Source organism: Bufo bufo, chromosome 8 (genome assembly GCF_905171765.1).
Source record: "Bufo bufo chromosome 8, aBufBuf1.1, whole genome shotgun sequence".
Lineage (NCBI taxonomy): Eukaryota > Metazoa > Chordata > Amphibia > Anura > Bufonidae > Bufo > Bufo bufo.
The window spans coordinates 91841379-92892316 of record NC_053396.1 but is presented as its reverse complement, the minus strand read 5'-3'; the positions used below and the strand labels follow the sequence as shown (position 1 = coordinate 92892316).

Here is a 1050938-nt window from a genome sequence, read left to right as displayed (position 1 = left end):
ACTAATAAAGGGACGGCCACTGTGGAGGTCACTGTTAAGGGGTCGGGATGCTGTGGAGGTTACTGTTAAAGGGGCGGGCTGCTGTGGATGTCACTGTTAAGGGGGAGGGGTGCTTTGAAAGTGACTGTTAAAGGGGCGGGAGCTGTGGAGGTCTCTGTTAAGGGTGCAAGTAACGGTGGTTGTCACAGTTAAGGGGACGATCTGCCATGGAGGTCAGTGTTAAGAGGCAGGGTGCTGTAGAGGTCACTGTTAAGGGGGTGTGGTGTTGTTAAGGTCACATTTTAAGGGAATGGAGCTCTGTGGACATCACTGTTAAGGGGGCGGGTTATTGTGGAAATCACTGTTAATGAGACGGATACTGTGGAGGTCACTAACAAAGGGGCGGCCGCTATGGAGGTCACTGTTAAAGGGGAGGGCGCTGTGAATGTTACTGATAAGGGGGCAGACTGCTGTGGATGTCACTGTTAAAGGGGTGTGGTACTGTAGATGTCACTGTTATAGTGGATACTGTCGATATCTTTTAACGCACAAACATTATATGAAATAGATCAAATATACCTGAGCGAAGCCAGGTCCTTCTGCTAATTATATATAATAATAATAATAACACAGAGCGTCCATTATACAGAGGGTGTGACATTGTATATTATAATGATACCGAGTAGGCAATTATATATAGTAATAATATATATATAGTAATAATACAAAGGGGGCCGGGCACTATATATACTAATAATACAGAGGGCATTATACATATGGGCACTAGGGGGGGGGGTCTTTAATCTAGTGGCACTAAAAGGAGTATTATAATACAGGGTACACTACAGAGGGTCATTATAACTACATGGGGCACTGTAGCGGGTCTTTATAAATACTTTGACCACTATAGGAGGCATTATACCTACTGCAGATACAATAGGGGACTTTATTACTACTGTGGGCTTTTATAGTGGTACCTTATAGAGGGGCCTTATTACTGCTGGGGGCACTATAGAAGGCCTTATTTCTACTAGGGGCCCTATGGGGGCATTATTATAGAGCACATATTAATGGGGTTGCTATTGGAGGTACTATAGGCCAGTGTTTCTCAACTCCCCTCATGGCCCACCTACCGCTCATGATTTGAGGATATCCCACAAAATGAATACCTGTGGTTACTCCTGATGCATGGACACTAATTATATTATCTGCTCAATACTAAGGAAATCCTGAAAACATGACCGGCAGATGGACCCTGAGGACCGGAGATTAGGAACACTGCTGTAGGGAATGCTATTACCATTGAGGACAGTTTGAGAGCATGTTATTATAGGGGACTATTTTGGCTCTACCACAGTATTGGGGGTAGCAGCAGGAAGGCAATGTTGAGGTACCAGGAGGGGAGGATGATAGTAAAGTGAGGAATCTAAAAATAAAATATGTGAAGCTCTGCAGAGACGAGACGCAGATGAAAGAAGGTATCATGATGGTCTTATCTCCGAATGAAGACGTTGAGAAAAGAGTCTCCATCACAGGATGTAAATTTAGCGAAAAAATTGCAGTACTGCGGGGGCGCTAAGATATAACCACACTTTATTTTAGTATAAAACTACACATAAACAAAGTGATTGGGTCTTGGGTTAACAACGTGTTTCATCGACGCTCTGTCGGCCTCTTCAGGCTGACCCACAGGAGTGGCACGCATCAGAATTTAAACAGAAAAACAGGAAATTACATCATTAGATTGACAGGTTCAGTCCACAGATACATTTAGTAGCATAGATAATTAAAAAGCTAAATGAAACATTGTGCAAATATATTATATACAGGCAAATAACTGATAGTATATGAATAAGGGCAGCAATATATTTTTAGGTGACAAATTATAGTTAAATAATAAATAATTCAATTAAATAAATAAATTAAAAAATCAAGATAGCTGACATAAAATCAGTATTTATAATTGAAAACTCTGTTAAAATAATTATTTATTCTTCTATAGTGAATATTTATTCATCTATAATAAGTGCTTGTGGTAGGAAGCCTGAATACTACTTATTTAGTATGTTCTATAACTTCATTGAGACCTTCAGGTACCAGGGTCTGCAGGCGAAATAGTATTCTTTATTTGCTAATTGTTGGAATCTATTTTTAGTGTTTGGAGGAATCCAGTCGATCATGGTGAGACTTAGAACAGATATATCGCGATTGTGCTGTGTATCAATATGTCTAGATACACTATGGTGTTGCTTTCCGTTACTTATATTGCTTCTATGATTTTTTTATCTGGTTCTCAGACACTGATTTGTTTGTCCTACATATTGCTGGTTACAGGGACACTCCAAAAGATAGATAACAAAAGATGATCCGCAGTCCAAGTATGTTTTATTTTTAAATTTTCCCCTGTGATAGATGAAGTAAAATCTGATTGTCCAGGGGTGATGTTCCTGCAGCATCGGTAATTTCCGATGGAATCCTGAGGATTTATGGGCATGTTTATTTTGTTTTAATTTATTTAAGGTTATGTTTCTTCTGTATGTGCTATTTGATTTTTTTGGTAATATTTTTTTCAGAATGGGGTCATTTAGTAGAATGTTCCAGTTTTTTATAAAGATATTTTTTATTTTGTAATGAGCAGTGTTATAGGTGGTAATAAAATTATTTTTGAATTGATATTCATTTTTATTTTTGTTTTTATTGATTATTCTTTTACTCCCTTTTTTTTTTACAGTCATTTTGAGTCAGGAGACACTTTTTTTATACTGTGGATAAAATTTTTGATGGGTATTTTTTTTCTTTACATCTTTTTGTAGGATTTTGTCTTGTTTGGTGAAATCTTCGGTTGTGATACAATTTTTCCTTATCTGGCGGTATTGTCCGTATGTGATATTTTTCAGACATTTGTGGTAATGGCTGCTTTGGAAGTGTAAAAAACTGTTTGTGTCAATTTTAATAAAAGTGTGTTCTGGATCCAATTGTGTTATTGTCAGACCAAAATAGTGCGATGTCTAGGAAAACAATTTCATCTCTAGAAAAATGTGGGCAAAAACGGATGCCCCAGGAGTTGCTGTTCAGTTCTTCTACAAAGTCAAGGGAATCTTTTTGTGTGCCTTTCCAAATGATGAACAAATCATCTATGTACCCTTTATAATACACAATGAACAGAAAAAAAAGTCGGGAACTATTCAATGTGTTGTTCGAACTGGCCCATAAAGAGATTGGCATAAGTTGGTGCCACTCACGTGCCCATAGCACAGCCCCTTATCTGTTGGTATAGAGCAGGGATGGCCAACCTGCGGCTCTCCAGCTGTTGCAAAACTACAACTCCAGCATGCCCAGTCTGCCTACAGCTATCAGGCTACAGCAGGGCATGGGGGGAGTTGTAGTTTTATAACAGCCACTGGTTGGCCAGCCCTGGTATAGAGTGTCATTGAATGAAAAAACTTTATTGCAAAGAATTAATTCAATTCCTTTGAGAAGGAAGTGAATCTGTTCAATGTTGAGTCTGTTGTGACTGATTAGAGCTTCTTCTACTCCTTTTAGTCCTAATTGGTGTGAGATTTTAGAATATAGCGAGGTGATGTCAGTCATCAACAGCCACAGAAAACAAAATGAGCACCTACAAATATTCAATCTATCCAACCACCTCCTAAATAACAGTGAAATAAAATTATTAGGTCGGGGCTTATCTTTTTGTCCGAGCACCGCTCGTAGTGCTTTCACATTGTTTTTGGATTTAAATTCCTACATCAGAAAGCTTATATTAAATCGACATTTTGAAATAAAAAAGAGAGACAACTCCTTAAATAGTTCTTCCAAAGATAACTCCTCAACTAGTAATTACCAAAGTACCACACAGGTATGTGGTGCGTATTCTCCTCTATATTTCGTAGTGATGTACAGTATGTAATGTCCATCCAAAATCTGTTTCACGGTAGGGTTGGGTGGAGTGTGGATTGAGAATTTGGCCCACACTACTGCAGCCTGGCCCAGACTTTAGGTCACACTGTGTGTGTTCTGAATTCTGGGGCCTCACACCCATCTGCTACATTATCTGTACTCAGAGAGTTATAACTGTGTTAACTCTGATGTTACATAGGACTGCAAGTGACATCTACTACATAATCTGTACTCAGAGAAGTATCACTGTGTTATCTGTGATGTTACATAGGACTGCAAGTGACATCTGCTACATTATCTGTAAAAAGGGGTGTGTCCACAGGTTGGGAGCGCAATACTTGGCTTGCCACGGGTGCTGGCAATCCACGCTATGCCACTGCGGCCAGATGCCGGTGGTAATGCACAGCCAGCATCTGCAGCATATAGAGCAGGATAAGCTCATGACCCTGCTCCATACACCTCTTGCACCCCACTGACGTACTATTACATCAAGGAGGCACAAAGGGGTTGAAATCAAGCTGCCAGATCTTAAGAATCACTCCAGATACAAAAATGTAAGACTCAGAATAATACCAGAATTTGTGTATTGATGATCAGTTACATGAGTTCCTCATTGATTTGTTCACATCACTATTACAACAGTACCCAGAAATTTCCTGATTGACAGGGTTCGCAGAATCCCAAACCTAAATTCCCTTACTCATCTAATCCCTTTCCTGTAGGTTTACAGCTTTGAAGATGATCTGTTAAAATCTACAAAAAAGCTAAAAAAGACATCCCAAACTGCTTTAAACAAATTTCTGTTTTTAATGATCTGTCTCCAGCAACTCTAGCTTGTCACAGAGCATTCTCTAAATTTACACAAATACTCAGAAGCACAGCACCGCATAGAAATTGCGCTTTCCTATCAAGCGTACTGTATTTAAAAATAGAACTTCTCATGTTTTATTTTCTCCCAAAGATGCAGCTTCTCTAAACAAATGGTCTCTAGATCTACCACAAGAGGGAGCCAACGTTTCACGAAAAATGAAGCCTTCTACCATTGCTCAATAATGGACTATGGGGGGGTTTACCAAATCGACTCCAAGGTCGACCTTATAACAGAATGGAGTGGAGGTACAATACAGCAGAGCAGAGACCTTTCTACAGTCCTCTTTTTCATACAAGCAATTGGATCTGTCTGTGTAATGTCCACTTTTCTTTACAACATTCCAACAGAGTTGTCATTATCTCACTCGTAAAGAATAAATATAGTTCAGCTCTCCACTCCTCAGACAGGTATTCCTTGAGTGCAGAGAAAAACTTCAGAGGCAGGAAGAAAAGTGGAAAACAATATTCAGTACAGCAATGGAAATCCTGAATAGACTTCTCTATTCAATCGGATAAAACATCCAGCATGGCGGTACAGACTGTTTCAGACCAAACGGTACTTAGTCATTATCTCACTTGCTATTTGTTACTGTTTGACTACTTCAGTCAGGTTAACTTTGTTTCAGTTGTTTACACCCCATGACCTTATGCTACTTGCATGCGGCTAGGCAGGGTCACTTAGGTCCTTTTCAGACGAGCGACTGTCATGCTGCGGACTCCCAGCACAGCACCTGGCTTGAACTTCCAGCACTGCTGGGGTCGCATAGCATTATATTGATTTATGATGCTATGTAACCCTTAGAGTTATGTCAGTGTTATCCAATACATTCCAGAACTGTATGGGTTACATAGCATCATAAGTCTATATAATGCTATGCAGCCCTGTCAGTTCTGGAAGTTCAGGCCAGGTGCTGCGCTGTGAGTCCGCAGCGTGACACTCGTTCGTCAGAAAAGGACCTAAGTGACCCTGCCTAGCCGCATGCAAGTAGCATAAGGTCATGGGGTGTAAACAACTGAAACAAAGTTAACCTGACTGAAGTAGTCAAACAGTAACAAATAGCAAGTGAGATAATGACTAAGTACCGTTTGGTCTGAAACATGTACCGCCATGCTGGATGTTTTATCCGATTGAATAGAGAAGTCTATTCAGGATTTCCATTGCTGTACTGAATATTGTTTTCCACTTTTCTTCCTGCCTCTGAAGTTTTTCTCTGCACTCAAGGAATACCTGTCTGAGGAGTGGAGAGCTGAACTATATTTATTCTTTACGAGTGAGATAATGACAACTCTGTTGGAATGTTGTAAAGAAAAGTGGACATTACACAGACAGATCCAATTGCTTGTATGAAAAAGAGGACTGTAGAAAGGTCTCTGCTCTGCTGTATTGTACCTCCACTCCATTCTGTTATAAGGTCGACCTTGGAGTCGATTTGGTAAACCCCCCCATAGTCCATTATTGAGCAATGGTAGAAGGCTTCATTTTTCGTGAAACGTTGGCTCCCTCTTGTGGTAGATCTAGAGACCATTTGTTTAGAGAAGCTGCATCTTTGGGAGAAAATAAAACATGAGAAGTTCTATTTTTAAATACAGTACGCTTGATAGGAAAGCGCAATTTCTATGCGGTGCTGTGCTTCTGAGTATTTGTGTAAATTTAGAGAATGCTCTGTGACAAGCTAGAGTTGCTGGAGACAGATCATTAAAAACAGAAATTTGTTTAAAGCAGTTTGGGATGTCTTTTTTAGCTTTTTTGTAGATTTTAACAGATCATCTTCAAAGCTGTAAACCTACAGGAAAGGGATTAGATGAGTAAGGGAATTTAGGTTTGGGATTCTCCGAACCCTGTCAATCAGGAAATTTCTGGGTACTGTTGTAATAGTGATGTGAACAAATCAATGAGGAACTCATGTAACTGATCATCAATACACAAATTCTGGTATTATTCTGAGTCTTACATTTTTGTATCTGGAGTGATTCTTAAGATCTGGCAGCTTGATTTCAACCCCTTTGTGCCTCCTTGATGTAATAGTACGTCAGTGGGGTGCAAGAGGTGTATGGAGCAGGGTCATGAGCTTATCCTGCTCTATATGCTGCAGATGCTGGCTGTGCATTACCACCGGCATCTGGCCGCAGTGGCATAGCGTGGATTGCCAGCACCCGTGGCAAGCCAAGTATTGCGCTCCCAACCTGTGGACACACCCCTTTTTACAGATAATGTAGCAGATGTCACTTGCAGTCCTATGTAACATCACAGATAACACAGTGATACTTCTCTGAGTACAGATTATGTAGTAGATGTCACTTGCAGTCCTATGTAACATCAGAGTTAACACAGTTATAACTCTCTGAGTACAGATAATGTAGCAGATGGGTGTGAGGCCCCAGAATTCAGAACACACACAGTGTGACCTAAAGTCTGGGGCCAGGCTGCAGTAGTGTGGGCCAAATTCTCAATCCACACTCCACCCAACCCTACCGTGAAACAGATATTTGGATGGACATTACATACTGTACATCACTACGAAATATAGAGGAGAATACCGCACCACATACCTGTGGTGGTACTTTGGTAATTACTAGTTGAGGAGTTATCTTTGGAAGAACTATTTAAGGAGTTGTCTCTCTTTTTTATTTCAAAATGTCGATTTAATATAAGCTTTCTGATGTAGGAATTTAAATCCAAAAACAATGTGAAAGCACTACGAGCGGTGCTCGGACAAAAAGATAAGCCCCGACCTAATAATTTTATTTCACTGTTATTTAGGAGGTGGTTGGATAGATTGAATATTTGTAGGTGCTCATTTTGTTTTTCTGTGGCTGTTGATGACTGACATCACCTCGCTATATTCTAAAATCTCACACCAATTAGGACTAAAAGGAGTAGAAGAAGCTCTAATCAGTCACAACAGACTCAACATTGAACAGATTCACTTCCTTCTCAAAGGAATTGAATTAATTCTTTGCAATAAAGTTTTTTCATTCAATGACACTCTATACCAGGGCTGGCCAACCAGTGGCTGTTATAAAACTACAACTCCCCCCATGCCCTGCTGTAGCCTGATAGCTGTAGGCAGACTGGGCATGCTGGAGTTGTAGTTTTGCAACAGCTGGAGAGCCGCAGGTTGGCCATCCCTGCTCTATACCAACAGATAAGGGGCTGTGCTATGGGCACGTGAGTGGCACCAACTTATGCCAATCTCTTTATGGGCCAGTTCGAACAACACATTGAATAGTTCCCGACTTTTTTTTCTGTTCATTGTGTATTATAAAGGGTACATAGATGATTTGTTCATCATTTGGAAAGGCACACAAAAAGATTCCCTTGACTTTGTAGAAGAACTGAACAGCAACTCCTGGGGCATCCGTTTTTGCCCACATTTTTCTAGAGATGAAATTGTTTTCCTAGACATCGCACTATTTTGGTCTGACAATAACACAATTGGATCCAGAACACACTTTTAATAAATTGACACAAACAGTTTTTTACACTTCCAAAGCAGCCATTACCACAAATGTCTGAAAAATATCACATACGGACAATACCGCCAGATAAGGAAAAATTGTATCACAACCGAAGATTTCACCAAACAAGACAAAATCCTACAAAAAGATGTAAAGAAAAAAAATACCCATCAAAAATTTTATCCACAGTATATAAAAAAGTGTCTCCTGACTCAAAATGACTGTAAAAAAAAAAGGGAGTAAAAGAATAATCAATAAAAACAAAAATAAAAATGAATATCAATTCAAAAATAATTTTATTACCACCTATAACACTGCTCATTACAAAATAAAAAATATCTTTATAAAAAACTGGAACATTCTACTAAATGACCCCATTCTGAAAAAAATATTACCAAAAAAATCAAATAGCACATACAGAAGAAACATAACCTTAAATAAATTAAAACAAAATAAACATGCCCATAAATCCTCAGGATTCCATCGGAAATTACCGATGCTGCAGGAACATCACCCCTGGACAATCAGATTTTACTTCATCTATCACAGGGGAAAATTTAAAAATAAAACATACTTGGACTGCGGATCATCTTTTGTTATCTATCTTTTGGAGTGTCCCTGTAACCAGCAATATGTAGGACAAACAAATCAGTGTCTGAGAACCAGATAAAAAAATCATAGAAGCAATATAAGTAACGGAAAGCAACACCATAGTGTATCTAGACATATTGATACACAGCACAATCGCGATATATCTGTTCTAAGTCTCACCATGATCGACTGGATTCCTCCAAACACTAAAAATAGATTCCAACAATTAGCAAATAAAGAATACTATTTCGCCTGCAGACCCTGGTACCTGAAGGTCTCAATGAAGTTATAGAACATACTAAATAAGTAGTATTCAGGCTTCCTACCACAAGCACTTATTATAGATGAATAAATATTCACTATAGAAGAATAAATAATTATTTTAACAGAGTTTTCAATTATAAATACTGATTTTATGTCAGCTATCTTGATTTTTTAATTTATTTATTTAATTGAATTATTTATTATTTAACTATAATTTGTCACCTAAAAATATATTGCTGCCCTTATTCATATACTATCAGTTATTTGCCTGTATATAATATATTTGCACAATGTTTCATTTAGCTTTTTAATTATCTATGCTACTAAATGTATCTGTGGACTGAACCTGTCAATCTAATGATGTAATTTCCTGTTTTTCTGTTTAAATTCTGATGCGTGCCACTCCTGTGGGTCAGCCTGAAGAGGCCGACAGAGCGTCGATGAAACACGTTGTTAACCCAAGACCCAATCACTTTGTTTATGTGTAGTTTTATACTAAAATAAAGTGTGGTTATATCTTAGCGCCCCCGCAGTACTGCAATTTTTTCGCTAAATTTACATCCTGTGATGGAGACTCTTTTCTCAACGTCTTCATTCGGAGATAAGACCATCATGATACCTTCTTTCATCTGCGTCTCGTCTCTGCAGAGCTTCACATATTTTATTTTTAGATTCCTCACTTTACTATCATCCTCCCCTCCTGGTACCTCAACATTGCCTTCCTGCTGCTACCCCCAATACTGTGGTAGAGCCAAAATAGTCCCCTATAATAACATGCTCTCAAACTGTCCTCAATGGTAATAGCATTCCCTACAGCAGTGTTCCTAATCTCCGGTCCTCAGGGTCCATCTGCCGGTCATGTTTTCAGGATTTCCTTAGTATTGAGCAGATAATATAATTAGTGTCCATGCATCAGGAGTAACCACAGGTATTCATTTTGTGGGATATCCTCAAATCATGAGCGGTAGGTGGGCCATGAGGGCTGGAGTTGAGAAACACTGGCCTATAGTACCTCCAATAGCAACCCCATTAATATGTGCTCTATAATAATGCCCCCATAGGGCCCCTAGTAGAAATAAGGCCTTCTATAGTGCCCCCAGCAGTAATAAGGCCCCTCTATAAGGTACCACTATAAAAGCCCACAGTAGTAATAAAGTCCCCTATTGTATCTGCAGTAGGTATAATGCCTCCTATAGTGGTCAAAGTATTTATAAAGACCCGCTACAGTGCCCCATGTAGTTATAATGACCCTCTGTAGTGTACCCTGTATTATAATACTCCTTTTAGTGCCACTAGATTAAAGACCCCCCCCCCCTAGTGCCCATATGTATAATGCCCTCTGTATTATTAGTATATATAGTGCCCGGCCCCCTTTGTATTATTACTATATATATATTATTACTATATATAATTGCCTACTCGGTATCATTATAATATACAATGTCACACCCTCTGTATAATGGACGCTCTGTGTTATTATTATTATTATTATATATAATTAGCAGAAGGACCTGGCTTCGCTCAGGTATATTTGATCTATTTCATATAATGTTTGTGCGTTAAAAGATATCGACAGTATCCACTATAACAGTGACATCTACAGTACCACACCCCTTTAACAGTGACATCCACAGCAGTCTGCCCCCTTATCAGTAACATTCACAGCGCCCTCCCCTTTAACAGTGACCTCCATAGCGGCCGCCCCTTTGTTAGTGACCTCCACAGTATCCGTCTCATTAACAGTGATTTCCACAATAACCCGCCCCCTTAACAGTGATGTCCACAGAGCTCCATTCCCTTAAAATGTGACCTTAACAACACCACACCCCCTTAACAGTGACCTCTACAGCACCCTGCCTCTTAACACTGACCTCCATGGCAGATCGTCCCCTTAACTGTGACAACCACCGTTACTTGCACCCTTAACAGAGACCTCCACAGCTCCCGCCCCTTTAACAGTCACTTTCAAAGCATCCCTCCCCCTTAACAGTGACATCCACAGCAGCCCGCCCCTTTAACAGTAACCTCCACAGCATCCCGACCCCTTAACAGTGACCTCCACAGTGGCCGTCCCTTTATTAGTGACCTCCACAGTACCCCATCTCTTTAACAGTGATTTCCACAACACCCGTCCCCTTAACAGTGGCCTCTACAGCAATCTGCCCCTTAACACTGACTTCCATACCGGACCGTCCCCTTAACTGTGACCTCCACAGCAGCCTTCCCCTAGGGTGGTCAGAGGTTCGGTTTTAGGCCAGACAGTCCGGCTTTCAGACTCCCTTTCCTTCGTCTGGCGCAGGGATGGACACAGGGATGTCCTTTTGAACAGCTTACTCTCAGACAGCATCACTGTGCTGTCTGAGCATGAGCTGCAGGGAGAAAGTCACTCTCCCTCCCACCCCTGCAGCTGATAGAAGTTGATTTTTACCTTCATTTTTTCAATCCCCATCGGCTGCAGAGTGGGGGGAACGTGGTCAAACCAGGTCGGGGCGTGACTCAGCAAGGCCTGGGGCGTGTTTTAAGCGTGGCCTGAATGGCCACCCTACCTGCCCCCTTAACTGTGACCTCCACAGCACTCCGCTCCCTTAACAGTGTCATCCATAGCGCCTTGCCCCTTTAAATCTGACCTACAGCAGTGAAGAAAAATGGCTGCATTGTTATGGAAACCTGGTGTAAAACTGTGTGCATGTGGAGACTAAGGGCCTGCGAGCTTCTATTGGCTGATAAAGGTCATGTCACCAGGCTTATATTGGCTAATGCATTTTTTGGGAATATCTCAGGAGAGCTAGAGAGCTGAGACCCGGTCTAAAACAGTTCACAAGACCCCGTCCCCTTAACAGTGGCCTCTACACCTGATGTACCTGTGTGCCAAATTTCGTGATTGTAAATGCGACGGTGCGGATTCCTTTAGCGGACATACACACATACATACACTCCGCTTTATATATTAGATATATTATTATACAGTCCTGATCAAAAGTTTAAGACCACTTGAAAAATGGCAAAAAATCATATTTTACATTGTTGGATCTTAACAAGGTTCCAAGTAGAGCTTCAACATGCAACAAGAAGAAATGAGAGTGAGACAAAACATTTTTTGAGCATTCAATTAATTGAAAATAACGATTAAACTGAAACAGGCTGTTTTTCAGCTGATCCAAATTTTAGGACCACATGCCTTTAACCCCTTAAGGACACAGCCTTTTTACACCTTAGGACCAGGCCATTTTTTGAAAATCTGACCAGAGTCCCTTTAAGTGCTGATAACTTTAAAACGCTTTGACTTATCCAGGCCGTTCTGAGATTGTTTTTTCGTCACATATTGTACTTCATGACACTGGTAAAATGGAGTCAAAAAAATAATTTTTTTTGCACCAAAAAATACCTAATTTAACAAAAATTTGGAAAAATTTGCAAATTTCAAAGTTTCAGTTTCTCTACTTCTGTAATACATAGTAATACCCCCAAAAATTGTGATGACTTTACATTCCCCATATGTCTACTTCATGTTTGAATTGTTTTGGGAATGATATTTTTTTTTTGGGGGATGTTATAAGGCTTAGAAGTTTAGAAGCAAATCTTGAAATTTTTCAGAAATTTACAAAAACTCAATTTTTAGGGACCAGTTCAGGTCTCAAGGTTCTTTGCGAGGCTTACATTATAGAAACCACCCAAAAATGACCCCATCTAAGAAACTACACCCCTCAAGGTATTCAAAACTGATTTTGCATACGTTGTTAACCCTTTAGGTGTTGCACAAGAGTTATTGGCAAATGGGGATGAATTTTGAGAATTTCATTTTTTTGTCTAATTTTTCATTTTAACCCATTTTTTCCACTAACAAACCAAGGGTTAACAGCCAAACAAGACTGTATCTTTATTGCCCTGACTCTGCCATTTACAGAAACACCCAATATGTGGCCGTAAACTACTGTACGGCCACACAGCGGGGCGTAGAGGGAAAGGTGCGCCGTATGGTTTTTGGAAGGCTGATTTTTATGGACTGGTTTATTTACACCATGTCCCATTTGAAGCCCCCTGATGCACCCCTAGAGGAGAAACTCCCTAAAAGTGACCCCATCTAAGAAACTACACCCCTCAAGGTATTCAAAACTGATTTTACATACATCGTTAACCCTTTAGGTGTTGCACAAGAGTTATTGGCAAATGGCGATGAAATTTGAGAATTTCATTTTTTTGCCTAATTTTCCATTTTAACCCATTTTTTCCACTAACAAAGCAAGGGTTAACAGCCAAACAAGACTGTATCTTTATTACCCTGACTCTGCTGTTTACATAAACACCCCATATGTGGCCGTAAACTACTGTACGGGCACACAGCAGGGCGTAGAGTGAAAGGTGCGCCGTTTGGTTTTTGGAGGGCTGATTTTGCTGGACTGTTTTTTTGGCACCATGTCCCATTTGAAGCCCCCTGATGCACCCCTAGATTATAAACTCCATAAAAGTGACCCCATCTAAGAAACTACACCCCTCAAGGTATTCAAAACTGATTTTACAAACTTTGTTAACCCTTTAGGTGTTGCACAAGATTTAATGGAAAATAGAGATACAAAATTTCACATTTTTGGCAGATTTTCCATTTTAATATTTTTTTTCCAGTTACAAAGCAAGGGTTAACAGCCAAACAAAACTCATTATTTATGGCCCTAATTCTGTAGTTTACAGAAACACCCCATATGTGGTCGTAAACAGCTGTATGGGCACACGGCAGGGCGCAGAAGGAAAGGAACACCATATGGTTTTTGGAAGGCAGGTTTTGCTGTCCCATTTGAAGCCCCCCTGATGCACCCCTAGAGTAGAAACTCCAAAAAAGTGACCCCATTTTAGAAACTACGGGATAGGGTGGCAGTTTTGTTGGTACTAGTTTAGGGTACATATGATTTTTGGTTGCTCTATATTACACTTTTTGTGCGGCAAGGTAACAAGAAATAGCTGTTTTGGCACCGTTTTTTTTTTGTTATTTACAACATTCATCTGACAGGTTAGATCATGTGGTAATTTTATAGAGCAGGTTGTCACGGACGCGGCGATACCTAATATGTATACTATTTTTTTTATTTATGTAAGTTTTACACAATGATTTCATTTTTAAAACCAAAAAAATGTTTTAGTGTCTCCATAGTCTAAGAGCCATAGTTTTTTCAGTTTTTGGGCGATTATCTTGGGTAGGGTATGATTTTTGCGGGATGAGATGACGGTTTGATTGTTACAATTTTGGCGTACATGCGACTTTTTTGATCACTTTTATTACCTTTTTTGGGAAGTAAGGTGGGCAAAATTTCAATTTCATCATAGTTTTTTATTTTTTATTTTTATGGTGTTCACCGTTCGGGTAAAGTAACATGACCGTTTTATAGATCAGGTCGTTACGGACGCGGCGATACCAAACATGTGTAGGGAATTTTATTTTTTTCATTTTTTATCAGTGATAAATGTGTTTTTTGATTTTTACTTTTTTTTAACTTTTATTCACATTTTTTTGACCCAGACCCACTTGGTTCTTGAAGATCCAGTGGGTCTGATGTCTGTATAATACAGTACAGAACAATATATATTGTACTGCACTGTATTTTACTTACACTGAACAGATCTATGCCTTTCAGCACAGATCTGTTCAGCACCATGGACAGCAGGACGCCTGAGAGGCGTCCTGTTGCCATGGGAACCTTCCCCGTCTGCTCAGAACTTCGCAGACGGGGAAGGGTAAGGAGGGGATCTCTCGGGGGGCTGTCTGGGGGCTCTCTCCCCCTCCATCGGGGGGCTGCAAAGGCACAGCAGCCCCCCGATGGGAGAGGGAGGGAGCTCCCTGCGCTGTTAACCTTTTCCATACAGCGGTCCGTACGGACCGCTGTATGGAAAGGGTTAAACGGCTGACATCGCATCGCAGATGTCAGCCGTTTATACCAGGGTGCCAGCAATGTGCTGGCACCCTGGTATACCCACTGAACACCAATGAATTTTCAAGGGGAGGCGGGCGGGGGATCGCGATCCCGCCTGCCGCACCGCCCGCCTCCCGCACCGCCCACACCGCCCGCAACCCTCCCCCTGCACCTCCCGCCACCATAAAAATCATTCGGGGGTGCAGGGGGGGGTGAATAAAACTTTTTTTTAGGCATATAAAGTTTCTGATCCCTGCGGTCAGGGACCGCGGGGACCAGAAACTGCAGAAATCGCAGCAAACCGCAGGTCTGAATTGACCTGCGGTTTGCCGCGATCGCCGACATGGGGGGGTCACGGGACCCCCCCGCGCATTTAGCCTAGGTGCCTGCTCAATGATTTGAGCAGGCACCGGGTTCCGATCACTGCCAGCCGCACGGCAGTGATCGAAAATACACAGGGCGTACATGTACGCCCTGTGTCCTTAAGTACCAGGGCACAAGGGCGTATCTGTACGCCCTATGTCCTTAAGAGGTTAAAAGGCCAAATCTGTGCAAAGATGTGGATTCATTGTCATTTTCTGTCAGGTAGTCACACGTTGTGATGGCAAAGGCAAAAAAACTCTCCCTTTTTGAATGTGGTCGGGTTGTTGAACTGCATTAGCAGGGTCTCTCACAGCGCGCCATCGCTGCTGAGGTGGGACGCAGTAAGACAGTCATTTGGAATTTCTTAAATGATCCTGAGCGTTATGGAACAAAAAAGTCAAGTGGAAGACCCCAAAAAATTTCATCAGCACTGAGCCGGAGGATCCAATTGGCTGTCCGTCAAGACACTGGACAATCCTCGACCCAAATTAAGGCCCTTACTGGTGCTGACTGCAGCCCCATAACCATCAGATGGCATCTGAGACTGAAGGGCTTCAAAAACAAAAAACGTCTTCAAAGACCTCGTCTCCTTGAACGCCACAGAACTGCTCGTTTGGACTTTGCAAGAGAACACCAAACATGGGACATTCAAAGGTGAAAGAAAGTTTTATTCTCTGATGATAAAAAATGTAACCTTGATGGTCCTGATGGTTTCCAACGTTACTGGCATGACAAGCAGATCCCACCTGAGATGTTTTCTACGCGCCACAGTGGAGTGGCGCCATAATGGTCTGGGGTGCTTTTTCCTTCAGTGGAACAATGGAGCTTCAGGAAGTGCAGGGGAGTCAAACGACCGCTGGCTATGTCCAGATGTTGCAGAGAGCATTCCTCATGACTGAGGGCCCTCGTATGTGTGGTAACGACTGGGTTTTTCAACAGGACAACGCTACAGTACACAATGCCCGCAGGACAAGGGACTTCTTCCAGGAGAATAACATCACTCTTTTGGCCCATCCTGCGTGTTCCCCTGATCTAAATCCAATTGAGAACCTTTGGGGATGGATGGCAAGGGAAGTTTACAAAAATGGACAACAGTTCCAGACAGTTGATGTCCTTCATGCGGCCGTCTTCACCACTTGGAGAAATGTTCCCACTCACCTCATGGAAACGCTTGCATCAAGCATGCCGAAACGAATTTTTGAAGTGATAAACAATAACGGCGGAGCTACTCATTACTGAGTTCATGTTTGGAAGTTGGATTTCTGTTTTGGGGGGTTTAGTTTTTTTTTGGAGGTGTAGTCCTAAACTTTTGATCAGCTGAAAAACAGCCTGTTTCAGTTTATTCGTTGTTTTCATTAAATTGAATGCTCAAAAAATGTTTTGTCTCACTCCCATTTCTTCTTGTTGCATGTTGAAGCTCTACTTGGAACCTTGTTAAGATCCAGCCATGCTAAATATGATTTTTTGCCATTTTTCAAGTGGTCTTAAACTTTTGATCAGGACTGTATATTAGCTAGCCCCCTCTGTATTATTATTATAAATAATAGTCCCATCTGTATAATTATAATACATAATGGCCCCTCTTTATTATCAGTATATATATAATGGTCCCCCTTTGCATTATATGGCTCTTTTCACACTTGCATTGTTGTTTTCCGGTATTAAGATCCGGCAGAGGCTCTCAGTACTGAGAAAAAGAAAGGTTATGTTATGTCCCCCTACATTCTCAATGGAAAGAGATCCGTACAGGATGCATCAGGATGTCTTCTGTTCCAGCAGCATTGCGTTATGTGGCTGGACACAAAACTGCTGCAAGCTGCGGTTTTGTGTCCGGTCATAAAAACGATAAAAAACGGATCTGGCACTGAAAACAATGTAAGTCAATGGTGACAGATCCGTGTTTTTAGGAGCCTAAAAAAATTGATCTGTCACCCATTGACTTTTAATGTATGTTCTGTACATTTTTATTTTTACACAACCGCATCCTGATGTTCAAAATCAAAATGAATACGTTTAATTGCGGTATTGAGATCCTCTGCTGGATCTCAATACCGTAATTACAAATGCAAGTGTGAAAGTAGATTTTGTATATATAATAGCCCCCCCCTGTATAATTATAATATATAATGGCCCCTCTGTACAATTATAATACATAATGACCATTCTGTAGTATTATTATTATTATTATTAATAATAAATATAATGGCCCCTCTGTATTATTATTATATATAATGGCCCCCTTTCTTTCTATATATAATTGCCTCCTTTGTATCCTTTCTCTTCTATTGTATTGATAATGCCCCCCACCTCCATAGTGTTGCCAGTATGGCCTGCCTTAGGGTATTTACTCGGCCTGCCTTAGGGTACTTACATCACTTTGCCCTGCGCAGGAGGGCAAAGTGATGTAATTGCAATCTGCTGCACTGTTCTACTGCCTCATAGGCTGGCAGAACGGCTCCCGTGGCCCTCATTGAAATGCCTGCTGCCCGGCGTTCCCTGCAATTTTGCACCCCCACCCCTACACGATACACCACTGCCAGGCCGTATTAACTAGGATAGGAGATAATGCTCTCATTTAACTACTTGGATGCTGCAGTCAATCGCCAAAGGCTGTCATAGCAATCAATTGAAACCCCTGCTGTGAAATCATGGGGCTCTTTTCAGTTGCTATGACAGCCTATGGCCTTGTGAAGGCTCCCAGTTTTTTTTCTAAAATGACTGCTGCAAGTGTTACACAGGGAAAGTAAGAAGCCCGGGAACACAAGTTACTGTGAGCTGAGCGTAGGGATAGACGTGGCAAGCACTCATACACTAGGGATAGCGTTGCTGAAAATAGTTTAAAAAAGAACATTGGAGAGGGAGAGTGCAAGGAGATCATAGGGAGAGTTTTTTTTAAACTGTACGGAGAGCATAGGGAGACAGCAGGGGGAGACTGCAGGTTGAGTGTAATCGCCATGTGCATCTTGTTCAAATGCTACGACATTCATAGATATTCTGTTATTTTACAGATAGACTTACTGTACCTTATTATTAAAGGGCAGTCTAATATCTTGCCGTGTGCATCTTGAACTGCTACCACATTCATAGTTAACCTGTTACTCTATAGATAGACTTAAAGGGGTTCTGCACTTTGTTTAAACCGATGATCTATCCTCTGGATAGATCATCAGCATCTGATCGGCGGGGGTCCGACACCCGGGCACCCCGCCGATCAGCTGTTTGAGAAGGCAGCGGCGCTCCAGCAGCGCCGCAGCCTTCTCACTGTTTACTGCCGGCCCACTGACATCACGACTAGTATCAACTAGCGTGGGCGTGGCTAAGCTCCATTCAAGTGAACAGAGCTTAGCCCCGCCCACACTAGCTGATACTAGTCATGACGTCAGTGGGCCAGCGGTAAACAGTGAGACGGCCGCGGCGTTGCTGGAGCGCAGCTGCCTTCTCAAACAGCTGATTGGCGGGGGTCCCGGGTGTCAGACCCCCGACGATCAGATGCTGATGATCTATCCAATATTGCCACAATATTAAAGGGCGGTCTAATATACAGTCAGGTCCATAAATATTGGGACATCGACCCAATTGTAACATTTTTGGCTCTATACACCACCACAATGGATTTGAAATGAAACGAACAAGATGTGCTTTAACTGCAGCTTTAATTTGAGGGTATTTACATCCAAATCAGGTGAACAGTGTAGGAATTACAACAGTTTGCATATGTGCATTTGTTAAGGAACCAAAAGTAATGGGACATAATAATAATCATAAATCAAACTTTCACTTTTTAATACTTGGTTGCAAATCCTTTGCAGTCAATTACAGCCTGAAGTCTGGAACGCATAGACATCACCAGACGCTGGGTTTCATCCCTGGTGATGCTCTGCCAGGCCTCTACTGCAACTGTCTTCAGTTCCTGCTTGTTCTTGGGGCATTTTCCCTTCAGTTTTGTCTTCAGCAAGTGAAATGCATGCTCAATCGGATTCAGGTCAGGCGATTGACTTGGCTATTGCATAACATTCCACTTCTTTCCCTTAAAAAACTCTTTGGTTGCTTTTGCAGTATGCTTTGGGTCATTGTCCATCTACACTGTGACGCGCCGTCCAATGAGTTCTGAAGCATTTAGCTGAATATGAGCAGATAATATTGCCTGAAACACTTCAGAATTCATCCTGCTGCTTTTGTCAGCAGTCACATCATCAATAAATACAAAAGAACCAGTTCCATTGGCAGCCATACATGCCCATGCTATGACACTACCACCACCATGCTTCACTGATGAGGTGGTATGCTTAGGATCATGAGAAGTTCCTATCCTTCTCCATACTCTTCTCTTCCCATCACTCTGGTACAAGTTGATCTTGGTCTCATCTGTCCATAGGATGTTGTTCCAGAACTGTGAAGGTTTTTTTAGATGTCGTTTGGCAAACTCTAATCTGGCCTTCCTGTTTTTGAGGCTCACCAATGGTTTACATCTTGTGGTGAACCCTCTGTATTCACTCTGGTGAAGTCTTCTCTTGATTGTTGACTTTGACACACATACACCTACCTCCTGGAGAGTGTTCTTGATCTGGCCAACTGTTTTGAAGGGTGTTATCTTTACCAGGGAAAGAATTCTTCGGTCATCCACCACAGTTGTTTTCCGAGGTCTACCGGGTTTTTTGGTGTTGCTGAGCTCACCGGTGCATTCCTTCTTTTTAAGAATGTTCCAAACAGTTGTTTTGGCCATGCCTAATGTTTTTGCTATCTCTCTGATGGTTTTTTATTAATTTTTTCAGCCTAATGATGGCTTGCTGTCACGGCTGTAAGTGAGCAACTAGAGCAGAAAATAGAGCCACTGACCGGACCCAAACTAGGGAGGATAAAGGGTGACCCCTGTAAGACCCTCAAAGCTTTCCCTATGCTGCTAAGCACATATCCGGATCCTAATGGTGGAACGAGGCATGCCCGCGTACCTAAGACTGATGACCACAGTAACCCCTACAATAGTGGAAGGGGCACGGCCACCGGTGCCCTGCTCAGTATATGGAGGGAACCGTGGTCGCCTCGGATCCGGTCAGAAAACAAACAGATACACTACAATGTCTGCACACTTAGCTGAAGGTGCTGCGGCAGCAGAGAAGACGGATCCAAAGACAGGTGGCAATATCCGGAGTACTTGCTGCAGCAGAACAAAGGTCCAGTGAAAAGATAGCATACAAGTGAAGATACTCAAGCAAGAGCTACAACTCAAATGAGAAATATAATCCACACTCTAAAAAAGGAGGAGGAGTGATTTAAAGGCAGAGAAATCAAACATAGGAGGAACAGCTGGAAGGAAGGAAACAGAAAGTAATGACCTCATCCCAGGGGCGGAGAAACAGAGCAGTGAGAACTCCTCCAAGCTCTGGTAGTGACATCATCACAGGGGTGGAGAAACAGAGCTGTGAGAACGTCTCAAAGCTCTGGTAGTGACAGTACCCCCCCCTCTACGGGTGGACTCCGGACACCCAGGACCCACCTTCTCAGGATGAGCCCTATGAAATGCCCTGATGAGGCGAGTGGCTTTAATGTCCGACACCGGAACCCACATCCTCTCCTCAGGACCATAACCCCTCCAATGAACGAGGTACTGAAGAGAACCGCGGACAATGCGAGAGTCCACAATTCTGGAAACCTCAAACTCCAGATTGCCATCAACCAAAATCGGATGAGGAGGCAAAGAGGAGGGTACCGTGGGCTGGACATATGGTTTTAAGAGAGAGCTGTGAAATACATTATGTATCTTCCAAACTCGTGGAAGATTAAGACGGAAGGCAACAGGATTGATGACTGACAAGATTTTATAAGGCCCAATAAACTTGGGACCCAATTTCCAGGAGGGAACCTTCAGTTTAATATTTCTTGTAGACAACCACACCAGATCACCCACATTCAGGTCCGGACCAGGCACACGTCTCTTATCAGCCACACGCTTATACTTCTCACTCATCTTCCTAAGATTACTCTGAATCTTTTGCCAAATGGTAGACAAAGACAAGGAAAATCTCTCCTCCTCAGTTAAACCAGAAGGAGCCCCTCCCGAGAATGTCCCAAACTGCGGATGGAACCCATATGCACCAAAGAATGGTGACTTATCAGAAGATTCCTGACGACGGTTGTTCAGAGCAAACTCAGCAAGAGGGAGAAATGAACACCAATCCTCCTGATTCTCTGCCACAAAACAGCGCAAATATGTCTCCAGATTCTGATTGAGGCGCTCAGTCTGACCATTCGACTGCGGGTGAAAAGCAGAAGAGAAGGACAACCGAACCCCCAGGCGAGAACAGAAAGCCTTCCAGAATCTGGACACAAACTGCGTGCCTCTATCGGAAACAATATCAGAGGGAATGCCATGCAACTTAACAATATGGTCGACAAAAGTTTGCGCCAACGTTTTAGCATTGGGTAAACCAGGGAAAGGTACGAAATGAGCCATCTTGCTAAAACGGTCCACCACCACCAGGATCACCGACTTCCCTGAGGAACGAGGAAGATCCGTGATAAAGTCCATGGACAGGTGTGTCCAAGGACGGGAAAGTATGGGTAACAGGAGAAGGGAACCTGAAGGCCGTGAACGAGGGACCTTAGCGCGAGCGCACGTCTCACAAGCAGCCACAAAACCCTCCACCGACTTACGAAGAGCCGGCCACCAAAATCTCCGAGCAATGAGATCTACCGTGGCTCTACTCCCGGGGTGACCAGCAAGAACAGTATCATGATGCTCCTTGAAGAGTTTGTGACGTAGCTCAGGAGACACAAATAACTTCCCAGAAGGACAACGGGCAGGTGCCTCAGTCTGGGCAGCCTGGACCTCAGCCTCCAAATCAGAATATAGAGCAGAAACAACTACCCCCTCCGCCAAAATGGGACCCGGGTCCTCGGAGTTTCCTCCTCCCGGAAAACAGCGAGAGAGAGCATCAGCCTTCACATTTTTGATCCCAGGGCGGAATGTAACGACAAAATTGAATCTGGAGAAGAACAGAGACCATCTGGCCTGTCTCGGATTCATACGCCTGGCCGACTCCAAGTATGCCAGATTCTTATGGTCGGTAAAAACGGTGATAGGGTGCCTGGCCCCCTCCAACCAATGGCGCCATTCCTCGAAAGCCAACTTGATGGCCAACAACTCCCTATCTCCCACATCATAGTTTTTCTCTGCCAGGGAGAGTTTTTTTGAGAAAAAGGCACATGGTCGCCATTTGGCAGGAGAAGGGCCCTGGGACAAAACCGCACCCACACCCACCTCGGAAGCATCCACCTCAACAATAAAAGGTAAGGAAACATCGGGATGCACCAAGACGGGAGCAGACGCAAAACTCTCTTTAATCTTAGAAAAAGCTGCAAGCGCCTCCTCCGACCAAGAGGAAAAATCCGCCCCCTTTTTTGTCATGTCAGTGAGGGGTTTGACAACAGAGGAATAATTCAAAATGAACTTTCTGTAATAGTTCGCAAAACCCAGAGAGCGCATCAATGCCTTCTGATTCTCGGGAAGCTCCCACTCAAGTACAGCACGGACCTTCTCCGGATCCATGCGAAAACCAGAAGCAGAGAGGAGAAAACCCAGAAATTGAATCTCTGATACCATAAAAACACATTTCTCCAGCTTGGCGTACAATTTATTTTCCCGCAGAATCTGCAGAACCTGAAAAAGATGATCCTGATGGGTCTGAACATCAGGGGAAAAAATCAAAATATCATCAAGATACACCAATACAAATATCCCCATTAAATGGTAGAAAATACTGTTAACAAAATGCTGAAAGACGGCCGGAGCATTCATCAGGCCGAAAGGCATAACGAGATTCTCGAAATGCCCGTTAGGGGTATTAAAGGCCGTTTTCCATTCATCCCCCTCTCTGACCCTGACCAGGTTGTACGCGCCTCTCAAATCCAATTTGGAAAAAACCTTGGCCCCAACAATTTGGTTGAAGAGGTCCGGGATCAGAGGAAGGGGATAGGGATCGCGAATCGTGATACGGTTCAGCTCCCTAAAATCTAGGCAAGGTCTCAGAGAGCCATCTTTTTTTTTAACAAAAAAAAAAACAGCGGCAACAGGTGATTTTGAGGGACGAATATGCCCCTTATCGGGACTCTCGGAGATATAGGTTCGCATTGCGATTCTTTCCGGTTGTGAGAGATTGTAGAGGCGTGCTTTTGGCAGCTTGGCGCCGGGAATGAGGTTAATGGGACAGTCAAACTCCCGGTGAGGAGGTAGCTCCTGAACACCGCTCTCGGAAAACACGTCCGAGAAATCAGAGAGAAATGATGGCACAGTTTTAGTAGACACCTCTGCAAAAGTCGCTGTGAGACAATTCTCTCTACAAAAGTCACTCCACTCATTTATTTGCCTTCCTTGCCAATCAATAGTGGGGTTATGTCTAGTGAGCCAGGGTAACCCCAAAACTAGAGGAGAAGGCAATCCGTTAAGGACAAAACAAGATATATCCTCCACATGAGTGTCACCCACAGCCAACCGGATATTGTGAACAATGCCCTTCAGAGATCTCTGTGAGAGTGGAGCAGAGTCAATAGCAAAAACAGGTATATCCTTTTCTAATGTACAAACCTGAAAACCATGCATGGCTACAAATTGAGTGTCAATAAGATTGACAGCCGCTCCACTATCGACAAAAATCTCACAAGAAATGACTTTGCTCTCTATCGCCACCCTGGCAGACAGGAGAAAACGGGAACTGCAAGTCAGAGGAAAAGCATCAATTCCTACATCAACTTTGCCCAAAGTAGCAGATGAAGCAGAGTTTGATGATTTACCTTTTGAGGTTTTTCTCTTATTATCACTCTTAGTACAGTTCAAGAATCTCCTAGACGGACAAACATTTGCCAAATGACCTATGCCCCCACAACAAAAACACACCATACTCTGAGGACTAAATCCTCTTTTATCAGGGGCAAGTCGACCTAGCTGCATGGGCTCCTCCTCAGAGGGGACCGAGACAGGATGAGGCCCTTGCACACTGAATGAGTCCGCACCACTGCCCCTAGACTGACAATGGCTGGACAGAGAGGTCACGTTTCTTTCTCTTAGACGCCTGTCAAGGCGTACCGCCAATGACATGGCAGACTCTAAGGACGTTGGTCTCTCATGGAAAGCAAACGCATCTTTCAATCTCTCTGAGAGACCATGACAGAACTGACTCCGGAGTGCAGCATCATTCCAACCTGAATCAGCTGCCCATCTCCGAAATTCAGAACAATAAAACTCTGCAGACAGTTTGTTCTGGCATAAAAAACGTAAGTTAGATTCGGCCAGTGCAACACGATCCGGGTCATCATATATCTGCCCCAGGGCCACAAAAAATCTTTCCACGGATCGAAGGGAGGGATCCCCTGATGGCAGCGAAAATGCCCAAGTCTGAGCATTACCCCTGAGCAGGGAGATGGCAATCCTCACCCTCTGCTCTTCATTACCAGAGGAATGGGGACACAAGCAAAAATGGAGTTTGCATGCCTCTCTGAAGCGAACAAAATTCTCACTGCCCCCGGAGAACGTTTCCGGAAGTGAGACCTTTGGCTCGCAACAGACTCCATGGGCCGGAGCAGAGCCCAATGCTTGAAGCTGAGTCATAGATTGACAGAGATCCGCTACCTCCAAAGAAAGACCCTGCATGCGGTCAACCAGGCCAGAAAGCGGATCCATGTCAAAAGAGACGGTTTTGGTGGATTATAATGTCACGGCTGTAAGTGAGCAACTAGAGCATACACAGAAAATAGAGCCACTGACTGGACCCAAACTAGGGAGGATAAAGGGTGACCCCTGTCAGACCCTCAAAGCTTTCCCTATGCTGCTAAGCACATACCCGGATCCTAATGGTGGAACGAGGCATGCCCGCGTACCTAAGACTGATGACCACAGTAACCCCTACAATAGTGGAAGGGGCACGGCCACCGGTGCCCTGCTCAGTATATGGAGGGAACCGTGGTCGCCTCGGATCCGGTCAGAAAACAAACAGATACACTACAATGCAATAAATAGATAAGATGTCGCACTAGGATCACCTAAATGACACCAGGTGCTCCTGTATATTGAGACCACTCACTCAATATAAGGGAACAAGATTATATAAAGATAAACAGGGCACTCAAGGAAAGCTGTGACCATATATTGAAACAATGATGGGCTTTATTAATGATATAATCGATAAAACAATTATGAATAATATAATCGATAAAACAATTAAAATGCAGTAGAATAAATTGCAGGTAAGAAATAATCGACAGATGGAAATATTCGACAGATAAAAAATATTCGACCGATAAAAATATATTCGACAGATAAAAAGATAAGAATATATTCGGTTGACCAACTAGAATTCGATAGTCCAATATATTTATCTTTGATCCAGAAATTGTGAATATCCAAAAGACTTAATATCGATAAATCTATTCGATTTGATTTGTGCTGAAAGATTGTTCAATTTGTCGCGGCGGCGTCCCGCCTAAGCAACGTAGGTAGCGGTGACTCGCTACTAAATAGCTTACAAGCAAATATAGTCCATTACCTTTATATCGACCAAATGTTCGTCCGAAGTAATCACAAAGCCTTCAAATGTACTCACTCCCAGGATATGCCTTTGGATGTTTGTAGCAATATTCAGTCAGGAGATTAAAGCCGGCTCTTTGTTTGGTTGTGGTCGTTGTTAATAAGGTAAGTCCTTCAGTACAAAGATGGGGTGTAGCACCAGACGCGTTTCGGGGTTCAACCCCTTCTTCAGTGGTATGCTTCACCCCATACAAAACCCCTCTTTTATACTGAATGTTCCATGCTTAAACTGAACTCAATTGGATCGTCATATCCTGCTTGTCAATTCACTCAGGTGTTCTTCATTAAATCACAATCACAGAGTAAAATGTCTTAGAGGAAAACCAAAAAGTGATTTTGCTGTCTTTTGCAATTCATCATATTTCTGCAATTTCATCTGATTGTATATTACAAACTCCTGCATTCATTACTGCAAAAAACGCATCTAGGCACCCTGCGTTTTTGGTGCGGTATCTATGCGTTTTTTGCGTTTTCACTTAAACAAAGGCGCAAATTGCCCATCTTAACACACTAACAATAATTAAAACAATAAGAATAATAAGAAATACCACTAAAAGTCTTGGTTACGACTTTAAGGGGGAATTATGTGACAGATTGATTATCCAACCAAAGTGACTAGCAGTGAATGAGTTAAAATGCACAAATATGGTAAAACTGCAATTTAAATGAATGTTGATAAAAATGTGGATAAAACTGTGTATATCAGGCTTTAATCTCCTGACTGAATATTGCTACAAACATCCAAAGGCATATCCTGGGAGTGAGTACATTTGAAGGCTCTTGTGATTACTTCGGACGAACATTTGGTCGATATAAAGGTAATGGACTATATTTGCTTGTAAGCTATTTAGTAGCGAGTCACCGCTACCTACGTTGCTTAGGCGGGACGCCGCCGCGACAAATTGAACAATCTTTCAGCACAAATCAAATCGAATAGATTTATCGATATTAAGTCTTTTGGATATTCACAATTTCTGGATCAAAGATAAATATATTGGACTATCGAATTCTAGTTGGTCAACCGAATATATTCTTATCTTTTTATCTGTCGAATATATTTTTATCGGTCGAATATTTTTTATCTGTCGAATATTTCCATCTGTCGATTATTTCTTACCTGCAATTTATTCTACTGCATTTTAATTGTTTTATCGATTATATTATTCATAATTGTTTTATCGATTATATCATTAATAAAGCCCATCATTGTTTCAATATATGGTCACAGCTTTCCTTGAGTGCCCTGTTTATCTTTAGATACACTACAATGTCTGCACACTTAGCTGAAGGTGCTGCGGCAGCAGAGAAGACGGATCCAAAGACAGGTGGCAATATCCGGAGTACTTGCTGCAGCAGAACAAAGGTCCAGTGAAAAGATAGCATACAAGTGAAGATACTCAAGCAAGAGCTACAACTCAAATGAGAAATATAATCCACACTCTACAAAAGGAGGAGAAGTGATTTAAAGGCAGAGAAATCAAACATAGGAGGAACAGCTGGAAGGAAGGAAACAGAAAGTAATGACCTCATCCCAGGGGCGGAGAAACAGAGCAGTGAGAACTCCTCCAAGCTCTGGTAGTGACATCATCACAGGGGTGGAGAAACAGAGCTGTGAGAACATCTCAAAGCTCTGGTAGTGACACTTGCTTCACTAATGGTGACAGCTCTTTGGATCTCATCTTGAGAGTTGACGGCAACAGATTCCAAATGCAAATAGCACACTTGAAATGAACTCTGGACCTTTTATCTGCTCATTGTAATTGGGATAATGAGGGAATAACACACCTTGCCATGGAACAGCTGAGAAGCCAATTGTCCCATTACTTTTGGTTCCTTAACAAGTGGGAGGTACATATGTGGGAGGTACATCCGTTCACCTGATTTGGATGTAAATACCCTCAAATTAAAGCTGACAGTCTGCAGTTAAAGCACATCTTGCTAGTTTCATTTCAAATCCATTGTGGTGGTGTATAGAGACAAAAATGTTAGAATTGTGTCGATGTCCCAATATTTATGGACCTGACTGTATCTCCGCGTGCATCTTGTTCAACTGTTGCCACATTCATAGTTAATCCATTACATTACTGATATAGTTACTGAACACTATGGCCAACAGACAGTTGCCTGGACCCTCCAAAGGAATGGGCAGTGGCAGGGGCGTACATAGAAATCACTGGGCCCCATAGCATGAATCTAAATTGGGCCCCCATACCACATTTATAGCATGTCCCAATACCCATTCCTGGCCTCTCCATTTGCTCCATGAACTGTGCTTGCTGCTGTGTGTGTTAAATTGTGTGCCATCAGGGCCAGACTGTGATTATAAAACAGCCCTGGCACATAAAAGAGATATAACAGATGAAAGGTGTACAGGTATATGGTATATACAGCGGTGTATTGACATGTGAGGTACGAGGTATAAATTACAGCTTGTGTACATATCAGTCCACTGCTGTATATAGTATATATCTGTAACCACTGCATCTACAGGGTGGGCCATTTATATGGATACACCTTAATAAAATGGGAATAGTTGGTGATATTAACTTCCTGTTTGTGGCACATTAGTATATGTGAGGGGGGAAACTTTTCAAGATGGGTGGTGACCATGGCGGCCATTTTGAAGTCAGCCATTTTGAATCCAACTTTTGTTTTTTCAATAGGAAGAGGGTCATGTGACAAAATCAAACTTATTGGGAATTTCACAAGAAAAACAATGGTGTGCTTGGTTTTAACGTAACTTTATTCTTTCATGAGTTATTTACAAGTTTCTGACCACTTATAAAATGTGTTCAATGTGCTGCCCATTGTGTTGGATTGTCAATGCAACCCTCTTCTCCCACTCTTTACACACTGATAGCAACACCGCAGGAGAAATGCTAGCACAGGCTTCCAGTATCCATAGTTTCAGGTGCTGCACATCTCGTATCTTCACAGCATAGACAATTGCCTTCAGATGACCCCAAAGATAAAAGTCTAAGGGGGTCAGATCGGGAGACCTTGGGGGCCATTCAACTGGCCCACGACGACCAATCCACTTTCCAGGAAACTGTTCATCTAGGAATGCTCGGACCTGACACCCATAATGTGGTGGTGCACCATCTTGCTGAAAAAACTCAGGGAACGTGCCAGCTTCAGTGCATAAAGAGGGAAACACATCATCATGTAGCAATTTCGCATATCCAGTGGCCTTGAGGTTTCCATTGATGAAGAATGGCCCCACTATCTTTGTACCCCATATACCACACCATACCATCAATTTTTTTGTTCCAACAATCTTGGAGGGATCTATCCAATGTGGGTTAGTGTCAGACCAATAGCGGTGGTTTTGTTTGTTAACTTCACCATTCACATAAAAGTTTGCCTCATCACTGAACAAAATCTTCTGCGTAAACTGAGGGTCCTGTTCCAATTTTTGTTTTGCCCATTCTGCAAATTCAGTGCGCCGATCTGGGTCATCCTCGTTGAGATGCTGCAGTAGCTGAAATTTGTAAGGGTGCCATTTGTGAGTAGCTAATATCCGCTGAAGGGATGTTCGACTAATGCCACTATCCAGTGACATGCGGCGAGTGCTACGCTGTGGGCTCTTGCTGAATGAAGCTAGGACAGCCACTGATGTTTCTTCCTTAGAGACAGATTTCATGCGTCCACATTTTGGCAAATCCAACACTGAACCAATTTCACGAAACTTAGCAAGCAGTTTGCTAAGTGTAGTATGGGAGATGGGTGGTCTCGTAGGGTGTCTTGCATTGAAATCTGCTGCAATGACCCGGTTACTGCGTTCACCAGACATCAACACAATTTCTATCTGCTCCTCACGTGTTAACCTCGGCGACATGTCAATGGCTGTAAACAAAGAGAAACTTGTAATTAACTCATGAAAGAATAAAGTTACATTAAAACCAAGCACACCATTGTTTTTCGTGTGAAATTCCCAATAAGTTTGATGTGTCACATGACCCTCTTCCTATTGAAAAAACTAAAGTTGGATTCAACTTTATAAAAGAATATATATAAAAGAAAATTCGGCGACACCAGTAAACTGGCTCAGGTGCAACGTCCAAGGGAATATATACCAGAAATAGGACAGCACACCAAGACGTGAAAAAACGGTGTCTCTATTCACCCATGTGAAGCAGTAGCGACGTTTCAGCTCACAACTGAGCCTTTCTCAAGCAAAGAAATACAAGCTTGTGCCTACCTTAAATAGCACTCAGATAATCAGGTGACCAATGAACATACAGATCAAAAACATGTGACCATTTACCATGTGAAGACCATTTACCTAATTGAGTCATGTGAACAATTACATATGCAAGATATCCTGACATTTGATACATAAAATTGCACATATTTGTGTTACATCCAAACACTTTACATTAAATGGTGCATTTATCAAAGTGCGTATATACATAAACACAGTGAATTTAATCGATGTGAAATTAATAAATAGTATATAAATCATTAAAATCATCCACCACGGAGACTGGGAGAAAAAAGCGTTTGACTATGTCCGACAATATCGCGCGTCCATGTGAATACTGGCCAAAAATAGCATTTTTTACTAATACTGCATGTACCACATAGTGTCAAAGACAAACCTCTAACGCAAATATGCGCACGCAGCTCAGCTCCACTACATCGCCAGTAACCCGGCTCCGTTGTATTCCTATGTGAGAGCCAGCGCATGTGCATAATGCGGCATTGACTTAGAAGTGTCATCTTTGTTTCTGGAAGGGCACCAATATTACCAATGTGTCAACCTAACTATCCGGGCCAATCGGAGAAGGATCCATCCTCCCGGATCGATCAACCCCTCGAAAGTTGTGGTCAGGTAAGGGGGACACCCCACGTTAATGTGGTGTACCCCGAATCATCTCACCATTACGGTCCATAGATAGTATAATGGGGATCTCCCATATATATCGCTTAGTAGCAGAGATTGATTTGACACAAAGTGGATACAGTAACGCAGGAAAATCCATCCAGTTAATTCTATACGCATGGAGCACCGCGAACTGTCACATATGTTCAAACTTCTATATTCGCCATCTTCGCATCAGTCTACATGGTGTCTAAAAAGGAAAAGAGAAAAGAGAGAATTACTCATATGCTTGTAAATCTATATTCCACCTATACTACAGGGATTGTATTTGAAAGCATCAATCATGGAATATCAGGCAAGCAGCTATCTAAACACATCCAGGGTTATATTCAACATTTAATCCTTTAGGTTTTATGCTGTCTAGCGTGTACACTCACCTAAAGAATTCTTAGGAACACCATACTAATACGGTGTTGGACCCCCTTTTGCCTTCAGAACTGCCTTAATTCTACGTGGCATTGATTCAACAAGGTGCTGATAGCATTCTTTAGAAATGTTGGCCCATATTGATAGGATAGCATCTTGCAGTTGATGGAGATTTGAGGGATGCACATCCAGGGCACGAAACTCCCGTTCCACCACATCCCAAAGATGCTCTATTGGGTTGAGATCTGGTGACTGTGGGGGCCATTTTAGTACAGTGAACTCATTGTCATGTTCAAGAAACCAATTTGAAATGATTCGAGCTTTGTGACATGGTGCATTATCCTGCTGGAAGTAGCCATCAGAGGATGGATACATGTTCTCATTCTGTTTATGCCAAATTCAGACTCTACCATTTGAATGTCTTAACAGAAATCGAGACTCATCAGAACAGGCAACATTTTTCCAGTCTTCAACAGTCCAATTTTGGTGAGCTCGTGCAAATTGTAGCCTCTTTTTCCTATTTGTAGTGGAGATGAGTGGTACCCGGTGGGGTCTTCTGCTGTTGTAGCCCATCCGCCTCAAGGTTGTGCGTGTTGTGGCTTCACAAATGCTTTGCTGCATACCTCGGTTGTAACGAGTGGTTATTTCAGTCAACGTTGCTCTTCTATCAGCTTGAATCAGTCGGCCCATTCTCCTCTGACCTCTAGCATCCACAAGGCATTTTTGCCCACAGGACTGCCGCATACTGGATGTTTTTCCATTTTCACACCATTCTTTGTAAACCCTAGAAATGGTTGTGCGTGAAAATCCCAGTAACTGAGCAGATTGTGAAATACTCAGACTGGCCCATCAGGCACCAACAACCATGCCACGCTCAAAATTGCTTAAATCACCTTTCTTTCCCATTCTGACATTCAGTTTGGAGTTCAGGAGATTGTCTTGACCAGGACTACACCCCTAAATGCATTGAAGCAACTGCCATGTGATTGGTTGACTAGATAATTGCATTAATGAGAAATAGAACAGGTGTTCCTAATAATTCTTTAGGTGAGTGTATATCCACCACATTTCTTTATTTTTCAATATTTTGAGTCTGTTACCCCCTCTCCTGGGGGGAGGTACATGATCTACAATCCAGCATTTTAATTCACGTTCCACATGGTTATGTTCAGTAAAATGCTTCGGCACCGGTAAATCACGTCGTTTCTGACGTATTGAGAATTCCACCCATCAACTAACTAGACAATTCACACATACAAGTAATAACAGCCCACCCTACCTGACTATTTACTGTCCCTACGGGGTACGACGAGGGTTAATGGTGGCCTCACAGGGGTGTAAACCAACCACAAACACAAAGGGTTAACAATGGGGATAATATCAGAACTGTACAGCAATGCAAGGGTAAATACCCTGCAAGTGTACAGTGAGGGGGGGGGGTGTGGCAGGGTTTGAGCAGGGGTTACCACCAGGATACAATAAGGCAAGGGTTTGGGGGATCAGGGTGTCCAGTAACACGGCAAGGGTAAGGGGTTACAGGACCAGGGGTGATATGTGAGGGGTAGGTAGGGGCTACACAGGTATACTTAGGCCTTATCCAGGTGGTCATCATGAAGCTGCTCTCTCCCCTGCGTCTCTGAATCTAGTCTGGTTGCAAGAGCAGGCACCTCTGTCCGGTTTGGGGTTTTATAGCCCAAAAGCAACCCCCTCCTCCTTCCTCAGGCATGTGACATCATAGTGTGCCTTAGTCCCCCCTCCTAGTCCCAAAAATGCTGGGAGTAATGGGCATGGCCATGGGGCAGAGGTGTGGAAAACAGGTTATGATGTCTCTGGTTAGAAGGCCCTCTCACGAACGGTGCCAGAGAGTCTGATTGTAAGGGGCCTGAACAAAAGGGGACTAGATGCTAATCAGCTGTTATCCTACAGGCTATCAGCACAAGTTTTTCTCTAAACAACTCTGTTGATAACAGTTGGAATTGCATATATGCATATATATATCCACAGATGCTTGGGGCACATCTATAAACACATACAAAACCGGGGGTATGAATGGGCAGCAATAAGCCCACATACATACTGTCATGCTGACATAAGTGTATATACATAGACACGTGTGCAAATACATACACACATATCTATATATACACACACCCTCGCATATATCTGGGGCATCACATACAGGGGACATGCATATGTCCCCACTTGCCATACAGGGCCAATATATACACGGTCATACAGGAAATATATACTAACTATAAGGGGACACATATAAGGGGGCACATATATATACTAATATAAGGGGGATTATAAGGGGGCACAGCTTCCAGGGACCACATATTTCCCACAAGCGCCACCATGAGCCCCTGGGGATCACCATGGGCAGACGTGCGCAGATGCTGGGCACATCTGCGCACATCACCCCATGATGCGGTGGTTAATGTATGCATATATATACCATACATGCCCGCACGTGTTTGCAGGCATGCATGGATATATATGCATACGTCTCAACCCTTCCTCAACACACGTCAAATGAAAATTAATGGGGTATGTTCTTCCAGTGGCAGGATGTATAAAGCTGCGTCCTTTGCCAATATATTTGCAGTTTACGCAGCTCAGACACGGAAAACTGCCCAAACCATGTTTTGTAAATTTCATTTGATGTGTTCTCTGTTTAAGGCCACAATCTGCTCGTACCAATTGGTCCTTCAGACTGCTAGCTCTCCGGTATGATAACAGGGGAGGCAGTCTGAATTCTTGAATGTCACTGAATGTGTTCCCCAATATGCTCCAATGTCGTTTAATGATCCTACCAATAGCAGCACTTTCCTCCGTATGTATATAGATAAAAGGTATCCGACGTGGGGGATTATCAATATTCTTACCCGCTAGGGTTTCTGCTCTGTCCATGTTATAAGCCCTCTGTTTATGTTTGTACAGCAACTTTGGCGGATAGCCCCTGTCCTCAAATTTCTTTGACATTTTATCAAGGGCCTCCGTCAAATTGCTGTCCTCTGAAGTTATCCTTCGTACCCGCAAAAATTGTGAGTACGGTAGATGTCTAACCATATTTCTCGGATGATTACTATCATACCGTAATATGGTGTTTTTGTCAGTGGGCTTAGTGTATAATTCTGTATGGAATTTGTCCCCAGAAAAAGTGACCGTGGTATCAAGGAACTGTACCTCCGTATGTGAAGAGACCAGTGTGAATTGGAGATCACTATTTTTACTATTCAAGTAAATGTGAAAATCAATCAATTTGTTTTCAGTGCCAGTCCAGATGAGGAAGACGTCATCGATATAACGCCACCACCGCAGAACATGTCTGAAGTGGTGTGAAACATAGATGACGTCTTCCTCATCTGATAGCGAATGTCGAAGTTTGAACATATGTGACAGTTTGCGTATATAATTAACTGGATGGATTTTCCTGCGTTACTGTATCCACTTTGTGTCAAATCAATCTCTGCTACTAAGCGATATATATGGGAGATCCCCATTATACTATCTATGTACCGTAATGGTGAGATGATTCGGGGTACACCACATTCACGTGGGGTGTCCCCCTTACCTGACCACAACTTTGGAGGGGTTGATCGATCCGGAAGGATGGATCCTTCTCCGATTGGCCCGGATAGTTAGGTTGACACATTGGTAATATTGGTGCCCTTCCAGAAACAAAGATGACACTTCTAAGTCAATGCCGCATTATGCGCATGCGCTGGCTCTCACATAGGAATACAACGGAGCCGGGTAACTGGCGATGTAGTGGAGCTGAGCTACGTGCGCATATTTGCGTTAGAGGTTTGTCTTTGACACTATGTGGTACATGCAGTATTAGTTAAAAATGCTATTTTTGGCCAGTATTCACATAGATGCGCAATATTGTCGGACATAGTCAAACGCTTTTTTCTCCCAGTCTCCGTGGTGGATGATTTTAATGATTTATATACTATTTATTAATTTCACATCGATTAAATTCACTGTGTTTATGTATATACGCACTTTGATAAATGCACCATTAAATGTAAAGTGTTTGGATGTAACACAAATATGTGCAATTTTATGTATCAAATGTCAGGATATCTTGCATATGTAATTGTTCACATGACTCAATTAGGTAAATGGTCTTCACATGGTAAATGGTCACATGTTTTTGATCTGTATGTTCATTGGTCACCTGATTATCTGAGTGCTATTTAAGGTAGGCACAAGCTTGTATTTCTTTGCTTGAGAAAGGCTCAGTTGTGAGCTGAAACGTCGCTACTGCTTCACATGGGTGAATAAAGACACCGTTTTTTCAAGTCTTGGAGTGCTGTCCTATTTCTGGTATATATATATATATATATATATATAAACGGAAAATGCAAATGTGATCGCACACTACATCCAGCACTCTGCCCTCCATGCTGGATGAGACATTGGTGTACATTTTGGCCAAAGTGTATTTAAGCCACTCACCGCGTCAAGGTCGTCTCATTTGAGTGGTCCCTAACTCTTGTTCCTACCTGTTTATGGGCCATGACAGCCACATAAAGTCCAGGGAATGCAGGTCAGCATGCAAGCCAAGTACACTCTGCTTTTAACCCCGTCCGGTGCCATTACAGCTTTCATCGGATCCAGGGATGCAAGTACCAACATGCATGCTGAACCCACCATATACTTCTCCTGGAGCCAAATGGCTAATGGTAGGTTCTTTATAAGCAGACTCAGTTTTATACTGACTTTAAAACCAGCCTCCAGGACAGATTGACTGGTCAGGTGTGCTTGACTCAAAGGAGATCGCCACGCCTCCAATATATGTTACAAAGAAAAAATGTGGGGGGGTTGAGCCCGCACAACCTGCCTGTAGGTGCAGATCACTATGGCGAAATACATATACAAACGGAAAATGCAAATGTGATCGCACACTACATCCAGCACTCTGCCCTCCATGCTGGATGAGACATTGGTGTACATTTTGGCCAAAGCGTATTTAAGCCACTCACCGCGTCAAGGTCGTCTCATTTGAGTGGTCCCTAACTCTTGTTCCTACCTGTTTATGGGCCATGACAGCCACATAAAGTCCAGGGAATGCAGGTCAGCATGCATATAAAAATACACTGAACAAAAATATAAACCCAACACTTTCGGTTTTGCTCCCATTTTGCCTGAGCTGAACTCAAAGATCTGAAACATTTTCTACATACACAAGACCCATTACTCTCAAATATTTTTTACAAATCTGTCTAAATCTGTGTTAGTGAGCACTTCTCCTTTGCCGAGATAATCCATGCCACCTCACATGTGTGGCATATCAAGGTGCTGATTAGACAGCATGAATATTGCACAGGTGTGCCTTAGACTGCCAAAAATAAAATTGCCCCCCTCAAATCTGCACAGTTTTGCCTTACTGGGGGGTCAGAAAATCAGTCAGTATCTGGTGTGGTCACCATTTGCCTCACGCAGTGCAACACATCTCCGTCGCATAGAGTTTATCAGGTTGTTGATTGTGGCCTGTGGACTGTTGGCCCACTCCTCTTCAATAGCTGTGCGAAGTTGCAGAATATTGGCAGGAACTGGAACTCACTGTTGTATACGCTGATCCAGAGCATCCCAAACATGCTCAATCGGTGACATGTCCGGTGAGTATGCTGGCCATGCAAGAACTTGGATGTTTTCAGCTTCCAGGAATTGTGTACAGATCCTTGCCATATGGGGCCATGCATTATCATGCTGCAACAAGAGGTGATGTTCGTGGATGAATGGCACAACAATGGGCCTCAGGATCTCATGGCATCTCTGTGCCGTCAATAAAATGCACCTGTGTTCGTTGTCCATAATATACGCCTGCCCATACCTTAACCCCACCGCCATCATGGGCCACTCAATCCACAATGTTGACGTCAGCAAACCGCTCACCCACACGACGCCACACACGCTGTCTGCCATCTGCCCTGAACAGTGAAAAACAGGACTCATCCGTGAACAGAACGCCTCTCCAAGGTGCCATACGCCATTGAATGTGAGCATTTGCCAACTCAAGTCAGTTACGAAGACTGTTTCCTGAGGCGATGTGAGGTAATTCAACAACTTTATTCAGACACAAACAATATAACAAAGGTTATAAACTGTCATATCTATATAGCCTACAGGTGGCAGTAAACATGTTAACATGTATAACTCCTAACAAAGACAAACTGCAGTCAGGTCCAGACCCCGTTGAGGACGACGAGCATGCAGATGAGCTTCCCTAAGACGGTTTCTGACAGTTTGTGCAGAAATTCTTTGGTTATGCAAACCGATTTTTGCTGCAGCTGTCCGGGCGGCTGGTCTCAGACAATCATGGAGGTGAACATGCTGGATGTGGAGGTCCTGGGCTGGTGTGGTTACACATGGTCTGCGGTTGCGAGGCCGGTTGGATGTACTGCCAAATTCTCTGAAACACCTTTGGAGACGGCTTATGGTAGAGAAATGAACATTCATTGCACGGGCAACAGCTCTGGTAGACATTCCTGCAGTCAGCATGCCAATTGCACGCTCCTTCAAACGTTGTGACATCTATGGCATTGTGCTGTGTGATCAAACTGCATATTTCAGAGTGGCCTTTTATTGTGGGAAGTCTAAGGCACACCTGTGCAATATTCATGCTGTCTAATCAGCACCTTGATATACCATACCTGTGAGGTGGGATGGATTATCTCGGCAAAGGAGAAGTGCTCACGAACACAGATTTAGACAGATTTGTGAACAATATTTGGGAGTAATGGGTCTTTTGTGTATGTAGAAAATGTTTCAGATCTTTGAGTTCAGCTCATGCAAAATGGGAGCAAAACAGAAAGGGTTGCATTTATATTTTTGTTTAGAGTGTGTGTAATATATATACACTGCTCAAAAAAATAAAGGGAACACAAAAATAACACATCCTAGATCTGAATTAATTAAATATTCTTCTGAAATACTTTGTTCTTTACATAGTTGAATGTGCTGACAACAAAATCACACAAAAATTAAAAAATGGAAATCAAATTTTTCAACCCATGGAGTTCTGGATTTGGAGTCACCCTCAAAATTAAAGTGGAAAAACACACTACAGGCTGATCCAACTTTGATGTAATGTCCTTAAAACAAGTCAAAATGAGGCTCAGTAGTGTGTGTGGCCTCCACGTGCCTGTATGACCTCCCTACAACGCCTGTGCATGCTCCTGATGAGGTGGCGGACGGTCTCCTGAGGGATCTCTTCCCAGACCTGGACTAAAGCATCTGCCAACTCCTGGACAGTCTGTGGTGCAACGTGACGTTGGTGGATAGAGCGAGACATGATGTCCCAGATGTGCTCAATTGGATTCAGGTCTGGGGAACGGGCGGGCCAGTCCATAGCATCAATGCCTTCGTCTTGCAGGAACTGCTGACACACTTCAGCCACATGAGGTCTAGCATTGTCTTGCATTAGGAGGAACCCAGGGCCAACCGCACCAGCATATGGTCTCACAAGGGGTCTGAGGATCTCATCTCGGTACCTAATGGCAGTCAGGCTACCTCTGGCGAGCACATGGAGGGCTGTGCGGCCCTCCAAAGAAATGCCACCCCACACCATTACTGACCCAATGCCAAACCGGTCATGCTGGAGGATGTTGCAGGCAGCAGAACGTTCTCCACGGCGTCTCAAAACTCTGTCACGTCTGTCACATGTGCTCAGTGTGAACCTGCTTTCATCTGTGAAGAGCACAGGGCGCCAGTGGCGAATTTCCCAATATTGGTGTTCTCTGGAAAATGCCAAACGTCCTGCATGGTGTGGGGCTGTAAGCACAACCCCCACCTGTGGACGTCGGACCCTCATATCACCCTCATGGAGTCTGTTTCTGACCGTTTGAGCAGACACATGCACATTTGTGGCCTACTGGAGGTCATTTTGCAGGGCTCTAGCAGTGCTCCTCCTGTTCCTCCTTGCACAAAGGCGGAGGTAGCGGTCCTGCTGCTGGGTTGTTGCCCTCCTACGGCCTCCTCCACGTCTCCTGATGTACTGGCCTGTCTCCTGGTAGCGCCTCCATGCTCTGGACACTACGCTGACAGACACAGCAAACCTTCTTGCCACAGCTCGCATTGATGTGCCATCCTGGATAAGCTGCACTACCTGAGCCACTTGTGTGGGTTGTAGACTCCGTCTCATGCTACCACTAGAGTGAAAGCACCGCCAGCATTCAAAAGTGACCAAAACATCAGCCAGGAAGCATAGGAACTGAGAAGTGATCTGTGGTCACCACCTGCAGAACCACTCCTTTATTAGGGGTGTCTTGCTAATTGCCTATAATTTCCACCTGTTGTCTATCCCATTTGCACAACAGCATGTGAAATTGATTGTCACTCAGTGTTGCTTCCTAAGTGGACAGTTTGATTTCACAGAAGTGTGATTGACTTGGAGTTACATTGTGTTGTTTAAGTGTTCCCTTTATTTTTTTGAGCAGTGTATATATATATATATATATACACATATATATATACACACACACATTGCATATCAGTACACTGCTGTATATACTATATATCTGTGCTGTACACACTGCATCTATTATACCTCACATATCTGTCACGGTTCCATCTGTGACAGGGACTAGAAGATCGAGGAGACTGGCTGCACGTGATTGACAGCCTCTTTGGTTTCACCTTTGTGTGTTGTTGCTGGGGATGACCACACTTCTCATCTCAAGTGTAGCTTAAGTGGTCATGCCTTCTCCTCTATTTAGCCTGGCCTCACCCATCAGGCTCTGCGGTTGATAGCTCCTTGTTTGTGGAAGTCCTGGTGTTGGTTCTCTCTGAGTTCCTGCTCGTCCGCATACTTCTGGAAGCTAAGTGCATCTTCTTTGTTGTTTTCTTTTTTTCTTTTTATTCTTTATTTATAAGATTCAAGAATAAGACAAAGCTTGTAACATGTTAAATCACATATCACAAAAAAGCATAGCCGAAACCCGTCCGGCATACAGACATGAGTAGCATATTGATAATCTGACAATAGAGTCTGAGTATACAAAGCATATGAAAACCATGATATAGACTGAGCAAAACAAAACAAAACAAAAAAAAAAAAAAAAAAAGGACATGACCGACATAAAGATGAGTTATTCTCTAATAAAGACCGATCACTCAATATTCTTATCAAGAAACTTGACAAGATTAATAATACTGACAAGGGGGAGAGACAAAAACACAGAGGGGAGGGAGACAAATCCAGTTAGTGAGGGTTTGATAGGAGGGTTAAGCGCAATGGACACTTCAGGTAAGCAAGGATTGATACTCTGTTGAATCTTGGAAGGTGAACTATGGGGTCCACGTCGTGACAAAAGTTTTGTTATTGCACTTCAAGGATGCCGTTAGTTCCTCCATTCTCCGGATCTCTTCCACTTTTTGAATCCACAATTTAGTGGATGGCGGGACCAAGGATTTCCACTTCATCGGAATGCAAGACCTAGCCGCAATTACCATATGACGCAAACAGGAGCGTCGGAGTAAGCTCATGGGCAAATCCGAGTGAAGCAATAAGAAAAAACCTGGCGAATTTGGAATAGTGAAAGGGAAGATGGACGATAAAGCCCTATGAATTGAGTCCCAAAAATGCCTAATTTTGTCACATTGCCAGAAAATATGGAGAAGCGAACCCTGAGACGATTCACATCGCCAGCACAGAGGGGACGCTGTCGGAAACATTCTTTTGGAGACGGGTCGGAACATAGTACCACCTAGACAATATTTTGTAACTAGCCTCCTGATACTTACTGGCAATGGACGATTTATGAGCTAATTGGAATATTTTAAGCCATTGGTCGGAGGAGATATCCATTCGCAGATCCTGAGTCCACTTGTTTACGTAAGGAGGGCAGAAATCTTTGTCGGGTGTTACCAGACATTTATATAACTCTGAGAGAGAATGGCAATATACACCTGAGCCTATGCACATTTTTTCAAAGGGAGTGAGGGCTCTATCCAAATCCGGGGAAGACGGAATGGAGGAGAGGAAGTGATGCAGTTGCCTGGTTCTCCAAGGACCGAGAGTACAAGGCTCAGACTGCTCCAGTAATTCAGCGTGAGTAAGCCAGCGTCCAGCCGTTCTGAAGAAATGTGCACGACACCTCCCATTCCTTCTCCACTGCACAAATGGACCTCCCGAAATACTCGCCGGGAAGTCCGGGTGTCCCAAAATTGGGAACATTGGTGATGGTGTAGGTGAGATTGTAGGAATATATTGATATTTGCCAAATTGGAGTAGAGTAGGGCCTATGATAGGGTGTGAGGAGATTGCAGTCGGAGTCTTCCTATCAACCCACGGTAGTAAAGCCAACGGGGTACGGGAAGAGAGTTGCTCAATAGAAATCTATTGTTTAAAAGAGACGTGACGGCACCAGTCTAACACACGTTGAAACATGGAGGCAGCATGATATTTCCTTAAGTCCGGTATCCGCAGACCCCCCCTATCCTTCGGGACATGTAGCAAGGATCTAGAAATTCTTGGATGTTTACCCGCCCAAATAAACTTGAAAAGGTCACGATGAGCAGAATTGAAAAAACTAGCTGGTATGTGGATAGGGAGGGTTTGGAATAAGTATAACAGGCGTGGGAGGACATTCATTTTGAATATAGCGCACCTGCCAAACCAAGTATATAGGCCTTTGGACCATCTCTTAAGATCCACCCTGATCCGGCTCAATAGTGGAATGTAATTTCTAGAGAACACTTCTTTCAAATCCTTGGAGATCAACGTACCCAAGTATTTGATGGCATCTTTCGTCCATTTGAAAGGTAAGGAGCCCGCCAGTTCCGCCTCTAGGGAGTTTGGAATGGATATATTAAGAGCCTCGGATTTTTGTAGGTTAATTTTCAGATTGGACAAGGTATGGAACTTCTGAAATTCCTCAATAAGGTTGGGAAAAGTGATCCTGGGATTTGTAATCGCAAACATCAGATCATCTGCGTAGGCTGCTATTTTAAATTCCTGACTACCCACTACCAGGCCAGAGATGTCGGGGTTTTTCCTAATTGATCTCAGAAGAGGCTCTAAAGTGAGGATAAAAATTAAGGGTGATAGGGGGCACCCTTGGCGAGTGCCATTCCTTATTTCAAAGGGAGGCGAGAGCACTCCATTCACCTTTGTGGATGCCGAGGGGGAGGAGTAGAGAGAGCGTATCCAAGATAACAGGGGACCCTCGATACCCACATGGCTAAGTACTGCATATAACCAGGGCCAACCCACCCTGTCAAACGCCATTTCGGCATCAGTAAATAGGAGACAGAGGGGGGAGCGTTGTAATTTGGCATGATGAATCAAGTTCAATACTTTCGTGGTATTGTCTCTCGCCTCCCTTGAAGGGACAAATCCGACCTGATCCGTATGGATGAGATCAGATAGGAAAGGGGACAAGCGTGTAGCCAAAATTTTAGCGAATAGCTTAATGTCCACATTAAGCAGAGAAATAGGGCGGTAACTAGCGCAGGCGGTCGGGTCCTTACCTTCCTTGTGGATCACTGTAATGTGAGCATGCAACATATCCCTAGGGAGGGGAGTACCTGAGCTCACACTATTCAGGGCATTAGTAAGAGGTCTTGGAAAGTATGTGGATAGCTCACCACCCTCCTCAATACGGTAGGGGTGCTCTAGCCGAGGGACTGCTCACTCAGTCAGTCCAAGGAATGTGCAAAAACTGGAAAAAAACGGCTGGCACTCACTATGTGGTTGCACATCAAACAATCATTTATTAATAATAAACCGCTAGTTCAATAATCGAATAAAAGCAGAAATACATACACTTGAACATTAAAACATCATTGTTAAAAGAACCCCTAAAAAATAAATAGTAAAATTCAATATATACTGCACTGATAGGGTAACGCAATGCACCCAATTAGGGTCTCTTGGAAAAGTGAGATAGTCCTGTACCTGTTTGACAATGAGAATCCAATTCAATCAAACAGGGAACCTGTCTCTTTAAATAAGACAAATGTAGCCAAGTCCACAAGCTGTGTTAGTTGCTGCTGGGGGATAAAATCTCCCTCTTTATAATTATCTTCAGCAGTTCTTGCACTGTTGGATATTAGGACTTTCAACAATAAGATATGCCACAGATTCACAGGGAAGTTTTAGCTCACCCACATGAACGGATCTCCGGCCGTCTAATTCAGCCGCTTGTTCCACTGCTCGCTCTCACGCTCCCCGCTCTCTGGCGTGTCCCACGTGATGTACCAGAGATATCGCGGGATTTGGGGATTTCAGTCCGGTAATCTTGGTCCGATATTCTTATGAGAGCTGCAGGTCAGATGAAGAAATGGAGCGAGGGCGGCCAATTTAGGGATAAAGGTAGCCCCATCGATTAAAACTAGAAAGATAGTGACATCGAATACCGGGAGACTAACTAATTTGAAAGGCTTTTACAAATGTGGACATTGTATTTGTTGTAAAACTACAAAAATTCCAAGGAATACCAAGAGGGTATCTTCCACACAAAATTCTTTTGTGTGGGAGATTGAACAATTTCTTACATGCAACTCTGTGAGCTTTATCTATTTAGCACAATGTCCGTGCCTAAGGCAATACATTGGACGGACCAAAAGGACCTTGAGAGTGAGGATATCGGAACACATTTCCAATATTAAGAAGGGTTACGAAAAACACTCACTCTCAAGGCACTTTAAAGAGGCTCATGGACAAGACCCTTCAGGTTTGTCCTTCGTGGCTCTAGAAAAAATTGATAGACACTGGAGAGGTGGAAACCATATCGAGCGGATGTCGAGGGCAGAGTCCAAGCAAATCTATAATTTTGGAAGCCTGATGCCAGCAGGTTTAAACGCCGAACTGGAAATTTTTGGCTTCTTATAGATTAGGCGGTGTGCCTCTCAGTCAATTGGGGATCACATGTTTGGCCGTTTACCGGCGTTGTGATCCCCTCTTGCCGATAGGCACGCCGCCAAATACACCATTCTCCATCTTAAATATTATCATTGGAAGATGGATAAGAATATAAGATGTAGAGGATGAGGCCCTTGGTTATATAGAAGTTTCTATGAATTATTGTATACTACTAACTTTCATCTAGCTCCTATTTATTTATAAATTATTGATCACCTGAATTGTATTTTAGAATGTCTTGTATATTAGAATTTTTTAACATATTGTTCAATATTTTTGATAATCTATATCTGTTTATAACCATGTTTTGACATATTAACACTAAGTAAGCGGTTGCGGTCTTGATGCCATAAAAAACGCACATGCGTTTTTCAAAACCGCACCAAAAACGCATCAAAAAAATCGCATTATAAGAAAAAGTGATTCCAGCCCAGATTTTGAGGACTGCACATGACGGTATAAAAGGAGGGGATTCAACACCAGGGGTATAGCTACTGAGGAAGAGGATTGAAGTCCTCGAAACGCGTTTAGCGTTATATCCCTGCCAACAACCAAGCTTCTGGATATGATGGATGTAATTTGAATTATTTCTTATAAAGTGGAGCGCTCCATTTCTTCATCTGACCTGCAGCTCTCATAAGAATATCGGACCAAGATTACCGGACTGAAATCCCCAAATCCCGCGATATCTCTGGTACATCACGTGGGACACGCCAGAGAGCGGGGAGCGTGAGAGCGAGCAGTGGAACAAGCGGCTGAATTAGACGGCCGGAGATCTGTTCATGTGGGTGAGCTAAAACTTCCCTGTGAATCTGTGGCATATCTTATTGTTGAAAGTCCTAATATCCAACAGTGCAAGAACTGCTGAAGATAATTATAAAGAGGGAGATTTTATCCCCCAGCAGCAACTAACACAGCTTGTGGACTTGGCTACATTTGTCTTATTTAAAGAGACAGGTTCCCTGTTTGATTGAATTGGATTCTCATTGTCAAACAGGTACAGGACTATCTCACTTTTCCAAGAGACCCTAATTGGGTGCATTGCGTTACCCTATCAGTGCAGTATATATTGAATTTTACTATTTATTTTTTAGGGGTTCTTTTAACAATGATGTTTTAATGTTCAAGTGTATGTATTTCTGCTTTTATTCGATTATTGAACTAGCGGTTTATTATTAATAAATGATTGTTTGATGTGCAACCACATAGTGAGTGCCAGCCGTTTTTTTCCAGTTTTTGCACATTAGTAAGAGGTGTCTGAAGAAGGGGGAGGAATCTCTTATAGTATGAGGCCGGAAGTCCATCCGGACCCGGAGCCTTACTAGGCTGCATTGACTTTAGGGCTACACCTATCTCTTCAGTAGTAATCGGGCTACTCAAACCTTCAAGGGCCTCACTCGGTAGTTTAGGTAACCCTGAAGCAGACAGGTAAGTACTCATGACTGAATCCAAGGAAGAGCTAGCTTGGGTAGACTGTGGGAGATTATAAAGATTTTGATAGAAGTGGGCAAAAGCCTCTGTTATGGAGTTAGGGTTACTCAGGGCGTGACCTCGTGGAGGAGTGATACGGGGAATGTAATTCCTAGATCTCTGTTCTCTCAATGATCTGGCCAGCAATCTACCACATTTATTACCATACTCAAAGAAATGCCTCCTACCCTTGGATAAAAGAAAGTTCGTACGGGTGTCTAACTTATCCTTAAGTTTACATCTGGCTAGTAGAAGAGCTGAACGCGCTGATAGCGCATGGGAGCGTTTATGCAACTGTTCCAATTCCGAAATTTCCTTTAAGATTTGGGAAATTTCCATTGCCCTTTCCTTCTTACGCCGGGCACCATGTCTAATGAACTCCCCCCTTATCACACACTTGTGGGCGGCCCACACCGTCAGAGGAGAGGTATTATTAACCTGGTTTTCCTCGAAATAACGGGAGAGAGCCAGGTCAATGTCTTGTGAGATTACCAAATCCTGCAATAACGACTCGTTAAGGCGCCATTGCCACGATCTAGCCGTAGGAAGAGGGGATTTCAAGGAGACATGCAGCATGGCGTGGTCAGAGAAAGTGATGGGGTCAATTGAGGAAGAAGCTATTAGCGGAACAGCCGAGTGTCTAATCAGAAAATAATCCAATCTAGAGTACACATCTCTAGGGGCCGAATAAAATGTATAATCCCTAGTTTCTGGATTAACTGTTCGCCAAACATCCATCAACTGATGAGAATGGAGAAGGTTTTTAATACGGCGGATATAGGAGTAGGCCAAGGGAGAGGAACCCTTAGAAACATTCACAAGTGGATCCAGTGCTACATTCAGATCTCCTCTGACCAATAGAGTGCCTTCCGCAAAAACATCTAATTTAGATAGAATTCCAGTCAAGGCTCTCAATTGTTTTGTGTTAGGAAGGTATATGTTAGCCAAAGTATACATCTGGCCACCTAATTTACCTTTGACAAACAAAAACCTACCGGTATCATCCGAGCTCGAATCTAGGAGTTCCGATGGGGTAGATCTAGCAATAAGGATACTCACACCTCTAGATTTGGATAGGTCGTAACAGCTGTGATAAGCATCTGGGTATCTGGGAGAGCTGAATTTCGGCAAAGAGTCTTTGCAAAAGTGGGTCTCTTGGATGAAGGCAACCTGTACCTTCCTACACCATAGGAGCCGGAGAATGGAGGAACGTTTCTCAGGCGTATTCAGTCCATTGGCATTGATGCACGCAAAGGTGGTCTCAGACATATTCTGGATCTGTAGAAAACACAAAAAATAAAATAAAGGAGAAAACAATCGGGGGGGGGGGAAGAGGGGGAGGGAAACAAGAGGTTGGACAAACAACACTAATAGATTAGATCAACAGATACAAAAATGCCAGAAAAAGAAAGGCGAAAAATCAGAACTGGCTAGTCCAGTTCAGACACAACTAATATGAACCAAACAGTGGAAGATGGTATCCACTATGCGACTCTTGAGAAGCCCAAAAAAATATGAGCGAGCCAAGACTCGCGGACCTAGTAGGGGTTAAGCAGAGCAGACTGTGAGACTACCCTTTCCCCAGGCCCAGAATTCTTCTTCCATTTACAACTTTTTGTTCAAAAACAGCAAAATAAAGAAATCGGACGAAGACACAGGAAGACAGTGAGAAAAAAAACAACGAAAGATCACTACCAATGAACCCGCCCAATTGCTGAGTGGGCTAAAACTACCCCCTGTCTTCCGTGTCCGCTCCCCAATTAGAATGGTACCAAGAACCGTAGGGCTCATAATAGGGGTAAGACTCCACCCCTAACAATCAGGAACAATACGTTGAGACAGATAGTCTCCTATCCTGGAGAGTGTGGGACCTGAGGTCGAATTCTTTGGGAACCACTATTCAGGTGTGGCAAGGGACCAGTTGTAGGAGTCGAGAACACCGGAACATCAAGCCAGTCCGGTAGAGCAATAGGTGGGCTGTCCAGAAACTGGCTAAGCTCACCCGCCTGGTCTGGGGAATGTAGAGCAAAAGTGTAACCATTTTTACGTATTATCAGGTGAAACGGATGACCCCAGCGGTACGTGGCTCCAGAGTTGGTGACAACTTGCAGAAGTGGTTTCAAAGTGCGCTTCATGAACAAACTCCTTCTTGACACATCAGGTAAGATTTCGATCCGTGCGCCGTAGAAGGAGACTGGACCCTGTCTCCAGGCTCTCTGTATGAGTTCCTCCTTTTCCCTGAAGAAGTGAACTCTGCATAGAACATCATGTGGAGCAGAATTTTCTAAATGTCTGGGGCCCAAGACCCTGTGCACTCTATCCAGCTCTATTTCAGATTCCTCAGGCCTGTCAAAGAGAGAGTTGAATATAGCGGTCACTGCTTTCCTTAGATCTGTGGCCTTGATGTCTTCAGGGATCCCTCGGATCTTGATATTATTTCGTCGGCCCCTGTTCTCCTGGTCATCTAACTGCAACAATAGGTGCCTGTTTAAAGCCTGTTGAGAGGCGACAGACGATTCTACAGCAGTAAGGCGGGCATCTAGCTCGGCCGAGATTTGGTTCTGCGAGGTCACTTTGGTAGAAATAGCCGTTAGGTCAGCTTTGACTTCAGCTATAGCCTGGCCATGTTTGGCTTCTACTCTCTGTAAGATCACCTCCAGATCTGCTTTAGTTGGGAGCATGCTGAGGAGAGACCAGATGTCCTTCAGTTTAGGGCGTTTTGCTCTTCTGCCTTGAGATGAGGAGGCAGATGATGGAGCGTCAGAGAAATCTGAGGCCTCTGAAGGGTGAAAAATAGCAGGAGTGGAGGGAAGGTCCATAGACAGAGCCTGTGATGGCTGTACATCCCTTATTACGGCCTGCGCACCATTTTGGGCCCATTGATTAGGTGAATGTGGTTGGGATTCCCGTAAGGATTTGCGTCCCCCTGGCTGTGTGGTAAGGGGTTCAGGGTGTTCAGGGCGACAAGGCGATCGAGACGGGGCCTGCAGGCCATCGGCGACTGGTGTAGGTGCCGTGTTACAGCGCGTCTCACTCACCGGAGTAAGCCTGGAAGTCGCGCCAGAGTTCATAGGCCCAGGATCGAGCGCAGAAGCTTGCAGAGGTGCCGGGGCCTGCTGCTGTGAAGCATTCTTAGGAGAGTCCCGTGAACCATCCGTAATAGCCGTAGTGAGGGCAGCCACCATCCCTGGCGGACCCTCAGCCGCCATCTTGGACCATGAGGCCGCCTGTACATAGGACTTCTTGCCCGGTAAGTGTGTGGGACCCGAGTTGGCTGCTGCTATTTCTGGCCAGTCCGATGATAAGGAGAGCGGTGGTGAGGAGACCGCTCTCGACTGGAAGGAACAGTCACTCACTTGATCTGCAGCCGGAGCCTGCAGCGCCGTGACATCCTCCACTGGCGCCATTTTTGAGGGTTCCGGAACGGGAGCCGGCGTGGCAGAGAAAAACCTCGCGATGTGGGGTTCTGAAGTTAAATAAGTGGACCCACGGCGGCCCGAACGTCTGACCATCCTGTTCAAGTCAGTGTCGTTCAAATTGCTGCTTTTAATCACATATAGAAGGGCCTGGGATCCGGGAGCTCTGAAATGTGCGTCTTCACGGCTGCATGCTCAGGCCACGCCCCCTTCTTTGTTGTTTTCCCCTACCTCCTGATATTAGGCCTGAGGGGGTCTCTTATGCCTTCATCTGGGGAGGAATAAGCCATCTGTGTCCTGACACTATCTGCAGGGTCCTGTTAGGGTGAGATTGGGCTTAGATTCCTGCATATGAACATTCCTACCATCAAGGTCTGTTCATACTGATAACAGTCAGGGCTTGGCATAGGGACTCTCTAGGTGTGACCAGTTCCCGTTCCCTTGGTTCCAGGCCTAATAACTTTTCCCTTTTCTTCTGTGTTCAGTGTGGAGTGTATTTACCACATTGCTCCGTTACAATATCAGTACACTGCTGTATATACTATATATCTGTACATATTGCATGTATAATACTGTGTCATATATTGTGTGTTTATATAGAGAGAGAGAGAGCAGTGTACTGATATGAGACATAAAAGGTATAATAGATGCAGTGTGTACAGAAACATGTGGTCAGTTATACATTATGGTCACTGTGTGTCAGGTACATGAGGTAGTGGTGATTGTATTACATATCTGTGAGCAATGAGTAAAAACAGGGCATGGGAGGGAAATGAAGAGAAAGGGGGAGGACCTCCTCCTACCGCTCCATTCCTGTCTCAGTGGATCAATGCAAAGCACATTGTGCACTTCTAATCCTTGGTTTTAGGGGATGAAGGACCTGTGATGATATCATCACAGGTCCTGGCAGATGCACCTTTCAAACCTGGGAACTACACCATTCTTGGTGCAGTTCCTTTGCTAGATCATGCAGGACCTGTGATGCTGAAGATGATGCAATCACAGGCCCTGGCAGATGCGCTGTTCTAACCTGGGAACTACACTATTCTCTCTGCAGTTCTCTTGCTAGATGTACAAGACCTGTGATGACAACATCAGAGGTCTTTTAACTTTCTCCACTGACGATAGGAATTTTAGACAGAAGATGGACAGGAGCCAGTATTGAAGGTAATTAGGGGGCAGGGCCTATCCTCCCCAGAGGTCCCATAGCAGTTACATGATCTGCCTGTATGGGAGGTACACCACTGAGCAGTAGCAAAAATTTTGCTATAGCCAGCACAAAAATTGTGAAAAATCTAATCTCATAGTCGCACAGTTTGATGCTTCCGCGCCTGGGTTAGTTCCCGAGTCAGCTAATAGGGAGAGATGTACAGTGGTTAGCATGGTAAATAATCAGTGGATAAGATTACCCTAGCCTGGTGCAAAAATGCCTATGTTAACTTATCCTGTCAGGTTCTAGACTAAAGTAGGGGGAAGGTAGCGTGGCTGTAGTTGGAGCACCCGATCTGAGAGTGGTGACCCCCAGCCAACTGGAACCTCGGGCCTATGCTTTCTGACTCTCTCCTATACTGCATATATGGCAAAAAAAGGGAGAGGCGCTCATAGGGCAATAGCTTCTTAGTCAATTGGTTAGAGGAAAAATGGTTATACTCACCTTTTGGTGTTGTGCAAATGTAGACACAACACTAGTGTAGGCGTATTATTGGACAATGGTCGGTACTGCCGGTATCACTTATGGAGTTGCCAGTCCTCTGGAGGAATGATGAGAGACAATGGATGGTGTGGAGAAAATGGGGTCCACAGTTTTCGATACCTCTTGGCGCAATAACACGACCTCAAATGGTTGGAGAAAATTCCTTTTATTTAGATATAGGTTACCTATATCTAATTAAATGGAATTATCTCCAATCATTTAAGGTCGTGTTATTGCGCCAGGAGGTATCAAAAACGGTGGACCCCATTTTCTCCACACCCTTCATTGTGATAAGATTGGTGAGAGTGTGCCTGCCTACGGCTGCTATTAACACGCATAACTCACTAACTTTTTGCTGCATAACCTTACCCTATGTGGGTCAGCATATTGGAATAGGTTACATGGCCCGTTGCGTGCCATAGATAGCATATCAGCCAACACGGAAACACTGATGTATCTCGCAGATATGGCGACTTAACAACACCGCTAATATTGCTGGACGGATTATTGGCTGAAGCACTGTTTGGGTCCCCGATCCAACTGTGTGTGAGGTGCCGCGAGCTGCGGGGGTCTCCCCTATCCCATCGCCCGCTCTTCATATACACACTGACCCTCTGGACTGAGCGCAGAAATCAGTGGGGGAACGTACGGCATGCAGCGGACATATATAACCCAATTAACACACTAACCTATTGGATTTTGTTGAAATACATACAAACTGTATCGTCACTGTTGGCGATGTGGTGGTGACCACCATAACTATTGCCATCTTACAAACTGCTTGTATTGGATACATGAGTGAATACCTGCCCCCATACACTGTTGAAATCTATATATAAGAACACCTGTCCTCATATATTGTTTTATTCTCAACATATTGCTTTGCAGGATTGGGTGCAGGAGTGAGGGCGGTGGGATGGTGGTCTTTATGTTTTATGTGTCCGCAGAACCTCGTGTTGAACAGAATTATTAATCGAGAGGCAGTATATCTTGGGGATATCTCGTGGCCCCCACTAATTTTGGGACTTTGAGATATCGTCAGATGTTAGGACAAGAGAGTAGCTAACAATATGCCGCCGAAATATAGCAGGAAATCTGTGGGTACTGGATCTCCCAAAGCTCTGGCCGGAAGTAGCCCACAGGCTAGAATGGAAAAATATCTGAAATCACCAATATCAAAGCCTAGAGGAGGGAAAAAAAAACAGAGTCAGCAGAGGGTTCAGTAGACCCGCCACCGCAGGCGGAGCAGCCAACCCACAAGTATATATAGACAGCAAGCTGGTCAATATATTGGGGGTAGTCCAGACCACAAATCAATCAGTGACAGATATCTCTATCACTGTGAAGACGCTACAGACGGATATGGGGGGTGGGGTTTGGGGCGGGTGGGTGTGGTGGGGGTGGGACGGGCTGGGTCCGGGCACGGCCGCGGTTGTCGCCAAGGGGCAGTGGACGACTCTCCTATAACTACAAAACGTAATGAATGATAAAGTTCTAACTTGGAATGTATGAGGGCTTGGGGACAGAACAAAACGGATTATAGTCTTTGACTTGATCTCTCGACATCTCCCCGCAATAGTAGCATTACTGGAAACACATGCATCACCAGAGAACCCTGATTACCTAACAAAGAAATGGGCGGGGCATCAGTTCCACTCCAGCTTCTCGTCATACTCCCGTGGGGTTGGTGTATATAACCACAAAAATGTCGATTATGTTCCTTTGGAACATCGGATTGACACAGAAGGGAGATTAGTCTTTCTTTATGGCCGATGGAACGGCCGAAATTGTATTTTGGCCTTTTTGTATATCCCCCCCCCCCATTCGCCATGACAGTCTTGAACCAACTGGCCACGTTCGTATATAGCAGAGAGCGGTGTCCGGTTTTAGTATCTGGGGACTTTAATTGTGTGCTAGACCCCGAATTGGACAGAATATCTATGGTGCAAAACACAACCAGGGAAAACACTCATTATTCCGAGGGTTCTGTGAAGAAACAGGGCTAATGGACCTCTGGCGGGCGTTGTACGGTAATAGACATGTGTTTTCATGTTTTAGCAAGACATACAACGCCATGTCCAGAATTGATATTGCCCTGGCAAATAGTGAGATGATTGCCCTAACTCTGAAAATGAAATGAGATCCACGGAATCTCAGATCACTCACCGACCCTACTAGCCATTAAGATAGGGGGACAGCATGCCATTGTTAGACCCTTTAGATTGAATGTACATTGGCTAACTATTGTACAGGACCAAGATAGGATAAACAAGGAACTAGCCCACTTTTGGAGAGCAAACATCGGATCAACGCACATCCACTTTGTGTGGGACGCGATGAGGTGAAGGCATATCTCCGTGGGCTATACTATGGCATAATTAAAGTAAAAAGAGCAGAGTTCTCTAAAGAGGAAAAAAGTCTGGAAGACAATGTAAAATACTTAGAAGGGATGATTAGAACAAACAATGACGCGAATATGCGGATCAAGCTTAAAACAGCTAAGGATAACTATACAAACTATATGACGAAAAAGGCACAGAACAAATTGTTCTTTCAAGGATACGACCACTTTTGCGAGGCTACGACCACTTTTGCGAGGCGGGAACGCCAGGTAAACTTTTAGTTTCTATATTATCTAATCAAAGGGCCCCCCAAAAGATTAGACAAATCCAATCATGTAATAGCCGTAAGTTGGACAAAGCAGCGGAAATTGACGGGGAATTTGTAAAATACTTTAACAACCTATATTGCTCTGAGTCAGATGACAAAGAGGCACTCATAGAAGACTTCTTGCAGCAAACCAGGATCCCAGCACTTGCGGAATCGGACTCGGCACTCCTGAATTCCCCAATTCTTTTGGGGGAATTGCAGGAGGTCGTGTCCGGAATTCAAGGGTCTCCAGTCCCCGGGTCGGATGGCCTTCCGTTTGGCATATACAAGTGCCACGCGGGGGTCCTCCTGCCTGGGTTACTGCAGGTACTAAATGAATCTTGTACCATAGGGAAATTTCCCCTGTCATTAATGGAGGCAATTATCACATTGATTTTAAAGAAAGGGAAGGATGGGAATAAAGTAGAGGCCTACTGACCCATATCATTGCTTAACTCAGACTACAAGATAGTTGCCAAAGTCCTCGCAAACAGACTAAAAAAGGTAATAAAGGGGCTATTACATACAGATCAGACGGGGTTTATTCCTGGGCGACAGATCCAGACAAATATACGTAGGACCTTCCTGAATATACAGACAGGAGGGGGGGGAGGACCGCTCCATCCTGTCTTTGGACGCCGCCAAGGCCTTCGACAGGGTGGAGTGGTCCTTTCTATGGCAGACCATGTATAAGATGAACTTGGGGAAAAGTTTTATTGAATGGGTCAGAATGTTATACAATGGTCCAATGGCTAGAGTTAACATCAACGGGGTGATCTCCCCCTGCCATTTGTCTGCAGCGTGGTACTCGGCAGGGCTGTCCACTCTCTCCATTACTTTTTGCAATTTTCATGGAACCCCTTGCCTGTAGGATCAGAGCCGATGAGGGAATTGTGGGATTCAGAGGAGGGGGGGCGGGGGATAAGATCAGTTTATATGCGGACGATGTACTGCTTTATTTAAATGACGGGTGGAAAAATGTTCCGCGTGTTATGCAAACAATAGACTAGTTCGGCCGGGTGGCCGGGTATGAGATAAACTGGTCCAAATCTGTCCTCTTTCCTCTGAATCGCACACCCCCACAAACTGAGCTAGAGGCAGGGTGGATAAAAAATCAATGATTTTAAAAATAAAAAAAAATCAGATTTTTGGGATTTAAATCAGATTTTTTGGATTTAAATCAGATTTTTTTTTATATAAAATGCTTTTTGAGGAAAATATATTACCATCCAAAAGGTTATTCCATCATGAAATAAAGATTAGTTTTTTTAATTATGTAGAATAAGGCTGTACGTAGACTCCCATATTGTTGAATGGATTAGGCAGTGGCTGAGGGACAGACAACAGAGGGTTGTATAATAACGAGGGTTGTATAATAACGAGACCGGAACTCTTTAATTTCTTTGCAGAGTAGAAAACTTCTTTATTAGTCACCCATACGTGACGCGCATTTCGGCACAAATGTGTGCCTTTATCATACAACAGGTGATAGGTGCTACTATCACCTGTTGTATGATAAAGGCACACATTTGTGCCGAAACGCGCGTCACGTATGACGAATAAAGAAGTTTTCTACTCTGCAAAGAAATTACGGAGTGCCGGTCTCGTTATTATATATCTGTGGGGATCCGACCTATTGACCGTGCACCCGGACTTTAAAGTAAGCACAGTGCCGTCCATTTCTTTTGATTCAACAGAGGGTTGTAGTCAATAGAGTATATTCAGACCATGGTCTTGTTACCAGTGGGGTACCTCAGGGATCTGTTCTGGGACCCATATTGTTTAATATATATTGCAGAAGGCCTCGATGGTAAGGTGTGTCTTTTTTTTTGATGACACAAAGATTTGTAACAGGGTTGATGTTCCTGGAGGGATACACCAAATGGAAAAGGATTTAGGAAAACTAGAGGAATGGTCAAAAATCTGGCAACTAAAATTTAATGTTGATAAGTGCAAGATAATGCACCTGGGGCGTAAAAACCCAAGAGCAGAATATAAAATCAGTTATACAGTCCTAACCTCAGTATCTGAGGAAAGGGATTTAGGGGTCATTATTTCAGAAGACTTAAAGGTAGGCAGAAAATGTCATAGAGCAGCAGGAAATGCTAGGGTGTATAGGGAGAGGCATTACCAGTAGAAAGAGGGAGGTGCTCATGCCGCTCTACAGAGCACTAGTGAGACCTCATTTGGAGTATTGTGCGCAGTACTGGAGACCATATCTCCAGAAGGATATTGATCCTTTGGAGAGAGTTCAGAGAAGAGCTACTAAACTGGTACATGGATTGCAGGATAAAACTTACCAGGAAAGATTAAAGGACCTTAACATGTATAGCTTGGAAGAAAGACGAGACAGAGGGGATATGATAGAAACTTTTAAATACATAAAGGGAATCAACAAGGTAAAAGAGGAGAGAATATTTAAAAGAAGAAAAACTGCTACAAGAGGACATAGTTTTAAATTAGAGGGGCAAAGGTTTAAAAGTAATATCAGGAAGTATTACTTTACTGAGAGAGTAGTGGATGCATGGAATAGCCTTCCTGCAGAAGTGGTAGCTGCAAATACAGTGAAGGAGTTTAAGCATGCATGGGATAGGCATAAGGCCATCCTTCATATAAGATAGGGCCACAGTATTCAGTATATTGGGCAGACTAGATGGGCTGAATGGTTCTTCTTTGCCGACACATTCTGTTTCTATATGTGTCATTTTTTTGGTAAATAAATTCCATTAATCCATTCACAATGTCATGCTCTTCCAGAGGTTTTTGTAAGATTATTGGGCAGTTTCTTTGCCTACAAGATATTATCACAGATGCTTGGTTTACTTTTGCAGTTCTCAAAACTGAATTTGACTCAGCAGAGATCACATGCCTCTTCTTCACAGCAAAAATGTTATAACATGAACAGAGTTGAGAAAAATACCTTAATCCTAACTTCTACAAACCTATGAATGCAGAATCAACCTAATCAACCTAATATGAAAAGTTGTTTAAATCTACTTGCATATTATAAGTTATACCAGCAAGAATTAGTCTTTATGTAGAAAACTATGATTTAACCACCTCAGCCCCCATAGCTTAAAGGGAGTCTGTCACCACATTTGAGCCTATTAGACAGATCCAATAGCGTTAATAGTGCCACCCAGAAGTTTAAAACGGTACCTTTGTTGCATATACCGGAGTCTTGTTTGAGCCAAAAATGAACTTTGTAGGTTCTGTAAATGCGCCGTCTCAAGTGCCCAGGGCGGCGTCTCAATCTTCCGAGCCCAAGACCGGACCTCCCCAACGGCTCATAACCCCGCCCTCCTTGTGCCTCTGCCCGCCCGTTTACACTCCTCCTCTCTCCTTTTCCACTGCGCCGCAGGAGAGAGGAGGAGCGTAAACGGGCGGGCAGAGGCACAAGGAGGGCGGGGTTATGAGCCGTTGGGGAGGTCCGGTCTTGGGCTCGGAAGATTGAGACGCCGCCCTGGGCACTTGAGACGGCGCATTTACAGAACCTACAAAGTTCATTTTTGGCTCAAACAAGACTCCGGTATATGCAACAAAGGTACCGTTTTAAACTTCTGGGTGGCACTATTAACGCTATTGGATCTGTCTAATAGGCTCAAATGTGGTGACAGACTCCCTTTAAACACCCTTAATGACCAGGCCACTTTTTACACTTCTGACCTACACTACTTTCACCGTTTATTGCTCGGTCATGCAACTTACCACCCAAATGAATTTTACCTCCTTTTCTTCTCACTAATAGAGCTTTCATTTGGTGGTATTTCATTGCTGCTGACATTTTTACTTTTTTTGTTATTTATCGAAATCTAACGATTTTTTTGCAAAAAAATGTAATTTTTCACTTTTAGGTGTAAAATTTTGCAAAAAAAACGACATCCATATATACATTTTTCTCTAAATTTATTGTTCTACATGTCTTTGATAAAAAAAAAATGTTCGGGTAAAAAAAAAAAATGCTTTGGGTAAAAGTTATAGCGTTTACAAACTATGGTACAAAAATGTGAATTTCCGCTTTTTGAAGAGGCTCTGACTTTCTGAGCACCTGTCATGTTTCCTGAGGTTCTACAATGCCCAGACAGTACAAACACCCCACAAATGACCCCATTTCGGAAAGTAGACACCCTAAGGTATTCGCTGATGGGCATAGTGAGTTCATAGAACTTTTTATTTTTTGTCACAAGCTAGTGGAAAATGATGATTTTTTCTTTTTTTTTTCTTACAAAGTCTCATATTCCACTAACTTGTGACAAAAAATAAAAACTTCTATGAACTCACTATGCCCATCAGCGAATACCTTGGGGTGTCTTCTTTCCAAAATGGGGTCACTTGTGGGGTAGTTATACTGCCCTGGCATTCTAGGGGCCCAAATGTGTGGTAAGGAGTTTGAAATCACAATCTGTAAAAAATGGCCGGTGAAATCCGAAAGGTGCTCTTTGGAATATGGGCCCCTTTGCCCACCTAGGCTGCAAAAAAGTGTCACACATGTGGTATCTCCGTACTCAGGAGAAGTTGGGGAATGTGTTTTGGGGTGTCATTTTACATATACCCATGCTGGGTGAGATAAATATCTTGGCAAAAGACAACTTTTCCCATTTTTTTATACAAAGTTGGCATTTGACCATTCTGTCAGAATGCACATCAGTGCTGCAGCTAGTCGATCGGTTGGTCCACCTGGAAGGTAAAAAAAACAAAACAAAAAAGAAAAAACCAGGCCGCCACGCAATAAATTTATTAACTTTTGAACAGAACATATAAACTTTTTTTTTAACTTTTTTAACTGAACGTTAACTTTTTTACTTACCGGTAATTTATTTTTTGTTTCGTTTTTTTTACCTTTATAGAACAAACCTCTCCTTCCCCATGGGACAATGTGCAAAGCGCAAATCGCCCAAAGATGTGGCGAAGTACGTTATGCACTTTATCCCAGGTGAAAGGAGAGGTTTGCAGCAGCTGTGAGTAAAAGGGCCCTAATAGCCCTGTGTGCCTGTCCTGTGAGATGCAATCCCTATGCTAAGTGTACCCGTGTGTGGTACTTCCGGAAACACTCTCCAAAGCATAGGGCAGGGTGGTCAGGACAGTCAGGACAGAAATAGCGGGTGTCACGCCTTATTCCACTCCTGCTACAGACACGACATCTTTTTCGGGGTGACGGTTGGGTTGAGGTACCAGGAACGACACTGGGGAAATGTCGCTCGTGTAGACGGCTAACTACACTGGTGGTTGGGGCCACGGAACCTTCTGGATACAGGAGGTTCTCGATGATCTCTTCCTGGAATTTGAGGAAGGATCGTGTTCTCCCAGCCTTACTGTAGAAAACAAAACTATTGTACAGAGCCAATTGAATCAAATATACAGACACCTTCTTATACCAGCGTCTGGTTCTGCGGGAAACTAAATACGGAGACAACATCTGGTCATTGAAGTCCACCCCTCCCATGAGCAAATTATAGTCGTGGACTGAGAGGGGCTTTTCAATGACACGGGTTGCTCGCTCAATTTGTATTGTCGTGTCTGCGTGAATGGAGGAGAGCATGTAAACGTCACGCTTGTCTCTCCATTTCACCGCGAGCAGTTCTTCGTTACACAAGGCAGCCCTCTCCCCCCTTGCAAGACGGGTGGTAACGAGCCGTTGGGGGAAGCCCACGCGACTAGTTCGCGCGGTGCCACAGACGCAAATCCGTTCTAGAAACAAATGCCTAAAGAGGGCCACACTTGTGTAGAAATTGTCCACATAAAGATGGTACCCCTTGCCAAATAAGGGTGACACCAAGTCCCAGACTGTCTTCCCACTGCTCCCCAGGTAGTCAGGGCAACCGACCGGCTCCAGGGTCTGATCTTTTCCCTCATAGATCCGGAATTTGTGGGTATAGCCTGTGGCCCTTTCACAGAGCTTATACAATTTGACCCCATACCGGGCACGCTTGCTTGGGATGTATTGTTTGAAGCCAAGGCGCCCGGTAAAATGTATTAGGGACTCGTCTACGCAGATGTTTTGTTCTAGGGTATACAAATCTGCAAATTTCTGGTTGAAGTGGTCTATGAGGGGCCGAATTTTGTGGAGCCGGTCAAAAGCTGGGTGGCCTCTGGGACGGGAGGTGGTGTTGTCGCTAAAATGCAGGAAACGGAGGATGGCCTCAAATCGTGCCCTGGACATAGCAGCAGAGAACATGGGCATGTGATGAATCGGGTTCGTGGACCAATATGACCGCAATTCATGCTTTTTAGTTAGACCCATGTTGAGGAGAAGGCCCAAAAAAAATTTTAATTCGGAAACTTGGACTGGTTTCCACCGGAAAAGCTGGGCATAAAAGCTTCCCGGGTTGGCGGATATAAATTGTGTGGCATACCGGTTTGTCTCTGCCACGACTAAGTCCAAGAGCTCCGCAGTCAAGAACAGCTCAAAAAATCCCAGGGCCGAACCGATTTGAGCCGTCTCAACCCGAACTCCAGACTGGGCGGTGAAAGGGGGAACTAATGGTGCGGCTGAAGTTGGTGACTGCCAATCAGGGTTTGCCAGCACCTCAGGGATTCTAGGGGCTCTATGGGCCTGTCTGTGCGGTGGCTGCGACGGGGTAACTACTGCACGTGCCACCGTACCAGCTTCAACTGCCCTTTTGGTGCTCGCCACGTCACCATGTTGTACGGCAGTGCTGGTACTAGGTCCAGGGAGGGCTGCACTGCTGGTGTATGCCTCACCACGTGATCCGACAGCGCCAGCCCCACTCTGCTGCTCTTGAAGCGCATCCTGCGCAACCTGTGGTCTAGCGACACGGGGCCGGGTACGCCTGGTTCTATGAGGGACCTCCACCTCCTCGTCCGAACTTTGGGTTAGAGAGCCACTGCTTTCTACAGGTTCATATTCTGACCCGCTAGATTCGTCAGATGAGGGTTCCCATTCCTCATCCGACTGGGTCAGAATCCTGTAGGCCTCTTCAGAAGAATACCCCCTGTTTGACATTTGGACTACTAAATTTAGGGGTATTCCCTGAGACTACCCAAGAAAAAAAGCAAGCCTGTCTTACAAAGGGGAGGCTAGCGAAGTACCGGAGGCCGCTGTGGTTGATAAAAAATATCAAAACTGATTTTTTTATTGCCGCAGTGCTTGTAAAGTGAATGTGCAGTGATCAAAAAAATATATTTTTTGTCACTGCGGTGGGGCGGGCGTGGATGAACGCACGTGTGGGCGACCGATCAGGCCTGATCGGGCAAACACTGCGTTTTGGGTGGAGGGTGAGCTAAGGTGACACTAATACAATTATAGATCTGACCGTGATCAGTTTTGATCACTTACAGATACTATAAAAGTACAAATGCTGATTAGCGATACGCTAATCAGCGAATCAGTGACGGCGGTGCGGTGGGCTGGGCGCTAACTCACGCTAAACTACCTAACCAAGGGGCCTAAACTATCCCTAAAACCTAACAGTCAATACTAGTGAAAAAAAAAGTGTCAGTTTACACTGATCACTTTTTGTCTTTCACTAAGTGATTGACAGGGGGCGATCAAGGGGTTAATTTGGATGATGGGGGTGATGGAAGGTGATCTGGGGCTAAGGGTAGTGTTTGCTGGGTACTCACAGTGATGTCTGCTCCTCTGCTGGAACCAACCGACGAAAAGGACCAGCAGAGGAGCAGACAAGCCATTTAACACATCATATTTACTAATATGATGTGTTATGTGGCTTCTGATTTGTTTTTTTGAAAATCGCCAGCCTGCCAGCCAATGATCGTGGCTGGCAGGCTGGTGACGAACTTGTCCTCTAACTTTTGCCGGCCCGCGATGCGCATGCGCGGGCCGGCTTTGAGCGAAATCTCGCGTCTCGCGAGATGACGCGTATATGCATGACTGTGCGCAGCGCTGCCGCCTCCGGAACGCGATCCTGCGTTAGGCGGTCCGGAGGCGGTTAAAGGGGTTGTCCGGGTTCAGAGCTGAACCCGGACATCCCTCCATTTTCACCCATGCTCACCCATGCTCCGATGCTCTCCTTTGCCCTGCGCTAAATTGCGCAGGGCAAAGGCACTTTTAGGAGTTCCGGTGACGTACCAGGGCTCTCCATGGGGCTGACAGGAACCCTGGTGACGTCACCGGCACTGATGGGCGGGATTTAGCTCTGCCCTAGCCAGTAAAACGGCTAGGGCAGAGCTAAAGCCTGCCCCTCAGAGCCGGTGACGTCACCGAACACACTGCCGGGCGGAAGTTACCGCCCGGCAATGTGTTATTGTAAACAAAAGAACCCGTGCCCTGCGCGATTTAGCACAGGGCACGGGAGTGCATCGGAGCATGAGATGCTCCGATGCTAGGTTCAGGGATGCTGCCGGGGTGAAAATAAGGGTATGTCTGGGTTCAGCTCTGAACCCGGACAACCCCTTTAAGGGAACAGGCACTCAAATTTAAGGAAGACATACAGTTTCAGAAAAAAGAGGAACAACTGCAGAGCACCCTAGAAAGATTCCAATACTCCATTAGGGATCGCAAACATCAACAGGGACTCTGTGGAATTTAAAGAGAATCGTGCCTATTCTTTTCTAAACAAATCCCAACCAAAAGAGTCCTATACGTATATCTCATCAGAGGCAGAAGGATCCGATAATGATACATTAAAAGGGAAAGGAAGGGGTAGCGGACAGAAACAAAAAGGAAGAAGTAGAGCTGGTTAGAACAGATTTGACCAGAGCACTACTAAAAGGATGGGGGGGGGGGGGGGGGGGGGCTCACAAAAACTATTGCCCTCAAACTCATCCTCTTTTTTTAAATCCCAACCTCCGATACCAATCCCCTATAATTAAGAAACAAACTTCAGGGAGAACAAGACAACTAATGATCTCTGAAAAGAATAATCTGCAGTGAATCTCTCATCATATAATCTGAATGAATCAGAGATCAGTCTACAAGAGAAGGGTTTATAATTTGTGCCAACAGTGGGATATGATCCATTTGAATGGGTTAAAGATATCTCAATGTTTACACTGAAACTACTCTGGAATAAATTTTTCCACCAACAAATCACTGCCTGTCTTGACCGGCGTACGCAAAGGGAGGGAAATGGGAAGGCCCTGTCCAAGGGAGAGGGAAAGGTGGTGACCCCTGACTCACCTTGAGGCTGGCACCTGACTGCCCTGACGTCCCTAGACGGGTTCCTCACCCGTACGCCGATCACGTGCCTAAACCCTGGCTTTCCCTAAGATGAGCCCTACGTAGTGAACGGGGCAGTGGGAACACTAGTCCGCACCACTGACACTAAAAGGAAAACACCAAGGAGAGGACAGACAACACAGACAAAACATAAAATCCCAGGTGGACGACAACAGCAGACCACCAAGTCCCAACAGGGATCCGGAGGGTAACGTTCTGGAACAACAACCAGGGAACACAGCTACACAGCTCCAGTGGGTCAGTATAGAAGTCCAGGCAGGAAGCTCTATATCTGGCAACCAGAGAAGTGGGAGAGGGGAATATAAGGAGGTTGGGATTGCTGGACAAGAAACAGCTGAGGAGAAGGAGCTACGGATCCCTGAGTGAGCCAAAAAGGGTTGCAAGGCAAACCCAGAAAGCTACCATTAAGAATCAGCCCTATCTTTATACATAGAGCGCGCAGCCACTCGCTGCGACTTTCTGACCCCGGGTATAACGTAGTCAGGCGTGGCTCTTGACACCCTCGTGACACTGCCACATTTTACTCTCTACTAAAAATACATAAAGGCCTAGATCCACTCAAGGGACGACCTATAGTCTCAGGAGTGGGCAGCCTAGGGCAGACTGTAAGAATTTATATAGACAAAATCATATGATCATTTGTGGAGGCACTACCATCGTACATACGAGACACAGCAGATCTACTGCTGTGACTGGATGGCATATATTTGGATGACACAATACTTCTTGCATCAATTGATGTTGAAGCATTATATAGCTCTATCCATCATCACCTAGGTCTTAAGGCAGTGGAAAGCTTTTCTGCACACAACCAATTTGTATTCGATCTTCTGCAATTGATTCTAACAAAGAACTTCTTTCTCTTTAACGGCCTCTACAACCACCAGCTCAGGGGCACCGCGATGGGTTGCCCTTGTGCACTGTCGTATGCAAATTTGCTCCTAGGCTGGTGGGAGGCCAATGTTATCTGGTCTGAGAACTTGAAAATATCAGCCTCTGGCTGAGGTTCATTGATGACATTTTTATACTGTGGAAGGGTACACAAGAAATAAACAAACACTTGGGTATTTTACTTGAGGATCCTGACCTGCAAGGAATAATAGGCCCGCATCCCCAAATTACATATAAAAAAGGCCACAGTTTAAGAGAAAGATTAATCCACAGCCACTTACAACCCACAACACAACCGAACACCTGGTTGTCACGACGTCCAACAGGGATGTTTCGGTGTTGAAACTGTGTGGCATTTGACCAAGTGATGGTCTCCAAGAAATGTAGGTGTGCACACACAGGTGAGGAGCTTGAAATACATGATTTCATAAACTGTCAAACAAGTAAAATGATATATGTGGCGAAGTGTAATTGCCCCCTCGACTATGTAGGGAAGACTAAAAAGAAATTTCGGCGAAGTATGAAAGACCGGTATAATTATATATTAAACAAAAAAGATACATCAGTGGCGAGACATAATAATCAGGTACACAAGGGTGATCCTCTGGCCAGCAGATTCCTGGAGATTCAACATATACCCATGAGTCAATGAGGTAGTGACTGGGACAATAAAATCCTAAGGGCCGAAACAAAATGGATCTTCAAAATGAAAAGCATTACTCTTCATGGCCTGAATGAATATATGTTGTTTAAACCCTTTTTGTGAGGGCCTGGCGTAACTCCCACTCCTTATGAGTCAGAATGCTGTTTAGAGACGGTGGCCTCCAACATTAAGGAGTGATGAAAACTATAGAGCTCATTGTGATTGAACAAATAGGGAGATAATGCATTTTCTCCTTTGTCTCTATGTAATCCCTATACCTCGTTTGTATCAGATATACTAATTATTGGCCAAATACTAGTCATTGATCCCTCAGGAATGGTATCTGAGGTATATCATTTATAAGATGCCCCTGTGAGATCGATATCTGGAACTAGGTTCCGGTATCACCTTTTTATATCAGTAGTAGAGATGAGCGAATTTCATATTTTGAAATTCGTTCACGCTTCGTTTAATGGTAAAAGGTGAATTGCGTTATTGATTCCGTTACCACGGACCATAATGCAATTCTATGACAGAATGCCTTTGGAGGCATTCCGTTATTCATTCCGTCATAATAGAAGTCTATGGGCTGCATAACGGACCCGTCCCGTTTCCGTTAAGCATCAAACTGTGCTGGGGACTCTTGACCCTCTTGGCACTTTGCAACTTGATTTTTCACATTTTGTTTACCACATACAGTTGCAAGAAAAAGTATGTGAACCCTTTGGAATGATATGGATTTCTGCACAAATTGGTCATAAAATATTTTCTGATCTTCATCTAAGTCACAACAATAGACACTCACAGTCTGCTTAAACTAATAACACACAAAGAATTAAATGTTACCATGTTTTTATTGAACACACCATGTAAACATTCACAGTGCAGGTGGAAAAAGTATGTGAACCCCTAGCCTAATGACATCTCCAAGAGCTAATTGGAATGAGGTGTCAGCCAACTGGAGTCCAATCAATAAGATGAAATTGGAGGTGTTGGTTACAGCTGCCCTGCCCTATAAAAAACACACACCAGTTCTGGGTTTGCTTTTCACAAGAAGCATTGCCTGATGTAGATGATGCCTCGCACAAAAGAGCTCTCAGAAGACCTACGATTAAGAATTGTTGACTTGCATAAAGCTGGAAAGGGTTATAAAAGTATCTCCAAAAGCCTTGCTGTTCATCAGTCCACGGTAAGACAAATTGTCTATAAATGGAGAAAGTTCAGCACTGCGGCTACTCTCCCTAGGAGTGGCCGTCCTGTAAAGATGACTGCAAGAGCACATCGCAGACTGCTCAATAAGGTGAAGAAGAATCCTAGAGTGTCAGCTAAAGACTTACAAAAGTCTCTGGCATATGCTGACATCCCTGCTAGCGAATCTACGATATGTAAAACACTAAACAAGAATGGATTTCATGGGAGGATACCACAGAGGAAGCCACTGCTGTCCAAAAAAAACATTACTGCACGTTTACAGTTTGCACAAGAGCACCTAGATGTTCCACAGCAGTACTGGCAAAATATTCTGTGGACAGATGAAACCAAAGTGGAGTTGTTTGGAAGAAACACACAACACTATGTGTGGAGAAAAAGAGGCACAGCACACCAACATCAAAACCTCATCCCAACTGTGAATTATGATGGTGGGGGCATCACGGCTTGGGGCTGCTTTGCTGCGTCAGGGCCTGTTACGGATTGCTATCATCGAAGGAAAATGAATTCCCAAGTTTATCAAGGCATTTTGCAGGAGAACTTAAGGCCATCTGTCCACCAGCCGAAGCTCAACAGAAGATGGCTGTTGCAACAGTAAATCAACAACAGAATGGCTTAAACAGAAGAAAATACACCTTCTGGAGTGGCCCAGTCAGAGTCCTGACCTCATCCCGATTGAGATGCTGTAGCATGACCACAAGAAAGCGATTCACACCAGACATCCCAAGAATATTGCTGAACTAAAACAGCTTTGTAAAGAGGAATGGTCAAGAATTACTCCTGACCATTGTGCATGTCTGATCTGCAACTACAGGAAACGTTTGGTTGAAGTTATTGCGGCTAAAGGAGGTTCGGCCAGTTATTAAATCCAAGGGTTCACATACTTTTTCCACCTGCACTGTGAATGTTTACATGGTGTGTTCAATAAAGACATGGTAACATTTAATTCTTTGTGTGTTATTAGTTTAAGCAGACTGTGATTGTCTATTGTTGTGATTTAGATGAAGATCAGATCACATTTTATGATCAATTTGTGCAGAAATCCATATAATTCCAAAAGGATTCACATACTTTTTCTTTCAACTGTATATACCTTTTTAGATATGAATTATAAATAAAAGTTATGTTTTACTAACTAAGAGATCCCAGTTGAAAACATACAGTATTCTATCTCTCTGGGCATATTGCTGTGGGATATAACTACATAGACCACACACATACATGCACATGTAGCCAGCACAAGTAGCAGCAGCAGAAGGGGGGTGGTAGCAGCCGCAGCAACAGGCAAGAGCTGCCATTGTCGTCCAGCATCGACTTCAATGTCGTCTTTTGCTCCTCCTCCACTTGTTTCTACAGCAATCGATCACCGAGGTGATTGCAAAAAGACAACAGTATGTGTGCACTCCTCCAACAGCGCAGAAGCTGAACATGCACCTGGCCAAGTTGCTGGTACTACAGTCCCTCCCTTTCCATGTAGTTGACTATGGAAGTAGTATGTAGTAGAATATGGAAATATATACAGTACAGACCAAAAATTTGGACACACCTTCTCATTCAAAGAGTTTTCTTTATTTTCATGACTATGAAAATTGTAGATTCACACTGAAGGCATCACAACTATGAATTAACACATGTGGAATTATATACATAACAAACAAGTGTGAAACAACTGAAAATATGTCATATTCTAGGTTCTTCAAAGTAGCCACCTTTTGCTTTGATTACTGCTTTGCACACTCTTGGCATTCTCTTGATGAGCTTCAAGAGGTAGTCCCCTGAAATGGTTTTCACTTCACAGGTGTGCCCTGTCAGGTTTAATAAGTGGGATTTCTTGCCTTATAAATGGTGTTGGGACCATCAGTGGCGTTGAGGAGAAGTCAGGTGGATACACAGCTGATAGTCCTACTGAATAGACTGTTAGAATTTGTATTATGGCAAGAAAAAAGCAGCTAAGTAAAGAAAAACGAGTGGCCATCCTTACTTTAAGAAATGAAGGTCAGTCAGTCAGCCGGAAAAATTGGGAAAACTTTGAAAGTAAGGGCTATTTGACCATAAAGGAGAGTGATGGGGTGCTGCGCTAGATGACCTGGCCTCCACAGTCACCGGACCTGAACCCAATCAAGATGGTTTGGGGTGAGCTGGACCACAGAGTGAAGGCAAAAGGGCCAACAAGTGCTAAGCATCTCTGGGAACTCCTTCAAGACTGTTGGAAGACCATTTCAGGGGACTACCTCTTGAAGCTCATCAAGAGAATGCCAAGAGTGTGCAAAGCAGTAATCAAAGCAAAAGGTGGCTACTTTGAAGAACCTAGAATATGACATATTTTCAGTTGTTTCACACTTGTTTGCTATGTATATAATTCCACATGTGTTAATTCATAGTTTTGATGCCTTCATAGTCATGAAAATAAAGAAAACTCTTTGAATGAGAAGGTGTGTCCAAACTTTTGGTCTGTACTGTATATTTTTTTCTTATGCACCCCTTAGGGGGGCCAGGTCTTAATGATGATTATCAACATCTTTTGCTGGCTTTCCTTCTTCAGAATCATCCTTTGCAGTCTCCATGTCTGAGAAAAGTCAGCAAGATTTAGAGAGAGGAGGAGCTGGATATTCTTGATGACATTACCATTGATATTAAATGATGTGGAAAAGGAGGAAAGGTAGATGGCACAAGGGTATTTCACCTGTAGGGCAGGAGAGCAAGTGGCGTTGGAGAAGTGCGTTTGCAACTAGGCGAGGGGGAGGAAGATAGTGCTTTTCTTCTTCTGTCACTCAGGGAATGCCCCATAACCATTTTTCTCTCCTCTTTATCGGTTTGTTGGCTCCAACTGCCAGTCACCTCCTGCACCTCTTCAAATGTAGTTTCAGGATGCAAGGGCGAGAGGCAAGTAACTTTAAAGGGGTTGTCCGTGTCCAGAGCTTAAACCCAGACATAACCTCATCTTCACTCAGTTAGCATGTATGAGGGGAGCATCAGAGCATTTCTTGCTCAGCTGATCTCTCTTGTCCTGCGCTGCATTGCACAGGCCAAGGTCTGTTTTGTTTACTTACTATTCTAGGCAGAGGCTTCTGTCTAGCAGTGATCCCCATGACCTGGTAGGAGAAAGTCTCTGCCTAGCATACCCATGTGAAGCTGGTACGTTCCCGCTAGTTAAGAAAAAAAACCTTGCCCTCCATGATGCAGTGCAAGGCAAGGGGGAGTATTGGAGCAAGAAATGCTCCGATGCTCCACTCAAACATGCAAATTAAGTGAACGGGAGCTTATGTCCGGGTTTAGCTCTGAACCCGAACAACTTCTTTAACCACCTCAGCCCCCAGTGCTTAAACACCCTGAAAGACCAGGCCACTTTTTACACTTCTGACCTACACTACTTTCACCGTTTATTGCTCGGTCATGCAACTTACCACCCAAATGAATTTTACCTCCTTTTCTTCTCACTAATAGAGCTTTCATTTGGTGGTATTTCTTTGCTGCTGACATTTTTACTTTTTTTGTTATTAATCGAAATTTAACGATTTTTTTTGCAAAAAAATGACATTTTTCACTTTCAGGTGTAAAATTTTGCAAAAAAAACGACATCCATATAGAAATTTTGCTCTAAATTTATAGTTCTACATGTCTTTGATAAAAAAAAAATGTTTGGGTAAAAAAAAAATGGTTTGGGTAAAAGTTATAGCGTTTACAAACTATGGTACAAAAATGTGAATTTCCGCTTTTTGAAGCAGCTCTGACTTTCTGAGCACCTGTCATGTTTCCTGAGGTTCTACAATGCCCAGACAGTAAAAACACCCCACAAATGACCCCATTTCTGAAAGTAGACACCCTAAGGTATTCACTGATGGGCATAGTGAGTTCATAGAACTTTTTATTTTTTGTCACAAGTTAGCGGTAAATGATGATTTTTTTTTTTTTTTCTTACAAAGTCTCATATTCCACTAACTTGTGACAAAAAATAAAAAGTTCTATGAACTCACTATGCCCATCAGCGAATACCTTGGGGTCTCTTCTTTCCAAAATGGGGTCACTTGTGGGGTAGTTATACTGCCCTGGCATTCTAGGGGCCCAAATGTGTGGTAAGGAGTTTGAAATCAAATTCTGTAAAAATTGACCTGTGAAATCCGAAAGGTGCTCTTTGGAATATGGGCCCCTTTGCCCACCTAGGCTGCAAAAAAGTGTCACACATCTGGTATCTCCGTACTCAGGAGAAGGTGGGGAATGTGTTTTGGGGTGTCATTTTACATATACCCATGCTGGGTGAGATAAATATCTTGGTCAAATGCCAACTTTGTATAAAAAAATGGGAAAAGTTGTCTTTTGCCAAGATATTTCTCTCACCCAGCATGGGTATATATAAAATGACACCCCAAAACACATTCCCCACCTTCTCCTGAGTACGGAGATACCAGATGTGTGACACTTTTTTGCAGCCTAGGTGGGCAAAGGGGCCCATATTCCAAAGAGCACCTTTCGGATTTCACAGGTCAATTTTTACAGAATTTGATTTCAAACTCCTTACCACACATTTGGGCCCCTAGAATGCCAGGGCAGTATAACTACCCCACAAGTGACCCCATTTTGGAAAGAAGAGACCCCAAGGTATTCGCTGATGGGCATAGTGAGTTCATGGAAGTTTTTATTTTTTGTCACAAGTTAGTGGAATATGAGACTTTGTATGAAAAAAAAAAAAAATCATCATTTTCCACTAACTTGTGACTAAAAATTAAAAATTCTAGGAACTTGCCATGCCCCTCACGGAATACCTTGGGGTGTCTTCTTTCCAAAATGGGGTCACTTGTGGGGTAGTTATACTGCCCTGGCATTTTACAGGGGCCCTAATGTGTGGTAAGTAGGTAAATGACCTGTGAAATCCGAAAGGTGCTCTTTGGAATGAGGGCCCCTTTGCCCACCTAGGCTGCAAAAAAGTGTCACACATCTGGTATCTCCGTACTCAGGAGAAGGTGGGGAATGTGTTTTGGGGTGTCATTTTACATATACCCATGCTGGGTGAGAGAAATATCTTGGCAAAGACAACTTTTCCCATTTTTTTTATACAAAGTTTGCATTTGACCAAGATATTTATCTCACCCAGCATGGGTATATGTAAAAAGACACCCCAAAACACATTCCTCAACTTCTCCTGAGTACGGAGATACCAGATGTGTGACACTTTTTTGCAGCCTAGGTGGGCAAAGGGGCCCAAATTCCTTTTAGCAGGGCATTTTTAGACATTTGGATACCAGACTTCTTCTCACGCTTTGGGGCCCCTAAAATGCCAGGGCAGTATAAATACCCCACATGTGACCCCATTTTGGAAAGAAGACACCCCAAGGTATTCAATGAGGGGCATGGCGAGTTCATTGAAAAAAAAAAATTTTGGCACAAGTTAGCGGAAATAGATTTTTTTGATTTTGTTCTCACAAAGTCTCCCTTTCCGCTAACTTGGGACAAAAATTTCAATCTTTCATGGACTCAATATGCCCCTCAGCGAATACCTTGGGGTGTCTTCTTTCCAAAATGGTGTTATTTGTGGGGTGTTTGTACTGCCCTGGCATTTGAGGGTCTCCGCAATCATTACATGTATGCCCAGCATTAGGAGTTTCTGCTATTCTCCTTATATTGAGCATACGGGTAATGAGATTTTTTTTTTCCGTTCAGCCTCTGGGCTGAAAGAAAAAAATGAACGGCACAGATTTCTTCATTCGCATCGATCAATGTGGATGAAAAAATCTCTGCCAAAAAAAGAAAAAGGAGGGGAAAGGCGTCTGCCAGGACATAGGAGCTCCGCCCAACATCCATACCCACTTCAGCTCGTATGCCCTGGCAAACCAGATTTCTCCATTCACATCAATCGATGTGGATGAATAAATCATTGCCGGGATTTTTTTTTTTATATATACAAAGTGTTTGCCAAAGTATATGAACACCGCCACCTCCTCAGCTCATATGCCTTGGCAAACATATCTTTTACTGCAGAGGAGAAATCTCGTCTTGCAGCGCCGCATACACCGACTTGCGTGTAATCTGACAGCAGCGCAATGCTTCTGTCCGAATGCACATCAGTGCTGCAGCTGGTCGATCGGATGGTCCACCTGGAAGGTAAAAAAAACAAAACAAAAAAGAAAAAACCAGGCCGCAAAGCAATAACTTTATTAACTTTAGAACAGAACATATTAACTTTTTTAAACTTTTTTAACTTTTTTACTTACCGGTAATTTTTTTTTTGTTTTGTTTTTTTTACCTTTATAGAACAAACCTCTCCTTCCCCATGGGACAATGTGCAAAGCGCAAATCGCCCAAAGATGTGGCGAAGTACGTTATGCACTTTATCCCAGGTGAAAGGAGAGGTTTGCAGCAGCTGTGAGAGAAAGGGCCCTAATAGCCCTGTGTGCCTGTCCTGGTGAGATGTGATCCCTATGCTAGGTGTACCTGTGTGTGGTACTTCCGGAAACACTCTCCTAAGCATAGGGCAGGGTGGTCCGGACAGTCAGGACAGAAATAGCGGGTGTCACGCCTTATTCCACTCCTGCTACAGACACGACATTTTTTTCGGGGTGGCGGTTGGGTTGAGGTACCAGCAACGACACTGGGGAAATGTCGCTCGTGTAGACGGCTAACTACACTGGTGGATGGGGCCACGGAACCTCCTGGGTAAAGGAGGTTCTCGATGATCTCTTCCTGGAATTTGAGGAAGGATCGTGTTCTCCCAGCCTTACTGTAGAGAACAAAACTATTGTAGAGCGCCAATTGAATTAAATATACAGACACCTTCTTATACCAGCGTCTGGTTCTGCGGGAAACTAAATAGGGAGCCAACATCTGGTCATTGAAGTCCACCCCTCCCATGAGCGCATTATAGTCGTGGACTGAGAGGGGCTTTTCAATGACACGGGTTGCCCTTTGAATTTGTATTGTCGTGTCTGCGTGAATGGAGGAGAGCATGTAAACGTCACGCTTGTCTCTCCATTTCACCGCGAGCAGTTCTTCGTTACACAAGGCAGCCCTCTCCCCCCTTGCAAGACGGGTGGTTACAAGCCGTTGGGGGAAGCCCACGCGACTAGTTCGCGCGGTGCCACAGGCGCAAATCCGTTCTAGAAACAAATGCCTAAAGAGGGCCACACTTGTGTAAAAATTGTCCACATAAAGATGGTACCCCTTGCCGAATAAGGGTGACACCAAGTCCCAGACTGTCTTCCCACTGCTCCCCAGGTAGTCAAGGCAACCGACCGGCTCCAGGGTCTGATCTTTTCCCTCATAGATCCGAAATTTGTGGGTATAGCCTGTGGCCCTTTCACAGAGCTTATACAATTTGACCCCATACCGGGCACGCTTGCTTGGGATGTACTGTTTGAAGCCAAGGCGCCCGGTAAAATGTATTAGGGACTCGTCTACGCAGATGTTTTGCTCAGGGGTATACAAATCTGCAAATTTCTGGTTGAAATGGTCTATGAGGGGCCGAATTTTGTGGAGCCGGTCAAAAGCTGGGTGGCCTCTGGGACGGGAGGTGGTGTTGTCGCTAAAGTGCAGGAAACGCAGGATGGCCTCAAATCGTGTCCTGGACATAGCAGCAGAGAACATGGGCATGTGATGAATTGGGTGCGTTGACCAATATGACCGCAATTCATGCTTTTTTGTCAGGCCCATGTTGAGGAGAAGGCCCAGAAAAATTTTAAGTTCGGAAACTTGGACTGGTTTCCACCGGAAAGGCTGGGCATAAAAGCTTCCCGGGTTTGCGGTTATAAATTGTGTGGCATATTGGTTGGTCTCTGCCACGACTAAGTCCAAGAGCTCCGCAGTCAAGAACAGCTCAAAAAATCCCAGGGCCGTACTGATCTGAGCCGTCTCAACCCGAACTCCAGACTGGGCGGTGAAAGGGGGAACTACTGGTGCGGCTGAAGTTGGTGACTGCCAATCAGGGTTTGCCAGCACCTCAGGGATTCTAGGGGCTCTACGGGCCTGTCTGTGCAGTGGCTGCGACGGGGTAACTAGTGCACGTGCCACCGTACCAGCTTCAACTGCCCTTCTGGTGCTCGCTACTTCACCATGTTGTACGGCAGTGCTGGTACTAGGTCCAGGAAGGGCTGCGCTGCTGGTGTATGCCTCACCACGTGATCCGGCAGCGACAGCCCCACTCTGCTGCTCTTGAAGCGGATCCTGCATAACCTGTGGTCTAGCGACACGGGGCCGGGTACGCCTGGTGCTGCCAGGGACCTCAACCTCCTCGTCCGAACTTTGGGTCAGAGAGCCACTGCTTTCTACAGGTTCATATTCTGACCCGCTAGATTCATCAGATGAGGGTTCCCACTCCTCATCCGACTGGGTCAGAATCCTGTAGGCCTCTTCAGAAGAATACCCCCTGTTTGACATTTGGACTACTAAATTTAGGGGTATTCCCTGAGACTACCCAAGAAAAAAAGCAAGCCTGTCTTACAAAGGGGAGGCTAGCGAAGTACCGGAGGCCGCTGCGGTTGATAAAAAATATCAAAACTGATTTTTTTATCGCCGCAGAGCGTGTAAAGTGAATGTGCAGTGATCAAAAAAAAAAATTTTTTTTGTCACTGCGGTGGGGCGGGCGTGGGTGAACGCACGTGTGGGCGACCGATCAGGCCTGATCGGGCAAACACTGCGTTTTGGGTGGAGGGCGAACTAAAGTGACACTAATACTATTATAGATCTGACCGTGATCAGTTTTGATCACTTACAGATACTATAAAAGTACAAATGCTGATTAGCGATACGCTAAACAGCGAATAAAAGTGACTGCGGTGCGGTGGGGTGGGCGCTAACTGACGCTAACTACCTAACCAAGGGGCCTAAACTATCCCTAAAACCTAACAGCCAATACTAGTGAAAAAAAAAAGTGTCAGTTTACACTGATCACTTTTTGTCTTTCACTAAGTGATTGACAGGGGGCGATCAAGGGGTTAATTTGGATGATGGGGGTGATGGATGGTGATCAGGGGCTAAGGGCAGTGTTTGGTGTGTACTCACAGTGATGTCTGCTTCTCTGCTGGATCCAACCGACGAAAAGGACCAGCAGAGAAGCAGAGAAGCCATATAACAGATCATATTTACTAATATGATCTGTTATCTGGCTTGTGATTCGATTTTTTAAAAATCAGCAACCTGCCAGCGACGATCATTGGCTGGCAGGTTGCTGATGAAATACTCCTCTAACTTTTGCCGGCCCGCGATGCGCATGCGCGGGCCGGCTGTGACCGAAATCTCGCGTCTCGCGAGAGGACGCGCCGGCGCGTCCAGGAGGAATGAATCAACCACCTCCAGGACGCGTCTGTGCGTACAGCGGTCCGGAGGTGGTTAATTATTAGGTAAAATGTATATTGTGGTCAGCTATTGGCCCCTTTATGTAATTCTCATACAAAAGGGGCATTTTCAGGAGATTGCAGGCCACAACAGCAATAATTGGCATATTGTGCATGCCATGCACCTAACCTGCCAAATCCCATACCAGCAACATCCCCTGTTTGACTAACATATTAAATGGTAGCTACTACACTGCTCAAAAAAATAAAGGGAACACTTAAACAACACAATGTAACTCCAAGTCAATCACACTTCTGTGAAATCAAACTGTCCACTTAGGAAGCAACACTGAGTGACAATCAATTTCACATGCTGTTGTGCAAATGGGATAGACAACAGGTGGAAATTATAGGCAATTAGCAAGACACCCCCAATAAAGGAGTGGTTCTGCAGGCGGTGACCACAGACCACTTCTCAGTTCCTATGCTTCCTGGCTGATGTTTTGGTCACTTTTGAATGTTGGCGGTGCTTTCACTCTAGTGGTAGCATGAGACGGAGTCTATAACCCACACAAGTGGCTCAGGTAGTGCAGCTTATCCAGGATGGCACATCAATGCGAGCTGTGGCAAGAAGGTTTGCTGTGTCTGTCAGCGTAGTGTCCAGAGCATGGAGGCGCTACCAGGAGACAGGCCAGTACATCAGGAGACGTGGAGGAGGCCGTAGGAGGGCAACAACCCAGCAGCAGGACCGCTACCTCCGCCTTTGTGCAAGGAGGAACAGGAGGAGCACTGCCAGAGCCCTGCAAAATGACCTTCAGCAGGCCACAAATGTGCATGTGTCTGCTCAAACGGTCAGAAACAGACTCCATGAGGGCCCGACGTCCACAGGTGGGGGTTGTGCTTACAGCCCAACACCGTGCAGGACGTTTGGCATTTGCCAGAGAACACCAAGATTGGCAAATTCGCCACTGGTGCCCTGTGCTCTTCACAGATGAAAGCAGGTTCACACTGAGCACATGTGACAGATGTGACAGAGTCTGGAGACGCCGTGGAGAACGTTCTGCTGCCTGCAACATCCTCCAGCATGACCGGTTTGGCATTAGGTCAGTAATGGTGTAGGGTGGCATTTCTTTGGAGGGCCGCACAGCCCTCCATGTGCTCGCCAGAGTAGCCTGACTGCCATTAGGTACCGAGATGAGATCCTCAGACCCCTTGTGAGACCATATGCTGGTGCGGTTGGCCCTGGGTTCCTCCTAATGCAAGACAATGCTAGACCTCATGTGGCTGGAGTGTGTCAGCAGTTCCTGCAAGACGAAGGCATTGATGCTATGGACTGGCCCGCCCGTTCCCCAGACCTGAATCCAATTGAGCACATCTGGGACATCATGTCTCACTCTATCCACCAACGTCACGTTGCACCACAGACTGTCCAGGAGTTGGCTGATGCTTTAGTCCAGGTCTGAGAGGAGATCCCTCAGGAGACCGTCCGCCACCTCATCAGGAGCATGCACAGGCATTGTAGGGAGGTCATACAGGCATGTGGAGAGGGAGGGACGGGGGGGGGGGGGGGGGGAGACACACACACACACACACACGCCTCATTTTGACTTGTTTTAAGGACATTACATCAAAGTTAGATCAGCCTGTAGTGTGTTTTTTTCCACTTTAATTTTGAGTGTGACTCCAAATCCAGACCTCCATGGGTTAAAAAATTTGATTTCCTTTTTTTATTTTTGTGTGATTTTGTTGTCAGCACAGAAGAATATTTAATTAATTCAGATCTAGGATGTGTTATTTTTGTGCTCCCTTTATTTTTTTGAGCAGTGTAGTTTTCAGGCTTCTGTCCCTTAGGTCTCATGCACACGACCGTTGTTTTGGTCCGCATCCGAGCCAGTTTTTGCATCTTGGATGCGGACCCATTCACTACAATGGGGCTGCAAAAGATGCAGACAGCACTCCGTGTGCTGTCCGCATCCGTTGCTCCGTTCCGTGGCCCGCAAAAAAAACAAAAACCTGTCCTATTCTTGTCCGTTTTGCGGACAAGAATAGGCAGTTAAATCAATGGCTGTCCACAACGATCCGCAAATTGCAGAACGCACACAGACGCCATCTGTGTTTTGCGGATCCACAATTTGCAGACCCCAAAACACACAACGGTCGTGTGCATGAGACCTTAGGCAATAATCCAGTAGCCATGTTTGATCCATCCACCATGTTTGGCCCATCTGGTATTAACGAATACATGTTTAAAGCAAAATATCCAGTTTATCATATGTATTTGTAAAGTTTTCGATTTTACACTTGAAATATGGAAATCATTAAGAGCACCATTCAATTTACCATGCATGTTATTGGAAAATGGGAAATAAAAATTCTGCCAATGTTTTGACATAACATCCTTATTCTGCGGCTAAATACGAATACGGCAATACAAAAAAAAAAAAAAAATGAAAAAAAAAATCAAAATTTTCTTTGCATCACCATTTTCTGACAGCGATAACTTTTTTTATATTTTGGTCTATAGACCTATGTTGGGGGGGGGGGGAAAATAAATTTAAAAAAAAAAAAAATCGCAAAAAAACTTGAACAAGGCAATATCTAATATGTCTTTCTTATTTTTTATATATTTATATTTAAAACTGGGAAAGGGGTGATTTAAACTTTTTTTTTTTTTTTTTACTTTTACAGTGACAACTTTTAACCCCCTTAGGGGGCTAGGACCTGGGATCTTTCGATCCCTTGTCCTATTCTCCCTAATAGAGATCTATTAGGATCAATAGCATTGTCGGGCTCGTTGCTGTGCTGTGACTTGCAGCAGGGAGGTTACCATGGCAGCCATGAGATGCTTCAAAAGCGGTTTCACTGCGGGAGCTACAATTGAAAGGCAAAGAGAAGTGCATCCTTCGGCCTCAGGGTACTTTCACACTAGCGTTAGAGGAATCCGGCAGGCAGTTCCTTTTGCCGGATCCGGAAATCCGTGTGCAAACAGATACCATTTGTTTCCGGATCCGTCTAACAAATGCATCAAAATACCAGATCCATCTCTCCGGTGTCATCTTGAAAAATGGATCCGGTGTTTATACTTTTCACATTTTTAAAGGTCTGCGCATGCGCAGACCGGAAAGCCGGATGCAGTTTTCCGGAACACTTTGTACCGGATCTGGCATTAATACATTTCAGTGGAAATTAATGCCGGATTTGGCAATTATGGCTGGAGAAAATACTTCAGCATGCTGCAGTATTTTCTCCGGCCAAATACCGTAAAAGTGACTGAACTGAAGACATCCTGATGCATACTGAACGGATTGCTTTCCATTCAGAATGCATTGGGATAAACCTAATAGGACGGAACTCAATACCGGAAAAATTTAACGCTAGTGTGAAAGTACCCTAACCTCACAGAAGCCGCACTCTGTTAATCTGAGGGGTTAAATGACGGGGTTCGGCGAGATTGCCATCCCCGTCATTGCAGCCGGGTGCCCACTGTATGATACAGATGGCACCTGCTGCGTATGAAGCGGGCTCAATGCAGCAGCCCGTTCAATACAGCAGGCGCGGGCTGCTGTATATACCACGATGTACAGGTATACCTGATTTATAGCGATTTATGATGAATTAATTAATAACGAATCAAATTTCTTGACTAAGTTTGACTAATCAGCCCAATGAAATTTTTCAAAACTTTGCTTAACTCTATTCCTATGCTTACATCTGATCAAAGAATTTCTTCCCGCCCCTATACAGGAGGGCAAATATTACAAAATACTGCATCAACATCTTGTCCACTCACTCCTTTCATTATATAATGCCATATATAGAGACAGTTTGTATGTCCCTGAGTCCCACATTGCTCCAATCACTACCTACAGATTCTCAACTAGGTTTTTGTTCATAACAGGCACTCCATCAGATTTATTAGATTGGCTGTAGTGGCTATTGGGTTGCATGGCTAAAGATAACCCCCAAAATATGCTTCTCAGTTTAGTCGCCAAGAAAGTGGAGCAATTTGGCTCTTTTTATTTTTATCCCCAGTTAGGGCGTCCTATAGTAAAAAAAAAAATATTATTATTATTATCATCATATATATTTATGGGTGCTTTCTATTATGTAAGCTCCACAAAGTCACTTCACAATGGAATTGGTCCTTCAAAAAGTTGGTTTTGGAAATGCTCTTGAAAACGTTAAAAATTCAAAGGCTTCTAGCGTAGTAAAAAATACAAATACAATACAAAAGACATTTACAAAATGATGCATGTTGTGTATATTTACTATTTTATGCGACATCACGGTCTTAAAGCATAGAAATTCAACTAAAGAAAATTCAATTTTTTTCCGTAAATTTGGGATTTTTCTGCAAATAAAAAAGGTAAAACATATCGAACCAAATTTTCCACCAACATTAAATATGATGCGTCATAAAAAAATATATCTCAGAATCACTTAGATAAATAAAAGCATTAAAAGGTACCAAAAAGTGACAGATTTGCAAAACTAGGCTGTGAGGAATGTGAGAACTGGCTATGTCTGGAAAGAGTTAAAGCATTCAATATGTGGTAAAAATTACTAAATTATATATGAGGGCTTCTCTTTCCGTGGGATGCGCTCCAGTTTTATTTAGTACCATTTTGGGATACGTACAGATTTTTTATCACTCTTTAGTCAAGTTTTTTTTGCAACGGGAACGAGCCTCCCTAGCGTCACCCACAATGCTCGGGAGGCTCGTTCCCGTCGTGGCCTGCTATTGGCTGCCCCCGGCTCCATATGTTTTAATCTGCGCAACAGGAAGATGCAGCGATCAGGAGCGACGCGGGTGACGGGGAGTGAGGCAAGTATAACCTGTATGTGGTGCCCGGGCATTTTGGGGGGCATTATAGGGGTTGGATAACCCCTTTAACACAGCAAACCATGTTGTGCAGACCTTAAAGGCGGGTTTACACTGGCCGATGTAGCGGCCGATTGTCGTGAAGGAAGTGTTCCTTCCTGGCAGTCGGCTTCTCACTCAGTGAAGGAGACCACTGCATTTACATTCAGCGATCTCCTTCACAGTATGAGAACGAGGGATCGCTATTGTGATCCCTCATTCTCATAAAGAATCATTGTTTCTGGATTTCAGATCGCTGTTTAGGCACACGATCTGCTGCTCAGAAACGATGATTGATGTGCCTGCATGAACGACAGGATCACCTGATTAACAAGCATTTTTCTCGTTCATCGGGTGATAGGCAGCACATTTAGTTACAGTCAAGTCCATAAATATTGGGACCGACAATTCTAAATTTTTTGGCTCTATACACCACCACAATGGATTTAAAATGAAACGAAAATGATGTGCTTTAACTGTAGTCTGTCAGCTTTAATTTGAGTGTATTTACATCCAAATCAGGTGAACGGTGTAGGAATTGCTTCCCACTTGTTAAGGGACCAAAAGTAATGGGACTATTGGCTTCTCAGCTGTGTGTTATTCCCTCATTATCCCAATTACAACTAACAGATAAAAGGTCCAGAGTTCATTTCAAGTGTGCTATTTGCATTTGGAATCTGTTACTGTCAACTCTCAAGATGAGATCCAAAGAGCTGTCACTATCAGTGAAGCAAGCCATCATTAGGCTGAAAAAACTCAACAAACCCATCAGAGAGATGGCAAAAACATTAGGCGTGGCCAAAACAACTGTTTGGAACATTCTTAAAAAGAAGGAACGCACTGGTGAGCTCAGCGACACCAAAAGACCCAGAAGACCACGGAAAACAACTGTGGTGGATGACTAAAGAATTCTTTCCCTGGTGAAGAAAACATCCTTCACAACAACAGTTGGCCAGATCAAGAACACTCTCCAGGAGGTAGGTGTATGTGTGTCAAAGTCAACAATCAAGAGAAAATGGTACGAAACAGACTGTCGACGTGGCTCACTTAACTAGTGTAGTGGATGAGGTGCTGCTGTCCAACTGGTTCACCCAAACCAGGATAAATAGGGTTTGAAAGACAAAAAGAGCTTGATGGACAGGCACTCAAACAACTGGATATTAAAACCACTGGGCTGTGGACAGACCCGGATATGGTTAGATGTACAATAAGCACCTTTATTTGGTATAACTCATATAATGTAGATTAAAAAAAAAGAGATGAAAAAATTGGTATAAAAGATATAATGTATAAAAAAAAAAAAAAAAAAGGGACACTCTTTTGACCCAACTACATCACTTTATCCCCATTTACAGAGCATCACCAGGGATGAAAACCAGCGTCTGGTGAGGTCTATGCGTTGCAGACTTAAAGGGGTATTCTCATCTTTAAGATCATATCTCATATGATCCAACTGATTCCCTCCGTCATTTTTCTAATTTAATGTCATTAAAAAAAACTCACCTATGTTCTAATTATTCTGTTTATGTTAGTGCCACAGTTGTAGCCTGTATCCAATGGATACGGCCCGCTCCTCTGCCGCATCTCTGGGCCGCGGCTGCGCAGAGAGGACCTTTGTTTCACCCAGGTGGCCGGTCTGTTGCTCGGGAGCGAGCACGACGGCTGCCACGCATGCGCATTAGAACATTCACGCCGCATCAGCTAGGAAGAGGATCGGAGCTGCCGGGACAACAGACGTGATGGCAGAGCAAAGAAACAAGTAAGTGCCTGCTGCCATATGCTCTCAGACCGCTGGGCTCGAGGGCGGGGCTTGTTGCGGGGGCGGGGCTTGTTGCAGGCGGGGGTATTGAAGGTGTATTGGAGGCACTGGGGGTTGCTGATGGAGGCATATTGGGGGCTGCTGGAGGCACTGGGGGGCTGCTGGAGGCATATGGAGGCTGACTGAGGCAATGCGACTGAACCGCTTGATACACTGCACTACTACATAGTCTATTCCCCTCCCCCACCAGCAATGTGGCTGTCTAGCTACATACATTGCCCTGCTGTATATAGTAGACAGAAACAGAAATATACCCCAATAACTAAAGTAAAGCACTACATCGACATACACAGCTCTGCTGTGTGAAAATGCTGCAGTTAGGGTACTTTCACACTTGCAGCACGCCGGATCCTGTCGTGCGCTATTTCGCCGTGCTCGCCGGACGCCGCTCCGTCCCCATTGACTATAATGGGGAAGGGGTCAGAGCTCCGGCGCTGCACGGCGAAAGCAGCCGGACTAGAAAGTCGGGCATGCAGTACTTTTAGTCCGGCGGCCTTTCACCGCACACTGCCGTGCAGCGCCGGAGCTCTGACCCCATCCCCATTATAGTCAATGGGGACGGAGCGGCGTCCGGCGGGCACGGTGAAATAGCGCACAACGGATCCGACAGGATAAACAGCCTGTGGGATCCGGCGTGCTGCAAGTGTGAAAGTACCCTAATGTGTATGCTGATGTAGCAGCTTACTATACTAGTATAAGTGGGTAGGTTTCAATCTATGACATACAGCAGGGCAGTAGAACTATATGTACAAAGCCATATTGCTGGCTGGGAGAGGGGAATAGACAGATGTAGCAGAGCTGAAACCTTTGCTTGTGGGGGAGGACAGTGACCTTTTACTGTGTAAGAAAAGGAGGATTGAACAGCAGATGCTGCTTCACATAGACAGCAGGCTGCCAGAGTGATGAGTGATACATTCCTCATGAACGAGCACGCAAGGACTGAGCTCTGAGTGATGTCATAAGGAGGCGTGGCTGGCCTTCACTTGAACTGCCTAAGCCCGCCCAGCCTGAGAAGCTTGGAAAGCAGGAAGTGAAATGCAGAGCTGCTGCAGGGGAGGCTCAAATAGCAAGATGAGAATACCCCTTTAAGGCTGTAATTGACTGCAAAGGATTTTCAACCAAGTATTAAAAAAGTGAAAGTTTGATTTAGGATTATTATTTTGTCCAATAAATTTTGGTTCCTTAACAAGTGGGAGGCACATATGCAAACTGTTGTAATTCCTACACCGTTCACCTGATTTGGATGTAAATACCCTCAAATTAAAGCTGACCATCTGCAGTTAAAACACATCTTGTTTGTTTCATTTCAAATCCATTGTGGTGGTGTATAGAGCCAAAAATGTTAGAATTGTGTCGATGTCCCAATATTTATGGACCCGACTGTAGTTCCCAATATTCTGGACCATTGTTTTGTCTAAATTCACCATTAGCGAGTTATTGCACATTTAACCTGTTGGGGACACAGGGTGTAGGGACCGCTGTATGGAAGAGGTTAACAGGGAGGGAGCTCCCTCCCTCCCCCATCGGGGGCTGCTGTGCCTTTTCAGCCCCCGATGAGAGGAGGGCCCCCCCCCTCTCCCCATCACCCGCTGCTCTGTTGTGGCAGCGACGCCTTCACAGGCTTCCTGCTGTCCATGGTGCTGATCAGACTTCTGCTAAAGGCAGAAGTCTGATCAGACTTTGTAAAGTGAAAATACAGTACACTATATAGTGTACTGTACTGTACTATACAGACAGCAGACCCACTGGATCTTCAAGAACCAAGTGGGTCTGGGTAAAAAAAAAAAATGAAAAAAAAACCCACAAAAACCATTTATTGCTGATTAAAAATATTAAATTCCCTACACGTTTGATATCACCGCGTCCGTAACGACCTGATCTATAAAACGGTCATGTTACTTCCCCCGCATGGTGAACGCCATAAAAAGTAAAAACTGATGAAATTTAAATTTTGCCCACCTTACTTCCCAATAAAGGTAATAAAAGTTATCAAAAAAAAAAAAAAGTCGTATGTACGCCAAAATAGTACCAATCAAGCCATCACCTCATCCCGCAAAAAAAATTAGCCCCTACATGAGACAATTGCCCAAAAAATAAAAAAAAAACTGTCTCAGACTAAAACATGATTTTTTTTGATTCAAAAATGCTTTATGTTAAACGTAAAAAAAAATTATAAAAAAAGTAGACATATTAGGCATCGCCGTGTCCGTAAGAACCTGCTCTATAAAAATACCACATGACCTAAACACCGAGGTGAACAAACACCCCACAAATGACCCCATTTCGGAAAGTAGACACCCTAAGGTATTCGCTGATGGGCATAGTGAGTTCATAGAACTTTTTATTTTTTGTCACAAGTTAGCGGAAAATGATGATTTTTTTTTTTTTTTCTTACAAAGTCTCATATTCCACTAACTTGTGACAAAAAATAAAAACTTCCATGAACTCACTATGCCCATCACGAAATACCTGGGGGTGTCTTCTTTCCAAAATGGGGTCACTTGTGGGGTAGTTATACTGCCCTGGCATTCTAGGGGCCCAAATGTGTGGTAAGGAGTTTGAAATCAAATTCTGTAAAAAATGCCCTGTGAAATCCGAAAGGTGCTCTTTGGAATGTGGGCCCCTTTGCCCACCTAGGCTGCAAAAAAGTGTCACACATGTGGTATCTCCGTACTCAGGAGAAGTTGGGGAATGTGTTTTGGGGTGTCATTTTACATATACCCATGCTGGGTGAGAGAAATAGCTTGGCAAAAGACAACTTTGTATAAAAAAAAATGGGAAAAGTTGTCTTTTGCCAAGATATTTCTCTCACCCAGCATGGGTATATGTAAAATGACACCCCAAAACACATTTCCCAACTTCTCCTGAATACGGAGATACCAGATGTGTGACACTTTTTTGCAGCTTAGGTGGGCAAAGGGGCCCACATTCCAAAGAGCACCTTTCGGATTTCACAGGTCATTTTTTACAGAATTTGATTTCAAACTCCTTACCACACATTTGGGCCCCTAGAATGCCAGGGCAGTATAACTACCCCACAAGTGACCCCATTTTGGAAAGAAGACACCCCCAGGTATTTCGTGATGGGCATAGTGAGTTCATGGAAGTTTTTATTTTTTGTCACAAGTTAGTGGAATATGAGACTTTGTAAGGAAAAAAATAAAAAAAATAAAAAAATCATTTTCCGCTAACTTGTGACAAAAAATATAAAATTCTAGGAACTCGCCATGCCCCTCACGGAATACCTTGGGGTGTCTTCTTTCCAAAATGGGGTCACTTGTGGGGTAGTTATACTGCCCTGGCATTTTCCAGGGGCCCTAATGTGTGGTAAGTAGGTAAATGACCTGTGAAATCCGAAAGGTGCTCTTTGGAATGTGGGCCCCTTTGCCCACCTAGGCTGCAAAAAAGTGACACACATGTGGTATCGCCGTATTCAGGAGAAGTTGGGCAATGTGTTTTGGTGTGTCTTTTTACATATACTCATGCTGGGTGAGAGAAATATCTCGGCAAAAAACAACTTTTCCCTTTTTTTATACAAAGTTGGCATTTGACCAAGATATTTATCTCACCCAGCATGGGTATATGTAAAATGACACTCCAAAACACATTGCCCAACTTCTCCTGAGTACGGCGATACCAGATGTGTGACACTTTTTTGCAGCCTAGATGCGCAAAGGGGCCCACATTCCTTTTATGAGGGCATTTTTAGACATTTGGATCCCAGACTTCTTCTCACGCTTTAGGGCCCCTAGAATGCCAGGGCAGTATAAATACCCCACATGTGACCCCATTTTGGAAAGAAGACACCCCAAGGTATTCAATGAGGGGCATGGCGAGTTCATAGAATTTTTTTTTTTTTGGCACAAGTTAGCGGAAATTGATTTTATTTATTTTTTTTCTCACAAAGTCTCCCTTTCCGCTAACTTGGGACAAAAATTTCAATCTTTCATGGACTCAATATGCGCCTCACGGAATACCTTGGGGTGTCTTCTTTCCGAAATGGGGTCACATGTGGGGTATTTATACTGCCCTGGCATTCTAGGGGCCCTAAAGCGTGAGAAGAAGTCTGGAATATAAATCTCAAAAAAAATTTACGCATTTGGATTCCGTGAGGGGTATGGTGAGTTCATGTGAGATTTTATTTTTTGACACAAGTTAGTGGAATATGAGACTGTGTAAGAAAAAAAAAAAATTAATTTCCGCTAACTTGGGCCAAAAAAATGTCTGAATGGAGCCTTACAGGGGGGTGATCAATGACAGGGGGGTGATCAGGGAGTCTATATGGGGTGATCACCCCCCTGTCATTGATCACCCCCCTATAAGGCTCCATTCAGATGTCCGTATGTGTTTTGCGGATCCGATCCATGTATCCGTAAAAATCATACGGACATCTGAATGCAGCCTGACAGGGGGGGGTGATCAATGACAGGGGGGGTGATCAGGGAGTCTATATGGGGTGATCACCCCCCCTGGAAGGCTCCAGGGAGACGCCTGTATGCGTTTTGCGGATCCGATCCATCTATCAGTGGATCCGTAAAAATCATGCGGACATCTGAATAGAGCTTTACAGGGGGGTGATCAATGAGAGGGGGGTAATCAATGACAGGAGGGTGATCAGGGAGTCTATATGGGGTGATCACCACAGTCATTGATCACGCCCCTGTAAGGCTCCATTCAGACGTCCGTATGCGTTTTGCGGATCCGATCCATCCATCAGTGGATCCGTAAAAATCATGCGGACGTCTGAATAGAGCTTTACAGGGGGGTAATCAATGACAGGGGGGTAATCAATGACAGGGGGGTGATCAGGGAGTCTATATGGGGTGATCAAGGGTGAATAAGGGGTTAATAAGTGACAGGGGGGGGGGGGGGGGGGGGAGTGTAGTGTAGTGGTGCTTGGTGCAACATATTACTGAGCTACCTGTGTCGATCCAAACAAAGGGGACCAGGTAGCAGGTATATTAGACGCTGTTATCAAAACAGCGTCTAATATACCTGTTAGGGGTTAAAAAAAAATCACATCTCCAGCCTGCCAGCGAACGATCGCCGCTGGCAGGCTGGAAAACCACTCCATTAGCTTCCGATCCTGTGAACGCGCGCGCCTGTGTGCGCGCGTTCACAGGAAATCTCGTGTCTCGCGAGAGGACGCGCCGGCGCGTCCACTCGGAATGAATCAACCACCTCCAGGACGCGTCTGTGCGTACAGCGGTCCGGAGGTGGTTAAAAGTGGGTTTTTCAAAATTTAAGAAAAATTTCAAGATTTGCTTTTAAACTTCTAAGCCTTGTAATGTCCCCAAAAAAATAAAATATATCATTCCCAAAATGATCCAAACATGAAGTAGACATATGGGGAATGTAAAGTAATAACTATTTTTGTAGGCATTACTACGTATTCTAGAAGTAGAGAAATTGAAACTTGGAAATTTTTAAAATTTTGGGTCAATTTGGTATTTTTTTAAAAATATATAAAAAAAAAATTTTACTCTATTTTACCAGTGTCATGAAGTACAATATGTGACTAAAAAACAATCTCAGAATGGCTTGCATAAGTCAAAGAGTTTTAAAGTTAAGTGACACTGGTCAGATTTGCAAAAAATGGCCTGGTCCTTAAGGTGAAAATGAGCCAGGTCCCTAAGGGGTTAAATGGGACTTATCGGGTTGATCATTGGGAACAAATGTTAGGAAAGAGCATTCATACTAATTGGCCCATGTAAAGGTGTCACCAGTCACTCAATGAACAAGCAAACGCTTAGGCCCCTCTCACACGGGCGAGTTTTCCGAGGTGAACGCATTGCACACGCACTGAATCCGGACCCATTCATTTCTATGGGGCTGTGCACATGAGTGGTGATTTTCACGCATCACTTGTGCATTGTGTGAAAATCGCAGCATGCTCTATATTGTGCGTTTTCCACGAAACGCAGGCCCCATAGAAGTTAATGGGGCTGCGTTAAAATCGCAAGCAAGTGCGGATGCGGTGTGATTTTCACACATGGTTGCTAAGATGACAGTCTATTCACTGTATTATTTTCCCTTATAACATGGTTATAAGGGAAAATAATAGCATTCTTTAATACAGAATGCTTAGTAGAAGGTCAATTGAGGGTTAAAAAATAAAAATTAACTCGCCTCCTCCTCTTGATCACATAGTTGGCGATCTCTTCTTACTTCTTTAATCATGAGCTGCCGGCTAAAGGACCTGTGGTGATGTCACATCACATGGTCCATCACCGTGGTGATGGACCATGTGATGAGCGAGCTCAGTGACGTCACCACGGGTCATTTGACAGGTCCTGAAAAAAGAACAGGAGACCGGCAACTACGCGATCAATTGCAGGAGGCAGTTTCAATTATTTATTTATAACCCTTAATTGACCTTCTACTATGCATTCTGTATTAAATAATGCTATTATTTTCCCTTATAACCATGTTATAAGGGAAAATAATTACATCTACACAACACCAAGCCCAAACCTGAACTTCAGTGAAGAAGTTCGGGTCTGGGTACCACATTCAGTTTTCTATCACGCGCGTGCAAAATGCATTGCACCCGCGTGATAAAAACTGAACGGAACACAATCGCAGTCAAAACTGACTGCAATTGCGTACCTACTCGCACGGGTTTGCCGCAATGCACCCGGGACGCATCCGGACACGCTCGTCTGCAAGGGGCCTTATTCATCAGGTGAATTCAGTTTGTTGACACATACATCATTGTTTATGCGCAGGTGATTGTGCTGAATATACAGTGTTTTGATGCATGGAAACAATGAATCTGTATGGGAACGAGTGACTGAGGTAGCCATCGAATACCCAAACAGGGGAACTGATAAGCTGCAGCTCTCTCCTGCTCTGAAGAGAAGGGTTACTGATAACTACCTGGTCAGTCAGTGCGTGTAAATGCGTCTTTCGTGTAAATTCAAACTCTACAGCTTTGTTGCAGAATTTTCTGTGGCTGTCACAATCATCTGAATGCAATTCACAGAAATCCATGCGCTTATTGCAGAAACAGTCCCAAATATCTGAGTATGTCACGTGTGAACATATTCAAAGTATCAAAGAGATCAGTCAGTCCACAACTTTTCTCCTCAATTCTGGAAGACAATTTACATAATCAGAGCTAGTTTCAAAAGAAAGCAACTGTGATGGAGACAGCTGGACTTCAGGTAGAAAGCAATGGTCTACTGTAATGGTTGTAGTACATACTAATGTGCAACCCAATTCTCTTTAATCAGATATAGTAGAAGCCAATTTTAAACGACCCGACACTACTGGGACAGCATAGTTCTTTTCGTATTAAATGGTCAGCAATTGAAAAAGATGTCCTCCATGTACTGCTGCGTGATGCTCTTATAGGTGCATTGCAGCTAAGGGAGAATACCTCCCCAATACAGGATGGACCATGCCACTATTTTATTTCCACCTGTAAAGGAATACATATACAGTAAGACCCCATGCATCTTTATTCAACACACAACTGTACCAGATGTAGGTAAAAGGACTGTCCTTGCAAATTCACAAATTAAACTGGTCCTGGTGCCCTGCAGTTGACAAGTACATTATCCCAAAAACACCTCAATTCTTTTTTTTATATATTCTGAGCCCCGGTATTAATTCATAGGCAAATTACTTTAAAACAGCCCAAGGGGCGGTTCCACCATTGCTAATGGTGCCCAGGCACTCTCAAATGAACGTAGCCAACTCCTCCTCAGCACTGAATCCTTCCAGTGGTCTCTAAGTCATCAAGCCACTAGTTGAATCCTTGTCAGGTGCAAAGCTCAGCTCAATGCACTACTTGCGCAAGATTTCAACCAGCCCTGAAATCGGCCCAACTAATTTACTTGATTTTGCATCTAGAGGGAGGAGTGGGGGGTCAAATCAGTGCTGAGGGGAGCAGCAGGTCCTCATTCAGGGGCTGGGCTTCATTTAATTGGGAGTGCCTGGGCATTGTTAACGACCGGACCACCCGATGGGCTCTTAAAATAATTTGCATATGAATTAATAGAAGTTTTACAAGGGAGCAAGAAATCAAAAATCAGATAAAAGTTTTGTTTGGAATACTCTAGAGTTTTATTTTTGAATTTGCAGTGACAGACTCCCCTTAAAAACACATTTGTATTTTCTGCTGCATTAACCTCAAACTAAGGCCACTTTCACACCATTTTTATATTAGTATTTGTAGGCCAAACAGCGTGACACCTATAGAAAAAGTACAATGAAAAGATATGCATTTTTTTTTCTGTTTTGGACCCTTTCCCAGTTTAAGTTTACTGACAAAATACTGATGCAAAATGGTGACCATGCGAGAGTGGCCTTAGAAAAAGTGTTGCCGCAAACTAATGTGACAGTAATATGAGAATGATTCACATAAAAAAAAAAAAATTGGGAGTCAAAATTCATTGCAACTTCGTTTATTAAAAAATATATGTGCCTCCTGGGTTTATCAGCATCTCTTAAAACAATCAGATTCCATATCATTTTCTGCTTTGCTGTAAATTACATTAGGGAGGGGAGAGGCAGGGACAAAGATATATATATATATATTTATATAAAAGGCTGTATCACACATTGGTACCAGCCACCCCACTTGCCATTTAAAATCCCATTATACAAATAGTACCATGACATACCTTCTTCACAACCCATTCATGCTGTTGGATAACAAGCAGGTGGCAATATTTAAATAAACGTGGATTAAAACAGGAAAGGAAAAGCTTTGCAAATCTCCAATTCAGCAGCTGGGGAGCATCCCATATCAGACATTTTGCTTGCTTCCCCCACCTCAAAGCTTCATCTTCCGTTGTCCTTTACCCACCATGATTAACCCAACATCATCATTCATTAACAAATAATATATAGCCCTAGGAGTGAATGACCCCAAACTTCAACCACTGGATAGTGCAGGACAAACCAGAAAGGCCAGCTGGTTTACAGCGCACCAGTACCTCCAACAAAGGAGGACAAAGGAGAAGTCAGTGCTGTTCGAGTCCTGCAGTGTCTGTTCCAAGTCAGCAGAAGAGACCGCGCTCTCCATCACATGGAAAAGGGACCCTGAGCGTTTAATTTTCACACTGAGCTTAAGAAATTTTTGGCTCACCACTTCAGAGTTTAAGCAGCTCATCACGTACAGCAATGTTCACACCAAATATGTAACTAGGGACAGCACAATTTTTAGTGTTAAAAAAACAAAAAAAAACACAAACCTAAATATCCTTTCTCGTCAACGGACATGTAATTTTCAAATAAAGGTCAAGAAAACTTGCTGAATACCCTGACACTGAGCCTTAACATGCAAGTAACACTGTACCCACAGAAACAATACCGCAAAACCTAGTGATGTGCTGCCTGCAGCAAACCTACAAGCAACTGTCTTACTCCCAAAACTGACTGATGTCTACTGCACAGGGCTTTAACCAAACCCCAAATAATTTGATTTAACTTTTTTTTTTTTTAAAGGAAAGCAGTCACGATAAAAATGCAGTTCAATGTGGCATGTTCTTTATAGAGCAGGAAGAGCTGAGCAGATTGATGTATAAATACGTTTCACTGAATCTTTTCCCACAAAACTATATATTTAAACCTGTGCCATTTTTATGCGATGGAGTCATTTGGGTGGTGCCACTAAGAAATTGACAGCTGACTCTGCACGACTAAACATACAGAGCAGGTCACCAGTCACAGAGGAGGACCACCCGCATGACTCCTTAGCATAAAAAGATCAGGTTTGAATGAATAAATTACAAGTTACATGGAATCTTTTCCCACAAAACTATATATAAACTTGCTCAGCTCCTCCCGCTCTATAGCATGCTGCCTGCAGATTGCACTGCAGTTTCATGGAGACATGTTCGCTTTTAGTGCAGCAAAGCTGGCATGATGGGAAACAGGAGAATCTGTAAATTAAGAAGTGTAGATTTCTCAGCAACAGTTGAAGTAAACCCCATCTGCACCCTTCTTTTCCAGGCTCACAAGTATTCAGATTTATTTCCATTGGCCAAATTGTGATTTAGAATAACAAATGAACCTATTGTGATGTAAATGTAAAAAAGTGGACTTAATACCCGTCAATTTAAAAATGGAAGTTACCATGAAAAAAAGTTAGTTAGCCCTCCTGCACACAAACGTGCATTTTGCAGGCCGCAATGCACGAACACCGACCATTCACTTTAATGGGTCCGCGATCCGCCTGTTCCACAAAAACATAAGACATGTTCTGTCTTTTTGCAGAACGGAAGTACGGGACGAAACCCCACGGAAGCACTCAGTAGTGCTTTTGTGGGTTTCAGTTCCGTGCTTCCATTCCGTATCTCCGGATTTGCAGACACATTGAAGTGAAAGGGTCCACATCAGTGATGCGGAAAGCCCCCTGAATGGTGCCCGAGTATTGCTGATCCGCAAATGCGGTCTGCAATACGGCAACGGGCTGCACACGTTCATGTGCAGGAGGCCTCACACAGTGACAACAGCCTTAAAAGGGGGTTCTGCACTTTGTTTAAACTAATCTATCCTCTGGATAGATCAGCTTCTGATCGACGGGGATCCGACACCCGGGACCCCCTCCCCCCGATCAGCTGTTTGAGAAGGCAGCGGCACTCCAGGAGCACTGCGGCCTTCTCACTGTTTACCGCTGGCCCAGTGACGTCACGACTAGTATCAACTTGCCTGGGCGGGGCTAAGCTCCATTCAAGTGAACGGAGCTTAGCCCCGCCCAGGCCAGTTGATACTAGTCGTGACGTCACTGGGCCAGCGGTAAACAGTGAGAAGGCCGCGCCGCTGCATTCTTAAACAGCTGATCAGCGGGGGTTCCTGGTGTTAGACCCCTGCCGATCAGAAGCTGATGATCTATCCAGAGGATAGATCAGTTTAAACAAAGTGCAGAACCCCTTTAATAAAAAATAAATAAAATATAAAAAAAACACACCACACATTCTCATGCAAACTCAGACTCCTTTCTCACATTCCCTTCTCCACAACTGGCTAATTTTGAGCACAGATAAGCAACAAAAGTCCTGGAACAGAGTCACAAACATTGGCCCTCAGATTCATCAATAGGTCAGCAAGGAGGAAGCGATTCCATGCACACCTTAGTAATAACACGTGCAAAACCCCAGGGGTGAACTCCCAAAAATCTACAGCTCTCCAATCTTAAAACAAACGTAGAGCCATATTGAGGACCTGTACACAAAGGCCTATGGCACAACACTGCACCAAGAAAGGCTGCAGACAGGAGACACTAGTCATGATAAAGTACCATCTGCTCATAGCTTGTCAGAGAAGTTTCTTCTACAATAGTACAATCACTTCCTTTTAGATGCTTTCATTTGGCTCATGTCAGTTAAATCATATGTTATGTCGCGTTATGGATGAAAGACTACTTGATTTTGATTATAAAACTCATCTTAATGCGCACTGTCAGTCTTCTATGAGGTGAGAGTAACAAGAATGTGCATTAGGAGAAACTTGCAATCTGGACAAGCTGCAAAAAGGCAGCTATAGCCTGCGCTGAACTCCTGTATATTTGGTGCTGGCTGGATCAACCACATATAGATGTACCAGTACCTTTTACCCAGACCTATGACTTGCAGCCATGGTGAGTAGGCCATATAGTACCGTAACAGAGCCTAAAGCTCTGTCCATCACAGAAAAAGAGAACTTTAAAAAAATCATTACAAACAATAGAATAGCAGGGACAAATATCCCATCACAGCCAAAATATATATAATATATATATATAATCATATATAAATTATATATACACACACACACACACACACACAGTATATATATATGTATATAAATATGCCTTCTTCCAATCCAGCAGGGATGGGGGCTTTTAGGAAAAGGGTGGGTGATATGGAGACGGGAGGACATGGCCTCTTAAGATCTTTTCCCTTTTTTTTGCATTTTATAGCCTAAGTGTTTAAGTCTGTTCTTGTCCCAGTCAAGTAAGGACAGGATTTCCTTGCTGACCACATAAAAAACCCCAAAGGGTCAATGAAGCTACACCCAGGTTGCAGATTCCAAAAACCAGTGGAGTCCAATGGGCTCTGAGGGGACATTTTTCTGTGTTTGATGGCAGACGCACATTGAACCCCACTCCATTTCTCTGGGGGTATGGGTAGCGGAGAGTTGTAGACAGATAACAGCAGTTCAGTTGAATATTTAGAGTTTTTCAGGAGATGGCACCCAAATGTGATGTCCAGAATGATCCTCAATTATCTGCTTGATCTTGTTATAAATGTCTTCCAATGACTCACCCTGTACAATGGCTGCAAAGGAGAGATTAAAATAAAGAGTTTAACAATAAAAGTAGACACTGCAGAACCACAGATTGCATTTGAATGCATCCCCCCCCCCCATGGACCTCTTTACTACATTAGGTTTTAAAGTACCAGTGTTATAACATAGTGGTGGCTTGAATAAGGTCAATAAAGGGTTTGTCAAAATAATTCAAAATCTTGAACAAGCCCCCGAAAGATGTACAATAAAAAAAGAAATGCTGCACTTAAATCCTTCTCAGGCACTGTTCTGTGTCGCCGGTCCAACCCTCCTGCTGCTGCTCGTTTGTATACTACAGTGTTGACGTGCAGGTATACAGCATGTGACCACTACGGTCAATCACTATCTTCAGTGACGCTGATTGAGAAGAGCATAAAAATTTCTTGCCCTGATTGCATGCCCTTAGAAAATTCAATCAGAACCCCCATGGACCAGAAGTGTGACACCCATTATGTGGCACATAACCATAACTGCTGAGTGCTGAAGTGCACATGATGGCTGGGAAGTCACACTCCTGTTCCACAGATGACGAGACCCCCAGTGCTACAAACAAAGCACCTATAATTAGGTAAGTGTCTTTCCTAGTCAAACTGTACACAATGAAGCGCCAGCTTTGATTGACAATAGCTATACATGCCAAATACATGAACAGAAGATTTCTAGCCGATAAGTGGATTTTCTCACACCCATGACAGCACCAGGAAAGCTACCACCTGAAGGAATAAAACTGGAAAAAACTCCACACAAAAAAAATAAAAAAATAAATATAAAACAAAACAACACAATCAAGAAAAAGTTGGATAAAAAAAAAAAGACTGCTGTCAGTTGTGAAAAAATAAAAAATAAAATATTACTAGTAATTGTAACTTTTCTTCCCCCAGTAGTAACAGTACGATTACAGGGATACCAAATACATAATTTTTTTTATGTTTTATGACTTTTGTGCAATAAACCCCCTTTTTTCTATCTTTAAAAGAAGAAAATCTTTTCGCATCACCACATCCCAAGACCCATAGATTTTTTCTTTTTTTTTTTCTTCTTTCTGTGGAGTTGTGAGGGCTTGATTTTTGGGGGATGACTTGAAGTTTTCATTGGTATCATTTTGGAATAAATTACGCTTTTTGACTGCTCATTCTTACGTTTTTTCGGTGGCAACAAAGAATAAAGTTAGCAATTCTGGCTTTTTTGTTTTACGTTCACCGTAGGGGATAATTTACATATAATATTTATGTAGCGCATGTTGTTACGGACGCGGCAATACCAGACATATGGGGGACATTTTCTTTTTGCAATTTTTTTTAATTGCAAAAATGGAACCCTTAAAATTTAGTGAAAGTGGCTCTTTTACAGTAATGTTTTTCAAAGATGTGCCTTTATTACCACTAAACAAAAAATTGGAGGAAGTTTGCCAAGCTTCATTGCACCAGAATGTAAAGAACATTGAGTAAAACAAATGTTGACACTTTACACCTACCTTCACAGGTGTAATGATCATATACCAATTTTTGCAACAATAGGGTGGCCTAAAGGTGACCCTGCTCCTTACACAGCTATCAGTTAAAAGCTATTCCTCTTTACCAGCCTCATGCACACTCAAGAACAAAGGATTAGGCACAATAAAATTCAACATGAGCAATTATTTTCCATGATATTTGCAGTTGGGGGACAGTTGGGATACCCCATATACAGTGGATGCTCAGCTGATCCTACTTAAATCAATTGATTCAGATGTCATTCATCTAATATGTAAGTACACATTACGAAAGAGAAATGCATTTAACATTACCTGTGAAAAACTCCCCAAACTCTTGCTCCAGTTTGGTAGCTTTATCAAACATTTTGTGAGCTTGTTCGAATGTCTGCCTCCGATTCATTTCCCTAATAAAAAACGGAACAAGTGAAACTGTGGCATTGACTTTGCTTTTTATAAAATGCGAAAGTTATAAAACCAGAACCAAAACTTCTAGAAAAGAGAAGCTCATCCAAACCTATATAAGTGAACAATTTGACCTGTTCCTGTACCTGAAATATACACTACTCACAAAAAGTTAGGCTTTCGGGTGAAATTTCTGGAGTTATGAGCCTCTACATGGCGACTCAGCTAATCATAGGTTTTCAAGGGGATTCAGATCTAGAGAAAGTGCAGGCTACTCAATTTGATGTGTCTTTATTCTAAAAAAGATTCTTGTTTTGGTTTATATTCTTAAACCATGTTCCAAGGCCTGTTTAACCCCTTCTGGCTCAAAGATGTATTACATCACTTAAAGCAGAGGATTAAAGAGCATTGGTCAGCATGATCAACCCTATTAAACGGGGGGAGAAAGAAAGAAAGAAAGAAAGACATCGGGGTGTGCGGTTCTCCTGAGGCGACTTCCCTATTAATGGGTATGTGATGGACTAAGGTAACATTTTATATGAGGGGTGTTTTCTGTGGATTTTCTACATATACTGTGATGCACTAACACTTATTTTCTACATACTGATTATTTATCCATTTTTGGATAAGGGATGTTTATCACTCCCTATATCCTATCCCCTTATATATGATAGTTGTATCAATATATTTCCCTCAGGTGTATACTGCACTTTAAAAAAAATAAAAATAATTACTTAATAACATATACTTAATAAAAACCATTATTAATTTAAGGCCTGTCTAGACTCCGCTTTCTTTGTGTAGGCGTTTCTGTTCCATGTTGAGTGGGCTTTTTGAGGGGGGGGGGGGGGGGTTGATGTGGCCCCATCATTGGTGTTGGGCCCTTATTAATGCAATTGTGAGTAACCGGTGTTTAATTAATCACTGCACTCAGACAGGTTTGGGGTTTATTTACTTTTATAGGCTGTTCCTTTAAAAAAAAAAAAAAAAAAAAAAAAAAAAAAAAGTTACATTTCCAGCTTAAAACAAGATTTGTATCTTTCCATTTTTGGTTATTTTAGGAGGATGTGTACATGTAACTTTAGACCTAAGTGGTATGAACTGTACACATGCTAAAATGTTAACTTTAAACGGTGTGGCACATACAGCTTTCTGCTTGTCACACTTTTACCCACTAATAACATTTATGCACTACTTATTAAAAACTACATCTTGACACAAAATTGCATGAATGTGTCTATAGTGCTGAATGGCATTTTGACAAGGTGCTGGGTGTCTACTTTTAGAGAGAGATGAGAGAGAAAGCAATAAGTGGTCACTTACATGAGTGCTTCTACCGATTTTGGTTTGATAAAAATAGCAATGGGAAAGAGTTGTGCTTGTTGTAGTCGTTTGATAGCATTCCCAGATACATCAAGAATGCAGTGCTTTCCCTGTGAACGACAGTACATTACAGCTTAAAGGGGTTATCCCATGACTAATGTAAAAGTGAAAATCAGACATCATATAGTAAATGACAATCTCTAACAAACCTAGAACCAGCCCTGTCCCTCACATGGATCCAGAGATCTCCCCATTCATTGCTCTGCTAGATTTAAGTCAAGCTGACAGCTCAGGGGGAGTGTCTTTTCTGCTGCAGCTAAAGGAAGGGGGGGGGGGGGGGGGGGGACGGCGCGTGTCTCAGCTCTCCCTATCCCAGCTCAGGAGGCGTGTCTCAGCTCAGGAGGCGTGTCTCAGCTCTCCCTATCCCAGCTCAGGAGGCGTGTCTCAGCTCTCCCTATCCCAGCTCAGGAGGCGTGTCTCAGCTCTCCCTATCCCAGCTCAGGAGGCGTGTCTCAGCTCTCCCTATCCCAGCTCAGGAGGCGTGTCTCAGCTCTCCCTATCCCAGCTCAGGAGGCGTGTCTCAGCTCTCCCTATCCCAGCTCAGGAGGCGTGTCTCAGCTCTCCCTATCCCAGCTCAGGAGGCGTGTCTCAGCTCTCCCTATCCCAGCTCAGGAGGCGTGTCTCAGCTCTCCCTATCCCAGCTCAGGAGGCGTGTCTCAGCTCTCCCTATCCCAGCTCAGGAGGCGTGTCTCAGCTCTCCCTATCCCAGCTCAGGAGGTAGTTGAAAGATGAGCATGTGAGGCTTTCTCCGTGAGTGGATCAAAGAAAGGGGAGAAAAAAAACTGTATTGAATAACTCAGTGGCTATGTGAAATGTTTAAAATCAGATCCAGGGGCTGATTTGAAAACTGTAGAATATTTTTCGTGGGAAAACCCCTTTAACCTCTTAAGGACATAGGGTGTACCTGTGTATTTCCGATCACCGCCAGAGCAGGCACTCTGGGACAATGCGGGGGGGGGGGGGGGGGGGGGGGGGGGGGGGGAAATTGGGGGGGCATTGCTGCGATCGCAATGCCCTGCGGTTTGCTGCGTTTCCGGGTTATTCGGGTCTCTGGGGACCAGATAGCCCGGAACAGGATGGTGATCGGTGGTGTGATAATACACCACCAATCACCATCCTGGGATCCTGAGAGGCGATTGTGACATTACCTCTCAGGATCGCTTCCGATTGACTGCAGGGCGGGCGTTTTAAATTATTGCAGCGCTCCTCTCCTCTCCTCCTTTCTCTGTGTCCAGGAGCGAGGAGGCTGCATCGATCTCCAGACCCAGCACCCCCTTCTGACCCTCCACAGTGCCATCTGGCACTAAAAGGTATTTAGGGAAAGGTTAGACTAAGCATGGATATTAAGGGAAAGTTTAGTGTGGGGGGGGTATGGAGTTAACTGTTACATCACCCTAATTTTTTTTCTGTGTACGCCGACTGTGGCCTGCACTCTTAGCACATCGCACACCCGACCACTGATCAGCCAGTTTGAATTTTATTTTTTTCAAATTTTGGGGCCTTTTTTTTTTTCTGTTCGTTTTAGGGATAAGTATGTGAACACCCATGCCCCCCCACACACGCACACTAAATAAAGATTTCCACACATGCACACACACACTCCCCTATGGCCCGCCGGATGTTCTGAGCCGAGGAGGCATACGCCCAGCTTGCCTCAGAGTCCCAGTGAGGACGAGGATGACCCCACTTTCCTTTTGTCATCTGCGTCCTCCTCATCATCTAGCGATGATGAGCCCCCGCCAGGCGAAGCAAGGGGACCGCCATGCCAGGGACTCTGTGGCATAGACTAGTACGAGCAGCTCTGGGGCTCGTACTAGTTTTCCGGCCCACCAGAGACCCCTACCGGTAAACTTGCATGGTGTACCCCAGAGCATTTTGAGCCTGCGATTCCTGATTTTGTTGGCCAAGCAGGAATCCAGATTCCCACAGTGGGCTTCACGGAATAGGACTATTTTAGTCTTTTTTTCAGTCACCACTTTGTGAATCTGATGGTGGAGCAAACGAACGTGTTCGCCCAACAGTTCATTGCTCAACACCCGGGTTCCTTTTTGGCTAGGGCCGGTGGCTTGACTCCGGTCAGTGCAGCCGAGATGAGGACGTTTTGGGGCCTCGTGCTGCACATGGGCCTAGTCAAAAAAAACAGTGTCAAGCATTACTGGAGTGGGGACGTACTGTACCAGAGCCCACTTTACAGTACGGCCATGACACATACCCGGTTTGAGACCATCTGGAAATGCCTGCAGATAATGCAGCAAGTCCCCCAGAATGTCCCCCCCCCCCCACTCTGGGTGTTAGCAGGAAACTTGTGTGGGACCTTATGCACCCACTGCTAGATAAAGGTTACTACCTGTACGTGGATAACTTATACTAGTATCCCCTTGTTCCAGTCCCTTGCCGCCAGATCCACGTCTGATTGTAGGACTGTGCAGAAAAATCAACGCGGCCTCCCTACCCACCCCCTCCAGGTACCTATCCCCAGGGATGAGACCCGTGCCCTTACCAGTGGAAACCTGTTGCTGGTCAGATATAAGGACAAGAGGGATGTCCTTGTACTGTCCACAATTCACGGTAACGGCATCACCACCGTTCCTGTGCGAGGTACCGCGGCAACGGTCCTCAAGCCCGATTGTAACGTCGACTACAATCGGTATATGGGAGGAGTTAATCTGTCTGATCAAGTCCTCAAGCCATATAATGCCATGCACGAAACCCGGGCATGATACAAAAAAAAAATGCAGTCTACTTGGTACAGGTTGCCTTGTACCACTCTTTTGTGCTGTCCCGGAGCGCTGGCAACACAGGGACATTCCTTCAGTTCTATGAGGCAGTCCTCAAGGCCCTGATCTTTTCTGACCGGGAAAGAGCAGGCCGGAGTACCTCGGGAACTGTAGGCGCCCGGATCGTCCCTGGCCAACACTTTTCAGGTGTGGTCCCCCATACTGGAAAGAAGGGACGGTCCCAAAAAAAGTGCAGAGTGTGTCGCAGGACGGGGATACGGAAGGACACCACCACTCAGTGTGACACGTGCCCCAATCATCCGGGCCTCTGCATTGACTGTTGCTTCAGGGAGTACCACACTTCCATGGAGTACTAAATTTATATTCCCCTTCCCCAATTTTAATTCCATTTAGCCACTGACAAACGAAAAATAAAATACAAAAAGTAGATAGTCAGGTCCATAAATATTGGGACATCGACACAATTCTAACATTTTTGGCTCTATACACCACCACAATGGATTTGAAACAAACAAGATGTGCTTTAACTGCAGACTGTCATCTTTAATTTGAGGGTATTTACATCCAAATCAGGGGAACGGTGTAGGAATTACAACAGTTTGCACATGTGCCTCCCACTTGTTAACCACTTAAGGACCACAGGTTTATACCCCCCTAGTGACCAGGCCCTTTTTTACAAATCGGCACTTCACAACTTTAACGGTTTATTGCTCGGTCATGCAACTTGGCACCCAAAATGAATTTTTCCTCCTTTTCTTCTTACAAATACAGCTTTCTTTTGGTGGTATTTGATTGCTGCTGAGATTTTTCGTTTTTCTGATATTAAAGTGTGAGAAGTAGTTTGGAATTCAAATGCGTAAAAATGCCCTGTGAAATCCTAAAGGTACTCATTGGAATTTGGGCCCCTTTGCGCACCTAGGCTGCAAAAAAGTGCAGAAGGAAAAGAAACGCTGTTTGGTCACCACATCCCATTTGAAGACCCCCTAATGCACCCGTAGAGTAGAAACTCCAAAAAATGACCCTATCTAAGAAACTACACCCCTCAAGGTATTTCAAAACTGATTTTACAAACTTTATTAACCCTTTAGGTGTTCATCAACAGATTATGGCAAATGGAGATGAAATTTCAGAATTTCTATTTTTGGTAACATTGCCTCACAAAAATGTAATATTAAAGAGGACTTGAATAAACTATGTGAACTGAGTATGCTGCCATGTAGAGCGGCGCCCGGGGATCTCACTGCACCTATTATCCCCGGGCGCCGCTCCATTCTCCAGTTTATAGGCTCCGGTATCTTCGCTCTGTATGTTATAGTAGGCGGGTCTTCCCTTGTTCTGTGGGCGTCTCCTTCTCCTAGGCTGCAGCGCTGGCCAATCGCAGCGCACAGCTCACAGCCTGGGAGGTTTTTTTCTCCCAGGCTGTGAGCTGCGATTGGCCAGCGCTGCAGCCTAGGAGAAGGAGACGCCCACAGAACAAGGGAAGACCCGCCTACTATAACTTAAGGAGCAAAGGTACCGGAGCCTATAAACGGGAGAACGGAGCGGCGCCCGGGGATAATAGTAAGTGGAGTGAGATCCCCGGGCGCCGCTCTATATGGCAGCATACTCAGTTCACATAGTTTATACAAGTGAAAGGTCCTCTTTAAGCAACCAAAAATCATATGTACCCTAAAAACAGTCCCAACAAAACTGCCACCTTATCCCGTAGTTTACAAAATGGGGTCACTTTTATGGAGTTTCTACTCTAGGGATGCATCAGGGGGGCTTCAAATGGGACATGGTGTAAATAAACTAGTCCAGTAAAATCTGCCTTTCAAAAACCACACGGCGCACCTTTCCCTCTACGCCCTACTGTGAGCCCGTACAGTAGTTTAGGGCCACATATGGGGTGTTTCTGCAAACTACAGAATCAGGGCAATAAATATAGACTTTTGTTTGGCTGTTAACCCTTGCTTTGTTACTGGAAAAAATTTATTAAAATGGAAAATTTGCCCAAAAAAAATATTAATAAAAAAAAATAAAAATTCTGAAATTTTATCTCCATTTGCCATCAACTCTTGTGGAACACCTAAAGGGTTAACAACGTTTGTAAAATCAGTTTTTGATACCTTGAGGGGTGTAGTTTCTAGAATGGGGTCATTTTTTGGTGGTTTCTATTATGTAAGCCTCACAAAGTGACTTCAGACCTGAACTGGTCCTTAAAAAGTGGGTTTTTGAAAATTTCAGAAAAATTTCAAGATTTGCTTCTAAATTTCTAAGCCTTGTAACGTCCCCAAAAAATAAAATGACATTCCCAAAATGAATCAAACATGAAGTAGACATATGGGGAATGTAAAGTAATAACTATTTTTGGAGGTATTACTATGTATTATAGAAGTAGAGAAATTGAAACTTGGAAATTTTTCAAAAGGTTTTGAAAATGTGGTATTTTTTTTATAAATAAAAATGAATTTTTTTGACTCCATTTTACCAGTGTCATGAAGTAAAATATGTGACGAAAAAAATCTTAGAATGGCCTGGATAAGTAAAAGAGTTTTAAAGTTATTCACACATAAAGTGACACTGGTCAGATTTGCAAGAAATGGCCTGGTCCTTAAGGTGAACTATGGCCGTGTCCTTAATGGGTTAACTTCACGGAAAAGATAAATGACAGATTAATCAACACTTACCCTTTCAGCCACTGCCCGTACAGACTGAATACTAGTCCCATAAAGGTTGTCATTAAACTGTCCGGCTTCTATAAATTTGTTGTCCTGAATGTCTTTTTCCATCTGCTCCCGAGAAGAAACAAAATGATAGTCTTGCCCATCAATTTCAGCCTCCCTTCGAGGTCGTGTTGTGTCTGCAGTGAGTAATTGATAAGCATTAGTAGGTCAGGAAGTTGCCTAAAAGGGTTCTGCACTTTGTTTAAACTGATGATCTATCCTCTGGATAGATCAGCATCAGATCGTCGGGGGTCCGACATCCGGGACCCCCGCCGATCAGCTGTTTGAGAAGGCAGCGACGCTCCAGCAGCGCCGTGGCATTCTCACTGTTTACCGCAGGCCCAGTGACGTCATGACTAGTATCAGTGGCCTGGGCGCGGCCAAGCTCCATTCCCTTGAATGGAACTTAGCCCTGCCCAGTTGATACAAGTCGTGACGTCACTCGGCCAGCGCTAAACAGTGAGAAGGCCGCGGCGCTGATTGAGCGCCCCTGACTTCTCAAACAGCTGATCGGCGGGGGTTCAGGATTTCGGACCCCCGCCGATCAGAAGCTGATGATCTATCCAGAGGATAGATCATCAGTTTAAACAAAGTGCAGAACCCCTTTAACAAAATCATAGTGGCTTTAAACAGACACACACTTACGTGGGACACAAGAACCAAACTTGTGAGGAAATTCAGAAATCAGGTCATCATTAATTCTATCCTTCAGTGGACCCAATATAATGACTGGTCTGGCGTAATGGACTAGGAACAAAATTACACCGCATTAGCAAATTTTCCAGAATACAGATCTAAATAAAAGACCACCAGTCGGAAACCCTTTCTCCACAGTATGCAGGCTGTCCAAGAATAGTATTTCGCTGTACAAATACCAAGAACTGCAAAGATTTTAACTACCTATGACAGTCACATTAAAAATGTAAAAACCTTTCTAAATATATGTCATTTTTATTGTAGATTTCAAAATGATGTCTAAAATAAATGTAGCTGGAGCACAAGTCAGGTGACAAGTGCATTTTAACTCCTCAGTGGCAGAACTTATTTTTGTCAGAAAACATATCAAAAGTCTTTTTTTATTGGTGGGGCTCTGAGTGCAGAGACCCTCATCATTAGTTTTGATGTTTCGTAGACCAATCACAATGAAGTGCTCTCTCCTCGCCACACATAATGGAATCAAGGCCAGCCCACAGACTTTCTATTGAGCCAGCGCTCTGCAGAAAGGAGTATGCAATATACGAGCACTTCTATTTCCTTGATCTAGCAATCGTGGGTGGTGTCACCGCACTCAGACCTCTGCCGATAAAAACGTTTGATAAGGGATTGTGACAAAGTTTTGGAAAATTTAGCAATCCTATAAGGACTAGTAACATTCTTTCCCTTGTGCGCCAGTCATTCTTTTCAGTGCAGCTGCAGGACAATTTTATAGGAAACATTTTGGGGTACATATGTATTATTTTACACTACTAGCACAATAAGGATGATAATATCCTTAATAATAATATGCCTCAGTATCATTGTTCCAGATCTGCCAGGCGGTGACTTGGTCCAGTCCAACTATAGACTCAATGTTTTGGCCAACAGGGGCTTGTCCTTCGGACGAAAAGTCTTGTCTGCAGCAGCCCCTCTCTAGTCTTGTTCTTTTGTTAATCCTCCTGCTTAGTGCCGTTGGGGAGGTGTATGGAAAAGATGATAATTACTCTTACCGGTAATTGGATTTTCCGTATAGCCTCTACAACGGCACTAAGCAGGAGGTTACCCCGCCTCCTAGGGACAGGAAACAATGCGGAGAACAAAGATTTAAAAAAGCCTCCTCCCTTTTACCTTCTCTAGTAAATTTTAAATTTGGGAGCAAACAAATACATGAACGAAATTTAAATGAGAAAAGACAGACAAGATAATTTGGGTGGGAAATCCCAGTGTCGTTGTGGAGGCTATACGGAAAATACAATTACCAGTAAGAGTAATTATCATCTTTTCCATACACCTCCCCAACGGCACTAAGCAGGAGGATTAACAAAAAGAACAAGACTAGAGGGGCTGCTGCAGACAAGACTTTTCGTCCGAAGGACAAGCCCCTGTTGGCCAAAACATTGAGTCTATAGTTGGACTGGACCAAGTCACCGCCTGGCAGATCTGGAACAATGATACTGAGGCATTTTCTGCCCATGAAGTTGACATTGCTCTAGTTGAATGTACTTTCAAACATGAAGGTAGAGAGAGCCCTTATCCTTTTTATACCATAGAAATTGTCCTTTTTATCCTGCGTATTGGACTAGAAGACGATCAGACTTCCTCAGATTTTTAGTGGCCTCCAGATAAGCCAGGACATATCCCTGGACATCCAGGTGGTAAAACTTCTTTTCGGCAGCCGATTTAGCCTTAGGGCAAAAGGTGGGCAATTATATTTCTTGCTGGCAGTGAAATTTTGAGAATGCCTTTGGTAAGAAAGAGGGCTCATGTTTCAGTATTATCCTATCATCCAGAATATTGAGATAAGAGGTCTACAGGACAATGCTTGTATTTCCCCTATTCTTTTAGCCAAGGTGATGGCTATTAGAAAAGTGTTTTTTTTTATGGATAAGAGCCTGAGAGTGATTTCATCAAGAGGTTCAAAACGAGGATCCATAAGGGCTGAGAGGACTAAGTTGAGATTCCAAGGAGGGATCGTAGACATGATAGTAGGATGCAATCTACAAGACCCTTTAAAAAAAAAAACTTTAGAGATTTTTGATTTGATAGACCGTTCAAATTCTAGGCAGTAAGATTCAAATGGTTGATCGTTGGGTGCAGGGCCGGACCCTGAAAGAGAAGGTCTGGGATCTGAGGAAGGATGCAGAAATCCCCTTTTGAGAGATTTAGAAGCAGGGGAAACCACAATCTCTTTGGCCAATATGGGGCTATTAGAATCACATGAAAGCCCTCTTCGGCTACCTTCATCAGGACCCTTGGTATCAGTTGGATTGGAGGGAAGGCATATAGAAGTACCACTGGCCAGGGACCCGAAAATGCATCCACTCTTGTTGGATTGTCTTTGAACGAGAGGGAATAAAATATATCTGTCTGCTTGTTTTTCTTGGAAGCAAAGAGATCTAGGCTTGGAGGACCCCATCTCCTGCAAATTTCCACAAAGATAGACTTGTTGCGACTCCACTCTCCTGGATTCAGTTTTTCTCTGCTCAAAAAATGCGCTAATGTTTTCTTCTCCTTTTAGATGGACTGCAGAAATTGATCTTATGTGTATCTCTGCCCAGGAGAAGATGTGGAACGCAATCTGCCAGAGGTTTTTGCTCTTTGTGCCCCCTTGCATGTTTAGATATGCTACTGTGGTCCTGTTGTCTGACAGGATTTTGACATTTTGCGAGTGGATGGTTGGGGAAAGCGCTTTCAGTGCCAGAAGCACTGCTAGCAACTCTTGAATTTGAGGATAGAGGGAGGAGATCTGGATCCCAGACTCTGTAGTAGCTGATTGTTGCAGTGGGCTCCCCAACCAGAAGCGCTTGCGTCTGTTGTGATGATAACTTGGTCTGGTGACCGCCATGGTACCCACTGGTTCAGATTCTGTGGGTTTAAACCACTACCATAGAGAGTTCTTTACTCGAGAGGGAAGAGTCACTGTCTTGTCTAGTGAAAAAGCACTTCGTTTCCAGGACCTCAGGAGGAAGTTTTGAAGAATCCTTCCGTGGAATTGAGCCCATTTGACTGCTGGTATCGTCGAAGTCATCAACCCTAGAATTTCCATGATTTTTCAAAAGTATACCTTCCTGAGCAGATGAAATGATGAGATTCTTGCTATCATCCTTTTGTTGCGGAATGAAGGACGTCATCTGATGGGAGCCCAACTGAATTCCCAGAAAGATTTTTCTCCTGCTCGAGGTCTACATCTAGCTTCCAGCCCAGCGACTGGAGGGTGCTCAGCACTACCTGTAGGTGTTCTCGTAGTAGAACCTCGGATGACACCGAGATGAGAAAATCGTCCAGGTACAGAATAAATATATCTCTTTTTGATGAAAGACGCTTGAGATTTATGCCACTAACTTGGTAAAAATCCTCGGGGCTAACGAGAGAGCGAAGGGTAAAACCTGGAACTGCAGATGGACAAGTTGGTTTTCCAAAAAGATTGCGAACGAAGAGACTTTTGGCGATTGGGGTAAATGGGCACATGATAGTATGCATCTGACAGATCTAGGGTTACCATGTAGCAATCCTGGGTCAGCAAGTTGGTCAATTTTACTGCCATAATCTTGAACTTCTTGTATTAGATGAATTTGTTGAGATGTCTCAGAGTGATAATAGCTCGGAAGGAGCCATTCATTTTTTCTCCAGGAACACCGGGGAATCTGATTTCTTCCCAGGCTGTGATGAACCCTTTTAACCTTCCCCCCACAGGATTTCTGTTTCATAAACTGGACTGCTTTGAGGATTTATCTTGGTTAAAGAGGAACCCCCTACCTCTAGAGGACTGCCAAGAGCCTGAACTATCTCATTTCCTTTGATCCATCCTGCCCCTTTTCTGACTACAAAAGGAACGTTGCTGCTGAAAGAACTTGGTTTCAGAAGGGAATCCTTTTTTCGGTCGGAAGCTTTTTCCAAAATGTCATCCAATACAGAACCAAAGAGTCTGTCTCCTTCACAAGGGATACCATAAAGTCTGCTCTTGGAAGTGGTATCTACCGACCAGGATCTTAACCAGACAGACCTTCTGTTGGTATTTGAAAGAGCCGCAGATCTAGTGGACAACTTGACTAGGTCCGTGGAAACGTCAACCAAAAATTTTGAGGCTTGTTTCAATACCAGCAGGGAAGATTAGATCTTCTCTAGGGGTGCCTGAAACCAAATGTTCCTTCAACTGGGCTGTATGTATGTGGCTGCTATACTAGGTCTCAACAACAAGGTATTTGTGTCCCAAGATCTCTTAAGAACAGAGTCACTTTTTATCCATTGCATCTCTTAATAATCCTATGTCCTCAAAAGGGAAGGATGACTTTTTGGATATCCTGGCTATGGGAGCATCCACTCTCGGGGTTTTGCCATAGTGATCCGAGTCGACCTCCTTAAAGGGATACTTCCTTTTAAATACTTCAGAAGTTCCTGATCTATTTTCTGGGTCTCTCCATTCATCAGAGATGAGCTTTTTGAGGTCATCATGGACTGGGAATACTCGTTTTCTTCCTATCTCCTAGCCCTTTAAACATTTGATCTTGAATTCTTTGGGCTTCATTTGATTCTTCCAGGTTCATGGTGGCTCTAATGGCTTTTAGGAGCGAATCTGTCTCCTCGATGGAACATAGGGGTCTGCCCGCTTCATCTTCATTAGAGGTGGAATCAGAATCTGAAGAATAATTTTCTTCATCAAAATCTAAATCCAAATCCATATGAGATTCCGGATTTGATCTGGATGTAGAGGGTTTTTGTGGTATAGCGGCCATCTTAGATTCAATGGCCGAGCTGACCTCTTCTTTATACAGAGTTTTCAGGCTATCCATTAGAGAAGGGGCCTCTTCTGACATGATTTTTTCTATACACTTTTGACAGTGTTTTTTTTTTTACTGTGACCTGCTGTCTTTTGCAGATAGTGCACGTCTTCCTTAATGTAGATTCCCCACTTTTCCCGGCATCTCTGCCCTTCAAATGTAAAAATGACCCCTTACTATGGAGTAATGATTTAATGTGGGGAACCTCCACCAGAAAAAAGCAACATCCCAAGTGTATAAATATAAAAATTTCTCCCCACAGGAGGCTTACCGGGCTGAGGGCCTTAGGAATGTCGGAAGAATTTTCAGGAGGCAGCGACATGCTTTTCTCAAGGTGCAGGATGCGATCGTACTGCGCACGCCATCCCGATTCCATGTCGGCATTTTTTAAGCTAACTTCCAGGTCACGTGGTACACGGCCGCACGCCATGCCAGCACACTCTCTCCCAGTTGTGAACACCTCTCGCGGGACTTCGGCCCTCTGAGACCCCCGTGCCGCCAGCAAGTCTTCTAGTAAAGCTCCACAGGAGCACAATAGCCCGGGGCTGCCTGCAGCGCAGGGCTTATGCCAAACCAAGCGGAGGGAGCGGTATCTCGTCCCAGATCCCGCTACTCTGCTTCAGACCTCCTGAAGATCAGGGAATACCTACCAAAGGCTGAGCGATAGCCTTCAGCAGGAGGGAACCCCTGCTAGTTCTCCACTTCGTCCCGAGGGACAGGAAACAACTGGAGAAGGTAAAGGGGAGGAGGCTTTTAAATCTTTGTTCTCCACGTTGTTAGTGCCGTTGGGGAGGTGTACGGAAAAAACACGTTCTTTTACAAAATAATTTGCTTAGTGTCACCACAGTCCAAAACCCATAATATTTTAATTGTCTACACTGAGTAACTGTGTAAGGGATTGTTTTTTGCAGGATGATTAGTAGTCTTCATTGGTAACATTTTTTGACTGCCATTTATTCTGTATTTGGCAGATAAGATAAATAGGAAACAGCAATTCTGTTACTGTGTCTTCGTTTTTTTCTAATGTTTTCAGTGACTCATAAATAACATTAAAGTGTAACTGTCATTTGAACAAAAAAAAATGTAAGGGGCTGTCACCAATAACTTTTGTAGTATACTTTATTAGGATATCCTGTAGTTTTATGAAAAAAGCTGCCTCTAAAGCGCCCCCTTAGCAACACTGATGAGTGCTGCCTAGGAGAATCAGCCTTTAACACTCTACTGACCGCTCCAGTGCTCTGACTGTATGCGTTTGAGGTATTACATTCTTCTTTCAGAATGGGTAGCAATTAGGGGGAGACATTCTTTACTTATAGCACTCAATGTCCTATCAGAATGGTTTTCATTTGCCCATTTTGTTTCATTATGAAGCTCAAAGATTAAAAAAGTGATTATTTGCCTTATTGGGAACAGCAGTATGGAACATGTTGAGAGATATATATATATATATATATATATATATAATAAAAAAAAGCCGCCGTAAAGCACATTTACTTACTTTCTTGTCTAGTCACTGGCTCATATGAAAGAATAGTGTCTTCTTGTCCCTCTGTAGAGCAAAGTAAACCATTCTCATTAGGGAAAAAATGGATGAAAGTGACAAAAAACTACCATGCATATGATTTACAGTGACTTACTGGAGCTGCTCTCGCTGTCACTGGTATTTGATGTCACAGCTTCTGTAAAGTAAAAGAAAACTGTTAATAAGAGATAGAGAACCAAACAAGTCACAAGGAAAGCAATAAACAGACAATACAGGGAAGGGCTGGGTAACAGAAAACGCACTAAGAACACCAAGCTCTACAAAGCAGCTCTACCTAGATATCTACACCATCTATGCTAGTGCATCTAACAATTATTGGTGGTGGAAGCTGTCCAAATTACATATTCAATCTGGGATAGCATGCAGAGCTTATGAAGCTTAATGTTAACTATAAATGTTACTTTCTTTAATGGTTTAAGCCTTTTAAACATTACGGACACCACATCACCAATTGGCACAAACTGATGAAATCCAGTTCAGAACAATTTCCTAATGTTCAAGCTAAAGCTTTGTTCACATCTATGTTGAAGCCTTCGCCGCAGATTCCATAAAAAATGCTGGGCAAAATAAGTACGTAATAGCACAAATAGTGCAAGAGATTGACTTTTTATTCCAAATACAAAACCACTTTTAAACATGAGACTAGTGAGGTGGTAACTGTCCCGTACAATAAATGGCAGGGGAACAGAGTGGATATCTACATACCTGTCTACCTCGAAGCACTCATCTATGCTGCAACAGATCCTTTTATGCATAATACATACCACAAAGTATCCTGTGCCCCCTTCCCAGACCTAACAGGACATGCCCCAAAGCAGACAACCCAACTAACAGCAGCTTTCTCACACTGAGGAACTTACTCAGACTCTTTGATCCATAATAATCGTCACTTAAGCCAGGGAAGTCCTGATATTACAGACAAGAAAGAAGAGAAAGACAGAGACAGTGAGAGACAGCCAGCTAGAGACAGCGTTAGGAAAAGCTACCCAAAAGAAAAAAGTATTACACGTCGCCTTCTCCTTAGGTGACAAATATGGAAAAGTAAAAGGAAACTTGTCCAAAAGGAGGAAGATGCAACTGACCCCATTAATATATCCGCATTAGAAAGTGCCACAGATTACTGAAAAAAAAAAAAAAGGAGTACAACAAAGGAGAGGTGAAAGAAAAGATCAGGAACGTCAAAAACCCACTGGCTCCTTTTAGAAAATGAATTAAATAAAAAGTTTGGAGCAATAATACATCTATATGGTTACAGAAAGGTGTGTATTAATCATCTTATACATGGCATAAATATAGCATTCTAATCCATGTATATGGCACCTGTGTAATATCTCACATCTCAATATATCAAAAGGCAGCTCTTCTGATCAGCATATATAGAAAAAATACCGCAGGCAGCACATACTAGAGATAACAAGAGTCCATAAAAGGGTATAGCTACCAAACATCAGCACAAAATGGTAACAAAACCATATTCTCTGACAAGTGGTAATCCACAACACAATACACCTCCATAATAAACTTGCAGATACTGGCACAGTACTCAGAGACATGTGCCCATCACCATGAAAGCAGAATGCTTGCACAGAACACAATGTGTGCCACAATAAACCAAATGGCCCCTACTCCTGTCCCATGTCATCATTAGAAAGCATTAATGGGGTCACCTAGGACTATAAATGTATGGCTTATCTTCATGAGATCATTGGGGGGGGGGGGGGGGGGTCAACCCTCCGCACCCCTTGCTGATCAGCTGTTTGAGAAGGCCCTTCATAGTTCACTAGGCACAGCTCAGTGCCATTCACTGGAATGTACTGAGCTGTAATAACAGGCACAACTAAAAGTAAAACATGCTTAGACAGTCCTGGGGAACTTTGTTAGGCCTAGAGATCTTGGAGAGGCAGGGACAGGACAAGGTGAGCCCCCCTTCCTTTCCTTTGTCCGCCACACTATCGCCACTGATTGAAGTGTCTAGAGGTTAAACAGCCAGTAGCAGATTTCTCTCAGCCTTCTGGTGCTGGAGTAACAGCCATGCTTCAGTGAGTAATCAAATGAGCACAGAAGCTGTACCCATGTAATCCCCATCACGTACATGTAAGTTGGGAGGTAAGAAAGTCACCCTTACCACATCGTACATATGCATGATAATGCGGGATGGGGTCAAAGAGGTTGGCTAGTTTCTATTACTAGCTACACATGTACACAGCTAGTAATAAGAGTTATTAAACTATCAGCACGGATGTCTGAGAGGACTAGTTCATGTTTACACATAGGTCTCCTGACCCGCGTGCTGGGAACATGGCCACTGATGGATGGTTCTGTCTATCAGCAGCCTCCATTCACTTATGTTGGGGATAGTTTAATAATGCTCATTACTACATGCATGCCCATGCAGCTAGTAAGGAGATTTGCAGGAGAGGCTTCTAGGGCTGTACAGTTGCCTAAGCAAACAGATCTCCCATCCTTCCACAGATCACAGGATAACTGGAGGTACTAAAGGAACTGGTCATCAAATCAGAGCGTGAGCAGCACCTATTGTGCCATACCAAACTATCACATAAAGAGACAAAGGAAACAGTGTCTGGCGGGCGTTAACCTGCATGAACAGTAGAATGACTTTTAAAATGCATTATATTACACGAGACATTATTATACTGTGCAGCATATCCCATCATTGCCACACGTAAATACATAGAAGGATATTGTTGGAAATTTTCAAATTATTGAAAACGCAGGAAAGTTTTAAAATCAACTTGGTCTGCCCTATCAGATTTTGTTTGTTCTTCATGGGCTCCTACATGCACTGATGAATCTCACCTAAACTTGGCCCCTATACTCTTCATGATCCAACTTCAAATACTGGGGGAGTTGTCAAGTCAAGGGTTCTAATAAAGTAATAGTTTTTTGATGCATTACTGTGGAGGCACTGCCTGTCATCCCAAAGCAACCAATCACAGCACAGATTTATTTTAACACATCACTACTTCGGGTACATTCATACGATGGATTTTAAAAATCTGCGTACAAAATTCAGCACAGATCTGTGCACGTTTTTACGTGCAGTTTTTGATGGGGGTTGTTTGATGCTTCCCATTCATTTCAATGGAGATTCAACATGGATTCCAGCCCAAGATCGGGCATGCTGCTTCTTTTTTCCCCCACATGAAAAAAATACTGATACTTCCCATTGAAATGAATGGGAGGCTGTTTTGAGGAGTTTTTGGGAGATGGCTTTGAGGTGTGTGAACTGGACCTTACAATGTTTACCAACCTGTGGCTCTCCAACTGTTGCAGAACTACAATTCCTATTATGCCCTAATGGCTGGAGTCTGTTGAGGTATGATGAGAGTTGGACATTTGTAACAGGGGAGAGCCACAGGTTGAATGAACATGGGTCTACAGAATTCTACGCAGTGCAGTATCTTACCTCTTAACATTTGAAAAGGCTAAGAGACAATAGTAGTGGCACACCCATATTGCCCCCATAAGTACTCCCCTGTACTATTAAAATAAATGAATACTCCACCTGGGGTCCTTTCCCCAATGACTGGAGAACATCCTGCACTCCTTAGTGACACATTGTGTAGAAGGAGCATAGAGGCCAATCTGCACCCCTCCTACACAGCCCAGCAAGCATGATGTGCCACCGCATCGCACTTGAGGCTGGGGAGAGCACAGGCCGTGAATGGTGACGCAGGGACCTTTACTATTGCATTTAACCATATCCGCTTCTCAGGATGCAGAAACCGTTGAAATCGGGACATACCTCAGCTGTTCCAGGACCGTTGGGAGGTTTACTGTAGTAAAATGAATGATGAGCTGTGATTGGTTTCTATGGGCAACAAACCGTTTATCTTTTAGACTGCACATGCAGGAAGATGAGAGGCAGACTGAAATGCAGGGGAGATGTAAAACCCAACAGACTATGCACAAGGGCACCCCCAAAACATGTGTATTTACCAGGGGAAGGGAAGCGGGTGGAGGAAAATGCACTTATCGACTAGAGCAGGGATGGCCAACCTGCGGCTCTCCAGCATGCTCAGACTGCCTATGGCTATCAGCCTACAGCAGGGCATGGTGGGAATTGTAGTTTTACAACACCCGGAGAGCTGCAGGTTGGCCATCCTTATCCTATGGGGACAAAAGGATCAGGCAAAAATATTCATTTCGTTCAATCCTTCTCTCTCCCGACATTGTCAGTGAGAGTTGGAAGCTCCCCATACACAAACCCGTAGAGGACCTCCACCGTACATGTACGGCACTGGTGGACGTGACTTAAAGGGGTTGTCCGGGTTAAAACGGCTAGGGCAGAGCTAAAACCCGCCCATCAGAGCCGGTGACGTCACCGAACACACTGCAGTGTGTTATTGAAAACAAAAAAAAGAGCCCGTGCCCTGCACGATTTAGCGCAGGGCAAGGGAGCGCATCGGAGCATGAGATGCTCCGATGCTAGCCTCAGGGGGGCTGCCTGGGTGAAAAAAAGGGTATGTCCGGGTTCAGCTCTGAACCCGGACAACCCCTTTAAGGACCAGTGCTGTACGTGTACGGCGGGATGATCGGGCGGGTGGAGGAGCTGTGCCCGCCCGATCAGCGGCACGGACCCGGCAGTCACTGACAGCTAGGCCCCTGCTGCTTACGCTAGCATCGGTGAAAACACTGATGCCAGCATATTAACCCCTTTTACACCGCGGTCAAAGCTGACCGCGGCATGCAGAGGGTTTGCGGAGGGTACGGGTGCCCTCGGCATCTCCATTGGGTCTCTGCGCTGCAGTGACGGGTACCCGATGGCAGAGAAGGCATCGGGGCATGCCTTCCACAGAAGCCTATGAGATCCAGCCCTTTAGGCTGGGTCTTACAGGTAGGCTGTTAGTATACAAGCTGACAGTCAATGCATTACAATACAGGATGTATTGTAATGCATTACAAAGGCAAACAGACATATTGGGTATTGGTATCCGTAACGACCGGCTCTATAAAAATATCACATTATCCACCCCCTCACCTGAACGTCGTAGAAAAAATAAAATCTGTGCTAAAACCACAATTTTTTGTCACATTACATCACAAAAAGTGTAATACCAAGCGATCAAAAAGTCATACACATCCCAATATAGTACCAAACAGTCATCTCATCCCGCAAAAAATGAGACCCTACCTAAGACAATCACCCAAAAAATAAAACTATGGCTCTCAGAATATGGAGACACTAAAACATGATTTTTTTTTTGTTTAAAAAAAATGCTTTTATTGTGTAAAACTTAAATAAAAAAAAAGTATACATATTAGGTATCGCCACGTCCGTAACAACCTGCTGTATAAAAAGATCACATGAAATCACCTGTTAACACCGTAAAAAAAAAATAAAAAAATAAAAACCATGTCAAAAAAGCCATTATGTAAAACTGAAAAACAAAAAAAGTTGTCATATTTGGTATTGTCGTGTCTAACAACCTGCTCTATAAAAATAGCACATGATCTAACTTGTCAGATGAACATTGTAAAAAACTGATTTTTGTTACCTTGCCTCACAAAAATTGTAATACAGAGCAACTAAAAATCATATGTAACCTAAAACAGTACCAACAAAACTGCCACATTATCCTGTAGTTTCCAAAATGGGATCACTTTTTTGAGGTTTCTACTCTAGGGGTGCATCAGGGGGTCTTCAAATGTGATATGGCAACTTAAAATTGTCCCAGTGAAATCTGCCCTCCAAAAACCATATGGCGCACTCCTTTCCTTCTACGCCCTGCCATGTGCCTGTACAGCAGTTCACAATCACAAATGGGGTATTTCTGTAAACTACAGAATCAGGGCAATAAATACTGCCTTTTTTTTTGGCTGTTAACCCTTCCTTTGTTACTGAAAAATATATAATAATAAAAAAATAATAATAATGAATCAAAATGGAAAATCTGCCTAAAAAGGGAAATTTTTTAATTTAATCTCCATTTTTCTTTAATTTTTGTGGAACACCTAAAAAGGGTTAACAAAGTTTACAAAATCTGTTTTGAATACCTTGAGGGATGTGGTTTCTAAAATGGGGCCATTTATGGGTGGTTTCTTTTATGCAAGCCCCACAAAGTGGCTTCAGACCTGAACTGGTCCTTAAAGTGGGTTTTGAAAATTCTGAAAAATTTCAAGATTTGCTTCTAAACTTCTAAGCCTTCTAACGTCCCTAAAAAAATATAATGGCATTGACAAAATGATCCAAACATGAAGTAGACATATAGGGAATGTAAAGTAATAACTATTACATGAGGAATCACTATCTGTTTTAAAAGCAGAGAAATTGAGATTTGGAAAGTTGTGAATTTCTTAAGTTTTTAGGTAAATTTGGGATAGATAAAAAAAAAATAATAATATTGACTGAAATTTACGAGAAAATTTACGAGAAAATAATCTCAAAATGGCTTGATATATAAAAGCGTTTCAAAGTGATTACCACATAAAGTGAAACGTCTCACACAATTTCCAAAAAACGGCCTGGTCCTTAAGGTGAAATATGGCAGGGTCCTGAAAGGGTTAAGCTGTTGGCAGAAACTGACAATAACAGCAGGTTCAGCCAACATACACAATACATGTTTCCTTTACCTATCTAATTGGTCCAAAGACAACAATAAGTATTTCTAGGAAAGAATGGCTTTAGAAAATATTTATATAGATAGATGTACATCCAGGGAACGTGAGGTACATACGCTAGTAATGTTCATTTCAGCACGGTATACTGCGCACAAACACATACCACTGTATGCAGAATTACAATAGTGGGAAGTAGATTCCCAGGTAAACTGCATAACTGCAAAGTATATGATCCACTACAAATCATGTATTAACCTGAATACACCTATATTAGTTGCGCCGCCAACTGCAACTTTTCCCCGCTCATGCCAGGACTAAAAAAAGTTGGCAAGGCACGGGCGTGGAAGGGGACGTGCCTGTAGCCCTGTCTCATCATTTTATACACCTAGTTTAGGTGTAGAAAATGGTCTAAAATGTAAGACAGCTAGGAAGTTGGTTTACATTTCGAAGTGGCACTGGATGCACCGAAATTATCTAGAGGCCGACACCTCCACATAAAGTCAGTGTTCCACGGCCAGTACAGGGGCTTTATTAAAGGGTTTCTGTCACCCCACAAAACTCTTTTTTTTTTGGATAGTTAGATTCCTCATAGCGCGATATAGGAGAATATAATAGTCTTACTTACTTTCATGCGGCCGATTCTTTATAAAACGAAGTTTTATAATATGTAAATGAGGGCTCTACCAGCAAGTAGGGAGTCTACTTGCTGGTAGCCGCAGCAGAAAACCGCCCCCTCGCCGTGTTGATTGACAGGGCCAGCCGTGATCTCCTCCTCCGGCCGGCCCTGTCAGTAATTCAAAAATCGCGCGCCTCTGGTCATTCGGCGCAGGCGCTCTGAGATGAGGAGGCTCGTCTCCTCAGCACTCCCTCAGTGCGCCTGCGCCGATGACATCACCGAAAGAGAAGACGTCACTGCAGCAGAGCTGTGTTTGCCAGGAGCGAGTCCCTCTAAAAGTGATAGTGTCTGTCTTCTATGGCCCTGGTCCTTCCCTTCCTGCCTGCAAGCTGCACATTGATCTCTAAAAGCAGGCATTAGGGCAAGAAGAAATATACATTACTGTATGATGGCCACAAGACTATTATACTGAGGGGGGGGGGGGGGGGCTTCAAAAATTGTTGTCCTGACTCCTTACAGTATATAACGTCTCCTTGTGGCTGCCCCCCATACAGTATATAACGTCTCCTTGTGGCTGCCCCCCATACAGTATATAACGTCTCCTTGTGGCTGCCCCCCATACAGTATATAACGTCTCCTTGTGGCTGCCCCCCATACAGTATATAACGTCTCCTTGTGGCTGCCCCCCATACAGTATATAACGTCTCCTTGTGGCTGCCCTCCATACAGTATATAACGTCTCCTTGTGGCTGCCCCCCATACAGTATATAACGTCTCCTTGTGGCTGCCCTCCATACAGTATAACGTCTCCTTGTGTCTGCCCCCCCCCCCCATACAGTATAAATTCTCCTTGTGGCTGCCCCCATACAGTATAACGTCTCCTTGGAATGCTATAGTTCTGTTTTTGGGCCTTTTGGTTGGTCAGTGGTCAGAAAATACATGTGTGTGTATTTTATTGTTAAAATTAGTATCGGTAATTGGTATCGGTGAGTACTTAAATAAAAGTATCGGTACTCGTACTCAGTCTTAAAAAAATGGTATCGGGACATCCCTACTGACAAGTAGAGTAGAGAGAGGAGGATGAGGCAGCTCTTTACCTCAGTGTTGTGAAGTAACTTGTCCTGCTGTGGGATTAGGACAGGTTTTGTGTACTAATAGGATGGCGGCCATTTTATTTCTCCTAATGATTGCTCCCTAGACAAAAGGAGTCATTATAACTAATGAAAGGTATTTGGGAATATATTTATCATAAAGTAATTTAAGTATTTTCACTTTCTTAATTCCCAGAGAACCCCTTTAAGAGCGGCATCTAAAATGCTGATCTTAATGAATGACCCCTATTATATCCAGTTAATCTGTACTTTTAAAGCATACAAATAAAAGTGATGCATTAAATGACAATCACAATTAGTTTAGTAAGCCAATAGGATATTATTTTTGCCTGGGCAGCAAATTGCTAAAATTACAAAAATTATATTTACCCCCAACCTCCATGATTGATATAGACAAGCCCGCACATACATTCCACCCCCCCCCCCCCCCCAAAAAAAAGGGGGGGGGGGGGGTTCGCAGTTTGAGTACAAAATCCAGGATACAATATCATGCCCTTTCAAAATTTGTGAACTACAAATGAACGTACTGTTATTCACTTTTCACCTCTACAGCTCACCATTCAGTAGAAGATCCTGTAACAACTTTACTTACCTGCTTCCCGGCGCCAGCTCCCTGCTCCTTCACTGGGCTCCCTGGATGATATGTGATTTGACATCGCCACAGCGAATCACTGGCTGTGGCGTAGACTGGATCCCTTTACGCCATGTGACAATTTGTCATGACATATGGGGAACCAGTCACCACTGTGGCCAGTAATTGACTGCAGCAATATGAAATCAGATGTGGACATCCTCGATGCCTCGGAGCCCAGTAGAGCATCGCAGGAACGAGGAGCCAGCGGTGGGAAGCAAGTCAGTCATCTTTCCTTCACAGGTCCAGCCAGTTAGGTGGAAGGGGAACCCCCCCCCCCCCCCCATTGTTTGATAACCCCTTTAAGTTACCACCATTAAAATGAGTAATAACATTGGAAAAACTGTCACCAGATAAGACATGCTGTAGATCTGAAACCTACCCATCTCCAATTTTACAATAAGTATAATCCACCTCTGTCAAGGAGACAACATTATGACTCAAATTCGTAGCGGGCGCATGCGATGCCCGCTCCTGGCAGGCAGGGCATCGCAATACCTACTGCACAAATTTGACCGCGCAGCCACAGTGGAAAAGGACAGAGGAGGGGAGTAAACGGGCGGGAAGAGGCACACGGAGGGCGGGGTTATGAGCCGTTGAGGAGGTGCTGCCTGGGGCTCGGAGGATTGAGACGCCGCCCTGGGCACTTGAGAGGGCGCATTTACATAATCGTAAAAGTTCATTTTCGGCTAAAAGAAAACTCAGTTACATACAACAAAGGTACCGTTTTTAAGTTCTGGGTGGCACATAACGCTATTTGATCAGTCTAATATGCCCAAATGTGGTGACAGACTCCCTTTAAAAGAATTTAAAAACCTGTGTACTCAACTTTTTAAGCAAGGTCACTTTCACACAGTGTTTGGTCACTAATTCCCATCAGTAATTATGAGCAAAACCAGGTTTGGGTCAAATACACAGAACAGATGCAAATTTTTCCTTTATACCTCATCTCTGTGTGGCCTCCACTCCTGGTTTTGGCTCACAATCACTGATGGAAATCACTGACTGTGTGAGAGGGACCTAAAGCCAATAAAAACTAACCAGAAACTGACATCATTCGTTAAGGGCCAACACCCTCTAAAACATGTGCTCATTAAGCTTAAGGTGCATTTAGATGGGCCGAGGAGCAGATAGTCAGGAAGGAAGCGTTTCTTCCCGACACTTGGCTGCTTGTTAAATGGAGGTAAAGCACTACATGTACATGCAGCGATCACCTCCACAGTATGAGAATAAGGGGTCGTTGCTGCCATTGTTTATCCTCATACAGCTGCATTGTATGATAATGTAGTTGCCTGCACTAACGACTATTTCACCCGGTGAACGAGCGTTTCACTGGTTCATCTGGTGTTCTACAGTAACTTTAGACAGGCAGATTGTCAGGAACGAGTATTAATAGAAACATTCATTGCCAATAATCTGCCCGATTATCTGGGCGCCTAAATCTAGCTTTAGCTGCTGTATACTATGGTGCCATTTGGTCAGGGTCATAAGTATGCCATTGAACTGCGTATAGCTAATACGTTCTCCATAGAGACAATAATTTTGTCATCACGGACAACCACTTTCAAATGGGAGCCAGCGATCAGCTAAATGTCCAGCATCTTAATCCCAGAAAACAGCCGATTTTGCTTTGGTAAAGCTTGGCCTTCCAGACATTTCACCTGTGGGGTAAAATGTAGTATTCTATATCAGAGATTCAGATGAACGGCCTTCTATGTCACACAGACATTATGGGGGAGATTTGTCAAGACTGGCACTTTCTGCGCCGGTCTTAATATCTCCTGTGCTGCCAGAGGATGCACCTAAAAAGATGCTGCCATAGATTTGTCTATATTTGCACCAGAAAACTGGTAAAAATAAAGATACATTTGTTTTGGCTGCTGGCCATGTCCATCCCCTTTCAGAAAAGTGGCAGGGGCGGAGTAAAAACGGGACTTGCGACAATATTTTGTCGCAGTGGCATCTAAAAAGTTGCAAACACAAAGGGGCACATTTATTAAGACCAGCGTTTTAGACACCTGTTTTAATAACCCCTATACCTGGTGTTTGAACCGCCGGTGTTATTAAGATGCAACGGCCTCTACATAACTTTGGCGGATTCCTCACCACTTCAAAATGTAAGACAGCTTCCGAGCTGTCTTAAATTTAGACCATTTTCTACGCCTGAAACATGAGCAGGGAGAAGTCGCAGATTGCGGCGCAGAGGACCTTTGCATCACAATCTGCGCCATAAATGCACCTAATTTAGGCGTATTTGTTTGATAAATGACCCCCAAAGTTTGTTATTTATTTTTTTTATTTTTTTAAACACCAGAAATCAGGCACAAGAAGATGATAAATCTCCCCCTTTAAGTCCACCAGAGTAGGAGCAGTCGCTGCACAGCATCTCTCCACCATAGTTTAGAGTGGGGTCTTAAATGAGGCCCCCCCCCCCCCCCTCTGTATGTCTATATGCCCAGATGTATGTTATATAAGCACAATGAAGCTGGATGGAGAAGATAGTTTGTGCACTTCTATTCATGCAAGCTCTACTAGTAATCTGAAAGCACTTCAGTAACATGGGTCAATGATTCGCCCTCTTCTCTTACTTACGTGAGTTGCTGGCCTCTTGAACAAGGCTCTTGTAAAAAGGAAACTTGCGGGACAGTCGGAAACTCTTTTTGCGCTTGGATTTGATGGACTGTCAGATGGGGTGATGACACGGACAAAGGGTAACAGGAATGAAAATGTCCACAGAATGCAGGAGCAGAAAAGAACAAAAGAAACAAACAAAAAACAAAAACAAAATCAAGACAAAAAATAAAAAATAAAATGGGTTCACAAGTCATGCACAAAAAGATAAAATTATAATGGAATAGTGTGATGATCTGGGAGGCAATGGTTATCATGAAGATTCGGACAGGAATCTAAAAAAACCTCAAAAAGGAGTTTTCCCACATTTACGGCACTTTGTTAAGATATTGATAGGACAGAGGAGTGTCCACTTCTGTTGCAAAAGATAACTGCTGTAGATCCTCTTTGGTGGTAAAAAAATAAGAGACACATACTGGTAGTTTTAAACTCTTCTCTCTGCCCCTTATAGAAAGGAGGGGACATAGGAAATGGGAGAATAGGACTGTTATTAACAATGGTGCACATTTACTAATGTGAGTGCACCTAGATTTTGTCATAAAAAGCACCAAAATGTGGTCCACTTTGGCATATCTAGGCCTAAATAAGTTATCTACGGCTAGCTTGACATGCGTGTCTTTACGAAAAAGCGTGGCCTAATATGTGCCACATTTATAGTTGCTATAAATAAAAGTGTCATCCAGCCTGAACCCTGTGATAAATGTGGTGCGTCCCATCTTGCTGGATTTACAGAAGCAGCATAGCTGGCTGTGCTATGCGCACAGCTCTCATTCACTACAGTGGAAGTTACAGTAACAGCGGCGCACCGACCCACTCCCACCGTTTCTGAAAGCTCGGCCACCTAGCACCTGTGTTTAGTTTCATCTCGCCGTGGAAACAGCGGGATGAGACAAACCCATTAAGTTTACGACAGATACATGTTTCGCAAATCTGCCCACTATGTGTAGTCTAACTATGGAGACACATAGGGCCACATGGCAGCTGTACAGGGGATACTTGGATTTAAGAATATTCTTAAATTTACATCTGCTAATATAGACATATTCTTTACGGTTAATAATGGAGAGATAATGAATGTGCTAAAGCATCCATACTTACTCTATTTGCTTCCATACCAGAACGTCCATGAAACTTGACAGTTTTCAGCCGTGCCCTCTCTTTTTTCTCAACCCTGCAAAAATAAAAAAATAAAATAAAAGTGGATATTTCTTAAAGCCATTCCTCAGCGAGTGTGTTTTACTATTCTGCATGGACACGTATGTACCATGTACCAACTGAACACAACTAAAACACCAGGAGAACAAACACTGGGTCAATTAGAAGATTCCTCTCACCTTTTTTTGCTGGGGATAACCCCTATTTGTTCACTTTCTCCATGTGGTGTGACAAGTCTAGCCTGCCACCATTCGTCATCAGAGGCATTGATAACATGTAATATATCCCCATAAGAGAAACTCAGCCCCTGGCTTGGTAAGCAGCTATCCCGAGATCGATCATAGTCAAAGAGAGCCCTGTTAAGAGACAAGTTAATGACAATCAGGTATCTAAACAATCCTGACAGATCAGAAATGAAGGAACAGAAGATGGCAGCATAACACAATTAGAGGGCAACATGGGAATGCGTTCCTGGAAATGACTCAAATGTTATATGCACAGCCAGTTGCATCTATTAGTGTCAATGGTATTAGCTCTTCCCCTGTCATGATGCGGAGAGGGATGAGACAGGGCTGTCCCCTGTCTCCTCTCCTCTTCGCTCTTTTTATTGAACCATTGGCTTCCAGGATTCGCTTAGATAACTGTATAGATGGTTTTGGGGTGGCGGGAGTGAGCGATAAAATAAGCTTAAATGCCGATGACGTGATTCTGTTCCTGGATCAGGGATGGAAAATTCTTTCGCATGTCATAGAGGTAATAGAAGAATATGGCAAACTATCAGGTTATAGAATTAATTGGTCAAAGTCATCGCTCCTCCCGCTGAACCGCAAAGCCTTAGATGAGGGGAGGCGAGTTCGTGTTTTGGCCCCTAGTGATACCTTAGATTATCTGGGGGTTAAGATTGGGGTCCCTATAAATAGGTTTTATGATCTTAATCTGGCCCCGGTTCTGAATAAAGTCAGACAAAATCAGCGCTTGGCGGAAATTGATATTGGCACAAACGGACCGAATAGCTTTGATTAAAATGATTATCCTACCGATAGTTTTGTTTCCGTTGTGTGCCTCCCCCATCTGGATCGATGATATCTTTTTTCATAGGTTGGAGACTATGATTAACGATCTAATTTGGGGAAGGAAGAGGGTGCGTATAAAGCAGAGATATCTATGGTTGTCGGAGGCAGATGGTGGGCTGTCATTACCTTTTTTCCAAGGTTATTATTTATGTGCACAGATTCAGCGCTGTTGTTATTCAAAAGAGCTTACTTTCACGATATTTGACAAAAGTTTTTGATAAACCAGTTGATAATATTTTTGCATGTTTGGAGACTGGGTTTATGGGAATGAGGAGGTCCTTGTTGGTCCCGTGCTCACTGCAGAGGGTTTGGAACAGACTGAAGAAGATCCTTAAATCTTCCGGTCCGTTTGTTTTTACCCCTCTGTGGGAGAACAGGGAGCTAGAGGAGTTCTTCAAAATTACAGATTTTGGTTATTGGTCACGTAATGGTATTAATAGGGTGTCTGACCTTTTCTATATGGGTCGCTTTAAATCACTTTTGGAATTTGGTTTTACCGATAGCTCACCATTAGCTTTATTTATGTATGCACGTTTGAAACATATTTGAAACCTCTAGGAATAGGGGTCTTATTTTTCTACGAGAGAATTTATTTTTTGATTTTTGTGATGCCCAGAAGTATGAAAAGGTGAAGTTATCTAGACTCTATGCGAAACTCCGAATGGCACTGGCAACTAACGCCTTTCAAAAGTACAGATAAGTGGGAGCAAGAGCTGAATTGCCCCCCACTACAGTGGTCTACCATTTATAGGAACGTGAGGAAGGCGACAGTTTCCAGTGCGCATAGGCTAATTCAATTTAAGATACTCCATAGACTGTATTATACGCCGAAAACACAGGGAAAATTTCCCCAAAATAAAGATCGTGATTGCTGCTGCTCTAAATGTGGATATGTTAATGCCAACTATGTCCATGTGCTTTGGAGCTGCAGCAAAATAAGAAGTTATTGGGATGAGGTCTTCACTACCCTGCAAAAGGAGAGTTCAATGAACTACAACCCGGGAATTTTGATAGTGATCTTTGGAGATTATGGGTCAGAAGTGGAAGTCCCGCCCCAGGTTAGACGGATTTGGATGCGGGGATTGATGGTTGCTAAGGCTATATTGATAAAGTATTGGGGCTCTGTCTCCCCGCCCTCAGCAAGGGAGTGGAGTTCATACCTCCAAAAAATTAGGGTATATGAGGACATTGAAAGGAAACGGAGAGATGCACGCAGAGCTGTATAGCTATAATAAATACTGATACTATTCCATATAATAATGAATGGAGTGGACGGCAGCCAATGGGGGGGGGGGGGGGTTGATATAGCTATTATTATATATTATCTTGTGGGTGTCCTTAAGATGCTGTGTAGAGTTTTTCTTGTAAGGATGTCTATGATTGTCATGCTGGGCACACCGCTGAGATTGATATTGTTTTATGTATTAATATTTTGATTTGGAAAATAAAATATATATTTATATTAAAAAAAAAAAGAGGGCAACATGACAACAAATGTACAATAAACTATTTCAACGGAGGACAATAGTTTTTCATTTTCTGCCTGTGCCATACTTAAAGGGGTTCTGTACCTTTTGATTACTGCTGATCTATCCTCTGGATAAGTTCACCATGCGGGAAAAGTAACGTGATCCTTTTATAGATCAGGTCATTACGGACACGGCGATACCAAACATGTGCAGCGGAATGGTTGAACATTTTTAATAAAGACCAAATATAAAAAAAATATATAAAAAATTTTTTACCTAAAAAAGGGAAAACAAATCATAGAAAAATGCCCCCAAAAGGTATACTTAGCTTTTAATTTATAGCAGTCTGAAAAGTGTGTTCCCATCACAACGTTATACTGTATCAGCAGACTATGCCATAACAGTGTCAGTGGGGGGGGACAATGAATTAGCATGTAGAGCAGGAGTGCCGCTGTGCAGGGAATGAGCTTAGGAGACCACCGTCCCTTCGTTCTTATGACAGCCAGAGTTGCAGTGGACCTTCAATGATCATGCTATGACATATCCCTTTGTGGTACAGCATAACATTAGTAGGTTTGAGTACCACTTTAGGTTGGTTTCACGATAAGCGGCTTTAGAAAAATCTCTTTGCAGCACTTATATATCATTTTCTAGATACGCTGCAGCCAGATATTATATTCCACTGAATGTGAGAAAAGCTATGTTTGGTGAAGTGATGGTATGAAATCAGGAGCGGTGTCCACACCATAACCTGTGGGAGTCAGCTATAACTGCAGCCAATCACTGGTTTCAGCGGGCACGTGCCATTCATCACTCAGGTGATCCCTGCAGTGGTCACATTCCATTCATCGCTCATGTGGTCAGACAGAAGGAAACTTCCTCCCTCTCTCAAACATCATTTACAGCAATATCCAAAGGGTTGAAGTGTACACGATCATGCTAGAAGGTCCTCTATTGCAGCCAAGCGCCTGTTGTGATCTCAAGGGAATATTTGGCAATGCCAACAAGATTGCAAAGACTGATCAGTGATGGAGATGGAACTAGCACCCACTCATAACTGATAGAAACCCATGAGGGATATGAGGGATTAGAATGGTGCCACAGAGAAATACACCCCACAAAAAAAATCTTATTCAGCTACATCAACAGAAAAATAAAAATAAAGTCACAGCTGTAAGAAAAAAAACTTTTATCAGACCGCAGGGGACGAGAGTGACATTTGGGAAGTCCCTTCGTCAATTACAAACAATAAAAAAATATTAATCTTTTACAGTGATGAACAGAGCCGTTACTAGGGAAATATAACGATCCAGAAATAATATGAGAATTATTGCTTCCTTTTATAAGGAGGTTTACTCTTCAAAGGTGTCTCACTCAGAATATGATCTTAAATCTTAGGCTACTTTCACATGTAAAAACGGTTCCGTTACAATAATATAACCGCATGCATCAGTCATGAACGGATCCGGTTGTATTATGTCTTCTATAGCCATTACGGATCCATCATGAACACCATTGAAAGTCAATGGGGGACAGATCTGTTTTTTTATTGCATCAGAGAGAATGGATCCGTTCCCACTGACTTACATTGTGTTTGGCTCAGTTCCGTCAAGCGGACAGTTTGGTGTCAGCCTCTAGAGTGGAATGGAGACGAAACGGAGCCAAACTGATGCATTCTGAGCGGTTCCTTATCCATTCAGAATGCATTAGGGCAAAACTGATCCGTTTTGGACAGCTTGTGAGAGCCCTGAACGGATCTCACAAACGGAAAGCCAAAACGCGAGTGTGAAAGTAGCCACAACTGGACACATTAGTAGTTCCTAGATTATTTGAGGACTAGAATAATATACTAGATGCCCTGTCTGTAGGAATGAATTTTGAGAAGCCATTAAAACAAGCTCCAGGGAGGAAATCTAATTGGTCTGGATGGATTATCGGGACTTGATTCTGGATTTATTTATCCTTGTGGAGTGCTCAAGTGCGAGGGAGCCTTCCAAAACCTAAGGCGAATGCTTTCATTATAGTGATGCCAAAAAACAAAGATCGGATTCTCCATGAGCCAATACCGTCCTACAGCTTTCTTAAATGTTGATATGAAGTTACTGACCAAAGTTCTGGCTAATCGTCTTGCTTCAGTCAATTGCGAATCGAGGAAAACAATTCCTAATAATCTTGAGTATTCTCTATCACACTATGCTGTGTCTTGCCCTGGTGCTGGAGGGCTTCTGCTGCTTGATGCAAAAGAGCTTTCAATACTGGATAGTGGGAGTTCCTATGGGGATACGGGAAAGATTTGGACGTGGGCGGGTGGAACAATTCTTGGATAAAATTACAGTATAGAAATCCTAAGGCACAGGTGGGTGTAAATAAAGCTAGCTCATTTTGTCAGGAGGTACTCATCAGGAACGCCCCTGTCCCAGTTTTTATTTGCATTAAATATTGAAGCTTTATGGGTTGTCCCTATATTACAGACTTTTGCTTTTCAGAGGGGAGGAAAGCGCTCATCGTACACGGTTGACATGCTGCTGCATCTCAGTCAAGTTTCTGACGTGGCGCATGTCATCTGTGTTTACCAGCAATCTGGAGTATATTAACCTATCAAAATAAACTGGTCAAAAGTCTATACTCTTCCTTTTAAAGGGAACCTGTCATCAATTTTAGGGCTCATGGACATGACCAATATTGGCCCCGGGAAACATGGACCTTGTGTCTGCCGGATCTCCTGGGCCAATAGTGGCTCCCCTGGACTGAGAAGACTGTATCATAGCGTTTTATGATGGTCAGTTCATATCTGATCGCTGATCTCTTGTACTGAGCTCAAGGGGGTGCCCCTATTAGGCCCCTTTCACACAGGCGAGTATTCCGCGCGGATGCGATGCGCGAGTTGAACGCATTGCACCCGCACTGAATCCCGACCAATTCATTTCTATGGGGCTGTTCACATGAGCGGTGACTTTCTTGCATCACTTATGCGTTGCGTGAAAATCGCAGCATGCTCCTCTTCGTTACGTGAAAAACGCACACAGGCCCCATAGAAATGAATGGGGTTGCGTGAAAATCGCAAGCATCCGCAAGCAAGTGCGGATGCGGTGCGATTTTCACGCACAGTTGCTAGGAGACGATCGGTATGGAGACCCGATCATTATTATTTTCCCTTATAACATGGTTATAAGGGAAAATAATAGCATTCTGAATACAGAATGCAAAGTAAAACAGCGCTGGAGGGGTTCAAAAAAATTTTCAACTCACCTTAGTCCACTTGATCGTCTGTCTCCTTTGCTGAACAGCCCAGCTTCTCGTCTGTCTCCTTTGCTGAACAGGACCTGTGGTGACGTCACTCCAGTCATCACATGGTCCATCACATGATCTTTTACCATGGTGATGGATCATGTGATGACCAGACGGAATGACGTCACCACAGGTCCTGTTCCTGTAATGAATGCTCACCACAGGTCCTGTTCAACAAAGGAGACAGACAAGAAGCCGGGCAGCGCGATCAAGTGGACTAAGGTGAGTTAAATTATTTTTTATTTATTTTTTAACCCCTCCAGCGCTATTTTACTATGCATTCTGTATTCAGAATGCTATTATTTTCCCTTATAACCATGTTATAAGGGAAAATAATACAATCTACAGAACACCGATCCCAAGCCCGAACTTCTGTGAAGTTCAGGTTTGGGTACCAAACATGCACGATTTTTCTCACGCGAGTGCAAAACGCATTACAATGTTTTGCACTCACGCGGAAAAATCGCACGTGTTCCCGCAACGCTCCCGCACATTTTCCCGCAACGCCCGTGTGAAAGGGGCCTTATTGCTTCTACGCAATTCCTCAGAAGTGATTTGTTGGAGGAAAAAGCTTTCTGAATTTACTCTTAGGCCCCGACGGATTAGGTACGGATGCGTTCAGTGAAACTGTCACTATTTTGCAAGCAAGTTCAGTCAGTCTTGTCTACGATTGCGTTCAGTTTTTTCCGCGCGGGTGCAATGTGTTTTGATCCGTTTTTCACGCACGTGATAAAAAAACTGAAGGTTTACAAACAACATCTCTTAGCAACCATCAGTGAAAAACGCATCGCACCCGCACTTGATTGCGGATGCAATGCATTTTTCACGCAGCCCCATTCACTTCTATAGGGCCAGGGCTTCGTGAAAAAACGCAGAATATAGAACATGCTGCGATTTTCACGCAAACGCAGAACTGATGCGTGAAAAACAGCGCTCATGTACACAGACCCATTGAAATTAATGTGTCAGGGTTCAGTGCGGGTGCTATGCGTTCACGTCACGCATTGCACCCGCGCGGAAAACTCACTCGTGTGAAAAGGGCCTTAGGCTCCTTTCACACGAGCGAGTTTTCCGCGCGGGTGCAATGCGTGAGGTGAACGCATAGCACCCGCACTGAATTCTGACCCATTCATTTCAATGGGTCTGTGTACATGAGCGTTTTATTTTCACACATCAGTTCTGCGTTTGCATGAAAAATCGCAGCATGTTCTATATTCTGTATTTTTCACGCAGCCCAGGCCCCATAGAAGTGACTGGGGCTTCAGTGAAAAACTCATTGCATCTGGAAGAAAGTGCGGGTGCAATGCGTTTTTTACTGATGGTTGCTAAGAGATGCACACAGCAGCAGGGAGCTGAACATGGCAGCCAGGGTTTTAATAGTGTCCTGGCTGCCATGGTAACGATAAAATACCCAGCAGTGTAATCTGCCACCAATGAAGGGGATGGGACCCTGTGGCCACCATATAACAATGAAGGGGGGGGGGGGGGGGGCGACGACTTGTGGCAAGTGATAATGGGGGGGGCTGGGGAGCACTGCGCCACCAATGAATGTAATTAAAAAGAGGCCCTTTCGTGAGTCCAAAGAATATGAACTTAGTAGCAGGCTGCATAGAGCGGCGCCCAGGGATCTAAGTGCACTTACTATTATTCCTGGGCGCCGCTCCGTTCGTCCGCTGTGGCCCCCAGTATTTTCAGCATTTAGAGGAAGGAGGAGAAGACGCCAGTGTCTCTCCTTCTCCCTGACAGCAGCACTGTCCAATCAGAGAGCAGAGCTCAGAGCCAGGGAGTTTTTTTTCTCCCTGGCTCTGAGCTCTGCGCTGTGATTGGACAGCACTGCTGTCAGGGAGAAGGAGAGACACTGGCGTCTTCTCCTCCTTCCTCTAAATGCTGAAAATCTCGCGAGACACGCGGGCCGCGAGATTTACACTGGGAGCAGACCGCAAGATTTACACCGGCAGTAAGTACCGGCCCCTGGACAGCCCCCCCCTCCCTGGCCAAGTATGAAGTAGGAGGGGAGGGGGGGGGGGGGGGGGAACAAAAAAATAAAAATAAACAACCTGATAAATATAAAAAAATAAAAATAAATGCCCAGTTGATGGGAGTCTGACTCCCTGTATTTAATGCAGAGTCACCCTCTTGCAGATGTGTGTATATAATGTAGAGTGTGTGCCTTATATACACATACACTCTGCATTATAGCTGCATTTCCCACCCTAGTCTTACTCGAGTCAATCATTTTTCCCATTTTTTTGGGGTAAAATTAGGGGCCTCGGCTTATATTCGGGTAGGCTTATACTAGAGTATATACGGTATAACATTTTGTGAATTGGGACATTTAAACATTTTTTTTTTTTAATTCCAATTTAAATTTAGTAGGAGACGGAGTCGGTTCATTTTTAGCCGACTCCAGGTACCCAAAATTGCCTCCGACTCCACAGCCCTTTATACTTAATTTCTTGGGAGGTGAGCGATTACATTGACGATGTTTTTTTATATATGTATTGCCATATTCTAAGACCATAATTCATAGCAGCTGCGAGAGGGCTTGTTTTTTGCAGAATAGGGGAGATTTTACTGGCATCCTTTTGGCAATTTTTATTTTTTTGTTGGTATAATACAATGCAATAGTTATCTTTTACACTGACAATATTAGACCCTGCCTCTGGAAGGGCCTAATAGGCTGTTAGCCATCCAGTTGCCATGGCCACAAATTGGGACTTTGCAATCATGTGGCAGTGGGCCAAATGGGGTACAGAGGTAGTACCCTCACTCTGTAAACCACTTAGATGTCACGACTGACCGTGGCATCAAAGAGGTTAACAGCTGCAATCGAACGTTACAGACGACACTGCCGCTAATGGTTAATAACGTGTTCGCTGCCATGCCATACATAAAAAAATAATAAGTTTTAAAAATGGGTTTCAAAAAAAAAAAAAAATATATATATATATATAATTTCCTCTTTAACAGCCAATTACATACATGTATGTCACAGGTCGCAAGGGAACATCAGAGACTGTTCCATACACAGTGTGTGCTGGTTGTGTTATACAGCCAACTCTGCAGTGCCTGGAGATCAGAGGCTACTGATGCTGGGAGTTTAACCCCTCACATACCAATTCAAGATGCTAGACTGAGGTCTTATTTTTTTTTAAGAAGTAGTAAAACATAAAAACTATGTTTTACTATGTTGCCGTAATTGTACTGAGCCACAGAATAAAGTGAACATGTCATTTTTACCACACTGTGAAATTAGCTTGGGCCTTGAAGGGTTAAAGTGCATATGTCGGAATGTTAACCACTTGCCCCCTTCCTGACCAGGCCTAATTTTGCAAAACTGACATCTCACTTTATGTGGTAATAACTTTGGAACACTTACTTATCCAAGTCATTCTGAGATTGTTTTCTCGTGACACATTGTACTTCATGATAGTCATAAATTTGAGTCAAAATATTTCACCTTCATTTATGAAAAAATGCCAAATTTACAAAAAAAAAATTGAAAAATTCTTAATTTTCTAAATTTCTATTTCTCTGCTGTTAAAACAGAAAGTGATACCTCATAAAATATTTTATTACTTAACATTCCCCATATGTCTACTTTATGTTGGCATCATTTTGGAAATGTAATTTTATTTTTTTAGGACGTTAGAAGGCTTAGAAGTTTAGAAGCAATTCTTAAAATTTTTAAGAAAATTGCCAAAACCCACTTTTTAAGGACCAGTTCAGGTCTGAAGTCACTTTGTGGATACCCCCATAAATGACCCCATTGTAGAAACTACACCCCTCAAGTTACTTAAAACAGATTTTACAAACTTGGTTAACCCTTTAGGCGTTCCACAAGAATTAAAGGAAAATGGAGATCAAATTTTTAAATTTCACTTTTTTGGCAGATTTTCCATTTTAATCCAATTTTTTCTTTAACACATCAATGGTTAACAGCCAAACAAAACTAAATATTTATTACCCAGATTCTGCGGTTTACAGAAACACCCCACATGTGGTCATAAACTGCTGTATGGGCACACGGCACGGCGTAGAAGACAAGGAACTCCACATGGTTTTTAGATGCCATGTCCCATTTGAAGCCCCCCTGATGCACCCTTAGGCCTCTTTCACACGGGCGTTGCGGGAAAATGTGCGGGTGCGTTGCGGGAACACCAGCGATTTTTCCGCGCGAGTGCAAAACATTGTAATGCGTTTTGCACTCGCGTGAGAAAAATCGCACATGTTCGGTACCCAAACCCGAACTTCTTCACAGAAGTTCGGGCTTGGGTTAGGTGTTGTGTAGATGTTATTATTTTCCCTTATAACATGGTTATAAGGGAAAATAATAGCATTCTGAATACAGAATGCATAGTAGGTGATCAATTGAGGGTTAAAAAAAAATAAAATTAACTCACCTTCTCCTCTTGTTCGCGTAGTTCCTTCCCGGTCGCTTCTTCTTTGATGAGTGGTGGACTAAAGGACCTTTGGTGACGTCAGATCACATGCTCCAATCACATGGTACATCACCACGGTGATGGACCATGTGATCAGACGTCACCAAAGGTCCTTTAGCCCACAACTCATCATTAAAGAAGAAGAGACCGGGAAGGAACTACGCGAACAAGAGGAGAAGGTGAGTTAATTTTTTTATTTTTTTTTAACCCTCAATTGATCACCTACTAAGCATTAGGTATTCAGAATGCTATTATTTTCCCTTATAACCATGTTATAAGGGAAAATAATACAGTGAATAGACTGTCACCTAGCAACCATGCGTGAAAAATCGCACCGCATCCGCACTTGCATGCGGATGCTTGCGATTTTCACGCAACCCCATTCACTTCTATGGGGTCTGCTTGGCGTGAAAAATGCAGAATATAGAGCATGCTGCGATTTTCACGCAACGCATAAGTGATGCGTGAAAATCAGCGCTCATGTAAACAGCCCCATAGAAATGAATGGGTCGGTATTCAATGTGGGGGCAATGCGTTCACCTCACGCATCGCATCCGCGCGGAATACTCGCCCGTGTGAAAGGGGCCTTACAGTAGAAACTCCCAAGAAGTGATCCCATTTTGGAAACTAGGGGATAAGGTGCCAGTTTAATTGCTACAATTTTTGTGTACATATGATTTTTTGATCATTCATTATAACACTTTATGGGGCAAGGTGACCAAAAAAATTGGTTGTTTTAGCACAGTTTCTATTTATTTATTTTTACAGCGTTCACCTGAGGGGTTCAGTCAAGTGACATTTTTATAGAGCAGATTGTTACGGACGTGGCGATACCTAATATGTATACTTTTTCTTTTTTATTAAAGTTTTACACAATAGCATTTTTGAAACCAAAAAAAATGATGTTTTAGTGTCTCCATGTTCTAAGAGCTATAGTTTTTTTATTTTTTGAGAGATCTTATGTAGGGGCTCATTTTCTGCGGGATGAGGTGATGGTTTTATGGGTACCATTTTGTGGGACATAAGCGTTTTTGATCACTTGGTGTTGCACTTTTTGTGATGTAAGGTGACAAAAATTGCTTGTTTTGACAGTTTTTTTTTTTATGGTGTTCACCCGAGGGGTTAGGTCATGTGGTATTTTTATAGAGCTGGTTTTTACGGACGCGGCAATACCAAATATGTCTATTTTATTTTTTCTATTTTTAACTTTTTATTTTATTCCTTACTTGGGGAATTTTTTTTTTTTACATGTGAAACTTTTTTTTAATTTTATTTTTTCAACCATTTAATTTTTTTTTACACTTTTCGTCCCCCATAAGGTCATACAAGACCTCTGGGGGACATTTACTTCACTTTTTCTTTTTTTTTTTCACTGTTGATTTCTCCTGTAACTGGGGCTGACATAGTAGCCCCAGTTACAGGAGAAATACACCCCCCAGAGAGGCTGTACAGCATAATACTGCGCTGTACAGCCTCACAGCAGGGCTGATCGAGGTCTGTGAAAGACCTCACACAGCTCCTGCACTCTCCGGTCACGGTGGTCACATGACCGCCGGGCCGGAACAGGAAGCGCATAGCGCTTCCTGCTCTGCATACACAGCGCTCGGTGAGCGCTGTGTATGCAGCGATCTAGAAGGCAGGGACACCTGGGCACTGTCCCTGCGTTGCCCTGCTGTCACTTACAGCGGGCAACCCGATCAGCAGCGTGCAGCTGCAGTTTCTGAACGGACATTCTGGAACGTCCATTCAGAAATAGAGATCCACCTCCCGGACGTTTATATCCTATGGGCGGACGGGAGGTGGTTAAAGCCCATGAAAGCATAGTGTCGCAAACTTGCTTGAGGTGCATTAAAAAATATATATATATATATAAAGTCTTAGACCCCTTTCACACAAGCGAGTTTTCAGCGCAGGCCTGGCCCCATAGAAGTGAATGGGGCTGCGTGAAAAATGCATTGCATCCACAAGCAAGTGCGGGTGCGATGCGTTTTTCACTGATGGTTGCTAAGAGATGTTGTTTGTAAACCTTCAGTTTATCACGCGCGTGAAAAACACATGAAAACGCATTGCACCCGCGTGGAGAAAATTGAACGCAATCGCAGACATAACTGACTGAACTTGCTTGCAAGATGGTGAAAGTTCACTGAACGCACGCTGAACGCATCCGGACCTAATCCGTCACGCTCGTGTGAAAGAGGCCTTATTCTTCATGTACATGAGGGCTTCAATGCACACCGGCTTCTCCACTTTCCTGTACTTGCTACACCCCTTGGTGCACTGAAGCTCTCATTTCCATAAAAAAAAAAAAAAAGCTTTGTTTGGAACACCATAACAGCGTTTCAGACAGGTGTCACTTTAATCAGAAGTATCAAATCTACCTGCCAGCATGCCTGGTTTAATAGGGTTGATCCTGCAGACAATTTCTCTTTAAAGGGGTTGTCCCCTCTCCTTTTCAAGGAGCACTAAGAGGGCAGATAACTGTTCATATTGATAGTACAGGCAAGCAGCACTGAAGACAACATCCTGCTGCTTGCCCAAGCCTGCATGTTCCCAATGCTGCTAAGGGTACTTTCACACTTGCGTTAAACTTTTCCGGTATTGAGTTCCGTCCTAGGGGCTCAATACCGGAAAAAAACAATTCAGTTTTGTCCTAATGCATTCAGAATGGAAAGCAATTCGTTCAGTATGCATCAGGATATCTTCAGTTCAGTCACTTTTACGGCATTTGGCCAGAGAAAATACCGCAGTATGCTGCGGTATTTTCTCCGGCCAAAATTCCGGAACACTTGCTGGAATGCCGGATTCTGCATTATTTTCCATTGCAATGTATTAATGCCGGATACGGTATCAGTTCGGATCCAGTTTTCCGGACTGCGCAGACCTTTAAAGACGTGGAAAAAAAAAATACTGCACAGCATTTACCCAAAACGTCCCCATTTGACAGACCTGTGTTCCGGATCCTGCAATATTTAGTCTACCTCTCACCTACCTTTTAACCACTTAACGCCCAGCACCGTTTATGTACGGCGGGCTGATCTGGCGGGTGCAGGAGCTGAGCCCGTTCGATCCGCGGCAAGGGACCGGCAGTCACTGATAGCCGGACCCCTGCTGTATGAGCAGGCATCAGTGAAATCACCGATGGCGGCGCATTAACCCCTGCACGGCCGGGGTCAGAGCTGAACGCAGCATGTACGATGTCTGTGCAGGGAGGAAGCAGCCATCGGGTCACCGCGCTGCTGTGGCGGGGACCCGATGGCAGGGAAGGCAACCCAATGCCTTCCTTTAGGCACCGTCGCTGCCTTCCGGGAGAGCCAATGTATCACAATACAAAACTATTGTGATGCATTGTAAATAAGTAAATTTGTCTTTTTTTTTTATAAATAAATCTATTTTTGGACTCAATTTTACCACTGTCATGGTGTACAATATGTGACGAGAAAACAAGCTCAGAATGGCCTGGATAAGTAAAAGCGTTTTAAAGTTATCACCACATAAAGTGACAAATGTCAGATTTGCTAAAAATGGCCTGAGCAGAAAGGTGAAAAATGGCTTGGTCCTGAAAGGGTTAAATATATGACTAATGACAAAACAGACACATAAAATGTATGCGTACCTGACATAAAGTGATCTTTTTTCACTGGTACGAAGGGACCCGGATCCAGAGCTCATACTGCTGTTCATCATTTGTTCTCTCAAGTCATGGATCTTGGACTCGAATCGACTATACTCTATGGAGGAAAAAACACAGAAAGCAGCTGAAATGGGTAGAATCATTCAGAAACAGGCTGTATAATAGCTATAGAGTACAAGGAGACCAACTCCTGCCCAGCAAATGCAAGATCGTGAAGGGGACATTTCACAGAGCAGCAGGGCCCCTCCATTAGTTTATGTCACTGTCATCTGGGATTCATTCCTGAACAGTGAAGGTAACAATACAGAAGCGGCTGCCCTATATATAACATGCACACATCCACAGCCCTGCTACAGCGGACCGGCCAAAGCTTTTTACAGCATGGAATTGACATCATCTCCCTGCAGACCACAGGCAGACGGTAGGGGGATAAAATAGCATGGACGCCATATAGTGATAGTGGACAGTTACACAGCCCACCTGCTCTGTAGCAATGTAAAGACATCCTCTTAGGTGTAACACCGCCTCACATAAAGGCGGAGGAGGTCACCATCCCACCGCACTACACAGATACTGTATGCAGAGCGGCACCAACAAATACCACCATACAACACACACATACCACAGTGAGGCCCAATACCCCGCAACAGTACCACATACCACAGTGAGGCCCAATACCCCGCAACAGTACCGCATACCACAGTGAGGCCCAATACCCCGCAACAGTACCACATACCACAGTGAGGCCCAATACCCCGCAACAGTACCGCATACCACAGTGAGGCCCAATACCCCGCAACAGTACCACATACCACAGTGAGGCCCAATACCCCGCAACAGTACCGCATACCACAGTGAGGCCCAATACCCCGCAACAGTACCGCATACCACAGTGAGGCCCAATACCCCGCAACAGTACCACATACCACAGTGAGGCCCAATACCCCGCAACAGTACCGCATACCACAGTGAGGCCCAATACCCCGCAACAGTACCACATACCACAGTGAGGCCCAATACCCCGCAACAGTACCGCATACCACAGTGAGGCCCAATACCCCGCAACAGTACCGCATACCACAGTGAGGCCCAATACCCCGCACACAGTACCAACAGTTTTTTTTAAACAAACTCCCTGGAGCTTGAGCACAATAATTAACTGAATTCTTCCGATCACGCTATCAACATGTAGTTTTAGCCGATGAATGGCGAAAGTTTTCCAGCACGACGGATCGCATTTTTGGCAGACAAGAGTCTGCCGTCTGTGATTCCGAACGCTCGTTCACTCTAGATTTCCAAACAACAGTCAGCCGGAATGGCCAAAATCTGCCAATCTGGCCGCCTTTACTTTTCTGTGTATGGCTGGCCAGTGGTGGAGGGTTCTGGACCCCTGCCAATCAGATACTGGTGGTCTATCCTCAGGATGGGCCATCAATATAAAACTACCAGAAAACCCCTTTAAAAAGAGGACCTGTCACCACAAAATGCAGTGCCATCTGACAGCAGCAGGATATAGAGCAGGAAGAGCTGAGCAGATTAAATTGTTTTGTGGGAAAAGATTCAGCAAAATTAAATCTGTAATTTATACATTTAAATTCCTGCTCATTTGGGGCTTTGAAGTCAGAGGCGATGCTACAAGTTTCACTGAACCTTCTAATCAGTTTCCGGTATCCGGATCCTACTGGCCCTTCCGGTATAAATGCCAGCCGGACAAAAAATGCTGCATGCAGCAGGATCTGTCAAGCGGAAAAACCCAGGATTTATGCCAGAGAAGGGTCTGGATCCCATTATAGTCAATAGGGATCTGGCGGTACACACACGGCGACGTCCGGTAGCGGATGAGGCACCGGAATTCAGATGTAACTGAACCCTTCCCATTAATCTACAGATGACATTGTATTTCGTGGTGACAGGTTCCCTTTAAAGCGAACCTTTCACCAGGATTTCACCTAAAACTATTACCAGTACCTTCTAGATTATGCTCATTCTGTTTAAATGCATTCTTGTCCCGCTTTCCTGGGATGTATATTGATGAAAAAAAACGACTTATAAAGTCCTTGTCTCCAGCTCCTGCAGTCACGGTGGAAGTCAAGGGGGTAGCCCTTCCCTCACTCCGGGCTGTACCTCCCCTGCCCTAACCCCTCCTCTAACTAGTGTAACTGACACCCGGCTCAGTCGCCGGGACCGCGCTTGTACTGGCGGCGCATGCACCGTTGGTCTCAGTAGCAGCGCGATCCCGTCTATCGCGCGGACTGAAGCGCGATCCTGTAAGTGAATTGCGCATGCGCCGTCCGTCCCCGATGCCTCCCTGTCTTCTGTTCTTCAGGCGCGATCCTGTAAGTGAATTGCGCATGTGCCGTCCGTCCTCCATGCCTCCCTGTCTTCTATTCAGGCGCGCGCTTGTACGGGACCGCGCTTGTACTGGCGGCGCTGCTACTGAGACCAACGGTGCATGCGCCGCCAGTACAAGCGCGGTCCCGGCGACTGAGCCGGGTGTCAGTTACACTAGTTAGAGGAGGGGTTAGGGCAGGGGAGGTACAGCCCGGAGTGAGGGAAGGGCTACCCCCTTGACTTCCACCGTGACTGCAGGAGCTGGAGACAAGGACTTTATAAGTCGTTTTTTTCATCAATATACATCCCAGGAAAGCGGGACAAGAATGCATTTAAACAGAATGAGCATAATCTATAAGGTACTGGTAATAGTTTATTAGGTGAAATCCTGGTGAAAGGTTCGCTTTAAAGGGTTGTTCTGGTTAGAAAAGGCTCAGCGAGGGTACTTTCACACTTGTGTCAGGCAGTTCCGTCACCGGCAGTACAGACGCAAACTGATGGCATTCAAATGCATTGAAATACCGGATCTGTCTCTCCGGTGTTATCTGGGAAAACACATCCGGTATTTATTTATTTTTTTCACAGATTTAAAGGTCTGCGCATCCGGAAAAACTGATCCGTTAAAGGGTTTCTATCACTTTGTTTCACCTATTTAGCTTTCAGACACTAGCGATCCGCTAGTGTCTGCTTTATCTAACCATCCTAATATAAGAGCTTATTGTCCTGCCGTTTAGCTAAAAAAATAACTTATATAGATATGCAAATGAGCCTCTAGGTGCTATGGGGGCGTGATTAGCACCTAGAGGCTCCGTCTACCTTAACAAACTGCCGCCGCCCAGCGCGTCCCTCCAGCCCGCCCATCTCCAGCTGAAGCGATCCTCTCCGTGCGCGTCTCTGTTCTGCGCATGCGCAGTGAATGTCTGATCGCTTCCCTGCTCAGACATCTCCACTGCGCCTGTTCCTCGGAGCACTATGACGTCATCGGCGCAGGCGCAGTGGAGATGTCTGAGCAGGGAAGCGATCAGACATTCACTGCGCATGCGCCGAATACGAGGAGCATCGCATTCCGGAGGAGATGGGCGGGCTGGAGGGACGCGCTGGGCGGCGGCAGTTTGTTAAGGTAGACGGAGCCTCTAGGTGCTAATCACGCCCCCATAGCACCTAGAGGCTCATTTGCATATCTATATAAGTTATTTTTTTAGCTAAACGACAGGAAAATAAGCTCTTATATTAGGATGGTTAGATAAAGCAGACACTAGCGGATCGCTAGTGTCTGAAAGCTAAATAGGTGAAACGAAGTGATAGAAACCCTTTAATGCAGCAATTTTAATGCCAGATCCGGCATTAATACATTTCAATGTAAATTAATGCTGTATCCGGCATTCTGGCAAGTGATCAGGATTTTTGGACGGAGAGAAAACTGCATGCTGCGGTATTTTCTCCGGCCAAAAACCGTACAGTGACTGAACTGATGCATCCTGAACAGATTGTTTTCCATTCAGAATGCATTAGGATAAAACTGATCACTTCTTTTCTAGGACGGAACGCAATACCGGAAAAGAAAAACGCGAGTGTGAAAGTTCCCTAATTGTTGGGGTCTGAGCATTGGGAGCCCCATGGATCCTGCAGAATTATGGATTCCACTGAATTACAATAGCGCTAGTGCACATACACCACCGCTAAGACCTCAGACTGAAGCCCAGTTTAAGACGATTTTCTGTAGAGATCCTTAAATCCACATCGACCTGCCATCAACACAAGACAAACGACAACGTTTTGCTCCCTTCACATTGGGGTTTTCCATGATGACAGCTGCCAGTCCGATGTACACCACAGAGCGCTTCCTGCTGGTGTCAGGTGCACTGCTCTTGCCAATGTTCACACCTGTGTTCGTTTCCGTCACGTCTCAGCAAGTGTAAAAAGTGGCCATAACTGCAGTGTGAACAGAGCCCAATCATGCCTCCTGATAACGCGGGTGGTGTGAGTAAGGTAAGGAGCCGCTCAGTACAGAAGCGGCGCCTGCTCGGACCGAGGAGCTCTCGCACCCTCCCAGGGTACTTACCTGCACACGTCTCGCTGTCAGCACGGCCACCGCCCTCGCACAGACCTCACTAGAAGGACACGGGGTGACGGGCTCCACCGCCGTTTGAACGTAGAAAGAACCGACCTGCACAATACCCCATCCTCTTCCGGTACAGGCAAACAACCAACCAGCTAGCTCCAAAACCAGCCAACCCCGCGCCGCCAATCGGAAGATAACAGCCTGTTGCGGGCCAATCAGAGCGCCACATTTTCCCGCCCACTTTATATACTGGTTCCTGAGGCACAGAGCGCAGTCCCTCACCGGCAGGCGGCTCGGGCGTGTGGTTTTACATAATGAACTACAGTACGGGTTTCCATAGTAACAGGAACATTGTTAGGCTGGGTACATGGTCAGGTATTTTCTGAGGATCAGAAAGTGACAGTAGGTATAAAAGACGGATACTGCCGCACTTGTAGCCATTGCGTGTTCACACTTCAGTTATTTGATAAGCGATTGTGAGCCCAATCCAGCTGTGGGTCAAAACACAGGACAGGAGCAGATCTTCCCATTATACCGTCTCTCTGAGTAGCCTTCACAATAACTGAAGTGTGAAATCAGCCTAAGCCATTTGGGTTTCACATAAACCACCCAGTGTCAGTGAGTCAGGCTGGTCTCTGGCCCGTATTATAATAGTTGTTGGCTTCCTTTGTTTTAACGGGAAAACACCACTTTTGCCGCGCTGGTCTTTCCACCAAATTTACTGGGCTGCCAAACTGAAGGTCCAGACAGCCTCTGGCAGCAGTGTGAACACTGCCCTATTCTCATTTGGAATGTACTTACACACAGACCTACCTGCAACCTGTGGGTACTGTAAGTAGACCTAACGCTCATGCACCTGATTGTATTTTTTTTTTTTTTGTGGAACCTTTAACTTCAGTGGGGTTGCAAAAAATGGAAATGACTGTGATTTCCGTGTCGGCATCTCTATTCCACAAAAACATGTCCTATTGTCTGCATTACGGACAAGGATAGGACGGCTCTATTATGGGTCGGCTGTTCCGCACACGGTTGGCGTCTGTTTTGCAGACCGCAATACAACGGCCATCTGCATGAGCCCTAAGGCTGGGTTCACAAGTGACTGATTAGCTGCCATTTTTTTTTTTGCACCATTTCTGCTTCTAATCTGCAGAAGAAAAACACGCAGCAAACGGTCAGTTGACATGGAGTTTTTTTGTGCTGATTTTGGAGTGTTTCTGCCTCAAAATCAGCTCCAAAAACGCCTCAAAACAGCCTCCCATTCATTCCATTGGGAAGACGTGTAAAAAAGAAGCAGCATGCCCTATCTTGGGGCAGAATCTCCAATTGAAATGAATAGGAAGCAGAAAAAACAGCTCCATGAAAGTCCATGCGGTTTTTGTGTTTTCCGCACGTTTTTGGCACCGATCTGCTTTAAAAACCTCAAGTTGAAAATTCAGCTTTGTATTGAAGTGAACACTTTTTTTTGTGCTGAAAAAAGACGTATTCTTCACAGATTTTTTTTTTTTTTTTTTAGTGACTAAACCTTTGTAACAAATTTTAATATGATGTCCCTAATGCCCTGTACCCATGTGCTATGCCAGGATTAGCGGAGTGTGCTCCTGCTTCTGCCTGCTCCATTAAGCTAAGAGAACTGCATGTCAGCGCTTAGTGGAGCAGACAGAAGCAGGAGCCCCCTCCGCTCAGCTATTCCTGGCATAGTAGATGGGTACAGGGCACTCATGTGTTATGCCAGGATCCTCCGGGGGGCAGGAGCAGCAATGTGCGCTCCTGCTCATGCAGCCCCATTCATAAACTTTACAGCCCGTACTCCGCTGAGCTGTCAGCACTGTAGGAGAACTGAGTTTTAGGCGTGCTTTGGGGGGGGAAAGTGTAATAATTATACAAATTGGATTAATAAAGTATATTAGAAAAACTTTTATTAGGGACATCATATTAAAATTTGTTACAAAGGTTTAGTTACTCTTTAAGGGCTCTTTCACACCTGCGTTCTTGTCTTCCGGCATAGAGTTCCGTCGTCGGGGCTCTATGCCGGAAGAATCCTGATCAGGATTATCCTAATGCATTCTGAATGGAGAGAAATCCGTTCAGGATGCATCAGGATGTCTTCAGTTCCGGAACGGAACGTTTTTTAGCCAGAGAAAATACCGCAGCATGCTGCGCTTTTTGCTCCGGCCAAAAATCCAGAACACTTGCCGCAAGGCCGGATCCGGAATTAATGCCCATTGGAAGGCATTGATCCGGATCCGGCCTTAAGCTAAACGTCGTTTCGGCGCATTGCCGGATCCGACATTTAGCTTTTTCTGAATGGTTACCATGGCTGCCGGGACGCTAAAGTCCTGGCAGCCATGGTAAGTGTAGTGGGGAGCAGTGTACTTACCGTCCGTGCGGCTCCCCGGGCGCTCCAGAGTGACGTCAGGGCGCCCCAAGCGCATGGGTCACGTGATTGCATGGATCACGTCATCCATGCGCATGGGGCGCTCTGACGTCACTCTGGTAGCGCCCGGGGAGCCGCACGGACGGTAAGTATACCGCTCCCCACTACTACTATGGCAACCAGGACTTTAATAGCATCCTGGCTGCCATAGTAACACTGAAAGCATTTGGAAGACGGTTCCGTCTTCAAATGCTTTCAGTACACTTGCGTTTTTCCGGATCCCAACAACGCAAGTGTGAAAGAGGCCTTAGCTTGTATTTTAAAACTGAACTGGCCCAAAAAGTTCTTCCACACGCTGGATTTTGTAGAAAAGCTGCAGATTAGACGCAGTGTCAGTCTATGTATCGGAAAGAGTGAAATCCGAAGTATAAATATACGCGCTGCAGATTTACAATCCGGACCACAGGTCAGTTTCTGCCAGGGGCGGATTGGCCATAGACCTTACATGGGAAAGTTCCCGGTGGGCCGATGCCCATGGGGCCACCCAAGTCCTCCTCTCTGCTGCTGGCCGGGTACATACTGAGCTCTCTAAGGTATGTCTAAGGGCTCATGCACACAAATGTATTTTCTTTCCGCTTCTGTTCAGTTTTTTTTGCGGACCGTAAGCGGAACTATTCACTTCAATGGGTCCGCAAAAACAGAAGGTACTCCGTGTGCATTCTGTTTCCGTTCCGCAAAAAAATATTGCATGTCCTATTATTGTCCGCAAATCACGGTCCAAGGCCCTATTCAAGTCAATGGGTCCGCAAAAAATACGTAACGCATCCGTATTTTGCGGCTCTATACTGTAGAAATGCTATGCCCAGGCCATATTGTGTTTGGTGATTAATAAGTTACTGTTTCCCATCCGCAAAAAACAGATTGCATACAGAAACCATACAGATATGTTTTGTGGAATAATGGAACGGAAGAGGACTTAAATCAAAGAAATAAAACAACGTGAAAATCGGACCGCAAAACAACGGTCGTGTGCATGAGCCCTTAAGGGACAACTGTAGAAGGACAGAAAATGTCATCTATTGATTTTGGGGCAGAGGGATAGCTTTTGGGACCGTGTATTGTGCTTTTCTGCGGTATATGGTTTTGCTGGGATGGTATATTGCGCTATGGTATTGTTGACGCCGCCTACAACATGGGGCCACTTTAAGTTCCCAGTCTGCCCATGGTTTCTGCCACATGTGACTGAGAATTGCTGAAAGCTCATTCACTTTGCTGGTACTGTACGGCGCAGCAGATTTGCCGCACGAAAATCCACTTCAGCAAATCTGCAGCTAATCAGTCATGTGTGAACCCAGCCTAAACTTATAGGGCTGAAACAGTATTTCTTTTATAAAATAAAAAACCCACCCATTCAGCTGTCCTGAAGAAGCACTTATTTGTTGTGTAACTGCAGCAGTGACATGCTCGTCATATCACACTGGCTGCAGGGGGCACACGTGACATATGGACACCTCACCGAGGGGCCTGGGCACAGTCTGGCATCACTCGCATTGTAAGATATCCAGGAGGCAGCAACCCCTGCACTTAAAAATCTCCATATTGTAAGGGTTCGGCCAAGAGTTTTTAGGGCCCAGAATCCTGCAGATGACCGCTAAATAGCATAAAACCCCCCTACTCGTTAGCAATTATCTGGCGGTGTAAATAGCGTAGTAAAACGCTCATTCATCAGGTAAAAGATCATTCATGTGGTCACAAAAGTTATCATTTACCGGCAGCAGATCGCGCTGTATAATCACGCTCTGCTGCCTGCAAACAACGAGTCAGTATCGGGACGAGTGATGGCTCCTCCCCATACTGTGGAGGGGATTGATGTATGTAAATGCTGCAGGCTCCTCCACCAGCGAACAGGCAGTCTTGCGGGATTGCGCTTGGCACACGCACTGTACAGAGGTGGAGCGTCTGGCGATCTTCTGTTTCAGGCATCATGCTACAAGAAAGCCCCCTTTTCACATTACAGAAAGTGATGGCATACTGCTACCATAAGTCATCAATTTCTGGTCTTATGATTGAATCCTGAAAAGCAAGGGGCCCCTGTGCTGGTTTGATGCTGCAGCCCCTCCTAACGTTTGCCAGTACAGTGGTGAACTGCAGCCAGCCCTTTTGAATAGAGCAGTGCTGCAGTTTCCTGCACAGCCGCTGTTCACCGCCAGGTATTATACCGCATATGAACTGTGGAAAGAGTAAATGCTTTTGCACCATTATCATTAAATGGTTATTCCCATCTGGGCATTTATAGCATGCCACAGGTGTGGGTTCCACCTTTGGAGGATGGAGCTCTCTTCCTATAGTGTGTATTTGAATTAAACGGAATAAATGGCAGGGGGACGACATGAGGCCATGAATATCAGGGCTCCTGAGCTCATGCACTGCCTGATTCCAGCACTTGGCTCACACTGGAGCTGATTAAGGGTGATTTTTTAGGTTGTTTTTTTTTTTTACACAAATAGCAACCATGTATGGTCCATTCTTCCCAACACACTCATCCACTTGAATGAGTGAAAAACAAGATGCTGAGATTTTCTCTGCACGGACGGATGGTCGGAGCAGAAAAGCACCCATGTGAATACATCCACTGGGGGAGACTTATAAAACTGGTGTAAAGAAAAACTGGTTTAGTTGCCAATAACAACAACCATCAGCTTTAATTTTCCAAAGGAGCTCTGAAAAATGAAAGTTGGAATCTGATTCCAGTTTTGATCAATCTCCAGCACTGACTACAGCGGGTCCGTGTTCAGTCTTGGTGCTGTCCATTCTACAGACAGCACCCGGACAGAAACATCTGCTGTCTGAAAGAGCATACGAAAACAACTAGGTCAACACAATTAAGTGACCCAGAATCCTAGTCACCAGTTCACGCTGCCCTGACAGGGTGATATGAAACTGGTTCCCATTATGATTCAAAGGAGAGGAGCACAAAACGGAATCTTTTCCCAAGTGAAGAAGCTCCTAGATACTGCGGTAACCCCACCGCTGCAGTCATAAGCAATGCCTGGTCAGGATGATCTGAGCTGCAGCGCTACAGAAAAAGGGGTTTGTGCCAGTGAGTACTCCTTTTATTATTTTAATACAGTCCCTGCCCATTTTTTTTCACTTGGGCAACCCCTTTAAGGAATTGGGGTGGATGTTGTAGACCACAATAACTTCCCAGCATGCCGAGAGCATAATTAAGAAAGCGAATCAGACAGTCAGAGGCAACAATAAGGCTACGTCTACACGACGACATTTTGTTGCACTAATGTCGCGCAACAATTTTTATAATGATAGTCTATGGTGTCGCACTGCAACATACTGAGACGCAACAGTCGCAGAAAATCCATTCGAGATGGATTTTTCTGCGACTGTTGCGTCGCAGTATGTTGCAGTGCGATACCATAGACTGCCATTATAAAAAATTGTTGCGCGACATTAGTGCAACAAAATGTTGCAGTGTAGTTGTGCCCTATCTGTCGCGCGACTTATTGTCGTCGTGTAAACGTAGCCTGAATCTACTCCAGTGGCATTGTATGCCAGTTCTCAATTATCCCTTATGGAAATGTATGAATAGACTGACAACTATGGGGGTCATTTATCAAACTGGTGTAAAGTAGAACTGGCTTAGTTGCCCATAGCAACCAATCCGATTCCACTTTTCATTTTGGACAGCTCCTTTGGAAAATTAAATGATGAATCTGATTGGTTGCTATGGGCAACTAAGCCAGTTCTACTTTACACCAGTTTGATAAATGATCTCTTATGTGTTGCCACACCCTGGATCAATGAGACATGTCCATACACACTATGACAGTGACCAGTCAGTGCTGACAGTGACAGACTCTGCATGACACTATTGACACAAGGAATTGTTATCGCCCAGTTCTCAATTTCAGCATACATATCCAGGAGGAATAACAAAGAAATGACAAAACAAATGTTAACAAAAATATCCTCCATAATTTTGGACTCTGGGTTGCTATTTTAAAATATTTTTAACCACTTCCAGACTGGGCCATATACCCCTTTCCTGACTAGGCCTAATTTAGTAAATCCGACGTGTCACTTTATGTGGTAATAACTTTGGAACACTTACTTATCCAAGCCATTCAGAGATTGTTTTCTTGTGACACATTGTACTTCATACTCAAATTTACCATTTAATATGTTTTACCTTTTATTTATAAAAAAAAATCCAAAAGTTAATGATTTTTTTATTTTTATTCGCTGTTTTCTAAATTTGAATCTCTCTGCTTTTAAAACAGAAAGTCATACCTCATAAAATATTTATCACTTAACATTCCCCATATGTCTACTTTATATTGGCATCATTTTGTAAATGTCATTTTATTTTTTTAAGACGTTAGAAGGCTTAGAATTTTAGAAGCAATTCTTAAAATTTTTAAGAAAATTTCCAAAACCCACTTTTTAAGGACCAGTTCAGGTCTGAAGTCACTTTGTGGGGCTTACATAGTGGAAACCCCCATAAATGACCCCATTGTAGAAACTACACCCCGCAAGTTACTCAAAACTGATTTTACAAACTTTGAAAATGGAGATGAAATTTCAAAATTTCACTTTTTTGGCAGATTTTCCATTTTAATCCATTTTTTTTCTTTAACACATTAAGGGTTAACAGCCAAACAAAACTTAATATTTATTACCCTGATTCTGCGGTTTACATAAACACCCCACATGTGGTCATAAACTGATGTAAGGGGACATGGCAGGGCGCAAAAGAAAAGGAGCGCTATATGGTTTTTGGAAGGCAGATTTTGCTGAACTGATTTTTAGATGCCATGTCCCATTTGAAGCCCCCTGATGCACCCTTACAGTAGAAACTCCCAAAAATGTACCCCATTTTGGAAACTAGGGGATAATGTGCCAGTTTTATTGGTACTATTTTGGGGTACATATGTTTTTTAATTGCTATATATTAGGTTTTTTGTGAGGCAAGGTAACCAAAAAATGGCTGTTTTGGCACTGTTTTTATTTTTTACAACATTCATCTGACAGGTTAGATCATGTGCTATTTTTATAGAGCAGGTTTTTACGGACGCAATGATATCAAATATGTCAACTTTGTTTGTTTCAGTTTTACATAATAAAGCATTTTTGAAAAAAATTATGTTTTTGTGTCTCCATTTTTTAAACGCCATATTTTTTTAATTTTTCTGCCAATCATCTTGTGCAGGAAGAGTTGATGTTTTTATTGGTACCATTTATGGGTACAAATGATTTTTTGATCATTCATTATTACACTTTATGGGGCAAGGTGACCAAAAAATTTGTTGTTTTTAGCACAGTTTTTATTTATTTATTTTTACAGTGTTCACATGAGGGGTTAAGTCATGTGACATTTTTATAGAGCAGATCGTTACAGACGAAGCAATACCTAATTTGTATACTTTTTCTTATTTATTTAAGTTTTACACAATAATAACATTTTTGAAACCCCAAAAAATTATGTTTTAGTGTCTCCATAGTCTGAGAGCCGTAGCTTTCTTATTTTTTGACCGATTGTCTTAGGTCTCATTTTTTTGTGGGATGAGGTGACAGTTTGATTGGTACTATTTTGGGGGGCATACACCTTTTTGATCGCTTGGTGTTGCACTTTATGTGATGTTAGGTGACAAAAATTGCTTTTCTGGCACTTTTTATTTTTATTACGGTGTTCATGTGAGGGGTTAGGTCATGTGATTTTTATAGAGCTGGTTGTTACGGATGCGGCGATACCTAATATGTATACTTTTAATTTATTTATTTCACTTTAACACAATAATAGCATTTTTTAAACAAAAAATTATGTTTTAATGTCTCCCTGTTCTGAGATCTATAGTTATTTTTTATTTTTTTTTTGTTTTTTGCGATTTTCTTATGTAGAGGTCCATTTTTTGCGGGATGAGGTAACGGTTTTATTGGTACAATTTTGTGGGAAATACGTCTTTTTGATTACTTGGTGTTGCACTTTTTGTGATGTAAGGTGACAAAAATTGGCTTTTTTGACACAGTTTCTATTAATATTTTTATGGTTTTTATTGGACAGGGTGGATCATGTGATATATTTATAAAGCCGGCCGTCACGGACGCGGCAAAACCAAATACAGTATGTCTATTTTATTTATTTTTTCTATTTTTAACATTTTTTTTATTACTTATTGGGGAATTTTTTTTTTTTTTTTACATGTGAAACCTTTTTTATGAAACACTTTATTTTTATTTTTTTTATTTTACACTTTGCTTCCTCCATCCAGTCATACAAGACCTCTTAACGTCACTTTTTTTTTTTTTTCACTATTCACTACTATGTCAGCCCCAGTGACAGGGGAAATACACCCCCCAGAGAGGCTGTACAGCATTATACAGCACTGTACAGCCTCAGTGCAGGGCTGATCGAGGTCTGTGGAAGACCCAACAGCTCCTGCACTCTCCCGGCCCCGGCAGTCACATGACCACCGGGCCGGGACGCTCCCTGATCTGTGTATACAGCGAGCTAGAAGGCAGGGATACCTGGGAACTGCCCCTGTCTTCCCTCTGGGGTGGCCTGCTGTCACTGACAGCTGGCCCCCCCGCTCGGTAGCTGCACGATTAGCGTGCAGCTGCCATCTCTGAATGGATGTTTTAGAACGTCCATTTAGAGATAAACAACCGCCCATAGGATGTTTTTATCCTATAGACGGTCGGGAAGTGGTTAAAGAAGCAGAAGTGTTTACCGAATAAATTCACCGAAGTCTCGCGTGACTTCGGCTGAAACGAATTTTGCCTCCACGGAGCATGTTTGAACAAATTGACTTCAGATCTATGATCCAAAACACTGATTAAAATCAATAGTAAAAACCTTTTCACCTTAAAAGATATTTTATCATGGAAAACAACAGTAAAATCAAAACTACACAATTTATATTGCTGCAACTGTAAGGCCTCATACTATGATTTAAAGGGGTTGTCCACTCCTTCACTATCTGATAGGCAGGGGTCCTACACCCCACACTCCCACTGATCAGCCGTTCTGCAGTAGTACAGTGGATGGAGCTGATTACTGCTCCCATTTATCTCAAAGCCGATACGCCAACACTTGTGAAGGAGTGGACAATACCATTAACATTTCATTTAGGCCTCATGTCCACGGCCGTGTTCCACGGCGGAGAGCGGTCCGTGGTAACCCGGCCGGGATTCCTGCTGACAGCAGGAGCGCACGGCGTCATTGGTTGCTATGACGCCGTGCGCTTCATGCCGCCAGTGCTGTACAGTGATACACTGGTATAGATCATACGAGTGTATCACTGTACAGCAGCGGCGACATGAAGCGCACGGCCGTGTGCATGAGGCCTAATCCTGCATGGTGAATGTCAGAATTGCTGTCTTTATTCATCCCCCTTCGCCAAAGAAGGAAATAAGTTAAAATGGTACCAATAAAAACAAGGATTGTAAAACTTGAAATGAATTTATGGCTCTCAGAATGTGGCACAAAAACAAAAGATTTCACTTATTTATCTATTTATTAAGCAATGACGTTTTGCCACGGACATTCTGGAGGCCAGGATACCGAGCCTAGCAGGTCAACCTGTGGCACGGGAGCTTCTGGTAAACATTTCTACTGCCTAGTGTCTCTCTTTGGCCTCTTGCACACGACAGTATAGCTTTTTCAGTATTTTGCGGTTCGCAAAAAACACGAATGACGCCCGTGTGCATTCTGTTTTTTGCGGAACGGAACAGCTGGCCCCTGATAGAACAGTACTATCCTTGTCAGTTATGGGGCTCTCTGGATACAAGCAGTGTACAAGGTGATGGAAAAATGAATCCAGCCAGCAAAGGAGATAATATGTACAATCACAGCACATTAGTAAGGGGCTTGTATTAACTTTCTCTACATGATAAATGCCATGTGCTGAAGTGAGACAATCCCTTTAAAGTGGGTAAAGAAAGGTATCACTTTTTTTTTTATGACATTGTTCAAAGTTTTAAAGGACTATTCACACAAGCATAAAACTCCTCCATGGTTTGTCTGTTAATAGTGGACAGTTTTACATCTCCGTGGATTCAGCTGGTGTCCATGTGCACTCTGTTTTTTGCAGACCCATGGACTTGAATGGGCGAGTCAAGAACTAGACCAAAGAAGAGCATGCTGCATTTTTCTCAGCAAAGACTGATGATCTGTGCGGAAATCAGAAATGGGCATTAACCCACTGGAGGAGATTTATCAAAACTGGTGCAAATTAAAACTAGCTTAGTTGCCAATAGCAACCAATCAGATTACACCTTTCATTTTTCAGAAGTCCTTTGGAAAATGAAGGGATCAATCTGCATCGATTGTATATTACAAGTGCGAGATCTATGGCTGTAGTCAAGTGTTGTTTTGGGTCAATTTTCACAAAACCTTGATTTTGTCAAAAAACACTACTTTCTATTAGCTGCAGCAGAGAGTGGCTACACAGAGCATCTCACTCTGGAGTATGCAGAATGGTAGATTTGCTGCCAGGTATCACAGATTACAGAAGACACCCTGGGATTGGTTTAATGCCAGAAGACCCGTCAAACAATAAGGGATTTTCAAAGCAGACAAACCCTTTCAATAGGCTTGCAGCTGTGCCAGTTGTAGAAGAGCAAGATGAGTGTTTAGCCTTTGGATGTAAACGACAAATGTTTTCAGTCACAAACTGCAAATAGATTGTGAAAACCTAAAGTAAATCTTGTAAAAAGGTTTTTGAACCACATAAAATTTTCATTATTAAAGGGACTATCCAATCCCTATAATGACCCCCAGAATGCCCGGGCCCCTCCTTACCAGCAACCGTGTCCCTCCGAATCCCTGCATGGCCACATAGCAGGCTGAGACAGTGATATCAGCCTTCCTAGCATCGCGGGTGACGCCAGGGATCCGGAGGACGCGGGTAAGTATGCTCTACAGGAGGGGCCCAGGAATTCTCAGTGGGTCATTATAGGGATTGGAAAAAACCCTTTAAAGATATGTACAATAAATGTATGACCGGTGAAAAAGAAAATAAAGCAGCACTGGATCCTATGTATAACACAATACCAAAACTCCAGGCAGCAGTCCATGTATGATCCTTCACTGTGCCCAGCTAAAGGCTCGTACACAGAGTGCTGCCTGGAGTTTTGGTTTCGTATGACTGGTGGAGCTCTGACTCCTGACATCCCAATGATCATACATTCTAAATAGATTCTAAAAATGCAGAAATGTATCCAAATGTGTCAGAATGCTTACTAGTTGATGCCACCTTAACTTAGAAATATAGTATATATTTTTCATTATTTTGGCCATCTCTGGGCAGAACAGTTGTTTCCATGCTACCAAGGCATGTTGTGGGCATGATCACCAAATTGTGCAGGGATATAGTTCCCATGAATCCTCTCCCCTCACACAGACATTGTCTCACATTACAGCTGCCTGCATGTCCCTCTTTTACAAGTGTAAGCTAGTAATGTAATTACTCACCATCTGTTCTGCTGTTCATTTGCCGACCAAAGGTCCCTTTACATGAGTAGATCGTTGTTTAAAAAATGTGAAACCGAGTGAAAGTGATCAATTATCAAGCGTTGAATGATCGAACGATGAGCGATAATTGTTTACCCGGACACTTTTGTGGTTGCTGATGTAGACCCCTAAATCACAGTTCTAGAATTCCACAAGTGTAAACGGGTATCATTCACAGATGCCTGTGGAACTATCTGTTACATGATCACATGTTTTTACACAATATTCTGCGCATCTGAAGGGTTGTCGTTTTAACATTAACTACAAGAATAATGACACTACATCATCTACTGTCCAGCAAGTGAAAGATTTCCCAGAGACATGGAAAGAGGAGAGCCAGATAAAGGGAATGTGATGTGAGATGTCCCGTACTTCTGGGAGGGGGAAGAGTATACAGACGTCGCACAAGCAAGAGATAAATACCAGGGGCCTGGTTGTACCTGTTATAAATGGGGTTTCTCCACTGCCCATAGCATTAATGAAAAGCTACTGCTGGTACAAAAAATAGTAACAGGCACACTATAAATTACGTGCGTGTATGATAATAAAAAACTGTTTCTGTTGCTTTTATAATAACTAATAATTAGAAGGATGTGTCCTTAGTCATAATTCAGCCAGGTCTCAGTAACCAAAATCATAAACTAGACTGCACGTCACGGGACCAGTGACACCCACAATACTTTTGGGAGGAGGAAGCAGCTCCCTGTGATGACGCATCACAGCTTTCTGAAAAACTACTAAACTTCAGGAATCATGTGACCACTCCTTCTTTTAGGCAATTAAGGCATCTTTAATGAAAATAAATTACTAAATGCTTTACTTTTATATTGAAGAGATGAGAAAACCAGCGCTCCATAGTGAAAACAGGTAAACTCAGCGCAGTGTAATATGTGATATATAAACGGAAAATGCAAATGTGATCGCACACTACATCCAGCACTCTGCCCTCCATGCTGGATGAGACATTGGTGTACATTTTGGCCAAAGCGTATTAAGCCACTCACCGCGTCAAGGTCGTCTCACTTGAGTGGTCCCTAACTCTTGTTCCTACCTGTGAGACGACCTTGACGCGGTGAGTGGCTTAATACGCTTTGGCCAAAATGTACACCAATGTCTCATCCAGCATGGAGGGCAGAGTGCTGGATGTAGTGTGCGATCACATTTGCATTTTCCGTTTGTATATGTATTTCGCCATAGTGGTCTGCACCTACAGGCAGGTGGTGCGGACTCAACCCCCCACATTTTTTCCTAATATGTGATATATGCTCACCAAATCGTGGATAAGATAAAGCCAAATGATGGGGATGAGAGCGATCCACTCAGCGTCCCACATGTAGAAAAGATGGATAGTGGCTGCTCCCAATCTGTGGTCCCGATGTACAGTAACCACAGGGCAAATATCAGAGTTAAAAAACTGAGTATATATTCAGATTTTCACCAATGCTTTCTCAGACACATCGAAACACGACATGCATCCTTTTAATGTTCTTTTATTATTTTTTTTTAGCAAATCTAAATATTCTTTGATGGACTGGCGGCGCCCTGTACTGTGTTTTAATAAATCGAGATATTCTTTGATGGACTGGCAGGGGCCCTGTACTTCTATATTATAAGCGCAATGGTCAGATTTCTGGTGCTTCCAGGAGCCCCTTTACTAGCTTTATCATTAATTACTTAATAGTTCTGTGCAATGATAAAAGCAGAGGTTACGTGAAATTACAAGTGGTCATAAACCAGTTCAGGAGAGTAGAATAGTGGGTCCTCAGAATAATTTCCACATGGGAGGTTCATTGGGCCTTAGACCACAGACCAGCACTGTGGGACATTGTCGAATTTATACATTCATGCAATCTGTATGGCCCAGTATGCACAGATATCAAGTCCAAGCCTGGATACAGGCAGCGTGTTTTACATCAGGAAATGAGGAAACATAATTGGATAGCAATGACAAATATTATTGTAATATCAGTGGTGTACTGAAAAAATCATGACTCAGCCTCATGTCGGAGCCAGCAATTATATGCTTCTATTCACCTTAAACAAAAAGAATTCCCATAAGCTAAGCACCAGTAGTAATTTTAGGTGTGTTGGCTAAATGGCTCATAGGATTTGCCAATATGCTATTAGTAAGGTAGCTGTTTAGAGCTAGTATATTATGCTTTGAACAATTTAAACCTCTGAACCATATGCCTCATGCACACACCCGTATCCATTTTGCAGTCAGCAGACCATGGATCCACAAAATACGGATGCCATCTGTGTGCCATCCGCGTTTTTTGAAGACCCTCAGACCTCAATGGGTCCGTGGACTACATTTTGCGGACCAGAATCAGACCAGTGTTCTATAATTTTCGGAACGGACAGTACACGGATGACATGTACTGAATTTCCCACAAATCTATATGTGTATCTGCTCAGCTTCTTCTGCTCTTTTACATATTGGCTGCACATCGCACTGCATCTTCGTGGTGACAGGGTCACTTTATCACATCAGGCTTACATTTATATACTGATAGATAATGCTACCCTACATACTGCATGCAAATACACAATAAATTAGTAAAGAGTAGACCTTATTTGCTTCTACTTTCTATCTTAAAGCCCTTCTACATAATTTTCTAGTAGATCCAAATATAATTTTAACAATAACTTTTTATAAGTGAAGTCTCCAGAATTGAACACAGTATTTCAAATGAGATCTTACTACAAAGTGGAATCAGAACTTTTCTCCTTTTATTAGAAATACCTGTAATTATATACCCAAGAATCCTACACTCTCTCTACAGCCTTGGAGCACTGCCAGCAAAATTCTCTGGTGGTAGCATCCCAATGTCTCTCTCTTTAGTACCTATGGCTAAAGCTGTACCACCAAGACAATATTTAGTCAAGGGATTTTGCCAAATCCAGAAATATCTACCCTATTACTACCCTATTAAGACAGGCAACCAAACCATATGTCATGTATGAAGAAAATAAACTGGAAGGGACCAAACATTAACCACTACACACTAATATCTTTCTACCTTGAAACTAGCTGAATTACCACTGAACCTAGTTTATACAGTACAATTAGAATTAGGTAAGCTATGTCTGTAGGCACTGCTGTAATCTAGAATTCCAGCCAGTCAAAGAACATTTTACATAATTTGCCCTTAAAAAAAGTCCAGTAAGTTGTTTGTCAATCAATATTTTTTGGGGGCGCCACTGGCCTGTAGTTGCCTGCTTCTAAATGGGTTTTCTGGGACCTATGGACCATCCTTAGAAGATGCTATCAAATTTTCGGTTGGTGAGGGCTGACTTTGGGGACTTCTCTGTATCGGTGGCTGTGTCTAGTACAGTGCCTTAGTCCTGTTGAAATTAATTGAACAGATGGAGCCGAGCTAAACTTGATGGTTAATGAAAAAAGTAACGGTTAACTAGCTCTTTCAATGGCTTTTGTCACAAAATGGCACGAGATAACACAGTGACGTGTTATCAGAATTATCAGAGTCCATTTATGCTCGGCTACATCTGTAGTGCCTTTGTGAATAATAAAGGGGACAGTTTATTCTACTGCTCAATGGGAGTCAGACCTCCAGGATCATTTACTGATGGCCTATATGTTAATGGGGTTGTCCAAGATTGCTGTGCTGCTGTTTTGGAAGACAGAATCCATGGGTCTTCTATTCTAGACAACTCCTTTAAGTCCTGAAAACTATTGTAAGTAGTCTTCACTCTTTTCTTGTCAAAGGAGATTGGTTAAAACAATCACAGATCTCTAATTCTAATGCTCTTTTTTACACATGATAATTTTACATGCAATTATAGGGAATGAACCATACATGCCTGCTGATGCTTTGGTGACTCTAGATAACCTGGGGCTGATCGCACGTCTCCGTGACAGCGACGATCCATTCGGATGTCTGCCCTATCAACTTTCGATGTTATTTTCAGCCCAAACTATGTAGACCATGGGTAACTGGGGAATCATGGTTGGATTCCAGAGAGGGAGCCTGAGAAACAGCTACGGCTACTACATCCAAGCAAGGCAACATGCGTGCAAATTACCCATTAGGTATAATTAGGTAAGGGCCTGCAGGTGAGCTGACCCTGTAAAAGATTGTAGGTGAAGGCCTGCTGGTGACCCTCAAAAACATTTGGAGCAAGGGCCTGCTGATCAGACCATCTAAAACATTATAGGCGAGGGCCTGCTGCCACTTTGGTGACTCTAGATAAAATTATATGCGAGGGCCTGCAGGTGAGCTGACCCTGTAAAAGATTTTAGGTGCGGGCCTGCAGGTGAGCTGACCCTGTAAAAGATTTTAGGTGCGGGTCTGCTGGTGACCTGACCCTGTAAAAGATTGTAGGTGAAGGCCTGCTGGTGAGCTGACACTGTAAAAGATTTTAGGTGCGGGCCTGCTGGTGAGCTGTCCCTCTAAAACATTATATGCAAGGGCCTTCAGATGAGCTGACCCTGTAAAAGATTTGAGGTGCGGGCCTGCTGGTGAGCTGACCCTGTAAAATATTTTAGGTGCGGGCCTGCTGGTGAGCTGACCCTCTAAAACATTATATGCGAGGGCCTGTTGGTGAGCTAACCTTGCAAAGGACATATATGCGAGGGCATTATATGCAACGAATAAGCATGTGTTGATATGATGGAAGAGGAGAAGGAGGATGATAAAAGGAAGATTCAACCATATACCTTTGTTTGTGGTGGAAGGGGTGCATGGGAATGCAGTGTATTCAGTACATTATAAACAACACATTTAAAGTGCCTTTATGTTCATCAGCTTTCCTCTGGTGGACTCGAGAAGTGATGGTCTGTCCAGGCCTTGTTCATTTTTATAAGAGTCAACCTTAAAGCATTTTCAGTTGACAGGCGATACGCTTATCTGTTATAATGCCACTAGCAGCATTAAATACCCGCTCAGACAAAACGCTGGCGGCAGGGCAGGCCAGCACCTCCAAGTAGTAGAGCGCCAGTTCGTGCCATGTGTCCAGCTTGGACACCCAGTAGTTGTAAGGCACTAAGGGATCATTGAGGACGCAGACACGGTCTGCTATGTACTCCTTCACCATCTTCCAAAATGTTTCCCTCCTTGTGACACTAGGCCACGCATCAGGGTGAGGGTGCTTGCGGAGTGTCATGAAACTGTCCCAGGCCTTGGAGAGTGTTGCCCTGCCTCTGTTGGAACTGCTGTGTGTTCCCCTTGTCTCCCCTCCTCGGTTGGCCAACGATCTACGGACTCTGTCGCCAGCGTTGTCAGATGAAAATTGTTGGAGCAATTTTTCAAGAAGGATCTTCTGGTATTGCACCGTTTTGCTTGTCCTCTCCACCAGAGAAATGAGAGATGAGAAGTTCTCTTTGTAGCGGGGATCGAGAAGGGTGAACAACCAGTAATCCGTGTTGTCTAAAATGTGTATAACGCGCGGGTCGCGGGAAAGGCAGCCTAACATGAATAATAATGTGTGCCAGAGTACCAACAGGCGAGACTTTGCTGTCGTCATCAGGAGGATCACTCTAAATCTCCTCATCCTCTTCTGCCCACCGACGCTGAACAGATGGAATTAAACTTCCATGGGTACTACCCTCTGTAGCGGATTTAACCGTCTCCTACTCCTCATCGTCCAATTCGCGCTGAGAAGACGAACTGAGAGTGGTCTGTCTATCACCCTGTGTAATGTCTTCCCCCATTTCCACCTCTTCCACATGCAAAACGTCGCCCTTAATTGCAAGCAGCGAGTGTTTGAGAAGACAGAAGTGGGATGGTTACGCTGATAATAGCATTCTCGCCGCTCACCATCTGTGTTGATTCCTCAAAGTTTCTTAAAACCTCACAGAGGTCAGACATCCATGCCCACTCCTCACTTGTGAATAGCGGAAGCTGACTGGAAAGGCGACGACCATGTTGCAGCTGGTATTCCACTACTGCCCTCTGCTGCTCACAAAGCCCGGCCAACATGTGGAATGTAGAGTTCCAGCGCGTGCTGATGTCGCACAACAGCCGGTGAGCTGGCAATTTCAAGCACTGCTGTAGCATTGACAGACCGGCTGAAGCTGTCGATGACTTGCGGAAATGTGCACACACGTGGCGCACCTTCACCAGTAGCTCAGGAAAATTGGGGTAGGTTTTGATAAACCGTTGAACCACAAGGTTGAAAACATGGGCTAGGCATGGGGTGTGTCTGAGCTTGCCGAGCTCCAAAGCCGCCACCAAGTTACGGCCATTACACCACGCAACAACAAAAAACTTTTCGTCTGCTAGTGGGCAAAAACCATTTGTCCTATACTAAATCAAGTATGCGGATTACAAATCCGAAGTCAGAATTGTGGTAACACGTCACAAAATTTTGCTATGCATAAGTATGCCTAAATGAATTAAGCACTTGGATAGCATTGAATAATTTTGAACAGAATGAGTTTAACTCCAACAATTACCTGACCTACATCAAAGTTTGCGTAGTAAACAGTGTATGAAAATGTAATGGAATAACAAAATTTCAAAAAGTCTCATTTTTCGATTTAAAAGTCTTACTTGAGCAAGGCCCAGTACTGTTAAATGTGCTTCAGGCATCTGCTTTTGTGTTTGTGAATGGTCATATTTTCTCGTTGCAAAAACCAGCAGTAGTCCCCCATCATGTTGGGATTCCAGCGGCCTTGATAACTGTTCTCCATTGTAGAAATATCTTTATGGAACAGCTCTCCATGTTCGTCACTTACGTGTCCCAAATTGGGTGGAAAAAGTCAAGATGGGCATGTAAGAAATGCACTTTCAATGACATTCTGCAGCCAAGTTGTTCATATGCTGTAAGCATGTTGTCTACTAATTCAGCATAGTTTGCAGCTCGTCTGTCCCCAAGGAAGTTCTGCACTACTAGCACAAATGCATCCCAAGCTGCAAGACGCACTCGCTTTGTCAGATTCTTGCACTGATCATAAGTAGTGTATTTGCCACATATGTAGCAGAAATTGTCTGGATCATTAACACATTTGCGTTTATCCATCTTAAGTTTCAAAACTGATAGCACTATAACAGATCACTTTATCAAAATCTGACCAGCTTGACTTATATACTTACTGCTGACATCAGTCTGAGTGCGTCCGAACAGGTATGGACATGTCCATTGGAATATCTCCAATATAATGCATTAATATTATAACTGAATAGGCTTTGCATGTATAACTTAACCCCTTTAATCCTTAACCCTTAAGGACCTATATGTACGGAGGAAGTCCAGTCCCCAAACATGGCGCCCGCTCGCACGTGCAGGGGGCTCCATAGCCGCCAGGTTTCTGCTATTTTAAATAGCAGAGACCCGTGGCACATGTATGGGATCAGCCATAAGGCTGATCGCATACATTTTCCCTTTCAGATGTCGTGGTCAAATGTGACCACGGCATCTGTGCAGTCCAGAAGCAGAAGTCACGCACTTCCGCTCTGCTAACAGCGTTCCCCGGCTGAGATCGGGGAACCTGTTACATTGATCTAATAGGCTGAAGTCTCAAGCAGGCTTTGGTGCCTATTAGATGACTATACCAATACAGGCCACCAGGTGGCAGCATTGTATTGGTATAGTGCAAATTAAAGGGAACCTGTCACCAGTTTTATGGTGTCCTAACTAAGGGCAACATAAATAAGTGACTGATTCTCTTAGCAAAATGCTGGGTCACTTTCTTTAATTGACCCAGTCAATCTGCCAACATCTTGTATTGAAAAGCTCCAGCTGATAATGATGAGTCATGAATATTTATGAGCTCCTGACTCTCCCCGCCTACCTGCTGCTGATTGACAGTTTTTTTTCCATATGAATCAGCAGCAGGTGGGCAGGGGAGTGGCTATATATCTGAATTTAAAAAACGCTGGACTCACTGACATCCCGCAGGACTCAAATCAGCTCATTAGTATGCGGCATGTGGCATCTTTGTGTGTATATTATGAGGTAACCATCTGTCACACCAGTAAGTGAATACATCTAAGGTACTTTTTAGTAGTTAATGATTGTATATAATTAGTTAGATTATAATCAAATATCCACATGACAGGTTCCATTTAAAGGGTTTCTGTCACCCTGCAAAACTATTTTTTTTTTTTTTGGATAGTTAGATTGCTCATAGTGCGATATAGCAGAATATAATGCTCTTACTTACTTTCATGCGGCCGATTCTTTATAAAACAAACTTTTATAATATGTAAATGAGGGCTCTACCAGCAAGTAGGGCGTCTACTTGCTGGTAGCTGCTGCAGAAATCCGCCCCCTCGCCGTGTTGATTGACAGGGCCAGCCGTGATCTCCTCCTCCGGCCGGCCCTGTCAGTAATTCAAAAATCGCGCGCCTCGCGTCATTCGGCGCAGGCGCTCTGAGATGAGGAGGCTCGTATCCTCAGCACTCCCTCAGTGCGCCTGCGCCGATGACATCACCGAAAGAGAAGACGTCATCGGCGTCAAAATATGAGTTTTGCAGGGTGACAGAAACCCTTTAAGTGTTCAATGGTGTCTATATAGACATCAATGAACACAATAAGCAATCTAATGATTGCCAGTTATTGTCACCCAAGGTAACTTAAAAAAAAGTTAAAAAAAAGTTCTAGCAAATATAAAAAAATATAAAAAAAAAAAAATTCAAACACCCCCATTCCATAAAATAAAAATACTTAAAGGGAGTCTGTCACCACTATATGACCATATACAGCACTTACATGGCGCTGTAGCACACCTATACATGATTCTAATGGTACCTTTGTTATATTCTTTAGACATCCAGAAGCAGGAAAAACAACGTTTATTTCATATGCAAATGAGCACTCGCAAGTGCCCAGGGGCGGCGTTCAGTGTGTAGGTGCCCAGGCTGCTCTGCCTTTTTAACCGTTACTCCTCCCCCAGCCTCTTCCTTTGCCCACTCTCCTATTCCCTCGTATCATCCCTAGGTCCGGCCGAGATCCCGCGCCTGCGCACTGCTTCGCCGGGCCGGGGCATGCACACTGCAATGCCCATTTTGGGTACGGCATCAATTCAACTAGTGCGCATGCGCCAGCTGGCGAAGCAGTGCACAGGCGCGGGATCTCTGGTTCAGTAGGCTGACACTCATGAGGAACACTGCTGACTTGACAGTTGTCCAGAAGATAGTTATTGATACTCTTCACAAGGCTAAAGAAGCTGGCTGTTCACAGAGTGCTGTATCCAAGCATATTAATGGTAAATTGAATGGAAGGAAAAAGTGTGGTATAAAAAGTTTCAAAAGCAACAGGGATAACAGCAGTCTTGAAAGGACTGTCAAGAAAAAGCTACTATTAAAGCAACCTGGGCTTCCATAACACCTCAGCAGTGCCACAGGCTGATCGCCTCCATGCCATGCCGCATTGATGCAGTAATTCATGCAAAAGGAGCCCCGACCAAGTACTCAGTGCATATACTGTACACAATTTTCAGTAGGCCAACATTTCTGTCTTAAAATAATTTTTTTAATTGGTCTTATATAATAGTCTAATTTTCTGAGATACTGACCTTTGGATTTTCATTAGCTGTAAGCCATAATAATCAGCATTAAAAGAAATAAACACTTGAAATAGATCACCCTGTGTGTAATAAATCTATATAATATATGAGTTTCACTTTCTTAACTGAATTACTGAAATAAATTAACTTTTAGATGATATTCTACTTTATTGAGATGCATCTGTATAGAACTGAAAGATGACTTTAAAATGAAGTACTGTAGTAATAACCTTGTCTTATGAAACATAACAGGGTACAGGAAGGAAGAACATAAAGTATATAAAAAAGGCACACTGTAGTAACAAAGGTCACAGCAATCAGATTATTGCCAGTGACAGCAACTCCTAGAGCGAACATGTTCCAGTATGTAGAATGTTTTCACACTGAAGCAAAGCAACCAGAAATCAATATCGTGAGCAAGTTACATAAGACAAAAGTAAAATGTATGCATCTGAGTACAGCACTGGGACTTGCACATCCCTCTAACACCATGCACAGTAAGGCTAAATTCACATAATATGTGTGCAGTGAGGTTAACCGCCTCACGTCCGCCCATAGGATATAAACGTCCTATGGGTGGACGTCTATTTCTGACAGCACGTTTTAGAACGTCCTGTCAGAAATAGCAGCTGCACGCTAATCGTGCAGCTGCTGATCGGGTTGCCCGCTGTCAGTGACAGCAGGGCAACCCTAAGACAAGGCAGGGACAGTGCCCAGGTGTCCCTGCCTTCACGATCGCTGCAGACACAGCGCTCACCGAGCGCTGTGTCTGCAGAGCAGGAAGCGCTGTGCGCTTCCTGTTCCGGCCCGGCGGTCATGTGACCACCGGGACCGGAGAGTGCAGGAGCTGTGTGAGGTCTCTCAGAGACCTCGATCAGCCCTGCTGTGAGGCTGTACAGCGCTAGATTGCTGCTGTACAGCCTCTATAGGGGTGCATTTGTCCTGTAACTGGGGCTACTATCTCAGCCCCAGTTACAGGAGAAATCAACTGTGAAAAAAAAAAGAAAAAGTGAAGCAAATGTCCCCCAGAGGTCTTGTATGACCTTATGGGGGACGAAAAGTGTAAAAAAAAATAAAAAAAAATAAAGGGTTGAAAAAATAAAATAAAATAAAGTTTCACATGTAAAAAAAAAAAAAAGTTCCCAAGTTAGGAATAAAAAAAAAAAAATTAAAATAGAAAAAATAAAGTAAAATAGACATATTTAGTATTGCCGCATCCGTAAAAACCAGCTCTATAAAAATATCACATAACCTAACCCCTCAGATGAACACCGTAAAAAATAAATAAAAAAAACTGTGTCAAAACAAGCAATTTTTGTCACCTTGCATCACAAAAGGTGCAACACCAAGTGATCAAAAACGCGTATGTCCCACAAAATAATACCAATAAAACCGTCACCTCATCCCGCAAAAAATGAGCCCCTACATAAGAAAATCTCTCAAAAAATAAAAAAACTATAGCTCTTAGAACATGGAGACACTAAAACATAATTTTTTGGGTTTCAAAAATGCTATTATTGTGTTAAAGTGAAACAAATAAAAAAAAGTATACATATTAGGTATTGCCGCGTCCGTAAAAACCAGCTCTATAAAAATATCACATGACCTAACCCCTCGGGTGAACACCGTAAAAAAAAAAAAAAAAAAACTGTGTCAAAACAAGCAATTTTTGGCACCTTGCATCACAAAAGGTGCAACACCAAGTGATCAAAAACGCGTATGTCCCACAAAATGGTACCAATAAAACCGTCACCTCATCCCGCAAAAAATGAGCCCCTACATAAGAGAATCTCTCAAAAAATAAAAAAACTATAGCTCTCAGAACATGGACACATTAAAACATAATTTTTTGGTTTCAAAAATGCTATTATTGTGTAAAACTTTAATAAATGAGAAAAAGTATACATATTAGGTATCGCCACGTCCGTAACAATCTGCTCTATAAAAATGTCACTTGACTGAACCCCTAAGGTGAACGCTGTAAAAATAAATAAATAGAAACTGTGCTAAAACCACCAAATTTTTGGTCACCTTGCCCCATAAAGTGTTATATTGAATGATCAAAAAATCATATGTACCCAAAAATAGTACTAATAAAACTGGCACCTTATCCCCTAGTTTCCAAAATGGGGTCACTTCTTGGGAGTTTCTACTGTAAGGGTGCATCAGGGGGCTTCAAATGGGACATGGCATCTAAAAACCATGTGGAGTTCCTTTCCTTCTGCGCCCTGCCGTGTGCCCATACAGCAGTTTACGACCACATGTGGGGTGTTTCTGTAAACCGCAGAATCTGGGTAATAAATATTGAGTTTTGTTTGGCTGTTAACCATCGATGTGTTAGAGAAAAAAATTGATTAAAATGGAAAATCTGCCAAAAAAGTGAAATTTAAAAATTTGATCTCCATTTTCCTTTAATTCTTGTGGAACGCCTAAAGGGTTAACAAAGTTTGTAAAATCGGTTTTGAATACCTTGAGGGGTGTAGTTTCTACAATGGGGTCATTTATGGGGGTATCCACTATGTAGGCCCCACAAAGTGACTTCAGACCTGAACTGGTCCTTATAAAGTGGGTTTTGGCAATTTTCTTAAAAATTTGAAGAATTGCTTCTAAACTTCTAAGCCTTCTAACGTCCTAAAAAAATAAAATGACATTTCCAAAATGATGCCAACATAAAGTAGACATATGGGGAATGTTAAATAATAAATATTTTATGAGGTATCACTTTCTGTTTTAAAAGCAGAGAAATTGAAATTTAGAAAATTGCGATTTTTTTAAATTTTTGGGTAAATTTGGGATTTTTTCATAAATAAAGGTGAAATATTTTGACTCAAATTTATGACTATCATGAAGTACAATGTGTCACGAGAAAACAATCTCTGAATGACTTGGATAAATAAAGGCGTTCCAAAGTTATTACCACATAAAGTGAGATATGTCCGTTTTGCAAAATTTGGCCTGGTCAGGAAGGGGGCAAAGGGCCCAGATGGGAAGTGGTTAAGGTACTGTATGTGTTTGGAGCAGAGAAGATCGAGGGTTCACACCCAACAAGGGAGTCTCCCTATTATTCCTGCTAGAACTTTGACTGAATTGCCAACAATCTACAATAGGTCCATCAGGGTGTTACCATTTGGGGTGTTTCCAAGGGGGCACACAGATCTCATAGGGCCCCACAGCAAAACTTAGTATGGGTCCCCTCTGTTCCACCCAGTTTCCCAGTACATGTGTCAAACACTCCCAGACAACCCAGAATGCAAAGCATAACTGCGCAGATTTCTAATTAATTTACTATTAAGTACTATTAAGTGGAAGAAATTTTCAATAAAAGAAAAAATTGTATTACAAAGTTGCCCTCCACCTCACCCACTGTATCCGACTTCTGTCAGAAAAGTAGAACAGGTGCTTTATAGATACACCAGAAAACTGACATAAATACATTGATAAATCTGTTGCTTCCCTTCATACAGTGCATTATAAAACTGGCTGCTTGCGGCCGCTATTAGGGGGACCTCAGTGCATAGGAATTGAAAGTTACCATTGACTTGAATGCAAATTTTAATTCTCTTTGCACCAAATTTCCCCTAGTGAGGGCTAATTGAAAATGCAGTAACCCTATATCAGGAACATGAGAAGCAGTTGAGCACAGTCCCCACTCCCCTGGGCCCCATAAGTAATTGCAAGGTCTTTACCCATAGTAGGTACACCACTGGTTGTGTCCCTGCACAGTGACACTATGCAACCAGTGCTGCTGCCAGTGTTAGACTATGCAGGGACACAGCACTGAGCGAAGAGATATAAGAAATGATGACAAAGATTATTTAATGGGGAACGCAAGTAGTTACTATTTCAAACATGTCAGGAGAGGTGACAGCTCCTATTTAAGGGCTTAAAGTATAACTGTCATTTTTTTTTTTTTTTTAGAGTATTGGATTGTGGTGATTAATATCTCCTTGGTGGCCCTATTTCAACTTTTCCCTGTCTACTCAATTACCCCTTAATTCCACAGTTTTGTTCCCTGTACTGCCTACTTTTACCTGTGCTTAAAATCAGGTTGCTAGGCATGGTCCGTCTATGTCAGGGATGGCCAACCTGAGGCTCTCCAGCTGTTGCAAAACTACAAATCCCAGCATGCCCAGACTGCCTACAGTTATCAGCCTACAGCAAAGCATGGTGGGAGTTGTAGTTTTACAACAGCTGGAGAGCCACAGGTTGGCCAGCCCTGGTCTATGTGTTGAAGGAGGAGCACGCAGCCTGCAAGGTCAGATTACAGACAGCCAGGGACTGTAAGTAAATGATTAAAGCCAGGTCCTCCCCAGCAGCTGATAACAGTGCCTGGGCTGTGTGCACTTCTCCCTGTCCCTGCACTTGGCAGACGCTCCCTCACTCAGCAGAGCTGGAGGATGAAGAGTGGAAGCAGCGCAGACCAGGGAAGGGAGATCTGCCATCTGCTCAGTGTATAAATGAAAGCAACATGTGGTAAGAGGACCCCTTTGTGCTGCAGGAGATTAACCCTTTAGGGGGGAGGGCTCTGGTTACTGACACTTTTGGGGGGCTATTGTTACTGGCTAGTGAGGGCAGGCGGGATTAGCCTCAGGGTGAGGGAAGTGGCGGCCATCTTAACTGAATAGTGAGATTGCAGTTTTATGCAGACTGGTTGCTAAGGGCTGAATCTTATTAAATATGGGGTAAGTCAGTCTAATAGTAACTGATTCTGGAATATCATGTTATTAGTAACTACATATATGAAAATTGAAATTAGGGTCTAAGTGTGACAGTTATCCTTTAAACAGTGCTTTCCCATACAGTGAGTTTCAATTATTTTATCCAGCCATTTCTGAGTTATTTTGATCCAACAGATGTTAGATTTCCAATGGTTTTAAACAGCAAAAGCTGTAAATATATATATATATATATATATATATATATATATATGTGTGTACACTGCCTGTCCGGAAAAAAAAAGTCGCTACCTGGATTTAACTAAGCAAATAGTTCTGAGCCTCCTATTGGATAATTACAGCATGGGCGATTATCTTTCAGCTGGCAACAAGTTATTTAACCCCAACTGGTGCAATGAGTTGCTTCTCATTTCTTAAACAACAATGTCAAAAGACACATCTCGTGGACATAGAAAAGATGTTAGTCTGTTTGAGAAGGGTCAAATCATTGGCATGCATCAAGCAGAAAAAACATCTAAGGAGATTGCAGAAACTACTAAAATTGGGTTAAGAACTGTCCAATGCATTATTAAAAACTGGAAGGATAGTGGGGACCCATCGTATTCAAGGAAGAAATGTGGCGGGGAAAAAATCCTGAATGATCGTGATCGGCGATCACTTAAACGTTTGGTGAAATCAAATCGAAGAAAAACAACAGTAGAACTCAGGGCTATGTTTAATAGTGAAAGTAAGAGAATTTCCACACGCACAATGCGAAGGGAACTCAAAGGATTGGGACTGAACAGCTGTGTAGCCGAAGAGAAAACCACTAATCAGTGAGGCAAACCAGAAAAAAGGCTTCAATTTGCTAGGGAGCACAACGATTGGACTCTGAAGCAATGGAAGAAGGTCATGTGGTCTAATGAGTCCAGATTTACCTTGTTCCAGAGTGATGGGCGCATCAGGGTAAGAAGAGAGGTAGATGAAGTGATGCCCCCATCATGCCTAGTGCCTACTGTACAAGCCTGTGGGGGCAGTGCTATGATCTGGGGTTGCTGCAGTTGGTCAGGTCAAGGTTCAGCAACAGTATGTGCTCCAAGAATGAGGTCAGCTGACTACCGGAACATACTGAATGACCAGGTTCTTCCATCAATGGATTTGTTCTTCCTCGAAGACACGGGCATATTCCAAGATGACAATGCCAGGATTCATCGGGCTCAAATTGTGAAAGAGTGGTTCAGGGAGCATGAGACATCATTTTAACACATGGATTGACCACCACAGAGTCCAGACCTTAACCCCATTGAGAATCTTTTATTTTTTTGGGTGAAAACTTTGGGACAGGCAGTGTATATATTTTTATATATATATATATATATATATATATATATATATATATATATATATATATAAATCCGGAAAAACGAGCGGCACTCCAGTAGATGAAAAATAAGTGAACCTTTATTCACCACCTGGCCCGATGAATCCTGGCATTGTCAACTTGGAATATGCCCGTAAAACAAGTCCTTACATATAACAGTCAGGAATAGCTGATAACTAGCAACTAATACAGGTATTTTACCAGAGAAGTGGTCTTGATTGGTTGGATCTGAGTCTGAGGCATTGTATGTTGAGTCTGGTTTCAACTTACGATTGGTCAGAAAAGAAAAAAATATGTTGAAAATATTGTATCCTGAGGCCATTGTATCTTGAGGGATCACTGTACACTCTGTTATTAGTTCTTTCTGCTCATCTACTTCATAACACTGTCATATGGGGGAAATGAATGAAAACTGCCTTGAGCAAAAACTTTTTTTTGCCCATGGTAACCAATGCCAAAGCAGCTTTCATTTTTCACGAGCACTATAAGAAGTGAAGGCTACACTGTGGCGAGTTGCTATAGGCAAAAAAAGACAATTTTCAGGACATATTTCACAAATCTTCCCCCATGACATTGCAGCACTATAGTTGAATTTCAACTACTTAGCAGCTTGCATGGGTTTTTTCACACAATTTGCTTTTCTCACCATGTCTTTATTATTGAAAATCTCATGAAGGCTGCATATACATTCTATGCCAGGGATCAGCAACCCCCGGCACTCCAGCTGTTCTGAAACTACAACTCCCAGAATCCTCCTTTCACTTTTATGGGAGTCACAATAACAGCCAAGTAAGTGTGCATGTTGGGAGTTGTAGCTTCACAACAGCTGGAGTGCCGTAGCTTCACTGCAGCGGACGTCACGTCTGTGCTACTGAATGTGCGCTAGCCTAAAGCTGGCAATACACATACGGCTACGTGCAGGAGCTGATTATTTATAGTCAAGGATGGGCTTGTATCATGTCTGGTGAAATAAGTAGAGGCTTTTTTTGATCTCACAAGACATCAAATTGTTTCTAAAGGTAAAGGCTGTGTACACCTTCAGAGGCAATTTTTTTTATGATTGCAATTTACTCATTTTGGGCTAAAAATCTTTTATTCAATTGGTCTTTATTAAAAATGTTGAGCTATTCTTTCACAAAGAGTTAACTGTTTGTCTAGCTGTGTGTCAGAGAGCAAAGATAATGATTTTAGCTCAAAATGGGTACAATCTAATCTTTAAAAACATTGCCCCAAAGGTGTATATAGCCTTTAAAGAGGACCTTTCATTACTCCTGACATGCCTATTTTAATAGCTTCATGCATTCCCCACGTACTAACAATTCTGGAACATCTATTCTTATTGTGCCATTCCTTTATTATTTGCACTAGAAGTTATGGGATGAATTGCTATTGGCCTTCAGTAAGGGTACAGAGGGGAGGTAACCAGTTTGGGGGGGGGGGGGGTGCACAGACTGACAATAGATTCAGTCTGTGCAGGCACCCCCCCCCCCCCCCTTCCCACCGCAACTGGTTACCTCCCCTCTGCACCCTTACTGAAGGCTAATAGCAATTCAATCATAACTTCTAGTAGAAATAATAAAGGAATGGCACAACATAGAGCCATAAGAATAGATGCTCCAGAATTGTTATTACATGGGGAATGGATGAAGCTATTAAAACAGGAATGTGAGGAGCAGTGAAATGTCCTCTTTAAGCTAAGGAAAAAAACTTTCAAATCTTCTACTCAATTAATTTCTTTACAGCAATAAGAACAATACAACAGTCAATCACCACACATCTTGAGATTTCTCTTGTAATTATTCATCAGGCTGCCCTTCTATCCCCCACAGTGTATATTTTTTGTGCATGGTATGTACTTGGCAGCAGCCCAATGATGTTCAGGCCTTTTCTTAGCAATAAGCTCCACGGGGTAGATTTGGCATTTCTGAGGCCCTGTCTGAGGGCCCATGTCACACTGCTAAGCTCTGCTTCATCACACCGCTAATCTTTGCCCTGCTGCACTACTAATCGCCCCCACTGGCGCACAAAGCCTTTCTCTGAGCTTAGCAGTGCAGCCTGAGCACCTCTGCTGCTGCTGCTCTACAGCTGGGAGGGGCCCAACTCGCCTACTGGGCCCCTGTCAGATCAACTGGCTGCACAGGTAGGATGTCCACCGTTGGTTTAGTTATTAAAAATTTTTTTCAGCTGGGCAATATACCGGTGTTAACGATATACCGCGGTATTAAGAAACGACGATATGGCGATATCCTGCCGCCTGTGCACATTGCCTGCCAGTTCTCACTGCAACCGCCCCCTCCTCGTTCCTACTTTACCTGGACTCCACCCATCGACCCGAGAGCTGGCACTCATAGGCCACGCTACAGCCACCCTGAAGGCCCAAACTTTAGCAGCCAACGAGAGAGGAGAAAAGACAACAGCATCCTCACAGGCCAGCTGCTAGCCAGGCCTGTACCATTGTCCACAGCGGGGAAAAACACATGCGGACTAGGGTAATGAATAAACATGTCTCCTAGGTAATACCATGTCCTATCCTATCTTACCATCTAATGGCAGGCTCATCGGTTTTGCAGCAGTCCCTGCATAAGGCAGTGCCAGCTCTAGCGTTGAGAAACAGCACCCAAAACAAAAATATACCACTTTACCATTTACTGCCCCCCATATACACATGAACGCCCGACCCCTCCCCAAATACAGTGTACAGCACCCGGCCACCCCTGTATACAGTGTACTTTGTATAGTGCACATAGATGGGGATGTACTAGACCCAAGGGGAATATACAGGTCATGAGTCCCACCTGTATAAGCCCCATACAGTATAATGTCTCCTTGTGGCCCCCATACAGTGTAACATCTCCTTGTGGCCCCCATACAGTGTAACATCTCCTTGTGGCCCCCATACAGTGTAACATCTCCTTGTGGCCCCCATACAGTAGAATTTCTCCTTGTGGCTGTCCCACATACAGTATATCGTCTCCTTGTGTCTCCCATACAGTATAACGTCTCTTTTTGGCCCCCATACAGTATAATGTCTCCTTGTGGCCCCTATACAGTATAATGTCTCCTTGTGGCTGCCCCCCATACAGTGTAACGTCTCCTTGTGGCTGCCCCCATACAGTATAATGTCTCCTTGTGTCTGCCCCCATACAGTATAATGTCTCCTTGTGTCTGCCGCCATACAGTATAATGTCTCCTTGTGTCTGCCCCCATACAGTATAATGTCTCCTTGTGTCTGCCCCCATACAGTATAATGTCTCCTTGTGTCTGCCCCCATACAGTATAATGTCTCCTTGTGTCTGCCCCCATACAGTATAATGTCTCCTTGTGTCTGCCCCCATACAGTATAATGTCTCCTTGTGTCTGCCCCCATACAGTATAATGTCTCCTTGTGTCTGCCCCCATACAGTATAATGTCTCCTTGTGTCTGCCCCCATACAGTATAATGTCTCCTTGTGTCTGCCCCCATACAGTATAATGTCTCCTTGTGTCTGCCCCATACAGTATAATGTCTCCTTGTGTCTGCCCCCATACAGTATAATGTCTCCTTGTGTCTGCCCCCCATACAGTATAATGTCTCCTTGTGGCTGCCCCCATACAGTATAATGTCTCCTTGTGGCTGCCCCCCATACAGTATAATGTCTCCTTGTGTCTGCCCCCATACAGTATAATGTCTCCTTGTGTCTGCCCCCATACAGTATAATGTCTCCTTGTGTCTGCCCCATACAGTATAATGTCTCCTTGTGTCTGCCCCCATACAGTATAATGTCTCCTTGTGTCTGCCCCCCATACAGTATGTCTCCTTGTGTCTGCCCCCATACAGTATAATGTCTCCTTGTGTTTATTTCTTTTAAACAGGTATTTATCGCGATATATATCGTTATCGCAATAAATTTCTTAATATCGTTATCGTCTGAATATTTTTGATATCGCCCAACCCTAGTCACATGTGGCCACTCGAGGGGCATGATCTCTGGGATCTCAAATATCTGCTTGGTTTGTATGGCGGTAAAGTCCACCTCCGGGGCCCTACAGTATGTGGTTGGTAGCACTACAGAAAGTTTGGTAGCTGAGGACCCAGCCCCTGTGCTGCGGTGTGGATATCAACTAATATTTTTTATATTAATAAACACCACAATAAATGGAGTGCAAAAACACCTTAACAAATAAAAATAAATTTTTATTGAATACAATGTTAAAAAAGTGATAATCATAGCATCATATTATAGTAGGGAAAAACAACCGCACACCAACTGTGAAGAAAATATCCAGCCCAGTTCAGGTGAAGTATAGTTGACTTTATTCCAGCGTCTAAAAACCGTACAGCAAGTATATATCTACATGTTTCAGACCTCTCAAATATATGGGTCCTTCCTCATGACAAGCACACCAACTGTAAACTACCACGAAGCATCAATATAAAGAAAGGAGAAAGGCAGTTCATGACATTAATGATGACCCTGAACAAAGCTGGCCCGCAGCTGAAATGCTGGATGCATTCTGCAATCCTTTATATGCTGAGGGCTCACCTAGGATCGTTCTTATGAATAACAAAAAACATGCCTAACTACATATGTATGAAATGCTGACATCTGGTAAACATACCTAATTATGACTGGGGGGTGTGGAGGTGGTAGCGCTCCTCGACCCGCGTTTTCGCGTATTATAGCTTCCTCAGGAGGAGTGGTTGAATAGGGGGAAGTCATCACTTAAAAAAGGAAGCCATACCAATAGCGAGTCCGGACTGACATCATGTGATATGTATTACAATGCGTCATCACGAATGCGGCGCATGACCAATCATAGGCCCCCACGTCATCTTGCTTCCGCCCTCACCCTGAGGCCGACGCCATAGAGGGCCATCAATGCGTGGAAGCCCAGATTGCCGTCGCTCACATCCAATCCAAATAGAAGAAGGGCGGAAGCAGACGGATGGACAGAGCGGCCATGCGCACTGACGACCTGTGCAACGGAGAGCAGGGACCTATCTATAAAGATCAATTTCATATCCGCATACAAGACTACACTATTGCCATTTACTCACAAGAATACTAATAATACATAGAAAAAAGTGAATTAAACATACTGATGATGTATTATAATATATGAGTTTCATTTCGGACTACATTTTGGACAATTCATAGATCCTAAAAAGTGCAAAGTGCTATCCCTAATTAATTAAAGGGAACCCACATATAATAATATATAATACATTTTTAAAGCAAACAAAATAAAGTGCAAAGTGCTGTCTCTAATTTTTGGAACAAGAACCAACATGTCATTATATGATAATATTTTTTATATGTCAGTTTTAAAAGGGCTCCTTGTCAAGGTACTTTTTTACTCTCAGAAACATTATGACACATACGAAAGTTATGAATGACAGAAAATCACTGCATTAGTTGTAATTAGCTGGAAGATGTATCATAAGGAAAACTGTAGCTATATATTGCTACATGTATGCACGTGCTCTGTCTTTGTATAGCACACACAGTGTGGCACATTATTGCTTCCTAGTATTCAGACAGGGTAAACTAGCAGACAGCTAGAAGACATGCCAAATTCACAGTGGGCCACGCGGTGTAATTGATTTGACTCATCTTGCTAAAAGTCAGACACTCTTCTCTACTTTATAGCATAATTTTGCACCAAAAAATGGCACACTCCACTGATAATTGTATTTTATATATCCACCAAGCCACACTCCTCTTCTAGATACTTCACAAATGTGTGAGGCGCAAAACACACAAATCTGTTTGTTCTGTTCCAGTATCTTGCATTGTGTATTGGTATGCTCCTCTCTTCCACCCTCCCTGTTTTCAGCCTTCTAGTTGGTTTAGCCTAGCCACTCCCTGTTTTCCCAGTGATGCCTTGCGCATAGTGTGCTCAGCTTTCTGAGTAGCAGCATCCATCTTCTGAGTTAGGACTTATTGTTGACATAATTCTTTTACCATCTGGATTACCCTGCAACATCTTGTAATACAATCTCCGGATTAAAAGGCTACTTGATTAACGCCTGGGTGTCTGATGCGTAAGCTGTAAGTGGAGAAAGTCAAATTCAACAAGTCACTCCCGTGCGCATAGAGGTTGCTCTACACAGGTGCGTGATTGTTTATAACTGACTTTTGAAACGCCATACTGTTAATAAATGTTCCATACATGATTTCTGGTTCAATAGGAATAGTAAATCTGCCCCAGTATGTATCAAACAAGCTATTAGTAGTGTTAATCGCAAATATTCTAATCGTGAATTTTTATCGCGAATATCGGCACTTCGAAAATTCGCGAAGATGTAGAATATAGTGCTATATCTTTGTAATTGCAAATATTCTAGATTTTGTTTCATCAGTCCCCACTGCTTACTGCTTGTGGGCCAATGAGAAGGCTGCAATATCTTTGTCTGAGCTTAGCAACATCCCTAGCAACCAATAGGAAAGTTGCCTACCCCTTAGGCTTATTGCACACGAATGTGTGAGCTCCATGGCCATATTGCGGACCACATTTGCAGATCCGCAATACACGAGCACCATTCCATGTGCATTCCGCATCACGGATGCAGACTCATTCACTTCAATGGGTCCACAAATCGGGAGATGCGGAATGGTGCAGAACGGAACCCGATGGAAGCACTACGGAGTGCTTCAGTGGGGTTTCGTCCCGTACTTCCGTTCCGCAAAAAGATAGAACATGTCCTATCTTTTTGCAGAACGGCCAGATCGCAGACCCATTAAAGTGAATGGGTCTGCAATCCGCTGCGGCTCCCCTACGGTGGCTGTTCGTGCATTTGTGTGCAAGAGGCCTTACTATATAAGAACCTCCCCAGCAGCCATTTTCTACAGTTTTTTAAAGTTCTGAGAGAGACAGCATTGTCATTGCTGTGCTCTGTGCTTTCCACACTACATTAGATAGATAGTTAGATAGCTTATATATAATACAGATAGTGGGAGATAGACAATGTAGGTTAGATAGTGATATAATGTAGCTGATAGGTTCTAGTGCAGAGTGTTAGGTAGTGTGATAGGAATTACTGTACTTTTCTCCAGTCTCAGGAAACTTCTAGCAGCTTGAAAAATGTAGCAAAAGTGAGCCACGCCTGTATTGCGCGCGCAATACGCGCATATTACATTGCCAATTTTCGCAATCAAGAGAATAATGACTGGAGATCACGAATTCTAGAATTTGCGCATTTATGGCGAATATTAGGCCAAAAATTTGTGAAATATCGCGAAAATTGATATTGCCTATGCTGCTCATCACTAGCTATTAGCACTTTTCATGCTATAACTGCATTTCTAGTGCCCAAGTTGATTCTGGAGAACATATCTATATGTACATTCATGCTCCTTTACCCACTATGGCAGCCTACAATTTGACTTATTGCCATCTACTTCAAAGGCAAATTTGGTGCCAGCAGACATGATGTCATTGATGCCTACTAGAGATGAGCGAATCAAAGTTGACGAAGTGGAATTCTATACGAATTTCAGGAAAAATTTGATTTGCACCGAATCCGAAAGTCCTCACGCTTCGTGGTAACGAGTCAGATTTTTTTCTAAAATGGCTGCTGCACGTGTTTGGACATAGAGCAAGGAACTCTGGGGACAAGGGATCACCCACAATGCCATGCATGCAGCCAATCAGCAGCCAGACAGCCCTGTGATGCCACAGCCCTATAAATAGCCTCAGCCATCTTGGACTCAGACATTTTCCAGTGTAGGGAGAGACGTCAGCAGGCGCTAGGGACCGTGGTAGAAAAGACTTTAAAACTTTTATTTTGCCGTATAGAAGTTCGGGGAAAGGATAAGGAGGAATCATTCCACAGTATTGAAGCAGAACAGGGTTCAGTAGGAGAGTTTACAGCCTGGTTAATAGGAACAATCCTATTACACCTTGCTACACAGACTACAGATCAAAATTGCCATTATACAGCTCTGTAATTCCAGCAAACTGTTCTTGTTATTGGGGTGCAAGTGCTGTTTGATACAGCCAGTAACAGGGTTTATTACAAGGAAATATTTCTATGTCTTATTTGCCCTTGTGCAGTGCAGTTATATGTTCTAAAGCATTTGTTGGCTTGTATTAGTTGAATAAAAGGGCTTATTAGCCGTTGTGTGGTGAAGTGAGAAAATTACACCCCTTTTTGGCGTGTATTAGTGGCAAAAAAATATATATTATTTGCCGTTCAGCGGTGCAGTTATATGTTCTAAAGCCCTTTTAGGCGTGTATTAGTGGCAAAAATATATATATTATTTGCTGTTCAGCGGTGCAGTTAAATGTTCTAAAGCCCTTTTTGGAGTGTATTAATGGCAAAAAAATATATATTATTTGCCTTCAGCAGTGCAGTTATATGTTCTAAAGCCCTTTTTGGCGTGTATTAGTGGCACAAAAAAAAGTATTTGCCGTTGTATGGTAAAGTGAGAAAATTACAGCCCTTTTTGGCATTTGGTAGTGGCAAAATATATATATATTTGCCGTTCAGTGGTGGAGTTATATGTTCTAAAGCCCTTTTTTGCGTGCATTAGTGGCACCAAAAAAATATTTGCCATTGTGTGGTGAAGTGAGAAAATTACAGCCCTTTTTGGCGTGTGTTAGTGGCAAAAAAATATATATTTGCCGTTCAGCTGTGCAGTTATATGTTCTAAAGCCTTTTGTGGTGTGTATAAGTGGAAAAAAATAAGGGCCAATTTGCCATTCAGTGGTGCAGCTAAATGTTCTAAAGCCTTTTTTGGCATGCATTAGTGGGGGGGGGGAGGCTTATTAGACGTTGTGTGGTGAAGTGAGAAAATTACAGACTTTTTTGGGGTGTGTTAATTTCCTTTTTATTTATTTATTTGATCTAACAGTATATCAGACAGAGATGTGCCACTCCCTGCACAGGGAAGTGGCAGAGTCCTAAATGTTTCTGGCGCAGGCACAGGTCGCAGCAGAGTAAGGGGGCGTGGCAGCAGGAGTCGCAGCGAGAGGCATGAGCTCCCGGTGTCATCTAGTGGTCGTGTCTTGACCAGCAGTCGGTGGGCTTGTCAGACACAACCCTTAGTTGGCATGGCCCGGGAGCAGGCCCTGTGCCCTTACCTGTCCTCAATCTGGCTCTGTCCTTTTCTGTTTCCTCGGCCAGAGAAGTATTATATGCTGTTGGCTCAACTCCAATATACAGCGAGAACGAGCTACTAGAGGACAGTCAGCAGCTACTGGCCAGCCAAGATGTGGAGGAGACATCCGCCGCTTCCTCCGGTAAGTAGTGCAAGTAGTGATGAGGAGAGTGGCGTGGGAGCTGGTGTTGCTAGCGGTCAGGCTCCTGAGCAAGAGACCGTTGAGGAGGACATCAGTGACGTGCAGACAGTACTCGATAATGATGATGTAGCTGATCGCACTTAGGAGCCGGGTGAATTATGGGCTTCCTCATCATCGGGAGAAGAGGGTGGCAGCTTGCCCATGATGCAGCGGCGGAGCCAGGAAGTTGCTAGCGTGGCCGGGAGTCAGCAGGGTGGCAGCAGTGGGAGGTCGGGAGCCAAACGTGCCCAGGGTAGACCACCCGCTTTGAAGGAGCCTACCTGTCCGGAAAGTAGTGGTGCAGGGGTTCACGGAAGCAGCGGCAGTAGCAGTCAGTCGGTGCAGAGTGTTGGGGGTAAAATCAATTACTCGGCGGTGTGGCAGTTTTTTGTTAAGCCGCTGGAGGAGGTGAACATGACCATTTGTAGAATCTGTGGGCAGAAGGTGAAGCGTGGCCAGGGTGCCAATGTTGGCACCACAGCCCTGCGTCAACATATGCAGCGTCACCATAAAGTGGCCTGGGAGAAAACGTGGCTCTGATGTAGTGGTCCAGTCTGCCGTAGCACCCGATTTCAAGCAGTCAAGGCTTCACCACCTCAGCCGAAGGTAGCTGTCTGTCCTTCCCATTATTTGCTTGTCCTGATGCTAATGCTACTCCTCCGACTCCTCGTCAGTCATTCTGTCAGCAATCAATCACCGAAGCGATTGCCAAGAGACAACAGTATGCATGCAGTCATCCAACGGCGCAGAAGCTGAATGTGCTCCTGGCCAAGTTGCTGCAGTCCCTCCCTTTCCAAGTGGTGGACTCTGCACCTTTCACAGAACTGATGGCTTGTGCCGAGCCGAGGTGGAGAGTCCCAAGCCGTCATTTCTTTGCCAAAAAGGCAGTACCAGCCCTGTACACATATGTAGAACAGAAAGTAGGCCAGTCCTTGAGCCTGTCGGTGTGTCTACCAAAGTGCACGGCAGCGCCGACTTGTGGAGATGTAACTACGGTTAGGGAAAATACATGTCTTTTATGGCCCACTGGGTGAATGTGGTTCCTGCACAGCCACACCAGCAACTTGGCCAGGTGACACAGCTTCTGCCTCCACCTTCTCACGCCGTTGGTCCTGCGACAATGTCTGCCTTTGCCTCCTCATCCTCCACCGTGTCCTCAGCCTCCACTGCAGGAACAATTCACAGTGCCCCTACAGCATACCACATGTGCAGGGCACGGCAGTGTCATGCTGTTCTGCACCTCGTTTGCCTGGGCGAACTGAGTCACACAGGGGAGGAACTGCTCTGTGTCCTTTATCAAGAAATGAAATCCTGGCTTTCTTTGCGACAACTCAAAATAGGAACCATGGTGACCGACAACGGGAAGAACATGGTGTCGGCGCTGCATCAAGGAGGGCTGAGACATGCGCACTGCATGGCACACGTGTTCAACCTGGTTGTCAAGCGGTTCCTAAAGTCTTCCACCCATCTTCAAGACATTCTAAAAATGGCAAGGAAACTTTGCATGCACTTCAGCCACTCGTACACCACAAAGCACACCCTCCTTGAACTGCAGCGCAGAACGGCATCCCCCAACATAGGCTGATATGCGACATTTCCACCCGTTGGAATTCCACCCTCCATAAATGATTTCTTGATGATCCAAGCGGACAGGAGTACTCCCCTGTGTAACTTCGGTGTCAGCCAGTGGCAGCTCATGCGCGACACCTGCCGTTTGCTCAGGCCCATTAAGGAGGCCACGTTATTTGCCAATCGCCAGGACTACAGGATGAACAATGTCATTTCACTGCTTCATGTCCTGGAACAGATGCTGGTAAATCTGGCTGGTCAGGGGACTGGAGATGTGGTGCCTATATCTCACGGCCACATGAGCCCTGTGGGGGCTGTACAGGAGGAGGAGGACATTGGAGCATAAGCAATGTGTAGCGAAATGGGTGGTTTTTCTACACAGGTGACAGGAGACAAGGAGCAGGAGCAGCCAGACGAGGCAGAGGACCCAGACACACCGTGGCAGTATGCAGTGGAGATGGAGGCAGGGAGTCCCTCCGAGTCACTTGCACAAATGGCCGATGCATGCTCACCTGCTTGCGTAGTGACAACTGAATTGTCACCATTCGGCAGAGAAATGACTTCTGGCTCTCCATCTTGTTGGACCCTCGCTACTGGTCCAAAATGGGGGCCTTTTTTACACCCGCTGAGAGGGAGGACAAACTGAACTACTATAGAGACTATCTGCGCCATCGTCCATCCTCTCGCAGGTTTGAACAGGGGGGTCCCTCTGCACTCACATTCCAATGCCATGGCTGCCGGGGAGGGGTGGGGTGGCAGGAGCAGTTCCAGCTCCATCAGCAACTTGAGTCTAGAGTCGCTGATTACTGAGCAGCTTTCTTTACCCGCCAAGTGAAGAAACTACTACCCAGCAGCAGCAGCTAGACCTGGAGCAGGACCTGAACTAGCAGGTGGTGGCATACTTGGACAGCACCCTGCCACCCCACATTGAAGATATGCTGGACTACTGGGCAGCCAAACTGGATTTGTTCCTGCAACTGGCAGAGTTTGCTTTGGAAAAGCTGTCCAGCCAGCCAGTATTGTGGCATAAGAGAGGGTATTTGGTGCAGCGGGGGCCATAGGTACCCCAAGAAGAACTTGCCTGTCCACCCAAATTGTAGAGAGACTGACCTTTGTCAAGATTAATCAGGCGTGGATCAGCCAGGATTTCCACCCACCAATGCCTGATGCATCAGACTAGATCATCTATGGTGCCACACCAACACTTTGACAACAGAGACGGGTTTCTTCTGGCTATCTGCCTCAGCTACTATTCTGATGCTGCCACCCGCCTGATGCCACACATCTGATGCCAAGTGCTCCTTCTTTCACCCACCATCTTCAGTTGGTACTGGTATTGCCACCCACCTCGCCACTATGTCACCTTGCCACTCTGTGGTCTCCTGATGCTGCTGCCACCTCCACACTATGTCACATTGCAACTCTGTGGTCTCTTTATGATGCTGCTGCTGACACCTCCACACTCTGTTATTGTGCCACTCTGTGGCCTCCTGATGATGATGCTGCCACCTCTACACTGTCATTGTGCCACCCTGTGGCCTCCTCCTGATGCTGCTGCTGCCACCTCCACACTCTGTCATTGTGCCACTCTGTTGTCTCCTCATTCTGCTTCCACCTCACCACTATGTCATAGGGCCACTCTGTGGACTACTCATGCTGTTAAAAATCCTCCCGACCTCATGGCTGGGCCACTATTTTGCCTTTCGGCCTGGCTGACATCATTTATTTGACCCTTCTTCTGATCTGTCAGAAGGAAGGAAAAATGAGACGCACAACGGATCCTGTCTATGTAACAGCTGTAAGGCTGCATGACATGGTCCCTATTTTTCATCAGAATTGGCTTATGATTTGGTAGCCACAAGCAGGAGTGGGTACAAAACACAGAAGACATGCAAATATCCCATTCACGTGTCATCTCTGTTTTGGATCCACTCCTGATTTTTTTTGGCTTTAGCAATACTGATGGATTACTGACCCCAAATGCTGATCGAGTGAAGGCGTATGCTCCACAGACAGGATCCATTTTTTGGGGGGTTATTGTTCTGACGCATCAGAGGAAGGGAAAAATAATCAGTGACGTCAACACAAATTTACTACCGACACCCTCTCCACTCTGTGAGGGGGGCTCTACTTGTATAAGCGTTTAATAGAACAGGTTCTGTTGACATCTATGTGGAATCCGCTGCCGACGGTGTAAAAGGAGTGCACTTCTTCTTGACGCTAACATTGACCTGTAAGGCTGAGTTCACACTTGAGTTATTTGGTCAGTTTTGGCCCTGTAACTGCCCAAATAAGTGAAGTGTGCAGTGATTCTAAGAGCGACGCCTGTCATCTGCATGTCATACTGACTCACAGTATTGTTTCACTACCACAGCAGACTCCCTATGTGTGTTACTGCAAGGCACAGTGTTCTACACCACTATACACTCTCTCTGCAGCCAGGAAATAGACGTTTTTTAACACAATTCTCCACGAATAAATTCTGATCAAACCAAATTTTTTTGAAAAATTCGGCGAACCGGCTGAATCGAATATTTGATAATTCTTCTATCTTCATTCAGCAGGACCTGCGCTGACGTCACCGCGCTCACCGCGTGACCGAAGGTCCTTTTCCAGCCAGGTCCTGCAAGAAGAAGAAGAAGAGCCCGGCTGCGCGATCAAGTGGATTAGGTGAGTTACATTTTTAACCCCTTTTACTTAGTATTCTGAATTAAAGAATGCTATTATTTTCCATTATAACCATGTTATAATGGAAAATAATAAAGTAAATGGGGTCCCGGGTATCTCATCCCTCATCTCCTTAGCAAACATGCGTGAAAATCGCATTGCATCCGCACTTGCTTGCGGATGCTTGCGATTTTCACACATCCCCATTCATTTCTATGGGGCTTGTGTTGCGTGAAAAACGCAGAATATAGAACATGCTGCGATTTTCACACAACGCACAAGTGATTCGTAAAAATCACCGCTCATCTGAATATCCCCATTGAAGTGAATGGGTCCGGATTCAGTGCGGGTGCATCCACGCGGAATTCTCGCCCGTGTGAAAGGGGCCTAAAGGGACCTTAAGATTGCTGCGTTAGTAGGAAGTTGTATGCCCTTGAACTGGGAACAGGAAGGAAAGGTGAAAGGAGACTCCTCCCATATACCCCGCTTTTTTCTTTGTCTTTTCTTTTTCTGTTGTTTTAGCTATTTCTATGTTATGTTATAAATACAACTATATAAAAAAAAATCCTTGTGACATTTAAGAAAAAAATTCACACTGGCCTCTAAGCCCAATAATAGGCTGGCAATTCCTGTTCTGTAATAATCACCTTTCAGCAGTCATCTCTTTATCATCACAGGATTACAATGACACATAACACCTCGGTACACATAATACAGGATCCACCATTCCCTATACATGATGATCAAAACTTATACACTCACCTAAAGAATTATTAGGAACACCATACTAATATGGTGTTGGACCCCCTTTTGCCTTCAGAACTGCCTTAAATCTACGTGGCATTGATTCAACAAGGTCTTGATAGCATTCTTTAGAAATGTTGGCCCATATTGATAGGATAGCATCTTGCAGTTGATGGAGATTTGAGGGATGCACATCCAGGGCACGAAGCTCCCGTTCCACCACATCCCAAAGATGCTCTATTGGGTTGAGATCTGGTGACTGTGGGGGCCATTTTAGTACAGTAAACTTATTGTCTTGTTCAAGAAACCAATTTGAAATGATTCGAGCTTTGTGACAAGGTGTATTATCCTGCTGGAAGTAGCCATCAGAGGCTGAATACATGTTCTCATTCTGTTTACGCCAAATTCGGACTCTACCATTTGAATGTCTCAACAGAAATCGAGACTCATCAGACCAGGCAACATTTTTCCAGTCTTCAACAGTCCAATTTTGGGGAGCTCGTGCAAATTGTAGCCTCTTTTTCTTATTTGTAGTGGAGATGAGTGGTACCCGGTGGGGTCTTCTGCTGTTGTAGCCCATCCGCCTCAAGGTTGTGCGTGTTGTGGCTTCACAAATGCTTTGCTGCATACCTCGGTTGTAACGAGTGGTTATTTCAGTCAACGTTCCTCTTCTATCAGCTTGAATCAGTCGGCCCATTCTCCTCTGACCTCTAACATCCACAAGGCATTTTTGCCCACAGGACTGCCGCATACTGGATGTTTTTCCCTTTTCACACCATTCTTTGTAAACCCTAGAAATGGTTGTGTGTGAAAATCCCAGTAACTGAGCAGATTCTGAAATACTCAGACCGGCCCGTCTGGCACCAACAACCATGCCACGCTCAAAATTACTTAAATCACCTTTCTTTCCCATTCTGACATTCAGTTTGGAGTTCAGGAGATTGTCTTGACCAGGACCACACCCCTAAATGCATTGAAGCAACTGCCATGTGATTGCTTGACTAGATAATTGCATTAATGAGAAATAGAACAGGTGTTCCTAATAATTCTTTAGGTGAGTGTATATTAAGTATGCGCCGTATGATAATGTTCTCTGGTGTGCTTGCACGCTAGAGAAGGAATCAAGCATGAAGGAAACGAAAAAGCATGAAAGCCACTGCCCTCTTGACTATAAGATCCTCATTTGCATACAACCTGTGGCAGAATAAAAGTTGTTTTACACCAATCATGCCCATCGGATGACTCGGACAAGCACATCATTAGAAACCATATGACATCAGCTGTAAGGTACTGTGAGCAGTTTAGGGCCCATTTTGATGCTAACAGGTTTCCTTTAACATCAATTTTTTAAAAATTATTATTCCTGATTTCTACTGTAACTGCGGCTGACATATCAGCTCCAGTTACAGTGGGAATATATCCCAGAGAAGTTGTACAAGGCTGTACAAGCTCACTGCAGAGCTGATCTGGATCTGCCAAGACCCGACAGCTTGTACAGATTTCCAGTGTCTGGCAATTACATGACCGCTGGGAACAAAGCGGCATACAAGCAGTTTATGGGAGGAAACCCACCAACATAATAGAGTTAAAGCTGTTTTATATGGAAGTATGGGCTAAACTTCCCCCACTGTTTAATGTTAGGACCGTCAGGCACTTATGCATCTGGCCAACGTTTGGAGGTGCCCTCCTGAACTGTGGCGAGGGCGGCAGTATTTTGTGTTGCTCTGTGGTATTTGCTTCTCCATAGAGCTCATGCTCACGAACGTATTTTCTTTCCTTTTCCGTTCCCCTTTTGTTTTTTGCGGACTGTATGCAGAACCATTCACTTCAATGGGTCTGCAAAAACAACGGAAGGTACTCAGTGTGCATTCCGTTTCCGTATTTACGTTCTGCAAAAAAGTAGCGCATGTCCTATTATTCAAAGAAGAAAAGGTTCCAGCACTACAATACAGTTGCGTTGAGTCTTTCTCTTTATGTCACGTAACAACACACCATGTGGGAACAGATCCTTACATCATGCAGTAGTTAAAGCGTTTCGGACAACTGTCCTTAGTCATAACCCAGACTGGTATGAAAAATGGGGAATATAAGGTCTTATTCTACCCCACCCCCGTCATCAGGCAGGAAGTGTCCTCTTACTGTCCGCAAATCACGGTCCGAGGCCCCATTCAAGTCAATGGGTCTGCAAAAAATACGGAACGCACACGCAACACATTGGTATGTCATCTGTATTTTGCGGATCCATACTGTAGAAATGCTATGCCCAGCCCATATTGCTCATGTATTTGGTGATTAATAAGTTACTGTTTCCGTTTCCGATCCGCAAAAACGGATTGCATACGGAAACCATACGGATATGTTTTGTGGAATAACAAAATGGAAGAGGATTTAAATCAGAGATAAAAAAAAACTCAGATACGGAACAACGGATCCGTGAAAAACGGACCGCAAAACAACAACGGTCGTGTGCATGAGCCCTTAGGCAGTATTGTGAGCTGCACTATGCTATTTGGATCTTCTATGGTGGTATTTTGTGCTACACTACAGTATTGCAGGCCCTACCTACTTCTGTTGTCTCTGCCCTCATGTATTGGCCCTTCTTACTTGTGATGTCCCATCTTCTGTCAATTTGGACCCACCTACAACATAGGGCCACTTATAGATTTTTTTCCAGGGCCACTTTAAGTTCCCAGTCCGTTCATGTCAGGAAGGAAGCGTTTCTTCCAGACAATTGCCTGCTCGTTAGTGGAGGTGAAGCGCTGCATTTACATACAGCGATCTCCACAGTATAGGGATGATAGATAGCTACTGCTATCCTTCGTCCACATACAGTTTCAATGACTGAGGTGTCCGGGTGAAAGATCAGTTTTCAAACGAGTGGTTTGCTTGTTCATTAGGTGATATGCGGCACCAGTGATGGCCAGTTCGCAGTGTTCGCCAGCGAACACATGCGGGCTGCCATCTTGACTAACAAGTCCGGCGATGCACAGGTAAGCCCTTACCTGTGCCTGTGTCAGGAGCCGGTCTGAAACAAATGCGGTCACCGGGAGCAGGCAGTTCTGAGAACAGCCCGATGAAGGCCCCCGGCGGCTGTTCTCGGAACTGCCTGCTCCCGCCGACCGCATTTGATTTCAGACCGGCTCGCGGCACAGGCACAGGTAAGGGCTTACCTGTGCATCGCTGGACAGGTGAGTCAAGATGGCAGCCCGCATGTGTTCGCTGGTGAACACTGCGAACTGGCCATCACTGTGCGACCCCTTTACATGGGCAATTATTTGGAACGAGCATTCATTCCTGATTAATGGCCCAAGTATTGTAATCTCGCCTTAAGTGTAAAAGCATTCTTAGCTGATATTTTTTCATGTTTATTGCTTTAAGACACTTGGGTTTATCTCCCACTGAAATAAAGGACTGGGCAAGATGAAATCCAACATGCCAGATCCAAACCTTCCACCAAACATCTACTGTCTGGGGAAAAAGTGGAAGCACCCAATTTACTTCTGATTGTAGTGCAATACTGCCAAAATTGGTGGGCAGGGTCACCACTAAAATACCATAGTATCGCCCAGGCTCCATACCCCTAGGCCCTTATACAATAGTGGGTCCCAAAGATCCAGGAGAAAAAAAACATTGGGCTTTCTTTTGAATCAATCACTTGCCACTATAGTCTTGTTCTTTGATTCAAAACCTGTTAAACTTCATCGATGACAAAGGGGTGTAGCCTCACAAATAATTTCCTCTAGTGGGCCCAAGGAACCCCAGTCCGACACTGTTGAAGGGTTTTTCTTACTGTGATCTTATTTGTATATGTAGTTTTAAAAAGTAGATATAATATATGTACTGTATAAGCTGACCATAAAAAGATAGAGGAGCTTTGTAGTTCATTTGTAAATTAGGGTCCTTATCCATGTGTAACGATGATCAGACAGGTTATCAGGAACAAAGCAGACATTCCCGATAACTGCCTGAGCGTCAGCAGAGGTGAGGGCTACATTCACACGCAGCAATCACCTCTGCTATATTGGGACATACATTCCTGGGAAGCAGTTTGCCTTTTAGATAGCTCAATCTGCTGCACAGGAAAGATGATTTTTGGTGTCAGCAGAATGACACAATCACTCAATGAACTAGCGGCTGCTTATTCATTGGGTCAATGCTGGCAGCTTTTACACAGGCCAATTATTGAGAACGAGCCTTTATACAAACACTTATTCCCGATAATCTGCCTGATCTTATCCTTTTAAGGACATCTTCAGTTATGACCCATTCTGGATATCTTATAGAAGCCCTTTTAAAGAACTAACTTCTCAGAACAGTGGAGGTTTTTGTTCAAGATTCTTTTTAAACACTGGCAGACAGCAGGGCTGAGGTGTAAATACATAAAAAAAATAAACTCTTACTTATCATTTTCTGCCCCTACTGCACCCCTCCTTCGATCCCCATGATCACATGCTTTTCATTGTTCACCGGACTGCTGCAGCCAATGACTGGCCTCAGCAGTCACATGTGGATCATGTGGCTTTCATGCAGACGTGACTGCTGGGGCAAGTTTTTGGCTGCAGCAGTCACGTGAATGATGAACAGCAAATGACCGCTGCAGGCACAGCAAGGATTGGAGAGGCAGGGACCTGAGCAGCAGAGCGGAAGAGCTGGGATATTTTAAAAGGTGATCAAGGATTTTTCCTTTACTTTATACTGCCCCCTACTAAATCTTGGAAAACACTTTCCAGAACCAGAAGAGTAATGGCTGCCTTAAATAAAATAAAAAATGGTTTCTTGACATTATGCACAACTGCTATAATAGGATTGTAGGGTTTTTATGGATGAAGTGATAATTTAAGACTTCATTCAGGCATCTCTTTTTGGTTCATTCAGACTTGTGACTGAACCCTGTAAGGCTACTTTCACACCTGCGTTTAGGTCGGATCCGTCTAGTATGTGCCCATACTTTTTTTTTTGTTAATGATAGTGCAAACGGATCCGTTTTGACTTTACATTGAAAGTCAATGGGAGACGGATCCGTTTGAAAATTGAGCCATATTGTGTCAACTTCAAACGGATCCGTCCCCATTGACTTAGGCTACTTTCACACCTGCGTTTAGGTCGGATCCGTCTGGTATGTGGCCAGACGGATCCGCACCTATAATGCAAACGCTTAGATCTGTTCAGAACGGATCCGTTTGCATTAACATGAACAAAAAATAAATAAAAAAAATAAAACATTTTTATTTTTTTATTTTTTTGTTCATGATAATGCAAACTGATCCGTTTTGACTTTACATTGAAAGTCAATGGGAGACGGATCCATTTGAAAATTGAGCCATAGGCTACTTTCACACTAGCGTTCGGGTGTCCGCTCGTGCGCACCGTTTGAAGGGGCTCACGAGCGGCCCCAAACGCATCCGTCTGGCCCCAATGCATTCTCAGTGGAGGCGGATCCACTGAGAATGCATCCGCCTGCCAGCGCTCAGCCTCCGCTCCGCTCAGTGAGCGGACACCTGAACGCTGCTTGCAGCGTTCGGGTGTCCGCCTGGCCGTGCGGAGGCGAGCGGATCCGTCCAGACTTACAATGTAAGTCAATGGGGACGGATCCGCTTGAAGATGACACTATATGGCTCAATCTTCAAGCGGATCCGTTCCCCATTGACTTTCAATGTAAAGTCTGAACGGATCCGCTCAGACAACTTTCACACTTAGAAAATTTTCTAAGTTTTAATGCAGACGCATCCGTTCTGAACGGATGCGAACGTCTGCATTATCGGAGCGGATCCGTCTGATGAAACATCAGACGGATCCGCTCCGAACGCTAGTGTGAAAGTAGCCATACTGTGTCAACTTCAAACGGATCCGTCCCCATTGACTTACATTGTAAGTCTGGACGGATCCGTTTGCCTCCGCACGGCCAGGCGGACACCTGAACGCTGCAAGCTGCGTTCAGGTATCCGCCTGCTGAGCGGAGCGGAGGACAAATTGTGCCAGACTGATGCATTCTGAGCGGATCCACATCCACTCAGAATGCATTAGGGCTGGACGGATCCGTTCGGGGCCGCTTGTGAGCCCCTTCAAACGGAACTCACAAGCGGAGCCCCGAACGCTAGTGTGAAAGTAGCCTACATTGTAAGTCTGGACGGATCCGTTTGCCTCCGCACGGCCAGGCGGACACCTGAACGCTGCAAGCTGCATTCAGGTGTCCGCCTGCTGAGCGGAGCGGAGGACAAACGGAGCCAGACTGATGCATTCGTGGCCGTTCGGGGCCACTTGTGAGAGCCTTCAAACGGAGCTCACAAGCGGAGCCCCGAACGCTAGTGTGAAAGTAGCCTAAGGTGTAATAGGACCTTAAGTTACTTGCTGCCTCCAGTTCTTTCTTTTATCTCTTCCATTAATACCTTTTTCTCCAGCCTCCATGAACACTGATTTAGCTGAGATTTGGATGTTCTGTTACCTTCTAAATGAATTGTCCGTGTGGCTTTAATGCCCTTTTACACAATTTTAAATCTGCAGCTTGTTAATTTTGGTTGAGGATTTCACAGTTACAATGCACAGTATGAAATTTGTGGCAAACCTGCAACATTTCTGCGATCAGTTTCAAAATAAATTGAGCAGCATTTGGTGCAGCTTTTGCTGCTGCATAACTCCAGCAGATACACAACAGATCCACCACGTGTGGTCATACGCTAAGGGAATATGAAGGGAGTGTCCCTTTATAATAATCTGTTATTAGCCTGTGGTGAGCTCTTGACTCAGCACAACCATTTATTACGATTCTTGTTCATCTTAATGGGCACCATATAGTATTTTCCCTGTGGCTTTACACACCGAAAATAAGTGATCACTGAAAGTTTCGCCTGAAGTCACTGGGGAAAGTGTGAGGGAATTTATCATGAGGGTAAAATTTGAAGTCAGTTTTGCTTGAGTCTGTGTTGCTTTGTGCCAAATTTATCACACGTTGTTTGTTATATTTGGAGCATCTTTAAACCTAAACACTTTTGTCTAGAAATGTTACTCCAGTCTTCTACACCACCCTCTACTAGAGTAACTGTGGGACATTTTTTGTGACTTTAAAAAAAAAAAAGACCTAGTGATCAGTCTGGACTGACACTAATTAACATAGCTAACCACACCCACTTTCCCACTCACTTTTTAAAACTGGAGTGAGTGAACAGTCGCATAAGCGCTTTTTTTCAACCTTTTGAGGGCAGAATTCTGGATAGCAGGGTGTGATAAATTCCCCTCACTGTGTTCAAATAATCACTGGCTTCCATGGGGAACAACAAATTATAATTCATATTACAGAAGACAGTATTAATTGCATTGATTTTATTTCTGTCCAAGTGACATTTTTATTGTTTTATGTGAAAACTCTGATCAATTTAAGAGAAAAAAAAACTTAAAGGTTTTTTTTCCCCTCAGGATAGGTCATCAATATTTGATCGGCGGGGCCCCGACACCCTGCATCCCGCTGATCAGCTGATTGATGAGGAGGTGACACTTCATGTGAGCGGCGCTTCCTGGTCTTTACGCTACGCGTCGTCTCCTGTGAAGCGGCAGCGTAGTGTAATTACAAGCACTCGCACGAGTACATCTCATTACACTGCACTTCCGATCACCATGGAGCACCACCTCCTCTTCAAACAGCTGATCGGCGGGGCTGCCGGATGTCCCCGCCAATCAGATATGGATGACCTATACTGAGGTCATCAATATAAATCGCTACACAACCCCTTCAACCCCTCTTAGTTATCTAACATTAAAGGAGATGTCCATTTAGGATAATCTCTTTTTTGTTACAAGGGTTCCCCTGAAAATAAGCTGATCACACATTGTACCTGCTGGTACCCTTAACCATCAGGTAGTATTTGCACAGGAACTATCAGAAAGAGTACAATTTACGCCACCACAGGGGAAATAAGGAATTCCCACATGCCCATCGATATCAATTGGTTGTCAGGTTAATTTATGGATGTGCAGATTTTCCAGAAAAAGATACATTATTGCTTACTGTGCAAGCTAAGCCATAGAGGTCCTAAATAAGTACCCCTCGACTATGTATCAGAATACTCGTAAAGGGGTTTTCTAGTTTGTGCCATTATCCTTTAAAATAATCATTTATGAAAGTAGCTGTCATTTTGTAATGTATGGCTCCTATCTTCCATTTTGGGCGGTGGTCACATGACCATGTCCATGCAGTTCTCTCTCATTTCCTGTGATGTTATGTCCATAGGCGTGTGAAAGCAGGAATAGGGGACAGTGATAGGGGAATGTCTATGTAAATAATGTCTAAGAAAGGAGAAGTGCATCATGGGTTTGGTTGGATAAAGTAACAGGAGGTCTTACATGCAGAATGGAAACCGACCTGGAGGATTAGTTTACATTTTGAAAACCGATCAGGAGAGTACAAATCGAAATAAAGCATGGGGAAGAGGTACATGAGGGTAAGCAACTACATGAGCATATCTGTTAAAAACCATAGTCTTTTTGGAAAACCCTTTAAAGGCTATTTGCATATTTTCTAAATCAGACAACCCTTTGATGTATAAACGCCTTAATTTGCAATGGTAATCCTTTACACATAGAGCCTTTGATAAGGTATCTGACTAAAATAGAATATGGAAAATCCATCTTACCTTCCGGTCGGTATTGTGCTACGATTGTTACTGTTTGCCCTGCCCGTTTTAATGCTGCAGCAGCTTGCTCGTGTGTTGCACTGCGTAGATTCACTCCATTAACCTGTAAAAGATACACATACCCCATACTAAGACAGAGAATAAAAGCCCAAAAAATAGAATACAGCTTTTTGGATTTAGTAAGGTAATTAGCCAGTAAGCATCATACACATCATTAACAGAACTATAAAGTGTGTATGTGCTCAGCATATCTTTTTGATATATACTGCTAACATCTTTTATCACAGGATCTAATACATTGCTGTAAAATTAATTATCAATCTCACCGAAAGGATGCGATCCCCACGACGCAGCTCTCCACTAAGGTCTGCTGGTCCTCCAGCCAGAATAAATGATACAAAAATTCCTTCTCCATCTTCTCCACCAACAATGTTAAAGCCAAGTCCTGTAGAACCTTTATGTAGAATGATCTTGCGTGGTTCCCTAGAGACACGACGAAAAGACATGTCCAGTACTCCGAGTCCAGCAAAAAGGTAAATGCCAGTGAGAGGATGAGAAATTACAGAATAACATGTAAAAAAAAATACTATAAAGAATGTAAAGAAGTTGGAGAGAAAAACATCTGTCTGGACCTTCTGAAAAAGTATCTGACATGAAGAGGAATACAATATTGAATGGAAATAAATGATGACACGTCAGAAAGATGTTGTAGTCTGTCCTGTATCAATGGCTACATGAGATGGAAGCTGAATATAGTAGGTGCTGCAAAACCGGTCTGACAAGTGCTATCAAAGGAAATCACTGTCTAATGAAACCTCCTGACAAGTTTCAGGGCAGGAACAACTATGGATTGCAACACAACTCAAATCATTTTAAAACTTATCTGTTCCCCCAAAAAAACAATAGTTCTTATGGTCACTCTTAGGGCTCGTTCACGCGACCGTTGGTGTCCCGTGCCCGTGCTGTAAACCGCAAATTGCGGTCCGCAATGCACGGTCACCTTCTGTGGGGCAGGCGCATGGGGATCGCAGACCCATTCACTTGAATGGGTCCGCGATCCCTCCGTTCTGCAAAAAGATAGAGCATGTTCTATCTATTTGGGGTGCGGTGGCACGGAACGCCAGAAAGCACTGCGTAGTGCTTCCGTAGTGTTCCGTTCCGCATCTCTGGATTTGCGGATCCATTGAAATGAATGCGGAATGACAACGGAACGGTGCCCGTGTATTGCGGATCCACAAATGCGGTCCGCAATACGGGAACGGGACACCAACGGTCGTGTGAACGAGCCCTTATAGTGTACATACTTTCTTTTCTGAAAAGAATAATTCAGATTTTGCCCAACTTCTCCTTCCTACCTCTCTTTGTTTGTCCTGTGTGCCAGTATTTGTCGCTTGGAGGGTGCAGAGCTTGGTGGTCTTCGATAAGACATAGATGAAGAGACATTGACAGTAAACATGAGGGCAGCTCCCAGACCACACTGCCACCTCTTCTCCCTCAGATGAATACACACCACTGGTTTGTCACTGACCTACTACTCCCATCGATCTAAGCCCTCTCTGCTGCTTGTCCTACAGATCTCTCATCTTGCAGGCAGCTGTAAGCTCTCTCTAGCTGTGCTGTCTGCTTCTCACTGACACATTCCTTCTCACAATACAAGTAGGGTGTTGCTAACACCTCTTTTCTGTTTCGTTGATTTAACCTTTTCCTGGGTGTTTCTAAATATGCAATGAACTGAAGAGATTTAAGGTTTGTGTTCCTATGTATAGGACTGTGACAAAGTGAAACCAAGGAATGTTTTCTGAGAGGTTCTGTTGGGGGCAGAGATCTCTTTACCATATAACTCATTACAAACTTTTAGTTACAGGGTTCAGTAGGATAGTTCACATTCCCATCATTCCAGGTAAGGTGACTGTCATCTAGTCAAGGCTAACAGGGGTGATGTCATCTTGTCACATGTCACTGTTTTACAATGGGGCGGAATGATAGCTGAGTAATTTCTAGCTCTTATTCTGCACCACCCTAACTCTTTTCCCTCCTCTATGTGATCTCTCTTCTTACACACAATTCTTTCTTCAGAATTCCTTTCCTTCCTATCCATGCTCACTGCCTTGCTCATCTTCTCGGTCTGGTGCCACCAGTGTAATGATGCTGCTTCTTCACAGGCTAAGGCCTGCTTCCTGCCGGCAAAGTTTCTCTCTGCCCATGAGGGGGGCGCGCTCTGTCTGACTCTTAAGCCCCTTTCACAATGCATGAAGTTAACGCATAGCACCCGCACTGAATCCTGACCAATTCATTTCAATGGGTCTGTGCACATAAGCATTTTTTTCACGCATCATTTCTGCGTTTCGTGAGAATCGCAGCATGTTCTATATTCTGCGCAGCTATAGAAGTGAATGGGGCTTCAGTGAAAAACGCATTGCATCCGTATACAAAGGGTGAAATCTGCAGCTAAAACTGCAAACATAATTGACATGCTATTAAATTTTCGCACTGAAAAAATCTGCAAAATGTACATGAGATTGGTGTAATTTCATATACTTTGCTGGTACTGTAATACGCTGTGGTTTTTCCACATGGGAATCTGTGTAGAAAAAATGCACATATTCTGCAACGTGTGCAGGTGGCCTTAGAGGGCACCCTAATCTTCCCCAGCCTATGCCTTTTTTCCCTGGGATACTTTAGGCACCTTCCCATGTGAGACGAGGCCTGAGCAATAGATTCTAGTTCACTATTTTCCCACTAAGGCGTGCTAGTTGTTTGTTTGCCTGTTCTGTGTACCGACTTCTGCCTGCCCTGATCATGGCCTGAACTCTGTTCTGCCCTGAGCTGCACACCCTGATCATTGCCTGAACTCTGTTCTGCCCTGAGCTGCACACCCTGATCATTGCCTGAACTCTGTTCTGCCCTGAGCTGCACACCCTGATCATGGCCTGAACTCTGTTCTGCCCTGAGCTGCACACCCTGATCTTGGACTGTTCAATGGATTGCATGTTCTTCCTGCCCTAACCTCGGCCTGTCCCTGTCTAGAAATATGCCTGATCCCTTGTGCTCCACACTGTTGTCTCTTTACCCCTGTGGGTCAGCAGTCACTTGAACAGAGACTACTCCAAGAGCATGGTGGTTCCCCTGCAGTAGAGTCCAGAACCCTATACAGGGGTTAAAGGGTGAAGACCAGGGGTGCACTTAGATAATGCCTTTAGGAGTATCCCCAAGTCAAATCTGTTCAAGTTACACAGTGGATCCAAATCCACTCCGTTATAATAATATTATGTGGATGATATGATATTTTGTAGATTCCTATTTAATAATACATTTCCATAGCTAAAAATTATCTATCAGGGCCTGACAAAATTTTCACAGCTTCTCAGTTATTAGTCACTTGTTCTAAATGATGTGACTAGTTAATAGCTTGTAAGCATGAAACTGTAGGAATCGTCGGTCTCTGCTTTTACTTTGTAAAATATGTTGGGAAACCTCTTAAAGGGGTTTTCTGTGACTTACTTATTGATGACCTATCTTTATATTATCATTAGTCATCAATATCAAAACAGCAGGGGTGTGATCAGCTGTTTTCACACGCTCCAGTGCCAGAACTACAAAGCTCCATCCACTGTATAGTGGCCTATTTGCCTGGTTACTGCATCACTGTTCACATTCACTTGAAAAATATCTAGTATATAAAAAAAAAAACGCATTATAAACCCTAGAAACTGTCAACAAGGTTTCAGCTGGCATTGAGCCCCAATTTACATACATGTAATTTACATCCATCTGCACAATGGACTGCACATGGACCCACAGAATGGTGCTATTTACACTTCAGGGCATGCACCAGTGACGGTTGTGTCTAAAGGGCCCTTTACACAGAGCATAGATCAGGAGGCCCATAGTGGCAGTTGCCAGGTCCATGTCCTACAAGAACATACGGACATCACTTCACCTTAAAAATCCATGTGTGCTGCTGTAAAACAGAATATTTTATGATTACAGACATCTGAATCAGGTCTGACAGTGGTCTATAGATCATCTGTGGATTACCCCATCAAGATTTGTCCCATCTCCCCTTCCCACCTCCTCTCCTGTTCCTTTCCTGCCTCTTCAGTTGGCAGAACTCTCCAGTTTGATGGAAAATACAGACAGGTGGTGCTTTGCTGACTTCACTGTGCCGCTTTCGTGATCACACTTGCTCCTATTGAGGAGCTTCAGGGTTACTGTGGATACCTTGGAGCTCGCACATTGAAAGCAATAGAGGGGTGGAGTGGTGGCTGACGTGCATGTGCAAGTTCGCATGCTCCTGCAATTGTGGCCCCCAAAAGGAAAAGAGGATGGATACTCCACTGCGCAAGCCTGGCAACTGCTGATCAAGCACAGCAGTGGCCATAACCCCATAACAATAAAGAATCGTGGAGGAGAGAATGAAATATTTCAAAAGAAGTGACTAAAATTGAATGTATGAACTGAATAAAAGGGCTTTAGCCAGATTGGAATGTCCCTTTAAGTTTCTTTAAGATTCAGGAGGTAACTGATTATTATCCTGTGAGTTAGTCAGATATTCAACTCCCAGCATTCATCTCGGAAACTAGAGGTTTGCAAAACAGGTTTCAACTGGAACTGGTCATAATATCTGCACAGTACACTTAAGTCTCGTAATGAAACCTTCCACTTTTCTTCATTTAGGCAGATCATCTGATCTACCGTAATTACATATTACAGTTATAAAGAGGCTCCAGTGCTCAGATAACATAGAGGCAGGGGCGTAGCTATAGGGGGTGCAGAGGTAGCAGTCGCTACCAGGCCCAGGATCCTGAGGGGGCCCAAAGACCCTTGTGCCCCATTAGAAGACACCGGTATAATAGAAAGTGCAAGCTGGTCAAGTTACACCTCTGGCTGGAGGGATGGGGTTTGGTCAAGAATGTGGCATGGGGGAGGGGGTGCCATTTCAATTTTTTCCCCTCAGGCTGCAGGAAGGCTATGTGCTTCCCTGACCCTCACCACAAAGCACTGAGGGAAGGGGGGCCCAAACTGAACTTATGCACCAGGGCCCATGAGCCTTTAGCTACGCCCCTGCATAGAGGAGTACATGCATAAAAAGATTTTGACAAATGTGCCACATTGACATAACTGTGGCCCATGTGTATAGTAATACAGTGTTAGTACTATACTGTATATTGTCGTATGTCTGCAGAAAAGATGATATAAAGGGCAGCAATGATATGCAAAGCTATCATGACAGATGTATTTGAAAAGTTTGTTAATACCTTGCCTGTAAGAGTAAAATAACTTCATACACTTGTTTGCCATGACATATATTGACTCTGTAGAGTGTAAAACTTCAACCCATAGAGACCAGCCTTTGGGACTTTTGTCTATACTCCCCTGTTTCCCGCTGCTCTGTTCTGGAGATCTTCTTGCAGCAAATGACTGGCCTCAGGAGGTGACATGTCCCCAAGCGGCACATCACTGCTGGGCCACATGCTGCTCGAGTACACATCAATGCTGAGGCCAATCATTGGCTGCAGTGGTACACGTGACCCTGTCCATTACAGGCTGGGCACCAGCAGATCACTGAACAGAGCTGGGGAGCAGGAACAAAGCAGTGAAGAGCAGGTGAATATGGTTTTATTCAATAGGTACAACACGCTGCTGGGGACAGTTCAAAGAGTCCCCAAGACTAAGCAACCCATTTAAAATAATATTTTTTCTAATGTAAAACAGGTTGACAGGTGCAATAGGTTTTTAGATGACAGTTTTCTGTACTATTCTTTTTCTATGGGATGATACACATGGCTGAGCAATTTTACACAACACAGAATTATAAACTTTCTCTATAAAAAAAGAAAAGCAATGGGCCACCTCTACAAAGCATCCTAGAAGTTTTAGCTGCAGATGCAAAACCTGACTGTACCCAAAATGTAAAGTATTTTACCACTGTCAGTCATGGTACTCGTCAGTATTGTGTCCTTCTCTGTGGCTTAGAATATGGTAGCATAGCTTATGTGATCAAAATCCAGTAAGATCACAAATAATCTCATTACCTGGGAAGAAGCATTATTTAACCACCTCAGCCCCCAGTGCTTAAACACCCTGAAAGACCAGGCCACTTTTTACACTTCTGACCTACACTACTTTCACCGTTTATTGCTCGGTCATGCAACTTACCACCCAAATGAATTTTACCTCCTTTTCTTCTCACTAATAGAGCTTTCATTTGGTGGTATTTCATTGCTGCTGACATTTTTACTTTTTTTGTTATTAATCGAAATGTAACGATTTTTTTGCAAAAAAATGACATTTTTCACTTTCAGTTGTAAAATTTTGCAAAAAAAACGAGATCCATATAGAAATTTTGCTCTAAATTTATAGTTCTACATGTCTTTGATAAAAAAAAAATGTTTGGGTAAAAAAAAAATGGTTTGGGTAAAAGTTATAGCGTTTACAAACTATGGTACAAAAATGTAAATTTCCGCTTTTTGAAGCAGCTCTGACTTTCTGAGCACCTGTCATGTTTCCTGAAGTTCTACAATGGCCAGACAGTACAAACACCCCACAAATGACCCCATTTCGGAAAGTACACACCCTAAGGTATTCGCTGATGGGCATAGTGAGTTCATAGAACTTTTTATTTTTTGTCACAAGTTAGCGGAAAATGATGATTTTTTTTTATTTATTTTTTCTTACAAAGTCTCATATTCCACTAACTTGTGACAAAAAATAAAAACTTCTATGAACTCACTATGCCCATCACGAAATACCTTGGGGTCTCTTCTTTCCAAAATGGGGTCACTTGTGGGGTAGTTATACTGCCCTGGCATTTTAGGGGCCCAAATGTGTGGTAAGGAGTTTGAAATTAAATTCTGTAAAAAATGACCTGTGAAATCCGAAAGGTGCTCTTTGGAATATGGGCCCCTTTGCCCACCTAGGCTGCAAAAAAGTGTCACACATCTGGTATCTCCGTACTCAGGAGAAGGTGGGGAATGTGTTTTGGGGTGTCTTTTTACATATACCCATGCTGGGTGAGATAAATATCTTGATCAAATGCCAACTTTGTATAAAAAAATGGGAAAAGTTGTCTTTTGCCAAGATATTTCTCTCACCCAGCATGGGTATATGTAAAATGACACGCCAAAACACATTCCCCACCTTCTCCTGAGTACGGCAATACCAGATGTGTGACACTTTTTTGCAGCCTAGGTGGGCAAAGGGGCCCATATTCCAAAGAGCACCTTTCGGATTTCACAGGTCATTTTTTACAGAATTTGATTTCAAACTCCTTACCACACATTTGGGCCCCTAGAATGCCAGGGCAGTATAACTACCCCACAAGTGACCCCATTTTGGAAAGAAGACACCCCAAGGTATTCCGTGAGGGGCATGGCAAGTTCCTAGAATTTTTAATTTTTTGTCACAAGTTAGTGGAAAATGATGATTTTTTTATTTTTTTTTTCATACAAAGTCTCATATTCCACTAACTTGTGACAAAAAATAAAAACTTCCATGAACTCACTATGCCCATCAGCGAATACCTTGGGGTCTCTTCTTTCCAAAATGGGGTCACTTGTGGGGTAGTTATACTGCCCTGGCATTCTAGGGGCCCAAATGTGTGGTAAGGAGTTTGAAATCAAATTCTGTAAAAAATGACCTGTGAAATCCGAAAGGTGCTCTTTGGAATATGGGCCCCTTTGCCCACCTAGGCTGCAAAAAAGTGTCACACATCTGGTATCTCCGTACTCAGGAGAAGGTGGGGAATGTGTTTTGGGGTGTCATTTTACATATACCCATGCTGGGTGAGATAAATATCTTGGTCAAATGCCAACTTTGTATAAAAAAATGGGAAAAGTTGTCTTTTGCCAAGATATTTCTCTCACCCAGCATGGGTATATGTAAAATGACACCCCAAAACACATTGCCCAACTTCTCCTGAGTACGGAGATACCACATGTGTGACACTTTTTTGCAGCCTAGGTGGGCAAAGGGGCCCATATTCCAAAGAGCACCTTTCGGATTTCACAGGTCATTTTTTACAGAATTTGATTTCAAACTCCTTACCACACATTTGGGCCCCTAGAATGCCAGGGCAGTATAACTACCCCACAAGTGACCCCATTTTGGAAAGAAGAGACCCCAAGGTATTCGCTGATGGGCATAGTGAGTTCATGGAAGTTTTTATTTTTTGTCACAAGTTAGTGTAATATGAGACTTTGTATGAAAAAAAAAAAAAAAATCAGCATTTTCCACTAACTTGTGACAAAAAATAAAAAATTCTAGGAACTCGCCATGCCCCTCACGGAATACCTTGGGGTGTCTTCTTTCCAAAATGGGGTCACTTGTGGGGTAGTTATACTGCCCTGGCATTTTCCAGGGGCCCTAATGTGTGGTAAGTAGGTAAATGACCTGTGAAATCCTAAAGGTGCTCTTTGGAATGTGGGCCCCTTTGCCCACCTAGGCTGCAAAAAAGTGTCACACATGTGGTATCGCCGTATTCAGGAGAAGTTGGGGAATGTGTTTTGGGGTGTCATTTTACATATACCCTTGCTGGGTGAGAGAAATATCTTGGCAAAAGACAACTTTTCCCATTTTTTTATACAAAGTTGGCATTTGACCAAGATATTTCTCTCACCCAGCATGGGTATATGTAAAATGACACCCCAAAACACATTCCCCACCTTCTCCTGAGTACGGCGATACCAGATGTGTGACACTTTTTTGCAGCCTAGATGCGCAAAGGGGCCCAAATTCCTTTTAGGAGGGCATTTTTAGATATTTGGATACCAGACTTCTTCTCACGCTTTGGGGCCCCTAGAATGCCAGGGCAGTATAAATACCCCACATGTGACCCCATTTTGGAAAGAAGACACCCCAAGGTATTCAATGAGGGGCATGGCGAGTTCATAGAATTTTTTTTTTTTTGGCACAAGTTAGCGGAAATTGATATTTTTAATTTTTTTTCTCACAAAGTCTCCCGTTCCGCTAACTTGGGACAAAAATTTCAATCTTTCATGGACTCAATATGCCCCTCACGGAATACCTGGGGGTGTCTTCTTTCCGAAATGGGGTCACATGTGGGGTATTTATACTGCCCTGGCATTCTAGGGGCCCTAAAGCGTGAGAAGAAGTCTGGAATATAAATGTCTAAAAAATTTTACGCATTTGGTTTCCGTGAGGGGTATGGTGAGTTCATGTGAGATTTTATTTTTTGACACAAGTTAGTGGAATATGAGACTTTGTAAGAAAAAAATAAAAAAATTCCGCTAACTTGGGCCAAAAAAATGTCTGAATGGAGCCTTACAGAGGGGTGATCAATGACAGGGGGGTGATCAATGACAGGGTGGTGATCAATGACAGGGGGGTGATCAATGACAGGGGGGTGATCAGGGAGTCTATATGGGGTGATAACCACAGTCATTGATCACGCCCGTGTAAGGCTTCATTCAGACGTCCGTATGCGTTTTGCGGATCCGATCCATCTATCAGTGGATCCGTAAAAATCATGCGGACGTCTGAATGGAGCTTTACAGGGGGGTAATCAATGACAGGGGGGTGATCAGGGAGTCTATATGGGGTGATCACCACAGTCATTGATCACGCCCCTGTAAGGCTTCATTCAGACGTCCGTATGCGTTTTGCGGATCCGATCCATCTATCAGTGCATCCGTAAAAATCATGCGGACATCTGAATGGAGCTTTACAGGGGGGTAATCAATGACAGGGGGGTGATCAGGGAGTCTATATGGGGTGATCACCACAGTCATTGATCACGCCCCTGTAAGGCTTCATTCAGACGTCCGGATGCGTTTTGCGGATCCGATCCATCTATCAGTGGATCCGTAAAAATCATGCGGACGTCTGAATGGAGCTTTACAGGGGGGTAATCAATGACAGGGGGGTAATCAATGACAGGGGGGTGATCAGGGAGTCTATATGGGGTGATCACCACAGTCATTGATCACGCCCCTGTAAGGCTTCATTCAGACGTCCGGATGCGTTTTGCGGATCCGATCCATCTATCAGTGCATCCGTAAAAATCATGCGGACATCTGAATGGAGCTTTACAGGGGGTTGATCAATGACAGGGGGGTGATCACCACAGTCATTGATCATGCCCCTGTAAGGCTTCATTCAGACGTCCGGATGCGTTTTGCGGATCGGATCCATCTATCAGTGCATCCGTAAAAATCATGCGGACATCTGAATGGCGCTTTACAGGGGGGTGATCAGGGAGTCTTTATGGGGTGATCACCACAGTCATTGATCATGCCCCTGTAAGGCTTCATTCAGACGTCCGGATGCGTTTTGCGGATCCGATCCATCTATCAGTGCATCCGTAAAAATCATGCGGACATCTGAATGGAGCTTTACAGGGGGGTAATCAATGACAGGGGGGTGATCACCACAGTCATTGATCATGCCCCTGTAAGGCTTCATTCAGACGTCCGGATGCGTTTTGCGGATCGGATCCATCTATCAGTGCATCCGTAAAAATCATGCGGACATCTGAATGGAGCTTTACAGGGGGGTGATCAGGGAGTCTATATGGGGTGATCACCACAGTCATTGATCATGCCCCTGTAAGGCTTCATTCAGACGTCCGGATGCGTTTTGCGGATCGGATCCATCTATCAGTGCATCCGTAAAAATCATGCGGACATCTGAATGGAGCTTTACAGGGGGGTGATCAGGGAGTCTATATGGGGTGATCACCACAGTCATTGATCATGCCCCTGTAAGGCTTCATTCAGACGTCCGGATGCGTTTTGCGGATCCGATCCATCTATCAGTGGATCCGTAAAAATCATGCGGACGTCTGAATGGAGCTTTACAGGGGGGTAATCAATGACAGGGGGGTAATCAATGACAGGGGGGTGATCAGGGAGTCTATATGGGGTGATCACCACAGTCATTGATCACGCCCCTGTAAGGCTTCATTCAGACGTCCGGATGCGTTTTGCGGATCCGATCCATCTATCAGTGGATCCGTAAAAATCATGCGGACATCTGAATGGAGCTTTACAGGGGGGTGATCAATGACAGGGGGGTAATCAATGACAGGGGGGTGATCAGGGAGTCTATATGGGGTGATCAGGGGTGATCAGGGGCTAATAAGGGGTTAATAAGTGACGGGGGGGGGGGGGTGTAGTGTAGTGTAGTGGTGCTTGGTGCTACTTTACTGAGCTACCTGTGTCCTCTGGTGGTCGATCCAAACAAAGGGGACCACCAGAGGACCAGGTAGCAGGTATATTAGACGCTGTTATCAAAACAGCGTCTAATATACCTGTTAGGGGTTAAAAAAAACACATCTCCAGCCTGCCAGCGAACGATCGCCGCTGGCAGGCTGGAGATCAACTCTCTTACCTTCTGTTCCTGTGAGCGCGCGCGCCTGTGTGCGCGCGTTCACAGGAAATCTCGGCCATCGCGAGATGACGCGTATATGCGTGACTGTGCGCAGCGCTGCCACCTCCGGAACGCGATCCTGCGTTAGGCGGTCCGGAGGTGGTTTTTAAAGGGGTTTTCTGAGATTGTATTAAGTTGGCCAGTGGGAGGAAATGACATAATGAAAAATGACAGGCCATCTACCCTCGTGACCACTGCAGCTAATCACTGGGCTTAACACTGTACAGCATGATATCTGTATCATGATATTCTTTTACTGGAATATATATATATATATATAGTACATCCAACAGCAAAACGACCAAATGGAGGAGCAACAGAGAATCCATTCAATGCTATCGCAGCATAAACTGGCAGTAAGGCTATGACTTCTGATGAGACTTGTTTTTAATTGCTACTAGGGAGGATTATCTCTGTCATACATGGTCAGCTGAGCTGAGGCCACATTCATGTAGACAGTTGCTTTGCTTCAGGTGCAGATGCCACAAAGTAGGAACATAGAAATGATTAAAATCAGGACCTTTGTACTTGGAAGCTATAACTATGTCAAATGTGAGATAACCTACAAATATCTGACATCACGTAATGTTATTAGAACAAAAAGAGAGCCACTAACAAACCAATGATGTATTTCTTTTATTTCTGACCATTTCACTATACTTAAAAAATAAAAAGATATCGGTATCGTTAGAATAAGAAAGCCTTATCTGATCTGTAAGAAAGAAGACAAGTTGTGGCAGACCAAAAACTACGGGAAAAGAATCTGAAATGTGCAATTGGGCCAATCATTGAAGAATGAAACTGCCCATAAACATTATATTAGATACCTAATGTGTATGAGTAAAGTCAGTCAACCAACTTCTCCTGAAGATAAGTATAATTAGTCTACTGTACAACATGATTACAGGGAAGTCTGAGGACGGCTGTCAGTCAAACATTTGGCGACCAAGGTAAAGTAGCAGAATTGTGAAGACTAGTACAGTATATAAATGAATAGACAGAACAACATGAGATATATCAGAATAAAGAAACAGATAGTAAAGTCACGCACATAGTCATTTTCAGCCGAAGGTCTTTCATTCAAAAAATGATCATTCGTAGAATGAAAGATCTTTCTTTGAAAGAACGTTCCTAGAAAGATCTTTCATCCATCGCCCGGGTTCATTGAACATGTATGAGCAATATGGACTAAAATGTCTATGTGACTGTGAATCGAACGTTCAGCAGATGTTTGTTTGTTCAACCATCAACCAAATTCTATCTAATGTGTATGGCCGCCTTTACTCAATTTCTCTTATAGATTGAAAGTGAAATAAAAAAAAAACTTAAAAGAAATGTACATAAAGTGCCTGCATGTAAACCTCTATAGATATTATGGGATGAAACATAAGTGCATACAAATAAGATCTTCATACACAGTTGCACTTACGGCCTATTTTATCTGTTAGTTAGTTAGTTACTATGCCAATTACCTCTGTATCCATGAAGCTGAGTGGTAGTGGGAGACCATACCCATAGACCTTGCTGGCAGTCAATGTAGGAGCACCCTCCAGACATATAAATCCCACAGCAAGCAATGATTTACATCAATAATTCTTGGGCACGTGAGGTTTATTAATCTGATCTTCCCCTCCCACTTACAGCTATTCCACTGATGATGATAATTCTAGGTATATTCATCAATGTACGTGCTGAAGTGACTCAGTGTCAGGGATGTATCAGCAACGTTATGTGTTGTATAATAATACCTTTGCATTTTATTATCTGTGTTTGCAGCAAGGCCAACCCTCTTGGCCTCTGACTGTTTTGCCCTTTGTAAGCTCTTTCCTGGTTGTCACCTAAAGCGCTACAAACATAATACTGAGCCTGTACTTTCTTATAAAGAACAAGTCACCTATGAAATGATAACCACTTTAAAATGGCAAATATATTGCCAAAATCCACAGGATTTGGAGGCTACCGGCATGTCATACTGTTTGAAATATCAGATCATTATGAGGAGTTTTCGCACATGAAAAGCAAGATATTGGCCCATTACTGCCCCCATGTGCCTGACAAGGCTCATACATGTATGCAGTGTGTGCCTACAATTTCAGAAGTGTCTGAATAATTAAAGCTACTTTCACACCAGCGTTTTTTGCGGATCTGTCACGCTTCCATTACAATAATACAACCGCATGCATCCATCATGAACGGATCCGTTTGTATTATCTGTACATCATAGCCAAGACGGATCCGTCATGAACTCCATTGACAGTCAATTGGGGACGGATCTGTTTTCTATTGTGCCAGATTGTGTCACAGAAAACAGATCCGTCCCCATTGACTTACGTTGTGTGCCAGGACGGATCCGTTTAGCTCAATTTCATCAAGCGGACAGCAAAACGCTGCAAGCAGCGTTTTGGTGTCCGCCTCCACGGCGCAATGGTGACTGAATGGAGGCAAACTGATGCATTCTGAGCGGATCTTTTTCCATTCAGAATGCATTAGGGCAAAACTGATCCGTTTTGGACCGCTTGTGATAGCCCTGAACGGATCTCATAAACGGAAAGACAAAACGCTAGTGTGAAAGTAGCCTGTGTACAATTATGCAATTTTGTATTATATTTCATTTTTTATTCTTTCTTCTATCTTTCAATATTTTAATATTATACTTAAAGCGAACCTGTCACCATGATTTTGCGCATAGAGCTGGGGACATGGGCTGCTAGATGGCCACTAGCACATCTGCAGTACCCAGTCCCCACAGCTCTCTGCGCTTTTATTGTGTTAAAAAAACGTTTTGAGTGATATGCAAATTACCTGATATGAGTCCTGTAGCCGGAGATGAGTCAAGCGTCAAGGAGCCCAGCACCGCCCCGCGTCCTCCGAATCTCCTCCTTGACGGCTGACGTCACAGAGCTGGAGTGCCGAAATCTCGCGATGCGCGAGCTAGCGCATGCGTAGTTCATTCCCTGTGCTGATGCCAGCACAGGGAATGAACATGATGCCGACACTGCGCATGCGCTAGCTCGCGCATCGCGAGATTTCGCCGCTCCAGCTCTGTGACGTCAGCCGGCAAGGAGGAGATTCGGAGGACGCGGGGCGGTGCTGGGCTCCTTGACGCTTGACTCATCTCCGGCTACAGGACTCATATCAGGTAATTTGCATATCACTCAAAACGGTTTTTTAACACAATAAAAGCGCAGAGAGCTATGGGACCTGGGTATTGCGGATGTGCTAGTGGCCATCTAGCAGCCCATGTCCCCAGCTCTATGCGCAAAATCATGGTGACAGGTTCGCTTTAAGTAGAATCCCTGTAGCAAGCACTGTTAAAGGGTCTCAGTGTTTAACACATATACATGCAATTCCCAGCAGGGAGAAAAGACTATTAGTCAGGTATCTTATCATGTGTTGGTGCTTTAACTAGCTCTACTATGTCTGGAAACTGTACATTTACTATAGCTACTTTCACACTTGCGTTTGGGGTTCCGCTTGTGAGATCCGTTTGAGGGCTCTCACAAGCGGCCCCAAACGGATCCGTTCATCCCCAATGCATTCTGGATGGATAAGGATCCGTTCAGAATGCATCAGTATGGCTCCGTTCCGCCTCCATTCCACTCAGGAGGCGGACACCCGAACGCAGCTTGCAGCGTTTTGGTGTCTGCCTGGCCGTGCGGAGCCTAACGGATCCATCCTGACTTACAATGCAAGTCAATGGGGACGAATCCGTTTGACGTTGACACAATATGGTGCAATTGCAAACGGATCCGTCCCCCATTGACTTTCAATGTAAAGTCAGGAGTCCCTATTAATATACCATCGGATCAGAGTTTTCTCCAATCCTATGGTATATTTTAACTTGAAGTGTCCCCATCACCATGGGAACGCCTCTATGTTAGAATATACCATCGGATTTGAGTTAGATCGTGAAAACTCAAATCCGACAGTATATTCCAACACAGAGGCATTCCCATAGTGATGGGGACACTTCAAGTCAGAATATACTAAGAACTGTGTACATAACTGCCCCCTGCTGCCTGGCAGCACCCGATCTCTTACAGGGGGCTGTGATCCGCACAATTAACCCCTCAGGTGCCGCACCTGAGGGGTTAATTGTGCGTATCATAGCCCCCTCTAAGAGATCAGCTGCCGCCAGGCAGCAGGGGCCAGACCCCCCTCCCTCCCCAGTTTAAAATTCATTGGTGGCCAGTGCGGCCTCCCTCCCTCCCCAGTATTAAATTCATTGGTGGCCAGTGCGGCCCCCCTCCCTCCCCAGTATTAAATTCATTGGTGGCCAGTGCGGCCCCCCTCCCTCCCTCCACAGTATTAAATTCATTGGTGGCCAGTGCGGCCCCCCTCCCTCCCCTGTATTAAATTCATTGGTGGCCAGTGCGGCCTCCCCTCTCCCCCCCTAATTAAAACCCCCCCCCCCCCCATCATTGGTGGCAGCGGAGAGTTCCGATCGGAGCCCCAGTTAATCGATGGGGCTCCGATTGATTACCATGGCAGCCAAGACGCTACTGCAGTCCTGGCTGCCATGGTTACTTAGCAATTTTAGAAGCATTATACTTACCTGCGCTGTCTGTGACCGGCCGGGCACTCGCACTCCTCCTACTGGTAAGTGAAAGGTCTGTGCGGCGCATTGCTTATAGCACAGACCTTTCACTTACCAGTAGGAGGAGCGCCCGGCCGGTCACAGACAGCGCAGGTAAGTATAATGCTTCTAAAATTGCTAAGTAACCATGGCAGCCAGGACTGCAGTAGCGTCTTGGCTGCCATGGTAACCGATCGGAGCCCCAGCGATTAAACTGGGGCTCCGATCGGAACTCTCCGCTGCCACCAATGATGGGGAGGGGGTGATTTTAATTAGGGGGGGGAGAGGGGAGGCCGGACTGGCCACCAATGAATTTAATACAGGGGAGGGAGGGGGGGCCGCACTGGCCACCAATAAATTTAATACTGTGGAGGGAGGGAGGGGGGGCCGCACTGGCCACCAATGAATTTAATACTGGGGAGGGAGGGAAGCCGCACTGGACACCAATGAATTTAATACTGGGGAGGGAGGGGGGCCGCACTGGCCACTAATGAATTTAAAACTGGGGAGGGAGGGGGGTCTGGACCCTGCTGCCTGGCGGCAGCTGATCTCTTAGAGGGGGCTATGATACGCACAATTAACCCCTCAGGTGCGGCACCTGAGGGGTTAATTGTGCGGATCACAGCCCCCTGTAAGAGATCGGGTGCTGCCAGGCAGTAGGGGACAATTATGTACACAGTTCTTAGTATATTCTAACTTAAAGCGTCCCCATCACCATGGGAACGCCTCTGTGTTAGAATATACTGTCGGATCTGAGTTTTCACGATGTGAAAACTCAGATCTGAGAAAAAGCTGTTTAGGCAGACAGATCCGTTCTGAACGGATACAAGCGTTTGCATTATAGGTGCGGATCGGTCTGTGCAGATACCAGATGGATCCGCACCGAACACAAGTGTGAAAGTAGCCGTCACTGAGGGTGTGGGCACTGAAAAGTGTGCACAAACAAGACTGGTTCCTGATCCTTTCGAAGAGTTTTCTGAAAAGTGCGGGCAACAAGCTTTCATGTTAAATGTTGGCAAGAGTTACTATATGAAATGAATGCTTCCTATGTGGTCATTTTGCAATTATTTGAGCAGGATGATGGGGATGGTAAAAAGAAGGGGTTTCATGTAATGTGTAATGTGAAACTTTATTTAACTAGAAAACATATTCTAGTGAGAATCCTATTTGAAGTGGGAGGTACCTGTACCAGGCATCATTTACACGAATGTCAGCCGTCTGGGTCTGTGCTGCAGACCACAATGCACCGGCCATGTGAATCCTGTATTGAGGCAAGGACCCATTGACTTGAATGGGTCCGCGATCTGCAATATATAGCAAAAGATAGGACATGTCCTGTCATTTGCGGTGCGGAGGCACCGACTCAAAAGCCCACGGAATCGCTTTAGAGTGCTTCTGATCTGTGCCTCCACTCCATATCTTACGCATTGCAGACCCATTCAAGTCAATGTCGCTCATGGAGGACTTACGATTGTGTGAATGGGCCCTTAGGCTGCAATTTGCAAGTGAACTTTCCTGAAATCCCAGACCAATAGAACATACCTTGTGCACTGTGTACCAATGAATTACTGCATACCACTGGTGAAATACTGCCAAATACTGGATTTCTTTTGCAGATCTCTTGCCATATGCTATGATCAGCATCTGCTCTTCACTTTCAATGAATCTATACTATCACTCGTCGGTACCAAGTGTATAAGTAGTTGTAAACAATAAACTTACCCGGCTAGAAACTCTGCAGACTCCATGATCTGCTGTTTCCTTCTCGTCTATGTCAGCCTGAAGTGGGAGGTGGAAACTAATGAATTTTTTGCCTTCTGTCACTATTTGAACGCTCCTGTTGTAACTTGTCAACAACGTTACTGAGTTTAGCGTTACCCTACTTAGAAAGCTGTCTGATTTCTTTAGGTTCCTTCCTGGCAATGTAATTACAATCTGATGAATGTATGAGAACATTTATTAATATCCTTTTCTACTTCATAAATGACGACAAACTGAAATGTAATCAGACTGTTCTTCAGAATTCAGGGATAGTCTGAACAGTAATGTCATATTGAATTCCTTGGTCACACCTAAGCCTCACCTGGTAAAGTCTTCTTCTCCCAGCATATGCCGAGGAACAGGAGAGTATCTTGAGGGGGTGACTTGAGGGGGTTGATAAGGAGATTTACTCTCCACGCTGCTCAGGTATCCTCCCAGAGTGGAGTTATGGCTTATGTGATTATCAACAGTGAAAGCTGTAAATTCAAAAGACAGATAAGAGATGTAAAATAAGAAGTTCCAGTAGTAAATGTAAAAATTTTCAAAATACAGTTAAGATAAACAACCTACATTAACATGCGGAAGAGAAATGTTTGTTAAATTTAGATGAATAATAAAAGTATCATTGTAATCAAGCAGTATGTTATGAAAGAGGTAATACGTCTGAATGTAACGGGTAACAAGGTGATTAACATGGTTTCTTAATTAAATGTTTTTTGGGGGAGGAATAATTACTTTTTATCTAATGCCCACAGCCTGTCTCCCTGTAAACAGAAGATTCAAACTTCTCTGCCCCATGCTACTCTGATCCTCAGTGTCCATGTTCCAGGGTTTACATCTGGCGCTGTAAGAGCAGGGTCACATACTCCTCTGCAGGCAATTACTGGCTTCAGCGGGGAAGTGAAGCAAGTGATTGGCTGCAGTGGAGCATTTGACCATGTCCATACAGCATCGGATGTAAACATTACAGAGCCTGGAACAAGGACACATCGGACGCAGCGCAGAAGAATGAAGCGGCGGGGGCAGGGGCGTACATAGAAATCATTGGGCCCCATAGCAAAAATTTAAATTGGGCCACCATGCCCGTTCCTAGTCCCTCCCACTATGCGCCCTGGCTCCTCTCACTACCCTCCCTAACTTCTCTCCTGCCCCACCTCGTGCAGCAGTATTTTGTTCTACAAAATGGCAGTACTCATGCCGGAACCCAACAGACCCATTATAGTGAATGGGATCTGGTAGGTTCTGGTGGTGTTCAGCATATTTTGACAAGAATCTGGGGCATTACATGATGTAATACCACCCAACTTTCCTGCTGTCCAGCATGGCACATGCGCAGAGACATGAGAAAAGTTTGAGGAAGTAAGTTCCCCCTTCCCCCATCCCCTGTGTCATGCAGGACAGCTGGGAGACACTGACATTACTTGCTATCCTGCATAACACATGTGCAGAGACATGAGTCTCTGGGAAAGCTGAGTGACCCCCTCCCCCCTGCCTTTCCATGTTCTTATTATCTGCATTTATGCCTTGCAGGATAGCAGGAAAATCTGAGTGACATTGCATGATGTAATAGCACCCAGCTTTTCTGCTGTCCTGCATGGCACATGTGGAGAGACATGAGAAAGCTGAGTAACTCAACTCCCACCTACCCTCACATCTTCTCCTGCCTCTGCACTTGTGCCATGCAGGACATCAGGAAAGCTGAGTCACATTACATAATGTAGTGACAACCAGCTTTCCTCCTGTTCTGAATGGCATATGTGCAGAGGAATAGCCTGGGAAAGCTGAGTAACCCCCCCTCCACACATACACCTCTGCACTGTCCTCACCTACAAGTCGTCACTTACTTCATTACTGGCGGGGTTGTGGCAATCCAGAGGAATCAGTTCTGGTGGAGCTAGCGGCGCAGGCGGTAGGCGGGGCTAGCAGGCAGGAGGAGGGGCTAGGAGGCAGGACTAGCAGACGGGAGACAGTTAGGAAGATAGACGGGGGTGTGGACTCTCCTCCACTGCGGGCCCCCCTTCCTCATGGGCCCCATAGCAGCTGCATGGTCTGCCTATATGGTAGGTATGCCACTGGGCGGGGGGCAGGTAAGTATGAATTATCTGCTTAGGGAGGTAGGCTGTGGGCATTAGATAAAATGTAATTATTCCCGAAAAAAACTATTTAAGAAGAATGAGATCATGGAATAATCCACAGAAGCGGAGCCAGACATTTTTCTTAAAATGTTTTCATTGAGATTTGTCAGGTAACAGTCCATTAAAGAAGCCAGCAGGCATTTTATTGCACAGTGTCTTGCAGAAGAAGGGAAATCAAGGGTAGCAGCATTTATTATTAGAGATGAATTAATTAATTTGTACAATAATCAAATTTGTTAAAACTTTCCCAAAAACGTTAGTATTCTGCGAATCCAAAACCTTTGGGATTTGTCCCACAAGAATAGTTTAATATAGCATCTGCCATATTACAGACCAGAAGATGAAGCAAAAATGAAGGAGGATCACATGACCTTGGGCAGGGCTCCAGGCTGGCGGGCTTGCCCAAAATACCCTGCAGTCACCCTCAGCCAATGATGAGTGACTATAGGTGTGATGTGGCGAGGACTCAGCGGACATACTTCAAATATCCTAACCAGGAAATAAATGTATTTTCTGGGTTAAACACAGGAGGCCTAGGATGTGTGGCAGAAAACAGCCAGTTCAGTTTCAGTGAGTATTGGCTAAATTACATTAGAAGATTTAGCAGATAATTGTCAGGAAGGGGGCCTGCTCGTTAGCGGTGGAGACCGCTGCTATAACATGCAGCCATCTCCTCCAAGGTATGGGAAGGAGGGATCGCTAATGCTATCACTGGTCCCCATTCTGGCAGCAGATCATGAAAGGGGCTGTGCCAGTAATTGGCATTTGCCCCTCATGGTGTCATTGAGACCTATATTAGGTTTTCTTGGTGGATTTGTCTCTCTACCCCCTATGCCTCCTTCTTTCCCCCCTTTTCCCGCCATTTCTTTCTCCTCAGGTGAATCAAAGGTCAGCCGGCAGCTAAAGGTGATTGGCAAGAAATGGTTGCTGATCAGTTGCTGGGCAAAGGGCTATTTTTAGCTGAATTAATGGATTGGTCAAAGGCAAGTTTCGGCGGGAAGAGAAGGTGTATTTATGGAGGACACTCACCACTGGGAGCTCTGTCAGCGGCGGGAAAGTGAAGAAGGAAGATCGTGTCCCACCCGCCCTCCCAATGTTTTAGTCGCGGTCTTTGAAAAGGGGGGAGTTAAAGGGGGGGGGGGTTAGTCGCTCAGCCTTACTGGGTGGACTCTTGATGAGTAGTGCACTAATAGACTTGAGTTAATATTGGTGGGAATTTCAATGGCTTAATAATTTATGGAATGTTGTTATTTATGGTTACCCACCTTTCCCCCCCAAGTTAATAAAGACCGCGGCCATTTTTATCCACAATGGTAGTCTTGTGTATTTATTATAATGATAAGGTTAAAATGTCAGCACCATGATTAGACAGAACGATCTGCCACCACCAAACGATTTTTAAGCATGGATGAGTGTTTTTACTTTTAGGACTTTATTACACAGCCAGGTCATCGCTGATGAGCATTCCTACGAATACTCTTTAGCAATGATTTGGCCAACCATCGTCAGGTCTAATATAGCCCTATGTTTCACAGTGAGATCACAATAAGTAGTTAGATCAATTAATTGATAGATTTTAGAGATAGGAGTCAGTGTGCTATTGTGTTACTTAGGTAAGCTCAGGGAAGCTGGCGGCCATTTTTGTCAATGGTGCAGCAGTTAAAGCTATACAATCAAATCTGTTATCTAGTCTCCATCAACATCATTCCCAGTCCCAAGTCTTTAATGTAATAGCTGTGGTTGTGTTTCACAGCGAGAAGACAAGACAGTTAGATCAATTAATTTCTATTTTGGAGATAAAAGTCAGTTAGATAGAAGTCAGTTAGTTTTTGCTGTAAGTGAAGAGGATACATTTAGATATACAGTAAAAAAAAAAAGTATACAAACGTATGCAATTTTGAGATTATGCTCTTTTAACTTATATTTGACGGATGTGCATACGTTTCATTACGCTTGTGTGCAAAAAATGTATATGTTTTTGTGAAACCTTAGTTTTTTTAAATAAAGATTTGAAATATATCAAGTATATAAGGAAAAATAGGCAGCACTCATAGAAACATAGAAACATAGAATATGTCGGCAGATAAGAACCATTTGGCCCATCCAGTCTGCCCAATATACTAAATACTATGGATAGCCCCTGGCCCTATCTTATATGAAGGATGGCCTTATGCCTATCCCATGCATGCTTAAACTCCTCCACTGTATTTGCAGCTACCACTTCTGCAGGAAGGCTATTCCATGCATCCACTACTCTCTCAGTAAAGTAATACTTCCTGATATTACTTTTAAACCTTTGCCCCTCTAATTTAAAACTATGTCCTCTTGTAGCAGTTTTTCTTCTTTTAAATATTCTCTCCTCTTTTACCTTGTTGATTCCCTTTATGTATTTAAAAGTTTCTATCATATCCCTTCTGTCTCTTCTTTCTTCCAAACTATACATGTTAAGGTCCTTTAATCTTTCCTGGTAAGTTTTATCCTGCAATCCATGTACCAGTTTAGTAGCTCTTCTCTGAACTCTCTCCAAAGTATCAATATCCTTCTGGAGATATGGTCTCCAGTACTGAGCACAATACTCCAAATGAGGTCTCACTAGTGCTCTGTAGAGCGGCATGAGCACCTCCCTCTTTCTACTGGTAATGCCTCTCCCTATACACCCAAGCATTCTGCTAGCATTTCCTGCTGCTCTATGACATTGTCTGCCTACCTTTAAGTCTTCTGAAATAATGACCCCTAAATCCCTTTCCTCAGATACTGAGGTTAGGACTGTATCACTGATTTTATATTCTGCTCTTGGGTTTTTACACCCCAGGTGCATTATCTTGCACTTATCAACATTAAATTTTAGTTGCCAGATTTTTGACCATTCCTCTAGTTTTCCTAAATCCTTTTCCATTTGGTGTATCCCTCCAGGAACATCAACCCGGTTACAAATCTTTGTGTCATCAGCAAAAAGACACACCTTACCATCGAGGCCTTCTGCAATTTTGCTGATAAAGATATTAAACAATATGGGTCCCAGAACAGATCCCTGAGGTACCCCACTGGTAACAAGACCTTGGTCTGAATATATTCCATTGACTACAACCCTCTGTTGTCTGTCCCTCAGCCACTGCCTAATCCATTCAACAATATGGGAGTCCAAGCCCAAAGACTGCACTTTATTGATAAGCTTTCTATGTGGGACAGTATCAAAAGCCTTACTAAAGTCTAGATAAGCGATGTCTACTGCACCTCCTCCATCTATTATTTTAGTCACCCAATCGAAAAAATCAATAAGATTAGTTTGACATGATCTCCCTGAAGTAAACCCATGCTGTTTTTCATCCTTCAATCCATGGGATTTTAGATGTTCCACAATCCTCTCCTTAAGTATGGTGCACAATCCAAAAGATAAAGTTATTAAATCTTGTAAACTGAGATGAAGAAAAAATAGGCAGCACTCACCAATGGTTCATTTGCTTCTTTATTTAAAGCAGACAAGTGCTTCATGCGGCAAGGTAGCAGTTAGCCAGATTCACATACCAGTGGCACTGGTATGTGAATCTGGCTAACTGCTACCTTGCCGCATGAAGCACTTGTCTGCTTGAAATAAAGAAGCAAATGAACCATTGGTGAGTGCTGCCTATTTTTTCTTCATCTTAGTTTGCAAGATTTAATAACTTTATCTTTTGGATTGTGCACCACCTTGTTGATTTTTGTTTGGAGGTATCGAGAGGCTTGTGCAGGCACGCACCAGTGTGAACACGTATCAGCAGTGCCACCTGTGATTCTTTTGCTGTTGATATCAAGTATATAAGTATCTGGATAAAAACAGATACCTTTAAAGGGGTTGTCCGGGTTCAGCTCTGTACCTCCATTTTCACCCAGGCAGCCCCCCTTACATGAACTGCTCCGATGCTCTCCTTTGCCCTGCGCTAAATCGCGCAGGGCAAATCGCGTCAGGAGTTCCGGTGACGCACCGGGGCTCTCCATGGGGCTGCCAGGAAGCCCGGTGACGTCACCGGCACTGATGGGCGGGCTTTAGCTCTGCCCTAGCCAGTAAAACGGCTAGGGCAGCGCTAAAGCCCGCCCATCAGAGCCGGTGACGTCACCGAACACACTGCCGGGGGAAGCTTCTGCCCGGCAGTGTTTTATTGTAAACAAAAGAGCTCGTGCCCTGTGCGATCTAGCGCAGGGCAAGGGAGAAAATCGGAGCATGAGATGCTCCGATGCTAGCATCAGGGGGGCTGCCTGGGTGAAAATATGGGTATGTCCGGGTTCAGCTCTGAACCCGGACAACCCCTTTAATGAATGAAACGTATTATCTCCCATTCAATGCAATGTAAAAAAATATTATATTGCAATTATAGAGGACCATTTAAGAAAAAAATTATAAATTTATTCAATACTGTTCATTCAGGTACGCCCCAGCTAGATATATTATTTAGCATCACAGTTATATAGGAATATATACAGTACAGACCAAAAGTTTGGACACACCTTCTCATTCAAAGAGTTTTCTTTATTTTCATGACTATGAAGGCATCAAAACTATGAATTAACACATGTGGAATTATATACATAACAAACAAGTGTGAAACAACTGAAAATATGTCATATTCTAGGTTCTTCAAAGTAGCCACCTTTTGCTTTGAATACTGCTTTGCACACTCTTTGAATTCTCTTGATGAGCTTCAAGAGGTAGTCCCCTGAAATGGTCTTCCAACAGTCTTGAAGGAGTTCCCAGACATGCTTAGCACTTGTTGGCCCTTTTGCCTTCACTCTGCGGTCCAGCTCACCCCAAACCATCTCGATTGGGTTTAGGTCCGGTGACTGTGGAGGCCAGGTCATCTGGCGCAGCACCCCATCACTCTCCTTCATGGTCAAATAGCCCTTACTTTCAAAGTTTTCCCAATTTTTCGGCTGACTGACTGACCTTCATTTCTTAAAGTAATGATGGCCACTCGTTTTTCTTTACTTAGCTGCTTTTTTCTTGCCATAATACAAATTCTAACAGTCTATTCAGTAGGACTATCAGCTGTGTATCCACCTGACTTCTCCTCAACGCAACTGATGGTCCCAACCCCATTTATAAGGCTTGAAGCTCATCAAGAGAATGCCAAGAGTGTGCAAAGCAGTAATCAAAGCAAAAGGTGGCTACTTTGAAGAACCTAGAATATGACATTTTCAGTTGTTTCACACTTGTTTGTTATGTATATAATTCATAGTTTTGATGCCTTCAGTGTGAATCTACAATTTTCATAGTCATAGTCATGAAAATAAAGAAAACTCTTTGAATGAGAAGGTGTGTCCAAACTTTTGGTCTGTACTGTAGGAATAATAAAAAATTGTCTGTTAATTAAATTCAGTTCATTAGAGTGTGCTCCAGCCAGAGGTATTGTTCTGCATCAGTTATATTAACACCCATCTGGACCTTCATTGCAAACTGTTAGGCCTCTTTCACACGGGCGTTGCGGGAAAAGGTGTGGGTGCGTTGCGGGAACATGCGCGATTTTTCCACACAAGTGCAAAACATTGTAATGCGTTTTGCACACGCGTGAGAAAAATCGGCATGTTTGCTTAGTGAAATAGGGCTGGAGGGGTTAAAAAAAAAATAATAATAATTTAACTCACCTTAATCCACTTGATCGCGCAGCCGGCATCTCTTCTGTCTTCTTCTTTGCTGTGCACAGGAATAGGACCTTTGATGACGCCACTGTGCTCATCACATGGTCCAATCACATGGTTCATCACCATGGTGAGGGACCATGTGATTGGATCATGTGATGTGACGTCACCACAGGTCCTTAGCCGGCAGCTCAACATTACAGAAGAAGACAGAGATCCGCAACTACGTGATCAAGTGGACTCGGTGAGTTAATATATATTTTTTTTTAACCTCTCCATCACTATTTTACTTTGCATTCTGTATTCAGAATGCTATTATTTTCCCTTATAACCATGTTATAAGGGAAAATAATACAGATCGGGTCTCCAGCCCGATCGTCACCTAGCAACCATGCGTGAAAATCGCACCGCATCCGCACTTGCTTGCGGATGCTTGCAAGTGTCACACGGCCCCATTCACTTCTATGGAGCCTGCAATGCGTGAAAAACGCAGAATATAGAGCTTTCTGTGATTTTTACGCAACGCACAAGTGATGCGTGAAAATCACAGCTCATGTGCACAGCCCCATAGAAATGAATGGGTCAGGATTCAGTGCGGGTGCCATGCGCTCAACTCACGCATGGCACCCGCGCGGAAAACTCGCCCGTGTGAAAGGCGCCTTAGGAATTTATTCATTACTTGCAGCTGGGAAAATTAAGGAATGGCGCACGATAGAGTTATAACAATAGATGTTCTACAAATGTTATTACATGGGGAATGCAAGTAGGAGAAATTGCAGCTCCTGTCCGGCACAGTTATATTGCAATTATAGTGGACTCTGTCCATGTGACCATTTAATAAAAGTGTTAGCGTTAATTAAATATATTCAGTTCATCAGAGTGTGCCAGTCTTTAGCACATTCCTCCTACTTCTCTTCCTTTACAGTTAATTTGAGGCCCAATAGAAAGATTTCTTTTCTGTCATCACTGCCTTCACTGACCCCTCCTGGTGGGGCACCTTCTAACAAGAGACAGCACCCGAGACAGCTAAAGAAGATATTCAAGAAAGTGTTTCTCCTGATGAGTTGTGTGAGAACAGTCAGCATTTGAACTGTGATGAGGAGGAGGTGGATCACGCAGAGGTGGAGGACATGATGGAGGTGGAGGACACAACGACTGAAATGCAGTGGCGGTGGTAGGGACTTTGATAGCCATGGTAGTAGTGACACTTGGGGTAAATATAGAGATAAGAATCATGAGGTGGTGGTTAAGGAGCCTATGACATATCACAGACTAAGAATAGTGGCGGGGTGATGATGATGATGATGATTGTGTGTTGGAAAGGATCTAGGAACCGAATCAGGGTGAGGAATGATGACCTCAGAGGAGGTGGTGGTGTCGGAGATAAAGAGCAAAGCCAATGTACGACCAAAACATAAAATAAAAAAAAGCCAGGTTTGACGAATTACCAGGATATGCTCTGTACCCGCACTGAGCCTGATGCCTGCTGGCCACAAGTCTTCCAGAAGGCCCCTTTCTGCTCCCTGCTGTGTCACCGCTCCACCTCCTCTGTCAGTGCGACCAAGGAGCAGAAGCAACAGCAGCAGCCAATACAGTTTGCTGAACATGATGGTACCGTTTTTTATAACCGCTGAGTCAACCTGACCCACATCAGCTAACAGATATGCAATGCCTGAACGACAAGCTTTAGTTGTACCTGTACTGTGTCAGCAGACTGGACTAGGGGCAGGAACTGTCCCAGTCTGCCATTGGTGTACCGTGTTGTCCACCCTCTATTGTACTGTCAAAGAGAGTATTCAGCAGGGAACACGGTCACACCGTAGCAGACAAAACTGTCTTCTACAAGTGTGGAAAATATTACATTTGTGAAAATGAATAAGTCATGGATCTGGGAGGATTTACCTCCAGCTGATACCACTGAATAGATCTGTCATTGCTGAATATGGGGACCGGCTATTTATCACTGACTAATGATGTCACTGCCGCTGTCTGCCTGTCCATTATGTTCCATACTGTACTGTTGATGTCACTACTACTACACCCCTGCACATCTTGTACATTGTCCATTTTGCTCCATACTGCACTGGTGCCGCTCCCTCTATACAGCAGCACATCTCCTGCTTTGTCTATCATGTACGATACTGTATTGCTGCAACCTCTACTACAGGGATGCCCAACCTGCGATTGTCTTAGGTAGGGTATCATTTTTGCGGGATGCGATGACGGATTGATTGGTACTGTTTTGGGATGCATATGACTTTTTGATCGCTTGCTATTACACTTTTTGTGATGTAAAGTGACAAAAAATTGCTTTTTTTACACCGTTTTTATTTTTAAAAAATTACGGTGTTCACCTAAGGCTGGGTTCACACGGGCGTGACGGATTGGCTCAGGATGTGTTCAGGGTGCGTTCAGTGAAACTCGCACTATTTTGCAAGCAAGTTCAGTCAGTTTTGTCTGCGATTGTGTTTAGTTGTTCAGTTTTTTCCGCGCGGGTGCAATGCGTTTTGATGCGTTTTTCACGCGCGTGATAAAAAACTGAAGGTTTACAAACAACATCTCTTAGCAACCATCAGTGAAAAACGCATCGCACCCGCACTTGCTTGCGGATGCAATGCGTTTTTCACGCAGCCCCATTCACTTCTATGGGGCCTGTCCTGCGTTACAAACGCAGAATATAGAGCATGCTGCGATTTTAAAGCATTGCAGAAGTGATGCGTGAAAAAAAACGCTCATGTACACAGCCCCATAGAAATGAATGGTGCCGGATTCAGTGCGGGTGCAATACGTTCACCTACCGCATTGCACCCGCGCGGAAATCTCGCCCGTGTGAACTCAGCCTAAGGGTTAGGTCATGTGGTATTTTTATAGAGCAGGTTTTTACAGATGCGGCAATACCTAATATGTATACTTTTTTATATATATTTAAGTTTTACACAATAACAGCATTTTTTAAACCAAAAAAATCATGTTTTAGTGTCTCCATAGTCTGAGAGCCATAGTTTTTTGTTTTTTTGAACGATTGTCTTAGTTAGGGTATAATTTTTTTGCAGGATGAGGTGACGGTTAGATTGGTACTATTTTGGGGGGCATACGCCTTTTTGATAGCTTGGTGTTGCACTTTTAGTGATGTAAGGTGACCAAAAATTTTTTTGTAGCACAGTTTTTATTACATTTTTTTGACCGTGTTCATTTGAGGGGTTAGGTCATGTGATATTTTTATAGAGCCAGTCGATACAGACGCGGCGTTACCTAATTTGTCTACTTTTCTTTTTTTCCCTATTTTTTTTAATTTTTTTTCCCTTTATTTGGGGAAAATAAAATTCTGTATTGTGATGCATTGGCTGTAAGTGTATTACAGACTGCAATACACCTACAGCCTGTTTGCCTGTGAGATCCAGGGGGCTGGATCTCACAGGCTCTCCCGGAAGGCAGCCACGATGCCTAAGGAAAGCATCGGGCTGCCTTTCCTGCCATCGGGTCTCCGTCACAGCAGCACGGGGACCCGATGGAAGCTCCGATACTCGCAAGGACATTGCGTGTGCCGCGGTCAGCGCTGACCGCGGCACATCATGATTTAATGCACCGGCATCTGTGATTTCACCAATGCGGGCGCATGCAGCAGGGGTCCGGCTATCAGTCACTGCCGGACCCCTGCCGCGGATCGGGCGGGCGCATCTCCTGCACCGCCCGATCACAGCACCGTACACTGGTCCTTAAGTCACGTACATCTGCGCCGTACATGTACGGCGTGGGTCCTCTACGGGTTAAACAGGCTGCTGGTTTACTACCCACTACCATCCATTAACCCAAAGCTATACAGTATATGTATAGCTATACAATATACGTTGTCATTACTAACGCTGTCTTATAGTCCTAAGAGATCTCAGAGTACCATGTATGACTTTTTAGGGCAGTTGGGACACTTTTGATTCGGGCAGAATTTATTCTGCCACTCAAATTGATCTAATCAGAACCAAAACGAATAAATATTTCAGGAAATTTGCTCGTCTTTATTGTCTTCAGGCATTTGTGCGGGGTGTAAAAAGCAAAAAAGAACAACATAATTAAAAACAATTCAGTAAAAAAGAGTTATCCTTGCTAACTTACTGAGTTTTGCAACTTCTCAGAAAGGTCAACCAGCTTACTCACAAAATATAGCCTTGTGGTGGACCAGCGTATCATGTGTATGACTGTGCAGGGAAAAACAAAATAATGGTCCACATACAGTACAAGAGTGTATAAGAGGAGAGAAAAAATATTTTCAGGAGTATAAGAATCCCACGGACACCAAAAAAACTTCAAAGGTTGAAACATAAAAGAAGCGGGTCCCCCAGGATCACTTGTTCTTGAAACCAGATTATCAGCTACAAGCAATCTTTAATAATAATATCTGCTCTACTTTTTTGTGGAAGTAAGGAAATAAAGCTTTCCCATGTTTCGAAGAAAGATGCAACCATGAGCATGTTTTTACTTTATGCCTATGCAGTACCCCAGAATAGGGTACTTGAAAACTGTTCTTGTTATTCAATGTTATTTAATATGTTAATGCCATGTAATAAATCATTTGGGGTTAACGATCCTGTCTGAGCCCCTGCAGGACGTTAGAGGAGGGTCTTAAGTCTGCCCCTAGCTCTGTCCAAGTCTAGAGTTAGCAGAGGAAGTGAGTGGTTGTTATATGTGCTCACTCCCATGAGTACAAGGCCAGAGAATCACTGCCTCTGAGAGATCTACAGAGATAAAGCGATCTCTACTGCTCAGTATTCCAGGAGGAAAGAGAAAAAAAGAATTAGATGGTCGAGCATCTCCATGGCCCATTCATTTTCTATAGGGACGGAATGGATGCGGACAGCACACAGTGTGCTGTCCACATCCGCATTTGCGGAGCGCGGCCCCGATCTTCGGGTCCGCAGCTCCGCAAAAGATAAAACATGTCCTATTCTTATCCGCAGCTGCGGACAAGAATAGGCATTTCTATAGGGGTGCCGGGCGTGAATGGAGTGAATGGAGCCTAAGGCTGATAAAGACTTTACTGCAGTTAGAAAGACATTGTTAATACACTCACATTTGGACAGGGTCTGGCCCACTGTGTCTTAATCCTGTAACCCTCAGCTGGGAATTACAGCTACTACTGAAAGAATAATATTATCAGCCTTAGATTCTGCAGAGAGAACTTTTGTAGAGAGCTTATAGCCATACATTGCCATCTGGGAAGAATTGCCCCATGAATTGTTTTGATACCGTTGGATGTACTACAACTTCCTTTCTGTAATTAAAGACAGACTTATCTATTTTCTACAACCGGCCTGGTTACTGACTCCAGCACCATACACTGGCCAATGTACTCTACATCTCCTGGCTGGCACTTGCACCAAACATACATAAGACATAAAAAGTTGTATGCACACTGTAAATGGTAGTAATAAAAACTACAGTTCGTCCCTAAAAGACAAGCTCTGCATTCAGCGATGCACAGGAAATTAGATTTTTTTTCAAAGATTTTTATGTTTTAAAGAGGACCTTTCATCAGTTTTGACATAGTCTAATTATGGTATTACCTTGTAGGGCGGCCCCCACTGATGCCTGATGTTTTTTTTTCAAACCACTGTGGTTCCCCCGATGATTTGACGCGAGATTCCTTCTCCCTGGCTGTAAGCGTTCCGCTCTGATTGGATCACGCTCACAGCCAGGGAGAAGGAGACGCCCACAGCAGAAGACTGCATTTCCTCCCGGTTGCGAGTTTAAAGCTCATTATAATACAGTGCGCCAAATCATCGGGGGGCCACAACGGGCGAACGGGGGGGGGGGGTTTAAAAAAAATACACCCATGGCATCAGTGGGGGCCGCCCTACAAGGTGATTAAACTATGTCAAAACTGATGAAAGGTCCTCTTTAAAGGGAACCTGTCACCGGGATTTTGTGTATAGAGCTGAGGACATGGGATGCTCCCAATAACTGTCAGATCATCAGTGGAGATAAGGGCTGCATTTACATGCAGCAATCACCTCCGCTGTATGGGGACAGGCGATCAATAAAGTGATCGTTTGTCCAATGGAAAATCATTATTCCAGCGCGGCACATAGTTGTTTAGACAGCACAAAATTCTGCGCAGGAACAATGATTTTCGGGCCAATTTTAGTTTTTACTGAGCAGCAATCACCACATCTGTGTCCCCAAAGAAGATCATTGTTCCAGCGCAGCAGATCATTGTTTAGATGGCACAATCTGCTGCATAGGAACATTGATTTTTGGTGCCAGCAAAACAACACGATCACCCGATGTACAAGCCTACACCTTTTATACTGACAGATTATCAGGAATAAGCATTTATAACGACGCTCATCCCCGATAGTTTGCCTGACAATCGGTCTATGTAAATGGGATTAAAGGGGTTTTCCGGGATTTTAATATTGATGACCTATCCTCAGAATAGGTCATCAAAATCAGATCGGCGGGGGTCTGACCCGTGGCACCCCTGCCGATCAGCTGTTTGAAGAGAAGGCAGTGCTTATACAAGTGCTTCCTTCTCTGCTCTGTTTACCTGCTCACTGCAGCAACTACAGTGGTGAGCAGATGTAATTACAAATATGGCGTCCCCATTCACTTCCATGGGGGCTCTGTAGTATTTACTTGGGCAGAGCCATCCCACAGAAGTGAATGGGGGCGCCATACTTGTAATTACACCTGCTTACCACTGCAATTGCCGCAGTGAGCAGGTAAACAGAGCAGAGAAGGCAGCACTTGTATGAGCGCTGCCTTTTCTTCAAACAGCTGATCGGCAGGAGTGCCACGGGTCAGACCCCCACTGATCTGATATTGATTACCTATCCTGAGGATACGTCATCAATAGCAAAAACCAGACAACCCCTTAAAGAGTGGCAAAATTGCTGAGGTTTGCAGGACTAAATTACCTAATCTGGGAGCAGAATGCCTTGGACCATGGGGCATGTCCATGAACGATGGTATAAACTAGACTATAAGTTTTATTAATTTCAATTTTATTGCCCTTGAATGGATTAAAATATGAGCTATGATATATAGTATTTTGTGGTCTCATTTCTAAATAAACAATGTAGGGCAACTACAGCACTTTTATTCTCTGGTCCAGTGTAGTGAGAATCATTGAAGAAGTAAGGCCTCTTTCACACGGGCGTGGCGGGAAAAAGTCTGGGTGTGTTGCGGAAACATGCGCGATTTTTGTAATGCGTTTTGCACACGCGTGAGAAAAATCGTGCATGTTTGGTACCCAAACCCGAACTTCGTCACAGAAGTTCGGGCTTGGGATCAGTGTTCTGTAGATTGTATTATTTTCCCTTATAACATGGTTATAAGGGAAAATAATAGCATTCTGAATACAGAATGCATAGCAAAATAGCGCTGGAGGGGTTAAAAATAAAAAATATTAAAATTAAACTCACCTTAGTCCACTTGATCGCGCAGCCCGGCTTCTTTTCTGTCTCCTTCTTTGCTGATTGCAGGAAAAGGACCTGTGGTGACGTCACTCCGGTCATCACATGGTCCATCACATGATCCATCACCATGGTAAAAGATCATGTGATGACTGGAGTGACGTCACCACAGGTCCTTTTCCTGCACACAGCTAAGATGAAGACAGAAGAGAAGCCGGGCTGCGCGAGCAAGTTAAATTATTTTTATTTATTTTTTAACCCCTCCAGCGCTATTGTACTATGCATTCTGTATTCAGAATGCTATTATTTTCCCTTATAGCCATGTTATAAGGGAAAATAATAATGATCGGGTCTCCATCCCGATCGTCACCTAGCAACCATGTGTGAAAATCGCACCGCATCCGCACTTGCTTGCGGATGCTTGCGATTTTCACGCAGCCCCATTCACTTCTATGGGGCCTGCGTTGCGTGAAAAACGCACAAAATAGAGCTTGCTGCGATTTTCACGCAACGCACAAGTGATGCGTGAAAATCACCGCTCATGTGCACAGCCCCATAGAAATTAATGGGTCATGATTCAGTGCGGGTGCAATGCGTTCAACTCACGCATCGCATTCGCGCGGAATACTCGCCCATGTGAAAGGGGCCTAAGTGTTGTCTGTGATAAGGTGTAGCCAAGGGTTGTACACTAACGAGCAAAGGGGTAACAATGTTTGGAACTTTTGACTTTCAGGCTCCATATCTCACCATCCACTATCAGCTTCGAACATGAGACTACCATCATTTTGTAGACAATCATCTTGGCTACCGCATAAATAAATTGGACTTGCAACTATTTACCATATGATTAGTTATTCAGATTCTTGTCATGTAACTGCATTGTTACTGTTTTGCTCCTAAAATTCAAAATTTTTATTATATTGTTAGTATTTTCTAAATCCACCTTTGGCTTTCAACACTGCCTGAATCCTTCTGGCTTGGTAACAATGCCAAGAATCTGCATACGTAATCATAAGCTAAATAGTTTCAAGTCCAATTTGTATGAGATAGCCAAGATGATTGTCTATAAATTGATGGTAGTCTTGCATTCGAAGCTGTAGTGAATGGTGAGATATGGAGCCTGAAAGTCAAAAGTTCAAAACATTGTTACCTTTTTGATTGTCAGTGTATAAAAAAAATAGTAATATATTGTATTCGGGTTGTCACAGCAAATGTTATTGGGGTGTTTTCTAAGGGTGGTCAGGCATTTGTATTGTAGTTCTGGATAAACTGGACCATAGTTTATAGCAGGAACCAGAGCTTGGGTCCTATAACATGAAGAAAATATAGTGTTCCTTTAACATCTAAACCTGGTCAACACAAACTTAATATCAGGCCAATACACTTCTTTTCATCCAGAAAAAGCAATAATTTGGTCCTTTTAAATCACAAATCTGTAGATAGTTGGAGTGAATTGTGAGTCTGGTATGTGTATACTCTATTTATGCTTAAAGAGGACTTTTCACCTCTTCTATTTTAGAAAATATTTGAATCCCTAACTTATTTTTTACTTCTTGGAACAAGCCACAGCTAACAAAACATATGCACAAGGGACTAAGGAACCAAGGGATGAGTGTACTAAACTAGTACTAATGCACTACTAGTGCGCTAAACAATATTATGTCAATGCTATACTCACTGCTAGCGTAGTCAGGGGGAGCATAAATCTCATTGAGATGAACAGGGCCAGGCTTAGCTACTTTGAGATAAACCATGTCAGAGGTGTTCTTCAGTGCAGCCACAGCTTCCTCGTGTCTGACATCCTGCAGGTTGGTGTTATTTACCTGGGAGCAAGCACAATATAACATTGATGAAAAGAAGCCAAATCTGTGCCCCCTTGGGTTAAGTCTAAGTAGCTTTTTACTTACAGCTAAAAGCCTGTCACCAATCTGCAGTCTTCCATCCTTCTGGGCAGTTCCGCCTTCAATGATCTTTGTGATATAGATACTATTGTCCCCTGGAATGTGCTGGTTACCAATGCCCCCAGCAATACTGAACCCCAGCCCTGTGGACAAATCAGATGATGTTACAGTCAGTTTCCGATGGATATCACAACTATTTTCTTCAATAATCTGTCTACATCATGAACTAACAATTGAAATGCTGGTGACTTGCTGTTAATTTACCTACATAATAACAAAAGTAACACACATTTACATAAATTCCATAAGTTAAAGGGCATCTGTCAGCAGATTTGTACCTATGAAACTGTCTGGCCTGTGACTTACTAGGATGGAAGATTAGTTTGGTCACCTTTACCACCACCCTCCCATTTTCCCATTAACAAACACACAGAGACTTCATTTTGGGTGTAAAGGCAGTAGCGACCAATTTATTAACATATTAGCCATAATAACATTATCTTTACACAACTTGCATGTAACTGAATAATGCCAAAACATTCTAACTTCATAACCCCCTAATGATGAGGAATCCTAGAAGCAAACCCAATTATTTTGATCCTCCAGTTGTAATTTCACCTTACCCTTGACCGCACTCACCGACCCAAGGGCATCAAACACCAACATCATGCCCCTGCAGGCCTTCTAGCCCTAACAGGATTCCCCATCCTTCAACTCACCAAACCTCCTAAGATGCATGCCCCAAAGAGTCATGCAACTATTCCAAATAGTTTTGCCTCCCAGGATCCCCTTTTTACCTGCCTCAAATGAACATCGGTGAAACCTTACCTATGTTCGTCCTGCCACACCCAAACTGCTGTCTCCAACCCTTCTTGCAACCCCAGCGCCCACAGGTCCATCTCAACCTCGTTCAGATGAACTTCATCTGCCCGTAAAAACTGAGTAGACGCCTCTTCCAATTCCCTATGGTGCACAACAAACCCCCCTTGCTGTCGCACAAATCGCCCTACCTCCTTGTTCAACTTCGCCCTAGCTTTGTTGATGCGATGTACTAATCTGGCAAACCTCTATGTCCGACGAGCTACCACCTCAGACCAAACTACCAACAAGCCCGGAAACTCCGCCCATAGACCCAACAAATCCAATTTAATATCCCTTATTACATCCCTCGAGCGACACCCCCCCAAGTCATTCCCACCAACATGAAGCACGAAAATGTCTGGGAGTCTATCTAAGGCCACATAAAAACTAAACTCCTGCAGAACCCTACCCCACAAAGGCCCCGCAAACCTATCCAACGAACTTGTAACACCTCATTCGGAAAACTCAACTGTCTTCCGTTCCGCCGAACATCTGCTCGCAAGGCCCCCCAATACACATAAGAATGCCCAAATATTGAGGCCAAACACGATAAGGATCCTGCAACAAAAACAAAGAAAGAACACATCATACATAAAACTACTATAGCCTAAACCCCAGAAAACACAATCCGACTCCAACAGCACCCCCGAAAGCAGATGAGGGTGAACATAAGAACGGAAACATGCCGACTCCCAGCAGCCAATCCGCTTAATTGCTGTATCACCTAAACCCCACCTGGCTGCCTCTGTAGCCGCCCCAATCCTAAAAGAATGAGAAGCAAACTCCCCGGCCGGTAAACCTGCAACTGTGAAGCACTTCCGGAAGACAGCTACAAACTGAAAACGGGAGAGAGCTGTACCATCCTGATGCACTAACAAAAGTTCCTACCCCACCGGGCGATAGTGCAGAAATTCTTCCACACACCGAACCGGACACACCGCACAGCAAAGGACGGAAATTAATTCACACCCCTTTCCCTACTGGGTCTGTCTTTGACCTTCTCAACAAGCACTGTAATCCATCAGCCCCCACACACATCCCCCCGCAGTAGACCCCCTACCCGCTTACAACTACTAGACACCAACTCTGAAACCCGAAATGCACCCAAAAACGCCAAAGAAAAAGCCGCCCGAAACAAACAAGCCTCATACTTTGACGTACAAACTACCTCCACCATCTTACACAAAGTCTGTAACACCAAAAAAGCGACAGGCGGCCGAGTGTCCCTAGCGGGTGCACCCCGCCTGTAGCCCTTAAATGCCTGACGCACCAAAAAGCTTTTGATACATCCACTAACCCCCGTAATTGCAACCAAAAACCAACCACTGCGACCTTCTTGGACATCGCTGAAAACGATGCACCACTCTCAAAAGACAACCCTAGCAAATAAACCAATAACGTCATAAAAACTTCAGCAGAAGCGCATCCCCCCCACCTGATCTATCAGCTTTTCCAACTGAGACCAAACTAATGCGAAAGCTGCCCACGTACCGCTACTGCCAGATCGCCGTATCAAGGACACTGACACCTCAAGGCCACTCTCCAGAGCCACTGGGGACAAGGCAACCCTTTCTTGTCCACTCCCGGCACCAATTGACGAAAACGATCCCACTGGAAACGAGAAAGAGAATCAGCCACTGAATTATCGATCCCAGGCACATGTACCGCTACAAAACATGAATTCAATTCTAACCCCTGAAGAACCAGGTGGCGCAACAAGCGCAACACTGGCAATGAACTAGCTGTTTGCGAATTTATGGCTTGTACCACCCCTAAATTGTTACAACAGAACCGCACCCGTTTGTTACGTAAAAAATTCCCCCACAACTCAGTAGCCAATACAATCGGAATTAACTCCAAGAACGCCAAATTGGTTAGGAAACCTACCGTCCGCCACGCCTCTGGCCAAGGGCCCGCACACCACTGCCCCTGAAAAAAGGATCTGTAACCACAAGTCCCAGAAGCATCTGTATAAAGCTCCAAATCAAAACTTGACACCGGCGCCTCCATCCAAACTGAACGCCCATTAAACTCAACCAAAAAACGATCCCACACCACAAGGTCCTCCCGTACTTCCGCTGTCACTCTCACATAATGAAACTGTGCTGTCACCCCTGCCGTGGCCAACTCCAGCCTCCTGCAAAACACTCGACCCATCGGCAAAATACGACAAGCAAAGTTTAACTTCCCCAAGACTGACAACCCTCCGAAGCTCACCCTTCTTAGCCTGCCGCAACGAAACCACCTCTGCATGCAAATCTGACACCTTGTCCTCTGGTAACCGGCATTCCATCATCACAGTATAGATAACTATCCCTAAAAACTTTACCGACATGGAATGTCTCAAAAAGGGAACAATAGATTGCACATCCCATAGGCAGAAAACAGTCCACATAAAATTGCCCCTCCCAACAAAAGCCCAACAGATGAAAACTATCTGGGTGAATCGGCAACAAACGGAACGCAGCTTCAATATCTGTTTTTGCTAAAACAACTCACCGCCGCATCAAATGATGTGTACGAAACCGAACATAACTCTCGCTCAATCCCATCGTTAACCGAACTCCCAGCAGATTATGAGAGGTGATGGATAATCCGAAACTTGTTTGGCTCCTTTTTAGAAACCAAACCAAGGGGAGACACCCGCAATTCCTTTTCTATCTTTTGCCTCACAACCTCCGGCCTGGTCAATGCTGAAACCAAATTCCTCACCACCTCAGAACCAACCGATTCACATGGAATCTGAAAACCTTCCGTAAAACCCGAGCGCAACAGTTCAGCCCATTCTTTATTTGGATATTTGCTCAAGGCCTCTTTCACACGGGCGTCGCGTGTGAGGGCCGGATAGGATGCGGGTGCGTCACGGGAAAATGTGTGATTTTTCTGCGCAAGTGCAAAGCGTTTTAATGCGTTTAGCACGTGCGTGAGAAAAGTCGGCATGTTTGGTACCCAGACCCGAACCCGGACTTCTTCACAGAAGTTCGGGTTTGGGATCGGTGTTGTGTAAATTTTATTATTTTCCCTTATAACATGGTTAAAAGTAAATTAGGGATGGAGGGGTTAAAAAAATAAAATAAAATTTAACTCATCTCATCCACTTGTTCATGCAGCCCGGCTTGTCTTCTTTCTTCTTAGAAAAGGACCTTTGGTGACGTCACTGCGCTCATCACATGATTAATCACATGGTCCGTCACCATGGTGATGGACCATGTGATGAGAGCAGTGACGTCACCAAAGGTCCTTTTCTCCCAGGTCCTCAAAGAAGAAGAAAGAAGACAAGCCGGGCTGCGCAAACAAGTGGATGAGGTGAGTTGAATTTTTTATTTTTAACCCCTCCATCCCTAATTTACTTAGCATTCTGTATTAAGAATCCTATTATTTTCCCTTATAACCATGTTATAAGGGAAAATAATAATGATTGGGTCCCCATCCCGATCGTTACCTAGCAACCATGCGTGAAAATCGCACCGCATACGCACTTGCTTGCGGATGCTTGCGATTTTCACGCAGCCCCATTCACTTCTATGGGGCCTGCGTTGCGTAAAAAACGCACAATATAGAGCATGCTGAGATTTTCATGCAATGCACAAGTGATGCGTGAAAATCACCGCTCATGTGCACAGCCCCATAGAAATGAATGGGTCCGGATTCAGTGCGGGTGCAATGCGTTCACCTCACGCATTACACCCGCGCGGAAAACTCGCCCGTGTGAAAGGGGCCTAAGAATAGCAACATCACGTCCACCCTCACCGATATCATTCTTCTTCTGCGAAGCCTCAAATCCTTTTCCCCTACCTTGCTTAAAACAAGGGGACAAACTGTTAGCGCCTCCACATCCGGAGCATTCATGTTTGAATCAGCAATCAGAAAGGAACTTGCAGTACCCTTCGTTATATATTGCCAGCAACACCCTTACCTACCCCCTGCTGACGAATCCGAGGCTGAGGCTCCCCCGGCCCCCCCACGAAAGGGCTGCGTCCCTGCCTTCGGTGACGCCATCAAACGCATCCAAAGACTAATGTCTTTTGTGATCCCATCTAATACTGGGCCGCACCGCCTTCCTCTGACAAAACTGTTCATCATACTTGAGCCAAGCTATTCCCCCATACATCCTGTAAGCCTCACCAATGGTGTCCATATAACAAAACAGCGCCGCGCAATGTTCTGGAAACTTCTCTCCCGCTACACTGGCCAGGATTGCAAAAGCCTGAAGCCAATTCATGAATGTACGCGGTATCAAGCGGTACCGCCGCTTTTCCTCTTCCTCCTTCTTGCTCTCATCCGTTTTTACTCTATCTATATTAAACTTCTCCAGAGGAAGCAACGAAAAAATCTCAACATATTCGTCCTTCTAAATTTTCTCCCTGACCTCCTGCTTCAAATGGGCCCCCAGGGGCCCCTCAAAGCACAACATACACTTCCCCTCTCGCTGCGTCTGTCAACCTTACATCCTCAACCACCAGACTTTTTCCGCTACTTCCTGCCACCCCACCGGAAGACCCCACCACCTCAGCCCTGTCTAATGCAAGCCCCGGCCTGCCAACTGCTGAACCCTGATTCTCTACCGATCAAACCGTCGCCGGAGAAACACCATCACCAGACCCCAAGCATGTCACCAGCGCCAACAACCCCGCCACCAACTCCTGCGCTAACCCCCCAGCACTCTCAACAACAGCTACATCTTTACCACTCCCCGCTAACCCCCCCCAAACATCCCCATGCCGTATCCTTGACATCCACTCACCAGGCCATGCCTGAGAGGACCCGGCTGCTATAACTTGTGGTAAAGATCCATCCTGGCTCACAGACGTAGCGGGATCCGCAGAAGCAGGACAGGTGCTTGGCATCACAATTAATAACAGGTCAGTACTGCTTTCTTGTGAAGTTGCGGTGCACCTGTCAGTGAGTTAGCGTCCAAGTAAACAATGTAGCGAAAAGACCGGCACTTCGCATAGATTTCAATCAATCTGTGAATTTATTGGTCACATCATATTATATCATAGTGACGCGTTTCAGCACCAATGTGCTTTCATCAGACTATGCCATCAGACTATACTATGGCATAGTCTGATGAAAGCACATTGGTGCTGAAACGCGTCACTGACATAATATGTGACCAATAAATTCACTGATTGATTGAAATCTATGCGAAGTGCCGGTCTTTTCGCTACATTACTTAGGTGCTTAGCGTCGTCATGTCGTCCAACCTCTCCTGGGCTTCCCATGCTTCCTGACTCCACTCTCCCTCCTCGATGGACCTGACTGCTGGAGACCCCCTTCACCCCCACCGTGATCCTGAAGGAGCAGGGCCAGCAGCAGCATCCGCAGAAGCGTCAAACCCTCCATCCTCCGACCACAGATCACCAGCGCCCTGATAGCAGACCTGGTGTATAGCTGCCCCATCTATCCGGTCCTGTGCGCTCCTCTCTGCAGCCTGACATCTGATGGCTCCCTTTCAACTCTAGCAGTGCTACTAGCAAAACATAATTTTTCTCAGAAATGTTGTTCCCATATCAACATGGGACCAACACAGATGCTGTCAGCTGCCAAAGCGCACATGCAACAGGTCAGTCAGTTTTATAGGTACAAATCTGCTGACAGATGCCCTTTAACAAAATACTGCAAGTAGTAATTGTGATATATAAGTACTTTGTACTACTGAGACATCCAATATCCATCAATATGCTGAATCATGGTATATAATGCTATATTGTTAACAGGGCTGTTTCCAGGTAATTTGGTACCATGGTCAACTGTATTTGCAGCTATGCAGGTTCAGCTACTGAGTTTTGGATCTTTAGGTCCGTGATATTATAACATCCCTTAGTAGAGTATTTATCATGCACAAAGTGTATGAATTTTCATTCTGTGATTGATTAACCCCTGACCTTTAGGTCCTTTGAGTAGATTAACCTCCACAATAGTCTCTGGAGGACTTTGCCTGCGTCGGACCAGCAATCTCACTACAGGACCAGCCTCTTTCAGAGCCTCCACCGCTTTGCTGTGCACCACTTCAGTTACATCTACATCATTGACTCGCAAGACACAGTCAGTCACCCTGTAGCAAAAGCAAAGGAAATAGGTTGTATGGTACAGAGAGAGAATAATCACTATAAAGACAGCATTTCTAATAAAAATAACATTAATAACTCAAGTCATCACACAGTTTCAGGGCTCATGCGCACAAACGTATTTTTTGTCCATGTCCGTTCGATTATTATTTTTTGTAGCCCGTATGCGGAACCATTTATTTCAATGGGGCCGCAAAAAAACATAAACTACTCTGTGTGCATTCCGTATCTATTTGTCCGCAAGTCCATTCCGCAAAAAAATAGAACATGTCCTGTTCTTGTCCATTTTGCAGACACGGACAGGCATTGTTACAATGGATCTGCAAAAAAACAGATGTAACACGGACGTTACACGGATGTCATCCATTTTTTTGCAGATCCATGTTATGCGGACCACATAATACAAAGGTCGTGTGCATGAGCCCTTATGCAGATAAACCATCTGTAGGATACTGCGGTGTAGAAGACATATACTTACAGTACTGTCCACACAGGACAAATATGCTACCGATTGTATGTGGCAAATCCACAATGTTTTACAGTAACAGAAAAGTAGATGAGAGTGACACAAATCTCATCCACACACTGTAAAAAATCCACAGCTTGTCAATTTATGTTGTGGATTTCACCCTTTGGGATGCAGAGTAAAATCCAAATCCAATGCAAAATCCACAACTAAGCTGCACGTGACACATGCAGTTTTTGCCACATATTTGTTGCAGATTTTGCAGCGGAAACACAGCAAAATCAGTAGTGGAAATGTTCCGTGTGGCCAAACCCTGATGAGATGGGAATAACCACAAGTGATAACCACAGGAATCTCTCACATTAGCCTCCCATCCATCGATGCAGCTCCTCCAGGGATGATCTTTGTGATGAATATTCCAGGATCATCGGGAACGTGCGGATTATCAATTCCACCAGCAATGCTGAACCCCAATCCTGAGTTTCCCTGAAAAATGAATGAATAGTAATAAGAATGAAGCACCATTTAAGAGGCCTAATGAGAATTGTTTGTGTTGTCTGGGTTAGGGGGTAGTCAGGGAGGAATGAAAAGTCTTCAACTTACCCTCTCCAATACAATCTCTTCATATTTATATAAAGCATCGCTGCCATTTACCTGCAAAGAAAACCATCTCATGTAAGATAATAGTAAAACTGGCAGATGCAGTGTTATACATACATTTCTTCAGAACCTTTTGCTTTTTTCACATTTGGTTATCCACAGGATAAGATATAGGGGGTCATTTATTATACTGAAATACGCCTAAGGCCTCATGCACGCGGCCGAGAGCGGTCCGTGGTAACCCGGCCGGGATTCCTTCTGACAGCAGGAGCGCACGGCGTCATTGGTTGCTATGACGCCGTGCGCTTCATGCCGCCACTGCTGTACAGTGATACACTGGTATAGATCATACGAGTGTATCACTGTACAGCAGCGGCGACATGAAGCGCACGGCGTCATAGCAACCAATGACGCCGTGCGCTCCTGCTGTCAGAAGGAATCCCAGCCGGGTTACCACGGACCGCTCTCGGCCGCGGAACACGGCCGTGTGCATGAGGCCTAAATCAGGTGTGCCAGGTCTAAAATTGGGGGCGTGGCCGAGGAAGGGGATGGACCGGCAGGTCCGTCTCATTCATCATTTTCTACACCTGTTTTGGGCGTAAAAATGGTCATATCTTTGGCGGATCCTCTGTCAGCTATGAGGCCTTATTAAGTCCAGCATCTAAAACACTGGTCTTAATAAATGTACCCCATGTGTCTTATGAGCAGAGGACTGACCGCTGGAGCCCATGTTCCCATTTGAATGGAGTGGCAGGCATGCATGCGTGTCCACTCTCCATTCAATACTCCGGGACTCCCGGAGATACCGTATTTTCCGGCGTATAAGATGACTTTCTAACACTAGAAATTATTTTCAAAAGTCGGGGGTCATCTTATACGCCGGGTATACTCAGATCCGATGGTATATCCGATGGGGGTTAGAATATACCATTGGATCTGAGTTTTCACGATCTCAGTGAGATTGTGAAAACTCAAATCTGATAGTATATTCTAATCCCTAGGCGTTCCCATGGTGACGGGGACGCTTGCCTGGGGGTTAGAATATACAGGGCCACGCCTCTCACAGGAGTACATTTATAAACTGTAATCCATAACTTTAACTTTAATCATCGCTCATCTGTTTACTAGGATACCTTACTCTTAGCTCCGGTAACAGCAGGCAGTGCGGGCGGCGCTCACTCACTGATGTCTCGTGCCTGCTCCTCCTACTAGGGGGTGCAGGCGCGTGACGTCAGTGAGTGAGCGCCGCCCGCACTGCCTGCTGTTACCGGAGCTGAGAGTAAAGTATCCTAGTAAAGAGATGAGCGATGATTAAAGTTAAAGTTACGGATTACATTTTTTATAAATGTAGTCCGGTGAGTGTCGGGGAGGGGGATCTGTGGATGGCACTGTTTAGGGGAGGGGGATCTGTGGATGGCACTGTTTGGAGGGGATCTGTGGATGGCATTGTTTGGGGGGGGATCTGAGGATGGCATTGTTTAGGGGGGGTATCTGTGGATGGCACTGTTTAGGGGAGGGGGATCTGTGGCTGGCACAGTTTAGGGAAGGGGGATCTGTGGATGGCACTGTTATGGGGTGGATCTGTGGATGACACATATAGCATAAGATGCTATATAGTGTCATCCATAGATCCCCCCCATAGCAGTGTCATCCACAGATCCTCCCCCCCATAACAGTGCCATCCACAGATCCCCCTCCCCATAACAGTGCCATCCACAGATCCCCCTCCCCATAACAATGCCATCCACAGATCCCAGTCAGTTCCCTGGACTGGAGAATATCGTCTTGAAGACAGGGAGGGCTGGGCATTCAAGGGTAGTCTTATACGGCGAGTATAGCACAAAACCTTTATTTTAAATGGAAAAGTTGGGGGTCATCTTATACGCCCGGTCGTCTTATACGCCGGAAAATATGGTAGCTAAGAACTTGTACGCCGCTATTTCCAGCAGCCCCCTAGAGTTGAATGGACAGTGGACACGCATGGGTGTCTGCCACTCCACTCAAACAGGGAACTTGGGCCCCATTCTAGTAATAGGGGATACGTTGTGCAGGAGGGCATTCTTTATGGCTGGAGGAAAGGTTTCACCTTCAACAAAAATGGAAGTTCTCTACTGTAAAAGCAGGATAGTTGATTTATTGAACAATTTCAAGAGGCGCATGGATGCCTTTCTTGAAAGTAATAATATGACAAGCTGTATGTACTAAATTCTGGGACATTGATCCAGAGATTTGTTCTGATTCCCATATTTGGAGTTCGGAAGGAATTTTTCCTCTAATTTGAGATAATTGGCATCTGCCTCACGGTGCTTTCACACATAGGTTTTTGCTCTTTTTTCGGCACTTTTGTGTTTTTAAGTGGCATTTTTTTGCATCTGCTGTTTTTGATGCATTTTTTTTTGCTTTACAAACGTCAGCTCCAGATGTTAGCTGAAGGCCTATGGGAAATATTAAATGTAGGACACTGAAGTGTTTTTGGTTTTTGCTACTTGCATCGTCATTTAACACACTGCAAAAAACAACAACTGAAAAACAAGGCAGAAAATGCAGGTGGCAAAGAAATCCAGTTATTCTGGTGAGTTCAATCTTTAAGGACCCTCATGGTTTGTTTTTTTAGCGTGGATCAACATACCAGGACTAAAGATTGGATTTAATGAACTTGTGTCTTTTTTCAACCTTATCGACTATGTAACATTATGTCTCTGTGACTATTAGGAGTATAAACTAATATTCATCACTACATAGGTTTCAGTTAGTCTTAGCAAATAAAAATATACAGAAAATGTAGGATTTTGATTTGATTTTGAAGAGACGACACTGCATATGCATTGTTAATCGCATTTCTGGCCGTTATAGGTGTCTTAGGCCCCTTTTACACGAGCTAGTTTTTCGCGTGGTTGCACTATGAGACGTGAACGCATAGCACTCGCACTGAATCCTGACCAATTCATTTAATGGGTCTGTGTACATGAGCTTTTTTGTCTTCATGCATCAGTTCTGCGTTGCGTGAAAAACGCAGCATGTTCTATATTCTGTATTATTCACACAGCCCTGGCCCCATAGAAGTGAATGGAGCTTCAGTGAAAAATGCATTGCATTCGAAAGCAAGTGCGGGTGCGATGCGTTTTTCACTGATGGTTACTAAGAGATGTTGTTTGTAAACCTTCAGTTTTTTTATCATGCGCGTGAAAAACACATGAAAACGCATTGCACTCACGCGGAGAAAATTGAACAACTGAATGCAATCGCAGACAAAACTGACTGAATTAGCTTGCAAGATGGTGCGAGTTTCACTGAATGCATCCGGACCTAATCAGTCAAACTCGTGTGAAAGAGGCCTCATTCTGACTGAGATGTGACAAAGGAGTTCTGAATAATCTATTATTTAACTTTTTCATATTTTAATTTGCATCACTTGTGCTGAGGTAGAGTTTTAGCTAATGCCATCAGAGATATTCTTTATAATAAAGCTTTCTTTCCCAGTCCCAGCTTTGTTTAGTGTTATATCAAGCTATCTCATACATATAACAGACCAGCAGATGGCGCTAAGAAGCTGACTACAGAATTGCAGACTGCAGTAACACCGCTAGGCTGTGTTTAGGTCAATAAAAATCTAAGCGTATATGCACACGGCAGCGTAGTTTATGCAGATTTTCTTGTGGGCTTCACTGCGTTTCTGAAGCAGATTAGCACCAAAATTGGAATGTCGTGGATTTTAAGGGTGCCTGCACACGACTCGGATTACGTGAGTTTTTTCTACATGGATTTTCATGCGGAAAAAACGCAGTGTAGTACAGTACCAGCAAAGTGTATGAGATTAGACAAATCTCATGGACACGTTGCTTTTTTTCTTAGGTGTGGAAATTGACCTGCTGTGCGGATTTTGAAATCTGCAGCATAGTTTTTCTTGCGTCGATTTCACCTTTTTCAATAGATGGGTGAGAGCTACATAAAATCCGCACCAATAATCACATAAAAACCGCACAAAAAACATGCCAAAAGTGTGCTAAATAGTGTGGATCTATGTGCATTTTTTGCGCCCTTTTGGTGCAGATTTCTTGCGTATTTTCTGCAAGGAAATCTCTACCTTAAGGCTACGTCTACACGACGACATTTGTCGCGCAACAATAAGATAGGGCACAACTACACTGCAACATTTGTAGTGCAACATTTTGTTGCACTAATGTAGCGCGACAATTATTATAATGGCAGTCTATAGTGTCGCGCTGCAACATGCAACATGCTGCGACTGCGACGCAACAGTCGCAGAAAAGTCCATCTCGAATGGATTTTCTGTGACTGTTGCGTCGCAGTCGCAGCATGTTGCATGTTGCAGTGCGACACCATAGACTGCCATTATATAAATTGTCACGTGACATTAGTGTAAGAAAAATGTTGCGCTACAAATGTCGTCGTGTAGACGTAGCCTAAGGCCTCTTGCACATGAACGTAAACGGGCACCGGCCCGTGTGCACTCCGCATCACAGATGCCGACCCATTCACTTAAATGGATCCGTAATTATGGAGATGCGGAACGGAAGCACGGATCGGAACCCCACAGAAGCACTACGGAGTGCTTCCGTGGTGTTTCTGTCCGTGCCTCCGCACTGCAACACTATTCAAGTTGAATGGGTCTCGATCCGTCCCGGCCGCCACACGGACGTTGCCCATGCATTGGGGACTGCAAATTGCGGTCCCCAATGCACGGAACGGATGCACAACATTTGTGTGAAAGAGGCCTAACACGAATTTGCCCCAAATCTCACCCTATACATTGCAAAGATTGAAATCTGCACTGAAAATCCGCACAAACAATTGACAAAACTGTGGATTTCAAAATCTGTACTGTAGGTTGATTTTCGCATGTAAAAAATTCTGCACTGTGGACATGAGATTTTCAAAATAGCTGGTACTGTTTGATGCTGTAGATTTTCCACACAATACGCCCTGTGTGCATGTGGCCTAAAGTAAGCAAAAGTGAGCAAAGGAATGAAATAAAAAGAATATGGACAACAGCTGCATAGAAAAGAACGGTTTTCCTTGTTGTCACTGTTCTACTGTTTGTAAAGTATGGAGATGGAGTAGTAACGCACAAGACATTTTTTTTAGGTAGTGTCCTAGATCTGCCTTCTGTCTTTTTACCTTATTTTCAAACTTGCTATAAAGTAAAGATGCAATGAGGCTTACGGTATATGCGATAGCAGTGAGCAATACATACTGTTCTGCCTTATCTCTTCTATCACTTCAGATAGGCATCTTTTGCCACATCTTTTCTTAAAGGGGTTGTCTCATCTCACTGTTACTAAGGCGAGACGGGAGTGAGCCCTGACTACCAGGTGCCAGGAACAAGTGAAGCAAGCCGGCGCTCCGCTGTTTCAGTAGTTCGCATTGCGGAGCATGGGAGCTATGGAAACCGTGTAGCACAGAAAGCTATGCTATTTCCGAGAAGAGAGAAGTGCAAGTTTTTCATTTTTACCTTCTTCTATGATCCACTTTTTTTTAAATCAAATCGTTTTTATTGATCAATTATAATAAACTTATCTGAAGGTGCATTGTCCCTTCAATAATCAGACTGATTACAGAAAAATGAGCTATCAGAAGACAACATCATCCAATGACAGAGTGACCCATCAAGATACAGTGTACACAGTCAAGAGCAAATAATATATAGTGCAGACATATATCATAAGTCCAAACCCCCCCACCCCCGATCCCACCCCTCCCAGACCCCTCCCCCCACTGTAAACAAGAGAGCAAACACCTCTACCCTATCTTTTATCACAATATGAGTATGCGACAACCATTCATTCCACAATTTCTCAAATTTCTGAGGACAGTCTCTCTTCACAAACACACTTCTCTCCATAGTCAACATGTCATGCACTTTCCGCACAAATTCGCCAACTGTCGGTGGACTCCCCTGGATCCAACGCTGAGCCACTAACTTCCTGGCCACGTATAGCAGTCTCCCCACTGCCACCTTGACGAGCTCATTCCCACCAATCTCTGATACATAGCCCAACACACAGACCTTGGGGTCCTTTTGCAACCCAATCGCCAAGTTGTTATTAATCAGGTTCAGCACCTCATCCCAGTATCTACCTATCACTGGACAAGACCAAAGCATATGTAACAGGTCCGCTCCCTCCTCCGAACACTTCGGACACTTGTCATCAGACCTAACACCAACCATCCGCAAAAATACAGGCGTTTTGTATACTCTGTGAATGATAAAGAGTTGTGACAATTTACCCTGCTCACTTAAGGACACTTTAGGAACTGCCTCTAATATATCCACCCACTGATCTTTGGAAATGGCTCCTAAATCGCCCTCCCATTTCATCATCCGTGTCAGCGGGAACCCAGCTAAAAACTTGTCTAGTAATAGAGTATACACCTGCGATATAAATCCTCTCTTTCCCCCTTTCGGCAGAATGAGCTTATGTACCACATCCATCTTGGCTATAACACATCCTTTCCTCACCGTGACATCATAGGCATGCCTTAGCTGCAGATATTGATAGAACCAAACCTTGGGAACATTAAATTCTTGCTGCAGTCCCTGGAATGATTTAAACACGTTGTCATCCAACAGTTGACCTATCCTCCATACCTCATGAGATTCCCAACTCCGAAGTCCTGACAGAGACATAAACTCTGGCAATAAACTATTGTTCCATATTGGGGAAAGCTCTCCAACTCCTTCCACACCTCTAAGCTGTTTAACTTTCGCCCATACCCAGGGCCAGCGCTTCCATAGAGGCAATTGCCCCCGGGCCCCCGAGTCCTTAGGGGCCCCCCCGCGCCGGCCCGCAACTAACTTTAGGCAGACAGGACAGTCAGTGTCACACGGAGATGAGCGCTTCCATTGTGGAAGCGCTCATCTCCAGTCATCTGTATCGCCGTCCTCATGACAGCGATACAGATGGCTGTGCGGCAGAGGAGGGAGAGGTGTGTCCCTTTCCCTTCCTCTGATAGGCTGCAGGCACTAGGCCGGCAGCCTATCAGAGGCCGGTGCAGGCGGCGCGATGACGTCATCGCGCCGCCTGAGCCCTGAGCCGTACAGCGTGGGACACACGCCGGAAGAGGCCTGCATCGCATCGCTGCCAAGGAGGTAAGTATAAGTGTTTTTTTCTTTTTCTTCTGTTCAATACTGGTGGCTACTGGCAAATGATGGGGGGCTCTATGGCTATTGGCACATGATAGGGGGGCCCTAAGGCTACTGGCACATGATGGGGGGGCCCTAAGGCTACTGGCACATGATAGGGGGGGCCCTAAGGCTACTGGCACATGATAGGGGGGGCCCTAAGGCTACTGGCACATGATAGGGGGGCCCTAAGGCTACTGGCACATGATAGGGGGGCCCTAAGGCTACTGGCACATGATAGGGGGGCCCTAAGGCTATTGGCACATGATAGGGGGGCCCTAAGGCTACTGGCACATATGATAGGGGGGCCCTAAGGCTACTGGCACATGATAGGGGGGCCCTATGGCTACTGGCACATGATAGGGGGGCCCTATGGCTACTGGCACATGATAGGGGGGGGCTATGGCTACTGGCACATGTTAGGGGGGCCTATGGCTACTGGCACATGATAGGGGGGCCCTATGGCTACTGGCACATGATGGGGGGGGGCCCTATGGCTACTGGCACATGATAGGGGGGGCCCTATGCCTACTGGCACATGATATAGGGGGACTCTGGCTACTAGCACATGATGGGGGGGTCCTCTGGCTACTGGCACATGATGTAGGGGGGCCATGGCTACTGGCACATAATGTAGGGGGGCTCTGGCTACTGGCACATGATATAGGGGGGGCTCTGGCTACTGGCACATGATTGGGGGGCATCTATGAGGGCACATTTTACTGGCACATTATTTGGGGACATCTATGGGGGCACTTCTTACTGGCACATTATTAGTGGCACTATAGGGGCATCTACTGAGGCCACAAAGAACGGTTATTTTATATGGGGGCTCTGTATAGGGGCATTTTATACTGGGACACATTGTGGTGGGTACTATGGGGAAGGGTGGGGGAGCACTATGGGGTCATCTACAGGGGCACTGAGAAGGGGTATTTTATGCTTACAAATTATGGAGGACACTGAGGGCATCTACTGGGGCACTATATATCGGGCATTTTATACTGGTACATTATGGGGGGCACTAGGGGGGAGAGGAGCACTATGGGGGCATTTACTGGGGTCACTATATAGGGGTATTTTATACTGGCACATTATGGAGGCACTATGGGGACATTAGCTCAACTGGGGGCATTACAAGGGGGTATTTTTTGCACTGTCACATTATAAGGAGAATTATTTCTACTGGGGGGGCATTATGGTGGGCTTTATTACTCCCCCATGGTATGACCCCCCTAGTAGCAGCACCAGCCTCTCTCTGCTCTGCTATCCCTCTGCCCCTTCTCCAAATCCTTATTATGAAATCTTTCTCATTAGGATAAAGCACAACATCAGCTCCCCCGAGCCCCCGGCCAAAGTGTTGAAGTGGTGTCCGAGATCCCCAAGGGCCAAGCCAAGTAACTGTAAGTTTTCATATGAAATATGTTTATGTTATACACATATAGCCTACACTGTGCCCCAAAATATACAGTTTCTTCTGTAAAAGTCATCAAGTGTCATGGGGGGCCCCTTATTGTTTTTCGCCCCAGGGCCCCATTTCACCTAGAACCGGCCCTGCCCATACCTTCTTCATAAGCTCAATAAGCAGGGCCTTCTCCCTCCCCACATGCATGCCCGCCCCCTCCAGTATACACATAAGGTCCCGACTGCCCAACCAGTGCTGCAATATCCTACCTGTTATATCCGGAAGCTGACAATCCATCCAGCCCTTAAAGTGCTGGCACTGAGAGGCCAAAAAATAAATCCATGCATTGGGAACAGCCAAGCCTCCTTCTGTCTTAGGGTACTGCAACGTTTCCAACTTAATCCTTGCTCGACCACATTTCCAAATAAGGTCCCTGAACATAGAATGTATCCTCCGAAACCTATCCAAGGGTATCCATACAGGGGCATTGTTGAGTACATAAAGTAGCTGAGGCATCATTACCATCTTCAAGAGATTCACTCTACCCACTACAGACAGAAAGAGCCTACACCAAGTCCTCTTAAGTCTAAAGGTAGCTAGTAAAGGAGTCAAATTCAACTCTTCAAAATCCGACAATCTAGGTGTTATATACAGTCCCAAATATTAAAATTTATCCACCCAGGGTATGATATTGTCTGCCGGCCCGACCGACATAGCCTGGCCATCCACCGGCATCAGAGCAGACTTTTGCCAATTAATAGTAAGTCCAGAGTATTTCCTGAACCGATCAATTAGAGGCATGGCCGCAGCCAGGGATGCCCCAGTATCGCCCAGGAACAGCAAAGTGTCGCCTGCGTACATAGCCACTTTGTTCTGCAACATGCCGTACCTGAACCCCACAATATGAGGCGACAGGCGTACTAAAGCCGCTAATGGCTCAATAGCTAAGGCAAATTGCAAAGGCGACAGTGGACATCCCTGCCTGGTGCCCCTTGCCAGAGTAAAACTATCCGACAGCCCCCCGTTAGCTCTAATGCGTGCCTTAGGGTTCCAGTATAACACCTGTACCCATTGGATAAAACGTGTGCTGAAGCCCATGGCCCGCAGAATCCCCCACAGATAACTCCACTCTACACTATCAAACGCCTTAGCGGCGTCAAGCGTTAGCAAGGCCCTGTCTCCACAATTATCTGCTGGAAGATTCAAACTGGCGTACAATCTACGGATATTTATAGCAGTTGACTTCCCAGGCATGAAGCCTGTCTGATCCGGATCAGACAGGCTTCATGGTCAGAATCACCCTAGACAACCTGTTCGCCAACACCTTTGCTAGGAGCTTCACATCCGCTGTTAAAAGCGAGATCGGTCTATATGAGTCTGGCAATTTAGGATCTTTTCCAGCCTTTGGTATGACTACAATTATAGCCTCCTGCATAGAGTGCGGTAGCGAACCCATCTCTAGTGAATGTTCGAGCACCTTAAGCAATTCCGGAAGTAAAACCCCCTGCAACTTTTTATATACTTCCACCGGCAGACCATCGGCCCCCGGAGCCTTACCATTCGCCATGTCCCCAAGCGCTGCCTCCAATTCCTCAAGTGAGAGCAGCTCTTCCAATCTCTCCCTATCCTCATCGGACAACACCGATAACTGCGCCTCCGCCAAAAAGGCAGCCAAAGCTTCCTCAGAGCTGGATACAGTGGATGCGTACAAGGACACATAGAAATCTTTGAGTATATCTAGTATTCCCTTTGTGTCCTGCCTAATAGCCCCAGTCTCATCTCTCAGTTCCTGTATACATGAGGATCCCCGTTGAGCCTGAGAAACAACTGACAGTAGATGACCTACCCTTTCAACCTCCTCAAAAGACTGTTGTTTATAGAAACTACACTTACGCTCTACTGCTTGCATTAGATGACACCTCAACTGCTCCTGAGCTACTGCCAGAGCTTCACTGTTAACTAAGGAAGGGGATCTACCAAAAACCCGTTCAGCTTCCACCACCTGTACGTGCGCTTTCACATCCGCCTCTCTAGACTTGGATTTATGCTTACTAATCTCTTTTATCAATACACCCCTTAAGAAATCTTTCATAGCATCCCAGATTCCGTGTATTGAAGCCGTCCCCTCGTTAATAGCAAAGTATTCCCTAACCGCCAGAGAAACCTCGGACAGATCTCCCAGTATATTTAACCAATGCGGGTTACATTTCCACAACCTCGGTCCCTGCCTGAGCGCCCCCAGACACAAGTCCACCTGCAACAAGGAATGGTCAGACAGCGACCGAGGATGGTAGGTGACATCCTGAATCAATGGCAACATAACGTCATTGACAAGAGCCAGATCTATGCGTGATAATGAATGGTGCGTAGTAGATCTACACGAATATTCGTGCCTATCAGGGTTGCGTACTCTCCACACATCAAGCAAACCAGTTTCAGTCATAATATTCTTTAGAGCTACGCTCCCTGGTGATCCACCTGACCCCACCACCCGACATCTATCCAGGGAATCGTCTGGTGTGCAATTAAAGTCCCCTACTAGTAGCCATGGTAATCCAGGGAAGTCCACCACAAAGGTCATAATTGACCGCACCAAAGGAGAAGCAAACAGTGAAGGCACATACACCGTCACCAACACCACCTGAATCCCATCAATCTTAAACACAATACATACAAACCTTCCCTCAGCATCCACACACTGCTGGACATGTTCATACCTAATACTCTTATGCACTAACACACATACTCCCCTGGAATGTGAGGAAAAGATAGCATGGCCCACCCAAGTTTTGCTTAGCCACTGTACAGTATCACTAGTCAAATGCGTTTCCTGCAGGCAACAAATGGCAGGTTGAAAACGCCTCAAGTAGTGAAAAATATAATGTTGTTTCCGTACATCAGCCATACCTCTCACATTCCAGCTCAGAACTTTAATCACCTGTGTCATGGTAAAACACTGTTACATAACCGCATCGCACCCCCCATTCAATCCACAGCCATTCAGAGTTCACGCCTACCGACCCACACCCAACTATCCCCCTGCTACCCCCCCTTCCCACCCCCCCCCCTAACCAGGTTACCAAAAAGGAAACACATATTCCCTACATCCCATACTGTGAACCCATAAACGGGGCAATCCCATAGCAACTTGCCGGCCAATGAACAGTAAACATCACTGAACATAGAAACACACTCCCTCCAAGAGAGATTCCTTTCCACTACAGGGAAACACATTGTAACCCCCGAACCACCCACTCCCACCTCAGAATCTACCATGTGGTAGCATTATAGAGTATACATCTTAACTGGTGTAACATAACATGGCATTCAAGGGCAAACATAGATATAGGCTAAACCAAATTGCATATCTGCCGCCTTCAAGTGTCCAGGGCCCCATATCTCAGTTGCCGTTCGTGGACGTCCAGCCACTGCGCCGCTTCATCTGGATCCTCGAAAAATCGAGTGGATCCCAATGCCACCACTCGCAATTTGGCAGGAAACAGCATGGCATATGGAACCTGTAGCCCTCTGAGCCTCCTTTTAACATCCATAAAACGACTCCTCCTCCGTTGCACCTCGTTCGAGTAATCCGGGAAGATGGAGACTTTAACCCCATTCAGGACCATCTCTTCATTATCTCTGGACTGATGAAGAATAGTGTCCCGATCTTTGAAGTGCAAAATCTTCGCAAGTATAAGTGGTGGAGGTCTGCCTGGTGGAAGCGGCCGCATGGGCACTCTGTGCGCCCGCTCCACCGCATATAAGGAAGACATGCCTTTATCATGAAATAACTGGTACAACCATTTCTCCGTAAATTCTGTGGCATTTGCTCCCTCCGTCTTCTCCGGCACTCCCACAATGCGCAAATTATTCCTACGAGATCTGTTTTCTAGATCATCCGTTTTGGCATACAGGGCAGCTATGTCCTTCGTAGTCGTCTTAGACGCCATTGGCAAAAGCAGCACACCATCCTCCAGCGATGACACCCTTTTCTCAAGTTCAGAGGTGCGCTCCGAAATTTTATGCAGATCGTGCCTGATTATGGAAACATCAGATCGCAAACTGCCGACCTGTACTGGGAGTACCTTGAGGGTGCTGTTACAGCTCGCCACAGCCGCCATGATATCTTTCAGAGTGGACTCCTCTGTAGACGCAGCCCAAAGGCCCTCCGTACCCTTTCCAGGGCTTGCAGGAGCAGACACAGGCTGACTAGCCGTTACCGGGCCGTCACCATCGATGGAACCATCCTCCTGGTCAGAGGAGGTAAGTATATCAGTCCCCTTGTCTTTAGACCAGTCGCCCACTCCGCTGTCCACACGAGCAAACTTGCTGAGCCTGGCTGCCGTGCTCTGACTCACCACCTCCTGCAGCGCCATCGCCTCTCCACCATCAGCACCATGTTGGCCAGCCTCCGCTCTGTCTTGCCTCGCAGTTTTACTCGCCTTCTTCGGCATTGTCATGCACCCCAAGTCGGCACAGCAGCTTCCAGACACTATTCCTACACCAGGTAAGTTCGTATGGCGAACCAAGGTTGCGCTACCCAGAGATTTAAACAGGATATCGGCAGGAGCAGTGAACAGCGCGTCTTACTCCATGCGGTAGCAGGCCACGCCCCCCACTCCTAGCTTTTTAAATAAACTGCACCAAAAACTGAATGTCTGATTCCATACTTTCCTAGAGACAACATGGTACAACATTCAAAACGGCTAAATATTAAACCGCCACACAACCACTGCCAATATTCAAGCATAAAAAGGGTATAAAATCTGATTCACTAATAAAACAGCCAAAACAGTGCCAAAAGCTTGAACCAGCTTAGTGAAAAATTGCCACAGAAAAAAAGTGCCCTTGTTTTTCAAAGCAAAGCTTTAGACTACAGCCTTTAGTTTGCATTTGTGCAGAACCACATTATGTGCAAAGGTTATATTTATTAAGCCCCCAACACCAGAACAGTGGCACCAAAAAAATGATTCTTTTTGTACAAACAATTGTAACTTTTTTCTTTTTACACTTACCAATTTTCAATGAACTGTGTTTGTGTGTGAGCATGTCCTAAGTGGCTGTTGGATTCACCTAAGACCTCATACTCACAGCCGTTACCCAGCCGTGGCCGTATTGCGGGTCTGCAATATGTGGGCACCGGCCATGTGCTCCTTGCATCACGGATCCGGACCCATTCACTTGAAAGGGTCTGGAATCCGGAGCTGCTGTGCGGAATGGAGGCACAGAACCCCACGGAAGCACTACAGAGTGCTTCCATGGTGTTTCTGTTCGTGCCTCCGTACCACAAAAAAACAGAACGACCGTATGCATGAGGTCTAAGGAATCTGGCATAATATGTATCAGAAATGTATGCCAGCTCCTATATGACATAGATTTTTAATTCTAGTGCACGGACCTCCATTGTAGGAAATTCATTATTAATCTTCCCCTTTGGGTCCAAGAGAAATTAACAAAAGTTTGACCACAGCAATGGACTGGACTGGTCCACCAGAAAACAGTGAATTCCATTGGCGGGACCCTGAACCTACAACATGCCTTCCTCAGTCTCCATGACTCCCCCCGGGCCCCAGGTGGCAGGCAGAACTATCTGCCATCACAGGTGGTTGTCCAACATCTCCTCCTTTTAGCCCTACCTAAACTCACCTATAACTTTGCTGCCAGTGTGAACAGGTCATGCTGTGTAGCATTTAAAGAGAACCTTTCATCTGGCAAAAAATTCTGAACTAAGTGTCATGATCTGAACAGCGGCGCCCAGGGATCTCACTGCACTTACTATTATCCCTGGGCGCCGCTCCGTTCTCCCGCCATATCCTCCGGTATTTTCGGTCACTGGGTTATAGTAGGCGGAGACTTAGGGGACTTGGTTATAGTAGGAGGAGACTGCCCTTGTTCTCCTGGGCTCCTGTGAGCTCTGCGTTGCGATTTGTCAGCGCTACAGCCTAGGAGAAGGAGACACCCAGGAGAACAAGGGCAATCTCCTCCTACTATAACCAAGTGATCGAACATACCGGAGGGCATAGCAGGAGAACGGAGCGGCGCCCTGGGATAATAGTAAATGCAGTGAGATCCCTGGGCGCCGCTGTATATATCATAATACTTAGTTCACAATTTTTTGCCAGATGAAAGGTCCTCTTTAATTTTGTGTCCACCCACTGACCCCAGGTCATGTAGATGAGACAGTGTAGTGACAGGGAGAATCTAACTAACTGTGAGCCTGCAGAGAGACCAAGCAGCGCAGTGCCCCCACTCTTACAGCCATACAGTACAAACAATCTCTGCCACAATGAGGTTTCTAGGGGCTGTCAGAGTCCATACCACAGCATCGGAAGGGGGCATGGCTTAGCTGTGGCATGGGTCTATCAGTATTGGTGGTTGTGACTGGATGTCAACAGGTGATGTCTCTCTTAACACAAGTTAAAAGTCTGTTAAAGGTGACAAGTCGATAATGTGACAGCGTGTAAATAGTTTAGCTCAGATTTTTTATGAGTAGGGTGTGTATGTAATGTGGCAGATGTTTTAGTGGTGCATGTGAGGTTTGTGTCTAGTGTATGAGCGGCATATGCCATATGTGTCTTATGTGTGAGTGGCATGTGCAGTACATGTACTGTGTGTGAATGGCAAGGGTGCGACATGTGTTCTTTGTGAGAGTGGTGCATGTGCGGTGAGTGTAGCTTTGTATGTGATATTGGTGGATGTGTGAGATGGGAAACAGCTATCATAGTTGAACATTTTTTATGTGAATTAAATTAAATGTTCTGGACTGACGTTATGCTGTTTGGCCACAAGATGTCGTTGTTTCCCAAGCACAGCTACTGACTGGATATACATATTTCCATATTCATGAGAGCTGGAGTTGCCAGGCTGAAGGAGAAAGAGGAAGTCGCCATTTTGAGAGGACACATAGACACAGAGAGGAATGAATTCAGTCACATCCAAGCATGGGATCAACATTTTGCCACCACAGCTACAGTCAAGTTAAGCTGATCGCTGTTCAGGACCCGGATTCTGCCCCAGGGACAGAGGACTTCTGCCAGGAGTGCTGATGAGAGTTAAGGAACAAAATACTTGCTCTGCGGTACCGCATGTTTGTTGAATAGACTGCTTGTTCGGTTCAGAGTCATCAGCGGAGTCATAGCAGACCCGGATCGGTAAGATCGTGCACGCACCTCATTGCAATATTGGCTCCTAGAGACTAGACCAGGCCTGTAGTTAGCTAGTTAGGGCCTCTGTTTTGTGTCAGGCCAAAAAGTGTTTCTACGGTTCACAAAAGGACTCCATAATAAAAAGAGACATTGCACAGTTGAGAACTGATAGACATCTCACCGACTCAAGCCAGCTCAGCGTGTTGCGCAGGAGTAATACATAGGCATGTGCCATAGGGCTAGTTACGGGAGGGGGAATATTGTAGTTTATTAGAAGATTGTGAACTTTCGTGTTGCACAACAGGCCAGCCCGTATCATACACCCACCTAATCGTTCGTGTCATTTCTAGGTTAATAACAGGTACAGTGTGGCCGATTTATTTGTGCCCGCCAGTAGGCAAACTGTGCAATTCTTTCTGGTAGCCATTGTTGGGCGCCGTGCTGTGCAACACGAGGGTCTCAGCCTGCGGGCTGAGTGTATGTAAATCCGTTTTGTTTTTCCAGAAGTTGGGGTTTGCGTTCAGTTTCATATTGCAGTAAAAAGCCTGTTTTGCAAAAGCTGGTGTCAGAGTTGCTTTTCTCTTTCGTGACTTCGCTGTATCCTGGGGAGCCCACCCCGGTACACGGCTTACAGATGCAGCTGTCTCGCTTGGCCTATTGGGATCCTGTTAGGCTACCTGCACATATTGCTGATTAAGTGCAGTCTTTCCATGTAGATTTAAGCCTCATTCACACATCAGTGTTTTGGTCAGTGATTTTGATAATTGATCGTGAGCCAAAACCAGGATTGGAGCCTTAACAGACATAAGGTATAAGGCAGGGGTGGCCAACCTTACAGACACAAAGAGCTAGAAAAAAAAAATCGTATGACTGCCAAGAGCCACAAGCTATCCGTTTACACAAATATGCGTGCACACAACAGTATTACTGCAATTGAGTTATCAAACATTTAAAAGTACATTTAAACCACCTTTCCTACCTGTAGTATAGACAGCTTTAGTGAGAATTCTGGCAATCTTTGTTTTTCACAATGTGTTTCAAGATTTCTCAGATGACATCCTCATGCTCAGATGACCGCTCTATGTTCAGATGACCGCCCATGCTCAGATGACCGCCTTATGCTCAGATGACCGCCCATGCTCAGATGACACCCCATGCACAGATGACACCCCATGCACAGAGGACACCCATATGCACAGATGACACCTTTATGCACAGATGACACCCTTATGCACAGATGACCGCCCATGCTCAGATGACACCCTTATGCACAGATGACCGCCCATGCTCAGATGACCGCCCATGCTCAGATGACCGCCCATGCTCAGATGACCGCCCATGCTCAGATGACCGCCTTATGCTCAGATGACCGCCCCATGCTCAGATGACGCCCCATGCTCAGATGACGCCCCATGCTCAGATGACCGCCTTATTATCAGATGATGCCCCATGCTCAGATGACACCCCATGCTCAGATGACGCCCCATGCTCAGATGACGCCCCATGCTCAGATGATCGCCTTATTATCAGATGACGCCCCATGCTCAGATGACCGCCTTATTATCAGATGACCGCCCCATGCTCAGATGACCGCCTTATTATCAGATGATCGCCTTATTATCAGATGACCGCCTTATTATCAGATGACCGCCCCATGCTCAGATGACCGCCTTATTATCAGATGACCGCCTTATTATCAGATGACCGCCCCATGCTCAGATGACCGCCTTATTATCAGATGACCGCCTTATTATCAGATGACCGCCTTATTATCAGATGACCGCCCCATGCTCAGATGACTGCCTTATTATCAGATGACCGCCTTATTATCAGATGACCGCCTTATTATCAGATGACCGCCCCATGCTCAGATGACACCCCATGCTCAGATGCTCAGAGGTGATTTGACATAGGGGAGATGTGAGCATGGGGTGTCTGATTTTTAGTGTCTTATGTGAGCACTGGGAGGCTTATTTTGTGGGTCTGATGAGGATTTGGGGGTCTTATCTGAGCTCATACTGCCCCCATGTCAGATAAGACCCCCAGATCAGTACTTTAATAAAATAAAACTGTGTAGGAGGCTTATCCTACCTCTGCTGCCGCTGCTCTGAAGACTGTGGCGACCTCTCCACAGTGACCTGACAAGCACAGCGTCAGGTCAGAGCGCGGGCCTGCTTGTATTAAGGGTGGGGTGCACTGCGCCACCAATGACAACCTTTAATACAGATACCGGAGGCGGGTGCCGGCAGAATCACATAGCCGACACCTGGCCTCTATGCTGCGTTCTCCGGCACTTAACCCCTCAGGTGCGGGCTATATGATTCTCCAGCCAGAACCCGCCTCCTCTATTTGAATAAATGAGAGAGTTAACATCATTGGTGGCAGTGGAAACAGCCCCTCCCCTCCTCTTCCCCTCTGCATTCTCATTGGTGGCAGCAGCAGCACAGGGAGGAGGAGGGGACTGCTTTCTTCTTCCTTCTCCCCTGTGCTGCTAATATTTTGAAAACCTGCGACATCCCTGGCCCGCTCCCCTGCGACTGCGAGCCGCATATGTAGAGGAGACCGCGCTCCTCTGAGAGCCGCAAGTGAAGGTCCGAGGAGCCGCATGCGACTCGCGAGCCACGGGTTGGCCACCCCTGGTATAAGGGAAAGATCTGTTCCTGTTCTGTGTTTAGAGCCGGACCTGGTTTTGGCTCAAAATCACTGATGGAAATCACTGACTGAACACTGACATGTGAATGAGGCATTAAAACTGCAGCTTAAGGCTACATTCACATGAACATATTTTGTTTCTGTGTCCATTCCGTTTTTTTTTACGGATTTGATAAGAACCCATTCATTTGAATGGGTCCGCAAAAAATGCGGACAGCACACCATGTGCTATCCGCATCCATATGTCTGTTCCGTAGCCCCGCAAAAAAAAATAAAACATGTCCTATTCTAGTCGTTCTGTGGACAAGGATAGGGATTGTTAAGATGGATCTGCAAAAAAAACGGATGGCATACAGATGTCATCCATTTTTTTGCGGACCTGCAATTTGCAGACCGAAAAACACATACGATGATGTGAAAGTAGCCTAATACAGTACCAGAAAAGTGAATGAGATTTGCCAAATCTCATTTACACTTTATTCATTTTTTAAGTGCAGAAATTGACCTGACGTGTGGATTTTAAAAGCTGCAGACTGTCAATTGCTAGGGCAATTCCGCACCTTATATATAGAGGTTTTCCCCAGAGGTTTCAATCGGGTTGTTAACATGAACAGAAAATCCATTCCAAAATCTGCACATAAAAACGACACAAAAAAGCGGATCAAAAATTCTAGATTTATATGCGTTTTTTTTTATGCTGTGTGGTGCAGATTTCATGTGGATTTTCTGCATACAAATCCGCAGCCTACTACAGATAGCCTTAGGCCTCATGCACACAAACGTATATTCTTTACATGTCCATTCCTTTTTTTTTTTTTTTTGCAGACTGTATACGGAACCATTCATTTCAATTCTGTTTCCGAATGTCCGTATTTCTGTTCCGCAAAAAATGGAACATGTCATAATATTGCCCACATTACAGACAAGGATAACACTGTTCTTTCAGGGGCCAGCTGTTGTATTCCGCAAAATACGGAATGCACACGGACATCATCCATATTTTTTTCGGATCCATTTTTTGTGGACCGCAAAATACATACGGTCGTGTGCTTGAGGCCTTAGGCTGGGTTCAGACCTGAGCGTTTTACAGCGCGTTCAAACGCGCTGTAAAACGCTCAACACATAAAAACCAATGCTTCCCTATGGCCCTGGTTCTCACTTGAGCGTTTTACAGCGCGTTTGAACGCGCTGAAAAACGCCCTACGCTCAAAAAAGTTCTTGAGCTTCTTTGGGGCGTTTTGTCGCGCGTTTGCGGCCATAGGACACTGCTGTCAATCACACAAACGCACGTAATACGTGCGTTGACTATGGACAAAGACGCGCACAAAAACGCGCGACAAAAACGCGCGTTAAACGCGCATATCAAATACGCTCAAGTGTGAACCCAGCCTTAGACTTAGCATTTGGAATGTGAGTGATCAGTGAAAAAGGTGTGTGAGTTGTTTTTGTGTCTGAGTGACACGTTAGCAGCATATATGCTACATATGTGTGGCATGTGACCTAGGGTCTGTGTGTCACCATATGTGTGACAGGACTTGTGTCCAATGCGTGAGAGGGGTGTGTACGGTATGTGTATGTGTGTAAGTGGCGCCAAAGGTCTCTAAAAACTGCCTCTAAATGGGTTTGGTATAAAATACTTAGATTCAGCATCAGATATACAGTTGCAAGAAAAAGTATGTGAACCCTTCGGAATGATATGTATTTCTGCACAAATTGGACACAAAATGTGATCTGATCTTCATCTAAGTCACAACAATAGACAATCACAGTCTGTTTAAACTAATAACACACAAAGAATTAAATGTTACCATGTTTTTATTGAACACACCATGTAAACATTCACAGTGCAGGTGGAAAAAGTATGTGAACCCCTAGACTAATGACATCTCCAAGAGCTAATTGGAGTGAGGTGTCAGCCAACTGGAGTCCAATCAATGAGATGAGATTGGAGGTATTGGTTACAGCTGCCCTGCCCTATAAAAAACACACACCAGTTCTGGGTTTGCTTTTCACAAGAAGCATTGCCTGATGTGAATGATGCCTCGCACAAAAGAGCTCTCAGAAGACCTACGATTGTTGACTTGCATAAAGCTGGAAAGGGTTATAAAAGTATCTCCAAAAGCCTTGCTGTTAATCAGTCCACGGTAAGACAAATTGTCTATAAATGGAGAAAGTTCAGCACTGCTGCTACTCTCCCTAAGAGTGACAGTCCTGTAAAGATGACTGCAAGAGCACAGCAAAGACTGCTCAATGAGGTGAAGAAGAATCCTAGAGTGTCAGCTAAAGACTTACAAAAGTCTCTGGCATATGCTAACATCCATGTTAGCGAATCTACGATACATAAAACACTAAACAAGAATGGATTTCATGGGAGGATACCACAGAGGAAGCCACTGCTGTCCAAAAAAAACATTGCTGCACGTTTACAGTTTGCACAAGAGCACCTGGATGTTCCACAGCAGTACTGGCAAAATATTCTGTGGACAGATGAAACCAAAGTTGAGTTGTTTGGAAGAAACACACAACACTATGTGTGGAGAAAAAGAGGCACAGCACACCAACATCAAAACCTCATCCCAACTGTGAAGTATGGTGGTGGGGGCATCATGGTTTGGGGCTGCTTTGCTGCGTCAGGGCCTGGACGGATTGCTATCATCAAAGGAAAAATGAATTCCCAAGTTTATCAAGACATTTTGCAGGAGAACTTAAAGAGGACCTTTCACCAGAATAAAACATCTAAACTAACTATACAGCCATGTAGAGCGGCGCCCAGGAATCCCCCTGCACTTACTGTTATACCTGGGCGCCGCTCCGTTCTCCCGGTATAGCCTCCGGTATCTTCATAGTTAGGCTCCACCCAGGGGAACCTGACGGCGTCTCATTCTCCCATGCTGTAGCGCTGGCCAATCGCAGCGCTCAGCTCATAGCCTGAGAGAAAAAATAAACTCTCAGGCTATGAGCTGAGCGCTGCAATTGGTCAGCGCTACAGCATAGGAGAAAGAGACACCGTCAGGTTCCCCTGGGTGGAGCCTAACTATGAAGATACCGGAGGCTATACCGGGAGAACGGAGCGGCGCCCAGGGATAACAGTAAGTGCAGGGGGATCCCTGGGCGCCGCTCTACATGGCTGTATAGTTAGTTTAGATGTTTTATTCTGGTGAAAGGTCCTCTTTAAGGCTATCTGTCCAGCAGCTGAAGCTCAACAGAAGATGGGTGTTGCAACAGGACAACGACCCAAAGCATAGAAGTAAATCAACAACAGAATGGCTTAAACAGAAAAAAATACGCCTTCTGGAGTGGCCCAGTCAGAGTCCTGACCTCAACCCAATTGAGATGCTGTGGCATGACCTCAAGAAAGCGATTCACACCAGACATCCCAAGAATATTGCTGAACTGAAACAGTTCTTTAAAGAGGAATGGTCAAGAATTACTCCTGACTGTTGTGCACGTCTGATCTGCAACTACAGGAAACGTTTGGTTGAAGTTATTGCTGCCAAAGGAGGTTCAGCCAGTTATTAAATCCAAGGGTTCACATACTTTTTCCACCTGCACTGTGAATGTTTACATGGGGTGCTCAATAAAAACATGGTAACATTTTATTCTTTGTGTGTTATTAGTTTAAGCAGACTGTGATTGTCTATTGTTGTGACTTAGATGAAGATCAGATCACATTTTATGACCCATTTGTGCAGAAATCCATATCATTCCAAAGGGTTCACATACTTTGTCTTGCAACTGTAATTACTTTCCATGTGCTTAATGATCTGTGTGAGCTCCACAGAACTGCCACCTACACACTGTGTGGGACTGAAGTTCTTTTGGCCCACCAGAGGAATTTATATTCAGGGCCCACCTTCTATGTACACAGAACTCGTACATATTAATTTTTAAATAATCTATATCATTGCACATGCAGCACTCATCATCAAGAAGAGGCACAAACACAGGGTTTGCAACTATGTTAGGCCAGAAAAGTGACACGGAGGAATGATAAAGATCATACCAGTGTATTACTGTACTGCGGCGGTAGCAGGAAGCGCACGGTGTCATAGCAACCAATGACGCCGTGCGCTCCTGCACTCAGAAGAAATCCAGGCCGGTATCACACGGACCGTGTTCCATGGACGTGTGAATCCAGCCTTAGGTGTATCCTCCTGCAATCCATGCGCCTAACCAGAAATCTACAACAGCTCAGAGCTGCCGCAGATTTCTGGCTTCATGTACACCAGAAAACTGGCGTAAATAAAGAAAAATTTGTCGCTGTGGCTGGCCACACTTCTTCCCCACCCTTGCCACACCTGTTTTAGAAAAGTGGCAAGGACGCGAAAAAGGGGAGATGCGACTTTTTAAAGCCACTTTCCAGGGAGTAAAGGGAATGATAAATCTCCCCCTCAGTGTTTACATCTCCCTACTTGCTAGAAACCATTTCTTCTTGTCTAGACCTGCACCAGGCGTATCACAGAGGCTCAGGCTGAATGCTGGTGCAACTTTATACCAACTATTGGTTGCATTATTTTGAGACAGAATTTTACACCAGAATTGTTGAGCACTTCAGGTGCAGAACGTTGCATATTAGGCCACCACACCAGCTTCCTGTGAAGCCACAGCCCATTGCCATTAATCTTCACCCCCTTGTGTGTACCGAAAGGGGCTCATGTACATAAGGGTAAATTCGGCCAAGCCTGCCAACTTCAATGATTTTAGCAATCGACTATCTTATGCGTATGTGTCATGGGTGATAAGCTGCTGAAAGAGGGTTTGGCAGCAGCTTCTTCCACTCCACATGGAGAACACTTGCACACACAGATGAGCCAAGCCTGCATGTGTTTAGGGGGATCAGAAAACACACTTAGGGCTCATGCCCGGCCGTGCCCGTATTGCGGCCTTCAAACAGCCGCAATACATGGGCACCGGCCGTGTGCACCCCGCATCACGATGCAAACCCATTCACTTGAATGGGTCCTCATTCCAGGAGGTCAGTGTGGAATGGAGGTACAGAACCCTACAGAAGCACTACGCAGTGCTACCGTGGGGTTCCTCTCCATGCCTCCGCACCGCAAAAAAACTTGTTCTATTTTTTGCGGTGCGGACGGATCACAGAACCATTCAAATTGAATGGGTCTGGATCCGTCGTGGCAGCAGCACGGATGGTGCCCGTGCATTGGGGACCATAAATTGTGGTCCCCAATGCACGGAACGGCCGAACAACGGCCGTGTGAATCAGCCCTTATTAAATGGATTTACTCACACTACGGGAATGGATGGGAGTTTCTCTCTCTCTCTCTGTTGCTCTGGCTTTCAGGATTGGGAGAACTTGTGATCTTGGAAAAGAATGGTGTATGGTCATTGATAAGTTAAATCTCCTGTTGTTTCAATGGTATTAATTACAGATGAGCGAATCGAAGTTGACGAAGTGGAATTCGATCCAAATTTCAGGAAAAATTTGATTAGCACCGAATTCGAATTTCGTGGTAACGAATCGCATTTTTTCCTAAAATGGCTGCTGCATGTATTAGGAGCAAAGAACTCTGGGAACGAGGGATCACCCACAATGCCATGCATGCAGCCAATCAGCAGCCAGCCCCTGTGATGTCACAGCCCTATAAATAGCCTCAGCCATTTTGGATTCTGCCATTTTCCAGTGTGCTTAGTGCAGGGGGAGATGTCATCATGCGCTAGAGACAGTGCTAGGAAAGACTTCATTGTGCTGAAAAAACTATTTACAAGTTCAGGGAAAAATTAGTTAAGGTGTAGGGAAAGAATAGGGAGGCATTATCTATGCTATAAAAGAAGAACATTGGGGATTCAAATTGCTTTTAGGTTGTTTGCACTATATGATACATCACTAATTCCAGAAAACCTTGCTTGTGATTGGGGTGCAAGTACTGTGATACAGCCATTTCCGGGGTATATAAATAGGAAACATACATACGTCCTATTAGCCTTTCTGCGTTGATTTTACATTGTTTTACTTTTTTGGAGGGGTTTATTATTAGGAAAATAAAAGGGAAAAATATATGTCATAATTGCTGATCAGCGGTGAAGTTACATAGTACTACAGCCATTTACGGGGTGTATTAACCCCTTCAACCCCGGGCCTGTTTTCACCTTCCTGCCCAGGCCATTTTTTGAAAATCTGACATGTGTGACTTTATGTGGTAATAACCTTAAAACGCTTTTACTTATGCAGGCCATTCTGAGATTGTTTTCTCGTCACATATCGTATTTCATGACACTGGTGAAATGGAGTCAAAAAAATTCTTTTTTAATTTATAAAAAAATACCAAATTTACCAAAAATTTGGAAAAATGAGCAAATTTCCAAATTTCAATTTCTCTACTTTTATAATAGATAATAATACCTCCAAAAATAGTAATTACTTTACATTCCCAATATGTCTACTTCATGTTTGGATCATTTTGAAAATGACATTTTATATTTTTGGGACGTTAGAAGGCTTATAAGTTTAGAAGCAAATCTTAAAATTTTTAACAATATTTTCAAAACCCAAATTTTTCAGGATCAGTTCTGTTATGAAGTCATTATCTGGGGCTTACATATTAGAAACCACCCATAAATCACCCCATTTTAGAAACTACACCCCTCAAGGTATTCAAAACTGATTTTACAAACTTTGTTAAAGGGCTTCTACCACTTCGTTTCACATAATTAGCTGTCAGACACTAGCGATCCGCTAGTGTCTGCTCTGCCAAACCATCCTAATGTAATTGCTTTTGGGGCAGCCGTTTCGCTAAAAAAAGAACTTTTATTAATATGCTAATGAGCCTCTAGGTGCTATGGGGGCGTCATTAGCACCTAGAGGCTCGGTCTACCTTCACAAACTGCCGCCGCCCAGCGCGTCCCTCCAGCCCGCCCATCTCCTCCTGAATGCGATCCTCCCTGTGAGCGTATGTATTCGGCGCATGCGCAGTGAATGTCTGACCGCTTCCCTGCTCAGACATCTCCACTGCGCCTGTTCCTCGGAGCACTATGACGTCATCGCGCAGGCGCAGTGGAGATGTCTGAGCAGGGAAGCGGTCAGACATTCACTGCGCATGCGCCGAATACATACGCTCACAGGGAGGATCGCATTCAGGAGGAGATGGGCGGGCTGGAGAGACGCGCTGGGCGGCGGCAGTTTGTGAAGGTAGACCGAGCCTCTAGGTGCTAATGACGCCCCCATAGCACCTAGAGGCTCATTAGCATATTAATAAAAGTTCTTTTTTTTTTGCGAAACGGCTGCCCCAAAAGCAATTATATTAGGATGGTTTGGCAGAGCAGACACTAGCAGATCACTAGTGTCTGACAGCTAATTATGTGAAACGAAGTGGTAGAAACCCTTTAACCCTTTAGGTGTTCCACAAGAGTGAATGGCAAATGGAGATGAAATTTCAGAATTTCACTTTTTTGGCAGATTTTTCATTTTAATCCATTTGTTCCAGTAGCAAAGCAAGGTTTAACAGCCAAACAAAACTCAAAATGTATTACCCTGAATCTGGGGTTTACAGAAGTTAAAATGGCAGACTTGACATGTGTGCTCAAAAACTGATGTATGTGCGCACAGCAGGCTTCATAGTGGAAGTAGCGCCATAGGGCTTTTGGAGGACAGATTTTGCAGGATTGGCTTTTGGAAACTATGTCGCATATAAAGACACCCTGAGGTACCCCTACAGTGGAAATCCCCAAAAAGTAACCCCATTCCAGAAACTACACCCCTCAAGGAATATTTCAATGTGTGTAGTGAGCACTTAGACCCATCGGGCGTTTCACAGAATTAGGAAACGCTTGGCTGTGAAAATAAAAAATGACAATTTTTTCCAGAAAAAGTAGCTTTACACCCACATTTTTCCACTTTAACAAGGGGTAGCAGGACAAAATGCACCCCACATTTTGTTCCCCATTTCCCCCCGAATACGCCAACACCCAATATGTGCTCAAAAAAGATGTATGGGTGCATGGCAGGGTTTTAGAGTCAAACAGCTAAATATGGATTTTGCTGACCTGAATTGGCAGACATGGATTTTAGCTGCCATGTCACATTTAAAAAATTTCCAGAGGTCCCCAGAAATGAAAAATCCCCAAAAAGTGACCCCATTTCGGAAATAGCACCGGATGACGATGATGATGAAGGAGTTGAGGAGTAGAGGAATGTGGCATCCTCTTCTCCCTCACTTGCAGACTCTGTTTCAGAGGCAAGGATGGCGTATGCCTCTTCAGCGGAGTACATTCTCTGGGATGAATTGGCAATTTTTATTTTTATTGATGTATGTAAAGTGAAAAGTGTCAGGGGAGTGTATGTAGTTATTTTACATGTGAGGGGACTTGTAATGAATTAATTAAAATAAAATTTATGATCTAGAAAAAAAAGAAAGAAAGAAAAGAGAAAAAGATAAGTGAAAGAATTAGATAAAAATGTTGAAAAAAAGGCCAAAAAAATAAATAATATATATATATATATATAAAAAAGGCATTAAACCTGAGCAGACGCGCCAATTGCAGCGCTGGGAAGGGACACCTGTGGTCTTCACTAGCCAGCCAATCACAGTGATCCGGGCTGCAGGGGGGGGGGGGGGCATAAAAACTACTATTCTCCTTCATCTAAGATGACTGACTGCCGATTAGTGCAGTCAGCTTACTCCGGTCATCGCGCGATTCGCCGCTGTGACCGGAGTTATCCATGACGTACTATTACGTTACAATGCGGTAAGTCACCGACTTTCATGACGTACTAGTACGTCATGTGTCGGGAAGGCGTTAATAGGATAGATATGTATGTTCTATTAGCTGTCCTGCGTTGATTGTACAGTCGTGGCCAAAAGTTTAGAGAATTACATAAATATTGGAAATTGGAAAAGTTGCTGCTTAAAGGGGTTATCCCACTTCGCCTTTTTATACTTACCTGCTGCCACCGCGCCGTTCACTTCCTGGATTCTGGCTGGGGGCGGGCTTCATCTTGATTGAAGTCTTCTTCCGGCCGGGCCGCGCGCTGGACTGAACGTGCACGCTACCGCGCATGCGCCATGTGACTTATTTCTGGCCAGTATAGTACAGAGCCGGCGCGTTCGCAGCTCTGTACTATTCTGGCCGGGAAGAAGTCACCGTCGCGCATGCGCGGCAGCGTGCGTGTTCAGGACAGCGAGCGGCCCGGCCGGGAGAAAAGAAGGAGTCTTCTGAGCAAGCGCGACAATCGGGATTCTGGAGAAGAGCGGTGGCCGTAACCAGGGGAGACACAACAATAAGGTAAGTGGAGATGAATTTTATCCTAAATGGTGGGAATTTGTTAATCAAGTATATTTACAAAAATGATCACTGTCAAATCATTAACTGATTTAACAGTGATCATTATGATGGGATAACCCCTTTAAGTTTTTATAATAGCAATTTGCATATACTCCAGAATGTTATGAAGACTGATCAGATGAATTGCATAGTCCTTCTTTGCCAAGAAAATTAACTTAATCCCAAAAAAAACTTTCCACTGCATTTCATTGCTGTCATTAAAGGACCTGCTGAGATCATTTCAGTAATCATCTTGTTAACTCAGGTGAGAATGTTGACGAGCACAAGGCTGGAGATCATTATGTCAGGCTGATTGGGTTAAAATGGCAGACTTGACATGTTAAAAGGAGGGTGATGCTTGAAATCATTGCTCTTCCATTGTTAACCATGGTGACCTGCAAAGAAACGCGTGCAGCCATCATTGCGTTGCATAAAAATGGCTTCACTGGCAAGGATATTGTGGCTACTAAGATTGCACCTCAATCAACAATTTATAGGATCATCAAGAACTTCAAGGAAAGAGGTACAATTCTTGTTAAGAAGGCTTCAGGGCGTCCAAGAAAGTCCAGTAAGCGCCAGGATCGTCTCCTAAAGAGGATTCAGCTGCGGGATCGGAGTGCCACCAGTGAAGAGCTTGCTCAGGAATGGCAGCAAGCAGGTGTGAGCGCATCTGCACGCACAGTGAGGCGAAGACTTTTGGAAGATGGCCTGGTGTCAAGAAGGGCAGCAAAGAAGCCACTTCTCTCCAAAAAAAACATCAGGGACAGATTGATCTTCTGCAGAAAGTATGGTGAATGGACTGCTGAGGACTGGGGCAAAGTCATATTCTCCGATGAAGCCTCTTTCCGATTGTTTGGGGCATCTGGAAAAAGGCTTGTCCGGAGAAGAAAAGGTGAGTGCTACCATCAGTCCTGTGTCATGCCAACAGTAAAGCATCCTGAGACCATTCATGTGTGGGGTTGCTTCTCATCCAAGGGAGTGGGCTCACTCACAATTTTGCCCAAAAACACAGCCATGAATAAAGAATGGTACCAAAACACCCTCCAACAGCAACTTCTTCCAACAATCCAACAACAGTTTGGTGAAGAACAATGCATTTTCCAGCACGATGGAGCACCGTGCCATAAGGCAAAAGTGACAACTAAGTGGCTCGGGGACCAAAACGTTGACATTTTGGGTCCATGGCCTGGAAACTCCCCAGATCTTAATCCCATTGAGAACTTGTGGTCAATCCTCAAGAGGCGGGTGGACAAACAAAAACCCACTAATTCTGACAAACTCCAAGAAGTGATTATGAAAGAATGGGTTGCTATCAGTCAGGAATTGGCCCAGAAGTTGATTGAGAGCATGCCCAGTCGAATTGCAGAGGTCCTGAAAAAGAAGGGCAAATACTGACTCTTTGCATAAATGTCATGTAATTGTCGATAAAAGCCTTTGAAACGTATGAAGTGCGTGTAATTATATTTCACTACATCACAGAAACAACTGAAACAAAGATCTCAAAGCAGTTTAGCAGCAAACTTTGTGAAAACTATTATTTGTGTCATTCTCAAAACTTTTGGCCACGACTATACATTGTTTAACTTTTTTTGGGGGGGGTGTAATAATAGAAAAAATATACAGTACAGACCAAAAGTTTGGACACACCTTTTCATTCAAAGAGTTTTCTTTATTTTCATGACTATGAAGGCATCAAAACTATGAATTAACACATGTGGAATTATATACATAACAAACAAGTGTGAAACAACTGAAAATATGTCATATTATAGGTTCTTCAAAGTAGCCACCTTTTGCTTTGATTACTGCTTTGCACACTCTTGGCATTCTCTTGATGAGCTTCAAGAGGTAGTCCCCTGAAATGGTCTTCCAACAGTCTTGAAGGAGTTCCCAGAGATGCTTAGCACTTGTTGGCCCTTTTGCCTTCACTCTGTGGTCCAGCTCACCCCAAACCATCTCGATTGGGTTCAGGTCCGGTGACTGTGGAGGCCAGGTCATCTGGCGCAGCACCCTATCACTCTCCTTCATGGTCAAATAGCCCTTACTTTTAAAGTTTTCCCAATTTTTCGGCTGACTGACTGACCTTCATTTCTTAAAGCAATGATGGCCACTCGTTTTTCTTTACTTAGCTGCTTTTTTCTTGCCATAATACAAATTCTAACAGTCTATTCAGTAGGACTATCAGCTGTGTATCCACCTGACTTCTCCTCAACGCAACTGATGGTCCCAACCCCATTTATAAGGCAAGAAATCCCACTTATTAAACCTGACAGGGCACACCTGTGAAGTGAAAACCATTTCAGGGGACTACCTCTTGAAGCTCATTAAGAGAATGCCAAGAGTGTGCAAAGCAGTAATCAAAGCAAAAGGTGGCTACTTTGAAGAACCTAGAATATGACATGTTTTCAGTTGTTTCACACTTGTTTGTTATGTATATAATTCCACATGTGTTAATTCATAGTTTTGATGCCTTCAGTGTGAATCTACAATTTTCATAGTCATGAAAATAAAGAAAACTCTTTGAATGAGAAGGTGTGTCCAAACTTTTGGTCTGTACTGTATGTCATAAGTGCCATTCAGCGGTGAAGTTACATTGTACTACAGCCTCTTTTGGGGGGTTTTATTTTAATTTTAATTTAAATCTCTTATTATACAGTATGTCAGACAGACAGGTGACAGGCCCTTTAAAGGGAACGGACAGTGGCCAAAATGTTTCTGTTGCAGGCAGCAGAAGGGAAGGGGGGGTGGCAACAGGAGTCGCAGCGAGATGCCTGGGCTCCCGGTGTCATCTAGCGGTCGTGTCTTGACCAGCAACCCAGCAATGCTTGAATGATTGACTTCGTCTTCGAGTTCGTCGCAAGTGACATCGGACAACCACCAACCAAGAGTTGGTGGATTCCTCTGACACGACACTTAGTTGGCATGGCCCGGGAGCAGGCCCTGTGCCCCCACCTGTCCTGAACCTTCCTCTTTCATTTTCAGTTCCTTCAGCGCAAGAAGTATTATATGCCGTAGGTTTGCTTTACTTTTTAGGGAGGACGAGCTACTAGAGGATAGTCAGCAGCTACTGCCCAGCCAAGATCTGAAGGAGACATCCGCCGCTTCCTCCGGTAGGTGGGCTAGTAGTGATGAGGAGAGTCGCGTGGGAGCAGGTTTTGTGAGCGGTCAGACTCCTGGCCCTGAGACCATTGAGGGGAATATCAGTGACGTGCAGACAGTAGCGGATAATGATGATGATGATGTAGCCGATCGCACTTGAGAGCCGGGTGAAGAAGGGGCTTCACCATCAGGAGAAGAGGGTGGCAGCTTGCGCATGAGGTGGTGGCTGAGCCAGCAGGGTGGCAGTGTGGCTGTGAGTCAGCAGGGTGGCAGCAGTGGGAGGTCGGGAGCCAAACGTGCCCGCTTCACAGGAACCTACCGGCCCGGAAAGTAGCGGTGCAGGAGTTCACGGAGGCAATGGTAGTAGGCAGTCAGCGCGGAGTGTTGGTGGGAAAATGTCTTGCTCGGCGGTGTGGCAATTTTTTGTTAGGCCGCCGGAGGAGGTGGACATGGCCATTTGCCAGATTTGTGGGCAGAAGGTGAAGCATGGCCAGGGTGCCAGTGTTGGCACCACTGCCCTGCGTCAACACATGCAGTGTCACCATAAAGTGGCCTGGGAGAACCGTGGCTCCGATGAGGTGTTCCAGCCTGCCGCAGCGACCACTGCATCACCCAGTGGTACGCACCCAATTTCATGCAGTCAAGGCTCCGCCACCTCAGCCGAAGGGAGCTCTCTGTCCTTCCCATCATCTGCTGGTCCTGATGCTCCTGCTCCTCCTCCTCCTACTCCTCATCAGTCATTCTGTCAGCAATTAATTACTAAAGCGATTGCCAAGAGACAACAGTATATGTGCACTCATCCAACGGCGCAGAAACTAAACATGCTCCTGGCCAAGTTGCTTGTGCTGCAGTCCCTCCCTTTACAAGTGGTGGACTCTGCACCTTTCAGAGAACTGATAGCTTGTGCCGCGCCGAGGTGGAGAGTCCCAAGCCATCATTTCTTTGCCAAAAAGGTAGTACCAGTCCTGCACACATATGTAGAACAGAAGGTGGGCCAGTCCTTGAGCCTGTCGGTGTCTGCCAAAGTGCACAGAAGAGCCGACGTGTGTAACTGTAACTACGGTCAAGGACAATATATGTCCTTTACGGCCCACTGGGTAAATGTGGTTCCTGCCCAGCCACACCAGCAACTTGGCCAGGTGACGCTGCTTCCGCCTCCACGTTCTCACACTGTTGGTCCTGCGACAATGTCCACCTCTGCTCCTCATCCTCCACCGTGTCCTTAGCCTCCACTGCAGGGAAAATTCACAGTGCCCCACCAGCATACCACATGTGCAGGGCACGGCGGTGTAAAGCTGTTCTGCACCTAGTTTGCCTGGGCGAACTGAGTCACAGAGGGAAGGAACTTCTCTGTGTCCTTTATCAAGAAACTGAATCCTGGCTTTCTCCTCGACAACTCAAAATCGGAACCATGGTGATTGACAACAGGAAGAACATGGTGTCGGCGCTGCGTCAAGGAGGGCTGAGCACGTGTTCAATCTGGTTGTAAAGCGGTTCCTGAAGTCTTCTGCCCATCTGCAAGACATCCTGAAAATGGCCAGGAAACTTTGCATGCACTTCAGCCACTTGTATACCGCAAAGCACACCCTCCTTGAGCTGCAGCTGCAGAACAGCATCCCCCAACATAGGCCACTATGCGACGTTTCCACCCGTTGGAATTCCACCCTCCATATGTTGGACCGTCTATATGAACAGTGAAAGGCCAAAAACGATTTCTTGATGATACAGGCGGACAGATGTACTCCCTTGTGCAAGTTCGATGTTAGCCAGTGGCAGCTCATGCGTGACACCTGCCGTTTGCTGGGGCCCTTTGAGGAGGCCACTTTATTTGTCATTCGCCAGAACTATGGGATGAACAACGTCATTCCACTGATTCATGTCCTGAAACAGATGCTGCTAAATCTGGCTGGCCAGGGGACAGGAGACGTGGCGACTACATCTCACGGCCACATGAGCCCTGTGGGGGCTGAACTAGAGAAGGAGGCGGAAGACACTGGAGCACAAGCAATGTGTAGCGAAATGGGTGGTTTTTCTAAACAGGTGACAGTGGAGGAGGAGCAGGAGCAGCCAGAGGAACTACAGGGCAATGAGGAAGACGAGACAGAGGACCCAAACACACCATGGTAGTATGCAGTGGAGATGGAGGCAGGGAGTCCCTCTGAGTCACTTGCGCAAATGGCCAGATGCATGCTCACTTGCTTGCATAGTGACAGCTGAATTGTCACCATTCACCAGAGGGATGACTACTGGCTCTCCACCATGTTAGACCCTCGCTACCAGTCCAAAATGGGGGCCTTTTTCACACCCGCTGAGAGGGAGGACAAACTGAACTACTATCGAGGCATCCTATGTAGTCAGTTGGCTGCTGCCTATGTGCACCATCACCCATCCTCACGCAGGTCTGATGGGCCCTCTGCACATTCCACTGCCATGGCTGCTGGGGGGGGGGGGGGGGGCAGGAGCAGTATCAGCTCCATCAGCAGCAACTTTAGTCTAGAGTCGCTGATGAGCAGTTTTCTTCACTCACCTACTGAAGTAACTACTTCCCAGCAGCAGGTAGACATAGAGCAGAACCTGAACCAGCAGGTTGTGGCATTCTTGGAATGCACCCTGCCACCCCACACCGAAGATCTCCTGGACTACTGGGCAGCCAAACTCGATTTGTGGCCGCAACTGGCCGAGTTTGCCCTGGACAAGCTTTTCTGCCCAGCCAGAAGTGTGGCATCAGAGCGGGTGTTTAGTGTGGCAGGGGCCATAGCTACCCCAAGGAGAATTCACCTGTCCACCCAAAATGAGAAACTGACCTTTGTGAAAATGACCTTTGTGAAAATGAATCAAGCTTGGATCAGCCAGGATTTTCATACACCAATGCCTGATCCATCAGACTAGATCATCCATGGTGCCACACCAACACTTTAACAAAATAGACTTGTTTCTTCTTGCTACCTGCTGCCAGGTGCTCCTACTGTCAGCCACCATCTTTAGCTGGTACTGGTATTGCCCCCCACCTACCCACTCTGTCACTGGGCCACTATGTGGTCTCCTTATGCTGCTGCCACCTCACCACTCTGTGGTCTCCTCATGCTGCTGCCACCTCAACACTATGTATCTGGGTCACTCTGTGGTCTCCTCATGCTGCTGCCACCTCACCACTCTGTTGTCTCCTCATGCTGCTGCCACCTCAACACTATGTCTCTGCGCTACTCTGTGGTCTCCTCATGCTGCTGCCACATAACCACTATGTCACTGGGCCACTCTGTGGTCTCCTCATGCTGCTGCCACTTCACCTCTCTGTGGTCTCCTCATGCTGCTGCCACCTCACCACTATGTCACTGGGCCACTCTGTGGTTTCCTCATGCTGCTGCCACTTCACCACTCTGTAGTCTCCTCATGATGCTGCAACATCACCACTATGTCATTGGGCCACTCTGTGGACTTCTCATGCTGTTCCCACCCTCCCCACTTCATGTCTGGGCCACTATTTTACCTTTTTGGCCTGGTTGACATCATCATTTATTTGACCCTTCTGATCTGTCTGTAGGAAGGAAAAATTTGACACACAATGGATCCTGTCTATGTAGCAGCTGTAAGGCCGGTATGGTCCCATCAGAATTGGCTTATGATTGTGTAGCCAAAAGAAGGAGTGGGTACAAAACACAGAAGACATGCAAATATTCTATTCACGTGTCATCTCTGTTTTGGATCCACTCCTGTTTTTTTTCTTTTTGGCTTTAGCAATACTGATGGATTACTGACAAAATGCTGACCTAGTGAATGTGGATGCTCAACAGACAGGACCTGTTTTTTGGGGGTTATTGTTCTGACAGATCAGAGGATGGGCAAAATAATCACCCCCCCCCCCTACTTGTTTATGCGTTTAATAGAACAGGTTCTGTAGACATCTATGTGGAATCAGCTGACGACGGTGTAAAAGGAGTGTGCTTCTTCTTGACGCTAACATAGACCTATAAGTCTGAGTTCACACTTGAGTTATTTGGTCAGTTTTGGCCCTGTGACTGCCCAAATAAGTGAAGTGATTCTAAGAGCGACGCTTTTCATCTGCATGTCATACTGACTCACAGTATTGTTTCACTACCACAGCAGACTCCCTATGTGTGTTACTGCAAGGCACAGTGTTCTACACCACTATACAGGCTCTCTGCAGCCAGGAAATAGCAGGTTTTTTTTATGCGATTCGCCACAAATAAATTTGGATTGAATTGAATCGTTTCGGAAAATTTAGCAAACCGACCAAATCAAATTTTTTTGAAATTTGCTCATCTCTAGTATTAATAGTTCTCTCACTGGTGGAAGACAATGACCCCCAATCTCCTCATAGATTGTAAGCTCTTGCGAGCAGGGCCCTCATTCCTCTTGTTTTAATTGTTGACTTGTTTGTTGCTATGTTATTTATGACTCTGTTTGTACATGAACCCCAGATTGTAAAGTGCTGCAGAATATGTTGGCGCTGTATAAATAAAGATTATTATTACGTCTTTAAAGATGTTTATGTGTTTCTGGCCACACAACTTGATGGATTTTTACATTACTATTACTTGAGAGAACGCATGATCATTAAGTAGGAAATCAATAAAGAATATGATATAATAAGTGAAGCACTATGCACATTGATTAATTCTATTTTTAGAGACTGAGTTTTGTATATTATGGGATACAGGCATTTTGTGGGTAAGCTTTGCTCTTCCTGGAGTAAAGAAATTAGACCAATGTAATAGATAATGTATTGAACATTGGAGGCGTTTTTAAACATCAGTTGCACAATTATTATTTTTTTATAATTTTTCTATGTTGTTTAAAGGGGTTGGCCACTTTCTGGATACTGTTGACCAATGTGCTTGTAAGATGACTATATGGCACTTACTGATAAGGACTTTGTTGAAATTCTGCACCATTTTCTATACATCGTACGGTATGCCCCCTTGTCAAGTCTTTTGTGCTTTCCACCCAGAGATTTTGTCCATAAAATGAATGCTGATGGAGGGTCATCTGACCAGACAAATCACCTCCATGTGATGTCTCCTCTATTCAAGTACACTGCACCTGCCAACTGCACTTGCACTATTGCAAGTTTGAATGAATGAGGCTGAGTGATGTCTGGTCACCTCCATCAGTATCCACAGCAGATTCGCATAGCAGCATAGCAGATTTGCCTAACAAGACAGCATGGCTTATGTAATATAGCAAACTGCACAGGATATCAACAGGATATTAATTAGTAAGTGCCAGATCATCTTACCTACACATTGGTCACAAATAGCCCGAAAGTGGCCAAACCCTTTAATTATTTCATTATGAGTATAAAAGTCTTTTACTGTTAGTGGAACTTGCGCCCTAGAAGAAGCCGATCTTAGGCAAAACCTAGAGGGTTGGATGAGACACCATATGACTTGAAATGATTGAATATAAGCAGTTTTATATTGCTCATCTGTGAATCTGAATAAACCACATTATTGAACTTTCTGTGTTTAAAGATTTATTGAACTATATATATAGATAACATTTAGAAAGCAAGGTAGAGGGATGAGTGCCATGGAAGCTAGCCCTTATCTGACACACCCCAACAAGTTTGCAAGGTTGGCAGATGAGGGGGATGTCAGTTTAGGGAGAGCACTGCCAGTCAGGGGAATGTCAGCTCCAGTAAGCAGGGCACCAGGAGAGCAGGGCAGGCCAGACAGGTGCTGGTAGTGGGAGACTCAATTATTAGGGGTACAGATAGGGCGATCTATCACAAAGACCGGGATCATTGAATGGTGTGTTCCGTTCCTGGCGCTCGAGTTCGATACATCGTGGATCGAGATTATTGGGAGGGGCTGGTGAAGATCCGTCAGTCATGGTCCATATTGGAACCAATGACAAAGTCATAGGTAGGTGGAGCATCCTTAAAAATTATTTTAGGAATTTAGGCCACAAGCTAAGGGCAAGGACCTCAAAGGTAGTATTTTCCGAAATACTAGCTGTACCATGAGCCACACAAGAAAGGCAGTGGGAGATTAGGGAGGTTAACAAGTGGCTCAAGAACTGGTGTAGGAAGGAGGGGTTTGGGTTCCTGGAGAACTGGGCTGACGTCTTGGTCCGCTACAGGCTCTATCGTAGGGATGGGCTGCACCTCAAGGGAGTGTTTAAACTAGGGACTGGGGGGGAGGGTAATTACGTTATAGGATGGGAAGATAGTGCAGATAGAGACTGGGGGCAAGGTAGGTGGTCTGGGGGAGGAATGGAAGGAGGGACTAGAACAGTTCGGAAGGAAAGGTGTAGAGTAAAAATATACATAAACCTCTTAATTGTATGTATACTAATGCCAGAAGCCTGACTAATAAAACTGGTGAACTGGAATTAGTGATGTATGAAGAGGACTATGACATAGTGGGAATACCTGAGACACGGCTGGATGATAGCTATTAGGGATGAGCGAATTTCATATTCTGAAATTCGTTTTTGGTTTGTGTTGTGGTATTTACTGAATTGCATTATGGATTCTGTTACTCCAGACCATAACGCAATTCCATGACGGAATGCCTTTAGAGGCATTCTGTTATTCATTCCGTCATAATAGAAGTCTATGGCCTGCATAACGGATCCATCCGGTTTCTGTTATGCTGGAGTCCTCTCCAGCATAACAGAAACCGGACGGATCTGTTATGCAGGCCATAGACTTCTATTATGGCGGAATGCCTCTAAAGGCATTCTGTTATGCATTCCGTTATGGAATTGCGTTATGGTCCATGGTAACGGAATCTATAACGCAATTCAGTAAATACCACAACACGAACCAAAAATGAATTTCAAAATATGAAATTCGCTCATCCCTAATGGTTATGAATGGGCAGTTAACGTACAGGGTTACAGTCTGTTTAGAAAGGATTGTCAAAACCGGAGAGGGGGAGGTTTTTGCCTTTATGTAAAGTCCTGTCTAAAGCCCACACTCCAGGAAGATATAAGTGAGGGACATGAGCATGTGGAGTCACTGTGGGTAGAAATACTTGGAGGCAAAAACAATAATAAATTACTAATAGGAGTTTATTATAAGCCACCTAATATACCAGAGTCCACAGAAAATCTACTACTAAACGAGATAGATGAGATGGCAAATCATGAGGTCATTATTATGGGCGACTTCAACTACCCAGATATAGAAAGATAAACTGAAACCTGTACATCTCATAAAGGAAACAGGTTCTTGGCAATAACCAAAGACAATTACCTTTCCCAACTGGTTCAGAACCCGACTAGAGGGATGGCCATAGTGGACTTAGTATTAACCAATAGACCTGACAGAACAGATGTCGATAAAATAATAACCTTCTAATTATCATTCAAAGAGTGTTTCTTCAGGGAGGAACAAAAATACCAAACTTCAAAAAAGCTAAATTTTGCCAACTAAGAGAGGCCATAGGTCTAACTAACTGGGACAAAGTCCTCAAAAATAAAAATACAGCCACAAAATGGGATATTTTTAAAAGCAACCTAAAATCTAATTGTGAGAGGTACATACCTTATGGGAATAAAAGGGTAAGGAACCAAAAAAAACAATGTGGATAAATAGAATAGTAAGGAAAGCAATAAATGAAAAAAAGAAAGCACTTAAATCACTAAAACAGGAGGGCGACGAGGAAGCATTGGAAAACTATAAGGAAAAAAATAGAATATGTAAAAGACAAATAAAAGCAGCCAACTAGAGACAGAGAGATTCATTGCCAAAGAGAGTAAAACTAACTCTAAAATGTTCTTCAATTATATAAATAATAAAAAGTATAAATCTGAAGGTGTCAGCTCTTTACAGAGTGATGAGGGGGGAGTCGCAGAGAGCAACGAGGAGAAAGCAAAGCTGTTAAATATTTTTTTCTCAATTGTATTCACTGAGGAAAATGAACTGGCAGATGAAAAACAGAATGCTAAATTTAATTCCCCATTAAAAGTGCCCTGACTGACCCAGGAAGAAGTACAGCGGCGTCTTAAAAAGATTAAAATAGACAAATTGCCGGACCAAGATGGCAGACACACCCGTATCCTAAGAGAATTAAGCAATGTCATAGCCAGCGGACCTATATTATTTAAGGACTCTATTTTGACAGGGAGTGTTTAACAGGATTGGTGCATAGCAAATGTGGTCCGGAAACTGTAGGCCAGTAAGTTTAACATCTGTCATGGGTAAACTGTTTGAATGTTTTCTAAGAGATGCTATCTTGGAGTACCTCAATGAAAATAAGCAAATAACGCCATATCAGCATGGCTTAATGAGAAATCGGTCATGTCAAACTATTTTAAATCAGTCTCTATGAGGAGGTAAGTTCTAGACTTAACCGCGGCGAATCAGTGGTTCTCATATATCTGGACTTCTCCAAAGCATTTGACACTGTACAACATAAAAGGTTAGTATATAAAATGAGAATGGTTGAGAATGAGAAAAGGACTGTGACTGTGGCTGTAATGAGGGGACATCCTCTGAGTCCAGAGGAAAGAAGGTTTGTACACAAACATAGAAGAGGATTCTTTACGGTAAGAGCAGTGAGACTATGGAACTCTCTGCCTGAGGAGGTAGTGACGGTGAGTTCACTAAAAGAGTTCAAGAGGGGCCTGGATGTATTTCTGGAGTGTAATAATATTACAGGTTATAGCTACTAGAGAGGGGTTGTTGATCCAGGGAGTTATTCTGATTGCCTCACTGGAGTCAGGAAGGAATTTTTTTCCCCTAAAGTGAGGAAAATTGGCTTCTACCTCACAGTTTTTTTTTGCCTTCCTCTGGATCAACTTGTAGGATAACAGGCTGAACTGGATGGAGATGTTACTATGTAACTATATTGCACTGTAGAGACACTGAAGTTATATTCTTCCTGACCAATGGTGAGGGGGGTGGTCATGGTGTAAAAATAAAAAAAGGATTCTGTTCAGAGCATTCTGGGTCTAGCACCAAGCTCCTGTCTCTGCTGCTTCCAGTCTCTGCTGGATCAGAAGTATAGATACTATCATATCATTGATGCCAGCCAGTCAGTGGCTTCAGCATTGATTTGCTCAGAAATGGCACATGACCAATGTCACCGATGAGGCCATTGACTAGTCGGCAAAGGTTACATGCATGTGGATGGCACACTTCCAGTCTATTAGAAACTGGAAGCGATGACAGGAGCTCACCACTGGACCCGGATCACTCTGAACAGGTGAGTCTTTTTATTTTTTATTTTTTTTTAACTTTACAGCATGCCTATCGCATGACCATTGGTTTCCAGTTTTGGAGAATCCCTTTAAATTGTGCATTAAGAATCTTGATTAAAAGCTATTTCTGTGTTGAGAGTAGTTGAACTTTTTTTCACTACTAGTGGATACTGATGCCAGTTGAGCACAATAAGTACTGTGAAAGGGAGTCTCTCAACAACAAAATGAGTTTAAAAGTAAGCATACCGCCATGTAGGTTAGGTTCTCTAATCCTGTTAGCTCTACATTCACCCATCAGCTATTTAAAGGGTAGTGCCAGCTTTAGGCTCATTTGCCTCAGTATATACCGTATTTTTCGCCCTATAAGATGCACTTCCCCCCCAAAAAAGTGTGGGGGGGGGGATGGCAGTGCGTCTTATGGGGCGAATGCTGCAGTTTACACTGATACACCGCCGACCGCATGCTGCACAGTGCTGGAGGGTGTATCAGCGGGGAGGGAGGAGGGGCTGGGGGCCGCCATCTGGTTTAGGAATGGCAGCGGGCCCGATGCAGTCACTGTATTCTATTGCACCGGGCCCCGCTCACTGTAGTAATCCTATCTAAGTGTAGGCATTGTTTAACAATATAATTAATCTTCATTCCAGCAGTCTGTACTACCGTACTTACTAACTTCCGTAGCAGGCAGGAGGCCGGGTGGCTGTAACGTATCTCACTACGCCACACTGTTGCGTAACTCCCACTTTATGAATGAAGCAGGCGGTGCTGGCGCGTGACGTAGTGAGTTACCCTACATCCTTCTGCCCTCCCGCCTGCTACGGAAGTTAGTAAGTACGGTAGTACAGGCTGCTGGAATAGTGAGCGGGGCCCGATGCAATAGAATACAGTGACTGCACCGGGCCTCTCTGCCATTACAAAACTAGATGCCAGCCCCCAACCCCTGTATTGGGGGTCATTCACACTACACAGGGTCACTGTTATGGGGGGGATCTGTGGATGCTATTTATGTGTCATCCACAGATCCCCCTCCATAGCAGTGTCATGCCATCCACAGATGCCCCCATAACAGTGCCATCCACAGATCCCCCCATAACAGTGCCATCCACAGATCCCCCTCATAGCAGTGTCATTCCATCCACAGATGCCCCCATAACAGTGCCATCCACAGATCCCCATAACAGTGTCAGCCACAGACCCCCATAACAGTGCGTCAGTCACAGATCCCCCATAATAGTGTCATCAACAGACCACCATTAGTTCAAAACCCACCAAAAGCACACCTTTTGGTTCAAAATATTTTTTTTCTTATTTTTCTCCTCAAAAACCTAGGTGCGTCTTATGGGCCGGTGCGTCTTATAGGGCGAAAAATACGGGTATATAGTAAATAACTGATAAACTGACATTCATCATTTTTCTCACTGGGAGGTGGGAGAAATCAGCATCGTGAACCATTTATGAGAAAGGAGGTGTTCCTTGGACTACTTGAGATGAGACACTGTAAATTGGAGTTACGTACCACAGCTGTTCCCTAAAGGAGCTGAGATAAAGAGGCCAAAGAGCAAGATCTGAAGAAAATAAATAACTGGCAATCATCTCCTGTAAAGACTCCTACAGGGACAATTGCTTTAAATTGTAACTGTTGTTTAATTTTTTGTTAATATAATGTAGGGACAGGGATGTTAAACATTTTTGTAATATACTTTGTTAGAGAAAGATGTATCTTTGTACTAGAAGACAGGGTATAAAGAGTCTTTTTAGCAATGCTCTAGCCAAATGTTACTAAGAAGAGACTTTCTTCAGTATTTTACTGAACGGTGAAGTGGGTTAGGAGCTAACTACACAGGGACTATGCCAAGAGGAAGCAACCTGGTGGCTCCCCTGCAGCGAAGTCCAGATTCTTGTAAGGGGATTAAAGGTTGAAAACCAGGGAACTGCAAGGATAACAACCTTAGATCAAACTGGTTTGTCGACGTAGTGGTTCCACACCCACTAGCTGTGAAAATGTTGAAGACTGACTCTCCAGGTTAAAAAAATCTTTCCTTAATAAACTATATTACAAAAATGTTTAACATCTCTGCCCCTACACCATATTAAAAATAAACTGAAACGACTGTTATACTCAAGTCTGATTTTAACTTCTAGTGTACATGTTAGAACATTGCACTTAATGCAATGCAAAGCCAAGTATCATAATGGCACTTATGAGTCTAAGCATAGCATAATATACACCGGGTTAACAAAGAAACATGTCTCCCAAGAGACTTGTGGGATCAATCTGGTTAACAGTCAATCACATCTAGTACCGTAATGTACCTGAAGGACGGTAACTCTATTTTTAATTTGCACAGCCTGAATGTCCAGATCCCAGAAAGTTGACTTTTATAGAATAGAAACCCAGACCCAGAGGACACGTAACATCTACTTATAACAGGTTTCTCATTAACACAGACCAGATCTCATTAGATGATATCAGTAAACGAGTACAAACTAATTAACCATACAGTACTCTGTATTCCTAATTTCTAAAGCACACTGCCAGAGAATGTTCAGGGTGTCTCTCTAAGAAAGACCTCCAGAACACTTCCTGGATTTATGCTTTAAAAATGAGAAATAGGACATTTATTAAAACCAACATTTTATACTCCAGTCTTAGGCTAGGTCTACACGACAACATTTGTCGCGTGACATTTTGTTGCACTAATGTTGCGCAACAATTTTTATAATGGCAGTCTATGGTGTCACACTGCAACATGCAACATGCTGCAACGCAACAGTCGCAGAGAAATCCGTCTCGAATGGATTTTCTGCGACTGTTGCGTCGCAGTCGCATCATGTTGCAGTGCGACACCATAAACTGCCATTATAAAAATTGTTGCGCAACATTAGTGCAACAAAATGTTGCGCGACAAATGTTGTCGTGTAGACCTAGCTTAAGGCTTGGGCTACACTGCGACTTTTTGTAGCGAGACAGATTGATTTTAACTATTGAATGACAGCTGCAGTCCACAAAATTGCATTCAACTGAATGCATTTATTTGGACTGCAGCTGTAGTTTAATAGTTAAAATCTATTAGAGGCGTTACAAAAAGTGCAGTGTAGCCCAGGCCTTAATCTGTTCCGCACCTGAGTCATGCGCACGCCTCTTAATAACTGTGGTACATCTCAGGCCATCCATGCACCAAAACTGAAATCTTCTCTGATGTAAATTAAAATAAATTGCTGGGTCAGCTAGGCCCTGTGCAGACCCACGCAAATGCTCCCTTTTTTGAAAAAGTGGCGAGCACAGAGTAGAACCCCCTAAAAGTCAGAAAACTGGCATAGGGGTTTAATGAATGTGCCTCACTGAATACTGGCTCAATGTAGGAGCAAATAGTTATCTCTAAATGATGTCATCATGAAATAGCACTCCCCAGCAAACTTGTAACTGTATTTACCATACATTAAGATAAGGCTCACAAATAAATATGATTGCTGAAATCATATTATATTCCTCTCGATGGACAAAGATTAAAAAACACTTATCATTTTAATTTAATAAATTAATCTCCCAAGATATCTCCTGTTTAATCAGTACCCTCAACAATAAGGTCCAGCACTCTAGCAACATTGTTAATGATATGGAATAGAGATTTTTTTTAACTTTATAACAGTAGAATGCTGGACCTTATTCTTCATTCATCATGCACCCTTACTCAAAGCTATATGTAAACCACATTAAAAACAAGTTAAAGGTCTGTCACCACCTTTTTCTATTATAAACTGCTCCTGGTGCCTGTGGTGCACATGCGCTGCAAGGTTTGATGAAGCCACAGAAGGGAACACACAGTGCAGGCGCAGACAGGTAATATATGTCTTGTCAAGATTTTAAGAGCTAGTGTCACGGTCCCTCCCATGACAGAGATGAGAAGATCGGAGACACTGGCGGCACATGAGGGTATCTGACAGTCTCTGTGTTTTTTCCTTTCAGTGTTGTGTTTGGTAATGACCACACCTCTTGTCAGGTGCAGCTTGCAGTCATTACTGAGGCCCTATTTAGTTCTGACTCACACTGCTTACCATGCAGGTGATATTTTCTGCTGTAGTTGGTTGAGCTGGTGTGTTGTTCCTTTGGATCTCCTGCTCTTCCATTCTGCTTTAAGCTAAGTGAATTTTGTCTTGCATTTTGTTGTTCGCTTGTGTTTGTTGTTGTCTAAGCCTCAGGGAGATGCTGGTTCCTTCATCTGGGAAGGAACCCGTAGTCTCATTCCCTGCCACCATTCCTAGGGCCTTCCAGGGTCTTCAGGGCCTAGGTTCCGGTGTATGAGTATTTCCACCTTCAGGGTCTACTCATACTGGCAGGAGTCAGGGAGAGGTCTAGGGATTCCTAGTAGGTCACCATCCCTCTCCCTTAGCTTTGAGGCCTAAACTTTGGTCTATTCCTTCTGTGTGTCAATTGGTGTTATCCCCTCCCCATTACTCGTGACAGCTAGGTTTCTGTCATCTCCTGTAGAAGAGGACATAATCCCTACTGGGCCCCCTCTTGCCCTGGGCCCCAAAGCAGTCGTATGGTCTGCCGCTATGATAGTTACGCCCCTGCCCAAGGATACTGCTTCTTAGGCTCTTTTCAGCTAAATTGTATATCAGAATAATGATCTTTTTCAGGAGAAACAAAGAATGATATATCAACAAATAGGTATGTCTTAGACACTTTAAATTTGATCTAAAGGGAACAAGGAGCAGTTTATAATGGAAAAAAGTAGTGACAGACACCCTTTAAAATACATACCAGCCAACGAAGGAGGATTATTGTCACATGTTTGTGTATATCCAAGCAGAGAATGTTTATTCATCATGCAGGTAATGTGCTTTCTAATTCACAGTGTGAGAAATAAAAAAGTGGTTAACAGTGGTTAACAGGTCCATTACCTTCTACTATTAAGGATTCTGGCTGTGACTTGTCCAACAAGTGGACCATGCACCTTCTCTGTATGCTGGATGATCAACGGTCTAAATAGAACACCGGGAGAGCTGTTCTTTTTCATTTCTACAGTTGTATCCTGTTTAATCTTGTAATACACTGTAACGGGGGTCAAAGATCCCTGTCTTTGCTACAGAGCTCTGATTCCATAGCTATTCCTCCATGTAGTGATATGACAACTGTATCTATTATACTGATATATAGGGAGAGCAAACTGCTTGGACAGATTCATAGAGTTCAAATACATATAGTTATCGCCAGATGGAGAATCAGAGAGCAAGAGACATTGTCACTATCTGTAACAATTTAGTACCAAATTAGACAGTAAGAGACAGATGGTTTTTTACGTGTGAATAATAGCTAGGAAGACATCTGAAAGGGAAGGGTTCACTGCATTGCAGTACTTCCAACACTCTCAGAACACAGTTCCAAAAATGTATAGTGCAAATCTTCCCCAGATGGTTTTGTATGAATCTGAACAAGGATGGGAGTTAAAGTACTCTTTACTTTCTATCTTCCCAGTCTCTTTCCGCAGAAGCTATGGCTGTAGTACACTACTGTGGTGCACAGGTTTTAAGATACAACTGTTCAGGTAATGTCCAAGTGTGAAGGGTATCTTAGTAGTATTCCCCTCATTTCATTAAAGTCTGTTAGCTTTAGACAGCAAAATACCTTACTGATTGTCTCCTATACTTGGCCATGCGGTTTCTGTAACCTTCTTATCCTTTCTCTCTTTTCTTCTTGAGTACTGTAGAAATGGTGAGATCTTTCAGTAGAGAAGGTGATTCTCTGTAGCTTCCTGTGTATAATCCTGTGAGGAATGGAGCACATTGAGTTGCTCCGTCTCTCAGCTAACTATCTAGACTGAGCAAGGAGTGGATCCCCTGCATATGTACAAGGAGGGCCACACAACAGGCAGCAAATGTTTCCTTTCAAATAGACACTGGGAGACCAGCCATTTGTGCAACCCATTTTTTTTTAGCACAGTCAAACTACACTGCCTGTCCAAAAACAAAGTCGCCACCTAGATTTAACTAAGCAAATAGTTCTGAGCCTCCTATTGGATAATTACTGCATGGGCGATTATCTTTCAGCTGGCAACAAGTTATTTAACCCCAACTGGTGCAATGAGTTGCTTCTCATTTCTTAAACAACCATGTCGAAAGACACATCTCGTGGTCGTAGAAAAGATGTTAGTCTGTTTGAGAAGGGTCAAATCATTGGCATGCATCAAGCAGAGAAAACATCTAAGGAGATTGCAGAAACTACTAAAATTGGGTTAAGAACTGTCCAACGCATTATTAAAAACTGGAAGGATAGTGGGGACCCATCGTATTCGAGGAAGAAATGTGGCAGGAAAAAAATCCTGAATGATCGTGATCGGCGATCACCTAAACGTTTGGTGAAATCAAATAAAAAAAAAAACAACAATATTAGAACTCCGAGCTATGTTTAACCCCTTCACGACTGCAATCAGTCTATATACCCCGTGCAGCTACCACGTGTATAGACGTCATTGCAGTTCTTTAATCCAAGCGCTGCAAAGCGCTTGGATTAAAGCTTCTGCCCCTGTCCTGCTGCTGTCACGGACAGCATACAGTCTAGTAATGCCGGCAAGGGACCAATCAGAGTGGTCCCTTGCCGGCAAACGATCTGATTGGTTAGTCTGTGCAGACTAACCAATCGGATCGCGGCAGTGTTAAAATGCCGGTTTCAGGCTCTGATCTGCGCTCTGCAGATCAGAGCTTGAAATCGGGTAGTGTCCTGAAGCCCCCAATCTGTGCCCCCTTCTTGTGTGCCTCCAACCCCCCACCACCACGTGAGCCCTGCCTCTGCCATCAGTCCCCGCCCCCCCATCCATGTATCCTGCCCCTGATGCGGTCCGCCCCCTCCCCGCCCAATACATTCATCCTGCCCCGATCTGTAATTTCTGAATGCTGATTTCTGAATGCTGGCCGTATCCCCCCTTTTCCAGCGCTGCCCCCTGCCACCGATGCGGTCCCCCTGCTGTGTGTGATGGCGGCGGCTCCATTCCTGAGCCGCCGCAATCAGCAGCGAGTGTCAGCTCTATGCTGACACTCTGCTGTAATCCCATAGATGCCGCGGCAGCTCCCTCTCTCAACCATCGGGGCTGCAGCGCCCGATGGTTGCCATGGCACCCGGACGCTTTGCAAAGGCGTCCGGTTGCCATGGCAAAGGCGTCTGGTGCTGCCACCTACAGGACATCTGGAGAGCATTGCAAAGTACAGTACAACCATCAGCCCCACTGGATCTTCAAGATCCAAGAGGGAACTGATAAAAAAAAATTGTAAATAATAAAAGTAAAAATAAATAAATAAATAAAGATGTAAATAATAAAAAAAAAATGCCTTTTCCTATAAAAAAAATTAAAAAAACAAAACAAAAACCACACATATTAGGTATCACCGCGTCCGTAACTACCATCTCTGTAAATATATCACATGAACAACCCCGTCCAATAAACACCATAAAAACTTAAAAATAAAAACTGTATAAAAAAAAGCCATTTTTGTCACCTTACATCACAAAAAGTGCAACACCAGGCGATCAAAAAGGCGTATATAACCCAAAATAGTACCAATCAAACCGTTACCCCATCCCGCAAAAAATGAGCCCATATTTAAGACAATCACCCAAAAAATAAAAAAAGCTATGGCTCTCTATGGAGACACTAAAACATAATTTTTTTGGTTTCAGAAATGCTATTATTGTGTAAAACTTAAATAAATAAGAAAAAGTATACATATTGGGTATTGCCACATCCGTAACGATCTGCTCTATAAAACTGTCACATGACCTAACCCCTTAGATGAACGCTGTAAAAAAAAAAAAATATGTTCCAAAACAGCCAATTTTTTGCTCACCTTGCCCCATTAAGTGTAATAATAAATGATCAAAAAATCATATGTACCCAAAATTGGTACCAATAAAAACCTCAACTCTTTCTGCAAAAAACAAGCCCCTGCACAAGACGATCGGTAGAAAAATAAAAAACATATGGCGTTCAGAAAATAGACACACAAAAACATAATTTCTTTTTCAAAAATGCCTTATTATGTAAAACTGAAACAAACAAACAAAAAAAGTAGACATATTTGATATCACTGTGTCCGTAACAACCTGCTCTATAAAAATAGCACATGATTTACCATGTCGGATGAATCTTGTAAAAAATTTAAGATGACAAAACAGCAATTTTTTTGTTACCTTGCCTCACAAAAAACTTAATATAGAGCAATTAAAAATCATATGTACCCCAAAATAGTACCAATAAAACTGTCACCTTATCCCCTTAGTTTCCAAAATAGGGTCACTTTTTGGGAGTTTCTACTGTAGGGGTGCATCAGGGGGGCTTTAAATGGGACATGGTGTCTAAAAACCAGTCCAGCAAAATCTGCCTTTCAAAAACCATGTGGAGTTCTTTTCCTTCTGTGTCCTGCCGTGCGCCCTTACATCAGTTTATGACCACATGTGGGGTGTTTCTGTAAACCGCAGAATCAGAGTAATAAATATTGAGTTTTGTTTGGCTGTTAACCCTCAATGTGTTAAAGAAAAAAAAAGTAATAAAATGGAAAATCTACCAAAAAAGTCAAATTTAGAAATTTCATCTCCATTTTCCTTTAATTCTTGTGGAACACCTAAAGGGTTAACAAAGTTTGTAAAATCAGTTTTGAGTAACTTGAGGGGTGTAGTTTCTACAATGGGGTCATTTATGGGGGTTTCCACTATGTAAGCCCCACAAAGTGACTTCAGACCTGAACTGGTCCTTAAAAAGTGGGTTTTGGAAATTGTCTTAAAAATTTTAAGAATTGCTTCTAAATTTCTAAGCCTTCTAACGTCCTAAAAAAATAAAATAACATTTCCAAAATGATGCCAACATAAAGTGTACATATGGGGAATGTTAAGTAATAAATATTTTATGAGGTATGACTTTCTGTTTTAGAAGCAGAGAAATTGAAATTTTGAAAATTGCAATTTTTTTTAAACTTTTTGGTAAATTTGGGATTTTTTCATAAATAAAGGTGATATATATTGACTCAAATTTATGACTGTCATGAAGTACAATGTGTCACGAGAAAACAATCTTAGAATGGCTTGGATAAGTAAAAGCGTTCCAAAGCTATTACCACATAAAGTGACGCATGTCAGATTTGTAAATTTTGACCTGGACACTGGAGCATCAATGACCTTTGGTCATGAAAGGGTTAATAGTAAAAGTAAGAGCATTTCCACACGCACAATGCGAAGGGAACTCAAGGGATTGGGACTGAACAGTTATGTAGCCGTAAGAAAACCACTAATCAGTGAGGCAAACCAGAAAAAAAAGCTTCAATTTGCTAGGGAGCATAAAGATTGGACTCTGGAGCAATGGAAGAAGGTCATGTGGTCTGATGAGTCCAGATTTACCCTGTTCCAGAGTGATGGGCGCATCAGGGTAAGAAGAGAGGCAGATGAAGTGATGCACCCATCATGCCTAGTGCCTAAGTCTGTGGGGGCAGTGCTATGATCTGGGGTTGCTGCAGTTGGTCAGGTCTAGGTTCAGCAACAGTATGTGCTCCAAGAATAAGGTCAGCTGACTACCTGAACATACTGAATGACCAGGTTATTCCATCAATGGATTTTTTCTTCCCTGATGGCACGGGCATATTCCAAGATGACAATGCCAGGATTCATCGGGCTCAAATTGTGAAATAGTGGTTCAGGAAGCATGAGACATCATTTTCACACATGGATTGGCCACCACAGAGTCCAGACCTTAACCCCATTGAGAATCTTTGGGATGTGCTGGAGAAGGCTTTGCGCAGCGGTCAGACTCTACCATCATCAATGCAAGATCTTGGTGAAAAATGTATGCAACTCTGGATGGAAATAAATCTTGTCACATTGCAGAAGCTTATCGAAACAATGCCACAGCGAATGCGTGCCGTAATCAAAGCTAAAGGCGGTCCAACGAAATATTAGAGTGTGTGACCTTTTTTTTTTTTTGGTACTTTTTTTATGGGACAGGCAGTGTATTATGGCATCAATCATCTTCATCAGGATGATTTGTATGCAGAGACTATTGCTAATGCTCTGTTCACACTTCCTTCAGATTGCAGTTGCTTTTTGATAGCATGAATAGCAAAACCTGCTGTACTAGACTGTAAATAAATATGAAAACATGACAGGCCAACTAGAACTTAATAGGATCCTTTAGGACCCATTATGATCTCATAGAGCTGCAGTCTGGTCTCCTTTTCAGTTTAAAGGCTGTGTGATTACATTAATATGTTCATTGGGCTCTCCCCTCATGTCCCAGTTAGGCCCCTTTCACACGGGCGAGATTTCCGCGCGGGTGCAATGCGTGAGGTGAACGCATTGCACCCGCACTGAATCTGGATCCATTCATTTCTATGGGGCTGTGCACATGAGCGGTGATTTTCACGCATCACTTGTGTGTTGCGGGAAAATCGCAGCATGCTCCTCTTTGTGGGTTTTTCACGTAACGCATGCCCCATAGAAATGAATGGGGTTGCGTGAAAATCGCAAGCATCCGCAAGCAAGTGCGGATGCTGTGCGATTTTCACGCACAGTTGCTAGGTGATGATCGGGATGGGGACCCGATCATTATTATTTTCCCTTATAACATGGTTATAAGGGAAAATAATAGCATTCTGAATACAGAATGCATAGTAAAATAGGGCTGGAGGGGTTAAAAAAAAAAAAATAATAATTTAACTCACCTTAATCCACTTGTTCACGCAGCCGGCATCTCTTCTGTCTTGTTCTGTGAGGAATAGGACCTTTGGTGACGTCACTACGTTCATCACATGGTCAGTCACATGATCCATCACCATGGTTCATGGTGATGGATCATGTGACTGACCATGTGATGAGCGTAGTGACATCATCAAAGGTCCTATTCCTCACAGAACAAGACAGAAGAGATGCCGGCTGCGCGAACAAGTGGATTAAGGTGAGTTAAATTATTATTATTATTTTTTTAACCCCTCCAGCCCTATTGTACTATGCATTCTGTATTCAGAATGCTATTATTTTCCCTTATAACCATGTTATAAGGGAAAATAATAAAATCTACACAACCTTGAACCCAAACCTGAACTTCAGTGAAGAAGTTCGGGTCTGGGTACCAGAGTCAGTTTTTTATCACGCGCGTGCAAAACGCATTGCACACGCGCGATAAAAACTGAGCAACGGAACGCAATCGCAGTCAAAACTGACTGCAATTGCGTACCTACTCGCGCGGGTTTGCCGCAATGCATCGGGACGCATCCGGATCTAATCCGGACACGCTCGTCTGCAAGGGGCCTTAGGCTACATTCACATGACAGGGAATAAAAGGCCATAAAAGTTGACACAATGTTCGGTTTTCATGACCATTTTTAAACCATTATTGTATCCATTCTCTGGCTGTCTGTTTTAAATAGCCGTTAAAAACGGACTAATTCAATTGGCTTATTTTTTTTTTTAATCCCAACCCTGCAGTGCCCTCCATATACATAATGTCCCCCATAGTGCCCCCAGTAAGATTACTACCACCATTAGTGGCCGTCAGTATGATTAAAATTTAAATACTCACTTTATCTAATTGAAAGCACGGGGAGGAAATAATCTGCTCTCCCACCGTGATTTTAACCCATCACATTATTTTAACCCATTAAAGGAGCAGTTTTAATGGACATTAGACAGGTGCACTCCTTAAAAAAAGGTCTAGTTGATTTCAATGGGGTACGTCTGACCGTGAAAATGGCCAAAAATAGGAAATTTCCTATTTTTGGACAGCAGCTATTCACTGGCTATTAAAAAAGCGGCCATGTGAATAGCTCCACTGACTTCTATTGATTCTAAAAATGGCTGTGTGACAAACAATAACGGCTGTTCCTGTGAATGTAGCCTTAGGCCTCATGCACACGCCCGTTGCCCAGTCGTATTGTGGCCCGCATACAGCGGGTCCGCAATACATGGGAACCGGCCATGTGCACTCTGCATCACGGATGCGGACCCATTCACTTGAACGGAAGCACGGATCGGAAGCCCACGGAAGCACTACGGCAGCGGTCCCCAACCGCCGGGCCGCGGCCCAGGATCGGGCCCTGGAAGATTGTTTACAGGGCCGCAGCGATCAGGGCAGTCTTTAACGTGGTACTAATGAAGCGCTTCCATTATGGAAGCGCTTCATTAGTACAGGAGGACCAGGAAGCGGTGAAGGATCTGTACTTACCGCTTCATGGTCCTCGGCTCGGCTATCTGGGGGCTGGCATAAGGGCTGATGGCTCACATATGGCTGATGGCTCACATAAGGGGCTAATAGCTCACATAAGGGGCTGATGGCTCACATAGGGGGCTGATGGCTGACATGGGGGCTGATCGATGGCTGGGGTTGGGGGGTTGATCTGAGGCATTGGGGGTCTGATCTGAGGTCTGATTAACATTGTGGGTCTGATTGCTGGTCTGACCTGAGGTGTAATGAAAAATATTTTTTCTTATTGTTGTACTCTAAAACCTAGGTGCATCTTATAGGGAGTGAAAAATACGGTACAGTGCAGCAGAGACCATTGAAGCAGAGACCAGTGCAGCAGAGACCAGTGCAGCAGAGACCAGTGCAGCAGAGACCCTAGTCAGTTTATATAGTCATTATATAGTATTATATATTTTAATATGCACCTTGTGTTTTGCTATGCGCGTGAATCAGTCAGCCCCGCCCACCCCCTAAGCCCCGCCTACCCCTCCACACCAGGTCTACATCACACTCCCATTTAGAAAAGGATTCCAGAGGGGAAGCAAACCAGGCTGGTGTAGTGAGCTGCATTTATATTAATATAAGCAGATATATAACGCGAGTTTGACCGCGACGCGTGGTTGATTAAGTGTGTGACTTAAGATTAAGTGACTTTAGATTCAGGGTCTTCAGTGGGGGACTGCAATTGGCCTGTATCTTATTACTACATTGTATTGTATTTTTTGCTTTTGTGGTGTAATCCCCATTTAGTATGTGTTGCACAATTGACAACGCAGTCCAGTGCACATCTTGCATGATGTATGCAGTCCTGGAACAGCCGTTCGAGGGTGTATATCTTTGTTCAAGATGTGAGCAAATTACCCGTTTGGAATCGCTAATCGAGACTCTAAATGGGCAAGTTGCAACACTGAGAGGCATTGACAATTTGCAAAAAAGTTTGCTTCTCACCGAGCAAGCACTCTTTGGGGTAGATGAGGGGGAGGGTGACAGAGAGGAGGCTGAGGAAAGTGAGGTAGCTAGCTGGGTAACATTTAGAAAGCGGGGTAGAGGGAAGAGTGCCAGGGAGGCTAGCCCTGATCTGACACACCCCAACAAGTTTGCACGTTTGGCAGATGAGGGGGATATCAGTCCAGGGGTGGCACTGCCGCAGCCGGACACTTCCTCTGCCAGTCAGGGGAATGTCAGCTCCGGTAAGCAGGGAACCAGGAGAGCAGGGCAGGCCAGACAGGTGCTAGTAGTGGGAGACTCAATTATTAGGGGAACAGATAGGGAAATCTGTCACAAAGACCGTGATCGCCGAACAGTGTGCTGTCTTCCTGGCGCTAGAGTTCGACATATCGCGGATCGGGTTGACAGATTACTGGGAGGGGCTGGAGAAGATCCAGCGGTCATGGTCCATATCGGAACCAATGACAAAGTTAGGGGTAGGTGGAGAGTCCTTAAAAATGATTTCAGGGATTTAGGTCAAAAGCTTAGGGCAAGGACCTCAAAGGTAGCATTTTCCGAAATACTACCGGTACCACGGGCCACACAAGAAAGGCAGCGGGAGATTAGGGAAATTAACAAGTGGCTCAAGAACTGGTGTAGGATGGAGGGGTTTGGCTTCCTGGAGAACTGGGCTGACTTCTCTGTCGGCTACAGGCTCTATCGTAGGGACGGGCTGCACCTCAATGGGGAAGGGGCAGCTGTGTTGGGGAAGAAGATGGCTAGAAGGTTGGAGGAGTGTTTAAACTAGGGACTGGGGGGGAGGATAATTACACTATAGAAGGGGAAGATAGTGCAGATAGAGACCGGGGGCAAGGTAGTGAGACTGGGGGAGGAATGGAAGGAGGGACTAGAACAGTTCAGAAGGAAAGGTGTAGGGTAAAAAATATACATAAACCTCTCAAATGTATGTATACTAATGCCAGAAGCCTGACTAATAAAACTGGTGAACTGGAATTAGTGATGTGTGAGGAGGACTATGACATAGTGGGAATAACTGAGACATGGCTGGATGATAGCTATGACTGGGCAGTTAATGTACAAGGTTACAGTCTGTTCAGAAAGGATCGTCAAAACCGGAGAGGTGGAGGGGTCTGCCTTTATGTAAAGTCTTGTCTAAAGCCTACACTCCGTGAAGATATAAGTGAGGGACATGAACATGTGGAGTCACTATGGATAGAGATACATGGAGCTAAAAACAACAATAAATTACTAATAGGAGTTTACTATAAACCACCTAATATACCAGAGTCCACAGAAAATCTACTACTAAACGAGATAGACAAGGCGGCAAATCATAATGAGGTGGTTATTATTGGGGACTTCAACTACCCAGATATAGACTGGGAAACTGAAACTTGTATAACTCATAAAGGAAACAGATTCTTGGCAATAACCAAAGACAATTATCTCTCGCAACTGGTTCAGGACCCGACTAGAGGGACGGCCATACTGGATTTAGTATTAACCAATAGACCTGACAGAACAACAGACGTGCAGGTTGGGGGACACCTGGGAAATAGTGACCATAAAGTAATAACCTTCCAATTATCATTCAAAAGAGCGTTTCTACAGGGAGGAACAAAAATACCAAACTTCAAAAAAGCTAAATTTAGCCAACTAAGAAAGGCCATAGGCCTAACTAACTGGGACAAAGTCCTCAAAAATAAAAATACAGCCAAAAAATGGGATATCTTTAAAAACATCCTAAAATCTCATTGTGAGAGGTACATACCATATGGGAATAAAAGGTTAAGGAACAAAAAGAAACCAATGTGGATAAACAGAACTGTAAAGAAAGCAATTAATGACAAAAAGAAAGCATATAAAACACTAAAACAGGAGGGTAGCACGGAAGCACTGAAAAACTATAAGGAAAAAAACAGAACATGTAAAAAACAAATAAAAGCGGCCAAACTAGAGACCGAGAGATTAATTGCCAAAGAGAGTAAAACTAACCCTAAAATGTTCTTCAATTATATAAATGTTAAAAAGTATAAATCTGAAGGTGTCGGCCCTTCAAAGAGTAATGAGGGGGGAGTCGCAGAGAGCGACGAGGAGAAAGCAAAGCTGTTAAATATTTTTTTCTCCAATGTATTCACTGAGGAAAATAAACTGTCAGATGAAATGCTGAATGTTGAAATAAATTCGCCATTAAAAGTGTCCTGTCTGACACAGGAAGAAGTACAACAGCGACTTAAAAATATCAAAATAGACAAATCGCCAGGACCGGATGGCATACACCCCCGTATCCTAAGGGAATTCAGTAATGTCATAGCCAGACCCTTATTTCTGATATTTGCGGACTCTGTACTGACAGGGAATGTCCCACAGGATTGGCGCATGGCAAATGTGGTGCCAATATTCAAAAAGGGTCCAAAAACAGAGCCTGGAAACTATAGGCCGGTAAGTTTAACATCTGTTGTGGGTAAACTGTTTGAAGGTTTTCTGAGAGATGCTATGTTAGAGCATCTTAACGGAAATAAGCAAATAACGCCATATCAGCATGGCTTCGTGAGGGATCGGTCATGTCAAACTAATTTAATCAGTTTCTATGAGGAGGTAAGTTCTAGACTTGACAGCGGCGAATCAATGGATGTCGTGTATCTGGACTTCTCCAAAGCATTTGACACTGTACCGCATAAAAGGTTAGTATATAAAATGAGAATGCTCGGACTCGGAGAAAACGTCTGTAAGTGGGTAAGTAACTGGCTCAATGATAGAAAACAGAGGGTGGTTATTAACGGTACATACTCAGATTGGGTCACTGTCACTAGTGGGGTACCTCAGGGGTCAGTATTGGGCCCTATTCTCTTCAATATATTTATTAATGATCTTGTAGAAGGCTTGCATAGTAAAATATCAATTTTCGCAGATGACACTAAACTGTGTAAAGTAATTAACACTGAAGAGGACAGTATACTACTACAGAGGGATCTGGATAGATTGGAGGCTTGGGCAGATAAGTGGCAGATGAGGTTTAACACTGACAAATGTAAGGTTATGCACATAGGAAGGAATAATGCAAGTCACCCATACATACTAAATGGTAAAACACTCGGTAACACTAACATGTAAAAGGATCTAGGAATTTTAATAAACAGCAAACTAAGCTGCAAAAACCAGTGTCAGGCAGCTGCTGCCAAGGCCAATAAGATAATGGGTTGCATCAAAAGGGGCATAGATGCCCGTGATCAGAACATATTCCTACTACTTTACAAATCACTGGTCAGACCACACATGGAGTACTGTGTACAGTTCTGGGCTCCTGTGAACAAGGCAGACATAGCAGAGCTGGAGAGGGTCCAGAGGAGGGCAACTAAAGTAATAACTGGAATGGGGCAACTACAGTACCCTGAAAGATTATCAAAATTAGGGTTATTCACGTTAGAAAAAAGACGACTGAGGGGAGATCTAATTACTATGTATAAATATATCAGGGGGCAGTACAGAGATCTATCCCATCATCTATTTATCCCCAGGACTGTGACTGTGACGAGGGGACATCCTCTGCGTTTAGAGGAAAGAAGGTTTGTACACAAACATAGAAAAGGGATCTTTACGGTAAGAGCAGTGAGACTATGGAACTCTCTGCCTGAAGAGGTGGTGATGGTGAGTGCAATAAAGGAATTCAAGAGGGGCCTGGATGTATTTCTGGAGTGTAATAATATTACAGGCTATAGCTACTAAAGAGGGGTCGTTGATCCAGGGAGTTATTCTGATTGCCTGATTGGAGTCGGGAAGGAATTTTTTATTCCCCTAAAGTGAGGAAAATTGGCTTCTACCTCACAGGGTTTTTTTTTGCCTTCCTCTGGATCAACTTGTAGGATGACAGGCCGAACTGGATGGACAAATGTCTTTTTTCGGCCTTATGTACTATGTTACTATGTTACTATGATAGTGTAAAAACACAGTTTATGCAAAACATGTTGTGCAAATGGTGTTTAGAAAGTCCAAAACCCATGGTGTGCAACTTATTTTTTTACACTAGAAAGGCTTAGGGGCAATGAAAAATTACCCCCATCATCTCCTAATATTAGGAAATTGACAGCTATCTTCTGCAGCATTAGGATAATAGGTTTATAGACTTCTGTCTATTTTTCAACTGTTACAGGATTTTTTCTAAACCCACAAATCAGTTCTATTATTTACCTATGACATTTTCCTATGCATTTTCACCAAAATTAGAAGGAGATCCTAAACAAAAAGAAGCTCCCAATTTTTTAATCCCTGAATACAAATTCCCATACATGTACATCGCTGAGCGCTGGTATTTAATGCCCATAGGGATGGTGCAGGCTCTGGAGTTGAATCCGCACCATCCGCAGCGGGAGTCGGCTGTTATACATAGCCAGGCTATCTCTGTTATACATAGCCAGCTAGCTCTGATCTCGGATGTTTAACCCCTTAGATGCTGTGGTCAATAGCGACCAAGTAATTTACAAAGGGATCAGATTCCCTCTGTACACTATCGACATGACCGCTGGGTCCTGATGGTAGCCACGACAACGGTCTCCTGGGTTGCCATGTCCAGAAGCCAAATAATAGATAAACTGTCAGTGTAAGGCCTCTTTCACATGGGCGTCGCGTGTGAGGGCTGGATAGGATGCAGGTGCGTCGCGGGAAAATGCGCGATTTTTTTTGCGCGAGTGCAAAGCGTTTTGCACGTGCATGAGAAAAATCAGCATGTTTGGTACACAGACCCAAACCCGGACTTCTTCACAGAAGTTCGGGTTTGGGTTAGGTGTTCTGTAGATTCTATTATTTTCCCTTATCACGCAGCCCCATTCACTTCTATTGGGCCTGCGTTGCGTGAAAAACGCACAATATAGAGCATGCTGAGATTTTCACGCAACGCACAAGTGATGCGTGAAAATCACTGCTCATGTGAACAGCCCCATAGAAATGAGAGGGTCCGGATTCAGTGCAGGTGCAATGCATTCACCTCATGCATTGCACCCGCGCGGAAAACTCGCGTGAAAGAGGCCTAATACTGAAAGGGAAATACATTACTATACAGAAGTTTACAGAAGAATATTTTACCAGAGATCAGATAAATGGAAGTTTAAGTCCCCTAGTGGAACTTTAAAAAATGTGCATATATATATATATATTCCTCCTTATTATTGGTAAAAGAAAAGGAAAGAAACTACACCTAATTGGTATCACCACATCCAACCTGATCTATAAAAAGATCTGTAAAAAAAATTACAGAATAGCTGCATTTGGTCATTTCACTTCCCAAACAATTATATAAAAAAATATCAAAAAGTCATATGTACCTTAAGATGGTACCAATAAATAAAAAAGTCCTTGCACAACTGCCTCAATGGATTAACATTCACTTAAAGGGATTTTCCCGCGAAAAATATTCTAGTTTTCACACCAGCACCTGGATATGAGTACTTTTGTAATTGCATGTAGTCAAAAATGTAGTACAGCCACCGAGTTTTTCAATAAAATGTATCTATATAGTGCCACCTGCTGTTTGCTCTTTGGAGCTGAGCTGCGCCTAGGCCATGTGACTGATGGTCGTGATGTCACTGACTAGTGTAAGCAGCGAAAAGGTGTGACACTCACAGGAGCCTTCTCAAACAGCTGACCAGTGGGGGTCCCGGGTGTCAGACCCACACCGATCAGATACTGATGACCCAGCCACAGTTTCAAACAGTTGAATAACTAATTTAAGGCCAAAACTGGCTTGGACCTTAAAGGGTTAAACCAAAACATGGAATAGTTCTGCCAATAATACACTCTGTGAACAAAGATTTGCCAAGTTATAGATTCATTGATTAATTTTTACGAATAATGTCGATGACATACACACAAACCTTTTACATATATATATATGTCTGTATATAGAGTGCAGCAACAATGACAAACAAGTGTTTAACTTTTAATGGGACAATCCTGAGTATTGACACTGCCCCACAAAGTCATAATTGAATGACTGTGCCATTTTCATTGCACTTAATAATACAGTTGGGAAATTGGGAAATGGGACCTCCTTGATCTCAATGTTAGTGGGGGCCCCATTTTTCTTTGTGCAAATGTCACTATTATTATGGTTTCTCTGATTTTGATTGATGAATTTGATATTGATGTCCTTCAATCTTCAAGATAGGTCATCAATATGTAATTGGATCGACTCCCGGCACCCCTGTCGATCAGCTGTTTGTAGAGGCTGCTAACACTGCGGCCTCCTCCCAGGCCTAGGAGTAGCTTAGTCCCATTCAAGAGAAAGGGCCTGAGCTGCAATACCAAGCAAATCCGCTATACAAGGTATGGTACTGTGCTTGGTAAGTCATCCCATGACCTCAACAAACAGCTGATCGGTGGGGGTGACAGGAATCGTACCCCTCAGGTCTGATAATGATGACCTATCCTGAGGATAGGCCACCAATATCAAAGTCTCGGACAACAACTTTAACAATAAGTTTACCTTCATGTTAGCTAGCATCTGGATGAAATAAGAATTAGCTTGTATGATATGATATTCTGATTTCACTCACCGAAGAACCTGGGTCCAGACAGTCTGTGTTCACCAGCATAGGTGCGGCACCAGCCTGTTGACAAAAAAAAACTGGATGTTGGACACATGCCACAAAATATAATGCAATACAGAGGAGATATCAATGACAAAGGTACGCAACGTTATTCCTGATCCTAAAAGACAGCCTGCATGTCATCCCCTGAAGACGCCGAGGGATGCAGGAACTAAGATTTTAGTTCAGGGATATAAGGCAGGGACCCCACAGTGGGAAATTCGATTTAGATAGTGTCAGACATAAAGACTCTTGCAGGCTTGGAGACTCGAGGGGTGGTCCATATCCCGCCCTGTGGAGTCCAATGTGAATACACACTATATAACAAATATTAGACAGTTCCCAAACCCTGATCTCCCTGAGGAATATTAAGTAGCGAGTTCCCAAGTAGTATATGTATTTTTTAAAGAGTGATTAATAAATACAAAAATTTTATGATTACTAGTCAGAGAGGTTGCAAAAGTTACGCTAAGGTCCGAGTGACCATTTAACCCTTCTGTATAATATATATAGCGTCGCAACCTCCTGAGGGATCCTTTTGTTTGTTATTAAAAATGGTTATCCATAATCTCCAGCTCTCCCCGACCATCTGCTGCTGATTGGCAGTTCTCTCCTAGAGAGAAAGGGAGAAAACTAGGTAGAAGTCTGTCAGTCATCAGCAGGTGGCAGGAGAGCAGGAATTCATGAATAACCAGGACTCTTCTCAGGTGGCCGGGACTCTTTTCCAGGCCCAGTCTGCAATGATTATAAAGCTGGTTCTCGGCAACCACTTGCTTTTAACTGATGTGTGACACACCGATGAAATCAGCATTTCTGTCACTACTTTATACTGCCCTCAGTACGGTCAGCATAAAGTTGATGACAAGTTCCCTTTAAGATCATAGTACCCATACAGAATTTCAGAAGTAGCACTGTGGTTGTGACTTTTATGCAACTTTAAACCAGTAGCCTTAGGCTACTTTCACACTAGCGTTCAGAGCGGATCCGTCTGTATTATAGTTTAGAAAAAATTCTAAGTCTGAAAGTAGTTCAGACGGATCCGTCCAGACTTTACATTGAAAGTCAATGGGGGACGGATCCGTTTAAAAATTGAGCTATATTGTGTCAACTTCAAACGGATCCGTCCCCATTGACTTACATTGTAATTCTGGACGAATCTGTTTGCCTCCGCACGGCCAGGCGGACACCCGAACGCTGCAAGCAGCGTTCGGGTGTCCGCCTGCTGAGCGGAGCGGAGGCTGAACGCTGCCAGACTGATGCATTCTAAGCGGATCCGCGTCCACTCAGAATGCATTAGGGCTGGACGGATCCGTTCGGGGCCGCTTGTGAGACCCTTCAAACGAAGCTCACAAGCGGAGCCCCAACGCTAGTGTGAAAGTAGCCTAAGGTTAACACTGTGCAATTTTGTAGCCAAAAAAAGAAGTGGTTACAAGGAGGGGATGTATTAAACTGTGCTGTCTGAGCCTAGTCTTAAAGTTGAATATAGTGGGGTCAGTTCTGTATTTTTACAAAAACAGGCTACGTGTATATGTGTGGAGGATAAAACACTATGCTTACTTTACTAATAATTTTACTCCCAATCTTAAAAGGCCTTTCCAAAAAGTCAAAAGTTAAAAAGGTGACTAATAAGCGTCATACACACGTTTCCTCTGTTTCTATGGAGATGCTCAGAGTAGTAGGGACTTGACTATATAGCACACAGTGACTACATAGCCTAGTGATACTTCACCAATCAATATAACTACAGAACCTATTTCAGGTTGTGTATTATTAACTTTGAAGGGCATATTTTGGTCCCATGTTTATATGTGCCCACATTGCTGAGAAAAATTTAGTTTTAATATACAGAGGATATAAAAAGTCTACACACCCCTGTTAAAATCTCAGGTTTCTGTGCTGTAAAAAAAAGTGAGACAAAGATAAATCATTTCAGAACTTTTTCCACCTTTGTACCACTCAATTAAAAAAAAAAACCTGAAATCTGTTAGGCAAAAAAAATAAAAATAATGTGGTTGCATAAGTGTGCAGACCCTCTTATAACTGGGGATGTAGCTGTGTTCAGAATTAAGTAATCACATTCAAAATCATGTTAAATAGGAGTCAGCATACACCTGCCATCATTTAAAGTGCCTCTGATTAACCCCAAATAAAGTTCAGCTGCTCTAGTTGGTCTTTCCTGAAATTTTCTTAGTCGCATCCCACAGCAAAAGCCAAGGTCCACAGAGAGCTTCCAAATCATCAGAGGGATCTCATTGTTAAAAGGTATCAGTCAGGAGAAGAGTACAAAAGAATTTCCAAGGCATTAGATATACCATGGAACACAGTGAAGACAGTCATCATCAAGTGAAGAAAATATGGCACAACAGTGACATTACCAAGAACTGGACGTCCCTCCAAAATTGATGAAAAGACAAGAAGAAAACTGGTCTAGGAGGCTACCAAGAGGCCTACAGCAACATTAAAGGAGCTGCAGGAATATCTGGCAAGTACTGGCTGTGTGGTACATGTGACAACAATCTCCCGTATTCTTCATATGTCTGGGCTATGGGGTAGAGTGGCAAGACGAAAGCCTTTTCTTACGAAGAAAAACATCCAAGCCAGGCTACATTTTGCAAAGATACATCTGAAGTCTCCCAAAAGCATGTGGGAAAAGGTGTTATGGTCTGATGAAACCAAGGTTGAACTTTTTGGCCATAATTCCAAAAGATATGTTTGGCGCAAAAACAACACTGCACATCACCAAAAGAACACCATACCCACAGTGAAGCATGGTGGTTGCAGCGTCATGATTTGGGGCTGTTTTTCTTCAGCTGGAACTGGGGCCTTAGTTAAGCTAGAGGGAATTATGAACAGTTCCAAATACCAGTCAATATTGGCACAAAACCTTCAGGCTTCTGCTAGAAAGCTGAACATGAAGAGGAGCTTCATCTTTCAGCATGACAACGACCCAAAGCATACATCCAAATCAACAAAGGAATGGCTTCACCAAAAGAAGATTAAAGTTTTGGAATGGGCCAGCCAGAGCCCAGACCTAAATCCGATTGAAAATCTGTGGGGTGATCTGAAGAGGGCTGTGCCCAGGAGATGCCCTCGCAATCTGACCGATTTGGAGTATTTTTGCACAGAAGAGTGGGCAAATCTTGCAAAGTCAAAATGTGCCATGCTGATAGACTCATACCCAAAAAGACTGAGTGCTGTAATAAAATCAAAAGGTGCTTCAACAAAGTATTAGTTTAAGGGTGTGCAAATGCAACCACATTATTTTATTTTTATATTTTTTCTTCCCTCTACCTAAAAGATTTGTTTGTTTTTCAATTGAGTTGTACAGTTTATAGGTCACATTAAAGGTGGAAAAAGTTCTGAAATCTTTGTCTCATTTTTTTACATCACAGAAACATGACATTTTAACAGGGGTGTGTAGACTTTTTATATACACTGTATGTAAATAAGCCTCTAGGTGCAACAGGGGTGTGTAGTCTTTTTATATCCACTGGGGTGTTGCTATTACACCTAGAGGCTTGGCTCTCTCTCTCTCTGCAACTGCCGCGCCCTCTCCACTTTGACTGACAGGGCCAGGCAGTGAAAATGTCCTTACACCATACCGATCAATTATAGTGCAGAGGGTGCTGTAGCTGCAGAAAGAGTTGAGACTTTAGACTGTTTTAGGGAACAGAGTCAGGACATCACAGGTAGTGTAATATTACATAATGATAGGACTTTGAGGCTACATGTACATGAAGCGTATTTGTATGCAGAAAATCTGCATGAAATCCGCATTAAAGGGCTTATGCGCACAAACATTTTTTTTTTCTGTGTCCATTCTGGGGTTTTTTGCAGCCTGAATGCAGAAACATTCACTTCAATAGGGCTGCAAAAAAAACTGAAATGACTCAGTGTGCATTCATAGTTAATACGGTTGAAAAAAGACATAAGTCCATCAAGTTCAACCAAGGGATGGGTGGGGACGCGAATCCCAGAAGGAAATGAGACTCAGCTTTCTACACATTTTCATAAGCATTAAAAGGGTTGTCTCATCATGGACAATGAGGGCATATCGCTAGGATATGTCCCCATTGTCTTATAGGTGCGGGTCCCACCGCTGGGACCTGCACCTATATTGAGAATGGGGCCCCGCAAGTGAAGGAAGGCACACTGCACATGTGCAGCCCCCCATCATTAATTTTTTATGGGGCTGGTAAAAATAGCCGAGCGCTGGCTCGGCTATTTCCGTCAGCCCTATAGAAATGAATGGGATCGGGGGCCGCGCATGCGTGGTACGCTCCCGCTCACTTCTATGGGGAGCCGGCTTGGTGGTGGCCGGACCGGAGTCCTCCACCAGCCACCACCTTGCGGGACTCCGTTCTCGATCCTAGCGATATGCCCCCATTGTGCATGATGAGACAACCCCTTTAATGTCATTTACTTTTAAGAATTCATCTAAACCCTTTTTAAAACTGTGACCACATCCTGAGGAAGTCTATTCCACAGATTCACAGTTCTTACAGTAAAGAAGTTTTGACGCTTCTGGAGACTGAAATTTTTTTTCTCCAGTCGGAGGCAGTGCCCTTTGTCTTTTGAGCACATTTTACATGGAACAGTTTTTCTCTATATTTCTTGCATGGCCCATTTATATATTTGTATAGGTTAATCATGTCCCCCCTTAGACGTCTCTTCTCAAGACTAAATAAATTCAATTCTTTTAATCTTTCTTCATAACTAAGACCCTCCATGCCCCTTATCAGCTTAGTCGCTCTCCTCTGTACTTTTTCCAGCTGTAGTGAGTCCTTTCTATGGACTGGTGCCCAGAACTGAACTGCATATTCCAGATGAGGCTGCACCAACGCTTTGTAAAGTGGTAGTATTACATCCCTGCCCCGAGAGTCCATGCCAATATCCTGGTGGCCTTAGAAGCAGCTGATTGACATTGTATGCTGTTATTGAATCTACCATCTAAAAGGACACCCAAATCCTTCTGTATAAGTGACTCTCGCAGTGTTACATCCCCTAGGACATATGAAGCACTGAGATTATTACTACCAAGATGCAGAACTTTACATTCATCCACATTGAACCTCATTTGCCAAGTTGATGCCCAATCACTCAGAGTGTTCAAGTCAGCTTGTATTTTATGGACATCTTCCATAGACTGCACAGTACTACACAGCTGAGTGTCATCCGCAAAAATAGAAATGGTGCTATTAAATAATAGAGGACCCAGCACTGAACCTTGGGGTACACCACTTATGTCACACACCATGTCCGTATGTCTGCATGTCCTATTATTGTCCGCATTACGGACAAGGATATAACTGTTCTATTAGGGGCTGGCCATTCCGTTCTACAAAATGCGGAATGCACACAGCTGGTATCCATGTTTTGCAAATCCGCAATTTGTGGATCGTAAAACACCCCGCGGTCGTGTGCATGAGCCCTAAATATGCACTATTTATTGTGGGTTTGCTGCATTTTTTTCTGCAGTTTTTATGTGGTTTTTGTTGTGGATTTTCTATTTGTGTAACAACCCCATTGAAGTCTATGAGGAAAACCATGACTCTTCATAAGGTGTGGAATCACAAATGACATGCTGTGGATTTTAAAATCTGCACGTCAGGTCAATTTCCACACGTAAAAAATAAGCAAAGTGTATATGATATTTGGCAAATTCACTTTGCTGGTGCTGTATTAGGTTCTACACGAAAATCCACTCAGAAAAACCTCCCGTAATTCCACATTGTGTGCAGTTACACTAATTGTCAACTAGAACAAACTAAAACAGCAAAAAGCCCCCTAACTCCAATCAAAGACCACTCCAAACTTTTACTAATTAAAAGAAACAAACACTGGGGATAGCAACCAAAGAAGTGAATCAAAACTAAACAAAAAGGAAAAATGCAAAAGGAGGGATTAAAAAGGAAAGATTAAAGTGGCCAAAGTAAAACCTTGACTAGAACTCAGTGGGTCCCTGAATTTATCACATCATGCGAATGAAGGATATGTAATAAATGTAATGATACTGCGCTCTGGGACTCTAAATATATTGAAATTAATGCAGGGGTGTCGTAGGTTAATACAATCCAGCACATGAATATACACTATTGTACAAGTCTCTATCTGGCTTTGCCAGTGTACCTGCAGTGTAGACTCCTGTTTGTATGCTGATCCTCCTGCTTGTGCTCTGATATTTGGTGCGATGGTTCGTCTTCATGAAGTCAGGGATTGCCGATTAAATGATTATTACTCGCCGAATCATCGATGCTGAAGTCCGGGGAATAAGGCAGTCCAGGTATCGTGTAGGTCAGCGTGCAGCTTCACGCCCCGGCCGGTGACGCGATGCTAAAGCCGGTAGAGGTTGGACAAATTTTTTAGCGCTCACTAGGAGCAATGAGTGACGTCACTACCGCGGTCATCAATGACCACAGGTGCCAGGTATCTCTTCTCCAACGTGTTTCGAACAGACGTCTGTTCGAAACGCGTTGGTGAAGAGATACCTGGCACCTGTGGTCATTGATGACCGCGGTAGTGACGTCACTCATTGCTCCTAGTGAGCGCTAAAAAATTTGTCTAACCTCTACCGGCTTTAGCATCGCGTCACCGGCCGGGGCGTGAAGCTGCACGCTGACCTACACGATACCTGGACTGCCTTATTCCCCGGACTTCAGCATCGATGATTCGGCGAGTAATAATCCTTTAATCGGCAATCCCTGACTTCAGGAAGACGAACCATTGCACCAAATATCAGAGCACAAGCAGGAGGATCAGCATACAAACAGGAGTCTACACTGCAGGTACACTGGCAAAGCCAGATAGAGACTTGAACAATAGTGTATATTCATGTGCTGGATTGTATTAACCTACGACACCCCTGCATTAATTTAAATATATTTAGAGTCCCAGAGCGCAGTATCATTACATTTATTACAGTGCTTTCTTCTATGCGGAAGACTTTGCGGTTCTGCTGCGATACCGCTGCCACCACTTAGTGCATCCATGGAGCGCCTTTGAAGCGTTTTTTGAATGAAGGATATGGTAGCTGTGGAATCGTTTTTTTGTGGGACAACCCCTTTAACTAAAACAGGGGTGAAGTTGATAAAAAAAAGAGGCGAAAGGAGATTAGCAATAAGGTGAGAGACAGTAGTTACCTAACCTTAGCTAGGTGGACCTGTTGATCCAGGGATCCCTGCAAGTCTTTCCAGTGGAATTAGGTTTTAACAAAGGCAATGGATGTGCCATTGAGAGATAAGTTAAGGTTCACCATATGCTTTAAACCAACCCAGGCAAGATTTGCACAAGCATATGACACAACCTAATTCCAAACAATGGGTTAAAGTCAATTGTTTGACCATATAAGGCAATTTTATCAATTTCCTGTAATGCGTAAGAATTGTGGTAAAATTTGCAGTATCTGAATGTATCTAAATTGTAATGAACATGGAAGAGTGGAGCACTGATGCAGCATTTCAATTTATGCTGCAGATTTAAACTGTGGATTGTACCCTTTGCAATATGAAATCTGCGGCATATTGGCTGCAGATCAATTGCAAAATCCTCATAGGATGTCCCATGTGGATCTACCCTAAAGGGAGGCTCCTGTTTTATATGGATTAGACCTCAGGCAAAACAGTGTGCAGGAGGTTGTATGGTGTAAGACATAGTATGGAGGCACAGGGACTATGCTTGCAGCAGTTTGGTTCTTTGCTGGCACATTATGTTGGAGGTATTGCCCTTCAGAAGAATGGTGTATGGGGAGAATACCCTCTTAATACAACATGCCATGTCATAATTAGTTTATTTTATTTTTAATGGCAACATTTTGGGGCACATGTAACGTAGTGAAAAAGTTTATCAAATTTTTTTTTTGGGGGGGGGGGGTGGCAGTTCTGCAGTTTATTTGCTTCATTCTTTCTAATCCACAGTATGAAGATGAGGGATTACTATTGCGATCGCTCATTCTCATAGAGCCGCATCGTTTCTGGGCAGCTGATCGCTGTTTACACAGCACGATCTGTTGCACGATCAGCACGAACGACAGGATCACCCGGCAGCACCTTTACACTGGAAATTTTGTTGGGAACGAGCGTTCACAGGAATGTTCGTTCCTGATAATCTGCCCAATTATTGCAAGGTGTAAATCCACCTTTAGGCCTTATTCAATGTGTTTGGTCAGTGATTTCCATTAGTGATTGTGAGCCAAACCAGGGGCAGGTCTAAACAAAGAACAGGTGCAAGTCTTTCCATGTCTTTTCCATTACCTTATCTTTATGTAGCCTCCATTCCTGATGGAAATCACTGGCCGAACACTGACATGTAAATAAGGCCTTAGTCACAATAAAACTAAATTGAGCATTTCATTTTGTGTTGCTATATTCTGAAAGATATAGGATTTTCATTTTTCCACTGACTGAGCTTGTTTATTTCAGAATATTAGGCTACTTTCACACTCGTGTTTTGGCTTTCCGTTTGTGAGATCCAATGTTGAAGCGGGCCAGCTAGGACCTGTCCTAGGTTGCTAGTTTAGCTTATATGTGTATACAGCTAGACCTGCCAATAGCCTTAATACAGTTCCTATGTTTATGTGTTAAAGACAAAAGCAGAGTTATTTACTGTGATATCATGTTTTGGATGTCATATAACTGTTATATTTTGTGTTCACAGAAGCAGAAAAAGATAATATGCCTTTAAGATTCATTTTGTAATGTAAGGTAAGCTCAGTGACACAGCAGAAACAACAGAAAGCATAGTGTTAATCTGTTGTTGCTGAGCAATAGTCTAGACCAATCAAAGTCAGCTTCTCACACAGCAAGAGTGTTCACCAATCACAGCCAGCCTCACACACAGCTTGTGTGGGTGAATTCCCCTAGCAGGAGCTGCTGGAATCATTACTCACCAGAGAGAGGAGCTGAACAGACACACAGTTCCAGTCAGAGTCCAGTTTTATGGGAACAAGAGGCCAAAATAGGTATTTAGAACAGTTATATAATGTTTCTTAGTGTTGATCACGAATATTCGAATTTCGAATTTTTATCGCTAATATAGGTACTTCGAAAATTCGCGAATATTTCAAATATAGTGATATATATTCGGAATTTTGAATATTCGATTTTTTTTTTAATCAGTACGCATGATCCCTCTCTGCTTCTAGCTTGTGGGCCAATGAGAAGGCTACAGTATATTTGACTTTAGGAGTATTGTTGTTTGCGAATTTTCGTAATGCAAATTTTTCAACTATTAGACAAAGAAGATTATAGCACTATATTAGCTAAATTGCTCTATATTATTTTTTTTTCGAATATTCGCTATATTGCTATATATTCTTGTTTTAGAATATTACGAATATTCGAAAAAACAAAGTTATAGCAATATAGCGAATATTCGAAAAAAACGAATATAGAGCAATTTAGCTAATATAGTGCTATAATCTTCTTTTTTAATAGTTGTAATTTTTTTCCAATCTGAACTTCAGATGAGAAAAAAATTACAACTATTAGACAAAGAAGATTATAGCACTATATTAGCTAAATTGCTCTATATTCGTTTTTTTTTTTGAATATTCGCTATATTGCTATATATTCTTGTTTTAGAACATTACGAATATTCAAAAAAACGAAGTTATATCAATATAGCGAATATTCAAAAAAAAAAAGAATATAGAGCAATTTAGCTAAAATAGTGCTATAATCTTTTTTTTTAATAGTTGTAATTTTTTTAGACTTACAACTATTAGACAAAGATGATTATAGCACTATATTAGCTAAATTGCTCTATATTCATATTTTTTTCGAATATTCACTATATTGCTATATATTCTTGTTTTAGAATATTACAAATATTCGAAAAAACAAAGTTATAGCAATATAGCGAATATTCAAAAAAAAAAAAAAACTAATATAGAGCAATTTAGCTATTATAGTGCTATAATTTTCTTTGTCTAATAGTTGTAAGTTGAAAAATTAGCAATAAAAATTTGCATATTACACGATTACCTTGCCGATTTTTCGAGTAAAAAAATCGTTGAATATAGCGAATATTCGAATTTGCGAATATTCGACGAATATTCTGCAAAATATTCGCAAAATATCGCGAATTCGAATATGACCCCTGCCGCTCATCACTAATGTTTATATTGTTAATATTGTGATTAGAACTGTATACTGAACCAGTTATATATGTGTTTACTTACAGTTCCACCAAATACAAATTACAAGCTACAAATGGGAAGCATACAAACCAGATTCCATACAAATACAAACTGCGAACTGCTCATACCAGATCATAAGCAATTGCATACTGCAAACTGCAAACCAAGTTGAGCAAGCAGAACTATTAGTTAGACCTCAGATATACCTCTCAGCGAGATCTTAAAGTGCTTAAATAACTTAAAGTGACAGTACAGATACTCAAGAGAGAAATATATCCACCATTTTATGTTGAATGACAAGATTGAACAGTTGAACTACCATCTTAATCATACCACCATTTTGTGATATCTTTTCAACACGTGTTATGTACATGGACTATCTGCTGCGGAGACGGCAGTGTTATATGAAGAAAAGTTGAAGTTAATAAAGAAGTTATTTCAAGCATTTGGTGTGCTCTTTAAACCTACTGTTTCCATAGAACGGCGCTAGAGGAATTACAGAGTAATAGACAGTCTGGTTAGACTAAAAGTCAGAGATACCAAAATTCTTCTAATGCCACAGCGCAAAAGGCACTTCATAGTGCTGCGCCTGCCACAGTGGAACTATTGCCCTCAGAGGGCAAAGCGGTAGTACTCCTCAACTTGCACAGTAAAGAGAGCATTAGAGCAGCAGACCACCAGTATATCCCGCCACACAGCAACTGTTCCCTGAGTGAGCAAGCAAAGACATCTCAGCGGAGCTACCATAAAGGCCATAGAACATAAGCATTAGTCAAACTGTAGACGACTCCTAAAGTGGCAGAACGGCAAAGGCAAAATAGTCAGAGAAAGAGCGCCAACCCTACTGCGATCTCTAAAGAGAGAAAGAGACACATGGTGGGAGGCCAAAGTCCAGAGCTAGAGTGCCTGCACCGCTAGCCAGCTAGCTACCCGCCACTAGGCTCAAAGCCTGCAGCAGCGTATCCAAGCCAGCGCATCGCAAGTCAGCACAAAGCATCGCAAGTCTGCACAGAGCATGGCAAGTCATCACAGAGCATCCCATCATATCAAGAAAAAACACGTCTCCCTTAAGATTGACATTTGTTCCTGCTCTTCAGAATAAGGTCAGAGCTTTCCTTTTATTACTTAACATTGCATATAGGCTTTGGCATAAAGAGACATTTTTTGTGTTCAGAAATAAGAGACTTTAAATAAAAATAAAGAACAGTCTGTAGTATACGAACTCTAAAGCATTTAAAGTGAAAGTCATTTATTGCCTGTATTTATCACTGTTGTATTTAAAGTGACAGTCTTTTATTTCTGCATTTGTCAGTATTGCATTTAAAGTGAAAGGACTGTTAATATTCATATTGATTGTAGTATTGCATTTAATGTAAAATGTCTGAAACTAGTATTACCATGTCACTGTTAGAGGATACAAAGATAGATAGAGTAGAGGGGGAAGAGCAAGGGAACCTGTCTGAGGTAGAAGAGTCTGACGCAGCATTAGTCATGCCTCAAGCAAATGTAGCCCAAGCAGATGAACTAAGATGCGTTCATCACTTGCCAGAAAACCGACCCCAAAGATGCTGGAAAATTTGGAGCAAGAAGCAGCACTGAAAGGAAAAAAGTTTGCCAGAATGTATGATAAATGGAAATGATACATTAAAGACATTCGTAAAAAGCTAAAGCAAGAAAGTATAAAAGGGAACTTGAGTGATATGGTAGAGACGGTAGAAGAATCTGAATCAGAGCTTATGGCAGCATATGTCAACCTGCGGTCATTTACGACACCTTCCCAGGATATTGTAAGGAACATGGACACATGTACTGCGGTCACTAAAGATTTGGTAAAGCTCATGAGAGAACTATCATCTGCAGAAAACTATGATGAAGTTAAAGCAAGAAATAGAATGAATGAGCTAGGTGCCCAAGAATTGGTATCAGAAAACTCATGGCCACTAGCTAAAATGAAGGGGTGAATCTCCCAGACATAATTTGTCTTGTTTTATTAAGATATATTATTTATTGGATCCGTAAATCTAGCCATCATTCTGATTATGACCTAGAGGAGGTTATTTGTTCCCTCTGCGACCCGTGTACACTACTTCATACTATATTGAGATTCCATACTTTTTTGCCGCCTGGAAGACTCTGCAGTGACTCCTCCATGTGTCCTAGATGGTCTCTAAGTATCTCCCACTATGCTGAATTTGACCAGTGACAGACCAACAAACTCTTCCAAGAGTGAAGTGATAAGGGGATTCTTACAGTTCAACACATGTTGCCTAATTTAGACCCTAGGTGGTTAAGCTGCCATTCAGATCACTGAACCAATGTTAGGTCATTTTGTAGCAGTGGAAATGTTTTTTTTTTGTATCAAGTTACTTTTAATGGCAAGGAATGACTTTGAAATTAACTGCAATTCATCAGATTACTCTTCATAACAATCTAGAGTTAATGCAAATTGCCACCATATAAGTAGAGATGTCCCGAATAGTTCGCCGGCAAATAGTTCCCGGCGAACATAGCTTGTTCGCGTTCGCCGGGTCAATGACATCAGTGAGGGCGAGGAACGGGAAATGAGTAGCTCGGCATCCAACCTTGTACAAATGGGGTCTTTCATGCTGTCATGTCTGTTGAGGGACCCTCGTATAAAAAGGATGAAGGAGAACGACCTGTACTGGGTGGCCATGCTACTAGACCGCCGGTATAAGCAGAAAGTGGCGGAAATGTTAACAAATTACCGAAAGTCAGAAAGGATGCAGCAGTTCAAAACAAAACTAAAAAATATGCTTTACACAGCTTATAAGGGGGATGTCACAGCACAACGGGAATCTAACAGGGGAAGAGGTGAAAGTAATCCTCCTCCTACCACGACCACGGCGGCAAGGACAGTACGCTTTACAGATGTGTTGTTGATGGAGGACATGCAGAGCTTTTTTAGTCCTACACATCGCCACAGTCCTTCGGGATCCAGCCTTAGAGAACGACTCGACCGACAGGTAGCAGACTACCTTGCCTTAACTGCAGATATCGACACTCTGAGGAGCGATGAACCCCTTGACTACTGGGTGTGCAGGCTTGACCTGTGGCCTGAGCTATCCCAGTTTTCAATAGAACTTCTGGCCTGCCCCGCTTCAAGTGTCCTGTCAGAAAGGACCTTCAGTGCAGCAGGAGGCATTGTCACTGACAAAAGAAGTCGCCTCGGTCAAAAAAGTGTTGATTACCTCACCTTCATTAAGATGAATGAGGCATGGGTCCCGAAGGGATACGTTTGACTAACAAAAGGCCTGATGACATGCCTTGGCCTCAAAATGGTCCCCACGCTGCTGTATTTAATGTCTGCATACCGGATGACTTTCGTGAATTCTCCGCCACCAACTAGGGTTCAAACCGCAATATTTTAGTCACCTTTCTGCCTTGAAAACATCAATTTTTCCGGCCGCTGCTACAACAGCGGCTGCAACAATAACATTATTTTTCAGGCATGTGTACATGCTTAATTTTTCTGGCCTCTGGTGCTGCACTGTGGCTGCAAAAACAAAAAAAAAAGGCACATACAAGTGTCAATTCCCCTTCGTGATCGTTACCTTGTTGTGGTGAAGGGGCTTGCGTATCACAATGAAGCGATCATCACCTCTATGAGTGTGTTGGCAATGTTGCCACACCCCAGATGATAAGGCCGTTGCTTCATTATGATCAGACCAAAAGCGATCGGCTGGATAATTTTTCATAGAAAAAACATACATTTTTTTATTTTATTTTTTAAGTTGTATGGGTGGGTTTTTAATACATAAAATAAAAAAATCATAATAAAGTCTCTTAATAGTTTATTAGAAATAATGCAGACAATTTAAAAAATCCCCATCAATTCCAATACAAAGCAAGCACATAGCTCAGAACTAAATTATTGCAGGATGTCGTAATGGTTCGTTAATTCGACAATGGTTAATAAATTTGACACACGTCCCTGGATAGGGAACGTAACAGGGATTAAACTGATAGGAATAGTACTAGTTAAGACACCACTCATATAGGGTGTAACAGCACATTGCTCCGTGCACGCGCAGTGCCCCAACTTGGGAGTAAGCGGACCGACCAAGCTGCTTTTTCCATCTCCCGGTTCCTAAAATCAATTCAGTTTGGTGTATCAGAGTTTGGTCTGTCACTGTGAAGGCAGTCGAAGGTACCCGGCCTAAATTTTTTTTCACAAAAGGCAATCCCTGATATGGGACATAACAGGGATTAAACTGGTGAGAATAGTACTACAGAAAATACCACTCATATCGGGTGTGACAGTAAATTGCACGGCGCAGACGCAGTGACCGTGGTGTGGATTCAAACAAAGGGAAGGGAGCCAACGTTTTTTTAACCATCTCCCCGTTCAAAAAATCAATTTAATAAATGGACCCCAGATTGGGGACATAACAGGGATTAAACTGATGAGAATAGTACTACAGAAAATACCACTCATATCGGGTGTGACAGTAAATTGCACGGCGCAGACGCAGTGACCGTGGATTCAAACAAAGGTGAGGGAGCCAGCGTTTTTTTAACCATCTCCCCGTTCGAAAAATCTATTTAATAAATGGACCCCAGATTGGGGACGTAACAGTGATTAAACTGATGAGAATAGTACTACAGAAAATACCCCTCATATCGGGTGTGACAGTAAATTGCATGGCGCAGACGCAGTGACCGTGGATTCAAACAAAGGGGAGGGAGCCAGCGTTTTTTTAACCATCTCCCCGTTCGAAAAATCCATTTAATAAATGGATCCCAGATTGGGGACCATACAGGGATTAAACTGATGAGAATAGTACTACAGAAAATACCACTCACGGGTATGACAATAAATTGCACGGCGCACACGCAGTGACCGTGGCGTGGATTCAAACAAAGGGGAGGGAGCCAGCGTTTTTTTAACCATCTCCCCGTTCGAAAAATCAATTTAATAAATGGACCCCAGATTGGGGACGTAACAGGGATTAAACTGATGAGAAGAGAGAACTATAGAAAATACCAACTCATATCGGGTGTGACAGTAAATTGCACGGCGCAGACGCAGTGACCGTGGCGTGGATTCAAACAAAGGGGAGGGAGCCAGCGTTTTTTTAACCATTTCCCCGTTCGAAAAATCAATTTAATAAATGGATCCCAGATTGGGGACCATACAGGGATTAAACTGATGAGAATAGTACTACAGAAAATACCACTCACGGGTGTGACAGTAAATTGCACGGTGCAGACGCAGTGACCGTGGAGTGGATTCAAACAAAGGGGAGGGAACCAGCGTTTTTTTAACCATCTCCCCGTTCGAAAAATCAATAAAAAAAATGGACCCCAGATTGGGGACATAACAGGGATTAAACTGATGAGAAGAGAGAACTACAGAAAATACCACTCATATCGGGTGTGACAGTAAATTGCACGGCGCAGACGCAGTGACCGTGGCGTGGATTCAAACAAAGGGGAGGGAGCCAGCGTTTTTTTAACCATCTCCCCGTTCAAAAAATCAATTAAATTCACCTTTCGAGGACCCTTGGTGTTGTACGTGGCTGGGTGGAGGAAGAAACCTTTAATGACATCAACGGGACATGGCTAGCTTGGGATCCAACCTTGTGCAAATGGGAAGTTTGTGGTTGGGCAAATGGACTGTTTGCGGTTGTTTGCAGTGCATTAAAAGGGGAGTTTGGTCTGTCAATGTCTGTGAAGCGGGCGTAACCCTTACACTACCTGATCGATACAACATCATACCTGATCGTATACACACACTGGATGTTTTAAACCACGTTGTTCAAAAAAAAATTGGATTGTTAGGTGATTTATGCCCTTTATGGATTAAAATCCAACTCTGCGTCAACTATGTAATTTTCCATGGGAGTTTTGCCATGGATCCCGCTCCGGCATGCCACAGTCCAGGTGTCCCCTTGAAACAACTTTGAAACAACACCATCACTACTGTGGCTAGAAAGAGTCCCTGTGGGTTTTAAAATTCGCCTGCCTATTGAAGTCTATGGCGGTTCGCCCGTTCGCGAACATTTGCAGAAATTCGCGTTCGCCGTTCGCGAATGGAAAATTTTATGTTCGCGACATCTCTACATATAAGGTGAAGCAGCAACTTTGTGGAAACCAAAATTTATGTTGGTCTCAAAGCTTTTGTCTTTGACAGTATATATTTTTTAGACATTTGAACTTTTTTGTTACATGTACACTGAGGGACTGACTATGTATGAGTAAATAAATCTAACAGGATTCCTATTAGGCCCTACCTCTGAGGTAGTGTCGACAAACAGAGTCTCCTTCCTCTCTCTAACCACTTAAGCCCCTTTTCCCCTGCATTTAACTGAATCGTCTTTTCACAACTCTACCCTGTTTTTTGTTTGCCACTAGGCCAGGGATGGCCAACCTGAGGCGTTTTTTTGATACTTGATCTGAGGAGGTTCAAATGAGCCAAGTCGGTACTATGAAGTCATATGAACAAATTGCTGACTAGTGATTGATCTAAGAGAACTTTCATTACACTGATAGTGGTTATAGGTGAGGAAAGTGGAAAACAAACTACCTGGTACCAAAACACAGTAGAGTAGAGTAGGGTAGATTTAGTATGAATCGGACAAAATATAATAATTGCACACCAAATTGAATGCCATATGATGGTGTCACTCTCTAGAAGCATTTAGGTAACATAAATATAGTGCAAATAAGCACAGAATGGAATGGGTTATGAAAGATGCATATGGAGGCTAAATGTATTTATTTATGTCTGGAGGCTATCAACACAATCTCCATACTAACACTAAGGCCCCTTTCACACGAGCGAGTATTCCGCGCGGATGCGATGCGGGAGGTGAACGCATTGCATCCGCACTGAATACCGACCTATTCATTTCTATGGGGCTGTTCACATGAGCGGTGATTTTCACGCACCACTTATGCGTTGCGTGAAAATCGCAGCATGTTCTATATTCTGCGTTTTTCACGCAACGCAGGCCCCATAGAAGTGAATGGGGTTGCTTGAAAATCGCAAGCATCCGCAAGCAAGTGCGGATGCGGTGCGATTTTTACGCACGGTTGCTAGGAGATGATCGTGATTCACCATGGTAAAAGATCATGTGACGTACCATGTGATGACCGGAGTGACGTCATCACAGGTCCTTGAACTATAATTAATGCTCACCACAGGTCCTTCAACAAAGGAGACACAAGGAGATGCCGGGCTACGCGAGCAAGTGGATTAAGGTGAGTTAAATTATTATTATTATTTTTTTAACCCCTCCAGTGCTATTTTACTTTGCATTCTGTATTCAGAATGCTATTATTTTCCCTTATAACCATGGTTTAAGGGAAAATAATACAATCCACAGAACACCGATCCCAAGCCCGAACTTCTGTGAAGAAGTTCTGGTTTGGGTTCCAAACACGCACGATTTTTCTCACGCGAGTGCAAAAAGCATTACAATGTTTTGCACTCGTGCGGAAAAATCGCGGGTGTTCCCGCAACGCACCCGCACATTTTTCCGCAACGCCCGTGTGAAAGAGGCCTAACAAACTAAACACCAACAGAATTCCTCAGCATCAGGGCCAGTCTTAAAGGCATTTTCTGGGATTACTATGGTTTTTAGCAGATATTCCTATGTAATTACTTACTTCATGTTTATCTTCCCTGTGCTTTTTTTTTTCCAATTTGGACTCTCCTGACTGATTTCACCATGTAAACAAGTCTCCCTGGTTTGTTTCCATCCTGTATGTTTCTAGCTCTTCCAGATATCTAATCAAACCCATGATGCACTTCTTTCTCTGCCACAGCTCCAGCACTGCCCTAACGATGTCAAACTAGGTTATAGCTCTCTTGCAAGCTATCCCTGCTGGTCTGAATAAAATGTGCTGTTTATATCTGCACCTCCCCATGCCTCTGAGATACCATAGTGATGCCTACACAGATTCCTGAATCTGTTAATGATCTGTCAGAGCAATCTTGAATCGCTTTGCCTGTTTACTGAGAGAACTATGCAGCCAACAGCTGCTTTGTCCTTTCTATCTCCTCCTCTCATATATGAGGAGGAAACAAGAAGCTGGGAAAGCTTATGCAGCTGTCATAAATATTAAGTCAGAATTTCCCATCTTCCCTGGATAATCTGATTTTGCTGGCTACCAGGACTGACATCTGCTTTTAAGAGTGACTACATGAGTCAGATCGCACCCAGTAGTTTCTCATCTGATGATTATATTTCCGAGACCCTCGCACTCTGTCATGCCAACAGCCTCTGCAAACCCCATGCAGGTTTGAGGCCATCCAAATCTGAAAAGCTTGTCCTGTCTGGCTTAGTTTGGAAGGTGAGCCTTCCCTATGCAAGAGTTATACCCCGTTAAAACCAAGAATAGCCTTCTTAGTGCAATAATCTGACCAGAAACCTCTTTCGATATTTATATATTCCTCAATTCTGGGTTTGCTGGGGACTTTGTTGACCAATCCTTGGTCAAACTGCTTTGCCTGAAGCTATCTGTTTTTCTCATAAATTAATTTGTACTGTAAAAAAACATTTCCCAAACTCGGGTTCAGTTCCAAGTGGTAATGTTGTGTTGCTAAATAAAGATTGATATATTTTATACATATTGGATGTGTGGTTTTTTATATAGTCGTCCTTCCTGTAGTCATATTGTATAGACTGTAGGGACTACTGGTTGGCACTCTATTACATTTCAAGTGTGCCTTCTGGTTAAAATGTTTGACTCATTAGGGTGCCAACCAGAAGGAATGGTCAAGCTAAATATGTTATCAATCAATAGGTTCACTATCTGTCTGCCTCCTACTCTCTGTGACACTAAGGCGATTATCCATCCATCTTGTAGTTGTGTCATTTTTTATTTTGGCCAGATGTATTAATTCCAAGCTTATGCTGAAAGCTAATAAATACACTATATATAGACATTTCTTTGTCTACCAGCTGTATTCATTTTTCAAAGCATTGGCCTGTCCCAATGGGGATGGGTTAATCACAGTTTACCTGTGCCTGCCCTGAACCTTTGGGATTAGAAGCGACACATTGCCTCCTGGAGGACTGTGGTAAGTAATAAAGCCGACTAAGAAGGTAGAAATGTCCTGTGCCTAGAGGATTTTACTGTAAAGTAGTTTTCCTGTGGGAAGTGTTATAGAAAGGGCACAAACAGAAAACCTATGAAAAACATATTTAGCTTCCACATTAGTCAAGTTTTGGAGATGTCTTACTACAAGGAGTTCTGATCAAGGAAAAACTGATTGTCCTAGACAATGAAGGCAAAAAAAAAAATATTACTATTAAACCTAAGGTCTCAGGATGCTTGCTATATTAAATCTCTATTCTGTTAAATCCATTTAATGTTATGTGTATGTCTAGGTTCTGTACTGAGATGGTGCCTTGTGCATTTTTTCTTTGTGCCAGCCTAAATGCGCTTACCGCCACAACCATGTATACCCTTTAATGCCTGCATGCTAACTGAACAGTTCTCTGTACAACTGACCATACGGTAAATTGAATCCATCAATGAATACACATCAATCAGGTCCTACATCCCCCACCCTAGTCTTGGTTCTTGCCTCAGGCTCTTGTATAAACTACAGTTTTCTGCTTCACTTAGTCAATCTCCCATGACTAGACAATCAATATTCAGATATTGAGCTCTGCTCTGGGTGTGGAGTCCCTAGGGTAGGCTTCCCATAAAACAAAGAACCTTCATTATATGACCTCATGCCCGACCCAATGTTATTATTATGATTAATGAATTACTCTGCAGCCACTTGGAAAGTACCATAAAATCCTTAACTATAACAAAATGAAAGCAAAACAGCAAATTACAAATATATGGCAACACATTTCTATCGGTAATTCGGTAATATTTGAAGGGACAAATAGTGTATCCTGCACCTCTATTCTGCCTGTTAAAATGCCCTATCAAAGGGATCCGTTGGGTGCCACTGGTGTCTGTCATAGGACAGATCCAGCACTCCCAACCTGCTTAAACATGCCCATAGCCACATGGTCCTTTCAGTCAGCTAGTTTACACAAGGTCATAGATCAACAGAGGAAGAGAGGCCATATATATATACTGCATTCATCACAGTAAGTATGAATCCCATTCCAAGCCCATTATGGTTATCTGATACTGGAGGAGATACCCTTCGTAACTAGCAAGGGAAATACTGCAACTAAATAATGTAAATTCTAAAAGCTAATGCAGACGAAACACACTTTGTTTTACATATCTGGCCCGCTTTTGAATGGTTGTCCCAACTAGATAATCCCTTCCAGGATTAAAGTGCTGAGAGATCATCTAATCAGACTTGCAGGTCAATCTGACAATCAGATGTCATTGCCTAAAGAAGATGTGTGTGGCATAATACATGGTTGTGCTAAATTCACCAGCTGCTAAGAGGGAAGTCATAAATGGTTGACCCCTCTTTATGACATTTATATGCCCAAAAAGATATACAAACAGGAGAACGCTTTGATGGAGTAACTTATTTACCATAAAAGAGTGGCGCAACAAAGCATTAAGAGAGGCCTTCAATGAAAACCAAGCCAATGAATGAAATAATTCCCAAAAGATGGGTCTTACTGATCTGTGAAACAAATGCAATATGTCCTAGAAACAGCAATTATTTATGCTGCATAGTGTGAATGGGAGATAAAAGGCCACAACATGACCTTGCATGAAGAGGACACTGTCTTAATAGTCTGTTCTAACTTGGACAATGTGACTGGACACTATAGTCACTAATTATGGCACGTATCATATTTGTCCAATGATATGCGTGCACCTCTTAATAATTGTGGCGCATTGTACTCCAGTGCGCTTCAGCTAAAGACTGGAGTATAAAATGGCAGTCTTAATAGATCTCCAGCAGTGTTTTATCTCTGTGTGGTTTCTGTATGGGCAGAGTTTCCATTCATGAGTCTGTGGCAGCTGCAGTGACAAACCCCATGAAGGTCACATACTTCTCTCAGAGATATGCCTACCTCATGTTTTGTGCTTGATTTTAAAAGCATCCATTTTTTATAAATAAAATCTTTTTATCAATTACGTAAAGATAAAAATGCCCCGTCCATCTATTTCTATCAATTTTTTTAATTTGCACTTTTTTATCATATAAAAAACGTATGCTGTTTAACAAGGTTGACAACACAGGGGCCTATATATAAAAACCAAGGTTTAAATGCTGTTTAATCCAATAACCCTATAATACAGAACTGATGGGCGTGTTCTAATTTAGATGATAATTTAGTGGCGTAGCTATAGGGGAAGCGGGTGCTTTGGGGCCCGACCTCAGAAGGGGCCCACCCAGGATTAGGACCAAAAGATTTTATTGCCAGGGCCCACTCAACAGTATTATACACTGACTTTATATACCGTAACAGTACAGTCAGGTCCATAAATATTGGGACATCGACACAATTCTAACATTTTTGGCTCTATAACCACCACAATGGATTTGAAATAAAACGAACAAGATGTGCTTTAACTGCAGACTGTCAGCTTTAATTTGCAAACATTTGCAAACATATGCAAACTGTTGTAATTCCTACACCGTTCACCTGATTTGGATGTAATTACCCTTAAATTAAAGCTGACAGTCTGCAGTTAAAGCACATCTTCTTTGTTTCATTTCAAATCCATTGTGGTGGTGTATAGAGCCAAAAATTTTACAATTGTGTCGGTGTCCCAATATTTATGGACCTGACTGTATATACAGTGACATGACATGCAGTATGTATGTGTAGGAAATGGATGAAGCTGTTGCCGTGACTGGTCTGAGAGAGAGCGATCTTAACTAGTGAAAGGAGTGGGGGTTGCATGGTAGTAGGGGGTTGCGTGCAAAGAAGTTACTGGGGGCGTTTAAAATTTGCTGTTGGGCCCGGTCATTTTCTAGTTGCGATAATCCTTATAGTAGATACATTAAAATAATCTGTTTCTTTATAAGAGTCAATTCATACGCGGCAGATTAGTTGCCAATGTTCCATTCATGCGACTGGGCCTTGCAGAAATCCTTACACTGGCTTCAGAAACAACCTGATACAGATGTAAAGAATGGAGTTTTCAGTTGCAGAAATTTCTGCAACAAATCTGCCAGAAATAAATTCACCCTAAGGCCTTATGCACACAACCGTATGTTTTTTATGGCCTTCAAACCGCGGATCTACAAAATACGGATAGCGCCTGTGTGCATGCCGCATTTTTCACGGGCCAAATAGTAGAAATACAATATTCTTGTCTGCAAAACGGACAAGAACAGGGAGTGTTCTATAATTTGTCGGACGGACATGGATGCAGACCACATAAATTACATCCGTTTTTTGTGGACCCAACTCTGTTAAACCATATAATTAGTCTTTATTAGTGATGAGCGGGAGGTGCCATATTCGATTTCGCGATATTTCGCGAATATTCAATTGAATATTCGTCGAAATCAAATATTCGTTATTATTCCATTTATCGCGGATAATATGCGATTTAATTAATCGCATATTGCGATTGTTCTTTTGACAGTATAAGGCAACGTTCGACTAATTGACTATGGCTAGGCTAATATGTGTATTTTACGAATATTCTTAATATTGCTCTAACTTCGTCTTTTAGAATATTCGTAATATTCTAAAAGACGAAGTTAGAGCAATATTACGAATATTCTAAAAGACGAAGTTAGAGCAATAATATTCCACTTTGGCATACTGCTCCCCGACAAGCGTCCCCGTAACCATGGGAACGCCTGTGGGTTAGAATATACCATCGGATTTGAGCTTTTACGATCTCAGGGAAAACTCAGATCCGATGGTATTTTCTAACCCACCGGCGTTCCCATGGTGACGGGGACGCTTGTCGGGGAGGTATATGCTGAAGTTGATTAAATAACGATTTTGTCATGCGGTCGGGCACACGTATTAACCATTACGATTTTTCTGTTGTAATATTCGTGAACTCGAATATTATAACCGAGATTATTGGTTTAGATTAGAATAGGACGAATATTCTAAAATCGAATATACAGCAATATATTCTTTATTTTGAATATTCGTCATATTTGGTCCATCTGAAAACGTGATTCCTTCCAGCTTCAATTCAGTTGCTTGTGAGCCAATGGCTCATTGACCCACAAGCAAGAAGCAGGGAGGAATCATATATTTTCAGATGGAAAAAAAAAACGAATATTCGATTTCGCGAATATATAGAACTATATTCGAAATATTCGCAAAATCTCGAAGTTGCAATATTCGAGATAAAATTTTGTTATTCGAATATTCGCGTTCAACACTAGTCTTTATACCCATAAAATGAGCGCTCAGAGTTTAACCACACTTACTGTCTTCTATACATAGATAGCTAAAGGGAATACAACTAACCTTTTCACCTTCCCCTCAAGAATACCACCATGAGCATTATGGACAGAAGCACAGAGACTGGTTCATGCAGCTTTATTGATAAAATGTCTGCTTATTACAACAGATATCATGTACACAACTTTGTATGTATACCTGTTTTTGTTCATCTACTTTGACCTTTTGGTTTTTCACTTTTCAATAAAACAAGTAAAAAAAAGAGCAGGTTCTTCGCACATCTATCAGAAACTGCTTATACAGTAACTCCATGACAAGAAATGTTTATTGAAATAGGTCCACTGGAAAGTAGCAGATACTACATTGAGAAATGTCTTCTCATGTGGCAGAGGACCAATGCCCAGGTGAGACTGCAATTTCATTGCCTCTGAAACCTTATTGCCATGTACGAGTTGTTTTCTATCCATGTAAAAAGGTCTATGTTTCATCCATGACGTGCATGAAAAAAAAGGAAGGTGGCCTATTTTAGTCCATTGCACTTCCCAGAGCTGCTCCTAGCAATCGTCCGGGAAAAACGGACCAAACATTGATGGCACCAGTGAGCTGTCTGTGGTTTTCACACACTCATACACTTGAATGGGAGTGTTTGGTTTGGAAAACAGGTCAAAATAGTCCATGTTTTTGTCTTTTTCTCTGAACCACAGACTACTGAAAAAAACGGACATGTTGAATACACCTAATAAATTAAACTGTACATGTGCTGTCTGTGTAGAACACAGACAGCGTACATTCATGATTCACTGACCTGTGAATAAGACCTTATAGCCATGCCATTGAGACATCGGCTATGGATCAATATGACATCATTATAGCCTACAGGGTCAGTGGTGTAACACACCATCTTGTGGCTCCATAACAAAAGTTTGAATGGCATTACACTTGGCACCAACAATCTCCATCAGCAAGTGCATCTAGCAAATTATAAGATTATAATGATGTATGACTAAAAAGGGCTGTGCAGCAAGGGCAAAATTATGGAAAAGGGCTCACTTTGTGTGGGCCCTAAAACAATGGATATTCATTTCACCAATCCTGCACCACTCCTGTTATGACACTTACCAGGTCCCTGCTGGTCTTTGATTCCTGGTCCTGTCTTGGCACACATGAAATGCCCTCCTTGCCAATCACTGGTTGAGGTGAGTCACTGTTGCAGCCAGTAATAGGTGGAGAAGGCATCTACTGGCTTTTCCTGTGCTCCTGAGCAATGGCCGCAATATTGTCACATTGGTGGTATAGATAATGATAATCTATCACACAACATAAGCCCCTGTGATAAATTTGGCACGTAGTCTGCCTGCCTAAGCTGCCTAAATTTAAGGCAGTAATAATCAATCTTCCTGTCACAGGGCGCTGGCGGCGTGATTCTCCTCTGCTGCGCTGCCGGCGCCCTGGGATGACACGGCGGCAGACATGCTCGCCGTGTATTTCTGTAGCGCCGATCGGGGAGCCGCTCAGCGTCTTGGTTGCCGGGGTAACAGGGGGCGGAGCACGCCCGGCAGCACGCTTCCTCTCTGTGCGGCCGGCTTCCCCCGTTCCCATAGTTACCCTCAAGGAGGCTGAGCGCCGAGCTGGGCACTCGGCTACAGACAGGGGGGAGGTCATGTGGCGCTCGCCACGTCACATGACCTCTGCTCTTCACTATATAAACAGGCAACCTGCTAGCCACAGGTTGCCTGTGATTAATTGTCCAAGACTATTTGTTACTGTGAACCCTGTGCGATTTGGATTTTGACCTGTTCCTGTTTTTGACCCGTTACTGCTTTCTCCTTTGTTCCAGACGTGACCTCTTTTGGCTTGACCTTCGGCTTGTGATCTGACCTGTTCGTTCCTGTGGTACTTATTTGCTCTCCTGGTATTTGACCCTGACTTCTCCTGACTATTCGCTCCTTTCTCCTTTTGTACTTCGTCGCTCTCTTGGTTTTGACTCAGTCCGTTCACTATCTGTTGTTTGTCTTGTCTGTCCTCCCAGCACGTATTCTAAGCTAGGGACTGCCATCCAGTTGTCCCCTGTCATCAGGACTTGCGAGAAAAGTAGGCAGGGCCAGGGGTGAGGGTGGAGCGCAGTGGTCACTATCCTTCCCCCTGTGTGTGCGTGTATGTGACCGTGAGTATTGTGTTCTTTTGAAGAATATTTTGTACTGTTCATGTGCAATACAAAGCCTGGCCATGTCAAGCAACCAAGGGAAGGAGAGGCTTCAATAGAACAGCATTGGAGTCTGCCCTCTGTGCACTTAGGAGTTCAGATATTGAATAGAGATGAGTAAATTTCTTGAAATTAATTTAGGGTCCAATTCTAATCAATCGGTTGAAAGATTTGATTTAGGTACAAATAAATTTGACCTACTCCAATTGGCCTGAACATTTGTATACATTTTTTTCTCTTGTCTCTATTTAAAATTTTTCAAAATTTCTCTCTCTCTCCCCTGACAGTAGTGTCAGAGTGACAAAAGAAGGCTCCAAAAATTGTCACTTACTCGGGCAAATGCCTGCTTGTGGTTATACAAATGCAGCAGTATCAGACAAATGTATTAATATTAATTGAATGAACTCTGCAACAGGTTTTTGGGGAAAAACTACCACAATATACCCTGCTGGTGACGCAGTTTGCAACAGGTTTTTGGGCACGAAAATGTGCAATTGCACAGTAACCAGCACTTTGATGCTTAAAACATCATCAGCCAGTAGATTTAGTTGTTTTTTTATATATTAATTGGTCTGCTAGATGGCTCCTGCACATGAAAAAGAGTGCTGTCTCTTTAAAAAATGAAGTGCAATACAACAGCTGAAGCCTCATAGTACACAGAATAAACTAACTCACCCACCCTATCCTATCCCTTGTGCTAAAACCTGTCTTTCTATCAAGTAATTCAATCTATCTAACTAAACACTAACACTGCCCCTGTAAGACCCTAAATTGGCTGTCTTGTATGTCTGTGTCTGTGACAGACACGTCCTATCATATCAGTGACCGAGAATGGGGTCTCTGCTTGAGACCTTAAATACAATCTAATAAACAAGTCAATATCGTCCCTGTTGATTGGCCTACCTGTGATGGATAAACTCCGGCACTTCAGCTGTGGTAAAACTACGACTCCCAAGATGTACACTTGCTTGGCTGTTCCCAGAACCCCTTAAAAATGAATGGAGCATGCTGGAAGCCGTAGTTTTACCACAGCTGGAGTGCTGGAGGTTAGCCATCACTGGTAGGCTATGTGTTCTTCCATCTTCATCTTTCCTGCCCTATTTCCCTCAATAGTATACTCTGATATGTAAAATGGAGGGCCTATTTTGTGCAATTCATCTGAATCCAATCACCAAAACTTTGGCTTCATTTGGAAGTAGAGTCTTTGGGAAATTGGTAACAAATTTGATTTGTTTAGAATTGAATTGATTCACTCATCTCAAATACTGACTGAAAATACTTTTTTCTTCAGAATGCTGCAATGAAGCATTATATATGGGTTTCACATAGTGTGTGGCACCTGTATATGGTGAAAACTCTTTGAATGAAAAGGTGTGTCCAAACTTTTGGTCTGTACTGTATATATATATATATATATATATATATATATATATATAGCAAAGAAAGTTCGCAGCACTCCTTGAAAGATAAAATGTGCTCTTTTATTCACACATATCAAGTGACAACGTTTCGGTTCTCTCACAGAACTTTCTCAAGTCAGATATATATATATATATACAGTACAGACCAAAAGTTTGGACACACCTTCTCATTCAAGGAGTTTTCTTTGAACTATGAATTAACACATGTGGAATTATATACATAACAAACAAGTGTGAAACAACTGAAAATATGTCATATTCTAGGTTCTTCAAAGTAGCCACCTTTTGCTTTGATTACTGCTTTGCACACTCTTGGCATTCTCTTGATGAGCTTCAAGAGGTAGTCCCCTGAAATGGTCTTCCAACAGTCTTGAAGGAGTTCCCAGAGATGCTTAGCACTTGTTGGCCCTATTGCATTCACTCTGTGGTCCAGCTCACCCCAAACCATCTCGATTGGGTTCAGGTCCGGTGACTGTGGAGGCCAGGTCATCTGGCTCAGCACCCCATCACTCTCCTTCATGGTCAAATAGCCCTTACTTTCAAAGTTTTGCCAATTTTTCGGCTGACTGACTGACCTTCATTTCTTAAAGTAATGATGGCCACTCATTTTTCTTTACTTAGCTGCTTTTTTCTTGCCATAATACAAATTCTAACAGTCTATTCAGTAGGACTATCAGCTGTGTATCCACCTGACTTCTCCTCAACGCAACTGATGGTCCCAACCCCATTTATAAGGCAAGAAATCCCACTTATTAAACCTGACAGGGCACACCTGTGAAGTGAAAACCATTTTAGGGGACTACCTCTTGAAGCTCATCAAGAGAATGCCAAGAGTGTGCAAAGCAGTAATCAAAGCAAAAGGTGGCTACTTTGAAGAACCTAGAATATGACATATTTTCAGTTGTTTCACACTTGTTTGTTATGTATATAATTCCACATGTGTTAATTCATAGTTTTGATGCCTTCAGTGTGAATCTACAATTTTCATAGTCATGAAAATAAAGAAAACTCTTTGAATGAGAAGGTGTGTCCAAACTTTTGGTCTGTACTGTATATACTGAGCTTGGTTCTGGTGCTGTATTTAGTTACCATGCTTTTTTTTTGTATTGCATGTATGTACTGAACTTTGGTGCCAAATATATGTGCGGAGCTTGGTTCTGGTTCTGTATCTATGTAATGAGCTTGGGATTACACCATATCAATGTTACTACTGTATTTTAAACAATAGACTGTCCCATATGACATAATGGGGAGATGGAGGATGAGAGGTTCCAAATTAATAATTTTCCTACAGTTGTTCGGTGTTTTACATCGCTCTGATTTCTATAACACATTGTGACAGTATATCTTTAAAGGGAATAAGAAAAAACTGGACATTTCACACTAAATAGTAAATGGTGTGTAATGTGCATAAAATGTTGATCTATGGGGCTGTTTTGTAATACACAACATGTACGACTTTTTATTCATTTTGCAGAAGCAAAACATCCATTTAAGTCAGAATATTGTTAAAAATAAGGATGAAAGCTGTACTACATCCGAATGTAATCAGTATCGCATCTGTATTCTAAAGGGCCTGTCTGTGTTCTCTCTAGAAGACAGCCCATTAGTATTACTGAATCATAATGCCAGCTAATGCCAAACTGATGCTATCTGACCCATATTCTGTATGCTCACACATATGCTTGTGTGAAATATGGCACCTGTGATATATCATTTTGTAGAAAAAATCTCCTTTTTTCTTCTAATGGCACATAGACGAGGATGGAATTGCAGCGGATTTTGCTTCTCGATTTGCAGGCAGAAAATATGCAGCACAATACAGTTGCAGCATAGTGTATGTGATTTAAAGAAATTCACATGCTGCAGAATTTAATGGACCAGCAATGAGAATTTTTACATCCACAGCATGTCAATTTCTGATCCAGAAAGAAGATTTGTTGCAGATTCTCTCCATTGACTTTAATGTGAAAGTTTGAAATCAAATCCTAGCACTGCGAATCTAAATCTACAGGTGCGGAAAATTGTCTATGTATTGTCTATGTGTTGTCTAGTATTATGTCATATGCATCTTCTCCCACTCCCAGGGTATGGCTTCCGGTCTCAGCTTACTGGATCCTTCTAATGATGTGCTGTGTCTATATGTGACCACTGCAACCAATCACAGGCTTCAGCAATTATAAGTGCTATACCATCATTAGAGCCGGGGAACCCGTGAAGACATGGGATTTTTTTCTGAATTATCTTCAGCAAATCCTACCCATCTGAACTTAAAAAGCAGTTCTAGGAAATCTATGGAAAACCAGATTGTGGTACCAGGATTGCAATTTTTACATACATTGTCATGCTACTTAAAAAAAAAATATATTTCTTGGCAATATTTCTATAGAAATCTACATCTATAGTTTTCAGACAGGGTTTTCTTAGAATGTGTCTTCTCCTGAAAACCTGCACATGTGAACATACCCTTTGAGCTTATGCACACAGTTCTGTACAACCTTTGAGTTGCAGAGAGCCATAATAAAGCATACACCACATGTCTATGGTGCCAAACTGTACCTTCAAATACTATGATTTATTTTCTGAACTCTCTGTTATAGAGGTATTCCCTAATAGAAGTATGGAGGCACCATATACAGGTGAAACTCGAAAAATTATAATATCGTGCAAAAGTTCATTTATTTCAGTAATGCAACTTTAAAATTAGAAAATTGTGAAAAGGTTCAATATTCTAGGCTCAAAGTGTCACCCTCTAGTCAGCTAATTAATCCACACCCCCCTGAGCAAAGGGGACCTCAAAATTGTGACTTTGGGGTTTCATAAGCTGTAAGCCATAATCATCCAAATTCTACCAAATAATCTCGCTTTGCATGTAATGAGTCTATCTCATATGTTAGTTTCACCTTTTAAGTTGCATTACTGAAATAAATGAACTTTGTACGATATTCTAATTTTTCGAGTTTCACCTGTAGCAGTACATGCTGAAAGCTGTCCATACACATGTCAATTTCATCAAGTTCTATAACCATCTACTCTGTAGGAGCCTGCCAACTCCCCCCCAACATCTCATGGTGAGGGAGGTAAGGATTGGACAGGTTGGATTCAATTGCCCGATCCTGTTGTTAGTGGGGAGATAAGCCGCTACCACCTTCAATGTTAAAAATACAAAACATACTATCAGAGGGTACCGTAAGGGCTCATGCACGCAACCATATTTCATTTTTAAACTGATAGCACACTGACACACGGATACAATTCCATGAGCTCATACACACGCTCATATCCCAGAATCTCACTGCAGGTCCTATCCTTGTCCATTTCTGCAGACAAGAATAGCTCTTTCTGTTCATGGAAATGGGAACAAAATGGAATGCATATGGAAGCTATCAGTTTTTCAAGGATCTGTTTTTTGAGGATCGATACGGCTGTTTGCCTAATGCCTAATAGACTTTATTCAGTGAAGTTAAAGATTGCAAGTTTTGTATGTTAATTAGTGCGCCTCAAAGGCTTGTGCCATAAGGGTATATTCCCACTGCCCATTTTCCACATGGATTTTTAAGCATAATATGCATAGGAAAACTGTATTTAATGTGCCTCATTTTTTTATTGGAATCTGTGCCATAGTTTATACAGGGTGGATTTTTCCATTTGTGGATTTGAGGAAAAAAATTCACATTTGCATGTGGATTATTTCCGTGGTTTCCACCAGGAAAACACAGTGGGTGGCCACGTGCAGGTTAGCCCCATTGAATTAGGGTAAATCCATTTGCGGATCCGCAGCATGTACAAATGTAAATCTGCAGCAGAAATCCGAGGGTCATAGTTCACAGTTTAGTTGCCTTTGGGGAGATTAGCTCCAACATATGGCATACAATAGATCAGGCCATGATTCTCCAAGAATCTATGACAAAAGGGCACACAATGTTTTATGGGTGCCATGTTACAGATCCATGCTAAACAAATCTATAATATGGCCCTTAGTTGTTACTGATTATCATTTTAGTTCCCCCATACAGCTACAACATAGCACATGCCAATACTGGAGTAGGATAAATTATTTTAAATTAAGTGCTACCAAAATGTGCCAAGTATGGGCAGCACGGTGGCTCAGTGGTTAGCATTGGTGCCTAGCAGCGCTGGGGTCCTAGGTTCGAATCCGTGTTTGCGTGGGTTTCCTCCGGATACACTCCAAAGACATACTGATAGGGACCTTAGATTGTGAGCCCCATTGGGGACAGTTGGATGCTAATGTCTGTAAAGCGCTGCGGAATTTAGTAGCGCTATATAAGTGCATAAAATAAATACATATCATCCAAAAAAAAGTGCAGAAGGATGTTGTCCATCGTAAACCCTTGCCAAACCTAATCCACCTCCCAATACCAGAAGACACTGCAAAGATTAGGGTTTAGGGACAGCCCATCCTGCTTGTTGTTACAGCAGCATCCACAAGAATCCATAGTCGTAAGTTTGGCTCCTGAATGTGGAGCCATGGATACAGGGGGTGGGGAACCTGATGGCTCCCAAGGTCTCTACTTCAAAGACCCCCAGGGATGACACCAATAGAGGCACTGCACCCTGAAGGATTCTGTGGCAGACAAACATGGAAAATTAAAGCACAGAGACATAAAAAGTACTGTTGTGCTGCTACACAGTTAAAATCTATATGATATTCTATATTTGGTTATATGCTCACATCTAGTGGCCGTTTCTTTTGTTTGTGATATCTGTCATTCATTTCTTTGCTCCACCCCTTCTTCTGTGTACCTCACTTCCTGTTTCTTCATACTGCTCCAGACATTTGCACAGGTACACATGTATTCTCATGTAAGCTTACAAAAGCATCAACTTTTGACCGCACAATACCGGAATCCATCTGTTCTGCTGTACTGTTATCTGGCTTACAGAATAAAGCAACTTACACTGATAAACTCAGTGTTGGGGAGTTCAAGCTATCTGATAAGGATTGTCCGCAGTGATTATATCTGCCCATACAGGCCAGGCATAGAGGTCTCACTAGGGATAAATCGCTATTACAACAATCGGCATCAGAATAACTGTGATCAGGAGCCTCATCCTAATAGCTGGCGCATGTAAAAATTCCTCATATAAGCCAGTCAAAATGTGCTCAAATACTATGAGAGAAAATGAAGTGCTGGTGCAAGTGCAGCATCTATTTAAGTAGGTTTCATATGCTCACCTGGTCACTACCTACTGCCACTTTGCATCCCAGGCTTTCAAACTAACTAATCAGATGGCTCAGGTCGCTTACAAGTAGTCAATGGGCCAAATGGCATACACCCACTAACAATGGCACTAGGGGCACAGTAAAAATATACATATCATAACAGTATAGCTCATGTTTTCCTATACCATACATCCAGTGGCGTACATAGAGAAGTAAGGGCCCCATGGCAAGGAACAAACCCAGCCCCACCATGGGACAGAAGGGTTTCTGCCTAAACCCTTTTCAATGACTCTTGGGCCATTTTTCCACTGCTTTATTTTCTAAAAGTTGTTCCTTTGGAGGGTAGAGCCTGACCAAGTTCACCTCCAGTAGAAGAGGAGATAATCCTAACTAAGAATGGGCCCCCTTTTGCCCTGGGTCCCATAGCAGTCGCCTGGTCTGCCGCCATGGTAGTTACACCCCTGCGTACATCACGCCTCATGCTAAACTAACCTTCAGTAGTGGTGAGGATTGGAGGTTTGGAAGAAACAAGGTGGAATCACAGGCCTGAAGCTTTATAGAGAGACTGCACCTGAGACATACAGTATATCACCCTACTTAAAATATAGAACAATACAAGTCCTACATGAACTGATGCCCAGAAAGTAGACACATTTTAGGGCATTAGTAAGGGTGCATGGGCCACCTGTGGGACAACAGACTGTAGGCAACATCCAAGGAAACTAAAAGTGGAAGGCCTATCATGTCATTAAGTCCATTTCTATCAAATCTTTATGATAAAAATCGCATTGACATCACAAATTGCTTAAGCATTTCGATCCAGACTTGCTTGTTAAGTTATTTTTTTTATGCCAACGTGTTTTTTAACCTAAAGATTTGGATTTTAATGACAGTGCTGGACCTTCCACATTTAGTTTCCTTCATTTTTTTAACTGGTGGGTTATTACTGAAGCCAACAAGGTGCTGTGACCTTAGGCATCTACCATAGACAAATGTATTGCTCATACTGTACGCTTCATTTTTTACTTTCACTCAATACATGACTAATAACTCATTCACTCGCACATGCTCAGTGTATGCCATCATATCATATACAGCTGCATACAACTCCCATAGGCTCCAATGTTTAAAAAAAACTGCATACGGCACAGTATGTTTCTTTTTTTGTGTGGTTGCCACCTGTACAGGAGCACATGTAAGCACAGCAGACTACACTTTCCTTTATTATAAAGATAAGGTATACTGACTAGTTCCACAGACGCCATAAGGACACAGGGGTCTGGGTATAAAGCCGAATGCACACGGCCGTGAGCGGTCCGTGGTATCCCGGCCTGGATTCCTGCTGACAGCAGGAGCGCACGGCGTCATTGGTTGCTATGACGCCGTGTGCTTCATGCCGCCGCTGCACTACAGTAATACACTGGTATGATCTATACGAGTGTATTACTGTAGTGCAGCGGTGACATGAAGCGCACGGCGTCATAGCAACCAATGACGCCGTGCGCTCCTGCTCTCAGCAGGAATCCAGGCCGGGATACCACGGACCGCTCACGGCCGTGTGCATTCGGCTTAAGTCTGATGTAAGCACTGCAAGCTTTTTCAATTGTAAAGGAAAAACTAAATGTGAACAAAGCCTAAATTATGTTTTATGATATTTGAAAGCCTATAGACACCTTTTCAGCTATATAATATGCATGAAAGTAGTGCCTGAGCCCCTTTGGCACCTCAGATACACCAAATGTTGTGATGAGCCCTCTTAACGTACAAATCTACATATACTGTAGCCTTCCTAGTTTCCAGGTCATGAAGCTTTTTCACTGTAAGGCTCCATTCACACGTCCGCAAAATGGGTCCGCATCCGTTCCGCAATTTTGCGGAACGGGTGCGGACCCATTCATTCTCTATGGGGACGCAATGGATGCGGACAGCACACAGTGTGCTGTCCACATCCGCATTTGCGGAGCGCGGCCCCGATCTTTAGGTCCGCAACTCCGCAAAAAGATAGAGCATGTCCTATTCTTGTCCGCAGCTTGCGGACAAGAATAGGCATTTCTATGGGGGTGCCGGGCTGGTGTGTTGCGGACCTGCAATTTGCAGGTCCGCAACACACCACGGACGTGTGAATGCAGCCTTAGGCTGAGTTCACACGGGCGAGTATTCCGCGCGGATGCCATGCGTGAGTTGAACGCATGGCACCCGCACTGAATACTGACCCATTCATTTCTATGGGGCTGTTCACATGAGCAGTGATTTTCACGAATCACTTGTGCATTGCGTGAAAATCGCAGCATGCTCTATATTCTGCGTTTTTTACGCAACGCAGGCCCCATAGAAGTGAATGGGGTTGCGTGAAAATCGCAAGCATCTGCAAGCAAGTGCGGATGCGGTGTGATTTTCACGCATGGTTGCTAGGAGACGATCGGGATGGTGACCCGATCATTATTATTTTCCCTTATAACATGGTTATAAGGGAAAATAATAGCATTCTAAATACAGAATGCATACTAAAATAGCACTGGAGGGGTTAAAAAATAAATAAATAATAATTTAACTCACCTTAATCCACTTGATCGCGGAGCCGGCATCTCCTTCTGTCTTCATCTTAGCTGTGTGGAGCAACAGGACCTGTGGTGATGTCACTCCGGTCATCACATGGTCCATCACATGATCCATCACCATGGTAAAAGATCATGTGATGGATCATGTGATGACCGGAGTGACGTCACCACAGGTCCTGTTCCTCCACACAGCTAAGATGAAGACAGAAGAGATGCCGGCTCCGCGATCAAGTGGATTAAGGTGAGTTAAATTATTATTTTTATTTTTTTTAACCCCTCCAGCACCATTTTTCTATGCATTCTGTATTCAGAATGCTATTATTTTCCCTTATAACCACGTTATAAGGGAAAATAATACAATCTACAGAACACCGATCCCAAGCCCAAACTTCTGTGAAGAAGTTCGGGTTTGGGTACCAAACATGCCGATTTTTCTCACGCGAGTGCAAAACGGATTACAATGTTTTGCACTCGCACTGAAAAATCGCGCGTGTTCCCGCACGCACCCGCACATTTTCCCGCAACGCCCGTGTGAACTCAGCCTAAGACACTGAGGGTGGAGGGCGCCTAGTTGTGCAGATCTGTACCCACTCATTTCTTTTTTATTAAGACATCTCCTAGATTTCTTTCAATTAAAGGGTCTGTTTAGTGAGAACATAGTTCAAAAGTAATATCCATGCATCTCTTAGTAGATGGACATAGTCCCTGTGCTAATCTTTTTACAGGTCTGATATTATTTGCAGGAGTTATGTTACCCAGTACAAAGGAGGAGGATAGGGATGTCATAAAAAAGAGGTAAATGCTATATAAACTCTACAGCTACAGATGGAGGCGCTAGCTGAATAATAAGCTCATATTGTCCATCATTTTCACTGGTGAAGTCCAATGCCCTGGTGATAACCATTCCACAGGTAGTAGTATAAAAGTATAATACAGCAGTCATTATCTGATACTAGAAAACTATTGATTTTAGAGATTACCCTCTAATAGTGCATCCATAAGACAGGACCTAATAGAGACAAACACAGTATATCTGAGAAAAACAGACCTTTCATATACTTCCTTTATACACTGTTACAAACATTGAGGAGATTTATCAAACTGGTGTACAGTAGAACTGGCTTAGTTGCCCATAAGAACCAATCAGATTCCACCTTTCATTTTCCAAAGGAGCTATGAAAAATGAAAGGTGGAATCTGACTGGTTGCTATGGGCAACTAAGCCAGTTCTACTGTACACCAGTTTGATACATCTCCCCCATTATTTATATTTTAGATGAAACTGTACTTGTAACTTAAAACGCAGTGTCTCTAAAAGAGAGTCTAGCAGCAGTTTTGACCATGCAAAACTGCTGACAGCATTAGGTGCAAGCTGGGGAAAGCAGTACAAATATGTGGAGCTTTTATTATCAGGAGTAGTAGGAATCTGAACTTTTACTCTCTCAAGTTCTGCTCCTTCAGGTGCTCAGAAGAAGAAGAGCTTTCTGAGCTCTACAATGAGCGGCTGTCACTCGGGGCACAGGAGGCTGAGAGCACTTCACGGTGAAGCCCTGCCTCCAGATCCTGCCAGAATACTGACTCGTATTCTTACTACTGACAAAAGGCACATTTGTGTTTCTCTCCATGACTCCTACCTAGCTCTGTACAGTCAAAAGTGCTGACAGACTCCCTTTAGGCCCCTTTCACACAAGCGAGTTTTCCGTGCGGAAAGTGAACGCATCGCACCCGCACTGAATCCTGACCCATTCCTTTCAATGTGTCAGTGTATATGAGCGTTTTTTTCATGCATCAGTTCTGCATTGCTGCATGTTCTATATTCTGCGTTTTTCACACTGCCCTGGCCCCATACCAGTGATTGGGGCTCAGTGAAAAACGCATTGCATCCGATTGTAATGGGTTTTTCACTGATGGTTGCTAGGAGATGTTTGTAAACCTTCATTTTTTTTCACGTGCGTGAAAAAACATCAAAGCTGACTGCACCCGCATGGAAAAAACTGAAACACTGAACGCAAATGCAGACAAAACTGACTGATCTTGCTTGTGAAATGGTGCGAGTTTCACTGAACGCATCCGTATCATTTGTGTGAAAGAGGCCTTAACCACTTACCGTCACACTAACGCCGAAAGGCGTCATCTCTGCGGCGCTCCCAGGTCACACTAACGCCGATTGGCGTCATCTCGCGTGAGCCGAGATTTCCTGTGAACGCGCGCACACAGGCGCGCGCGCTCACAGGAACGGAAGGTAAGAGAGTGGATCTCCAGCCTGCCAGCGGCGATCGTTCGCTGGCAGGCTGGAGATGTGATTTTTTTAACCCCTAACAGGTATATTAGACGCTGTTTTGATAACAGCGTCTAATATACCTGCTACCTGGTCCTCTGGTGGTCCCCTTTTTTTGGATCGACCACCAGAGGACACAGGTAGCTCAGTAATATGTTGCACCAAGCACCACTACACTACACCCCCTACCAAGCTCCATTCAGACGTCCGCATGATTTTTACGGATCCACTGATAGATGGATCGGATCCGCAAAACGCATACGGACGTCTGAATGGAGCCTTACAGGGGCGTGATCAATGACTGTGGTGATCACCCCATATAGACTCCCTGATCACCCCCCTGTCATTGATCACCCCCCTGTAAAGCTCCATTCAGATGTCCGCATGATTTTTACGGATCCACTGATAGATGGATCGGATCTGCAAAACGCATACAGACGTCTGAATGGAGCCTTACAGGGGCATGATCAATGACTGTGGTGATCACCCCATATAGACTCCCTGATCACCCCCCTGTCATTGATTACCCCCCTGTCATTGATCACCCCCCTGTAAAGCTCCATTCAGACGTCCGCATGATTTTTACGGATCCACTGATAGATGGATCGGATCCGCAAAACACATACGGACGTCTGAATGGAGCCTTACAGGGGCGTGATCAATGACTGTGGTGATCACCCCATATAGACTCCCTGATCACCCCCCTGTCATTGATCACCCCCCTGTAAAGCTCCATTCAGATGTCCGCATGATTTTTACGGATCCACTGATAGATGGATCGGATCCGCAAAACGCATACGGACGTCTGAATGGAGCCTTACAGGGGCGTGATCAATGACTGTGGTGATCACCCCATATAGACTCCCTGATCACCCCCCTGTCATTGATTACCCCCCTGTCATTGATCACCCCCCTGTAAAGCTCCATTCAGGCGTCCGCATGATTTTTACGGATCCACTGATAGATGGATCGGATCCGCAAAACACACACAGGCGTCTCCCTGGAGCCTTCCACGGGGGGTGATCACCCCATATAGACTCCCTGATCACCCCCCTGTCATTGATCACCCCCCCTGTCATTGATCACCCCCCCTGTCAGGCTGCATTCAGATGTCCGTATGATTTTTACGGATCCACGGATACATGGATCGGATCCGCAAAACACATACGGACATCTGAATGGAGCCTTATAGGGGGGGTGATCAATGACAGGGGGTAGATCACCCAATATAGACTCCCTGATCACCCCCCTGTCATTGATCACCCCCCTGTCATTGATCACCCCCCTGTCATTGATCACCCCTCTGTAAGGCTCCATTCAGACATTTTTTTGGCCCAAGTTAGCGGAAATTATTATTTTTTTCTTACAAAGTCTCATATTCCACTAACTTGTGTAAAAAAATTAAATCTCACATGAACTCACCATACCCCTCACGGAATCCAAATGCGTAAAAATTTTTAGACATTTATATTCCAGACTTCTTCTCACGCTTTAGGGCCCCTAGAATGCCAGGGCAGTATAAATACCCCACATGTGACCCCATTTCGGAAAGAAGACACCCCCAGGTATTCCGTGAGGGCCATATTGAGTCCATGAAAGATTGAAATTTTTGTCCCAAGTTAGCGGAAAGGGAGACTTTGTGAGAAAAAAATAAATAAAATCAATTTCCGCTAACTTGTGCCAAAAAAAAAAAATTTCTATGAACTCGCCATGCCCCTCATTGAATACCTTGGGGTGTCTTCTTTCCAAAATGGGGTCACATGTGGGGTGTTTATACTGCCCTGGCATTTTAGGGGCCCTAAAGCGTGAGAAGAAGTCTGGGATCCAAATGTCTAAAAATGCCCTCATAAAAGGAATGTGGGCCCCTTTGCGCATCTAGGCTGCAAAAAAGTGTCACACATCTGGTATCGCCGTACTCAGGAGAAGTTGGGCAATGTGTTTTGGGGTGTCATTTTACATATACCCATGCTGGGTGAGATAAATATCTTGGTCAAATGCCAACTTTGTATAAAAAAATGGGAAAAGTTGTCTTTTGCCGAGATATTTCTCTCACCCAGCATAAGTATATGTAAAAAGACACCGCAAAACACATTGCCCAACTTCTCCTGAATACGGCGATACCACATGTGTGACACTTTTTTGCAGCCTAGGTGGGCAAAGGGGCCCACATTCCAAAGAGCACCTTTAGGATTTCACAGGTCATTTACCTACTTACCACACATTAGGGCCCCTGGAAAATGCCAGGGCAGTATAACTACCCCACAAGTGACCCCATTTTGGAAAGAAGACACCCCAAGGTATTCCGTGAGGGGCATGGCGAGTTCCTAGAATTTTATATTTTTTGTCACAAGTTAGCGGAAAATGATGATTTATTTTTTATTTATTTTTTTCCTTACAAAGTCTCATATTCCACTAACTTGTGACAAAAAATAAAAACTTCCATGAACTCACTATGCCCATCACGAAATACCTTGGGGTGTCTTCTTTCCAAAATGGGGTCACTTGTGGGGTAGTTATACTGCCCTGGCATTTTAGGGGCTGAATGCGTGAGAAGTGGTTTGAAATCAAAATCTGTAAAAAATGGCCGGTGAAATCCGAAAGGTGCTCTTTGGAATGTGGGCCCCTTTGCGCACCTAGGCTGCAAAAAAGTGTCACACATGTGGTATCTCCGTACTCAGGAGAAGTTGGGGAATGTGTTTTGGGGTATCATTTTACATATACCCATGCTGGGTGAGAAAAATATCTTGGCATAAGACAACTTTTCACATTTTTTTATACAAAGTTGGCATTTGACCAAGATATTTATCTCACCCAGCATGGGTATATGTAAAATGACACCCCAAAACACATTCCCCAACTTCTCCTGAGTACGGTGATACCACATGTGTGGCACTTTTTTGCAGCCTAGGTGGGCAAAGGGGCCCACATTCCAAAGAGCACCTTTCGGATTTCACCGGTCATTTTTTACACATTTTGATTTCAAACTACTTACCACACATTTGGGCCCCTAGAATGCCAGGGCAGTATAACTACCCCACAAGTGACCCCATTTTGGAAAGAAGACACCCCAAGCAAGGTATTCGCTGATGGGCATAGTGAGTTCATAGAAGTTTTTATTTTTTGTCACAAGTTAGTGGAATATGAGACTTTGTAAGAAAAAAAAAATCAAAAAAAAAAAATCATCATTTTTCACTAACTTGTGACAAAAAATTAAAAGTTCTATGAACTCACTATGCCCATCAGCGAATACCTTAGGGTGTCTACTTTCCGAAATGGGGTCATTTGTGGGGTGTTTGTACTGTCTGAGCATTGTAGAACCTCAGGAAACATGACAGGTGCTCAGAAAGTCAGAGCTGCTTCAAAAAGCGGAAATTCACATTTTTGTACCATAGTTTGTAAACGCTATAACTTTTACCCAAACCATTTTTTTTTTACCCAAACATTTTTTTTTTATCAAAGACATGTAGAACAATAAATTTAGAGCAAAATTTATATATGGATGTCGTTTTTTTTGCAAAATTTTACAACTGAAAGTGAAAAATGTCATTTTTTTGCAAAAAAATCGTTAAATTTCGATTAATAACAAAAAAAGTAAAAATGTCAGCAGCAATGAAATACCACCAAATGAAAGCTCTATTACTGAGAAGAAAAGGAGGTAAAATTCATTTGGGTGGTAAGTTGCATGACCGAGCAATAAACCGCTAAAGTTGTGGAGTGCCGATTTGTAAAAAAGGGCCTGGTCTTTAGGGGGGTATAAACCTGTGGTCCTTAAGTGGTTAAAGGGAATGTATTACCTCTAATTTTTATTTACTAGTGCCAGAGACTGAAAAAATATATTTTATTCTTTCTATGTTTTTTTTTTTCTTATTGTAGATTTTTCCTATTTTCTACATAATTATAGTAGTAGACATCTTGCCTGAGCGGCTGCTCTGGTGAAGGAGATGTCTCTTGGAGACCACCTCTGGGGCATATGGGCACCATAGAGAAGGGTACCCTGCTAGAAACCAGAACGCTCTGCACTAGTGGCTCTTCTTCTGCTGTACTCTAGCCACCCTTGGATGGCCTTTCACCTGAATAGCTGCTATGCTATACTACAGTTCCCCTGCAGAGTCTGAACATAGGAAATGTCTGGCTGGCTGTGAGACTTCTCAGGCAAAATCTGCCATTCGCCGGTGGTAAGAACCCCCTTTTAACAGCAATTCAGAATTTGCTTTTGGGACAGTGTTTAAGGCATGCTTCATTACCTATGCAGAGGTCACTGTGCAGGGAGGGAGGGGAAACGAGCTGTGTCCATCACCTTTTGTGAATGATGTGATCCTGTGTTATCTATACAGAGATGTTTTCTGTCATTGTAATCCTGCCTGTGTTGATAATGAAGTGACTGCTGAAAAGTGATCTCTGTAGAACAGGATGTATCAGCTTATTAATGAGGTTTAGTGTCCAGTGTGAAAACTGCAGTATTTAAAAAAAATTGATAATGACCTTGAGAATAATATAAAAAAATAAAAATAGTGACACTGATATCGTATGGGGGGGGATTCCTAAATCCTACAAAGATTTTCCTTTAAATAGGCCATTATTTATTGGATTTTATTGATTTGCACATCACATCCAACATAAAATGCCTCCTCATCCCTGTGGGTCCTTTAACCTTCAGTGCTTAGAACTTAGTGCTTTAGCAATGGAACCGCAGAGGTGAGGATGCCAGCGCTTACAATGTCTTTTAAAAAACAAAGACTTTTTAAAATCAGGAATTAAAATATTTGGTTATCTAACTCCTGCTATCGCCCACAGTAATGGCCCAGATGTTCATCTGTCTGGTCTGGTGCCTGTATTTATTTTGTCATTATGTTGCTTGACTTATTTAGGGGGTCTGGTCTGAGGTATAATTCTATAAAGGGTCTACTCTCGGGTCGTTATTAGTTTAGGGGTCTAGTTTGATTTAATTTAAGAATCTGATCTTGGGTTTGATGGCTCTGCCGTCCTCACGACAATTTACTACCAACTGAGTTGATTGTCCATGTGGATCTCTGTGATTTTATCATAACTCTATGTTTCCTGGGAGCAGCACATCACAGCAGAGGAGCAGCACATCACAGCAGAGGAGCAGCACATCACAGCAGAGGAGCAGCACATCACAGCAGAGGAGCAGCACATCACAGCAGAGGAGCAGCACATCACAGCAGAGGAGCAGCACATCACAGCAGAGCAGCAGCACATCACAGCAGAGCAGCAGCACATCACAGCAGAGCAGCAGCACATCACAGCAGAGCAGCAGCACATCACAGCAGAGGAGCAGCACATCACAGCAGAGGAGCAGCACATCACAGCAGAGGAGCAGCACATCACAGCAGAGGAGCAGCACATCACAGCAGAGCAGCAGCACATCACAGCAGAGGAGCAGCACATCACAGCAGAGGAGCAGCACATCACAGCAGAGCAGCAGCACATCACAGCAGAGGAGCAGCACATCACAGCAGAGCAGCAGCACATCACAGCAGAGGAGCAGCACATCACAGCAGAGGAGCAGCACATCACAGCAGAGGAGCAGCACATCACAGCAGAGGAGCAGCACATCACAGCAGAGGAGCAGCACATCACAGCAGAGGAGCAGCACATTACAGCAGAGGAGCAGCACATCACAGCAGAGGAGCAGCACATCACAGCAGAGGAGCAGCACATCACAGCAGAGCAGCAGCACATCACAGCAGAGCAGCAGCACATCACAGCAGAGCAGCAGCACATCACAGCAGAGCAGCAGCACATCACAGCAGAGGAGCAGCACATCACAGCAGAGGAGCAGCACATCACAGCAGAGGAGCAGCACATCACAGCAGAGCAGCAGCACATCACAGCAGAGGAGCAGCACATCACAGCAGAGGAGCAGCACATCACAGCAGAGCAGCAGCACATCACAGCAGAGGAGCAGCACATCACAGCAGAGGAGCAGCACATCACAGCAGAGGAGCAGCACATCACAGCAGAGGAGCAGCACATCACAGCAGAGCAGCAGCACATCACAGCAGAGGATCAGCACATCACAGCAGAGGAGCAGCACATCACAGCAGAGGATCAGCACATCACAGCAGAGCAGCAGCACATCACAGCAGAGGAGCAGCACATCACAGCAGAGCAGCAGCACATCACAGCAGAGCATGACGAGGAGATGAGCATGACAGGGCTGACTGCAGTACAGAGACAGAGAACCTGACAATAGTGAAAAATGGATGGCTTAGCACTGTGTGCCCAAGCAGCCTTTTCAGTCTCCACATCTTACTAGAAGTAGAAGAAGGTAGACCTATTGACCAGGATTTAAATAATATGTCATTTATATGGCATTTCCTCTAAATCCTAATTCTACTGAATACTTGAAAGCTCAGATTTGACCCCACCAGTGTCCAGACTGTACTCCCATGAAGCTACAATATAAGGGCCCATTCACATGACTGTATTTGTGGTTGCATCCTATCTGTCTTCATTTCCATGGGTCTGCAAAAAATGTCCATATGTCCGTTTCGTAGTCCCGCAAAAAATGTCCTATACTTGTCTGGGTTGTGGACAAAAATAGCTATTTTTACAATGGGTCTGCAAAAAAAAAACACACACGGATGCAACACGGATATCACACAGATATTATCCATATTTTTTGCAGATCCGTATATTGCAGACCGGAAAATACATACGGTGGTGTGAATGGAGCCTAAGCATCTTTTAGTTGTCCCAGTATCTATCTGTCAGCAGTGATTGACTCACACAATAATAGTTTGGACACTTTAAGGACTCTATAATAGGTTTTATGAGCATGCAGAGCAGTATTCACTGGTGAACATGCTGTTTTATTCACAGGGGCAGCTGAAATAGTGTTACAGAGTGCAGACAATGTATCATATCTCAGCTTCCAAAGGCCTTGTTAAAAGGACATAGAAGCAGTGATATTAAAAGGGTCTTCCAGGATTTAGAACAGGTCATCAATATCAGATCGATGGGGTTCTGACACCCAGCACCCCCACTGATAAGCTCTTTCAGGCATCCGCCATTAACTATACAGTAGACTGAAGGCTTTGTCCTGCACTGGCGAACTGCAGCTCAGCTCCCATTCACTTGCACTACGCAGTGGTTGGAGCCTTCTCCATCCACTGTATAGCCTCCGATGCCTGTCCAAAACAGCTGACTGTGTCAGACGGGGTGCACCACCAATGAGGCCAGGTGAGGCGACCGCCTCAGGCAGCACCAGGTAGCGGCAAGAGGGGGGCAGCAGAGCCATGGGCAACGTTTCAGTTTTCGCCTCAGGCAGCGAAAAGGCTAGGTGCACCCCTGGTGTCAGACCCCACTGATATTGTTGACTTATCCTGACAATAAGTCCTCAATATCTAAGTCCCAGGACCCTTTAACGCTAGATTCCCACTTATTTTCAGTTGTTGAGTGGAGTTAGGTTTTAAACAAGATTGCGTTGTAATATTTCGCTTCCATCGATACAGTAGGTCCTTTTCAGATAGGTGAAATTCAGCTGCGTTTTAGGGTCTTTGTTACTACTGAAATTAGATCACCATGGGGCTGTTTGGCGTCCAAGTTTAGTAGAGTGAAGCCAACATGGACCCAAATAGAGTCATTTCATAAGAGTGTATTTAGATTATCATTGTGTCCACAATAAGGACCATACAAATACACAACCATTACAGCATAATGTACTGTACATAATGTACTGTACAGCCAACAGTAAAACGGTCAATATCTTATCGGTTGAACTTGCTTACAAAATTACAAGGAATGCTTTATTGTTGGTTAAGAAAGTTAAAGGGATTCTGTCAGCAGGTTTCACCCCTGTCAGCTAAACATATGCTGATGTTCAGGGCCTCATCAGGATTCCTAATGTGGGCTTCTAAATGTGATCCGTAGCCTTATTTTGCTAAAAAACAGGTTTTACTAACCTGTCACTCAAAGAAATAAGGTGCCCAAGGGGATGTCAGGGGATGTCAAGGGATGCAAGGTGCCCGCCGCACCCACCGCCGTTCGTGCCAAGCGCCGCCTTTCCAGACTTCTGCACCACCTCCTAATCCTCTGTGCCGCCTCTCGCTCTCCCTCCATCCCCCCTCCTCCTGCTATAAGATCTTGCGCGTGCGCACAGGGCTCTGCCTGATGCGCCCCTGCGGACTTCTCGATTTGGCTTCTTGAAGTGAAGTGCGCATGCGCCGGCACTTCGCTCAACCCAGGTATGACCTGCACTCTGGCGCCAGCCTCTCAGAGCCCTGTGCGCACGCGCGATATCTTACAGCAGGAGGAGGGGGGAGGGAGGGAGAACGAGAGGCGGCACAGAGGATTAGGAGGCGGCGCAGAAGTCTGGAAAGGCGGCGCTGGGCACGAACGGCGGTGGGTGCGGCCGGCACCTTGCATCCCTTGACATCCCCTGACATCCCCTTGGGCACCTTATTTCTTTGAGTGACAGGTTAGTAAAACCTGTTTTTTTAGCAAAATAAGGCTACGGATCACATTTAGAAGCCCACATTAGGCCCTGAACATCAGCATATGTTTAGCTGACAGGGGTGAAACCTGCTGACAGAATCCCTTTAAGGTGATCATACACCTTCAACAGCTTTCAGCCAACACCCCCCCCCACATTCCCCCTCCACCCAGTGCACATAACAGGGAGAGGGGAGTAAGCTGCTGACAGACACCTCTGACTTCTGCTTGTCTCTGATGAGAACAAACATTTCCAGAAATCATCGTTTGGAGGAATCAGGGGGCCTCCATACACATAAGGCTAGTTTCACTTCTGCCGCATGAATTCTGGCAGAGAACAGCCTGCCGGATACAAATGTTACATTAAGTATAATGGGGTCCAGAGGAGATCTGGCCACATTCCGCCAAAAATGCGGAAAGTCGGGCAGACACAAACCGCAGCATGCTGCATGGTCTGCAGGATCTACGTGCTGGAGATGTGACACGAGCCGAAGACAGTCGGCAATGACACTGCTTATACTTCAGAGGGTTTCTCCTTTGGTGGGGGGAATTACCTCCTCAGCCCTCAGTGATACCTACGGAGCCCACTTTGTGCTCAGACATCTCCCGACTTGTCTTCTAATCTTCATCTAATATTTCTCCAGAGGAAGAGGAAATGGGTGGTCTAGCACAGCCTCCTAGATGACGTCCATATTATACCCATTTTGCTTATAGGGCAGGGGGCAGATATATCCCTCTTTTTCCTTTACCAGACACACTGATATACGTGTATCAGCACTTACGCCATCTATCCACTTTTAGCGCAGGAGAGACAAATGGAGCATGCCGAGAACGAATGGTAAAGAGCTCCACTCCCAGGGCATAAAAGGGGAAAATGGTCCAACTCACCCCAAAATGTGTAATGTCCAAAAGTGGAAAAAGATCCAGCAGCACTCCTTAGATGAAAAAAATCCACTTGTAGTTTTCTTTATCAATCCATTACCAGATGCTGATAGATTTACCGTTTTTTTATATTCTAGGAGTGCTGCTGGATCTTTTTTCACTTTTAGAAATGGAGCATGCAGGACACCTCCATCGGTACTCCCGGGGGGTATCTCGCTCCATCCTGTCCTTAGATGCTTCCAAGGCTTTTGACAGGGTGGAGTGGAGATTCCTCTGGAAGGTCTTGGGTAAGATGGGGTTTGGAGACAGGTTTATAGATATGATCACAGACTGTGTATACAGATCACCTTTGGCGAGATTGAACATTAATGGGAGCTTGACAACGACTTTTGCTTTGAACAGAAGTACTCGCCAAGGCTGTCCTCTCTGCCCAGGGCTATTTGATATTTATATTGAGCCCCTAGCCCTCACTGTTAGGCAGGATTTTAAGATTGAAGGGTTTGGAGCGATGGGGGTGGACGACCGCATTTCTCTATGCGCGGATGATGTCTTATTTTTTATAGATTACACCAATACAACACTTCCAAGACTCCTTTGGAAAGGGCTCAGGCCTAGATATAAACTGGTAAAAAACTACCCTTATGCCAGTGGATACCTCTGTACTCTCTACTGAAGAAACCTTGAGCATGTCGAAGGTTTCGGATTCTTTTCAATATTTGGGTATGAGTATATCCCCTTAGATCGAAGATTATTTACAGCCTAATTTGATTCCATTATTAAAGGGGTTCTGCAGTTTGTTTAAACTGATGATCTATCCTCTGGATAGATTATCAGCATCGGATCGGCGGGGCCCAGGCCAGTTGATACTAGTCATGACCTCACTGGGCCAGCGGTAAACAGTGAGAAGGCCGCAGCGCTGCTATAGCGCCCCTGCCTTCCCAAACAGCTGATCGGCGGGGGGCCCGGGTGTCAGACCCCCGCCAATCAGATACTGATGATCTATCCAGAGGATAGATCATCACTTTAAACAAAGTGCAGAACCCCTTTAACTAAACTGAGGTCAAACATTTGGATATGGCTCAGACTTCCTATATCCCGAGCTGACAGAGTGTCCTTGGTCAAGATGGTGATTTTGCCCCAGCTCCTTTATATCCATAGGAATTCACCTGTATGGATAGAGGATACGTTTTTTAAGCTTATTGAGAGAATTATTAATGACTTGTTGTAGGGAAGAAAGTGGGTAAAGCTTAAAGGGAATCTGTCATCTGCTTTTAGCATTTTAAGCTGTCACCATCGCTATGTTCACTAAAGTACCTTATTTCCAGCAGTCTTCTTTGTACTTTATTTCGTTTTGTCCTTTTGATATAAAAGCGCTTTTTATGATATGCTAATGAGGCTCCAAGGTGCCCAGAGGGGCATTTTTTTTCCTCTCCGGTGCCCAGTGATGCCCCCCTGCAGTGCCCAAGAACACCTCCTGATCCTCAAAAAACCTCCCACAGCCCGGCAAACGGTTCCGCCCTCTCCCCACGTCATTGTCTACCTTCTAGAAATGCCCCCTCCTTCTTCCTGTCTGCGGCCAGAAAACTCATCAACCTCCTCAGGGCAACAGCGCTCAGGTTACATCACTGGGCTCGGCGCATGCCCAGTGAGACTTTTGAGGCTGTTGCCCTGAGGAGGCTGATGATCGTGCATGCCGCAGGCAGTACTGAGCCTGCGCGAGTTTTCTGGCCGCAGACAGGAAGAAGGACGGGGCATTTCTAGAAGGTAGACGATGACGTGGGGAGAGGGCGGAACCGTTTGCCAGGGCTGTGGGAGGTTATTTGAGGATCAGGAGGCGTTCTTGGGCACTGCAGGGGGGCGTCACTGGGCACCGGAGAGGAAAAAATCGCCCCTCTGGGCACCTTGGACCCTCATTAACATATCATAAAAAGGGCTTTTATATCAAAAGGACAAAACGAAATAAAGTAAAAAGAAGACTGCTGGAAATAAGGTACTTTAGTGAACATAGCGATGGTGACAGCTTAAAATGGTAAAAGCAGGTGACAGATTCCCTTTAAACTGGAATATTTATATAGGTCGTTGGATCAGGGGGGATCTAATAGCCGGGCAATTATGGCTATTTCATGATTGGGAGAAAAGTGGATTGTGCACTACTCTGGTGAGGAGATCTCCATATAATAACATAGTCACATTATTGGAATCGGGGCAATTGAGTAACATGTGTCCACGGTGTGACTCTTTTGGGGCTGATCATCTACATATGCTCTGGTCATGTCCAGAAGTAAAAGAATACTAGATTGCGATTAATAACTCTGTTACTAAAAGTTGAGACTCCCGATTCCATTTATGGTTGAATGTTGTGAATATGCACAAAGAAAAGACTAAGAACTTCTGTTCGAAACGCGTCAAGGTTGCTACACTTGTGGGTGGATGTCCTTTCTATTTTGTCTACTGCCTGAATAAAAGACGAAGATTTTAGCTACCAAAAATCGGGAGTGCTGGAACTTCATTTGCTTTCATATTATGGTTGAATGTTGTCTACTGAGTGATTCTTCTAAGGTAAATCGCCATAAATATAAAAAGATTCTTTTGAATAGAATATTCTTCTTGGCGAGACTCTTGATCACTCGAGTCTGGTTCTCAGGAAATGTTCCAAATTTGAACACTTGTATAAACCTGGTTAGTAGGGTTAAAAACTATGAGAGTGTCCTATATAGGAGAGAAATACTCAGGATATGGGAGGCCTGGAGGTTTTAATCTTCCTTGTCCCCAATTGTAGGTCGCTACTTCCCGTGACTTTTCTTTTCTTATTCTTTTTTTTAGCCTTTCTTTCCTTATTGCTACTTGTGTTGGGCTGATGGAGGGCTTTGAGACGCATCGCAAGGCTAGGGTGGGCTGGGAAATGGGTGGTTATGGGGAAAAATAATAATAATTTTATATTGTAATTTTGTATGAAAATGTAAATTGTTGTATATGTCTTATTTCAATAAAGATAATAAAAATAAAAAAAATAAATGGAGCATGCAGTGATTTTCTGTCCGGTGCAACTGGACATCCAGCATCACTGTATGAACGATCCCATAATAAACTATGGGGTCCTTTCTAGCTGCGGTTTCCCTCTGGTGTCACGGATATAGGTGACGGGGCCCTAACATCTGTGCAGTCAGGGGCAATGAAGGGGCGGCACATGTGGTGGTTGATGTGACTGCCATGCTGGCCAACCGGTGTGCAGAGCCGAGTAGCACTGAGGGGGGCGCATGTGGGGCCATTTCTTCTCTACAGACTGTGTATCAAGGACAAGAATGGCTTCTACGCTGCTGTACTGGCTGGACATGAACGCTACGTATCTGCCACTTACTTCCCATGTACAGGTGTACTCACTTCCAGTGTAAGTCCGGAGTGTAATTGTGGGAATAGCCGCGCTCTAAATCCACCATTTGGAGCTGCAATATTTGTGGGTCGTGATAAAGCAGTAGAATTGCCTTCAAACGTATGCAAACCCCACATGCATCATCGTGCTATTGTGAATTGTGCCGAATGACTAACTCACCTCTACTACACATAAGTGTAAAGTGTGGTCCTGGCGTGATGAGCCTAGGCATGACACAGAAACCAGTGGCGGGACACAGAGACGACGCAAGGAACCTGTACAGACTCTACACCATGGCGGTGTCAATGAATAAGGCCTCATGCACACGACCGTTGTGTGCACCCGTGGCCGTTGTGCCGTTTTCCGTTTTTTTTCGCGGACCCATTGACTTTCAATGGGTCCGTGGAAAAATCGGAAAATGCACCGTTTTGCAGCCGCATCCGTGATCCGTGTTTCCTGGCCGTGAAAAAAATATGACCTGTCCTATTTTTTTCACGGCCAACGGTTCACGGACCCATTCAAGTCAATGGGTCCGTGAAAGAACACGGATGCACACAAGATTGGCATCCGTGTCCGTGATCCGTGGCCGTAGTTTAGTTTTTATACAGACGGATCCGAAGATCCGTCTGCATAAAAGCTTTTTCAAAGCTGAGTTTTCACTTCGTGAAAACTCAGAACCGACAGTATATTCTAACACAGAAGCGTTCCCATGGTGATGGGGACGCTTCTAGTTAGAATACACTACAAACTGTGTACAAGACTGCCCCCTGCTGCCTGGCAGCACCCGATCTCTTACAGGGGGCCTTCATCAGCACAATTAACCCCTTCAGGTGCGGCACCTGAAAGGGTTAATTGTACTATCATATCCCCCTGTAAGAGATCAGGGCTGCCAGGCAGCAGGGGGCAGACCCTCCCCCCCCCTCCCCAGTTTGAATATCATTGGTGGCCAGTGCGGCCCCCCCCCCCTCCCTCTATTGTAATAATTCGTTGGTGGCACAGTGTGCGGCCCCCCCCCCCCTCCCTCTATTGTAATAATTCGTTGGTGGCACAGTGTGCGCCCCCCCCCCCTTCCTCCCTCTATTGTAATAAATCGTTGGTGGCACAGTGTGCGCCCCCCATTGCCCCCCCCCTCTATAGCATTAACAACGTTGGTGGCCAGTGTGCAGCCTCCCATCTCCCCCCCCCCTCCCCCCCATCATCATTGGTGGCAGCGGAGTTCCGATCGGAGTCCCAGTTTATTCGCTGGGGCTCCGATCGGTAACCATGGCAACCAGGACGCTACTACAGTCCTCGTTGCCATGGTTACTTAGCAATAGTACAATAGTAGAAGATTAATACTTACCTGCTGCTGCGATGTTCGTGTCCGGCCGGGAGCTCCACCTACTGGTAAGTGACAGTGACAGGTCTGTGCGGCGCATTGCTAAATGAACCGTCACTTACCAGTAGGAGGAGCTCCCGGCCGGACACGAACATCACAGCTCCCAGGTAAGTATGAATCTTGTACTATTGCTAGTAACCCGCTGCCACCAATGATCGGGGGGGGGGGGGGGGGGGCGCAAGATGGGTGGCCGCACACTGGCCACCAATGTTGAAAATGCTATAGAGGGAGGGGGGCCAATGATTGCCACCAACGATTTATTACAATAGAGGGAGGAAGGGGGGGGGGGGGGGGCGCACACTGTGCCACCAACGAATTATTACAATAGAGGGAGGAAGGGGGGGGGAGGCGGGGGGGGGGGGCACACTGTGCCACCAACGAATTATTACAATAGAGGGAGGAAGGGGGGGGCGCACACTGTGCCACCAACGATTTATTACAATGGAGGAAGGGGGGGGGGGGGGCCGCACTGGCCACCAATGATATTCAAACTGGGGAGGGGGGGGGGGGGTCTGCCCCCTGCTGCCTGGCAGCCCTGATCTCTTACAGGGGGATATGATAGTACAATTAACCCCTTCAGGTGCGGCACCTGAGGGGTTAATTGTGCTGATCACGGCCCCCTGTAAGAGATCGGATGCTGCTAGGCAGCAGGGGGCAGTCATGTACACAGTTTGTAGTATATTCTAACTAGAAGCGTCCCCATCACCATGGGAACGCCTCTGTGTTAGAATATACTGTCGGAAATGAGGTTTCACGATCTAACTCATATCCGACAGTATATTCTAACATAGAGGCGTTCCCATGGTGATGGGGACGCTTCAAGTTAAAATATACCATCGGATTGGAGAAAACTCCGATCTGATGGTATAAAAGGGACTCCGGACTTTACATTGAAAGTCAATGGGGACGGATCCGTTTGAAATGGCACCATATTGTGTCAACGTCAAACGGATCCGTCCCCATTGACTTGCATTGTAATTCAGGACGGATCCGTTTGGCTCCGCACGGCCAGGCGGACACCAAAATGACTTTTTTTTCATGTCCGTGGATCCGCCAAAAATCAAGGAAGACCCACGGACGAAAAAACGGTCACGGATCACGGACCTACGGACCCTGTTTTTGCGGACCGTGAAAAAAAACGTTCGTGTGCATGAGGCCTAAGAGTGAGGGGAACGGCGAGGAAGACGGAGAGAAGGAAAGAGGAAGCGAGGGAGTGCGGGAGCCATAGTGGAGGGTGGGAGTGTGCACATTCTGGTACATGGTGATCTGTGCAGGAGGAGGAGGTTTCCATGGTAACTGAAATCCTACTCCTTCCTCCCTCCCCAAGATAATTAACTCTTATACTGCCAGTAACCTGCCTCAGGGGAGTCACCAGCTGTCAGGCATCTTACAAGCACACTGGGCCATTACACATATGCACATAGTGGGAGTATATACGTGTGTATATATATACAGTATGTAGAATAAATATATAAATCTTATTTCTAATATATATCTATATACACACACACTGTATATAGTATATATTTATTTACACATTTCTTCTATTCTTCAGTTTCCCAATCCCTGTTACAGTAACAGATAGGAATTTCTTCAGCGCTGTGCTGCTACTTTGTATGCCATAAAACCACATAAAATCCGGAGCCATCACAGGACTGATCTACCAGCAATGTATAGACAACGGCAGAGATCTAGGCATTTCCGTGTGCACTCTCCTCCATACACATGCTTGCATCCACAATGTTACCACTAATACCTTATACTTAGCCAAATCTATGTCGGGATTATAAAGAAAAGAATCAGCAAATGCTGCATATATGTGATAAAGGAGATAGAGACGTAGAGACCCCCATACAGTTCTCTTTTCTCCCATTAGTATTTCTTCCATACAGCCTCCATTTTATAGCAATCAGATTACTCCGTCCATTTTCTGAACAGTCTGTGACTGTAATGCAGGAAAACATAAACTCCCCCAACCTTGGCCGTCTGAATGAAGGAATATATATAGATAGATAGTTATACACATTGAATTTATATTGTGAAGGTATAAGGTTCAGATAAAAATTTACCGCGATATAGACCTGATTTTTTCTATTGGGAGCTTCAGTAGCAATAAAGAATATTAAAGGAGGTCAAAGAAACAAAGCCCTTAGAGGACACAGGATGAGGCGCAGATGGGATGGGGGGTGGTCACTCTGCCTGCATGAGACAAACTACCTGAAGTGAAGGGGAGCACCTGTTGAGGAGTAGTCCTCCTGGTGGTTAATGCAGTCTGGCACATTGGCCATATTACTGTATGTGTGTGTATGGGGGTGGGGGTCTTAGAAGAGGAGCTGCTTCACCTTGAGAACATCTTCATTCAACATTTCTCACTGTGAAGCAAGTTGGATATCTCAGAGACGACAAATTATTCCCAATCTTCTGTTCAGTACCTCACATACTAAGCTAATTCACTGTGGAAATTGGACATCTAGTGAGATACATTGCACACAAGAGACATAACATGCAAAGAACATATGCAACAGACATACAGTACCATAACACGCAAACAACACATACAACAGGCATACCATAACACGCAAACAACACATACAACAGGCATACCATAACATACAAACAACACATACAACAGGCATACCATGACATACAAACAACACATACAACAGACAAACCATAACATACAAACAACACATACAACAGGCATACCATGACATACAAACAACACATACAACAGGCATACCATAACATACAAACAACACATACAACAGACAAACCATAACATACAAACAACACATACAACAGGCATACCATGACATACAAACAACACATACAACAGGCATACCATGACATACAAACAACACATACAACAGGCATACCATAACATACAAACAACACATACAACAGGCATACCATGACATACAAACAACACATACAACAGGCATACCATAACATACAAAGAACACATACAACAGACAAACCATAACATACAAATGACACATACAACAGACGTACCATAAAATACAAATGACACATACAACAGACGTACCATAAAATACAAACAACTCATACAACAGACAGACATACCATAATGTACAAACGACACATACAACAGACATACTATAAAATACAAACGACACATACAACATACATACCATGACATACAAACCACACATACAGCACAGCCTTAGTAATCCCAATCGGTCTCCATACTGACCCCACCATATTACAGTGATATTTCGGAATATTCTCGCCCTTCCACCTGCACAGTAGACTGTTCTAAGCCCTGAGGAAAGGCATATGTGCACCCACCCACACAATGTACACACTCAGGTAAGTGAGGAATACACATACAGATATATGGAGGCCATTTTGCAAGAGATATCCATTCTAGGATTACATAACTGATATATATGTGCCCTGTATATGATAACACCAGCCCCATGCCTCCCTCCACCCACACACAGTAGCCATCCATGTTCTATAAAGTGACATGGCAGCCTAGTGTGCCAGCATAGGGGCAGCTTGTATCTAAGGATATATGACATGCAGGCATCGTTCTCTATGGACTGATCCCCGGAGCAGTGTGAACACTGACATAACATATGGTTCTCCATGCGGCACCTACCTGCCCCGTGTCACAGGCCCTCCCCGGCGGCGGGGTGCCGTCACTCACCTGTTCATACCAGTCGCGGTTGGTGCACGTACACTCCGGCCACCAGTTGGGACTGTTGCCATTCATTTTTGGGGTGGCACTTTTGGGGGGCCCTTTCAAGGTTGGGGTGAGGTTTTCACGTGCGGCTGGGACGAGCTTGGCTTTCCCACGAGCCGTGGGGGTGACGGCGGGCTGTGACGGGAGGGTCTGAGAGCTGTAGCCCCCATAGCCGCCCCCGTACTGCTCGTGCTGCCACTCTCCATAGGTCGGGGGCTCCATCCTGCGCAGGGCAGACATGCGGGATGCCTCGTAACACTCAGGGCACTTGCAGCAGTGATGATGCTTGTGCATCATAAGACCCGACTCCTAAATGAAGAGGCGCAATCACAGATCAGCCCAGCACCGAATCTGTCCACCCCCGAGTAAGGCGGTATGAAGATGGCCGCAGGCGACGAGCACAATATATCCCAGGGAGGAAAGCGAAGCAGCCTGGACTGGACACACGATGCCCGAAATACATCAACACATTTGCAAAATGGAAAATGTAAAGGCAGATGGCATATGTGCCCAGTGAGCGGACGGGGCAAGAGCAGAAGACGGTGAGACAGACATCCAATGAATGCAATCAATCGGCCCTTGTCAGCGGTAAAAATACAGGTTTCCTGAGCATAGACGGGGCAGGTCTCCCCTCCTCCTCCCGCTGGATGTGGGGGCTCTGCTATGAGGAGGGGGTTAAATAAAATGCAGCCTCCGAGACCCGTCCGTCAAGATGGCGTCGTCCTTCGTTGCCTTTTTTCCGAGGGGGAGACGGGCCCAGTGTCAGGTGTGGGTGCCTGCGGCCGGGTGCTGGGTGCTCCTGGACGCTGTGCAGAGGAGGCTGTACTGCTGGTCCCTGATGGAGCTGCTGCTTCTCTGCCTCTGGATGCAGCATCTCCTGGCTGCAGCCAATCAGCAACCAGCAGCAGCATCAGCACCACCGGCTGTAACCCCCTCAGTGCCAGCGGAAGGCCTGCAGTGCATAGAGCTGGGCTGCAGAGCGGAGGCTGCCCCGGGAGCTGCAGTGTTAATCAGAGACCGGGATCTGCAGCTGACGGCTTCTTAGGGGGGAGGGTGACACTGGCAAAGGGGGAGGACCACCGACATTTTATTCAAGGATCCAAAATCAGAGCAGAGAAGAAACACCCACTGGCTGACAAGTGCTACAGCCCCAGCACAGGGCCCTCCACACATAGCAGCAGTGAGGCTGACAGCCTCCATCACATCAGCATCACCACACAGCGCTATCACTGATGAATATACTAGGATCTAAGGAATATTAACCCCTTGAGGAGCAGGACAATTTTTGTTTCTGCATTTTGTATCTTTGTAGGGTGAAATTGAAAAAACACAAAATTCACAAGGTCCCAAGCTGTCATAGCAACTGATCACAGCGCTGCAATTGTGCTGCGGGGGCTTTGATTTGCATCTGAAGGCTTAAAGGACCGAGATCGCATCATCGCCGATCGTGGTCACTGCCAGTGGGTGTCAGCTGTATTATGCAGCATGTATGGAGCGAACTCAGCGCGTCAGCCCACTCCATACTACAGCCAGTTTGGACAAAATGCCGGAGCACCATTTTCTGACATGTGTCAGTTTATGTGGTAATAACTTTGGAACACTTTTACCTATTCAGAGACAGTTTTCTATTGACACATTGTACTTCATGTTAGTGGTGAATTTGAGTCAATATGTTTTACCTTTATGTATAAACAAACTCAAAATTTGCAGAAAATTTGGAAAAATTCGCTATTTTCAAAATTAAGACAGATAGTGATACTTCATAAAATAGTTATTACTTTACATTGCCCATATGTCTACTTTATGTTTGCATCGTTTTGTAAATGTCCTTTTATTTTTTTCAGGAAAATAGAAGGCTTAGGCTACTTTCACACTAGCGGCAGGACGGATCCGACAGGCTGTTCACCCTGTCGGATCCGTCCTGCCGCTATTTCGCTGTGCTGCCGGACTGCCGCTCCGTCCCCATTGACTATAATGGGGATGGGGCGGAGCTCCGGCGTAGCACGGCGAGAGGCCGCCGGACCAGAAGTACTGCATGTCCGACTTTTTAGTTCGGCGGCCTCTCACTGCGCACTGCCGTGCTGCGCCAGAGCTCCGCCCCCGTCCCCATTATAGTCAATGGGGATGGAGCGGCAGTTTGGCACAGCACGGCGAAATAGCGGCAGGATAGATACGACAGGGTGAACAGCCTGTCGGATCCGTCCTGCTGCTAGTGTGAAAGTACCCTTAGAAGTTTACAAGCAAATTAAAAAAAATTTAAGAAAATTGCCAAAACCCACTTTTTAAGGACCAGTTCAGTTATGGAGTCACTTTGTGGGGCTTAGGCTACATGCACACGACCGTATGTGTTTTGCGGTCCGCAAATTGTGGATCCGCAAAAAAAAACGGATGACATCCGTAAGCCATCCTTTTTTTTTTTGCGGATCCATTGTAACAATGCCTAAAACAGACAAGAATAGGATATGTTCTATTTTTTTGCGGGGCTACGGAACGGACATACTGATGCACACGGTGTGCTGTCCGCATTTTTTGCAGACCCATTGAAATGAATGGGTCCGCATCCTATCCGCAAAAAAAACGGAACGGAAACAAACAACGTTCGTGTACATGAGGCCTTACATAGTAGAAACCATCCCTAAATGACCCCATTTTAGAAACTACACCCCTCAAGGTATTTAAAACTGCTTTTACAAACTTTGTGCACCCTTTAGGTATTCCAAAAGAATTAAAGCAAAATGGAGGAAAAATTAAAAAAAATGTTTTGTGCAGATTTTCCATTTTAATCAATTTGTCCTGTTACACAGCAAGGGTTACCAGCCAAACAAACCTTAATATTTATTACCCTGATTCTGCAGTTTACAGAAACACCCCATATGGGGTTGTAGCCTGCTGTATTGACACACGGCAGGGCACAGAAGGAAAGGAGCGCCATATTGTTAGCAGAGGGCATATTTTGCTGGAATGGTTTTCAGGTGCCATGTTGTCACGACGGACGTGCACTCAGAATAAACGATAACACACCAACCAGGCTCTGGACGAGAGACAGGGGAAGGGTCACCTCCTAGTTTATCCCTGACCTCTTTCCCTGCGCTTCTCAGCCCACAGGCAGACCTTGAAGGTAGGTGTGCTGTGTCCTCCAGCCTGGACTGACAAAACTCTGAACTCCCTGAGATGGTGAAGTGGGAGGATAGGAGCAGCCTGCTCGCACAGAACCTGGATGGGCTAGATGACACAAACAACCAAGCTAGAAATGCCACTTATCTCTGAGAGCAGGAACTGACAGCCAACCTTCCCTCCAAACTTCCCAGACCAGAATGATCAGTATCATCCGCTCAGAGCACTTAGCTGGAGGCCATTTAAACTAATGACTCCACCCAGTGCACCTGATGCGAGGCGGATCCAGCACGGCATCAAAACAAATACTAAACTCGTGCTGCTATCCTGGCCGACCTCCGCACATCGTCAGAGTGGGGCATGACACATGTCACATTTTTAGAGACCCTGAGGTATCCCTAGAAAGAAAGCCCCAAAAATTGACCCCATTTTGGAAACTACATCCCTCAAGGAATAAATCTAGCGTTGAAGTGAATGCTTTAACCCAACAAGCGTTTCATAGAATTTAGAAAAACATGGCTGTGAAAATGAAAAAATAACTTTTATTTCTAATATAATGTTGCTTTAGCCCTAATTTTTTTTATTTTTACAAGGGCTAACAGGAGAAAATGCACCCCACAATTTGTTATGTTGTTTTTGCTGAATACGGCAACACCACATATGTGGTCATAAACCAATGTTTGGGGACACGGCAGCATTCAGAAGGGTAGGAGCGGCATCTAGATTTTCTAACATGGAATTTGCTGAAATTGTTTTTAGGGGCTATAACATTTAATTTTTTTTACCAATTTAGCTTTTTGAGGGACGGGCTGTAGTTTTTATTGGTATCATTTTAGGGTATATAGGTCTTTTTAATCACTTTTTATAACATTTTTTTGTGGAGGTGAATTGGGTAAAAATGGCACGGATCAACTTGCAGGATAACAGGCCGGACTGGATGGACGGATGTTTTTTTTCGGCCTTATAAACTATGTTACTATGTATGCAGTGCTTCTCAATTATTTTCTGTCATGCCCCCCCTAGGAAGAAGAAAACATTTCGCGCCCCCCGCGCGACTGTAAATAGTATCATTTGTCTATAAAATTGTTATAAGTACACCTCTGCATAACACTGTATCCTTATTAACGTATAAGAGAATAAAAAAAGAAAGAAATGTGGATCGGACACACACTTATGGGGGGATCTGTGGATGACAGACACTTATGGGGGATCTGTGGATGACAGACACTTATGGTGGGATCTGTGGATGATGGACACTTATGGGGGGATCTGTGGCTGGCACTGTTACAGGGGGATCTGTGGCTGGCACTGTTATATATGTGCCATCCACAGACCCCCCACCCCATAACAGTGCCATCCACAGTGACCCCCAGCCCATAACAGTGCCATCCACAGACCCCCACCCCTTAACTGTGCCATCCACAGATTCCGTGTGCCCGCCGCCGCCGTTTAAAGTTATTAAACATGCCCCCCTCACTCCTAATAGTACCGTATATCCGAATTTCTTCTGTATAATGCCGGCAGGCAGGCCGGGCAGCCGGCGCGTCCCTCAGTGACGTCACTTGTCTGCGCCGCCTGCTTCATTCATAAAGCAGGCGGCGCAGGCACGTGACATCACTGAGGGACGCGCCGGCCGCCCGGCCTGCCTGCTGGCATTATACAGAAGAAATTTGGATATACGGTACTATTAGGAGTGAGGGGGGCATGTTTAATAACTTTTAATTCAATAATACATTTTATATTAGTATACCGGAGGGAGCGGTGGGGCGGGGCTATAGTACAGTGACCGCACCGCCCCACCGCTATTGCCGGCCCCCAGCTCCTCCTCCCAGTCCCTCCCCCGGCCCCCGCTCCGTACATCGCGTCCAGCGCCTGCGCCGGCCTCTGATCAGACGGGAGATGAGCGCTTCCACAATGGAAGCGCTCATCTCCCTGCCGCATATTACACTGCGAGCTGTCGGCCGCCCGGCGCCCCTGTTGCTATGGCGCCCTGTGCGGCCGCACAGCCCGCACACCCCAAATGCCGGCCATGAACGAGCCCCCCTTTACGGAGCCTGGTGCGCCCCCTGGGGGGCGTGCCCCACTATTTGAGAAGCACTGCTATGTATGTAACATTATTATGGCGGTGGACATCTTGCCTGAGCTGTCCTTAGCATTTAGAAAGCATTAAGAAAATTGTTTTACAGCAGCCCCATGGGCCATATATGGAAGAGTTTTCTAGGCACGCTCTGTGATCTGTGCAGAGGTCATTGTACAAGGAAAGAATAGATAAGTTCTGACAATCACTTATTGTGAATGGTGGATCCTGTTATCTAAACACAGAGGTGATATCATTACAAGCAGGATTAGAATAATATATAACTGCAATAAAGTAATTTGTACAAACCAAGAAGTGCGCCAATTATAAGACATAGCGGCCAGTGCAAAAACTGGTTTTAGTTTAAATATAAAAAGTGACAGAAAATTAAAAATAACATCATCAAAATTATTTAAAAATATGTTAAACGTAAAAAGGTAAATTTAAACTGCAGGTCATTTTCTGATGACCCATTCCCTTTAACGAAAGAGTAACTGATGTGTATTGTAACAGAGTCTATCTGTATGTAACAGCTCCAGCCCTGTAACACACAATAGACTCACATGCTATCCTGTCGCTATTGCTAAAACCTTTGTATCAAGTAATAAAATCTAATCTAAAGAGTATATCTTCCTAATCCCTAACGCTGTCCATATAAGACCCTAAGGCCTCTTTCAGACGGGCGTTGCGGGAAAAGGTGCGGGTGCGTTGCGGGAACATGCGCGATTTCCGCGCGAGTGCAAAACATTGTAATTGCGTTTTGCACGCGCGTGAGAAAAATCGCGCATGTTTGGTACTCAAACCCGAACTTCTTCACAGAAGTTTGGGCTTGGGATCGGTGTTCTGTACATTGTATTATTTTCCCTTATAACATAGTTATAAGGGAAAATAATAGCATTCTGAATACAGAATGCATAGTAAAATAGCGCTGGAGGGGTTAAAAAAAATAAAAAAATAATTTAACTCACCTTAGTCCACTTGATCGCGCAGCTGGCATCTCTTCTGTCTCCTTTCTTTGCTGATTGCAGGAACAGGACCTGTGGTGACGTCACTCCGGTCATCACATGGTCCATCACATGATCCATCACCATGGTAAAAGATCATGTGATGGATCATGTGATGAAGGGAGTGACGTCACCACAGGTCCTTTTCCTGCACACAGCAAAGAAAGAAGACAGAAGCGATGCCAGCTGCGCGATCAAGTGGATTAAGGTGAGTTAAATTTTTTTAAATAATTTTTTTAACCCCTCCAGTGCTATATTACTATGCATTCTGTATTCAGAATGCTATTATTTTCCCTTATAACCATGTTATAAGGGAAAATAATAATGATCGGGTCTCCATCCCGATCGTCTCCTAGCAACCGTGCGTGAAAATCGCACCGCATCCGCACTTGCTTGCGGATGCTTGCGATTTTCACGCAACCCCATTCATTTCTATGGGCCCTGCGTTACGTGAAAAACGCACAAAATAGAGCATGCTGCGATTTTCACGCAACGCACAAGTGATGCGTGAAAATCACGGCTCATGTGAACAGCCCCATAGAAATGAATGGGTCGGGATTCAGTGCGGGTGCAATGCGTTCAACTCACGCATCGCATCCGCGCGGAATACTCGCCCGTGTGAAAGGGGCCTAAGGCCTCTTTCACACTACCGTTTTTTTTTCCGTTTTGCGGGCCTTTTTTGCGTTACGTATACGGTCCATATACGGAACCATTAATTTCAATGGGTCCGCTAAAAAAACGGAATGTACTCCGCATGCATTCCATTTCCGTGTTTCCGTATCTCCGTTCCGTGCAAAGATAGAACGTGTCCTATATTTGGCCGCAAATCACGTTCCGTGGCTCGATTAAAGTCAATGGGTCCGCAAAAAAAACAAATGCATACGGAAATGCATCCGTATGTCTTCCGTATTTGTTCTGTTTTTTGCGGAACCATCTATTGAAAATGTTATGCCCAGCCCAATTTGTTCTATGTAATTACTGTATACTGTATATGCCATTCGAAAAAACGGAATGGAAAAAACGGAACCGAAACGGAAACACAACGGAAAGAAAAAATGGAACAACGGATCCGTGAAAAACAGACCGCAAAACACTGAAATAGCCATACGGTAGTGTGAAAGAGGCCTAAACTGGCTGTTTTTTTTTTTTTCCATATGGACAAAATAATTTCAAGTACAGAAATTCAACGGTAGGTCAAAGAATACAGCATTAGATAATACCTTCATGCTTCCCATTTTTATCGTATATTTTTCCATCATCATTTTTCATTTTATTTTATTTTTTCAAACCAAAAGAAAACAAAAAATATATAAAAATTAAAAAAAAGAATAACTTTAACTGCTCCCCCCCTCCACCCCCGAACCTTGTCATTTGGTGAGAAGACATTCACTCTACACTGTCAGGTATGTGAGGGGAACAGTATAGATGTTAACAAATTACATTTACATTTCCATTACACCCCGAAAATAGGTATAAGTTACTAGACTTCCAATTTACCTAATTTCCCCCCTATACAAGCCTTTAAATACCTTGTGGTATGGGCGAAAGGCGACATTAGTTCCTTAAAGGGAACCTGTCACCAGTTTTATGGTGTCCTAACTAAGGGCAACATAAATAAGTGACTGATTCTCTTAGCACAATGCTGGGTCACTTTCTTTAATTGACCCAGTCAATCTGCCAACATCTTGTATTGAAAAGCTCCAGCTGATAATGATGAGTCATGAATATTTATGAGCTCCTGACTCTCCCCGCCCACCTGCTGCTGAATGACAGTTTGTTTCCATATGAATCAGCAGCAGGTGGGTAGGGGAGTGGCTATAGCTCTGAATTAAATATACGCTGGACTCAATTACATCACGCTGGACTCAAATCAGCTCATTAGCATGCGGCATGTGGCATCTTTGTGTGTATATTATGAGGTAACCATCTGTCACACCAGTAAGTGAATACATCTAAGGCACTATTTAGTAGTTAATGATTGTATATAATTAGTTAGATTATAATCAAATAGCCACATGACAGGTTCCCTTTAATTTCTTCTGTCGACAAAGAAGCTTCAATGAACCTTCTCCATTTTTTAATAAAAGAGCGAATAGATTGTTCTTTATGTCTCTCCATTTCCAGCCTTTCCAAGTAGAGCACCTGCTTCATGATCCCTAACACCTCTTCCCAAGAGGGGGGTTCTTTTTCCAGCCAGTGTCTCAAGATCGCCTTCTTGATGGACATAAGTAATATATGCACTCCCTTTTCGGGTACCCCAGACTCCTCAGAGTTGGACTGGTTTTTCGGTATATAGTGAAAGATACATTGTTTGAAATCTCTTTTTATTTTTAGACAGAGGTCATAGTTAAATGCACAATTACAATGTTGAGTGCGTCACATCGTAAAAAATCAAGGTAAATATCTTCGAAGGCATAGCCTAACAATACAGGCTAGGATGAATAATCACTCATCTAGGACCAAGGGGCCCAACAGGTGAATGACCTTACAGAGTTGGCATAAAGTACAGAAATAAAAATAAAAAATAAAAAAATAAAAAGGATAAACAATCAACCAAAACTGACAGCCCTAGTATTGTGTCATCCTAATTTATTAGCTACAATCCGTTCAGGAATAACAATTAGAACATAGCGACTCACGTCCTCTGGATCGTTGAGTGGACGATCCATAGCCAATGTACCCCTAAGTAGGAACATGGGGGGGGGGGGGGAGGTCTAGGAGATCCCAAGAAAGATATCTTCCGACGCATATCTCTAAGGCCTCTTTCACACTTGCGTTGTCCGGATCCGGCGTGTACTCCACTTGCCGGAATTACACTCCGGATCCGGAAAAACGCAAGTGTACTGAAAGCATTTGAAGACGGAACCGTCTTCCAAATGCTTTCAGTGTTACTATGGCACCCAGGACGCTATTAAAGTCCTGGTTGCCATAGTAGGAGCGGGGAGCGGGGGAGCGGTATACTTACAGTCCGTGCGGCTCCCGGGGCGCTCCAGAATGACGTCAGAGCGCCCCATGCGCATGGATGACGTGATCCATGCGATCACGTGATCCATGCGCTTGGGGCGCCCTGACGTCACTCTGGAGCGCCCGGGGAGCCGCACGGACGGTAAGTACACTGCTCCCCCGCTCCCCACTACACTTACCATGGCTGTCAGGACTTTAGCGTCCCGGCAGCCATGGTAACCACTCTGAAAAAGCTAAATGTCGGCTCCGGCAATGCGCCGAAACGACGTTTAGCTTAAGGCCGGATCCGGATCAATGCCTTCCAATGGGCATTAATTCCGGATCCGGCCTTGCGGCAAGTGTTCCGGATTTTTGGCCGGAGCAAAAAGCGCAGCATGCTGCGGTATTTTCTCCGGCCAACAAACGTTCCGTACCGGAACTGAAGACATCCTGATGCATCCTGAACGGATTACTCTCCATTCAGAATGCATTAGGATAATCCTGATCAGGATTCTTCCGGCATAGAGCCCCGACGACGGAACTCTATGCCGGAAGACAATAACGCAGGTGTGAAAGAGCCCTAACTAGTTCCTGAGTGCAGAGGATCAAGGAGGTTTGCCCTGTATTTCAGCCAGGGTGCCAGAGCAGCAGGTAGCGGTTTCTACTGTGGTATGTCCAGCCTATCAGTTCCTCCTCTTGACACATCTGGTGAACCCTGTCGTGCCACATATCCAGGGTCGGTGGATCAACTGATCTCCATTTCAGGGGAATTAGAAGTTTTGCAGCCATAAGTAAGTGGGTGGTTAAATTTTTCTTCCCTGGACGAAAATTTGGAGTGGGCAGCTACATTAGAACTAATTAGGCTGTGAGTCTCAGGGTCGTGGCACAGATCTTGTTTATAGTGTGCTCTACCCCTTCCCAAAATTGGCGAATGGCCGAACAGAACCACCAGATGTGAGAGATGGACTCAGTGGCGGCATTACATCTCCAACAAAGGTCTGTGGGGAGTAGATTTATTTTATAAAGGTACTCTGGGGTTCTATACCATCTAAACGCCACCTTTACAGAGTTTTCTTGTATTTTTATACATTTGAAGAAACCGTGTGAACACTTTTGGATCCATTTTTTGCTATTGTCATCTAGCTTGAGGTGTAGTTCTCTCTCCCAATCAGCTACCCATGGTGGCAAATTGGAGTCTCTTGCACAGAGAATTTGCCTATATATGTGGGTGGTACACTTGTGGGGCAGATTTGGCAGTAAAATGAAATTTTCTAACCACATCGGGTCTGGCAATGGAACAAACTTAGAGGACTTAAACTGTCTGCAGACGTTTTCAAAGTCATTCCCTTTAATGAAGTTCTTCCCAGGGTCTGGTCTTCCAGAAAGGGCAGCGTAGAAGTCGGCAGGGGCCTGTAGCTTTGTCAAGTCACCTAGTCTGTGTCAGGTCATTGAGAGCCAAATTTCAGACGGAATCTTAACTTGTGCGTACAGGTTTACCAGAGTGAACACATGGAGTTTGCCACACTGCCTTTCAGAAATAGATAACGTCCATCATGGTCAGCCAATTTAGATGTCAAAGTGAAGGGTATATTCTGCCCCAGACCTATGGAAACCCCTCTGGCTGTTGAGGAATAAGAGGCGTGATGCCACACAGGGAAATGTTTGCTCACTACCCTAGGTATGTGCAAGTGTCTAAAGTGGGTCTCCTGCAGTAGCACTAAGTCGGCACTCTCCTTCCTGAGCAGGTGGTAAATTTGGCTTCTTTTATTGCAGGGTATTCATGCCATTCACATTGAACGACACAATCTTTAAGTCAGACATGACGATAGTGTGGGGATCTGAACGGATGAGCTGGGAAAGTAGTCAGAGGATGACACAGGGTAACAAATATAAAACAGAGTTAAAACATTGCAATAGATAGGATTCTTGAAGTAAATACTAAAATTGTAAGATTTACCTAAGAGGTCTCAGACCTCAGGGAAATTAGTGTGGAAGTGCCGGAATACCAGGTCTCACACACTAAGCCCATTACAAAGAATGCAGATAGCAGACATAGTTAAACTATACAGAGTGAAGGCACAAATCATGGAATAGGCGCTCCACCTCGCCACCTTTGGACGACCGCCCGATGCTCCAACCTAGCCCGGGTTGGCCAATTTTTATGAACTACCTTCAGAACGGTCGGGCAACAAGATATATGTGGGGGGGGGGGGGGGGGAGATAGGGGTGGAGGGGGGGGGTTTTTGGTAAGAACAGGAGTGGAGATCAGGATAACAGTAGAGGAGAGAAGAAGGAAACAGGCAGGGGCTATGTAGAACCTGAGTCCTGCAAGAGGAAGATGCGGCAGCGGTCTCAATGGCGGCTGTCGTCAGAGTCCCACATCAAAGTGCGCTTCCAAGGCCTCTGGAGATAACGATTCAAGGGACCCTCTTCTTCGGGGATCTCTTTTTCTGCACCAAGCGCCAACTCTCCGGCTGCGGCAGGCTTGGGAGGTCCAGTATCGGGTTGAAGGGGAGCCAAGACTGAATGTCCAGAGCATCTGTTTCCAAGGCCTCCCAAACAGGCGGTAAGTCCTCCGGGAGTCTCACAGTGAACTGCTTCCCCCCCCGATTACGGTGCTGAAGCCGAAAGGGAACAGGTAGCTTTTTGTCCCTCAGCATCGAGGTTAACGGACGGAGGTTCCTGCGCTTGGCCAGCGTACTCGCCGCTAGATCTTGAAACAGGAGCACCTTGTGCCCATCTAGAGTGACATCACCCTTCTCTCTAGCCGCTTTCAGGACGGCAGCAGTGTCCAAAAAGTTCATTAAGGCACACACCACGTCTCTGGGTGGATCTCCCGCAGCGGGTTTAGGCCTGAGAGCTCTATGGGCCCTCTCGATGACAATGGCGGCGGCCTGGTCTTCCACCAGAAGGGCAAAAAGACGGCGTACTGTGTCCGGCAGGTCTTCAACCGGCACCGTCTCAGGTATTCCCCGCAGGCAAACAGTTTTCTTCCGCCCTCTATTCTCCTGGTCTTCCAGGTGCACATAGGCTGCATTAATCATTTTAGACATAGCGGCCAGGTGATTTTGTACTCCGGCTTCATGCTGAACTAGGAGATCGTGGCTTTCTTCCAGGTGTTCAACCCGGTGACCTAGTTGCTGGAACTCGGCTTTAATGTCAGAAAGTTCTTTCATAACCGGGGTAAGGGCCTGGGCTAGCGATTGTTGCAGGAAGCTTCGGGTGAGAGGGAGGGAGTCTGTCTCACCTCTATTGTAAGCTTCAGCGTCTGAGCTGTCGGCATCTGAATCAGTGTCTTCCCGTCCAGAGTTAGTTCGCGCCTCGCACGCAATCTTGCCGCTCTCAGGGTGCGAGGAGGATCTTCTGTTAAGGAATTTATTCAGGTCCCCCTGTGTCTTTTTTGTCTTCAGGGTGTTCCCTGTCGCACCATCTCTGTCTCCCCCATCGTGGGTTCTCCATCGTGGGTTCTCTGTCTGCTGAATAAAGCTGATAAAGCTGGGCTAGCGGTGAGGAGCTCTGGTGGAGACGACCTACACCATGGCTTGCTCGCTCCGCCCCCGTGAAAGATACATTGGACCGGCTTAAGTAACACCTCTACATCCCAAACCTCCTTAATATACCTCACACCCTCCGACCACAGCTGTTTTAGCCTCGGGCAATCCCAAATACTGTGTAGGAGACCTGCTTTAGAGAGTTCACATTTTGGACAATGACGCAGATAATGAGCAGGCGCATCTCTGAAAGAGAGGTCAAAAGCGTAAGTCGCTCTGTGCATTAACCGCAGTTGCGTTTCTCTCCACTGTTCATTGGATATCGCTTTCCTCACAAATTCATAACCCTCTCTCTTTTTTTTGGCCAAGACAAGAGAGTCAATCTCTCTCCCCCACTTCGTAAAGGCAGTGGCCACCACACTGATATTCTTTGTATTCAGAATTTTGCGATACAGCTCTGATAGAGGGAGCATAGAGTTGTTCCACCCCATCAATGCCCGAACCACGCCAATCTATCTGTTTCCCCCAAGCCCTCTGACTGTGCTCTACAGTAGGACCGTAACTGCTGATACAGAAGATAGTGGGCGGAGGTCAAACCAAATTTATTTTGAAGATCAACCCATTCCATTAATTTCTGCTGTGAGGTATCTAAAATATCTTTAAGTTTGTGAATGCCCTTCTGCCTCCATTCCTTGTACATTTCTGCCTCCATTCCTTGTACATTTTTTTTTGCCTCCCCTGTGAAAAGGCCGGCAATGTCCACAGCGGCATAAAGGGAGTAAGGTACATAGGGAGTCTATAGAGTTTACGTATAGCCTTCCATGACATAATAGTGTCCCAGAGCAGGACGGACTGTTTGATATGCGGGGGTAAGTCCTTTAGCCGAGTGTTTAACAAACCTTTTAGATCCCCAGGTGCAGCGAGCTTCTGTTCTATATTACCTGCCGTGAAATATGAAGTCCCCCACAACTAATCCCGGGCATGTGGGAATAGCACCGCGAGATTATAGTTGCGAATACTTGGAAGTTGTAAACCTCATTCCCACTAGCATGGTTAGTTTTTCATAGGCTATGCGTGGCCTTTTTTACCCCACAGAAAGGTGTTAAATGCTGACTGCAATTTCATGAAGTCAATGTGCCTCAGCAGCAGGGGGGTGGTTTGCAAGGGGTATAACAGGCGTGAGAAACTGGACATTTTCAATAGCTGAGCCCTACCATGTAAGGAGAGGGGAAAATCCTTCCATCTTTCCAATTCTCTAATTATTTTCTGGATCAAGGGAGGATAATTTAAAGGGTTTCTACCACCAGATTTTGAGATTTTTCGCTGACTGACACTAGCGATCTGCTAGTGTCTACACTACCTAACAGTGCTCTTGTATCACCTTTCTCTGCTGCCGTTAAGCTTAAAAACATACTTTTATTGATATGCAAATGAGCCTCTAGGTGCTATCGGGGCGTCTTTTCAGCACCTAGAGGCTCCGTCTACTCACTATTTCTGCCGCCCACCGCGTCCCTTCAGCCCGCCCCGCTCCTTTTGATTGACAGCCAACCTCGCTCCATCTTGAATCCCAGCACCTGCGCCGTGCGCTTCTGTATTCGGCGCAGGCGCAGTGACTGTCGAACCGCAGTGAAGATGCCGGCGCAGGGAGCGTATCAAGAAAAGTATGTTTTTAAGCTTAACGGCAGCAGACAAAGGTGATACAAGAGCACTGTTAGGTAGTGCAGACACTAGCAGATCGCTAGTGTCAGTTAGCGAAAAATCTGGTGGTAGAAACCCTTTAAGGAATAAAGGGTGGCTGGAGATCGCCCCAGTTTCACCCCCAGGTAAGTTATATAATCGCGTCTCACTTCGACTCCACAATGTCCCTCCGGACATGGCTCCCCCGAGTGCAGAAAAAGAATCTGGCTTTTGGAGACATTTATTTTGTAACCCGTTACCGAGCCATATTACAGTAGGGTATCGAGAAGTTGCTTGAGATGTTTATCTGGGGATTGCAGGAAGATTAACAAATCGTCCGCAAAGCAAGCTAATTTAATGACCCTTCCCCCCACCTGGATTCCTTCATATATATCGGACTGCACCAAAGCCGAGCTAGAGGTTCCAGGGCCAGATTGAATAAGAGAGGGGACAGAGGACACCCTTGCCTCGTCCCCTTCTTTAACCTTATCTTTGAAGATAAGAAACCCAGGGCATACACTTGGGCTTGAGGATCTTCGTATATGGCTCTCAGGTAATTTCGAAAATCCTTTGTAAAACCCATGGCATCCAAGACCTCGCCCAACCAGGCCCAGTTCACATTATCAAAGGCCTTTTCGAAACATCTAATGCCAGGAGGGCTGGATTGCCATGGGTTTTAATCCTCTGACTGTCTTGTGCTAGCAAAACTCGCCTAATATTAGTAACAGCGGAGCGCCCCTTCATAAAACCAACCTGATGATCCCCTATTACAGTTGGGAGTGTCTCCGCCAGTCGATTAGCAAGAATTTTGGATAGTATTTTGATATCCTGGTTTATGAGAGAAATGGGCCTAAAAGAACCAGGTTGAGATAAGTCTTTACCCTGCTTCGGAATGACCTTGATATAAGCCATTTTCCCTGAAGGGGGTAGACTTCCACCCTGCAACACTGAATTGAATAGAGCTATCAATACTGTTCTAGCTTCTTCTGGTAACATCTTATAAAACTCTGCAGGGTATCCATCGGGCCCCGGCGCTTTCCCATTTGAAAGGCCTGTGACAGTGGCATTAAACTCTGCTAAGGATATCTCCTAATTTAAATGAGCTAGAGATTCTGCTGAGATAGTTGGCAGGCTAATCCTTTCTAGGAGTTCTCTACCCCTATTCACATCATATGGGTCTTCGGAATAAAGGGACCAAAAATAATCCCCCAAAATTTCCACAATCTCCTTTGGGTGAGTGTGGAGATTCCCTGAGGTGTCCTTCAGGGGGTGTAAGTGGGGTTGGCTCGCATAAGGTTTAGCTAGTTTCGACACTGCTTACCCGACTTGTTCCCAAACCGGAAAAAGTCTGCTTTCCTATGTTCCCCGTACCACCTCGTCCTACTCTCCAAATAGAAGTCAAAAGTGTGTTTCGCCGTCACCCACAGCACCTTATTGGCTTCATTCGGGACTTGAACAAAAGCGGTATAGGCCTCCCTCAAGTCTTGTAAGGCCTCTGCATATTTCCTTTGCGCCTCCTTTTTTTCCCCTGACGTGTGCGAGATAATCCTACCCCTAAGCACTGCCTTGGCCCTATCCCAGAACAGCTGCGGATCTGTTTTATGGGGTTGGTTGTCTTGCAAGAATTCCCACCACCATCCCTTTAATCTATTTGCAAAATCTTCATCTGACAAAAGATGGGACGGCAATCGCCATATAAAATCTGAACCTTTCGGGGAACCATCCCTCAATTCCAAGATCACGGGGGCGTGATCCAAGATTACTAGATCAGAGATTTCCACTTCCTGGACTGTGGTTGCCACCTCTGGTGCGACGAGAAAATAGTCCAATCGCGACCAGGAGAGCTGGGCGTGGGAATAATGAGAAAATTCCCTCCCCTCGGGGTGATAATACCTCCACGCATCTACCAAACCTGTTGTCTGCAAAAAAGGGAATAATGTGTGGGCTCCCTTAGGGTTTAAATGCTGTTTCTTCACCCAATGTCTCCTATCTTCCCTTTCGTCATACACCCTGTTGAAATCCCCTCCCACAATTAACTGTCTAGTTTACGCAAAAAAAACTATTGGGCTGTATTGGGGGAGTATATATTATAGATGGTCAATTGACCTAATGGAGAGGTCAAAATCACTTTTGCCATTCTACCCTCTGCATCAACCTCTGTAGATTTGACCTCCCATGTCAAACGTTTATGTAAGAGAATGAGTACCCCTGCTTTTCTATCTTGTGAAGGGGAGCCCACCACCTGTCCCACCCACAGCTTCCGCATTCTCCAAAAATCCTGTTCCTCAAGGTGCGTCTCTTGGAGAAGCGCTATATCAATTTAAAGTTTCTTGAGATGTCGTAATTCCATGTGGCTATCCGCATGTTTGTGATACAATAATCGCGTTTAATAGCGACAGCACCCCGAGGAACAGAATCCTCCACAGCTGACCCCACAGAGTGAAAACAGACATTTGAAAGGACAATGACAAGATTCCAAAAATCCCCCCAAAAACCCCCACTCTGTTCCTTGGCTCCGAGGGGGAGAGGAAGCGTGTCCGACAGTCCCAGAAGATGAATTGGAAGGTCTGCGCCATCTCGCCGTCCTCTCTCGTCCTCTGCCCGTGAAAGATCCCTCTGCGATGAGCTTTTCCGAGAAGGTGAGTGGTCCTCCTCCATGATCCCAGCTTCCCGGGCTTCCTTTGTAGTTTGATAAGTTTCAATGGAACCGTCTTGTCGAAAAATCCACAGAGTGGCTGGGTAAAGGAGTGCGAATTTTGTTTTCTGTGCGACCAAAGAAGAACAAATGGCAGAGAAAGCTCTCCTGCGCCTCGTCACCTCTGCAGAATAGTCGCTAAATAGTAGAAGCTTATAGTTCCGCACATTCAGAGGGCGTTTGCTTTTTCTATATCCGCAAAGTAATTTAAATATTTACCAATGACCGATCTAGGTCTGCAAAAATTCTGATCTTCCTCCGGAGGTCTCCATGGACCCAGCCTGTGAGCTCTTTCCACTGTAAAGGTACCCTGGAGTCCCAGGGCTTGAGGGATGTCTGTCTCACATAGCTTAACCAAATGCTGCGAGGGAACTGATTCAGGAATCCCTATGATTCGCAAATTGCTCTTCCTGGAGCGGTTTTCCAGGTCGTCGACCTTTTCCTTAAGGGCTTGACTTATTTGAAGTGCCTCACTGGTTTGGGAGCAGGACTTCTCCAACTCATCTTCCGCCTTTGAAAGCCTTTGCTGTAGTTCTGCCATTTGCCCCTCATGGTTTTGAATGTCACTATAAATTTCCTGCAATGCTGCTGCTACTGTGGCCCCCAAGGTGGCTTTAATATCAGGGGCCAGCAACTTGGCCACTTCTATGGCCATGGTTTTACATGAAAATTCTGGCTTTGGGGGCATCTCCCTGTCCTCCCCATTGAGAGCCTGCTCTGCCTGTGAGCGCTGGGGCGGATGCAACGCTAACCTGGTAAGCCTGCTGCCTCTCTCACTTGCAGCCACCATCTTGCTCCTCTGCTCCTTGTCTGCATGCTGGGGTAGTTCCGGGGATTGCTGCTGGGAGCCGCTCTTTTGGACACACCTGTCCATGAAGAAGACACCGGACTTGCGTTGGGTGTTGTGAGGGGGTAAAAGGCCCCGTAATGTCGCGGCTTCCCGGAGTATCGGGCGGTGGGTAGCGGAGCTCTTTACTCTCCTGCCCGCATCCGCGCGCGCCGGACCTGGAAGTCAAACTGGCTGTTTTATGTGTCTAATTGCTGTGTCAGACACATCCTATCACATCAGTAATTCAGCTCAGAATGGCATCTCTGCTTGGACCTTACATAGAGCCTAATAGACAAGTCAATATTGTCCCTCCTAATTGGCTGTGAGGCTGACTGTGAGGCATTATGGGCGAACCTGTCTAGGTGTGTCCTGCCCAGGGCCATGTGTTCTTCATACTCCCTGCCCTGTTCCCTTCACTAGTGTACTGGATTTGATATGTAAAATGGCAGGAGCAATTCTGGGTGATTCGCCCAAATCGAATCACCAGACCTTTTGCTTTGTTTGGAAGTAGAACATTTGAGGAATCTGGTACGAGTTTGATTTTGTTTTTAGAATCAATTCCCTCACCTCTAGTTGGAACAGTAAAAACAATGGGGGTCATATATTATAATGAAATACACCTAAATTAGGCGCATTTCAGGCGCTATCTGCAACTTCTCCCCGCTCACTCCATGTCTAAAATTGTTTGTGTGGGGGCGGAGCTAAGCAAGGCATGTGAGCAGACGCACGGCTGCTGAGCTCCTCTGCATTATCAGCCAATTCATCCTGAAAGCGGGCAAATATAGCGCTCCAACAGCTCTCAACTCACCTCTGGGCCACTAAAGACCTCTCCGGTGCACAGCAGGGCCGAAAAATCGCGGTCATGAAGCTGAAAAAAGACATCAAAAGTGGGAGAGAGAAATCCAAGATGGCGGAGCGGCAACTCCAGGCCGGCAGGGCCACATGGTGGAGGTGCAGAGAGACACAGCGGCGAGGCTGGAAAAGTATGCCAGTACGCCGATGGCACAAAATACCAGAGTTATGAATAAAAGGCAAGCGCAACTGCCAGAGGAACCGCTGGCAGACGATGATGCTGAGAGAGATGAAGCTGCAGGGGCGCACATTACTAAATCTAACAGATACAGTGCCCTGCAGGCAGAAGATGATGACATTGAAACAGGGGAGCAGGACTCTGACGAACCAACCCTGAAGGATGTTATGCATGCTATATCAAAGTGCGGCAAATCACTGAATACCCTCACTGTACAAGTGGAAGCTATAAAAGAGGATGTAACTATAGTTCGTCACAACCTGAAAAAACTTGGCAGAACGCACCTCAGCTTTGGAAGAACGGATGGGAGCAGTTGAAGATGCCATACCACCCATGAAAAGAGATGCTAAAGAATACGCGCGGCGTCTAGACGTTATTGCGGCTAGACAAGATGACCTAGAGAATCGGTCACGCTGTAACAATGGTTGGTAGGAGTGCCTGAAAAAACCGAAGGGGCTAATCCTACCGACTTTTTTGAGACCTGGTTAAAAGAAAAATTTGGGGAGGTGGCGCTGACACCACTATTTGCAGTTGAAAGAGCCCATAGGGTTCCGACTCGCCCATTACCTCCAGGCACACCCCCAAGACCAGTATTAATGAAAATACTACATTACAAAGACCGGGACATTCTCCTGAGAAAAGCCAGAGAAATGCCAGATCATACCATTAACGGACAGAAGGTGGCGCTTTTTCCAGATTTCTCCCAGGAAGTGCAAAAAAGAAGAGCAAAATTCCTGGACATTAAACGTCGCCTTAGGGCGCTAAATATATCCTACTCTATGATTTATCCAGCCAAGCTGAGAATAGTCGCACTGGGAAATACAACATTCCATGAGGATCCAAAGGAGGCGCTGAGATGGCTGGATCGACATGAACGGCAGCTGGCGGAAAGCAAGAGCTGAAGTCATCCGAGATGATAAAAAACATGCTCATGTGTTGACATAATCTCTGCAAACCGTATGGCGACATGAGTGTATGTGAGCAAGATTGGAGGGTATGAATGCTAAGTTGCTGCATAACAGTTGTTAAAGGTTATAATGTGCACTAGAGAGTTCAGCAGGTATCAGCAGCTCGCCATGATTACTATGTGAAAAGATGCAGAGGGAGAAAGTAGACCTTTAAAGTATTGGGAGGTTTTCTACCACATAAGTAAATTAAGTGTTGATAAGTTTTAGGGTTAACCGACCCAGTTACATTATCTTGTGCTATCAAAGGTTAATTGCTGATCAGTGCTAGACCTCAGCAACGGGTCTTGTTTTATCCCACAGGCCAGTCAAACGGTGTTGTAGTGGGGGCTTGTTGAGGAGGTTGAAGCACTAAAATTGTCTTTTTGAGGCAAAATTGTTAAAGGGAAAGTTATAAGTTATGTGTTCAGATACTGCAGCCATGGTAGTTCAGACTAGCTACGATAGAGCTATGATTGTATACTATGCACCAGAGAAATGTCTTTATACGTCTCCTATTTATATGGGGTCCTACACGGTAAACATGTATAAAATGTATAGATATGGCAGGAACAATTAATTTTTTTAGTTGGAATGTCAGAGGGGTAAAGTATAACAATAAGAGGAAGGTAATATTGGATGGCATGAGGCAATGCCACCCCATAATATGTTGCTTACAGGAAACACATTTGTCAAAGGAGCAGACCTCGCTGCTTAGTCCTCGTTGGGCGGGGACTGTTTCCATGCTACTTATTCCACATATGCGAGAGGAGTGAGCGTCCTCATCCACAGGAATATACTATTCGAATGCCTATCTCAAAAAATAGATGCAGAAGGGAGATTTATATGTTTACATAGTACCATATTCAATACACAGTGCGTTATAATAGGTATATATGTGCCACCACCGTACTCCCCTAATGTGCTTAGAACTGTCCTGGGTTTTGTAACGGATCTACCAGAGGTCCCAGTTTTATTATTGGGAGATTCCAATACTGTAATTCATGCTGATATGGACAGAATGAGTGTGAGTTCACAATCCACTGGGGGAGGAGTTACTCCATTTGGTAAATTAATCCATGAGGTCTCCCTGCTGGATTACTGGAGGATGAAACATCCACAAACAAAACAGTACTCACGCTACTCTACAACTTATGGCTCTCTGTCAAGGATAGATATGATACTAGGTAATGAGAGCATGGGGCACTTTGTCCAAAAGGTGGAGTATCTACCACGCAGGATCTCGGATCATTCTCCAGTAATGGCAACGGCTGACTTTCTATCTTTCCAACAAAAGGGCAATAGGATATGGAAATTCAACCCATACTGGTTGCATATACTTCCGGACATTGGTGGAATTGGGGAGAAATTAAAGGAATTTTTCATACTTAATAATCCATCAGCCTCCAAATTGATAGTATGGGATACAATGAAAGCTTTCTTGAGAGGGTTATTGATAGCTGACATAAATAAATAAAAAAATGAATCTAAATTTAACATACATAAATTAATAGCAGAGGTAGAAGCAACAGAAGCAGAGTACATTGTCTCTCCGGATGTGACAATGGAAAAGAGATGGCGGGAGGCATAGCAAAAACTGAATGACAATCTATTACTAACTGCACAAAATTAAAGTTTTTTTCAGAAACAATCCTACTATGAAGAAGGAGAAAAGGCAGGCAGGCTGTTAGCGATAATCTCTAAAGCCCAACAACAAACATACATAGCGGCCCTTAGAGATAGGCAGGGGAACATACACACATCACCAGAGCATATACTCAGAATCATGCACTCATTTTACTCTTCTCTATATGAGGTCAAGATGTGTGCATCAGATGAGAATGTGCAGGGGTTCCTACACCCACTACATTTGAATACCCTCTCAGAAGAACAAAGGAGCATGCTTGATGGGCCTATAACAAAAAAAGAAATGGAATTAGCTCTAAGTGATATGTCCAATAATAAAGCCCCAGGCAAAGATGGGAAGTAATATATAAATCTTATGCTTCAACACTTTTGCCTGGAGGTGTGTGAGGAAGCTAGAGATTCAGGCAGATTACCGCCATCCATGAATGAAGCCATATTATATTGCTACCAAAACCAGGTAAAGACATTTTAGAAGCCGACTCTTATAGACCTATATCTCTACTTCCAGTAGACGTGAAGATATTGTCAAAAGTTCTGACGAATCACCTAAATACGGTAATTACGTCTCTCATACATACTGATCAAGCTGGCTTTATGCCAAATATGTCCACAGCTGTGAATATTAGGCTCCTGTATTTAAATATGCAAGCGGGCCAGGTCCACACCTCGAATGCGGCGGTCGCATCTCTTGATGCGGCCAAAGCATTTGACAGTGTGGAATGGCGGTATCTGTGTACTCCAGAAAATGGGCTTTGGCCCTGAGTTCATAAAGTGGATACAATTATTATATGCTAGTCTCAGAGCGTCAGTGAGAGTGAATGGTAATCTATCAGACCCATTCCACATTTATAGGGGGACTAGACAAGGGTGCCCTTTGTCACCATTATTATTTGCGGTGGCAATAGAGCCACTAGCTGAAGCCCTTAGAACCGAGGGCCTAGTAAAAGGCTATCAATATGGAAATCTTGCTGAAAAAAGTCGCACTGTATGCGGACGACTTACTGTTATTTTTGGAGGATTGGGAGATATCCCTTCCGGAAGCCATTAAGGTTATAAATGATTTTGGCCAACTATCTGGATTAACCATAAATTGGTCAAAATCCGTCATAATGCTCTTGTCTAAAAAGAGAATTTGACTCCGCTAGTGGCACCAGAACTCAAAGTCGTTACATCTTTTAAATACTTGGGGGTGAAAATATCTACTGATACTCGAGATTATGGAGATCTAAATTTGGTACCTTTACTTGAGAAGTTCAGAAGTAAAATGCAAGCGTGGGCTAAGTTACCTCTTACGCTGATTGGTAGAGCCAACCTTATTAAAATGATTCTCATGCCCCAGTTGTGTTACGCTGAGCGCTCCGGGTCCCCTGCTGGCCTCGGAGCGCTCACAGCGTATGCCCCCAGGCAGCACTCCAGCGTCTCGGCGTGTGCGTCCTCGCTCTCTAGGGCGCGCGCGCGACGGGACTCTTAGATTCAAAGGACCAGTGCACCAGTGATTGGTGCCTGGTCCAAAGGGGTTATTAAGGGTTAAGGTTGTGAGAGGCAGTGCTGACTTAATTAGGCTGCACCTGTGCACTGCCCATTTATACCTTCTCCTCCCACAGCCTTCTGCCAGATCTTTGTGCCTTGTGCCTCAGAGAAAGCATTCCCTACGATGTTAGTTTGCCTTACCTGTTGCCGTACCCGTTGCTACCGTCCACTCGCCTTTGAACCTTTGCCGCCTGCCCTGACCACTGCTACGTCCGACTACGCTCTTACCTTCTCCCTGTGTACCACGCCTTATCAGCTGCCAGAGAGGTCGAGTTGTTACTAGGGGACACGACCTGGTAGTTACCGCCGCGGCAAATCCATGCCGCCTTGCGGCGGGCTCTGGTGAAGACCAGTAACTGCTTAGAACCGGTCCTCTAGTACAACCCGCGCCATCGCCTCTCTGGTTCAGAGGATTCACCACCTGTCCTGCCGGTTCGTGACAAGTTGTTGTATCTTATTCACAATGCACCAACATGGATCCCACTCCGATTCTTCTACAAGGTTAATGCAATCTTTAGAGATCTTATATGGAAGCGAGGTGTCCCACGCATAAAATTAAGTACACTACAGAGACCTAAAACACATGGGGGATTAGCTATACCAGACCCATGGGTATATTATGTCGCGGCCCAACTGCAACATATCAGGGGTTGGGGAGATAGTGAAAACCTAAACAAGACGGGGAGGATTGTGAAACACCTTATAGGAAAACAATGTCTGCTATCAGCCTTAGAGGATGGTACTTTCTATAATAGAGGTATGCAATACCAGATATTAGGAGTGATACACAAAATATGGTGAAAAGCCAGGTCTATGGCTAAAATAACTGGATATACAACATATACACCAATATGGCCAAACTATATGTATAAAGAAATAGGTAAAGTGTCAGAAACGAAGATGTGGGAGCGGTACGGTCTTAATAGGATGGCTCATTTATTATCTAATAATACCCTAAAAGAATTTGCACAACTACAACAGGAATTTAATATACCACATAAATCCTTTTATCTTTACTAACAGCACCAGACATGCAATACAATCGCAAGAAAAACAAGAAAGTATTGTTCGGGCACCAAAACATAGTATTATAGACCTCACCACAAAACACAGGGGAGCACAAATGGGGTGATATCTCTCCACTACAAGACCCTGATGGAAATGCAACATAAAAATAGGCCATTAGGATTGTATGGGAAATGGAGGTCTGACATTGGGGATCTGACTGAGGATTTATTGGATGAAGTAATGAAGAACTTTCAAACAATAGCAGTGAGCGAAGCACAACGGGTATCACAATTGTACTTGATGCACAGGGTATACAGAACCCCGGTTCTGTTAAAAAAGATGGGATACAGAACAGATGACTGCTGCCCAAGATGTAATCGGCATAACGCAGACCTAATCCATCTAATGTGGAGATACTGGATAGATATTGTGAAATTTATAAATACTGTGTTCCAAACAAATATAGATGTTACACCACTAACATGTGTTTTAGGATGTGTTAAAGTACAGCCTGGAATGGCAAAGAAAAAGAGGGTGGGTAAAAGGGGTTGTTATTGTAATAATATAATGTTTTTTACAAAACTTTAATAAAAAATATCTGATGGTGGTGGGGAAGGGGACAGGCCAACAGGCCCATCTCATTCATTATTTTCTACGCTTTTTTAGGCATAGAAAATGGTCTAACTGTAAGACAGCTTGGAAGCAGTCTTACATTTAGAACTGCGCTAGATGCACAGAAGATGTGTCACGGCTGTATGTGAGCAACAATAGTATACACAGTAAAAGAGCTACTGACCGGACCCAAACTAGGGAGGATAAAGGGTGACCCCTGTCAGACCCTCAAAGCTCTCCCTATTCTGCTAAAGCACATGCCCGGATCCAAATGGCGGAACGAGGCATGCCGACGTGCCTAAGACTGATGACCACTGTAACCCCTACAATAGTGGAAGGGGCACGGCCACCGGTGCCCTACTCAGTATATGGAGGGAACCGTGGCCACCTCAGATCCAGTCAGAAAATAATCAGGTACACAACAATGTCTGTACACTTAGCTGAAGGTGTTGCAGCCGCAGAGAAGACGGATCCAAGGACAGCTGGCAATATCCGGAGTGCTTGCTGCAGCAGAACACAGGTCCAGTGAACTGATAGCTACAAGTGAAGATACTAAAGCAAGAGCTACAACTGAAATGAGAACTATAATCCACGCCCTACAATAGGAGGAGGGGTGATATAAAGAGAGGGAAATCAAACGCATGAGGAACAGCTGGGAGGAAGGAAACCAAAAGTAAACAGAGCAGTGAGAACTCCTCCCGGCTCTAGTAGTGACATCATCACAGGGGTGGAGAAACAGAGCTGTGAGAACGTCCCAAAGCTCTGGTAGTGACAGTACCCCCCCTCTACGGGTGGACTCCGGACACCCAGGACCCACCTTCTCAGGATGAGCCCTATGAAATGCCCTGATGAGGCGAGTGGCTTTAATGTCCGACACCGGAACCCACATCCTCTCCTCAGGACCATAACCCTTCCAATGAACGAGGTACTGAAGAGAACCGCGGACAATGCGAGAGTCCACAATTCTGGAAACCTCAAACTCCAGATTGCCATCAACCAAAATCGGAGGAGGAGGCAAAGAGGAGGGTACCGTGGGCTGGACATATGGTTTTAAGAGAGAGCTGTGAAATACATTATGTATCTTCCAAACCCGTGGAAGATCAAGACGGAAGGCAACAGGATTGATGACTGACAAGATTTTATAAGGCCCAATAAACTTGGGACCCAATTTCCAGGAGGGAACCTTCAGTTTTATATTTCTTGTAGACAACCACACCAGATCACCCACATTCAGGTCCGGACCAGGCACACGTCTCTTATCAGCCACACGCCTATACCTCTCACTCATCTTTTTAAGATTACTCTGAATCTTTTGCCAAATGGTAGACAAAGACGAGGAAAATCTCTCCTTCTCAGGTAAACCAGAAAGAGCCCCTCCCGAGAATGTCCCAAACTGCGGATGGAACCCATATGCACCAAAGAATGGTGACTTATCAGAAGATTCCTGACGACGGTTGTTCAGAGCAAACTCAGCAAGAGGGAGAAATGAACACCAATCCTCCTGATTCTCTGCCACAAAACAGCGCAAATATGTCTCCAGATTCTGATTGAGGCGCTCAGTCTAACCATTCGACTGCGGGTGAAAAGCAGAAGAGAAGGACAGCCGAACCCCCAGGCGAGAACAGAAAGCCTTCCAGAACCTGTACACAAACTGCGTGCCTCTATCGGAAACAATATCAGAGGGAATGCCGTGCAATTTAAGAATATGGTCGACAAAAGCTTGCGCCAACGTTTTAGCATTGGGTAAACCAGGGAAAGGTACGAAATGAGCCATCTTGCTAAAACGGTCCACCACCACCAGGATCACCGACTTCCCCGAGGAACGAGGAAGATCCGTGATAAAGTCCATGGACAGGTGTGTCCAAGGACGGGAAGGTATGGGTAACGGGAGAAGGGAACCTGAAGGCCGTGAACGAGGGACCTTAGCGCGAGCGCACGTCTCACAAGCAGCCACAAAAACCCTCCACCGACTTACGAAGAGCCGGCCACCAAAATCTCCGAGCAATGAGATCTACCGTGGCTCTACTCCCGGGGTGACCAGCAAGAACCGTATCATGATGCTCCTTAAAGAGTTTGTGACGTAGCTCAGGAGGCACGAACAACTTCCCAGAAGGACAACGGGCAGGTGCCTCAGTCTGGGCAGCCTGGACCTCGGCCTCCAAATCGGAATATAGAGCAGAAACAACTACCCCCTCCGCCAAAATGGGACCCGGGTCCTCGGAGTTTCCTCCTCCCGGAAAACAGCGAGAGAGAGCATCAGCCTTCACATTTTTTATCCCAGGTCGGAATGTAACAACAAAATTGAATCTGGAGAAGAACAGAGACCATCTGGCCTGTCTCGGATTCATACGCCTGGCCGACTCCAAGTATGCCAGATTCTTATGGTCGGTAAAAACGGTGATAGGGTGCCTGGCCCCCTCCAACCAATGGCGCCATTCCTCGAAAGCCAACTTGATGGCCAACAACTCCCTATCTCCCACATCATAGTTTCTCTCTGCCGGGGAGAGTTTTTTAGAGAAAAAGGCACAGGGTCGCCATTTGGCAGGAGAAGGGCCCTGGGACAAAACCGCACCCACACCCACCTCGGAAGCATCCACCTCAACAATAAAAGGTAAGGAAACATCGGGATGCACCAAGACGGGAGCAGACGCAAAACTCTCTTTAATCTTAGAAAAGGCTGCAAGCGCCTCCTCCGACCAAGAGGAAAAATCCGCCCCCTTTTTTGTCATGTCAGTAAGGGGTTTGACAACAGAGGAATAATTCAAAATGAACTTTCTGTAATAGTTCGCAAAACCCAGAAAGCGCATCAATGCCTTCTGATTCTCAGGAAGCTCCCACTCAAGTACAGCACGGACCTTCTCCGGATCGATGCGAAAACCAGAAGCAGAGAGGAGAAAACCCAGAAATTGAATCTCCGATACCATAAAAAGACATTTCTCCAGCTTGGCGTACAATTTATTTTCCCGCAGAATCTGCAGAACCTGAAAAAGATGATCCTGATGGGTCTGAACATCAGGGGAAAAAATCAAAATATCATCAAGATACACCAATACAAATTTCCCCATTAAATGGTAGAAAATACTATTAACAAAATGCTGAAAGACGGCCGGAGCATTTATCAGGCCGAAAGGCATAACGAGATTCTCGAAATGCCCGTTAGGGGTATTAAAGGCCGTTTTCCATTCATCCCCCTCTCTGACCCTGACCAGGTTGTACGCGCCTCTCAAATCCAATTTGGAAAACACCTTGGCCCCAACAATTTGGTTGAAGAGGTCCGGGATCAGAGGAAGGGGATAGGGATCGCGAATCGTGATACGGTTCAGATCCCTAAAATCTAGGCAAGGTCTCAGAGAGCCATCTTTTTTTTTAACAAAAAAAAAACCCGCGGCCACAGGTGACTTTGAGGGACGAATATGCCCCTTCTCGAGACTCTCGGAGATATAAGTTCGCATTGCGATTCTTTCCGGTTGTGAGAGATTGTAGAGGCGTGCTTTTGGCAGCTTGGCGCCGGGAATGAGGTTAATGGGACAGTCAAACTCCCGGTGAGGAGGTAGCTCCTGAACACCGCTCTCGGAAAACACGTCCGAGAAATCAGAGAGAAATGATGGCACAGCAGACAGGAGAAAACGGGAACTGCAGGTCAGAGTAGACACCTCTGCAAAAGTCGCTGTGAGACAATTCTCTCTACAAAAGTCACTCCACTCATTTATTTGCCTTCCTTGCCAATCAATAGTGGGGTTATGTCTAGTGAGCCAGGGTAACCCCAAAACTAGAGGAGAAGGCAATCCGTTAAGGACAAAACAAGATATATCCTCCACATGAGTGTCACCTACAGCTAGCCGGATATTGTGAACAATGCCCTTCAGAGATCTCTGTGAGAGTGGAGCAGAGTCAATAGCAAAAACAGGTATATCCTTTTCTAATGTGCAAACCTGAAAACCATGCATGGCTACAAATTGAGTGTCAATAAGATTGACGACCGCTCCACTATCGACAAAAATCTCACAAGAAATGACTTTGCTCTCTAGCGCCACCCTGGCAGACAGGAGAAAACGGGAACTGCAGGTCAGAGGAAAAGCATCAATTCCTACATCAACTTTGCCCAAAGTAGCAGATGAAGCAGAATTTGATGATTTACCTTTTGAGGTTTTTCTCTTATTATCGCTCTTAGTACAGTTCAAGAATCTCCTAGAGGGACAAACATTTGCCAAATGACCTATGCCCCCACAACAAAAACACACCATACTCTGAGGACTAAATCCTCTTTTATCAGGGGCAAGTCGACCTAGCTGCATGGGCTCCTCCTCAGAGGGGAGCAAGACAGGATGAGGCCCCTGCACACTGAATGAGTCCGCACCACTGCCCCTAGACTGACAATGGCTGGACAGAGAGGTCTCGTTTCTTTCTCTTAGACGCCTGTCAAGGCGTACCGCCAATGACATGGCAGACTCTAAGGACGTTGGTCTCTCATGGAAAGCAAACGCATCTTTCAATCTCTCTGAGAGACCATGACAGAACTGACTCCGGAGTGCAGCATCATTCCAACCCGAATCAGCTGCCCATCTCCGAAATTCAGAACAATAAAGCTCCGCAGACAGTTTGTTCTGGCATAAAACACGTAAGTTAGATTCGGCCAGAGCAACACAATCCGGGTCATCATAAATCTGCCCCAGGGCCACAAAAAATCTTTCCACGGATCGAAGGGAGGGATCCCCTGATGGCAGCGAAAAAGCCCAAGTCTGAGCATTACCCCTGAGCAGGGAGATGACAATCCTCACCCTCTGCTCCTCCTTACCAGAGGAGTGGGGACACAAGCAAAAATGGAGTTTGCATGCCTCTCTGAAGCGAACAAAATTCTCACTGCCCCCGGAGAACGTTTCCGGAAGTGAGACCTTTGGCTCGCAACAGACTCCATGAGCCGGAGCAGAGCCCAATGCTTGAAGCTGAGTCATAGATTGACGGAGATCCGCTACTTCCAAAGAAAGACCCTGCATGCGGTCAACCAGGCCAGAAAGCGGATCCATGTAAAAAAAGGACGGTTTTGGTGGATTATAATGTCACGGCTGTATGTGAGCAACAATAGTATACACAGTAAAAGAGCTACTGACCGGACCCAAACTAGGGAGGATAAAGGGTGACCCCTGTCAGACCCTCAAAGCTCTCCCTATTCTGCTAAAGCACATGCCCGGATCCAAATGGCGGAACGAGGCATGCCCACGTGCCTAAGACTGATGACCACTGTAACCCCTACAATAGTGGAAGGGGCACGGCCACCGGTGCCCTACTCAGTATATGGAGGGAACCGTGGCCACCTCAGATCCAGTCAGAAAATAATCAGGTACACAACAATGTCTGTACACTTAGCTGAAGGTGTTGCAGCTGTAGAGAAGACGGATCCAAGGACAGCTGGCAATATCCGGAGTGCTTGCTGCAGCAGAACACAGGTCCAGTGAACTGATAGCTACAAGTGAAGATACTAAAGCAAGAGCTACAACTGAAATGAGAACTATAATCCACGCCCTACAATAGGAGGAGGGGTGATATAAAGAGAGGGAAATCAAACGCATGAGGAACAGCTGGGAGGAAGGAAACCAAAAGTAAACAGAGCAGTGAGAACTCCTCCCAGCTCTAGTAGTGACATCATCACAGGGGTGGAGAAACAGAGCTGTGAGAACGTCCCAAAGCTCTGGTAGTGACAAGATGCTTCAAAACTTCATCAGATTCACCGCCAATCCAGGGCTTTATTAAGACCAGGGTCTAAAATGGCGGTCTTAATAAATGTGCCCCAATGACTAGTAAAGATCTGGGCAACTTTGATAAGCTTTAATTTGTGATGGTTTGATGTCTAGGTCTGGGCATCTCCAAAACAGCAAGTTGTGTGGGGGGTTCCTAGTTTGCAGTGGGGGGTTCCTAGTATGCAATGGGTGGTACCTACCAAAAGTGGTCCAAGGAAGAATAACCTGTGAACTGGCAATAGGGTCAAGGGCGCCCAAGGCTGACTAATGCGTGTGGGAAGAGAAGGCTAGCCCATCTGATCTCATTCCACAGAAGAGTTACTGTTGCAGAAACTTTATGAAACGTCACTGCTGGCTATGACAGAAAAGCGTCAGAACACACAGTGCATTGCGGTTTGCAACGCATGGGGCTGTGTAGGTTCAGACTGGTCAAATTGCTCACCCCTGTCCAAAAGCACCTACAGTGGGTACACGAGCATAAGAACTGGATCATGGAGCAATGGAAGAAGATGGCCTGGTCTGATGAATAACATTTTCTTTTATATTATGTAGACAGCAGGCTGCAATATGTGATGAAGGAAAGCTGGCAGAGGCATTGTAATGCTCTGGGCAATGTCCTGCTGGGGAACTTTGGGTCCTCTTATTCGTTTATAGCAATTGCCTAATATACTTTTATTTGACATGTTTCACCTACCTAAACATTGTACAGACCCAGTACACCCCTTCATTCTATCAGCAGGATAATGCACCCTACATCAGTGCAAAAAAATGCTACAAAATGGTTTGAGGAACACAACACATCGTTCAAGGTGTTGACTTCCCCCAATCTCAGTCCGACCATCTGTGAAATGTGCTGGAAGTACAAATGTGTTTGTGTACTTTTCACTATTATGGTTCTTATGGAGTTAGCATATTTTTTTTACTTGAACTGACCCAATTGTTTTGCTAAAATATGTATTAAACAGCTCCGGTCCGGTGCAAGTACTGGAGTCCACTCAGTGCACAGCATGTGTCGGAGAATCCTCGTGGTCATGAGTGCCGCCTCTCCCCACCCTCCTGCCACTGATTGCAATAGGTAGAAAGATGTCAGTCGACTGCAGGGGCATAATGACTTGGTCGATACAAGTAAGTGACCCAGTGTTTTCTCAGGGTATCTGTTACCAGTTTATGCAGCACTCAGATATGGCACTAGAAAACTAGTGACAGATTCCCCTTAGTATTCCCCACTATACATATTAGCTCCTCAATTCAAGGAGATGGAGCTACTGATCAATGTATATCACATAGGATACTTGTCAGCTATCTGCACCACGGGCATCTAGACAATATACCAGCTAGTCAAATGCAGTTCAGGTGTTAAAGGGGTTATCCAACCCCTGTAATGTCCCCCAAAATGCCCCTCACACAGGTTATATTTACCTCTTTCCCCGTACCCGCGTCTCTTCTGATGCCCGCACAGCCACCACTGCAGCTCCCCATAACGCTGACTAAAACATCTGGCGACCCAACGGGGAGGGGGATTTCAGTCAATAGCAGGCCGCGACCGGAACAAGCCTGCCGAGCATCGCGGATGACGCTAAGGAGGCTCATTCCTGTCACGACCTGCTATTGGCTGCCCATCCCACTTCCCCTTGGCCGGATGTTTTGGTCCACACAACAGGGAGATGCAGCAGCGGTCATGCAGGCAGGCATAAGAAGCTACGCCGGTGCAGAGGAGCGAGATAAGTATAATATCACGGTCGGCGTGACTATCACATACGTGACGCAGAGGGAGGAAACAAGGAAGGCCCTGCCCAAGTGAGAGGGAAGGTGGTGACCCCTGACTCACCTAGCGGCTGGCACCTGGCTGCCCTGACGTCCCTAGACGGGTTCCTCACCCGTACGCCGATCACGTGCCTAAAGCCCTGGCTTTCCCTAAGCTGAGCCCTAGATAGTGAACAGGGCGGTGGGAACACTAGTCCGCACCACTAGCTCTAAAGGAAAACACCAAGGGAAGGACAGACAATACAAACTCAACATATAATCCCAGGTGGGCGACAACAGGAGACAACAAGAAGCCCAACAGGGATCCGAAGGGTAGCACTTTGGAACGACAACCAGGATTCACAACTCCAGTGGGTCAGTATAGATGTCCAGGCAGGAAGCTCTATAACTGGCAACTAGAGAAGTGTGAGGGGAGAATATAAGGAGGTTGGGAGTGGCAGACAAGAAACAGCTGAGGAGGAGAAGCTACGGATCCCTGATTGAGACAAAAAGGATAGAAAGGCAAACACAGAAAACAATCACTAAGAAACAACGTGATCTTTAGATATAGAGCGCGCAGCCACCCGCTGCGACCTCCTGACCCCGGGTATAACTGAGTCAGACGTGGCTCTTGATACCCTCGTGACAGTACCCCCCCTTTCACGAGGGGCCTCCGGACACTCAGGAACAGGTCTCTCCGGATGAGAGGTATGGAAAGCCTGAATTAACCTGTTGGCGTTTACCTCTGACGCTGGAACCCACATTCTTTCCTCGGGACCGTAACCCCTCCAATGCACCAGATACTGAAGAGAGCTGCGGACCCGACGAGAATCAACAATTCTGGCTATTTGAAACTCCAGATTACCATCCACAATAACAGGAGGAGGTGGCAGTGGTGATGGTTCTAGAGGTGGAAAATACTTCTTGAGTAACGATTTATGGAAGACGTTATGGATCTTAAAAGTCTGAGGTAGCTCCAGGCGAAAAGCCACAGGGTTAATAACGGCTACTATTTTATAAGGACCAATGAACCTAGGGCCCAGTTTCCAAGAGGGAACCTTCAACTTAATATTCCTAGTAGACAACCACACATAGTCATTCACTCCTAGGTCCGGACCTGGCGACCGTTTCTTATCGGCCATGCATTTATATTTACCACTCATCTTTTTCAAGTTAACTTGCACCTTCTGCCATACCGATGAAAGAGATGAAGAAAACCTTTCCTCTTCGGGAACCCCAGAAGACCCCCCCTCTTTGAAAGTACAAAATTGGGGATGAAAACCGTATGCACCAAGGAATGGTGACTTGCCAGTGGACTCCTGATAATGATTATTTATGGCAAACTCAGCTAACGGTAAATATGATGACCACAACTCTTGATTTTCAGACACAAAACACCTTAAATATGTTTCTAGGTTTTGGTTGGTACGCTCAGTCTGTCCATTCGACTGAGGATGGAAAGCTGAGGAAAAGGACAAGTGTACCCCCAAACGGGAACAAAAAGCTTTCCAAAACTTAGAAATAAACTGGGTTCCCCGATCCGAAACCACATCGGAAGGGACCCCGTGAAGCTTCACGATTTCACTGATAAACACCTGAGCAAGAGTTTTAGCATTAGGAAGTGCGGGTAGCGCAATAAAGTGTACCATTTTGCTAAACCTGTCTACTACTACCAAAATAACTGTTTTACCCGCAGACAACGGTAAGTCAGTGATGAAATCCATTGACAGATGTGTCCATGGCCTATTAGGGATAAAAAGTGGCAATAAAGACCCTGCTGGACGTGTATGAGAGACTTTCGCGCGTGCACAAGTAGAGCAAGTAGACACGAAATCTATTACATCCTGACGCAACCTTGGCCACCAAAACGACGAGATAATAGCTCCAAGGTTGCTTTACTACCCGGGTGCCCAGCAAGTGCCGAATTATGATGTTCTTTTAATAATTCAAGACGCAGGTTTAACGGTACAAACAATTTCTCTGAGGGGCAAGAGGCCGGGGCGTCCCCCTGGGCCTCTAACACCTTTCCCTCTAGAACAGAGTGTACAGCAGAGACAACCACTCCTCTTTGTAAAATAGGTACCGGATCACTAACATTACCCCCTCCAGGGAAACTACGAGATAACGCGTCTGCCTTGGTATTTTTTGCCCCAGGACGATAGGTGATTACAAAGTTAAATCTGGTAAAGAATAGCGACCACCTAGCTTGTCTAGGGGTGAGACGCTTAGCCGATTCTAGGTACAGAAGGTTTTTGTGATCCGTAATCACCGTGACGGGGTGGATTGCTCCCTCTAAGAAGTGACGCCACTCTTCAAGCGCCAGTTTAATCGCCAACAGTTCCCTATTTCCAACATCATAGTTCTTCTCTGCAGAAGATAATTTTTTGGAAAAGAAAGCGCAAGGGCGCCATTTGCCAGGAGACGGACCCTGAGACAATACAGCCCCCACTCCCACCTCTGACGCATCTACCTCAACAATAAAAGGCTGGGAGACATCAGGTTGAATTAGAACAGGTGCCGAGGTAAACCTCTCTTTTAGAGAGGAAAATGCATTTTTAGCGGCGTCAGACCATTTGGAAAAATCAGTCCCCTTCCTAGTCATGTCGGTAAGGGGTTTAACGATCACTGAATAATTTTTAATGAACTTTCTATAGAAATTTGCGAAACCCAAAAACCGTTGTAGGGCTTTAAGGTTCTCAGGAAGATCCCAATCTAAAATTGCCTGGACCTTCCCAGGATCCATACGGAAACCTGAAGCAGATAATAGATATCCCAGGAACTGTATTTCCTGAACGGCGAAGACACATTTTTCAATTTTCGCATATAATTTATTCGTCCGTAGGACCTGCAGTACTTGCCTGACATGCACCTCATGTGTTTTCAGATCAGCCGAATAAATTAAGATATCATCTAGGTATATGACTACAAACCTGCCGATGAGATGACTAAAAATATCATTAACGAAATGTTGGAAGACAGCGGGGGCATTGGTCAGACCGAAAGGCATAACTAGATTTTCATAATGCCCCTAAGGGGTGTTAAAAGCTGTCTTCCACTCATCCCCTTCCCTGATACGAATCAGATTGTAGGCCCCCCTAAGATCAAGTTTGGAGAACCACCTAGCACCCGCAATCTGATTAAAAAGGTCAGGAATGAGAGGAAGAGGGTATGGGTCTCGGATGGTTATCTGGTTTAGCTCACGGAAATCTAGGCAAGGACGCAGGCCCCCATCTTTCTTTTTAACAAAGAAAAACCCTGCAGCCACGGGTGAAGAAGAGGGTCTGATGTGTCCCTTAGCCAGACTCTCGGAGATATAATCTTTCATGGCTTGTCTCTCGGGACCCGAAAGATTATACAAACTGGACTTGGGTAATTTTGCACCGGGAATCAGGTTAACCGGGCAATCATAAGGACGATGAGGTGGTAGCTTCTGACAACCCTTTTCAGAAAAAACGTCCTCAAAGTCCGAAATAAATGTAGGTAGGGAAGCTATGGAGGCGATTAAGCAATTGTTATTTAAGCAATTCTCTCTGCAATGCTCACTCCACTCCAATATCTCCCTGGCCTGCCAATCCACCACTGGATTGTGCGCTACCAACCAGGGAAGACCCAATACCACAGGAGAGGGAAGGCCCTCCAGAATGTAACATGAAAGACACTCATTATGGTGGTCCCCTACCCGAAGGTGTAAATTATGAACAATGTGGGTGAGGTTTCTCTGAGACAGAGGAGCCGAATCTATAGCGAATACGGGAATAGGTCTCTGCAGCGTGCAGAGAGACAAACCCATAGTGCGGGCAAAATGGGCATCTATCAAATTTACCCCTGCTCCACTGTCTAGAAAAAAAGAAATAGACTCCGTCTTAACACCAAAAACAATAACCGCTGGTAACACAAATTGAGATGTTCGTATGGAGGAAACGTATATTCCCCGGCTGACATCCTCCGCACAGCCTGGGGTTAGTAGTTTTCTGACGGTCTTTTGTTTTTGAGAAAGGAGGGACAGACATTAATGAAATGACCCTTCCCCCCACAGAAAAAACAAGCCCCCTTCCTGCGGCGAACCTCAGGAGGACGGACCTGACGAGAAGTTCCGCCTAGCTGCATAGGCTCATCTAAGTCAGTACAGACTAATTGTTGTTTGGGAGAGGTAACCAATTGCTCAGGAATTTTCGATCTCTCCCTAAGACGCCTATCTATTCTGATAGAGAGGGACATAACAGCATCAAGGGAAAGGGGGGTCTCATACAGCGCCAGTGCATCCTTAACCCTTTCAGATAACCCAGAGCAGAACTGACTCCTGAGAGCCGGGTCGTTCCACTGAGTATCCGTAGCCCACCTACGGAACTCTGAGCAATATTCCTCTGCTGACCGATCTCCCTGTAGGAGTCTCCGTAACTTCGACTCAGCCAGGGCGACTCGGTCAGGATCATCATATATGAGACCCAAAGCCCCAAAAAATCCCTCCACTGACCGGAGAGCCTGGGAGCCAGGGGGTAACGAGAACGCCCAGGATTGTGGGTCCCCCTGAAGCAGGGAAATGACAATCCCTACCCGCTGTTCTTCATTACCTGAGGAGTAAGGGCGCAACTTAAAGTATAATTTGCAGGCCTCACGGAACGTCGCAAATTTGTCCCTTCCCCCATAAAATCTGTCAGGAAGAACAATCTTGGGTTCTGTAACTACCTGGTTACCCATAGCAACCGCAGGGGGTGCGGTCTGCTGCATTTGCTGCTGTTGTTGGAGGACAGACGACTTCAATCCTGCCACCTCCAAAGACAGGCCTTGAAGCTGTTTTGCCAAGGCAGCAATAGGATCCATATTGGATTCTAAGTAGAGAAAAAAAACAACCAAAAAAAAAAATTTTTTTATTTTTTATTTTCTCAAAAAGTAAGGGCCAGTTATAATATCACGGTCGGCGTGACTATCACATACGTGACGCAGAGGGAGGAAACAAGGAAGGCCCTGCCCAAGTGAGAGGGAAGGTGGTGACCCCTGACTCACCTAGCGGCTGGCACCTGGCTGCCCTGACGTCCCTAGACGGGTTCCTCACCCGTACGCCGATCACGTGCCTAAAGCCCTGGCTTTCCCTAAGCTGAGCCCTAAATAGTGAACAGGGCGGTGGGAACACTAGTCCGCACCACTAGCTCTAAAGGAAAACACCAAGGGAAGGACAGACAATACAAACTCAACATATAATCCCAGGTGGGCGACAACAGGAGACAACAAGAAGCCCAACAGGGATCCGGAGGGTAGCACTCTGGAACGACAACCAGGATTCACAACTCCAGTGGGTCAGTATAGATGTCCAGGCAGGAAGCTCTATAACTGGCAACTAGAGAAGTGTGAGGGGAGAATATAAGGAGGTTGGGAGTGGCAGACAAGAAACAGCTGAGGAGGAGAAGCTACGGATCCCTGATTGGGACAAAAAGGATAGCAAGGCAAACATAGAAAACAATCACTAAGAAACAACGTGATCTTTAGATATAGAGCGCGCAGCCACCCGCTGCGACCTCCTGACCCCGGGTATAACGGAGTCAGACGTGGCTCTTGATACCCTCGTGACATATAACCTGTGTGAGGGGCCCGGGCATTTTGGGGGGCATTATAGGGGTTGGATAACCCCTTTAACCCTAACCAGGGTCCAGTTGAGATGATGGTGGGATTCAAATCACCATTTCTTCTTCAGCATAGTATCTAGGAAAATAACACTGACTTTGATCAATACATTCAGAGGACACGTCATTTAGAGGGTGAGGGAGGTAGGGCAAGCCATATGGGTTTAAAACAGACAGCTGGAATTATATTGATATATGGCTTTCTAATAGGTAATGGATAGTGAATCAGCTGTAGCTGATGTCATCTCTCCTGGGGCTAAACACTCAAGGGGCTATCTGACCTTTGGAAAATAAAAGCAGCAAATATTATAAATTAACAAAAAACACCCACTACTATTCTTCAATCCCACGCCAATGCAGCTCCGAAGTTCCAACAGTCCCCTTGATCTTGGTTTACAAGCAGTCGGTGTGTGGACACAGCCTGGAGAAATCATAGGAGAAGAAGCTTTCCTAGATCCCAATGCAAAATCTGTAACAACCACACTCCCCCAACAAGACAGTGAAAATGCACAAAGAGATGCCCTGAAACAGGATTAGCACAATGATGTCAGAGAACTTAGAGAACATGTGACATCATAGGTTCACAGCAATGTCACAGCACAAGGATCAACAACCTACTGATAAGGCTAGCAGACAATGCACACAGTTATATCACAGTACAGATTTAGAAATGTTCACTGTGTGCCATAAATAACATTATAACTTCAATCTCTGGGTCGGTACTATTACAGTGATACCAAATTTATATATATTTTTTTCCTTTGTGATTGTTTTTTATTCATTTAAAATTTTTTTTTTTTAGAGAGGCAAAGACAGCAATTCTGCCATTGATTTTTAGATGTATTTCTTCGCTGTTCACTGTGCAGTATAGTTTTACTACTTTTGCACAATATTATGTTTTTGCATCGGTGCATCCTTTTTCTTTCAACCGAGCTGTAAGAGAGCAGGATATGATGGAGATAGGGGAAAATGCCATGTAGATATACAGTATACTGTACTGTGATCAAGGGGGCATAGCTATAGGGGGTTCAGAGGTAGAAGTCGGTACTGGGCCCAGGAGCCTGAGGGGGCCCAAAGAAGACACCAGTATTATAGAAAGTGCATGCTGGTCAAGTTACACCACTGGCTGGAGGGAAAGGGCTAGGTCAGTTTTTTACTAAGGCAGCATGAAGGCCGCAAAGCACTGAGGGAAGGGGGGCCCAAGCTGAACTCTTGCACCAGGGCCCATGAGCCTTTTGCTACGCCCCTGACTGTGATATACTGTAAATATATGTGCAGTGTACTCAAGTTGTGTGTAGTAGGTGTTTCTGGGTGATGTAGTGCAATATACACTAACCTGGTACAGCTGACTCTCTGCAAGGGCAGGTATAGGTAGGGAATAGTTCGTGACGCCAGTGCCAAGTAAACGGTGGCACGCCGTTTGCGGATGCAGGAATAAATTGAGGAAACGTAGTCTTAAACAGAACTCAAACTTTAGTAGGTTTTCCAAGCAGAGACAATAAAGGAAATGCAGTTCCTCAGCATACAGTCGATTTTGCAATTCGGTCGATGCAGGCAATTCAGTACAGCAGGGTAATTACAGAGTGTTGAACACAGGACTTGCAGCAAAGGAGCTTGCACTCTAACTCTGTCTGATCCTGGAATGTAGCAATTCTTCACCAAGGCCCATTAACCTAAGTCTGGCTTTATATCCTTGATTATGGCTTAAATAAGTACCTCCTCTGTCTTTCTTAGTACCTCTGGCTCTTCTGATCTTTACCTCTGTCTCTCTCAGCTTCTGAATGGTTCCGCAGGCTCTTAGTCTAAGATATTCCTGCTTCTGCATATGGGAATTCAGGAGGGAATCTTCTCCTGAACAGCAGGCTTCAGGCCTGGACTTGTCTCAGACATTGTCTAATCTCCAACTGTAGATTACAGACACTAGACTCCGTCTCCCTTGCACTTCCCTGACTGGGCTTTATATAAACTAGGGCTCCCTAGCTCCCTCTATGGACTAGAAGTAGGAATGACACCCCTAGCAGGCCTGTAAGTGCAAGTTTCAGTGACAGGGAAATACACACATTACATTACATCTTATAAAACTGGCATACAACAATTTCCCCATAATTAGGAGGGACGACAGCACACCAAGTGACACTTTGGTAGTGACGGGTATTACAACTCCCGTACACTACATACCCCACTGCTTTAAGCTGAGTACGACCTCGTACTCCATCATGGGTCGCCCAACTGGAATCTCTACCTGAAATAGAAAATAGAGACATGCAGGCATACATACATGTAATTCATCTGCATTTACATTTACATCAGGTCCAATTGGCAAAAGTGAAGTGTGGTGACAAGGGGCGTCGTTCTCTTCTCTCAGGATAGTGAATGGAACGGGGGCGCTGACCTGGCACAGCGTAACATTAGAACCAGGATAGTCCATGACAATGAATAAGTCCATGATAAAACAGTAGAAAACGGTATAAAAGTTCTTGGAGGCTCAAATAACAAACATGAGTCCGTACCCAGGTTATTTCTCATTAAATCACAGAGGCTCTCATGCGGTGGAGTCCATCTCTGGGCACAATACTTTTAAAAGAATAAGAATCTCAGAGGCTCAGGTACTTTTGAGTCTGTCTCCGGGCACGGTTCCTTGGTAACTGGTTGCACAATAAAATGGACAGCAAAGACAAGTGCTGTAACACCCCTGATCAACCTGAAAAGGGGGTGAAGGGTAAAAGGTGCAACAAGGAACAGGTACAACTGGGTGTGGGGTAACAAAAGCAGGCAGGAGGTCCTGGAAACAAACGCGGCCTTGCTGACTTTGTGATTTCAGTGGTCAACACCTACCACTGAGCCGTGGACAAACTGGCAGCTGCAACAAAGGACCAGCAACATAGGACTCCCGTCCTGGAAGGGTTAACATCACCTTCGGAAGAAATAAATCAAAGGCCTAGCAGGCTGATCACAGTGGCATATTGTAGCTGCTTGGCTCTGCTGGCAGGTATCGTCTGTAGTAGTCCTCTACAGGAGGATGTGCCCACATAACAGTATCAGGGGGCAGCTGCAGGGTAAAGGGGCCCCTAATAGGTATTGGCCCCATAGGCCTAGGGGTGAACCCTCTGATGGACCGTGCCGGCCCTGGCATAATCACTGCAGGGTGTGACATGCTTGGCGCCGCCGCAGCAAGCGGTCCGGTGCTCTGGGTGCAGCAATTCACGGCAATCGCGGGTCCGGTCTGGGGCACTGACGGAGCGGTGACAACAGAAGGCGGTCGGCGGGTGGTGACAGGCACCCTTACCTCATCCTTCCTCGGCGGTGTCTGGATCCTGGCGGTGTAGGTCTTACGCAACTCCCGCAACTTCTCCTCCAGCCGGACGATCTGCTCACCGATACTCTCTGTGTCGGAGTCGCTGTTCTCTGCTGGCGCCGCCGGCGCAGGTACAGTCACCGATGACGCAGACTCGGCCTCTTCAGGTTCTGGACTTGCATCTGGTCTCCGTCCCATCCGGATGTTCTCAAAGGTAGCACTAAGTCCTTTTAACTGTTCCAGCTCAGATATTGTCTTCTCCCGACGAGGCAGCTCGGGGGAAGGATAGGGGCTCACCCATTTCTCCAACACGGTTGGCTGCCAGAAGACGTTCGGCCCGATGAAGTAGCTCCGCTCCTGAAAGGCGTGATGGGCCGGCTCTGGAGAGCGTTCCGGTTCTCGCTCGCAGCCAGAGTAGTCTTCTCCTTCTTCTGCCTCCCAATCCTCAGGTCCTCGCTTCGGACGGGTCACAGCAGTCGCATAGGGGCCTCGCAGGCCCTCGGCAGGGGTGTACTCCACTTCCTCTCCCTCGCGGAGGCTGTGCTGGTACGAAGGGAGGTAGTCTCTTTTGACAGACCTTCGATTGACATAGAGGTCTCTGCCAGTAAGATAGTCCTGAATAAACCCGTAGCCACGGGGTTTGTCAAACGACAGCACCACTCCCTTTCTCCTTTCCAGGCGGGGTTGTGTGTGTGTATGCTTCTCGTGAATGGTCTTGGTCAATTCCTCATACACGATCTTAGTCTTGGTATTTCGCTTGATAGCGGCCTCTCGAATCTCCGCCATCAGGGAAGACCATTTGAACGATGGCTGAAAAAAGTCCCTCCATGAGCCATAGTAGGGCTCGGGTTCTTTCTCCCTGGTGCGGCAGGCGGGTTGCTCCGGTCCCGGAGCGTAGGCCGGTGGAGCCTCCTCTGGCTCTACACCGGTGTCAGTCATCTTTTCAATCCTTGGTACGGACGCTGCAGCAACACTCTGCTCACAATCCAACATGCTCGATCCTTCTGAGGAGAGCGATAGGGTCGCGTCAATTAGAGTAGCCAGCTCCTCCCACTGCACTGGGGAGCCGCCCCCCAGGTATTCCAGTATATGGAAGGCGGTGTCCATGCTGGCAGACATGCAAATGTCCAGATAAGCCGTGGCGCCTGCCCTTGACCTTCTTCCCGCTTTTTCCTCAGAAAGGCGCCAATTTTTCCCGCCTTTTCGGGATGAAGGTGACGCAGCAGTAAATTCAGCAAGCCCAGCGGCCATCTTTAGGTACAAACGCTGTCTATTCACTGACGGCAAGCAGGAATGTTTAAAGTCCACAAAACCACACTCCAATGCGGCGATTTTCTTCCTCTGTGCAGCGCAATACTGTACAGCGCTTTTTAGAAGTTTTTTGACACACTTTGGTTATGATTTTTAATCCACAAAGTCCACTTGAATAAAACAGGAAAATGTCACTTTGGTCACAGGGCAACGGTATAAGGCACAAAGTTCACGCTTCTTGCACTAGAAAGCGTGCGTATCCTGTTCGTGACGCCAAAAGAGAGGTGCAGTGTACTCAAGTTGTGTGTAGTAGGTGTTTCTGGGTGATGTAGTGCAATATACACTAACCTGGTACAGCTGACTCTCTGCAAGGGCAGGTATAGGTAGGGAATAGTTCGTGACGCCAGTGCCAAGTAAACGGTGGCACGCCGTTTGCGGATGCAGGAATAAATTGAGGAAACGTAGTCTTAAACAGAACTCAAACTTTAGTAGGTTTTCCAAGCAGAGACAATAAAGGAAATGCAGTTCCTCAGCATACAGTCGATTTTGCAATTCGGTCGATGCAGGCAATTCAGTACAGCAGGGTAATTACAGAGTGTTGAACACAGGACTTGCAGCAAAGGAGCTTGCACTCTAACTCTGTCTGATCCTGGAATGTAGCAATTCTTCACCAAGGCCCATTAACCTAAGTCTGGCTTTATATCCTTGATTATGGCTTAAATAAGTACCTCCTCTGTCTTTCTTAGTACCTCTGGCTCTTCTGATCTTTACCTCTGTCTCTCTCAGCTTCTGAATGGTTCCGCAGGCTCTTAGTCTAAGATATTCCTGCTTCTGCATATGGGAATTCAGGAGGGAATCTTCTCCTGAACAGCAGGCTTCAGGCCTGGACTTGTCTCAGACATTGTCTAATCTCCAACTGTAGATTACAGACACTAGACTCCGTCTCCCTTGCACTTCCCTGACTGGGCTTTATATAAACTAGGGCTCCCTAGCTCCCTCTATGGACTAGAAGTAGGAATGACACCCCTAGCAGGCCTGTAAGTGCAAGTTTCAGTGACAGGTAAATACACACATTACATTACATCTTATAAAACTGGCATACAACAATTTCCCCATAATTAGGAGGGACGACAGCACACCAAGTGACACTTTGGTAGTGACGGGTATTACAACTCCCGTACACTACATATGCACGTTTTAATATAATTATGTCCACTGTAAATGCTTGTGCTGGAAACAACTCAGAAGTAAAGGCTGTATTATAAAGCCCGATTCTGCCAGCAATTGTTCCTTCCTGGCAATTGCCTGCTTGTTAGCGGAGGAGACCGCTGCTATAACATGCAGCGATCTCCTTCACAGAATGGGGAGGAGATCGTTATACCATCGCTCTTGCCCATGCTGTCCAGTTGTTTGCCAGCAGCAGATCACGATTGTACACCATGATCTGCCACCGGCAAACAATAATTTCTAAACCTGTCAAAAGATTTGCATTGCCTGGTGAATGAGCGTTTTCTTGTTCATCGGGTAATCGGCGGAGCATTACACCAGATGATGATTGGTCCAACAATCGCCTGCTGTAATACAGGCTTTAGGCTGACATCTATTGACCAATTGTATTATCACTGTTGGATAATATCTGTGGATTTAAAGATCTCTTGAAATAGGTGATTTCATTTGCATAAGGTTAGGGTCCTTTTACACATATATATGATCTGCTAGATTATCGGGAACAAAGCAGACACTTCTGATATTTATCAAACCATCAATGGAGATGAGGGCTGCATTCACATGCAGCAATCATCTTCGCTGTATGGTGACAAGCAATCGATACAGTGATCGCTTGCCCTATAGAGGCTCATTATTCCTGTGCAAACAGATTGCTGCTTTGACAGAATGATCTGGTGCACAGGAACAATGATTTTCGTGCCAGCAGAACGATGACCAACCGAGTGTTTGCTCATTTATCAGGTGATTGTCGGCACCTTTCACAGAGACAGAATACAGACAATCATCCCTGATAATTTGCCTGATAATTGGTCCATGTAAAAGGACCTTTAGGGATGTAGTGAAAGAATAGGGAACACATGGCGGAGAGATTATGAATAATAGTGCTCTGCAGACCTCCTAGCCAGGAGCAGGCAGGGGATGGAAGAGTGAGTTGGTGATGCTGCTCCTGGAAACAAAAAAACAGGATCCATTATATATTTTTGCTAGTGGAAGGGGCTGGTATGAGTGATAAAGGTACCCCCCCCCTCAGGGATTAGAAGAGGAGTTGAGACTCGAGCTGAGGTGTGTTTAGGGGTGGACTGACCATAGACCCCACAGGGTAATTTCCCAGGGGGCCAAGCCCATGGGGCCTCCCAAGCCCTCCTCACAGCCACCAAACAGGTACATAATCTGATGCTCTGAGCATTAATTTATGCCAAAAGCATCATTTATTTATTCATCTGGCCAGCATTCACAGGTGCTTCCTGAATTCAGGATGGTGATACAGTTAAATACTGCACCACAGGCGGCAGCATTTTGTGCTGCGCTGTGGTATTTGATTCTGCTGGGGCGGTACTTTGTGGAGTACTACAGTATTGCTGGCCCCTGCCTACTTCTGTTGTTGCTGCCTACTTGTGTTGCCCTGCCTTCTGTCAATCTGGATCCACCTATAACATGGTGCTGCATGTGTAACACCCCAGAGTGGCATTACCACCTTTTGTGCCCCTCTTCTATCTCCTACGGTTGATTCTATGTCATCATGTTGTCACGGCCATGGCTATGACCGTGACTCCTTAACCGCATGCAGTTGTCAGCGGTTTAGTTTGATTGTCAATCACAGGTGAGGGCTGTGGTATTTGCCTCACCTGTGGTTGCCGCTGGCAACGGTATGTTGTGGCAGCTTGCTATGTTGTGCATGCGGTTGCACCTAGCAATCTTTCTGTTAGGTGTGTGTGTATGTATGTCTGTGTACACTCTGTGTTATGTGTGGTGTGCACTTACATTTTCCCCTCACTGTGGTTGCCCGTGGCAACGTTTGGTCGTTGTGTGTACATGTGGTGGCAGTGTCCCGGCCTTCGGGCTGACTTCCTGGACATGAGTGCCACCCATGTCGTTGCCTGCGGCAACAGCCACAGTGTGTGTGTTGTTTGGACACTTCTCCTTTTAAGCGTGTGTTTCCCTTCTTTGGTTTTGGAAGGGTTAACTCCCTTTCAGTGTGTGTGAGTCACGGGGTGTGTCTGATTGTTGGGTGTGGCCTCTTGGCCCTATAAAGCCTCAGTTGTAGGCAGTAGCCAGAGAGGGTGTTTCAGCCATGCTGGCTGTAGACATCCTCCTGGTTACTTACCAACTGCCAGTGGGGGCCAACCTTCTGGTCATAAGCTAAATATATGTCCTCTGGTGTCTGGAAGATGTGTTTGGTTTTATGTTTCTTTATTGCACCTGTGGTCCTGGGTTCCCGTGTGTTGTGTGTTTGTGTGCTGAGTCCTGCTGTCTGTGGGCAGTACATCCACATGGGTTCCAGGCTTGGTTGTCTGTGGTAGGTCTCTGCTATGTTTGTGACAAGTACCTGCCACTGCCATAGGTTGCATTTGTTTCCCCTTGCTTGCAGCTTGGCCAGTGAGACTCCTGTTCCTCCGTATCCAGAAGGAACAGGATGTCTTACTCTGACTCCTAGCCCAGGGACCGGTCGGAGGGTAAGTTAGGGCTCCGAGGTTCCTGCGCATGGGTCCTCCTACCTTCAAGGTCGGCCCATGCAGGTAGGAGTTAGGGTCAGGTTAGGGACGCTGTAGGAGGTGACCTGCTCCCTAATCCTGTTTGTCCTGGTCAAGCAGCGACCATCTTCCATCGGCACACGGCTGAGGGTTTCCCCCATCCTCAGCCGTGACAGTATGACCACAGTTGCTTCTCACGTGGCGACCCTCGAAAGAGGGTGCAGCATGTACCGCCATCTGCGGATGGGCTGCATGCGCGTTCTCCGGAGGGAGAGCGTTATAGGGGTATCACCGGTTACGGCGCGGTGACTGGCATTCCCGCCATTCCTTTCTCACCGTGTCCGTGCTGGTGTCTCCTTGTTCGTCATTCCCCTCCCATTGTTTTTGTGCCTCACCAACTTTCCCCCTTTGTTGTTGGGAGGGGCTTTGAGGGGTGGGAGTATGTATTCCCTCGAAAGAGGGTGAAGCATGTACAGCCGTCTACGTAAGGGGTACATGCGCGCTCTTCGGAGGGAGAGCGTTCTGGGGGTTTCGCCTCTGACGGCGCGGTGAGTCGCGTTTCCCCGCCATCCCTTCACCGTTGCCTTGTTTGGCGTCCCCTGAGTTTTATTGCACGGTGGTGTTTCTTTGGTATGCGGTAGGCATACCTTCGAAAGAGGGTGCAGCATGCAGTGCCATCCCCTTGTGGGCTGCATGCGCGTTCTCCGGAGGGAGAGCGTTCCGGGGGGATCTCCGTTAACGGCATGGTTGGTGGCTTATTCCCCGCCACCTTACCTTCCGTGTCCGTGTTGGGGATCCCTCGTCCCTCTCCATGTTCTCATCTCTGGTCGTCTGCTGACAGCACTCCGTAAGTGGTCCGGCTGCGTGCTGGTTAGGAGTGTCTGCTGGCAGCGACTGGAGTGGGGATGTGAGTGGAGAGTCCCCTCGTCCATCTCTCAGTGGTTCCATTCTTGTGTCGCTGGTGCGGGCTGCAGGCCTCGTCGGACTGGCTGTGTTGTGTGCTGGGAGAGGATGCAGCTGACAGCGACTTTCTGGGAACCATGTTCTGAGAGTTGACGTTCCCTTCTCCTATCCCCTTGTGTTAGTCTCTCACCAGTTTCCTTTTTTTTCGGTGGGGGGGCTTTGAGGGGTGGGAGTGTCACGGCCATGGCTATGACCGTGACTCCTCAACCGCAAGCGGTTGTCAGCGGTTTAGTTTGATTGTCAATCACAGGTGAGGGCTGTGGTATTTGCCTCACCTGTGGTTGCCGCTGGCAACGGTATGTTGTGGCAGCTTGCTATGTTGTGCATGCGGTTGCACCTAGCAATCTTTCTGTTAGGTGTGTGTGTGTATGTATGTCTGTGTACACTCTGTGTTATGTGTGGTGTGCACTTACATTTTCCCCTCACTGTGGTTGCCCGTGGCAACGTTTGGTCGTTGTGTGTACATGTGGTGGCAGTGTCCCGACCTTCGGGCTGACTCCCTGGACATGAGTGCCACCCATGTCGTTGCCTGCGGCAACAGCCACAGTGTGTGTGTTGTTTGGACACTTCTCCTTTTAAGCGTGTGTTTCCCTTCTTTGGTTTTGGAAGGGTTAACTCCCTTTCAGTGTGTGTGAGTCACGGGGTGTGTCTGATTGTTGGGTGTGGCCTCTTGGCCCTATAAAGCCTCAGTTGTAGGCAGTAGCCAGAGAGGGTGTTTCAGCCATGCTGGCTGTAGACATCCTCCTGGTTACTTACCAACTGCCAGTGGGGGCCAACCTTCTGGTCATAAGCTAAATATATGTCCTCTGGTGTCTGGAAGATGTGTTTGGTTTTATGTTTCTTTATTGCACCTGTGGTCCTGGGTTCCCGTGTGTTGTGTGTTTGTGTGCTGAGTCCTGCTGTCTGTGGGCAGTACATCCACATGGGTTCCAGGCTTGGTTGTCTGTGGTAGGTCTCTGCTATGTTTGTGACAAGTACCTGCCATTGCCATAGGTTGCATTTGTTTCCCCTTGCTTGCAGCTTGGCCAGTGAGACTCCTGTTCCTCCGGATCCAGAAGGAACAGGATGTCTTACTCTGACTCCTAGCCTAGGGACCGGCGAGGGCGAGTAGGGATCCGAGGTTCCTGCGCATGGGTCCTCCTACCTTCAAGGTCGGCCCATGCAGGTAGGAGTTAGGGTCAGGTTAGGGACGCTGTAGGAGGTGACCTGCTCCCTAATCCTGTTTGTCCTGGTCAAGCAGCGACCATCTTCCTTCGGCACACGGCTGAGGGTCTCCCCCATCCTCAGCCGTGACACATGTGTATTTATTGCCAGATCCTACATATTGTGTATTTGTATTTCTGATTTTGGAACTGTTAAAATGTAATGTGCCTGGTTCACCAGCGGGTGGCAGCAAGCTTGGCAGAGCTAGTTTACCTAGATTGGAACCTTTCTATCCATTCTACCCCTCTCTAGAGAGGGAGGAGTTCAGTTAGCTAGGATGAGTGAGGTCTACCCCTGTAAGCGGAAGGGTGTGCAGCAGGCACCATCAGCTCTGCTGGAACAAGAGAAAATAGTAAAGAGCCTCAGAAACCAGGAGGAGAAGTCCCTGGATAAAGAGAAAGACAAAGAGAAAGATAGAGACCAAGATAGAGTCAGACTACAGAAAGCTAAGTTCAGCAGAAAGGAAAAGTTTCTATTTAATCCAGTTAGCACAGCAGAGCTAGAAAGTGACAGATGTAGCAGAGCCGAATGTGTTTGCCTGCCAGAATATAATGCCAAAGCCTGCTGGTGACCAAGATAAAGTTGGAAGATTGTTTTCTGATGCAAGTTTATTCAAGTAAAGCTGTTTTCAACTTTAATACAAGTCTGGCCTCAATTCATTTCTTCATCCCCTTCAACAACTATCCCTTGCTCTGCAGCGGACGACAACGCCTGGGGTTCCAGTATATCCAGGTAGGAGCACCGTGACAAGTGCTCAGCCACACTCAAAGGGACACTATAGGCTACCCACTCTGGCATTCCTACACCTGGGTACCACCAATATCATCTACTTAGGGGGACTTCATCCCTCGTTGCTGAAATGCAACTGGCGTTACGACAAAAACACCTTAAAGGGACCCCTAGCGTGATCTGCTTCGCTCACCCGCTGCACATGGGAGGGCATACTGCAACTGAGAATAGTATGCACAGTGGTTGTAAATGAAGTGCCTTTTGCGCTGTGGCATTAGAAGAATTTTGGTATCTCTGACTTTTAGTCTAACCAGACTATTACTCTAATTCCTCTAGCGCCGTTCTATGGAAACAGTAGGTTTAAAGAGCACACCAAATGCTTGAAATAACTTCTTTATTAACTTCAACTTTTCTTCATATAACACTGCCGCCTCCACAGCAGATGGTCCATGTACATAACATGAGTTAAAAAGATATCACAAAATGGCGGTACGCATAAGATGGTGGTTGAACTGTTTAATCTTGCCATTCAGCATAAAATGGTGGATCTATCTCTCTCTTGAGTAGGGCTGCAACGATTAATCGAAGTTATCGATAATATTCGATAATGGGATTCATTGTCAACGAATCCCGTTATCGAATAATCGCCCGATTCGTTGCTATGCGGGTGGGAGGTCAGGCGATATACCTGCGGGTCCTTAACTGGCAGTAACTTTTACTTTAAATCAGCGCATCTTTATTACCTGACAATGAAGCTCCAGTAACAGGCAGAGCGGGCAGCGGCGTAACGTCACTCACTCACGTGACGGGCCTGCTCCGTCTGCTTCATTAATAAAGTGGGCAGAGCAGGTGCGTCATGTGAGTGAGTGACGTTACGCCGCCGCCCGCTCTGCCTGTTACCGGAGCTTCATTGTAAGGTAATAAAGATGCGCTGATTTAAAGTTGAAGTAAAAGTTACTGCCAGAATAGTCTACTGATGTGAGCGGTGGGGCCGGGGCTGTTATGGGAGGGGGATCTGTGGATGGCACTGTTATGGGGCGGGGGATCTGTGAATGGCACTGTTATGGGGGATCTGTGGATGGCACTGTTATGGGGAGGGGGATCTGTGGATGACACTGTTATGGGGAGGGGGATCTGTGGATGGCACTGTTATGGGGGAGAACTGTGGATGACACATATAGCATAAGATGCTATATAGTGTCATCCACAGATCTCTCCCATAACAGTGCCATCCACAGATCCCCTCCATAACAGTGCCATCCACAGATCCCCTTCATAACATTGCCATCCACAGATCCCCTCCATAACAGTGCCATCCACAGATCCCCTCCATAACAGTGCCATCCACAGATCCCCTCCATAACAGTGCCATCCACAGATCCCCTCCATAACAGTGCCATTCACAGATCCCCCATAATAGTGTCATCCACAGATCCCCCATAATAGTGTCATCCTCAGATCCCCATAACTTGTCTTTTTTACATTGTAATGCAAAATTTTTATAATTATGTAACTCCTAAATTTGTTTTAATATGGCTTTTGAACATAATTTTTCAAGTAAAATCATATAAACCCCTTTTTTTTTTATTGATTATTCAAATAATCGTTAGCTACAACCCTACTCTTGAGTATCAGTAATCTCACTTTAAGTTATTTAAGCACTTTATGATCTCCCTGAGAGGTATATCTGAGCTCTAACTAATAGTTCTGCTTGCTCAACTTGGTTTGCAGTATGCTTATGATCTGGTATGAGTAGTTCACAGTTTGTATGCAATTTGTATGGAATCTGGTTTGTATGCTTGCAATTTGTATTTGCAATGGTATGATTGCAATTGGTTTTGCTGGCAATTTGAATTTGTGAACTTTGTGGTTTGCAATTGGTGGAACTGTAAGTAAACACATATATATCTAGTTCAGTATACAGTTCTAAACACAATACTAAAAATAGGAACATTATATACAGTTGCAAGAAAAAGTATGTAAACCCTTTGGAATGATATGGATTTCTGCACAAAATGTGGTCATAAAATGTGATCTGATCTTCATCTAAGTCAAAACAATAGACAATCACAGTCTGCTTAAACTAATAACATACAAACAATTAAATGTTACCATGTTTTTATTGAACACACCTTAAACATTCACAGTGCAGGTGGAAAAAGTATGTGAACCCCTAGACTAATGACATCTCTAAGAGCTAATTGGAGTGAGGTTTCAGCCAACTGGAGTCCAATCAATGAGATGAGATTGGAGGTGTTGGTTACAGCTGCCCTGCCCTATAAAAAACACACACCAGTTCTGGGTTTGCTTTTCACAAGAAGCATTGCCTGATGTGAATGATGCCTCGCACAAAAGAGCTCTCAGAAGACCTACGATTAAGAATTGTTGACTTGAATAAAGCTGGAAAGGGTTATAAAAGTATCTCCAAAAGCCTTGCTGTTCATCAGTCCACGGTAAGACAAATTGTCTATAAATGGAGAAACTTCAGCACTGCTGCTACTCTCCCTAGGAGTGGCCGCCCTGTAAAGATGACTGCAAGAGCACAGAACAGACTGCTCAATGAGGTGAAGAAGAATCCTAGAGTGTCAGCTAAAGACTTACAAAAGTTTCTGGCATATGCTAACATCCCTGTTAGTGAATCTTCGTTACGTAAAACACTAAACAAAAATGGATTTCATGGGAGGATACCACAGAAGAAGCCACTGCTGTCCAAAAAAACCAATGCTGCACGTTTACAGTTTGCACAAGAGCACCTGTATGTTTCACAGCAGTACTGGCAAAATATTCTGCGGACAGATGAAAGCAAAGTTGAGTTGTTTGGAAGAAACACACAACACTATGTGTGGAGAAAAAGAGGCACAGCACACCAACATTAAAACCTCATCCCAACTGTGAAGTATGGTGGTGGGGGCATCATGGTTTGGGGCATCATGGTTTGGGGCTTCTTTGCTGCGTCAGGGCCTGAACGGATTGCTATCATCAAAGGAAAAATTAATTCCCAAGTTTATCAAGACATTTTGCAGGTGAACTTAAGGCCATCTGTCCACCGACTGAAGCTCAACAGAAGATGGGTGTTGCAACAGGACAACGACCCAAAGCATAGAAGTAAATCAACAACAGAATGGCTTAAACAGAAGAAAATACACCTTCTGGAGTGGCCCAGTCAGAGTCCTGACCTCAACCCGATTGAGATGCTGTGGCATGACCTCAAGAAAGCGATTCACACCAGACATCCCAAGAATATTGCTGAACTGAAACAGTTCTGTAAAGAGGAATTGTCAAGAATTACTCCTGACCGTTGTGCACGTCTGATCTGCAACTACAGGAAACGTTTGGTTGAAGTTATTGCTGCCAAAAGAGGTTCAACCAGTTATTAAATCCAAGAGTTCACATACTTTTTCCACCTGCACTGTGAATGTTTACATGGTGTGTTCAATAAAAACATGGTAATATTTAATTCTTTGTGTGTTATTAGTTTAAGCAGACTGTGATTGTCTATTGTTGTGACTTAGATAAAGATCAGATCACATTTTATGACCAATCCAAAGGATTCACATACTTTTTCTTGCAACTGTAACTGTTTTAAATACCTATTTTGGCCTCTTGTTCCCATAAAACTGGACTCTTAGTGGAGTGAATGTCTCTTCAGCTCCTGTCTCTGGTGAATAATGATTCTAGCAGCAGGAGCTGGGGGAATTCCCAGACAGGCTGTGTGTGAGGCTGGCTGTGATTGGTGAAAACTCTTGCTGTGTAAGAAGCTGACTGTGATTGGTCTAGAATTCTGCACAGCAACAACAGATTAACACTATACTTTCTGTTATTTCTGCAGTGTCACTGAGCTTACCTTACATTCCCCAAAAAAAAAATTCTGCTTCTGTGAACACTAAATATAACAGTTATATGACATCCAAAACATGATGTCACAGTAAATAACTCTGCTTTTGTCTTTAACACACAAACATAGGAACTGTATTAAGGTTATTGGCAGGTCTAGCTGTATACACATATAAGCTATATTAGCAACCTAGGACAGGTCTTAGCTGGCCAGATACAGGTACAGTGTGCTGAGAAGCATCATAAGACCTGACATCTATACAGGGAGTGCAGAATTATTAGGCAAGTTGTATTTTTGAGGATTAATTTTTATTATTGGACAACAACCATGTTCTCAATGAACCCAAAAAAACTCATTAATATGAAAGCTGAATATTTTTGGAAGTAGTTTTCAGTTTGTTTTTAGTTTTAGCTATTTTAGGGGGATATCTGTGTGTGCAGGTGACTATTACTGTGCATAATTATTAGGCAACTTAACAAAAAACAAATATTTACCCATTTCAATTATTTATTTTTACCAGTGAAACAAATATAACATCTCAACATTCACAAATATACATTTCTGACATTCAAAAACAAAACAAAAACAAATCAGTGACCAATATAGCCACCTTTCTTTGCAAGGACACTCAAAAGCCTGCCATCCATGGATTCTGTCAGTGTTTTGATCTGTTCACCATCAACATTGCGTGCAGCAGCAACCACAGCCTTCCAGACACTGTTCAGAGAGGTGTACTGTATTCCCTCCTTGTAAATCTCACATTTGATGATGGACCACAGGTTCTCAATGGGGTTCAGATCAGGTGAACAAGGAGGCCATGTCATTAGATTTTCTTCTTTTATACCCTTTCTTGCCAGCCACGCTGTGGAGTACTTGGACGCGTGTGATGGAGCATTGTCCTGCATGAAAATCATGTTTTTCTTGAAGGATGCAGACTTCTTCCTGTACCACTGCTTGAAGAAGGTGTCTTCCAGAAACTGGCAGTAGGACTGGGAGTTGAGCTTGACTCCATCCTCAACCCGAAAAGGCCCCACAAGCTCATCTTTGATGATACCAGCCCAAACCAGTACTCCACCTCCACCTTGCTGGCGTCTGAGTCGGACTGGAGCTCTCTGCCCTTTACCAATCCAGCCACGGGCCCATCCATCTGGCCCATCAAGACTCACTCTCATTTCATCAATCCATAAAACCTTAGAAAAATCAGTCTTGAGATATTTCTTGGCCCAGTCTTGACGTTTCAGCTGGTGTGTCTTGTTCAGTGGTGGTCGTTTTCAGCCTTTCTTACCTTGGCCATGTCTCTGAGTATTGCACACCTTGTGCTTTTGGGCACTCCAGTGATGTTGCAGCTCTGAAATATGGCCAAACTGGTGGCAAGTGGCATCTTGGCAGCTGCACGCTTGACTTTTCTCAGTTCATGGGCAGTTATTTTGCGCCTTGGTTTTTCCACACGCTTCTTGCGACCCTGTTGACTATTTTGAATGAAACGCTTGATTGTTCGATGATCACGCTTCAGAAGCTTTGCAATTTTAAGAGTGCTGCATCCCTCTGCAAGATATCTCACTATTTTTGACTTTTCTGAGCCTGTCAAGTCCTTCTTTTGACCCATTTTGCCAAAGGAAAGGAAGTTGCCTAATAATTATGCACACCTAATATAGGGTGTTGATGTCATTAGACCACACCCCTTCTCATTACAGAGATGCACATCACCTAATATGCTTAATTGGTAGTAGGCTTTCGAGCCTATACAGCTTGGAGTAAGACAACATGCATAAAGAGGATGATGTGGTCAAAATACTCATTTGCCTAATAATTTTGCACGCAGTGTATGTCTCCCAATGCTAAAGCTCGCACTTCCATGTACTTTCCAGCATGAGACTCAGCACTCAGCCCTCATCTTTTAGGCCCCCTACAAATAATTTGGATTTGTGTTTGGGTGTACCTGCTGTACGTTTTTTGTACACTGCTTTGGTGTAAACAATCAGGAATTTTAAGCATAGTGCGCACCATACTTTAGCATACATGAGACTCCACATCCTTCCGTGTATGTCCCTCCACTTCTTTCATGACCTGTCCTCCATGTGCTGTCTGGGGATGTGACAACTCTGCTGGGAGTCCAGGAGGTCTCCCCTTTTTTCAGGAGCCTACCGGATGTTTCCGGAGAGTTGGCAAGTTTGCCCTATAGATATATCTTCTACATACAGTATATACCTACTCACAACCACTCACTACACCATTAACTTAGTTATAGAACTATATGTGCATCATATGTATAGTCAGAGCATTCGCTAGACACTGAGAGAAGGGGAGAAGATTTAGAGCATGGATGCCCAACCTACAGCCCTCCAACTGTTGCAAAACTACAATTCCCAGCATGCTCAGACAGTCTATATCTGTCAGCCTACAACAGGGCATGGTGGGAGTTGTAGTTTTACAATAGCTGGAGGGCCGCAGCATGCACTGATGTACAGCATGCGCCGGAGCATCTTTATACCCTCTGAATACAGGTTTTACTGTTAGTCTGGATTCGCAACAGCGCTAACACTTTCCGTTGTTCTGCTCCATTATAGGAGCAGAACAATGAAAATAAGAGAAGTGCCAGAATCGGCATATAACTGCCTCAAACGGTGCGATCCCTTGAGGAGTCGGTACAGAGGATGGGAGTGGTACTGGCCCTGATGAGATGTTGTGTCACTGTGTACTCCCTCAGATAGTAGTTCCCTGTGGAGGAAAGTAATCAGGCAGACAAAGGAGAACATCAAGCACCTCTCTTTACTGAGTGCAAAGAATATCCAGCAATAGTAGGTACAAAGTGCACCAGATGATGAGATGACAGTATGGCGGCTAGTTAGATGGCAATTAATGGCACTCAGAAGTATGCTAGAAGTCTCTCTCTCCCGATTCCCCTGACTAACAGAGATAAGCTGGCACTCGTAGCTATAGGTGTCCACTTTTGTAATGCAGGCTTTTGAGTGTGCCTGTCCTATGTGTATGGGTGTCTTAAAGGGGTTCTCCAGGCTTTTAATATTGATGACTTATTCTTAGGATAGGTCATCAATATCAGATCTGCGGGGGTCCGGCACTCAGCTGTTTGAAAGGAAGGCTCGCACAGTGCGTGCATGCCATCTCCTTTCTCTCTTCCTGCTTGCCGCTGCAATGTCTACAGCGAGCAAGAAGAGATACTATCCTGAGGATGCCCGGAGAACCCACTTAACTTGCTATCTCTTCACCTTTCAGCAGTGTCTGTATAGCTGTAGTGCTGATTAGTGTTGGGCGCGAATATTCGTATCGCGAATTTTAATTGCGAATATCGGCACTTCGAGAATTCGCGAATATTTAGAATATAGTGCTATATATTCGTATTCGCGAATATTCTAGATTTTTTTTTTTCATCAGTAACCTCCCTTCTTGGTTGTGTGTCAATGAGAAGGCTGCAATGTCTTTGTCTGAGCTTAGCAACATCCCTAGAAACCTATAGGAATGTTGCCTACCCCTTACTATATAAGAACCTCCCCAGCAGCCATTTTCTGCTGTTTTTTCCAGTTCTGAGAAGACAGCAGTGTCATTGCTGTGCTCTGTGCTATGCTGCGTCATTACATTTAGATAGTTAATTAGATAGCTTATATATATGCAGTGACCAGGAACGGGTTCGCTGATGCCACTTTTAGTGCAGTGGCCGGGTCAGGTGGATAATATTCTGTATTTGTTTGTGATGCCAATTTCAGTGTGCGCAGTGTACTATCCCAGGGCCTGTCACGGATGTAGTAGGGGAGAACACCAAAATACAAGAAGGAAGGGAAAAGACACTAGGCCGCACCGCTAGGGAAGGAAAAGGGTCACCACCTATAAAACCCTGCTCCTGGCCCTAACTCCTATCCGTATGGGCACCTCTCGATGGTAGAGATGCCCATACACAGGAAACTAGAAAACCCTGGTGGCCCTCAGATGCCCTAATGGTAATGACAGGGCAGAGACAACCCCCTCCTTCCCTGGTGAAGGAACCAGCGTCTCGCTGAGGCCTAGTAAACAACAAAGGTGGGGGGGAATACAAAATACAACAAGCGGAAAACTTAACTTCTGAGGCTGATGGATGATGGATGAACAGGACTTCAACTAGAACCACACTCCAGCTCTTCCAAAAACCAAATGAAGCTATCCAGAGCAAGGAGTGATGGGTAAAGTCAGACTAAATAGGGGAAGGTAAAGGTCACATGATCCACACCTGAACAGAAAGTGTGGACATACCAGCAACACACAGACAAAGTGAAACCAAAAGAGGCTGTCAGATCACTAACGTGCAGATAATCTTTCAGACCTTCTCAAACCTGTCACCGGTGTGACAGTAGCCCCCCTTCTACGGGTGACCTCCGGGCACCCAGGACCGACTTTATCAGGATGAGCTCTGTGGAATGCTCTCACCAGACGACTAGCATTAACATCGGTCGCTGGAACCCACATCCTCTCCTCTGGTCCGTACCCTCTCTAATGAACGAGATACTGGAGGGATCTCCGGAGAACTCGGGAGTCCACAATCCTGCTGATCTGAAATTCTAAATTGCCGTCCACCATGACAGGAGCGGGAGGCAAGGAGGACGGCTCAACAGGTTCAACACATTTCTTTAAAGGGGTATTCTCATCTTAATGATCACTGTTAAATCTGTTAATGATTTAACAGTATTCATTTTTCTAAATATATTTAATTAACAAATTCCCACCCCTTCGAAGTAAATAAACATATACTTACCTGACTGTTGTCTTCCGTCTCCCCTGGTTACGGCCACCGCTCTTCTCAGGAATCGCGGTGGCCGCGCATGCGCAGACGACTTCTTCTCTTCTCCCGGCTGGCTGCGCGCTATGGTGATTTCATCCTGGCCAGTATAGTATACTTGCCAGGAAGAAGTCACAAGGGCGCATACGCAGCCTCGGCGTGCGCGTACAGTGCGCGGCCCGGCCGGGAGAAGACTTCAATCAGGATGGAGCCCGCCCCCTGCCGAGTGCCGAAACCAGGAAGTAGATAGCGTGTTGTGAATACCCCTTTAACAACGATTTATGAAATATGTTCTGGATTTTCAATGCCTGAGGAAGTTCAAGACGGAAGGCTACAGGGTTAACAATGGCAGTGATCTTATATGGACCAATAAATCTTGGTCTCAACTTCCAAGAAGGCACCTTAAGTTTAATGTTTCTTGTAGACAGCCACACAGAATCACCCACTCTCAGGTCCGGACTACACATAAGTCTCCTGTCAGCCGCACGCTTATACCCGTTACCCATCTTTTCCAGCTTATTTTGGATTTTTTCGCCAAATAGAAGACAAAGAAGAGGAAAATCGTTCCTCCTCAGGAATGCCGGAATTCTGACCACCAGAAAATTTACTAAACTGTGGATGGAACCCATATGCCCCAAAAAACGGTGACTTATCAGTGGATTCCTGTCTACGGTTATTTATAGCACACTCAGGTAACGACAAAAATGAAGACCACGCTTCCTTATTCTCTGAAACAAAACATCTCAAGTAAGTCTCCAGATTCTGATTAGTGCGCTCTGTCTGTCCATCCGACTGAGGATGAAAAGCCGAAGAGAAGGACAATTGTACACCCAGACGAGTACAGAACGCTCTCCAGAATCTGGAAACAAAATGAGTCCCTCTATCGGACACCACATCCGAGGGAATGCCATTTAGTTTCACTATGTTGTTGACAAACACCTGCGCAAGAGTTTTAGCATTGGTTAACCCAAAGGTCATGACCAGGTTTTCAAAATGACCCTCAGGGGTATTAAATACGGCCTTCCACTCATCCCCCTCCTTGATCCTTACCAGATTATATGCCCCCCTCAGATCCAATTTAGAGAACACCTTGGCACCGACAATCTGACTAAACAAATCTGGAATCAAAGGAAGAGGGTAAGGATCACGGACGGTAATACGATTGAGCTCGCTGAAGTCCAGATATGGTCTCAGGGTACCATCCCTTTTCTTTACAAAGAAAAATCCAGCAGCCACTGGAGACTTGGATGGTCTAATATGTCCCTTTGCCAAACTCTCAGTGATATACTCTCGCATAGCCTTTCTTTCGGTTTCCAAAAGATTATACAACCGAGATTTGGGCAATTTAGCTCCGGGAATAAGATTGACGGGACAGTCATACCCCCGGTGTGGAGGCAACTGCTGATTACCACTCTCAGAAAACACATCAGAAAATTCAGAAATGAACGAGGGTACAGTTTTAGTGGTAACCATAGAGAACGATGCATTGAGACAGTTGTCCATGCAAAAATCACTCCAATCGAGAATCTGTCTCGCTTGCCAATCAAAATTAGGGTTATGTTTGCTTAACCATGGTAAGCCCAACACCAATGGAGCAGGCAGACCCTCCAACGCATAACAGGAGATAGATTCCTGATGCAAGTCACCCACTCTTAAATGAATGTCATTCACTACCTGCGACAGGCATTTTTGGCCCAGAGGGGCAGAGTCAATTGCAAAGACAGAAATACTATTCTCTAATGCATTAGTAGTCAACCCGTGAATGCGTACAAACTGTCCATCAATCAAGTTAACTCCTGCCCCACTGTCGATAAATGCTTTGATTTTCACAGTTTTGGACTCTAGTGCCACCTCGGCAGACAGGAGAAAATGGGTACTACCAGTAAAAGACAAAAGTAGGTTTTCTTGCTCCCCACCCATTCTACCAATAGTAATTTGGGGATTAAACGTTTTTTCCTTTTTGTTTACACCTTGATGCTGCAAGTACGGACAAATATTCACCAAATGTCCCTTCTTGCCACAACAAAAGCAGACTCCTTTCACATGACCCAAGCTTTTGCCAATAGTTCCAGGAGTAGCTCCTCCTAACTGCATAGGCTCATCACAAGGCACAACCATCCGTGTCTCTCCACCATAAGTGTCAAAGGAAGCAGTACCCTTATTGGACAGTACGTCCTGAAGGTGAGGACCCCTAGATCTCTCCCTCAGGCGTCTATCAAGACGTACAGCAGGAGACATAGCTGCTTCCAATGACTCAGGATTTTCATGAAAAGCCAATGCGTCCTGCAGTCTCTCAGAGAGACCCTGGCAGAATTGGCTACAGAGAGCAGAATCGTTCCACTCTGTATCCGTAGCCCATCTCCTAAATTCAGAGCAATAGCTCTCTGCAGAACGTTCTCCCTGCCGCAAACCCCGTAACTTGGTCTCGGCCTGAGAGATCTGATCCGGGTCATCATAGATAAGACCCAAGGCTCTAAAGAATTCATCTACCGACCAGAGTGATGGTGATCTGGTCGGCAGAGAAAAAGCCCAAGATTGGGCGTCCTCTTTAAGCAATGAAATAATCATACCCACACGTTGACACTCATCCCCAGAAGAGTATGGACGCAGCCTAAAGTATAATTTACATGACTCCCTGAACCGGATAAAATTGTCACTACCCCCGGAAAACCTGTCCGGGAGAGCTACCTTCGGTTCAGGGCAGGCCTGGAACCCACCACCGGAACCAGCAGCCTTTGGACTCTGAATCTGCAAAACCATCGCACGGAGGTCTGCTACCTTCAAAGTCAAATTCTGCAGCTGTTTGACCAGTGCAGTCATAGCATCCATAGTTGCACAGATCCGAACAAAAAATGGCGGTATTGGCTCTGGATAATGTCACAGATGTAGTAGGGGAGAACACCAAAAGACAACAAGAAGGAAGGGAAAAGACACTTGGCCACACTGCTAGGGAAGGAAATGGGTCACCACCTATAAAACCCTGCTCCTAGCCCTAACTCCTATCCATATGGGCACCTCTCGATGGTAGAGATGCCACTACACAGGAACCTAGAAAATCTTGGTGGCCCTCAGATGCCCTAATGGTAATGATAGGGCAGAGACAACCCCCTCCTTCCCTGGTGAAGGAACCAGCATCTCGCTGAGGCCTAGTAAACAACAAAGGTGGGGGGGAATACAAAATACAACAAGCGGAACACTTAACTTCTGAGGCTGATGGATGAACAGGACTTCAACTAGAACCACACTCCAGCTCTTCCAAAAACCAAATGAAGCTATCCAGAGCAAGGAGTGATGGATAAAGTCAGACTAAATAGGGGAAGGTAAAGGTCACATGAACCACACCTGAACAGGAGGTGTGGACATACCAGCAATACACAGACAAGTGAAACCAAAAGAGGCTGTCAGATCACTAACGTGCAGATAATCATTCAGACCTTCTCAAACCTCTCACCGGTGTGACAGGGCTCTTCCAAGGAGTTATAACGCACGTCCCAGATTCGGAATGCCGGAGTGGTGTAATGGCCTCTAATGTCTCTATAGTGTGATGTTAGTTATGTTACGGTGTCTCCTACCTGGGTATGACCGGACTCCTGGCTCACTTGCAATAAATTTGAGTGTAGTGTAAGAAGGAGTAATAGAGGGATTTTGCAGAAGAAATGATGTCCAGACCTTTAGATGAAGTTCAAACGTTTTTTTACTTGAAATAACTTGCATCTAAGCGGTATACAGCTTTGGTCTCTTGGTCCCAGCAGGTTTTGGCAATCATTCGCAGGAATGAGCACTTCTGCTTTAAATGCGGAGCTTGCAGGATTAAACGTCTGCTTGGTAGCTCTGTAACTATGGCAGGATTATCTTCTGCACTTATCTGTACTTCTGCTGTGTGGGGACAGACTAGCTGAGGAGGAATAGGCTACTCCTAGGTCTCTGGACTTATCTCACAGATGGATTCTCAGGGGATGCTTTCTTCCAGGAACTCTGGAGGTTGTCTGTAGTTTCAGCTTTCCTCATCCAGCAGAGCTGAAGGTGCTCAGACTGGGTATATGGCCAAGTCTCAGCCGAGACTAGGTCCTTGCTGTCTTTCCTATGCAGGGGAGCTCCACACACACACCCTACCCCTAGCAGGGGGTGGGCTACAAATGTAACACCCCAGAGTTGTGCTACGACACTCTTCTACCCTGCTACTATCTGTTAAGAGCCATTTACCTTGTCATCTGATATGATTTTACATTATGTCATTCACAAATTTGCATAAACCATGTTAAATGTAAATTCATGTCGTAATTTTCCATGGTCACCAGCAGTTGGCAGCAATGCATTGGTAAGGAGCTAGGTTCAGTTTAGTATTTCTAAGCTGGAATGGTCCATTCCAGCTTAGCTCCCCTTCTGTGAAGGTGTGGACTATTCCCACAGCCTACACCGGGGAGGGGGGGGGGGGGGAGAGAAGGAAGTTAGTGAGGAGTGTAGCCCACCCCCTGCTAGGGCTAGGGTGTGTGTGTTAGGAGCTCCCTGATATAGGGAACCAAGCCAGGATCTTGTCTCAACTGAGACATTGATCACAATCCCCAGCCTGAGCATTGCAGCCTCAGATGGATGAAGTAAGCAGACAACCTCCAGTTCCAGGAAGAAAGCATTCCCCGAGAATATAACTGTGAGTAAAGTCCAGAGACCCAGGAGAAGCCATATTCCTCCTCAGCTAATCAGTCCCCATAAAGCAGAAGATATAAAGAAGTGCAGAAGCCAAATTCCTGCCACAGTTTTAGAGCCAACAAGCAGACGTCCTTTCTTGCAAGCTCCAGATTTATAGAGCAGAAGATTTATTCCTGCCAACCATTGCCAAAGCCTGCTGGGACCTAAGACCAAAGCTGTACATTGCTTGGATGAAACTCATCTTCAGTAAAGACAAGTTTGAACTTCACCAAAGGTCTGGACACCAGTTTCTGCTGCAAAATCCCTCTATTACTCCTACTATCACTACACTCAATTTATTGCAAGTGAGACAGGAGTCCGGCTATACCCAGGTAGGAGACACCGTTGACACTAATATCCACACCACTCTGGCATTCCTAACCTGGGACGTGCGTTGTAACACTTTGGGAGGGCCCTGTTATAGTACCCTGTGCACGCTGCAATTGACGTCATGAACCACTAAAAAACATAGACTATAATTTACACCTGAGCCAGTCACTGCATAATTTGGCATCAGTGTGTATACCCCGTATCCTGCTCATTGCACACGCTTCTCTAACTTCCTGCTCCATCCCTGCTGCAGGATGTGGGACCTGCCCATCTCTCCACAGAGGGGGAGCTAAGCTGTAATTAACCATTCCAGCTTAGATTCACTAAACACTAAACTATACTTGCCAATGGGTTGCTGCCACCTACTGGTAACCAGGCAAATTACATGAACAATTGCATTTTACATAGATTTATATGCACATTTGTGGAAGACATAATGTAAATTACATCAGATGACATTATAAAGGCTCTTAGAAGATAGTAGCGGGGTAGAGGCGTGTAGTAACACAACTCTCGGGTGTTACATATATAATACAGATTGTTAGTGGGAGATAGTCAGTGTAGGTTAGATAGTGATATAGTGCAGCTGATAGGTTCTGCTGTGATGTAACAAGTTCACAACAATACTTAGTGCACCAATCAGTAATATGTAGTCAGACCTGCTAAAATGTGAAGTTGCACGTATTGCGCAAAAATATGCGCATCATTAATTGCTGATTTGCACAGTCGCAAATATATTGGATCACTCTTTCTGCATATAAAGCTATTGTAATGTTCTGCCGTGCCAACCATTTTCTTCAGTCTCAGGAAACTTCAAGCAGCTTGAAAAATGTAGCTACAGTGACACACGCCTGTATGGCAATACGCGCATATTACATTGCCGATTTTCGCAATCAAGAAAATAATTGCAAATTCGCAAATATATGATGAATATTCGCCTAAATATTCACTAAATATCGCAAATTCGAATATTAACCCTGCCGCTCATCACTAGTGCTAATCACTTTGCTGTCTTTGTACACTATAGCTTGCATATTTTCTGGTAGCCTGAACCCCTGCAGTCTCTCTGGAGTAGTGGTGCTCACAGACAAGCTGTAACTTCAGTCCCAAGGCCCATGGAGCGGGAGCAGATGGACGTGCTCCCTCACTCCAGGCTAGCTCAGTTAACTCTCTCTAGAATTCTCTAGAGCTCCCCCTCCTGGCAGGAAGTAGCACCAGCCCACTCCTATCAGGAAGGGAGGAATGGAATGGTATGTTCCATTCCTAATTCCAACCATATCTTATCTTTCTGAAGCATACAGCAGATACAGAACACAATATGACATTACAAAATTCAAGTTAGGTCCAGGAATATTTGGACAATGTCACAATCTTCATTATTTGGGCTCTGCATGCCACCACATTGGATGTGAAATAAAACAACTGAGATGTAATTGAAGTGTAGATTTGCAGGTTTAATTCATGGGATTGAACACACATATCCAGTGAAACATTTAGGAATTGCAACCATTTTTCTACAAAGCTCATTTCAGGGGCTCAAAAGTAATTGGGCATATTAACATTACAATTAAAATAAATAAATTCATTTTAACCCCTTCCCAGAGCCATAACTTTTTTATTTTTCCATTCAGATAGCTGAATGAGGGCTTATTTTTACGGGACAAGTTGTTCTTTCCATTGCCACCATTTAATCTTGCATAGAATGAGGTTTAACACTGACAAATGTAAAGTTATGCACATGGGAAGGAATAATGCAAGTCACCCGCACATACTAAATAGTAAAACACTCGGTAACACTGACATGGAAAAGGAATTTTAATAAACAGCAAACTAAGCTGCAAAAAACAGTGTCAGGCAGCTGCTGCCAAGGCCAATAAGATAATGGGTTGCATCAAAAGGGGCATAGATGCCCGTGATGAGAACATATTCCTACTACTTTACAAATCACTAGTCAGACCACACATGGAGTACTGTGTACAGTTCTGGGCTCCAGTGAACAAGGCAGACATAGCAGAGCTGGAGAGGGTCCAGAGGAGGGCAACTAAAGTAATAACTGGAATGGGGCAACTACAATACCCTGAAAGATTATCAAAATTAGGGTTATTCACGTTAGAAAAAAGACGACTGAGGGGAGATCTAATTACTATGTAGAAATATATCAGGGGTCAGTACAGAGATCTATCCCATCATCTATTTATCCCCAGGACTGTGACTGTGACGAGGGGACATCCTCTGCGTCTGGAGGAAAGAAGGTTTGTACACAAACATAGAAGAGGATTCTTTACGGTAAGAGCAGTGAGACTATGGAACTCTCTGCCTGAAGAGGTGGTGATGGTGAGTGCAATAAAGGAATTCAAGAGGGGCCTGGATGTATTTCTGGAGCTTAATAATATTACAGGCTATAGCTACTAGAGAGGGGTCGTTGATCCAGGGAGATATTCTGATTGCCTGATTGGAGTCGGGAAGGAATTTATTATTCCCCTAAAGTGAGGAAAATTGGCTTCTACCTCACAGTTTTTTTTTTGCCTTCCTCTGGATCAACTTGCAGGATGACAGGCCGAACTGGATGGACAAATGTCTTTTTTCGGCCTTATGTACTATGTTACTATGTTACTATGTAGAATGTAGTGGGAAATGGGAACAAAAATTCCAAAGGTGGTGGAATTGGTAAAAAAAACAACGCAATTTTGCCACTGTTTTACGTTGTTTTTTTTTTTACAGCGTTCATTATGCGGTAAAACTGACTTGTGATCTTCTTCATTCTCCAGGTCTGTACGAATCTGGCAATACCACAGATGTATACTTTTCTGCAGTGTGTGAGGCGTGTACAACATTTTGATCCCTTTAAAAAAAAAAAATTGTGGGTGGAGAATTGATAAAAAAATTGCTAATTTTTTTTGTTTCGCCTTTTTCCGTATGAGATTAATATATAATATCAGATGCCTTGGTCAGGTTTTATCACGACATCTGAGAGGTTAAATCTCTGCGATCGGCATAAGGCTACTTTCACACTAGCATTTTTCTTTTCCGGCATAGAGTTCTGTCCTAGGGGATCTATACCGGAAAAGAACTGATCAGTTTTATCCCCATACATTCTGTATGGAGAGCAATCCGTTCAGGATGCATCAGGATGTCTTCAGTTCAGTCTTTTTGACTGATCAGGACAGAGATAAAACCGCAGCATGCTATGGTTTTTATCTCCGGCCCAAAAAAAACTGGACACTTGCCTGAATGTCTGAATTTTTTTTCCCATAGGAATGTATTAGTGCCGGATCCGGCATTCAAAATACCTAAATGCCGGATCTGTGAAGGTGAAAAAGATAAATGCCGGATCAGTTTTTACAAATGCCATCAGTTGAAAAAGCTTTTGACAGAGTAGTAGAGTTATTTATGACCCTAACTATGACCAAATTCGGCATCCCAGACACGTTTATAAATGGGGTTATGGCAATGTACAAAGAACCTACAGCACGTATTTTAGTAAACGGCACCATCTCCCCCAGTTTCAATATTTCAAATGGCACACGCCAAGGATGTCCCCTATCCCCGTTGTTGTTTGTTTTAGTAATTGAAACACTTTTACAATCATTTCGACAGCACTATGATATCTCTGGTGTGACAGTTGGCACAACAACCCCTCAAACTGCGGCCTTCGCAGATGATGTGTTATTGCTGATCTCGAACCCTAAAGTTGCCGTCCCAGCAATTGTTTCTACACTTCAGACATTTAAAGCTCTTTCCAACTTTTTGGTAAATTTGTCCAAATCCACGGTCCTGAATGTTTTGCTCCCTCTGAAAGACATGGCTGAAGTGCACGATCAAGTGGATAAGGTGAGTTAATTTTTTTAATTTTTTAACCCCTCAATCGACATTTTAGTAAGCATTCTGTATTGCTATTATTTTTCCTTATAACCATGTTACAAGGGAAAATAATAAAGTCTACAGAACACCTAACCCAAACCCGAACTTCAGTGAAGAAGTCCGGGTCTGGGTACCATATTCAGTTTTTTATCACGCGCGTGCAAAACGCATTGCACCTGCGCGATAAAAACTGAACAACGCAACGCAATCACAGTCAAAATTGGCTGAAATTGCATGCGCACTCGCGCGGGTTTCCCGCAATGCACACGCGACGCATCCGGAGCAAATCCGGGACGTCCGTGTGAAAGAGGCCTAATTGTTACTTTCTGCCTTCTGCCGGATGCGTTCAGGGTGCATTCAGGGAAACTCGCACCATTTTGCAAGCAAGTTCAGTCAGTTTTGTCTGCGATTGCATTCAGTTGTTCAGTTTTTCCTGCCTGGATGCAATGCGTTTTTCACACGCGTGCTAAAAAACTGAAGGTTTACAAACAACATCTCTTAGCAACCATCAGTGAAAAACGCATTGCATCCGCACTTGCTTGCGGATGCAATGCGTTTTTCACTGAAGTACCATTCACTTCTATGGAGCTAGGGCTGCGTGAAAAATGCAGACTATAGAACATTCAGCGTCATTGATCACACCCCTGTAAAGCTCCATTCAGACGTCCGCATGATTTTTACGGATCCACTGATAGATGGATCGGATCCGCAAAACGCACACGGACGTCTGAATGGAGCCTTACAGGGGCATGATCAATGACTGTGGTGATCACCCCATATAGACTCCCTGATCACCCCCCTGTCATTGATTACACCCCTGTCATTGATCACCCCCCTGTAAAGCTCCATTCAGACGTCCGCATGATTTTTACGGATCCACTGATAGATGGATCGGATCCGCAAAACGCACACGGACGTCTGAATGGAGCCTTACAGGGGCATGATCAATGACTGTGGTGATCACCCCATATAGACTCCCTGATCACCCCCCTGTCATTGATTACACCCCTGTCATTGATCACCCCCCTGTAAAGCTCCATTCAGACGTCCGCATGATTTTTACGGATCCACTGATAGATGGATCGGATCCGCAAAACGCACACGGACGTCTGAATGGAGCCTTACAGGGGCATGATCAATGACTGTGGTGATCACCCCATATAGACTCCCTGATCACCCCCCTGTCATTGATCACCCCCCTGTAAAGCTCCATTCAGACGTCCGCATGATTTTTACGGATCCACTGATAGATGGATCGGATCCGCAAAACGCACACGGACGTCTGAATGGAGCCTTACAGGGGCATGATCAATGACTATGGTGATCACCCCATATAGACTCCCTGATCACCCCCCTGTCATTGATTACCCCCCTGTCATTGATCACCCCCCTGTAAAGCTCCATTCAGATGTCCGCATGATTTTTACGGATCCACTGATAGATGGATCAGATCCGCAAAACGCATACGGACGTCTGAATGGAACCTTACAGGGGAGTGATCAATGACTGTGGTGATCACCCCATATAGACTCCCTGATCACCCCCCTGTCATTGATTACCCCCCTGTCATTGATCAACCCCCTGTAAAGCTCCATTCAGACGTCCGCATGATTTTTACGGATCCACTGATAGATGGATCGGATCCGCAAACTGCACACGGACGTCTGAATGGAGCCTTACAGGGGGGGCATGATCAATGACTGTGGTTATCACCCCATATAGACTCCCTGATCACCCCCCTGTCATTGATCACCCCCCTGTCATTGATCAACCCCCTGTAAAGCTCCATTCAGACGTCCGCATGATTTTTACGGATCCACTGATAGATGGATCGGATCCCCAAAACGCACACGGACGTCTGAATGGAGCCTTACAGGGGCATGATCAATGACTGTGGTGATCACCCCATATAGACTCCCTGATCACCCCCCTGTCATTGATTACCCCCCTGTCATTGATCAACCCCCTGTAAAGCTCCATTCAGACGTCCGCATGATTTTTACGGATCCACTGATAGATGGATCAGATCCGCAAAACGCATACGGACGTCTGAATGGAACCTTACAGGGGAGTGATCAATGACTGTGGTGATCACCCCATATAGACTCCCTGATCACCCCCCTGTCATTGATTACCCCCCTGTCATTGATCAACCCCCTGTAAAGCTCCATTCAGACGTCCGCATGATTTTTACGGATCCACTGATAGATGGATCGGATCCGCAAACTGCACACGGACGTCTGAATGGAGCCTTACAGGGGCATGATCAATGACTGTGGTTATCACCCCATATAGACTCCCTGATCACCCCCCTGTCATTGATCACCCCCCTGTCATTGATCAACCCCCTGTAAAGCTCCATTCAGACGTCCGCATGATTTTTACGGATCCACTGATAGATGGATCGGATCCCCAAAACGCACACGGACGTCTGAATGGAGCCTTACAGGGGCATGATCAATGACTGTGGTGATCACCCCATATAGACTCCCTGATCACCCCCCTGTCATTGATTACCCCCCTGTCATTGATCAACCCCCTGTAAAGCTCCATTCAGACGTCCGCATGATTTTTACGGATCCACTGATAGATGGATCGGATCCGCAAAACGCACACGGACGTCTGAATGGAGCCTTACAGGGGCATGATCAATGACTGTGGTGATCACCCCATATAGACTCCCTGATCACCCCCCTGTCATTGATTACCCCCCTGTCATTGATCACCCCCCTGTAAAGCTCCATTCAGATGTCCGCATGATTTTTACGGATCCACTGATAGATGGATCGGATCCGCAAAACGCACACGGACGTCTGAATGGAGCCTTACAGGGGCGTGATCAATGACTGTGGTGATCACCCCATATAGACTCCCTGATCACCCCCCTGTCATTGATCACCCCCCTGTCATTGATCACCCCCCCTGTCATTGATCACCCCCCTGTAAGGCTCCATTCAGACATTTTTTTGGCCCAAGTTAGTGGAAATTTTTTTTTTTTTCTTACAAAGTCTCATATTCCACTAACTTGTGTCAAAAAATTAAATCTCACATGAACTCACCATACCCCTCACGGAATCCAAATGCGTAAATTTTTTTAGACATTTATATTCCAGACTTCTTCTCACGCTTTAGGGCCCCTAGAATGCCAGGGCAGTATAAATACCCCACATGTGACCCCATTTCGGAAAGAAGACACCCCCAGGTATTCCGTGAGGGGCATATTGAGTCCATGAAAGATTGAAATTTTTGTCCCAAGTTAGCGGAAAGGGAGACTTTGTGAGAAAAAAATAAATAAAATCAATTTCCGCTAACTTGTGCCAAAAAAAAAAAAATTCTATGAACTCGCCATGCCCCTCATTGAATACCTTGGGGTGTCTTCTTTCCAAAATGGGGTCACATGTGGGGTATTTATACTGCCCTGGCATTCTAGGGGCCCTAAAGCGTGAGGAGAAGTCTGGGATCCAAATGTCTAAAAATGCCCTCATAAAAGGAATGTGGGCCCCTTTGCGCATTTAGGCTGCAAAAAAGTGTCACACATCTGGTATCGCCGTACTCAGGAGAAGTTGGGGAATGTGTTTTGGGGTGTCATTTTACATATACCCATGCTGGGTGAGAGAAATATCTTGGCAAAAGACAACTTTTCCAATTTTTTTATACAAAGTTGGCATTTGACCAAGATATTTATCTCACCCAGCATGGGTATATGTAAAATGACACCCCAAAACACATTCCCCAACTTCTCCCGAGTACGGAGATACCACATGTGTGACACTTTTTTGCAGCCTAGGTGGGCAAAGGGGCCCACATTCCAAAGAGCACCTTTCGGATTTCACAGGTCATTTACCTACTTACCACACATTAGGGCCCCTGGAAAATGCCAGGGCAGTATAACTACCCCACAAGTGACCCCATTTTGGAAAGAAGACATCCCAAGGTATTCCGAGAGGGGCATGGCGAGTTCCTAGAATTTTTTATTTTTTGTCACAAGTTAGTGGAAAATGATGATTTTTTTTTATTTATTTTTTTCTTACAAAGTCTCATATTCCACTAACTTGTGACAAAAAATAAAAACTTCCATGAACTCACTATGCCCATCAGCGAATACATTGGGGTGTCTTCTTTCCAAAATGGGGTCACTTGTGGCGTAGTTATACTGCCCTGCCATTCTAGGGGCCCAAATGTGTGGTAAGGAGTTTGAAATCAAATTCTGTAAAAAATGACCAGTGAAATCCGAAAGGTGCTCTTTGGAATATGGGCCCCTTTGCCCACCTAGGCTGCAAAAAAGTGTCACACATCTGGTATCTCCGTATTCAGGAGAAGTTGGGCAATGTGTTTTGGGGTGTCATTTTACATATACCCATGCTGGGTGAGAGAAATATCTTGGCAAAAGACAACTTTTCCCATTTTTTTATACAAAGTTGGCATTTGACCAAGATATTTATCTCACCCAGCATGGGTATATGTAAAAAGACACCCCAAAACACATTCCTCAACTTCTCCTGAATACAGAGATACCAGATGTGTGACACTTTTTTGCAGCCTAGGTGGGCAAAGGGGCCCATATTCCAAAGAGCACCTTTCGGATTTCACTGGTCATTTTTTACAGAATTTGATTTCAAACTCCTTACCACACATTTGGGCCCCTAGAATGCCAGGGCAGTATAACTACCCCACAAGTGACCCCATTTTGGAAAGAAGAGACCCCAAGGTATTTCGTGATGGGCATAGTGAGTTCATAGAACTTTTTATTTTTTGTCACAAGTTAGTGGAATATGAGACTTTGTAAGAAAAAAAAAAAAAAATCATCATTTTCCGCTAACTTGTGACAAAAAATAAAAAGTTCTATGAACTCACTATGCCCATCAGCGAATACCTTAGGGTGTCTACTTTCCGAAATGGGGTCATTTGTGGGGTGTTTGTACTGTCTGGCCATTGTAGAACCTCAGGAAACATGACAGGTGCTCAGAAAGTCAGAGCTGCTTCAAAAAGCGGAAATTCACATTTTTGTACCATAGTTTGTAAACGCTATAACTTTTACCCAAACCATTTTTTTTTTACCCAAACATTTTTTTTTATCAAAGACATGTACAACAATAAATTTAGAGCAAAATTTATATATGGATCTCGTTTTTTTTGCAAAATTTTACAACTGAAAGTGAAAAATGTCATTTTTTTGCAAAAAAATCGTTAAATTTCGATTAATAACAAAAAAAAGTAAAAATGTCAGCAGCAATAAAATACCACCAAATGAAAGCTCTATAAGTGAGAAGAAAAGGAGGTAAAATTCATTTGGGTGGTAAGTTGCATGACCGATCAATAAACGGTGAAAGTAGTGTAGGTCAGAAGTGTGTAAAAAGTGGCCTGGTCTTTCAGGGTGTTTAAGCACTGGGGGCTGAGGTGGTTAAATAGCTTTTGAGATACTTTTGGTCCCTTGAAATTACTAAATCCTTCATCCAAATAGGGTGCGAATACCCTCAAATTAAAGCGGAGAGTCTGCACTCTAAGCCCATATTGACTATATAAATGTATCTTGAATATGTTTTTGTAAACAGCTAAAATGCCCAAACTTGTGTCACTGTCCAAATATTTCTGGACCTAACTGTATAATAAACAATTGCATATACCCTATCTGGGCTATTGCAACGGAGCTGAACAAGCTCCATTAACTACAATAGGGTCAGTTCAGGATGCCACTTTTTATCAAACAAAATTGTCCATTCTTTTTCACAGAATATGTGACAAAATCCCCAAATGGAGCCTCCAACGCTGATGTGAATCTATAGTATCAGATCAAAGTATAGCATCAGATCCAAGTTTAACACACAAAGGCCTCATGCACACGGCCGTTTCGTGCAATGCACGGGCAACGTCCGTGCGGAGGCTGGGACGGATCGAGACCCATTTAGAAACAGACGGACAGAAACACTATAGAAGCACTCCGTAGTGCTTCCGTGGGGTTCCGTCCCTCCGTTCCGTACCGCAGCTCCGGATTGCGGACCCAATCAATTGAATGGGTCTGCATCCGTGATTTGGGGAGCACGCGGCCGGTGCCCGCATATTGCAGACCTGCTGTTTGCGGGCTGCAATACGGCCACGGCCGGGCAACGGACATGTGCATGAGGCCAAATACTGTACAGTGCTAGACCAAGATCGCTACATAAATACAACACTGGAACTAAGCATAGTAGATAAATACAGCTCCAAAATCAAGATCACTACATAAATACAACACTGGAATTAAGCATAGTACATAAATACAGCATCAGAACAAAGTTCACTACATAAATACAGAACCAAAACCAAGCTTACTAAATATACACAGCACCAGAACCAAGCTCACTACATAAATACAGAACCAAAACCAAGCTTACTAAATATACACAGCACCAGAACCAAGCTCACTACATAAATACAGCACCAGAACAATGCCCATATCATAAATACAGTGCCAGAATTAACCTCCATGCATAAATTCAGCAACAGAACTACGCTTTTAAAGGGAACCTGTCACCGGGATTTTATGTATAGAGCTAAGGACATGGGCTGCTAGATGGCCACTAGCACATCCACAATACCCAGTCCCCACAACTCTGTGTGCTTTTATTGTGTAAAAAAAAGATTTGATCCATATGCAAATTAACCTGAGACGAGTCCTGTACGTGAGATAAGTCCAGCGTAAACGAGCCCAGCACCACCCCGCATCCTCAGGATCTCCTCCTTGCTCCCCAACGTCAGAAAGCCAGAGCGCCGTAATGTTGAGATGCGCGAGCTAGCGCATGTGCAGTGTCCTCATAGTGTTCCTTCCCTGTGCTGGCATCAGCCTCAGGGAAGGAACAGCGCATGCGCTAGCTCGCACATTGCGAGATTACGGCGCTCAGGCTTTCTGACGTCGGGGAGCAAGGAGGAGATTCTGAGGATGCTGGGCAGTGCTGGGCTCCTTCACGCTGGTTACTAGTCCAGCTAATAAGAAGATAATGAAATCTATCTGGGTAAGTCAACAAAAACTATATTCCAGCAAAGCATTAACCCTTAAAATGAATACATTTTATTTATATCAATTAAAATTCGGAAAATTGAAATTCCATATACAAACAGACAGTTATTACTGAAGGTCTACTAGGATAAGACCCATAGTAAGCACCCTTGGGACACCAGGGAATGTAGGGAATCTGTCCCATTTCTCTCCCTGGTCTATTCCTCAGGCCAGGGACGACCTCTGATGGTTGGGACTCCCTGTCCTTGAACCTGGGCTATTACTACCCTCACAAGGCCCTACGGGGTATTGGAAGAGGGTGTAGAGATGCGTGATACCCTAGAATTAAGGGTGCTTACAAAAAGATAAATTATAGGAACACAAGATACACCGTACCCTATTATATAGGGCCTATTGGTGGATTATATTCACATATATAGTCTTGATGTTATCATAGACCAGTAATTGAATATACAATCTACCACTAGATATAGATAATTGAAAAAACCCCGATGCGTTTCCCCCACTTTATGGGATCATCAAGGGGTCAGTAGGATTTGGGTGATGGATATCAGCATAGATAATATGATATCCGTGACTACACAAATGATGCCGCATAAGATAGAATAGGGCACCAGTCATCAATGGTAGTGATGAGCGGCAGGGGTCATATTCAAATTCGCGATATTTTGCAAATTTTTTGTAGAATATTCATCAAATATTCGCAAATTCAAATATTCGTTATATTCTACGATTCTTTTACTCGAAAAATCGGCAAGGTAATGAGCACGTAATATGCGAATTTTCGTAATGCGAATTTTTGTAATTCGTAAATTTTTCAATTGCCGAGTAAAAACATGATTCCTCCCTGCTTCTTGCTTGTGGGCAAATGAGTCATAGCACTATATCGAATATATTTGTTTTTTCAAATATTCGTAATATTCTAAAACAAGAATATATAGCAATATAGTGAATATTCGAAATAAACGAATGTAGAGCAATTTAGCTAATATAGTGCTATAATAATTTTTTTTAATTGTTGTAATTTTTTTCCAATCTGAACTTCAGATGAGAAAAAAATTACAACTATTAGACAAAGAAGATTATAGCACTATATTAGCTAAATTGCTCTATATTAGTTTTTTTTCAAATATTCGCTATATTGCTATATATTCTTGTTTTAGAATATTATAAATATTCGAAAAAACGTATATATTTGATATAGTGCTATATATTCGTTTTTTAGAATATTCATAATTTTTCCCATCTAGAGTCATGATTCCTCCCTGCTTCTTGCTTGTGGGCCAATGTCATTGGCCCACAAGCAAGAAGCAGGGAGGAATCATGTTTTTACTCGGCAATTGATAAATTTGCGATAAAAATTTGCATTACGAAAATTCGCAATCAACACTACTCCTAAAGTCAAAGATACTGCAGACTTCTCATTGGCCACAAGCTAGAAGCAGGGAGGGATCATGTGTACTAATTTAAAAAAAATCTCGAAATTACGAATATATGTCACTATATTCTAAATATTTGCAAATTTTCGAAGTACCTATATTCGCGATAAAAATTCACAATTCGAATATTCGTGATCAACACTAATCAATGGCTGGAGGAGATCTGTCACGGCCTATGGTGTGCGCTGTGACACTGTTGCTACACTTGCGGTTGCCCGCGGCAACGTGTTGCTGTGTGTGCATGCGGTGGCAGTGTCTCGGCCTTCTGGGTGATTGCTGTGACATGGTTGCCACGCATGTTGTTGCCTGCGGCAACGTGTAGCTTTTATGCTTGTGTGTGCACTTCCCCTTTAAGTGGCTTCCTTCCCTTGTCTGGTGTTGGAAGGGTTAACTCCCTTCCTAGTGTTTTAACACTGGGTTTATGTGTGTGTGGGTGTGGCTGCTTGGGCTATTTAGCCTCTGCTGGATGCCTGAAGCTGGGGGGTACTCCAGCCATGGTGTGTGCTGGAGCTATCTTCCTGGCATATTCCATCTGTCCAGTGAGGGCCACCCTTGTGGTCATAGAAGATGTTAAGTAGATGTTCTTGTGGTGTCTCACGTTATTGCAGCTATGGTGTCCTGGGTCCCTGTGTGGTTTGTGGTGTGTGCTGTGTCCTTTTATGTTGGTGTGGACATCAGCACTTGTGCACGGGTTCCAGTCAGTGTCTCTGTGGCAGGTAAGTGTGTTACTGGTTTCACTTACCTGCCATCTCCATATGCTGTATGTGTTCCCCTCTCCTTGCAGCTTGGCCAGTGGAGACTCCTGTTCGTCCGTGTTGTGGAGGAACAGGTCGTCTTACCCTGCTCCTAGTCCAGGGATTTCCTGAGGGTTAGTAGGGCCCCGAGGTACTCGAGTATGAGCCCTCCTACCATCTGAGTTGGCTCATACGGTTAGGAGTCAGGGTCAGAATTAGGGACGCATTATGAGGTGACCTGCTCCCTGATCCCGGCGTCCTGGCCTAGCAGCTACCCGTTATCCCTTTGATACCGCACGGTGGGGGGTTTCCCCCACTCCCCGCCGTGACAAGATCTCATTCATTCGGACACAGCACAGACAGTATGATCAAAGCACCAGGACCATCACATAGCTTAGCTGGAGTTCATCGCAGAAATCTGTGGAAGAAAGATACATAATAGGAGGAAATGATATCCTGAAAAGACCTCCACCATTTCCCATAACAATAGAAAGAAACTCACAGTCTCTGTGCGATCACTTTAACATCACAGGTCCAAAGGTGCAGTTAATATATTCCTTAAGTCAACATAGATGGCCCATACTGAAAAGGACAGACGCTAACAGTCAGCAATCATCATGGTCTAGCAAGCAAGCAAGGGGGGTATAATTTCCCCAACTTACAGTCTGTTGTCTGTCTCAGGATCCGATTGTCCCCATGGCTCCTCGTTCAGCCCATTTCTAAGCTAAACAGGTGCCCCCTTATATACGCTCCCACATTCAAATATGCCACCATGCGTCAATGGATGCGAATATGTCACTTCCGGTAACATGGTGTACTCATGCAGCACGCCAGACCTGCAGGGTATTGCGAAGTGAGGTCACGGTTATGGGCAATCGAGGGTTACTCACTGTTCATAGGAGAACCCTGGGCAGGCATGCGACAGTGAAGGAGAGGCTGACACAAAGTTCCTCTGGGGCACACTCTGTATGTAGAGACCAGGCCTGATGGTGTATGAGGTTCCCTGGATGTTGCAGGTGTTTTGAGTGCCTGAGGCAAGGTCCCTTTAAGAATCGTGACGCCAGTGCCTGTAACGGTGGCACGCCGATTTATAGTTGTAGTAATTGAGGTACACAGATGGTATGGTGAACCAGACTTTACTTTACTGAATAACAGTCCAACTTTGTACAATGAGGTGATAATACAGTCCCTTGCATCAAGTGCTTCACAAGCAGGCTTATTTCAATACTGGCAGGTATAATCTTGGCAAGATACTCAGAGGGCAATAATAATACACACTCAGACCAGGTTGTACCTTCTCCTCAGAAATAGCGTACACTGTTCCTAGAACTCCTGGCTGGCTTTCATCCCAAGGCCCGGATGCCTAAATGCTGGCTTTTACCCGTGGTAAAAGAATCTTCCTCCCGTATTTATCCTTGCACTAACTTAATGGTCCCTCTGCCCTTCAGCTTACTTGAGTCTAGCTGGATACACTGGCTCTGCTTGGCTTGAGGGTACTGCAGGTTTCTCCCAGGAGGCACATCTCTTCTACTGGGGTTGATTCCTCTTGTGCTATTATAGGTTCAATGATACTTCAGGCAGGCTATGGTCCTTCACTAGCCTCCTGGTGGCAACTAGAAGCCTGGACTGTCTAGCTGCATGTCAGGAGGAGGCCCTCAGCATATCTCTGGCTAAGATGCCCTCTCACTTCTGTGTCCACAGACTCCTGACTACAGACTAACTCCTCCCTGTCTGGGCCTGAACATTTATACTAGGGGCTCCCTATTTCCCTCTAGTGTCTAGGATGCCTAACTACGCCCTCATAGGCCTGCTGTACATGTCACAGGGGAACAATACACACAAAAGCACATAGAAAATACATTAAAATGCATTGTTACATATAATATTACTGTCCCTTAGGAGTAGGAGTAACACGTGACCCAATTGACCCTTGTGTAGTGCCCACCCCTACCTAGTGGGACACTACACTCAGACGCAAGACTTCCGGCCGGTGGAACATTGCGCGATCACTTCCGGTCACGTGATTCCGGCCGGTGGAACGCATAGCAGCGCACTCACGTGATCGCTTCGGATCACTTGATTTTTCAATATGCGAAATCTTAGAACGCATAGCGAGGGTAAGAGTCGCCAAAATGCGCTATACAGCTCTCTACATCCAAACATTCGCCAACTCACTATATAAGCCGAGTCCCCACCATACTTTGGAGACCCAGAATATATACACACCCGTGTCTCATCATTATTGTCCCAGGAAGGGCAAAATAAGTCAATATCCATTTAATAAATCCATAGATAGAAATATGTCTGCGGGTTAGGGGACACATGGTGGAAAAATAACATAAGTGTATTGATTAAATGTGGTGAATGAAGCAAACCTTCACCGAAAACCATCAAAGAACCTAAAGATATAAAGGTTGTGGTATCATCCAACGAACAGTCGTGTTCGCTGGCCATAATAATAATTAAATTCAGATGCTTCCCGCATCTGGCTAGTTTAAGGGCACTTAGTTTCACCGGGCCTGGCAATACACGACAGGGAACAGTTCAGTGTAGGCACCAGTTTAGAATTGAGAATACTTAAAGAAAGCAGGCAAATGTCAGTCTCTCATTAATCCCGAAGGGGTACTGGGTCCAGAACCGATGTATCCATTCGCATTCCTTCTGCAAAATCTTCCTATCCCAGTCACCTTCCCGGGGGGATGGTGGCACCAGTTCAAGAATGGAGAACCTCAGACACCTCGGGTCCCCCCATGGAGCTCATTGACATGTAATGCCACTGGCCAGTGGCGTAACTATCGGGGAAGCAGGGGAAGCGGCTGCTTGTGTGACAGTTTATTTTCAAGTTAGTTAAATATGATCGATTCTTGTCTAAGGGCCCCCTCGCTAATGTGATCTAATTTTACTGTCTCCTGAAGTCTCCTGATGTGTCTGGGATTCGAACCCACAACCTTCATGTATCAGAGGCAAAGCATTTACCCACACAGCCATAAAGGCTGCCTTGCCACTGACTGAAAAAATAGAGACATCTACTGTTATAGCTGGCTAAGTGTACATCTATACACATGACAGCTGCCCCAACACACCCAGCACTGCTATATCTCTATATGAAAGCTGTCCCAGCACACTCAGCTCTGTCATATCTCTATATATGATAGCTGCCCCAGCACACCCAGCTCTGCTACATCTAATACACATGACAGCTGCTTGTGTGACAGTTTATTTTCAAGTTAGTTAAATATGATCGATTCTTGTCTAAGGGCCCCCTTGCTAATGTGATCTAATTTTACTGTCTCCTGAAGTCTCCTGATGTGTCTGGGATTCGAACCCACAACCTTCATGTATCAGAGGCAAAGCATTTACACACACAGCTATAAAGGCTGCCTTGCCACTGACTGAAAAAATAGAGACATCTACTGTTATAGCTGGCTAAGTATACATCTATACACATGACAGCTGCCCCAACACACCCAGCACTGCTATATCTCTATATGACAGCTGTCCCAGCACACTCAGCTCTGCTATATCTCTATATATGATAGCTGCCCCAGCACACCCAGCTCTGCTACATCTAATACACATGACAGCTGCACCAGCACACTCAGCTCTACTATATCTCTATATATGACAGCTGCCCCAGCAAACCCAGCTCTGCTACATCTATACACATGACAGCTGCCCAAACACACCCAGCTCTGCTACATCTATACACATGACAGCTGCCCCAGCACACTCAGCTTTGCTATATCTCTATATGTCTATCTACTGTATAGCAATACTTAGAGATATATAGATGTAGCAGAGCTGGGTGTGCTGGGGCAGCTGTCATATATAGAGATAAAGTAGAGCTGAGTGTGCTGGTGCAGCTGTCATGTGTCTTAGATGTAGCAGAGCTGGGTCTGCTGGGGGTCATTGCTTTGGGTCATTGTCCATCCGCACAGTGAATTGCCGTCCAATGAGTTCTGAAGCATTTGGCTGAATATGAGCAGATAATATTGCCCGAAATACTTCAGAATTCATCTTGCTGCTTTTGTCAGCAGTCACATCATCAATAAATACAAGACAACCAGTTCCATTGGCAGCCATACATGCCCACGCCATGACACTACCACCACCATGCTTCACTGATGAGGTGGTATGCTTAGGATCATGAGCAGTTCCTTTCCTCCTCCATACTCTTCTCTTCCCATCACTCTGGTACAAGTTGATCTTGGTCTCATCTGTCCATAGGATGTTGTTCCAGAATTGTAAAGGCTTTTTTAGATGTCGTTTGGCAAACTCTAATCTGGCCTTCCTATTTTTGAGGCTCACCAATGGTTTACATCTTGTGGTGAACCCTCTGTATTCACTCTGGTGAAGTCTTCTCTTGATTGTTGACTTTGACACACATATACCTACCTCCTGGAGAGTGTTCTTGATCTGGCCAACTGTTGTGAAGGGTGTTTTGAATTCTTCGGTCATCCACCACAGTTGTTTTACGTGGTCTTCCGGGTCTTTTGGTGTTGCTGAGCTCACCGATGCGTTCCTTCTTTTCAAGGATGTTCCAAACAGTGGTTTTGGCCACGCCTAATGTTTTTGCTATCTCTCTAATGGGTTTGTTGTGTTTGTTCAGTCTAATGATGGCTTGCTTCACTGATAGTGACAGCTCTTTGGATCTCATCTTGAGAGTTGACAGCAACAGATTCCAAATGCAAACAGCACACTTGAAATGAACTCTGGACCTTTTATCTGCTCATTGTAATTGGGATAATGAGAAAATACAACGCACCTGGCCATGGAACAGCTGAGAAGCCAATTGTCCCTTTACTTTTGGTTCCTTAACAAGTGGGAGGCACATATGCAAACTGTTGTAATTCCTACATCGTTCCCCTGATTTGGATGTAAATACCCTCAAATTAAAGCTGACAGTCTGCAGTTAAAGCACATCTTGTTTGTTTCATTTCAAATCCATTGTGGTGGTGTATAGAGCCAAAAATGTTAGAATTGTGTCGATATCCCAATATTTATGGACCTGACTGTATCTGTTATGTTCAGCGGGTGCAAAAGCGCTATCCCAAGAGCCCAATTCCCTCAGAGGGCGATATCACCCCTCGTTCTTAACAATACCTCTGATGGTGAGGATAGACTTTCCCAAGGGGTGTACTAGGTGTTACCTCTGAGGGGGGTTGGGATATGAGGGAACCGGAACCTGGGTGTGGACCCACTGGACTGACCTATGGTTGGTACGGTAGTCAAAGTCCGTTTAATACCATAAGGACCTGCCCCATACATGCACGGTGCTGGTGGACGTGACTTAAGGACCAGCGCCGTACATGTACGGCGGGCTGATCAGGCAGGTGCAGGAGCTGCTCCCATCCAATCAGCGGCAGGGGATCGGCAGTCATTGATAGCTGGACCCCAGCTGTATGTGCCGACATCGGTGAAAACACAGATGCCGACGCATTAACCCTCGCACTGTCGCCGCGAGTAAAAAAAAAAAAGCATCCTTTTCCCAAAATAAAGTTTAAAAAAATGTGAAAAAAAGAAAAGTAGACATATTAGGTATCACCGTGTCCTTATCGACCGGCTTTAAAAAAAAAAAAAATCACATGACCTAACCCCTCAGGTGAACACTGTCAAAAAAAAAAAAAGTGCAACACCAAGCGATCAAAAAGGCATATGCCCCCCAAAATAGTACCAATCAAACAGTCACCCCATCCTGCAAAAAATGAGCCCCTACCTAAGGCAATTACCCAAAAAATTAAAAAACTATGCCTCTCAGACTATAGAGACACTAAAACATGATTGTTTTTTGTTTCAAAAATGCTTTTATTGTGTTAAAAAAAAAAAAGACATATTGGGTATCACTGCGTCCGTAACAACCTACTCTATAAAAATACCACATGACCTAACCCCTCAGGTAAAAACGGTGTCAAAAAAGCCAATTTTTTGTCACCTTACATTACAAAAATTGTAATAGCAGGCGATCAAAAAGTCGTATGCACCCGAAAATAGTGGCAATCAAACCGTCATCTCGCAAAAATGATACCCTACCTAAGACAATCGCCCAAAAAATAAATAAAAAATGGCTCTCAGACTATGGAGACACTAAAACAGGATTATTATTTTTTTAAATGCTGTTATTGTGTAAAACTTAAATAAAAAAAGTATACATATTAGGTATTTCCGCATCCGTAAGAACCTGCTGTATAAAAATATCACATGAACTAACCCCTCAGGTGAACACTGTAAAAAAAAAAAAAAAAACAATGTCAAAAAAGCAATTTTTTGTCACCTTACATCACAAAAAGTGTAATACCAAGCAATCAAAAAGTCATAAGCACCCTAAAACTGTACCAATCAAACTGTCATCTCATCCAGCAAAAAATGAGCCCCTGTACAAGACAGTCACCCAAAAAATAAACCCTTGCTTTGTTACTGGAAAGAATGGATTAAAATGGAAAATCAGCCAAAAAAGTGAAATTCTGAAATTTCATCTACATTTTTCTTTAATGTTTGTGGAACTTCTACAGGGTTACCAAAGTTTGAAATATCAGTTTCTGAATACCTTGAGGAGTGTATTTTCCAAAATGGGGTAACTTTTTTGGAGTTTCTACTCTAAGGGCTGTTTCACACGAGCGGATGCCGTGCGTGACATCCGCTCCGTGAATGACAGCCAAGACCCGATGCAGACTGCAGAAGCACGGAGCATTAACATGATTGATAATGCTCCGTGCCTCTCTGTGATCTCTTTACTACGAAATCACAGTGACAACTTTATCTCCCTGTGATTTCGTAGTATAGAGATCACAGAGAGGCACGGAGCATTATCAGTCATGTTAATGCTCCGTGCTTCTGCAGTCTGCATCGGGTCTTGGCTGTCATTCACGGAGCGGATGTCACGCACGGCATCCGCTCGTGTGAAACAGCCCTAAGGGTGCATCAGGGGGTCTTCAAATGTGACATGGCAACTTAAAATTATCCCAGTGAAATCTGCCCTCCAAAAACCATGTGGCGTTCCTTTCCTTGTGCGCCCTGCCGTGTGCCCGTACAGCAGTTTACGACCACATATGGGGTGTTTCTGTAAACTACAGAATCCGGGTAATAAATATTGAGTTTTGTTTGGCTGTTAACCCTTGCTTTGTTACTGGAAAGAATGGATTAAAATGAAAAATCTGCCAAAAAGTGAAATTCTGAAATCTCATCTACATTTTCCTTTAACTCTTGTGGAACACCTAAAGGGTTAAGACAGTTTTTAAAATCAGTTTTGAATACCTTGAGGGGTGTAGTTTCTAAAATGGGGCCATTTATGGGTGGTTTCTATTATGTAAGCATCACAAAGTGACTTCAGACCTGAACTGGTCCTTAAAGGGCTTCTGTCACCCCACTAAACAGTTTTTTTTTGTTACTTATAATCCCTATACTGCGATTTATGCATACATACTGTAATTAATCATTTTGGTTCAGCAGATTATGTTAAAAACGTACTTTTAAAATATGCAAATTACCTTGCTACCAGCAAGTAGGGCCGCTACTTGCTGGTAGCAGCCGCATCCTCCTATCCTAAAGACGCCCCCTCCACATGTTGATTGACAGGGCCAGCGGACGGGATCTCTCTCTGCTGGCCCTGTTTGCATTCAAAATCTGGCGCCTGCGCCGTACCTGTCTTCAGTCGGCGCAGGCGCACTGAGAGGCGGCCGCTCGCTCGGCTGCTCCATCCTCAATGCGCCTGCGCCGATGACGTCACATCTACACCCGGCGCAGGCGCATTGAGAAGGGGGACGCTCGCTCGTCCGCTCCTTCCTCAATGTGCCTGCGCCGGGTGTAGATGTGACGTCATCGGCACAGGCGCATTGAGGATGGAGCGGCCGAACAAGCGTCCGCCTCTCAGTGCGCCTGCGCCGACTGAAGAGACTGTCATGACGTGCAATATGTGACGAGAAAACAATCTCAGAATGGCTTGGATAAGTAAAAGCGTTTTAACTACTTCCTGACTGCCTATAGGATATAAACGTCCTATGGGCAGTTGTTTATCGCTAAATGGACGTTCTAAAACGTCCATTCAGAGTTGGCAGCTGCACGCTAATCGTGTCCCTGCCTTCTAGATCAACGAGCGCTGTGTATACAGATCAGGAAGCGCTATGCACTTTCTGTCTGGGCCAGGTGGTCATGTGACCGCCGGGGCCGAGCGAGTGCAGGAGCTGTCGGGTCTCCCATATACCTCAATCAGCCCTGCACTGTACAGTACAGCCTCTCTAGGGGGTGTATTTCCCCTGTAACTGGGGCTACCATGTCAGTCCCAGTTACAGGAGAAATCAATAGTGGGGAAAAAAAGGGAAGTTAAATGTCCCCCAGAGGTCTTGTATGACCTAATGGGGGACGCAAAGTGTAAAATAAAAAAATAAATAAAATAAAAATAATAAATAAAATGTCAGAACTAGAAAAAAATTAATACTATCAAAATATTTGGTATTACTGCATCCGTGATGGCCAGCTCTATAAATATATCACATGATCCACCTTACATCACAAAAATTGCAACACCAAGTGATCAAAAAGGCGTATATCCAACAAAATGGTACTAATAAAACAGTCACCTCATCCTGCAAAAAATGAGCCCCTACATAAATAAATCGCTCAAAAAATAAAAAAGCTATGGCTCTCAGACTATTGAGACACTAAAACATCATTTTTTTGTTTCAAAAATGCTATTATTGTATAAAACTTAAATAGATAAAAAAAGTATACATATTGGGTATTGCCGTGTCCGTAACAACCTGCTCTATAAAAATATCACATGACTTAACCCCTCAGGTGAACGCTGTAAAAATAAATAAATAATTGTGCTAAAACAACAAATTCTTTGGTCACCTTGCCCCATAAAGTGTAATAATGAATGATCAAAAAATTATATGTACCCAAAAATGGTACCAATAAAAACATCAACTCTTCATGCAAAAAATAAGCCCCTGCACAAGACGATTGGCAGAAAAATAAAAAAAATATGGCTTTCAGAAAATAGAGACACAAAAACAATTTTTTTTTCAAAAATGCTTTATTATGTAAAACTGAAACAAACAAAGAAAGAAAGTAGACATACGGTATTTGATATCATTGCCTTTGTAAAAACCAGCTCTATAAAAATAGCACATGATCCACCCTGTCAGATGAATGTTGTGAAAAATAAAAACAGTGCCAAAACAGCCATTTTTTGGTTACCGTGCCAAACAAAAAATTTGCATATAGAGCAATTAAAAATCATATGTACCCCAAAATAGTACCAATGAAACTGGCACCTTATCCCCTTGTTTCCAAAATTGGGTCAACATTTGGGAGTTTCTACTAAGGGTGCATCAGGGGGCTTCAAATCGGACATGGCATCTAAAAACCAGTTTAGCAAAATCTGCCTTCCAAAAACCATCCTTTTCTTCTGCACCTTTCCGTGTGCCCTTACATCAGTTTACGACCACATGTGGGGTGTTTATGTAAACCGTAGAATCAGGGTAATAAATGTTAAGTTTTGTTTTTGCTGTTAACCCTCAATGTGTTAAAGAAGAAAATTGATTAAAATGGAAAATTTGCCAAAAAAGTGAAATTTTGAAATTTCATCTCCATTTTCCTTTAATTCTTGTGGAACACCTAAAGGGTTAACAAAAATTTTTATATCAGTTTTGAGTAACTTGAGGGGTGTAGTTTCTACAATGGGGTCATTTTTTGGGGGTTTCCACTGTGTAATCCCCAAGATGTGACTTCAGACCTGAACTGGTCCTTAAAAAGTGGGTTTTGGAAATTTTCTTAAAGATTTTAAGAATTGCTTCTAAAATTCTCAGCCTTCTAACGTCTTAAAAAAATAAAATGACATTTCCCAAATTTTTTAAGTAGACATATGGGGAATGTTAAGTAATGAATATTTTATGAGGTATCACTTTCTGTTTTAAAAACAGAGAAATAGAAATTTTGAAAATTGCTATTTTTTCTAAAGTTTTGGTAAATTTGGGATTTTTTCATAAATAAAGGTGAAGAAATATATTGACTCAAATTTATGACTATCATGAAGTACAATGTGTCACGAGAAAAAATTCTCAAATTGACTTGGATAAATAAAAGTGTTCCAAAGCTATTACTTTCCGTTCTCCCACCTCTGGCCACGCCCTGCTACACTAGATTGACAGGGGCAGGCATCATTGGTCTCCTAACTCCAGCCCTGTCTGCAGTGTAAATCTCATGTCGTTCAGTATTCGGCAAAGGTGCAGTGAGGAAGCTGACAGCCGGCGAGCGCCCTTCACTCACTGCGCCTGTGCCAAATACTGAACGGCGTGAGATTTAGGGCTCATGCACATGACAGTATTTTGCATTCAGTATACTGGCCGTTTTTTGAGTTCAGTATGCGGTACATATACTGAACCATTCATTTCAATGGTTCAGCAAAAAAAAACGGTGTCTCCGTGTGCATTCCGTTTCAGTATTTCCGTATTTCCGTACCGTGAAAAGATAGAACATGTCCTATTCTTGTCCGGAAATCACAGTGCTTGGCTCCATTCAATGGGTCCGCAAAAAAAAATGGAACACATACAGAAATGCATCCGTATGTCTTCCGTATCCATTCCGTTTTTGCGGAACTTTCTATTGAAAATGTTATCCCCAGCCCAATTTTTTCTATGTAATTACTGTATATGGCATACTGAAAAACGTAAAGGTAACAAACACAACGGAAACAAAAAGCGGAACAATGGATCCGTAAAAAACGGACTGCAAAACACTGAAAAAGCCATACGGTCGTGTGCATGAGCCATGAGCCCTTACACTGCAGACAGGGCTGAAGTTAGGAGACCAACGATGCCTGCCCCTGTCAATCTAGTGTAGCAGGGCGTGGCCAGAGGTGGGAGAATGGAGCCTCTAGGAGCAGGGGCAACCCCCTCTGCTCCTAGAGGCTAATTAGCATATTATTAAAGTGCGCTTTTCTCAATAACGGCGGCAGGCAGTGAGATGGCACTAATATAGTTATGTTCAGCTGACACATCACTAATGCCTGCCAGCTTAATACCCATTTTTCAGGTGACAGAAACCCTTTAATGTCCTCTGTCCCTTTCCACTGCTCTCTTCAAAGACAGTTGCTAGGGCTTGTCTGTCTCTGGCTAAGAAGACAGGAAGACGGAGGGCCGGTCCTTCACACTGCATGCCTGCATGAAATAGGGACTTCAGTGCATCGAGAGGCATGGCCAGCACTGGAAAGCTAAGGAGCTGAGGTGCACTCAGGGGCTAGTCCCTGACCCTCGGTGCTCTGAAGTCCTCATCTGCACAAAGTATTTTTCTCTTTGGAACCCCACACCTGACCTGCACAAGACAAGCATCATTCCAATCATCACTACCAACCCCCCACAGACAGCACGCCTTTTTTTTAATGAGATTGATCCTGCTGACAGGTGCCCCTAAAGTAGAACTTCCATCCAAAACATAAAATTGGCATAATTAGTTAATGAGAAGTTAAAGCAGCAGCCACAATGTGGGGATTATGGATAGCACCCGACTGTTTAGGGAGGGTGTTAAGGGACTGATGGTCTCCCATCTCCTTCCCCAGGTTTTATTATGAGGATAGGGCCCTATCACGATCGGCGTGACTATCACATACGTGACACAGAGGGAGGGAACGAGGAAGGCCCTGCCCAAGTGAGAGGGAAGGTGGTGACCCCTGACTCACCTTGCGGCTGGCACCTGGCTGCCCTGACGTCCCTAGACGGGTTCCTCACCCGTACGCCGATCACGTGCCTAAAACCCTGGCTTTCCCTGAGCTGAGCCCTAGATAGTGAACAGGGCGGTGGGAACACTAGTCCGCACCACTAGCTCTAAAGGAAAACACCAAGGGGAGGACAAACAACACAGACTCAACATATAATCCCAGGTGGGCGACAACAGGAGACAACAAGAAGCCCAACAGGGATCCGGAGGGTAGCACTCTGGAACGACAACCAGGATTCACAACTCCAGTGGGTCAGTATAGAAGTCCAGGCAGGAAGCTCTATAAACTGGCAACTAGAGAAGTGTGAGGGGAGAATATAAGGAGGTTGGGAGTGGCAGACAAGAAACAGCTGAGGAGGAGAAGCTACGGATCCCTGAGTGAGACAAAAAGGATAGCAAGGCAAACACAGAAAACAATCACTAAGAAACAACGTGATCTTTAGATATAGAGCGCGCAGCCACCCGCTGCGACTTCCTGACCCCGGGTATAACGGAGTCAGACGTGGCTCTTGATACCCTCGTGACAGTACCCCCCCTTTCACGAGGGGCCTCCGGACACTCAGGACCAGGTCTCTCCGGATGAGAGGCATGGAAAGCCTGAATCAACCTGTTGGCGTTTACCTCTGACGCTGGAACCCACATTCTTTCCTCGGGACCGTAACCCCTCCAATGCACCAGATACTGAAGAGAGCGGCGGACCCGACGAGAATCAACAATTCTGGCTATTTGAAACTCCAGATTACCATCCACAATAACAGGAGGAGGTGGCAGCGGTGATGGTTCTAGAGGTGGAACATACTTCTTGAGTAACGCTTTATGGAAGACGTTATGGATCTTAAAAGTCTGAGGTAGCTCCAGGCGAAAAGCCACAGGGTTAATGACGGCTACTATTTTATAAGGACCAATGAACCTAGGGCCCAGTTTCCAAGAGGGAACCTTCAACTTAATATTCCTAGTAGACAACCACACATAGTCATTCACTCCTAGGTCCGGACCTGGCGACCGTTTCTTATCGGCCATGCATTTATATTTACCACTCATCTTTTTCAAGTTAGCTTGCACCTTCTGCCATACCGATGAAAGAGATGAAGAAAACCTTTCCTCTTCGGGAACCCCAGAAGACCCCCCCTCTTTGAAAGTACAAAATTGGGGATGAAAACCGTATGCACCAAGGAAAGGTGACTTGCCAGTGGATTCCTGATAGTGATTATTTATGGCAAACTCAGCTAACGGTAAATATGATGACCACAACTCTTGGTTTTCAGACACAAAACACCTTAAATATGTTTCTAGGTTTTGGTTGGTACGCTCAGTCTGTCCATTCGACTGAGGATGGAAAGCTGAGGAAAAGGACAAGTGTACCCCCAAACGGGAATAAAAAGCTTTCCAAAACTTAGAAATAAACTGGGTTCCCCGATCCGAAACCACATCGGAAGGGACCCCGTGAAGCTTCACGATTTCACTGATAAACACCTGAGCAAGAGTTTTAGCATTAGGAAGTGCGGGTAGCGCAATAAAGTGTACCATTTTGCTAAACCTGTCTACTACTACCAAGATAACTGTTTTACCCGCAGACAACGGTAAGTCAGTAATGAAATCCATTGACAGATGAGTCCATGGCCTATTGGGGATGAAAAGTGGCAATAAAGACCCTCCTGGACGTGTATGAGAGACTTTCGCGCGTGCACAAGTAGAGCAAGTAGACACGAAATCCATTACATCCTGACGCAACCTTGGCCACCAAAAACGACGAGATAATAGCTCCAAGGTTGCTTTACTACCCGGGTGCCCAGCAAGTGCCGAATTATGATGTTCTTTTAATAATTCAAGACGCAGGTTTAACGGTACAAACAATTTCTCTGAGGGGCAAGAGGCCGGGGCGTCCCCCTGGGCCTCTAACACCTTTCCCTCTAGAACAGAGTGTACAGCAGAGACAACCACTCCTCTTTGTAAAATAGGTACCGGATCACTAACATTACCCCCTCCAGGGAAACTACGAGATAATGCGTCTGCCTTGGTATCTTTTGCCCCAGGACGATAGGTGATTACAAAGTTAAATCTGGTAAAGAATAGCGACCACCTAGCCTGTCTAGGGGTGAGACGCTTAGCCGATTCTAGGTACAGAAGGTTTTTGTGATCCGTAATCACCGTGACGGGGTGGATTGCTCCCTCTAAGAAGTGACGCCACTCTTCAAGCGCCAGTTTAATCGCCAACAGTTCCCTATTTCCAATATCATAGTTCCTCTCTGCAGAAGATAATTTTTTGGAAAAGAAAGCGCAAGGACGCAATTTGCCAGGAGACGGACCCTGAGACAATACAGCCCCCACTCCCACCTCTGACGCATCTACTTCAACAATAAAAGGCTGGGAGACATCAGGTTGAATTAGAACAGGTGCCGAGGTAAACCTCTCTTTTAGAGAGGAAAATGCATTTTTAGCGGCGTCAGACCATTTGGAAAAATCAGTCCCCTTCCTAGTCATGTCGGTAAGGGGTTTAACGATCACTGAATAATTTTTAATGAACTTTCTATAGAAATTTGCGAAACCCAAAAACCGTTGTAGGGCTTTAAGGTTCTCAGGAAGATCCCAATCTAAGATTGCCTGGACCTTCCCAGGATCCATACGGAAACCTGAAGCAGATAATAGGTATCCCAGGAACTGTATTTCCTGAACGGCGAAGACACATTTTTCAATTTTCGCATATAATTTATTCGTCCATAGGACCTGCAGTACTTGCCTGACATGCACCTCATGTGTTTTCAGATCAGCCGAATAAATTAAGATATCATCTAGGTATATTACCACAAACCTGCCGATGAGATGACTAAAAATATCATTAACGAAATGTTGGAAGACAGCAGGGGCATTGGTCAGACCGAAAGGCATAACTAGATTTTCATAATGCCCCTCAGGGGTGTTAAAGGCTGTCTTCCACTCATCCCCTTCCTTGATACGAATCAGATTGTAGGCCCCCCTAAGATCAAGTTTGGAGAACCACCTAGCACCCGCAATCTGATTAAAAAGGTCAGGAATGAGAGGAAGAGGGTATGGGTCTCGGATGGTTATCTGGTTTAGCTCACGGAAATCTAGGCAAGGACGCAGGCCCCCATCTTTCTTTTTAACAAAGAAAAACCCTGAAGCCACGGGTGAAGAAGAGGGTCTGATGTGTCCCTTAGCCAGACTCTCGGAGATATAATCTTTCATGGCTTGTCTCTCGGGACCCGAAAGATTATACAACCTGGACTTGGGTAATTTTGCACCGGGAATCAGGTTAACCGGGCAATCATAAGGACGATGAGGTGGTAACTTCTGACAACCCTTTTCAGAAAAAACGTCCTCAAAGTCCGAAATAAATGTAGGTAGGGAAGCTATGGAGGCGATTAAGCAATTGTTATTTAAGCAATTCTCTCTGCAATGCTCACTCCACTCCAATATCTCCCTGGCCTGCCAATCCACCACTGGATTGTGCGCTACCAACCAGGGAAGACCCAATACCACAGGAGAGGGAAGGCCCTCCAGAACGTAACATGAAAGACACTCATTATGGTGGTCCCCTACCCGAAGGTGTAAATTATGAACAATGTGGGTGAGGTTTCTCTGAGACAGAGGAGCCGAATCTATAGCGAATACGGGAATAGGTCTCTGCAGAGTACGGAGAGACAAACCCATAGTGCGGGCAAAATGGGCATCTATCAAATTTACCCCTGCTCCACTGTCTAGAAAAAAAGAAATAGACTCCGTCTTAACACCAAAAACAATAACCGCTGGTAACACAAATTGAGATGTTCGTATGGAGGAAACGTATACCCCCCGGCTGACATCCTCCGCACAGCCTGGGGTTAGTAGTTTTCCGACGGTCTTTTGTTTTTGAGAAAGGAGGGACAGACATTAATGAAATGACCCTTCCCCCCACAGAAAAAACAAGCCCCCCCCCTACGGCGAACCTCAGGAGGACGGACCTGACGAGAAGTTCCGCCTAGCTGCATAGGCTCATCTAAGTCAGTACAGACTAACTGTTGCTTGGGAGGGGTAACCAATTGCTCAGGAATTTTCGATCTCTCCCTAAGACGCCTATCTATTCTGATAGAGAGGGACATAACAGCATCCAGGGAAAGGGGGGTCTCATACAGCGCCAGTGCATCCTTAACCCTTTCAGATAACCCAGAGCAGAACTGACTCCTGAGAGCCGGGTCGTTCCACTGAGTATCCGTAGCCCACCTACGGAACTCTGAGCAATATTCCTCTGCTGACCGATCACCCTGTAAGAGTCTCCGTAACTTCGACTCAGCCAGGGCGACTCGGTCAGGGTCATCATATATGAGACCCAAAGCCCCAAAAAATCCCTCCACTGACCGGAGAGCCTGGGAACCAGGGGGTAACGAGAACGCCCAGGATTGCGGGTCCCCCTGAAGCAGGGAAAAGACAATCCCTACCCGCTGTTCTTCATTACCTGAGGAGTAAGGGCGCAACTTAAAATATAATTTGCAGGCCTCACGGAACGTCGCAAATTTGTCCCTTCCCCCAGAAAATCTGTCAGGAAGAACAACCTTGGGTTCTGTAACAACCTGGTTACCCATAGCAACCGCTGGGGGTGCGGTCTGCTGCATTTGCTGCTGTTGTTGGATAACAGACGCCTTCAATCCTGCCACCTCCAAAGACAGGCCTTGAAGCTGTTTTGCCAAGGCAGCAATAGGATCCATATTGGATTCTAAGTAGAGAAAAAAAAAAAAAAAAAAAAATTTTATTTTTTTTTTCCTCAAAAAGTAAGGGCCAGTTATAATATCACGATCGGCGTGACTATCACATACGTGACACAGAGGGAGGGAACGAGGAAGGCCCTGCCCAAGTGAGAGGGAAGGTGGTGACCCCTGACTCACCTTGCGGCTGGCACCTGGCTGCCCTGACGTCCCTAGACGGGTTCCTCACCCGTACGCCGATCACGTGCCTAAAACCCTGGCTTTCCCTGAGCTGAGCCCTAGATAGTGAACAGGGCGGTGGGAACACTAGTCCGCACCACTAGCTCTAAAGGAAAACACCAAGGGGAGGACAAACAACACAGACTCAACATATAATCCCAGGTGGGCGACAACAGGAGACAACAAGAAGCCCAACAGGGATCCGGAGGGTAGCACTCTGGAACGACAACCAGGATTCACAACTCCAGTGGGTCAGTATAGAAGTCCAGGCAGGAAGCTCTATAAACTGGCAACTAGAGAAGTGTGAGGGGAGAATATAAGGAGGTTGGGAGTGGCAGACAAGAAACAGCTGAGGAGGAGAAGCTACGGATCCCTGAGTGAGACAAAAAGGATAGCAAGGCAAACACAGAAAACAATCACTAAGAAACAACGTGATCTTTAGATATAGAGCGCGCAGCCACCCGCTGCGACTTCCTGACCCCGGGTATAACGGAGTCAGACGTGGCTCTTGATACCCTCGTGACAGGCCCCCACCCCCTTGATTGGCTCGTTATGGCTGTGAAGGGGTTAAAGGGGTGGTAACTGTTTTTTGTTTGGGAGACGGAGGGTTAAATAAAATGGTGGAGGGGCTACGGAGCAGGAAGTAGAGGGGACAATGGGAGGTGATATAAACTCCCCCCCTGCTCCTGGCCCTTCCTCTTTACGGTGAAGGCAAGCTGGCCCCGCCCTCCCTCCCTTATTGTTACGCTTTTGTGATTGTGATTGGAAGGTCATGTTGTTTTCTTTCTGTTCAAGGTTCCTGGTTATAGATTGGAGTTCGGAAGTCACAGCTGGCGGCAATTTAGAGAAAAGGAGCATGGTCCTGACAGATTTGGCGCACGTGCCCTCTGGGGTCCAGGGGCTGGAACAACGCACCGAAGGAATGGTTGGGGGAGGAGTTTAATTTGCCGATTGTAATGCTTAGCTGTGACCGATGATCACCCAGTAAAATAAGTTAAAGTTAAGAAACGGTGTCCGTCTCATTTGTTATTAGAAGAGTAGATAGGGGGCCCGGTTGTAGCTCTCTCATCCTAACCCTTGTTCCTGAATACCAGCAGTCTGTTACTTCTGCTTATAAAGATATTGACATTTTTTGGTGTTGCAGTGGTGACCATCTCCGCAAAAGCAACAGCAGGAAGTTCAGCCACACTGGTTTTCACCTAGGCATTAGCTTTTAAGAAACTGCTGAACTATCACTTTGTTATTGACGGAACCTGCTGACAGAATTACAGTTTTATCATAATTCAAAGGTGAGAGACAATATGGCTGCCTTTCCCGCGACCACTTCCGCAAAAACGGCCACCACAACAACATAAACAGGCCGGTATCTCTGTAAGGAAATAAAATACAATTAGAAAACTTTAGCTCCTGTTCTAACTTTTTATTCACCAATTTATCTGGCCAATTTTTGGGTTATGGGTGGAAATCCCCTTCAAAAAGGGACCAGTCAGTGTAAGTAGCCTGTTAGTAGAGTTAAGCGGACACCTGGATGCTCGGGTTCAACGGGTTCGGCTGAACTTCACAAAAAAGTTCGAGTTCGGGATCCGAACTTAACCCCAAACCCGAACCCCATTGAAGTCAATGGGGACCCGAACTTTTGAGCACTAAAATGGCTGCAAAAATGTCATGGAAAGGGCTAGAGGGCTGCAAATGGCATACAAATGTGGTTAGGAGCATGGCAAGTGCTCTGCAAACAAATGTGGATAGGGAAATACGTAAAAATAAAAAAGAATAATCTTGATCTAGGAGGACGAGGTCCATATGGAGTAGGGGGTTGAGGAGGCGGTGGATGTGGCGGTGTAGGTGGAAGCGGCGGTGGAGGAGGAGGAGGTAGCCTACACTGCTTTTTGGTTTTACATTTATTTACATTTTTTTAAATTAGGGCACACCCCAAAACATTGGAAAATATAACCTGTGATAACCCCCTCCGGTCGTGCTAAACACATGTTCAGACAATACACTGGCTGCAGGGCAGGCCAGCACCTCCAAGGGGTAAAGGGCAAGCTCAGGCCATGTGCCCAATTTGGAGACCCAGAAGTTGAAGGGGGCAGACCCATCATTCAGTACGTGTAGGCGCGTGCACACATACTGCTCCACCATGTCGCAAGTCCCCGTGAGGTCCACGATCCAATGTGATCTCTTCTCTATCAACTTTCAATATTCTTTTATGCGCCTACCATAGTGATCACAGGTGGTGGGGAATCAGGGTTCCAGGCCAGAGAGGGAGCCTGAGAAAGGGATACCACATCCAAGGGAAGACAATGGATGAAATTAAATGTAATCGAGCGGAAATGTGGGACAAAGTATTGAAGCATAAGCTTCCAAGTTAAGGAGGGGGCGCACGGCAATTACCCAGTCCCGACTCGGGGAGGTAGTGACGATAAATAACAATACAGGACTCTTAAGATGCCCTGTTATTGGAATGATTAATAAAAAATTATAGGGAGTGTGACAGTGGTATTTTGGATTTGGAAACGTTAGCCAGGAGAGGCCCTGCTGCCGCTTTGTTGACTCTAGATAACTTCTGCCTGATCGCACGTCCTTGTGATGTCTAGTGATGAGCGGGAGGTGCCATATTCGATTTCGTGATATTTCGCGAATATTCGATTGAATATTCGTCTTATATTCATCGAAATCGAATATTCGTCATTATTCTATTTATCGCGAATAATATACGATTTAATTATTCGCGTATTGCGATTTTTCTTTTGACAGTATAAGGTAACGTTCCTATGACTATGGCTAGGCTAAAATGTGTATTTTACGAATATTCTATATATAGCTATAACTTATTCTAAAAGACGAAGTTAGAGCAATATTACGAATATTCGTAAAATACACATATACACTCACCTAAAGAATTATTAGGAACACCTGTTCTATTTCTCATTAATGCAATTATCTAGTCAACCAATCACATGGCAGTTGCTTCAATGCATTTAGGGGGGTGGTCCTGGTCAAGACAATCTCCTGAACTCCAAACTGAATGTCAGAATGGGAAAGAAAGGTGATTTAAGCAATTTTGAGCGTGGCATGGTTGTTGGTGCCAGACGGGCCGGTCTGAGTATTTCACAATCTGCTCAGTTACTGGGATTTTCATGCACAACCATTTCTAGGGTTTACAAAGAATGGTGTGAAAAGGGAAAAACATCCAGTATGCGGCAGTCCTGTGGGCAAAAATGCCTTGTGGATGCTAGAGGTCAGAGGAGAATGGACCGACTGATTCAAGCTGATAGAAGAGCAACGTTGACTGAAATAACCACTCGTTACAACCGAGGTATGCAGCAAAGCATTTGTGAAGCCACAACACGCACAACCTTGAGGCGGATTGGCTACAACAGCAGAAGACCCCACCGGGTACCACTCATCTCCACTACAAATAGGAAAAAGAGGCTACAATTTGCACGAGCTCACCAAAATTAGACTGTTGAAGACTGGAAAAATGTTGCCTGGTCTGATGAGTCTCGATTTCTGTTGAGACATTCAAATGGTAGAGTCCGAATTTGGCGTAAACAGAATGAGAACATGTATCTATCATGCCTTGTTATCACTGTGCAGGCTGGTGGTGGTGGTGTAATGGTGTGGGGGGATGTTTTCTGGGCACACTTTAGGCCCCTTAGTGCCAATTGGGCATCGTTTAAATGCCACGGGCTACCTGAGCATTGTTTCTGACATGTCCATCCCTTCATGACCACCATGTACCCATCCTCTGATGGCTACTTCCAGCAGGATAATGCACCATGTCACAAAGCTCGAATCATTTCTAATTGGTTTCTTGAACATGATAATGAGTTCACTGTACTAAAATGGCCCCCACAGTCACCAGATCTCAACCCAATAGAGCATCTTTGGGATGTGGTGGAACGGGAGCTTCGTGCCCTGGATGTGCATCCCTCAAATCTCCATCAACTGCAAGATGCTATCCTATCAATATGGGCCAAAATTTCTAAAGAATGCTATCAGCACCTTGTGGAATCAATGCCACGTAGAATTAAGGCAGTTCTGAAGGCAAAAGGGAGTCCAACACCGTATTAGTATGGTGTTCCTAATAATTCTTTAGGTGAGTGTAGATTGTAATTTAGCTAATATAGTGCTATAATCTTTCTTTTTTTGTCTAATTTTTTTTTGCCTCTTCTGAACTTCAGTTTTGGAAAATATGTACACTATTAAAAAAATTACTATAGCACTATATTAGCTAAATTACAGTCTATATGTGTATTTTACGAATATTCGTTATATTGCTATAACTTCGTCTTTTAGAATATTACGAATATTCTAAAACACGAAGTTATAGCAGTAGAGCGAATAAATTCATTATTTCGAATATTCGTCTTTTTTTTTCCAATGTGTACTGTTATTCCACTTTGGCATACTGCTCCCCGACAAGCGTCCCCGTAACCATGGGAACGCCTGTGGGTTAGAATATACCATCGGATCTGAGTTTTCACGATCTCAGGGAAAACTCAGATCCGATGGTATTTTCTAACCCACAGGCTTTCCCATGGTGACGGGGACGCTTGTCGGGGAGGAGTATGCGAACAACTGTACAGATAGGAAAAAAATGATGCCAAAATTCTAAATAAAGAATATATTCACTGTATTGCTATGTATTCGTTTTTTAGAATATTGGTCATTTTATTTTCCATATGAAAACATGATTCCCCCCTGCTTAAATTGCTTGTGGGCCAATGGCTTATTGACCCACAAGAAAGAAGCAGGGAGGAATCATGTTTTCAGATTTAAAAAAATGACGAATATTTGATATAACGAATATACAGCACTATATTAGTAATATTCACGAATTTACAAAGTTACGATATTCGCGATTAATATTCGCTATTCGAATATTCGAGCTCAACACTAGTGACGTCCACGATCCATTTGGATATCTTCTCTATCAACTTTTGATGTTCTTTTCTGAGCCTACCATGTTGATCACAGTTATAGGCGAATCAGGGTTCCACGCCGGAGAGGGAGCCTGAGAAAGAAAGACCTCATCCAAGGGAGATCAATGGCTGCAATGGGATGAAGCGGAAATGTGGGACAAATTATTAAAGCAGAAGGATCGAATGAAAGGGCCAATTAAAAACAAATTTTAGAAATTTAAGTCCCTGTCACCCATGCAGAGCAGGGTTTTTTCTAAAATTTAAAAATTTCAACCCAAGAATGTAACAGAAAAATTTATGAAATTTATTAACCTGTCTACTAGGTAGAGCAGGGGTCTATCACAGCCCAAAATTGTTGAATGTCACATGAAAATGTAACAGAAAAATTTATGAAATTTATTAACCTGTCAACTAGGTAGGGCAGGGATATATCACAACCAAAAATGTATGAATTTCACCCGAAAATGTAAAAGACAAACTAGTGATTTTTTTTGTTACCTGTCTACTAGGTAGAGCAGTGGTAGATCACACCCAAAAATTGGTGAATTTCACCCGAAAATTTAACAGACAAATTAGTGAAATGACATAAAATAAAATACGTACAAATAAAAAAAAAATAACTTGATTTATGAGGTGGAGGTCCATATGGAGTAGGAGTTTGAGGAGGCGGTGGACGTAGCGGTGTAGGTGGAAGCAGCGATGGAGGAGAACGAGGTAGCCAACACTGGTTTTTGGTTTTATTTTATTTATTTATTTTTTAAATTAGGGTAAACCCCAAAAGAGTGGGAAATATCAAAAATACAAAAACGAGCAATTGCGCTGTAGTATAACAATGGCTGGGTAAGGCCGGTATACATGTCTATTCTGCACAAGGTACGGACAAGTCCTGTGGGATCCATGCCTGGTTCATTTTAATGATTGTGAGCTTGTCCACATTGGCTGTGGACAGGCGGCTGCGCTTGTCTGTGATAACGCCCCCTGCCGTGCTAAACACACGTTCAGATAATACACTGGTTGCAGGGCTGGCCAGCACCTCCAAGGCGTAAAGGGCAAGCTCAGGCCATGTGCCCAATTTGGAGACCCAGAAGTTGAAGGGGGCAGACCCGTCATTCAGTATGTGTAGGCGTGTGCACACATACTGCTCCTCCATGTTGCTGAAATGCTGCCTCCTGCTAAGATGTTCCATATCAGCTGGTGGTGCTGGTTGTTGTGGCGTGCTGACAAAGTTTTTTCACATTTCGGCAATGCTAACCCTGCCTTCTGAGGTGCTGGCGGTACCCCAGCTGCGTTGGCGACCTCTTCCTCCATCTCCTCTGCCTTAGCCTTGTGCTTCCACTGTGCCCCCGCTGTCAGGTGGGAATGCCACCAGCAGCGCGTCTACCAGCGTGCACTTGTACTTGCGCATCTTACGATCACGCTCCAGTGAGGGAATTAAGGACGGTACGTTGTCCTTGTAACGGGGATCCAGCAGCGTGGCCACTCAGTAATCAGCACAAGTTAGAATGTGGGCAACTTGGCGGTCGTTGCGGAGACACTGCAGCATGTAATCGCTGATGTGTGCCAGGCTGCCCCGAGGCAACGAAAAGCTGTCCTCTGTGGGAGGTGTATCGTCTGCGTCCTCTGTATCCCTGTAGCCACGCACCAGTGATGGCCATGAGCTGGTCTGGGTGCCACCCTTCTGTGAACACGGTTCCTCCTTCTCCATCTCCTCCTCCTCATCCTCCACCTCGTCATCCTCCAGAACTGTTCCCTGGCTGGAAAATTGTGTACCTGGTGTTTGTGGGTGCAGGAACCCACCCTCGGAGCCACTTGTGAATGACTGGCCGGAAACCCTATGAAATTATTCCTCTTCCTCCTCCTCCTGTGCCACATCCTCTTCCACCATCGCCAGCAGCATTTTTTCAAGGAGGCATAGAAGTGGGATAGTAACGCTGAGAACGGTGTTTTCGGCACTGGCCATGTTGGTTGAGTACTCGAAACAGCGCAACAAGGAACACAGGCCCACTCACTCGCATGAAGGCCCAGTCATTGGTGGTGAAGTGGTGCTGTTCCGCAGAGCGACTCACCCATGCGTGCTGCAGCTGAAACTCCACTATTGCCTGCAGCTGCTCGCACAGTCTGGCCAGCATGTGCAAGGTGGAGTTCCACCTTGTGGGCACGTCGCATATGAGGTGGTAAGCGGGAAGGCCGAAGTTACGCTGCAGTGCTGACAGGCGAGCAGCAGCAGGGTGAGAACTACGAAAGCGCTCACAGACGCCCCGCACTTTATGCAGCAGCTCTGACATATCGGGGTAATTTTTAAGGAATCGCTGCACCACCAAATTCAGCACATGCATCAGGCAAGGGATGTGCGTCAAACCAGCTAGTCCCAGAGCTGCTACGAGATTTCGCCCATTATCGCACACCACCAGGCCGGGCTTGAGGCTCACTGGCACCAACCACTCATCGGTCTGTTGTTCAAGGCCCGTCCACAGCTCCTGCGTGGTGTGGGGTTTGTCCCCCAAACAGATAAGTTTTAAAACTGCCTGCTGTAGTTTACCCCTGGCTTTGCTGAAGTTGGTGGTGAAGCGCCCTGCAATCCTCGGTGGTGGAAGGACATGCGCCAAACTGCTATCCGCCTCAGGCCCAGCCAACACTGCATTCACCCAGTGTGCTATTATGGAGATATAACGTCCCTGACCGTGCTTACTGGTCCACGTATCCGTAGTGAGGTGCACCTTGCCACAGATGGCGTTGCACAGTGCACACCTGATTTTTTCCCCCACTTGGTTGTGCAGGGAAGGGATGGCATGCCTGGAAAAGTAGTGGCGGCTGGGCACAACGCACTGTGGGACAGCCACCGCCATAAGGCTTTTAAAACTCTCCGTCTTCACCAGATGGAATGACAGTATTTCAAAGGCCAGTAATTTTGAAATGCTGGCATTCAGGGCCAGGGATCGCGGGTGGGTAGGGGGGTACTTCCTCTTTCGCTCCAGTGTTTGGGAGATGGAGAACTGAACGCTTCCGTGGGACATTGTGGAGATGCTTGGTGACCCAGATGGTGGTGTTGCTGGCAGATCCTCTGTTTGCGGGGTGGCAGGTGGCACTGTCACTCCAGAGGTGGATGAAGAGGCCGAGACTGCAGCAGAAGAGGAAGCAGGAGGAGCCAGAGACCTTTCTTGGTTTTTGAGGTGTCTACTCCACTGCAGCTCATGCTTTGCACTTAAATGCCTGGTCATGCAGGCTCTGATTGCACAGCTTGCAAACCACTCGTGTCTTGTCATCAGCACATTGTCTGAAGAACTGCCACGCCAGGGAACTCCTTGGAGCTGGCTTTGGTGTGCTCGGTCCATTGCTGCAGTGGGCAGTAGCAAGCGTACTGTCTAGGGGACGGCCGCTCCGCTTTTGCACCCTGCTCCCTCTTCTGCTGTCCTGGTGGCTCTGTGAGACCACCGCCTCTTCCTCCGAACTACACAGGTCACTCGCATGACCTTGATTCCATGTGGGGTCGAGGACCTCATCGTCCTCCACATCATCTTCCACCCAGTCTTCACCCCTGCCCTCCTTGTCGGTCTGCACACATTCGAAAGCCCCAGCAGTTGGCACCTGTGTTTCGTCATGATCCGAGACGTGCTGTGATGGTCCTCCCATGTACTCATCCTGAAACATAAGTGGTTGGGCAACGGTGCACTCAATCTCTTCCTCTTCTGGGGCAGGGCTAGGTGGATGGCCCTAGGAAACCCTGCTAACAGAGTCATCAAAAAGCAGAAGACACTGCTGCATGACTTGGGGCTCAGACTGCTTGGCTGATTTGCAAGGGGGTGAGGTGAAAGATTGATGGACATCGGCTGCAGGTGCCAACTCTGATCTTTCAGCAGGAGACTGGGTGGGGGACAATGTGAAGGAACTGGAGGCACTGTCAGTAACCCAATCTACTATCACCTGTACTTGTTCTGGCCTCACCATTCGTAGAGCCGCATTAGGCCCGACCAAATACCGCTGAAGGTTCTGTTGCCTACTCGCACCTGAGGAAGGTGTTTCACTTGTGTATGTAGCTGGCACAGATCGACTACGTCCTTTCCCTGCAACAGGAGCTCCACCAGCAGCACCACAACAGGGGCCACGTCCCTTATTTGACGCTCTCCTCATATTTCTCAAATTTAGGATCTTGCTCAAAATGGGTGTTTTTTTAATAACAGAATAGAACAACAGTATCTAACGATTGTATCTCACAATGACAGATGCAGCAAAGGCTGCAAAATTAAGATTTTTGCACTAAATGTGTGTGTTTTTTAATACCAGAATACGACAGCAGTATATAACGCTTGAATTTCACACTGACAGATGCAGACAAGGCTGCAAATTAAGTATTTTGCCCTAAATGGGTGTTTTTTTAAAACCCAGAAAATTATAGCTGTATTTCTAGCTTAAATTGCACACTGACTAATGCGGCAGAGGCCCCAGATGGAAGGTATTGCCAAAAATTGGTGTTTTTTCAAAGCCAGAAAATTATTATTATTAGTATTTCAAGCTGGTTTTTAACAATCACAGATGCAGCAAAGGCTGCAATATTAAGTATTTAGTCCAAAATGGGTGTTTTTTGAATAACAGAATATGACAGCAGTATATAACGCTTGAATTTCACACGCACAGATGCAGCAAGGGCTGTAAAATTCTGTATTTTGCCCAAAAAGGGTGTTTTTTAAAACCCAGAAAATTATAGCTGTATTTATAGCTTAAATTGCACACTGACTAATGCAGCAGAGGCCCCAGATAGAGGGTATTGCAAAAAATGGGTGTTTTTTAAAACCCAGAAAATTATTGAAGTATTTAAAGCTTGTTTTAACAATAACAGATGCAGCAAAGTCTGCAATATTAAATACTTTGCCCAAAAAGGGTGTTTTTTTAATAGCAGAATATGACAGCAGTATATAACGCTTGAATTTCACACGTACAGATGAAGACAAGGCCGAAATTTAAATATTTTGCCCTAAATGGGTGTTTTTTTCTACTAACAGAATATGACAGCAGTATATAACGCTTGAATTTCACATGTACAGGTGCAGCAAGGGCTGTAAAATTGAGTATTTTGCCCAAAAAGGGTGTTTTGTAAAACACAGAAAAATAAAACTGTATTTCTAGCTTAAATTGCAAACTGACTAATATGGCAGAGGCCCAAGATGGAGGTTATTGCCAAAAATTAGTGTTTTTTTAAACCCAGATTATTATTGCAGTATTTCAAGCTTGGATTTCAATGTCACAAAAGCACATAGGCAGTGACACTCCATTTGGGTCTATCAAAGTGTAACAATGAACAATGCAGCTCTCGGGGCAGTCTCACATAGGCCACAGGCAGGGAGGTTGGTGGTCTGGTGTTCCTCCCATCTCTCAGGTGGAGTAGTCATGTAGATCTGGCCCAGCCTGGTGATCCCTGTAGCAAAAGGTCCTCTGGGGTTATCGGCCCAGGTATACTCAACCTCCTCCCCAAGGTACAGGTTATAGAGCCGATTGGGTAGGTAGGTGCACTTTACTGATCGTCTGCTGACAAACAGGTCAGTGATGAAACCATAACCTTGCTCCACTGAGAAATTAACAACCACCCCTTGGCACCTCACCAGGATGGGGTCACCAGCCCGCGGGTAGTCCAGGAGCATCTTCACCTCCTCCTCCTCGCGGGTCTTTTTGCACTTGATAATCGCCAGCTAGCGCTGTCGGAGTTCAACCAGGACATCTGCATAGCCGTGCAACGGCATCATGAACTGGTCAGCAGCACCAGTTTCCCCTGGGCCGGTCTGCGCAGTAAGGCTCCTCTGGACATGACCTCTTTCTGGCACCTATAATCTGCTACAGTGCAAGAGCTGAAGGACCTGCAATCGAAATTCAGGACATACAATAGTTTTTTGACTAGTGCAGTTTTTTTCTAATTGGTGGTTTTTATGTATCTTTTTTTGGGCACCTTTTACATGTTTTGGTTCCACTCTTGGTTTGGCTCACAAATGCTAATGAAAAATACTGGTCAAATACTGACTGTGTGAAAGTGGCCTTTGGGACAAAAACTCTATCCATGCATTTGTGTTAAAAAAAAAACACCACCAAAAGTTCTAATAAGGGTATCAGTTTTTGCAATCATTTTTGATGCAGGTTTTGAGGAAAAGCCAGAAGTGGGTTGGAAGAGTAATGAGAAATATAACAGAAGGACTTTCCTTCCTGTTCTATCCACTTCGGACTATGGCTCAAAAGCAGTGTCACCACCGTAAAAAATGCATGTGGTATGGAAAATCCACAAGCAGTTTTTATGTTGTTTTTTTTAAAGGTCAGAAAATGCCAGATCAAGTGTATATATATTGTGGCACAGTGAAGGGTATGGTCTGGGAAAACAGGTATTTTCCTCCCAGTGTGTGCTGCTGGGCTGATTTGCAGCCAGGTGGGGTCAAACACCAGACTAGATTTTAAGTGCCAGTCCGGGTTTTGGCAGCACATGGCTGTCCTTAGAAGACAGCTGGGCTCAGCAGCAATGGATCTCTGTGTTGGGATCTGAGGCTTGTGCCAGGCTGGGGGGCTAAGTCCCACATGTCAGGGAAACAGGCCCCCTAAAGCCTGCTATGTAATGCTGCAGATGGAACTTCCAACAAGGTGATTTTTGCTGTAAGAACTTGCCATTGTGTGTGAATTAACACCAAGACTGCAAAGTGACGTTTTGTTTTTGAACTTGTCTCTTGTGTGAATAAACACTGATTTAAGAACTTGTAATTTGCCTCTGTACTGCGTCTGCTTACCCTGCCTATCACACAAATCCCCACAATTAGTGGAGGATGTAGGCAAACGCAGTGAGGCTGGCGTAAACGCCGAAATATTGTTTTTTTTGCATTTTCTCCGGGCACGGTTGTATGTCCTGGATCAAACCAGCTCAATTTCAACCCATGTCGGAAGCAGTAATGAAGGCCCTCGTGGAGGCTAACTTGCAACAGCGGGAGGCTAATAAGCAGCAGCAAGAAACAAACCAGCTGCTGTTACAATGTGTGATGGCTTTACAGGCGGCAGGAGCATCCCAGAGCGTCCACGATGCCCGGAAAGCGGGTCGTGCGGCGATATCCATGATGACCCCCTCAGATGACTTCGAAACCTATCTGGCGGTGTTCGAGAAGGTGGCCGTGAGGAAGAAACTACCCCGTGATCAATGGGCTGAGAGCGTAGCTCTGTTCCTGGCATAAGGAACCCAGCAGATGTATTTCAACTTACCGGACGATCAAGTAGCAGATTACGAGAAGGTCAAGGGTGAGATTCTGGTAAGAATGGGGGTGAATGTGTTTTTGGCCCAGCGGGTGCATCAGTGGGAGTTTAACCCGACTGAGCCAGCGAGACCCCAATATTATAACTTGTTTCACCTTTTGCAAAAATGGCTATGCTGGACCGTCTGTTAGCTGATTTGTTCTGGAGGGCTTTGACATACCCTCTCCAGCACTGGATCAGCCAGGTCTCCTGGTAATGCCCTTGAGATGGTGGACCTGGTAGAATGCTATGAGGCTACCAGAAATCTAAAGGGGGGTTATTTCGGGAGGGGGCAATCAAACCCCGGAAATCTCCACCCCAGACCCAGAGACTTGAGTCGATAAAACCCGCCCGGGATGTACCCACCGCGGACCTGGCTCCGATAGTCTGCTGCCTGCTGGCGGTGTCAGGTGCCTGGCCACGTAAGAGCTGACTGTCCCCGGCGGGTTGAGCCCATGGATACTAACTATGGCTACCGCCTGTCTCTATATGCTGAGTATACTGGCCGGAAAGTCGGGGTGATGTGCATCCATGGAGACTTAAAAGACTACCCCACCACTCTGGTGTCTCTAACCACGGTGGCCGGCAGGTGGACCCACGAGATGGCCGTCGCCACAAATCTACACTATGAACTAATAATAGGGAGAGACTTACCTGGCTTCCCGGCCCTTTAGCCTGCTATGAGAGTTACCGATACCCATGAGTCTGGGGTAACCCTAGCAGAGTGGCCTTGCTCAGGCGGGAGGCCAGAACCCTGGGAACCTGAGGCTGAAGGGGTAGGGGTGACTGACACTTCGGTGGATGAGGGGGAGACAACCCCGCTGAGTGTGATGGTGGGAGACGTGGAGGACTTTCCGCCGGGTCCTGAATTGGCAGACCTCAATGTCTCCGGGGATAATTTCGGTACAGTACAACACCAGGACCCAACACTATCCCGAGCCTGGGAGAATGTATTACTAATCGATGGTGAACAACAACAACCTTGGGCAGAGTCTGTGTTTCCCCGTTTTGTGGTTCATCAGAATATGTTGTATCGGGTAAACCAACTACGAGGTGAGCATGTTGAACAGTTAGTGGTGCCCAAGGCTTTTCACAAACTTGTGTTAGAAGTAGCCCACCAACATGTTCTCGGGGGGTCACCTGGGGTTGCAGAAAACGCAGGACCGTATACTACAGCGGTTTTACTGGCCCGGTTTATTCAGAGAGGTGGACTTTTGTAAGTCTTGCCCGACCTGCCAGGTAACTAGCCCCCAGCCACATTTCCGTAGTCCCCTAGTACCGCTCCCGATCATCGAGGTTCTGTTTGAGCGAATAGCTATGGATTTCATAAGCCCAGTACCGAAGTCCGCCAGAGGGCACAAACACATCTTAGTCATCCTAGACTACGCAACAAATCACTGATTGAAATATAATTGGATTACGTTTACCATCCTAGCACTGACGCTGCCGCCTCCACAACTGAGAGGGGCAGCGCTGTGTGTTTGTCTGTTAAGTGTTGTGTGTCTAAGCCCCAGCTCCTGATGATTAGCGATAAGAAACGCGTCAAGCAGTTAATGGGCAACATATAGACACAAACAGACTTTAGAGACTAGGTACAGGGCGATGTGCCATCCCGGGCACTGAAGTATCTGTGAGAGTGTGATCTTATTTGGGGAAGGAATAGGAGTAGCTGTGGACTTTTGGGTAGCTATGCAGGATGAGCACTCAATAACACTCTGAATATTACTGCAGCCAGCACCATTACCCATGCTTCTCTGTATTACAATTCACTATCCCCCTCCCCCTCTCAGTGCTCGGTTTCTGTTGATTTATTTGTGGAAGCATCACATCAAATCTTTGGTGGATGCTCCACAATTGATAGGGGTGCATCTACTTGCTAGCTAGTGCCCGGCAGTTACATATTCCCTTTATATACTCCATATTAGTGAACGGGGTGGGATTGATTACTGGCCGGAGCGAGTGCTATACAAGTGATAACCCCTATTGTGAATATTAGTTCTCTTGGATGTTACTCCCGTTCTATATTTTAGGGTATACCAATAAAGTTTAACATTTTAAGTATACAACCATACAAACGTTCAGATGTTCAGTGATTAAAATCCTAGACTACGCCACTCGGTACCCGGAGGCGGTGCCACTGCGACATACATCGACCAAACTAAAGGGTTAATGGAGATGTTTTTCCGAGTAGGACCACCTAAAGAGGTTATGACCGACTAGGGGACCCCTTTTATGTCCAAGGTTATGAGGGAACTCTGTAAGTTACTGCACATAAAACAGCTACGGACGTCCGTTTATCATCCGCAAACGGACGGTCTGGTAGAGAGGTTTAACAAAACATTAAAAAACATGTTAAAAAGGGTGGTGTCTAAAGATGGGAAGGACTGGGACCTTTTTCTGCCCTATCTCATGTTCGCTGTGTGAGAGGTACCCCAGGTCTCTACTGGGTTCTCGCCCTTCGAACTGCTATATGGCAGACATCCTCGCGGTTTGTTGGACATAGCCAAAGAGGCGTGGGAAGAGAAACCCAATACACATAAAAGTGTCCTTGAGTACGTTACCAGATGCAAGAAGAGATAGAGACAGTGTTACCTCTTGTTAGGGAGCAAATGGAGGCTCCTCAGAAAGCACAAAGTCAGGTCTGTAATCGGAAGGCTCGGATCTGGATCTTTAACCCGGGTGATCGGGTTTTGGTTCTGGTACCGACCGTGGACAGTAAATTTCTGGCTAGGTGTCAGGGCCATACGAGGTACTATAGAAAGTTGGAGAGGTAAATTACAAGGTACACCAGCCAGGGTGGCGAAAGTCAGAGCAGGTTTACCATGTAAATTTGCTAAAACCTTGGAAAGATAGGGAGTCCTGTACTGAAGAGTGAAGACAGCCCGCGACCCGGTTTTCAAGGGAAGAGGTTCCGGCCCCTCTGTCTGATGTAAGGGAAGAGGTTGCCACAGTAAAAATTGCTGACAGCCTCTCCTTTAAACAGGCTCAGAAAGCCAGGGAATTTGTTAGTCGGAACACGGATGTGTTCCCGGACCTCCCTGGACACACTTCCACAATCCAACATGACATTGTCACTGAGCCTCAGGCAAAAGTCCGGTTAAAACAATACCGGGTGCCCAAGGCTCGGCGACAGGCCATCTCGGAGGAGGTGCAGCTAATGCTGCGACTAGACGTCATTGAGCAGTCTAAAAGTGAGTGGGCTAGTCCTATAGTCTTAATACCCAAGAAGGATGGGACATTGCGGTTTTGTAACGATTTTCGTAAACTGAACGAGGTATCTAAATTCAATGCATATCCCATGCCCCGGGTGGATGAGCTAATCGAGAAGTTAGGACAAGTACAGTATTTTTCTGTTTTGGACCTCATGAAAGGGTACTGGCAGGTGCCATTAACGGAGGCTGCCAAAGAGAAAACTGCCTTCATCATGCCTGAGGGGCTGTATCAGTATAAGGTGTTACCCTTTGGTCTGCATTGCGCCCCCGCCACTTTTTAACGTCTAATGGACATTGTGCTTTGGCTTACCTGGACGATATTGTCATTCACAATTCCGACTGACAAAGTCACCTGCCCGAAGTACAGGCTGTAGTGGAGTTCCTTCGGAAGGCTGGACTAACAGCTAACCCAAAGAAATGTGCGATAGGGTTAGAGGAGACTAAATACCTAGGGTATGTCATTGGGCGCGGAGTCAAACCCCAAGTAAACAAAATAGAGGCGATACGGAATTGGCCCCGACCTGTCACCTCTAGGCAAGTAAAGTCGTTCCTGGGGGGATATTACATGAGGTTTGTCCCCCACTTTGCTATGATATCCACGCCAATGACAGGGCTCTTGAAGGGACATAAGTCAGTGATGGTTCACTGGGATGATCGGGCAGAATTGGCATTCTCCGCTTTGAAATTGGCCATGTGTGTGTCCCCAGTTTTGGTGACGCCCAACTTCAAGTGCGAATTTATAGTACAGACGGATGCCTCAGAAGTAGGCCTCGGTGCTGTACTGTCCCAGGAAGTCAACGGGGAGGAGCATCCCATTGTCTTCCTCAGCCATAAGCTCACCCCAGCCGAGACCAGGTACAGTATAGTGGAGAGAGAGTGCCTGGCTATCAAATGGGCACTCGAGTCACTCCGCTAGTATTTGTTGGGGAGAAAATTCTGCTTGGTGACCGACCACTCTCCTCTCAAGTGGATGAGCCATGTCAAAGTCAGAAATGCCCGGGTCACCCGATGGTTTCTTTGTCTACAGAACTTTAAATTCACAGTGGAACACAGGACAGGCCGGTTACAGGGAAACGCAGATGTCCTGTCCCGAGTACATTGTCTGGCGAGTGTTCACCCCCTTAGGGTTGAACAAAGGTGGCGGGGTATGTGACACAGTGAAGGGTATAGGCTGGGAAAACAGGTATTTTCCTCCCAATGTGTGCTGCTGGGCTGATTTGCAGCCAGGTGGGGTCAAACACCGGACTGGATGTTAAGTGCCGGTCCAGGTTTTGGCAGCACCTGGCTGTACTTAAAAGACAGCTGGGCTCAGCAGCAATGGATCTCTGTGTTGGGATCTGAAGCTTGTGCCGGGCTGGAGGGCTGAGTCCCACATGTCAGGGAAACAGGCCCCCTAAAGCCTGCTATGGACTACTGGAAGCAGAACTGCCAACAAGGTGATTTTTGCTGTAAGAACTTGCCATTGTGTGTGAACTAGCACCAAGACTGCAAAGCGACGTTTTGTTTTTGAACTTGTGTCATGTGTGAATAAACACTGAAGTTTGATTTAAAGGGAATCTGTCACCTGATTTGAACATATTAAGGTGTTACTACTGCCATGTACAATAAAGTACCTTATTTCTTACTGTAATCTTCATTTTTTGTGTAATGGTTTCATTAGCGCTAAAATCCACTTTTTATGTTATGCAAATGAGTGTCCAAGGTGCCCAGAGGGGCGTTATTATCCTAAACTGGAGCCCAGTAACTCCCCCATAAGTGCCCAGCCTGCCTTCCTTTAGAGCCCAAGCACGCCTCTTCCAGCATAAGTAATTGCCCACACCCGAACTCTTTGCCGCTGCCCCCCTCCGCTATGTGAAATCTCACGCAGGCGCAGTACCGTGGACTGCCTGCATGGTGTAGAAGCTCCTGAGGGCAACAGCGGCATGTGCCGAGCTCAGTTACAAATTTAAAGCTATTGCCCTCAGGAGCTTCTACATGGCACAGGCAGTCCGCGGTACTGCGCCTGCGTGAGATTTCACATAGCGGAGGGGAGCGGCGGCAAAGAGTTCAGGTGGGGGCAGTTACTTGTGCTGGAAAAGGCGTGCTTGGGCTCTAAAGAAAGACGGGCGGGGCACTGTACGAGGAAGTTACTAGGCTCCAGATTAGGACAATAACGCCCCTCTGGGCACCTTGGACACTCATTTGCGTAACATAAAAAGGGGATTTTATCGCTAATGAAACCATGAAACAAAAAATTAAGACTACAGCAAGAAATAAGGTATTTTATTGTACATGGCAGCAATAACACCTTAATATGCTCAAACCAGGTGACAGATTCCCTTTAAGAACTGGTAATTTGCCTCTGTACTGCGTCCGCATAACCTGCCTATCAGAGCGAATCCCCACTATATATATATATATATATATATATATACACAGTACAGACCAAAAGTTTGGACACACCTTCTCATTCAAAGAGTTTTCTTTATTTTCATGACTATGAAAATTGTAGATTCACACTGAAGGCATCAAAACTATGAATTAACACATGTGGAATTATATACATAAAAAACAAGTGTGAAACAACTGAAAATATGTAATATTCTAGGTTCTTCAAAGTAGCCACCTTTTGCTTTGATTACTGCTTTGCACACTCTTGGCATTCTCTTGATGAGCTTCAAGAGGTAGACCCCTGAAATGGTTTTCACTTCACAGGTGTGCCCTGTCAGGTTTAATAAGTGGGATTTCTTGCCTTATAAATGGGGTTGGGACCATCAGTTGCGTTGAGGAGAAGTCAGGTGGATACACAGCTGATAGTCCTACTGAATAGACTGTTAGAATTTGTATTATGGCAAGAAAAAAGCAGCTAAGTAAAGAAAAACGAGTGGCCATCATTACTTTAAGAAATGAAGGTCAGTCAGTCAGCCGAAAAATTGGGAAAACTTTGAAAGTAAGGGCTATTTGACCATGAAGGAGAGTGATGGGGTGCTGCGCCAGATGACCTGGCCTCCACAGTCACCGGACCTGAACCCAATCGAGATGGTTTGGGGTGAGCTGGACCGCAGAGTGAAGGCAAAAGGGCCAACAAGTGCTAAGCATCTCTGGGAACTCCTTCAAGACTGTTGGAAGACCATTTCAGGGGACTACCTCTTGAAGCTCATCAAGAGAATGCCAAGAGTGTGCAAAGCAGTAATCAAAGCAAAAGGTGGCTACTTTGAAGAACCTAGAATATGACATATTTTCAGTTGTTTCACACTTGTTTGCTATGTATATAATTCCACATGTGTTAATTCATAGTTTTGATGCCTTCATAGTCATCAAAATAAAGAAAACTCTTTGAATGAGAAGGTGTGTCCAAACTTTTGGTCTGTACTGTATATATATATATATACACACAGTACAGACCAAAAGTTTGGACACACCTTCTCATTCAAAGAGTTTTCTTTATTTTCAGGACTATGAAGGCATCAAAACTATGAATTAACACATGTGGAATTATATACATAACAAACAAGTGTGAAACAACTGAAAATATGTCATATTCTAGGTTCTTCAAAGTAGCCACCTTTTGCTTTGATTACTGCTTTGCACACTCTTGGCATTTTCTTGATGGGCTTCAAGAGGAAGTCCCCTAAAATGGTCTTCCAACAGTCTTGAAGGAGTTCCCAGAGATGCTTAGAACTTGTTGGCCCTTTTGCCTTCACTCTGAGGTCCAGCTCACCCCAAACCATCTCGATTGGGTTCAGGTCCGGTGTCTGTGGAGGCCAGGTCATCTGTAGGTCTATTCAGTAGGACTATCAGCTGTGTATCCACCTGACTTCTCCTCAACGCAACTGATGGTCCCAACCCCATTTATAAGGCAAGAAATCCCACTTATTAAACCTGACAGGGCAAACCTGTGAAGTGAAAACCATTTCAGGGGACTACCTCTTGAAGCTCATCAAGAGAATGCCAAGAGTGTGCAAAGCAGTAATCAAAGCAAAAGGTGGCTACTTTGAAGAACCTAGAATATGACATATTTTCAGTTGTTTCACACTTGTTTGTAATGTATATAATTCCACATGTGTTAATTCATAGTTTTGATGCCTTCATAGTCATGAAAATAAAGAAAACTCTTTGAATGAGAAGGTGTGTCCAAACTTTTGGTCTGTACTGTATATATTATACATACAATAACAATTTTGTACGTTTAATTTACAAAATGTTTCTGTCACTGCCAGTTCTGTGAGAAGGTCTGACAGACGTTCTTCTCTACCTCTTGTATGACGTTCTTTGTTTTGGTTTCACTTTGTCATCTCCTTTCCTTCTGCCAGGTGTCACTTATTTAGACTAATCATCTTCCTTTATATTCCCTCCCATACTGCCTCTCTTTGCGGTTTATACTAGTTCCTGGATGAAGTGTTCACTGCTGGAGGCTGCTGCTGCTGCTGTTTGCTCAGATAAGTATTTTCCTTTATTGTGTTTCCTTGCTGGCTTGATTCTAGATGACCCTGACTCCGTCCGTATTAAGTGCAGGGAGCCGGTGGTCGTGTCCCCTCACTATTATAGGGTTTTCAGGTGTCACACAGTCTTAGGTACGTGAGCATGCAATCGTCTACCATTGAGACCCTTGCATGTGCATAGCAGTCAGGGAGAGCTCTTAAGGTTTTAAAAGGCTCACCTATATGCTCCTTAGTTTGGGATCAAGCCAGTCAGTAGTTTATTTATAAGTTCCAGCTATCTGCAACTTCACCCGTGACATTTCCTCTTTGGTAGCGTCACCTTGTTGGTTGTCCTTTTGGTCCACTTTCTCCTTCATTCAGAGGTGGACTGACATGCTTAGTGCTGGCATAGTGATTAGTTTTGATCGAGCACCAAAGTGCTCGGGTGTTCTGGTACTCGGGTCGAACACCACGGGATGGCACAATGGAAGTCAATGGGAGAACCCGAGCATGAAACCAGGCGCCCCCTGCTTTGAAGAGGGGAGGGTGTCTGGTTCATAGGAAAAGGTCAGAAATTGATGGAAACACCACCAAAATGGTTCGGGAGTAGCATGGGGAGGATGTCTTAATGCATCTTTGACTCCCAGGTCACTGCTGGGAATGATGTTCTCCAAGTAGTATGCCACTTTTACAGACTGACATTAATACACACAAAACCGAAGATAAAATAGATTTTAGAGGAAACATTGTTTACTCGTATATAAAGTGCTGCCAAAAATTACAAGGAAGAGGCACTCCGATACAACCTGTATATCACATAATGGAGGGCCTCTTTCACATTTTGGTACAATTGTTCAGGTAGTGGGACTCCTACACTCATAAAGCCTATGCACTAAGTGAAAGGGCTTCCAAAAATTACAAGGAACCGGCACTCCAATACACCCTTTATTACACATAAAGGAGGGCATCATACACAGCCTTGAAAAAATATGATTGATTAGCCTAATGGAGACGCAAAAAAACATTAGGAGCAAGGGCCTGCTGGTGACCTTCTAAAACATTACGGGCGGGGGCCTGCTGCTGAGCTGACCAACTAAAACATTAGGGGTGAGGGTCTTCTGCAGAGGTGACTCTAAAACATTAGGGGCGAGGGCCTGCTGCTGATCTGAGCACTGAAAAAATTATGGGCAAGGGCCTGCTGGTGAGCTGATCCTGTAAAACATTATGGTTGAGGGCCTGCAGGTGAGCTGACCATCTAAAATATTGTAGGTGAGGGCCTGTTGGTGAGCTGACCCTCTAAAAGATTGTAGGTGAGGGTCTGCTGGTGAGCTGACCCTATAAAACATAAGGAGTGAGGGAAGACTAATAAGCATGTTGATATGATTGAGGAGGAGGACGAGAAAAAGAAAGATTGAACCATATACCCTTTTTTTGTGGTGGAAGGGGTGCATGGGAATACAGTGTATTCAGTACATTATAAAAAAAAAACACATTTAAAGTGCCTTTATGTTCAGGCGCTTTCCTCTGGTGGAGTAGAGAAGTCAGGGGCTATCCAGGCCTTGTTCATTTTTATGAGTCAACCTGTCAGCATTTTCAGTTGACAGGCGGATGCACTTATCAGTTATTATGCCCCCAGCAGCACTAAATACCCGCTATGACAAAACGCTGGTGGCAGGGCAGGCCAGCACCTCCAAGGCGTAGAGCTCCAGTTTGTGCCACGTATCCAGCTTGAACACCCAATAGTTGTAAGGCACAGAGGGATCATTGAGGACGCTGACACGGTCTGCTATGTACTCCTTCACCATCTTCCAAATTGTTTTTCCTCCTTGTGACACTAGACCGTGCATCAGGGTGAGGGTGCTAGCGGGGTGTCATGAAACTGTCCCAGACTTTGGAGAGTGTTGCCCTGCCTTTCTTGGAACTGCTGTGTGTTCCCCTCATCTCCCCTCATCGGTTGCGCAAGGAACTACGTACTCTGCCACCAGCGTTGTCAGCTGGAAATTTTTGGAGCAATTTTTCAACAAGGACCTTCTGGTATTGCACCATAGCTGGTGTCGAGAAGGGTGAACAACCGGTAATCAATGTTGTCCAAAATTCGTAAAACGCGTGGGTCACGGGGAAGGCAGCCTAACAAAGTCAGCCATGTGTGCCAGAGTCCCAACAGGCAAGACTTCACTGTCGTCATCAGGAGGAGGACTCTCAATCTACTCATCCTCTTCTGCCCATCCACGCTGAACAGATGGAATTAAACTTCCATGAGTACTACCCTCTGTATCAGAGGCAACCGTCTCCTGCTGCTCCTCCTCCTCCTCATCATCATCCAATTTGTGCTAAGATGAACTGAGGGTGGTCTGGCTATCACCCTGTGTAATGTCTTCCCCCATTACCACCTCTTCCACATGCAAAGCGTCGTCCTTAATTGTAAGCAGCGAGCGTTTGAGTAGACACAGAAGTGGGATGGTGACGCTGATAATAGCGTTATCGATGCTCACCCTCTGTGTTAATTCCTCAAAGTTTCTTAAAATCTCACAGAGGTCAGACATCCATGCCATGCCCTCTCCTCACTTGTGAAGAGCAGAAGCTGACTGGAAAGGCGACGACCATGTAGCAGCTGGTATTCCACTACTGCTCTCTGCTGCTTACAAAGCCTGGCCAACATGTGGAATGTCGAGTTCCAGCGCGTGCTCGCGTCGCACAACAGTCGGTGAGCTGGCAATTTCAAGCACTGCTGTAGCGTTTTTCAGGTGGACCGCGCTGCTCTGAAAAACGTACCTGTATATGTGAACTGTACCCTCTTCACAACCGGAATCCACGAAGCACCGTAAAAAGGCAATGTATTAAAGGCTGTTTCATATATTTTTATTTGTTAATGCTGTAGCGTTGACAGACCGGCTGAAGCTGTCGAGGACTTGCGGAAATGTGCACACACGCGGCGCACCTTCACCAGTAGCTCAGGCAAATCGGGGTAGGTTTTGATAAACCGCTGAACCACAAAGTTGAACACGTGGGCTAGGGATGGGATGTGTGTGAGCTTGCCGAGCTCCAAAGCCGCCACCAAGTTACAGCCATTATCAGACACAACCATGCCTGGTTCTAGGTTGAGTGGCGAGAGCCACAGCTCAGTCTGGTCTTTTATCCCCTGCCACAGCTCTGCAGCGGTGTGCTGTTTGTCACCTAAGCAGATCAGCTTAAGCACGCCCTGTTGACGCTTCCCCACCGCAGCGCTACATTGCTTCCAGCTACCGACTGATGGCTGACTGGTGCTGCAAGAGGATAATTCTGAGGTGGAAGTGGAGGAGGAGGCCGAGGAGGAGAAGTGGGGGTTGGAGCCACTAATGTAGGTGGTGGCGGAAACCCTGATGGAATTAGGGCCCACAATCCTTGGCGTCAGTAGCACCTGTGCCATCCCAGGGTACAACTTGCTCCTGGCCTCCACAACGTTCACCCAGTGTGCCGTCAGGGAAATGTAGCGTCCCTGGCTTAAAGCACTTGTCCATGTGTCAGTGGTTAAGTGGCACGGGTGATGTTACGGGACACATGCTGGTGTAAGGCGGGCACGGCACACCGTGAAAAGTAGTGGTGGCTGGGGACTGCATAATGAGGGACGGCCGCCCACATAAGGCTGCGGAAAGCCTCAGTGTGCACAAGCCTAAATGGCAACATTTTCAGGGCCAGTAATTTGGAAAGTTGTGCATTTAGTGCTATGGCCTGTGGGTGGGTGGCTGGGTATTTGCGCTTGCGTTCAAATGCCTGGGGTAAGGACATTTGTACGCTGCGCTTGGACACGGAAGTGGATGTGGTTGCTAATGGTGCTTGCAAAGGTCCAGGTGCAGGGCGGGAGGCATCCGGACCTGCGCCTTCGACAGGGGATTGGCCATCACGTAACACAGGGGAAGAGGAGGCAGTGGTGTTACCCGCAGACACAGATTGCGGACCCAGGCCTTCAGCCCAACTATTACGATGCTTTGATGCCATGTGGCGGATCATGCTGGTGGTGGTGAGGTTGCTAGTGTTCACGCCCCTGCTCATTTTTGTATGGCACAGGTTGCAAATTACAATTCTTTTGTTGTCTGCACTTTCCTAAAAAAAAGCGCCAGACTGCAGAACACCTACCCCTTGGCAAGGGGTGTGCTCTGGGGAACAGTTGCGGGCCTGTTTGCTGTGGTCCGTCGTCTCCCTTTTTCCACCCCACTGCCTTTTCCAGCCTGTTGCGGTGCTTCGGATCCCTCCACCTCTGTACTGCTGTCCTTGCTTGGCTTGCCACCTTCCCAGGTTGGGTCAGTGACTTTATCGTCCACCACCTCCTCTTCCACACTCTGCTCATCCTCCTGACTTGTTGACCTAACAACAACCTCAGTTATTGACAACTGTGTCTCATCCTCATCATCAACCTCTTGAGACACTAATTGGCGTTGACTTATTGGCAACTGTGTCTCATCATCATCATCCACCTCGTGAAACACTAATTGCCGTTCCCCACCGTCATTTTCTTTTGACTGTGGATGCTCAAGAGTTTGGGAATCAGGGCACAAGATCTCATGTCCCTCTTCAAGCGGGCTTGTCGAGAGGTCCAAATGAAGGTATGGCGCTGAAAAGAGCTCCTCAGAATATCCGAGTGTAGGATCACTTGTTTGGCAAGACTATACATGGTGGGAGGAAGGACGATCAGGGTGAGGATTGTGTCGACCAGACTCTTGGCTACGGAGACTGGACTTTGTGGAAGACAGGGTGGTGCTTAACCGACTGGAAGAATTATCTGCTGCAATCCAACCAACCACCTGGTCTGACTTCGAGAGCGTTGTCCTGCGCTGCCCTGCAAACTGGGACATGAAGTTAGGTATCGTGGATGATTGTTTTTCTTCTGCTCTGGCAGCAGGAGCAGTTTCAACGTGCCCAGGGCCAAGGCTTCTGCGTGCACCATCAGCATCACGCCCACTTACCTGTCCCTTACTGCTCACCTTCTTCATATTAAATATTATATATATGCTTGAAAGTATGTCACATGTACAGTAGCGTAGGATTTGTAAGTGTATGCGCCAAAAAATTTAAAAGGTATTTGGGATGTGGAAACGTTACACAGGAGAAATACCACAGATAATGTCGCTGATGTAAAATTACAGGGAAAGTCACAAGTATTTTGGATGTGGAAACGTTACACAGGAGATTTACCCCAGGTAATGTCACTGTCTGCAGCATACACCGTCTACGGAAAAAGTACACTGGATGTCACAGATATTTTTGGGATGTGCACACGTTACACAGGAGAAATACCGCAGATAATGTCGCTGATGTCAGCAGCGGCTAATATAAAATTACAGGGAATGTCACAGGTATTTGGGATGCGCACACGTTACACAGGAGAAATACGGCAGATAATGTCATTGATGTCAGCAGCGGCTAATATAAAATGACAGGGAATGTCACAGGTATTTGGGATGCGCACACGTTACACAGGAGAAATACCGCAGATAATGTTGCTGATGTCAGCAGCGGCTCATATAAGATTACAGGGAATGTGATAGGTATTTTGGATGTGGAAATGTTATACAGGAGATGTACCCCAGGTAATGTCACTGTCCGCAGCGGACACCATCTATGGAAAAAGTACACTGGATGTCACAGATATTTGAATGTGAATTTCCGCTTTTTGAAGCAGCTCTGACTTTCTGAGCACCTGTCATGTTTCCTGAGGTTCTACAATGCCCAGACAGTACAAACATCCCACAAATGACCCCATTTCGGAAAGTAGACACCCTAAGGTATTCACTGATGGGCATAGTGAGTTCATGGAACTTTTTATTTTTTGTCACAAGTTAGCGGAAAATGCTGTTTTTTTTTTTGTTTTTTTTTCCTTACAAAGTCTCATATTCCACTAACTTGTGACAAAAAATAAAAACTTTCATGAACTCACTATGCCCATCACGAAATACCTTGGGGTGTCTTCTTTCCAAAATGGGGTCACTTGTGGGGTAGTTATACTGCCCTGACATTCTAGGGGCCCTTATGTGTGGTAAGTAGTTTGAAATCAAAATCTGTAAAAAAATGGCCGGTGAAATCCTAAAGGTGCTCTTTGGAATGTGGGCCCCTTTGCCCACCTAGGCTGCAAAAAAGTGTCACACATGTGGTATCTCCGTACTCAGGAGAAGTTGGGCAATGTGTTTTGGGGTGTCTTTTTACATATACCCATGCTGGGTGAGAGAAATATCTCAGCAAAAGACAACTTTTCCCATTTTTTTATACAAAGTTGGCATTTGACCAAGATATTTATCTAACCCAGCATGGGTATATGTAAAATGACACCCCAAAACACATTCCCCAACTTCTCCTGAGTACGGCGATACCACATGTGTGACACTTTTTTGCAGCCTAGGTGGGCAAAGGGGCCCACATTCCAAAGAGCACCTTTAGGATTTCACCGACCATTTTTTACACATTTTGATTTCAAACTACTTCGCACGCATTTGGGCCCCTAAAATGCCAGGGCAGTATAACTACCCCACAAGTGACCCCATTTTGGAAAAAAGACACCCCAAGGTATTCCGTGAGGGGCATGGCAAGTTCCTAGAATTTTTTATTTTTTGTCACAAGTTAGCGGAAAATGATGTTTTCTTTTCTTTTCTTTTTTTTCTTACAAAGTCTCATATTCCACTAACTTGTGACAAAAAATAAAAACTTCCATGAACTCACTATGCCCATCACGAAATACCTGGGGGTGTCTTCTTTCCAAAATGGGGTCACTTGTGGGGTAGTTATACTGCCCTGGCATTTTAGGGGCCCGAATGCGTACGAAGTAGTTTGAAATCAAAATGTGTAAAAAATGGCCGGTGAAATCCGAAAGGTGCTCTTTGGAATGTGGGCCCCTTTGCCCACCTAGGCTGCAAAAAAGTGTCACACATATGGTATTGCCGTACTCAGGAGAAGTTGGGCAATGTGTTTTGGGGTGCCATTTTACATATACCCATGCTGGGTGAGATAAATATCTCGGCAAAAGACAACTTTTCCCATTTTTTTTATACAAAGTTGGCATTTGACCGAGATATTTCTCTCACCCATCATGGGTATATGTAAAATGACACCCCAAAACACATTCCCCAACTTCTCCTGAGTACGGCGATACCAGATGTGTGACACTTTTTTCCAGCCTAGATGCACAAAGGGGCCCACATTCCTTTTAGGAGGGCATTTTTAGACATTTGGATCCCAGACTTCTTCTCACGCTTTAGGGCCCCTAAAATGCCAGGGCAGTATAAATACCCCACATGTGACCCCATTTTGGAAAGAAGACACCCCAAGGTATTCAATGAGGGGCATGGCGAGTTCATAGAAAAAAAATTTTTTGACACAAGTTAGCGGAATTAGATTTTTTTTTTTTTTCTCACAAAGTCTCCCTTTCCGCTAACTTGGGACAAAAATTTCAATCTTTCATGGACTCAATATGCCCCTCAGCAAATACCTTGGGGTGTCTACTTTCCGAAATGGGGTCACATGTGGGGTATTTATACTGCCCTGGCATTTTAAGCGTGAGAAGAAGTCTGGAATATAAATTCCGTGAGGGGTATGGTGAGTTCATGTGAGATTTTATTTTTTGACACAAGTTAGTGGAATATGAGACTTTGTAAGAAAAAAATTAAATAAAAAATTTCCGCTAACTTGGGCCAAAAAAATGTCTGAATGGAGCCTTACAGGGGGGTGATCAATGACATCGGGGTGATCAGGAAGTCTATATGGGGTGATCACCCCCCTGTCATTGATCACCCCCCTGTCATTGATCACCCCCCTTTAAGGCTCCATTCAGACGTCCGTATGTGTTTTGCGGATCCACGGATACATGGATCGGATCCGCAAAACACATACGGACATCTGAATGGAGCCTTACAGGGGGGTGATCAATGACAGGGGGGTGATCAATGACAGGGGGGTGATCAGGGAGTCTATATGGGGTGATCACCCCCCTGTCATTGATCACCCCCCCTGTAAGGCTCCATTCAGACGTCCGTATCTTTTTTACGGCTCCACGGACACATGGATCGGATCCGCAAAACACATACGGACATCTGAATGGAGCCTTACAGGGGGGTGATCAATGACAGGGGGGTGATCAATGACAGGGGGGTGATCAGGGAGTCTATATGGGGTGATCACCCCCCTGTCATTGATCACCCCCCTGTAAGGCTCCATTCAGAAGTCCGTATGTGTTTTGCGGATCCGATCCATGTATCAGTGGATCTGTAAAAATCATACGGACATCTGAATGGAGCCTTACAGGGGGGTGATCAATGACAGGGGGGTGATCAATGACAGGGGGGTGATCAGGGAGTCTATATGAGGTGATCACCCCTGTCATTGATCACCCCCCTGTAAGGCTCCATTCAGACGTCCGTATGTGTTTTGCGGATCCGATCCATGTATCAGTGGATCCTTAAAAATCATACGGACGTCTGACTGGAGCCTTACAGGGGGGTGATCAATGACAGGGGGGTGATCAATGACAGAGGGGTGATCAGGGAGTCTATATGGGGTGATCACCCCCGTCATTGATCACCCCCCTGTAAGGCTCCATTCAGACGTCCGTACTGTATGTGTTTTGCGGATCCGATCCATGTATCAGTGGATCCGTAAAAATCATACGGACGTCTGAATGGAGCCTTACAAGGGGGTGATCAATGACAGGGGGGTGATCAATGACAGGGGGGTGATCAGGGAGTCTATATGGGGTGATCACCCCCGTCATTGATCACCCCCCTGTAAGGCTCCATTCAGACGTCCGTATGTGTTTTGCGGATCCGATCCATGTATCAGTGGATCCGTAAAAATCATACGGACGTCTGAATGGAGCCTGACAGGGGGGTGATCAATGACAGAGGGGTGATCAGGGAGTCTATATGGGGTGATCACCCCCGTCATTGATCACCCCCCTGTAAGGCTCCATTCAGACGTCCGTATGTGTTTTGCGGATCCGATCCATATATCAGTGGATCCGTAAAAATCATACGGACGTCTGAATGGAGCCTTACAAGGGGGTGATCAATGACAGGGGGGTGATCAGGGAGTCTATATGGGGTGATCAGGGGTTTATAAGGGGTTAATAAGTGACAGGGGGGGTGTAGTGTAGTGTGGTGCTTGGTGCTACATATTACTGAGCTACCTGTGTCATCTGGTGGTCGATCCAAACAAAAGGGACCACCAGAGGACCAGGTAGCAGGTATATTAGACGCTGTTATCAAAACAGCGTCTAATATACCTGTTAGGGGTTAAAAAAATCGCATCTCCAGCCTGCCAGCGAACGATCGCCGCTGGCAGGCTGAAGATCCACTCGCTTACCTTCCGATACTGTGAACGCGCGCCTGTGTGCGCGCATTCACAGGAAATCTCGGCTCACACGAGATGGCGCCTATTGGCGTTAGTGTGGCATGGGAGCGCCGCAGCGATGACGCCTTTCGGCGTTAGCTTGGCGGCAGGTGGTTAAAAGGACTTTTGGGTCTCTGACAAGTTTTTCTACTTAAATAAAAAAAAATTCACTCTCTACACTATCTTTCCCTTCTTCATCACAGCTCTCCCTCACTAACACTGAGCCAAACACGTGTCATCGGGTGCTATATAACACCCGATGACGCGTTTCGGCCAGCCAATCACTATAATGCCAGTAACCAATATGGCTACGGCATTACAGTGAAAGGCAATACTTACCCGCACGTTTATTGGCTGCGTAGCATGCTCAATCAACACTAATAGTGATCTCATACAGAAGCAAGTGAAGCGGTCCTGACACCTTAAGGGTCCATTCACAAGTCCGTATGTGTTTTGCGGATCTGCAAAACACGGACACTGGCAATGTGTTTTCCGCATTTTGCGGACCGCACATCTCCGGCACTCTCATAGAAAATGCCTTTTCTTGTCCGCAATTGTGGACAAGAATAGGACATGTTCTATTTTTTGGCGGAACGGAAGTTTGGATCCGGAAGTGCTGATCCGCAAATGCGGATGCGTACAGCACATTCTGGCCCCATTTAAAATGAATGGGTCAGCACCTGTTCCGTAAAATTGCGGAATGGATGCGGACCCATTTTGCGGTCGTGTGAATGGACCCTAATTTTAGAGGTCAGTCTTGTCCTGAAACCCATTAGGGTCATCGACAAAGGCTTTGTGCCTGTTTTCTGTTGTACAAAATTTGCAGGTTACTGCACTAACATCATTTTGCGCCCAAATTTTGCAACACCAGAAAATCGGTGTAAATTATAATTGAAATCAACAGCATCGTTTGAATGCATTCGCCTTTTAATAAACTAGGAGCACCAGTCTTGAGTAAATGAGCCCCAGTGCATGATGCAATAAACCCGATTCTTCTTCTAGTGTGTTACCTGCTCGGTTTGACAGTGCTGCTACAACTCCTTCTAACCCTATTCTTCATTTGCCTTAAATAAAGGGCATTTATCAAGCAATTTACACCATATTTGCACCATAATTTGTGACTTTTCTAGCTTCTCGACACGTCACGCCAGATTTACTGTAACTTGTGTCAGAAACTGTCATAGCTCAATTCTATAGCTAAAGCGCCTGAGTTTCTGGCACACAGAGTGCCAGAGATGCACTTAATTTATTAAGAGGCGCATCTCACTCCAGCGCACAAAGAAGTACAAAACTGACATATGGGTACAGCAGTCTTGATAAATGTCCCCCATTTTGTGTCACAAAGTGCATGATAAAGGTTTTCTTGTTAGATAATACTTGTATAAAGTACTTACAATAAAATATGCTTCTTGTACACCTGCACTCTGGTGAGTTTATGTACAGGCAAAACTGCAGTGTAAGCCCTTTTTCACACTACCGTTTTTTTGTTTTTGTTTTGCGGGCCGTTTTTTGCGTTCCGTATACGGTCCGTATACGGTCCGTATACGGAACCATTCATTTCATTGGTTCCGCAAAAAAAACGGAATGTACTCCGTATGCATTTCGTCTCCGTATTTCCGTTTTTCCGTTGAAATATAGAACATGTCCTATTATTGCCCGCAAATCACGTTCCGTGGCTCCATTCAAGTCAATGGGTCCGCAAAAAAAACTGAACACATACGGAAATGCATCCGTGTGTCTTCCGTATCCGTTCAGTTTTTGCGGAACCATCTATTGAAAATGTTATGCCTAGCTCAATTTTTTCTATGTAATTACTGTATACTGTATATGCCATACGGAAAAACGGAACGGAAACGGAAATACAACGGAAACAAAAAAATGGAACAACGGATCCATGAAAAACGGACCGCAAAACAATGAAATAGCCATGCGGTAGTGTGAAAGAGGCCTAAAGCAATCGGGACAGATTAGCAAACTGAGCCTATTAAGAGCCAGAGAGGATTTCAGACTAGCTTTGGTTAGGTAATGCAGCTATGGTACAGCATAACAGTGCAGGAAGAGACTGCAACCAACACTCAGAAAAATAAATAGCTCCTCTTTACCTGGATATTATGATTTACAGGTCATTTTAACAGCACAACTGGCCCTCCCTAGGCTTTAATGGTCCTTTAGTGCCATGTTGCTCATTGTCAAAAAGAATTTTATAATTCTCTTATTGATATTCTTCATAATATTGGCTGCTGTAATTAGGGAATGGACTTTAGTAAATGATGTATGCCTGTTACTTGACCCAGTTGTTTATACATGTGTATATTAACCCTCTTCTTGACAAAGTAATTTTCCGTTTTCATTTTTTTGCTCCCTGTCATTTTTTACTGACCTGGATTGGAAAAAATACCACAATTCCGCCACAGTTTTACAGGGTTCCCTATGCAGTAACACTGACTTGTGCTCTTTATTCTCCAGGTCAGTACAAATCTGGCAATACCACATATGTATAGTTTTTCTTGTGTTTTAAAGAAAACTTTTGAAAAAAAATATTTTTCATTTCATCACCATATTCTGACGCCCATAACTTTTTTTTTTTTAGTTATGTCTACAGAGATGTGTGGGGGCTAATTTTTTGTGGGCCGATTGATAGTTTTTGATAATATCATTTTGGGTGTGTATGACAAAACGATCACTTTTTATTAACTTTTAAAGAAGTAAAGTGATGAAAAACAGCAAATCAACCATTTAAATTTTTTCCGTTATGCCATTCATCGTATGGGTTAACCTTTTAAATATTTAAATAGTATGGGTGTTTTCACATGCAGTGATGTCCATGATGTTACTTTTTAAAATTGTTTATTTTTATTTTGGGGAAAGGGGGATGATTTAAATTTTTTTTTTTATTATTATTATTATTATTTTTTTTTACTTTTTGTTAGGTTCCCAAGGGGACCACAACTTGCAATCATCAAATTGCAACTTGCACAGAATAATAGAATTTGTTCCATCATTCTGTACAGAAATCACTATATCCCAGTTCAGTACTCCCAGCCGCTGGCCTGAAATGGGATATACTAATAATGAACCTGGAAGCCTAGTACAGGCTCCGGCTCATTATTAAAACATGGCGCTTTCCCCGATCTCCACCGGGATAAAGCGCACCTGATCTGGAAGTGCGTGCTTCAGGGTTTTAGCTTTTCAGGCGCCGTGGTCATATTTGACCACGGCATTTGAGGGGTTACATATCTGCGGTTGGCATTACCACCTATTGCAGACATTAGCCGTGGGTGTCTGCTGTATGAAACAGCAGGCACCCGGCAGCTACGGCGCTTGCCCCGACTTCACATGCGGGAGCTGAGACCGAAAGGCAGAGGGAGCCACATTCCTCTGCCTAATTCCACAGATGCCGCAATCAGCATTGATGGTGGCATCTGAAGGATTAAATCACAGGATTCGACAGGATCGCTGTTCCCCTTCATTGCGGCTGGATGACAGCTGTATGATACAGCCGACACCCACCGCGTATGGCACAGGCTCACAGCAGCAGCCTGCTTCATACAAATGCGGGAGCATAATGTATGGCATTAAGCGTTTAGGGGTTAACAATAAATACCAAATAATCTATTAGGTTCTAGTCAGTTAATATGTTCTTGCTGCATCTTGCATGGCCACTCTGTACTTGGACACGTCCCAACCACGGCATTTCTGCACCATGCAACTGTACCCTTAGGGCACTTTCACACGGGCGAGTATTCCGCGCGGGTGCAATGCGTGAGGTGAACACATTGCACCCGCACTGAATCCAGACCCGTTCACTTCAATGGGGCTGTTCAGATGAGCGGTGATTTTCACGCATCACTTGTCCGTTGCGTGAAAATCCCACAATGGACCTTTTACTTAGCATTCTGAATGAAAGAATTCTATTATTTTCCATTATAACCATGTTATAATGGAAAATAATAAAATATAAAGAACACCGATCCCAAACCCGAACTTCAGTGAAGAAGTCCGGGTTCGGGTCTGGGTACCACAGTTAGTTTTTTAGGAGGATCCTGGCTGTACTGTCAAGTAGATGAGGTGAGTTATGTTTTTATTATGTTTTAACCCTCAATTGACATTATACTTAGCATTCTGTATTAAAGAATGCTATTATTTTCCATTATAACATTGTTATAATGGAAAATAATAAAATCTACAGAACACCAAACCCAAACCCGAACTTCAGTGAAGAAGTCCGAGTTCAGGTCTAGGTACCACATTCAGTTTTTTCTAACGCGCGTGCAAAACACATTGCACTCGGGTGGAAAAAACTGAACATCGGAACGCAATCGCAGTCAAAACTGAATGCAATTGCGTACCTACTTGCACCATTTTCCCTGATCGCAGATGCAATGCATCCGGACCTAATCCGGACACGCTAGTCTGCAAGGGGCCTTATGCCTCTTTCACACGGGCGTCGCGGGTGAGGGCCGGATGCGATGCAGGTGAGTTCAGGGAAAATGCGGATGCGATGCGATTTTCACGCAGCCCCATTAATTTCTATGGGGCCTGCATTGCATGAAAAACGCAGAATATAGAACATGCTGCGATTTTCATGCAACGCACAAGTGATGCGTGAAAAACATTGCTCATGTACACAGCGCCATTGAAATGAGTGGGTCAGGATTCAGTGCGGGTGCAATGCGTTCACCTCACGCATTGCACCCGCACAGAATACTCACCCGTGTGAAAGGGGCCTTAAAGAGGACCTTTCACCTTGAAAAACATTGTGAACTAAGTATGCTGCCATGGAGAGCGGCGCCCGGGGATCTCACTGCACTTACTATTACCCCTGGGCGCCGCTCCGTTCTCCCGTTATGCCCTCCGGTACCTTTGCTCTGTAAGTTATAGTAGGTGGTGTCTGCCCTTGTCCTGTGGGCGTCTCCTTCTCCTAGGCTGCAGCGCTGGCCAATCGCAGAGCACAGCTCACAGCCTGGGAGTTTTTTTTCTCCCAGGCTGTGAGCTGTGCGCTGCGATTGGCCAGCGCTGCAGCCTAGGAGAAGGAGACGCCCACAGGACAAGGGCAGACACCGCCTACTATAACTTAGTGAGAGAACATACCGGAGGGCATAACGGGAGAACGGAGCGGCGCCCAGGGGTAATAGTAAGTGCAGTGAGATCCCTGGGCGCCGCTCTCCATGGCAGTATACTTCGTTCACAATGTTTTTCAAGGTGAAAGGTCCTCTTTAATGAGGAAGCTGAGCAGGCTGGAATAACACACATGCAAAAAGACATGTAAAAAACCATAATGTTCTCATCACCATCTCTGCATGTTATGTAATGGCTGTCCAGAGCCCTTTATGATGAGTAAGCTTCTTTGTGACACATGCAATGTTCTGTCTATGTAAAGGACCAATGAGCTTTAGAGTATCGGTCTCCGTTTTGATTTGCACCAGGCAATTTGCCCTCGTCATCAGCTATCTTTTCCAAAGGGGAGAGAAAATTTGAAACAAAACAGAAACAAAGCACCCACAATGAGCACCAGAAATCATTATCAGATGATTTCCTGGCACCCTTTCTCCCAGCTCTGTGACAGCCACAAGACCATGTTATAATTACAGGGTTTTCTTTTTCTAGGGGGCTGGGGGGGGTGTCAAAATGAATCTAGAAACGTACCAAAATACTGTGTTTAGGGTTAGGGTGAGGACAAACTACCATGTAAAGGTATAGCTGATGTAAAAAACACTATTAAAAGACCAATATTACCAATAATATTGTTAAACCAGGATGAAATACCGCTATACCGTGGTAAAATATGACCTCCATACTCATATAAAATGAAACACATCAAGCAAAGTCCACTATACAAGGCACAAATTATTGTTACACCATGGCCACTACTGTTACCACCACATAATACCACCAAACTGTCACTATATAAAAAAGACTATACAAAGACTAGTATTACCTACAGTATATAGACTGGCCATATTTTGGTAGATAATAATTTTACAGGTGTGCTCTGCAAACCTACAAGAGATTACAGTGTAAATAAACACAATGACATACAGTTGACATTTCTGATTGGAGATAACTTCTTCCAATCAGGACTCGTCTCTGCAGAGTTTGCAACACAGACATCTTTGGCTACTAGTTTTTCCAGTATCCTTCCTAGTTTTATCAACCTACAAAAACGCCACATCATGCTGCTACCTCCATTTCTGTCCTTGTTATTGCTCTACAGAGGTGCAACTAGCCTTTCTGCTGCATGAGACAAAAGGTAAAATGCCTACTCCTCCAAATGTTGCAGGTTTCCAATGTGCTTGTCAAAACATATATAGAAAAATACTCTACAGTGCCTTGCAAAAGTATTCACCCCCACTGACTTTTTTGATATTTTGTTACATTACAGCCTTAAGTTCAATGTTTTGTTAATCTGAATTTTATGTGATGGATCAGAACACAATAGTCTAAGTTGGTGAAGTGAAATGAGAAAAATATATAAATAAAACTATTGTTTAGTAATAGAAAACAGAAAATTGGCATGTGTGTATGTATTCACCCGCTTTGTTAGGAAGCCCATAAAAAGCTCTGGAGCAAATACTTACCTTCAGAAGTAACATAATTAGTGAAATGGTGTCCACCTGTCTGCAATCTAATGTCACATGATCTGTCATTACATATACACACCTTTCTTGAAAGGCCCCAGAGGCTGCAACACCTAAGCAAGAGGCATCACTAACCAAACACTGCCTCGAAGACTAAGTAACTCTCCAAACAAGTAAGGAACAAGGTTGTTGAGAAGTACAAGTCAGGGTTAGGTTATGAAAAAATCTTTGATGACCCCCAGGAGCACCATCAAATCTATCATAACCAAATGGAAAGAACATGGCACAACAGCAAACCTGCCAAGAGACGGCCGCCCACCAAACTCACGGACCGGGCAAGGAGGGCATTAATTAGAGAGGCAGCACAGAGACCTAAGGTACTCTGGAAACTGAAATTTAATGTGGATAAGTGCAAGATAATGCACCTGGGGCGTAAAAACCCAAGGGCAGAATATAGAATATTTGACACAGTCCTGACCTCAGTATCTGAGGAAAGGGATTTAGGAGTAATTATTTCAGAAGACTTAAAGGTGGGAAGACAATGTAATAGAGCAGCACGAAATGCCAGCAGAATGCTTGGATGTATAGGGAGAGGTATAAGCAGTAGAAAGAGTGAAGTGCTTATGCCGCTGTACAGAACACTGGTGAGACCTCACTTGGAGTATTGTGCGCAGTACTGGAGGCCATATCTCCAGAAGGATATAGATACTCTAGAGAGAGTTCAGAGAAGAGCTACTAAACTAGTACATGGATTGCAGGATAAAACTTACCAGGAAAGGTTAAAGGACCTTAATATGTATAGCTTGGAAGAAAGAAGAGACAGAGGGGATATGATAGAAACTTTTAAATACATAAAGGGAATCAACTCGGTAAAGGAAGAGAGCATATTTAAAAGAAGAAAAACTACCACAAGAGGACACAGTTTTAAATTAGAGGGGCAAAGGTTTAAAAGTAATATAAGGAAGTATTACTTTACTGAGAGAGTAGTGGATGCATGGAATAGCCTTCCTGCAGAAGTGGTAGCTGCAAATACAGTGAAGGGGTTTAAGCATGCATGGGATAGGCATAAGGCCATCCTTCATATAAGATAGGGCCGGGGGCTATCCATAGTATTCAGTATATTGGGCAGACTAGATGGGCCAAATGGTTCTTATCTGCCGACACATTCTATGTTTCTATGTTTCTATGTTTCTATGTAACCCTGGAGGAGCTGCAGGGTTCCACAGCAGAGACTGGAGTATCTGTACATAGGACGATAATAAGCCGTAAGCTCCATAGAGTTGTGCTTTATGGCAGAGTGGCCAGAAGAAAGCCATTACTTTCAGCAAAAAACAAAAAGGCACGTTGTGAGTTCGTGAAAAGGCATGTGGGAGACTCCCAAAATGTATTGAGGAAGGTGCTCTGGTCTGAGGAGACTAAAATTTAACTTTTTGGCCATCACAGAAAACGCTATGTCTGGCGCAAACCCAACATATCACATCACCGAAAGAACACCATCCCCACAGTGAAACATAGTGGTGGCAGCATCATGCTCTGGGGATGTTTTTCAACAGCCGGGACTGGGAAACTGATCAGAGTTGAGGGAAAGATGGATGGTGCTAAATACATGGATATTCTTGAGCAAAACCTGTACCACTCTGTGCGTGATTTGAGGCTAGGACGGAGGTTCACCTTCCAGCAGGACAATGACCTCTAACACACTGCTAAAGCAACACTTGAGTGGTTTAAGGGGAAACATGTAAATGTGTTGGAATGGCCTATGAAAGCCCAAATCTCAATCCAATAGAAAATCTGTGGTCAGACTTAAAGATGGCTGTTCACAAGTGCAAACCATCAAACTTGAAGGAGCTGGAGCAGTTTTGCGAGGCGGAATGGGCAAAAATCCCAGTGGTAAGATGTGGCAAGCTCATAGAGACTTATCCAAAGCGACTTGGAGCTGTGATTGCCGCAAAAGGTGGCTCTACAAAGTATTGACTTTAGGGAGGTGAATAGTTATGCACATTGACTTTTTCTGTTATTTTGTCCTATTTGTTGTTTGCTTCACACAAAAAAAAACATCTTCAAAGTTGTGGGCATGTTCTGTAAATTAAATCATACAAATCCTCAAACAAGCCATGTTAATTCCAGGTTGTGAGGCACCAAAATACAAAAAAAGTCAAAGGGGGTGGATACTTTTGCAAGGCACTGTATATGTTGCACAATTTTGCTTAAAATCTGGCCTTAGATTTTACATTTTACAACACAAAGGCTAAAGTCTGTAGTCAAATTTGGGGTAGTACATTCAGATTTTGCCCAAAAATTTTGAGGCTTGTTCTCAGCAAAAAATCTTCCACTATGTGTAATATTATCTTTTATGGTCTATGGGGCACATTTATTAAGACCAGCTGGTGGATCCATCAGCTGTCTTACATTTAGACCGAGGGTCTAAGGTAGAAGTAAAATAGCTGCAGTCCTATTAGTACAAACAAAACCTAATCACACAGGGGGACAAGTTACTTCACAACACTGAGCGGAAGAGCTTCCTCTTCCCTTCTCGGTTCTACTTGTCAGGGATTATGATCCTGAATACAGCTGATATGAAGTTTAGCTAAATCTCTGTGGGAATGGAGTTCATGGGGAGACATGAAGTACAGAAAGGATGGACAGGACAGACTGTGATAATGGATGCTGCATACAAGTGCTGCTACTCATTAGCCAGACCTCGACCATCCTCTCTGTACTTTATGTCTCCTCATGAACTCTATTCCTACAGAAATTCAGCTGAAGATCATATTATCTGTATTCAGGACCATATTCCCTGACAAGCAGAGCACAAAGGAGGATGGGGCAGGTCTTTAGCTGAATGTTCTGAAGTAACTTGTCCTTTTCTGTGATTAGGACACGTTTTTTGTGTGCCAATAGGAGGCAGCCATTTTATTTCCCCTGATGATTTCTCCTCAGACAAAATGAGCAATTATAACTAATGAAAGGTATTTGGGAATATATTTATATAAAGTAATATTTAAATATTTTCAGTAATTTTATTTTCTTAGTTCCCGGAGAACCCCTTTAAGCAAATTGAGGATGAAATGATCTCCAAAAGGTATAAAGTTAATGATTACACTTTCCCTTTGTATTTTAAGCAAATTTTTATTTTATTTTCTTCTTTTACAGTTTCAAAATAACAAAAAAGGAAAAGGGCCCCGTCAGCATAACGACTGACAAAGGATGTGAGCTTAAAGGGTCACCCAGATTTTAACATCAAACTTCCCACTCTACTAAATCATTTTCCTTTAGCTATCTGACATCCACATCTAAGGGATATTAGCTGCCACCACTTGTCATTAAGCGGACAAGAAGTCTTACACCATGTAACATACAATTACCCATTCAACCCCACTAATCTCTCTAGCATTAACGGGGTAATACACCAATATACATAATGCTCCTTTTGAGGTTGTAAAATTGTTTAGAACACAAGAAGGCACTTATTAAAGTGAAGTTTTAATATCTAAAAGACAGTGCACACAAAAAATAGTTATCAAAAGGTAAAAATACAATGACATACAAATACAATGCAAAAAATAACAGAAAATAGAAATAATAAAAGAAACGGAACCTAATATGTTACAAGATGGTAGAAGTTCGGTTCCCTGGGGGTAGCATGAAAGTCCACCAGTTGATCAAATGAGTTGTCCCTCAAAGAAATGACAATTTGCTAAAGGGACACACACCTAAAGAAGGTCTGCATATTCCACCACTAGCCCCCCCTTCCTCTGATGAGGGAGAGGCTAGTGTGTATGCTAATGACCTTTTCCAATCAAGTGTTATGAGGTCAGTTCTTGGCTCAAACTCTGTCCACTAAGATATATTTTTACGTGGGCATCATAGCAACTTCATACCACCTTCATCCAACTCCTAATAACGTTCTGCACACATGCATATCAAATATGGATGAGTTAGAGGTAGTACTGGATGAGTTCCTTAGTTATTACATCTTACAGAGCCGTGATTGAGGTGGCGTTAACATACGTGATGCCGGTAGACAGCCTAATTCAAATCATGAGCAGCGCCCTGTCAAGTTATGGATTAGGTCCAGTATTTCTTTGATGAACATTCATCTGTATGGTTTTTGATACATGACCCCTGCTGCATGTTATGGTATCCTCTGACCTTTTGAAAGGCTCCACCAGGTCTAGGGGGCCCTCAGGAAATCTCTAATGCCAGAGTAGGGTTTGTGATGGGCAATCTACTGTCTGTGCGAAGTGGTTCTGCTTCCCTGGTTTTGTTTAGACAGACCTTATGTTCTGGTTTTGGGAATAAGTCATTGACGATTTTATGGCCAGCAAAGTCAGGGACTGTTTCCACTACTCTAATATCTAAAAATAATTTTGTTACCTATACCACCACAGGCCCAAGGCAAAACTTTGGACACCCTCCCTGGTTAGTACCTAGTAACACCCTCTTTGGTAAGTATCACAGCTTGTAAACACTTTTCATAGCCAGCTAAGAGTCTTGTAATTCTTGTTTGAGGGATTTTCATGAATTCTTCCTTGCAAGAGTCTTCCAGTTCTGTGAGATTCCTGGGCCTTCTTGCATGCACTGCTCTTTTGAGGTCTATCCACAGATTTTCAATGATATTCAGATTAGGGGGCTGTGAGGGCCATGGTAAAACCTTCAGCTTGGGCCTTCTATTGTGGAGTTTGAGGTGTGTTTAGGATCATTATTCATTTGTAGAAGCCATCCTCTTTTCATCTTCAGTTGGTGTTATGTTTGCTTCTACGATTTGCTGAAATTTCATTGAATCCATACTTTCCTCTACCCATGAAATGTTCCCTGTGCCATTGGCTGCAACACAACCCCAAAGCATGATTGATCCATCTCCATGCTTAATAGTTGGAGTGGTGTTCTTTTAATAAAATTCTGTGCCCTGTACCTGTGCTTGTGGTCAACGAGTTCTATTTTAACCTCATCGGTCCACAGGACTTGTTTCCAAAATGCATCAGACTTGTTTAGATGTTCTTTTGCAAACTTCTGCACTTTGAATTTTGTGGCGAGGATGCAGAAGAGGTTTTCTTCTGATGACTCTTCCATGAATGCCTTATTTGTACAGGTGTCACTGAACAGTAGAACAATGTACCGCAACTCCATAGTCTGCCATATCTTCCTGCAGTCAAGCAGGGGTTCTGATTTGCCTTTCTAGCAATCCTACATGCAGCTGTCTCTGAAATTTTTCTTGGTCTTCTAGACAATTTCTTGAAATGGCAACCTGAAAATGCTTTGCTATCTTCTTATAGCCTTTGTGAGCCTCAACCATTTTCATTTTCAGAGTGTTAGGCAGCTGCTTAGAAGAACTAATGGCTGTTGATTTTGGGATACAGTTAGAGGAGTCTCAAAGCTTTGAAACTTGCATCCCCTGGCCTTTCCTAATGATGAACAAGCCTTAACCCTAACAGGCTATTTAAGGTCTAAGACCTTGGTCAAAGTTATCTGAGCTTTCAAATCTCCTTGGGTTCCCATACTTTTGCAATTGTACAAAACCAAAAATATAAACGGATAATGCTTAAAATGTTGAAACGTGTTTCATCTTTATTAACTTTATGCCTTTAGGAGATCATTTCATCTTTAACTTACTTAACTGTTAACAGTAACAGTAATTTTGACCAGGTGTCCCCAAACTTTTGCATGCCACTGTATGTCCATGCCAAATTTTAGTTTTTCCTTTTTAATAAATTTGTAAACATTTCTAGAATTCAGTTTTTACTTTCTCATTATGGGGTACTGAGTGTAAAATAATGGGGGAAAATTGACTTTCACTGCATGGCCCTAGGAAGCAACGGTGTGATGAAAGCTACTGTGATTAACTGTATCAGCCACAGCCACTATCACTCTCGCCCTCTGCTCTGGTTCCTCCTTGCCCTCCCCTCCCTCCTTAACAGCCACAATCACCTTCATTTGCAGTGGTGTCATGAACGAGAAACCTGGAATGCTATGGACTGGAGCCATATCGTCTTTAGCAATGAATCCTGGTTCTGTTAGAGATCTGACGACGGTCGGGTTCCAGTATGCAGGCCTTGTGTTGAGCACTTCTATCCTGCCTTTGCTGTAGAGCAATTCACTAATGCATTTGCTGGTGTGATGATCTGGGGAGCCAAAATATACGATAGTCGGTCAACAGCAGTAGCAGTGATATGAGGGACACTAACAGCTCAGCAATATCTGCAGGACATCCTCCGGCCACTTGTTTTGCTTCTCATGGCAGGGCTTCCAACTGGCATTTTTCAGCAGGATAATGCTCGCTCACACACAGCAAGGGTTTCCCAGGAATGTCTGCAAGATTGTAATACTTCCTTGGCCTGTCCAGTCACCATATTTGTTGCCAAGCATTTATAGTACCAGCTGGGACTCCAACTTTGGCAACCTACGAGCATGCAGGATCTACAGGCTCAGTTGCAACATCTGTGAGCAAATGTGCCACAGGATACCATACAGGATCTGTATGCTCCCATGCTCAGCCGTATCTCATCTAGTATTCAGGCTAGGGGCGGCCCAACAGGGTACTAAAGCTTCCTTTCATTTGTACAGTTTTACCCGATTTATCCTTTCACTCATTGTAATTACTTAAATATATCATCATTACGTTCACACACAAAGTTTAATTCGATTCCAACAACTCCATCTTGTCATTTTTTTTGTAATTTGTGTATTAATAATAATACCCCATTTCTGCCCCAGAACTATATATACCCCTTTTGTGCTCATCACTTGAATAAAATGTTCATCATTGAGTTGCTCAATTGCTAACAATGCCCTCTCATTTGTTATAGTCACCCCTCACAAGCAATGGTGAATTACAATAGGGATGTTTGGGTCTGCCACCCCAGGCCAGATGATTAATGGGATTTAGGTCTGCACTTTGACTGGGCCATTCTAACACAAGAATATGCTTTGATCTGAATCATTCCATTGTAGCTCTGGCTAAATGTTTAGAGTTGTTGTCCTGCTGGAATGTGAACCTCCGCCCCTCTCTAGTCTTTTGCAGCTTCTACCAGGTTTTCCTCCAAGGTTGCTCTGTATTAGGCTCCATCCTTCTTCCTATCAACTCTGACCAGCTTCCCTGTCACTGCTAAAGAAAACCATCCTGACAGCATGATGCTGCCACCACCATGTTTCATGGTAGGGACGGTGTGATGTGCAGTGTTAGTTTTCCGCCAAACATAGCGTTTAGCATTTACGCAAAAAAGTTTAAGTGGGAGATTCTCCCACCTGAGCTGTGGATCTCTGCAGCTCCTCCAGAGTGACCATAGGTCTCTTGACTGCTTCTCTAATTAGTGCTCTCCTTGCCTGGGCTGTGAGTTTAGCTGGATGGCCATGTCTTGGTGTTACATTGTGTTGGTCTATCACATAAAATCCCAATAAAGCACATACAAGTTTGTGAGTGTAACATGAAAAATGTGGAAAAGTATGCATATTTTGTCAAGGCACTGTATTTTTTTTTATTTTGTCTCCACTGGAGGCAATAGGCATGGTTCGAAGAAATAGGTATTACTGGGAGTAATAGGCTCTACTGGGGGCAATAAGCACTATAGGGAACATAGAACTACTGGGAACACATAATTACTGTAGGCGCCTTGAGGGGGCATTACAACTGCTGAGAGTACTTCAGGGGATGGATATGTAAAATTGAAGAAAGTACAACGTCTGTGTGGTAAACTGTGCAGAGACGAGACGTGGCGTTAATGGTTCCGGCAGCCTGATCTGCAACTACTGTGTGCTGCCGGAAGTCCATCCGGCCCCATTCACTATAATGGGGATTGGCTGAGATCCAGCCGCAGCACAGCAAATAGGTGGCCGGACAAAAAATGCTGCCAGAACCATTAACACCAGTGTGAAAAAGGGGTCAATCAGTCCCTGCTCACAATTATACATTTTTTCAGTAAGCAGTTAAAAAGCCTCAGCAGTATTTGAAAAATGTTATGTAAATCTAGCCTAAACCTCATGACATCACATCCATAAAATCAGATGACATAATCATGTGAACATATCCATGGGATATGTTATGTTACTGTAAGCGTATCTAGCTCTTCATATATTAGGATTAATAAAACATAATTAAATCTTGGTTATCTATCCTCTTTAGACATTCATAAATAATACAGAATATACAATGTGTAGTACTCTGGAGTAGGACACTACCATTTAAACACCTAGCTATTGTCTCTAATATCTACCAGAGAATGTCATCTTTGTATTCTTTTCCAGGTACACTCATGCTGTGCCTTGGTGATGTGTTTATGCAACTGTTGTGACATATAATATGCAGAGTTCTCCAGCAGGTGGCATATGCTCTGGCGGAGCCTTAGACAAGAATGGAACTAACCAATCCATTATTTTCCCCCCTTTGAGTAGGAGTGGGCCAGCCCCGATTCCCACCAATGGAGAGGTTGCTAATGAAGAAGTTAGTTGGAGTTAGGCTGAGGAAGACACCAGACAATATGGCACAGCGTTTTCCCCTCCCTTAGCAGAAGTCTTCCAGGGGAAGCAGCTTGGAGAGCACCTCAACTCCTGTAATTTAATAGACCAAGTATTACGAGGGGGGCAATGGCCAAAGGCCCCCCACTCAACAGTACCAGAACCTCTAGACAGTCCAGTAACCAGCCAGAAGCCTGAGATTTGCACAGCAGAGAGAACAGAGTACCAAGACCTACCACCATATTGCATCCTGCTGGAACCAAGTAAGAGAGAATTGCAAAAACTCTTTGAAACCAGTTGTATTGTCGAGTTCAAGTTATTCAAGTAAACATGATTGAAAAGTTCCCAAGTCTAGACTTCACTTTGTTCTCCAACTCAATCTCTGCAACAGAGACTGACCCCAGGAGGTGACAGCCTGAAGGTAGGAGCACTGTGACAAAAATTAATTTGTGATGAAGCGCGCTAAAAATCAACCATTTCACGGCTGTAGGGAGCATGTATATCAGTGTACATCACTGTGCATTGCAGAAACATGCATAGCTAGTCAGCTGTGGTAGTGAAGTTATTGTGCATCAGTATGACATGCAGGTAACAGGAGTCACTCTTAGAATCAGTTCACACTTATTGGTCGGTTAAGGGGCGAAAACTGGCCAAATAACTGAACTCAGTGTTAGGTATAAATGTTTTAACCGTGCAGTTGCCCAATTGTACTATAGAGTGAAAGAGCGCTCTCCTTTCACACTATCTGCTACAGAACCTTTTCACCCCAAAATCAGTAGTAGCAGACCACTATTTCACTCCAATTACAGAATCAAGGATTAACAGATTTACTTATGTATAAAAGAACCTGTTCACCTCAAAATCAGTAGTATCAGGCCTCAATTTCACCCATTTACATCTGTCCCTATGCTCAGTTCACTGGAAAATGGTAGGGACCTGGTAGGATGAGGCTTTCTATACGGCTGTGACATAACAGGGGCTGGCTATCTGCTTATTGGCTGGCTGCATGGCATTATGGGTGATCCCTCATTCCCAGGCTTTTTACTTTCACTTTGTAACATGTGCAGCCTCCATTTTAAAGAATAATCACATTCATTACCATGAATCGCCAGGAAATTCAGATTTGTGACTAATCAAAATTTTCCTGAAATTTGGATTGAATTCCACTTTATAAACTTCGATTAGCTCAACACTAGTTGCAATGTCTTGTGTATCAGCTAAATAGCAATGTAGTTTATCTCACGTATCTAGACAAAATAATTCCTTTGCTTTCCCGCCTAAGGGCTACCTTGATTACTTCCAGATGCGGTGTTCTGGAGACATATAGGTCCATGTTATAATACATGTCACAATCCTATTGGTGAATTTGAATTCTAGGATGTGAGGATAACACCTGGGTCTTACTCTTAAAATAAAAGGAATCTTCTGATCGTTTGGGTGAGAAGAGGAAAACTCAAATACCACCATGAGTCATGTCTTCTCTTTTAAGAAACATTATCTTGCCCCTACAGAGAAGTTTAAGATTTGGCGCATTGCAGACAACATGGTTAGATCCCTTGTGTAGGGATCATACAAAAATCCTACTGAGACACTCTCAATGGCCTCTCACCTGCAAAATTAGTATCTGTAACTGTAAGCCATATGTCAGGAAAGGTACCTACATACACACTAAACATGCCACAGGATTACACTAGCCTGTATACATCATTATGCTACAACAAAAAAACAATACGATATAGTGCAGCGACCTGGCAGAGAGCGCTGCGAGGATTGATGCAGATGGGAGTTCTGGTAGTCGTGGCCGTGTAGTGGATAGAAGGCTCACCCTTTCTTTCCTCAGGGCACACCCTGGACTTTCTGGGGCTGTTAGGTGGGGTGTGCTTGATGTTATGCAGTTATGTAACATTATATTGCTAAGTAAAAATGTTCTGATTTATTGTATTTGTATACCTAATACCATTGTATGGACAGTTTAGTGTTAACAACCTTGTCTCATCCTCTTAGGTTGCCAGGAGATGTACCTGGGTACAAACTCTGGTTAGTCAGTAGAAAGAGCTAGCTATGCTACAGTAAGGACCTACATGTTCAAACTCCTCAAAGCTAGGCCTGAGCTCAGAAAACCTTCCTCCAATGTTGAAGGGGATGAGACTCCCTAGTGTCACCCGCGATGCTAGGGAGGCTCATCCCCATCCCCACCTGCCATTGACTGCTCCCCCCGGACACCGGATGTTTTCATCTGTGTCCAGGGAGAAGCAGCAGCGGTGGTGCGAGGACCAGGAGCCGCGCGGGGAGCGGGGTAAGTATATTACCTGTGAGGGGCCCGGCACATGGGGGGGCTGTTTGAGAAATTGGATAACCCCTTTGACCATTTGCAGGAGCCCTCTGGTGTACTGCAATAGCTTATAAGGCTATGTGCACATCTGTGTCGGAAGCTCTGTTTGGGTCCTCCATAGCAGATTCCCTTCATTCTCTTTGGGACTGCCAGATATAGCCGAATGCTATACCCAGCTATCTCTGGCAGATTAACTATCACTTACCCACCCCAAACCTTCCCCGTTCCAGCTCACTGCCTTATGCATAATGAAGACACAGAGACCGATTTTGGATTTAATGTCCACAGCAGCCGTTTATTCCTAAATATTGGATACATAACCATCAGTAACGCATCAATCAAATTAAATAACATTAAATAACATTAAATAACAATAGTACAGTATTCTCCTCCCCCCTGACGGGGAAGGTCCTCGAAGCCCTAACTTTATCAATACGCACTTGGCCAGACTGGCGCCTCCGTACTGCCTCCAGCCGTAAAACGCCAGCTCGGAGACCAACTCACGGACGCCTTCTCCACGAGCCAACACCAACCATGGGAGTCCAGCCCCCCACCATTGAGGCCCTCCCATCCTCCATAAGCATCAGTGTCACCAACTTCGAGGACCTCCCCCCGCCCCGACTGCCGCGACATAGAAACCCCCAGCAGTTTGTCCTACCCTGTGAAAGGCGAATCCACCTGTTCTGTCCCTGTACCAATTTTTTTTTTTTGTGAAACAGGCGATTAAACTTTTTTTTTTTGTTTTGTTTTTTATAGTTTTGTGTCCCCCCACCCCAGGATCTATATAGGGCAGGAGAGCGGGAGTTCTCTGGCCAGAATCCAGGTAACTGACCACACTGACCTGTGCTATTTATAAACTAATCGCCCGCCTTTTCCTTACTCCTCCCCCCTTTCCCCGCCACACTAGCCTTTTGAATTCTTTAACCCTACGCTTGCCACCCGTCCCTCTGTGGCCAAAACCCTGTCATGTCGGCCTCCCCAATGGTGGCCCAGTACGGCCTCCCTTGATTGCTAAGGCAACTGCAGTCCATGAGAACAATGGACATGACGTTACTACTTCCGGTCTGTTGCTGAACACTCGGGACCAGACCCATAGCTATGAAACAGAGGGACCTTTAGCAGATTAAGTAAGCATTTTTCTTTCTTTAATAAACCTTTCTGCTTCACTGACAATTAATAACAGCCGGGCAACCCCAAAAGACTAAGAATGTAATGTACTGTACACTATTTATGCAGTGTGCTGGTAGCCTGCTGATGAAAGGGTTAAAATGTGGGAAATATGGCATTGTGCATTTGCTTTCTACAGGCTGCAAATGGGTTAACTGGCTTCAGTTACAGCTGCTAGGTGGGGCTGCCCCAGCCTCCCCATAGGGCAAGGTCTGCTCTGAGTATTCAGTTTGGTGTAGTGAGAGACAGTAAGAGAAGGAAGCAGAAGCATCCCTGGAGAAATGATCCAACCAGCTTGAGGCAGAGTCTTATTCCAGCCTCTGAGGTAGCAATTGAGACTACATTTGACTGTACCAGCCATTTGAAGAGGGTGTGTGTTAAAAAGTCTGTGGAGATAAACTGCATATCCTCCAGACTTCATAGTACCTTGTCTGGGAGAATATGAACCATGGCATGCCTTGGAAATCGACTGGTCATCTGCACTACACCCCACAGTTAGGTACTTATAGTGCTGCATTTTGAAGAGAATAGAGATTCAGAGAAATACAGAAAAATGTATGCATTGCCGCCCGGTGGCTTAATAGAGAGTGAAAAAAAGATACTGGAAGATTGGTGTAAAGAGATATAATCCAGGCCTGTCAACTACCTTTGCAGCCTCTAGAACTGTGGAAAATGCATCACATATAAGATCTGCCGGTCCATGCCTAATCTGAACTGTGACTTCTGCTGTGCGTATGTATATGTACACTTTGCCACCATTACCTCCAATAAAGAACTATTGTTTCCACAGTATTGCTTGTTTCACAAAACCGGCCGTGTTATTGCATGTAGCACCAACACCTTCACTTATAATATAGATCCCAAACTTTTTCTGGCTGTAAGCCACTCTTACATATTACAGGTGGTACTAAGACACAATGAACTTTAAAAGGAAAAAGCCCATTATAGATATGGCTGTATCATACAGCAGTAAGGCTTTGTATGTACGTCTTTCTACAGCCAGAATAACGTAATCTGCTGCAGTATTCCATCCAGTTTAACAAATGGAAACCCAACTGAGTCATTATAAGTCAAAGGGAGTCAACAGAATCCGATCGTAACAAATTCACCATGGCTCCTGGGAAAAGCAGAAGTCTTGACACAAGTGCAAATATAGCCCTACCCTAGTGTAAATGACAATATTATGCACAGTGATGTGTAGGTGTAAGGTTACTTTTACACCAGCGTTTTTGCTGGATCAGCAAAAACACTTCCGTCATAATAATTAGTGATGAGCGAGCACCAAAGTGTTTGGGTGTTCGGGTACTCAGTCCGAACACATAGCGATATTCGTGCGCTCGGCTGAGCACCCGAGTATAATGGAATTCAATGGGAGACAACCAGGCACTCCCTGCTCGGATGAGGGGAGGGTGCCTGGTTCATAGAAAAAGGTCTGAAAGTGATGGAAACACCTCTGAAATCGACCAGGAACAGCAGGGGGACCATATCTGGATGCATCTTGGACTCCAATGTCGCTGCTGGGAATCATGGTGCATGCCGATAAAAAAAAAATGCCCAAAACCCCACCCCAAAAATAAAATAAAAAATATATAACTTTTTAGAGGAAAAAATTGTTACGCCTCAATTGTGGGGGTTAAGAGCAATAAGGCACAGTGTAATACCTCAGCTAATATAGTAGAAATCTAGGGAAGGCAGTGCGGGTTAGTGCACCCCTCCCTGCGCTCCTACGGTGTATACCAGTCTTGGTGAGGTATAGCTAGTTTTAATCTTTTAGTTAGCTCACATATGTTTACATCTTTCTACGTGTTTTAATAAAGAAGTAAAAGTAAAGTTTTAGTGTCTGGGACAAGAGTGGTCAGTAGCCGTATAGGCAGTAGTATTTTAGATATATTATAAAACCCTTCCCGGACAGGGTCCTCTCTAGATTTGGAATTCATTCACATGGTGGTACAATTGTTCAGGTACACTGCTACACTCCTAAAGCCTATACACTAAGTAAAAGGGCTGCCAAATATTACAAAGAACCGGCACTACAATACACCCTTTCTTACACATATAGGAGGGTGATGGGGTATAAGTAACTCCATTTTGTCCTTTCAGCAACGTGTATTACATTTGGCCAGTGCACTTCCAAAATCTCCCTTCCCCCTTCCCCCCTTTGGAATGTGAGAAACTTCCTGTGCGGTTTCAAGATACCAATACATTCCTTAGTTTGTAAGTTAGAACAGTCTTACCTTATAGGGTCATCTTGGCTCAAATGCATGCTGGCCTATGTGTTTATACCTGATTGGTCAAATGCTGTTACTATGAGTCATCTATTATGTTAATGCAGAGCTCATGTGTGTTTATACTATAGGTCAAAACTAATGCTAACATATGATTTGATGTCAAGGAAGCTCAACCCCCTCTATTATAACTGTTTGCCAACTGTGAAATAAACCAGAATGGATTAGAACTAGACACATGTTCAGTGTTGTCTTATTCATTCTCCCGGTACCGGATAAGATTTAATTCAAGCTGATCACCGAAATCATGTGTCAGGGACACATTAGGCAAAGAGTCTATATTGCCTTACAGCTTTGGGGTCTCGTCTCGAGATCGAGAGGGTCATCCTCGGGTCTATGGTAAAAGACATCAATTTTTGTCCTCATCGGACCTGGGGGCACTGACCAAAATCTCGACCCAAGTAAGTTGAACCATCTATTTGTTGATTTCGGTAGATTGCTGTGTCCGGGACACATGCAAAAGCTCAGGGAGCTAAGTTGATTATAAGAGGCTCAGGGAGTCCATATCATTAGATATAAAGTGCCCTATGAAGAAATCCTGTTCAGGGAACAGAAGGTTACAAGCTTGGATTAACTCTTATGTATATATAGTATAAGTATTTTAGAAGTGATAAGATTATCTGTCTGTGTGAGATGTTGACCGGGTGGTAAGTGTATGGTCACATCCCACTATGAAATCATTCTGTTTCCATCACTGCCAACATGTAAACTTTATGTTGCACGGTCTAGTCCCACAAATTACTTCCTAGTTAACCCATGGGTAGACAATTTGGCAGGATGTAAGAATTGACAGTTAAAATGTGAAACAGAATGTTATGCCCGGCTGGCAACAGAGATGAAAATCTGTAAGAATCTGTGAAGTTAAAGCTTACAGACTGTGTACATCAGAACTCCCGTGATGGTGAAGGGGGGTTCTGGTGAATGAGAAAACAAAGCAGTGTCAGGAAGTTAATTGATGGCAAGGAAAAAGTGCCCCATTGTCTGCAATCAGAAAGGGCTTGTGTTAAATGTTCAGAAATGAACTGGTTAAGTTTTGTTGCCCTAATGATATGTGTGTGTTTAAATAGGGACGATCCATAGCCATAGAATTAGAGATTACAGCAGTAAAAGATGGTCAGTTAATAGATAAGTGTATTGAAGGAAAAGAGAAGTTGATTGAAGGATAATAATAGGCTGGTGTATACTGAGTTATGGTTTAAAGTGTCCATGGAAGTAACTGAGAGAAATTGAAAGTTGGAGAAATGAGTAGCATTTCTTATTACAAGATGGAGGATTTTGAATCCTATAGAGAACAAAGAAGTTGCCATGTGGCATCCCTTCCCCCACCACATCTGCTGTAAATTCCAAAATGTGACTTGTAGTTCCACAAGAACTTTTCCTGTTTTCTCTTTGCAATGTGCTCTCTAAAAGAACCCCTCCCATCTGTATTTTGCTACACCCTTCACATCCCCCCCCCTGTGCTCTTACTGAAACCCCCCCTGAGGAATTCAACTCCCCTCCATATGGGGGGGGGGGAGGGGGTTGGTAATTGGTAATGCATCTGCAGACTGTGAAGATACTAATGTATGTTATCTATAGATCTTCCAGACAGGGCTCCAGCATTGGATTAGATCCAATGATGTTTGCAAATCCACTAGTTAAGAAAGTGCCCACAGTGTTTGTGCTATGATGCCAATTGGAAGTGTCCAATCCTATCAATCTAAGGTTGCACCCATTCTAAGTCCTTATTCAGATATGAGTAAAAGTTTGAGGAATATTTGGGACAGTTGAACGTCCTGTGGTGGATTGCTTTACTTCCCCTGCCTAAACATTCCTGAGATAAGAGATGCAAGGCAAAGGAAATGGGGGAAGGGGAATTATATAGAGTAAGTGACGATGTGTGCAAAACTAAACTAAAACCACATGGCATATAAGTTAATTTGGGTTTTAACAAAATTACTGTATGATTATAACATGTATATTGTCTTCTTATAAGAGTTAATTAATCACAGAGTGAAGACCAGAAGATATTGGAAAAAGCAGCTCAATAGTGACAGACCATTAGTAATTCTGGGTGTGGTGTGGATATCTGTTTCCAGGAAAGTTGTGTTTGTCTGTGCTACAAGTTTTGGAATGTAACAAAGAAATTGTGTGACTGGATTGAAATATACATGATTCAGTGGAATGTGAATGGGTGTGGCTTTGAATTGTAAGTGGAGTTAAAAATGTACGAAGACTGATGTTTTTAGCAGAGGTGTGTGTGCAATTCAGTTTTTATGTGTAAGGGCGTGGTTATGAGTTGTTTGTGAAAATGAGTACATGAAAATGTGAATAATATGCGCATTGAGAATTTTATTTTATTTTTCTTGGAAGTTTTTGGTTTTTATTGGTACCAATAGCATTGATCAAGCTGTACATTTTTTATTTATTGAAGTCAATGAAAAGTTTTTATGTGTGTTCATGTCTGTATTGTCAGATCTGTTCGGTTCAATGTTTGCAGTTACGTGTTACATGTTAAGTGTTGTGCTTAACATCTGAGCTCTGTTCTTATGGGCAGCTGGCACATTACTGACGGACAAAAGGAGGACCACAGAGTCCGACTAAAAGGGGTGGACTTAGATGACAGAGTGGGAGGAAGGAAGTGTGAGCCTTCTATATCAATTAATGGGGTTTTGACAAAACCTTTCAAAACTGACTCAATACCACTCGAGACCATGGACAGGGAATACATCACAGATCATGTATTTAGCATTATACTAGATTGCCCAGTCAGCCTGTTAGGGAGAGATTTGTTAATTAAGCTTGACTTGCAGGTATCAGCAAAGAATCAGGGCATAAGAGTACACTCAGATCTCATTCCAATCGCTACACCAGTGCCACTGATTCTTGCAAACATACAGGACCACCCAGAACTTAATAACATTAATCCTGCATTATGGTCTTCAAATGAATATGACACAGGATTCATAGATTGCACACTTTACAAAGCTACTGTGAAACCAGGTGTCATCTCAGTGTTCCAGAAACAATACCTGTTGTTAAAAGAGAAACTTGATGGACTTAGCCCAATGATAGAAGAATTCCTACAAAAGGGAATCCTGGCAGAGGTGAATTCACCCTACAGCACGCCCGTGAATCCAGTGACAAAGGCAGATGGTACTGCCCGCTTTGTACAGGATTTAGGGGCCATCAACAACATCATTGTGCCTATAGCCCCTGTTGTACCTGATGTCACTCAATTATTATCTGCCATTCCAGCAGACGCTGTTTGGTTCAGTGTGATAGATCTGAAAAATGCATTCTTTTCTATTCCAGTTGATAAGATAACCAGACTACTTTTTGCTTTTTCCTTTGACAGACGTCAACTGACCTGGTGCAGAAATGCCCCAGGGATATGCTGATTCACCTGTAGTGTACAGCATAGTCCTCCAAGCGATGTTAGAACCATGGTACCCCCCCCCCCAAGGTTCTGTGCTGCTGCAATATGTTGATGATTTGTTACTGTGTAGCATGTCAGCGGAGGCCAGCATTCAGGATGTTTTATCACTGTTATAATGATTGTCAGGATATGGTCACAAAGTTACACTTAAGAAAATGCAATGGTGTAAAATGCAGGTTGAATACTTGGGCTTTGTCCTCACAAAAGGTAAAAGGAGAATCAGCGCAGAAAGAGTCCAGTCTATTGCGGGTTTGGTTACCCCGCACACCAAGAAAGAAATGTTATCTTTCCTTGGTATGATAAACTACTGTAGACAATGGATTCCTGATTGCTCCTATTATGACAATGTTTTGAGGCAAGCCACTCTGGAAGAAAATCCAGATTTGATTAAATGGTCTTCTGAAAATGTACAATGCATTTGATTATCTGAAATGTTTACTCATGTCGAGTCCAGGGCTGGGCCTCCCTGACTATAATATGCCCTTCCACATGTTTGCACGCCAAAATTGTAAAACCATGGCGGGTGTACTGACACAAGAAAACGGAGGCAAGTTGCGTCTTTGTGTGTTTTTCTCAAAGGTAATGCCCACCCCTGTTTAAGGGATGCCGGCATGTCTGTGTTCTCTTGCAGCCTGTGCTATGATGGTAGAGTTGGCAACTCCTTTCACAATGTGACATTACACCATTTTGCACACCACTCATGATGTTGTAGGCCTACTCAAGGACATCCACACTCAACACAGCAGGCAGCTGAGCTCATTGCACTCACTAGGGCATGTATTCTACATACTGATAGTAGGTACACACATGGGGTAGTGTGGGACCATGGTATGATTTGGCAGAGGAGAGGATTCACGGCAGCAGATGGTAAGGATCATGTCTCACAGGGCAATGCACTGGCAGATAAGGTGGCGAAATGAGTGGCCAAATGCAACCTCACAGGTTTGTGTAACCATTGGGAGATGCCATGTCTGGCACCTCCAACCCCTGAGATGTTGCAAATGCTTACTGATCTTCAGTGGTATGCCACTGAACAGGAACAGTAAGACTGGTGTTATCCAGTATTGCAGAAAAATCCTAAGACAAGGATTAGTCTGCGAAGAGGGGAGGCTGTGCATTCCCCAACACAGTGCTTCCATCTTAATAGCACATTTCCACGGAGTAGGACATAAACAGCATTGAGATACTCATGGGTAGGCCTTTCCCCACACCATGGGCAAGACGCCCCCTGGTAGTGCAGGAAGGGGACTTGGACCTGATCAGAGAGGAGTATGTTACTAAACTGATCAAGGTCCTCAGTAAAACTGAAGAAAAAGTTGCTTGTAAGTCTCCTTCTCTTTCACAGGAACCAACCCATCCATTCCGGGTAGGCGACCAGGTGATGATCAAGATCTTAAAGAAGGGAAAGGAACCAGGAAGCGTCACCTACGGACCACCTACCGAGGTAGTCGCGATCACCAGAATAGCAGTCCTCACTGAACAGTCACCCACGTGGATCCACGCCACAAGGATTAAGTTGGTGAAGAAAAGAGAGGTACTAACGGGGGCAGACAGCCCTGACCTCCAACGAGGCCCAGAGGTACTAACGGAGGCAGACAGCCTTGACCTCGAAGAAGATACAGAAGGGGTACTAACGGAGGCAGACAGTCTTGACCCCCAACGAGATGCAGATGCAGTACCTTAATAATTGCAATTTTGTGTCTCCTACTTACTGTCCCACGGCTGTGGAACAGACAGACATACCTGAAAACAGAATGCAGAGGGGAAGACAATCTATGGAAGACAAAGGAGAACTTATGGTTGTACCTGGCCAAAACTCTGAACTTAACTGACTTTTGTCTCCGAACCACTTTATCTGCATCTAACATTTTGGAGACATGTCTGGTAGCAGTCCCCACCCCAGTAGATGTATGGACGGGGCTCCTACGTTCCCAATGGAATGACACAGATTTGGAGGATCATGATGTTAAATATGGATATGTAAATCCTTATCATGCTTGTTATGACTGTCCTACATATGAGACTCTGCAAAGTAATATGATAGAAATAATTACAGGTCTTGTTACAGCCACAGAAATATGTTACAAGTTCTCCTGCGATGAGAAACTATTGCCTCCCTGCATACAAGCAAAAATGCAGAACAAGACTAAGCCAAATATTTGCGATAGAGATATAGATAGTTGTAAAAAGATAGTATCAGGAAAGAATAATCAATGTAATGTTACTAAAATAGTACCATCCCTAGACAAACATATACCTCTACCAATAGGATGGGTATTGGCCTGTGGAAATACTAGTTACACATACAAACCGGATTCCAAAAAAGTTGGGACACTATACAAATCGTGAATAAAAACTGAATGCAATGATGTGGAGGTGCCAACTTCTAATATTTTATTCAGAATAGAACATAAATCATGGAACAAAAGTTTAAACTGAGAAAATGTACCATTTTAAGGGAAAAATATGTTGAATCAGAATTTCATGGTGTCAACAAATCCCCAAAAAGTTGGGACAAGGCCATTTTCACCACTGTGTGGTATCTCCCCTTCTTCTTACAACACTCAACAGATGTCTGGGGACCAAGGAGACCAGTTTCTCAAGTTTAGAAATAGGAATGCTCTCCCATTCTTGTCTAATACAGGCCTCTAACTGTTCAATCGTCTTGGGCCTTCTTTGTTGCACCTTCCTCTTTATGATGCGCCAAATGTTCTCTATAGGTGAAAGATCTGGACTGCAGACTGGCCATTTCAGTACCCGGATCCTTCTCCTACGCAGCCATGATGTTGTGATTGATGCAGAATGTGGTCTGGCCTTATCTTGTTGAAAAATGCAGAGTCTTCCCTGAAAGAGATGACGTCTGGATGGGAGCATATGTTGTTCTAGAACCTGAATATATTTTTCTGCATTGATGGTGCCTTTCCAGACATGCAAGCTGCCCATGCCACACGCACTCATGCAACCCCATACTATCAGAGATGCAGGCTTCTGAACTGAGCGTTGATAACAACTTGGGTTGTCCTTGTCCTCTTTGGTCCGGATGACATGGCGTCCCAGATTTCCAAAAAGAACTTTGAATCGTCACTCGTCTGACCACAGAACAGTCTTCCATTTTGCCACACTCCATTTTAAATGATCCCTGGCCCACTGAAAACGCATGAGCTTGTGGATCTTGCTTAGAAATGGCTTCTTCTTTGCACTGTAGAGTTTCAGCTGGCAACGGCGGATGGCACGGTGGAGTGTGTTCACTGACAATGGTTTCTGGAAGTATTCCTGAGCCCATTCTGTGATTTCCTTTACAGTAGCATTCCTGTTTGTGGTACAGTGTCGTTTAAGGGCCCGGAGATCACAGGCATCCAGTATGGTTTTACGGCCTTGACCCTTACGCACAGAGATTGTTCCAGATTCTCTGAATCTTCGGACGATGTTATGCACAGTTGATGATGATAGATGCAAAGTCTTTTCGCTGGGTAACACCTTTCTGATATTGCTCCACTATCTTTCTGCGCAACATTGTGGGAATTGGTGATCCTCTACCCATCTTGGCTTCTGAGAGACACTGCCACTCTGAGAAGCTCTTTTTATACCCAATCATGTTGCCAATTGACCTAATTAGTGTTAATTGGTCTTCCAGCTCATCGTTATGCTCAAATTTACTTTTTCCAGCCTCTTATTGCTACTTCTCCCAACTTTTTTGGGATTTGTTGACACCGTGAAAATTGGAATCAATGTATTTTTCCTTTAAAATGATACATTTACTCGGATTAAACGTTTGATCTGTCATCTACGTTCTATTACAAATAAAATATTGCCATTTGCCATCTCCACATCATTGCATTCAGTTTTTATTCACAATTTGTTTAGTGTCCCAACTTTTTTGGAATCCGGTTTGTACATACCGGCCAATATTACAGAGGGACCCTGTACAATAGCTAGGTTGACATTAGCAATGATACCACCATTCCCAGCAATGCAGACACGACACACGAGAGACACTTCCCTACGGTTACCAGAAATTTGTGATTATAATGTGAATCTCCTCTCTAGAGCAGAATACATGAGTTAAGGGGTAACTTTGATAGGGGTACCAGGGTTGGCCATATATAACCACAGGATCAAAACTTGCCTGTTTTATGGTAAAACAGATAATTGTCACTAGTGCAATTCTGCAAGATATGCTGTTAAATATACAATCATATAAAAAGGCTATCTTGCAGAATAGGGCAACTATTGACTATTTATTGCTCCAACATGGTATAGGATGCTCAGCGTTCGCAGGGATGTGTTGTTTCAATTTATCAGATCACTCCCGTGGAATAAAAGATAAAATAGGCCAATTAGAAGAGATGATAAAACAAGATGTTGACCAAGGTTGGTGGGACTGGCTTTTTGGCTGGATACCTGACTTTGGTCAAATAAGATATGTTTTAGGAGTGGTACTCGCCGTGATCGCTGCAATAGTGTGTCTCTGCTGTTGTCTACAGTGTGTGCCCTCCCTTCTTGCCGTATGTAAAAATGTGGCCGAAAGAGGGGTACACTCAACCTTCCTCTATACTCCGGTAGAGGTAGAAGAGGCAAACCCAACCTCAACAAAGCCTGAGGATTATACTCCTGAAGGGTATATGGAATACCTAAAGGCTTACAAGCAAACAATGGAAGATAAGAGAAAGAACCATATAGTATAAGGTATATACACTCACCTAAAGAATTATTAGGAAACCTGTTCTATTTCTCATTAATGCAATTATCTAGTCAACCAATCACATGGCAGTTGCTTCAATGCATTTAGGGGTGTGGTCCTGGTCAAGACAATCTCCTGAACTCCAAACTGAATGTCAGAATGGGAAAGAAAGGTGATTTAAGCAATTTTGAGCGTGGCATGGTTGTTGGTGCCAGACGGGCTGGTCTGAGTATTTCACAATCTGCTCAGTTACTGGGATTTTCACGCACAACCATTTCTAGGGTTTACAAAGAATGGTGTGAAAAGGGAAAAACATCCAGTATGCGGCAGTCCTGTGGGCGAAAATGCCTTGTGGATGCTAGAGGTCAGAGGAGAATGGGCCGACTGATTCAAGCTGATAGAAGAGCAACGTTGACTGAAATAACCACTCGTTACAACCGAGGTATGCAGCAAAGCATTTGTGAAGCTACAACACGCACAACCTTGAGGCGGATGGGCTACAACAGCAGAAGACCCCACCGGGTACCACTCATCTCCACTACAAATAGGAAAAAGAGGCTACAATTTGCACGAGCTCACCAAAATTGGACTGTTGAAGACTGGAAAAATGTTGCCTGGTCTGATGAGTCTCAATTTCTGTTGAGACATTCAAATGGTAAAGTCCGAATTTGGCGTAAACAGAATGAGAACATGTATCCATCCTCTGTAGGCTACTTCCAGCAGGATAATGCACCATGTTACAAAGCTCGAATCATTTCAAATTGGTTTCTTGAACATGACAATGAGTTCACTGTACTAAAATGACCCCCACAGTCACCAGATCTCAACCCAATAGAGCATCTTTGGGATGTGGTGGAACGGGAGCTTCGTGCCCTGGATGTGCATCCCTCAAATCTCCATCAACTGCAAGATGCTATCCTATCAATATGGGCCAACATTTCTAAAGAATGCTATCAACACCTTGTTGAATCAATGCCACTTAGAATTAAGGCAGTTCTGAAGGCAAAAGGGGGTCCAACACCGTATTAGTATGGTGTTCCTAATAATTCTTTAGGTGAGTGTATATAAGGTTCTAAAGAGGGGATTGATGGGGTATAAGTAACTCCATTTTGTCCTTTCAGCAACGTGTATTACATTACATTTGGTCAGTGCACTTCCAAAATCTCCCTTCCCCCTTCCCCCCTTTGGAATGTGAGAAACTTCCTGTGCGGTTTCAAGATACCCATACATTCCTTAGTTTGTAAGTTTGAACAGTCTTACCTTATAGGGTCATCTTGGCTCAAATGCATGCTGGCCTATGTGTTTATACCTGATTGGTCAAATGCTGTTACTATGAGTCATCTATTATGTTAATGCAGAGCTCATGTGTGTTTATACTATAGGTCAAAACTAATGCTAACATATGATTGGATGTCAAGGAAGCTCAACCCCCTCTATTATAACTGTTTGCCAACTGTGAAATAAACCAGAATGGATTAGAACTAGACACATGTTCAGTGTTGTCTTATTCATTCTCCCGGTACCGGATAAGATTTAATTCAAGCTGATCACCGAAATCATGTGTCAGGGACACATTAGGCAAAGAGTCTATATTGCCTTACAGAGGGCATTATACACACCCTTGAAAAATTATCCTTGATGGCCTGCTGGTGACAATCCAAAACATTCGGAGCGAGGGCATGCTGGTGACCCTATAAAAAATTAGGGGCAAGTGCCTGCTGCTGAGCTGACCTTCTAAAACGTTATATGTGAGGGCCTGCTGTTCAGCTGACGCTCTAAAACATTATTTGTGAGGGCCTTTAGGTGAGCAGACCGAATAAAACATTACAGGTCAGGGCCTACAGGTGAGCAGACCATATAAATCATTAGAGGTGAGGACCTACAGGTGAGCAGACCGTATAAAACATTGGAGGTGAGGGCATGAAGGTGAGCGGACCCTATAAAAAAAAAATTGTAGTGAGGGCCTACAGGTGAGCAGACCGTATAAAACATTGGAGGTGAGGGCCTGAAGGTGAGTGGACCCTATAAAACATTGTAGTGAGGGCCTACAGGTGAGCATACCGTATAAAACATTATAGGTGAGGGCCTGAAGGTGAGCAGACCCTATAAAACATTGTAGTGAGGGCATATATACTGTATGGAAGAGGAGGAGGAGGATGAGAAAACAAGATTCAAACATATACCCTTATTTTGCGGTGAAAAGGGTGCATCTATATCTTGTGGATTGAGTACATTATAAAGCATACATTTAAATTGCATTTTTGTTCCTCATTAGCTCAGCTTTCCTCTGATGGAGTGGAGGCGGGGCAATCCTGGCCTTGTTCATTTTTATCTGAGTCAACATGTCAGCATTGTCAGTTGACAGGCGGATATGCTTATCTGTTATAATGCCACCAGCAGCACTAAACACAGGCTCAGACAACACGCTGGTGGCAGGGCAGGCCAGCACCTCCAAGGCATAGATCGCAAGTTCGTGCCACGTGTCCAGCTTGGACACCCAGTAGTTGTAAGGCACCGAGGTATCATTGAGGACGCTGACACGGTCTGCTATGTATTCCTTCACCATCTTCCAAAACTTTTCCCTCCTTGGGACAGAAGGCCGCACTTCAGGGTGCGGTTGATGGCGGGGTGTCATGAAAGTGTCCCATGCCTTGGAGAGTGTTGCCCTGCCTTTGTTGGAACTGGAGTATGTTCCCGTTGTCTGCCTTCCTCGTTTGCCTATGGAAGTACGGACTCTGCCGCCAGCTTTGTCAGATGGAAATGTTTGGAGCAATTTCTAAACAAGGACTTTCTGGTATTGCACCATTTTACTTGCCCTCTCCACCACAGAGAGGAATAAGAGATGAGAAGTTCTCTTTGTAGCGGGGGTCCAGAAGGGGGAACACCCAGTAATCCGTGTTATCTAAAATGCGTATAACGCAAGAGTCGCGGGAAAGGCAGCCTAACATGAAGTCAGCCATGTGTGCCAGAGTACCACCAGGCAAGACGTCTATGTCGACGTCAGGATGACTCTCCATCTCTTCATCCTCCTCCTTATCCCCTTGTGCCCATCCATGTCGAACCGATGGAATTAAAGTTCCGTCAGTAGTACCCTCTGTAGCAGAGGCAGCTGTCTCCAGCTCCTCCTCCTCCTCATGGTCCAATTCACGGTGAGAAGACGAAATGTGGGTGGTCTGTCTCCCCCATTTCCACGTCTGCAACATTCAGAGTGTCGTCCTTAATTGTGAGCAGCGATCGTTTGAGTAGACACAGAAGTGGGATGCTTATGCTGATTATAGCGTTACCGCCACTAACCATCTGTGTGGATTCATCAAAGTTTCTTAAAACCTCACAGAGGTCTGCCATCAATGCCCACTCCTCGCTTGTGAATAGTGGAAGTTGACTCGAAAGGCGACGACCATGTTGCAGCTGGTATTACACAACTGCCCTCTGCTGCTCACAAAGCATGGACAACATGTAGAACGTAGAGTCCCAGCGTGTGCTCACGTCGCACAACAGTCAGTGAGTAGAGATGTCGCGAACATAAAATTTTCCGTTCGCGAACGGCGAACGCGAATTTCCGGGCGAACCGCCATAGCCTTCAATAGACAGGCGAATTTTAAAACCCACAGGGACTCTTTCTGGCCACAATAGTGATGGAAATGTTGTTTCAAGGGGACTAACACCTGGACTGTGGCATGCCGGAGGGGGATCCATGGCAAAACTCCCATGGAAAATTACGTAGTTGATGCAGAGTGTGGTAAGTTGAATTCGCAATGCGATAAATATAACCTGCATTAATCGCATTGCGATTACAACTTAGATCTGAGTTCCTAATAGTTGTATTGCTAGAATTGACGAATATAACGAATATAGCACTATATTCTCAATATTCGTTATATTCTAGCAATACAACAACCATTAGGAACCCAGCTCTAAGTTGAATTCGCAATGCGATTAATATAACCTCTATTAATCGCATTGCGATTACAACTTAGATCTGAGTTCATAATGGTTGTATTGCTAGAATTGACGATTCCGAATATAACGATTATGGCACTATATTCTCAATCTTCGTTATATTCTAGCAATACAACCATTAGGAACTCAGATCTAAGTTGAATTCGCAATGCGATTAATATAACCTGTATTAATCGCATTGCGATTACAACTTAGGTCTGAGTTCATAATGGTTGTATTGGTCGCGCTGTCACATGGTAAAGGGGGATGGGGGTGTGACTCACTGCAGCCTGGTGAGTGGTGGGGCACCGCGGCAGCTGCCCTGCAGGAGTCTCTGGTGCCGGGAGGAGGAGGTAGGTAGAGCGGCTCTGACTTTATAGACCAAATTATTTTACTAATACCCCAATAATAATAAGTTAATAACCTAACCCCATTCATAAATTACTGTGGATTGTGACACCATTTTCTACCGCACCGGGTGACACCAGCCATAGCAACGCCACTGTAACCATTAGGAACCCAACTCTAAGTTGAATTCGCAATGCGATTAATATAACCCGTATTAATCGCATTGCAATTACAACTTAGTCAAATTTGTGACACTGCAGCTTTAGAATGAATCTAAGATGGATGCTGTCCTTAAAATGGATGCTGTCCTTGCTATTTGATAGGAGGTGGGAGGGTCTGGGAGGGAAGGTATGCTGATTGGCTGGAATGTGTCTGCTAACTGTGAGGTACAGGGTCAAAGTTTGCTCAATGATGACGTATAGGGGGCGGACCGAACATCGCATATGTTCGCCCGCCGCGGCGAACGCGAACAAGCTATGTTCGCCGGGAACTATTCGCCGGTGAATAGTTCGGGACATCTCTATCGGTGAGCTGTAAGCCCCAAGTGCTGCTGCAGCATTGACAGAGCGGCTGAAGCTGTGGACAACTTGCGGAAATGGTCACCCACGCGGCGTGCCTTTACTAGTAGCTCTGTCAAATTTGGGTATATTTTAATAAACCGCTGAACCACTAAGTTTAATACGTGCGCTAGGCATGGCACGTGCATCAGGTTGCCGAGCTCCAAAGCCGCCACCAAGTTACGGCCATTGTCCAACACAACCAAGCCTGGTTGTAGGTTGAGTGGCGACAGCCACAGCTCGGTCCGGTCCCTTATACCCTGCCACAGCTCTGCAGTGGTTTGCTGTTTGTCCCCTAGGCAGATCAGCTTCAGCACAGCCTGTTGACGTTTTCCCACAGCAGTGCTACACTGCTTCCAGCTACTGACTGATGGCTGACTGCTGGAGGTAGAAGTGGTGGGTAGCGGCGGAAGAGGAGGAGAAGTGGGGGTTGGAGCCAGTAACATAGGTGCTGGCGGAGACCCTGATGGGGCCCGCAATCCTGGGCGTGGGTAGCACCTGTGCCGTCCCAGGGTACGACTCACTCCCGGCCTCCACAACACTCACCCAGTTTACGGTCAGGGAAATGTAGCGTCCCTGGCCACCAGCACTTGTCCATGTGTCTGTGGTCAAGTGGACCTACCTAGTAACTGCATTGGTCAGGGCACGGGTGATGTTCTGGGACACATGTTGGTGTAAGGCGGGCACGGCACACCGTGAAAAATTGTGGCGTCTGGGGAATGCGTACCGAGGGATGGCCACCGACATCAGGCTGCGGAAGGCCTCAGTCTTCACAAGCCTATATGGCAACATTTCAAGGGCCAGTAATTTTGAAAGTTGTGCATTTAGTGCTATGGACAGTGGGTGAGTAGCTGGGTATTTCCGCTTGCGTTCAAATGCCTGGGGTAAGGACAATTGGACGCTGCGCTGGGACAGGGAAGTGGATGTGGTTGCTGTTGGTGCACGCGAAGGCCCAGGTGCAGGGCAAGGGGCATCCAGCCCTGCGCCTTCGATTGGGGATTGGCCAGCAGTGCATAACACAGGGGAAGAGGCGGCACTGGGGTGGCCCGCAGACCCAGATTGTGGACCAAGGCGTTCGGCCCACTGTTTAGGGTGCTTGGATGCCATGTGGCGGATCATGCTGGTGGTGGTGAGGTTGCTGGTGTTCGTGCCCCGGCTCATTTTGGTATGGCACAGGTCACAACTGACCACTCTTTTGTTGTCTGCATTTTCCACAAAAAAGCGGCATACTGCGGAACACCTACCCCTTGGCAAGGGAGATTTACGCATGTGGGTGCTCTGTGTAACGGTTGCGGGCCTGTTTGGTGTGGGCTGACTTCTCCCTTTTGCCACACCACTGCCTCTTACAGCTTGTTGCGGTGCTGCAGATCCCTCCTCGTCTGTACTGCTTTCCTCGCTCGGCTTTTCACCTTCCCAAGTTGGGTCAGTGACCTCATCGTCCACCACCTCCTCTTCCACTTCCTCATCCCCATCCTCCTGACTTGACCTAACCACAACCTCAGTGATCGACAACTCTGTCTCATCCTCATCCCCCTCATGAACAAATAATTGACATTCACCAGCCTCATCTTCTTGACCCTGTGATAAGTCAAGAGGTTGTGAATCAGAGCACAAGATCTGTGCCTCTTCAAGCGTGCTTGGCAAGAGGGCCAAATCTAGTGATGGAGATGAAAATAGGTCCTCGGAATGTCCGAGTGTGGTATCAACGGTTTGTCTGACTCCTGACTCTACATGGTGGGAGGAAGGAGGATCAGGGTGAGGATTCTGTGGACCAGACTCTTTTGCTAATGAGACTGGTCTTGGTGGAAGAATTATCTTCTGCCATCCAACCGACCACCCGGTCGCACTGGTCCGACTTGGACAATGTTGTCATGCGACGCCCAGCTAACTGTGAAATGAAACTGGGTATGGTGGATTTTTCTTTTTTCCAGTTTCACTGACAGCTGGCACAGTTTCATTGCGCCCAGGGCCACGGCCTCTGCCTGAACTGTCAGCAACACGCCCACTTCCCCGTCCCTTAGTGCTCGCCTTCTTCATATTTAAAGGTTTATTCAATAGATGTTGGACAACTTATTTAAATTTGCCCCCAGCAAAATAATTCTCTGCTAGAATACTGTATACAACGTTTGTGGATTGAACGCACACACAGATGTGCCCAAAACTAGTTAAATTTGTCCCAAATACAAATAATTCTCTGCTGGAATACTGTATATATGGTTGTGGCCTAAACGCGCACATAGATGTGCCCAAAAGTAGTTAAATGTGTCCCAAATACAAATAATTCTCTGCTGGAATACTGTATATACAGTTGCGGCCTAAACGCACACAGCGATGTGCCCGAAACTAGGTACATTTGTCCCAAATACAAATAATTCTCTGCTGGAATACTGTATATATGGCTGTGGCCTAAATGCACCCAAAGATGTGCCCAAAAGTAGTTAAATGTGTCCCAAATACAAATAATTCTCTGCTGGAATACTGTATATACGGTTGCGGCCTAAATGCACACACAGATGTGCCCAAAAGTAGTTAAATTTGTCCCAAATACAAATTATTCTCTGCTGGAATACTGTATATAATGTTTGTGGATTGAACGCACGCACAGATGTGCCCAAAACTAGTTAAATTTGTCCCAAATACAAATAATTATCTGCTGGAATACTGTATATATGGTTGCGGCCTAAACGCGCACACAGATGTGCCCAAAAGTAGTTAAATGTGTCCCAAATACAAATAATTTTCTGCTGGAATACTGTATCTACGGTTGCGGCCTAAACGCACACAGAGATGTGCCCAAAACTAGTTACATTTGTCCCAAATACAAATAATTATCTGCTGGAATACAGTATATATGGTTGTGGCCTAAACGCACACACAGATGTGCCCAAAAGTAGTTAAATGTGTCCCAAAATATAAATAATTCTCTGCTGGAGTACTGAATATAACGGTTGCGGATTGAATGCACACACAGATGTGGTACAAATTAGGTTAATTTCCCCCGAAAAAAAATTCTCTGATGGCGCGGTGTATATCTCACTAGCAGGCACACTCTAGTGAATAAGCCCCTTTTTATAATGTCTGCTAAACACACTGCTTTCTGATGGTGTACTGTAGATCTCACTAATATCAGATCTTTCTGTCTTTTAAAAGCTTTTGGGTACTTAACCACTTGCCATCTGGGCCATTTGCCCCCTTCCTGACCAGGCCAAATTTTGCAAAACTAACATATCTCACTTTATGTGGTAATAACTTTGGAACGCCTTTATTTATCCAAGTCATTCAGAGATTGTTTTCTTGTGACACATTGTACTTCATGATAGTCATAAATTTGAGTCAAAATATTTCACCTTTATTTATGAAAAAATCCCAAATTTACCCAAAAATTAGAAAAATTCGCAATTTTCTAAATTTCAATTTCTCTGCTTTTAAAACAGAAAGTGATACCTCATAAAATATTTATTATTTAACATTCCCCATATGTCTACTTTATGTTGGCATCATTTTGGAAATGTCATTTTATTTTTTTAGGACGTTAGAAGGCTTAGAAGTTTAGAAGCAATTCTTCAAATTTTTAAGAAAATTGCCAAAACCCACTTTTTAAGGACCAGTTCAGGTCTGAAGTCACTTTGTGGGGCCTACATAGTGGATACCCCCATAAATGACCCCATTGTAGAAACTACGCCCCTCAAGGTATTCAAAACCGATTTTACAAACTTTGTTAACCCTTTAGGCGTTCCACAAGAATTAAAGGAAAATGGAGATCAAATTTTTAAATTTCACTTTTTTGGCAGATTTTCCATTTTAATCAATTTTTTTCTTTAACACATCGATGGTTAACAGCCAAACAAAACTCAATATTTATTACCCAGATTCTGCGGTTTACAGAAACACCCCACATGTGGTCATAAACTGCTGTATGGGCATACGGCAGGGCGCAGAAGGAAAGGAACTCCACATGGTTTTTAGATGCCATGTCCCATTTGAAGCCCCCTGATGCACCCTTACAGTAGAAACTCCCAAGAAGTGACCCCATTTTGGAAACTAGGGGATAAGGTGCCAGTTTTATTAGTACTATTTTTGGGTACATATGATATTTTGATCATTCATTATAACACTTTATGGGGCAAGGTGATCAAAAAATTGGTTGTTTTAGCACAGTTTCTATTTATTTATTTTTACAGCGTTCACCTGAGGGGTTCAGTCAAGTGACATTTTTATAGAGCAGATTGTTACGGACATGGCGATACCTAATATGTATACTTTTTCTCATTTATTAAAGTTTTACACAATAATAGCATTTTTGAAACAAAAAAATTATGTTTTAATGTGTCCATGTTCTGAGAGCTATAGTTTTTTTTATTTTTTGAGAGATTTTCTTATGTAGGGGCTCATTTTTTGCGGGATGAGGTGACGGTTTTATTGGTACTATTTTGTGGGACATACGCGTTTTTGATCACTTGGTGTTGCACCTTTTGTGATGCAAGGTGACAAAAATTGCTTGTTTTGACACAGTTTTTTTTTTTTTTTTTTTTACGATGTTCACCCGAGGGGTTAGGTCATGTGATATTTTTATAGAGCTGGTTTTTACGGACGCGGAAATACCTAATATGTATACTTTTTTTTATTTTTTCTATTTTTAACTTTTTTTTTTCATTCCTTACTTGGGGACTTTTTTTTTTTACATGTGAAACTTTTTTTAATTTTTTAATTTTCAACCTTTTATTTTTATTTATTTTATTTTACACTTTTCGTCCCCCATAAGGTCATACAAGACCTCTGGGGGACATTTACTTCACCTTTTCTTTTTTTTTACAGTTGATTTCTCCTGTAACTGGGGCCGACATAGTAGCCCCAGTTACAGGACAAATACACCCCTAGAGAGGCTGTACAGCAGCAATCCAGCGCTGTACAGCCTCAGAGCAGGGCTGATCGAGGTCTCTGAGAGACCTCACACAGCCCCTGCACACTCCGGTCACGGCGGTCACATGACCGCCGGGCCGGAACAGGAAGCGCACAGCGCTTACTTCTCTGCATACACAGCGCTCGGTGAGCGCTGTGTCTGCAGCGATCCGGAAGGCAGGGACACCTGGGCACTGTCACTGCCTTGTCTTAGGGTTGCCCTGCTGTCACTGACAGCGGGCAACCCGATCAGCAGCTGCATGATTAGCGTGCAGCTGCTATTTCTGAAAGGACGTTCTAAAACGTGCTTTCAGAAATAGACGTCCACCCATAGGACGTTTATATCCTATGGGCGGACGTAAAGCGGTTAAGCTCCAGCCCTGCACTATGTGTCCCTTCCTGAAGACGCCTCTCCCTGATACTGCTGAATTTAACCCCTGGTAAAAAAAATAAAAAAATAAATGGTGCTGCACTGCTGTCAAACACACACTGTAGTCCTTAAGAGGACTGTTTGGTCTTTAAATAGTTTCTTTGGAGTTAAATCTGTGAATTTCCAGCAAAACGCTATCTGTCCCTGCCTACTGTCTGCTCTCCCTGACGCTGAATGATCTGAGCGCGGGACATCGGCTCCTATATAAACTGGTATCACGTGTTCCGGCCAGCCAATCAGTGTAAGGCTAATAGCTAACATGGCTATGGCATTACACTGAAGGGAATTACTTACCTGAACGTTGATTGGCTGCTTAGAAGGCGCCAAACGTGCAAGGAGGAGACTCGAGCAATGTGACGAGCACATGTGGTATTCGGCCGAGTACCGCCACGTCCCGAGCATAGCGATGCTCGAGCTGAACCGGTACTCGGCCGAGCATGCTCGCTCTTCACTAATAATAATACAACTGTCTGCATCTGGTCTGAATGGATCCGTTGTATTATCCCTAAAATAGCCAAGATCCGTATCCATGGACTTATATTGTGAGTCATGAGATGCTTGCAGCATTATTCTGTCCGCGATGGGGATGCAACGAAATGGAACAGAATGCATTCTGTTTCGTTCAGTTTCAGTTTTGTCCCCATTGACAAAAAATGGGGACAAAACGAAAGCGTTTTCCCCCAATATTGAGATCCTATAATGGATCTCAATAGCAGAAAGGGAAAGCGCAGATGTGAAAGTAGCCCCAAGCACATGACCACTGCAGCCAATCATTGTTCTCAGCTTTAGATCTCTGAGTACAGTGATTGGCTGCAGCAGTCACCTGCAGTATACTGTCATGTCCCTGAAGTTTGAAACGAAGCAGCAGCTGCAGGACCTGACCAGCGCCACAGAGATCAGCGCTGGAGAAAAGGGCCAGTATAAGACGATTTCTTAAAATTTTCAGCTATTGCAGAGCTTGTCTGAGATTTTCAATGATCTCAGACAACCCCTTTAAACTATTATACTGCAGATTCAGTTTCCTAACCAATAGCACAAATATTTATGTTTTCCGCAAACTGTAAGGGCGCAACGCAAAGCTGTGTATGGCCACGTGCCGCCAATAGCTGCACAATTTTACTGCAGAATTTACTCTAAAGGCAACAACTCAGAAAGGCTCTAAAACCAGAAAACCTACAGAGTGGTCTCCAACCTGTAGATATCCAGCTGCTGCAAATCTACAACTACAATCAAAATCTCATGCTGCATCCAAGTCACACATTTAAAGCAGTGATCCAATAAATTCTTTGAAATATACTGGTAAATCATTTTCCTAAATCCCACAATTTTTTATTTAGAGCCAGCACAAATGAGTCTGCCTCTGAGAAAACTATTTATAACTACAGAGGAGGCGCAGTGAGGAAGCCCAGCTGTGCAATGTATAAAGAGGAAGCCAATGTGAAAAACATTCAAAGAGACTGTGATGAACACACCAAGGCATAAAGGATGCGATCAGATTATGGGAAAGAAATCGGCTGGAGGACAAAATATTTAAAAAATGCATGACGTGCAATTAGATAGATGGCGTCCCAGTGAAAAGCTCATGCAGCTTCTTGCTTTTTACATCTCGTCTTTTGTTTAAAGAGAACCTGTCACCTCTTCTGACATGTCTGCTTCTGGGGGGGGGGGGGGGGGGATGTATTCCGCATGAAATGACAATTCTGGAACATTTATTCTTATGATTCTATATTGTGCCGTTCTTCTTTTTCCTGCTAGAATTTTATAGATAAAGGTACACACAGGTGTTGCCAGTTGGGAGGGGGGGAGGGGGGGGGGGGGGTGTCTCTGCACAGTCTGGCATTGACCAATCAGTGCTGCCAGGGAACCCCCCCTCCCCCCAACTGGTAACAATACCTTTACCTATACATTTCTTGCAGGAGTAAGAGAAGAACGGAACAACATAGAATCTTAAGAATAGATGCTCCAGAATTGTTATTACATGGGAAATGCAAGTAGTTACTAAAACAGGCATGTCAGGCGACAGGTCCTCTTTAAGCATTGAATATCCACACACAGATATTAGCACATCCACTATACGTAAATCCCTGTACAAACATTTGGGTAGTTCACATTTCTACCGCTGCTGTAGCTCTATGTATGGAGAAGTGTGGAATTAACTAATGTGCTATTGTCATCTGTAGGCTGTATTTTTTTCTCCACGTAGGCTTTTGTTGGTTGGATTGTGCGTGGGTGTGCAGTGGTGGCAGTAGGGTGATTAATGTATAGAAGAAGGTAAAAAAGATGTACTTTGATAACATAGCTGGTAATGAAGAAAGGAATAATTTGAGGAGAAGCAGCTGTTTTAAAGAAGCAGCAAAAACACTAAGTGAGGAATTTACGAAAACCAGTGTTCCATACACCGGTCTTAATCCAAAGTACACAGGAGTAAAATGCCACAAATTCATTAAGAAGCGCATGCCTCTTAGGGCGGGTTCACATCAACGTTACGAATTCCGTTATTGTTTTCCGTTATAACCATTTTAAAAATAACGGAATTTGTAAGACGGAATTCAAAGTGGAAACCTTTAGAGGCATTCTGTTTTGATCCCTCATAATAGAGGTCTATGGGCAAGCAGAACTGTTGTCCAGGACGGAAAAGAAAGTCCTGTCATTTTCATTACACCACTGGTGTAAAGTAGAACAGGCTTAGTTGTCCATAGCAACCAATCAGATTCCACCTTTAATTTTTGACAGCTCCTTTGGAAAGTGAAAGGTGGAATCTGATTGGTTGCTATGGGCAGCTAAGCCAGTTCTACTTTACACCAGTTTGATAAATCTCCCCCTTAGTTTCTGGACAAAGCCCAAACAATGGAAATTGCAGTTCCGTGTTTTCAAATGTAAATTAATGTACTTGGTGAGAAGGAACCCTTAGTCTGACTATTATATTAGCAGTTCTGTGTTAGAGCTAATGCACACAGCCGTTGTTGGCAAATAGCGGGTCCGCAATATATGGGCACTGGCCATGTGTGCACCGTATGACGGATGCGAACCCATTCAATTGAATGGTTCTGCAATCCAGAAGATACTTTGCGGAGGCACCGAGCAGAAGACTACAGAAGCACTACAGGGTTGTCTCATCGGCCTGTGCCTCTGCACCGCAAAAAAAATAAAAAATAGAACTTGTTCTATTTTTTTGGGGTGCAGACGGAAAACGGACCCATTCAAATCGAATGGCTCTGCATCTGTCTGCGCCAGTCACATACAGTGCCCGTGCATTGGAGACCGCAAATGGCGGTCCCAATGCACGGAACAGGCCGAACACGTTCCTGTGCATGAGCCCTTAGCCAGGATTTCAGAAGAGAAGGATCTAGGGGGTCCTGATATCAGGCAGATAACCAGGAAAGAGAGAGATTGTGGCCCTGCTGTATAGAGCGCTAGCGAGACTATATCTGCAATACGGTGTTAGAACCAGATAGTGACACATATCCTTTTTTCTAATCTGTTTTTATTTTCTGATTGCAGATGTTTTTCATTCTACTTCCTCAGGATAGGTCATCAGTATCTGATCAGTGGAGGTCCGACACACAGGTGTTTGAGAAGGCAGCAGTCCTTCTGTGAAAGCCGCAGCCTTCTCTCAGCGACGTACATCGTATAGTGGCTGTGCTTGGCATCGCAGCTCCTAGGACAGGTGACAGATGAACATGTTGTCACCTGGCCTAGGAAAAGCTACTGCAAGTACCACTGCCTTCTCAAACAGCTGATTGGCTGATCGTTTGAAATAAAAACATGATTTAAATAATATAGATCATTTTTCGAAGACACATTCCCTTTATAGGGGGAGAATTATCAAAACTGGTGTAAAGGCAAACTGGCTTAGTTGCCCATAGCAACCAGATTCCATCTTTCATTTCCCAAAGGAACTGTGAAAAATAAAAGGTGGAATCTGATTGGTTGCTATAAGTCTTTACACCAGTTTTGAAAAATCCTCCCCTTAATCTGTGCAATATTGAGGAAAGAAGGGAAAAGGGGTTGTCTCATCTTGCCGTTACTAAGGCGAGATAAGACACAGTCCAGACCACCAGCTGGCCAGGATACAGCAGAGTGTGCCGACGCTCTCTGTTTCGAAAACTCCTATTGCTGTGTATGGGAGCTACGGAAACAGCTTAGCACGGCTTCTTTTTCCAAGTTAGGGGAACAGAATAGCTTTTTGTGATGCATTATTTCCGTGTCTCTCCCGCCCTGGAATGGGAGCCACTAAACCAGCAAGCTCCTGCACACTCAACTGCTTCGCAGCCATCTGGTGGCTAAAGAGAACCAGTCACCACTCACCTCTCCTGACTTGCCTGTTTTGGTAGCTACTTGCATTCCCCATGTAATACCAATTCTGGAACATCTATTCTTGTGACTCTATGTTGTGCCATTCCTGCTAGATGTTTATGAATGAATTTCCAGCAACTTACAGTAAGGCCACAGATGGATATTACCAGTTGGGGTCGTGTCCCTGCAAAGTCTGACAATGACAGCACTAATTGGACAGTGGCAGACAGTGCAGGGACACGCCCCCAACTGGTAAGACTCATCTGGACCCTTACTGCAGATTGCTGGTAATTCATTCATAAACGTCTAGCAGGAATAATCCAGGAATGGCACAACATAGAGTCATAAGAATAGATGCTCTAGAATTGTAGATGCTCTAGAATGCAAGTAGTTACTAAAATAGGAATGTCAGGTGAGGTGACGGTGCCTGCTCAAATCATTGAGCAGGCACCTCTGCTAAATGCGCGCGGGGGGGGGGGGTCGGCAATTCAGACCTGCGGTTTGCGGCTTTTACCTATTGCGGGCGGCGGCGCCATCGGGTCCCCATGCGGCTGTAGGGGGGACCCGATGGCATGGAAGGCAGCGCGCTGCCTTCCGGTGACGAGCCTGTGAGATCCAGCCCCCTGGATCTCACAGGCCGGAAGCTGTATGAGTAATACACACATTATTACTCATACAGCCAATGCATTCCAATACAGAAGTATTGGAATGCATTGTAAAGGATTAGACCCCCAAAAGATCAAGTCCCAAAGTAAGACAAAAAAAAGGTGAAAAAAAAAAGTTTAAAGTAAAAATAAACAAAAACGTAATTTTCCCCAAATAAAGTTAAAAAAAAATGGTAAAAAATAGGGGGAAAAAAAGTATACATATTAGGTATCGACGCATCCGTATCGACCGACTCTATAAACATATCACATGACCTAACCCCTCAGATGAACACCGTAAAAAATAAAAACTGTGCTAAATAAACAGCAAGCGATCAAAAAGGCGTTTGCCCACCAAAATCTAACCGTCACCTCATCCCGCAAAAAATGAGCCCCTACCAGAGACAATCGCCCAAAAAATAAAAAACTATGGCTCAGAATATAGAGACACTAAAACATAATTTTTATTGTTTTAAAAAACAATAAATAACATAACTAAATAAAAAGTATACATATTAGATATCGCCGCGTCCATATCGACCGGCTCTATAAAAATATCACATGACCTAACCCCTCAGATGAACACTGTAGAAAATAAAAAATAAAAACTGTGCTAATTAAACCATTTTTTGTCACCTAACATCACAAAAAGTGTAATAGCAAGCGATCAAAAAGTCATATGCACCCCAAAATAGTTCCAATCAAACCGTCATCTCATCCCGCAAAAAATGAGACCCTACCTAAGATAATCGTCCAAAAACTGAAAAAAATTATGGCTCTCAGACAATGGAAACACTAAAACATGATTTTTTTTGCTTCAAAAATGAAATCATTGTGTAAAACTTACATAAATACAAAAAAAAACTATACATATTAGGTATCGCCGCGTCCGTGACAACCTGGTCTATAAAAATACCACATGATCTAACCTGTCAGATGAATGTTGTAAATAACAAAAAATAAAAACAGTGCCAAAACAGCTATTTCTTGTTACCTTGCATCACAAAAAGTGTAATACAGAGCAACCAAATTTCATATGTACCCTAAACTAGTACCAACAAAACTTCCACCCTATCCCGTAGTTTTTAAAATGGGGTTACTTTTTTGGAGTTTCTACTCTAGGGGTGCATCAGGAGGCTTCAAATGGGACATGGTGTAAAAAAAAACAGTCTAGCAAAATCTGCCTTCCAAAAACTGTATGGCATTCCTTTCCTTCTGCCCCCTGCCGTGTGCCCATACAGAATTTTACGACCACATATGGGGTGTTTCTGTAAACTACAGAATCAGGGCCATAAATATTGAGTTTTGTTTGGCTGTTAACCCTTGCTTTGTTACTGGAAAAAATGGATTAAAATGGAAAATTTGCCAAAAAATTTTAATTCTGAAATTTCATCTCCATTTGCCAATAACTCTTGTGGAACACCTAAAGGGTTAGCGACATTTATAAAATCAGTTTTGAATACCTTGAGGGGTGTAGTTTTTTAGATGGGGTCACTTTTATGGAGTTTCTACTCTAGGGGTGCATGAGGGGGGCTTCAAATGGGACATGGTGTAAAAAAAAACAGTCCAGCAAAATCTGCCTTCAAAAACCATATGGCATTCCTTTCCTTCTGCGCCCTACCGTGTGCCCGTACAGCAGTTTACGACCACATATGGGGTGTTTCTGTAAACTACAGAATCCGGGCCATAAATATTGAGTTTTGTTTGGCTGTTAACCCTTGCTTTGTTACTGGAAAAAAATGATTAAAATGGAAAATTTGCCAAAAAATTTATATTTTTAAATTTCATCTCCATTTGCCAATAACTTGTGGAACACCTAAAGCGTTAACGACGTTTGTAAAATCAGTTTTGAATACCTTGAGGGGTGTACTTTCTTAGATGGGGTCAATTTTATGGAGTTTCTACTCTAGGGGTGCATCAGGGGGGCTTCAAATGGGACATGGTGTCAAAAAAACCAGTCCAGCAAAATCTGCCTTCCAAAAACCATATGGCATTCCTTTCCTTCTGCGCCCTGCCGTGTGCCCGTACAGCGGTTTACGACCACATATGGGGTGTTTCTGTAAACTACAGTATCAGAGCCATAAATATTGAGTTTGGTTTGGCTGTTAACCCTTGCTTTGTAACTGGAAAAAAAATATTAAAATGGAAAATCTGCCAAAAAAGTGAAATTTTGAAATTGTATCTCTATTTTCCATTAATTCTTGTGGAACACCTAAAGGGTTAACAAAGTTTGTAAAATCTGTTTTGAATACCTTGAGGGGTGTAGTTTCTAGAATGGGGTCATTTTTGGGTGGTTTCTATTATGTAAGCCTCGCAAAGTGACTTCAGACCTGAACTGGTCCCTAAAAATTGGGTTTTTTGAAAATTTCTGAAAAATTTCAAGATTTGCTTCTAAACTTCTAAGCCTTGTAACATCCCCAAAAAATAAAATATCATTCCCAAAATGATCCAAACATGAAGTAGACATATAGGGAATGTAAAGTAATAACTATTTTTGGAGGTATTACTATGTATTATAGAAGTAGAGAAATTGAAACTTGGAATTTTTTTTACTTCATTTTACCAGTGTCATGAAGTACAATATGTGACGAAAAAAACTATCTCAGAATGGCCTGGATAAGTCAAAGCGTTTTAAAGTTATCACCACTTAGGCCTCTTTCACACGGGCGTCATGTTTTTTGCCCGGATAAGATGCGGGTGCGTTGTGGGAAAATGCGAGTGCAAAACATTGTAATGCGTTTTGCACGCGCATGAGAAAAATCGGCATGTTTGGTACCCAAACCTGAACTTCTTCACAGAAATTCGGGTTTGGGTTAGGTGTTCTGTAGATTGTATTATTTCCCCTTATAACATGGTTATAAGGGAAAATAATAGCATCCTTAATACAGAATGCTTGGTAAAATAAAAATTATTTAACTCACCGTAATCCACTTGTTCGCGCAGGCGGCATCTCTTCTGTCTTCTCTTTGCTGTGCACAGGAATAGGACCTTTGATGACGTCACTGTGCTCTTCACATGGTCTAATCACATGGTTCATCACCATGGTGAGGGACCATGTGATTGGATCATGTGATGTGACGTCACTACAGGTCCTTAGCCGGCAGCTCAACATTACAGAAGAAGACAGAGATCCGCAACTACGCGATCAAAGTGGACTCGGTGAGTTAATTTTTTTTTATTTTTAACCCCTCCATCACAATTTACTTTGCATTCTGTATTCAGAATGCTATTATTTTCCCTTATAACCATGTTATAAAGGGAAAATAATACAGATCGGGTCCCCAGCTCGATCGTCATCTAGCAACATGCGTGAAAATCGCACCGCATCCACACTTGCTTGCGGATGATTAAGATTTTCACGCGGCCCCATTCACTTCTATGGGGCCTGCGTTGCGTGAAAAACGCAGAATATAGAGCTTGCTGTGATTTTCACGCAACGCACAAATGATGTGTGAAAATCACAGCTCATGTGCACATCCCCATAGAAATGAATGGGTCAGGATTCAGTGCGGGTGCAATGCGTTCAACTCACGCATTGCACCCGCGCGGAATACTCGCCCGTGTGAAAGGGGCCTTAAAGTGACACTGGTCAGATTTGCAAAAAATGGCCTGGTCCTTAAGGTGAAATAAGGCTGTGTCCTAAAGGGGTTAAAAGGTTTTTCCAAGATTTTTTTTTACTGATGACCCATCCTCTGGGACCCGGGACCCCTGCTGATCAGCTGTTTTGAGAAGGCAGCGGCGCTTCTGTGATGCCACCTCCTTATCGCAGCTTACCAAGTACAGCACTGTACATTGTCACTTGAATGGGGCTGAGATGCTCCTAGCCCACATGGCATATCAACTTGTTGTCACTGACCTAGGAAAAGCAGAGAGAAGGGTTCCGGGTGTGGGACCCCCAATGATCAAATACGGAATACCTATCCAGAGGATAGGTCATCAGTAAAAAATAATCTCGGAAGCCCCCTTTAATGCAGTTCTCTGACACCAAGCATCATGAAATTTTCCTCATCTTTCAAGTAAAATACATTTATATGCGTTTTGAATTCAAGCATGTTGGATTTGAAGAGGCCCAGTGCTTTGTTGCGCTGGAATAAATATACTGCAGAACAAAGTAATGCTCTACTGGTAATGTAATAGCAAAAATACAGAACATATGTACTGATATCCACATAGTCTGACCTTGGGGAGAACGGTGTGTAGTGGGCACAGTAATGTCTGGACAGTCTCCTTTTGTTCTGTAATCTTCTCAGTTACACGAACACACTGTGGCTTCTGGTTAGATCTCATGTTATCTCCAATATCCGATTCCCAAATAGTCTTCAAGAAATAATACGGATATCTGTTAGCACTAATGTAGACAAATAATATACGGTTTATGCATCATATAATATACTGCATTTAGAATTCAATATAGGATTATGCCTTATTTACACAGTCAGGCCTCGTCCACATTTCCGTTTTTCATTGATGTGTGCTGTACGCATTTTCCACTGGCAGTACACGAACCCATTAATTTAAACGTGTCTGTTCCCATTTCAGTATATTTTTTTACTGGAAATTTATTTTCAGCAGAGCAATGTCAGTAAATTACGGATGGTAAAAACGGACATACGGATCCTTCACAGACATCTCCACAGATGAAACACGTACCCTTCTTTTCACGGACGTGTCACTGACATGGAAATGTGGACGAGGCCTCAGTGTTTGGTCAGTGATTTCCATCAGTGATTTTGAGCCAAAACCAGATTCGGCTCTAAACACAGAACAGGAGCAGATCTTTCCCTTATACCTTATGTCTGCGGAGGCTCCAATCCTGGTTTTGGTTCACAATTAGAGATGAGCGAACTTCTGTTTTAAGTTCGGCGTCTAAAGTTCGGCTTCCGGTTAGCGGAGGATCCCGATATGGATTCCGAATTCCGTTGTGGTCCATGGCCATTATTGATTCCGCTACCACGGACCACAACGGAATTCAGAATCCATATCGGGATCCTCCGCTAACCGGAAGCCGAACTTTAGACGCCGAATTTAAAACAGAAGTTCGCTCATCTCTATTCACAATCACTGATGGAAATCACTGACCAAAACACCAACTGAAAATAGCCAGTGCATTCCTTCAAGCACAAATTTGCTCTGGTGTTTTTATTTACCACTAAAAATGCTTACAGTTTTTTAGCATACTGTATGATTTTTATGGCACTTTTGTGTTACAATATGTTTGAATGGTATTTTTTTCAGGCATCACCAAATGAAAAAAAAAGAAAGAAAGAAAATGAGCAAAAAAACGTGTGTTCTGCACATATTTTCCGCAGACCTTCCGCTAACAGCTAGAGTTGAAGTTTTTCAATTAAAATCTCAAAAGTGCTGAAAAATACCAATAAAAAACTGTGTGTAAATCAACCCAACAAGTGGTTTCAAGATACATTAAAACTATATGCCATACTGCTTCACTCAGACATCAAACTTCTTCAGAGAACATTTAGGCAGTTCATTTGGAGCTCCTCATGGAGGAGTCGTATTAGCCTTTTTCTAAATTACAGCAACCTCGAATATTGGGGGGCCTTAAAGGGGTTGTCCGAGTTATTTTTTTATTCTATGTTTCTAACTAGGCAAATGTAACAGCTTTCCAAATAACTCACTTTATCTCCAGTGGCTGGTTTCTCAGATTTAACTGAGGGTCACATGACCTGTGATGTCAGCTTCTCTCCCTGCTCTGATAATGTTCCTGCACAAGCCTGAGAGATCTGTACACCGAACTTCACTGTGCTGGCCACGCCCCCTGCACTGCAGGCTGCTGCTTATTGCTCTCTCCAGGATTCTTAACCCCTTCAGCTGCACAGACTCTGCACTGAAGTGTTTACTGTGTAGCTGCAGGAGAGAAATGCTGGGCACAGGAGCTGAAAGAGAAGTTCTGCAGAGCATTGCAGGTAGGCAGAAGATCCTGTGTGTATCAGCAGTGTCATTGTACAGTCGTGGCCAAAAGTTATTGAGAATAAGAAAAATATTAGTTTTCACAAAGTTTGCTGCTAAACTGCTTTTAGATCTTTGTTTCAGTTGTTTCTGTGATGTAGTGAAACGCACTTCATACGTTTCAAAGGCTTTTATCAACAATTACATGACATTTATGCAAAGAGTCAGTACTTGCAGTGTTGGCCCTTCTTTTTCAGGACCTCTGCAATTCGACTGGGCATGCTCTCAATCAACTTCTGGGCCAATTCCTGACTGATAGCAACCCATTCTTTCATAATCACTTCTTGGAGTTTGTCAGAATTAGTGGGTTTTTGTTTGTCCACCCGCCTCTTGAGGATTGACCACAAGTTCTCAATGGGATTAAGATCTGGGGAGTTTCCAGGCCATGGACCCAAAATGTCAACGTTTTGGTCCCCGAGCCACTTAGCACTTTTGCCTTATGGCACGGTGCTCCATCGTGCTGGAAAATGCATTGTTCTTCACCAAACTGTTGTTGGATTGTTGGAAGAAGTTGCTGTTGGAGGGTGTTTTGGTACCATTCTTTATTCATGGCTGTGTTTTTGGGCAAAATTGTGAGTGAGCCCACTCCCTTGGATGAGAAGCAACCCCACACATGAATGGTCTCAGGATGCTTTACTGTTGGCATGACACAGGACTGATGGTAGCGCTCACCTTTTCTTAGGAAATAGATATTTTTTTGCCTAAAACTTGCTTAGCTTTAGTTATATATCGCTGACCATCAGATTTAGGCTACATGCACACGATCGTGCCGTTTTTTGCGGTCCACAAAAAACGGAAGCCGCCTGTGTGCCTTCCGCAATTTACGGAAAAGGGGGCCCATTGTAGAAATGCCTATTCTTGTCCGCGAAATGGACAAGAATAGGACATGCTATATTTTTTTTTGCGGGGCCACGGAACGGTGCAGAAGATGCGGACAGCACACGGAGTGCTGTCCGCATCTTTTGCGGCCCTATTGAAGTGAACGGGTCCGCATCCGAGCCGCAAAAACGGCGGCTCGGATGCGGACCAAAACAGCGGTTGTGTGCATGAGGCCTTACAGTGCTATATCTTTTTTTTTCCATAATTTAGACAACCTCTTTAACTTTCCCGACATTTCACTATATGACCTGGTTGCCAACTTTAGATATGTTGTTGATTGGATGTGCTAATGTAGATATGGAGAAAAAAAATTCCCTCACATCTCCCTTTTGGCACTACTGCATTTACCGAAAGTTGCGCTTCCTCCTACCATAAAAGAATTTCCTGTTCTATGGAATACTATTCAGTTCTGGCATAAAGTAAGGAAATTTAGTAAACTAGATGGCACAAACACTTTTTTTCAGCACTTTTTGGGGCACCCAAGGTTTTTTGGGGGTAGACTGCTCAGGATATATACTACCCTAGCATCACAGGGCTGTATTTGGATTCTTGATATGTTAGATTCCAGCTACTCTGTTATTTCTATTACAGAAGCCTCCCAAGGATTCCCGGCATTTAATCAAAATCAATTTATATATCTACAAACCCGTAGTTTTGTTAAGCGTTGTATGAATAATATTCCGGGGGACTCAAGAGGGGCATGCTTAAAAATATTTCTTAAAAGAGCCAAAACACAGATTTCTTCCACTAGTACAGGCATGCTCAACCTGCGGCCCTCCAGCTGTTGCAAAACTACAACTCCTAGCAAGTCTGAACAACTTCAGCTATCAGCCTACAGCAGGGCATTGTGGAAGTTGTAGTTATACAACAGCTGGAGGGCCGCAGGTTGAGCATGCCTGTACTAGTACTATCTACAGATTCCTCAGGCCATTGATAGATTGGGATGTAGTCAGCACAGGTCTCAGGAAATGGATCAAAGACTTTCCAAAATCCTGAAGTCAAAACACTATTAGTTAGAGGCCACATTGAAAATACACAAACATTCCCCAGTCAGTATCTATACGGATATGGCTTTGATGATATTTCATAGAGTGTATGTGACACCTAGCATTAAAAATAAAATGTCTCCTGATTGTACCTATTCTTGCTCTAAATGCAATATACCCAATACATACCCATACCATCATCTATGGGGCTGCACATGTGTTCAAGATTTATGGGAGCAAGTGTAATCCCACATATTAACAACTTACAATATAACCTTCACTGCTACTCCCCAGTGGGCTATTTTATCTGAGGAACAGCAATGTCTCCTTAGACGAGATAAAGCTTTAGGCCTCATGCACACGACCGTTGTGTGCATCCGTGGCCGTTGTGCCGTTTTCCGTTTTTTTTCGCGGACCCATTGACTTTCAATGGGTCCGTGGAAAAAACGGAAAATGCACCGTTTGGCAGCCGCATCCGTGAGCCGTGTTTCCTGGCCGTGAAAAAAATATGACCTGTCCTATTTTTTTCACGGCCAACGGTTCACGGACCCATTCAAGTCAATGGGTCCGTGAAAGAACACGGATGCACACAAGATTGGCATCCGTGTCCGTGATCCGTGGCCGTAGGTTAGTTTTTATACAGACGGATCCGAAGATCCGTCTGCATAAAAGCTTTTTCAAAGCTGAGTTTTCACTTCGTGAAAACTCAGAACCGACAGTATATTCTAACACAGAAGCGTTCCCATGGTGATGGGGACGCTTCTAGTTAGAATACACTACAAACTGTGTACAAGACTGCCCCCTGCTGCCTGGCAGCACCCGATCTCTTACAGGGGGCCGTGATCAGCACAATTAACCCCTTCAGGTGCGGCACCTGAAGGGGTTAATTGTGCTGATCACGGCCCCCTGTAAGAGATCGGATGCTGCCAGGCAGCAGGGGGCAGACCCTCCCCCCCCCTCCCCAGTTTGAATATCATTGGTGGCCAGTGCGGCCCCCCCTCCCTCTATTGTAATAAATCGTTGGTGGCACAGTGTGCGCCCCCCCCCCTCCCTCCCGCTATTGTAATAATTCGTTGGTGGCACAGTGTGCGCCCCCCATCGGCCCCCCCTCCCTCTATAGCATTAACAACATTGGTGGCCAGTGTGCGGCCTCCCATCTCTCCCCCCCCCCCCCCCCCCATCATTGGTGGCAGCGGAGTTCCGATCGGAGTCCCAGTTTAATCGCTGGGGCTCCGATCGGTAACCATGGCAACCGGGACGCTACTACAGTCCTGGTTGCCATGGTTACTTAGCAATAGTACAATAGTAGAAGATTCATACTTACCTGCTCCAGGCTGCTGCTGCGATGTTCGTGTCCGGCCGGGAGCTCCACCTACTGGTAAGTGACAGGTCTGTGCGGCGCATTGCTAAATGAACTGTCACTTACTAGTAGGAGGAGCTCCCGGCCGGACACGAACCTCGCAGCTCCCAAGCTCCCAGGTAAAGTATGAATCTTTTACTATTGTACTATTGCTAGTAACCCGCTGCCACCAATGATCGGGGGGGGGGGGGAAGATGGGAGGCCGCACACTAGCCACCAATGTTGTTAATGCTATAGAGGGAGGGGGGGCCAATGGGGGGCGCACACTGTGCCACCAACGATTTATTACAATAGAGGGAGGAAGGGGGGGGGGGGCACACTGTGCCACCAACGAATTATTACAATAGAGGGAGGAGGGGGGGGGGCCGCACTGGCCACCAATGATATTCAAACTGGGGAGGGGGGGGGGGTCTGCCCCCTGCTGCCTGGCAGCCCTGATCTCTTACAGGGGGATATGATAGTACAATTAACCCCTTCAGGTGCGGCACCTAAGGGGTTAATTGTGCTGATCACGGCCCCCTGTAAGAGATCGGATGCTGCTAGGCAGCAGGGGGCAGTCATGTACACAGTTTGTAGTATATTCTAACTAGAAGCGTCCCCATCACCATGGGAACGCCTCTGTGTTAGAATATACTGTCGGAAATGAGGTTTCACGATCTCACTCATATCCGACAGTATATTCTAACATAGAGGCGTTCCCATGGTGATGGGGACGCTTCAAGTTAAAATATACCATCGGATTGGAGAAAACTCCGATCTGATGGTATAAAAGGGACTCCAGACTTTACATTGAAAGTCAATGGGGACGGATCCGTTTGAAATGGCACCATATTGTGTCAACGTCAAACGGATCCGTCCCCATTGACTTGCATTGTAATTCAGGACGGATCCGTTTGGCTCCGCACGGCCAGGCGGACACCAAAACGACTTTTTTTTCATGTCCGTGGATCCTCCAAAAATCAAGGAAGACCCACGGACGAAAAAACGGTCACGGATCACGGGAAAACGGAACCCCGTTTTGCGGACCGCAAAAAAATACGGTCGTGTGCATGAGGCCTTATTACACATTTGGGTGGCTTCTAGTAGAAAGAGCCTTTTACATCGATGGCTAGATTCAGAAACACCTTCTATCCCTTTTAGGCCTCATGCACACGACCGTTGTTGGGTTCCGTGTCCGTTGTTCCGTTTTCCGTGATTTTCTGCGGACCCATTGACTTTCAATGGGTCCGTTGAAAACTCGGAAAATGCACCGTTTGTCATCCGCTTCCGTGATCCGTGTTTCCAGGACCTGTCCTATTTTTTTCACGGACAACGGTTCACGGACCCATTCAAGTCAATGGGTCCGTAAAAAAAAACACGGAGGCACACAAGATTGTCATCCGCGTCCGTGATCCGTGTCCGTTTTTTTCCTATCATTTTCAAGGCAAACTTGACTTAGATTTTTTTTTCATGTCTGGTGATCCTCCAAAAATCAAGGAAGACACACGGAAAAAAAAACGGAAACGGATCACGGAACAACGGAACCCCGTTTTGCGGACCGTGAAAAAATACTGTCGTGTGCATGAGGCCTTATTCAGGCCAAAATAACTTTCCTGTTTAATATGGATTGGATTTACACCTTATCAGATAAAGAAAAACTGACCAAACGTTTTTTTTGAAAAATGGTCTTTATTTGAGATGAGCGAATTTCAAAAAAATTAGATTCGGCCGGTTTGCCGAATTTTTTTGAAAAATTTGCTTAGTTCAGAATTTTTCGTGGCGAATCGCGTTAAAAACAGCTATTTCCGGGCTGCAGAGAGCCTTTAGGGTGTAGAACACTGTGCCTTGCAGGAAATCTTGCTGTGGTTGTAAAACAATACTGTGAGTCAGTATGACATGTAGATGACAGGTGTCGCTCTTAGAATCACTGCACACTTCACTTACTTGGGCAGTCACGGGGCCAAAACTGACCAAATAATGCCCCTTTCACAAGGGCGAGATTTCCGCGCGGGTGCAATGCTTGAGGTGAACACATTGCACCCGCACTGAATCCGGACCCATTCATTTCTATGGGGCTGTGCAGATGAGCGGAGATTTTCACGCATCACTTGTGCGTTGCGTGAAAATCGCACCATGCTCCTCTTTGTGCGTTTTCCACGCAACGCAGGCCCCATAGAAGTTAATGGGGCTGCGTGAAAATCGCAAGCATCCGCAAGCAAGTGCGGATGCGGTGCGATTTTCACGCACAGTTGCTAGGAGACGATCGGGATGGGGATCCGATCATTATTATTTTCCCTTATAACATGGTTATAAGGGAAAATAATAGCATTCTTAATACAGAATGCATAGTACAATAGGGCTGGAGGGGATTAAAAAAAATAAAAAATAATTTAACTCCCCTTAATCCACTTGTTCGCGCAGCCCGTCTTCTCTTCTGTCTTCATCTTTGCTGTGCAGGAAAAGGACGTCACTACTCTCATCACATGGTCCGTCACATGATCTATCACCATGGTAAAAGATCATGTGATGGACCATGTGATGAACGCAGTGGCGTCATAAAAGGTCCTTTTCCTGTGCACAGCAAAGATGAATAACCATGTTATAAGGGAAAATAATAAAATTTACATAACACCTAACCCAAACCCGAACTTCTGTGAAGAAGTCCGGGTTCGGGTCTGGGTACCAAACATGCCGATTTTTCTCACGCACGTGCAAAACTCATTACAATGTTTTGCACTCGCGCAGAGAAATCGTGCATTTTCCCGCGACGCACCCACATCTTATCCGGGCCAAAAACATGATGCCCGTGTGAAAGAGGCCTAAGGCCTCTTTCAGACGGGCGTTGCGGGAAAATGTGCGGGTGCGTTACGGGAACACCCGCGATTTTTCTGCACGAGTGCTAAAACATTGTAGTGCGTTTTTCACTCGCGTGAGAAAAATCGCGAGTGTTTGGTACCCAAACCCCAAATTCTTTACAGAAGTTCAGGCTTGGGATCGGAGTTCTGTAGATTGTATTATTTTCCCTTATAACATGGTTATAAGGGAAAATAATAGCATTCTGAATACACTCCGGTCATCACATGATCCATCACATGATCTTTTACCATGGTGATGGATCATGTGATGACCGGAGTGACGTCACCACAGGTCCTTGACCTGTAATGAATGCTCACCACAAGTCCTGTTCAGTAAAGGAGACAGAAGGAGATGCCGGGCATCGCGATCAAGTGGACTAAGGTGAGTTAAATTATTATTATTATTTTTTTAACCCCTCCAGCGCTATTTTACTATGCATTCTGTATTCAGAATGCTATTATTTTCCCTTATAACCATGTTATAAGGGAAAATAATAATGATCGGGTCTCCATCCCGATCGTCTCCTAGCAACCATGCGTGAAAATCGCACCGCATCCGCACTTGCTTGTGGATGCTTGCGATTTTCACGCAACCCCATTCACTTCTAAGGGGCCTGCGTTGCGTGAAAAACGCAGAATAAAAAGCATGCTGTGATTTTCACACAACGCACAAGTGATGCGTGAAAATCACCGCTCATGTGAACAGCCCCATAGAAATGAATGGGTCGGTATTCAGTGCGGGTGCAATGCGTTCAACTCACGCATAGCATCCGCGCGCAATACTCTCCCGTGTGAAAGGGGCCTAACTCAGCCTTACAGGTAGATGTTAGCGTCAAGAAGTGCAGTCCTTTTACACCTTCGTCAGCTGATTCCACATAGATGTCTACAGAACCTGTTCTATTAAACGCTTATAAAAGTAGAAACCCCCCCCCCCCCCCCCCCCCGGACAGAGTGGAGAGGGTGTCAGCAGTAAGTTTTTGTTGACGTCACTGATTATTTTGCCCTTCCTCTGATCCGTCACAATAACCCCTCAAAAAACGTATCCTGTCTGTTGAGCATTTGGTCAGTAATCCATCAGTATTGCTAAGGCCAAAAAAAAAAAAAGGAGGAGATGACACGTGAACCGAATATTTGCACGTCTTCTGTGTTTTTTACAAACTCCTGCTTTTGGCTACTAATTCATAAGCCAATTCTGATGGGACGATACAGGCCTTAAAGCTGCTACACAGACAGATTTTGTTGTGCATCTCATTTTTCCTTCCTTCTGACAGATCAGAAGAAGTGTCAAATAAATGATGTCAGCCAGGCCGAAAGGCAAAATAGTGGACCAGTCATGAAGTTGGGAAGGGTGGCAACAGCATGAGAAGTCCAAATAATGGATCTATGACATAGTTGTGAGGTGGAAGCAGCATGAGGAGACCACAGATTGGCCCAATGACACTGTCTGGAGGTGGAAGCAGTATGAGGAGGCCACAGAGTGGCACAATGATCGAGTCTGGAGGTGGCAGCAGCATGAGAAGGCCACAGAGTGGCACAATGACCGAGTCTGGAGGTGGCAGAAGCATAAGTAGGCCACAGAGTGGCACAACGACCGAGTCTGGAGGTGGCAGCAGCATGAGAAGGCCACAGAGTGGCACATTGACAGAGTCTGGAGGTGGCAGCAGCATGAGTAGGCCACAGAGTGGCACAATGACAGAGTCTGGAGGTGGCAGAAGCATAAGTAGGCCACAGAGTGGCACAACGACCGAGTCTGGAGGTGGCAGCAGCATGAGTAGGCCACAGAGTCTGGAGGTGACAGCAGCATAAGGAATCCACAGAATGGCACAATGACAGAGTGTCAATCGACCAAGATACTTCTGGGGGAACCTGCCTGGCATAGACAGGCCTCTAGTAGCAACAGACAATGACAAGACAAAGCGTCAAGATAGCTTTATGCCTGGAAGAGTCGCGAAGTTCATCAAGATACGTCACTAAAGATTTTACCGCATATAACCGCAGCTCTGAACGCAGAATAAATTTAGTATTTCGACCAAAATACTTCAATAAAGATTTTACCGCAAATAACCGCAGCGCTAACCACTGAATTAATTTTGTTTTTCTACCGACATCCTTCAATAAAGATTTTACCACATATTACTACAGCGCTGAATGCTGAATAAAATTCATTTTTCCACCGAAATAAGTCACAAAAGGTTTTACCGCATAGAACTACAGTGCTGAACGCTGAATAAAATAAGTTTTTACACCGAAATAAGTCACAAAAGATTTTACCGCATGTAACGGAGCACGGAGATGGAGAGGGTGTTCGGATTACCCCCACACTATACGGACGTCTCAGAAATGAACCGCTGCTCCCGACAGCAGCTCCTGGGAAGATCAGGGAGCGTCCCTGTCATCCGGCATCTATTCGCTCCGCTGAAGGATGATTTTGAAAGTGTGTATAAGCCACACGGGGCCCCCGCGCTGCAGATTTATCATGAGACATCATGGAGATTTTACCGCATATAACCGCAGAGCTGACCGCTGAATACATTTTGTTTTTCGACCAAAATACTTCAATAAAGATTTTACCACATATAACCGCTGCACTGACTGACTGCTACCACCGCTACTTCCGTGAACCCCTGCTCTACTACTTCTCGGGTAGGTAGGCTGTTGCGAATCAGGTGCTCAACAATGGGCACGTTTGGCTCCCAACCTCCCGCTGCTGCCACCCTGCTGACTCCCAGCCATGCTTTTAACATATATAACCGCCGACATGAACAAAGAATATGTTTTTCTTGTTGGACTGAAATACGACCTGTGGGAATTCGCTCTGGTAGGCAGGTTAGCAGACGCAATATAGAGGCAATGGACCAGGTTTTAAATCAATCTTCAGTGTTTATTCACACTCATAATATAACAGAACAGTCCCTTTTCGGGCTTGGTGCTTGTTCACACACAGAAAAAACAAAATAACATTCACCTGGTATCCTGGGTGTCAGTTCACACCCGGCTAAATGCTCAGCCTCAGAAAGTCCACTTGCAGGCTGTAAGGCAGCCTGCTCGCCTGACACACAGCCTTCGGACCTCAGCACAGAGAGCTCCCAAAACCCACAGCTTCACTGTGAAGTGGAGGATATTCCACACAGCTGAGACTGCTGGCTGGGTTTTTATATCTCAGCCAAAACCCACCCTGGAGCATGGGGAGAAGCCACCCACCCTGCACTTTGGCTGCTCCCAATAAGAGTCGGCCCGGATCAGCTCTACAGCCATACTAACTAACAAATAGTGTCAGTCAGCACTAACTGCCGCTGACACTTAAAATTACTGTCTCTTACCTCACCGAGGCCAGGAATCTCGGTGACACATACCTTCCATCAATGACGGACCCTTGTGCCTTCCTACATACCTCCACCCTTTGTTCAACCCTGAGGGGGTGAACACTTGCCAGACAGTGTACGTGGGACAGGGCATGCGCGTTTCCCTGTAACCTGCCTGCCCTATGTTCCACGGAAAGCTTAAAGCTTTGTAAAGGCAAGAACCATCTGGTGACCTGAGCATTCCTCTCTTTGGCCTGGCTCATCCACTTGAGGGGGAGAGGTCGGTCACCAGACGGAACTTTCTCTCCAACAGATAATAGTGGAGAGACTCGAGTGCCCACTTGATTGCCAGGCACTCTCTCTCCACTATACTGTACTTAGTCTCGGCTGGAGTGAGCTTACGGCTGAGGAAGACAACGGGATGCTCCTCCCCGTTGACTTCCTGAGACAGTACAGCACCAAGGCCTATATTGGAGGCATCGGTCTGTACTATAAACTCCCCTTTGAAGTCGGGCGTCACCAAAACCGGGAACCCACACAGGGCCGACTTTAAAGTGGAGAAAGCCTCTTCCGCCTGGCCATTCCAGCGGACCACCACGGACTTCTGTCCCTTCAAGAGCCCTGTCAATGGAGCTGCTAAAGTGTCAAAATGGGGAACGAACCTCATATAATAGCCCACCATTCCCAGGAATGACTTTACTTGCCGAGAGGTGACAAGTCGGGGCCAATTCCTTATCGCCTCTATTTTTTGTTTACTTGGGGTTTGATGACTCTGCGCCCAAAGACATACCCTAGGTATTTGGCCTCCTCTAACCCTATCGCACATTTTTTTGGGTTAGCTGTTAGACCAGCCTTTCGAAGTGAGTCCACTATGGCTTGTACTTTGGGCAGGTGACTTTCCCAGTCGGTGCTGAGGCGTATCGCCGATGTGGACAAAGCACAATGTCCATTAGACGTTGAAAAGTGGCAGGGGCGCCATGCAGACCGAAGGGTAACACCTTATATTGGTACAACCCCTCTGGTGTAGTGAAGGCAGTTTTCTCTTTGGCAGCCTTCGTCAAGGGCACTTGCCAGTACTCTTTGGTGAGGTCCAAAACAGAAAAATACCGGGCTTGGCCTAACCTTTCAATAAGCTCATCCACCCAAGGCATGAGATATGCATTGAATTTAAATATTTCGTTTAGTTTACGAAAATTGTTACAAAACCGTAACGTCCCGTCCGGCTTGGGTATTAAGAATATAGAAATGGCCCACTCACTTTCAGACTCCTCGATGACGTCTTGCCGCAGCATGCACTTCCTCCGAGATGGCTTGTCGCCGAGCCTCGAGTACCCGGTATGGCTTTAACCAGACTTTTGCCTGAGGCTCAGTGACAATGTCATGCTTGATTGCGGAAGTACGTCCAGGGAGGTCCGATAACACATCTGTGTTCCGACTAACGAACTCCCCTTTGAAGTCGGGCGTCACCAAAACCGGGAACCCACACAGGGCCTGTTTAGAGGAGAGGCTGTCAGCAATTTTTACTGTGGCAACCGCCTCCCTTGCATCAGACATAGGTGCCGGAACCTCTTCCCCTAGAAAACCCGGCCGCGGGCTGTCTTCAGTACAGGTCTCCCTATCTTTCCAAGGTTTAAGTAAACTAACATGGTAAACCTGCTCCGGCTTCCGCCGCCCTGGCTGGTGTACCTTGCAATTTACCTCTCCAACTCCTCATAGGGCTCCTGCCATCTAGCCAGGAACTTACTGTCCACGGTCGGTACCAAAACCAAAACCCGGTCACCAGGGTTAAAGTTGCGGACCCGAGCCTGCCGATTATAGATCCAACTCTGGGCTCGCTCAGCGGCCACCATATGTTCCCTGACAAGAGGTAAAATGGTCTCTATCCGCTGTTGCATCTTGACAACATACTCCAGGACACTTTTATGCGGAGTGGGTTGCTGTTCCCACGCCTCTTTGGCCACGTCCAACAGACCACTAGGATGTCTGCCATAAAGCAATTCGAAGGGCGAGAACCCAGTAGAAACCTGGGGTACCTCTCGCACTGCAAACATGAGATAGGACCGAAGAAGGTCCCAATCCTTTCCATCTTTAGACACCACCCTTTTTAACATAGTTTTTAGAGTTTTGTTAAACCTTTCTACCAGACCGTTCGTTTGCGGATGGTACACGGACGTCCGTAACTGTCTGATATGCAGCAACTTACAGAGTTCCCTCATGACCTTGGACATAAAAGGGGTCCCCTGGTCAGTCAGAACCTCTTTAGGTAACCCCACTCGGGAGAACATCTCCATTAGCTCCTTAGCTATAAGATTCGCTGATGTATGTCGCAGTGGCACCGCCTCCGGGTACCGAGTGGCGTAGTCCAGGACGACCAAGATGATTTGGTGTCCTCTAGCGGACTTCGGTACTGGGCCTACGAGGTCCATAGCGATTCGCTCAAACGGCACCTCGATGATCGGGAGAGGTACCAAGGGACTGCGAAAAAGGTGTTGAGGGGTAGTTGCCTGGCAGATCGGGCAAGATTCACAGAATTCTTCCACCTCCCTAAACACACTGGGCCAATAAAACCGTTGTAGTATCCGGTCTGGTGTCTTCTGCATTCCCAGATGACCCACGAGAATATTTTGGTGGGCAAACTCTAACACAAGTTTGCGATATGCCTGGGGCACCACCAACTGTTCAATGGATTCACCTCGCAGCTGGTTTACCCGGTACAACATCTCTTGATGAACCACAAAACGGGGGAACACCGACTCTGCCCCTGGTTGTTGTGGTTCACCATCTACTATTAATACATTTTCCCAGGCTCGGGATACGGTTGGGTCCCAGTGTTAAAAAATTAGACAAAAAAAAAAAAGATTATAGCACTATATTAGCTAAATTACAATCTATATGTGTATTTTACGAATATTCGTAATATTGCTCTAACTTCGTCTTTTAGAATATTTGTAATATTCTAAAAGACAAAGTTATAGCAATATTACGAATATTCGTAAAATACACATATTAGCCTAGCCATAGTCATAGGAACGTTGCCTTATACTGTCAAAAGAAAAATCGCAATACACGAATAATTAAATCGTATATTATTCGCGATAAATAGAATAATGACGAATATTCGATTTCGACGAATATAAGACGAATATTCAATTGAATATTCGCGAAATCGAATATGGCACCTCCCGCTCATCACTACATATGATACCAGTGCATCAGTATTTTTTGTTGGTTTTATTTATAGACTACAGAAGAGGAACTAGCAAAAGCCCTTGACCATATCTTGTTTCAGAGACCCGGTTGGACTCTATTAAGCCATTCCTCCCATTTCCGTGTATACAAATTTCCCGCTCCTACCAAATAAGTCCAGGAGGAAAGCAGATCATAGATATCGGAGATAAGGCCTCTAGCTGAGGGACCTCGCAAACATATTTTTTCAAATAGGGTAAGAGGAGGTATCAGTCCAGAGGCAGTGAATGAGTGACAATAATTGGCTATTTGTTGGTAGTGGAATGCAGAGGATGAGGGGAGATTATATTTACTTTGTAATTCTGGAAAAGAAAATAGGCGGTTGGTAAGGGGATCTCGCAAATCATGAAAGCGATATAGTGCCATCTCCATCCAGGGTTTAGCCATATATGCTTCATTGCTTTTGCCTAAGTGTGGGGTAAATAGAAACGGCGTGAATGTAGAGTGGAAAGGTTGAATTTAATTTTGCAGTTCAACCATAGGTTTCTACTGAATGCCATAGGGCCTAGTAAGTTCTGGGGGGAGATATTGAGTGGGTGGCCCCAGATCATAGCGCTTATATGCACCGGGGCCAACCAGAGTCGCTCAGTCTCAGTCCATTTATTAAAGGAATGCAATCTAGTCCAAGAAGCTAAATGTCTAAGATGCGTGGCATAGTAGAAAAGGGCTATATCTGGGAGCGAAAGACCGCCCTGGGATTTCTTGTAGGTCAGGACCGACCTAGCAATACGATGTCGTTTATTATTCCACACAATTGTGAGAAAGGCAGAATAAATCTGGCGGAGAATCCTCGCAGGCACCCTGACCAGAAGAGTCTCAAAGAGATATAGGAGTCTGGGCAGTATAGACCTTTTAGTTGCCGCTATTCGACCTAATAAAGATATGTGTAGGGATTAGTGTTGATCGAGCATGTACTGAGTACCACATATGCTTGAGCGCAATGCTCGAGTCTGCTCTCCTATGCAGCCAATAAACATGCAGGGAGGTACTGGCACGCACTGTAATGTTGGCTACTGGTATTACAGTGATTGGCTAGCCAGAACACGTCATCGGGTGCTATAAAACACCCGATGACACGTGTTTGGCTCAGTCTTAGTCAGGGAGAGCTGAGCATAGGAAGGGACAGACAGTGTAGGGAGTGTTATTGGAAGATTTTTATTAGAAAAACTTTTCAGAGACCCAAAAGTCCTTTTAAGGACTATTGTGTGTGACAGCAGCAATATATATTTTTAGCGCATCCTGCGCTAAATAGCGTCTAATAGGCCGCTGCGGACAGTTAAATTACACACGCCATATCTACTGTGTAAAGTGTGCGCATCCCTAAAATATCAGTGACATCCAGTGTACTTTTTCCGTAGACAGTGTCCGCTGCGGACATTGACATTAGCTGTGCCACATCTCCAGTGTGAAGTGTGCGCATCCCAAAAAATCTGACATCCAGTGCACTTTTTCCGTAGACAGTGTCCGCTGCTGACAGTGAAATTAGCTGCGCCACATCTCCAGTGTAAAGTGTGCGTATCCAAATAATATCTGTGACATGCAATGTACTTTTTCAATAGACGGTGTCCGCTTCTGACAGTGACATTACCTGCGCTACATCTCCAGAGTAAAGTGTGCGCATCCCAAAAAATATCTGACATCCAGTGTACTTTTTCCGTAGAAGGTGTCCGCTGCGGACAGTGACATTAGCTGCGCCACTGCAGGCGCAGCACTAACAAGTGCCTTTTGCGCTATGGCATTAGAAGAATTTTGATATCTCTGACTTTTAGTCTAACCAGACTGTCTATTACTCTGTAATTCCTCTGGCGCTGTTCTATGGAAACAGTAGGTTTAAAGAGCACACCAAATGCTTAAAATAACTTCTGTATTAACTTCAACTTTTCTTCATATATAACACTGCCGCCTCTGTAGCAGATAGTCCATGTACAAAACACGTGTTGAAAAGATATCACAAAACGGCAGTATGCATAAGATGGTGGCTCAACTGTTCAATCTTGTCATTCAACATAAAATGGTGGATATATTTCTCTCTTGAGTATATGTACTGTCACTTTAAGTTATTTAAGCACTTTATGATCTCTCTGAGAGGTATATATAAGATTTGACAGTTCTACTGGCTAATCTGGGTTTGCAGTTTGCAGTAACTATTTGCAGATTGATTAAGTATGATCTGGTATGAGCAGTTCGCAGTTTGTATGCAATTTGTATGGAATCTGGTTTGTATGCTTGCAATTTGTATTTGCAATTGTATGGTTGCAATTGTATTTGTGAACTTTGTGGTTTGCAATTGGTGGAACTGTAAGTAAATACATATATATCTAATTCAGTATACAGTTCTAAACACAATACTAACAAAATAGACATTATATAACTTTTGGAGAAAAAGAGGCACAGCACACCAACATTAAAACCTCATCCCAACTGTAAAGTATGGTGGTGGGGGCATCATGGTTTGGGGCTTCTTTGCTGCGTCAGGGCCTGAACGGATTGCTATCATCAAAGGAAAAATGAATTCCCAAGCTTATTAAGACATTTTGCAGGCGAACTTAAGGCCATCTGTCCACCGACTGAAGCTCAACAGAAGATGGGTGTTGCAACAGGACAACGACCCAAAGCATAGAAGTAAATCAACAACAGAATGGCTTAAACAGAAGAAAATACGCCTTCTGGAGTGGCCCAGTCAGAGTCCTGACCTCAACCCGATTGAGATGCTGTGGCATGACCTCAAGAAAGCGATTCACACCAGACATCCCAAGAATATTGCTGAACTGAAACAGTTCTGTAAAGAGGAATGGTCAAGAATTACTCCTGACCGTTGTGCACGTCTGATCTGCAACTACAGGAAACGTTTGGTTGAAGTTATTGCTGCCAAAAGAGGTTCAACCAGTTATTAAATCCAAGGGTTCACATACTTTATCCACCTGCACTGTGAATGTTTACATGGTGTGTTCAATAAAAACATGGTAATATTTAATTCTTTGTGTGTTATTAGTTTAAGCAGACTGTGATTGTCTATTGTTGTGACTTAGATAAAGATCAGATCACATTTTATGACCAATCCAAAGGATTCACATACTTTTTCTTGCAACTGTAACTGTTTTAAATACCTATATTGGCCTCTTTTTCCCATAAAACTCAGCTCTCAGTGGAGTGAATGTCTCTTCAGCTCCTGTCTCTGGTGAATAATGATTCTAGCAGCAGGAGCTGGGGGAATTCCCAGACAGGCTGTCTGTGAGGCTGGCTGTGATTGGTGAAAACTCTTACTGTATGAGAAGCTGGCTGTGATTGGTCTAGGCTTCTGCCCAGTAACAACAGATTAATACTATGCTTTCTGTTGTTTCTGCTGTGTCACTGAGTTTACCTTACATTACAAAATTAATCTTAAAGACATATTATATTTTCTGCTTCTGGGAACACAAAATATAACAGTAATCTGACATCCAAAACATGATGTCACAGTAGATAACTCTGCTTTTGTCTTTAACACATAAACATAGGAACTGTATTAAGGCTATTGGCAGGTTTAGCTGTATACAATATAAGCTATGCTAGCAACCTAGGACAGGTCTTAGCTGGTCAGCTACATCTCCAGTGTAAAGTGTGTGCATCCAAAAAATATCTGACATCCAGTGTACTTTTTCCATAGACGGTGTCCGCTGCGGACAGTGACATTAGCTGTGCTACATCTCCAGTGTAAAGTGTGCGCATTCAAAAAATATCTGTGACATCAAGTGTGCTTTTGCCGTAGACGGTGTCCGCTTCTGACAGTGACATTAGCTGCGCCACATCTCCTGTGTAAAGTGTGCACATCCAAAAAATATCTGACATCCAGTGTACTTTTTCCATAGATGGTGTCCGCTGCGGACAGTGACATTAGCTGCGCTACATCTCCAGTGTAAAGTGTGCGCATCCAAAAAATATCTGTGACATCCAGTGTACTTTTTCCATAGATGGTGTCCGCTGTGGACAGTGACATTAGCTGCGCCACATCTCCAGTGTAAAGTGTGCGCATCCAAAAAATATCACATAGACACATAGACAGTGACATTAGCTGTGCCACATCTCCAGTGTAAAGTGTGCGCATCCCAAAAATATCTGTGACATGCAATGTACTTTTTCAATAGACGGTGTCCGCTTCTGACAGTGACATTAGCTGCGCCACATCTCCTGTGTAAAGTGTGCGCATCCAAAAAATATCTGACATCCAGTGTACTTTTTCTATAGATGGTGTCCGCTGCGGACAGTGACATTAGCTGCGCCACATCTCCAGTGTAAAGTGTGCGCATTCAAAAAATATCTGTGACATCCAGTGTACTTTTTCCATAGACGGTGTCCGCTTCTGACAGTGACATAATCAGTGCCACATCTGCAGTGTAACGTGTGCACTTCAAAAATTTATCTGTGACATACAGTGTACTTTTTCCGTAGACGGTGTCCGCTTCTGACAGTGACCATACCAGTGCCACATCTGCAGTGTAACTTGTGCACTTCAAAAATTTATCTGTGACATACAGTGTACTTTTTTGCGTAGACGCTGCAGACAGTGACATTACCGGTGGTACCTCTCCTGTATAATGTTTCCTCTTCCCAAACACCTGTGACATTCCCTGTCATTTTTAATTAGCAGCTGGTGACAGCATTGACATTATCTGCGGGATATCTCCTGTGTAACGTTTCCACATCCAAAATTCCTTTTTAAATTTGTTTGCGCATACACTTCCAAATCCTACGCTACTGTACGTGTGACAGACTTTCAATCATATATAACATTTAATATGAAGAAGGTGAGCAGTAAGGGACAGGGCAGTGGCCGTGATGCTGATGGTGCACGCAGAGGCCGTGGCCCTGGGCGCGGTGAAACTGTGCCTGCTGCCAGAGCAGGAGAAAAACAATCATCCATGATACCTAGCTTCATGTCCCAGTTTTCAGGGTGGCGCAGGACCCCACTCTTGAACTCAGACCAGTGCGACCAGGTTGGTTGGATTGCAGCAGATAATACTTCCAGTCACAGGGTGATAGCAAGATCACCCTCAGTTCGTCTTCTCAGCACGAATTGGACGATGAAGAGGAGGAGGAGCAGGAGACGGTTGCCTCCACTATAAAGGGTAGTATCCATGGAAGTTTAATACCATCTGTTCAGCGTGGGTGGGCAGAACAGGAGGAAGAGGATGAGGAGATTGAGAGTGATCCTCCTGATAACGACAGCGAAGTCTTGCCTGTTAGTACTCTGGCACACATGGCTGACTGCAGAGTCCGTAGTTCCTTGGCCAACCGAGGAGGGGAAACAAGGGGAACACACAGCAGTTCCAACAGAGGCAAGGCAACACTCTCCAAAGCCTGGGACAGTTTCATGACACCCCGCCAGCACCCTCACCCTGATGCGCGGCCTAGTGTCACAAGGAGGGAAACATTTTGGAAGATATTGAAGAAGTACATAGCAGACTGTGTCAGCGTCCTCAATGATCCCTTAGTGCCTTACAACTACTGGGTGTCCAAACTGGACACGTGGCACGAACTGGCGCGCTACGCCTTGGAGGTTCTGGTCTGCCCTGCCGCCAGCATTTTGTCTAACGGGTATTTAGTGCTGCTGGTGGCATTATAACAGATAAGCGTATCCACCTGTCAACTGAAAATGCTGACAGGTTGACTCTTATAAAAATGAACAAGGCCTGGATTGACCATGACTTCTCGACTCCACCAGAGTAAAGCTGATGATGATGAACATAAAGGCACTTTAAATGTGTTGTTTATACTGTACTGAATACACTGTATTCCCATGCACCCCTTCCACCACAAACAAGGGAATATGGTTGAATCTTCCTTTTCTCATCCTCCTCCTCCTCTTCTATCATATCAACATGCTTATTCCTCGCATATATGCCCTTCGCATATAATGTTTTACAGGGTCAGCTCAGCTGCAGGCTCTCGTATATAATTTTTTAGAGGGTCAGCTCACCAGCAGGCCTTTACCTACAATCTTTTACAGGGTCAGCTCACCTGAAGGCCCTCGCATATAATTTTTTAGAGGGTCAGCTCACCAGTAGGCCCTCGCATATAATTTTTTAGAGGGTCAGTGTCACCGCCAGCTCTGTGAGAAGGTCTGTTAGACGTTCTTCGCTACCTCTTGCATGAAGTTCTTTGTTTTGGTTTCACTTTCTCATCTCCTTTCCTTCTCCCAGCTGTCATCTATTTGCACTGATTGTCTCCCTTTATATTCCCTCCCATACTGCCTCACTTTGCGTTTTATACTTCTTCCTGGATGAGTTGTTCACTGCTGGATGCTCCTTCTCCTGATTCCTCAGATAAGTCTGTTTCCTTTATTTGTGTTTACTTGCTGGCTTGATTGTAGGTGACCCTGACTCCGTCCGTATTAAGTGCAGGGAGCCGGTGGTCGTGTCCCCTCACTATTATAGGGTTTTCAGGTGTTAGATAGTATAAGGTACGTGGACATGCAATCGTCTACCATAAAGATCTTTGCATGGGCATAGCAGTCAGGGAGAGCTCTAGGGGTTTTATAGGGCTCACCCATATGCTCCTTAGTTTGGGATCAAGCCAGTCGGATGTTTATTTATAAGTTCCAGCTTTCTGCAACACCATCCGTGACAGTCAGTTCACCAGCATGCCCGCACCTAAAATCTTTTACAGGGTCAGCTCAACTGCAGGCCCGCACCTAAAATCTTTTACAGGGTCAGCTCACTTGCAGGCCCTCACCTAATTATACCTAATAGGTAATTTGCGCGCATGATGCCTTTCTTGGATGTGGTAGCCATAGCTGTTTCTCAGGCTCCCTCTCTGGAATCAAACCCTGATTCCCCGTTACCCGTAGTGACCATGGTTTGCGCTGACAATAACATCGGAAGTTGATAGGCCAGACATCCGAATGGATCGTCACCGTCACAGGGATGCGCGATCGGTCCCAGGTTATCTAGAGTCCCCAAAGCGGCAGCAGGCCCTATAATCTTTTAGATGGTCAGATCAGCAGGCCCTTGCTCCAAATGTTTTTGAGGGTCACCAGCAGGCCATCAATCATAATTTTCAAGGCTGTGTATGATGCCCTCCTTTATGTGTAACAAAGGTTGTATTGGAGTGCTGGTTCCTTGTAATTTTTGGTAGCCCTTTCACTTAGTGCATAGGCTTTATGAGTGTAGGATTCGCACTACATGAACAATTGAACCACAATGTGAATGAGGCCCTCCTTTATGTGATATACAGGTTGTATCAGAGTGCCTCTTCCTTGTAATTTTTGGCAGCACTTGCACTTTATATACAAGTAAATATACAAAAAAGAATGTTTCCTAACTATTTTTTCTCTAAAATCGATTTTTTACTTCGGTTTTGTGCATATTATTGTCAGTCTGAAAAAGTGGTGTACTATTCAGACAACATCATTCCCAGCAGTGACCTGGGAGTCCAAGAAGCATCCAGACATCCTCCCCATGCTGTTCCCAAACCATTTCGGTGGTGTTTCCATAAATTTCTGACCTTTTCCTCAGGCATAAAAGCATAGTGATATTGGTGAGCACCGGGGGGAAATTTGCTCCATATAAAGTAAAGTAGGAAGAAGTGATCTGAACCCTAAGTATTTTATAGAGCGGTTCTGCCAAGAGTAGTTATAAGAGTGTTGTAAAGCGTTTAGTGTTTGAGGTGGTATATTGAAGGGTGGTGCTTCTGTTTTTGTATTATTTATTTTATAGCCTGAGAGCCTACTGTGGTGGCATGGAGATTAGGGAGAGAGGTAATTGGGTTAGTTAATGTTAGGAGGACATAGTCAGCAAATAAGGAAATGGTAAAAGATCGGTCACGTATTTGGGATGTTCGGGTTTGCCCGGATCCAAAAGGCAAGGGGTTCTATGCTTAATACATATAGAAGCGGTGACAAGGGGCAACCCTGTCGGGTTCTGTATCTAATATGGTGTACAGAAGAGCATGCATGAGGCAGACTTACACGTGCAGTTGGGGACGAGTAAAGACCTCTGAGGGGCCTGTAAACCAAAATTTCTGTAGGGTATGAAACATAAGGGACCAATTAAGCCGGTCGAAAGGTTTTTCTACATCAAGGCTAACAATCAGAGCTTCAATCGACCCCTTATTAGCTGCATCAATCAGGTCAATCACTCTCCTCGTATTGTCTCCCGCCTGTCGGAACCAGACAAACCCGACTTGATCCTTATGGATCAACTGAGGGAGCCAGCAATTTAAACGGTTGGCAAGCAGTTTAGTGAAGATCTAGGAGCTAAATATGTCAGCAATCTGATCAGGACCAAAATGCGGAATACCAGTAGAGTCCTTAATAACCTGAGGGGCAGAAGCGATTTCACGATCGCGTAACTGTTTTGCTAATAATGTTTGAGGTTTATTACCACATTAAAAAAAACGCTGTCTAAAGTACCACAAAAGTTTCTCTGTTTTGTTCAGTAAGAGAGTCTTTAATTGGTTTCCAAGATCAACAATCTTCCGTAGAAGGCGTCTTGACGGTCTAGAAGCCAATTCCTGTTCAGCACGATGTAGTTCCGTTAGACACCTACTATGATGACTTTCTCTATCTTTTTTAACTCTAGAGGCTGTTGAAATACAACACCCTCGGAAGACTGCCTTATGGGCTTCCCACAATATCCCTAGAGAGCACATTGACGGTTTATTGATTTGAAAATATTTAGTTAGGTATGAACTTAATTCTTCTCTTGTAGAATGACATGCTGTGGGATTGTCTACTCGCCACAGATCATAAAGGGAATAGGAACGTAGAAGTCTACGGAAGTTTCTATACAAACGGGTGGACGTCTGAGAAGGGGGGGTGGAATGTATTGCCAGTCTGTCAATGTGCAAAGAAGAGGGGGTTAGTCAGCACATCCCAAAGCGCAGGTGCACGCTGCCATCGCTAAAAACGTAGAGAAAAAAAAAGACATTGCAACAACACCCTGCAAACCAGATAAAGTACAATAATGCCATAATCACAAAAATTGTTATAGTGCTAATGCTACGCTTATTTATAAAGTGAGATGCTTGCCAAATGCATTTTGTACAAAACCATTTGAGCCCGTCTGCCGAACGTCAAGGCGATCTCTATAAGACGGGTCCTAGCACTAAATACGAATTACGGGTTCGTATACAAGAACACCAAAAGGATATTCGGGCGGCGGCCAAGATTGAGGATGGTGACAGAGACAAGCTTTCAAAATTAAAACCAATTGCAAGACATTTTCGCCAAAGACACAACTGTTGGCAGGATCTCAAATTCAGGGTGATTGATAAGATATCTCTGGGTGCGAGAGGAGGGAATCTATTCCGACGGTTGGAGCAGATTGAAAGCAAGTGGATTGTGAAATTGAATACACAGATGCCATATGGCTTGAATGACAAGATTCCATTTGCATCCTTTTTGTGATGGGGCAACATCATCCTTGAATTAATGAATGGTGTGTTTAATAATAATTGAAAAAAATCTTTTTACTGATATTGTTTTATTTCGATGAGATATAGAATAGCCGGATTAATGTGGTCATAGTCTTTTGATATTCATATATTTCTTTTCTCTCTCTCTTTCTTTTTTATATAGGACATATACACTCACCTAAAGAATTATTAGGAACACCGTACTAATACGGTGTTGGACCCCCTTTTGCCTTCAGAACTGCCTTAATTCTACGTGGCATTGATTCAACAAGGTGCTGATAGCATTCTTTAGAAATGTTGGCCCATATTGATAGGATAGCATCTTGCAGTTGATGGAGATTTGAGGGATGCACATCCAGGGCACGAAGCTCCCGTTCCACCAGATCCCAAAGATGCTCTACTGGGTTGAGATCTGGTGACTGTGGGGGCCATTTTAGTACAGTGAACTCATTGTCATGTTCAAGAAACCAATTTGAAATGATTCGAGCTTTGTGACATGGTGCATTATCCTGCTGGAAGTAGCCATCAGAGGATGGATACATGTTCTCATTCTGTTTACGCCAAATTCGGACTCAACCATTTGAATGTCTCAACAGAAATCGAGACTCATCAGACCAGGCAACATTTTTCCAGTCTTCAACAGTCCAATTTTGTTGAGCTCGTGCAAATTGTAGCCTCTTTTTCCTATTTGTAGTGGAGATGAGTGGTACCCGGTGGGGTCTTCTGCTGTTGTAGCCCATCCGCCTCAAGGTTGTGCGTGTTGTGGCTTCACAAATGCTTTGCTGCATACCTCGGTTGTAACGAGTGGTTATTTCAGTAAACGTTGCTCTTCTATCAGCTTGAATCAGTCGGCTGACCTCTAGCATCCACAAGGTATTTTTGCCCACAGGACTGCCGCATACTGGATTTTTTTTTTTTCTTCTCACACTATTTTTTGTAAACCCTAGAAATGGTTGTGCGTGAAAATCCCAGTAACTGAGCAGATTGTGAAATACTCAGACCGGCCCGTCTGGCACCAACAACCATGCACGCTCAAAATTGCTTAAATCACCTTTCTTTCCCATTCTGACATTCAGTTTGGAGTTCAGGAGATTGTCTTGACCAGGACCACACCCCTAAATGCATTGAAGCAACTGCCATGTGATTGGTTGACTAGATAATTGCATTAATGAGAAATAGAACAGGTGTTCCTAATAATTCTTTAGGGGAGTGTATATTGAATTTTGGCTATAGGATATGAATATTGGAAACATGCCTCTTTTTTACACACAGCTATCTTCATTGGTTCGAGACTTTCTTGATCGACACAATATACATTTGAAGAATGAATTATATAAAGAAACTTTATTTTAATTTTTTTAGCTATCACCAATATTTGATTTTGTACACTGGGTCTAGTTCACACTTTGTTTTGGTTTTATATTGGGCTTGGATTGTTTACACAGTGAAAAGGTATTTGGTCATTGATCAAGTAACAATTTATTCACAACATTGTTTAATAATAATAATAATCATGGTTTTTCACAATCTAAAAAATAAGAAAAATAATAAAAAAAAATATAAAAAAAATAATAAAAAACCTTTTTTGTTATTTTTTAGATTTATTTATGTCATCACTTATTTGTTTGATAGAATAATGTTATTTATTTATTAATTATATATATATATATATATATATATACATATATATATATATATATATATATATATATATATTGTTTTATTATAATCAGGTCACTAATGAAGTTTATTAATCATGGGTGTTGTACAGTCCTGATCAAAAGTTTAAGACCACTTGAAAAATGGCAAAAAATCATATTTTACATTGTTGGATCTTAACAAGGTTCTAAGTAGAGCTTCAACATGCAACAAGAAGAAATGAGAGTGAGACAAAACCTTTTTTGGGCATTCAATTAATTGAAAATAATGATTAAACTGAAACAGGCTGTTTTTCAGCTGATCAAAAGTTTAGGACCACATGCCTTTAAAAGGCCAAATCTGTGCAAAGATGTGGATTCATTGTCATTTTCTGTCAGGTAGTCACACGTTGTGAAGGCAAAGGCAAAAGAACTCTCCCTTTTTGAACATGGTCGGGTTGTTGAACTGCATAAGCAGGGTCTCTCACAGCGCGCCATCGCTGCTGAGGTGGGACGCAGTAAGACAGTCATTTGGAATTTCTTAAATGATCCTGAGGGTTTGTAACGCACCTAGTTGATCAGTTAGGATCTCAACTGCGGAAGCAATGGACATCCACTATTATCCCACCGCCCTTGTTTTTGGCTGTGGGATTCGCGGTTACTCAGTATGTACCCCAGGCGTCTCTCTCAGTCTTGGGCGGAGAGTTTGGGGTAACAAAATCATTTACCGCTATCCATCTAATTAGTTACTGCTGGAAAGGAAGGTCCCCCAGTATTACAGGAGTCACAAGTTAGTATAAGCTTGTGCACAGTTCAGAGTTAGTATATAGTATGCCCTCAGTTTAGTATATAGTATGCCATAGGTTCAGGGTTAGTATATAGCATGTCCTCAGTTTAGTATGTAGTATGCAGTAGGTTCAGAGTTAGTATAGCATGTCCTCAGTTTTAGTATATAATATGCAGTAGGTTCAGAGGGAGTATAGCATGTCCTCAGTTTAGTATATAATATGCAGCAGGTTCAGAGTTAGTATAGCATGTCCTCAGTTTAGTATATAATATGCAGCAGGTTCAGAGTTAGTATAGCATGTCCTCAGTTTAGTATATAATATGCAGCAGGTTCAGAGTTAGTATAGCATGTCCTCAGTTTAGTATATAATATGCAGTAGGTTCAGAGTTTGTATAGCATGTCCTGAGTTCAGAGTTGGTTTGGGAATATCGCCTCACACCAGCAGGAACCACCCCACTCTGAGTTCCAGGACCTTAATCAGAGCAGGTAACAGGCATATACTTGCGGTTAGTTGGTCCTGGCTAGGAAGCCAGCAGTGGGGAAGCCAGTGGCAAGAAGGTAGGCAGTCCTTCACAATGTTGTTAGGGATCCAGGTCTGGATATGTGGACAGAGTCCTCAGATGCAATGGAGCTAGCAGGGTGCGCACTCCATTAGTGGAACACCCTGCTCAGCACCTGTCTTCTATTTAAGGCCCGGAGGTAAGTGGGCGGAGTCACAGGGAGCCGCTGCGATCCAGGCTGTACTGTTACAGGGTTATGGACCAAAAAAGTCAAGTGGAAGACCCAAAAAAATTTCATCAGCACTGAGCCGGAGGATCCAATTGGCTGTCCGTCAAGACACTGGACGATCCTCGACCCAAATTAAGGCCCTTACTGGTGCTGACTGCAGCCCCATAACCATCAGACAGCATCTGAGACTGAAGGGCTTCAAAAACAAAAAACGTCTTCAAAGACCTCGTCTCCTTGAACGTCACAGAACTGATCGTTTGGACTTTGCAAGAGAGCACCAAACATGGGACATTCAAAGGTGGAAGAAAGTTTTATTCTCTGATGAGAAAAAATTTAACCTTGATGGTCGTGATGGTTTCCAACGTTACTGGCATGACAAGCAGATCCCACCTGAGATGTTTTCTACGCGCCACAGTAGAGGGGGCACCATAATGGTCTGGGGTGCTTTTTCCTTCAGTGGAACAATGGAGCTTCAGGAAGTGCAGGGGCATCAAACGGCCGCTGGCTATGTCCAGATGTTGCAGAGAGCATTCTTTATGACTGAGGGCCCTCGTCTGTGTGGTAACGACTGGGTTTTTCAACAGGACAACGCTACAGTACACAATGCCCGCAGGACAGGGGACTTCTTCCAGGAGAATAGCATCACTCTTTTGGCCGATCCTGCGTGTTCCCCTGATCTAAATCCAATTGAGAACTTTTGGGGATGGATGGCAAGGGAAGTTTACAAAAATGGACAACAGTTCCAGACAGTAGATGGCCTTCGTGCGGCCGTCTTCACCACTTGGAGAAATGGAAACGCTTGCATCAAGCATGCCCAAACGAATTTTTTAAGTGATAAACATTAACGGCGGAGATACTGTCACAGCCAGACAGCTGAGAAGCGCTCACAGGAGCTTCTCAGATCCTCCTCCTTGAATTTCTTTGTTTTGGTTTAGTTTCTCATCTCGTTAGTCTATCTCAGCTGTCATGCAGTTGGACTGATTGCTACCCTTTAAGTTCCTCCCCATAATGCAGTAGTGTGCGGCTGATACAACTTCCTGGAGTGTGTGTGCATGCTGTTCCCAGTTCCCAGTCCTCAGTCGTCAGTCGTCTGCAAGATAAGTGCTGTTTATGTATTTATGATTTTGTCTTTTCTGGATCCAGGTGACCCTGACTCCCTCCGTGTCAGTGTAGGGAGCCGGTGGTCGTGTCCCTTCACTATTGTAGGGTCTTCAGGTAATAGATAGCCGAGGAACGTGGATATGCGGCCATCCACCTTTGGGGTGTTCGCATAGGCTGAGCAGTGAGGGAGAGCGGCAGGTCTATTGCAGGGGTCTCCCTTTGTTCCTTAGTTGTGGATCCAGAGAGACATTGTTTATATGGTATTGTCTTGTTTCCTGTACACCATCCGTGACATTATCAGCCGCCAAAACCGTCTCAAGCATGGATCCGGTTTCACTTTTGGCTGAACGCTTTCAGGGTCTTTCTTTGGAGGTAGCTGATCTCCGTAAGACTTTTTCTCAGTTTCAAGTGACCGGTTCAGCTTGCGTTCATGGAGTTTGTGCTGAGCCTAAGATCTCGCTCCCGGATACGTTCTCCGGGGGTAGTGAGAATTTTGTGCGTTTTAGAGAGGCTTGCAAACTCCATTTTCGCCTTCTTCCCCATTCTTCTGGTGATGAAGAACGGAGGGTGGGGATCATTATATCGCTGCTCAGGGGTAACTCTCAGTCCTGGGCCTTTTCGCTGCCGGAGGGGGCACGGCCCCTTCGTTCAGTGGATGAATTCTTTTTAGCCCTGGGTCAGATATATGATGATCCGGATCGTATTGCTCTGGCTGAGTCTAGACTACGTCTGTTATGCCAGGGTAAACAATCCGCAGAGATATACTGTTCAGAATTTCGGAGATGGGCAGCAGATACGGGTTGGAATGATGCTGCACTCCGAAGTCAATTTTGCTATGGTCTTTCAGAGGGATTAAAAGATGCATTTGCCTTTAATGAAAGACCTACCTCCTTGGATTCTGCTATGTCTCAGGCTGTTCGTATTGACAGGCGTCTTAGAGAGAGAGGAGAGATCTATCCTTCCTGTCATACTCAGTCCCGGGACAGTGCAGCGGTCTCATTCTGTGCACAGGGGTCTCAGTTGCTGTCAGCCCCTTCTGAGCAGGAGTCCATGCAGCTGGGGTTGATTGCCTCTGACAATAGAAGATTCAGCCCGCAGGGGAGGGTTTGTTTTTGTTGTGGAGGTATAAATCATCTGGCAAATGTTTGTCCCTCTAGGAGATTCAGGCAGTTTTCTGGGAGTAATAAAGAGACAAAAAGGAAAAAATCTTTTAAAAATGTTCCGTCTGTTACTATTGGCAGGGTTGAGGCGGAAATTGAAGGTTTTCCGTTTGCTTGTAGTTCCCGTTTTGTCCTGCCTGCATTTTTTGTGAGATTTTTGTGGATAGTGGAGCAGCTGTCAACCTCATTGATAATCAATTTGCAATATCTCATGGTTTCCAGGTATGCACTTTGGGAAAGGATATTCCTGTTTTTGCTATTGATTCAGCTCCACTTTCTCAGAAATCATTAAAGGGCATAGTTCACAATATCCGTTTAATTGTGAGTGATGCTCATGTTGAGGATGTGTCATGTTTCATCCTTAGCGGTTTGCCTACTCCTCTAGTGTTGGGGCTACCCTGGCTCACTAAACATAACCCCACCATTGATTGGCAAGCGAGGCAAATAAATGGTTGGAGTAACTTTTGCAGAGAGAATTGCCTCATAACATCTGTTTCTGAGGTTTCTACTAAGACTGTACCACCTTTCCTCTCTGAATTTTTGGATGTCTTCTCTGAGAGTGGAGTTCAGGGTTTACCTCCGCACAGGGAGTATGATTGCCCTATTAATCTCATCCCAGGCGCCAAGCTGCCTAAATCTCGTTTATACAATCTCTCCCAACCTGAGAGGGTCGCTATGCGGGCTTATATCTCTGAGAGTCTGAGAAAAGGACACATACGACCCTCGAAGTCACCTGTTGCCGCTGGTTTTTTCTTTGTTAAGAAAAAAGATGGTTCTTTAAGACCTTGTCTGGATTTCAGGGAGCTGAACAGTATCACTATTCGTGATCCTTATCCGCTTCCTCTGATCCCGGACCTGTTTAACCAGGTTGTTGGGGCTAAAGTCTTTTCCAAATTAGACCTAAGAGGGGCATACAACCTGGTTAGGGTCAGAGAAGGAGACGAATGGAAGACGGCTTTCAATGCCCCTGAGGGCCATTTTGAGAATTTGGTTATGCCTTTTGGTTTGATGAATGCCCCAGCCGTTTTTCAGCATTTCGTCAACAGCATTTTTTATCATTTAATGGGAAAATTTGTATTAGTGTATTTGGATGACATTTTGATTTTTTCTCCTGATTTCAAGACTCATAAGGAACACTTACGTCAGGTCTTGCTCATCCTGCGGGAGAATAAATTATACGCGAAACTGGAAAAATGTGTGTTTGCGGTTCCAGAAATCCAATTTCTGGGGTTTCTTGTCTCCGCTTCTGGTTTTCGCATGGACGCCGAGAAGGTCCGCGCTGTGCTTGAGTGGGAGCTTCCTGAGAATCAGAAGGCGCTGATGCGTTTTTTGGGCTTTGCCAATTATTACAGGAAATTTATTTTGAATTATTCCTCTGTTGTTAAACCACTCACTGATATGACCAGAAAGGGGGTAGATTTTTCTTCCTGGTCGGTAGAGGCGCGTAAGGCCTTTTCTAATATCAAGGAGAGTTTTGCTTCCGCTCCCATCCTAGTACAACCTGATATTTCGTTACCCTTCATAGTTGAGGTTGATGCTTCTGAGGTAGGGGTGGGTGCGGTCTTGTCTCAGGGTTCCTCTCCTGCCAAATGGCAACCGTGTGCCTTTTTCTCAAAGAAACTCTCCTCCGCAGAGAGAAATTATGATGTGGGAGATAGGGAATTGTTGGCCATCAAGTTGGCTTTTGAGGAATGGCGCCATTGGCTAGAGGGAGCCAGACACCCTATTACCGTGTTTACTGACCATAAAAATCTGGCCTACTTGGAGTCAGCCAAGCGTCTGAACCCGAGACAGGCCAGATGGTCTTTGTTCTTTTCAAGGTTTAATTTTGTTGTTACGTTCCGCCCTGGGGTTAAGAATGTGAAGGCAGATGCCCTGTCACGTTGTTTTCCGGGAGGTGGGAATTTTGAAGACCCGGGTCCCATTTTGGCTGAAGGTGTGGTGGTCTCTGCTCTTTTTCCTGAATTGGAGGCAGAGGTGCAGGCAGCCCAGTCAGAAGCTCCTGATCTTTGTCCTCCTGGGAGGTTGTTTGTGCCTCTCGCTTTGAGACACAAGATTTTTAAAGAACACCACGACACGGTCCTTGCTGGGCACCCGGGGGCAAGAGCCACACTGGATCTCATCGCTCGGAGATTCTGGTGGCCTGCGCTTCGTAAGTCGGTTGAGGGTTTTGTGGCATCAGGTCCTCTCCTTCCTTTGCCCATTCCTTCCCGTCCTTGGACACATCTGTCCATGGACTTCATAACGGACTTGCCTCGTTCCTCGGGGAAGTCTATGATTCTGGTGGTGGTGGACCGTTTTAGCAAAATGGTGCATTTTATCCCTTTTCCTGGTTTGCCCAATGCTAAGACGCTGGCGCAGTCATTTATTGACCACATTGTCAAATTGCATGGGATTCCTTCAGACATAGTCTCTGATAGGGGCACGCAGTTTGTTTCCAGATTCTGGAAGGCTTTCTGTTCTCGCTTGGGGGTTCGGTTGTCATTCTCTTCTGCTTTCCATCCGCAGTCGAATGGCCAGACGGAGCGCGTCAATCAGAATCTGGAGACATATCTGCGCTGTTTTGTGGCGGAGAATCAGGAGGATTGGTGTTCTTTTTTGTCCCTTGCTGAGTTTGCTTTAAATAACCGTCGTCAGGAGTCCTCTGATAAGTCACCATTTTTTGGTGCATATGGGTTCCATCCGCAGTTTGGGACTTTCTCGGGAGAGGGCTCTTCTGGTTTGCCTGATGAGGACAGATTCTCCTCGTCTTTGTCATCTATTTGGCAAAAGATTCAGGATAATCTAAAGAGCATGAGTGAGAGATATAAGCGTGTGGCGGATAAGAGACGTGTGCCTGGTCCGGACCTGAATGTTGGTGATCTGGTGTGGTTGTCTACCAAGAATATCAAATTGAAGGTTCCCTCCTGGAAGTTGGGTCCTAGGTTTATTGGGCCTTACAAGATCCTGTCTGTCATCAATCCTGTTGCCTACCGTCTTGATCTTCCTCAGACTTGGAAGATCCATAATGTTTTTCATAAGTCCTTATTGAAACCTTATGTTCAACCTATTGTACCCTCGCCTTTGCCTCCTCCTCCGATTATGGTTGATGGAAATCTTGAATTTCAGGTCTCTAGGATTGTGGATTCTCGTCTTGTCCGCGGTTCCCTCCAGTACCTCGTTCATTGGGAGGGTTATGGTCCTGAGGAGAGGATGTGGGTCCCAGTGACGGACATTAAGGCCTCTCGTCTCATCAGGGCTTTCCATAGGTCCCATCCTGAGAAGGTGGGCTCTGAGTGTCCGGAGTCCACTCCTAGAGGGAGGGGTACTGTCACAGCCAGACAGCTGAGAAGCGCTCACAGGAGCTTCTCAGATCCTCCTCCTTGAATTTCTTTGTTTTGGTTTAGTTTCTCATCTCGTTAGTCTATCTCAGCTGTCATGCAGTTGGACTGATTGCTACCTTTTAAGTTCCTCCCCATAATGCAGTAGTGTGAGGCTGATACAACTTCCTGGAGTGTGTGTGCATGCTGTTCCCAGTTCCCAGTTCCCAGTCCTCAGTCGTCAGTCGTCTGCAAGATAAGTGCTGTTTATGTATTTATGATTTTGTCTTTTCTGGATCCAGGTGACCCTGACTCCCTCCGTGTCAGTGTAGGGAGCCGGTGGTCGTGTCCCTTCACTATTGTAGGGTCTTCAGGTAATAGATAGCCGAGGAACGTGGATATGCGGCCATCCACCTTTGGGGTGTTCGCATAGGCTGAGCAGTGAGGGAGAGCGGCAGGTCTATTGCAGGGGTCTCCCTTTGTTCCTTAGTTGTGGATCCAGAGAGACATTGTTTATATGGTATTGTCTTGTTTCCTGTACACCATCCGTGACATTATCAGCCGCCAAAACCGTCTCAAGCATGGATCCGGTTTCACTTTTGGCTGAACGCTTTCAGGGTCTTTCTTTGGAGGTAGCTGATCTCCGTAAGACTTTTTCTCAGTTTCAAGTCACCGGTTCAGCTTGCGTTCATGGAGTTTGTGCTGAGCCTAAGATCTCGCTCCCGGATACGTTCTCCGGGGGTAGTGAGAATTTTGTGCGTTTTAGAGAGGCTTGCAAACTCCATTTTCGCCTTCTTCCCTATTCTTCTGGTGATGAAGAACGGAGGGTGGGGATCATTATATCGCTGTTCAGGGGTAACTCTCAGTCCTGGGCCTTTTCGCTGCCGGAGGGGGCACGGCCCCTTCGTTCAGTGGATGAATTCTTTTTAGCCCTGGGTCAGATATATGATGATCCGGATCGTATTGCTCTGGCTGAGTCTAGACTACGTCTGTTATGCCAGGGTAAACAATCCGCAGAGATATACTGTTCAGAATTTCGGAGATGGGCAGCAGATACGGGTTGGAATGATGCTGCACTCCGAAGTCAATTTTGCTATGGTCTTTCAGAGGGATTGAAAGATGCATTTGCCTTTCATGAAAGACCTACCTCCTTGGATTCTGCTATGTCTCAGGCTGTTCGTATAGACAGGCGTCTTAGAGAGAGAGGAGAGATCTCTCCTTCCTGTCATACTCAGTCCCAGGACAGTGCAGCGGTCTCATTCTGTGCACAGGGGTCTCAGTTGCTGTCAGCCCCTTCTGAGCAGGAGTCCATGCAGCTGGGGTTGATTGCCTCTGACAATAGAAGATTCAGCCCGCAGGGGAGGGTTTGTTTTTGTTGTGGAGGTATAAATCATCTGGCAAATGTTTGTCCCTCTAGGAGATTCAGGCAGTTTTCTGGGAGTAATAAAGAGACAAAAAGGAAAAAATCTTTTAAAAATGTTCCGTCTGTTACTATTGGCAGGGTTGAGGCGGAAATTGAAGGTTTTCCGTTTGCTTGTAGTTTCCGTTTTGTCCTGCCTGCTAGGGTGGCGCTAGAGAGCAAGAGCATTTTTTGTGAGATTTTTGTGGATAGTGGAGCAGCTGTCAACCTCATTGATAATCAATTTGCAATAACTCATGGTTTCCAGGTATGCACTTTGGGAAAGGATATTCCTGTTTTTGCTATTGATTCAGCTCCACTTTCTCAGAAATCATTAAAGGGCATAGTTCACAATATCCGTTTAATTGTGAGTGATGCTCATGTTGAGGATGTGTCATGTTTCATCCTTAGCGGTTTGCCTACTCCTCTAGTGTTGGGGCTACCCTGGCTCACTAAACATAACCCCACCATTGATTGGCAAGCGAGGCAAATAAATGGTTGGAGTAACTTTTGCAGAGAGAATTGCCTCATAACATCTGTTTCTGAGGTTTCTACTAAGACTGTACCACCTTTCCTCTCTGAATTTTTGGATGTCTTCTCTGAGAGTGGAGTTCAGGGTTTACCTCCGCACAGGGAGTATGATTGCCCTATTAATCTCATCCCAGGCGCCAAGCTGCCTAAATCTCGTTTATACAATCTCTCCCAACCTGAGAGGGTCGCTATGCGGGCTTATATCTCTGAGAGTCTGAGAAAAGGACACATACGACCCTCGAAGTCACCTGTTGCCGCTGGTTTTTTCTTTGTTAAGAAAAAAGATGGTTCTTTAAGACCTTGTCTGGATTTCAGGGAGCTGAACAGTATCACTATTCGTGATCCTTATCCGCTTCCTCTGATCCCGGACCTGTTTAACCAGGTTGTTGGGGCTAAAGTCTTTTCCAAATTAGACCTAAGAGGGGCATACAACCTGGTTAGGGTCAGAGAAGGAGACGAATGGAAGACGGCTTTCAATACCCCTGAGGGCCATTTTGAGAATTTGGTTATGCCTTTTGGTTTGATGAATGCCCCAGCCGTTTTTCAGCATTTCGTCAACAGCATTTTTTATCATTTAATGGGAAAATTTGTATTAGTGTATTTGGATGACATTTTGATTTTTTCTCCTGATTTCAAGACTCATAAGGAACACTTACGTCAGGTCTTGCTCATCCTGCGGGAGAATAAATTATACGCGAAACTGGAAAAATGTGTGTTTGCGGTTCCAGAAATCCAATTTCTGGGGTTTCTTGTCTCCGCTTCTGGTTTTCGCATGGACCCCGAGAAGGTCCGCGCTGTGCTTGAGTGGGAGCTTCCTGAGAATCAGAAGGCGCTGATGCGTTTTTTGGGCTTTGCCAATTATTACAGGAAATTTATTTTGAATTATTCCTCTGTTGTTAAACCACTCACTGATATGACCAGAAAGGGGGTAGATTTTTCTTCCTGGTCGGTAGAGGTGCGTAAGGCCTTTTCTAATATCAAGGAGAGTTTTGCTTCCGCTCCCATCCTAGTACAACCTGATATTTCGTTACCCTTCATAGTTGAGGTTGATGCTTCTGAGGTAGGGGTGGGTGCGGTCTTGTCTCAGGGTTCCTCTCCTGCCAAATGGCAACCGTGTGCCTTTTTCTCAAAGAAACTCTCCTCCGCAGAGAGAAATTATGATGTGGGAGATAGGGAATTGTTGGCCATCAAGTTGGCTTTTGAGGAATGGCGCCATTGGCTAGAGGGAGCCAGACACCCTATTACCATGTTTACTGACCAAAAAAATCTGGCCTACTTGGAGTCAGCCAAGCGTCTGAACCCGAGACAGGCCAGATGGTCTTTGTTCTTTTCAAGGTTTAATTTTGTTGTTACGTTCCGCCCTGGGGTTAAGAATGTGAAGGCAGATGCCCTGTCACGTTGTTTTCTGGGAGGTGGGAATTTTGAAGACCCGAGTCCCATTTTGGCTGAAGGTGTGGTGGTCTCTGCTCTTTTTCCTGAATTGGAGGCAGAGGTGCAGGCAGCCCAGTCAGAAGCTCCTGATCTTTGTCCTCCTGGGAGGTTGTTTGTGCCTCTCGCTTTGAGACACAAGATTTTTAAAGAACACCACGACACGGTCCTTGCTGGGCACCCGGGGGCAAGAGCCACACTGGATCTCATCGCTCGGAGATTCTGGTGGCCTGCGCTTCGTAAGTCGGTTGAGGGTTTTGTGGCAGCTTGCGAGACTTGCGCTCGTGCCAAGGTCCCTCATTCACGGCCATCAGGTCCTCTCCTTCCTTTGCCCATTCCTTCCCGTCCTTGGACACATCTGTCCATGGACTTCATAACGGACTTGCCTCGTTCCTCGGGGAAGTCTGTGATTCTGGTGGTGGTGGACCGTTTTAGCAAAATGGTGCATTTTATCCCTTTTCCTGGTTTGCCCAATGCTAAGACGCTGGCGCAGGCATTTATTGACCACATTGTCAAATTGCATGGGATTCCTTCAGACATAGTCTCTGATAGGGGCACGCAGTTTGTTTCCAGATTCTGGAAGGCTTTCTGTTCTCGCTTGGGGGTTCGGTTGTCATTCTCTATTGCTTTCCATCCGCAGTCGAATGGCCAGACGGAGCGCGTCAATCAGAATCTGGAGACATATCTGCGCTGTTTTGTGGCGGAGAATCAGGAGGATTGGTGTTCTTTTTTGTCCCTTGCTGAGTTTGCTTTAAATAACCGTCGTCAGGAGTCCTCTGATAAGTCACCATTTTTTGGTGCATATGGGTTCCATCCGCAGTTTGGGACTTTCTCGGGAGAGGGCTCTTCTGGTTTGCCTGATGAGGACAGATTCTCCTCGTCTTTGTCATCTATTTGGCAAAAGATTCAGGATAATCTAAAGAGCATGAGTGAGAGATATAAGCGTGTGGCGGATAAGAGACGTGTGCCTGGTCCGGACCTGAATGTTGGTGATCTGGTGTGGTTGTCTACCAAGAATATCAAATTGAAGGTTCCCTCCTGGAAGTTGGGTCCTAGGTTTATTGGGCCTTACAAGATCCTGTCTGTCATCAATCCTGTTGCCTACCGTCTTGATCTTCCTCAGACTTGGAAGATCCATAATGTTTTTCATAAGTCCTTATTGAAACCTTATGTTCAACCTATTGTACCCTCGCCTTTGCCTCCTCCTCCGATTATGGTTGATGGAAATCTTGAATTTCAGGTCTCTAGGATTGTGGATTCTCGTCTTGTCCGCGGTTCCCTCCAGTACCTCGTTCATTGGGAGGGTTATGGTCCTGAGGAGAGGATGTGGGTCCCAGTGACGGACATTAAGGCCTCTCGTCTCATCAGGGCTTTCCATAGGTCCCATCCTGAGAAGGTGGGCTCTGAGTGTCCGGAGTCCACTCCTAGAGGGAGGGGTACTGTCACAGCCAGACAGCTGAGAAGCGCTCACAGGAGCTTCTCAGATCCTCCTCCTTGAATTTCTTTGTTTTGGTTTAGTTTCTCATCTCGTTAGTCTATCTCAGCTGTCATGCAGTTGGACTGATTGCTACCTTTTAAGTTCCTCCCCATAATGCAGTAGTGTGAGGCTGATACAACTTCCTGGAGTGTGTGTGCATGCTGTTCCCAGTTCCCAGTTCCCAGTCCTCAGTCGTCAGTCGTCTGCAAGATAAGTGCTGTTTATGTATTTATGATTTTGTCTTTTCTGGATCCAGGTGACCCTGACTCCCTCCGTGTCAGTGTAGGGAGCCGGTGGTCGTGTCCCTTCACTATTGTAGGGTCTTCAGGTAATAGATAGCCGAGGAACGTGGATATGCGGCCATCCACCTTTGGGGTGTTCGCATAGGCTGAGCAGTGAGGGAGAGCGGCAGGTCTATTGCAGGGGTCTCCCTTTGTTCCTTAGTTGTGGATCCAGAGAGACATTGTTTATATGGTATTGTCTTGTTTCCTGTACACCATCCGTGACATTATCAGCCGCCAAAACCGTCTCAAGCATGGATCCGGTTTCACTTTTGGCTGAACGCTTTCAGGGTCTTTCTTTGGAGGTAGCTGATCTCCGTAAGACTTTTTCTCAGTTTCAAGTCACCGGTTCAGCTTGCGTTCATGGAGTTTGTGCTGAGCCTAAGATCTCGCTCCCGGATACGTTCTCCGGGGGTAGTGAGAATTTTGTGCGTTTTAGAGAGGCTTGCAAACTCCATTTTCGCCTTCTTCCCTATTCTTCTGGTGATGAAGAACGGAGGGTGGGGATCATTATATCGCTGTTCAGGGGTAACTCTCAGTCCTGGGCCTTTTCGCTGCCGGAGGGGGCACGGCCCCTTCGTTCAGTGGATGAATTCTTTTTAGCCCTGGGTCAGATATATGATGATCCGGATCGTATTGCTCTGGCTGAGTCTAGACTACGTCTGTTATGCCAGGGTAAACAATCTGCAGAGATATACTGTTCAGAATTTCGGAGATGGGCAGCAGATACGGGTTGGAATGATGCTGCACTCCGAAGTCAATTTTGCTATGGTCTTTCAGAGGGATTGAAAGATGCATTTGCCTTTCATGAAAGACCTACCTCCTTGGATTCTGCTATGTCTCAGGCTGTTCGTATTGACAGGCGTCTTAGAGAGAGAGGAGAGATCTCTCCTTCCTGTCATACTCAGTCCCAGGACAGTGCAGCGGTCTCATTCTGTGCACAGGGGTCTCAGTTGCTGTCAGCCCCTTCTGAGCAGGAGTCCATGCAGCTGGGGTTGATTGCCTCTGACAATAGAAGATTCAGCCCGCAGGGGAGGGTTTGTTTTTGTTGTGGAGGTATAAATCATCTGGCAAATGTTTGTCCCTCTAGGAGATTCAGGCAGTTTTCTGGGAGTAATAAAGAGACAAAAAGGAAAAAATCTTTTAAAAATGTTCCGTCTGTTACTATTGGCAGGGTTGAGGCGGAAATTGAAGGTTTTCCGTTTGCTTGTAGTTTCCGTTTTGTCCTGCCTGCTAGGGTGGCGCTAGAGAGCAAGAGCATTTTTTGTGAGATTTTTGTGGATAGTGGAGCAGCTGTCAACCTCATTGATAATCAATTTGCAATAACTCATGGTTTCCAGGTATGCACTTTGGGAAAGGATATTCCTGTTTTTGCTATTGATTCAGCTCCACTTTCTCAGAAATCATTAAAGGGCATAGTTCACAATATCCGTTTAATTGTGAGTGATGCTCATGTTGAGGATGTGTCATGTTTCATCCTTAGCGGTTTGCCTACTCCTCTAGTGTTGGGGCTACCCTGGCTCACTAAACATAACCCCACCATTGATTGGCAAGCGAGGCAAATAAATGGTTGGAGTAACTTTTGCAGAGAGAATTGCCTCATAACATCTGTTTCTGAGGTTTCTACTAAGACTGTACCACCTTTCCTCTCTGAATTTTTGGATGTCTTCTCTGAGAGTGGAGTTCAGGGTTTACCTCCGCACAGGGAGTATGATTGCCCTATTAATCTCATCCCAGGCGCCAAGCTGCCTAAATCTCGTTTATACAATCTCTCCCAACCTGAGAGGGTCGCTATGCGGGCTTATATCTCTGAGAGTCTGAGAAAAGGACACATACGACCCTCGAAGTCACCTGTTGCCGCTGGTTTTTTCTTTGTTAAGAAAAAAGATGGTTCTTTAAGACCTTGTCTGGATTTCAGGGAGCTGAACAGTATCACTATTCGTGATCCTTATCCGCTTCCTCTGATCCCGGACCTGTTTAACCAGGTTGTTGGGGCTAAAGTCTTTTCCAAATTAGACCTAAGAGGGGCATACAACCTGGTTAGGGTCAAAGAAGGAGACGAATGGAAGACGGCTTTCAATACCCCTGAGGGCCATTTTGAGAATTTGGTTATGCCTTTTGGTTTGATGAATGCCCCAGCCGTTTTTCAGCATTTCGTCAACAGCATTTTTTATCATTTAATGGGAAAATTTGTATTAGTGTATTTGGATGACATTTTGATTTTTTCTCCTGATTTCAAGACTCATAAGGAACACTTACGTCAGGTCTTGCTCATCCTGCGGGAGAATAAATTATACGCGAAACTGGAAAAATGTGTGTTTGCGGTTCCAGAAATCCAATTTCTGGGGTTTCTTGTCTCCGCTTCTGGTTTTCGCATGGACCCCGAGAAGGTCCGCGCTGTGCTTGAGTGGGAGCTTCCTGAGAATCAGAAGGCGCTGATGCGTTTTTTGGGCTTTGCCAATTATTACAGGAAATTTATTTTGAATTATTCCTCTGTTGTTAAACCACTCACTGATATGACCAGAAAGGGGGTAGATTTTTCTTCCTGGTCGGTAGAGGTGCGTAAGGCCTTTTCTAATATCAAGGAGAGTTTTGCTTCCGCTCCCATCCTAGTACAACCTGATATTTCGTTACCCTTCATAGTTGAGGTTGATGCTTCTGAGGTAGGGGTGGGTGCGGTCTTGTCTCAGGGTTCCTCTCCTGCCAAATGGCAACCGTGTGCCTTTTTCTCAAAGAAACTCTCCTCCGCAGAGAGAAATTATGATGTGGGAGATAGGGAATTGTTGGCCATCAAGTTGGCTTTTGAGGAATGGCGCCATTGGCTAGAGGGAGCCAGACACCCTATTACCATGTTTACTGACCAAAAAAATCTGGCCTACTTGGAGTCAGCCAAGCGTCTGAACCCGAGACAGGCCAGATGGTCTTTGTTCTTTTCAAGGTTTAATTTTGTTGTTACGTTCCGCCCTGGGGTTAAGAATGTGAAGGCAGATGCCCTGTCACGTTGTTTTCCGGGAGGTGGGAATTTTGAAGACCCGGGTCCCATTTTGGCTGAAGGTGTGGTGGTCTCTGCTCTTTTTCCTGAATTGGAGGCAGAGGTGCAGGCAGCCCAGTCAGAAGCTCCTGATCTTTGTCCTCCTGGGAGGTTGTTTGTGCCTCTCGCTTTGAGACACAAGATTTTTAAAGAACACCACGACACGGTCCTTGCTGGGCACCCGGGGGCAAGAGCCACACTGGATCTCATCGCTCGGAGATTCTGGTGGCCTGCGCTTCGTAAGTCGGTTGAGGGTTTTGTGGCAGCTTGCGAGACTTGCGCTCGTGCCAAGGTCCCTCATTCACGGCCATCAGGTCCTCTCCTTCCTTTGACCATTCCTTCCCGTCCTTGGACACATCTGTCCATGGACTTCATAACGGACTTGCCTCGTTCCTCGGGGAAGTCTATGATTCTGGTGGTGGTGGACCGTTTTAGCAAAATGGTGCATTTTATCCCTTTTCCTGGTTTGCCCAATGCTAAGACGCTGGCGCAGTCATTTATTGACCACATTGTCAAATTGCATGGGATTCCTTCAGACATAGTCTCTGATAGGGGCACGCAGTTTGTTTCCAGATTCTGGAAGGCTTTCTGTTCTCGCTTGGGGGTTCGGTTGTCATTCTCTTCTGCTTTCCATCCGCAGTCGAATGGCCAGACGGAGCGCGTCAATCAGAATCTGGAGACATATCTGCGCTGTTTTGTGGCGGAGAATCAGGAGGATTGGTGTTCTTTTTTGTCCCTTGCTGAGTTTGCTTTAAATAACCGTCGTCAGGAGTCCTCTGATAAGTCACCATTTTTTGGTGCATATGGGTTCCATCCGCAGTTTGGGACTTTCTCGGGAGAGGGCTCTTCTGGTTTGCCTGATGAGGACAGATTCTCCTCGTCTTTGTCATCTATTTGGCAAAAGATTCAGGATAATCTAAAGAGCATGAGTGAGAGATATAAGCGTGTGGCGGATAAGAGACGTGTGCCTGGTCCGGACCTGAATGTTGGTGATCTGGTGTGGTTGTCTACCAAGAATATCAAATTGAAGGTTCCCTCCTGGAAGTTGGGTCCTAGGTTTATTGGGCCTTACAAGATCCTGTCTGTCATCAATCCTGTTGCCTACCGTCTTGATCTTCCTCAGACTTGGAAGATCCATAATGTTTTTCATAAGTCCTTATTGAAACCTTATGTTCAACCTATTGTACCCTCGCCTTTGCCTCCTCCTCCGATTATGGTTGATGGAAATCTTGAATTTCAGGTCTCTAGGATTGTGGATTCTCGTCTTGTCCGCGGTTCCCTCCAGTACCTCGTTCATTGGGAGGGTTATGGTCCTGAGGAGAGGATGTGGGTCCCAGTGACGGACATTAAGGCCTCTCGTCTCATCAGGGCTTTCCATAGGTCCCATCCTGAGAAGGTGGGCTCTGAGTGTCCGGAGTCCACTCCTAGAGGGAGGGGTACTGTCACAGCCAGACAGCTGAGAAGCGCTCACAGGAGCTTCTCAGATCCTCCTCCTTGAATTTCTTTATTTTGGTTTAGTTTCTCATCTCGTTAGTCTATCTCAGCTGTCATGCAGTTGGACTGATTGCTACCCTTTAAGTTCCTCCCCATAATGCAGTAGTGTGCAGCTGATACAACTTCCTGGAGTGTGTGTGCATGCTGTTCCCAGTTCCCAGTTCCCAGTCCTCAGTCGTCAGTCGTCTGCAAGATAAGTGCTGTTTATGTATTTATGATTTTGTCTTTTCTGGATCCAGGTGACCCTGACTCCCTCCGTGTCAGTGTAGGGAGCCGGTGGTCTTGTCCCTTCACTATTGTAGGGTCTTCAGGTAATAGATAGCCAAGGAACGTGGATATGCGGCCATCCACCTTTGGGGTGTTCGCATAGGCTGAGCAGTGAGGGAGAGCGGCAGGTCTATTGCAGGGGTCTCCCTTTGTTCCTTAGTTGTGGATCCAGAGAGACATAGTTTATATGGTATTGTCTTGTTTCCTGTACACCATCCGTGACAGATACTCATTACTGAGTTCATGTTTGGCAGTTTGATTTCTGTTTTGGGGGGGGGGGGGGTTCGTTTTTTTTTTTGGAGGTGTGTTCCTAAACTTTTGATCAGCTGAAAAACAGCCTGTTTCAGTTTATTCGTTGCTTTCATTAAATTGAATGCTCAAAAAATGTTTTGTCTCACTCCCATTTCTTCTTGTTGCATGTTGAAGCTTTACTTGGAACCTTGTTAAGATCCAGCCATGCTAAATATGATTTTCTGCCATTTTGTAAGTGGTCTTAAACTTTTGATCAGGACTGTATGTTTTTATCACCAATTGATATGTTGGGTTAATCTATCCTGTGTTCATTAATGAGGATATAATAGCACATTGGATGATACAATTATATACTTATGTTTTATAGGGTGATGATATTCACGATATTTCAATATTGAATAGTGTAATGGTTTATGATATTCACTATATTTCGATATTGAACAATTGTAATGGTTTAAGGGGTTATTAATTGTGATATTTAATTAGATAGGTGTTGTTACAATATGAAACTATTCATCTAGCTGCGAATGATATTATCCATTGCACGTATGTGACATGGATGATTAATCTAATATGAAGAGATTTGTTTAGTCTTCTCAATATCCTACTATGTATTTATTTTTTATTTTCTTTGTACATTCTATTTAGTTTTTGGAGTGCATGGATTGATCCTTATATTATATTTTGTGCTGGGTGATTCTTATTCCTAAATCCAAGATGGGGCCCGCAGAGCGCGCGTCTCTCTGCGCAACCGCAGGCGTGGTGACGTGGTGTGGGCCCTGGCGTGATGCGCTCTGTGCTCAAGTGAGTGCGGCCGCCTCCCGCCATCGCCGTGGCCGCACACGCTTGTACCAGTGGTGTGCGGCGAGTCACGCGCCATATACGCAGCGGTGCACAAAATTGGTTTAAACTCAGGTGAGAATGATAACTTCACTCAGCTCAAATTTGGCTCAATCCAGTTTCATTGAATGTACTAGATCCCGCCTACTCTTTTGACTGTAAATATCCAGCTACCTAAGTAGATGCCATAACCTCTTGAAAAAGCTGACGGCGAAACGCATGGGGCATGGTCTGGCGGTGGTGTGGTGTATATTTTGGGTCAGTATGTACTGCATTGTGTTGACCATATATTATATTTTGGTATAGCCTGGTAACTATGTTTTGTTATTGCAATACCGTTTGTTGCATAACACTAGCATTTGGCATCTATGTAAAAATTTTCTGTGATGCCTATTTATCAACTTCATTGATGCACTTTATATAGTACCTATAAGCCTAGTAGAAGCAACACTGGATATCTGCTGATATTTACATACTGTGGTCAGCAATAGTATTGTATGTATGCATTGTTCATACTACCTTATGGATATGTTTGCACTTGCACTTTACATTGATGAATTAATATCACCATATACCTCCAACCTATGAGATTTTAAATGTTCTTAATTATGTGAAGCCAGATTTTTGTATTTATTAAATGTTTAATAAAAATTGTGGAAAATATTCATTGGTTCTAGCACTAAATACTACCTGTTATGCGCCATTATGGCCGCCATAAAGTTCAGGAAGTGTTGGATCCACATGCATGCTGGGTCCACTCTGCCTTTTACCATTATTGGTGCCATAATGGCCTCCATTACTTACAAGGGATGCAGGTACCAACATGCATGCTGAGCCCACTCCATACCTTTCCTTGTGCCAGACAGCTTCCAATGAATGTAGTGAAAGCAGGCCACAGCTTTATACTGAAACTAATTAAAATCAGCCTATGGGGCAGACAGGCTAATCAGGAGTGCACGACTCGCTGGAGTGCCACATCTACAGCACTGTATGGAGGCCATTATGGCACCAAAAATGGTAAAAGACAGACGGGCTCAAATGGTTTTGTACAAAATGCATTTGCCAAGCATCTCACTTTATAAATAAGTGTAGCATTAGCACTATAACAATTTTTGTGACTATGGCATTATTGTACTTTATCTGGTTTGCAGGGTGCTGTTGCATTGTCTTTTTTCTCTCTATGTTTTTAGCCATGGCAGCGTGCACTGGGATGTGCTGACTAACTTCCTTTTCTTTGCAGATTTACAGTGCTGGAGATGTGGCACTCCAGCGAGTCGTGCACTCCTGATTAACCGGTCTGCCCCATAGGCTGATTTTAATTAGTTTCAGTATAAGGCCCCCTGCACGTGTGCGCCCCGTGGTCGTGGTGCGGCCAGCAAAATGCGGGCCGCAATGCATGCCGCAATGCATGAGCACAGTCCGTGGGGCAGCCGCAGCGGATCGCGGACCCATTCACTTGAATGGGTCCGCGATCCGGCTGTACCGCAAAAAGATAGGACATGTTCTATCTTTTTGCGGAGTGGAAGTACGGGAGGAAACCCCACGGAAGCACTCCGTAGGGTTCCGTTCCATGCTTCCATTCCGTACCATTCCGCATCTCCGGATTTGCGGACCCATTCAAGCAAATGCGGTCCGCAATACGGCAATGGGAAGCACACGTTCGTGTGCAGGGGGCCTAAAGCTGTGGCCTGCTCTCACTACATTCATTGGTAGCTGTCTCTTCTGGAGGGTTATCCATGAAAGGTCGTGATAAATCTGTAATAGGGTTCCTTGGTAGATCACTTGGTGCATGGAATGAGCTTTGGCAAATAATGCTTCTTTGAGGCTTTAGTCATTTATATAGCAGATAATATCTCTGGGATTTCCCTCTAGGGACTTGGGACGGAGTGCCCTGTGGGCTCTATCCATTTTAATGGCAGTCTCTGCAGGGCGTTCAAGTATAAGATTAAAGATCTGCTATAAAATATGTGCCACATTTTCCTTATTCCTCAACTCCGGGATCCCCCTTAGGCCTAATGCACACGACAGTGAATAATGGTCATGTGACGGCCGTATAAGTAACGGCCATCACACGGCCATTTTTAGCACCAATGAAAGTCTATGGGGCTATTCACGGCCAGTCCTAGGACATGTTCTATTTTTCACGGTCAGATGGACCCATTGAAATCAATGGGACCGTTTTTAATGGCCGATTGACAGGACTGCACCTGTCTAACAGCCGTTAAAAATGGGCACACTTTAGCCAGGAGGGGTTAAAAAAAACAACTCCCCTCATCCACTTGCTCGCGGTGCGGCAGTCTCTTCTCTCTTCATTGAGCAGGACCTGCCGAAGGACCTGCGATATGCGTGCTGACTAGAGTTGAGCGGACACCTGGATTTTCGCGTTCGAAGGGTTTGGCCGAACTTCACAAAAAAGTTTGATTTCGGGACTGGAACTTGACCCCGAACCTGAACCCCATTAAAGTCAATGGGGACCCGAACTTTTGAGCACTAAAATGGCTGTACAAATGTCATGGAAAGGGCTAGAGGGCTGCAAATGGCATCAAAATGTGGTTAAGAGCATGGCAAATGCTCTGCAAACAAAAGGGGATAGGGAAATGACTTTAAATAACATAAAATACGTAATAATAAAAAATTATAATCTTGATCTAGGAGGATGAGGTCCATATGAGTAGGAGGTTGAGGAGGCGGTGGATGTGGCGGTGTAGGTGGAAGCGGCGGTGGATGAGGAGGAGGTAGCCTACACTGCTTTTTGGTTTTAAATGTATTTTCTTTTTTTTAAATTAGGGTACACCCCAAAACATTGGGAAATATAACCTGTGATAACCCCCTGCAGTCGTGCTAAACACACATTCAGACAATACACTGGCTGCAGGGCAGGCCAGCACCTCCAAGGCGTAAAGGGAAAGCTCAGGCCATGTGCCCAATTTGGAGACCCAGAAGTTGCAGGGGGCAGGACCATCAGTCAGTTTGTGTAGGCATGTGCAAACATACTGCCCCACCATGTCGCACGTCCCTGTGATGTTCACGATCCAATTGGATAACTTCTCTATCAACTTTCGATGTTCTTTTCTGCGCCTACCATGTTGATCACAGTTAGCGGCGAATCAGGGATCCACGCCGGAGAGGGAGCCTGAGAAAGAGAGACCACATCCAAGGGAGGTCAATGGATGAAATTAAATGTAATCGAGCGGAAATGTGGGACAAAGTATTGAAGCATAAGCTTCCAAGTTAAGAAGGGGGCGCGCGGCAATTACCCACTCCCGACTCGGGGAGGTAGTGACGATAAATAACAATACAGGACTCTTAAGATAATGATAGAAATGGCTGCAGCTCTCACCTCTGACTTTAATCCACGAAGCACGGAAAAAAGGCCAGAACTGGGCCTAATAGAATATCCAATAGAAAGAGAGAATCCAGCTTCTTGTGGAGTAAAAAAATAGTTCTTTATTGGCTCATCGTATAAAATCCACCAAAATCACAGGAAAAAGGTGTACAGTAACATGTTTCGGGCTACAGAATCCAGCCCTTCATCAAGACATAACACACATATTAAAACCATTCCTTTTTATGTGGCACAAGGTTCAACCCCCTCTAATCAGCAAAGTGTCTGCACCTGGAGCCTGGAATGGGAACCATTCAGCGGTCTAGGGGAGGAGATCCAGCATCACAGGTGATGCATACATATACATAATGAACATACAGTCAGGTCCATAAATATTGGGACATCGACACAATTCTAAGATTTTTGGCTCTATACACCACCACAATAGAAACATAGAAACATAGAATGTGTCGGCAGATAAGAACCATTTGGCCCATCTAGTCTGCCCAATATACTGAATACTATGGATAGCCCCCGGCCCTATCTTATATGAAGGATGGCCTTATGCCTATCCCATGCATGCTTAAACCCCTTCACTGTATTTGCAGCTACCACTTCTGCAGGAAGGCTATTCCATGCATCCACTACTCTCTCAGTAAAGTAATACTTCCTTATATTACTTTTAAACCTTTGCCCCTCTAATTTAAAACTGTGTCCTCTTGTGGTAGTTTTTCTTCTTTTAAATATGCTCTCTTCCTTTACCGAGTTGATTCCCTTTATGTATTTAAAAGTTTCTATCATATCCCCTCTGTCTCTTCTTTCTTCCAAGCTATACATATTAAGGTCCTTTAACCTTTCCTGGTAAGTTTTATCCTGCAATCCATGTACTAGTTTAGTAGCTCTTCTCTGAACTCTCTCTAGAGTATCTATATCCTTCTGGAGATATGGCCTCCAGTACTGCGCACAATACTCCAAGTGAGGTCTCACCAGTGTTCTGTACAGCGGCATAAGCACTTCACTCTTTCTACTGCTTATACCTCTCCCTATACATCCAAGCATTCTGCTGGCATTTCGTGCTGCTCTATTACATTGTCTTCCCACCTTTAAGTCTTCTGAAATAATTACTCCTAAATCCCTTTCCTCAGATACTGAGGTCAGGACTGTGTCAAATATTCTATATTCTGCCCTTGGGTTTTTACGCCCCAGGTGCATTATCTTGCACTTATCCACATTAAATTTCAGTTTCCAGAGTTCTGACCATTCTTCTAGTTTTCCTAAATCCTTTTCCATTTGGCGTTTCCCTCCAGGAACATCAACCCTGTTACATATCTTTGTGTCATCAGCAAAAAGACAAACCTTACCAGCGAGGCCTTTTGCAATATCACTTATGAAGATATTAAACAAAATCGGTCCCAGTACAGATCCCTGTGGAACCCCACTGGTAACATTACCTTGTTTTGAATGTTCTCCATTGACTACAACCCTCTGTTGTCTGTCACTCAGCCACTGCCTAATCCACTCAACAATATGGGAGTCCATGCTCAATGACTGCAGTTTATTGATAAGTCTTCTATGTGGGACAGTGTCAAAAGCCTTACTAAAATCTAGATATGCGATGTCTACTGCACCTCCACCATCTATTATTTTATTCACCCAGTCAAAAAAATCTATAAGATTTCTTTGACATGATCTCCCTGAAGTAAACCCATGTTGTTTTTCATCTTGCAATCCATGGGATTTTAGATGTTCCACAATCCTATCCTTTAATAGGGTTTCCATTAATTTGCCTACTATTGATGTCAGACTCACTGGTCTATAGTTGCTCGATTCTTCCCTACTACCTTTCTTGTGAATGGGCACGACATTTGCCAATTTCCAATCTTCCGGAACGACTCCTGTTACTAATGATTGGTTAAATAAATCTGTTAACGGTTTTGCCAGCTCACCACTAAGCTCTTTTAATAATTTTGGGTGTATCTCATCAGGCCCCTGTGACTTATCTGTCTTCACCTTAGACAGCAAACTTAGAACATCTTCCTCTGTAAAGATACATGCATCAAACAATTTAATAGTCATTCTTTCTAGTGGAGGTCCTTCTCCTTTTTCTTTTGTAAAAACTGAACAGAAGTATTCATTAAGGCAGTCGGCTAGCCCTTTATTCTCTTCTACATACCTTCCGTCCTTTGTTTTTAATTTAGTTATTCCTTGTTTTAATTTCCTTTTTTCATTTATATATCTGAAGAATGTCTTATCCCCTTTTTTCATAGACTGAGCTAGTTTTTCTTCTGCCTGCGCTTTAGAAGTTCTTATAACTTGCTTGGCCTCTCTCTGCCTAATCTTGTAGATTTCCTTATCTTCATTGCTCTGGGTTTTTTTATAATTACAAAATGCTAGCTTTTTATTTTTAATGATTTGGGCCACTTCTGCTGAGTACCACATTGGTCTCCTCCTTTTTTTGCTTTTACTGACAAGTCTAATGCAATTTTCTGTTGCCTTCAATAATGCACCTTTTAAGTAGTCCCATTTCTCCTGGACTCCATGTAATCTGTTCCAGTCTGATAAGGACTCATTTATGACTAATTTCATTTTTGAAAAGTCTGTTTTTCTAAAATCTAAAACTTTTGTTTTTGTGTGGTGGGACTCTTTCACAGTTCTTATATTAAACCACACTGACTGGTGATCACTAGATCCCAAGGTTTCGCCTACAATGACATCATATACCGAATCCCCGTTTGTGAATACCAAATCCAAAATGGCCTCCCTCCTGGTTGGCTCCTCAACCACTTGTTGTAGAGATAACCCCAGTAGGGAATTTAGAATATCTGTACTCCTGGTAGAACTTGCTATTTTGGTTTTCCAGTTTATATCTGGAAGATTGAAATCTCCCATAATGATAACTTCTCCTTTCATTGTCATTTTAGCTATTTCTTCAACTAGTAGATCATCTAGTTCTTTAACTTGACCAGGTGGTCTATATATCACACCTACACGAGTTACTGCATGGTTAGCAAACTGCAACGTAACCCAAACTGACTCTATGTTGGCCTCACCAACTTGTATTAGGTTAGATTTAATGCTATTTTTCACATACAGGGCCACTCCTCCTCCTTTCTTGCCTTCTCTGTCTCTTCTGTATAAAGAGTACCCTGGTATGGTTATGTCCCAGTCATTTCTTTCATTAAACCATGTCTCCGTAACAGCCACTAAATCTACATTCTCAGATGCCATTATTGACCCAAGTTCATTGATTTTTTTACCTAAACTGCGAGCATTTGTAGACAGGACTCTGAGCTTATCATTTCTTAACCTCTGTGCTTCTGACCTGTTCTGGCATTGTTTCGGGGGGCAATTGGACTCTTTTATTTTCACTCTTTTGCCCCCCTTCCTAGTTTAAATACTCTTTCGTAAATTTGAAATGAAACAAATTAGATGTGCTTTAACTGCAGACTGTCAGCTTTAATTTGAGGGTATTTACATCCAAATCAGGTGAAGTGTGTAGGAATTACAACAGTTTGCATATGTGCTTCCCACTTGTTAAGGGACCAAAAGTAATGGGACAGAATAATAATCATAAATGAAACTTTCACTTTTTAATACTTGGTTGCAAATCCTTTGCAGTCAATTACAGCATGAAGTCTGGAACGCATAGACATCACCAGACCCTGGGTTTCATCCCTGGTGATGCTCTGCCAGGCCTCTACTGCAACTGTCCTCAGTATCTGCTTGTTCTTGGGGCATTTTCCCTTCAGTTTTGTCTTCAGCAAGTGAAATGCATGCTCAATCGGATTCAGGTCAGATGATTGACTTGGCCATTGTATAACATTCCACTTCTTTCCCTTAAAAAACTCTTTGGTTGCTTTTGCAGTATGCTTTGGGTCATTGTCCATCTGCACTGTGAAGCACCGTCCAATGAGTTCTGAAGCATTTGGCTGAATATGAGCAGATAATATTGCCCGAAACACTTCAGAATTCATCTTGCCGCTTTTGTCAGTAGTCACATCATCAATAAATACAAGAGAACCAGTTCCATTGGCAGCTATACATGCCCACGCCATGACACTACCACCACCATGCTTCACTGATGAGGTGGTATGCTTAGGATCATGAGCAGTTCCTTTCCTTCTCCATACTCTTCTCTTCCCATCACTCTGGTACAAGTTGATCTTGGTCTCATCTGTCCATAGGATGTTGTTCCAGAAATGTGAAGGCTTTTTTTAGATGTCGTTTGGCAAACTCTAATCTGGCCTTCCTGTTTTTGAGGCTCACCAATGGTTTACATCTTATGGTGAACCCTCTGTATTCACTCTGGTGAAGTCTTCTCTTGATTGTTGACTTTGACACACATACACCTACCTCCTGGAGAGTGTTCTTGATCTGTCCAACTGTTGTAAAGGGTGTTTTCTTCACCAGGGAAAGAATTCTTCGGTTATCTACCACAGTTGTTTTCCGTGGTCTTCTGGGTCTTTTGGTGTTGCTGAGCTCACCGGTGCGTTCTTTTTTTTTAAAGAATGTTCCAAACAGTTGTTTCTGCCACGCCTAATGTTTTTGCTATCTCTCTGATGGGTTTGTTGTGTTTTTTTCAGCCTAATGGCGGCTTGCTTCACTGATAGTGACAGCTCTTTGGATCTCATCTTGAGAGTTGACAGCAACAGATTCCAAATGCAAATAGCACACTTGAAATAAACTCTGGACATTTCAACTGCTCATTATAATTGGGATAATGAGGGAATAACACACACCTTGCCATGGAACAGCTGAGAAGCCAATTGTCCCATTACTTTTGGGTCCTTAACAAGTGGGAGGCACATATGCAAACTGTTGTAATTCCTACACTGTTCAACTGATTTAGATGTAAATGCCCTCAAATTAAAGCTGACAGTCTGCAGTTAAAGCACATATTGTTCGTTTCATTTCAAATCCATTGTGGTGGTGTATAGAGCCAAAAATGTTAGAATTGTGTCGATGTCCCAATATTTATGGACCTGACTGTATCTTAGTTGTATTGCAGAGTGAGGTCATGTTTTCTATTTAACCCCTTTGGCATGCAGGTATCAAGTGAAAACATCCAAAAGGTTTCCCTGCTAAGGAGTTTTTGTCTGCGGTCCCCCTCCTCTTATGGGCAATGAAACCACTTCAATCCCCTGTGCACAAAACGCAGATGCGTCACCTCTGTGAACAGTGGCGAAATGGAAAGTCTCTGCCGATACATTGAGAGTCTGAAAATGAGGAATATCACAAAAATGTTTTCTGATACGGATTTTCAGCTCATTTACAGTGCATCCAACATATCGAACTTTACAAATTTTGCATGTAATAACATACACAACAAACTCCATATTACAATTGATATATTGTTTTAGAGTGTATCTGTTGTTATTCACTGTAGATGTAACCTCCTTAGTGACACACATGTATCGGCAGCATATCGGCTGATATTACCGCACTATATACTAACATTCTTCAGGACAGCGCAGCGGGCGGTGATCGGAAGCCGGTGCCTGCTCAAATCATTGAGCAGGCACTTCGGCTAAATGCCCGGGGGGGTCCCGTGACCCCCCCATGTCGGCGATCGCCGCAAACTGCAGGTCAATTCAGACCTGCGGTTTGCGGCTTTTCTAAGTTGCGGTGGTGGCGTGTGGCGGTGCCATCGGGTCCCAATGCGGCTGTGGGGGGGACCCGATAGCATGGAAGGCAGCGCGATGTCTAAAGGAAGGCATCGCGCTGCCTTTCGGTGACGAGCCTGTGAGATCCAGCCCCCTGGATCCCACAGGCCGGAAGCTGTATGAGTAATACACACAGTATTACTCATACAGCCAATGCATTCCAATACAGAAGTATTGGAATGCATTGTAAAGGATTAGACCCCCAAAAGTTCAAGTCCCAAAGTGGGGAAAAAAATTAAGGGAAAAAAAAGTTGAAAAAATTAAGTTTTCCCCCCAAAAAATTAAAAGTTTCAAGTAAAATAAACAAAAACGTCATTTTCCCCAAATAAAGTTAAAAAAATTGGTAAAAAATAGGGAAAAAAAAAAAGTATACATATTAGGTATCGCCGCGTCCGTATCGACCGGCTCTATAAACATATAACATGACCTAACCCCTCAGATGAACACCGTAAAAAATAAAAAATAAAAACTGTGCTAAATAAACCATTTTTTTTGTCACCTTACATCACAAAAAGTACAACAGCAAGCGATCAAAAAGGCGTTTGCCCACCAAAATAGTACCAATCTAACCATCACCTCATCCCGCAAAAAATGAGCCCGACCTGAGACAATCGCCCAAAAAATAAAAAAAACTATGGCTCAGAATATGGAGACACTAAAACATCATTTTTTTTGTTTTAAAAAAGCTGTTATTGTGTAAAACTTACATAAATAAAAAAAGAGTAAACATATTAGGTATCGCCGCGTCCGTATCGACGGGCTCTATAAAAATATCACATGATCTAACCCCTCAGATGAACACCGTAAAAATTTTTTAATAAAAACTGTGCTAAATAAACCATTTTTTGTCACCTTACATCACAAAATGTGCAATAGCAAGCGATCAAAAAGTCACACGCACCCCAAAATAGTGGCAATAAAACCGTCATCTCATCCCGCAAAAATTATACCCTACCCAAGGTAATCGCCCAAAAACTGAAAAAATTATGGCTCTCAGACTATGGAAACACTAAAACATGATTTTTTTTGCTTCAAAAATGAAATCATTGTGTAAAACTTACATAAATAAATAAAAAGTATACATATTAGGTATCGCCGCGTCCGTATCGACCGTCTCTAAAAATATCACATTATCTAACCCCTCAGATGAACACCGTAAAAAATTTAAAATAAAAACTGTGCTAAATAAACCATTTTTTGTCACCTTACATCACAAAATGTGTAATAGCAAGCAATCAAAAAGTCACACGCACCCCAAAATAGTGCTAATAAAACCATCATCTCATCCCGCAAAAATCATACCCTACCCAAGGTTATCGCCCAAAAACTGAAAAAATTATGGCTCTCAGACTATGGAAACACTAAAACATGATTTTTTTTGCTTCAAAAATGAAATCATTGTGTAAAACTTAGGGCTCTTTCACACTTGCGTTCTTTTCTTCCGGCATAGAGTTCCGTCGTCGGGGCTCTATGTCGGAAGAATCCTGATCAGTTTTATCCTAATGTATTCTGAATGGAGAGAAATCCGTTCAGAATGCATCAGGATGTCTTCAGTTCCGGACCGGAACGTTTTTTGGCCGGAGAAAATATCGCAGCATGCTGCGCTTTTTGCTCCGGCCAAAAATCCTGAACACTTGCCGCAAGGCCGGATCCGGAATTAATGCCCATTGAAAGGCATTAATCCGGATCCAGCCTTAAGCTAAACGTCGTTTCGGCGCATTGCCGGATCCGACGTTTAGCTTTTTCTGAATGGTTACCATGGCTGCCAAGACGCTAAAGTCCTGGCAGCCATGGTAAAGTGTAGTGGGGAGCGGGGGAGCAGTATACTTACCGTCCGTGCGGCTCCTGGGGCGCTCCACAGTGATGTCAGGGCGCCCCACACGCGCCGCGCATGGATGACGTGATCGCATGGATCACGTCATCCATGCGCATGGGGCGCCCTGACGTCATTCTGGAGCGCCCCGGGAGCCGCACGGACTGTAAGTATACTGCTCCCCCGCTCCCCACTACTACTATGGCAACCAGGACTTTAATAGCGTCCTGGCTGCCATAGTAACACTGAACGCATTTTGAAGACGGATCCGTCTTCAAATGCTTTCAGTTCACTTGCGTTTTTCCGGATCCGGCGGGCACCTCCGGCAAATGGAGTACACGCCGGATCCGGACAACGCAAGTGTGAAAGAGCCCTTACCTAATATGTATACTTTTTATTTATTTATGTATCGCCGTGTCCGTATCAACCGGCTCTATAAAAATATCACATTACCTAACCTCTCAGATGAACACCGTAAAAAATGTAAAATAAAAACTGTGCTAAATAAACCATTTTTTGTCAAATTACATCACAAAATGTGTAATAGCAAGCGATCAAAAAGTCACACGCACCCCAAAATAGTGCCAATAAAACCGTCATCTCATCCCGCAAAAATCATACCCTACCCAAGGTAATCACCCAAAAAATGAAAAAATTATGGCTCTCAGACTATGGAAACACTAAAACATGATTTTTTTTGCTTCAAAAATGAAATCATTGTGTAAAACTTACATAAATAAATAAAAAGTATACATATTAGGTATCGCCGCGTCCGTATCGACCGTCTCTATAAAAATATTACATGACTTAACCCCTCAGATGAACACCGTAAAAATTTTAAAATAAAAACTGTGCTAAATAAACCATTTTTTGTCACCTTACATCACAAAATGTGTAATAGCAAGCGATCAAAAAGTCACACGCACCCCAAAATAGTGCCAATAAAACCGTCATCTCATCCTGCAAAAATCATACCCTACCCAAGGTAGTCGCCCAAAAACTGAAAAAATTATGGCTCTCAGATTATGGAAATACTAAAACATGATTTTTTTTTGCTTCAAAAATTAAATCATTGTGTAAAACTTACATAAATGAAATAAAAAGTATACATATTAGGTATCGCCGCGTCCGTGACAACCTGGTCTATAAAAATACCACATGATCTAACCTGTCAGATGAATGTTGTAAATAACAAAAAATAAAAACGGTGCCAAAACATCTATTTCTTGTTATCTTGCCTCACAAAAAGTGTAATATAGAGCAACCAAAAATCATATGTACCCTAAACTAGTACCAACAAAACTTCCACCCTATCCCGTTGTTTCTAAAATGGGGTCACTTTTTTGGAGTTTCTACTCTAGGGGTGCATCAGGGGGGCTTCAAATGGGACATGGTGTCAAAAAAACCAGTCCAGCAAAAACTGCCTTCCAAAAACCGTATGGCATTCCTTTCCTTCTGCACCCTGCCGTGTGCCGGTACAGCAGTTTACGACCACATATGGGGTGTTTCTGTAAACTACATAATCAGGGCCATAAATATTGAGTTTTGTTTGGCTGTTAATCCTTGCTTTGTTACTGGAAAACAATGGATTAAAATGGAAAATTTGCCCAAAAATTTTAATTCTGAAATTTCATCTCCATTTGCCAATAACTCTTGTGGAACAACTAAAGGGTTAACGATGTTTGAAAAAACAGTTTTGAATACCTTGAGGGGTGTAGTTTCTTAGATGGGGTCACTTTTATGGAGTTTCTACTCTAGGGTTGCATCAGGGGGGCTTCAAATGGGACATGGTGTAAAAAAAAAACAGTCCAGCAAAATCTGCCTTCCAAAAATCGTATGGCAATCCTTTCCTTCTGCGCCCTGCCGTGTGCCCGTACAGCAGTTTACAACCACATATGGGGTGTTTCTGTAAACTACAGAATCAGAGCCATAAATATTGAGTTTGGTTTGGCTGTTAACCCTTGCTTTGTAACTGAAAAAAAATTATTAAAATGGAAAATCTTCCAAAAAAGTGAAATTTTGAAATTGTATCTCTATTTTCCATTAATTCTTGTGGAACACCTAAAGCGTTAACAAAGTTTGTAAAATCAGTTTTTAATACCTTGAGGGGTGTAGTTTCTTATATGGGGTAACTTTTATAGAGTTTCTACTCTAGGGGTGCATCAGGGGGGCTTCAAATGGGACATGGTGTCAAAAAAATCAGTCCAGCAAAATTTGCCTTCCAAAAACCGTATGGCATTCCTTTCCTTCTGCGCCCTGCCGTATGCCCGTACAGCGGTTTACGACCACATATGGGGTGTTTCTGTAAACTACAGAATCAGAGCCATAAATATTGAGTTTGGTTTGGCTGTTAACCCTTGCTTTGTAACTGAAAAAAAATTATTTAGATGGAAAATCTTCCAAAAAAGTGAAATTTTGAAATTGTATCTCTATTTTCCATTAATTCTTGTGGAACACCTAAAGGGTTAACAAAGTTTGTAAAATCAATTTTGAATACCTTGAGGGGTGTAGTTTCTAAAATGGGGTCATTTTTGGGTGGTTTCTATTATGTAAGCCTCACAAAGTGACTTCAGACCTGAACTGGTCCCTAAAAATTGGGTTTTTGAAAATTTCTGAAAAATTTCAAGATTTGCTTCTAAACTTCTAAGCCTTGTAACATCCCCAAAAAATTAAATATCATTCCCAAAATGATCCAAACATGAAGTAGACATATGGGGAATGTAAAGTAATAACTATTTTTGGAGGTATTACTATGTATTATACAAACCGGATTCCAAAAAAGTTGGGACACTAAACAAATTGTGAATAAAAACTGAATGCAATGATGTGGAGATGGCAAATGTCAATATTTTATTTGTAATAGAACGTAGATGACAGATCAAACATTTAATCTGAGTAAATGTATCATTTTAAAGGAAAAATACGTTGATTCAAAATTTCACGGTGTCAACAAAACCCCAAAAAGTTGGTACAAGTAGCAATAAGAGGCTTGAAAAAGTAAATTTGAGCATAACGAAGAGCTGGAAGACCAATTAACACTAATTAGGTCAATTGGCAACATGATTGGGTATAAAAAGAGCTTCTCAGACTGGCAGTGTCTCTCAGAAGCCAAGATGGGTAGAGGATCACCAATTCCCACAATGTTGCGCAGAAAGATAGTGGAGCAATATCAGAAAGGTGTTACCCAGCGAAAATTTGCAAAGACTTTGCATCTATCATCATCAACTGTGCATAACATCATCCGAAGATTCTGAGAATCTGGAACAATCTCTGTGCGTAAGGGTCAAGGCCGTAAAACCATACTGGATGCCCGTGATCTCCGGGCCCTTAAACGACACTGCACCACAAACAGGAATGCTACTGTAAAGGAAATCACAGAATGGGCTCAGGAATACTTCCAGAAACCATTGTCAGTGAACACAATCCACCGTGCCATCCGCCGTTGCCAGCTGAAACTCTACAGTGCAAAGAAGAAGCCATTTCTAAGCAAGATCCACAAGCTCAGGCGTTTTCACTGGGCCAGGGATCATTTAAAATGGAGTGTGGCAAAATGGAAGACTGTTCTGTGGTCAGACGAGTCACGATTCGAAGTTCTTTTTGGAAATCTGGGACGCCATGTCATCCGGACCAAAGAGGACAAGGACAACCCAAGTTGTTATCAACTCTCAGTTCAGAAGCCTGCATCTCTGATGGTATGGGGTTGCATGAGTGCGTGTGGCATGGGCAGCTTGCATGTCTGGAAAGGCACCATCAATGCAGAAAAATATATTCAGGTTCTAGAACAACATATGCTCCCATCCAGACGTCATCTCTTTTCAACAAGATAATGCCAGACCACATTCTGCATCAATCACAACATCATGGCTGCGTAGGAGAAGGATCCGGTACTGAAATGGCCAGTCTGCAGTCCAGATCTTTCACCTATAGAGAACATTTGGCGCATCATAAAGAGGAAGGTGCAACAAAGAAGGCCCAAGACGATTGAACAGTTAGAGGCCTGTATTAGACAAGAATGGGAGAGCATTCCTATTTCTAAACTTGAGAAACTGGTCTCCTCGGTCCCCAGACGTCTGTTGAGTGTTGTAAGAAGAAGGGGAGATGCCACACAGTGGTAAAAATGGCCTTGTCCCCAACTTTTTGGGGATTTGTTGACACCATGAAATTCTGATTCAACATATTTTTCCCTTAAAATGGTAAATTTTCTCAGTTTAAACTTTTGTTCCGTGATTTATGTTCTATTCTGAATAAAATATTAGAAGTTGGCACCTCCACATCATTGCATTCAGTTTTTATTCACGATTTGTATAGTGTCCCAACTTTTTTGGAATCCGGTTTGTAGAAGTAGAGAATTTGAAACTTGGAAATTTGCAATTTTTTACCAATTTTTGCTAAATTTGGTATTTTTTTTACTTTATTTTACCAGTGTCATGAAGTACAATATGTGACGAAAAAACAATCTCAGAATGGCCTGGATAAGTCAAAGCGTTTTAAAGTTATCACCACTTAAAGTGACATTGGTCAGATTTGCAAAAAATGGCCTGGTCCTTAAGGTGAAATAAGGCTGTGTCCTTAAGGAGTTAAATGATTTCTGACGCACTATAGCGACTATACTGTGGAACTGCAGGATTTCTTGTGCATATGTGTGGATTTTCTGATGAGACATAATTTCTTTATGTTCAATAGGAAATACTATCTCCAAATGTCGGGTGTCTCAATGGGGGCCAAACACTTACCATCTATTGCAAACATATACATGGCGTGGTGGGAGCGACATTTTCTGTTTCTTGATGACAACCCCTTTGCTGGCTCTATTAAATGGTATGGACGTTAAATAGATGATATGCTGTGGGTTTGGCAGGGGGGGGGGGGGGGATAATAGGGTGACCCAGTGCATCAAGTATCTTAATAACTGTACAGATTCCATCAAACTTACTTACAGTTGCAAGAAAAAGTATGTGAACCCTTTGGAATGATATGGATTTCTGCACAAATTGGTCATAACATGTGATCTGATCTTTATCTAAGTCGCAACAATAGACAATCACAGTCTGCTTAAACTAATAACACACAAAGAATTAAATGTTACCATGTTTTTATTGAACACACCATGTAAACATTCACAGTGCAGGTGGAAAAAGTATGTGAACCCCTAGACTAATGACATCTCCAAGAGCTAATTGGAGTGAGGTATCAGCCAACTGGACTCCAATCATCGAGATGAGATTGGAGGTGTTGGTTACAGCTGCCCTGCCCTATAAAAAACACACACCAGTTCTGGGTTTTCTTTTCACAAGAAGCATTACAAGAAGCATTGCCTTATGTGAATGATGCCTCGCACAAAAGAGCTCTCAGAAGACCTACGATTGTTGACTTGCATAAAGCTGGAAAGGGTTATAAAAGTATCTCCAAAAGCCTTGCTGTTAATCAGTCCACGGTAAGACAAATTGTCTATAAATGGAGAAAGTTCAGCACTGCTGCTACTCTCCCTAGGAGTGACAGTCCTGTAAAGATGACTGCAAGAGCACAGCACAGACTGCTCAATGAGGTGAAGAAGAATCCTAGAGTGTCAGCTAAAGACTTACAAAAGTCTCTGGCATATGCTAACATCCCTGTTAGCGAATCTACGATACGTAAAACACTAAACAAGAATGGATTTCATGGGAGGATACCACAGAGGAAGCCACTGCTGTCCAAAAAAACCATTGCTGCACGTTTACAGTTTGCACAAGAGCACCTGGATGTTCCACAGCAGTACTGGCAAAATATTCTGTGGACAGATGAAACCAAAGTTGAGTTGTTTGGAAGAAACACACAACACTATGTGTGGATAAAAAGAGGCACAGCACACCAACATCAAAACATCATCCCAACTGTGAAGTATGGTGGTGGGGGCATCATGGTTTGGGGCTGCTTTGCTGCATCAGGGCCTTGACGGATTGCTATCATCGAAGGAAAAATGAATTCCCAAGTTTATCAAGACATTTTGCAGGAGAACTTAAGGCCATCTGTCCACCAGCTGAAGCTCAACAGAAGATGGGTGTTGCAACAGGACAACGACCCAAAGCATAGAAGTAAATCAACAACAGAATGGCTTAAACAGAAGAAAATACGCCTTCTGGCGTGGCCCAGTAAGAGTCCTGACCTCAACCCGAATTAAGATGCTGTGGCATGACCTCAAGAAAGCAATTCACACCAGACATCCCAAGAATATTGCTGAACTGAACAGTTCTGTAAAGAGGAATGGTCAAGAATTACTCCTGACCATTGTGCAGGTCTGATCTGCAACTACAGGAAATGTTTGGTTGAAGTTATTGCTGCCAAAGGAGGTTCAACCACTTATTAAATCCAAGGGTTCACATACTTTTTCCACCTGCACTGTGAATGTTTACATGGTGTGTTCAATAAAAACATGGTAACATTTAATTCTATGTGTGTTATTAGTTTAAGCAGACTGTGATTGTCTATTGTTGTGACTTAGATGAAGATCAGATCACATTTTATGACCAATTTGTGCAGAAATCCATATAATTCCAAAGGGTTCACATACTTTTTCTTGCAACTGTATATTAGCGATTCAGCTAAAATTGATTTTCTTGATTTACATTTGGAATCGGACCTCTCTGAGGGATTGGTCACTACCTGTACCTTTAGAAAAAAGACATCTGGGAACACCATTCTTCTTGCCTCCTCCTGCCATCCACCGCATGTCATAAATAACATACCAAATGGGGAAATGATTAGAGCTAGATGTAATAGCTCTACAGAGGGGTTGTTCTTAAAAGAAACAGAGATTATTACACAGAGACTCCTGAGCAGAGGCTATACACTCCAGAACATTAATAAAGGCGTTGAGTTTGCCAGATTGAAAGATAGGGAATCTCTGATCTTTCCTCAGACCTTGAAAAAATCCTATAAATGTCAAAAAAGTAAAAAAAGTGAAGACCTTGCTGAGGAGGACAAAAAAGCTACTGTTTTTATTACTAACTACTGAGAGAATATCCACACATATGCAGAATTATCCGTAAACATCTTCCTGTCCTCAATTACGATGAGGAGTGGAGAGATGTGGTGTCTGCGGGTATCAGGTGTATATCCAAGAAAGCACCTACGGTGGGAAAAAAACTCAGCCCCAGCCTGTTTATTGATACCATTCCTCGGGCATGTTCCTGGCCAAAAACGACAGGGAAATATGTTGCTGATACATGTGTGTCACTTAGGCTCCATTCACACGTCCGCAACGTGTTTTGCGGAGCCGCAAAACACGGAAAGCGGCAATGTGCATCCGCATTTTGCGGACCGCACATTGCCGGCACTAATAGAATATGCCTGTTCTTGTCCGCAATTGCGGACATAAATAGGACATGTTCTATTTTTTTGCGGAACGGAAGTGAGGACCCGGAAGTCAAATGAATGGGTCCGCAATTCCGTTTAGCAAAATGCGGAACGAAATTGCGGACATGTGAATGGAGCCTAAGGAGGTTACATCTACAGTGAATAACAACAGATACACTCTAACACAATATATCAATTGTAATACAGAGTTTGTTGTGTATGTTATTACATGCAAAATTTGTAAAGTTCAATATGTTTTGGAGGCACTGTAAATGAGCTGAAAATACGTATCAGAAAACATCTTAGTGATATTCCTCATTTTCAGACTCGCAATGTATCGGCAGCGACTTTCCACTTCGCCACTGTTCACAGAGGTGACGCATCTGCGTTTTGTGCACAGGGGATTGAAGTGGTTTCATTGCCCATAAGAGGAGGGGACCGCAGACAAAAACTCCTTAGCAGGGAAACCTTTTGGATGTTTTCACTTGATACCTGCATGCCGAAGGGGTTAAATAGAAAACATGACCTCACTCTGCAATACAACTAAGATATGTTCATTATGTATATGTATGCATCACCTGTGATGTTGGATCTCCTCCCCTAGACCGCTGAATGGTTCCCATTCCAGGCCGCAGGTGCGGACACTTTGCTGATTAGAGGGGGTTCGACCTTGTGCCACATAAAAAGGAATGGTTTTAACGGTTATCGGTGCACAAGGTACTGACAAGTCCTGTGGGATCCATGCCTGGTTCATTTTAATAAACGTGAGCTTGTCCACATTGGCTGTGGACAGGCGGCTGCGCTTGTCTGTGATAACGCCCCCTGCCGTGCTAAACACACGTTCAGATAATACACTGGCTGCAAGGCAGGCCAGCACCTCCAAGGCGTAAAGGGCAAGCTCAGATCATGTGCCCAATTTGGAGACCCAGAAGTTGAAGGGGGCAGACCCGTCATTCAGTAGGTGTAGGCGTGTGCACACATACTGCTCCACCATGTTGGTGAAATGCTGCCTTCTGCTAAGACGTTCCATATCAGCTGGTGGTGCTGGTTGTTGTGGCGTGCTGACAAAGCTTTTCCACATTTTGGCCATGCTAACCCTCCCTTCTGAGGTGCTGGCGGTGCCCCAGTTGTGTTGGCGACCTCTTCCTCCTTCTCTGCCTTCGCCTTGTGCTTCCATTGTGCCCCCGCTGTCAGGTGGAAATGCCACCAGCAGCGCGTCTACCAGCGTGCGCTTGTACTCGCGCATCTTATGATCATACTCCAGTGCCGGAATTAAGGACGGTACGTTGTCCTTGTAACGGGGATCCAGCAGTGTGGCCACCCAGTAATCAGCACAAGTTAGAATGTGGGCAACTTGGCGGTCGTTGAGGAGACACTGCAGCATGTAATCGCTCATGTGTGCCAGGCTGCCCAAAGGAAACGAAAAGCTGTCCTCTGTGGGAGGTGTATCGTCTGTGTCCTCTCCCCAGCCACGCACCAGTGATGACCATGAGCTGGTCTGGGTGCCACCCTGCTGTGAACAAGGTCCTTCCTCCTCCATCTCCTCCTCCTCATCCTCCACCTCGTCATCCTCCAGAACTGTGCCCTGGCTGGACAATTGTGTACCTGGCGTTTGTGGGTGCAGGAACCCACCCTCGGAGCCACTTGTGAATGACTGGCCCGAAACCCTACGAAATTATCCCTTTTCCTCCTCCTCCTCCTCCTGTGCCACATCCTTTGTTTTTTCAAGGAGGCATAGAAGTGGCATAGTAACGCTGAGAACGGCATTATCGGCACTGGCCATGTTGGTGGAGTACTCGAAACAGCGCAACAAGGAACACAGGTCTTGCATGGAGGCCCAGTCATTGGTGGTGAAGAGGTGCTGTTCCGCAGAGCGACTCACCCGTGCGTGCTGCAGCTGAAACTCCACTATCGCCTGCTGCTGCTCGCACAGTCTGGCCAGCATGTGCAAGGTGGAGTTCCACCTTGTGGGCACGTCGCATATGAGGCGGTGAGCAGGAAGGCCGAAGTTAAGCTGCAGCGATGACAGGTGAGCAGCAGCAGGGTGAGAACGCCGAAAGCGCGCACAGACGGCCCACACTTTATGCAGCAGCTCTGACATATCGGGGTAATTTTTAAGGAATCTCTGCACCACCAAATTCAAGACATGCGCCAGGCAAGGGATGTGCGTCAAACCTTCTAGTCTCAGAGCTGCTACGAGATTTCGCCCATTATTGCACACCACCAGGCTGGGCTTGAGGCTCACTGGCACCAACCACTCATCGGTCTGTTGTTCCATGCCCGTCCACAGCTCCTGCGCGGTGTGGGATTTGTCCCCCAAACGGATAAGTTTTAAAACTGCCTGCTGTCATTTACCCCTGGCTGGGCTGAAGTTTGTGGTGAAGGTGTTACGCTGACCGGATGAGGAGGCGGTAGAGGATGAGGAAGCGGAGTAGGAGGAGGAAGCAACAGGAGGCAAACTGAAGCGCCCTGCAATCCTTGGCGGTGGAAGGACATGCGGCAAACTGCTATCTGCCTCAGGCCCAGCCGCCACTGCATTTACCCAATGTGCTGTTATGAAGACATAACGTCGCTGACCGTGCTTACTGGTCCACGCATCCGTAGTGAGGTGCACCTTGCCACAGATGACGTTGCACAGTGCACACCTGATTTGTCCCCCACTTGGTTGTGGCTCATCTGGAAAAGTAGTGGCGGCTGGGCACGACGTACTGTGGGACAGCCACCGCCATAAGGCCTTTAAAACTATCCGTCTCCACCAGACGGAATGACAGCATTTCAAAGGCCAGTGATTTTTAAATGCTGGCATTCAGGGCCAGGGATCGTGGGTGGGTAGGAAGGTACTTCCTCTTCCTCTCCAGCGTTTGGGAGATGGAGAGCTGAACGCTTCCGTGGGACATTGTGAAGATGCTTGGTGACCCAGATGGTGGTGTTGCTGGCAGATCCTCTGTTTGCGGGGTGGCACTGTCACTCCAGAGGTGGATGAAGAGGCCGAGACTGCAGCAGAAGAGGAAGCAGAAGGAGCCAGAGACCTTTCTTGGTTTTTGAGGTGTCTACTCCACTGCAGCTCGTGCTTTGCACTTAGATGCCTGGTCATGCAGGTTGTGCTCAGGTTGAAAACCTTTATGCCTCGCCTTAGGTTCTGATTGCACAGCGTGCAAACCACTCGTGTCTTGTCGTCAGCACTTTGTCTGAAGAACTGCCACGCCAGGGAACTCCTTGGAGCTGGCTTTGGTGTGCTTGGTCCCTTGCTGCGGTGGGCAGTAGCAGGCGTACTGTCTAGAGGACGGCCGCTCCGCTTTTGCACCCTGCTCCCTCTTCTGCTGTGCTGGTGGCTCTGTGCGACCACCGCCTCTTCCTCCGAACTACATAGGTCACTCGCATGACCTTGATTCCATGTGGGGTCGTGGACCTCATCGTCCTCCACATCATCTTCCACCCAGTCTTCACCCCTGCCTTCCTTGTCGGTCTGCACACTTTCGAAAGCCCCAGCAGTAGGCACCTGTGTTTCGTCATCATCCGAGACGTGCTGCGATGGTCCTCCCATGTACTCATCTTGAAACATAAGTGGTTGGGCATCGGTGCACTCAATCTCTTCCACTTCTGGGGCAGGGATAGGTGGATGGCTCTGGGAAACCCTGCTAACAGAATCATCAAAAAGCAGAAGAGACTGCTGCATGACTTGGGGCTCAGACTGCTTGGCTGATTTACAAGGGGGTGAGGTGAAAGACTGATGGACATGGGCTGCAGGTGCAACTCTGATCTTTCAGCAGGAGACTGGGTGGGAGACAATATGAAGGAACTGGATGCACTGTCAGCAACCCAATCTACTATCGCCTGTACTTGTTCTGGCCTCACCATTCGTAGAGCCGCATTAGGCCCGACCAAATACCGCTGCAGGTTCTGTCGCCTACTCGCACCTGAGGAAGGGGTTTCACTTCTGCGTGTAGCTGGCACAGATCAACCACGTCCTCTCCCTGCAACAGGAGCTCCACCAGCAGCACCACGACCTGGACCACGTCCCTTATTTGACGCTCTCCTCATATTTCTCAAATTTAGGATGTGGTGAAACCAACCTCGCCACTGGGTTTTGGAGAGGCCTGGCTGCTGGCCTCTTGCCCCAGGATTATGGGCCATATACTAACTTTTAAACCCCTGAACCTTTTCAAGTGAATTTTGGATAGGTTTGTCCCCAAGTTATACTGTTTAAATTGATGTAAGTTATATGTATGGCCAATGTAAACTCACAAAGTTGTAACAATTTATAATAAGTGTAACTTGTCAGCTTGGGAGGAAAATGCTGGGTGTGTTTCTATTGTGCCATTGTCCCATTGTGTGTTTAAAGGGTGATGTCTGTCCTATTGTCTGCACATGTGTATTGGTGACTTCTCTTTGTCTTGAGAGATAATTGGATTACGCCTCGGGTGTCTCCAGGGCAGAGAGGAGGAAACCATGATGCATTGTGGGGATGTATTGTCTCTGTGTATCCTACAGTGCTGCATATCTGTCCTATGTCACAAGTCTTCCTTCTGGTCCCCTAGGGGCGTGTACTTACATTGTATGTGTTGTAACATATTGATTGGCTGTATTTCAAACCCCTGTGGGCGGACCTGTATTTGCAACAACTGTAATAAAAACCAGGCTGGGTGTGCCAGCACCTCAGACCACTGCTTGACCCTCAACACAGAGCCTTGTCTCGTTATTGGGGGGATCCGCTGTATGCTGTTATAGACTGATCGGAGTGTAAGCTGATTCCTGTTCGTCTGCTAGCAGCTATTCGTGAGGTTCCAGTTTGGAGTGCTATTTTGTATCCAGTTCGGGACATTGGTGTTCTGCAGTAGCTGGGCCTGTCTCTCAGAAAGGGGCACATCGCCTAAACGGATTTTAACCCCTTGTCTGCTGAAACGGTCCGTTACATTGGTGGCAAGCAGCGGGATCGTTCCTACAGCCAGAAGGACAGCTACAGGAGACACCATTTCTGTGGATTCTACAATTTAAAGGCAACGCATGTCCCAGTACAGCGACCCTAAAAGCAACAGGATGGAACCAGCAGTGTTATACGAGGAGGAGGACCTGGATGGCCGGGATGCATTAAGGCATCTGGTACCAGGCCCTGGATAATGTACAATACCAGCGGGGTGAGAGTCTCCCCAGTGAAGAGCAGCGGTTGCAGAAGCAAGTGGCCCTGCGGATGCCCTTCCTGGGAGAGCAGCCCCTGGAGGAATGGGTGAAGGATCTAGAGCACCGGGTATGGCAGGAGCTATGGCTGGAGGATGCCTACCAGGCGCTTTGGTGGTATATGGCACAGTATATACCCTGGACAGCCGAACATGACAAGCCAGAGGGAGAGGCGTTTGATGGTCCTGGCTTGTTATGGGAGTCCTTTGCAGAGCCTGACTTCAGGAGCCCTGCACAGTCCAGACTTCAGGACATTTTCTATGAGAGGGAGGCTAGGCACGAGTGGGATGACCCCCATGAGGTAGAGCAAGACCTGGCTCACCTAGCAACCCTGGAGTGGGAACTGGAGCAGGACTACCGAGATCTCTTCCACTCCATTGGGAAGGCTCAGCAGGACGGTAAGGTGACAGACCCAGATCCAGACCCATTCAGCTGGGCAGATATTGTAGAGTGTTACTGGGAAGGACCCCTGGTGGCCGGTAGAGATGGGACCGAGGTCTCTCCACCGGTCCTGCAGGGAATTGGGAGCCCAGTCTCCATTCCCCAGCGGCAGTGTGAAGTGCAGGGAGAGGAGAGCAGCGTCCTCCCTCCCCAGCGGCAGGCTGAGTTACAGGGGGCAGAGGTAGTTGTTCCTGCCCCCCAGCAGCAGAGTGATTTTTTGGGAATTGGGAGCCCAGTCTCCATTCCCCAGCGGCAGAGTGTCCAGCAGGGAATAGAGAGCTCAGTCTCCTTTCCCCAGCAGCAGGACACTGTATTGGGAGCGGAGGCGGTCGGTCACCCTCCCCAGCGGCTGGAAGTATGTATGGGAGAGGAGCTCGTTACCCCCTCTCCCCAGCGGCAGCTTAACGCACCAGGGGGAGACAGTAACCCCCACAACAGTGCAGATGGGACCGTGGTCTCTGCACCTACAGCACAGGGGGTAGAGACAGTCGGTCTCCCCCTCCAACAACCAGACTCTAAGCCAGGGAGCAACACAGAGACCGGGTGTACCAGCTTCCAACATAACCTTGGTGGACTCACTGGACAGAGACAGGCTACCAAATGCAACAGGTCCAGTATTGGGTTGTGGGTGGGCTGCCAGACTAACTCAGGTACCGACCGGCGTGAGGTCAGGTATCTGGTTAGTCTTCCCTGGGGGGGGGGGGATGTGTGGCGAAACCAACCTCGCCACTGGGTTTTGGAGAGGCCTGGCTGCTGGCCTCTTGCCCCAGGATTATGGGCCATATACTAACTTTTAAACCCCTGAACCTATTCAAGTGAATTTTGGATAGGTTTGTCCCCAAGTTATACTGTTTAAATTGATGTAAGTTATATGTATGGCCACTGTAAACTCACAAAGTTGTAACAATTTATAATAAGTGTAACTTGTCAGCTTGGGAGGAAAATGCTGGGTGTGTTTCTATTGTGCCATTGTCCCATTGTGTGTTTAAAGGGTGATGTCTGTCCTATTGTCTGCACATGTGTATTGGTGACTTCTCTTTGTCTTGAGAGATAATTGGATTACGCCTCGGGTGTCTCCAGGGCAGAGAGGAGGAAACCATGATGCATTGTGGGGATGTATTGTCTCTGTGTATCCTACAGTGCTGCATATCTGTCCTATGTCACAAGTCTTCCTTCTGGTCCCCTAGGGGCGTGTACTTACATTGTATGTGTTGTAACATATTGATTGGCTGTATTTCAAACCCCTGTGGGCGGACCTGTATTTGCAACAACTGTAATAAAAACCAGGCTGGGTGTGCCAGCACCTCAGACCACTGCTTGACCCTCAACACAGAGCCTTGTCTCGTTATTGGGGGGATCCGCTGTATGCTGTTATAGACTGATCGGAGTGTAAGCTGATTCCTGTTCGTCTGCTAGCAGCTATTCGTGAGGTTCCAGTTTGGAGTGCTATTTTGTATCCAGTTCGGGACATTGGTGTTCTGCAGTAGCTGGGCCTGTCTCTCAGAAAGGGGCACATCGCCTAAACGGATTTTAACCCCTTGTCTGCTGAAACGGTCCGTTACATTGGTGGCAAGCAGCGGGATCGTTCCTACAGCCAGAAGGACAGCTACAGGAGACACCATTTCTGTGGATTCTACAATTTAAAGGCAACGCATGTCCCAGTACAGCGACCCTAAAAGCAACAGGATGGAACCAGCAGTGTTATACGAGGAGGAGGACCTGGATGGCCGGGATGCATTAAGGCATCTGGTACCAGGCCCTGGATAATGTACAATACCAGCGGGGTGAGAGTCTCCCCAGTGAAGAGCAGCGGTTGCAGAAGCAAGTGGCCCTGCGGATGCCCTTCCTGGGAGAGCAGCCCCTGGAGGAATGGGTGAAGGATCTAGAGCACCGGGTATGGCAGGAGCTATGGCTGGAGGATGCCTACCAGGCGCTTTGGTGGTATATGGCACAGTATATACCCTGGACAGCCGAACATGACAAGCCAGAGGGAGAGGCGTTTGATGGTCCTGGCTTGTTATGGGAGTCCTTTGCAGAGCCTGACTTCGGGAGCCCTGCACAGTCCAGACTTCAGGACATTTTCTATGAGAGGGAGGCTAGGCACGAGTGGGATGACCCCCATGAGATAGAGCAAGACCTGGCTCACCTAGCAACCCTGGAGTGGGAACTGGAGCAGGACTACCGAGATCTCTTCCACTCCATTGGGAATGCTCAGCAGGACGGTAAGGTGACAGACCCAGATCCAGACCCATTCAGCTGGGCAGATATTGTAGAGTGTTACTGGGAAGGACCCCTGGTGGCCGGTAGAGATGGGACCGAGGTCTCTCCACTGGTCCTGCAGGGAATTGGGAGCCCAGTCTCCATTCCCCAGCGGCAGTGTGAAGTGCAGGGAGAGGAGAGCAGCGTCCTCCCTCCCCAGCGGCAGGCTGAGTTACAGGGGGCAGAGGTAGTTGTTCCTGCCCCCCAGCAGCAGAGTGATTTTTTGGGAATTGGGAGCCCAGTCTCCATTCCCCAGCGGCAGAGTGTCCAGCAGGGAATAGAGAGCTCAGTCTCCTTTCCCCAGCAGCAGGACACTGTATTGGGAGCGGAGGCGGTCGGTCACCCTCCCCATCGGCTGGAAGTATGTATGGGAGAGGAGCTCGTTACCCCCTCTCCCCAGCGGCAGCTTAACGCACCAGGGGGAGACAGTAACCCCCACAACAGTGCAGATGGGACCGTGGTCTCTGCACCTACAGCACAGGGGGTAGAGACAGTCGGTCTCCCCCTCCAACAACCAGACTCTAAGCCAGGGAGCAACACAGAGACCGGGAGTACCAGCTTCCAACATAACCTTGGTGGACTCACTGGACAGAGACAGGCTACCAAATGCAACAGGTCCAGTATTGGGTTGTGGGTGGGCTGCCAGACTAACTCAGGTACCGACCGGCGTGAGGTCAGGTATCTGGTTAGTCTTCCCTGGGGGGGGGGGGGATGTGTGGCGAAACCAACCTCGCCACTGGGTTTTGGAGAGGCCTGGCTGCTGGCCTCTTGCCCCAGGATTATGGGCCATATACTAACTTTTAAACCCCTGAACCTATTCAAGTGAGTTTTGGATAGGTTTGTCCCCAAGTTATACTGTTTAAATTGATGTAAGTTATATGTATGGCCACTGTAAACTCACAAAGTTGTAACAATTTATAATAAGTGTAACTTGTCAGCTTGGGAGGAAAATGCTGGGTGTGTTTCTATTGTGCCATTGTCCCATTGTGTGTTTAAAGGGTGATGTCTGTCCTATTGTCTGCACATGTGTATTGGTGACTTCTCTTTGTCTTGAGAGATAATTGGATTACGCCTCGGGTGTCTCCAGGGCAGAGAGGAGGAAACCATGATGCATTGTGGGGATGTATTGTCTCTGTGTATCCTACAGTGCTGCATATCTGTCCTATGTCACAAGTCTTCCTTCTGGTCCCCTAGGGGCGTGTACTTACATTGTATGTGTTGTAACATATTGATTGGCTGTATTTCAAACCCCTGTGGGCGGACCTGTATTTGCAACAACTGTAATAAAAACCAGGCTGGGTGTGCCAGCACCTCAGACCACTGCTTGACCCTCAACACGGAGCCTTGTCTCGTTATTGGGGGGATCCGCTGTATGGTGTTATAGACTGATCGGAGTGTAAGCTGATTCCTGTTCGTCTGCTAGCAGCTATTCGTGAGGTTCCAGTTTGGAGTGCTATTTTGTATCCAGTTCGGGACATTGGTGTTCTGCAGTAGCTGGGCCTGTCTCTCAGAAAGGGGCACATAGCCTAAACGGATTTTAACCCCTTGTCTGCTGAAACGGTCCGTTACATAGGATTTTGCCCTAAATGGGTGTTTTATTAATAGAAGTATCTAAATGGTGTATCTCACAATGACATATGCAGCAAAGGCTGCAAAATTAAGTTTTTTGTCCAAAATGGCTGTTTTTCAAATAACAGAATAGAACCACAGTATCTAACGTGTGTATCTCACACGTACAGATCCAGACTAGGCCCCAATTAAAGATTTTTGCCCAAAGTTTGTGTTTTTCTAATAGCAGAATAGAACCACAGTATGTAAAGGGTGTATCTCACACTTACAGATGCAAACTAGGCCGCAATTAAAGATTTTGCCCAAAATGGGTGCTTTATTAATAGCAGAATAGAACCACAGTATGTAAAGGGTGTATCTCACACGTACAGATCCAGACTAGGTCGCAATAAAAGATTTTTGCACAAAATTTGTGTTTTTCAAATAACAGAATAGAACCACAGTATCTAAAGTGTGTATCTCACAAGTACAGATCCAGACTAGGCCCCCAATTAAAGATTTTTTTTTCAAAATTAGTGTTTTTCTAATAGCAGAATAGCACCACAGTATCTAAAGTGTGTATCTCACACGTACAGATGCAGACTAGGCCGCAATTAAAGATTTTTGCCCAAACTGGTTGTTTTATTAATAGCAGAATAGAACCACAGTATGTAAAGGGTGTATCTCACACGTACAGATCCAGACTAAGCCGCAATTAAAGATTTTTGCCCAAAATTAGTGTTTTATTAATAGCATAATAGAACCACAGTAACGCTTGAATTTCCCATGTGCAGATGCAGCAAGGGCTGTAAAATTGTGTATTTTGCACAAAAATCGTGTTTTTCAAAACACAGAAAAGTATTTCAAACTTGTTTTCAACAATCACAGATGCAGCAAGGGCTGCAATATTAAGTATTTTGCCAAAAAAGGGTGTTTTTTTACTAACAGAATATAAAAAAGCTGTATATAACGCTTGAATTTCACACGTGCAGATGCAGCAAGGGTTGTAAAATTGTGTATTTTGCCCAAAAAGGATGTTTTTAAAAACCCAGAAAATTATAGCTGTATTTCTAACTTAAATTGCACACTGACTAATGCTGCAAAGGCACCAGATGTAGGATATTGCCAAAAAAGGGTGTTTTTTTTAAAACCAGATTATTAGTGCAGAATTTCAAGCTTGGATTTGAATGTCACAAAAGCACAGATGCAGTGCTGGTGCACTGAGCTTGCATAAAATGGCCGCCGCCGCCCACCTAACTAACAGACAGAATAAAAGTAATTTTTCTCTGTCACTGGGCTCAGGGCAGGGTAAAAAGATTGTGCACTGCACCCACACAACTAAATCTATGTAGATCGCTGAGTTCAATTGGAGTTCTGATAACAGATTCTGTCCTATTCTCTCCCTCATAGCAGCATCCTCTCCCTACACTAAGCACAGCAGAGTGACGTGCAGCGCTACATGACTCCAGCTTATATAGAGGCTGGGTCACATGCTGCACTGGCCAATCACAGCCATGCCATTAGTAGGCATGGCTGTGATGGCTTCTAAGGACACACGGTTGAAGGGTTTCTACCACCAGATTTTCACCTATTTAGCTGTCAGACACTAGCGATCTGCTAGTGTCTGCTCTACCTAACCATGCTATTGTAATCCCTTTCCGTGCAGCGGTTACCCTAAAAAACGTAGTTTTATTGCTATGCTAATGAGCCTCTAGGTGCTATGGGGGTGTCTTTTCAGCACCTAGAGGCTCCGTCCACTCACTATTTCCGCCGCCCAGCGCGCTCCAGCCCGCCCCTCTCCTCTAGATTGACAGCCCACTCCAGCAGTGAAGATGCCGGCGCAGGGAGACAGTCACTGCGCCTGCGCCGAATACAGAAGCACACGGCGCAGGCGCGAGAATTCGGCCAAGATGCAGAGAAGTATCCTATTAATCTAGAGGAGAGGGGCGGGCTGGAGCACGCTGGGCGGCAGAAATGGTGAGTGGACGGAGCCTCTAGGTGCTGAAAAGACGCCCCCATAGCACCTAGAGGCTCATTTGCATACCAATAAAACTATGTTTTTTAGGGTAACCGCTGCACAGAAAGGGATTACAATAGCATGGTTAGGTAGAGCAGACACTAGCAGATTGCTAGTGTCTGACAGCTAAATAGGTGAAAATGTGGTGGTAGAAACCCTTTAAACGCTTGTTGATTGGCTGCTCTGCAGCCTTTCAAAAGGCGCCAAGAAATCGCTGAACACCGAACCCGAACCCAAACTTTTACTGAAATGTTTGGGTCCGGGGTCCAAAAATCCTAAAGTTCGGTACGAACCCGAACTTTACAGTTCGGGTTCCCTCTTCCCTAGTGTAACGTGGGAGCGCACAGTGACGTCATTGCGCACCTTTGGCAGGTCCCGTTCAGTGAAGAGAGAAGAGATTGCTCAGCGCGAGCAAGTGGATAAGGTAGGGGTTTTTTTGTTTTGTTTTTTATAAAATCAACAAAAAACATTATTTTACCCGGGGGCCTACATGGGGGACATTATTAAAGCTGGGGACAGTAAAAAAAATAATAATCCTACACTACGGGGGACATTATATTTTATTATTTTTAATACCATCCTGTGAGTGTTCTCAGAACGGTTGGTCTAGAAACAACTGCCAATCAAATTCATCCATTTATCATGTCCATTTTTAACGGACATGAAAAACTGATACAAAACGGACATTAAAAACTGACACACGGCCAGAAAATGGATGCACACAAAATGGCCATGAAAAACTGACAGTGTGTCCGTTTTTAACTGACTTTTTTTTCACTGTTGTGTGCATGTAGCCTTCCTCTCACATTATGTGTGCGCCCTCTGTTATCAAGATCCTCTACATGGCGCTGTAGGTCTTGTAGAAAATGGAAGTGAGTTCCAGATTGTTCCTGCAAGTTGTGTACTACTGTTCTAGATTCATTATGGTCGTCCTCTAGTTGGTCTAGACGCTGTCCTATAGAGTGCACTTCTCTCTGTATAACGGCAATTTCTGCCCAGAGGGTGTCTTTGACTTCAACTATCAAGGAGCGGAAATCCTTTTTGGTCGGAAGTTGTTTAATTTGAGACCAGCATTCCACTGGGGCAGAGGGGTCTGGAGACCGAGAGTAGTCGGAGGACGATGTGGACCCGCTTCTGGATGGAGACCTAGAGCGCAAGACTCTGGAGATATCAGAGTATTCCTGGCCCTGGCCCTCTGTATGTCTGGGTGTAATTTTAGGCTGGGAGATGCCTTTCCCCGGTTTAGAAGTGCGTTGCGGCAGAGGGCTCTTCTGTATGGGACCCTCAGGGAGAGGTAGGGAAGACCCTTGTATCATAGAAGAAGGTATAGGTGCCTCACCAGGTGTTATCAGCATATGAAAGCTTCCCTGATGTAAAGCCCCAATAGTATTGGTTTTAGTAGGACCTACCTGGCCTACAGCAGGAGCTGCTGTTGGGCCATGTGAAGCGGAGTCCTCTGGATCGCATCTCATTTCATCAGCTGTACCTGAAGGAGTTGGCGAGGCCTCGCCAGCAGAAGTGGGGTGGAGGATGGAAAGGAGGCATGATCGGGTCTGCTCGGTGGTCTCCTGATCCTGTGTGGCATCAGTGTTTGAGGTCTCCACTTCAGGGCTTAGCAACCGGCGCTCCTGAAGTGGGCTTGCCAGTGTCTGTATCACATCCATGCATGGAAGCGACGCGGGAAGAGTGTGGCGGTCTTGTAGTTGCATGCTGTCCTCCAAAGGACTTTCCCGCGCAGAGGTCGGCGAGCAGCATGGTGAAGAAGGCGGCACCATCTTGGATGCATCCGTCAGGCTAGGAGGTTCTTTATGCAGAAATGCAGGGGCGTAACTATAGAGGAAGCAAGGGAAATGGCTGCTTTTGGGCCCTGACCTCGAAAGGGCCCATCCAGGAGGAGGAGGACTAAAAGATTTTGTCAGGGCCCCCTCAACAGTATTACACAATTAAATTATATACAGTGACAGTATAGACAGTGTATAAAAACAGATGGAACAGCTGCCAGGCCTGGTCTGAGAGAGCGATCTTTACTAGCCACAGGAATGGGGGCGGCATGAAAGGAAGGGGTTGCGAAAAAATTACTGTGGGGCCCAGTCATTTCTAGCTACGCCACTGCAGAAATGCATCCATAGTGAGCGACGCAGGTAGGGAGAGTTTAGGAGGTTTACCCATCCTTCTCTTCCCCATAATAAGCCGATTTAAGCGCTAAAGTAAGGTGCTGAGGAGCCGTTCAGAGAGGGAGTACACAGATCACACGTCCGTCTCCATTGATTTCCGTCGACCCCCGCCCCCCTGTATTTGCTTATTGATGTAATGATAAAACAATAAACAGATTTTTTTTAAAACTATATGCCAATGTTTTGTACCATTTCAACCTAGTTTGCCATTTCCACTTCCCAATTCTATGTAAAACTGTTGACTATTTTGTAGAGAACCAGTATACTTATGTCATCTGGCCTGATCATTAGTTGAAAAAAAATTCTCCTCTAAGCTATTAAAGCTTCATTCACGTCAGTGTTCCACGTACAGTACAGACCAAAAGTTTGGACACACCTTCTCATTCAAAGAGTTTTCTTTATTTTCATGACTATGAAAATTGTAGATTCACACTGAAGGCATCAAAACTATGAATTAACACATGTGGAATTATATACATAAAAAACAAGTGTGAAACAACTGAAAATATGTCATATTCTAGGTTCTTCAAAGTAGCCACCTTTTGCTTTGATTACTGCTTTGCACACTCTTGGCATTCTTTTGATGAGCTTCAAGAGGTAGTCCCCTGAAATGGTTTTCACTTCACAGGTGTGCCCTGTCAGCTTTAATAAGTGGGATTTCTTGCCTTATAAATGGGGTTGGGACCATCAGTTGCATTGAGGAGAAGTCAGGTGGATACACAGCTGATAGTCCTACTGAATAGACTGTTAGAATTGGTATTATGGCAAGAAAAAATCAGCTAAGTAAAGAAAAACGAGTGGCCATCATTACTTTAAGAAATGATGGTCAGTCAGTCAGCCGAAAAATTGGGAAAACTTTGAAAGTAAGGGCTATTTTACCATGAAGGAGAGTGATGGGGTGCTGCGCCAGATGACCTGGCCTCCACAGTCACCGGACCTGAACCCAATCGAGATGGTTTGGGGTGAGCTGGACCGCAGAGTGAAGGCAAAAGGGCCAACAAGTGCTAAGCATCTCTGGGAACTCCTTCAAGACTGTTGGAAGACCATTTCAGGGGACTACCTCTTGAAGCTCATCAAGAGAATGCCAAGAGTGTGCAAAGCAGTAATCAAAGCAAAAGGTGGCTACTTTAAAGAACCTAGAATATGACATATTTTCAGTTGTTTCACACTTGTTTGTTATGTATATAATTCAACATGTGTTAATTCATAGTTTTGATGCCTTCATAGTCATGAAAATAAAGAGAACTCTTTGAATGAGAAGGTGTGTCCAAACTTTTGGTCTGTACTGTACGTGTGCAGTCTGTGTTCTCCACAGACAGCACACGTACCTATTCATTTTAATGTGTGCATTCACACATCAGTTTTTTACCACAGTTAGTGGGCCGTGTTTTTAGCTTGGATGCATGCTCTATTTTGTCCCTGTTCATGAATCCATTGCGCCCATTATAGTCTATGGGTCCATGAAAACCACGGATTCCATCCGTGTTTCACGGATCATTAGAAAAATATGCTTTTGAAAATTATTCTTCAGCTGTGCAGTCTCGCAGTGAAACACTGATGTCGCAGTGAAACACGGATGACACGCGGACAGCAAAAAACGTACATACAGACACAACCCGGATCCTACCTTTTCACAGATTTAAGAAACGAACATGGATGTGTAAATGAGGCTTAAAGGGGTTGTCTCATCACAGACAATGGGGGCATATCGTTAGGATATGCCCCCGTTGTTTTATAGGTGCAGGCCCCACTGCTGGGACACAGACCTATATCAAGAACGGAGCCCCTAGCGATATGCCCCCAATGCCTCTGATGAGACAACCCCTTTAAGTCTGATTTGCAATACCCCAGAAGGACTACTGCAAAGGGTTACTTACTACACTAAGAGTTAGGCCTCATGCACACGACCGTATTTTTTTGCGGTCCGCAAAACGGGGTTCCATTTTTCCGTGATCCGTGACCGTTTTTTCGTCCGTGGGTTTTCCTTGATTTTTGGAGGATCCACGGACATGAAAAAAAAGTCGTTTTGGTGTCCGCCTGGCCGTGCCGAGCCAAACGGATCCGTCCTGAATTACAATGCAAGTCAATGGGGACGGATCCGTTTGACGTTGACACAATATGGTGCAATTTCAAACGGATCCGTCCCCCATTGACTTTCAATGTAAAGTCAGGAGTTAATATACCATAGGATCAGAGTTTTCTCCAATCCGATGGTATATTTTAACTTGAAGCGTCCCCATCACCATGGGAACGCCTCTATGTTAGAATATACCGTCGGATTTGAGTTGCATCGTGAAACTCAAATCCGAAAGTATATTCTAACAGAGAGGCGTTCCCATGGTGATGGGGACGCTTCAGGTTAGAATATACTAAAAGAACTGTGTACATGACTGCCCCCTGCTGCCTGGCAGGTGCTGCCAGGCAGCAGGGGGCAGCCCCCCCCCTGTAGTTAACACATTGGTGGCCAGTGTGGCCGGCCCCCCCTCCCTCCCCTGTAGTTAACTCATTGGTGGCCAGTGCGGCCGGCCCCCCCCCTCCCCTGTAGTTAACTCATTGGTGGCCAGTGGGCCAGTGGGCCCCCCCTCCCCTGTAGTTAACTCATTGGTGGCCAGTGGGCCCCCCCCTCCCCTGTAGTTAATTCATTGGTGGCCAGTGTGGCCGGCCCCCCTCCCTCCCCTGTAGTTAACTCGTTGGTGGCCAGTGGCCCCCCCCCCCCCTCCCTCCCCTCTCCTAATTAAAATCTCCCCCTATCATTGGTGGCAGAGGAGTGTACCGATCGGAGTCCCAGTTTAATCGCTAGGGCTCCGATCGGTAACCATGGCAACCAGGACGCTACTGCAGTCCCGGTTGCCATGGTTACTTAGCAATTTGTAGAACCATTATACTTACCTGCGAGCTGCGATGGTCTGCGTCCGGTCGGGAGCTCCTCCTACTGGTAAGTGACAGGTCCGGCCGGGAGCTCCTCCTACTGGTAAGTGACATGACCTCCTACTGGTAAGTGACACGAAGTGAAAACTCAGCTATGAAAAAGCTTTTATGCAGACGGATCTTCGGTTCCATCTGTATAAAAACTAACCTACTGCCACGGATCACGGACACGGATGCCAATCTTGTGTGCATCCGTGTACTTTCACGGACCCATTGACTTGAATGGGTCCGTGAACCGTTGGCCGTGAAAAAAATAGGACAGGTCATATTTTTTTCACGGCCAGGAAACACGGATCACGGATGCGGCTGCAAAATGGTGCATTTTCCGATTTTTTTCCCGCGAAAAAAAATGGAAAACGGCACAACGGCCACGGGTGCACACAACGGTCGTGTGCATGAGGCCTTAATGCTATGTTATTGAGTTAACAGTTGTGATTTATTAAGTATATGCACTTAATAGTACAGTATAGACAATAAACAAATTACCCAGAGATGGACTGGGTCCACCTCCTGGTTAGTTAGTGAGTCTAATCTGAGCACAGCAAGAGAGAAGATGCATGTGAAAGCTCCTGCTATCTAGGCCCAAGTTCAACTGTACTACCAGAGTACCCCTGAAAGGAGGAGATAAGAAGGTCCAGAACCTTATCCAGGCCATGTATTAGATTCAGACAGCAAGGTATTACACTTGTTTATGGCAGAAAGACTTTGCTGTTGTGGAAAGCAATATTGTAAAAGCATCCTATTACACTGGCCATCCAAAATCTGAACACCTCAGCTCGGGAACTGCAGAAGGAGTTAATAAGAACCTCTTTGCATGCCTGTGGTTCTGTGAAGAGACTGAAAAGTGTCTTTAGATAGGGTAACCACTTTCATAACCTCCAAAAAGAGAACACTATACCCAGGAAACTGTAATCTATATACCAGCATCAGAGGACATTACAGGGAGGAAGTATAAGGCCCCTTTCACACGAGCGAGTTTTCCGCGCGGGTGCAATGCGTGACGTCAACGCATAGCACCCGCACTGAATCCTTACCCATTCATTTCAATGGGGCTGTGTACATGAGCGTTGTTTTTCACGCATATGATCTGCGTTGCGTGAAAATCGCAGCATGTTCTATATTCTGCATTTATAGTGTACGGGGACTGTAATGCCCGCCACTACAGAAGGGTCACTTGTGTGCTGTCGTCCCCCTTATTTATGGGGAAGTTGGTATAAGTCATCTTTATAAAATGTAATGTAATGTAATGCTATGTATTTCCCTGTTGCTGTAAAATGTGCATGTACAGGCCTGCTAGGGGTGTCATTTCAGCTCTTAGTCACTAGAGGGAGCTAGGGAGCCCTAGTTTATATAAGGCCCAGTCAGGGAAAGGAAAGTCAGTCTAGAGTTGTAGTTGGAGTCTAAGGTTGATAGTCTAGTCTAACCAGAGATTAGACAATGTCAGAGTCAAGTCCAGGCCTGAAGCCTGTGGACCAGGAGAGGGTAATGCAGTCCCTGTAACCGGGTTCCAGATACAAGGAAAAGGTTCCCCTCCTGAATTTATATATGCAGAAGCAGGAACACCACAGCTAATCAGCCTGAGGACACTGAGAGAGACAGAGGCAAGTCAAGAAAAGCAAGAGGTACTCAAGACAACAGAGGAGGTACTTGATAAAGATAGACCCAAGGATATACGCCAGAGTCAGGGCAGTGGGCCTTGGAGAAGAGTTTCTATGTTCCAGGATCAGTCAGGAATAGAGTGCAAGCCGCCTGTACTACAAATCCTGTGTTTAACACTCTGAAGTCACCTTGCTATATATATATTGCCTGCATCAAATGTACTGCAACCAACTGTCTGCAAAGGAACTGCGCTTCCATCTATGTCCATGTATGATGACTACTAAAGTTTGAGTTTTGTTTTAACATCACGTGGTTCCTCAGTTATTCCTGCTATCAGCAAACGGCGTGCCACCGTTTAATTGGCACTGGCGTCACGAACATTTCTCATCATCACCTGCCCTTGCAGAGAGTCAGCCGTCTCAGGTTAGTGTCTATTGCACTACAACACCCAGGAACATTTCTAAACCTAACTTGAGTACGCTGCACATTTTTCACGCAGCCCTGGCCCCATAGAAGTGAATGGGGCTGCGTGAAAAACGCATTGCATCCGCAAGCAAGTGTGGATGCGATGCGTTTTTCACTGATGGTTGCTAAGAGATGTTGTTTGTAAACCTTCAGTTTTTTATCACGCGCGTGAAAAACGCATCAAAGCGCATTGCACCCGTGCGGAAAAAACTGAACAACTGCACGCAATCGCAGACAAAACTGACTGAACTTGCTTGCAAAATAGTGCGAGTTTCACTGAACGCACCGTGAACGCATCCGGACCTAATCCGTCACGCTCATGTGAAAGAGGCCTAAGGCCTCATTCACACGTCAGTGTTTGGTTAGTGATTTCCATCAGTGATTTTGAGCCAAAACCAGGATTGGAGCCTCCACAGACATAAGGTATGAGGGAAAGATCGGCACCTGTTCTGTGTTTAGAGCCGCACCTGGTTTTGGCTCACAATTACTGATGGAAATCACTGACAGAACATTATAGGAATGAGGTATAAGAGGAGAGAACTAGTGATGGATGAACATCGGCCGGGACGTTCCGTGAACACAAATGTTCGCGAACCGCACGTTCACGGCGGGCCCCATTCACTTTAATGGCAGACGAACATGAAAAACCTTCAGGTCATATTTGCAGCCACCAAATACTTACTAGAAATGCACAAATAGAAACACAACATGGAGAGTGACATACCAGAGGGGATCAATTTCCACAAAAAATATGTATTTTAATCAGGGGCCATTTTTATGCGTCTTAAAGGGAAACTCTCAAAAATGTGCCCTGCTGGAGCCTAGAAGGTTTTTATTTTAGGCCACAGGAGTACAGGCCCCAAAAATTAGGCATTCACCTGACAGAAAAGAACAAGGGATTATGTTACTGGAGGTACATTAGGCGGTCACTGAATAACAATTTTACTGTAGCCCAGTGGAGTACAGGCCCAAAAAATTAGGCATTCACCTGAAAAAAAAAGAACAATTGATTATGTGGCTGGAGGTACATTAGGCGGTCACTGGATACCAATTTTACTGTAGGCCAGTACAGGCTCCAAAAATTAGGCATTCACCTGACAAAAAGAACAAGTGATTATATGGCTGGAGGTATATTAGGCGGTCACTGGATAACAATTTTACTGTAGGCCAGTACAGGCCCCAAAAATTAGGCATTCAACTGACAGAAAAGAACAAATGATTATGTAGCTGGAGGTATATTAGGCGGTCACTGGATAACAATTTTACTGTAGGCCAGTGGAGTACAGGCCCCAAAAATGAGGCATTCACCTGACAGAAAAGAACAAGTAATTATGTGGCTGGAGGTATATTAGACGGTCACTGGATAACAATTTTACTGTAGGCCAGTACAGGCCCCAAAAATTAGGCATTCATCTGACAGAAAAAAACAAGTGATTATGTGGCTGGAGGTACATTAGGCGGTCACTGGATAACAATTTTACTGTAGGCGACTGGAGTAAAAGCCCTAAAAATTAGGCATTCACCTGACAGAAAAGGCCTTTTATGCCGCTGTATATACATAAGACAAGGACCATTCTTTGTTCTGGGTGGTGGCAGATATGTGTGGGCTGGCATGAGGAAATTCAATTTCACGTGGTTGTCACAGGTGTTGAATTCCTCCGAGATCCATGCCTCATCAATTTTTTGAAATGTGAGGTAGTACACACTGTCGTGAGCCTGGCGAGTGCGCTTATCGGTCACGATCCCCCCTGCTGCGCTGAACGTCCTTTTGGACAGGACACTTGATGAGGGGAAAGCCAAGAGTTCCATGGAAAATTGTGCCAGCCTGCACACCCTGTAGTCCATGGGTTCCTGGCTTCTCAGAGCGTCCACATCGGCCATTAACCTGATGTAGTTGGACACCTGTCGGTCTAGGCATTCCCTGAAGCTGGATAAGGAGGGCGGCTGTCAATGGGTTGGGTGCAAGAATGATCTCATATCCAAAGTGACCAACACATCTTCAAACCGCCCTCTTCTTGCAGGTGCGGTAGGATTGGTACCTGCACCTGTTTGCTGTGGGTGGAAATTCCTCTGCCAGCGCCCGCAACAGCAGAATGCAGCATCACTTGCAGCCCTCTGTGATGCTGGTAACATGTCCGCCATTTTGTGTTTGTACTTGGGGTCTAAGTACATTGCCACCAAGTACTTTTCATTGCCCTTTATGCTTTTTATACGGGGGTCCCTCTTCAAACACTGGGGCATTGCACTAAATTGGAACCGGTGGAGCGCCCTGGCTCCTGCTCATCGCCCAGGAGAATGTCGTCCTCGGTCTCCTCCCCCCAGCCACAGACAACACCAGGGATCCCCAAAAAGTTTTAAGTCCACCTCAAAGCCTGCTCTTCTTGCTCCTCCTCCTCCTCCTCTTCCCAGCCAGCATCCTCCTCTGACTCCTCTTCAGACTCCTGCTGACTTGTCTCAGATTGAGTAGCCCCCCCTGGGAATTCATTCAGCATTGCGACTTCCTCATCTTCCAGCTCCTGGTCCTCGACGGCTTGATCAATGACACAACGCAATGCACGCTCCATAAAGAAGGTCAAAGGTACGATGTCACTGATGGTGTCCTGGCTGCGACTGACCAGTTTGGTGGTCTCATTAAATGGCTGCAGAAGTCTGCATGCATCAAGCATGAGCATCCACTGGCGTGGTGAAAAGAAACCAAGCTTCCCAGAACCTGTCCTGCTGCAGAGTTTATACAGGTAGTCGTTAACAGCATGTTGCTGCTGGAGCAGCCTATCAAGCATATACAAGGTGGAGTTCCAGCGCATCGGGCTGTCACAAATCAGACGTCTGATGGGCAGGTGGTGTCGCCGCTGAACGTCAGCAAGGCGAGCCATGGCCGTGTAAGATCTTCTAAAATGGCCAGAGAATTTCCTGGCCTGCCGCAAGACGTCCTGGACCCCAGGGTATTTGACAACGCATCGCTGCACGACTACGTTCAGGACGTGTGCCATGCACGGCACGTGTATCAGTTTGCCCTGTTTCAGAGCGCTCAGCAGATTGCCACCGTTGTCGTACACCACTTTACCAACTGTCAAATTGAGTGGACTTAGCCACTGATCGGCCTGTGACCGCAGAGCTGAAAGCAGTGCAGGACCGGTGTGGCTCTTGGCTTCCAGGCACAACAGCCACAGCATAGCATGGCAATATCTCACCTGGCACGTCGAATAGGTTCTGAGGAGCTTGGGGAGGAGTCCCTTGAGGAGTCAGCGGAGGAGGAGACGGAAGATGGAGTAGGAGGAGGAGATGAGGCAGGAGGCCTGCATGCAATACGTAGCGGTAACACCAAATCCACACGGGTGCCACGGGTTACATGTTTGACGGCCGTCAGAAGGTTCACCCAGTGGGCAGTAAAAGTTATGTACCTTCCCTGCCCCTGTTTGCTAGACCACGTGTCTGTGGTCAGATGTATCTTGGCACCGACACTGTGTACCAGAGATATATTTACTTGCCGCTGAATGTGGCCATATAGCTCTGGGAGAAATATTTCCTTCCGGGGACCTTCCATTGCAGTGTGCCAATGGCCACAAATTTTCTAAAGGCCTCCGAGTCCACCAGTTTATATGGCAGTAGTTGGCGGGCTAGCAGTTCCAACAAGCCAGCGGTCAGCCATTGGGCAAGAGGGTCATCCGGCGTCATCAACTTTTTACGCACGAATATTTGGGCCACATAAGCCTGCCTTCTGCCAGATGAACGCGATGACAGCGTGGTGGAAGGTGGAATAGAGGACAAATGGGAGGAGAGAGGAGAAGGAGGAGAAGAGGCAGGACATGGAGCGCCAGGAGTGTGGCTTTGTGGGTTCTGACGGCGTTGCTCCCACTGGGCTCGGTGATGGGAGGCCAGGTGCCTTCTTAAGGCGGTCGTCCCTAGGTGAGTGTTGGGCTTACCGCGACTTATGTGTTGACAGCACAGGCTAGAGATGGCAATACTATTGTCGGCAGCTAACATGTTAAAAAAAAGCCCACACTGTAGAGCCATGTGCCGGTGTCCTGGGAGAGCAAGATGTGACCGTGAATGCTGGATGGCTCGCTCCAGATACATTTGCAGTCTGCTTTTTCCCTCCTGTGCACTGCGAGTTCTGCCTGCTTCTCCTCCTTCTCCTCCCTGTCTGCTGCTCCGTCTCTTCCTCTGAACTCTCTCCTCTTCCTCTCTTGTGGGCACCAACATTTGGTGGAAGCAGGTATATGAATCCCCTTAATCAGTATTTTGTGGAAGCTGGTGTATCGCAGGCCTCAATCAATATTTGGTGAAAGCAGGTATATCAATCCCCTTAATCAGTATTTTGTGGAAGCAGGTATATCGCACCCCTTAATCAGTATTTTGTGGAAGCAGGTATATAGAACCCCTTAATCAATATTTGGTGGAAGCAAGTATATCGCACCCCTCAATCAGTATTTTGTGAAAGCAGGTATAAAAAAAAAACTTAATCAGTATTTTGTGGAAGCAGGTATATCGCACCCCTCAATCAGTATTTTGTGGAAACAGGTATATAGAACCCCTTAATCAATATTTGGTGGAAGCAGGTATTTTGTGAAAGCAGGTATATAAAACCCCCTTAATCAGTATTTTGTGGAAGCAGGTATATCGCAACCCTCAATCTGTATTTTGCGGAAGCAGGTATATAGAACCCCTTAATCAATATTTGGTGGAAGCAGGTATATCGCACCCCTCAATCAGTATTTTGTGGAAGCAGGTATATCAAACCCCTTAATCAGTATTTTGTGGAAGCAAGTATATTTCCCCCCAAAAAATCAGTTTTTTTGGGGGCAACAGGTATATCACACACATTGCAAATAGTTGTTCCAATAGCGCTTGTCCCTCTATATACCTGCGGTATCGCAGCAGAACCGCACACAACTGCTGCACAATACAAATGCACTATATACTTTCTATGTTAGAAAGTATATTATAGGTATATCACACACCTCAATCAGTTTTTTGGGGGGCAACAGGTATATCACACTAGTTGCAATTAGTTATTCCAATAGCGTTTGTCCCTCTATATAGCTGCTGTATCGCAGCTGAACCGCACACAACTGCTGCACAATACAAATGCACTATAATATACTTTCTATGTTAGAAAGTATATTATAAGTATATCACACCCCTTAGTATATCACACCTATCGATAGCACACCTATACCAATCCTTAAAAAGACTTTTGTGACCCTATTAGCTAGCGTTTGGTGTCCCTAACAGTCTGTCCCTGCTCCACAAAGCAACCTCTCCCTACACTGGCAAAACACAGAATGTAAAATGGCTGCCAGATCGGGTTCTGTTATAGGGTGGGGGTGTGTCCATGTGCTGAAACGTCTCAATTGACTGTCCTGTCCCACCTGATGGATGTGTCATGGGTCAAAGTTTGGCGCAATGCAAAAGAATATGGTGCATGTGAACATCGCCATATGTTTGCATGTTTGGTGAATCGCGAACGCGCAAAAATCGATGCGAAACGACCGCCGGGCGAACCGCAAGGCAATCTCTAGAGAGAACTACAACTCCTAAAATGTCCAAGTCCAAGCCATCTTTAGGTGATGTCAGAGGACATTGCAGGGAGAAAGTATAAGAGTAAAGAACTTCAAATCCCAGCATGTCCAGGTCATTATTATGGGATATTAGAGGACATTTCAAGGATGAGGTATAAGAGGAGAAAACTACAAGCCCTAGCATGTCCAGGCTGTAATTATGGGATATTAGAAGACATTACAGGGATGAGGTATAAAAGAAAACTATAACTCCCATTATGTGCAAGAAGGTATTATGGGATATCAGAGGACATTTCAGTGAGGGGGTATAAGAGAAGAGGACCACAATTCTTAGCATGTCCTGGATGTTATTATGGGATATCAGAGAACAATTCAGACAGGGAGTATAAGAGGAGAGCACTACAACTCCCAGTGTGTCCAAGCCATTATTATGAGAAATCAGAGGACAATACAGAGAGGGAGTACAAGAGGAGAGGAATACAACTCCTAGCATGTTCAGGCAGGTAGCAGCAAAAAATACATCCCCAGAAACTTCCACTGGCCGGCTGTGAGGAGGGCCCAGGCGGCCCCTCTGGGGCATCGGCCCACCGGAAAATTTCCCTGTAAGGTCTATGGCCAATCCACAGCTGCATGTAATGATGAAGCAAGAGCCATCCATCGGCTCCCTGCTCCATCATTCCTCCCCCTGCCGGCACTCCACACTGCAGGTCTGGACAGGGGGCAGGACAGGGGTGGGGCAGGGGCGGGCTGGGAGCTCCATGTATCCTGTTGTTGTTGTGGCTGCTGCTGGGGAACAAAGTGAGTATGTGGAGTTTTTTTTTTTTTACTGCTTGTGATGGGGGAACAACTGGGCATATTACAGTGAGGGGCACAGCTGGGCATATTACTGTGAGGGGACACAGCTGGGCATTTTACAGTGAGGAGCACAACTGGGAATATTACTGTGAGGGGGTCACAGCTGGGCATATTACTGTGAGGGGGGCACAGCTGGGCATATTACTGTCAGGGGGCACAACTGGGCATATTACAGTGAGGGGGACACAACTAAGCATATTACTGTGAGGGGGCACATCTGGGCATATTACTTTGAGGGGGGCACAGCTTGGCATATTACAATGAGGGGGCACAACTGGGCATATTACAGTGAGGTGGCACAACTCGGCATATTTCAGTGAGGGGTCACAGCTGGGAATATTACAGTGAGGAGGCACAGCTGGGAATATTACAGTGAGGGGGCACAACTGGGCATATTACAGCGAGGGGGCACAACTAGACATATTACAGTGAGGGGGCACAGCTGAGCATATTACTGTGAGGGGGCACAGCTGGGCATATTACTGTGAGGGGTCACAACTGGGCATATTACTGCGAGGGAGCACAGCTGGGCATATTACTTAGAGGAGGCACATAAATGGGCATATTACTGTGAGGGGTCACCTATCTGGGCATCGCTACTGTGAAGGGACACCTATCTGGGCATCGTTACTGTGAGGGGGAACATATCTGGGCATAACTACTGTAAGCGGGCAGATATCTGGGCATAACTACTATGAAGGAGGCACATTTCTGGGCATAATCTGTAAAGGGTCACAATGCTGGGTGGGATTAGGTGTTTAGTTATGTTTTGGGTGGAGTTAGAGGAGTGGCCTAATGCGGGAAAAAATGTGCCGTGGCGCGCTTTGCACGTCGCACATAGTGTCCCTCTTCCTTCTTTTCTAAAGTTGGGAGGTGTGGTATAAGAGCAAAGAACTACAACTTCCATGATTTCTGAAGCTCACCACTTTTCCACTGCTGCTCTCCGCCCCTCCTGCACTGATCACATGACAGTGATGTCATCACAGGTCTTTCAGCTCTTGCACCAGAGCAAATTATAGTGTCTGCCCGGCAGTGCCACCATCCCCTCTTGAGAAACCCGGACAGTTTGGTAGCATATATCCGGCCAGACATTTTTTTTAGGTCCCAGAAAGAGGACATGTGCAGGAAAAAGAGGATGTATGGTCACACTACTTTAAAGAAAGAGAGGGAGTTCTACAACTACCATAATTTTTTATGTCCATATGCTGCTATTGGGAAAAGATTACACTGTGACATATCTTGGAACTATGCTGCTTTACTGCCTTGAGTACTACTACTCCCATCTTCACTACAGTAAAGAAAAACCTTATTTATTAAAACCTTGCATGTTCATTGACTCCACTATACAGTATATCAGCTAGCCCTCTACAACAGCCCTTCTGCCTTGCACCCTACCAAACCATCTACTATGAAAGGAGACCCAAACTACCACCAGGCAGTGTGCCCTGAGGGAATAAAAAAGTGTGCCCTCCAGTCACTGCACAGCCCTAGGGAGTGCCAGAATTTTAATTGCCACCGTGATCTGTGAGTACTAGCACCACCCTCTAAGCCACAACTACCACTCCCATCCTTCACATGTAGTGTACGGGAACTGTAATACCCGTCACTACCAAAGTGTCACTTGGTGTGCTGTCGTCCCTCCTAATTATGGGGAAGTTGTTATATGTCAGTTTTATAAATGTCATGTAATTTAATGTTATGTATTTCCCTGTTACTGTGAAACTTGCATGTACAGGCCTGCAGGGGTGTCATTCCAGCTTCTAGTCGCTAGAGGGAGCTAGGGAGCCCTAGTTTATATAAGGCCCAGTCAGGGAAGTGCAAGGCAGACGGAGTCTAGTGTCTGTAATCTACAGTTGGAGATTAGACAATGTCTGAGACAAGTCCAGGCCTGAAGCCTGCTGTCCAGGAGAAGATTCCCTCCTGAATTCCCATATGCAGAAACAGGAATATGTTAGATCAAGAACCTGAGGAAGTTTCCAGCAGCTGAGAGAGACAGAGGCAAAGATCAGGAAAGCAAGAGGTACTCAGAAAGACAGAGGAGGTACTGATTAAAGCTATAGCCAAGGATATAAAGCCAGAACTAGGTTAATGGGCCTTGGTGAAGAATTGCTGTATTCCAGGATCAGACAGAATTAGAGTGCAAGCTCCTGTGCTGCAAGTCCTGTGTTCAACACTCTGTAATTACCCTGCTATAACTGAATTGCCTGCATCGACCGAATTGCAAAATCGACTGTATGCTAAGGAACTGCATTTCCATTATTGTCTCTGCTTGGAAAACTACTAAAGTTGGAGTTCTGTTTTAATACTACGTTTCCTCAATTTATTCCTGCATCCGCAAACGGCGTGCCACTGTTTACTTGGCACTGGCGTCACGAACTATTCCTACCTATACCTGCCCTTGCAGAGAGTCAGCTGTACCAGGTTAGTATCTATTGCACTACATCACCCAGAAACTCTACTACACACAACTTGAGTACGCTGCACACACACTCCCCGGCAGTCCGCTGCAGATTACCTGTGGGTCCACCTTTGGTGGATCTAGGCTCAGACTCTCAGTCACATCACTGAATGAAGAATTCAGCATTAATTCATAACACTCTTGTATGTCTGAAAAACAAAATGTAGGAATATCACATCAGGTTAGTAATGCATGCCACAAACATTTGTAACTTCAGCACCGGAGCGGATGGGCCATAGACCCTACAAGAACATATCCCGGTGGGTCAATGCCCAGGGAGCCGCATGAGAACTCCTCACAGCTGCTGGCCAGGTATATAGCGATCTAATGCTCTCAGCATTTATTAATGCTAGGAGCATCAAGTACTCACGCACCTGGCTGGCAGAAGACAGTGCCTTCCTGAATTCAACTGCACTGTGGTATTTGGTTCTGCTGGGGCGGTATTTTGTACTGCACTACATTACTGCTGTCCCCGCCTACTTCTGTTGTCCCTGCCTACTTTTGGCTTGTGTTGGCCCTGCCTACTGTCACTTTGGCCTACAACACGGGGCCACTTTTAGTTTTTTTTTTCAAAGCCACTTTAAGTTCCCAATCCACACCTTGCTTCAGGACTGTGATAGCAATTGCTTTTGTATTGTATTGTATTGTGCGCTTTTATCCCTATTTTGTATGTCATTGTACAGCACTGCAGAAATGGAAGCGAAAAGCATATAGTAATAGTAAATAAATGAGAAAATGATAGATATGGGCATGGTTCTCACCTGAGCGTTTTACAGCGCTTCTTTGGGGCGTATTGTCGCGCGTATTGTGGCAGTTTTTCATTGGATGCCTCTGTGGTTAATCACACAAACGTGCATACTACGCGCGTTTCCAAAATACAAAAACGCCCCAAAATACGCCTCAAAAACGCCCGATAAAAACGCCTGTAAAAAGCGCTTATCGAATACGCTCAGGGGTGAACCCAGCCTTTAGGTGGTTGATGGCCTGAGAAATAAATTTCAACCTGCAGAACTTAGGGTATGACCATAAGGCGAGGTGTGACACAGCCACGCTGCAGTCATGTACCATGCGAGTGTATGAGCCACAGTGGGCTCTAACCTAATGGAGACTGCACTAGTCAGTCTGCATTGTTAATGGCCATGCAGCATCTTTAATACCCCATGACTGTTAACAATGCAGGCTGACTAAACAATGCTGTCTTCATTCGTTTAATGAAGCCCGTAAAGCTGTGTGATACCAAACCACTGCGCAGCCACGTCACAACTTAACCTCGACACATCCACACTGTGTGGTCGTACCCTATCAGCATCGATTCTGCTAGGTGCCTACATTGCAGATTCTGTCAAAAATGCCAGACAAAAGATGACACAGTATCCTGCACTGTTTTAAAATTCCCGGGCATATGATTGAACCCCAATGGACACATTACAGTCAATAGGGTCAAGTGGACACTGCTCCTGTCCAGAAGGTGTTGGATCTGCTGCCTCCATATTATTTTGTTGTTCTGCTCCTATCACAGAGAGAAATAATAACACTTATGTGAACGCAGTCTACAAATTACTGATCAGCATAGCATGGGCAGGGAGACTAAGGCTGGGCGAGCCTGGCACTGGATCAACATTTACACAGCAGCTTTTATTTAGTTAATGTTTGCTATGTTAACTGCTGCTGCCATCCTGCAATACTGTCTTACAATATCACAAAGTATTTTGACTATCATGCCTTCCTTGTTCTCTGATCCCTTCAACTCCCCCTCCCTGGGAAAATAACTCTGAATTCTTCAACCATAAGATTGCAGGAAAATAACCCTCAACCTGTTATGCAAACTCAGGCCATTAACCTATATAGCCATGTTTAACCCTTAAATCACTATGTATCTTATCGTTGAGGTATTGCAGATCATACCTATTTAGAAGACAGCTAAGAGTAACGTACACTATATTGCCCACAAATATTTTTTAGTAATAGAAATACTTTAGATAAAGTAGTGGTCATGGAAGCAGACCACTGAAGAACACTAGAATGTGTCACCTATACTTTTTTTTGCCAGTTTTAATCCAGATCGTGACACATATCTTTTTCTAACCTGATTTTATTTTCAGATTTATTTTTTTTATTTTTTTATTTCCTGAACATGATTATAGGGGCAGCAGTTTTTCTTTAGCAGAGTTCACTGTGCAGATAGGGACAGTAGATAAGCTGTGACCATCACCTATTGTGAATGATGGATCCTGTTTAAACTATAGGTAAATTGTCATTGTAGTCCTGCCTGTGATCATAGAGATGACCTCAACAGACCAGGAAGTGGAACCTATTTTTAGTGCAAAAACTGCAGGCTTTTAGGATTTTTTAGAATATAGGTAGTGACATGGAAAATAAAACTAACCACCAAAAATTATGAAAAAATATGTTTAACATAAAAACAATAGGTCTTTTCTGATGACATAGTCCTTTTGAAACTGTACAGCAAATGCACTGTAAGGTAGGGTGTAGTATACTACTGTATATGTTGTGTTCCTTCAAAGATATAGTACATATACATTACATACAATCTTAAATTATTGTCATACATCATTGTTTCAAAGATGAAGGTAAAATTTTCTCATACCAAGAAGAGCCTGGAAGAGGTCACTTCTCAACATGCACGTCACCTCCTGGAGGGAATCCCTAAGCGTCTGCTGTCCAGAAGCAGCGAGTTTGGCTTGGTAAGAAGAGAGCAGGTGCAGAGCTCTTTGAGTATCTGGGGATCACACGAGTTACACATTATAGATTATTGTACCTATGAGTACATAGACAGTGGAGCTTTTAGGGTACGGCCACATGGTCTCCTGATGCAGTTTTGCAAACCAAAATCAGGAATGAATTCAAAAAAGAGAAGTGGTATCTGTCCTTTATACTTTCTCTGCTTTTATGATCCTTTCCTGATTTGGGCTTTCAAAACTGCATCAGAAAACCTGACCGTGCAGCCAGGTAAAGAAAATTGAGAAAAGTATCTTACCTCTTTTGGGAGACATGTGGGCGTTGTTCATGACACCTGCATACTGTGTTAACTTTCCAGATGTTTAGAAATGAGGTGTATACTTTCTTCTAGAAGTTACAGTCAGCACCGGAGCTGCTTCCCTGCCTGCAGCAGATCCGCTTGTGGGAAGTTTGTTTAGAGAAAGTAGGACAAAGTGCAACTACAAGCACAATGATCTGGAATTATTAGGCAGCGACTGCCCTGAAAACACAGTCACACATTGAAAGTCAAGACCCAGCCAGTTATGATCCCTAACCACTGCATACACATTGTTGTACTCCGACGCTAAGGTTATATTATTGCAGTGCTAACAGTGCTGACTGGCAGAATTACATTACTTCTTTTTCAGAGCCTGAGAAAAACAAAACCAATCATATTTAATAACTTAAGGACCACAGGTTTATACCCCCCTAGTGACCAGGCCCTTTTTTACAAATCGGCACTTCACAACTTTAACGGTTTATTGCTCGGTCATACAACTTATCACCCAAATGAATTTTACCTCCTTATCTTCTCACAAATACAGCTTTCTTTTGGTGGTATTTGATTGCTGCTGAGATTTTTCGTTTTTCTGATATTAATCAAAATAGACAGTTTTTTGGTAAAATTGTTCAAATATAATTACATTTCTATACAAGTTTGTGTCAGAATTTATTGTGCTACATGTCTTTGATAAAAAAAATCTAATAAGTGTATATTTAATGGTTTGCGTAAAAGTTATAGTGTTTACAATCTATGGTACAAAAATTTGAATTTCCGCATTTTGAAGCAGCTCTGACTTTCTGAGCACCTGTCATGTTTCTTGAGGTGCTAGAATGATAGGATAGTATAAATACCCCCCAAATGACCTCATTTTAGAAAGAAGACACCCCAAAGTATTCGCGGAGGGGCATGGTGAGTTCATGTATGATTTAAATTTTTTTCACAAGTTAGCGGAAAATGACACTCTCTGAGGAAAAAATAATAATAATAAAGTTTCCATTTCTGCTAACTTCTGGCAAAAAAAAAAAAAATCTCCCATGGACTCACTATGCCCCTCAGTGAATACCTTGGGGTGTCTACTTTCCGAAATGGGGTCATGTGTGGGGTGTGTTTACTGTTCTGGCATTTTAGGCGGGGCTAAATTGTGAGCAACCCTGTAAAGCCTAAAGGTACTCGTTGGACTTTCGGCCCCTTTACGCACCTAGGCTGCAAAAAAGTGTCACACATGTGGTATCTCCGTACTCAGAAGAAGTAGGGCAATGTGTTTTGGGGGTGTATTTTTACATATACCCATGCTGGGTGAGAGAAATATCTCTGACAACTTTGTATACATTTTTTTTAAAAGTTGTCATTTACAGAGATATTTCTCACACACAGTATGGGTATATGTAAAAATACACCCCAAAACACATTGCCCTACTTCTTCTGAGTACGGCGATACCACATGTGTGACACTTTTTTGCAGCCTAGGTGCACAAAGGGGCCCAAATTCCAATGAGTACCTTTAGGATTTCACAGGGCATTTTTACGCATTTGGATTCCAAACTACTTCTCACGCTTTAGGGCCCCTAAAATGCCAGGGCAGTATAAATACCCCACAAGTGACCCCATTTTGGAAAGAAGACACCCCAAGGTATTCCGTGAGGGGCATGGCGAGTTCATAGAAGATTTTTTTTTTGGCACAAGTTAGCGGAAATTGATTTATTTTTTTTTTTTCTTACAAAGTCTCATATTCCACTAACTTGTGACAAAAAATAAAATCTTACATGAACTCACCATACCCCTCACGGAATACCTTGGGGTGTCTTCTTTCTAAAATGGGGTCACTTGTGGGGTATTTATACTGCCCTGGCATTTTAGGGGCCCTAAAGCGTGAGAAGTAGTTTGGAATCCAAATGCGTAAAAATGCCCTGTGAAATCCTAAAGGTACTCATTGCACCTAGGCTGCAAAAAAGTGTCACACATGTAGTATCACCGTACTCAGGAGAAGTAGGGAAATGTGTTTTGGGGTGTATTTTTATATATACACCCATACTGTGTGTGAGAAATATCTCTGTAAATGACAACTTTGTATAAAAAAATTGAAAAAGTTGTCATTTACAGAGATATTTCTCACACACGGTATGGGTATATGTAAAAATACATCCCAAAACACATTGCCCTACTTCTTCTGAGTATGGCGATACCACATGTGTGACACTTTTTTGCAGCCTAGGTGCGCAAAGGGGCCCAAATTCCAATGAGTACTTTTAGGATTTCACAGGGCACTTCTCACGCTTTAGGGCCCCTAAAATGCCAGGGCAGTATACCCCACAAGTGACCCCATTTTAGAAAGAAGACACCCCAAGGTATTCCGTGAGGGGTATGGTGAGTTCATGTAAAAAAAATAAATTTGGCACAAGTTGGTGGAATATGAGACTTTGTAAGAAAAATAAAATAATAATAAATCAATTTCCGCTAACTTGTGCCAAAAAAAAAATCTTCTATGAACTCGCCATTCCCCTCACGGAATACCTTGGGGTGTCCTCTTTCCAAAATGGGGTCACTTGTGGGGTATTTATACTGCCCTGTCATTTTAGGGGCCCTAAAGCGTGAAAAGTAGTTTGGAATCCAAATGCATAAAAATGCCCTGTGAAATCCTAAAAGTACTCTTCAGCGGAATACCCCTTTTTTGACATTTTGGGCTAACTAAATTTAGGGGGTATTCCTCTGAGACTACCCAGGAAAAAGAGCACACCTGCCTAGTAAAAAGGAGTGCTTGCGAAGTAAAGCTGCGATCGCTAATAAAGATCCAAAAAGCTCAAAAGTGATCTTTATAGCGCCGCAGAGATTTTACAGTGTTTTTGCAGTGATCAGAAAAAAATTATTCTGTCACTGCGGTGGGGCGGACTGAACCCAAGTGTGGGCACAAGATCAGGCCTGATCGGGCGAACACTGCGTTTTTTGTAGAGCCTAAGGTGACCCTAATGTACTGATATAGATCTGATTGCGATCAGTCTTGATCACTTACAAATACTATATAGTACTAGTGCTGATTAGCGACAGCGATGACGCTAATCAGCGACTAATCAGTGACTGTGGTGCGGTGGGCGCTAACTACCTAACAAGTAGCTAACTAACTGGCGGTGATAAGGGACCCTTAGGCCCCATTCACACGTCCGCAATTCTGCTCCACATTTTGCGGAACGGAATTGCGGACCCATTCATTTCTATGGGGACAGACTTTGTCCCGCTCGGATCCGGAATTGCGGATCTGCACTTCCAGGTCCGCACTTCCGTTCCGCAAAAATATAGAACATGTCCTATTCTTGTCCGCAATTGCGGACAAGAAAAGGCATTTTCTATATAGTTCTGGCCATGTGCGGATCCGCAAAATGCGGAAAGCAGATTGCCGTGTCCGTGTTTTGCGGATCCGCGGATCCGCAAAACACATACGGACGTCTGAATGGAGCCTTACAGGGGGGTGATCAATGACAGGGGGGTGACAGGGGGGTGATCAGGGAGTCTATATGGGGTGATCAGGGGTTAATAAGTGACAGGGGTGTGTGTAGTGTAGTGTGGTGCTTGGTGCTACTTACAGAGCTGCCTGTGTCCTCTGGTGGTAGATCCAAGCAAAAGGGACCACCAGAGGACCAGGTAGCAGGTATATCAGACTCTGTTAACAAAACAGCGTCTAATATACCTTTCGACCTTGCGATTTTTTAAACATCTACAGCCTGCCAGCGAATGATCAGAGCTGGCAGACTGTAGTTTTACTTCAGAGCTGCGTGCTGCTGTGAACGTGTGCGCATGCGCGCACGCGTTCACGCGAAATCTGGGGTCTCACGAGATGACGCCAATAGGCGTCGCTGAGACCTGAGAGTGCTGCCGCCCGGACGCCTATCGGCGTTACAGTGGCGGCAAGCGGTTAAAGGGAAAAATGACCCTGTCATGGGACAGGTGCAGTTTAATTAAACCTTTATTAGATGTCCATAAAGGGTTAACCTAATGGGACTTACAGTGTGCACTGCACCATCCATCTGCCTGAACTTTGGACTGATGATGAAATGCTCATATTTTTCTTTTAGCACAAATATCAAAATAGAGCAACTGATTAAATAAAAAGACTTTCTTCTTTTTGCAACTGGTTTTGATCACTGGTATTAAAGATGCGAGGGAGACCACCGACTTAAAGGGGTATCTAGATTAGAAAGTCCATTTTCAAATGCCCTGTTACAGAATTTTGAGTTAACAGTGGGAGCTCTCCCCTTCAGGACCTTTATTTTTATTATCTACTAGCAGAAGGACACGGCTTCGCACGGGTATATTTGATCTATTTCATTTAAGGTTTCTGTGTGTCGTTAAAAAATATAGACAGTATCCCCATAACGGTGACCTCTACAGCACCCCGCCCCTTTAACAGTGAACTCCACAGTTCCCCATCCCTTAACACTGATCCCCCCCACAGTGCCCCGCCACTTTAAAATGGGAACTCCACAGCAGCCCATCCACTTAACTTTCACCTCCATTGCCCGTCGCTTTACCAGAGATTTCACGGCACCCTACTCTCTTGATAGTGACCTCTTTGGGGGCCCGCCCCTTAACAGTGACCTTCGCAGTGCCCATCCCTTTAACAGTGACCTCCACAGCGCCAGCCTCTTTAATAACAGTGACCGTCACAGCGCCAGCCTCTTTAATAACAGTGACCTCCACAGCGCCCGCCCCTTTAACAGTGACCACCACAGCGCCCACCTTTTTAAGAGTGACCTCCACAGTGCCCGCCCCTTTAACAGTGAACTCCACAGTGCCCACCCCTTTAATAACAGTGACCTCCACAGTGCCCGCCCCTTTAATAACAGTGACCTACACAATGCCCGCCCCTTTAATAACAGTGACCTCCACAGTGCCTAACCCTTTAATAACAGTGACCTGCACAGTGCCCGCCCCTTTAAAAACAGTGACTCTACAGTGCCTGCCCCTTTAATAACTAACCTCCACAGTGCCCGCCCCTTTAATAACAGTGACCTCCATAGCGCCTGCCACTTTAACAGTGACCTTCACAGTGGCCGCCCCTTTAACAGTGACCTCCACAGTGCCCGCCCCTTTAACAGTGAACTCCACAGCGCCCGTCCGTTTAATAGTGGCCCCTGCCCCCCATACATGTAGCAGTGTAGTTGTGCCATCATATGTCATATGACTGAATATTTAACCCCTTAGGGACCGGGCTCATTTTCACTTTAAAGAGGACCTTTCATCTGGCAAAACATTGTGAACTAAGTGTCATGATCTGTACAGTGGCACCCAGGGATCTCACTGCACTTACTATTACCCCTGGGCGCCGCTCCGTTCTCCTGCTATGCCCTCCGGTATGTTCGGTCACTTGGTTATAGTAGGAGGAGACTGCCCTTGATCTCCTGGGCGTCTCCTTCTCCCAGGCTGTAGCGCTGGCCAATCGCAGAGCAGAGCTCACAGCCTGGAATGTTTTTTTTCTCCCAGGCTGTGAGCTCTGCGCTGCGATTGGCCAGCGCTACAGCCTGGGAGAAGGAGACGCCCAGGAGAACAAGGGCAGTCTCCTCCTACTATAACCAAGTGACCGAACATACCGGAGGGCATAGCAGGAGAATGGAGCGGCGCCCAGGCATAATAGTAAGTGCATTGAGATCCCCGGGCGCCACTGTACATATCATGATAATTAGTTCACAATGTTTTGCCAGATGAAAGGTCTTCTTTAAAGAGGACCTTTCACTAGATAAAAAAATCTAAACTAAGTATACACTGCGTGCAGAATTATTAGGCAAATGAGTATTTTGACCACATCATCCTCTTTATGCATGTTGTCTTACTCCAAGCTGTATAGGCTCGAAAGCCTACTACCAATTAAGCATATTAGGTGATGTGCATTTCTGTAATGAGAAGGGGTGTGGTCTAATGACATCAACACCCTATATCAGGTGTGCATAATTATTAGGCAACTTCCTTTCCTTTGGCAAAATGGGTCAAAAGAAGGACTTGACAGGCTGAGAAAAGTCAAAAATAGTGAGATATCTTGCAGAGGGATGCAGCACTCTTAAAATTGCAAAGCTTCTGAAGCGTGATCATCGAACAATCAAGCGTTTCATTCAAAATAGTGAACAGGGTCGCAAGAAGCGTGTGGAAAAACCAAGGCGCTAAATAACTGCCCATGAACTGAGAAAAGTCAAGCGTGCAGCTGCCAAGATGCCACTTGCCACCAGTTTGGCCATATTTCAGAGCTGCAACATCACTGGAGTGCCCAAAAGCACAAGGTGTGCAATACTCAGAGACATGGCCAAGGTAAGAAAGGCTGAAAGACGACCACCGCTGAACAAGACACACAAGCTGAAACGTCAAGACTGGGCCAAGAAATATCTCAAGACTGATTTTTCTAAGGTTTTATGGACTGATGAAATGAGAGTGAGTCTTGATGGGCCAGATGGATGGGCCCGTGGCTGGATTGGTAAAGGGCAGAGAGCTCCAGTCCGACTCAGACGCCAGCAAGGTGGAGGTGGAGTACTGGTTTGGGCTGGTATCATCAAAGATGAGCTTGTGGGGCCTTTTCGGGTTGAGGATGGAGTCAAGCTCAACTCCCAGTCCTACTGCCAGTTTCTGGAAGACACCTTCTTCAAGCAGTGGTACAGGAAGAAGTCTGCATCCTTCAAGAAAAACATGATTTTCATGCAGGACAATGCTCCATCACACGCGTCCAAGTACTCCACAGCGTGGCTGGCAAGAAAGGGTATAAAAGAAGAAAATCTAATGACATGGCCTCCTTGTTCACCTGATCTGAACCCCATTGAGAACCTGTGGTCCATCATCAAATGTGAGATTTACAAGGAGGGAAAACAGTACACCTCTCTGAACAGTGTCTGGGAGGCTGTGGTTGCTGCTGCACGCAATGTTGATGGTGAACAGATCAAAACACTGACAGAATCCATGGATGGCAGGCTTTTGAGTGTGAATGTTGAGATGTTATATTGGTTTCACTGGTAAAACTAAATAATTGAAATGGGTATATATATGTTTTTTGTTAAGTTGCCTAATAATTATGCACAGTAATAGTCACCTGCACACACAGATATCCCCCTAAAATAGCTAAAACTAAAAACAAACTAAAAACTACTTCCAAAAATATTCAGCTTTGATATTAATGAGTTTTTTGGGTTCATTGAGAACATGGTTGTTGTTCAATAATAAAATTAATCCACAAAAATACAACTTGCCTAATAATTCTGCACTCCCTGTACAGACATGTAGAGCGGCGCCCAGGGATCTCCCTGCACTTACTATTATACCTGGACACCGCTCCGTTCGCCCGGTATAGCCTCCGGTATCTTCACATGTTAGGCTCCACCCAGGGGAACCTGCCGGCGTCTCTTTCTCCCATGCTGTAGCGCTGGCCAATCGCAGCGCTCAGCTCATAGCCTGAGAGGTTTTTTCATCTAGTGAAAGGTCCTCTTTAAGGACCAGGCCATTTTTTGCAAATCTGACCAGTGTATGTGGTGATAACTTTAAAACGCTTTGACTTATCCAGGCCATTCTGAGACAGTTTTTTCGTCACATATTGTACTTCATGACACTGGTAAAATGGAGTAAAAAAAATGCATTTTTATTTATAAAAAATAACAAATTTGCCCAAAATTTGGAAAAATTAGCAAATTTCCAAGTTTCAATTTCTCTACTTCTATAATACATAGTAATACCTACAAAAATAGTTATTACTTTACTTTCCCTATATGTCTACTTCATGGTAGTATCATTTTGGGAATGACATTTTATTTTTGGGGGACGTTACAAGGCTTAGAAGTTTAGAAGCAAATCTTGAAATTTCTCAGAAAGTTTCAAAAAATGACCCCATTCTAGAAACTACACCCCTCAATGTATTAAAAACTGATTCTACAAACTATGTTAACCCTTTAGGTGTTCCACAAGAATTAATGGAAATAGAGATACAATTTCAAAATTTAACTTTTTTGACAGATTTTCCATTTTATTAATTTTTTTCCAGTTACAAAGCAAGGGTTAACAGCCAAACAAAACTCAATATTTATGGCTCTGATTCTGTAGTTTACAGAAACACCCCAAATGTGGTCGTAAACCGCTGTACGGGCACACGGCAGGGTGCAGAAGGAAAGGAATGCCATACGGTTTTTGGAAGGCAGATTTTGCTGGACTGTTTTTTTGACACCATGTCCCATTTGAAGCCCCCCTGATGCACTCCTAGAGTATAAACTCCAAAAAGTGACCCCATTTTAGAAACTACACCCCTCAAGGTATTCAAAACTGATTTTACAAACTTTGTTAACCCTTTAGGTGTTCCACAAGAATTAATGGAAAATAGAGATACAATTTAAAAATTTAACTTTTTGGGCAGATTTTACTTTTTAATATTTTTTTTCCAGTTACAAAGCAAGGGTTAACAGCCAAACAAAACTCAATATTTATGGCTATGATTCTGTAGTTTACATAAACACCCCATATGTGGTCGTAAACTGCTGTACGGGCACACGGCAGGGCGCAGAAGGAAAGGAATGCCATACGGTTTTTGGAAGGCAGATTTTGCTGGACTGGTTTTTTGACACCATGTCCCATTTGAAGCCCCCCTGATGCACCCCTAGAGTATAAACTCCAAAAAAGTGGCCCCATTTTAGAAACTACGGGATAGGGTGGCAGTATTGTTGGTACTAGTTTAGGGTAGATATGATTTTTGGTTGCTCTATATTACACTTTTTGTGAGGCAAGGTAGCAAGAAATAGCTGTTTTTGCATAGTTTTTCTTTTTGTTATTTACGGTATTCACCTGAGGGGTTAGGTCATGTGATATTTTTATAGAGCAAGTTACTACGGACGCGGCAATACCTAATATGTATACTTTTTTTATTTATGTAAGTTTTACACAATGATTTCATTTTTGAAACAAACAAAAATCATGTTTTAGTGTTTCCATAGTCTGAGAGCCATAGTTTTTCAGTTTTTGGGCGATTATCTTGGGTAGGGTAAGATTTTTGCGGGATGAAATGACGGTTTAATTAGCACTATTTTGGGGTGCAGATGACTTTTTAAATCGCTTGCTATTACACTTTTTGTGATGTAAAGTGACAAAAAATGGCTTTTTTTTAACACAATTTTTTTTTTTTTTTTTACGGTATTCACCTGAGGGGTTAGGTCATGTGATATTTTTATAGAGCAGGTTAATTACGGATGCGGCAATACCTAATATGCATACTTTTTATTTATTTATGTAAGTTTTACACAATGATTTCATTTTTGAAACAAACAAAAATCATGTTTTAGTGTTTCCATAGTCTGAGAGCCATAGTTTTTCAGTTTTTGGGCGATTATCTTGGATAGGGTAAGATTGGTAGGGTAAGGGATGAAATGACGGTTTAATTAGCACTATTTTGGGGTGCGGATGACTTTTTAATCGCTTGCTATTACACTTTCTGTGATGCAAAGTGACAAAAAATAGCTTTTTTTACACCGTTTTATTTTACGGTATTCCCCTGAGGCGTTAGTTCATATGATATTTTTATAGAGCAGGTTGTTACGGATGCGGCAATACCTAATATGTATACTTTTTATTTATTTATGTAAGTTTTACACAATTATTTCATTTTTGAAACAAAAAAAATAATCATGTTTTAGTGTCTCTATATTCTGAGAGCCATAGTTTTTTTCAGTTTTTGGGCGATTATCTTAGGTAGGGTCTCATTTTTTGCAGGATGAGATGACGGTTTGATTGGCACTATTTTGGGGTGTATATGACTTTTTGATCACTTGCTATTATACTTTTTGTGATATAAGGTGAAAAAAAAAGGTTTTTTTTACACTTTTTTTTTTTTTTACGGTATTCACCTGAGGGGTCAGGTCATGTTATATTTTTATAGAGCAAGTTACTACGGATGCGGCGATACCTAATATGTATACTTTTTTTATTTATGTAAGTTTTACACAATGATTTCATTTTTGAAACAAGCAAAAATCATGTTTTAGTGTTTCCATAGTCTGAGAGCAATAGTTTTTTCAGTTTTTGGGCGATTATCTTGGGTAGGGTATGATTTTTGCGGGATCAAATGACGGTTTGATTGGCACTATTTTGGGGTGTGGATGACTTTTTAATCGCTTGCTATTACACTTTTTGTGATGTAAAGTGACAAAAAATTGCTTTTTTTTACACCATTTTTTTTTTTTTTTACGGTATTCACCTGAGGGGTTAGGTCATGTGATATTTTTATAGAGCAGGTTAATTACGGATGCGGCAATACCTAATATGCATACTTTTTATTTATTTATGTAAGTTTTACACAATTATTTCATTTTTGAAACAAACAAAAATCATGTTTTAGTGTCTCCATATTCTGAGAGCCATAGTATTTTCAGTTTTTGGGCGATTATCTTAAGTAGAGTCTCATTTTTTGCAGGATGAAATGACGGTTTGATTGGCACTATTTTGGGGTGTATATGACATTTTGCTATTACACTTTTTGTGATGTAAGGTGACAAAAAATGGCTTTACACCGTTTTTATTTTTATTTTTTTACGGTGTTCAACTGAGGGGTTAGGTCATGTGATATTTTTATAGAGCAGGTTATTACGGAAGTGGTAATACCTAATATGTATACATTTTTTAATTTACTTAAGTTTTACACAATACACCCAAAAAAATGATGTTTTAGTGTCTCCATATTCTGAGACATAGTTTTTTTTTTGTAGGGCTCATTTTTTGCAGGATGAGGTGACGGTTACATTGGTACTATTTTGGTGGGCATACGCCTTTTTGATCGCTTGCTGTTGTACTTTGTGTGATGTAAGGTGACTTTAGCACAGTTTTTATTTTTTACAGTGTTCATCTGAGGGGTTAGGTCATGTGATATGTTTATAGAGCCGGTCGATACGGATGCGACGATACCTAATATGTCAACTTTTTTTTCCCCCTAATTTTTCCCAATTTTTTTTTACTTTATTTGGGGAAAATGACATTTTTGTTTATTTTTACTTGAAACTTAATTTTTTGGGGGTAAAACTTTATTTTTTTCACTTTTTTTTTCCCACTTTGGGACTTCAACTTTTGGGGGTCTAATCCCCTTTACAATGCATTCCAATATTCCTTCTGTATTGGAATGCATTAGCTGTATGAGTAATACAGTGTGTATTACTCATACAGCTTCCGGCCTGTGAGATCCAGGCATCGCACTGCCTTCCATGCCATCGGGTCCCACCTACAGCCGCATGGGGACCCGATGGCACCGCCGCCCACCGCAACTTGTAAAAGCTGCAAACCGCAGGTCTGAATTGACCTGCGGTTTGCGGCAATCGCCGACACGGGGGGGTCACAGGACCCACTCCCACATTGTCCCCGGGTGCCTGCTCAATGATTTGAGCAGTGGCCGCCCCTTAAACATTGACCTCCACAGTGGCCGGCCCTTTAACAGTGACCTCCACAGTGACTGCCCCTTTAACAGTGACCGCCCTTTTAACAGTGACCTCCACAGTGACCGCCCCTTTAACAGTAACCTCCATAGTGGCCGCCCCTTAGACATTGACCTCCACAGTGCCTGCCCCTTTAACAGTGACCTCTACAGTGCCCGCCCCTTTAACATTGACCACCCCTTTAACAGTGACTTTCATAGTTTCCGCCCCTTTAACAGTGATCTTCACAGTGGCCGCCCCTTTAACAGTGACTTCCACAGATCCCACCCCTTTAACAGTGACCTCCACAGTGGCCGCCCCTTTAACCGTGACCTCCACAGTGACTGCCCCTTTAACAGTAACCACCCCTTTAACAGTGACCATCACAGTGCCCGCCCCTTTAACAGTAACCTCTATAGTGGCAGCCCCTTAGACATTGACCTCCACAGTGCCCGCCCCTTTAACAGTAACCTCCATAGTGCCTGCTCCTTTTACAGTGACCACCCATTTACACGGGACCTCCACAGTGTCCGCCCCTTTAACAGTGACCTCCACATTGCCCGCCCTTTTAACAGTGACCTCTACAGTGCCCGTCCCTTTAACATTGACCACCCCTTTAACAGTGACCTTCATAGTGGCCGCCCCTTAGACATTGACCTCCACAGTGCCTGCTCCTTTAACAGTGACCTGTTCAATGAACTAATTTGGGGCAGGAAAAGAGTACGTATTAAACAGAATTATTTGTGGCTAGCAGAGGAGAATGGTGGTGTGTCCCTCACTTGCCTGCGGGGCTACTTTCTGGCCTCGCAGATACAGTGGTACATTGCTGCACCCTTTCATACATTCTCCAAATTTCTCGGAAAGTATAGGGGGCCCCAGCAGGATATATTTAGCATTTTAGAAGCGGGGTATATGGGAGAGATGGGGAAAAAATGTAGTATATCGCACTCTATGCAACTTATATGGAATTCACTTAAAGCTATTTTAGGAATTACGCATATATTTAAATTCACCCCTTTATGGTATAACGTTCTCTTTAAAGAATTTTATAAGATGGAGGATATTGAATTTTGGGAAAGAAAGGGAATAACCAGGGTTGAGCAATTGATACATAACGGGGAAATTAGGACCTTAGTGGATATATTTGGGCACAGACATATTGAAATATTGGATAGGTATAAATATTTTCAGGCTAAGCACGCATATATGTGCACTAAAGACAAAGAGGTGTTTTCGGTTAAGTCACACGAATTTATAGATTGGTGTTTTAATTTATATCAAAACACTATCTCCATCTCACTAATCTATAGTAAATGGAGAGCGGAAATGGCGAAACTGAATAAGTTTAGAAGTGAGATGAAATGGGGTCAAGATATTGGTAATAACAAAACACAAAAATGGGAATTAATTTATAGGAATGTTCGAAAAATTTCTATATCGGATAATCACAGGTTAATTCAGTTTAGGATGCTACACCGCTTATACTACACTCCCATCTCTCTCTTTCGGTTCTATAAGGATGTCTCAGATGGATGCCACAGGTGTCAGGCCCAAGGTGCAGATTTTATACATCTGGTGTGGGCATGACCTCTAATCCAGAATTTTTGGAGTAATGTCTTTTCTCAGCTTCATAGATGCTCCTCATGTGATGCGGATATAGATATAACCATGGCGGTTCTAGGTTCTTCCGTATATGATGATCAGGGACGGGAAAACCTGCTTTGGATGAAGTTACTTATGTTGGCCAGGGTAATAATTGCTAGGAATTGGGGCTCAAAAAATCCCTTGCTGATATCTGAATGGCACCACTTGGTGGATAAAGTAAGGAAATATGAAAAAATTGCCATTCAGAATAAGTACCAGAAAGTTAGATGGGAGAGAACTTGGCTCACATGGTCGTAAGATCTAGTGTTGCATTGGATATGTTCCCCAGACAGCGATAATGAGGGAGGGAGAGGGAGGGGGAATCAGGATTAACTGTGTTCGTGTTTGGCACTCATGATAGAAAAATGTATCCAAATTGTGTATCTTTTGTATTGTAAATTTTAATATCATGTCTGCTAAATCTGTATGTTTCATTATTTTTATTTTTTTGAAGGAAAAATAAAAAAGCAATTTAAATAAATAAATAAAAAAACAGTGACCTCCACAGTGCCTGCTCCTTTTACAGTGACTGCCCATTTAACAGTGACCTCCACAGTGTCCGCCCCTTTAACAGTGACCTCCACAGTGCCTGCCCCTTTAACAGTGACCTCTACAGTGCCCGTCCCTTTAACATTGACCACCCCTTTAACAGTGACCTTCATAGTGACCTTCACAGTGGCCGCCCCTTTAACAGTGACCTCCACAGTGCCCGTCCCTTTAACATTGACCACACATTTAACAGTGATCTTCACAGTGGCTGCCCCTTTAACAGTGACTTCTACAGAGCCCACCCCTTAAAGATTGACCTCCACAGTGGCCGCCCCTTTAACAGTGACCTCCACAGTGACTGCCCCTTTAACAGTGACCACCCCTTTAACAGTGACCTCCACAGTGACCGCCCCTATAACAGTGACCTCCACAGTGTCCACCCCTTTAACCGCCTCCGGACCGCCTAACGCAGGATCGCGTTCCGGAGGCGGCAGCCCTGCGCACAGTCACGCATATATGCGTCATCTCGCGAGACGCGAGATTTCCTGTGAACGCGCGCACACAGGCGCGCGCGTTCACAGGATCGGAAGGTAAGCGAGTGGATCTCCAGCCTGCCAGCGGCGATCGTTCGCTGGCAGGCTGGAGATGTGATTTTTTTAACCCCTAACATGTATATTAGATGCTGTTTTGATAACAGCGTCTAATATACCTGCTACCTGGTCCTCTGGTGGTCCCCTTTGTTTGGATCGACCACCAGAGGACACAGATAGCTCAGCAATATGTAGCACCAACCACCACTACACTACACCCCCCCCCTGTCACTTATTAACCCCTTATTAACCCCAGATCACCCCATATAGACTCCCTGATCACCCCCTGTCATTGATAACCCCCCTGTCATTGATCACCCCCTTGTAAGGCTCCATTCAGACGTCCGTATGATTTTTACGGATCCACTGATACATGGATCGGATCCGTAAAAAACATACAGACGTCTGAATGGAGCCTTACAGGGGGGTGATCAATGACAGGGGGGTGATCACCCCATATAGACTCCCTGATCACCCCCCTGTCATTGATCACCCCCCTGTAAGGCTGCATTCAGATGTCCTTATGTTTTTTACGGATCCACGGATACATGGATCGGATCCGCAAAACACATACGGACATCTGAATGGAGCCTTACAGGGGGGTGATCAATGACAGGGGGGTGATCACCCCATATAGACTCCCTGATCACCCCCCTGTCATTGATCACCTCCCTGTCATTGATTACCGCCCTGTAAGGCTGCATTCAGATGTCCATATGTTTTTTACGGATCCACGGATACATGGATCGGATCCGCAAAACACATACGGACATCTGAATGGAGCCTTACAGGGGGGTGATCAATGACAGGGGGGTGATCACCCCATATAGACTCCCTGATCACCCCCCTGTCATTGATCACCCCCCTGTCATTGATCACCCCCCTGTAAGGCTGCATTCAGATGTCCGTATGTTTTTTACGGATCCACGGATACATGGATCGGATCCGCAAAACACATACGGACATCTGAATGGAGCCTTACAGGGGGGTGATCAATGACAGGGGGGTGATCACCCCATATAGACTCCCTGATCACCCCCCTGTCATTGATCACCCCCCTGTCATTGATCACCCCCCTGTCATTGATCATTCCCCTGTCATTGATCACTCCCCTGTAAGGCTCCATTCAGACATTTTTTTGGCCCAAGTAAGCGGAAATTTATTTATTTTTTCTTACAAAGTCTCATATTCCACTAACTTGTGTCAAAAAATAAAATCTCACATGAACTCACCATACCCCTCACGGAATCCAAATGCGTAAATTTTTTTAGACATTTATATTCCAGACTTCTTCTCACGCTTTAGGGCCCCTAGAATGCCAGGGCTGTATAAATACCCCACATGTGACCCCATTTTGGAAAGAAGACACCCCAAGGTTTTCCGTGAGGGGCATATTGAGTCCATGAAAGATTGACATTTTTGTCCCAAGTTAGCGGAAAGGGAGACTTTGTGAGAAAAAAAAATAACTTGTGGCAAAAAAAAAAAAATTCTATGAACTCGCCATGCCCCTCATTGAATACCTTGGGGTGTCTTATTTCCAAAATGTGGTCACATGTGGGGTATTTATACTGCCCTGGCATTTTAGGGGCCCTAAAGCGTGAGAAGAAGTCTGGGATCCAAATGTCTAAAAATGCCCTCATAAAAGGAATGTGGGCCCCTTTGCGCATCTAGGCTGCAAAAAAGTGTCACACATCTGGTATCGCCGTACTCAGGAGAAGTTGGGCAATGTGTTTTGGGGTGTCATTTAACATATACCCATGCTGGGTGAGATTAATATCTTGGTCAAATGCCAACTTTGTATAAAAAAATGGGAAAAGTTGTCTTTTGCCGAGATATTTCTCTCACCCAGCATGAGTATATGTAAAAAGACACCCCAAAACACATTCCCCAACTTCTCCTGAATACGGTGATACCACATGTGTGACACTTTTTTGCAGCCTAGGTGGGCAAAGGGGCCCACATTCCAAAGAGCACCTTTAGGATTTCACAGGTCATTTACCTACTTACCACACATTAGGGCCCCTAGAATGCCAGGGCAGTATAACTACCCCACAAGTGACCCCATTTTGGAAAGAAGACACCCCAAGGTATTCCGTGAGGGGCATGGCGAGTTCCTAGAATTTTTTATTTTTTGTCACAAGTTAGCGGAAAATGATGATTTTATTTTATTTTTATTTTTTTCTTACAAAGTCTCATATTCCACTAACTTGTGACAAAAAATAAAAACTTCCATGAACTCACTATGCCCATCACGAAATACCTTGGGGTGTCTTCTTTCCAAAATGGGGTCACTTGTGGGGTAGTTATACTGCCCTGGCATTTTAGGGGCCAGAATGCGTGAGAAGTGGTTTGAAATCAAAATCTGTAAAAAATGGCCGGTGAAATCCGAAAGGTGCTCTTTGGAATGTGAGCCCCTTTGCCCACCTAGGCTGCAAAAAAGTGTCACACATCTGGTATCACCGTACTTAGAAGTTGGGCAATGTGTTTTGGGGTGTCTTTTTACATATACCCATGCTGGGTGAGAGAAATATCTTGGCAAAAGACAACTTTTCCCATTTTTTTATACAAAGTTGGCATTTGACCGAGATATTTATCTCACCCAGCATGGGTATATGTAAAATTACACCCCAAAACACATTGCCCAACTTCTCCTGAGTACGGCAATACCACATGTGTGACACTTTTTTGCAGCCTAGGTGGGCAAAGGGGCCCACATTCCAAAGAGCACCTTTCGGATTTCACCGGCCATTTTTTACAGAGTTTAACCACCTCAGCCCCCAGTGCTTAAACACCCTGAAAGACCAGGCCACTTTTTACACTTCTGACCTACACTACTTTCACCGTTTATTGCTCGGTCATGCAACTTACCACCCAAATGAATTTTACCTCCTTTTCTTCTCACTAATAGAGCTTTCATTTGGTGGTATTTCATTGCTGCTGACATTTTTACTTTTTTTGTTATTAATCGAAATTTAACGATTTTTTTTGCAAAAAAATGACATTTTTCACTTTCAGTTGTAAAATTTTGCAAAAAAAAACGAGATCCATATAGAAATTTTGCTCTAAATTTATAGTTCTACATGTCTTTGATAAAAAAAAAATGTTTGGGTAAAAAAAAAATGGTTTGGGTAAAAGTTATAGCGTTTACAAACTATGGTACAAAAATGTGAATTTCCGCTTTTTGAAGCCGCTCTGACTTTCTGAGCACCTGTCATGTTTCCTGAGGTTCTACAATGCCCAGACAGTACAAACACCCCACAAATGACCCCATTTCTGAAAGTACACACCCTAAGGTATTCGCTGATGGGCATAGTGAGTTCATAGAACTTTTTTTTTTTTGTCACAAGTTAGCGGAAAATGATGATTTTTTTTTTTTTTTTTTTTTCTTACAAAGTCTCATATTCCACTAACTTGTGACAAAAAATAAAAAGTTCTATGAACTCACTATGCCCATCAGCGAATACCTTGGGGTCTCTTCTTTCCAAAATGGGGTCACTTGTGGGGTAGTTATACTGCCCTGGCATTCTAGGGGCCCAAATGTGTGGTAAGGAGTTTGAAATCAAATTCAGTAAAAAATGACCTGTGAAATCCGAAAGGTGCTCTTTGGAATATGGGCCCCTTTGCCCACCTAGGCTGCAAAAAAGTGTCACACATCTGGTATCTCCGTACTCAGGAGAAGGTGGGGAATGTGTTTTGGGGTGTCATTTTATATATACCCATGCTGGGTGAGAGAAATATCTTGGCAAAAGACAACTTTTCCCATTTTTTTATACAAAGTTGTCATTTGACCAAGATATTTATCTCACCCAGTATGGGTATATGTAAAAAGACACCACAAAACACATTCCTCAACTTCTCCTGAGTACGGGGATACCAGATGTGTGACGCTTTTTTGCAGCCTAGGTGGGCAAAGGGGCCCATATTCCAAAGAGCACCTTTCGGATTTCACTCCTCATTTTTTCCTGAATTTGATTTCAAACTCCTTACCACACATTTGGGCCCCTAGAATACCAGGGCAGTATAACTACCCCACAAGTGACCCCATTTTGGAAAGAAGACACCCCAAGGTATTCCGTGAGGGGCATGGCGAGTTCCTAGAATTTTTTATTTTTTGTCACAAGTTAGTGGAAAATGATGATTTTTTTTTTTTTTTTTTTTTTCATACAAAGTCTCATATTCCACAAACTTGTGACAAAAAATAAAAACTTCCATGAACTCACTATGCCCATCAGCGAATACCTTGGGGTCTCTTCTTTCCAAAATGGGGTCACTTGTGGGGTAGTTATACTGCCCTGGCATTCTAGGGGCCCAAATGTGTGGTAAGTAGGTAAATGACCTGTGAAATCCGAAAGGTGCTCTTTGGAATGTGGGCCCCTTTGCCCCCCTAGGCTGCAAAAAAGTGTCACACATCTGGTATCTCCGTACTCAGGAGAAGTTGAGGAATGTGTTTTGGGGTGTCTTTTTACATATACCCATGCTGGGTGAGATAAATATCTTGGTCAAATGCCAACTTTGTATAAAAAAATGGGAAAAGTTGTCTTTTGCCAAGATATTTCTCTCACCCAGCATGGGTATATGTAAAATGACACCCCAAAACACATTCCCCAACTTCTCCCGATTACGGAGATACCAGATGTGTGACACTTTTTTGCAGCCTAGGTGGGCAAAGGGGCCCATATTCAAAAGAGCACCTTTCGGATTTCAAAGGTCATTTTTTACAGAATTTGATTTCAAACTCCTTACCACACATTTGGGCCCCTAGAATGCCAGGGCAGTATAACTACCCCACAAGTGACCCCATTTTGGAAAGAAGAGACCCCAAGGTATTCGCTGATGGGCATAGTGAGTTCATGGAACTTTTTATTTTTTGTCACAAGTTAGTGGAATATGAGACTTTGTATGAAAAAAAAAAAAAAAAAATAAATAAGCATTTTCCACTAACTTGTGACAAAAAATAAAAAATTCTAGGAACTCGCCATGCCCCTCACGGAATACCTTGGGGTGTCTTCTTTCCAAAATGGGGTCACTTGTGATGTAGTTATACTGCCCTGGCATTTTCCAGGGGCCCTAATGTGTGGTAAGTAGGTAAATGACCTGTGAAATCCTAAAGGTGCTCTTTGGAATATGGGCCCTTTTGCCCACCTAGGCTGCAAAAAAGTGTCACACATGTGGTATCTCCGTATTCAGGAGACGTTGGGGAATGTGTTTTGGGGTGTCATTTTACATATACCCATGCTGGGTGAGAGAAATATCTTGGCAAAAGACAACTTTTCCCATTTTTTTATACAAAGTTGGCATTTGACCAAGATATTTCTCTCACCCAGCATGGGTATATGTAAAATGACACCCCAAAACACATTCCCCAACTTCTCCTGAGTACGGCGATACCAGATGTGTGACACTTTTTTGCAGCCTAGATGCGCAAAGGTGCCCAAATTCCTTTTAGGAGGGCATTTTTAGACATTTGGATACCAGACTTCTTCTCACGCTTTGGGGCCCCTAGAATGCCAGGGCATTATAAATACCCCACATGTGACCCCATTTTGGAAAGAAGACACCCCAAGGTATTCAATGAGGGGCATGGCGAGTTCATAGAAATTTTTTTTTTTTGGCACAAGTTAGCGGAAATTGATATTTTTTATTTTTTTCTCACAAAGTCTCCCGTTCCGCTAACTTGGGACAAAAATTTCAATCTTTCATGGACTCAATATGCCCCTCACGGAATACCTGGGGGTGTCTTCTTTCCGAAATGGGGTCACATGTGGGGTATTTATACTGCCCTGGCATTCTAGGGGCCCTAAAGCGTGAGAAGAAGTCTGGAATATAAATGTCTAAAAAATTTTACGCATTTGGATTCCGTGAGGGGTATGGTGAGTTCATGTGAGATTTTATTTTTTGACACAAGTTAGTGGAATATGAGACTTTGTAAGAAAAAAAAAAAATAATTCCGCTAACTTGGGCCAAAAAAATATCTGAATGGAGCCTTACAGAGGGGTGATCAATGACAGGGGGGTTGATCAATGACAGGGGGGTTGATCAATGACAGGGGGGTGATCAATGACAGGGGGGTGATCAATGACAGGGGGGTGATCAATGACAGGGGGGTGATCAATGACAGGGGGGTGATCAGGGAGTCTATATGGGGTGATAACCACAGTCATTGATCACGCCCGTGTAAGGCTTCATTCAGACGTCCGGATGCGTTTTGCGGATCCGATCCATCTATCAGTGCATCCGTAAAAATCATGCGGACATCTGAATGGAGCTTTACAGGGGGGTAATCAATGACAGGGGGGTAATCAATGACAGGGGGGTGATCAGGGAGTCTATATGGGGTGATCACCACAGTCATTGATCACGCCCCTGTAAGGCTTCATTCAGACGTCCGGATGCGTTTTGCGGATCCGATCCATCTATCAGTGCATCCGTAAAAATCATGCGGACGTCTGAATGGAGCTTTACAGGGGGGTAATCAATGACAGGGGTGTAATCAATGACAGGGGGGGTGATCAGGGAGTCTATATGGGGTGATCACCACAGTCATTGATCACGCCCCTGTAAGGCTTCATTCAGACGTCCGGATGCGTTTTGCGGATCCGATCCATCTATCAGTGCATCCGTAAAAATCATGCGGACGTCTGAATGGAGCTTTACAGGGGGGTAATCAATGACAGGGGGGTGATCAGGGAGTCTATATGGGGTGATCACCACAGTCATTGATCACGCCCCTGTAAGGCTTCATTCAGACGTCCGGATGCGTTTTGCGGATCCGATCCATCTATCAGTGCATCCGTAAAAATCATGCGGACGTCTGAATGGAGCTTTACAGGGGGGTAATCAATGACAGGGGGGTAATCAATGACAGGGGGGTGATCAGGGAGTCTATATGGGGTGATCACCACAGTCATTGATCATGCCCCTGTAAGGCTTCATTCAGACGTCCGGATGCGTTTTGCGGATCCGATCCATCTATCAGTGCATCCGTAAAAATCATGCGGACATCTGAATGGAGCTTTACAGGGGGGTAATCAATGACAGGGGGGTGATCACCACAGTCATTGATCATGCCCCTGTAAGGCTTCATTCAGACGACCGGATGCGTTTTGCGGATCCGATCCATGTATCAGTGCATCCGTAAAAATCATGCGGACATCTGAATGGAGCTTTACAGGGGGGTGATCAGGGAGTCTATATGGGGTGATCACCACAGTCATTGATCATGCCCCTGTAAGGCTTCATTCAGACGTCCGGATGCGTTTTGCGGATCCGATCCATCTATCAGTGGATCCGTAAAAATCATGCGGACGTCTGAATGGAGCTTTACAGGGGGGTAATCAATGACAGGGGGGTAATCAATGACAGGGGGGTGATCAGGGAGTCTATATGGGGTGATCACCACAGTCATTGATCACGCCCCTGTAAGGCTTCATTCAGACGTCCGGATGCGTTTTGCGGATCCGATCCATCTATCAGTGGATCCGTAAAAATCATGCGGACGTCTGAATGGAGCTTTACAGGGGGTTGATCAATGACAGGGGGGTAATCAATGACAGGGGGGTGATCAGGGAGTCTATATGGGGTGATCAGGGGTGATTAGGGGTGATCAGGGGCTAATAAGGGGTTAATAAGTGACGGGGGGGGGGGGGTGTAGTGTAGTGTAGTGGTGCTTGGTGCTACTTTACTGAGCTACCTGTGTCCTCTGGTGGTCGATCCAAACAAAGGGGACCACCAGAGGACCAGGTAGCAGGTATATTAGACGCTGTTATCAAAACAGCGTCTAATATACCTGTTAGGGGTTAAAAAAAACACATCTCCAGCCTGCCAGCGAACGATCGCCGCTGGCAGGCTGGAGATCAACTCTCTTACCTTCCGTTCCTGTGAGCGCGCGCGCCTGTGTGCGCGCGTTCACAGGAAATCTCGCGTCTCGCGAGATGACGCGTATATGCGTGACTGTGCGCAGGGCTGCCACCTCCGGAACGCGATCCTGCGTTAGGCGGTCCGGAGGTGGTTAATTTCAAACTACTTCGCACGCATTTGGGCCCCTAAAATGCCAGGGCAGTATAACTACCCCACAAGTGATCCCATTTTGGAAAGAAGACACCCCAAGGTATTTCGTGATGGGCATAGTGAGTTCATGGAAGTTTTTATTTTTTGTCACAAGTTAGTGGAATATGAGACTTTGTAAGAAAAAAAATAAAAAAATAAATCATCATTTTCCGCTAACTTGTGACAAAAAATAAAAAGTTCTATGAACTCACTATGCCCATCAGCGAATACCTTAGGGTGTCTACTTTCCGAAATGGGGTCATTTGTGGGGTGTTTGTACTGTCTGGCCATTGTAGAACCTCAGGAAACATGACAGGTGCTCAGGAAGTCAGAGCTGCTTCAAAAAGCGGAAATTCACATTTTTGTACCATAGTTTGTAAACGTTATAACTTTTACCCAAACCATTTTTTTTTACCCAAACATTTTTTTTTATCAAAGACATGTAGAACGATAAATTTAGAGAAAAATTTATATATGGATGTCGTTTTTTTTGCAAAATTTTACAACTGAAAGTGAAAAATGTCATTTTTTTGCAAAAAAATCGTTAAATTTCGATTAATAACAAAAAAAGTAAAAATGTCAGCAGCAATGAAATACCACCAAATGAAAGCTCTATTAGTGAGAAGAAAAGGAGGTAAAATTCATTTGGGTGGTAAGTTGCATGACCGAGCAATAAACGGTTAAAGTAGTGTAGGTCAGAACTGTAAAAAGTGGCCTGGTCATTAAGGGTGTTTAGGCTAGGGGGGCTGAGGTGGTTAACAGTGACCTCCACAGTGCCCGCCCCTTTAACAGTAAACTCCATAGTGGCAGCCCCTTAGACATTGACCTTCACAGTGCCTGCCCCGTTAATAGTGACCTCCACAGTGCCTGCTCTTTTTACAGTGACCGCCCATTTAACAGTGACCTCCACAGTGTCCGCCCCTTTAACAGTGACCTCCACAGTGTCTGCCCCTTTACAGTGACCTCTACAGTGCTCGCCCCTTTAACATTGACCACCTCTTTAACAGTGACCTTCATAGTGGCCGCCCCTTTAACGATGACCTTCACAGTGCCTGTACCTTTTATAGTGATCTTCCACAGAGCCCACCCCTTTAACAGTGACCTCCACAGTGCCTGCCTCTTTAACAGTGAACTCAACAGCGCCCATCCGTTTAATAGTCATAGTCAATAATATGTCACATGATTGAATATTTAAGGACCTGCAAACTGCTAAAACATGTGATCAGTTGTTATGGCAACCTGGAGTAGGACCTGCGAGCTTCTATTGGCTAATAAGGGTCATGTGACCGTGTAAATGGCAGCTCGGATTTAAGTGAAAGGCTTGCTGGCTTGTATTGGCTAATGCGGGTCATTTTTGGGGAATATCTCAGGAACGGTACGTCCTAGACAGCTGAAACCTTCCCAGACATGTAGCTGTGTGCCAAATTTGGTGAAGATCGGTCCAGTCGTTTGGTTGCGCATAAAGAACGTCCACACAGACGTCTAGACAGACAGTCAGACAGAAACTCATTTTTATAATATAAGAGATAGAGAATAATGGCTTCTAACAGCGTTTCTTGCTCTGGAGGACCCAGCACATTCATGAATTATACAGACAGCCCATAAACTTCACTAGGTACTGTGTAATACTCAGTTTTATCTGTGGTGGTGCTGCAGCAGTGGCATATCCTTGATGAGCGTATTTCCAGGGAAAACTTCTGTCAATAAAGGATTGTCCAAAGCAAACAAGTCGTCGGCTTATGTTCACATATGTTGGATTGGACACGGATATTGGAGTGGACTCTGTGCTGAAATCCACATCAAATACAACCACAGTCCACATCCCAAGCATAGGAATGGGATTTGTGCAACATCTTTTACATGCAATGGGAATATACAGAGTTTTGAAGCTAACCCTCATGTGGACCCACAGCAGTTCAAATTGCACATCTGCAACAGAACTCCAAGAGTTAGCTTTGGAATCCCGCTGCAGACAATGCTTGTCATATTTTAATCCAATGTGTGAGCATACCCTTAAAATGAAAAACTGACATGACTGATGCCAGAGGTCTCTGTGTTGTGGGCACCACTAGTCAGCACTATCATAGCATACTTTATTAAGCATACAATAAATAAAAAATACATAATATACAGTCAGGTCCATAAATATTGGGACATCAACACAATTCTAACATTTTTGGCTCTATATACCACCACAATGGACTTGAAATGAAACGGACAAGATGTGCTTTAACTGCAGACTGTCAGCTTTAATTTAAGGGTATTTACATCTAAATCAGGTGAACGGTGTAGGAATTACAATAGTTTGTATAAGTGCTTCCCACTTGTTAAGGAACCAAAAGTAATGGGATAGAATAATAATCATAAATCAAACTTTCACTTTTTAATACTTGGTTGCAAATCCTTTGCCGTCAATTACAGCCTGAAGTCTGGAAAGCATAGACATCACCAGAAGCTAGGTTCCATCCCTGGTGATGCTCTGCCAGGCCTCTACTGCAACTGTCTTCAGTTCCTGCTTGTTCTTGGGGCATTTTCCCTTCAGTTTTGTCTTCAGCAAGTGAAATGCATGCTCAATCGGATTCAGGTCAGGTGATTGACTTGGCCATTGCATAACATTCCACTTATTTCCCTTAAAAAACTCTTTGGTTGCTTTTGCAGTATGCTTTGGGTCATTGTCCATCTGCACTGTGAAGCGCCATCCAATGAGTTCTGAAGCATTTGGCTGAATATGAGCAGATAATATTGCCGAAACACTTCAGAATTCATCCTGCTGCTTTTGTCAGCAGTCACATCATCAATAAATACTGTACAAGAGAACCAGTTCCATTGGCAGCCATACATGCCCACGCCATGACACTACCACCACCATGCTACACTGATGCTTTCCTTCTCCATACTCTTCTCTTCCCATCACTCTGGTACAAGTGGATCTTTGTCTCATCTGTCCATAGGATGTTGTTCCAGAACTGTGAAGGCTTTTTTAGATGTCGTTTGGCAAACTCTAATCTGGCCTTCCTGTTTTTGAGGCTCACCAATGGTTTACATCTTGTGGTGAACACTCTGTATTCACTCTGGTGAAGTCTTCTCTTGATTGTTGATTTTGAAACACATACACCTACCCAGGGGCGTAACTAGAAGTGACTGGGCCCCACAGCAAATATTTGTAAGGGCCCCTCCAGCGCGCTTCGCACCTCCCTCCTCCTGTGTAAACCCCACTCCTTTGGCACAGTGTAGAGGTATACTGTATATTGTGTGGCACAGTGTAGAGGTATACTGTATATTGTGTGGCACAGTGTAGGCTATATGTGTATAACAAACATATTTCATATGAAAACTTACAGTTACTTGACTTGGCCCTTGGGGATCTCGGACGCCACTTCAACACTTTGCCCGGGGGCTCGGTGGAGCTGATGTTGTGCTTTATCCTAATGAAAAAGATTTCATAATAAGGATTTGGAGAAGGGGCAGAGGAATAGCAGAGCAGGGAGAGGCTGGTGCTGTTACCAGGGGGTCATACCATGGGGGAGTATTAAAGCCCACCATAATGCCCCCCCAGTATAAATAATTCTCATTATAATGTGACAGTGCAAAAATACCCCCTTGTAATGCCCCCAGTTGAGCTAATGTCCCCATAGTGCCCCCATAATGTCCCAGTATAAAATACCCCTATATAGTGCCCCCAGTAAATTCCCCCATAGTGCTCCTCTCCCCCCTTCCTGCTAGTGCCCCCCATAATGTACCAGTATAAAATGCCCCATATATAGTGCCCCAGTAGATGCCCCTCAGTGTCCGGCCTCTGATAGGCTGCCGGCCTAGTGTCCACCATAATGCCCCCCCAATAATGTGCCAGTAAGTGTCCCCATAGATGCCCCCCCCATCATGTGCCAGTTTCAAGTGCCTCTCACCTCCCCCCCACATGTCCCAGTATCATAGTACCATCTCCTCCCAATGTGCCAGTATCAAGTGCCTCTCTCCTTCCCACTCCCATGTGCCAGTATCATAGTGCCAAACCCCCCATGTGCCAATATCAAGTGCCTCTCTCTTCCCCCGCCATGTCCCAGTATCATAGTGCCATCTCCCCCCCCAAAAAAGTGACAGTATCAAGTGCCTCTCCCCCATGTGCCAGTATCATGGCGCCAAACCCACCCATGTGCCAGTATCAAGTGCCAACCCCCCCCCACGTGCCAATATCAAGTGCCTCTCACCCCCATGTGCCAGTATCAAGTGCCTCTCTCTTCCCCCCCATGTCCCAGTATCATAGTGCCATCTCCCCCCCAAAAAAGTGCCAGTATCAAGTGCCTCTCTCCCCCCCATGTGCCAGTATCATAGTGCCAAACCCACCCATGTGCCAGTATCAAGTGCCAGACCCCCCTCCCACGTGCCAGTATCAAGTGCCTCTCTCCCCTCCATGTGCCAGTATCAGGTGCCTCTCCCCCCCCATGTGCCAGTATCAGGTGCCAACCTCCCTCCCCCATGTGCCAGTATCAGGTGCCAACCCCCCTCCCCCCATGTGCCAGTATCAAGTGCCTCCCACTCTCCCCATGGCAGTAACAGTCGGGTATTAAAAAAATTAACTAAACACTTCTACTTACCTCCATGTCAGCAATGCGATGCAGCCTCTTCCTGTGTCCCGCCCTGTATGTCCATATATGGAGTCAGTGCTTTTATTTCAGAAAAGTTTCTGCTGGGATTCGAAGCATTTACCCACACAGCCATAAAGGCTGCCTTGCCACTGATTGAAAAAATATCAGACTTCTACTGTTATAGCTGGCTAAGTGTACATCTATACACATGACAGCTGCCCCAACACACCCAGCACTGCTATATCTCTATATGACAGCTGTCCCAGCACACTCAGCTCTGCTATATCTCTATATATGATAGCTGCCCCAGCACACCCAGCTCTGCTACATCTAATACACATGAAAGCTGCACCAGCACACTCAGCTCTACTATATCTCTATATATGACAGCTGCCCTAGCACACCCAGTTCTGCTACATCTATATATCTCTAAGTATTGCTATACAGTAGATAGATATATAGAGATATAGCAAAGCTGAGTGTGCTGGGGCAGCTGTCATGTGTATAGATGTAGCAGAGCTGGGTGTGTTTGGGCAGCTGTCATGTGTATAAATGTAGCGGAGCTGGGTTTGCTGGGGCAGCTGTCATATATAGAGATATAGTAGAGCTGAGTGTGCTGGTGCAGCTGTCATGTGTATTAGATGTAGCAGAGCTGGGTGTGCTGGGGCAGCTATCATATATAGAGATATAGCATATTTTTTCAGTCAGTGGCAAGGCAGCCTTTATGGGTAAATGCTTTGACTCTGATACATGAAGGTTGTGGGTTCGAATCCCAGACACATCAGGAGACTTCAGGAGACAGTAAGATTAGATCACATTAGTGAGGGGGCCCCTTTGACAAGAATTGATCATATTTAACTAACTTGAAAATAAACTGTCACACACGCTGCCGGGCCCCGAAGCAGCCGCTTCCCTGGTAGTTACGCCACTGCACCTACCTCATGGAGAGTGTTCTTGATCTGGCCAACTATTGTGAAGGGTGTTTTCTTCCCCAGGGGAATAATTATTTGCTCATCCACCACAGTTGTTTTCCGTGGTCTTCCAGGTCTTTTGGTGTTGCTGAGCGTTCCTTCTTTTTAAGAATGTTCCAAACAGTTGTTTTGGCCACACCTAATGTTTTTGCTATCTCTATGATGGGTTGGTTTGGTTTTTTCAGCCTAATGATGGCTTGCTTCACTAATAGTGACAGCTCTTTGGATCTCATCTTGAGAGTTGACGGCAACAGATTCCAAATGCAAATAGCACACTTGAAATTAACTCTGGACCTTTTATCTGCTCATTGTAATTGGGATAATGAGGGAATACAACACACCTGGCCATGGAACAGCTAAGAAGCCAATTGTCCCATTACTTTTGGTTCCTTAACAAGTAGGAGGCACATATGCAAACTGTTGTAATTCCTACACCGTTCACCTGATTTGGATGTAAATACCCTCAAATTAAAGCTGACAGTCTGCAGTTAAAGCACATCTTGTTCGCTTCATTTCAAATCCATTGTGGTGGTGTATAGAGCCAAAAATATTAGAATTGTGTTGATGTCCCAATATGGACCTGACTGTATATATATATATATATATATTCTGCCATCTTGTCATTTTGGTAACATACTGTCATGGACGTTCCGGCGACAGTGAGTGGCAGGAGATCTATGAGACTGGCAACATGTGGTTTGATCTGACAGGTTTTCCTTGTGGATAAATAGGCGCCTGTGTTGTTTCTGGTAATGGCCACACCCCTTGCCTCCAGGTGTTGCTTATGTGGTCAATTAACCTTCCTTATTTATAGTTACTTCTCCCACTATGCTGTGCGGTTTATAGCTTCTGTGCTTGTGGATTGTTTGTGGTTGGATCTCGGCTGAGTTCCTGGTGCTTCCATAGACTCTTTGAAGTTAAGTCTTTCCTTTTTTTTTTGGTATTTTGTTTGTATTCTGTGTGTTGCATTGCCCTATTGTTTGTATTAGACCTGAAGTAGACTCCTGTTTGTCCTTCTTTTTGGAGGAACAGGTAGTCTTGTCCCTGCCATTAGTACTAGGGTGCTATAGGGCTAGCTAGGACTCTAAGTATTCCTGCGTATGAACTCACCTACCTTTGGGGTATGTTCATACTGGTAGTCAGTCAGGATTTTGGTTAGGGTTTTCACTAGGAGGTGTCCATCTTCCTTCCCTAGTTCTCAGGCCTGATTTCCTGTTCTCCCTTCCCTCCTATGCTTGGTGTGGTGTTTCCCTCCCACAACGAAGAGTTACTGTCACGGCTGGGGATGGGGAAAACCCTCAGCCGTGCAGTATCAGAAGATGGATGGTCTGAGCATGGCCAGGACTAAGGGAGAAGGTCACCTCCTACACATCCCTAATTCTGACCCTGTCTCCTAGCCATATGAGCCGACCCTGATGGTGGGAGGGCTCATACACTGGAACCTGATATTCCTGCTCGCCCTCAGGGTGGCCCTGGACTAGGAGCTAGGTAGACAGCCCGTTCCTCCTGGACACGGAGGAACAGGAGTCTAAAGTGGCCAAGCTACATAGAAAGAGGAACATGAACAGACATATGGCAGTGACAGGTAAGTGAGACTAGTACCACACTTACCTGCCACAGACACTCCACCTGGAACCCACGTGCAAGTGCTGCTGTCCACAAACAACACAAAGGACACCGCACACACAGACATCACACGGGAACCCAGGAAACCATATACTGCAATAAACAAAGACCAAACAAACATCTACTAAACACCATACATAAACTTATGACCACAAGGGTGGCCCCCACTGGCAGATGGAATAACACAGGAGGCTGCTCCAGCTAACCATGGCTGAAGTAACCCTCAGACTAGAGATATTCACTGAGGCTATATAGGGCCAAGAAGCCACACCCACAGTCAGACACACCCAGTGCACACACACACTAGGAAGGAAGTTAACCCTTCCAACACCAGGGAAGGGAATACTTCAACTTAAAGGGGAAGTGCACACAACACATACAGGGAGTGCAGAATTATTAGGTAAGTTGTATTTTTGAGGATTAATTTTATTATTGAACAACAACCATGTTCTCAATGAACCCAAAAAACTCATTAATATCAAAGCTGAATATTTTTGGAAGTAGTTTTTAGTTTGTTTTTAGTTTTAGCTATTTTAGGGGAATATCTGTGTGTGCAGGTGACTATTACTGTGCATAATTATTAGGCAACTTAACAAAAAACAAATATATACCCATTTCAATTATTTATTTTTACCAGTGAAACCAATATAACATCTCAACATTCACAAATATACATTTCTGACATTCAAAAACAAAACAAAAACAAATCAGTGACCAATATAGCCACCTTTCTTTGCAAGGACACTCAAAAGCCTGCCATCCATTGATTCTGTAGATCGCTATGGCGAAATACATATACAAACGGAAAATGCAAATGTGATCGCACACTACATCCAGCACTCTGCCCTCCATGCTGGATGAGACATTGGTTTATATTTTGGCCAAAGCATAGTAAGCCACTCACCGCGTCAAGGCTGTCTCATGAGTGGTCCCTAACTCTTGTTCCTACCTGTTCATGGGCCATGACAGCCACATAAAATCCAGGGAATGCAGGTCAGCATGCAAGCCAAGTACACTTTGCTTGTAACCCCGTCCGGTGCCATTACAGCTTTCATCGGATCCAGGGATGCAAGTACCAACATGCATGCTGAACCCACCATATACTTCTCCTGGAGCCAAATGGCTAATGGTAGGTTCTATACAAGCAGACTCAGTTTTATACTGACTTTAAAACCAGCCTCAAGGACAGATTAACTGGTCAGGTGTGCAATGACTCCAAGGAGATCGCCACGCCTCCAATATATACTACAAAGAAAAAAATAAGGGGTTGGGTCAGCACAACCTGCCTGTAGGTGCAGATCGCTATGGCGAAATACATATACAAACGGAAAATGCAAATGTGATCGCACACTACATCCAGCACTCTGCCCTCCATGCTGGATGAGACATTGGTTTATATTTTGGCCAAAGCATAGTAAGCCACTCACCGCGTCAAGGCTGTCTCATGAGTGGTCCCTAACTCTTGTTCCTACCTGTTCATGGGCCATGACAGCCACATAAAATCCAGGGAATGCAGGTCAGCATGCAAGCCAAGTACACTTTGCTTGTAACCCCGTCCGGTGCCATTACAGCTTTCATCGGATCCAGGGATGCAAGTACCAACATGCATGCTGAACCCACCATATACTTCTCCTGGAGCCAAATGGCTAATGGTAGGTTCTATACAAGCAGACTCAGTTTTATACTGACTTTAAAACCAGCCTCAAGGACAGATTAACTGGTCAGGTGTGCAATGACTCCAAGGAGATCGCCACGCCTCCAATATATACTACAAAGAAAAAAATAAGGGGTTGGGTCAGCACAACCTGCCTGTAGGTGCAGATCGCTATGGCGAAATACATATACAAACGGAAAATGCAAATGTGATCGCACACTACATCCAGCACTCTGCCCTCCATGCTGGATGAGACATTGGTTTATATTTTGGCCAAAGCATAGTAAGCCACTCACCGCGTCAAGGCTGTCTCATGAGTGGTCCCTAACTCTTGTTCCTACCTGTTCATGGGCCATGACAGCCACATAAAATCCAGGGAATGCAGGTCAGCATGCAAGCCAAGTACACTTTGCTTGTAACCCCGTCCGGTGCCATTACAGCTTTCATCGGATCCAGGGATGCAAGTACCAACATGCATGCTGAACCCACCATATACTTCTCCTGGAGCCAAATGGCTAATGGTAGGTTCTATACAAGCAGACTCAGTTTTATACTGACTTTAAAACCAGCCTCAAGGACAGATTAACTGGTCAGGTGTGCAATGACTCCAAGGAGATCGCCACGCCTCCAATATATACTACAAAGAAAAAAATAAGGGGTTGGGTCAGCACAACCTGCCTGTAGGTGCAGATCGCTATGGCGAAATACATATACAAACGGAAAATGCAAATGTGATCGCACACTACATCCAGCACTCTGCCCTCCATGCTGGATGAGACATTGGTTTATATTTTGGCCAAAGCATAGTAAGCCACTCACCGCGTCAAGGCTGTCTCATGAGTGGTCCCTAACTCTTGTTCCTACCTGTTCATGGGCCATGACAGCCACATAAAATCCAGGGAATGCAGGTCAGCATGCAAGCCAAGTACACTTTGCTTGTAACCCCGTCCGGTGCCATTACAGCTTTCATCGGATCCAGGGATGCAAGTACCAACATGCATGCTGAACCCACCATATACTTCTCCTGGAGCCAAATGGCTAATGGTAGGTTCTATACAAGCAGACTCAGTTTTATACTGACTTTAAAACCAGCCTCAAGGACAGATTAACTGGTCAGGTGTGCAATGACTCCAAGGAGATCGCCACGCCTCCAATATATACTACAAAGAAAAAAATAAGGGGTTGGGTCAGCACAACCTGCCTGTAGGTGCAGATCGCTATGGCGAAATACATATACAAACGGAAAATGCAAATGTGATCGCACACTACATCCAGCACTCTGCCCTCCATGCTGGATGAGACATTGGTTTATATTTTGGCCAAAGCATAGTAAGCCACTCACCGCGTCAAGGCTGTCTCATGAGTGGTCCCTAACTCTTGTTCCTACCTGTTCATGGGCCATGACAGCCACATAAAATCCAGGGAATGCAGGTCAGCATGCAAGCCAAGTACACTTTGCTTGTAACCCCGTCCGGTGCCATTACAGCTTTCATCGGATCCAGGGATGCAAGTACCAACATGCATGCTGAACCCACCATATACTTCTCCTGGAGCCAAATGGCTAATGGTAGGTTCTATACAAGCAGACTCAGTTTTATACTGACTTTAAAACCAGCCTCAAGGACAGATTAACTGGTCAGGTGTGCAATGACTCCAAGGAGATCGCCACGCCTCCAATATATACTACAAAGAAAAAAATAAGGGGTTGGGTCAGCACAACCTGCCTGTAGGTGCAGATCGCTATGGCGAAATACATATACAAACGGAAAATGCAAATGTGATCGCACACTACATCCAGCACTCTGCCCTCCATGCTGGATGAGACATTGGTTTATATTTTGGCCAAAGCATAGTAAGCCACTCACCGCGTCAAGGCTGTCTCATGAGTGGTCCCTAACTCTTGTTCCTACCTGTTCATGGGCCATGACAGCCACATAAAATCCAGGGAATGCAGGTCAGCATGCAAGCCAAGTACACTTTGCTTGTAACCCCGTCCGGTGCCATTACAGCTTTCATCGGATCCAGGGATGCAAGTACCAACATGCATGCTGAACCCACCATATACTTCTCCTGGAGCCAAATGGCTAATGGTAGGTTCTATACAAGCAGACTCAGTTTTATACTGACTTTAAAACCAGCCTCAAGGACAGATTAACTGGTCAGGTGTGCAATGACTCCAAGGAGATCGCCACGCCTCCAATATATACTACAAAGAAAAAAATAAGGGGTTGGGTCAGCACAACCTGCCTGTAGGTGCAGATCGCTATGGCGAAATACATATACAAACGGAAAATGCAAATGTGATCGCACACTACATCCAGCACTCTGCCCTCCATGCTGGATGAGACATTGGTTTATATTTTGGCCAAAGCATAGTAAGCCACTCACCGCGTCAAGGCTGTCTCATGAGTGGTCCCTAACTCTTGTTCCTACCTGTTCATGGGCCATGACAGCCACATAAAATCCAGGGAATGCAGGTCAGCATGCAAGCCAAGTACACTTTGCTTGTAACCCCGTCCGGTGCCATTACAGCTTTCATCGGATCCAGGGATGCAAATACCAACATGCATGCTGAACCCACCATATACTTCTCCTGGAGCCAAATGGCTAATGGTAGGTTCTATACAAGCAGACTCAGTTTTATACTGACTTTAAAACCAGCCTCAAGGACAGATTAACTGGTCAGGTGTGCAATGACTCCAAGGAGATCGCCACGCCTCCAATATATACTACAAAGAAAAAAATAAGGGGTTGGGTCAGCACAACCTGCCTGTAGGTGCAGATCGCTATGGCGAAATACATATACAAACGGAAAATGCAAATGTGATCGCACACTACATCCAGCACTCTGCCAGTGTTTTGATCTGTTCACCATCAACATTGCGTGCAGCAGCAACCACAGCCTCCCAGACACTGTTCAGAGAGGTGTACTGTTTTCCCTCCTTGTAAATCTCACATTTGATGATGGACCACAGGTTCTCAATGGGGTTCAGATCAGGTGAACAAGGAGGCCATGTCATTAGATTTTCTTCTTTTATACCCTTTCTTGCCAGCCACGCTGTGGAGTACTTGGACGCGTGTGATGGAGCATTGTCCTGCATGAAAATCATGTTTTTCTTGAAGGATGCAGACTTCTTCCTGTACCACTGCTTGAAGAAGGTGTCTTCCAGAAACTGGCACTAGGACTGGGAGTTGAGCTTGACTCCATCCTAAACCCGAAAAGGCCCCACAAGCTCATCTTTGATGATACCAGCCCAAACCAGTACTCCACCTCCACCTTGCTGGCGTCTGAGTCGGACTGGAGCTCTCTGCCCTTTACCAATCCAGCCACGGGCCCATCCATCTGGCCCATCAAGACTCACTCTCATTTCATCAGTCCATAAAACCTTAGAAAAATCAGTCTTGAGATATTTCTTGGCCCAGTCTTGACGTTTCAGCTTGTGTGTCTTGTTCAGTGGTGGTCGTCTTTCAGCCTTTCTTACCTTGCCATGTCTCTGAGTATTGCACACCTTGTGCTTTTGGGCCCTCCAGTGATGTTGCAGCTCTGAAATATGGCCAAACTGGTGGCAAGTGGCATCTTGGCAGCTGCACGCTTGACTTTTCTCAGTTCATGGGCAGTTATTTTGCGCCTTGGTTTTTCCACACGCTTCTTGCGACCCTGTTGACTATTTTGAATGAAACGCTTGATTGTTCGATGATCACGCTTCAGAAGCTTTGCAATTTTAAGAGTGCTGCATCCCTCTGCAAGATATCTCACTATTTTTGACTTTTCTGAGCCTGTCAAGTCCTTCTTTTGACCCATTTTGCCAAAGGAAAGGAAGTTGCCTAATAATTATGCACACCTAATATAGAGTGTTGATGTCATTAGACCACACCCCTTCTCATTACAGAGATGCACATCACCTAATATGCTTAATTGGTAGTAGACTTTCGAGCCTATACAGCTTGGAGTAAGACAACATGCATAAAGAGGATGATGTGGTCAAAATACTCATTTGCCTAATAATTCTGCACTCCCTGTATAACACCCCGTGCACACCGATAAAAGGCACACCTATAAAGAGAGGTTGCCAGGTGCAACCGCATGCACAACATAGCTAGCTGCTACGATACAGCTCAGGCTGCTATGCTGCCACATAAATAATGTTGCCAGCGGCAACCACAGGTGAGGCAAATACTACAGCCCTCACCTGTGATTGACAACCAGATCAAACCGCTGACAACCGCATGCGACCACAAGAGTCACGACCATAAGAATGGTCGTGACAGTTACACCTACAGTACAGATAACACTGAACCTTGTACTGAACGATTTGGCACCTGGAAACTTATGTTAAAGTGACTTATAGCATTTACCAGGGGTCTCAAGCTTGGCTGGATATATGGGCCACACATAGAAAAAATTTCTAGCAAATACATGTATCAAACTCGCCGCCCCAAATGTCACCTCGGTCATCCACGCCTTAGAATGATGCCAAGAGCTTCCGTACTGGTGAGAACAGTAGCTGACAGAGGTATAACTACTAATGCCGTTGGGTCTCCCTGAGTGACAAGTCGCCACGTGCTGTGCGAGCGGAGTATCATCCTGCTTGGCAACATTGGAGAGATTTTCCCCTACTCGTCTTTTGAACTCCCTCTTTTTCTTGCCCACATATTGCTTAAGACAGATACAGGTGGCCAGGTACACCACACCTACAGTTCTACAGTTGATGAATTATCTAATACTGTAGCTGTGTCCGTCACCGAGCTGGTCACTGCACTTCCAGGGAGTTGAACATGTGAGGCCGCCCCCAAGAGGGGGGGATGTGGATAATATTCTGTTGCGTAAGGAGGCAGAATGGACCTTCAGGCTTCAAACCGTGAAACCTTACGGGTTGAATGAATTCATCTCATATACCTGTTTTAAATAGATACCCTTACCTGAGAGGATTGGGGTATTTGTCAACCTACCCCCTCTTTGTCATGCATATAGGTAGCACCTTATGATAAGTCATGGTGCATATGATATATGTATTTCTAACAACCTTTTGCCTTAACATTACACGCATCCTCATTAGGAGATATGTACTGTATACCCATATAGTGTCCACATCCAATGTATCCCTGGTGGATATTTGATAATTTTTTCAGGATGCAACTAAAACTGCTTATCCTAATTCTACTGAGGGATGCGGCTTTTGACACACCAGTGACGTATGCTGTGGCTTTTGTGTCAGATAGCTTTAATATGCGTATTTATCTATCAATGTAGCCATGACTGTGCTGGGATAATTTTTGTGAATACCACATGTTTGCCCTGCTGGTTTTAGGACTAGGTCAGTAGTCAGGGCATTGTATAGCCGCCTTCAGTCACCTGCAAACATGTATCCTTTTCTTTACCCTCTGGTCGTTTGCCGTGAGAGGAGAGGAGGAGTAGATTGACACACCTCCCAGTTTGATTGGATGATCCGTTGATAGGCTCCCCCCAGGGGGTGTGGCTATCTAGATATAGGAAGTAACACCCAGCGGCCGCTCTACGGCCGTCATAGTGCCGGTGGCTATGTATTGCTGCACGCACCTCATCAGATGCATGCTGCATACTTAACCTGATTTAGGCATAGTGTTTCTTCTCCACACTGCTCCTGATGAATTGCTGGCAGGGTCCAGCACAGAAACGCATTGAGGGAAAGGAGATAATATGAACATATGTAGCCATGATTTAGACTGAGGGAGACTAATAGGGTAGCAGTGAGCGATAGGGTAACAGTGATTAAAGTTAGCGATATGCACTGAGATACGCTGTAGATGCTTATTTAATATAGGGCATCAGTAGGTGCGAGTGTGAACAGTATGCTATCGGTGTGCCTGTATGTGCAATCCTCCTCCACCATCTGAATGCTTGATGGTGTGCCACATTGCCGCTAATTCAAGTGAGCAAGGTGGATGAATGGTTGTTTCGGGACATCCTAAAACATTTAATGTGAAAATGGTTTAATGTAGCTTAATGTACCATAATGTGCCTAAACCTCAATCAATTGCGTTGAAACTTTGCACAACCTAAGTTCCCAGCTACCCACAAGGCAAATGAGTGACATTAAGCTTGTTTTTTGGGGAGCTTAATGTGGCTTAACATACAAAAAGCTTCTCAGATGTTAAGCAATTTCCCCCAAACTTCCCATCCTACTAGACTCTCTCTATGCCAACATGTGCTGTTCTTTTCAAATTTAATTCCTGCACTGCATTATTATCTCCTTTTACCATGTTGTTTCAATGTATTGTTCTCTGCTGCCATCTGCTGGCCGGAATTCGTATGCTGCACGCCTCGTTCTTGTTAAATAAAGTTTTTCTCTCCGGGGGCGTGGTTTTAGCAGCCTTGGTCCTTGTCACTTCCTGTAGCCATTTTCAGTGCTGCATTCCTTTGTGACTGGAGACACACTCCTCGGCTTGTGAAGGCATCAGTTTTTGACCAGCAGTTAGCCTCAGGAAAGATATCCACATCACAGCATCTACTCTGCTACTGCATCACTGTATTGCATCACCGTATGTCACTGCTCTGGATCAAATAAACCAATGATTGATTGCATCCTCATGTCTACGTCTGGATCCATCTAACCTGAGCATCTGCCTGTCCGGTCTGCTCCACTGCTTGGATACGAAGGTAGGACAGTCACAAAGTCATTATCAGTTATACCTTCATTCGCCTTCATGTGGGGACAGAACACAACATATTCAGAAAAGTTATTCACATTAAACTATTTTATTCCTTATTGAAAACTTTAGCTTAATGTAAAAAGAGCTTAAGCAGGGTGCACATGGGAAGGATTGCAACAATAGAAAACACAAAAAATCCCCAGCACACCTGCCAGCTGGCCTGCAACAAAACAAATTACCCTGTCTAACAGTATACATTAAAAGCTGAGGTGTTAGTTGCACAAATCTTTGGCCAAAAGTATGTAGAAGCCACACTGCCACCGTCAAGGCACCTCTGTAAAGTGTGGTCCTACAGTGGCCAAAAGTTTTGAGAATGACATAAATATTGGAAATTGGAAAAGTTGCTGCTTAAGTTTTTATAATAGCAATTTGCATATACTCCAGAATGTTATGAAGAGTGATCGGATGAGTTGCATAGTCCTTCTTTGCCATGAAAATTAACTTAATCCCAAAAAAAACTTTCCACTGCATTTCATTCCTGTCATTAAAGGACCTGCTGAGATCATTTCAGTAATCGTCTTGTTAACTCAGGTGAGAATGTTGACGAGCACAAGGCTGGAGATCATTATGTCAGGCTGATTGGGTTAAAATGGCAGACTTGACATGTTAAAAGGATGGTGATGGTTGAAATCATTGTTTTTCCATTGTTAACCATGGTGACCTGCAAAGAAACGCGTGCAGCCATCATTGCGTTGCATAAAAATGGCTTCACAGCCAAGGATATTGTGGCTACTAAGATTGCACCTCAATCAACAATTTATAGGATCATCAAGAACTTCAAGGAAAGAGGTTCAATTCTTGTTAAGAAGGCTTCAGGGCGTCCAAGAAATACCAGCAAGCGCCAGGATCGTCTCCTAAAGAGGATTCAGCTGCGGGATCGGAGTGCCACAAGTGCAGAGCTTGCTCAGGAATGGCAGCAGGCAGGTGTGAGCGCATCTGCACGCACAGTGAGGCGAAGACTTTTGGAAGATGGCCTGGTGTCAAGAAGGCCAGCAAAGAAGCCACTTCTCTCCAAAAAAAACATCAGGGACGGATTAATCTTCTGCAGAAAGTTTGGTGAATGGACTGCTGAGGACTGGGGCAAAGTCATATTCTCCGATGAAGCCTCTTTCCGATTGTTTGGGGCATCTGGAAAAAGGCTTGTCCGGAGAAGAAAAGGTGAGCGCTACCATCAGTCCTGTGTCATGCCAACAGTAAAGCATCCTGAGACCATTCATGTGTGGGGTTGCTTCTCATCCAAGGGAGTGGGCTCAATCACAATTTTGCCCAAAAACACAGCTATGAATAAAGAATGGTACCAAAACACCCTCCAACAGCAACTTCTTCCATCAATCCAACAACAGTTTGGTGAAGAACAATGCATTTTCCAGCACGATGGAGCACCGTGCCATAAGGCAAAAGTGATAACTAAGTGGCTCGGGGACCAAAACGTTGACATTTTGGGTCCATGGCCTGGAAACTCCCCAGATCTTAATCCAATTGAGAACTTGTGGTCAATCCTCAAGAGGCGGGTGGACAAACAAAAACCCACTAATTCTGACAAACTCCAAGAAGTGATTATGAAAGAATGGGTTGCTATCAGTCAGGAATTGGCCCAGAAGTTGATGAGAGCATGCCCAGTCGAATTGCAGAGGTCCTGAAAAAGAAGGGCCAACACTGCAAATACTGACTCTTTGCATAAATGTCATGTAATTGTCGATAAAAGCCTTTGAAACGTATGAAGTGCGTGTAATTATATTTCACTACATCACAGAAACAACTGAAACAAAGATCTAAAAGCAGTTTAGCAGCAAACTTTGTGAAAACTAATATTTGTGTCATTCTCAAAACTTTTGGCCATGACTGTAACGCTATTGATATGAGTGTCCAAATGGGAGCATATTGATTCATTCGATAAATTAAATGCAGGTGTACCTGGAGGTAGCCTACTCCTCAACCACAGATGCATGCTGGGATCCCCAATGCGTCACCACATCCAAGATAGATGTGAGCCAGAGCTATGGCTGGTCCTGCGGCTAGCTTTGTGAATAATACTCTACATTTCTAATAGTCGCTGCACAAAAGGTAGTAGGGGCTATGCGAGCCTAACATCACTCAATAAGAGTACTTAGGTTGTGCAAATTTTGAAGGCAATTAATTAAGGTTTATGTACATTATGGTACATTAAGCTCTTTTTACATTAAGCTGTTCACATTAAATGTTTTATTATTGGAATAAAATAGTTTAATGTGAATAACTTTTGGTATATTTTCTCAAATGACTCAAAATCTTCAGAATATGTTGGCATAGAGAGAGTCTTGTAGTATAGGAAGTTTCGGGGAAATCGGTTAACATCTAAGTTGTTTTTTGTACGTTAAGCCACATTATGCTCCCCAAAAACAAGCTTAATGTCACTCATTTGCCTTGTGGGTAACCAAAATCCATGAAACTTCCAGGGTAGGTTTGGGAAGCTGAGATCTTAGGTTGTGCAGTTTCAAGGCAATTGATTGAGGTTTAGGCACATTATGGTACATTAAGCTCTTTTTACATTAAGCTAAATGTTTTTGAAAAGGAATAAAATAGTTGAATGTGAATAACTTTTGGTATGTTTTATCAAATGACCGAAAATCTTCAGAATATGTTGGCATAGAGAGAGTCTAGTAGGGGGGAAATTGGTTAACATCTGAGTTGCTTTTTGCACGTTAAGCCACATTAAGCTCCCCAAAAAACAAGCTTAATGTCTGTCCCCAAAAAACAAGCTTAATGTCATTTGCCTGTCTGAGATCTTAGGTTGTGCAAAGTTTCAAGGCAATTGATTGAGGTTTAGGCACATTATGGTACATTAAGCTACATTAAGCCATTTTCAAGTGAGCGATACGCACTGAGGTCTGCCTGTATGCACAATCCTCCTCTACCATCTGAATGTTTGATGGTGTGCCACATTGCCGCTAATTCAAGTGAGCGATAAGCACTGAGATAGATGCTTATTTAACATAGGACATCAGTAGGTGTGAGTGTGAACAGTGTGCTATAGGTGTGCCTGTATGCGCAATCCTCCTCTACCATCTGAATGCTTGATGGTGTGCCACATTGCTGCTGATTGAAGTGAGCAAGGTGGATGAATGGATGTATCCACTAATCAGCGAGTTGTGCAGGTGTTGGCAGTCAAGCAAACGGAGGGGTTTTACGCACAAGTTATCCCTACCCTCTATACGAAGTGTTATACTACATTAAGAGTGCAGATAGCCTTTTAACTCTTTATATGTGAATAAAGTTTTTTTTTTGTTTGTTTTTTTAGGGCTATCTTCCTATAAGTAAAACTATTTTAATCAGTTATCAAAAATAAATTTAACATGGATGGACAACCTCTTTTTAAGGGCTCATGCACACGAACGTATTCTCTTTCTGTGTCCGTTCCATTTTTTTGTTCGGATGTGGAACAATTCACTTCAAAGGGTCTGCAAAAAAACTGAAATGAGTCAGTGTGCATTAAGTTTCTGTACGTCTGCAAGGATAGGCATTGTTACAATGGATCCCCAAAAAATGTCAGGGCAGACCCCAGGATTAACACAGATCCTCAGAACATACCCTAGAATTAATACAGACCTCCAGACCAGACTCCAAAAGTAATGTAGACTGCAGATCTACTCCTAAATTCATACAGACCCCAGATCAGACCCCAAATTTATACAGACCCCAGAGTAAAGAGGAGCTGTCACCTCTCCTGACACGTCAGTTTTAGTAACTACTTGAATTCTCCATGTAATAACAATTCTGGAGCATCTATTCTTATGACCCTATGTTGTGCCATTCCTGTATTATTCCTGCTAGAAGTTTACAAATAAATTGCCAGCAGTCTGCTTGGTGTTACCAGTAGTGGGTGTGTCTGACTCCAATCATTGCTGCTAGTGTCAGACTGTGCAGAGACACACCTCCAACTGGTAACACCCATCTGTACTGCAAATTACTGACAAATCATTCATAACTTCTAGTAGAAATAACAAAGGAATGGGACAACAAAGAGTCATAAGAAAAGGTGCTCTAGATTTTTATTGCATAGTAGTTACTAGAACAGACATATCTGGAGAGGTGACAAGTTCTCTTTAACCACCTCCCGTCCGCACGTTGACTATAAACATCCGGGAGGTGGTTCTCTATTTTTGAATGGACGTTCCAGAACGTCCGTTCAGAAACTGCAGCTGCACGCTAATCGTGCAGCTGCTGATCAGGTTGCCCGCTGTCAGTGACAGCAGGGCAACCCAGAGTGAAGGCAGGGACAGTGCCCAGGTGTCCCTGCCTTCTAGATCGCTGTGTATGCAGAGCAGGAAGCTCATGTGACCGCCAGGACCGGAGAGTGCAGGAGCTGTGAGGTCTTTCACAGACCTCGATCAGCCCTGCACTGAGGCTACTATGTCAGCCCCAGTTACAGGATAAATCAACAGTGAAAAAAAAAAAGAAAAAGTGAAGTAAATGTCCCCCAGAGGTCTTGTATGACATTATGGGGGACGAAAAGTGTAAAAAAAAATAAAAAAAAATAAAAAAAATAAAGTGTTAAAAAAATAAAAAAAAAGGTTTCACATGTAAAAAAAAAAATTCCCCAAGTAAGGAATAAAATTATTATTTTTTAAATAGAAAAAATAAAATTAAATAGACATATTTCGTATTGCCGCGTCCGTGATGGTCGGCTCTATAAATATATCACATAATCGATCCAGTCCAATAAACACCATAAAAAATAAAATAAATAACTGTCAAAAAAAGCCATTTTTGTCACCTTACATCACAAAAAGTGCAACACTAAGTGATCAAAAAGGCATATGTCCCACAAAATGGTACCAATAAAATCGTCACCTCATCCCGCAAAAAATGAGCCCCTACATAAGAGAATCTCTCAAAAAATAAAAAAAACTATAGCTCTTAGAACATGGAGACACTAAAACATCATTTTTTTGGTTTCAAAAATGCTATTATTGTGTTAAAGTGAAATAAAAAAAAAAGTATACATATTAGGTATTGCCGCATCCGTAAAAACAAGCTCTATAAAAATATCACATGACCTAACCCCTCGGGTGAACACCGTAAAAAAAAAAAAGTGTCAAAACAAGCTATTTTTGTCATCTTACATCACAAAAAGTGCAACACCAAGTGATCAAAAAGACGTATGTCCCACAAAATAGCACCAATAAAACCGTCACCTCATCCCGCAAAAAATTAGCCCCTACATAAGAAAATCTCTCCAAAAATAAAAAAATATATAGCTCTCAGAACATGGACACATTAAAACATAATTTTTTTGTTTCAAAAATGCTATTATTGTGTAAAACTTTAATAAATAAGAAAAAGTATACATATTAGGTATCGCCACACATCCGTAACAATCTGCTCTATAAAAATGTCACTTAACCGAACCCCTCAGGTGAACTCTGCAAAAAGAAATAAAAACTGTGCTAAAACAACCAATTTTTGGTCACCTTGCCCCATAAAGTGTTATAATGAATGATCAAAAAATCATATGTACCCAAAAATAGTACCAATTAAACTGGCACCTTATCCCCTAGTTTCCAAAATGGGATCACTTCTTGGGAGTTTCTACTGTAAGGGTGCATCAGGGGGGCTTCAAATGGGACATGGCATCTAAAAACCATGATGAGTTCCTTTTCTTCTGCGCCCTGCCGTGTGCCCATACAGCAGTTTATGACCACATGTGGGGTGTTTCTGTAAACCGCAGAATCTGGGTAATAAATATTGAGTTTTATTTGGCTGTTAACCATCGATGTGTTAGAGAAAAAAATTGGATTAAAATGGAAAATCTGCCAAAAAAGTGACATTTAAAAATTTGATATCCATTTTCCTTTAATTCTTGTGGAATGCCTAAAGGGTTAACAAAGTTTGTAAAATCGGTTTTAAGTAACTTGAGGGGTGTAGTTTCTACAATGGGGTCATTTATGGGGGTATCCACTATGTAGGCCCCACAAAGTGACTTCAGAGTGGAACTGGTCCTTAAAAAGTGGGTTTTGCCAATTTTCTTAAAAATTTGAAGAATTGCTTCTAAACTTCTAAGCCTTCTAACATCCTAAAAAAATAAAATGACATTTCCAAAATGATGCCAACATGAAGTAGACATATGGGAATGTTAAGTAATAAATATTTTATGAGGTATCACTTTATGTTTTAAAAGCAGAAAAATTGAAATTTAGAAAATGGCGAATGTTTTAAAATTTTGGGTAAATTTGGGATTTTTTCATAAATAAGGGTGAAATATATTGACTCAAATTTATGACTATCATGAAGTACAATGTGTCACGAGAAAACAATCTCTGAATGACTTGGATAAGTAAAGGCGTTCCAAAGTTATTACCACATAAAGTGAGATATGTCAGTTTTGCAAAATTAGGCCTGGTCAGGAAGGGGGCAAATGGCCCAGATGGGAAGTGGTTAATGCAGTTCTCTGGCACCAAGCATCATGAATGTTTCCTCATCTTTCATGTAAAATGCATTTATATGCTTTTTGAATTCAACTACTAAACAAAATAGACGAGGCGGCAAATCATAATAAGGTTGTTATTATGGGCAACTTTAACTACCCAGCTATAGACTGGAAACTGAAACCTGTACATCTCATAAAGGAAACAGGTCCTTGTCAATAAGCAAAGACAATTACCTTTCCCAACTGGTTCAGGACCCAACTAGACTCAATAGACCTGAAAGAACAACAGATGTGCAGGTTGGGGGACACCTGGAAAATAGTGACCATAAGATAATAACCTTCCAAATGTCATTCAAAAGAGTGTTTCTTTAGGGAGTGTGGGGAATTACTCCAGTAGACAGGGGTGCGGGTGCAGTATAGAGGCAAATGGAGTCCAGGTAATGAAGCAAAAGAGCGTTTATTTCACACTTGCTCAAACAGAAAAGCAGAACAGTCACTTGGTGTTAGTTCACACACAAAATAACAGAGAGCTTCACCTGGCTACTTTACTGGAATGAGTCCTGTCCTGGCCGATCGCACAGCCACATAAAGTATTCTCACAGGATGCTGGGTGCTCTGTACGCCTGTTGTCGGGGTCCAGGCCTCAGCTCCACACACTGCAAAAACAACTCAGAGTCACAGTGATTTTCCTTCCTTCTCCTACCAGCTGAGGTTGCTGCCTGGGAATTTGAATCCCAGCTCTAAAACCTGGTTCTGGAACGTGGGGAGTAGGCACCAACTCTTTACCTACACCCAATAAAAGCTGGCCCGGATTGGCTTTGCAGCCATACTAAGTATTAAAGGTGTCAACAGCTTCTGCTGTTAACACACAAAATCCGGCTCTTACCTCACCGAGGCCAGGAACCTCGGTGACACGTATCTGCCATCCATTACAGTACCCTGCACCCTACCACCGGAGAAACAAAAATACCATAGGCCTAACTAACTGGGACAAAGTCCTCAAAAATAAAAATACAGCCACAAAACGGGATATTTTTAAAAGCATCCTAACATCTAATTGTGAGAGGTACACACTTTATGGGAATAAAAGTTTAAGGAACAAGAAAAGAACAATGTGGAAAAGAAAGCATTTAAATCACTAAAACAGGAGGAGAGCATTGAAAAACTATAAGGAAAAAAATAGAATATGTAAAAGACAAATAAAAGCAGCCAAACTAGAGATTGAGATATTAATTGCCGAAGAGAGTAAAACTAACCCTAAAATATTCTTCAATTAAATAAATAGTAAAAAGTATAAATCTGAAGGTGTCGGCCCTTTACAGAGTAATGAGAGGGGAGAGTTGCAGAGAGCGATGAGGAGAATGCAAAGCTATTAAATATTTTTTTCTCCACTCTATTCAATGAGGAAAATAAACTGTCAGATGAAATGCAGAATGCAAAAGTAAATTCCCCATTAAAAGTGCCCTGTCTGACCAAGGAAGAATTACAGCGGCGTCTTAAAAAGATTAAAATAGGCAAATCGATGGGACCAGATGGCATACACCCCCGTATCCTAAGAGAATTAAGTAATGTCATAGCCAGACCCTTATTTCTGATATTTAAGGACTCTGTACTGACAGGGAGTGTTCCACAGTATTGGCGCATAGCAAATGTGGTGCCAATATTCAAAAATGGTCCAAAAACACAGCCCGGAAACTATAGGCTGGTAACTACTTTCGTGCGTAAACTGAAGGTTTTCTAAGAGATGCTATCATGGAGTACCTCAATGAAAATAAGCAAATAACACCATATCAGCATGGCTTCATGAGGGATCAGTCATGTCAAACTAATTTAATCAGTTTCTATGAGGAGGTAAGGCTAGTGTCACGGGTAAAGTTGCAGATAGCTGGAACTTATAAATAAACGACTGACTGGCTTGATCCCAAACTAAGGAGCATATAGGTGAGCCCTTTAAAACCCTAAGAGCTCACCCTGACTGCTATGCACATGCAAGGGTCTCAATGGTAGATGATTGCATGCCCACATACCTAAGACTGTGTGACACCTGAAAACCCTATAATAGTGAGGGGACACGAACACCGGCTCCCTGCACTTAATACGGACGGAGTCAGGGTCACCTAGAATCAAGCCAGCAAGGAAACACAATAAAGGAAAAGATTTATCTGAGCAAACAGCAGCAGCAGCCTCCAGCAGTGAACAAGTAATCCAGGAACTAGTATAAACCGAAAAGTGAGGCAGTATGGGAGGGAATATAAAGGAAGACGATTAGTCTAAATAAGTGACACCTGGCAGAAGGAAAGGAGATGACAAAGTGAAACCATCTGTCAGACCTTCTCACGGAACTGGCGGTGACAGTACCCCTCCCTCTATGGGTGGACTCCGGACACTCGGAGCCCACCTTCTCAGGATGAGACTTATGGAAAACCCTGATGAGATAAGTGGCCTTAATGCCCACCACTGGGACCCACATCCTCTCCTCAGGACCATAACCCTCCCAATGAACGAGGTACTGAAGAGAACCGCGGATAATGCGAGAATACACAATCCTAGAGACCTGAAATTCAAGATTACCATCAACAAAAATCGGAGGAGGAGGCAAAGAGGAGAGTACAGTGGGTTGGACATAAGGTTTTAATAGGGACCTGTGAAAAACATTATGGATCTTCCAAGTCTGAGGAAGATCAAGACGGAAGGCAACGGGATTGATGACGGATAAGATCTTGTAAGGCAAAATAAACTTAGGACCCAACTTCCAGGAGGGAACCTTTAGTTTGATATTCTTTGTAGACAACCACACCAGATCACCCACATTCAGGTCCGGACCAGGCACACGACTCTTATCTGCCACACGCTTATATCTCTCAGTCACCCTCTTCAGATTACCCTGAATCTTTTGCCAAATAAATGACAAAGAAGAGGAAAATCTCTCCTCATCAGGTAAACCAGAAGACCCCTCTCCAGAGAATGTCCCAAACTGTGGATGAAACCCATATGCACCAAAAAATGGTGACTTATCAGAGGACTCCTGGCGACGGTTATTTAAAGCAAACTCAGCAAGGGACAAAAAAAGAATACCAATTCTCCTGATTCTCCGCCACAAAACAGCGCAGATATATCTCCAGATTCTGATTGACGCGTTCGGTCTGACCATTCGACTGCGGGTGAAAAGCAGAAGAGAACGACAACCAAACCCCCAAGCGAGAACAGAAGGCCTTCCAGAATCTGGAAACAAATTGCGTGCCCCTATCAGAAACGATGTCTGAAGGAATGCCATGCAATTTAACAATGTGATCAACAAACGCTTGCGCCAGCGTCTTAGCATTGGGTAACCCAGGAAAGGGAATGAAATGCGCCATTTTGCTAAAACGGTCCACTACCACCAGAATCACAGTCTTCCCCGAGGAACGAGGCAGGTCCATAATGAAGTCCATGGACAGATGCGTTCAAGGACGGGAAGGAATGGGTAACGGGAAGAGAGAACCCGATGGCCGTGAATGAGAGACCTTGGCACGAGCGCAGGTCTCGCAGGCTGCCACAAAACCCTCAACCGTCTTACGAAGAGCCGGCCACCAGAATCTATGAGCAATGAGATCCACTGTGGCTCTACTCCCCGGGTGGCCAGTATCGTGGTGAACCTTAAAAACCTTGTGTCATAAAGCGAGAGGCACAAACAACCTCCCAGTAGGACAAAGATCAGGAGCCTCTGCCTGGGCTGCCTGAACCTCTGCCCGGGAGCAGAGACGACCACCCCTTCAGCCAAAATGGGACCCGGGTCTTTAAAGTTCCCCCCTCCCGGGAAAACAATGTGACAGGGCATCCGCCTTCACATTTTTAACCCCAGGGCGGAACGTAACAACAAAATTAAACCTAGAAAAGAACAAAGACCATCTGGCCTGTCTCCGGTTCAGACGCTTGGCCGATTCCAAGTAGGCCAGATTCTTATGGTCGGTAAACACGGTAATAGGGTATCTGGCTCCCTCTAACCAATGGCGCCATTCCTCAAAAGCTAATTTGATGGCAAACAACTCCCTATCTCCCACATCGTAATTTCTCTCTGCAGAGGAGAGTTTCCTTGAGAAAAAGGCACACGGTCGCCATTTGGCAGGAGAGGGACCCTGAGATAAGACCGCACCCACACCCACCTCAGAAGCATCCACCTCAACAATAAAAGGTAGAGAGACATCAGGTTGTGCCAAAATGGGAGCGGAAGCAAAACACTCTTTAATACTAGAAAGGCTTTAAGCACATTTACCGACCACGAGGAAAAATCCACCCCCTTTTTAGTCATATCAGTGAGTGGCTTAACAACAGAGGAATAATTCAAAATGAACTTTCTGTAATAATTGGCAAAACCCAAAAACCGCTTCAGCGCCTTCTGATTCTCAGGAAGCTCCCAATCAAGCACAGCGCGGACCTTCTCAGGGTCCATCCGAAAACCAGAAGCGGAGAGAAGAAAACCAAGAAATTGAATCTCCGGAATCGCAAACACACATTTTTCCAGTTTAGCGTACAATTTATTCTCCCGCAGAATCCGCAAGACCTGACATAGGTGGACCCGATGAGTCTTTAAATCAGGAGAAAAAATCTAAATGTCATCTAGATACACCAGTACAAATTTCCCCATTAAATGATAAAAAATGCTGTTCACAAAATGTTGGAAGATGGCCGGAGCATTCATCAAACCAAAGGGCATAACCAAATTCTCGAAATGACCCTCAGGGGTATTGAAGGCCGTCTTCCATTTGTCCCCTTCCCTGACCCTGACTATGTTGTATGCCCCACTTAAATCCAACTTAGAAAAAACTTTAGCCCTAACAATCTGGTTAAACACGTCCGGGATCAGAGGAAGCGTATATGGGTCACGAATCGTGATACGGTTAAGCTCCCTGAAATCCAGACAAGGTCTCAAAGAAGCATCTTTTTTCTTAACAAAAAAAAAAACAGCGGCAACAGGTGACTTCGAGGGTCGGATGTGTCCCTTTCTCAGGCTCTCAGAGATATAAGTACGCATAGCAACTCTTTCAGGTTGGGAAAGATTGTATAATCGTTATTTTGGCAGCTTGGCACCTGGGATGAGATTATTAGGGCAGTCGTACTCCCGGTGAGGGGGCAACTCCTGGACACCACTCTCGGAAAATTCTGAGAGAAAAGATGGCACAGTCTTGGTAGAAACCTCTGAAAGAGACGCCGTGAGGCAATTCTCTCTGCAAAACTCACTCCAACCATTTATTTGCCTTGCTTGCCAATCAATGGTGGGGTTATGTTTAGTGAGCCAGGGTAGCCCGAACACTAGAGGAGTAGGTAATCCGCTTAAGACGAAACATGACATATCCTCAACATGAGCGTCACCCACAGTCAAACGGATATTGTGAATTATGCCCTTTAACGATCTTTGAGAAAGTGGAGTGGAATCGATAGCAAAAACAGGTATATCCTTTTCCAAAGTGCACACCTGGAAACCATGCGTTGTTGCAAATTGATTATCAATGAGATTGACAGCTGCTCCACTATCTACAAAAATCTCACAAATAACGTTCTTGCTGTCTAGCGCCACCCTGGCAGGTAGGAGAAAATGGGAAATACAAGCAAACAGCAAACCTTCAATTTCCGCATCAACCTTGCCAATAGTAGCAAATGGAAAGTTTTTAGAGGGTTTCTTTCTTTTTTTTATTACCCTCAGAAAACTCCATGAACCTCCTAGAGGGGCAAACATTAGCCAAATGATTTATACCCCCACAACAGAAACAAACCCTCCTCTGACAGCTGAATCCTCTACTATCAGAGGCAAGCAAACCCAGCTGCATGACTTTTCAATGGGTCCGAGAAAAAAAAAGGAAAACGGCACAACGGCCACGGATGCACACAACGGTCGTGTGCATGAGGCCTTACCCAGTGTTTTACCATTTAGTATGTACTGGGGACTTGCATTATTCCTTCCCATGTGCATTACCTTACATTTGTCAGTGTTAAACCTCATCTGCCACTTCTCTGCCCAAGCCTCCAATCTATCCAGATCCCTCTGTAGCAGTATACTCTCCTCTTCTATGTAAATTACTTTGCATAGTTTAGTGTCATCTGCAAAAATTTATATTTTACTGTGCAAGCCTTCTACAAGATCATTCATAAATATATTTAAGAAATTAGGGCCCAGTAATGACCCTGAGGTACTCCACTAGTGACAGTGACCCAATCTGAGTGTGTACCACCCTCTGTTTTCTATCACTGAGCCTGTTACTTACCCACATGCAGACATTTTCCCCCAGTCCAAGCATTCTCATTCTCATGGTTCTCATGCACCGTTTTGCAGCCGCATCCATGATCCGTGTTTCCTGTCCATCCAAAAAATATGACCTGTCCAATTTTTTGATGGACAACGGTTCACGGACTTCGTGAAAACTCATATCCGACAGTATATTCTAACACAGAGGCGTTCCCATAGTGATGGGGAAGCTTCTAGTTAGAATATACTACGAACTGTGTACATGACTGCCCGCTGCTGCCTGGCAGCACCCGATCTCTTACAGGGGGCTGTGATCCGCACAATTAACCCCTCAGATGCTGCACATAAAGGGTTAATTGTGCATATCATAGCCCCCTATAAGAGATCAGGGGCTGCCAGGCAGCAGGGGGCAGACCCCCCTCCCTCCCCAGTTTTAATTTCATTGGTGGCCAGTGCGGCCCTCCCTCCCTCTATTGTATTATTTTCATTGGTGGCCAGTGTGTGCCCCCCCCGGTGTCACGACCGCTATCCCAGCAGCAGTCGTGTCGCACCAGACGGAGGGGAAGGGGGACCCTTATCTACGGATGGGAAATAGAATGGCCACCCCTGACTAACCCTAGGCTGGCACCTGTCTGCCCTGATACCCTAGACGGGGTGTGAACCCGTGCGGCGAGCAGGATGCCTAAACCCTCAGTCGCCCTAACAAGACTGGACTGGGGAAAGGCCGATGGGAGCGCTAGTCACCATCACTCACGTCTAGGAAAACAACAGGGGAAGACAGCAACAAACAAACAGCAGAGATAGACTTATCCAGTCACGAGCAGAGAAGGCGATCCCGAACACAACAGTCCACGCCGGACAAGAGCTCCACAGCAACACCATCAAACGATCTCCTTCCAAGGTCAGAGTAGCACTGGAAGTAAGGACTATATCTGGCAATGACTGCAAGTGAAAGTGAAACTAATATAGTAGCTGGGAGTGGCAGACAGGACTCACCTGAGAAGGATGCCTACAAACTCCCAGTCAGGACAAAAAGGTTCACAAGGCAAAACCCAGATGACATACCCTGAACCACGGAGCAAAATCACAAGATATCGCGAGTAGCTGTCACTACCAGAGTTTTGAGACGTTCTCACAGCTCTGTTTCTCCACCCCTGTGATGATGTCACTACTAGAGCTTGGAGGAGTCCTTCCAGCTGTTCCTCCTGCGTTTGATTTCCCTCCCTTTAAATCACCCCTCCTCCTTTCTAGGCTGTGGATTATAGTTCTCATTTGAGTTGTAGCTCTTGCTTGAGTATCTTCACTTGTTAGCTTTCATTTTACTGGACCTGTGTTCTGCTGCAGCAAGCACTCCGGGTATTGCCAGCTGTCTTTGGATCCGTCTTCTCTGCGGCTGCAGCCCCTTCAGCTAAGTGTGCAGACATTGTTGTGTACCTGTTTATTTTCTGACTGGATCCATATACTGAGCAGGGCACCGGTGGCCGTGCCCCTTCCACTATTGTAGGGGTTACAGTGGTCGTCAGTCTTAGGTACGTGGGCATGCCCCGTTCCACCATTTGGATCCGGGCATGTGCTTTAGCAGCATAGGGAGAGCTTTGAGGGTCTGACAGGGGTCACCCTTTATCCTCCCTAGTTTGGGTCCGGTCAGTAGCTCTTTTACTGTGTATGCTCTAGTTGCTCACATACAGCCGTGACATTATAATCCACCAAAACCGTCCTTTTTTGACATGGATCCGCTTTCTGGCCTGGTTGACCGCATGCAGGGTCTTTCTTTGGAAGTAGCGGATCTCCGTCAATCTATGACTCAGCTTCAAGCATTGGGCTCTGCTCCGGCCCATGGAGTCTGTTGCGAGCCAAAGGTCTCACTTCCGGAAACGTTCTCCGGGGGCAGTGAGAATTTTGTTCGCTTCAGAGAGGCATGCAAACTCCATTTTTTCTTGTGTCCCCACTCCTCTGGTAATGAAGAGCAGAGGGTGAGGATTGTCATCTCCCTGCTCAGGGGTAATGCTCAGACTTGGGCTTTTTCACTGCCATCAGGGGATCCCTCCCTTCGATCCGTGGAAAGATTTTTTGTGGCCCTGGGGCAGATATATGATGACCCGGATCGTGTTGCTCTGGCCGAATCTAGCTTACGTGTTTTATGCCAGAACAAACTGTCTGCGGAGCTTTATTGTTCTGAATTTCGGAGATGGGCAGCTGATTCAGGTTGGAATGATGCTGCACTCCGGAGTCAGTTCTGTCATGGTCTCTCAGAGAGATTGAAAGATGCGTTTGCTTTCCATGAGAGACCAACGTCCTTAGAGTCTGCCATGTCATTGGCGGTACGCCTTGACAGGCGTCTAAGAGAAAGAAACGAGACCTCTCTGTCCAGCCATTGTCAGTCTAGGGGCAGTGGTGCGGACTCATTCAGTGTGCAGAGGCCTCATCCTGTCTCGGTCCCCTCTGAGGAGGAGCCCATGCAGCTAGGTCGGCTTGCCCCTGATAAAAGAGGATTTAGTCCTCAGAGTATGGTGTGTTTTTGTTGTGGGGGCATAGCTCATTTGGCAAATGTTTATCCGTCTAGGAGATTCTTGAACTGTACTAAGAGCAATAATAAGAGAAATACCTCAAAAGGTAAATCCTCAAATTCTGCTTCATCTGCTACTTCGGGCAAAGTTGATGTAGGAATTGATGCTTTTCCTCCGACCTGCAGTTCCCGTTTTCTCCTGTCTGCCAGGGTGGCGCTAGAGAGCAAAGTCATTTCTTGTGAGATTTTTGTCGATAGTGGAGCGGCCGTCAATCTTATTGACACTCAATTTGTAGCCATGCATGGTTTTCAGGTTTGCACATTAGAAAAGGATATACCTGTTTTTGCTATTGACTCTGCTCCACTCTCACAGAGATCCCTGAAGGGCATTGTTCACAATATTCGGCTAGCTGTAGGTGTCACTCATGTGGAGGATATATCTTGTTTTGTCCTTAACGGATTGCCTTCTCCTCTAGTTTTGGGGTTACCCTGGCTCACTAGACATAACCCCACTATTGATTGGCAAGGAAGGCAAATAAATGAGTGGAGTGACTTTTGTAGAGAAAATTGTCTCACAGCGACTTTTGCAGAGGTGTCTACTAAAACTGTGCCATCATTTCTCTCTGATTTCTCGGACGTGTTTTCCGAGAGCGGTGTTCAGGAGCTACCTCCTCACCGGGAGTTTGACTGTCCCATTAACCTCATTCCCGGCGCCAAGCTGCCAAAAGCACGCCTCTACAATCTCTCACAACCGAAAAGAATCGCAATGCAAACCTATATCTCCGAGAGTCTCGAAAAGGGGCATATTCGTCCCTCAAAATCACCTGTTGCCGCGGCTTTTTTTTTTGTTAAAAAAAAAGATGGCTCTCTGAGACCTTGCCTAGATTTTAGGGAGCTGAACCGTATCACGATTCGCGATCCCTATCCCCTTCCTCTGATCCCGGACCTCTTCAACCAAATTGGTGGGGCCAAGGTTTTTTCCAAATTGGATTTGAGAGGCGCGTACAACCTGGTCAGGGTCAGAGAGGGGGATGAATGGAAAACGGCCTTTAATACTCCTAACGGGCATTTCGAGAATCTCATTATGCCTTTCGGCCTGATGAATGCTCCGGCCGTCTTTCAGCATTTTGTTAATAGTATTTACTACCATTTAATGGGGAAATTTGTATTGGTGTATCTTGATGATATTTAGATTTTTTCCCCTGATGTTCAGACCCATCAGGATCATCTTTTTCAGGTTCTGCAGATTCTGCGGGAAAATAAATTGTACGCCAAGCTGGAGAAATGTCTTTTTATGGTATCGGAGATTCAATTTCTGGGTTTTCTTCTCTCTGCTTCTGGTTTTCGCATGGATCCGGAGAAGGTCCGTGCTGTACTTGAGTGGGAGCTTCCTGAGAATCAGAAGGCATTGATGCGCTTTCTGGGTTTTGCGAACTATTACAGAAAGTTCATTTTGAATTATTCCTCTGTTGTCAAACCCCTTACTGACATGACAAAAAAGGGGGCGGATTTTTCCTCTTGGTCGGAGGAGGCGCTTGCAGCTTTTTCTAAGATTAAAGAGAGTTTTGCGTCTGCTCCCGTCTTGGTGCATCCCGATGTTTCCTTACCTTTTATTGTTGAGGTGGATGCTTGCGAGGTGGGTGTGGGTGCGGTTTTGTCCCAGGGCCCTTCTCCTGCCAAATGGCGACCCTGTGCCTTTTTCTCTAAAAAACTCTCCCCGGCAGAGAGAAACTATGATGTGGGAGATAGGGAGTTGTTGGCCATCAAGTTGGCTTTCGAGGAATGGCGCCATTGGTTGGAGGGGGCCAGGCACCCTATCACCGTTTTTACCGACTATAAGAATCTGGCATACTTGGAGTCGGCCAGGCATATGAATCCGAGACAGGCCAGATGGTCTCTGTTCTTCTCCAGATTCAATTTTGTCGTTACATTCCGCCCTGGGATCAAAAATGTGAAGGCTGATGCTCTCTCTCGCTGTTTTCCGGGAGGAGGAAACTCCGAGGACCCGGGTCCCATTTTGGCGGAGGGGGTAGTTGTTTCTGCTCTAAATTCCGATTTGGAGGCCGAGGTCCAGGCTGCCCAGACTGAGGCACCTGCCAGTTGTCCTTCTGGGAAGTTGTTTGTGCCTCCTGAGCTACGTCACAAACTCTTCAAGGAGCATCATGATACTGTTCTTGCTGGTCACCCCGGGAGTAGAGCCACGGTAGATCTCATTGCTCAGAGATTTTGGTGGCCGGCTCTTCGTAAGTCGGTGGAGGGTTTTGTGGCTGCTTGTGAGACGTGCGCTCGCGCTAAGGTCCCTCGTTCACGGCCTTTAGGTTCCCTTCTCCCGTTACCCATACCTTCCCGTCCTTGGACACACCTGTCCATGGACTTTATCACGGATCTTCCTCGTTCCTCGGGGAAGTCGGTGATCCTGGTGGTGGTGGACCGTTTTAGCAAGATGGCTCATTTCGTACCTTTCCCTGGTTTACCCAATGCTAAAACGTTGGCGCAAGCTTTTGTCGACCATATTCTTAAATTGCACGGCATTCCCTCTGATATTGTTTCCGATAGAGGCACGCAGTTTGTGTCCAAGTTCTGGAAGGCTTTCTGTTCTCGCCTGGTGGTTCGGCTGTCCTTCTCTTCTGCTTTTCACCCGCAGTCGAATGGTCAGACTGAGCGCCTCAATCAGAATCTGGAGACATATTTGCGCTGTTTTGTGGCAGAGAACCAGGAGGATTGGTGTTCATTTCTCCCTCTTGCTGAGTTTGCTCTGAACAACCGTCGTCAGGAATCTTCTGATAAGTCACCATTCTTTGGTGCATATGGGTTCCATCCGCAGTTTGGGACATTCTCGGGAGGGGCTCTTTCTGGTTTACCTGAGGAGGAGAGATTTTCCTCGTCTTTGTCTACCATTTGGCAAAAGATTCAGAGTAATCTTAGAAAGATGAGTGAGAAGTATAAGCGTGTGGTTGATAAGAGACGTGTGCCTGCTCCGGACCTGAATGTGGGTGATCTGGTGTGGTTGTCTACAAGAAATATTAAACTGAAGGTTCCCTCCTGGAAATTGGGTCCCAAGTTTATTGGGCCTTATAAAATCTTGTCAGTCATCAATCCTGTTGCCTTCCGTCTTGATCTTCCACGGGTTTGGAAGATACATAATGTATTTCACAGATCTCTCTTAAAACCATATGTCCAGCCCACGGTACCCTCCTCTTTGCCTCCTCCTCCGATTTTGGTTGATGGCAATCTGGAGTTTGAGATTTCCAGAATTGTGGACTCTCGCATTGTCCGCGGTTCTCTTCAGTACCTCGTTCATTGGAAGGGTTATGGTCCTGAGGAGAGGATGTGGGTTCCGGTGTCGGACATTAAAGCCACTCGCCTCATCAGTGCATTTCATAGGGCTCATCCTGAGAAGGTGGGTCCTGGGTGTCCGGAGTCCACCCGTAGAGGGGGGGGGGGTACTGTCACTACCAGAGTTTTGAGACGTTCTCACAGCTCTGTTTCTCCACCCCTGTGATGATGTCACTACTAGAGCTTGGAGGAGTCCTCCCAGCTGTTCCTCCTGCGTTTGATTTCCCTCCCTTTAAATCACCCCTCCTCCTTTCTAGGCTGTGGATTATAGTTCTCATTTGAGTTGTAGCTCTTGCTTGAGTATCTTCACTTGTTAGCTTTCATTTGACTGGACCTGTGTTCTTCTGCAGCAAGCACTCCGGATATTGCCAGCTGTCTTTGGATCCGTCTTCTCTGCGGCTGCAGCCCCTTCAGCTAAGTGTGCAGACATTGTTGTGTACCTGTTTATTTTCTGACTGGATCTGAGGCGGCCACGGTTCCCTCCATATACTGAGCAGGGCACCGGTGGCCGTGCCCCTTCCACTATTGTAGGGGTTACAGTGGTCATCAGTCTTAGGTACGTGGGCATGCCCCGTTCCACCATTTGGATCCGGGCATGTGCTTTAGCAGCATAGGGAGAGCTTTGAGGGTCTGACAGGGGTCACCCTTTATCCTCCCTAGTTTGGGTCCGGTCAGTAGCTCTTTTACTGTGTATGCTCTAGTTGCTCACATACAGCCGTGACAGTAGCAAGTCACTGCGACCTTCTCCTCCCAGACCTGTCTGGATCAGTCACAGTCGTGACAGTACCCCCCTTTCTACGAGGGGCCCCTGGACCATCAAGACCAGGCCTCTCCGGATGGGAGCTATGAAAAGCCCGAATGAGTCTGTCCGCTTTTATCTCTGATGCTGGAACCCACATTCTCTCTTCGGAACCATAACCTTTCCAGTGCACCAGGTACTGAAGAGACCGGCGAACATATCGTGAATCAACAATCTTTTCTACCTGAAACTCAAGACTGCCATCAACAACCACCGGTGGAGGCGGTAGTGGCAATGGTTCAGGAGGTTCTACATATCTTTTAAGCAGAGATCTGTGGAAGACATTATGGATCCTTAGAGTCTGAGGTAGCTGCAGACGAAAAGCCACCGGGTTAATGATCTTAATTACCCTATAAGGACCAATAAATCTCGGACCTAATTTCCACGATGGAACCTTCAACTTGATATTTCTGGTAGACAACCACACCAAGTCATTCACCCCAAGGTCCGGACCTTCAGAGCGCTTCCTATCAGCCGCATGTTTGTATCTACCACCAATTCTCTTCAAACTTTCTTGCACACTCTGCCACACTGAAGAAAGTGAAGACGCAAATCGTTCCTCCTCGGGAATCCCAGACGGCCCCCCCTCACTAAACATACAAAACTGAGGATGGAATCCATACGCACCAAAAAATGGTGACTTATCGGTGGATTCTTGACGACGATTATTAATGGCAAACTCGGCTAAAGGTAAATAAGATGACCATTCCTCCTGATTTTCGGAAACAAAGCATCTCAAATATATCTCTAGGTTTTGATTGGTACGTTCAGTCTGACCGTTGGACTGTGGATGGAAAGATGAAGAAAACGACAGATGAACCCCTAAACGAGAACAAAAAGCTTTCCAAAATGTAGAAACGAATTGGGTACCACGATCCGAAACAATATCGGAAGGGACCCCGTGAAGCTTCACGATGTGGTCAATAAAAACCTGAGCCAGTGTGTTAGCATTAGGCAATGCGGCAAGAGCAATATTTTACTGAATCTGTCAACAACTACAAGAATAACAGTCTTCCCCGCTGATACTGGTAGATCCGTAATGAAATCCATTGACAGGTGCGTCCAAGGCCTGTTGGGGATGGCCAGAGGTAAAAGACGCCCTGCCGGATGAGTATGATCTACCTTAGAACGAGCACAGGTAGCACATGCAGACACAAAATTCAACACCTCCTGGCGCCATTTAGGCCACCAGAACCGACGAGACACTAACTCAGAGGTTGCCCTACTACATAGAAACATAGAAACATAGAATGTGTCGGCAGATAAGAACCATTTGGCCCATCTAGTCTGCCCAATATACTGAATACTATGGATAGCCCCCGGCCCTATCTTATATGAAGGATGGCCTTATGCCTATCCCATGCATGCTTAAACCCCTTCACTGTATTTGCAGCTACCACTTCTGCAGGAAGGCTATTCCATGCATCCACTACTCTCTCAGTAAAGTAATACTTCCTTATATTACTTTTAAACCTTTGCCCCTCTAATTTAAAACTGTGTCCTCTTGTGGTAGTTTTTCTTCTTTTAAATATGCTCTCTTCCTTTACCGAGTTGATTCCCTTTATGTATTTAAAAGTTTCTATCATATCCCCTCTGTCTCTTCTTTCTTCCAAGCTATACATATTAAGGTCCTTTAACCTTTCCTGGTAAGTTTTATCCTGCAATCCATGTACTAGTTTAGTAGCTCTTCTCTGAACTCTCTCTAGAGTATCTATATCCTTCTGGAGATATGGCCTCCAGTACTGCGCACAATACTCCAAGTGAGGTCTCACCAGTGTTCTGTACAGCGGCATAAGCACTTCACTCTTTCTACTGCTTATACCTCTCCCTATACATCCAAGCATTCTGCTGGCATTTCGTGCTGCTCTATTACATTGTCTTCCCACCTTTAAGTCTTCTGAAATAATTACTCCTAAATCCCTTTCCTCAGATACTGAGGTCAGGACTGTGTCAAATATTCTATATTCTGCCCTTGGGTTTTTACGCCCCAGGTGCATTATCTTGCACTTATCCACATTAAATTTCAGTTTCCAGAGTTCTGACCATTCTTCTAGTTTTCCTAAATCCTTTTCCATTTGGCGTTTCCCTCCAGGAGCATCAACCCTGTTACATATCTTTGTGTCATCAGCAAAAAGACAAACCTTACCAGCGAGGCCTTTTGCAATATCACTTATGAAGATATTAAACAAAATCGGTCCCAGTACAGATCCCTGTGGAACCCCACTGGTAACATTACCTTGTTTTGAATGTTCTCCATTGACTACAACCCTCTGTTGTCTGTCTGTCACTACCTGGGTGTCCTGCCAGTGTGGAGTTATGGTGTTCTTTTAGTATCTCCAGACGTAAATTTTCTGGCACAAACAGTTTACCCGAGGGGCAGGAGGCCGGGGCGTCCCCCTGAGCTTCCAACACCCTCCCCTCCAAACCTGAGTGTAATGCAGAGACCACCACCCCCTTTTGCAAAATGGGCTCTGGTACCTCAACATCACCCCCTCCAGGAAAACTTCGAGACAATGCATCCGCCTTAGTATTTTTTGCCCCCGGGCGATAGGTTATTACAAAATTAAACCTAGTAAAAAATAACGACCACCGAGCCTGTCTAGGGGTGAGACGTTTAGCAGACTCCAGATATAATAAGTTTTTGTGATCAGTAATCACCGTGACGGGATGAACCGCCCCCTCCAAAAAATGACGCCACTCCTCAAAAGCCAACTTAATAGCCAAAAGTTCCCTGTTGCCAATATCATAGTTCCTTTCTGCAGTAGACAATTTCTTCGAAAAGAAAGCACACGGACGCCATTCACCAGGGGACGGGCCCTGAGATAGTACCGCTTCCACCCCCACCTCTGATGCGTCAACCTCTACAATAAAAGGAAGCGAGACATCTGGCTGTACGAGAATAGGGGCCGAGGTGAATCTCTCCTTCAGAGATGCAAAGGCAGTTTTGGCTGCATGTGACCATTTGGAAAAATCGGATCCCTTTCGGGTCATGTCCGTCAGTGGTTTGACCACCAAGGAATAGTTCTTTATAAACTTTCTATAAAAATTGGCAAACCCCAGTAAGCGTTGCAATGCCTTCAGGTTCTCAGGCAGATCCCAGTCTATAATCGCCCGGACTTTCTCTGGATCCATGCGGAAACCTGAATCTGACAACACATACCCCAGAAATGGCAGTTCTTTTACGGCGAACACACATTTTTCTAACTTAGCAAACAATTTGTTGGCCCTTAATATCTGCAGCACTTGTCTCACATGGAACTTATGTGTATCCAGATCCGGGGAATAGACCAGGATGTCATCAAGATATATCACAACAAATCTCCCGATAAGGTGATTAAAAATATCGTTGACAAAATGTTGGAATACCGCAGGCGCATTAGTAAGACCAAATGGCATGACCAGATTTTCATAATGCCCTTCCGGAGTATTAAAAGCCGTCTTCCACTCATCCCCCTCTTTGATGCGAACCAGGTTATAGGCTCCTCTGAGATCCATTTTGGAGAACCATTTAGCACCAGCAACTTGATTAAAGAGGTCGGGAATGAGAGGAAGAGGATAGGGATCTCGGATAGTTATCCGGTTTAATTCCCGGAAATCCAGGCAAGGACGTAGGCCCCCATCTTTCTTTTTAACGAAAAAGAACCCTGCAGCCACAGGTGAAGAAGAGGGTCTGATGTGTCCCTTAGCCAAACTCTCCGAAATATAATCTTTCATAGCCTTCCTCTCCGGGCTGGAAAGATTGTATAACCGGGTTTTAGGTAGTTTTGCCCCAGGTAATAGATTAATCGGGCAATCATATGGACGATGAGGTGGTAACCCCTGACAAATCTTCTCAGAGAACACATCCATAAAATCTGACAGAAAGGCAGGTAAAGATGTTACAGAGAGTGTAGAGCACCTACTACTCAAGCAGTTGTCCTTACAATATTCACTCCACTCCACAATCTCCCCGGCCTGCCAATCCACCACTGAATTGTGAGTCACCAGCCAGGGAAGCCCCAATACCATAGGAGCCGGAAGACCGTCCAGGACATAACAAGAGATATGCTCTTTATGGAGGTCCCCTACCTGCAGATGGATATTATGGATGATCTGAGTTAACTCTCTCTGAGTAAGAGGGGAGGAGTCGATGGAAAAAACACAGGAATAGTTCTGCATACCGGTTCCGGAGTAAAACCCAGAGCCTGAGCAAACCGTGAATCCACCAAGTTGACCCCCGCCCCACTGTCCAAAAAGACGGAACAGATCTCAGTTTTATTGCCCGTCTCAACGGTAGCGGACAACAAAAACTGAGACATGCGTATGGAGGAAACGAATACGCCCAGACTGTTCTCCTCCGCACAATCTGGGGACTCTAGTTTTCCGGCGGCTCCTTTGTTTGTGGTCTCTTGGGTTCTGAGGGACAAACCTTTACAAAATGACCCCTCCCCCCACAACGAAAACAAACCTCTGACCTACGGCGGAACTTAGGAGGATTCACCCGTCTAGTGGCGCCCCCTATTTGCATTGGTTCGACTGGACCATAACAGACCGATCCCTGCCCTATAGAGGTCTCTGTAAAATTTAATAGTCTCTCCCTGAGTCGTCTGTCGATTCTTATGGACAGAGACATAGCAGCCTCAAGAGACCCAGGGACCTCGTATACCGCCAGCGCGTCTTTTAATTTTTCAGACAACCCCTGGCAGAACTGACTCCTAAGGGCCGAGTCGTTCCATAACGTATCAGTAGCCCACCTACGGAATTCGGAACAATATAGTTCAGCAGACCGGTTCTCTTGCCGAAGTCTACGTAGCTTAGACTTAGCCAGTGAGACCCTGTTCGGGTCATCATATACGAGACCCAGGGCTTCAAAAAACTCCTCCACTGATCGTAAGGCCGGAGAGTCTGATGGTAGGGAGAAAGCCCAAGCCTGCGGATCTCCTTGCAGGAGAGAAATTACAATGCCCACCCGTTGTTCCTCACCGCCGGAGGATCTAGGGCGTAACCTGAAGAACAATTTGCAAGCTTCTCTGAAGGTTACAAATTGGTCTCTCCCTCCAGAGAACCTATCAGGTAAAGCCACTTTTGGCTCAGGAGTAGCTTGGTTTCCCGTAGCAATGGTGGAACCCAAGGATTGCTGCTGCAGCACTGTTGCTTTTAATCCTGCCACTTCAAGGGATAACCCCTGTAATTGTTTCACCAAAACCGAAACCGGATCCATAGTGGAACAGACAAAATACAAAGCAAAACAGCAAGCAACAAAGAAAAAAAAAAAAAAAGAAATGTCCCTTTTTTTTTTAAAAGGCCAGATATACTGTCACGACCGCTATCCCAGCAGCAGTCGTGTCGCACTAGACGGAGGGGAAGGGGGACCCTTATCTACGGATGGGAAATAGAATGGCCACCCCTGACTAACCCTAAGCTGGCACCTGTCTGCCCTGATACCCTAGACGGGGTGTGAACCCGTGCGGCGAGCAGGATGCCTAAACCCTCAGTCGCCCTAACAAGACTGGACTGGGGAAAGGCCGATGGGAGCGCTAGTCACAACAGGGGAAGACAGCAACAAACAAACAGCAGAGATAGACTTATCCAGTCACGAGCAGAGAAGGCGATCCCGAACACGACAGTCCACGCCGGACAAGAACTCCACAGCAACACCATCAAACGATCTCCTTCCAAGGTCAGAGTAGCACTGGAAGTAAGGACTATATCTGGCAATGACTGCAAGTGAAAGTGAAACTAATATAGTAGCTGGGAGTGGCAGACAGGACTCACCTGAGAAGGATGCCTACAAACTCCCAGTCAGGACAAAAAGGTTCACAAGGCAAAACCCAGATGACATACCCTGAACCACGGAGCAAACTCACAAGCTATCGCGAGTAGCAAGTCGCTGCGACCTTCTCCTCCCAGACCTGTCTGGATCAGTCACAGTCGTGACAGTACCCCTCTTTCTACGAGGGGCCCCTGGACCCTCAAGACCAGGCCTCTCCGGATGGGAGCTATGAAAAGCCCGAATGAGTCTGTCCGCTTTTATCTCTGATGCTGGAACCCACATTCTCTCTTCGGAACCATAACCTTTCCAGTGCACCAGGTACTGAAGAGAGCGGCGAACATATCGTGAATCAACAATCTTTTCTACCTGAAACTCAAGACTGCCATCAACAACCACCGGTGGAGTGACACCTGGTCCCCCTCCCTCCCTCTATTGTATTATTTTCAATGGTGGCACAGTGTGCAGCCTCCCCTCCCCCCCCCCCCCCCGATCATTGGTGGCAGTGGAGAGTTCCGATCGGAGTCCCAGTTTAATCTCTGGGGCTCCGATCGGTAACCATGGCAACCGAGACGCTACTGCAGTCCTGGTTGCCATGGTTACTTAGCAATATTAGAAGCATCATACTTACCTGCTGCGCTGTCTGTGACCGGCCGGAAGCTCCTCCTACTGGTAAGTGACAGATCATTAAGCAATGCGCCCCACAGACCGGTCACTTACCAGTAGGAGGAGCTCCCGGCCGGTCACAGACAGCGCAGCAGGTAAGTATGATGCTTCTAATATTGCTAAGTAACCATGGCAACCAGGACTGCATAAAGCGTCCTGGTTGCCATGGTTACCGATCGGAGCCCCAGCAATTAAACTGGGACTCTGATCGGAACTCTCCGCTGCCACCAATGATGGGGGGGGGAGAGGGGAGGCCGCACACTGTGCCACCAATGAAAATAATACAATAGAGGGAGGGAGGTGGGCCGGGGGGGTCCGCACACTGGCCACCAATGAAAATAATACAATAGAGGGAGGGAGGGGCCGTACACTGGCCACCAATGAAATGAATACAATAGAGGGAGGGAGGGGGGTCGAGGGGGGTCTGCCCCCTGCTGCCTGGCAGCCCCTGATCTCTTACAGGGGACTATGATACGCACAATTAACCCCCCTCAGATGCGGCACCTGAGGGGTTAATTGTTTGGATCACAGCCCCCTGTAAGAGATCGGGTGCTGCCAGGCAGCAGGGGGCAGTCATGTACACAGTTCGTAGTATATTCTAACTTGAAGCGTACCCATCACCATGGGAACGCCTTTGTGTTAGAATATACTGTCGGATCTGAGTTTCATGATCTAACTCATATCCGACAGTATATTCTAACATAGAGGTGTTCCCATGGTGATGGGGACGCTTCAAGTTAAAATATACCATCGGATTGGAGAAAACTCCGATCCGATGGTATAATAGAGACTCCTGACTTTACATTGAAAGTCAATGGGGGACGGATCCGTTTGCAATTGCACCATATTGTGTCAACGTCAAACGGATCCGTCCCCATTGACTGGCATTGTAAGTCAGGACGGATCCGTTTGGGTCCGCACGGCCAGGTGGACACCAAAACGACTTTTTTTTCATGTCCGTGGATCCTCCAAAAATCAAGGAAGACCCATGGACGAAAAAACGGTCACAGATCACGGACCTACGAACCCCGTTTTTGCGGACCTTAAAAAAAAACGGTCGTGTGCATGAGGCCTAACACTGACATGCAAAAGGACTTAGGAATTTTAGTGAACAGCAAACTAAGCTGTAGAAACCAGTGTTAGGCAGCTGCTGCCAAGGTTAATAAGATAATAGGTTGCATCAAAAGGGCAATAGATGCCCGTGATGAGAATATAGTCCTGCCACTTTACAAATCGCTAGTCAGACCACACATAGAGTACTGTGTATAGTTCTGGGATCCTGTGAACAAGGCAGACATAGCAGAGCTGGAGAGGGTTCAGAGAAGGACAACTAAAGTAATAACTGGAATGGGTGGACTACAGTACCCTGAAAGATTATCAAAATGAAGGGCTCATTGAGACAGCCGTATGTGTTTTGCGTTCCGCACATGGCCGTCACTCTCATACAAAATGTCTATTCTTGTGCGCAATTGCGGACAAGAATAGGACGTACTCTATATTTTTTGCTGGGCCGTGGAACAAAACATACGGCTGTCTGTATGAGCCTTTAGGGTTATTCACTTTAGCAAAAAGATGACTCAGGGTAGACCTAATAACTATGTATAAATATATCAGGGGTCAGTACAGAGATCTATCCCATCATCTATTTATCCCCAGGACTGTGACTGTGACGAGGGGACATCCTCTGCGTCTGGAGGAAAGATGGTTTGTACACAAACATGGAAGAGGATTCCTTACGGTAAGAGCAGGGAGACCATGGAACTCTCTGCCTGAGGAGGTGGTGAGTTTACTAAAAGAGTTCAAGAGGGGCCTGGATGTATTTCTGGAGTCTAATAATATTACAGACTATAGCTACTAGAGAGGGGTCGTTGATCCAGGGAATTATTCTGATTGCCTGATTGGAGTCGGGAATTAATTTTTTCCCCCCTAAAAAGTGGGGGAAATTGGCTTCTACCTCGCAGGGTTTTTTGCCTTCCTCTGGATGTTGGTTATCACTTATGATATTATTTACAGTCACGTACTCTTGTATATAGTCCCTTAAGATTCCTTCAAACATTTTTCCCACAACAAAAGTTAAACTTCCTCACATATATCCAGAGATCTCCCCATGAATTGTTTTCCTAGATTTATATCAAGCTGACAGCTGAAGGGGAGTTCATTTTCTGCAGCTCAGGAGGCCTGTCCATGCTCTGCCTATCTCAGATCGGGGAGGCAGTTGAAGGATAAAGCTGAGCATGTGCGGCCTTCTCAGTGAGATGGACAAAGAAATAAGAAAAAAACAAATAACAGGTGGTGCTATACAGATACATTTTATTGGATAACTCGGTGGCTATGTGAAATGTTTAATTACATGCAATTATAAAAGTATTCCGATCCAGGTGCTGGTTTGAAAACTGTAGAATATTTTTAATGGGACAACCTTTTTAAGCATTTTCATTTTCTTAATCAAGGGACAACCCCTTTAATAATAAATCACAAAATTTGCCAGTTTAGTGTAAGGATAATTCTTTAGGATTAAATTAATCCTTTGCAAGGTTTGAAAAGAATATTAAAGGTTTGCTTACCTCTCACTCCATGAGCTCTCAAGCCCCCATTTTTTCAGGAGGTTATGCCATATGAACCATACATATGTGAATAGGTGCCATATATCTTACTTGCATGCTTTGATTGTTGGGAAAAAATTGGGAAAAGAATCTGCAGATTGAATGAAGCATTTTTTTAATTATAGAGATTCATACCCAAAATAAATTAGGCTTAAATTTATCTTCGGAAGTTTCTCTTCCAAACACTTTTTTGATGTGCACACATGAATATGAGACTGCCATATAAATCTGCTGAGAACAAATGACATTGATTAGGCTTTTAACTACAAGATGATTTGGTGCCATGTTTCTTGGCCTTGCAAGTGTAGAAAAAGACTGCAGATAAATTGTTATACAGTATGTTTTTATACAATGCCGATAAATAGATGAAATAGTGATGTAGCAATCTATAGCTTGATGCTCAACGAGTTAAACAGTGGGATTAAACTTTTAATTAACTTTTCCAATGGCTTCACAGTCAAGTTAAGAGCTGCTCCATATGTATGTCACAACAGTGATCTGTTAGTTGAAGTGTTCCTTTTAAAAAAGATATTGTTGGCGGAGCCTGACCGCGGACTGGAATGGCTGTGTGAGTCTGAGCTCTCCCGCCTCACACACACTCATATAGCCCGGAATACCTTATTTTCAGCTTAAAGATGGGCAAAGTTGGACGTTTTCAACAGGGGGAAAGTAGAGCTCCTGGTAAACGTCTGCGAACCAGGGGGATGTTGCCGATTTCTTTGAAAAACGACATAAACAAATCCCCGCGTCTCCCTCCAAGATGGCGCAGCCAGAGCGGGAAGAGGAGAGAGCCTCGAGTGACGACGAGGAAACAAACAGAGAACAAGTTCTCACAGCAGCGGTCTTGAAAGAGACTCTGCGACAAGCACTTCAGCCGGTGAGAGATGATATAGCTGAAATTATAGCTGATCTTCAAGCCATAGGCACCCATACAGAGGCCTTGGAGAACAAATGCCTCAGCCTTACCTCTCACGCAGAGACCCTCGCTGCCAGATCGAACCAACTAGAGGTACATGTAAATACTGCCCTCACCCTGATAGAAGATCAGGAGAACAGGAGTCGTAGGAGAAACATAAGATTTAAAGGGCTCCCTGAATCCTGGGCAAGAGACGTTCTCCCCAAAGTGGCTTTAGAAATATTTGCTGACCTGCTAGGCCCAGAGCACGCAGATAAGATTACTATTGAGCGCATCCATAGATCCCTCTGGCCTAAGCCCAGACAAAATGAAGCTCCCAGAGATGTTATTTGTGGATTGCTATTATATGTGGACACTGCTCTTATACTACAAAGTGCAAGGGACCAAGCCCCAATACATTATGGAGAAGCAGAGGTGGCCCTTTACCAGGACATAGCTCCGTCCACACTGCGGAAATGCAGAATACTAAAACCGCTGCTAGACCAGCTTAGAGCAAGAGACTTGCAGTATTCATGGCTATTTCCTTTCGGATTGTCGATCCTTAAAGAAAATAAACGTATTATCATAAAAACTCCCTCAGACCTTGAAGAAGCCTGGCAAAAGTTGGAGATGGCCCCGATCGACATACCTTCCTGGTCTCTTGAAATGGATGTAGAGGCCTTACCCTCCTTACCTACAAGAGAAGAGTGGACCACTGTGACGCGACCTAAGCCTCAGAGATCCAAGCCTTACAGAGGAGCGACAGCTGCACCACATCGCTGAAAAGAGTGACGACGAGTTATACCGCTATATCTTCTCCCACTCTTGTGATGAATACCCAAGAAGTTACCCAAGAAGTGGCCCAAACTTTTTCAGGAGGACGCTTAACCTGCAGGCTGCCTACAAAAGGATCAGAGCCATCCACCCATACAGTGCCGAATCACGTACAGTATCATAATGTTATGCTGAAGCCCAAAGTCAAGCGACGTTTCGACAGCTTGTTGCTGTCTTTGTCAAGCATAGTGCACATGTGACATAGATGTGGTATAAATAGGGATGTCAATCCAGAATATATTAACATCAATCATCTGCATTATAATATAAATATACACTTTACAATCCAAAAGTGATTACAAACTGTACATATAATAAAACGCCAATATCTGGCAAACAAAGTGCATAAACAATAATACAACATCAATATAGTGTATCTTTTGTACTGAGGAAAAACCATAATTGGTGCAGGTGATACTAATGATGACGTGAATTAAAAAACTCACTGTCCGGTGGGGAACTGTATGCTGCATGGATCGTGTGCAGTGGCGTCCCGGTTCTCTCATTGCGCATGCGCGAGAGCGACAACATCCCGCGATAACCGCGGTGGTCACAGACCAAGAACCAGCCTAAACAAAAATGGCCACAGCAGTCTCATATATGATGTGCGCATGTCCGGAAAATATGCGGTGCCGCCCAGCTATCACTATACTGGCGTAGTCATGGAAACAATGATAAATAAACACTACCAGCTGGTCATGCGATCCGAAAAGAGAATCGGCGTTACTGACCACGGGTCTACCAGACAAAGTCAATGAGATCACCGGGCAGACGCCGAGCTATACGATGATCGCAGATGGATATAATAATATAGGAGATGGAGCGTCACCCGATTATGACGGATCAAATTATGAGCCATCAATATAAGAGGGAGAGATGAGCGTCACCGGAATATATCCACGGACTATCATCAATCCCTCATCAGGGGGCGCCACCACTTCTCATATTAATGAAAAAATAAGGAAGGTATAATATAGGTCTAAATATCAAAAAATGTAAATGTATATAAACTAGATGGGTGGACTTCCAATGCTACATAAACAACAGCATATGTAAATAATATATCGGACGCAAAAATACATATATGGCAATAATTGAACATAGCAGGGATGACCCATTGCAACCACGATATATGACGTGCCATACAGAGCCCCAATCACGGCAGTGAAGTTGAAAAGAACCTAAAAACAAAGGAGAATATATTAGCATATTTCTCATAAACAATAACTTGATTAAACATGCATGTTTATCTACATGTGCATTATACCCACAGCAAAAAATCGGGTTACAGCAATCACTGGACAGAGACACTAATGGTGTACAGAAAGTGAACCATTCACACCTTGAAGTCCACGTTAAGCCCATTGGGTCTCAACGTTTGCAACGTGTAGATCCAATATAATTCTCGTTTTTTGAGGAGAGCTTGTCGGTCTCCCCCCCGTCTCCCCAATTCAATTTGTTCCAAAATGCGGAATCTCAGATCATTCTGAGTGTGTCCCGCTTCCTTAAAGTGTTTAGACACGGGTAGATCTAATTTTTCTTTCCTGATAGAATAACGGTGTTGGTTCAACCGTGTTTTTACATCCCACGTGGTCTCACCAACATACCACTTCCCACAAGGGCAGGCAAGCTGGTAGACCACGTAGGATGAATCACAAGTCAGGAATTGCGTGATTTTCATCATCCTATTAGTTGACGGATTAAGGAATGTGTCTCCCTTAAGCATCAATTTGCAATTAATGCAGTGGTAGCAAGGGTAGCAACCAGTTCGAGTGGAGCCACACATTGTTCTCACACTCGCCTTGGTGCTGCCCACATCTGCCCTTACCAATCTGTCACTCAAATTCCTCCCTCTCCGGTAGGAGAACAAGGGGGGAGTTTGGACCATGGGGTCCAACGTGGCGCCCACTTATGCAAACATCTATATGGCCCACCTTGAGGAGTCATTCATCTATGGCAGCCACCACTTCAGACAAGTTCTGGGGTGGTGGCGCTATATTGATGACATCTTCTTGGTGTGGATGGGCGACACGTTGGACCTCCTCGCCTTCCACGCATTCCTTAATCAGATTGACCCCACTGTGAAATTTACTATGGTCCAGTCCAATGACAAACTTCAGTTCCTTGATACGGAGGTCCGGATCATGGGACGAGGTTTGAGTACAGATTTATTTGTGAAACCTACTGACAAGAATACCTTGCTACGCTATGATAGCCATCATCCTCGTTCTATGGTCCGGTCTCTACCGTTTAGTCAGCTCCTACGAGTACAGCGGATTGTTAAGGATAAACAGGTGAGATACATTAGATTTGAAGAAATGGGCAACAAGTTTGCCACACGCGGATACCCTAAGAAATTAATTAGGGATAGCATCAAAAAGGTTGAAACTCAATCTACCATCACCAAGCCACAGAGTGATTCTCCAATTCCTCGTATCCCTTTTATTTCCAGCTTTTCAACTGACAGCTCACAAATAGCGGGCGTCATTCGAAGACACTGGAAATTGATTGGGAATAGTTTTCCCCTTGTCGCTGAATTCCAAACTCCCCCCTTGTTCTCCTACCGGAGAGGGAGGAATTTGAGTGACAGATTGGTAAGGGCAGATGTGGGCAGCACCAGGGCGAGTGTGAGAACAATGTGTGGCTCCACTCGAACTGGTTGCTACCCTTGCTACCACTGCATTAATTGCAAATTGATGCTTAAGGGAGACACATTCCTTAATCCGGCAACTAATAGGATGATGAAAATCACGCAATTCCTGACTTGTGATTCATCCTACGTGGTCTACCAGCTTGCCTGCCCTTGTGGGAAGTGGTATGTTGGTGAGACCACGTGGGATGTAAAAACACGGTTGAACCAACACCGTTATTCTATCAGGAAAGAAAAATTAGATCTACCCGTGTCTAAACACTTTAAGGAAGCGGGACACACTCAGAATGATCTGAGATTCCGCATTTTGGAACAAATTGAATTGGGGAGACGGGGGGGAGACCGACAAGCTCTCCTCAAAAAACGAGAATTATATTGGATCTACACGTTGCAAACGTTGAGACCCAATGGGCTTAACGTGGACTTCAAGGTGTGAATGGTTCACTTTCTGTACACCATTAGTGTCTCTGTCCAGTGATTGCTGTAACCCGATTTTTTGTCTGTGGGTATAATGCACATGTAGATAAACATGCATGTTTAATCAAGTTATTGTTTATGAGAAATATGCTAATATATTCTCCTTTGTTTTTAGGTTCTTTTCAACTTCACTGCCGTGATTGGGGCTCTGTATGGCACGTCATATATCGTGGTTGCAATGGGTCATCCCTGCTATGTTCAATTATTGCCATATATGTATTTTTGCGTCCGATATATTATTTACATATGCTGTTGTTTATGTAGCATTGGAAGTCCACCCATCTAGTTTATATACATTTACATTTTTTGATATTTAGACCTATATTATACCTTCCTTATTTTTTCATTAATATGAGAAGTGGTGGCGCCCCCTGATGAGGGATTGATGATAGTCCGTGGATATATTCCGGTGACGCTCATCTCTCCCTCTTATATTGATGGCTCATAATTTGATCCGTCATAATCGGGTGACGCTCCATCTCCTATATTATTATATCCATCTGCGATCATCGTATAGCTCGGCGTCTGCCCGGTGATCTCATTGACTTTGTCTGGTAGACCCGTGGTCAGTAACACCGATTCTCTTTTCGGATCGCATGACCAGCTGGTAGTGTTTATTTATCATTGTTTCCATGACTACGCCAGTATAGTGATAGCTGGGCGGCACCGCATATTTTCCGGACATGCGCACATCATATATGAGACTGCTGTGGCCATTTTTGTTTAGGCTGGTTCTTGGTCTGTGACCACCGCGGTTATCGCGGGATGTTGTCGCTCTCGCGCATGCGCAATGAGAGAACCGGGACGCCACTGCACACGATCCATGCAGCATACAGTTCCCCACCGGACAGTGAGTTTTTTAATTCACGTCATCATTAGTATCACCTGCACCAATTATGGTTTTTCCTCAGTACAAAAGATACACTATATTGATGTTGTATTATTGTTTATGCACTTTGTTTGCCAGATATTGGCGTTTTATTATATGTACAGTTTGTAATCACTTTTGGATTGTAAAGTGTATATTTATATTATAATGCAGATGATTGATGTTAATATATTCTGGATTGACATCCCTATTTATACCACATCTATGTCACATGTGCACTATGCTTGACAAAGACAGCAACAAGCTGTCGAAACGTCGCTTGACTTTGGGTCTAATAAACCACCGTTTGCCTTTAATATCTCGTAGTGCTGCTGGCTATCTTTTCTTCTATATATATATATATATATATATATGCTATATATATATATATATATATATATATATACATATATATATTTGAGTAAGTGATATATATCATTATATATGTTTCTTTGTGTATATATTACTATATATATGTTCACGGACTGGCATATATATACACATAGAAACAGATATAGAGATACACATAAATATATATATATATATATATATATACATAGAGTAATTCCAATATATTATCATAAATATATATATAGAAAGAGATGGACAGGCAGAGATGGACAGGCAGAGATGGATAGGCAGACATGGACACGTAGAGATGGAGACGCAGAGATTGACAGGCAGACATGGACAGGCAGAGATGGACGATCAGAGATGGACACGCAGACATAGAGACGCAGAGATGGAGACGCAGAGATGGACAGGCAGACATGGACATGCAGAGATGGATACGCAGACATGGACACGCACACATGGACAGGCAGACATGGACAGGCAGACATGGACACGCAGAGATGGACACGCAGACATGGACAGGCGGACATGACATGGACACGGGTAGATGGACACGCAGAGATGGACAGGCAGACATGGACAGGCAGACATGGACAGGCAGACATGGAGACGCAGAGATGGACAGGCAGACATGGACAGGCAGACATGGAGACGCAGAGATGGACAGGCAGACATGGACACGCAGAGATGGACAGGCAGACATGGACAGGCAGACATGGAGACGCAGAGATGGACAGGCAGACATGGACACGCAGAGATGGACAGGCAGAGATGGACGATCAGAGATGGACACGCAGACATGGAGACGCAGAGATGGAGACGCAGAGATGGACAGGCAGACATGGACACGCAGAGATGGATACGCAGACATGGACATGCACACATGGACAGGCAGACATGGACACGCAGACATGGAGTCACAGAGATGGAGACGCAGAGATGGACACGCAGAGATGGACACGCAGAGATGGACAGGCAGAGATGGACAGGCAGACATGGAGTCGCAGAGATGGACAGGCAGAGATGGACAGACAGAGATGGACAGCCAGAGATGGACACGCAGACATGGAGTCACAGAGATGGAGACGCAGAGATGGACACGCAGAGATGGACAGGCAGAGATGGACAGGCAGACATGGACAGGCAGAGATGGACACGCAGACATGGAGTCGCAGAGATGGACAGGCAGAGATGGACAGGCAGACATGGACAGGCAGACATGGAGACGCAGAGATGGACAGGCAGACATGGACATGGAGAGATGGACACGCAGACATGGACACGCAGAGATAGACAGGCAGAGATGGACAGGCAGAGATGGACACGCAGACATGGACACGTAGAGATGGAGACGCAGAGATGGACAGGCAGACATGGACATGGAGAGATGGACACGCAGACATGGACACGCAGAGATGGACAGGCAGAGATGGACAGGCAGACATGGACAGGCAGAGATGGACAGGCAGACATGGACATGGAGAGATGGACACGCAGACATGGACACGAAGAGATGGACAGGCAGAGATGGACACGCAGACATGGACACGTAGAGATGGAGACGCAGAGATGGACAGGCAGACATGGACACGCAGACATGGACAGGCAGAGATGGACAGGCAGACATGGACATGGAGAGATGGACATGCAGACATGGACACGCAGAGATGGACAGGCAGAGATGGACAGGCAGACATGGACAGGCAGAGATGGAGACGCAGAGATGGACAGGCAGAGATGGACATGGAGATATGGACACGCAGACATGGACACGCAGAGATGGACAGGCAGACATGGACAGGCAGAGATGGACACGCAGACATGGAGTCGCAGAGATGGACACGCAGAGATGGACAGGCAGAGATGGACAGGCAGAGATGGACAGGCAGACATGGACAGGCAGAGATGGAGACGCAGAGATGGACAGGCAGACATGGACATGGAGAGATGGACACGCAGACATGGACACGCAGAGATGGACAGGCAGAGATGGACACGCAGACATGTCCGCCTGTCCATGTCTGCGTGTCCATCTCTGCGTGTCCATGTCTGCCTGTCCATGTGTGCGTGTTCATGTCTGCGTATCCATCTCTGCGTGTCCATGTCTGCCTGTCCATCTCTGCGTCTCCATCTCTGCGTCTACATGTCTGCGTGTCCATCTCTGATTGTCCATCTCTGCCTGTCCATGTCTGCCTGTCCATCTCTGCGTGTCCATGTCTGCCTGTCCATGACTGCCTGTCCATCTCTGCGTGTCCATGTCTGCCTGTCCATCTCTGCGTCTCCATGTCTGCGTGTCCATGTCTGCCTGTCCATGTGTGCGTGTCCATGTCTGCGTATCCATCTCTGCGTGTCCATGTCTGCCTGTCCATCTCTGCGTCTCCATCTCTGCGTCTCCATGTCTGCGTGTCCATCTCTGATCGTCCATCTCTGCCTGTCCATGTCTGCCTGTCCATGTCTGCGTGTCCATGTCTGCCTGTCCATCTCTGCATGTCCATGTCTGCCTGTCCATGTCTGCCTGTCCATGTATGCCTGTCCATCTCTGCGTGTCCATGTCTGCCATGTCTATATCTGCCTGTCCATCTCTGCGTCTCCATGTCTGCTTGTCCATCTCTGCGTGTCCATCTCCCCATGTCCATGTCATGTCCGCCTGTCCATGTCTGCGTGTCCATGTCTGCGTGTCCATGTCTGCCTGTCCATGTGTGCGTGTCCATGTCTGCGTATCCATCTCTGCGTGTCCATGTCTGCCTGTCCATCTCTGCATCTCCATGTCTGCGTGTCCATCTCTGATCGTCCATGTCTGCCTGTCCATGTCTGCCTGTCCATCTCTGCGTGTCCATGTCTGCCTGTCCATCTCTGCGTCTCCATGTCTGCCTGTCCATGTCTGCCTGTCCATCTCTGCGTGTCCATCTCCCCATGTCCATGTCATGTCCACCTGTCCATGTCTGCGTGTCCATCTCTGCGTGTCCATGTCTGCCTGTCCATGTGTGCGTGTCCATGTCTGCGTATCCATCTCTGCGTGTCCATGTCTGCCTGTCCATCTCTGCGTCTCCATGTCTGCGTGTCCATCTCTGATCGTCCATCTCTGCCTGTCCATGTCTGCCTGTCAATCTCTGCGTCTCCATCTCTACGTGTCCATGTCTGCCTGTCCATCTCTGCCTGTCCATCTCTGCCTGTCCATCTGTGCCTGTCCATCTGTGACTATCTATCACGATTCTTTCTATATATATATTTATGATAATATATTGGAATTACTCTATGTATATTTATATATATATATATATATATATATATATTTATGTGTATCTCTATATCTGTTTCTATGTGTATATATATGCCAGTCCGTGAACATATATATAGTAATATATACACAAAGAAACATATATAATGATATATATCACTTACTCAAAAATATATATGTATATATTTATATATATATATATTTACTATTTGACAGATATATACAGATATTTATATATGTGTCATATATAAGCATCTGTATATTTATTGAGTAGTTGCTTATTATTCATATTCGTTGGTGGTATAGTGTTAATATTTGTACTCTTTATAAAAGCATTTATTATTTTTTATTCTCATTTCGTTGGTGGTTTTTGGGCAGCATGCTTATTACCTACATACTTACTTGATTCGAGCATCCAGCGACGTCATCCAGACTCTCCGCCTCCTTCCAGCGATGCTGGCGTCTTCTCTTCCAGGTGTATGCGATGACGTCACCGGCGCAGGCGCATTGAGGATGGAGCGGTCGAGCCAGCGGCCGCCTCTCAATGCGCCTGCGCCGATTGAAGACATGTACGGCGCAGGCGCGAGATTTGGAATTCTAACAGAGCCAGCAGAGAACGATTCCGTTCCCTGGCCCTGTCAATCACAATGCCGAGGGGGCGTCATTTCGATCAGAGGATGCGGCTGCTACCAGCAAGTAGCCGCCCTACTTGCTGGTAGCAAGGTAACTTGCATATTTTAAAAATCGATTTTTAGCAAATTCTACTGAACGAAAATCATTATTTTGCTTATGTATGCAGAGACCGCAGTGTAGGGATTATTAGTAACCAAAAAAAAAAAAAAACTGTTTAGTGGGGTGACAGAAGCCCTTTAACACACTACTCAATCCTTTACTAGATTCATCTACTGCAAGATCGTCTACCTCCATGACAGCATTAGCTAAATTACGCTCTAAATTGTCTGATCTCTCTCTTGTAGATGCCTGGCGTACCTGGAACCCCTCCGCCCGTGACTACTCCTTCTTCTCGCAGGTGCACAATTCTCACCAACAACTTGACTATTTACTGGTACATAAGTCGTTCCTTCCGTGTATTACAACCACAGGTATCTCGGTCATCTCAATCTCAGATCACGCCCCAGTACATTTATCCCTTGATTTGATAGATCTTCCGAAAAAAATGTGTCGTTGGAGACTTAATGAATGTATTCTGGAGAATGTTGAGGCTTCGGCAGATATTGAATCCCAGCTAGTAGAATATTTTAAATATAACAATGACTCAGGTCCTTCAATACCGAATGTTTGGGAGGCCCACAAAGCTTTCATAAGAGGTATTTTTATTTCCTGGGGTTCAAAACTAAAAAAGGATAGGCAAAAAGAAATAGACACCTTGTTAAACCAGATAGTAGAATTAGAAAAGGAGCACAAACGTACCAGATTACTTAGTACGCAGTCCGAACTAAAAATACTGAGAGAAAAACTTATCTCGGCCCTTCAGGATAAGTCAGCAAAGGCATACCTACATTATTGATATAGGTTATACGCACACGGGAATAAAGGTGGGAAACTTATGTCCTCCCTCCTAAAAAAGGAAAGAGCAAAGCAACACATCCATGGAATTAAGAAAACATCAGGACTGATGACCTTGTCTCCCCTGGAGATGGCAGAGGCATTCCGTCAATACTATTCAGCCTTATACAAACTAGAACAGGAATCCCCCCCAGATGTAACCCTCTCAAGGCAAGAATTAATTGATAGATTCTTGGAAAATCTGAACATGCCAGATCTAGATCAGGCAATGGCTAGTTCGCTTTTAGCCCCAGTAACCGAGGAGGAGGTACGAGCGGTTATTTCGTCCTTCCCCCCGGGTAAGAGCCCCAGACCTGATGGTTTGCCTCTGCTTTATTACAAAAAGTTCAATACAATCTTGCTACCCCAGCTCACCAAATTATGTGAATCCCTAATGAAAGGAGAATCCCTACCAAAACAGTCGCAAGAGGCACACATCACACTTATTGCTAAGGAGGGTAAAGACCCTGTGGACTGCGGAAGTTATAGACCTATCTCACTCCTCAACCTAGATATCAAAATTTGGGCAAAACTCCTCTCGATGAGGATTAAAGTGCTTCTCCCGCATCTGATCGGGGAGGAACAGTCGGGATTTGTCCCTGGCAGGGAAGGCAGAACTAACACTGCTAAACTTCTTACAGCAATATAACATGTTCACCTCTCAAATATCCCGATGGTCCTTCTTGGTGCAGATGCCGAGAAGGCATTTGATAGGGTGAGCTGGGCATTCCTGAAATCTGTCCTCCTCAAGGTGACGCGATATTTACCTTATACTCCCAACCATCAGCTTCCATAATAGTAAACGAACACCTTTCTGCCCCCTTCTTAATCACTAATGGCACAAGCCAAGGGTGTCCACTGTCTCCCTCACTTTTCATCATAGCGATAGAAGCTTTGTTACAAAGCGTTAGACAAAACCCCATCATCAGTGGAATCCGTACACTTAAGGGTGAGCTCAAAATGTTAGCGTTCGCAGACGACTTGCTATTTCTCCTTTCGGATCCTTCGAAGGGTCTTCCGGAGTTAGTGCAGATATTCGATAGCTTTAGTGATGCTTCAAACTTCAAGGTGAACGTGTCAAAATCGGAGATTTTAAACATAACACTTGACAGACGACGTGTAGAGCTACTCAAAAATAGCTCCCCGTTTGCATGGGCCACGTCAACTATTAAATACCTAGGGGTCCATATCCCGTCCAAATTATCTAAATTATATGATACCAACTTTAAGCTCCTATTAGAGGAAATAAAATCAACCTTGGCAGAGTATGACATCCCTCTAATATCATGGATAGGAAGAAAAAATGTTATACAAACATATGTAATCCCCAAGATAACCTATAAGCTACAGATGCTCCCAATTGTTCTCCCGCAGTCCTTCTTCAAGGCTGTGAAAACTACCTTCTCAAGATACTTGTGGAAACAGAAGAAGCCGCGCTTAGCTCACTCGCTACTAACCAAAACTAAGGACAGAGGTGGACTTGGACTGCCTGATGTCCAGACCACTTATAAAGCTATACAACTGGGGCGATGGTTGACTCTGGCCTTTCCTCCGGATTATAACCCAAACAAAATAGAGATGTCAGACACTTTGAAAGGGCGTGCTCTCAGGGATCTATGGCTACCCCCCAAACATCGTAACCGAATGAACAAGTCCAAAGAGGACTTGTTGATTGGAGGGCCCTCACAAACCTGGCACTCACTCTCCCCACATATAGCCCCTTCCACTTCACCATTACTTCCGGCAAGCCTGATACCTGTGGTTGTGGGGAGAGACTCATCATCCTTCGAGCCAATGTGGGAACATTTCAGTCACGTACCAGTTGGGGAGTTCCTTGCGGGCGGAGTGGTTCCTGACCTGGCGAACCTAAAAGTTTACCTATCAAATTTTTCACTCACATTCCTGCACATTGCTCACTTCAATAGCTGTTGCAAAGAGTTTATTGGCAGTTTCTTCCCTTTAAGGGAAAAGACAGATTTTGAGCTATCCATGTCCAGACCTAAATGTCGCGTGAGGAAATTGTCAAAACTATTGCACATATACAAGGAAGCTACGGATACTGGCGTTCCGGGGTTTATCGCCTCTTGGGAAAAGGAACTAAGCATCACGCTCTCAAATACAGATAAAAACCATATACTTCAAAACTCTCATGGTTACTCCAGGTGTGTTCGGTTGCAAGAGACTCAATATAAGGTTACCTCAAGATGGTATAGGACCCCTGAATTCCTTTATACACACGGATTGTCGCCCACAAACATATGTTGGAGATGTAAGACACAGATTGGCACACTTACCCATATATGGTGGTCTTGTTCTGAGATTAGACCCTTTTGGAGTGATGTGGAACGAGTGATAAATGAATTCAGAGTCAAACACTTGTCTTTAACCCCTATTATAGCTCTGTTGAACGGTGTCTCGGAAAATTATAGACCTTCTGTCTCAAATTTAACAACCCATATGTTGATGGCAGCCAGGTCTCTGATCCCCCTGAGATGGCTAGATACCTCACCTCCCACATTGAATCAATGATTGGAGAAAGTAGGACAAATATGTAGATTTGAAGAGATGTGTAGCAGATCATCCAGATCACACCACAAATACCTTCAAGTATGGGCTCCATGGATATCATCCCCCTATGGCATGAGAAATAAGTGATAAAGTTGGAATCTGAACTGATACGAAATCAGCTGTATTCGTGGCGACCCTCCCCCCCCCTCCCCCCCCTCACATCCCTAATTTCTCCTTCTTTCTTCCTTTTTCTTCCACTATAGTTTTTATTTCATTCTCCACTTTTGAAGCTCCTCTATACCAAATCTCATTATTGTAGCACTTAAACCGAACACCAATAGCCTGTAGAGTATTTGGTCTCCATTGATTATGTTGATGCATATGTAACTCAATACTTACATTGGTCAGTATAAGCACCAGTTGTCTGATATAAGAATTTGTTCTTATATATATGATATACTCTGTAAATGTCTGACACTGTTGTATTGGAGTCTGCGAACTCCTTTATCACCCTTCTTCTAGCAGATGTAAAGTAAGATGTAACTATTGTTTTGTTGTCAATAAAAACATAGTTGATAAAAAAAAATAAGATATTGTTGCATATTAGAGGGGTTCTACAAGACCAGGAACTCCTTTTCATATGTGCAGGCTGGCTGCAGGGGTTTAAAAAAAATGCTTACTTGTCACCTGTGCTTTGGTTCCAGTGCTGAGCTCCCTTCTCCTACTTGTCCAGTCCTCGCTGGCTTGGAAATGTGATGTGCCACAGTGGCATCAGTGGTAACATGTACAGGTATAGCATGTGACCGCTGCTACTGCTAAGGCCACTGATTTACCAGCAATGGTGATGTGGCTGTAGATGACACGCCACGCTTCCGGTCTAGCAGGGTGTAACGGTCGCGTACACACACACACAGGGGAGAAGGGAAGTGACCACTGCGCTCCACCCTTACCCCTGGCCCTGCCTACTTGCCTCGCGAGTCCTAATGACAGGGGACAACTGGACGGCAATCCCTAACTTGGAATAAGTGCAGGGATGACAGACAGACAAACAACAGGACGTGAACGGACCGAGTCAATACCAGGAAAGCTACAAAGTACAAAGGATTAAGCAAAGAATGGTCAGGAGAAGCCGGGGTCAAATACCAGGAGAGCAGAGAAGTACAAGAGGAGTCCTAAGAGAGTAGTCAGGTGGGAGCCGAGGTCACAATACCAGGACGGATGCGCAGTACAGGAGGATCAGGCAAAAGGATGGTCAAGGAACAGGATCAGGTAAGTATTCAGCAGTCCAACAAATAGCCAGGAACCTAGAAATTAACAGGCAACCTGTAGCCAGCAGGCTGCCTGTATTTATAGTGGGGAGTGAGGGTCATGTGACATGGCCAGCGTCACATGACCGACAGACCAACCAGTCGAGCACCGAGTGATCAGCTCGGCGCTCAAGGCAGACTTAGGAGCAGGGAGCCACCCAGCTAGTAAAGCCGCCCTGGGAATGAGGTCAAACACAGATCCTCATTCCCAAAGCTAAGCAACAGGTCTGCGGGCGATGGGGGACCGAGTGCACCTTCGGAACCCCGTGGCGACCCTCTTCCCCCCTCACATCCCTAATTTCTCCTTCTTTCTTCCACTATAGTTTTTATTTCATTCTCCACTTTTGAAGCTCCTCTATACCAAATCTCATTATTGTAGCACTTAAACCGAACACCAATAGCCTGTAGAGTATTTGGTCTCCATTGATTATGTTGATGCATATGTAACTCAATACTTACATTGGTCAGTATAAGCACCAGTTGTCTGATATAAGAATTTGTTCTTATACATATGATATACTCTGTAAATGTCTGACACTGTTGTATTGGAGTCTGCGAACTCCTTTATCACCCTTCTTCTAGCAGATGTAATGTAAGATGTAACTATTGTTTTGTTGTCAATAAAAACATAGTTGATAAAAAAAAAAATAAGATATTGTTGCATATTAGAGGGGTTCTACAAGACCAGGAACTCCTTTTCATATGTGCAGGCTGGCTGCAGGGGATTTAAAAAAATGCTTACTTGTCACCTGTGCTTTGGTTCCAGTGCTGAGCTCCCTTCTCCTACTTGTCCAGTCCTCGCTGGCTTGGAAATGTGATGTGCCACAGTGGCATCAGTGGTAACATGTACAGGTATAGCATGTGACCGCTGCTACTGCTAAGGCCACTGATTTACCAGCAATGGTGATGTGGCTGTAGATGACACGCCACGCTTCCGGTCTAGCAGGGTGTAACGGTCGCGTACACACACACACAGGGGAGAAGGGAAGTGACCACTGCGCTCCACCCTTACCCCTGGCCCTGCCTACTTGCCTCGCGAGTCCTAATGACAGGGGACAACTGGACGGCAATCCCTAACTTGGAATAAGTGCAGGGATGACAGACAGACAAACAACAGGACGTGAACGGACCGAGTCAATACCAGGAAAGCTACAAAGTACAAAGGATTAAGCAAAGAATGGTCAGGAGAAGCCGGGGTCAAATACCAGGAGAGCAGAGAAGTACAAGAGGAGTCCTAAGAGAGTAGTCAGGTGGGAGCCGAGGTCACAATACCAGGACGGATGCGCAGTACAGGAGGATCAGGCAAAAGGATGGTCAAGGAACAGGATCAGGTAAGTATTCAGCAGTCCAACAAATAGCCAGGAACCTAGAAATTAACAGGCAACCTGTAGCCAGCAGGCTGCCTGTATTTATAGTGGGGAGTGAGGGTCATGTGACATGGCCAGCGTCACATGACCGACAGACCAACCAGTCGAGCACCGAGTGATCAGCTCGGCGCTCAAGGCAGACTTAGGAGCAGGGAGCCACCCAGCTAGTAAAGCCGCCCTGGGAATGAGGTCAAACACAGATCCTCATTCCCAAAGCTAAGCAACAGGTCTGCGGGCGATGGGGGACCGAGTGCACCTTCGGAACCCCGTGACAGTACCCCCCCTTTTACGAGGGGCCACCGGACCCAAGACTTCAGGCGATGGCTTTTCAGGGTGTTCTAAATGAAATTTACGAACAAGTCTAGGAGCATGAACCTCCCTGGCAGGTACCCAAGATCTCTCTTCAGGTCCATACCCCTTCCAGTGAATCAGGTACTGCAAGGAATTACGCACCTTCTGGACATCCACTATTTTAGACACCATATACTCGACAGCATCATTAACAAGAACCGGCGGAGGAGAGGCTTTTGATGGTACTACCAGTTCAAAATATTTTTTAAGCAGAGATTTATGGAACACATTATGAATGTGGATTGACTCGGGCAGCTCCAACCTAAAAGATACCGGGTTAATCACTTCCGTCATCTTATATGGTCCAATAAAACGAGGAGCAAATTTTTTAGAAGTTACCTTGAGAGATAGATTCTTGGAGGACAACCATACTTTATCCCCAACCTGAAAGTTTACCCCCCTTGAACGTCTCCTATCGGCCTTGAGTTTCTGAGAACATTGAGCCTTTTCTAGGTTCGATTGAACCCGGGCCCAAACTGTGCACAGTTCGGAGGAGAGTTTATCCGCTTCAGGGTTAGAGGAGGAGAAGGACGACCCAGAATGAAAACGGGGATGAAAACCATGGTTACAAAAGAAAGGGGAGACCCCAGCGGAAGAATTGACACCGTTATTCAAAGCAAATTCAGCCAATGGAAGAAATTTCACCCATAATTGCTGGTCATCAGCAACATACGACCTCAAGAATTGTTCGACAGACTGATTAAGGTGTTCAGTCTGCCCATTACTCTCAGGGTGGTAGGCAGAGGAAAAAGACAATGAAATTTTACATTTTTGACAGAAGGCCCTCCAGAATTTGGACACAAACTGCACACCCCTGTCAGAAACAATATTTTCCGGGATACCATGCAATCGAACAATTTCTTTCACAAAAATAGACGCCAGGGTTTTGGCATTCTGGAGTTTAGACAGGGGAATGAAATGGACCATCTTGCTAAACCTATCCACCACTACCCACACTACAGTCTTACCCTCCGCCGGCGGTAGGTCAGTTATAAAGTCCATCGAGATATGGGACCAGGGTCTACTGGGAATGGGTAGGGGTCGTAGGTTACCAGCAGGGCGAGTCCTAGGTGTCTTGGACCTGGCACAAACCTCACAGGCTGACACATAGGACTTGACATCCCTAGTTAGAGTGGGCCACCAATAAGATCTAGAAACCAGATCCTTAGTGCCCTCAACACCCGGATGTCCACAAAAGGCAGAATCGTGACACTCACCCAACAGCTGGAGACGAAATTGTACGGGAACAAACAACTTATCTGTTGGGGTGGATACCGGTGCCAGATGTTGTTCCGACCTAATGCGAGCCGAGATATCCTGGGTAAGAGCTGCTAAGAAGATTTTTGCTGGTAGGATGGATTCAGGTGGTACCTCAGTAGGTTGAAAAGCCTGGAAGCTCCGAGATAATGCGTCCGCCTTCACATTTTTACTTCCCGGCCTGAACGTGATGGAAAAATCAAAACGAGTAAAAAACAGAGCCCATCTGGCTTGACGGGGATTCAACCTCTTAGCAGACTCGAGAAACATAAGGTTTTTATGGTCAGTGACAACAGTTACACAATGCCTTGCCCCCTCCAGAAAATGCCTCCACTCCTCAAATGCCCATTTAATGGCCAGCAGCTCCCTATTCCCTATGTCGTAGTTTCTCTCCGTGGGAGAGAATTTCCTGGAGAAGAAGGCACATGGTCTCAGATTAGTGAGGCTAGCAGGACCTTGTGAAAGGACTGCTCCAGCGCCGTCCTCGGACGCATCCACCTCCACAATAAAAGGTTTCTCCTGATCAGGCTGGATCAGAATGGGAGCGCTACTGAATGCCTTTTTTAATTTTTTAAATGAAGAAATGGCCTCAGTAGACCAATTCTCCAAATCCGCCCCTTTCTTAGTAAGGTCGGTCAACGGTTTAGCAATTACGAAAAATTCATAATAAATTTACGATAGTAATTGGCGAAACCTAAGAACCGTTGTAAGGCCTTTAAGGATGAAGGTCTTACCCATTCCTTAATTGCTAGTACCTTACCAGGATCCATCTTGAAGGCGTGAGGAGTCAGAACATGCCCTAGAAACAGAATCTCCTGCACACCAAAGACACATTTCTCTTGTTTAGCGGATAGCTGATTCTCCCTCAACACCTCTAATACTTGTCTAACATGAGACACATGGGATTCGAAGTCAGGAGAGAATATCAAAATGTCGTCAAGATAGACCATAACAAATTTACCTAAGAACTCCCTAAGAATGTCATTCATGAAGTTTTGGAACACAGCTGGGGCATTGCTGTGTCCAAAAGGCATCACTTGATATTCAAAGTGTCCTACCGGAGTATTGAACGCCGTCTTCCATTCGTCTCCCTCCTTGATTCGGATTAGATTGTATGCCCCTTTCAGGTCAATTTTGGAAAACCAGGTTGCCCCCAGGACCTGGTTAAATAAATCCGGAATCAATGGGAGGGAGTATCTATTCTGGACAGTGATTTTATTTAATCTCCGGTAATCGATACATGGCCTAAGACCACCATCTTTTTTCTTAACGAAGAAAAACCCCGCCCCCATAGGAGAGACAGAAGGTCTAATATGCCCTTTACCAAGGCTCTCCTTAATATAATCTTCCATGGCCTTGCGTTCGGGCATAGAAAGATTATAAATTCGTCCTTTAGGAAACTTGGCCCCCTCTACTAGCTCTATGGTACAATCATAAGGTCTATGGGGGGGTAGAACCTCTGGGGTTGGTGATGAGAATACATCAGAATATTCTCTAACAACAGAGGGTAAAGTATCAGACTTTACTGAGACCCCAGCCTGTACCACGGACAGGCACGAGTCACACTTAGGCCCCCATCTCACCAACTCCCCATTGGACCAATCTATAGTGGGGTTATGTAGTCGGAGCCAAGGCAACCCTAGTACCACCTCAGCAGGTAGGTTCTCCAGGACTAGAAGCGAACATCTCTCTGAGTGGCACACACCCACGGTTAGAGAAATCTCTGAGGTACATAAGCTCACCGTACCACCAATAAGAGGAGTAGCATCAATAGCCATGACATGGATAGGAGTTGGTAAGGCAAACATAGGAATACCCAATCTTACAGCATACTCAGAGTCAATAAAGCTAGCCGCTGAGCCAGAATCAATAAAGGCCTTACCCGGCCATTTATCTACTCCCAGAGAAATCGTAATGGGTACCGAAAGCTTACATTTAGAAAATTCAGGGTGTACCTGGTCTTTAGGTTGCCTTGCCTTAGGAGACTTGACAGAGAGGACCTTCTTAGGACACTGGTTGATCCAATGGTCAGAATCTCCACAGTAAAAGCATTCTCCACGTCTGCGGCGAAGATTCCCTCGGGTCATGCCAACCTGCATGGGTTCCTCGGTGGAGACCTCAGCATTGTCTCTGGGATAGGCCTCTGGCTGGAACACCATCTGGGAAGAAAACTGTTGTTCCTGTCGTCTCTCTCTAACCCGTCGGTCAAGTCGGACAACAAGGGTCATCATCTCCTCTAAGGTCTCTGGAAGTTGATAACTGACCAGAAGATCCTTTAATTTATCAGACAGACCTGACCTGAACTGACTCTTCAGGGCTGGTTCGTTCCATCCTGAGGGGACACACCACCTTCTGAATTGGGTGCAATAATCCTCCGCTGGTAAATTGCCCTGAACCAGTGCCTTTAGAGCCGTCTCGGCTACTAGAGCCCTGTCTGGTTCATCATAGAGGGTACCTAGGGCCTGAAAGAACCCCTCCACAGAATATAAACAACTGGCGCCAGCAGGTAAAGAGAACGCCCAGTCCTGGGGATCACCCTGTAATCGGGAAATGATAATGCCCACGCGTTGACTCTCGGGCCCAGAGGACACGGGGCGCAAACGGAAGTAAAGTTTGCAACTCTCCTTAAAAGAGAGAAACTTCTTCCGGTCTCCAGAAAAGGTTTCTGGGAGCTTAATCTGGGGCTCAAAATGCGGACTGGAGGCCTGAGGAGTGGAAGAGCCTTGCCCTAACTCAAAAGAGCTGAGTTTTTCCCCTAACTCCTGCACCATCTGCGTCAGATTAGAGACATAGTCAGTCAGGGTCACCAGAGGATTCATAATACAGTGGTTATTGGGCCTGTTAATCTGTAACGGTCGCGTACACACACACACAGGGGAGAAGGGAAGTGACCACTGCGCTCCACCCTTACCCCTGGCCCTGCCTACTTGCCTCGCGAGTCCTAATGACAGGGGACAACTGGACGGCAATCCCTAACTTGGAATAAGTGCAGGGATGACAGACAGACAAACAACAGGACGTGAACGGACCGAGTCAATACCAGGAAAGCTACAAAGTACAAAGGATTAAGCAAAGAATGGTCAGGAGAAGCCGGGGTCAAATACCAGGAGAGCAGAGAAGTACAAGAGGAGTCCTAAGAGAGTAGTCAGGTGGGAGCCGAGGTCACAATACCAGGACGGATGCGCAGTACAGGAGGATCAGGCAAAAGGATGGTCAAGGAACGGGATCAGGTAAGTATTCAGCAGTCCAACAAATAGCCAGGAACCTAGAAATTAACAGGCAACCTGTAGCCAGCAGGCTGCCTGTATTTATAGTGGGGAGTGAGGGTCATGTGACGTGGCCAGCGTCACATGACCGACAGACCAACCAGTCGAGCACCGAGTGATCAGCTCGGCGCTCAAGGCAGACTTAGGAGCAGGGAGCCACCCAGCTAGTAAAGCCGCCCTGGGAATGAGGTCAAACACAGATCCTCATTCCCAAAGCTAAGCAACAGGTCTGCGGGCGATGGGGGACCGAGTGCACCTTCAGAACCCCGTGACACAGGGACTAAAAGTGGAGGAGAATGGAACTCGGCACTGGAAACGGATTACTGGTGACAGATGAGTGTTTTTTTTTAACCCTTTTGAGACCAGCCTAAACATATGAAATGGGGATTCCTGGCCTCAGATAACCCCTTAACCACTTCACATCTGGGCCATTTTCCCCCTTCCTGACGAGGCCTAATTTTGCAAATCTGACATATCTCCCTTTATGTGGTAATAACTTTGGAACGCTTTTACTTATCCAAACCATTCATAGATTGTTTTCTCGTGACACATTGCACTTCATGCTAGTCATAAATTTGAGTCAATATATTTCACCTTTATTTATGAAAAAATCCCAAATTTACAAAAAATGTGGAAAAATTCTCAATTTTCTAAATTTCAATTTCTCTGCTTTTAAAACAAAAAGTGATACCTCATAAAATATTTATTACTTAACATTCCCCATATGTCTACTTTATGTTGGCATCATTTTGGAAATGTCATTTTATTTTTTTAGGACGTTAGAAGCCTTAGAAGTTTAGAAGCAATTCTTAAATTTTTTTTGAAAATTGCCAAAAACTACACCCCTCAAGTTACTTAAAACCGATTTTACAAACTTTGTTAACTCTTTAGGCGTTCCACAAGAATTAAAGGAAAATGGAGATCAAATTAAAAAATGTCACTTTTTTGGCAGATTTTCCATTTTAATCCAATTTTTTCTTTAACACATCGATGGTTAACAGCCAAACAAAACTCAATATTTATTACCCAGATTCTGCGGTTTACAGAAAAACACTAGATGTGGTCATAAACTACTGTATGGGCACACGGCAGGGCGCAGAAGAAAAGGAGCGCCACATGGTTTTTAGATGCCATGTCCCATTTGAAGCCCCCCTGATGCACCCTTACAGTAGAAACTCCCAAAAAGTGACCCCATTTTGGAAACTGGGGGATAAGGTGCCAGTTTTATTGGTACTATTTTTGGGTACATATGATTTTTTGATCATTCATTATAACACTTTTTGGGGCAAGGTGACAAAAAATTGGTTGTTTTAGCACAGTTTTTATTTATTTATTTTTACAGTGTTCACCTGAGGGGTTTGGTCAAGTGACATTTTTATAGAGCAGATCGTTACGGACGTGGCGATACCTAATATGTATACTTTTTCTTATTTATTAAAGTTTTACACAATAATAGCATTTTTGGAAAAAAAAATTATGTTTTAATGTGTCCATGTTCTGAGAGCTATATTTTTTTTAAATTTTTTGAGCGATTTTCTTATGTAGGGGCTTATTTTTTGCGGAATGAGGTGACGGTTTTATTGGTACCATTTTGTGAGACATACGCCTTTTTAATCACTTGGTGTTGCACTTTTTTGGTGATGTAAGGTGACAAAAATAGCTTATTTTGACACAGTTGTTTTTTTTATGGTGTTTATCGGACTGGGTCGATAATGTGATATATTTATAGAGCCGACCGTCACGGACGCGGCAATACCAAATATATCTATTTTATTAATTTTTTTCTATTTTTAACATTTTTATTTAATCCCTTACTTGGGGAATTTTTTTTTTTACATGTGAAACCTTTTTTTTATTTTTTTACTTTACTCTTTTCGTCCCCCATAAGGTCATACAAGACCTCTGGGGGACATTTAACTTCACTTTTTTTTCACTGTTGATTTCTCCTGTAACTGGGGCTGACATAGTAGCTCCAGTTACAGGAGAAATACACCCCCCAGAGGGGCTGTACAGCACAATACAGTGCTTTACAGCCTCAGTGCAGGGCTGATCGAGGTCTGTGAAAGCCCTCACAGCTCCTGCATTCTCCCGACGTAGCGCTTCCCGCTCGGTGAGCTCTGTGTATACAGCGATCTAGAAGGCAGGGACACTTGGGCACTGTCCCTGCCTTCTCTAAGGGTTGTGATATGTGAAGGGGAGCTCGTCTGCACTGGGTTTGTGCGGTGAGCGGATGGACACAAGGCGCAGTTCACAACCCAATTGTGGATACAAAGTATTTTATATTTTTTGTTTAGCAAAGACGACGCGTTTCAGGGTACACAGGACCCCTTTATCAAGTCAAAAAAAACCACAAAGGTTGATACAATAATGTATATACATATAAACGGATCCATGGATAAAAGATTTAGGTTAAAACAAAATATATATATAAAATATATCTATAATAATGTAAAAGATCTGTATGTATAACAAATAAAAATGTTATCTTTTGGAGGTGTGTTGGTTATGAGAAATTTCATAAATATGAGCAAGTATATGTGTACGTGATAAAGGGTCCATATACATAATTTAAAAGATGAGACAGGAATTAACAGAATAAATACATTAAAAATAAATGAATAAATAAATACGTGCATGTACAGTTTTATCGGAGTGTGCTGTCACCCCTTGGGTAAGAGGACAGTTGATATCATTATCCCAAAAATACTGTGTACAGGTAACTTAGTAAAAGGGTGCATTGTTGGTACCTGTATCCTTGTGTCACGGCCAGTGGTATGTTTTGTGACACTTTCCTTCACTTGGTTGCCCGTAGCAATGTGTGGTGTTGTTGTGCATGTGGTGGCAGTGTCTCAGCCCTATGGCTGATCCCCAGGACATGATTGCCACGCATGCCGTTGCCCGCGGCAACAGGTGAAGTGTGTTTGTTTATGTGTGTATTCCCCTTTAAGAGTCCATCTTCCCTTGCCTGGTGTTGGAAGGGTTAAATCCCTTCTGTGTGTGTGAACACTGGGTGTGTCTGTGTGGGTGTGGCTACTTGGGCCTATAAAGCCTCAGTGAATATCACTTGTCTGAGGGGTACTTCAGCCATGGTTAGCTGGAGCAGCCTCCTGTGTATTCCATCTGCCAGTGGGGGCCGCCCTTGTGGTCATAGGTTTATGTATGGTGTTTAGAAGATGTTTGTTTGGTCTTTATTTATTGCAGAATATGGTTTCCTGGGTTCCCAAGTGATGTCTGTGTGTGCGGTGACCTTTGTGTTGTTTGTTGACAGCAGCACTTGCACGTGGGTTCCAGGTTGTGTGTCTGTGGCAGGTAAGTGTGTGGTTCTAGTTGCACTTACCTGCCATTGCCATATGTCTGTTTATGTTCCCCTTTCTTTATAGCTTGGCCATTTTAGACTCCTGTTACTCCGTGTCCAGGAGGAACGAGCTGTCTACCCAGCTCCTAGTACAGGGATCCAAGGTTCCTGAGCATGAGCCCTCCTACCTTCAAGGGAGGCTCATGCAGCTAGGAGTCAGGGTCAGATTAGGGAAGCTCTAGGAGGTGACCTGCTCCCTAATTCTGTGTTACTGGCCAAGTAGCGACCTTACATCTCCTGATACCGCACGGCTGAGGGTTTTCCCCCTCCTCAGCCGTGACACCTTGTCACCGTAGGCTTACTGTGGGGCACTCCTGTTGAAATCCCTTTTCAAGGGCATAGCAGTCGGCACAGCTGTGGTAAATGATGAAGTGATGTTTAATTGAGTGTTTGAGGTTTGAGTGTTGTCTGATTGTATATGAAAAAAGCATCATGAGATGTACTGGGTCAGTTCATATCCAATTGAAAGTGATGGGCGGATGCTAATACACTGGTTGGATGGCGGTATAATGGTGGGTGTGGGTGTTTATGTGGGTGCTATTTATTGGGGAGCTGATAAGGGTGATGGTGCAGAGGACGCAATTATTTGTCATGCTGAAGATGGATCAGGGCATATAGAATTAGAAAGTGGTTATTTACCTGGGATGGATCCTGGCATATAGGAATAGAAAGTGGTTATTTACCTGGGAGATGCGGCCGGTGTGTGTCCTAGTATAATAGCGCTTCTGCACGTGCAGCCTGCGGTGTGCAGAAGCGCGCTCAATCCAGGGGTTTTGAAGGCAGGGCTGAGCGGGGGAAGGAGGCGTGGCCAGGGCGTGTCTATCGGCCGGTCATTAGGGTGGGCGGCTCTGCCGGCTGGCTGTTGGGGCTATGTGTGCTGCTGGTGGGGGTGGAGGTGTAGACAGTGGGCGGAGGGAGGGGCGTGGTGGAGGGGCGGTCCTAAAGGTTAGAAGCTGCACTGCCGTTGTAATGTTGTGTATTTCTGGTAATGGTGTATGTGATGGGGGAGCTGGACGGGGGGAGGGGTGGACGCAGCGATGACTGGTGCTGTGATGTGTTGCCGGTGCTGTACTGTGGGGTGTGATGGTGGAAATTTAAGTAGGTGCTGTCAGGTAAAGGCCGGGATATGATGGGGACTGTTTGTTGGTATGAAGACTTGATCTTAAGGTTGAATCATACGGGTCTGCTACACTGTTGCAAAGGTCATATGGGTGGGAATGGGGTGAGAGATATGTGGATGTTTTGGCTGGGGAAATGTGAAATGGTGGGGGAATACGCTGCAGTGCTTGGGAGGGGGGTCGGGGGATAGGGGAGTGTGTGGGGGTGGCTGTCAGTGCAATTGGATGTGGCTTGAGTGAATGGGGTGGATGAGAGGGATGGGAGCTAAAAATAGGGATGGATGAAAGAACGGGGGGGGAGGGATGGGGAAAGAGACCGTATTGTTGGAGGTATAGTAAGTATATGGTGACAATGTGCAGAATGGACTGGAGATAGTGTTGAACTGGATGTCCGGATAGAGGGCCCTGCGGGGGAAGTCTGGATGAGGGCCCGGATGCAGTCAGTGAAAAATGCAGAACTGGCATAAGAAGGTTTCGGACTGGATTTCCGGACGTGTTCGGGAAGGGGTGGGAGGGGGCGGTCAGGGAGGAAGGCAAGGATGGCTCGGTGGTGTGAAATATATGAGCAGGAGTGTTTAAAAACACTGATTCTCCATGCTTTCGTTAAGTCCATTGGGTTCAAGTGTGTGGAGTTTGAATATCCAAAACATTTCACGTCTTTGGAGGGTCCTGTATCTGTCCGGGCAATGAGCTTCTATATGTTCTATAGGGGTTATGGATAGTTTAGAGGGATCCTGGTTGTGGGTGGCTAGGTAGTGTCTGGAGACGCTATGTTTTAGGTACCCCTTAGTGATGTTGGATCGGTGTTTGTTGATACGTTCCCTTAGGGCCTGGATATTCCTACCGACATACTGTAAAACATATTCGCATTCCAATAGGTATATCACATATGATGTTGAACAGTTAATGACATTTTTGATGTAGAAATCCTCGCCAGTAGTGTTGCTCCTAAAGGTCCTGATTTTATTTAAGATATTGGTGCAGCACTTACATAGGGTGTGGCTGCACTTGAAGCTGCCAACAGGGCCAGGGGTCCAACTGATAGTGCTAATCGTGGCTGTTTTTTTCTTTTTTAGTTTACTCGGGGCCAAGATATTCTTCAGCGACTTTGCCTTCCTGAATGTAATTCGCGGTCTCTGTGGTATATTGGGTTTGAGGTATGGATCATTGGTTAAAATGTGCCAGTGTTTCGTCAGAATTCTCCTCAGGGTTTCGTGGTTGGAGTTATAGGTGGTGATCAATGATGTTTTGTATTGGTTAGGATTTTCTGTTTCTCTTGGTTTAGTTTTAGTCACCAGGCATTCGTCTTGACTTAGGGTGTTTGCCCGGGAGTAGGCTTTCTCGATGATCCTACTTGGATACCCTTTGTTCGGGAATCTAATCCGTAAGATCTGACTTTGTGTAGTGAAGTCCTCTTTGGTAGAACAATTTCTCCTTATGCGTTTGAACTGGCTGTATGGTATGTTGTTCTTCCATTTTCTATAATGTGCACTCCTAAAGTCAAGATAGTTGTTTCCATCTACTTTTTAAAAAAAAAGTTTTTGTTTGGATGTTTTCATTACAGGGGAATAGAAGTAGATCCAGATATTCGATTGAGGTAGTTGAGATGTTGGCTGTAAAGGTGAGGTTCCAGGTGTTAGTGTTGAGGTGTGAAATGAATGCTTCTGCCTCCTCATTGCTACCTCCCCAGATGATGAGAAGGTCGTCGATATATCGTTTGTAAAATATGATCATGTCGTTCCAGTTGTGGTTGTTGTATATTAGTTGTTCTTCAAAACGTCCCATGTAGAGGTTTGCATAACTCGGCGCGAAACGTGTCCCCATAGCGGTCCCCCTCTGCTGTCTATACAGACAGTTCTCAAAGTTGAATATATTGTGTGTTAAGATGAACCGAATGGCATCTGTAATGAATGTCTTGTGTTCTGGAGAAAGTTGGTTATCCGTTTCTAGGTAATAAATGGGATGTGGTGATGCCTGCTTCGTGTGGAATGTTTGAATACAGAGATGCCACGTCTAGTGTCAGCCAGCGGTACGTGGGATTCCATTTGATATCTTTTAACAGGGATATACACTCACCTAAAAAATTATTAGGAACACCTGTTCTATTTCTCATTAATGCAATTATCTAGTCAACCAATCACATGGCAGTTGCTTCAATGCATTTAGGGGTGTGGTCCTGGTCAAGACAATCTCCTGAACTCCAAACTGAATGTCAGAATGGGAAAGAAAGGTGATTTAAGCAATTTTGAGCGTGGCATAGTTGTTGGTGCCAGACGGGCCGGTCTGAGTATTTCAGAATCTGCTCAGTTACTGGGATTTTCACGCACAACCATTTCTAGGGTTTACAAAGAATGGTGTGAAAAGGGAAAAACATCCAGTATGCGGCAGTCCTGTGGGCAAAAATGCCTTGTGGATGCTAGAGGTCAGAGGAGAATGGGCCGACTGATTCAAGCTGATAGAAGAGCAACGTTGACTGAAATAAACACTCGTTACAACTGAGGTATGCAGCAAAGCATTTGTGAAGCTACAACACGCACAACCTTGAGGCGGATGGGCTACAACAGCAGAAGACCCCACCGGGTACCACTCATCTCCACTACAAATAGGAAAAAGAGGCTACAATTTGCACGAGCTCACCAAAATTGGACAGTTGAAGACTGGAAAAATGTTGCCTGGTCTGATGAGTCTCGATTTCTGTTGAGACATTCAAATGGTAGAGTCCGAATTTGGCGTAAACAGAATGAGAACATGTATCCATCCTCTGATGGCTACTTCCAGCATGATAATGCACCATGTCACAAAGCTCAAATCATTTCAAATTGGTTTCTTGAACATGACAATGAGTTCACTGTACTAAAATGGCCCCCACAGTCACCAGATCTCAACCCAATAGAGCATCTTTGGGATGTGGTGGAACGGGAGCTTCCTGCCCTGGATGTGCATCCCTCAAATCTCCATTAACTGCAAGATGCTATCCTATCAATATGGGCCAACATTTCTAAAGAATCAATGCCACGTAGAATTAAGGCAGTTCTGAAGGCAAAAGGGGTCCAACACCGTATTAGTATGGTGTTCCTAATAATTATTTAGGTGAGTGTAAGTTGGGCGGAATCTTTAAGGTGTGAACGGAGATTGGTAACATGTTTTTGTAAAAAAAAAAGGTCAAAGGTTCTCTAAGGGTTGCCCTGCTGTCACTTACAGCGGGCAACCCGATCTGCAGCTGCACGATTAGTGTGCAGCTGCAGTTTCTGAATGGACGTTCAGGAACGTCCATTCAGAAATATGGAACCACCTCCCGGATGTTTTTAGTCTATGGGCGGATGGGAGGTGGTTAAATGATGACATTTAAAGTGTAACTGTCACAACACAGAACGAAGATAAAAAGGAGTACCTGCTCCCTACCTGTCTGTAGCAGAAGCAGTAATGAAGGACATTACACAGCAGAACTGAGCAGTTTAAGTGTGAACCCAGCAGTGAAATAAGACAGGAAATCCCTCAAGTATATCTCTTCAGTCTCTCTACTTGTGTTTATGTGCAGCAGCCCCTCCCCTCTCTGTCTGCATATACTTCTATATAATCGAATCCTTCAGTGAGCAGGCAGTCCATCGTCAATGGTCTTCACTGAAGACTTATCTAAGCAGTGATTTGACATTTAGAGAACAGGAGGGGGAGCAGGAAAGGAAGCATCTTTCTCTGATAAGAAAAGGGGAGATCTAATAAAACTATGTATAAATATATCAGGGGTCAGTACAGAGATCTCTCCCATTATCTATTTATCCCCAGGACTGTGACTGTGACTGTGACGAGGGGACATCCTCTGGGTCTGGAGGAAAGAAGGTTTTTACACAAACATAGAAGAGGATTCTTTACGGTCAGAGCAGTGAGACTATGGAACTCTCTGCCTGAGGAGGTGGTGATGGTAAGTTCACTAAAAGAGTTCAAGAGGGACCTCAATGTATTTCTGGAGTGTAATAATATTACAGTTTATAGCTACTAAAGATGTGTCGTTGATCCAGGGAGTTATTATTTTTTTTTATCCAATAAATATTTTATTTTCTTCAATAATATAACATAGCATGTAAACAGAGCCGGAAAAACAGACAAAAATACACACAAAATAAACTTATACACATAAAAAAAAGATGTTACTCTCATTTTAACAACATCACAAATCATAACATTACACCAGCTCTGTAAACTCAAACCTAATACCTTTAATCCCAAATATTCCCCCCCCCCCCTACCCTTGGCTGCCGTCGCTGGTAACCCAAGCTCCATTCTCCCCCCTCGTACCCTTCCACATACCTCACCCAGCAGAGCGAGATAGTCAGTCCACCTCGCTGCTAGAGATAAACGGGTATCGCATAACTTGTCTTCTCCGCCTCTCAATCTCCTCATACAACATTATTTGGGACATAATCCATCTCCACTCCTCAAATGCGGGGGATAGAGGGGAACCCCATCTTTTAACTATCAGAGTCTTTACTATCAAACAGCCCTTCTGCCAGATCAATTGATGCACCGAAGAGTTAGAATTTTTTGGTATATAAGAACCCCAAAATTACAGAAATCATATCCAGTACCCAAAATTGGGGGAAATCCCCCTGAAGTGCTGTAAATACCTTCCCCCAAAACCGCTTTATCATGCGACATTCTCATAAAAGATGGCTATATCCAGCATTGGGACTGCCACACTTTCGACAAATAAAATCACGACCTCTGTTATTGGCAAACTTAGCCTGCATTTGCTGTGTATAGTGTAACCTATGCAAAATTTTAAACTGGATCAATCTATAGCTGGTTAGAGAGATTACCTTTTTTGTATTTTGAAAAATCTGTGGCCAAGGGAGGGGGGGAGTTCTCAGTTCCCGCTCCCATTTAAGTGTACTTTTAAAATAAATCAAGGAGGATAGTGAAGTTCGCATTTTCGAATAAATCTGTGCCATTTTAATCTTTTTCCCTAAGTGTGAGAAACAATAATCAAAAAATAAGTGTTGTTGGGTAATCATATATGTTTTATTAAGTGTAGCTTCGTAGGCATGTTTTAAGCGTGCATACATAAATTGATCTAAAAATGCATTTTCCTGCTTATAAAACTCAGCTTGTTGTCTTTTTATTTTAGCGCAATAAAGGCCTCTAATATAGGCCTTCAAAGCGCCCCATACAAAGTGAATGTGGGTGGAGCCCTCATTTCGATGCCAGAATTCAAGAATCTCCGCATCAATTAAATCCCGCTCACCAATGACCTCCAACCAATAGGGGTTCAGTCTAAAAGTTCTATTGGGCCCCGTATTTACCCCCACTCCCCTGAGCAGAAGCAATACCGGAGAATGGTTGGAGATGCCATGCAGTTCATATTTCATCTTCACCACTTGGTCAGACATAGCCTCGTTTGCAAACGCTAAGTAATTTTGTGACATTGACCTATATGTCCGGCCAAAACATGAGTAGACTCTTTTTTCTCCATACAAATGACACCAGACATCAACCCATGCAAGTTCCTGGGTAATACTACACAGAAGAGACCGAGAATGCCTCTGCTCAGGGGAAAGAGATATCCTATCCAGTCTCGGATCCAATACCGAATTAAAATCGCCTACCAGTAATAACGGGCACGGGGGTTTACTGCAAATAAACGAAGATAGCAAAGATAGAGTAGTGGAGGCAAAAGGAGGAGGCACATAAACGAAAGCTAAAATAGTCTCCTGTCCACTCCACTGACCATAAAGAAACACAAATCGGCCCTCCCTATCCACCTTAACATCCAACGGCTGAAAATCAACCCCATAATGAATATACACACTCACACCCCTCGAATATGATGACAGGTATGAGTGGTACTCCAATTTCGCCTATCGCCTCTTTAATTGGGGAGCTTCTCAACCATTGCATGCGTCTCCAATAAGGCCACAATTGCCGGGAGGTGCCGGGCCATAACATCAAACCCCACTGTCCTTTTCACATTATCCCCCAACCCTCGCACATTCTAACACAGAACCCTACGCGTCATTCTAAACTATCCCAATCCAAAATGCTCCGTAGACCGGCAGGAGGGGGAAGAGGAGCCCCCTAGGCCCAGCGACAGCAGCCAACCCCCCCATCCCCTCCCAAACCCCAATACCCACCCTCCACCCATAACCACTACCCCAACCCACCATTTGACTCACAGAGAAAGTTATCCCCATCAGCCTCTTCCACTTCGCCAACCCCACTCCCGGTCCAACCCCACTCCTCCCTCCACACCACCATATAACCAACATATAAAAATGCGGACATACTCAAAAAGTACGAAATCTCGACGGAGGCTACAGACCGGCGGAATCCAGCCACCGTGTAGCCTCCGTAGGTGTGGGGAAAAAATGCACAGAGTCATTATAGACCACCCTGAGTTTAGCCGGATACAACATCGCATATTTTATATGTGACTGAATTAATCTTTTTTTAAAGTCAAAAATGGACCGCCTTTTATTTTGTGTCTCACGGCAAAAATCAGGGTATATTTGAATGTCATTCCCATTAAAAACAATTTTATGGAGTTCTCTTTTACGTCTGAGTACCCAATCCCGATCCTTGGAGCAAACCAGCCTAGCTATTAAAGCTCTAGGGGGTGCACCTGGGGGGGGCTTCCTCAGGGGGATTCTATGGGCTCGCTCTACACAAAATGTAGAGAGATCGTAATCCGCTCCCAATGTTTGCACCAGCCACTTTCCGCTGGGTTCTCTTGTTCCACCCCCTCAGGGAATCCTACCAATCTTATATTATTCCTCCGAGATCTATCCTCCAGATCTATCAATTTATTTTTATTTCCCGCCACTTCAAGGTGGGCCACAGCTTTCTGGGATCCACCCCTAGTTTTGGGGGTTGGGGACCTCAAAAATGTATCTAGGCGTGCTTGAGGGCTACTCCCAGGGCCTCCTTTCAAGGGACTTACCCCACCCCCCTGATTTCCAAAACTTGGGGGCCATTGTACCTAGACTACCCAAAACACGGCCCAACACAAAACCTGAGAAAAAGAAAAAAGGAGTTCAACTCATACAAAGTAGATCAATGAATCAAAAACAAACAAACAGCATAAGCATAATTTCAAAGCATAATTAAAAAAACATATGTAACGGAAATAATGGAGGGTGGACTGGGTTAGGGATTAAATATTATTATAGCGGATATATAAACACACCAATCATTCCAAGTTAATCAACGTTAGGCTTTGTTAGTTAGTCTTTGTTAGTAAATATAGTATGTTCAAGGTTAGATAGCTGAAATGCTAGGGGTCATACATCCGACATTAAGACAGGGGGGACCCCTGCAGATCTCACCAGTCTTCAGCCCTTTTCTCCAGTATTCAACACGGGGACAGCATGAAGGCTGCCAAGCGGGCCTGGAAAGTTCGGACAATATATTCAGTTAAATTCAATGCAGTTCAGAGTAACACAAACAAACACAAATATGTGTGCATGTTTTCTCCCTCACTCCCTCTCTCACAGGGATCCGGTCTTCTTCCCCATCTGGGGTAATGCAGGAAACAAGTTAGTGTGTTAGCTACACAACCAAACCAGTGGATATAGTATCGATATATGGCTGTGGCCGGGCTGGGGGCACTCCTGCAGTGGCGTCTCTAGCTTTCAAATTTTGGGGGGGGGGGCACACTGGGGGCCAGGACAAAAGTAGGGGGGGCAGCTATAACAACAATACATTTACACAAGTACGCTTAGAAATGCTGCGATACTTTACCCAATACCTAAAACCGCAACAGGGAAGAAAAGTCCTGCTGTCTGTGGTTTAAAAAAATAAATAAAAACTCGCTCAGATTTCAACATGTCCTAGCTGCCTGTGGATGACACTTTTATAGGGAGGGGGATCTGTGGATGACACTGCTATGGGGGGGATCTGTGGATGCCACATACCGTATATAGCATCTTTTGCTATATGTGTCATCCACAGATCCACCCCATGACAGTGTCATCCCCATTTCCGCTTCCATAACAATGTCATCCACAGATCTCCCTCCCCGCCTCTCACAGGAGTGTACATTTGACGTTTCTAAACTGTGGCGGATCCAGAGCCTGGTCTCGAAAGGGGCACTTCCAGATTATTTTCTGTCCGCCGCCACAGAACAAGGGTGCTTATAGAACAGACTACACAGTGTAGAGGTATACTGTACATTGTGTGGCACAGTGTAGAGGTGTACTGTACATTGTGTGGCACAGTGTAGAGGTATACTGTACATTGTGTGGCACAGTGTAGAGGTATACTGTGATGAAGACGCCCTAAATCAGAGCATTTGAGATGCACTCTGGGGCTCCAAATCAATGTACCCCCCCAGGGGTTAATATCCACGCGTGGCTGAGAGACAAGACGCTGACACATAGATGGTCAATGCAATCTCTCACTTTTATTACATGGGGTAAGCGTATATACATCTTCAGAAGAGGGCAGTCCTCACTGAGGCTTAAACATTGTTTCATTGGTCAAAAAGGAAGAAGAGATAAGAGAGAGGAGATAACACCCTGGCATCTGCGCACTGGGCCCTACTTTGGAATGTGAACTAATGTAAACATCTGGTTACCATCGCCATTTTGTAATGGCTTCTATTCTAACAATAATACTGCATACGTCATATGTGACACTTCAAAGAGGTGCTTCTCTATAGGCAGTAAATAATATATACATATCATTGAGCCATATAATTGGCTTATGCACTCCTTCACACTCTATATACCTCCCTTGTTGGGACACCTGTACAAGGATGAGAAATCAGACGCTGCCCACAGCACAGCTCTTTGCCCCCCCCCTCTCTTCTTCAGTCTTGAAACAAAGAGGGGGGGTGGGATGAACTTGAAAAAGAAAAATTTAACTCATTACAGTCCCAGAGATACAAAATATAGAATAAAATTCATACATCTTTAACAGTCCCCCCTTGAATTTCATTCTCTCCCTAAACCTAAACATCTGTCCCAATGCTCCGACATCCTCTTCACCAGCTTCCACGACAAGCCATACCTAGCGAACAGCCTCCCGTGACACTGGATTTGAGCACGGGGAAGTCAGATGATCTTTCCCTAACTGGCGTTGACATTATATGGGGGGACTGGAGGTCATCAATGCTCCTGATTTTCTTTATCGATGTTTTCATACAATTTTTCGATATTCTTTTGAGTCATGATCAACAGTCACACAAGGGAAAAGGTCTCAACACTTCCTTGAAATCAATCCAATTATGCTTTTCTTTGAGCTTCACTGTGCTTGTGGTCAACAATACTCGGAATGGACCATCAAACCAGGGTTTTAGGACTTTTCTAACGTGTCTTTTTCTACCACCCAATCTCCAGACACAAGTGGGTGGGTTCCTGGTACTTTATCAAAACCTGGAAGTGAAGCAAAAACTTGAAAATGTACTTTAGTCAAATGCTTGTACAAAACTGATCACATAATCTGCCAGACAACCATGTTGCATCTGAAGCTGCTGTGGGAAATAAATCCTATCCTAGGGGCTGACCCAAAAAGGACCTTATAGGGACAAAGGCCTGTCTCACGGTTAGGCGTATACCTTACTAAAAGAGGGCTACCAGCAGGCACTCTATTAAGGCTTTTTGAATCTTTTAACTTTAGTGTCCCGTTCAGTTCCTTTTCCCTACTCTACTGCTGCTTTGTGGATGGTACGAAGCATGTAAGGCCTGTCCTACACCCAAAACCTTCATCATCTCCTGCCTCACTTCACCTGTGAAGTGAACACCTGTGTCACTTTCAATGATCTAAAGTACCCCATACCTGCACACAACTTCGGCCATAATCTTCTTTACTTCTTTGGGTACGGTTTTGGCCATCCTGAAAACAAGTCATCACATATCAATACATACTCATACATGCCCACCTTGGGTAGTTGAAGGTAGTCTGCAAACGTTGAAACAGATACAAAAAGCAAGACGTGTTTCTTGGGTACCTTAACCACCTTGCCCACGTTGTTCTGGGCACAAACCATTTATCCTTGAGTATGTCTGACTGTTAAAGTGCTGAACCCTGGGGCGTACCATATGCTACGTACTAAATCACACATAGCAGTTTTTGTCTGGTACATCACTTCATGAGTTGCCTGTGCCATCGTGGAGTAGAGGGACCTGGGAAGGTAAAGTTTTCCCTTCTTATTTGTAGTCCCCCCTTTTCCATCCACCAGTCCCTTTCCTCATTCCCCATCTGGTTCTGTAAGGTCTTAAGAACTTTCGGGAGACAGGAGGAGTTATTTCAGGGACCTGAACTGTGGCCACTTAAGACAGGGGTCTGCTTAGGTAATTTGGCAGCCATTTTTGCCACCTGATCTGCCGTGGCTTTCCCCTTTGCCTCCTCTGCATCTGTTTACAGTGGCCTTTCGTTTCTATCATCACCTCTCATGTTAGTGACAAGAGGGCTTCCATCAGAGACCTCACTGCTTCCCCATTTTCGATGGGTTTACCTGAAGCGATCAAGGAGTCTCTGGCTTTCCATATGGGCCTATAGTCATGGGCTATCCCAAAACCACACCTGGAATCAGTGTAAATGTTCGCTGTTTTTCCATCTGCATATCTGCAAGCTATCTTCAGAGTCTTTTTGCTCCACTTCTTGAGCCGACATGTGTGGTAGTTCACGTTTAATCACCACTGCCCAACCTGTGTAGTGCCTGCCATCCTGGCCATACCTCGATCCATCCACAAAGAGCACATGATCTAGATTACCTAATGGCTGCTTTACCAAATCTCACTACCTCTTGTGACATCATCTGCCTCTTCAGGAGCCTCTTCCTTTGAATCTGGAAGAAAAGTTTAAAGTGCGGTGCCCTAACTCTTCCCTGCCCCCTTAATCCAGAGGCAACAGGGTGGCTGGGTCCAAAGTATTACACCTTTGGAGAGCAACATTGTCAGGCAACAAAATGGAACACTGCATTCTCAAATAACGGGCAACAAAACAATCATTTGTATTGTACGTTCATGAGGATAGATGTAATATCACCAACACTTTGTGGTTCAGAACTATCTCAGAGATTTCATCAAGCATAGCTAGTACAACTACTACGGCTCTGATGCAGAAAGGGGCACCTCTGGCCACGGGATTAAGTCTGACTGAACAATATGCTACGGGGCGTTATTGCTAGCCATGCAGTTGGGTGAGGACAGCTGAGTCATGGCCACTCACTTCATAACAACACAATCTAAATGTAATAATCTGATAGGCCCAGTGTGGGGGAACACAAAATTGCCAGTTCTAGGCATAAAAAGCATCTACCACCTCATCTGTGGGGCGGTAGGGACTAAAGGACAAATCAATCACAGTGGAGTGAGTGGCGGTAATGGGAACCTGAGCCAACAAGGTGTGTGTATTGGGCACGATGTGGGTGTTAGAAACTGTGGCTTCATTAACTGTATGTAGGTCATGTAGGTCAATGGTGAGTGGTTTTGCTTTTCTCAGCTTCTGGGAGTACTGATACAAACATGGACCAGGGAATTTTATCACTAATGGCCAACAAACAAAGTTCCTGGCCGTTGAGGGCACCTGTAAGCTTCACAGTGCCGTCCTCCTAATATGAGATACTAGCATGTACTTTTGCAAGCAAATCTGCACCCAGGAGGCAACAAGGGGCGTTACCACTGACCAGCAAACGGGCAAGCGCATCTTGGTTAGGGGCAAATCTAATATGGATGGTTTCTGTTGAAAAGGGAGCGTACTACTTTCCCATCCACTTCTACCCAAAGACTGGTGTCCTTGGGGAGTAAATCAGGGGAGGCTATGTTTGCTGTGCACAACTGTCTTGGCTGCTCCAGTATCAATCAAAAACGGGACTACTTCTTTATCACCCAGAGTGAGGGATATCATTGGGCCAGACTGAATCTGCTAAAAATGTTTAAAAGTAGAGCCGATACTGGATTTCCTGTTTCCTAATCTTGATCTAACTCCCCCTTACCTGTCTTTGTGTTCTCCTTATGACAAAAAAACATGGGTGTCTGTGGGGACGGACAGTGATTCGGGCATGGTCAACATAGAATACAATCCTCTCGTGTGGTGTGGACGAGGAGTACCACACACAGCACAACACTCTGTCTTCTGGGATCTGGGTCCCACAGACTCTGCAGGCCCATCTCCCAGGACCATTATAGGGTGGCAGACTTACTTTTTCCTCACTTCAATGAGGCGTTTGACATCAAGGCTGAAGCAATGCCAAAGGAACACTACCTATGGTTGGCACCACTGAACCACCCAATGCTGCTTGATGTTACTCTGCATTTTGGCTTACAGAAGTATCCAACTTTTCCTATCGCGGAATTAATAGACTGGAAAACAAAACAGGACTTCTCATATTCCATGGAGTGTCTTATAACTAGGGGATGGGCACAAGGGCTGTCGTTGTCTGTAACGTCCACCCCTATCCTCCTCCCTCCGCTCTGAGTCATCTAAGTCCACCCCTTTCAGTTGGACACTGTGGTCCTCCTTTTGTCCGTCAGTAATGTGCCAGCTGTCCATAAGAACAGAGCTCTGATGTTTAGCACAACACTTAAAGGACTTCTGTCAGCCCACTAAACCGTTTTTTGTTTTTTTTTGTTTACTAATAATCCCTACACTGCGATTTATGCATACATAAGTTAAATAATCATTTCTGTTCAGTAGAATTTGCTAAAAAGCGATTTTTAAAATATGCAAATTACCTTGCTACCAGCAAGTAGGGCGGCTACTTGCTGGTAGCAGCCGCATCCTCCGACCCTAATGACGCCCCCTCCGCATTGTGATTGACAGGGCCAGGGAACAGAATCGTTCTCTGCTGGCCCTGCCTGTTAGCATTCAAAATTTGGCGCCTGCGCTGCGGCCGTACGTATCTTCAATCTGCGCAGGCGCACTGAGAGGCGGCCGCTCTCTCCTCAATGCGCCTGCGCCGGGTGTAGATGTGACGTCATCGGCGCAGGCGCATTGAGGATGGAGCGGCCGAGCGAGTGGCCGTCTCTCAGTGCGCCTGCGCAGATTGAAGATAGGTACGGCCGCGGCGCAGGCGCCAGATTTTGAATGCTAACAGGCAGGGCCAGCAGAGAACGATTCCGTTCCCTGGCCCTGTCAATCACAATGCGGAGGGGGCGTCATTAGGGTCGGAGGATGCGGCTGCTACCAGCAAGTAGCCGCCCTACTTGCTGGTAGCAAGGTAATTTGCATATTTTAAAAATCGCTTTTTAGCAAATTCTACTGAACAGAAATGATTATTTAACTTATGTATGCATAAATCGCAGTGTAGGGATTATTAGTAAACAAAACAAAAAAAAAACGGTTTAGTGGGCTGACAGAAACCCTTTAACATATAACACGTAACTTCAAACATTGAAACAAACAGATCTGACATTACAGATATGAACACACAAAGGGCCCATAAGAAACTTTTCATTGACTTCAATTTAAAAAATGTACAGCTCAATCAACACTGTTGGCACCAATAAAAAACAAAAAATCTTCTATGGAAAATAAAATAAAATCCTCAATGCGCATATTATTTAAAAAAACAAATACCGTACTCCATACGCATTCATATTTTCATGTACTCATGTTCACAAACAGCTCATAACCTCGCCCTCATACATAAAATATGAATTGCATTCAAAGCTCTGCTAAAAACATCCATCAGTCTTCACACATATTCGCCTCAACTACAACTCAAAGCCACACCCATTCACATTCCGCTGAATCATTTATGTCTTCCAACCCAGCCACACTGTTTTCATCCCAAAACTTGCAGCACAGACAAACACAGCTTTCCTGGAAACAGATAGCCACACCACACCCAGAATTGCTGATGGTCTGTCGCTGTAAGACAATATACATGTTATAATCATATAGTCATTTTGTTAAAAGCTGGATCCCCACAGTACACTGCTTGGGAAAAAAGAAAGAAGAAAGAAAATTATTGAACAATTCTTTGTCTTGTATAATATATTACACATCACTTACTCTGCATGATTCCCTCCCCCCTTTCCCCGCTCCTCTTATCTCAGGAATGTTTCTGTGTGAAGGCAGGGGAAAGTGAATCTCTGCAGTTCACACTGGATACAATACTTCCATTAACTGACCATCTTTTAGGATCTTCCCTATTTAAACACACACATATCATTAGGGTAACAAAACTTAACCAGTTCATTTCTGAACATTTAACACAAGCGCCTTTCTGATTGCAGACACTGGGGCACTTTCTTTCTTGCTAATGTCATCAATTATCATCCTGACACTGCTCTGTTTTCTCACTCATTAGAACCCCCCCTTCAACATCACAGGAGTTCTGATGCCCACAGTCTGTAAGCTCTAACTTCACAGTTTCTTACAGATTTTCATCCCTGTTGCCAGCCCGGCGACCTGCTGTCCGGGGCCACACTTTCTCTAACATTCTTTGTCACATTTTAACTTTCAATTTTCCTTCTTCATGTGAGTGGGACTGACCCATCTCAAAACAACAGTATTTCAGACTGACACACACACAGAGGAGTGATCAGCACCTTTAACCCTTTCCTCTGCGGACAAAGGATTCACCCTCCCTCTGGTTGGCTCAAATCTGATTATCACATCTGACTAGTCAGCTGGGACTCCCCGCACGTCTTCCCCTGCTCCAGGGGTCAGACGGGCTCTAAAATTCACACATCTTTAACAACTGTATATTGTGTGGCACAGTGTAGGCTATATGTGTATAACATAAACATATTTCACATGAAAACTTACAATTACTTGGCTTGGCCCTTGGGGATCTCGGACACCACTTTAACACTTGGCTGGGGGGCTCGGCGGAGCTGATCTTGTGCTTTATCCTAATGAGAAAGATTTCATAATAAGGATTTGGAGAAGGGGCAGAGGGGTCACAGAGCAGGGAGAGGCTGGTGCTGTTACTAGAGGGTCATACCATGGGGGAGTAATAAAGCCCACTATAATGCCCCCCAGTAGAAATAATTCTCCTTATAATGTGACAATGCAAAAAATACCCCCAGTTGAGCTAATGTCCCCATAGTGCCCCCATAATGTGCCAGTATAAAATGCCCCATATATTGTGCCCCAGTAGATGCCCTCAGTGTCTCCCATAATTTGCAAGTATAAAATACCCCTTCTTAGTGCCCCCCGTAGATGACTCCATAGTACTATTCTCCCCCTTCCCCATAGTACCCACCATGTGTCCCAGTATAAAATGCTACTGTACAGAGCCCCCCATATAAAATACCCCTTCTTTGTGGCCTCAGTAGATGCCTCTATAGTGCCCACCAATAACGTGCCAGTAATAAGTGCCCCCCATCAAGTGCCAGTAATAAGTGCCCCCCATCACGTGCCAGTAACAAGAGCCCCCCATCACCTGCCAGTAACAAGAGCCCCCCATCACGTGCCAGTAATAAGGGCCCAGCCCCCATCACGTGCCAGTAATAAGAGCCCAGCCCCCCATCACGTGCCAGTAATAAGAGCCCCTTCAATAGGACATAATAACAAATACTATAAGATATTAATCATACTGTAGTCTGTCTGTAATTCCTAAAAATTCATAGAGATTGTTACATGCATTACTGAATTTAATAAAGGGGTTAATAATTCAGAAATTTAAATTCTTAAAATTATTCCATATAATTCCCAGAGGATTTCATATGCGCTTATTGTAGCGCGTTCAATGGTGTCCCGTTACTGCACTTCAATTAAAAGTCTCAATTTGTATAGCACACTGTTAGATGCCATGGGCACCAGGTTCACCCCCAGCTATGCCAACTTGTTCATGTCACAATGGGAGGACCAATACATAGTGCCCAGGATGGGGACGGACTTGGTGCTCTGGCGAAGGTTTATTGATGATGTGATCTTCATCTGGCAGGGAACAGAGGAGGAACTAGCACTGTTTCTGGACTACTTAAATCTAAATGATAACATAAAATTTAGCTCAAAAATCAGTAAAAAAACAAATAGAATTTTTGGATTTAACCATCAAAGTAGAGGAAGACAAACTGATATGTCATACATATCAGAAAGAGATAGCCAGAAACAGTTATATCCTATACACAAGTTGTCATCTACCAAGATGGCTGCTGAATATCCCTAAGGGACAGTTTAGGAGATTACGAAGTAATTGCACAAAGGAAGAAGACTATACTAGGGAAGCCATTTACATGAAGGAACAATTCCTTACGAAAAAATATCCCCTAAAACAGGTGGAGAAATCCCTAATGGAAGTGAAAAATATGGATAGGAAAATGTTTTTTGAGGAAAAAGAAGGGACTAAAATAGAAACGGACCCTAAAATAGGGGATCTAATTAGGATCATTTTGCCTTATAGTGCACAATACAGGGAGTGCAGAATTATTAGGCAAGTTGTATTTTTGAGGATTACTTTTATTATTGAACAACAACCATGTTCTCAATGAACCCAAAAAACTCATTAATATCAAAGCTGAATATTTTTGGAAGTAGTTTTTAGTTTGTTTTTAGTTTTAGCTATTTTAGGGGGATATCTGTGTGTGCAGGTGACTATTACTGTGCATAATTATTAGGCAACTTAACAAAAAACAAATATATACCCATTTCAATTATTTATTTTTACCAGTGAAACCAATATAACATCTCAACATTCACAAATATACATTTCTGACATTCAAAAACAAAACAAAAACAAATCAGTGACCAATATAGCCACCTTTCTTTGCAAGGACACTCAAAAGCCTGCCATCCATGGATTCTGTCAGTGTTTTGATCTGTTCACCATCAACATTGCGTGCAGCAGCAACCACAGCCTCCCAGACACTGTTCAGAGAGGTGTACTGTTTTCCCTCCTTGTAAATCTCACATTTGATGATGGACCACAGGTTCTCAATGGGGTTCAGATCAGGTGAACAAGGAGGCCATGTCATTAGATTTTCTTCTTTTATACCCTTTCTTGCCAGCCACGCTGTGGAGTACTTGGACGCGTGTGATGGAGCATTGTCCTGCATGAAAATCATGTTTTTCTTGAAGGATGCAGACTTCTTCCTGTACCACTGCTTGAAGAAGGTGTCTTCCAGAAACTGGCAGTAGGACTGGGAGTTGAGCTTGAGTCCATCCTCAACCCAAAAAGGCCCCACAAGCTCATCTTTGATGATACCAGCCCAAACCAGTACTCCACCTCCACCTTGCTGGCGTCGGAGTCGGACTGGAGCTCTCTGCCCTTTACCAATCCAGCCACGGGCCCATCCATCTGGCCCATCAAGACTCACTCTCATTTCATCAGTCCATAAAACCTTAGAAAAATCAGTCTTGAGATATTTCTTGGCCCAGTCTTGACGTTTCAGCTTGTGTGTCTTGTTCAGTGGTGGTCGTCTTTCAGCCTTTCTTACCTTGGCCATGTCTCTGAGTATTGCACACCTTGTGCTTTTGGGCACTCCAGTGATGTTGCAGCTCTGAAATATGGCCAAACTGGTGGCAAGTGGCATCTTGGCAGCTGCACGCTTGACTTTTCTCAGTTCATGGGCAGTTATTTTGCGCCTTGGTTTTTCCACACGCTTCTCGCGACCCTGTTGACTATTTTGAATGAAACGCTTGATTGTTCGATGATCACGCTTCAGAAGCTTTGCAATTTTAAGAGTGCTGCATCCCTCTGCAAGATATCTCACTATTTTTGACTTTTCTGAGCCTGTCAAGTCCTTCTTTTGACCCATTTTGCCAAAGGAAAGGAAGTTGCCTAATAATTATGCACACCTGATATAGGGTGTTGATGTCATTAGACCACACCCCTTCTCATTACAGAGATGCACATCACCTAATATGCTTAATTGGTAGTAGGCTTTCGAGCCTATACAGCTTGGAGTAAGACAACATGCATAAAGAGGATGATGTGGTCAAAATACTCATTTGCCTAATAATTCTGCACTCCCTGTATAAGAAGCAAACTCTGTCAGGCAGAGCAAGGACACTGAATCTAAAAAAAGCTAATTTCCCTGGGTTGAGATAAGCATTTCAGGGCATAGACTGGGAGCAGCTACTGTCACATAATAATACTGAGGATAAATGGGAGAGCTTCAAATCCACATTGAGTTATTGCAATAAAAAATGTATTCCTTTAGGTAAAAAGTATAAACGGCTAAAACTAACCCCCCCCCCCCCCCCCCCCCCATGGCTTACAGCTACTGTAAAAAAGGCATTAAATGACAAAAAAGGGCATTTAAAAAATACAAATCTGTGGGGTCTGTGACACAGTGAGGAGTTGTGTCTGGCAAGGCAAGTATTTCCCTCCCAGCGTGTGCGGCTGGGCTGGTTTCCAGCCAGGTGAGGTCAAATACCGGACTGGAGTTTAAGTGACGGTTCGGGTTTTGGCAGCACCTGGCTGTCCTTAAATAGGCAGCTGGGCTCAGCAGAGAGGTCTCTGTTTTTGGGATCTGAGGCTTTGTGCCGTGCTGGAGGGCTGAGAGCCGCATGCTGGGTAAACAGCCCCCCTGAAGCCTGCTGTGGACTACTGGAGGCAGAACTGCCAGCAAGGTGACAGGTGTTATATGAACTTTCCTTTGTGTGTGAATTAACACCAAGACTGCAAAGTTACGTGCTGTTCTGTGCAATTGGCTCAAATGTGAATAAACACTGATGTTTTGAGTTAAGAACTTGTATTTTGCCACTGTACTGCACCTGCTTACCCTATCTACCAGAGCGAAACCCCACTAATCAGATGTAGCCTTTGAAGTTTACAAATGGCTTAACAAAATCTGTAAAAAGGAGATAAAATTAGCAAAAATACAAAACGAACAGCAGGTGTCAAGAGAGAGAGAAACAAATCCCCAAAAATTCTTTAAATATATAAATGATAAAAAAAAACTAGGTCTGAGCAGGTAGGTAAATAATGGTAAAGGGGGGTTAGTCACTGAAGATAAGGAAAAGGCAGAGTTACTAAATAGCTTTTTTAGCCCTGTATATTCAAAAGAAGAGAAAGAAGCTGATATCTGTGGTGCCGGGGCTATTAGTACTTCCAGTAATATACTCAATTGGCTAACTGTAGATATGGTCCAAGCTAAGTTAAATAAGGTAAATGTGAACAAGGCTCCTGGTCCAGATGGATTACACGCAAGAGTGCTTAAAGAGCTCAGTTCAGTAATTGCTGTGCCCCTGTTTATAATTTTTAAAGATTCTCTAGGTACTGGTACAGTGCCAAGTGATTGGCGCAAGGCAAATGTGGTGCCCATATTCAAAAAAGGATCTAGGTCCTCCACAGGTAATTATAGACCTATAGGCTTGTAAAGTATAGTTTGTAATTGGATTGAAAACTGGTTGAAGGACCGTGTCCAGAGAGTTGTGGTCAATGATTCCTATTCAGAATGGTCCCGGGTTATAAGTGGTGTATCCCAAGGCTCACTGCTGGGTCCTTTATTATTTAATGTATTTATTAATTATATTGAGTACGGTATTAATAGCACCATTTGTATTTTTGCAGATGACACTAAGCTGTGTAGTACCGTGCAGTCTATGGAAGATGTCCATAAACTACAAGCTGACTTGAACACACTGAGTGATTGGCCATTAACTTGGCAAATAAGGTTCAATGTGGATAAATGTAAAGTTCTGCATCTTGGTAGTAATAATCTCCATGCATCATATGTCCTAGGGGATGTAACACTTATAGAGAAGGATTTTGGTGTCCTTTTAGATGGTAGATTAAATAACAGCATACAATGTCAATCAGCTGCTTCTAAGGCCACCAGGATATTGTCATGCATTAAACAAGGCATGTATTTCTGTGTGTGGGGCATGAGCACTCGATACTGAAAAAAATTAAGATTTTTAAATATTTTTGGGGTCATTCATTAAGTGATGTTTTAGACGCCCATCTTAATACCCCTTGCGCTGGCGGTGCATGAACTAAAGTTATGTAGAGGTGCTGTCCTCTACATAAATTAGGCGCATCCACCGCCTCACTAAATCTACGCCAGATCCCTTTTACTATGTTCCTATTTCACTATTTTCCTATGGGGACCTGCCACAGGAACCTATGTGATAATTCAGAAGGACCAAGGCTCCTGCACACACTGTCTGGCTCCCCCGATCCCTGCTAAGGGGAGCTGTTGAACGTGAGCTCCGGGGATTTTTTAGCTCGCAGTTGCTGTGGTCACATTTGACCTCAGCATCTGAGGTGTTAAATGTGTACAATCAGCGTAAGCCCTGTCCTTGAGAGTGGGCTTCATCTTTAAAGATTTGCTCAACTACGTACATGTATAGCGCTGGGCGAAAAAGGGTTAAAGGGGTATTTCAGTTATAACTATGAGATCATTGGGGGTTCTACTGCTGGGACCCCCACCGATCATGAACCCACGTACCCTGTGGCCCCCCTTGAAATGGACGGAGTAGCTGGTTGGAAAAGTGCGCCTCTGCCACTTTCATTTCTATAGGATTCTGAGATTTCCATAACTCCACGAGTTTTCCTTCTTGGTGTTGCAATTTCAATGTTGAAGAATGTATAGGTCGCATGTGGGCACGCTATGCCTTTAATTAGGCTCTTTGCTTATCTCCCTTGCCTATCTTTCCTTTTGACATTTATTTAACTGATCAACTAGAAATCAAAAATATGTGAGACCTTTTATTCTGCTCATATGAGCGCCTATTCTCAGTGTCTATACCTTCTGCTTATCATAATCCCTTAGGTTTTGGGTTCCGTTCAATGTTCCAGCATGCTAATTATTTGACACAATCGGGTACATTATGCGGTACATTATTAGGCACTGGAGCCCAACTGTGTAACACTGTTATATCACTGCCATAGCAACAGTCACGTGACCACGAGCATCCTTTTTATACCTGTTAACTCTCCCCTCTCTTTTGGCCTTAACCATGCATGAGACAGAGGGGGGGATTTATCAAAACTGGTGTAAGAAAAACTGGCTTAGTTGCCCATAGCAACCATTCAGAGTCCACCTTTCTTTTTACAGAGCTCCTTTAGAAAATGAAAGGTGGAATCTGATTGGTTGTTATGGGCAACTCAGCCAGTTGTCCTGTACCCAGTTTTGATAAATGTCCCCCAGAGTCATTGGGGGGTCATTTATAAAGAAATATACGCCTTTTCCCCCGTGTGCACCACTTACCCCTTTTTTTCGACAGTTCCAAGAAGGGGGCATGGCGTGAGCAGGGAAGGGGGCGTGCTGACAGGCCCATCTGATTCATCATTCTCTATATCTGACTTTAATCTACTCCAGCAGCGGAGCTGGCGTAGATTTAAACAACTCGCACGTCCGCCAGTAAAGCACCTAAGTTATGTAGAGACATAACGTAGGCATATCAAGAAGCAGCGGACATGGACAGGGGCATAGCTAAAGGCTCATGGGCTCTGGTGCAAGAGTTCAGCTTGGGCCCCCTTCCCTCGGTGCTTTGTAGCCAGGGGTAGGGAAGCACATAGCCTTCGTGCTGCCTAAGGCAAAAATTGAAACAACACCCCCTTATGCCAAATTCTTGACCTAACCGCTTCACTTAGTAGGCACTGTAATGAACATTCATGACTTAGTGAGAGAATGGTTTCCATCATGTGCTCTTAAGTTAGGCCTCCTGCACACAACCGTATCCGTTTTGTGGTTCGCAAATTGCAGATCCACAAAATAAGGCGTGCTGTCCGTGTGCATTCCACAATTTTCACGTGATCTACTGTAAAAAAGCATATTCTTGTTAGCAAAACGCACAAGAATAGGACAGGTTCTATATTTTGCGCGATAGCGACACGGATGGGGACAGCAGACAGATGACATTAATTGTAGGAATCCATTTTTTGTTACCCCTTGACCTACTTGAGGGTATATAGTAGTTTTTGGTCTAAAAATGGTGTACATTGTAATCTGCTTCTAATTTGTAGCTCATAGCTGTTATTTAACCCTATGAGAAGCATCTCAATTTATAGATTGCTGTTTCTTCTCTTTTTTTCTTTCATCAGTAATATGGTTCATGAATATGCACATATACCTGTAATTGGTTCAGTAATATGCTTTCTAAGGCAATGGAAAAATAAAAACGTTATGACACTTTGCAGGGAGGGAAAAGTGAGAACACTGCCCGCAAAATTTGCTTGGTCCTTAGAGAGTTTTCTCCAGTCCCATAATCACTGAGTAGCCCAAACACTGCCTATTTATGCCTGGAGTACCTAGCTTCAGTGCATCGGTGCAGGATGTTTACATGGAAAACATCATGTTTTATTCTGCTTATATTTTATTTAGCTTATACATATATTTAGCAAGATAAAATATACATATATATTGATGTATATGAACATTCAGATAAATTCAATACAGTAGCTACCGCCATAATGCTGCAAACTCATCGGTAATCATTAGAAATGATAAATTAGACAACCAGAAAATAATACACAGACCACTATGGTAAAGATACATGTAATCATAAATTTAAGAAAACCATCCACATACATATCTTGATGACCCAATGCAGAGAGAAGAAATACAGAAAAGTGTATTATTTAGTTTTATTTCAGGGACCAGGTGTCTTATGAATTTCAGAACTGTAATCAAATAGAACGTCCCATAATCCAATTTCAGATCAATGATTGGTTGTGATTTGGACAGGCAGCAGAGGTTTTGTGTTACCAAACAGCACATGGATGCAGGTGCAGTGGTGAGATCACACTGCACATGCACTGGGGAAGCAAAGCTTCTCCTAGAAGTCTTCTGGTCTGCAAGGTACTTTACTGATTATTTGATACATTGCAGCTGAACTGCAATACAGAAGAAAGGTTTCGATAAGGCATCATGCACACGACCGTTGTGTGTTTTGCGGTCTGCAAATTGCGGATCTGGAAAACACGGATGGCGTCCGTATGCGTTTCGCCATTTGCGGAACGGCACGGACAGCCATTGATATAACTGCCTATTCTTGTCCGCAAAACGGACAAGATTAGGACAGGTTATATTTTTTTTGCAGACCACGGAACGGAGCGGAGCAACTGATGCGGACAGCACACGGAGTGCTGTCCGCATCTTTTGCAGCCCCATTGAAGTGAATAGGTCCGCATCCAAGCCGCAAAAACTGTGGCTCCGATGCGGACAAAAACAACGGTCGTATGCATGAGGCCTAAGTCACATGACCACAGCCCAGAGTGAGGAATCTGCGTCACAATGCAACAGTAATTATCGTTCAAGCTTTCCTTCGTCCGCAGGTAGTCTAAAATAATTTTAGAATAGTACAAAGAATTCCCTAAGTTGAACCTCCCTCCGCATATCACATTTTACTGTACTTGCTATACAGCAGCACATCCCTCTCACATCCAGGGCCTCCCAGGTGTTGTCTCCACTGATATAGATCTTTTCTGTCATCATCTTCTGCATTCGGTCCGGACAACTTTTTCCAGCCACGCCTGGTCTCTGCAGAGTGTGACACACAGACATCTTAGCCTCCTCACTTTTCTATCATCATCCCCAAACCTTGAGTCCTAACAGTGTTATCCTGCTGCTCGCAGTGCTTCCCAGTACTGCCAAATACTATCCGAAAGAAAAATTTGTGCCCCCATAGTAATAGTGCTCCTCAAAGTCCCACCAATAGTAGTAATTCCCTTCTAGAATTTCCTCATCAGTAATACTGCCCCCTACAGTTCCCCCAACAGTGAGAATGCTCCCCAAGAGTGCCTCCATTAGTAGAAGAGCTCTGCAGTATAAATATGGTAGAAATAAGGTCTCCCAGTGGTAATAAAGCTCTCTACAGCCCCCTCAGTAGTAATAAGGCCCCCCTAGTGCTCTTAGTAGAAATAAGGCCCCCCTATAGTTCCCCCAGTGGTAATAAAGCTCTCTAAAGATCCCTCAGTAGTAATATGAATGCCTAATGTCCCCTGGACTTAAATTGCCCTATGCAGTGCCCCCCAGAATTTATATTGCCCCACTGTTATAATGCTCGCCCTGAAGTACGGCCAGTATTTATAATGCCCCCTACTGTTATAATGCTGGCCCTGAAGTGCCCCAGTATTTATAATGCCCCCTGCAGTGCTCTCTATAGTTATATTCCTCCCTTTAGTGCCCACAGAAATTATAATTCCTCAGCCCCTCCACCATACAATCTCATGTAAATAACATTATTTCCCTCCCTCCACCATAGATTCCCAGGTAAATAACATCACACCATCTCTCCTGCTCCCTCCAAAATGCAGTCTCATGTAAATAACATCACTTCCCTCCCTTCAGCCCCTCCAATATACAGTCCCATGTAAATAACATCACCTCCTCCTCAGCCGCCTTTAACATACAGTTCCATGTAAATAATATCATCCCTTCCCCAGTCGCCTCCAACATGCAATCCCATGTAAAAAACATCACCCCCTTAACATTCAGTCCTATATAAATAACATCACTCCCTCCCACAGCCGCCTTCAACATACAGTCCCATGTAAATACCATCACCCCCTCAACATTCAGTCTCATATAAATAACATCACTCCACCCTAACATACAGTTCCAGTTAAATAACCACAACTCCCAGCATTTATCTGCCTCTCACACTGAGAATCTATCCCTTCACTTACCTCTCCTCATGTACATACCTCACAACAGCTTCTTCTCCATGTCTTCTCCTGTTCACTGCTGAGCGTTGTCCTCTCCTGCACTGGTCACATGATGGAGACATCATTGCTGGTCCTCAACCACTGCCTTTTGCATGGATCACATGACCGTTATGTCATCAGAGGTCCTTTATCTCTTGCAGTGCATTAGATTCAATTGTATTGCCGTCCTGAGAATGGCGATATAATTGTATCTATCTGGCAGTCAGTACATTCAGGGCATGGGAGAAAACATCCGGGGCCCAAACCCCCATTGTTTTATGCCCCTGCCCATGACCACTTGCTCCTCCCTGCAGCTAATAGCAGTGGGACCAGGGGGAAAGGCTATGGAAGGAAGAGGAACAGTAGCCATCTTAGAGACAGCAGCATAGGCATCAGATAGAGAGACTGAGAGATCTTTTTTTTTTATGAACATTGATTTTTATTAAGTATTATAATAACATACTCATGAAAATGAAATATTTGACAGTTGCATTACATGGACATGCATAAAAATGTAACAACTGACTCATAACGTAATTATAAAAAAAAAAAGAAGAAAAAAAAAAGGGTAGGATGAAAGGGGAAGGGAGGGGGTGGTATATAAGGTATTCCGCAATGAATTACACAGAAAAGGTCAATATAAACAGCAAGTTATATGGAAGAATGTAATACCTTATTAAAGAGTCAATAGGAATGTTACAAAAAGTGCTCTGAAGCCAAGTTTCCCATCTATGAAGAAAGGGATGTTTCTTGTTATTTGACGAAGCCCACATACCCTCAAACCAACTATTTTATTACATGACACGGAGGCTCCTATTGCTATCTCTCTCTTTACTGAACAACCAATAGCAGAAAAGAAAAAAACAAAACAAGTAGTCATGGTGACAAGACCCTCCCACATAAGAACGCTATAATAGTCCTGCTTAGCATATATTCCTCCTCTTTCCTTGCTGCTGACCCTCAAGATAAGTACTCACTATGATTCTTACTTTTTCAGTGGTATTGAGAATTCTCCTATAATATATATATGATTGTTACACTTTGGCTTGGGGGTCTTTTGCCCCTCTTGCCTCCGTTTATATAGAGCCGTTTTTTGCTTCTGTGTATTCTGTTCTTCCTTTTCAGGTTTTTGCTTCCTGGTTTTTTTCCCCCTTATTTCCCCTGGTGTTTTTCAACTTACTGTTTGCGGCATTTATGTGTTCCTGTGGCCCCTCTAGCTTTTATCTCCCTCTGCGTGCATTCGGCGGCCGAGGTCTCGCGCGATTTCAGCCGCCTTTTCCTTCTTCTCCCTTTTGTAGCGAGATCTTTATTCCCGCTCCTCTCAGCGCCGCTCGAAGTCTCGCAGGACTTCGGGCGCGCTTCAGTGTCTTCTTTCCCTTTTTTCTCACAGCGCTGTGCGAAATCTCACGGGATTTCGGGCGCTTCTTCAAACGGCTCCAGCGTTTCTCCTAGTACCTGTCCGGTGCCCCTGACTGTGCCCTTATTTCCTCCGGTTCCGGTACTATACTTCTCTCTCCTATATACTCCTGTGGCCACACTTCAGATTCTATTTAGTATACTCTAATTCAGTATCTGTCCTAGTCAACTGTCTTATATATTACCTACTCTAGTGCTTCCAGACACCATCATGTCTGATGACGGCCTCCCCATAGAGCATCCTACCTCTGAGGACATGGAAGTGACCTCTCATACCCAGGTGTCAGACACCACTGCCAGTGAGACACAGGCCCTGGCAATTCAACGCTCTGTAGCGGTTGCTATCCAAGCTGCCATGGGCTCCATGTCTACTGCCATTTCTCAGTCCATCTCTGAGGGCCTTATGGCACATCCATCTTCCTCTAAGCCCTCTAGCCGCCCAAGACCGCTGAGCTCACGGGCAGCTAACACTGAACCACCAGCCTCCAGAACCAATAGAGAGCCTATGCCCGCCAGGCAGAAAAGGCGAGGCCATGGAAATGCGCCAGAGCACAATATGATACAGAGTCCGAGTCAGAACTCGGATCTGAAGAGGAGGCGCAGTCTAGATTGGTGGATAGCTCAGAGCAGGAGGACCTGGAACTATTAGAAGTGAGCCCTCCTGGGCCATCTTCGGTCCCTGCCACCCCCCTAACACCTCTACTAGAGTCCCTTCGGAACCTCTAACTACTATACTGGATCCCTCTGGAGAGCCACTTTTCAACCCGGATGCACTCCACCATCCGAGGTCTGCGGAGTGGCTTCCATCGGATCATATTTCTAAATACCTTGAATCCAGGATACACCAGCCCCTTAGCAAGGAGGCTAGGAACAAAATGAGGGCTGAATGCCCTAGGCCTATCATCCCAAACAAAGTCTGTGAGACGCCTATAGTGGATCCCAAAATGGTCCAATTTTTGGTCAAGTCGGGCTGGAACCCCCGTAAGGGTCTAGAATCAGCCCTGAAGGCCTGTCAGGATAAATTACTTGACGTCCTCGGCCCCCTGACTAAGATATTTGAGATGGCTGAATCTGCCAGAACCCAGAACACCCAGGTAGACCCGGAGGAACTCCGGGGATGGGTCCAGCGTGCCCTGTGCATTACGGGCAACGCAAATACCTCTCTCTCTATTGAGAGGTGGAAAGCGATATTGTTCAAGATTGAACCTAAACTTTCTAACCTGGCCTTAACTGAGGCAGGCAAGGAGGCCCAGGGCCTCCTTTTCGGAGACTCTTTCATCAAAGATTTGTCCCGCTTCGTAGGTGCCTTCACCGCACTAGATAAAGCACAATCGTCTATGAGACGTGTTTTTCAGGGACGGGTCACCACCAGGGCCAGCAGCTCTAGGGGTCGAGGCTCCGTCTCATTCAGAAACTCCAACCAGGAGACCCGTCAACCTCCCGCCTTCTTCCCCACTCGCGGTTCTTCATGGCGACCCCGAGGAGCCAGAGGATTCTCAGGATCCAGATGCCCATTCGGTAAGTCTACCAACCCCATTATCTTCTTCAACTGTTTGGGTAGGGGGCAGACTCCGTCTCTTTTCCCACACCTGGTCAGCCATCACTGCAGAACCTTGGATTCTCTCTACCGTACAGGGGTTTCATATAGAACTGGTGTCCACATTCCACCTCCTTATCCCATTGTCCTTCCCGCCCCAAAACAACTTCTCTTGAACAGAGAATTAAAGGCTCTTTTTCTGAAAGCCGCGATAGATGCGTCCAGTGATCAACCTTCGGCCACTGAACGCCTTTGTCTGCTATAGCCACTTAGGGCATTGGAGGGCATTCACCTTCTCAAAGACATGCTCCTCCACGGAGATTGGATGGTCAAGCTAGACCTAAAAGATGCCTATCTAACAGTGCCAGTCTCCGAGACATCCAGAAATCTGCTCTGTTTCCATTGGAACAAAGAGGTATGGCGGTTCCCTTGTCTACCCTTCGGCCTCTCTTCAGATCCTTGGTGCTTCACCAAGTTGCTGCGCCCGGTCGTAGCCTGCCTCCGCAGCTGCGGAGTTCGTCTGATTGTTTATCTAGACCAGGGGTGTCAAACTCAAATTCATTGGGGGCCGTATCAGCAGTTTGGTCACCCTCAAAGGGCCGGTTGTATCTGTAGGACTATGTGTCCACTCTTTATTATCATAAATTATTGTCACTGCATTCAATTATTACTGTTTTTTGTAATAATGTAAGTAATAACTAGCTCTGAAAGCAGAAACATAGTCAGAATAATGGCAAGTAGATATTCAAATGTACAATTATTGTACAATTTATTGAAAAAAGATTTTTGGTAACAGACAGTAATTATTTTATTTTTTTAAACATACAAATATTGCCAAACACTGTTTATTACACATAAGGCAAACATAAGGCATTAACTTTTTTTTTTTACTTTTCTGACTAGATGGCTGACATCGTTTTCCTGAGGTCAGTCCATCGATGTCTGGCGTTAGGTCTTGTGCTGTAGCAATCCGCAAAACAGCATGGAGGTTATCATCAGTGATGCGTGATCTGAGCTTGGTCTTGTTCAGATTCATGACTGAAAACATCTGTTCACATAGATAGGTGCTCCCAAACATGGACAGAACACGTGCAGCTTGAAGTCGGAGCTGTGGCATCAAAGCAGGGGGGAGGAGACGGTAAAAGTCGTCGACTGTCGCATCCTGGAACTTCGCTTTCAGGCTGCTGTTGCACTGAAGTTCTATTAATTCCATTTGAAGGTGATGTGGTGCACGGTCAACATCGATGTTGAAGGGATTGGCAAAGCTGGTAAAGGTTAAGTTTTGTTCTTTAAAGACAGAAAAGCGTCGATTGAATTCATCAATCAGCCGATTCACTTTGGTACCCAATCGAGCACATGAAAAAGTATCTGGGAATGAGGTTGAGATGCTCTGGCAGATAGGAAAGTGGGCAAGACTGTCTTTTTCAAGCTGTGACTTCCATAGGCGCAGTTTCTCCTGGAAAGCTGTTATTGCCTCATACATTGAGGTTATGACTTGTTTGCGGCCCTGCAGCCTCAGATTCAGTTGGGCGAGATGCTCTGTTATGTCACACAACATGGCAAAATCGCACAGCCAGTTTGGATCTGACAGTTCTGACAAGGGCTTCCCTTTACTTTGCATAAAAAGAGTAATTTCTTCCAAAAGCTCAAAAAATCTCTTGAGAACGGTGCTCCTACTCAGCCACCTTACTTCTGTATGGTATGGCACATCTGTATGTTCCATGCCCACCTCCTTCAAAAATTGTTGGAACTGACGATGATTCAGACCCCGTGCATGCAGAAAATTCACTGTTTTCGTGACTGTGGACATTATGTTATCCAGTTGCAGAACCTTGCCACACAGAGCTTCTTGGTGGATAATGCAGTGATAAGTTATCAGCGGCGTGTGGCAATTACTTTTTTTCATTTTCTCTTTTAACAGTCCAACCAAGCCATTTCTCTCTCCACACATTGCTGGAGCGCCATCAGTAGTAAGTCCCACCAACTTTTCCCAAGGTAATTTCATTTTATTTACGGATTCCTCCACTGCATTGAAGATGTCCCTCCCAGTTGTTGTCCCATACATGGCGACCACATCCAAGAGCTCCTCACTGACAGGCAAGTCTTCCTTCACACCTCTTACAAAAAAAGCTAGATGAGCTGTATCAGTATTGTCAGTGCTTTCATCAACAGCTAATGAAAATGCCAGATAACTGCATGTCTCTTCAGCCAACTTTGTTTTAAGATTACAGGCTAGGTCCCTGACTCGGTCTGTGATGGTGTTTCTTGACAAGCTGACATTGTTAAAAGCCTGTCTCTGCTCAGGGCACACCTGTTCACATACCTTCAGCATACACTGCTTTACAAATGCACCTTCTGAAAAGCACTTTGATGCTCGCGCAATTTCTTCAGCCACAAGATAGCTGGCTTTCACTGCTGCATCATTTTTTGCTGTCATTTTTGCAAAAATATTCCGTTGAGAATGCAGGCTACCTTTTAATTCTTGGACCTTTTGTTGCTTTTCCTGGTGGCTAAGGTTAGCAAATTTGGCTCCATGTTTGGTCTCAAAGTGCCGGCGTAAATTCTATTCCTTCATCACTGCCACTGCCTCATAGCAAATAAGACATACCGGCTTGTCTCCATTAATCACAAACATGTATTCACTTTCCCATCTCTCCTGAAATTGCCTTCCCTCTGCATCAACTTTTCTTTTCTTGGACATTTTTGGGTTATTTGATTGTAGTTTATCGTCCCTATACCACTGTAAAGTGACATGGAAGTGGTCAGTATTTCCAAAGTTTACCGCTCTACCTGCCATGGTATGTAACCATTGCAGTGCTGTGAAGGGCAGGTGCAGACCAACGCAGAGCCCACTCACATTTCAGTAGCATATGATGCAAGTCAGAAAAGTCACATCGCTGATATTGTCCACAAGACACTTTATTGGAGACTGCTCAGACCAAATACCATGTTCTTCTGTCTGAGCAGTCTCCAATAAAGTTTTCTTGCGGATGATACCAGCAGTGTGCAACCTTCCTACTGGAATTATATTCTCAAATTAATTATAATCAGACTTTTAAGCAGAATAATAAGCAGACCCCCCTCCCCCCCTCGTATTTTTCGCCCTATAAGACGCACCTAGGTGTTATGGGGGGATCTGTAGATGACGGACACTGTTATGGGGGGATCTGTGGATGGAGGACACTGTTATGGGGGGATCTGTGGATGACGGAGACTGTTATGGGGGGATCTGTGGATGACGGACACTTATGGGGGGATCTGTGGATGACGGACACTGTTATGGGGGGATCTGTGGATGACGGACACTGTTATGGGGGGATCTGTGGATGACGGACACTGTTATGGGGGGATCTGTGGATGACGGACACTGTTATGGGGGGATCTGTGGATGACGGACACTGTTATGGGGGGATCTGTGGATGACGGACACTGTTATGGGGGGATCTGTGGATGACGGACACTTATGGGGGGATCTGTGGATGACAGACACTGTTATGGGGGATCTGTGGATGACGGACACTGTTATGGGGGGATCTGTGGATGGCGGACACTGTTATGGGGGATCTGTGGATGACGGACACTGTTATGGGGGGATCTGTGGATGACGGACACTGTTATGGGGGGATCTGTGGATGACGGACACTGTTATGGGGGATCTGTGGATAAAGGACACTTATGGGGGGATCTGTGGATGACGGACACTGTTATGGGGGGATCTGTGGATGACGGACACTGTTATGGGGGATCTGTGGATGACGGACACTTATGGGGGGATCTGTGGATGACAGACACTTATGGGGGGATCTGTGGATGACGGACACTATTATGGGGGATCTGTGGATGACGGACACTGTTATGGGGGGATCTGTGGATGACGGACACTGTTATGGGGGGATCTGTGGATGACGGACACTGTTATGGGGGGATCTGTGGATGACGGACACTGTTATGGGGGGATCTGTGGATGACGGACACTGTTATGGGGGGATCTGTGGATGATGGACACTTATGGGGGGATCTGTGGATGACGGACACTGTTATGGGGGGATCTGTGGTGACGGACACTGTTATGGGGGGATCTGTGGATGACGGACACTGTTATGGGGGGAACTGTGGATGACGGACACTTATGGGGGGATCTGTGGATGACGGACACTGTTATCGGGGGATCTTTGGATGACGGACACTTATGGGGGGATCTGTGGATGACGGACACTGTTATGGGGGGATCTGTGGATGACGGACACTGTTATGGGGGATCTGTGGATGACGGACACTGTTATGGGGGGATCTGTGGATGACGGACACTGTTATGGGGGATCTGTGGATGACGGACACTGTTATGGGGGGATCTGAGGATGACGGACACTTAAGGGGGGATCTGTGGATGACAGACACTTATGGGGGGATCTGTGGATGACAGACACTGTTACAGGGGGGGGGTCTGTGGCTGGCACTGTTACAGGGGGGGATCTGTGGATGGCAGTGTTATATATGTGCCATCCACAGACCCCCCACCCCATAACAGTGCCATCCACAGACCCCCCACCCCATAACAGTGCCATCCACAGACCCCCACCCCTTAACTGTGCCAGTATTAAACATTCCCCCCTTACTCCTAATTGTACCGTATATCTTAATAATTAGGACCTAATTGCTTGTGTATAATGCCGGCAGGCGGGACGGGCGCCCAGGACCGTGCTATCCTGCGTACACATTTGACCTGGACAATGGACCTGCTATCCCACCTAGGTTTTCTTCTCAATCTAGAGAAATCATGCCTTACCCCGGCCCAATCCATGGAATTTTTAGGCTTCACGATCAACTCTTCAACAGAGACGCTCAGCCTTCCACCGTCCAAGATCCGTGCTATCCGCAAGGAACTCCACCACACGCTGGCCCTTCCAGAAGTTTCCTTACGTCTCCTGGCCCGTATCATAGGCCTCCTCTCCTCCTCAATCCAGGCAGTCTTCCCTGCACCTCTTCACTATCGTGCCATGCAGCGCCTCAAGATCGCCCACCTTCGCGCGGGGGTATCATACGCGGACTCAATCACCTTGGACGAGGAGACCAGAGAAGAACTAGCATAGTGGATCCGCAACCTGGAAGTTTGGAATGGAAAAGCTATTTTCAACCCGCGCCCGGATTTCACGATAGAATCGGACGCCAGTCTGCTGGGATGGGGCGCTTACTGCAACAGAGTTACCACCGGGGGTTGCTGGTCCATGGAGGAGTCCAGCCTCCATATCAACGCCCTGGAGCTACTCGCGGGATCTTTTGCGGTTCGCAGCTTCGCGAACAGGCTCACCAGCACCTGCATCAGACTCCGGATGTACAACATCTCCGCGGTGCGGTATGTCAACGCCATGGGAGGCACGCACTCGACTGCGTTATCCCACCTGGCACGGGACTTATGGACCTTTTGTCTGGCCAGGGATATTACTGTCATTGCGGAATATCTGCCTGGTCTTCACAATACTCACGTGGACTGGAGTTCGCGTTTTCTGTCCGATTCCAGCGACTGGAGATTGGACACGATGGTCTTCTCATCCATAGCCTTCCATTGGGACCATTCTGTTTAGATCTCTTTGCATCCCGGCTGAACACCCAGCTTTCCAGGTTCTTCAGCTAGCGCCCGGACCCAGATGCGGAAGCCATCGACGCCTTTCTGCAGAACTGGTCCGGCCGCCTCTTGTATGCCTTCCCTCCATTTGCTCTGATCCATCGAGTATTGGCTCAAGTCCGCCAACAGCGAGCCGAGCTGGTCCTAGTAGTCCCGTTCTGGACCACCCAGTCATGGTTCCCACAGCTTCTGGAGTGTCTGATCCAGGCCCCTCTTCTCCTCCCAGTCTTCTCAGACCTCCTATTAGATCTGTCAGGACTTCAACATCCTCTCATCTTAGAAGGAACCCTCCAACTCCTAGCTTTCAGGATCTCGGGGAACCCTGGAGCGTCTCAGGAGTTTCGGAGTCAACTAGACGCCTCTTGGAAGGTGCATGGGCACCCGGAACCAGACGGGCTTATCGGGCAGCCTGGAGATCTTGGGTTGATTGGTGCCTATCTAGACACGTGGATCCCGTTTCAGCACCTGTGACGGAGATCCTTCAATTTCTCACATCGTTTTTTGATGCTGGAAGGACATATCGTACCATCAATGTGTTTCGTTCAGCCATTTCTGCCTCTCACCAAGGTTTTGGAAACCACAGGCGAGTCTAGAGTCCCCCTCGGTCAGGAGGGGAACATGGAGACAAAAGAAGGGGTATGGGGGGCGCACAATAGGGTAGTATGTTCGATACAAACTTAATTGTAAAACAAGTAAAAAGGTGCTCACCTTTTTAGGTTGTGCAAGAATAGACACAACTCTATTGTAGGTATGTAAAATAAAACAAGAGAGATTTTTCGGATCCGTGGATGCAGCCGCAGAAGAGGTATCTTTGGGATCGGAGGCCCAATCCCCCAAAGGATGCTTGTAGAGAAGGAGGTTTTCTGGTCAGGCGCAAAACACATAGGATCCAATCCGTCTCTTATAGGTGAATCTTTTTTAATGCATAAATAAAATAGAACAACGCGTTTCGGGGCTCAAAATGTCCCCTTCCTCAGGTTAACAGTAGTCACCGTGACTACTGTTAACCTGAGGAAGGGGACATTTTGAGCCCCGAAACGCGTTGTTCTATTTTATTTATGCATTAAAAAAGATTCACCTATAAGAGACGGATTGGATCCTATGTGTTTTGCGCCTGACCAGAAAACCTCCTTCTCTCACCAAGGTTTTGACGGCTGTCCTGCGGGACAACATTCTTTGGTTTGCCGTCTTCTTAGGAGCTCTCGTCTTTCTCGTCTCCCCAGACCTCGTTTCTCGTCTACGTGGGATGTCTCTTCTGTACTATCCTTGTTCTCTTCTTGGCCGTCTAACGCGGACCTTTCCTTGCGTCAACTTTCGGCTAAGTTGGTTACCTTATTCTATTTAATTTCTTGTAAGAGAGATTCAGATGTCCGGGCCTTAGACCACGACGCTCGTTCCTTCACCCCGGATGGTGTTGTCTTCAATATCACTCGTCGTACTAAGACAAACATTCGGTCTGTGTTGTATCCCACTTTCCCGGATGTTCCTGCCCTATGCCCAGTCGCCTGTCTGAGGGAGTACGAATCTCGTACTGTTTCACATCGCGTTTCTACATGTCCACAGCTGTTTCTGTCATACCGCCGTCCTTTTCATCCTGTCACCAGCGTCACTCTGGCGCGTTGGGTGAAGTGGATTATGTCTTTTGGCAGGTGTGAACACTTCAGTTTTCACGCCGCATTCCACGAGAGGTGCTTCCGCGACTTCCATGGCGGTCGCAGGCGCCAGATTAGAGGACATTATGAAGCTGGCGAATTGGTCACGAGTTTCTATGTTTTGTGAGTTTTATTTTTGTCCTCCCGTTCATATATTTTCTTCTGTGGTAAGTCAGCTTTGAACTCGCAATAGCAGCCTCCGTGTGATGTAATAAAATTGAATGATTTTCCTAGTTTATGACGTAAAGTCATGATTTTATTAAAGACACGGAGGCGAGTATTGCCCCTCCCCTTTTATTTCCCCCCCTTGGGTTCTGTTTATGGTGGATTTATTTCCTTATTTGATATTCTATGTATCTATGGCGTATTTATAGTTTGATGTCTGTTTATAGACTTTGCAAGACTGGTACTTTTTTCCGATTCCCTCGCAGTATCGATTACCTGTTTTTTCTCCATGTTTGCTTTTTAGGATGAAGATTTCCAGCAGATTTGACCTGACATCTGTGGTTGTTTTTATTCTTCTCCAGCTCAGTTTTTTCGGTTGAAAGGTTCATGTTCAGTGTTGGTTGGAGATTAGTTGCCAGACGTTCGACGTTACAGAGGAAGAGTCATCGTCAAAGAAGGAGGAGGAATATATGCTAAGCAGGACTATTACAAGGTTCTTATGTGGGAGGGTCTTGTTACCATGACTACTTGTTTTGGTTTTTTCTTTGCTGCTATTGGTTGTTCAGTAAAGAGAGAGATAGCAATATTCGTCTCTGTGTCTTTAATAAAATCATGACTTTACGTCATAAACTAGGAAAATCATTCAATTGTTATGTATCTCTCTGGTAATTCTGCGTATAGAGGGGAAATTGCTGTCTTTCCAACATGAATCAATTTTATTACGAGTTGCAAAAATACTATGGATGATAATGGATCTATGATTAGTAGGAAAGATGTTGATGCCTATAGACAATAAAGCTAATTCTGGGGATGGCGTTATAGTATAGTTGCAAATCTTTGACAGCATTTTGAAGATCTATTTCCAAATTTGATTAACAGGTTGACAATCCCACCATAAATGAATATAAGACCCTACATTAGACTGGCATCTCCAACATATGGGTGACACATAAGGGAAAATTTGGTTTAAAGGACTTCTGTCAGCCCACTAAACCGTTTTTTTTTTTGTTTAATAATAATAATCCCTACACTGCGATCTCTGCATACATAAGTAAAATAATAATTTTTGTTCAGTAGAATTTGATAAAACGCTATTTTTATAATATGTAAATTACCTTGCTACCAGCAAGTAGGGCGGCTACTTGCTGGTAGCAGCCGCATCCTCCGATCCTAATGACGCCCCCTCCGCATTGTGATTGACAGGGCCAGGGAACGGAATCGTTCTCTGCTGGCCCTGCCTGTTTTCATTCAATATCTGGCGCCTGCGCCACGGCCGTACCTATCTTCAATCTGCGCAGGCACACTGAGAGGCGGCCATCTACACCCGGCGCAGGCGCATTGAGGAGCGAGCGGCCGAGTGAGTGGCCGCCTCTCAGTGCGCCTGCGCAGATTGAAAATAGGTACGGCCGCGGCGCAGGCGCCAGATATTGAATGCTAACAGGCAGGGCCAGCAGAGAACGATTCCGTTCCCTGGCCCTGTCAATCACAATGCGGAGGGGGCGTCATTAGGATCGGAGGATGCGGCTGCTACCAGCAAGTAGCCGCCCTACTTGCTGGTAGCAAGGTAATTTACATATTATAAAAATAGCGTTTTATCAAATTCTACTTTTTTTCTTGCATTTGCAAGATGTCCAGCACACCTTGACAATTTGGAAGTCCCAGTGAAAGCTTCATGCCATTGGGTTTCAGATAGAGTTTTATTTAAATCAAGTGAGTGCCACTTGTCAATAATATGAGAGAGGGGATCTGTAAAAGATGTTTTCAGAATTTGGTATCCTTTAGTGATGCTTCTATCAGCAATTAATGTTGATGATAACCAGTTGTACATATTTGATGTGTTAATATTTGAAATATACACTTTTGGATATTGTAAAAATCTCTATTGGGGATGGAGAATTTATGTTTTAAATATGCAAAATCAACAAAGCTGTTATTCAGCCATAGCTGCGAAATATTGGAGACACCTATTCTACCCAATTGTGGATAGAGAAATTCGGAATTGCCAGCTCACAGATTGTTAGTGGTGAAGAAAAAAGAGGAGCAGGGATAATCTTCTCTGATCTAGTAAGAGGATTCCATATATTGGCTATAGCTTGGATACAAATTAAGGGGTTTGATAGTTTGACGCCAATTACACTTTGAGCAGTCAGGTGGTGGAAGATAGAGAATTTACCCAAGAACGATTTCTCTATGATTACCCATTTTTTCGTTATGTCGTTCGATTGTAGACTTCTGTATTGGTCTAGGATTGTAGCCTTGTAATAGTGAGCCAGGGATGGAAAATTAAGTCCACCTTTCGTCAAAGGTTTGTATAGAATAGAGGCTTTAACTCTAGGTTTGGTTTTGCCCCATATGTGACGATTGAGAAGGGATTGTCGTTTTTGTAAATATGTACCTGGGATAGGGATGGGTAAGTTGCATAAAATGTATAGGATCTTGGGAAGAACAATAATTTTTATAGCGGCCATTTTACCTAACTATGAGAGGGATTGTAATTTAAGATTGTTTAAGCATGTTTTAATGTCTTCTAAGAGTGGAGTATAATTAGCATCCAACAATTTGATAGAAGGGAAAGCTAGTTTAATTCCTAAGTATGGAAGAGTATCTTTCACCCAAGAGAAACCATGAGTATTAGATATCATTTTTTGTGTGGAGAAGGATAGCCCAAGATTAAGCATTTGAGATTTATTAATATTAACTTTGTAGTATGAAGCTTGGCTGAAGCTATTTATGATATGAATAGCTGGTAGGAACGATAGAGGGTTAGAGGTAATAATAAGAACGTCATCTGCGAATAGACCAATACGATCATGGGAACCTACAGTTATTCCTTTGATATGGGGTGAGGATCTAATATGTTCGGCAAATGGTTCCATGGATAGTGCAAAAATAAAGGGTGACAAGGGACAACCCTGTCTAGTCCCATATTTAATTTTGAAAGGGTTAAATAAAAAGCCAGATGAGTACACTGATGCACTAGGGTCTGAGTGGGTCTGAGTAGAGAGCCATTACTGCAGAAAGAAAGAAACCAGAGAATCCAAATTTCTTCAAGGTTTTCTCAACATAACCCCAATGAATTCTGTTGAACGCCTTCTCCGCATCCAAAGAAAGAAGCAGACAAAGCGTCCGACTGTTGTTGGCTACATCAATTAGGTTAATAAACCGTCTAGTACCATCGGACGATTGTCTATTCTGGATAAACCCAATTTGGTCATTATGTATTAAAGATGGGAGAATATTAACTATTCTATCAGCTAGGATCTTAGCGTAGATTTTAAGGTCGGAGTTAAGTAATGATATTGGTCTAAAATTGGATGGGGTGTCTATGGGCTTGTCCGGTTTAGGAAGGGTGATAACCAGAGCTCTGGAGCATATCTTGTGGAATAAGGCCTTGGTTTGCAAATAAATTGAATGTTCTAACAAGGTAGGGAGCAAGAAGAGTGGAGAATGTTTTGTATTATTCATTAGTAAGACCATCTGGTCCTGGGGTCTTATTGGTCTTGAGCATATGAATAGTTTTCTGGATTTCAGAAATCGTGATTTTGTCGTTTATTTTTTTGCTTTGTTGGGGAGACAAAGAGGTGAGGGAAATTCCGTCTAAGAATCTGTTAATGAGGGATGAAGTGGGTTGAATGGTGTCTTTGGAGTTGTCTAGATTGTAAAGATCAGCGTAGTATTTTGCAAATTCTTCAGATATCAATTTAGGGTTAAGAATTTTTGCTTTATTTTTGTGGTATAAAAAGGATTTTAATTTTGGCTTCCTTTTTTTATCCTATTAGCTAAGATTTTAGAGGCTTTGTTACCCTGCCAATAATGGTCTGCTCTCAGTTTTCTTAAATGTAATTTGTATTTATTGTGTAAATGAAGGTATAGTTGGTGTCTTGCTAATTTTAATTTGTTTCCTATTGAGGGGTTGAGGGATTTTTTGTATTGTCTTTCTAAATCATGAATGGATGTGAGTGAGGAATTTATGGTCTTATGGGTTGCTGCATGTTTTAGGAAATGTCCTCTAATAAATGCTTTATGAGCATTCCAAAGAGAGGAATCTAGAACTGAGTTATTATCATTCAAGTAAAAAAATTATTTTAAATTTTTGTTGATGTCTAACTGGATTGGAGCTATCTGAAGGAGTGAATTATTAAGTCTCCATGGAGATTAAACTGTGTTATTGAATTGTTCTTGAATTGTAAGGATTATAGGGGCAGGATCAGACAAGGTAATATTCATGATATCACATGTGATAACCTTTTGAAGTAGCCATTTATCCGTAATAAATAGATCTATGCGGGAGAAGGTATTATGAGGGTAAGAGTAAAAGGTGTAGTCTTTCTCATTGGCATGAAGGGAACGCCAAGTGTCTTAAAGATTTTCAGTAATTAGTAAGTCCTTTAGAGATAAACGATTTGTAGGGTGTGGAAGGGGACCTGTTTTATCAATCAAGGGATCAGGGGTGACGTTGAAATTGCCGCAGAATAACAGCGAACCTTGTTTAATTTCTTGAGCTTGTTTAAAGATTTTTTGGATGAATCGTAATTGATGGGTGTTAGGTGCATATAGGTTAACTATGGTGAACAGGGCATTATTGATGGAGCATACGATTATAATAAATCTACCATTTTCATCAACTATTATGTTGAGACTCTGAAATGAAATAGTATTTTTAAATTCTATGATCACTCCTCTTTTTTTGTGGGTAGCGTAAGCTAAATATAAGTCGGTAAAAGAAGGGTGGTGTAGTCTGTGAGAATCGTTAGCATTCAGGTGTGATTCCTGGATGCAAAAGATCTCATATTTCTGTTTCTTTTTTTTTTATTTTTATAAATTCTTTATTATTTTATCAACAAGACAAACAATATATCCAGAAATTTGGTCCTGGACACAAAACATTGAACAACATACATTGGGGCATTCAAAAGTTATGGACGCGATATAGTCAGTACAAGCAATCAATAGTGATGACACATATTTTTCTCATTTTCATGAATCTAGGACGTATTGGCAGATTGGAGCAATAAACGACCCAGGGTTCCCTTCAGTTGACCCACAAGGTACCATTCCGTTAGTGTAAACGGGCTCATTATTAGTTTGATCTCCTCATCAGACATACAGTGGGCAATAAATGGTTTCCATTTCTGGAATAATCCCTTTGCCTGTCGCTCTTTTCCTGCAAGGGAATTCAATCTTTCCAAATAAAACACCCTTTTTAACTGTTCTATTATACTTTGTACCCCCGGTGCGTCAGCTTGCAGCCATGTTTGTAAAATACTCCGCTTAACCACCATGCATATCGTGTGAAACAAACAAGGTAATCCCCTTTGACCCCCCCCCCCTCCCTCCTCATAATGAAACAAATATAATTGGGGGGATAATGGAAACTCTCTTCCCCAAATTCCCTTAACTAAATTCCCTACCTCCTCCCATACCTTCTTACTTTGTGGGCACGTCCAAATTCCATGAAATAAATCTGTAAAACCAACTCCACACTTCAGGCAATTAGTTATCCTATCCGGTTTTGCCGGATGAGGGGGAATATTAAACCCATAAATAGCACGATACATTAGCCTAAACTGCGTATCCCTCCATGACTCGTTAATCACATGTCTCCTAACCACTTCCCAGCCTTTCAATATCTTTTGTGCCACATCTTCGTCCTCTAGTTGCTCGGCCCATTTCCCAAACCTCATACTCCTATCTACGACTCCCTCTTCCTTCCTCATGTCAGCATAAATTGTGGAAATCGAGACCTTCCCTCCGCCCAGATCTAGGATTTTATCTAAAATGTTCCTATGACACTCCTTCTGTACCAAACCTAACTGATTTATCACCGCTTCCCTTACCTGGGACTATTGAATGGTTTGAAAAGGCGATAGTGAGAACTTTGCAATCAATTCTACACATGTTAACCATCGAGATTCAGTGTCATGCAATAGATGTTTTACAGTCACAATCCCTTTTCTCCTCCATTCCTCAAATAATTTATTCTCCTTTCCTTGTACAAATTCAGGATTATTCCATAGGGGAAGGTGTTTGGAAATCCTATAGGATAACCAATATTTTTTCCGGAGAGTCCTCCATGTGGCTATCGTATCTTTAAATAGTAAAGACTGTTTTATCCACCCCGGAATCACCGGTAACCTCGCATGCAGCAACGCCACCAGAGACCAGGGAGCACAGAATTCCTTCTCCAACGATAGTGCAGAGTAAAAATCAGACCCATTTATCCAGTCACTAATATGCCTCGCCATGCAAGCCAAGTTGTATCTCCTAATATCAGGAAAGGCAATCCCTCCCTGTTCAATCTCCTTCGTCAAGGAACTCATTGGAATCCGCGGCCTCTTGCCATGCCATAAGAAATTCTTAAACGCTTTTATAATTCTTGATATATCTTTATGTTTTAACAGAATAGGGATAGTCTGCATGGGATACAGCAGCTTAGAAACCGACATCATCTTGATTAAATGATTTCGCCCCAGTAACGACAACGGGAGATCATGCCATCTTTGTAATTCTTTAACTATTTTATGTATTAATGGGTCATAATTTAGTCTATATATGGACTCGGGAGTGGCCCCCACCTTAATACCCAAATAAGTTATATGGGAACGTGCAATTGGTACACCTCTCAAGTCACCCCCCACCCTCCCGCCTCCACCCGCCCTTCAAAAAAAGGAACTCGCTCTTTGCTTTATTAATTTTTAACCCGGAAAGAGAGCCAAATTCCTCCAGCACATCGATAACCCTCCCAATATCCCTAACAGGATCAGACAGAAAAAGCAAAATGTCATCGGCAAACAAGGCCGAGCGCATCTGCCGTCTACCTACCCTCAAACCCTCAAACAACTCCTCTGAGTTCAGCCATCTCGATAGTGGCTCTATCGCCAGATCAAACAAGAGGGGAGATAAAGGGCAGCCCTGTCTGGTTCCTCTCTGTAACTGAAACGAATCCGACAGATACCCTCCAGTACATACCCTCGCCCTAGGGCCTAAGTACAACCTATCTAAGAGCGTGCGAAACATTCCCCTAACGCCTACTGAATCTAGGGCGAGACCCAACCATTTCCAATTGATACTATCGAAAGCTTTTTCTGCATCCAAAGTAAGAATGCCTGGGTCCCGCCCAAGATACTCCGCCTTTCCTGCCACTGATTGAGCCAGCAGCACTTTCCTTAAGTTGGTGACGGCCGCCCTACCCTTAACAAACCCTACCTGCGCAGGAGATATCAAGAACGGGAGGACCCCTGCTAGCCTATTGGCAAGTAGTTTCGACAGAATTTTAAGATCATGATTTATTAAGGATATTGGCCTATATGACGTCATACTCTCCGGGTCTTTTCCAGATTTATGAAGTAATATTATGTGGGCCGTATTCATACGCTCCGGCACTACCCCCCCCCCCCCCCTCAACTAAATAGGAATAAAGCGAAGTCAAGTACGGAACTACCTGAGTATCCATTACTTTGTAAAAATCAGACGTAAACCCATCTGGGCCTGGTGCTTTCCCTGAAGGAAAAGATTTAATAGTAGCTTGTATTTCCACTGCCGTCAAGGGAGCGTTCAAGACCTCCAGTTGCTCATCTGTCAGACTTGGCAGAGATATCCTTTCCAAAAAGGCCTTCCCCTCCTCCACCCTATCCCCCGCATTCTGATAAAACTCTTCCATAAAACTTCCGAATAACTTGTTAATCTGCTGTGGTCTGTGCTCCCTGGTCCCATCCCTATTTCTTACCACCTGGATATGGTTTAATGAGCGCCTTCCTTTGGCCAATGAGGCCAACAGCTTCCCAGATTTATTGCCAAACCTGTGCAAACTAGCCTCCAATTGAGACTTTTTTGATACCTCTAATTTCTCTGCCCAATCTTCAAAGTCTCTCTTAGCTGAAACCCAACGATCCTTGGCAGTCTGGGTCTGAGTTAAGAGAAAGTTACTATATGCTTCTCGTAAACATACGCTTGCTTTATCATATTGTGTCCTCGCAACCTTCTTAATAGCAGATACATAGGCTAACAACCTACCTCTCAGGACCACTTTCCCCGTTTCCCAAAATAATACCGGATCATTTACATGCTCCCTATTGTCTTCCACAAATTCCATCCACCACCCCCTCATTAATTTTACAAACTCCTCATCCTTTACCAGATAATTGGGAAATCGCCAGATGAAATCACTTCCCCCAGTATATTTTTCTCTAATATCCATAAAAATTGGAGAGTGATCAGAGATTACCATGTCCCCTATGACAATGTCCGCCACTCTATGCACTAATGTTGAGGACAAGAATAGATAATCAATCCTAGACCAACTTTTGTGCGCATGCGAGTAGTGAGTAAATTCCCTCCCCTGAGGGTTAGAGTACCTCCAGACGTCCCAGAGAGACAACGACTCGGCAAAGCCTCCCAGGGAGTATTGATGACAACTCCCCCCAGCTGACTTCCTATCCTCATTCTGATTCATCACTGCGTTAAAATCCCCCCCCCCCCCCCCCCACTATTTTTGCACTATGCGTATCCTGCAAAATTCTGGCTCCCATTGAGTCAAAGAAAGCTTTTTGCCCTTGATTTGGGGCGTATAGATTATATAGACTGAAGTCCCCAAAAGGACCCGAGATGTGAAGATGTAACATCCTCCCCTCATCGTCTGCCTCTTCTACATGAACAGTATGAGATACATGGCGACCTATAAGAACCAAGACTCCTGCCTTCCTATTTGCAGCTGCGGACCCATATACTTCTCCCACCCATAACTTCTTCATCCTTTGAAAGTCCGCTGTCGACAGGTGTGTCTCCTGCAACAAGGCAATATCCGCCTTCAACCTACGTAATTGTCTCAGGACCTTCATGCGTTTGTTGGGAGACCTCAGACCTTTCACGTTCCATGAGATTATTCTCATGAATTTATCTGCAGCCTAAGACCCACCTGTCGACAGAAAACAGACTGTAGTAACATAACATTATCAGGACAGATCTAATGATCTAATGAACCATGACTACACCTGACAGAGAAATCACAGTCCTCCTGTTTTTCTCACAAATTTGGATCCCGAAGACTTTTGGAATTTGGACATCCTCTGCGGAAAAGATAAAGAGTTCTGAGACACCCTATTCCATCCATTGCCGCCATCTCTTGCTTCAGCTCCTCTTCGATTCTCCTCCACTTCCACAGACTCCTGCCTGTTACCCATCTGAAGCCGCACAAACTCCTCCGCCTCCATAGGATCGGTGAAATGCTTGGAACCTCCATCCGGAAGCTGTATCCTCAATATCGCGGGGTATGCCAGCTGAAACCTGTTTCCAGCCTTAAAGAGGGTAGTGCAGACTGTCCCGAAAGCTCTCCGTTTCCGCGCTACTTCCGCTGAATAATCGGCAAATAGCAGAACCTTAACGCCGTTCAGAATCAGCGGCTCCCTTCTTGCACGGTAAGCCCGCAAAATGTCCTCCTTATCCGAGTAATCCAGGTACTTACAGATCGCCTGCCTCGGTCTCTGATCCGCTCTGCCGTTATTAGATGTTTTCTGATCTCTCCATGGCCCCACTCTGTGAGCTCTCTCCACTTTCCTTCTTCCTCCTTGGAGACCCAGGGCCTGCGGCAGGACCACTTCGAACACATGGCGCAATTCCGCTGCCGACACTGACTCAGGTATGCCCACCAAACGTAAATTACTTCGCCGGGACCGGTTTTCCAGGTCCTCGACCCGATCATTAAGCTTCTCAGCCAGCTGAAATAGTTCCCGCATTTTCTGTGTTGTGTCCGTAGCCTCCTCCTCAATACAGGCCACCCGCTGCTCCACTTCAGACACTCTGTGATCCTGCAACTCCACCTCCTCTTGTAGTTTGTTAAGCGCCGCATGCAGGGTTGTGGACAAAGAGGCTATAATATCAGGCGCCAACTGTTTCGCCACCTCAATGGCCAGTGTCTTAACATCTATCGTTTTGCCCGACGTTTCAAATAAGTCCAGCTGTGTGTTAATAGCCGGGGCATCCTGCTCATCTGCTGGCGCATGCTTTGGCGAGGGGGGAGGAAAAGGCGCCATCATAGGACAGGGCCCGTCTTTACTTGCGGTATCAGCAGCTGCCTGGGTCGTAGTTTTCTGCCCGCTTCTCAAGAGATAACGCTCCATACAAGGCTCCTACACCACCCTGTAACAGTGATGACACTCCGGCTGTGCTCAGAGAAGCAGGACAAGCAGATATTATACGGCGGTGAAGCGGAGCAACTGTCTCACGCGTCTCTACATGCCCGCGCCGGAACCGGAAGTCTTCTGTTTCTTATCTCTGACCAAATGGCGGATCTTTTGAAAGGGTTGTTTAAGCCCTTTACGTTTAGAGACATAATTTTAATCCCCATTTGGTGAGACAAGGAAACTCAATGTAAAAATATATAAATTATACATAACATTGCATAAAGATCTTAGAATCTTGTAAAGTGACCTTGGAAAAAGGTTTGGGATTTTGATTGCTGCGTTAAATGTCCTTTTTCAGTAGACTTTAAGATTCTTGACATCTTGGTGGAGATGGGGTAAGGATAACCTAAATTTTTTTTTAAAAAGAACAGGAAAACAGCAAACAGTGGTCCAACAGGGACCCAGGGTCCAAACATTACTTCGTAGGACAATAATTTGAGGAGGTGAATAGATCCATTGGATCAGGGACTTAAGTTCACAGGTGGTGTTGTAGTGTGAATACTTAAGAGTAGATAAATGTAAGTTCCAGGGAGTATGTCTTCTATGGATTCATGGTGGAGAGGATCCTACTCTTGTCCATTCCTGGGAGAGTGATGCTGGTTTCTTCCTTGGAGGTGAATCTGAAGGAATCTTTTCTTTTAGTTTGTCTCCCTCTTGTGGTAAAATTAGGTTCCACTTGTGAATTGCATCAGTGGTTTCAGAAGGAGAGTTCATTACCGTATATAAGTAGAGTTGTGATATCGAATAATGAGCTTGACAGGGTAACCCCATTTGTAGGGTATGTTGTTTTGTCTGAGAATTTTTGTATATTGCGTGTATTATCTTCTTTTTGTAAGAGTGACTGGGGATAAATCTGGTTAAGAGCTACACTTTGGAATCTCTCTGGAATGTCTTTTTTATGTTGAGCCGCTCTCATTACTTCTTCGTTTAGGTGAAAGAAATGTATTCTCGCTAGTATGTCTCTAGGAATAGAGGCTGGAAGAGACTTAGGCTTAGGCACTCTATGTAGTCTGTCGATTAGGAGTATCTGGTAAGTATGTTACAATTAGGTCAGAAACAAATTCCTTGAGTTGGTTATCATGGATCAATTCTGGAATATTTCTGAATCTTATATTGTTTCGCCTGGAGCGATCCTCCATATCAGTGTATTGTGACCGTCGACCAGTGTATTATAAGCAGCCACAAATTCCTCCATTTTATCTTCCAGGTGAGCAGTGTGCTCACCAATAGATATCTGAGTGAATGGTACAGGTAGCTATAGTCTCTCTGAAGTCCCTTTGGATGGAGTCTTTCAAATCTTTAAACATTTTTTTGCAGTGTATAAATAGAGATATTTTCATTACTGAGCTCTTTATGTGACCCAGCTTTAGTTAAGGTAGTTAAAGTACTTTCTGTACTCCCCAGCTCCTTGCTGTGCCTTTTATTTTGCAGGTTTCAGGTGACTGCTTTGCAGGAGAGGTGGTGGAGCTTGCAGGTGAGCGAGGAGAATCCTCTGAGAGGTGGGAAGCTCCGCCATCTTGTGACTGCCCCAAGGCGGTCATTTTCATGGGGCTAGCGATCTTCTTCCTGCCCCTGGTCATCATCAGGTAGGACCTAGGGTATTCAGGAGGGCAGGGGAGGATATTTTTACTTATAAATTTACCCCCTGGAGGCACGCTGGGAGCCGCTTCGATTCACAGGACACGGAGCTGCGCTCTCACACGTCCGACGCTCCTGACATCCGGCCACGCCCCCCCTGAGAGATCTCCAGTAGACAGTAGTAGTGCCCTGCTTGTGTGCAGACATTACACCACAGTCCTGACAGCTCCTGTTATTCCTTTGCGAGAAGAGAAAGCTTAGCTGCTTCATTAACCCTACAGCACAGCCTGCATCCCAGGAGGATCTTGCCCCTGACTCCACCATCCAAGATTCTGAATACTGCATAGATAGCTGGGAAGTGTATACTGTCCATCTTCTAAAAGAGAGTGGGGCAGATTTATCAAAACTGATGTCAAGGAAAAATTGGCTTAGTTGCGATAGCAACCAAACAGATTCTATCTTTCATTTTTCAGAGCATCTTTGAAAAATGAAAAGTGAAATCCATGGGCAACAAAGCCAGATTCCTTTACACCAGATCTCCCCCTGTGTGTTTAACCACCATCACTGCTTACTGTTAGAGAAAGCCCCTTCATCAGGATTTTTTTCTTAGACAGAATTGCAATCTGTGCTTTGTTATTGCATTATTTTATTACATTGTTCACCATTTCCCAAATAAATCGGCCCCTGGCAGAAGAGGAAGACCGTCCTGCTATCCTATAGAAGTACAAGCAAAATTTAAAGGTACTGTGTCATAGTGAGGTGAGAACCACCCTACACCCTGCCTACCGATGGCTGCCCAAAAGAGTGTAACTTATGGGAAAATGTATGCACCTGCATTATGGACCAGTGTCCTGTCCTGAACCCAGGTCTATTGACCTGAACTTACAGGGATCTTTATTCACAGGTCAGTGTTTGGTCAGTGATTTCCATCAGTGATTGTCAGCCAAAACCAGGATTGGAACCCAGGGAAAGGACCTGCACCTGTTTTGTGTTTAGAGCTGCACCTGGTTTTGGTTCAAAATCACTGATGGAAATCACTGACTGAACACTGACTGTGTGAATATGGCAGATTCTCAGCTGGCTGACCACATAGTGGGCTATCTTGATTTGCCTAAACTAACACAAGTTTTGCGCAGAACTATTGTCACTAACTTACCTGTCCGAGATCTTCAGTTTTGGCGCGCTGGGACAGACGCGCTGCGAAGCCACGTCCACTGGTGACGCAAGAGCATCCTCAGCTACATGATGCAATGCTCTGTTTCTCACCACAGCAGGTGTGTGCTGGAGGAAAGCTAGCGGTGCTTGATAATTCAGCTGTTCTGTTCCTGTGTGCTGTGTCTGACTAATGGAGCACTGAGTCATGGACCCATCAGGATCTGATCCTGGGACTCGGTGCCCTATTTAAACTCCTTCCTGGCCATACACTAGTGATAGCTTCAGACTCCCTAGCTGTGCTCCTGGTGCTGGTTCTGTGTGCATGTGGATTGCTATTATTGTTATTGACCTTAGCTTACCTTTGACCACGCTCTGTCTCATATTTTGGTACTGTGCTTCTCATCTGGTTCTGATTTTGGCTTGGGTTTGTGACTACTTCTTTATTGGGTTCAATTAAGGCTACATGCACACGACCGCGCTGTGTTTTGTGGTCTGTAAATTGCGGATCCACAAAACACAGATGCTGTCCGCATCTTTTGAGGCCCGATTGAAGTGAATGAGTCTGCATCCGAGCCATTCAACTCCTTTAACCCCTTAGGGACTTAGGACGTACCGGTACGCCACGACGATCTCCGCAAACAGATCTCTCATACAGAAATATTGGAATGCATTGTAAAGGATCATACCCCCAAAAGTTCAAGTCCCAAAGTGGGACAAAAAATAAAGGGAAAAAATTAAGTTTTTTCCCAAAAAAATTAAAAGTTTCAAGTAAAAATAAACAAAAACGTCATTTTCCCCAAATAAAGTAAAAAAAAATTGGTAAAATATAGGGGGAAAAAAAAAGTATACATATTAGGTATCACCGCGTCCGTATCGACCGGCTCTATAAACATATCACATGACCTAACCTCTCAGATGAACACCGTAAAAATTAAAAACTGTCCTAAATAAACCATTTTTTTGTCACCTTACATCACAAAAAGTACAACAGCAAGCGATGAAAAAGGCGTTTGCCCAACAAAATAGTACCAATCTAATCGTCACCTCATCCCGCAAAAAATGAGCCCGTACCTGAGACAATCGCCCCAAAAAAAAATAAAAAATATGGCTCAGAATATGGAGACACTAAAACATCTTTTTTTTTGTTTTAAAAAAGCTGTTATTGTGTAAAACTTACATAAATAAAAAAAAGTATACATATTTGGTATCGCCGCATTCGTATCGACCGGCTCTATAAAAATATCACATATCTTAACCCCTCAGATGAACACCGTAAAAAATAAAAAATAAAAACTGTGCTAAATAAACCATTTTTTGTCACCTTACATCACAAAAAGTGTAATAGCAAGCGATCAAAAAGTGATATGCACCCCAAAATAGTGCCAATCAAACCGTAATCTCATCCTGCAAAAAATGAGATCCTACCCAAGGTAATCGCCTAAAAACTGAAAAAATTATGGCTCTCAGACTATGGAAACACTAAAACATGATTTTATTTTGCTTCAAAAAAGAAATCATTGTGTAAAACTTACATAAATAAAAAAAAGTATACATATTAGGTATCGCCGCATCCGTGACAACCTGGTCTATAAATATATCACATGATCTAACCTGTCAGATGAATGTTGTAAATAACAAAAAATAAAAACGGCGCCAAAACAGCTATTTCTTGTTATCTTGCCTCACAAAAAGTGTAATATAGAGCAACCAAAAATCATATGTACCCTAAACTAGTACCAACAATACTGCCACCCTATCCCGTAGTTTCTAAAATGGGGCCACTTTTTTGGAGTTTCTACTCTAGGGGTGCATCAGGGGGGCTTCAAATGGGACATGGTGTCAAAAAAACCAGTCCAGCAAAATCTGCCTTCCAAAAACCGTATGGCATTCCTTTCCTTCTGCGCCCCGCCGTGTGCCCGTACAGCAGTTTACGACCACATATGGGGTGTTTCTGTAAACTACTGAATCAGGGCCATACATATTGAGTTTTGTTTGGCTGTTAACCCTTGCTTTGTAACTGGAAAAAAATTATTAAAATGGAAAATCTGCCAAAAAAGTGAAATTTTGAAATTGTATCTCTATTTTCCATTCATTCTTGTGGAACACCTAAAGGGTTAATGACGTTTGTAAAATCAGTTTTGAATACCTTGAGGGGGTAGTTTATAGAATGGGGTCATTTTTGGGTGGTTTCTATTATGTAAGCTTTGCAAAGTGACTTCAGACCTGAACTGGTCCCTAAAAATGGGGTTTTTGAAAATTTCAGAAAAATTTCAAGATTTGCTTCTAAACTTCTAAGCCTTGTAACATTCCCAAAAAATTAAATATCATTCCCAAAATGATCCAAACATGAAGTAGACATATGGGGAATGTAAAGTAATTACTATTTTTGGAGGTATTACTATGTATTATAGAAGTAGAGAAATTGAAACTTGGAAATTTGCAATTTTTTAAAAAATTTTGGTAAATTTGGTATTTTTTTATAAATAAAAATGATATTTTTTTACTTTATTTTACCAGTGTCATGAAGTACAATATGTGACGAAAAAACAATCTCAGAATGGCCTGGATAAGTCAAAGCGTTTTAAAGTTATCAGCACTTAAAGTGACACTGGTCAGATTTGCAAAAAGTGGCCAAGTCCGTAAGGTGAAATAGGGCCGAGTCCATAAGGGGTTAAGAGGTCAGCTGCACAACCTGTCGGATATATTTCGGCTGAGGCTACACATTTTCATTGGACTATAAAATATCTCTGTGAAATCGCTGTCTATAGGGAATGCATTGAGTAGCTTTAAAATAGCTTCAGATTGCTGCAGCCAAGTGAGCATTGCTGGAGCGATTTATTCTCCAGACTTGCTGTGAAATCTATGTAGACAAGTGAGTAGCTGGGTTTTTATCACTACATGCTGAGATTTCAGAACGATTTCCAAGCTATTTATATCTCCACAGAGTAACATGAAAATATCTTGTCAATAAAATCACTGCTTAAAGGGATTCTCCCATGAAACATTTTCTATGGTTTTCAAACCAGCATCTGGATATGAATACTGCCTCCTGAAAGGTGATAGGGGCAAAGCTACAGAAGAAAGGCACGACCCCTAAGAAAGGACACTCCTCTGAGCTGCCAGCTTGATTTAAATCTAGCAGAGCAAATGGAGCAATGAATGGGGAGATCTCTGGATCCATGTGAGGTGCAGGGCTGGTTCTGGCTTTGTTAAAAATAGATTGTCATGTGCTATATGAGGTCTGATTTGAATTTTTTACATTAATCATGGGATAACCCCTTTAAATCGTTCCAGCCGAGGCCTCGTTCACATTTCAGTGTCCATTGCACATCCGTGAAAAAACTCAGTTCATGTGACATCTGTGAAGAGTTCATGAATCATCAGTATTTGGTGCCCATTTTATATCCACCGTGCGTCATCCATATTTCATGGATGCTGCACAGCTGAAAATGTATTTCCAGAGCATCTCCTATTAGTGGTTGGTGAAAAATGGATGCAACACGGATGCCACACGGACAGATGGTTTTCACGGACTCATAGACTTCAATGGGCGTGTTTGGTCTGTACCATGAACCAAAGTAGCGCATATCTCCATGATGTTTTTCACTGACCCACGGTCAGTAAAAAAATACTGTTGTGTGACCAGACACATTCAAATCAATGGGTATGTGTGCTGTCCATGGAAATGCGTACAGCAAACGTCAGTGAAAAATGGAAATGTGATCGAGGCCTCAGGGTGCGGTCACACATTCAGGGTTTTTTATACAGTTTTTGCCGCCAAAATCAGGAATGGATCATAAAAGTAGACAAAGTATTAAGGACAGATACACATTTTCTCTTTTTTTCCTGGTTTTGGTTTCATAAATTGCATAAAAAACGCTGGCAACATCCAAAACTACAGTGATTTTATTCATTTATTTTTTTGTAGTGTGAAAAAAAAAAAATCTAACTCTGGCCTCGTCATAGTTCTGGGCTACCTAGATGCTTGTTAAAGCATGACTTTCCTATTTTAATTATCTAGATACACTCCAGAAAACTAATTTGATTTTCTGTGGCCTGCTGCTGTCATAACGTGGACTGCTGCTGTCATAGCCGTATAACGGCTCAGTACAGCCTCTGTGTCCTTCATATCAAGACATACCGTATTTTTTCTGTTCGCTAATGTATGAATTAAAAAGGCAAAACATTGTAGTGTGTTCCATCAGACATATGAAGTTATTGTCCTCCTCCGTGGCTGCAGATAAGAATGTGGATATTTACATGTGATATGTATTTTAAATCCAGAACATGTCAATTCTTTCTGTGGATTTGACCCTTTCCAATGCATAGAGTGAAATCTGTGGCAAATCCATGAAAAATTATTTGACCACTACTTACAAAAAAAATGAGCTTCATGACGAAGTAATTCATCATTAAGCCAGGGGCATAGCTATAGGGGAAGCGGCTGCTTTGGGGCCCTAACTCAGAAGCAGTCCACTCAGGTAGATGACTAATAGATTTTATAGTCAGCGCCCCCTCAACAGTATTCTAAAATGACGTTCTATAAAGTGACAATGTAAGAAATGGATCTTGACTAGCTACAGGAGTGGGGGCTGCACGAGAGTAGGGGGTTGCGAAGAAGTTGCTGGTGGTGGGTCCTGTACAAAAATTTGATGTGGGGCCCAGTCATTTCTGGTTATGCCACTGCACGAAGCAAATTGTTTTGTAAAATTTAGCAAAGCAGCCAAATCAAATTTTTCAATACTTCACTCATCACTAGTTGTTAATATTATTATTTATTATTAAAGCGCCATTCATTCCATGGCGCTGTACATATGAAAAAAGGTTGAAGAAATACAGCTCGACTTCGGTAAAGGAAAAATTTATTTTGCTTGCGGTAAAATCACATCCAGTTACAGTTACAAAGTCGTTGTCTACGTGTTTCGGGCTACTGAAGACAATTCGCGCCCTTACTCATGACACAATAAAACATTAAAAAGTGGCAGTGTTTATAGAGGGACTGCACCTGTTTTCACTAATTGTGGTCACATGACTGCAGACACCCTCTAAAACATGCCACACCTATGAACAAGACTTCTCATGAGAAAAAAAGAAAAAAAGAGAAAAAAACACACAATGAACAAAAAAAGCCTATTCAAAAAATGCGCAACATATGCACTGGCTATAGGAAACAAAATTAAAGGAGAGAGTTTTTTAAGTTTTTTGACTTTTTAGACTTTTTTGAGGGACAGCTGTGAAGTGCAGGAACAATGACATAATGGGTTTATTGTTGCAAGATTAGGTCTAGACGTCTGTTCAGACCATCAGGTTGCCGCGTGTTCAATGCGAAAATCCAAAAGGATTCTCTATTTAATCATTTTCTTTTGTAATCCCCTCCTCTTTTTGGCAAAAACACCCTTTCTATACCCTGTACCACTAGATCCGATGTATCACCACCATGGCAGACCGCAAAATGCAGACTAGCTGCAGATATATTGCGGCTGCCATGGTGGGGCACATCGGAAATGTGCCTGCGTATTCTGGTTTTTATGGCATTGGTGGTGCAACCTACATATTGCAGTTTGCATTTTCTGCATGTGATTAAATAAACTGCAAAGGTTGTGTTGCAATTAAGGTATGTTTTCATTTGAAAAATCCTGCCAGTTGAAGCTGAAACAAAAGTATTAGATATCAACATGTGGGTGCAACATATGCACCTATAATGTCCACATCCATAGCTTCCTTTGGTCGTAAGCCAGACAGGCTGCGATTTATTCCTGTCCTGATACAGGCTAGGACTGACATAGTTAGCTATAGTGGGTGCTCTTCTGGCTGCACATTTAACCCCATCTGCAACTATGTCCGTCCATTCTCTATCATATGCCAGGACAGGAAAATGCCTTTTTACAATGTGGCAGATCTGTGTGAACTCTGTGCTGTATTGTGTAATAAACAGATTTCTTTTGTTGTTTCCATTACTTTTGAAGTTTTTGTTTTTAGTTTTGTTTCTTTTGGCATCCACAGCTCTGAGTTCACTACCCCTAGACACACTCTCCTGCTCTGGATGGACCAAAGACCCTCTTTCAATCTCGGACACCTGCCGTATTACATCCTCAACCTGACTTCTGGCATAAGCTCTCTTATGTAATCTATGGGCGATATGACATGTTTCAGATGGCAGGATGTGGCGTGCAGGGTCGTATTTCCTGCTAAGGGCTTTCTATAGGCATTTGTATGGATTTTTCAGGTGGAGGGGTCCCCCCTCAGGCGCAAATCCAAAAAAGAAATATCCTGCATGTCATGGTGGACACTAAATGAAATAGTGTCCACACAGGAGTTGATATAGCAACCAAAAGCTGGTATGGCCGTCACATCACCCGTCCAAACCAGGATCAGGTCATCAATGTAACGGCCATACCACCTGATGCAATGCCAAAAAGGATGGGTGTCGATGAGGAGGAAGCTCCTCTCCCACCATGCCATAAAGATATTAGCTATGGAGGGAGAGAACTTAGCCCCCATCGACACCCCTGAAACTTGCAGAAAAAACTTAAAGAACATGAAGAAATTGCGCCTGAGGAGGAAATCCACCACCAGAAGTACATATTCCTGCAACCCTGCAGTAATGTTACCATAGGTTCTAAGGAACCAGGCTAATGATTTAATAGCCAGTTCATGCGGGATATTGGTGTATAAAGACACAACGTCCGCTGTCATCCATGTATAATTTGATGACCATTCAATGTTCTCAATTATTTGTAAAACGGACGTTGTGTCTTTAAGAAAACCTGGTATGAGCGGTATTAGCGGTTGAAGTATAGAATCGACCCACTGGGAGATTCATTCTGAAAATGAACCAATACCTGCTACAATAGGCCTGAGAGGAGGTGGAAAGGTGTTTTTGTGTGTCTTGGGGAGTGCATGAAAAACCGGGATGACGGGAGATAGAACATATATGTATTCAGATTCCCTATTAGTCAAAAAACCTGACTTAACTCCCAAATCCAAAATATTTTTCAATTCCCTCTGAAAAGAGGGGAGGGGGTTGTCGCTAAGGGTGACATACACTGTGGTGTCACTTAGCATAGATTAAATTTGGGTCTTGTATAGACCACTATCTAATACGACAACTCCACCCCCCTTGTCAGATTGTTTGATAACAATGTCATCCCTCAATTTCATATCCTGCAAGGCCTTCATTTCATTTTTGGTTATATTTTTAGTACCAGCCGTATTCACATTAATTTGATCATGTAACAGGACTAGATCTCGCTCTACCAACTCTTGGTATCGATCAAGTGCTGGGGATCTGGATTGAATGGGATAAAAATCCAAATTTTTAGTGTGGAAATACAGAGACCTATTGTTCAAATCCAGATCACCCAGGACTGTGTTAGATTCCTGTAACTCACATGCATGCATAATTTCAAGAAAGCTCATATTGCCTGTATTGTGAGAGCTAGTGTTATCATAAACAATGGAATCGCTCATGGGTGCCACAGGGTGATCCCCAATCCCCATCTCCGCAACACAACCATCGTGATCGCCCACCTTGAAATGTCGCCGGAGAGTGAGAGCGCGGGCCAGCCTGTTGACATCCAGGAGTGTCCTGTACAAATCAAATTGGTAGGTGGGAGAAAAAGTTAAACCTCTTTTAAGCACATTAATGTCATCTGATGATAAAATAGAAGCGGACAAGTTGATCACTTGAAGTTCATCTTGTTCTTTTTGTATCTCACCGGATACCAGCGGTTTTCGATGTTTCCGACCTGCCCTCCGTTTTTTTAAGCCGCTTTGTGTGAATCAGTCTCTTTCACTTGAGAAGTATGTGCAGGTGAAGAGGTAGGTTCCTGCTCTGAATCAATGGAATCCAGGTCCGTCAAACAAAATGAAACCCTCTGGGAGTTTTTTCTGTTCTTTTTATTACGCAACCTTTTCAGAATCGAACGGGGTGTATGTTGTTTAGAAACCGTCCATGTATATACTTGGTTCGACTCATAGTCAAGCAGATCTCGATTATATTTCATCTGTTTAAACTTTATAAGATCATCTTCCATTTTTTGCAGATCTTCCTTTAGTTTGTTATCCAGTTTGATGAATTCAGGATTATTTATATATACACATAGAGTTTCTTGTGCTTTCTTAATGTTATCTCTGAACTCCATCAACGCTTGACTTTCATTACGTATAATTAGATCCATTAATTTTAAGGAACATTCAGATAGAATTGCCTCCCACTCCTTTAAAAAAGTATCCGAATATACGAGGTGAGGTAAGATCCCACCCTGTACGGAGCTCTCTAGACATTAATTTCTCAAGCGAGCTGGATTTCTTCAACCATATTGCAATACGTTACCCGGGCCTGACACGGGTCCTCCGTGCTCACAGGTGAAGGTGGGGCAGGTGAGAGCTGCTGAACTTTCTCTTCTTCTACATATGAGAAGAGGTATACATACATAATACAAGACAAGTACAATAAGCATGAACAAAACATGCTACACATTGTTACAGAAGGAGAGAGGACCCTGCCCGTGAGGGCTTACAATCTACATGGTATGGCAGAAGGACACAGTAGGTGAGGGTAAAGCTGGTCATTCGTGTTGGTATAGAGACAGTAGGGTTACTGTAGGTTGCTGGCTTGTCTGAATAGGTGGGTTTTCAGATTTCTTTTGAAGGTTTCCACTGTAGGTGAGAGTCTGATATGTTGGGGTAGAGAGTTGCACAATATACGGGATGCACAGGAGAAATCTTGGAGGCGATTGTGGGAAGAGGTGATAAGAAGACTTGTTTGTTACTCTGTAAAGTCTAATTTAGTTTCCACAAGTTCCCTCTGATTGTAAAGTGCTGTGGAATATGTTGGCGCTATATGAATAAAGATGATTATTAATATGACTAACACAAAAAATCGTGCGGATGAAAAAAAATGTTTTATGGAGTCCACTCGTTACAAAGGGTGAAATGCATCTGAAAATCTGCAGAAAGAATCGACACGCTGCAAATTTAAAATCAGTATGGCATTTCTTTTTACACAGATATTGCTCAGCTATTTCATCTACTTTTCTGCTAATGTAATACACTAAAGATTTTCCAACAGCAAATCTACAACATTTCATTGTATTGTACATTGTATTACATTGTATTGTACAGTGACAATAAAGGCATCTTATCTTATCTTTACCACTGCATGTGAAATCAGTAGTCACCCCTTTGAATCTCCATGGATATATAAAATTAACTATATTCAAATTAGCTAAAAAACTATAAAAAAATGTATTAAAAATCACAACCATACTGCTCCTGGCCTGCATGATCACAAGCACGCCCCTATATATACCAAATTGCAGAAGTGGGTTCACAGATTATCGCAAGAAGACACTCAAGTGAGGCCGTACTGGGACGCCAGTTAGGGGAGGCCGACATGAGGGGTTTTGGCGTGAGGGGGCCGGTAGGGTAAGGGTTAAGTGGAAAAGGAATTCGGTGGGTGGAGTGTAGAAGGGGCGGGCTAGGGAGTGTATATTATGAGGGAAGTGTCGGCGCCATTTTAGACTGGGGATAAAGAGAAGGAGCGAACTCACAAGATGCAGGCGGTGGAAGCTTTGATCCAGCAGTTGCGGGCAGCGGCGGAGGCTCGGGGACCCGAATGGCTGCAGGATCAGGTGGCCGGCGTGCTGCAGGGGGCAGTGGTGAGTACTGTCGGCTCACCGCCAACTGCTAGACGGCCGCGCCGGGTACGGCCGCCGGCGCGCCTTAGTCCGGATGCGACCCCCAGGGCTCGGCGCCGGGTGCGGAGCCCCTCCAGGGACCCTTCGCTTAGGGAGGTCGGCGGTGTGCCAGCTGCCAGCTCCTCCAGACGCGGGAGGAATCCATGTGCACGGCGGAGCCCAAGAATGGGCGGGCGGATCCCTCCCCCGTCCTCTACAGCGAGAGGCTTGGATGCGGGACCAGGTACGGCGGGTGCCCCCAGTCCGGGGGAGGCCGCCCGGCGTGGGATTGATGCTGTGTCGGTCGTGGCTGTGTGCAGGGAGATGGAGGATGCGCACAGGCCACAGGAGACGAACGGGCAGCATGGCGGAGGCTCCTCCCATTGTGGAAGAGGAGAAAACAGGGGCCAGTGCAGAGCGCATACAGCAGGCCAGGTGCTGGGATGTTGGTGGCGCATGGAGGAGAAGTTCGTGCAGCGTCTGAAGATCATCAGGAGGCAGGACCTTCAGCTGCGGGGTTCACAGCCCCCCGGCAGCTAGGTGAGGCTAACTGGGGTACTGTTAATGCGTGGACGGGCTGCCCAGGGGGGTCGGGGTGCCACCAGGGGACCTGGGTAGGGGTTTGGGTCAGCTTTTTCAGAGTTTAGCAGGGTGGGTGTCGGGTTTTGGGGCGCCAGGGGTTTCCCCGTTACCGGCATGGGGGATGGGGGCTGGAGTGAATGGGGGAGCTGGCAGTGTGGCGAGCAGGTGACTCGGTGTCAGTGCAGACGCAGGTTGGGGGGGGGGGGGGATAGGCCGAAAGTGGGCGACGCAGCGCGTGGGGAAGTGTATGTTTGCTTTGAGGAACCGTTGGGGGCGCATTTGAAACTGGAGGTGCGGGAACACATTTGGAAGGGGGAGTATGTGGAAATCTTTTCCTTGCTCCCCCTGGAAAGGTTTAATTTAGATAAGGGAAAAAAAGAGGATGGTAAGTGTAAGGAAATTTGGACCCTTTGCTTATGGTATTCCTGATACCAGACTTTCGGTGATCAGCTTGGATTAAGTCTATCTGGCGCCAGGATAATGAATCAGATTTAACACCAATACGTGTCTGTCCAAATTCACTCTAGTTTATTTAGCAGCATGTACGTGCTTGATATAGGGGGGGTTGAGCTTCCTTGACATCCAATCATATGTTAGCATTAACCTCAACCTATAGTGTGAGTACACATAAGTTTTTCAGTGACACAATAGATAACTCACAGTGGAATTTCCCCAGCCCCCTTCAACTTAAGTTTCGTTTCACACAGACTGAGCATTTACAGGAAACAGATACTTATGAAAACAGACAGGAAGTTTCAGACATGGTATAGATACAATTGAGTCACATATATCCCTTCAATCCCCACCTAGAACCTTATATATCTTATACTATATGGTTCTTTCTTCTGTCTATATATCTTCAGATATTTCATATATCCACTGGGTGTGTTATCCTTATTATTGGGGGTTGGTGGGGGAATGGCCTGGTAGAAAGAGGCTGTGGCGTTAGTTACTCCTTTTTCTAACAATTTCCTAATACATGGTACTACACATAATGAAAATGCAGCAATGACAATAATGATTACAAGGATAATAATGCCTAGTTGTGCTAACGCCTGCTTCCAATTAGTGAACCAACCAAATTACTGATCCCAGGGATTTGTAATACCTGAATTCTTTTTCAATTCAACAGACAAATCCTCCAGTTTCTGTATACCTTACCATTGGTTGTTAGGTATGAAGGTGCAGCATGATGTGGGATCCGCGAGCACCTTGCATACCCCACCTTTTTTCTGCCAATATCATATCTAAAACCATTCTGTTCTGGAATGTCATTATGGAGTCAGCTTGGAGCTGCTCTACAATCCCTTGAATTGCATCCCTTGTGTAATTTACAAACCTTTGTTGGTTGTAGTAGATGTAATTAATCCAGTCTACATTTTTATTTACGGTGATTATAGGAATGATAGATTCAAAACCTGCAGCTACTTGATCTCTGGCCTTAAACTGATCAGGGACCCCTATTGGGACCCCTAGTGCATCTATGTACACATGTGGATCGAAACTACACAATACCCCTCTGTAGATAACATTTCTTTCTTGGTGTGCGGGGTGACCAGACCCGCAATAGACTGGACTCTTTCTGTGCTGATTCTCCTTTCACCTTTTGTGAGGACAAAGCCCACGTATTCAACCTGCATTTTACACCATTGCATTTTCTTAAGTGCTATTTTGTGACCACATCCTGACAACCATTGTAACAGTGATAAACCATCCTGAATGCTGGCCTCCGCTGACATGCTACACAGTAACAAATCATCGACATATTGCAGCAGCACAGAACCTGGGGGAAGTACCATGGTTTTAACGTGGCTTGGAGGACTATGCTGTACACTACAGGTGAATCAGCATATCCCTGGGGCATTCTGCGCCAGGTCAGTTGACGTCCGTCAAAGGAAAAAGCAAAAAGTAGTCTGGTTGCCTTATCAACTGGGAAAGAGAAGAAAGCATTCTTCAGATCTATCACACTGAAATAGACAGTGTCTGCAGGAATTGCAGAAAGAAGTGAGGTGACATCTGGGAGAATAGGAGCAATGGGCACAATGATATTATTTATTGCCCTTAAATCCTGTACAAAGCGGGTAGTACCATCTGCCTTTGTCACTAGGTGAAATCACCTCTTCCAGGATTCCCCTTTTGTAGGAATTCTTCTATCATTGACCATCGAGTTTCTCTTTTGACAACGGATATTGTTTCTGGAACACTGAGATGACACCTGGTTTCACAGTAGCTTTGTAAGGTGTGCAATCTATGAATCCTGTCTCATATTCATTTAAAGACCATAATGCAGGGTTAATGTTGTTAAGTTCTGGGTGGTTCTGTATGTTTGCAAGAATCAGTGGCACTGGTGTAGAGATTGGAATGCGATCTGAGTGTACTCTTATGCCCTGATTCTTTGCTGATACCTGCAAGTCATCTTAATGAACATGTAACGGTCGCGTACACACACACACAGGGGGGAGGAAAGTGACCACTGCGCTCCACCCTTACCCCTGGCCCTGCCTACTTGCCTCGCGAGTCCTAATGACAGGGGACAACTGGACGGCAATCCCTAACTTGGAATAAGTGCAGGGATGACAGACAGACAAACAACAGGACGTGAACGGACCGAGTCAATACCAGGAAAGCTACAAAGTACAAATGGAGCAAGCAGAGAATTGTCAGGAGAAGCCGGGGTCATAAATACCAGGAGAGACGTGAAGTACCAAAGGAGTCAAAGTAAAGCAAAGTAAGCAAAGTACAGCAAAAGCAAAGTACACAAGGAGCAGGCAGAGGATCGTCAGGAATTCAGCAGGAGGTAAGTACGCCAGGAAAGACCAAATCACAGGTGGAACCTAAATTAACAGGCAAACTGTGGCCAGCAGGCTGCCTGTATTTATAGTGGGGAGTGAGGGTCATGTGACGTGGCCAGCGTCACATAACCGACAGACCAACCAGTCGAGCACCGAGTGATCAGCTCGGCGCTCAAGGCAGACTAGGAGCAGGGAGCCACCCATCTAGTAAAGCCGCCCTGGGAATGAGGTCAAACACAGATCCTCATTCCCAAAGCTAAGCAACAGTTCTGCGGGCAATGGGGGACCGAGTGCACCTTCGGAACCCCGTTACAGTACCCCCCCTTTTACGAGGGGCCACCGGACCCAAGACTTCAGGTGATGGCTTTTCAGGGTGTTCTAAATGAAATTTTCGAACAAGTCTAGGAGCATGAACCTCCCTGGCAGGTACCCAAGATCTCTCTTCAGGTCCATACCTCTTCCAGTGAATCAGGTACTGCAAGGAATTATGCACCTTCCTGACATCCACTATTTTAGACACCACATACTCGACAGCATCATTAACAAGAACCGGCGGAGGCGAGGCTTTTGATTAGAGGTGGGACGAATCCAAATTTTTTCGAATCCGAATCCGAAAAGGTTCTCGAATATATCGAATCTTTCGAATCTCGAATCCTACGAATCCTGTACATAATTGTGTGAACGCACGGTGTAAGAAACAAAGTCAGACCGCGTCAGTTTGTCTGAACCTCCACCTCCCAGTCACGGTCGCACCCTATATGACCGCGATGACCCCTGCTCCTATCTCTACAGAACATACAGGGTAATACAGCCACATACCTCTTACATCCAGTGACGTCTCTTGTAGATGTTCTCTTTCCTCATCTTCTCCTTTCAGACCTTCAGACCAGACCACCAGTTTTCAGCCATTTTTCGTCTCTGCAGCTTGACAAAAAATAAATAAATCTTAGTTTACTACTTTTCCATCATCCTCCCATCTTCTGGACAAATCATCCTAACACCCCCAATGCTGTGCCGCTGTGCTCCCCAATACTATACTGCAGAAACTACCCCTGATAATACTAGTACCACACAGAGCCCCCCATATAAAATACCCCTTCTTTGTGGCCTCAGTAGATGCCCCCACAGTGCCACCCAATAATGTGCCAGTAGGTGTCCCCATAGATGCCCCCCTAATCATGTGCCAGTATCAAGTGCGGAGTGCCTCTCTCCTCCCCCCATGTGCCGGTATCATAGTGCCATCTCCCCCCCCAATGTGCCCGTATCATAGTGCCACCTCCCCCCATAATGTGCCCGTATCATAGTGCCATCTCCCCCCATAATGTGCCCGTATCATAGTGCCATCTCCCCCCATAATGTGCCCGTATCATATTGCCTCCCCCCAATGTGCCAGTAGTATCATAGTGCCTCTCACCTCTCCCCCTGGCATTCACAGACCCCCCACCCCATAACAGTGCCATCCACAGACCCCCCCACCCCATAACAGTGCCATCCACAGACCCCCCCACCCCATAACAGTGCCATCCACAGACCCCCCCACCCCATAACAGTGCCATCCACAGACCCCCGCACCCCATAACAGTGCCATCCACAGACCCCCCATCCTATAACAGTGCCATCCACACCCCATAACAGTGCCATCCACACCCCATAACAGTGCCATCCACAGACCGCCCCCACCCCATAACAGTGCCATCCACAGACCCCCCCTCCCCCCATCCTATAACAGTGCCATCCACAGACCCCCCCATCCTATAACAGTGTCATCCACAGACCCCCCCACCCTATAACAGTGCCATCCACAGACCCACCACCCACCCCTTAACAGTGTCATCCACAGACCCCCCCATTGCCGTTCCAGTAGTTATATAATGTGTAATTGTGATTAATAATCATGCTGCCCCCTCTGTGTGTAGTATTACATTCAATAAATCTTACTTACAGCCGGCTACTGCTATCGTAACAGGCCGGCCGGGCAGACGAGCGGCAGCGTCACTGACTGACGTCACCTGCCTGAGCCGCCTGCTTTATGAATGAAGCGGCGCAAGCAGGTGACGTCAGTCAGTGACGCTGCCGCTCGTCTGCCCGTCCGGCCTGTTACGATAGCAGTAGCCGGCTGTAAGTAAGATTTATTGAATGTAATACTACACACAGAGGGGGCAGCAGGATTATTAATCACAATTACACATTATATAACTACTGGAGCGGAGGGACCGGAGCACAGTGAACGCACCGGCCCCCAGCTCCGCCTCCCAGTCCCTCCCACCGGATTCGTCGGATTCGTTTCAGGCAAATTACGTCTGGATTCGAGTCCACGAATCCCACGAATCCAGCAAGATTCGAGGGATTTGTGGATTAGACGAATCCCCCGTCCCATCTCTACTTTTGATGGTACTACCGGTTCAAAATATTTTTTAAGTAGAGACTTATGGAACACATTATGAATGTGGAATGACTCGGGCAGCTCCAACCTAAAAGATACCTAGTTAATGACCTCCGTGATCTTATATGGTCCAATAAAGCGAGGAGCAAACTTTTTAGAATCTACCTTAAAGAGGACCTTTCACCGGTCAGGTTGGGGATAAGGTATGGTTGTCCTCCAAGAATCTCTCTCTTAAAGAGGACCTTTCACCGATTTTGACCCTATGAACTAACTATACATACATGTGGAGCGGCGCCCGGGGATCTCTCTGCACTTACTATTATCCCCGGGCGCCGCTCCGTTCTCCTGCTATGTCCTCCGGTATCTCCGTTCCCTAAGTTATGGTAGGCGGAGTCTGCCCTAACGCTGGCCAATCGCATTGCAGAGCTCACAGCCTGGGAGAAAATAACCTCCCAGGCTGTGAGCTCTGCGCTGCGATTGGCCTACCATAACTTAGGGACTGGTATCTCCGCCTACTATAACTTAGTGAGCGGAGATACCGGAGGGCATAGCGGCAGAACGGAGCGGCGCCCGGGGATAATAGTAAGTGCAGTGAGATCCCCGGGCGCCGCTCCACATGTCTGTATAGTTAGTTCATAGGGTCAAAATCGGTGAAAGGTCCTCTTTAAGAGAGAGATTCTTGGAGGACAACCATACCTTATCCCCAACCTGAAAATTCACCCCCCTTGAACGTCTCCTATCGGCCTTGAGTTTCTGAGAACTTTGAGCCTTTTCTAAGTTTGATTGAACCCGGGCCCAAACTGTGCACAGTTCAGAGGAGTGCCTATCCGCCTCAGGGTTAGAGGAGGAGACGGATGACGCAGAATGAAAATGGGGATGGAAACCATGGTTACAAAAGAAAGGTGAAACCCCAGCAGAAGAATTGACACGGTTATTCAAAGCAAATTCAGCCAATGGAAGAAATTTCACCCATAATTGCTGGTCATCAGCAACATACGACCTCAAGAATTGTTCGACAGACTGATTAAGGTGTTCAGTCTGCCCATTACTCTCAGGGTGGTAGGCAGAGGAAAAAGACAATGAAATTTTACATTTTTGACAGAAGGCCCTCCAGAATTTGGACACAAACTGCACACCCCTGTCAGAAACAATATTTTCCGGGATACCATGCAATCAAACAATTTCTTTCACAAAAATAGACGCCAGGGTTTTGGCATTCGGGAGTTTAGACAGGGGAATGAAATGGACCATCTTGCTAAACCTATCGACCACTACCCAAACTACAGTCTTACCCTCCGCCGGCGGTAGGTCAGTTATAAAGTCCATCGAGATATGGGACCAGGGTCTACTGGGAATAGGTAGGGGTCGTAGGTTACCAGCAGGGCGAGTCCTAGGTGTCTTGGACCTGGCACAAACCTCACAGGCTGACACATAGGACTTGACATCCCTAGTTAGAGTGGGCCACCAATAAGATCTAGAAACCAGATCCTTAGTGCCCTCAACACCCGGATGTCCACAAAAGGCAGAATCGTGACACTCACCCAACAGCTGGAGACGAAATTGTACGGGAACAAACAACTTATCTGTTGGGGTGGATACCGGTGCCAGATGTTGTTCAGACCTAATGCGAGCCGAGATATCCTGGGTAAGAGCTGCTAAGAAGATTTTTGCTGGTAGGATGGATTCAGGTGGTACCTCAGTAGGTTGAAAAGCCTGGAAGCTCCGAGATAATGCGTCAGCCTTCACATTTTTACTTCCCGGCCTGAACGTGATGGAAAAATCAAAACGGGTAAAAAACAGAGCCCATCTGGCTTGACGGGGATTCAACCTCTTAGCAGACTCGAGAAACATAAGGTTTTTATGGTCAGTGACAACAGTTACACAATGCCTTGCCCCCTCCAGAAAATGCCTCCACTCCTCAAATGCCCATTTAATGGCCAGCAGCTCCCTATTCCCTATGTCGTAGTTTCTCTCCGTGGGAGAGAATTTCCTGGAGAAGAAGGCACATGGTCTCAGATTAGTGAGGCTAGCAGGACCTTGTGAAAGGACATGTTCCTGCGCCGTCCTCGGACGCATCCACCTCCACAATAAAAGGTTTCTCCTGATCAGGCTGGATCAGAATGGGAGCGCTACTGAATGCCTTTTTTAATTTTTCAAATGAAGAAATGGCCTCAGTAGACCAATTCTCCAAATCCACCCCTTTCTTAGTAAGGTCGGTCAACGGTTTAGCAATTACGGAAAAATTCATAATAAATTTACGATAGTAATTGGCGAAACCTAAGAACCGTTGTAAGGCCTTTAAGGATGAAGGTCTTACCCATTCCTTAATTGCTAGTACCTTACCAGGATCCATCTTGAAGGCGTGAGGAGTCAGAACATGCCCTAGAAACAGAATCTCCTGTACACCAAAGACACATTTCTCTTGTTTAGCGGATAGTTGATTCTCCCTCAACACCTCTAATACTTGTTTAACATGAGACACATGGGATTCGAAGTCAGGAGAGAATATCAAAATGTCGTCAAGATAGACAATAACAAATTTACCTAAGAACTCTCTAAGAATGTCATTCATGAAGTTTTGGAAAACAGCTGGGGCATTGCTGAGTCCAAAAGGCATCACCTGATATTCAAAGTGTCCTACCGGAGTATTGAACGCCGTCTTCCATTCGTCTCCCTCCTTGATTCGGATTACATTGTATGCCCCTTTCAGGTCAATTTTGGAAAACCAGGTTGCCCCCAGAACCTGGTTAAATAAATCCGGAATCAATGGGAGGGAGTATCTATTCTGGACAGTGATTTTATTTAATCTCCGTTAATCGATACATGGCCTAAGACCACCATCTTCTTTTACCCCGCCCCCATAGGAGAGACAGAAGGTCTAATATGCCCTTTACCAAGGCTCTCCTTAATATAATCTTCCATGGCCTTGCGTTCGGGCATAGAAAGATTATAAATTCGTCCTTTAGGATACTTGGCCCCCTCTACTAGCTCTATGGTACAATCATAAGGTCTATGGGGGGGTAGAACCTCCGGGGTTTGTGATGAGAATACATCAGAATATTCTCTTACAACAGAGGGTAAAGTATCAGATTTTACTGAGACCCCAGCCTGTACCACGGACAAGCACGAGTCACACTTAGGCCCCCATCTCACCAACTCCCCATTGGACCAATCTATAGTGGGGTTATGTTATGAGCCAGAATCAATAAAGGCCTTACCCGGCCATTTATCTACTCCCAGAGAAATTGTAATGGGTACCGAAAGCTTACATTTAGAAAATTTAGGGTGTACCTGGTCTTTAGGTTGCCTTGCCTTAGGAGACTTGACAGAGAGGACCTTCTTAGGACACTGGTTGATCCAATGGTCAGGATCTCCACAGTAAAAGCATTCTCCACGTCTGCGGCGAAGATTCCCTCGGGTCATGCCAACCTGCATGGGTTCCTCGGTGGAGACCTCAGCATTGTCTCTGGGATAGGCCTCTGGCTGGACCACCATCTGGGAAGAGAACTGTTGTTCCTGTCGTCTCTCTCTAACCCGTCGGTCAAGTCGGACAACAAGGGTCATCATCTCCTCTAAGGTCTCTGGAAGTTGATAACTGACCAGAAGATCCTTTAATTTATCAGACAGACCTGACCTGAACTGCAATAATCCTCTGCTGGTAAATTGCCCTGAACCAGTGCCTTTAGAGCCGTCTCGGCTACTAGAGCCCTGTCTGGTTCATCATAGAGGGTACCCAGGTCCTGAAAGAACCCCTCCACAGAATATAAACAACTGGCGCCAGCAGGTAAAGAGAACGCCCAGTCCTGGGGATCACCCTGTAATCAAGAAATGATAATGCCCACGCGTTGACTCTCGGGGCCAGAGGACACGGGGCGCAAACGGAAGTAAAGTTTGCAACTCTTCTTAAAAGAGAGAAACTTCTTCCGGTCTCCAGAAAAGGGTTCTGGGAGCTTAATCTGGTGCTCAAAATGCGGACTGGAGGCCTGAGGAGTGGAAGAACCTTGCCCTAACTCAAAAGAACTGAGTTTTTCCCCTAACTCCTGCACCCTCTGCGTCAGATTAGAGACATGGTCAGTCAGGGTCACCAGAGGATTCATAATACAGTGGTTATTGGGCCTGTTAATCTGTAACGGTCGCGTACAAGCACACACAGGGGGGAGGGAAGTGACCACTGCGCTCCACCCTTACCCCTGGCCCTGCCTACTTTTCTCGCGAGTCCTAATGACAGTGGACAACTGGACGGCAATCCCTAACTTGGAATAAGTGCAGGGATGACAGACAGACAAACAACAGGACGTGAACGGACCGAGTCAATACCAGGAAAGCTACAAAGTACAAATGGAGCAAGCAGAGAATTGTCAGGAGAAGCCGGGGTCATAAATACCAGGAGAGATGTGAAGTACCAAAGGAGTCAGCAGAGGATCGTCAGGAGGAGGCCGGGGTCAAATACCAGGAGAGCAGCAAAGTACACAAGGAGCAGGCAGAGGATCGTCAGGAATTCAGCAGGAGGTAAGTACGCCAGGAAAGACCAAATCACAGGTGGAACCTAAATTAACAGGCAACCTGTGGCCAGCAGGCTGCCTGTATTTATAGTGGGGAGTGAGGGTCATGTGATGTGGCCAGCGTCACATGACCGACAGACCAACCATTAGAGCACCGAGTGATCAGCTCGGCGCTCAAGGCAGACTAGGAGCAGGGAGCCACCCAGCTAGTAAAGCCGCCCTGGGAATGAGGTCAAACACAGATCCTCATTCCTAAAGCTAAGCAACAGTTCTGCGGGCAATGGGGGACCGAGTGCACCTTCGGAACCCCATTTCAGAAAAAATCTCTCCCTAACAGGCTGACTGGGCAATCTAGTATAATGCTGAATACATGATCTGTGATGTATTCCCTGTCCATGGTCTCGAGTGGTAGTGAGTCAGTTTTGAAAGGTTTTGTCAAAACCCCATTAATTCACATAGAGGGCTCAGATTTTCTCAATGGTCCTTTTGTACAAATCTTTACTTAACACACTTGAGGTTGCACCGCTATCTACCATGAATCCTACTCTCCTTCCTCCCACTCTGTCATCTAAGTCCACCCCTTTTAGGCTACTTTCACACTACCGTTCAGAGCGGATCCGTCTGGGGTCTGCCCAGACGGATCCGCTCATATAATGCAGACTTGGGATCCGTTCAGAACGGATCCGTCTGCATTATATTGTAGAAAAAATTCTAAGTGTGAAAGTAGCTTCAGACGGATCCGTCCAGACTTTACATTGAAAGTCAATGGGGAACGGATCCGTTTGAAAATTTAGCCATATAGTGTCAAATTCAAACGGATCCGTCCCCATTGACTTACATTGTAAGTCTGGACGGATCCGTTTGCCTCCGCACGGCCAGGTGTCCGCTTGCTGAGCGGAGCGGAGGCTGAACGCTGCCAGACTGATGCATTCTGAGCGGATCCGCGTCCACTCAGAATGCATTAGGGCAGTACGGATGCGTTCGGGGCCGCTTGTGAGCCCCTTCAAATGGAGCTCACAAGAGGAGCCCCGAACGCTAGTGTGAAAGTAGCCTTAGTCGGACGCTGTGGTCCTCCTACTGTCCATCAGTAGTGTCCCAGCTATCCATAAGAACAGAGCTCTGATGTTAAACATTGAAACAAACAGATCTGACAATACAGACATGAACAAACAAAGGGCCCATAAGAAACTTTTCATTAACTTCAATTTAAAAAAGATGTACAGCTCAATCAATACTGTTGGCACCAATAAAAACCAAAAATCTTCCAAGAAAAATAAAATAAAATTCGCAATGCGCATATTATATGAAAACAAATATCGTACTCCATACACATTCACATTTTCATGTACTCCTTTTCACAAACAGCTCATAACCACGTCCTTATTCATAAAATATGAATTGCATACACAGCTCTGCTAAAAACATCCATCAGTCTTCACACATTTTCAATTCCACTACAACTCAAAGCCACACCCATTCACATTCCACTGAATCATTTGTCTTCCAACCCAGTCACACAGTTTTCTTTGTTTCATCCCAAAACTTTCAGCACAGACAAACACAGCTTTCCTGGAAACAGATAGCCACACCACACCCAGAATTGCTGATGGTCTATGTCGCTGTTGTGCTGTGTTTTCCAATGTCTTCTGGTCTTCACTCTGTGATTAATCAACTCTTATAAGAAGACAATATACATGTTATAATCATACAGTCATTTTGTTAAACCAGAATTATCTTATATGCCAGGTGGTCTTAGTTAGTGTTGCACGTACATCGTCACTTAGTCTGCATGATTCCCTCCCCCTTTTTTTTGCCTGCTTCTGTTATCTCAGGAATGTTTCTCTGTTAATGCAGGGGAAGTGAATCAGTCCAAAACTTAACCAGTTCATTTATGAACATTTAACACAAGCGCCTTTCTGATTGCAGACACTGGGGCACTATCTTTCTTGCTAGCGCCATCAATTAACTGCCTGACACTGCTCTGTTTTTCTCATTAATTAGAACCCCCCTCAACATCACAGGAGTTCTGATATCCACAGTCTGTAAGCTCTAACTTCACAGATTCTTACAGATTTTCATCCCTGTTGCCAGCCAGATGACTTACTGTCCGGGGCCACACTTCATTAATATCACATCCTGCAAAATTGTCTACCCATGGGTTAACTAGGTAACAGTTTGTTGGAGATTATGCAGGTTTCTCCTGGTTCTGGTTTAGGGTATTCAGTTTTAGACACTTGTCCTCCCATGTTAGTTTTCTGTGTTTTTAAAGAATAAGTGAGACAATCGCTGTCAGGACTGGCTGTATTGAACCGTGAAGGCTCCGACAAAATCCTGTCAACTGATCAGTGGATTCTTATCTTAATGTCTCTCTATACCCTCCAAACCCCTATCGACTTTTACACATTAACAGTGGTTAACCCAAAAATACATCAATTTGGCAATAACAGTGGGATGTGACCGTACACTTACCACCCGGTCAGTATCTCACACAAACAGATAATCTTATCACTTCTAAGATACTTATACTATATATATATAAGAGTTAATCCAAGCTTGTAACCTTCTGTTCCCTCAACAGTTATTTCTTTAAGTGCACTTATCTGTGGTGATGTGGACTCCCGGAGTCCCTTATAATCACCTTAGGCTCCCTGACCCTTTGTCTGTGTCCCTGACACAGCGACCGATCGAAGTCTTAAGTAGATGGTTTAACTTACTTGGGTCGAGGCGTGGCCAGTGCCCTCGGATCAGACGGAGGACAAAATTGATGTCTTTCTCACCGGACCCGAGGATGACCCTCTCGATCCCGGACACGAGCTCCCAGAACTGTAAGGAAATTTGGACCCTTTGCTTATGGTATCCCTGATACCAGACTTTCGGTGATCAGCTTGGATTAAGTCTATCTGGCGCCAGGAGAATGAATCAGATTTAACACCAACACGTGTCTGTCCAAATTCACTCTAGTTTATTTAGCAGCATGTACGTGCTTGATATAGGGGGGGTTGAGCTTCCTTGACATCCAATCATATGTTAGCATTAACCTCAACCTTCAGACATGGTATAGATACAATGGAGTCACATATATCCCTTCAGTAAGAAAGAGGAGGATGAAAAACGTAGGTTTCGCCTAATTCCACGTATTTTTTCTAATTGGCTCCAGGCATTTGCTATTTGAGCCAGTGTGATAGGAGAGAAGAAGCCGGAGTGTTGTTCGGCTCTTTTTTGTTATATGGATGCGATTGGGGAGGCATTCCGCGTGTACGGGAGGACGGGCTGGTTGCGTTACGACAAGCAATTCCGACAGAGGATGGCGGTGCGCAGTAACATTAGATGGGATCATAAAGATATCAGCTTATGGATGCGGGTGATGGCTCCTGTGCGGACGGGGCAGTCCTTTCGGGGGGAGTCGGGTGGAGCAGGACAATCAACGTTTTCGGTGGCGTCAGCAAAAGGGCTCTGCTTCCTCTTTAACGAGGGCAACTGCAGATTTGGGTCAAAATGTAGATTTAAGCATGAATGTTCAGCCTGCGGCGGTAATCATGGATTCAACCGTTGTTTTAGAGGGAGTAGGCAAAAGGGGGGGGGGGGGCGGTGGAAAAGGGTTTGACTCCGGTATGGGTGGAAGAGATGGGGCCCTATCTAAATAGATACCCTGATCGAGGGATGGCAGAATTTCTGAGGGTCGGGTTTTCTGAGGGTTTTTGTATCCCTTTGGCGCCGTTGCCGGTTGTTGCGGGGGGAAAAAATTTGCGTTCGGCACTTGAACATCCGGAGGTGGTGTCGGAAAGATTGGCGAAGGAGGTATCTTTGGGGCGGATGGATGGCCCCTTTTTGAGGCCGCCTTTGGTCAATTTGAGGATATCACCTCTGGGGATTGTACCTAAGAAGAAGCTGAATAAGTTTCGGCTGATTCATCATTTGTCCTATCCTAAGGGAGCGTCGGTCAATGAAGGTATCGATCCGGAACTCTGTTCGGTGGTGTACACTTCATTTGATGCGGCTGTGGATTGGGTGTGGAAGTTGGGGGTGGGGGCGTTGTTAGCTAAAACGGATATTGAGGCTGCGTTCCGTCTGTTGCCAGTTAATCCGGATAGTTTACATTTGTTGGGCTGTTATTGGCAAGGGGGTTATTTTGTGGATAGGTGTTTACCGATGAGGTGTTCAGTGTCATGCGCATACTTTGAAGCGTTTAGTTCGTTTTTGGAGTGGGCCGTTAGGGACGTTTCAGGTTGTTCATCCATTATTCATTATTTGGATGATTTTCTTTGTTTGGGCCCGGCGGGGTCTCGGGTTTGTTCTTTGTTACTAAGCACCTTGGAGTCAGTTTTTGGTTTGTTCGGGGTGCCATTGGCGGTTGGTAAAACGGTGGGTCCCACTACGGAGTTGAATTTTCTGGGTATTGTTATCAACACCGAAAGGATGGAATGTCGGAGGAAAAAGTACAGGATTTACGTATTGTGGTTGAAAGGGCAAGGAAGGCGGCGAAGATCAGATTGAAGGACTTGCAGTCGCTGCTGGGAAAACTCAACTTTGCGTGTCGAATTATGCCTATGGGGAGGATTTTTTGTCGACGTTTGGCGGGGGCTACAGCGGGGGTTACGGCCCCGCATCATTTTATTAGGTTGGGGAGAGAATTGAAAGGGGATTTGGCGGTGTGGGCGGAATTTCTGCAGCATTTTAATGGTAGGACATTGGTTTTGGGGGCAGCTGTGGATAATTTTGACTTTGAGTTATTTTCGGACGCGGCGGGCGGTTCGGGCTTCGGGGTGTACTGTCATGGGCAATGGTGTGCGGGCAGGTGGCCGGTGGCATGGGTGGAGAAGGGATGGGTTCGGAACTTGGCGCTGTTAGAACTTTTTCCGATTATGTTAGCAATGGTGTTGTGGGGGATCGGTTTAGAGATAAAAAAATCCGTTTTCATTGTGATAATCTGGGTGTAGTGTAGGCCATTAATAGTATGACGGCGTCGTCGCCGCCGGTGGTTCGTTTTTACATCATTTAGTTTTAGTCTGTTTGTCGCGGAATGCTTGGGTGGTAGCGGTGCATGTGCCGGGTGTTTTTAATAGTATTGCGGATGCCCTTTCTCGTTCGCAGTGGGAGTGGTTTCAGCAGTTGGCGCCGGGAGCAGATGCCAAGGGTTTGGAGTGCCCGGAGTCCATGTGGGAGCTGTTGGAGGTACCATAGACAGGCTGCTGCGGGATTCAATGAGTACTGGGACGTGGTTGGCTTACGGTAAAGTGTGGGATGAGTGGCAGCGGTGGTGTGAGGAGTTGGGTGCTCAAGTGAATGAGGGGGATATCCTGTTATTATTGTTTCTGGGCCATGTTAAGGAGCTTGGTTGGTCGGTTGCGAAATTGAATTAGTGGATTGCGGGCCTGGCTTTTGGTTTCAAATTGAGGGGTTGGCCGGATGTGACAAAGACGTTTTTAGTGAGGCAGGTGTTGCGGGGTTGGCGGCGCGGGAAGAAGGTTGCGGATAGAAGGAGACCAGTCTCTTTTGAGCTATTATTGAACCTGGGTTCGCAGTTGGAATTGGTTTGTAGTTCGAGTTGGGAGGTGAAGTTGTTTAGGGCAGCTTTTTTTTTAGCATTTTTGGGGCGTTTCGGTTAGGTGAGTTGGTATGTCAAAGCGTGCGGGCTATTGGCGGGGGGTTGTTAAGGGAAGATGTGGTGCTTTCGGGGGACAGGGTGGTGATAAAAATCCGTAGGTCAAAAACGGTCAAGGAAGGTAGGGGGAGTTATGTTAGGTTGTTTGAGGTGCCTGGTTGTTCACTTTGTCCAGTACGGAGTTTGCGGGAGTATGTCGTGGATGGTGTGGCAGAGGTAGGACCGTTGTTGAGACACATGGACGGATCGTATTTATCGCGTTACCAGTTTCTGGCAGTGTTTAAACGTTGTTTACAGAAGCTGGGTATTGCAGCGGGGGATTTTACAGGGCACTCGTTCAGGATAGGGGCGGCTACAGAGGCGGCTAGGTTGGGAATGAGTGACGAAGTGATCAAGAGAATTGGGAGATGGGAGTCAGTTAGGTTTAGGTCCTATATTCGGGTGGGATTGTTGTAGAAGTTACCTGAACTGATGTGTTTCTGTGTTTGCTTTGTCATATTTTTCAGGTTCCAGTTCGGCGTTGGTTTGGATACTGGGGGACTCATTCGTGTTCTGGGGCGCTTTGAGGGCAGATGTTCATCATGAGGGTCGGCAGTTGGGGTTTGACAGGGACATCGCGGTTGTTCGATGTTTGGGGGTGAGAGGTATGTTGTGGGAAGGGGTGTTAAGGGAAGTCCATCGTTATGTACGGTTGAGTAGGGCACCGGATGTGTTGTTGGTGATTCATGTGGGGGGAAATGATTTGGGGGTTAGGCCAGTGAGAGAGCTGTTGCGAGATATTAAGTTTGATTTGTTACGTTTGTGGTCTTTATTCCCTGGCATGGTAACGGTATGGTCTGACATTGTGCCTCGCCAGGTGTGGCGTGGGGCACGTTCAGTGGAGCGCCTTAATAGAGCAAGGATTAAAGTTAATAGGGCGTTGGGAAAGTTTATGGCCAGGAATGGTGCGGTGGCGGTGCGGCATTCAGAGTTGGAGCCGGGTGTGGGGGCATTTTGGAGGGTGGATGGTGTGCATCTGAATGCCGTAGGTATTGACTTGTGGTCGTTGGGGTTACAAGGAGGAATTGAGCGAGCACTGGGGGTGTGGAGGAACGCGCAACTCTGAGGGAGATGTGTCAGGTTGCGCGTCGTTGGCGGTGGGAGGTCCTCGAAGTTGGTGGTACGGATGCTTCGGGAGAATGGGAGGGCCTCAATGGTGGGGCTGGACTCCCATGGTTGGACAGTTGGCTCGGATGAAAGGAGTCCGTCAGGTGGTCTCCGAGCTGGTGCTTTACGGCTGGAGGCAAGATGGATGTGCCAGTTTTGGGGAGTTGTGTTTAAACTAATTTTGGGCTTCAAGCACCTCCCTCGTCAGGGGTAAAAAACTGTGATGTTATTTATGGTTATTGTATTAATTTTAATAAACGGCTGCTGTGGCCATTATAATCCAAATTTGGTCTCTGTGTTTTATTCGGGGATTTTAGAGTAATAAGTGGGGTCAGAGCATTTAGAAGAGGCCCCTGAGGAAATAGCCAATAACCTACTCATGTCATCTTTATCATTTAACCCTAAAGGACCCAGAGCTTTAGTTCATATGATAATCTGTTTCCTAAAACTTTGTGTCTATCACATCCTATTTAAAGTGGTGGCACTTTCACTAAGCCTAAAAACTGCATGTCTCTAACATCTCCATTATCGATCTGATTCATATGTAGAATCAAATGGCGTGGGGTGAACCTGATTTGGTACACAATGATCTCACATGCTCCTTGAACCTAACCTGGATAGGTCTAATGGTTTTCCCTGTATAGAAAAATCGCCCAGACTACAAACTGGGACTTACAGGTAATAAAGTCCCGCACAGTGAACTCACAATTACCCAATCATATAAAGCGGACCCGTCTCAGCCTGTTACAGAAGCGATATTGGCCACATCTGTAATTGCTGCCGAGTAAACTGCCCTTAACCAGTTCATATTAGTTTGAGCTTCTGTTTCTGTAAGATGGCCGTTCACAAGGATATCCGTCAGATTCTGAGTACGTCTGAATGAGACGCAAGGTAAATTCCAGGCAACAGTCTTCAATAGGTGATACTCAGCAATAATATGCCAGTTATAAACCATAGATTTCACCCTATTGAACAAAGGATTCTACCAAAAACAAACGTTAAAGGGGTTGTCTGAGTTATTTTTTTGTTCTTTGTATGTTTCTAACTAGGCAAATAAAAGGATTTTACAATTCACTTACTTTATGTCCAGTTGCTGCTTTCTCAGATTTCACTGAGGGTCACATGACCTGTGATGTCAGCCTCTCTCCCTGCTCTGATGATGTTTTGTGCGCAAGCCTGAGAGAGCAGATATGTGCCTGTACAGAGATGTCACTGTGCTGGCCACGCTCCCCTGCATTGTTGCTTATTGCTCTCTCCCTGGATTCTTGAGAAAAAACATTAACCCCTTCAGCTGCACAGACTCAGGGCTGAAGGCTTTACTGAGTAGCTGCAGGCAGTGAGGATACAAATGCTGGGCACAGGAGCTGACAGAGGAGTTCTGCAGAGCATTGCACAAGAACAGGTAGGGGGAAGATCCTGTGTGCATTAGCAGTGTCATTGTACAGCTGGGACTTGTAGTCCTACAAATACAACATGCTGCTGAGTCTCCCAGCAGGCAGACATGTCACTCAGGGCAGCACTTGTATTCACCCCCTTTGCAGAGCAGGGCGAGAGGCAGAGATTGTTGTTATTGCAGGTAATCAAAGGGGCAGAAGAGAACCAGGAAAATAAGAAAATATATATTTTTTTTGCCTAAAACTTGCTTAGCTTAGTTATATATCGCTGCCCATCAGATTTACAGTGCTATATTTTTATTTTCATAACTGGGACAACCCCTTTAAATCTCTTATTTTGGTTCTTACTTCTAGACTTTGAGTTATTTAAAAGAACACAACAATTCATATTGCGGGCTTTAGACCATGATCCCTCAACCAACTGTTTGGGGTAACCCATATTTAAATGTCCATCAAGCACCCTGTCTTGGTGCTCAGATGTTTTATGGTCAAAATTGAGTCTGCATAATCACAGGAACTGGCCATATAGGAGAGACTGTTTAAGGCCTCTTTCCTACGGGCGTGTGCGCCCCGTTGCCGTATTGCGGATCCGCAATACACTAGGGTCGTTCCGTGGGCATTCCGCATCACGGATGCGGACCCATTCACTTCAATGGGTCTGCAAATCCGGAGATGCGGAATGGTACGGAACGGAACCCTACGGAAGCACTACGGAGTGCTACCGTGGGGTTTCGTCCCGTACTTCTGTTCCACAAAAAGATAGAACATGTCCTATCTTTTTGCGGAACGTCCGGATCGCGGACCCATTCAAGTGCATGGGTCCGCGATCCGCTGCAACTGCCCCACTGACTGTGCTCATGCATTGCGGACCGCAGCACGACCACGTGGCGCACATGCCCGCGGGAAAGAGGCCTTACTTGCATAGGATGGAAACTTTCAAATCATGGTAACAACTTTGTTGCTGTAGATTTTCTATACTAACAAGTATGTACCGTATCTCACCATCTCTAACCTCAAGATCTACATCCAAAAACTGTAATTGTAAACCATCAAACATATACTGTAAGTATGTTGTACTTGTTCCAATTCAAGTATACCATGAAAGCCTTTTTTTACCAGATGTTTTTTTTTACCAGATGGTGAGTACCACCTTTTTCTGCTAAATTAGATATAGTTCATGAGCACCATAAGGTTCCAGTAGAATGATCCTGCTGCACATATAAGTGTGCACGGGTGTGTGGATGTTGCAGTGGAGGTTGCAGTAGTGTTAATGTAACTCACATTACATTTGTTCACTGTTGATTCTATGGGTCATTAAGCACACTTGTACAACCTCAATGGAAAATAGTCTGGGAAAATAGCATTTGTATGTCTTACAATACAGAGGGTAGCAGTTTATACCATGAAACTACTGAAATACTAGGCCAAAATCTGTGTCGATGCATCTGCAGGCACTTCCAATTTTTTTTTTTGGGGGGGGGGGCGGTAAAATAGCATATAATGGTGTCGTACAATACAGTGCTGCCACTGGAGGATGATCAGTGGGATTTGGAGGAGCAAGAAGATGATGACGACAATGACACCGGCCATGAGACCCAGTTGTCTTAGTGGGGGGCCAGAGTTGGAAAGAACTGGTTCCTCAGACATGCTGGCCAGAATGGTGACCTTTAGACTTTCTTGCTTACTATCATGACGTATCATTGACATCAAGCAGTCTGATGATTACTGGATAGCCAGGATTTTAGACCCTCGCTATCAAAGCAAAATGGGGGAATGTTTTCCTCCCCAAAATGGGAGGCTAAACCAGAAACACTGTGTATGCGCCTGCCGCCAGCATGTCGGAATGAAAGGTCCCTCTCCGCCCCTGCAGAGTCACCCTCTTCCCGTGCCACAAGCAGCAGAAGGCAGTAGAAGCCTCAGCAGCCAGTTCAGTCTCCTCAACACGATGGAGCAGTCTTTTCATGTGCTGCGCCAGACTGAGACCTCCCGCCTCAACGCCAATGTTCAGGCCTACCTACACTCAGGCCTGTCTCCGGCGCATACCCTGTTCCCTGACTCTATGGATTTCTGGGCAGACAGCCTGGAACAGTGGCTCGAACTGGCATAGCGTGCTCTCTTTCTTGTCTAGCCTCCAGTGTTATTTCGGAGAGGGTTTTCAGCACCATAGGGGGCATGGTGATACCCAAAGGGACTAGGTTGTCCTACGCCAGTGTCCAAAACATGACTTAAAAAAAATAATAATGAACCAAACCTGGATTTGGGAGGATTTTCACACTCCCTCCGGCTGAGGCTGATGAATAGATCTAGCCTGGCTGATAGTGCTTCATCTTGCCACTGTTGCTGTCTGCTTGCCTGCCAACCTGCCTACCATCATGTTGTCTGCCTACCATCATGTTCCATAATGCTGGTACTGCCGCCGCCATAAGGCCACTGCTGCAGCCTGCCTACCATCATGTTCTGTACAACTGCTGCCTCCATCGTGCAACTGCTGCTGCCTCACTGCCATCATGTTTCTTACGGCTGCTGCTGCCTCCATTATGTCACTCAGGGCCGTCTTTGCCACAGGGCAAAAGGGGCAGCTGCCCCGGGCCCAGTTGCTCCTGGGGGCCCAAGGGAGCTCTGTTTCCCGACTCCCATTCATTAGTGACTGCGTCGCTAGGTTAAAACATTCAGGGCCTGGGCCCCTGATGTTTTGTCCCAGGCCCCGAATGTCCTGCCTGCCTGCTAGAATCGAATACACTGGGTGTAGAGGTGAAGGACCTGTGGTGACATCACAGGTCATGTGATCAGCAAAGCAGGCTGTGATAGGATGACCTGGATGATGTCACCATCATGTGACCAGTGCAGGGTTGGACCGGAGTGAAGAGGAGGAGGAGCCTAATGCTGATGTCTGATGAGGACTGGAGAGGTAAGTGAAGGGACAGGGAGAGGCAGAGCAATGCTGGGGGTTGTAGTTATTTAACTGGGATGTATGTTAGGGCTGAAGGGAGGGATGTTATTGACATGGAACTGTGTGCTTGAGGTGGCTGGGGAAGGGAGTGATGTTATTTACATGGGACTGTATGTTGAAAGTGGATGGTGGGGGGGAATGATGTTTATGTACATGGGACTTAATGTTTAGGCTACGTTCACACTTGCGTTTGGGGATCCGCTTGTGAGATCCGTTTCAAGGCTCTCACAAGCAGCCCCAAATGCATCAGTTTAACCCCAATGCATTCTGAATGGATGCGGATCCATTCAGAATGCATTCGTTCGGCTCCGTACGGCCCCCCCGTTCCGTTTTGGAGGCGGACCCCAAAATGCTGCAAGCAGCGTTTTTGTGTCCGCATGGCCTTGCGGAGCCAAACGGATCCGTCCTGACAATGTAAGTAAATGGGGACGGATCCCTTTGCATTGACTCAAAATGGTGCAATTGTAAACGGATCCGTCCCCATTGACTTTCAATGTAAGTCAGGACGGATCCGTATTGGGACTTAGAAATTTAAATCTAATACAAACGAATCGGTCCAGAACGGATGCATTCGTTTGTATTATCGGTGCGGATCCGTCCTGTACAAGTACAGGACATATCCGCACGAACGCAAGTGTGAAAGTAGCCTTAGGGGGTGATGCTTACATGGGACTGTGTGTTGGAGGCGGCTGGGGAGGAGGTGATGTTATTTACATGGGACTGTATGGTGGAGGGAGGATTATAACTGCAGGGGGCACTGCAGATCCAGGGGACATTATAGGCGGTCTTATTACTTCTGGGGGCTCTATAGGTGGGTCTTATAGATCCGCCTTATTTCTACTAAGCACACTATGGGGGCCTTATTACTACTGAGGGGTCTGTAGGGAGCTTTATTACCACTGGGGGAACAATAGGGGGCCTTATTTCTACTGGGGACTCTGTGAGGGTATTATTAATATGGGGGGGCTCTTCTAATAATGGGGGCATTGTTGAGGAGCATTATCACGGTTGGGGCAGTGTTACTATTGAGGGCATTCTAGAAGGGAATTACTATTGGTGGGACTATGAGGAGCACTATTACTATGGGGGGCAGTAATGTTTCTTCAGGATAGTATTTGGGGGGGGGGAAGGGGCGTAACTAAAGGCTCATGGGCTCCGGTGCAAGAGTTCAGCTTGGGCCCCTTTTCCCTCAGTGCTTTGTGTGTCTTCTTATGCGGCACAAGTGTCTTTGGGCCCCTTCATGCTCCTGGGCCCGGTAGCGACTGCTACCTCTGCACCCCCTATAGCTACACCCCTGGGGGGGGGGGGGCACAGCAAGCAGCAGGATAACACTGTGGGGACTCCAGTTGGGGGATAAATGATAGAATGTGAGGAAGCTAAGATGTCTGTGTGTCACACTCTGCAGAGACGAGGCGGCTGAGAGAAGTTGTCCAGACCGAGTGGAGAAGATGATGAGAGAGAAGATCTACAGAGAAGATGATGACAGAGAGGAGACGTCACCTGGAGGCTCTGGACGTGACAGGTAAGTGCTGCTGTATAGCAAGTACAGCAAAGTGCGGGGGGGGGGGGGGGGGCGGGATCCAGGGGGCCCAAGTAAATTCTTGCCCAGGGTCCAATCAATATTAAAGACGGCCCTGATGTCACTGCTGCCTCCCTACCAGCATTTTCCATACGACTGCTGCTGCTGACTTCATCATGCTACTGCTGTGGCCTGCCTACCATCATGTTCCGTAAGACTGCTGCCTGTCTGCTTGACAACATGTACAATATACTGTAGTGAAGGAGGAAGAAAAAAAGCACAGAGTGCTGCATATAGTGATACCCGAGTGGTATGGTATGTTGCAGACAAATGGCTGCTCAACTACACAACCACAGATATTTATTCTGTTGGATATTCTCAAATCATGACTGACGGGTGGGCCATGCGACAATTAACAGATTTCTCTGTGTATAAGGAGTTATCCAAAGATCCTACTACTTATTATCAGAACTTACATTGTTCTTTGTTATGGAGGGGTGTGGAGATGGGCTTCTTCACAGTTGGTTTCTCAAAACATTTGATATATGATTTCCCAAAGAGACCTTATTGGTATATGCTACCAAAGGTGCATAAATGTTTGGAAAGACCACAGGCAGACCGATAGATGCGGGAAGGAGCTGTTACCAAATCCCTTTCCCGCTATCTGGATTGGCTTCTACAGCCATTACTGATTGGGGTACCTTCATATTTAAGGTAGTTTCTGACTACATTGTCCACCTTCATGTGACAAGAGTATTACCAACTTGCCAGCGTTGACATTGGGAGCCTGTACATCCGCAGCGGCATCCCTATTGATGAGGGTGTAAAAGCAGTCAATCAGCACTTGCAGAGTAAGGGTACTTTCACACTTGCGTTGTTGGATTCCGGCAGGCAGTTCCGTCGCCGAAACTGCCTGCCGTATCCGGAATTCCGTATGCAAACTAATAGCATTTGTAGGTGGATCCGGATGCGGATCCGTCTCACAAATGCATTGCAATACCGGATCCGTCTCTCTGGTGTTATCCAGAAAATCGGATCTGTTTTTCTGGAACACTTGGTGCCGGATCCGGCATTAATGCATTTCAATGGAAAATAATGCCGTATCCGGCATTCTGGCAAGTTTTCCGGAATTTTGGACTGAGAAAATACCGGAGCATGCTGCGGTATTTTCTACAGTCAAATATCATAAGAGTGACTGAACTGAAGACATCCTGATGTATACTGAACGGATTGCTGTTGCCATTTTTTTGTTTTCTTCTAATATATTAGTGGCAACAGGAGAGAGTTTGATGTCCCTGCATTATCAGTTTTGGATAGGAATTTCCACAGTTTCCATGATTGTTAAAGATACCTGCCATGCTTTGTGGGAGCTGTTGCATGAAGAGTTTATACCGCACCCAAGTAGGTAACAGTGGATCGAAATTTCAGAAAAGTTTTTGGCTTGTGCCAGTTTCCTAACTGTCTTGGGGCAGTGGACAGGAAACATATCTGTATTATGAAGCCCCAAGGCAGTGGTTCTGAGTACTTTAATTACAATTTACAAAAAATATTTTTCTATTATATTAATGGCCATTGCTGATGTCCAGTACCGATTTGTGGCAATAGATGTTGGTGCTTATGGCCAAACCAATGATTCAATGGTCTTCAAAAATTTGCACATGGGGTGGAGGGTATACAATAGACCAGTGATGGTGAACCTTTTAGAGATCAAGTGCCCAAACTGCAACCCAAAACCCACTTATTTATTGCAAAGCGCCAAACGGCAATTTAACTTGAATACTACAGTCCAATATAGTATATCTTCCATGTGCTTTATCATTTAGCTATAATAGCCTGCCTACATTCAGTGGGCTGCCTGTGCTATTCATAGTGCGCTGATAAATGGCAGAAAAAGTCTAAGACATATTGGTACACCATAGACTTTTTCCAGGGTGCTGGTGCCCTCAGAGAGGGTTCTGAGTGCCACCTCTGGCATCCGTGCCAAAGTTCGCCACCACTGCAATAAACTGTTTGTTTTTCCACCTCCTCAACATCTACCAGGTACTGATGCTCCCCCCCACGCCCTTCGTGTTGGTTGATGACAAAGCGTTTCAGATGTGTGGCAATCTAATTAAACCTTATTGCAGCCATGGATTAAACCAGAGCAAACGCATATTTAACTACCACCTGACTAGGGCCAGAAGAATGGTGGAATACACATTCAGCATTCTGGTGGCTAAATGGCATATTTTCACCAAACCAATTCAACTAAAAATAGAAACTGTTGATGAGGTACAGTAGTAAAGGCATGTGTGGTGTTACACAATTACCTCCTCATAAAAGAACCAATCCATGTCGAACAGATCCCCGAAGATAGTGATTTGGCCAGTATAGAAAATGTTGGACCTCTCTCGCAGTTTCCAAGATGAGTATTCTAACTCCGATTGTTGTAATAGCGATTTATCTCTAGTGAGACCTCTATGCCTGGCCTGTATAAGCAGATATAATCACTGCGGACAATCCTTATCAGATAGCTTGAACTCCCCAACACCAAGTTTATCCGTGAAAGTTGCTTTATTCTGTAAGCCAGATAAATGAGTACAGCAGAACAGATAGATTCCGGTATTGTGCAGTCAAAAGATGATGCTTTTGTAAGCTTACATGAGAATATATGTGTACCTGTTCAATACCTGGAGCAGTATGAAGAAACAGGAAGTGAGGTACACAGAAGGGGTGGAGCAAAGAAATGAATGACAGATATAACAAACAGAAAAAACAAGTACATTACCAAAAACGACCACTAGATGGGAGCATATAACCAAATATAGAATATGATATGAAATAAACTATATAGATTTTAACTGCGTAGCAACACACTCCCCATCTGGCATTGAAAATGTCACTATTTAAACCATAACGGTAGTTATATAATTGCAAATAAACAACTGCAATTCGCTTGATGTCCGAGGACCTGAAAAACATAAAAAGAAAACAGGCATATAATGCAACTAAAATGTAAGACTTCAAGTGAATCAATTAAAGTTCAAACACTTCTTGCTTGAAGTTTCAGGCAGGATTCAGCAGCCTAGGCAAATAAGTTCATTCTCCAAAGGGCAAGAGCAGAATAAGTTCCATGATAGGCCTGATGAAATTCTTTACAGTCCCTTGTCTTGCAACTTTCACCTCCACATTGCGTACCTTACCGTCATCACTAGGAACGCTCTTAACAATAAGTCCCATAGGCCACGCTTGCTGGTCCTTGAGCAGAACTAGATCTCCAACTTGTATGATAGGGTACTGTCGTTGACATTTCCTGCGTCCTTGCAGAGTGGAAAGATACTCCATCTTCCAACTATTCCAGAAGCGGTTGGCAAGGTTTTGTATTCGCTTCCATTGATCAAAGCACAGATTTCCGTCTTTAAAGTTTCCAGGTGGAACAGGAATGGACCCAAGCTTCTGGGTAAGCAGGGTAGCTGGGGTAAGGATAGTTGGGTTCTCTGGATCTGTAGACACTGGAACAAGTCGTCTTGAGTTGATTATGGCAGATGCTTCTGCCAAGAAGGTGGTTAGAATCTCGTGGGTAAGTCTTGAGGAGTTTAAGTCCATAAACATAGAGTCCAGTATTTTTCGTGTGATGCCTATCATTCTCTCCCATGAGCCGCCCATGTGGGAAGAATAAGGAGGATTGAAAATCCATGTACCGCCCTTTTCAGCTAAAATTTCTTGGATTGGGCTAGAGTTGAGTTGTAACTCTCTGCAGGCTCCAACGAAATTAGTTCCACAGTCAGACCTCAGTGTCTTGACTGGTCCTCTGATGGCAAGAAATCATCTTAGAGCGTTGATGAAGCTTGAGGCATCCATAGATTCTATCACTTCAATGTGTATTGCATGCACACTCATGCAAGTGAATAGCACTGCCCATTGTTTACTATTTGCTTGGCCACCTCGAGTTCTGCGGGCTGTTACCATCCATGGTCCAAAGACATCCAATCCAACATGAGAGAAAGGTGGGTCAGTACTTAATCTGTCAGCTGGCAAATCTGACATTAGCTGTTGCTGATGTTTACCTCTTAATTTACGGCACTGAACACAGCTGTGAAGCATAGCTGTAATTTGTCTTTTTGCTCCTATGATCCAAAGGCCGGCAGCCCTTATAGCACCTTCAGTGAAGTGTCTACCTTGGTGCTTAACCCTTTCATGGTAGTGCCGTATGAGCAGAGTGGTGATGTGGTGGCGAGCAGGTATTATGAGAGGATTCTGCTCTTGTTCTCCCAATTCAGCCTTGTTTAAACGTCCACCAACTCTTAACATGTCATCATTGTCAATTAATGGGTTCAGGTTAGCAATTGGACTGTTTTTTGGAATGTCCCTCTTGTCATGGATACATTTAATTTCAGAGCCAAAGACATCCTGTTGTACACTGTGTATTATGATCATTTCACCTTTAGCAATGTCCTTTGCTGAAAGAGGCTTTTGACACGCGTGCCAACCTTGACATTGAACATTCGTGGGCTGTGTGTGAAAGCAGTGTACGATATGGATTAACCTTGCGATGGTGCGTACAAGCCTTATCCACTTGGAAAAACGTTAAAAGCGTTGACAGCCCAAGACAAGTCTTTGTTCAGTTCTGGTGACGAGGGTTGTAACTTCAGGACGAATCTCTGGATCCTTGTCAGGTTCTAGAAGACTGAAGACGTCAGCCGTGGTCTCTTCTGTGTGATCCAGCAGGAATTCAGGACCTGTTAACCAAGAAGAATTTGAAAATACACTTGCAGACACTGGCCTAGTAGCATGATCTGCAGGATTAATTTCAGATGAGACATAATGCCATTGTTCAGGTTTAGATGATTTCCTGCTTCTTTCTATACGGTTGCTGAATTAGACATAGAAATGTTTAGTCTGGTAGAATATGTAGCCCAGAACAACCTTACTGTCTGTGTAGAATTTGGTGTCATCTATCTGAATGTCTAGCTTGCGTAATATGAAATCTGCGATTTCTACAGCTAGCACAGTCCCAGAAAGTTCAAGCCTAGGAATTGTGTGCTCAGGCTTAGGTGCTAACTTAGCTTTCCCAAACAGAAACCCTATGTGGGTTTAATTAGAAGAGTCTCTCACCTTGAGGTGGGCAACAGCCACTATGGCCTTAGTAGATGCGTCTGAGAAGATGTGAAGCTCTTTTCTCCGACTCGTAGCAAGGGAAGCTGAGGTGTAGAAGCGTGGTATATGGATTCCATCTAAGGCGTGTAGAGATTGCTTCCAGGACTCCCACTTTGAAAGCTTGTCAGATGGCAGTGGAGCATCCCAATCTTTAATAGACCCTGAGAGCTGTCTAAGTAAGGCTTTAACTTGTATGGTGATGGGAGCCCATTGGATCGTATAGGCTGTTTACCACTGACAGAACACCACGCTTAGTAAATGGCTTTTCTGTAGAGCTGACTTGAAAGCTGAAAGTGTCCTTTAAAAAGTCCCACCGTAGGCCCAGACTTCTCTGTATAGGTGGCATGTCCATTCCCAGATTTAAGTCCTTAAACCCTGTGGCATGATCACCAGGTTGAAAGGCTTTCATAACAGCAACACTATTTGAGGCAATTTTGTGTAGTTTGAGGTTAGCCTCAGAAAGCATACCTTGTGTCCTTTGGAGGAGGTCTATGGCTTCTTAATCTGTAGGTAAAGACTTAAGTCCATCGTCAACATAAAAGTCTCTCTCAACGAAGTGTCAAGAATCTGCGCCATACTCCTTTTCTCCATCAATAGCAGTCCTTTCCAAACCGTATGTTCCAACAGCGGGTGAGGGACTATATCCGAAAACATGTACTTTCATGCGGTATTCAATAATCTCATTGACCATGTTGTTGTTACGGTGCCATAGAAACCTTAGGAAGTTCCTATGGTGTTCGCATACAATGAAACATCTGTTCAATATCAGCAGTTATGGCAACTGGTTCTCTTCTAAATCTCATAAGTATGCCTACAAGGTTGTTGGTTAGATTCGGGCCAGTGAGAAGAACATCGTTTAGGGATACACCTTGATGCTTGGCACTGGAGTCAAATACTATCCTGATTTGTTTTGGCTTATGTGGAGGATACACTCCGAAGAAAGGCAGATACCAGCACTCATCGTGTCTTTGAAGTGGTGGTGCTGGTTTGGCGTGATCATTGTCAAAGATCCTTTTCATAAAGGCGATGAAATGGTCCTTCATTTCAGGCCTGTTCCTTAGTGTAAATGGGTCATGTGATTGCAAATCACATCTCACAGGATTTTGGTGTACAGTTTGGGGGAGGAACTGGCATAAACTACAGGGTGGGCCATTTATATGGATACACCTTAATAAAATGGGAATGGTTGGTGATATTAACTTCCTGTTTGTAGCACATTAGTATATGTGAGGGGGGAAACTTTTCAAGATGGGTGGTGACCATGGCGGCCATTTTGAAGTCGGACATTTTGAATCCAACTTTTGTTTTTTAAATAGGAAGAGGGTCATGTGACACATCAAAATTATTGGGAATTTCACAAGAAAAACAATGGTGTGCTTGGTTTTAACGTAACTGTATTCTTTCATGAGTTATTTACAAGTTTCTGACCACTTATAAAATGTGTTCAATGTGCTGCCCATTGTGTTGGATTGTAAATGCAACCCTCTTCTCCCACTCTTCACACACTGATAGCAACACCGCAGGAGAAATTCTAGCACAGGCTTCCAGTATCCGTAGTCAGGTGCTGCACATCTCGTATCTTCACAGCATAGACGATTGCCTTCAGATGATACGAGATGTGCAGCACCTGAAACTACGGATACTGGAAGCCTGTGCTAGCATTTCTGAGAATGTTCATACGCAGCTTCTGGAGTAGGAATCTCTTCCCTTTCGTCTGGTATCTGGTCGCACTCGACTAACTTTGGTAGGGGTATTCCCTCTCCCTCGTTGATATGAGAGACCATGAATCTATCAACCCTTCTGCCGAAGGTCTCTACACGACCAGAACAGGTTTTGAGAGTATATGGTGTTGCGTGACCCTCTATGCCAAAGATCTCAAAGAATTTAGGCTTAACCAGGGATCTGTTGCTCTGTTCATCTATTATGGCATACATCCTAGCAGCTTTCTCAGGATGACTCTTTAGGTATATCTTGACTAGGCATATCTTGGCACAGCATTTGTGATCCTTGCCTTCTCCACAGACTTCTGTACATGAAGAAGAGATATTATCTTTGGTTGGAGCATGACCTTGTTGCTCCCCGCCATGATTTAAGATGTTAGTGGAGGTAGGATGCTGCTGTGGGTTTTCTGGAAGAGGAGTAGGCTGCATGACTGTAACATGTCTGTCGCTACCGCATTCTGTGCACTTGATAACAACTTTACAGTCTTTAGCAAAATGGCTATAAGAAGCACAGCACTTGTAGCATATGCCAAGTTTCCGGAGAATCTCCCTGCGCTCTTGTAAAGTCTTTGCCCTAAGCCCACGACATTTCTTAAGAGGGTGAGGCTTCTTGTGAATAGGACACTGACGATTAGGGTCTTTATCTTTATCATCCACAATGCCCTGATCAGTAGGTGAGGTTGTGGAGGGTGAGATGTCTGTCCTTTTACCAGATATAGGTCTATTTAAATCTCTATGTTTAGCTGCTGTGTTATCATACCTTGATGATGGTGAGGATGAAGCAGGCAGGTTGGGTTTATTGAAGCTGAAGCTGGGATCGTTTCTCATCCAGGCTTGATCACTAATGAACCTACATTATAGTTTCTTCTGTATCTTGAGCCCTGTTGTGCCCATTTCTCTTGTAGGCCCTATGGCAGTTTAAACACCACTGGGTTGACACCATGAGAGGTGTCCAGGAAGCTTAGCCCAGGTAGACTTGGGTCAGTTTTTGCCAACTCTAGCTCCATGAGGAGGTCACTTAGATCTTGGAGCTTGTGATAGTCTTTGTTCCCTATTTTTAGGAAGTTTTGCATTCTCTTGAATAGAGCATTTTCTATGGCTTCAGAGCTACCATAGGCTTTCTCAAGTCTTGCCCATGCAGCAACAAGACCTGCATCTGGGTGGTCAAAATGTACTGTTCTGAGTCTTTTAACACGACCTGAAGATTCTGGTCCCAGCCACTTTATGAGCAAATCAAGTTCTTCCTCAGCAGTAAGGCTGAGATCGGCAATAGTAGCCTTGAAGGCTGATCTCCAGACCCTGTAGCTCTCTGGACAGTCATCAAACCTTGAGAGGCTGGTGTTAATGAGCTCACGGCGTACCATGTATCTGGCAAAGTCATTCATGTCTGGTCTCTCACTCCTTGGTGTCAAAGTAACCTGTGGAACCCCTTGGGTGTCAAAGTTCTCTGGTGATGTAGGGTGAGGTTTACCAGGGTAAAATGATGTTGCATGAGCTTTTAACTGTGGTGTAGTCTCTAGGGCTTGTGCTGGTTTTGTTTTGAGCTGCGGCTTATCACTGGAAGTCACCTTGTTGTTGACATGAGTTGATCCGGTTTGCTTCATAAATGTACTCGCGTTGTAGACTTGAAGAGGCTCAGGCATATAGAGCTGAGAGGTCTCTGCGTTGAGAGTCAGAACAGTGTTGTTAGTAGGAGGTACAGGAGATGACTCTGTATCTTTGCAGATGTTATGCTTTAGAACGTATTCACTGGTGCGTTCAGCTGGTTCTTCCAGTTCTGCTGGGATAAGGTAGTCTGAATTAGTACTTTGTCCCATTGCTTGTTCAAGGACCTTCAGCCTTGCTAGGGAAGCTGCTTCCTCCCCTTCCATTTGCAGAATCTTTATTTGTGAATCTGCCTCTGCTTGTAGAGCCTTGCTTTGAGCTTCCATCTTGGCTTGATGAGCTGCCATTTGAGCTTCCATCTCTGCTTGCTTTCTGGTAAAGGAGCTTTGTGCCTTTTTTGATTCGGCATCAGCGCGGGCCTTTATTAACTTGTTGCTTAATGTAGATCTTCTGGAACGAGAGGATCTGGAAGATAGTGCAGTGCGCTTGGTTATGGTGGATCTGTGAGATCTGGTCTCCTGCAGTTGAGGAATGCAGAGTTCTGCCTTAAACTTAGCATTTTGCACTGCAAGATCCCTCTGTTGGTTCAGTGCATCAGTCCTGGTCAGTTCTGCTGAAGAATCCTCCATATTAGAGTCCTGCAAAAAAGCTGAGTATTTTGCAGACAGCTGCTGGTAGCGTACATATACAGTAAATAGGTGATTTATAGAGTCTCTTATTTCAGCTGGTTGATCATTAGAGTGTGACAAAACTGACATGCGGTGTGAGGTTCTGTCCCAGAGGTCTGACAGATTACTGGAGAACTCATCTCTAGTGGCTTAATAGTTTTCTCTGAGTTTCTGTGTTGGTTTTATTGTATGTTTGGGTCTTACACTCTGTTCGGTAATATCTCCAGAATTTGTTCCCTGTACGTCTGCCGGTTCAGAGGCATGATGTATCTGCGTTGGTTTAGCCATAAAAGAGTGTTCAGAGCCTTGTCTAGACATTTTTTACGGTTTTGTGAAAAAATGGTACTGTCTCTTTAAGAAGACGAACAGCAGCTTAGACAGGTGAGGTAACACAGTGCAATGTAGAGAAACAGTTTTCAACAGTCACTTGAAGTGCAGTAAGCTTGTGCAACCATGTGCTTTCACAAGATGGCGGATGGCACTGAGCTTGATTGCAGATTAGGCACACACATATACACAGCAGGCTGTAGGAATTCTATGCATCTTTTGACTATTCTGACTCCGATTGTTGCAATAGTGATTTATCCCTAGTGAGACCTTTATGCCTGGCCTGTATAAGCAGATATAATCACTGAGGACAATCCTTATCAGATAGCTTGAACTCGCCAACACTGAGTTTATCCGTGAAAGTTGCTTTATTCTGTAAGCCAGATAACAGAGTACAGCAGAACAGATGGATTCCGGTATTGTGCTGTCAAAAGATGATGCTTTTGTAAGCTAACATGAGAATACATGTGTACCTGTGCATAGCTGGAGCAGTATGAAGAAACAGGAAGTGAGGTACACAGAAGAAGGGGTGGAGCTAAGAAATGAATGACAGATATAACAAACTGAAAAAACAAGTGCATTACCAAAAATGACCACTAGATGGAAGCATATAACCAAATATAGAATATGATATGAATTAAACTATATAGATTTTAAATGCGTAGCAGCACAATGAGAGACTCCTTTGCAGAATATTTATGCTCCGCCGCCGAAAGAGTGAACTGGCAGGACCAAATGGTTTAAATAATTTGTGGTTTTTTTTTGGCAGAAAACATTAATGTAATTTGAATATATTCTACATTAACAGTGTGGGTGCGTGGTTATGTGGGTGGGCGGGTACAGCATGTTTTTTGATTTTCAAACCTGTTTTGTAAAATTATTTTCAGTTTATTAAACTTCTCTTTTATACCATATACTGAGTCTTTATGCATATATTGATCTCCCCATGCAGGAGCAGCGACAAATACTTGTGTCGCTCCGCTAGTGTAGGAAGATTAGTGTGGAGAAGAGAGACCACACATAGGGTTCTCTTGTCTACATACTCTACACACACTGGAGGAGTGACAAATACGTGTCGCTCCACCATCTTAGGCAGAATATGTGAGCACTAGAGCACTCTACTTTCCCCATGCCGGAGGAGCGAATACGTGTTGCTCCACCAGTGCAGCAAAAATTTAAGGGTTCAAAAATAACCCTTTTTTAGCCCTAAAACGTACAACCCTCCTTTAAAAAAAAAAAAAAAAAACAATAATACAAGTACATTCTTAATAATATAACATTTATTATAAATATAGCATTATTAATATTTTATGAAATTATTTTAAAGAAAAAAAAGAATTACACCTGCCTAAAAACAGGCCTGCAGGGACTAGAAGAGTGGGGAGTGGAGGGCATTGTGCCGTTGGGACCCCTCTGTCCTCTTGCTGTTCTGCCACTGTGGACAAAAAAGTGCACGTTGGTGCAAGTTCAACAGTGGGAGTATGTAACGTTGAGGATGGGGCAAGAGATGGAGGTTCCAGAGCCAGGGAAGAGGGAGTAGTGAAAGAAGTGGGAGGAAAATATTGAGGAGGAGAAGGCAAAAAAGGGTGAGAAAATAGCTCAGGGGTTTGGGACTGGGATGGGGGTTGGGTGTGGGAATAGGGGTAGGACTGGGATGGGCATGAGGCTGGGATGGGGGATAGGTGTGGGATGGGGGATAGGACTGGGGCAGGAGAAAGGATGTGGGGCGTGTTGCACCTGCCACAAGGTGCACTCCACTTGTCTTTGGGCCTCAAACAATTGGTTGGGTGTAAACTATTCCATCACGGAGACCAGAGAGTTCGAATACAGTTGCACCGGACTCATTTGTGACGTCAACACCGTCCTATCCTGTAAACGTCGCAAATTATCCTCAAACCTGGCAACTCTATTTGTAAATCCCGTCAAGGACTCATAAACGAGCCTTGTGAGATCCCCGTAGTCTGCCTGATGGCTCCTAGCTGCCCTCTGGCGACGCATGATGGCCTCAAATAGTGGAGCTAATTGGGCCATCGTTGGGTCGCCAGGAGGTGGAGGTAGGGGAACATCAGAGTCCTGACTACTTGCTTGACCAGAATACATACTTGTAAGTATAGAAAATCTACAGCAGCAAACTCGTTACTACAATTTGAAAGTGTCCATTCTGTGCAGGTTAAAGAGTCTCTAACATATGGCCAGTTCCTGCGATTACGCAGAATAAATTCTGACCACAAAACATTTGAGAACCAAGCCAAGGTGCTAGGTGAACATTTTTTAAATAGAGGTTTCCTCAAACAGTTGGTTGAAGGATCACTGTCTAGAGCCCACAATATGGATTGCTGTAACATAGTAACATAAAATAGTTTGTAAGGCTGGAAAAAGATATCTGTCCATCCAGTTCAGCCTGTTATCCTGCAAGTTGATCCAGAGGGAGGAAAAAAAAAACAGAGGTACAAGCCAATTTTCATCTTGTTAGGGGAAAAAAATCCTTCCCGACTCCAATCAGGCAATCATCACAACTCATTGGATCAACAACCTATCCAGAAATCGAATAACTATAACCTGTAATATTATTACACTCCAGAAATACATCCAGGCCCCTCTTGAACTCTTTTAGTGAATTACCATCCCCACCGCCTCAAGCAGAGAGTTCCATAGTCTCACTGCTCTTACTGTAAAGAATCCTCTTCTATGTTTGTGTGCAAACCTTCTTTCCTCCAGATGCAAATGATGTACCCTCGTCACAGTCCTGGGTATAAATATATCATGGGAGAGATCTCTGTACTGATCCCTGATGTATTTATCCATAGTTATCAGATCTCCCCTCAGTCATCTATTTTCTAATAACCCTAATTTTGATAATCTTTCTGGGTACTGTAGTCCACCCATTCCAGTTATTAGTTTAGTTGCCCTCCTCTGAACCATCTCCAGCACTGCTATGTCTGTCTTGTTAACAGGAGCCCAGAACTTTACACAGTACTCCATGTACGTTCTGACTAGTGATTTGTAAAGTGGTACGGCTATGTTCTGAACACAGGCATCTATGCTGCTTTTGTTGCAACCCATAATATTATTGGCCTTGTCAGCAGCTGCCTGACACAGATTTCTACTGTTTAGTTTTCTGTCCACTAAAAGTCCTAAATCCTTTTCCATGTTAGTGTTACCCAGTGTTTTACCATTTTATATGTACATGCATTTTTCTTTCCCACGTGCATAACCTTACATTTGTCAGTGTTAAACCTCATCTGTGTAAGCCTTCTACAAGATAATTAGCCCCTCTGCTACGGCGCTGGAGCAAAGCACAAACATGGCACCCGCTCGCAAGTGCAGCAGGTGTCATGGCCAGCGAGTCTCTGCGACTCTGAGACCTGCGACTAATGACAGCGACCGGCATGTGATCATTAAAGCCTTGAGATCACGGCATCTAAAAGGGTGAAAAACCCAGAAGCTTGCACTTTTGGGCTTCTTACCGACATGCTCTCCAGCCAATGAGGCTGTACTTCTTCCTGGGTCAGACAGGGCACTATTAATGGAGAATGTACTTTTACGCTCTGCATTTCATCTGACAGTTAATTTTCCTCAATAAAGACAATGGAGAAAAAACATTTAATAGATTCAAAAATAAAATAAATAGTGTCTCTGTTGAAAATACTTGTCCTCTCAGGCGCTGCAAATCCAAAGACAATGTGGGAAAAGTCCGCTATATAGAGAAATGTATGGAAGGATTGCGCTGCAGGAGAGAAATCTTTTCTGTGTATGAAAGTTCCCTTTAATAAATCTTCAACTAATGGGATCACATGCCAACCTCACTATCCAACACTGGTATGGAAACCTGTAATGTGATGAAAAAGCGCACTATGGTGTAGCAAGTTCCAGGCACCTAACGCACCATGTGAATAGATTATACATAGATTATACTCACAAGATTCCTGATTAGTGAATACGTGTAGAAAACTGGATGGTATCTCCAATAGAACTCTGCTGAAAGAAGAGAACTATAGTGTAGTATGTAACAACACTTACACGCCTGCAAACAGATTGTACTCACAGAACTTCACTGGTAAGGTGCATGAAAAGGACTTGACGGAATCTTCACAGACAGCTGGGCGGATGGAACAGGCGGGGGTCAGGAAGCATCGGTATAGGTGATCCCAAACACCGATCCAACAGATTGAATACCTCTACACCTGGATAACAGTAGACCACAGCTTCCAAGAGTCTAAGGAAGAAAGTCGCAAGTATGGTAGGTGCGCACCAAAGGGTCAGATAAAAACTATTTAATACTGACAAAAATTACAGCTAAAAAACATGTTAAAATATCTCTATAATGCCCGACCCGGGTTTCGCCGTGATGCTTCGTCTGGGGCGTTGATTGGTAATTGAATACCACTGAGTTTAAATTAGCAGGGAAACCTCCCCTATACCACGTCATGAGCACATCCAAAAATACAAGGCATAAAACAAACACATACATACAGATTAAAATTGAACAAAATACAAATATGGTAAAAGGGCAGAGACAAACCTAATTAGCTTGTGGCGAGTGTGTTTTAAAATAAGCAAGCATTAACGTCGCATTCAATATTTAACCCTTGGGGCTGAATGGTGCCCAAAAGGAACATCCACTCAACCTCTTTTTTATTTATTAAGGCAATTAAGTCCCCTCCTCGGGTAGGGGTATGTACTAATTCCAATCCAATAAAACGCAGACCTCTAGGATTTTTATTGTGATAGATCTTAAAATGTAGCGAGACACTATGGGTCTCGAGGCCTTTTTTAATGTTACGAATGTGCTCCTGCACCCGAGTCTTAAGACTCCGTGTAGTCCTACCAACATATTGGAGGCCACAAGGGCACTCCAAAAGATAAATCACACCAACATTGTTGCAGGAAAATTGGCCTCTAATTTTCAGAGTGGTGTCTTTTGTTTTATTGGTTGTGATTATGTCTACAAACCTTTCTCTGTCTTTTGGGATACGGTTTTTGCAAGGTAAGCAAAAGCCGCACCATGTGAACCTGCCTTTATTTGTACTAACGCGTTTTTTATTAGTAGCGAGACTGCCACTACGAACCAATTTGTTGGTGAGATTGTCGGCTCTTTTAAAGACTACAGGAGGCCTAGCTGGCAAATCTTTACTGAGTACAGGATCATTCTGAAGAATATGCCAATTTTTATGGATCATATTTTTAATACAGCCTGTTTTGCTGTTATATTGGGTCAGAAATGTGTATCTAAAATCTTTCTTTAATTCCTTTTTATTATTAATTGTCTGTGACTTAATATCAGTGCTTCTTTGTTCTATTTCATCTTTGCAGTGATCTAAGTATTCCTTTTTATATCCTTTTTCTAAAAATCTATTTTTGACCATCTGCCCCTGTTCTCTATAGTCCTCTAGCTTGCTGCAATTTTTTGAAATGCGCTGGAATTGGCTTTTAGGTATGTTTTTGAGCCATGATGGGTGGTGACAACTATTGAGCTCAATGTACGTATTCACATCCACTGTTTTAAAGAAGGTCTTAGTTTTGAGTCTACCATCTTCCACAAAAATAACCAAATCGAGGAAATCTACAGAAATAGCACTAATATGACTGGTGAATTTTAGATTAAAATTATTTACGTTAATGCCCGCCAACCTTTTTATGACTATGTGGGAGAGGGAGAACATTGACCAGATCCTTAAAAAAGATCTAGGAAGGGGACAGCTATTAGTGTGGCGAAGGTATATAGACGACTGCCTTCTCGTCTGGCTAGGTGAAAGGGAGGGTCTGGATACTTTTATAGCGGGCATTAACGTAAATAATTTTAATCTAAAATTCACCAGTCATATTAGTGCTATTTCTGTAGATTTCCTCGATTTGGTTATTTTTGTGGAAGATGGTAGACTTAAAACTAAGACCTTCTTTAAAACAGTGGATGTGAATACGTACATTGAGCTCAATAGTTGTCACCACCCATCATGGCTCAAAAACATACCTAAAAGCCAATTCCAGCGCATTTCAAAAAATTGCAGCAAGCTAGAGGACTAAAGAGAACAGGGGCAGATGATATATGATCCATAAAAATTGGCATATTCTTCAGAATGATCCTGTACTCAGTAAAGATTTGCCAGCTAGGCCTCCTGTAGTCTTTAAAAGAGCCGACAATCTCACCAACAAATTGGTTCGTAGTGGCAGTCTCGCTACTAATAAAAAACGCGTTAGTACAAATAAAGGCAGGTTCACATGGTGCTGCTTTTGCTTACCTTGCAAAAACCGTATCCCAAAAGACCGAGAAAGGTTTGTAGACATAATCACAACCAATAAAACAAAAGACACCACTCGGAAAATTAGAGGCCAATTTTCCTGCAACAATGTTGGTGTGATTTATCTTTTGGAGTGCCCTTGTGGCCTCCAATATGTTGGTAGGACTACACGGAGTCTTAAGACTCGGGTGCAGGAGCACATTCGTAACATTAAAAAAGGCCTCGAGACCCATAGTGTCTCGCTACATTTTAAGATCTATCACAATAAAAATCCTAGAGATCTGCGTTTTATTGGATTGGAATTAGTACATACCCCTACCCGAGGAGGGGATTTCATTGCCTTAATAAATAAAAAAGGGGTTGAGTGGATGTTCCTTTTGGGCACCATTCAGCCCCAAGGGTTAAATATTGAATGCGACGTTAATGCTTGCTTATTTTAAAACACACTCGCCACAAGCTAATTAGGTTTGTCTCTGCCCTTTTACCATATTTGTATTTTGTTCAATTTTATTCTGTATGTATGTGTTTGTTTTATGCCTTGTATTTTTGGATGTGCTCATGACGTGGTATAGGGGAGGTTTCCCTGCTAATTTAAACTCAGTGGTATTCAATTACCAATCAACGCCCCAGACGAAGCATCACGGCGAAACCCGGGTCGGGCATTATAGAGATATTTTAACATGTTTTTTAGCTGTAATTTTTGTCAGTATTAAATAGTTTTTATCTGACCCTTTGGTGCGCACCTACCATACTTGCGACTTTCTTCCTGAGACTCTTGGAAGCTGTGGTCTACTGTTATCCAGGTGTAGAGGTATTCAATCTGTTGGATCGGTGTTTGGGATCACCTATACCGATGCTTCCTGACCCCCGCCTGTTCCATCCGCCCAGCTGTCTGTGAAGATTCCGTCAAGTCCTTTTCATGCACCTTACCAGTGAAGTTCTGTGAGTACAATCTGTTTGCAGGCGTGTAAGTGTTGTTACATACTACACTATAGTTCTCTTCTTTCAGCAGAGTTCTATTGGAGATACCATCCAGTTTTCTACACGTATTCACTAATCAGGAATCTTGTGAGTATAATCTATTCACATGGTGCGTTAGGTGCCTGGAACTTGCTACACCATAGTGCGCTTTTTCATCACATTACAGGTTTCCATACCAGTGTTGGATAGTGAGGTTGGCATGTGATCCCATTAGTTAAAGATTTATTAAAGGGAACTTTCATACACAGAAAAGATTTCTCTCCTGCAGCGCAATCCTTCCATACATTTCCCCATTTAATAGATTCACTTTCTCCACATCACTCTCTACAACTCCTCTTTCTGACTCTGTAAAAGGCCAACAATTTCAGGTTTACATTTTTTACCATTTATATAATTGGAGAACACTTTAGGGTTGTTTGTACTCTCTTTGGCAATGAATCTCTCTGTCTCCAACTGGTTGCTTTTATTTGTCTCTAGTTTTTCACTGCTTCCTTTATTGCTTTCTTTACATTTCTATTTAGGCTTCCTTTACATTTCTATTTATCCACATAGTTTTTTCTTGTTCCTCACCCTTTTATTTCCATAAGGTATGCACTTCTCACAATTAGAGTTTTAGGATGCTTTTAAAAATATCCCATTTAATGGCTGCACTTTTATTTTTGCGGACATTGTCCCAGATAGTGAGGCTAAAGGTCTCTCCTAGCTGGTCAAATTTAGCTTTTTGGAAGTTTGGTGTTTCTGTGCCTTTCTGAAGAAACTTTTTTTTTTTTTATAGTATTTATTTATTAATTTTAAAATAAACAATACAATATCATCCCAACTGGGGTACCAAAAAGAAAAAAGAAAAACACAGGACATTAAACAAGGAGAAAGTACACTGGTGCCATGATGAGCCATCATAGTATAACCCCAAGGAGATCACATGAGTAAATCCTTTCAGCAGAACATCCCAACATGCAATATCAAGTGATCACCAGACTACATAGACACCCCACACACAACCACAAGCACCCTGCAGTCCATCCCCTAGTCTATAACTAGACAGTGTTTCAAGCATGAAGCCAAACACCCCAAATCTTTTCAAAACGATCCGGAGTTTCCCTAGACGTAAATGTTAGCTTATACATGTGTAATTCTGTATTTATCAGTTGTACCCAGTGAGCAAGAGTAGGGACTTTACATGGCTTCCAATTAAGGAGGATAATCTTCCTCCCACAGAACAGTAAAAGAGCAATTGTCTGCCGTACCGGGTAGGAATCAATTTCATCACAAGGCTAAGTAAACACACAGCAGGAGAACAAACTCTCGGAAGCCCCAAATTTGGAGTTATAAATGAACAAATCTGACCCCAATACTGCTGTAGAGAAGGGCAAATCTATATCATGTGGAACAACGAGCCCCTCGACTCCCCGCATCTAGTGCATGAGAAACAGCCGGACAGAGGTTAAATATATCCTATGCAACCACTTAATCTGGATAAGCTGGAGCACTAATCACTGTAGTCCTCCACACAGAGCTCAGCTCTTTTAGATGCAACACCTCCAGCTCGGGGATATCCTCACACCAGTGCGCAAATAATCTCTGTAGGGGTGAATCCTGATTGCCTAGAATCTCCCTGTAAAAGGACGAGATTGGCTTATAAGGCCGAACCCGTCTAGCGATAGACTCGAGAGGGCCACATTTCAGCTGGAGGGGTGAAGTGGTAAATTGTGTGCCACAGGTGTGTCTCATATGAAGGTACCGATAAAAACCCGTGCAAGGTAAGTTGTATTCCTGCTGAAAGCTTTCAAAGGTGTGAAAGATACCATCCTGGTAAAGTTGGGTAAGGTATCTCAGGGACTTCCTTGCTAACCTAGGTGCCTCGATGCCTCCACAAGAAAGGTGACAGCGCCCTATCTAAGGATTCAAAGTGAGATGTAGGAAGTTTCATTGGCGTTGCCCTGTAGATAAATAATAGTTTGGGCAATAACACAATTTTAATAACATTTATGCAGCCCGCCAGCGATAGATGCAGATTTTCCCAAGCCACAATTTTACATGTAATATACTTCATGGTGGGCACCACATTTAACTGATAAAACTGGTTAGGATCCCTATGCACCTGAATCTCCAAATAGACAAAGCGATCAACTATCAATAGGCATGAAGTCGGGGACAGCTCCGACGGGTCCACCTCATCAATGAGACAAAGGCTATACTTCGCCCCCATTAACTCGCAGCCCCGAGTAAGTGCTGTAGCTGTCTACCGTAGCAGGCAGCTCCTCTAAAGAAGGACCAGGGTCTGCCATATAAACCAAAATGTCATCTGCATACGAAGACAGCTTCTCCTGTATGCCTGCTACCGTCCAACCCTCAATCAGAGTGTTAGAGTTGATCAGTTGAGTGAAGGGTTCCATAATAAGGGCAAACAACATGGGTGATAGGTGTGACAGCCCTGCCTGGTACCTCTATAAAGTGTGAAGGTAACTATTCACCCTCACCCTAGCCACCAGGGCCTGATATAGAAGCTGCATCCACCGTATAAAAGCTAACGGAAAATTCCTATAAGCCAGTGTCTCCCACATAAACTTCCATTCTATAAAATCTAAAGTTTTTTCATTGTCAAGAGAGGTGATTACCCGGGATCCTGTATTCTCATGATGCACCTGTAAGTTTGTATACAGCCTTCTGAGATTTATATCCGTGGTATGAAAAAGACGCAGTGCAAATACCTTTACTAGAATTTTAGCGTCAATGTTCAGAAGGGAAATTGGTCTATACGAACTACACTGGTCTGGGGGCTTACCTGGTCTGTGGATCACCACAATAGTGGCTTCTATGAAGGATGGGGGTAAACTATTATTCTCAAAAGCATACTCAAACAGTTTGAGCAGCCGATCACTCTGCCTGTCAATGTCTAACTTGTACCACTCCAGAGGGAAGCCCTCCAGACCAGAGGACTTACCAACTGCCATACCCGAGATTGCCAGTATAATCTCCTCAGTAGGAATCAGAGATGCTAGTACACTCACATGCGCTTAAGCTAATGGTGTAAGTGAAATAGACCTTAAGAAGTTCTGCAGATTGATACTTGTACAAAATACCTTTGAGGCATATAAGTCAGCGTAGTAGCGGACAAACTATTCGCATACTTCCCTAGGCTCACTAACTCAAATTCAGCCCAGCACATGTGATACACAAAACCACTGTCTGTGGTGATTCAGTTTTTGCTAAATAAGCCAGTGCCCTCCCCTTCTTGTCCCCCTCTGAAAAAATCACCTGCTTTTGGAATAGGAGTTTCTTTTGTGTGTAATCCAGTATTTTCTGTGTGTAATCGGGTATCAAAGGGGTCTTGTACATATGCTTCCTCTCTAACAGCGAGTTCCTCCTTCAATCGGGAGCAGGTAGCCGCAAGCCCTCTCCTGTGTGATGCTATAGCATGTATAAGCATACCCCGCAAAAGCACCTTATATGCCTCCCACTCCATAACGGGGTTGGAGGACCCCTCATTGCAAGTCCAATAGTCAGCCACACAGTACTGGGACACGCTGGCCACAGATAAAACCTCCAGCCACTTAGAGTTAAGACGCCATTGTCTATTTGGGGGTGTAATCAGTTGGGCAAGAACCACAAGCAAAGGGGCATGGTCTGAGATGCCCCTCGGCAACTACTCTGCTTTGGACAGCGACGGCAGCAGGTCCCGACTAACAAATGCATGGTCAGGATAGAGATACAGTCGATGCCGATTAGCAGGAGAATTGGATATCCTCAGGATGCAAATGTCTCCATCCTTCCACCAGGTTCTGTGCCTCTGCCCAGTTACTGAGCGCTCTATTATGAACTGCCTGGGGACGGAGTCTATCTGCTACCGGATCAAAAACAGCATTATAGTCCCCCAAGAAAATCAGGGGAGCAACCGATAATGTTGCCACCTTGCCCATTATATCATCTAGCAGACCTTGCTGAAATAGGGGAGGAACATAGAGACTAGGGATGAGCGAACTTTATATTTTAAAGTTCGAGTTTGTGTTTGGGTTGGGGTATATGCTGAATTGCGTTATGGATTCAGTACCACGGACCATAACGCAATTCCAGAACGGAATGCCTTTAGAGGCATTCCGTTATTCATTCCCTCATAATAGAAGTCTATTGCCAGCATAACGGATCTGTGCAGTTTTCGTTATGCTGGAGTCCCCTTCAGAAAATAAGGGAACGTTTCACTTTATCATTAAAGTGGTTGTCTCATCATGGACAATGGGCGCATATAGCTAGGATATGCCTCCATTGTCTTATAGGTGCGGGTATTTCTGCTGGGACCCGCACCTACATCGAGAACAGAGCCCCGCAAGGGGGTGGCTGGAGAACTCTGGTCCGGCCACCACCAAGCAGGCTCCTGCTCCCATTCATTTCTATGGGGCCGAGTGAAATAGCCAAGCCAGGACTTGGCTATTTTCGCTGGCCCCATAGAAAATGAATTGAGGGCGGCTGCGCATACGCAGTGTGCCCTACTTTACTTACAGGGCTCCATTATTGATATAGTAGGACCTGCACCTATAAGACAATGGGGGCATATCCTAGCGATATGCCCCCATTGTCTATGATAAGACAACCCCTTTAAGACCCCGGACGTTCCAAGAAAAAAAACTTACAGGTGGCCATCCCAAAAGGGAAAACCATTCAGATGACGCGGGGAGACCATGGAGTGCTCAGGCCAATCACATGCAGATGTAGAACACAAACAGATAAAACAATCTTTCCCATTCCTGCACTAGGAAATCCCCACCCCCGCCCAAGCTTCCCCCCAAACCTATCTAGGCTTAGCATCCCAAACCGTAGATACGCTAAGCCTCAAATAAAACACATAAAATACAAACAGAATGTGGAGAATCACCGATTCCTAGGTAGGGTTGTTGAAATCACAAGGACTAGCGTAGGCGTCCGTTCCTGCAAAAGCTCCCTTCAAATAGTTGGGTGCCAGCAGGGACTCATTCGCTTTTATCCAACCAATCAGACTCCTCCTCTGGTGTAGAAAAGAACTTTGTGGAACCTCCATCCTGGATCCTGAGGCGCGTAGGGTACAGCATAGCGTACTTGATGCCTCTCTCCCGCAGGCTTGCTCGCACCGCTGTATAGTATATAGGGGTGTGTTTGTGATAATCATGCAGGCCAGAGGCAGTGTGGTTTGCATAGATATAGTTCATGAACTGTGGATGTATTACACCATAAGGTTCTTGTGGATTGATGCTCATGCACATATAAGTGTGGAGGGGTGTGTGGCTGTCGCAGTGGAAGTTGCAGTGGTGTCAGTCTACCTTACATATATAAAAGTAAGATATGATGGTTTCTAACCGTTGTTTGTGCTTCCAAGGATTAATGAGAGTGGAATATTTTTGCAAGTAGAAATAAATAACATTTTGTAGTTTTATACTCACCTAACATCAAATCAATCTTTTTGGTTTTGATTGGAGACAGCCTTTAAATTATATTTCTGGCAAATAATTTTGATTTCATGTTATGTGTATATCATATATGCAATGAGGACATCTAGTGGACAAAACATTAGAAAATTAGTGGGTTTGAAAATAGGGATAGATTTATGGCTGTAGCAGGCAGAGGTTCTAACACAATAATGAGCCCCAAAGGTCAGACTCTATCAGAAGAAAGCCCTATTAGGAGCTGACTGGAAAAAATAATTTGCCACTTTTCTTATGAGTTGATAATATGGAAGCGCATTAATAACAAGTTAAAAACGGTACCAATTTTAATTTTATTTATTTGTTTCACATTTTAGTTACAAAATAGGCACTAGAAGTTCAGGTGTCCATAGCGTTTTGGAATCCATATACTTTTACTGTACAGATTCCACTGTGAGGCCACAGTGAGAGATGTATAGGCAGGAGCTCCTGCCTGTGCCATCTCTGCTCAAGCCTTTAATAGCACATCGGTACAGGGTCTTCTTCACTGACGTGCTATGCAGAGCTTTTAGTGAGCGGTGCAGGCCCAGGCACATCTCGGCTCCCACCTGTTCCAATAAAGCCTTGGCATATTACATTGGATGTGCTATGCCAGGCTTTAGCAGAACAGAACTGACACAGGGAGGAGCAGGTATGTGTGCTCCTGCCTGTATATGACTCACTGTTGCCCCACAGTGGAGCCCATACAGCGCCAAGTGTACGGATTCTAAAACACTATAGACATCTGATCTTTGGGTGTCTATTAGGTAAGTAAAATAGGGATAACGTTATATTACAAAAATTAAAGGGGTGTGCCTATCTCGCTAGAATATGCCATCAATGTCAGATGGGTGTGGCTCCTCTGCAAAACGAGGTCCCCATAGTGAATCCAAGCACACTGTGCATGCACACCATGAACTCGGCTATGTTCGTAAGTCCCTCTCCCATCACTGCTATGGCACTGGCACTATTTCCTGAACAGACGCATAGCTATAGGGGAAGCAGCTACTTTGAGCCCGAACTCAGAAGGGGCCCACCAAGAAAGAGGACTAAAAGATTTTATTATCAGAGCCCCCTCAACAATATTTAAAAAAAAGAGTGGCGACTCTAGGAACAATAGGGGGAGCACATAAGATACCACAGTCAAAAATGGGGGGGCACTAATAATTTTCACCACTTAATCATACTACTGAAAAAAACGAAATAAGTATATATAAATAAGATCACAAAACACGAGAGTATTGCAGTATGCAGGGATACCTTTTTATTGTACTAACCCAAGCTTTCAAGAGTTTTCCTTTCTTCTTCGGTATTGCTTCAGACCTGAGAAAGAGAGAAACACTCTGGAAAACTTTTCTTTATACTTCAAAGCAGTTTCAGCAAACACCAGGGCTGTGTAAATAATCCCATATGTTAAACATGTCACTAAAGAAGACCAATGAACAGACGCTCACAGGCTTATTCACAAAAGGGTGAAGAGTTTGGAGAAGGGAACAATCTAGGACAACATAACTGAATAGGAAAGTGAGCTGAATTGGAGAATTTTTTCAAATCTTCTACACTCACCTAAAGAATTATTAGGAACACCTGTTCTATTTCTCATTAATGCAATTATCTAGTCAACCAATCACATGGCAGTTGCTTCAATGCATTTAGGGGAGTGGTCCTGGTCAAGACAATCTCCTGAACTCCAAACTGAATGTCAGAATGGGAAAGAAAGGTGATTTAAGCAATTTTGAGCGTGGCATGGTTGTTGGTGCCAGACGGGCCGGTCTGAGTATTTCACAATCTGCTCAGTTACTGGGATTTTCACGCACAACCATTTCTAGGGTTTACAAAGAATGGTGTGAAAAGGGAAAAACATCCAGTATGCGGCAGTCCTGTGGGCAAAAATGCCTTGTGGATGCTAGAGGTCAGAGGAGAATGGGCCGACTGATTCAAGCTGATAGAAGAGCAACGTTGACTGAAATAACCACAACACGCACAACACGCACAACCTTGAGGCGGATGGGCTACAACAGCAGAAGACCCCACTGGGTACCACTCATCTCCACTACAAATAGGAAAAAGAGGCTACAATTTGCACGAGCTCACCAAAATTGGACTGTTGAAGACTGGAAAAATGTTGCCTGGTCTGATGAGTCTCGATTTCTGTTGAGACATTCAAATGGTAGAGTCCGAATTTGGCGTAAACAGAATGAGAACATGTATCCTTCCTCTGATGGCTACTTCCAGCAGGATAATGCACCATGTCACAAAGCTCAAATCATTTCAAATTGGTTTCTTGAACATGACAATGAGTTCACTGTACTAAAATGGCCCCCACAGTCACCAGATCTCAACCCAATAGAGCATCTTTGGGATGTGGTCGAACGGGAGCTTCGTGCCCTGGATGTGCATCCCTCAAATCTCCATCAACTGCAAGATGCTATCCTATCAATATGGGCCAACATTTCTAAAGAATGCTATGAGCACCTTGTTGAATCAATGCCACGTAGAATTAAGGCAGTTCTGAAGGCAAAAGGGGGTCCAACACCGTATTAGTATGGTGTTCCTAATAATTCTTTAGGTGAGTGTATGTTGTCCTATATTGTTCACTTCTCCTGACTTCTCCAAACTATTCACCCTTTTGTGAAATAACCCTGTGGGTGTTGCTGTTGTGTGCAACTAATACTACTTATTCTGCTTGTAACGCAGAATGCGACGATCATGGGTGCGTGTAACGCAGAGTGCGGCAGTCAGGGGTGCGTGTAACTCAGGGTGCACTGGTCAGGGGTGCTTGTAACGCAAGGGGCGCTGGTTAGGGGTGCATGTAACGCTGGTGGGCGCTGGTCAGGGGTGCATGTAACGCAGGGGGCGCTGGTCAGGGGTGCATTGCAGATAGAAAAGGTACTTACAGTTCTGATGTGCTCTGTCCACGTGCCTTCTTCCTCTAGGCGTGGTGGAGGGGCGCGCATTGATGTTTCCTGATGTTGAATCTCCAAGCCGCATTCTTTTCTGCCTCTGCAGGCCCTGTTAGGCTGAATTACACAGGCAGCCAATGGCAGTGCTGCCCTCTCCCTCCCAGCCAATAGCAGTTGAGGTGGGTGGGGGAAGATTCTCTTGGCTGCCGACTGCCGAAGAGCCCGTAGTGAAGTGGGTGGGCAGCATGGGCAGTACTTTCAGTTTGGCAAACCTGACAGATCGCCACTGTACTCACGGCAGTGTTTAATATTGATTGGACCCTGGGCAAGAATTTACTTGGGCCCCCTGGATCCCGCCTTTCCACACCCTAGCATGCAATCACACACCCTCCACCACAACACATACACACAAAAAAAAAATCTGCACACCTTGTAGAGTAGTAAACTTTAATAATGATGAGTGGCCACCAGAGGTTTTCCTTGGCAGTAATGTAAATACTGTCTTTTTTTCTGAAAAGGCATTGTTTACATTAAAAAGCTTGCAAAGACATGATATAGACACCAGAACTACTAATTTTAGCTGTTGTGGTTCTGGTAACTATAGTGTCCCTTAATATAGAGAGAGAGAAAAAGAATCAGAAAGAAAGTATCAAATAAAATGACTGTATCATTATTCTAAAAATTAAAAAAGCACATCTTCTGACACAAATATATAGTATTTTGCAGATTTTTATTTTTATTTTTATTTTTTTTACAATGTGCAGATAGTACTGTACTACTAACCCCTCCATCCACCCCTACATACAGGGTAATACAGCGCCACATACCTCTTTAATCCAGTGACGTCTCTTTGATGTAGATGTTCTCTTTTCTCATCTTCTCCTTTCAGACCAGACCACCATTTTTCAGCCATTTCTCGTTTCTGCAGTTTGACAAACAAAATCTTAGTTTACTACTTTTCCATCATTCTCCCATCTTCTGGAAAAATCATCCTACCACCCCTAATACTTTGCCACTGTGCTCCCCAGTACTATACTGCAGAAACAGATAAACCCCCTGATAATACTAGTACCATGCAGATAGTGCCCTTCAATAATTATTGGCACACAGTGCCCAAAAATAACTGCGCCCAGCAAATAGTGCCCCTGACACTAATAGTGTAGACATAAAGTCCCCCAAAAATATTTGTGGTAAGCTGATACTGTGCCAAGGTGCCCCCACAGTAATAGTGCTCCCAAAAGTCCCCCCAATAGAAATAATTCTCGCTATAGCACACAAGGTAGTAATAGTGCTCCTAACAGTGCCCCCAACATGTCCCCACTGTGCCCCAGAAGTAATAATGCTCCTATAGTGCCCATACTAGCAATCATGTTCCCCATAGACCCCAAGTAGTAATAAAGCCCACCATAATGCCCCCAGTAGTAATAATTCTCCTAATAATGTGCTAGTGCAAAAAATACCCCCTTTTAATGCCCCCAGTTGAGCTAATGTCCCCATAGTGCCCCCATAATGTGCCAGTATAAAATACCCCTATATAGTGCCCCCAGTAAATGCCCCATAGTGCTCCTCTCCCCCCTTCTTCTAGTGCCCCCCATAATGTACCAGTATAAAATTCCCCATATATAGTGCCCCAGTAGATGCCCTCATTGTCCCCCATAATTTGCAAGTATAAAATACCCCTTCTTAGTGCCCCCCATAGATGAGCCCATAGTACTCCTCTCTCCCCTTCCCCATAGTAACCACCATAATGTGCTCCAGTATAAAATACCCCTATACAGAGCCCCCTATATAAAATGCTCCTTCTTTGTGGCCTCAGTAGAAGCCCTCACTCATAGTGTTCCTCTTCAGCCTTCCCCCATATAAAATACCCCTTCTTTGTGGCCTCAGTAGATGCCCCCATAGTGCCCCCAATAATGTGCCAGTAAGAAGTGCCCCCATAGATGCCCCCATAGTGCCACCCAATAATGTGCCAGTAAGATGTGCCACCATAGATTTCCTCCAATCATGTGCCAGTAACAAGTACCCCCATAGATGCTCACCAATCATGTGCCAGTAACAAGTACCCCATAGATGCCCCCCAATTATGTGCCAGTAACAAGTACCCCCATAGATGCCCCCCAATCATCTGCCAATAACAAGTGCCCCATAGATGCTGTCACGGATGATGTTGCAGATAGCTGGAAGTTATGGATAAACATCCGACTGGCTTGATCCCAAATTAAGGAGCATAAAGGTGACCCCTATAAAACCCTAAGAGCTCACCCTGACTGCTAAGCACATACAAGGGTCTCTGAGGTAGACGATTGCATGCCCTCGTACCTAGACTGTGTGACACCTGAAAACCCTATAATAGTGAGGGGACATGACCACCGGCTCCCTGCACTTAATACGGATGGGAGTCAGGGTCACCTAGAATCAAGCCAGCAAGGAAACACAATACATGAAAGGACTTATCTGAACAAGCAGTAACAGAAGTCTCCAGCAGTGAACACTCTTCAATCCAGGAAGTAGTATAAACCGCAAAGTGAGGCAGTATGGGAGGGAATATAAAGGGAGGCAATTAGTGTAAATAGGTGACAGCTGGGAGAAGGAAAGGAGATGACAAAGTGAAACTAAAACAAAGAACATCATGCAAGAGGTACAGAAGAACGTCTGCCAGACTTTCTCAGAGAGCTGGCGGTGACAGTACCCCTCCCTCTACGGGTGGACTCCGGACACTCAGAGCCCACCTTCTCAGGATGGGACCTATGGAAAGCCCTGATGAGACGAGTGGCCTTAATGTCCGCCACTGGGACCCACATCCTCTCCTCAGGACCATAACCCTCCCAATGAACGAGGTACTAGAGCGAACCGCGGATAATGCGAGAATCCACAATCCTAGAGACCTGAAATTCAAGAATACCATCAACAACAATCAGAGGAGGAGGCAAAGAGCAGGGTACAGTAGATTGGACATAAGGTTTTAATAGGGACCTGTAAAAAACATTATGGATCTTCCAAGTCTGAGGAAGATCAAGACGGAAGGCAACGGGATTGATGACGGACAAGATCTTGTAGGGCCCAATAAACTTAGGACCCAACTTCCAGGAGGGAACCTTCAGTTTGATATTCTTTGTAGACAACCACACCAGATCACCCACATTCAGGTCCGGACCAGGCACACGTCTCTTATCCGCCACACGCTTATATCTCTCACTCATCCTCTTCAGATTACCCTGAATCTTTTGCCAAATAAATGACAAAGACGAGGAAAATCTCTCCTCATCAGGTAAACCAGAAGACTACTCTCCAGAGAATGTCCCAAACTGCGGATGAAACACATATGCACCAAAAAATGGTGACTTATCAGAGGACTCCTGGCGACGGTTATTTAAAGCAAACTCAGCAAGGGACAAAAAAGAACACCAATCCTCCTGATTCTCTGCCACAAAACAGCGCAGATATGTCTTCAGATTCTGATTGACACGTTCGGTCTAACCATTCGACTGCGGGTGAAAAGCAGAAGAGAACGACAACCGAACCCCCAAGCGAGAACAGAAGGCCTTCCAGAATCTGGAAACAAATTGCGTGCCCCTATCAGAAACGCTGTCTGAAGGAATGCCATGCAATTTGACAATGTGATCAACAAATGCTTGTGCCAGCGTCTTAGCATTGAGTAACCCAGGAAAGGGAATGAAATGCGCCATTTTGCTAAAACGGTCCACTACTACCAGAATCACAGTCTTCCCCGAGGAACGAGGCAGGTCCGTAATGAAGTCCATGGACAAATGCGTCCAAGGACGGGAAGGAATGGGTAACGGGGGGAGAGAACCCGATGGCTGTGAATGAGGGACCTTGGCACGACCGCAGGTCTCGCAGGCTGCCACAAAACCCTCAACCGTCTTATGAAGAGCCGGCCATCAGAATCTCCGAGCAATGAGATCCACTGTGGCTCTAATCCCCGGGTGCCCAGCAAGGACAGTATCGTGGTGCTCCTTAAAAACCTTGTGTCGTAAAGCGAGAGGCACAAACAACCTCTCAGGATGACAAAGATCAGGAGCCTCTGTCTGGGCTGCCTGGACCTCTGCCTCCAAATCAGGATAAAGAGCAGAGACGACCACCCCTTCAGCCAAAATGGGACCCGGGTCTTCAAAGTTCCCCCTGCGGAGGAGAGTTTCCTTGATAAAAAGGCACACGGTCGCCATTTGGCAGGAGAGGGACCCTGAGATAAAACCGCACACACACCCACCTCAGAAGCGTCCACCTCAACAATAAAAAAGGTAGAGAGAAATCAGGCTGTACCAAAATGGGAGTGAAAGAAAAACTCTCTTTGATACTAGAAAAGGCCTTAAGCGCATCTACCGACCAGGAGGAAACATCTACCCCCTTTTTAGTCATATCACTGAGTTGCTTAACAACAGAGGAATAATTCAAAATGAACTTTCTGTAATAATTGGTAAAACCCAAAAACCGCATCAGCGCCTTCTGATTCTCAGGAAGCTCCCAATCAAGCACAGCACGGACCTTCTCAGGGTCCATGCGAAAACCAGAAGCGGAGAGAAGAAAACCAAGAAATTGAATCTCCAGAACCGCAAACACACATTTTTCCAGTTTAGCGTACAATTTATTCTCCCGCAGAATGAGCAAGACCTGACGTAGGTGGTCCCTATGAGTTTTGAAATCAGGATAAAAAATCAAAATGTCATCTACATACACCAGTACAAATTTCCCTATTAAATGATAAAAAATGCTGTTCACAAAATGTTGGAAGACGGCCGGAGCATTCATCAAACTAAAGGGCATAACCAAATTCTCGAAATGACCCTCAGGGGTATTGAAGGCCGTCTTTCATTCGTCCCCTTCCCTGACCCTGACTAGGTTGTATGCCCCTCTTAAATCCAACTTAGAAAAAACTTTAGCCCCAACAATCTGGTTAAACAGATCCGGGATAAGAGGAAGCGGATATGGGTCACGAATTGTGATACAGTTCAGCTCCCTGAAATCCGGACAAGGTCTTAAAGAACCATCTTTTTTCTTAACAAAAAAATAACCCAGCGGCAACAGGTGACTTCGAGGGTCGGATGTGTCCCTTTCTCAGGCTCTCAGAGATATAAGTATGCATAGCGACTCTTTCAGGTTGGGAGAGATTGTATAAACGTGATTTTGGCAGCTTGGCGCCTGGGATGAGATTAATAGGGCAATCGTACTCCCGGTGAGGGGGCAGCTCCTGGACACCACTCTCGGAAAACACATCCGAAAATTCAGAGAGAAAAGATGGTACAGTCTTGGTAGAAACCTCTGAAAGAGACGCCGTGAGGCAATTCTCTCTGCAAAAGTCACTCCAACCATTTATTTGCCTTGCTTGCCAATCAATGGTAGGGTTATGTTTAGTGAGCCAGGGTAGCCCCAACACTAGAGGAGTAGGTAATCCGCTTAGGACGAAACATGACATATCCTCAACATGAGCATCACCCACCGTCAAACGGATACGAAACATGACATATCCTCAACATGAGCATCACCCACCGTCAAACGGATATTGTGAACCATGCCCTTTAACGATTTTTGAGACAGTGGAGCGGAATCGATAGCAAAAACAGGTATATCCTTTTCCAAAGTGCATACCTGGAAACCATGTGTTATAGCAAATTGATTATCAATGAGATTGACAGCTGCTCCACTATCTACAAAAATCTCACAAACAATGTTCTTGCTATCTAGCGCCACCCTGGCAGGTAGGACAAAACGGGAACTACAAGCAAATGCATCTTTCAATCCCTCCGAAAGACCATGGCAAAATTGACTTCAGAGTGCAGCATCGTTCCAACCAGTATCAGCTGCCCATCTCCGAAATTCAGAACAACATATCTCTGCGGACTGTTTACCCTGGCATAAAAGACGCAGTTTAGATTCAGCCAGAGCAATACGATCCGGGTCATCATATATCTGCCCCAGGGCTACAAAAAATTCATCCACCGATCGGAGGGGCCGTGCCCCCACCGGCAGCAAAAAGGCCCAAGACTGAGCGTTATCCCTTATCAGCGAGATGATGATCCCCACCCTCTGCTCCTCATCACTAGAGGAATGGGGAAGTAGGCGAAAATGGAGTTTGCAAGCCTCTCTAAAGCGAACAAAATTCTCACTACCCCCGGAGAACGTATCCGGAAGCGAGATCTTAGGCTCGGAACAAACTCCATGAACGCAAGAAGAACCGGTCACCTGAAACTGAGACACAGTTTTAAGGAGATCTGCTACCTCCAGTGAAAGACCTTGCATGCGGTCAATCAAGGCTGAAACCGAATCCATGCTTAAGACGGTAATGGCGGTTTATAATGTCACGGATGATGTTGCAGATAGCTGGAAGTTATGGATAAACATCCCACTGGCTTGATCCCAAACTAAGGAGCATAAAGGTGACCCCTATAAAACCCTAAGAGCTCACCCTGACTGCTAAGCACATACAAGGGTCTCAGAGGTAGACGATTGCAGGCCCTCGTACCCTGGCATAAAAGACGCAGTTTAGATTCAGCCAGAGCAATACGATCCGGGTCATCATATATCTGCCCCAGAGCTACAAAAAATTGCCCCCCAATCATGTGCCCGTAGTAGTACCATATAAAAAAAATAAAACACATACCGTACTTACATCCATCAGGCTGTCAGCTATGCGATGCAGGCCTCTTACGGCCTGTGTCCCGCGCTGTACAGCTCAGGCGGCGCAATAACGCCTGCGGCGGTGGCCAGCGTTTTAAAGGGGAATCAGCGGGGGGGGCAAGGAATAACCTAGAGGGGCAATTGCCCCCCCCCTTGCCCCTCTGTAGCGACGCCTATGTTAAAAAAAGACATTATACATAGTGACACTGTAGGAAACGGTCAAAGCAGCTTCTGGGCCTTGTCTTAGACAGTGATCTTGACTAGCCAGCGTAATGGGGTTTGCACAGAAGGAGGGGGGTACAAAGAAGTTGCTGTAGCGCCCAGTCATTTCTAGTTACGCCACTCTTCCTGAACTTCCATAACGGTGAACGGAGGGTGGTCATACTTGTGCATTGTGCTCTCTTTCAGTTCGGGGGGCCCATTCTGGAGACAGGAGCAGGTCCCAAAGGTGGACCTGCACTTATACTTGCGCTATGCCATCAATGTCCCCTTTAAGTATATGGCATTTACATATTTATTTATTTTTTATTAAATTGTTCAAACGGTTAGGTACACTTTAATTATACCAAAAGTGGACATGCAGATGGTCTGTATAGCTGGATGGGACACCCCCTTCTCACTGTCCATAAATTGACAAGGATTCAGTTGGGTCTCATAGTGGTAATTTTTTTAGGAGATTGGAGCGAGCTAATATAATGAAAATGGATAGTAAAATTACAGACACACATACATTTTAGATTAAATGAGAAATTTCCCTTTGCCTCATTTTACAGGCTGTGGTGCTATAGTTCATTTAGGCATTATCCTGATTTTAAATTAAAGGAGTATTCTGGTTGAGACAAGTTATCACCTATCCTGTGGGGAATGATGGTGGTCCTACTGCTGCGCACCCCACCGAACACAAGAATGGGTATCTCATACCCCTTAGGGCCTACCTAAATGAACGGAATAGGTTGTACATGTGCACTATCACTTCATTTATCTCTAAGAGAGTTCCAGAAACAACCCATTGTTGTACTTGGCTGTCTCTGGAACTCCCGCAGAGAGAAATAGAGCAGCAGTGAGCATGCCCGACCTACCGCTCTATTCATTTTGGTGGACCCAGAGGAATATATAGTCCCTGTTCTAATAATTATCTCCTGACCTATAGAAAGGGGATAACTTGGCACAATTGGAATAGCCCTTTAAGTTCATTTGGTTAGTGACCGCTAATGGAGGAAGACGCCTGAGAGCTCAGTGTCTCCACGACACTCCCTGCAAGCAGCCTAAACACCATCTTTTCCAACACCAACATGGTCAAATATGGCAAAGAAAGAAAGCCTGAACCGCCTGGTACCCAGCAGCATCATAAAAACCAGTCTGACCTCCACAGATTCTTGCAGCAGAAGACTTCAAAGCTTACAGCCAAAGCCTTCCAAGATGGCACCGGGAGAATCAGCCACGGCCGAGAACAGTGATGATGCAGACCAACTCAGCGCTGCAGCAAGTGATCAAGGGGAATTAGATGTAGCTGCCACTTTTAAGACCTTCTTTAAGGCAACTATAACCCAGGCCTTGCGCCCTGTTCTCTCTGAGCTACCGGAGATAAAGACTGAAATTAAGCATATTGGTGCACAGGTGGAGGGCCTGGAGGCCACATGCTCCGCCAAAATGGCACATTCTACAGATCTGGAATCTCGATCTACATATCATTTAGCTCACGTCAATAAAGACCTGACCCCAGTAGAAGACCAGGAAAACAGGAGCAGGAGATGAAATGTTCACATTAAAGGCTTGCCTGAATCCTAGTCTGCTGATTCTTTGCAGAAACTGGCTCTTGAAGTCTTAACAGAGCTTCTCGGGGCAGAAGCAGCCAAGGGAATTACAAATGAGAGGATCCACAGATCCTAGGCCTAAGCCATCCCCATCAGAGCCTCCCTAAAATGTGATATGTGGCCTGCTCTCTTTTGTAGACACAGCCAAGATCTTAAAAGCTGCAAGAGAAAAGGCCCCTGTGATATATGCCAGTTTGGAGCTTGTTCTCTATCCAGACATCGCGCCATTCATTCTTGCTAAAAGGAGAATCCTTCAACCCCTCTTAGAGCAGCTACGCCTGAAGAACATAGCTTACTCTTTGTTTTACCTATTCAGCCTTTCAATTGCATATAATGGATGGCATCTGCGAGTTAATACTCTTTCCAAGATCTTTTCAAAGTGTGGTCGGTGCTGGATATAGCTTCCCATCAAGATACCATCTTGGATGCCCACTGACACCGATGTTGCCTTACCTACTTTGCTTAGTCAGGAGCCGTGGCAGCCAGTCCCCAAAGGCAAGAGTCAATGGTCAGGAACCCATGCACCTCGAGCCACTTTCAACCCAGCTTGAACTGGACATCGACTGTATTCTAGGATATTTCCTATAGATATGGCCTGGGAGTCGGTATTACTCCCTCTGTGGTTCCTCTGAGCGCCCATGCATCCAAGTTTTGTGCTTAGACGGTTGTTACCATATGGCGCTTTATTGTTATGGACTCTGACCAATAATCTGATTATTTTTATTTTTTTCATATAAGATGTCTCCTTGTGACACCTTACTGCCTCTCTCTTTCTTTTTTCTTATTTTTATTTTTAGTATTCTCACCATGTCAATGGGTTATGTTACTCTATTATAACAGATTTCTGTGGTCTTCTATTCACTGCTCCAAGTTATGTGGGCAGTGTGCTGCCTTTTACTAACATTTCAACATGGAACATAACATTACAAAGTGACCTTACAAGTTTATCTAAGGTCACTTTGTGATGGTGTTATGTTCCATGTTGAAATGTTAGCTCTTTTGTAGGTACTGCTTGTATACTGTTGGTCAGGACAGTTTTTGTCTTTGCTTATTCTTCTAGCCCATCCGCTCCACCCCCATTACTATCACTCCCTTTCCCTTTTGCTATATACTCTGACTTTTACTCTATTATGCAGATGCTAGACCCTTACGAGTTCAATTACACCTACCCCACCTTTGCACTACTGGGGTACATGTGCCACCTATAGAGCCCGGGTATCGTGTTTAAAGGTTATTATTCCTGTTTTCTCCCTCATCTCTGTGCATTTTTTCCTCCCTGCCATCTCCCTCCTCCCCCTTCTTGACTATCTTGTGCCCAGTGGCGTCGCTACAGGGGGGCAAGGGGGAGCAATTGCCCCCCCCAGGTCATTCCTTGCCCACCCCGCTGATTCGCTGCTGCGTCCGCACTACTGATTCACAACAACAGACAACATACACATGACAGATGGGGTGGAGGCGGCGTTCAGACCCAGCGGAGGCAGAGCGTGCAGGGCGGGCGCAGCCGCAGAGTTGACGTCACCACGTAAAGCTGCGTGCCTGCCCGCAGGAACGCTTGCTTCTGCAGCTCTGCTACTGCTAGTGAGCCTGTCTGTGCCCAGGCCCCAGCTTCGGACAGGAGAGGAGGACTGTGTGTGGCAGCACTGCACTGGCACTGCTGCGCCTGCACCAGAGGGCGAGGCACTCTCCCAAGAACTCTGCCTGGCCCTGCCCTGGCTGGCCCCTAGGCAAGCTAAGAAAAGTAAGAATAAAAAGTTTAAAAAAAAGTATGTACCCCCACTACCTTGCCTCATGGCCTGCCTGCTTGCGCCAAGCCCCTCCTCAACCTTGATACCCCTATAACTTAGGGGTATCAGGGTACATCATACAGGGGTAAGATAACTGAGGACCCCTGTATAATGTCCCCTGATAGCACTGAGTCCTCCTCAGTTAGATTACCCTTGTATAATGTACCCTGATACCCCTTAGTTATAATATTACCCATAATGTCCCCTGATACCCCTCAGTTATATAACTGAGGATAATCAGGGTACATTATACAGGGGGTAATATAAGTTATATTACCACCGTATAATGCCTGATAGGCCTCCTGAGTTATATTACCCCTGTATAATTATGTACCCGGATACCCCTTAGTTATATGATCCCGGCGGGGTCATATAACTAAGGGCTATCAGGGTACATTATTATACAGGGGTAATATAACTCAGGAGGCCTATCAGGCATTATACGGTGGTAATATAGCTTACATTACTCTTGTATAATGTACCATGATAGCCCTCCTCAGTTATATTACCCTTATATAATGTACCCTGATACCCCTCAGTTATATTACCCCTGTGTAATGTACCCTGATATCCGTTAGTTATATAATATAACTAAGGGGTATCAGGGTGCATTATACAGGGGTAACATGTGACATAAGTAAGTGTGCAGTGTGTGCGATAGTAACAGGCGAGAGCACTGCAAATAGGGAGCAGCAGAGGAATAGAGGGTAGGCCGTCTCCTGTTTCTCGCAGGGTATGGGTATCAGGAGTCCTGGTGGCACATTGCAGGATGGCATAGCCTGCTACAGGTGCCAGTCAGCCACAGCACCAGTGTATGTAACAGATCTGAGGGCCCCAATGACAACAAATCATTTACTGCCCCGTGCGTCAAAGACTATTACCAGGGACTCACAAGGGCGCAGAACCATCTTTAGAGAAGACCCTACCAGTACTTCAGACAGTCTACTAGATTATATGTAATGTGATTAACTAGCCATGGGGACTGGGACATTTCAGTCCGTCCCTGGGTTTGGCTGGACAGGCATCTGGTTGTTATGGGGCAACATACATTCACCATGCTGTTTGCCTCAGCATCTGCAATTTGTGTAGAAACCTATACTATATTGTTTCCATAGTTTTCCATGAAGCGAATATACAGTAGATGTAAGTGAGCAGATGGATCTAGACGTGTAACATCCTTTCTTATGTGCTACAGCTTGTACAGAGTATTTTGTTATCTTATTTATATATACTTATTTAGTATTTTTCAGTAGTATGATTAGCTGGTGAAAATTATTAGTGCCCCCCCCCCCCATTTTTGACTGTGTATCTTCTGTGCCCCCCATATATATTGATCCTAGAGTCGCCACTGCTTGTGCCCATTGTCCCTAACCTCTATCTAGATGGACTGTACAATTACCACCCTTAAGGCTCATGCACATGAACGTATTTTATTTCTGTGCCTGTTCCGTTTTTTTTCCAGACCGTATACGGAACCATTCATTTTAGTGGGTCCGCAAAAAAAAACTGAAGTTACTCCATGTGCATTTTGTTTCCGTATGACCATATTTCCGTTCTGCCAAAAAATAGAACATGTCCTATTATTGTCCGCATTACAGAGAACAATAGGACTGTTCTATTAGGAGCCAGCTGTTCCGTTCCGCAAAATACAAAATGCACACGGACGTCATCTATATTTTTTGCGGATCCGTTTTTTGCGGACAGCAAAATACATACGGTTGTGTGCATGAGGCCTTAATGTAAAGGGTTTTAACTCTCACAATAAGAGAAGTCATATCTTCCTTTTGCTACGCAAATTGAAGACTCACACAGGGCCGGCGCTTCCATTAAGGCAAGGGGGGCAATTGCCCCCGGGCCCCCAAGTTCTTAGGGGGCCCCCACCGGCCCGCAACTAAATATATTTTCGTGGGCCCTGTGGCGGCACGTGGGGGCAGCAGCGGACAGTCACACAGGGAGATCAGCGCTTCCATTGTGGAAGCGCTCATCTCCATAGTCATCTGTATCGCCGTCCTTAGGACAGCGATACAGATGGCTGTGCAGAGGAGCAGGGGAGAGGTGTGTCCCTTCCCTGTTCCTCTGATAGGCTGCCGACACACATGATATGGGGGGGGGGGGCTCTGGCTACTGGCACATGATGGGGGCGGCTCTGGCTACTGGCACATGGGGCTCTGGCTACTGGCACATGATATGGGGGGCTCTGGCTACTGGCACATGATAGGGGGGCTCTGGCTACTGGCACATGATATGAGGGGGCTCTGGCTACTGGCACATGATATGGGGGGGGCTCTGGCTACTGGCACATGATGGGGGCGGCTCTGGCTACTGGCACATGATGGGGGCGGCTCTGGCTACTGGCACATGGGGCTCTGGCTACTGGCACATGATATACGGGGGCTCTGGCTACTGGCACATGATAGGGGGGCTCTGGCTACTGGCACATGATATGAGGGGGGCTCTGGCTACTGGCACATGATATGAGGGGGGCTCTGGCTACTGGCACATGATGTGGGGGGGCTCTGGCTACTGGCAGATGGGGCTCTGGCTACTGGCACATGATATGGGGGGCTCTGGCTACTGGCACTTGATATGGTGGGGCTCTGGCTACTGGCACATGATGGGGGCTCTGGCTACTGGCACATGATATGGGGGGGGCTCTTGTTACTGGCACAAGATGGTGGGGGGCTCTTATTACTGGCACAAGATTGGGGGGCATCTATGGGGGAACATTTTACTGGCACAAATTATTGGGTGGCACTATGGGGGCACTTCTTACTGGCACATTATTGGTGGGCACTATAGGGGCATCTACTGAGGCCACAAAGAATGGGTATTTTATATGGGGGGCTCTGTACAGTAGCATTTTATACTGTGACACATTATGGTGGGTACTATGGGGAAGGGGGGAGAGGAGTACTATGGGGTCATCTACGAGGGGGCACTAAGAAGGGGTATTTTATACTTACAATTTATGGGGGACACTGAGGGCATCTACTGGGGCACTATATATGGGGCATTTTATACTGGTACATTATGGGGGGCACTAGGAGGGAGGGGGGAGAGGAGCACTATGGGGGCATTTACTGGGGGCACTATATAGGGGTATTTTATACTGGCACAATATGGGGGCACTATGGGGACATTAGCTCAACTGGGGCATTACAAACGGGTATCTTTTGCACTGTCACATTATAAGGAGAATTATTACTACTGGGGGGGGCATTATGGTAGGCTTTATTACTCCCCCATGGTATGAACCCCCTAGTAGCAGCACCAGCCTCTCCCTGCTCTTCTATCCCACTGCCCCTTCTCCAAATCCTTATTATGAAATCTTTCTCATTAGGATAAAGCACAACATCAGCTCCGCCGAGCCCCCGGCCAAAGTGTTGAAGTGGTGTCCGAGATCCCCAAGGGCCAAGCCAAGTAACTGTAAGTTTTCATGTGAAATATGTTTATGTTATACACATATAGCCTACACTGTGCCACCAGGGGTCAAGTCCTGGGAAAAAAAAAGTGTGGGAACTCACCCAAATGCCTCCGTGTGACGTCACGGCGCGGCGTACACAAAGGGCAGGGGAGGTTGGGAGGAGGAGCAAGCAAGTACCGTATTTTTCGCCCTATAAGATGCACCGGCCCATAAGACGCACCTAGGTTTTAGAGGAGGATAATAGGAAACAATATTTTTCATTCCACCTCAGGTCAGACCCGCAATGTTAATTACACTTCAGCTCGCAGGCACAGCCCCAATGCCTCAGATCAGACCCCCATGTCAGCCATCAGCCCTTCATGTCATATTTCTCCCCGTCCATGGCACAGACAGACTACAGACATTGTCTCCGGCCCATCATGTAACCCCATCCTCACCCATGTCACATTTATCCCCCTCCATTTGATTGCTCTAACACCTAAAGAAAAACCTGATGTTTCTCCAGATGATCTTATGCTAAAAGTAGTGGTAATAGAGTCTCAAAGGTCTATAGAAGCAGGTACACTATTTTTACAAACCTTTGAGACTCTATTAACACTACTATCAACATCAGGTCATTCAGAGAAACAGCATCTTTTTTTAATTATGTTTTTCCTTTAGGTGTTAAAACATAACTTTCATTTGATTGCTGTAACACCTAAAGGAAAAATCATTTTAAAAACCTGCTGTGTCTCTAGATGACTTTATGTTGACAGTAGTGTTAATAGAGCCTCAAAGGTCTGTAAAAATAGGGTAACTGCTTCTATAGACCTTTCAGACTCTATTACCACTGCTATCAACATAAGGTCATCTTGAGAAACAGCAGGTTTTTAATTTGTTTTCCTTTAGGTGTTCAAGCAATCAAATAAGTTATGTTTTAACACCTAAAGGGAATTTTTTTTTTTTTAAACTTGCTCTTTCTCTAGGTGACCGTATGTTTATAGTAGTGTTAATAGAGTCTCAAGGGTCTATAAAAGCAGTTACCCTATTTTTACAGACCTTTGAGACTCTATTAACACTACTATCAGCATAAGGTCATCTTCTAGAGAAACAGCAGGCTTTAAAAAATCCCTTTAGGTGTTAGGGTAGATTGCAATCAAATGAACGTTAGGTGTTAAGATTAGGGTCAGAAGCAGACAAGCAGGGCTTTGTTTAGCCTCTTGGCTATTAGTTCTTACATTCATAAAGCTCCACATTGAGCTTCCAGCAGCAGACAGATGCCAGGGCACTTCTGTGGTCACCTCACCTGGGCACATGGTCTTTGCTCAGCAGAGTCCTGCCATACATGCATTGCTGGGTAGATGCTAGAATGGATTTGTTAGAAGGAGGTCTGTGACGTCACTGGTCACATGCTCCTTCATGGTCACATGATCCACTGTGAGAACGCCTGCCTCCTGCTGTGTTCAGCTCCAGAGAGAAGGGGGTGTGAAAGGATGGACCAATGGCAGGGCAGCTAGCTGATACTGGCCAATCAGCAGCCTCCTGCTCCTATCTGCGGCTTAGACAGAGTGAACACTGGCTGGGGAGGGGAGGGCGCCCGGCAGCGCTGCTGGCAAGTAAGTGATAAAAAAAAAAAAGGTTCGTTTTTCCGCCCACCCCTTTCTCTGTGCAGAGTGCGCCCTAAGGCAGCCGCTTGGTCTGCCTTATGGAAGCGCCGGCCCAGAACGGGAACGGCGTTCCTGCTGTGAAAAAAGTGCAGGAACGCCGTTCCCACCCGTTCCCCCTCGACTTGACCCCTGTGTGCCACACAATATACAGTTTCTTCTGTATTAAATCTCCAGAGTCAATACAGGACATTAAAGTCAGCAAGTGTCATGGGGGGGAGGGCCTTATTGTTTTTCGCCCCAGGGCCCCATTTCACCTAGAGGCATCATCTACACTATAAAAGGAGAACAGGGTGCAATAAGAGAGAGTACAGCCTGGGTAATGAGAGTGATTCTATTACACCTTGCTGCACTAATTGGGGATCCAAATTGGTGTTATACTTCTGCTTTTAGGTTGTTTGCACTATGTAATTGGGGTGCACGTTCTGTGTGATACAGCCATTTACGAGGCGTATTAATAAGAAAGATACGTACGTCCTATTAGCCGTTCTGGGTTGATTTTACATTGTTTTACTTTTTTGGGGGGGAGTGTATTAATAGGAAAAAAATAAAATAAAAATATATGTCATAATTGCTGTTCGGCTGTGAAGTTATATTGTACTACAGCCATTTACGTGGTGTATTAAAATGAAATATACTTATGTCCAATTAGCCATTCTATGGTGAATTGTGATTGTTGTGATTGTTATATTTATTTGTTTGAGGTGTAGAAATAGGGGGGAAAAAAGGATAAAATACGTCTTAATTGCCATTCTGCGGTAAAGTTACATTGTACTACAGCCATTAATGGGTTGTATGGAAGGGAAATAAACCTACTTCCTATTATCTGTTGTGCTGTGAATTGTGATTGCCGTTCAGCTGTGAAGTAACATTGTACTACAGCCTGTTTTGGGGGTATTATTTAAATTTTAATTTAATTATTTTATTATACAGTATGTCAGACAGGTGACAGGCTCTTCAAAGGGAACGGGCAGTTGCCAAAATCTTTCTGTCGCAGGCGGAAGAAGAAGGGGGGGGGGTGGCAGCAGGGATCGCAGCGAGAGGCCTGAGCTCCCGGTGTCATTAAGCGGTCGTCTCTTGATCAGCAACCCAGCGGTATCTTGACCAGCAACTCTGTCTTCGACTTTGTCGCAAGTGACATCAGACACCTTCAGCCAAGAGTTGGTGGGTTCCTCTGACAAGACGCTTAGTTGGCATGGCCTGGGAGCAGGCCCTGTGCCCCCACCTGTTCTGAACCTTTCTTTGTCATTTTCATTTCCCTCAGCGTGAGAAGTATTATATGCCGTAGGCTCGGCTCCACTTTTCAGCGAGGATGAGCTATTAGAGGACAGTCAGCAGCTACTGCCCAGCCAAGATCTCGAGAAGACATCCACAGAAGACATGCAAAGATTCCATTCATGAGTTAGGGCAGTTGCTCAATAGACAGGATCCGTTTTTTTGGGGGTTATTGTTCTGAAGGAACAGAGGAAGGGCAAAATAATCAGTGACGTCAACACAAACTTACTGCTGACACACTCTCCACTCTGTCGGGGGGCTCTACTTGTATAAGCGTTTAATAGAACATGTTCTATAGAAATCTATGTGGAATCAGCTGACGACTGTGTGAAAGGAGTGCGCTTTTTCACGCTATTTTGTAATCTTGTGCCTCTGCACAGTTCTTTATACCTGGCGCTAACATTGACCTGTAAGGGCTCATGCACACGATAGGTATGCCCTCCGAGACATATGGCCCGCTCACGGATATGATCATATGAGTGCAGGACAATAGCCCCACGGGCGGCCCAGTATCATAGTAACCTATGATGCTGTGCGCTCCTGTGCGCACAATGTATGCCGCTCCGGGACATATGGCCTGCTCACAGACTGTATGTCTCGGAGGGCATACAGTCGAGTGCATGAGCCCTAAGGCTGAGTTCACACTTCAGTCATTTGGTCAGTCTTGGCCCCATAACTGCCAAAATAAGATCCATCTTATAATTGCCTCCTCCCTACCAATCCCCATTCGGCCTCACGTCTGCCGAAGAGCCCCCCAAAAAACGAACGAGTGCCCCAGGATCCACACTAACGCAGCTGCACCACCTGAAACATAAAGGAGAAACGAAAATAAACGAAGGGGACAAGACACGGCATTATTAAACCACAACACTTCACAAACCCCCTAAACGCACATATGACTTAAAACGAACAGATTCCCACCTCCCAATCTTCTTGATCACCTCATCCCCCAACCCCAGCCGTGCTGCCTCAGTTGCCGCCCCAATCCGGAAGGAATGACCTGTGAAACCTTTTGAGTCCATTCCCAACGCTGCCAAACATTTTTTGAAAACTGCCACAAACTGAAACCTTGACAAAAACGACCCATCCTAATGACGTAATAGAGGACCCACACCCGCCCAGCTAGCCCCCGACCTATACTCCCTCAAACAACTGACCGGGCATACCAAACAACCCGGCACCGCATACAACGATACACTACAACCCCTGCCTTCTCTATCAGTCTTAGATACCTGAAGTCGTACCACCACCCTATCCCCATACAAATCCACATCCTCCCCCCCCAAAGCCCCGGGACTAACCACACTCCTGCTCACTAAATCACCCAAACGAAACGCCCCAAAAAATGCCAACGAAAAAGCCAACCTAAATAAACGCACCTCACTTGATGATCTACACACCGAATCAACGCAAACCCCCATCCGCAACAACAAATCAAAAGAGACCGGCCTCCTACTGTCAGCCAATCGCCCGCCCTGCCTAAAACCCTTTAAAACCTGATTCACTAAAAACATCTTCGTAACGTCCGGAAGGCCCCGTAATTTAAAGCCAAAAACCAAACCAGCCAAACACCTATTAACCCTTGCCACCGACCAACCCTCTTCAACAATATGCCCCAAAAACAATACCAACGGAGCCTCCCCCCCATCCACCCCCACTCCCAAACCAGCACACCATTGCTCCCAACAAGACCAAGCCTTACCATAATCCAACCAGGTACCTGCACTCAACGACTGTCTAAACAAACCCGCTATGGTACCTCCAAGAGATCCCAGAGCCAAAGCGGACACTCCAACCCCTCGTCTCCGCCTCTGGCGCCAGCTGACGAAAACGCTCCAACTGTAGACGAGAAAGAGAATCAGCCACTCCATTAGCAACTCCCGGGACACATGAACCGCCACAACCAAAGCATTCAAAGGCAAACACATTAGCACCAAATGCTGCAACAACCTGACAACTGGAGGGGAAGATGCCGTCAGACTGTTGACCACCTGCACCACACCCAAGTTGTCACAATGACACCGCACCTTTTTGTTCCTGAATTTGTCATCCCAGAGAACAACAGCTAGTACTATGGGGAACAATTCGAGTAAAGCAACATTCTTCACCCACTCGGGCCACTTTCTTGCACACCACTGTCCTTCACAATAGACACCAAAACCCACCCTGCCCGCTGCATCCGAGAACAACTCAAAACTCTCGACCGTGTTCCCCATGACTAACGCCCTACCATTAAACTGCTCCAGAAACCCATCCCAAACCTCCAAATCCCTTCTCAACTCCTTACCCAGCCGAATAAAATGATGCCCTGAAACCACGCCTCCCGTGGCAGCTGCCAGCCTCCTACAAAATATTCGGCCCATCGGAATAATCCGACAAGCGAAATTCAACTTTCCCAACAAAGATTGCAACTCCCTCAAACAAATCTTTGGCCCACCCCTCGCCGATCGCACCGCAGCCTTCAGGTCGACCAACTTGTCCTCAGGCAGCCTACACTCCATACGCACCGTGTCAAGCACTATACCCAAAAAACACAATTCTGTAGTAGGCCCAACCGTCTTCTCCGCCGAAACGGTACCCCAAACGACTCAAACACTGACTGCAACGACGCCAACAACAACCCGCATACCCTGGAATCCGCAGGACCCAAACACAGGAAATCGTCCAAATAATGAATAAGCGAAGTACACCCCGACACGTCCTTCACCACCCATTCCAAAAAGGAGCTAAATTTTTCAAAATACATGCAAGAGACAGAACTCCCCATTGGTAAACACCTGTCAACAAAATAACCCCCATTCCAAAAACAACCCAACAAATGTAAACTATCCGGATGAACTGGCAACAGACGAAACGCCGCCTCAATGTCCGTCTTCGCCAACAGGGTACCCGGCCCCAACTTCCGCACCCAACCGACCGCTGTGTCAAAGGACGTGTACACCACTGAACACAGCTCCGGATCAATCCCATCATTCACCAACGCCCCTTTTGGGAACGATAAATGGTGAATCAAACGAAAAGCATTCGCCTCCTTTTTTGGAACCACCCCCAGTGGAGAAACTCGCAAGTCCCCCATAGGCAAATCCTCAAAAGGCCCATCCATTCTCCCCAAAGCCACTTCCTTAGCCAATTTTTGCGTCACTACCTTCGGGTGCACCAAAGCAGAACGCAAATTTCTAAGCTTCCCGACCACTGTTTCCACAGGGGAAGACGGAATAGCAAAACCTTCCCCAAAACTCTTCCTCAAAAATTATGCCACTGCCCTATCAGGGTATCTACTTAAAAACCCCCCCATCACGTCCACTCGCACAGGCGTCTGCCCCTTTTCCAACCGCCTCCCTACCCCTTGGCCTGGGGCCCCGGAAACAACGACTGGCCCCGTGACTTCCCCCGCAAACAGAGCATTCGTGCTTGAACTTTTGTCCAAACTTGCAACTCCCTTCATTGAATAAGAAACACAAGCCCTTGGCCGAAGCCGCCGCAAAACCGGACTGCACCGCCCCCCCCCCCCCCCCCCCCCCCCCCCTGCTCCGCTCGAAAAAGCTGCCCCTGCCGCACTGGCGCCATCACCCGCATCCACAACCCTATATCCTTATGGTCCCACCACATACTGGGGCGGACCGCTTTCCTCTGACGAAACTGCTCGTCGTACCGCAACCACCCAGACCCCCCGTACACCCTATAAGCTTCTCCTATCGCATCCATGTAGCAAAAAAGAGGAGAACAACTATCCGGCGCCCTTTCACCAATCACACTCGCCAAAATAACGAAAGCCTGAAGCCAATTTCCAAAGGTACGTGGAATCAGCCGATAATGCCTCTTCGACTCCTTCTCCTTTTTTCCCACATTCTTCCTAACCACATCCAAGTTAAAACGCTCTAGAGGAAGAAGCGAGAAAATATCCACATATTCCCCCCTCCATATCCTGTCCCTCATCTCCTGCTTTAAGTGCGCCCCTAAGGGGCCCTCAAAGCACACGTACACCTCCCCCCTAGCCGCGTCATCCACCCAGGGCCTATCCTCTTCCCCCCCACCTGCGTTTGCACTGACACTCCCCCACCCCCCTTGCCGCACGTCGCCTCCCCAGCTCCCTCTCCCCCCTGCGTCTGCACTGATACCCCACCACCTACCGCCGTCTCTCCCACACTCCCCGTCCCCACCCCCCACGCTTGCAAAGGCCCTGCCCCGCCGGACCCCGACCCCATGCCCGCCAGACCGCATAATAACTGCCCCAACCCACCAATCACTTCAGACTGACCATCCCCACATCCCCCCACACCAACACCCTGAATTAACGAAAATAACGTCCCCAATGTTGCCTCACCTAGCTGCCCGGGCGCTGTGAACCCCGCAGCCGTTGATCCGGATTCCCGCCGCTCCACTTCGGACCACACCGACACGGACCCTCTTGCTGGCTCCGCGCCGGCGTGGATCCCAATTCACTGGACATCCCTGAAGGACCAGCCAGGGGCTGTCTGTTATCCTGAAGCACAGCCCCGTGCTTCCTGATGTTGCATGCTCTCCCCCGCTGAGCAGGCCTCCCCCCCACCGCAAGAGGGGAGGAGCCTGCAGTCCCTGGTCCTTCATCCATGCCGTCTGCTGCCGCACGCTGGGGGTTCCGCCCCCCACCTCTCGCCGAGTCCCGCAGCACGCCTGGATTCCTCCCGGGTCGTGAGGACTTTGGAAGGGGCTGAGAATGTCCCCCCCGACCCGGAGGGGCTCCTTACCCGGCGCTGGACTCTGGGGGTGTCCTCCATAATAAGGCACGCCGGCGGCCTAGCCCGCCGCGGCTGTTTCTCACTCGGCGGTGGGCAGACAGTACCCACCGCATCCCCCTGCTACAAGCTGGCTACCTGGTCCTGTAGCCAGCCCGAACCTCGGGCCTCCGCTGCCGCCCTTAGTCTTGCCAAAACTTCCTCCACGTCGGACATGGTAAGACGCAGATGCCCGCTCCTCTCTGCTTCTTCTAAAATGGCGCCGCCCTGCATGCGCCCGCCCCACTTTATTACCTATACCCCGCCCCTCCTTACAGCCCGCCCCACTAGCTCCTTGCTAACCCCTTACCTTCTGGCCCTGCATCTCAAAACCCATCATGTCGGCCTCCCCTGATATGTCCAGCCTCACTGGAGGCCCTACGAGACCTATTGAAACTAGCCCGAGTAGCCCCCTTTCATCTAGCACATTTTCAAAAGTTGGTGAAGCGGTTTCTACAGGCTTTTTCCTTTCAAAGACAACTTACTCATTTTATAACTGCTTTGTCGACTACTCTACCATTGCTTAGGAAGGTGGAAGGGTTATATTCGTTGCTTCTAGCTCCACAATCTCCTTTCCTCACAGATGTGGAAGCCCAATTCTCCGATCTCCTCACGGATTCTCCTCTTGTGTTAGAATCACTATAAGCTCCTTACACGGTGGTACCTGTGTATAAAACTCCAGAGTTCCTCTTCATCCATTAACTCTCCTATAATACAACAGTCCTTTCCTTGTCCGTAATGCAGAAAAGAATAGGACATTCTATATTGTTGTGGATGCCACAGAATGGACATACGAATGCAAACAGCACACAGGTGTGTTTTCAGCATCTTTTGCAGCCCCATTGAAGCAAATAGGTGCACATACGACCCGCAAAAAATATGGACAAAAAATACGTTAATGTGCATGAGTCTGATATTTTTGCATTGTTATTTTCCTTACATACTCAACACTCATCACATGGATTTTGGCTTTCAAAACTGCATCAGGAAACCTGAATGTGTAGCTGTACCCAGAGTCTCCTTAGTTCCCCCCAGATTATGCTATATTTAAATTTAACACAATAATTTCTATTAATCATAATTTTTTTCTTTTATCATTCACTATTATATGAAAAGTTTATATGATTATTTTTAACGTAATTGTATATACATTATGATTATGACTTATTATCCAAATTGTTTGATATGTTCATGTAACTTTAGCATTAATATGCACTATAAGAAAAATGTTTGCACTTCTTTCTTATGTAATGGTTTCACTATATTCTACCATTATAGTTTTCTATTTTTATTTTAATTACACATCCTTATATTTTAGTCAGTTTTTGCCGGTTCTAATATGGCAACAGTGCTATCCTTAACAATCTGTCTTTACCAGCTGTAATACAGCCACATTGTACACTTATATTTACCTGTTGCAGGGTGGTCATGGAGCGCATGGTGTTACTGCCTAATGATGTGGATGGTGCATTTAACCTGCGCTATCAGCATCTTCAGGACGCTGGGATGCACATGGAGCGGCAGCATGATGACATATGTGTCATATGATGAGCAGAGTGTGTCATTACTAATAACATTTGCTCTGGTAAGATGGCCTGTGAGTTCAATTTGTTATGGGGATTGGCCAATTGTATTGTCTTAGGGAGAGTTCACATGATCCGTCAGAAAAAAAAACAGATCCAGTGCATCAGTTATGCACATTTGTCATCCTTTTTTTTTTTTTTTTTTTTTAAGACAGGAAAAAAGTTCCACATGCTAATACTTTTTTCAATCTAAAAAAACGGATCTCTAATGGAAATGGCTCAAACGGATGCCAAATGTGCATAACTGATGCACAGGATCCGTTTTTTTTCTTAATTTTTCTGCTCTTCTGAAGGATCAGAAGAATGGAAAAATAACAGTTATGTGAACTCTCTCTTGTATGTAGAAAGTTACTTCTTATATCTTCATTAGTAATAATCTACCCATTATTCAATAACGTGATCCATACAGATTTTTTTTATTTTTATCGGTTCATCATTAACCTACCCCATTTAAGGTATACAGCATACGCCACTGCTGTACTCCAACCGTCTTATTAAACCATGAGAAAGTTGACTGTGAAACTCATATTGGGGTGCTGAAGTGGTGATATGGTACTGTATTCTACTATGTCACTAGCAGGTTGGTAGGCTTTCTTGGATGTATTTTTGCATTTTCTCCATCAATACACAGTTATGGATTTAGCACTCACATTATAATTATATGCTCGTATTCATAGGCATATTCGTATTCTGTACTTTTGGACAATTTGCTCTATTACTGTTTTGCTTTTTTTGCAATTTGACCGCCACCTCAATCTAGGTTATTTTAACTGCTTTTGTGTTTTTTTTATAGTGATTGCCATTTATGTACTGAGTTTACTTGTATTAAAGGGCATCTGTCAGCAGATTTGTACTGTAAGGGATCGCTCTCTCTCAGGGAGTGGCAATCACAGACATCTCGTCAGACAGCAGATTTAAATTTCAAAATGGTCATTTATTTTGGCAGCAGCACAAACAAAACGGCAAAACGAACATCTGCCCATTTGGGCTCTAACTAATACATCATAGTTTTCCCTGACTCACCTCTAATCACAGCTTATAGACAGGGTCTCAAGCTCCAAGCCTTTGCAGGTCCAAGCCTTTGCAGTCCATACATACAGTGTTCATTTTAGGACATTTTCAGATATGATAGTCAAGTATCAGAATAATGTCAGAGTGACACCTGACCCTGACACCGATACCTGACCCTGATTGATATTTGACTAACATCTGAGTTTGACTTATCGTCTTCATAGGTCAGGGTCAAAGTGAGAATGAGTTATAGATATACTGTGTATTTGTATGCTAAATCGCGCAACCAAAGAAAGTCTATAGCTGAGCTTATAGCTCTGTGTCTGAACTACTATAAGCTGAGCTATCACATATCACTGAAGCTATAGCTCAGTGGTTTAGACGCTTGCCTCACATGCAGTGTTCTTGGGTTCAAAACCCCTATCATTCTTTTAAAAAAAACACATTTTATTGAGCCCTAGAAAACAGACAAACTCAAGTGATGTGTGACCCTGATGTCCAACTCTTCTCTTGTCACTGGTCAGCGTCGCAATTACTTTTAGGCTCAAGTACAATGATCCTAAAAGTCATTGTGACGCTGACCTAGCAATCAAAAAGTCATATGCACCCCAAAATAGTACCAATCCAACCTTCACCCCATCCTGCAAAAAATGAGCCCCTACACAAGACAATCGCCCAAAAAAAAACAAAAAAAACTAGGGCTCTCAAAATATGGAGACACTAAAACATAATTTTTTTTGTTTCAAAAATGCTCTTATTTTTAAAACTTAAATTTAAAAAGTATTAGCTATAGATATTAGGTATTGCCACGTCCGTAACGAGCTGCTCTATAAAAATATCACATGATCTACCCCCACAGGTCAACGCCGTAAATGAAAATGAAAACTGTGCCAAATCAACCAATTTTTTGGTCACCTTGCCCCATAAAGTGTAATATTGAATGATCAAAAAAAATGTACCCAAAAATGGTACCAATAAAAACATCAACTCTTCCTGCAAAAAATGAGACCCTGCAAAAGACGATCGGCAGAAAAATAAAAAAAAATATGATGTTCAGAAAATGGAGACACAAAAACATAATTTTTTCAAAAATGCTTTATTATTTAAGACTGAAATAAACAAAAAAAAAGTTGACATATTTGATATAGCTGTGTCTGTAACAACCTGCTCTATAAAAATAGCACATGATCTAAACCAGGCATCCTCAAACTGCGGCCCTCCAGCTGTTGTAAAACTACAACTCCCACAATGCCCTACTGTAGGCTGATACCTGTAGGCTGTGTTTTGGCATGCTGGGAGTTGTAGTTTTGCAACAGTTGGAGGGCCGCATTGTAAAAAACAAAAACTGTGCCAAAACAGTCATTTTTTGGTTACCATGCCTCACAAAAAGTGTAACAGAGCGATCAAAAATCATATGTACCCCAAAATAGTATCAATAAAACTGTCATCTTATCAAGTAGTTTCCAAAATGGGGTCACTTTTTGGGAGTTTCTACTGTAGGGTGCATCAGGGGGGCGTCAAATGGGACATGGTGTCTAAAAACTAGTCCAGCAAAATCTGCCTTCCAAAAACCATATGGTGCTCCTTTTCTTCTGCGCCCTTCAGTGTGTCCATACAGCAGTTTACCACCACATGTGGTGTGTTTCTGTAAACTGCAGAATCAGGGTAATAGAGTATTGAGTTTTGTGTGGCTGTTAACCCTTGATGCGTTACAGAAATAAAATTGATGAAAATGGAAAATCTGCCAAAAAAGTGAAATTTAGAAATGTCATCACCATTTTCCTTTAATTCTTGTGGAATACCTAAAAAGTTAACAAAGTTTGTAAAATGTGTTTTGAATCACTTGAGGGGTGTAAGGCTACTTTCACACTTGCGTTCGGAGCGGATCCGTCTGGTGTCTGCACAGACGGATCCGCTCCTATAATACAAACGATGGTATCCGTTCAGAACGGATCCGTCTGCATTATATTTCAGAAAAAAAACTAAGTCTAAAAGTTAGTCAGACGGATCCGTCCTGACTTTGCATTGAGAGTCAATGGGGGACGGATCCGTTTGAAATTGCACCATATTGTGTCAACTTCAAACGGATCCGTCCCCCATTGACTTACATTGTAGGTCTGGACGGATCCGTTCGGTGTCCGCCTGCTGAGCGGAATGGAGGCGAAACGGAGCCATACTGATGCATTCTGAGTGGATCCGCATCCACTCAGAATGCATTGGGGCTGTACGGATCCGTTCGGGGCTGCTTGTGAGAGCCTTTAAACGGAACTCACAAGCGGAACCCCGAACGCAAGTGTGAAAGTAGCCTAATTTCTAAAATGGGATAATTTATGCTAAGAGCTCAATGGCGGCAAAACTTCCATATGCAGGTGACAAGGGTCAAATGTCACTAGGTGTGAAATGGATGTAGGCTAGGAGGAGTTATCTTGTGCCGTTTCCTTCCATTTGTGGGACACAATTAGAAAGCATTACTGAAAAGTGATATATACATAATTTAATGTCCCCAAATTTTAAAGTGATGTGGAATAGGTTACTGCTGTACGCCTTTCAAATATTAGTCTTTTCTTCCAATATGATCAAATGAGAAGCATAAAAACTAAAAAACACACAGCTTAAAATACACCCAAAACATAAGTGAATTAAGCCTCATTCAAAAGCCCACCAACAGTTTATTAATAAAGAACAGATGGATCCAGAAAAAAACAACATGACATTTCTACACCAGCAGCCGCCAGATATTCTGTAACAGTGTGAAATCTGCACGGCACAGTGATTGAGGTCTCTTTAACTAAACATAAAAGAATACAAAAGAAAAAAATATCTCCTTGGGGGGAATTCTCATGGCAGATTTGTTGCAAAAGGTATTTGGGACTGTCCCATACATCTGAATAGGGTTTGTAAAAATGACGTCAGGGATATTTCAGCACGTGTGAATACGCTCTTAGATTTGTTCTCCTTTCAGGAGCCATTCCTGGCTTTGGCTATGGAAAATATATTACAAACTACACAAAGCTGTGCTGAACTGTCCCTTCTGAAGCTGGTCTCATAACCACGGGATAGGACAGGTTTGTTAGTTTTTTTTAGAAGTTTGTTGTGAAGCAATTTAGGATGCAAGACTCTCAGAATCTGGGGCTAGTGCACATTGTGTGTATAAGACGACTGTGGTGCATTGGTCTATTTACAGGTGTAATACCTACGTCTATACAAGCCTAGCACACAAGGGCATTTATTATACAGGTGCACTGTGCGAGTGGTGTGCCAGTATCTCCTCGCCATGCAGCAAGTGCAAACCATAGCCTGAACATGGTGTCCGCAGAAAGCTGCTATTGTTTTCTGCCATTTTTCTACTTCTAAAAATGGTGGGAAATGCTTCTAAATAAGTTATAGTCAGTGCAACTCAAAGCCATGCTTACTTTTACCAGCAACACGCGTTTGGCCCAAGAAAACCAGAGTAAAAGCCCCTTTCCTTTGCTTCTTTTCCCCAGCATATTTTGTGCCTATGCCACAGACTTCATCACTAACACCAAAGAGTTATGTGCACAGCACAATATCAGAAAGACATAAGGAAGACAAATGCCATACAGCACACTGCCAGATTTCTCATTCAAATAAACAAACTAAGATCCAGCGACCCAAACAGGCCAACATGTCAGGAACAGTTCTGTATGGAGCAGCACCTCCCATGACTCAGTAGTTAGGGTTTGTCTACAGATTAGACAGCGCAGATATCTGGAATCAGTTCAGTTTAGCCTCCTCATGCTCCAGCCATCAGTCAGATGATGTGGAAGTCACAGTGAATTGTAGCGGATATGAAAGAGGCATCCATTGTCATTAAGCAACCAAATTTTCAATCTTCATCAGTAATACAGCTTCAGATTCTGCAAAGCAGAAAAGTATTTGGGATCAATTTCAGTACAATTCATTCAGTCCAAAACAAAATGTCATTAGCCTCATATGCACAATCTGCCTCATGCTGTAGAAGAGGAGTCCCAGACTCATCTCCAGTAAACCCTCTCTTCTTTCTCTAGGTAACCCCAAAACAGCAGATCACAGGGGCATCTTTAGAAAGTGAACCTCATCTGCGTATCAGTATGCTGGGGACTTAGTGGTCCCAAAGCTGGCGACCAACTTCCTGTACTGTTTTCTGCCATACTTCAAAGTCATAGTAACTGGTTCCTATATAGTAGATATACTGTGTATATGGGATGGAAAAATTTGATTTCAAAGGTAATCTGTCACCTATGTGAGGGCAGTGTGAAGTGGTAACAAATGCTCAGCTGTCTGCCAGTTTTATAAAACTTACAGTCTATATGTAGGCTGCGGTGAAATGCAAGTGCAGTGAACTAATAATTTGGTGTATCACAAAACTGAAACTGCGCCTTTACCCCCCAATGCCAATTTCTTAACCTAACCCCTTCCCTTCAGCCCTACTTGGAAAACATTACATACAGAGCTACAAATAATACAGGTTAATACAGTGCCACATACCTCTTACATCCAGTGATGTGTCCTCTGATGTAGATGTTCTCTTTCCTTATCTTCTCCATTCAGACCAGACCGCCATGATTATTTCTTTCAGCCCTCTCTTGTCTCTACAGAGTTTGACAACTACTTTTCCATCCTCCCCACCGTCTGAACATCCCATCCTACCACCTCTAATGCCCACTGTGCTTTCCAATACTATACTGCAGAAAAAGATAATCCCCCTGAAAATACTATTAACAGTCCCACCAATAGTACTAATAGTAATAACCAATAGTAATAATTCTCTGGCAGAGCGCAATATGTGGTAACAGTGCAACCAATAGTAATAATGTCCCTTATTTTGCCCCCAGAAGTAATAATGCCCCCAGTCGTAAATATTCCCCCTATGATGTGTGCCCGTACGAAAATATACCCTCTTATGTGTGCCAATACAATAAATGCTCCCTTATGACCTGTGCCAGTACAAAAAAAATGCTCCCTTATAACTTATGTCAGTACAAAAAAACTACCCCCTTTTAGTACCCCCAGTACAATGAATGTCCCCATAGTGGTCCCCTTATAATGTGTGCCAGTACAAAAATGCCCCCTTATGTGCCAGTACAAAAAAATGCTCCATATAAACATAAATCAGTCCAAAAAAACACCCCCTTTTAGTGCCCCCAGTACAACGAATGTCCCCATAGTGGTCCCCTTATAATGTGTGCCAGTCCAAAAAAGCTCCTTTTTACAGCCGCAATGTCCCCATAGTGCTTTCTCCAATTACAAAATAATTAACCTGTTTAATAAAACTACAGTACATTCCCAAGTGACAGACACACTGCTGAAATAAGTACGCCTGTTACGACTGCATGCTGCACCCAGCAGTAGATAAGTGGTGGCAGATTCCCTTTAAGCCCTACTGCCTGGAAGAGGTGTGACGGATATTCTGAGTATCATGGGTGCAACTACAGCAATAGCACTGGCCAGTGCAATAACATTGTAAATTTTTATGGGGAAAAACAATTTAGCAGCTTTTTGTTATAATGTGGGTTTTCTAAAATATATTGGGGGACATTTATCTAGCCCTATACGCCACAATTTTGACATAAAAAAGTGACACAGTAAAGGGAACCTGTCACCGGGATTTTGTGTATAGAGCTGAGGACATGGGTTGCTAGATGGCCGCTAGCACATCCGCAATATCCAGTCCCCATAGCTCTGTGTGCTTTTATTGTGTAAGAAAAACTATTTGATAAATATGCAAATGAACCTGAGACGAGTCCTGTCCCTGACTCTGCGGATGTGCTAGCGGCCATCTAGCAACCCATGTCCTCAGCTCTATACACAAAATCCCTGTGACAGGTTCCCTTTAAGGCACTTGGCATCTGTGCACAATAATGTGCAACTTTTTGAGCTTTTCTGCACTTTCCCAAGCTTCACGCAGCCGCCCCATTTACTATAACTTTCATCAGAAAGTGGCGGACGTTATAGCTGAAGTCTACGCCAGGCTGTAACTGGCATAGACTTCACTTTCTGGCACACAGCAGGGCTTCTGCCTCTTAACAGATCAGGCGCATCTCACGCCAGTGCAGGAAGATGAAGACTGGCGGATGGATCCGCCAGTCTTGATATATCTTCCCCATTGTGTTATTATACATGCCTATATTTTTATGCTACTTATGCCGCTGTCTTCATTTATTTACACTAAGCGGTGGGGGCCCCCCATCTTATTTTGCCATAGAGCCCTATGAATTATAGTTACACCACTGCTGTGTATAGTACTTTGGAATATGAGGTTATAGGAATAGTTCTAGATGGACATTACGCAACCTTCATATTCGTGGAAACTGACAAGACATCAATTTTCTTAAACCCTTTCACTGCGACAACACATGGTTGTGTAAACAGAAGAATTCTGTTGCATGTATTTTGCCATTCATAATACCATAGGTGAAAAGATCATACCTTCGTCTTCTCTTTTTCTAAAACACGCTCTAAATAAAAAAAAGAAAAGAAAAAATGATATCAATAAAAGAATCACCCAGATCTACAATATAACCACATTAATTACAAGAGGAAGACATGGAGGCAGGAGTTTCCTAGTGCCCAGAAAACATCATCTTCTTTGTAACACCTCCAGCGGGAGCTCATTTATATTACAGTAGCCTGAATGTATGAGCTCAAGGAGAGCCGAGTACATTCATATGCAGTGAGCGTCCTCTAGTGGCATATCGTATCATACCCCTCTATAGCTGTGTGAAGGGGAGATGGGGGTTCGGAGCTATTAATGGGAAAACCAAAGCTCCAACCCCTACAAACATTGGGACATATTTATCCTGAGGATAGGTCATCAATAAATATAACTTGGACAACCCCTTAAAGTGAATGAAATATAAATACACTAATATACTATTTCAGATCATGAAAACATATGTTTTGACTGGAATCATAAAAATAAAAAAAGGACAACATTGGACACATTAGGCAATAAGAAAAAAACAGACACCAGAGGGCACTATTATGGAACAGCTTTTTTTCTTCAATGATTTAACTTATTTTCGTTATGGTGTAATTAAGGGGCATTATTCTAGCCCTCCACCTCCTTACAGTAGCCTAAAAAAGGAGCTGGGCTCCTGCTCTAATGGCCAAGACTGGCAGAATTGACGATTCCTGGCGTTTACAGGGCTTGTCTCACTTCAGCAAGTGACATTTAGCATGTAGACAAAGTTAAAAGTCACAATGTATTGTGATTGTCCATACTGCCTTGTTTTCTGGCTAAATTCATTTTTCCATCACATTATACACCGCTCATATCCAGGAGTTACGGCCAGCGCAGATACCAGATGGCTGGGCCGGGAGCTACTGCACATGCGTGACCGGGACCGTGCTACTCCTATGGTCCCGGTCACCAGAAAGGACGTCTTTTACCGTCCAGGAATACCCATTCAAGAAAGCAAAAACAATATCAAAATATTTTTATAGTTATGTGATAAGTAAGGATCATTAAAAGAGCTGAAAAAACTACCCCAAATAACTATCAGAATGAGTTATTCACATATTAGGGTGGCAACCACTTCTCTACCATATCCCAATAAAATCTGATTTGTTTAGTACCAATAAAAAAAAAATTAAAAAAAATTAGAGCCGGTTTTTATGTGTCAGCAGCAGTTGTTGTTTGACACCTTGATACTTAGTATGGCTGTAATAGTGGATCTGGGACGGCTCTTACTGGGAGTAGTCAAAGTGCTCCCCATGTTCCAGGCCGGGTTTTGCCAGGCATAAAAAACAGCCAGCACTGCAGGTGGAGAGGATTACCTCCGTCTGACAGTAAAGCTCAGGAGGTCTGTGTGCTGTGATCTGAGGGCTGTGTTGGGATCCGCGGCTTGAGCCGGGCTGGAGGGCTCAGACCCCTGTGAGGGCGAACAGGCCGCCTAATGCCGGCCTGTAGACTTGACAAGCCAAAACTTCCAACAGTGTGTTAACTAACACCAAGGAGAAAAAGGTGACTGTTTTGTATATGAACTTTTCATGTGTGTGAACGATCACCAAGCAATTTGCGTTTTTGTTTTTGCTTTCACCTGTGAATAAACAAAGAACTTGTACTTTGCCCCTGTGCTTCACCTGCAAATCCTAACTACCAGAGCAAATCCCCATATTATTATATATATACATATACATACATACACACACACACACTCACATACCTTCCACTACTTACCTCTGCATAAAAAAAGCCCATATTATGTGAATAAGAGCTACAACATCCGCTATTATCCAGATGATTAAATAATTGTCAGGGTCCTATAAAGACAAGACAAGATTGTCACTTCCATAAGCCGCCACATGGCTAAAATTACGGGCAGTTTCACTCAAAATTGTCACCGTTTTGCAATTGGGTTTGTGCCTGTACAACCAGTGGCGTACATAGAGAAATAAGGGCCCCATAGCAAGGATCAAACCAGGCCACCCACAGAAGACAGAAGGGTTTCTGCCTAAATCTTTCCAATGACCCTTGGGCCATTTTTCCACTTCCTCATTTGCTAAAAGTTGTTCCTTTAGGGCTTGTTCACACAACCGTATGGCTTCTTCAGTGTTTTGAGGTCCGTTTTTCACGGATCCGTTGTTCCGTTTTTTTGTTTCCGTTGTGTGTACATTTCTGTTCCGTTTTTCCGTTCCGTTTTTCTGTATGGCATATACAGTATACAGTAATTACATAGAAGAAATTGGGCTGGGCATAAAATTTTCAATAGATAGTACTGAACGGATACGGAAGACATACGGATACATTTCCGTATGTGTTCCGTTTTTTTTTGCGGACCCATTGACTTTAATAGAGCCACGGAACGTGATTTGCAGACAGTAATAGGACAAGACTCAAGATGTAGCGGAACGGAAATGCGGACATACGGAAACGGAATGCTCATGGAGTACATTACGTTTTTTTTTTTTGCGGACCCATAGAAATTAATGGTTCCGTATACGTACCGTATACAGAACTTAAAAAACGGCCCGTATACGGAACGCAAAAAATGTTCGTGTGAACAAGCCCTTAGAGCAGGCATGTCCAAACTGCGGCCCTCCAGCTGTTGCTAAACTACAACTCCCAGCATGCCCTAATAGCTGTAAGCTATCCAGGCATGCTGGGAGTTGTAGTTTAGCAGCAGCTGGAGGGCCGCAGTTTGGACATGCCTGCCTTAGAGGGTGGAGTCCTGACCTGGCCCCCTCTTGGCTTCCGCCCCATAGCAGTCGTATGGTCTGCCGCTATGGTAGTTATGCCCTTGTGTCCAGGGCATAGTTTCGATATGTTTTATATCTACAAGAAACATGGGCAAAACCCACATTGCAAAACTGAGGCAATTTGCTGTAAAAGAGCTATAAGTACTGGCACCTTGAAAATGCGTGAAAATGTTTTCCTTACTATTTTCATTTACGTATTACTTATTTTACTGTGGAAGCAATGGAAACAGTACCACAATATGGATTGAATATGTTTTGTTTTATATACTGTTTAGTTGTTTAGATTGTGATGGCAGCTCAGAAACATTGTGCTCTCCTAAAAACTCAATAATTAGCATAATAGAAGAGTAAATAATATCTTAACTCTTGAAATGTCTGTTGCCTTAGGCTACTTTCACACTAGCGTTGTTTTAATCCGGCGTTCAATTCCGACACCGGAACTGCCCGCCGGATCCGGAAAAACGTGTGAAAACGGATTACATTTGAATCCTGATCAGGATTTTGATCACAATGAAAAAATGCATTGGAACCACGGATCCGCAATTTATGGACTTTAACTTTTTTTTCACATTTTTCGGGTTTAACATGCAAAAGCCGGATCCGGTTTGACTGAACACACAGCGCCAGATCCGGCTTTAATGCAAGTCAATGGGAAAAAGACCGGATCCGGCGTTCAGTCAAAGTGTTCAGGATTTTTGGCCGGAGGTAAAAATACAACATGCTGCGGTTTTCTGAAAAGCCTGATCAGTCAAAAAGACTGAACTGAAGACATCCTGATGCATCCTGAAGGACGGACTCTCCATTCAGAATGCATGGGGATAAAACTGATCAGTTCTTTTCCGGATTTGAGCCCCTAGGACGGAACTCAGCGCCGGAAAAGAAAAACGCTAGTGTGAAAGTACCCTTACAGGGCTTTCTAGCTCTAGGGGTAAAGCAACAAGGCTAGATTTCTGCATTCAGTTTTGGAACCCAAATCAGGAGTGAATTCAAAAGAGAGAAGTTGTATCTGTACTTTATACTTTCTCTCCTTTTATGATCCACTCATGATTTTGGCTTCTAGAACTTCATCAGGAAACTTGATCGTGCGGCTGTACTCTAGTTGTAATTTTTTGGCCTTTCCTGGAGAGACATGTACAGTAGTGATGTCGCGAACATAAAATTTTCAGTTCGCGAACAGCGAACGCGAACTTCCGCAAATGTTCGCGAACTGGCGAACCGGGCGAACCGCCATAGACTTCAATAGACAGGCGAATTTTAAAACCCACAGGGACTCTTTCTGGCCACAATAGTGATGAGAAAGTTGTTTCAAGGGGTCTAACACCTGGACTGTGGCATGCCGGAGGGGGATCTATGGCAAAACTCCCATGGAAAATTACGTAGTGGACGCAGAGTCGGGTTTTAATCCATAAAGGGCATAAATCAACTAACATTCCTAAATTGTTTGGAATAACGTGCTTTAAAACATCCAGTGTGTGTATACGATCAGGTATGATGTTGTATCGATCAGGTAGTGTAAGGGTTACGCCCGCATCACAGACATTGACAGACCAAACTCCCCTTTTAATGCACCGCAAACAGTTCATTTGCACAACCGCAAACTCCCCATTTGCACAAGGTTGGATACCAAGCTAGCCACGTCCCGGTGATGTCATTGAAGGTTTCTTCCTCCACCCAGCCACGTACAACACCAAGGGTCCCCGAAAGGTCAATTGAATTGATTTTTCGAACGGGGAGATGGTTAAAAAAACGCTGGCTCCCTCCCCTTTGTTTTTATCCACGGTGACTGCGTCTGCGCCGTGCAATTTACTGTCACACCCGATATGAGTGGTATTTTCTGTAGTACTATTCTCATCAGTTTAATCCCTCTAACGTCCCCGACTCCCCAATCTGGGGGCCATTTATTAAACAGATTTTTCGGACGGGGAGATGGTTAAAAAAACGCTGGCTCCCTCCACTCTGTTTTAATCCACGGTGACTGCGTCTGCGCCGTGCAATTTACTGTCACACCCGATATGAGTGGTATTTTCTGTAGTACTATTCTCATCAGTTTAATCCCTCTAACGTCCCCAATCTGGGTGCCATTTATTGAATAGATTTTTCGAACGGGGAGATGGTTAAAAAAACGCTGGCTCCCTCCCCTTTGTTTTTATCCACGGTGACTGCGTCTGCGCCGTGCAATTTACTGTCACACCCGATATGAGTGGTATTTTCTGTAGTACTATTCTCATCAGTTTAATCCCTCTAACGTCCCCGACTCCCCAATCTGGGGGCCATTTATTAAACAGATTTTTCGGACGGGGAGATGGTTAAAAAAACGCTGGCTCCCTCCACTCTGTTTTAATCCACGGTGACTGCGTCTGCGCCGTGCAATTTACTGTCACACCCGATATGAGTGGTATTTTCTGTAGTACTATTCTCATCAGTTTAATCCCTCTAACGTCCCCAATCTGGGTGCCATTTATTGAATAGATTTTTCGAACGGGGAGATGGTTAAAAAAACGCTGGCTCCCTCCCCTTTGTTTTTATCCACGGTGACTGCGTCTGCGCCGTGCAATTTACTGTCACACCCGATATGAGTGGTATTTTCTGTAGTACTATTCTCATCAGTTTAATCCCTCTAACGTCCCCGACTCCCCAATCTGGGGGCCATTTATTAAACAGATTTTTCGGACGGGGAGATGGTTAAAAAAACGCTGGCTCCCTCCACTCTGTTTTAATCCACGGTGACTGCGTCTGCGCCGTGCAATTTACTGTCACACCCGATATGAGTGGTATTTTCTGTAGTACTATTCTCATCAGTTTAATCCCTCTAACGTCCCCAATCTGGGTGCCATTTATTGAATAGATTTTTCGAACGGGGAGATGGTTAAAAAAACGCTGGCTCCCTCCCCTTTGTTTTTATCCACGGTGACTGCGTCTGCGCCGTGCAATTTACTGTCACACCCGATATGAGTGGTATTTTCTGTAGTACTATTCTCATCAGTTTAATCCCTCTAACGTCCCCGACTCCCCAATCTGGGGGCCATTTATTAAACAGATTTTTCGGACGGGGAGATGGTTAAAAAAACGCTGGCTCCCTCCACTCTGTTTTAATCCACGGTGACTGCGTCTGCGCCGTGCAATTTACTGTCACACCCGATATGAGTGGTATTTTCTGTAGTACTATTCTCATCAGTTTAATCCCTCTAACGTCCCCAATCTGGGTGCCATTTATTGAATAGATTTTTCGAACGGGGAGATGGTTAAAAAAACGCTGGCTCCCTCCCCTTTGTTTTTATCCACGGTGACTGCGTCTGCGCCGTGCAATTTACTGTCACACCCGATATGAGTGGTATTTTCTGTAGTACTATTCTCATCAGTTTAATCCCTCTAACGTCCCCGACTCCCCAATCTGGGGGCCATTTATTAAACAGATTTTTCGGACGGGGAGATGGTTAAAAAAACGCTGGCTCCCTCCACTTTGTTTTAATCCACGGTGACTGCGTCTGCGCCGTGCAATTTACTGTCACACCCGATATGAGTGGTATTTTCTGTAGTACTATTCTCATCAGTTTAATCCCTCTAACGTCCCCAATCTGGGTGCCATTTATTGAATAGATTTTTCGAACGGGGAGATGGTTAAAAAAACGCTGGCTCCCTCCCCTTTGTTTTTATCCACGGTGACTGCGTCTGCGCCGTGCAATTTACTGTCACACCCGATATGAGTGGTATTTTCTGTAGTACTATTCTCATCAGTTTAATCCCTCTAACGTCCCCGACTCCCCAATCTGGGGGCCATTTATTAAACAGATTTTTCGGACGGGGAGATGGTTAAAAAAACGCTGGCTCCCTCCACTCTGTTTTAATCCACGGTGACTGCGTCTGCGCCGTGCAATTTACTGTCACACCCGATATGAGTGGTATTTTCTGTAGTACTATTCTCATCAGTTTAATCCCTCTAACGTCCCCAATCTGGGTGCCATTTATTGAATAGATTTTTCGAACGGGGAGATGGTTAAAAAAAACCTGGCTCCCTCCACTCTGTTTTAAACCACGGTGACTGCGTCTGCGCCGTGCAATTTACTGTCACACCCGATATGAGTGGTATTTTCTGTAGTACTATTCTCATCAGTTTAATCCCTCTAACGTCCCCAATCTGGGTGCCATTTATTGAATAGATTTTTCGAACGGGGAGATGGTTAAAAAAACGCTGGCTCCCTCCACTCTGTTTTAAACCACGGTGACTGCATCTGCGCCGTGCAATTTACTGTCACACCCGATATGAGTGGTATTTTCTGTAGTACTATTCTCATCAGTTTAATCCCTCTAACATCCCCAATCTGGGGGCCATTTATTAAATAGATTTTTTGAACGGGGAGATGGTTAAAAAAACGCTGGCTCCCTCCACCGATATGAGTGGTATTTTCTGTAGTATTATTCTCATCAGTTTAATCCCTGTTACGTCCCATATCAGGAATTGCCTTTTATGAAAAAAAATTTAGGCCGGGTACCTTCGACTGCCTTCACAGTGACAGACCAAACTCTCATACACTAAACTGAATTGATTTCAGGAACCGGGAGATGGAAAAAGCAGCTTGGTCGGTCCTCTTACTCCCAAATTGGGGCACTGCGCGTGCACAGAGCAATGTGCTGTGACACCCTATATGAGTGGTGTCTTAACTAGTACTATTGCTATCAGTTTAATCCCTGTTACGGACCCTATCCGGTCGAATTGATTAACCATTGTCGAATCCCCCATTGACATCCCCCTTATAAGCTGTGTAAAGCATATTTTTTAGTTTGGTTTTGAACTGCTGCATCCTTTCCGACTTTTGGTAATTTGGTAACATTTCTGCCACTTTCTGCTTATACCGGGGGTCTAGTAGCGTGGCCACCCGATCGCTTTTGGTCTGACCATAATGAAGCAACGGCCTTATCATCTGGGGTGTGGCAACATTGCCAACACACTTTTATAGAGGTGATGATGATTGCTTCATTGTGATACGCAAGCCCCTTCACCACAACAAGGTAACGATCACGAAGGGGAATTGACACTTGTATGTGCCTTTTTTTTTTGGTTTGTTTTTGCAGCCACAGTGCTGCACCATAGGACAGAAAAATTAGGCATGTACACATGCCTGAAAAATAATGGCACTGTTGCAGACGCTATTGTAGCAGCGGCCGGAAAAATTTATGTTTTCCAGGCAGAAAAGTGACTAAAACATTACGGCTTGAACCCTAGTTGGTGGTGGAGAATTCACGAAAGTCATCCGGTATGCAGACATTAAATACAGCAGCGTGGGGACCATTTTGAGGCCAAGGCATGTAATCAGGCCTTTTGTTAGTCAAACGTATCCCCCACTGTCAGTCCCTTCGGGATCCATGCCTCATTCATCTTTATGAAGGTGAGGTAATCAACACTTTTTTGACCGAGGCGACTTCTCTTGTCAGTGACAATGCCTCCTGCTGCACTGAAGCTCCTTTCTGACAGGACACTTGAAGCAGGGCAGGCCAGAAGTTCTATCGCAAACTGGGATAGCTCAGGCCACAGGTCAAGCCTGCACACCCAGTAGTGAAGGGGTTCATTGCTCCTCAGAGTGTCGATATCTGCTGTTAAGGCGAGGTAGTCTGCTACCTGTCGGTCGAGTCGTTCTCTAAGGCTGGATCCCGAAGGGCTGTGGCGATGAGTAGGACTGAAAAAGCTCCGCATGTCCTCCATCAACAACACATCTGTAAATCGTCCAGTCCTTGCCGCCGTGGTAGGAGGAGGATTACACTCACCTCTTCCCCTGTTAGATTCCCGTTGTGCTGTGACATCTCCCTTATAAGCTGTGTAAAGCATATTTTTTAGTTTGGTTTTGAACTGCTGCATCCTTTCCGACTTTCGGTAATTTGGTAACATTTCTGCCACTTTCTGCTTATACCGGGGGTCTAGTAGCGTGGTCACCCAGTACAGATCGTTCTCCTTTATCCTTTTTATACGTGGGTCCCTCAACAGACATGACAGCATGAAAGACCCCATTTGAACAAGGTTGGATGCAGAGCTTCTCATTTCCCGTTCCTCGTCCTCACTGATGTCATTGACGGTCTGTTCTTCCCCCCAGCCACGTACAACACCATGGGTCCCAGATAGGTGACAACAACGAGCACCCTGGGGTGCCTGCTGTGGTTGGTCTTCCTCCTCCTCAAAGCCGCCACATTCCTCCTCTGACTCCTCTTCCTCATACTCCTCTTCCAGCGTTGCTGCAGGTCCGGCAAGCGATGATGACAAGGCTGTTTCTGGTGGTGATGGTGACCACAACTCTTCCTCTTCCTCTTCACGCTCATCTACAGCCTGATCCAGAACTCTTCGCAGGGCACGCTCCAGGAAGAAAACAAATGGGATGAGGTCGCTGATGGTGCCTTCGGTGCGACTGACTAGGTTTGTCACCTCCTCAAAAGGACGCATAAGCCTACAGGCATTGCGCATGAGTGTCCAGTAACGTGGCAAAAAGATTCCCAGCTCCGCAGAGGCTGTCCTAGCACCCCGGTCATACAAATACTCGTTGACGGCTTTTTCTTGTTGGAGCAGGCGGTCGAACATTAGGAGTGTTGAATTCCAACGTGTCGGGCTGTCGCATATCAAGCGCCTCACTGGCATGTTGTTTCGCCGCTGAATATCGGAAAAGTGCGCCATGGCCGTGTAGGAACGCCTGAAATGGCCACACACCTTCCTGGCCTGCTTGAGGACGTCCTGTAAGCCTGGGTACTTAGACACAAAACGTTGTACGATGAGATTCAACACATGTGCCATGCACGGCACATGTGACAACTTGCCCAAATTTAATGCCGCCAACAGATTGCTTCCATTGTCACACACCACTTTGCCGATCTCCAGTTGGTGCGGGGTCAGCCACTGATCCACCTGTGCGTTCAGGGCGGACAGGAGTGCTGGTCCTGTGTGGCTCTCTGCTTTCAGGCAAGTCAACCCCAAGATAGCGTTACACTGTCGTATCCGGGATGTGGAATAGCCCCTGGGGAGCTGGGGGGAATCAGTTGATGTGCAGCCAGACGCCGCAGCAGAAGAGGACTCAGCCGAGGAGGAAATTAAAGAGGATGGAGTAGGAGTAGAGGAGGTGGCAGTAGGTCTGCCTGCAAGTCGTGGTGGTGTCACCAACTCCGCTGCAGAGCCACGCATTCCATGCTTGTCAGCCGTCAGCAGGTTGACCCAATGCGCAGTATACGTGATATACCTGCCCTGACCGTGCTTTGCAGACCAGGTATCAGTGGTCAGATGGACCCTTGCCCCAACACTGTATGCCAGAGATGCCATGACTTCCTTTTCAATGACATGGTAGAGGTTTGGGATTGCCTTTTTTGAAAAAAAATTTCGTCCGGGTACCTTCCACTGTGGTGTCCCAATAGCGACAAATTTTTTGAAGGCCTCAGACTCTACCAGCTGGTATGGTAAAAGCTGGCGGGCTAAGAGTTCCGTCAAGCCAGCTGTCAGTCGCCGGGCAAGGGGGTGACTTTGTGACATTGGCTTCTTATGCTCAAACATGTCCTTGACAGACACCTGACTGTGGGCAGATGAGCAGGAACTGCTGAAGGTGAGAGATGGAGTGGCGGGTGGTTGAGAGGGGGCAGGGAGGACAGCAGTGGTTGACGTGGCTGAAGATGCAGGACCAGGAGGAGCATGGTGGCTTTGAGTTTGTGTGCTGCTTGTACTCATGTGTTGATCCCATAGGCGTTTGTGATGTGAGATCATGTGCCTTCGCAAAGCAGTTGTACCAAGGTGGGTGTTGGACTTCCCACGACTCAGTTTCTTTTGGCACAGGTTGCAAATGGCATTGCTTTTATCAGAGGCAGACACACAAAAAAAATGCCACACTGCTGAGCTTTGCAATGACGGCATTCTAGTGGTGGCAACAGCATGCGTTGACTGGCGTGCTGTCTGGCTGACCCCAGGTGCCGATACATGCTGTCTGACTGTGCCACTAACTCCTTGCGACGACCTCCCCCTGCTTCCAACTCGTCTCCTCATTCTCTCTGTCTCCCCTTCAGAACTTTCCCCCTCTTCTTCTCTTCGAGCAGGCACCCACGTGGCATCCGTGGACACATCGTCATCATCAACCGCTTCACTTGTATCTGACACCTCAGCAAAGGAAGCAGCAGCGGGTACAACATCATCATCATCACACTGTACGTCCATGTGTGTAATCCTGCCTGACTGAGACATATCCCCGTAATCTACATCATCTGGCAATAATGGTTGCGCATCACTAATTGCATCCAACTGATGTGTAAATAACTCCTCTGACGGATCAAGTGAAGCGGCTGTGGTGGCTGTGGTGGTAGTGGCGACGGGCGGGTGCGTGGTAACTTGAGAGCAGGTGACCGAAGCTGAGTTGGAGGAGGATGGTGCGTCAAGGTTCTTAGCGGAAGCTGTTGAAGATTGGGTGTCCTGTCTAAGCCAGTCAACTACGTCCTCTGAATTTTTCGGGTTCAGGGTACGTGGCCTCTGAAAACTGGGCATTATTCCAGGGACAGTGGAAATCACAGCACCACGACCACGACGGCCCCTGCGGGGTGGCCTGCCTCTGCCTGTCATTTTTTTTTTAGATAAGTGGTACTACGCGTGCTAGGTACTGTGCCACCCGGTATGAGTGGTTGGCACTGGCAGTGGGCACACTACAGTCTGTGGAAGTGGGCCTGACACACACTGGCAGCAGGCAAGCAACTGAATTTAGACTACTGTCTAAAAATTAAATGCCTTATTTATCGGCAAGCTACTGTGCCACCCGGTATCAGTGGTTGGCACTGGCAGTGGGCACACTACAGTCAGTGGAAGAGGGCCTGACACACACTGGCAGCAGGCAAGCAACTGAAATTACACTAAAGTGTAAAAATTAAATGCCTTATTTATCGGCAAGCTACTGTGCCACCCGGTATGAATGGTTGGCACTGGCAGTGGGCACACTACAGTCAGTGGAAGAGGGCCTGACACACACTGGCAGCAGGCAAGCAACTGAATTTAGACTACTGTCTAAAAATTAAATGCCTTTTTTACCGGCAAGCTACTGTGCCACCCGGTATCAGTGGTTGGCACTGGCAGTGGGCACACTACAGTCAGTGGAAGCGGGCCTGACACACACTGGCAGCAGGCAAGCAACTGAAATTACACTAAAGTGTAAAAATTAAATGCCTTATTTATCGACAAGCTACTGTGCCACCCGGTATCAGTGGTTGGCACTGGCAGTGGGCACACTACAGTCAGTGGAAGCGGGCCTGACACACACTGGCAGCAGGCAAGCAACTGAATTTAGACTACTGTCTAAAAATTAAATGCCTTATTTATCGGCAAGCTACTGTGCCACCCGGTATCAGTGGTTGGCACTGGCAGTGGGCACACTACAGTCAGTAGAAGCGGGCCTGACACACACTGGCAGCAGGCAAGCAACTGAAATTACACTAAAGTGTAAAAATTAAATGCCTTATTTATCGGCAAGCTACTGTGCCACCCGGTATGAGTGGTTGGCACTGGCAGTGGGCACACTACAGTCAGTGGAAGAGGGCCTGACACACTGACTGGCAGCAGGCAAGCAACTGAATTTAGACTACTGTCTAAAAATTAAATGCCTTATTTATCGGCAAGCTACTGTGCCACCCGGTATCAGTGGTTGGCACTGGCAGTGGGCACACTACAGTCAGTGGAAGCGGGCCTGACACACACTGGCAGCAGGCAAGCAACTGAAATTACACTAAAGTGTAAAAATTAAATGCCTTATTTATCGGCAAGCTACTGTGCCACCCGGTATCAGTGGTTGGCACTGGCAGTGGGCACACTACAGTCAGTAGAAGCGGGCCTGACACACACTGGCAGCAGGCAAGCAACTGAATTTAGACTACTGTCTAAAAATTAAATGCCTTATTTATCGGCAAGCTACTGTGCCACCCGGTATCAGTGGTTGGCACTGGCAGTGGGCACACTACAGTCAGTTGAAGTCGGCCTGACACACACTAGCAGCAGGCAAGCAGCTGAAATTACATTAAAGTGTAAAAATTAAATGCCTTTTTTAAGCAAAGTCCTGTGCCAGCCGGTATGAGTGGTGGGCACTGGCAGTGGGCACACTACAGTCAGTGGAAGTCAGCCTGACACACACTGGCAGGCAACTAACCTTAGATTAAAGTGTAAAAATTAAGTGCCTATTTTTTAAGCAAAGTCCTGTGCCACTCGGTATGACAGGGGTGGGCACTGGCAGTGGGCACACTACAGTCAGTTGAAGTCGGCCTGACACACACTAGCAGCAGGCAAGCAGCTGAAATTACATTAAAGTGTAAAAATTAAATGCCTTTTTTAAGCAAAGTCCTGTGCCAGCCGGTATGAGTGGTGGGCACTGGCAGTGGGCACACTACAGTCAGTGGAAGTCAGCCTGACACACACTGGCAGGCAACTAACCTTAGATTAAAGTGTAAAAATTAAGTGCCTATTTTTTAAGCAAAGTCCTGTGCCACTCGGTATGACAGGGGTGGGCACTGGCAGTGGGCACACTACAGTCAGTTGAAGTCGGCCTGACACACACTAGCAGCAGGCAAGCAGCTGAAATTACATTAAAGTGTAAAAATTAAATGCCTTTTTTAAGCAAAGTCCTGTGCCAGCCGGTATGAGTGGTGGGCACTGGCAGTGGGCACACTACAGTCAGTGGAAGTCAGCCTGACACACACTGGCAGGCAACTAACCTTAGATTAAAGTGTAAAAATTAAGTGCCTATTTTTTAAGCAAAGTCCTGTGCCACTCGGGATGACAGGGGTGGGCACTGGCAGTGGGCACACTACAGTCAGTTGAAGTCGGCCTGACACACACTGGCAGGCAACTAACCTTAGATTAAAGTGTAAAAATGAAGTGCCTTTTTTTTAAGCAAAGTCCTGTGCCACACGGGATGACAGGGGTGGGCACTGGCAGTGGGCACACTACAGTCAGTTGAAGTCGGCCTGACACACACTAGCAGCAGGCAAGCAGCTGAAATTACACTAAAGTGTAAAAATTAAATGCCTTTTTTATGCAAAGTCCTGTGCCAGCCGGTATGAGTGGTGGGCACTGGCAGTGGGCACACTACAGTCAGTGGAAGTCAGCCTGACACACACTGGCAGGCAACTAACCTTAGATTAAAGTGTAAAAATTAAGTGCCTTTTTTTAAGCAAAGTCCTGTGCCACACGGAATGACAGGGGTGAGCACTGGCAGTGGGCACACTACAGTCTGTGGGCCTGCAGCTCCTCACACACAGGCAGGCCAGGCAACTGCAATATGTATATAAAGGAAAAAAAAAAAGCAGACTAATGTTGCAGCCCTAAAAAGGGCTTTTTGGGGTGCTGTCAGGACGCTGTCCTTACAGCAGAGATCAGATGAGTCTTTCAGGACTGGAGTGGACACTGAATTCACTAGCCTAGCTATCGATTTCCCAATTAAATCAGCAGCAGTTACAGTCTCCCTCCTCTCACTAAGACTGCAGCTTCAGAATGAATCTAAAATGGATGCTGTGCAGGAGGTGGGAGGGTCTGGGAGGGAGGGTATGCTGCTGATTGGCTGGAATGTGTCTGCTGACTGTGAGGTACAGGGTCAAAGTTTGCTCAATGATGATGTATAGGGGGCGGACCGAACATCGCATGTGTTCGCCCGGCAGAGGCGAACGCGAACAAGCTATGTTCGCCGGGAACTGTTCGCCGTCGGATAGTTCGGGCCATCTCTAATGTACAGGCAGGCTCGGACTGGCCCACAGGGGTACAGGAGAATCCCCTGGTGGGCCCCTAGTGTCCCACCCCCTGCACAAGTAGCACATAACACAGTAGACTTACTGTACTACATACATATATTCAATGTACAGCACCTCAACCAGCCTATGTTCCGGGCATCCTACTGACATCCCCTGCGGCCAATGGGGATGTTGGGAGTTGCTTTGAATGCTCTGGGTCTCGCTGGCGAGACCCACAGCATTCATGCTGCAATTCTTATTTCCGCCACCAGATGGCAAGCCAACATAAGAAATGAGCAATAGACAGTAATAAACTCATTTTAAAAATACATGATTGTTCAAAATAAAAATAAATAAACAGATTTTATAGGCTCATATATGAGATTCAAAATCATTACAAAGAATTTGAAAAAGTAAATATATAAAAAAAAATGTAAGAATTTAAAATTTTAAATCACCCCCTTTACGTATAATAAAAAATAAATACCTAAATAACAAAAAATATAAACATCATGGGTATCACTGCGACCAAAAATGCCCGTACTATTAAAATATAACAATATTTTTACAATACGGCAAATGGCGTAACGGAAAAAAGGGTCAAAATGGCCAATTTGCCATTTTTTCATTGCTTCTCTTACTCAAAAAAAGTAATAAAACGTGATCAAAAGGTCACAAAATGCTATCAATAAAACCCACAGATTGTCCCGCAAAAAATGAGCCCCCACACACCCAGTAGATATAACTATAAATGGTGGTCAGAATCTAGGGATGTAAAAAAAAAAATTTTTCAAAGTCTAGATTTTTTTTACACTATTTAGACATAAAAACCTATACATACTGGGTATCGTTGTAATCATACTGACACAGAGAAAGGGCGTGGGTCAGTTTTGCCGCAAACTATACGCCGTCGGAATAAAACCCGTAAAATGGTGGAGGAATTGCGTTTTTTTTCCAATTCCAGCCCATTTGGATTTTTTTTTACCACTACCCACTACATTGTATGCCATAATTAATGGTGGCATTAGAAAGTACAACTTGTCCCACAAAAAAATAAGCCCTTATACAGCTATGTGAATGGAAATATAAAAAAGTTATGGCTCAAGGAAGATGGGGGAAGAAAAATGAAAATGCAAAAACGAAAAAACTTCCGGTAGTGAAAGGGTTAAGGACAATGTATGTGGTGGGGATTGTGGGTCTCTATATATATTTGTAGAATAGCTGCGGAGATCATGTGAAGCAATTTTCTGGTCCCTGGATCACAATGTTGTTGCTTAGTTGTCTCACTTCAGCAAATAGCATATATTATGTGGAGGACGCTAATACAAGACACTAATGTATTGTTATTATCCATATTGCTTCCTTTGCTGGCTTGATTCATTTTTCCATCACATTATACACTGCTAGTTTCCATGGTTACGACCACCCTGTAATCCATCAGTGGTGGCTGTGCTTGCACACTATAGGAAAAAAGCACCAGCCTATGTGCCATCCCACGGTCCCAGTCACCAGAGGGGCTGGCGCTTTTTCCTATAGTGTGCAAGCATGACCACCACTACGGTATGCGAATGTCCTTGACATCCATTATTTGTCAAGAGGTATAGAGCGTATTAATGGAAATGCAGCACATTAAAAGGCATAATTATACAGTGCATCAGTGATCATACGCACGTTTCATCACCCGTTCTTGTATTAAATTGCACGTTTGTTCAATAAGAGCCTATCATGCATACTTTGGTGGAATGTATATAGTGCATAAAGTTGCATGTTATATTAGCACAGGTGATATGGTATGGTATACCAGAAGGAATATTTTTTGTCTCCAGAAAGCGATATATAACTTTGCATGAGTTGAGGATATCCACACATCCACTGATACGTGATGGAGGATCTCATACATTGTATGATGCTTTTGACAGCGTCCTTTGCTGCATCATTTTGCTGGAGGGTGCATGAGTAAGAAAAAAAAGTAATTTAGACCTAGAGGTTTCACTGTTTGTAAGGTAAACGTCTAATGTCCTTCCTTGCACAAAAGCTTAATTTTGATGTTTCCCCCTTGGAGAGGATCTCACGTGTTACATACCAAGGAAACTGATACATGACATCTGCTGCATGGTGCTTCCATAAATGCTGTGAGATGGGGGTATCTTCTTATTTATGTCCGACAGGTGTTTTCCTATGCGCCTTCTGAACTACCATTTGGTTTTGGCCACATATTGCTTGGTATACGCACATGTTGCTACGTACACAATCCCTACGGTTTTACAGTTGATAAGAGATCTTATTTTATAGGTATGTCCGGTAGTGGAGCTTTTCACTTTGCTCCCTTTCCTTACTACCTTACACACAATGAAGCCTCCACACTTGAAGGTGCCATGTGGTCTTTTAGGGATCAAAGTTTCTTCAGTGGGAGTCCTGTACATGCTGTGAGCAAGTCTGTCCCTTAGATTCCTCCCCTGTCAGTATGTGATTGATGGATAATCTTCAACAAGGTGTCCAATATCCAGGTCCAATCTCAGGATGCCCCAATGGTTTGAGAGGACATGGCGTATTACTTTATTTGCTATATCGTATGTCCCAATAATACATCTTTTGTTCATCCTCAGTGGCACGTTCTTTTGGATGCAGTGGGGCTTCTTTATTGTATGCTGCAGCAAGGTGGTTTGTGGGTAGCCCCTTTGCAGAAATCTCCTTTGGTGATCGGTTGCGCTTGTTTAAAGTCTACCAATTCTGAACAATTTTGTTGGGCCCTAAGGTATTGACCCTTAGGGATCCCATGTTTTAGTGCTTTTTGGATGCCCACTTTCCCATCTTAACAGAGTTTCTGTCGCTGTAGGCTTACAAAACAAATTTGTCACTATCTTTCTAGACTGATTGGTACTGATATAGATGTACAGGAAAGTAAGACGTGTTGCATCTATTTCTGTCACGGCTGTGTCATGGTCTGTTATTGTGGACCATGACACTTTTGCCGTGCACGCTTGTTGCCGGTGGCAACATGTTTTGCATGTTTTGACACTTCCCCTTTAAGTTGTGTGTCTAACTCTGAGAGCCAGACATACATAGATCTGGCAACTGATGTGGCCGCTATGTTTGATTTAAGCGTAAACATGGCCGCCTCCCATGACCTTCTCAATAGACCGTCTGCCTTCCTATCCAACGGATCTTTGAGCTGTGAGGCATCTTCAAATGGTAGGCTGTTTTTTTTATTGACCCTAGCTACCTGGGCGTCAATTTTAGGGATGGTATTAAAGGTCCTAGCCTCTTCCTGATCAAAAAGAAGCCGGTTTTGGAAGGATTTGGCAACTCCTAGCCGTTTCTCCGGATCCGCCCATTCATCCAAAATCATCCCCTTGATGTTTTCATTAATAGGGAAGACTTTGGACTTCTTCACCCTGAGACCTCCAAACATCTCATCTTGTACTGATGGAGTAGAATGCACTTCCTCTACCCCCATAGTAGCCCTAACGGCTTTTAAAAGCTCAGGCATATCTCTAAAATTTCCTTCTGCTTTCTGAAGATTCTCGCTCAGAGAGTTTATCTTCATCCTCCATATATCTAGAAGAGGAAGCCTAATCACCATAATCTTCAGAATCGGATGAAACATAATCGCCTGATTTGTGACGTTTGGCGGGAGGCTCCTTAAAAACGGGTTTCTCTGTTTGTAGTGCAAAAATTGCCGTAAAGGAGGACTTAATCTCTTCCTGCATCATAGATCTAATTTCGTCCATGAGGGACGGCTGTTCCTCACGGACAATTTTAGAAATGCAGTCCCTGCACAACTTCTTAGGATGGTCATCAGGTAAACGTTTAAAGCATGAAATACACTTTGAGGATCTCTTGGGCTTTCTCAGCGGATCTTTAGCAGTCTGGAACAGCCAAGAAAAAAAACCATTAGAACCAGGGGAAAAAGATCCACAATAGTGTGCCCAGGTGAGAGAAGAAACAAGCTCTCCCCTATGGGGAACTTACAGGTGGCAGGGTAGAGGCCTCAGTGTGCTCAGACGCAGACATCCTGGAGGATAGCCAGAGAGAGTAAGCACTCACCACAGGACGCTGCAGCAGGGGGATCCATTTGAATTCTCCCGCCGTCAGAAGCAGGCCGCCGTCCGCGTCACTTCCGGCCGGAAGTGACAAATTTGTATAGCGCCGCATGGCGCTGGGAGCGCAACCTGGCTGTGGCTTTGGTAACCAGCGGGCGTCTGCGCTCCGGGAGCAGGCCCCGGATCAACCGGAGGCGATTCTCTCCCTCTCCCCCCTGTCTGGCGTTAGTACAAGACCGCGGGCTGACAGGGGGGTCCCGCCGAAGCAGGTACGCGACTCCACATCCAATTCAGGACCTTCATCTCCACGGCGGCTGCACGTGGAGACCTTTCTCCACCCCTGTCCTCTGTAGGGACAGGAAACACTGGTGTTTGGTGGTGGGAGGGGGGTATTTTAACCTTTCTCTGCTTCCTGCCCTTACAGAGGTCAGGGGTCAATCTCCTTGTATGGCCGTCGTGGTGATGCTATGGAAAGTAGGGCTAAGGAGGAAACAAAAATAAGTTAAAAACAAAAAGCATAATATAATAACTCAAGTGAAATCTGTGAAATCACAATCTGCAATAACAAAAAGCCATAACGGCAAACATCCCGCATTCAAAGAACACAAGAAAATGTGCAGAAGAGAACAGAAATAAAATAGTGATGAAGAGCCACAACAAGTAAATAAAAATGAGGAAGATGTTCCATCAGGGAGAAGAGAGTTCTATTGTTGTCTCACAGGGTGTAGATTGGCCACAGTGACCCAAAGCTTCACTGGGTACTGAAGCTGAAATTTATAGTTGTTGGCGCAGGGACAAAGGCAGGTGCAAACAATCGTTGCCTTTGATTATTATACTAACTTATATAGCGCTGACATATTCCACAGCACTTTACAAACATTAGCATCAACCTGTCTTCAGTGGGGCTCACAATCTAAGTTCCCCATCAGTATGTCTTTGGAGTGTAGGAGGAAACCCACATAAACACGGGGAGAACATACAAATTCCACAGTGCTGCCCACTTTGATACACTGAAGCAGAGTAATCTTGGAAAATAAGAATGGAGTAGACCTCTATTGGACCTCTAAGCCCTTGCATGCACAGTGGCATGAAGAATATTTTCCTTCATCTGGAAACAAAAAAAATCTTGCTATGACCCGACATGGGCACATGTTAATCTCCCCCATCAGGACACTTTTCTATAGATTCTCAGTTGTCAGAGGTGGAAGTTCTAATGTAAGGCAGCCCAGCATAGCAAGTATGAATGTTGCAACAAATGTTGGCAGTTCATCTTCTTTTATGGTTTCTGGATTACCCAGGGATTGTTTCTTCTACATCTGTTCTCCAGGCTGTCTAAGCGATCAACTCTTGGGAGGTGATCCTCTCGGTTAGTGTAGAAATTGTGGTTTTCATCTCAACAGCATGCATCTCCACCTCCATGATTTTCTGTGCACTGGTGACCTGGGCCAACGCTGTATTTATGGAAGTATAAAGAAGACCCAGACGTTTGTCTAGTAATGGCATGAGAAGTCAAGATTCCTCCTGTGCCATGGTCGTGGCAGATGTGCCCTCCTCCATTAATGGAATAACAGACTCTGGTCAGCATTGGTTAGGAGATTCCGGTGTATCACCCAAGTCAGATTCCAATAATTCAATAATTGTGGGGAGCTTGGAGGAGCTGGAGAGGATGGGTGTAGAGTGCCATATTTTCTAGTTGAAGATCTGGGTGGTAGCCCAGTTTGTGATGAGGTAGGCATTTTAGAGGCTTTTCCTTTTTTAACCATACCAGAGGAGCAATTGAGCAAATATTTGTCCATTCCAGGAAGGAATTAAACCAGGAGCAAAAGTGAGAGGCAAAGATTGCTGACTGTAGCAGCTGAATTCAATATTACCTCGGGGGGAAAGTCTGCAGGGTTACATTAGGTCAGACGTTGTGACTCGTAGCATCTAATACTGCACAAGGACCTAGTGTGCAAATTTTCAGAAGACATTTAACTAAATGAATTGGGCTTAATGGTTATTACACAGATTGACCACTTAGTGGCACTGTTAGCTCAATTATCTAGTTATGGAGCCAAGTGCCAAGATCGAAGTAAAAGGTCAATATTGTAGTAGGAGCTCTGTAAGTAAGAGCTTCGAAACTGCTTGTATACCTTGCAGAGAATGGTGCTGAGTGTGATGTATACAGGACTAATCTGCAGTGCACTCAGTGCTGCAGCAGAATGATATCGTGCATTCCAAGAACACCACCTCTGGGACCTCTCCAGAACGGGCCACCTGAAGTGAAGGGGGAGCAGCCACCCTCCATTCACTGCTATGGGAGTTACGAAAATAGCTGGGCGCTGGCAGTCCCATAGCAGTGAACGGAGAGGAGACCGTGCATGCGCGGTGCTCTCCCTATTCATGCTCAGTTGGCCATTTTCAGAACTCCCATAGCAGTTATAACAGGGCAGGGGCCCGTTTTGGAGATAGGGTTCCAGATGGAGATAGTTGCAGAGAGTAAGTGTGCTCAGCTATTTTTGTAAGTCCCATGGCGTTGATTGGAGTGCGCACCCCACATGCACGACCACATCTCTGTTCATCACTATGGGACTGCCAGCGCTCGGCTATTTTGGAACTCTCATAGTGGTGAACGGAGGATGGCTGCGCATGTATGGTTGTTCTCCATTCACTTTGGGTAGTCCATTCTAGAGACAAGAGCAGGTCCTACAGGTGGAACTCGCACCTACCTGATAATGACATATCCTAGCCAAAAACGGAGATTAGAATACCCCTTTAAGGAGTTATTACAGTCAGAGGAACGGATTGTGATAAGTTCTCCGGAGGCAAAACGGGGGATGTTCCCAGCATTGTCAGGGTTTGAGAAGGTCCGTATCAGAAGTGCTTTCAGTGAGGAACTGCAAACCCCATCACTATTTTCAATTCCACAAGATGTCCAGCTCCCCGGCTAGTTTTATAGCCACTGCAGATGACGTGGACTATGAGTAGAGGGATTGTGCTTCACCAAGGTAGGTTTGCTGGTGACCAATCCTTGAACCCTGGGATGTAGATCACCACTGAAAAAGCCAGGAGAAGAATGCAAGAGGACTTCCAGACTTCAGTTTGTACTCTTCACCAGGACCCCTGAGAAATAAAAATGTCAGCTCCTCCTGATAATAGGGGAGAGTAGTGACACCCATTTGTACCATGGGAGGTTTCAGCCCCAGATGGCTCGTTTCTTGAATGGATTCTTTACAGTGGGGAGTGAGAGCTCATGTATGATTCAGCCACATACAGATGCTCTGCCTCACAAGTCGCCCAAACAATGCAAAAGTTTTTCCAAAGTACACTGCCACTTTAAGTGTGACAACCAGTATATGACTGAACTTTCTGTTGTCATTGCAAAAAATGGCCACAAGTCCATCTAGTCTTCCCTTATATCATTTCCTTATTTTTAATCTGAGAGTAGATGTATGTTTATCTAAAGGGTGTTTTATCTGAAATTTGTTTAATTAAAATCACCCACAATAAAGTAGAAAAAAATAAAAAATAAACAAACAATCTCTCAATCTTTTGATGCAAATTACTGATTCACAAGCATATGGCCATTTAAAGTTTTGGATAACAGTCTCATTTAAATCTAATGCTGATAGGAAAGGATCAGCTGAATGGATGGATATACAAATATTTCCTAAGGTTGTAGTAACAGTACATTCACTTACCAGCAGCCATATTGGTTGCTTGAGATCTTTAAGAAGATGGAATGAGTTAGAGGTGACAGACGTGGCTCCAGCACACCATACATGGGAGAACAACCACGGTTTGTTAACCACAAATAAATTCACTGAAATATTATCCTGACGATACGACCTTGGAGAGATGAAATATAAAAAGGAGCTCAAATGTATCTGTTAATAACGACAAGCAATTTCACAAGCTCAGCATACACTATATGGAGAAAAGTATTGGGACACACATTATAATCATTTCATAAAATCCAGCCTCTATCCATGCAGTCAGCCTTTACAAACATTTCTGAAAGAATGGGTGGTTCTAAAGAGCTCACTGAATTCCAGTGTGGTGCTATAATAGGATGCCATGACTGTATCAAGTCGGTTTGTGAAATTTCTTCCCTCCTAAATATTCCACAATCAGTTGCGAGTGATAATTTAGCAAAAAATGGAAGCATTTAGGAACCACAGCAACTCGCCAACAAAGTGGTAGACCACGTAAAGTTACCCCCAGCAACCCCCACGTCTGTGGCTTGTCATGATTGCTCTCTCAGACCAGTCCAGGCAGCAGCTCTGTCCATTCCTATACGTATATAACATATGTCATGTCACCATATTTACGGTCATTGTATAATACTGTTGAGGGGGCCCGGACAATAAAAATCTTTCAGTTTTCCTCCTCCTGGACGGGCCCCTTGTTAGTTCAGGCCCCATAACATCTGCTTCACCTGCATCTACTTTAGCTATGCTCCTGCTCCTCTGGCATTAACATGATCACAAAAACTACGCAGGAAGCTTCATGGCCTTACCTCACCAAGCACAATGCTAAGTATCGGATGGAGGGGTGTAAAGCACACCACCACAGAACTCTGGAGCAGTGGAAACATGATCTGTGGAGTAACTAATCACATTTTTTTAGATGGCAGTCTCATGGATGGTTCTGGATTTGGCGGATGCCTGGAGAACGTTACCGGTCTGACTGCATTGTGTCAACTATAACGTTTGTTGGAGGAGGGATAATGTTATGCAGTTGAATTTGAGGGGTTGGCCAAGGCACCTTCGTTCCAGTGAAGGGAAATCTTATCAAGTGAAGCTTATGCCCCCTTGTATTATTTATTTTACTTTATTTTACTACATTTCTTAATTAAATATAAAAACAAGAAAAAATCTAGGAGGACATGATCTTCACATGATCCTGCAAACCTTAATGCTTCAACATACCTAAGTATTTTGAACAGCTGCATGCTTCCAACTTTGTGGGAACAGTTTGGGGAAGGCTTTTTTTCTCTTAGACCAAGCAATTTTCCTTCAAGGCATGGTTGGGTGAGTTTAGCATGGAAGAATTTGACTGGGATTAAAGGGATTTTCCATTATTATTTTTTTTACTGAGAACCTATTAATACCAAGCACAGCCACTATACAATGTATGACAGACACCGTTCTTGGTAAGCAGAGACAAGGCTGCAGTGCTACTGTGAGTCGCTGCCTTCTCAAACTGCTGACCCCCACCAATCAGATACTGATGATCTATCCAGGGGAAAGGTCATCACTAAAAAAACACTTGGAAAATCCCCTTAAGAATTAAAGGAGATAAGTATGTATATGCTCCACAAAAACACTATTTCACTGCCTGAACATATTAAAATCAGGCTTAGAGGGAAAGGTGTGGAGAAGGACAACCAAAAAGATATGCACCATCTTCTATCCTACAAAGAAAGTGTGAACAAAGTACCGAAGCTCATTCAGTAATGCCATATTTCAGGAGCTGCCTGAATTGTTCTGTGGCTGCCAGTACACCATTCAAGATCACCGCCTGAAATAAGGAGATGTCACAGACCTGATTTCCTCGCTATGTGCACCCTAGTGATAGTCTGTGTAGATTGTACAGAAGAGCGAACACGTAATGCCTATGTGCTGTAATGCTGCCATGTCTACTGACTGAGTTACAATAACTGATAGACCCCTCATAGCGATCAACGTGTTTCCATGCCAGTGTATGTATACTGGCATTTCTTTAGAAGTGCTTGCTAGAACAGAAAACATAACAGTATTGTGCAGTGTGCGGACTGCCACCAATATTGTGCAGTCAGCTAAGCCAGCGCCACTGTGACGGCCAAGAATGGCCAATGCAATGCTGGATATTTATTGGGCACCCTACCTCCCCTGGGCGTGCCTAAGTACGAGCAGTCAGTCAGGAAGGTAGGCATGTGAAATCATAGCCCCCGACCCTTTCCTCCACCGATGCATTTGAATAGCCCAGTGGAGGGACACAATGATGCATCACAAGTAACAAGGGGGATCTTAGGCGGTTCATTCATAATGCTCTACATAAACATCATTGACTAGTTTACCTCTATTAAAATGCCCAGTATGCAGGAGCAATAAAGGAATACGACACATAGCAATCAATGGTAACTAGATCACTATAGTTTGGAAGTGGAGACACTGTAGGAGAGTATCTATGTAATTTGGTTTAAAGGGGGGGTATGGATAAATGTAAGATAAAAATAATGGATGGTATCTTATCACATGAATTTTAAATTTCAGGCCAAGTTGCAACTCAAGGAGCGTTGGTATGGCTTCTTAAGGACCTCTTGTGGGTAATGCCTTTCTGAGAAACGGATATTAAAAACGTCCCTCTTCAACTGTATGGGGGATGTTGGTCTATGAGACAGACAAGATAGAACAGGTTTTATTTTTTCACAACCGTTAGTCACTGGCCATGTGAATAACCTCATAGACTACTATTGTTCTTAAAGAGAATCTGTCATCTCTCCTGACATTGCTGTTGTAACTACCTGCATCCCCCATGTAACAACAATTCTGAAGCATCTATTCTTATAACTAGGTTGTCCCACACTGCCACTGGTAACACCCAACAGTACCTTTACTGCAGACTGCTGTCAATTTATTAGTAAACTTCTAGAAGGAATAATACAGGAACAGCACAACATAGAGTTATAAGAATAGATGCTCCAGAATTGGTATTAGACAGGAAACACAAGCAGTTACTAAAACTGACAGGTTAGGAGAGGCGACGCATCCTCTTTAATACAGTTGTGTGATAGCCGTTAAAAAAAAAACATCCATCACATGTCCATTTTTCACGGTCGTGTGAATGTATCCTAAATCCCTCTCCAAAGTCCTGTGCTGCATTTTGAAGTCTGAGGAACTTAGGTCTGTGACATCTCCTTATTTCAGGCGGTGATCTTGAATGGTGTACTGGCAGCCACAGAACAATCAATATAATTACATAGACCATATGACATTACTCAATGAGCTTCCTTGTTCACACTTTCTTTGGAGGAACATGGTACATACATTTTTAGTCATCATCCTCTACACCTTTCCCTTTATGCCAGATTCTGATATTACCAGGGCACAAGGCCCCTAACATATATATATTGTAGATTCGATACTAATCAGCAGTGATTTTCCTTTTAATATTCCGTTCAGGCAGTGAAATGAGAATATGACTGGTCCGGACCTCAACCTCATCGAATTCTGGAATAAACTAGTAACATAGTAACATAGTATATAAGGCAGAAAAAAGACATCTGTCCATCCAGTTCAGCCTGTTATCCTGCAAGTTGATCCAGAGGGAAAAAAAAACTGGAGGTACATGCACGAAGATTGTGAGTCAGGCCTTCTCGTCCAACATCAGTGTCTGATCTGACCTCACAGATGCTTTTGTAGATGAATGGACAAAAATTCCCAAACATACGTGGCAAAATCTTGCAGAATGCCTTCTGAGAACATTAGAAGTTGTTTTAGATGGAAATGGGGAGACCAACTCCAAATTATTGTCTGTGTATTTAGAATGGTATGTCATAAAGCTCCAGTGCATGTAACGTGTAGGTGCCCCAATACTTTTGTCCATGTAGCGTACCTATAAATGCATCTAAGTCCTTGACTGTCATTATTGTCCACAGTAAAGAAGAAACTATAATACGACAAAATCTGTGAAAAACACTGTACATGATTTCTTACCTGATTTCGCTCACACTTATATTTGTATAAGATAGATTCACAGCATCAAAGGTGTCGGTGTCATTTTTTTCCCTCTTTCTACCATAAATCTGTTTGAAACCTGGAGCTGTCTTTATAACCTGCTCCCGCTCATCATCCGGGAGCCAGATTATCTGAAGGAAGCAGGTGACAAGTACATTTTTTTACAATATTAGAATCTGTATATTTTATTTAATGTTGGCAACATTAGGCACCATAAAGCTGTATTTAATTTAATACAGAGGAACCTCCTTATTGGTCCCAAGACATTGCAGAGCACAGAAATCAACTCACCAGATCCTGGCGTATAGAAACGTTCAGAATTGTATTAAGAGTTACATTCACAAAGCTCTCGTTATATGGGTGTCCTGAAGGTGGCTGACGCAAGTCAAATATTATAGAGATGTTGAGGTTCTTGCATGCAATCAAAACATCCTCAAGAGAAGGAATTTTCTGCTGCTTAACCTCTTCACGTTCAGCTGGTGTCACTGATCCATCTGTTCCAAAAGGGTTTTTCTAAAAAGAAGCAGAGATGGTTAAATACAAAAAAAAATGCGTATAAGACTAAAAAGGTAAGGAGCTTGGAAAATGCATCATTTATAAAGACAGTCATACCCTATTTATTACCTGCAGAAACCATTCACCAGCATTCAGCCTCTGGAGTTCAGAAAAGGTAAAATTCGAGCTGTTTTGACTTGAACGGAATGGAAAAACTTCTCTCACGTTGGTTGTCCTCAGCAGAGTTTCATCATGCATTAGGAAGGGGATTCCATCCAAACTGAATGGTTGGAGTAAGGGAAGACTATTGATATCTGCAGCACTAGTGGTTGTTAGGGAGGAAAAAATATATGTTCTCCTACCTCACCATGACATCAGTTTCAAACACCTTTCCTCCAGAATTCACCATCCTGTCAAATGACATCATTGTATTTTCTGGAGCAAGCTGGAAGAGAAAAGCCAGTGACTGATATCAACAACCAGTCCAATCATAGAACAATCTTGATCTAAACTAGCCAGATAGTGTACCATTGGTGCCCCACGATGACCCATGATCCTTGGTTTGGGAGGAAGTTCTGATGCCTTCATGATACAGGGTGAGGAAATGAAGAGAGGACTCACAAACAGAGCACAAACCAGAATGATGTATACCAAAGGAAGTAGACATTTCAACACTGCAAGGACAAAAAGAGGATGATAATACCAAACCTATATGCATACACAAACACTATAATACAAATATCTCTCTTTAATCCCCCTCCAGCACCCAAGTGGTGAAGAAATGCCAGCTGATTACCTTTACTCTTTGTTTCCCAAAAATAACCAGCAAGCACCCAGGCGAGTACAGACACACCGATCACAGCTCCAATGTGCAGAAAGGGACTCGTTGCCTAAAATAAAGACAATTAATTTATGGGGGGAAAAAAAGAAAAACAGTATGACTCCTCTAAGGGTACAGCTGATTTTAATAACATGCATACACATGAACAATATTATTCACCTAATATACATTTAACAGCAGAGAACATGCACAAGCATCACACATATACAGCAAAACATCTATATGCTGACCAGCCACCCAAATTTACTAAGAAATGGGAATGGTCCTCAAAGAAGAAAGTATACGAAATGATGATCGACGTGCAAAAACCCTTTTCCCACTGCTTGGAAATAGCTCAACTTTACATGACTCTAGCATGTTTTTGTCGTCGTCTAAATCCATCTGTAACATCAGTGGTATATGCCGCAAAAATGAGAAGAAATGCAGTACAAACTTCATGCACATATGTGTTTTTTTTCCCATTGACTGTGGTTGTGTTGTTTCTGACTTTCACAGTTTTAAATGCACAAAGTGTCTTCTAGCACTAAACTTCAACAGCTATATAACGTGGTGCAGACAAAATATCAAGGAAAGTATTCTTAAATCGGTTCTCCAGGATCAACTCAAGCTCCCCAAAACACTATTCCTAACTAATACCCGTCCACAATACCCATCAGATAAGTATGTAAAATCACTACTGCTCACGCAACTCTCCCTTAACCTCTGCCACTTTTTTCACATTTTGTTATGTTGCGGCCTTGTGCTAAAATAAAAACAAATTCAAGTTTTCAACATCATTCTGTACTAAATACCCCATAATGACAAAGTGAAAACAGAATTTTAGAAATATTTGCTAACTTATTAACCACTTCACATCCGCCCATAGGATATAAAAGTTCTATGGATGCATGTTTATCTCTGAATAGACGTTCTGGAATCGTGCAGCTGCCGAGCAGGGGGGCCGTTGTCAGTGATAGAAGGGCACCCCAGAGAGAAGGCAGGGACAGTTCCCAGGTGTCCCTGCCTTCTAAATCGCAGCATACACAGCTCTCAGAAAATGGAGATATTAAAACATTATTTTTTTAGTTTCAAAAATGCTATTATTGTGTTAAAGTGAAATAAAAAATAAAAAATATACATATAAGGTATCGCCGCGTCCGTAGCAACCAGCTCTATAAAAATATCACATTCACCCTCAGATGAACACCGTAAAAAAATAAAGCAATTTTTTGTCACCTTACATCACAAAAATTGCAACACCAAGCGATCAAAAAATGTATGCCCCCCAAAATAGTACCAATCAAACGATCACCTCATCCTGCAAAGAATGAGACCATAAAGAATGAGACCATAACTAAGACAATCGGTCAAAAAATAAAAAGCTATGGCTCTCAGACTATGGAGACACTAAGAAAATTATTGTGTAAAACTTAAATAAATAAGAAAAAGTATACATATTAGGTATTGCCACGTCCATAACGATCTGCTCTATAAAAATGTCACATGACTTAACCCCTCAGGTGAATGCTGTAAAAATAAATAAATAAAAACTGATAAAAGAACCAATTATTTGGTCACCTTGCCCCATAAAGTGTAATAATGAATGATCAAAAAAATCATATGTACCTAAAAATGGTACCCATAAAAACATCAACTCTTCTTGCAAAAAACTAGCCCCTGCACAAGACAATCGGCAGAAAAATAAAAAAAATGGCGTTCAAAAAATGGAGACACAAAAACATAATTTTTTCAAAAATGCTTTATTATGTAAAACTGAAACAAAGAAAGTAGACTATTTGATATCATTGCATCCGTAACAACCTGCTCTATAAAAATAGCACATGATCTACCCTGTCAAATGAATGTTGCAAAAAAAAAAGAAAAAAAAAAAGAAAACAGTGCCAAAACAGCCTATTTTTTGTTGCCTTGCCTCACAAAAAACGTAACATAGAGCAATTAAAAATCATATGTACCCCAAAATAGTACCAATAAAACTGGTCAAATATCTCCTAGTTTCCAAAATAGGGTCACTCTTTGGGAGTTTCTACTGTAAGGGTACATCAGGGGGGCTTCAAATGGGACATGGCATCTAAAAACCAGTTCAGCAAAATCTGCCTTCCAAAAACCATACGGCGCTCCTTTTCTTCAGCGCCCTGCCGTGTGCCCTTACATCAGTTTACAACCACATGTGGGGTTTTTCTGTATGCAGAAAATCAGGGTAATAAATATTGAGTTTTGTTTGGCTGTTAACCCTCGATGTGTTAAAGAAATTTTTTTATTAAAATGGAAAATCTGCCAAAAAAGTGAAATTTAGAAATCTCATCTCCATTTTACTTAAATTCTTGTGGAACAGATAAAGGGTACACAAAGTTAGTAAAATCAGTTTTGAGTAATTTGAGGGGTGTAGTTTCTACAATGGGGTCATTTATAGGGGGTTTCCACTATGTAAGCCCCACAAAGTGACTTCAGACCTGAACTGGTCCTTAACCTCTTCAGGACATAGGGCGCACAGGTACGCCCTTATGTCCTGGTACTTAAGGACACACCTGTACGCCCTGTGTATTTTCGATCACCACCGCGCGGCGGGCGGTGATCGGAACCCCGTGCCTGCTCAAATTATTGAGCAGGCACCTGGGGCAAATGCGCCGGGGGGTCCTGTGACCCCCCCATGTATGCGATCGCAGAAAACCGCAGGTCAATTCAGACCTGCGGTTTTCTGCGTTTCCGGGTTATTCGGGTCTCTGAAGACCCGATAACCCGGAACAGGATGGTGATGGTGGTGTGATTTTACCCCACCAATCACCATCCTGCGATCCTGAGTGGTGATGGTGACATCACCTCTCAGGATCGCCTCTGATTGGTCTGTGGGCGGTCCAGCGTGAGATTTAAAAGATGCAGGCGCTCCTCTCCTCCTCCTTTTGTGTTCCGGAGCTGGAGGAGAGAGGAGCTGCCTGCATGTCGTCCATCGGTGCCAGCATCACCCCATCTGTGCCCCCCAGGACCCGATTTGTGCCCCAGCACCCCCCATCTGAACTTCAGGTACATAGGGAAAGCATAGGGAAAGTTTGGGTTAGGCAGGGAAAATAAAGGGAAAGTTAGTTTGTAAAACTTTTATTGCATCACCCTAAGTTAGTGTGTCTGGGGTCCACAGCACAGCTGTGTGACTCTAGACCCCCCAGGGGTGCTGCCGCTTGCCCCCCCCCCAACTTTTTTGGGGTGCAGGATTTTTTAATTTTTTAATTTTTTGTGTACACCGACTGACTCTTAGCATCCGGCCACTGTTAGCGCATCGCACACCTCCCCGCTGATCAACTTCGGACGGTTGATCAGCGGTTTTGATTTTTTTTTTTCACATTTTTTGCCCTTTTATTTTAGTTAGTTTGTTTTTTTTCTGTTAGTTTTAGGGTGAGTTCGTGAACACCCGTGCCCCCCCACACACGCACACCAAATAAAGAGTTACACACACGCACATACACACGCAGACACACACTCCCCCATGGCCCGCCGGACGTTCTCGGCCGAGGAGGCATACACCCAGCTTGCCTCCGACTCTGAGAGTCCCAGTGAGGACGAGGATGACCCCACATTCCTGTTGTCATCCGCGTCCTCCTCATCATCTAGCGATGATGATGAGCCCCCAAGGCGGCGGAGACGCCGCCAGGCGGAGCAAGGGGACCGCCATGTTAGGGACCCTGTGGCCCAGCCTAGTACGAGCTCGTACTGGTTTCCCGGCCCACCAGTTAAACCCACCAGAGCACCCTGCCGGTGAACTAGTCTGGTGTAGCCCAGAGCGATACGAGCCCGTGATTCCTGATTTTGTAGGCCAATCAGGAATCCAGATTTCCACAGTGGGCTACACTGAATATGACTTTTTTTGTCATTTTTTCAGTGACCCACTGGTAAATCTGATGGTGGAGCAGACGAACCTGTACGCCCAACAGTTCGTTGCTTAACACCCGGGCTCCTTTTTGACCAGGCCCGGTGGCTGGACGCCAGTCAGTGCAGCCGAAATGAGGACATTTTAGGGCCTCGTGCTGCATATGGGCCTGGTCAAGAAACCCAGTGTCAGGCTGTACTGGAGTGGGGACGTCCTATACCAGACCCCAGTTTACAGTTCGGCTATGACACCTTCCCAGTTTGAGGCCATCCGGAAATATTTGCATTATTCCGATAATGCAGCATGTCCCCCCAAGGTGATCCTGCCTATGACCGTCTGTATAAGATACGGCCGGTCATCGATCACTTTGGGGCCAAATTCATGGAGGCCTATGTACCTGGAAGGGAGGTCGCGGTTGATGAGTCTCTCATTGCGTTCAAGGGGAGACTCATTTTCCGCCAGTATGTGCCCTCCAAGCGGGCGAGGTATGGCGTAAAGCTATACAAAATTTGTGAGAGTACCTCAGGGTAGACTTACAAATTTCGTGTGTACGAGGAGCGAGATTCCCAGATTGAACCCCCAGAATGTCCCCCCACTCTGGGTGTTACCGGGAAACTTGTGTGTGACCTTATGTACCCACTGCTGGATAAGGGTTACCACCTTTACGTGGATAACTTTTATACCAGTATCCCCTTGTTCCAGTGCCTTGCTGCCAGATCCACGTCCGCTTGTGGGACCGTGCGGAAAAATCAACGCGGCCTCCCTGCCCACCCCCTCCAGGTACCTATCCCCAGGGGTGAGACCCGTGCCCTTACCACTGGAAGCCTGTTGCTGGTCAGGTATAAGGACAAGAGGGATGTCCTTATGCTGTCCACAATTCATGGTAACGGCATCACCCCTGTCCCTGTGCGAGGTACCGCGGCAACAGTCCTCAAGCCCGATTGTATCGTCGACTACAATCGGTATATGGGAGGAGTTGATCTCTCTGATCAAGTCCTCAAGCCATAATAACGCCATGCGCAAAACCCGGGCATGGTACAAAAAAGTTGCGGTCTACTTGGTGCAGGTTGCCATGTACAACTCTTTTGTGCTGTCCCGGAGTGCTGGCAACACAGGGACATTCCTTCAGTTCTATGAGGCAGTCCTCAAGGCCCTGATCTTTTCAGACCGGGAAAGAGCAGGCCAGAGTACCTCGGGAACTGTAGGCGCCCGGATCGTCCCTGGCCAACACTTTCCAGGTGTGGTCCCCCATACTGGAAAGAAGGGACGAACCCAAAAAAAGTGCAGAGTGTGTCGCAGGAGGGGGATACGGAAGGACACCACTACTCAGTGCGACACGTGCCCCGATCATCCGGGCCTCTGCATTGACGGTTGCTTCAGGGAGTATCACACTTCCATGGAGTACTAAATTTATATCCCAATTTAGCACTGACATCGGATAAAAAAAACTGGTTCTCAGACTTGAGACACCCAAAAAAACTAAAATAATTTATTAAAAGTAGACATATTAGGTATCGCCGCGTCGGTAATAATCTCCTCTATAAAAATCCCCCATGACCTAACCCCACAGATTAAGGCCTCATGCACACGAACGTTTTTTTTCACGGTCCGCAAAAACAGGGTCCGTAGGTCCGTGATCCGTGACCGTTTTTTCGTCCGTGGGTCTTCCTTGATTTTTGGCGGATCCACGGACATGAAAAAAAAGTCATTTTGGTGTCCGCCTGGCCGTGCGGAGCCAAACGGATCCGTCCTGAATTACAATGCAAGTCAATGGGGACGGATCCGTTTGACGTTGACACAATATGGTGCCATTTCAAACGGATCCGTCCCCATTGACTTTCAATGTAAAGTCCGGAGTCCCTTTTATACCATCAGATCGGAGTTTTCTCCAATCCGATGGTATATTTTAACTTGAAGCGTCCCCATCACCATGGGAATGCCTCTATGTTAGAATATACTGTCGGATATGAGTTAGATCGTGAAACCTCATTTCCGACAGTATATTCTAACACAGAGGCGTTCCCATGGTGATGGGGACGCTTCTAGTTAGAATATACTACAAACTGTGTACATGACTGCCATCCGATCTCTTACAGGGGGCCGTGATCAGCACAATTAACCCCTCAGGTGCTGCACCTGAAGGGGTTAATTGTACTATCATATCCCCCTGTAAGAGATCAGGGCTGCCAGGCAGCAGGGGGCAGACCCCCCCCCCCCTCCCCAGTTTGAATATCATTGGTGGCCAGTGCGGCCCCCCCCCCCTTCCTCCATTGTAATAAATCGTTGGTGGCACAGTGTGCGCCCCCCCTTCCTCCCTCTATTGTAATAATTCGTTGGTGGCACAGTGTGCCCCCCCCCCCGCCTCCCCCCCCCTTCCTCCCTCTATTGTAATAATTCGTTGGTGGCACAGTGTGCGCCCCCCCCCCCCCCTTCCTCCCTCTATTGTAATAAATTGTTGGTGGCAATCATTGGCCCCCCTCCCTCTATAGCATTAACAACATTGGTGGCCAGTGTGCGGCCTCCCATCTTGCGCCCCCCCCCCCCCCCCCCCGATCATTGGTGGCAGCGGGTTACTAGCAATAGTACAAGATTCATACTTACCTGGGAGCTGTCATGTTCGTGTCCGGCCGGGAGCTCCTCCTACTGGTAAGTGACGGTTCATTTAGCAATGCGCCGCACAGACCTGAGGCTGTCACTTACCAGTAGGTGGAGCTCCCGGCCGGACACGAACATCGCAGCAGCAGGTAAGTATTAATCTTCTACTATTGTACTATTGCTAAGTAACCATGGCAACGAGGACTGTAGTAGCGTCCTGGTTGCCATGGTTACCGATCGGAGCCCCAGCGATTAAACTGGGACTCCGATCGGAACTCCGCTGCCACCAATGATGATGGGGGGGAGGGGGGGGGAGATGGGAGGCTGCCCACTGGCCACCAACGTTGTTAATGCTATAGAGGGGGGGGGGCAATGGGGGGCGCACACTGTGCCACCAACGATTTATTACAATAGAGGGAGGAAGGGGGGGGGGGCGCACACTGTGCCACCAACGAATTATTACAATAGAGGGAGGGGGGGGGGGGGCCGCCCTGGCCACCAATGATATTCAAACTGGGGGGGGGGGGGGGGGTCTGCCCCCTGCTGCCTGGCAGCCCTGATCTCTTACAGGGGGATATGATAGTACAATTAACCCTTTCAGGTGCCGCACCTGAAGGGGTTAATTGTGCTGATCACGGCCCCCTGTAAGAGATCGGGTGCTGCCAGGCAGCAGGGGGCAGTCTTGTACACAGTTTGTAGTGTATTCTAACTAGAAGCGTCCCCATCACCATGGGAACGCTTCTGTGTTAGAATATACTGTCGGTTCTGAGTTTTCACGAAGTGAAAACTCAGCTTTGAAAAAGCTTTATGCAGACGGATCTTCGGATCCGTCTGTATAAAAACTAACCTACGGCCACGGATCACGGACACGGATGCCAATCTTGTGTGCATCCGTGTTCTTTCACGGACCCATTGACTTGAATGGGTCCGTGAACCGTTGGCCGTGAAAAAAATAGGACAGGTCATATTTTTTTCACGGCCAGGAAACACGGATCACGGATGCGGCTGCAAAACGGTGCATTTTCCGATTTTTCCACGGACCCATTGAAAGTCTATGGGTCCGCGAAAAAAAACGGAAAACGGCACAACGGCCACGGGTGCACACAACGGTCGTGTGCATGAGGCCTAACACTGTCCAGGAAAAAAAAAAAGGTGCCTTACATAATAAAAAGTTTGATAGCAAGCGATCAAAAAGTCATATAGCCCCCAAAATAGTGCCAATAAAACCGTCCGCTCATCCGGCAAAAAATTAGCCCCCACATAAGATAATCGGATAAAAAAAATAATAAATGACACTTAGACTTTAGAGATACCAAAAATAAAATTTTGTATCAAAAAGGATAATATAGTCAAAGACCTAAATAATTGTAAAAAAAAGTAGACTTATTAGGTATCGCCGCGTCCGGAAGAATCTCCTCTATAAAAATATCCCATGACCTAACCCCCCAGATTAACACGGTCAAAAAAAAAAAAAAAACTGTGCCAAAACCGCTATTTTTGGCACTTTTCCCATTTCAATCCGTTTTTTCCGGTAACAAAACAAGGGTTAACAACCAAACAAAAGTTAATATTTATTACCCTGATACTGCAGTTTACAGAAATTCCAAATTTTTGGTCGTAAACTGTTGTATCAGTAAAAGGGAGGCCGCAAAAGGAAAGGACCGACATGGTTTCTGGAAGGCCTATTTTGATGGCCTTTTTTATTGACACCATGTCCCTTTTGAAGCCCCCCTGATGCCCCCCTAGAGTAAAAACTACACCCCTCAAGGTATTCAAAACTGATTATACAAACTTTATTAACCCTTTAGGTGTTCCTCAACAGTTAATGGCAAATGGAGATGAAATTTCAGAATTTCAATTTTTGGTAACCTTGCCTCACAAAAATGTAATATAGAGCAACCAAAAATCATATGTACCCTAAAAATAGTCCCCAAAAAAATGCCACCTTATCCCGTAGTTTCCAAAATGGGGTCACTTTTAGGGATTTTCTACTCCAGGGGTGCGTCAGGGGGGTTGAAACAGGACACGGTGTAAATAAACCGGTCCATAAAAATCAGCCCTCCAAAAACCAAACGGCGCACCTTTCACTCTACGCCCCGCTGTGTGGCCGTACAGTAATGTACGGCCACATATTGGGTGTTTCTGTAAACGACAGAGTCAGGGCAATAAAGATACAGTCTTGTTTGGCTGTTAACCCTTGCTTTGGTAGTGGAAAAAATGGGTTAAAATGGAAAATTAGGCAATAAAATGAAATTTTCAAATTTCATCCCTATTTGCCAATAACTCTTAAGCAACACCTAAAGGGTTAACGACGTATGTAAAATCAGTTTTGAATACCTTGAGGGGTGTAGTTTCTTAGATGGGGTCACTTATAGGGAGTTTCTACTCCAGGGGTGCATCAGGGGGGCTTTAAATGGGACATGGTGTAAATAAACCAATCCAGCAAAATCTGCCTTCCAAAAACCAAACGGCGCACCTTTCACTCTACGCCCCGCTGTGTGGCCGTACAGTAGTTTACGGCCACATATTGGGTGTTTCTGTAAACGGCAGAGTCAGGGCAATAAAGATACAGTCTTGTTTGGCTGTTAACCCTTGCTTTGTTAGTGGAAAAAATGGGTTGAAATGGAAAATTTGGCAAAAAAATGAAATTTTCAAATTTCATCCCCATTTGCCAATAACTCTTGTGCAACACCTAAAGGGTTAACAACATATGTAAAATCTCAGAATGGCCTGGATAAGTCAAAGTGTTTTAAAGTTATCACCACTTAAAGTGACACTGGTCAGATTTGCAAAAAATGGCCTGGTCCTTAAGGTGAAATAAGGCTATGTCCCTAAGGGGTTAAAAAGTGGGTTTTGGAAATGTTCTTAAAATTTTAAGAATTGCTTCTAAAATTCTAAGCCTTCTAACATCCTAAAAAAAATTAGATGACATTTGCAAAATGATGCCAACATAAAGTAGACATATGGGGAATGTTAAGTAATAAATATTTTATGAGGTATCACTTTGCTAATTTTTGTTCTCTTTTTTTCTCCAAAATTTTTTTTTTCAATTTATTACAAGCCCCTTCACGTGTGAAAGCACCTCATACACACCCCACACTAAATATAATTTTACATATTTCACACATTACACCCCAATAAAATAAAAATGGCCCGTCCGTCCCAACAAGTTTACTCAACTGAAGAGGCATACGCCGTGCTTGCCTCTGATACTGAGTCAGCCAGTGAGGGAGAAGAGGATGCCACTCTCCTCTACTCCTCTACCCCCTCATCATCATCATCCGTTGATGAGGGACCCTCTAGAAGGCGCCCCAGGGTAGCAGCGGAGACAGCCCCCCAGAGCGACCCCATATGGACCCCACCCACTGACGATTATCAGCACTAAATTCCTGCGTTTGTGGGCAGCTCAGGAATTCAGATAGATTGTGAGGGCTTTACTGAAATTGAATTTTTTTCTCTGAAGATTTTATAAATTTGATGGTAACCCAAACAAATTTATATGCCCAGCAATTTATTTTCCAGAACCCCACATCGCCCTATGGACCCCAGTAAATGCAGCAGAGATGATGACCTTTTGGGGGGTCTTGCTGCATATGGGCGTTGCTAAACTAAGATTACTCAATATTGAAGTGTGGATGTCTTGTACCACACTCTAATTTACAGTAGTCCCATGGCCCGTAATCGATTCCAAGCAATCCTGAAATTTTTGCATTACAACAATAATGCACACTGCCCAGCCCAGAATGACCCCGCATTTGACTGTCTGTACAAAGTTAGGCCCGTCCTTGACCACTTCAACGCAAAGTTTTCAGAAGTGTAGCCCAGAAAAAAATGTCTGCATGGACGAATCCCTATTACTTTTAAAAGGGAGGATAAGATTCCGCCAGTATCTGCCCAGCAAGCGGGCAAGGTATGGCATAAAAATGTATGAAATCTGTGAGAGTAGCTCTGGGTACACTCACAAGTTCCGGGTTTACGAAGGGAGGGACACCCAGATTGAACCCCCAGAATGCCCCCCTGTCCTAGGAGCTAGTGGGAAGATAGTGTGGGACTTACTGCACCCACTGCTGCATAAGGGTTACCATCTCTACGTGGATAATTACTACACCAGTCTACCACTGTTCCAGTCCCTAGCTTGCAGAGGTACTGTGGCGTGCAGCACAGTACGCAAACATCAGAGAGGCCTCCCTAGATCCCTGGTAGGGCAACCACTAAGAAAAGGAGAAAGCCATGCTCTCCTATATGAGAACACGTTGGTGGTTAAGTACAAGGACAAGAGGGATGTCCTTTTACTGACCACCATTCACACAAACACCAGCTCCCCTGCCGCTGTACGAGGTTCCACAACCACTGTCCCCAAGCCAGTCTGCATCCTGGACTACAATAAACACATGGGGGGGTTGATCTTTCAGATCAAGTTCTGAAGCCCTACAATGCCACACGAAAAACAAAAGTGTGGTACAAAAAGCTGGCCGTGCACCTCGTACAGATGGCGATGTACAATGCGTTGGTGTTTTTTAAATCTAGAGGCCATCCAAGAACATTTCTACAGTTTCAAGAGGTGGTGATAAAGGCCCTAATTTTTTCTAGCCAAGCAATTGAGGGCCCCAGTACTTCTGCAAGTTACAGAGCCCGAGTTGTACCAGGGCAACATTTTCCTGGTGAAGTCCCCCAAACAGCAAGAAAGGGTAGGACCCAAAAAAGATGCAGGGTGTGTTCCAAAAGTGGGATAAGGAAAGACACCATTCACCATTGTGAAACCTGCCCTGAAAAAATTTATTTAATGCTACATGGCACCTAAAATACATGTCTGCCAATTCAGGCCTGTTTTTTGCAGTTTGCCTGCTGTGCGCCCATACAACAGGCTACAAGCACACATGGGGTGTTTGCAAAAAGGGGAGGAAATGGGGAACATATTCTGGGGTGCATTTTCTCCTTTGAACCCTTGTGAAAGTGAAAAATTGGGGTCTGCTAGTAATTTTTTATTTTTACAAATCTGTGTTTGAAATGCCTTCTCTAGTATTTCTGCCTTCTGTGAGACACCTGTCTGCTGAAAAGTACCCTTTCCACCACTTAAAATATTCGTACGGTGCTGCTCTTTCCGAAATGGGGTCACTTGTTGGGGTTTTTCATTTCTGGGGACCTCAGGAATTTATTGAATGCGACATGGCACCTAAAATAAATGTCTGCCAATTAAGGTCAGCAAAATCGATATTTAACTACCTACAAGGAAATACCAGACCGCTTACAAATCAATATAAATGTTATTATATAATCCAATACATAATTAAAAACATTAGTGCAGGGAAAGGCGACATCAACTGGTGTGCAAAGAATCGTGTATGAAATACATACAAAGAACCAAGAACCGTTACACATACTGTGTCTCCACCAGGATGGCGCCAGTACCGACGTGCGTTTCGGCGAACCTCCGTCTGGGGGACTAAGTCTACTTTCACACTCGCGTTTTGGCTTACCGTTTGTGAGATCCGTTCAGGGCTCTCACAAGCGGTCCAAAACGGATCAGTTTGCATTCTAATGCATTCTGAATGGAAAAGGATCAGCTCAGAATGCATCAGTTCCGTCCCCATTCTATTTTGGAGACGGACACCAAAACGCTGCCTGCAGCGTTTTGGTGTCCATCTGATGAAACTGAGCCAAACGGATCCGTCCTGGCACACAATGTAAGTCAATGGGGACGGATACATTTTCACTGACACAATCTGGCGCAATAGAAAATGGATCCGTCCTCCATTGACTTTCAATGGTGTTCAAGATGGATCCATCTTGGCTATGTAAAAGATGATACAAACGGATCCGTTCTGAACGGATGCAGACGGCTGTAATATCTAAACGGATCACAAAATGCGAGTGTGAAAGTAGCCTTAGTATATTAAGACCAAAATGCATTCCAGGGCTTGTGGAAATAACCTGGAGAGCTGTGTGTTATGTGTAGCTTTGTGTGTCCAACATTAGTGCAGTTGTACAAGCGCCTGTATGACAGAACAGAGCACCACTGTACGGAGAAAGGTTCACAACTTCACAAGTATAAGATTTAGGACGTTTGTCGGAAAGCCACATGCTAGACAACAGCCTCTGTATATTAGGCTGAGGAGACCATGCAGTGTCCATCTACCGTGAGGCTACAGACTTACCTGCAAAGAGATGGCAACTACTTTCCACTCTATTTTCCACTTCAAATTAAGGCCAATAATTCCAAGGGACACCAAAACAACACAGAAGCTGAGGAGGATCTAAAAAGGTATGGAAAAAAACATTATTTATGTAAGGAAAGTGATAAAATGCAGGAGGATTGAAGAAAAGAACATGAGTGGACAAGGAGATCTCACCTTATGAAGCCAGTGCAGATTGAGAGGTTGAGAGCTCACTACCAGGCACATAGAGATTAACTGCAGAAACACAGAGCACAAATGTCATGTGGATGATACAAAGTATTCATTACAGACGTTCAATCTCCTACATGACCAGCAGATGGCAGCAGGACAACATCAGGGTTTCCCAAACTTTTTCTCCTCGTTACCCAAAACTGCTCATCAGAAAGTTCTTTGTATCCTAAAGCTAAAGCACAGAAAAGCATATATAAAACAGAAACTGTTTTTAAATGACGGACATCTGGGGTGCACACAGATCTCATAGGACCCCACAGCAAAACTTAGCATGGCACCCGTCCCACTCAGTTTCCCAGAATTTGTGTCAATCAGTCCCAGGCAATGTCCGAGATTTCTGATTAACTTATTACTAATATTGACTTCTGCGTTGAAGGCTCTGTTCAAGGCCTTAATCACGGCTTTTGTCAAAAACAGCTGAACGAAAAGTCCTACATGCAGGACTTTTTTCTCCGCTTAAAAAAGTGTCAGAAACTGAATGGATCTTATTATAGTGAAGGGGGTGTTTGGCTTAGTTCATCAGTTATGTGCCAAATCCGGATTTTTCGTAACTTCTGCATATATATATATATATATATATATATATATATATATATATATATGTATGTATGAAGAAACACACCGCAGCACTTCCAGTAGGTGAAAAAATGTGGGATCCTTTATTCACCCGTGCGACGTTTCGGTCCACCTGCTGGGACCATTTTCAAGCTTGAAAATGGTCCCAGCAAGTGGACCGAAACATTGCACGGGTGAATAAAGGATCCCACATTTTTTCACCTACTGGAAGTGCTGCGGTGTGTTTCTTCTTTTATTGATTGAACACTTTGGTCAAGTGGAGTACCGCGGCCAGCCCCTCTGTTAACATGTTTGCTAGGTGTGCTGCCCTGGACTTTTGTGTATATATATATATATATAGCAAAAAAACCACTGGCAGCACCACCCTGGATAGTGTGGAAAAATAGACGGGTGCAATGTCCAAGTATGGTAAAAGGTGCTTACCCACTTTAGAAGACAAAAAAATCGGACTGCACTCCAAGAGTGGAGTGCAGTCCGATTTTTTTGTCTTCTATATATATATATATATATACACTGCTCAAAAAAATAAAGGGAACACTTAAACAACACAATGTAACTTTAAGTCAATCACATTTCTGTGAAATCAAACTGTCCACTTAGGAAGCAACACTGAGTGACAATCAATTTCACATGCTGTTGTGCAAATGGGATAGACAACAGGTGGAAATTATGGGCAATTAGCAAGACACCCCCAATAAAGGAGTGGTTCTGCAGGTGGTGACCTGACCACTTCTCAGTTCCTATGCTTCCTGGCTGATGTTTTGGTCACTTTTGAATGCTGGCGGTGCTTTCACTCTAGTGGTAGCATGAGACGGAGTCTACAACCCACACAAGTGGCTCAGGTAGTGCAGCTTATCCAGGATGGCACATCAATGCGAGCTGTGGCAAGAAGGTTTGCTGTGTCTGTCAGCGTAGTGTCCAGAGCATGGAGGCGCTACCAGGAGACAGGCCAGTACATCAGGAGACGTGGAGGAGGCCGTAGGAGGGCAACAACCCAGCAGCAGGACCGCTACCTCCGCCTTTGTGCAAGGAGGAACAGGAGGAGCACTGCCAGAGCCCTGCAAAATGACCTCCAGCAGGCCACGAAAGTGCATGTGTCTGCTCAAACGGTCAGAAACAGACTCCATGAGGGTGATATGAGGGCCCGACGTCCACAGGTGGGGGTTGTGCTTACAGCCCAACACCGTGCAGGACGTTTGGCATTTGCCAGAGAACACCAAGATTGGCAAATTTGCCACAGGCGCCCTGTGCTCTTCACTGATGAAAGCAGGTTCACACTGAGCACATGTGACAGACGTGACAGAGTCTGGAGACACCGTGGAGAACGTTCTGCTGCCTGCAACATCCTCCAGCATGACCGGTTTGGCATTGGGTCAGTAATGGTGTGGGGTGGCATTTCTTTGGAGGGCCGCACAGCCCTCCATGTGCTCGCCAGAGGTAGACTGACTGCCATTAGGTACCGAGATGAGATCCTCAGACCCCTTGTGAGACCATATGCTGGTGCGTTGGCCCTGGGTTCCTCCTAATGCAAGACAATGCTAGACCTCATGTGGCTGGAGTGTGTCAGCGGTTCCTGCAAGACGAAGGCATTGATGCTATGGACTGGCCCGCCCGTTCCCCAGACCTGAATCCAATTGAGCACATCTGGGACATCATGTCTCGCTCTATCCACCAACGTCACGTTGCACCACAGACTGTCCAGGAGTTGGCAGATGCTTTAGTCCAGGTCTGGGAGGAGATCCCTCAGGAGACCGTCCGCCACCTCATCAGGAGCATGCACAGGCGTTGTAGGGAGGTCATACAGGCACGTGGAGGCCACACACACTACTGAGCCTCATTTTGACTTGTTTTAAGGACATTACATCAAAGTTGGATCAGCCTGTAGTGTGTTTTTCCACTTAAATTTTGAGTGTGACTCCAAATCCAGACCTCCATGGGTTGAAAAATTTGATTTCCATTCTTTTATTTTTGTGTGATTTTGTTGTCAGCACATTCAACTATGTAAAGAACAAAGTATTTCAGAAGAATATTGAATTAACTCAGATCTAGGATGTGTTATTTTTGTGTTCCCTTTATTTTTTTGAGCAGTGTATATATACATATATCAGAAATGATTAACCTTGGTGTGAAAGAGCCGTAAGCAGAGCTTTAATTTAAAAAATTGTAATAAAAAAATTCACTCTCTGCCGCACCCACATTATCCGACATCCATGTCAGAAAAAGAAAACCACATGCTTTATAAATATGGCTCTCATTCTGACCACCATATTTCTCAACGTATTTTAGCCCAGAAAACTGGCACAAATACATTGATAAATCTCCTACTTCCCTATTACAAAACTGTCTTCCTGCAACCACCACTAAGGGAGCTCTGCACATATGAATAATGAGAGACATCCCAGACGAAGCAGGTGCGAAACCCAGGTTGGGCAGCATTTTATATGTACAGTATATGAGATTGTGAAAGAGGAAACTCTGAGTATAATAAAAGATATTGAATGCTTTTTACCAGCGGGTCTGCCCTATGTTGATTTCCTTTTTGAAGGAAAAGTGGCTGCGGTTTAATCTGGTATTGCGGAAGAAGGAGAATATATATGAGTTGCTTACTGCTGGTCGATATAGAGGTTGAAGTGATGGTGATGAAGAAGGAGATCAACTAAGGATCAAGTTGAAAGGAACACCAGAGGAATTATAAACTGTGCATTTTTCTACCCAATATTGTAGCGCGGTCCTAACATATATTTATTTCTCTGACTATTTTGGAAGTGTGGACCTACCATATACTTAGCCCCCCTTGAGAAATTTATACCATAGACTGTAATATTTTATTATTGTCTGTCTAAGCTCTAGTGGTTAAACACTGCAGCTACTTGTTTCAGCATTAAAAGTTGGTAAATATTTCTCCAAAGGAAGTCCCGGAGGCGGTTTTGTGCTGAAGTGTAGGTGCTGGTTTAGACTTGCATGCAATGCATTCAGCAAGCGGACAGGTTTTCTATGTGGAAAAGAAACATGCTTCCTATGATTAACCCTTTCTAGACAATTTTCACCTTCCTGACACAACCTAATTTTGCTAATCCGACATTTCACTATGCGGTAATACATTTTAAATGGTTTTACCTTTTACCTCATTTTTGGGAACTACATCCCTCAAATCATTGAAAACTGGTTTTAGAAACTTTGTTGACTCTTTAGGTGTTCTACATAAATTAAAGCAAAATGGAGGTGACATTTAAAAATTACATTTTTTGTGCAGATTTTCCATTTTAACCCTTTTTTTTTTTCTGTAACACAGAAAGGTTTAAAGGGTTTGTGCAGCCAGTACATATTGATGATCTATCCTCAGGATAGTTGATCAATATCTGATCGATGGGGGTCAGACTCCTGGCACCCCTACCTATCATCTTGAAGAGGGGGCCAAACTCGTACAAGTACTCCTTCCTCTACAAGATTACACTGCAAGTCATCTCGTTTGTAGCGGCAGCGCAATTGCAAGTGCTCATCCCATTCAAGTGACTAGAACAAGCACTTGTAATTACACTGCCCCGCCGCGACAACAAACAGTGTAATATTGAAGGGGACATAGTGCTTACACAAGTACCATGTCCTCTTCAAACAGCTTATCGACGGGGTTGCCAGGACTTGGATCCCCACCAATCAGATATTGATTACCTATCCTGAGGAGAGGTCATGAATATGTACTGGTTGCACAGCCCCTTTAATAGCAAAAAAGATCTAAATATTTATACCCAGATTCTGCAGTTTACAGAAACACCCCATATGTAGTCATAAACTGCTGCATGGGTGCATGGCAGAGCTCAGAAGGGAAAAAGCGCCAAATGTATTTTGGAGGGCAGATTTTGCTAAAATGGTTCTCAGTGCCATGTCACATTTGAAGAAACCTTGGGGTACCTCTATAGTGGAAACCCCCAAAAAGTGACCCCCATTTTGGAAACTAAATCCTTGAAAGAATTCACCAAGGGGTATAGTAAATGTCTTGATGGGTTGGTTTATAGATGCCATGTTGCTTTTTATCTCAGAGATAACAGTAAAGCCATTTTCTGACAACCATAAGTTTTTTTTTTTTCTCTTGACAAAGCTCTGTGGGGGCTTATTTTTCTCAGGATTTGTTGCCATTATCATTAGTACTATTTTGAGGTATATATACAACTTTTTGATCACTTTTTATTTAGCTTTTTTGGTAAGCAGGATGAAGAAATGGCTGCAATTTTGGGATTTGCCTTTACAGCGTGTATTTGGCAAGAAAATTTACACTTTATTTGCTGGTCAGTACGACTACAGGGATACCAAGCTTGCATTTTAATTATGCTATTTTTACACAATGTTTTGAAAAAAAAATTATGGCAATGGTCTTTTTTGAGTTTTTTTTTGCAAGATAAGGCTACTTTCACATCTTCATGGATCAGCAAAAAACACTTCCATCATGATAAGGCTGCATGCACAGGACCGTTGTGTGTTTTGCGGTCTACAAACTGCGGATCCGCAAAACACGGATGGCGTCCGTGTGTGTTCCATAATTTGCGGAACGGCACGGAATGGAGCAACGGATGTGGACAGCACACGGAGTGCTGTCCGCATCTTTTGCGGCCCCATTGAAGTGAATGGGTCCGCATCCGAGCCGCAAAAACTGCGGCTCGGATGCAGATCAAAACAACGGCCGTGTGCATGAGGCCTAATACAACTGTCTGCATCCGTTATGAACGGATCCGGTTGTATTATCTCTAAAATAGCCATGACGGATCCGTCTCTAAAAGCATTTTAAGTCAATGGGTAACAGATCAAATTTATTTTGTGTCAGGAAAAACTGATCCGACACCATTGACTTAGGTCTTGCTCCGCATCCCAGGATGCACTCAAAAACGCTGCCTGCAGCACTGCGTCATGGGAACGCAATGAAACAGAATGCATTATGTTCCCTTCAGTTTTGTCCCCATTGACAATGAATAGGGACAAAACTGAAGCGTTTTCCTCCACTATTGAGATCCTATGATGGATCTCAATGGCGGGAAAGGGAAAACGCAGATGTGAAAGTTGACTTTTTCATTGGTGCATTTGGGGTGGTACATATGACTTTTAATCGCGTGATATGATTTTTTTTGGAGGCAAGATGAACCAAAAAGAAAAACAAATTTTCTGATCCGCCATAGTTTTTATTGTTTTTATGGCGTTCAACTGACAGGGTAGATCAGTGATATTTTTATACACATTATCAACACGATGATACCTAATGTGCCTATTTTTTTCTCAATTTTTGCCACTAAAAAATCGGTTGATGAGAGAAAAGGTTTTTTTTGTTTTTGTTTTTTTTGGGGGGGTTTACACTTGAAACTTTTATTTTTAGAAAAACACTTTTTTAACTTTCTATTTTAGTCCCACTACAGGACTAACTTTTGATGGTCTGATTGCTTTTCACACTGACAGTTGCCTATGAGACCCAACCTGGGGCTGAGCCTAATAGGCTTCTGTAGCTGGAAGACCCGGAAGCCTTTGCAAGGCTTCCAGCTGTCATGGCAACATCTACACCCTGCGATTGCATCACTGGAAGATGCACCTTATTTATGACGAGGAACAGGCCTGGTTATAAATTAGGCACATCTCCGGCAGTTCATGTACTAAAAATAAATTTACGGCAGCTCCAAGAGCTGTCTTTATTTATGCTAGAAAACTGGCTTAAATGAAGAAAAATGTGGTTCCTAAATGCTTCCACTTTGCAATAATACCATACACAGTTGGTCATGGAATATATTGAAAGGAAAAAAATCTCGTGTTAAAGGGCATCTGTCAGCAGATTTGTACCGGCTGACCTGTTACATGTGCACTTGGCAGCTGAAGACATCTGTGTTGGTCCCATGTTTATATGTGCCCGCATTGCTGAGAAAAATGATGTTTAAATATATGCAAATGAGCCTCTAGGAGCAACAGGGGCGTTGCCATTACACCTAGAGGCTCTGGTCTCTCTGCAACTGCTGCGCTCTTTCCACTTTGACAAGGCCAAGCAGTGAAAACATCATAACACCTGACCCTGTTAATCAGAGTGGAGAGTGTGCAGCAGTTGCAGAGAGAGCAGAGCCTCTAGGTGTAATGGCAACGCCCCTGTTGCTCCTAGAGGCTCATTTGCATATATCAAAACATCATTTTTCTCAGCAATGCGGGCCCATATGAACATGGGACCAACACAGATGCCTTCAGCTGCCAAGTGCACACGTAATAGGTCAGCCAGTGTCATAGGTACAAATCTGCTGACAGATGCCCTTTAATGTCAGATTAGGTTTCAAGCTCTGCAGTTACTGAATCAGCAAAACGCTGGCAACTTTTATACACCTGTGACAATAGGACTGAATTCAACTATAAAGTGTTCTAATACGTTTGTCTATATAGTGTATGTGTGCAAAACATAGGCAAAAATTCAGTGAGAACATTTTCGTCAAAATGCATCATTTTTGCCCGTGCAATAGTTTCTAAATATCGGATCGTGGAGAATCCAATTCCTGGGACCACCTGCAATCCCAAGTACAAGGGGTTCCCAAGTCCAATCTCTGAATGGAGCTGTAGTACACATGTTGGGCCATCTCTTTATTCCATCAGTCTCATTAAAAAATGTAAGCGATGGCCAGATGTACATACTACTATTCCATTCAGTGAGGGAACTCAGTGACTACCATTCCCTGGGAGTCCCAGCGTATGGGCTCCTGGCAATCTGACATATATTACACACAAAGGTGATACATGCCCAAGTTTAGAATTAACAAACCACACGTACGAGGAGCACAAAGCAGTAAGAGGCCAACACTGCAGCCACCGTAATTAAGACCACAGACCAGTCTTGCCATAAACCTGCGAGTCGGAAGATTTCCCTATTTAAAAGAATAAATAAGAAATATTATGAAGACATCTTAACCCACATTTTGGCATGATTAGCTAAAGGGAGTCTGCTGAAAGCACTATGCTGGTGATGGAGAGGACAATCAAGACATTACTAGAACTATGGTTATGCATGACAGAAAAATCTAACTTTACAATGGCGGAGCTTTCATGTTTAGTGTCCTGGGCACTCTGCACTGCTTTCTGGCCCTTGTCCTCTGAGTGACAGCTCAGGCATCTAATCAGGAGACTGCTAGAGGCTGTCACTTCTATCAGAGGAAGGGGGGCTGGGAAGCGTCCAGCACATAGAGCCCAGGGCTCTGGACATGAAACCTCTGCCATCTTAGCACTTGTGGGCAAGGTATCATTAGGACTGCACCACCATCTCATCACTTGCAGCTATGGCTCTGGGAAGATTAAAATTGTAATTTCTCAAATCGATATGCAACCTGTATGACTATCACTTGGTTTGTCTTCTCTGCCCTCCCCCTCACCTCTATAGTGCTGCCAGACCCCTCTATGAAGTACAGAGAACAGAATAGTACTTACTCATTGAAGTTGTGTATATCATTTTTCAGGATCAAGGTGACATACAGCCATATCAAGGTAAAGAGGAATCCACCGAGAATCAGGAGCACCCAGACACAGCCACACTGCAAGACAGTGATGAAGACTCAGCATTACCTACAGGAGATCTGGAAAGACCTTCTAGACATGTACTAAAGGGAATCTGTCAGCACGGACATGCTCTCTGAGGTCAGCATGAAGTTGTGACAGATGCACAGATTTCAGCAGGGCATCAATTACCGTATGTGAGGTAATGGTGTAATTTTGAGAATAGTAGAATTTAGTAGTTGAAGCACACTTGGAGTGCTGTGAACTAGGGATCTGCCATATTTATGAGCTGCATACTACCCCTATCGTCCCACCAGTTTCCTCCTCTTTATGGTTCATCTCTATGCTACCTGTCACCTAGTTTATAGCCACTTTACCATTAGCATGCCATTGTGCGTCTGTATACCACCAGGTACAAAAAGTGTTTCTCTGTGTATTGTGTTGTGTTGCTTAATTATCAACCTGCACATAGCCAACCCATTTGTCATCACAAAAGAAAGTAAATGAAATTCAAACTTGCCAGGAGAAGAGTCTGGGACTCCTTACCTGCAGCATAAGGGGTATGCGTACTACAACATTGAAGCCGAAGACGTTAGACCCAGCTTTACTGCACATCAGACCGAAGCGCAGTAAAGTGAAGTGCATCATCCTTGGCGTCATTGGAGCAGATGCTCCTGGAGAAGAGTCCTGGCTCTTCTCCCAGTTAGTTTGATTTTCATTTACTTTCTTCTGCGTGGATGGATGTGTAACACCCCAGAGTGGTGTTACCACTTCTGCACCTTGCTACTGTCTTTATTAGTCTAACCTCATGTCATCTTATGCATTTATTTTAGGTCCTCCACACTGTGCATTTCTAATGTTATGTAACTGTTCATGTAATGTGCCTGGTTCACCAGCAGGTGGCAGCAAACACAGCAGAGCTTTACTTAGAGAGAATGGAACTTTCCATTCTAACCCCCCTCTGTAGGGGAGTGGGCCAGTCCTACTTCCTGCAGGAAGGGTGGGGACCAGTAAGCTTCAGTCTAGTTCCCCCCTAGCTATGGGGAAGGGTGTGCAGGGACGTGCCCACCCTTCCCCATGGAGGCCAAAGCTTGAAGCCTTAGGAGCCAGGAGGAAAGTTCCCTGGCATAACCTAGAGTCAGACTACAAAGTGAAGTGCAGCATACAGAAAAAGCCAAGTTATACAGCCAGCCTGTCAATACAGCAGAGTCAGAGAGAAACAGATATAGCAGAGTGGAGTTTGCCTGCCAGTTTAATGCTAAAGCCCCCCCCCCCGATGCAATTTTGGCATCACTAATAGGATTTACCTTTGTGTTTTTATACTACAGGGCCTACAGAATTGTTGTTTATTGCAGAGCGACAGGTGCAGGAAAGTGCGAGTTGGCTGCCGAGGGGTTAATCCGCCATCTTTGCCAGTGATGGCGTATGTTCTTCTTGTACCACAAGAGAGGGAAAAACAGGGAACCGCCCAGCCTAAGCGTGGGAAAAGACAACCCTGCCCACCGGGAACTGCCCAGTGCAATTACAGAGAGTGAAGACTCCACCCCTAAAACTCCTCCTCCCTTACCAGTTTGCAGTAGCCAGGAGGAAGACAAGATGGCGTGTCCTCTGCGGCCTAACTGGGGAGAGATGGTCTTGGACAATGAGCCTGAAGTACAAGCTGCCCTGCAAGAAGTGAAACTCTCCCAAGTGCAGCGGAACCCAGCAAGAGACCCGGACTGCTCGTTCATCCGCCAAAGTCCAATGGTCCCGCCGGAGGTGACGGCCCACGCTCAGACGATGTGGGACTTTAAGAATGCGATCGAGGACTGGGTAATCCAGGTCCTGGACCACTCACGGCCGGGGGCTCCACATCTAGAGAGACGCAGCTTATGGTTTTCGGTGGAACGTGGCAGCTGATTCCTGTCAGATGACGAAGATGGTGAGGAACTCTTTGTGGGTCGTTGGCCTGTGAAACGCCGCTACCTCCCTCAGGCCCGCCTTACCCTATACGTGAGGGACCACGTTGAGTGTACCCCCATGAACTCTCTCAAGGGACCCTTTGCCACCAGGGTTACCCTCCTCTCCAAACCACTTGTCCCTATGCTAGCAGCTGAGAGCTGGCAGTAGGATCCAGCAGTCGCAGACCACGTGCGCTGCCTCCAAGAGACCGTGTAGTGAGTCCTCCGCTTCCAGGAGAAAACTCAGCCCCAGCCAGACCTACTGATCCCAGGTCTACCATCACCTCCAACCTTTCAGCTGGGATTCCAGATGATGACAGCCTTTTCGTACAACCTCACCATTGTGAGCTACAAGCACCCGTGGAAAATGGCGTCCGCTGCATCGAGAGGTTCCTGAGCTCCATCACCACCACTGGAGATTCCCTGGCCTTTACAGCTGGAGATCCTGTCCCCCTGCCCCAGCAGGAGGTTCCGGCAACCTGAAGAAAAATGTGGCTGCCGCCATAGCTAGCGTGACCACCCGATCACTCCCGGAGTCCTCCACTAGTGGTCAGCGGAGCACCACCATGGCAGCGAGCTTGGCGTACAAGAGGCAGGAACGCTCTCTTATGTCCTTCAGCAGCAGTGAGGAGGACTTCAGGTTTCTCCATTAAGTAGCCCCTCTACTGCATCCTTAAAGAAAGGAAAAATTGTGGACTAATGGGAGCCACAACATGGACTGGACTTGACGGGTGAGGACGTGTTGGCCCATTTTCAGTTTTATTGCCCCCTGTTTGTTTCTCATCCAGATGGACATGGATTGTCGGGACTCCCCCAGTTCCTTTTCACCCCCTTCTCAGGTTAAGTTGGGCCCCCTTTCCAAAAAAAAGGTTCTCCTCATAATTGCTGCTATTCTATGCATACCTCATATGGATTACAAATGACTTTTGTATTATATGTTCCAGTTTGGTGCACTTGGCAAGACTCTAATGTGAATTTGATTGCATTATATATTTGCACTATTTTTGCACTAATGTTTTACAGTTTCAGCAACGTTCAATTATTTAGCCCATTGTCTGGACTCTATTACGGGTACCGAAATGTGATCTTATGCACTACAAATGGACTCTGGACTTAATATAGTTAGCCAGATAGCTAGCACCTTACTTTCTAGCTCATATGGACTGCCTCTGAGGACGTCAATGTAGAGTCACAAGCAGGTCTATCAACGTCAAGAGTAACCTGCTAAAAATGTGTGTTTAGAGGGATTAACCCTTGTGGGAGTTCTGGGAGAGAATCGGCTCCTTCTCCTAGTTTAGTGTGTCCTAAGGCTTAGTGTGCCGCCTTATGGACATAAATGTTTAGCTACCTGTTCAGTCATCAAGGTGATAAAGCGTAAAGCATGATTAGGTCTTGGTGCTAGGAAGGGATTACAGGATGAAGCCACCCTTCTATTTGCGGGCGTCTCATAGTATCGTGGAGGGATTACAGTACATGACACCCCCTAGCTCCATATACGACTCTGGCCCAGTCCTGTGTGGAGTATTTAAGCACTTAGTGCAGTATCTTTTTTGGTTCACTGGTTATTACCGAGAGGGAGAACTGTGAATAGACACCCTACTCATACGGCAGAGACCTAGTGGTAGCCGTTGCAATATCAGTCTACATATTCAGTAATAATAAATAGTTTCATGCAGCACTAACTTTCCTTGGCTATCCTTAGAGCACACCCTAAGCATAAGCCAAGGGCAGCTTGGTTTTAAGTAAGGGGGTTTGTAACACCCCAGAGTGGTTTTACCACTTCTGCACCTTGCTACTGTCTTTATTGGTCTAACCTCATGTCATCTTATGCATTTATTCTAGGTCCTCCACACTGTGCATTTCTAGTGTTATGTAACTGTTCATGTAATGTGCCTGGTTCACCAGGAGGTGGCAGAAAAACGGCAGAGCTGTACTTAGAGAGAATGGAACTTTCCATTCCATTCTAACCCCCCCTCCCCCTCTGTAGGGGAGTGGCCCAGTCCAACTTCCTGCACGAAGGGTGGGGACCAGTTAGCTTCAGTCTAGTTCACCCCCAGCTAGGGGAAGGGTGTGCTGAGTTATACAGCCAGCCTGTCAATACAGAAGAGTCAGAGAGAAACAGATATAGCAGAGTGGAGTTTGCCTGCCAGTTTCATGCTAAAGCCTGCTGGAACCAAGACAAAGCCTGTAAACCGTTTTAGAGAACATTTATGCAAAGTAAAGCTGCCATTTAACTTCATCTCAAGGTCTGGACTCCAGTAATTCTTTTATGCCTGAATTATTCCCTTTATTTATTGCTTCGGAGCCAAAGCCTGGGTTCCAGCGGTATCCAGGTAGGAGCAGCGTGACACACAAAGAGACATTTTAGGCCGCAACATAGCACTCAACATTTCTTACACCTGGGACACGCGACATAGAGGGCCCTAGGGGGAGGCGCCCGTTGCAGATGCTTTTGCCATGAGCAGGTCTGGGACCCTAAACCCCAGCTATATAAAATGGCATGCTGGTGGATTACTGGCTCCAAACCAGGTGATAGTTTATGGTTTAAAGCAGAGCCATGGTTTGCAGCCCAGAGCCATGGTTTGTGGCCCCCGTCCTGCTGGGCAGAAACACAGCTGATCCTGCGTTCAGCTGTGTTTCTGCCCGGGGCCCCGCACAGCGGATGGATCACAGGTTTTGCTCCTGCACTGTAGCAGGAGCAGAAAGGGTCCCCAGCTGTTAGTGAGAGCGTGCAAGCTTCTGCCTTCTCCTCTATGAGCGCTCTGCAGTGTGGACCCGGCGATCACGTCTCGGGGGCAGAGGAGCGCAGAGCTGCAGGGTCAGTAGACCCTGATTGTCTCTTCCCTGGTACAAAGCCACCCCAGCAGGCTGGTTTCTCTGTAACCGGGGCTCTTTTGGATGCTCCAGTTACAGTGGAAATAGTACCAAAAAAAGTCACTAATTGTTTCCCAAAGGTCTTTCAGTGATCTCTTGGAGACAAATTATGTGGTAAATATATATAAAAAAAATAAGTTACAAAATTATTTTTCAAAAATTGAAAACTAAATAAAAAAATATAATAAAATATAAATAAAAGAAATAAAATATGAAAATAGAGAATAAAAAAAAAAAAAACAATATAAAAGAAAAAGTGCTAAATAAAAGAGTGTTCACTGAGTGGGGGACTAATGTGGCAAAAATATATTTAAAAAAATAGGAAATTCTAAAAATAAAATAAAAAAATACATACAAAATAAAAAGGAAATAAAAAATAAAAAAATTAAAAAAAATAAAAAGTGTTCATTGTCCTCCAACCAGGGGCGGACATAAGCCGGTGCAGCAGGTTCAGCTAGTATCATACTAGTAAGTGCATCCAGAAGCGCTCACTAGTATGCAAGAGATCGGCGCTTACTTACCCCTCCAGCTCCGCTTCCTCCCTGATCTCCTCCAGCCTGACTGCGTACAGCGCGCATTATGACCTGACGCTGTACGCAGTCAGGTCACGTGACTGTGCAGCGCGGGCTGTTGGAGACCAGCAGGGCAGGTACTCACATTAGGACACTGAGAACAGCGGAGCAGGAGAGGTAAGTTTTAATTATTTATTTTTAGTCTGATCTGAGGTCTGATGGGGACCTGGCGGTCTGTCACATCGATATGGGGGGCCTGAATGAGCATATGGGGGGGCCTGACTCTGGGGTTCCTGAGCAAGTGACATTTGGGGGGGCCTGAATGAGCAACTGATATGGGGGGGTCTGCGCAACTGATATGGGGGCGTGAATGGGCATCTGATATGGGGGGGCCGAGCAACTGACATATGGGGGGGTCCTAAATAAATAAACAACTGATATTGGGGGGTCCTCCTGAGCAACTGATATGGGGGGTCCTGGGCAACTGACATATGGGGGGCCTAAATAAGCAGCTGATATGGGAGGTGGGTCCCCCTTAGCAACTAATAGGGGTGGGGGTCCTGACCAAGTGACATATGGGGGGCCTGAAAGAGCAACTGATATGGGGGGGGGTCTGAGCAACTGATATGGGGGCGTGAATGGGCATCTGATATGGGGGGGTCCTGAGCAACAGATATGGGGACCTATCTGAGCAATTTATGTATGGGGGGGGCCTGAGCAATTGACATTTGATGTATGGGGGGGCCTGCCTATTTTATATACTGGCAGACATGGGGGGCACTATGGAGAGGGAGGAGCACTATGGGGGGCCCCATCTTGTATACTGGCACACATGGGGGGCACTATGGAGAGGGGAGCAATATGGGGGCCCTATCTTATATACTGGCCAACATGGGGGGGCACTATGGAGAGGCAGGAGCACTATGGGGACCCTATCTTATATACTGGCACACATGGGTGGCACTATGGAGAAGGGGGGAGCACTATGGGGGCATCTACTGGGGACCCTATCTTCTATACTGGCACACATGGGGGGCACTATGGAGAAAGGGGGAAGAGGAGCACTATTGGGGGAATTATACTGGCACACATTATGGAGGAATTTTATACTGGCACATTGTCAGGCACCATGGGGATAAGGGGGGGCACGATATAGGAGTATTTTATACTGGCGCAAATTATAGGGCACTATGGGGACCTTGTCTCAACTGGGGGCACTATGAGGGTTTTTTGGACACACAGTAGGGGGCATTGGCACACATTATGAGGGTACTATGGGAACATTGACTCTACAGGGGGCACTAAGAGGAGGTATTTTTTATACTGCCACACAACAGGGCATTTTTTTTTTTAAGTAACACATTATAAAGAGTATTATTACTACCGGGGGCATTATGGTGGGCTTTATTACAGTTGAGGGACTATGAGGAACATGAATACTAGTATGAGCACTATGGGAGCATTATTACTTCTGGGACACAGTGGGAATTTATTACTGTAGGGGCACTATTACTACTATGTGTTGTCTGGTAGATAGATATTTATATTTAGTGATGAGCGGCAGGTGCCATATTCGATTTCGACGAAATTCGCGAATATTCGATAGAATATTCGTTTTATATTCGTCGAAATCGAATATTCGTCATTATTCTTGTTATCGCGATTAATATGCGATTTAAATAATCGCGTATTGCAATTTTAACTTAAAGGCTACTCTCCTATTGAAATAGCAATGCGATTAATTCAAGTTATAATAATCGAATTTCGATTTTAACTTAGCACTGCAATATTCCATATTCGTTAATTCTAGCTTAATATAGAATATAGCAGTGCTAAGTTAAAATCGAAATTCGATTATTATAACTTAAATTTTTTATTTTTTTTTATTGTTATATTTTTTTCTTTCCCACTTCCCCAAAGTTGTTCTTACCTGTCCTTTGGATTCCTGGCTTCCTGGCTGCTCCAGTCAGTGCCCGTTGCCGCTTCTGCCGACTTCCGTGCTTATGGAGCGTCCCCATCACCATGGGAACGTCTCCATATACTAGAATGTACTGACGGATTTGAGAATTACGTGAAAAATCGCAATTCGATTTTTTCAAGTTATAATAATCGAATTTCGATTTTAACTTAGCACTGCTATATTTAATTCTAGCCTAATATGGAATATAGCAGTGCTAAGTTAAAATCGAAATTCGATTATTATAACTTGAATTAATTGAATTGCGATTTCAACTTGGACCTGGTTTACTATGGTTGGCTTGGTAGAATTAGCGAATATGACGAATGTATTTGTCATATTCCACAAAACGAAGATAACGAAGTATTCTGTATCTTCGTTTTAGCTCCATATTCATCAACTTCGCTAATTCTACCAATCATATAGGAAAGTTTACTATAGAGACAGCTAAGTTTAATTCGCTATGCGATTATATTACTTTGCTTTTTTTTATAAATAGAATAATTATAATAATTATCAGGTATTATAATTATTCTATTTATTTTTTAAAAAAAAGCAGTCATATAATCGCATAGCGAATTAAACTTAGCTGTCTCTATAGTAAACTTTCCTATATGATTGCTAGAATTAGCGAAGTTGATGAATAGGTAGCTAAAACGAAGATGCAGAATACTTCGTTATCTTCGTTTTGTGGAATATGACGAATACATTCGTCATATTCGCTAATTCTACCAAGCCAACCATAGTAAACCAGGTCCAAGTTGAAATCGCAATTCGATTAATTCAAGTTATAATAATCGAATTTCGATTTTAACTTAGCACTGCTATATTCCATATTAGGCTAGAATTAAATATAGCAGTGCTAAGTTAAAATCGAAATTCGATTATTATAACTTGAAAAAATCGAATTGCGATTTTTCACGTAATTCTCAAATCCGACAGTACATTCTAGTATATGGAGACGTTCCCATGGTGATGGGGACGCTCCATGAGCACGGAAGTCGGCAGAAGCGGCAACGGGCACTGACTGGAGCAGCCAGGAAGCCAGGAATCCAAAGGACAGGTAAGAACAACTTTAGGGAAGTGGGAAAGAAAAAAATATAACAATAAAAAAAAAAAAATACGAATATTCGAAATATCGAATTTATATCACTAGATTCGAAATATTCGCGAATTAGCGAAGTGCCGATATTCGCGAAAAGAATTCGATATTCGAATATTCACGCTCATCACTATTTATATTTATATTGCCTCCATCTTCTGGTCCCGGTGCTGTTTACACCTGGCAGTGCTTGGCCATGGTCACTTGCACGGCTCCAGTCAATGATTGGCTTCAGAAGTGAGATGGTGTATGACCATGCCCATGCACTGCCAGGTGTAAACAGCGGGGGCAGTGCGAAGGACTGGAGCAGTGGGGAGCAGGTAACTATACCTCTTCGGTTTCAGGGGCCATGCTGCAGCACAATATTTGGGGCAATTACTGGAAACAAGTGTTCATAGGAACGCTCATATCTTATATCTGGCCAGTATAATCATGTAGCTGATCAGTCGATAAACAAGGAATCGCTCGTTTGTCGGCTGATTTGCATATTTTATCAGGATGAAAGATGTTCAGTTATCGTCAGCACATCTCCCTGTGTAATCTAAATGAAGGCAGAATGGCTGCGGCAGCGATCACTCCTCCCCAGTCACTTTACACTGGCTTGTGTAATAGGCAGATGAGCGCCGGTCAACATTTTTTCTTTATTTGCAGCCCCTTGAAATAGAGCGATGTGACAATGCGGCCCCCAGACCAAAAAAGGTTATGCACCCCTGGTTTAAAGGGAACCTGTTTGTACTGTAAAAATGGGCCTGAAGAAAAAGAAAAAAAATAGAAAAAAGAAAGTATCTACGTTTTGCAATGTGAACAAATCTAAACTATACTTTGCACTGCAATGGACCTAAACATGCCTAATACTTTGTCAATTCTTTCCCGTGTTTCTAGAACCTCTGGATATAACCACATGCACTGGGACATTATGAGAATTTTGTTGCTTCTTCTGTTGGGTGATCTGACTATTTTTGCTGTAGCTTTGGGGAAAAAAATTGTGAATATCACAGCATACATTTTTCATTGTAATTGTCATTCAGTGAAGCTGCCGCTCTGGTCATTCTTAAGTTTTAGGAATTACTAGCATTTAAAGTAAATATGCAGCAATTAATTCACTTCAACTGATTTAGGCTACTTTCACACTGGCGGCAGGACGGATCCGACAGGCTGTTCACCCTGTCTGATCTGTCCTTCCGCTATTTCGCCGTGCTGCTGGACCGCCTCTCCGTCCCCATAGACTAAAATGGGGACAAGGGCGGAGCACCGGCGCAGCACGGCAGTGCACGGCGAAAGGCCGCCGGACTAAAAGTCCTGCATGTCCGACCTTTTAGTCACCGCGAACTGCCGTGCTGCGCCAGAGCTCCGCCCCCATTATAATCAATGGGGACGGAGCGGCGGCACGGCGAAATAGCAGAAGGACGGATCCGACAGGGTGAACAGCCTTTCGGATCCGTCCTGCCGCAAGTGTGAAAGTACCCTAACAGTAAATCTTTTTATCTGAAAAACCAGTACCAAGTCAAAAAGCTATATTCCGGTACATTTTGCATTACGTGTGAAATGGAATACGCTGATCTTCCCTTCAATAACCATATATATTTATTCCGGTCACTATGGTGAAATCTTGGAATAGAAATCCACAGCATAAATTAACAATGTAGATGCAAAAATCTGCATCACAGATGCATTTTTTATTTTTTCTAAAGCATGTGAATAAGAATTGCCAAAAATGCATTCACTTTGCTGGCACTGGTGCTGCAGATCTGTCGCATAAAAATAAGCAACAGAAAATCTGCAGCATTTCAGTGACATGGACAGAACCTTAAACTTCATTGGTAGAAAATATGTATAAATGGACTTTTTAAGATACAACTTGTATGGGTCCAACACCATGTGCTGTCCGCATCTTTATGTCCATTCCACACAAAAAAATAATATAATTTTATATATATATATATATATATATATATATATATATATACACAGGGTGGGCCATTTATATGGATACACCTTAATAAAATGGGAATGGTTGGTGATATTAACTTCCTGTTTGTGGCACATTAGTATATGTATACAGTCAGGTCCATAAATATTGGGACATCAACACAATTTTAACATTTTTGGCTCAATACACCACCACAATGGATTTGAAATGAAACGAAGAAGATTTGCTTTAACTGCAGACTGTCAGCTTTAATTTGAGGGTATTTACATCCAAATCAGGTGAACGGTGTAGGAATTCCAACAGTTTGCATATGTGCCTCCCACTTGTTAAGGAACCAAAAGTAATGGGACAATTGGCTTCTCAGCTGTTCCATGGCCAGGTATGTGTTATTCCCTCATTATCCCAATTACAATGAGCAGATAAAAAGGTCCAGAGTTCATTTCAAGTGTGCTATTTGCATTTGGAATCTGTTGCTGTCAACTCTCAAGATGAGATCCAAAGAGCTGTCACTATCAGTGAAGCAAGTCATCATTGGGCTGAAAAAAACAAAACAGACCCATCAGAGAGATAGCAAAAACATTAGGCGTGGCCAAAACAACTGTTTGGAACATTCTTAAAAAGAAGGAACCCACCGGTGAGCTCAGCAACACCAAAAGAACCGGAGGACCACAGAAAACAACTGTGGTGGATGACCAAAGAATTCTTTCCCTGGTGAAGAAAACACCCTTCTCAGCAGTTGGCTAGGTTCAAGAACACTCTCCAGGAGGTAGGTGTATGTGTGTCAAAGTCAACAATCAAGAGAAGACTTCACCAGAGCGAATACAGAGGGTTCATCACAAGATGTAAACCATTGGTGAGCCTCAAAAACAGGAAGGCCAGATTAGAGTTTGTCAAACGACATCTAAAAAAGCCTTCACAGTTCTGGAACAACATCCTATGGACAGATGATCAACTTGTAGCAGCGTGATGGGAAGAGAAGAGTATGGAGAAGGAAAGGAACTGCTCATGATTCTAAGAATGCCACCTCATCAGTGAAGCATGGTGGTGGTAGTGTCATGGCGTGGGCATGTATGGCTTCCAATGGAACTGTTCTCTTGTATTTATTGATGATGTGAGTGCTGACAAAAGCAGCAGGATGAATTCTGAAGTGTTTCTGGCAATATTATCTGCTCATATTCAGCCAAATGCTTCAGAACTCATTAGATGGCGCTTCACAGTGCAGATGGACAATGACCCAAAGGATACTGCAAAAGCAACCAAAGAGTTTTTTAAGAGAAAGAGGTGGAATGTTATGCAATGGCCAAGTCAATCACCTGACCTGAATCCAATTGAGCATGTATTTCATTTGCTAAAGACAAAACTGAAGGGAAAATGCCCCAAGAACAAGCAGGAACTGAATACAGTTGCAGTAGAGGCCTGGCAGAGCATTCACCAGGGATGAAACCCAGCGTCTGGTGATGTCTATGCATTCCAGACTTCAGGCTGTAATTGACTGCAAAGGATTTGCAACCAAGTATTAAAAAGCGAAAGTTTGATTTATGATTATTATACTGTCCCATTACTTTTGGGACCTTAACAAGTGGGAGGCACATATGCAAACTGTTGTAATTCCTACACTGTTCCCCTGATTTGGATGTAAATACCTAAAATTAAAGCTGACAGTCTGCAGTTAAAGCACATCTTGCTCGTTTCATTTTATATCCATTGTGGTTGTGTATAGAGCCAAAAATGTTAGAATTGTGTCAATGTCAATAATTAAATTTTACCATGTTTTTATTGAACACACCATGCAAACATTCACAGTGCAGGTGGAAAAAGTATGTGAACCCCTAGACTAATGACATCTCCAAGTGCTAAATGGAGTGAGGTGTCAGCCAACTGGAGTCCAATCAATGAGATGAGATTGGAGGTGTTGGTTACAGCTGCCCTGCCCTATAAAAAACACACACCAGTTCTGGGTTTGCTTTTCACAAGAAGCATTGCCTGATGTGAATGAGGCCTCACACAAAAGAGCTCTCAGAAGACCTACGATTAAGAATTGTTGACTTGCATAAAGCTAGAAAGGGTTATAAAAGTATCTCCAAAAGCCTTGCTGTTCATCAGTCCACGGTAAGACAAATTGTCTATAAATGGAGAAAGTTCAGCACTGCTGCTACTCTCCCTAGGAGCGGCCTTCCTGTAAAGATGACTGCAAGAGCACAGGGCAGACTGCTCAATGAGGTGAAGAAGAATCCTAGAGTGTCAGCTAAAGACTTATAAAAGTCTCTGGGATATGCTAACATCCCTGTTAGCGAATCTACGATACGTAAAACACTAAACAAGAATGGATTTCATGGGAGGATATCACAGAGGAAGCCACTGCTGTCCAAAAAAACCCATTGCTGCACGTTTACAGTTTGCACAAGAGCACCTGGATGTTCCACAGCAGTACTGGCAAAATATTCTGTGGACAGATGAAACCAAAGTTGAGTTGTTTGGAAGAAACACACAACACTATGTGTGGAGAAAAAAATCTGCAGGACACCAACATCAAAACCTCATCCCAACTGTGAAGTATGGTGGGGGCATCATGGTTTGGGGCTGCTTTGCTGCGTCAGGGCCTGGACGGATTGCTATAATCGAAGGAAAAATGAATTCCCAAGTTTATCAAGACATTTTGCAGGAGAACTTAAGGCCATCTGTCCACCAGCAGAAGCTCCACAGAAGATGGGTGTTGCAACAGGACAACGACCCAATGCATAGAAGTAAATCAACAACAGAATAGCTTAAACAGAAGAAAATATGCCTTCTGGAGTGGCCCAGTCAGAGTCCTGACCTCAACCCGATTGAGATGCTGTGGCATGACCTCAAGAAAGCGATTCACACCAGACATCCCAAGAATATTGCTGAAGTGAAACAGTTCTGTAAAAAGGAATCTTCAAGAATTAATCTGACCATTGTGCACGTCTGATCTGCAACTACAGGAAACGTTTGATTGAAGTTATTGCTGTCAAAGGAGGTTCAACCAGTTATTAAATCCGAGGGGTTCACATACTTTTTCCACCTGCACTGTGAATGTTTACATGGTGTGTTCAATAAAAACATGGTAACATTTAATTCTTTGTGTGTTATTAGTTTAAGCAGACTGTGATTGTCTATTGTTGTGACTTAGATGAAGATCAGATCACATTTTATGACCAATTTGTGCAGAAATCCATATAATTCCAAAGGGTTCACATACTTATTCTTGAAACTGTATATATATATATAGACACACACACACAAACATATACATACACAGTGGATATAAAAAGTCTACACACCCCTGTTAAAATGTCAGGTATCTGTGCTGTAAATTTTTTTTGACAAACTGTACCACTCAATTGAAAAACAAACTGCAATATTTTAGGTGGAGGGAAGAAAACAAAAGAAAACTAAAATAATGTGGTTGCATAGGTGTGCACACCCTCTTATAACTGTGGATGTAGCTGTGTTCAGAATTAAGCAATCACATTCAAAATCATGTTAAATAGGAGTCAGCATACACCTGCCATCATTTAAAATGCCTCTGATTAACCCTAAATAAAGTTCAGCTGCTCTAGTTGGTCTTCCTGAAATTTTCTTAGTCGCATCCCACAGAAAAAGCCATGGTCCACAGAGAGCTTCCAAAACATCAGAGGAATCTCATTGTTAAATGGTAACAGTCAGGAGAAGGGTACAAAAGAATTTCCAAGGCATTAGATATACCATGGAACACAGTGAAGACAGTCATCATCAAGTGGAGAAAATATGGCACAACAGTAACATTACCAAGAACTGGACGTCCCTCCAAAATTGATGAAAAGACGAGAAGAAAACTGGTCTGGGAGGCTACCAAGAGGCCTACAGCAACATTAAAGGAGCTGCAGGAATATCTGGCAAGTACTGGCTGTGTAGTACATGTTACAACAATCTACCGAATTCTTCATAAGTCTGGGCTATGGGGTAGAGTGGCAAGACGAAAGCCTTTTCTTACTAAGAAAAACATCCAAGCCAGGCTACATTTTGCAAAAACACATCTGAAGTCTCCCAAAAGCATGTGGGAAAAGGTGTTCTGGTCTGATGAAACCAAGGTTGAACTTTTTGGCCATAATTCCAAAAGATATGTTTGGCCCAAAAATAACACTGCACATCACCAAAAGAACACCATACCCACAGTGAAGCATCGTGGTGGCAGCATCATGCTTTGGGGCTGTTTTTCTTCAGCTGGAACTGGGACCTTAGTTAAGCTAGGGGGAATTATGAACAGTTCCAAATACCAGTCAATATTGGCACAGAGCCCAGACCTGAATCCGATTGGAAATCTGTGAGGTGATCTGAAGAGGGCTGTGCACAGGAGATGCCCTCGCAGTCTGACAGATTTGGAGTGTTTTTGCAAAGAAGAGTGGGCAAATCTTGCCAAGTCAAAATGTGCCATGCTGATAGACTCATACCCAAATAAATGCTGTAATAAAATCAAAAGATGCTTCAACAAAGTATGAGTTTAAGGGTGTGCACACTTATACAACCATATTATTTTATTTTTATATTTTTCTTCCCTCTACCTAAAAGATTTCAGTTTGTTTTTCAATCGAGTTGTACAGTTTATAGGTCACATTAAAAGGTGGAAAAAGTTCTGAAATGATTTATCTTTGTCTAATTTTTTTTACATCACAGAAACCTGACATTTTAACAGTGGTGTGTAGACTTTTTATATCCACTCTGTGTATATATATGTGACACAGCGAAGGGTTTTGTATGGGAAGGCAGGTATTTTCCTCCCAACATGTGCAGCTGGTCTGGTTTCCAGCCAGGTGAGCTCAAATACCGGACCGTTTTTTCCGGGCACGGGTGTATGTCATATATCAAGCCGACAAGGTTACGACCCGTGTTCCCTGACAAAATGGAGGCGGTAGTTAAAGCCCTCGTGGAGGCTAACTTGCAGCAGCGGGAGGCTAACAAGCAGCAGTAGGAAACCAACCAGCTGCAACATGGCTGATGGCGTTACAAGTGGCAGGAGCGTCCCAGAATGTCCACGATGCCCGGAAAGCTGTCCGCGCAGGCGATCCCTAAGATGACCCCCTCGGACGACATCGAGACCTATCTGGCGCTATTCGAAAAGGTGGCCGTGAGGAAGAAGTTACCCCTTGACCAATGGGCTGAAGTCGTCGCTCCATTCCTGGCGTCTGGACCCTAGCAGGTGCTTTTTGAGCTACCAGATGATCAAGCGGCTGACTACCCGACCGTAAAGGGTGAGATTCTGGCACGACTGGGGATGAATGTATTGGTCCGGGCCCAGCGGGTGCATCAGTGGGAATTTAACCCGGCTGAACCCGCCACACCGCAGTATTATGGTCTGCTACACTGGTTGCAAAAATGGCTACAGCCTTACATACTGGGTCCAAGTGCTATGCTGGACCGTCTGTTAGCTGATGTTTTCTGGAGGGCTTTGCCGTACCCTCTCCAGCACTGGATCTGCCAGGTGTCCCCTGTTAATGCCCTCGAGATGGTCGACCTGGTAGAGTGCTAGGAGGCCACCAGAAATCTACAGGTGGGTTCTTTTGGGAGGGGGTAAGTTAAACCCTGGAAATCTCCACCCTCGACCAGGCGGCCAGTGCCAGCAAAACCCGCTCGGGATATACTCCCTACAGACCCAGCTCTGATGGTCTGTTGGCGGTGTCAAGAGCCTGGTCACATAAGGGCCGACTGTCCCCATCAGGGGAAACCCATGGACACTAACTATGGCTACCGCCCCTCAGGAGGTTGTGTGCAACCGGTACCCCCGAGACAATAGATAATAATCACCTGTGCCAGGTGCAAGTGAGAGATACCCTGGCGGTGGCACTGCTGGACTCAGGGAGTATGGTGTCTCTGGTAAGAGGTGCCCTGGTGCGGCCCGCCGAGTATACTGGCCGAAAAGTCGGCGTCGTGTGCATCCATGGAGACTTAAAGGACTATCCCACCGCCCTGGTGTCTCTATCCACGGTGGCCGGCCGGTGGACTCATGAAGTGGCCGTCGCCACAAAGTTACATTATGAACTAATAATTGAGAGAGACTTCCCCGGTTTCCCGTCACTGAGGCCTGAAGCGAGAGTCACCAATACCCATGAGACAAAGATAACCCTAGCAGAGTGGCCCAGCTCAGGGGGGAGACCAGAACCCTAGGAACCTGAGACCGAAGGGCCAACGGTAGGGGTGACTGCCACTTCGGTGGAAGAGGGGGAGACAACCCCACTAAGTGTGATGGTGGGAGACGCGAAGGATTTGCCGCCGGGTCCGAAGTTGGCAGACCTCAATGTCTCCGGAGACAATTTTGGTACAGCACAGAACCAGAACCCGACTATCTTGAGCCTGGGAAAATGTGGTAGTAGTTGAGGGTGAGCCGCAACAACCGGGGGCCGAGTCTATGTTTCCCCATTTTGTGGTTCAACAAGAGATGCTGTACCGGGTAAGTCAACTACGGGGTGAGCATATTGAACAAGGCGTATCGCAAGCTCTTGTTGGAGTTAGCCCACCAACATGTTCTTGGGGGACACCTGGGCAAGCAGAAACGCAGGACTGGATTCTACAGCGGTTTTACTGGCCCAGTGTGTTTAGAGAGGTGGAAGAGTATTGCAAGTCTTGCCCAACCTGCCAGATAACCAGCCCCCAGCCACATTTCCGTAGTCTCTTGGTCCCTCTCCCGATTATTGAGGTTCCATTTGAACGGATCGTTATGGATCTCATAGGCCCAGTACCGAAGTCCGCTAGAGGGCACCAAAACATCTTGGTAGTCCTGGACTATGGCACTCAGTACCCGGAAGCGGTGCCGCTGCGACATACCTCGGCCAAACTCATAGCCAAAGAGTTAGTGGAGATGTTTTCCCGAGTAGGCCTACCGAGAGAGATTCTGACCGACCAGGGGATATGTCAAACGTCATGAGGGAACTCAGTAAACTACTACAGATCAAACAGTTGCGGGCGGACGTCCGTCTATCATGCCCAAACGGACGGCCTGGTAGAAAGATTTAATCAAACCTTGAAAAACATGTAAAAGCGGGGGGTGTCTAAAGATGGGAGGGATTGGGATCTTCTACTGCCCTATCTCATGTTCGCAGTGCGAGAGGTACCCCAGGCCTCTACTGGGTTCTCGCCCTTCAAACTGCTGTATGGCTGACATCCGCATGGTTTGTTGGACATAGCCAAAGAGGCGTGGGAACAACAACCCACACAGCATAAAAGTGTGATTGAGTATGTCACTCGGATGCAAGAACGGATGGAGACGGTGTTGACGCTGGTTAAGGAACATATGGAGGCAGCCCAGCGAGCCCAGAGTAGGGTCTAAAATCGCCAGGCTCAGAATTTTAACCAGGGAGATCGGGTTTTGGTTCTGGTGCCGACAGTGGACAGTAAGTTCCTGGCTAGGTGGCAGGGTCCCTATTAAGTGCTCGAAAAAGTTGGTGAGGTAACCTACAGGGTACACCAGCCAGGGTGGAGAAAGCCGGAGCTGGTGTACCATGTAAACTTACTGAAACCATGGAAAGATAGGGAAACCTCTACTGAAGACAGCCCTCGGCCAGGTTTTCTAGGGAAAACGGTTTCGGTCCCACAGTCTGATACGAGGGAAGCAGTTGCCACAGTAAAGATTGCTGACAACCTTTCCTCTAAACAGACTCAGGAGGCCAAGGAGTTCGTCAGCTGAAACATGGATGTGTTTTCGGACCTCCCTGGACGCACTTCTATTATCCGACATGACATTGTCACTGAGCCTCAGGCCAGAATCCGGTTTAAACCATACCGGGTACCTGAGTCGCAGCGTCAAGCTATCTCGGAAGAAGTGCAACTGATGTTACAGCTAGGTGTCATCGAGGAGTCAAAAAGTGAATGGCCAGTCTGATAGTCTTAATACCCAAGCCGGACGGGACGTTACGATTCTGTAACGACTTCCTCAAACTTAATGAGGTTTCCCAATTTTGATGCATATCCCATGCCCCGAGTGGATGAGCTTATTGAGAAGTTAGGCTAAGCCCGGTATTTTTCTATTTTGGACCTCACCAAAGGTACCCTTGACGAAGGCTGCCAAGGAAAAAATGGCTTTCATCACACCAGAGGGGCTGTATCAGTACAAGTTATTACCCTTTGGTCTACATGGCGCTCCCGCCACATTTCAAAGGCTAATGGACACTGTACTCCGTCCACATAATCGGTACGCTTCAGTGTACCTGGACAATATAGTTATCCACAGCACCGACTGGGAAAGTCAAGTACCTAAAGTACAGGCTTTAGTGGACTCCCTTAGGAAGGCTGGCTTAACTGCTAACCCAAAAAAGTGTGCGATAAGATTAGAAGAGACCAAATACCTTAGGTATGTGATCGGGCGCGGAATTATCAAACCTCAGGTGAACAAAATTGAGGCAATTCGGAAATGGCCCTGACCTGTCACTACTCGGAAGGTAAAATCGTTCCTGGGAATGGTGGGATACAATATGAGATTTGTCCCCCACTTTGCTACAGTGGCCGCGCCATTGACAGGCCTTTTGAAGGGACGCAAGTCAGTGACGGTGCAGTGGAATGAGCAGGCGGAAAAGGCTTTCTCCGCTTTGAAGTTGGCCCTGTGTGGGTCCCCGGTTTTGGGGAAAATTCCGTCTGGTGACCGACCACTCCCCTCTCAAGTGGATGAGCCAGGCCAAAGAGAGGAATGCTCAGGTCACCAGATGGTTCTTGTCCTTACAAAACTTTAAGTTTTCGGTGAATATAGAGCAGGCCGGTTACAAGGAAACACAGATGCCCTGTCCCGGGTACACTGTCTGGCGTGTGTTCACCCCTTCAGGGTTGAACAAAGGGGGGGGGTATGTGACACAGCGAGGGGTTTTGTATGGGAAGGCAGGTATTTTCCTGCCAACATGTGCAGCTGGGTGGGTTTTCAGCCAGGTGAGCTTAAATACCGGACCAGAGTTTAAGTGCCAGTCCGGGTTTTGGCAACACCTGGTTGTTCTTTAATAGGCAGCTGGGCTCAGTGTCAGGGCTGTGTCTGTGTATGAGACTTGTGGCTGGATGCATGCCTGCAACCTGTCTGGGAGGACAAGGGAACGACATCCAGGACTAGGACTCTTTAAGCGGTACCCACAGCAAGGTGTGAATGGAACATCAGCATTTAAACTTAGGTTACTTTCACACTGGCGTTTCTGGGTCAGCTTGTGAGATCCGTTTCAGGGCTTTCACAAGCGGCCCAAAACGGACCAGTTCAGCCCCAGTGCATTCTGAATGGATAAGGATCTGTTCAGAATGTATCAGTTTGGCTGTGTTGGTCTCCAACACACTGCTTGCAGCGTTTTGGTGTCCGCCTGACGATGCGGAGCCAAACGGATCAGTCCTGACTTACAATGCAAGTCAATGGGAACGGATCCGTTTTCACTGACACAATATGGTGCAATTGAAAACGGATCCACCCCCCCTGACTTTCAATGTAAGTCAGGATGGATCCGTTTTGACTTAGACTTTTTTTTAAAGAATAATGCAAACGGATCCGTTCTGAAAGGATACAAGCGTTTGCATTATCGGTGCGGATCCGTCTGTACAGATACAAGACGGATTCGCACCGAACGCAGGTGTGAAAGTAGCCTAAGGTGACTTTGTTTATATTTTGTTAAGCTGCCAAGTGTGAATAAACACTGAACTGTTTAAGTTAAAGACTTTGTTGTTGCCTCTGCACTGCATCCGCTAACCTGCCTACCAAAGCGAATCCCCACAAAATATATATAACATTTTTATTTAGTTCTGGCAGCTCCACTTCTAGATGACTCCCTGCACTGCAATTAGGGATATTTGGCTTTCGGGTGAAATTTATGGAAAACGTAAAAAAAATTGACGCTACAGTTATATTAAACAATTTATTGAAAGAAAAGCAAACAACAGTGGTGGGTAAAAAAAAAGTCAATATCACAACTTTTCATGTTGCCTTGAGCATCAATTACAGCTTGACAACGATGTCTCATGCTGTTCACAAGTCGACTTATTGTCTGCTGAGGCATGGCATCCCACTCTTCTTGTAAGGTAGCCCTCAAGTCATTAAGGTTCTGGAGTACAGAGTTACGAGCCTCTACACGGCGACTCTGCTGATCCCACAAGTTTTCAATAGGATTCAGGTCTGGAGAAAGTGCAGGCCACTCCATTTCAGGTACCCCAGCCTCCAGCAGCCGTTCCCTAATGATGCGACCTCAATGAGCTGGCCCATTGTCATCTATAAAGATGAAATTAAGCCTGTGTTGTTCATGCAGAGGCACAATGACTGGATTAATGTTATTCAAAAAGTATAGGCTTGTCACTGTACCATTGACAAAGTGTAGGGCAGTTCTGTATTGACTAGACACACCTGTCCACCCTGTAACACCACCACCAAAGGCTTGTCTGGTGACAACAGTGGGTAGCGCTCTCCTTGACGTCTCCAACATTGTTGGTGGCCATCATTTCTGCTCAGCTTGAACCGACTTTCATCAATGAACAGCACTGAGGCCCACTGGTCCCTTGTCCAGAGCAGATGCTCCCTGGCCCATGCAAGACAATGAGGTACCCTTGCAGGTTGTCTAGCATGCAGGCAACGCTGATGTAAACTGTTTAGAAAGGTCTGATGTGACACTTGGGTGCCTCTCACCTCCCTTAAATGTGCCTGGAGTTGTGTGGCATTCATCATCCGGTTCTGCAGGGAATTGTTCACAACAAAGCAGTCATCAGTGTGGGATGTGGCCAAAGGACGCCCACTTCTATGCCTTTCTCTGACTCTTTCAGTCTCTCTGTATCTCTGTTGCAACCTCCTGATTACACACTGAGACACTGAGCTAAGTGGCCACTTCCATCTGAAAACATCCTGCTTGAAGCCTTGCAATTGCTAGGTACTGTTGATCGATTGTTCGGCGTTGTCTTGGTCTCATGATGTCAAAATGTGAACATGATGAGGAGGACTTTATTGGCCAATTCATGGCTCAAACACCTGTTTTGAATTTTGCTGTTAAGCTGTTAGAGAACAGCAAGTTGTGCAAAAAGTATCATCCTGACATTTCACCCACAAGCAAATATGCCTAACTTTTTGTGAGCAGTGTATATATCTGGGTAGATTATGTACTAGATTACTCAATTTATTACTATTGATGTACCAGATGGCCGAGATGACTTCTAGACACAGAGGCAGACCAGCCAGCATTCTCTTTCCCCAGTGACCCACCTTCTGAATGTCGCCACAGTCATCTTCAGAGTCATGCTGTTGCCTGCCCCTGTGTGAGAATGTGTTCTTGGATCACATAGCTAGAACAGTCTTGACCAGTGTGTTCATAAAAGAGCCTTGCCCAATGTGTTTCTGGATCCACATAGCTATAAGAGCCTTTGCGCAAGGCAGAAGTCAGCAGGAAACAGATAGGGTCTCCAAGAGAGAACAGCCTGAGGCACATGCCATTGCCAAAAAAGTTTGCCATAGTGTTAGGGATTTGCGAAAGGGTAGGATTCAGCTAATAATATCTGAATGTAGCTGTACAGTGGGCCCCTCAAATAAACTTGGTTATTGGTAGGCCTAAGCTGCCCAGTCTGACACTGACAATATACTAATATCAATTACCGGCACAGGCATTTTGAACAAGTTAAAGGGGTTGTTTATTCAGGGCTTTTCCAGAAAGACACCAACCCACCATTGAGCCCAAACCTGTGGAAGAAAACATACTTATCTGATCTCCACCTTTGGGTTCTGGCACCTTGGCTCCCCCGGTGACAGTGCAGCAATCAGGTCTCCCTGTGCCAAAATCCGGTTTGATGTGGTACATGTGGTCGCAGCAGATATGACATGTCACCCATGTGTCAAGTGATTTGATACATGGGGGACATGTCACCGCTGCAACAGCCACATAACCCACATCAAACCAGACAGACAATGTGGGGAGACCCAAGAGTTGCAATGGCACCAGAACAGCAAAGGACCCGGAACCCAGCAGTAAGGATCCGGTAAGTACGATTCCTCCCACAGGTCTGGCCACACTGGGGAGTCTGCCTTAAAGGCCCCCAGGTGAACAACCCTTTAATAAAATTTCTATATGGGATCTCAAGATATCAGGTCATACACATTTTATCAATTTAATGTTAATTATTTAGTTAGTACAATTAATGGTGCACTGTCATCATCACTAGTGGAGACTGAACATGAGTGCTGCATGGTTTCAATTACTAAGGCAGAGTCTGCACTTCACAGCAGAAATAAGAAGATGAGATTCACATACTGTAGGACAGACAGACTGTGTAAACTATAATGGTGTCAAATATCTTTCAAGCCATAATGACATGCACTTTTTACATATACCGTACGTATCCCAATCTGATTGACAGTTTATTATTTTGTTTTTATATAAAATAGCTGATTTAGTTATGTGAAAAATTCCACGGCACTCCCAAAAAAAAAAAATCAAAAGTAGTGTTCTTTAATCACCAAACAGCGACGTTTCAGTCCTCTTACTGGGACTTTTCTCAAAAAATGAGAACCTACCTAAGACAATCGCCCAAAAAAAAAAATTTGGCTTTCAGAAAATGGAGACACAAAAACACGATTGTTTTTCTTTAAAAAATGTTTTTATTGTGTAAAACCAAAGTTAAAAAAAAACTTGCCGCATCTGTAACAACCTGCTCTATAAAAATATCACATGATTTACCGTGTTAAGTTAAAAACTTTAAAAAATGTAATCAATTTTACATCACAAAATGTATAACCAAACGATCAAAAAGTCATATGTAGCCAAAATAGTACTAATCAAAACGTCAACTCATGCCGCAAAAACTGAGCCCCTACATAAGATAATCGCCAAATATATATATATATATATATATATATATATATATATATATATATATATATATATATATAGCTTTCAGAAAAAAAGAGACAAAAACATGACTTTTTTTTTTTTTCTAAAATGCTTTAGTAGGTAAAACTTAAACAAAATAAAAATAAAAGGAGACATATTTGATATCGTTGTGTCCATAACAACCTGCTCTATAAAAATAGCACAACCCGTCAGGTGAACACCGTAAAAAAAAAAAAAACTGTGCCAGAACAGCCATTTTTTGGTTACCTTGTCTCACAAAAAACTTAATATAAAGCAATCAAAAATCATATGTTACCCAAAATAGTACCAATAAAATTGTCACCATATCCTGTAATTTCCAAAATGGGGTCACTTTTTTGGACTTTCGACTCCAAATGTCATATGGCAACTTAAAATTATCCCAGTGAAATCTGCCATCCATAATCCATATGGTGTTCCTTTCCTGCCGTGTGCCCTTACAGCAGTTTACGACCACAGCCGGGGTGCTTATGTAAACTGCAGAATCAGGGTAATAAATACTGCATTTTCTTTGGCTGTTAACCCTTGATGTGTTACTAGGAAAAAATGAATTAAAATGGAAAATCTGCCAAAAAAGTGAAATTTTAAATGTTATCTCCTTTTTCCTTTAATTCTTGTGGAATACCTAAAGGATTAACAAAGTTTGTAAAAATCAAGTTTAGTTTCTACAATGGGGTTATTTATGGGTGGTTTCCACTATGTAAGGCCTCCTGCACACGAACATTTGTTTTCCGTTTACGGGCCGTTTTTTGCATTCCGTATACTGTCCGCATACGGAACCATTTATTTCAATGGTTCTGCAAGAAAAACGGAATGTACTCCGTATGCAGTTTCCGTATTTCCGTTTTTCCATTCCGTTGAAAGATAGTACATGTCCTATTATTGCCCGCAAATCACGTTCCGTGGCTCCATTCAAGTCAATGGGTCCGCAACAAAAACGGAACACATATGGAATGTACTCTGTATGTCTTCCGTATCCGTTCTGTTTTTGCGGAACCATCTATTGAAAATATTATGCCCAGCCCAATTTCTTCTATGTAATTACTGTATACTGTAAATGCCATACTGAAAAACGGAACGGAAACAAAAAAACGGAAGGGATCCGTAAAAAACGGACTGAAAAACACTGAAAAAGCCATACGGTGGTGTGCAGGAGGCCTAAGCCCCACAAAGTGACTTCATAACTGAAATGGTCCTTAAAAAAGTGGGTTTCAGAAATTCTACTTTCACACTCGCGTTTTGGCTTTCCGTTTGTGAGATCCGTTCAGGGTTCTCACAAGCGGTCCAAAACAGATCAGTTTGCATTCTAATGCATTCTGAATGGAAAAGGGACCGCTCAGAATGCATCAGTTTAGTCTCCATTCTGCTTTGGAGACGGACACCAAAACGCTGCTTGCAGCGTTTTGGTGTCCGTATGATGAAACTGAGCCAAACGGATCCAATGTAAGTCCATGGGGACGGATCTATTTTCACTGACACAATCTGGCACAATAGAAAACGGATCCGTCCTCCATTGACTTTCAATAGTGTTCAAGACGGATCCGTTTTGGCTATGTTAAGGATAATACAAACAGATCCGTTCTGAACGGATGCAGACGGTTGTATTATCTGAACGGATCCGTCCATAATGGATCCGCACAAAACGCAAGTGTGAAAGTAGCCTAAGCCTAACTCTCTAAAAAAGTTACATTACATTTACAAAATGATGCAAACAAAATTGATCTAAGGATGGGCTTCAAATCTTTCAGAGGTTTGGCTTAGCATAAAACAAATTTGGCACTATGTGTTATGCACACCGCTGATAGTGTCCCTCCTTGGGCTTTATAAAAGTTGGAAGGTCCGTTCCGAAATGGTGTCTGTTCGCTGGCGCATGCGCACTAGTTGAAGCGATACCATGCCCACAATGGGCATTGCAGTGCGCATGCCCCGGTGACGCAGTGCGCAGGTGCGGGATCTCGGCCGGACCAAGGGATAACGCAAGGGAATAGGACGGCGGGCAAAGGCAGAGGCAGGGGAGGAGTAACCATGAAAGAAGCCAGAGCAGCCTGGGCTCCAACACAGTGAACGCCGCCCCTGGGCACTTGCGAGTGCTCATTTACATATTAATTAAACATCGTTTTTCCTGCTTCTACAAGTCTAAAGAAAATAACAAAGGTACCATTACATTCATGTATAGGTGTGCTACAGGACAATGTAAGTGCTGTATATGGCCATATTGTGGTGACAGACTCCCTTTAACAGGATCCCTACTCAACGGCAGACATGAAGCATCACAACATATATTTAAAAATATACCATATACACACACATTACATGAATACACCATATACATGCTGCACACACATAAATATACTATAATTACCATATATACCCTATACACCCTATACACACATACATTTTCCAAGGAGAGACACTATCAGCAGTGTGCATAGCACATAGTGGCAAATTTTTTTATGCTAAGCCCCACCTCTGAATCCATCCAATGTCTATCTATACACCTTCTAATCCTGCCCAGTCCCCTTTGTGCCTCCACACAGTAGTTATGCCGGATCCATGATGGTAGGGAGGTATAAGTACATAAACAGACCATATATACACACACACACACATCATATATACAGTACACACACATCATATGTACAGTACTGTATATTACATACATATAGATGTACTATACACAAATACACCAAATATACAGTACACTCATTTACATACACCATTTATGATACACACAAATACACCGTATATACGCTACACACATTTAAATACGCCATACACAATATACAAAACACAGTATACTGCAAGCACTATACACAATACACTACATACATTATGCATAGGATATACTTATAGTAGATACACCCACATTTTACACATTATATTAACACTAGCTGAAGGATCCGGCTTCGCTCGGGTATATTTAATCTATTTCATTTAATGTTTGTGTGTGTCGTTAAAAGATATCAACACTATCCACTATAACAGTGACATCTACAGCACCCCACCCCCAAAACAGTGACCTCCACAGCTCCCCACCCTTAACACTGAACCCCCCCCCCACAGTGCCCGCCCCTTAAAATTGGACCTCCACAGCAGCCCACCCCCTTAACTTTGACCTTTACAGCAGCCTTCCCCTTTAACAGTGACTTTCACAGCATACCACCCCCTTGACAGTGACCTCCACAGGGGACCGCCCCCTTAACAGTGGCCTTTACTGGATCGGGGGGGTGTCCTTTTGAACAGCTCACTCTAAGACAGCAGCACTGTACTGTCTGAGTGTGATCTGCAGGGAGAAAGTCACCCTTCCTCCCACCTCTGCAGCTGACAGAAGTTGATTTTTACCTTCATTTTTTCAACCCCTGTCGGCTGAGGAGTGGAGGGGCGTGGCCTAACCAGATCAGGGGCGTGTCCTTTTGAACAGCTCACTCTAAGGGTCCATTCACATGTCCGTAGAATGGGTCTGCATCCGTTCCGCAATTATGCCGAACGGATGTGAACCCATTCATTCTCTTTGGGGCCAGAAGAGATGTCTGCACTCGCATATCCCGGGGGCGGCCCCGATCTTCCGGTCCGCATCGCTGGAAAAGAAATAGAACATTTCCTATTCTTGTTCGCAATTGCGGACAAGAATAGGCATTTCTATGGGGGTGCCAGCCGGGTGTATTGCAGATCCGCAATGCACTACGGACATCTGAATGAAGCCTAAGACAGTAGCACTGTGCTGTCTGAGTGTAAGCTGCAGGGAGAAAGTGTCACGGCGGGGAGCGGGGAAAACCCCCCCACCGTGCAATGGCAGTGGCTGCAACGCCAGATAGCAGGGCAATCCACACTTACCTGCCGTAGCCAAGATGGAATGCGGCTCCAGGCTGGGAAACCCACAGTCTTGTCTTCGCTTAAACCCCTCCGGGAAAGCACGCCCCTTGCGGAGCCCAGACACCACCAGAAAACCTCCATACACCAACCACACCAATACAACATACACCAGGTGGGGGAGGAAAATAGAGACACACCGGAGGGGACACACAGCCAGGGCAAGGAATTAATATAATAAATAAGGGTGACTCACACAGACACAAAGACATACCACCAGGGAGCAGAGCTCCTACTCAGGCAGACAACAAAATAAGACTGACCACAGGCTCCAACACACCAACATATAAAGAGGCCTGAGATCACACCCACCACACCTAGCAGACACACCTAAATTAACCCTGTGACAACCAAAACGGGGAAAACACCAACTAAAGGAAAGTGTACATGCAAACAGCAAACTACTCGTTGCCCCCGGCAACCAGTCTGCACGCAACAGCATCACGGTCAAACAGTAATTTGACCGTGACAGAAAGTCACCCTCCCTCCAACCTCTGCAGCTGACAGAAGTTGATTTTTACCTCCATTTTTTCAATCCCCCTCGGATCAAGAGTGGAGTGCCGATGAGAGCAGACGAACAAAGCAACATACACTGCGGTACCGCAGTGGTCACCAGAGGATGCAAAGCAGACCCGGGTCGTTAAGATCGTGAACGCACCTCATTACAGTGTTGGCGCCTAGAGACTGAGACCAGGCCTGTAGTTAGTTAGTTAAGGTTTCTGTTTGTGTCAGGTCACAAGTCTTACTACTGTTCATTGCAAGGATTCCATAACTTAAAGTAAAATTTCACATTGGAGAGCTGATAAAATTCTCACAAACTCAAGCCAAGCTGGTGTTTGTGCTCAGGAGGAATACTCAGGCACGTGCTACAGGACCAGTTCTGGGAGGGGGAATACTGTACAACTTGGTAAGATTGTAAGCTGTTGTGCTGCACCGCAAGATAGCCCGTAACACACACACACACACACACCCATACAGTGGTTCTTGTTTTTAGGGTAATAACAGATAAGGTGTGGCAGTTTAGTTGTGCCCGCCAGTAGGTAAATTACTGCACTTTCCTCCTTCATCCATCGGAGGGCGCCATGCAGCACAAGGGTCTCAGCCTTCGGGCTGAGTGTATATAAATTTATTGTATGTTCCCAGCATTTGCGGTTGTGTTTATTGCCACATTTTTTGGCAAAAGCTGGCGTTGGGGGTTGCTTTCCTCGTTCGTGACTTCGCTGTATCCTGGGGAGCCCACCCCGGTACACGGCTTACAGCCTCATAGTACAAACAGTTCTGTGATCCGGCTACAATTTTAACAACTGGCTGAATGTTACACCTGCTTTAATCATAAGCTTCGAGTAGGAATAATAGGTGGGGCCGCACAAAGTACAGCTATAAGAAAAGATGCTTCAGGATTGTTATTGCATAGGAAATACAAGTACAAATCTGTTACTTAGACATGTCAGGAGAGGTAAAAGGTCCTTATGTAAAGATATATTGAGAACTCAGCAGAGAATGTTATACCGAAAACATGGTGTTAAAGGGTTTCTGTCAGCAGGAAAATGGGTATTAACCTGGCTGACATTAGTGATGTACTAATGTCAGCTGAACATACCTATGTTAGTGCCATCTCACTGCGTGTCGCCGTTTTTTCTCAATAACTTTTATAATATGCAAATGAGCCTCTAGGAGCAGGGGGAGCGTTGCTCCTGCTCCTAGAGGCTCCGTTCTCCAACCTAAGGCCACGCCCTGCTACACTTGATTGACAGGGCCAGGCACCGTTGGTCTCCGCTTGCCGGCCCTGTCTCCTGTGAAAATCTCGCGCCTGCGCCGTCCCGTTCAGTATTCGGCACACCGCTGCCTGGCCCTGTCAATTCAAGTGTAGCAGGGCCCGGCCAGAGGTGGGAGAACGGAGCGTCTAGGAGCAGGATCAACGCAGGATCAACGCCCCGCCCCCCTGCACCTAGACGCTCATTTGCATATTTCCTCAATAACTGCAGCACGCAGTGAGGTGGCACGAATATAGTAAATTACTAATGTCAGCCAGGTAATACCCATTTTCCTGCTGACAGAAACCCTTTAAAAGTGGATTCACAATCAAGTGTTAGTCTAATTATTATCATCATAAACATCATCTGTGCTGATATTTTAGCTCTCAAAATCTGACTATAAGTCAGAAATGTGAACTTTAATTTTGCAATATACTTTCACCACTTCAAGACTGGACCACTTACCCCCAGGCACATTTCCCATTTTTTTAGTACATGCATCTCTGGAAATCCCTAACCCCCCCTCCCCCCCCCCCCCCTATTTTGGTTAAGTAAATTAGTTTTGTGTCTTTTTTCAGTGAAGCATAAAGCTTTACTTTTATGTCATTTTTATTTTAGTATATTTTTTATAAAATAAAAAAAAGGAAAATCATGTGTTTTTCAATTTTTGATAATAGCACAACTTACAACTGCCTTTTTTTTATTTTATTAAGCCCCTTTCCATAAGGGCTCATTCAGACGGCCGTATACTGTCCGCAAAAATACTGAATGCTATCCGTTTTTTTGCGGATCTGTTTTTTTGCAGATCTGCAAAAAAACGGATAGCATTCAGTATTTTTGCAGACCCATAGACTTCAATGGGGCCATGTCCTGATTTTCACGGACAAGTATATGACGTGTTTCATTTGTTTTGCGGAACTGTGGAATAGAAATGTGCCCCATAGAAGTGAATGGGTCAGCATCTAATCCGCAAAAAAACGGGTCCGCATTTTTGGAGATAGCATACAGCCGTCTGAATGAGCCCCAACGGTCATTTTGGTATACGAGATGTATGTGTTATGGTCGCTGGGGCTACAAGTTGCAGTGCGGTATGTGGGTGGTTTTTTAGAATTTTTTTTATCTTGTCTTTAAATATATATATATATATATATATTTTATTTTTTTTACACTTTATGCCCCCATAAGATCATAAAAGACCTTTGGGAGGACATTTAACTTTACTTTTTTTTATTTTTATGTATTGCCGGTTTCTCTTGTAACTGTGGCTGACATAGTAGCCGTAGTTACAGGGAGAATACAGCCCCCAGAGTTCAGGGCCGTACAACCTCATTGCAGAGCTGAACTGGGTCCACAAAGACCCAGCTGTTCCAGCAATCCCATGACTGCTGGGACATCCCTATGCACCTCATGCACATGACCGTTCCGTTTTTTGTGATCCGCAAACCGCGGATCCACAAAAAACGGAAGCCGCCCGTGTTCCTTCCGCAATTTGAGGAACGGAACTGGCGGCCCCTTGTAGAAATGGCTATTCTTGTCCGCAAAACGGACAAGAATAAGACATGCTATATTTTTTTTGGGGCCACGGAACGGAGCAACGGATGCGGACAGCACACAGAGTACTGTACAGATTTTTTGCGGCCCCATTGAAGTGAATGGGTCCGCACCCGAGCCGCAAAAAATGCGGCTCGGATGTGGACCACAACAACAGTCGTGTCCATGAGGCCTAACTCATTGAGCACCGTGTATAGATTGATGGGGAAGGCTCCCCGCTCCTGCAGCTGCACGATTAGCACATCGCTGTGGTATCTGCACAGACATTTTAAAACATCCGTGCAGAAATACTGTATGCGCCGAATGCATGGACATATATAGTCAAAGACAGCTGGCAAGCGCTTAAAAAGAGGCTGTTCTTTTTTGGTCATCACATAAAATAAAATCATTAAAAGCATTAAAGCAAATGGGTAAAGCCCATTACCAGCTCGACTCTGCAGGGCTCAGCTGACTTCCTCTAGACTGGTATGCACAGTGAGGCGGAGCTCCAACAGAACGTTCCTGTATGTAATCTAAAAAAGTATCCAGTTTTATCAGAGACGACAGAGCTGAATTCTCGTTCTGATCATAAAAAAACATTAAATGAAAAAAAAGTCTGTAGAAAAGCACTGGGACTCCCTGACTTGGCACTCATTGCATCACTACTGTTGCAATCTTGCTCGTGTAGTAAGAAAATGTAATGGTTGAATATAACATTTTACCACATTTCATGTAAAGTCAATTGACCCTTTAAGAACCAAGCAAAAACATTTTCGTTTTTCCCTCAGCTTTTTAAATTCTGCATTGACATAGCCATATGATCTTTTGTGGGGTGAGTTGTAGTTTTTAATGTATTGTATAATTGTTTACATAACATAATAAAAAAAATCCTTTGTGGGATGGAAATGGAAAAGAAATTCAATTCTGCTTTAGTTTTTTGGGGATTGGTTTTTAAGGTGCACCAAAAATGACATGTTAGCTTTATTTGGCAGCTCAGTATGAGTACGACAATACCTCATTTATATTGTTTTACTAATTTAAAAAAATGTAAAACCTTTTCTAAAAAATTGCTTTCAGTTATCATAGTCTAATAACCATAACTTATTTTACTACCGATACCACTGTGTGATGGCTAATTTTATTCGGCGGGGCAAGCTATAATTTTTATTGATACCATTTTGGTTTACCTGTGAATTTTATTAGAAACAATCAAACAGGCGGAAACATTTGAACCACCCACCAATTCTCACAATAAGTATAAGCAAGAACACAGTAACTACAAAGATCAAAACTTTTCAAAAGCAATTAAAGGAAATAGCCCATCAGTCTTTGCATCAAGTAGTTATATACAATGTACCAACCATTCACCACTCAGCAGTCACCTTCGCACTTTCCAAGACTCAGTTATCAGAACTGTGGCAACACAGTTTGAGTTTGTATCTCTTGATGCATAAACAAATTCAAGTTAATCAATTGTATCCAATGATGTATGGTAGGGAATTTCTAATTAAGAAGTATAGTTTTTCTGCTTTATTTAGTAGGAATAATATCAGCAACTAAGTCTCAGAAGCTCATCATTGGGCAGCGGTGGCGAACCGTTTAGAGGCCGAATGCCCAAACTGCAACTCCAAACCCCTTTATTTATTGGAAAGTGTCAACACGGCAATTTAACCTGAATACTACAGTCTAATATAATATATCTTCCATGTACTTTATCATTTAGCTATAATAGCCTGCCTACATTCGCGCTGCCGTTCATAGCGAGCCTTGCGCTGATGAATGGCAGGAAAAGTCTAAGGCATATTGATATACATTGGTACACCATAGACTTTTTCCAGGGTGCGGGTGCCACAGAGAGGGCCAGTGGGACACTGCCATAACAAATGAAACAGGGAGCCATTAGTTTCCAAACACCTAGTACAATCAGGGGTTGATAACCTGTGCATCTTATTTACTCGAGCTGGGGGTTAGAAAACTCTGCAACCATTTTACTTGGTTGATACCAGGCTCTATCAACTGTAGATTGCCAAGTAGAACTAAGTTCTTTCAAATGCTGATCCTCCATATCTGGTATATCCAGTTTCCATTTGACAAAGGATCTCTCTATTGGAAAGTCTTGGTCAGCCAAAATCGTTGCGTAAAGGGTCGAAGCAGGCTTGAGCAACTAGACTCCTTGCCACCGACTCCACAGTTCCACATTCAAACCCTTAAACTGGGCAATACAAGCGAGTCTTAGCTGAAAGTACCCATAAAGACTATGTTACGGTAATGACCAGAACTTGCCTTCCTCATAAAACTGGGCAAGGTATCATAAGCCTTTCTGGGGCCAAAATTTGTAATCAGGTACATGCAGCAATTCTGATAAACTATGGTTACACCAGAGTGGGATATATGGTGACCAAGACTCATCATCTACCTTAACCACAGGCACAGTAGATCTATACATGCAATCCAAATTGCCACAATGGCTGCCATTATCGAGGTAGAATGCTGAATCAGGAACGCTCCCTTTCTATAAACCAAATTTGCAGGCACTTCATAGGAACCCACTAGGGCTGCCTCTAGCACTATCGACGGGTCTGTAATGTCAGCTCTAATACACCAGTCAGCATAAAATAACTCAACTGCTATGTAATAAAAAATTAGGAAGTGCCAATACTCCCTGAACATACATTTCCCGCGTTTCATAGACTTGGGAGCCTAGTTATACAACAAAAAGGGGGACACTTATCAAGGGCATCAAAATATGATTTAGGTAATGTCGATGGAGCCGCCCTGTATACAGTATCTCACTAAAGAGAGTACACATTCACTTTTTTGTAAATATTGTATTATATCTTTTCATGGGACAACACTAAAGATACTTTAGTGAAGGTACTTTAGTAAAGACACTTTACATTGTATCAGTCAGTGTACAGCTTGCATAACAGTGTAAGGGCTCTTTCACACTTGCGTTGTTGTGTTCCGGCATAGAGTTCCATCGTCGGGGCTCTATGCCGGAAGAATCCTGATCAGGATTATCCCCATGCATTCTGAATAGAGAGAAATCCGTTCAGGATACATCAGGATGCCTTCAGTTCCGGACCGGAACGTTTTTTGGCCGGAGAAAATACCGCAGCATGCTCCGCTTTTTGCTCCGGCCAAAAATCCTGAACACTTGCCGCAAGGCCGGATCCGGAATTAATGCCCATTGAAAAGCCTTAAGCTAAACGTCGTTTCGGCGCATTACCGGATCCGACGTTTAGCTTTTTCTGAATGGTTACCATGGCTCCCAGGACGCTAAAGTCCTGTTTGCCATGGTAAAGTGTAGTGGGGAGCGGGGGAGCAGTATACTTACCGTCCGTGCGGCTCCCGGGGCGCTTCAGAGTGACGTCAGGGCGCCCCACGCGCATGGATGACGTGATCGCATGGATCACGTCATCCATGCGCATGGGGCGCTCTGACGTCATTCTGGAGCGCCCCGGGAGCCGCACGGACTGTAAGTATACTGCTCCCCCGCTCCCCACTACTACTACGGCAACCAGGACTTTAATAGCGTCCTGGGTGCCATAGTAACACTGAACGCATTTTGTAGACGGATCCGTCTTCAAATGCTTTCAGTTCACTTGCGTTGTTACGGATCCGGCGGGCACCTCCGGCAAATGGAGTACACGACGGATCCGGACAACGCAAGTGTGAAAGAGGCCTAAATTTGGTGTTCCCTCAGAATAACTTACACAGCCAGTAATGTCTAAACCGCTGGCAACAAAAGGGAGTACAAGTGTGATCACGGAATCTAAAGGGTATAAAACCCAGAAGCGCGCGCTTCCGGGTTAATATCGGCATCCCCGTGCGGCTATTGGGGGTGCCGGTAATAAATTCTAATAGGCTGGGCCTCTCTGAAAAGACCCAGCGTATTAGAAATGCAGTTCCTATGTTGGCCAGAAGGTGGCAGGCCAACATAGGAAATCAGTAATTCATGCAATACTGTACACCCTATGGGTGTATAGAAATAATTTATATTAAAAAAAAAAACAATACTGAACATTGTAGCCTCCTAAACTGGCTACAAAAACATTTTTAAAACGTAAAGAAAAAGTTTAAAATATATGAAAAAAAAGAAAAAAAAAAACATAAATAAATAATAAAAAAAGATCAACATGGGCATCACAGTGTCCAAAAACACCCGTATTATTAAAATATAAAAATAATTTTCTAAAATGGCGAATGGCGTAACAGAAAAAATTATCAAAATGGCTGATTCACCATTTTTCCATTGCTTCTCTTACCCCCAAAAAAAACTAATAAAGTGTGAACAAAAAGTCACACACACTTCAAAATGAAAAAATGAAAAAAATGAGCCCCTACACAGCTCAATAGACATAACTATAAAAAGTTACGGTCAGAATAAGGAGATTTAAAAACAAAACAAAAAAAATTAAAATTTTCTCAAAGTAATTAGACATATAAAACCTATACATAAAGTGGTATATTTGTAATCATACTGACCCAGAGGATGAAGGGCCCTTACATGGATATGTGAACAGACAAAATAAAAAAGTTATGGCTCCAGGAAGACAGGGAACAAAAATGAAAATGAAAAAAACTCTGGTATCCTAAGGGTTAATTTCAGATTCTGTGATAGGGGAGGCCAATTTCTGGCCTGCTAAAGTTGGGAGGGCAATCCTATCCAGAAAACTAAATAACTGTCCCTTCACAGAGGCTACTTTAGAAGCATATAAATTAGAAAAACGGGCCTTGGTTAAAGTTAACGGTCAATTCTCGGTGCCCTTCCTCATATGGAACACGACAGAGGTGCCCCCGCTCCCCTTTGATTTCCATTCTCTGCCTGGAAGCACTACTGGGACATACGGGCCAACGCTGACATAACTGGTATTCAGATTCATGACAACTCACATAAGGTCGCGGTCTGTGTGGATGATCTCCTTTCTTTCCCTGACCTGTCCTCACATTTCCCTGCCAAATCTCATGAAGGAACTCAAGACGTACTCATCGTTTTAAGATGAACTTCCAAAAGTCTGAAGTGATGAATATTATTCTCCCAACAAGCCTGGCTGCAGAATTAGCAAATAATTTCCCGTTCAAATGGCCAAGAAGCCCGCTAAAATACCTGGGCACCCAATTCTGACCTCCATTCAGAAAACTACCCCCGCTTCTACGGACCCTCAAAGTTGATCTAGATCAGTGGAGCAAGGGTACATTCACATGGTTTAGCCGGATCTCTATTTTCAAAATGAATATCTTCCCTAAAATATTGTATTGCCCATTCCTATTCCCCGGCTATTTTTCTATACTTTACTGTCCACTCTCACTGTCCACCATCGTGCCACACATTTACTGAGGCTGGTTGACTGGTGCTGACATCATTCACACAAACAGGATTTCCACTGAGACCCACTGTTTGCCTACTCCATTAGCCATGACCCTTTGGTTGGGGAATCATATACTAGCGGCACGTACCGACCCCACCATAGGCCCAGCGCTTCGTCAGGTGGCCTCTGTTTTTGCATTACCGGATGTCTCCTTGTCCCCATCTCCGATGTTTCCTATCCTGGGCAACCCTATGTTTCCCCCAGGAGTGAAACAAAGACTATTTAGACTACAGGTGGCAGCTAATAAATTTAGAGCCCATAATTTCATTGCCTTTAGCACCTGGCTCTCTCTACAGTCGCTCAATGACATCTCAGAACTGCTGACCCTTTCGAATTGGCAGTCACAACAATTCGACATTTTCTTACATTGCTTCCCCACACAAGGGATAACACCACTTTTGAATGCATCTGTAATATGACGGGGGTTATAATAATGAATTCGTCTAACCAACCTCCCCCTAGATACATACTCAACTTGGAAAAAGGCTTAGGCCTCTTGCAGACGAACGTAATGGCTCCGTGCCACAAATTACGTTCCGCAATGCACGGACACAGACCCTGGGCCAGCTGCATGCGGATTCACTTGATCCGTCGGCCACAAAAAGATAGGACAAGTTCTATCTTTTTGCAGAACGGAAGCACGGAACGGAACACCACAGAAGCACTCCATAGTGCTTCTGAGGGGTTCCATTCCGTGCTTCTGGCCTGCATCTCCGGATTTGTGGACCCATTCAAGTCAATGGGTCCACATCCGGGATGCGGAATACACACGGAACAGTGCCCGTTTATTGCGGATACGCATATGCGGTCCGCAATACGGCAACGGGCAGCACACGTTCGTGTGCAAGAGGCCTTACTTTTATGATTTAACAGAAAGAACGTCTTTACACACTCAAGTCTTCCATTGCCAGTAAAATTCAAGAGGTGGGGTTTAAGGTCCTCTCCAGGTAGTATAGGGTACCATCTAAACTACTTTATCTCTTCCCTGGGGTCTCCCAGCTGTGTTGGTGATATGGAGAAGCCCGAGGAATGATCTTACTTATCTTCTGGGTGTTAGCCGGAAGTATGGCTTATTACATCCAAATTCACTTCAAGTTCTTCCTAAGACGCCTGCCTTCTTTCTGCTCCATCACTATAATATCCCTCTGTGGTGCATCCATCCATCTGTGGTGCATCATCTGGTCAATAACACAAGAGCACATACCCCTTGTCTATGGAAACAGATGTCGACTTCTACAATGGCGCTCTGGTTTAGTAAAATTCAGGAGGTCAAGAGAATGGAGGACCTAACTGCATCTGTGAGGGGTACACCTGCCAAATTTTATAAAACATGGCGACACTGGATATTGTTCCAGGGCTCTAAGGAGTATAAAACTTTGCTGGCAGCCTAACCTGGAGAGTGTTACCACCCTTCCCTCTTTTTTTTTTTTTAATATCCTTCTTCCCTGACTTTCTAACTTTGTTCTTCCTTTATTTTTCTATCCTATCTTAATGTTCTAACCTTCATTAGACATTATTACATATTTGTGTTGAATATGCCCAGGTCTTTGGTTTTGATAAATACATCAGTTTCACTAGATTGACTATTGACAGCATGCTCACAGCCGGGATCAGTGTTTTGAGGATCCGTGATTTGTGGACCAATACACATTGCCGTGTGTATGAGGACTAATACAGAGAAAAGTGGTTATAAATTTCCCTAGGCTCTGTGACTCGGGTATATTATTGGTCGGCTTAATATCAAAAACACATATATAGATTTTTTTTAAAGGGATTAGGGTACTTTCACACTAGCATTTTTCTTTTCCGGCATAGCGTTCCGTCCTAGGGGCTCAATACCGGAAAAGAACTGATCAGTTTTATCCCCATGCATTCTGAATGGAGAGCATTCCGTTCAGGATACATCAGGATGTCTTCAGTTCAGTCTTTTTGACTGTTCAGGACGGAGATAATACCACAGCATGCTACGGTTTCATCTCCGGCCAAAAATCCGGAACACTTGCTAGAATGCATAGTAATGCATTAGTGCCGGATCTGGCATTCAAAATACCGTAAGGCCGGATCCGTCCTTCTGGTCTGCGCATGCGCAGACCGAAAAAAAAAGTGAAAAAAATAAATGTCGGATCCGTTTTTCCGGATGACACCGGAAAGACGGATCCGGCATTTCAATGCATTTGTAAGACGGATCAGTTGGCATACGTTTTGACGGATCCGGCAAACAGATCCAGCGACGGAACTGCATGCCGGATTCCTCTGCCGCAAGTGTGAAAGTACCCTTAATATGTTCTGATATTCTGGTCTTCAACATTCTTCCTGTACGTCCTATATACTGTTTAGTACATGGGCACTCTATGATATATATTACTGCCGTACTGCTGCATGTTAATGTTTCTTTAATTTCCCATTTAAATGTGTTTACTTTCGATATTATTGTGGTCGTTTTTCTATCAAACTTAGTGATTCTACAGTTGCTACATAGACCGCACCTAAAGAATCCTTTGAGATTTTCCTATGGTGTAATTATGGACCTTTCTTTCTGTCTTTTTATTGTTGGGGCTACTTGTAGTTCTAGATTAGGGGCCCTTGTATACACTATAGGTGGTCTTTTTGGGAGAGTTGTCGCCAATATTGTATCTTCTTGTAATAAATGCCAATGTTTGCTTATAATAGTGGATTTTTTTTATATTCCACATTAAAAGGCAATATTAATTTAGATGACTCTTCTATTTCTTTACAAATTTTTTGTTTGAACGAATGTTTGTCTATCTAATTCTCTTACTTTGTTTAGTGAATCGTCTAATAGAGATAAGGGATATTTTTTCTCTAAAAATTGGGCCTTCATGGACTCTGCTTCTGTTTCAAATTGGTCGTCTTGTGTACAGTTCCTTTTGAGTCGACGGAACTGGCTTAATAGTACATTTAGCAACCAACGAGGTAAATGATAGGTGGTATTTAATATGGAACTATTTTTTGCTACCAATTTTTGGTAAGTACTGCATATAAATTTCGGTCCCTTGACCTCTATATTGAGATCTAAGAACTGTATTGACTGCATGCTTACATTTACATACAAATTTTAAATTGAACTGGTTATTGTTTAGATCTTCTATGAATCCCATTCGTTTCTCATATGTGTCTTTCCAAATTAAAATATCGTCGATATACAGTTGCCAGAGCACCAGACTCGTCCCCAGCCTATGTGTTATCCCTACCTGTTCCTAAGCAGCCATAAATAGATTGGCATAGCTGGGGGCGAGTCTGGTGCCCATGGCGGTACCGGTCATCTGTAAATAATTATTGGATTTGAAATAAAAATAATTGTGGGTAGGAACGTACTTAATGCTATCCAATATAAAATGTACTTGTTCTATTTTTAAATCATTTTTCTTAGTTAATATTTTTGATACTGCCTGTATACCTTATGATTGATGCCGGTGTATAGTGAACTGACATGTAATCTTGCCATAATCCAACCAGGGTGATATGTCAGATTTTCAAACAGTCTTACTACCATTATGGTATCTTTTACATAGGACAGAGTATCTTTCAGATATGGTTGCAAGAAATGATATAAATATTGCAATAGGTTACACGTTAGTGAACCTATTCCCGAAACTATCGGTCTGCCAGGTGGATTTATTGGATCTTTATGCACCTTAGGGATACAATAGAATACAGGCAATTTTTTGGGGGTACCCAATATAAAATCATATTCTGTTTTATTTATGATGCCCTTTTCTTTGGCATCTATACACATATTTTTAAGTTCTTCCTCATATTTTAATTTCTTACTCATACTTTTAATGGGTCTCCTTCCAATATTGAATATGTATTTATATCGGACAATTGTGTAATGCACTCCTCTTCATACCTATCCGTATTTAAAATCACTACTGCTCCGCCTTTATCAGCGGGACGGATCGTGATTAGTTGATTATGTTGAAGATCCTTTAATGCCTGTATTTCATCCTTAGTTAGATTGCACTAATGATTACTTTTGGTTTCTAATTTCCCAATGTCAGCCTCCATCGCCCCTTTAAATGCTAATAATTCCTTCCCTATTTCCTGTTTGGGATACATATTTGATCTTAGCTTTAAATCTGTGACTCGGGTACCCTGTCTGGCCATAATATTGGTGACTACACTATGTGGAGATTCTAATATTGCTAAATAAGCTAAAGTTTTCCCATTTTTATCCCCATCAGAAAATAACTTGTTTCTGTGTTAAACACTTCTTTTTCGTATAATCCATCAGATGTAACTGAAATAGATGTTGTGTTTCAAGCAATTTGCTCCGATAGTCACTGCTCGGGTTCCTCAGGAAGGCACTTTCCTTCTCAAGAATATCCACCTGTAATTTTGTTCTGGTAACTCTTAACTCTGTTCTGTGGGTCACTATAGCATGAATCAGCTCCACATGCATCACTACCTTGAAAGCATCCCATTCCATTATCGGATTAGAGGTACCCTCATTCTCATTACAGTAACTAGTAATTTCTTGGCGATTCTGAATCACTACTGGGAAAACATCTAACCATATAGGGTTCAAGCGCCATCCTCAAGTACAGGCATCCTCAAACTGCGGCCCTCCAGCTGTTGCAAAACTAGAACTCCCAGCATGCCCGAACAGCCTACAGGTATCAGTCTACAGCAGGGAATTGTGGGAGTTGTAGTTTTACAACAGCTGGAGGGCCGCAGTTTGAGGATGCCTACTCTAGTAGGTGGGGTTATGGGCTGGGTTATCACCACTAATAAAGGGGCATTATATGAAATGCCTCTAGGAAGATAATCACTGGCAGTTATACATGGCAGCAAATGCCAGATCAGTGTGGGAAAGAGAAGTGGTCATTACAGGGTGGCTGGAGAATTTCAATAAAGTGGGGTGTCAATGCCTCTATATCTCCACCAGATCATAAAGCCTCTGCCCAGCACTGCAAGGATTTTTTATGTGCGGGTTGTGGATATAGGCGTGTGTCAACAGCGGTACTTTCAAAACCAGAAGAGTAGGTCCTGTAAATGAGAACTTAAATGATTGCCATTCAAGGGGCTCCAGAGATCTTACTACCATTTAAACTCTGAGAACGAGTCCCAACCTGTGTAGGCAAAAAAAAAAAGGCCGAAAGCATATGTAATGCTAGCGTAAAGCATTATGAAACAGCAAACATAAGAAACTCCACTGAGTACTGGATAGCCATATACACTTTCAGGGTTCAGCGCGGACTGGTTGGGGCTTTTTTGCCTAGCTAGTCAGATGCGTCCTCTGGAGTGGTGAAGAATCGTGTCTTCTCGCCATCCTGTTTTCTTAATCTTGGGCGAACTTGGGTAAATTGTATTCTCTGTCGCTGCACCTCAGAGATGAAGTCTGGAAAATAGAAAACTTCCTTTTCTCTACTGGTACATGGCGACACTGGATATTGTTCCAGGGCTTCCAAGGAGTATAAAACTTTGCTGGCAGCATAACCTGGCCGGGGTTACCGCCCTTCCCTCCTTTTTTTGACTCCCTTCTCCTCCCTGACTTTCTAACTTTGTTTTTCCTTTATTCTTCTATCCTATGGCTATCTTAATGTTCTAGCCTTCATTAGGCATTATTACATATTTGTGTCGATTATTCCAAGGTCATGGGTTTTGATACATACTTAATTTGCGTTGTTCGTCGTTGCACCTCAGAGGTGAAGTCCAGATAAAAGAAAAGGCTAGTATTTGCAAACTTGATTTCCCCCTTCTTATGTGCTGCAGCAAGAAAAGCATCTCTATCCCTATAGTTCAGGACCTTCATAACAAAGGGACATGGTGCAGCTCCCACCAGAAGAGGTTTAGCAGATATGTGGTGACAAGATAACCCTCAAACATGGACATTTTTATGTTGGTTACAGTTTTCTGATTCCTCTGCTCCCCTGTAACACCTTAATTTGCTGTTGAAGTGTATGAGTAGCGTATCCCCCTGCGTATGCCATATCCTCCATATTACCTAATGTCTTCTCAGCTTCACTGGTTCATTCCCTTATCTTGTCAATATATCTAAGAAAGTTCTCATCAGATTGCATGTGGTCGATCTTGGCTGTTAAATCCTTGGTTGACAGAGGAAAGCCAAGCAGATGGTGCAAATGCTGCAGAGGTTGTGGATACTGCTAAAATGATGTCTGCCACAGCTTACGGTTAAGCAGTTATAACGCCAGCAGGCGTGTACACTGAGCTAATTGTGCAGCCCACATGTTTAGCTTATATATGTAATCGGAAGCAGACCCCAGACTAGGGATTTGTATAGAGCAGGAAATAAGGGTTAGCAAGAGTCCAACCTACTTCAGTTACTGGTGGGTAGCCTATAATTCAGAGCAAGTCTGCAGAATAGGCGCTTGTATATTGTAGACAGTTAAGAGTTAAGTGAAAGGTTAATAAGATCACCTTAAGATTAACAGCACATATGCAGGGTATGTTGGAGAGGGAGGTCACAGAGCAGGTTCTTCAGCCTTCACTGTCCATCAGAAAATCAAAGCAGAAGAGGGAGACTCTGTTAGGCTAATTCACCTGCATGGCAGATAACCAGCAAAGGGGTGAGAATGCCAGTGTCTGGCTGTGTAAAGTGCAGTACGTCAGGAGAGTCGGGCACTGATGGCTACTTCCTGCCCTTTAGGCCCGGCTCTCCTACTCTTGTATGGGACAGAAAAATCAAAAGTGGGCAGACGCAGTCTTCATCCACCTCAGTATTTCCAAAATTAGGAACAGAACTCCCAGGTGGTTAGACCAGCTTTAAGAAGGCAGATGATCCGGATATAAGCAGGATTCCACAGGCAAAGCTAGCGTGTCCTTACTTCAGGTGCTCCAGGCCACACCCCACCTGTGACTGATTTTATATTTCCCCCCCCCCCCCCCCCATTTATTTTGGGATGTGGGGCAAAAAACCCTGCAATTCTGACAATGTTTTTTTCCCTCACTTTCGGATGCAGCAATACCAATTATGTTTATTTTTATAAATTTGATGAAAACGTCTGTAAAGCGCTGTGGAATATGTTAGCATTATATAAGTGAGTAAAATAAATTTTACTGTTAAGGGGCTTGAACCTGTGATCATTTGATCACCTGTATTACCGTGAATAGCAATTTTACCGATATTCTATTATGCCCTGCCACCCGGTGAATATATGACTAGAGTCCTGATTAGAGGAAAGCACGCTCCCTCTGTCTAACCACTCAGATGCCGTGGTCACTACTGACTGCCACATCTGAGGGGTTAATGGCTGGAAACGGAGCTATGAAGCTCCTGGGTCCACACCACATATGTACATCATTGGTCATTAAGTACTATTTGGTCAGAAGAGGTCAAATAAACTAAATTGTATTGAGAGCATTAGGTGTTAAACTTGCACAGTATAATCTTTCCAGAACTGAAGCACATGCATGTGGCTTATCTAGTTCTTGTAATGGCTGCCACACTTGTTCCTGCCATTTTTAAAGTTCTCTGTAAGAAAATGACCTGACATTGTGGTAGGCGTGGATTAAGAAAAAAAAGAAAAAAAGGAAGGAAGTCATATTTGTCCTTAATACTTTTTCTTTTTTATGATCCACAACAGATTTTTAATTCAAAAACTGCATCTAAGAACGTGAACATGTGGCAGCACTCTTACTGCAGCTGCCGTGCCTTCGCAATTTGAATAATATAAGACTCATCTTGTTTATTCATTTTTGGCTCCCACATTTGCCCACAAAAATAACGTCTGCATGGGATTTTTTGCTAAGTTTTACAAAAATACAAAACAGTTGGTCTGCATCGCTGGATCTGTGGCTTTATAATGGACTGCAAATAATCAGCTCCGTTACATTTGTAACAACAATACAATTAATCTAAGGCCACATGCACGCGATCGTAGCCTGTTTTGCGGTCCGCAAATTGCAAATACACAAAACAAGGGGAGACTGGCCATGTACTGAATGGAATGTCCAACCCATAATAGAACAGTCCTATCCTTGTCCTTATTTTTTTTGTGGGTGCCGCGGAATGGACATACAGATGCGGGCAACACACTGTGTGCTGTCCGCATCTTTTTCGGGACAATTAAAGTGAATGGGTCGGCATAAGACCCACAAAAAACGGGGATCAGATACTGACTAAAACAACGGTTGTGTGCACGAGTCTACAACTTGCTGTCATGCAACATTTTTAGAGCAGTGATTTAGCTGTAACAACGCGGCCAAGTTGCGTATTGGGTAAAAGTGTGCAACTTGTGACACAAAATCCATTAAGTCTGGATGTTTTGAGACTGTCCCATCACAGTATGTCGTGTCTCATATTGTGGCATCATTGATAATCGTTATCAGCCTCATCGTTTTATAAAACAAGCCATGGATATATAATAACGTATACCGTACATTACTAGCCATGCAGACAACAGTGCAGAATATCATCTAAAAGTCAAACACATGACAAATAACACATAACAAGCACATGGAGCGCAGCATGCATGACCACCTCTATATTAGAAGGGAGGACAAAGACTCCCCATACTTGTGATCAGCAGGGGTCCCTGCGGTCAACCCCCTCCCTGATCAGACATTTATCACCTATCGATAGCTGATTAGTGTTGATTATGAGACAACCCCTTTAAGATACAAAGAACCCCCAGACCTAAAACCGCATGGTTATCTTCAGAACAGATACAATTGTAATGACTTACTGTGCTTTGAATTTCCCTCTTGACTCTTTTACACGAGCAGCTATAAAAGCACCTTAAGCAAACAGAGCATGATGAGCAGCAACTGCGCCGAGGCATCTCCTCTGCTGATAGAAGGAAATAAGTAAGGTTTAATGGTTGTAATTTCCATATGACAGAAGAGAATGGTTACAGGTAGGACCTCACACTCAGCCCAGTATCATCGCCAGTCACAGCGTGACAAGACTTCTGCTGGTGCAGATCAAAAAAAAAAATATTTACAGAACAAGTTAAACCAGACTGGGAGGGTCACAAGCGAAAATGTGACAATAGTCCAAGGAAGCCCCTCTCCTGTGTGCGAGACAATACAAATATAAGGAAGACCCAATGCAGCCTATGTTTGCTTCATGAAGTCCGTCATCTGTGTTCTTAAGAGGAGGACACTAAGAAGAGACTGACTAATAGCCTAGAGCTGACTGGGAGAGCTCTGGCATGGTTAGGAATGCATGTTTTGGCGTGATGGTACAAGGTGGCTCAATACTGCTGTGCGTCATTATGACCTGAAGACATTTCAACCCAGACATCAAGAAGATCACACTCAGTTTCTGTAGAACATCAAAATGTAGTAAAACCATAAAAATATTCCAAATGAAAATGCCATGTACTCTCCGCACCCCGCCCATGGAGACAAATCTAGGGATTCACATTCTGAGCTTACAGCTATAGTATTTTGTGGCTTAGTCAAGGGTGTCATCCCTTCTTTAGAACTCAGCATCCAGCTCATAAAACAGATATTTTAAGATACAAGTAGTAAATTGTTTAGGCCTTGTCCACAGTTGTGACATGGCTGGTCCTGAGAAGAAAAGAAGTAACACACCACTTAGCATGAAAAGAACCAAAAGATGCTAGACCATGGTTGAGTGTATCACACAAGAACACTATGGGGCAGAGTTATTATTAGTTTATACTACTTTTATGGCTGTAATTTGTGGCTTTTCACACTTATGTAAGCTGTCAAGAAAAATGGGTGGGGCTTAGTAGAAAATGGCGTGAAACCGGTAAATTGAATGAGTGGGGCTTAGTGGGAAGAGGTGCGACACAGGGGTAAATTAATAGTGGAAATCTACACAAGCTCATAGCTGGCATACATTTAAATTCCTGACGCACAACCTCCCAGAAGATGCACAATTTATTAAAGGGGTTGTCAGGTATCAGGATGCAACTGATGTGTGTGGTGGGTGTCGAGAGTCAGACCCCCACCAATAAAAATCGGATGACCTATCCTGATAAGTCATCAATTTCATGAAAACAAAAATATCCCTTTAACTATGGCAGCCCTAGGAGACTTCATAAGGCCCCAGGCTGTCACAGCACAAAAACGGTTCCTGCGATCCTGTAGTGCGGGGGCAGTATGACATCAAAATGACCACTCAGATGCTGTGGTTGCAAGTCAGTGCGGTGTAAAACAGTAGGCACCCACTGACTATGGTGCCCACATAACTACTGAGCAGCCGCCATTGCTAAAGACCAGAATTCAGCTGTACATGTATGGTGGATGTTGGGAATGGGTTAAGCGGGTTCCCCAGGATTTAAAGGGAACCTGTCACCGGGATTTTGTGTATAGAGCTGAGGACATGGGTTGCTAGATGGCCGCTAGCACATCTGCAATATCCAGTCCCCATAGCTCTGTGTGCTTTTATTGTGTAAAAAAAAACGATTTGATACATATGCAAATTAACCTGAGATGAGTCCAGTACGTGAGATGAGTCAGGGACAGGACTCATCTCAGGTTAATTTGCATATGTATCAAATCGTTTTTTTTAAAACACAATAAAAGCACACAGAGCTATGGGGACTGGGTATTGCGGATGTGCTAGTGGCCATCTAGCAACCCATGTCCTCAGCTATATACACAAAATCCCGGTGACAGGTTCCCTTTAACAATTGATGACCTATCCCTAGGATAGATCATAAATATCAGTCTGACACTCCGTAGCCTGCCGATCTGCTGTTCGGTAGAAGCCTTAGTGCTGCAAATAGGCTCCGCAACTACACAACTCTGCCCACTATGTAGTGCATGGAGCTGGTCATTGCAGTGCTTCTCCCATTCAGTGCTGCAGTAACTAGATCCATCCACTACACAATGGACAGAGCAGTGTAGTTCCGATGCCGGAGCTACTCCCAAACAGCTGATCAGTGGAGGTGCAGGGTGTTGAACCCCGCCAATCTGATATTTGACCTATTCTAAGGATACGTCATCAACTGCTCTCTTTAATCATTTTCTCCCTTGCTGATAAAACCCCTAAAGCCACAATCTCATGGAAACGTATATGATGAATACTATTTTGCTCTAAACGGATCCCAGAACCAGTGCTGGATAATTTCCTGTATCTTTATAGAGATAGCAGCCCAACTTTTATGGCACAGAGCTCAGCATCACCCACAAAGTCATAGAAGTAAATGATAGCTTTCTGCCTGCCTACAGATACCTACATTTTAGTGCTGATTTTGCTACTTAGGCTCAGTCCCACTACATTTCTACATACAGCTGGCATTATACATCTGTATACTGTGTCTATAGAATACCGTGGGGCATACGTGTGCCAAAAGCATCTCCAGGTTACTATCTGGAACTCTGTAGGCCAACTGTACTGAAAACTGGAAAAGACGCCACAAAAATACTAAACCATTAAACAAACACTTTTTTTATAACAAATATTTTTGCATACATGACCACCACAGGGCAGTGCAGAAGCTGCTGTCAAGGGTGCAGGCAGGTAAGGTATCTTTTTAATAAAAATTGCCTAAATTCACCTCTACAGGGAGTGCAGAATTATTAGGCAAATGAGTATTTTGACCACATCATCCTCTTTATGCATGTTGTCTTACTCCAAGCTGTATAGGCTCGAAAGCCTACTACCAATTAAGCATATTAGGTGATGTGCATCTCTGTAATGAGAAGGGGTGTGGTCTAATGACATCAACACCCTATATTAGGTGTGCATAATTATTAGGCAACTTCCTTTCCTTTGGCAAAATGGGTCAAAAGAAGGACTTGACAGGCACAGAAAAGTCAAAAATAGTGAGATATCTTGCAGAGGGATGCAGCACTGTTAAAATTGCAAAGCTTCTGAAGCGTGATCATCGAACAATCAAGCGTTTCATTCAAAATAGTCAACAGGGTCGCAAGAAGCGTGTGGAAAAACCAAGGCGCAAAATAACTGCCCATGAACTGAGAAAAGTCAAGCGTGCAGCTGCCAAGATGCCACTTGCCACCAGTTTGGCCATATTTCAGAGCTGCAACATCACTGGAGTGCCCAAAAGCACAAGGTGTGCAATACTCCTTGGAGACATGGCCAAGGTAAGAAAGCTGAAAGACGACCACCACTGAACAAGACACACAAGCTGAAACGTCAAGACTGGGCCAAGAAATATCTCAAGACTGATTTTTCTAAGGTTTTATGGACTGATGAAATGAGAGTGAGTCTTGATGGGCCAGATGGATGGGCCCGTGGCTGGATTGGTAAAGGGCAGAGAGCTCCAGTCCGACTCAGACGCCAGCAAGGTGGAGGTGGAGTACTGGTTTGGGCTGGTATCATCAAAGATGAGCTTGTGGGGCCTTTTCGGGTTGAGGATGGAGTCAAGCTCAACTCCCAGTCCTACTGCCAGTTTCTGGAAGACACCTTCTTCAAGCAGTGGTACAGGAAGAAGTCTGCATCCTTCAAGAAAAACATGATTTTCATGCAGGACAATGCTCCATCACACGCGTCCAAGTACTCCACAACGTGGCTGGCAAGAAAGGGTATAAAAGAAGAAAATCTAATGACATGGCCTCCTTGTTCACCTGATCTGAACCCCATTGAGAACCTGTGGTCCATCATCAAATGTGAGATTTACAAGGAGGGAAAACAGTACACCTCTCTGAACAGTGTCTGGGAGGCTGTGGTTGCTGCTGCACGCAATGTTGATGGTGAACAGATCAAAACACTGACAGAATCCATGGATGGCAGGCTTTTAAGTGTCCTTGCAAAGAAAGGTGGCTATATTGGTCACTGATTTGTTTTTGTTTTGTTTTTGAATGTCAGAAATGTATATTTGTGAATGTTGAGATGTTATATTGGTTTCACTGGTAAAAATAAATAATTTAAATGGGTATATATTTGTTTTTTGTTAAGTTGCCTAATAATTATGCACAGTAATAGTCACCTGCACACACAGATATCCCCCTAAAATAGCTAAAACTAAAAACAAACTAAAAACTACTTCCAAAAATATTCAGCTTTGATATTAATGAGTTTTTTGGGTTCATTGAGAACATGGTTGTTGTTCAATAATAAAATTAATCCTCAAAAATACAACTTGCCTAATAATTCTGCACTCCCTGTAGAGGTTTCCAAGGATGTGCATCAGCCAAAAGACATAATGGAGCACATTTACTAAGACTAATACTAAGGTGTGTGCCTCATCAGAAATTAGGCGCATCTGTGGCAGTCCTTGCAGCTGGTGTGAAAACTACGCCAGCTCCTGGATGTCCTCGTTTTTTGCTAACACATAAATCTGTTTCCAGTCGGCACGCCCCCGTCACATCCAACTGGTGGACATGGAGTAAAACCGGCAGTGCGACTAAATACTGTCACGCGGCTGGTTAAAAAAGGGGACTTGTAACTATTTTACTACTAAAATAGTCACAAGACCCTTAGTGCCCCAACGAGCACCAGTTCTGTGCCTTGTAAGGGTTCATTCCGACGGCTGTAGTGCTTTGCGGATCCGCAAAACACGGATACCGTCCATGTGCGTTCCACAATTTGCGGACCGCACATTGCCGCAACCATAATAGAAAATGCCTATTCTATCTTTTCCACTGAGCCGCGGAAGCCCATTGAAATGAATAGGTCTGCACCCGTTCCGCAATATGGCCGTCTGAATGAGCCCTTAATGAGATCAGAGCAGTCAGACTGGTCCAAACTGACAGCTCAAATAAATGTACATTACATAGATGGCAGGAGCAACAGCTTGTCAGAACACATAGCATACCAACCCCCCAATATAAGGGTCTTTAAAGAGCAAGATATGCATGGGAGTTTTCCAGTCAGGCTCTATTCACACTGGGGAGATTACACCAAAAACAGGCTTAGTTCCCCATAGCAACCAATCAGATTCCACCTTTCATTTTTCAGAGCTCCTTTTCAAAATGAAAGGATGAATCTGATTGGTTCATCCTTTTGATAATCCTTCCCCGCTGTGTCTGCAGTGCACATCTGTAGTATAGAGCAGGAACGCACATGATACGTATCCATTGGCCTCAATTTACCCAATGATGGCTTTTTATGGTACAGTAAAGAACAGTCCACTGTGCTTTTCTATGCAGACACACAGTATGTCCTCACTGGCCACTGATACACCAATCAGCCATAACCTAAAAATCCTCCTGCCTAATACTGTGTAGGTCCATTTATGCCAGCAAATAACTCGGAGAGGCATTGGGTCCACAAGACCTCGGAAGGTGTCCAGTGCTATATGGCACCAAGGTGTTGGATCTTTTAAGTCCTGGTGGCGCCTCTATGGATCGGGCTTTGGAGGCCAGGTTAACATCTTGAACTCTTTGTCATGTTCCTTACACCACTCCTGGACAGGTTTTGGACAGTGTGGAAGGACGCGTCGTCCTGCTGAAGGAGACCACTACCATTAAGAAATACTGTCTAGGTGGGTGGCGTGTGTCAAAGTAACATCCACAGCAGAATTTGGCCCTCAAAGTCAGATTTTACACTTACCGATTTTTCCACTTTATAGCACGAGAACAAGAACTGACTGTGTACTGGCTTCCTAATATATCCCACCCCATGGCAGGTGCCATTGTAATGAGAATCAATGATATTCAATATTTTAATGTTATGGCTGGTCAGTGCATATATACATAACGGTATATATATATATATATACAGTACAGACCAAAAGTTTGGACACACCTTCTCCTTCAAAGAGTTTTCTTTATTTTCATGACTATGAAGACATCAAAACTATGAATTAACACATGTGGAATTATATACATAACAAACAAGTGTGAAACAACTGAAAATATGTCATATTCTAGGTTCTTCAAAGTAGCCACCTTTTGCTTTGATTACTGCTTTGCACACTCTTGGCATTCTCTTGATGAGCTTCAAGAGGTAGTCCCCTGAAATGGTCTTCCAACAGTCTTGAAGGAGTTCCCAGAGATGCTTAGCACTTGTTGGCCCTTTTGCCTTCACTCTGCGGTCCAGCTCACCCCAAACCATCTCGATTGGGTTCAGGTCCGGTGACTGTGGAGGCCAGGTCATCTGCCGCAGCACCCCATCACTCTCCTTCATGGTCAAATAGCCCTTACTTTCAAAGTTTTCCCAATTTTTCGGCTGACTGACTGACCTTCATTTCTTAAAGTAATGATGGCCACTCGTTTTTCTTTACTTAGCTGCTTTTTTCTTGCCATAATACAAATTCTAACAGTCTATTCAATAGGACTATCAGCTGTGTATCCACCTGACTTCTCCTCAACACAACTGATGGTCCCAACCCCATTTATAAGGCAAGAAATCCCACTTATTAAACCTGACAGGGCACACCTGTGAAGTGAAAACCATTTCAGGGGACTACCTCTTGAAGCTCATCAAGAGAATGCCAAGAGTGTGCAAAGCAGTAATCAAAGCAAAAAGTGGCTACTTTGAAGAACCTAGAATATGACATATTTTCAGTCGTTTCACACTTGTTTGTTATGTATATAATTCCACATGTGTTAATTCATAGTTTTGATGCCTTCATAGTCATGAAAATAAAGAAAACTCTTTGAATGAGAAGGTGTGTCCAAACTTTTGGTCTGTACTGTATATATATATAGAAATATATAAAATTGGGTAAAACCCATAAACCTGCATTCAGTCACAGAAATATCTGCACCTAATGTGACAGGCGAGTCCTGGCTTTATATCACAGCACTGCTTTTACATTCCCCAACCGGCTTCTCAGGGTACTGCCGAGTGGATGCACGTCCTGTCACCAGCTTCCTTTTCCTTTACTTACAGTAGTATTGGTGCGGGTGCCATATTCTTTGTAATTAACCATTACATTACAAGGAATGAGGAACTTCACAAGCCCCTCTAGGCAAATACAGGAACGGACAAGTATCCACAGCTACTGTGCTGCATAATTGTGAGAACAAGGCCGAATTATTTGCTGCTAATTCTCACTGTTTTATGTGTTTTTGTCATATTTAATAAGGACATTTTACTATTTTTAATACGGAGGTTGTGTTTACTTGATATAGGTTATGGTGATTTAGCATTTAAAATGCCTCTGTTCATCAGATATTAGTATCCGAATTTTGTTAATTGGTGCTTTAACATATAGGACATGACAATCTCTTTCTAAGGGCTCATGCACACAAACGTATTTTCTTTCCGTTTTTTTGCGGACTGTATGCGGAACCATTCACTTCTATGGGTGTGCATTCCGTTTCCGTATTTCCGTTCCGCAAAAAAAGTAGTGCATGTACTATTATTGTCCGCAAATCATGGTCCGGGGCCCCATTCAAGTCAATGGGTCCGCAAAAAATACGGAATGCACACGGAACACATCCGTATGTCATCTGTATTTTGCGGATCCATACTGTAGAAATGCTATGCCCAGCCCATATTGCTCATGTGTTTGGTGATTAATAAGTTACTGTTTCTGTTTCCGATCCGCAAAAAACGGATCGCATACAGAAACCATATGGATATGTTTTTTGAAATAACGGAACGGAAGAGGAGTTAATACAGAGAAAAAAAAAAACTCAGATACGGAACAACGGATCCGTGAAAAACGGACCGCAAAACAACATCGCCCCCTGTAACTGTCACAGCTTCTAACAGTATATATGGTTGTGGCAGTTGAAGGATGGAACTGAGCATGTGAGACCAGCTCAGTGATTTTTAAAAGTGGACAGAGAAATTAAAAAAAGAACAAACAGCAGGTGGCGCTATATATAATTTTTAATCACATACAAAAGTATTCAGATAGAGGTGCTGGTTTGAAATAGTAGAATATTTTTTGTAGTACAACTAATTTTAATTGGGTTATCCCGCCTCGCCGTTTCTACGTCCCTAGGTGCCCAGGACTTCGGAAACAGCCAAGCGACTCCCATTGTAGTAAATAGGAGCTACACAAACAGCATAGCAGAACAAACTACGCTGCTGTTTCCGAAACTCCAGGAGTAAGCTGATAAGCTGCGATATCATCTATTGTGAATGGTGCATCCTGTATTATCTACACAGAGGTGTTACTTGTCTTTGTAATTCTGCCTATAGTGATAGTGATAATGGCTACTGAAAATGTACCTGTACAGAACAGGAAATCGTCAACTGAAACTGATTGACTGCATTTTAGATGCTGTCCAGATCACAGCAATGGCCTCTGCTTAGCGTGTAGGCTAGAAATAGCTCCTGATGTCCCATGTGCTAATCATGTCCATCGGGCTCCACTTACCAAACAGAAGCCAAAGTATAATGTTAGCATCCATAAGGCTAGTATACGCGGGTATGCTGAGGAAAAGAGAGGTATGGAATAGGAAAGTAGGCGACACTGTTCTATACAATGGCATCCAGTAAAAGGCTATCTTATCCCACTGTATGCCTATAGAGCGGGGTGTGTCACAGTGCTCGGTCTCAGTAGTGGTAGCTTGGAACTGAACCCGAGTTCAGGAAATGGTTTTGTACAGTACTAATTCATTTATGCGAAGTCTCGCGAGACTCGAAGCAATAACTTCGACTCATCGGAGCCAATACATTCTAATACTGTACGGAGCTCCTGCTCAGTACAGTATTAGAACAAAGTTTTATGCAAATCGACTTCAGATGTTTCATCCAAAGTCCATTCATCATCCCTAGTGATCAACATCAGGTATGTTCAACTGAATAGGAAGGAGCCCCTTCTGTAGTTGTGACAGCGAGCAGGTAAACAGTGAAGAGAAGGCAGCACCCGCACAAGCACCGCTGATCGCTGGGGGGTGCCGGGAATTGGACCCCCAACAATCTGATATTGATGACCTATCCTGAGGATACATCATAAGTATATATATAAAAAAAAAAAAAAGCCGATTTCACCGTGTGGCCTTGTTCACACAGTGGATTTTCCACACACCAGTGTCTGCTCTTAATCCACCTCCCATTGTTTTCAATGGTAAATCCGCACTGTAGGTCATACAGAGTGTTCTATTTTCCAGGCATGGATTGAAAAGACAATTTGAAAGAAAAGAAATGAATGAAAAGAAAAGAGTGGTGCAGATTTTAACTGATTGATTTTAACTGTTAAATGACAGCTGCAGTCCACAAGATTGTATTCAACTGAATGCATTAATCTGGACTGCAGCTGTAGTTCAATAGTTAGGGCTGTTTCACACGAGCGAGTCCATTGCGGGAATCACGCTCCGTGTGTGAGTGTGATCCTCCGCTCTGGACTTGCAGGAGCGCACGGCAGTATCATAATTTATAATGCTATGTGCCTCTGCTCAACCATATTTCTACAGAATCATAGTGACATAAAGCTGTCAGTATGATTCTGTAGAAATAAGGTCGAGCAGAAGCACATAGCATTATAAATCATCATGATGCCATGCGCTCCTGCAAGTCCAGAGCGGAGGATCACACTCACACACGGAGCGTGATTCCCGCAATGGACTTGCTCGTGTGAAAACAGCCCTTAAAATCAATCAGTCGCGCTACAAAAAGTTGCAGCGTAGCCCTAGCCTTAGGCTAGGTCTACACAATGACATTTGCCGCGCAACATTTTGTCTCACCAATGTCGCACGACAATTTTTATAAATAATAGTCTATGGTGTAGACCTAGCCTTAATCCCTTAAGGACTCAGCCCTATTTCACCTTAAGGACTTGGCCATTTTTTGCAAATCTGACCAGTGTCACTTTAAAAGCTGATAACTTTAAAACGCTTTGACTTATTCAGGCCATACTGAGACAGTTTTTTCGTCACATATTGTACTTCATGACACTGGTAAAATGAAGTAAAAAAAATTCATTTTTATATATAAAAAAATACCAAATTTACCAATTTTTTCTAAAAAATTGCAAATTTCCAAGTTTCAATTTCTCTACTTCTATAATACATAGTAATACCTCCAAAAATAGTTATTACTTTACATTCCCCATATGTCTACTTCATGTTTGGATCATTTTGGGAATGATATTAAATTTTTTGGGGATGTTACAAGGCTTAGAAGTTTAGAAGCAAATCTTGAAATTTTTCAGAAATTTTCAAAAACCCAATTTTTAGGGACCAGTTCAGGTCTGAAGTCACTTTGCGAGGCTTACATAATAGAAACCACCCAAAAATGACCCCATTCTATAAACTACACCCCTCAAGGTATTCAAAACTGATTTTACAAACTTTGTTAACCCTTTAGGTGTTCCACAAGAATTAATGGAAAATAGAGATACAATTTCAAAATTTCACTTTTCCATTTTAATAATTTTTTTCCAGTTACAAAGCAAGGGTTAACAGCCAAACCAAACTCAATATTTATGGCCCAGATTCTGTAGTTTACAGAAACACCCCATATGTGGTCGTAAACAGCTGTACGGGCACACGGCAGGGCGCAGAAGGAAAGGAATGCCATAGGGTTTTTGGAAGGCAGATTTTGCTGGACTGGTTTTTTGACACCATGTCCCATTTGAAGCCCCCCTGATGCACCCCTAGAGTAGAAACTCCAAAAAAGTGGCCCCATTTTAGAAACTACGGGATAGGGTGGCAGTATTGTTGGTACTAGTTTAGGGTACATATGATTTTTGGTTGCTCTATATTATACTTAGGCAAGATAACATACTTATATTAGGCAAGATAACAAAAAATAGCTGTTTTGGCACCGTTTTTATTTTTTGTTATTTACAACATTCCTCTGACAGGTTAGATCATGTGATATTTTTATAGACCAGTTGTCACGGATGCGGCGATACCTAATATGTATACTTTTTTTTATTTATGTACGTTTTACACAATGATTTCTTTTTTTAAGCAAAAAAAATCTTGTTTTAGTGTTTTTATAGTCTGAGAGCCATAATGTTTTACAGTTTTTGGGCGATTACCTTGGGTAGGGTATGATTTTTGCGGGATGAGATGACGGTTTTATTGGCACTATTTTGGGGTGCGTGTGACTTTTTGATCGCTTGCTATTACACTGTTTGTGATGTAAGGTGACAAAAAATGGTTTATTTAGCACAGTTTTTATTAAAAAAAAATTACGGTGTTCATCTGAGGGGTTAGGTCATGTGATATTTTTATAGAGCCGGTCGATACGGACGCGGCGATACCTAATATGTATACTTTTTTTTATTTTTGTAAGTTTTACACAATGATTTCTTTTTTGAAGCAAAAAAAATCATGTTTTAGGCTGGTTTCACACGGGCGTTGCGGGAAAATGCACGATTTTTCCTCGCGAGTGCAAAAAATTGTAATGCATTTTGCACTCGCGTGAGAAAAATCGCGCATGTTTGGTACCCAAACCCGAACTTCTTCACAGAAGTTCGGGCTTGGGATCAGTGTTCTGTAGATTGTATTATTTTCCCTTATAACATGGTTATAAGGGAAAAATAATAGCATTCCAAATACAGAATGCATAGTAAAATAGCGCTGGAGGGGTTAAAAAAAATAAATAAAAAATTTAACTCACCTTAATCCACTTGTTCGCGCAGCCCGGCTTCTCTTCTGTCTTTAACTGTGAGCAATAGGACCTTTGATGATGTCACTGCGTTCATCACATGGTCCATCACATGATCCATCACCATTGTGATGGATCATGTGATGAGCATAGTGACGTCATCAAAGGTCCTATTGCTCACAGTTAAAGACAGAAGAGATGCGAGAACAAATGGATTAAGGTGAGTTAAAAATTAAAAAAAAAAAAATTAACCCCTCCAGCCCTATTTTACAGTACTTAGCATTCTGTATTCAGAATGCTATTATTTTCCCTTAAAACCATGTTATAAGGGGAAATAATAATGATCGGGTCCCCATCCCGATTGTCTCCTAGCAACCGTGCGTGAAAATCGCACCGCATCCGCACTTGCTTGCGGATGCTTGTGATTTTCACGCAACCCCATTCACTTCTATGGGGCCTGCGCTGCGTGAAAAACGCAGAATATAGAACATGATGCGATTTTCACGCAACGCACAAGTGATGTGTGAAAATCACAGCTCGTGTGCACAACCCCATAGAAATGAATGTGTGTATCAGGCTACTTTCACACTACCGTTCAGAGCGGGTCCGTCTGATGTCTGCTCAGACGGATCCGCTCATATAATGCAGACTTGGGATCCGTTCAGAACGGATCCGTCTGCATTATATTGTAGAAAAAATTCTAAGTCTGAAAGTAGCTTCAGACGGATCCGTCCAGACTTTACATTGAAAGTCAATGGGGGACAGATCCGTTTGAAGATTGAGCCATATTGTGTCATCTTCAAACGGATCCGTCCCCATTGACTTACATTGTAAGTCTGGACGGATCCGCTTGCCTCCGCACGGCCAGCGTTCAGGTGTCCGCTTGCTGAGCGTAGCGGAGGCTGAACGCTGCCAGACTGATGCATTCTGAGCGGATCCGCGTCCACTCAGAATGCATTAGGGCAGTAGGGATGCGTTCGGGGCCGCTTGTTAGCCCCTTCAAACGGAGCACACAAGAGGACACCCGAACGATAGTGTGAAAGTAGTCTCACTCATACAGCTTCCGGCCTGTGAGATCCAGGGGGCTGCATCTCACAGGCTCTTCACTGGAAGGCAGCGTGATGCCTTCCTTAGGCATCGCGCTGCCTTCCATGCCATCGGGTCCCCCCTACAGCCGCATGGGGACCCGATGGCACCGCCGACCACCGCCGCCGCACCAGGTAAAAGCCGCAAACCGCAGGTCTGAATTGACCTGCACTTTGCGGCGATCGCCGACACGGGGGGGGGGGGGGGGGGTCACGCGCATTTAGCTGAGGTGCCTGCTCAATGATTTGGGCAGGCACCTCGTTCCGATCACCGCCCGCCGGGCGGCGGTGATCGGAACAACACATGACGTACATGGGTCCTTAAGTACTCGGGAACCATGCCGTACCGATACATCATGGGTCCCTAGGGGGTTAAGGCCTCCTGCACACAAACGTTTTTTTTCCCGTTTACGGTCCGTTTTTTGCATACACGGAACCATTTATTTCAATGGGTCCGCAAAAAAACCTGAATGTACTCCTTATGCATTCCGCACTGCGCTCATCACATGGTCCATCACATGATCTTTTACCATGGTGATGGATCATGTGACGGACCATGTGATGATCGCAGTGACGTCATCAAAGGTCCTTTTCCTCACAGATGAAGCACAGATGAAGACAGAAGAGATGCAGGCTGCGCGAACAAGTGGATTAAGGTGAGTTCAATTATTTTTTATTATTTTTTAACCCCTCCAGTTTAACCATGTTATAAGGGGAAATAATAATGATCGGGTCTCCATCCCGATCGTCTCCTAGCAACCGTGCGTGAAAATCACACCACATCCGCACTTGCTTGCGATTTTCCCGCAGCCCCATTCACTTCTATGGGGCCTGCGTTGCGTGAAAAACACACAAAGAGGAGCATGCTGCGATTTTCACGCAACGCACAAGTGATGCGTGAAAATCACCGCTCATGTGCACAGCCCCATAGAAATGAATGGGTCCGGATTCAGTGCGGGTGCAATGTGTTCACTTCACGCATTGCACCCGCGCAGAAAACTCGCCCCATATGAAAGGGGCCTAAGGGTCCATTCACACGTCCGCAATTTTGTTCCGCATTTTGCGGAACGGAATTGCGGGCCCATTCATTTCTATGGGGCAGCACGATAAGCTGCCCGGGTACGGAATTGCAGACCCCGCACTTCCGGGTCCGCCATTCTGTTCCCGAAAAAAATAGAACATGTCCTATTCTATTAGTGCCGGCAATGTGCGGTCCGCAAAATGCGGAACGCACATTGCCACTGTCTGTGTGGCAATGGGTCCGCAATCCGGAGCTGTGGTGTGGAACGGAGGCACGGAACCCCATGGAAGCACTACACAGTGCTTCCGTGGTGTTTCTGTCTGTGCCTCCACACCGCAAAAAATAGAACCTGTACTATTTATTTGCGGTGCGGACGGATCACGGACCTATTCAAGTTGAATGGGTCTCGATCCGTCCCGGCTGCCACACGAATCTTGCCCGTGCATTGGGGACTGCAAACTGAGGTCCCCAATGCACAGAACAGCTGCACAATGGCCGTGAGAATGAGACCTAAGGATGAGACAAATTTATCAAACAACATGTGATAAATGTGGCACAAAGTACTTCAACACAGACTCAAGCAAAACTGACTTCAAATATTCCCCTCATGATTGAAGGGATTGTCCGCTTTATTATATTGATAACTAGGGATGAAACATCCAAAGTCGATTCGCATAATACTGCAGGAGCTCCGTACAGTATTAGAATGTATTGGCTCAGATGAGCCGAAGTTATTGCTTTGCGAAGTCTCGTGAGACTTCAGGTAATAACTAATAACTAAATTAATGTGTATTGTAAAAAAACATTTCCCGAACTCTGGTTCTGTTCCAAGGTCTTTTTAGTTTCTTTAAAAGTGAGGATAGGTCATCAATATCAAATTCCCCCTCTTTCACACACTGGTGTCTGCAACAACATCCATGACAAGAAGGTCCGTGTTTCATCCGTGAAGAGGTCTGTGAAAGGTCCAGTTTTTGTCCGTGTGTCATCCCAATTTCAAGTGCACTGCTGAAAAAAGGATTTCCAAAGCATCTCCTACCAGTGGTCAGATAGAACACAGGTGGCATCCACGTACAGTCATTGATTTTCACGGACCTGTATGCTTTCACATGTCTCATGGTCAGTACAAAAACAAGGGTGATAAACACATTCAAATCCATGGATGTGTGCTGTCTGTGTAGAACATGGACCGCACATGTCCATTAATCACAGACATGTGAATGAGACCTTAAGAAACTGTAGTTTTCATCTGTGTGAAATCCCCGTTTTGCGGATAGCACTCTGATCTATTCATTTCTATGGGGCTGTGCACACACGGATCCGTTTTTCTGTTCCAGAAATTATCGAACATGTCTATTATTGTCCATATCATGAAGGAGAATAGTCCTCCAACGAAGGTATCCGTACTTTGCGGCCACAAATTCAGACACCACCATGTTCTTGAGGACTTATACAACTACTCATGCAAAATACTGGGGGTCATTTATTAAGACCCTCACTTTTTGACGGTCCTTTTAGTTTCTTTTACAGCGGTGTTGCTGCTGGAAGATGCGCCTAGTCTTAAAATAGTCCTTGCGCCTGCCAGACAATCTACACTCCTATGTGTTGAACACAGCATAAAAATGTCTGTGCAACAAATATTGTCACAAAATAGGGGTAGTGCAACAATTTTACACATAAAACTGTTAGTAAATGACCCTCACTGACTGTGTGAGAGCGGCCAATGCTATGCAGCACCATGCAAGTCATGGTGAAATCACAGGATAACGTGGCCTCAGAGTTTTCCTTTGCGACCACTGCTGAGAATCCAACTTTGAGTCACGGCGTTACCTTACCAGCCATACAGATAGAGGTTATTCTCCGCTCCAGTCCTCAGGGACCCGCAGCAGGTCATGCTTTGAGGCTTGAATAGTTGTAATTGTAGGCGAGACCCAAAAATTACCACCTGCTGGCTTTCTTTCAGAATTGAAAGTGAGAAATGCGCCACCTGCACATGTTGCGGAATATGTGCGGTTTTTCTGCGCAGACTTACATGCATAAAAACCGCAGTGTAGTACTGTACTAGCAAAGTGTACAGAAATGTGTGTGGATCTTATGTGCATTTCTCTGCACCCATGTGCATCTGGCCTTAAGATGGTTAATAAACAATCCCCCATTTACTAAAATTCTGTTCAAATTGATTAAATGAAACTAGAGGAAAAAAACTATTGAAATAAATGGAACAATAACCAGGGAGTCTCTATAAAGTCTCATTCACACGTCCGTGTCCGTGCTCAAATCCGTGAGCAGGTGGTCAGTGATGCATCCATGAGGATGTCCATGAAGGATCCGTGTTGGGTCCGTGTGTCCGTTTTTTGCTGTCCGGGTGCCGTGTGTCCATTTTCAAAGCATCTCTTCTTAATGATCCGCGAAACACGGATGGCATTTGTGGTTTTCATGGACCCATAGGCTATAATGGACTTGATGGATCCGTGAACACGGACAAAATAGAGCATGCATCCGTGCTAAAAACACGGACCATGCTAAAACCCTGACATGTGAATGAGGCTTAGTCCTCATGCACACGACAGTTGTTTTTCTCAGCCTCCGTTCCGTTTTTTTTGCGGATAGGATGGGGACCCATTCATTTCAATGGGTCAGCAAAAAAATGCTGATAGTTCATCCGTTTGTGTTCCACGTCCGTTGTCCGTGTTTCCCTTCAGCAAAAAAATTAGTGCATGTCCTACTTTTCACATTTGCGGACAAGGATAGGCATTTATTACAAGGGATCTGTGTAAAAAAACAGATCCTCCAAAAAAAACGGATGCCGCATGTCGTGTGCCTGAGGCCTTAAGCAAAAAAAGGAACAGAATAAGGCCTCATGCACACGACAGTGTTTTTTCGCTGTCAGTGATTTGGCTTCAGTGGTCCGTGTCCGATTTTGCTTCAGTTGTGTTTCCTTGTGTCTTCCTTTTTTTTTGTCTGACAGGGGAAAAAAAGGAAGGTTAATGAAAAGTGTAATTTTATTGCACCAAGGTCTTGTAGAAAAAAACAGACACGGACACGGATGACATACCAGTTGTGCATCCGTTTTTTTTGACGGACCCATTGACTTTAATGGGTCCGTCCTCCATTTTCCACTGACAAGAATAGGACAGGTTATATTTTTTTGACGGACTGGAATCACGGATGCGGAGAAAAAACGGAGGACTATCAGTTTTTTTTTACAGCTCTATAGAAATGAATGGGACCTCCACTAAACTGTGAAAAATGACGGAACGGACGCGGATGCACACACCGGTCGTGTGCATGAGGCCTAAGGCCTTTTTCACACAGTGAATCAAGGACATATCCTGTCCGTGGTCGTGGAAGATTTATCGAACTGATGTAAAAAAAAAAACGGGCTTAGTTGCCCATAGAAACCAATCAGATTCCACCTTTCATATTTCAGAGCTCCTTTGGAAATGAAAGGTAGAATCTGATTGAAATCTGATTTGGTGAAATCTCCCTCATTGGGGCACATTTACTAAAGTGTTACCGCCTGTTTTCATGAGTAAAAAGCCTGTTTCTGTCTCTTGTTTTTTAAGTCTCATTTACCAACTGGATTTGCACATGTTTTGAAGATATTTACACCTTTTGCGCCTATTTTGAGTTTAATTTCCATCCTATTTATGTAACATAGGGAATCATTTTCTGTACTGAAATCCACCTAAATTAGGTGTATTTAAGATAAGATAAGATGCCTTTATTGTCATGTACAATACAATGAAATGTTGTTTGGAGCAACCCTAGATGCCATGGACAGAGGAACAAGAACTGACATTTAAACTAAAGTATTACACTAGAAAAAAACATTGCACTAGAAAGCATTACTATTCACAGTTCACAGCATATATATATATATATATATATATATATAGCAAGAGCAAAGTAGGAAGCAGGGCCGATGCAAGGATTTTTGCCGCCCTAGGCAAGATAAAAATTGCCGCCCCCCCCCCCCCTTATCAGATGATCTGCCCATATCATGACATCACATATGTTCCACCCCTTTCTCCCTTTCTCAGCTTTTAAATTAAAAGAACTGCTATGTTTCCCTTAGGGTTAATCCAGCTTCTTGTAGCTGTCTCTTTTTGCGGAACGGAATTGCGGACCCATACATTTCTATGGGATCCGCAATTCCAATCCTGAAAAAAAATAGAACATGTCCTATTCTTGTCCGCAATAGCGGACAAGAATAGGCATATTCTCTTAGTGCCCGCAAAATGCGGAACGCACATTGCTGCTGTCCGTGTTTTGTGGATCCGCAAAACACACACGGATGTGTGAATGGACCCTAAATGTGAGGTAAATAAGTCTCCAATGTAGTATTAATAACTAAACAATTACATAATAAACATATTGCATTGTCTACTTACCACCAGGACAATAAGATGATCTGGTCTCTGGCTGCAGTCTGGCTCTTGGTCTGGCTCTGGGGACTCCCTTGTCACTCTCTTCTCCCCCCCTCCCTTGTCACACTCATTCCAGCCCCCCCTTCCTTGTCACTCATTTTACCCTCCCCTCCCTTGTCACACTCATTCCAGCCCCCCCTCCCTTGTCACACTCATTGCAGCCCCCCCCTCCCTTGTCACTCTCATTGCAGCCCCCCCCCCTTGTCACTCTCATTGCAGCCCCCCCTTGTCACTCTCATTGCAGCCCCCCCTTGTCACTCTCATTGCAGCCCACCCCTTGTCACTCTCATTGCAGCCCCCCCCTTGTCACTCTCATTGCAGCCCCCCCCCTTGTCACTCTCATTGCAGCCCGCCCCCCTTGTCACTCTCATTGCAGCCAGCCCCCCCCCCTTGTCACTCTCATTGCAGCCAGCCCCACCCCCTTGTCACTCTCATTGCAGCCAGCCCCCCCCCCCTTGTCACTCTCATTGAAGCCAGCCCCCCCCCCTTGTCACTCTCATTGCAGCCAGCCCCCCCCTTGTCACTCTCATTGCAGCCAGCCCCCCCCCCCCTTTTCACTCTCATTGCAGCCAGCCCCCCCCCTTGTCACTCTCATTGCAGCCAGCCCCCCCCCTTGTCACTCTCATTGCAGCCAGCCCCCCCCCTTGTCACTCTCATTGCAGCCAGCCCCCCCTTGTCACTCTCATTGCAGCCAGCCCCCCCCCCTTGTCACTCTCATTGCAGCCCCCCTCCCCCCGTCACCTCTAGTGTAGCGTGGCCGAGCTCTGTTCGGTCCACGGTACAGGAGCATTTGTTTCCTGCACCCGGCCGGACTAACAGGAAGTGCACACTAAGGGAGCACTTCCTGTCAGTCCGGCCGGGTACAGGAAACAAAAGCTCCTGTACCACGGACCCAACAGAGCTCGGCCACGGCACGGACACAGCACAGAGCAGACACAGAATGACAGCAGGCGCAGGCTGGCTGCGCAGCACTGAGCCGGCGGCCGGAGATTCTTTAGAGCGGCAAGCGCTCAGCCGCTCAGGAGGCGCAGCATGAGGGGCGCCGCCGGCCGGCCGAACTTATATAACCAACTTTTTTTTTTTTTTTTTCACTGCAACGGGCGCCCCCTGCTAAATGGCGCCCTAGGAGACTGCCTAAGTCGGCTTACTGGTGGCGCCGGCCCTGGTAGGAAGTTCTTATGAATATATATACACACTGATCAGTCACCACTGCAGACAAGAGATCATCATAGGTTCATGAATGCAGCAGTCACTTTCAGTCTGTGGTAGTTTCTATCCTAGGAAGGGGCAATAGTCTCTGAGCATTTAGGAGACTGATTGTTTTGGGGTAAAAGCTGTTCTTCAGCCTAGTGGTGCGGGCATGTAGGGCTCTAAGACGCCTACCAGAGGGTAGGGGAATGAAAAGGCTGTGGCCGGGGTGAGTTGGATCCCCGCAGATAATTTTTGCCCTGTTGCTGCAGCGAACAGTGAAGAGGTCATCCAGTGATGGTAACTGAGTACCAGTGATTCTGCCAGCCATTCTGATGATGCGCTTGAGGGTCTTCTTGTCCTCAGAAGAGCAGCCGGAGTACCACACTGTAATGCAGTATGTGATAACAGATTCTATGGTGCACCTGTAAAAATTGACTAGCAGCTGTTTTGGGAGTTGTGCTTTCTTCAGACTCTGAAGGCCTTTTTTGGTAATTTCTGTTGTGTTTTTTATCCATGACAGGTCCTGACTAATATGAACTCCCAGGAATCTGAAACTTTGAACTATCTCCACGTTTCCACCATTAATGCTAATGGGATGGTGTCCATTTCGTTTCTTCTTCCTAAAATCCAGAATTAGCTCCTTTGTTTTCTTGGTATTGAGTATGAGGTTGTTGTTCTTACTCCATCTCTCTAGGTTCTCAACCTCTTTCCTATAGGCTGTTTCATCATTGTTGGAGATTAGGCCTATCACGGTCGTGTCATCTGCAAATTTTATAATGGTATTGGTATTGTGAATAGGTTTACAGTCATTTGTGAAGAGGGAGTAAAGGAGAGGGCTCAACACACAGCCTTGCGGTACCCCAGTGTTTAGTGTTAAGGATGAAGAAAAGTGCTTGCCCATGCGTACGATTTGTGGTCTTTTTGTAAGAAAATCCAGTATCCAGTTGCACAGGTATGAGCTGAGACCCAAGTTGTTCAGTTTCGTTGCCAACTTGTTTGGAGGGATGGTGTTAAAGGCCGAGCTGTAATCAATGAACAGCATCCGCACATAGCTGTCTCTCTGCTCCAGGTGTGACAGCGCAGTGTGAAGGGTAAGTGAGACAGCATCCTCAGTTGACCTATGTGCTCTGTAAGCAAACTGGTATTGGTCCATGGAGGTGTAGATCTTGCTCTATTTTAGGCGCAGATGGCGGCACTACGGTTGGTTGCGCCACTATCCGCGACTTCGCCTCGCTTACGGTCTAAAATTGTAGGCACGACGTGGGTGAGCCGGCAGGCCTGTCTCATTTAACATTTTCTACATATGGTTTAGGTCTAGAAAATGGTCTAAATGTAAGACAACTCGGAAGCGGCCTTACATTTTTTTTAAACATTTTCATTTCCATAATCTCCCTTCAATGGGGGGGGGGGGGGGGGGGGATCTAAGTATACTCGAGCCAGGGTATTTTACCTTTTATTGTTGAGCTTCAATATGTGACAACCATGGTTGCCAAGTATCCATAAAACCTTGCCTGTTATGAGTCTCCCAACGCGCTAATTCCTCCATTCTACATAAATGATTCATCTTCTCATACCACATGGATACACTAGGCGGGTGGAGAGTTCTCCACAGTGCCGGAATGAGTAGCTTGGCCGCCGTAATCATGTGTGTCTGTAGGTTATTTTTATGGGGAATAAATTTGCCTTCTGGTTTCCATAGTAATACTAGGGGAGTGGTAATGTAACGGTCACGTCCACACACACACAGGGGGAAGGGTAGTGACCACTGCGCTCCACCCTTACCCCTGGCCCTGCCTACTTGCCTCACGAGTCCTGATGACAGGGGACAACTGGACGGCAGTCCCTAACTTAGGATATGTGCAGGGAAGACAGACAAGACAAAATACGGAACATGAACGGACCGGGTCAGAACCAAGAGAGCTACGCAGTACAACGGATTAAGCAAAGAATGGTCAGGAGAAGCCGGGGTCAAATACCAGGAGAGTAGCGAAGTACAAAAAGGAGTCCTAAGAGAGTAGTCAGGTGGGAGCCGAGGTCACAATACCAGGATGTATGCGCAGTACAGGAGGAGCAGGCAGAGCATCGTCAGGGAACAGGATCAGGTAAATATTCAGTAGTCCAACAAATAGCCAGGAACCTAGAAATTAACAGGCAACCTGTAGCCAGCAGGCTGCCTGTATTTATAGTGGGGAGTGAGGGTCATGTGACGTGGCCAGCGTCACATGACCGACAGACCAACCAGTCGAGCACCGAGTGATCAGCTCGGCGCTCAAGGCAGACTAGGAGCAGGGAGCCACCCAGCTAGTAAAGCCGCCCTGGGAATGAGGTCAAACACAGAACCTCATTCCAAAAGCTAAGCAACAGTTCTGCGGGCAATGGGGGACCGAGTGCACCTTCGGAACCCCGTGACAGTACCCCCTCTTTTACGAGGGGCCACCGGACCCAAGACTTCAGGCGATGGCTTTTCAGGGTGTTCTAAATGAAATTTACGAACCAGTCTAGGAGCATGAACCTCCCTGGCAGGTACCCAAGATCTCTCTTCAGGTCCATACCCCTTCCAGTGAATCAGATACTGCAAGGAGTTACGCACCTTCCTGGTATCCACTATTTTAGACACGACATACTCGACAGCATCATTAACAAGAACCGGCGGAGGCGAGGCTTTCGATGGTACTACCGGTTCAAAATATTTTTTAAGTAGAGATTTATGGAACACATTATGAATGTGGAATGACTCGGGCAGCTCCAACCTAAATGATACCGGGTTAATCACCTCCGTGATCTTATATGGTCCAATAAAACGAGGAGCAAATTTTCTAGAAGCTACCTTGAGAGATAGATTCTTGGAGGACAACCATACTTTATCCCCAACTTGAAAGTTCACCCCCCTTGAACGTCTCCTATCGGCCTTGAGTTTTTGAGAACATTGAGCCTTTTCTAGGTTCGATTGAACCCGGGCCCAAACTGTGCACAGTTCGGAGGAGAGTTTATCAGCTTCAGGGTTAGAGGAGGAGACGGACGACCCAGAATGAAAACGGGGATGAAAACCATGGTTACAAAAGAAAGGGGAGACCCCAGCAGAAGAATTGACACGGTTATTCAGAGCAAATTCAGCCAACGGAAGGAATTTGACCCATAATTGCTGGTCATCAGCAACATACAACCTCAGGAATTGTTCCACAGACTGATTAAGGCGTTCAGTCTGCCCATTACTCTCAGGATGGTAGGCGGAAGAAAAAGACAACGAAATTTTACATCTTTGACAGAAGGCCCTCCAGAATTTGGACACAAACTGCACACCCCTGTCCGAAACAATATTTTCCGGGATGCCATGTAAACGAACAATCTCTCTCACAAAAATAGACGCCAGGGTTTTAGCATTCGGAAGTTTAGACAGGGGAATGAAATGAACCATCTTGCTAAACCTATCGACCACTACCCAAACCACAGTCTTACCCTCCGCCAGCGGTAGGTCAGTTATAAAGTCCATTGAGATATGGGACCAGGGTCTACTGGGAATGGGTAGGGGTCGTAGGTTACCAGCAGGGCGAGTCCTAGGTGTCTTAGACCTGGCACAAACCTCACAGGCTGACACGTAGGACTTGACATCCCTGGTCAGAGTGGGCCACCAATAAGATCTAGAAACCAGATCCTTAGTGCCCTCAATACCCGGATGTCCACAAAAGGCAGAATCGTGACACTCACCCAACAGCTGGAGACGAAATTGTACGGGAACAAACAACTTATCTGTTGGGGTGGATGCCGGTGCCAGATGTTGTTCAGCCTTAATGCGAGCCGAGATATTCTGGGTTAGAGCCGCTAAGAAGATGTTAGCTGGTAGGATGGATTCAGGCGGCGTCTCAGTGGGTTGAAAAGCATGGAAGCTCCGAGATAATGCGTCTGCCTTCACATTTTTACTTCCCGGCCTGAACGTAATGGAGAAATCAAAACGGGTAAAAAACAGAGCCCATCGGGCTTGTCGGGGATTCAACCTCTTAGTGGACTCGAGAAACATTAGGTTTTTATGGTCAGTGACAACAGTTACTCGATGCCTTGCCCCCTCCAAAAAATGTCTCCACTCCTCAAATGCCCATTTAATGGCCAACAGCTCCCTATTCCCTATGTCGTAGTTTCTCTCCGTGGGAGAGAATTTCCTAGAGAAGAAGGCACACGGTCTCAGGTTAGTGAGGCTAGCAGGACCTTGTGAAAGGACTGCTCCTGCGCCGTCCTCGGACGCATCCACCTCCACAATAAAGGGTCTCTCCTGATCAGGCTGGATCAGAATGGGAGCGCTACTAAATGCCTTTTTTAATGTTTCAAATGAAGAAATGGCCTTGGTAGACCAATTCTCCAAATCCGCCCCTTTCTTAGTAAGGTCGGTCAATGGCTTAGCAATTACAGAAAAATTCATGATAAATTTACGGTAGTAATTTGCGAAACCCAAAAACCGTTGTAAAGCCTTAAGGATGAAGGCCTTACCCATTCCTTAATTGCTAAAACCTTACCAGGATCCATCTTAAAGGCGTGAGGAGTCAAAACATGCCCTAGAAACAGTATCTCCTGTACACCAAAGACACATTTCTCTTGCTTAGCGGATAGCTGGTTCTCCCTCAACACCTCTAATACTTGTTTGACATGGGACACATGAGATTCGAAATCAGGAGAGAATATCAAAATGTCGTCAAGATAGACAATAATAAATTTACCTAAGAACTCCCTAAGAATATCGTTCATTAAGTTTTGGAACACAGCTGGGGCATTGCTGAGTCCAAAAGGCATCACCTGATATTCAAAGTGTCCTATCGGAGTATTGAACGCTGTCTTCCATTCGTCCCCCTCCTTGATTCGGATTAGATTGTATGCCCCTTTCAGGTCAATCTTGGAAAACCAGGTTGCCCCCAAAACCTGGTTAAATAAATCCGGAATCAATGGGAGAGAGTATCTATTTTGGACAGTGATTTTATTTAATCTCCGGTAATCAATACAAGGCCTAAGACCACCATCTTTCTTTTTAACAAAGAAAAACCCTGCTCCCATAGGAGAGACTGAAGGTCTAATATGCCCTTTAGCAAGGCTCTCCTTAATATAATCTTCCATAGCCTTGCGCTCGGGCCCTGAAAGATTATAAATTCGACCTTTAGGAAATTCGGCACCCTCAATTAGCTCTATGGCGCAATCATAAGGTCTATGGGGGGGTAGAACCTCTGGAGTAAGGGACGAGAACACATCAGAATATTCCTTAATAACAGAGGGTAATGTATTAGACCTTACTGAAACCCCAGCCTGGACCACGGACAAGCATGAGTCACACTTAGGTCCCCATTTCACCAACTCTCCTTTGGACCAATCAATGGTGGGGTTATGTAAACGGAGCCAAGGCAACCCTAGTACCACCTCAACCGGTAGGTTCTCCAGGACTAGAAGAGAACATCTCTCAGAGTGGCACACACCCGCGGACAGAGAAATTTCAGAGGTACATGACCTCACCGTACCACCAATCAGGGGAGTAGCATCATTTAGGTTGTCTTGCCTTAGAAGACTTGTCAGAGAGGTCCCTCTTAGGACACTTGTTGATCCAATGGCCAGGATCTCCACAGTAGAAGCACTCTCCGCGTCTGCGACGAAGATTACCCCGGGTCATGCCAACCTGCATGGGTTCCTCGGTGGAGACCTCAGTGTTGTCCCTGGAAAAGGCCTCTGGCTGGACCACCATCTGAGAACAGAACTGTCGTTCTTGTCGTCTCTCTCTAACTCGTCTGTCAAGTCGGACAACTAGGGTCATCATCTCGTCTAAGGTCTCAGGAATTTGGTAATTGACCAATAGATCTTTTAAATTATCAGATAGACCAGACCTAAACTGACTCTTCAGGGCTGGTTCATTCCATCCTGAGGGGACACACCACCGTCTGAATTGGGTGCAATACTCCTCCGCAGGGAGATGGCCCTGAACCAGTGCCCTAAGAGCTGTCTCGGCTACCAGGGCCCTGTCTGGTTCGTCATAGAGGGTACCCAGGGCCTGAAAAAACCCCTCCACAGAAGTTAGACAACTGGCCCCAGGAGGTAACGAAAATGCCCAGTCCTGGGGATCACCCTGTAGTAGAGAAATGAGAATCCCCACGCGTTGGCTCTCGGGACAGGAGGACACGGGGCGCAAACGGAAGTAGAGTTTGCAATTCTCCTTAAAGGAGAGAAACCTCTTCCGGTCTCCAGAAAAGGGTTCTGGGAGCTTGATCTGGGGTTCAAAATATGGACTGGAGGACAGAGGAGTGGAAGAACCTTGCCCTAACTCACAAGAACGGAGTTTCTCTCCTAGCTCCTGCACCCTCTGTGTCAAGTTAGAGACATGGTCAGTCAGGGTAGTAAGAGGATTCATGATACAGTGGTTATTGGGCCTGTTAATCTGTAACGGTCACATCCACACACACACAGGGGGAAGGGTAGTGACCACTGCGCTCCACCCTCACCCCTGGCCCTGCCTACTTGCCTCACGCGTCCTGATGACAGGGGACAACTGGACGGCAGTCCCTAACTTAGGATATGTGCAGGGAAGACAGACAAAACAAAATACGGAACATGAACGGACCGGGTCAGAACCAAGAGAGCTACGCAGTACAACGGATTAAGCAAAGAATGGTCAGGAGAAGCCGGGGTCAAATACCAGGAGAGTAGCGAAGTACAAAAAGGAGTCCTAAGAGAGTAGTCAGGTGGGAGCCGAGGTCACAATACCAGGATGTATGCGCAGTACAGGAGGAGCAGGCAGAGGATCGTCAGTGAACAGGATCAGGTAAATATTCAGTAGTCCAACAAATAGCCAGGAACCTAGAAATTAACAGGCAACCTGTAGCCAGCAGGCTGCCTGTATTTATAGTGGGGAGTGAGGGTCATGTGACGTGGCCAGCGTCACATGACCGACAGACCAACCAGTCGAGCACCGAGTGATCAGCTCGGCGCTCAAGGCAGACTAGGAGCAGGGAGCCACCCAGCTAGTAAAGCCGCCCTGGGAATGAGGTCAAACACAGAACCTCATTCCAAAAGCTAAGCAACAGTTCTGCGGGCAATGGGGGACCGAGTGCACCTTCGGAACCCCGTGACAGGTAAGTGACAAGTGACCTGGACAGATCTTATTCATGATGCCTTCCACCGAATCCCAAAACTGCCTAATTTTTGGACAATACCACCATATGTGGGAAAGGCTGCCCAGTCCCTCCAGACACCTCCAGCAGTCACTCGAATTGCCTAAGTGAATTTTGTATAGGAATTCAGGCGTGCGATACCATCTAGTGAGGGTTTTAAGTGAGTTCTCTTGCACCTTGACACATCTGGAGAACCCATGTGAGTGTGACAGGATGAAGGATCTACTAGAATCTTCTAAACTTATATTTAGTTCTCTTTCCCAATCCCTCAGGTAGGAGGGTGGCGTATCACCCCTTTTTTCTATGATCTGTCTGTATATCAGTGATAGGCCTTTAGCTGGTAATTTTGGCAGTAAGACCATGGTCTCCAACCAAGAGGGGTCTACCATCGGTAGGTGTTTTGATGACTTAAACTTCCTACATGTAACCTCAAAATCCCATTTTTGTATATCCGAACCCACTTTCGGTGGTTCACCTCGGAGGGATTCATAGAAATCAGAGGAAAAGGGTAACCTCGATATATCTCCCACTCTGACCTCAGATACTGAGTCCCATACTGGGTTAGTCTCCATCACCCTGTCAGAGAGAACACAAGGCAATACATCAAGAGGAGTAACTGGGGATAAACAACCTTTACTGAGATTTAGCGCCGGTGACTTCTGGCACTCCTTAATAGTACCGTTGGTGATAACACTTATGAGCCCCAGGGAGCCTGATGTATGGGGTTTGTGCCAAAGCAAGTGTATCCCTTGTTTCCCTAACACTTCTCTTTCCATGCGCACATGCAGGGGTGCCTCCTTCGGTCTAGCTAAAGCTAACCATCTCTCCAAATGAATAGCCTGTACATATGCATACATGTCTGGTAGTGAGATCCCTCCATGCTTCCTCTTTCTTGTAAGTAGGGAGTAAGGTAGTCTAGCTTTCTTATTTGCCCATAAAAATTTACCCATAATTGACCTCAATTTATCTAGAAAGGCTCTAGGTATCAATAATGGAAGTGAACGTAGCACATATAGCAGTTGGGGAAAAATATATGTGGTTAATACATTTTTCCTACCTATCCAAGAAATCCTAGGTGTCAAGGATTTATTCAGGAACGTTTGGACTTTTGCTATTAGGGGTGAGTAATTTATATGAAACAAATGGGCAGGATTGGCTAGTATCATCACTCCTAAATATTTTATCGCTGTGGAGGGCCACTTAAAAGGGGACATATCCTTAATCCTTCTCAATTGGGTGGGGGATAAAGAAACTCCAATGGCCTCAGACTTCTCAAGATTAATTTTAAAATTGCAGATTTTCGCAAAGATATTGAAGATATCCAGTATTTGTTTCATTGCTTCATTAGGGTTGGTGACCATTAGTAGCAAGTCGTCAGCAAATGCTGCCATCTTATGTGTATCTCCCCTCAATTGAATTCCTCTGATATCAGGGTTTTGTCAAAATTTCAGCAGTAATGTTTCTAGAACTAATATGAACAGAGTTGGGGAGAGGGGACATCCCTGCCTAGTACCATTCCTGATGATAATGGGGTCCGACAGGGTGCCGTTTACCAAAATACGGGCTGTGGGAGCTGAGTACAAGGAGAAAATAGCTTTGACAAATACATCTGGGAAGCCAAACGCTAGCAATGTACTACGCATGTAAGGCCAACCTACTCTGTCAAATGCCTTTTCGGCATCAGTCCCCAGTAAGATTAAAGGCGTGTTTTTCTTCCTGGCATAACAGACCGCATTCACCACACGACTAATGTTATGCCTACCTTCTCTGCCAGGCACAAATCCTACCTGCTCCTCCCCCACCAGCCCAGGCAGCAAACCAGCCATACCGTGATTTAGCAGTTTAGCCCACCATTTTAAATCTGTATTAAGTAGCGAAATTGGACGATAGCTACCACACGCTTCAGGATCCTTCCCCTCTTTGGGAATAATAGTGATAGTTGCCGCCTGGGCCTGTGGAGGAAGAGCCGAACCGCAGAGAAGGGAGTTGCAAAGCTTAGTGAAATACGGTATCAGTATGTCCGCAAATTTCTTATAATACACTATAGGGAGACCATCCGGTCCTGGGCTTTTCCCAGATGGAATGCTATGGAGAACTTTAGCAACTTCCTCCTCCGTAAACGGTTTCAGTAGATCCGTTTTATCAATGGATTTCAAAAAGTAATTGATGCGGTTTTGCAGGGATGTATTATCACCAGTTTCAGTCCCCCCTTCGCTCTCTAAATTATATAGAGAGGTGTAAAACCTACAAAATTCTTTTGCTATTGCCGGAGTAGCAGTTAATCTATGCCCTTTCTTTAGACTTTACCTGAATAAAGGACTTATTCCTCTGGGTCTTTAACAGATTCGACATTAGTTTGGAGCCTTTGTCACCATGTGAGTAGTAGTTGAATCGCAGTGCCTGAAGTATTTTAGCTGATTTAATATTCAGTTTGTCCTTTAGTTGAGACCTTAGGTATTTTAGTTGATTCAATACCTCATCTGTCTGGGCCGTTTTGTGCAATTTTTCCAGTGTGGAAATTTGCAAGAGCAGGGAATTTATTATCTGTGTCCTTTGTCTTTTAACTTTGGAACCTAAGCTAATAAATTCCCCCCTTACTACTGCCTTGTGGGCTTCCCACAAGATCGGACTCGATATCTGAGGGGTCTCGTTCAAACTAAAGTAATCAATAAGTACTTTATTAGCCCTTTCCTTGTGCTCTTTTTCCTCCATTAAAGTTGAGTTGAGCCTCCATGACCAGGACTTCCCAGGCATGTCTTTAATTTGCAGCTTCATGCTCACAGGGGCATGATCCGAAATCGTGATAGACCCTATGGAGGCTTCTTTAATCGCGGGTATAGCATTGTTAGATAGAAATATATAGTCTAGGCGCTGGTAAGAGCCATGAACCTTAGAGAAAAAGGTAAAATCCTTAAGCTCTCGGTGGAGTAATCTCCATACATCAGATAGACCCACCTCTGCCAAAGCTATCTGAAATCTACGTCTTTGTTTTCCTGATAATTGAGGTATGACAGACGTGGAGTCCATCCCATGATCCAGTGTGAGATTAAAATCCCCACCTAATATCAAGATCCCTTCTGTGAACATTTTCAAGGATTCTAACATCTGAATAAGCCATTTAATTTGTCCCTTATTTGGGGCGTATATAGCGGCTAGGGTGACTATTGAGTTTAGGACTTTCCCCTTAACAAATAGGAACCTTCCATTGGGGTCTATCAATTTCGCTGTCATCTGAAATGGGAGGTCTTTACTGAAACCAATAGAGACACCTCTTGATGCCGAGGAGTGAGTGGCATGATGCCAGTCTGGAAAATGCTTACTAGTCATATTGGGCACATGGTCATGTCTGTAATGCGTTTCTTGTAAAAACACAATATCAGGGTTTTCTTTCCTAAGTGTATGGTAGACCTGACTACGTTTCTGTGGAATGTTCATTCCATTCACATTAAGTGAATAAAGTGTAATGAGCGCCATATCAATGAGACTTAATATCTGCACCAACCTCAAATCTGATGGCTGTGAACCATATAGCTCAACTCAGAAAAACTAAACATAAAGACAATAAAACAAATATTAACAGGGTGAAAGGGCTTATCAGCCCCATAGGCGCTACAAGGCGCAATAGAGCAATGACATATTGAGGATAAAAGATCGGGGGAGGGGACATAGGTAGAGACTTCTAGAAAAATCTAGATGTACCACTCACCCGACCTCTTAGATAATAGCAATTAAACTGACCAATAAACTTAAACCGTCTAAGCTTTGTAATCGACAGGCGGATATTGCTATCCCACCATCTCCCCAAGACATGTGGTGATGCTAAAACAGCAAAACCGCTCTCTCGGCTCCAAAGCATGTCATTTTAAATATATGAGCAAAATGCTAGAAATGGCTGGGCGTAAAACACTTTTGAACGGTGGCAACTTTGGGTTTTAAATACTATAGTGCAAACTTATAGTAAGGAGGAGACAACGGCGCTCACTGAAGCTATAAACATCAGTGAGAAAAGTTGAACCTGAACGCTCTAACTTCATGAAGGAGCAACTCAGTCCCCTGTCAGCGACTTCTTCTTCGGGTGCTTGTGCTTGGACATAGCTTGCCAAGGTGATGGAGCAGCAAGCTTGGGTAACTTCTCCATGTTAGCAGATGGGAGCCAGGAAGGGATGTCCAGCGGGGAGATCTCAAGAGCCTCCCAAATCTTGGGTAGATCATCTGGGTGTCGACTGTTGATTGTGGTGCTAAGTCCAAAGGGGAAAAGCCACCTCATGGCCAGCCTCCTCTCCCTCAATTCAGCCGTAAGGGGTTTCAACGCCTTGCGCTTAGCCAGGGTGCTAGCTGACAAGTCCTGAAACAACAGGATTTTGTTCCCTTCAAAGGTGACTTCTTCTCTCTCTCTTGCTGCTTTGAGTACCGCAGCTGTATCAAGGTAATTCAAGAGGGCACATATGGTGTCTCTAGGCGGTTCACTTGCAGCAGGCTTAGGCCTAAGCCCTCTATGCGCTCTTTCAATGGTGATGGTATCAGCCCGCTCTGCTCCCACAAGTATGGCGAATATCTGTCTGACACTGTCCATCAGTGCTTCCGCCGCTACAGATTCGGGGATGCCCCTTATCCTCACGTTCTTCCTTCTCCCCCTATTCTCTTGGTCTTCTAGGTGGAGATAGACACTGTCCACCTGGGAACTTAGGGATCTCATTTGGCTCTGGAGACCCTTGCTGTGCTGTATCACAGCTATCTGAAAGTCCTCCAGCGCCTCTACTCTTTGCCCCACATGCGTTACCTCCGTTCTAATGGCCGCCAGTTCTGTCAGTACCGGAGACAAGGCTTGAGCTAAAGATTGCTGCAGGGAGTGCTGTAGAAAGGCTCTGGTAATCGGAGCAGGGTCCGGATCATCCGGCAGGTCTGAAGGGGCACAGGAGCTGGCATCATCCGACTCTCTGTCCAGGGCTGCAGCAATTTCTTCAGCCGCCGCCATCTTCCCTCTAACTGCCGGAGACGCTGTCTTCTTATAGAGGTATTTATTCAAGTCCCCATGAGTTTTCTTTGCTTTGGTCGTCTGAACGACATCTCCACTTCTCTCCTTGCTGAGTTTGCCCATATTTGAATCGGTCAGGGCTGTAAAATAGCTGTTTGATCGGGTGATATGGTGAGGAGCTCAGAGCTCACACGTCTTCCACCATGCTCAGTTGGCTCCGCCCCCCGCGGCCTTACATTTAAAACTGGCGCTGGATGCGCCGAAGTTATGGAGAGGCCGACACCTCTTCATAACTTCGGCGGAACCACCACCAGCTTAGTGATTTATTAAGACTGACATCGAAAACACTGGTCTTAATAAATGTGCCCCATAGTCTGTATGGGGCACATTTCGGCATCCTAGCCCCCATAGTCTGTATGGTCCATCCAGTTCGGCATCCTAGGCCTCGTGCACACGACCGTATGCCCTCCGAGATATACGGTCCGTGAGCGGGCCATATGTCCCGAAGCAGCATTGATCGGGAGCACACAGCATCATAGATTACAATGATGCTGTGGACGTCGGGCCGCCCACGGGGCTATTGTCCCGCACTCATATGATCATATTTACTCCAAAAAAAGTTGAACTGAGTAAGGCCTCATGCACACGGCTTGCCCGGCTGTGGCCGTATTGCGTCCCGCATACAGCGGGTCCACAGTACACGGACACCGGCCGTGTTCCCCCCTCATCACAGATGAGGACACATTCACTTAAATGGGCCCACAATCCGGGAGATGCGGTGCAAAACAGAGGCCCGGATCGGAAGCCGACGAAAGCACTTTCGAGTGCTTCCGTGGGTTTTCTGTCCGTGCCTCCGCACCACAAAAAAGTAGTGCATGCAGTGGTGCAGACCGTCGGATGCGGATCAAGTGAATGGGCCTGCGATCCGCATGTGGCAGCCCCACTGTCGGTGCCCGTACATTGCGGACCACAATTTGCGGTCGGTGTGCATGAGCCCTAAATGTGTTCCAATTTGGACAGTGATTTCTATCAGTTAGGCCTCTTTAACATGAACAATACGGATTAGGTCCGGATGCGTTCATGGTGCATTCAGTGAAACTCGCACCATCTTGCAAGCAAGTTCAGTCAGTTTTGTCTGCGATTGCGTTCAGTTGCTCGTGAAAAAAAATTTAAGGTTTACAAACATCTCCTAGCAACCATCAATGAAAAACACATTGCGCCCAGACTGCATCCGGATTATATACGGATGCAATGCGTTTTTCACTGAAGCCCAATTCACTTCTATGGGGCCAGGACTGCGTGAAAAACACAGAATATAGAACATGCTGCGATTCTCGCAGAACTGATGCATGAAAGAAAAAAAACGCTCATGTACACAGACCCATTGAAAGAAATGGGTCAGGATTCAGTGCGGGTGCTATGCGTTCACTTCACGCATCGCACCCGCAGGTAAAACTCGCTCGTATGAAAGGGGCCTTATAGGGGCACATTTACTTTACATTGGGGCCTTTTTTTGGAGTAGGACCGATACCGGCCATATGCGCCCCACATTTTACTCTTCCGCAGGTTCCACACTGTTACCAATGCCTATTCTTGTCCGCAAAAATGACAAGTATAGGACACATTCTATTTTTTTGAGGGACCGCGCAATGGTGTCACGGTCATATTGGTGTTTGACCGTGACGCAGCTGCCATGCAGACTGGTTGCCGGTGGCAACATGTTGTTGGCAGTTTGCATATGCACTTCCCCTTTAAGGTTTGCCTCCCTGCTGTTTGGTGAGCAAGGGGTTAATATTGTTTCCTGGGTGTGGCTGCGGGCTTGATTTATACCTGTGGCTTGCTGGCTGGGTGCAGTGGTACTACAGCCTTGCTTGGTGTTGGAGCTCTGCTTCTTGCCTGGGTGTTTCTGCCCAGTCTTTGAGGGCCACATTATGGAACATAAATTGTCCTCCCTTATGTACCCTCCTTGTTCCTTTACCCTCACTTGTATGTGTGGTGTGGGTTTATGTTCTGGGTCTGTGAAGCGTTTTGTTGGTTGTTTCATGTCTGGGCTGTTGTTGGTGTTGGTTACTGCTACGGTGTCCTATTTGGTGTGTGGGCAGTCGTGGTGGCTGCGGCAGATAAGTGTGTTTCTGGTGTTCTTACCTACCGACTCTGTTGCTGCATATGGTCTTTTCCTTTCCCTGCTGCTAGGCCATTTGAGACTCCTGTCCTTCTGTGTCTGGGAAGAATAGGTCATCTTTCCCCTGCTCCTATGTGAGGGATTATCAGGGCGACTCAGGGCCAAAGGTATCCTGGTATGAGCCGTCCTACCATCCAGGTCCGCTCATACGGTGAGGAGTTAGGGTGAGGATTAGGGACGCTTTAGGAGGTGACCTGATTCCGGCGTTCTGGCCTAGCTGCTTCCCCTTTATTCCTTTTACATTGTACGGTGGGGGGTTTCCCCCCCACTCCCCACCGTGACAAATGGTCAGGATGTAAACCGTACAAAGTGTGCTTTCCTCATTTTTTTGGCCCTGTTGAAATGAATGGGTCCACATCCGATCCGCAAAAAAATACAGATCCGATGCGGACCAAAACTAAGGTCATGTGCATGAGGCCTAAGTTGGATGTGTTTTTAATGTGGCAGAGAATTATTTTAACCCATACAAGTTGTATCTTAAAAAGTCAATTTATACATATATTCTACCAATGAAATGTAAGGTTACATTCACATAGCCGGATACAATCGTACACCGCCGGATCCCCATTCACTGTAACGGGATCCGTCCACTTTCCGTCATATATGTCGGCTTACGGACGGAACAAAAAATGCTGTGTAGTATTTTTTTTGTCCGTTCGAAATGTGAACGCGGTTTTAGCATTTTTGATTACTTTCAGCCTTGGAAAAGTAAGAAATAAGAAGCTGGGTGTTTTTTTTTTTTTTTACCATAATTTTATTTATTTTTTTAAGTTGACGTAGCCGTATGAGGGCTTGTTTTTTGCGAGGTGCATCATACTTTTTTAGTACAACCGTTTTTAAGGGCATATGCTGCCTCTTTTTTTTTTTGCACTTTAGGCCTCATGTACACGGCCGTTGTGCGGCTGTTCCGTGCATTGGGGACCACAATTTGCAGTCCCCAATGCCCGGGCAACATCCATGCGGCAGCTGGGACAGATCGAGACCCATTCAACTTGAATGGGTCTGTGATCCGTCCGCACCCTAAAAAAATTTAACATGTTCTTTTTTTTTTTTTTTTTTTTTTTGGTGGGGAAGCACGGTCAGAAACACCACGGAAGCACTCTGTAGTGCTTCTGATCCGTGCTTCAGTTCCGCACCGCATCTCACGGATTGCGGACCCATTCAAGTCAATAGGTCAATGCAGGGTGCACACAGCCGGTGCCTGTGTATTGTTGACCCGCTGTATGTGGGCCGCAATACAGCCACGGCCGGGCAAGGGCTGTGTGCATAAGGCCTTAAATTGACGAAGTTCACAGTGTGGCATTTTGTGGGGAATTTTGAATAAGGCTCTTTATTATATGGGTTGCAGCAAACAGTGTGATATCGTATGTGCGCGTGTGTGTTTTTTACCACCTTTATAAAATAAAACCACTTTTTTAAAAATAAACTAGTGCATTGCTTTTATAATGCACTGGTTTACCTTGTATTTCAAAAATAAAAAGTTAATAAAATACATATACAAAAAAACAATAAAAATATAACAGGATTGCCACATCTGAAAATGTCTTAAAGGGAACCTGTCATCACCTTTAGGCCTCATGCACAGGACAGTATTTTTTCAAGGTCCGCAAAACGGGGTTCCGTTGTTCCGTGATCCGTTTCCGTATCATGGAAGTAGCGTCCTGGTTGCCATTGTAACCGATCGGAGCCCCAGCGATTAAACTGGGACGCCGATCGCAACTATCCGCTGCCACCAATGATGGGGGGGGGATTTTAATTAGGGAGGGGAGGCCGCACTGGCCACCAATGAATTTAATACAGGGGAGGGAGGGGGGACCGCACTGGCCACCAATGAATTAAATACAGGGGAGGGAGGGGGGGGCCGCACTGGCCACCAATGAATTTAATACTGGGGAGGCCGCACTGGCCACCAATGAATTTAATACAGGGGAGGGAGGGAGGTATGCCCCCTGCTGCCTGGCAGCACCCGATCTCTTACAGGGGGCTATGATACGCACAATTAACACCTCAGGTGCGGCACCTGAGGGGTTAATTGTGCGGATCACAGCCCCCTGTAAGGGATCGGGTGCTGCCAGGCAGCAGGGGGCAGTTATGTATACAGTTCTTAGTATATTCTAACTTGAAGCGTCCCCGTCACCATGGGAACGCCTCTGTGTTAGAATATACTGTCGGATCTGAGTTTTCACGATGTGAAAACTCATATCTGAAAAAGCTCTATGCAGACGGATCTGCGGATCCGTCTGTGCGAAAGTAGCCTACGGACAGAGATCACTGACGCGGATGACAATCTTGTGTGCATCCGTGTTTTTTCACGGACCCATTGACTGGAATGGGTCCGCGAACCGTTGTACGTCAAAAAAAATAGGACAGGTCATATTTTTTTGACGGACAGGAAACACGGATCACGGACGCGGATGAACAACAGTGCATTTTCCGAGTTTTCAACGGACCCATTGAAAGTCAATGGTTCCGCAGAAAATCTCGGAAAACGGAACAACAGACACGAATGCACACAACGGTCGTGTCCATGAGGCCTTATGCTGCCCATACTAACGGCAGGTGAGTTGATTTCAGTGGTCTGTCATTTATAAGTTAAAAGTAAGTGGTTGCCGAGAACCAGCTTTCTAATCATTGCAGACTGGGCCTGGAAAAGAGTCCCGGCCACCTGAGAAGAGTCCTGGTTATTCATGAATTCCTGCTCTCCTGCCCACCTGCTGATGACTGACAGGCTTCTACCTAGTTTTCTCCCTTTCTCTCTAGGAGAGAACTGCCAATCATCAGCAGATGGGTGAGGAGAGCAGGAGATTATGGATAACCAGGACTCTTCTTGGTAGATTTGACTCTTTTCAAGGCCTGGGCTGTAATGATTGTGATGCTGGTTCTCGGCAACCACTTACTTTTAGCTCATGAGTGACACACTGCTGATATCTGCATTTCTGTCACTACTTTATGCTGCCCTAAGTGAGGTCAGCATAAAGTTGATGACAGGTTCCCTTTAAGTATTAAAATATAAAAATATTTTTCCTGTGTTCTGAATGCCGCAACGTAAAAAAATAAACTGTGCCAAGTTGTAGTCACCTTGACCCCTCAAAATATTGAATAAAAAGTGACCATAAAGTTGGAAGTAACCCAAAAAGGTAGCCATAACCAGAACATCCCCCCCCCCCCCCAAAAAAAAGCCCTAAGGCTACTTTCACACTAGCGTTCGGAGCTGATCCGTCTGATGTTTCATCAGACGGATCCGCTCCGATAATGCAGGCGTTCGCATCCGTTCAGAACGGATGCGTCTGCATTAAAACTTAGAAAAATTTCTAAGTGTGAAAGTTGTCTGAGCGGATCCGTTCAGACTTTCCATTGAAAGTCAATGGGGAACGGATCCGCTTGAAGATTGAGCCATATTGTGTCATCTTCAAGCGGATCCGTCCCCATTGACTTACATTGTAAGTGTGGACGGATCCGCTCGCCTCCGCACGGCCAGGCGGACACCCGAACGCTGCAAGCAGCGTTCAGGTGTCCGCTCACTGAGCGGAGCGGAGGCTGAACGCTGGCAGGCGGATGCATTCTCAGTGGATCCGCCTCCACTGAGAATGCATTGGGGCCAGACGGATGCGTTCGGGGCCGCTCGTGAGCCCCTTCAAACGGAGCGCACGAGCGGACACCCGAACGCTAGTGTGAAAGTAGCCTAAAACAGCTATATAGATTATGGATGTCAGAATACGGCAAAGAAAAAATTTATTTCTTCAAAGGTTTTTATTCTTTTAAAGTAATAAAACATAATAAAAAGTACATAAATTTGGTACTGCAGTAATCATAATGACCAGAGGAAAAGGGGTTGTTGTGTCGTTTTTAGTGCACAGCAAATGCCATAAAAACAAAATCTAACAAACTATGGCAGAACTGTGGGGGTTTTTTTTAGTACACCCCACAAACAATTTTTGCCTACCTTCCAATACAAGATATGGTTAATTAAATGGTGCCATTAAGAAATACAACCTGCCCAACAAAATACACTGCTCCAAAAAATAAAGGGAACACTTAAACAACACAATGTAACTCCAAGTCAATCACACTTCTGTGAAATCAAACTGTCCACTTAGGAAGCAACACTGAGTGACAATCAATTTCACATGCTGTTGTGCAAATGGGATAGACAACAGGTGGAAATTATAGGCAATTAGCAAGACACCCCCAATAAAGGAGTGGTTCTGCAGGTGGTGACGTGACCACTTCTCAGTTCCTATGCTTCCTGGCTGATGTTTTGGTCACTTTTGAATGCTGGCGGTTCTTTCACTCTAGTGGTAGCATGAGACGGAGTCTACAACCCACACAAGTGGCTCAGGTAGTGCAGCTTATCCAGGATGGCACATCAATGCGAGCTGTGGCAAGAAGGTTTGCTGTGTCTGTCAGCGTAGTGTCCAGAGCATGGAGGCGCTACCAGGAGACAGGCCAGTACATCAGGAGACGTGGAGGAGGCCGTAGGAGGGCAACAACCCAGCAGCAGGACCGCTACCTCTGCCTTTGAGCAAGGAGGAACAGGAGGAGCACTGCCAGAGCCCTGCAAAATGACCTTCAGCAGGCCACAAATGTGCATGTGTCTGCTCAAACGGTCAGAAACAGACTCCATGAGGGTGATATGAGGGCCCGACGTCCACAGGTGGGGGTTGTGCTTACAGCCCAACACCGTGCAGGACGTTTGGCATTTGCCAGAGAACACCAAGATTGGCAAATTCGCCACTGGCGCCCTGTGCTCTTCACAGATAAAAGCAGGTTCACACTGAGCACATGTGACAGACGTGACAGAGTCTGGAGATGCCGTGGAGAACGTTCTGCTGCCTGCAACATCCTCCAGCATGACCGGTTTGGCATTGGGTCAGTAATGGTGTGACTCCAAATCCAGACCTCCCATGGGTTGAAAAATGTGATTTCCATTTTTTTATTTTGTTGTCAGCACATTCAACTATGTAAAGAACAAAGTATTTCAGAAGAATATTTAATTAACTCAGATCTAGGATGTGTTATTTTTGTGTTCCCTTTATTTTTTTGAGCAGTGTATAAGCCCTCATATGTCTATATGAATTGAAAAGTTGAAGCTCTTGGAAGATGGGGAGGAAGAATAAAAACAAAAATTGACCTGGTATTTAAACCTCTTCAGAGCCTTGCAATTTTCCTTTCTTGCATCCTCATTTTTTACTCTCTGCCTTCCCGAAGCCATAACGTTTTTATTTTTCCGTTCACATAGATGCATGAGGGCTTGTTTTTTTTGCAGGAAAAGTTGTACTTTCTAATGGCACCCTTTGAAATTACATACAATATAGTAGGTAGCTGGGGAAAAAATTCCAAATGAGGTGGCGTTGTAAAAAAATGCAATGCCTAGCAGTGTCCGTGGTGTATGGATGACACACAGAGAGCAAAACACAGACCAAACACTGATTCTCCATGGACCACTAACCATCACCAGAGCAGGACACACCTACAGCAGTACAGATGATTCAATTAACAGCAGCAGTGTGAATAGGAACTTTTATTCTGCCAGGCATCATTCCCACCCATTCCCCACAGGTGGGCACTAGTGCTGAATTGCTGCCTGCTCTGTACAGTGAATGGTTTCACAAACCTCTCCCATCTGAGTGGCAGCTGAATCATCCAACCAGGAGACCAATGCTCTCACTTAGAGGGGAAGGCCTAATTAGCAGCTCAATGCAGAGAGCATCCACAGTGAAGTCCCGCCTTCTGGGCACTTTAAGAAGCATAACCTGGCAGAATAAAAGTTCATACTCAGATTATTTATGATAATAAAGGCATGCAGAAATTCGTAGTGGACCTGCCACATGTGGCCATACCCTCAAATTTCTTTTTACAGCACATGAAACTATTTAGCATTACACCCTTCTCACAAGCACAGGTTAGTACATCCTATACGTGAAACCAGACACTTAACCCGTGAGCACAGGTCAGTACTTCCTACACGTGAACTCCAGGTCTGTACATCCTACCAGCAAACCATGGTCAGTACATGCCGCATGTGAGCAAGGGTCAACATGTGTTACATGTGAACCAGTAGATCCTATGCATGAACAGCAAGTAAGTACATCCAACCTGAGAATCCCAGATGAGTAAGTCCTACCAACGAACCCCAAATAAGTACATCCTATAAGCAAGCCAGGGTCAATACATCCTACATGTGAACCAGCATCAGAACATCCAACCTGAGAACCCCAAGTTCAGTACATCCAACCTGAGAACCCCAAGTTCAGTACATCCAACCTGAGAACCCCAAGTTCAGTACATCCCACCTGTGAAACCCCAAGTCAGTACATCCAACCTGTGAAACCCCAAGTCAGTACATCTTACCACTGACCACTGGTCAGTACATCTTAATCTTGACCATGGGTGAGTACATTCTAAACTTGATCCCAGGTCTGTTTAACCTACACGTCTTGATCCTACCCTTGACCTGAAGGGAGAACATCCTGCATATGAATCCCAGGTCAGTACATCCTACCCTTGACCCGAAGGGAGAACATCCTGCATATGAATCCCAGGTCAGTACATCCTAGGAGAACATCCTGCATATGAATCCCAGGTCAGTACATCCTACCCTTGACCCGAAGGGAGAACATCCTGCATATGAATCCCAGGTCAGTACATCCTACCCTTGACCCGAAGGGAGAACATCCTGCATATGAATCCCAGGTCAGTACATCCTAGGAGAACATCCTGCATATGAATCCCAGGTCAGTACATCCTACCCTTGACCTGAAGGGAGAACATCCTGCATGCATATGAACCCCAGGTCAGTACATCCTGGAAAAGCCGATTTTACCCCTTTTACCCTCTGTTTGTGCCCCATGCGATGTGAGTCCCAGAGCTCCAGAGCATTATGGCTTCTAGTAGAGCTCGAGTTCATCCATTGTCAGCCGTGCTCTGGAGGAGCACATCATGTCCTCCCTCATTCACAGGAAAGCCACACATGTACCTGCAGACAGCCTGCTCACATAAGCCCAGTATCATAGAGTCCACGTGTAGTGCCTTGTGTCCTCATCCCTCATGGTCACCTGCCTGTTCCTCATCTCCTTCTTTCACTTTGTTTGCAGTCTCTTACTTCTTACTTCTTCTCATCAATGCATTGACCGACATCCCACATGTACAATATTGACACCTAGTGGCGGAGACGAGTATAACAGCACGGTTAATGAGAACCTTGCAAAACTTCGTGATATTATTGTCCTGCTTAGTCATCATCAATTAAGCAATTGATAAAATTTAGCAGAAGTCACTGAAGACAAGGAATTCATAATGAATAAGCCTGGTTTCCTGGATGTGATGTCAGAGGTATTGTGCAAGAAAATCTAGATTGGTGCATATTATGGAATGGTATAAATAATGTAATGGTACAGCCTAAGGCCTGATGCACACGGCCATTGTGCATCCGTTCTGTGCTTTGGGGACCGCAACTTAAATGGGTCCATGATCCCTCCGCACTGCAAAAAAATAAAACATGTGGAGGCACGGAGAGAAACCCCATGGAAGCACTCTGTAGTGATGCGGGGAGCACACGGCCGATGCCCACATATTGCGGACTCGCTGTTTGCAAGCCACAATACAGACACGAACGGGCAATGGCCGTGTGTATGAGCTCTAAGGCCTTTTCACACGCCAGTGTTTTGGTCAGCGATTTCCATCAGTGATTGTGAGCCAAAACCAGGATTGGAGCCTCCACAGACATAAGGTATAAGGGAAAGATCTGCATCAATTCTGTGTTTAGAGCCGAATCTGGTTTTGGCTCAAAATGACTGATGGAAATCATTGACCAAAACACAGACATGTGAATGAGGCTTTATTCACACATCCGTGTCCATTGTGAAATTCGTGACAAGATGGTCAGTGATTCATCCGTAAAGATTTCCATGAAGAATCTGTGTTTGGTGTTGGATTTCTGCTCTCCATGTGTAATCTATGTTCCACGGACACTGCACGGCCATATACACGCCAGCATGTGCATTTCAGCGCACAAATTGTATTGTGCATTATACCACATACGTTTTATCTCAATAAGGACTGAACTATTTTCCATTTTTGCATTAAATTTTTTTTATTTTTGTTTCCATAACCATATCAGGGCTTGTTTTTTGCAGGACAAGTTGGGCCCCTTGCAGACGAGTGTGTCCGGATTAGGTCTGGAAGCGTTGCGTCTGCGATCAGTGAAAACTGAGCGAGTTCGCAGGCAAAGTCATTCAGTTTTGCCTGCGTTCGCGTTCAGTTTTTATTGCGCGGGTGCAATGCGTTTTGCACGCGCGTGATAAAAAACTGAATGTGGTACCCAGACTTCTTCACTGAAGTTTGGGTTTGGTGTTCTGTAGATTTTATTATTTTCCATTATAACATGGTTATAAGGGAAAATAATAGCATTCTGAATACAGAGTGCAAAGTCAAATGTCAATTGAGGGTAAAAAAATTCAAATAAAAACATTACTCACCCCATCCACTTGATCGCGCAGCCGGGATCTTCTTCTTTGTTCGTCTTGAAGGACCTGCAAAAGGACCTTCGCTGACGTCATCGCGCTCACCATGTGGTGAGCGCAGTGACGTCAGCACAGGTCCTGCTGAATGAAGATAGAAGGACCTTCTATTTTCATTCAGCAGATCCGTTTGCATTATCCATAAAAAAAAAAGTCTGTCAAAACGGATCCGTCTTGATTTACATTGAAAGTCAATGGGAGGCGGATCCGTTTTCAATTGCACCATATTGTGTCAGTGAAAAACTGATCCGTCCACATTGACTTACATTGTAAGTCAGGACGGATCCGTTTGGCTCTGCATCGTCAGGCGGACACCAAAACGCTGCAAGCTGCGTTTTAGTGACAGTCTAAAAAACGCAACGGAGACCAAACGCAGCCAAATTGATGCATTGTGAACGGATCTTTATCCATTCAGAATGCATTGGGGCGGAACTGATCCGTTTTGAGCCGCTTGTGAGAGCCTTGAAACGGATCTCACAAGCTGACCCAGAAACGCCAGTGTAAAAGTAGCCTTACCTGCACCTCTCCATCTGTCGCTACACAAAAGATCAAGACCTTGGGGATTCTTGTGGATGACCCTTCTCTATCTAATACAGCTCATTGCCATCAACCGAGAATTGTGCCGCACTGGGCCCCGACCTAAGTCAGTTCTAGAAGAAGGTGATCGTGAGGTAGCAGCACATGGTGGTCTTACACGACCATGTTCTTTTGGACATACAGCCCTGTTTTGTATATCACTTCAACAAGCGTTCTAGACTGTCCAGGACTCTTATGATGTCTATCCAGGGTCAGGAGATACCTTTCCTGTTCCAGTATTTATTTATTTTTGTTCCCTGTTTTTTCTGTTTTATTTTAGCTTTTTTTCAGTGGTGCAGACATATGGAACTCCTCAACTGATACCTTCACCCAGCCTTATGATGGCCATCTGGCCATGGCGCAGAGACGTGGTCTGCCATCTAATATGGGGTTTAAGGTACTCTCTCTTAACGCAAAGAGTTGAAACTCCCCCTTTAAAAGGGGACAATTGTGGTCAGAAGCCTTCAGCTCACACCTTGCATTTACCCACTCTTTTTATTCACCTGCTTACCTCAAGAAGAAGGCATTTTTTTTTGGCTATCAAGCATACTATCGCTGTTGACGTGTCATCTGTGGTAACGGACGCTAGAGGACGTTTCCTAATTGTTGTGTGTCGGTTAGATAATGTGCCATTCACTTTGGCAACAGCGTATGCTCATAATACCTGCCAAATCTCATTTCTCAGGCGTTTTTTTTCATGAAGGAGATTGCAGTCAGTGTCATATGGCTCAGTTATTATAGGTGGGGACTATAACATCCCGGTTAATGTATCTCTTGATTGTAGTAGATCTGCCATGATGGCTAGACCGGAGCTGCAATCCTTTTTGAAAGAAACACCATTCCATGATATTTGGCGTTATCAGCATGGCGGAAGATGGGGGAGGGGGAGATTTCAACTTTATGTTTCAGTGTTACCCATCTAGTCTAATCTAGGATTGACTACTTTTTGGTCTTCTTTAACTTGTTGTGTAAAATCAAGCAATCCAACATTGGTCGGATCAGTCCCATTAGCCTGGTGGTAGACACCGATTTGCCTAACCCTGGCCCTCCTCAAGGGAGACTGAATCCATACCTGCTGAAACATAAAGAGATTGGATAAATTCCAGGCTTCACTAGCCGAGTATTTTGAAATAAATGATAACTCTGAAATGTCTATCCCCATTCTTTGGGGGGCCCATAAGGCTTATATGCGAGGCTTACTACTGCAGACGGTGGCACGCCTCAAGAAAGAAAGAACTAAACTCCTGCAGGACACTCTGGATAGGTTGTCTTCTCTTGAGACCGCCTATAAGAGTAATCCCACTCCCACATTATGTTCTCAAATATTTCAGGAACGCAACCAGTGAGTGGTCTGCTTTTATATAACTATGAACGTTCCCTGCGACATACAAAAGACACTTATCATTGGGAGGGGAGCGAAGCTGGGGCTATTCTAGCTAGAAGAGTAAAACGTAAAATAGCGTCAGAAAAGATATCCCTTCTGCACCAGCCAGATTTATCTATAGTGAGGCACCCCCCAGAAAATTGCAGATGCGTTTGTTGATTATTATGAGTCACTGTATAACCTTAAGTCAGACTCATTGACACCACAGCCTGACTCAGAATCTATAGCAGCATTTCTGGATTCAGTCTCCTTGCCCACCTTTGTCTGAGTCTGCCCTACTGCTTGCATCTGGCCTCTTCAAATTCAGTTTAGTCCCGGCGGACCCCTGCTCTGTGTGCCCCCTTAAGGAGGGGAAAGTGAGTGCTAAGCCTGCGTTTTAGTACCCAGGCTGCCTGGACCCGCGGCCTTTCCCTCCACTGGGGAGTTCTTTCCCTAGAGGCACATCCCTACCTCTACAGCCCCTGGGCAAGAACTCCCCAGTGGACACTGCCCTATATACAGTTGCAAGAAAAAGTATGTGAACCCTTTGGAATGATATGGATTTCTGCACAAATTGGTCATAAAATGTGTTCTGATTTTCATCTCAAGTCACAACAATAGACAATCAGTCTGCTTAAACTAATAACACACAGATAATTAAATGTTACCATGTTTTTATTGAACACACCATGTAAACATTCACAGTGCAGGTGGAAAAAGTATGTGAACCCCTAGACTAATGACATCTCCAAGAGCTAATTGGAGTGAGGTGTCAGCCAACTGGAGTCCAATCAATGAGATGAGATTGGAGGTGTTGGTTACAGCTGCCCTGTCCTATAAAAAACACACACCAGTTCTGGGTTTGCTTTTCACAAGAAGCATTGCCTAATGTGAATGATGCCTCGCACAAAGGAGCTCTCAGAAGACCTACGATTAAGAATTGTTGACTTGCATAAAGCTGGAAAGGGTTATAAAAGTATCTCCAAAAGCCTTGCTGTTCATCAGTCCACAGTAAGACAAATTGTTTATAAATGGAGAAAGTTCAGCACTGCTGCTACTCTCCCTAGGAGTGGCCGTCCTGTAAAGATAACTGCAAGAGCACAGCGCAGACTGCTCAATGAGGTGAAGAAGAATCCTAGAGTGTCAGCTAAAGACTTACAAAAGTCTCTGGCATATCCTAACATCCCTGTTAGCGAATATACGATATGTGAAACACTAAACAAGAATGGATTTCATGGGAGGATACCACAGAGGAAGCCACTGCTGTCCAAAAAAAACATTGCTGCACGTTTACAGTTTGCACAAGAGCACCTGGATGTTCCACAGCAGTACTGGCAAAATATTCTGTGGACAGATGAAACCAAAGTTGAGTTGTTTGGAAGAAACACACAACACTATGTGTGGAGAAAAAGAGGCACAGCACAACAACATCAAATCCTCATCCCAACTGTGAAGTATGGTGGTGGGGGCATTATGGTTTGGGGCTGCTTTGCTGCGTCAGGGCCTGGACGGATTGCTATCATCGAAGGAAAAATGAATTCCCAAGTTTATCAAGACATTTTGCAGGAGAACTTAAGGCCTTCTGTCCACCAGCTGAAGCTCAACAGAAGATGGGTGTTGCAACAGGACAACGACCCAAAGCATAGAAGTAAATCAACAACAGAATGGCTTAAACAGAAGAAAATACACCTTCTGGAGTGGCCCAGTCAGACCTCAACCCGATTGAGATGCTGTGGCATGACCTCAAGAAAGCGATTCACACCAGACATCCCAAGAATATTGCTGAACTGAAACAGTTCTGTAAAGAGGAATGGTCAAGAATTACTCCTGACCGTTGTGCACGTCTGATCTGCAACTACAGGAAAGGTTTGGTTGAAATTATTGCTGCCAAAGGAGGTTCAACTAGATATTAAATCCAAGGGTTCACATACTTTTTCCACCTGCACTGTGAATGTTTACATGGTGTGTTCAATAAAAACATGGTAACATTTAATTATTTGTGTTATTAGTTTAAGCAGCCTGTGATTGTCTATTGTTATGACTTAGATGAAGATCAGATCACATTTTATGACCAATTTGTGCAGAAATCCATATCATTCCAAAGGGTTCACATACTTTTTCTTGCAACTGTATGGGGCACGCTTTATATAGAGAGGGCAATCTTCTTGCCAAAGAAGCCTACACGGCACTTCCTGACCACAGTGTATTTTCCTGGGCATAAAGGTACAGCTATTCCCTTTTTGACCCCTAGCTGTGGTCGTTATCATCTCTGCTGTTTTCTGGGACCTAGAGCACCATCTGCAGGTCCTCTTCTGCAATATTGCATATTTTTTCACATTACTCTAACCTATAAACCACTATTGCTTTTTATTTTTGTGGAAATAATGACTATGGAGTCTAACTCCTGCTGACATACTCCACCCCATCCGCAACATGATGATTTTTGGTATTGTTCCTTTTTCTTCCTTTTTTCACGTGGACATTTTATTTATTTTTTTACCTATGGCCTAAATACATATCTATTCTAAGCACCCAAGCGAAACATGGCTGCAAAGTCACAAAAAAAGAAACCGCAAGGGCAATCTTCCTCCTTGCAAACTTTTCCAGATCTCTTCCGCACCCCACAGCCCTCGGATATGGAACATCCTGACTCCCCAACGGGCAGTACTATTTCACTGCTGCCATCTGAACCTGAAGCAGATTCTACAGCTCCAGCCTTTGATCCATCTGAACTCTATGCAAACATTACCACAGAATTATCCAAGGCAGTGGCGGACTTCACTGAGAAATTCAGCAACTGGGTTCCCAAGTATCTGACCTAGAAGACAAGGTAGATGAGGTGGCGGATGCCATGGAAGTAGATAACTCCCACCTGGACGAACGTGCACAAAGACTGGAGGTGCTGGAATATAAATTGGAAGATCTGGAAAACCGTAACCGCATGTGGACTTTAATATGTTTAGGGTGGATCAGGTTTACAGAGTTCTGGGACGTCCAAGGAATCCTAATGTTCCTCGAGACATCATATTAAAGCTGCACTACCCTGAGATGTGGGATCAACTTCTAGCGGCAGCTCACAATTTGCAAGCCCTTCCGGGGGTCGACTCTCCCGTTCAACTGTTTGCTGATTTAGCTCCAGTCACCTTGGAAAAACAAAGGGCGATGCGATCAGTGACTATGGCTCTTCAAAGAGCTCAAATACGCTACTGCTGGGGCTTTCCTTTCCATGTAGTCTGCAAGATTGGAAACCATGATTACACAGTCAAGGATCCCAAGGAAGGTTTTGAAATGCTGCAACGGGAAGGCATCCCATTTGATCAGCCTGTCGCTTCTGTTCCTTTACCGCAATGATCGACGAGATCGTGGAAAGTCCGTAGGCAGCGCCCTCCCGCTCTACCAGAGCTTACTGGACACTCTCCTGACCCTTCTGGGCATTCTTAGCATCCTGGAGTATCCACGGAGAGGATGAACTTCCCTGTGGTTACAAAGAAGGTTCTTACCTTGCAGAAACGTATGTCCATTTGCTGACTGACCATTTTGATTCTAATATCGTGGTTAAGAGACTGTGGGTTTTGTTTCTTTATTCTGTGTCTTCCATGCTGAGGATAGGTTATGATGGTACTCCCCTTTGCCACAGGTTGCAACTTGAGGTCGTGATAGGTGAATATTTTACACCCGATCTATTGTTGCTGGTTGGGCAATAGGGTATACCGTATTACTTGTGACTTCAGTGTGAATTAATCTTTTGAGCTTCTTTAATTCCTGTTGGTGGGGTGACCCCTGGCCCTGTAGCGCAGGATTGGTTCGCTATGATTATTAATGCCCGATCCGGGACTCCCTCCTGGACGACTGGGGTCACCTCACATTCCTATGCAGATAGGCTACTTTGCTTTTCATTGTTTAATGCCCTTAGGGGCAATATACCTAAAGTTTTTGATTTCACATATGGCTTTGTAGATGCAGTTGCAGGGCGGATGCTGGGTCCCTATAATATGGTTGTTGTTTTTCACTACAATATATTTTCTAGGTTTACAATGGAGGATGCACAGCAGCATATTCCCTGCGCCTGGTCAGATCATGACTTGGTCTTGGCAAAATTTTATTTAGATTCTTCCTCTAGGTGTCCCTTCACCTGGAGATTGAATTAATCACTTCTCTCAAATCCTTCTATAACCAACCGTATATCTGCAGCACTTAGGGAATACTTTAGTATTAATGTATCCGCTGATACTACCCATGCAGTTAACTGGGCTGCACATAAAGCGGTCATCCGAGGGGTCATCATTAGAGATAAGCTAATTTCATATTTTGAAATTCGTTCACGCTTCGTTTGGTGGTAAAAGCAGAACTGCATTATGGATTCCAATGCCTTTAGAGGCATTCAGTTATTCATTCCGTCATAATAGAAGTCTATGCGCTGCAAAACGGATCCGTCCAGTTTCTGTTATGCAGGGTAGTCCTCTCCTGCATAACGGAAATGGGACAGATCCGTTTTGCAGTCCATAGACTTCTATTATGACGGAATGATTAACGGAATACCTCTAAACTGCATTCTGTTATGCATTCCGTCATAGAATTGCGTTATGGTCCGTGGTAACGGAATCCATAATACAATTTTGCTTATAAACTCAAAGATGGTGGCTCACCTCAGGCGGGGTTCTGGATAAGGTGCTACTAGCCCAAAGTAGAGGACCACCCCTCCTCTAATGGCGTATGTGAAGAAAAATCAAGATTAGGGCGAGCACTCAACACTTGGACCAATAGAATAAGGATAAAACATTTATTAAATCACAATTTTAAACACGTGTACATTTCAATAAAATAAGGAGATAAAATACATAATAACAAATACCACATATAGGGATAAAAAGAATCGTGACGGTCACTTTTTAGGAAACTTGATAAATGCTATATAAAATCTAACACTTGTAATAGGGCAACTAATAATGGTCAGCCAGATCAATTAGATGCAACCATGGGCATATGTCCCATGCGCAGATGGATTAGTCAATTACTAGTGCTGGCTTATGTTCGCGGCTCCAGTAATAGTAACGTAGTGGAGCGGCTGAATCCAACAGTTGCTCCTAATGTGTGAACACAAGTAACAATGTCCTTCAATAGCAGTAGTAGGTAGTGCTGGCTTGTGTATGTAGCTCCAACAATTGCTCCTAATGTGTGAACACAAATAACAATGTCCTTCAATCACGGTAGTAGGTAATGCTAGCTTTTGTATGAGGCTCCAGTAGTAGTGACGCAGTGGAGCAGCTCAATCCAGCAATCGCTACTGATGTATGGACACAAATGACAATGTCCTTCAATAGCGATAATTCAGTATAGTAGCCGTACACATTCAATAGTATGCTGGGTCGCATACAAACTGCAGCGGTAATATTCCTACCTTCCTCTTTAGTCGATAGCGAGGCCGTCTCTGTGGACGTGTGCGGTGGATACGCTGCAGGTGGATAGTCCCGGCGTCTGGATGGTGACTGCTAAGGTTCGCTGTCTCCAGATCTCGCGGGATTACGGAAGCAGTGAGTGTCCTGGACAGCCCAAAGCGCTGTTTGGCAGATTCTGTGCTTGGCGTCCTAGAAATCCATATTCTCCGATTTAGATTATATTTGCATGGCCATGCATAGAGTGCGGAGGTCTTTCTGTGACAGGTGTGCGGCCCAGACGCGTTTCGGGAACTCCTTCCCGTTCGTCAGTGGTACTGCAACACCTGTCTTACTCCGCCTTTTATATCCACAGCTTGCCTGAAATCCTGGATCATTAGATTGACTACAGCTGAAGTAAATCACCTGCGTTTTTCCTGCGTTTTTAGTGCGGTTTTTTTACACATATGCGTTTTTTCTTGCTATACGTTGCTCATAATATTCTACATGTCCTACAGAGGTCCAATTTGTAGTTACATATTGCTTGAAAAAGATATACTCATTATATTGTATAAATAGCACAAAATGGTATCATTTTACTGCAACAACAACATAAATAGACACCATTGATAAAACCTAGCTTGTGCACTGTCCTATATAATACAAAACACAAATAAAACCACAGATATAAAATATATATATATATATACATTTGAAATCTAATATGTTTACCAAATATATATATACGTTTAAAATCTAATATGGTTACCAAATATAGGAAAATATGTAATCTATGTTTTGGATAATGTGAATGGTGCGATATCTCAATGAAAGACAATTATCAAACATTACATAAAACATCTTTAAAAATGTGAAAATATAAAAATATATATAAAAAATATATATAAAAAAAGTTGAGAGAGAGGTCTGCAAGCCCATTTTTAAAAAACGCTCATTCAGGTAGATATCAGATGTACAGATATAGGTGGTTGGGCTGTATCTCATTGGCTAGATGTGTATAGGACTGGGGGCCCCCAACTGAGTCTGCGACACAGTGTCGATAAACGGCCTGACTGGGTCGCAAGAGTCAGAATAGGGGCACCCAGTCTACAAGAATCCAAAAATCTCCAAGTCAGCATTCAAACCCACTGGCAGCAGAGATCCAAACTGGTATATATGTTTGGATTCTATCCTAGACATTTGTTTGATGTAATCTCCCCCACGCCAGTGTTTGTCTACCCTCTCCAGTGCCGTGAAAACCAAGCCGGAGGGATCTTTATTATGTACAGTATATCTTTGTAGTGTTTTGATAGACAATGCTTATCATACCCTTTCCTTATGTTGGCTATATGCTCAGCCAGCCTGGTTTTCAAGGGACATTTCGTTCTCCCTATATACTGTCTCCTGCAAGGGCACTGGATGAGGTAGATAACTCCTGGCGTGTTGCAAGTTAGGCAATCCTTGATCTCCCACATAAATTTATTTTGTGATGAGGAGATATTAATGGTTTTTCTAGGTGTGGGGTTGACCTTGCACGCCATACACTTCCCACACTTGAAAAAACCTTTTAAATTCATCCAGGAGCCCAAAATTGTATTCTCCTTTTTCATTATTTTCGATGTTTTAATTGATGGGTCTATTTTTAGGCCTAGATTAGGTGCCTTGGTAAATATTAATGCCGGGGTAGTTGATAATAGATGTCCTATCTTTTTGTCACTTAACAAATGGTGCCAGTGGGTTTTAATGATTTTCTGTAATCGTTTGTGGCTATTATTAAATGGGAGAATGATTTTATTATTAATAGCCTCGTTATCTTGTGATTCCTCAGTCCTGTCCATCTTATTCATGAAAAAGGTACTTCTATCCAATTTTCTAGTTTTTTCTAGGGCTGAATTAATCACCCTTTCGGGATATTGTCTCTCCATGAATTGATCTTTCATTTTAATCGCTTCTACCTCAAAATCATCGTCCTGTGTGCAGTTTCTTTTTATTCTGCGAAACTGGCCATATGGCACATTTAACAGCCAGGTCGGCAGATGACAGCTCGAAAACTGTATGAAGCTGTTTTTTGCGGTAGGTTTCGAGAATGTATTGCATATATATCTTTGTTCTGCTGATTTTATTTTCAGATCCAAAAATTCTGTCTCCTCTGCAATACTTGCGGTGAATCTCAAATTAAATTGGTTTTGATTAATTTCTTGCAAGAAAGAATCTAATTCCTCTCTACTTTTATTCCAAATAAAAATGACATCATCTATTAAACCAATTTAATTTGAGATTCACCGCAAGTATTGCAGAGGAGACAGAATTTTTGGATCTGAAAATAAAATCAGCAGAACAAAGATATATATGCAATACATTCTCGAAACCTACCGCAAAAAACAGCTTCATACAGTTTTCGAGCTGTCATCTGCCGACCTGGCTGTTAAATGTGCCATATGGCCAGTTTCGCAGAATAAAAAGAAACTGCACACAGGACGATGATTTTGAGGTAGAAGCGATTAAAATGAAAGATCAATTCATGGAGAGACAATATCCCGAAAGGGTGATTAATTCAGCCCTAGAAAAAACTAGAAAATTGGATAGAAGTACCTTTTTCATGAATAAGATGGACAGGACTGAGGAATCACAAGATAACGAGGCTATTAATAATAAAATCATTCTCCCATTTAATAATAGCCACAAACGATTACAGAAAATCATTAAAACCCACTGGCACCATTTGTTAAGTGACAAAAAGATAAGACATCTATTATCAACTACCCCGGCATTAATATTTACCAAGGCACCTAATCTAGGCCTAAAAATAGCCCCATCAATTAAAACATCTAAAATAATGAAAAAGGAGAATACAATTTTGGGCTCCTGGATGAATTTAAAAGGTTTTTTCAAGTGTGGGAAGTGTATGGCGTGCAAGGTCAACCCCACACCTAGAAAAACCATTAATATCTCCTCATCACAAAATAAATTTATGTGGGAGATCAAGGATTGCCTAACTTGCAACACGCCAGGAGTTATCTACCTCATCCAGTGCCCTTGCAGGAGACAGTATATAGGGAGAACGAAACGTCCCTTGAAAACCAGGCTGGCTGAGCATATAGCCAACATAAGGAAAGGGTATGATAAGCATTGTCTATCAAAACACTACAAAGATATACATAATAAAGATCCCTCCGGCTTGGTTTTCACGGCACTGGAGAGGGTAGACAAACACTGGCGTGGGGGAGATTACATCAAACAAATGTCTAGGATAGAATCCAAACATATATACCAGTTTGGATCTCTGCTGCCAGTGGGTTTGAATGCTGACTTGGAGATTTTTGGATTCTTGTAGACTGGGTGCCCCTATTCTGACTCTTGCGACCCAGTCAGGCCGTTTATCGACACTGTGTCGCAGACTCAGTTGGGGGCCCCCAGTCCTATACACATCTAGCCAATGAGATACAGCCCAACCACCTATATCTGTACATCTGATATCTACCTGAATGAGCGTTTTTTAAAAATGGGCTTGCAGACCTCTCTCTCAACCTTTTTTATATATATTTTTTATATATATTTTTATATTTTTATATTTTCACATTTTTAAAGATGTTTTATGTAATGTTTGATAATTGTCTTTCATTGAGATATCGCACCATTCACATTATCCAAAACATAGATTACATATTTTCCTATATTTGGTAACCATATTAGATTTTAAACGTATATATATATTTGGTAAACATATTAGATTTCAAATGTATATATATATATATTTTATATCTGTGGTTTTATTTGTGTTTTGTATTATATAGGACAGTGCACAAGCAAGGTTTTATCAATGGTGTCTATTTATGTTGTTGTTGCAGTAAAATGATACCATTTTGTGCTATTTATACAATATAATGAGTATATCTTTTTCAAGCAATATGTAACTACAAATTGGACCTCTGTAGGACATGTAGAATATTATGAGCAAAGTATAGCAAGAAAAAACGCATATGTGTAAAAAAAAATGCACTAAAAACGCAGGAAAAACGCAGGTGATTTACTTCAGCTGTAGTCAATCTAATGATCCAGGATTTCAGGCAAGCTGTGGATATAAAAGGCGGAGTAAGACAGGTGTTGCAGTACCACTGACGAACGGGAAGGAGTTCCCGAAACGCGTCTGGGCCGCACACCTGTCACAGAAAGACCTCCGCACTCTATGCATGGCCATGCAAATATAATCTAAATCGGAGAATATGGATTTCTAGGACGCCAAGCACAGAATCTGCCAAACAGCGCTTTGGGCTGTCCAGGACACTCACTGCTTCCGTAATCCCGCGAGATCTGGAGACAGCGAACCTTAGCAGTCACCATCCAGACGCCGGGACTATCCACCTGCAGCGTATCCACCGCACACGTCCACAGAGACGGCCTCGCTATCGACTAAAGAGGAAGGTAGGAATATTACCGCTGCAGTTTGTATGCGACCCAGCATACTATTGAATGTGTACGGCTACTATACTGAATTATCGCTATTGAAGGACATTGTCATTTGTGTCCATACATCAGTAGCGATTGCTGGATTGAGCTGCTCCACTGCGTCACTACTACTGGAGCCTCATACAAAAGCTAGCATTACCTACTACCGTGATTGAAGGACATTGTTATTTGTGTTCACACATTAGGAGCAATTGTTGGAGCTACATACACAAGCCAGCACTACCTACTACTGCTATTGAAGGACATTGTTACTTGTGTTCACACATTAGGAGCAACTGTTGGATTCAGCCGCTCCACTACGTTACTATTACTGGAGCCGCGAACATAAGCCAGCACTAGTAATTGACTAATCCATCTGCGCATGGGACATATGCCCATGGTTGCATCTAATTGATCTGGCTGACCATTATTAGTTGCCCTATTACAAGTGTTAGATTTTATATAGCATTTATCAAGTTTCCTAAAAAGTGACCGTCACGATTCTTTTTATCCCTATATGTGGTATTTGTTATTATGTATTTTATCTCCTTATTTTATTGAAATGTACACGTGTTTAAAATTGTGATTTAATAAATGTTTTATCCTTATTCTATTGGTCCAAGTGTTGAGTGCTCGCCCTAATCTTGATTTTTCTTCACAATTTTGCTTATGCCACCAAACGAAGCGTGAACGAATTTCATAACCTGAATTTCGCTCATCTCTAGTCATCATAGCTGAAGCGTCCAAATTGAAGAGCGTTCTAGGGTTCAATTGAACCTGGAGTTTAAACTGTTCCGTTTAGAACTAGCTAATCAGAGGAAACCATCCGTGTATCTCATTAAAGCTATTAGAGACACGAAGCTTCAGCTTGATGCAACCCTTCTGCACCGCACTGAGAAGGCCCTGAGGTGGACTCATGCAAAGTTTTACAAGTTAGCTAATAAACCGGATAAAATGCTAGCAGCCAAATTAAGTGCCCGGCAACGTCTTAACACTGTATACTAAATTAAAGATGCAAGGGGGCAGGTCACTTCTAATCCTGCTAAAATCTACCAACAATTCCATGCTTTTTATCAGAAGCTATACTCCCCGACCACGGAACCTCCTACCTCCCCTTCTTACGACTTTACCTATTCAGACCTTATCCTCGTCTGAAGTGGAATTTCTTGATCAAGATTTTTAAGATGATGAAATAGACACGGCAATAATGTCCCTTAAAAACAGTAAATCGCCAGGACCAGTTGGATTTTCAGCATTGTATTTTAAAAAGTTCAAAGATATTTTGGCACCCCAATTTAAAAGCTTATGCAATCATATTCTACAAGGGGGTGCACTGCCCTCAGATATGCTCACTGCCTTAATTACAGCGATCCTTAAACCTTATAAGAATCCCTTGAGTCCTGCGAATTACCGTCCCATCTCCCTTCTCAACGTAGACCTTAAGCTTTTTACTTCTATACTAGCTAAACGCCTCATTCACTACCTGCTGTACCTGCGCTCCCTGGATTTTGTGTGGCTATCATGGCCCATAAACAGGTAGGAACTAGTGTTAGGGACCACTCATAGAGGCGACCTTGACGTGGTGAGTGGCTTATTACGCTTTGGCCAAAATGTACACCAATGCCTCATCCAGCATAGAGGCAGGGCAGAGTGCTGGTTGCAGAGTGCTATTGCATTTGTATTTTGCGTTTGTATATGTATTTCGCCATAGCGAAGATCAGATCACATTTTATGACCAATTTGTGCAGAAATCCATATCATTCCAAAGGGTTCACATACTTTTTCTTGGGGTTCGCATACAGGGTTGTGCTGACTAAATCCCCCACATTTTCTCATTCACTACCTCCCTGCTTTAATACATTCTGATCACTTATGGCTAATACAAAATCTCAGCCTCTCTCACTGTTGGCCCTGGACATTGAAAAGGCTTTTGATAGCCTCTCTTGGTCTTACCTTTACAACTCCCACTGCATTCCTTAAATTGACCACAAATCGTCCGATTCCTATTGATATCAGTCGAGGCACACGTCAGGGTTGTGCCCTCTCTCCTGCCCTTTTCGCTTTGGCTATTGAACCGCTAGGCATAATGATCCATACCAATCCAAATATAACAGGGGTAAAGATTGGCCCCCGCAAATACAAAGTAAGTCTCTTTGCAGATTATATGCTTCTTACTATTATGCACCCCTTAACTACATTACCTAATTCACTGGACTGTCTTAGTATATTTGATTGTTTCTCTTGCCTTCGGATCAATGCTGCTAAATCGGAGATTTTACATTGTAACACCCCCTCTTCTGTCCGAGACCTAATCACACTCAACTTCGGTTTTAAAAACAGGGACCATTATTTTTCTTATTTAAGGATTAATCTACCAAAAACTCTTGATACCACTTTCAGATGGAATTACGCCCGTCTCATCCCTAAACTCTGCCAGGAACTGCTTACCTGGAATTTTCCTACTCTTTCATGGATAGGCAGAATACACACTATTAAAATGGTCACTTTGCCTCGGATATTGTATTACTTTCGTTCCCTTCCTGTACCAGTTACGGGTTCCGCCCTTAAATCATTACAGAATGAAATCTTTCGCTTTTTATGGGCATATAAGAGACCTCGAATAGCCAGGCATATTATGCACTTACATAAGAGGGTAGGTGGACTCTCAGCGCCCCATCTATATTGGGTATAGATCTAGTATTATCTAGAAGCCAAACTATCACAATTATTATCATTCCATGCACTCCTTATCCTCCGCAGTGGGTCCTACTCGAATCTGATTTGTTGATGCCAGTGTCCCTGTTAGCGTTAATTTGGTCACCTGATATCTCCTTAGGGATATTTGACCCCTCAGCAAAAATCCCCTACCTTTATGCTACAACTACAACAATGGAGGAAAGTTCGATTTAAATCGAAATTACAAAGCCCTATCTCGCCAATGCTCCCTATATTGAGAAATCCCCTCTATCCACCTGGATTATCACCAACAGCGTTTGTTTGGTGGAAACATACTAAGCTACTTCTGTGGGTTACTTATTAATCAACTCTAAACTCATGTCCAGAGCATACTTCCTTTCCACTTTCTCACCTCCAACTTCTGAACTCTTTAGAGTTACTGAAGTCTTCCATTTTCTATCTTTCACGGTCTCAACAAATATCACAATAGACTTCACAATGTTTGAAAGGCTCTGTAAATATAGAGCTTTAGAGAGGGGTATTCTCTCCCTTCTTTATTCTACCCGGAATTCACCACTTTCTGATACCAAGTTGGCCTTTATGCATGGCTGGGAGATAGATCTGGGGGAGGCCCTCACATTGGAGCAGTGGCATGGGTGTTACCTTAATGGAGACTTCTTTAAAGATACTTCACACAGTCTATATGGTGCCCTCTAGATTACACATTATTTATCCAATGGTCTCTGCTTTATGTTTTAGAGGTTGCCAAAAAACCGGCAATACCCTTCATGTTTGGTGGACTTGTCCCATAGTGAGACGGTTTTGGACCAACATCAAGAGAGGAATATTTAAATTGTTCGGGAAGGACCTCCCATTGACGGCATCTGTATATCTGCTAGGCCTTAAACCGCCAACATTCAACAACACTGCCTATAAGCTTCTACAATATATTCTGATGTCTGCAAGGATTCATGTCGCGTCCAGGTGGCGGTCTCCCTCTCTTTTGGTATCAGCGGTTATCTAATAAAAAAGGATCTAGCACTGTTTATAAAAGTCCATGTTGCTTTATTTAAATATTTAATACATACAGGTGTGGAAACAGAATCTCCTAGGTTCCAGTTTATGCATTTCAGACGACTAAGCGTCCCTAATCATAACTAGGAAATAATGGTATGTGAGCCCAATATATACTAACCTGAAAATGGGTGCCACCCACTAGCGGTGGGAAGGCATCCAGGTGGAGCTAAATTTAAAAGCTACAACACCTGAAAATGTAAGCTCACATAACATTAAGTGATTTAAAACACAAACATAGTAATATGAGGGTACAAAACAAGTGAAAACCCCATAGTGCATATGTTTGGCATTTAATAACATATAATGAGAATAATAATAAAATATAATTAGCAAAAATGGAAATACAATAAATAATAACACAGCATTATGATCTAAAAGTCCATTGATGCAGATACCTCGCTATATGCAAGACTGTAATGACCGGCGTCACGCAAAGGGAGGGAAATGGGAAGGCCCTGTCCAAGGGAGAGGGAAAGATGGTGACCCCTGACTCACCTTGCGGCTGGCACCTGACTGCCCTGACGTCCCTAGACGGGTTCCTCACCCGTACGCCGATCACGTGCCTAAACCCTGGCTTTCCCTAAGATGAGCCCTATGTAGTGAACGGGGCGGTGGGATCACTAGTCGGCACCACTGACACTAAGAGGAAAACACCAAGGAGAGGACAGACAATACAGACAAACATATAATCCCAGGTGGGCGACAACAGCAGACCACAAAGGCCCAACAGGGATCCGGAGGGTAACGTTCTGGAAAAACAACCAGGGAACACAGCTACACAGCTCCAGTGGGTCAGTATAGAAGTCCAGGCAGGAAGCTCTATATCTGGCAACCAGAGAAGTGAGAGAGGGGAATATAAGGAGGTTGGGATTGCTGGACAAGAAACAGCTGAGGAGGAGAAGCTACGGATCCCTGAGTGAGCCAAAAAGGATTGCAAGGCAAACCCAGAAAGCTACCATTAATAAACAGCACAGTTTTTAGACATAGAGCGCGCAGCCACCCGCTGCGACTTCCTGACCCCGGGTATAACGGAGTCAGGCGTGGCTCTTGACACCCTCGTGACAAAGACAAAAGTCAGTACTGATGCATTAGTTCCTTGCGAAGGTTTAAGCCATTTGGAAATCTTATATTGAGACGAAAAATCCAAAAGGCTTCCTTATCTAACACCAAACGTCTGACATCTCCCGCTCTAGGTGTTTTTTTTTAATATATGATCAATAGCATATGCGGCAAAACTTTTCGTCGATCTAGCACGTGTGCAAATGAAATGCTTTGCCGCATTAGAAATGTTCAATTGTGCTGGATTCTCTATATAATTAAGATGCTCAAGGATTCTATTTTTGAATTTCCTCACTGTGATAAAGCAGGCTGCACGATGTACCCTCGATAATATATACTACATTTTCTGTTACAATTAATATAATTAGGTATGTGGAACACAGTCATCTTAGGCCTCACGAGCGTGACAGATTGGTTCCAGATGCGTTCAGTGAAACTCGCACCATATCGCAAGCAAGTTCAGTCAGTTTTGTCTGCGATTGCGTTCAGTTTTTTCTGTTTGGGTGCAATGCGTTTTGATGAGTTTTTCACGCACGTGATAAACAGAAGGTTTACAAACAACATCTCTTAGCAACCATCAGTGAAGAACGCATCGCATCCGCAGTTGCTTGCAGAAGAGTAAAACGGGGCGCATATGGCCGGTATCTGTCTTACTCCAAAAAAAGGCCCCAATGTAAAGTAAATGTGCCCCTATAAGGCCCCTTTCATACGAACAAGTTTTATGTGCAGGTGCGATGCGTGAAGTGAACGCATCTCACGCGCACTGAATCTTGACCCATTTCTTTCAATGGGTCTGTGTACATGAGCATTTTTTTTTCTTTCACACATCAGTTCTGCGTTGCGTGAGAATCGCAGCATGTTCTATATTCTGCGTTTTTCACGCAGTCCTGGCCCCAAGGAAGTGAATGGGGCTTCAGTGAAAAACGCATTGCATCCGTATATAATCCGGATGCAGTCTGGGCGCAATGTGTTTTTCATTGATGGTTGCTAGGAGATGTTTGTAAACCTTCAGCCTAAGGGTCCATTCACACGTCCGCAAAATGGGTCCGCATCCGTTCCGCAATTTTGCGGAACGGGTGCAGACCCATTCATTTTCAATTTTCAATCCGGTTTGTGCTGTCCACTTCCGCATTTGCAGATCCGCACTTCCGCAAAAAAATAGAACATGTCCTATTCTTGTCCGCAAGGACAAGATTAGGCGTTTTCTATTATAGTGTCGGCGATGTGCAGTCCACAAATTGTGGAATGCAGATTGCCGATGTCCGTGTTTTGCGGATCCGCAAAACACTTAAGGACGTGTGAATGGACTCTTACTGATAGAAATTACTGTCCAAATTGGAACACATTTAGGGCTCATGCACACGACCGTGTGCTGGCCGGGTGTCACCGCCAGTTCTGTGAGAAGTTCTGACAGACGTTCTTCTCTACCTCTTGTATGACGTTCTTTGTTTTGGTTTCACTTTGTCATCTCCTTTCCTTCTGCCAGGTGTCACTTATTTAGACTAATTGTCTTCCTTTATATTCCCTCCCATACTGCCTCACTTTGCGGTTTATACTAGTTCCTGGATGAAGTGTTCACTGCTGGAGGCTGCTGCTGCTGTTTGCTCAGATAAGTCTTTTCCTTTATTGTGTTTCCTCGCTGGCTTGATTCTAGGTGACCCTGATTCCGTCCGTATTAAGTGCAGGGAGCCGGTGGTCGTGTCCCCTCACTATTATAGGGTTTTCAGGTGTCACACAGTCTTAGGTACTTGGGCATGCAATCGTATACCATTGAGACCCTTGCATGTGCTTAGCAATCAGGGAGAGCTCTTAGGGTTTTAAAGGGCTCACCTATATGCTCCTTAGTTTGGGATCAAGCCAGTCAGTCGTTTATTTAGAAGTTCCAGCTATCTGCAACTTCACCCGTGACATTATAAACCGCCGTAACCGTCTTAAGCATGGATCCGGTTTCAGCCTTTATTGACCGCATGCTGGAGGTAGCAGATCTCCGTAAAACTGGGTCTCAGTTTCAGGTGACCGGTTCTGCTGGCGTTCATGGAGTTTGTTCCGAGCCTAAGATCTCGCTTCCGGATACGTTCTCCGGGGGTAGTGAGAATTTTGTTCGCTTTAGAGAGGCTTGCAAACTCTATTTTTGCCTACTTCCCCATTCCTCTGGTGATGAGGAGCAGAGGGTGGGGATCATCATCTCGCTGCTCAGGGATAACACTCAGTCTTGGGCCTTTTCGCTGCCGGTGGGGGCACGGCCCCTCAAATCAGTGGATGAATTTTTTGTAGCCCTGGGGAAGATATATGATATATGATGCCCCGGTTCGTATTGCTCTGGCTGAATCTAAACTGCGTCTTTTATGCCAGGATAAACAGTCCGCAGAGATATATTGTTCTGAATTTCGGAGATGGGCAGCTGATACTGGTTGGAATGATGCTGCACTGCGAAGTCAATTTTGCCATGGTCTTTCGGAAAGATTGAAAGATGCATTTGCTTTTCATGAGAGACCAGCGTCCTTAGAGTCTGCCATGTCTCTAGCTGTTCGTATTGACAGGAGTCTTAGAGAGAGAGAGGAGACTACTCTTTCCGGTCATATTCAGCCCAAGGACAGTGGGGCTGTCTCATTCAGTGTGCAGGGGTCTCAGTCTCTCTCAATCCCCTCTGAGGAGGAGGCCATGCAGCTGGGTTTGCTTGCCTCTGATAGTAGAGGATTCAGCTCTCAGAGGAAGGTTTGTTTCTGTTGTGGGGGTATAAATCATTTGGCTAATGTTTGCCCCTCTAGGAGATTCATGGAGTTTTCTGAGGGTAATAAAAAAAAAATAAAAAAAAAATAAACCCTCTAAAAACTTTCCATTTGCTACTATTGGCAAGGTTGATGCGGAAATTGAAGGTTTGCCGTTTGCTTGTAGTTCCCGTTTTCTCCTACCTGCCAGGGTGGTGCTAGACAGCAAGAACATTGTTTGTGAGATTTTTGTAGATAGTGGAGCAGCTGTCAATCTCATTGATAATCAACAACGCATGGTTTCCAGGTGTGCACTTTGGAAAAGGATATATCTGTTTTTGCTATCTATTCCGCTCCACTTTCTCAAAGATCGTTAAAGGGCATAGTTCACAATATCCATTTGACTGTGGGTGACGCTCATGTTGAGGATATGTCATGTTTCGTCTTAAGCGGATTACCTACTCCTCTAGTGTTGGGGCTACCCTGGCTCAGTAAACATAACCCCACCATTGATTGGCAAGCAAGGCAAATAAATGGTTGGAGTGAGTTTTGCAGAGAGAATTGCCTCACGGCGTCTCTTTCAGAGGTTTCTACCAAGATACTGTCACCGCCAGTTCTGTGAGAAGGTCTGACAGACGTTCTTCTCTACCTCTTGTATGACGTTCTTTGTTTTGGTTTCACTTTGTCATCTCCTTTCCTTCTGCCAGGTGTCACTTATTTAGACTAATTGTCTTCCTTTATATTTCCCTCCCATACTGCCTCACTTTTCGGTTTATACTACTTCCTGGATGAAGTGTTCACTGCTGGAGGCTGCTGCTGCTGTTTTCTCAGATAAGTCTTTTCCTTTATTGTGTTTCCTTGCTGGCTTGATTCTAGGTGACCCTGACTCCGTCCGTATTAAGTCCCCTCACTATTATAGGGTTTTCAGGTGTCACACAGTCTTAGGTACTTGGGCATGCAATCGTCTACCATTAAGACCCTTGCATGTGCTTAGCAGTCAGGGAGAGCTCTTAGGGTTTTAAAGGGCTCACCTATATGCTCTTTAGTTTGGGATCAAGCCAGTCAGTCGTTTATTTATAAGTTCCAGCTATCTGCAACATCACCCGTGACACCGGGCCTGTGCTGCACACCGCAAATTGTTGTCCGCAATGCACGGGCACCGACCGTGGGGCTGCCGCATGCGGATCGCAGACCCATTCACTGGAATAGGGTCCGCGATCCGCATCCGACGGTCTGCACCACAAAAAAGTAGTGCATGCACTACTTTTTTGTGGTGCGGAGGCACGGACAGAAAACCCCTGGAAGCACTCCATAGTGCTTCCGTGGGCTTCCGATCCGTACCTCTGTTCCGCACCACATCTCACGGATTGTGGGCCTATTCAAGTGAATGGGTCCGCATCTGCGATGCGGGGTGCACATGGCCAGTGCCCGTGTACTGTGGACTTGCTGAATGCGGGCCGCAATACGGCCACAGCGTGACATGAACGCATAGCACCCGCACTGAATCCTGACCCATTCATTTCAACCGGTCTGTGTTCATAAGCGTTTTTTTCACGCATCAGTTCTGCGTTGCATGAAAAATGCACCATGTTCTATAGGCCTCATGCAGGCGACCGTTGTTTTGTTCCGCATCCAAACCGCAGTTTTTGCGGCTCGGATGCAGACCCATTCACTTTAATGGGGCCCGGAAAAGATGTGGACAGCACTCCATGTGCTGTCCGCATCCGTTGCTCCGTTCCGTAGCCCTGCAAAAAAATATATAACATATCCTATTCTTGTCCGTTTTGCCGACAAGAATAGGCATTTCTACAATGGGCCTTGTGATCCGCAAATTGCGGAAGGCACACGGGCGGCTTCCTTTTTTAGCTGATCCGCGGTTTGCGGACCGCAAAAAATGGAACGGTCGTGTGCATGAGGCCATATTCTGCGTTTTTCACGCAGCCCTGGCCCCATAGAAGTGAAAGGGGCTTCAGTGAAAAACACATTGCGTCCAGAAGCAAGTGCGGGTGCGATGCGTTTTTCACTGATGGTTGCTAAGAGATGTTGTTTGTAAACATTCCGTTTTTTATCACGCGCGTGAAAAACGCATCAAAACACATTGCACCCGCGCGCATAAAGCCACGTGTTCTTAATGCATTTTTTGGAAGAAAAACACTAGGGCAATAGCGAATTGCCTAGAGAGAAGGAGCGTCGGGAGACCACTCTGCAACCACGTTGTAAAATCTTGGCCAGTAGAGATCATCCGAAGGGTTAAAGGGGTTCCGCGGCCTTCTCACTGTTTACCGCCGGGCCGCCAGCCCACTGACGTCACGACTAGTATCAACTAGCGTGGGCGGGGCTAATCTCTGTTCACTTGAATGGAGCTTAGCCGCGCCCACGCTAGTTGATACTAGTCGTGACGTCAGTGGCCCGGCGGTAAACTGTGAGAAGGCCGCAGCGCTGCTGGAGTGCCGCTGCCTTCTCAAACAGCTGATCGGCAGGGGTCCTGGGTGTCGGACACCGGCCGATCAGAAGCTGATGATCTATCCAGAGGATAGATCATCCGTTAAATGAAAGTGCAGAACCCCTTTAAATGTTCGCGACCAACATTATTGCCAGTCACAGACATGAGCGGCATGTGTTGGGTGTATGAAACAGCAGGCTCCCCACGTTAATGGGGTTCATTCCAGAGTGGGCTCCATCTTTAAAGACCCATCTTTCTTTCACACCTCCACAGAATGCATGTAATATTTTTCATGATACCAGAAGAACCCCATGTGTGTGTATACAGTGCAGACTTCTGGTTTGGCAACGGAAATTGATGCGGATGTAACACCTGTGCATCATCATTGTGACATAAGATTACAGCATGTTGCAGTAAGGAAACCTACAATTCCCACAAGGTCCAGAAGGTTTGCATTCGACAGGACGTGCTATCTGTAATTTCCAATTATTTTGTCAATGGGGACAAAAAGTTTGTATCCGTACTGTTTTGTAGCGTTTTGGTGCTGGACACAAAACCACAGCTTGCAGCTGAAATGGAAGCATTAAACGGCACGGATCCATTAATTCTGGTTCTGAGATCCTCTGCCGGATCTGAACACCAGAATTAACAACACGGATGTAAAAGCAGCTTATGTGAGCGTGGACACTCTGTCTTGCACACAGCTTCTGCTTGACTGGGCACACACAGTGAAAGCCCGCTCCAAAGTCTCCAGAATATGGGCGGGTGGTGGGCATTCTCCGTGTCTATGCAGCGTCACCGTCACAGGCATTGAGGGACCATGAACAGGTCAGGAGGCAGGGTCCACAGTTGTAGAAGATGGGCCCGCTGTGCTGCACAGCACAAGCGATATAGCCCAGGGTATGTGAAGTGGTGAGTCAAGATCATCTCCCCACTTGCTACAGTCTGAGTGGCTGCGGTGCTTACTGAAGCCGCAGCAGCGCTTACCAGCGGGAAGCTAGGGCTTCCCGCCACTGACTAATCATCAATAGGCATGCTGGTAAGGGCCCACCTTCAGCAGGCTAGTCCAAGCTTGATCTTCTACAAATGGTCCATGAAATGTGGATGGGCATGCTTCTGTGCTAATACCACAGACCCACGGACCGTGCTAAAACACTGAAGTGTGAATACACACATTACAATGAATGGTTTCGTGTGCTGTCCGGCACATATACGTGAATCACTGACGTGTGAATAAGGCCTAAGGGTGGGTTTACATATTGGTTGCTCGCTTCTGATTTTAGCTGAAGGTCTATGGGAAATATAAACTGCAGGACACACAAGCATTTTTTTCCTACTGACGTTTTTGTTAGCCCTCATTCACACATCAGTGTTTTGGTCAGTGATTTCCATCAGTGATAGGCTACATGGACACGGCCATTTGTGTGTTTTATCAATTTGTGGAATGGCACGGACAGCCTTTAATATAACTGCCTATTCTTGTCCGCAAAGCGCGGACAAGAATAGGACAGGTTATATTTTTTTTGCGGGGCCACGGAACGGAGCAACGGATGCGGACAGCACACGGAGGGCTGTCCGCATCTTTTGCGGCCCCATTGAAGTGAATAGGTCCGCATCCAAGCCGTAAAAACTGCGGCTCGGATGCGGACCAAAATAACGGCCGTGTGCATGAGGCCATAGTGAGCCAAAACCAGGATTGGAGCCTCCACAGACATAAGGTATAAGGCAGGCATCCTCAAACTTCGGCCCTCCAGCTGTAGTAAAACTCCCACAATGCCCTGCTGTAGGCTGATACCTGTAGGCTGCTCGGGCATGCTGGGAGTTTGAGGATGCCTGGTATAAGGGAAAGATCTACACCTGTTCTGTGTTTATAGCTGCATCTGGTTTTGGCTCAAAATCACTGACCAAACACTGATGTGTGAATACGATCTCATGCGCACGACCGTAGTTTCAGTCCGCATCCGATCTGGGGAAAATAAGGAGGATATTTATCAAAAATGGTATAAAGGAAAACTGGCTTAGTTGTGCAACGTGATGGGTCCGCAGGGGAAACACGTGAGGCTCACGGTGGGCCGATGGGAGTAGTAGTTCATGTACTCACGGTTAGCAGAGCCTCCCTGGGCCGGCAGTGCGGTTGATGGGAAGACAGCACTAAATCCTCCGGGGCACTCTCTCTATTGCAGGGAACACCAGCCAGATGGAAGTTGAGGTTCCCTTGATGGTGTAGGTGTTTAAGGTGCTTTAGTGGCTGGGCCCCTGTGTTCGTGACGCCAGCACCCTAAGGTGCAATTAAGAGATGGAGCAGAAGAATGAGGAATGAGACAGTAGTTAAACCAAACAGGAACTTTACTTGTCAGATGTAGTAAGGCATCCAATATCATCACTTTGTCTTGCTTACAGATGGCAAAAAGGGTAAATCTGCAAATCCAAATTAGCAGGCTTCTTGAGGTGAAGTGTAGAGGTTAGCTCCAGTTCACTTTAGTAGAGGTGATGTTCTTACTTGTACTTGGTTCCTGATCTTGCTTCTGTCACTCAGCCTTTCAATAGTAGTTTAGATCCTCTGTAAATAAGTATTCTGACAGATGGCCTTTCTGTCCTTAATTATGGTGGGCAGCCTGTCGCTTAAAAACTCTCCACCTAATGCAAAGGTGACTAAAACCTGATAAACGGCAGTTATCTTACTTTGCCAATAGTCTATAGTTCAATGATCTAGCAACCTAAGGGCGATCTCCCTCATGGCAGCCAAACCCTCTGCTTCATTATTTTAAAAGGTTGCGGTCCTCAAAGTGATAATCCACTTTATACCCTCGAAGGGTAATCTACAGTGTAGGATCAGATAGTCCTAATTTTGGACTCAAAGGTTGAGGTACCGGTAAATTGGTTCTCCGGGCTAGGCCCGGGAGAACAGAGACAAGTCTGTCTCCTCTCTTTCCTCCCAACTCCTAATCTCCCTCTAACTTCCTGTGGCTGCGCTATATAAATGGTGTGATGGAGGCCTCTAGTGGTGGAAATATGTAATGAATGTTACCAGCCTGTAATATGGATTCCGCAGCATAAACAAAGGAATATTGCAAAATGACATCATACTATACATAATTTGGAGTGGACCATACATACATATGGGGGACACTCTATTTGCCCATAGAAACCAATCAGATTCCACCTTTTATTCCCAAAAGGAGCTTTTACGCCGGTCTTAGTTTCCCCCTTGTGCTGCCATTAGATTCATTTAAATTATGACGAGGCATGCTCCTCATGATAAATTAGGCGCAGTCCTTGCGCTTGGTATAAAAACTACCCAGCTCCTGGCTGGCATAGGTTTTTGCTAACATTTATGCTTGTTTTCAGGTATAAATATAGGTAAATTTGCTGGGGCTGGAGTCCTGCTATAGCCCCCGCCCCATCACACCCAACTGCCAGACATGGCATAAAACCATCTATGGGACTTAATATTGTTGCACGGTCGGTTAACACAGGGGACTTGCAACTATATTATGCCTAAAATAGTTGCAAGTCCCATAAAAATATGTGCCCCTATGGGTCCTTTAAAACCACAGACAAAACTTGGATGCCATCTGTTTTCTGTCCGTTTTTCAATGATCCATTGCATAGACAAATGTTGTGAAAAACAGTTCTGAAACTGGAACTCTGAAACAGACATGGACCTGTCTGACAGAAGAAAAGATGGAAAACACAGGACTGATATAAACTGAAAGACCACACCGACTGGACGGTTTTTAAATTGATAGTTAATGGCCGTATAATCGTTTCAGTAACACCACAGTTTTACCCGCATAATTGTGACATAGCGTTGGAAGGTTCGTAAAAGACATAGGTCTATGAAGTCCAACCTAGCGAGTTTTCCATCTGGTATCAGGGTTTCTCAACTCCGGTCCTCAGGACCTACCTACAGGTCAGGATTTGAGACTATCCCACAGTATGAATACTTGTGGTAAGTCCTAATGCATGGACACTAATTATATCACCTGCTCAATACTAAGGACTAACTGCTAGGTGGGGCCGCAGTTGAGAAACCCTGGCTTTGGATGAAAAACTGGTGTAAAGGAAGGCTGGCTTAGTTGCCCATAGCAACCAATCAGATTACACCTTATACCCAAAGAAGCTCTGAAAAATTAAGGTGGAATCTGATTGGTTGCTATAGGGAACTGAGCCAGTTTTCCTTTTCACCAGTTTTGATAATTCTCACCCAATGCGTGTAGTAAATGCATAGGGGCACATTTACTATAGTGCCTGCCTGTTTTTGACAGTCTTGTTTTTTAAGTCTCATTCACCAACTGATTTTGTGCCTGTTTTGGAGGTATTTGCACCTGTTGCTCCTATTTTGAGTTTAAATACTAGTTCAGAAGTTTTTAACATTTGCACCTATTTTCGAACCTATTTATGAAGGGGTGTCTTATTTTTGTGCCAGATTTAGGTGTAAAACTGTCTAATTTCTACTCCACCCCAGGGCTGACATACTTTTCTGACTCTGTTTTGAGTGGTGAGTTGCACCACAATTTGCCTACTTTCATCGGGACGTGCACCTATTTTAAGTTCACTTGTGCCACTTTTTCATGCCCATACTAATCAGACCAGTCTTAGTGAATATGAACGGGTCTTACAAGAAAACATCCACTAGATGTCAAACTTAAAAAAAAAAAAAAAGATTTATGAGGCCCCTTTCACACTGTCGAGAATTCCGCACGGATGCAATGCGTGATGTTAACGCATTGCACCCGCATGGAATCCTGACCCATTCATTTAAGTGTGTCTGCGCATCAGTTCTGCGTTGCGTGAAAAACGCAACATGTTCTATAGTCTGCGTTTTTCACACAGCCCTGACCCCATAGAAGTGAATGGGGCTTCAGTGAAAAACACATTGCATCCACAAGAGATGTTGTTTGTAATCCTTCAGTTTTTTATCACGCAGGTGAAAAATGCTTCAAAACACATTGTACCCGCGTGGAAAAAACTGAACGCAATCGCAGACAAAACTGACTGAACTTGCTTGCAAAATGGTGTGAGTTTCACTGAACGCATCCAGAGCCAATCCATCAAGCTCGGTGAAAGAGGCCTAAGGCACTGGCGTACCACCCATATAGGCAGACTAGGCAGTTGCTATGGGGCTCATGAGTGTGAAGGGCCCGGCGTGCTGAATGGCCCCGCCTCCTTTCCGACCTAAATGCACAGCTCCCTTCCTCCTGGCCCCTGCAGCTGCTGCCATCTACTCAAGATACCGAGCTGGTCAATAAGCATGGAGATGCTGTGTTCCCTGCTCTGCTAAGGCTACTTTCACACTAGCGGCAGGACGGATCCGACAGGCTGTTCACCCTGTTGGATCCGTCCTGCCGCTATTCCGCCGTGCCGCCGGACTGCCGCTCTGTCCCCATTGACTATAATGGGGTCGGGGGCGGAGCTCTGGTGCAGCACGGCGATAGGCCGCCGGACTAAAAGTACTGCATGTCCAACATTAATTTACTATAATGGGGACGGAGCGGCAGCACGGCGAAATAGCGGCAGGGCGGATCCATCCTGCTGTTAGTGTGAAAGTACCCTTATTGACCATCTGTATTTTGGGGGCCATGACCTGACCTGACCTGTCCTCCAGTCTTCACTCTGCTGCTTCACTGCCTGATGCGTCTAGCATCATTACAGTAGCAGAGCAGTTACAGAGAGGGGCCCAGCAAGTTCAGAAGAGCTTCACTGCTCTGACCTCCCGACCACCGACCTGCAGAGGTAGGGATTACCTGTTCCAGACCCAGCAGACAGTGAGCTCACTACAATAATCATAGGTGACTGCTGTGTCTGCAGGCTGAGGCTAGGTGTGTCATATATGTGTAGCAGGGACAGGGTTAGTAAGAGTGCTGGCGTGTGTTTATATACTGTGTGTATGTGTATATATACTGTGTGTGTGTGTATATATATATATATATATATATATTTCCTCAGTCGTGTCCATGACAGCACAACCTGAGATTGACTTCCTCTGATAGGACAGGAAAAAACACAGAGAGGTTAAGAACCCCACCCTTCCCCTCATCACCAGTGTTTTTTCCTGTCCTGTCCTGTCGAAGAAGGAATACCAGGTGTGCTGGGAGCTCGTCTGGGTTCCTAAGCTTAACTCTGCAAGTTTTTTTTCCCTCCGCTTTACTGGATTGTTCAGGCCTGAGGTCGGTTCCGGAGGTCCGGCTCCTCCCTCCTCTGTATGCTGCCTGTGCCCGGGCCCCTCTGTGTTTGGTGGCCCCAGCGGTCCAGTGGGGCTTGATGTGGAGTGGATAGGCGGCCGGAGCGAGGCTAGGACGCTCTTCCCTCTGGCCTCCGGGTGATGACGTCGGACGCTGAGGGGGCGTGGCTTAGCAACATGACGTCAAGCGTCGCACGGTCAAGAGCCTGGCGGGGAAATTGCCATGGCGGCCTTCAGAGTACGCCCAGCATCTCCTCACCTGCCAGCAGTGCTTTGGCAATCTGCTGTGGATGGGACCAACGATAAGTGCCCCTACCACCGCCGGCTCTGGATTGGAGCCCCCCACTACTTTGAGTTTTGTGAGTAGCCTGTTTCAGGCGCCCCTTGTATGTTTGTTTGCCCTGTAGTGGTTGACCCTTCTTTTCTCCCTGCAATACACAAGGGAGAGGAGTCCTCCTCTTCCACTAAGGTTAAACCCAGGAAGCGCTTACCTTCCTCTGGGTCTAAACTGCTATGTAAGGAGTCTACCACCTTAGTAGTCAAGTCTGAGTCATCCAGTTTGCTTGAAGAAATAAAATCCATAGTTAGAGTGGAAGTCCAGTCTGCCATGGCTGCCCCCCCCCCCCCCCCCCCCCACATAGACCGAGTTCTTCTAAGGATATTATGAATGTTGGTAGTGATTCCGACTCCCTTAATCCGGAATTCTCAGACTCTGAGATATTGGAAAAATCTCAGGAGTCTGATGAAGATAATGAATACAAAAAGTTTCTCTTCAATCCTGAAGATATCGATGATCTAATTAAGGCCACGATCAGGATGGAAATTCCCAGAAAACCTAGGTCTGTCCAAGAATACATTTTTGGGGGGCTGGGGGAGAGGCAGAGATCTGTTTTCCCTGTTCCTGATAATGTGCAGAAACTCATCAAGGCAGAATGGGATAAGCCTGAAAAAGGTTCATTCATTCCTCGTGGCATAAAAAGATGGTACCCCTTTGAAGAGGCGGATTGCACGGACTGGGAGTCCATCCCCAAAGTCGATGCTCCAGTGGCCAAGGTCGCTAAACGTATGGTCCTGCCCTTTGAGGATGCAGCCCAATTAAAAGATCCCATGGACAGAAAGGCAGAGAGCTTACTCAAAAAAACCTGGGAAGCCACTGCAGCCTTATTAAAACCAGGGGTAGCTGCGACCTGTGTAGCCCGCACCTTAGCCGTATGGTTAGAACAGTTGGAGCTACACCTAATTAACAAGACCCCTAGGGAGCAAATCCTAGATAGTCTCCCCTTACTCAGGAAGGCCACAAATTTCCTAGATGATGCGTCCGCTGAGTCGGTCAGACTGTCGGCTCGCACTGTAGTGCTCTCCAATACCATCAGCAGAGTCCTATGGTTAAAAGCTTGGTCAGGAGATATGGCTTCTAAAAATAAGCTGATATCTTTACCATTCCATGGACAATATGTGTTTGGCCCTGATTTGGACAAAATTTTAGAGCAGGCTACTGACCGTAAAAGAGGATAAATCTGGAAATAGAAAACTGTTTTTTCGCAAGCAGCAGCAGGATTCCAGACCTGACCGTGGAAGGTCGGGGGGATGGAATTATACCAGGGGGAATAAAGGGAAAAGCTTTCTCTTTAATCCCAACAAGGGTGGTCCCTCCGCCTCCTCTTCCAAACAATGACGCTATCCGAGTCGGGGGAAGGCTCAGTTCCTTTTTAAGTTTCTGGGAACAGACTATCACAGACCCGTATATTATCAGCATCATAAAAAACGGGTATTCTTTAGAGTTGGATTCCCTTCCCCCGCAAAAGTTTCTAATAACCCAACTCTAGTGATCTCTAAGGTCCTCCCTGTCCGAGAGTATAAGAGAACTCCTGTCCCTAGGGGCAATAGAAGACGTCCCCAGGGAGGAATGGGGGAATGGTCACTACTCGCCTCTATTCATGGTCCGGAAACCAAACGGGAGATTCCGAACCATTATAAACCTAAAACCACTCAACAAACACATTTCATATCACAAATTCAAAATGGAAACTGTCAAGACGGCAGTAAAACTTATCAAGAAGGGGGATCAGATGATTACAATAGATCTCAAGGATGCTTATTTCCACATTCTAATACATCCCCTCTCCAGAAGGTACCTGAGGTTTGCGGTAAAGCTGAAGGGAAAGATCCACCACTATCAGTTCACCTGTCTACCTTTCGGAATTGCCTCAGCTCCTCGTATCTTCACCAAGGTTATGGCAGAAGCCATGGCCTCTCTAAACCGCATGGGGATTTTAGTGGTCCCTTATCTCGACAACTTGCTGGTAGTGGCAGAAACGTCAGATCTCCTCCTCATACATCTACAGGTGGTCCTCTCTCACCTTCAGAACCTGGGATGGATCATCAACAGGGAAAAGTCCAATCTGACTCCAAGTCACCGGAGAGTCTTCTTGGGCATTCTACTGGATTTGACACTCGATTTTACATGAGGCCTCTGCAGAGCCTTGTCCTCAAAAGGTGGAACAGATCCCAGTTGACCCTAGAAGAGAGGATGCCGGTAACCAGAGACATGAGGGCCTCCTTAATATGGTGGCTCTCAGACAGGAACCTGAAAACAGGGGTTCCCTGGAGCCAAGAAAAGGTACTATTACTAACGACGGATGCCAGTTCCTGGCGTTGGGGTGCCCTTGCTGCCACCGGTTCCTTTCAGGGTGCCCACTCAAAAGAGAATGTCATCCAACTACAGGGAGCTCTATGCCATATTGGAAGGCCTCAAAGCAATCCAGATTCAGGCCAGAAACCGTCATGTTCTAATACATTCAGACAACTCCACAGCGGTAGCGTTCATACAACATCAAGGAGGGACGAGGCACGGTCACCTTCAGAACCTCGCAAGACAGATATTCCTCTGGGCAGAAAGGAATGTGAAATCATTAGGGGCGGTACATCTAAAAGGCTCACTCAATACTCAAGCAGATTTCCTAAGCCGGCAGAGGCTGGATCCAGGCGAATGGTCTCTGTCACAACCAGCCTTCCAGAAAATACAAAATCAGTGGGGAATTCCATCTCTAGACCTATTTGCCTCAAAAAGAAATCACAAAGTACCACATTACTTCTCTCTCAACCCGAGGGATCCGTGTGTGGCAGTGGATGCCTTCACCCAGAACTAGACGTCGGGGCTGGTGTATGCCTTCCCCCCCCCCAATTCCGATGATCCCAAAAGTCCTCCAGAAATTCCAAGCAGAGACATGTGTCCTGATGCTAGTCGTTCCCTTCTGGCCCAGGAGAGGCTGGTTCGGTCTCCTGAGATCCCTCAGTCAGGAGGTCCCAATCCTATTTCCCCTGGAGAAAGATCTTCTGACGCAGGGTCCAATCCTCACCTAAATCCCAGACTCCTCAGTCTATCAGATTGGTTACTGAGAAATCCATCCTCTTAGGCCGAGGCCTCTCTCAAAGGGTAGTAGATACTCTCCTACTTAGTAGGAAAACAAATTCCTGTAGGTCCTACCTTAAAGTCTGGAAGAAGTTCGCTGCCTGGGCGAATTCAAGGTTTAACCAATCCTCACCAGATATCCCTCTCATCTTGGAGTTTCTCCAGGATGGGTTGGATATGGGCCTCTCTCCTAATACTCTTAAAGTACAGGTTTCTGCCATAGGAGCCCTTTACAACACCAGTCTTTATGAGAATGCCTGTGTGTCTAGATTTTTAAAGGGAGCTGATAGGTTGAGACCCACAGTTAAAAATCTGGTCGCTCCCTGGAACCTGAATACCGTACTATCAGGCCTATCGGATACTCCCTTTGAGCCTTTGGATTCCCTGTCCATTAAATGGCTCACCCTCAAAACCATTTTTCTAGTGGCCATTTTTTCTGCAAGAAGAGTATGTGAGCTTCAGGTTCTGTCGATTCAAGAACCCTTTCTCTCCATTTTAGAGGACAAACTCATCTTTCCACCTTCCACCGGTCCCAGGATATTGTTATTCCCTCTTTTTGTCCCAATCCTAGGAATGATCAGGAAGTAAAAGTATCATAACCTAGACGTTAGGAGATGTGTTCTTCATTATATGGAGGTCACAAAAAGTTGGCGAATTGATAAGAATTTATTTGTGCAGTTCTGTGGCCCCAATAAAGGAAAAAAGGCAGCAAGGAGCTCTATATGCCATTGGATTAGGTGTGCCATCTCTGAGGCCTACATAGCTCCTCAGTCTCTCAAAGCCCATTCTGTAAGAGGCCGAGAGGGCCTCTGCATCACTAGAGCAGATTTGCAGAGCAGCCACGTGGAAGAGGGCCCATACCTTTACTAAACATTACAGAGTAGATGTTTTTGTTAATGAGGACATGACCTTTGGACGCAAGGTCCTGGGTGCTGTTGCCCCTCCCCCCCAAATAAGGTTACTTTGTTAGTTCTCAGGTTGTGCTGTCATGGAGACTGGGGAAATGAGTATTACACTCACCGGTAATCCGGTTTCCTGGAAGTCTCCATAACAGCACGCATATATCCCACCCTTTTTTTCTTTATTTGTTTCAAATTTCTTTAATAGTTCCTTTCCCCTTTCCTGATTCTGTTAAAAATACACTGGTGATGAGGGGAAGGGGTGGGGTTCTTAACGTCTGTGTTTTTTCCTGTCCTATCAGAGGAAGTCAATCTCAGGTTGTGCTGTCATGGAGACTTCCAGGAAACCGGATTATCGGTGAGTGTAAAATATACACTCACCTAAAGAATTATTAGGAACACCATACTAATACGGCGTTGGACCCACTTTGGCCTTCAGAACTGCCTTAATTCTACGTGGCATTGATTCAACAAGGTGCTGATAGCATTCTTTAGAAATGTTGGCCAATATTGATAGGATAGCATCTTGCAGTTGATGGAGATTTGAGGGATACACATCCAGGGCACGAAGCTCCCGTTCCACAACATCCCAAAAATGCTCTATTGGGTTGAGATCTGGTGACTGTGGGGGCCATTTTAGTACAGTGAACTCATTGTCATGTTCAAGAAACCAATTTGAAATGATTCGAGCTTTGTGACATGGTGCATTATCCTGCTGGAAGTAGCCATCAGAGGATGGATACATGTTCTCATTCTGTTTACGCCAAATTCGGACTCTACCATTTGAATGTCTCAACAGAAATCGAGACTCATCAGACCAGGCAACATTTTTCCAGTCTTCAACAGTCCAATTTTGGTGAGCTCGTGCAAATTGTAGCCTCTTTTTCCTATTTGTAGTGGAGATGAGTGGTACCCGGTGGGGTCTTCTGCTGTTGTAGCCCATCCGCCTTAAGGTTGTGTGTGTTGTGGCTTCACAAATGCTTTGATGCATACCTCGGTTGTAACGAGTGGTTATTTCAGTCAACGTTGCTCTTCTATCAGCTTGAATCAGTCGGCCCATTCTCCTCTGACCTCTAGCATCCACAAGGCATTTTTGCCCACAGGACTGCCGCATACTGTATGTTTTTCCCTTTTCACACCATTCTTTGTAAACCCTAGAAATGGTTGTGCGTGAAAATCCCAGTAACTGAGCAGATTGTGAAATACTCAGACCGGCCCGTCTGGCACCAACAACCATGCACGCTCAAAATTGCTTAAATCACCTTTCTTTCCCATTCTGACATTCAGTTTGGAGTTCAGAAGATTGTCTTGACCAGGACCACACCCCTAAATGCATTGAAGCAACTGCCATGTGATTGGTTGACTAGATAATTGCATTAATGAGAAATAGAACAGGTGTTCCTAATAATTCTTTAGGTGAGTGTGTGTGTATATATATATATATACAATTAAAGACAAAATGGGAGGCAGCACCGATCAAGATTTGAAATGACCGGGTGCACGCTTAAGGGAATAAAGCTTACCCGAAATATAATGTGCAAAGAAAGGCTCAATTGTGGAGCCGAAACGACGCTACACCATGAGTGAATGAACTTATAGTATTTCATTTTATCCTGCGTTGGAGTGCTGCTCTTTTTTGCACTATATATATATATATATATATATATATATATATATACTGCTTACTGCCTCCATATGCTTCCTACCACATGATTGAAATTCAGGGAATTCAGTCTTTGCCCCTCATTGCCCTATTATGAATAGCGTATTTCTAATAAGAGACAGAGACTGAACCCTGTTTTTTTTTTACTCCAGAAAAAGGTGAGCTTGATAAATGTGCCCCATAGCTTCTGGACTGAATCCTGACTAATTTTAATGGGTCTTTATCCGTTTTTCACACATCATCTTTGAATTCAGGAGAAATCGCAGCATGTTCTATATTGTGCATTTTTCATGCAGCCCTGGCTCCATAGAAGTGAGAGGGGCTTGAAAAAATTAAGGTATCCGGGTGCAATGCATTTTTCACTGATGGTTGATAGATGATGTCGATTGTTATTCCTCAATCTTTATTCACACGAAAAACGCATGTAATCCGGACACGAGCCGGACACAAAAATGCACATTCTGAACGCAGTTGCAGAAAAAAAACTCTATTGAACTTCTGTGCAAAACCATCAGATTTTTCCTGAACAGATCCTGACTATGGATAAGAACTTTAAGTTTTGAAGTTCGGGTATATGGTAAATTGCGTTATGGATTCCGGACGGATCCATTATGCGACCATAGACTTCTATTATGACGGAATGCCTCTAAAGGGATTCCGTCATTGAATTGCGTTATGGTCCGTGGTAACGGAATCCATAACACAATTCACTATATACCCGAACCGTCCATTTGACATTAGTGGGAAAATGGTCAGTGTTTCTTCTGTGAATATGTCCATGAATTTGTCTGTATGTCCATTTTGACCGTGAGTCAGTGGAAAAACTAGAGACATGCACTATTTTGGTCCATGATAAGGACATACAGACCAAGGGTTAAAAAAAAAAAAAAAAAATAACTCACCTCATCCTGTTGTTTGCGCAGCCGGCATCTTCTTCTTTCTTCTTTCAGGACCTGCCAAAGGACCTTTAATGACTTAATCACACTAACCATGTGGTGAGCGTGGTGATGTCAGCTCAGGTCTTGCTGAATGAAGATAGAAGATTTCTATCTTCATTTAGCAGGATCTGCGCTGGCGTCACCGTGCTCACCACGTGGTGACCGCGATTACGTCAACAAAGGTCCTGTGGCAGGTCCTGAAAGAAGAAGAAAGAAGAAGATGCCGGCTGCGCAAACAACAGGATGAGGTGAGTTATTTATTTATTTTTTTAACCCCTAAAGCCACATTTTAGTAAGCATTCTGTATTAAGAATGCTATTATTTTCCCTTATAAACATGTTATAAGGGAAAATAATACAGTAAATTGACTTTTATCAATTTACTTACATCATCTCCTAGCAATCATGCATGAAAATCGCACCGCATCCACACTTGCTTGCGGAAGCTTGTGATTTTCACGCAGACCCATTCATTTCTATGGGGTCTGCATTGCGTGAAAAACTCAGAATATAGGACATGCTGCGATTTTCACGCAATGCACAAGTGATGCGTGAAAATCACAGCTCATCTGAACAGCCCCATTGAAGTGAATGGGTCTGGATTCAGTGCGGGTGCAATGCGTTCACCTCACGCATTGCACCCGCACGGAATTCTCGCACATGTGAAAGGGGCCTAAGGGTACTTTCACACTTGCGTTGCTGGATTCTGTATGCAAACGGAAACCATTTATAGACAGATTCGGATGCGGATCCGTCTCACAAATGCATTGCAATACTGAATCCGTCTCTCCGGTGTGATTTTTTTTTTACATTTTTAACCCCTTCAGGACACAGCCTTATTTCACCTTAAGGACCAGGCCATTTTTTGCAAATCTGACCAGTGTCACTTTAAGTGCTGATAACTTTAAAACGCTTTGACTTATCCAGGCCATTCTGAGATTGTTTTTTCGTCACATATTGTACTTCATTACACTGGTAAAATGAAATCCAAAAAATTCATTTTTATTTATAAAAAAAAACAAATTTACCCAAAATGTTGAAAAATTGCAAATTTCCAAGTTTCAATTTCTCTACTTCTATAATACATACAAAAAAACAAGAGAACTGAGCTCATAGTACCAATAGTAAGAATATATTTTATTATAACATGATTAAAAAATATGTATATAAAGAAAGGAATACATGATATGCCATTAAAAAGTGAATGGGATAGCACACGTATCAGTGGTAAAAAATTATGATCAATGGAGTGGAGTATATATGGTGCAATGACCAACCAATGACCAAAAAATAACCAAAATACAAGGTCTGTGTTGCAAGTGCAACATGAATAAAATGGAAAACAAACCACAGTAGAGACCAGGTGTAAAATATCCTGACTCAGATGCCGTGTAGGTGAGAAGAAACAGAGACTCACCAAAAAAGACCGTGTGCTATGTCTCCCAGGATGACGCTACCCTACGTACCCTCTATAATACATAGTAATACCTCCAAAAATAGTTATTACTTTACATTCCCCATATGTCTACTTCATGTTTGGATCATTTTGGGAATTATATTTTATTTTTTGGGGATGTTACAAGGCTTAGAAGTTTAGAAGCAAATCTTGAAATTTTTCAGAAATTTTCAAAAACCCAATTTTTTGGGACCAGTTCAGGTCTGAAGTCACTTTGCGAGGCTTACATAATAGAAACCACCCAAAAATGACCCCATTCTATAAACTACACCCCTCAAGGTATTCAAAACTGATTTTACAAACTTTGTTAACCCTTTAGGTGTTCCACAAGAATTAATGGAAAATAGAGATACAATTTCAAAATTTCACTTTTTTGGCAGATTTTCCATTTTAATAATTTGTTTCCAGTTACAAAGCAAGGGTTAACAGCCAAACAAAACTCAATATTTATGGCCCTGATTCTGTAGTGACCCCATCTAAGAAACTACACCCCTCAAGGTATTCAAAACAGATTTTTACAAATGTCGTTAACCCTTTAGGTGTTCCACAAGAGTTATTGGCAAATGGAGATGAAATTTCCGAATTTCAATTTTTTGGCAAATTTTCCATTTTAATCCATTTTTCCCAGTAACAAAGCAAGGGTTAACAGCCAAACAAAACTCTATTTATGGCCCTGATTCTGTAGTTTACATAAACACCCCATATGTGGTCGTAAACTGCTGTACGGGCACACGGCAGGGCGCAGAAGGAAAGGAATGCCATTGTCACGAGGGTATCAAGAGCCACGTCTGACTCCGTTATACCCGGGGTCAGGAAGTCGCAGCGGGTGGCTGCGCGCTCTATATCTAAAGATCACGTTGTTTTTTAGTGATTGTTTTCTGTGTTTGCCTTGCTATCCTTTTTGTCTCTCTCAGGGATCCGTAGCTTCTCCTCCTCAGCTGTTTCTTGTCTGCCACTCCCTACCTCCTTATATTCTCCCCTCACACTTCTCTAGTTGCCAGTTAAAGAGCTTCCTGCCTGGACATCTATACTGACCCACCTGAGTGGTGAATCCTGCTTGTCGTTCCTGAGTGCTACCCTCCGGATCCCTGTTGGGCTTATTGTTGTCTCCTGTTGTCGCCCATCTGGGTATATATGTTGAGTCTGTGTTGTCTGTCCTCCCCTTGGTGTTTTCCCTTAGAGTTAGTGGTGCGGACTAGTGTTCCCATCGCCCTGTTCACTACCTAGGGCTCAGCTCAGGGAAAGCCAGGGCTTTAGGCACGTGATCGGCGTACGGGTGAGGAACCCGTCTAGGGACGTCAGGGCAGCCAGGTGCCAGCCGCCAGGTGAGTCAGGGGTCACCATCTTCCCTCTCACTTGGGCAGGGCCTTCCTCGTTCCCTCCCTCTGTGTCACGTATGTGATAGCCACGCCGACCGTGATATTACCCGTCTAGGGACGTCAGGGCAGCCAGGTGCCAGCCGCCAGGTGAGTCAGGGGTCACCATCTTCCCTCTCACTTGGGCAGGGCCTTCCTCGTTCCCTCCCTCTGTGTCACGTATGTGATAGCCACGCCGACCGTGATATTATAACTGGCCCTTACTTTTTGAGAAAAAAAAAAAATTTATATAATTTTTTATTTGTTGGTTTTTTTTTTCTCTCTACTTAGAATCCAATATGGATCCTATTGATGCCTGAACAGCTTCAAAGCCTGTCTTTGGAGGTGGCAGGATTGAAGGCGTCTGTTCTCCAACAACAGCAGCAAATGCAGCAGACCGCACCCCCAGCGGTTGCTATGGGTAACCAGGTTGTCACAGAACCCAAGGTTGCTCTTCCCGACAGATTTTCTGGGGGAAGGGACAAATTTGCGACGTTCCGTGAGGCCTGCAAATTATATTTTAAGTTGCGCCCTTACTCCTCAGGTCATGAAGAACAGCGGGTAGGGATTGTCATTTCCCTGCTTCAGGGGGATCCGCAATCCTGGGCGTTCTCGTTACCCCCTGGTTCTCAGGCTCTTCGGTCAGTGGAGGGATTTTTTGGGGCTTTGGGTCTCATATATGATGACCCTGACCGAGTCGCCCTGGCTGAGTCGAAGTTACGGAGACTCCTACAGGGAGATCGGTCAGCAGAGGAATATTGCTCAGAGTTCCGTAGGTGGGCTACGGATACTCAGTGGAACGACCCGGCTCTCAGGAGTTAGTTCTGCTCTGGGTTATCTGAAAGGGTTAAGGATGCACTGGCGCTGTATGAGACCCCCCTTTCCCTTGATGCTGTTATGTCCCTCTCTATCAGAATAGATAGACGTCTTAGGGAGAGATCGAAAATTCCGGAGCAATTGGTTACCTCTCCCAAGCAACAGTCAGCCTGTACTGACTTAGATGAGCCTATGCAGCTAGGCGGAACTTATCGTCAGGTCCGTCCTCCCGAGGTTCGCCGTAGGGGGGGGGCTTGTTTTTTCTGTGGGGGGAGGGGTCATTTCATTAATGTCTGTCCCTCCTTTCTCAAAAACAAAAGACCGTCGGAAAACTACTAACCCCGGGCTGTGCGGAGGATGTCAGCCGGGGGGTATACGTTTCCTCCATACGAACATCTCAATTTGTGTTACCAGCGGTCATTGTTTTTGGTGTTAAGACGGAGTCTATTTCTTTTTTTCTAGACAGTGGAGCAGGGGTAAACTTGATTGATGCCCATTTTGCCCGCACTATGGGTTTGTCTCTCTGTACGCTTCAGAGACCTATTCCCGTATTCGCTATAGATTCTGCTCCTCTGTCTCAGAGAAACCTCACCCACATTGTTCGTAATTTACACCTTCGGGTAGGGGACCACCATAATGAGTGTCTTTCATGTTACGTTCTGGAGGGCCTTCCCTCTCCGGTGGTATTGGGTCTTCCCTGGTTGGTAGCGCACAATCCAGTGGTGGATTGGCAGGCCAGGGAGATATTGGAGTGGAGTGAGCATTGCAGAGAGAATTGCTTAAATAACAATTGCTTAATCGCCTCCATAGCTTCCCTACCTACATTTATTTCGGACTTTGAGGACGTTTTTTCTGAAAAGGGTTGTCAGAAACTACCACCTCATCGTCCTTATGATTGCCCGGTTAACCTGATTCCCGGGGCAAAATTACCCAAGTCCAGGTTGTATAATCTTTCGGGTCCCGAGAGACAAGCCATGAAAGATTATATCTCCGAGAGCCTGGCTAAGGGACACATCAGACCCTCTTCTTCACCCGTGGCTGCAGGGTTTTTCTTTGTTAAAAAGAAAGATGGGGGCCTGCGTCCTTGCTTAGATTTCCGTGAGTTAAACCAGATAACCATCCGTGACCCATACCCTCTTCCTCTCATTCCTGACCTTTTTAATCAGATTGCGGGTGCTAAGTGGTTCTCCAAACTTGATCTTAGGGGGGCCTACAATCTGATTCGTATGAGGGAAGGGGATGAGTGGAAGACAGCTTTTAACACTCCTGAGGGGATTATGAAAATCTAGTTATGCCTTTCGGTCGGACCAATGCCCCTGCTGTCTTCCAACATTTCGTTAATGATATTTTTAGTCATCTCATCGGCAGGTTTGTAGTCATATACCTAGATGATATCTTAATTTATTCGGCTGATCTGAAAACACATGAGGTGCATGTCAGGCAAGTACTGCAGGTCCTACGGACGAATAAATTATATGCGAAAATTTAAAAATGTGTCTTCGCTGTTCAGGAATTACAGTTCCTGGGATATCTATTATCTGCTTCAGGTTTCCGCATGGATCCTGGGAAGGTCCAGGCAATTTTAGATTGGGATCTTCCTGAGAACCTTAAAGCCCTACAACGGTTTTTGGGTTTCGCTAATTTCTATAGAAAGTTCATTAAAAATTATTCAGTGATCGTTAAACCCCTTACCGACATGACTAGGAAGGGGACTGATTTTTCCAAATGGTCTGTCGCCGCTAAAGATGCATTTTCCTCTCTAAAGGAGAGGTTTACCTCGGCACCTGTTCTAATTCAACCTGATGTCTCCCAGCCTTTTATTGTCGAGGTAGATGCGTCAGAGGTGGGAGTGGGAGCTGTATTGTCTCAGGGTCCGTCTCCTGGCAAATGGCGTCCTTGCGCTTTCTTTTCCAAAAAATTATCTTCTGCGGAGAAGAATTATGATATTGGAAATAGGGAACTGTTGGCGATTAAACTGGCGCTTGAAGAGTGGCGTCACTTCTTAGAGGGAGCAATCCACCCCGTCACGGTGATTACGGATCACAAGAACCTTCTGTACCTAGAATCGGCTAAGCGTCTCACCCCTAGACAAGCTAGGTGGTCGCTATTCTTTACCAGATTTAACTTTGTAATCACCTATCGTCCTGGGGCAAAAAATACCAAGGCAGACGCATTATCTCGTAGTTTCCCTGGAGGGGGGAATGTTTGTGATCCGGTACCTATTTTACAAAGAGGAGTGGTTGTCTCTGCTGTACACTCTGTTCTAGAGGGAAAGGTGTTAGAGGCTCAGGGGGACGCCCCGGCCTCTTGCCCCTCAGAGAAATTGTTTGTACCGTTAAACCTGCGTCTTGAATTATTAAAAGAACATCATAATTCGGCACTTGCTGGACACCCGGGTAGTAAAGCAACCTTGGAGCTTTTATCTCGTCGTTTTTGGTGGCCAAGGTTGCGTCAGGATGTAATGGATTTCGTGTCTACTTGTTCTACTTGTGCACGCGCGAAAGTCTCTCATACACGTCCAGCAGGGTCTTTATTGCCACTTTTCATCCCCAATAGGCCATGGACACATCTGTCAATGGATTTCATCACTGACTTACCGTTGTCGGCGGGTAAAACAGTTATCTTGGTAGTAGTAGACAGGTTTAGCAAAATGGTACACTTTATTGCGCTACCCGCACTTCCTAATGCTAAAACTCTCGCTCAGGTGTTTATCAATGAAATCGTGAAGCTTCACGGGGTCCCTTCCGATGTGGTTTCGGATCGGGGAACCCAGTTTATTTCTAAGTTTTGGAAAGCTTTTTGTTCCCGTTTGGGGGTTCACTTGTCCTTTTCCTCAGCTTTCCATCCTCAGTCGAATGGACAGACTGAGCGTACCAACCAAAACCTAGAAACATATTTAAGGTGTTTTGTGTCTGAAAACCAAGAGTTGTGGTCATCATATTTACCGTTAGCTGAGTTTGCCATAAATAATCATTATCAGGAGTCCACTGGCAAGTCACCATTCCTTGGTGCATACGGTTTTCATCCCCAATTTTGTACTTTCAAAGAGGGGGGGTCTTCTGGGGTTCCCGAAGAGGAAAGGTTTTCTTCATCTCTTTCATCGGTATGGCAGAAGGTGCAAGTTAACTTGAAAAAGATGAGTGGTAAATATAAATGCATGGCCGATAAGAAACGGTCGCCAGGTCCGGACCTAGGAGTGAATGACTATGTGTGGTTGTCTACTAGGAATATTAAGTTGAAGGTTCCTTCTTGGAAACTGGGTCCTAGGTTCATTGGTCCCTATAAAATAGTAGCCGTCATTAACCCTGTGGCTTTTCGCCTGGAGCTACCTCAGACTTTTAAGATCCATAACGTCTTCCATAAATCGTTACTCAAGAAGTATGTTCCACCTCTAGAACCTTCGCCGCTGCCACCTCCTCCTGTCATTGTGGCTGGTAATCTGGAGTTTCAAATAGCCAGAATTGTTGATTCTCGTCGGGTCCGCCGCTCTCTGCAGTATCTGGTGCATTGGAGGGGTTACGGTCCCGAGGAAAGAATGTGGGTTCCAGCGTCAGAGGTAAACGCCAACAGGTTAATTCAGACTTTCCATACCTCTCATCCGGAGAGACCTGGTCCTGAGTGTCCGGAGGCCCCTCGTGAAAGGGGGGGTACTGTCACGAGGGTATCAAGAGCCACGTCTGACTCCGTTATACCCGGGGTCAGGAAGTCGCAGCGGGTGGCTGCGCGCTCTATATCTAAAGATCACGTTGTTTTTTAGTGATTGTTTTCTGTGTTTGCCTTGCTATCCTTTTTGTCTCTCTCAGGGATCCGTAGCTTCTCCTCTTCAGCTGTTTCTTGTCTGCCACTCCCTACCTCCTTATATTCTCCCCTCACACTTCTCTAGTTGCCAGTTAAAGAGCTTCCTGCCTGGACATCTATACTGACCCACTGGAGTGGTGAATCCTGCTTGTCGTTCCTGAGTGCTACCCTCCGGATCCCTGTTGGGCTTATTGTTGTCTCCTGTTGTCGCCCATCTGGGTATATATGTTGAGTCTGTGTTGTCTGTCCTCCCCTTGGTGTTTTCCCTTAGAGTTAGTGGTGCGGACTAGTGTTCCCATCGCCCTGTTCACTACCTAGGGCTCAGCTCAGGGAAAGCCAGGGCTTTAGGCACGTGATCGGCGTACGGGTAAGGAACCCGTCTAGGGACGTCAGGGCAGCCAGGTGCCAGCCGCCAGGTGAGTCAGGGGTCACCATCTTCCCTCTCACTTGGGCAGGGCCTTCCTCGTTCCCTCCCTCTGTGTCACGTATGTGATAGCCACGCCGACCGTGATAGCCATACGGTTTTTGGAAGGCAGATTTTGCTGGACTGTTTTTTTTGACACCATGTCCCATTTGAAGCCCCCCTGATGCACCCCTAGAGTAGAAACTCCAAAAAAGTGACCACATTTTAGAAACTACGGGATAGAGTGGCAGTATTGTTGGTACTAGTTTAGGGTACATATGATTTTTGGTTGCTCTATATTACACTTTTTGTAAGGTAAGGAAACAAGAAATAGCTGTTTTTATTTTTTGTTATTTACAACATTCATCTGACAGGTTAGACAATGTGATATTTTTATAGACCAGGTTGTCACGGATGTGGAGATACCTAATATGTATACTTTTTTTTATTTATGTAAGTTTTACACAATGATTTCTTTTTTGAAACAAAAAAAAAATCATGTTTTAGTGTTTCCATAGTCTGAGAGCCATAATTTTTGCAGTTTTTGGGCGATTACCTTGGGTAGGGTATGATTTTTTCGGGATGAGATGACGGTTTTATTGGCAATATTTTGGGGTGCGAGTGACTTTTTGATCGCTTGCTATTACACTTTTTGTGATGTAAGGTGACAAAAAATGGTTTATTTAGCACAGTTTTTATTTTTTATTTTTTACGGTGTTCATCTGAGGGGTTAGGTTATGTGATATTTTTATATAGCCGGTCGATACGGACGCGGCGATACCTAATATTTATTTAAAAAAATTATTTATGTAAGTTTTACACAATAACAGCTTTTTTAAAACAAAAAAAATATGTTTTAGTGTCTCCATATTCTGAGCCATAGTTTTTTATTTTTTGGGCGATTGTCTCAGGGTAGGGGCTCATTTTTTGCGGGATGAGGTGACAGTTATATTGGTACTATTTTGGTGGGCAAACGCTTTTTTGATCGCTTGTTGTTGTACTTTTTGTGATGTAAGGTGAAAAAAAAATGGTTTATTTAGCACAGTTTTTATTTTTTACGGTGTTCATCTGAGGGGTTAGGTCATGTGATATGTTTATAGATCCAGTCGATACGGACGCAGCGATACCTAATATGTATACTTTTTTCTCCCCTATTTTTTTACCAATTTTTTTTAACTTTATTTGGGGAAAATGACGTTTTTGTTTATTTTTACTTGAAACTTTTATTTTCACTTTATTTTTTGTCCCACTTTGGAACTTGAACTTTTGGGGGTCTAATCATTTACAATGCATTCCAATACTTCTGTATTGGAATGCATTGGCTGTATGAGTAATACTGTGTGTATTACTCATACAGCTTCCGGCCTGTGAGATCCAGCTCGTCACCGGAAGGCAGCGCGATCCAGCTCGTCACCGGAAGGCAGCGCGATTCCTTCCTTAGGCATTGCGCTGCCTTCCATGCCATCGGGTCCCCCCTACAGCCGCATGGGGACCCGATGGCACCGCCGATCGCCGCTGCAAACCGCAGGTAAAGCCGCAAACCGCAGGTCTGAATTGACCTGCAATTTGCGGCGATCACCGACACGGGGGGGTCATGGGACCCCCCCTTGCATTTAGCCAAGGTGCCTGCTCAACCGGGCGGTGATCGTAAATACACAGGACGTACCCGTACGCCCTGTGTCCTTAAGTACCAGGACATCAGGGCGTACTGGTACGCCCTGTGTCCTGAAGAGGTTAAAGGTCTGCACATGCGCAGACCGGAAGACCGGATACGGCCATGCAGCAATTTTAATGCCGGATCCGGCACTAATACATTCCAATGGAAAAAATGCTGCATCCAGCAAGTTTTGGGGATTTTTGGCCGGAGAGAAAAATGCAGAATGCTGCTGTTTTTTCTCCGTCCAAATACCGTAAAAGGACTGAACTCAATACCGGAAAGTACCCTAACAAGTCGGACATTTACTACGAGCCCTGCAATTCGGAAACATTAATGTATGGCAGCAAATCTCTGTTATAACTGACCTAGAGAAAGCAACTACCTAACCCAACAACAGTCCAGAGATCTCTACCCTGTAGACTGTGCTTACATTGTTGTACATTTCGGTACACCTAAATGTGTGTCAGATGGTATTCGTGTGGCTAGCAGTGCATGCTATAAGTGTCAGACTGATAAATAGAGGCCATTGTGCTCTGCCTATTTTCAGAGTGGTCGTTAGAGGGGATTGAAGGAATCTTATCTAAAGAAATTAGTGAAACTAAGAAGGTCTTATTATTCCAAATCCCATATCAAAAGAAAAGCTTCTAGATGTGATGGCAATATCTCCATGGCAACATCAAGTGTGGGGGTCACGCCATTGTGTAGATTGCTTTAGCGAAATTCAGTGAATAAAAAAAAAATGGAATGAATAGTGTTATGTTACTCAAAGAGGCAGGACTCCTCCCCAAACACAATATATATATATTTTTTTTAAATGACAGAAATGAGGAACCTTGGGCACACATAGACCCCGTCCACTACTTCTCCAGACACTCTGTCACAATATATATATAAACAGAAATCCTTAAAGGTAAAATTCACCAGCACACAGCTTTAGAAAGGTCAGTGATGGGTGTGCCATGTGTTCCCCTTCAATGGCTGGACTGAAACAGCACTAGGGCTCTTATGAGCAATGAGCCCTTTAATTTTCCGTATTAGAGATTTCAGTATATTTTATGCTTTCTTTTTTTCTATTCTCTTAATTAAGAATTGTCAAAACAACCACTGAAAGCATTACAACCAGATATTCATAATAACCCAATTTAACCCCCACCCCATCCTCTACCAATCCACCTTTGAATCCAGAGGAGAAAAAAAAGCAGGCTGGTTTGAGATCTGCATTTATACAAGAAGACAAACAACGTGAGTTTGTGAGCGTTCGCGTGTTTGAGTTCAAGTGTGTGTTTGTATTAAGTGTGTGACTTTAGATTACGCGACTTGAGATTCAGACTTTAGGAGGGGACTACAGTAAGTTAGGTTCTTATCACTGCACTATATTGTATTTTTTCTCTTTTCTTGCGTAATCCCCCTTTAGTATGTGTTCCATTATTAACAGCACAGTCCAGTGCACATCTTGTCTAATGTATGCAGTCCTGGAACAGCCCTTTGAGGATGCATATCTTCGTTCAAAATGTGAGCAAATTGCCCGTTTGGAATCGCACATCAAGTATCTAACCAGGCGAATTATATCTAACACAGCAAGAGTTTTCACCAATCACAGCCAGCCTCACACACAGTCTGTCTGGGAATTCCCCTAGCAGGAGCTAGTAGAATCATTATTCACCAGAGACAGGAGCTGAAGAGACATTGACTTCACTGAGAGCTGTGTTTTTATGGAAGCAAGAGAGGCCAAAATAGGTATTTAAAACAGTTATATAATGTTCCTGTTGTTAGTATTGTGATTGGAACTGAATATTGAACCAGTTATATGTGTTTACTTACAGTTCCACTAATTGCAAAGTACAAATACAAATTGCAAATTGCAAGCTACAGTTGCAAACTGTGAACTACTACAAATACCATACAAACATATTGCAATCCAGATTGCATACAACCATACCAGATCATACTCAACCAATCTGCAAATAGTTACTGGTAACTGAATACCGCCATTTTGTGATATCTTTTTAACACTTGTTTTGTACATGGACTATCTGCTGCGGAGGCGGCAGTGTTAAATATGAAGAAAAGTTGAAGTTAATAAAGAAGTTATTTAAAGCATTTGGTGTGCTCTTTAGGCCTACTGTTTCCATAGAACGGACAATCTGGTTAGACTAAAAGTCAGAGATATCAAAATTCTTCTAATGCCACAGCGCAAAAGGCACTTGATAGTGCTGCACCTGCCACAGTGAAACTATTACCCTCAGAGGGTGAGGTGATAGCGCTCCTCAACTTGCACAGTAAAGAGCGCATTAGAGCAGCGCTGTGCCAGCAACTGTTCCCTGAGTGAGCAAGCAAAGACACCTCACCGGAGCTACCATAAAGGCCATAGAGCGTGTCCCTAGAGAGAGAAAGAGACGCATGGTGGGAGGCCAAAGTCCAGAGCTAGAGTGCCTGCACCGCTATCCACGGAGAGACCACGTACTACAGTCAGCTAGTTTTCCGCCACTAGGCCCAAAGCCTGCAGCAGCGTATCCAAGCCAGTGCATCGCAAGTCATCACAGATCATTGCAAGTCATCACAAAGCATCGCAAATCTGCACAGAGCATCGCAATTCAGTGCAGAGCAGAGCAGAGCATCACATCAAGAAAAGATAAGTTTTCTTTAAAACAGACATTTGTACCAGCAACCTTCAGATCACAGTATCCTGCTCTTCAGAATAAGGTCCTAGCTTTCCTTTTATTACTTATCATTGCATATAGACTTTGGCATAAAGAGACATTTTTGTGTTCAGATAAAGACTTTAAAGTAAAACAAAGGACAGTTTGTATTACACGGATTCTATTGCATTTAAAGTGAAAGTCATTTGTTTCTGCATTTGTCAATATTGCATTTAAAGTGAAAGGCATCTTATTATTCGTATTGATTGTGATAGCATTGAAAGTAAAATGTCTGAGCCTAGTATTACCATGCCATTGTTAGAGGATGCAAAGATAGATAGAGTAGAAGTTGAAGAGCAAGGGAACCTGTCTGAGGTAGAAGAGTCTGATGCAGCATTAGTCTTGCCTCAAACAAATATAGCCCAAATAGATGAACTAACATGTTTATCACATGCCAGAAAACCGACCTCAAAGATGCTGGAAAATTTGGAGCAAGAAGCAGCATTAAAGGAGAAAGTTTACCCGGATGTATGATAGGTGGAAATCATACTTTAAAGGGAGTCTGTCACCAGCATTTCACTTTTTTAACCCTTCCCACAGCTCCCTAGCATGCTTACAGTTAATAAAAACGTTACCTCTGCAGGACTTTACCACTGTCTATGGGACTGCCCAATGATACAACAGTTCTGGGACAAAGTCATCACCTTCACTAACACACACTTAACCACTTTTACCCCGCGTGACCCACTTTGGGCGCTGTTCGGTTATTTAGACAAGGATAAATATAACTGTACCCCAGGGTGTAGGAAGTTGCTACATTTTGTGGCAGTAGCAGGAACTAAGGCGATCCTACAAGTCTGGCTACAACCCACAATCCCCCCCTTCAGATTGTTCTTGGAGAAACTCTCCTATATCATGCGTATGGACTGGGTGGAGGCCTCGCATCAAAAAGACAAAAAAGTGGAACACTTCTTTCAGGTGTGGGAAAGTTTTATTAATATTCTGCCGTTGCACGTCCGTAAGGCCATACACAAATGCTTTTCAGGGACTACTTGGTTCCTGCAACAGACGGCACTGGGCGAACTACCGGTTCTACTGTCATGAACTGGGGGAGGGGGGGCCCACAGCGTCCAGATACTCCCGAGCATCTAGGTTCTTGTGTTTTTTTTATTTATTTTTTCCTTATCTGTTTGTGTTGTTCTATACATTACTTTCACAAGGTATCACATTAGGTCAGAGAAGATTTCACTGCTTTGACCCCGGGAACCCACTAGGGACTGTATTTGGTTAGTATGTTCTGCTTTTCTTGGGGATATCTTCCATAATATTTTACGGAGATGATTGTCTGATACTGTTAGTTTCGTTGGACTTCTGTTACTATCCGTATGCTCATGGAAAAGGCATTTGACAAATAATTTTGCACTTGTACAAACGGATACATTGATGGCGGTGAAATATCGCTCTTGTTTGTATGTTTTTTCTTCAAAAATTTTGAAAAATTAATAAAAAACAGTTTACAAAAAAAACCGTTACCTCTGGCATCAATCCTGGACTTATAGAACCCTCAAAAACGATCTTTATAAGATATGCAAATGAGGGCTCGCAAGTGCCCAGGGCGGCGTTACTCTCTTAGGTGCCCTGCTTGCTCAGCCTTCTCATTGCGTCCCCCCGCCCCTTCCTACCCTCTGCCCGCCCATCCTTTCCCTCTGACCGCCTTTGTACTAACTTGTTATGCTGCCGATATCCCGCGCCGGCGCACTCATTCCTTTGTCTTGCGCATGCGCACTGCGATGCCCATTCCTTGAACGGCATCACAGTAACTATTGCGCATGCGCCGGCTAACGACGCAAAAATCGGCGAGCCCTCATTTGCATATCTTATAAAAATCGATTTTGAGGGTTCTATAAGTCCAGGATTGATGCCAGAGGTAACGTTTTTATTAACTGTAAGCATGCTAGGGAGCTGTGGGAAGGGTTAAAAAAGTGAAATGCTGGTGACAGACTCCCTTTAAAGACATTCATAGAAAGCTAAAGCAAGAAAGTATAAAAAGGAACTTGAGTGATATGGTAGAGACGGTAGAAGAATCTGAATCGGAGCTAAAGGCAGCATATGTCAACCTGCGGTCGCTTACGACACTTTCCCAGGGCATTGTAAGGGACATGGACACATGTACTGCGGTCACTAAAGATTTGGTTAACCTTATGAGAGAACTATCATCTGTGGAAAACTATGATGAAGTTGATGCACTTGTAAAGAAAACCGCAGCACTCTCCAGTCTTCAATTTCCAAAGGTTTATTCACCAACACAATGCGACATTTCGACCTGTGTGTTTTCAAGCAACTGATAATGTGAACAAAGCCAAATACATATACCCTCTCAGATAGGTCACATGACCCAATTAAGTATGTTAATTAGCAATTACATATTCAAAATATGTGCCACCTCTCTCTGTGTTTCCCAACTATAGGAACTATTAATCACCTAATACCAAACATGATTCTTTATAATACATTAAGAACGTACTTACTGCAGTACTTGATGAGAACCTGGGGAACACATCGCTAAGGAGACCATTCACTTAGTATATATCAAACGGAAGTACATGCTCCGCTCGGCGTTCCTCTATACCTAGTGCGCATGCGCGCCATCATCAATAGGATGTGATGCTATCTCATGGCGCCTGCGTAGAACATACCCGGCAGGTAAGGGAACCGGACGCCATGCAACCCCACGTCTCTATGCGTACAGTGCGCCTGCGCGTCCGACACACGAAACCACCGGATCTGATGTCCGGCTCCCTGTTCCTGGGCAGTGCGTCCCCAGCTGGCGCCATGGAAACATAATAAACAGTCCTGATGTCACTCTCCTTATAATGTATCACCGCAACATTTCTCTTGGTTTAATCAGTGCGGCATTCATATTTTTTAATAGTATGTTCTATTATATTTTATATAAATCTCTCAGTTGGTTATACCATTATTAGTGGCCGTTCTTATTTGTCACCCATATTGACAAGGGCAACCCTGCCTTTCGTCCACAGGATCCATGGGGGCTAGTTGGAAAAATAATCCAAAAACTAGGAGTCCAAAATTTAACCATGATTCAAGGGTAGTGTACCTAGTCCCATTTTAATATGATTATCTTAATGGTTAGACAGTAATACAGGGCTCATATTTACATTCTATAATGGGGGCGTCCACCACCCCGACCAAGTAGGGGTCATTAACCCCCCTTGATCAAGTGTGGGTCATTACCCTCCCTCACAGAACCACTCTAGTGCCCAAATGGGTGGCACATTTCCCCACATCAGACATATGGGTTAGACATACCCACCACGGGCACATAACAGTCAGTTCAAGGAGGGCGTATCCTCTATTTGATAAGAGGAACGCCCCTCCTCTAATCCAACCACAGCTGACCTGCCTAGTCGGGTTGTTGGGTTAGCCGTCGCCGGGTTAACCCCCTAGCCCCGGACAGGCCGTCCCATTCAAACCAGCCCTTTTTGAAACCATATAGGTAATGGGCTAAAATAGTGTAACTCAAACTCCCAATCATGGCACAAACTGCAGAATCCATATAATAAGAAACGTTTAGTTCTTAGTTATCTCTAGGCCCCAAATAGAACCAAAATGTCTCCAGACTATATAGTTGCCCCTCCAAAGGGGTGAATGGATAAAACAAACCAAGGTATTTTTAGGTCTCTTTCAATTTAACGCAAATAAGATAGCTACCGTATAAACTTCCTGTGTCTGGGTCTCTTCTCAGTTTATGTCCCCAGGTCCCATCAGTAATGCAGATTTCTGTAAAAGATAAAAATATTATTAATAATAAATCACAGCCATTAGGTTGGGTACAGAACTTAATTAAAAACATACATCCAATCAATGGATGGAGTACAGTATTCACAAGCCAGTGAGGTAAGGACAAGAGCCCGTACAACTTAGTAGAGTGGACCAATCTTGAACTCCCTATTGAGGCCTCTAGGTTCGAGCGTTTGTAGTTCAAAAATCCACCTCAACTCCAACCTCTTTAGTAATTTTTCCCAGTCGCCTCCTCTCCAATTGGGGAGGTACTCCATCAATCACACGGAACCGGAGTTGTGAGATATTATGGTTGAGTTTCAAAAAATCCTCTGGTACAGATAGTTCAGTCCTTTGAAGTATCAGTCTCTCTTTTTCTCCTGAGAGTAATTTCCGTATTTGATAATGGTGCTGATTTAATCTATTTCTGAATTCCTGGGTTGTTTCTCCCACATAAAAAAGTCCACATGGACATTGCAACACATAAATCACAAATTCTGATCTACATGTGTAGTAATTCCTAATTTGGTATCTCTTCCCTGTCCTGGGATGTGTAAAAGAACTCCCCTTTAATATTCCATTACAATTACAACAGCCCAGGCAGGGAAAGCAGCCTTTCCTCTGGACCTTAGGCATAGCAAGATGTTTAGTGTCTGCATGTATTAGCCTATCTCTCAAATTACGTGGCCTTCTATAAGACATGAGGGGAGTGGTATGAAATGCCTCAATGTCTGGAAATGATTGTGCAAGAATGTGCCAGTTAGTTTTGAGGATATGTGCTATGTGCTTGCTACATGCTCTATAAGTTGAGACAAATGGGACCCTCTGGTTCTCCTCTCGCTCTCTTTTCAGCTCATTAACCCTCTGTCTATGTCTCTGTACCATGGCTCTTGGATAACCTCTATCATAAAATATATTGCACATCACCCTCATTCTAATGTCAAGCCTCTCTTTATCCGTTACTATCCGTTTCACCCTAAGTAATTGGCTATAGGGTAATGATTCTTTCATGAATTTGGGGTGGTCACTCTTAAACAATAGCATATTGTTTCTATCTGTGGGTTTTACAAACAGATCTGTCTGCAACGTCCCCTCAACACACTGCACTGTCGTATCCAAAAACTGCAGACTTGTCTGTGAGTAAACTGCCGGGAACTGTAGTTCTGCATGGATCAAATTAATGTGTCTCTGGAACTCAAGTAAATCTTCCAAAGACCCTGTCCATAAAGAATATATCATCTATATACCTCATCCAGCCCCTCACAAAAGTAAAGAGGCTGGATGGGTACATAAAGGACTCCTCAAATCTACTCATGTATATAATTGCCTATGTTGGGGCCACATTGGACCCCATTTCGGTCCCACGCTGCTGTATATAGTAATTATCCTCAAATAGAAAATAAATACAGGTGAGTACTATCTCTAGTAGGGAGAGGGTAAATCTTGTGATGTCTGGTTTGATCCTATCCGTAGAGAGGGCCCATTCCACTGAATCTAGTCCCTTGGTGTGGTCAATACTCGTATAGAGACTGACCACATCAAGAGACCAGATATTGTCCCTCTTTAACATGTAATGTTTGTAGTTTATTAAGGAAATCAGTTGTATCTTTCACATAAGACCTTGCGGACATGGCGTAATTTCTCAATTATTTATCGAGAAAAGTGGCTGCAGGTGAAAAAATTTAATCAATCCCAGAAACTATGGGACGCCCTGGTAGATTAATCAGACTTTTGTGTATTTTTGGAAATATATATAGTAATGGTGTTACCGGTCTTTCTACTAGCAGATATTCGTGTAACTTATCTATCAAGTCTGAGGCATAGGCATCATCAGTTAATAATTTCAACCTCCTCTTTAACAAATTTAAGGTCAGCATCTAATGGTCGATATATTTCTCTGTCCCCCAATTGTCGTTGTATTTCTGCTATATATTTACAGGGTGGGCCATTTATATGGATACACCTTAATAAAATGGGAATGGTTGGTGATATTAACTTCCTGTTTGTGGCACATTAGTATATGTGAGGGGGGAAACTTTTCAAGATGGGTGGTGACCATGGCGGCCATTTTGAAGTCGGCCATTTTGCTATCAGTGTGTGAAGAGTGGGAGAAGAGGGTTGCATTGACAATCCAACACAATGGGCAGCACATTGAACACATTTTATAAGTGGTCAGAAACTTGTAAATAACTCATGAAAGAATAAAGTTAAAACCAAGCACACCATTGTTTTTCTTGTGAAATTCCCAATAAGTTGGATGTGTCACATGACCCTCTTCCTATTGAAAAAACAAACGTTGGATTCAAAATGGCCGACTTCAAAATGGCCGCCATGGTCACCACCCATCTTGAAAAGTTTCCCCCCTCCCATATACTAATGTACCACAAACAGGAAGTTAATATCACCAACCATTCCCATTTTATTAAGGTGTAGCCCTTTTCTCTCCCTGGCTCATATTGTTTTTACTATCATTTCTATTGACATTGGTTTTGATTCTTTCTACGCCTTTCTTGACCAAGTCTATATATGTGTTTACTGCATCCATAATCACAGGGGTTGGAAATCACTTTGTAGATACAGGCCCATATCCCTCAATCTCAGCATATCGGTGTTCCTAATACCCTGTGTGTTAGTACGTATAGTCACATTCTGAGTATTCCCAAAGAAAACTTGCAGCTTAATGCGTCTAAAAAATGTTTGCAAATCAATCTCACAATTGAACCAATCTATATCAGAAGTCGGACAAAAAATACAGCCCCTTTTCTAATAAAGATATTTCATCATTAGATAAGTCAATGGATGATATATTTACCACTAGTGTTCTTTCCTTCTTTTCTAGTTCCATTGTCCTTACTTCCCTTGTTGCTTTAGAGTAGTCTGTCCATGTTTGTAGTCCAGTGGCGGCTTCCTTGAGCGAGTCATCCTTGTCATGTCGCTTCCTCCACCTATGGTGTTTACGTCCCCCTCTTCTTGTTGGTTTTTGCTGCTTTGTATCGTTTTCTGCTCTAAATAAACTCTGGTCCTCACTTATTTCTCCAGAAGATTCTGTGTCCGTGTTATGGAGCTGGATTAAGTTTTCCTTATATGGATCTTCCTTGTCTGTCGTCTCATAAATCTTTGTCTCCCCTGGGTTTTCTTTCTTTTTTCACCTTCAGTGGTATTTCTTTTATATATATCGCCCTTCAGATAATCTTCCTGGTCCTGGAACCACTTTTGTCTTTTTGAGGTCTCAATATTAGCCCTGTGACCTATCTGAGAGGGTATATGTATTTGGCTTTGTTCACATTGTCAGTTGTTTGAAAAAGACCACACAGGTCGAAACGTCGCATTGTGTTGGTGAATAAACCTTTGGAAATTGAAGACTGGAGAGTGCTGCGGGTTTCTTTACAAGTGCATCTATGTCTGGGGGAGCTCAGGACTGACTCCCGACACGGCTGGCACCACCACATTAAGGAACAGTATTTACCCCTTTCTTCCATTGTGCTGCTACACCTTTTTTGTTGTTGTTGTTTTTTTCATATGATGAAGTTGAGGCAAGGAGAATGAACAAGCTTTTTATGAGAGACTATGCTAGGTCCTTAGGTGGAACCACAATCTCAAGTGCGACTTCCTTCGCTAGCAGAAGTGCCACCCATATATCAGAGTCCTCAAATACTTCCGCCAAAAGAAAGGAATTAGCTGAACAACTTGCTGTCAAGAGAGCAGAAATTGAGATGGAAGCTGCTATCGAGGCGCAGCGCAAACTGATAGCTGAAAAGGATGAACAACGCTATCAAATGGATGCACAACGCCATCAGATAGAAGCTAAAATGGAGGCACAGCGCCATCAAATGGAAGCACAGCACCAACAGATGAAAAGTCTGGAAAGGCAGAAAGAATTAAGATCATAGAAGCCAGACTCAGAGTACACGAGGAGGATATGAGTCAGAGTAGTCATAGGTTCAAATCTGTACTAAGTGAAGAAAAAGACTCCTGTTTTCCTTCATACGCTCAAGAGAATGAAAGGAAATCTCCAGCACTTAGTGAAGAAATAAGTTATTATCCTTCCATCCCTGCTCAGAAAAAGAAAGAAAGGCCTAGTCCAGTGTTAGGAAAAAGGTGTGTTAATTTACCCTCTATCTCTACCGGAAAAAAGGACTAATCTAATTCAGAAGTAAGTGAGAAAATAGAACCAGATGATTCTATTCCTAGATGCCACGGCAATGCTTAGGAGAGTGTTACAACCATTGTCCCAACAAGACAACAGAGAACAGTCCTAGCTAGAATTCCCGTTCCGGAACCCACTGTATTTTTAGGAGACATACTGAAGTTCATAGAGTGGAAGGCAAGTTTTGAAATGATCATTAAGCATCAATGCTTCAGTCCAGTTGACAAGTTATTCTATCTTCAGAGATATGTTGGTAAAGAAGCCAAGGAAGTTCTAGAAGGTAACTTCTATAGAAAAGACAAAGAAGCCTACAAACAAGCTTTGGAAAAATTGAATGCAAGATATGGTCATCCTTTCTTAGTACAAAGAGACTTTAGCGATAAACTGAATAACTGGCCTAAAATAAGTCCTAAAGAACACTTCAGACTTCAAAAGTATGGTGACTTCCTGCAAGCATGCAGCAATGCCATCCCACATGTTCAAGAACTGGAAGTACTGAATGACTATCTAGAAAACCACAGGATGCTAACTAAGCTACCTGAAGAAGTGGCTTTTAGATGAAATCGCTATGTGACTTAACAGTTAGATCTAGGTAAGAACTTCCCAAGTTTTAAAGAGTTCTCTGAGTTCGACAATGAGGAAGCAAGGATAGCATGTAATCCAGTAACATCATCTTATGTCTTAAAATCCTTAGAAGAAATGCCTGCAAGAGAGATAAGACATGCAAGAGCAACTAGCTTTGCAACCAACACAGCAGCTAAAGGTCCAGATACCTACGAGAGCAAGTTCAAAGTCATTACTGGGATCAGTAGAGAGACAGAACAGACAAATATCCAGACTACCTTCAAGTGTATGTTCTGTGGAGAGAACTCCCCTATACTTATAAGTGCCAACAATTAAAGGTGAAGTCCCCAGAAGAAAATAAAAAATTTGTGATGGATGTCTAAGAAAAGGCCATGTTACTAAGGAGTGTAAGAAAAAGGCCACATGCAGCGTTTGCAAAGGATGCCATCCTACACCACTACATGAAGAACGTCCAAAGAAAGATAAATCCTCAATACCTAAAGATACTGAGGAAGGAAAGAAAGTGTTGGTATTCTCTTGCAGAGTGAGGGAAGGAGAAAGCAATGGCATATCAATGGTTGTACCAGTGTGCATTTCTAATCCTAAAAGGAGGAACAAGAAGGTATACGCCTATGCGCTACTGGATGCCCAGAGTGATGTCACCTTCATTGATCAAGAAATTACAAGTGGCTACAGAACCAGTGACGCTTAAACTCACCACAATGACGGGGAGAGATACATTAGTGAACAGTCAAAGGACTGAGAGTTAGAGGACTTCATTCAAACTGCACATTAGATCTACCTCCAGCTTATACAAAAGATGATATACCTCTAGATCGAGATCGCATACCAACCTGTGATACAGCCAATGAATAGGAGCACCTATCTGTCATATATCATGAAATGTCCCCGCTGAAGGAGTTTGGTGTTGGACTGTTGATAGTTTACGATTGTCCCAAAGCCTTAGTATCTCGAAAGATAATCATAGGAGGGAAAGGGCTAACCCTGTGCTGTTCAAACTGATCTAGGATGGGGTGTTGTTGGAGGAAAACAACAGATCACAAACTCAAGACAGGTGACAGGATTGTGTCATTGAATATCTGTCCAAGAGTTGCCAACTGTAAGTCCAGCAAAAGTAATCAAGATCCTTGAATCTGACTTTTCAGATATAAGTTCTAAAGAAAAGAGTGTATCCCAAGAAGACATAAAGTTCGTACACACTCTAGAAGAAAATATTCAGCAGAATCAACAAGGTCATCTTGAAATGCCCTAACCTTTTAGAGAACGACCTAGTCTGCCAAATAACAGAAATCTTGCCCTAGCAAGATTGAAATGTTTGAAGAAAAAGATGGGAAGAGATCCCAAATTCAAGCAGGATTATTTGAAATTCATGGAAGGCATCCTCGAAGAAGGACATGCAGAGAAAGTTAATAACCAACTTAAAGAAGAAGTGTGGTACATCCCACATCAAGGTGTTTACTACTCAAAGAAACCAGATAATATTAGAGTAGTATTTGATTGCTCAGCAAAGTACAATGGTGTTGCATTGAAGGATCATCTACTAAAAGGACCAGATCTTACAAACGCTCTGCCTGGAGTACTCTGTAGATTCAGAAAGTATCCCGTAGCGATCATGTGTGACGTTGAAAAGATGTTCCACCAGTTTCATGTAAAAAATGAAGATAGAGACTTCCTGAGGTTTCTATGGTGGGAGGATGGAGATACAGATACAGAGCCAGCAGAATACAGAATGAAAGTACACTTGTTTGGAGCAGCATCATCTCCAGGTTGCGCCAATTATGGTATGAAGTTCCTGGCCCTTTTAGAATGAAAATGATTGCCCATCAGCAGCAAATTTTCAGAAGAAAAACCTTTATGTAGATGATGATGATCTCATAAGTCTAGAGTCCACAGAAGCTGCAATCAAACTAGTGAAAGAAAGCCAAGAGTTATGCGCAAGAGGAAACCTGCGCCTTCACAAATTCATCTTAAACAACAGAGAGGTACTGGAATCCATCAGTGACTCTGAACGTGCCGCAGCAATGAAGAATGTAGATCTCAATTATGATCATCTTCCAGTTCAGAACGTACTTGGATTGGGATGGAATGTAGAGAACGACAAGTTCTTCTTTGAAGTATATAACTAAGAGAAAGTTGCAACTAGACGAACCATTCTTTCCGCAGTGGCTTCTATATTTGATCCATTTGGGATTCTTGGCCCCAGTAATGCTCAGAGCAAAAGAAATACTGCAAGAATTATGCAGACAGAAGTTGGGATGGGATGAGCCCATTCTCTTAAAATTTGAGGCCAAGGTGGGAGAGTTGGATAAGAAACTTGCAAAACTTGAGAGAAGTTCAGATACCCAGATGTTTTGTACCTCATGATTTCAGAAAGTACAAGAAAATAAAACTTTATCACTTTTCAGATGCCAGTAGTTATGGTTATGGTCAGTGCTTCTACATCAGAGTAATATGAGAAGAAAAGATACACTGTGCCCTGGTTATGGGGAAGGCCAGAGTTGCACCTACCAGTATTCAGACAATACCAAGACTTGAACTGACAGCAGCTGTTTCAGCATCAGTAAGCAAATTTCTGAGAGAAGAATTGGAATAAAAATTAGATGAAGAATATTTTTGGACAGACTCACAAGTTGTCCTAGGATACATAAACAACGAAGCTCGAAGACTCCATCTCTTTGTTGCAAACAGAATTGAGAAAATTCGGGAAATAACAAATCCGGAACATTGGCATAAAGCATAACCCAGCAGATCATTCTTCAAGAGGCCTGAATGTAACAGAATTGAAAAATTCTAACTGGTTCACTGGTCCAGTGTTCCTTTGGGAAAAGGAAATCACGCCCAGTAAAGGTTACACAGAATTTTCTATGGGTGACCCAGAAGTAAAAGTTGTACAAACATTGAGCACTGCTGCCAAGTGTCAAGATGACATACTTGAAAGACTAGCCAGATGTTCAAAATGGAATACAGTCATAAACGTAGTAGCTCGAATTCAACGTTTGGCAAAGGGAATCAGAAAGAAAGAATTGTTGAATGTACAGGAAAGACTGAAAACTGAAGAAACAGTCAAGACTCATTCAACAGAGATTCTACAGTGAAGAGTTAAAGAGACAGTCATGAACCTAAAAGGCTTCCAAACAACCACCCATTGTACAAGCTTAATCTTGTTCTGCAGGAGGGTATACTAAAGGTGGGAGGGAGACTGGAAAATGCATCGTTACCTAGTAGAGTGAAGCATCCAGCAATTCTACCCAAAAACTCTACCTTCACAAGATTGATTATTAATCACTACCACAACATATCCTTGCATCAAGGAAGAAGCTTTACCCAAAGATGTTTGAGAGAAGGTGGTTACTGGATTGTGAAAGGGAGCAAAGTTATAGCAAAGTATATAACTAAATGTGTAGTCTGCAGAAAGGCACGTAGACCTACCGAAGAGCAAAGAATGGCAGATTTACTGGCAAATCATGTAAACCCATCACCACCACTTTATAGCGGAATGGATTGTTTTGGCCCATTCATCACCAAACAGAACTGCAAGAATTACAAGAGATATGGACTAATATTTACATGTCTGAGCTCCAGAGCAATTCACTTGGAAATGTTAGAGGATATGTCAACTGACGCATTCATCAACGCCTTGAGATGTTTCATAGCCATTAGAGGTACCGACAGAGAGCTTAGATCTGACCAAGGATCTAATTTTGTCAGAGCAAAGAATGAATTGAAGAAAGCTCTAAAAGAGATCGAAAAAGAAAAAGTAACTGAGTATTTGTTAGAGAAACAGTGTGATATTCATATGAATGCTCCACATGCAAGCCATACAGGAGGAGTTTGGGAAAGACAAATCAGAACTGTGAGAAATGCGTTAAGTTCAGTATTGAAAAAGAATGCCGGAAGAATAGATGATGTTTCACTTAGGACCCTATTCTATGAAGTAATGTCTATTGTTAACAGTCGCCCACTTACAGTTAATAACATCAATGATCCAACAAGTTTGGACCCTTTAACTCTCAACCATCTACTTCACCTTAAGTCGGATTACATACAGCCACCACCTGGCAGTGTAGCTGGCCAGCTAAGACCTGTCCTAGGTTGCTAATATAGCTTATATGTGTATATAGTCAGACCTGCCAATAACCTAAATACAGTTCTTATGTTTATGTGTTAAAGACAAAAGCAGAGTTATTTACTGTGAAATCATGTTTTGGATGTCATATAATTGTTATATTTTGTGTTCACAGAAGCAAAAAAGATAATATGCCTTTAGAATTCATTTATAGTGTAAGGTACGCTCAGTGACACAGCAGAAACAACAGAAAGCATAGTGTTAACCTGTTGTTGCTGGGCAGAAGTCTAGACAAATCACAGCCAGCTTCTCACACAGCAAGAGTTTTCACCAATCACAGCCAACCTCACACATAGTCTGTCTGGGAATTCCCCTAGCAGGAGCTGGTAGAGTCATTATTCATCAGAGACAGGAGCTGAAGAGACATTCATTTCACTGAGAGCCATGTTTTTATGGAAGCAGGAGAGGCCAAAATAGGTAAATAAAACAGTTATATAATGTTCCTGTTGTTAGTATTGTGATTGGAACTGTATATTGAGCCAGTTATATGTGTGTTTACTTACAGTTCCACCAATTGCAAAGTACAAATACAAATTGCAAGCTGCAGTTGCAAACTGTGAACTACTACAAATACCATACAAACATATTGCAATCCAAATTGCATACAACCATACCAGATCATACTCAACCAATCTGCAAATAGTTACTGCTAAATGCATACCGCCATTTTGTGATATCTTTTCAACACGTGTTTTGTACATGGACTATCTGCTGCGGAGGCGGCAGTATTTTATATATGAAGAAAAGTTGAAGTTAATAAAGAAGTCATTTGAAGCATTTGGTGTGCTCTTTAAACCTACTGTTTCCATAGAACGGCGCTAGAGGAATTGCAGAGTAACAGACAGTCCGGTTAGACTAAAAGTCAGATATTAAAATTCTTCGAATGCCACAGCGCAAAAGGCACTTGATAGTGCTGCGCCTGCCACAAAGAGTGCCAAGTTTGCATAGTTGGCAGATGAGGGGGATGTCAGTTCAGGGAGAGCACTGCTGCAGCCGGACCCTTCCTCTACCAGTCAGGGGAATGTTAGCTCCAGTAAGCAGGGAACTAGGAGAGCAGGGCAGGCTAGACAAGTGCTGGTAGTGGGAGACTCAATTATTAGGGGTACAGATAGGGCGATTTGTCACAAAGACCGGGATGGTCAAAAGTTGTGTTGTCTTCCTGGCGCTAGAGTTCAACACATCGCGGATCGGGTTGACAGATTACTGGGAGGGGCTGGAGAAGATCCAGTGGTCATGGTCCATATCAGAAACAATGACAAAGTTAGAGGCAGGTGGAGCGCCCTTAAAAATTATTTTAGGGATTTAGGTCAAAAGCTTAGGGCAAGGACCTCAAAGGTAGTATTTTCCAAAATACTACCGGTACCACGAGCCACACAAGAAAGGCAGCGGGAGATTAGGGAGGTTAACAAGTGGCTCAAAAACTGGTGTAAGAAAGAGGGGTTTGGGTTCCTGGAGAACTGGGACGACTTCTCTCTTGACTACAGGCTCTATCATAGGGATGGGCTGCACCTCAAAGAGGAAGGGGCAGCTGTGTTCAGGGAGAAGATGGCTAGAAGGTTGGAGGAGTGTTTAAACTAGGGACTGGGGGGAGGGTAATTACGTTATAGGATGGGAAGATAGTGCAGATAGAGACCTGGGGCCAGGTTATGGGACTGGGGAGGAATGGATGGAGGGACTAGAACAGTTCAGAAGGAAAGGTGTAGGGTAAAAAATATACATAAACCTCTTAAATGTATGTATACTAATGCCAGAAGCCTGACTAATAAAACTAGTGAACTGGAATTAGTGATGTGTGAGGAGGACTATGACATAGTGGGAATAACTGAGACATGGCTGGATGATAGCTATGACTGGGCAGTTAATGTACAGGGGTTTGCCTTTATCTAAAGTCCTGTCTAAAGCCCACAGTCCGAGAAGATATAAGTGAGGGACATAAACATGTGGGGTCACTGTGGGTAGAAATACATGGAGGCAAAAACAATAATAAATTACTAATAGGAGTTTATTATAAACCACCCAATATACCAGAGTCCACAGAAAATCTGCTACTAAAAGAGATAAGGCGGCAAATCATAATGAGGTGGTTATTATGGGGGACTTCAACTACCCAAATATAGACTGTGAAACTGAAACTTGTATATCTCATAAAGGAAATAGGTTCTTGGCAATAACCAAAGACCATTACCTTTCCCAACTGGTTCAGGACCCGACTAGAGGGACGACCATACTGGACTTAGCATTAACCAAAAGACTTGACAGAACAACAGATGTGCAGGTTGGAGGACACCTGGGAAATAGTGACCATAAAGTAATAACCTTCCAATTGTCATTGTCAATTTAGCCAACTAAGAGAGACCATAGGCCTAACTAACTGGGACAAAGTCCTCAAACATAAAAATACAGCCACAAAATTGGTTATTTTTAAAAGCATCGTAACATCTAATTGTGAAAGGTACATACCTTATGGGAATAAAAGGTTAATGAACAAGAAAAAAAACTATGTGGATAAATAAAAATGTAAAGAAAGCAATAAATGACAAAAAGAAAGCATTTAAATCACTAAAACAGAGGGTAGCGAGGAAGCACTGAAAAACTATAAGGAAAAAAAATAGAATATGTAAAAAACAAATAAAAGCCGCCAAACTAGAGACTGAGAGATTAATTACTAAAGAGAGCAAAACTAACCCTAATATGTTCTTCAATTATATAAATGATAAAAAGTATAAATCTGAAGGTGTCGGCTCCTCTACAGAGTGATGAGGGGGGAGTTGCAGAGAGCAATGAGGAGAAGTCAGATGAAATGCAGAATGTAAAAGTTAATTCCCCATTAAAAGTGCCCTGTCTGACCCAGGATGAAGTACAGCGGCGTCTTAAAAATATTAAAATAGGCAAATTGCCAGGACCGGATGGCATACACCCCCGTATACTAAGAGAATTAAGTAATGTCATAGCCAGACCCTTATTTCTGATATTTAAGGACTCTACTGACAGGGAGTGTCCCACAGGATTGGCGCATAGCAAATGTGATGCCAATATTCAAAAAGGCTCCAAAAACAGAGCCTGGAAACTATAGGCCGTGGGTAAACTGTTTGAAGGTTTTCTAAGAGATACTATAAAATAAGCAAATAATGCCATATCAGCATGGGTTCATGAGGGATCGGTCATGTAAAACTAATTTAATCAGTTTCTATGAGGAGGTAAGTTCTAGACTTGACAGCGGCAAAACATTGGATGCCGTATAGCTCCAAAGCATTTGACACTGTACCACATAAAAGGTTAGTATATAAAAATGAGAATGCTTGGACTGGGGAAAATGTCTGTATGTGGGTAAGTATCTGGCTCAGGGTGGTTATTACCGGTACACACTCAGATTGGGTCACTGTCACTAGTGGGGTACCTCAGGGGTCAGTATTGGGCCGTATTCTCTTTAATATATTTATTAATGATCTTGTAGAAGGCTTGCACAGTAAAATATCAATTTTTGCAGATGACACTAAACTGTGTAAAGTAATTAACACGGAAGAGGACAGTATACTACTACAGAGGGATCTGGATAGATTGGAGGCTTAGGCAGAGAAGTGGCAGATGAGGTTTAACACTGACAAATGGAAGATTATGCACATGGGAAGAAATAATGCAAGTCACCCGTACATACTAAATGGTAAATCACTGGGTAACACTGACATGGAAAAGGACCTAGGAATTTTAGTGAACAGCAAACTAAGCTGTAAAAAACAGTGTCAGGCAGCTGCTGCCAAAGCCAATAAGATAAAGGGTTGCATCAAAAGGGGCATAGATGCCCGTGATGAGAACATAGTCCTACCACTTTACAAATCACTAGTCAGACCACACATGGAGTACTGTGTACAGTTCTGGGCTCCTGTGAACAAGGCAGACATAGCAGAGCTGGAGAGGGTTCAGAGGAGGGCAACTACACTAATAACTGGAATGGGGCAACTACAGTACCCTGAAAGATTATCAATATTAGGGTTATTCACTTTAGAAAAAAGACGACTGATGGGAGATCTAATAACTATGTATAAATATATCAGGGGTCAGTACAGAGATCTCTCCCATCTATTTATCCCCAGGACTGTGACGAGAGGACATCCTCTGCAGTTAGAGGAAAGAAGGTTTGTACACAAACATAGAAGAGGATTCTTTACGGTAAGAGCAGTGAGACTATGGAACTCTCTGCCTGAGGAGGTGATGATGGTGAGTTCACTAAAAGAGCTCCAGAGGGGCCTCTATGAATTTCTGGAGTGTAATAATATTACAGGCTATAGCTACTAAAGAGGGGTCGTTGATCCAGGGAGTTATTCTGATAGCCTGATTGGAGTTGGGAAGTAATTGGCTTCTACCTCACAGTTTTTTTAGCCTTCCTCTGGATCAACTTGCAGGATAACAGGCCGAACTGGATGGACAAATGTCTTTTTTGGCCTTATATAATATGTTACTATGTTACCAGACTGCATACTAAATTAATTCACTTTATTAATAAATAGAATAACACAGAATAATGCATACAAAGAAAATAGTGCAGGGAAAGGTGGCATTAATAAGATGACGAGATCTACATCATCACATAAGAGGAATGTGGCCCCTACGATGACCTCCGGGGGGAAGAGACGTAATTTCCCTGGGAGAAACGGGGACACACATAGAAACATAGAAACATAGAATGTGTCGGCAGATAAGAACCATTTGGCCCATCTAGTCTGCCCAATATACTGAGTACTATGGATAGCCCCCGGCCCTATCTTATATGAAGGATGGCCTTATGCCTATCCCATGCATGCTTAAACCCCTTCACTGTATTTGCAGTTACCACTTCTGCAGGAAGGCTATTCCATGCATCCACTACTCTCTCAGTAAAGTAATACTTCCTTATATTACTTTTAAACCTTTGCCCCTCTAATTTAAAACTGTGTCCTCTTGTGGTAGTTTTTTTTCTTTTAAATATGCTCTCCTCCTTTACCGAGTTGATTCCCTTTATGTATTTAAAAGTTTCTATCATATCCCCTCTGTCTCTTCTTTCTTCCAAGCTATACATATTAAGGTCCTTTAACCTTTCCTGGTAAGTTTTATCCTGCAATCCATGTACTAGTTTAGTAGCTCTTCTCTGAACTCTCTCTAGAGTATCTATATCCTTCTGGAGATATGGCCTCCAGTACTGCGCACAATACTCCAAGTGAGGTCTCACCAGTGTTCTGTACAGCGGCATAAGCACTTCACTCTTTCTACTGCTTATACCTCTCCCTATACATCCAAGCATTCTGCTGGCATTTCGTGCTGCTCTATTACATTGTCTTCCCACCTTTAAGTCTTCTACATCAGGATAATCTGAAGGTAATCAATCTTTCTAATTATGTGCTATCCCCGTTGGAAATATCGGTGCTTAAAAAGGGTTTAACCTTTTCCCCTGTGCTCCTTTTGATCAATTCGCAGCTATAAAGGACCTGCATATGTTTGCTCGTTCCTTGCTTTTTTAAAAAATGGCATCAGATGTAAGTGGATCCAATAACACGGGTATTACCTACCACTATGTAACAAGAGTCACGACCCTGGACAGCAACCCTCAAAGCATTCCCATGAAGAAAGTGTGCAAGCACAGAATACAAAACCATGCACCTGAGCTATTCAAACATAAATGACAAAACAAATAAAACAGCCATACTCTAACACAAAATACACATGTATAGAGAATTTCACTGCACACATACAAATATAAGAAAAAAAATGCCTTGAGCCACATAAGTAAATATGTGCATACAATATCAGAACCGCAACCGTGTTATAAGGGCTGCCAAGGGTTGCATTATCTTTTGCTAAACTGCAGTCCATATGTCAGTGATGTCATTGTAGTTACCTTCTGGGTCTTAGACTGTGATATTCTTGGATTTGTGTTTTCATATCTTCTCTCTCTGGCATTAAGGAGGCTGGTGGTGCCCAAACACTGCTCTTTAAAGTTGGATATTTTCAATGTTAGGAGCCACATGTTACGCTGGGCCCTTACCCCCTTGGTTGGACCGCAAGCTTTCAGCTACATTTAGTAGATATTGTTTCAGTATTTGTTTATATGGTTTGTATTTGAATACAAAATGAGGAGAGATACTGATGTACATATACTATAGATCACCAATATTGCAAAAGGTATACTAGGAAAGTGATCCAAAATTAGTTATATGTATCTAAAACTTAACTTTTAATAATATTATCTTATAAAATAGATAGCCCTCAAGATAGATCATAATAGTACAAATAAACAAACAAAAACAAAAGGCTTTTGTCAGAGTGAACCATCTTGATACAAATAAACAAAGACAAAAAAAGCCTTTTGTATAGTAGGAGAGGTAGTGTACGGCGGCACGTTTTAAATGGAAACCGTTTGTCCTACCACTCTACCGGTGGGTTCCAAGAGGCATCAATTCTCCGGATAAACAAGATGAGGATATCCCATGGAGGAGTAGAGTTGCTGCAAATACAGGTGAAAAGTTCATTTATTTCAGTAATGCAACATAAAAGGTGAAACTAACATATGAGATAGACTCATTACATGCAAAGCAAGATATTTCAAGCCTTTATTTGTTATAATTTGGATGATTATGGCTTACAGCTTATGAAAACCCCAAAGTCACAATCTCAGGTACCCTTTGCTCAGGGGGTATGGATTAATTAGCTGACTAGAGTGGGATGCTTTGAGCTTAGAATAATGAACCTTTTCACAATATTCTAATTTTAAGTTGCACCTGTAAATTGGGGGTTGGGACTGCCTATCCCTGGTATTGCCCCCAGGTGTGGGTGCTAAACTGGCCCTAATAGCCTAACCACATAGCACCCGCCCTGAGAAGGGCGACCCCATCTGGAACCTTTCCCAAAATAGACTGGCCCTAGTTCGCCCTATCCTAGTTAGTCCCTATGCGCATGTTTCGCTTTTAGATGAGGTGAAAAGCTCATCAGGGGAAACACAGAGGAGATGGGCATATGTTGAGGAAATGCAAAAATAAATACTAATGAGTAATAGTGCAAGCAATAGGTTTCTGTCAATGCACCTTTATGCTCAAAGTATCTAAGTACTAAACCTAGATGGGGGGGGGGGGGTTGGGGCGGCAGATAAGTTCCCCACTCCTCCATAAACTCGGGCCCGATGCTACCTGCAGGCTAGGTATGGCTTAAATAAAGTGCCCAGCCCACCGGTATTTAAACACAGGACTGCCTAAGAATGAGGCCTGGCTCCCGGCGTGATGACGCAGGTGGTACATGGAGCCACGCTGGCGCATGTGCGTTCTTAGGCTTGCAAGTTGCCCGTAGCAATGTCGCTCCCGGCGGGGTGACGCAAGTGACGTATGATAATGTTGCTGGGACATGCGCGGTCCTGTCTGATAGGTTTGCCGGGCATCCGGGACGCGTTCCCGGCTCCTGTCAGTGATGCGGCCCTAGATACAGGGCCGCGTAGTGAATGTTGGCATTTGACACATAACTATTCATAAGGTGACCTAGACATCATGGCACAGACATACTGGACATGGAATATTGAAGAGATAGAGCCATGGAAGTAAAAATAAAGGGAGATGGGGGGAGGGAGAAGGGGAGAAATATAAGGAGGAGAAGGAAGAGAGGTATTTTGAGGGACACTATAGGCCCTAAATATAAATAAGAGGCTGTTTACAAAATAAACATGGTGTACAGATTTAAATGAAACAGCTAAAGTTGAACTGTTCGTTCAAACCCAGGGGAGAGTACAAGTTCAACGGGCTTCATGTTGTAAAATAATGCGGTCCCAATTGCCTCCACGAATTGAGGGTCAGACTGCTTCTATGCCAGTGGTAGGGCGAGTTATGATATACTTACCTCCAAGCCCACTGATTCATATATGGTGGAGCTTAGGGGCATCCTCTTAGACACCAGAGTCAGAAGACTCATTTCCCAGGAGGAGTATGACTTCCTTTATCCAAAATTCCCAGTAACGGCGACCTTTTACAGTCTGCCAAAAATTCATAAAGGTACTAGCTCCTTGAGAGGGAGGCCGATTGTCTCTGATGTGGGAAGCATCGGTCAAAATCTTGGAATCTACATAGATTGTATCCTGATGCCTTTCGTGGTGTCTCTACCGTCATACACTAGGGACACCATGGATCTTCTTAAGAGATTAGACTGTATTACCATCGTCAGACAGCCTATCTTAGGAAGCATTGATGTGGAAGCACTCTACTCTTCCATTTCCCACGAGGCCGGGCTTAAGGCCGTTAGGCATTATTTGAGCATGCGGGAATGACAGTTTGCAGAGCATAACAACTTTGTTCTGAGACTCCTCCAATACTTACCCAAAATTTCTTGTGCACCATCCTATGCAAATTTGCTCATGGGCTGGTGGGAATGTACCATAGTTTTTGGGAATGGAACATCGTCAGGTGCCAGGGCCATTTCATTATGGGCCCGGTACATTGACGATATCTTCATTATTTGGAATGACACCAAATCTGTCTTCTCAAGCTTTGTAGAGAACCTCAACATTAATGACATTGGATTGAGATTCACACATGAGTCAAGTAAAGAAACCCTCCCCTTCTTGGACATTTATATTTCCAGGAAGGGATCAGATAAATTATCCACTACCATCTATAGAAAACAGACCTCAACAAACTCTGTCCTTCACTGGAGTAGTAGTCATCCTACTCCTCTCAAGAAAGGCACCCCATGTGGACAATATCTGCTCCACCGAAACTGCTCCGAAAAGACAGAATTTGTTAAGCAAGCAGATAATCTGAGGGCCAGATTTTTATCTAAAGGGTACCCTGACAATGTACTTAGAACGGCATACCAGAAAGCTATTTCCACAGATCGTACTGAATTGCTGGTACCCAAAAGAAAAACTGAGGGTGACCAAAAGATTCGTCTAATTGCCACATTTGATGCGGCTGCAGACCAAGCCAGGGGGGTCCTAAACACATACTGGCCCATGATTCCTATGAATCCCGATATTAGAGACATAATTCATGAATATCCACAGATTACATTCAGTAATCTAAAGGACCTCCTTGTTCACAGCCACTAGACCCCTGTTGCCCATAGTGGAACTTGGTTGAACCGCAAACCCGGAGGCTGTTTTAGATGCAGTGGCTGTGTGGCCTGCAGCACAATACAAACTGGCAAGTTGTTTTACAGTACCAATTTACAAGTGCATTTCCCATCAGGGACTTCATCAATTCTCACACCCGGGGAGTAATTTATAAAATAGAATACATAGAATAGAATACATTGCCAAATAGAATACATAGGCAAGACCAGACGTGAATTACACAGACGCATAGGAGAACACCTTGGGGATATTGAAAATATGAGGGACACGGCTGTGTCCAGACATATCCATGAATGCCATCATGGTAACCCCAGGTGCATTAAAGTCATGCGCATAGAAGCAGTCCGACCCCCAATTCGTGGAGGCGAGTGGGACCGCATTCTTTTACAACATGAAGCCCATTGAACTTTTACTCTGAGTACAGTCTCTCCCCTGGGTTTGAACGAACAGTTCAACTTTAGCTGTTACATTTAAATCTATACACCATGTTTATTTTGTAAACAGCCTATTATTTATATTTAGGGCCTATAATGTCCCTCAAAATACCTCTCTTCCTTCTCCTCTTTATATTCCTCCCCTTCTCGCCCCCCCCTCCCCCGTCTCGCTTTATTTTTTATTTTACTTCCATGGCTCTATCTCCTCAATATTCCATGTCCAGTATGCTTGCACTATTGCTTGCACTATTACTCATTATTATTTATTTTTGTATTTCCTCAACATATGCCCAGCTCCTCTGTGTTTCCCACAACATGCGTGTAGGGACTAACTAGGATAGGGCAAACTAGGGCCAGTCTATTTAGGGAAAGGTTCCGGACGGGGTCACCCTTGTTAGGGCGGGTGCTCTGTGGTTAGGCTATTAGGGCCGGCTTAGCACCCACACCTGAGGGCAATACCAGGGATAGGCAGTCCCAACCACTAATTTATTTGTAGCAACTCTACTCCTCCATGGGATATCCTCAACCTGTTCATCGGGAGAATTGATGCATCTTGGAACCCAGCGGTAGAGCGGTAGGACAAACGGATTCCATTTAAAACGTGCCACCGTGCACTACCTCTCATACTATACAAAAGGCTTTTTTGTCTTTGTTTGTTTATTTGTATTGTGATGATTCACTATTACAAAAGCCTTTTGTTTGTTTATTTGTACTATTATGATCTGTCTTGAGGGATATCTATTTTATAAGATAATATTATTAAAAGTTACGTTTTATATACATATAACTAATTTTGGATCACTTTCCTAGTATACCTTATGGTTTGTATTTGTTATTAGACCATACAAAGAGTTAAGAGTGCAACTGGAATCTGTGATTCTTTCCCTAGTAGAAAATTCCCAACCTACATAGAATGCACCACTGTGAATAAACACAAGATATTTCTACATGTTTCTATATAAAAGGTTGTCCCACAAATAATATTTTACATTTTTAAACCAGCACCTGGATCTGAATACTTTTAGTGTAGTCACTAACTTCTTCAATAAAATGTATCTGTTTAGCGCCACCTGCAGTTTGTTATTTTCCTTAATTCTCTCTCCACCTCACTTTGGTGGTTGTACATGCTCAGTTCCATCCTTCAACTGCCACCAGCTCTAGTGGTGGCAGAGGACACACCTCCTGAGAAATTCCTCCTGAGCTGTAATAAAAGAGAAAACTGCTGCAGAAAGGAACCTCCCATGAGCTGCTAGCTTGAAATAAATCAGATCAATTGGAGCAATGAATGAGCGAGAGTTCTGGATTCATGTGAGGTACAGGGCTGGTTCTTCTTAGAAAAAGATTGTCATATGATATCTGATTTTAATTTTTTACATTAATCATGGGATAATCCCTTAAAGGGAATCTGTCACCAGCTTTATGCTGCTAGGTTCTAACTACTACAGCGCATGCTGATCAGTCCTGATACTGATGAGCTTCTGCTTTCTCCACCCCCTGCCACTGATTGACAGGACTCATCACCATGCACTGAAACTGGTCAATACAAGATTTTAGTAAAACTGCTGGCTCAATTAAAGAAAGTGACCTAGAATCTTGCTAAGGGGATCTGTCGCTTGTTTATGTTGCCCTTAGTTAGGACACCATAAAACTGGTGACAAATCTCACATTTGTAAGTTTGTTTTAAGGTGGCTTTGGCATTAGGTTGTAGGTTTGCTGGTCTTCAATGAACAGAGTTTTTGGAATGCAACAAAATATGTTTAGGATCTTAAGCTTTTAATCTTGTCCTGCTCATTAAGGGGCACATTTATTAAGACCGGCGTTTTACACTGCCCCTGCACTGGTGGTAGATTGGCGAAGTTATGTAGAGGCGCCCGGCCGATTCTAAATGTAAGCCAACTTCCTTGCTGTCTTATATTTAGACCATTTTCCAAGTCTAAACCAGGCGTAGAAAAAAATGAAAGAGACGAGCCTGCCGCCCCGCCCCCTTTCCCACCCATGCCACGCCCCATTTTTTAGACCTGGTGTGAGCGTGCAACAGAATCTGCACCAAATATACGCCACAAAAGTGGTATATACTGTATCTGTTTGTAAATGACCCCCTAAATGTCTGACCGCTATCTCTACTGATTCTTCCCCTGCCTTGAAAACACACACTTGGCCAGGCATACAAATATTTTCAATGGAGATCTGGAGAATCAAAAGATTAGGCATGTTAATTTTCAGCATGCCTGATCCTTATTTCGCGTAATGTTTGCACAGAATCCTGCATGTGAACATTACTTTACAAACAGTACATATAAATAGTGGGGATTTAATTTTCTTCAACATTCTGAACATACATGACTAGAGCTAACACAAAACATAATATTTGATATAATGCAGAACAACAACGTTTCATGATACTGTATGAAGAAGATATTTCTGTAACATGCATGTAAGGGCCACCCTCCTCCTCTGGGTCTTTTTGCGACTAAATCAGCTGCATATGAGGAATGTCCGCCAATTTAGTTTTTTTTTCCAGCCAACCACTTATGGCCAGCAGAGGGCTCCTCTGCTCTCTGGGGCCCGAAACATTTGCTTGGGTTGCATGATGGTTAAGTTTGCCACTGGAGCTGAGAGCAGTAACCACTTCTTTTCCGGTAATATTGATTTTTAATCAAGTGCCAGCACCCTGCCCTCTAGAAGATTCAGACTTACCTGCTCCACTCTGCTCTTCCAGTCCGTGCACTGTTAGTACATGGGCATGGTCATATGCACTGCTCCAGCCAATGACGTGCTGTATGGGCCACTATATCATTGGATATGGTCTTCAAGTAAACCCTATGTAGGGTCCAGCAGACATACCCCATTTCATCCTCCTACTTGCTTTACATTTGGTAGACTAGTAAGGAAGAGTAAGGAATCAGACTACACAGAGCATGTTTGTAGTCTGTTACCAGAGAGACATTTACTGTAGGTCTGTTAACCCGTAGAGGACCGGTGCCGTACATGTACGGCGCAGATGTCCGTGACTTACGGACCAGCGCTGTACTTACGGACCAGCGCTGTACATGCAGGAGCTGGGCCTGCCCGATCCGCGGCAGGGGTCCGGCAGTTACTGATAGCCGGACCCCTGCTGCATGCGCCGCCATCAGTGAAATCACCGATGCCGGCGCATTAACCCTTGATGTGCCGCGGTCAGCGTGATCGCGGCGCATGCGATGTCCTCACAGGAATCGGCGCTGCCATCGGGTCCCCGTGCTGCTGTAACGGGGACCCGATGGCATGAAAAGCATTGTAAAGGGGATCAGAGCCCCAAAAGTTGAAGTTCCAAAGTGGAACAAAAAATAAAGTGAAAAAAAACCACTTCATTTTCCCCAAATAAAGTTAAAAAAAAAATTGTAAAAAATAGGGAAAAAAAGAAAAGAAGACTTATTAGGTATCAACGCATCCGTATCGACTGGTTCTATAAACATATCACATGACCTAACCCCTCAGATGAACGCCGTCAAAAAAATAAAATAAAAACTGTGCTAAATAAACCATTTTTTTGTCACCTTACACCACTAAAAGTACAACACCAAGCGATCAAAAAGGCTTACGCACGCCAAAATAGTACCAATCTAACCATCACCTCATCCCACAAAAAATGAGCCCCTATCTAAGACAATCGCCCAAAAAAAAAAAAAAACTATGGCTCAGAATATGGAGACACTAAAACAACATTTTTTTTTATATATATATTTTTTTTATGCTGTTATTATGTATTGCTGTTAAAGTAAATAAAAAAGTATACATATAAGGTATTGCCGCATCCATAATAACCTGCTCTATAAAAATATCACATGACCTAACCCCTCAGATGAACCTTAAAACCTTAAAAAATGTAATAAAAACTGTGTAAAAAAAGCAATTTTTTTGTCACCTTACATCACAAAAAGTGGAATAGCAAGCGATCAGAAAGTCATATGCCCCCCAAAATAGTGCCAATTAAACTGTCATCTCATCCCGCAAAAATGATACCCTACCTAAAATAATCACCCAAAAACTGATCTATGGCTCTCAGACTATGGAGACACTATAACATGATTTATTTATTTTTTTCAAAAATGAAATTATTGTGTAAAACTTACATAAAGAAAAAAAAGTAGACAAATTATATATTACTGCGTCCGTAATAACCTGCTCTATAAAAATATCACATGACCTAAACCCTCAGGTGAATACCGTAAGGAAAAAAAAAAGGGGAAAAAAAGCAATTTTTTGTCACCTTACATCACAAAAAGTGTAATAGCAAGCGATCACAAAGTCATATGCACCCTATAATAGTACCAATCAAACCGTCGTCTCATCCCCCAAAAAATGAACCCCACACAAGACAGTCGCCCAAAAAATAAATAAAACTACGGCTTTCAGATTGTGGAGACACTAAAAAATCATTTTTTTCAAAAATGCTTTGTTGTGTAAAACTGAAACAAACAACCCAAAAAAGAAGCCATATTTGGTATTGTCGCGTCCGTAACAACCTGCTCTATAAAAATATGACATGATCTAACCTGTCAGATGAATTTTGTAAATAGCAAAAAATAAGTGCCAAAAACGGTGCCAAAACAGCTATTTCTTGTTACCTTGCCTCACAAAAAGTGTAATATAGAGCAACCAAAAATCATATGTAACCTAATATAGTACCAACAAAACTGCCACCTTATCCCGTAGTTTCTAAAATGGGGTCACTTTTTTGGAGTTTCTACTCCAGGGGTGCATCATGGGGTCTTCAAATGTGACATGGCAGCTTAAAATTATCCCAGTGAAATCTGCTTTCCAAAAAACGTATGGCGTTGCTTTCCTTCTGCGCAATACCGTGTGCCCGTACAGCAGTTTACGACAAAATATGGGGTGTTTCTGTAAACTACAGAATCAGGGCCATAAATATTGAGTTTTGTTTGGCTGTTAACCCTTGCTTTGTAACTGGAAAAAATTTATTCAAATGGAAAATCTGCCAAAAAAATTAAATTTTATCTCTATTTTCCATTAATTCTTGTGGAACACCTAAAGGGTTAACAAGGTTTGTAAAATCAGTTTTGAATACCTTGAGGGGTGTAGTTTCTAAATTGGGGTCATTTTTGGGTGGTTTCTATTATGTAAGCCTCACAAAGTGACTTCAGACCTGAACTGGTCCTTAAAAAATGGGTTTTAGAAATTTTCTGAAAAATTTCAAGATTTGCTTCTAAACTTCTAAGCCTTCTATCGTCCCCAAAAAATAAAATGGCATTCACAAAATGATCCAAACATGAAGTAGACATATGGGGAATGTAAAGTAATAACTATTTTTAGAGGTATTACTATCTATTATAAAAGTAGAGAAATTGAAATTTGGAAATTTGCAAATTTTTCCAAATTATGGGTAAATTTGGCATTTTTTTATAAATAAAAATTTATTTATTTTTACTCAATTTTACCACTGTCATGAAGTACAATATGTGACGAGAAAAGAATCTCAGAATGGCCTGGATAAGTAAAAGCGTTTAAAGTTATCACCACATAAAGTGACACGTCAGATTTGCAAAAAATGGCCTGGTCCTTAAGGTGAGAAATGGCAGGGCCCTGAAGGGGTTAATTAAGATTGTTTGCAAATTTGCATAATTATTTTAGATGCAATGAAATAAACAATTATTTATTGAAATTATTGTTTTGTCCCTCAAGCATTTGGTTCAATACAATGTATTCAGTTATGGGCGGCTCAGCTGTTATTGCTACTATTCCTGTAGAACTCATTGTGTTATATCACGTTTTTAGACTCCTATACTAGTTTACTTTGAAGATTGTAGCACAATATTTAGGAAACAATAACGTCTTTTAAATAAAGGAACAAAACATATGACGTGCCAAGTTAAACAGCTCAGGTCCTGGAACCACAAAAATTAGTCAGAGGAGCTTCCTCTCCAGTAGACTGTAAATAAATAATGTTACATGAGTAATATGGAAGAAGACTCAGGCAGCCATTCCAAGAGAAATGCAATGATGTCACATCTTTGTGATGTGGGCTGTGGAATGAAAGAGCCACACAGTACGCAAATACTGTAAACACTATGCAATGATGAGGAGAATGAATGTCATAGATATAAAATGTAAATGAAGGCTGCTTTCTAAAGCCATTGTTCAATTCCTGAATATACCTATATGATTGAAATTGCTTTCAATGAGCGTATATAACTTCCAAATGATAACAGTGTATTCCAAAGATGCTGAATCTGCTAGCAAAATATGACTGATGTGAAATGTACAAAGAATAACTTGTTAAATGAGGTTACAGGTATTGTCCGGGATTAGAACAACGGTACTTTCACATTAGCGGCAGGGGACTCTGGCAGGCTGTTCTGGCGGGTGAACAGCCTGTCGGATCCATCCTGCCACTAGAGCATGTGTGCCCCCGGACTGCCGCTCCGTCCCCATTGACTATAATAGGGGGGAGGGGGAGGCGGCATTCCGGCAGCAGCACGGCAGTGCACAGCAAGAGGCAGCCGGACTAAAAGTACGACATGCAGTACTTTTAGTCTGGCTGCCTCTCGCCCCCATTATAGTCAATGAGGACGGAGCGGCAGTCCGTGGGTACACGTGCTCTAGCGGCAGGACGGATCCGACAGGCTGTTCACCTGGTACTGTAACTCTGTTCCATTGCAGTAAAAAAAAGCTGAGATACAATACAAAAGACAATAGCTAAGACACATGCTAAATAGATTAAATTAACAAGGAACTAAACCCAGAATAAAAAAAAATATGTAGCACCATCTCCTCATTAGTCTTTGTTAATTGTTCTTGTTTTGTCAGGTATCACAATTGCAGACCATAAAAAATGAAATCGCAAAGCAGTGCATTGTTCTCTCAGGCTGCAGCTATGTCATCTCCCTCTCCCTCCCCTGATGCTAGTGCATGTGAGCCAGAAAGTTCAGGAGGAGGGGGCTGGGTTTAAGCTGCATAACTTTTGTCTACACAGTGAACTTGGCCATTTTGTTGGAAAGAATGTAATAGTTACTAGTGTTGATTGCGAAAATTCTAATCGCCAATTTATATAGCGAATATTGGCACTTTGAGAATTTGCGAATATCTAGAATATAGTGCTTTATCTTCGTAATTGCGAATATTCTAGATTTTTTTCTCATTAGTACCCATGATCCCTCACTGCTTCTTGCTTGTGGGCCAATAAGAAGGCTCCAATATCTTTGACTTTAGGAGTAGTGTTGATCCCGAATTTCCGTATTGCAAATTTTTATTGCGAATTTTCCGATTGCCGATTTTCACAATGAAGAAAATAATGACTGGAGAATTCGTGATCTCCAGTCATTATATTCTTGATTGTGAAAATCGGCAATCTGAAAATTTGCAATAAAAATTTGCAATACGAAAATTCGGAATCAACACTATTCCTAAAGTCAAAGATATTGGAGCCTTCTTATTGGCCCACAAGCAAGAAGCAGTGAGGGATCATGGGTACTGATGAAAAAAAAAATATGACGAATATTCGCCCAAATATTCACGAAATATAGCGAATTTGAATTTTGCCCCTGACGCTCATCACTGATGGTTACTAACAGTACAAAATAAATACGGTACCTGGCACCGGCCATAGTACAAGCTGTAGTATACACATAGTACCAGCCATAGAGCATTTGAGAACAATGAGAACATGATACAACATATCAGCTAGTCTTGAGTGGGACTCGCAGACTCCTCCCTCCTCCCATTGCAAGCATGGTTACATGCTGGAGGTAACTGGTGAGTTGTTTGTGAGTCGGCCTCATGCTCCTGTAATTTGCCCACTGGCTCCTGGTATTGCCCATACGGCTCAGGTAGGAGAGTGTTAGGTTCCGGGCTACTTGAGAAACCTTGGCGTGGTGCCCGGGCTCAGACATGTCCTACACCGTAGGACATGTTGGCTAATCTCTCAATTTTAAAATCAGTTTGAGGGTTTAGTAAGATCGCAGAGTGCACCTGTCTTTGCTATTATTTTGTTACATTGAACATGATACAACAAATAAAAAATGACTACACCTGAGGAGGTATATCAGCACATGTACACTCACCTAAAGAATTATTAGGAACACCATACTAATACGGTGTTGGACCCCCTTTTGCCTTCAGAACTGCCTTAATTCTACGTGGCATTGATTCAACAAGGTGCTGATATTCTTTAGAAATGTTGGCCCATATTGATAGGATAGCATCTTGCAGTTGATGGAGATTTGAGGGATGCACATCCAGGGCACGAAGCTCCCGTTCCACAACATCCCAAAGATGCTCGATTGGGTTGAGATTTGGTGACTGTGGGGGTCATTTTAGTACAGTGAACTCATTGTCATGTTCAAGAAACCAATTTGAAATGATTTGAGTTTTGTGACATGGTGCATTATCCTGCTGGAAGTAGCCATCAGAGGATGGATACATGTTCTCATTCTGTTTACGCCAAATTCGGACTCTACCATTTGAATGTCTCAACAGAAATAGAGACTCATCAGACCAGGCAACATTTTTCCAGTCTTCAACAGTCCAATTTTGGTGAGCTCGTGCAAATTGTAGCCTCTTTTTCCTATTTGTAGTGGAGATGAGTGGTACCCGGTGGGGTCTTCTGCTGTTGTAGCCCATCCACCTCAAGGTTGTGCGTGTTGTGGCTTCACAAAGACTTTGCTGCATACCTCGGTTGTAACGAGTGGTTATTTCAGTCAACGTTGCTCTTCTACCAGCTTGAATCAGTCGGCCCATTCTCCTCTGACCTCTAGCATCCACAAGGCATTTTTGCCCACAGGACTGCCGCAGACTGTATGTTTTTCCCTTTTCACACCAGTCTTTGTAAACCCTAGAAATGGTTGTGCGTGAAAATCCCAGTAACTGAGCAGATTGTGAAATACTCAGACCGGCCCGTCTGGCACCAACAACTATGCCACGCTCAAAATTGCTTAAATCACCTTTCTTTCCCATTCTGACATTCAGTTTGGAGTTCAGGAGATTGTCTTGACCAGGACCACCCCCCTAAATGCATTGAAGCAACTGCCATGTGATTGGTTGACTAGATAATTGCATTAATGAGAAATAGAACAGGTGTTCCTAATAATTCTTTAGGTCAGTGTATATCAAAGAAAAGAAGAGGGGAGAGATGGAGATAAAAGTAAATCAGCTGGCTTAATGCTGTGTATAAATCCGTGACCCCAATTGATATGTTTGTATAGAGACATATAACACCCAAAGGGTATAAAGTGCACTTTATAATCACATGCCAGATCATGTGATCAGCTCATGTGATCGCACGTCATTATTTCATCGATATTAGGGCCGGAAGAGAAATGCTGGCACAGGCTGCTCTCGCGGCAATTAGGACTATACCTAGGAGGAGTTATAGGGTCATGTGTCTATGTGCATGGGCGGTGGGCGGGTGTACCGCTATTGGTGTATGGTTCGGGGACGCCCGCTCTGCAAATGTTTGCTAATGAACTGGGGTATACATAGGTGGGGTGGACGGCAGTTGGGTATGCCCCTTGGAAGAAGCGCATAGAGCGAAACGTACATCAGGCTTCCGGTTTTCTCCCCTCAAGAGGTCAGTACCCTACTCTATCATATGTTATTGCCTTTGGTAACTAGTATCTTTGTTCATGTATTTAGTGGGGTTGGTTTAGGGTGAACACTTCTTTTTCAACTGCAACTTGCCATAACTATTCCCCCTTTTCGGTTTTAGGTGGCTATATCAATTGGATGGAGGTGGGAGGTGGGAAAGGGCCGCAAAGGAGGATTCTGGATTGGAAGTTATCACTAGCAAGTCATCGGCGTAGGCGGCAGTAAGATGTTCGGTACCTCCTGATTTGAATCCCCTTATCTCTGGATCTTGCCTAATGGATTGGATGAGAGTTTCCATCGTGAGCACAAAAAGGAGAGGGGAGAGGGGGCAACCCTGTCTTGTGCCGTTGGTGATATGGAATGGGGGGGACAAGATGCTGTTAACTCTTATCATTGCTGAGGGGCAGGAATTCAGTGCTGAAACTAATTTAAGGAAGGTTTCTGGCAAACCAAATTTGAGTAATTCGGCTTGCATGTAGACCCAGTCGACCCGGTCAAATGCTTTTTCAGCATCAGTAGATAGAAAGGCTAATGGTGGCTTTTTCCGCCTAGCTAACTGGATCAACTGCAAGACTCTGAGGGTATTATCTTTGCCTTCCCTGGTCTTCACGAAACCCACTTGCTCATTGTTAACCAATAAAGGGATGATCCGATGGGTGGTTTGCTAGAATTTTGGCAAATATTTTAACGTCTACATTGAGCAGGGAAATTGGTCGGTAGCTACCACACAGTTCAGTGTCTTTCCCTTTCTTGGGCAGGATCGTGATATGGGCTTCTAGAATTTGTGGAGGGAAGGTGTTCCCGACAATTAATTAATTGAAAGTCGTGAGCATGTGGGGGAGTATGATATCTTCGAATAATGTATAGTATATGGCCGTTAATCCATCTGGACCTGGACTTTTACCCTTAGGGGAT

The 1050938-nt window shown here is 44.4% G+C and overlaps 2 protein-coding genes across 11 annotated transcripts; both read right to left on the bottom strand.

The window, feature by feature from the left end:
* Nucleotides 1-75991: 75991 nt before the first annotated feature.
* On the bottom strand, nucleotides 75992-609335 carry DLG3 (discs large MAGUK scaffold protein 3). Of its 5 annotated transcripts, XM_040442126.1 has the most exons (26): nucleotides 609198-609335; nucleotides 608808-608939; nucleotides 606257-606348; nucleotides 517125-517262; nucleotides 292780-292833; nucleotides 233177-233227; nucleotides 232935-233059; nucleotides 231925-232094; nucleotides 227528-227647; nucleotides 225182-225318; nucleotides 224953-225097; nucleotides 208443-208596; nucleotides 190722-190878; nucleotides 190396-190498; nucleotides 135709-135823; nucleotides 122003-122179; nucleotides 121767-121839; nucleotides 120630-120717; nucleotides 109191-109232; nucleotides 109052-109102; nucleotides 102725-102826; nucleotides 102044-102216; nucleotides 96577-96686; nucleotides 95164-95255; nucleotides 92016-93367; nucleotides 75992-76015 (listed from the first exon to the last, which is right to left on the bottom strand). In XM_040442126.1, the coding sequence occupies exons 1-25, from the start codon at nucleotides 609226-609228 to the stop codon at nucleotides 93261-93263; spliced, it is 2739 nt and encodes a 912-aa protein (XP_040298060.1). In that variant the 5' UTR covers nucleotides 609229-609335; the 3' UTR covers nucleotides 75992-76015; nucleotides 92016-93260. The 5 variants fall into 5 exon arrangements, with proteins under 5 accessions (XP_040298060.1, XP_040298061.1, XP_040298064.1 ...); XM_040442127.1 differs by lacking the exon at nucleotides 227528-227647; XM_040442130.1 differs by lacking the exons at nucleotides 208443-208596; nucleotides 224953-225097; nucleotides 225182-225318; ... (7 more) ...; nucleotides 608808-608939; nucleotides 609198-609335 and adding an exon at nucleotides 208082-208150.
* A 224022-nt stretch (nucleotides 609336-833357) lies between these two features.
* GDPD2 (glycerophosphodiester phosphodiesterase domain containing 2) lies at nucleotides 833358-969910 on the bottom strand. Of its 6 annotated transcripts, none has more exons than XM_040405337.1 (16): nucleotides 969788-969910; nucleotides 929144-929247; nucleotides 884717-884820; nucleotides 884067-884160; nucleotides 876656-876715; nucleotides 876461-876559; nucleotides 863810-863903; nucleotides 863542-863687; nucleotides 863376-863458; nucleotides 863143-863293; nucleotides 862810-863031; nucleotides 862498-862649; nucleotides 858499-858646; nucleotides 838048-838130; nucleotides 836295-836323; nucleotides 833358-833743 (listed from the first exon to the last, which is right to left on the bottom strand). In XM_040405337.1, the coding sequence occupies exons 2-16, from the start codon at nucleotides 929237-929239 to the stop codon at nucleotides 833697-833699; spliced, it is 1608 nt and encodes a 535-aa protein (XP_040261271.1). In that variant the 5' UTR covers nucleotides 929240-929247; nucleotides 969788-969910; the 3' UTR covers nucleotides 833358-833696. The 6 variants fall into 6 exon arrangements, with proteins under 6 accessions (XP_040261271.1, XP_040261273.1, XP_040261268.1 ...); XM_040405339.1 differs by having other exon boundaries at nucleotides 929144-929244; nucleotides 969788-969885; XM_040405334.1 differs by lacking the exon at nucleotides 969788-969910 and adding an exon at nucleotides 929327-929585.
* Between the last annotated feature and the right edge of the window lie 81028 nt (nucleotides 969911-1050938).

What these genes read in the sequence shown, in the direction of transcription:
- GDPD2 (XM_040405337.1), bottom strand. Translation starts at nt 929,239, where the DNA reads ATGCCTCGGCGCAGTTGCTGCTCATCATGCTCTGTTTGCTTAAGGTGC. An exon ending in ATAAGTGTGAGCGAAATCAG is followed by an intron (nt 858,647 to 862,497) that starts GTAAGAAATCAT and finishes CATCTCTCCAAG; the next exon opens with GTCGTATCGTCAGGATAATA. An exon ending in AGCAACCAATATGGCTGCTG is followed by an intron (nt 838,131 to 858,498) that starts GTAAGTGAATGT and finishes TTGTCTTTATAG; the next exon opens with GACCCTGACAATTATTTAAT.
- DLG3 (XM_040442126.1), bottom strand. Translation starts at nt 609,228, where the DNA reads ATGAACAACGCCCACATGTCTCCCAAAAGAG. An exon ending in TCGATGGATGGGAGGCTAAT is followed by an intron (nt 232,095 to 232,934) that starts GTGAGAGATTCC and finishes CTTTTGCTACAG; the next exon opens with GGTGACTGACTGTGTCTTGC. An exon ending in TCAAGAGGCCAGCAACTCAC is followed by an intron (nt 109,233 to 120,629) that starts GTAAGTAAGAGA and finishes TTTACTTTACAG; the next exon opens with AAGCTGTGACATCAAATACC.